The sequence below is a fragment of the Dendrobates tinctorius genome, unplaced genomic scaffold, assembly GCF_039654945.1.
Source record: "Dendrobates tinctorius isolate UK_male_01 unplaced genomic scaffold, ASM3965494v1 ptg000060l, whole genome shotgun sequence".
NCBI lineage: Eukaryota > Metazoa > Chordata > Amphibia > Anura > Dendrobatidae > Dendrobates > Dendrobates tinctorius.
The window spans coordinates 16,090,833-17,155,000 of record NW_027361728.1 but is presented as its reverse complement, the minus strand read 5'-3'; the positions used below and the strand labels follow the sequence as shown (position 1 = coordinate 17,155,000).

The 1,064,168-nt window shown below is 44.4% G+C and overlaps 7 protein-coding genes, 1 long non-coding RNA gene and 4 other non-coding genes across 20 annotated transcripts in view; 2 read left to right on the top strand and 10 right to left on the bottom strand.

Moving 5' to 3' along the window:
- Positions 1-53,185, bottom strand: part of MCCC1 (methylcrotonyl-CoA carboxylase subunit 1) — a 139,054-nt gene extending 85,869 nt beyond the window's left edge. Inside the window, exons 1-7 of one of the 3 annotated variants that reach the window (XM_073578756.1) lie at positions 53,016-53,185; positions 20,781-20,818; positions 19,778-19,917; positions 16,625-16,720; positions 8,319-8,440; positions 8,086-8,233; positions 5,749-5,870 (exon numbers count right to left, since the gene is read on the bottom strand). In XM_073578756.1, coding sequence (XP_073434857.1) covers positions 5,749-5,870; positions 8,086-8,233; positions 8,319-8,440; positions 16,625-16,720; positions 19,778-19,917; positions 20,781-20,818; positions 53,016-53,041 — 692 coding nt within the window. In that variant the 5' untranslated portion in view covers positions 53,042-53,185. Of the gene's footprint in view, positions 1-5,748; positions 5,871-8,085; positions 8,234-8,318; positions 8,441-16,624; positions 16,721-19,777; positions 19,918-20,780; positions 20,819-28,604; positions 28,798-53,015 lie in introns of those variants that run through there. The other 2 variants (XM_073578758.1, XM_073578757.1) reach the window with 2 other exon arrangements.
- On the bottom strand, positions 39,802-83,212 carry LAMP3 (lysosomal associated membrane protein 3). Its single transcript, XM_073578760.1, has 6 exons — positions 82,904-83,212; positions 67,794-68,281; positions 66,982-67,101; positions 56,121-56,178; positions 54,787-54,954; positions 39,802-43,501 (listed from the first exon to the last, which is right to left on the bottom strand). The coding sequence occupies exons 1-6, from the start codon at positions 82,941-82,943 to the stop codon at positions 43,368-43,370; spliced, it is 1,008 nt and encodes a 335-aa protein (XP_073434861.1). The 5' UTR covers positions 82,944-83,212; the 3' UTR covers positions 39,802-43,367.
- Positions 83,213-224,503: 141,291 nt separating this feature from the next.
- MCF2L2 (MCF.2 cell line derived transforming sequence-like 2) lies at positions 224,504-698,512 on the bottom strand. 4 transcript variants are annotated; one of them, XM_073578748.1, is made up of 33 exons: positions 698,054-698,512; positions 649,308-649,391; positions 615,302-615,416; positions 591,318-591,408; positions 585,005-585,124; positions 574,711-574,827; positions 569,771-569,920; positions 542,851-542,975; positions 540,633-540,747; positions 528,064-528,183; positions 519,407-519,598; positions 516,619-516,810; positions 513,989-514,166; positions 472,399-472,505; positions 472,014-472,102; positions 403,791-403,857; positions 366,499-366,614; positions 361,141-361,210; positions 360,167-360,259; positions 352,081-352,173; positions 321,126-321,251; positions 316,304-316,525; positions 315,999-316,091; positions 314,342-314,420; positions 313,141-313,210; positions 308,867-308,964; positions 295,178-295,273; positions 275,723-275,815; positions 272,830-272,901; positions 266,110-266,222; positions 247,004-247,116; positions 233,578-233,678; positions 224,504-228,046 (listed from the first exon to the last, which is right to left on the bottom strand). In XM_073578748.1, the coding sequence occupies exons 1-33, from the start codon at positions 698,130-698,132 to the stop codon at positions 227,949-227,951; spliced, it is 3,687 nt and encodes a 1,228-aa protein (XP_073434849.1). In that variant the 5' UTR covers positions 698,133-698,512; the 3' UTR covers positions 224,504-227,948. The 4 variants fall into 4 exon arrangements, with proteins under 4 accessions (XP_073434849.1, XP_073434851.1, XP_073434852.1 ...); XM_073578750.1 differs by having other exon boundaries at positions 585,011-585,124; XM_073578751.1 differs by lacking the exon at positions 295,178-295,273.
- On the top strand, positions 408,043-466,156 carry B3GNT5 (UDP-GlcNAc:betaGal beta-1,3-N-acetylglucosaminyltransferase 5). Of its 3 annotated transcripts, XM_073578755.1 has the most exons (3): positions 424,519-424,656; positions 426,961-427,056; positions 460,619-466,156. In XM_073578755.1, the coding sequence occupies exon 3, from the start codon at positions 460,838-460,840 to the stop codon at positions 461,969-461,971; it is 1,134 nt and encodes a 377-aa protein (XP_073434856.1). In that variant the 5' UTR covers positions 424,519-424,656; positions 426,961-427,056; positions 460,619-460,837; the 3' UTR covers positions 461,972-466,156. The 3 variants fall into 3 exon arrangements, with proteins under 3 accessions (XP_073434855.1, XP_073434856.1, XP_073434854.1); XM_073578754.1 differs by lacking the exons at positions 424,519-424,656; positions 426,961-427,056 and adding an exon at positions 408,043-408,164; XM_073578753.1 differs by lacking the exon at positions 426,961-427,056.
- A 201,711-nt stretch (positions 698,513-900,223) lies between the features above and the next one.
- RFC4 (replication factor C subunit 4) lies at positions 900,224-969,465 on the top strand. The gene is made up of 10 exons (XM_073578747.1): positions 900,224-900,551; positions 922,132-922,210; positions 941,310-941,389; positions 942,625-942,744; positions 944,370-944,513; positions 951,112-951,232; positions 953,308-953,433; positions 953,678-953,758; positions 967,635-967,751; positions 969,297-969,465. The coding sequence occupies exons 1-10, from the start codon at positions 900,430-900,432 to the stop codon at positions 969,390-969,392; spliced, it is 1,086 nt and encodes a 361-aa protein (XP_073434848.1). The 5' UTR covers positions 900,224-900,429; the 3' UTR covers positions 969,393-969,465.
- On the bottom strand, positions 917,877-922,113 carry LOC141092723 (uncharacterized). The gene is made up of 4 exons (XM_073579118.1): positions 922,027-922,113; positions 919,186-919,327; positions 918,954-919,104; positions 917,877-918,629 (listed from the first exon to the last, which is right to left on the bottom strand). Exons 1-4 carry the CDS (start codon positions 922,111-922,113, stop codon positions 918,002-918,004), a joined length of 1,008 nt encoding a protein of 335 aa, XP_073435219.1. The 3' UTR covers positions 917,877-918,001.
- A 28,898-nt stretch (positions 969,466-998,363) lies between the features above and the next one.
- LOC141092524 (uncharacterized) lies at positions 998,364-1,008,251 on the bottom strand. The gene is made up of 4 exons (XR_012232818.1): positions 1,003,559-1,008,251; positions 1,000,077-1,000,339; positions 999,530-999,663; positions 998,364-999,273 (listed from the first exon to the last, which is right to left on the bottom strand). It is a non-coding gene; the product is annotated as an uncharacterized lncRNA (long non-coding RNA).
- Positions 1,008,252-1,020,128: 11,877 nt separating this feature from the next.
- EIF4A2 (eukaryotic translation initiation factor 4A2) lies at positions 1,020,129-1,032,353 on the bottom strand. 2 transcript variants are annotated; one of them, XR_012232817.1, is made up of 12 exons: positions 1,032,242-1,032,353; positions 1,026,953-1,026,998; positions 1,026,572-1,026,704; positions 1,026,219-1,026,358; positions 1,024,485-1,024,653; positions 1,024,295-1,024,404; positions 1,024,039-1,024,182; positions 1,023,820-1,023,957; positions 1,023,538-1,023,627; positions 1,023,294-1,023,373; positions 1,022,792-1,022,930; positions 1,020,706-1,020,842 (listed from the first exon to the last, which is right to left on the bottom strand). XR_012232817.1 is itself a non-coding variant. In XM_073578746.1 (11 exons), the coding sequence occupies exons 1-11, from the start codon at positions 1,032,268-1,032,270 to the stop codon at positions 1,020,698-1,020,700; spliced, it is 1,224 nt and encodes a 407-aa protein (XP_073434847.1). In that variant the 5' UTR covers positions 1,032,271-1,032,352; the 3' UTR covers positions 1,020,129-1,020,697. The 2 variants fall into 2 exon arrangements, 1 of the variants encoding a protein (XP_073434847.1); XM_073578746.1 differs by lacking the exon at positions 1,022,792-1,022,930 and having other exon boundaries at positions 1,020,129-1,020,842; positions 1,032,242-1,032,352.
- LOC141092832 (small nucleolar RNA SNORA63) lies at positions 1,023,001-1,023,129 on the bottom strand. Its single transcript, XR_012232938.1, has one exon. It is a non-coding gene; the product is annotated as a small nucleolar RNA SNORA63 (small nucleolar RNA).
- On the bottom strand, positions 1,023,677-1,023,800 carry LOC141092833 (small nucleolar RNA SNORA63). Its single transcript, XR_012232939.1, has one exon. It is a non-coding gene; the product is annotated as a small nucleolar RNA SNORA63 (small nucleolar RNA).
- LOC141092836 (small nucleolar RNA SNORD2) lies at positions 1,026,429-1,026,495 on the bottom strand. Its single transcript, XR_012232942.1, has one exon. It is a non-coding gene; the product is annotated as a small nucleolar RNA SNORD2 (small nucleolar RNA).
- LOC141092835 (small nucleolar RNA SNORD2) lies at positions 1,031,825-1,031,893 on the bottom strand. The gene has a single exon (XR_012232941.1). It is a non-coding gene; the product is annotated as a small nucleolar RNA SNORD2 (small nucleolar RNA).
- Positions 1,032,354-1,064,168: the final 31,815 nt, after the last annotated feature.

Here is a 1,064,168-nt window from a genome sequence, read left to right as displayed (position 1 = left end):
ATAGCTGTGTCTCTCTCTGTTTCATTGAAGCAGAAATGCCATCTGCGATTAAACAGCAAAATAGCAAGTTCTTCCGCTCCCTCATGAAAATGCCAGGAGTTAAATCCTCAGCTTGTAATTTTTTAGTCACAGTAAATGGGTGATTAAGCAATTCCTTCAATTCAGCCACCTGTGTCCATTGACCTTCATTTAGGGTTACCTGAGGGTTCGCCATATCTATAAGAAACGGTTTTAGTTGATCATCAATTGCCCTTTTCCAGCACGTCTCTTCAAGATGGAATCAATTTTATGGGTCCTGGCGGCAATAACCAATTTCCTCACTTTTCCAATCAGATTTCCAGCATGTCCCTCTTGCAGACTATCTCTTATTGCCAGCTGCAGCGTGTGCACAACACAGCACATGTGATGAATAGGAAAGTGTTTTGAAGCAGCTTCAACAAGATCATCTATTTCTATAGTATAATTTTGCTGTTCTTCTGTAGTAATATCTGTTTGTTCCTCAGTTACATGAACAGCACCGTGGCCTTCCATCTCAAACATACAGAATCCTAAATGTTCCTCTAGCTGTTGTTCATTACTCTCATTCATCAGTGTAATTGTACTTATGTTTGAAGCATTGTCCGTTACAATAGCAAGAACCTGTTCTTTTTTGAGTTTGTTATCTTGCAGAACTTTTTCCACTAAGGCCTGGAGAAACTGGCTGCTGTGATGAGCTTTAGTATCTTTTACTGCCAGCGTGTTGGTAACAATTTTTGTTGTCACAAACATATTGAACATTGAAGGCAAAATAGTTCACTCTGTGACGTGTGCAGGCATCCATTTTAAGAAACATGAAGTGTCTTTTGAGAGTCTTTTTAAGATCTTCCTTTTGTTCAGGGCTTCTTCAATCACTAATTTTCTAATACTTTCTCTTTCCAGAGAAACACCAAGTTTGGGGGCCATTTCTCCATTAAGAGCTGTAAAAGCTGGTCGTGCAAATAGTGATAATGGTACACCGTCCTTCACAACAAGCTGTATTAGCTGTCTTTTAGACATATCTGCTGTCATTGTTACAGTAACTTTGTCACTTACAAAATATCTTGTTAATGATGTTTGAGACGCTCTTTCCTCCTCCTTTGCCTGGCAGGAAGTGTTAGTCTGTGTGCTACCCAGCTTTCATTCTTTTTGGTACAGATAAGATATGGAGACAGATATGGATAAATGGATAGATAGAGCAGATTTCTAATCTGCTTTTGATATTGAAAACATCATCTATGAGCTCAAAAACCTTTCAGGTGATGCGGTTTTTTAAAAATCTGATCGGCTTTTGCAGCTGAAAAACGTATCCACAAAAAACACAGCAAAAATGCTGTGTGTGAATGTAGCCTTAGATCAGGAATAGAACAGCCATTTATAGGGCATTTCATAACTTTCCCAAATTCCTATGAAAAAATATTCAGCACATTCTGCATTGAACTACTGTACCCAATTTATTATATATTTTAGGAGTCGGTCCATTTTATACCGACTCCAACTCCGACTCCACCAAAATGAGCACCGACTCCGACTCCATAGCCCTGGTCGATATGACTGACCGGAGAGACTCCATCCGGAAATGTCTGATCCTGATGAATTTATTCAGAAGCTTCAGGTCCAAAACAGGCCTGACAGACCCGTCCTTTTTTGGAACCGCAAAAAGGTTGGAATAGAACCCCTGATTTTTTTCGTGTTCCGGCACTGGAACAATGACTCCGTTGTGCTGGAGCGATTTGATGGCTCCCAATAGAGCCCTTGCCTGGTCATCCACCCTGGGAAGCCGGGAAAGAAAAAACCGTCTTGGAGGATATCTGACAAATTCTATTTTGTAACCTGAGGGCACCAATTCCTTTACCCATGCGTCGTGAGCGACATTGACCCAGACATAGAAAAACCAGAGTAGGTGGCCGCCCACCTTGCTGGTGTCGTCTGGTAAAGGCCTCGAGTCATTTGGCCGACGATCTTTGGGATCTGGATCCCCTCGATCTGGGCTGCTGAGTACGCATTCTCCCCAATGGGTTGGCTCTATATGAGACCTGCCACTCCCTATCCTGGTTGGGGCGGCCTGAGGCGGCGGAATTGGCCGCTGTAGTCCACCCGGTGTTGCGATAGGCCCGAAAACATGCCTGAAACGGGTGACGAAAAAGCGGTTTGACCTTTTGTTGAGGGAGAAACCCGCTCTTTCCCCTGTGGAGTCGGAGATAAGTTGATCCAACTTCTCCCCAAATAGGCGGCCGCACTGATAAGGCAGGGAAGTCAAGGACTTCTTAGAAGAAGAATCAGCTCGCCATATCCTTAACCATAGGGCTCTTCTGATAGAAATTGCATTAGCGGCAGCAAGTGCCGAGCAGTTGGCCGCATCCAAAGACGCATTGATTACATAATCTCCGGCCATCGCCATCTGACCTGCGACCTCCAAAATCTCTGCAGGTAGATCCTGCTCCTGCACGACCTTGTTTAATGTTTCTGACCATGATATCATAGCCTTGGCTACCCAAGTTGCTGCGAACGAGGGAGCGAGTGCTGACCCTGACGCCTCATATACTGAGCGAGCTAAGCTCTCTATAAGGCGATCCGTGGGATCCTTAATCGAGGAAACACTAGGAACGGATAGCAGGGTCTTAGTGGCTAGGCGCGAAACCAGAGAATCCACCATCGGGGATTCCATCCATCTTATACAGAGGTCGGGAGCAAACGGATACCTTGTTTTGAGTGCCTGTTGACCCGATAAACGCCTGTCTGGACATTCTCTGTACCGCTGCACTATGTCCTCAAACTCCGGGTGAGAGGAAAAAATTCTGTGCGGGCGCTTCACTCGCTTAAATGCCACTTTATACCCCGTAGCCGCTGCGGGATCATCCTCAATCCCCAAGGTCTGATTGACGGCTTCTATGAGGCTGTACACTGTTGCACGTGACCCTGGAGTGTCCAGGTCAAGGGGCTCATCTGAGTCGCAATCTGAGGTCTGCTCGCCATCAACCACTGGTGACGGGGAGCGAGAAGCAGAGCTTTTGGATGCCAAGGCACCGGATGGACTGGGCGACACCGTGTGGATTCGTTTCCTCCGGGTCTGCCTGGAGTGAGAGCGGCCCCTGCAGGCCGGAGGCTTTTGTGAGGTGGAGGTTCCCTCTAAGGCCGGCGAGCCATTGTCCCTGCCCCTATCTGGGGCTTGAAGGGATTCTACTGCTCTCGTAAGCGACACCATGGACTGCGACAGTGATAGGGCCCACTCCGGGGGATTTGACACATTGGTCACGGTCGCAGGGGAGGGCTCCTGGGCGCGTTCGGACTCGCAGGCTTCACATAATCGCTTGCTCTGCGCCCGCAGAAACGCAGCCCGACAAGAATCATAGAATCACAGAATCGTAGAGTTGGAAGGGACCTCCTGGGCCATCTGGTCCAACCCCCTGCTCAAAGCTAAAGTGAAAATTCCCTTTTTCTCTTGTCCCTAGTCTTATAAAAAATTGAAACATATCAGAATTGTCTGAACTTCAGACATGCACCTCTACATTTAGTCAGTCATAATCCAGTCTTGTAGTCAACTGCATTAAAGGGAATAAGTCAGTTGATTCATGCTGCTGAAACCACGGGCAGCATGAATCAGAGATGCATGCAGCGTAAAAGAACATGTGCGTCTTTGCTTTTTCGAACATGCTGCATCTGTCCGCTGCTGGGGATGTGGGGAGGAGGTAGCACCACGCTTTCCCAGTAGCGTGGCCTCTCGGGCAGCACCTACCCCAGTCCTGCGCCCCCCCCGGCCTCTTCCTTCAAATCGCACGCCACCAGCTGTGGGAGTGAGCCAGCCTGTAAAGACCGCTCTAGGGGCGGTACTCCCGTTCTGCGGCCTAGCCGCGCTCCAAAGCCGGGGCCTAAATTTCTTTGCCGACGCCCAGTGCGGGGCGGGCCGCCGGAAATGACGCGTGGCCCCAGGGGTGGGACTTCCGGCCGCGGCCTAGCTCCGGCTGAAGCCGCGGCCTCAATTTTTCCCCTACCCGACCGGGCGGGCGGGGGGGGACGCGGTACACAAAAAACATGGCGCCACTAACTGCGCGGCGCCGCCTGACGGATCCAGCCACCCCCTCAGCCTTGCATGGCCGGTGGCTTCCACCGGCTGGGGGCTCCAGCCCTGAGATCTTTGCAGGAGCCCTCCCAGACCCTCTCCTCACCGATGATCCTCTTCAGCCTGAGCGCAGGTATATGCGTGGGCCTTGATAAAATAGGACGGTACAGGCACCCTAGCTCCATCTAACCGCTTCAGGGGGTGAGGAGAGGGACCGTCCGCCACCTTGCAGCACCGCAGTCTAAGCATTGGTGGAGCAGTGGGGGCCGCACGGACTAGTCTTGTGCCTCTGTACAGCCCATGGTTTCAATACCTAGGGGTGGTCAGGGCTAAGTCCGGCATTGTGTCCCACGACGCGGGAGAGGATACGTGGAGGGACACTCGCATGTGCTTGCCCGTTGTTGGTTTGGGGAAATCGGACCCTTTCAATAGGATCCGTTGCCCCTGTCACATCTTCATGGAGAAAGATGAAAAAAAGTCTGGAGAAAAAAAGAAAAAAAAAAAAAGACGTGTGCCTCCATGGACACTAAGCAAAAAACTGATTTCCGCCCGAAATAGGGGCGAGGGTGTATACGGCGGAGGAGGCGCTAACCTTTTTTTCACTTAGTGTCAGCCTGCTAGCGGCAGAAGCATACACCCACAGTATCTGTGTCCTCCAATGAGGCGAAGGAGAAAAGAACTTTTTAGAATTTACCAAATGGCTGCAATGAAACAAAGTAAAAAAATTTAATGGGGTCTGAATACTTTCCGTACCCACTATATATTCACAATAGTGTATCAGATTTTATAGTACAGTTACTGCCATTTTTAAATGTAGTCACATGCCCCAAATAAGTGAGATGTAATACAGTTACAGAGGGCTGAACGATCCGGTCAGACTTAATGCTGCATATTATTGTTTTATATTACATTTGTATCACTTAATATTGAGCAGAATTAAGGGTTGACCAGTTATTACTGCTAATATATGTTACAACAGGGCTTATTATAACATGTAGTCATACCAGTAGGAGTTAAACAATATCATTTACTGCTTTTTATAAAAGTTCATGCATAGCAGCATATCGTACTGCTGTTATTCAGCCCTTATATTTTGATCAACAGCTCCCAATACATTATGATGATCCATGATCCACACAAACAATATAACATCCCCACACAGCCCTCCATTCAGAATGATGTTCCCACACAGCCCCCTTACACAGCATGACATACCCACACCATCCTGCTTACACAGTGTGACATCTCCACACAGCCTCCTTACAGTATGATGTTCCCCCCATATCCTCCTTACACAGTATGATGTCCCCACACAGCCCCATATTCAGAATGATGTCTCCACACAGCCTCCTTGCACAGTATTATGGTGACCACTCTCCTCTGATATCAATGAAAAAGTATGGTGCAGACCACCATTGCATAAAGCCCTTTGGCTGTCCTGGTCCGCATCAGAAAAGCTAAAGGGCCGCATGTGGCCCGCATGTTTCCCAGGTCTGCAGTATGCTAATGAGAAAATGTGCCTCCTCTATAACCCACACCAAACTACATTAGGAGCACAGCTATCATACGCTCTACCATCACTTGGAAAGCAGAGACACTCCAGGGTTATTGCCTCAAAGCTCACCCAATAACTAGTTTTTGTGAGTGCAGTGAAATATTATATTTGTCTTTACCTCGGATTGTCCACAAATTTTTCAATTAACATAACATCATCATTGAAGGATTTTCTTGCTTCTCTTCGGGCTGACTCTAATTGATCCACAAATTCTGCCTCGGATCTAGCGATTCTCATACCCTAGAATTGAATATTACAGTAACACATTAGTCATTAGTTTGCTAAAGTATTGTGCAATCAAATACATGTTCTTTTCATGTATGGCCAAGAGACAATATTAGAATGACTTTACTTAAGTTTAACATCAGCTTCTGTAAAGATTGCTAAGGGTTGGGTCCTGAGACCCCGACTGATCGCACAAAATACCTGAGCTCAGGAGACAGGAGAACACACCTTCTACCTCATCACAAGCAAAAGGCAAAATACAGAGTGAATAGAAAGACACAGGCGTTTATTGCCTTTCCCCTGAATCTGTACTCTCTTGTCTCCTGAACTGTAAACTTCTCAGATCTTCAAAGCAATCAGTGGGTGTTTAGGGACCCAGATCCCCATCCATCTTCAAAGAATTAAAAGATCTTATGACATAAAACAAAAAAAAAAATTCAAAACTTTAGTTACTCTTCAAAGGGAATCTGTCACCCCCTGGGATGTTTTTAACCTATTAATATTGGCATACAGGTGATATAGGTATGACTATTTTTACCATTGCATGGCTCATATCAGCAGTATTCTTGTGGAGAAATCCACTTTTGTTCTGTTATGGTAACAACAACAGGCTCTGGGTGTGCGGTGCCTGGAAGAAAACTCTGCCTCCTGTCTTTATTATCTTACCAGCCCCCCGCCCATCAACGTCACAGTACCCTGTGACGTGTGGTGTTGGCCCCGGAATCCCGCACCTTACGAAGGCACAGTGAGTTACTGGGAATGGGGAGAGGTGAGAGCACCTTGTCTCCGCACACGCCGACGGTCATTAGAGCAGAAGTAGCAGTAACTCGCCGCCTGCACAAAAGAACAAAGCCAATGCCCACAGAAGGGTGGAAAAATGATGCGTAATCGCGCTATTGCAGGACCCAGCAGCGGGATTCCGGGCCCCTTCTATGGGCACTGGCTTTTGTTCCTTTGTACAGGCGCCGGCGAGTCAATGCTAATTCTGCTCCAGTGACCAACACCATGCGCGGAGATAAGGTGCTCTCAACACTCCCCACTTCAGTGACTCACTGCACCTTCACAAAAGAAGCCAAAGCACATAGAAGGGCAGAAACGTGTAATCGCGCTATTGCAGGGTGCGGGATTCTCGGGCCACGACTACAAGTCACAGGACACTGTGACGCAGATAGAAGGGGCTGGTATCATAAAGAGAGGAGGCAGAGTTTTCTTCCAGGAGCGGCACACCTGGAAGAAATCATTACCATCTATATATATATAATTGCCTTAAATTGTCTGTCATCCACTTCTGTCTGGATGTCCCCGAATCCCACAATCCACTGCGCCACACCGGAACTACGCTGACCGCCATTTTGGAACACCCAAGTGATGCCACTCGGACCCAGGACGCAGCTGCGATCCCGACCGCCGCTACGATCCCAACCGCCGCTCGAATCCAGGCCGCCGCTGCGATCCCGAACGCCGCTCGGATCCAGGTTGCCACATCGGTTCCAAGTCACCGCTGCGATCCCGACCGCCGCTGGGATACCAGCTGCCGCTGGGATCCCAACCGCCACTGTGATCCCAGCTGCCACTGTGATCCAGGCTGCCGCTGCGATCCCAACCGCCGCTGTGATCCCGACAGCTGCTTCGATCCCAGCTGCCGTTTAGATCCCAGCTGCCGCTCGGATCCAGGCCGCCACTGCAATCACAAGGCTGTGAAAGGGGTGTAACGAGGGGGGTATAATGAGAGGGTGTAATGAGAGGGATGCCGCCGCTGGACCCCAGCTAGGACCCACCGCCTCACTACATGCGCCGGATCCCGCCGCTGCCTAACCACCCACCTCCGTGCAGTCACAGCCGGCAGGAAAGACAGAGGCTTGAGGCCTGTGCTCGAGATTTGGTGCGGCCAGGCGCCGCACACCAACTCCAGCACAGGCCACAAAACACCGTCTTTCCTGCCGGTTGTGACTGCACGGAATTGGGTGGGCTGCCGCCTCCAGCGCCACAAAGCTGCCCCCGTCGTGATGTTACCGCCCTCCCGATGCGATAGCATCAGGCACACATCTAGTAACAGAATAAAAGAGGATTTCTCCACATGAATACTGCTATTAGGCATACAGATATGACTGTTTTTACTATTGTATAACCTATATGCCCATATTAATAGGTTAAAAACACCCCAGGGGTGACAGATTCCCTTTAAGGTCTAATGAATAGTTAAAAAAAAAAAAAAAAAAAACACACACACCTTACCACCTCCTCCACGCACAGCTTTAATCATTACAGGATAGCCTATCTTCCTGGCTTGTTCCTCAAGGTGCTGGTCAGACTGATCTTCCCCATGATACCCTTCTATGATGGGGACGCCAGCAGCAGACATGATTGACTTTGATGTGCTGGAAGAAAAAGAATATTCTTCGTCATTTTTCTTCTCTCTCAAAAAGGTTTGTATGGGACAAGAAACAGCAAGAGAAACGTTACCTCTTAATCCCCATGTCTCGAATAGCAGAAGATGGTGGTCCTATAAATATTATGTTTTCCTTTTTACATAGTTCTGCAAATTCTGTATTTTCTGACAGAAATCCATAACCTGGATGAACAGCCTATCATAAAATATAGGATAAAAATGTTACAATTAATAAAGCTTTATAGGACTATAAATGGCACTATAAATGTACATACTGCTCTTACTGCCTTATTTACAAGATCAAATACCCACTTTTTTTGACCTAGAGGAAGCAAAAAATAAATACATGTTTATTTATTTAGATATTTCTGGGCATTTGCCCAATTTACTGCAATAAAGGCATTTTTTATCTAATCAGGTTTCCCTTCATTCAGTGTTTTTTTTTTTTACCATATCTCAGCATTTTCTTCTTTGGTTTTTCTAGTTAATATTGATTTGATATGCTGCACAAGTATGTATTATATTTATATGCTTATCTCTCGTCCTTTAACATATTTGTCTAAAGCATGTAGATTACATACATTCTGTGCAGGGCACACATACACAACACTGCTGCAAGGACCGTACATGCACACTCAGCTCAGCTGTGCATACACATACAGCTACCACATCTTGACATTTCTTCCAGGAACGTGACTGATCACAAGACCTGAACGGCCCTTCAGCTAGTCTGTGCCTGAAGCAGACGTGCAGCTTTAATGATGTGTATTTTCTGGTAGTTTTCTCCTTGATCATTTAAAAGCTGCCTATAGACTATCAGATGCAAAATTATTTGGAAAGGTTGGGGTTTTTTTGCTATAAAAGTGCATCTTACAGTCCAAAAACTTCAGTATATACAATTTGGATGGTTGGAGGAAAAAGATGTTGGGCCAAAAGGCTTCTCCTACTCATTGTGATTATTTTTGTCCACTGTCAGCTCCAGAGTAGGGGGAGATTAGCTGCTATGACGTCTCCCACACACAGAGGAGACCCTGTTCTGCCAGATTTATTTCTCATATACACATTATACAGCGGGCTCAACAGGGAAGCTGGAAATCCAGCAGCTGTGCTTGTGACTCACTGCACCCTCTCCCTTCTCTCTCCATAGACTTCTAGGGACAGCAGCTGTAAAATGATTCCTCAGTGAGGCAGAGGCTTCATTTACCTTCATCTCTGCCTTTCTCAAAACAATGGTTTTTTGGTGAATGAAATGTGAATGGCCAGTGCAGGAGGAGAGCGATGGATCATACTACTAAAAAAAATACGCCAATTGGGAATCTGTCACCCTTTTTAGCAATATCATGTAAAGATATCACTCAATTGTGCGTCCCATAAGGATTCTACTAGGATTTTTTATTCCCCCCGACCCCGCACCTTCGATGCAAAAATACCTTTGTTATCTTGATGAAGAGGTATGCAAATTGCCGCGGTCCGGTCCGATGGGCGTGGCTTAGTCGGCTTCTCCCCCCTCCTCGGCTTGCTGTGCGTAATCTTCATCTGCGAATATCACAGATTACGTTGTTTGCCGCGCTTGCGCATTCAAAGAGGCCTCTGGCGCCTGCGCAGTATGCTTTGTCCAACTGTGGGCGAAGCATATAAGCGGTACTGCGCATGTGCCGGTATTTTCCAGCACGGTCTATGCCCCGGAAGTTTTCACATGCAGGACACACTTCCGGGGCATAGACCGCACTGGAAAATACCAGCGCATGCGCAGTACCGCTTATACGCTTCGCCCACAGTTGGGTAAAGCATACTGCGCAGGCGCCAGAGGCCTCTTTGAATGCGCAAGCGCGGCAAACGTTATCTGTGATATTCACAGATGAAGATTACGCTCAGCAAGCCAAGGAGGGGGGGGGGGGGGGGGGGGGAGAAGCCGACTATGCCACGCCCATCGGATCGGACCGTGGCAATTTGCATACCTCTTCACCAAGATAACAAAGGTATTTTTGCATCAAAGGTGCGGGGCCGGGGGAAATAAAAAATCCTAAGAGAATCCTTATGGGACGCACAATTGGGTGATATTTTTACATGATATCACTAAAAAGGGGTGACAGATTCCCTTTAACCCATCTGTCCTATCATGCCGTGACAGAGGTCAGGTTATGCTTGGACTTGTGGTTTTTCAACACCAAGAGAGAGTAATTGGAGACCACTGGGTTTACGATAACATAAGTCAATTTAGAAAATATAAATGTAACTGCCTAAAAGGAAATCGAGACGGTGGCACGGGGTGTGGGGAGCCCCAATATTCCAATGAGGAGTCATATTCCAATGAGGAGTCATAGCGGTGCAACAAAGTCTTGGCCACGCCAAGGGCGCACCAAAACCTTCCCGTTTGTATGTGGATTGAAAAGTATTCTCTCAGTCAGTCAGTCAATGTACCAGTAACAGCGCTAATATGGTTGTAACAGTGGCTAAGTCCCCTACAGCACATTTAATGCATTTTGGGGGTGACGGACTCCCTTTAAACTATAGAAACATACTGGCAATTAGAAACAAAAAGATTATAAACAGTCAAGTGACCCTGTATCAGAGTGAGGATAATCTAATAGGGTATTAGTGCAAAAATTGCAAAGGAAAAAAGCACAATAAACCAAGTAAAATATCAAACATAATATTTATTAGAAAGTCTTAGTTACTCACCGGTTAACGGTATTTTTCGGAGTCCATGACAGCACCACCTGAGAGAGGGATCCGCCCTTCCTAGGAACAGGAAAACCTACAGATACAAAAGGGCGGCACCTCTCCCACGCATCAGTTGGATTACAGAGCATAAAAGAGGACCTCCAAGGTTAATGCATGATTATATGTACAACAATATTAATACTTAAATTTTTATCACCCGTGGATATGTACAAAGGGAAGACGTGCACACCCAAATTGACTAAGGGAAGGGAATCTATGGGTGCTGTCATGGACTCCGAAAAATACCGTTAACCGGTGAGTAACTAAGACTTTATTGGGTCGTCCATGACAGCACCACCTGAGAGAATTACAGAGAGTAATCACTACTTTAGGGGGGGGGGCTACAGCCTGCAGAACCCTGATACCGAAGGAGAGGTCTGCAGAAGCACCCAAGTCTAGCCTATAATGACTATAAAAAGTGCTCGGAGAGGACCAAGTGGCCGCCTTACAAATCTGGTCGATGGAGACTTCCGATCTCTCGGCCCACGAGGTCGCCACGGCTCTGGTGGAATGCGCCTTCAATTTCTCCGGAGCTACTCTACCTTTTGAGGTATAAGCTAACGAGATTGCTTCTCTAATCCATCTGGCTAGTGTACTTTTGGACACCCTAAGACCTTTCCTAGGGCCTTGGTAGGAGACAAAGAGGGCATTGTCCTTCTTCCAGGGATCGGTAGCTGCTAGATACTCCAAGAGGCATCTCCTAACATCTAAAGTGTGTAGCTTCTCCTCTTTCTCATTAGTTGGTTTAGGGAGGAAGGATGGAAGGACTATTTCCTGCGACCTATGAAAGCTGGAGGCTACTTTTGGTAAATACGCTGGGTCAGGTCTAAGTATTACCCTATCCTCTTTTACCTGAAGAAAAGGTGGGCGCCTAGACAATGCCTGAATGTCGCTTACCCTACGGGCTGACGTTATGGCTATCAGGAAAGCTATCTTGAGGGACAGGCTCCTAATTGAGGCTGACGAGACGGGTTCAAATGGCACTTCTGTCATAGCCGTGAGGACTAGGTTCAAATCCCATGGCGTGAGTCTATTCTTTACTATTGGTCTGGATCTACTCGCTGCTTTGATAAACCTATTGACCCAGTAATTAGCCGCGATGTTGCAGCTAAAGAGGGCCCCTAAGGCGGATACCTGTACTTTAAGGGTACTGGTGGAGAGACCCAGGTCCAGCCCTTTTTGTAAAAATTCCAAGATCTGGCCTATAGGGACGGAATCATCAGTATTTATATTTGAGCTTTGGAGGAATCTTTTCCAAATTCTGACGTAAATCTTAGTTGTCACCACTTTCCTACTTTTTAGTAGAGTGTCAATTAGGTCTGGGGAAAAGCCTTTACTTTTTAGCAGTGACCGCTCAAATTCCACGCCGTGAGATGTAGGCCAGCCACCTGAGGGTGGAAGACCGGGCCCTGGGACAGAAGGTCCGGGATGTCCGGGAGAACCCAAGGATCGTCTACCGACATGATCCTGAGGTTCGAGAACCATGCTCTTCTGGGCCAGAACGGGGCGATGACTATGACCCTTGCCCTGTCCTTCCTGATCTTCCTCAACACCAGAGGAAGTAGAGATAGGGGAGGAAAGGCGTAGGCTAGCCTGAAGTCCCATTTTATCAGTAGCGCATCTACTGCCAGAGGACTCTCCCTGGGATTTAGGGAGCAAAACTGTCTCGTTTTCGAGTTCTCCTTGGTGGCGAATAGATCCACCTCTGGTTGACCCCATCTCTGCACGATCTGAACGAAAATGGAGGTGTTTAAGGCCCACTCTCCTTGTTTTAATAGATTGCGGCTCAGGAAATCTGCCGCAACGTTTTCTTTTCCTCTTATGTGAAGAGCCGTGAGAGATAAAAAATGCCGCTCTGCTAGCTGGAACAACTGTCCTGCCACATTCATCAGAGTTTTGGATCGAGTTCCGCCTTGGTGGTTGATATAGGCCACGGCCACTCGATTGTCCGAGAGAACTCGTACGTGATGGCCCTGTAGATACATAAGGAGCTCTTTAGCTGCGTGTACTACCGCTGTCAATTCTTTCAAATTAGAAGACATTTGTATCTGATCCCGTTCCCATAGGCCCTGGACCAGAATTTCCTCCATATGCGCCCCCCAACCGGAAGGACTTGCATCCGTGGTGACCACGCGGGTAATGTTATACTCCCAAGGGACCCCTCTAGACAAGTTATTTCTTTCTAGCCACCACTCCAGGGACTCTATTGTGTTTCTGGATAAGGTCAGTCGACCTTCTAAGTTACCCCCAAGAATCCTCTGATACCATAAAACTTCGCCCTGTAGAGTTCTCGTATGAACTTGGGCCCACTGGACCGCGGGAATGCAGGACGAGAGGGAACCCAACAGGGACATGGCTTTCCTGAGGGACATGGAGGGGTTGTTGGAAGCGTTCAGGACCCGGCCATGCAGGTGCAGCAGCTTCTCTGGGGGCAGACGGCATTCCTGTTTTTTAGAATCTAGGGTTAGGCCTAAAAATTGTTGAATTTTTAATGGCTGCAAACGGGATTTTTTGATATTAAGTAACCATCCCAACCGCTCTAGAGCCGCCGTTGTTTTCTGTAATTGTTCTAAACACTGCTCGGCTGAACTGCCTATTATAAGGAGGTCATCTAGATAGGGAACGACTAGAATGTTTAGCTCGCGCAGATGGGCCATCACCTCTGCCATCACTTTGGTGAATACTCGGGGCGCAACTGCCACCCCGAAGGGTAAGGCCGCGTACTGGAAGTGCTGGATTGACCCCTCCAACTGAACCGCCAGTCTAAGGAAAGGTTGGTGTGCTAGACATATGGGTATATGGTAGTAAGCGTCTTTCAGATCTAGGACCACCATGAAGCAGTTTTGAAACAGCATTTTTATTGCGGTGTTAATTGTTTCCATTTTAAACGGACGTACAACCAGGAATTTATTGAGGGCTTTGAGGTTAAATATAGCCCTAAATGAGTCGTCCGGTTTACGGACCAAGAACAGGGGGGAATAGAAGCCTTTCCCCCTCTCTTCCTCTGGAACTCTCGTCAGGACTTTTTTGTTCAGTAGCTCGAGGACCTCGGTCTCCAGGGCAGCTTGTTCTAGCGGGGAAGATTTGAGCGGAGTTACCCTGAACCGATCTTGGGGAAAGCAGGAGAACTCTAGGTGCAGTCCTGTAGCTATCACCCCCAGTATCCAGCTGCTATTTGAGATTCTGGCCCAGGCCGGGTAGAAGGCAGATAATCTTCCTCCTACCGGAGCCACTAGTCATTGGGGCGGCTTCTTATTATCCCGTGATGGACCTTCTTGGCGCCCCCCTCCTCCGAACATGAAGCCCGTACCTCTGGTTTTCTTGTTGTCCCATCTGTTCTGATCTCTGGCCTGCCTCCTGCGGGAATACCCTTTTCTAGAAAAGGGACGTCTCCAGGATGTATTCGGCAGACTCGGAAATTTCTTTTTCTCATCCCCGGCTTTCTCTAACAGTTCGTCTAGGACGGGGCCGAACAAGTATTCACCCTCACAGGGGATAGAACAGAGACGGGACCTGGCTTGGATATCTCCCGGCCAGCATTTTAACCAGAGGGCTCTTCGGGCCGAATTAGACAAACTTGCAGACCTGGCCGCCATTCTTACTGAGTCTGCCGAGGCATCTGCCAGAAAGGCAGCAGCATTCTGGATAATTGGAAGAGACTTACGGATGGAAGCTCGCGAGGTTCCATCCTTTAGCTGGGAGTCCAATTGATACAGCCAAACCATCATGGATCTGGCTGCGCACGTGGCTGCTATTGCTGGCCTTAGGGCGCCTGCTGACATCTCCCATGTGCCCTTTAAAAAGGAATCTGCCTTTTTTTCTAGGGGGTCTTTAAGGGAGGCCATATCGTCGAAGGGTATAGATGACTTTTTGGAGGCCTTAGCTACCACTGCATCCAGCTTGGGGGCCTTATCCCATCGACTTACTATTGGGTCCTCAAAGGGGTACCTTCGCTTGAAAGCAGGCGGCATAGAACCCCTTTTTTCCGTTTTTTTCCACTCCCTGTCTATCAGGCTCTGGACTCTTTCGTTTAATGGAAAAGTCCTTTGCTTTCTGGGGTCTAGACCCCCGAACATAATGTCCTGAGCAGACAGTTTTGTCTTTTTTTCTTCTACCCCCATGGTTGACCTTATGGTTTTAATTAATTTATCCATTTGGTCCAAGGGAAAACAGAACCGGCTGGAATCCTCTTCGGAAGAAGAAGAGGAGGCCGAGGACTCTGAGGAGATATCTTCCCTCCTAGGGCCGACTGAAGATTCTGAGCCTGAAACACTAGCCCGTCTTCTTTTAGAAGAATCTTCTTTTGATAGGGCTTTTATTTCAGTCCTGATTGCCTCAGGTCTGTAGCGAAGCTTGGAACTTCTTCCGCTACCTGCATAAATAGGGAAGAGTGTAAGAGTCTGATACTCCACTCACGTTCTACCCTTCATCTCCGTCCCTACCGTCTGTCTCACGCAAGACTGACACAATCTCTTAGGGTGGCCATCTGGTAAGGGGCAACTACAGAGGGCACATTCCTTGTGCTTCTGCTTCCCTGTGGCCTTCTTCCCCTGAGAATCAAAAAAACATAAGGGGACACTGCATCAGGGTACATTCTCGCAGATCTCTTACCCTTGCAGATGAGGACAGGTACCGGATCATGGGGGGCTGCAGGAGGATCCTTTGGCCTAGAGGAACTACTGTGGCTCTGTCCACTCGAACGTCCCTCCTTCCGCCCCTTAGGCTGGTCACTGGGGTGCTTTGCCACGGGCTGCACCTCTTGTGGGTCCATGGGGGCTTCTGTTGTGTCCATCGCTGGGCCTCCAGAAGCACCTCAGCAGCAATGCCTTCTGTCTTAAGAAGGCTTCCCCTCCGGATCAGCAGGAACTCCGTCCGGTGTTCGGGCCCCCCATTGGACCGCCTCGCGACCCTCCCCCTCCCCTTCAGGCCTGTCAGGCGGCGGGCGCGTATCGGCGCGTGTCCACAACAACCGGAAGTCGACCGGCATCCGACTTCCGGTTTTCGGCGCTAGGCCCCGCCCCCTCCGCCGCGTCACTTCCGCCGCGCGACAGAGGCCGCGGGGACGCGCGGCAAGGGGCTAGCACTGCGCCGCCGGCTCGGAACCGTCCGCTCCCTTTGTGGGACACCGCCGGCGGCGTCCGCCCGAACGGCGCTCCGGGGAAAGGAGACACGGGGGACACCGCTTACCTCACCGGCCCATGGAGAAGGCGCCCACCGGACCCTGTCTCCGCCTGCTCTTACCACTGCCGTGGAAATCCTACCCGGACCCACCGTGGCGCATCCAGGGCTCCCAGCGAGACCGAGGTAGGAGAACCCCCCGCTACCTGAGTCGGTCCGCTGGCCTGGGAATTCAGTTATCCAAGACGGACGATCTGTAGGGAGTTCTGTCCCTGTTAGGAACAGGAAACCAACTGATGCGTGGGAGAGGTGCCGCCCTTTTGTATCTGTAGGTTTTCCTGTTCCTAGGAAGGGCGGATCCCTCTCTCAGGTGGTGCTGTCATGGACGACCGAATAAATATTTTTTAAAAGTACGGTATGTTGTATATTCTACTTGGTTTCTCGTGCATTTTCCCTATTTTCACATGCAAATTTCCCCTTATGGTTTAAAAACAAAACTGCAAAGTGCTCTTACTGTGCAGTAAAGAAGAAACATTACCTGGGCACCTGATGTTTTGGCTACATGCATTATTTTGTCCATAGCAAGGTAACTTTGTTGAGAAGCAGCTGGTCCAATAAGATATGCTTCATCGGCCTAAAAAAAAAAATAAGTAAAAAATAAAATGTATTGGAGATTGCAAAAGAAATGATTTCATAAAATGGTTTCTTGTCTAATCAGGTATCATTGTAAAAAATGAAGAAAAAAAAAAAGTGGAAAATCTAGTAACCACAAAATTCATTAAAACATCACATTTGTAGATTAAAACATGAAAAATTTAAGTTTATAAAACGTGTAAGGCTAGTTTCACATTTGCGTCTGTGCGCAGCGCATCATGCGCAAGTAAAAACGCGCATGCGTTTTTTATGTGCATGCACTCTCTAGATGTCACATTTCACAGGAGGAAAATCCTTAAAATAGACTCCACCAATGGGACATCAAACAATGCTTCTTTGTGTAGGGGGTGGTTTAAACCAGTGTCTAGACATGTTTACGCAAAAAACGCATGCGCATGAAAACACAGACGAACGCATGTCCATGCGCACGCCTGCGTTCCCATAGACTGTAATGCGTTATTTTGTCGCATTCCGTGTGCAAGCGTTTTTTTTTACGCCTTTCGGCGGACCCAAAAATGCAACAGGTTGCGTCCGGCGTTCCTAGGCGCACACCTGGAAAAAACGCATGTGCACGAAAACGCATACGAACGCATGCAAACGCAAGACCATGCGCACGCCATGCTAAACATAGGTACACATGACGCATGGACGCGCACAATGCACTGCCCAAAAAAACGCGAATGTGAAACCAGCCATAGCGCAATGGTTGACGCGTCTTGAGCTACACTAGCTCTTAATCATTATCTCCTTGGCGGTCACACTAAATTTTGCTACATGAATGGGGCTGGAGAGCTGTATAATACTTTATTTCAGCCATTGCCCCTGATTCATAATACCACATTTCACTCAATATTGATTCAATTATACAAAAAAAAATAAAAATGATAAATTAAGAATTGTCCAGCAATTTTATTAGCTAAACATGAAAATTCTTTTCAGATGTGGACAATGTTACCCCATCACGCCATTATTAGAGTTGAGCGAATTTGTTCGGCTCCCTCCTTATTCGGCAAGCCATAGCGCTTACCAAATTAGCTGCAGAGGGATCTGGCTTCCTGGATCACGCCGGCTGATCGGCGCCACAGCTGCATGTGTCGCTGCAGTGTCACAGTACATGCAGGGATTGCCCAACATACAGGCTCTCCCTGCATGTGTCGCTGCAGTGTCACAGTACATGCAGGGATTGCCCAACATACAGGCTCTCCCTGCATGTGTCGCTGCAGTGTCACAGTACATGCAGGGATTGCCCAACATACAGGCTCTCCCTGCATGTGTCGTGAATGGTGCGATCCAGGAAGCCGGGTTCCCTCTGCAGCTTATTTGGTAAGCGCTATGGCTTGCCGAATAAGAGGGACCCAAACAAGTTTGCTCAACTCTAGTCATTATATCAGACTCCAGCTCAGTGTATACGGAGACCCTTTAAAAGCATGACCGCAGGCAGTGCTGGATCTATATTATAGAGTAATACTCTAATTCATGTCCTATTTTGCTGTATGAGTGACATCAGTCCACCCATGCGGTTATTGTTTGCACCTATTGCCGATTGTTTATATGTACCTTTTGTGAAAAAAAAAATTTGGGGAAAAAAAAAAAATACCCACCCATCATTTTTCTAATGTATGAGAAGGTTATCACTGGGGTCCATGGGGGTTCTACTACTTCTGCCAAACCTTTAAATAAAGGCATTACAGCAGGCTATAAAGTGACCAAAAAACCCTGGGGGGAGGGGGAATTGAGAGGCATGCAAATGGAAAATCAGACAAATCTCATGCTTCAGCATTATGGAAAGTGACCAGGTGGAAGCAAAAGAACAGGGTTAAATTTTGAATCATTAGCATCTCTGACTGTGCCTAAAGGCATCTGTATTCAATCTGTATTCCCTGCTCCCTCACTTTAGGTGAAGATCCTGGCTCAGACGCTCTTCAATAATACCATATATACTCGAATATAAGCCAAGAGTTTCAGCCCATTTTTTTTTTTTTTTTAAGGCTGAAAGTGCCCCACTCGTCCTATACTCAAGTCATATACGCCAGGAGGTCAGCGGAGGAGGGGGAGCAGGGGTGTTAGATCATACTTACCCCCTCCTGGCACGTCTCTGCAGCCCTTGCTTCTCCCAAGGTCTCCGGCGCCTTCCTTCAGCGGTCATGTGGTACCGCTCATTAAACTCATGAATATGCGCATATTCATGACTTTAATGAGCGTTACTACGTGACCGTTAAAGGAAGGAAGAGCTGCCGAAAACCGTGGGAGAAGCAGAGGGGCTGCAGAGACTGCGCCAGGAGGTGGTAAGTATATGCGATATTCACCTGTCCCCGTTCCACCGTCGTGCGCCGCTGTCCTCCGCGTTCTCTGACTGACGTCCAGGTCAGAGGGCGCGATGACGTAGTTAGTGTGCGCCCTCTGCCTGAACAGTCACTGACAGAGCAGCGTGCGGTGGTGGAATGGGGACAGGTGAATACAGCAGGTGTCGGGGCTCTGAGCCAGCGGCGACACCAGCACCTGTCCCCCATAACGCGCCGGTGTCCCTGCCTGCTCAGGACACCAGCGATGAGAGTTGAGTATGTCTTTTTTTTTTTTTTTTTGTTTATATATAGTCGCAGCAGCATATGTGGCCCATAACCTTTATGGAGTAGCATATGGGGCATAATCTATGGAGCAGCATATGGGGCAATAACCTTTATGGGGCAGCATATGGGGCATAATCTATGGAGCATATTATTAACCTTTGTGCAGCATTATATGGGGTGTATTTTGTATGGGGCCATCATATGGGGCTCCCGAATCAATATGGCTATTCAAAAACATTTAACCTACTGATGTCTCAATTAATTTTACTTTTATTTGTATTTATTTTAATTTTTGAAATTTACCAGTAGCTGCTGCATTTTCCACCCTAGGCTTATACTCAAATCAATGAGTTGTCCCAGTTTTTTGTGGCAAAATTAGGTGGGTCGGCTTATATTCGAGTATATACAGTAATAACTTCTGATATTTCAGAACATGATAACGATTTTGATTAAAAAGCAGAATACAGTACCAATGACACATGCATGGACTGCCTATCCGCTTCACTATAGACCGCCACAGACTGGACTCCCATCTTCTTCGCTGTCCGCATCACTCGGCAAGCAATCTCTCCTCTGTTTGCTATCAGAACCTTCTCAATCTTACTTCTCCCTGCGTAACAAAACATGGATTGATCATCAATAAACTTGGAGGCTCTAAACTACATGAGGCTGCAGGTACATGGAGGGCACTGCTCATATCAACCAATGTGCATAGGAGCATAGAACAGTTCATTAGAATACGCCACCTCTGTATTACAAGCTTATCATACGCTGATGTGGCAGAGGAGACTTTAGGCAGCAAATCCAATAAGTGACTACATCTTTAGTTAAGGTACTGTCACACTTAGCGATGCACCAGCGATCCCGACCAGCGATATGACGCGGTCAGGATTGCTGGTGCATCGCTAAGTGGTCGCTAGTGCGCTGCCACACAGACAGATCTCACTAGCGACATCGCTGGGGACGGGGGTCGCTACTTACCTGTCAGACGAGGCGATCCTGACGTCCTCCCGCCCGCGTCCACGCGTTGCTTGTCGGCGCCACAGGAAGCCCAGCAGGAAGCTGACGACGAGAAACAGTCCAGGACGTTCTCTCGCGATCAGCGATAACCAGCGGGGGAGCGGTCGGAGGTAAGTATCAGACATAGCGATATCGCTATAACGTCACAAGTTATAGTGATATTGCTAGCGATATCGCCTAGTGTGACAGTACCTTTAGGCTAAAGCCTGAGGTCAGTGTAACTGGTAGGATTATTAAATCACCTGGAGCGGGCACCATTATACCCGACACAGTGATCCTGACACCTGCTGAGTCCAGAACAAAGTAGTATCATTGGCATCCCTGCAGCATTTGCACCCAACATTGCCGGATAAGGATGGATAGACAGACAGACACACTCTGCAAATAAAAACATCAATCTGATCATCATCAACAGATACAGAAAACAGAGAACGCTAGCATAGTATAGCATACCTGCAGATGCATATCTGAGGGAAATAAGGCCATGGGTCCTGTAATAGATGAGAAACAAGTACATGTCATACCAAATTATAACTGCTTGAGTAGATGCAGTGGGGAAAATAAGTATTTGATACACTTCTGATTTTGCACGTTTTCCCTCTTACAGAGAATGGAGAGGTCTGTAATTTTTATCATAGGTACACTGCTACTGTGAGAAACAGGATTTAAAAATTAAAACCAAAAAAAAAAAAATCACATTGTATGATTTTTAAAGGGGACCTGTCACTGTTTTGGCCACTATAAGATATGGCCACTGCCTTTCATGGCTTATCTACAACATTCTATAATGCTGTAAATAAGCCCTCGGTCCGGTCTGATGGATGTTGCAGGTCCGGTGCCTCCCATCTTCTTGTGACGCCGCCCTCCTGCTTGCTTCATCACTCTCCAGCATCGCACTCCTGTGCAGGCGTACTTATCTGCCCTGTTGAGTGCAGAGTAAAGTATTGCCGTGCGCAGCCACTCGGCCTCGCTGACCTTTCCCAGCACCTGTGCACTACAGTACTTTCCTCTGCTCAACAGGGCAGATAAGTACGCCTGCGCAGGAGCGAAATGTTAGGGAGCGATAAAGCAAGCAGGAGGGCAGCATCGCAAGAAGATGGGAGGCGCCGGACCCGGATCTGTAACACCCATCGGACAGGACCGTCCCTCCGAGTGAGTATAATAAAACCTATTTTTATTATCTTGCAGGTCGGACCAGGGGCTTATCTACAGCATTATAGAATGCTGTAGATGAGCCCTGAAAGGCAGCGGCCGTATCTTATATCGGCCAAACCTGCTGACAGGTTCACTTTAAATAATTAAATTGCATTTTATTTCATGAAATAATTATTTGATCACCCACCAAACAGAAAGAATTCTGGATCTCACAGACCTGTTAGTTTCTCTTTAAGAAGCCCTCCTACTCTGCGCTCATTGCCTGTATTAACTGCACCTGTTTGAACGCGTTCTGTATAAAAACACCTGTACACTCAGTCACACTCCAACCTCTCCACCATGGCCAATACCAAGGAGCTATCTAAGGACACCAGGGACAAAATTGTATACCTGCACAAGGCTGCAATGGGCAACAGGACAATAGGCAAGCAGCTAGGTGAGAAGGCAAAGAGTGTCTCAAACATTACTATTAGTAACACATTACAATATCATGGATTAAAATCTTATAGGGCACACGAGGTCCGTCTCCCTGCTCACGCGAGCACATGTCCAGGCCCATTTGAAGTTCGCCAATGACCATCTGTAGTCATGTATCGCCTTCTTCCCTCCCTCAGTAAGAGCATTGAAGATGGGTCATGGATGGGTCTCCCAGTAAGACAATGACCCAAAACATAGTCAGGGAAACTAAGGAGTGGCTCCTTAAGAAGCATTTCAAGGTCATGAAGTGGCCTAGCCAGTCTTCAAACCTGAACCCAATAGAAAATCTTTAGAGGGTGCAGGAATTCAATGTTGCCAACTGACAGCCCCAAAACCTGACAGATCTGGAGATTTGTATGGAGGAATGGGCCAAAATCCCTGCTGCAGTGTGTGCAAACTTGGTCAAGAACTATAGGAAATGTCTGACCTCTGTAATTGCAAACAAAGGTTTCTGTACCAAAAATATTAAGTTCTGTTGTATCAAATACTTATTTCATGCACTAAAATGCAATTGTGTAAAAATCATACAATGGGAGTTTCTAGACTTAAGATTGTCTCACTGTTGAAGTGTACCTACGATAAAAATTACAGAGCTCTCCATTCTTTGTAGGAGAGAATACTTGCAAAATCAGCAGTGTATCAAATACTTATTTCCCCACTGTAGATACAGACAGACCCAAGAACATTAGGTCAGTCTTACCAGAAACTCTGCTCTTTCCCCCCCCCTATAGTGGACATAAGGAGGTCTACCACGTATTCTAGTGTCAAACTGAAAGTGATCTAGAAAATGCACCATAAATGCTCAAAATATGGACAAATTTACCATTCCAACAAGAGGAAATCTTCATACACCATGTGGAAAGGTTTATCAGAGTGGCTCTTGGTAGATGAGAAGTCTGTCATAACACACTAGATGGTGGCTGTTGGAGCAACAATGCTTCAGCTCATCATTCGACAACCATCTCAGCCGGCTCTCCCATATACGGGAGCACTTGTTCTGCAAGCACTGCCGTGTCCTCTATAAGAAAGCTGATCTCTGGGAGAACAATGATTGGCAGTTTGAAATCAGACATGCATGGCCAACATCTCTGACAATCAGTTGGCCGGCACCCCCGTATATATTTGACTGTCGGCCGAACCTGTCTATATCAGCAGGTGTAGGCCAACATTAGTCTACATATGGATGGCGGCCTTTATACACTTTTGTCTAACTTTCTATAGGTTGGCTTTGTTGTTGCCTTTTAGAACATATCCTTCCTACTAAACCAAGTCCATAGCTATTTGCTAAGCCAAGCATATTTGCCATGGAAAAAGTGTAAAATACTTCACAAGTGTGGACGAAGCACGCATGACATTTTAATGAATTTATTTATATCTCAACTCTTATGATGGAAAAAATAATGCGGCATTTTTGTTAAAATGTTGTTGGATGTTTGTTTTTGGCCAGAAATGACTCAGTCAGCTGCTAAATGAAATGTAGAGAGGATATAAAGCATCCAAATCAGGCGATGGCACATAAAAAATAATTTATTCTACCAAATACATAAATCACAAGATTTTGACCTATTACAAACTGTTCTTCACTGTCCTATTAAGGGAATAGAAGAATCCAGAATATCTATAAACAGAAAGATAGTGGGGAAACACTTAGCTAACCTAAATGAATTCAAGTCTCCAGGTCCAGATGCATTACACCTCAGAGTACTGAAGGAGATAGCAGAAGAAATTTTTGAACCCCTCTCCATAATCTTTGAAAATTCTTGGAGAACAGGAGAAGTCCCAGAAGACTGGAAAAGAGCAAATATTGTTCCTATCTTCAAAAAGGGGAAGAAGGTGGACCCAGGCAACTATAGGCCGGTGAGTCTGACTTCTATACCAGAAAAGATCTTTGCACAAATTATTAAACAACATGTACGCGTATGTAGGTACCTGGATAAGAATGAAGTGATTAAACAGTCAGCGTGGGTTTGTAACTAATAAGTCATGTCAGACTAACTTAATTTCCTTCTATGACAGAATCAATGATTGGGTGGATCAGGGAAATGCTGTAGATATAGTATATCTTGACTTCAGCAAAGCATTTGACAAAGTATGTCACACAATCCTTACTGAAAAAATGGCTAGCTATGGAATGGACAAGGCAACTGTTAGGTGGATTCATAACTGGCTTAGTGATCGGACCCAAAGAGTGGTCGTAAATGGCTGCACATCCAGTTGGAAGAATGTCTCAAGTGGGGTACCACAGGGCTCTGTCCTAGGCCCTGTATTGTTCAACATCTTTATCAACGATTTAGATGAAGGAGTTGAGGGTAAACTGATTAAATTTGCTGATGACACAAAGCTAGGAGGGATAGCTAATACTAGAGAAGAGAGAGAGAGGATTCAAAAAGATATAAATAAACTGGAGAAGTGGGCAGCAACTAGCAGAATGTTTTTTAACAGGGAAAAAAGCAAAGTACTACATCTGGGCAATAAAAATGACAAAAACCACATACAGAAAGGGAGGAATAGGACTAAGCAACAACACATGTGAAAAAGACTTGGGTATACTAATAGATCACGACTGAATATGAGTCAACAGTGTGATGCAGCAGCAAAAAAGGCAAATGCAATTCTAGGATGTATTAACAGAAGCATACAGTCTAGATCACGTGAAGTCATTATCGCCCTCTACTCCTCTTTGGTCAGACCTCATCTGGAATACTGTGTCCAGTTTTGGGTGCCACATTTAAACAAAAAAAAACAAAAAAAAACAAACAAACATCAACAAACTGGAGCAAGTTCAGAAAAGAGGGACCAGAATGGTCACCGGTCTACAAACCATGTCCTATGAGGAAAGGTTGCAGCATTTGGGAATGTTTAGCTTGCAAAAGAGAAGACTGAGAGGAGACTTAATAGCTGTCTACAAATATCTGAAGGGCTGTCACATTGTAGAAGGATCATCTTTATTCTCATTTGCACAAGGGAAGACTAGAAGCAATGGAATGAAACTGAATGGGAGGAGACACAGATTAGATATTAGAAAAAAACTTTTTGACAGTTAGGGTGATCAATGAGTGGAACAGGCTGCCACGAGAGGTGGTGAGTTCTCCTTCAATAGAAGTCTTCAAACAGAGGCTGGACAGACATCTGACTGGGATGATTTAGAGAATCCTGCTTTGACCAGATGGCCCAGGAGGTCCCTTCCAACTCTGATTCTATGAAGTCTTTGTTGAGCATACATATAGCAGCACACACAGGGTCTCAGCAATCAGTATCTAGGAAAAAGCTCCTTGTGTTTTACATATCATACAAAATTAATTTAAAAAAAAAAAAAGAAATATAGATGTCCTGAGCCAAATAAACAATCTTCTGATGTCCTATCACCTGATTTGGAAGCTATTGTTTCTACATTTGAGTTGGCTTTTTGACTTTGCATCCCTATGATGGAAGAGTGCTGAGGGACATGTTCCATAAGATGCTACACATAAAGTGCTACAGTTTTGTTTTTTCTTTATGGCATTTTTCTGTCCTTTTGTCAAATTTTTAGGTGACTTTTTTTTTAATCAAAACAACATCTTTTTAGCAGTTTTCCCAGTAGCTTCTCCATTGGACAATTGCATTACCAGACCTCATTCAACCATTCCTCACATACATGTTTCACAACTAACAGTCCCATTGTAGTCTACGGAGCTGATCACGTGTTGGCAGGTTTCTTTTGCAGACAGGGAGTATGGAGATATATCCATTTTTTTCCAGCCATAAATCATACTCTCCAATACAAATATATAGGTCAGTTAAAAGCTCGTACAGGACTCTATGTTATCACTATTACATTCTGGTGATGTCTGTTTTCCACTCCACATTTTTTGGAGCATATGAGAAAAACTCATAGTAAAAACTGACACATTGGTCCCTTTCTTCATGCACAAGAAAAATCAATGACATCTAAATGATGTAAACAATAGAAATAACGCCCCAAAAATAACAATAAAGAAAACAGTAAAAATTCACTGTTCATAGTCTCAGCTGAGGCATTGTACTCATCACAGCACACATGTATAACGGAGGATTCATTTTATTGTTTAAGATTGAGGTCTGAGGCTGTGTGCACACGCTGCGGAAAAGGTGCGGATTCATCCGCGCGGATTTTGTACAATCCGCAGGTGAAACCGCAGGTCAAAAGACCTGCGGTTTTACCTGCGGATTGCTCTGCGGTTTTGCCCTGCGGTTTTTCATCTCCTCAATGGAGGAGATGGCAAACCGCAGGAGAATCCGCAGAAAGAATTGACATGTCAATTCTTTCTGCGGATTGAAAACCGCAGATAATCCGCGCGGAAAATTCCGCACCGTCTGCACTGCGGTTTTTGATTCCCATAGGGAATCATTGTACTGTACACCGCAGCAAAAACTGCTGCGGGTCCGCAGCGGCCGGAACCGCAGCAAAATCCGCAGCGTGTGCACACAGCCTAAGGGGTAAGGTTTCTCCTTGTGGAGAGTGACATGCCAGCTCTGGCTTGTCAAGGTAAGGAGGTTTATTCGCCGTGCAGTGCTCCTCTGGGAAAATAATATGCAAATTGCCTCTTCAGAGAAAAAGAGGACTTCAACTCTATAGCGCCACCTGTTGGTAGTAGCGATCCTACAAGTCACAATCAACCCTTTAACGAGCCTTGTAATATGACTTAGGCCTGTTTCACACTTCAGTTTTTTCTGTCAGTCTAAATCCGCCAAAATAGCGGAAAACGGATTCGCAGGCAGACTGACAGAAACGGGGGACAGCGGATCGGCGGATGTACAGATCCGCCGATGGTAAAAATTTAAAGGAACCGCGCCTGGAAAAAAGAAAAAAAAAATTTTAAAAAATACCGGCGGATGTAGCGGTATCCGGAAGAGAGCGGGCACCTGCGATGCGATCACACATCCCGCGCGAAGTGAGACAATGAGGCTGGAGATCGCGCGATGAGGCTGGAGATCGCGGCGGGTAAGGAGATCGAGAGCTCGAGAGAGATCAAGAGAGAGAGAGATCAAGAGAGAGAGAGATCAAGAGAGAGAGAGAGATCAAGAGAGAGAGATCAAGAGAGAGAGATCAAGAGAGAGAGATCAAGAATTTTCTTCCAGCAGCCAGAGAAGATTCAGGGTTAAAAAGGCAAAATGCTGATCCGTGAAGCAATAAAACATTACAGGCTCCGTTCGGTGATCTCAGCGGACGCCAAAATTCTTGCGGATCCGCACAAACACGGACGCAACGGACAATCATCAGTCAAAATCCGCCCACAATGCAAGTCAATGGGGAAAAAAACGTATCCGCAAAGAGAAATGGCGGATGTTTTTTTTTGCAAAACGGCGGATTTCGACTGATGGACACAAACGGAAGTGTGAAACAGGCCTAAGGATAAGATTAAAACACAGTTAAAGGGATTCTCCGGTGAAAACAAGCCATCCCTTATTGAGATGATGTGTGACAACTTGTTGATCAGTGGGGGTCTGACTGCTGGGACCTGCACAGTGGCAGAACAGAGAATTTTTGCCCCCATTAAAAAAACAAAGCGGTCTGTTGGATGGTTGATTGCTGCTTCATTCATTTTCTATAGGACTGCTGGAAAAAGCTGAGCATGTCACTTGGCAAAACCATAGGGAATGGATGAAGTGCAGGTTCAGCATGAGCATGGCTAACCTATTCCAATGGGGATAAAAGTGCCCCGTTCTCCCGAACAGTGCGGGTCACAGAGGTCAGACCTCCATAAACCAACACATTATCACCTAGTCTGTGAATAGGTGACAACTTGTACGCACCGGACAACCCTTAAACATAAAGCCAGGCTATTCCACCCTCTGTTAGGATCCACTTGTGACACCGGCAGAGACCTGAGTCTTTGTGCAAAGTATAAAAATTACCAAAGTCAATCAATTACAATTATTGGAATCATAAACCAAAGAAACCTCTGAGTTGTATAATAATTTTGAGGAGTGGTGCAGACGGCTGTAAATTCGCTCATCGGAGAGATTGGGGTTGATTATGCTGCTCGCACTCCGATCACAGGTTGGGTACAGTGTGAGCACAGTATGGTCCGATTCTCTTGAATGAAAAGATGGAGAAAACAAAATTCTCCATCTATTCCATTCTGTCAGTCTGTGGAAGTTAAGACTGCACTCAGATGTCATCCGAATGCAGTCTGATGTTTCCCACACACTCACTGACGTACACGGCTGTGTGTGAACTAGAAATCAGATCAGACCACGCTGTGTTTTTTCCTCAGTCTCTGTCCGATGAGGGACAAAAAAAAATAAAAATCAGACGTGCACAGCTCTATAGATAACACTGGTGCTGTGCAATCTGTTTTGTTGGATCGCACCCGGACCGAAAACACAACCCCATGCACCTGCCCTATAGGGGGAAGGTAGACTAGTTCTGTCTGTGGCTGGATTACTGGCAGGGAAGGGAGCCCACACTGGCCCTACAATCCAGGAACCAATCACATTACAGGTCACACGTTTCCAAGGCGCTAAGGAAAGTAAGCAGCGATCTGATTGGTAGCTGTGGGTAACAACGACTATATCCCCCTTCTCTGCATACGGACGGCGCATTCTCTCCCAGGACGTGTAGCCATTATACATAATACTTTATCAGCTCTCACACACTGGAGTCTAATCCGGACAATAACCCACCGGGAATGCAGCAGCGCTGACAGGCCCGGACAGCGTCTCCTACTGACAAGCACCAAGGTGGCCGCCATGTTAGCGTCTGCCAGCCCAGTGACTCTTGGGACACGCCCCCTCAGCACCTCGCCGTTCAGGCGACCCAATAACACGTGCAGGTTGGACCGCAGACATAAAGCGAGGGGCTGAGCGTTACTAACACTGATTATGTTTATTCTACACAAGTGCAACTTTATTAGTAACGATCAGTCCCGTCCCCTGCAGGACCTTCGTGACGTCACCAAACCATAGCACGTGACCGGGTAGGCAGTGTGGCACGTGATCTATAGTCGGGGTATCACGTGACCGCCCGTAGCTTGTGTGCGGCCTATTCAAAAGACAGGAGGGGAGGGGGTTGCTGTTTGGGTGGAGTCTGTGAGGTTACAGGTAACGCTGTGTGGGTGGAGTCTGTGAGGTTACAGGTAACGCCGTGTGTGTATGGAGTCTGTGAGGTTACAGGTAACGCCGTGTGTGTATGGAGTCTGTGAGGTTACAGGTAACGCCGTGTGTGTATGGAGTCTGTGAGGTTACAGGTAACGCCGTGTGTGTATGGAGTCTGTGAGGTTACAGGTAACGCCGTGTGTGTGGAGTCTGTGAGGTTACAGGTAACGCCGTGTGTGTGTGGAGTCTGTGAGGTTACAGGTAACGCCGTGTGTGTGGAGTCTGTGAGGTTACAGGTAACGCCGTGTGTGTATGGAGTCTGTGAGGTTACAGGTAACGCCGTGTGTGTGGAGTCTGTGAGGTTACAGGCAACGCCGTGTGTGTATGGAGACTGTGAGGTTACAGGTAACGCCGTGTGTGTGGAGTCTGTGAGGTTACAGGTAATGCCGTGTGTGTATGGAGTCTGTGAGGTTACAGGTAACGCCGTGTGTATGGAGTCTGTGAGGTTACAGGTAACGTCGTGTGTGTATGGCGTCTGTGAGGTTACAGGTAACGCCGTGTGTGTGGAGTCTGTGAGGTTACAGGTAACGCCGTGTGTGTGGAGTCTGTGAGGTTACAGGTAACGCCGTGTGTGTATGGAGTCTGTGAGGTTACAGGTAACGCCGTGTGTGTATGGAGTCTGTGAGGTTACAGGTAACGCCGTGTGTGTATGGAGTCTGTGAGGTTACAGGTAACGCCGTGTGTGTGGAGTCTGTGAGGTTACAGGCAACGCCGTGTGTGTATGGAGACTGTGAGGTTACAGGTAACGCCGTGTGTGTGGAGTCTGTGAGGTTACAGGTAATGCCGTGTGTGTATGGAGTCTGTGAGGTTACAGGTAACGCCGTGTGTATGGAGTCTGTGAGGTTACAGGTAACGTCGTGTGTGTATGGCGTCTGTGAGGTTACAGGTAACGCTGTGTGGGTGGAGTCTGTGAGGTTACAGGTAACGCCGTGTGTGTGGAGTCTGTGAGGTTACAGGTAACGCCGTGTGTGTATGGAGTCTGTGAGGTTACAGGTAACGCCGTGTGTGTATGGAGTCTGTGAGGTTACAGGTAACGCCGTGTGTGTGGAGTCTGTGAGGTTACAGGTAACGCCGTGTGTGTGGAGTCTGTGAGGTTACAGGTAACGCCGTGTGTGTATGGAGTCTGTGAGGTTACAGGTAACGCCGTGTGTATGGAGTCTGTGAGGTTACAGGTAACGTCGTGTGTGTATGGAGTCTGTGAGGTTACAGGTAACGCCGTGTGGGTGGAGTCTGTGAGGTTACAGGTAACGCCGTGTGTATGGAGTCTGTGAGGTTACAGGTAACGCCGTGTGTGTATGGAGTCTGTGAGGTTACAGGTAACGCCGTGTGTGTATGGAGTCTGTGAGGTTACAGGTAACGCCGTGTGTGTGGAGTCTGTGAGGTTACAGGTAACGCCGTGTGTGTATGGAGTCTGTGAGGTTACAGGTAACGCCGTGTGGGTGGAGTCTGTGAGGTTACAGGTAACGCCGTGTGTGTATGGAGTCTGTGAGGTTACAGGTAACGCCGTGTGTATGGAGTCTGTGAGGTTACTGGTAACGCCGTGTGTGTATGGAGTCTGTGAGGTTACAGGTAACGCCGTGTGTGTATGGAGTCTGTGAGGTTACAGGTAACGCTGTGTGTGTGGAGTCTGTGAGGTTACAGGTAACGCTGTGTGTGTGGAGTCTGTGAGGTTACAGGTAACGCCGTGTGTGTATGGAGTCTGTGAGGTTACAGGTAACGCCGTGTGTGTGGAGTCTGTGAGGTTACAGGTAACGCCGTGTGTGTGGAGTCTGTGAGGTTACAGGTAACGCCGTGTGTGTATGGAGTCTGTGAGGTTACAGGTAACGCCGTGTGTATGGAGTCTGTGAGGTTACAGGTAACGCCGTGTGTGTGGAGTCTGTGAGGTTACAGGTAACGCCGTGTGTGTATGGAGTCTGTGAGGTTACAGGTAACGCCGTGTGTGTATGGAGTCTGTGAGGTTACAGGTAACGCCGTGTGTGTGGAGTCTGTGAGGTTACAGGCAACGCCGTGTGTGTGGAGTCTGTGAGGTTACAGGTAACGCCGTGTGTGTGGAGTCTGTGAGGTTACAGGTAACGCCGTGTGTGTATGGAGTCTGTGAGGTTACAGGTAACGCTGTGTGGGTGGAGTCTGTGAGGTTACAGGTAACGCCGTGTGTGTATGGAGTCTGTGAGGTTACAGGCAACGCCGTGTGTGTGGAGTCTGTGAGGTTACAGGCAACGCCGTGTGTGTGGAGTCTGTGAGGTTACAGGTAACGCCGTGTGTATGGAGTCTGTGAGGTTACAGGTAACGCCGTGTGTGTATGGAGTCTGTGAGGTTACAGGTAACGCCGTGTGTGTGGAGTCTGTGAGGTTACAGGTAACGCCGTGTGTGTGGAGTCTGTGAGGTTACAGGTAACGCCGTGTGTGTGGAGTCTGTGAGGTTACAGGTAACGCCGTGTGTGTGGAGTCTGTGAGGTTACAGGTAACGCCGTGTGTGTGGAGTCTGTGAGGTTACAGGTAACGCCGTGTGTGTATGGAGTCTGTGAGGTTACAGGTAACGCCGTGTGTGTGGAGTCTGTGAGGTTACAGGTAACGCCGTGTGTGTATGGAGTCTGTGAGGTTACAGGTAACGCCGTGTCTGTATGGAGTCTGTGAGGTTACAGGTAACGCCGTGTGTGTATGGAGTCTGTGAGGTTACAGGTAACGCCGTGTGTGTGGAGTCTGTGAGGTTACAGGTAACGCCGTGTGTGTGGAGTCTGTGAGGTTACAGGTAACGCCGTGTGTGTATGGAGTCTGTGAGGTTACAGGTAACGCCGTGTGTGTATGGAGTCTGTGAGGTTACAGGTAACGCCGTGTGTGTGGAGTCTGTGAGGTTACAGGTAACGCCGTGTGTGTATGGAGTCTGTGAGGTTACAGGTAACGCCGTGTGTATGGAGTCTGTGAGGTTACAGTTAACGCCGTGTGTGTGGAGTCTGTGAGGTTACAGGTAACGCCGTGTGTGTATGGAGTCTGTGAGGTAACGCTGTGTAGTGTCAGGGGGAGATATATTTAGTACCATACCTGAGAAACCGGGAAAATTACGTGGCGTGCAGAGGGTGTCTCAGCAAGTTTTGGCCACACCCCAATCCACTTCCATTTGCCATTCTTTTCTTCTCTGGCAGGAGGGACATTCAGCAGACACCTGAGACTGCACGGCACAGACCCAGGGCGTCCGCTGTATCCGGGATGAGGGGATGGATTCCCGGGGGTCGGTGCCTGCATGGCGGCTGCGAATCTCTTACCTCCCGGCTGTTGATTAGTCCGGGGAGCGCGGCGGGGTCTGTGCGTCCTGCTCATCACTAGTTCGGGCCTGTGGCTTTATTTTTTGTTCCTTCATTCCCAGTCGGAGCCGCCAGAACTTTCTCATCTTTATGTAGCTGCACTATACAACATCTTTCTTTTTGTATCTGTAAGACCGTGTTCACACGTTGCAGAAGTCCTGTGTTTTTGTTTTCTGCAGCAAACTACACAATGACAATCTTCTCTGATCACTGCTGCATTTTTAGGCCTTTTTCCCCTTATTGATGCATTTCTGGTGCAGATGTGAGGTCACGTCTTAAGTGCTTTTTAAAGTACAGAAAAGCTTTGATTCTGCACTTAAAGTAACTGCGTTTTTTCATGGTTTTTTTTTAAGGCTCCACATAGAAGACGAGAGAAAAAGCACCAAAATCACACCGTTCAGCAGCATCTTTAGACTAGAGGGGGCGCAGTTTTCATGAAATCACATCCAATTTTCTTGAACAGTTGCACCTGTGGTGCCCCTGAGGCTCAGTCGCCACAGAGGTACTGCACCTTCTAAGGTGTAGTGCCCCACCACCTAGGTAAGTTGGGAACTCCTTTCCACACTCCAGCACCTGCACCCCACATACAGGATAGTTCAGCAGGACCACATTGCAGCTCCATGCTTAGAGGGTAGCAGAGCACCTTTCGTGGGTCCTTGCTTCGTAGCACGAGATGTGCTGGGAGGTGGGTGGAGTTGAGATCCATATAAAAGGTTGGGAAGGTTTAGAATTACAGATCAGTCAGAGGTCAGTCTGACAGAAGGTCAGTCGGGTAGGAAGTCACTCAGACAGGAGTGAGGATCCCTGGAAGGAGGGATGGAGGAAGGAGTGCTGCAGCTACCTCAGTGATCTGAGCCAGCTGGGACAGGAAAGGAACAGAAGGAGAAAGACGTAGAACTGCAACCTAAGCTTCCATAAGAGAGAGAAGGAACAGTGCGGAACGAAGGAGTAGGAGAACAGAGAGGAGTTGTGGGTTGGAAGAGGAACCCTGCCTATAGGTTCTCAGCGCAAGGCCGGGGCCCGGTCCCCGAGGTTGTATGGATACTAAGGCTATGTGCACACGTTGCGGAAACGCAGCAGTTCCGCTGACATGGTACAGTACAATGAAAGCCTATGGGTTTTCAAAAACGCTGTGCTCACGCTGCGTTTTTTTCCGCACGGTTTTGCTGCGGTTTACAAACCGCAGCATGTCAATTGTTTGGGCTGTTGCGCAGCGGTTTCACACCTTTAACATAGTAGAGGTGTGAAACCGCAGGGCAAAACCGCAGGTCACTTTACCTGTGGTTTTACCTGCGTTTCCGCGCGGAAAAACCCGCAGTGGAATCCGCAACGTGTGCACATAGCCTTATGGTTCTGCAGCAGACACCGGTGGAGTAGTTGGCTGTAAATGCATTACTCCCATCCAAGACTCGGGGCACAACAGCAACTGAATAGAGAGCCAGAACTCCGGAGAAGGGAGTCCCCGAGAGAGGCTACAGCTGTCTGCCATACGAGTAGAGTTGTTAGGAACATCTGACAGGAGGAACTTCAGAGTAACTTAGTACTGGAGTACTTAATTCAAACAAGCGCTAGGAAGGAGACTGCACAGCCCGTCTGCTGAGAGAGAATCCCTGAGTTGCTTCCAGGCTAGCCTGCTCCGTTACCATCTGTAATCAGGACCCTGGACTGCAGTTATCAAGTAAAGGTACAGAAATTGCACCCCGCTGTGTCTTGTCTACTTCCTACCCTTACGGCACTGCTACATCCCCGTGCAAACCACCTCTACACTGCCCTGGGACTATAGCTTCACCTGTGGGGAGCTTTTACATCCTTTCTGCACCATACCATCAGTCCCAGCGGATCTGCATGCAGCGTCGGCTTAACACCTCCCTTGCAGAGCACCACAGGTGGCGTCACAAACTATTCCACTTCATTAACTACATAAACATCTCGCCATTGACTTTGGTGCCCAGTGCCATGGACCGGGTCACCGCTGCTGTGACACATTCCCCTGACCCCGGTACCGAGTACCCCGCAGCCCTGGGAGGGCGACCCAACTTGGCGTCACGAACAGGATGATGAGACCCGATGCCATCGGGTTCTGTGCGCCTGAAAGTTGTGAGACTTTATACTTTTGAAAATGTGTAGAAGACCTGATTTAATAGACTGTAAAATGGACATTAGAAATGGCCGCTGGCGCGGAGAAGAAGGGCGTGAAGAGATGGGAGGTCCTAGGAAAAGACCGCGAAGAGTATTGGGCCTTCCCTGCCTGAATTACTATGTGACGGCGACATGGCCCACCCCCCGAGGGGTTCGTATACTGGCTTGGTATGGAGGCGCTGGAAGAAGACGCCGCCCCTGGAAGGAGGGGCAGAAGAAGCCAGTGGCGGGAAAGGGGCCGAGGCAGGAAGAAGAACACCATTTTGGAGAGTGAGGGAAGGAGGCCTGCGGAGCGCGGGGAACAGAACTCCCTGGCGCCATGGCTGACGGCTCCAACCCGATCTAGAAGACGAAATTGCTGAACTGACCACCCGTCTGCAGCTGAGGCAGGAGGCCTTGGAGCAGCTGAGACGGCAGTAGGCCCAGGAGGGGCCTATGCCTGCGGTACCCGCTCCACAGGTACCTGCTGTCGCTGCACCGGCCTGTCCTCCGGCAGCACTGATTTTCACCTCCACGCTGTCCGTGCGGCTAAGTGTACTGGAGGACCCGAGAGTTGAGACCATGCTCCCACGCGGACCTGTTGCGGCTGCTCAGGTCCCGACCGAAACCCCCGCGGACCCAGAGCTGCCATCGTCCTCATCACCACCGACGCCCGGACCAACCATTCCAGTGGATATCCCTGCAGCTGCCCACCGTCACGAGCCTACACCGGAGCAGAGACCGCACCGCCAGGAGGCCTCAGGTACGTCAGATGTTCCTCAACCTGGGAAGGCCCTGGGGTGCACCACGGCTGCAGTGGCTGGCCAGTTCGTGCTAGACCTGGTCTGGGACCGGGATGACTGTCCCCAGGGGGAAACATCGGGACCCCTAGCGGTGGTGCCGCGGGCCCCAGTGGGCGAGGGCCGGTCCCAGGAAGAGCGGGAGGAAGAAGAGAACTGGGCAGGATGTCGGGCCACTATCCGGCAGCTGAATACCGGGAGAGGGAGCAGCGCCGGCTAGCAATACTAGGCCCGGATCTGGACCGCAAGGAGAGGGCCCGTGCTGGTCATTATGGCCGCCCGGGATGCAGCTGGATGGGGGCAAGTGCTGAATGTGAACAAGGAGAGGGGTTTTGGATTTATTGCGGACCCCAAGTGAATCAGTGACTTGTTCTTAAACAGGAGGGATGTCGGGTCACATCTGAGGAAGGGACATCCTGACAGAGACCTGCAGCCTGGGGAGTATGTGACATTCACCCGGCATGAGGGGCTGAGGGAGTGGTATGCCCTAAATGTACGTCGTATTCCAGAAGAGCTTATTGAGAGGTACAAGCCGAAGCGACCTGTTGCTGCCCCTCCACCCACCGTTGCCACCCAGACTGCTCAGGTACCTGCTCCCAGGAACCAGGCTGCTCTTGCATCAGTTCCAGTCCGGCAGCCCAAACCAAAGATCCCTGGCTTAACACCTTGGGAAGAAGAATATTTAAAGATTGTCAACGATTACCTTGAATCTGGTAGCAGTTCCAGTTCGGCTTCCAGAACCCCAGGAGGGGACCACCATTAAGAAATTTCTCAAATCTCGTACCCAGGAGGGTTTAGTTGCACCAGTTGTGCCTTTTTCTATTGTTCATCATGTTTTTGTTTTTCTGGTAGCACTTTTGTTGCCTAGTGTTTGATTGGCAACGTTGTTTTCTGATTGGAACTGAGGAGATCATGGACGCTGAATGATCCGAAACTGTGCTTGTAAATAGTTTACACCTCTTTAGGTGCTCTCTCTTGGTTTTACATATAAAGACACTTTGCGAAGATAATGTTTTACATATAAAGACACTTTTCGAAGATGATGTCTACCGCAAAGGACACTGCAAGAAATCCCGGCTGGGAGTGGTGTCCAGCACTTACAAGAATAATTGTTGAATGTTTTACTGTGAAGTATTTGATAATGTGTTTTATAAGAGTATTAGTAACTGAGAAATGGCTTTTATAGAATGTCTGATATAGACATGAGTGATATGAATAAAGAATTGAAAGTGACAGGTGACGGACCAGGTACTTGCGGTCAGTGTCTTGCGTCTAGAGAATGAGAGAAAAATGTTTTACGGAGAATTGCACTTAGAATTAAAAATTTTAGATAGAATGTTAGAATTGTTTGTAACGTTCAAGAATGAGTACCTCCTATACTAGGAAGTTTAGTATAAGAATTGTTTATGCATTATAACATTTTTGTATGTTCCTGTACAGTCAACTTTGTTGTCTTGCAGCCCGCGGATGTGCTGTGTTTAACTGGGGGGGAATGTGGCGCCCCTGAGGCTCAGTCGCCACAGAGATACTGCACCTTCTCCTAAGGTGTGGTGCCCCACCACCTAGGTAAGTTGGGAACTCCTTTCCACACTCCAACACCTGCACCCCACATACAGGATAGTTCAGCAGGACCACATTGCAGCTCCATGCTTAGAGGGTAGCAGAGCACCTTTCGTGGGTCCTTGCTTCGTAACACGAGATGTGCTGGGAGGTGGGTGGAGTTGGGATCCATATAAAAGGTTGGGAAGGTTTAGAATTACAGATCAGTCAGAGGTCAGTCTGACAGAAGGTCAGTCGGGTAGGAAGTCACTCAGACAGGAGTGAGGATCCCTGGAAGGAGGGATGGAGGAAGGAGTGCTGCAGCTGCCTCATTGATCTGAGCCAGCTGGGACAGGAAAGGAACAGAAGGAGAAAGACGTAGAACTGCAACCTAAGCTTCCATAAGAGAGCGAAGGAACAGTGCGGAACGAAGGAGTAGGAGAACAGAGAGGAGTTGTGGGTTGGAAGAGGAACCCTGCCTATAGGTTCTCAGCGCAAGGCCGGGGCCCGGTCCCCGAGGTTGTATGGACACTTATGGTTCTGCAGCAGACACCGGTGGAGTAGTTGGCTGTAAATGCATTACTCCCATCCAAGAATCGGGGCACAACAGCAACTGAATAGAGAGCCAGGACTCCGGAGAAGGGAGTCACCGAGAGAGGCTACAGCTGTCTGCCATACGAGTAGAGTTGTTAGGAACATTTGACAGGAGGAACTTCAGAGTAACTTAGTACTGGAGTACTTCATTCAAACAAGCGCTAGGAAGGAGACTGCACAGCCCGTCTGCTGAGAGAGAATCCCTGAGTTACTTCCAGGCTTGCCTGCTCCGTTACCATCTGTAATCAGGACCCTGGACTGCAGTTATCAAGTAAAGGTACAGAAATTGCACCCCGCTGTGTCTTGTCTACTTCCTACCCTTACGGCACTGCTACATCCCCGTGCCAACCACCTCTACACTGCCCTGGGACTATAGCTTCACCTGTGGGGAGCTTTTACATCCTTGCTGCACCCTACCATCAGTCCCAGCGGATCTGCATGCAGCGTCAGCTTAACACCTCCCTTGCCGAGCACCACAGGTGGCGTCACGAACTATTCCATTCCATTAACTACATTTCCCCATTATTTGGGCGCCCAGGGCCACGGACCGGGTCACCGCTGCTGTGACACATTCCCCTGACACCGGCCCGGTACAGAGTACCCCACAGCCCTGGGAGGACGACCCACACCCAGCAGAATTTCTGTGCAAAAAAACAAAAACGCAGCATTTACACTACATGTGAACACGATCTAAAAGTCTACGCAAAGTGGATAAGATTCCATGGAGTCTCCGCCCTCTTCGTTACAGGATTCTTTTGAAAAGAAAAAACGCTGTTTTATTTTTAAGTGCAGAATCAAAACTTTTCTGTATTATTGGAAAAGAATTAATAATGCAGATTTACATCTCCACCTAAAACATCAAATGTGGGGGAGCACAAAAGAAATGCAGCAAACAGGCTATAATCAGAGAAAATGGTTATTTCGTCCTGTGATGAGGATTAGTGATGGGCCAACCCGTGAATGTTTGGGTCTATCGGGTTTGGCCAAACATTTAAAAAAAAAGTTCAGTCTATGTACCCAATCCCAGACTGGCGCCTGAACGTCTGGCATTTCCCACGCTGTCATCTGTGTGACAAAGTGAGAAACGCCCACCGTGATCAGCGGTAAGTTCGTTACTGCTGGACAAAGCGCTGTGGTTCACTCGCTGTCATAGAGATGAGAGGAGACTTCCGGCACAGGAATCCCCTTTTCAGTAAAAATTATTTATTTAAACATCTTCAGCCATAAAAAACATGGCGGCGACCCCCCCCCCATAGGCCTGACTCGTTTCGGACCCAGTGAAAACAGTCCTTCCTCAAAGGCATACAAACATAGAGTGTACAGTTCCTTATTTCTATCACAACAGCACATGCGGGCTGGGATGAGGGGATGTCTGGCGGTGTTGCGGGTGCTACGGGGGTGTCCGGCGGTGCAAGGGCTCTGCCGACATTTTGTGAAAGGCCAGAGCCCCCGTAGCTACATGGTTTCCTGTGCGGTGGACTCCGTCATAACTAGAATCTAATGTGTCTGTGTGCAAAATTTGGACCTGTTGATCAGATGTATGGGCCCTTGTAGTGTTCCATAAAGACATGCGTGTTCACACCCTATGTAATAGTGTCTTCTGTACTGGTTCCTTCCTCTATTCTGGCCTTACCCTGTAATAGTGTAGGTAAGCCCCCGATGTAACCTGAAAGATAAGAAAAATGAGTTAGATTATACTCACCCCAGGGTCCAGTCCGATGGGTGTCGTGGTCTTGCACCTTCCATCTTCTAGCGATGACGTTCTCCTTCTGCCACGGCCCCTGCGCAGGCGTAGTTTATCTGACCTGTTGAGGGCAGAGCAGAGTACTGCAGTGCACAGGCACCGGGAAAGGTCAGAGCGGTCCTGCGCACTGCAGTACTTTACTCTGCCTTCAACAGCATGAGACGTGGCAGAAGTAAAAAAGAGGACATCATCGCTAGAAGATGGGAGGACCCGGACCGGACCGCAACACCCACCACATCGGACCACTCCCCCCGGTGAGTATAAGCTAACTATTTTTTTCTTCTCTTTTAGGTTACATCGGGGGCTTATCTACAGCATTACAGAATGCTGTAGATAACCCCCTGATGGCGGTGCCGGCAGCTCATAGCCCAAAAATGAGGTGACAGATTCCCTTTAAAATCTGTCATTGGTTCCTCAAGGATTATGCAGTACAGATAAACTTTGATTTTTTTTTTTTAGACACGTGAAATAAACAAACAAATCACCAGTTCAAAAAAAAACAATTTTACCCAGAAAGACTGTAGACATCAGTTCAAAGAAAAGAAGAAACATCCTGTATGGTGAGTTCTTTCCACGGGATTTCCAGTTTTTGCTGGAGATGCAGAAATCATTGAAACAAATGGGGAGGAAAGCTTGTGTTCTGTGTTTTATTAAGGTATTGCAAAAGTTCATGTGTTCTACAGCGCACAGTTATCACAAGACATAAAGAACACCGCCTTATTGAGATGAATTGCCAGTAGTTCCCATAAAAAAATAACAGGAAAGGAAAGCATCAGACCCCATTAGTGTGAACATTATGCAAAGTAACAATAACATGTAACAACCTGGACAATGATTCAGAAGCAAAAACTCCAGAATATTTCTGACTCTGACATCTGTGTTTCATTATTCTGTCTCCTTTAAATTACATATATTGAATCTTATAGATCTCTTGACATCACACAACAATGATTTGATTTTCTGTCACACTTATTACATGGTAATTCTAAAATCCATAATAGTACCGCTTTATTCATCTTAACCACTACCTGAGACATGGACACTGTAGATGGGATGTGTGTCCTCCCGCAGCCTCATGGTGACCTTTTGTGCTCCTTAATGCTCAAAAAAAGGCCTGAACCACTACTTGTAGCCACTAGGTGGTGCTGCAGAGCTTTGAATTTAATTTATGGCAACTGTTGGATTAACACTATTAGGCTAAGTGCACACGTACCGGAACTCTCGCGGAAATTACCACGAGAATTCGGGAATTCCATTCCGCGGGAAAATCGCATTTTAAATTCCCGCGATTTTCCCGCGGGAAAACTAGCATTTTGCAAGCGTAATTAGCTTGCAAAATGCTAGCGTTCTCCAAGCGATCTGTAGCATCGCTTGGAGAACTGATTGACAGGTTGTCACACTCATCAAACACAGTGTTTGACGAGTGTGACCAACTTTTTACTACTGAGGCTGCCTATGCGGCATCAGTAGTAAAAGATAGAATGTAAAAAAAAAATAAAAAATGGTGTTATTCTTACCTTCCGACGTCCCGCGTATCCGTTCCCAGTAATCCTTTGCGAAAATGCCCATGATGACGTCCGTTCTCGCGGGATCGCGATGTCTCGCGGTAATTCGCGATGACGTCGCACGAATGACCGCGAGACTTCGCGATCCCGCGAGAACGGACGTTATCGCGGGCATTTTCGCAAAGGATTACTGGGAACGGGAGCGTGGAGAGAGGCGGGAAGGCTGCGCGGGACGCCGGAAGGTAAGAATAACAATATTTTTTTATTTTAAATTCTATTTTTTACAGGGATATGGTACCCAGAGCCCGGAGGACAGTCTCCTCTCCTCCGGACCGTGGGTACCATCCGCAAATGTTCTGCTTACTTTCCGCATGGTGTGCACAGCCACATGCGGGAAGTAAGCGGAACAATGCATTCCTATGGGTGCGGGATCGCCGCGATTCCGCAAATTAATGAGCATGCTGCGTTTTTTACCGCAAAGCGATTCCGCCACGGTAAAAACCGCAGCATTAGCACAGCATTGCGGAATCCCATAGGAATGCATGGGATGCTTATTTTTCGCGCTTTCGCGGCAAAATAGCGCGGTTAAAACCACCACGGAAACGCGAAAAAAAGCCACGTGTGAACTCAGCCTTAACCTGCAGATATGGGGTTAATCTGCAAGTTAGAAGGTGCCCATCTAAGTGCATCACCTGGAAGAAAATTAACTACATTCCTCACAGGAGCCGCAGGCATTCAGTCATTATAGGCACACCGGTGTGGGTACAGTAACTGCTCTCTTCACCATGAGTAGCGGCTGAAAGCACGCCTCGACATTTTGACTGACAGTCATCTCTGCACTGCTGAGCATTATCAGGGGTTCAAAATCCATAAGTTTTCAAGCAGAAATCGCTTCTGGAAAGTATCCTGTTTTTGAGGAGTTTTTCTTTTCCTGCAGCAGTTTTGAAGAGTTTTGATTGGACAGTGCCTAGATTGGAGAAATTTCCTTGAGGATCTGCTTCAAAGAATTCACACAATCATTTTTTCCTCCTAGTAGTTTTTCAAAATCTCTTCAGGGGAAAAAAAGGCTAAAAAAAATCCTCATATGAACAGTTAGGCTATATGCACACTGACTTTTTCCAGGCAAGGCCTCTTCACAAAAACACTGGCAGTCATTTGGCTTCTCGGGCGTCTTTTACTCTATACTGTCAAGAGAAGGAGCATCTCACCTCTTTTAACAGACTCGGGGTTTCTGAACATAAGACAACATGTACACAGCAATGTCGTGTACAGTACTGTGCATTTTCTTAATTTTGTGAGACACTTTTAGCCCCGATAAGACACCATGTGCACATAGCCTAAAGTGGATTTGCAATAGGAATGCGGATTAAAAGAGTTTTTGATGGACTTTCTCCGAAGGATTTTGAAGCGTTACCACTGAAAAAACAACTAAAAAAATCTGTAAACATACTCTTAGTGTATGTACGCACTGATTGGTCTTGCTGAGTTTTTGGAGCAGACACTCTGAATTATTGATAGGGATTTGGGGAGTTCCCACTTAGTTGCTGCTCCAAAAACTCAGTGTGAACATAACATTGTTGAGCAGTGCTGTGAATAGATTCTTGTAGCCCATGTCAGTCTCTGACAACTATTCGGGAACTCAGCTTTACTATGATTGCTCCTAGTGCCTGGCAGAAATCTACAAACTATTTAAGAAGACGACCCATCAAAATTTGTATATATTCTAATCTGTCCTAAATCTCTATGTAAAGATGTTTAAGTACTTGCCGATCACCGTCTTCTCGGTTTTCAGCTTCAGTCCTCAGGGTCACATGACCTGTATACGGACTAACCAGCTCACACAGGGGTTAATGTGCTTTCACAATGTTGGTCTATGGAGCTTCGTTCTGAGGCTCCACAGGCTTGCATTATTAGACCTCATGCAGGTATCCATGTTACATGTACGTGTTGTCTCCGTTTTTATTCATGGGTACAAAACGTATCCATTATAATCTATGGTGTGATTCACGTCTGTTTTTTTCCGGTATCACGGAGGAGAAGTGCTAATACAAGTCTATGGGTCTGCAAAAACCACGGACGCATGGCATCTGTGTACAATTTGTATTTAAAATTGAAAAAGACAGGAGAAGGTTTGTAATTTACTGATGTTTTAAGGCATTGGGATTATCCAACGCGTCTTATTCCTGCATTGTAAGGCGGTAGTGACTGCCGCTTGCTCAGCAGGCCTACACTAGTAGGACAAATGCACGAGACCTGACAAGCAGCCGTCGTTGCCGCATCAGCAGCGCCTCTGTCTTTAAGTTACTTCTAGTGAAGTCATTTTTTAGGGATTGGCAGATGAATCGTTTAGTTTTTCCCTGGAGTAGGGAAACTTTGAATAAGGTAAGAGAGGAAGAATGGTATAGTGCTAAATTATTTTTTGTTTTCTGCTGAATTTCCAAAAAAGTACCATACAATTTCTATTCCCCAAGTACCCCACTGGAGCACCGTCACATTAATCATCATGTCATTGTACCATGCAGCTGCCTGTGATTCTGGCTTTGTTTTCCTCAGCTGCAAAATGAATACTTTTACCAAATGTTGATTTTTTTTTTTTTTTTTAGCTTGTCTTTCTTAACAACTTCTACACTGTAGTTGCAGTTTTCGAGGCCTCGGGTGTAAGATCCCTTTTTCGACGCCAGATTCTTGTGCCTGTTAGATTTGTTGATAGCCGGATGACTTTTTCTTGTGCCAGATGAAGTAGACTGCTACTGCTAGAATTATGATGGCAATCACTACTACAGCAATTACCACCGCAGTGAAATTGCGATCATACGAACACATCTCCTCTGCAAAGATAAAACAAATCTCAATCAGCTGCAGGAAACCACCTCTAAAATACGACGCTCTACAGTGATGACGACGTTCAGACCAAAAGATTTATCATCAGCTGACACAAGCTAATTGAATAGTTATTACTTTGGCACATTGACTATGCTTCTGAATATTAATAGTATTTTAAGTGTTCCTTAGATTCAACTATGGCATTTGCTTTGGACTGTAAAATAAAAAATCCCACCAATAAGTTATGGTAAAAATCAAAAAATTGACATGTATTGTGGATTTCATCCTTTCCAATGCATTTTTTCTTCAGATTCACAGGAGGACTAAGTTATAGTAACTTGCAGATCTGATCTTGGTCTGCTACGACTAATGACGACTGTGAAGTGCAGCCAAGTACAAATGTTCTTCTGTTCTCAGCCCTCACACACCGGCGAGACTCTTCTCGTATGTTGAGATAAACCCTTGGATCAGTGAAGATTACTGTATGTGGTGGTTACTAGTGATTGAGATCTAGATTTTATCTAATACAAAGCTGTGTGTTGACTTATGCCTGTTGGTTATTTCATGGGCGATACACCTGACAGCAAGCAAGAACAGAAAAGCAGAACATGCGACAGCTTATTCTGAATTAATTCACATGATATGTGGTTTTTGTTTCAAAATGGCACTGTGATAAATCACAAGTTGTGTAGGGCGAAGAGGAAGTTAATGTTGCAGACACAATAAAAAATATAAAGCAATGGGGAAGATTTATGAAATCTTTGTCAAATATTGGCAGCATAAACTTATACTAGAAAATGCGAAAACACGCAGGTTATCGTGCTGGATGATAAATTGGATGTGTCACAACCTTTGTCTAATTTTATACCACTTATTGTTTGAGTGCATGCCAATATTTTACGCCAAAATTTACGGTACTTACTTTGAAAATCCATGTTAGAATGGCTGTATAATCGCTATATTTTTAATATCAGACTTGAAAACATTCAAAATACACTGCTATTTTAATGTGGATTTTGAAGGTAAATACTCCAGCCTCACCAAGTCTAATAGATCTGCAGACGACTGACTTTAGTGGAGCAGAGGTGCCCATGCTTGATTTCCGCTCCATTCAATGACTGGGACTGCTAGCACTGTACTCCACTTTTCTTGCAGTCTAATGTAATGAAGGAGTCCTGATCTCAGGATTTCTGGGGTTTAGTGATGAGCGAACATGCTCTGATAACGTCTTATCCGATCATGCTCAGGTGTTAACCGAGTATCTTGTATATCTTGTAGTGCTCGTATACTATGTTTGAGTCCCTGTGTCTTCTAGACAGCCTGAACACATGGGGATTCCCTAACAAACAGGCGATCCCCACATGTGTTCAGGCTAACAGCTGCAAATCATGCAGCTGCAAGGACTGGAACATAATATACGAGCACGCCCGAGATACGCTGAAAACACCCGAGTATGCCCCCGAATAAGATGTTATCCAAGCACGTTCGCTCGTCACTACTTGGGTGTCCAGTTGCCAGACTCCCAGTGATCAGCACGTTATTCCATATCCTATGAATAAAGGATAGCTTATTTGTTTTTTTTTGGGGGGGGGGATTAACCCATAAATAATGACCGTAGTTTGTCTTGGGAAATCTGGTGACCGATCCCAATATCAACAACTGTCCATTGGTGGTCCGACAGAAACTGCTGATTATCTGATGTATGTGGGGGTTCATTACTGTTTCCCAGTGGCAGATGCCCAAGAAAAGAAAGTTCAGACATGTTGCATTTCATTATACCTGTGGGAGGCAATCCACTACTCTAGTCTTCTGTCTGTGGGGTATCCATATGAAAGCAGACGGCAAGTATATAGATGTCAGGGAATAACTAATGTCCGGCAGTTATCTCTGGTATATGGCCGCCATCATTTTATTTAGAAATAAGGCAACACTTCCATACAGAAAAATATTATCAAGAATAAATTGTGAGTCATATACAGTAATGTGCTGTTCTATTCCCTTCCCAGTAAGAGATATTGTAGTACAAAGCATCGGTGAAATCATTACATTCAGATTTCACAACATGAATATACTTGTATTCCAACATATAAGTCATTAATATATAAATAATATGAAATATGGGGAAAGCAGATCCACAGTTCACGGCAATGCTGCTAATATACATGCATGAGAAAAGGCAGTTCATAGGAGGTTTCTTATAAAGATGCACTAAAATAGTGGCATCAGGCTTTTTGGCTATAGTGTGTCATGGACTATCCCATCACAAACCCTCTACTAATCCTAAAAAAAAGAAAGGGGCAGCAGCGCTGATTCTGTTTGCTGCATAACTGTGCTAAGGTGCCAAGAGCTACAACACAGCGAAAATCACCGTGGTCTCTTCAGTATATGGACACTGCAAGCGAATGTTGCCTGCCAAGTACACACCAGGGGCAGTAAGAAAGGCCAAAGATGCAACTGGTCAGACAGTCCTTGCTATTTCAATGGTGCTGATTGATACTTATATAACTACCAGAATAAAATGTAAAATGCCATTTAGTATGTATTGTATACATAATGTCTAAACCATTACATCATCAAGATATATAACAATCTTAAGTTAGGAGAAAGTTAACAAAACAATTGTAAATATAGATACCCTAATCGACAATAAAAACAATGAATAGTTTCCCTGCAGTAAATAGTAGTAATACATGTAAATAACAGAGGGTACTTAGTTGACATTTTTGTATAAAGAAAAGGTAAAAGGCAGAATCGTCTTTCTCAGTGTGATATGATCAGACATGTAACGTCCCAAAGGTCACACACATCTAACTGACATCTACTGTGATAGTAAGCGGGGAGCAGAGCTGTGTATCGTTGCAAACACCTCTTTGCATCTATCCCAGGCAGTAAATGCTGATAGCTGGCACAGACCCAGAGCTGGGAATGTGACATACTGCAGCTAGTCATGCCTCTGACAGTGTGGTGGTGGAGGAGGTGGAGAGCCGCAGTGTGTCACATTAGCGTTTCAGGGCGCAGCGACGGACTGCGCACGGCCGCCGCTAAGCCCCGCCCATGCCACGCCTCCGGTAGCTCCGCCTACCGACGCATGACGCTGCATGCGTCCTGCGTCCCCTATCTTTATCACTGGGGACGCAGGCCATGCGCAGTATGTGTTTAGCGGCGCATGCGTCCCTGTGATGGTGCGCCGACCAGCGCCAAACGCAACCTGTAGCAATTTTGTTGCGCTTGGCGCACCATCAAAAGGACGCATACGCCGCCAAACGCATACTGCGCACGGCCTGCATGCCCAGTGAAAAAGATAGGGGACGCATGCAGAGTCATGCGCCGGTAGGCGGAGCTACTGGAGGTGGTGCGGCAGGGGCGGGGCTTAGCGGCGGCCGTGCGCAGGCCGTCGCTGCGCCCTGAAACGCTAATGTGAAACCACCCTAACTGCTCTGGGCCAGCTCTTTGGGCTGTGTTCCCCAATGTCTGGGATAGATGCAGAGAGGTGTTTGTAATGACCCACAGCTCTGCTTTCTTCCCCACTTGTAATCACAGAAGTTGGCAGTGAGATCTGTGTTTTACATTTCTTACCATATGACATTGAGAAAAGCAGTTCTGCTTTTCATTGGGGGTATTTTTTCTCCTGCATGATGCTGCTTGTTAATGATTGGCACCACCATGCAGGAAAAAAAATAATATGCCTAAACTGGTGAAATAGAACCTATCAGCTGATTCATGCTACCCAAATGCCGGACAGCATGAATAAGAGAGCGGCTCTGTTATTGCAGCCAGGTATCTTTATCTCTGATGCTATGATGTCTCAGAGAACATACGGTAGTTTAAAATGGCATCTTGAACATGTAACGAAGATTACTACTCATGGAAGTATGCGCCCACTTGCTGCTCTCCTCCCCACTCAGCTCGTTTGATTGGTCTCTCCCTATATAACACTAGATGAGTGAGAAATAGGGAAGTACCGGGCCATTACTTTTGAACTAGTCACCTAGTTTCCAGCTGAGATTTTAAAATATGTTTTCTCTACACACATCATTTCAGTTAAACATACATGGCTACAATAATGCAGTCAATGTCTGATTCATACGGCCATGGTTTGGACAGTATACACCAGCTGAAAGGATCTTGTGGTTTTCCTCCAAACTATTCCACTCTTTTCCATAGCCTTTATATGGCCGTATATGTCAGCTGAATTAAAGTGGTTATCCGGGTTTTTTTTTGTTTTTTTTTACAGTGGACCTAAGAACTAACAGGTAACCAACTAGCTGCCTGTTCTGCTTGCCGCCAATCTCTGCCGGCTCAGAGCAGTCACAGACCGCTCCTTCTGGCGATTCTGCAGCTTCCACTGACGTCATATCGACAGAGCAACTGCTTCTCTTTCGCTTTGCTCTCTTGACTTCCGACTAGGCAGGAAAGAGCTGTGAGTGTGTAACGGTGGAGAAGTCATCTGGACACCTTTCCTGAGGAATTCTCATGTATTGTCTGACCGTCTGCTTTTATCTGTCTGATTTTACGTGAGCTGCTGATTTCCTGACCGATTGGAGATGACATGGTTAACTATTGGTCACATCCCTGGTGGGGAAGAGTTAGGTGGGCATTAGGAATTGAGTTCCTGTTTCTAGGCAGAAAAATATTCAGGATTGAGAGTCCTCAGTAGTTGATACCTTTTAATGGCTAACTGAAAAGATGGTAACACATTGCAAGCTTTCGAGACTACTCAGGTCTCTTCATCAGGCTAGCCTGATGAAGAGACCTGAGTAGTCTCGAAAGCTTGCAATGTGTTACCATCTTTTCAGTTAGCCATTAAAAGGTATCAACTACTGAGGACTCTCAATCCTGAATATTTTTCTATCTACTGGCTAACACGGTACAAAGATATACATATTTCCTGTTTCTAGGCAGTCACTAAGATAGTACTGAAGGAGAAGTAACTTCCATATTGCAGACCAGCACATTTCTGGATTGTGTGTAGAGGAGAGAGATGAGAAAGAGCGTGCTGGAGTACTCAGGTAGTAAGTCCTGAAAGCAAGCAACTAAAGAGTGGCAGAAGTTCCTACCTACAGCAGAAAAGTGGGCACTTATAGAGAGGAAATTAGCAAAGAAAGTCTTAGGCCTCTTTCACACATCAGTTTTTTGCCTTCAGGCGCGATCCGGCTTTTTTTTGTAAAACCGGATCCGGCAAAATGCAATGCCGGATCCAGTTTTTCCCCATTGACTTGCATTAGCGCCGGATCGTGCCGGATGGCATTGCGTTTCATCCGTTTTTTGCCGGATCCGGCAACTTGTCTCATTCCGGCGTCTGGAAAAAACGGCTACTGTAACGTTTTTTGTCTCCGGCGAAAAAGCCGGAAGCGCCGGATCCAGCGCTTCCAGCTTTTTGCTACAATGAAAGTCTATGGGCGCCGGAATGCGCCGGATCCAGAAAAAGATGGATCCAGCCACCGGATTCGGTTTTTTTAAGTCTGCGCATGCTCAGATCCAATTGGCCAGCCCCCAGGAACAGATATAACCTGCTAGACGGATCCAGCAAAAAATCGGATCCGTTTCTACAGTTCTCCAAAATTTATGCCGGATCCGTTTTTTCTAAAAATAGCCGGATCCTGCCTGACGGCAAAAAACTGATGTGTGAAAGTAGCCTTACTGTTTGCCAGACCTGGAGACCTTAGTGAAGGAATATGGGACCAGGCAAACTGGGATACATTCATTTAAGGAGACCGGCCCATATATACAAAGAACGTAAGATTGTGTGTGGGAAGTCACAGTAACACTCATTGACCTGTGTGACTCTAATACTCACAGGATGAAAGTGCCCAAGGAAATTTGCTGTATAATTGCAATGTCCTTCAAAAGCTATGTGCCGCCCCTTGTAACCAACAAGATTATACCACTGTATTTCACAGAAGATAACTTAACAAAGTGTCATGCCTGCTACCAATTGTATATATGTTTTACAAGTTCATTCAGTAAAGAAAAGTTTATTTTCATATCCACACCTCTCTCATTCATCTGGAAGTCGTTGGGTCCTCGCTGCCACCTAAATCAGCAGTGTGTGGTCAGGTAATCTGTCCTATGGTGTTTGGGGACACTGGAGTAACTACTCATTAGAGTCCTCCCTTACAACTGCCGATGACAGCTGGTTCCCCGCAGCCTACCGGCAGGAAGCCGACTGTCAATCAGCATGATGTCTGCAGTCATGCCTCATCCCCAAACAGCCCGGAAAAGGAAGAGCTGCTCTGTTGATATGAAGCAGCAGAATTGCCAGCAGGAGCGGTCCATGACCACTCTAAACGGAGCCAGGTATAACAGGCTGGTAGTTAGTAACTTACCTGTCTGTTAATCTTGGAAAACCCCCTTCGATCTCCTGATTGGCCCAGGATCCAGCGGTGGGACACACCAATCACCAAATTCTCACCTATCCTTTTGGATAAGTGATAACTTGTTTTAACAAGACAATCCCTTTATTCCCAAAAGCTTCTCCCAATAAATTCTCGCTAAGCTAAAAAGTCTGTCAATTTTTATGTTACATCGGTTATGATAAATGCTGCAAAGTAAAAATGGAAAAGCATGGAAAAATACGCATCTATTACTCCCAGGAGAACAGGCCCGCAGTGCAAGGAGTTAAAACCAATTGATGAAGTCAACTACGTTAAGTAACGGTGAGACATTCAGATTTGTTCATATCCTGACATCCGCCGTCTTCTTCTTGTAAGCAGGAACACGACTAGGACTATAAGTATCAGCCCCACAATCGCCAAGGACACACCCACCGGGATTAACAGTTTGTTTCTGTCTGCAAAACAGACTCTTTCTGCAAGTAAAGTCAGCAGAAATTGGCAGATGAAACGTCACATCTGGAGTAGATGGAGCTGCTCGGTCTCATGTTCTCGAGAGCTTGCTGGCGCTCACATACAACAGCCTGATATCTGTCAGCCACGTCTCCTGGTGTCTGGGACTTCTACATTCAATCTACTGTTATTGCACACTGTGGCTGTACACTTAGCCTAAAGTATATGTCGCAAGCTTTTCCCAATGTATACTTTAGGCTGGGGCTTCACAGCGACTTTTGTCACAACACATTTCCCATGGCCAAAGATTGCTAGGTGCAGCACAATACAACGTTACCAGGACTGTGACCGTGACAATCAAGTAAAGAAAAATCTGACGCGGTTGGATTTTTTATGACTTGCTGCTGTCACGCTACCTGCATGGTCGCAAGGCGACCCCATTCACCTGTATTGTTCTGCAATATAGCAGCGACACTTTGGCTGCACGACAGATGTTGAGAGGCCAAAGTGGCCATGTAGCCCTATCCTCAAAAGAGGTTGTCTGGCCTTGGGGTACAAGTCTGCCACTACTCTATGTAACTGACCGCCGGGAGCGGGCGGTCATGATTTGCATACTTTCAGACAGATTCCAACTGGACGTGTCCAGCCTTGCGCAATTCCACTTGCATGGAGTGAGGCCCCACATGTCTACCCAGCATCGAAGGATGCTGACATAGTGTGACTGCAGACTTGTGCCCTAAGGCCAGACAACCCCTTTAATGTTCCACAGGCCGTGATTCACCACATGAAGGCCAAAAGTGTGTTCAGTCTGATATATGGCCATATACCCTTTATTTCACTGTTGACAAAAGATTGCAGACTGCACATATACACCGCAAAAAAATCTTGGACCATGCAGAGTAAGGTTTATATACATATATACATTACGTTGCCCCTATGGGTGACGGATGCCATCCTGACAGTGGCCATTATCAGGTGTTTCCTTCCTGAAAATATACCGCCAACCCTGCACCCAAACACAATTAGCCCTATTTAATGAGCTTTAGACATTTGTGAGTCATGTACATGTTCTGTCAGTGATTTTCACATACCTACTATAATCTATAGTGCTAATTACATGTCCAAGTGATCCTCAAAAACCGCCAAGAAATGTTTGTTTTTAATCAGTCAAGAGCAAAATCACCCGTACATGTTTATTAACAATCAAGGACAGCGCAGATTGTCAGTTTTTAACATTATAATAGGTAAGAGAAACTTTGCAATTTACTTATTTTAGTTTTTTGCATATGACAAAATCACTGATGAAACACTGACCAAAGTCTGATGAAAATTGGATTAAAAACACTGATGAAAATCAGATTGATTATTTGAGTAACAAAAAAAATCACTGACATCTGAATGAGACCTTAGTAGTAGTCACATGCTTGTGGGTGAGGTAGTTATTAGATGGGGAAGTTACTGACAGCACACAGTACTATAGCAATGTGCGGAGTATTCAGCAAAATTTGGAGTAAAGTATTATACGCGGGTTTTAAAAGTGAAGATTTTCCCTGTTTAGGATCAGTGATGAGTGAATGTGTTCAGATAAGGTGTTATCCGCCCATGCTTGTGTGCTAACGGAATGTCTTCGGTGCGCTCGAAATATACGTTCGAGTCCCCGCGGCTGCATGTCTCGCTGCTTGTTGTACAGCCGCAACTCATGAAGGGATTGTCTGTTTGTTAGCCAAACCCTGCATGTGTTGCGGTTAACAGCTGGGAGACATGCAGCCGCGGGGACTCGCAAACGCATTTTTCAAGCACGCCAAAGAGACTCGGTTAGCACACGAGCATGGGAGGATAACACCTTATCCGAGCACGTTCGATCATCCCTTGTTTGGATATTATCATGATCGTAACAGTAAAAAGGCTACAATTATAATGCGCTGTGGCAGTGAACTCTTGAAAGTGGGATCAGAAGCCTTTTTTCTGTGGTGTGAATATTTAAAAAAAATATATAAATCAGTGATAAAGTATTTAGGGTTCTATACAATGTTCCAGTCAAATAACAAACTGTTATGAGACTTACAGGTTGCTTTTCCCCATGTTTTGCTTGGACACCTTAAAGAAGTTGTGACTTTTGATTTATAAAAACTAATGTTTAAAATGGAATATGACACCAAAGCAACCAATCTCTTTCAAGCCCGAAATGTGGTTTCTTAATGCGTTGCTATGTTTTTATTCTGTGTTACATTTTTCTGTTAATGACCACAATGTGAATGTGCACCTACACATTGCACTTATACTAACAGATGTGCTGGCCCATGTTTTTGCTTTTCTTGTCCTCAGTACAGGTGGAGGTATGGCCGCTTCCTTGGTCTGTCCACCACTATATATTCAGTTCTGCACAGGCAGGTGTAAAAGTCAGGCCCAGGTCCAGCTTTGCCCACCATTCTGATAGGGTTCACCTTGTCGCGGTGACAAAACTTTCATGGTTTTTAGATAAAAAAAAAATGTACCCCACAAAGTACCCTATGTTTTAGAATGTGTTACTATTTACTTACAGTAGGGCTCTATGCATTGTTTTTATTCTAGGGATACTAAATAAGGAAGACGGATACCATTCAGTAGCAGCCATGGTGCTGGGCACAGTACGGTTTTAACAGCCTCAGCCACACTTGCTCATTACATATTTTGGAATTCTCCTCTTAAACATATTTGGGCATGTTACATCTTGCCAGATAAGTATGAGACCCACCTTGTGATCCTGCTGATCGTTTGCATGCTATTACATGGTCTGGCTTTTGTTGCAGTCAATACCCTGCCCAACCATAGCTGGCAAATTGCTGCAAGTAAATTTTCAGAGTTGTGCTGGCCTTAACCAACGATGGCTGTGCAACAGCCAGACTGTGTGGTTTTTAAAAAAACTGATCTGTCCAGCTGTTGCTTCTGACAAAAAAGCAGTTTTGCCAATGGGCACATGATTTCATGTGCACACTACCTGGTGTGGCAGGCAATCATGACGCACATGACAGCTTTTGGTGCACAGCTGAAAGGCTGCTAAATAGTGATGAGCGAACATGCTCTGGTAAGGTGTTTTCTGAGCATGCTCGTGTGGTGAGAGAGAGACTCGGTGTGCTTGAAAAATATGTTCCAGTCCCCGCGTCTGCATGTTTCATGACTGTTTGACAGCTGCAACATATGCAGGGATTGCCCAACAATCAGGCAATCATCCCTGCATGTGTTGCAGGTGTCGACCAGCCATGAAACAGGTAGGCGCGGGGACTGGAACATATTTTTCAAGCACACCGAGGCGCTCTCTTACCACACAAGCATGCTCAGATAACACCTTAGGCCTGTTTCACACTTCCGTTTGTTGCCATCAGTCAAAATCTGCCGTTTTGCAAAAAAAACGGATCGGCCATTTTTTTTTTACGGATCCGTTTTTTTTCCCATTGACTTGCAGTAGCGGCGGATTTTGACGGCTGGTCATCCGTTGGATCTGTTTTTTTACGTATCCGCCATAATTTTGGCGTTCGCTGTCTTTAGCTGACGAACAATGCAACGTTTTTTGTTTGCGTCAAAACAGCGGATAGCAACGGATCCGCCGCTATCTGCCATTCGTTATAATGGTCGCCTATGGGCGGAGGATCCGTTGCCAACCGTTAATTGACGGAATCCGGCAACGGATCCGCTTTCTTCCACTGAGCATGCCCGGAAGAATTTCCTTGCCCGAAATTTAACCCCAGATGCCGTTCTGGCAGCGGAAAACTCTCTCTCTCTCCTTTTTTTCCCAGACTCGCTTTCCTTTAAATTTCGGTCACTAACTGCTAAAGCGGATCCGTCAAAAAACAGATCCGGTGGCATCCGTTTGTGTCACAACGATAACGGATCCGTTTTTTCACCACCTGGCGGATTTTGACTGACGTCAAATAACTGTAATGTGAAACAGGCCTTACCAGAGCATGTTCGCTTATCACTATTGCTGAACCTTAGTGTAGAAAACAGAATCAACATATTTATTTTCTGGACAAATTCAATACCCTCTATCTAAATATATCGTCGTTTCAAAGTATATTCTACCTCACCTCTTGGCTATGTTCACATGTGACATAATTGCAGCAGATTTTTCTGCACCAAAAACCAGAGAGTTGGCAGGAATAACGCTGTGTACAATATGTGCGTTTTTGCCTTTTTACATTTATACTAGCTTTTTTTAATTCATTCATTTGAATATGTGAAAAACGCTGAAAGCATTGTCGTGCTGGAGATTAAAAAAATGCAGCATGGCTCCAGGAATGCACTAAAAAAGCATGTAGCGTCTGCATGGGACTTCTCATTGGTTTTGTAAGACGCTGGGTATTTTATGCACCAAATACACTGAATACAATATGCAGCAAAAATGCTGCAATTACCCCACGTGTGAACTTACCCTTAGAGTAAAATTATTCCTGGTGCTCAATACTGCTGTAATAGTGCCCATTCTGGGATTGCCATTTATTTACATAATGTTCATTTTATCCGCTCACCTTTGCCAAGTTTTCCATCCTTAATGTCAAAAGCCTGGAGTTTGACCTCTGTCAACACAAGTTCCAAGTTATCTGCCAGCTTTACGTTTGGTGTCCCTTTACATGCCACAGAGTACCCAACATCTGTAGACAGCAGCTTCAATTTGCCAGAAGTACCATTCCATCGTCCTTAAAACAATACAGAAACATAACGGCAAGTAAAACAATGTTTCCATGTTTTAGCCTTTAGGGCAACAAGCATCACTGCGATTTGGTGGAATATTATCTTTATTACATTTACATTCAGGTTAATAGTGTTACCTTCACGGTCTCAGTCTTAAACTGTCTAGTATCCTGTTTTCTAGAGTTGACAAAAAAATGAGCAGTATCCTAGTCCAAATAGCTCCATCGGTCTGTGGTCACTGGAATAAAACCTTGAGAACCTACTCCTATCTGCCGGCATCATTGGAGCCTCTACTGATTGGTAGGCTGTCTTAGTTGAATAGTGATGCATGCATGACATTGAGTCAGGCCCACTAATCATAAAAAGTACCAGAATACCAACAGGTATGAGGAGATTCACTAGGCACTAGTCCCGTGGCTACATCGATAGTCTGTGGTCAATGTGCATTGTGAACCTCATATTTCCCGGTATCAACGGTGCCTCTACTGATTGGTAGGCTGCTTTAGCTGTAGAGTGATGTATGCATGTCATTGAGTTGGGCTCACTAATCATAAGAAGCATCGGGTATACCGGCAGGTAGGAGAAAGTTCACACAACAGTGGTCCAGTGGCTGTAGACTACTGACGTAGCCGCTGGACCAGTGCCCTGCAAATCTTTTTGCTCAACTGTACTATTTTCCAAAAAACCCTGAAACAGTTTTAGAAGAGGGATTTTCCAACCTAAATAAAAATTGCTATATGGGTCAATAATTATATAAAATAATGTGAGAGGCATGCCTCGCTTCAGCACAGGCTGATGCAGTGTTCTCAGCTCGGAAGACATGATATCCCATCCTTTGGCCTTGACCACTGAGGCCTGATATTGTCTGCTGTGTTCAGGTGATTGGGAAGTGTTGTCATCAGAGAAATCACTATACTATAGTGCCACTAAATTACAAGTTGGAATTTAAAGCACCACTCCAGTGTATTTTTTATTTGAGCACTGCACTGGAGTGGTGTTGCTAATATAAGTTCCCTGCCCATAGTCATATACTCACTAGTATATTATGTTATAAAATATGCTGCTACTCCAGTCCCCCATCATCTTGTAACCACAACTTCTGACTGACCAGAAGTGAGTGATAACGGTTACAACATCTCAGTGTAAAACCGTGTTCATCACATTATCCTACCTTCTGAAGCCACATACAGTTGCACAGAAACCTCTTCAATGTAATAAATCTTTTCTTCCTGCAAGTGAATAATAATAGAATGTAATGAATAAAGGAGTATGACATTTCCTATCCAATTCAATGAGAGCATTCTGTTGCCCTAAACGTTCATTCGACCATGTTTGGCTGTTAGGACCCCACATTTGCAGTGGTGGGGTGGCTGCTCATGTTCGTATATTGGACATTCTTAAAGCAACTTAGTATTTTCGCTCTAGACCCACATCTCCAAACTTCACAACCTTATAGATAAACCACCACTGGTCTAATATGTACCTCCAGAGAAATTCACTGTGAATGTGAGACCTTGCTATTCTGTCTGTACATGGGTATGGAAAGTATTCAGACCCCGTTACATTTTTCACTCTTTGTTTCATTGCATCCATTTGATAAATTCAAAAAAAGTTCATTTTTTCTCATTAATGTACATTCTGCACCCCATCTTGACTGAAAAAAAACAGAAACGTAGAAATTTTTGCAAGTTTATTAAAAAAGAAAAAACTGAAATATCACATGGTCATAAGTATTCAGACCCTTTGCTCAGTATTAAGTTGACGCACCCTTATGAGCTAGTACAGCCATGAGTCTTCTTGGGAATGATGGAACAAGTTTTTCAAACCTGGATTTGGGGATCCTCTGCCATTCTTCCTTGCAGATCCTCTCCAGTTCCGTCGGGTTGGATGGTGAACGTTGGTGGACAGCCATTTTCTGTTCTCTCCAGAGATGCTCAATTGGGTTTAGGTCGGGGCTCTGGCTGGGCCAGTCAAGACTGGTCACAGGGTTGTTTTGAAGCCACTCCTTTGTTATTTTAGCTGTGTGCTAGGTTCATTGTCTTGTTGGAAGGTGAACCTTCTGACAAGTCTGAGGTCCAGAGCACTCTGGAAGAGGTTTTCATCCAGGATAGCTCTGTACTTGGCCGCATTCAAGTTTCCTTCAATTACAACCAGTCGTCCTGTCCCTGCAGCTGAAAAATATAGCATGATGCTGCCACCACCATGTTTCACTGTTGGGACTGCATTGGACTGGTGATGAGCAGTGCCTGTTTTTTTCCACACATACCGCTTAGAATTATCACCAAAAACTTCTATCTTCATCTCATCCGACCAGAGAATCTTATTTCTCATAGTCTGGGAGTCCTTCCTGTGTTTTTTACCAAACTATGCAGGCTTTCATATGTCTTGCACTGAGGAGAGGCTTCCGTCGGGCCACTCTGCCATAAAGGCCCAACTGGTGGAGGGCTGCAGTGATAGTTGACTTTGTGGAACTTTCTCCCATCTCCCTACTGCATCTGTGGAGCTCAGCCACAGTGATTAGTGATCTTGGGCTTCTTCTTTACCTCTCTCACCAAGGCTCTTCTCCCACAAGTGCTCGGTTTGGCTGGACAGCCAGGTATAGGAAAACTTCTGGTGGTTCCAATCTTCCATTTAAGGATTATGGAGGCCACTGTGCTCTTAGGAACCTTGAGCACTTCAGAAATTCTTTTGTAACCTTGGCAAGATCTGTGCCTTGCCACAATTCTGTCTCTGAGCTCCTTGGCCAGTTCCTTAAACCTCATGATTCTCATTTGGTCTGACATGCACTGTGAGCTGTGAGGTCTTATATAGACAGGTGTGTGCCTTTACAAATCAAGTTCTATCAGTTTAATTAAACACAGCTGGACTCCAATGAAGGAGTAGAACATCTCAAGGAGGATCAGAAGGAAATGGACAGCATGTGACTTAAATATGAGTGTCTGAGCAAAGGATCTGAATACTTATGACCATGTGATATTTTAGTTTTTCTTTTTTAATAAATTGGCAAAAATTTCTACATTTCTGTTTTTTTTTCAGTCAAGATGGGATGCAGAGTGTACATTAATGTGAACAATGTGATGAAACAAACAGTGAAAAATTAAAGGGGTCTGAATACTTTCTATATCTACTGTAACATGCTACCACATTTTTTCAATCATTATCTCAGTAATCTGTGCTCTTGTGTAGAGATGAGCGAATTTGTTCGGCTCCCCCCTTATCGTGCAAGTTATAGCGCATACCGAATAAGCTGCAGAAAGAACCCGGCTTCTTGGATCGCTCCAGCTGATCAGCTGTTCAGTGCCGCAGTTGCATGTGTCCCTGCTTTGTGACAGTCACAGTACATGCAGGGATTGCCCAACAAACAGGCTCTCCATGCATTTGTTGTGACTGTCACTCAATAGACATGGCCCTCACAGGTGTCTGCTTCAGCGCACCCTGGCCAGCCGCACCACATACACGCAGTCTCACTGTCTCACTTGCCTGGTTCTCAGAGGCCTCCTTTAGATGCAGAAATACTTTTTCCTTTGTTCTGGCACATAGAGACAGAGTCCAATTCCAACTTTAAACCTAGAACTTTACTTGTTTTCAATTGCAGCACATCCACATCAGTTACATGCACTGTGAGATGTGAGGTCTTATATAGACAGGTGTGTGCCTTTACAAATCAAGTCCTATCAGTTTATTTAAACACACCTGGACTCCAATAAAGTAGTAGAACCATCTCAAAGAGGATCACAAGAAAATGGACAACATGTGACTTAAATATGAGTGTCTGAGCAAAGGGTCTGAATACTTATAACCATGTGAAATTTCAATTTTTATTTTTTAATAAATTTGCAAAAGTTTCTACATTTCTGTCTTTTTTTCATTCAAGATGGGGTGCAGAGTGTACATTAATGAGAAAAAAATGAACTTTTTTGAATTTACCAAATGGCTGCAATGAAACAAAGAGTGGAAATATTAAAGGGGTCTGAATACTTTCTGTACCCACTGTATCTATGCCATTTTGTACTTATTACCATGGCTTTTGTCCACATATATACACTTTAAGCCATACATGAAAAATATTTTAAGAATTAACAGAATGAAAAAAAATAGTTAACATTGGTGAACTTCAGAGATATTTGCAACCTCTACACAAATGCGTTTCAGACAGTTTGGAAATATCAGTGTCATTATTGCTTCATATTACAGGTACATTTTAAACAAAATATTCATCAAGATATCCTTTTAGGGGGAACCTGTCACCATGAAAATGCCGACCAACTTATAAGCATCATGTTATAGAGCAGAAGGAGTGGAGCAGATGATATATAGTTTTGTGAGAAAAGATTCAGTATAACCTATGCTTTAATCATTTTAATCCTTTTCACGTTCTGGGATTTTCGGTCTAGTGGGAGGTCCTATCCGTAACTGTCAGCTACCTGTATATGCACACTTATACAAAGAAAGCTGTCGGTCACTGATAGGAACGTCCATTGATCCCAGAAAGAGCAGACGTTTAAAAGATGAATAGGCTATACTTAATCTCTTCTCACAGAAATGTGGAGTCGGTAAGCCAAACCAAACACTCCAACTCTGAATCCTCAATTTCCCTGACTCTGGCTCCATGCCTCACTACTGAACATGTGCATAAAGTGCAGCACAGATTCATCTCAACTAAAAGCCCAGATCCTTAGATCAGGAGAACAAACAGACATTTATAGGACAATTCATAACTTTTCCAAATTCTTATGAAAAAATTTACAGCACATCCTGCACTGAGCTACTGTACCCAATTTATTATATATTATAGGAGTTGGAGTCAGTCCATTTTATACCTCCTCCAACTTTGACTCCACCAAATTGGACAATGGCTCCATGACTCCGACTCCACAGCCCTGCTCACAACACTATATAACAGTCTACACTGAAAGGATTTAGATAGCGACAGGTGAGTATGAGACAGGGGACTTACATTTAAAGCAGTGGTCCGACTCCCCAACCTTTCTGACCTTGAGAGCCACATCCAGCTCTGAGAGAGGGTCGCGAGCCACATCCAGGTCTAAAGCTCCCGTTACACACTGCGATATCGCTAGCAATATCGCTGTAAAGTCACCGATTTTGTGATGTAGCAGCGATATTGTTAGCGATATCGCTGCATGTGATACTTACCTCCGACCCGCTCCCCCGCTGCTCATCGTTGGTCGTGCGAGAACGTCCTGGACCATTCCTCGTCGGCCACTTCCTGCTGGGCTTCCTGTGGCACCGACGAGCGAGGCGTGGTTGCGGGAGGGAGGACGTCAGGATCGCCGCGTCTGACAGGTAAGTAGCGACCGCCGACCGCTGCGATGTCGCTGGTGAGATCTGCCTGTGTGGCAGCTCACTAGCGACCACTTAGCGATGCACCAGCGATCCATATAGTCGGGATCGCTGGTGCATCGCTAAGTGTAACGGTAAGCTAAGAGAGGGTCACGAACCATGTTCAGCTTTGAGAGATGGTCGTCAGCCACATCCGGCTCCCACACTCCCTCACATTAGTGGCAACCAAAGCCTCTATTATGGGTATAATGATAGCTAATACTTTTCCATAAAAGCAGTATACCAAGATCCAAGGGTTCCCACAATCCCTCCTTCAGTATTCTCCCATCATGCACTCCCACCACACTGTCGTAACCAGCTGCAAGCACCTTTTCTGACGGGTAGTGTCATCCTGTCTTCAGCACACCATCCTTATTTATCTCTAACCCTCTCAGACCAGTATATGTGCATCCAGATCTGCTCTTCTGTGCCGGGCTACTTACATAATTCACCATTTTGAGATGGGCTCTTCATAGCTCTTTGCTAGACCTTGAGTTAATGCACCAAGCTAGCAGACAGCCGCGAGCCACAATTCATGAGATCGCGAGCCACATGTGGCTCTGGAGTTACAGGTTGGGGACCCCTGATTTAATGCATCATTCCAGCAGTGCAATAAAAAAACATTGGATTGGTGCTTTAAGGATACATTCAGATGACCATGATACCGATAGTCGGTGTGCCAGTTCATATGTCCACGATTCTAAATGTACCAACGATCTTCGTGAATAAAATCTCAGCATGCTGATTTATGCACCAGACTAGTGCATGTAAACAGCTCTTGCACTTATCTGCTATGCAATTTGTGGACGTGACTGGCCAAAGTACAGCCATTTGAACCCAACCTAATTCATATGTTCTTATAGTTTACAGCTATCTTATGGAAGGTATATATGATATATATACAAATAATCATGGCCGGTTTTAGACAGTGGGGCCCTGGGCAAAAGTTTACAGTGGGATCTCAAATGCTCACATATTGCACCATCAAATAGAAACATTTTAGTTGTATTTATTTACATGCGCTGAGTTCAGGCTGTTAAACGAGCGTAATCAACAATATTTAAGTCGTATGATGCTTGTTTCCCGTCCTCATTACATTGGCTGAGGAAGAATGATGGGCACAGAACAATCACTAACAGATTAATCTGTCCTCATACAGTATCATGTTATCAGCAGCATATCTGCAGTTTTCAGTTTGCAGTGGTGCTGAGAACAATGATTTGTGTTCAGGCATAAACAATCTAATCTCTCTATGAATAGGCAGCATTCTGCTCGTTTAGTATAACGCACCACATAGTCCTCCACATAGTATAATGCACTCCATAGTCCGCCATATAGTATTATACACACCTCATAGTCCTCCATATAGTATAGATGTTTATTAGCATCTTGAATAGGAATAAACATGCTAGAAATAGGAGGAAACCACTAAGGCTAAATAGAGCTGTAAGGGGCGCAATAAGTGACAAAAAGAAAGCATTTAAAGAATTAAAGAAAGTAGGTAGTGATGAGGCATTAAATAAATATAGAAAATTAAATAAATTATGTAAAATGCAAATCAAGGCAGGAAAGATTGAGACAGAGAGACTCATTTCCAGAGAAAGTAAAAATAATCCCAAAATATTCTTTAACTACATAAATAATAAGAAACTAAAAAATGATCGTGTTGCCCCCATTAAAAATAATCTGGGTAAAATGGTGGATGAGGATGAGAAAAAAGCCCATATGCTTAATGACTTTTTTTCAACAGTATTTACCCAAGAAAATCCCATGGCGGATAACATGATCAGTGATAAAAAAAAATTCTCCATTAAATGTCACCTGCTTAACCCAGCAGGGAGTACAGTGGTGTCTAAAAATCACTAAAGTTGAGAAATCCCCCGGGCCCGGATGGGATACACCCCCGACTACTGCAGGAATTAAGTACAGTCACAGACCATTATTTTTAATCTTTGAAGATTTCATAATAATAGGGTCTGTACCACAGGTCTGCCATAAAGCAAATGTGCCAATATTCAAAAAGGGGACAAATACTGAACTTGGAAATTATAGGCCAATGAGCTTAACCTCTACTGTGGGTAAAATCCTGGAGGGTTTTCTAAGAGATGCTATACTGGAGTATCTGAAGAAGAATAACCTCATGACCCAATATCAACATGGGTTTACAAGGGACTGTTCCTGTCAGCTTATCTGATAAGCTTTTATGAAGAGGTAAGTTCCGGACTGGACCAAGGGAACGCAGTGGACGTGGTGTACATGGACTTTTCAAAAGCTTTTGATACGGTGCCACTCAAAAGGTTGATACATAATATGAGAACAATGGGGATAGGGGAAAATATGTGTAAGTGGGTTAAGAGCTGGCTCAGGGATAGGAAACAAAGGGTGGTTAGTAATGGAGCACACTCGGACTGGGTCACGGTTAGCAATGGGGTACTGCAGGGGTCGGTGTTGGGCCCGTTTCTTTTTAACATATTTATTAATGACCTTGTAGAGGGCATAGAGAGTAGAATTTCAATATTTGCAGATGACACTAAACTCTGCAGGGTAATCAATACAGAGGAGGACAATTTAATATTACAGAAAGGTTTATGTAAACTAGAAGCTTGGGCTGATAAATGGCAAATGAGCTTTAATGGGGATAAATGTAAGGTCATGCACTTAGGAAGAAGAAATGAGATGTATAATTATGTGTTTAATTGTAAAACACTGGGCAAAACTGTCACTGAAAAAGACCTGGGTGTATGGGTGGATGACAAACTCACATTTAGTGGCCAGTGTCAGGCAGCTGCTGCAAAGGCAAATAAAATAATGGGATGCATTAAAAGAGGCATAGATGCTCATGAGGAAAATATAATCTTACCCCTATACAAGTCACTAATGCGACCACACTTAGAATACTGTGTACAGTTCTGGTCTCCCGTTTATAAGAAAGACATACTGTAGCTGAACTAGAGCGGGTGCAGAGAAGAGCGATCAAGGTTATTAGAGCACTGGGGGTTCTACAATACCAAGACAGGTTATTACACTTGGGGTTATTTAGTTTGGAAAAATGAAGGCTTACGGGTGATCTTGTTACAATGTATAAATAAATATATGAGGGGACAGTGTACAGACCTTTCTAAGGATCTTTTTACTCTTAGACCTGTGACAGGGACAAGGGGGCATCCTCTACGTCTGGAGGAAAGAAGGTTTAAGCATACTCACAGACGCAGATTCTTTACTGTAAAGCAGTGAGACTATGGAACTCTCTGCCGTGTGATGTTGTAATGAGTGATTCCCTAATAAAATTTAAGAAGGGTCTGGATACCTTTCTTTAAAAGTATAGCGTTACAGGGTGTATACACTAGATTCCTTGATAGGGCGTTGATCCAAGGAACTAGTCTGATTGCCGTATGTGGAGTCGGGAAGGAATTTTTTTCCCCAATGTGAAGCTTACTGTTTGCCGCATGGGTTTTTTGTCTTCCTCTGGATCAACACGTTAGGCTATGGGTTGAACTAGATGGACTTAGTCTTCCTTCAACCTTAAATACTATGTTACTATGTTACTAATGTGCCCCATAGTCCTTTACATAGTACAATGTTCCCCATAGTCCTCCATATAGTATAATACACTCCCCATTGTACTCCATATAGTATAATGCACACTCCATAGTACTCCATATAGTATAGTTCACTCCCCATAGTCCTCCAAACAGCATAATGCATTCCCCATAGTCCTCCGTACAGTATAATACAGCTCCCATATAGTATAATGCACCTCAATAGTCCTTGATAGAGTATAATTCAGCCCCATTGAGTATAATTCAGCCTCTATAGAGTATAATACTGCCCCATAGAGTATAATGCAGACCCATAGAGCATAATGCAGCCCCATATAGTAGAATGCGGCCCCATATAGAAGAATACAGTCCCACAGAGTATAAAGCAGCCACATACAGTATTATGCAGCTTCAGTATAATGCATTCTCATAGAGTATAATGCAGCCTTCATAGAGTATAATGCAGCCTTCATAGAGTATAATGCAGCTCTCATAGAGTATAATGCAGTCCCATAGATTATAATACAGTCCCATAGAGTATAATGCAGCCACATAGAGTATAATGCAGCCTCATATAGTATAATGCAGCCCCATAAAGTATAATGCAGCCCCATAGAATAAATACAGTATAATGCAACCCCCATGGAGTATAATGCAGCCCCATATATAGTATAATGCAGCCCCATATAGTATAATAGAGCCCCATATATTATAATGCGCACCCCATATTCCTGCAGTATTATGGCCACCACGTACTCACTGATTTACATCTTCTCAGCAGCTCCGGTGCTCGGCACAGCGTGATGAGCAATCAAGTGATGTCATTGTGCCCACTGCATCAGAAGCATTGGGGGAATGATGGGAGAGGGAGAGTAATCTGATACTCTGTCATCCATAATTGAATTCAACTGCATCAGCCTCTATGATGCTGCAGCTGGCAGCGGGCCCCTCTGACACAGGCCACATTGCGAAAACTGGGCTTGAGGGATTGGGGACGTTAGGAAAATGCCTAGTTTGCCTGCAAAACTGCTGGCTCTGCAAATAATACTTCTGTGCATTTTCTGTTCCATGACTTCAGCTGTTCAGGACTGTATGGCACAACACTAGAACTTGTGACATAAGAAAATAAAGTGGCAAGCTATTGCAAGAAATAAGAGCTCTTATCAGCAAGTTAATAATTACCAAACTCAGATGGATTAATTTCAGAACAAACAGCTTAAAGAGGTTGTTCCCTTTATTTTCTGCCCCGGCTGCAGTGTGTTATAAAATAACCACAGCTCCAAGTGTCTAGCATTGGCTGCGGTGCTGACGTCAAATGGACAGCAAGGCAGACAATTAGTGAGCTCAGCAGTAGAGATGAGCAAACATCGTCGGCTCCCTCCTTATTCCGCAAGCTATACCGCTTAGGCTGGGTTCATATTGTGTTAGGGGGCTGCGTTTAACACATCCATTACATAGCATTAACGCTATGTAACGGATGCATAAGATAGCGAATCACTAACGCATGTCATAATCGGCATGCGTTAGCGATGTGCCGTCATTCTATGACAGACCCTTGGACGCGGTCTGCAGCGTTTGAGGGTCCGTCACTGCTAGCTCAGATGCAGCATCTGCGCTAGCACGATCGCATGACGCGATCGCATTAGGGAGTAGCGTTAACGCACTCCGTTCACGCTATGTGTTGAACGGACTGCATTATGCTATGTGAACCTGGCCTTAAGGTACTGTCACACTTAGCGATGTACCAGCGATCCCAACTAGCGATATGACGCGGTCAGGATCGCTGGTACATCGCTAAGTGGTCGCTAGTGAGCTGCCACACAGGCAGATCTCACTAGCGACATCGCTGGGGACGGGGGTCGCTACTTACCTGTCACACCAGATGGTACTGAAGATGCTGCATCGGATACCTGGAGCGCTCCCGATAATCAGCTGTTTGGCTCGCAGCTGCATGTGTCGCGGGTGTGTGGCAGTTACAACATATGCATGGAGAGCCTGTTTGTTGGGCTGGATGTGTTATGACTCACACAGCTGTGACACATGCAGCTGCGGAATCGAACAGCTGATTATCTGGAGCGCTCCAGGTATCCGATGCAGCTTCTTCAGTAAGCCCTATAGTTTGCCGAATTAGGAGGGAGCCAGTAATGTTCGCTCATCACTTCTCAGCAGCTCTGGCTATGTAGAGAATGCCCCTTTCAGGGCATCTAACCTCACTGATTGGCTGCCATGCTTTCTACGGTGAATGACACAAGGAGCATTGGCGGAGACTCAATGATGGACCTGGCGAACATGAGTACAATGTGTTTTGATATTTTATCATAAACTAAAGCTGGGGTATAAACTTAATTGAAATGGAACAACCCCTTTAAGGCTTACATAGTTAACTAAAGATGTCAGATCATTGCTCAATTTTTGCAGACAGTTGAAAAGTGTGTAAGCTTCTCAAGTGATCTTATGTTTTTTGTCCCTGAGCTTGTGCGGTAAGTGGCTCGTGATTCATTCATGACTCTTACACAATGGCTGTCGACATATAAAACCTCAGATTTTTCTTACAATAAGCAAAAGCTTTTCAGCAAACCCCATTTCACATGCAACTCTGTTACCTGAATTCTTGATTAGTTAACCAGCTGCAGTATAAAATGCAGTCAACTCTATAACCTCAGCACGATAACCACTCTGGCATTAACTTCTAGCACAGAACCTCTTATTAACCCTTTGCTTCTTAGTTTGCTTCCCAATGGGCGCCTAAATAATCACTGTCAGTAGACAAGCTGCAAAATTTTAGGATATCTAACTAATTTTGCCTACATAGACCATTTCTGTATTACATTCAGGGTACTGCCTAGTACTCCATTGGACAACTATAATAATACCGCACCTAAGTGTCTCACAGTATATATCAACTGTCTACTGGACAGTATATATACCAGATGGAAGTACAATAATATCACTAGCCATTAGGGATGGGCTTTTCGTGGAAGTCTGGATGGTGGCCAATATCACATATTGCAGCCAGTTGTCCCGTACAATGCCCTCATACTGTCCCATGTTTGTAATGTATAGGATTCTGAAAGTATTATCCAGCAGTAATGTTATTAGATGTATACTAGTCCCTTGATGATAGGAAGGAAACCATGTTTTATTTAAACTTACCTTAACAAATGTAAAATTAATAAAACCTCCTGGAAATTGCAAGAGAAGATTTGATTTGGATGCCCCACATGTGCCATTTGCATTTGTCTCGTTTGGTTTGATGTTTAAATATCTTTTCTCCTGTAAAATACAATATATAAACACGTCACAAACTGCCAAAAAAATGGGGGGTGGCATCACATTACCAAAATAAATGAGTTACCCCTCAAGAATGTTTTGGTTTCAGGATACAAGTAATTGTGCTCCTTTTGGTTCTAATGTGAAGTGAAGTGTTTGACAGATGGGATGTAAAGCTTGTTGCCAGTCGGCATTGAAAGGTTCTCAAATGTGGTATTTCCTATTACATGGTTTCCTTTAAATTGGAAGATTTGCTGTAGATATTTCCACTTTTATAACTTGCTTTGTTTACCTCTTACAGTTATACATTTTTTAATTGTTTTATGGGATGGAACATAATGACACATTGGCTATTCTACACCAGCTTTTCCCATTGAATTCTGTATGTCATCCCTTTTACCACTATTAGTGTTACAGTTGTATTTCTCCAATATTTGATTTTCACTCTCGGACACATTGAAAGACATTAAAAGAGTACAGTGGAGGAAATGTAATCCAGAATGATATGTTAAGAACACAAATATACCTCCCATATTTTTCTTATCCAGGTGAGCTGTACTAGCTATGCTATAATGTAACTTGACTAGCCTTGCAATGGACTCAATGAAGTAGTTTTATCATGTAATCAAATATGTTTCCTGGTTTAGCTATCTTTTGCTACTCAACAACATGCAAGTATCAATCCATATACTTACTTTTTTTCCTTTTATTGAAATATCTATTTCAAGCTCTAGTCCCATATCTGCAATAATGCATGCTCCTTTGTCATCTTTTACTGTGTAGTTGCCAATTTCTGGTGGCCCAGATGTTGGGGGTAATGTTGGAATAACATGGGTTGTTGTATGACTGGTAGTGTTTGATGTGGTGGTGTTGGATGGTGCATGAGTGGTGGTGTTTGACGGTGCATGGGTGGTGGTGTTTGATGGTGCATGGGTGGTGGTGTTTGACGGTGCATGGGTGGTGGTGTTTGACAGTGCATGGGTGGTGGTGTTTGACGGTGCATCGGTGGTGGTGTTTGACGGTGCATGGGTGGTGGTGTTCGATGGCTCTTGGGTGGTTGTGCTTGCTGGTACACTGGTGGTGGTGTTTGATGGTTCCTTGGCGGTGGGTTGTACCAGAAAGAAAGGCCAAACTTTTAGCATAGTTGATGATGTTTGGACAGATGTATCAACCAGAAAAGTTCCTAAAAACAGCATAAGAAAGATTTGATCAGATTGCAATATATGCAAACAGCTTTTGAAAAGCTAAACAGTTATACATTTATTTATACACGCTGGACTTGTTAAAAAAATTCTTTATGTAGCTCAATTATTGGAATGATATCTCAACCAAATAATATATTGGGCTCATGCTCTTGTATACTAGTGTACCAGAGAAACATACAAGAGCTAATTCATTAAGACAGATGTTGCACTCGCCAGTCTTAATGAAGGGCCCACTGGAAAGCGGTGCACCACATTCATTGGCACAAACGATTTAATGACTTTGGAGTATCTTCTCATTGGCTTGTGCTTCCGTGCACCTTCCCAGAAATGCTGCTATAGTCAAGGACTGGAATAGCATTTCTGGTGTAAGAAACGCAGGCACGTTTGATGAATTTCACATGCGGGCATAGCCATGCCCCATTATGTTTCTCCTCCTCCCCAGATCCAACCATTTTGGCAGAGCGGCTTCAATCAGATGTGAAAACGGCAAAAGTCACAAGATGTTCGCGCAACTCAGCATTGTGCAAAAACCAACAAACTTATGTGTATAGCGTTCTACCAGCCCTCCCCCATAGGCAGAGGTCATGGAAGGGGAGGGGGATTTGCTATATTGACAGCTCGATCCTTGTTGATTGGGGAGACATACACTTCTGCAAGTTGTGTTTGTCAGAGATTAGCTCAGTCCACAACTATAGGCCCCGTCTCACATGAGATTGTTCGCGAGATCGCTGAAACGTCATTGATTTTGTGACGCAACAGCGACATCGCCAGCAATCTTGCTACATGTGACACATAGCAGTGAATGGCCCCCCCGCTGGATATCGCTGATCATGCTCGAATGTCCTAGGCCGTTGTTTGATCGTTGGTGTCCAGCTGGCCAGCATGCATCGCTGTGTTTGATGCCGACGAGCGTCCTCGTTGGCGATGCAGAACTAAAGGGCATGTCACACTAAGAGATATCGCTAGCAATATCGCTATAACTAGTGACGTTATAGCGATATTGCTAGCGATATCGCTATGTGTGATACTTACCTACGACCGGCTCCCCCGCTGGTTATCGCTGATCGCGCGAGAACGTTCAGGAATGTTTCTCGTCGTCTGCTTCCTGTGGCGCTTCCTGCTGTGAGGACGAGCGACGCGTGGAGCCGGGCGGGAGGACGCAGGATCGCCTGGTGTGACAGGTAAGTAGCGATCCCCGTCCCCAGCGATGTCGCTGGTGAGATCTGCCTGTGTGGCAGCTCACTAGCGACCACTTAGCGATGTACCAGCGATCCTGACCGCGTCATATCGCTGGTCGGGATCGCTGGTACATCGCTAAGTGTGACAGTACCTTTAGGGACGCAGGCGGGAGATGTCAGAATAGCTGCTGTGTGACAAGGTCCCAATGTCCGCCGAGGTCGTCATATGGATCGCCGTATCATTGCTGCATCGTTGAGTAGATCTGCCTATTTGACGGCTTACTAGCGATCATGTAGTGACGCACCAGCGATCCTTACCAGGTCGTATCGTTGGAGCGTCGCTAAGTGTAACGGTACCCTATCTCAAGTGTATGGCTTCTTTACCTATGAAGACAATTGTTAAACAATTCACAAACCTAATTTATAAAGCCTTGTACCCTATGTTGTCTAAAGTTATATATTTTAGGTATGGCAAGTATTTAACGTGCACAGCCCCGCCCACTCTGCATAGCCACATTCACTATAATATCCCACATCATCCCGTCAGCCAGAGCCACCGGACTACTACCTATAATATCCCACATCATCCCGTCAGCCAGAGCCACCGGACTACTACCCCAAATATCCCACATCATCCCGTCAGCCAGAGCCACCGGACTACTACCACTAATATCCCACATCATGCCGTCAGAGCCACCGGACTACTACCCCAAATATCCCACATCATCCCGTCAGCCAGAGCCACCGGACTACTACCACTAATATCCCACATCATGCCGTCAGAGCCACCGGACTACTACCCCTAATATCCCACATCATCTCGTCAGCCAGAGCCACCGTACTACTACCCCTAATTTCCCACATCATCCCGTCAGAGCCACCAGACTACTACCCCTAATATCCCACATCATTCCATCAGAGCCACCGGACTACTACCCCTAATATCCCACATCATCCCGTCACAGCCGCCGGACTACTACCCCTAATATCCCACATCACCCCATTAGCCAGAGCCATTGGACTACTACCCCTAATATCCAACATCATCCCTTCAGCCAGAGCCACAGGACTACTACCACTAATATCCCACATCATCCCATCAGAGCCACCGGACTACTACCCGTAATATCCCACATCATCATGTCAGCCAGAGCTGCCGGACTACTACCCCTAATATCCCATATCACTCCATCAGCCACCGGATTACTACCCCTATTATCCCACATCATCCCATCAGCCAGAGCAATTGGACTACTACCCCTAATGTCCCACATCCTAACTTCCATACCGGGGATCCCCTTAAGAGAGGCCTGGGGTCAAAACCAAAGCGCTGGATAGATTTGCCCTGACTTCAATAGCAATGATCGCTTTAAGAGGGAAGATGTGCCTATGGGATGGAGGATGTGTGATTGATATATGGGCAGGGAGGGGGGGGATTCATTTCTTTCCTGTGCTCTCTGCTCCTTTCTGGGGGCAGGAAATGGCTTGGAGCTTATGTTCCTGGGGATGCTAGATTTCTCCCACCATGACAGTGTCTGCTGAGGTGTTGTTGTGGAGTGAGAAAACTGTTGTTCATAGCAACCAATCACAGCTCAGCTTCTTTGCTTAGTGATTGGTTGCAAGTAAAACTGTTGCTCATAGCAACCAATCACAACTAAGCTTCTTTTAAACAGCGCTGGTGAAATGAAACATGCTTCATGATTGGTTGGTGATACGCACATACACATACATACATACATACATTCACTTTTATATATAGAGATTGCAACTAATTAACATTTCATTAATGCATCTTAAAAAAGTGAAGCAACTTCAAATTGCCTTTGTAAAAAATATACTGCCATTTGGCATATACAGATTCTTTATAGATCTATTGTTTCAGTGCTAAGTCAAATCTGAGGTCATACCCTTCATCTGAAAACATAAGATAGATATTTCTGCCTTAGATGTGAACTTGATGAAAAGTTCACTATCGAAAAGTGCATCACAAAACATTCTGATTTTCAACTTGTTGAAGCCAGTGATTGCCCGCATCAGTCACGGTAATGTTGCCCAAGAAGTCATCACTGTAGGACCTGAAGGAACCACCGGAGCGGTGGCAGGTTTTATATACCACCACAACCGAGTGGAAGCAAAGCAATCAAGATGTGGTGTGATTATAAGTAAAATATTACATAAATTTTTCAGGAATTACAGCACTCTTTTTTTTTCTATCCCTCAAATTCACAGGCTCAAAAATACACATTAATTATATACACTCGCTTATTTATTGTGTGTCTAATTCCATGTTGTTCCAGATAACTAAAATATGCTGTGTTAGAAATTTTAAATTGACTTTGCAAATAATAAAAACTTTAAATCTGTGATATGCACACTGTCACCATTCCCCCAATAAGTACACTGTCACATTCACCATCACGGGAAAAACAATGAAATTGTGGCAATGTGCACTCCACAGTGTGATTGCAGACTTTTCAATGCAGGTGGACAACACCTATAAGGTAGCTCATCTGGGCCTGCTGCCTTAGGCTGTGTGCACACGCTGCAGATTTTGCTGCGGTTCCCTATGGGAATCAAAAACCGCAATGCAGATGGTGCGGCCTCAATAGTAAAAACCTGGTCACACTTGTCAAACACTATGTTTGACGAGTGTGACCAACCTGTCAATCACTTTCCAAGCGATGCTTCAAATCGCTTGGAAAGTACTTGAATATCGCACACGAAAATCGCGATCATAATCGCGGTGAAATCGCGCGGAAAAAAACGCGCGATTTCTGGGAAGGAGTCCGGTTTTTGGTGTGCGTTTTAACACGCACCGTGGGCACATAGCCTTAAAGTGCACATACTTTTATATTCAAAGTAGTAGTTTTATTTATGCCAAAAAGTTGCAAATGGCCTAATGATCCATTCCTTACTTTTTATTGTCATCCATGAATAAAAGTTTATCAAATGGAACTCAACCATGAGCCAGCTTTCCTGCTTGTAAGTTGAGTAGAGGAGAATGGTGGGGAATGGATCAGGGTTTATAGAGTATTTTCCCCATAAATGGAATGTAATCAGGTTATTGACATTGTCTGCTCCAACCCTCAACTGAAACAGGGAACTTCCCAAACTCTGACTGTTTGAATATAATGTACAGATATTACTGAGCAAAAGAAGGTAATGAATTATACTGGAAACACAATTTTAATTGATCATTAGGGTCGTGTTTGTATATTGGCCACATTCCATGTCTTAGGTCTCATGTGTATGGAAGACATTACTAGTTTTCTACAGCAATGCATTTACCTTCTAAACACTGGCTGTAGCACCTTCCCTAGTTAACTCAACAACCACAGTTATTTAAAATATTTTTTACAGTTGAATCTGCAAGAAAATATTTCCAATATACTGTGCTCTTGTTTGCCCTTACTGCTCTCCAAAGCAGGAGGCTGCCTACCCGCGATGGTCATGTGTGCAAAATGAAATTAGCAAATAGCTCACAAAGGCACTTAATCCAAATATAATCAAACAGGTCAACAATCTATTGAGTCACATTGTTTTGTCTAGTGAGTAATCTTTAGTTGGTTAATTTGTCCAAAAAAAGATGACAAGAAAGAATTCAAATATTCAGGCAAGCTATTACTATATTAAAGCTGGTGTCATACCTACTGCTTTCACTTGTTTTCTGTGGAATTGTTTCCGGCCTTCTACATTTATGATAAAAACACTGCAGAAGCAAAGTCCAGTAGGAGTAATAATTACAGACGTATTGCAGGAAAGATGTATATCTTTGTACCGTGTTAGCCAGTAGATAGAAAAATATTTTACTCAGGTCTCTTCATCAGGCATTGACTAATACAAAATCTAAAGAATCGCATATTTATATAAATATGTGACTCTTCAGATTTTGTATTAGTCTTTGCCTGATGAAGAGACCTGAGTAGTCTCGAAAGCTTGCAATGTGCTAACATCTTTTCAGTTAGCCATTAAAAGGTATCAGCCACTGAGGACTCTCAATTCTAAATATTTGTCTTATGAAAATTATCAACTCCTCTTGTAGGGTTAAAAGAAAACTTAAAGGGAACTTGTCATGTCCCAAAATGCTATTAACCTGCAGATATGGGGTTAATCTGCTGGTTAATAGAGTTCTAAAGTCATATGGCCACCATACTAAAAGCCTGGCTTCTGGGAGGAAAAGGCACTGATTGACCACTGGGTCAGCAGTACTTGAGTACAGCACTGGCTGTCAGTCAGTGTCGGGGCATGGTTACAGCCGCCGCTCAATATGTGCCGATTGGTGACTGAAGCCGCACTCTATGACTGAAAGCCTGAGGCTGCCGGGAAGAATAAAGTTAATTTCCTCCCGGCAGCTAGGCTGTCAGTGCAGTGGCTGCACAGCTTTAGGGCGCTATTAATCTGCAGGTTAGCGTTTTTTGACATGACAGGATCCCTTTAAAAGAAAACGTTTAATAGAATGTTAAACATTGTATATAATAAAGATAAAATCCTTTCCTGCATCATTAAATAATAACCAAGTAAATGTAAATATCACTGCAAGTGTAACAACCCAAATAATAAAGTTATGCATTTTTCTAAATGCATGATGCCTACAGTGAAACATAGTGGGGGCAATCTCCTTATTTGTCTGCATGAGTGCATGATGGTATCATAATTTCACAGCTGTTCTGCTCTAAATTGAAAGCAAAGATGCTACCATCACTCCGTGCCCTTAGTAGATGGGCACTTTGCCAATAAGACAATCTTTATTATAATCTTTATTTTTTATATAGTGCTAACATATTCCGTAGCGCTTTACAGTTTTGCACACATCATTGCTGTCCCCGATGGGGCTCACAATCTAAATACCCTATCAGTATGTCTTTGGAATGTGGGAGGAAACCGGAGTACCCGGAGGAAACCCACACAAACACGGGAAGAACATACAAACTCCTTGCAGACAATAATCCAAAACACATATTTTACATTTCTGAAGAAGAACAGGGTGAAAGTGATTCAGTGTTGAAGTATGTCTCCTGATCTGAACCCAACCAAACACCTATGGAGAGTTCCAAAGAGACAACTTGAGAATCATTCTCCATCCAGCATCTTCACTCTAAAGGAGGTTGCTCTTAAAGAACAGAAAAAGAAAGATGTTGCAACATGTCACCTACTTGTTCATTCCCTGCCTAAAGGACTTGGTGGTGTCCTTAAAAATCATGGAGGTCATTCAGTGAATGTAATCATTTTTGATGTGGAGTGTATTTATTTTTGCATCAACTAATTTGAGACTGAAGATTCTGCATTAAAAGTTAAGTTATTTACCTGACTTTCATGTTACGGGTTAAAAAAATGTTCTCTGAAACTCTGTTTTGTCAAAATATTGGAAATTGTTCTTGTATTCAGTGAAAGATTGATTAAAATCTTACTTTTCAAAGTGGGGTGTATTCCGTTCTACAGAGCAGTGTATCTGAAGATATTTCTTGAGGTGGACAACCCTTCTAATAATATAAGAAACTATGTATTTCACTTTAACGTTTCTCATTTTTTCCAGTATGAGAGTCTAAGTGACACAGTGTACAGGACTAGCTTACAGAACCTTTTGTGTGTGAGTATTAAACATCTCGTTTCCATTTCCTTTTAGTCAACACGTGAAAAATAAAAGATACAAATGTGTCACAAGGTAACATATGAAGAATGAAAGCGAAATAATGAAGTTCACAAATGAGGATATGAATTCTGATCATATCTGCCGTATGAAGACAGGAAGTTTCACAAGGGCAACCTAGAGATGCAGTCATTGTGTTTCATGTAGTGTTATGCATAACAAGCAGGACAGTCTATTCTAGCCAGTACAGCGGACCGTGACTTTCCCAGACATGTGATGGAGTGAGCCTTAGTAATTACAGAGTTAGGAGAACAGGAGCATTCTCTGCTCTTTATACCTTCCATTACAATTCTGCCTCACCGCTCTGGGGTCTCCTGGGTTTCTGTGAACTGTCTGTAAGTTATGACATTCTTATGGAGCACACATGATGACCATTACAGCCATTCACTGCATTTAGTGGTTTTCAGCTGATTTTTCAAAAATCACATCTGAGGCCAGTGATTGGCTGCAGTGGTCACTTGCAGAGCCATTGGAGCAGTTAGGGAGATAACAAGTCAGTGGAAGTTATTTTATTATTTTCATGCTTTCCCTGGATTATGACAACCTCCGGAAAAAAAAACCCTGGACAACCCCTTTAAAATGTGCCAATCTATTGGTGCAAAATATTGGTCTGAATTAAACCAACCAAGCGTCTAAGATGTCTAGCAACATGCATCAAATCTGTAAGACCGCGTGAGCCATCTGTGAGGTATGCATGCCAAGTTTTTCTTTCTGAAAAGGTATTTTACGTGCCTTAGGAATGATAAGATTTTTTTTTTATCAACTTAATTTTTTACATATTCTAAGCAAGCAGGACTAGTCTGCAGGGACATCTCTTCCCAAAGACTAGTCATGCCTTCAGTCCTCTAATCAGGTCTGCCTGGGCGTGATGCACAGCCTCCATACACTCTCCATTATGGCAGAACTTCGGGCACACAATGCTCATGTGCAGGATTTCCAATGGTGCTACCATAACCAAATAGACTGTTATCCAGGGAGGTATGATTAGAGGATCCGAGGCAGGACTAGTCTAAGAGGAGGTCACCCACTGGGCTAGTCCTGCTTTATAAGTGTATGCAGAGCTGCAAAATAAAAGTAATTTTGTAAAAAACAGCAACATTAGTACGGCACATAAATTATCTGTTCAGGGTAAAGTAACCAGCAGGTATCCTGTTATAGTAGCGGTTGGGGACAGTCAGGGATTATTCCTCGTGCTTTGCCTACGATGTGGTGCATGACACCGGCATTCTTTCTGGTGCCTATTGAATGTCTGCATTATGCACCACCCCACAGGCACAGCACTAAAAGTGATAGTACGTCTGATTTGCCTGGGGTGATCATTTGTTCTTTTTGAGTAATGTCCACCAAATATTGTAAACTTTAAGACACATGACACAAGTAACAAAAGAATGTGTCATTTATATGAACGAGATAAAAGGAACGAGTCCTGTCTCGATATAAAAATCCTTAGTGACCAGTGACATATGCCAAGATAAGAGCTCAGGTATACAGCTGAGCCTGTATGAAGCTCTTTATACATGGAGCATGCCGTGTTCAGCTCCATGGTTCCTCTATATGGTTCCTCCATATTTACCGTAGCCCAAATTCTCTTAATTTGTTTATATGATGCACTATTACAACTAAACAGCTAACAGTACAAAAGCAAATGAAATAAAAAAAACTGTTTTTCTTTGCATTTTTACTTCATTTTTTAGTGTATCTACCTTTAAAACAAAACAAAAACTGAACTAAACAGTCAAGTGTGATTATGGCCTAAAGCCGTAGCATGCTGGGAGATGCCTCCAATGACCCCTAGGCTGCCGTTCTGGTCCTACTATACCTCTATATGCTCTTCACATGGCTATAGAGACGTTTATAAGAGTGGGGTTGTTTCTGCAGCAGGCTCATCTGTCACATGTGAATACCCCTTTAGGAAGACAAAATTTCAAATACACCTGGGGTGAAATGACTGGCATCAATGTCTCGGTTGTCTGGTAAGTGCATGAAAATTCACAGGTTTCCACAGCCACTGCTCAATTACTGTACATACTTCTATGGTATTAAAAGGACACCCAGCAGTGTACTATAAGCAAGGTAAATGATAAAGCCTCAGCATCAAGGACAGTGAATTACTTTATTTCTATTATGCTGCTGAAAATCTTCTTCTGGCTACAAAACACCGCTCTGTCAATGAATGAACTGATTTTCAGTCACTGTGATTTATCAAACAGATTTGTCACATGTGAATATTCCTTTAATTCTCATTTTTCACTGATATTTTAGCTTTTTGACAACATTACTTATTACTGTAAGATGATTATAGGTAATTATCTCTGATCAGTTAAGCCCCCATTACACTTTAGATAGCTGTTCTGCAGCCACTATCTCACCCAACTATCCCATACACAGGAGAGCTCGCCCTGCCAAGAGCTCCTTTGTTCTCTATGAGATCCGATGTCAAATATTTCTGGTGGCGGCTTATCTCTTAGGCCGGGGTCACACTTGCCAGAATCTCGCTTGAGTCTCGCATCTCAATACCCGGCATTGCCGCCGGCACTCGGACCGGAGCGCTCAGCTGCATCGAAATACATCATGCAGCCGCACACTCCAGTCCCGAGTGCCAGCGGCAGTGCCGGGTATTGAGATGCGAGACTCAAGCGAGATTCTGGCAAGTGTGACCCCAGCCTAAGAGAAGGAAAGCATCTGAAATCGGACATGTCAAATCCTTATCTCGACCGACAATCATCTTGTCACATATTAGACTGTCGATATTGGCGGGAGAGGCCAACATTAGTCTCACATGTATGGGGACTTTTATGATCCCCACCTGTGAGATTCAGGATGTTCATGAGAATATCCTTCTGTGCGAATATTGCAGTAGTGCGCTTGCATGGGGGTCTCAGCAGTCAGACCCCCACATATCCCCTATGCTGTGGATAACTGAGCAATCATTCGTAGGACAAGTCCTTTAAAGGAATTCTGTAAAAAGGTTTTTGCCACCTAATCTGAGAGCAGAATAATGTAGAGACAGAGACTGTGATTACAGAGATGTGTCACTTACTGAGCTGCTACCTGTCAGATTTTCACAAAAAGACCAGTAACCTCCTGACATGTAGTCATCCATATTCATGAGTTTTGTATAACCCCGCCCTCACTGCTGATTGGCAGCTTTATGCATATGCGCAGTGCACACAGACAGCTGTCACTCAGTGGAGCAGGCGGGGTTATACACAGCTCAATATTAAGAGAACTGGTAGATCTGCAGCAGATAAAACGATGATTTGTATCAAAACCGCAGCAGGCAGCTCAGTAAATGATACATCGCAGGAATCTGCGTCTCTGTCCCTACATCATGCTGCTCTCTGGGTATTAAAAACTTGGGGACAGATTCCCTTTAATATTAACAAATATCTATTGTTATAGTATTCTATAAATACATTGTCTTGCCTGTTAAATAAAGAAATCGCTGACTGTAGTACAGACTTTAAATGGGAGTACAGCACATTCTTGAATGCTGCTGTAATCAAATGGGGACTTTTGACCCCATCGCATGACATGACTGAAGAGGTACCAGTGATAAGATCTCCAGCAATCACCAAGTCATCACCTATCCTTTTATGTGATGACTCAGTGTCAATCTGGCCACTTGCACAGGGGTGAATTATTCTTAATTATGTCAGACATACTTTTCCTTTGTTCATTAAGTCAAAGGTCATGAGCCATTGTTTCATGTGAGACTGTCCAATTGCCCTTTTTGTATGTTAATTTGTGCAATGCCTGCTGATTACAGATTGCATCAGCCCCTGCATTGTAAGATCGCTTTTTTAATAGTAATGACTTTTATTAAACCATGTACAAAATACAACACACAAGAATTCATAAAAAGGGGGGGGGGGGCAAGGGAAAAGGAAATAAAGAAAAATGGGAATGGGGAAGTAAAAATGGGGGAGAGGGTCTATTTGCAGCAAACAGTACATAAGCTAGTTTCATAAGCAAATACATGTATGTCCAGATCAAAAATGTAGAAAGAGGTAAGTATTAATTGCTGGACAATAATGGAAATGTTGGTGAAAGATCCTCAGCATATCTATCTATCTATCTATCTATCTATCTATCTATCTATCTATCTATCTATCCACCAAAATCAGACCTCATATATAATGTCAGAATCATGCGGAAAAGTGCTGAGTGAAATAACTGAAAAGTAAAGCACATAGGTTTGCATAGTCACATGAAATGAGTCTCTTTTAATAATGAATATAAACTAGCAAGTACAAAGTAAGATATTCCAAAAATAGATAAATGTAAGTATGCGAGCCACATGATTATACACATGAGAAAGACCAAATATTGCACAACCCCAAAAACAGATAGATAACAGAATGTCAAGTGGGACAAAGTCATGAGGGCAAGATGTAAGTTACTCCCTGATGAAGCGGTAGCGAAACGCTCGTTGGAGTAGGTGAAGGGGGATATGGTGTGCCTCCATGGTCAGTATGTGCAATTCTTGATGAATTATATGCTGTACATTTAGTGCTGTTCTTTATATATTTACATCTTGCCCTCATGACTCTGTCCCACTTGACATTTTCTTATCTGTTTTTGGGGTTGTGCAATATTTGGTCTTTCTCGTGTAAAATCATGTGGCTTGCATTCTTACATTTATCTCTTTTTGGAATACCTTATTATACTCTTGCTGGTTTATATTTATTCTTAAATGAGACTAATTTCATGTGACTATACAAACATATGTGCATTACTTTTCAATGGTTGCACTCTGCACTTTTCCGTTTGATTCTGACATTGACTGTTTTATATATGAGGTCTGACTTTGGTATATATTCGGGATCTTTCACCAACATTCCCATTATTGTCCAGCGATTAATACTTACCTCTTTCTACATTTTTGATCTAGATATCCATATATTTGCTTATGAAGCTAGCTTATGTACTCTTTGGTGCACATACATCCCCTCCGCTGTTTTTATTTCCCCATTCCCATTTTCCTTTACTTCCTTTTCCCTTGTTCTCTTCCCCTTTTGATGAATTCTTGTGTGCTGTATTTTGTATATGGTTTAATAAAAGTCATCATTTTTACAAAGCGATATTGCCTAATTCTGGATATTCTGTATAGGTTTAATGTTTGATATATTCATATGCTTTCTAGAATATTTTGATTATATTTTGGTATTTCCTTTTATATAGGCTTTCTGCGGTGTACGAGTCTGCACCACTTGCAGAACAATTATGCAGACTAATTGAACAATGAGAGAACAGCTATGTCTACCTCCCCCCAATCCTGTGAGACAATGCCCTGAAATGGGAGCTGAGGTTTATGAAAGGGCCCTGCTCCTGTCACCGATGTGATTCTACAGGGCATCACCCCAGGGACCATGGTTCCAGCTGGTGGAATACAGATCTGCTCCACTTCCCAACACTGAGCCCACAAAGTAATTTGGATAACCCAGGATGAGGCAATCAGGTCATCTGGCTACATTGCTCAGTCAGCTTCCTAAGCTTGTGTGGTGCCCCTGAGGCTCAGTCGCCACAGAGGTATTGCACCTTCTCCTAAGGTGTAGTGCCCCACCATCCAGGTAAGGTGGGAACTCCTTTCCACACTCCAACACTCGCACCCCACACAACAGGGTAGTTCTGCACAACCACATTGCGGCTCAGTGCTTAGAGAGTAGCGGAGCACCTCTGGTGGTTCCCTGCATGGAACACTGGATGTGCTGGGAGGTGGGTGGAGTTGAGATCCATATAAAAGATGGGGAAGGTTTAGAATTACAGGTCAGTCTGGCGGGAGGTCAGGCGAGAGGAGATCAGTCTGAGGACAGTCTGACGGGAGATCAGGCGAGAGGAGGTCAGTCTGAAGTCAGTCTGAGGGGAGTCTGGACAGTCAGTCAGGAGAGTCTGAGGACGGGTCCGAGAGGAAGTAGATCCCTAGAAGAGGAAGAGAAGAAGGAGTGCTGCAGCTGCCTCAGTGATCTGAGCCAGCTGGCACGGGAAAGGAACAAGAGAGAAAGACGCAGAACTGCAACCTAAGCTTCCATAGGAAAGAGAGACAAGTACAGAACGAAGGAGTAGAGAGAACAGAGAGGAGTTGTGGGTTGGAAGAGGAACCCTGCCTATAGGTTCTCAGCGCAAGGCCGGGCCCGGTTCCCGAGGTTGTATGGACACTTATGGTTCTGCAGCAGACACCGGTGGAGTAGTAGGCTGTAAATGCACTAATCCCAACTTAGACTCGGGGCACAACAGCAACTGAATAGAGAGCCAGGACTCTGAAGAAGGGGGTCCCCGACAGAGGCTACAGCTGTCTGCCATACGAGTAGAGTTGTTGGGAACATCTGACAGGAGGAATTCCAGAGTACCACGGTACTGGAGAGCTTCACACTAAAAGGCACATTGGCGGAGTCGTTCAGGAAAGGTACATGTTGGCGGAGTGTTGGAGAGGAGAGCCCTGACTTGCCCGGGAGGCTGACTGAGTCTCTGCCCCGGAGGAAGCGGGCACCAGTGTGTACCATGAACTGAGTAAAGCGTTGAAACTGCAAGCCCTGGTGTCCTCCATTCATTTGCGCACTAACATCTTCAGCACCGCTACACCTGGGTACCAATCCCCTCACCGCTTGTGCCTCTCCTCTGATCTTACATCCACACTGCCCTGGGACTACAGCTCCACCTGTGGGGAGCTACACCATCTTTGCTGCACCATCTCATCAGTCCCAGTGGATCTGCATGCATCGTTGGCTTAACATCTTACTTGCCAAACACCACAGGTGGCGTCACGAACATAAACTATATCACAAACCACCATTGATTTGGGCGCCCAGGGCCACGGACCGGGTCACCGCTGCTGTGACACATTTCCCCTTGACACCGGCCCGGTACCGAGTACCCCACGGCCCTGGGAGGGCGACCCACTTACCACTTCCAAGGTGTGGTCTTTCTAAAGACAGCCGGACCAGTGGACAAGAGTACACACTGACCCTCATGTCTCCACACTGTAGATAAGTGAAAATTTGTAATCTTGGTACAACCCCTTTTGAGGGACACAGCATTTTTTTTCTCTCTAAACCCAATTATGCTTTGGACACCTTGGAATACATAAGTGGGCTTTTGTGCTGCTGTGTTTTTCCTGCCTGGAATTTACAGCTCGTTGGCTTAGTGGTAAGCAATGTTACTTTACAGCACTGGGGCCATGGGTTCAAATTCCACCAAGGACGCCATCAGCAAGAAGTTTGTATGTTCTCCCCGTGTTTGCGTGGGTTTCCTCTGGGTTCTCTGGTTTCCTCCCACACTCCAAAGACATACTGATAGGGAATTTATACGCTGACCCCAATGGGGATGGCGATGCTGATGTCTGTGTAATTAATGGTGTTATGTATAAGGGAGTAAAATATATAAATAACTTTGTCCTTTTAAATAAAACATGATTTTAGTGATCTGTTTTGGAGCGGGATTTCTCTGTTCTAAACGGTTTCCATTATGTGCAGTTCTTTTCCCAAACTGCAGATTAATTTGGAGTATGTTGTCAGTAACCTCGGGAATGCGTGGGCGCAGTCAGACCTTACAGCTTGTATATGAGTTTCAAGCTGTATGATACAACGAACAGCATCATTTTACTTACTACGTCGTTGAACCGTATTCTATTCTTTTTTCAGTTATGGACTCTAGTTGCAGAACAGGAACAGCTCTAGATGCCTCGTACACATTGAAGCAGTGTATTATGTCCCCTCCCAAAATCCATAAGAGCACTAAAGGTACAAAAGTTACTATATATATAGAACCACACTCACCTGAGAACAGCAGAAGACAGACCAGTGTCGTGCTCGCCATGGCTCCGTGTCGGCAGCTACTCGTCTGTGGGGAAATAGGTGCAGCTCTGCGAACTTATCTAGAAGTAGGAGGAAGTTTAAACCTCTGCACAGTTACTGTCACGTGAGTATTAGGAACTGGTTTCATATTCCGTAGTCGGAGATGATGAAAGTCATTAATGCCGGATATTCGGTATACTCCTCATACAAGTGGTGATTTCTAACATGTGTCATCTCGCTGCTAATACGAGTGGGGTCATTTTCTTTAGGTCTCATTCAGACAGCACTGCACAGGCTTGTTGGAACAGCGACAAGGATCCATAATAGCGGCGCAGTGCTTCAAATGGAGAACGTCCGATAATTCAGCGAGACGTACACAAGGAAGCTGGATGTGTAACCCTTTGTGTACTGGCCTTTAGTGAGTTCATACTGTGGAGCATCAGTGTTACTCTTCAAGAGTAACAACTTAGAATATCTGTAAATCTGCAGGAAATAATCCTATTTACATAAAAGGCTTTCACAGCGGACATCCTTTTACAAATACGGGGGCAGACGCACAGGATGATCCATAAATATGTGATAGATGCAGTTTTTGCGTCAGGAAAATAAGGGTCGGAGGACCCTTGTTCTATAAAGAGGTGGGAATCACATCTATCAGATATTTATGGGATCTTGAACATTTTGAGCAAAGAGAAACCTAGAGAAACACATTTTTTTTTTACTTTTAAAAACTTGCCAGACAGATTATAAAAGTAAGTCAGCTGAGGATGCGACCTGCAAGACCCCCCCACTGCTAAATATACAGGGTCTTTAGTTTTCATTCTTTGCTGGAGAACAGAACAAGGATGCACAGTCCGAATCCATAGACTTCAATGGGAAAGACAAATAAGCAAACATGCTCATTATGAATGGGGCTGATAAAATGGCAAAATGAGCACAAAAAGGTACAACTATAGCACAGTCATGTGAATGCTTCTTTAGCACTGTTTCTTTGCAGCTCAGTGGTCCTGCATTCAAATCCCACCAAGGACAACATCTGCATGCTGTTTGTATATTCTCCCTGTGTTTGTGTGGGTTTCTTACGGTTCTCCAGTTTCCTCCTACACTCCAATGACATAAGGGAACTTAGATTGTGAGCCCCATCGGGGACAGTGATTGATAATGTATGTAATGCGCTGTGGGATATGATGGCGCTATATAAGTAAAGCAAAATAAATAATGAGTATTATCATGTTTTTAAATTGCTTTAGTTAGCATGAAAATATGCAAATTTGTAACCGACTTTCTTTTTCCATCTGCTCTCATTCTCCTGCACTGAGAGCTTTTATCTTACACAGTGTACAGCTTGTATCCATGGAGCTTGGCCATTAGTAGTTGTCCAGACCAAGGCCGAGAGTGTGCAGTAGTTACATTTCAGAACAGTCTGTTAATTCCTAAGATACTACCCACTTCTATCCAGCGTATCCATTTCTATACAGTAGTTAGCTGATCCTCTTCCTCTCTCTCATCTCCTTACAAGCAAAATCACCATTCCCCACCAATGGCAGCTTGTGCAAATGCCCTGTTATGCCTATATGCAAACATTGTGATAGCAGTGTAGAGTTCAGAACAAATTATTCATATCTGAATGTGTTAGACTAAGGCTGGTTTCACATTAGCGTATCTGCGCAGCGTGTGATCCACATAGATCTGCATGCATACCTATATTTAACATTGTGTACGCAGGGACATGCGTTTGCATCAGTTCTCATGCGGATACGTACGTATGCGTCATTTCGCATTGTCTGGCGTTGTCCGATGAACACAACATGTTGCATTTTTTGAGGCGTCATTTATGCACAATCATGCTCATGCGGATGAGTGTGTAAAAACAACGCATTACTGTCTATGGGAACACATTGGTACACAAGGACATGCATACGCATGCGTACTTCAGAATGAGCAGGTCCAGTAAGTGGTAAATTAAACATTGTTTTTATTTTTTGTTAATAAAAATTATTTTTTTCACAATCTCTGTCTCTCTGTGTTTTCTTTATCTCTTTATTTAAACATGTATGTATTGTTGAGTGAAGTATTAATGGGTGTTACAGTCAAGGAAGGTGTTTAGTATTAATGTTATAGTCAAGGTGTTAGTATTAAAGTCAGCAAACACTACAGGTACATTTTTCTTATTTGCGGCTTAAACCATTTCGTCTTGCCATGCCACACATCCAATATCTGAAACAAAGTAGGCAGCAAATTTATCCCTCATTTGGGTAACTTCCACTGTAGTCCTCAGAAGGTGATCTTGGTAATCCTGCAATGTGGTAGTGTCACGGTCCCTGCTGTGGCTACTTTCCGGCGCGGTCCCGTGCCTGTGCGCGCTCTGACCCCCCTGTGCGTCTCCTGGCGCGCTCCTGCTTCTCGGCGCGTCCCCGCGCCTGACCTCCGGGTATCTCGGTGCCGGCCCTGCGCGCCTGCACCCTTCGTCGCTCCTGACACTCAGGCCTCTGGGAGCTATGACGCGGTGGCGCTGCCCCCAACATGGCAGCGTCCACCGACTACTTCTGCTCGGCATCATGCCAGGTAAGACGCCTGACTATCTTATGCGGTGACCCTGTCGTTCCTGTCAGCGCTTGCTTGGTCTCAGGCCCTGTCCTCCATCCTCTGTCCCTGTCTGTGCTACCTCGGCGTGGCTCCTTCTCTGTACCTCCTGCCTTGCTCTGAGTCCGTCCTAGCCCTGTGGCTCTCCCTGCCTCACCCATCTGCCTGCCTGGTGACTCCTACGTCCCCGTGTACTCCTGTCGTCCGCCTTAGTCTCCCGTTCATTGTATTACCTGTACCTTGCTCTCTCTCTTGCAGCCTCCAGTCTCCGCCATCCTCTGTGCTCCCAGTCCTGTGCGCTGCCCTTGCTCCGTGGTCCCTGTGTTCTTCTGTGCCTTTGCAGCTCGGGTTCTTCTGTGCCTTCTTCCCGGTGTTTAGCCCCAGTAACCCCTTTTGCTCCGGCTGTCGCAGTTCCATCCTCTGTGGGCCTGCCCCTAACACTCCCTGTATAGGGGGTGGCCTCACCTGGTCAGCTTGCCCTCGGGGGCTCTGGAGCTATGATTCAGAGGGTCCACTCCCGGGTTCTCACCACATCTCTACTTCGAAACAGCATACCCGTAACAGCATAGTCAGGCCATGGACCCCGCTGGAGCCGCAGCTGCTCAAAAAGAGTTAGTTTTCCTCTGGGAGAATCAAACGCGTATAATGTCCTTTATGAAAACTATGGACTCGCGTCTCTCCGTTCTCCAATCCTCTGACCCAGGTAACGCCGCCCAGCTGGCTGGTTTGCAACAAGAGTTGGCCCAGCAGCGTGACACTCAGACACATATCCTCAGTTACATGGCTTCGGTGGACGGTCGATTGCTTTCCATGCAGTCGGCTGCCTCTGCTCCCCCTCCCACTGCAGTTTCTCACCCTACTCCGCGGTTGGCCAAACCACCCCGGTATAACGGTGACGCCAAATTGTGCCGTCTCCATTTTGAACTTCTGCCCCAGCAGTATTATTATTATTTATTATTATGCATTTATATAGCGCCATTTATTCCATGGCACTTTACATGTGAAAAGGGGAAATATAGACAAGTGTAATATATACAAGAGTAATATACAAGTGTAAGACAAGGGACAAGGGACACACAAGTACATAAGGAGAGGGGACCCTGCCCGCGAGGGCTCACAGTCTACAGGGATGGGTGAGAATACAGTAGGAGAGGGTAGAGCAGGTCCCATGGACCAAGCCAAGATCGCCTTCATCATCTCCCATCTGGAGGGGGACGCTTTGGCTTGGGTGAATCCCCTCTGGGAGCGTGATGACCCTGTGGTCACCAAGTGATCCGTTTTTATGGACACCTTTCGTCGGGTGTTTGACGAACCGGGTCATCTAGCCTCCACCACAGAGGCTTTGTTTAATCTTTGCCAAGGTTCTCAAACCGTGGGCCAGTACGCCATTCAGTTTCAGACCCTGTCCTCCGATTTGGGCTGGAACTGCGAAGCATTGGTGGGCGCCTTTTGGCGGGGCCTTTTTGGCTGCATAAAGGATGAGCTTGCTGGTCGTGATACTCCCACAGCCCTGGAAAATCTAATTTCTCTAGCCACCCGGATTCATCTCCGGTTTCAGGAACGGGCTCGTGAGAGAAGGCTCTCTCGTCCATTGCCTTTAGCTCGCAGACCACCCATTCCCCGACCCAGGACCCTCACTTCTGCCTCTGCGCCCGAACCTATGCAGGTGGACCGCTTTAAGCTCTCTGACCAGCGTCGTAGAGAAAGAAGTCTCCAGGATCTTTGTTTCTATTGCGGCAGCAGTTCCCATTTGCTCTGAACTTGTCCTGATTGTCCGGAAAACTTCTCCGCCTAGGTCAGGTAAGAGAGGCCTCCCTAGGTGTGTGTGATACCTCTCAACCCCTCACTTTGTCTGTCCTCTTGCATGTCGGTGGTAAGCGGGCTTCTTTGGTGGCCTATGTGGACTCTGGCGCCACCTGAAATTTTATTAGGCTCGAGGAGGTCACCAAATTTTCTGTCCCTGTGAGGACCTTGGAAAATCCCCAGGTCCTCGCATCCGTAGATGGTCAACCCTTGCAAGAGACCATTGCGCTTGTTACCCAAGAAGTGGAGCTGCAACTAGGGGCCCTGCACAAAGAGAAAATTATGTTTTATGTCTTAGCAGGTGGGTCGCCCTCCCAGGGCTGTGGGGTACTCGGTACCGGGCCGGTCTCTCAAAGGGGAATGTCACAGCAGCGGTGACCCGGTCCGTGGCCCTGGGCGCCCATGTAAAAGGGGTTAAGTAATGGAATAAAGTTTTTGAGTGAATGATTCGTGAAGCCACCTGTGGTGTTCGGCAATGAAGATGTTAAGCCGACGCTGCAGACAGATCCTTTGGGACAGATGGTGTGGTGCAGCTATGATGTTGTGGCCCTTCACAGATTGGGCAGTAGTCCCAGGGTAGTGAGGATAGGTGTTGAGGAAGAGGGTGTAGTGTCTGGCACAGAGATGTAGCATGCTGGAGAGGTTGCAGGAAGAAGGCAAGGACACAAGAGGGTGCAGTTTCTTTACCTTTACTTTACTTGGCAAATGCAGTCCAGGGTCCAGATTACAGATGGCACAGGAGCTGGCTAGCCTGGAAGCAACTTAGGAATCTCTCTAGGCAGATGGGTTGTGTAGTCTCCTTCCTAGCCCTTATCTTTAGGGATTTGCAGTACTGTGTTACACTTGCTTATTCTCTTTAGAACTCCCTCGTATGGCAGACAGCTGTAGCCTTCCTTTTCTGGCTCACACGTCGCTGTTGTGCCTCCGAGTCTTATGTGGGAATAGAGCATTTACAGCTTCCTATTCCTCCGGTTTCTGTTGCAGGACCATCAGTGTCCGTACAGCCTTGGAGACCGGGCTCCAGATCATGCACTATAGCTGGGAATGAGCCTGAACTCTCTGCTCAATCTCCCAGCTCTTCTTCTCCACGTTCACACACGTTGCCCTCCTCACACGAACTGACTAATTTTCCCCTTCCTGGCCCTCAGAGAGTAGCTTTTCCTCCAGTTTTGGTTCAGAGCTCCCTCTGCTGGTCTGGAATGAGAACTGTGTTGTGGTTAACTGCTTGAGAGATCCCCTATTGCTTCCAAGCGTGACATCACACTCCCTAGGAGGAAGGCAATGCCACTGTGGCGACCATACTCCTGGGGGCGCCACACAGATATCTCTCACCCTATCCTACTCGGGCTTCCTTGGCTGTGGCTCCACGAGCCCTCCTTAGATTGGCATAACGGTCACGTTTTGCGGTGGGGGGGAGTTCTGTCAGGCTCGGTGTCTGCTGTCGGTGCGTCCCGTAGGTATTCCCCGTCCTCCCTCTGTTCCCTCCGAACTGCCTTTTGCATGCAGTGCCTTCTCGGATGTTTTTGACAAAAAAGAAGCTGAGACACTTCCTCCGCACTGTCCCTACGACTGCCCCATCGAGCTCGTCCCAGGTACCACTCCTCCTCGTGGAAGGATTTATCCCTTCTCCTTGGCAGAGACCCAAGCCATGTCGGAGTACATCCAGGACAATCTGGCCAGAGGTTTCATTCGGAAATCCTCGTCCCCTGCAGGAGCAGGTTTCTTTTTTGTGAAGAAGAAGGATGGGTCTCTTCGCCCATGCATTGACTATCGTGGCCTAAATCGCATTATGGTGAAGAACAAATACCCACTGCCACTCATCTCTGAGCTCTTTGATCGTCTGAGGGGAGCACGAGTATTTACCAAGCTCGATCTATGAGGAGCCTATAATCATGTTCGCATACGCTCCAGGGATGAGTGGAAGACTGCATTTAACACACGAGACGGCCACTACGAGTATTTGGTTATGCCGTTTGGTCTCTGCAACGCACCTGCAGTCTTCCAGGAACTCGTTAATGACATCTTTCGAGATCTCCTCTACTCCAGTGTCGTGGTCTACTTAGACGACATCTTAGTCTTCTCCCTCGACCTATCCACACATCGTCGAGATGTCCGCCAAGTCCTCCAACGCCTCAGGGAGAACCACCTTTTTGTCAAGTTGGAGATGTGCATCTTTGAGCAAGCTTAATTGCCTTTTCTTGGTTATATCGTCTCGAGCTCGGGGTTAGAGATGGATCCTGAGAAAGTCTCAGCTGTCCTCAATTGGCCACATCCCCTTGGAGTAAAGGCAATTCAGCGTTTTTTGGGATTTCCCAATTATTATAGGCAATTTATCCCCCACTTTTCTTCCGTGACTAAGCCTATTTCGGCTCTCGTCCGCAAAGGGGCCAACCCCAATCATTGGCCTCCTGACGCGGAAGCCGCATTTGAGACTCTGAAACAAGAATTTGCAAAGTCTCCTGTGCTCCATTGCCCGGATACCAATAGACCATTCATTCTCGAGGCTGACGCATCCTCAGTTGGAGCAGGAGCAGTCCTTCTGCAAAAATCCTCCTCTGGCCGTTTTCTCACCTGCGGGTTCTTTTCTAAGGCCTTCTCCGCTCCTGAACAAAATTATTGCATTGGAGACAGAGAGCTGTTGGCCATAAAAATTGCCGTCGAAGAGTGGCGCCATCTTCTCGAGGGAGCCGTCCATCCGTTCATCATATTCACGGATCATAAGAATTTGGCCTACATTCAGTCCGCTCAAAGGCTTAACCCACGGCAGGCCCGATGGTCTTTGTTTTTCGGGTGTTTTGATTTTGAACTCCACTTTCGACCAGGGAATAAGAACATCAAGGCTGACGCCCTATCCCCCTCATTTTTGTCTCTGGATAAGGAAGATGGACCAGCACATATCATCGACCCTGCCAAAGTCCTTACCATGGCCCCACTGAGCCTGGTTTCCCCATCTGCTGGTAAAACCTTTGTTAAAAGTGGAGACAGACAGAAGGTCCTACGTTGGAGCCATTCATCTAAGTTTTCTGGACAAGCAGGAGTTAAAAAGACTCTCTCTCTCGTCTCCCGCCATTATTGGTGGCCTTCGCTTCACAAAGACGTCCTGGCTTTCATCACCTCCTGTTCCTCTTGTGCCAGGAGCAAAGTTCCTCGACACCCTCCCTCGGGACTCCTACATCCGTTACCCATACCTGCGAACCCGTGGACCCATATTGTTAAGGACTTCATCACCGATTTGCCTCCTTCCTCAAAATGTACTGTTATATTAGTGGTCATTGATCGGTTTTCCAAAATGGCCCACTTCGTTCCATTGCCAAGCCTGCCTACTGCTCCCGAGTTGGCGAAGATTTTCTTGCTCCACGTCTTACGACTCCACGGCTTTCCTCAGCATATTGTCTCGGATCGAGGGGTCCAGTTTACCTCCCATTTTTGGCGAGCTCTCTGAGGATTGATGAAGATAACTCTGGATTTTTTCTCAGCCTATCATCCCCAGTCAAACGGTCAAGTAGAGCGAGTCAACCAGGCTCTAACATCCTACCTCCGGCATTTCTCCAATGCTCACGAAGATGACTGGGTCTCTCTTCTTCCTTGGCAGAATTCGCCTACAACAATCATCCAAGTGAAGCTTCCTCTAAGTCTCCCTTTTTTGTGGTTTTTGGACAACATCCCAGCATTCCCCTTCCTGTTTTCCCCGCCTCCGGTGTACCGGCAGCGGACTCCTTATCTGTGGACTTCTCTCAGATTTGGAGGGAGACCAAAGAAGCCCTTGAGAGAGCCAGTCTCAAGATGAAGAGGTATGCTGACAAAAAACGGTTGGACGCCCCTCCGTATCTCCCAGGAGATAAGCTTTGGCTATCCTCACGGTATATTAAGTTAAAGATTCCCTCCTATAAGCTAGGCCCACGTTACATTGGTCCCTTTGAAATCTTGAGTCGTGTCAACGACGTGGCCTACAAGTTGAAAATGCCCGCCTCGCTGAGAATCCCCAATACTTTTCATGTATCACTCCTCAAACCTGCGGTATTTAACCGCTTCCATTCTGTTTCTTCTCAAACTCCTCAACCTAGTTGTTCAGATAATATCTTTGAGATGCAGGATATATTAGCTGTGAAGACAGTTAGAGGAAGAACTTTGTTTTTGATCGATTGGAAAGATTTTGGTCCTGAGGAGAGATCTTGGGAACCCCAAGAGAATATTAATGCTTCTCTTATTATGAGACGATTTCTCACCAGCATTAGTAAGAGGGGGAGTAAAGGGGGGGTACTGTCACGGTCCCTGCCGTGGCCACTTACCGGCACGGTCCCGTGCCTGTGCGCGCTCTGACCGCCCTGTGCGTCCCCGTTCCCGGCGTGCTCCTGCTTCTCGGTGCGTCCCCGCGCCTGACCTCCAGGTAAGGTATCTCGGCGCCGGCGCTGCGCACTTCGTCGCTCCTGACACTCAGGCCTCTGGGAGCTATGGTGCAGTGGCGCCGCCCCCAACATGGCGGCGTCCACTGACTACTTCTGCTCGGCATTAGGCCAGGTAAGATGCCTGACTATCTTATGCGTTGACGCTGTTGTTCCTGTCAGCGCTCGCTTGGTCTCAGGCCCTGTCCTCCATCCTCTGTCCCTGTCTGTGCTACCTCGGGGTAGCTCCTTCTCTGTGCCTCCTGCCTTGCTCTGAGTCCATCCTAGCCCTGTGTCTCTCCCTGTCCTGCCTCACCCGTCTGCCTGCCTGGTGTCTCCTACGTCCCCGTGTACTCCTGTCGTCCGCCTGTCTCCCGTTCATTGTATTACCTGTACCTTGCTCTCTCTCTTGCAACCTCCAGTCTCCGCCATCCTCTGTGCCCCCGGTCCTGTGCACTGCCCTTGCTCCGTGGTCCCTGTGTTCTTCTGTGCCTTTGCAGCTTGGATTCTTCTGTGCCTTCTTCCCAGTGTTTAGCCCAAGTCGCCCCTTTGGCTCCGGCTGTCGCGGTGCCATCCTCCGTGGGCCTGCCCCTAACACTCCCTGTATAGAGGGTGGCCTCACCTGGCAGCTCGCCCTCGGGGGCTCTGGAGCCGTGACCCAGAGAGTCCACTCCCAGGTTCTCATCACATCTCCACTCCAAAACAGCATACCCGTAACAGGTAGTAACAGGTTTCTCAAGTTCTTATTGTTGTCGCTCTTTCACCAGGATGTAATTGTGCAGCACACATGCTTTCACAACCTCATCAATTTTAGATTGATGGCTGTTCCCGAAATGCACCATTTAGATACCAGCAATCCAAAGGCACACTACACAGTTCTTCGTGCTCTTATTAGTCGGTAGTTGTAATTCCTTTTGGTGTGATTCAAGTCCCGACTTGAACATAGTAATATGGCCTTGCACCATGTATGAAAAAGAGGCTTCGAGACAGCTGAGGGATGGTAGGACCTATTTAAAATTAGATCATAATCCCGTCAAAACTTTCTCGGCTGATTTGGTGGAAATCCTTTCTGTAGCCTTGGATAAAGGGATTATCCCCAAAAAAGTGTATGACAGGTTATTGACCAAACATCCAAAAATTCCCACTATATATTTTCTTCCCAAAATCCACAAGGATCCACTGGATCCACCGGGGCGTCCGATTGTGTCGGGGATTGGGGGGCTGTGCGAACCAATCTGTAAATTTATTGACCATTACCTCAAACCATTGGTTGAGGCGCTGCCCTCCTATGCCCGCGACACAATGGACGTCCTGGCGAGGATTGATGGGACGTTTCTCGATTCTGATATGTTATTAGTCACAGCTGACATCGAGTCCTTATATACTTGTATACATCATCACGATGGTATTGAAGCCTGTTGCTTCTTTTTGAGGGGCAGCAATTGGGATGGCCCTATGTGTGATTTGGTTTTGGAGCTATTGGAATATATTTTGACCCACAATTTTTTTATTTTCAAAGAATTCTTTTATTTACAGCAACGCGGCACTGCCATGGGCGTGGCCTGTGCGCCCTCTTTCGCCGGCTTATTCCTGGGTTACTGGGAGAGGGAGATCTTCGGGGGGAGGACGCTCGGGCCGCGGATCATGTGCAGTGCTGGCTTCGGTATATAGATGATGTGTTCATCATCTGGTAGGGGTCCCAACAGCAACTCCTAGATTTTATGGAGGAGATGAATTCCAATAGGTTCAATATAAAATTGACTTACAATTATAGCCAAACGGAAGTGGACTTCCTGGACATCAAAATCATAGTGGATTCTCAATTACATCTACAAACAGATGTCTACAGGAAGCCCACTTCTGTAAATGCGCTTTTGCATGCGCAGTCTTGTCATCCATATTCAACATACGGGCCATCCCAATTGGACAATTTTTGCGTATGCGACGCATTTGCTCCTCTGATCAGAGATTTGAACGACAGGCTGAAGACTTAAAAGAGAGGTTCCTCATGAGGGGTTACAGTCACCGGAGTATAAAAAGGGGCTACAATTGAGCTAAAAAATCAGCACGGTCTACATTATTGAATCCCCCACCCAAGAAAAAGGAATCACGGGATACAGTAAGATTTATTTCTACGTTTAATGGGGAGTGGGACACGATGAGACAATGTCTCGATAAACACTGGGACATTTTAAAATCTGAACCCAGTTTGAAAGGGTCTTTGTCAAGGCGCCCATTAATGACATATCGCAGGAGCCCCAATTTGGGAGACTTGTTAGCACACTCTCATTATGTCCCTCAGAGAAAAAACTTTTTTGATTCTCGTGGACCGCCACAGGGATGTTTTCCCTGTGGGCATTGTGTAGCTTGTAGAAATGTCCTGCAGACATCTTCCTTCCAATCAGCTGATGGATTACGCACCTTCTCTATCCGTCAGTACATTACATGTAGCACCACACAGGTGGTGTATTATGCCACCTGTGGATGCCCTAAAATATACATCGGCTTGACGTCTCGTCAGTTAAAGGTGCGAGTTAGAGAGCACGTTCGAGACATCATGGCGGCGGCAGATGTACAGGACATCTCTCAACTGAAAACCATTCCCAAACACTATAAACTTCATCATGAGTGTAACCCCAAATCCTTCATGGTGAGGGGCATTCAGCACATTCAGACTGGGATCAGGGGTGGCGACATTCAACGCCTCCTCACCCAGAACGAATGTAGATGGATCACTATCCTTGGTACCATGAAGCCCCATGGACTCAATGAGTCCTTGGGCTTTGCGTCTTTTTTGTGAGACTACTTTTGGCCCTTTCCTCCTGCCTCTCTGCATGCCCTGTCCTCCTTATTTTGTATGTTGTTTGTTTTTAGTTGTATATATTAATTATTTTAACACCCTCTTTTTATTTTTATTTTCATTTTTTGCTCACAGTTATTTACCTGCTTTGTACCATCTGATGTCCCATCTATCATCTCTCAGTTGTTTTTGGTGCAGAATATTTGGACACAGAGATTGAAAATAGGCATAAAGAAGAGGACTCTCTCCATTAATGTGTATATGCTTTGATGTGTTTCTCTATTACATTATTTGGTGTGTATATTAGTACTGTTCATGTCTGGATACATGTATATTCATACACTTCTCCATATATTGTACTCTATTTATTTGAGAAATGTTTGGATCACCTTGGGTGCTTTTACTCTTGCATCTTCTGTATACATTTTTATATGGTGATATATGTAATACAGATATATTTATAGCTTGCAGTCCTTTCCCCTTTTTCCCTGTTTACCATTAATCTTGTTTCTATTCTTTTCCTTTTTTGGATTTGGTAATGTTATTTCAATGATGTGTCCGGGAATCAATTTCTGTGTACTACACGCCATGTTTGCCAGAGCGCGATTCCCTGCCTGCATCTGATTACTGTGGAGTGTGACTTCCTCCTCCCTTTGCCCTCTCTGGCGTGCACTGTTGCTGGGTGACGGCTAGGCACCATCCGTCCCCTCTGCGGTGTTACTTCCGGTTTGGGCGGGGAGGGTGTAAGCACAGTCTCCCCTCCATTGCGCAGGCGCGCCATATTTGGCTACAATTGGACCGCGCTATCCATGTGATATTGACATGCAGGTATTTAATGGGGCAGTGTCTCTGCTTAAGCCACACCCCCTGAGGAAGCGGTTTCACCGCGAAATGGGCATTGGGGTCTCTCCTGCACGGCAGCACATTCTTTGGCAGATATGATGGGTATGATTTGAATCTTACTACTCATATACTGGGCAAGTGTGCAATACTTTGATGGACGGTCTTCCTTCTCTTATCATATAGGAGTACTATACTCCTTCTAGTAACAATATTCAAATGCATCAGAGAGATCTTTTTCCGTCTTTTATATATATCCTTCTTGTATCATGCCTTTACTATAATGAAGTGATTATTTATCTTATTTACCTGCTGCTGCCATTGATACTGTCGCACAGGATTTCTATTTTGTTCCTGGCTATCTTTGACACTTGTATATGTACTTCACTTTTAACTTCCTTATGTATGGCTTTGCTCCCCTATATTGTCCTTCAATAAAGATGTCTATTTGCATGTAGTTTTGGACTCAGTTTCCTCTTCTTATTTTCAGTTCTGCTTTGAGTTGCCCTACCTTTTATCAATTTGGGGTCTAGGTGTGCACTGGCACAATATGAATGAATATGTTCTCCTAGGGTATTTGTTTTGCCTTAAATCCCGACTTGAGTACGGTTTTTTGAGGTTGGCACACATTTGAAACGCCTCATTCCCAACCACAACAAATGGCATTGGCGGTCCTCCAGTGTTTGGAAGAGGTCGTGGCTGTGGAAAATTGAAATTGTTACCATACAAACGTTGGCCCATGTCAGAGTTTTTGAAAGTCTGTGAGTCATTTCCTCGTCCAAATGAGCCAACGTCTACAGCGACAAATCGACAATCAACATCTGCAATCACCATGAGAACAATCGAAAAGTATTTTTTGTAATTAAAATACTTGGATCCACTTCCAGCAGGTTTAATAATCCAAATGTGTTTGCCGACCACAGCCCCCAAACAGTTTGGAAAATTACAAATGTCCTGGAATTTTGCAGCATTTTCCAGCCAGAGTTCAGTTGTGGGTTGGGAGAGGAATTCTTCATGCAGAACGTCACATAAAGCACTGCAGGTGTCTCCAACAATCCCAGAAAGAGTGGACACTCCAATCTGGAATTGAAAATGTAGAGATGATAAGGTCTCTCCGGAAGCCAGGAATCTGCCGAACAGAAAATGGAAAAAAACAGTACATGGCTTTTACATCAATCATATTAATGACAGATGTTTATTTTTCAAAATTGCGTACCTCAGAATCACCAACAGACGTTCCTCAGCAGGAATTGCTCGACGTAGCTGTGTGTCCTGCTTGGTGATGGATCCTCGGACACTTAGCAGCAAGTCATGAAAGCTCTGTTTTGACATTCTCGTGTAGTCGAAAAGCTTCTCATGGTAGCTCTGTGTACAATGAGTGGTAGGCTCCACGGCTCTCTCGGACTTCTAAGATGGGGTGTTGCCAATAGCGACGGAGACGTCTTCTCCGTCTTTCTCTTCTTTCTTCTTCACAAGCCACAGCAAAGGCAACAGCCAATTTCAATGACAAATCAAGATTAATAATGAAGCTCTCCACGCTAAGATCCGTGTTGCAGCTGGACACAGCAGCAAAAGATGAGAATTTCATCAGTGCAGTGTGTCTATATATAGAAATTCCATGATACACGCCCATTGGGTGTCTGGTGTCAAGGAAATTCTACAGGAAAAGCAATGGAAATACAGAACGCATGCACATAAACAACTCAAACGCTTGCAAAAACGCATATAAAGGCATGCACACGCAGTTTTTTGCGTCATGCATAAGATGATGTGGATAAAAAATGCTGCGTAAACATGCATTTTTGCATGCGTTTACGCATGCAGGTGATGCGCTATGCACAGAAACACTAATGTAAACTTAGCCTGTTCACGAGTAGCGTTTTGCAATATCTTTTTTCTTAAAGGGAACTTGTCACCTCGTTTTGCCGCTATAAGATGCGGCCACCGCCTTTCGGGGCTTGTCTACAGCATTCTGTAATGCTGTAGATAAGCCCCCGGTCTGACCTGAAAAACAAGTTTTATTTTACTCACCCGAGGGGGGTCCGGTCCAATGGATGTCACAGGTCCCGGGTCCAGCGCCTCCCATCTTCATCCCATCTTCATGCGATGTAATCATCCTGCTTGCTTCATGCCGCACTCCTGTACAGGCGTACTGATCTTCCCTGTTGAGGGCAGAGCAAAGTACTGCAGTGCGCAGGCGCCAGGAAAGGTCAGAGAGGCCCAGCGCCTGCGCATTGCAGGAATCTGCTCTGCCCTCAACAGGGCAGATCAGTATGCCTGCACAGGAGCACGGCACGAAGCAAGCAGGATGACGACATCGCATGAAGATGGGAGGCGCCGGACCCGGGAGCTATGACACCCATCGGACTGGACCACCCCCAGGTGAGTATGTAGGAGAAGGAGTCCCCGCTGTGTGTCCAGGCCAGAACCAAGGGTGCTGTCACCAAGGTTCCTAGGGAGACTGCTTCCTGGGGAGATAATTATAGGACAGATGGCAGAGACTTCTAGAAAGGTCGGGGGAGGAACTAATATAAAAGTGGCTGAGGACGAAAGCAGAGGGCAGTCAACAGAACAGGAGAGAAGGAGCAAGGAAGCTAGAGGGCGCCAGAGAGCCAGAGCGAGAGAGAGCAGAGCAGCGACGGGAGAGACTGAAGGGAGACTCACCGCTGACAGAAGGAAGATGGCAACGAGCTGTCCAACGGAGAGATGCCAACCGCCTGGCCGCACTCCCAGCGGCCGTCTGCTGCCGCCCGCGGCCGCTGCCACCTGACTCCGCCCCGCTCGTGCGCCTGTACGCGGCCGCCCACGGCCGCCGCCCGGCTCCACCCCGCGGGTGCGGCCTGTCCACGGCTGCCGCTGCCCGGTCCCCGGGCAACGCCGTCCCACCTCCGCCGGGAGGTGCGACGCAGAGGAACACTTCAGGGGCCTGCTGTGCCCCCACTTCGCCGGGGCATAGGAACACCTGAAGTCTCCACCAAATCCTTGTCGACTGGGCCCAGTGGCTGATACGCCGAAGCATCATCGACCATCGCTCCACCAGACGTCAGAGAGGATAAGTGACACGTTGTAGTTAACATTCTGGATCCGTAGTCGGCCATACCGCGGCCCTATAGTGACCGGTCTTTGCCGGGTTAGTCGTGTTTGTGTTACCAGTGTATTCTTGTGTTGATCCCTGCGAGGATAACTGCTGTTAACTTGTTTGGTTGCTCGAGATAGCCCCTATAGGCATCTACATATATAAAAGTTATATCTTAAAGTTCATCTCGTCTCCTGTCTCGTCACTGCATCCCACGTACCTGTGATTACTACAAGTACAGTATAATAAAACTTGTTTTTCTTCTCTTTCAGGTCAGATTGGGGGCTTATCTACAGCATTACAGAATGCTGTAGATAAGCCCCGAAAGGCGGTGGCTGCATCTTATAGTGGCAAAACGAGGTGACAGGTTCCCTTTAAGAAAACCTTGACTCTTTATAGTAAAAATGATATGTATAAAGCTCAGCTATTTGCTGCATTTTTGGTGTAGATTAATTGTGTCATTTGTCTACAATCTACAGTACATGTTAATAAAGGTAGTTGTATTCACCAAGAGCACTGAAAAAGCACAGCACAAATTTTATGCGGCATTTCTTTTTTTTTTTTAATCAAGTACTTTTTATTAAGGCATATATCTAAAATGTAATACAGTCTGACACAAACTTCAGACAGATACCAAAATTACAAAGCAGATTGCAACATTTTCATCTAACATGAACTAGCCCCTATACTCAGTACCCCCCCTCTCCCTCCCCCACCCCATCCCTATATCTTTTATTATCAAACTGGTACATCTCCTCTTGATAAATTTATACCCCACTTCACAAAAGCTCAGCCGCACAAGTACAATTTCTGCAGAGGTAATTAACCGACTCCCAACCTACTCTGCAACAGCTCAACAGATGCCACAACCGGACAATCCATCCATCTGCCCCACACATTTTCAAATTTTGTATGTTGACCTCTCATAATGTAAATATTCCTTTCCATGAGGGCAATAAAGTTTATTTTATTCACAAACTCTTTTTTGACTGGTGGTTTTTCATATAGCCAATGCATCGCAGTAAGCTTCCCAGCAGCATATAGCAATCTTGCAGTAGCCAGTTTCCCACATTCATCCGTAGCAATATCATTCATACATCCCAGGAGGCAAGGCAGCAGGTTACACACAGTATTTACCCCCATCACTTCTTGAATCAGATTGAGCACTTTCACCCAAAAGGGCTGAAGGCGAGAACACGACCACATCATGTGTAGAAGGCCGGCTCCTTACTCAGAACACCTTGGACATTTTGAGTCTCTTCTCAGACCTGCCTTTATCATCCATAACGGGGTCCTGTAAACTCTATAGACTAAATATAGCTGTGACACCCTTTTAGCCTCAAAGAAACCTTGGGAATATATTGCAATATTGGATACCCACTGGGACTCCGATATAGGACCCAGGTCCGCCATCCATTTTTCCCTCCACATTAACGGATGTCTCAGTAAAAAAGTGTCCAACAGGCCCTAACATCCAAGTGATGAACCCCCTCGAATTCCTTCAAGGTCCTATGAGATTCAACAAACTATCTGACTGCAGAACCACACGTGACACTTTGTTTTGTTTATTTAGGGCATGTCTCAGCTGCAGATACTGTAAAAACATCATATGGCTCAGAGGAAACTCATTCCTGAGCATTTCAAACGTTTTAATAACACCACCATCGAACAACTGAGACACGAACCAAATGCCAATATGCCTCCACTGACCAAACCCCCGCAATCTCATGAGCTCTGTCATTCTAGGGTCAAGCCAAATTGACGCATATCGCGTAAATTCTGTCACCCCCTCCACTGTTTAATTTTCTGCCAAACTTTCCCCAGCATAACTATGGTTGGGAATTTTTCTGGGTTCAATCTAAATCTACCCGCTTCCAAACTAGATAACAATGGACCCTTCCCACTATACAGTTGTGGCCAAAAGTATTGACACCCCTGCAATTCTGTCAGATAATACTCAGTTTCTTCCTGAAAATGATTGCAAACACAAATTCTTTGGTATTATTATCTTCATTTAATTTGTCTTAAATGAAAAAACACAAAAGAGAATGAAGCAAAAAGCAAAACATTGATCATTTCACACAAAACTCCAAAAATGGGCCAGACAAAAGTATTGGCACCCTCAGCCTAATACTTGGTTGCACAACCGTTAGCCAAAATAACTGCGACCAACCGCTTCCGGTAACCATCAATGAGTTTTTTACAATGCTCTGCTGGAATTTAAGACCATTCTTTTTTGGCAAACTGCTCCAGGTCCCTGATATTTGAAGGGTGCCTTCTCCAAACTGCCATTTTTAGATCTCTCCACAGGTGTTCTATGGGATTCAGGTCTGGACTCATTGCTGGCCACCTTAGAAGTCTCCAGTGCTTTCTCTCAAACCATTTTCTAGTGCTTTTTGAAGTGTGTTTTGGGTCATTGCCCTGCTGGAAGTCCCATGACCTCTGAGGGAGACCCAGCTTTCTCACACTGGGCCCTACATTATGCTGCAAAATTTGCTGGTAGTCTTCAGACTTCATAATGCCATGCACACGGTCAAGCAGTCCAGTGCCAGAGGCAGCAAAGCAACCCCAAAACATCAGGGAACCTCCGGCATGTTTGACTGTTGGGACCGTGTTCTTTTCTTTGAATGCCTCTTTTTCTCTCCTGTAAACTCGATGTTGATGCCTTTGCCCAAAAAGCTCTACTTTTGTCTCATCTGACCAGAGAACATTCTTCCAAAACGTTTTAGGCTTTTTCAGGTAAGTTTTGGCAAACTCCAGCCTGGCTTCTTTATGTCTCGGGGTAAGAAGTGGGGTCTTCCTGGGTCTCCTACCATACAGTCCCTTTTCATTCAGACGCCGACAGATAGTACGGGTTGACACTGTTGTACCCTCAGACTGCAGGGCGGCTTGAACTTGTTTGGATGTTAGTCGAGGTTCTTTATCCAACATCCACACAATCTTGTGTTGAAATCTCTTGTCAATTTTTCTTTTCCGTCCACATCTAGGGAGGTTAGCCACAGTGCCATGGGCTTTAAACTTCTTGATGACTCTGCTCACGGTAGACACAGGAACATTCAGGTCTTTGGAGATGGACTTGTAGCTTTGAGATTGCTCATGCTTCCTCACAATTTGGTTTCTCAAGTCCTCAGACAGTTCTTTGGTCTTTCTTTTCTCCATGCTCAATGTGGTACACACAAGGACACAGGACAGAGGTTGAGTCAACTTTAATCCATGTCAACTGGCTGCAAGTGTGAATTAGTTATTGCCAACACCTGTTTGGTGCCACAGGTAAGTTACAGGTGCTGTTAATTACACAAATTAGAGAAGCATCACATGATTTTTCGAACAGTGCCAATACTTTTGTCCACCCTCTTTTTATGTTTGGTGTGGAATTATATCCAATTTGGCTTTAGGACAATTCTTTTTGTGTTTTTTCATTTAAGACAAATTAAATGAAGATAATAATACCAAAGAATTTGTGTTTGCAATCATTTTCAGGAAGAAACTGAGTATTATCTGACAGAATTGCAGGGGTGTCAATACTTTTGGCCACAACTGTATATTCAATGATTATCCCAGCTGATGTATTTTGGCTAGATTCTCCCCAGCCCACCATATGCTGACATTGGGATGCTATATAATATATCCAGGGGTTAGGGACCGCCAAACTACCCATGTCCTTTGATCTCTGCAGATGCTCTGATTTGATGCGTGCCTGTCCACCCTTCCAAATCAGATCTCTAAACAGAGTATTAATTCTATAAAATTTGCTCTGTGCCAACCACACTGGAGCATTATGCAGTATATAGAGGAGCTGAGGCATAAGTATCATTTTGATAAGATTAACTCTACCTGCCACAGACAGAAATAGTTTCTTCCAGGCCCCAATCTTCTGCTGAAATTTCCCAAGCAAAGGAGTCAGGCTGAGCCGCACATAGTCCTCTATTTTGCCCAAAACCACGATACCCAAATATTTAAACTCATGTACCACCCTTAAGGGAATCCCAGGGTCAAGTGTCAGAGGAGCCGCCACGTCCAAGGGCAACAACACAGACTTGTCCCAGTTAATAAATAGTCCCGAAAGAGCCCCAAATTTAGTAATGCTATGCATAGCCACTCTCAAAGACTCCCGCACATCTTCCAGAAATAATAATACCTCGTCCGCATACAGAGCTATCTTCTCTTCATGACTTCCATATCTATAACCCTTTATATCCCTATCTCTCCGTATCGCCGCCGCCAAAGGCTCTATAGCAATCACTAACAGCAGAGGAGACAAAGGGCACCCCTACTGTGTTCCCCTATACAAAGGAAAATCCTCAGACAGAAGACCATTCACCCGTACGCTAGCACTCAGCGATGCGTATAACAGCTGCACCCAACTTATGAATTTCTCGCCAAAACCCATAGCTAGGGATGAGCGACTACTGAAGTATTCGGACTCGCTATACTTGTACCGAGTATACCGTAATACTCGGGTATTCGGTACGATTAGCAAGTCCAATGTTAGTCAATGAAAAATGCGAGTAATTGCCTGCTGGACCCTACAAAGGGGTCTGGGGGCTGAGGAAAAGGCTAAAAAATGTGTAAATGTAAAAAAAAATATATGCTGTAAACAAATGTATATAACATGGGGGCACCTGGTCAGGGGCTGCACGAGTGGTTTTACACCACTGCTTCACTAGAATGTACAAACACTATTTGAAGTCCTGTGGTTTTTTGCCGGTAGAGCGGGACTCGTACGCCACTTACGCAGTGCCAGTGATATATCAGAAGTGCCGTAAGAGCGAGTAATGATGCAGGCTATCTTCTGACAGCTAAGTGTGTAAGTGGTGTAAGGAGAGCGATTTGCCCTAGGGGCTGTGTTATGGTTAACACAGGAAGAAGCCACCCATCATCAACATCACAAGGGAAATATTAATTAATGTAACATTGTTTTTAGCTTTTTGTTATTGACCATGAGGTACATGTGGCAGAAGCCGGATTTGAAAACATGTGTAAGAAGAAGAAGAAGGGGCTTGTATGGGAAGGGATGGACGTGATCACCAATTTAAAAAAAAATAAAGTTTTGGGTTACTTTAGGTTGGGATACTGTCATCTGGAGGGCTTAAATACTGTTGCAAAATCCAGTCCTTATTAAATTTTATCAGAGTCAGCCTGTCTGCATTCTCTGTAGTCAACCGTGTGTGTGTATCTGTGATGATTGCCCCAGCGGCACTGAAAACACGCTCTGATAACACACTAGCAGCAGGGCAGGCCAGCACCTCCAAGGCATATAAGGAGAGGTCTGGCCAACTATGCAGCTTAGATACCCAGTAATTAAATGGCACAGAAGCATCAGGAAGGACGCAGGTATGGTCACATAGATAGTGGTTGACCATCTTGTTCAACTTCTCCCTCCTTGACATTGCTACTGTTCCAGCTAGTCCTTGGTGATGAGCCGGTTTATTGAAGATGGTCCAGTTTGTGGAAATTTTACCACCACCTCTTTTGGACCTGCTTGGCGTGTCTCTCCCCATTAATGCATGCTGTTGCACAGAGCTGGTACCTCTGCTAGCAGTGGTGTCTGAGGGTGCTGTTGCCATCAAATGATCGACAACAGCCTTCTTGAAGGATTCCCTTGTGAAACTCCTTGGTGACTGCAACAGTAGTGAAGCAAATTTGTCCTTGTACTGTGGGTCTAGAAATGTGGACAACTAGTATAAGTTGCTATTGAAAATGTGGATTATGTGAGGGTCTTGGCACAGACAGTCAGATATGAAGTGTGCCATGTGTGCCAAGCTGCTAAGAGGCAAATCTTCTGTGACACCAGAAGGAGGAACAATACCCATCCTCTCTTCACACTGATTCTCCTCCTATCCAGCCCACCCATGCTGGACAGACATAAAGCTGGGGTTGGGATTCCCCTCTGTAGCATGAGGTGTCCCCTCGGTACCACTGAAAAAGAAGTCCTCTCTCTCCTCATTTTCATCATCATCTTCATCCCCCAATGTTACCTGATGATATTGGCTGGGCTGGGTAGGATCACCCATTGTGAAATCTTGCTCCATACCCAGCTGCACGCAAAGATTCCATTTTTTTATTCTGCAGCAATTTTTTCAGCAGGCATAGCAGAGGGATGGTTGCACTCATAATAGCCTGATCACCACTCACAAGCTTGGTGCAGTACTCAAAGTTATCAAGCACCTCACAAATATCAGCGATCCACACCCTCTCGACAGTTGTTATGTGTCTTGGCTGAGTCGCAGTGTGACGGGCATGTTTAAGCTGGTATTCAGCAAGTGCCCTCTGCTGCTCACTTACCCTTGCCAACATATGATATGTTGAGTTCCACCGTGTTATACCGCTTATGCAGCTATTTTTTATCCAATACCACTTTATTTCAATGCGCTTGGTCAAACATGATAGTCTGAGCGGTTGTTAGGGAAATACATGCACTTCTAAAGGATTTTGATCAATAACACTGCATTAGCGTGTTATATAGGCAAGATACTGTTTGTGGGCTTTTTGTGCAATTTCTCACAGGTAAATTAGATCATATATATTTATTATAATTGGCTGATATATGGTTTATACTATCTCTTCCTGTGTATATAGCATATGTGGCTTTAATATTGTTTTATTTTTCTGCTATCAATTGCCAATATTTATATTTTTGGTGTGTGCATTTATTTATGAATGTGAGTCAGTTTACATGCAAAAACCTTTTATACTGTGGTATGCTATCTACATACATATTTGGTCTGTTATTGAGATGTTTTTCTGTGGAGTTATGAGGGTTTGGTTCTATTGTGAACCTAGATGTTCAAGTCACATGTGTGACTAACTTTTAATGTTTTCAACAATTGGGTGTTTAGTTGTTTGTGTCTAAATAAAGATTGTTACAAATTTTTGCTAAATCTTATGTTGGGTGATCCCCATTGTGTGGCCTATTCCTTTTCTCTCTCTCTCTTTAATCAGCATTAATTTTGTATAGGTCTGGTTGGATCCCCATTAATGTCAGTGGTGCCCCCGTGTGTTTAATTCTGAAGAGTTCCACCGTGTTGGCAGGTCGCAAATGAGTCTGTGGTTTGGCAAATTAAATTGCTTTAGAAGCGCTGCAAGACCGGCAACAGCGGTTGAGGAATGGCGGAAATGGGCGCAAATACGGCGCACCTTCTCAAGTAGGTACTGCAAGTCAGGGTATGTTTTTATAAATTTCTGCACCACTAGGTTCAGCACGTGAGCCATGCTTGGCACGTGTGCCAGCTTCCCGAGCTTTAAAGCCGCCACCAGGTTACGCCCATTGTCACAGATAACCAGACCAGGTTGGAGTTGCAGTGAGGAGAGCCACTTATCGGACTGTTGTTTTAGTCCTTGCCACAGCTCTGCTGCAGGGTGTGGTATTTCACCTAAGCAGATCAGCTTCAGCAGAGTGTTGCTGCTTTGCTGATGCGCTGCTGCACAGCTCCCAACTTGGGAGTGATGTGGAGGGTAATTCAGTATAGGATGACGAGGTGGAGGAGGAGGAGGAAGAGGGGAGACTGGACGTATATGATGAGGCGGAAACCCTGATTGAGGTTGGGCCCGCTATTCGTGGCGTGTGTAGGATGTGATGATAGTCCAGTTTGAGACTTTGTCCCACCTTCCACCAGGTTGAGCCAGTGTGCCGTGACAGAGATGTATCGTCCATGACCACAAGTACTTGTCCACGTGTCTGTAGTAAGGTGGACCTTCCCGGTTACGGCGTTGGTGAGAGCACGCTTTAGATTGTTTAAGACGTGGTGGTGTAACGCGGGGACGGCACAGCGGGAAAATAGTGTGCCGGCTGGGAACTGAGTATCGTGGGGCAGCCACAGCCAAAAGATCACGGAAAGACTGTGTCCCCACAAGCTTAAATGGCAACATCTCCACAGCTAGCAACTTGGCAATGTGCGCGTTCAGTATTTGTGATTGTGGGTGCATGGCTTGGTATTTACGCCTCCTTTCATACATCTGGGGCACGGACAATTGGACGCTTTCCTGGGACAAACAAGTGGATGAGCTTGTTGTGGCCTATGTCTGTGCAACCGCAGCTTGTAAAGAAGAGGTATGATGATCACCTGCTTCCTGCCCAGACATGGCAGGGGTTTTACCCGCAGTCGCAGACACTGATTTGGTACCTGTTGTTCAGCCCACCGACTAGGGTGCTTGGCTGCCATGTGTTTCCGCATACTGGTGGTGCTTTGGTTGCCTTTGCCTTTGCCCTGGCCTTTGGAGGGAGTTGAAAGTCCGTGTTGCCAAGCGAAAAGCCAAAAACATCACTGCTCTAGAGGAGATCTGCATGGAGGAATGGGCCAACATACCAACAACAGTGTGTGGCAACCTTGTGAAGACTTACAGAAACCGTTTGACCTCTGTCATTGCCAACAAAGGATATATCACAAAGTATTGAGATGAAATTTTGTTTCTGACCAAATACTTATTTTCCACCATAATATGCAAATAAAATGAAAAAAAAACAGACAATGTGATTTTCTGGATTTTTTTTTCTCAGTTTGTCTCCCATAGTTGAGGTCTACCTATGATGTAAATTACAGACGCCTCTCATCTTTTTAAGTGGTGGAACTTGCACTATTGCTGACTGACTAAATACTTTTTTTCCCCACTGTATATATATATACTGTATGTTGTGTATTGCAAATGTTCTGATGTTCATGTGCTGCATAGATATAGGGATAGTATAGGATTTAGCCCAGTAGGGGAAGCAAAATAGGATAGCATAGAATAGGGATTAGATAGCCCAATAGGATTAGGTTAGTTAGGAGGGGCTAAGAGAAAGTATTGGGGGAGCTTCCTGGAATTAGTCAGTGTGGAGAGAAGGAGTCAGTGTGTGAGCTGGGAGCAAGGACAGGACAGTCGTGTCCAGGGGGGGGGAAGTTTAAGCCAATGAGCCCAGCAGTCCAGGGCCTAGAGCTGACAGTCACACGTGGTAAGGAATATCTTATCAGCATTAGGATGGTAGCAGCTAACTTCGTGGGAACAACCCTAAACGTGCGAGGCCTAGGGCCTGGAAAGGAATGGAAGAGCCATTTCTCGACTTCGCCTCCGGAGAGGGAAGCGGGCGGGGAACTCCTGAAGCGGGTTACTCTGACCAGTAAGGAAGCTGCGGGAACGGCAGATCCAGCGGATATTCTTGGAGGAGTGAGAAACAGTACAGGGAACGGAATGGTAATATTTTGTGAAGAATCCTTTCTTGTGCTGTTTCTGTGACTAAACTGGATGAGCTGAGTAAAGTTGTTTTGTTGAAGATGAACCTGGACTCTGACTGTCATTGTGTGGTGTTAAAGAAAAAGAACTCCCGGCGGTGTGAAATGGACCCTGACTTGCAAGTGAGTGAAGTACCATGTGTTAATAGATCGGAGGGCCAGGGTGTGCCAGTGCTACCACTCTCAACCATGTCTATCCCCTTGGCCTCCGTTTCAGGAGTACAATAATTTTGAGAAAATAATACATTATAATGTGAAGGAGCAGAAAAGGAGCTGATGAACTCCATCAGGTTGTGTATCTATCTGATGAATAAAAATAGAAGAGAAAAGGGACACTAGAAGAAAATAGAAGAGAAACAGAAAACTATACTAATGGTGACACTATCTTGAATCCCAGTATGTAAGCTAAAGAGGTGGTAAAACCACATAAAGAGCTAAGGAAAAAACATTCAAGAGTGAAAAAAGGTACTTTACAAAAATGTGTCTGTCATCTCACTGAGACCATTCGGGGAAAGCCGTGTTAAGTCTGTATACCCAGTATATCTCCTTGCGGTTTAATTGTTCAACCCTGTTACAAGACTGTGACACACAGTTAGGCTGGAGTCACACTTAACGTATAAAAATATAGTCCATTTTCTACGGATGAGAATCGCAGAAATGTTCCCTGAACAGTGATCCGTATGTCATCCGTGTGCAATGTGATTTTTCTTGCATCTAAGCATCTGTGTGACATCCGTACAGAGAGATTTTCTCGCCGGCTTCCAAAATGGACATATAATGGATCCATGGCCTCAAATATTTGGGTAAACATATATACAGTCAACATATATATATTTATATATAGAGAGAGAGAGAGACACATATATATATATATATATATGTATATTTCATACAGAGGTAGATAGCAGAATAGCTGATAATTCAATTGTCGGCTTCTGTAAAATTATTACAGAACCCGACAGGATATGAGACATGGTTTGCATACAGTAAACCATTGCATATCTATAATAATAAATGCCCTAACCAGCTTCCGGTTGTAACAACTTCCATCCAGTTGTAACCGGTGACGTCACCACACACGCACATGTTAACCCTCAACACACCACACCGCCTCAACACACACTCCTCTCACCTTTCACCTCCACTCACTCTTTCACTCCACATATGTTCCTTTCTCTTACTCCGTTTCTCATACTCACACCGTCATCGTCGCTGCCCCGACATCTTCCTCCGCCGCCGCGATCCAGGATCCAGACGTTCTCCAGGCCGCCGACATGTTCTTGCGGGACGCCATCTTGGATTTCGTGAAATCCCGCGATATTCAAGAAGGCGTCGCCGCAACAACATGTCGCTGGCGTGGACGACATCGGGATCCAAAAAGATGGCGTCGGCGAAATCTCGCGAGATTACGCCGACGCCATTTTGGATCCCGATGTCGCCCATGCCAGCGACATGTTGTTGCGGCGACGCCATCTTGAATATCGCGGGACTTCACAAAATCCAAGATGGCGTCCCGCAAGAACATGTCGCTGGCGTGGGCGACATTGGGATCCAAAATGGCGTCGGCGTAATCTCGCGAGATTTCGCAGACGCCATCTTTTTGGATCCCGATGTCGTCCACGCCAGCGACATGTTGTTGCGGCGACGCCTTCTTGAATATCGCGGGATTTCACAAAATCCAAGATGGCATCCCGCAAGAACATGTCGGCGGCCTGGAGAACGTCTGGATCCTGGATCGCGGCGGCGGAGGAAGATGTCGGGGCAGCGACGATGACGGTGTAAGTATGAGAAACGGAGTGAGAGAAAGGAATGTATGTGGAGTGAAAGAGTGAGTGGACATGAGTGGAGGTGAAAGGTGAGAGGAGTGTGTGTTGAGGCGGTGTGGTGTGTTGAGGGTTAACATGGCAAGAGGTGTTAACGACGTCGGCGAATCGCCATCTTGCATTCGTGAAATTGCGTCATTTACCTCACGCCGACTTGCTGTGCGGACGCTTGGCATTGCCTGTACCACCATAACTACTGCTGCCTTGGTCCTATGCCTGTTTACTGCCGGTGTCTAATTACAGGGCCAATTTGCCTCTACCGCCATAACTACTGCTGCCTTGCTCCTCTGCTGGTGTCTAATTACAGGGCTAATTTGCCTCTACCGCCATAACTACTGCTGCCTTGCTCCTCTGCTGGTGTCTAATTACAGGGCTAATTTGCCTCTACCGCCATAACTACTGCTGCCTTGCTCCTCTGCCGGTGTCTAATTACAGGGCCAATTTGCCTCTACCGCCATAACTACTGCTGCCTTGCTCCTCTGCCGGTGTCTAATTACAGGATCAATTTGCCTCTACCGCCATAACTACTGCATTGCTCCTCTGCCGGTGTCTAATTACAGCGCCAATTTGCCTCTACCGCCATAACTACTGCTGCCTTGCTCCTCGGCCGGTGTCTAATTACAGGATCAATTTGCCTCTACCGCCATAACTACTGCTGCATTGCTCCTCTGCTGGTGTCTAATTACAGGGCCAATTTGCCAATACCGCCATAACTACTGCTGCCTTGCTCCTCTGCCGGTGTCTAATTACAGGGCCAATTTGCCTCTACCGCCATAAGTACTGCTGCCTTGCTCCTCTGACTGTTCACTGCCTGTGTCTAATTACAGGGCCAATTTGCCTCTACCGCCATAACTACTGCTGCATTGCTCCTCTGCCGGTGTCTAATTACAGGGCCAATTTGCCTCTACCGCCATAACTACTGCTGCCTTGCTCCTCTGCCGGTGTCTAATTACAGGGCCAATTTGCCTCTACCGCCATAACTACTGCTGCCTTGCTCCTCTGCCAGTGTCTAACTACAGGGCCAATTTGCCACTACCACTTCATAACTACTGCTGGGCAATTACAGGGTCAATTAGTATCTGTTTACTCTACAATACTCCAGGACGCCTTCTTCACTGCCAGATAACTGCCAAATAGACTCCTTTACCTGTGCCAACATGAGTCATAACAAAAAGTATGCCAATGCCAGTGAAAGGAAAGCAGCTTTAGCACTACGACAAAAACAACGCCGTGCTAATGAGACTCCTGAGGAAAAACACCATCGCCTTGAGAAGATTAAGGCTTATAAACACCGTCGCCTCACACACGAATCCCCTAACTCTAAATCCATAAGATTGGCTGAAGAAGCCTCTGCACGCCGTCACCGCCGACAACAGACGGCCTCTTCCTCATCATTATTATTAGACTCACAACAGGATGCTTCCACATCAGCATGTGGAACAATTTACTGCTACACTTCATCCCATATGCCGTTCACTGACATAACTAATCAGCAATCTGTTTCTGCCCTATCAATACCACCATTCAATACCGATGCACAGTATGCCAATGCCAGTGAAAGGAAAGCAGCTTTAGCACTACGACAAAAACAACGCCGTGCTAATGAGACTCCTGAGGAAAAACAGCATCGACTAGACAAGATTAAGGCTTATAAACGCCGTCGTCTCACACACGAATCCCCTAACTCTAAATCTATTACATTGGCTGAAGAAGCCTCTACACGCCATCACCGCCAACAACAGACGGCTTCTTCCTCATCATTATTAGTAGACTCACAACAGGATGCTTCCACATCAGCATGTGGAACAAGTTACTACCACACTTCATCCTATATGCCGTTCACTGATATAACTAATCAGCAATCTGTTTCTGCCCTATCAATACCACCATTAGTCAATACCAACGCACAGTTTCTTCACATACAAGCTGCAGTTAGCCCGCAGAAAGTGCAACCAAGACAAATATACGTTGGTCTCAAAACTAGGCGCACCCCATCGGTTGGACATGCACTTCTACTACAACCTCACATTTTCACTAATGATGAAAATAGTATTACCGAACACAGCTGTGGTGACATGACCCATGTACGTATGTGAGCATTGCGAAGCTTTGCATTTTGTAGCAGATATACCTTCTGATAACAACTTTACGCTCTGCTGTCAGAAGGGTAAAGTCCATGTACCCATACTACAATATCCTGATGTCTTTACACGTTTGCTGAAAGGGCAAAGTGAATTTAGCAAAAATTTCATGGATAATATTCGAAGTATTAACAGTTCCTTTGCTTTTGCCTCCATGGGTGCAAATATTTCACCACCTCCTGGATATGGCCCATACTGTTTCCGCATACATGGCCAGATCTATCATAGAACTGGAACACTACATCCCTCAGATGACCAGCAACGCGCATTTGCCCAACTTTACATTCTCGATACCACTACCGCAAACGAACAACGCTTACGATGTAAAGAAAATCAAAAATGTACAAAACGGAACTGTCATGCCAAACATCACTATGGCTATTAAACAAGATCGTACTCAAGACCCTCGACGCTACAATAATCCCACTGTCAGTGAAGTAGCAGTCGTGTTTCAAAATGACAATGGTGAGCCACTAATGTCCACTCGCAGGATTTCAGAATACTCAAGATGGCATGGCCGCAAGAACATGTCGCCGGCGTGGACAATGTCGGGATCCAGGATGGCGCCGGCGGAAGATGTCGGGGATCGTGGAGCAGCGACGATGACGGTGTGAGTATGAGAGACGGAGTGAGAGAAAGGGTCGTATGTGGAGTGAAAGAGTGAATGGACGTGAGTGGAGATGGTGAAAGGTGAGAGGAGTGTGTGTTGAGGCGGTGCGGTGTGTTGAGGAGGTGTGTGTGTATTGAGGGTTAACATGGCAAGAGGTGTGTCACTATCCTCTCGATGCGATAGCATCGGGCCTTAATCTACTATAATAAATGCGCTAAGCAGCTTCCGGGTTGTAACAACTTCCGTCCAGTTGTAACTGGTGACGTCACAGCACACCTCTTGCCATGTTAACCCTCAACACACCACTCCTCAACACACACTCCTCTCACCTTTCACTATCTCCACTAATGTCCACTCGCAGGATTTCAGAATACTCAAGATGGCATGGCCTCAAGAACATGTCGCCGGCGTGGAGAACGTCGGGATCCAGGATGGCGCCGGCGGAAGAAGATGTCGGGGATCATGGAGCAGCGACGATGACAGTGCGAGTATGAGAGACGGAGTGAGAGAAAGGGTCGTATGTGGAGTGAAAGAGTGAGTGGATGTGAGTGGAGATGGTGAAAGGTGAGAGGAGTGTGTGTTGAGGAGGTGTGTGTGTATTGAGGGTTAACATGGCAAGAGGTGTGTCACTATCCTCTCGATGCGATAGCATCGGGCCTTAATCTAGTCCATTAGATTTATATATGTCCCTCACTAATAATGTTAGTAGTGTGTGTGTAAAATTTTCGAGCTGTAGGTGTTAAATTAAAGCATTAATTCATGGAAAAAACTTGCGTGGGGTCCTGCGCAATTTTCTCCAGGGCAAGCCAGTGACTAAGGGCAGCAATTAATAGCCTAGAGAGGGACCATTGTTTCAGCCTTATGAAGTATAATTATATATACATATATATTTACAGTTGTGGTCAAAAGTATTGACACCCCTGCAATTTTGTCAGATAATACTCAGTTTCTTCCTGAAAATGATTGCAAACACAAATTCTTTGGTATTATTATCTTCATTTCATTTGTCATAAATGAAAAAAACACAAAAAGAATTGTCCTAAAGCCAAATTGGATATAATTCCACACCAAACATAAAAAAGAGGGTGGACAAAAGTATTGGCACTGTTCGAAAAATCATGCGATGCTTCTCTAATTTGTGTAATTAACAGCACCTGTAACTTACCTGTGGCACCTAACAGGTGTTGGCAATAACTAAATCACACTTGCAGCCAGTTGACATGGATTAAAGTTGACTCAACCTCTGTCCTGTGTCCTTGTGTGTACCACATTGAGCATGGAGAAAAGAAAGAAGACCAAAGAACTGTCTGAGGACTTGAGAAACCAAATTGTGAGGAAGCATGAGCAATCTCAAGGCTACAAGTCCATCTCCAAAGACCTGAATGTTCCTGTTTCTACCGTGTGCAGTGTCATCAAGAAGTTTAAAGCCCATGGCACTGTGGCTAACCTCCCTAGATGTGGACGGAAAAGAAAAATTGACAAGAGATTTCAACGCAAGATTGTGCGGATGTTGGATAAAGAACCTCGACTTACATCCAAACAAGTCCAAGCTGGCCTGCAGTCCGAGGGTACAACAGTGTCAACCCATACTATCCGTCGGCGTCTGAATGAAAAGGGACTGTATGGTAGCAGACCCAGGAAAACCCCACTTCTTACCCGGAGACATAAAAAAGCCAGGCTGGAGTTTGCCAAAACTTACCTGAAAAAGCCTAAAACGTTTTGGAAGAATGTTCTCTGGTCAGATGAGACAAAAGTAGAGCTTTTTGGGCAAAGGCATCAACATAGAGTCTACAGGAGAAAAAAAGAGGCATTCAAAGAAAAAAACACGGTCCCTACAGTCAAACATGGCGGAGGTTCCCTGATGTTTTGGGGTTGCTTTGCTGCCTCGGGCACTGGACTGCTTGACCGTGTGCATGGCTTTATGAAGTCTGAAGACTACCAACAAATTTTTTCAGCATAATGTAGGGCCCAGTGTGAGAAAGCTGGGTCGCCCTCAGAGGTCATGGGACTTCCAGCAGGACAATGACCCAAAACACACTTCAAAAAGCACTAGAAAATGGTTTGAGAGAAAGCACTGGAGACTTCTAAGGTGGCCAGCAATGAGTCCAGACCTGAATCCCATAGAACACCTGTGGAGAGATCTAAAAATGGCAGTTTGGAGAAGGCACCCTTCTAATATCAGGGACCTGGAGCAGTTTGCCAAAGAAGAATGGTCTAAAATTCCAGCAGAGCATTGTAAGAAACTCATTGATGGTTACCGGAAGCGGTTGGTCGCAGTTATTTTGGCTAACGGTTGTGCAACCAAGTATTAGGCTGAGGGTGCCAATACTTTTGTCTGGCCCATTTTTGGAGTTTTGTGTGAAATGATCAATGTTTTACTTTTTTCTTCATTATGTTTTGTGTTTTTTCATTTAAGACAAATTAAATGAAGATAATAATACCAAAGAATTTGTGTTTGCAATCATTTTCAGGAAGAAACTGAGTATTATCTGACAGAATTGCAGGGGTGTCAATACTTTTGGCCACAACTGTATAGTGTGAAGGGTCCATTGTTATCTAGTTTGGAAGCGGGTAGATTTAGATTGAACCCAGAAAAATTCCCAACCATAGTTATGCTGGGGAAAGTTTGGCAGAAAATTAAACAGTGGAGGGGGTGACAGAATTTACGCGATATGCGTCAATTTGGCTTGACCCTAGAATGACAGAGCTCATGAGATTGCGGGGGTTTGGTCAGTGGAGGCATATTGGCATTTGGTTCGTGTCTCAGTTGTTCGATGGTGGTGTTATTAAAACATTTGAAATGCTCAGGAATGAGTTTCCTCTGAGCCATATGATGTTTTTACAGTATCTGCAGCTGAGACATGCCCTAAATAAACAAAACAAAGTGTCACGTGTGGTTCTGCAGTCAGATAGTTTGTTTTTTCAGGAAGAAACTGAGTATTAGCTGACAAAATTGCAGGGGTGTGTCAATACTTTTGGCCACAACTGTATATGTGTATACATGTATTCTATCTATTCTATTTTAACCTATCAGTGTGATTTTTCAGTATAGCGCACTGGATTGACAGCTTTTCTAAAGGACACCGGTGCATATTTCTCGCAAGTCACACGCATGGTCTGTGTGTAATCCGTTTTTTTCTCACACCCATAGACTGGCATTGGCGAGTCTCGGGCGAAATATGGTGCAAATTGCAGCATGCTGCAATTTCATCGGCACGTATAATACGGGTGAGGAAAAAACGCATGATGGGAGCTGCCCCATAGATTAACGTTGGTCCGAGTGCTACGCGATTTTTTATCGCATAGCACTCGTACGTATTTCTCTCTAGTATGACTCCAGCCTTACTGTTTCTGTCTATAGTGAAGTAATTGGGAAATTCTCATAGTTAGAGATAATTTTATATAGTAAACATTTATTTCTCTCTACCAAAATAAGTTGATTGTTACAATATGAAGTTACCGCATATACACGTGTATAAGCCAAGTTTTTCAGCCCCTTTTTTGGGCTGAAAAAGATCCCCTCGGCTTATACACGAGTCACAGTAGCAACTTACATTTTACTGATGCAGTGAGGAGGTCCCCATCGTCTCCGGTACATGTCCGCGGTCCCCTGCATCCTCTGTCAGTGTCCCAGTGGCTGACAGGGCCGGCGGTCGGCGTTGGCAGCGGGACAAGTGCCGTGTCCTGAGCTGGCGGGGACACCTGCGCGCTATGGGGTCAGGTGCCGGTGTCGCCGCTAGCTCAGGCCCACGACACTTGCAATATTCACCTGTCCGTGTTCCACCATTGCGCCCTGTTCTACTGTCTTCCGTCCTCTGGCAGTGAGGTTTAGGTCAGAGGGCGCGATGACATAGTTAGTGCGCACCCTCTGCCTGAACAGTCACTACAGAGCCGGCAACGCTGATGAGCAGCGGGCAGCGACGGAGGTGAGTATATAGTTTTTTTGTTTTTTCTTAATTGAGGCAGTGGCAGCAGCATCCACATGATGGGATTACCTGTGCAATATATGAGAATGTATTGGGGCCATCATTCACTGTGCAGCATTATATGGGGCTAGCATTATTCACTATGCAGGAATATATGGGGTCACCATTATTCACTATACAGCAACATATGGGGCATATGTTACTATGCAGTATTATATGGAGCCACCATTATTCACTATGCAGCAATAGATGGGGCATATGTTACTATGCAGCATTATATGGGGCCACCATTATTCACTATGCAGCAATATATGGGGTCACCATTATACACTATGCAGCATTACCAGCAGCTTCGGCATTTCCCACCCTAGGCTTATGCGCGAGTCAATAAGTTTTCCCAGTTTTTTGTGGCAAAATTAGGGGTCTCGGCTTATATTCAGGTCGGCTTATACACAAGTATGTACGGTAATTACTTTGAAAGTTACAGGGTTACAATTGCCTCATAAAGTTGTAGGATCGTGTGCCCACCCTGGTATGCATAGCCCCATCAGAAAACATTAAAAAAAAAACTGTTACACTTACTTTCCTGCTCTCCCTCGCAGCGTCCTGCTCCGGTTCCAGCAACTGCTTTATGCTTGTAAGCAGCACATTGCAGGCATGTCATGCGCTGCTCACAAGCAGAGCACAGCTGCCAGATTACTTGTAGGGACTGCGCAAAGGGCAGTGAGTATTCATTTCTCTTCAGTAGTGTGCAGTATCAGCCACCGGCTTCCTGCTACTACCGGCGGTCACATGTGCCGCTACTTAAGAGAAACTAGTGGCACACGTGACACAGTTCCATTCAATTTCCCATTAATATGCTTGGATACAGCACTCTGTGAACAGCCAGCTTCTTTAGCAATGACCTTTTGTGGCTTACCCTCCTTGTGGAGTGTGTCAGTGACTGCCTTCTGGACATCTGTCAAGTCAGCTGTCTTCCCCATGATTGTGGAGCCTACTGAAACAGACTAAGGGACCTTTTTAAACACTTAGGAAGCCTTTGCAGGTGTTTTTGTTAATTTTTTCTAAATTACTGAGATAATGAGTTTTGGGTTTTCATTGGCTGTAAGCCATAATCATCAGCATTAACAGAAATACACACTTGAAATAGATCACTCTGTTTGTAATGACTCTATATATGAGTTTCACTTTTTGTATTGAAGAACTGAAATAAATTACCTTTTTGATGATATTCTAATTTAGTGAAAAGCACTTGTAGATCTGTTTTCAGACTAGAAGGTAAGACCATGATTAAGACGAAAATCGAAACGCATAGGTCCCATTTCTAAGTACCTGTACACATTTGCAACCAAGTATGCTAACACGTTGACTAAATTTGCTCTTTTAATGGCTCAAATAAAAGCTATATTTTATTAAACACTAACAGCCTGCATTGCTGGATCCTTCTTCCTTTTGCCTGTTAGGTGGTGGCTGCTCTCACCTCTCAGCACTCCACAAGCCAAGGTCCATCCAACAACAGCACAGTGATCCTCGGGCATCAAAAGCCATCTTGTAGAGCGCTGCTACCAACTCTTTCCCTCCTCGACCGGTATAGTGCAGCTAGTGAGAGGGAATGTGGATTTTAAGGCAGGATATCTGTCCAGGATAGAGGGAGCTCTGCTTTCCACTGACCACTCAGTACCAGGGCATGATGCCTGGAAATGGACATGTTTTCACAAAAATGTGTCAAAATTTTGGTTCCTCAAAGTAAGTCAACTAATAGATGATCTGAGCGAAGACTAGACAGTCCAAAGATACTCCATATTTATCAAAGAGCAGAATCCATAGTGATAAACATTGCACATTTTAAGACTGTCTATTGTAAAGTTTGCATTCTTAATATAATATTATTAACGCCTTAAGCCCCAAGGGTAGTATGCACGTTAATGACCAGGCCAATTTTTACAATTCTGACCACTGTCCCTTTATGAGGTAATAACTCTGAAACGCTTCCATGGATCCCGGTGATTCTGACATTGTTTTCTCGTGACATATTGTACTTCATGTTAGTGGTAAAATTTCATTCAAATAACTTGCGTTTATTTGTGAGAAAAACGGAAATTTGGCGAAAATTTTGAAAATTTCTCAATTTTCCAACTTTGAATTTTTATGCCCTTAAATCACAGAGATACGGCACACAAAAAACTTGATAAGTAGCATTTCCCACATGTTTACTTTACATCAGCACAATTTTGGAACCAAAATTTTTTTTTGTTAGGAAGTTATAAGGGTTAAAAATTGACCAGCGATTTCTCATTTCTGCAACACCATTTTATATTTACGGACCACACCACATTTGAAGCCTCTTTGAGGGGTCTATATGATAGAAAATACCCAAAAGTGACACCATTTTAAAAACTGCACCCCTTAAGGTGCTCAAAACCACATTCAAGAAGTTTATTAACCCTTTAGGTGCGTCACAGGAATTTTTTGAATATTTAAAAAAAAATGAACATTTAACTTTTTTTCACTAAAAAAAAACTTCAGGTTCAATTTTTTTTATTTTACCAAGGGTAACAGGAGAAATTGGAATGCAAAAGTTATTGTGCAATTTGTCCTGAGTACGCTGATACCTGATATGTGGGGGGAACCACTGTTTCGGTGCATGGCAGAGCTCAGCAGGGAAGGAGCGCCGTTTGACTTTTTCAATGCTAAATTGGCTGGAATTCAGATCGGATGCCATGTCGCGTTTGGAGAGCCCCTGATGTACCTAAACAGTGGAAACCCCCCCAAGTGACCCCATTTTGGAAACTAGACCCCCCAAGGAACTTATCTAGATATGTGGTGAGAACTTTGAACCCACAAGGGCTTCAGAGAAGTTTATAACGTACAGCGGTACAATTAAAAAATCATATTTTTTCCACAAAAATGATCTTTTCACCCCCAATTTTTACTTTTCCAAGGGTAACAGGACCCTAAGAGTTATTGTGCAATTTGTCCTGAGTACGCTGATACCCCGTATGTGGGTGTAAATGACTATTTGGGCGCATGGCAGAGCTCGGAAGGGAAGCAGCACCATTTGACGTTTTTGGCTGGAATTGAGATCGGACACCATGTCGCGATTGGAAAACCCCTGATGTACCAAAACAGTGGAAACCCCGCACAAATGACACCATTTTGGAAACTAGACCCCCCAAGGAACTTATCTAGATGTGTGGTGAGAACTTTGAACCCCCAAGGGCTTCACAGAAGTTTATAAGATACAGCCGTACAATTAAAAAATCATATTTTTTCCACAAAAATGATCTTTTCACCCTCAATTCTTATTTTTCCAAAGGTAACAGGACCATAAGAGTTATTGTGCAATTTGTCCTGAGTGCGCTGATACCCCACATGTGGGGGTAAACCACTATTTGGGCGTATGGCAGAGCTCGGAAGGGAAGCAGCGCCATTTGACGTTTTTGGCTGGAATTGAGATCAGACACCATGTCGCGTTTGAAAAGCCCCTGATGTACCAAAACAGTAGAAACCCCCCACAAATGACACCATTTTGGAAACTAGACCCCCCAAGGAATTTATCTAGATGTGTGGTGAGCACTTTGAACCCCCCAGTGCTTCACAGAAGTTTATAACGCCGGGCGTGAAAATAAAAAAATCGTATTTTTTCCCCAAACATGATCTTTTAGTCACCAATTTTTTCATTTTTCCAAGGCTACAACGAGAAATTGGACCCCAAAAGTTGTTGTCCAATTTGTCCTGAGTACGCTGATACCTCATATGTGGGAGGAAACTACTGTATGGGCACACGTCGGGGCTCGGAAGGGAAGTAGTGACGTTTTGGAATGCAGACTTTGATGGAATGGTCTGCGGGTGTCATGTTGCTTTTGGAGAGCCCCTGATGTACCTAAACAGTGGAAACCCCCCACAAGTGACCCCATTTTGGAAACTAGACCTCCTAAGGAACTTATCTAGATGGTGGTGAGCACTTTGAACCCCCCAGTGCTTCACAGAAGTATATAACGACCGGGCGTGAAAATAAAAATATCGTATTTTTTCAACAAACATCATCTTTTAGTCCCCATTTTTTTTATTTTCCCAAGGGTAACAGGAGAAATTGGACCCCAAAAGTTGTTGTCCAATTTGTCCTGAGTACGCTGACACCCCATATGTGGGAGAAAACTACTGTATGGGCACACGTCGGGGATCGGAAGGGAAGTAGTGACGTTTTGGAATGCAGACTTTGATGGAATGGTCTGCGGGTGTCATGTTGCTTTTGGAGAGCCCCTGATGTACCTAAACAGTGGAAACCCCCCACAAGTGACCCCATTTTGGAAACTAGACCTCCTAAGGAACTTATCTAGATGGTGGTGAGCACTTTGAACCCCCCAGTGCTTCACAGAAGTTTATAACGACCGGGCGTGAAAATAAAAATATCGTATTTTTTCCACAAACGTGATCAATTAGTCTCCAATTTTTTTATTTTCCCAAGGGTAACAGGAGAAATTGGACCCCAAAAGTTGTTGTCCAATTTGTCCTGAGTACGCTGATACCTCATATGTGGGAGGAAACTACTGTATGGGCACACGTCGGGGCTCGGAAGGGAAGTAGTGACGTTTTGGAATGCAGACTTTGATGGAATGGTCTGCGGGTGTCATGTTGCTTTTGGAGAGCCCCTGATGTACCTAAACAGTGGAAACCCCCCACAAGTGACCCCATTTTGGAAACTAGACCTCCTAAGGAACTTATCTAGATGGTGGTGAGCACTTTGAACCCCCCAGTGCTTCACAGAAGTTTATAACGACCGGGCGTGAAAATAAAAATATCGTATTTTTTCAACAAACATCATCTTTTAGTCCCCATTTTTTTTATTTTCCCAAGGGTAACAGGAGAAATTGGACTCCAAAAGTTGTTGTCCAATTTGTCCTGAGTACGCTGACACCCCATATGTGGGAGAAAACTACTGTATGGGCACACGTCGGGGATCGGAAGGGAAGTAGTGACGTTTTGGAATGCAGACTTTGATGGAATGGTCTGCGGGTGTCATGTTGCCTTTGGAGAGCCCCTAATGTACCTAAACAGTGGAAACCCCCCACAAATGACCCCATTTTGGAAACTAGACCCCCTATGGAACTTATCTAGATGTGTGGTGAGCACTTTGAACGCCCAAGGGCTTCACAAAAGTTTATAATGCCCAGGCATGAAAATAAAAAAAATCGTATTTTTTCCACAAACGTGATCAATTAGTCTCCAATTTTTTTATTTTCCCAAGGGTAACAGGAGAAATTGGACCCCAAAAGTTGTTGTCCAATTTGTCCTGAGTACGCTGATACCTCATATGTGGGAGGAAACTACTGTATGGGCACACGTCGGGGCTCGGAAGGGAAGTAGTGACGTTTTGGAATGCAGACTTTGATGGATTGGTCTGCGGGTGTCATGTGCGCTTGGAGAGCGCCTGATGTACCTAAACTATTGAAACTCCCAACAAGTGACCCCATTTTGGAAACTAGACCCCCAATGGAACTTATCTAGATGTGTGGTGAGCACTTTGAACCCCCAAGTGCTTCACAGAAGTTTATAACGCCTGGGCGTGAAAATAAAAAAATATTTTTTTTCCACAAAAATGATATTTTTGCCCCCAATTTTTTATTTTCCTAAGGTTAACAGGAGAAATTGGACCCCAAAAGTTGTTTTGCAATTTGTCCTGAGTAGGCTGATACCCTATATGTGGGGGTAAAACACTGTTTGGGCACATGGCAGAGCTTGGAAGGGAAAGAGCACCATTTGACTTTTTCAACGCAGAATTGGCTGGAATTGAGATCAGACACCATGTTGCATTTGGAGAGAACCTGATGTGCCCAAACAGTGGAAACCCCCCAATTATAACTCCAACTCTAACCCCAACACACCCCTAACCCTAATCTGAGCCCTAACCCTAGCTCTAACCCTAGCCCTAACCCTAGCCCTAGCCCTAACCCTAACCCTAGCCCTAACCCTAACCCTAGCCCTAACCCTAACCCTAATGGGAAAAAGGAAAGAAATACATTTTCTTTTAATTTTATTATTTTTCCCTAACTAAGGGGGTGATAACGGGGGTTTGATTTACTATTTATGGCGGTTTTTATGTTTGGCGGCTGTCACACGCTAAAAGACGCTTTTTATTGTAAAAATAGTTTTTGCTTCACCACATATTGAGAGCTATAATTTTTCCGTATTTTGACCCACCAAGTCATGTGAGGTCTTATTTTTTGCGGGATGAATTGGCGTTTTTATTAATATCATTTTCGGGCACGTGACATTTTTTGATCGCTTTTTATTCCGATTTTTGGGACGCAGAATGAACAAAAACCAGCGTTTCATGAAACGTTTTTTGCAATGAAAACAATTTTATATAAAAAATAATTATTTTTGCATCGCTTTATTCTGCGAGCTATAACTTTTTTATTTTTTTGCGGATGACGCTGTATGGTGGCTCATTTTTTGCGGGACAAGATGACGTTTTCAGCGGTACCATGGATATTTATATGCGTCTTTTTCATCGCGCGTTATTGCACTTTTTGCTCGGCGGTATGATAATAAATCATTATTTTTTGCTTCGTTTTTTATTTTTATTTTTTAAGGGGTTCACTAAAGGGGTTAACTAATGGGACAGTTTTATAGGGCGGGTCGCTACGGACGTGGCGATACCAAATATGTGTACTTTTATTATTTTGTTTCTTTTTTATTTTCAAAAAATGAATTTATTGGGGAATATTTTTTTTTTTTTACTAATTTATTTAGCGATTTTTTTAAAAATAAATTTTACACTTTTTTTTTCACTTTATTACATAGTCCCAGGTGGGACATCACTGTCCTGTGACAGACCGCTGATCTGTCACATCACAGATCACTGTGACAGATCAGCAATCTGTCACAGGCAGTTCTGCAGACTTCCTCATGCCTGCGCTTTGCAGGCAGTGAGGAAGTCAGCTCCCTACAGGCCCCCGAAGGCCCCCGTCGCCATCTTGGATCCGGGGGCCTGTAGGGAAGGAGTCCCATGCAGCAGCGCTGCACATTGCGCTGCCATGGGGGGCTCAGGGAAGCACGGAGCCCCCTCCCTGCCGATGCTTCCCTTTAACCCCCGGTACACCGCGATCGTGTTTGATCGCGGTGTACAAGGGGTTAACGTGTCGGGGGCGGTCTGTGACCGCCCCTGACACATTGTGCCGGGTGTCAGCTGACACCCGGCCGCGATCAGCGGCGCTCACCACGTGGGCGCCGCTGATCGCATTAGACGTACTATCCCGTCCTTGGGAATTAAGTCCCAGGGCACATGGACGGGATAGTACGTCTAATGGCAGAAAGGGGTTAATATAATGTTGTTATAAATGTATTTTTCCTATCACTATTCTCAAGATCACTGCTGCACTGTACAGTATTCACAAGGAAACGAAAATCCATACTGAAAAGTAATCTTAGCATAGCAAAATAGGAATGGCGTTTTACTTGCCTAAGACAGTCACAAGACCCTGTTGTACTGATAGTAGCTGGAATGCCTGTCAGAACAAGCTCCGATACTGGTTAAACGAGTCAGAAACCTTCGTAGCATATTCTGTCTATCAGATAAAGGAATTGACCACTTTGTTTATTTGATCAAATATGTCAGGAACGTGATTTTGTAATGTATGTGACAGGTTCTCCTCCTGCACTTGTGGAGAGGTAACGAGTGACCAGTCCTGTAGATCCGCCTCCTCCATGGGAAAGAAACCACGAACTACCAGTGCCGCCATCTGACCAAGGTCCTGCAAATTTTTTTGCTCAACTCTAATAAGAATTCACATGTAAAAATTGAAATTATACAGGAGATATTAAACCTATTAAACTTTTTCACTTTTAGTTTTAGCTATATAAACTGTACCAATGTGCACGTGTGAAAGATCCCTCATTACTACTATTATTAAAAAATATTACACATAAACTACAGGTAAAGTAGTTTAATTTGTGTCTTCGCTCATATGCTGGGCTCCCAAGTGGTGATTTCTTTATTATGTTTAAATTCCCCAATAGAGCATGTGGAAAAGGGGTTGTTCTCATAAGATCCAAAGAAGAAAAAAGTCCAGCTCCAAGAAGTAAAATTCAAGAAATGTATTTGATAATATTAAAAAATGAATACATGGCTGCTTGTGATCAGAAAATCGGTAAACCAGAATTAGTTACCGCATGGGGATAATCCAAGAATTCTGAACGCGTTTCGAGCAGAAATTGCTCTTAGACTCCGAGTAACCTCAAAACATCAGCTGGACAATATATAAAATCAAGACACAAGTGATCAAAATCAATTAATCAAAAATGCAAATCATATATCAAAAATGTGAGAAACGAAATATATATAGAAAGAAAAAGAAATAAAATTAAGAAATATATAAATTAAAAAAATCGAATAATCAATAATGCAGCATAAATTCTTTTCTTAAATTCAAGCCTGAAGGTGCACGTGTATCAAGTACATAGATCCAATACGCTTCTCGATTTCGTAGGAATTTTTCTCTTTCTCCACCTCGTATATTTCTTTTAATTCTTTCAACCGTATAAATTTTCATACTAGATAGATCCCTATTATGGACGGAAATAAAATGCTTCGGTAAATTAGAGACATTTCTGTTAGTGGTTTGCACAACATCATATAAATTTTCACGTATTCTTTCCTTTAATTTGCGGATAGTAGATCCTACATATTTTAAACCGCATTTGGTACACTCAGCAACATAAATTACATAGTTTGAGTTGCAATTCAAGAATTCTTTGATTTTATACACTTTATTATTGGTAGAATCAGAAAAAGATAAAGTTTTGGGTGAAAAGTAACTGGTTTTGCATAATGATTGGCCACATTTATAATAACCAATTGTAGACAACCAATTGCTTTTTTTATTGGTACTGTTGTCTGAACTATATAAACTAGGTGACAAACTATTGTCCAATGTTAATGCTCTCCTAGACACTATTCTTACACCTTTTTTAAGTAATTCATTCATAATATTATCTTTGCGCAACACATGTAAGTTTTTATTAATTATCCTACGAATTTGTTTAAAATAAGGACTATATGCAAGAATCAAAGTTGGACAATCCTTATTTTATTGGACAATAGTGTCAGACTTAATAAGAGTGTCTCTTGATTTATCATTAACGATATGTGCAGCTCTTTGTATGGTCCAATACGGATAACCGCGTTTATTCAAGCGTTTTTTTATAGAAAAAAATTAATTTTTAAAACTATCCTTTGTGCTACAATTTCTTTTGGCACGGGTTAATTCACCCACAGGGATAGCTTTAATGGTATGGGCTGGGTGGTAACTGCGAGCGTGCAAAATAGTATTGCCTGCGGTTTGTTTTCTATAAGTGGAGGTGGAAATACACTGATGCGGTTCCCCAGATAAACAAAGATCCAAAAAACAAATACTATGTGAATTGAAAGAATAAGTGAAATTTAAATTGAACTGATTGAAATTAATATATTCAATAAACATAGGAATAAAATTAGTGTCCCCCTTCCATATCAGTAACAAATCGTCTATATATCTTCCATACCATTCAATGTGGTAAAAAAAAGGATTATTGGTATTGAATATAAAAAGTTCTTCCCACCATGCCTTGACTAAATTAGCCACAGATGGTGAGAATTTTGCTCCCATTGAAACGCCATTATTCTGTAGGAAGAACTTTCTATCAAAAAGAAAATAATTATGGGATAACAAAAATTGTAAAACCACAATAATGTAATTTTGTAAATCAATACAATAAGGACTGTATTTTTGGAGATGAAACCGCACCGCAGAAATTGCAACGTTATGGGGAATGCTAGTATATAACGAAGCAACATCACATTTGACCCTTATAAAGTTTGAATCCCAGAGAACATTATGAAACATATTATGAACATCTTTGGTGTCTTTTAACCCCTTAATGTCCAATGACGGACACAGTCCGTCATCAGACATTTCCCCTGCTTTGATGAGGGCTCCGGCGCTGAGCCCGCATCAAAGCCGGGACATGTCAGCTGTTATGAACAGCTGACATGTGCCCGCAATAGGCGCGAGCGGAATCGCCGTCCGCCCGCGCCTATTAACTAGTTAAATGCCGCTGTCAAAGCTGACAGCGGGCATTTAAATAGCATTTCCGGCCGCCGGGCCGGAAATGACGTCATCGCCGACTCCCGTCACGTGATCGGGGGTCGGCGTCATGTTGCCTGGACAACCAGAGGTCTCTATGAGACCTCTATGGTTGTTCCAGGCATATGGCTTTCAGCGCCACCCGGTGGACGGCGCTGAAAGCACAGCAGTAAATCTGCTATATATGGGCGATCTGCTCATCGCCCATATGTGGCAGAGCCGATCGGGTTGCGCAAGCTTCTAGCCTCCTATGGTGGCTATTGAAGCATGCCAAAAGTAAAAAAAAAAAATGTTTAAAAATAAAAAAAATTAAAAAAACCTAAAAGTTCAAATCTCCCCCCTTTCGCCCCAATCAAAATAAAACAGTAAAAAAAATTCCCACATACACGTAATTAGGTATCGCCGCGTTCAGAATCGCCCGATCTATCAATAAAAAAAAGCATTAACCCGATTGCTAAACGGCGTAGCGAGAAAAAAATTCAAAACGCCAGAATTACGTTTTTTTGGTCACCAAGACATTGCATTAAAATGCAATAATGGGCGATCAAAAGAACGTATCTGCACAAAATTGGTATCATTAAAAACGTCAGTCCGGCACGGAAAAAATAAGCCCCCACCCGACCACAGATCATGAAAAATGGAGACGCTACGGGTCTCGGAAAATTGCGCAAATTTTTTTTAATTTTTTTTAGCAAACTTTGGAATTTTTTTTCACCACTTAGATAAAAGAGGACATAGACATGTTTGGTGTCTATGAACTCGTAATGACCTGGAGAATCATAATGGCAGGTTTAGCATCTAGTGAACCTAACAAAAAAGCCAAGCAAAAAACAAGTGTGGGATTGTACTTTTTTTGCAATTTCACCGCACTTGGAATTTTTTTCCCGTTTTCGAGTACACGATATGGTACAACCAATGATGTCATTTAAAAGTACAACTCGTCCCACAAAAAATAAGCCCTCACATGGCCATATAAACGGAAAAATAAAAAAGTTATGGCTCTGGAAAGAAGGGGAGGGAAAAATGAAAATGTAAAACCAAAAATACCCCTGGTCGTTAAGGGGTTAAATAGCCAGGTATACGATATACCAAGGGTTGAAGGACAGAGTCAAGCCATTGACCTAAACGCTCATTGAGGGACCCTATTGCCGCTATTATGGGACGCATGGGTAGGGGAAAAATATCTTTCTGGGTTTTTGGTAATGCGTGCATAATGGGAATTACTGGATCATCTATTTGTAAAAATTCTGATTTTTTTTGTGTGAAAAAACCTAATCTTTCCCCTTCTATGATTATATCTTTGATTTTTTTTAAAATGGTTAGAAGGATCACCTTGTAAGAGTGTATAAATTGAATTCTCAGAAATAATTTTATTAATAGCCATGGAATAATCTTTTTCATTCATAACGACAACAGAACCGCCTTTATCAGACATCTTAATAATAATTTGATGGTTAGATTTTAGACTGGACAAAGCTGCTCTTTCCGCATGTGTTAAATTGGATTTAGAATTGTTATTACTGGGATTGCTTATCAGCTGTTTGATATCTCTCTCCACACATTCTTGAAAAATTTCCATTTCATTGGTCCTTGCTTGTACTAGGTAAAATAATGGATTTTTTGTTCTGAAAGGGAAATATGAAGTTAAATTACCAGAAGAGATTTTAGGATTATTCAAATCAATCAAATTTAACAAACATGATTGTTCCAAAAAGATCCTACCAAGAAAACATTTTCATGAGAAATTTTGCATACATCATGTAATTCATTATCCGCAAAAAAAATGCTTTTTTACAGTGAGATCCCTGACAAATTTATTTATGTCTTTGATGGTAGAAAAAACGTCCAAGTTAAGATTAAATTTACTAATTTTATTCCTATGTTTATTGAATATATTAATTTAAATCAGTTCAATTTAAATTTCACTTATTCTTTCAATTCACATAGTATTTGTTTTTTGGATCTTTGTTTATCTGGGGAACCGCATCAGTGTATTTCCACCTCCACCTCCAGAAAACAAACCGCAGGCAATACTATTTTGCACGCTCGCAGTTACCACCCAGCCCATACCATTAAAGCTATCCCTGTGGGTGAATTAACCCGTGCCAAAAGAAATTGTAGCACAGAGGATAGTTTTAAAAACTAATTTTTTTCTATAAAAAACCGCTTGAACAAACGCGGTTATCCGAATTGGACCATACAAAGAGCTGCACATATCGCTAATGATAAATCAAGAGACACTCTTATTAAGTCTGATACTATTGTCCAATAAAATAAGGATTGTCCAACTTTGATTCTTGCATATAGTCCTTATTTTAAACAAATTCGTAGGATAATTAATAAAAACTTACATGTGTTGCGCAAAGATAATATTATGAATGAATTACTTAAAAATGGTGTAAGAATAGTGTCTAGGAGAGCATTAACATTGGACAATAGTTTGTCACCTAGTTTATATAGTTCAGACAACAGTACCAATAAAAAAAGCAATTGGTTGTCTACAATTGGTTATTATAAATGTGACCAATCATTATGCAAAACCAGTTACTTTTCACCCAAAACTTTATCTTTTTCTGATTCTACCAATAATAAAGTGTATAAAATCAAAGAATTCTTGAATTGCAACTCAAACTATGTAATTTATGTTGCTGAGTGTACCAAATGCGGTTTAAAATATGTAGGATCTACTATCCGCAAATTAAAGGAAAGAATATGTGAACATTTATATGATGTTGTGCAAACCACTAACAGAAATGTCTCTAATTTACCGAAGCATTTTATTTCCGTCCATAATAGGGATCTATCTAGCATCAAAATTTATGAGGTTGAAAGAATTAAAAGAAATATACGAGGTGGAGAAAGAGAAAAATTCCTACGAAATCGAGAAGCGTATTGGATCTATGTACTTGATACACGTGCACCTTCAGGCTTGAATTTAAGAAAAGAATTTATGCTGCAGTATTGATTTTTCGATTTTTTTAATTTATATATTTCTTAATTTTATTTCTTTTTCTTTCTATATATATTTCGTTTCTCACATTTTTGATGTATGATTTGCATTTTTGATTAATTGATTTTGATCACTTGTGTCTTGATTTTATATATTGTCCAGCTGATGTTTTGAGGTTACGCTGAGTCTAAGAGCAATTTCTGCTCGAAACGCGTTCAGAATTCTTGGATTATCCCCATGCAGTAACTCCTTCTGGTTTACCGATTTTCTGATCACAGGCAGCCATGTATTCATTTTTTAATATTATCAAATAAAATTCTTGAATTTTACTTTTTGGAGCTGGACTTTTTTCTTCTTTGGATTGTATCAAAGACGTTTTTGGCAGAGACCTGTCCGTGCTCAGAGTCATTCACAAGTTCACAAGAACTAACAAAAGGTGAGTGTTAGCGTGGATGGTCTGGAGCAGGAAACCCTGGGAGTGGACCCTCTGGACCTTGGCACTGAGGGGCCCCGGGCGAGCTGCCAGGTGGAACCGACACCTATACAGGGACCGTTAGGAGCAGGCCCAGGGGTTCGAGTACCACAGTAGCCGGTACCGAGAGGGGTGGCTAAGGATGGACCGGAGTAAGACTGTGAGACTGGAGTAAAGAATGACAGAACAAGACTGGAACCAGGAGGCCGGAAAGAAGTGAGATAGAAGACTGGAACGAGAAGGAATAACAGGAGTAGGAACACTGGAGACAGGAATGGAGTAGGACGGCAGGAACACTGGAGACTGGACTGGGGTAGGAGGGCAGGAATACTGGAGACAGCACTGGAGTAGGATGGCAGGAACACTGGAGACAGGACTGGAGTAGGACGGCAGGAACGCTGAAGGCAGGACTGGAGTAGGATGGCAGGAACACTGGAGACAGGACTGGAGCAGGACGGCAGGAACACAGGAGGCAGAACTGCGGAAGAGAACAAGGAACACGGGTAGCAGGACTGAGAGGCTGCAGCAGAGAGCAGCCAAGAACGAAACTGCAGGAGCAGAGAGCACACGATGAAGCGAGGCCAGAGTGCTAGGAAACACAACGATCAGGCGCCTCCCTCAGGAGGACGTGGCCTGATATGGCCCCGTCTGGTCAGCCATTGGTCCAAAGGTGCTTCCGGGTCAGGGCACAGCCGGAGCATAAGAAGCAGGAAGGAGGCGCAGCCACGGCCTATGGCGCATGCGCATAGCATGCAGGGAGAGCATCGGTCGTGAGCCCGTCTCAGGTGACCTCCGCGGCCGTCGAGTGGAGAGAGGCTGCGGCGTGGGAGCGGAGGCCGACTGCGGCGTGGGAGCGGAGGCCGGGTGAGTATGGCGGAGCAGTGTAACAGTACCCCCCCAAGCCGCCCTCCACGGAGGTTAGCAAGAAACGGGATCCATCCTTAGACCAGTTTTGGAGATAATGTATCCCAGAAATGGCAGAGAGGTCTGTTCGAAGAGACAATTCTTGATCTTCGCATACAGGTGGTTCTCCCGAAGATGCTGAAGCACCAGGCGGACACTCTTTCTGTGGGACGAGAGGTCCGGCGAGAAGATGAGGATGTCGTCTAAGTACACGACCACACAGGAGTACAAGAGATCCCGGAAGATCTCATTGGCGAACTCCTGAAACACCGCAGGAGCATTGCAGAGACCAAAGGGCATGACCAGGTACTCGTAATGACTGTCTCGAGTGTTGAAAGCGGTCTTCCACTCGTCACCTGCACGGATACGGACCAGATTATAAGCTCCTCTGAAGTCCAGCTTGGAGAAGACCTGAGCCCCTCTGAGACAGTCAAACAACTCCAGAATGAGTGGAAGAGGGTACCTGTACTTGATAGTAATTTCATTCAAGCCCCTATAGTCAATGCACGGCCGTAGAGTTCCGTCCTTCTTTTTGACGAAGAAGAACCCGGCTCCCGCGGGCGAGGAGGACTTCCGTATAAAGCCTTTGGCGAGGTTCTCTCGGACATACTCAGACATGGCGGTAGTCTCTGCGGGAGACAGAGGGTAAATTCTGCCCCTGGGAGGGGTTGAACTGGGAATAAGCTCAATTGGGCAGTCGAACGGCCGGTGAGGAGGAAGGACCTCTGCCTCCTTCTTATCAAACACATCGGCGAAAGAGCTGTAGGCTGGAGGAAGGCCCGGAAGGTCTGGAGGAGACCGCGGAGCGACCGCCAGACGGACAGGAGTCAGACAGCGAGCTTGGCACGGGTGCCCCCAGCGGAGTATCTCCCCAGAAGACCAGTTGAGAACAGGCTGATGAGTCCTTAACCATGGGAGACCAAGTAGAATGGCGTGAGAAAGCTTAGGCAAAACGTAAAAGGCTATCTTCTCTCGATGTAAGGCTCTGACTTGCAACTCCACCTCTTCAGTGACCAAGGTGACGGTCACCTGTAGCGGTTTGCCATCCACGGTGGCAATCTGAATTGGGTTAGATAGAGTGACTACAGGAAATTGTTATTTGTCCACTTCCTCTGGCCGAATGAAGTCACCCGCTGAGCCCGAATCCACGTAGGCCACCTCGGAACCACGCCTCCCTCCTGAAACCAAAAGCACAGAAATCGTAAGGGGTTGAGAGGAATCATCATCACCTAGGGAGGCCTCTCTTACCTGACCTAGGTGGAGTCGATTCCCTGTCTCTTAGGACAGGTGCGGACATAGTGTGACGAATCACCGCAATAGAGACACAGACCCTGTGCCTGTCTCTCTCTCTGACGCAACTCGGCCGACCTGAGACGGTCTAACTGCATGAGCTCACCTGAAGAGAGGGAAGAGGAACCAGCCAAACGGGAGCTGACAGATCGGGTGAAAGGAGAAACTGACCCGGTGGACCGCCTGTCTCTCGCTGACTCCCGAGCGCGCTCCAGGAAGCGCAGGTCAATGCGGGTAGCCAGCGAGATAAGGTCCTCTAAGGTGGACGGGGTATCTCAACCTGCGAGTTCATCCTTTATTCTACTAGAAAGACCATGCCAGAATGCCCCCACCAAAGCCGCGTTATTCCAGCCGAGCTCGGAGGAGATAGTGCGAAAGCGAATAGCATACTGTCCGACCGTGAGAGAGCCCTGGTGTAAGTTAAAGAGTGACTCAGTGAGAGAGGCTAACCGACCCGGCTCATCGAAAACCTTACGAAACGTATCCAGGAAAACCGGGAGACTCGAAACGACCGGGTCGTCACGTTCCCAGAGCAGGTTTACCCAAGACAGGGCCTCTCCCTCCAGATGGGACATGATGAAGGCCACTTTGGCCCGATCCGAGGGATATCGCTGCGGCAGCCATTCAAAGTGGAGGCTACACTGATTTAAGAACCCCCTACAGAGCTTGGGATCCCCGGTGAAACGAGGCGGTTTGGCGAGGCGGGGCGTCGGGAGAGCGGTAGACGCGGGAGGAGGAGACGGCACTGCAGTGGCAGCCTGGAGGGCCGACAAGCGACTGTCAAAGGAGGCCATGTAGAACAAAATGTGGGCTTGAGTATCTTGCTGCTGACCCAGCTCCTGTTGGAGACTGGCCAGCTGAGTGGCATTTCCAGGATCGGCCACCTGTAAGGCCGACAAACAGGTGTCCATCGACTTCATGATTGACATAATGCGACCCTGATTCTCCCGCAGGAATAGCAACTCTTTCTGGGTAGCAGCCGTAGTACTGGCGGAGTCCATGGCATGATCGTACTGTTAGCGTGGGTGGTCTGGAGCAGGAAACCCCGGGAGTGGACCCTCTGGACCGTGGCACCGAGGGGCCCCGGGCGAGCTGCCAGGTGTAACCGACCCCTATACAGGGACTGTTAGGAGCAGGCCCAGGGGTTCGAGTACCACGGTAGCTGGTACCGAGAGGGGCGGCTCAGGATGGACCGGAGTAAGACTGTGAGACTGGAGTAAAGAATGATAGAACAAGACTGGAACCAGGAGGCCGGAAAGAAGTGAGATAGAAGACTGGAACGAGAAGGAATAACAGGAGTAGGAACACTGGAGACAGGACTGGAATAGGACGGCAGGAACACTGGAGACTGGACTGGAGTAGGACGGCAGGAACACTGGAGACAGGACTGGAGTAGGACGGCAGGAACGCTGAAGGCAGGACTGGAGTAGGATGGCAGGAACACTGGAGACAGGACTGGAGCAGGATGACAGGAGCACAGGAGGCAGAACTGCGGAAGAGAACAAGGAACACGGGTAGCAGGACTGAGAGGCTGCAGCAGAGAGCAGCCGAGAACGAAACTGCAGGAGCAGAGAGCACACGATGAAGCAAGGCCAGAGTGCTAGGAAACACAACCATCAGGCGCCTCCCTCAGGGGGAAGCTGCCTGATATGGCCCCGTCTGGTCAGCCATTGGTCCAAAGGTGCTTCCGGGTCAGGGCACAGCCGGAGCATAAGAAGCAGGAAGGAGGCACGGCCGCGGCCTATGGCGCATGCGCATAGCATGCAGGGAGGGCATCGGTCGTGAGCCCGTCTCAGGTGACCGCCGCGGCCGTCGGGTGGAGAGAGGCTGCGGCGTGGGAGCAGAGGCCGACTGCGGCGTGGGAGCGGAGGCCGGTTGAGTATGGCGGAGCGGTGTAACAGTGAGCTGAATTCCCTTTTCTTTGCGTTGTTCTCATACTGTAAGACAAACACTTTAAAAACTGTTGTACACCAGACTGTCATAAAACGTATGTCAACAATTCTTGTAAGGATAAAGGCCCTCCAGAAGTACAGCAGAAGTGCAATCCCACCATATACAGTGGGTATGGAAAGTATTCAGGCCCCTTTAAATCTTTCACTCTTTGTTTCATTGCAGCCATTTGGTAAATTCAAAAAAGTTCATTTTTTTTCATTAATGTACACTCTGCATCCCATCTTTACTGAAAAAAAACAGAAATGTAGAAATTTTTGCAAATTTATTAAAAAAAAAAACTTAAATATCACATGGTCATAATTATTCAGACCCTTTGCTCAGTATTGAGTAGAATCACCCTTTTGAGCTAGTACAGCCATGAGTCTTCTTTGGAATGATGCAACAAGTGTCACGCTGCCTGTCATGCTGCTCTCACCTGAGGGCAGGACCTCGGTCCCGACGTCACCTCTTCCAGAGCCGGGGGGGTATTGGAGGACTTGACCCGGGAGTCCTAGTGATCATGTGCTATATCAGGCTACCTCTTCCTAAGGGAGGTGCCTGATTATTGTTGTGCTTCCTGGCTTGGTCTGCCTTGTCCTTGCCTGGCTGTGCGCTGTATTCGGGTCCTCTGCCTTGTGCTCAGTTGTGCCTCTTGGCACACGCTCTGATCCTGTACTCTGCCTTGTGTTCAGTTGTGCCTCCTGGCACACGCTCTGATCCTGTACTCTGTTCCTGTACTCTCTTGTGCCTCCTGACACACTTGCTGCCTAACTCTGTACTCTGATGTGCTCCTTTGCACGCGTCCTGCATTGCTTACACCTGGGCATGCTAGTCGGTGCACGCCATATGTGCCCTCGTGTACCCGCCTTGCACTATCCTGTATCTAGTGCACTCCCGTGTACACACCTTGTGTTCTCCAGTACTCTCCGTTCCCCCTTGTACACCCGCCCTGTACCGTCCCGTACCCGGCGTGTCCATGTGTCCACGCTTTGCACGTTCCTGCAGACACACTCACTCGTGTCTCCTGTGAGCCGGCCACCTGGTGCCAGCAGTCGTGGTGCCTTACCCCTGTAGGGTTAGTGGCCGAGCTGGGGGGGGTGGTCCCTCTCTTCTTACCGCGCAGAGATAAAACAGAGACAAGATGGAGGCAGATTCTGGGTGCAACAGGTCCAAGTTTATTTCACTTGCCGTCCGTCTGACGGCCTCAGAGCACACCGCACTTTCTTTACCTCACGGCCCTCCGTTTCCAGGGCCGATTCTTACACACCGTACTCTATACTGGGGACGCGTATGCGTACACCGTCCCCTCTTCACTCGTCGACGCTCCTGACAGGTCCGTCACTGTGGCCACCTTAGGCCCGTAAACCAACAGCGCTTCCACTGATCAGTCGTCGTGTCAAATACGGTGTCTCACACCCAGTGCCTCGTCCCTTCTGCGCTTCTTCCTGTCAGGACCACCCCCCTGACGTTCTCTCTCCTCAGTCCCCCTGGTTTAGATTCTCCTCACAGTGCACAGACTGTCGCAGTCCTCCTGTCATTGGAGCTCCCCCTGGGGACTTGAACCTTCTGGAACCCTCCCTCAGTATTTATAGCTCTCCCGGTCCCCTGTCACTGTAACCCCGCCCCCATGACCAACGGTTTCTAAAGCCCTAAGCTGATGTCAAGTCCTTTGCTCACACTCCTCCCTGCCATCTAATGGTCAACCCAAGGTACTGCTCGTCCACTACACTTTCCTAGCTGTTTCCCCACTGTAATAACTGACACCTACCTACACTGTGCAAACCTTTCCTTCTTCACTCTGACTAGTCCGTCCGTCCGTCAGGTCACCTTCCCTACACTCCCTCACTAGGTCAGCTCGCCCTGGGAGGGTTGGTGCCGCGACCCAGAGGATCCACTCCAGGAGTCGTCACAACAAGTTTTTCACACCTGGATTTGGGAATCCTCTGCCATTCTTCCTTGCAGATCCAGTTCCGTCAGGTTGGATAGTGAACGTTGTTGGACAGCCATTTTCAGTTCTCTCCAGAGATGCTCAATTGGGTTGGGTTAGGGCTCTGGCTGGGCCGGTCAAGAATGGTCACAGAGTTGTTCTGAAGCCACTCCTTTGTTATTTTAGCTGTGTGCTTAGGGTCATTGTCTGAGGTCCAGAGTAATCTGGAAGAGGTTTTCATCCAGGATATCTCTGTACTTGGCTGCATTCATGTTTTCTTCAATTGCAACCAGTCGTCCTTTCCCTGCAGCTGAAAAACACCCCCATAGCATGATGCTGCCACCATCATGTTTCATTCTTGGGATTGTATTGGGCAGGTGATGAGCAGTGCCTGGTTTTCTCCACACATACCACCTAGAATTACCACCAAAAAGTTCTATCTTCGCCTCATCAGACCGGAGAATCTAATTTCTCATAGTCTGGGAGTCCTTCATGTGTTTTTTTTAGTAAACTCTATGCAGACTTTCATATGTCTTACACTGAGGAGAGGCTTCCAAATGGCCACTAGGCCATAAAGGCCCGACTGGTGGAGGGCTGCAGTGATAGTTGTCTTTGTGGAACTTTCTCCCATCTCCCTACTGCATCAGCCACAGTGATCTTGGGGTTCTTCTTTACCTCTCACCAAGGCTCCTCTCCCACGATTGCTCAATTTGGCTGGACGGCCAGGTCTAGGAAGACTTCTGGTGGTCCCAAACTTCTTCCATTTAAGGATTATAGAGACCTCTGTGCTCTTAGGAACCTTGAGTACTGCAGAAATTCTTTTGTAACCTTGGCCAGATCTGTGCCTTGCCACAATTCTGTCTCTGAGCTCCTTGGCCAGTTTCTTAAACCTCATGATTCTCATTTGGTCTGACATGCACTGTGAGCTGTGAGGTCTTATATAGACAGGTGGGTGCCTTTACAAATCAAGTTCTATCAGTTTAATTAAACACAGCTGGACTCCAATGAAGGAGTAGAACATCTCAAGGAGGATCACAAGGATGTGGACAGCATGTGACTTAAATATGAGTGTCTGAGCAAAGGATCTGAATACTTATGACCATGTGATATTTTAGTTTTTCTTTGTTAATAAATTAGCAAAAATTTCTACATTTCTGTTTTTTTTTCAGTCAAGATGGGATGCAGAGTGTACATTAATGTGAACAATGTGATGAAACAAACAGTGAAAAATTAAAGGGGTCTGAATACTTTCTACATCTACTGTAACATGCTACCACATTTTTTCAATCATTATCTCAGTAATCTGTGCTCTTGTGTAGAGATGAGCGAATTTGTTCGGCTCCCCCCTTATCGTGCAAGTTATAGCGCATACCGAATAAGCTGCAGAAAGAACCCGGCTTCTTGGATCGCTCCAGCTGATCAGCTGTTCAGTGCCGCAGTTGCATGTGTCCCTGCTTTGTGACAGTCACAGTACATGCAGGGATTGCCCAACAAACAGGCTCACCATGCATTTGTTGTGACTGTCACGCAATAGACATGGCCCTCACAGGTGTCTGCTTCAGCGCACCCTGGCCAGCCGCACCACATACACGCAGTCTCACTGTCTCACTTGCCTGGTTCTCAGAGGCCTCCTTTAGATGCAGAAATACTTTTTCCTTTGATCTGGCACATAGAGACAGAGTCCAATTCCAACTTTAAACTTAGAAATTTACTTGTTTTCAATTGCAGCACGTCCACATCAGTTACAGCATCAACACAGAGTTCTGCACCGTCCACATCGTTCACTTTCCCTGTGCTCTTCCCTATGTCTTTCAGGTTGTACCCGGATCGTCCTGTCTTGACCAGTACTGCAGCGTCCTTCCTGTTCAGCTTCACTACGTTCAGGAGTTCCCCTGTCTGTTTTGCCCCAGACATGAGGGCATCTGCTCATGTAGTAAGCTGCCACATCTTAGAGCGACCTGCGTTCCTATACTGCTGCACTTCTGGCCCACTGGCCCTGGATGGCTGGGCTTCTTGTCTAAAATGTTGTCCCAATGATGTTAACCATTTGCCATCTTTTTGATGCCACTATCGCAGCATTTAGAAGATAGCAGAGAGAGACCACTGCTATACTCACCTCTCCGAAGCCCCCCATGATGAGATGTGATCACATCACATGGGATCCGAGCATTGTCATGGCAGCCGGCGGTTACATGATGACCTCTGGGTCTGCCCCCTATGGTGGCCTGTTAGACTCAGCAGCCAGCAGCTGAGTCTAACATGCGATCTGACAGTATAAAACTGACAGGTCTCTTGCAATGCAATACAATCTCACAACTAGAAGTGCTGTCATTTCATGAATCATGCTTCCCCCATAAATATGTATCGATTATTTTTATTTAGAGTGCCCTTAAAGCGGTATTCTCATCTCCAAGATTCTATCCCTATATGCATACCTCCCAACTTTTGAAGAAGGGAAAGAAGGACAAAGTTTGCGGCGTGCCCATTGCGCCTTAGCAAATTTTAGGCCACGCCCCTGACAGGCGACAGTGTTGCTCTGCACAATAACAGGGCCACCTCCCCCATTTAAAACAGTATCCTCAAAAAATAAAATAAATACATCACTGCAGTAATACTATCTTTTAATTAGCCCTTATGGTAATAATATCCCCCATCCTGGCCCCCATATGTCTCATTCCTGGTTCCAGCCATATGTTCTCCCATCCTGGCCCCATATGGTATTCCATCCTGCCCTCATGTATATCCGTTCTCATGTGGATCCTGCCCCATCTGTCCCATGATCCTGCCCCATCTGTCCCATGATCCTGCCCCATCTGCCCCATGAACTGCCCCATCTGTCTCCATACTGCCCCATGATCCTGCACCATGTGTCTCCATCCTGCCCCATCTGTCTCCATCCTGCCCCATCTGTCTCCATCCTGCCCCATGATCCTGCACCATCTGTATCCATCCTGCCCCATTATCCTGCACGATCTGTCTCTCATCCTGCCCCTTGCCTCCATCCTGTACCTTGTCTCCATCCTGCCCCTTGTATCCCATCCTGCCCCCATGTCTCCCATTCTGCCCCTGTGTCTCCCATCCTGCCCCCATTTCTCTCATCCTGCCGCCATGTCTCCCATCCTGCCCCCGTACCTCCCATCCTGCCCCCGCGTCTCCCATCCTGCTCCCGTGTCTCCATTCTGCCCCCATGTCTCCAATCCTGCCCCCATATCTCCATTCTGCCCCCGTTTCTCCATTCTGCCCCTGTATGTCACCTATCCTGTCCCGTGTCTCCCATCCTGTCCCTGTGTCTCTATTCTGCCCCAGGCAGGATGAAGACACATGGCCCATCATATGGGACGATGATCAGATAAGTAAGGAGCTGTAGCCCTATTCCCTGCCCAAGGAAACTGTAGGGGCTACCAGTGACCCAGGATTCTCCAGGGGACCTTGTACCCTAGCAGACCTACTCATTTATATATAACAAGAAACAACAAGATATAACAAGAAAACATAAAATACATGTAAAATATCACTGCATTCCTGGAGCTGACAATGCTCTGCAGGCAGCGACAGCAGAAGGTGTGCTGGCACTGCAGTACCTGGCAGTGGTGTCCAGCTGCTCCAGGCACACAGAGCACTTCAGCTGATCCAGCAGCGAGGACTCATCCATGTCTTCCCCGTCTCCTCCCCTCCTCTTCCCCCTTGGATGGCCTGTGGTTAGAGGTGCAAAGATAGGATGCCCCGAGAAGCATTTAGAACAGCCGGAGGGGACACAAGCCAAGCAGGGAAATGTACAACTCCAGAGTGAGCACCCGCAAGTGTCAGTGTCTAGTGTGGGAAAAGTAAGATCCCGGACGAGACAGCGGAACAGAGTCTCAAAATCGGGACTGTCCCGCTGGATCCGGGACGGTTGGGAGGTATGCTATATGTAGTAAGTGTAAAAATAATATTAGCAAATACCTCCAATGAGAAATGTAGTATAGTTCTTCTGATTCGCTATGTCTCTGTTCTCCTGTACAGGCATTGCAGGACCTTGGGTATCTATGGTTATGACCAACAGCAACTAACTAACTGTCACTATACCAGTGGTCATAACCATGGATACCTGACACCCTGAGGAAGGGAACCGTGTATTCCCTGAAATGCGTCTGATAGCTTTTTGGCCACTAAGACACTCCGTAGGTGTAGTGACATCACACGCTGCCAGATACGGTCGGCCACTATTTCTTTTACCGAGTAAGGCTTCTTTTACACTTCCCGTGTTTTTTTAGGCCCGGATTGCCGTTTTTCTGTTTGGGATTAGGTTTTGAAAAGTTGGGTAAAAAAAAAACGGCATTCTGCAAATACGTCTTCACGGCACCATTGATTTCACTGGGGGCAGTGTCAATAAGCCTTGAAAAATATTGCGCAAGCTCATTATTTTTACACTGCCGTAAATACGGCCCTCACGGCCATATGGCATACGACTAATGTTTGCGGGCCATTTTTGCGGCCCCATAGAAATCTATTGGGGCAGCAAAAATGGCCTGCTAAAACATGGCAAGTGTAAAAGAAGCCTAACCAGAGATGCCAATATGGCGCCCCTGAGGGTCCAGTCGCCACAGAGGTACTGCACCTCAGCCAGAGGTGTGGTACTCCGCTCTCGGATAAGGAGGGGGCACTACCTGGTACCCACACACTAGCACCCAACACAAGACATCCCCAGGCCAGGGAGGAACTAGGTAGACGGTGTGGGTGGAGCAAGTGGATAAGGGTAGGACAGCTGGAGAGAAAGCTGACAGTTGGGAGTGGAGAGCTGTCATGGTAAAAAATCCATGCCGACTTTAATCGGGTGGAGGGACCAGGTTGCAGTAGGGGACCAGCCCCAGACTAGTGGAGAGACTGTAGGACTCAGCTAGCAAACCAGAGGCTGAAGTGTCTGTATGTGCGACAGCCAAATCCACACACATTTGCTGAAAAGGCAGCCATATAGGGTCAAGGGGACCAGGAGATCGTCGTCTGACAGGAACCGAGGCTGCTGGCTTGGGACACTGTGTGTGAGGTGCAGGACAGGAGAGCTAGTGCAGAGAGATGACCAGCAAAGGAACATACGAAGGGGGTTCTGGCATAGTGTACCTCAAATTATCCGAGAGCTGGCTGGCCCACCGACGCAGAGGACACAGCACCCCGGCTGGGGATTGTAACTTAAAAGACCGTGAGTAAAAGTGTGAAGACTGCACCCCGCTGTGTCCTCAGATTTATTTACTGCATCATCTGCCCTGCACTACAATCATTACCATCATCTACTACCTTATATCTGCCCTGGGGCTTAGCTCTACCCGTGGAGAGGTGTAACATCTTTGCTGTGTCACCAACCGCCCCAGTGGATCTGAATCGCAGCGTCGGCCATCTTCATATTACAGAACACCACGGGTGGCGTCACTAACTTTTCCCCCATAACTTTCTTCCTCAGCATTTTTATTGCACGCCCAGGGCCACGGACCGGTTCACCGCTGCCGTAACATCTCCTGAAGAACTGACTGGCCCAGTACCGAGTACCCTGGCCCTAGCGGGCGCTGCTCCGCCGGCTGGGGCGTGCCTGGCTCTTGGCGGCCACTCTAAGGTTTCAAACTGCAACAGACCCTACCATCCCATCGTGACAGCCCATCATCTTATCTCACGAATGGATTGATTTTCACAATCTGGGACTGGGATAGAATACAAGCAGGATAAGTGACAAGCCACAGGGGCTGAATCTAATGGTTCACCTGTCAACTTGTAATTCATCCCTTTCTTTCATAAGGCATTTTACCTTTTGCCAAAGTGGTCCTTGTCGGCTGCAATATCTATGCACATTGGGGGAGTTCCATAATGCACATTATGCTTCCTATAATGTGAAAGGACTATTAGAGTCATTAAACAATATATAGTGTTCTGCACTTAATTTTGCAGACATTCACCTTGCAGTTTTGGCTTTGAGCATTTACTCCTCAATAGTAAATCAAGTATTGACTATATTGATGTTATATGTGGAATACTTATTCTGCTCACTCATTGGTATTAATATATTTATCAGTTATTTGACATCCAAGATTGACTGTTATAAGGATTAGCGTGACAAACTTCTCATTTATTGATACCTAAGGTCCTGCAATGCCTACAAATGAGAAATACATATCAAATGTGAAAAACTATACTACATTTCTAATTGGAGGTATTTGATAAAAAAATTTTATTATTACACCTACTACATATTGGGACAGGATCTTAGCGTTGGGAATAGCCCTTTAATTCTAGGATGATATTCTATATGTAGTGCGTACCACTTATATACTAATAGATCACATAAGTATTAGCGTGAAGTATAAATCAAGTATAAATAAACATGGCTAAGTGACAGACCGACAAAACATAGAGGACGCTGCCTGCAAAGTATTCGGTATGCTGAGGATTTCTTACTTAAAGGGAATCTGTCAACAGGATTTTGCTATTTAATCTGACAGCAGCAGGATGTGGGGACAATGACCCTGATAACAGTGATGTGTCACTTACTGGGCTGTATTTAAAACACTGATTTTTTTATCAGCAGATTATCACTAGAGGTCTAGTTGTCTCATGAAATGCTTTGTGTAATCTCTCCCTCAGCACTAATTGGCAGCTAACAGAACACAGAAAGCTGTCAATCAATGGGTCTAGTTTCAAAATGCCGGGGGGGGGCTTCCACTGTTTAGGCTCATCAGGGGCTCTCCAAACGCAACTTGGCGTCCGCTAATTATTTCAGCAAATTTTGCATTCCGAAACTCAAACAGTGCTTCTTCTCTTCTAAGCCCTGCCGTGCACACACACAGTAGTTTTCCAACATATATGGCGTATCGGTGTACTCAGGAAAAATTGCACAACAAATTGTAAGGTGCATTTTCTCATGTTACCCTTGTGAAAATGAAAAATTCGGCTAAAGTAACATTTTTGTGGGAAAAAGTTAAATGTTCATTTTTTTCCATTAATTCATGTGAAGCACCTCAAGGCTTAACAAACTTCATGAATATGGTTTGAGCAGTTTTTAGAATGGTGTCACTTTTGGGTATTTTCTGCCATATAGGCCCCCCAAAGTCACTTCAAATGTGAGGTGGTCCCTAAAAAATGGTTTGTAAATTTTGTTGGAAAAATGAGAAATCGCTGGTCAAATTTTAACCCTCATAAATCTGTAACAAAAAATATTATGTTTCAAAAATTGTGCTGATGTAAAGTAGACATGTGGGAAATGTTATTTATGAACTATTTTGTCTGACATATCTCTCTCTGGTTTAAGTGCGTAAAAATTAAAAGTTTAAAAATTGCAAAATTCTCCAAATTTTCACCAAATTTCCAATATTTTCAGAAATAAACACAAGTTTTATCGAACTAATTTTACCTCTATCGTGAAGTACAATATGTCACAGAAAAACAGTATCAGAATCAGTGAGATAAGGGACACTGGTTAGAATTAAAAATTTTCTTGCTCAAGAAGGCGAAAACAGCCTCTGGCATGAAAGAGTTAAAGGGAACCTATTACAGTATGTCCAAAGGCACTATTAACCTGCAGCTATGAGGTTAATCTGCAAATTAATGGCGCTCTAAAGCTTTGTTGCTGCCACACTGAGAGTCCTGCTGCCAGGAGGAAATGAATGTTATTCCTCCCCGCAGCCTCTGGTTTTCAGTCATAGAGGTGCAGCCACAAATATGAACCTAGCACTCAACTTAAAGGTATGGTGATGGCCAGTGGACACCGCATCTGGAGGCACGTTTGCCCCTCTCCTATATACTGACAAGCTCATTACCTTAGAGAGATCATTCTCCTCAATGCCTAAAGCACCATCGTCCTTTCTGATAGATGCCTATAAGCTCTACACAATCTATATACCAGACGTAACTGAAGAAGGTCACATTGACCGAAACGTCTTTTTTCGTGTACTACAATAAACCGCCTTACAAATACCTTTAAGTTGAGTGCTAGGTTCATATTTGTTGCTTTAACGGTTTGGGAACCTAACCTTAGCACCATCTTGAGCTGTGCTCACGGTGTTCTTTCTATAGAGGTGCAGCCGACACCTTCAGTCACCGCTCAGTACAATGTGAGCTGTGGCTGTAACTACACTCCAGCAAGCGACTGTAATGATGCGCTTTTCACTCAGCTGTCAGTCAGTGTCGGGGTGGGGTTACAGATGCCGCTCACTAGGGCTGCCACTAGGAATTTTGGGGCCCCATACTGGCAAAAAATTTAAGGCCCCCTTGAGACTCCGCCCAGGCTCCACCCTGCCCACAGTCCCACCGCTCTCTTGGAAAAACTCCATTTCTCACCAATCACACATTAACAGATCACACATATAGACAACAGCTCTTGTTTTAGCCAAAAGATTTTTTTAATCTGCCACCACAACAAAGTAGCCTCTTTTGGCCAGGCCCTACTCTACTCCAACCTATTAAAAACTTGCTAAAATATCCAACACAATGTAGGTATATTTTTATTTATTTTTCAAATTTAAAGATTTCCAATAATATCACATCCAAAGGGACAAATACCACCGCACCATGATCAGACACAATTTTACCACCACATAGCGACCTATAATACCACATACAAGGATCAAATACAGCCACACCATTTCCAGATCACATATTACCACCACAGTGACCGAATAATAGTACATACAAGGGACATATACCACCACACCATGTCCAGAACACATATTACCACCACATGGTGACTGAATACTACAATACTGATCATTAATAGAAAAACACAATACTATCACCATAAATGCCATAATACACAGGAGATCTGTACTTAGTATGCAGTGACTGTGTACAGGTAATACAGTGATCACCAGTGACATTATACACAAGAGCTTTATATATCGTGTCAGTGTTCAGGTAATACAGTGATCACCAGTAACAATATACAAAGGTGCTCTGTATATAGTGTCAGTGTAAAGGTAATACAGTGATCACTGGTGACATTGTACACAGGAACTCTGTATATAGTGTATAGTGTCAGTGAACAGGTAACACACTGATACACAAAAACATCAACCAGGTATAAATAAAGCAGGATCCTAGAGTAACCAGAAAACCATAGAACAAGGATCCTTAAAATTTAACTTTTAATGAAACCAAGTTATTATTATTATTATTTATTATTATAGCGCCATTTATTCCAAGGCGCTTTACATGTGAGGAGGGGTATACATAATACAAGTACAGTACAGTCATGGCCAAAAGTTTTGAGAATGACACAAATATTATATTTTCACATGATCTGCTGCCCTCTGGTTTTTATGTGTGTTTGTCAGATGTTTTTATCACATACAGAAATATAATTGCAATCATATTATGAGTAACAAAAGGTTATATTGACAGTTAGAATGAGTTAATGCAGCAAGTCAATATTTGCAGTGTTGACCCTTCTTCTTCAGGACCTCAGCAATTCTCCCTGGCATGCTCTCAATCAACTTCTGGATCAAATCCTGACTGATAGCAGTCCATTCTTGCAAAATCAATGCTTTTATTTTGTCTGAATTTGAAGGTTTTTGTTTGTCCACCCGTCTCTTGATGATTGACCACAAGTTCTCAATGGGATTAAGATCTGGGGAGTTTCCAGGCCATGGTCCCAAAATCTCTATGTTTTGTTCCCTGAGCCATTTAGTTATCACCTTTGCTTTATGCCAAGGTGCTCCATCATGTTGAAAAAGGCATTGTTGATCGCCAAACTGCTCTTGGACGGATGGGAGAAGTTGCTCTTGGAGGACATTCTGGTACCATTCTTTATTCATGGCTGTGTTTTTAGGCAAGACTGAGAGAGAGCCCATTCCCTTGGCTGAGAAGCAACCCCACACATGAATGGTTTCAGGATGCTTGACAGTTGGCATGAGACTAGACTGGTGGTAGCGCTCACCTGGTCTTCTCCGAATAAGCCGTTTTCCAGATGTCCCAAACAATCGAAAAGGGGATTCATCAGAGAAAATGACTTTACCCCAGTCCTCAGCAGTCCACTCCCTGTACCTCTTGCAGAATATCAGTCTGTCCATGATGTTTTTTCTGGAGAGAAGTGGCTTCTTTGCTGCCCTCCTTGAGACCAGGCCTTGCTCCAAGAGTCTCCGCCTCACTGTGCGTGCAGATGCACTCACACCTGCCTGCTGCCATCCCTGAGCAAGCTCTGCACTGCTGGTAGCCCGATCCCGCAGCTGAAACACTTTTAAGAGACGGTCCTGGCGCTTGCTGGTCTTTCTTGGGTGCCCTGGAGCCTTTTTGGCAACAAGGGAACCTCTCTCCTTGAAGTTCTTGATGATGCGATAGATTGTTGACTGAGGTGCAATCTTTCTAGCTGCGATACTCTTCCCTGTTAGGCCATTTTTGTGCAGTGCAATGATGACTGCACATGTTTCTTTAGAGATAACCATGGTTAACAGAAGAGAAACAATGATGCCAAGCACCAGCCTCCTTTTAAAGTGTCCAGTGGTGTCATTCTTACTTAATCATGACAGATTGATCTCCAGCCCTGTCCTCATTAACACCCACACCTGTGTTAATGGAGCAATCACTGAAACGATGTTAGCTGGTCCTTTTAAGGCAGGGCTGCAATGATGTTGAAATGTGTTTTGGGGGATAAAGTTAATTTTCTAGGCAAATATTGACTTTGCAAGTAATTGCTGTTAAGCTGATCACTCTTTATAACATTCTGGAGTATATGCAAATTGCCATTAGAAAAAATGAAGCTGTAGACTTTGTAAAAATTAATATTTGTGTCATTCTCAAAACTTTTGGCCATGACTGTAATCTTAAACAATACAAGTCACGACTGGTACAGGATGAGAGAGGACCCTGCCCACGAGGGCTCACAATCTACAAGGGATAGGTGAGGATACAGTAGGCAAGGTATGATCGTGCAGCGGTTTGGTGGATCGGTGGTTACTGCAGGTTGTAGGCTTGTCGGAAGAGGTAGGTCTTCAGGTTCTTTTTGAAGGTTTCAATGGTAGGCTAGAGTCTGATATGTTGTGATAGAGAGTTCCAGAGTAGGGGGGATGTGCGGGAGAAGTCTTGTATGCTATTGTGGGAAGAGGAGATAAGAGGGGAGTACAAAAGGAGATCTTGTGAGGATTGGAGGTTTCGTGCAGGTAAGTACTGGGAGACGAGGTCACAGATGTATGGGGGACTCAGGTTGTGGATGGCTTTGTATGTCATGGTTAGGGTGGTTTTGAACTGGAGTCTTTGGGTAAGTGCAGGGATTGACAGAGGGGAGAGGCCAGGGAATAGCAGGGGGACAGGTGGATTAGTCGGGCAGCAGAGATTAGAACAGATTGGAGGGGTGCGAGCGTGTTAGAGGGGAGGCCACAGAGCAGGAGGTTGCAGTAGTCAAGGCGGGAGATGATGAGGGCATGGACTAGGGTTTTTGCAGATTATTGGTTGAGGAATGTACGGATCCGTGAAATATTTTTGAGTTGAAGCCGGCAGGAAGTGGAAAGGGCTTGGATATGTGGTTTGAAAGAGAGATTAGTGTCAAGGATAACCCCGAGGCAGCGAGCTTGTGGGACTTGTGGGCAGCCATTTACTTTAATGGATAGGTCCATTGAGGGGGTCACGTGAGATGGGGGAAAGCTGATTAACCCCTTCCCAACCAATGACGCCACATAGGCATCATGAAAACCTGTGCCATTATGACCAGTGACGCCTATGTGGCGTCATGACTTTAAAGCCCCCCTGCGGGTCGGGTGACCGGGGTCACTGAAAGGTCACCCATCCCGCAAATACAGGGGGCTTTGAACTGCACCACAGGGGGTGTGGCTTCGCCCCCACATGGCTACGATCGCTCTGATTGGCTGTTTCACTTTTAACAGCCAATCAGAGCGATAGCAATATTTCATCAATGAAAATTGATGAAATATTACAATCCAGCCATGGCCGATGCTGCAATAGCATCGGACATGGCTGGAGAAATTTACCTGACCCCCCCACACACCGGCTGGCGGGGGCGATCGGCCCCCGCCACTGAATGACAGTGGCGATGTGCCACCGCTGTCATCATCTGCCCCCCGCCTTCCTTCCGCTCCCCCCGCAGTCCGATGACCCCCCAACCACCCCCCAGTGCTTACCGAGTGCCGCTGTCGCTCCCGGTGTCCCGCGGTCCCGGATCATGGCGCCACCATCTTGGAAAATGGCGGGCGCATACGCAGTTTGCCCGCCCAAATCTGCCCGCTGCAGATTCGAATCATTCATTTTGATCACTCTCACAGTGATCAAACTGAAATAAAAAGTAAATAAACCCCCCCTCTATCACCCCCATAGGTAGGCACATATAATAAAATAAAGAAAATATTTTTATTTTTCCATTAGAGTTAGGGTTAGGGTTAGTGTTAGGGCTAGGGTTAGGGTTAGGGTTGGAATTAGGGTTAGGGTTGGAATTAGGGTTAGGGTTAGAGTTGGAATTAAGGATAGAGTTAGGGTGGAATTGGGGTTAGGGTTGTAGTTAGGGTTAGGGTGGAATTAGGGTTAGGGTTAGAATTCGGGTTAGGGTTGGAATTAGGGTTAAGATTAGGGTTAGGCTTGTGATTAGGGTTATAGTTAGGGTTGGGATTAGGGCTAGGTGTGTGTTGGGGTTAGAATTGAGGGGTTTCCACTGTTTAGGCACATCAGGGGGTCTCCAAACGCGACCTGGTGCCACCATTGATTCCATGCAATTTTGTGTTCAAAAGTCAAACCGTGCTCCCTCCCTTCCAAGCCCCGACGTGTGCCCAAACAGTGGTTTACCCCAACATATGGGGTATCAGCGTACTTAGGACAAATTGCTCAACAACTTTGGGGGGTCTAATTTCTCCTGTTACCCTTGGGAAAATAAAACATTGGGGGCTAAAAAATTATTTTTGCGGAAAAAAAATGATTTTTTTATTTTCACATCTCTGCGTTATAAACTTCTGTGAAGCACTTTGGGGTTCAAAGTGCTCACCAGACATCTAGATAAGTTCCTTGGAAGGTCTAGTTTCCAAAATGGGGTCACTTGTTGGGGGTTTCTACTGTTTAGGCACATCAGGGGCTCTGCAAACGTAACGACGACCGCAGACCATTCCATCAAAGTCTGCATTCCAAAATGTCACTACTTCCATTCCGAGCCCTGACGTGTGTCCAAACAATGGTTCCCCCTCACATATGGGGTACCAGTGTACTCAGGACAAATTGGACAACAACTTTTGGGGTCCAATTTCTCCTCTTACCTTTGTGAAAATAAAAAATTGTAAGCTACAAAATCATTTTTTGAAGAAAAAAAATGATTTTTTATTTTCACAACTTTGCGTTATAAACTTCTGTGAAGCACTCAGGGGTTCAAAGTGCTCACCACACATCTAGATAAGTTCCTTGGGGGTCTAGTTTCCAAAATGGGGTCACTTGTGGGGGGTTTCCACAGTTGAGTCACATCAGGGGCTCTGCAAAGGCAACATGACGCCCGCAGACCATTCCATCAAGTCGACATTTCAAAACCTCACTACTTCCTTTCCAAGCCCCGATGTGTGCCCAAACAGTGGTTCTCCCTCACATATGGGGTACCAGCGTACTCAGGACAAACTTGACAACAAATTTTGGGGTACAATTTATCCTGTTACCCTTATGGAAAAAAAAAATTGTGGGCTAAAAATCATTTTTTGGAGGAAATAATGATTTTCTATTTTCACGGCTCTGCGTTATAAACTTCTGTGAAGCACTTGGGGGATCAAGGTGCTCACCACACATCTAGATAAGTTCCTGGGGGGGTCTAGTTTCCAAAATAGGGTAATTTGAGGGGGGTTTCCACAGTTTAGTCACATCAGGGGCTCTGCAAAGGCAACATGACGCCCGCAGACCATTCCATCAAGTCGGCATTTCAAAACCTCACTACTTCCCTTCCAAGCCCCGACGTGTGCCCAAACAGTGGTCCTCCCCCACATATGGGGTACCAGCGTACTCAGGACAAACTGGACAACAACTTTTGGGGTCCAATTTATCCTGTTACCATTGTGGAAAAAAAATTGCGGGCTAAAAATCATTTTTTGGAGGAAAAAAATGATTTTTTTTATTTTCACGGCTCTGCGTTATAAACTTCTGTGAAGCACTTGGGGGTTCAAGGTGCTCACCACACATCTAGATAAGTTCCTTGGGGGGTCTAGTTTCCAAAATGGGGTCACTTGTGGGGGGTTTCCACAGTTTAAGTATATCAGGGGCTCTGCAAATGTAACATGACGCCCTCAGACCATTCCATCAAAGTCAGCATTTCAAAGTGTCACTACAACTTTTGGGGTCGAATTTATCCTGTTACCCTTGTGAAAATAAAAAAATTGCGGACTAAAAAATAATTTTTTGAGGAAAAAAAATATTTTTTATTTTCACGGCTCTGCTTTATAAACTTCCGTGAAGCACCTGGGGTTCAAAGTGCTCACTATGCATTTAGATAAGTTCCTTAGGGGGTCTAGTTTCCAAAATGGGGTCATTTGTGGGGGAGATCCAAGGCACATAGGGGCTCTCCAAATGCGACATGGCAACCGCTAAATTTTCCATTCAAAAAGTCAAATGGTGCTCCTTCCCTTTTCGAACCACGACATGATGTCCGCTAACGATTGAAGCTAATTTTCCTTTCAAAAACTCAAATGGCGCTCCTTCCGTTCTGAGCCCTGCCGTGCGCCCAAACAGTGGTTTATGACCACATATGAGGTATCAGTGTACTTAGGAGAAATTGCCCAACACATTTTACGATCCACTTTATCCTGCTGCCCATGTGAAAATGAAAAAAATTGATGATAAAAGAAAATTTTTGTTCAAAAAATTAAAATGTCCGTTGCCTTAGTTCCTGTGAAGCACCTGAAGGGTTCATAATCTTCTTGAATGTAGTTTTGAGCACCTTGAGGGGTGCAGGTTTTACAATGGTGTCACTTTTGGGTATTTTCTGCCATATAGACCCCTCAAAGTGACTTCAAATGTGATGTGGTCCCTAAAAAAATGGTTTTGTAAATTTTGTCATAAAAATGAGAAATCACTGGTCAACTTTTTACCCTTATAACTTCCTAACAAAAAAAGTTTTGTTTCCAAAATTGTGCTGATGTAAAGTAGAAATGTTGGAAATGTTATTTAGTAACTATTTTGGGTCACATAATTCCCTGGTTTAGCAGAATAAAAATTCAAAATTAGAAAATTGTGAAATTTTCAAAATTTTCGCCAAATTTCTGATTTTTTTCACAAATAAAAGCAAAAATTATCAACCTAAAGTTACCATTAACATGAAGCCAAATATGTCACGAAAAAACAATCTCAGAATCGCTAGGATGCGTTGAAGCGTTCTAGAGTTATTACCTCATAAAGGGACACTGGTCAGAATTGCAAAAAATGGCCTAGTCTTTAAGGTGAAAATAGGCTTGGTCATGAAGGGGTTAATTCTGTTTTGTCCATATTAAGTTTTAGAAATCTTGCAGAGAAGAAGGATGAAATAACAGACAGACATTGAGGGATTCTGTTTAGTAGGGAGGTGATATCTGGTCCAGAGATGTAGATCTGTGTGTCATCATCATAGAGGTGATACTGAAAGCCATGAGATTCTATGAGCTGTCCGAGGCCGAAGGTGTAAATGGAGAAGAGCAGGGGCCCTAGGACTGAACCTTGCGGGACTTCGACGGATTGGGGCCGCGGTGAGGAGGTGGTGTCCGAGTGGGAGACGCTGAATGTCCGGTCTGTTAGGTATGACGCAATCTAAGATAGGGTCAAGTCTGTGATACCAAGAGATGAGATGATCTGTAGTTATAGGGAATGGTCCACTGTGTCAAAGGCAGAGGACAGGTCCAGGAGGAGGAGGACAGAGTAGTGTCGCTTGGCCTTGTCGGCTAGTAGGTCATTGGTGACCTTAGTTAGGGTAGTTTCAGTGAAGTGGTGTGGCCGGAAGCCAGATTGTAATCGGTCAAGGAGGGAGCAAGAAGAGAGGTGGGAGGACAGATCAAGATGGACGTGTTGTTCCAGTAGTTTTGAGGCATAGGGGAGAAGTGATATAGGGCAATAGCTAGATACAGAGGATGGGTCAAGAGAGGGCTTTTTGAGGATAGGTGTGATTGAGGCATGTTTAAAGCTTGAGGGGAAAACACCAGTTGTTAGTGACAGGTTGAAGAAGTGGGTTAGGTTTGGGATGAAGACTGTGGTGAGGTGTGGGATGAAGTGGGATGGGATCGGGTCAAGTGCACAGGTAGTGAGATGTGATCTTGAGAGTAGAGTGGAGAGTCGAGCTTCTGTAATGGTGGAGAAGTTTGTTTTGGAGGAGGAGGGCAAGGCAGCTAGGAGGAAGGGCACTGTGGGTTGTTGACCAAGACTCTCTCTGATGTTATCAATCTTCTCCTTGAAAAATGAGACAAAGTCTTCAGTTGAGATGAGTGGGGAGGGAGGAGGTGCTGGGTGGCGGAGGACAGAATTGAAGGTGTTGAATAACTATTTAGGGTTGTGAGACAGGGAGGATATGAGAGAATGAAAGTAGGTTTATGTGGCGCCCCTGAGGGTTCAGTCGCGACAGAGGTACTGCACCTCCTCCTGAGGTGTGGTACCCCACCATTCAGGTAAGGTGGAGACACCTGACCACACTCCAACACCTGCATCCCACACAACATAGTAGTGTAGCAAAGCACCTTTGGTGGCTCCCTGCTTGGAACACGAAGAGTGCTGGGAGATGGGTGGAGCTTAGTCTGGTCTGCACAAGAGAGCGGGAGATTATTAGTACTAGGTCAGTCTGTGAGAGAAGATCCCATGAGAGGGATGGATTGAAGGAAGTGCTGCAGCAGACCTCAGTGACCTGGGTCTGCTGGCACAGGAAAGAGATATTCAGAAAGCCTAATTCTCCATTAAAAAAGATAGTTTTGTATGGAACGTAAGGAGGAGAAGAGAACTAAGGATTAGGGTTAGAGCAGAGCCCTTCCTCAAGTTCTAAGCGCAAGGCCGGGGTCCGGTCCCCGAGGTTTTATGGATACTAATGGTCCTGCAGCAGACACCGGAAGAATAGAAGTTGTCACCACTTTATTCCCACACAAGACTTGGGGGCACAACAGCAACGGGAGTGAGCCGGGACTTGGTAGCAAGGGGTCCCCAAAGCAGGCTACAGCTGTCTGCCGTACAAGTAGAGTTCTAAGAACATCTGAAAGGAGGAACTCCAGTGTAACTCAGTACTGTGAGTACTTCAAATAGGCGCTAGAAGGGAGATGTTCAGAAAAGGTATATGTTGGCAGAGTGTTGAAACGGAGTACTTCATCTTGCCTGGAGGTTGGCTGAGCCCCTGACCTGGAGGACACAGCACCGAGGCGGGCACCTGTATGCACAACAGACTGTGAGTAAAGCTTTGGAACTACATGCCCTGGTGTCCTCCGCTCATTCCTGCGCCAACCCACTCAGCACTGCTACATCTCTGTGTTTGACACTGCACCATTACGCTCTCCTCACTAGCTCTTCATCTACACTGCCCTGGGACTACAGCCCTACCTGTGGAGGGCCACAACATCATTGCTGCACCACACTATCTGTCCCAGAGGATCTGTCTGCAGCGTCGGCTTAACACCTTCATTGCTGAACACCACAGGTGGCATCATGAATCATTCACTAATAAACTTTAATCATCATCCACACGTTCAACATCCTCCCTTTTACAATGGACGCCCAGGGCCATGGACCGGGTCACAGCTACCGTGACATCTCCCATTGAAACCCACGGGCCCGGTACCGAGTACCCCACGGCCCTGGGAGGGCAACCCATTTGTTTTGCTGCAGCGAGTGTGTCCTTGAAAGTAGTGAGGGACTGTTTGAATGCGATAAAGTCCTCATTGGAGTGGGATCTTTTTCATCTCCGCTCAGCAGCCCTGGAAGCCTGCCTAAGTTCTTTGGTCAGACTGGTGTGCCAGGGCTGTCTGTTGATTTTGTGAGCTTTGGCATGTTTCAGAGGGGCAACTGATTCCAAAGCTACAGCTATTGTGGTGTTATATAGAGCGGCAGCGGCATCCGCGTTGTGTAGGGAACTTATGTCTGTAAGAGGGAGGAGGGATTCAGACAATGAGCGTAGATCGAGGTGTTGAAGATTTCTGCGAGGGTGTGCAAGTTTTTGAGGTGGGGATTGTGGACCTGAGGAGAGGGAAGAGAATGTAAGTAGGTTGTGGTCAGAGAGAGGAAGAGATGAGTTAGAGAAGCTAGATAGGGAGCAGAGGCAGGTGAAGATGAGGTCTAGTGTGTGGCCATCTTTGTGAGTGGCTGCAGAAGACCATTGAGTGAGGCCAAAGGAGGAAGTGAGAGATAGAAGTTTAGTGGCAGCTGAGAGGGAAGTGTCAGTGGGGATGTTGAAGTCGCCCAAGATGATAGTGGGGAAATCAGTGGAAAGGAAATGAAGTAGCCAGGTGGTGAAGAGTTCAAATAAGGTGGTGGCTGGCCTTGGAGGGCGGTATATGACAGCTAGTTGGAGGTTGGAGGGGGAGTAGATGAGCACAAAGTGCACCTCAAAGAAAGGGAGGGTAACAGAGGGTGGCAGTGGAATTGGGGTGAAGGAGCAGTTATCTGACAGGAGAAAACCAACTCCTCCACCATGCTTGCTGCTGGGGCGGGGTGTGTGGGAAAGGTGGATCCACCATACGAGAGTGCAGCAGGAGAGGCTGTGTCAGAGGGGGTGAGCCTTGCTTTGGTGATGGCAAGGAAGGAAAGTTTGTTAGTAATAAAAAGATCATGGATGAAGGAAAGTTTGTTGCAGACAGAGCGAGCGTTCCACAGAGCTCCTGTTAGTGGGACTGGGGAAGCTGGGGCCGGGAGAATGTGTATAAGGTTGGAGTGGCTACGGAAAGTTGTGATTGGGCATGGATGGGAGGTAGAAATGACTGTGGGAATGTGGTGAGGAAGACCAGGATTTGGAGAGATATCGCAGGCAGTGAGGAGGAGCAGAGAGTGTTAGCAGATGGGAGCGGGAGAGGGCATGAGGAGGCTGTCTGTGTATGGAGACAGAGGATTGTATGTTGAGAAACAGATCTGAGCAAGAGGTGAGATGGATTGGAAGGATTGAAGAAGAGATGAACAGTTCCTTGCTTGGTGTAGGGATTAGTGGGGTTATCAGAAAGTGAAGGATTATAGGGGTCAGAGTGAAAACAAACAGAAACATTGGTTACAGTGACTCTTTCCAGTTACCTTCTGTTCCCTTCTGGTTCAATTCTGGATTAATTCATATATTCATATCATCTCACACTTTTAAGATACACACTTATAGAATAAACACTGCAGACTTAAGTCTTGGCAGACTTGTGCTATGCAATATATGTGCTACAAAGTGCATTCAGGTGTGAAGCTGAGAGGAGTGGTCTGTGCTCATCTTGGTCAGACAATTAAGAGTGGACCAGATGCATATGATCAGGCCAAAGTAAACAAGGTCATAAATAATACTGGGGTAAAGCAGGGGGTTAGCTGAGTGACGTACCAAGTGAATGCTATGTGCAGAGGAAAGAAGTCTGTATGGAAAGCTGGGTGATGTACCCAGTGAATATTAGAAGCAGAGGTAAGAAGTCTGTATGGAAAGCTGGGTGACGCACCAAGTGAATATTAGAAGCAGAGATAAGAAGTCTGTATGGAAAGATGGGTGACGCACCAAGTGATTATTAGAAGCAGAGGTAAGAAGTCTGTATGGAAAGATGGGTGACGTACCAAGTAAATATTAGAAGCAGAGGTAAGAAGTCTGTATGGAAAGCTGGGTGACATACCTGTAGGGAGAATAGATAGATCATGTTAAAATCATGTTCAAATTAAATTAGGACCTAAAAAGGAATATGGTGTGTGCCTCGTCCACCCTGTAGGGTCACTATACTGAGCCCTACCTCGCAGTAGGGCCTAATCTAGGGACTGCCTAGGACTTACTAAGATTTCTTAAAATTAGGGAATTCTAGGGACACCAGGGTGAGCCGTTGAGGAGTGGGGGCGCCTACCACAGAAACTTAGGCTGCCAACCTCCACTGCCAGGTAGGGCTCAGTATAGTGACCCTACAGGGTGGACTAGGCACACACCATTTTCCTTTTTATGTCCTAATTTAATTTGAACATAATTTTAACTTGGTTTCATTAAAAGTTAAATTTTAAGGATCCTTGTTCTATGGTTTTCTGCTAGCACACTTACTCACCAGTGACGTCTCTAGCCTCTCCTATGGAGGCTATTGAAGCATGCGAAAAGTAAAAAAAAAAGTGTTTTAAAAAATATGAAAAAAATAAAAAACCTAAAAGTTGAAATCACCCTCCTTTCGCCCCAATCAAAATAAAACAATAAAAAAATCACACATACACATATTAGGTATCGCCGCATTCAGAATCGCCCGATCTATCAATAAAAAAAGGATTAACCCGATCGCTAAACGGCGTAGTGAGAAAAAAATTAAAAATGCCAGAATTACGTTTTTTTGGTCGCCGCGACATTACATTAAAATGCAATAACAGGCGATCAAAAGATCATATTTACACAAAAGTGGTATTATTAAAAACGTCACCTCGACCCACAAAAAATAAGCCCTCACCCAACCCGAGATCACAAAAAATGGAGACGCTTCGGGTCTTGAAAAATTGCGCTTTTTTTTTTTTTTTTAGCAAATTTTGGAATTTTATTCACCACTTAGATAAAAGAGAACATAGACATGTTTGGTATCTATGAAGTCGTAATGACCTGGAGAATCATAATGGCAGGTCAGTTTTACCATTTAGTGAACCTAGCAAAAAAGCCAAGCAAAAAACAAGTGTGGGATTGCACTTTTTTTTGCAATTTCACCGCACTTGTAATTTTTTTCCCGTTTTCGAGGACATGACATGCTAAAACCAATGATGTCGTTCAAAATTACAACTTGTCCCAAAAAAATAAGCCCTCACATGGCCATATTGACTGAAAAATAAAAAAGTTATGGCTCTGGAAAGAAGGGGAGCGAAAAACAAAAACGAAAAATTGAAAAAAGCTCCGGTCATGAAGGGGTTAAAGACTGTTGTTTAAAGACTGGTTTGCTTCACATATATTTTTTTAACTCCTTGCTTCTTTATGTGTTCCTTTGTGGTTTTGCTGCATTCATTCTGAATCTACAATGTGCACATTCCAATAAGAAAAGGGAAAACCATAAACAGGTGTGCAAATTATTGACTTATACTGTATATACAGTTGTGTGAAAAAGAATTTGCCCACTTCCTGATTTCCTATTCTTTTGCATGTTTGTCACACTTAAAAGTTTGAGATCACCAAACAAATTTAAATATTAGACAAAGATATTCACAAGAAAACACAAAATGCAGTTTTTAAATGAAAGTCTTTATTATTAAGGGAAAAAGAAATCTAAACCTACAGGGCCCTACTTATAGCATAAATTAACTGTGGTGTAGCACATCTTTGGGAAGCTGAGTTCAAATTCCCTAGCACACCCAGGCCTGATTACTAACACACCTGTTCACAATCAAGAAATCACTTAAATAGGATCTGCCTGACAAAGTGAAGTAGACCAAAAGATGAGGACATCATGCCGCAATCCAAAGAAATTCGGGAATAAATGAGAAACAAAATACTTGAGATCTATCAGTCTGGAAAAGGTTCTAAAGTCATTTCTCCATTTTTGGGACTCCAGCAAACCACATTGAGAGTCATTATCCACAAATGGTGTAAACATGGAACAGTGGTGAACCATCCTATTAGTGGCTGGCCGACCAAAATTACCCCAAGAGCGCAGCGATGACTCATCCACGAGGTCTCAAAAGACTCCACAACAACATCTACAGAACTGCAGGTCTCATTTGCCTCAGTTAAGGACAGTGTTCATGAATCCACCAAATGAAAGAGACTGGGCAAGAATGACTTGCATAGCAGAGTTCCAAGACGAGAACCACTGATGAGCAATAAGATCATAAAGGATCATCACAGTTTTGCCAGAAAATAACTCGATGATCCCCAAAACTTTTTAGAGAATACTCTGTGGACTGATGAGACAAAAGTTGAAATTTTTGAAAGGTGTGTGGTCCATTGCATCTGACATAGAAGTAACACAGCATTTAAGGAAAGGAACATCATACCAACAGTAAAATATGGTGGTGGTTGTGTGATAGTCTGGGGCTGTTTTGCTTTTTTAGGACCCGGAACACGAACACTACCTGTGGTAAATGGAACCATGAATTCAGCTGTCTATTAAAAAATCCTGAAAGAAAATGTCCGGCCATCTGTTCATAACACTTGGGTTAAGCAGAAGGATAATGATCCAAAACACACCTGCAAGTCCACCTCTGAAAGGCTTAAGAAAAACAAAATTAAGACTTCGTAGTGGCCTAGTCAAAGTCCTGACCTTAATCCAATTGAGATACCGTGATATGACCTTAAAAAGGCGGTTCATGCTTGGAAACTTCCCAATGTGGCTGAATTACAACAATTCTGCAAATTTGTCAGTTATCACAAACACTTGATTGCAGTTGTTGCTGCTAAGGGTGGCACAACCAGTTATTAGGTTTAGGGGGCAATCACTTTTTCACCCAGGGCCCTGTAGGTTTTGGACTTTTTCTTTTAATAATAAAGACCTTAATTTAAAAACTACATTTTGTATTATCTTTGTCTAATATTTAAATTTGTTTGTTGATCTGAAACAATTAAGTGTGACAAACATGCAAAAGAATAGGAAATCAGAAAAGGGCAAACATATTTTTGCACAAGTATAAAATGTTCACTAAGAACGTCATACTTAAGTATTACTCCTACATTCAAATATTACATATCTGCATATATTCTTTCACCCTCAAAGTGCAGAAAATAAATATATATATTTTTATACTTTGAATTTATATCTATCAGTATCTAGATTAATGATGTGCTCATGACAAATTGTCATCATAAATAACATAGATAATGTGTAGCCTGATAGCTCAGAGAGTATTTAAGACATATGGCAAAAAGTGGATCTATCGCAACTTGAAACAACAACATGAGCAAAAGCTCCCAAAACGCGACAAACCAGGTCCACAAATTGATGTAATAAAATATATGAATTTATTAACATATATAATAATAATTTCATACATACAAGGACATATAGCAAAGGAAGGGGAGACAGAGATACTGTCACATCCAAAACCACATGGGTAAAAAAGGGGGCTGGAATAGGATAGCCCAACTGGCAGATAGTATTATAGTATGCTCATATACAAAGTAGATATCATAAGAGTCCACAGGGGAATGCAGTAATCACTACACTGTGCTCATTTATGTAAGTTACCAATTGCCAGCGGCCACCAACATCCAGACACCCACCCCGACGCGCGTTTCGGAGGGTCAGTCCTTCATCAGGGGGCGTGACAGGAAACAAAACAAGCGCTGTATATGTACCGGTGTACCTTTGCTATATGTCCTTGTATGTATTAAATTATTATTATATATGTTAATAAATTCATATATTTTATTACATCAATTTGTGGACCTGGTTTGTCGCGTTTTTGGAGCTTTTGCTCATGTTGTTGTTTCAAGTTGCGATAGATCCACTTTTTGCCTTATGTCTTAAATACTCTCTGAGCTAATAGGCTACACATTATCTACATTATTTATGATGACAATTTGTCATGAGCACATCATTAATCTATGTCTTTTCTGTGTTATGCACAGGTCTCGCTCTTGGCATAATGGATTTCAGAGCCAGGGATAAATCCTGGCTTGGACAGATAGACCAAGTGTTTGGGGATGACGAGACTGGTGTGCAGCAGCTTGGTGATCATAAGTGGGATGCATTGTATGATTCTATTCAGGCTTCATTGGTTAAACGCACTAAAATTTGGTGGAACCGTGCGTTTCTAGAAAAATATGTGACCCGTAAAATTATACCTAGAGGGCTAAGGATACGTGTAATTCCAGCCTTCCCTATTGATGATGAAGATTTCACGACTAATTGGGAAGATGCATGTAATAAATGTTCAATGACCTTTATGCAACTATTGATTGATTTAAACTCTTAATCAATAGCGGAATTGCATAAAATAGTTGATACAGCGCAAGCCGAGTTAAAGAATGGTTGCCCCCAGGGTGTATTGCAAAAATTTCAGTCACAACTTGAGAAAATTCTTGATGAGACTGTTAAAAAACTACAGGAATCTCAATCTACCAAATTCTGTAGGGACATTAACCCCTTCACCCCCAAGGGTGGTTTGCACGTTCATGACCGGGCCAATTTTTACAATTCTGACCACTGTACCTTTATGAGGTCATAACTCTGGAACGCTTCCATGGATCCCGGTGATTCTGACATTGTTTTCTCGTGACATATTGTACTTCATGTTAGTGGTAAAATTTCATTCAAATAACTTGTGTTTATTTGTGAAAAAAACAGAAATTTGGCAAAAATTTTGAAAATTTCGCAATTTTCCAACTTTGAATTTTTATGCCCTTAAATCACAGAGATACGGCACACAAAAAACTTGATAACTAACATTTGCCACATGTTTTCTTTACATCAGCACAATTTTGGAACCAAAATTTTTTTTTGTTAGGAAGTTATAAGGGTTAAAAGTTGACCAGCGATTTCTCATTTTTACAACACCATTTTATTTTTAGGACCACATCACATTTGAAGCCACTTTGAGGGGTCTATATGATAGAAAATACCCAAAAGTGACACCATTCTAAAAACTGAACCCCTTAAGGTGCTCAAAACCACATTCAAGAAGTTTATTAACCCATTAGGTGCGTCACAGGAATTTTTTTGAATATTTAAAAAGAAATGAACATCTAACTTTTTTTCACAAAAAAAATACTTCAGGTTCAATTTTTTTTATTTTACCAAGGGTAACAGGAGAAATTGGACTGCAAAAGTTATTGTGCAATTTGTCCTGAGTACGCTGATACCTGATTTGTGGGGGGGAACGACTGTTTCGGCGCATGGCAGAGCTCAGAATGGAAGGAGCGCCGTTTGACTTTTTCAATGCAAAATTGGCTGGAATTCAGATCGGACGCCATGTCACGTTTGGAGAGTCCCTGATGTACCTAAACAGTGGAAACCCCCTACAAGTGACCCCATTTTGGAAACTAGACCCCCCAAGGAACTTATCTAGATATGTGGTGAGAACTTTGAACCCACAAGGGCTTTACAGAAGTTTATAACGTACAGCGGTACAATTAAAAAATCATATTTTTTCCACAAAAATGATCTTTTCACCCCAATTTTTATTTTCCCAAGGGTAACAGGACCCTAAAAGTTATTGTGCAATCTGTCCTGAGTATGCTGATACCCCACATGTGGGGGTAAACCACTATTTGGGCACATGGCAGAGCTCGGAAGGGAAGCAGCGCCATTTGACGTTTTTGGCTGGAATTGCGATCGGACACCATGTCGTGATTGGAAAACCCCTGATGTACTTAAACAGTGTAAACCCCCCACAAATGACACCATTTTGGAAACTAGACCCCCTAAGGAACTTATCTAGATGTGTGGTGAGCACTTTGAACCCCCCAGTGCTTCACAGAAGTTTATAACGCCCGGGCGTGGAAATAAAAAATTCGTATTTTTTCCACAAACATGATCTTTTAGTCACCATTTTTTTTATTTTCCCAAGGGTAACAGGAGAAATTGGACCCCAAAAGTTGTTGTCCAATTTGTCCTGATTATGCTGATACCCCATATGTGGGAGAAAACTACTGTATGGGCACACGTCGGGGCTCGGAAGGGAAGTAGTGGCGTTTTGGAATGCAGAAATTGATGGAATGGTCTGCGGGTGTCATGTTGCCTTTGGAGAGCCCCTAATGTACCTAAACAGTGGAAACCCCCCACAAATGACCCCATTTTGAAAACTAGACCCCCTAAGGAACTTATCTTGATGTGAGGTGAGCACTTTGAACCCCCAAGGGCTTCACAGAAGTTTATAATGCCAGGGCATGAAAATAAAAAAATCGTATTTTTTCCACAAACATGATCAATTAGTCCCCAATTTTTTTATTTTCCCAAGGGTAACAGGAGAAGTTGAACCCCAAAAGTTGTTGTCCAATTTGTCCTGAGTACGCTGACACCCCATATGTGGGAGAAAACTACTGTATGGACACACGTCAGGGCTCGGAAGGGAAGTAGTGACGTTTTGGAATGCAGACTTTGATGGAATGGTCTGCGGGTGTCATGTTGCCTTTGGAGAGCCCCTAATGTACCTAAACAGTGGAAACACCCACAAATGACCCCATTTTGGAAACGACAACCCCTAAGGAACTTATCTAGATGTGTGGTGAGCACTTTGAACCCCCAAGGGCTTCACAGAAGTTTATAATGCCCGGGCATGAAAATAAAAAAATCGTATTTTTTCCACAAACATGATCAATTAGTCCCCAATTTTTTCATTTTCCCAAGGGTAACAGGAGAAATTGGACCCCAAAAGTTGTTGTCCAATTTGTCATGAGTACGCTGACACCCCATATGTGGGAGAAAACTACTGTATGGACACACGTCGGGGCTCGGAAGGGAAGCAGTGACGTTTTGGAATGCAGACTTTGATGGAATGGTCTGCGGGTGTCATGTGCGTTTGGAGAGCCCCTGATGTACCTAAACTATTGAAACTCCCCACAAGTGACCCCATTTTGGACACTAGACCCCCCCATGGAACTTATCTAGATGTGTTGTGAGCACTTTGAACCCCCAAGTGCTTCACAGAAGTTTATAACGCTCGGACGTGAAAATAAAAAAATAATTTTTTTCCACAAAAATGATATTTTTGCCCCCAATTTTTTATTTTCCTAAGGGTAACAGGAGAAATTGGACCCCAAAAATTATTTTGCAATTTGTCCTGAGTAGGCTGATACCCTACATGTGGGGGTAAAACACTGTTTGGGCGCATGGCAGAGCTTGGAAGGGAAGGAGCACCATATGACTTTTTCAACTCAGAATTGGCTGGAATTGAGATCAGACGCAATGTTGCATTTGGAGAGCCCCTGATGTGCCCAAACAGTGGAAACCCCCAATTCTAACTCAAACCTGAATCCCAACACACCCCTAACCCTAATCTCAGCCCTAACCCTAACCCTAACCCAAGCCCTAACCCTAGCCCTAACCCTAGCCCTAACCCTAACCCTAACCCTAACCCTAACCCTAGCCCTAACCCTAACCCTAATGGAAAAATGGAAATAAATACATTTTTTTTTATTTTATTATTTTTCCCTAACTAAGGGGGTGATAATGTGGGGTTTGATTTACTATTTATGGCGGTTTTTATGTTTGGCAGCTGTCGCACGCTAAAAGACGCTTTTTATTGTAAAAATAGTTTTTGCATCACCACATATTGAGAGCTATAATTTTTCCGTATTTTAACCCACCGAGTCATGTGAGGTCTTATTTTTTGCGGGACGAGTTGACATTTTTATCGGTACCATTTTCGGGCACGTGACATTTTTTGATCGCTTTTTATTCCGATTTTTAGGACGCAGAATGAACAAAAACCAGCGTTTTATGAATTTCTTTTGGGGGGGTGCGTTTACACCGTTCCGCGTGCGGTAAAATTGATAAAGCGGTTTTATTCTTCGGGTCAGTACGGTTACAGCGATACCTCATTTAGGTCATTTTTTTATGTTTTGTCGGTTTTATGCAATGAAAACTATTTTATATAAAAAATAATTATTTTTGCATCGCTTTATTCTGCGAGCTATAACTTTTTTATTTTTTTGCTGATGATGCTGTGTGGCGGCTCGTTTTTTGCGGGACAAGATGACGTTTTCAGCGGTACCATGGATATTTATATGCGTCTTTTTGATCGCGCGTTATTACACTTTTTGTTTGGCGGTATGATAATAAATCATTATTTTTTGCTTCGTTTTTTATTTTTATTTTTTAAGGGGTTCGCTAAAGGGGTTAACTAATGGGACAGTTTTATAGGGCAGGTCATTATGGACGCAGTGATACATAGCATGTGTACTTTTATTGTTTGCTTTTTTATTATTTTCAAAAAATGAATTTATTGGGGAATATTTTTTTTTTTTTTTTACTAATTTATTTAGCGATTTTTTTTTAATTATTTTTACACTTTTTTTAATTTTTTTTTTACTTTATTACATTGTCCCAGGTGGGACATCACTGTCCTGTGACAGATCGCTGATCTGTCACATCACAGATCACTGTGACAGATCAGCGATCTGTCACAGGCAGTGCAGAAGACTTCCTCTTGCCTGCGCTTTGCAGGCACTGAGGAAGCCAGCTTCCTGCAGGCCCCCGAAGGCCCCGTCGCCATCTTGGATTCGGGGGCCTGGAGGAAAGGAGCCCCCCGCAGCAGCGCTGCACATTGCGCTGCCGTGGGGGGCTCAGGGAAGCACGGAGGGAGTCCTCTCCCTGCCGATGCTTCCCTTTAACTCCCGGTACACCGCGATCATGTTTGATCGCGGTGTGCAAGGGGTTAACGTGTCGGGGGAGGTGCGTGATCGCCCCTGACACATTGTGCCGGGTGTCAGCTGTGATAATCAGCTGACACCCGGCCGCGATCAGCGGCGCTCACCACGTGGGCGCCGCTGATCGCGGTAGACGTACTATCCCGTCCACGGTCATACAGGCCCGGGTACCGTGGACGGGATAGTATGTCGGATGTCAGGAAGGGGTTAAGGATTTTCATTCAAAAAATGTGTATCAATGGCGTAAAAAATCGAACACCGGAATTCATTCATTACATCGAGCAACTTCAGTGACCTCGGTTTCATCATTAAGTGTGCAATCCGAGGCTTCTGCGTCTTCTATGAATACCAGGTCAGGAAATAAGAAAAAGAGGAACTATGGTTATCATCCGTATAAACGCCATAATAAGAGGGCCTTTGAGGATATTAGTAATGACAATAAGGTAATCAACCTAAGTAATCATGATCTTTCTAGTGTTGATATGTCTTTACTCTCACGTGGTCTGTCCTTTTCTCCAGCTAGTGGTCTGGATGCTTTCACTGCAATCAAAGATCTTCATCTTTTCGTGCGATCATTGCTATTTAAGCGTTTTTATTTTGATGATAATTCATTTCAAATTTTTCCCACAGATGAGGAGCAAGCAGCCCTGAGGATCTTGGAGGATCTATCCTGCGAACATGATATGGTGGAGGGAGGTAAGATACCCCTGTCCATTCGGCCGCACTCTAGGAGGTTCCCCCACTTTCAACTTGTAGTAACATCGACTTGTTTGTTAAGGTGGTCTCTCGGGAGTTGATACAGGTGAAAAAACAGTGCGGGATAATCTAACCAGTGATGAACGCCAACGCCTTAAGTATTTACAAAATCTCCCTGATGTTCTCATTAAACCGGCGGACAAGGGGGGTAACATTGTGGTTTGGCCTGTGACTATGTATGAAAAGGAGGTTTATAGGCAGTTAAACAACACTATCTGCTACAAAAAACTTACCTATAACCCCTTGTCCGCCTTTATGACTCAACTCAGGGAGATTATTACATCAGCCACTGTTAATGGCATCATCACTAGGGATTTAGCTTCAGCACTGGTTGTAGTTGAACCCACGATACCAACTTTCTATTTACTCTCTAAAATTCATAAGAACTCTATCAACCCTCCGGGACGCCCCATTGTGTCGGGTGGGGGAAACTACCTAGAGTGTGTTAATCGTTGGATAGATTCTATGCTACAACCACTGGTTGAGGACCTCCCTACTTACCTAAAGGATACGAACCAACTACTTCGCAGGATGGATGGGCTTTCATTAGATCCAGGGACGTTGTCTGTTACAGCGGACATTGAGTCCCTGTATACGAACATACGACACAGTGATGGGTTGTATGCTACGAGGTATTTTCTTGAAATGTCCAATTTAAGTATAGGTATGAGGGCTCTCATACTCGAACTTCTGGAATTTACCCTAACTCATAATTTTTTTACGTTTAAGGGGTCCTTCTTCCTACAGCTCCAGGGGACTGCGATGGGCGCGGCCTTCGCGCCCACCTACGCAAATCTCTTCCTGGGGCTGTGGGAAAGGGACCTCTTCCTCTCAGATCGGGAGATGTCAATGGAGTGCGTCCTTTTGTGGATGCGCTACATTGATGATGTGCTCCTGATCTGGCAGGATTCTGCTTTGTCCCTTGAACAATTTATTTTGAAGCTTAATAACAATGACCGTAATATTCATCTTACTGTTAAATATGATCCTGACCACATTGAATTCTTGGATGTCAACCTAAGGAGAGATCCCTCGGGTAATATATTAACTGATATCTTTAGGAAGCCGACATTAACTAATATGTTGCTTCATGCTGATTCCTCTCATCCTGCTCATATGATTCGAGCAGTAGCAACTGGCCAATTTTTTCGCCTTAGGCGAATCTGCTCTACAGATGATGACTTTGAATTACGGGCAAATGAACTTAAAACACGTCTTCTTCATCGGGGATATAGTCATCGGGTAGTAAAAAGGGCCTACCATAAGGCTAAATTTAATTCTAGAAATATGCTCTTATACAAACATTCTGAACAGCCTACTACTTCACAACCTATCAGGTTTATAACCAACTTCCATAGTCAGGCCGACGAATTACGTATGGTCCTGTCTAAATCTTGGCCGATTTTGCTGGCTGACCCGATTCTTTCTAAAATTCTACCAAATCAACCACTAATTACCTTCCGCAGAGCCAGGAATCTGCGTGATCAACTGGTGCATAGTCACTATGCTCCAGTTCCTCAATCGCATTTTTTTAGTCACATTGCCCCCAGACGTGGATGCGTCCCCTGTGGCCACGGCGTGGCATGCGCTAACATCGAACGAAGTACCACATTCACTGATTCCTCTGGGTCAAGGGAATTTAAAATACGTAAATTTATTACGTGTACCACCAAGAATGTGATTTACTTCGCTATCTGTCCCTGCTCCCTGATATACTGTATGTTGGATTGACCACCAGACAGTTTAAGATACGTGTCAGGGAGCATGTGTTAGGTATACAGGCCGCTGTGGGACACGAGGACGTGTCCACGCTTAAGACCCTACCCCGCCACTTCAAAATCCATCACCAATGTGAAGCAGCTGGTTTGAGGATTAGGGGGATTGATGTATTGGAGGTGGGTATTCGTGGAGGTAGAATTTCACAACGCCTGGCACAAATGGAGACTCAATGGATTTGGAGATTGAATACAGTGCACCCCAATGGCCTGAATGAGAGTCTCAGCTTTGCTTCCTTCTTGTGATTGTCTCTCTTGCTGCACACTGTCTCATGTTCTATCACCAATGGTGTATTTGATTTTTTAATTGTTTTTATTTATTTTTATTTCTAGTGTGTTGCACTTTGATATCGCTGTTACTGTACCGGCTACCTGGTGGATTCACATGATTCGATTCTGACGTTGGAAGGCATCTCCTTTTCTATACATTATAAATGCTTATGTGACTCTTTATTAGTATTCTTTATTATTTTTTTATTTTTTATTTTTCCTTTTTTTATTATTTTTTATTATTATTTTTTGAGTATATAATCTATATTGCTATATATATAATTTTTGTATGTATATTGTGGGATTTCTATCTATTGGGATTGATATTTGGTGTATTGTTATTCCATAATATACTGGTTGTATATTCATTATTATGTGTATTAGACATCTTCTTAATTCCTCATGCTTGTTTATTATATGTGAATAATTTTTTGGACACATGGGGAGTTGTTTATATGTACACTATGCATATTTATTATTTATTATTATATTTTTTTTGGTATGTCCATTATGCGATCGCTTTATAATGTGAACCGCCTGCACTTTCTGCAGTTGCTACCATTTTCTGATATGCCGCATTACCTCAATTTTGATTCCTAAGTGGCTCCTCCGCTGACGTGACGTATGCGCGTCCCGCACCCTCACTGTCGCGCGGCTCTCGGCGTCTATATGCTTCAGGGGTTGCCTTGGTGATTCCCTGCTGCATGACGTCGATGCCGCTCGCCACGGTGGGAGCTGGGATGGCGGATGCGTCACTTCCGGTCAGACGGCGTCGCCACTTCCTGGTCTTCACCGGTACATATACAGCGCTTGTTTTGTTTCCTGTCACGCCCCCTGATGAAGGACTGACCCTCCGAAACGCGCGTCGGGGTGGGTGTCTGGATGTTGGTGGCCGCTGGCAATTGTTCTCAGGCATACTATATTTACTTGGTTATCGTCATGACGCTCCTTGGTGGCCTCTTGGTAACTTACAAAAATGAGCACAGTGTAGTGATTACTGCATTCCCCTGTGGACTCTTATGATATCTACTTTGTATATGAGTATACTATAATACTATCTGCCAATTGGGCTATCCTATTCCAGCCCCCTTTTTTACCCATGTGGTTTTGGATGTGACAGTATCTCTGTCTCCCCTTCCTTTGCTATATGTCCTTGTATGTATGAAATTATTATTATATATGTTAATAAATTCATATATTTTATTACATCAATTTATGGACTTGGTTTGTCGCGTTTTTGGAGCTTTTGCTCATGTTGTTGATCTATCAGTATCTGTAGATCTCGTTTAAGCTGAAAAATGTCAGCAAGCGTCTGCCTGCTGGTGTGTCTTATAATTCTGCACATTGTGATGTAAAAAATGCTTCAAAAACAAGTCATCTTGCTGACATCTAGTGACAAAATATTATTATTACAGCAGCTGCACAATGTTGGGTGTGAGAATTTAGTTTCACAGTTTGAAAACATTGACCCTAAAGTTATTTCTAATTTTAATGAACAAACGAGCTTGTGGTTCTACAAAAGGTTCAGACTTTATATTAACCCCTTCTTGACATTTGATGTACTATACCGTCCATGTGCCCTGGGCAGAGGCGTAGCTAGGGTTATGGTTCAGGGAGGCGAAACTTCTGAGTGAGCCCCTAACTAAAGAACCTCAGCAGATGGCCGCGCTGTTACCAAAAATAATCTATATATATAAAAAGACCTATATTGATATTACCGCCATATGGTCAGTGGTAAATAATACCTGTCCTACAGAACATATAGCAGATTACAGCAGAGTTACAGATAATGACTTACCGCTGACGTTCTTTCTGATGGAATCGTTCACTTTTCACGTCTTTGCCATTTGGCCCAGACCGACATGACGACTCCTCCAGGCAGGACTCGGCTGCAGAGAATACAACATAGACACGTTTCACTTCTCATATTTTCAGCACTGTCACCAATTGGACTATTCTCAACCTGCACAAACTGCTCATTCTGCTGATACCCCAATACTGAGCCCCTGCTGCCGTATGTGTCCCTATTACTTCACCTACTGTGTGGTTCTGTGTGACCTCTAAATTCTAAAGCAACTCTCTAGAACAGGGGTGGGGAATCCTTTTTCTGCCATTTGGATATTTATACCATCCTTCGGGGGCTGTACAAACTCCGCCCACAAAGTACATCCTGCCTCTGGCACTGGTGTCAGGATGTAATCTTTCCTTGTATGATCTTCAGTGTTCAGCAGTGAACACTGCGTGTGTGTGCTCACAGAGCAAGAAGAAATTAATGAACTGGTTGCAATCAAAATACAGCTCCCTGCCCAAGAATGCGGTCCCTGAGGATCTGCTCAGGGGCCTGATAAAAGGTCATTGAGGGCCGTAAATGGCCCTGGGGCCTGAGGTTCCCCACCCCTGCTCTAGAATACAGTAATGCCGGGTGCAAGTGCCCTAGAAAACAGTGCCCATATTTAGGGTCGGACTGGGCCACTGGAGAACCGGAGGATTCTCTAGTGGGCCCAGGCACTGACACCTGCTGGCATATAAGGCCAGCAGCCTAGGGTCCCTGCTGCTCCAGGCACAGCCAGTGGTGTGTTGCTAATAGCAGCACACCAACAGCTGCTATGGGGGCCCCCAGTGTCAGCAGGGCAGAAGCGAGTGACAGGAAGCCAAAGCCTGTTCCTGCTGCTAAAGTGAAATGAATATTCACGCTTCCCCACGCCCCCATGGAAAGGAGTGACTATTAAGCGGGCAGTGTTTGCCGCAGGCTGCGGATTACACTGCCCGCTATAAGGGCCGCAGACCAGGGCCCCCACACCCCCCAGGGGCCCCCAGCCCATGGGGCCAAAAAGACAGGGAGACACGACGTCAGCGCGGCCCCCCAGTGCGCGCCACAATAATAGAAGAGAGAGCGTCACATGATGCTCCCTCTCCCATCATTACCCTCTTCCTCTGACACACAGCGGGTAAGCAATGACGTCACTTCATCGCGTCCATGCTGTGTGCCGGTCTGACGACATCAGCGTGGGAGCAAGGAGGAAAGGTGAGTATAGGGTTTTTTTTTATTTATATCGTGAGTCATGGTTGCATGATTATGATACCCCATATGGGGGGGCAGCAGCATGATACCCGTATGAGGGGGCAGCATTATATACCTCGTATAAGGAGGGGACAGCATGATACACCATATGATAAGGGGCAGCATGATACCCCATATGAGTGGGGTAGTATGATACCCCACATGAGGGGGGGCAGAATGATACCCCATATAAGGGAGGGCAGGATGATACCCCATGAAGGGGCAGCATGATACCCTATGAGGGGGCTGCATTATATTCTGAAGGGGCTACATTATATTCTTTGGGGGGGCTGTATTATACCATATGAAGGGGGCTACATTATAGAGAAAGAAAGAACACAGAGAGAAAGAACACAGAGAAAGAAAGAACAGAGAGAGAAAGAGGAAAGAAAGAACAGAGAGAGAGAAGGAAATAAAGAACAGAGAGAAAGAAAGAAGAGAAAGAAAGAGAGCACAGAGAGAAAGAAAGAACAGAGAGAGAGAAAAAAAAGAAAGAACAGAGACAAAGATTAGAGAGAGAAAGAAAGAAAGATTAGAGAGAGAAAGAAAGAGGGGAAAGAAATAAAGAACAGAGAGAGAAAGGAAGAGGGGAAAGAAAGAACAAAAAGAAAGAACAGAGAGAGAGAAAGAAAAAAGAAAGCTTAGAGAGAGAAAGAAAGAACAGAGAGAGAAAGAAAGAAAGTGAACAGAGAGAAAGAAACAGAGAGAGAAAGAAAGATTCTATAAAGATACTATAGCAGCCCAGCTCCCATTGTAATGCCCACCTGAGCCCCCGCTGCAGGACATATCATGATCCCAATGTCCACGCTGTCATCGGAGGACACACTGATGGATCCGAAGCATTCCCTGAAGTGCCTCCATGGTTCCATTACAATCTCCTCCCAAAATTACCTAATTTCCGGATAGCTTCTAGCACGTCACTTTCGGTGGAACATCATGTGTTAATTTTAAAGTGCTCCTCAGGGCTCCGCCATGTACTCCTGTGTCCGCGGGAAAAGTAAGCTCCCGGCCGGGGCAGTGGGGCAGACTTTATCTCAAAATCGGGACTGTCACGCTGGATCCGGGACGGTTGGGAGGTATGAATGCTCCCCACCATACACCTTGCACACGCATGGCTCCGCACACCTCATACACACACGGTTCCGCTTTCTATGCCTCGTAGACACACGGCTCCCCTCCGTACACCTCGCACACACGGTTCCACTCAGTACACACATGGCTTCACGCCGTAAACCTCGTTCACATGCGGCTCTGCTCCGTACACCTTGTACACACGCGTCCACGCTCTGTACACCTTGTACACACATGGCTCCACTCCGTAAACCTTGTACACATGCAGCTTTGCTCCATACACGTTGTACACACGTCGTTCCACTCTGTACACCTCGTACACACGCGGCTCCGCTTCATACACATGTGGCTCCACTCCATACACCCCATACACACATGGCTCTGCTCCACTCCGTACACACATGGCTCAGCTCCGTACACTTTGAACACATGCGGCTCCACTCCGAACACCCCGCACACACACGGCTCTGCTCCATACACATGCAGCTCCACTCCATACTCCATACACACACGGCTCAGCTCTGTTTCGTACACACACGGCTCAGCTCCGTACACTTTGTACACACAGGGCTCTGTTTCGTACGCCCCATACACACGCGGCTCCGCTCCATACACACCGCACACACATGGCTCCGCTCCATACACATGCAGCTCCACTCCGTACACCCCGTACACACACGGCTCTGCTCTGTACACACACGGCTCAGCCCTGTACACTTTGTACATGCAGGGCTCCATTCCGTACACCTTGTACACATACGGCTCCGCTCCGTACACCTCGTACACATCTCCGCTACGTACACCTCGTACACATGCGGTTCCGCTGCGTACACCTCGTACACACACGGCTCCGCTCCGTACACATCTCCGCTCCGTACACCTCATACACACGTGGCTCCACTCCATACACCTCGAACACACACAATGCTCCGCTCCATACACCTCATACACATGTGGCTCCGCTCCGTACACCTCGTACACATGTGGCTCCATACACCTGGTACACACACGACTCCATACACATCTCCGCTCCGTACACAACTCCGCTCCGAACACCTTGTACACACACGCTCCGCTCTGTACACATCTCCGCTCCGTACACATCTCCACTCCGTACACCTCGTACACATGTGGCTCCGCTCCGTACACCTCGCACACACACACATGGCTCCACTCCGTACACATCATACACACGTGGCTCGGCTCCGTACACCTCGTACACTCATCTCCGCTCCGTACACATCTCCGCTCCATACACATCTCCGCTCCATACACCTTGTACACACACACTCCGCTCCGTACACATCTCCGCTCCGTACACCTCGTACACATCTCCACTCCGTACACCTCGTACACATGTGGCTCCGCTCTGTACACCTCGTACACACACACGGCTCCGCTCCATACACATCTCCGCTCCGTACACCTCATACACCCACAGATCTCTGCTCCGTACACCTTGTACACACACACGGCTCTGCTACATGCACCCTGTAAACCCCTCCTGACCCCACACAAACTTCTCCTAATCCAGCACCATGACTCCTGACTCCTCCCCTCCTGTGACCTCATCACAGGTCCTGTGCACACAGAAGAGAACATAGTGGCTGGGCGGCAAAGCAGGGAGATCGATTCTCCCTGCTCTGCTGCAGAATGTAACTGTATGGGCGCGCTGTGCACACCGATACAGTTACAGTAGCGTAGTTCCGGGTGGGCCCCCTCAGAGTGCGGGGCCACCTCCCCCTCTGCCCCTCTGGTAGCTATGCTACTGGCCCTGGGCCTTAATGCCCATGGATGGTATAGTGCGTCATAGCGATTAGCTGCGCTCATGGGGGGAGCGCAGCTGATCGCAGCCGGGTGTCAGCTGATTATCACAGCTGACACCCGGCACTATGTGCCAGGAGCGCTTATGGCACATTAACCCCCAGTTATGGCACATTAACCCCGTCACACTGCGATAAAACATGATCGCAGTGTTCAGAGGGCATAGGGAGGCATTGCGCAGGGAGGGGGATCCCTGCGTGCTTCCCTGAGACCCTCAGAACAACGCGATGTGATTGCGTTGTTCCGAGGGCCTCCTCCTTCAGGGTCCTGCAGGGATGTGGCTTCTCAGTGCCTGCTGAGAGCAGGCACTGAGAAACCTCCTACACTGCCTGTCAGACCACTAATCTGACACAGTGCAGTGCAAAGTGTCAGATCAGCGATCTGACTTTATATACACTGCTCAAAAAAATAAAGGGAACACCACTTCTGTGAAATTAATCTGAAGCAACCCCTATTGTGAATCGATTTCTTCTGCTGTTGTGCAAATGGAACAAACAACCCTTATAAAGGGGTATGTAATGAATAAAGATTTGCAACTGGAATATTTCATTCAGTGGTAACTAGGATATAGTATTTTTGTGTTCCCTTTATTTTTTTGAGCAGTATAGTAATGTCCCACCCTGGAACAATGAAATAAAGTAAAAAAAAAAAAAATTAACATGTGTAAAAATAATTTTTAAAAAATTCCTAAATAAAGAAAAAAATATTCCCCAATAAATTCATTTCCTTATGTAAATTAAAAAAACAATAAATATACACATATTTAGTATTGCCGTGTCCATAACGACCCACCCTATAAAACTGTCCCACTAGTTAACCCCTTTAGTGAACCCCTTCAAAAAAAAAAAACAAGGCAAAAAACAATGCTTTATCATCATACAAAAAATGCAATAACACGAGATCAAAAAGACAGGTATAAATAAACATGGTACCGCTGAGAACAACATCTTATCCCGCAAAAAATGAGCCACCATACAGCGTCATCAGCAAAAAAATAAAAAAGTTATAGCTCGCAGAATAAAGCGATCCAAAAATAATTATTTTTTATATAAAATTGTTTTTATTGTATACAAGCGCCAAAACATAAAAAAATATAAATAAGGTATCATTGTCCTCGTACTAACCCGAAGAATAAAACTGCTTTATCAATTTTACCACACGCGGAAAGGTGTAAATGCCCCCCCCAAAAAAAATTCATGAATTGCTGGTTTTTGTTCATTCTTTGTCCCAAATATTGGAATAAAAAGCGATCAAAAAATGTAATGTGCCTGAAAATGGTACTAATAAAAATGTCAACTCATCCCACAAAAAATAAGACCTCACATGACTCTGTGGGCCAAAATATGGAAAAATTATAGCTCTCAAAATGTGGTGATGCAGAAACTATTTTTTGCAATAAAAAGCATCTTTTAGCGTATGACAGCTGCCAAACATAAAAGCCCACTATAAATAATAAATCAAACCCCCTTTAATCACCCCCTTAGTTAGGGAAAAATAATAACATTTTAAAAAATTTATTTATTCTATTTTCCCATTAGGGTTAGGGTTAGGGCTAGGGTTAGGATTAGGGTTAGGGTTTGGATTAGGGTTAGGGGTGGGGTTAGGGTTAGAGTTAGAATTGGGGGTTTCCACTGTTCAGGCACATCAGGGGCTCTCCAAACGTGACATGGCATCTGATCTCAATTCCAGCCAATTCTGCGTTGAAAAAGTCAAACGGTGCTCATTCCCTTCCAAGCTCTGCCATGCGCCCAAACAGTAGTTTACTCCCACATATCAGCCTATTCAAGTCAAATTGCGCAACAACTTTTGGGGTCCAATTTCTCCTGTTACCCTTGGGAAAATAAAAAATTGGGGACTAAAAGATAATTTTTGTGGAAAAAATATGATTTTTTTTATTTTTATGGCTCTACATTATAAACTTCTGTGAAGCACTTGGGGGTTCAAAGTGCTCACCACACATCTAGATAAGTTCCTTGGAATTCCACCTGAGGAAGACGGCTGTGACCGTGGAAACGCGTTGTGGGTATTGGAGGATGATTAAAAGCTGAGTTTTAAACTTTTTTATTGGTCTTTGCCTCTCTTTTAGCTCTCCTATAGACCACTTTTTTGCAGCACATTACCTCATAAAAGGACAGTGGTCAGAATTGTAAAAATTGGCCTGGTCATTAACGTGCAAACCACCCTTGGGGGTTAAGGGGTTAATTACTGAAGCCCTGACAAATCTCATTACCAGAGGAGCTGTCATTGCTGGAATCCTGCTTCCCGCATAAATATTTACCTTAGAGTGCCCTTAATTCCAGGATGATTTCTATATGTAGTGCACAACATTCGTAAACCAATAGATCGCATAAGTAATAGCGTGAAATAAAAAACAAGTATAAATAAATATGGCTAAGTAACAGACCGACAAAAGGTAAAGGCCACTGCCTGCAAGTATGCTGATGATTGTTCACTTAAAGGGAATCTGTCAGCAGGTTTTTACTATTTAATCTGACAGCAGTATTATGATGTGAGGCAATTACCCTGATAACAGTGATGTGTGACTTACTGGACTGTACTTAGCCCCTTCAACCCCCTTTTGCGTTTGTTTTTTGCTCCCCTTCCTCGAAGAGCCATAACTTTTTTATTTTTCCGTCAATATGGCCATGTGAGGGCTTGCTTTTTGTGGGAAAAGTTGTACTTTTGAAAAATAACATTGATTTTACCATACAGTATACTAGAAAACATGAAAAAAATTCCAAGTGCGGCAAAATTGCAAACAAGTGCAATGCCACAATAGTTTTTTTTTTTTTTTTTCTTAAATCATGTTAACCAAATGCTAAAACTGACCTGTCATTATGATTCTCCAGGTCATTATGAGTTCATAGACACCAAACATGTCTAGGTTCTTTTTTTATCTAAGTGGTGAAAAAAAATTGCAAACTTTGTTAAAAAAAAAAATGTGCCATTTTCCGAGACCTGCAGCGTCTCCATTTTCCGTGATTTGATATATGTAAAAGGGTGGGCACCATATTCAATATTACTAGATGATATGGCCAGGTGCAACTATGTGCCAAATATATTGGAAACCAAATAGTGAGAAAGAAGCGCAAGAAACAGTGCACACACAGCCTACATACTGTATAAAAAAGGCTTTATTTAGACAACAATGCCTTTTACTAATCACATTAATTGTTTTTACATTTTAATAGATCGGGCATTTATGAATGCAGCGATACCAAATATGTGTATTTTTGATACACAGGGTAATGTTCATAGCATTCTGGCAATGACAACCACAGGGATCTCCTGCAGACCCCGGGTTGTCACGCCAACCCATCGGCGCCCCCGATCATGTGACAGGGGCGCCGATGGGCGTGATGTGTTACGACTGCCTGTCAAATGCCGCGGTCAGAGATTGACAGCGGCATTTAACATGTTAGCTGTAAGTGGATCACAATTCCACACGGCAACTGTTTGTGACGAGCGTCAGCTTACGCCGAGTCATTTTCCTTTTTAGAGTGGACCCTCTGGCCGTGGCACCCACCCACCTAGGGTGAGCTGACCTAGTGAGAATCCACCCCCTATACAGGGAGTGTCAGGGGCAAGACCAAGGGGGTGAGCCACCACAGCAGCTGGACCAGACGGCCGGCTCAGGGAGACACTATTGAGTGTCTGGCAACAGGACGGACAGGATACGAAACACAAAGCAAAGTCACAGGGTTTCTTCAGCAAACATGGTTACACACTTTATTCAGATGCTAGGCATAAACAGGGAATCAGGTGCAGGGCACAAACGGTAAAACATGACAAGGTGCGTGCAAGGGCACGCCAAATGTTCCAGACATAACACGTGCAGAAAACATACCAGGGTCCAAGGCAGGGTACGTGTTAGGGATCACACCAGGGTTCCTAAGAGGGATGTGTGCTAGGACACGCCAGAGTTCAAGGCAGGGTGCCTGCTAGAAGACATGCCAGAGTCCAAGGCAGGGTGCGTGCTTAGGAGACACGCCAGGGTCCAAGGCAGGGTGCGTGCGTAGGAGACACGCCAGGGTCCAAGACATGGTACGTGCAAGATGGTAGGCAAAGGCACGCTGGCATCGGACTCCGGACATCTGGCAACGATTGACATGATCAGGGCATCAGGCTGTGGACATCACCTCCGGACATCAGGCCGCAGTCATCAGGCTTACGATCTCTGGCAGCGATCGGCAGGCTCCGGGCATCCGGCAGGCAAACCAGGGTTCCATGCAAGGAGACAAGACAGGTTAGCAACACGATGCGTGTTAAGGAACACGCCAGGGTCAGACTCAAGGGCGGAGGCCTGCGCGTGCTGAGGGACATGCCAGTGTCAGGCAAGACAGAGTCCTGCACGTGCAGAGAGGCACACCAGGGTCAGGCGAGGCAGAGTCCTGCACGTGCAGAGAGGCACGCCATGGTCAGGCGAGGCAGAGTCCTGCGCATGCAGAGAGGCACGCCAGGGTCAGGCGAGGCAGAGTCCTGCGCGTGCAGAGAGGCACGCCAGGGTCAGGCGAGGCAGAGTCTTGCTCGTGCAGAGAGGCATGCCAGGGTCAGGCGAGGCAGAGTCCTGCGCGTGCAGAGAGGCACGCCAGGGTCAGGGTTCAAGGACAGGGTTAGGGCCTGTGCGTGCAAGAGGGCACGACAGAGGACATGGCAAAGCCTGCGCACACTTTTACAGAAGCACAGGGAGGTATGCCATGGGCAGGCGAGGCCTGCGCGTGCTATAGAGAGCACGTAGAGCACAGTGCAGAAACAGCATGAGGTGCAAGGGAGCACAGAGAGCACGGCACTGACAGACATGCAAGACTCCAGCGAACCCGGCTGAGGCATGGCAGGCGACACGGCTGTCAGTGACTGACGAGCACGGCTGAGGCACAAGCAGGCGGGCACGGCTGAGGCACAAACAGGAGGCTAGGAAGGCTAGGGGCATGCAAAGGGCACACGAAGCAGCAAGGCAAAGCAAGGCACGAAACTAGGCAGAGTACGGAACCAGGAACGGAAGCATAGGCAGAAACACGGAATCAGGTCAGAGCAGGAACAGGGCTAGCAGCGGTGCATAGGCCGAATCCCAGAGCCGGGCCAAGGTAAAGCCTTGGGACTAGCCAGGGAACGTGCTAGAGAGCACTATAGAACAGAGAGCAGGAGTAACAGGCAGAGACAGAGAACAGAGGAGAAAACACAAGGCAGAGCATAGCGAAGGCAAGACATGGCAGAAACAGGCAAGGCAGAGAATAACAGATGGACTACAAGTCCAAGCAGGACAAGGACGAACATGGCACAATGGGCAAACAAGACAAGGCACGGGACAAGAGACGAAGTACGACCACGGAGCATATGCAGAGACGCATGATAGAGCAAAGTGCAAGGGCACAGAACAGAGGGAGCGACCCCACAGACCAAGCAGCCATGCAAGGAAGCAACTCAATACTCAGGCACTGAGCATAGGAAGGGGCGGTCTGATATAGGGCATAGCACCTCCACTTCCGGGTCAGGACCAGGGGAGAACTTCCAGTTCTAATCCTCCAGGATCACAGGGAGCAGTCACATGATCAGGATTCCAGACATGCAGGGATGATTGCAGAACCAGTGCTGAAACCTAGGCAGCTCACATGATCAGAGTTCCAGACATGCAGAGATGAATGCAGAACCAGCCTCTGCTGGAACATAGGAAGGACACATGATCAGTGGTTCTAGACATGACGAGACGATCACAGAAGGCAGAGCAGAAACGCAGGCATCCCGCAGCTCAACAGTCATGAGGTGAGTGTGCACACTGCTCTAGAGAACATACAGGATAGCAGACATGAGATGCGCATGCACACCGCTCCAGGGGTCATGAGGCAAAACAGACATGGCGGACATGACAGACATGGCGCGCATGACACTGTTAGGGTACATGTCAACTGTTCAAATTAGCTGTCGTGTGCCGGAAAAGATGTGGGCTCAGCGCTGGAGCCCACAACAAAAGGGGAGACAGAACCAGTGGCAGATTATAATGAGGTCAATTTGGGCAGTTGCCCCGGGCCCAGTGGGGTTAAGGGGCCCACAGCCCAGGCCTGTAAATTGCCCCATTATAATCCGCCACCGCGCAGGGCCGGATTATAGGCAGGGCAGGCGGAGCTTCAGCCCCGGGGCCCCCACCACAAGAGCTTCTAAGGGGGCCCCCACCACATTCCTGCTGGCTGCTGCAATGGCACTCCATCTTCTCCCCACCTAAAAGTGAGTGACCGTGGGGGCGGCATTATGTGCTCTGCTACCAGCAGCATCTACAAGTAGCGTGAACGCTGATGCTGCTGGTAGCGTGCAAAGGCTTGTGATGAGATCACAGGAGGTAAGGTGTCAGGGCCCCCGATCATGTGACCCCTGTCTCCTCCCCTCCTGTGACCTCATCACAGGTCCTGTGCGCACAGCACAGAGCACTGAGAGCAGCCATGTATGTGGAGTGCGGCTCTGCGGGTGGAGGTCGGTGCTGGAGGCTTCATTATTCTCTATGTGGAGTGCGGCTCTGCGGGTGGAGGTCGGTGCTGGAGGCCCCATTATTCTCTATGTGGAGTGCGGGTGGAGGTCGGTGCTGGAGGCTCCATTATTCTCTATGTGGAGTGCGGGTGGAGGTCGGTGCTGGAGGCTCCATTATTCTCTATGTGGAGTGCGGCTCTGCGGGTGGAGGTCGGTGCTGGAGGCTCCATTATTCTCTATGTGGAGTGCAGCTCTGCGGGTGGAGGTCGGTGCTGGAGGCTCCATTATTCTCTATGTGGAGTGCGGCTCTGCGGGTGGAGGTCAGTGCTGGAGGCCCCATTATTCTGTATGTGGAGTGTGGCTCTGCGGGTGGAGGTCGGTGCTGGAGGCTCCATTATTCTCTATGTGGAGTGCGGGTGGAGGTCGGTGCTGGAGGCTCCATTATTCTCTATGTGGAGTGCGGCTCTGCGGGTGGAGGTCGGTGCTGGAGGCTCCATTATTCTCTATGTGGAGTGCGGCTCTGCGGGTGGAGGTCGGTGCTGGAGGCTCCATTATTCTCTATGTGGAGTGCGGCTCTGCGGGTGGAGGTAGGTGCTGGAGGCTCCATTATTCTCAATGTGGAGTGCGGCTCTGCGGGTGGAGGTCGGTGCTGGAGGCTCCATTATTCTCTATGTGGAGTGCAGCTCTGCGGGTGGAGGTCGGTGCTGGAGGCTCCATTATTCTCTATGTGGAGTGCGGCTCTGCGGGTGGAGGTCGGTGCTGGAGGCTCCATTATTCTCTATGTGGAGTGCGGCTCTGCGGGTGAAGGTCGGTGCTGGAGGCTCCATTATTCTCTATGTGGAGTGCGGCTCTGCGGGTGGAGGTCGGTGCTGGAGGCTCCATTATTCTCTATGTGGAGTGCGGCTCTGCGGGTGGAGGTCGGTGCTGGAGGCCCCATTATTCTCTATGTGGAGTGCGGGTGGAGGTCGGTGCTGGAGGCTCCATTATTCTCTATGTGGAGTGCGGCTCTGCAGGTGGAGGTCGGTGCTGGAGGCTCCATTATTCTCTATGTGGAGTGCGGCTCTGCGCGTGGAGGTCGGTGCTGGAGGCTCCATTATTCTCTATGTGGAGTGTGGCTCTGCAGGTGGAGGTCGGTGCTGGAGGCTCCATTATTCTCTATTTGGAGTGTGGCTCTGCGGGTGGAGGTCGGTGCTGGAGGCCCCATTATTCTGTATGTGGAGTGTGGCTCTGCGGGTGGAGGTCGGTGCTGGAGGCTCCATTATTCTCTATGTGGAGTGCGGCTCTGCGGGTGGAGGTCGGTGCTGGAGGCCCCATTATTCTCTATGTAGAGTGCGGCTCTGCGGGTGGAGGTCGGTGCTGGAGGCTCCATTATTCTCTATGTGGAGTGCGGCTCTGCGGGTGGAGGTCGGTGCTGGAGGCCCCATTATTCTCTATGTAGAGTGTGGCTCTGCGGGTGGAGGTCGGTGCTGGAGGCCCCATTATTCTCTATGTAGAGTGTGGCTCTACGATTCGTGACCCCCGTCACGTGACGAGGGGGGCCCACAGAGTCTGAACTGCCCCGGGCCCTGGCTACCCTTAATCCACCCCTGGACAGAACATGTGGCGTATATATATACTGTATGGCACATGTTGTGAAGTGGTTAAAGCACTGATTTTTTTATCAGCAGATTATCACTAGAGGTCTAGTTGTCTCATGACACTCAGTCCTCCTGCTTTGTCTAATCCCTCCCTCAGCATTTATTGGCAGCTCACAGAACACTGAAAGCTGCCAATCGGTGGTGTGGGGTGGGGTTATACAGAGCTCAGTGTTCAGAGAACTGTTAGAGCTGCAGCAGAGAAAAAAAGTGATTTTATCAAAATGACAGCAAGTAGCCGAAGTAATCATGATATAAAAATGCTTGTCACCCCTCAGAAGAAGCTGATTGGGAAACGCACATGTTGGAATATGTTTGGTGCAACAACTCCATTCCTGTCTATGAGTGTTTAGTTGCTAAATTTGTATGCTGTTTATAAAGATAGAACAAAGCAAAAAAACTCCCAGAGGCTCACACAGGGAGAGCATGTGACTGTATTTCCTGTTTTCCCTGTGTCTGTGTATGAGAGAAGCAGCCTGCTGTAGATGCTGCACAGATAGAGACACACAAATGATTTATTCCTGATATATTAATCTTATCATATATTGTTCCTGTTTGTTCCTGAATAAAGAAGCTCTGTTGTCACACACTTGGAGAGTATCCTGAATAATCCCTTGCAAACAGCACATCAGGAGTGTTCTTCTCTGGTCTGACTTCCACTTTATTTCAAACCGGAGAAAGAAATGGAGCTCAAGTCCCAAAACTTAGTAAAAAGGTATAAATTTATTACATAGATATTTCAGATTAAATACTTACATCATGTAGTAGAACACCAGTAACAAGAATAACAAGACATGTTTAGCCAGGAAATATGGTAGAAAACAGCGTGTCAGTCAACACCACATCCATCATATAATAAAGTGCATAGTGCTTTGTAATGCATTTAATGGGAAAAATACGAGTCAGGTACCATGGTGGTGGAAAAAGTTAATACTATGGTTTAAAATACCTAGAGCCAAGTGCCCTGTATATATCCAACCATCCCATGTCCTACGGTTCCTTACCCATCATGCGGTGTATCTAGACTCACGCAGTGCAGCCACAACGCGCGTTTCGCTTTGGCTTCGTCAGGGGGCAATGCCTCCACATAGGGTTTTCCTCTTTTTTGATGCTTTCATGCTTTACAGTCAGCATTTCTATATGATTACTTAGATCGATGTCCCAGGGTGTCTTGTATGTTTCTACCACCATTACTGTAGGATTTGTTGCACGGGTTTATCCTTGCAATAACACCACATCTTTGACCTTATCAATGGGTTTTGACACTGGCAAATTGTTTTCCAAAATAAGGCACCTAGTCTGGTGTCAGCCTCTGTTTTGACATCTTCTTTTTAAATACTCTTTATCTTGTCATTGTGTGTTTCCAGTAAAGATTTATTTAATCTTATTTTGGCTGTTGTACTTTTGGTAGTTCTGGTATTTTTGCAGGTGTTAAAGTACCATTAATGTATCCTGACTCCTGTGCATTGTAGACACGGAATTCTGAGATGGAAGAATCTGGAGGTGTTTGCCTTACGTGAAACGGATGGTCTTCATTTATTTTCGTGTTGCTTTTTTCCAGATGAACAGAAAATCCTGTGTGACACATTATTACTCTGTTTAGCTGCCTTCCATTCTTGAACTTTTGAATTCATTTATTCAGAAATTGACCACAAGCTGAATGAATGGAATGCGTCCTAATCAATCACTAAGGGCGTTGTAAAGATCTCATAGTGAATTTTTTTCTGCATTCTTCTCTTAAACTGATCCTTTTCCTTGAAGGATTTTTTTCTTTCGCAAAGTCACCACCACCGATGATAAATAAGTCAGAAAAATGTACACGTGACGTAAACATCTTCCTTGAAGAATTCAAAATGTTTTTTGAGTGTATTGCCTTGTAGCCTAAACACTGACTTGTTTTTTCAGTTTTTTCGAATTATGTCCACACGAATACAGCAATTTTCTCTGTTTATTGATTTTTTAGCGCAAATTTGAAACAGCATTTAAAAAAAAACACCAAAATTTTGATATTACATCTTCTAGCTCCTCAAAGAAGCTATGTGAAACATACACCAAAAAGGCACAGTTCTATGGTGTAAACAGTGGGCATGAGTTTTCATGAAATCTCTTCCACTTTGCTTGAACTGTTAGGCTGTGTAACCATGTAAGCATTTTTTTTCGAGTTTAAGCATTTTTACCTGCAAAAACACTTAAAAAACGCTTACAAGAATTATCCCATTCATTTTAAGGAATTCCACACTTTTTGTGCATATTGATGCGTTTTTTCCCATGAAAAAAACGCAGCATGCTCACATTTCTAACTATATTCTATGAGCAGGAGGATGCTCCTGTAAAAAATAACGCATAAAAAAGTGCAAAAAACACACAAAAAAAGCAAGTTTTTCCTGGGAAGGAGTCCTTTTTTTTTCTGCATACGTGGGTACATAACCTTAAACACAGCTGAATTATTAGCACTGAAAAACACGGAAAAAGTGCAGTGTTTATGATCCAAGATCAGAATGTATCAAACACTGGCAGCATTATTTCAGCCATATATGTTTATATCTGAAACACTGTGTGAGGAACTGAAATACTTTCCCAGCACAGATGACTAGTTACCTCAATTTATGTTGTATTTACATGCAATGACCTTATCTGGTGGGGGAATATGTGCCTTTCTTTCTCTAGGCAGGGGGGCCACTTGGGTTCACACCACTCCAGACTGGCCGGAGACTTCACTGGCTGTGAATTCAATGTACATTGGTTAGGGGGTTGGAATGTTGAATTTGGTTAGGGGGTTGGGAGTAGAGTTGAGAGACTTGATGAGGGAGTGCAGTTGTGTCTGGGGATCTGAAGCGAAAGGAGCAGAGTTAAGGCCGTTCCTGGAACCGATGAATGGACTATCGAACTTGGAACTAAGTTTTCTCAGGCTTCGGTCGTGAGATCTATATTCCCCTATGAATTATCCCATGGACTATTTTTACTGACTTGTTGCTGATCCCGTGGACTGGGGGCATTACATTGGGGTCATCTACCTGGACTTACTAAAATGCTTGTATGGATACAAATAAAACTTGTTGCATCGTTAACCTGCCTAGGTGATTACTAACACCCACAACTCTAGATCTTCACAAGTGGTGGCAGCAGTGGGATCACCTATCTCTGAACAGCGTAACAGAGAACGTTACTGATGGTGACTTGGCAGAAGAGATGGCAGACTCCATCTACAAGAGACTCAATAGGAGCAGCTGAGAGCCTGGTGCTCTGGGAGAGAGCTGGAGTGGTCGATGGCAGACAACCGGATGGCCCTAATACAATGCTTGGACGAGTGGGATCGAGAACACCCACAGGAGATCAGTCCAGATGTAGAAGAAGACAGCCCAGTGGACGGACAACAGCCACGGGAAATCATTCCGATGGCAGAGAATCGATTGACCAAGCTGGGGCGGGTGCTGGCTGCGCTAGGAGAGCGGGCCACAGAAAGAGAACGGGTGGCTGTGATAAGCAAATATCTGGGTGTCCATGTAGCCGTAACCCCACCACCCTCTGTGCAGATGACAGTGGACAACGGGAGAGAGGGACCCGCATCTTTGAGGTACCGGGACATACCACAGTTTAATGAAGACACCACGGGTATTGATGACCATCTTCGATTATTTGAGAACCTCTGCCTGCTTCATGAGGTGTCCATTGAGAACTGGCCGAGATTTTTGAGTGTTGGCCTGACTGGGAAAGCCAGAGAAGCTTTTAATATCTTGTCTTCTGGGGATCAGAGGTGTTGCGCTACCATTCCCAGCGCATTACTGGAGAGGTATGCCGTCACACCTGAAACCTACCGGAGGAAGTTTCGGGAGACTGAAAAGCCCAATACACATACGCACCGGGAGTTTGCCAACACATTACGTACAGCATGTGCTCGGTGGATCGAAGGACTGGGAGCTCGGGAAGCTGAACATGTCTTGGATATATTCATGCGGGAGCAATTTATGTCCAAGCTCCCACGTGACATAAAGGAATGGGTGGCGGACAGAAAACCATGGAGTCTGGAGGAGGCTGCAAGATTGGCTGATGATTGGTCTGCCAATCGTCCAGGGCGGTGTGGGAGAACAGCTCCAGCAAGTCGGGAACAGGGGCTTCCTGAGAGGCCAGCGAGACCCATGGTCCAGCGAGAGGAGGAACTGCGAGGATTTCGTACTCTACAAAGAGGGGGAGGTCTCCAAAAGCCCCAAGTACGGCCAGCATCAGGGCGAGGGGGATTAAGCTGCCATAGCTGTGGATGCATGGGACACTTCGCCAGGGAATGCTGGGCCCATTCGGGTCCACGTCATCCGCATTTACAACCTGTGAACAGTGTACTGCAATGGGGCTGGAATGCTGGGGGTGAGAAAAGAGGGGGAGGTCCCCCAAAACCCCAAGTACAGCCCGCATCAGGGCAAGGTGGATTAAGCTGCCATAACTGCGGACGCAGGGGACATTTCGCCAGGGAATGCCGGGCACATTCGAGTCCACGTAGCTGGAGGAGAATCTCTGAACATTCGGGCAGCCGGACTACATTTAGACTGGGGACACAGCAAGGGAATGGTGGATGTGGGGGTAGTGCGACACCTACCTGTGGATGTGTTGCTGGGAAACAACTTAGGAGCAGGGTTGGTGTGCCACTGGACCAGTTTCGCAACCCGAAGCCAAGGACTCTTTCTCGCTGCATCAGAAGACCTTGACATGCCAAATAACCTCCCGCCAGTGTGGGAGAGAACACGGCAATGCTGATGGACTATCGAGACATACTGAGGAAGCCTCGAACTCTGGTAATTGTCATCAGAAGGATAGTCAATTTCATGAATTGGAGCCCAATACTTGCCGTGCTGGAAAAGTGGGGGAGGAATGTGAGGAACTGAAATACTTTCCCAGCACAGATGACTAGTTACCTCAATTTATGTTGTATTTACATGCAATGACCTTATCTGGTGGGGGAATATGTGCCTTTCTTTCTCTCGGCAGGGGGGCCACTTGGGTTAACACCACTCCAGACTGGCCGGAGACTTCACTGGCTGTGAATTCAATGTACATTGGTTAGGGGGTTGGGAGTAGAGTTGAGAGACTTGATGAGGGAGTGCAGTTGTGTCTGGGGATCTGAAGCGAAAGGAGCAGAGTCAAGGCCGTTCCTGGAACCGATGAATGGACTATCGAACTTGGAACTAAGTTTTCTCAGGCTTCGGTCGTGAGATCTATATTCCCCTAGGAATTATCCCATGGACTATTTTTACTGACTTGTTGCTGATCCCGTGGACTGGGGGCATTACATTGGGGTCATCTACCTGGACTTACTGAAATGCTTGTATGGATACAAATAAAACTTGTTGCATCGTTAACCTGCCTAGGTGATTACTAACACCCACAACTCTAGATCTTCACACACTGCTTCTCCCCGCATGATGCCTTTAATTGACAAGTACTTCCTGTCACACGTATGAAGTGTGTATGTGCACCTATACATTACACTTTACTAACAGGTGTCCTGGGTCACATTTTTAAGTTTTGGTCTAATTACAGTAACCAAATACTGACTAAAATACTGCTCTATTATAGCAAGTTTATTATTATTATTAATAATAATAATAATAATAATAACTAGCTTGGCCCGTGAAAAATTTTCACACATTGGTCATCGGGGGCACAGGCAATTTCAGAAAAAACAAGCTGGTCAAATATAAATGTAATTCATGAGATGATGAACACAAACAGGTATTTATATATGTAGATTAGAAATACAATAAATTGGTTTGATAAGTAGAGGCCAAAAAATGTTTTCCAGTTGAGGTGCCACCTGCAGGTCATTGTGTCTTTCTGCAGGTTTATGAAAATGAATGTTTAAACTGTATTTAGTGATAAAATCGTGAATATTTGGTTTGTTTGGCTGTTTTCTTGCTGAAGGGAGCAAGTTTACCTTTCAAATGGTGTATCATGTGTGCGTGTGGGGCGAAGTAATCCCTGAAAAAGCATGTATACAAATGTGCTGGTAGTGTGCTTTGTGGTACTGTGGTGCCACCTGTAGGTCGCTTTTCCTTACTGCAGGTTTATGAAAATTAATGTTTAAACTGTATTTTGTGATCAAATCGTGGATGTGTGGTTTGTTTGGCTATTTTCTTGCTGAAGGGGGCAAGTGTACTTTTCAAATGGTGCACCATTTGTGTGGATGGTTGCAGTATGAACGGGGATACAAAGGAATCACCAAAAAACAGTGTTTAGAAATAATAGAATAGATAATGTGTTTTGTTTCACTACAAAAACACTACGAAAAGCTGCCTAGTGAACAAGTGATCAGACTTCAGAGGAAAATGGATGGGCAATCCCATAATACATGGCCAAGTCTGGTTCCCCATAGTGTATCCATTTATATTATTGGTTTTCCATTCTAGCTAATCAAGGTGAGATACAAAATGTAGGAAAGCCTTCTTTGGTGTACTTATAACCTAATAGGTCATATAGACGGGTTTTTAGCTAATCACATAGTTAGGTTACCTTTAAAGCACTACTCCGGTATTTTTTGTTTATTTCCCTATCGGAATGATATCACTAGTCTAAGTTACCTGCTCCTAGAATGATACTTTCCAGTCACCATCTTCATATCGGTGCCACTATGTTCGTCTCCTGCAGTTTTTCACCTGCCGGATTGCTCCAGTGTTTGGTCGAGTGAGCCATAGGTCACTTCTCGATTTCAGTCTACGAGAGGGAGAACTAGGCTCTCATTGGCTACATTGAGAGCTTTTGACCGTTACCTCTGACTTCCGGTCAGTCATAAGTTGCGGTCTCGGGACCGGAGAGACGCCGCGAGGAGCAGAAGGTAAGCATAATATGAAAGAATAGCAAAAACTGTATATAAATAACAGAAACAATCCTTTCTCTACGTTTCCAACAGACTTCTTATTTACTCACTTGAGTAACAGTATATCAGCAAAGAATGAGTATTAATTAAAACATAACCCCAAGACTTCCACCCTGACAAGGGCAGTCCACAGCTGACCCTGTGTAGACAATGCCCTAGAAAAGCCCTTCAAAGGCTACTTTCACACTTGCGCTTTTTTGCGCTGCACACCGTGCGCAGTGCAAACGCACATAAAGAACGCATCATGTGTTTGTGCGTTTTTTTTGCGGTTTTGCGCATAGTTTTTTTTAAAAAAAAGCATGCGTTTTTTTGCGCTGATGTGTGCATTACCATGCGCACGTCAGCGCACCCATAGACTATAATGGGTGTTTGGGTGAAAAAAAAATGCATTGCGTGCGCATGCGTTTTTTTGGGACAAGTCGGACGCACAAAGAAATGCAACAGGATGCATTTTGTGCGCCCGAGCGCACACTACAAAAAACGCATACACATACAAACGTGTACAAACACGTGTATGCGCACCCATGTAAAGTATAGGAAAAAAACGCATGCTTTTTTTGCGCAAAAAAACGCAAGTGTCAAACCAGCCTTACCTCCCAATGTACTACTAGGGGCAGGAAACTTACATTTTCGATATAATTCTAGTGGTGCAATAAAAAAAACACTGTGTGGCGCTTTAATAACCGTCCACATCGCACAGTTTTCCCTATACTGAACATAATGTATACTGAAAAAACTTTTGTGGACCAGTTTTTTGTCACTTTCTATACAGTTGCTTCCAGAACTATCTTACGGATATGGCATAAATCTATTGTCAGAATTACTTTATCCCAACTATGGTACATGCTATATGAGCCATTACTAGTATATACTCAAGTGCAAAGATTCCATCATTAATCATTGGCACAGGAATCCTTCCACCTAACAGATCGTTTTTTTGCTTTCTTACATTCCTGTCCTTAGGCATGCATTAAGTAACTTGAAAATCTCTTCTAACTTGCTTCAGCCATGACACGAGCAATTTCTTTTTGTTTTTATTGCTACGTGTTGGAATTTCAGAGTGGTTTTAAAAAGACATAGCTACATTTTCCTTCCATAAATTAATCTGAAAATCACTTGAAATTTTTTTGGGGAAAAGACTTACAAGTCTAAAGCCCCCATACATTAATATTAGCCACCGATGTAGACACCGAACTGTGTATGGGGCTGCCAATCAGCTGATCATCTTCAATTTCAAACTGCCAAATGCTTTGTTCTCTTGGAGATAAGCACCAGGAGGGCTGTCTGTCCGCGGCTTTCTCATAGAGGAAACAGGAACACTTGGCCAAATGAGCGCTCCTGTTTACAGGGGAGACTAAAGAGATGGCTATGACTTATTTGCATAGCCTCCCACCAGCGTCGGACTGGCCCACCGGGGAACCGGAGGATTCTCCGTGGGCCCTGGCATCTGGTGGCCCCTGGCACCTGCTGGCATACAGGGCCAGCAGTTGCCTAGGGCCCCCGCTGCTCCAGGGGCCCCCAGCCAGTGGTGTGTCGCACACCATGCAGCTGCTATGGGGGCCCCTGCCAGCGGAGTAGCAGCGGGTGTCAGGAGGCAGGAGCCCCTGTCCCCGCTGCTAAAGAGAAATGAATATTCACTGCGAAGCAGTGAATATCATTTCAGGTCTCCACCCCCAGAGGCCCCGCCCCCAGCCAGTAAGCCGCTCTGCAGACTACAGATGTAAATCAGGGCCGGCGCCGCCCTCAGTCCTCTCTGCTCCTGACTCACAGCCAGTGCGCGATGACGTCACTACATCGCGCACCCGCTGTGTGTCTGGCAGAGGGGGCAGCTCCTGACACTGAAGCCGGGATCAGCGTGGGAGCGAGGAGGAGAGGTGAGTATTGTGTTTTGTTTTGTTTTTTTTATATCTCTCTCGCTCTCTCTATCTGTCTCTCTCTATCTATCTATCTCTATTTCTCTCTCTATCTCTCTTATATCTATCTTTCTATCTCTATCTATTATCTATATCTATCTATCTCTATATCTATCTCTATCGCTCTATCTTTATATCTATCTTTCTATATCTACATCTATCTCTATATCTATCTATCTCTATATCTATCTATATATATCTCTATATCTATCTATTATGTCTATCTATCTATCTCTATATCTATCTATCTCTATATCTATTATCTCTATATTTATTATCTATCTAGCTACCATCTATATCTATCTATCTTTATCTATATATATCTCTATCTAATATCTATATCTATCTATCTCTATACCTATCTATCTATTTATCTATCCGTTATCTATCTCTATATCTTTTCTCTGTATCTATCTATATCTATATCTATATCTCTCGCTATCTATCGCTCTATCTCTATATCTATATCTATCTCTATATCTATCTTTATATCTATATCTATAAATCTATCTCTATCTATCTCTATATCTATTTCTCTCTATATCTATCTCTATATCTCTATAGCTATCTATATATCTCTATCTATCTCTATATCTATCTCTCTGTATATCTATCTATCGCTCTATCTCTATATCTATCTTTCTATCTCTATATCTATATATCTATCTTTATCTATTTATCTCTATATCTTTTCTCTGTATCTATCTCTCTCTATATCTATATCTATCTATCTCTATATATATCTATTATATCTATATCTATTTCTCTCTATATCTCTCTCTATATCTATCTATTTATCTCTATCTCTATATCTATCTCTCTGTATAGCTATCTATCTTTCTATCTCTATATCTATCTCTATATCTATCTATCTTTCTCTATCTATCTATTTATCTCTATCTATTATCTATATCTATATCTCTCTATCGCTCTATCTCTATATCTATCTTTCTATCTCTACATCTATCTCTATATCTATCTTTCTATCTATATCTATCTATATCTATATCTATTATGTCTATCTATCTAGCTATCTCTATTATCTATATCTACCTATCTCTATATCTTTCTATCTTACTCTATCTCTATATCTATCTGTTATCTCTATATTTATTATCTATCTTTATCTATCTCTATCTATTATATATATCTATCTCTCTATCTATTTATCGATCTCTGTATCTATCTCTATATCTATCTCTCTCTCTATCTACCGCTCTCTCTATCTCTATCTATATCTATCTATCTCTATATCTATTATCTCTATATCTATCTACCTATCTATCTCTATATCTATCTATATATATATATATATCTGTTTCTCTCTATATCTATCTCTATATCTCTCTCTCTATAGCTATCTATATATTATCTCTATATCTATCTATCTATATATTATCTCTATATCTATCTATCTATCTCTATATCTATCTCTATATCTCATTATCTATCAATCTCTATCTCTATCTCTCGCTCTTTATCTATCTATTGATCTATCCATCTATCTCTATATCTATCTCTATATCTATTATATCTATCTATTATCTCTATTATCTATATCTATCCATCTATCTATCTAGCTATCTCTATCTATCTCTATATCTCTCTATATCTATCTTTCTAACTCTATATCTATCTATCTCTATACATATCTCTATATCTAGCTATTATCTCTATATCTCTATATCTATCTTTCTATATCTATCTGTCTCTATATCTATCTATCTATCTATCTCTATATCTATTATCTCTATATCTATCTATCTCTATATATCTGTATATCTATTTTTATTTATAGCCATCTATCTATATATATTTATCTCTATATCTATCTATATATGTCTATATTATTATTATTATTATTATTATTATATCTGTATATCTCTATCTATTATCTATCTCTATCTATTATCTATCTCTATCTATATATCTATCCCTATATCTTTCTATCTATAGCCATCTATCTCTATATCTATCTATCTATCTATCTATCCATTATCTATTTTCTATCTATCTCTATATCTATCTACCTATCGATCTATCTATCTATATTTCTTTCTATATCTATCTTTATATCTATCTCTATCTATCTCTATCTATCTCGATGAATCTTTCTATCTATATCTATCCATTATCTACTTTCTATCTCTATATCTATCTATTTCTACATCTATCTTTCTATCTATATCTATCTAACTCTATATCTATATATCTATATAGCATTATACCCTATGAGGAGGCAGCATTATTCCCTATGAGGGGGGCATTATTATACCCTATGAGGAGGCAGCATTATACCCTATGAGGAGGCAGCATTATACCCTATGAGGAGGGCAGCATTATACCCTATGAGGGGGTGCATTATTCCCTATGAGGGGGGCAGTATTATACCCTATGAGGGGGGCAGTATTATACCCTATGAGGGGGCAGTATTATACCCTATGAGGGGGTGCATTATTCCCTATGAGGGGGGCAGTATTATACCCTATGAGGAGGCAGCATTATACCCTATGAGGGGGTGCATTATACCCTATGAGGGGGTGCATTATTCCCTATGAGGGGGGCAGTATTATACCCTATGAGGGGGGCAGTATTATACCCTATGAGGAGGCAGCATTATTCCCTATGAGGGGGGCAGTATTATACCCTATGAGGGGGTGCATTATACCCTATGAGGGGGTGCATTATTCCCTATGAGGGGGGCAGTATTATACCCTATGAGGGGGGCAGTATTATACCCTATGAGGGGGCAGCATTATTCCCTATGAGGGGATGCATTATTCCCTATGAGGGGGGCAGTATTATACCCTATGAGGGGGGCAGTATTATACCCTATGAGGGGGGCAGTATTATACCCTATGAGGAGGCAGCATTATTCCCTATGAGGGGGGCAGTATTATACCCTATGAGGGGGTGCATTATACCCTATGAGGGGGGCAGTATTATACCCTATGAGGGGGGCAGTATTATACCCTATGAGGAGGCAGCATTATTCCCTATGAGGGGGGCAGTATTATACCCTATGAGGGGGTGCATTATACCCTATGAGGGGGTGCATTATTCCCTATGAGGGGGGCAGTATTATACCCTATGAGGGGGGCAGTATTATACCCTATGAGGGGGCAGCATTATTCCCTATGAGAGGATGCATTATTCCCTATGAGGGGGGCAGTATTATACCCTATGAGGGGGGCAGTATTATACCCTATGAGGGGGGCAGTATTATACCCTATGAGGGGGTGCATTATACCCTATGAGGAGGCAGCATTATACCCTATGAGGGGGTGCATTATTCCCTATGAGGGGGGCAGTATTATTCCCTATGAGGGGGGCAGTATTATACCCTATGAGGGGGCAGCATTATACCCTATGAGGGGGCAGCATTATACCCTATGAGGGGGTGCATTATTCCCTATGAGGGGGGCAGTATTATACCCTATGAGGGGGGCAGTATTATACCCTATGAGGGGGGCAGTATTATACCCTATGAGGGGGTGCATTATACCCTATGAGGGGGTGCATTATTCCCTATGAGGGGGGCAGTATTATACCCTATGAGGGGGGCAGTATTATATTCTATGAGATGGCTGCCTTATATTCTATGAGATGGCTGCATTATACTATGTGAGGGGGCTGCTTTATATTCTATGAGGGGGCTACCCCAACTCCTGCTACATAATTAAGACATGTACAACCTTATACCCGGATATTAGCGTGTTTTACCGCATAATTGGTGGTCTGGTATTTAACTCTATGCAGCTACATAGTGGGCCCCAAGAATGATTTTCTCTGGTGGGCCCAAGGTGTTCCAGTCCGACGCTGCCTCCCACCATAGCAGGGGGTAATAACAGCCGTTATAGTGCTTACAGGACAGGGGATTTTCTGGTTTTTTTTTAATTATAATTATTTTACTAGAGGTGTGCCCGATGCTATCGCATCGGGAGGGAAGTGTATGTGGGGGGGGGGGGGGGTGAGTACTTGTGTGTGAGTACGTACATGTGTGTGTGTGTCCCCCAGCTGCTGACCCACCCACCTCCGTGCAGTCACAGCCGGCAGGAAAGAGGGTGGTTTGCGGCCTGTGCTGGAGATGTGAGTATATGTGTGTGTGTATGCGAGTGTGTGTGTGTATGTGAGTATGTGTGTGAGTGTATGTGAGTACGTGTGTGTGTGTATGTGAGCAGTGTGTGTGTATATGTAAGTACGTGCGTGTGTGTATATGTGAGTGAGTGTGTATGTGATACGTGTGTGTATGTGAGTACATGTGTGTGTATATGTGAGTACATGTGTGTGTATATGTGAGTACGTGTGTGTATGTATGTGTGTGTACGTGTGTGTGTGTGTGCGTGTGTGTGTGTGTACATGTGTGTGTGTGTGTGTGTGTGTATGTGCATGGTGGGCAGGCAGCGGTGGGTCCGGCGGGGGGGGTACAGCGGCGTGGCCAGAAGCGGCGGGTCCAGCAGCAGCTGCGGGGGGTTCAGCGGCAGCGGGTCCATCGGCGGGGGGTCTTGGCGGCGGCTGGCAGCCGGCAGGAAAGACCGCGGCTTGTGGCCTGTGCTGGAGATGGGGTGCGGCGCCACCAGAGGGCGCCTGCACCCCATCTCCAGCACAGGCCGCAAGCCGCGGTCTTTCCTGCGGGCTGTGACTGCACGGAGGTGGGTGGGCAGGCAGTGGCGGGTCCGGCGGTGGCAGGTCTAGCAGCGGTGGCAGGGGGGGTGCGGCGCAGGGGGGGTCCTGGCGGTGTCCCGCTGGTGGTACCAGGCCCTTCCACAGTACCACAGTACCACCAGCGGGTGCCATATTAGAATACCCATCACTTGGGTATTCCAATATGGCGGTCGGCGTACTTCCGGTGCGGCACGGTGGATTGTGGGATTCGAGGACATCCAGACGGAAGTGGATGATGGACAATTTAAGGCAATTATATATATAGATAGGATTCCTCTGCATGAAAATAAGGTGAGCCATATTTACGCCAATCACTGGGTTCAGCCATTGTTAAGTACACTGATTGGATGCAGTGTTCACGTTCTGTAGTTGTGAAGATACGACTGCTGTCATGTCAAGACCAGGGATCAGCACCATGGAGGCACACTCGGGACGACCGGTGCATCTCATTTTCTTATTTTTATGCAGGAGATGCCTATAAGACATATATATATATATATATATATATATATATATATATATATATATATATATATATATATATATATATATATTCTGAAAAAGTCTTATAAAGCAGCCACACAGGTGAGACGTAAGTAGGAATTCCCTATTCAGCTATAACAGGGAAGTTCTGAACAATGTTTCTTCCACTTCTGAGGAACCTCATCTCACATTCTTGTTCTCAAGATGATGGGCTGCATGAAACACTTGCCCAGGGCTATAAAAAGGTTGGAGTATGTAGACAACTTTACCAAACATCTTTGAACATGCTTAATTAATTTTGCCTTGCTGACAGATTTAGTTTATACAATTTTCTGGGGAATCCCACTAATCAGGGCAGAAGGAACCACTGAGTCCCCCGAATCCATAGTTGGTAATTAGTGATGTACTCAAATAAGACAGATTAAGCTATAATAAAAGTAATTTTACTGTTTCCTCAACCCCTGTAATAGTGACTGGGGGCCCATTTCACAGTTTGACTGAGGCCTATCACTTTTTTATACAGTAAAGTCTCTGAAGTGGTTAGCAAAACGGTGATGACGTTTTTTTTCATACTAAATTTTTTGCTTCTGTAGTCTGAAAGCTGCACACAAAGAGTTAAGTCGAAGTCCGATTCTATTGTCAAAAGTCCATCTATATATATAACTAGCTGAAGAGCCCGGCGCTGCCCAGGCATAGTAACTAACTGTGGTTAGTTATAACAAATTATAATAATCCTCCATCCCATAGTCCCGTGCCCATATACCCATCACACATCCACGATCCCATAGGCCCGTGCCCATATACCCATCATACATATCCTCCATCCCATAGTCGAGTGCCCATATACCAATCCTCCATCCAATAGTCCCATGCCCATATATCCATCACACATATTCTCCATCCCATAGTCCCATGCCCATATACCCATCATACATATCCTCCATCCCATAGTCGAGTGCCCATATACCCATCATACATCCTCCATCCCATAGTCGAGTGCCCATATACCCATCACACATCCTCCATCCCATAGTCCCGTGCCCATATACCCGTCATACATAGCCTCCATCCCATAGTCCCATGCCCATATACTCGTCATACATATCCTCCATCCCACAGTCCCGTGCCCATATACCCATCATACATATCCTCCATCCCATAGTCCCGTGCCCATATACCCGTCATACATATCCTCCATACCATAGTCCCGTGCCCATATACCCATCATGCATATCCTCCATACCATAGTCCTGTGCCCATATACCCGTCATACATATCCTCCATCCCATAGTCCCGTGCCCATATACCCGTCATACATATCCTCCATCCCATAGTCCAGTGCCCATATACCCGTCATACACATCCGCCATACCATAGTCCCGAGCCCATATACCCGTCATACATATCCTCCATCCCATAGTCCCGTGCCCATATACCCGTCATACATATCCTCCATCCCATAGTCCAGTGCCCATATACCCGTCATACACATCCGCCATACCATAGTCCCGAGCCCATATACCCGTCATACATATCCTCCATCCCATAGTCCAGTGCCCATATACCCATCACACATCCTCCATCTCATAGTCAACTATTATGACATCATAATGAGCGGCGGCGGGGCTTGCAACCTTTGATGACATCAGCGTCGCCATGGCAACCATTGTGACATCATAAGGGGGCGGGGCTTGATATGCACACACTGCTTCCCCAGTATGTAAATAGGGGCATTGTGACATCATAATGAGGGGCGGGGCTTGACGCGCACACACTTTTCCCCCCAGTATGTAGATGGGGGGCAAAATTGTTTGGTGAATTGGAACGCGTGGGGTTAAAATTTCGCCTCACAACATAGCTTAGGACGCTCTCGGGGTCCAGACGTGTGACTGTGCCAAATTTTGTGGCTGTAGCTGCGACGGTGCGGATGCCTATCCCGGACACACACACACACACACACACACACACACACACACACACACACACACACACACACACACACACACACACACACACACACACACAATCCACCGCGCCGCACCGGAAGTACCCCGACCGCCATATTGAAATACCCAAGTGATGGGTATTCCAATATGGCAACCGCTGGTGGTACCAGGCCCTTCCATAGTACCACCAGCAGGACACCTCCAGAACCCCCCCGCCACCGTTGGACCCCCCCCGCCGTCGGACCCCCCTGCCGGACCCGCCGCTGCCTGCCTACCCACCTCCATGCAGTCACAGCCGGCAGGAAAGACCACGGCTTGTGGCTTGTGCTGGAGATGGGGTTCGGGCGCCCTTTGGCTGCCCGGCCAGGACCCCCGCCGCCACTGAACCCCACGCCGCTGGACCTGCCGCTGCTGGCCACGCCGCCGGACCCCCCCGCCGGACCCGCCGCTGCCTGCCCACCATGTACATACACACACACACATGTACATACACACACACACACACACACGTACTCATACACACACGTACTCACATACACACACACGTACTCACATACACACACACACGTAGTCACACACACACACACACATATACACACACAAACCCCACACACACACTTCCCTCCCAATTCGATAGCATCGGACACACCTCTAGTTAATTAATAAGTAGAAATTAAGCAGCAATTACATGAGTGTCATATACTATAAAACCCTCACACAAAAGAAACTTTTAATATGGAGCAAAAAAAACGTGTTGGGAGGAATATTGTGTTGCCTTCAAACTATTGGAAAATATAATTTCAGGTGAGGAAAGTTTAGTCTTTCTGGACATCCTCCGTCGGCATACAGAGGGATTTATAAAACATTATCGAAGATGGGGGAATAGAAGAAACTACCAAATTCATCACCCATCTGCCAAAGGCTGATTCCTCTGCTGATGCTATGAATATGAGGCTTCATGAATATGAGTTTTGAAGATCAGGTTGCAAGTCCCCTGATTTGGTCCAGATGTATGTATCCAAACTCAGCCCCGGATGTTGCAGTGGAGAAAGTAGAATGAGCTCTAACTTGGAACGGTACTGGAATCTACTGCAAACTAGAACAATCATGTATCCATCTACCTAGAGTAGCTTTACTGGCCTACCCTTGGAATTGTAGATAAAGAGCATCATCCTGTCTGAGATGTAGCACTGACTGTCTAATGTCTAGTAGATTTAAAGAGAATCCTTGCTGATTATGAGATGGTCTCAACACTGGAAGTCAAATTTCTTGAATAAAGTAAGATACTGTGGGCAAAAAAGATGGCCGAGTTCGACGGACTAGATAATCCGTTAGATCTCTGACATACGGTGGTTTACGTGTTAGTGCTTATAGTTCATTACAATGACTTGCTGAAGCTATGGCCACTAAAAAAAGATGTTTTCCAGAATAAAATTTTTAGAACAGTATCTTCCAATGGCTGAAAAAAATGTTGACGTAGGGAATTCAATACTAACACAAAATACCTTGGGAGCTAGGTCTCGAATAGCAAACTGTTGATTTTAAATGGCTTTGAAGAGTATTTTTACTGAATCTTCCACAGAAAGAGATCTGATTCACAGGAGATATGATTTGAGCAGGTGAGAGGCCTCTGATTGGGGTTGTAAGGGGGAACGTTTCTCTTTATGGAGATTGCCAAGCCGGCTACATCCAATAGGTGGCACCAGAAATCAAGCACTCTTTCTTCTGAAAAGACTATTTGCATATTTGTTAAAGCCTTGTTGAAGAAGGAAGAGAAGATAAAATATTCCTGTTTTTTAAACCAGGCAGGGAATATTCTTTGGACTGTTATAAACTTTAATGGTAGGACGTTTTATGGAGGCTAGAATCCTAATGGCATTAATAATCTCCTGTTAGTTTTCATGCTAAAAGTTGTAAATGATGCAATTTGAGTGTATAAACCCCTTCTGAAAAAGAAGATCTGGCATGATTGGAAGCATAAGATATTTTCCCCACGTTAGATTGAACAATATAGGAAAATCGACAGTCCAGGGTCAGAATAAATTCAATACTATGGCTTCTCTTCCTTAATCTTTCGAAGCACTTATGGGGTGAAAGGAACAGGAGGAATGTGTAAATAATGCCTTCCTCCAGCTTATTGGCAATCTGTCCAGGGCAAGTGGATGATCTTCTTTACATTGGAAACAAAACATTGGAGGCTGATCCTTGTGACTGGGATGCAGATAACTCCTCCAACTCTCCTTAATAATAATATAATAATCTAATATATAAAGCTCAAAGTGTGTATGTATGTGTGTATGTATGTGTGTGTGTGTGTGTGTGTGTGTATGTCCGGGATAGGCATCCGCACCGTCGCAGCTACAGCCACAAAATTTGGCACAGTCACATGTCTGGACCCCGAGAGCGTCCTAAGCTATGTTGTGAGGCAAAATTTTAACCCCGCGCGTTCAAATTCACCAAACAATTTTGCCCCCATCTACATACTGGGGGGAAAAGTGTGTGCCCGTCAAGCCCCGCCCCTCATTATGATGTCACAATGCCCCTATTTGCATACTGGGGAAGCAGTGTGTGCATATCAAGCCCCGCCCCTCATTATGATGTCACAATGGTTGCCATGGCGACGCTGATGTCATCAAAGGTTGCAAGCCCCGCCGCCGCTCATTATGATGTCATAATGGTTGACTATGAGATGGAGGATGTGTGATGGGTATATGGGCACTGGACTATGGTATGGCGGATGTGTATGACGGGTATATGGGCACTGGACTATGGGATGGAGGATATGTATGACGGGTATATGGGCACGGGACTGTGGGATGGAGGATATGTATGACGAGTATATGGGCACGGGACTATGGGATGGAGGCTATGTATGATGGGTATATGGGCACGCGACTATGGGATGGAGGATGTGTGATGGGTATATGGGCACTTGACTATGGGATGGAGGATGTGTGATGGGTATATGGGCACTTGACTATGGGATGGAGGATGTATGATCGGTATATGGGCACTCGACTATGGGATAGAGGATATGTATGATGGGTATATGGGCACGGGACTATGGGATGGAGAATATGTATGATGGCTATATGGGCATGGGACTATTGGATGGAGGATGGGTATATGGGCACTCGACTATGGGATGGAGGATTATTATAATTTGTTATACTGTAACTAACCACAGTTAGTTACTATGCCCGGGCAGCGCCGGGCTCTTCAGCTAGTCTCTTTATATAGCGCCAACATATTCCGCAGCGCTTTACATACATTATCATCGCTGTCCCCGATGGGGCTCACAATCTAAATTCCCTATCAGTATGTCTTTGGAGTGTGGTAGGAAACCGCAGAACCCGGAGGAAACCCACGCACACATGGGGAAAACATACAAACTCCTTGCAGATGCTGTCTTTGGTGGGATGTGAACCCAAGACTCCAGCGCTGCAAGGCTGCAGTGCTAACCACTGAGCCATCGTGCTGCCTTCTCATATGAACACCTCTCCCTCCGTTAGCCATGCAGCAAATGCTAGCTCTGACAAGGATTTGCAACAGAGCTCAGATTATAAAGGAGAAAAGAGTGGCTAACTGAGCTCAGCTGCGAGCACATAAATTTCCAACATGGTTGATTAACCCCTGTTCTGCTAGAAGGAATAAACACCATTAAAATGAAGAAGTGCTTCTTCTCAGCGCCAGAGTAGGAGCAATTAAACGCTGTGGTCTTCTGGCTCCACACTGTAGCGGTAACCCCGTGGTAGATTCAATTCAGGGAACACCCTCTCCGGTCAAGCAACCATTGTCAATCAAGCTAAGGGGATGACCAGCATGTTGACTGAGGAGGTAGAAGGGTCCACTGAGCCCTTGGCCATGCCAAGGGTGCACCAAGAACTCTCATTTGCATATTTAATAAAACTGTTTTTCTGTACAATGAAAAAAGTGAAATGTACAGTGCCGTGAAAAAGTATTCATATCTACATTTTTTCAAGTTACACACACACAAACATAAATCTATTTTTTGGGATTTTATGTGATAAACCAACACAAAGTAATAAGTATTTGCGAAGTGTAAAGGAAATGATTCACGGTTTTCTAAATATTTAAAATATAAATCTGAAAATTATGACATGCATTTGTATTCATCACTCTGTAGTCTCATATCCCTAACTAAAATCCTGAGTGACCAAATGTCTCCAGAAGTCACAATTAGTAAATTGAGTCCACCTGTGTGTAATTTATTCTCAGTATAACTACAGCAGTTTTGTGAATGCCTCAGAGGTTTGTTTGAAAGCATTAGGGATCAAACAGTATCTTGAACAGTAAGGAACACACCAGACAGGTCAGGGATAAAGTTGTGGAGAAGAGTAAATCAGGGTTAGGTTATAAAAAACATAGCCCAGGCTCTGAACATCTCACGGAGGACTGTTCAATCCATCACCTAAAAATGAAATGAGTATTGCACAACTGCAAACCTACCATGACATGTTCGCCCACCTAAACTGACATCTCAATCAAGCAGAGCACTAATTAGAGAAGCAGCCAAGAGGTCCATTGTCACTCTGGAGAAACTGCAGAGATCCACAGCTCAGGTGAGAGAATCTGTCCATAGGACAACATTTAGTCATATACGCCACAAATCTGGTCTTTATGGATGAGTAGCAAGAAGAAAGCCATTTTTTTAAAGCAAGGCATCAGAAGATCTGTTTGCAGTTTGAAACAGCCATGCATGGAACACAGATAGCATGTGGAAGAAGGTGTTATGGCAAGTTGAAATCAAAGTAGGGCTTTTTGGGCTAAATGAAAAACGCTATGTGTGGTAGAAAACTAACACTATATATCATCCTGAAAACACCATCTTCACTGTCAAACATGGTGGTGACAGTATCAGGCTGTCAGGATGCTTATATTTAGTAGGGACAGGGAAGATAGTCAGAGTTGATAGAAGATGGATGGCACTAAATGCAGGGCAATACTGGAGGAAAACCTTTTAGAGGCTGCACAAGACTTGAGGCGGGGCTTATCTTCACCTTCCAGCAGGACAACAACCCTAAACATACTGCCAGAGCTACAATGGAATGGTTTAGATCAAAGCATAGTCAGGTGTTTGAATGGCCCAGTCACCGTACAGAACTAAATCCCATTGAGAATCTGTGGCAAGATTTGAAAATTTCAGTTCACAGACGCCTCATCCAATCACACTGAGGTAGAGCTAGTTTGCAAAGAAGAATGGGAAAAAAATTCAGCTTTTAGATATGCAAAGCTGCTAGAGACATACCTCAAAAGACTTACAGTAGTAATTGCAGAGAAAGTTGGTCCTACAAAGTATCGACTTGGGGACTAAATACAAATGCACATCGCAATTTTTAGGTGTATATTTTTAAAATAATTAGAAAACCATGTATCAATTTATTTCATGGGATATGAATACTTTTATAAGGCACTGTATATCCCCATATGACTGTATAATTAGTTTAAATTAAGTTTTGTGGGTGACAGATGCCCTTTAACTTGGTTACAGAGCCTAGAATAGAGTTCAAAGGAACGTCCTCTTCTAGATCATGCAATAATTGACTAAACTATATTTCCAATGCTTGAGCTGCTGGAACAATTACATAGCAACCTTAGGCCTCCTTCACACATCCTGATATTTCCAGTACTGGTAAAGCCAGTACCAGTGTCATCCGTGTCTATTTGTACATGTGTGTCATCTGTGTGCCATCTGTGTGCACCATCCGTGTGACACATAATGGAATAGAATGCAGAAAAGAAATGACAGATGTTTACTTGTTAAAAATGTCCAAAGGTATAGATAGATACAGTGCCTTGCGAAAGTATTCGGCCCCCTGGAACTTTTCAACCTTTTCCCACATATCATGTTTCAAACATAAAGATACCAAATGCAAATTTTTTGTTGAAGAATCAACAACAAGTGGGACACAATTGTGAAGTTGAACGAAATTTATTGGTTATTTTAAATTTTTGTGCAAATTCAAAAACTGAAAAGTGGGGCGTGCAATATTATTCGGCCCCTTTAGCTTAATACTTTGTTGCGCCACCTTTTGCTGCGATTACAGCTGCAAGTCGCTTGGGGTATGTCTCTATCAGTTTTGTACATCAAGAGACTGAAATTCTTGCCCATTCTTCCTTGGCAAACAGCTTGAGCTCAGTGAGGTTTGATGGAGATCGTTTGTAAACAGCAGTTTTCAGCTCTTTCCACAGATTCTCGATTGGATTCAGGTCTGGACTTTGACTTGGCCATTCTAACACCTGGATACGTTTATTTGTGAACCATTCCATTTTAGATTTTGCTTTATGTTTGGGATCATTGTCTTGTTGAAAGACAAATCTCCGTCCCAGTCTCAGGTCTTTTGCAGGCTCCAACAGGTTTTCTTCAAGAATGGTCCTGTATTTGGCTCCATCCATCTTCCCATCAATTTTAACCATCTTCCCTGTCCCTGCTGAAGAAAAGCAGCCCCAAACCATGATGCTGCCACCAACATGTTTGACAGTAGGGATGGTGTGTTCAGGGTGATGAGCTGTGTTGCTTTTACGTCTAACATATCGTTTGGCATTGTTGCTAAAAAGTTTGATTTTGGTATCATCTGACCAGAGCACCTTCTTCCACATGTTTGGTGTGTCTCCCAGGTGGCTTGTTGCAAACTTCAAACAACACTTTTTATGGATATCTTTGAGAAATGGCTTTCTTTTTGCCACTCTTCCATAAAGGCCAGATTTGTGCAGTGTATGACTAATTGTTGTCCTATGGACAGACTGTCCCACCTCAGCTGTATATCTCTGCAGTTCATCCAGAGTGATCATGGGCCTCTTGGTTGCATCTCTGATCAGTCTTCTCCTTGTTTGAGATGAAAGTTTAGAGGGACGGCCAGGTCTTAGTAGATTTGCAGTGGTATGATACTCCTTCCATTTCAATATGATCTCTTGCACAGTGCTCCTTGGGATGTTTAAAGTTTTGGAAATCATTTTGTATCCAAATCCGGCTTTAAACTTCTCCACAACAGTATCTCGGACCTGCCTGTTGTGTTCCTTGGTCTTCATGATGCTCTCTGTGCTTCAAACAGAACCCTGAGACTAACACAGAGCAGGTGCATTTATACGGAGACTTGATTACACACAGGTGGATTATATTTATCATCATTAGTCATTTAGGACAACATTGGATCATTCAGAGATCCACAATGAACTTCTGGAGTGAGTTTGCTGCACTGAAAGTAAATGGGGCCGAATAATATTGCACGCCACACTTTTCAGTTTTTGAATTTCCACAAAAATTTAAAATAACCAATAAATTTCATTCAACTTCACAATTGTGTCCCACTTGTTGTTGATTCTTCACCAAAAATTTACATTTGGTATCTTTATGTTTGTAGCATGATATGTGGGAAAAGGTTGAAAAGTTCCAGGGGGCCGAATACTTTCGCAAGGCACTGTAGATATAAGGTAGAGAGATATCCACGAGATACAGTATATAATTAGTATTTATGTGTGTAGCTTACTGCACTTGTATTAGACTAATATAAATAAATAAATTAATTTAAAAAAAACTATTGATAACTATTGATAGCCAACAAAGGTAAGGCAGACGGCTGCAGGCTTTTATTATCAGGCTGGGAAGGTCCATGGTTATTGGGCCCTTCTTAGCCTAACAATACCAGCCAGCATCCGCCCCAGGATTGGCGCATCCATTAGATGTGCCAATTCTGGAACTTTGCTCTGCTATTTGCGAATGCCCTGGTGCGTTGGCAATCGGGATAATGGTATTGGGGTTAGTGTCAGCTGGGAATTGTCAAAAATCACAACTGGCATCAAGCCCAGGGGTTAGTAATAGAGAGTTCTATATCAAACATATCAAACACCCCTATTACTGACCCAGTAATAAAGGAAATAACTACACACACACAAAAACTTTATTTGAATAAAGAATCCCCCATACTCTCCCTGTTTCACCAATTTATTGAAAAAAAAATCCCAGGCAGGTCCGCCATAATCCAACGAATCCGATGTAGTCCAGAAATGGATATCTGAAAAACATAAAAAGAGAGAAATAAAAACAAGACCCAGTCCCTCGTTCACTAATTTCTTAGCAAAAATGTTCCCACGCAGCTCCAATGTAATGCATCGTTCCCTGAATCCTGCTCCTGCATCTGTGAATAGCAGTAAAGTTACTGCTATTCTCACAGACACTGGGTAGTGACGACAATGCTCATCAGAGCCGATGGCTCACGCTGGGCTTTTGGGCAATTGCTAGAATGATTTCGATTTTGTCCAACAAATCAAACTTTTAACAAATCGATTCAAAGTAAAGGGATACTCTATGAGATTAATTAATTCAGCATTTGAGAAAGACAAATCTCTTTCCCAAGAAGACTGCGTTAAACCCCAAATCAAACCTATCAACAAGAATATTTTAGCGGCAATTTCGTTACTCTATGCAATCAATCACATAACAATATACAGTTAAGTCCATATATATTTGGACAGAGACAACATTTTTCTAATTTTGGTTCTAGACATTACCACAATGAATTTTAAACAAAACAATTCAGATGCAGTTGAAGTTCAGACTTTCAGCTTTCATTTGAGGGTATCCACATTAAAATTGGATGAAAGGTTTAGGTGTTTCATGTGCCACCCTGTTTTTAAAGGGACCAAAAGTAATTGGACAGATTAAATAATTGTAAATAAAATGTTCATTTCTAGTACTTGGTTGAAAACCCTTTGTTGGCAATGACTGTCTGAAGTCTTGAACTCATGGACATCACCAGACGCTGTTTCCTCCTTTTTGATGCTCTGCCAGGCCTTCACTGCGGTGGTTTTCAGTTGCTGTTTGTTTGTGGGCCTTTCTGTCTGAAGTTTAGTCTTTAACAAGTGAAATGCATGCTCAATTGGGTTGAGATCAGGTGACTGACTTGGCCATTCAAGAATATTCCACTTCTTTGCTTTAACCCCTTCATGACCCAGCCTATTTTGACCTTAATGACCTGGCCATTTTTTGCAATTCTGACTCTGGAACGCTTCAACGCATCCTAGCGATTCTGAGATTGTTTTTTCGTGACATATTGGGCTTCATGTTAGTGGTAAATTTTGGTCGATAATTTTTGCGTTTATTTGTGAAAAAATCAGAAATTTGGCGAAAATTTTGAAAATTTTGCAATTTTCACATTTTGAATTTTTATTCTGTTAAACTAGAGAGTTATGTGACACAAAATACCTACTAAATAACATTTCCCACATGTCTACTTTACATCAGCACAATTTTGGAAGCAAAATATTTTTTTGTTAGGAAGTTATAAGGGTTAAAAGTTGACCAGTGATTTCTCATTTTTACAACAAAATTTATAAAACCATTTTTTTTAGGGACCACCTCACATTTGAAGTCACTTTGAGGGGTCTATATGGCAGAAAATACCCAAAAGTGACACCATTCTAAAAACTGCACCCCTCAAGCTACTCAAAACCACATTCAAGAAGATTATTAACCCTTCAGGTGTTTCACAGCAGCTAAAGCAATGTGGAAGGAAAAAATGGACATTTTAATTTTTCCAACACAAATTTTCTTTCAGCATCAATTTTTTCATTTTCGCATGGGCAACAGGATAAAATGGATCCTAAAATTTGTTGGGCAATTTCCCCTGAGTACACCGATACCTCATATGTGGTTATAAACTACTGTTTGGGCGCACGGCAGGTTCAGAAGGGAAGGAGCGCCATTTGACTTTTTGAATGGAAAATATGCTGGAATATTTAGCGCTTGCCATGTCGCGTTTGGAGAGTCGCTGTGTGCCTAAACACTGGAGCTCCCCCACAAGTGACCCCATTTTGGAAACTAGACCCCCCAAGGAACTTATCTAGATGCATAGTGATCACTTTGAACCCCCAGGTGCTTCTCAAATTGATCCGTAAAAAAAAAAAAGTACTTTTTTTTCACAAAAATTATCTTTTAGCCTCAGTTTTTTCATTTTCACATGGGCAACAGGATAAAATGGATCCTAAAATTTGTTGGGCAATTTCTCCTGAGTACACCGATACCTCATAGGTGGTCATAAACCACTGTTTGGGTGCACGGCAGGGCCCGGAAGGGAAGGAGCGCCATTTGACTTTTTGAATGGAAAATTAGCTCCAATCGTTATCGGACACCATGTCGTGTTTGGAGAGCCCCTGTGTGCCTAAACATTGGAGCTCCCCCACAAGTGACACCATTTTGGAAACTAGACCCCTTAAGGAACTTATCTAGATGTGTAGTGAGCACTTTGAACCCCCAAGTGCTTCACAAAAGTTTATAACATAGAGCAGTGAAAATAAAAAATCATTTTTTTTTCCTCAAAAATGATTTTTTAGCATGCTATTTTTTATTTTCACAAGGGTAATAGGAGAAATTGGACCACAAATGTTGTTGTCCAGATTGTCCTGAGTACGCTTGTACCTCATATGTGGGGGAGGGCCACTGTTTGTGTGCACGGCAGGGCGCAGAAGGGAATGAGCGCCATTTGGCTTTTTGAAATGAAAATTAGCTCCAATCGTTAGCGGTCACCATGTCGTGTTTGGAGAGCCCCTGTGTGCCTAAAGTTTGGAGCTCCCCCACAAATGACCCCATTTTGGAAACTAGACCCCCTAAGGAACTTATCTAGATGCATAGTGAGCACTTTGAACCCCCAGGTGATTCACAGAAGTTTATAATGCAGAGCAGTGAAAATAAAAAATCTTTTTTTTTCCTAAAAAAAAATTTTTAGTAGGCAATTTTTTATTTTCACAAGGGTACTAGGATAAATTGGTCCCCATAAGTTGTTGTCCAGTTTGTCCTGAGTACGCTGGTACCCCATATATGGGGGGGAACCACTGTTTGGGCACACGTCAGGGCACGGAAGGGAAGAAGTGACGTTTTGAAATGCTGACTTTGATGGAATGGTCTGCGAGCGTCATGTTACATTTGCTGAGCCCCTGTGTGCCTAAACAGTAGAAACCCCCCACAAGTGACCCCATTTTGGAAACTAGACCCCCCATGGAACTTATCTAGATGTGAGATGTGCACCTTGAACCCCCAAGTGCTTCACAGAAGTTTATAACGCAGAGCCGTGAAAATAAAAAATCATTTTTTTTCCCTAAAAAAATGATTTTTAGCACGCAATTTTTTTTTTCACAAGGGTAACAGGATAAATTGGACCCCAAAAGTTGTTGTCCAGTTTGTCCTGAGTACGCTGATACCCCATATGTGGGGGATGACCACTGTATGGGCACACGTTAGGGCTCGGAAGGGAAGTAGTAACGTTTTGGTATGCAGACTTTGATGGAATGGTCTGCGGGCATCATGTTACATTTGCAGAGCCCTTGATGTATCTAAACTGTGGAAACCCCCCCACAAGTGACCCCATTTTGGAAACTAGACCCCATAAGGAACTTGCCTAGATGTGTGGTGAGCACCTTGAACCCCGAAGTGCTTCACAGAAGATTGTAACGCAGAGCCATGAAGATAAAAAATCTTTTTTTTTCCTCAAAAAATGAATTTTTAGCTCGCAATTTTTTATTTTCACAAGGGTAACAGGAGAAATTGGACCCCAAAAGTAGTTGTCCAGTTTGTCCTGAGTACGCTGATACCCCATATGTGGGGAGGGACCACTGTTTGGGCACACGTCGGGGCTCGGAAGGGAAGTAGTGACGTTTTGAAATACCGACTTGATCGAATGGTCTGCGGGCATCATGTTACGTTTGCAGATGTGCCTAAACAGTGGAAATCCCCCACAAGTGACCCCATTTTGGAAACTAGACCACCCAAGGAACTTATCTAGATGTGTGGTGTGCACTTTGAACCCCCAAGTGCTTCACAGAAGTTTATAACGCAGAACAGTGAAAATAAAAAATCTTTTTTTTTTCTCAAAAAATGAGTTTTTAGCCCGCAATTTTTTATTTTCACAATGGTAACAGGAGAAATTGGACCTAAAAGTTGTTGTCCAGTTTGTCCTGAGTACGCTGGTACACAATATGTGGGGAGGGATCACTGTTTGGGCACACGTCAGGGCTCGGAATGGAAGTAGTGACGTTTTGAAATGCAGACTTTAATGGAATAGTCTGCGGTCGTCATTACGTTTGCAGAGCCCCTGATGTGCCTAAACAGTGGAAACCCCCCACAAGTGACCCCATTTTGGAAACTAGACCTTCCAAGGAACTTATGTAGATGTATGGTGAGCACTTTCAACCCCCAAGTGCTTCACAGAAGTTTATAATGCAGAGACGTGAAAATGAAAAAAACATTTTTTTCCACAAAAATAATTTTTTAGCCCCCAATTTTTTTTTTCCCAAGGGTAACAGGATAAATTAATCCCCAAAAGTTGTTGTGCAATTTTTCCTGAGTATGCTGATACCCCATATGTGGGGGTAAACCACTGTTTGGGCACACGTCGGGGCTTGGAAAGGAGGGAGCACCGTTTGACTTTTTGAACGCAAAATTGGCTGGAATCAATGGTTGCACCATATCGCGTTTGGAGACCCCCTGATGTGCCTAAACAGTGGAAACCCCTCAATTCTAACTCCAACCCTAACCCCAACACATCCCTAACCCTAATCGCAACCCTATCCATAACCCTAACCCCAACACACCCCTAACCCCAACACTAACCATAACACTAACCACAAGCCTAACCGTAATTCTAACCCTAACCCTAATTCCAACCCTAACCCTAATTCTAACCCTAATTCCAACCCTAACCCTAATTCCAACCCTAACCCTCTTTCCAACCTTAACCCTCTTTCCAACCCTAGCCCTCTTTCCAACCCTAACCCTCTTTCCAACCCTAACCCTCTTTCCAACCCTAACCCTCTTTCCAACCCTAACCCTAACCCTAATAGAAAAATAAAAATATTTTCTTTATTTTATTAGTTATGCCTACCTATGGGGGTGATAATCGGGGGGTTCATTTACTTTTTATTTCATTTTGATCACTGTGAGAGTGATCAAAATGAAATAATGGAATCTGCAGTCGGCAGATTCGGGCGGGCGCACTGCGCATGCGCCCGCCATTTTACAAGATGGCGGCGCCCATGAACTGAACCCGCCGGACACCAGGAGCGACGGGGGGATTTAGAAGGTGCCGGGGCGGTGAGAGTGGGTGAGGGGGTTATCGAAAGCTGGCGGGGAGCGGAGGGAATGGGAGGGGGGACAGATGATGACAGCGGCGGCAGATCGCCACTGTCATTCAGTGGCGGGGGGCGATCGCCGGTGGGGGGGTCGAATCGGTGTCTCCAGCCATGTCTACTGCAGCATCGGCCATGGCTGGATTGTAATATTTCATCAATTTTCATTGATGAAATATTACTATCGCTCTGATTGGCTGTTTCACTTTTAACAGCCAATCAGAGCGATCGTAGCCACGTGGGGGCGAAGCGACGCCCCCTGTGGTGAATTACAAAGCCCCCTGTATCTGCGGGTCAGGTGACCTTTCAGTGACCCCGGTCACCCGACCCGCAGGGGGGCTTTGAATTCATGATACAGGGTATGCGTCATAGGTCGGATTGGCACCGACTTTCATGATGCATACGCTGTGTCACAGGTCGGGAACCGGTTAATAAACTCCTGGGTTGCTTTGGCTTTATGTTTTGGGTCATTGTCCATCTGTAGTATGAAATGACGACCAATCAGTTTGGCTGCATTTGGCTGGATCTGAGCACACAGTATGGCTCTGAATACCTCAGAATTCATTCGACTGCTTCTGTCCTGTGTCACATCATCAATAAACACTAGTGACCCAGTGCCACTGGCAGCCATGCATGCCCAAGCCATCACACTGCCTCCGCCGTATTTTACAGATGATGTTGTATGCTTTGGATCATGAGCTGTATCACGCCTTTGCCATACTTTTCTCTTTCCATCATTCTGGTAGAGGTTGATCTTGGTTTCATCTGTCCAAAGAATGTTCTTCCAGAACTGTGCTGGCTTTTTTAGATGTTTTTTAGCAAAGTCTAGCCTTTTTATTCTTGATGCTTATGAGTGTCTTGCACCGTGCAGTGAACCCTCTGTATTTACTTTCATGCAGTCTTCTCTTTATGATAGATTTAGATATTGATACACCTACCTCCTGGAGAGTGTTGTTCACTTGGTTGGCTGTTGTGAAGGGTTTCTCTTCACCATGGAGATTATTCTGCGATCATCCACCACTGTTGTCTTCCGTGGGCGCCCAGGTCTTTTTGCATTGATGAGTTCACCAGTGCTTTCTTTCTTTCTCAGGATGTACCAAACTGTAGATTTTGCCACTCCTAATGTTGTAGCAATTTCTTGGATGGGTTTTTGCAGTTTTTGCAGATTAAGGATGGCTTGTTTCACCTGCATGGAAAGCTCCTTTGACCGCATGTTTCCTTCACAGCAAAACCTTCCAAATGCAAGCACCACACCTCAAATCAACTCCAGCCCTTTTATCTGCTTAATTGAGAATGACATAATGAAGGGATTGCCCACACCTGTCCATGAAATAGCCTTGGAGTCAATTGTCCAATTACTTTTGGTCCCTTTAAAAACAGGGTGGCACATGTTAAGCAGCTGAAACTCCTAAACCCTTCATCCAGTTTTAATGTGGATACCCTCAAATGAAAGCTGAAAGTTTGAACTTCAACTGCATCTGAATTGTTTTGTTGAAAATTCATTGTGGTAATGTCTAGAACCAAAATTAGAAAAATGTTGTCTCTGTCCAAATATATATGGACCTAACTGTACCTAGAATTATGGATAAGCTTTGTGTCACGACTCTGTTGATAGGTGTCACCAGGACCAGGGGCTCCTTCCCTGTCCCTAATACTAGGGGCGCCCTAGCTTGCCCTGTTCCCTGGATTACTTCTGATGGTGAAGACGCCGGGACCACGTACCTTGCCTTAGCTCCTTAATCCGCCCTCCGTCTGTACCCTTCCTCCACCCAGAGAAGAGAAGCGTAGGAGTGTACCGTAATACACCAGCCAGACTAACAAGGTAATGTGAACAGGGATAAAAATAAAATACCAATCATACAAACATACACATATAAACAACAGAGGTAAATAGCGGGGAGTGGAGGGTGGGGTTAAACTAAAGTAGTAGAAGAAAGAAGGGAATTATCACACATTCAAAACCTAGCAATAGTTACAGATAAATCCACCAAATGCCTTTCTCCTATTATAACCAACAACCTCCAGCCATGCAGCCTAAGCTATCTAACAATGAGTGCTAGCAAGGACCCAGAATATACAGGAGGTGGGAGTGGCTAACAGTGAACAGCTGAGAGCCTTAACACAGAAAAGGTTCCAGAAACTCTCAACAGAGCAGATTAACCCCTGCCATGCGAAAATAAACCTGCACCATTTAATATGCAGGTGAAGTGCTTCTAATCAGTGCAGGAGTAGGAGAAATAAGACGCTGCGGTCTTCTGGCTCCTCTATGCCGCGCTAAGCACCGTGACACTTTGGCTTGTTTTATTAAATGACTTGTATTTCAATGACAGAATACCATGCTACCCCCGAATAATTTTCAGACGAGGAATATCAAAATCTATTTTGCACCTAGCAAATTACGCAAACCATTCATCCATGTGTACTTTATTCACTTAGCCTGTCATCAGTGATCTCATACAATTACACTTCAGGTTACAGATATACTCATTACTGTCAGTTCCTCTACAATTTGACCCCTGTTCATACATTCCTATCTAGCTAGTTCCAGCTTCATCCAGTGCCATCTTGGTAGCGCTGACAACAGAGCTCTCCGGACCTCCTCCTAATGCGCACATGATTGAGGGTACTGATTGGATCCTTTCTAGGCATTTATGCATTCTATTTCTTTATTTTTCTCCTGGCTCCTCGCAACGACCACCATTCATTGGATCCATCATTAGATCAGCTGGTGCTGAGCCTTATATATACTTGGACATTGACTCTGTTTGCACTGCTGTCTTTTTAGCTGATGAATAAGAGTTCCCCAAAATGCGTTACTTGTAGACAATTAATATTTTACTCCTGACTTTAGCACAGATCTTTTAGGGTTTTTTTTATCTCTGGATTCACTCCATATCTTCATAACTCATTTTTCTATTCACGGCTTCTTTAAGAGCAGATAATTTGATGGAAATATGTAATTTGATGACAATTTAGCTACCGCAATATTAACCTTTTGGGAGCCTTCCAAGAAGTGGTCTCCTTAGCAGCTAGTTTGTACACAGCCTTACAACTTGTTCCAGTAGCAAATCTCTTATCAGGTTTATGCCAGACCTTTTTCACTTGGATGCTCAGCCAAAACTTTAGATTTCTTTTTTGGAAACTAGAAAAGTGTTTGGCTCTGAATGATTAACACCAGCTATGTTCACATCAGTGTTGATGGGGGGGGGCGTAGTGGAGTCAGAGGACATGCCTGATTTATTAAGAGGTACATGAGTGGTGTGCGCCTCCATGTGTCTCGCCACAAATCTTACTCCAGTCAGAGATAGGAGCAAAGGTTGTGGGGAAGAATGGGTATTTCCACGCTCTATTCTGCCCATTTTGACAGAGCTGGCCAAAACTGCTATGAAAACTTAATTAACCTTGTGTTGTGCAATAATTTTGCAACTTTGACAGTGATTTACACCAGAATACTAACATAAACCCTATGATGAATCAGAGCCTTATTTTTTTGGAGGATTTTTCTCCTGCTTTCTCCGAGATTACAGTAATTTTAACCACAAATAATAATTTGCTTGCGTGATCGTTATTAAAGAAATCACCATCGTCTGAATCGGAGAAGAAATCAGGTACCACCCGACCTTCAGGGAGATTTTCAGAAGGATTGTCAGAACTAGAGGATGGACCCACATATCTCTTCTTCTTTTTAAGCTTGGGCTTATTTTTCTTAGCAGAGGATTCATGTAGCTCAGATGTTTTAGGTTCCAAGCTCAAGTGCTTCAGGTCTATTCTTGTTTTAGCCACTTGCACAATATGTTGTCTAGAATTGACCTACCACTTGCAAATAATTCTATTTTAGACTCTATTAACAAAGTGGTGTACAAGCCTAATGGAAAATCTGATCATGCCCCACTACTAATACACATGGGAAACCCAAATCTCACTGCAGGCAGAAAAATCTTTGAGAAAAATAAATGCTCACTGATTTTCTCAGGAAAAGTAATGGTAAAAAATTAAATAAGTTCTGGTAAATAAATAAATCTAATAATGATTGAGTTTTGGGAAATAAATATGTGTGAGGCATTCTTTAGAGGGATACTTTTTAGGGAGACCGGCATCTCTGCGCAGGAGATATGTAGAACAGAATGAAATACTTAGGGATAAATTCGTAGAGAAGGGGAAAGAGATTGCTAAGGAGCCAACAGAATAGAAAGGGGATGGAGTATGTCATGGTCTGTATGGAAGTCTTGTCTAGTGCTTTAGGGGTTAATGCTGTTGGCCTCTCTCTGGCTGTGGGAGGGCTTTAAATAGCCTCTTTTGGGCTCTGTCCATTGTCAGTGATACTTTTGACCTCGGCTGAGTTCCTGATCCCCGTGTATCTGAGGATACTGTCTGCCTGTGTGTGATTGCTTGTGTATGACTCGGTCCATTCCTGTTTCTGAGTTCGATACCTGATTCTGTACTTTCTTAGTCTCTCGGTTTTTGACCTCTGCTTGTCCCTGACCTTCCGTTTTGTGTTTCCCGTCTGATACCATGCTGCTATCTCCAGCATTCTGACCCTGGATTGTTATTGACCACGTCTCTGTCTGTTTCCGTCTGTACTGTGTCATCACCTGGTTGACCCGTGTCTGTCTGGCATCCCCCTGGGCTTCTCTAGCCCGAGCTCCGGTCTCCGCCCCCTGACACTCCCCTTGTGGTCTTGTGCTTTAGGTCCTCTTTACCTGAAGCACACTTCTCCACCACGGCCGTCCCGTTCCTCTGGAATCACTGGCACCATCCGCTCAACTCAGGACACGCACACTCACTCGGTAAGCAAGGGAAGTGCGGTGTGCTTTACAGAGTAGTTCTAGAGGGAACTGAGATTAGTACTTGTTTAAAAAAATGGACTATTTTTTTCAAAGGATAGAGTTATTTCTGTGAGACCGGGAAAAAAGCGAAAATTCTGGCAGGAATGGTGCAAACCTAAAAGATGCATGCAATATGAAATCTCTTTTTTTCTTAAAAAATATGGCTCATTCCTCATCATTTGGTGGAGATCAAGATTGAGTTTTCCACATATTATAAGGACCATTATCAAATGGAGGTGAGGGTTGATCCCATTGAGACTTGGGGGATAATTCTTTCTATTCTTTCAGATAAGCTTATGTACCAGTTAAGCACACTGATCACATTAGACACACTTAAAGGAAGCTCTAGGATCATTTTCTGGGAATTACAGTGACATGTAAAAGTTTAGGCACCCCTGGTCAAAATTACTGCTATTGTGAACAGTTAAGAAGGGGAAGATGAAATGATCTCTAAAAGTCTTAAAGTTAAAGTTGACACATTTCATTTGTCTTTTAGGAAAACAATACATATATTCCATCTTTTACATTTTAAAACTTACAAAAAGGAAAATGGGCCAATGGATAGTTTGGACACCCTAAATAGGTAGTACCTAGTAGCACACCCTTTTGAAAGTATAACAGCTCATAAAATGCTTTTAGTAGCTAGCCAGTCAAGAGTCTTTCTATTCTTGTTTGAGGGGTTTTCATCCATTCTTCCTTGGAAAATGTTTCCAGTTCTGTGAGATTCCTGCACAGCTATTTTTAGATCTAGCCACAGATTTTCAATGATAAAAACACAAAAATTGAGCTTGGTTTGAGTTGGTACACATGCAGCATATAAATGCATGTTCACATGGCCAAAAAGCATACAAAACCTACAAAAGACAAAATGAAAAAACCCTGCTATAATTAAATAAGTAAAAAGCAAAAGTGCATTTAAATCATACAGATTTCTTAGCAATACTGTATTTGATCAAACATAGCATAAAAGCCGCCCCACCATCGACAAGGTGACTCTGTGGTCGGGGCGGTCCTACACTGTCTAGTATTAATAACCCTATCATGTGTCAAAGTCGACGTCTGTGTGAATAAAGCTGGAGTCACACATAGCGACTTACCAGCGATACCGACACCGATATCAAGGTGTCAGGATCGCTGGTAAGTCGCTATGTGATCGCTGGTGAGCTGTCACACAGACAGCTTCACCAGTGATTAGCACAGCGATGCCGAGCGCCCGCAATCGCTTGCCATCCCTGTAAAAAATAGAATTAAAATAAAAAATATTGTTATTCTCACCTTCCGACGTCCCGCGCAGCCTTCCTCTCTCCACGCTCCGGTCCCAGTGATCCTTTGCGAGAATGACCGCGAGACGTCACGGTCTCGCGGTCATTCGTGCAAAGGATCACTGGGACCGGAGCGTGGAGAGAGGAACGCTGCGCGGGACGTCGGAAGGTGAGAATAACAATATTTTTTATTTTAATTCTATTTTTTACAGCTGATCGCTGGTCTCCCGCCTGTCACACGTAGAGATGCGTGCTGGCCAGCGGGAGACCAGCGACGAAAAATATGTCCAGAGGTTTCTTACAGCGATCAGCGATACCAGCAGGGGGGCCGCTCGCTGATTGCTGTCACACACAGCGATCTTGCTGGTGAGATCGCTGTTACGTCACAAAAGTTGTGACTCAGCAGCGATATCGCTAGCGAGATTGCTATGTGTGACTCCCGCTAAAGGGCAGACAAGGACCAGGTCCCATCCACTGGACACCAGTCAGGGGAAGCCTTTAAATACAAATTCCAGCTCAGGAGAGGGAGGCCACACCTCAGCTTGCACAGAATGCAAAAATACAAATAAAAACACAAAAATTGAGCTTGGTTTGAGTTGGTACACATGCAGCATATAAATGCATGTTCACATGGCCAAAAAGCATACAAAACCTACAAAAGACAAAATGAAAGAAACCCTGCTATAATTAAATAAGTAAAAAGCAAAAGTGCATTTAAATCATACAGAGTTCTTAGTAATACTACTTACTAAGAACTCTGTATGATTTAAATGCACTTTTGCTTTTTACTTATTTAATTATAGCAGGATTTTTTTCATTTTGTCTTTTGTAGGTTTTGTAAGATTTTCAATGATGTTCAGATCAGGGGACTGTGAAGGCCATTGCAAAACCTTTAGCTTGAGCCTTTTGAGGTCTTATATTGTGGATTTTGACATGTGTTTAGGATCATTGTAGCAGACATCCTCTTTTCAGCTTTTTTACAGATGTTACCATATGTTTGCATCAAGAATTTGTTAAAATTTCATTAAATCCATTATTTTTTTTACTCATGAAATGTTCCCCATGCTTTTGGCTGCAACACCTCCTCAAAGCATGATTGATCCACCCCCATGCTTAATGGTTGGTGAGATGTTCTTTTCCTGAAATTCTCTGCCCTTTTTTCTCCAAACATACCTTTGATCATTGTGGCCTAAGAATTCTATTTTAACCTCAACAGTTCACTGGACTTGTTTCCAAAATACATCAGGCTTGTTTAGATGTTCTTTTGCATACTTTGCTATAGCTTTGTAATCGGTTGCCCCTCTCACACATACCAAAGCTCGCAAAATCAACAGATAGCCCTGGCACACCAGCCTGACCAAAGAACTGAGACGAGCATCCAGGGCTGCTGAGCGGAGATGGAAAAGATCCCACTCCACTGAGGACTTCATCGCATTCAAACAGTCCCTCACTACTTTCAAGGCCACACTCGGCACAGCTAAACAAACCTACTTCTCATCTCTCATAACCTCCCTGTCTCACAACCCTAAACAGCTATTCAACACCTTCAATTCTCTCCTCCGTCCCCCAGCACCTCCTCCCTCTCCACTCATCTCAGCTGAAGACTTTGCCTTATTTTTCAAGCAGAAGATTGATAACATCAGAGACAGTTTTGGTCAACAACCCCCAGAGCCCTTCCTCCTAACTGCCCTGCCCTCCTCCTCCAAAACCAACTTCTCCACCATTACAGAAGATCGACTCTCCACTCTACTCTCAAGATCACATCTCACCACCTGTGCACTTGACCTGATCCCATCCCACTTTATCCTAAACCTCATCACAGTTTTCATCCCAACCCTAACCCATCTCTTCAACCTATCACTAACAACTGGTGTTTTCCCCTCAAGCTTTAAACATGCCTCAATCACACCTATCCTCAAAAAGCCCTCTCTTGACCCATCCTCTGTATCTAGCTATTGCCCCATATCACTTCTCCCCTATGCCTCAAAACTACTGAAACAACACGTCCATCTTGAACTGTCCTCTCACCTCTCTTCTTGCTCCCTCTTCGACCGCTTACAATCTGGCTTACGGTCCCACCACTCCACTGAAACTACCCTAACTAAGGTCACCATTGACCTATTAACCACCAAGGCCAAGCGACACTACTCTGTCCTCCTCCTGTACCTGTCCTCTGCCTTTGACACAGTGGACCATTCCCTATTACTACAGACCCTCTCTACAGACCATCTCATCTCTTGGCATCACAGACTTAACCCTATCTTGGATCGCGTCATACCTAACAGACCCGACATTCAGCGTTTCCAACTCGCACACCACCTCCTCATCGCGCCTCCTATCTGTCAGAGTCCTGCAAGGTTCAGTCCTAGGGCCCCTGCTCTTCTCCATTTACACCATCAGCCTGGGACAGTTCATACAATCTCATGGTTTTTAGTATCACCTCAATGCGGATGACACACAGATCTACATCTCTGGACCAGGTATCACCACCCTAATAACCAGAATCCCTCAATGTCTGTCCGCTATTTCATCCTTCTCCGCTAGGTTTCTAAAACTTAATATGGACAAAACAGAACTCATCATCTATTCCCCATCTCACTCGACACCCCCAATGGACCTATCCATTAAAGTAAACGGCTGCCAACTCTCCCCAGTCCCACAAGCTCGCTGCCTCGGGGTTATCCTTGACACTGATCTCTCTTTCAAACCACATATACAAGCCCCTTCCACTTCCTGCCGACTTGAACTCAAAAATGTTTCCCGGATCTGTACATTCCTCAACCAAGAATCTGCAAAAACCCTAGTCCATGCCCTCATCATCTCCCGCCTTGACTACTGTAACCTCCTGCTCTGTGGCCTCCCCTCTAACACTCTCGCACCCCTCCCATCTATTCTAAACTCTGCTGCCTGACTAATCCACCTGTCCCTTCGCTATTCCCTGGCCTCTCCCCTCTGTCAATCCCTGCACTGGCTCAACATTACCCAAATACTCCAGTTCAAAACCCTAACCATGACATACAAAGCCATCCACAACCTGTGTCCTCCATACATCTGTGACCTCATCTCCCGGTACTTACCTGCACGCAACCACCGATCCTCATAAGATCTTCTCTATTCCCCTCTTATCTCCTCTTCCCACAATAGCATACAAGATTTCTCCTGCGCATCCCACCTACTCTGGAACTCTCTTCCACAACATATCAGACTCTCGCCTACCATCGAAACCTTCAAAAAGAACCTGAAGACCTACCTCTTCCAACAAGCCTACAACCTGAGTGGACCACCGATCGACCAAGCCACTGCACGACCAGCTCTACCCTCACCTACTGTATCCTCACCCATCACTTGTAGATTGTGAGCCCTCGCAGGCAGGGTCCTCTCTCCTCCTGTACCAGTCGTGACTTGTACTGTTTAAGAATACTGTACTTGTTTTTATTATGTATACCCCTCCTCACATGTAAAGCGCCATGGAATAAATGGCACTATAGTAATAAATAATAATACTCCTGATGCTGAATTTTATAGTGAAGACACAGGAGAGATTTTCTTGTGATGACTCTTCCATGGATGCCATATTTGTGCAGGTGTCTCTGAACAGTAGAACAATGCACCACTACTCCAGAGTCTACTCTTTCTAATGGTCTTTTGCAGTCAAGCGGTGGTTCTTATTTGCCTCTCTAGAAATCCTACAAGCAGCTCTCACTGAAATTTTGCTTGTTCTTCCAGACCATATCTTGACCTCCACTGTTCCTGCCATTTCTTAATTACATTTTGAACTGAGGAAAGGGCAACTTGAAAACACTTTGCTATCTTCTTATAGCCTTCTTGTGCTTTCTGAGCCTTTACCAGTTTCATTTTCAGAGTGCTAGGCAGCTGCTTAGAAGAACCCATGGTTGCTGTTTTTTGACACAAGGTTAGAGGAGGCTGGGTTCTTATTATGCTGTTGCCCCAGATATAATTAATATTCAACTGTTTGGTTTGCATATTATAGAAAACTAGATGGTGGCCAGATTCTAATGCATCGGGTATTCTAGAGTCTCCCTCTCGGCGCCTCAGCTTTCCCGACAGTAGCGGAGGCGTGCGTCGTTCCTGACGCTGATTGGTCGCAGCCGGCAGGATTTCCGTTACAGACAGAATTAGACAATTATATACCAGATAATTTCTGCTTATTCTTGTTACCTGCTAAATTTATTTTCTTGCTACGCCACCATCTGCTGGCCAGTATTTGTTTACCGCTTACTCTTGTTCTTTCTAATTAAGTTGGTTTAAACTGGGTTTGGCTTTACACTGCAGTTCCTGGGTCACTTGCTCTTGACAGACATTTTATAGTCCGAGTTACTGTGAGACAGGGACCACTTGTGCTGGGCTTGTGAAGTTATCAATTTCTGACCAGCAGCAACTGACGTCAGCGGCTTCAGAAAGTACAGTATCGTACCGAAAAGTATTATTTCTGTATCAGGGTTTAAATAAACCAAGTCTTGAATTGTACCCACGCTGTTGTTCTACATTTAGGTCTACGGACCCTGAGTCTGTGCTGGTCCTGTCTGCTTCTCATCTTGAGCATATAGTATACAGCCGCACACTTGAGGGTTCTTTCCAAATATAAGTTTATTATCATACAAAAAAGGTTCACCACAGTGATAAGGGACAAAAAAAAGATTACAAATTTCTCAAGTGATTCCTTTAACGTCGCCAACCGAGCCCGGGTCTTTCTGAAATTTGCTAAAAATAAAATAAACATTGTCAGTGTAATATACAAGACATAGGTAAACAAACATATTAACAACACCCCAAAAAAAAGGCTAAGAAAAATAATAATAAAAATAACATATAAAATTAGACTCCCCTGTAATATCCGTTTGGGAAATTTAATCGATAAACAGTATCAAGGTAAGTCATAGAAGCGACCAAAGAAAATCACGAAAATGCAATATTAAACAGTCAAAGGAAAATATGGAGCCATATATATGGATATCAACAAGAGCAGGAAAAAAGAAGAAAATAGAAAAACATAGTGCCATGAAAAAAATATATACTGACCAGGTTCAATTAGTAGTAGAAATATAATGAAGATGAGCTGGTATTTCATGTAAAGCTGGGGAGCATAAAGTAGAAATAAGGGTAGGAGTAGTGGTGTGGGGGTTGGTGAAGAAAAGGTTTTTATAGATTGATACATACTAGTGGGCTTCTGATGCAGGGATAAGTATGTAGGTAATACATTGGTGGTAGTAGGTTGCCTGGTAGCCTCAACGGGGCTAGGAGATAAAGTGGGTGTTATCCAAACATGCTCGGGGGCTAACCGATTGACTTCGGAATGCTCGAATAAAATATTCAAGTCCCTGCTCCTGCATGTCTCGTGGCTGATCCACAGCATGCAAGACATGCAGGGATTACCTAACAATCCATGCATGTGTTGTGGCTGTCGAACAGCTGTGGGGACTCGAACATATTTTTCGAGCTTGTCGAGGACACTTGGTTAGCACCTGAGCATGCTCGGATATCACCTTATCCGAGCATGCTCACTCATCATTAATGTATAATCAATATCAGGCGAATGGGAGGAAGAAATCCATGCAGAGACTTTCTCAAAGAGATCTACAATATTTATTCTTATAGCTGATATCCTTTAATGTATCATAATATTATCAATATGAGAAATAACAATACTGATCAGGAGATTTGAAGAGCTCATCTAGATACCATATGAATTCTGGTTGCAATAAGGATATACTAATCCAATTTGAAGGAGTGGTTGGGGATGGTAATTTGGTACTTTAGGACAGCGATAGCCTATCACTTGTTCAATAAGGGAACTGAGATTGCTCCACAAATTGGAAACAATTGTAAATGACCCCCAAGTGTGGTAGATAGTGCTTCTACCAGAGCAACCCCTAAAACACTGGGGAAAACTGCAGGGTATATGGCTTATCATGTGGCAGGGAGTAAATAGGTTCTATGCAATATTTTTGGAGCCATTTCAATCAAAGTGACTTGCCAACTACTGTTGGTAGGAGTACTGCAGCCTATCATCCATGTCTAATGTGCTCCTCCCACTGCATCATAAAAGGCAATTTGAGGTTGATTAATGACACCATATGTATGGGACAGAAGACCAGTCCTAGTTGAAAAAGCTGTAGATTCAAGAAAGCAGTGTCCTAAACAATTCTGAAGCTGAAGGGTGATATTGAGATTTAAAGTATGAGATAGACATGAACAGTTTTTGCTATAGGAAATCATGTAATCATGTTAGTCTTTGGGAGCATCACCAAGGTGTGTGAGGTTTTAAAATGTTTGATGCTCATGTATTTTCTCCTTAACTGTACTATTACTGCTATTAATCAGTTGTCTTCTGCCAACAGGATAGAACCTGGACTTAACCCTCTGTGCGTGGCTTGAGGACTTCCATGAAAGAGCTGATTAATTTTAGCAGAATATACTTTATTTTTTTCAAAAGCATTTTTACAAGACAACAATATATGTTCTTAAATGGGTTGTCCCACACATTATCTAACCATTCTGAAATAGTAGGGGAAGCCATAACAATCATATACTTTGTGTGCCAATAGATGCACCAAAATTTTAACTCAAATTTGCGTTTATTCTGCTAGATCAGGCCCCTCTGCAGCGAAGTTAGACAAATCACTGAAACTGTCTAAATCACATAATAAATATGGTGCAGTTCGTGAACGATTGGCACAAATCCCACCAGAACTCTAGTGAATTTAGCATGATAAGGGTATGTGCACGCCTTGCGGATTTGCCTGTGGAATTTTCTGCGCAGATTCTGCATCTCTTGGCAGAAAACGCAGGTAAAAATCTGTGCGGATTTGATGCATTTTTTAATGCAGATTTTCATGCGTTTTTTAATGCGGATTTGTATGTGTTTTTAGATATATAATACCAAGGCCGATGTTTAGAAATGAACAAGACGTTTAATTTAAAAAAAAGGGGAAAAAATGGCGTGGGCTCCCGCGCAATTTTCTGCGCCAGACAGGGAAAGCCAGCGACTGGGGGCCGATGTTTATAGCCTGGGAAGCTGGTAATACCCACGGATCTTCCCAGGCTATGAATATCAGCCCGCAGCTGTATATTTAGCCTTTACTGGCTATTAAAATAGGGAGACCCCCCAAAAAATGACGTGGGGTCCCCCTATAATTAATAACCAGAAAGGCTATGCAGACAGCTGCGGGCTGATATTCATAACTTAGGAAGGGGCCATGGATATTAGCCCCCCCGGCTACAAACACCAGCTCACAGCCACCCCAGAAATGGTGCATCTCTAAGATGCACCAATTCCGGCACTTAGCCTCTCTCTTTCCACTGCCCTATAGCAGTGGCATATGGAGTAATAGGGGATTGATGTCACCTTTGTATTATAAGGTCACATCAAGCCCGGTTAGTAATCGAGAGGCGTCAATAAGAAAATAATCCACTGTATGTTGCATATTAGAGTGCTGCACAGCCCACCTGATAAAACTATGGGCGTCACTAATAGGCTGTGAACCAGACACATTGCATCTCATGTATCTGTGTGAACGACGTCCTATGGAAGCCTTATTAGTGTGCATTGTTTTCTACTAGGCAGCCAACCCCTCCATAATCTGGTAGGTGTGGGGTGGCTGCTTTTATCAGTAGCTTGCACCTGTGCTGCCCCTTGCTTTTACTAGTGGAGGCCTGCTGCATCCTGCTAGATGTGCATTTGTCATCAGACAGGGTTTAGGAAAGGCCGCATCTCTATGGTATGTAATTCTTCTCTTTTCCATTAGGTCTATGACATCATGTGATTAAAAACAGACTAGCTGAGTCCTTATAAGCTCTATGTAGAAACAGGAAGTCTCTTTTTCCTGCATGAGTCATCTCCCTCTTCAACCCCTATCCCCGATACTTCCTCCTCCCATCTTCCAGGGACTTTTGCAGTGAGTTAGAATTGTAGTTCTATTGATGACTCATGCAGGGAAAATAGACTTCCTGTTTCTAAATAAGGGTCAGAATCATTCATCTAGTCAGTTTTCAATCACGTAATGTCATAGACCTAATGGAAAAGAGAAGAACTAACTGGGTAGAAGGGCAAAATAAGCAATTGTAAGTACACAATACCATATAATATAATGACTACAATATATTAAGAGGATAACTATTTTGATGGGAGTGCTTCTTTAAGAATATTCTTGTACTTTATGTTTATATCTCCATTGCAAACAAATGTGGCTCCATGGTGACAGACTACAAATAAGTCTGTGTAGACTGATGTAACAGTTACATTTTCTTCCATCTGTTCCTTCTTCTTGCTAAAGGAGACTGATTAGAGGGAGTTAGATTGTAAAATCTTACTTGACATACCTTGAACATATCTTGGCATTAATAGATAGGCAGCAAGATGTATTAATGGGGCGGCACTAGGAGCAAATAGTCAATGGACAGTCTAGTACATTATCTCAAGTATTGGTCAGCTCAAAAAGGAATTCAATAAGGACCCAAAAGAAATAAAAAAAAAACTTATTTCAAAAATAATGAAGAATTTGTAATTTATTAAGTTTAAAAACACATTGCCAATATATTTACATCATTCAAATAGTACATAATCATAAAAACAATAGGATTATGTATGAAAACTGTTCTAACCGGGCTGCAGAACAGAAGACATGGCTTCTGAGATATTGAAATGCCTCCACATCATCTACATAGATGAACTGACAGCTCAGAGGTAACAATGTGGAAAGATATTTGTATAATATCGGTGACAAGGTTTCCATTCTTGCCCAAAAACGAACATTGCGTGAACTTTCATACATGACCCCTACATGTGTTTATACTTATGTAACAAGGATGCATACTGACCCTTAAGGAGACAATCTTCTGCACTTACATAGTTCTCCAAGTAACATTCAAAGACATGAAATAGTCAGAAAATGGAAAAAAAAAAGAACTTAAACGCAGTCATGTAGTATACAGTATTTACTTACATCAATCATTGATATTCTAGTTAGCGCTTCTGTATACAGTAAATTCTGGGGTTATTTTTCAGTTGTCTTCCAGCTCCACAGTTATTGTGGTTCTGTTATTGCACCGGGTTTATTTTATCAATTGTAATGTTATAGGCCAACTCAAGGTCAAATTATACAGTAAATGAATATACATTGTCCACAGAATACTAAATTTAAGAAAACAGCCCTTCCATAGATTGTGATGAGGATCCCACTCTTTATGGCTATAGCTCATGTGATACAGACGCCGTCAAACAGCATTGTAGCTCATTGCAGACGCAACTGACATTTCTTCATCTGAATACCAAAAACAAAAGGTATTTGGAAATCAACAGGAATAAAGAGAAAAGTGAAAAAACACTGTATCAACATTCATAAAAATTGTAATTTAATGTTAGTGTGCTTTGATTGATGATACCTGCTTACCTACAGTGTGTCCTAGTGCAAATGACCAACATTAGGACTGTATATAAACAGGTTTCACAAATTGTAGTAGAAGAATGCACAACGCAACCCAGCCCTTTCTTAAAAACTAGAAAGGTTTTAGTTTATTTTGCAACCAATAAAATAACATACAAAATGACGGGAAGGTGGGGTACGTTAACACCTATGCGTTTTTGAACCAACAGTTCTTATTCATGGCATGGATTTTATCGTTTCTGAAATGAAAGAAGATATATATTCCGGCCGGCAAGTTCATTGCGCTTTAATAAATTAGAATGGAATGCTGAACCAAATTGCCAGATGAGAAACCTAAAAGTCATAATTTTTTGTATAATGTATGTTCGCTCAATCATTTGGTGCATCCATTAGGGGTCTGGTCATTTTTCCATAGCTTATAATGGCATTAATAGTAAATAAATGAAAATCTGGCAGAAATCTTGTGGACGATATTATAAGTCAACGGTGTCCGTTGTGCACCTTATATGAAGTGTCAGGCACACAGATATGGCTTCTTTTAAGATTGAGAGATGAGCACTATCTGTATACCTAGTGCAGATACCATCTATATCTTTCTCTTGTTCTGTTTGCTGATGCTTTATTGATATAAAAATGATGTATTTCACAAAAATCTATAATAAAATATGATAAGATTTTAAAATTAAAAGCTGCAAATGTGCGTTGATTATTCCGCACCACACATCTGCAGCAATTTAAAGCACAACATATGCGGATGAAGGTCTTAAAACCCCATTTACACGTAGCAGGGAAACTCCACTCAGAAATACAAGAATGTTGTGGACTTTTAATAATGCTGCATGCCCATTACACTTTGGAAAAGCCATAGATTCCCCAGCTAATTTCACTCGTAGTACAAAGGGTAAATCTTTGGCAAAACTGCAGTAAAATCCATGTGTAACACATACGGTGCATATTTTGCTAACCTACAATGGTAAAGTCTCCACTTATGGATTTACCCTAAATGTTAATTGTTATTTTGGTTGTTGGTCTCCATTTACATAAATGGATAATAGACATCTTTTAGAGCCTATTTATGATTAGGACTGTAGAAATATTTCACCTTTATCCATCAGAGGTAAGTTCACATTAATGCCATTTAGTCTGATCCCATAACAGGGCCTTACTGTTACATGACAGTTGTATGGTGAAAAGTATGTAGGTGAAAATGGAAAAACATTTACAGACCACAGACTGATATTCTGACACAGGGAGGAATGGGGTCCTCCAGCAGCACAGTGGTATAATTTGAGGCTCTTATAACATTAATACAAACTGTAATATAATTAAAGGAATTTGTTGGCTGATTCATGATGCCTGCATTCCAAATATCTATACTTCATTTCGAGACGTGGCAGCATTTCAAAAATAAACATATTTGGAAAGCACAGCCAGGCCAATCCAAGAGGGAAGTCTCCTCCAGCTTCTCCCTGCCCAGCAAGATTGACAGATCTCTCCTTTTGTGTGTAGGAAAAGATTAGTCAGTCTAGTTGAGCGGACAAGTACAAAGCAGATGGGGACCTTAGCTTTGAACCAGTCACCTCATCACTGACCATGCTCTACAATGTTTTTCTCTGAAAGCCCTATGACATAGATATTTAGAATGCAGGAGCTGATCTCTGATTTATGCTGCCCATGGTTCAGGCAGCATGAATAAGTCAACAGGTTCCCTTTAATTGAATATCTGTATCCATATGTAAGAAAATGTATGAAATTGTATAAACCCAACACACTGAAGCCTGAAGTACAGAAGAAGATTGCGAAACAGTGAACAGTTCATGTTCGAAAAATAATTTCCCTGTGTAATAATATCCAGAAAAACGTAGGCTCTACTACTTATGTCAGTAAATCATATGCACAACCGAGCCTGAATAATACTCAACTGGACACGTCAAGTTAAACCATTTCAGTCATATAAAATAATCCATTAGGAAGTGAACATGTCAATGTGCAGGTAGGAAAATGCCCGTTAATCTACATTCAGTCTTGTTGATGATAAAGTGTTCCCAGAAAGAAGAGATGATCCTCACAGACTGTGACACAAAGAAGAGATAAGTCCCTTAGAATATACTCCACCCCAAATACACCCAAGATGCGATACATTTGTAAGTCCTGACCGGTGGAGCTGCACAGACTTCGTATTTGTTGACATTTTGGAAAGGTGCTTCTAGTTATTCCTGCAGTAAAGCTTTGATCTGTGCATTTATGTAATGAAGGCCAGTCATCACAATATATAAATACTATAGTCTGCCAATGCAGGCGCCAAGAAGCTGCGCAGAGCTACGTGCATAGTTCATATTTCTCTCTGCTGTAGACCTAATGTAGGCCACTGTAGAAAATAACATACAGCATTTTATAGGGATGAAAAGCTTTGCAGATCGTCTCACAGTTTTTCCGAAACTTGTACCAGTAGCCATTTATCTGTAGATCCATGACGGGAGAGGCAACGTGGGCTGCATTTTCGATCACGGGCAGTTTACTGGATTAAATGGATGCCAGCTCAGCCAAGTTCAACTTACAGCCTTCTGCTCCGCAACAAGACTTCTTTTATGCTCATTCTGCTTCTCTTTCATATCGGCGGATGTCATCTGGCTCATGCCACTGTAAGCTAAGGAGATACAATTGCAAAGAGGTATATTAGTTATGGCGTCATAATGTATGATCTGTTTGAACAGGTAAATAAAGCTCACAATTACTATTCTTTTTTTGCAGAAATTACACAGATAAAAACTTAATATCTAAAACTGGTATAAAAAAAATTAAGAGTAGGTTGGGAGAAAAGTAAGCAAGAAAAAAAGGTTCTGACTATACAGGGGGGAACTCAGGCCTTCTAGAATCTATGCACATTTTGAGCAAAAAAAAGACATTCAGATGTATGGAACATGATTTCTGTTGCAAAATTTTTGCTACATATCTGCTCAGTCCCTAGAAGATTGCATCTTCTAATTAAATTTGGCACAATCCTTGCAAAATTCTCTCTCCATTTATATAGTTATTATGGAGAATCTGGCAGGTGATTCATTCTGTCCAAACAACTGGTAGCATAAATCAAGGACAGCACATACCTATTATGTACGCCAAAACATAGAAACCAAACTGCATACAGGGAGGCGGGAAAGAGGTGACTGATAAAACTAGCCACTGACATGTGACTCGGGTCTCAGTCAGCTTCTCCCTCCCCACCTGCCTCTGCTTGACTGTCGAGTGTCTCTTTGTATGCACATAAAGAGAGTCCTGTCAATCATGCAGAGCCGGGGCAAGCCTGCCAGCTTCTCGATCACCTCTTTTCTGGCCCTCTTGAATGTTGTCCCCTTGATAGATGTGTGGCTCCCCTGAGGGTCCAGTCGCCACAGAGGTACTGCACCTCAGCCAGAGGTGTGGTACCCCCCTCGTGTAAGGAGGGGGCACTACCCAGTAAACACACACTAGCACCCAACACAACACCTCTTTATGCCAGGTAGGAACTAGGTAAAGGGTGTGGGTGGAGGAAGTAGATAAGGGTAGGATAGCTGGAGAGAGCTGACAGTTAGTAGTGGAGAGTTGTCATGGTAACAGGAGTCAGTTGGAGGAGGAGTCAGAAGGAGAAGACAGTTTGTGGAGGGGACTGAAGGAGTGAGGAGCTCGTCCCAGGACTGGAGAGCAGAGTCGAGTGAAGAAGGGGTCCTAGGGGCCAGGGAAGTGAAGAATTCACCCATGGCGCCTATTCTGCCTCTTCCTGATGACTGCCAATCCCAAGCATCCTAATTATCAGCTTCTTAGATAATTGTATAACTCGTACTCACACCACCAGGCGTCCACAGATCGTTTTAACTCCACCGGCAATGAAACTGTAGAAAGACCAGGAGAAACGATGCTGTTTTCTTCCAATATCTTGTATTAAATATATGTGTATACCAATGGCGCTCAAGCGTACACCCACAGAACACAAAGCAGCAAGTAATAAGACAACACACCACTCAAGTTGTCTCCATAAAATAATAATAATAAATAAACCTGATAGAAACTTGCGCTAATTAAATGTGTCTTGGTTAAATAAAGATATCTTATGAAGAAATCTATTACCTTTACTGAAGCTAAAAACTGGCGAGGCAGGGAAAAAGGTCTTCAGAATGCAGGGTGGATTTCCAGGTCCTTTCCCAATAATACTCCCCGACACAGGTATATAAAAACTTACTGGAGCTAAAGGGTGCTACCTCCTAGCATGCCGCCGTCCCGGCCAGTGACTGGCGCGCAGCTGGAGGTGTATATCGGCAGGCTGTAAGAGTACCAGCCGCCGCTTGCAAAAGCAGGCCTGCAAGGTCCAAAAAAGCTGAAGGACCTTGCGTGACGTCACAGTCACGTGATAGATCACGTGACAGGCAAGAAAGCCCTATGGGGCGCTGATGGGGCCAGAAAGCAATTGCAAACCTCCGCGTTGCGGAATTCACTGATTCTTTCTTCAGGTCCCTGAAGAAAGAATCAGTGAATTCCGCAACGCGTAGGTTTGCCATTGCTTTCTGGCCTGAAGAAAGAATCAGTGAATTCCGCAACGCGTAGGTTTGCCATTGCTTTCTGGCCCCATCAGCGCCCCATAGGGCTTTCTTGCCTGTCACGTGATCTATCACGTGACTGTGACGTCACGCAAGGTCCTTCAGCTTTTTTGGACCTTGCAGGCCTGCTTTTGCAAGCGGCGGCTGGTACTCTTACAGCCTGCCGATATACACCTCCAGCTGCGCGCCAGTCACTGGCCGGGACGGCGGCATGCTAGGAGGTAGCACCCTTTAGCTCCAGTAAGTTTTTATATACCTGTGTCGGGGAGTATTATTGGGAAAGGACCTGGAAATCCACCCTGCATTCTGAAGACCTTTTTCCCTGCCTCGCCAGTTTTTAGCTTCAGTAAAGGTAATAGATTTCTTCATAAGATATCTTTATTTAACCAAGACACATTTAATTAGCGCAAGTTTCTATCAGGTTTATTTAATATCTTGTATTAGTTTACAATGAACAGTAGGTAAAAAGGAGTAATCTGTACAGGGGAGTACACATGAGTCTTGAGTAATGGCTGCTTTAGGCTAAAATGAAGAAAGGAGGAGCAACCTAATACAGAGCTCAACTATGGGAGGGACATAAGGACAATCTTCACACAGTCTAATTCTACCTAGCAACAGCAGGGAATTTGCTGACTGGAGGAAAAACTCAACACAGAGAATATATTATTATATATTACAGATTGTTCTTATTCGTGGGACACAACAGCGAATGAATCCACGCTGATCGTAGTCGGGTAGAGGGACCAGGCCGCAGAGGAGGACCGGCCCCAGACTAGTGGAGAGACTATAGGACTCAGCTAGGAAACCAGAGACTGGAGTATCTGTATGTGCGACAGCCATATCCACACACATTCGCTGAAAAGGCAGCCACATAGGGTCAAGGGGACCAGGAGATCGTCGCCGACAGGATCTGAGGCTGCTGGCTTGGGACACTGTGTGTGAGGCGCAGGGCAGGAGAGGCGGGAGCCAGCGCAGTGAGATGACCAGAGAAGGAACATAAGAAGGGGGCTCTGGAAAAGTGTACCCCAAACTACTTGAGAGTTGTCTGGACCACCGACCTGGAGGACACAGCACCACGGCTGGGGAATGTAACTTGAAAGACCGTGAGTAAAAGTGTGAAGACTGCACCCCGCTATGTCCTCAGATTTATTTACTGCGTCATCTGCCCTGCACTACAACCATTTCCATCATCTACTATCTTATATCTGCCCTGGGGCCTAGCTCTACCCATGTAGAGCTGTAACATCTTTGCTGCGTCACCAATCGCCCCAGTAGATCTGAATCACAGCGTTGGCCATCTTCTCATTGCCTAACACCACGGATTGCGTCACGAACTTTCCCCATCTTTATTTCATTGCATGCCCAGGGCCACGGACCGGGTCACTGCTGCCGTGACATCCCCCGAAGAACTGACCGGCCTGGTACCGAGTTCCCCGGCCCTGCGGGGCGCTGCACATGCAGTAAGGGAGCTTGTCCTTGATTTATGAGCCTGTGGTTCTGCAGCAAGAATAACCTGTAAGATTCCCTTACATAAATGTGGATCCCTGTGTTACTCAGGAAAGTAAAACTGGTCTTAGTACTCGTATACTATACTTTATTTTCCCAGAATAACTGGAACACACTTAACCTAAACTTGTAGGTGCCACAAGTATCTTAGCTGCACAATTCAAAGAAATGTAACATTTAATATTTCCCTCTGGAAAGAGGAAATAACAAGTGCATTATGTTTAGATGTGAAAAACAAAGAATAAAAAAAACAATGTGCTATTATATTAAACCTCATTTGAACAGTTTGGTTATTGAACTAGTATTTTATACAGTACACAAAAGATGAGAATGTGTAAATGTATACAGTGCTCAGCATACATGAGTACACCCCCTTTGAAAAGTAAGATTTTGTTGAATATCTCACTGAACATCTCACTCGTGATACTCGATTGAATAACGAGTATACTTGAGCATCACTAGGACATTGCCCATAACTAGTTAGGATTTAAAAAAAAAAAAATAGTGATCACTTTTTTAATTTTGGAAAAGCTGTCCCAGCAAGTCTCTGTGTCTGGAATGGAGAGCTGAGGAGCAGAAGAGTGGAATAAGGGCCAGGGTTTTTTCAAAAGTAAAAAAAATTATGACAATATGACGACTAGTGTTGCTACTCGAGTTTGTATCGGGGTGCTCTGTTATGCACCAAGTATCAGGACATGCTCGTGTCTCCGCCCGCATGTTTATAGTTTGAAAATGACTAAATTTTCAAATTTTTTGTTAAGTTATCAATATTTTCATAAACATACGCAAATCATATTGACCAAAATTTATCACTAACTTAAGTACAATATGTCAAGAAAAAACAGCCTCAGAATGAATGTGATCCGTTGAAGCATTAAAGAGTTATTACCACATAAAGTGACACTAGTCAGGTTTAAAAAATTTGGCCTGGTCATTAAGGTTAAAATTAGCTCCGTCAAGAAAGGGTTAAATAATAGGTGCAGAAATTGTGCAACATCAAAAACTTAACAAAAGTTCATTGTGGGAAAGTAGCCTAAAGATCAATTTTGGGCTTTGACTAAAAAGCAGACCCCAAAAACTAAACCAAACTGCTGTGTGACTTTGGGAATATTCTATTATTACCAACAGAAATAGATTGTCTACAACAGTTTTCTACAATTTCTACAAGAGCACATGATTACCACTAGCATCAGAGGCATTGATCTGGTTTTTCACAGCCTGGCTATGAGCAGAACTCAATCAGAAGACTACACATGGATAAAGCAGTTTTTCTTCATTCTTCCTTGCAAAACTGTTCAAGCTATTCCAAGGTGTGTGAGGGCCACGGACAGGGCAGAGTCAGACTGCCATACCTCGTGCGAGAATCGCATCGCACTGCACGGACTGGCCCGACACCTCTCCTGACATGAGCAAGACAGCGTGATGTATTACAATGCAGCTGTCAAGCTCAGGTGAGGGGAGCTGACAGCCAGTGCGAGGTTTATGATGCGATTCTCGCACGAGAAATATGGCAGCCTGTCTCTACCCATAAACAGATACTTTCATTGTCAGCCACAGATTCTCAGTTGTCTTGAGTTTTGAACTCTGATGTGGACTTTACATGAATCAAAGCCAATCTGTGGACCTTTGGCTACGTTTGAAAATAAATTTTGCGTAAAGGAGTTTTTTCCCCCTGGGCAAACTTTCAGCAAGAAGTGCATCTTGCCATAACAACATGTGGCAAATTCAACTCTGCTACACTGTTCAAGATTTTTTCACATGCCGCCAAGCATGCGGCAAGCATCTCATACTTACAGTCACATGCCAACTAAATTATCTGTTTCTCTCAGTGTTTGCATACTTGTGGTCATGTGCCGACTACATTCTCATCCACTTCCTTCGATAGAACATTGAGAGAAGCAGATGAGAATCTAGTCAGCAAATACTATAATTGCAGTTTTGACCATTAAGACTAAGAATGTAGGGGAATCACTACAGTTGGGGCATGGCACACTTTTACGATTCGGTAATTTGCAGCCATACAGAGTAATGGTAGAAACTTGTCTACAACCTGGAAAACCCATTCAGATAAAAAAAAATGTGAACAGAATATAGTGACCATTACCTGCACTGTTATTTTTCAGACATTTATTGGCAGACGTTTTTGGTGTTAATATACTGGAAGGTACCCAGGCCTTTCTCTTTGAAATAAGCTCTTTAATTAACCTGGAAGTAAAACAAAAATAAATGGCTACATTACAAAACATTCATCATTACTGTATAAAGATTTTAAAGCATATGTTCCCCTTCCAATATTCACACATAGGATAAATCAAAAAGATAAGGGGGTATTCCCATCTCCAAGATCCTATCCCAATATGTATTAGATGTAATAATAATATTAGCAAATATCTACAATTAGAAATGTAGTACAGTTCTTCAGATTTGCTATATTGATTTCATATGTGCAGGAAATTGCAGTAGATTAAATATGCATGGTCATGACTAGAGATAAGCCAATTTGATCAGGCCAGGGCTTATTCGGCAAACTATAACACTTACCGAATAAGCTGCAGAGGGAACCCGGCTTCCTAGATCACGCCGGCTGATCAGCGCCGCAGCTGCATGTGTCACAGTCACAGCACATGCATGGAGAGCCTGTTTGTTGGACTCTCCATATATGTATTTTGACTGTGACACTGCCACGACACATGCAGCTGCAGCGATGATCAGCTGTTCAGCAGGCGCGACCCAGGAAGCCGGGTTCCCTCAGCAGCTTATTCGGTAAGGCTATGTGCACACGTAGCGGAACTCTCGCGGAAGTTACCGCGAGAATTCCAGACTCCATTCCGCGGGAAAATCGCATTTTAAATTCCCGCAATTTTCCCGTGGAAAAACTAGCGTTTTGGAAGCGTAATTAGCTTGCAGAATGCTAGCGTTTTCCAAGCGATCTGTAGCATCGCTTGGAGAACTGACTGACAGGTTGGTCACACTCGTCAAACATAGTGTTTGACGAGTGTGACCGACCTTTTACTACTGATGCTGCCTATGCAGCATCAGTAGTAAAAGATAGGATGTAAAAAATAATAAAAAAAATAAAAAATATTGTTGTTCTCACCTTCCGGCGTCCCACGCAGCCTTCCCGCCTCTCTCCAAGCTCCCGGTCTCAGTAATCCTTTGCGAGAATGACCGCGATGGTGTCCGTTCTCGCGGGATCACGATGTCTCGCAGTCATTCACGATGATGTCGGAGCGCGACGTCATCGCGATCCCACGAGAACAGACGCCATCGCAGTCATTCTCGCAAAGGATTACTGGGACCGGGAGCGTGGAGAGAGGCGGGAAGGCTGCGCGGGACGCCGGAAGGTAAGAATAACAATATTTTTTATTTTAATTCTATTTTTTACAGGGATATTACCCAGAGCCCGGAGGACAGTTTCCTCTCCTCCGGACCGTGGGTACCATCCGCAAATGTTCTGCTTACTTTTCGCATGGTGTGCACAGCCACATGTGGAAAGTAAGCGGAACAATGCATTCATATGGGTGCGGGATCGCCACGATTCCGCTAAATTAATGAGCATGTTGCGTTTTTTACGCAAAGCGATTCCACCGCAGAAAAAAATGCAGCATTAGCACAGCATTGCGGAATCCCATAGGAATGCATGGGATGCTTATTTTTCGTGTTTTCGCGGCAAAATCGCATGTTTAAAACCGCCGCGGAAACGCGAAAAAAACGCTACGTGTGAACTCAGCCTAAGCGCTATAGTTTGTGGAATAAGCGCTGGCCTGATCAAATTCACTCATCTCTAGTTATTACCACTAACAGATAACTGTCACTATATGAATGGTCGTAACCTTAATCTTTTACAGCATTTTTGTTTATATTCATGACTCCCAATTGAATACTCAAAAGAATGGGATCCAAACGTATCTTCAATGGAGCCAAGGAATTCATTGAGGTACATGGAGTTCAAAATTTGAAACTTTGGACTCCACTTGACCCTCTTTACAGCAGAGTTGTTTTAGGTTTCACACTGCATTATTCCTCACGCTCAGTGGTCCCATTGGGGGTTACATCTGAAACCCATGCAAAATGGGATTCGGGTGTACATGTCGACAGGACCACTGACTATAATGGAGCCAACAGAGTCAACGTGTGCTCTGATGTGCATAATTTTAGGGTGTATAGCCTACTGGAGGCAGACAATCGCAGGCAGTCAACTACGTCTCAATGTCTGCCTCTAGTAGCCGTATACGCCCAAAAATTATGCACATCAGAGCAGACACTGACTGTCAGTTCCATTATAGTCAATGACCATGTGGGTGCATTAATCTGAGATCGGATTTGGGGGTTTGAGAGGTAAGCTTAGATGGGACTACTGAGCAAGGGAAAGGGGCCTTAGCCAGATACCAAAATGCAGTATATGGCAGCACCAGAATGAGCCATAAATGGGAAGCAAGTTGTGGTGTGATCCCACCCTAAATGTTATGCTTACATCATGCTTTAGTCATACATATTTAATTGTTAACTGCAAAAAGGAAGTCTACTCCTAGCTGGATGCGCCCATAGGCGGAACTGACCAGAGGAGGCGCGGCAGGGGGCAGAGCTTCACGGCGAGCACGTGCTGTGCCTCAAAACGCTAGTGTGAAACTAGCCTTAAAGGGTTTTTCACCTTTGGGGACAAATTTATTTTTACTTAAATGCCCACGTTTAGAGCTAAAATTCATTTTTCCAATAGGGTTTCCTTACAAAGTTGCACAGTTCAGCTTCTATATGCTTCTTCTTTCACTACACATTCAAATTTGATGTGATCTTGTAACGTGGTGCGGGGCAGCAGCTGTGGGTGAGATACTGATCTCTTATGCCCCGACACGTCACATAAAAGAGGGTAACCTGGATAGGTGTGTGGACTTGTGCTGTGAGGGCGCTGTTTGCCTGTGCAGGCCGCATATAACCGATGTTGCTGGTTTGCCAGAATCAGATGTTTCATAGTTCAATAAGGGAGACAACCATTCAAAAATAAACTTTTTACTAACCGGTAACCTCGTAGGGTACACAAGAGATAGCAGGTACATCATCTTATGAGTGTTTCCTTTTCAATTTGAAGCAAGTTCCACATAGTTTCCATCCTTCATTTCTCTATTGCACTCTGTGTCTACTGTTTCTCATTACTTCACTACAACCCAGCTTTAACTTTATAGTCCTGCTTAATAAGAGTTCTTTACTCAACCCTCATCTTTCACCTTAGGGTGTCAGTATGGCCAAACATAGCTTCAATCTCTCTGATGCTCTGTAACTCTAGGCCAGGACAATCTACTTGTCTCCCATACTCAGTCCTGTCCAGGCTTCTTACTTAGAGAGCAGCCAATTCCAGGCTTCCCTGCCGGGCATCCTCTCCCAGCACCCATCTCCAGAGGGTCACTCTGTTTCTTAGTCACTTCTGCTCCGGATATTGCTATTCCTATACTTTGGTCTCCTCTCACTCAAGGACACCCCAAAATGTGGCACTGCTCACCTTGGACCTTTAGGTTCACTTGCTGTGTAGTCCAGGCCCTATCGGAATCTCTGACAAGAAATTGGCACTTTCCCTGCAACTCAGCCCCTTAAAACTGGGCTAGTTCCAACTGTTAACTCTTACTATCCCTATTGTCAAACTACACACATCAGTATTGCTAACACTTTTAACATACAAGTCACACTATACATCACAATACTGATAACATTTTACAACAATAAACTTGTGTGACGACACAGCATTTATTCTTAATTAGGCAGCCCACAAAAGAGCGGGATTGATACAGCACTTCACATAAAATTAAAAGTTTATTCCATCAATAAAAACACTGTTCAAAAGAAAATCCACATAATCAAATAGGTAGCTGTATCATCCAAGGAAAAAATCCCAAGCAAAAAAAGGATTCAAAGTCCTGGTTGATACCTCTTATTTATAACTGTATTGTGTTGCTATCCCTGGAAGACAGGGATGCTGGGTAATTGAACAATTGATGTTTTCCCATTATATACGTCCATATGGTTGGTTTTTCTGCCAACAGTGAAGGACAAACTATACAGATTTATTAAATACTCAAACAATGAGAGCTGACCTCATCCCACCTTTCACCTGACCTGTGGATGATTGCCAGAAGGACAGATGTGGGTATAAAAAGGGATCTCTATCCTTCTGTAGAGAGACTCTACAGAACAGCAGTCAGGGAACCATGGCTGAAACATACAGATTTGACACTCTACAGGACGCCAACTGGAGGGACACAGATCTGCTCTTTTGACCATCACTGAACCTATGGGGACGTTCGTAGAAGCCAGGTTGGGAAAATCCGATCACCTGGCCCTACGGAGACGTTTGGAGATGCTAGGTTGGTACTATCCAGTCACCTGGCCCCATGAAGACGTTTGGAGAAGCCAGGTTTGGACACTCAAGTCCTCTGGTCACGTACCTCAATGGACTGTCAGATTCCTAAGCTTGTCATTACCTCCTCTCTGTGGGTGCCTGCCAAAATCAGGGTGCTACTGGTGGGTAAGTCAGCCTTGGAAGCCCCGAAATCGCAGATGTTCTCATTCCCGACGAGCCAGCGGAAGGGTGAGACTCTGTAATTTGCACTCTTTTGTGTATATGCTGGGACTGTTCTATTTGTTATTGTCTGTTGGTGGTTCAGTAAAGTATTGCCACACTGTTTTACGCTCACCCTGTGTTGTCTGAGTAGTATTCTTCCCACAAGAAAGGAGTAAGGGAGTTCAGTGGGATGAGCCCTGGTCCATGCGGTCTTTCTAAAGACAGCCAGGATAGCGGATGAGAGCACCCACTGACACTCGTGTCTCCACAACTTATTTATTTATTCAAGAGAGAAATGTGGGCAGTATGTCCATATCTTTACAGTCTGTTGTCAGAAATCAGCTGAGATGAGCTCAGAAAGATAAAAGAGGTACAAACGCTACCCTTAAGACCATCATAACAAGCTCTCTGATAGATTCTCAGGTAACTCATTCTTCAGCCATCAAAAGACAATACAACACAGAGGCTATCGAAGGCAAATTACGCAAATTTTTGAATGAAACCCAATTTTAAAAATGATTTTTAGCCCCAAATACATGCATTTAAGTAAAAACAAAAAACACTACAAAAGGGTGACCGACCTCTTTAACTGTTACCTATTAGATCATTGTCCAACCCCATTAATGAATAGGATAGGAGTCTTATGCTCCCTTTTTTCACCTGGTCTGCACCTGGTCACAAGACAGGATGACCAAGCAAGTGGATTATTTTTATTCATTTACCCATAAATCACAGCAGATGCTGAAAGTGGTCCCCATTCACGTCTATGCACCTTTGGGCACACAGACTATGTGCCATGATACTGCTTGCAGCTCTTCAACAGTGATTCAGCGCATAATTAAAAGAAAAAACAAAGTTCATATCAGCTCATCATTGCAGGCAATGATCCACAAGGGCTGCAGTGCACGGACAAATCCTGGCTCTGGTTTCAGATAAGTAGACTGAAGAGAAAAAGGCAAGGAGTCCAGCTACTGCAAAAAATTTTTTTTTTTTTTTTTTTAGAAAAACAAGTGAAACCATAGCATTAGGCCTACGCGTTTTGAGCGCTAACATGCTATTAATCATAGCCAAGTTATGGTTTTCTAAAAAAAAAAAATTTGCATTCATCCAGGGTATGTGAATTGTTGTCATATATATTCTATTTTACATTTCGTCACAAATAAAAATCACATTTGGGTAAGTCCAGGGACCATGGTGGCCATAACCCCTTGCTCACAGTTTCCTCGTCAGTAAACAGTCCATCATCCTGTGCTAGTAAGTCACATGAGCTACGGTTTCTTGTTGGAAAAGGAAAAACTTTTTTTCGTTGTTGGTTGCAAAACTGTTCAAAGATGTCAAGGTAAACTGCAGAATTCACAGTTGATTTTAAGAATATCAGGCCCACTATTCATATTCCTGGTCCGCACACCAAACACCAGTTTTCTGAAGTGGTTTTTCGAGAGTCAAATGGGGATCGCCAGTGAACCAGTACCTCCTATTCTGGGAATTTCCATGACCTGATATATGGAACCAAACATCATCCATCATGAAGTACAGCAATGGGTCCACATTTCTATCAGCAATCAATCTGCAGCCAGGTACAATAATTTAGGTGTTTCAGTTACTGCACACATATTACTTGGTACAGTTTGAGGTTCAGAAAATTCAGCACTCACTGGCACTTTGTTCGCAATACACTAACTTGCTAAATCAGTCTATGATTTGATTTTTGGGGGCTACTTGAAATCCGCTACTGAAATTCATACACGAAATCAGCAATCCTGACCGATGGAGGCCTCGAAAATAAGACTCTGAATAGAAAGTTTAGCTGGTGGCTTTGTTCTTGAGTACTTGCCGACGAAGGTTCCTGCGTTTCCTTAATGGATCCGTTTTGCACATATACATGTTGTCAAAATTGTTGGTACCCCTCGTTTAATGACAGAAAAACCCACAATGGTCATAGAAATAACTAGAATCTGACAAAAGTAATAATAAATCAAAAATCTATGAAAAGTAACAAATGAAAGTCAGACATTGCTTTTCAACCATGCTTCCACAAGATTTATAAAAAAATAAAACTCATGAAATAGGCCTGGACAGAAATGATGGTACCCTTAACTTAATATTTTGTTGCACAACCTTTTGAGGCAATCATTGCAATCAAACGATTTCTGTAACTGTCATTGAGACTTCTGCACCTCTCAACAGGTATTTTGGCCCACTCCTCAAGAGAAAACTGCTCCAGTTGTCTCGTGTTTGAAGGTTGCCTTTTCCAGACGGCATGTTTAAGGTCTTTCCAGAGATGCTCAATTGGATTTAGGTCGGGGCTCATAGAAGGCTACTTCAGAAAAGTCCAATGTTTTCCTCTTAGCCATTCTTGGGTGTTTGTAGCTGTGTGTGTTTTGGGTCATTATCCTGTTGCAAGACCCATGACCTGCGACTGAGACCAAGCTTTCTTACACTGGGTATCACATTTCTCTCTAGAATCCCTTGATAGTCTTAAGATTTCATTGTTCCCTGCACAGATTCTAAACACCCTATGCCAGATGCAGCAAAGCAGCCCCAGAACATAACAGAGCCTCCTCCAAGTTTCACAGTAGGGACAGTGTTCTTTTCTTGATAGGCTTCATTTTGCTATCTGTGAACATAGAGCTGATGTGTTTTGCCAAAAAGTTAAATTTTTGTCTCATCTGTCCATAGGACATTCTCCCGGAAGCTTTGTGGCTTGTCAACATGTAGTTTGACAAATTCTAGTCTGACTTTTTTATGATTTTTTTTTCAACAATGGCGTCTTCCTTGGTCATCTCCCATGAAGTTCACTTTGGCTCATACAAAGACGGATGCTACGATCTGACACTGATGTTCCTTGAGCTTGAAGTTCACCTTTAATCTGTTTAGAAGTTTTTCTGGCTCTTTTGTTACCATTCGTATTATTCGTCTACTTGATTTGTCATCAGTTTTCCTCCTGAATACATCCAGGGAGGTTGGCTACATTCCCATGGAGCTTAAATTTCTGAATAATATGTGCATCTGTAGTCACAGGAACATCAAGCTGCTTGGAGATGGTCTTAAGCCCCCGTTACACACTGCGATATCGCTAGCAATATCGCTGTAAGGTCACCGATTTTGTGACGTTGCAGCGATATTGCTAGCGATATCGCTGCATGTGATACTTACCTCCGACCGGCTCCCCTGCTGGTTATCGCTGATCGCGCGAGAAGCTCCTGGACCATTCCTCGTTGGTCACTTCCTGCAGCGCTTCCTGTGGCGCCGACGAGCGACGGGAGGACGCAGGATCGCCGCGTCTGACAGGTAAGTAGCGACCCCTGTCCCCAGCGATGTCGCTGGTGAGATCTGCCTGTGTGGCAGCTCACTAGCGACCACCTAGCGATGCACCAGCGATCCTGACCGCGTCATATCGCTGGTCGGGATCGCTGGTGCATCGCTAGGTGTAACGGTACCCTTATAACTTTTATCTTTAACATGTTTGACTATAATTTTCTTTCTAATCCCCTGAGACAACTCTTTCCTTCGCTTATTCTGGTCCATGTTGAGTGTGAAACACATGTCACCAAACAGCACAGTGAGTATCTGTAGCCCTCTATACAGGCCCACTTACTGATTCCAAGATTGTAGACACCTGTGATGCTAATTAGTGGACACACCTTGATTTAACATGTCCCTTTTGTCATATTATTTTCAGGGGTACCATCATTTCTGTCCAGGCATATTTCATTAGGTTTGTTTTTTTTAAATTCCGTGGAAGCATGGTTGAAAAGCAATGTCTGACTTTCATTTGTTCATTTTCATAGATTTTTAATTTAGTATTACGGTAATTTTGTCAAATTCAAGTTATTTCTGTGACCATTGTAGGTTTTTTGCTGTCATTAAACAAGGGGTGCCAACAATGTAAACCACGTGTGTAGACTTCCACAATCACTATTCACTGTTCCATGGGAGAACAAGTTTTTCTTACATGATTTGCACAGATGGACTGAACAGAAAGGTATAATAAATCCGCTGCAAACAATCCTCCAATGCCCCTGGCACTTGTATTTGAGGTGGTTTACTTTTCTATTGGCCTCCTGTATGATTCTTTACCTTTATAGGTGGCATTACTTACAATTGAGGAATACTACACTATTAACAGAAAAAATATTATATGTCAAGTCAGTCCTGTATGTGTTACCTGTTTAACTTGAAGCTCAGAAGTTAGAACAACGTCCAAAGCAAGGTGAACACTTCTATTACTATCTATTATTCGCCAATCATTTGACGATCTTTTTCATAAATGTACATGTTATATTTTTTTCAATTAAAAATAACAATAATAACAGCAAAAACATGAGCTGGAATTTAGAGGTATAAGTTCACTGAATGTTGTAATAGTTATCTTATCGAAGGACTCTTATCTATTTCTGACAAACAACTTGAGAAAGCACTGGTCTGTGGTTGGGTCCAACATCCTGTTACTTGAGGAACAAATATGCTATAATTTGCAAATAACACAGACTTACGGTAAATGAAACCTGTCTTCAGGATGTTATATCCCAAACTAATGGCATGTATGTAAAGGAGCCTTAATGCTGAATAAATCCTTACCTTTCTTGTAGAAATCCATTTTGCTGTTTTAGAGAAATCCACTATTGAAATTGTATACTAATAAGTTGTAAGTGCAGTGGGGTAGAACAATGAACTTACAGCTCCCCTGCTTCTTGCCACTTACAGACACCTTATCAGGGGGAAGTCAGGAAGTCAAAGGTATAAAGCCAGGAGAGTACATCACAAACAGAGGGTTGAGGCAAAGGCATAGTCAGGTCACAGTCCTGGGTCAGAATTCCAAGAAGGTAGTGGGTCAAGACAAAGGGGCTCTAAGCAAACAGATGGTCAAAGAAAATCCAAGGTGGGTCAACAAAGATCAAAATACTTGCACTCAAACCACAGATCAAACACAAACCAAATTGGGCAGAGTAACAACTGGCAGAGATAAGAGGCATCCAGCCAGATAAATAGCCTGGGAATCATTCAGAACCGAAGACACCTGTAGAAAACCCAGCAAACTCCGGCCCTGATTGGGTGACTGGACTGTTACTCACCACACTGACAGCTCAGCAGGCCCCTGCCACAAATTGAGCGGCTGATATACCACTCACCACACTGAGAGGAGGAATCGTGACACTACTCTTCCTATTCCCCACCCACTACTGGCTTCTTGTCTCTGACTGGACATGTCACTTGTGTTTCAGTGACCTGCGTTTGCTGCCCAAGACTTCAAGCAAATGCTGTCATTTCCAGAGGCAGCACATGTGCAGATTGATAGTCCAGTTCTTGCAATATGATCAGGACAATGACGTCCCAGGCAATGATGACGATTGTGAGAGCTATTGGGCACTGAAGCAGGAGTGATCTGTTAGTCAAAGACAGGAGGCAGGCGGAGGGAAGAAAATAGGGAGAGAGACAGAACAGTTTAAAGTGCAATGTCCAACACGATCCACTTGTGACTAATTAGCATACAATTTCAAAGATGAATTTCTCTAAAACGGCAAAACAGATTTAAATAAGAAAGGTAAGGATTTAATTAGAATAGACGCACCTCTACATGCATGCCATAAGGGCTGGCATTCATAGGAGAGTCTTCTGCAGAGCTCCTGCTGTCATGACAACCCATCGCAATCATGTGACTGGGGCGCCGATGGGTGGAACTTGTGAAGTGCTTTCGGACGGCGTATGTTAAATGCTACTGTCACTGAGTGACAGCGGCATTTAACTGATTAGCAGCTGCGGGTGGGTCTTGGATAGAGGCACATGACAGCTGATCAGATCAAAAACAGGGACACAAGCTTTGACATACCAATAAGTCAAAGGTCATGAAGTGGGTAAATAGGTTTTCTCAAGTTCATAAATGGGCAAAGTAATAAAATGCTTGTAAAAACAAGCTACTTTGCAATTTATGCCTAATTAAAAATCCTTTCCACTTTCAATAATGTAGGGATTTTTGTTCTATAGTGTGCAGCTCATTGACTAGTTCAACCTGCAGACTACTGTATGCTTTAGAACCTGCTTGTGCCGCTTTGAAGCTGGTCGGATCACTGGATCTGACCTGCTTTAGTCCCAAGCTGTAAAGTGGTTTCTGCTAGCAGCATGGGAGAGAACTCAGTTTGGACCAGCAGGGAAACCATGCTGCTGGTCCAAACTATCAATCTTAAGGAGCATACTGCTTCACATCCATCCTCCCTGGCATAAAAGGAGGCAGGGCAGCAGTGTGCTCCTGAAAATACATTTTAAGAACCTATATATCATTAGAAAAAAAAATGTAACAAAATTCAACTACACACCTTTTGAGGGATGCTTTTTATGTTTTAGCATATCAATGCCTCTGCAAACCCAAACTAGAGCATGGAAAAAATATTTGGTTTGAAATGAAAATCTGTTTTAAAGGGCAAAAAGATTACAACTTAGAAAAGTACCTTAATTTTTTTGTACCAAATTCATCAAAATATGGTTCATAAATTTTGTGCAAAATAAATGTGACTTTATAGCACAGAAAGTTGCATGTTCCACTAAAATGTTGAGAAAATCCCTGGCGTGCATAAAATCACTTGATGGGGGGGATCTAAGTATATTTGTGCAAAATTATTGCAACTGATGAATCAAATGAAAACATCTAAAAACTCCACCCCCCCAATGATGAACATAAAAAAACAAGCAAACGCTTATGAAATAATTATTTAAAAAGTGCAAATAAAAAACAAGCAAAAATACAAAAAGAATACAAAAAGGAGAGCAAACACAATAAGGAATCGAGCCCAATGTGTCATAAAAAATAGTCTCAGATTCACTTGGATACATAAAATCATTCAAAAATGATTAAGACAAAGTGACACATGTCAGATTTGAAAAATGGGGCTGCGTTGTAGATTCCGAAATAGGCAGAGTCATTAAGTGGCTAAGTATTCAGTGTAAAATTCATTCTTATAACTAGTCTACTGTCACAATATACAGTAACGTACAAAAGTTTTAAGCAAGTGTGGAAAAATTTTGAAAATAGAAGTGTTAATAGTTAATTTCTCTCAATTATTAAAATACAAAGTGAATGAACAAAAGAAAAATCTAATTCAAGTCTATATTTTTAGTGTGATGACCTTTTGCCTTCAAAAGCATCAATTCTTCTCGGTACACTTGCAGACAGTTTTTGAAAGGACTCAGAGGGCAAGTTGCTCCAAACATCTTGAAGAAGTAACCATAGATCTTCTGTGGATGTATGCTTGATCAAATTCTTCTGTCTCTTCTGCCATTATTTCCCAGCACTGAGGACACCATTAATCCTGACCATATCTCCAAACCTATTTGCTGAAATGCAGCCACAAACTTGCAAGGAACCACCACCATGCTTCATTGTTGCCTGCAGGCAATCAATATTGTGCCATTCTCCAGCACTTCGGTGAACAAACTTTCTTCTTTTATAGCCTAATATTTAAAATGTAAAATTTTGACTTAACAGTCAAGAATTCCTGCTGCTATTTTTCTGCACTTCATTTCCTATGTTTTTGTACATAGTTAACGATTAGCCTTTAATATTGGCTGCAATTCTGCCATGAAGACCACTTGTGGACAGACTTATCCAAACACGAGATAGGTGTAGCTGGATCACAATAGTTGCTAACATTTCTGAGCTGATGGCACTGCTGAACACTATTAGACATCTCACAATTTCTAAACTAAGTAAGCATGATGCATCTTTCATCTGCTGCATTATAGATACAGTCCTTGTAGATATTACTTTTTGGTGCTTCTTAATAAAAAAAATTAACAGCATATCTTGGAACCATCAGACTTTGCTGATGCAGTATAACTACCTTGTGTCTTGTTGGTGTGTTTAGTTTATCAATGATGTATGACCTGTGACATGAAACTGTCTTCCACAATTTGATCTTTGTAGTAAAGCTGGCTGTTCCTCACCCAGTTTTAAGCCTCTAACCCAACTGTTTCTGTTTCAGTAAATGACAGTTTCAATCTACATTTGAAAATGATGAACATAATCCTACAAAATCCATTACTATGTGCATGGGTACCTGGATAATTGATGGTGATAAAAAAGACAAAGGGTGGTCAGGTCACATCAAATATTGATTTGATTTATGTGTCTCTTTTGTTAATTTACTTTACATTTTGCTAGTTGATAAAAAATGTACTATTAAAATTTCGATATTTATAACATTGTTACTTTGCAGTATTTGCACCTGCCTAAAACATTTGCACATTACTGCATATTTGTCTAACAAAGTGAATGACCAACATGTTTTTAGATTTTTCTCTGGACATCTGAGATCACAATCTTTTTCGCCTACCATAGAAATTCATATTTTAACTTAATGTGTTGTGGACATCATGGGAGATTAGATGTAAGAGTGCAATCTTAGTAGAAACACTTATGGCATATTGTTTGAAGACTTGCAGCAACATATTGCAAGCAATAATTGCACACACATAAAATCAGAAAAAATTACTGCAATATTACATTACACCCCATGTAGTGTATTCCTATAAGGTTGCATAATATTGCATGTGTACAGTGAGCTTTAGACGAATAGGAATATGCTTTTACAATAACTAGGTGCCATTGCACAGCACGTGACAGCAACTTAGCCTCAATCTACGTACATGCTTAGGTTATTATTGTGTAATGTCGTAGTCACTTTTTTAGGGGAACCAGTATATCCTTTTGCCTGAAATGCTGTCATGCTGATACTTCTTTCACACTTTCACAGCACTACACAATGAAAGATACAGCTTCCTGATAGAGAAGCCAGGAAACATAACTCAAACTAAAAGATTTTACTGGAAGAATAAAGTATTGCATATCAGTGAGTAACTATTTGCAGGAAGAATAGTAGGGGAACAAGTTTAGTTTAAGAATATATGATACAGTATAAACCGACATTGTTCTGAGTGCACTAATTAATGAATAAAGATACATGATATCACATGTTGTTATACTTACCACTGTCCATTCTCTCCACATTGCTGAAATTGTACTTCATCCCCTGGTTGAAGGGAAAAGGCTGTTGGTGAACATGTGTCAAAACTACTTTGAACACAGAAAAGACTAGAAATCTGCAAAAGTAAAACATAAATAAATGGATATGTAGATATTTTCAGGTCAAGTTCAATAAAATTCACTAGATGAAGAACACACTACTTAGAGGACAATAGTCACAGTTTTTTTGCCAAACATGAGTTATGTAATTCAAAACTCTAGGGGTACGTGCCCGCGATCAGGAATAGTAGCATTTTGGACGCAGCGTATTTTCGCTGCGTTCTACATTACAAGCACAGTGGATGTGATTTATAGAAATCCCATGCCCACTGTGCTTCTTTTAAACTGACATGCGGTGCGGCTTTCCAAGGCGCAGCATATTAATTTCTGTAGCGGAGATGCTAGTCTCCTCTGCGTACTTTCCCTGAATAGACTGTCATTAGAGGCGACAAGGACGTATGTAGAATGCAGCGATTTGGACGCAGAGAAAATACGCTGCGTCCAAAAAGCTACAATTCCTGATTGTGGGCAAGTACCCTAAAAGGTAGCATCTAGAGATGATCATACCTTTTGAAATTCGAATATGCCAGGTTTTTTGAATATAAAAAAAACAATTTACAGTGAATCGATTCACTGCATATGTCAAAACTATAAAGTCTCCAGCTGCCCAGTAAAGACATGTATAACACTACAAGGTCTCCTAGGACAGTATCCAACTCCTTTCAAGCTCTTTAACACAAGTGCAGCCTTGGTAATGTCAAAATGACCTCACCATAGAAGCAGATGGTACCAAGTATTAACCAACAGTCCATTTATTAATACAGTGCACTAACAAATAAAATGGTCCAAAAATTATCCTTGTCTGAATGTGGTTTTACAGCAAATTGCAGCAGACCAGTTGCCTTTGTCACTGACTACAATGCTCTGCATACTGAACTTCAATGTATAGAGCGCAGTAACCACTGAGACATCTGAATGTATGAGCGCAGTCAGGGTTCAGAGCACAGCAGCATGATGATTTCACTACTGAGCCCTGAACACAGCGGTGACAATGGCAGTGAACACAAATTCAGTGTTTAGACCAAGGCCCCATGGCGACTAAAAAAGATGAAGTAAAAATAACATTTGAATCACCCCCTTCTTCTCCAGTAAAGGGGTTAACCAGTACTCAGACAACCCCTTCTCAATTGCTATATTCCTCCATGTTTTAAAAAAACAGCCTGTTCTCACCTCGCGCCTTCAGACATAACTGACATTCAAAGGAAGTCAGAAAGCAAAAGCAGTTTCCACTTCGTCCAGATCTCTGTTTTGTAAGAAGGAAGTGAGAGTGAAGCGGTCTGACTGGCTGTATGGCTAAAATGACACAATGTGGTAAGTATGCAACGCAGGGTGCACCACTAAATACAGAAATAACACATCATGTAAAGTATCAAACAGTACTTAAGGGGAGAGACAATGAGTACACCTGGATACTGTGAAAAGTATATATTTTATTAGGCACCATAGAAAACACGTCAAAAGCATTTCAAAACCAAATGATTCCATAAATAACACCCTGTAGGTCGACAATAGACCAACCTAACGCTATAATTCCAGTATGCAAATTCCCAAAAAGGTATCCCAGAAATAAATGTTCCCAAGCCTTCTCATATAAGGTCACAAGTGCAATAATATCAAATAATATCCATATAGAATTACAGACAGATAGGAAAAATCCTTATTCTGTAGGTAGAAAACCACCAATATCCTAAGAAGATGGAAAACACAGAGCCCCTTATATCCTGAAATACACATAGTACAATGTAAAGTTAAGCATATACACATATACAGAGGAAAGAGGTGCATGGTATTTATATGCAAGTAAGGCTGGTTTCACACTAGCGTTTTATCGCGCAGCGCATTGTGCGCTATCGGGCGCACACGCAATGTTCCCCTATCTCTAACATGGTGGTTGCAGGGTCTTGCGATTGCACGCGCTCATCAGCATTTAGTGTGCGCTGTGCATTTTCCAGGTGTGCACCCAGACGCGCCGTACGCTACATGTTGCATTTATTGTTCCGCCTACATCGTTAAAAAAATCGCCCAAAAATAGCATTACAGTCTATGGGGTCGCTGGCGTGCGCTTGGATGTCTGCACGTCAGCGCTTTGTGCGCGCATACGATTTGAGTAAACAATGTATAGACAGTTGTTTAATCCTCCCTCTAAACAAGCAACATTGTTTGGGAGGAATGTTGATAAAAGAAGGTGTCTTCAGGGCCACACCAGCCTTGAAGATAAGAGCAGCTACAGAGAGCAAGAGAAGAGCAGCTACAGACAGCCTTGAATAAAAGACCAGACAAGAGCCTTGGATTCAAGCTTCAGCAGCCAAAATGTGAGTATTCTTCAACATAATGTGTGTGTGACCTGTACAATTTATTATGTACTAATGTATTTTTTGTTTAAATTTCAGCATGTCTTCTTCTGGATCGGTCTATTCGCCATCTCGGCAAGAACTGGCCCAAGCTGATCGTGAGTTGAGGATATTGCTGCCTTTGGGTAAGTTTAGCTGATGCCTCTAGTTTTTTCTTTACAGACATCGGACACGGCCAGTGAAGGTGAAGTGCGGGAGCAGTCTGAGCGGGAGCAGCGTAGCCAAGTCATGGCGAGGAGACACAATGTTAGTATATAGTCTTTCCTTTTTTTTTTTTTCTGTCTTTATTTTCATCTATTATCTTGCTTCTTCTCTGTTTATTTTTCTATCTTTTTTATTCTCCAAAATTAGAAAGATTCTAATTTTTTTTTCTTCTAGGTACCACAACGGGATGACGAAGAATTTTACATCGACAACGAGCACCTGATCCGCCTTTTTGAGGAGCGTATCCCGTTGTCGGACAGCCGTGACCAGCAGTACAAAGACACAGTGTTGACCCGGCAGCTATGGAATGAGGTGGCCGCAGCGATGATGGATGGCTGGGACAATGCCTCTCCAACTTCAAAAAGGGCGTTCAGTAAGTATAAAGCTGATCTGTGATGCTGCATTTATTTTTGGTCCTGATGGTACAGGTGTGTTTGTGGCAAGATATATTTTTGCCTTCAAAAAGGGGCGTTCAGTAAGTATAAAGCTGATCTGTGATGCTGCATTTATTTTTGGTCCTGATGGTACAGGTGTGTTTGTGGAAATATATATTTTTGCATCAAACACACCAATGCCTTCTGGAAAAACAGTGATTGCTTTGTGTATTGAACTGCTGTCTTGAATCTGGTTTTATTTTTGGTCCAGATGGTACAGGTGTGTTTGTGGCAAGATATATTCTTGCATCAAACACACCAATGCCTTCTGGAAAACAGTGATTGCTTTGTGTATTGAACTGCTGTCTTGAAGCTGCATTGATTTTTGGTCCAGATGGTACAGGTGTGTTTGTGGCAAGATATATTCTTGCATCAAACACACCAATGCCTTCTGGAAAACAGTGATTGCTTTGTGTATTGAACTGCTGTTTTGAAGCTGCATTGATTTCTGGTCCTGATGGTACAGGTGTGTTTGTGGCAAGATATATTCTTGCATCAAACACACCAATGCCTTCTGGAAAACAGTGATTGCTTTGTGTATTGAACTGCTGTCTTGAAGCTGCATTGATTTTTGGTCCAGATGGTACAGGTGTGTTTGTGGCAAGATATATTCTTGCATCAAACACACCAATGCCTTCTGGAAAACAGTGATTGCTTTGTGTATTGAACTGCTGTTTTGAAGCTGCATTGATTTCTGGTCCTGATGGTACAGGTGTGTTTGTGGCAAGATATATTCTTGCATCAAACACACCAATGCCTTCTGGAAAACAGTGATTGCTTTGTGTATTGAACTGCTGTCTTGAAGCTGCATTGATTTTTGGTCCAGATGGTACAGGTGTGCTTTCACTCTTGCTCCTGATGATACTGTTGTGTTTGCTGCTACATATATTCTAGCAGGAAACATAACAGTGTCCTCAGGATCAACAGTGACTGCATTGTGTATAGAATTATTTTGTGCTGCCGCACTGACTGTTTGCAAAGTTCTATCAGGTGTGTGTGCTGATAATTATGTTGCCTTCAGTGCATTGTCTAACGTTTTTTCTTTGTTTTTCCAACAGTGAACAAAGTCCGCACACGTTGGCGCTCGATGAAGGACTGCTTCAACACTGATGTTCGTGCTGAGGGACAGGTTCACAGTGGTTCAGCGGCAAGGCGCAGAAGAAAGTACCGCTATCATCATTGGCTTTCCTGAGACCGGTCCTTGCCAGCAGAGCGTAAGTATTATTATTTTTTTTTTTTTTATTGCTATGTGCTTTTCTATTCCACAGCTGATGCTTCTTGTTAATGCATGATAGTAATGTTTTCCCTTTCTTTCCACAGCACTTGGAGCAGCACCCTGCAACCTGTCCCTGGAGCGGTCCTTCATCGGTCGACCTTGGACCCGTCCCAGCCATCCTACAGCCAGGAAACGGCTTGCAGGTCAGCAACACAGACAGCTGTTGACCAGGAACCTGGTCAAGCAGGTGTTCCCCTTTCCCAGGTCTCTGTCACTGGTCATGCGGACACTACCCGCCAGCGGAAGAGGGTCTTGGAAAGGAATGTCTTGCCCGAGTTTATGCACTTGAGCGAGGCCTTTCATGCCAGCCTCAAGTCGCTGTCCGACAGAGTGGAAGGCAGTTTTTCACTCATGCAACGTGGTTTTAACCACATGGAAAACCGCTTCAACTCTGTCGACCAGCGCCTTGACCGCTTGGAGGCCGACCTCAACAGACCAGCGCACCTTTTTTTAGTAAAATTGAAAAGGGCATGGCAGAACACCTTAGTCCTGAGCAACAGCTGAGTGTGTTGCAGGCCTGCAACACTGCGTACTTGCAGGCTATGCAGCAGAATCGGTATGTGCAGCAGTCAGTGGTGTCATTTCCAACAGTGCCACCGCTGACTCGCTACACCTCCCTACCGACTTCTGCTGCATACCACTGCACGGCCACCTGCATTTCAAGCCAAGCCGGACACCACTACACCACCCCAAGTCCGAGTGCTGCTGGACACTCCTCCGCCACCACCACTATGGCAAGCGCTGCTCCTGTATGGAGCACCACCACCGCCACTGCACCACCTGCTTGGAGCAACACCACCACAGAACCTGCTTGGGCCACCGACACCACCAGTCAACATCATCAAAGGAGCACCACCAGCATTCCTCATCAAAGAAGCACAGCCAGCACTCCTCATCAAAGGAGCACAGCAAGCACTCCTCATCAAAGGAGCACCGCCAGCACTCCTCATCAAAGGAGCACTGCCAGCACTCCTCATCAAAGGAGCACAGCCACTACTCCTCATCAAAGGAGCACCACCACCACTCCTCATCAAAGGAGCACCACCACCACTCCTCATCCAAAGAGCACCGCCACCAATTCTCATCCTAGGAGTCCTACCAGAACTTCTCCTGCTCGGATCACTGACACGCTGCCTCCTTCTAGGAGCACCGATACGACTTTGTCTCCGGATCACAGCCACCGCCACTTCTTTGAGCACCGACACGACTTTGTCTCCTCGTATCACTTCCACCGCCGCCACTTCTATGAGCACCGACACAACTTTGTCTCCTTCTAGGAGCACCGCCACTGCCACTTCTAGGAGCACCGCCACCGCCACAACAGAGCAGCAGAGTGGTGACCCACATTCCATCTTTTACAGGTGAACGCCACGGTCCACCATCTCCACGCGGTCGAGCAAAGTAAGGCGGTCACACGGTGGAAGTCGGGCCAGGCAGGATACTCCTGCGCCAAAGGAAAAAAAAACAAACTTTGTTTGTCCATCCACCCTCTCCTCCTAATGTGTCTCAACCTGCCTCCATGTCCATTCCAGAGCTCCCTTCCCCCAGTAATTTTGTCGCCCCTTCTCCTAGAACCCCTTCCTCAACCTCCAGCCGTTCCTCGTCTCTCCACATCCCCAAAGTATCCCAATCTTCCCCCAAACGTCATTCCTAATAAAATCTTTTTTTTTTTTTGTGTAAAAATAAATGTGCAATTCTGCTTTCAAAAAAATTGGATTGATTACTGTGTCAATCGCCGACTACACACACTGCGCCGTACACACACTGCACCGTACACTTAGCGTTTTGACACCAAATATCTCCATTACTGAGACATGTTTCTTGTGTCAGTCTTGGAGATATGTGTTGTCAAAAAAAACAATCTATATGACTTGTATTTTCCACACCAGTCTCTATATTCTTCTAATATTGCACAGACTGGATCCAGCAGGGTTTCCCAACTCCAGTCCTCAAGGTCCACCAACAGATCATGTTGTAAGGAATTCCATTTTTTTTTGCTCATGTGAAGCAGTTATCAACGGAGCAATGGAATTACTTACAACATTATCTGTTGGTGGTCCTTGAGGACTGGAGTTGGGGAACCCTGCTGAAATCAGTCTGTGCAATATTACAAGAATGTAGAGACTGGTGTGGAAAATACAAGTCATATAGATTATTGTTTTTGACACCAGATATCTCCATTACTGAGACATGTTTCTTGTGTTAGTCTTGGAGATATGTGTTGTCAAAAAAAACAATCTATATGACTTGTATTTTCCACACCAGTCTCTTTATTCTTCTAATATTGCACAGACTGGATCCAGCAGGGTTCCCCAACTCCAGTCCTCAAGGTCCACCAACAGATCATGTTGTAAGGAATTCCGTTTTTTTTGCTCATGTGAAGCAGTTATCAACGGAGCAATGGAACTACTTACAACATTATCTGTTGGTGGTCCTTGAGGACTGGAGTTGGGGAACCCTGCTGAATTCAGTCTGTGCAATATTACAAGAATGTAAAGACTGGTGTGGAAAATACAAGTCATATAGATTGTTTTTTTTGACAACACATATGTCCAAGACTGACACAAGAAACATCAGTAATGGAGATATCTGGTGTCAAAAAAACAAATCTATGTGACTTGTATTTTCAGCACCAGTCTCTTCAGTCATATAATATTGCACAGACTGAATCGAGCAGGGTTCCCCAACTCCAGTCTTCAAGGCCAACAAACAAATCATGTTTTAAGTAATTCCATTACTCCAGTGATAACTGCTTCACCTGACCCAAAAAAAGGAAATCCTTAAAACATGATCTGTTTGTGGACATTTAGGACTAGATTTTGGAAACCCTGGCATAGAGGATGGTGTTGAGTGCAAGGCATATCTATTGTTATCTTGCCTTTTTTGTACCATCATCATTTAACTATTTTTGAGACAAAGCAAGGGGATTGTAAATATACCTAGTAATTAACAACATACTCTATTTAAGTGTGTGGAATAAACTGATGACCTGATGCTTAAAATAAATGTTATACTTACTTCACAAATACCCTGGCCTTGTATCATCATCACTATCACACCTGGGCAGGTGAATACACGTTTTAACCTGCAGCGTTGCATAACTCTCCATATATTTGAAGCAGACTTTATAGATGCTGCAGTTTAAGTAATATGTGTATTGTCATGCCCATGTGTGATAACTTTGTGAACTCAATATGCATTATACACCAGGCCTAGGTATGGTAGAAGTTGTATAAACTCTATTATGTCTCCAGTATGTTTTCAAACTCAAGCCACAGTGGTTATCGTACAAATAATATTTATAGTCACATGTTTTGGTGTAATAAAAAGTAAAGGATGCCAGTGCATCAACAATTTTTTTTTTTTTTTAATTGGTCCATGTGACAAAAATATTAGTTGTATTTTCTCCACCGTCGCTGCTAATTGAACACACTGTCGAGATGATAACGGTCATACAACTTGTGTGTGTGTATGTGTAGTCACCTGGTCAGGAGTACTAGTAAATTTATGATGCACAAAACACAGCATCATAATTTCACTGGTACACCTGGCGAGTTAATAATACTATCGGGAGTGTAAAAAGACACAATGTACTCAGTACAGGTATCAAAACATTGTTTTATTAACCCAACAACAAGAAAATTTTTTTACACCATTTGATCTTGCCATTCCACCCGGCCTACATCCGAGATGAAGTAGGCCGCAAATTGGTGCCTCATTTGGCCAACTTCAACCGATGACCTGAGAGGGTGCTGAGTAAATTCAGGCAATGGGTTAGGAGCAACATCATCAAGATCTATGTTTGGATGCTCTCTAGCATGACAAAATTATGTAGAACCACACAGGCCTTCACCACCTCATCCACTGTTTCCAGTTTTAGATTAATGGCTGTGGCGAGAATGCGCCATCTGGATACAAGAATACCGAAGGCACACTCAACAGTTCTTCTGGCCCTGGTAAACCTGTAATTAAAAATTCTTTTTGTGTGGTCCAAGTCCCGGCTGGAGTAGGACTTGAGCATGTTTTGGCACATCTGGAATGCCTCATCCCCAACCATTACAAAGGTCTGTGGCGGAGCTTCGATGTTGGGAAGAGGCAGTGGCATGGGAAAATTAAATTGGTTGCCATACAATCTCCGGCCCATGTTCGAGTTCATAAAGGCCTGGCAGTCATTTCCACGGCCAAATGTCCACTGCTACAAACATACAGTCTGCATCCGAAATGGCCATGAGTACTGTAGAAAAGCACTTTTTATAGTTGTAGTACTCCGATCCAGTTCTTTTTGGCTTGATAATGCAGATGTGTTTCCCATCCACCGCTCCCAAACAGTTGGGAAAATTGCATACTGTCCAGAATTTTTCGGCTATTTCCAACCACTTTTCCGCGGTGGGCAGGGGCATGAATTCTGGACAGAGAACATTCCACAAAGCCTGGCAGGTGTCCGCTACAATTCCAGACAACGTGGAGATTCCAATACGGTACTGGAAGTGGAGTGAAGAGAGTGTTTCTCCAGTTGCCAGGAATCTGGGAAACAAAGAAAAAACAACAAATATTACTTCTGTATATGGATTTTAAAAACACCAACAATAAATTAAAAAAAAAAAAGTTTATAAAAATACATCTGCAGCCTTTTGTTCATTACATGCCATAAAAAAACCGCAGCTTTTTGTTAAATACATGGCAGAACTATAATTCTGCCAGATTTGTAATAGTACATGTCACAACAAAGAAAATTCTGCAGGCATTGGTTTTGCAATACTACGTACCGTAATGTAACCAGTAGCCGTTCCTCAGGAGTAATCGCACGCCGGAGCTGCGTGTCCTGTCTCCGGATGGCTTCTTGGACCCGACCAAGTAAATCGTTAAAGCTTTGCTGGGACATCCGGGTATAATCTGTAAATTTCTCCGGGTTTGCCTGTAGCTTACTGTAGAGGGTGTGGTACGCTCCACGGCTCTCCCGGAGTTCAATAATGGGATGTATCCGCAAACGCTGCCGCTGCCGTCTTCCCTGCCTCTCTCTCTCCCTCTGTTCATGGCAAGCAACTGCATAAGCCTGAGCCATCCTGATGTCCAGATCCAAGTCAAAGTAAAAACTCTTCCAGCGCAGATCCATGTTTCACAAGGCAAATGCAAGCAAATGTGAAGAATTCAGCTGTAAACAGGGTCTACAGTATATAAAGAATTTCCATAAGACACGCCCACTGCTGTCCCATTGGTGGAGTGTGTTGCAAGAATTTTTCAAGGATTTTTTCTCCTGTGAAGTGACACCATTGCGCATAAAAAATGCAAACGCCTGAAAGAACACTTACAAACGAATAAAAACGCTGTGATTTTTTGTCATAATGCGCACAATAATGGTATAAAAAAACGCGGCGCTTACAAACATTTGCATGCGCTTTTGACATGCGTTTCATGTGCGCTCGATACGCTGCGCAAAAAGGCGCAAGTGTGAAAGTAGCCTAAGAAAGAGATTAGTCAAAGAATGGAGTCAGTAGAAATGAATAGGGTCAATACTGGGCCATGTGGAGGATATGCCTAAAAGCAACTTACAAGAACCTATGAAAATGGGGAAAAATCATGAGAAAGCGCAGCCAAGAACAACAGGGGTGTCAATAAGACAATACAGCTTTGTCAGGGGAAGTTCAACCTATGATATTAGTAATATACTGCTCAAAGAAATAAAGGGAACACAAACAGCCTGTTGCAAATGGAAGTATTCCCTTTATTTTTTTGTGCAGTATATATATAAATAGAATTGATAATCATGGGCCAGACCTCCAAGGTACCCAGAAGAAGATTACAAAAACATCTTTACACTATCAACGTGGCAGCCTTGGACCTCAGAAAAGGTAAGTCCTTGACTTCCTTCAGTGATCATTGTCTTTCCATCCATCAGGGCAAATGTAATAACATTCGGATCAATGGACTACAGAGAGTCTTGGGCCCTGTCAGGGGTGGTGGCCATCACAAAAAACTTTTGCAATTGGAGGCAAGATGGATTTTTGATCTCCAATCAGTTGCCACCTCTGGCCTGAATGAGCAATTACTATCTTTTCCTAGGTATATTTTCTCTAAACAGCGCGGCCATGTGCTTGTTTTTCAATTGTGGCTCATACACACTTTGCTTTACAAATTTTATTTGATTTTTCTCCCTTCCATTGGCCTCATTATATAGGTCCTGTTCTTCCTTACGAATCCATACTTGCCAGGATTTCATCTGACTTATCACCTGATATAAGGATGTCCTAGCATCCCATCCATGGACTTCAGATACCACAATATTGGCAAAGAACATGACATTGAATTACATTCAAGAACCAGGATTCTTTTTATTTGTTGGGACTTTACTATATAACGTTGTATTCTTTTTTTCAGCCCTTCTCCTCATACTTCCCAAATATAGGATTGTATACTAATAATCTCTAGGATTTGGGATTTGACACATATTGCTATATATAGCAACGATCTAATTGTAATATGTGGGTTCCACCTTGCAACTAAATAATATAGTTCTCTTCTTCCCCTACCTCTTTATACACCCATTCTACATGATTGACCGATTTCATGTGTTCAGTTTACATGTGGAACATAGCTAACCCCCTTTGTTATCGAATATACACTGCTCAAAAAAATAAAGGGAACACTTAAACAACACAAAGTAAATCCACACTTATATGAAATCAACCTGTCCATTGATTGTGAATCAATTTACCCTGCTGTTGTGCAAATGGAACAGACAACAGGTAGAAATTAAGGGCAATTAGCCAGACAATCCCTATATAGGAGTGCTTTTTCTGGTGGGTGACCACAGAACATTTCTCTGTTGTCATCCTTTTTGGCTGTTGTTTTGGTCACTTTTGCATTTTGTAATTGCTCTCACCCCTAGAGGTACAATAACATGAGGCGGTGTCTACTATACAACCAACAGAAATTGCTCAGGTAGTGCAGCTCCTCCACGATGGCACATCAATCCGAGCAGTAGCAAGAAGGGTAGCTGTGTCAGTCATTAAAGTGTCCAGAGCATGGAGCAGACACCAGGAGATGTGGAGGGGGCCATAGGAAGGCAACAACCCAGCAGCAGGAGCGCTACCTCCTCCTTTGTGCAAAGAGGAACAGGAGAAGCAGTGCGAGAGGCCTCCAAAATGATCTCCAGCAGGCCACTACTGTCAGAAACAAACTCCATGAGGGTAGAATGAGGATCAACATCCACAAGTGGGTATTGTGCTTACAGTCCAACATCGTGCAGGGCAATTGGCAATTGCTAGAGGACACCAAGATGGGCAGATTCAACATTGGTGCTCTGTGCTCTTCATGGATGAGAGCAGGATCACACTAAGCACATGTGACAGAGTCTTGAGAGCGTTCTGCTACCTGCAACATCCTCCAGCAGTGGGTCAGTAATGGTGTGGAGAGGCTTTTTTTTTGGAGGGCTGCAGAGCCCTCCATGTGCTAACCAGAGGTACACTGACTACCCTGACTGCCATTAGGTACCGGGATGAGATCCTCAGACCCACTGTGAGACTATGTGCAGGTGGAATGGGCCCTGGTTTCCTTCTGATGCATGACAATGCTAGGCCTCATGTGGCTGAAGTTTGTTAGCAGTTCCTGCATGATGAAAGTATAGCTGCTATCGACTGGCCTGCCCATTCAGCATACCTGAATCCTATCGGGCATATCTGGGACATTATGTCTCGTTCCATCCACCAACGCCACGTTGACTGTCCAAGAGTTGACTGATGCTTTAATTCAGGTCTGAGAGGAGATCCCTCAGGAGAGCATCTGCCACCTTATCAGGAGCATGCCCAGGCATTGTTGGGAGGTCATACATGCACATGGAGGCCACACAAACAACTGAGCATCATTTCCTTGTCTTGAGGCATTTCCACTGAAGTGAATCAGCCTGTAATTTGATTTTCCACTTTGATTTTGATCATCATTCCATATCCAGACCTCCATGGGATATTACTTTTGATTTGCATTAATCATTTTTATGCTTTATTGTTCTCAATGCATTCCACTATGTAATGAATAAAGATTTGCAACTGGAATATTTCATTCAGTGACATCTCGGATGTGATATTTTAGTGTTCCCTTTACGTGTTTTAGCAGTGTACATTTTTCCATTGCTATATCTACCATCTCTCTAATTATTTATTTTTATCTGACCTTATATCCTCATACATACTTGTGATGAAGGAGCAGCTGACATCTTTCATATGGGGCCTAATGCTCGCCTCATGTCTGAGCTTGGCCTGTCCATTTTGGTCTGAGTTCACAATAATTACAGGCAGCTAACTGATCCTACCCCCCCAGGGCCTGTAAGCATATTGAAGAAAACAGGATTTAGTGCTCCAATGTTGAATAGCAAGGTCTTTTAGTATGATAATGAGATAAAGCCAAAGCAGAACTTCAAAGCTTGAGTAGGAGCCACGCCAGCATGGGGCAGGAAGGTGCCTGGGGGCTTCAATTAGAATATACCTGTCAGGTGGACACAGAAATACACATCCATTGTCTCTCCCAGCCTCTTCGACTCATTCCTAGGATCATGGATTATGAGCACACCTTTCGAGCTATAGACTCATAAAAAATATCCGCGTGACCTTGAGGAAATCGCGCATCTGGCAGTGCGACTCCTGAGTCCGTGAGGGCTCTGGGACCTGAGATATAGAGATTGGCCCTCCACAGCGACCCAATGGGGCCATGCTTGCTCTCCACACGACAGGCAAAACAAATCGCATTCACTGGTACCTCTCGTGTCCTGATCCGATCATGCTGTAGAAAGTTACCCCCTTTCTTAGATATTGGGAATAAGTTCTGCCGGGAGCTAAAGGGTGGAGATTATTAGCCCACTCTCTGACACAGGGGGAGGAACTCAGCATGCTTAAGAACTAGCAGCACATGGCAAAGACACTCACTCTCTCACAGAAGAACCAGACGATGATGATCTAAGAAGGAACTGGGGACAGATCTGCCAAGGGGAGCAGCGGCCTGCGCTTTGGGGTCTGTCCGGCAACTAAGATTCTTGTACCTGTGGACTGCAGAGCTCCCGGCACCCACATGCAACCTACAATCTGGTAAATTGACCTCCAGCTTAATATCTCTAAGTCTTGTACCCTTATTGTTATATTTTACTCTGACTGCAAATCCACTGTAATTCGATTGTATAGCTTACTGTATATTTCTGTAATTATCTAGTGCGTCCTTAAGGCAATTAAACCATAAAATTAATCTTGGGCTGATGCTTTTACTCTGATTACGAATCTTAGAATACCCAGCGGGTAACAGGACATCCTCCCCGGCGGCCATTTGCTCTAGGTGCAGTTCCCTTACTGACCTGAGAGACAAAGGGGGTGCCCGAGAGCTGTGCCTGTGTAGTTAAGTCACATTGGTGACGTGGGAGGAACTGGTCCTGTCCTCCACAATACTTACCATTGTCATCTAAGATTCATGTTTGACAGTTATACATGATAGAAGTGAAGCCCGCATGGGTTAACAAATTTTTATTTCATTTTATACTGGGAGTTCACAGCCAATAATAAACTTTTCAGCAGAAAGTGTTGTCCCAACGTTTCGGCATTAATGGCCTTTATCTAGGGTAAATTCTAATAAACAAAAGAATAAACAATGACATAAGTATAACAAAACCCACATACTATGATTAACAATGCATCTTGTTATATAACATATATCTTCACGGCAAATATTTTAACAACATAAGGCTTGTTTCGTGAAATCCCTTGAGCAACATTATGGTATCCAAAGGAGATGGAAAAATTATTATATAATAATAAGTATGTGGGTTTTGTCAAGTTTGTTAACCCATTGCGGGCTTCACGTCTATCTTTTTGAGTGCTCGAGGTTACTTTACTATACTGACTGGATATTTGTCCTCTGGAGCACCACTCTTACAGTTTTTTGAGTGCACACTTGACCTTGATTACATACTATGACAGTTATACATGCCTGTCTCCTCTTGGTGCATGATATTTATCTTACTGGTATTATGGATAGGAGACCATATTCATTTAGACTTGGTGCCCTTTTTTTCTCTTTTTTTCTTTTGACCCTAATTAATTTGCAATAATCCTTTATTCAACTGCCATGTACTGTTGGTATTCTTGCTTTTTGTTCAAAGTTCGCATATACCTGATTAAAGTGGTTTTCTCCCTCACCTGAATTTGTCTAATTTCGGGTTGTGAATATATGGCGCATATATGATTTGACCTCTTATATAGACTATGGCTCATTATTGATCGCTAGTTCCTTTGTCTGAACCTGGGAGACACCTGTTGCTCTATGATTTTACATGGTTATTGCGTTTCTAACTTCAATCAAATATATTCTACTTGTTGGTTGCTATACCAGCTATATGGTTAACAGGTTGGTGCGTCAACCATTCACCACCATGTGTCGACTTCATGTGGTCTATTAATGGTCACATGTCCGGCCTATTTTTACATCTCCCATGCATTATGTCTGATGGCTTGGCATTTTAAGATATATAACTGTTCTTATGTGCGCCTATCGTCAATAAGGCTGTGTGCCCACGTTGCTTTTTTTAAGCGTTTTTGAAGCGTTTTTAGGGCTTCAAACTGCTTCAAAAACGCTTAAAATAAGCTTCCCATTCATTTGAATGCTTTTTGGCCTTTTTGTGCCAATGGATGCGTTTTTTACCGCTAAGGAAACGCTTAGCGGCTAAAAACGCAGCATGTTCATTAATTTTGTGGCTTAGTCCACGTTTTTAGCTATTTCCTATGGTCCAGAAGACGCGCGGAAAAAACACATCAAAAACGCCCGTTTTTTGAGCAAAAAACGTGTGGAAAACGCGCAAAAAAACGCGCGTTTTCTGAGAAGGAGTCCGGTTTTGTGTCAGGATTAAAACGCTACTGTGGGCACATAGCCTTAAGCGTCTGGGGTGTTTAAAATGCTGTCGCAAGACACTTAGTTTGGCTTAATACATTTCCTTCATTATTATGGGGTCTATAATACTGTCTCTAGAGACCTATGCCATAACCCCAGCAATTTTCTTACTGTGTCTACAAGAACGTCTCTAGACACATTCTAATTTGGTTTCTCTCACACCATTCAAAGACACTTTGGCTGCTCCATCATATGTATGTGTCCTTTACTTTTCACTTTTTGTCTGCTGAATGGCTGCCAGCCTTTATTCTAGGCTAGTATATCCATCCACGTATACCTTTAATTATGTGCGATAATTAACATTTGATTTTGCTGGCCCATTTTTCGTGCCTACTTGTGCAATCGCAGGCTAGCATGCTCGCCCACATAACACCACCTATTGTGCGTTGGTTATGCTTCAAGCCCTGCTGATAACGGTATGGGTGCCTCATTTATTTTCCTTGTCTCCATTTATTGCGCACGCTGTATGCATAGTACTGGCAGGGTGACTGCCCTCATATATTCTCTGCCTCCTATGCATGTACTCTGCATGTATCCTGCTGACTTCCGCTTCTTGCAATTCACCATGGATGCCGCTAACCACCAGTATCTATTTATGCCGATTATCAATTGTAGATATATATATATCTTGCTAATATCATAGGTTGGACGTCCCCTGACAAAGCTATATTCTACAGCGATACGCGTGGGGAACATCTGATTGACACCCCTGTTGTTCTTGGCTGCGCTTTCTCCTGGTTATTCCCCATTTTCATAGATGTAGGTAAGTTGCTTTTAGGCATATCCTCCGCATGTCTCCAGGATTGACCCTATTCAGTGGGGTCTCCAAAGGTCTCATTATTTGACTAATGTCTTTCTTACTTACATATAATTACCATGCACCTCTTTCCCCTGAATATATTTATATGCTTTATTTTACATTGTACTACGTGTATTTCAGGATATAAGGGGCTCTGTGTCTTCCATCTTCTTATGATATTGGTGCTTTTTTACCTATTGAATAAGGATTTTTCCTGTCTGTCTGTAATTCTATGTGGATATTATTTGACATTCTTGTACATGTGACCTCATATAAGGGGGCTTGGGAACATTTATTTCTGGGATGGATACCGTTCTGGAAATTTGCATATTGGAATTATAGCGCTAGCTTGGTCTATTGTGGACCTATGAGGCGTCATTTATGGAATCACTTGGTTTTTAAATGCCTTTAAGGTGTGTTTTCTATGGTGCCTAATACAAATATACACTTTTAGCAGTATCCTGGTGTGGTCACCGCTTATGTATTGTCATCACGCGAGCTACAAAAAACCCAGTGCCAAAGTCGCTGGAACGGCACTGGCTGTGTGTGTGCATAGGCTGTTGTTATTTTACCTGGGGGAAAATAGCAATTGAGTAGTGGTTGTCTGATTAGTGGACAACCCCTTTAAGGAAGCACTCCCATAACTTTTGTATTCCCTAAACCAGTGTACATAGTGTAGTGTAAATGTATTGATATACTCACCAATCTGTCTTCAACCGATTCCCAGAATCGCTCGGGTCCTCTTTTCAGTCATGTTGGTGTGGGCTTCATAGACTTACATAAAATGCAGTCTGGTTGGTCAGAATTGTGTCACATGACTCAGAAGAGGATCAGAATGGCATTGGGAGCTAGGTCAAGACCAGTGAGTATATCAATGCCCATACACTACAGTGCATAGATTTTTACAAAGGGAATTAAAAAATTAACAGGAGTGCTACTTCAAAAATAAACAAAAATTAAAATAAAATAAAATAGTGGGTAACGATGCATCTGTAGAATTCATGTATATCAAAATTGAACATTAATTAACCCTTGCGGTAAATGATATAAAAAGGAAAATAATCAAAATACCTGAATTACGTTTTTTTGGTCACCATAAATCACTACAAAAATGCAATAAAAATGAATCAAAAGCATCATATGTGGCCTAAAATGGTTTCAATAAAAACATCAGCTTACCACACAGAAATCAGTCAGGTAAGAGAAGGCGGTGCTGGGCGGGGAATAGAGCTGGAGTGACAGAGGCTTCAGAGCTACAGTAACCATTTGCATATCAATTCAAACATTGATTTATTAGTAATGGAGGAGCAGAGTCGCCATGTAAAGAAAGTGCTTGACTTGTCAATGAAAGAGATGTATGCGCTTATATATAGGTTGGGGTGTGAAATTCTACTGACAGTTTCCTTTTAAATGACTACCTATGGGATTGGCCATATTGAAAGGAATCTGTCATCCAATATATTCTTCACCATATGTGAGCATCATAATTTAGGGACAGAGGTGATGATAGAGAGAGCTCGTGAATATACAGTGACACATCACTGGAATCAGGGTCTTTACCCCAACATTATGCTGCTCTCAGATGACGTAGCAAAGACTTGGTGCCAGAGTCTATTCAAGAATGTAGTTGTGTGAGTATTCCAAAATAAAATTACACTAGTAAGCTCGACTGAGGCATGTCTATGCATAGATCCACTAACGCTTTTATGAGGAATAGATACTTAATATCTATAAATAAATAACTTATATAAATGAAGAACCTGAAATAAGTGAACTGAGAACGTGAGTTGCACCCATTACATTAGATTTCCAAGTGAAGCCCTTTGACCGTCCATCTACAGTATCAATAGAACTCTATATCTTTTTTGTTAAGGACACTCTATCACCAGGTTTTATCTACCCCATATGAGAGCAGCATGATGCAGGGGCAAAGACCCTAATTCCAGTGATGTGTCACTTACTGGGCTGCTTGCTGACATTTTGTATAAAATCAATGTTTTCTCTGGATGCTGAGCTTTGTATATCCCTGCACACACCATTGATTGACAGCCTTTTGTGTACACTATGCATAGGCAGAAAGTTCCCAATCAATGGTGGGGATGGGGTTATATAGAAGTCATGAATATGGAAGACTACCTGGCAGCAGGTTACTAGTCCTCTAGTAATAATCTCCTGATAAAACAGTGATTTTATCAAAACTACAGCAAGCAGCCCAGTAAGTGACAAATCGCTGGAATCAGGGTCTCTGCCCCTACATCATACTGCTCTCAAATGACGGGGCAAAAACCTGGTGACAGATTCACTTTAATTGGGATGTCTAGCCTTAAGCTACAAATCTGCAGTCACTCTATGCGGCTGCAGACTTGTGAATCCTCACATTGAGTGCACGGCGCTGTGTGGATTCTCGGAGGACGAATGACCACAAGTATGTGATTTGCATACATGTGGTCATGTGCTGACGACATGGGCGCGTCATTACTCAATTTAAGTGTATTGAGCAAGGCCAAACAAGTCTAGTCAGAATGTGGCCAGATGTATGGAGATTCGTATACTTGCGTTCTCAAGACTGTTCACTGCCGATATCAGCACTGGAGAATTTTAAAAGCACGCACTGTGTGCAGTGTGAGGATTCACAAGTCTGCAGTCACATAGAGTAACTGCAGACTTGTACCCTAAAAGCGCTTTCAGACGTCTGTGATCATCGCTCCGATCTCGGCTAGCAATGCACTGACCGGCCATGCATCCCCTTACCCGAGTGTTACAGCTTCATGTATATGAGGCTGTCACGCTCGATTTGGGAGACTCATCATTAGCCCATGAATTGTGATCCGAGATTGGACTGATGATCACAGAGTTCTGAAAGAGCCCTAAGACCGGACAACCCCTGTAAGTATCTATTAAACTTCTTCTGAATGAGTCTTCAGTGAGGAGTCTAAATCCAAACAGGAGACCTCTACAATTAGACAAACATGGCCTACAACCTAACCCAAAGGGAGAAATCCAGTTGCAAAGTGTGAATATATTACTTTGATTGTGGTGGTTTCTTCATCATTATCAGAATTTGAAAGTTCATCATTGCTAGAAGGAATAGCAGAAAAATCTTCATACGTTTCCAGAGAATTAAGATGCTTTGGCCAATCTACAGAAGAAAAAAACATAAATGTGTTTGATATCTCAATGTTAAAGTTTTGCTTCCAGTCTACTAATAGTACTGCTAAGAAATATGTACTGAACAGATAAAGTTTAGTTCCTATTTAATATAATATCACATAGGCTTTTCATGTACAATGCCTTACCAAACTGCAATTGCCGGGCATTGTCAGAAGGCCATTGTCAGGAGGGCAGTGTCAGGTGGGCATCGTCAGGAAGGCATTGTCAGGAAGGCATTGCCCGGATGGCATCGTCAGGAGGGCATTGTCCGAATGGCATTATCAGAAGGGCATCGTCAGGAAGGCAATGTCAGGAGGGCATTGTCAGAAGGGCATTATCAGAAGGGCATCGTCAGGAAGGCAATGTCAGGAGGGCATTGTCAGAAGGGCATTGCCCGGATGGTATTGCCCGGATGGCATCATCAGGAGGGCATTGTCCGGATGGCATTGTCAGGAGGGCATTGTCAGAAAAGCATTGTCAGGAGGGCATTGTCCGGATGGCATTGTCCAGATGACATTGTCAGGAGGCCATTGTCAGGAGGCTATTGTCAGGATGGCATCGTCAGGAAGGCATTGTCAGGTGGGCACTGTCAGGAGGGCATTGTCAGGAGGGCATTGTCAGGAGGGCATTGTCAGGAGGGCATTGTCAAGAGGGCATTGTCAGGAGGGCATTGTCAAGAGGGCATTTTCAGGAGGGCATCGTCAGGAGGGCATTGTCAGGAGGGCATTGTCAGGAGGGCATTGTCAGCTGCGCATTGTCAGGAGGGCATTGTCAGGAGGGCATTGTCTGGTGGGCATCGTCAGGAGGGCATCGTCAGGAGGGCATTGTCAGGAGGGCATTGTCAGGAGGGGATCATCAGGAAGGAATCATCAGGAGGGCATTGTCAGGTGGGCATTGTCAGGAGGACATTGTCAGGAGGGCACTGTCAGGTGGGCAAGACTGATTGCTGCAGAGACAACATGAAGGATTCCAGTTACAGAAAAAAATCAACACTAATCATGGCAGCATGGCTGCAGTGTTTCATGACATGCTCCAGTCATTACATAATGGTACACAGATACACAATGTCAATTATTTTAGAAAATCAATATTGCAGATCTATAATGTGTTGTTGTTCTAGTTAGGTAACAGTCTTATCATACTATGGGAAATATGTGTCAAGGAAATAACTGCAGACAACGACAATGTAGAAATTGTAATAGAGAATACAATGAAGTCAAATTTTTGCAATGTGCTAAATATACATGATTTTTCATTATTAAAGGCTTGTTCATGACTAATGTATATTTTTTACTATAGGCCTAAAGACTAACAGGTAGGTAGTTGCTAACAGACCACCCTTATGTCTAACCGGCTCAGAGCGGTCACCAACCGCTTCTACCGGCAATTCAGCTGCTTCTCATTAACAGAAAATCTCTTCTGCTTCCAGGCTGCTCTGTCGACTGGGCGTGATTGCTGACATCATGCAGATTGACAGCTGGCTCCCCACAATTAAGCAGTGGGGAGCCAGCTGTCAATCAGCATGACATTGACAGTCACGCCCTGTTAACGGAATAAAGGGGAAGAGATGCCACTACTCTGTCGAAGTCACGTTATCGAATGCTGCTGCAGGAGTGGTCGGTATGTGACCACTCTGTGCCGGCAGAGATCGGCATCGGGTACAACAGACATGATAGTTAGCAACTACCTGCCTGATAGTTCTTAGGCCCTTGGTAATAAAAGTACATAGTCCAGGATAACCCCTTTAACTGGAGTTTTGTGCTGTGAGCCCATGTCTTGGTCTTTTCACCTGGTACTTTAACAAATATATTTTACTGCTGTTGAATAAGAGACATAACTATAGGGGATACAACTATTCCTGGGCACTGGTGCCACAACAACTCATCTGCCACACTGGAGGACCGTGGGGCTAGTTACGGCTTTCACATTTGGACCTCATTGTATTCATCTGAGAACAACAATATATAACTTATGTAACTCAAACACAAAAACATGAACATTTATGTATACAAAAAGCATGCGACGGATACTAACAAAATGACATTAATTTATTTCCAAACCATGCAGAAATTAATTAATTTTCTAGATCTCAAATATATTGTTTATAATCATTTGGATTTGCATTTATATACCCTTGTGGAAGCACAAAGCCAAACAAAATCAATAGCTAATATATGTACAGACACATAATTTTGTATTAAGTACATGTGTAAATTATTCCTTGTGTACACAATGCCCCAATACAAATTAGATTAGATAAGTTTTCTGAACCCATTGATTTTGGTGGGGTTAGACAAACCATCTTACAAATTTGGGGATCTCCTGACTGTCCCCTAAAAAAATGATATTAGGGAACATAAGGATCAGGCGGTTGGAATTCAATCATCCGATCTGTTTTTTTCACAAGGGAGGGTCATTTACTGCTGGACGTTTCTGGCAGTCACTTTCTCACAGGGGATGTTCCTATCTAAAATGTATGATCAGCTAAATATTATGTGGTAGAGATAAAACAGAACGACTGTGAAGAAAGGTAACAATCTGCTCTGAAAAATGACTTAAGATAAAAAAAATGACTTGCGGACGCGCAAGTATTGGGAGCCCCTGAACAAACTAGTGGACTGGGTAATACGGTACATCACTTTATGCCCTAGGCATATGTGAATTACTTGATATTGAGCCTTGACACATTTATCACCATTTCCATCTTTTCTATGCAGGATTATATATATATTATCTAGTAGCACTAGCTCCACTATAGGGAGTTACATGCACAGTGGGTACGGAAAGTATTCAGACCCCTTTAAATTTTTCACTCTTTGTTTCATTGCGGCCATTTGGTAAATTCAAAAAAGTTCATTTTTTTCTCATTAATGTACACTCTGCACCCCATCTTGACTGAAAAAAAAATGTATAAATTTTTGCAAATTTATAAAAAAAAAGAAAAACTGAAATATCACATGGTTGTAAGTATTCAGACCCTTTGCTCAGACACTCATATTTAAGTCACATGCTGCTCATTTCCTTGTGATCCTCCTTGAGATGGTTCTACTCCTTCATTAGAGTCCAGCTGTGTTTAACTTATCCGATAGGACTTCCTTTGTAAAGGCACACACCTGTCTACATAAGACCTCACAGCTCACAATGCATGTCAGACCAAATGAGAATCATGAGGTCAAAGGAACTGGCCAAGGAGCTCAGACACAGAATTGTGGCAAGGCAAAGATCTGGCCAAGGTTACAAAAGAATTTCTGCAGTACTCAAGGTTCCTAAGAGCACACTTGCCTCCATAATCTTTAAATGGAAGAAGTTTGGGACCACCAGAAGTCTTCCTAGACCTGGCCGTCCAGCCAAACTGAGCAATCGTGGCAAAAGAGCCTTGGTGAGAGAGGTATAGAAGAAACCCAAGATCACTGTGGCTGAGCTCCACAGATGCAGTAGGGAAATGGGAGAAAGTTCCACAAAGTCAACTATCACTGCATCCCTCCACCAGTCGGGCCTTTATGGCAGAGTAGCCTGACAGAAGCCTCTCCTCAGTACAAGACATATGAAAGCTCGCATAGAGTTTGCTAAAAACCACATGAAGTACTCCCAGACTATGAGAAATAACATTCTGTGGTCTGATTAGATGAAGATAGAACTTTTTGGTAATAATTCTAAGCGGTATGTGTGGAGAAAACCAGGCAATGCTCATCACCTGCCCAATACAATCCCAACAGTGAAACATGGTGGTGGCAGCATCATGCTAATGGGGTGTTTTTCAGCTGCAGGGACAGGATGATTGGTTGCAATTAAAGGAAACATGAATGCGGCTAAGAACAGAGATATCCTGGATGAAAACCTCTTTCAGAGTGCTCTGGACCTCAGACTTGGCCGAAGATTCACCTTCCTACAAGACAATGATCCTAAGCACACAGCTAAAATAACAAAGGAGTGGCTTCAGAACAACTCTGTGACCATTCTTGACTGGCCCAGCCAGAGCCCTGACCTAAACCCAATTGAGCATCTCTGGAGAGACCTGAAAATAGCTGTCCACCAACGTTCACCATCCAACCTGACGGAACGGGAGAGGATCTGCAAGGGAGAATGGCAGAGGATCCCCAAATCCAGGTGTGAAAAACTTGTTGTATCATTCCCAAGAAGACTCATGGCCGTACTAGCGCAAAAGGGTGCTTCTACTCAATACTGAGCAAAGGGTCTGAATACTTATGACCATGTGATATTTCAGGTTTTCTTTAAGAAATTTGAAAAAAATTTCTACATTTCTGGGTTATTTTTCAGTCAAGATGGGGTGCAGAGTGTACATTAATGGGGAAAAAAATGAACTTTTTTGAATTTACCAAATGGCTGCAATGAAACAGAGTAAAAAATGTAAAGGGGTCTGAATACTTTCCGTACCCACTGTATATCATTCTATTGCTCACAACTTTATCCTATGTACAGTTAGTATTCATAAAATGTATGTATTTTTCTATAAGACTTTGGACTGTTTATTGTCATTCTTTTTGTCCTTCTGAGGCCAGGATTGCAGGGAGGAATTAAATTCCTTAAGGCTACGTTCCCATGTTGAGCGTTTGGTGAGTTTTTGATGATGCAGATTTCTGCTTCTATTATATAAATCAGATTACTTGTGTTTTTTACATGCGTTGTTATTGCGTTTTTGATTCTGCTGTTTTTGCCTTTTTTCGGATGCCATGTGTTAAATAAAGCTGCTTTTTCTTATACTTATCGGTATTTGACAAATTGATACAGTCAGATGCAGATTACAAGCGGTGTCAATGCGTTTCCAAAGCGGAAACGCACTAGAAAGGCTGGTTTCACACTTGCGTTTTTTGCGCTGCGTTTTTGCGCAAACATGCACATGCGTTTTTTCCTATATTTAACATGGGTGCGCATTGTCATGCGTTTGTACGCGTTTGTATCCGCATGCGTTTTTTATAGTGTGTGCCCAGGCGCACAAAATGCAACCTGTTGCATTTTTTGTGTGTCCGACCTGTCTCAAAAAGACGCATGCGCACGCAATGCGCACGGAATTCACCCAAAAACACATTAAAGTCTATGGGAGCGCTGACATGCCCATAGTCATGCGCACGTCAGCGTTTAAAAACGCATGCGCAAAAAAACAAGAAAACGCATTAAAAACGCATGATGCTTTCTTTATGCGCGTTTGCACTGCGCATGCAGCGCAAAAAAACGCAAGTGTGAAAGTAGCCAAACACGTGTTTTTTATATACGGATTTTCTGCATCTAATGCAATTCTATAGCGAAAATCCGCACATAAAACTCAGAGTATCCACAACAGATGTTGACATGTTGCAGATATAAAACGTGCACCGCAGGTCAGTTTACGCTGACTAAAAAAATAAGTACAGTGGCCAGGAGATCTCCATAAATCGCATCAACTGTATGAATCTGGCCAAAAGGTAGTATTTTCCCTCCCTGTATTTATCGGGAAGCCCACCCATGTGGAACACCACTGGACCATTCATCCAGCTCCACACTGTGTGCCATGTGCCACATTTTTCACAGATCTGTCATTCCACACATAGCTGCATTTCCGTATATTTTCCGTATATTTCATAACTAATGGATTATATCTCCCTTAGCCCTGTTCTGTATGTCAGGGATTATGGAAGGCATACAAGTGCCTGACTATCATCAGTAAGTGATCATGACAAGCATTTTTTTCCTAAATTCACGCAAGCTATTTTTTTCCCTTGAATTGCGAATAGCTCCACATTTCTTTTCCTAAACAATGAAAAAAATTATATACTTCTAATGCTAATGTTTACCACTAACAACTGAAAGAAAACTGAAGAATGAATAGATTACAATTGATCGGAATTAATCTTAAATAGACTCGTCATAGATTTAATAATTATCATTAAAGGGAATCTGTCATTGGGTTTTTTGCCACCTCATCTGACAGCAGCATAATGTAGGGACAGAGACCCTTATTCCAGTGATGTGTCACTTACTGGGCTGCTTGATAGCATTTTCATAAAATCACTGTTTTCTCTGCTGCAGATCTAGCAGTTCTCTGAATGCTGAGTTCTGTATAAGCCCGCCCCTCACCACTGATAGGCAGAATTCTGCCCATGTACATTGAACACAGAAAGCTGCCCATCAGTGGTGGGGGCGGGGTTACCCAGAGCTCTGAATTTGTCTGACTTCCTGGCAGCAGGTTCACTAGTCCTCTAGTGATAATTTCCTGCTGATAAAACAGTGACTTTATCAAAACTATAGCATGCAGCCCATTAAGTGATACATCGCTGGTATCAGGGTCTCTATCTCTCCCTTATGTTGCTCTCAGATTAATTGGCAAAAACCTGGTGACAGATTCCCTTTAATGATTGGCCTCATCCTGGGAAAATTTTAGTACCTAACTAATAACAATCAGTTGCATCACTACTTTCTGTTATCAACCAGTACATGGCAAATTAATCTTGATTTTCAAAACACATTATGCTATGTTCACCCTTTATTTGCATTTATTATACCATGAGAGGAAAAAAAAAGCAAAAACACAACAAATTATGTATGTGCAGGACAAAACAAACAGGAAACCACACCTACATGCAAAATCACAGCACGTATACCTTCAAGACCCAGTGGTGTTGGGTCACTCTTAATTTCATGCCTTTTTGCTTTAACATCTGGACCAAGAGGACCTATTATGTTTACAAATGTGGAACACAATTGAGTCCAAGCGTTGTGTAAAAATAAATGTAAAATACCAATAAATAATACGGTAACTCTTCCAGTTTTAATAACATATCATGCACTTTTGGTCTTTAAATTAGCACAGACATACCATACATTAAGCATCGCTAGCACTTGGGCCTCAGTCGTAAGTCGTTTCTCACGTAGGTATCATGTATTATGAACATGTATCCAGCATAGTTTATGTGGCTGCTCATATGTCCATGTTTTTTGCAGCCTAAAGAGCCATGTTCCCCATCAGATTAATCAAACATGCCAGTCCCTGACTGCTCTAACTGTAAAGAACCCTTTCCTATTTAGCTGCTAGAATCACCTTTCTTGAAGTGAGTGCCTCCTAGTCCTTTGTAAGGTCTTTGTAAGGAATATGTGGTGTGCCAGTCATGTGTATTGATCACACATGTATTCATACGTATAAATATGATCTCCTCTGAGAAGCCTCTTAAAGTGGACCTTTTGCTTTTAATTCTAGAGCATCACGGAACTTTATATTTTGCTGTCAGTCTGTAATTTCATGTGAAACATGTGAAGAAGCTATCAATGATGAGACTGGCACACTGTTATCTACTGCAAGGTGGTATCACAAAGATAGACCCGGCTGGACATTTTGATCCTCCTGAACTTTTGTCAATTGTATGTGGACAATCAAACACAAGTATTAGTATTGTCAGTTCCATAACTGAGCAACGATGGAAGCAAAAAGAGGCTAAAGTCAAAATCAAATTCAGATTGAAACATGGTCAGGACGAACTTTGTGACTTTACCACTAACCCTGTGGTTATGATTTCGTGATGAAGTGTCGCGGACTCTTGCTAAAGGAAATAGATTACTAGTCTTGAAACTTGTCTTGCTAATCTGGGTGCAACACTACAATTTCACATGATTTCCAGTTTATTAAGCAAGATGATGTTTGCTTGCGTAGTATGAATATTTCGATAAAAACAGTAGCAGCCTCGATCATTTCTCAGCTATGTGCTCAGTAAACTCCAACTATAAATCACAAAGCTGTAAATGCAGCAAAGCCCAATAGATGTTTAGGCCAAAAATGAATCTGTATTTTATATTAAAGGGAATCTGTCACCCCGTTTTTTCTCCATGAGCTGCCAGCACCTCCATCAGGGGCTTATCTACAGCATGTAATGGTGTAGAGAAGCCCTCGATGTAGCCTGAAAGATAAGAAAAACAAGTTAGATTATACTCACCGTGGATCGGGTGCGGTGGGTGTCGCGGTCCCCTCCGGCGCCTCCCATCTTCTAGCGATGATGTCCTCCTTCTTACTTCTGCCTCGGCTCCTGCGCAGGCGTACTTTATCTGCCCTATTGAGGGCAGAGTAAAGAACTGCAGTGCGCAGGCGCCGGGAAAGGTCAGAGAGGTCTGGCGCCTGCGCACTGCAGTACTTTACTCTGCCCTCAACAGGGCAGATAAAGTACGCCTGCGCAGGAGCCGCGGCAGAAGTAAGAAGGAGGACGTCATCGCTAAGATGGGAGGTGTCTGACCGGACCGGATCCCCGGGTGAGTATAATCTAACTAGTTTTTCTTATTTTTCAGGTTACATCGGGGGCAGAATGCTGTAGATAAGCCCCTGATGGTGGTGGCCGCAGCTCATAGAGCAAAAATGGAGTGACAGATTCCCTTTAAGGGCTGTTCATAAATCAGATTTTTTTAATACGTATTTATCATTTACAGAAAAAATTTCTATGGTGTAGGAAATAATAAACCTACAAACTGCATATATCCTACTGTATTATAATAGGGTGAGAACTGTATATTACTTTCTGCCAGGTATAAAGTGGAAACAGTGGGGAGCCATGGTCAGATTGATACATTTCTTTTTTTCTCTGGAGAATACTTATTACCAGCTTACATACTTGGAGGTAGCATTTGCCTAAGCAGATTTTGTATATAACAGTATATTATAATAAAAAAGTACAAATTCTTTCTGTGCTACATCTCCTGCAAAGTTATAGTTCAGCCATTTATAGAGCAGCACCATGTCTCTGAGATTGATGAGCGAACCTGCTTGGATAAGGTGTTATCAAAGCATGCTCGGGTGGTAACCAAGTGTCTCTGCTGCGCTCTAAAAATGCAACACATGCATGGATTGACTGTTTGTTAGGCAATTCCTGTATGTGTTGCCGCTGTTGAAACCGCCGCGATACATGCAGGCGTGGTGACCCAAATATTTTTACAGCATGCCGGAGACACTTGGTTAGCACCCGAGCATGCTCAGATAACTAGAGTAGAGTAAATATATTCGGAATCGGACGCCGAATCTGAATTTGCCACATGGTACCCTATTCGGGCAGAATATATGTTTGATGTTCGGTTCCGAACATATTCGGTAATTTCTACTCCCATTGACTCCAATGACGCTCGGCGAATATTGCAGAAACAATATTTGTCGCCGATCATAATTGGAACCGAATTTTGAAAAATTCACTCAACTCTACCGATAACACGTTTGTTCATCACTAGTCTCTAACTCTGAAATGACAGCTGGTAAACTACTCTATGTATTCATACCTTGTATACACAGAGAGCTTTCATATCAGTGTACATAGAGGGATGTTCTGGTTAACGATTAATAATTAGGTGTTCACTAAACTGCAGATAAGCATTTTGAAACTTTCTGACAATACTAACACAGATTCTACTGATCAATTTCAGTGCTATGACACATAAGAAAACAAAGTCATTGTAGAATGTACCGGCACATTTATAAAAGAGTAGCATTTGTACATAAGAATGGATGCAAAGGTTTGGGATCTCTACCTTTTGCGCGAGCAGGAACTCTAATAGCTGTTGAACTGATAGAAGAAGCTAATGAAAAGCGACGTGCAGCTTCTTTCTCCTTAGATTCGGACTCTAATGGACACAAGATTCATAGCAAGACTTTGTTACAATACAGGAGACAACCATGTAATTAACGATCCATAAGCCTCTTGTAACACGGACAAACAGATGCATCAGTTCAGCCAGCAATGTGAGTGAGAGACAATGACGTTCATCAAGGCAATGATGGTACTTGTACAGGCGCCCTTTCTCATTTGTTGGCTGTTTTTTTTTAAAGACTTGATTATTGTTATGTAAGTTTAAAGGGAATGTTCAGTTTGGAAAATACACAGTAAAGGAGAGGATTGATTGCGGCTGATCACAGAGATAAACTCTGATCTATAGGGAAACACAGAAGCAAGTTTTAAATTTACCATTGCTGAAGAGATTGAGCCAATGCTGCCAACCATCATGGCATAATGGCTGCTAAGTAAAGCTTCTTCTTTATTTTTGTTAATTTCTTCTCTCTGTTGCAGAGCTATTATATTGTAAAGCCTAGATGATAATTTATCATAAACCCACATGGCAGTTACCAGAGATTCTTCTCTGGGGCTGTGTACTTTGTCTCCTGCAGGAGGTTAACCAATCAGAAGCAGATGACATCATGCAGGGGAAAAAAGAATACGCCCACCTCTGAGCCCTAATCTCTGCAGTTAAGGTATGGTATAGTTCAGAGCTGAGTGTGATTACATATTGCATACACTTCCATAGCAGAGCTGTGTATGTAATGCCGTAATACTATGGGTTGTGCATTATATTATATGGATGACTATGGGATGCTTTTTACTATACAGAGGACTATGCGGGGCATTATATTATATAGAGTACTATGGGGTGCATCAAGCTATATAGAGGACTATGGGGTGCATTATACTATATTGAGGACTATGGAGTGTATTACACTATATAGAGAAATATGGAGTGCATTATACTATATGGAGGACTATGGGGGTGCATTATACTATATGGAAAGCTATGTGGAGGCCATTATACTATATGACTATGACTATAAGACTATGTGGGGGCCATTATATTTGAAGGGCTATGTGGGAGCCTCTATACTTTATGGAGGACTATGTGGGGGTCATTCAACTGTATGCAAGCAATTATACAGTGTGAAGGTATGTGTTGGGGCCATAATAGTGTTTGGAAAGCTAGTAGGGGCCATTATACAGTATGGAGAGGTGTGGGTGCATTTATACTGTATGTAGACTCATTATACTGTATGGAGCGTTATTTGGAGGGTCACAGTTGGAGGATCATACTGCATTGGGGTCACAATAATTTGCCTGGGGAGTTGAGGGGTTTACAGTAAATCATCACACCATGCTTGTAGAGGGTACTGTGAAGGAATTTACTCTGGGGGTATAATACAGTGTTTGTAGGGCACTTTTATTGGCATCACACTTTATGGAGCTATGAAAGGGGAACTTAGGGGCTTCCACAGGAGGAAAATTACTTTAGAAGGGCTGCAAAATTGTGAGACATAATCTTCTATAACCCCACCGAATATTATTTATTTTACTTTTTTGGGAGAGGTGGGTCCAATTAGAACCTTTGCTATGGGGCCCCATGATTTCCATGTACACCCTTGCCCTAAAGCTGATATTTAATTATCCTGCAGCCAGAAGTAAAAAATGCAACGAAAGGTAAATGGTGCAACATTTTCAATTAAAATTAATTGCTAAAATTAAATTTAGCGCAAAATACGTGAATTTTATAAAAAAAAAAATATCCCTTTTGTTGTCAATATCTTTTAACCCCTTCATGACCGGAGGTATTTTCTTTTTTGCGTTTTCGTTTTTTGCTCCCCTTCTTCCCAGAGCCATAACTTTTTTATTTTTTGGTCAAAATGGCCATATGAGGGCTTGTTTTTTTGCGGAATAAGTTGTACTTTTCAACGACACCAATGGTTTTAACATATCATGTACTAGAAAATGGGAAAAAGATTCCAAGTGTGGTGAAATTGCAAAAAAAGTGCAATTCCACAGTTGTTTTTTTAACCATCTTCACTAAATACTAAAACTGACATTCCATTATGATTCTCCATGTCAGTACGAGTTCATAGACACCAAACAAGTCTAGGTTCTTTTTTATTTAACCCCTTACCTACAATTGACGTAATATTCCGTCCATGTGACCATGGACCTAATTACCATGGACGGAATATTACGTCATCGCGATCAGCGGCGCCCACGTGGTGAGCGCCGCTGATCGCGGCCGAGTGTCAGCTAATTATCATAGCTGACACCCGGCACAATGTGTCAGGGGCGGTCACGGACCGCCCCCGACACGTTAACCCCTTGCACACCGCGATCAAACACGATCGCGGTGTACCGGGGGTTAAAGGGAAGCATCGGCAGGGAGGGGGCTCCCTCCTTGCTTCCCTGAGCCCCCCACGGCAGCGCAATGTGCAGCGCTGCTGCGGGGGGCTCCTTTCCTGCAGGTCCCCGGATCCAATATGGCGATGGGGACCTCCGGGGGCCTGCAGGAAGTGGCTTCCTCAGTGCCTGCAAAGCGCAGGCATGAGGAAGCCTGTGCAGTGCCTGTGACAGATCGCTGATCTGTCACAGTGATCTGTGATGTGCCAGATCAGCGATCTGTCACAGGACAGTTATGTCCCCCCTGGGACATTGTAATAAAGTAAAAAAAAATAAAAAAAAAGTGCAAAAATAATTTTAAAAAAATCGCTAAATAAATTAAAAAAAAAAAAAAATATTCCCCAATAAATTCATTTTTTGGAAATAAAAAAAAAAAAAAACAATAAAAGTACACATATTTGGTATCGCTGCGTCTGTAACGATCCACCCTATAAAACTGTCCCAATAGTTAATCCCTTAAGCGAACCCCTTAAAAAATAAAAATAAAAAACGAAGCAAAAAATAATGATTTATTATCATACCGCCGAACAAAAAGTGCAATAACGCGCGATCAAAAAGATGCATATAAATATCCATGGTACCGCTGAAAACGTCATCTTGTCCCGCAAAAAACGAGCTGCCATACAGCATCATCAGCGAAAAAATAAAAAAGTTATAGCTCGCAGAATAAAGTGATGCAAAAATAATTATTTTTTATATAAAATTGTTTTCATTGCATAAAAGCACCAAAACATAAAAAAAGACCTAAATGAGGTATCGCTGTAACCGTACTGACCAGAAGAATAAAACCACCTTATAAATTTTACCGCACCCGGAACGGCGTAAACGCACCACCCAAAAGAAATTCATGAAACGCTGGTTTTTGTTCATTCTGCGTCCCAAAAAACGAAATAAAAAGCGATCAAAAATGTCACATGCCCGAACATGATACCAATAAAAGCGTCAACTCGTCCCGCAAAAAATAAGACCTCACATGACTCGGTGGGTCAAAATATGGAAAAATTATAGCTCTCAATATGTGGTGATGCAAAAAATATTTTTACAATAAAAAGCGTCTTTTAGCGTGCGACAGCTGCCAAACATAAAAACCGCCATAAATAGTAAATCAAACCCCCCGTTATCACCCCCTTAGTTAGGGAAAAATAATAAAATTAAAAAAATGTATTTATTTCCATTTTCCCATTAGGGTTAGGGCTAGGGTTAGGGCTAGGGTTAGGGTTAGAATTGGGGGTTTCCACTATTTGCGCACATCAGGTGCTCTCCAAACGCAACATGGCGTCTGATCTCAATTCCAGCCAATTCTGCGTTGAAAAAGTCAAATGGTGCTCCTTCCCTTCCAAGCTCTGCCATGCACCCAAACAGTGTTTTACCCCCTCATATGGGGTATCAGCCTACTCAGGACAATTTGCAAAACAACTTTTGGGGTCCTATTTCTCCTGTTGCCCTTAGGAAAATAAAAATTTGGGGGCAAAAATATCATTTTTGTGGAAAAAAATTTTTTTGTTATTTTCATGCCTGGGCGTTATAAACTTCTGTGAAGCACTTGGGGGTTCAAAGTTCTCACCAAACATCTAGATAAGTTCCTTGGGGGGTCTAGTTTCCAAAATGGGTTCACTTGTGGGGGGTTTCCACTGTTTTGGTACATCAGGGGCTTTCCAAACGCGACATGGTGTCCGATCTCAATTCCAGCCAAAAAAGTCAAATGGCGCTGCTTGCCTTCCGAGCTCTGCCATGTGCCCAAATAGTCATTTACACCCACATATGGGGTATCAGCGTACTCAGGACAAATTGCACAATAACTTTTAGGGTCCTGTTACCCTTGGGGAAATAAAAATTGGGGGTGAAAAGATCATTTTGTGGAAAAAATATGATTTTTTAATTGTACCGCTGTACATTATAAACTTCTGTGAAGCCCTTGTGGGTTCAAAGTTCTCACCACATATCTAGATAAGTTCCTTAGGGGGTCTAGTTTCAAAAATGGGGTCACTTGTGGGGGGTTTCCACTGTTTAGGTACATCAGGGGCTCTCCAAACGCGACATGGCATCCAATCAGAATTCCAGCCAATTTTGCATTGAAAAAGTCAAACGGCGCTCCTTCCCTTCTGAGCTCTGCCATGCGCCGAAACAGTGGTTCCCCCCCACATATCAGGTATCAGCGTGCTCCGGACAAATTGCACAATCATTTTTGCAGTCCAATTTCTCCTGTTACACTTGGTAAAATAAAAAAAATTGAACCTGAAGTAATTTTTTTTGTGAAAAAAAGTTAAATGTTAATTTTTTTTAAATATTCAAAAAATTCCTGTGACGCACCTGAAGGGTTAATAAACTCCTTGAGTGTGGTTTTAAGCACCTTAAGGGGTGCAGTTTTTAGAATGGTGTCACTTTTGGGTATTTTCTATCATATAGACCCCTCAAAGTGGCTTCAAATGTGATGTGGTCCGTAAAAATAAAATGGTGTTGCAAAAATGAGAGATCGCTGGTCAACTTTTAACCCTTATATCTTACTAACAAATAAAAATTTTGGTTCCAAAATTGTGCTGATGTAAAGTAAACATGTGGCAAATGTTACTTATTAACTTTTTTGTGTGCTGTATCTCTGTGATTTAAGGGCATAAAAATTCAAAGTTGGAAAATTGCGGAATTTTCAAAATTTTCGCCAAATTTCCGTTTTTCTCACAAATAAACGCAAGTTATATGAATTAAATTTTACCACTAACATGAAGTACAATATGTCACGAGAAAACAATGTCAGAATCACCGGGATCCATGGAAGCGTTTCAGAGTTATTACCTCATAAAGGGACAGTGGTCAGAATTGTAAAAATTGGCCCGGTAGTTAACGTGCAAACCACCCTTGGTAGTGAAGGGGTTAAGTGGTGAAAATTTTTTCAAACTTTGATTTAAAAAATGGCGCCATTTGCTGAGACCTGTTTTCGTGATCTGGGGCTGGGTGAGGGCTTATTTTATTTTGCGCCAAGCTGATGTTTTTATTGATAGCATTTTGGTGTAGATACGATCTTTTGATTGCCCGCTATTTAATTTTATTGCAATGTAGCGGCAACCAAAAAAACGTTATTCTGACGTTATTTTTTTTTCTCGTTACGTTGTTTACCGATCGGGTTAATTATTTTTTATATTGATAGATCGGGTGATTCTGAATGCGTTGATTCCAAATATGTGTATGTTCGATTTTTTTTATTGTTTTATTTTGAATGGGGCGAAAGGGGGGTGATTTGAACTTTTATATTTTTTTTATTTTTTAAATATTTTTAAAAACTTTTTTTTTTACTTTTTGCATGCTTCAATAGTCTCCATGGGAGACTAGAAGCTGCAGTTGTCTGATCGCCCCTGCTACACACAGGTGATGATCGGATTGTCTGTTTGTAGCAGAAATGCTCACTTGCTATGGGCGCCGTCCTCTGGGCGGCGCTCATAGCAATCCGGCTATGACAACCATATAGGTCTGCTGGTGACCTCTGGTTGTTATGCCAACCCATCGGTGACCAGCGATCATGTGATGGGGTCACCGATGGGCGGGATTTCCGTCACGTTTTCAGTAAGTGTGAGTTAAATGCAACTGTTAGAGATTGACAGCGGCATTTAATACGTTAACAGCCGTGGGTGGATCACGATTCCACCCATGGCTGTTAGAGGGACATGTCAGCTGTTCAAAACAGCTGACATGTGCCGAGAAAGATGTGGGCTCAGAGTCAGTGCCCACATCAACGGGAGGGATTCTGACGTGGGCTTACTATTACGGCCAACGTCAGAAAGAGGTTAAGATACAAGTTATTTTTCAAGGTAATCAACAGATGTATCAGTGTACAGGAGTGGCCATGTACCCCGAGTCATCTATACAATCTCAATATGTAGATCAGACCCGTGTAGCTAATCTCATCATGTGTGATACACTCCAGACCAATGTATCTAATCCTATCGTGTATGATTCGCCCCAGATTGGTGCATCTAATCCCATCATGCTTGATACAGAACCAGTGTATCTAATCCCATCATGCATGATATGCTCCAGATCTTGCATCTTAGGGATGAGCAAATAGCTTCGGATAAGATCTTATCCGAATAGCTATAGTGCTTACCAAATAACTGCATCGGGAACCCAGATACCTGGAGCGTTTGAGATGATCAGCTGTTCGGCTCCGCAGCTGCATGTGTCATGGCTGTGTGACAGTCACTACACATGCATGGATATCCTGTTTTTTGGGCTCTCCATACATGTGTTGTGACAGTGAAACAGCCGCTACACATGCAGCTGCTGTGCCGAACAGCTGATCATCGGGCGTGCTCCAGGTATCTGTGTTCCCGATGCAGCTATTCGGTAAGCGCTATAACTATTCGGATAAGCTAAATCTGAAGCTATTCACTCATCCCTAAGATGCACGGGTCTGGAGCATATCACGCATGATGGGATTAGATACACTGGTCTGGGGCATATCAAGCATGATGGGATTAGATGCACCAGTCTGGGGCGTATCATACATGATAGGATTAGATACATGGGTCTGGAGTGCATCACACACGATGAGATTAGCTACACGGGTCTGATCTACATATGCCCCAGAACCGTGTATCAAATTCCATCATTTGTGATACGCCCTAGACCTGTGTATCTAATCCCATAAAGTGATACACTACACTGAGCCCTTTATCTAGATATGCGGAGTGTTTCAAGTGCTGTGATTAGATACGCAGAATGTAAGACACGCTGGTATTAATTGCAGCATGTGATACACTCTGCGTATTTGACCCCAGCTTATGATACAGTGAGCAACACCAACTAACAGAATCAGTTCTGTCAGCCATCCTCGGTGACACTGTCCACATAAACAAAATGTCTCTGTGACCATTACCCCTAGAAGCCACCTTTCTGTTGGCGATACGCATTGGGTTTCTACTCCTCACAGACACATTGTCCTTACATACAGGTTCTACTAATATATGGACATCTTGCCTCATCTCTTTGTTCACAGTCATTTATATTATCATCCTTGCGGAGCATGTTCGCTTTTTTTCATCTCTGACCTCTTTGGTTTATGTGTTCATTGGACATAGATGTCACATGTTCGTCTTGTAGCACTTGGATCTTTATCTGATTTTATACACCTGAATTCTATGCATTACTTAGATTCTTATTGTCCTTGTGTAGGATCTATTAGCCATATTTGCCGGTCTTATATGTCTCTAGTTTATGACCTACTTCACTGTTGTACATATCTGTAAATATCTACACTTTTCAGGTTCTACATGCTCCATGGTAGTACATTATTTAATGTGATCATCATTCTATTTGGTTAACATGTTACCTTGGCGTGGACATTGGAGGAGGGGTGTTAGTCCTAACATGGATACATCCGGTAGATTATCTTAGTCTTGTTGCTTTTTAATTGCTTTTATATTTATGTCACTGTTTGTTCTAGCTTTGTAAATAAAGAATGTATTATTATATTTGATAATCCTAACTCTTGTGCACACTTTTTTCATTCATTTGCAATGCAACCCTAAACTTCATCTCCTCCCTTATCCTTTTGCAAATGCCCAGGAGGGGAGGAGTGATGTCACACCCATGTGAGCAAACCCCACCCCAATTTACTGCAGTCCCAATGTGAGCTAATTGTACACTAAGGTTTTCAGGGTGAAATTTGGCAGCTGCTTCCCCTAATGTTTAAGAGTGTAATATCAAATATTAAACCTTTAAAAATTATTTTTCATATCCCTCCTGATGCAGTAGATTATCTAAAACAAAATTTTAAATTCAGATGGAAGTAGGAGGCAATTAAATACCTTGTATGAGGAGGTTTAATTTGGCCTCCCCTAACTCGCCAATGATTTCATTCATATTTCAACCCTTGTTGCCAAACAGTGTTGACCATGCGAAGGCTCACCCCTGGCTCTCAGGGAGATTATTTAGGTTTGCAGACCTTATAGACAGGGACACGCTGGAGCTCCTGACATTGATGAACTCAAGTCCAAGTATGCTATTAATGATGAATAATAAGAAAAAAATTCAGCTCACCCCTGAGATGCTATTCCAATCCGGGAGTAGCACGGTGTCCCCGCTGCTGCACAGCGCTGTAGTGAAATGATGAAAATAGGGGTGGAACCAGCTCGATACACCGGAAGAATTAAAAAAAAAAAAAAATCACAAAATCTTTATTGAAAATCCTTTAAAGATAAAAGTAATGAAAAAATGGGCATCTCAGACAACAGCGCAATAAAAAGGGTGATGTGTGTAACAGAAATCAATCCATACGTGTTTCGAGCTGCATGGCTCTTGTTCATGGCTTATTTTTAAAGGATTTTCAATAAAGATTTTGTGATTTTTTTAATTCTTCCGGTGTGTCGTGCTGCTTCCACCCCTATTTTACTCATTATGCTATTGCTAATAAAGAATTTCACCAGTACTTACAGATCAAACACTTTGCCTTTTCGCTTTATGGATCTACTGGGGTCTCTCTGCCGTCAGAGTTTGAGAGGATCTGCAGGAGAGGGTCGTTGACTAAAGGATTGATATCAGACATATATAAAATATTGAGTTCTCCCCAGAACTGGGAGTCTAGTCTGGGAAGGGGACTATCACCTCAAAGCTGGAATATTATTTGGGATAAAGCAGCCAATTCTTTTTTTTGCACACTTTACAAGGAAAATCAATATAAAATCCTAATGTTCTGGTATCATACTCCTGATCTCCACAGATTGAACCCCTCAATTTCAAATATGTGTTGGCGTTCTGGCTCTGATGTGGGCACACAGTATCATATTTTTTCGTCTTGTCCTGGGATCACGGGTTTCTGGAAGGAGGTGAGACTGTTAATTTCCAAGGTTCTTTATGTGGAGGTGAGACTGGAGCCAACTATATTTCTGCTAAATATTACTCCCAATGGGATGGGGAAAAATGCTATTACACATTCTCACAGCGGCTAGGTCCCTGATTGCTCTTAACTGAAAACAAATCTCTCCTCCCTCATATCAGCACTTATTATATCAAATTAATGGCATCAGAAGAATGGAATATATGACAGCTCTTTTGAATGCGAGAGTGGATTGTTTTGATTCTGTTTGGGCTCCGTGGGATTACTTCTGAGCTCAGGGTAATGATTAGGCCATTCTTTAAATGCTTGGTCCATTCTCTTCTTGGATAATTCACTCCCTTCTTTTTTCCCTTTTCCTTGATGTGTGTGTCTTGTCTCTTTGTCCGTCATAAGAATTTGTATTCATGATATTACTGTTGGGGGAATGTTGGGGATTTACAATACCTAACTTCGCTAGGTATATTGAATACCCAGTGGCCAGTGGCTCAGCTTATAGTTTGCATCCGAACATTTTATTATTTTAGGGAGTCACTCCCTATATTGCTCTTCGCATTGCCCTGTAATTGTAATTTCTTTTATTTTCTATGCTTCTGTATATAAATTTTGTCTGGATTTAATTTAATTTGTTAAAATTTGTAAAATATTTATAAAATTTACAGTTAAATAAATAAAAATATTTTTCATATTTTATTCCATTAAAAACAAATGATAATATATTTTTTAATTAAAACATTAATAATTTACATTTTTTTTAATTGTTGAATTCTTTTTTTATGGCACCATCACTTTAAAAAGTTTAAAAAGAACTGTCTGAAATTATTCTTGTGCGTAATTTAATGTCTGACAATATTCCATATTTTCTGGATTAATATTTAGGTGTGTCTTAACAGTTTCTTGTATACATATACTATATGTGAACTGACTAATGTGCAAACCTAATGATATAAGCCAATACATTATCAGAATTAACAGAACACCTAAGGAATTAAAACTAAAAAACATTACAAAAAAAGATACAAAAAAAACAACCCAGCAAATGCCTTAAAAATAATAACAATTCCAGTGGAAATACTTTTTTTGCGTTTCTTACAAAATAAAAGCTAATAAATGTGAAAAATGTTTGCATATGTACCAAAACATCGCACTTATAGTGGCATGTAAAAGTCTGGGCACCCCTGGTCAAAATTACTGTTATTGTAAACAGTTAAGCAAGTTGAAGACTAAATTATCTCTAAAAGGCTCAAAATTAAAGATGACACATTTCCTTTGTATTGTAGGCAAACAAAAAATGAATCTTTTACATTTTAAAAATTACAAAAATAAAAATGGGCCAATGCAAATGTTTTCGCACAAAGCATGGTTAGTACCTAGTAGTGGGTCGCCCTCCCAGGGCTATGGGGTACTCGGTACTGGGCCGGTGTCGGCGGGATGTGTCACAGCAGCGGTGACCCGTTCCGTGGCCCTGGGGGAAATTGAATGGTAGAATGTAGTGAATGGAATAGTTCGTGACGCCACCTGTGGTGTTCGGCAAGTGAGATGTTAGGCCGACGCTACATGCAGATCCTCTGGGGCTGGTGGTGTGTTGTAGCCAAGATGGTGAAGCTCCCCACAGGTGGAGCTGTAGCCCCAGGGCAGTGTAGATGTAGGGGTAGAGAAGAGGCGCAGGTGGTGTAGAAGCTGGTACCCAGATGTAGCGGTGCTGTGTGTGCTGGCGCAAGAATCAATGGAGGACACCAGGGCTTGTAGTTCCAAAGCTTTACTCACAGTCTGTAGTACACACAGGTGCCTGCCTCCGTGCCGTGTCCTCCGGGTCAGGGACTCAGTCAACCTCCAGGCTAGATGGAATGCTCCATTCCAACGCTTGGCCAACATGTACCTTTCTGAACGTCTCCTCTTATAGCGCCTTTAAGTGTGAAGATCTCCTAGTACTGAGTTACACTGGAGTTCCTCCTGACAGATGTTCCCAAGAACTCTACTTGTACGGCAGACAGCTGTAGCCTGCTTCGAGGACTCCTCACTCCTGAGTCCCGGCTCACTATCCAAGTTGCTGTTGTGCCCCAAGTCTTAGATGGGAGTAGTGCATTTACAGCTCACTACTCCACCAGTGTCTGCTGCAGGACCATTAGCATCCATACAACCTCGGGGACCGGGCCCCGGCCTTGCGCTTTTCTCTCCTAACCCACGTCCTCTGTTCCCTTTTACTCCTTCGTTCCGTACTAATCTCTCTCTCTTATGGAAGATCAGGTTTCAGTTCAATGTCTTTCTCCTTCTTTCCTTTCCCGTGCCAGCAGACCCAGGTCACTGAGGTTTGCTGCAGCACCTCCTTCCTCCATCCCTCTTTCAGGGATCTTCTTTCCTCACTCCTCTCTGAGTGGCTTCCTTTCCAGACTGACCTGTAATCCTAAACATTCCCGCTCTTTTATGTTTTCTCAACTCCACCCGCCTCCCAGCACGTTTCGTGTTCCAAGCAGGGAGCCACCAAAGGTGCTCTGCTACACTCCAAGCAGGGAGCCGCAATGTGGTTTTGCTGAACTACTGTGTTGTGTGGGGTGCGAGTGTTGGAGCGTGGTCAGGAGCCTCCAACTTACCTGGATGGCGGGGCACCACACCTCAGGAGGAGGTGCAGTACCTCTGTGGCGACTGAGCCTCAGGGGCGCCACAGTACTATACCCTTTTGCAAGTATCACAGCTTGTAAACGCTTTTTGTAGCCAGCCAATAGTCTTTCAATTTTGTTCAAGGGATTTTCATTCGTTATTTCTTGGAAAATTCTTCCAGTTCTGTGAGATTCTTCAGTCGTCTTGGATGCACTGCTATATTAAGGTCTAGCCACAGATTTTCACTGATAGTTAGATCATGGGACTGTGAGGGCCATTAAGAAACCTTCAGCTTGCTCCTTTGAGGTAGTGTATTGTGGACTGTTGACGTGTGTTTAGGATCATTATCCATTTGTAGAAGTCATTTTCTTTCCAACTTCAGCTTTTTTACAGCTGGTGTTTCCATTAAGAAATTGTTGAAATTGAATTGAATCCATTCTTACCTGTACCTGTGAAATGTTCCCCGTGCCATTGGCTGCAATACAACCCCAAAGCATAATTGATCCACCCCCATGCTTAATGGTTAGCGAGATGTTATTTTCCTGGAATTCTTTGTCCTTTTTTTCTCCACACATACCTCTGAACATTGTAGCCAAAGAGTTCTATTTTTAATTCATCGGTCCACTGGACTTGTTTACAAAATGCATCAGGTTTGTTTAAATATTCTTTTGCATACTTCTGATGCTGAATTTTTTGGTGAGGACGCAGGAGAGGTTGTCTTCTGATGACTTCCATGAAGGCCATATTCAAGGAGGTGTCTCTGAAGAGTAGAACAACAGACCACAACTCCAGAGTTTGCTAAATATTTCTGGAGGTTTTTTTAGTCAAGCTAGGGTTCTGATTTGTCTCTCTAGCAATCCTTCGAACAGCTGTCACTGAAATTTGGTTTGGTCTTCCAGACCTTATCTTGACCTTCACTGTTCCTGTTAACTGCCATTTCTTAATTACATTTCAAACAGAGGAAAGGGCAACTTGAAAATGCTTTGCTATCTTCTTATAGCCTTCTCCTGCTTTATGGGCCTCCTCCATTTTTATTTTCAGAGTGCTATTCAGCATTTTAGAAGAACCAACCAGTTTTTGACACAAGGTTAGAGGAGCCTGGGTTTTTCTAAAGCTGGGAAATTTGCATCACCTGTCCTTTCCTAATGATGTTACTGAACAAGCCACGACCCTAACAGGCTAATTAAATTCTGAAATGTTGATCAAAGTTATCAGAGCACACAAATCTCCAAGGGTGCCCAAACGTTTGCATTGGCCTATTTTTCTTTTTATAGTATTTAAAATGTAAATATATATATCAGTAATTTTGACCAGGGGTGCCCAAGCTTTTACATGCCACTGAACATAGTATTATAAATAAATTATAACTCTTATAATGTAAAGTGGCAAATGATAATATTAATGTCCTCAAAGCCACCACTCGCTCTACTTTCAACAGGTTAATTCTAGAAATTAATTCTGAAACAGTTGTGACTGTCATTATTTTCTTTTTTTATGATTCTCTTTCATAACAGGATTTACATAATCTATTATTTCCTTAAGACACAGTTAAATCTGCACATCTTTGATGTCTATGTGCTTGTTCAATTCATATATTTAAAGGGGTTTTCTCCTTTCATCAGTCTGCACGCCATTAGCATGCCTGTGATAAAATGAAAAGAAACAGTAGGTATTCTTTATCCCCAAGCCCAGCACTGCATTTTCGCCACTGAGCCAGTGATTGTTACTGGCTAATCAATCATGTCAGAGATGTTCAAACAATTGGTGCAACCTATGCAACTAGAGGTAAGGGGGCCCACTTCTGTCTCCAAAACAGGTGGAATGATGCATTATCATGAACTGCAAAGGGCCATATATTCTGATTGAACAGGGGCTCTCTTCTGTCTGTGTCCGCTCCTGGGTCATGCCTATGTCAACAGGGTTGCAGCCAATCACTGGGTTCAGTCAACTTCCATGGCATGAGCAAATGAGCCCAGTGAATGGTGACAGTACAACTAACGTGATATCACTGCCACAGCTAAAATTACCGGAGAAATTGTGGAGACACATCGATGGACCTGTGGTGTGTGAACACCAGGTGTTTCTATTATTTTTAACACAGACATTGACAGTGGCATGCAGAATTGTGAATTCTGTATCCCCTTTTCATATACTTGCATTATTTTATTGTACATTTCAATGTGGTCAGCAAAACTGTTACTAGCTAGTTAGCACAAGTATCAGTATCAGACAAGTTTTTTTTAATTATATTTAAAAGATAAATGACTTTTTATATTCTATTAAAGAGCTCCAATTCGCCTGCATATATGTAAAAGACACCATGCTGACTACCTGTAGCCACCACTGGAGGGTGCACACCTTTACACCAGGCCTGCACAATGTACGGCCCGCATGCCGCATGCGGCTCGCCAGAGGGTTTGTTGCTGCCTGCAGGGCCATATTTGTCATTAGGCACTCGTGGGCACGTGCCTAGGGTGGGACTATGTGGGAGGGCAGCCTCTGAGCAAGGTTTCCTGTGTCAGCGCGCGGTCACGTGGTACCGCTCATTAAGATCATGAATATGGACACCACTCCACTCTCATAGGCGTGGCCCCCATATTCATGACCTTAATGAGTGGTACCACGTGACCGGGCGCTCACACAAACAGGAAGAACACATACCGGCACCTGGCTAGACAAGACATGCAGCAGGTGAGCCGGATGGAGAGTGAGTGGCATGGGGGGGGATGGAGAGTGAGCAGCGTGGGGGTGATGGAGAGTGAGCGGCATTGGGGTGATGGAGAGTGAGCGGCGTGGGGGGGGGGAAGAGTGAGCGGGGGGAAGAGTGAGGGGGGGTGAGTGAGCAGCGGGGGGGAGAGTGAGCCGGGTGGAGAATGAGCGGAGGGTGCACTGAGGAGACGGGTGCACTGAGGAGATGGCTGCACTAGGGAGATGGCTGCACTGAGGAGATGGGTGCACTAGGGAGATGGGTGCACTGAGGGATGGGTGCACTGAGGAGACGGGTGCACTGAGGAGACGGGTGCACTGAGGGACGGGTGCACTGAGGAGACGGGTGCACTGAGGAGACGGGTGCACTGAGGAGACGGCTGCACTGGGGAGATGGCTGCACTGGGGAGATGGCTGCACTGGGGAGATGGCTGCACTAGGGAGACGGGTGCACTGAGGAGACGGGTGCACTGAGGAGACGGGTGCACTGAGGAGACGGGTGCACTGAGGAGACGGGTGAACTGAGGAGACGGCTGCACTAGGGAGATGGGTGCACTGAGGAGATGGGTGCACTGAGGAGATGGGTGCACTGGGGAAATGGCTGCACTGGGGAGATGGGTGCACTGGGGAGACGGGTGCACTGAGGAGATGGCTGCACTGAGGAGACGGCTGCACTGGGGAGACGGCTGCACTGGGGAGACGGCTGCACTGGGGAGACGGCTGCACTGGGGAGACGGCTGCACTGGGGAGACGGGTGCACTGGGGAGATGGCTGCACTGGGGAGATGGGTGCACTGAGGAGACGGGTGCACTGAGGAGACGGCTGCACTGAGGAGACGGCTGCACTGAGGAGACGGCTGCACTGAGGAGACGGCTGCACTGAGGAGACGGCTGCACTGGGGAGACGGCTGCACTGGGGAGATGGGTGCACTGAGGAGATGGGTGCACTGAGGAGACGGGTGCACTGGGGAGATGGCTGCACTGGGGAGATGGCTGCACTGCGGAGACAGGTGCACTGAGGAGACGGCTGCACTGAGGAGACAGGTGCACTGGGGAGATGGCTGCACTGGGGAGACAGGTGCACTGAGGAGACAGGTGCACTGGGGAGATGGCTGCACTGGGGATATGGGTGCACTGGGGAGATGGGTGCACTGAGGAGACGGGTGCACTGAGGAGACAGGTGCACTGGGGAGATGGATGCACTGGGGAGACGGCTGCACTGGGGAGATGGCTGCACTGGGGAGATGGCTGCACTGGGGAGATGGCTGCACTGGGGAGACGGGTGCACTGCACTGGGGAGATGGCTGCACTGAGGAGACGGGTGCACTGGGGAGATGGCTGCACTGGGGAGATGGCTGCACTCGGGAGACAGGTGCACTGAGGAGACGGCTGCACTGGGGAGACGGCTGCACTGGGGAGACGGCTGCACTGGGGAGACGGCTGCACTGGGGAGACGGCTGCACTGGGGAGACGGGTGCACTGGGGAGACGGGTGCACTGGGGAGACGGCTGCACTGGGGAGACGGCTGCACTGGGGAGACGGCAGCACTGGGGAGACGGCTGCACTGGGGAGACGGCTGCACTGGGGAGACGGGTGCACTGGGGAGACGGGTGCACTGGGGAGACGGGTGCACTGGGGAGACGGGTGCCCTGGGGAGATGGCTGCCCTGGGGAGATGGCTGCACTCGGGAGACAGGTGCACTGAGGAGACGGGTGCACTGGGGAGACGGCTGCACTGGGGAGACGGCTGCACTGGGGAGACGGGTGCACTGGGGAGACGGGTGCACTGGGGAGACGGCTGCACTGGGGAGACGGCTGCACTGGGGAGACGGCTGCACTGGGGAGACGGCTGCACTGGGGAGACGGCTGCACTGGGGAGACGGCTGCACTAGGGAGATGGCTGCACTAGGGAGATGGCTGCACTGGGGAGATGGCTGCACTGGGGAGAAAGGCTACTTTCACATCAGCGATTGTTGCCAAAGTGTCTACATTAGTCAAACTCATCAATGGGGAGGCAGCACTAAAAGTGCCTAGGGCAGCATAAACTCTAAATACGGCCCTGGCTCCCTGTATGGCTATCCAGGAGACATCACTTTTTCGCTGATATCATCACACTGCTCCCAGCGCTGCACAGTCAACAAAGACGTCAGGTCCCGGTAAGCGCTCCATGGAGAAGCTGAAGATTAAATTTCATGTTATTTTAGATGAGGGGAATGGGAGAGTTGTGTTACTATGAGGGCACATAATGTGGCAATGGGGGACACGATGGATAAAAGGAAGACATTATGGGCTATCTGAGATATTATGGGGTAATTTGGGACATTAAGGGGCATTTAGGGGGATTGTGAAATGGGGCACAGTATAGTGAGGGGCAGCGGGGTGAGGGGACTTATGCAGAGAGGCAGTGTGGCAGAGATATGTAAAGGAGAAGTTTGTAGGGGAACATTATAGAGAAGAGCTGTGTGTGAGGAGTGTATTATAGAGAGGGGCAGTGTGGGGGTATACTAAAGAGAGGGGCAGAGTGGAAGGGGGGCTATTTTGTGCAGGTACTCTGGGCATGAAATCTTATCATGGCATCTGAGCTTCATGGAGACAAAAGGGATAGGATCAACTCCAACCAGAGAAGATGTCACCTATACGGTACCTGGTTGTAAATGTTTATTTGTGATCCATTCTGAGTCTTATCAGTAGTGCGGTTCTTGAATGATCTGCAGTCTGACAATGGCTGGTAACAACAATGCCCAGTATCTTCTTACCATTATTAATTACATACTGGGAGTTGTAGGTTCACATGATACAATTATATAGGCTACTGACCTGACATTACAATTGATCGTTGTATTAAGCTTTGTCCTGTACACATGTACTGACAGTGTTTCTGGTGCTGCATTTATGTACTCATGGTGGTTCTGGCACAGCATTCAAGTACTGACAGTGGTTCTGATAATGCATTAATGTACTGATGATAGTTCTGGAGCTGTATTCATATACTGACAGTGGTTCTGGGGCTGTAGTCATGTACTCACTGTGATTCTGGCGCTGCATTAATTTACTAATGGTGGTTCGGGTGCTGCATTTATCTACTGATGGTGCTTCTGGTGCTGCATTCATGTACTGATAGTAGTTATGGTGCTGTATTCATTTAATGATGGTGGTTCTGATGCTACATTAATATACAGATGGTAGTTCTGATGCTGCATTCATGTCATTATGGTGCTTCTGTTGCTGCACTCATGTGCTAATGGTGGTTTGAGATTGAAGAGGATTTTTCGAGTTTCAGCTCCAAAAAACTCAGTTTGTTATCGTGTGGTCACACTGATTTTTTTTGGGAATAGAAACTGAGAAAAAACTCTCCATTTCCTTCTCAAATACTCAAAAGTTGGTTCTTGTGATGTATTAATGTATTGATGATGTTTCTGGTGGTGTATTCATGTAACTACCACTTTTAAACATTTTTCAGCCCTAGTTATTGGTTCCATATGGCAGCATGGCCCTTGGACAAAAAAATGTTGTGCGCCCCCTACTTTACTATAATAGAGTACCATGCAATAAGCTCAAATGCTCCCAAAAATGGTGGCTACAGACATAGCACAATATCATTTTAAATGTATAGTATGCCTATGTATGAAGGTTAAAGTGCTGTATCAGAAAAAAAGTTCAGTGCAGACTTGTGGACCTAAAAGCAACATAATGATAACAATAGAAATTCACTTTGCCATTTTATAACCATATGCAAATAAATTAAAATTTTAGCACCCTGTATGTAGATAACATTTAACATTTATAGTATTTATAGCATTTTGTTTAGTGAATTTACCGGCAGATCTAAATAAACGCATGCTACATCGGTAGATTTTTACATTGTGTACACAGATAAAAGCTAAACAGAAGTACAGTATTCACAGATATAGTTATGAAAAACAAACACATCCGGTCACTATAATGTCTCGGCTACACCCAGAGTGTTTCTGTGCACCCATCTCTTGCCATTTGAGTGCTATGAAAGGTAAAGTTATTTGAGAAACGTATTGTATCTTGTGGTAAAACTAAGACTAAGTATCATGTTATTGACAAGCCATCGACATCATATAATGTTATACATTAAAAAGCATTTCCCTCTTGGTAAAGATATCCGTAAGTACAGGTCAATGAGATATCTTCACATAAAGTCTTTTTTTATTTTTTTTGGCAGCTTTTCTGAGTTATTTGATGTCTCTTCAAACAATCACTAATTGCAATCACTAGGTTGTGCTCCTAGGGAGGTTTTTTAAGTGAATTTGTTTAGATAGATTCTGATTAAAAAAAAACATGAAATCTGCTTCAGATATTCTTTGAGTAAATTCCCTATTAATTTCAATGAGAAAACCAGATTATTGTTCACATAGTTTTTATTCCACAAAGGTTTTTATTTTTACATTAGCGGCACAAAAAACAGGATGTGACCTTTTTTGATGCCGATTCTTCTTGAAATCGGCACCAAACTTTAGATTCAAGTTAAAAGACTACAAAAAAAAGGTTTAAAAAATGAATCAGAATTATTATTGGAACACTGTATGGATTTCCGATGTAGCTTTCTTTTGAATATCACGTCAGTTTTTTCCACCTATAGGAAACTCGGTGTGAAAATACTCTTATATGGTCATACTTTCTGACAACCACAGAAGGTGACCTCATTAAATTACTGTGCTGTGGATAAAAATGGAGTCACAGACATACTCAAAAATGAACCTCCAGTATACTGGCTATGCTAATGTATCTATTGTATGTTCTTTATTAGTGCCTTGGACATAAATGATGATGAGACAAGAAGATGAAAGGTGAATGCTGATGGAACAACTTCATGAGCTCATGGAGACAAGACACCACAAAGTGCAAATTGCTAAGGTTACCTTTGGGTGGAGCTCTGCGGTTCGAAAGGCCCTGCAATGTGAACCTCTTTCTAGCAAGCGCTGAGCGCTCAAGGTTAAGACTGGCAGGATTATCAGCTAGGAAAGAGGGAGAGGGAAAGCAGTAAAGCTGGAGGGGAGTGAGGTTAGTTAGGATAACCAGCAAGCACACAAGGGAAAGATTGGATGGTGATGGCCTCACTATTTTTTGTGCAGAAATTTCTGTTAGAAACTGTGGAGTGTAGATGAAGGGTTAGTTATAACAAATCATATTTAGTCATTTAGTTATTACCTTTATTTGGATCTGATTTGAAAGAAATCAAATAATAAAATCACCCCCAAAATCTGGACCAACGCACAAGAGAGCACAGTTGCATGTTGTTGCCATACAATGTTGAGTCAGTATATTATACTTGTGTTTGTCTGAGTTTCCTTCATGCACTTTGGTTTCTGCCCAACCATAATAACATATGGATAGATTAAATGGCTTTTTTTGTGAAAAGAAGACTCCATTGTGTGTGTATGGGACAGACTGGCTAAAGACATACAGTCTTGGCTAAAGACATACAGTGGTAACCAAAAGGTTTGCATTTTTTTTTACAAGAGTGAATACTTCTATCTGATTGTTGTGATGCCATTTTCCTGGTGATTTCAGTAAACCAGAAGGAAATGGTTGTCAGTTATAAGGATGAAAATTGTGTTTGACATTGTTTCATCCCTTTATCTGTTAGTTTTTTCAACATTTGCTGGGCCAAATGTTTTGCATTATTTGTCATGGGTAGTCGAATTCTGTCCCAAAATTTTTTTTGGTGTTTTTCGATTAGAACATGGCAAAGACAAAGCGAAATTTATCAACAGATGTCAGGTAGCTTACTATTCTGAGAGTGAAGTCAGGCAAAAGCCAAAAAGAGGTAGGTAAGGAATTCAACTGCTCATGTATAATAAAGAAAGAAAAAGAAGGTTATGGAACAGCTGACAAACCTAGAAGTGGACGTCCACAGAGAACTTCCTCCAAAGTTGATCACATTATTAAGAAAAAGTCAGCATCATAATGTCCATAAAAGTGCTGTACAGATTTCGCACAAAATGAACGAAAAATGGGGGGTCAAAGTGAGTTGCTAAAATGTGGTGCGACGGCTAAAAGCAGTAGGGTTGAATGTACAAGTTCCAGTCAAGAAGCCTTTAATCTCTGCAAAGAACCGGAAGTTCAGTTCCAACTTGAGTTTGCCAAAGAACACAGGCAATGGAAAGAGCCAGATTGCTGTTGGATGAATCTAAGTTCAATCTATATGGTAATGATGGTAAGCTCTATATATACGGCTCAATTGAAAATATAATGATGTAAGGTATCAAACACCTACAGTGAAACATGGTGGAGGCAATGTCATGGTTTGTGAATGTTTTTATGCGTCTGCCATTGGCCCTCTGCATAGAATTGACGGAAATATGAATGCTACCATGTACAAGGATATACTGGAGAATGTAATGCTGCCACATGGTAAAATCAAAGTAGGCAGGGGCTGGAAATTCCAGCAAGACAATGATCCCAAGCACACATCTAATTTAGTAAAAAATTTGTTAGCAAAGAAAAATGTTCACCTGTTGCAATGGCCAAGCCAATCACCTGATTTAAACCCTATAGAGCACCTTTGGAATTAGGGTGACAGGTTGGTGCCCATGCCCATAGCTGTAAAGATTAATTTTTGGCAGATTTGCAAATGGAATGGAGCAAGATCCTTCAGGATGTCTGCCCCGTCGGTGTGATACAGTAATTAAAGCAAGAGGTTATGCTACAAAATACTAAGTTATAGCATTGTAAATAATGAATTACTCTCTATGTTATTATCAATAAATAGTATATGCAAAATTTTGGCAGTCAGTTTTCTTTCATTAACTGACCATTTCTATATTCTAAAGCACTTTGATTAAAATTAAGGTCTTGCATGATGACAACTTCATGCACTTTCAATTCATCACCAGGAAAATGGCATCACAACAATCAGACAAGTTTAAAAAAAATTCAAAACTTTTGGTCATCACTTTATATCAAACTCTGAAAGTTGCTTCAATATGTACCGTACTGCATTAGAGATGGGAAAATGTAATGCTTATGCCTATGATAACAATTTTTACTAAATGTTCACATTCATTTCAAAGGTCATATGTTATCAATAAGGAAACATAAGAACATTCACATGCTATGTTTTTAATTTTTAAACCAGAAATTAATGTAATTTGCTACATAGTTTGTTAAGGGAAAAAAGGAATATACAACCTCATTTGGTCCAGATACAGGTAAAAGCAACCTTGCACTTTTTTTTCCCTTTCCTCTTTATGGACAGGTCATTGGATCAACATCTTATACTGTTAATTTCAGTGAAGGATTATATGTGTTGGGCTATTTAGTTTCCGTGCATACACTGTGTATTTAGATCCAAGAATTGCATCATCTCTCATCTTTTCAAAATCCTCTATATGTTCAGCTCCTGAAGATTACACAACCTTCTCATAAATCTATGTATATGTTCTGCCATTACCAACCTATTTTGAAACTGATTCCTTAAAGGCAGTCTGTCAGTAGGATCAACTCCCCTAAGACATATATATGGGCAAATAGGAAGCTGAATAAAATGATATCTTGTTATATGTGATCCCATGTCTCATTCCAGAGAAATCCATGCTTTTCTTAATTTGTACAGTCATGGCCAAAAGTGTTGGCATCCTTGAAATTGTTCTAGAAAATGAAATATTTCTCGCAATTACACATTTTGCTATACACGTGTTTTGTTGTACACTTGTTTATTTCCTTTGTGTGTATTGGAACAACACAAAAAAACTGAAAAAAAGACAAATTGGACATAATTTCACGCAAACCCCAAAAATGGGTTGGGCAAAATTGTTGGCACCTTTCCAAAATTTGGGGTAAACAACTTGGTTTCAAGCATGTGATGCTTGTTCAAACTCATCTGTGGCAAGTAACAGGTGTAGGCAATAAGAAAATCACACCTGAAACCAGATAAAAAGTGGAGAAGTTGACTCACTCTGCATTTTGTGTCTGTGTGTGCCCCACTAAGTATGGAGAACAGAAAGAGGAGAAGAGAACTGTCTGAGAACCAAAATTGTTGAACAATATCAACAATCTCAAGTTTACAAGTCCTTTTCCAGAGATCTTGGAGTTCCTTTGTCCATGGTACACAACATAATCAAGAAGTTTACAACATTTGGCGCTGAAGCTAATCTCTTTAGATGTGGACAGAAGATAAAAGTTGCTGAAAGGTTGCAATGCAGGATAGTCTGGATATTTGATAAGCAGCTCCGAACATGTTCCAAAGACATTCAAACTGTCCTGCAGGCTCATGGTGCATCAGTGTCATAGCAAACCGTCAACATTTGAATGAAATGAAACTCTATGGCAGGAGACCTAGAAGGACCCCACTGCCGACACAGAGACAGAAAAAAAAGGTAGACAGCAGTTTGCGAAAAAATTTTCTTAACCAAAATCCTTCAGTAAAAGTATATTGTGGACAGATGAGACCAAGATAGAGCTTTTTGGTTAAGCATATCATTCTACTGTTTACCGAAAACAGAATGAGGCTTACAAAAAAAAAAAAACACAGTACCTACAATCAAATATAGTGGCGTTTCAGAGATGTTTTGGGGTCGTTCATGATGCCTTGACTGTGTGCAAGGCATCATGAAATCTGAAGACTACCAAAGGATTTTGGGTCGCAGTGTAGTGCCCAATGTCAGAAAGCTGGGTTTGAGTCCTAGGTCATGGGCCTTAAAGCAGGACAATGACCCCAAACATACTTCAAGAAGCACCCAAAAATGGATGGAAACAAAGCACTGGAGAGTTCTGAAGTGGCCAGAAATGAGTCTGGATTTAAATCCCATTGAACACTTGTGGAGAGATCTTAAAATTGCTGTTGGGAGAAATCACCCTTCAAATATGAGAGACCTGGAGCAGTTTGCAAAAGAACAGTGGTCCAAAATTCCAGTTAAGGGGTGTAAGAAGTTTGTTGATGATTACAGGAAGTGATTGCAGTTATTTATTCCAAAGGATGTGCAACCAAATATTTAGTTGCGGGTGCCAACAATTTTGTCTGGCTCATTTTTGGAGTTTTGTGTGAAATTATTTCAAATTTGCCTTTTTCTCTCCGTTTTTTGTGTTGTTCCAATACAAACAAAGGAAATAAACATGTCTATACTAAAACATGAGTAATTGCAATACTTTTCTGGGAGAAATACTTCATTTTCTGGAACAATTTCAAGGGTGCCAACACTTTGAGCCATGACTGTAAATGACCTGTCATGATACCTCCTATCAGTGTGTCTGGACGCAGCGAATGACAGTTCTGCCGCCCAGTCTAGGACAGGGACATGCTGAGCTGTCAGTATGATGATTGACAGCTCAGCTGTCCAATCGGATGCTGGGACGTGCTGAGCTGACGGTGTCTTGAGTGACAGTAGACTCCTCCAATCAGGAGCAAGGTGTTCCGGGACTTCATTCATGTGTCTCCTGTTCACAGTTATTACATAGCTATTTAGCCAGCTCTCTGTCTTAGATTGCTGACAATGGAATCTTTGCTCAAGAGATGTGTGTTTGCTCCTAGTTGTCATGGGGCAGTGGGGAAAAGGCAGGAGACGTAGAACTTGGACTGCCCTTCAGGCTAAGGAGGTGCCCTGACTTTCCTTAAGTTGGGGGGTACAATTGATGGTAGTGAGGGCCAAGTCCCCGACCTGTCCCTATCTCCTGTTTGGCCCTGAGCTAAACCCACAGCCCCCTCCCGAGTAGGTAAGACAGGGAATAAAGTGAACTGCACCAAATAACACACAAGGGAAAATAAAACAGACACCATGGGGTTAAAGTAACTAAAAACCCAAACTTAGCTTTATCTGCTGCCAATGCTCCAAGCAGCAGAGAAAGGCACCCGATCAGCATCCAGCAGCAACTCCACTGCTCCAGATAAGCTGAATCCCCTCTCCACCAGGTAGGTCCAGTCTTCACCAAGGTTGGTTAGCAAATGACCAGTATTACCAACAGGGAGCAGCAACAGCTGATGACCTTTTATAGGAAGGAGGGGGGAGGTCACCACCTGCTGACTAATTAAACATGTAGTAACACCAGCGGCCACCGGGGGCAAAAACCCAGCAGCCGACCAACTACAGTTGTAGTAACACCAGCGGCCATCGGGGGCAAAAACCCATATGAACCCCCCAGTGCCTGAAAGGAAAAAGGTTTCTTAGAGAGTCCAGACTCTGACACAGATCCAAAAATGGATCATGACACTAGTCTTGTATTCTGATCTTATCTATTCAACCTTGGACTGTTACCCCACTACACCTTTGTCTCACCCCTATGTATATGACGTACTCTTGTGGCTTTTGACCTCAGACCTCCTGACTACCCAGTCTCATGGCTTGTCCGTGAGTAGGGACTAGCATCATAAACCTGTTAAGATCTATAGGTAGGTCACAGATTTAAATGAGAATTTGCCTTCAGAGCCTATTTTAAATGAAAAGGAGTGTTACCAATGTTAGGCTACTTTCACACTTGCGTTTTTTTGCTGCGCGTTTTTTGCACACACAAACGCATGAAAAAAACGCATCATGCGTTTGTGTGCGTTTTTTTGCGGGTTTTGGTGCAATTTTTAAAAAAAACGCATGCTTTTTTTGCGCATACGTGCGCATTACAATGCGCACGTATGCGCACCCATAGACTTTAATGGGTGTTTTGCTGTAAAAAAACCGCATTGCGTGTGCATGCGTTTTTGGGGGCAAGTCGGATGCACAAAAAATGCAGCAGGATGCATTTTGCGCGCCCGAGCGCACACTGCAAAAAACGCATGCGCATACAAACACGTACGTGCGCATATGTATGCCCACATATGCGCACCCATGTTAAGGTATAGAGGAAAAAACACATGCGTTTTTTTGCGCTAAAAAGCAGCGCAAAAAAACGCAAGTGTGAAACCAGCCTTAGACATATAGATCAGGAGAGCAGACTCTCAGTCATTACTCTTTCATTTAAAATAGGCTCTGGAGGCAAATTCTCAGGGAGAGCTGTGTCCGGCCCATAAATCTTAACAGCTCATTTACATCTTAAGAAAAATGTGGATTACTCTGCAATAAGACATTGGATCTCAGATATCAAGGTATCTTTATTCAGCTTCCTATTAGTGATGGGCGAATCCCCCGATGTTTGGGATCGGCGGACTCGCCCGAGTTTTTCTGTAAATTTCGAGTTCAGGGCCGGAGATGACGCGAACTTGCTTCCGAACCCAGAACTCACAATTTACAGATAAAAGATGGGGCGGGGCTGTAAAAAAAAGCAGAAAATTAAGAATAAACATTATAGATATACTTACCTGTCCGGCGAGGCATCCTCCCATCCAGCTGTCTCCCGGCTGCATCTGCTTCCGGGACCGCTCATTAACTTCCGCCGGTATTCACTGCACTCAGCAGTCTTCGGCTTTTTCCGGCAGTGTTCGTACAGGCAGCTCTGGACCCGAACTAGACCCGAACTGTAACATGGGTTTCCCATGGAAACCCATGTTTGGCAGCCGCAGCTCCGGTCCTGAGTGCCGGCGGCAGCGCCGGGTGTTTATGTGATAGACTCGTGCGAATTTCTCACACGGTAGTTTGATCCCAGACTAACTCTATGAATGGGGCTGAGATGCAGTTTCCTACAGAGTGGTTGGACAGGACACTGCTATGAAGGAAAAAACAGTATCACATTATTCTGTTGAGAGATTTCACAGTCATTTGGAAATACACAAGTAGAAATGCAGAAAAGCACAAAAACTAGGTCACTCAAATGATGTTAAAGAAAACATAATTCATAAGAGAAGGCCACCATCTTCCTTTGTGTCATGATCCATCCTCTTGTGCTCACAAGTCCATTGTAGGAGGTTTCAGTGGTGGTCAGGAATAAGCAAGGAAACTGTGATAGATCTGTGGCTACATAGTACAACATACAGTTAGCTCCTTCTTTCGTAGCCAGTATGAACTTTTTAGCAATTTGTGCAGCAGCAGCTCTTCTGTAGGATTGGACCAGGGAGACTAGCCTTTTTTCCTAATTGTACAAATAATGCATCCTAAGAACAAAGACTATTCACTAGCTGCCTAATATATCTCCCCAATGACTGGAGCCATTATAATAAGATAATCAATGTCACATATAAGTGATTTTAATGTTATGGCTGATCACTGTCAACATACAACGGAATAAGGAGCATATGCACCAAACGCTATCTTTCGAAGATAGCATTATTGTGATGACACAGCATTTTATCTTCATTATCCAGATGTCTATTTTCAGTAAGCCAACAGGCAAAGACTTTTATCGTTATATTGACTCTTCTTGTATGTTGAATTGATATTTGTAAATTGATGAATGGTTGTTATTTACCTCTTATATCAGCTCTTATGATTTATTGTACTGTTAAATTTGCAAAACAGGGAAGCAGGGTCACTGAACAATGATATTTGCTGATATGTTGATTACACATTATACCAAGCCATGCAGTTTGCTGACGTGCAAACATTGAAAGATAAGTTAAATAATCAAACAATGCCAGTTAATCACATTATCCCTTCTCCTTGACCTGTGAATAATGGCTTGAAGAACAGTTGTAAACTATAAAAAGGGGATATAGCTTTGTAATAAAGCACATCCAGACATCCAAGAGATCCAGAGAAGGAAAGACTCTTTACAAAATCAGCCAGGAACACTCTACAGAATAGCTGCCAGATCATGGCTCCATCATGAGGGACACAAATCTTACACTCTACAGGATGACAGCTTAGGGGACCATGTCCCCGGCTGAAAGAATACAGATCTGCTCCAATGACCATCACTGAACCCATGGATACGTTCGGGGAGGTGTTATGAAAGAGTCACCGTAGGAGGCAAAAGCAGAAATACAAGCTAAGTCCAGAAAACCAGAGAAGTTGGCAACTATCAGATTGCAGACCCCTGAACCTATCAACACAACTAGCAGTAGCCGTGGGGGGTTCCTACGATGCCCTAGACCCCTCGATCACAGCCGGAGAAATACATAGGCCTAAAGAAAGAAAGGGGAAATCTAAACTGCCCCAGAGCAGACCCCAAAGCAATAGGCAGCCCCCAACATATAATGACGGTGAAGCAAGATGAAAATACTAACACAGACAGAAAGATAGACTGAGCAAAGACGGGGCCCCAAAACTACCTAGATAGGAAAGGACAGGAAGGCTGCTGTCTGCAATCTGCCAAAACCCTATCAAAGACATAAGCCAACCAGCTGATATGAAAAAGGCCCTGAAGCAGCTAGGCTTCAAAAACTGAATCAGCACTCAGGTATTTTCAGAAGACAGAGCTAAATGAATTCAGCACACACCAACAAGGAATGGCAGAAATCCAGAAAAACAAAGCAAAAACAAAGTCAAAGCACAAAAGCAAAAGGCCCAGCAGCAAACTTAGCTTTGGAGGAGCAGGAATTCAGACTGGTCTCCAAGGATCCCACAGAGAAATCACCCGCAGGGCAGAAGGGTGTCGGCACCATTATATCCAGTCCGTAACTCCACTCAGCCAGTCACAATCATCAGCCTCAGGTGTTTGACAATCAGGCTCACTACCTTTCTTTACCAGAAGAGGGAGTTCCTCGGGCCTCAGTAATGAAGGGGAAAATGAACTCACAACAGGGAGGTCAGGATGTTGACCCACCGGTTACCTGGGCCCCTTTGATACGTTTGGGAAAGCCGGGGGGATCTCCATGGAGATATGCTCAGAGAAGCCAGGTTGTGACCCTTCGGTTACCTGGCCTTGTACCTCAATGTACTGTCAGCTTCTTAAGATTCTCATTACCTCCTCTCTGTGCGTGCCACAGGTTGGTGTAGTCAGCCATGGAAGTCGCAGATGGTTTTAATTCTGGCCAGTCAGCGGAAGGGTGAAACTCTGTAATTTTGCACCATCTTGCGTATTTTGCTGGGACTGCTCTTTATGTATTTGCCTGTTTTGTTGTTCAATAAATTATTGATACAATGTTTTACCCTCACCCTGTGTTGTCTGAGTAGTATGATGCCAACGCTAAAAGATGAACGTGCGTTCGGTGGGATGTGTCCTGGTCCATGCGGTTTTGGCTAGTGGACTAGAGCACCCACTGACCCCCGTGTCTCCACATTTGGTGGCAGCAGTGGTATCCTACTCTGTTTCAGGGGATCTGCAGGGGACTGGTGTTCTTGGACACTGTACATGGCTCCACAATCAAGGAGGCATACAGACAGTCCCAGCTGAACATAGGTGAGGCATACACAGCCGGTTTCACTACGTCCAAGCCCACTAGCTCTGTCTTGGAAAGAGTACCAGAATGGATGTATAACTGCAACAAAAAAAATGGCAACTACAGGAGTTGTGCCAGCTTCAACAGATTGAATACCATGCCACCAACACTTGATCGGATTTAATTCAAGAACCACGGGATGTGGAGGTGTGGAGGATACCATGTGTGGACACAACTGATGCAAGTCGGTTCTCGTCAGTTACGTGTGGATTTATTTGCAAGGAAAACACAGAAAATGTTTTAAGGACATCGGATGATACAAAGTTTTGTTCTCATGAAGGTGAGGCCTCTTACATTCGTGTCTGTGCCTAAAGACATGTTGATCGACTGTTCCCGATAAGTGGAGAAGGAATAATTGAAATTCGATCTCATCTGACTAATTTAGATGGGGAAGCAATGTGACGACATTTTATCTTCATTATCCAGAAGCCTATTTTCAGTAAGCAAGGAGGCATAGACTTTTATCTTTATGTTTACTCTTCTGGTAGGTTGAATTGATATTTGTAAATTGATGAATGGTTGCTATTCACCTTTTATATCAGCACATATGATTTATTGTACTGTTAAATTTGTAAAACAGGGATGCACGGTCACTGAACAATGATATTTGCTGATATGTTGATTACACATTATTCCAGGCCATGCAGTTTGTTGATTTGCAAACACTGAAGGATAAACTAATAATCAAACAATGCCAGTTATTCTCATCACCTCTTCACATTAACCTGTGAATAATGGCTTGAAGAATAGTTGTGAACTATAAAAAGGGATATGCCTCTGTAATAATACACATTCAGACATCCAAAAGATAAGCAAACTCTTTACAAAACCACAGCCAGGAACACACTACAGGATATCTGCCAGATCATAGCTCCATCACGAGGGACACAGATTTGACATTCTACAGGATGCTACCTAAGGGGACAATGACCCCGGCTTAAAGAATACAGATCTGCTCCACTGACCATCATTGAACCAATGGATACATTTGAGAAAGCCACCGGTCAAATGGCTCCATGGAGATGTTAAGAGAAGGCAAGTTGTGACCCACAGGTCACCTGTCCTTGTACCTCAATGAACTGTCAGTTATCTAAGCTTGTCGTTACCTTCTCTCTGTGCATGCCACAGGTGGGGGTAGTCGGTCCTGGAAGTCGCAGCTGGTTTTAATCCCGGTGAGTCAGCGGAAGGGTGAGACTCTGCAATTTTGTATCATCTTTGGTATTTTGCTGGGATTGTTCTATGTGTTATTGTTTGCTGGTGGCTCAATAAATTATTGTCACACTGTTTTACCCTCACTCTGTGTTGTCTGAGTAGTATTATGCCCATGGTAAAAGGAGAGTAGGCTTCAGTGGGATAAGCCCTGGTTCTTGCGGTTTCAGCTAATGGACTAGAGCACCCGCTGACCTCCGTGTAGCCACAATTAGCTTTTCAACCATTTGTGTTACAGTAGCTGTTCTGTAGAACTGGATCAGATAGGCTATCCTACACTCCTCATGGTCCTGTGCCCAGTTCATCAGTGGACCAGTTTTGGTAGGTACAAACCACTTTATATCAGGAACACCCCACAAGACCTGACGTTTTGGAGATGCTATGATCCAGCTGTCTAGCAGCACATTTTAGCCTTTGAGAAAGTTGCAACTTGCTCATTCTTTTCTTACTTCTAACACATGAATTTTATTAAAAATAAAGACTCTTCACTAGACGCCTAATAAATCCCCATGGTGCCACTCTAATAAAATAATCAATGGTAATTCCCTTAACATCTGATTTTAATGTTATGGCTGATCAAAGTCAATATGCAAATGTATAAAGAGCAAATAATGTCCATCATAGGAGCCATCATCTCACTGATATTTTATAAACTAAAGACAATGAGATGATGGATTCAAATGGCAAATGTTGGAGAGGACATCAATTTGTTATCCATTGGTTTTGATAATGACATAGAAATACACGCATCTGGAACCATTTCTCTCTTTTATTCTCACATAAATCAAACCTCGCATAGACATAATTTAACTTTTACCTCCTGTTGAGAATCTGACATTGGATCCACTCTAACTGACTCAGAATGGTCCCAAATTTGGTCCTCATCTACTGGAGGAATATTAACTAGCTTAATGTTGGAATCGAACAATAAGGTGTTAAGTAGCTGGTACCTGACCACAGCTAGAGTGACCAAAGCAGTTCCCTACTACTCTGCCAACTGTTTTAGAGACTGTAATTCCACTAGCGACATGTTCACATATGGTGGTTAAGCCCAATAGTTTGCAGACTCTGGATTACAGTATACCACCTTATTCTTTCTGTCACATATATTAACCTTAAAAAAAACCTGGGAAGCTTTACTTAACAAATGTATCCCTGATATCCCCAAACACTTCCCAAACCCAAATCTCATTTATATATCCAGCGGTTACACAAACCATAGCCTCGGCCTGGAAAAAATCAGGTGTAGACCTAACTGAAGTCGAGAGACATCTCTCATGGTACATGATTAACGAAAAATTAAAACTTAAAGAAAGTTAGGCTCCCTTGGGCTGACTACTACAACTCTACCCCCTTTACCACACCCCCCGTTTTGCCTTAAACTCCTGACACCTCTGACTCTTCATGAAATCTCCAGTAATAATTAGAAATGATCCCTTCCCTTCATCCTTTGCTACTCCCCGACTCTATATATTTGCCCCCCCCCCCCCTTATGGCTCCTTTTGATTACATGTTTGTATTAATGTTTCTGTTAAGTATCATGTTTGAAATATGTTAAAATCCTTAATAAAAATGTACTATTTAGAATAATGACAGAAAAATGACAGAAAAACTAACGTCTTTATTGCTGGAAATGCTGCTTTAGAATGAATGGGATGATGGACAATGTAACTGATGACATCTATCCTCATTAATTACATATTTTTTATTCATTCGTTCATTATGGATGAATTAACCCTTGGAAGACAAATTATCCGGCCATCCCTCTTTAAACTTTAAGCCTCAAAATGTTTTATTCATGGAGTATGTACCACACATGGTGGTGTGCAAGAGCAAGATATAAAAAAAATTATACTACAGATTGAAATTTGTGTTTCATAGAATCATAGAATCGTAGAGTTGGAAGGGACCTCCTGGGCCATCTGGTCCAACCCCCTGCTCAAAGCAGGATTCGCTAAATCATCCCAGACAGATGTCTGTCCAGCCTCTGTTTGAAGACTTCCATTGAAGGAGAACTCACCACTTCTCGTGGCAGCCTGTTCCACTCATTGATCACTCTGTCAAAAAGTTTTTTCTAATATCTAATCTGTGTCTCCTCCCATTCAGTTTCATCCCATTGCTTCTAGTCTTTCCTTGTGCAAATGAGAATAAAGATGATCCTTCTACAAAAAAGACATCACATCAACAAACTGGAGCAAGTTCAAAAAAGAGCAACCAGAATGGTGACCGGTCTGCAAACCCTGTCTTATGAGGAAAGGTTGCATGATTTGGGAATTTTTAGCTTGCAAAAGAGAAGACTGAGATATTTGTAGACAGCTATTAAGTCTCCTCTCAGTCTTCTCTTTTGCAAGCTAAAAATTCCCAAATCATGCAACCTTTCCTCATAAGACAGGGTTTGCAGACCGGTCACCATTCTGGTTGCTCTTTTTTGAACTTGCTCCAGTTTGTTGATGTCTTTTTTAAAATGTGGCGCCCAAAACTGGACACAGTATTCCAGATGAGGTCTGACCAAAGAGGAGTAGAGGGCAATAATGACTTCACGTGATCTAGACTGTATGTTTCTGTTAATACATCCTAGAATTGCATTTGCCTTTTTTGCTGCTGCATCACACTGTTGACTCATATTCAGTCTGTGATCTATTAGTATACCCAAGTCTTTTTCACATGTGCTGTTGCTTAGCCCTATTCCTCCCATTCTGTATATGCTTTTTTCATTTTTATTGCCCAGATGTAGTACTTTGCATTTTTCCCTGTTAAAAACCATTCTGTTAGTTTCATAAAGGTGTCATCCTAAATATTTACCTATATAGAACAACTGATGATATATTAACAAATAAAAAAATAATACATTTGCATCATTCTTCTAAAAATGAACATGTTTGCATTATTTTATATAATGTACTACTGAGAAGTTGACCGGATTACTCAGTCTCTAAGGTTCCTCGGTATTAGACGTCCTTCCTGTTTTTTTCACAACTTTCATGTTACAATATCAGTTTTGATCATCTTCTAGATCTCAGTGCACTTTTACTGCCTTCTGCAACATTTACAAAGCATTCAAACTTTTTTTTTATCACGAAAGACCATATAAAACACTGCTGAATAATAATAGTGGATTTTTTTTTTTCGGCGCTCCACTAGGAAATATTTGTGAACTTACCTTTAGCTTGTTTTCCAACTGGACTTGATGTTCTGTTCTTGTTATTATTGCTGGCTGATTCTGCCTTGTTTTGATTGTTTAATGACGCTTTATTTGGCCTTTTTCAATAAAGCAGAAATGGAAAATAAATCTGTCAAATATTAATTTATTCATGCACCAAATAGAACACTCCAATATAATAGCAAGATTTCCTAAATGTAAGCATTTTATGAAGTTACAAAAACCTTTAGCAGCAAAAACTAACAAATCCAAACTTATTAAATGTACTTGAGCCAAACTATAACTGTAATTTGAAACGGTAAGTGATAAGTGGTAAGTTTCCTCTCATTTTCACTGGTTCTTTGACCTACTTTATGGCTCAAACATCCTTTCTTTCATTTTCAATTATCATCTGGCTTATATAAAGATTCAAAATTGTTTGACCCACAATTTAGTTGTAGAACATGTAATACACTAAAATAAATAAAGGGACACTAAAACGTAAAGGAAAAAAACACAGTTCCAATGTCTATACAATAACAAGGTCTACAGAAAGACAAATGCCTATATGCAATCAGATCCAAGAAACATTAATACATACCATTCTTACCAAACAGTAACAACTTAGTCGCAGGTTATTATGTTTTATCGCAAGCTCTACTATGTTTAGCTGATAAATGTCATTTTTCAGTTTAGGACTAAAACATACAGTTGAGTAGTTTATCTGTAAAATAGCTCTCAATAGCTTGTCTATTCATGAAGAGCTTGCAATGAAATCTAACACACATACTAAAATGGATTATTCACTCTATATTATATTTTAAAAATTTGCTCATGGTGATCTTAAAATCAAAGCTAAAAACAAACATATACTTACTTATCAAACCACTGTTATTTCTTGTTACTGCTGCACAAATCAACCACCAGACTGTTGGCTGCAGTGGTCATATGGTATTCCCTGATGGAAGAGATACCCAGGAAACCGATGGGAGACAAGGGCAGCACTAATGAGGAATGGCAGCGAGGGATACGGTGGGGAAGTATATATATATATTTCACACTGCTTTTGGGTGACCTTATACCACTCCTGATACAAAAATTTAAGCAGTTCTTTTTTGCTTGATGGCTTGTGACTATCCATCTTCCTCTTGATTACATTTCAGAGGTTTTCAATGGGGTTCAGGTCTGGAGATTGGGCTGGCCATGACAGGGATTTGATGTGATGGTCCTTCATCCACACATTGACTGACCTAGCTGTGTGGCATGGTGCATTGTTCTGCTGGAAAAAACAGTCCTCAGAGTTGGGGAACATTGCCTGAGCAACTGTTTTTCCAGGATAACCTTGTATACGGCTTGATTCATACGTCCTTCACAAAGATTAACCTGCCCAATTCCAGCCTTGCTGAAGCATCCCCAGATCATCACCGATCCTACACCAAATTTCACAGTGGGTGCAAGACACTATGGCTTGCACGCCTCTCCAGGTCTCCGTCTAACTATTAGATGACCAGGTGTTGGGAAAAAGCTGAAAATTATACTCATCAGAGAAGATTACCTTACTCCAGTCCTCTATGGTCCAATCCTTATGGTCTTTGGCAAACTTCAGCCTGGCTTTCCTTTGTTTCTTGAGCCCTGCCTGTAGAAGTCTGTTATGGACTGTTCTTGCCGTGCACTTCACCCCAGCTGCCATTTGCCATTCCTTGTGTAGGTCACTTGATGTCATCCTGCAGTTGCTGAGTAACATTCGAATAAGATGGTCATCCCGGTCAGTGGAGAGTCGCTTTCACCCTCTGCCGGTCTGTAGCTTTGTTGTCCCCAATGTCTGCTGCTTGACCTTATTGTAATGGACTGCCATATTAGAAATGTTAAGGATGGAGGCAACATGACGCTCACTGTACCCTCTGCTAGTAAAGCCAAAATTGAGCCCTTCTTTTCCTCACTCAAGACTTTTCTTTTCAACTTCTTTGGCATGGTTAAAAGTTATTTTTCATTCCTATTACTTTTGGGATATTACTGGCACTTGTTTTGCCATCCAGCTTGTCCTATTGCAAGAGGATTGTAAACACCACAGCAGAGTTTTTTTTATACTTTCCTTCGTTAAATAAGATTTGGTTCAGGTGATCACCTAATCAGAAGCACATTAAGTAGAATGAGGTGTACTCTGTTTGGAACTCTATTGACACTGGAATGGAATGGCTGTCAGACATGTAGAGAAGCTGATTTTTATAAAACTGTGCAGTGGTCTCTTAATTTTTGCCATAGCTGTATGAATACATATACAAATATATAAATATAATTTACTTTTTATTATTTTGTATTATTATATGACCGCCAAATAATCATATTTTAAATAGTTAAACCATATACAGTCATGGCCAAAAGTATTGACACCCCTGCAATTCTGTCAGATAATACTCAGTTTCTTCCTGAAAATGATTGCAAACACAAATTCTTTGGTATTATTATCTTCATTTAATTTGTCTTAAATGAAAAAACACAAAAAGAATTGTCCTAAAGCCAAATTGGATATAATTCCACACCAAACTTAACAAAGAGGGTGGACAAAAGTATTGGCACTGTTCGAAAAATCATGTGATGCTTCTCTAATTTGTGTATTTAACAGCACCTGTAACTTACCTGTGGCACCTAACAGGTGTTGGCAATAACTAAATCACACTTGCAGCCAGTTAACATGGATTAAAATTGACTCAACCTCTGTACTGTGTCCTTGTGCGTACCACATTGAGCATGGAGAAAAGAAAGAAGACCAAAGAACTGCCTGAGGACTTGAGAAACCAAATTGTGAGGAAGCATGAGCAATCTCAAGGCTACAAGTCCATCTCCAAAGACCTGAATGTTCCTGTGTCTACCGTGCGCAGTGTCATCAAGAAGTTTAAAGCCCATGGCACTGTGGCTAACCTCCCTAGATGTGGCCGGAAAAGAAAAATTGACAAGAGATTTCAACGCAAGATTGTGCGGATGTTGGAAAAAGAACCTCGACTAACATCCAAACAAGTTCAAGCTGCCCTGCAGTCCGAGCGTACAACGGTGTCAACCCGTACTATCCGTCGGCATCTGAATGAAAAGGGACTGTATGGTAGGAGACCCAGAAAGACTCCACTTCTTACCACGAGACATAAAAAAGCCAGGCTGGAGTTTGCCAAAACTTACCTGAAAAAGCCTAAAACATTTTGGAAGAATGTTCTCTGGTCAGATGAGACAAAAGTAGAGCTTTTAGGGCAAAAGCATCAACATAGAGTTTACAGGAGAAAAAAGAGGCATTCAAAGAAAAGTACACGGTCCCTACAGTCAAACATGGTGGAGGTTCCCTGATGCTTTGGGGTTGCTTTGCTGCCTCTGGCACTGGACTGCTTGATCGTGTGCATGGCATTATGAAGTCAGAAGACTACCAACAAATTTTGCAGCATAATTTAGAGCCCAGTGTGAGAAAGCTGGGTCTACCTCAGAGGTCATGGGTCTTCCAGCAGGACAATAACCCAAAACACACTTCAAAAAGCACTAGAAAATGGTTTGAGAGAAAGCACTGGAGACTTCTAAGGTGGCCAGCAATGAGTCCAGACCTGAATCCCATAGAACACCTGTGGAGAGATCTAAAAATGGCAGTTTGGAGAAGGCACCCTTCAAATATCAGGGACCTGGAGTAGTTTGCCAAAGAAGAATGGTCTAAAATTCCAGCAGAGCATTGTAAGAAACTCATTGATGGTTACCGGAAGCGGTTGGTCGCAGTTATTTTGGCTAAAGGTTGTGCGATCAAGTATTAGGCTGAGGGTGCCAATACTTTTGTCCGGCCCATTTTTGGAGTTTTGTGTGAAATGATCAATGTTTTGCTTTTTGCTTCATTCTATTTTGTGTTTTTTCATTTAAGACAAATTAAATGAAGATAATAATACCAAAGAATTTGTGTTTGCAATCATTTTCAGGAAGAAACTGAATATTATCTGACAGAATTGCAGGGGTGTCAATACTTTTGGCCATGACTGTAATATTGAACTGAAATAAATTGGAGCTGAGTTGCAGTACTGCAAAACAGCCACTACATGGTGTATGGAGTTGTGGTATTCTAGCTCTATACAGAGTACTTCCAGGAGCTGCAGTAACTGCTAGCAGATGATTGGTGGGGGTGAAGGATGCAAAATATCAGACACCCAACAATCTGAAAGTGATGACTTGTTCTAAGGATAGATAATCAGTATGATAGCCCTTGATAATGCCTTTCAAAGGTTTATATTCAAGGTTTACATGAGAAGTGATTTGGGAAATATTTACACTCTTACCTGCTAATACAAGAATTCATAGGAGCGTGGTATACACTCTCTGTTATCCTCTGATGTAATTGGCTGGCCTCTATAAAATACAACAAATTGGATAATTATTATATTAAATGTTTTCAGAGAAAGTGGATTATCTTGTTATGCAATATTGTACTGCTACTGCATGTTGTGGGCAGTACATATATTTGTTTTAAGGTTCCGTGCATTTTACATTGATTATGTGCTTGCACAGTTACAAGAAGCACCATAGGTAAGGAGGGATATCTGCTCACGTACGTGGATCAAGGATCATGGCCCCGCAGAGGCTCTGAGCTAGGGTAGGGACAGACTAAATACTGTAGCTTTTGGGGCTCTAGAGAGTAGTGTGTGTCAGATAGAGTCAGTGCGGTGTGACCCATCTGCCATATTTTTTGAGGCCAGTCAGGTTTCATCACCTCTAAAGGCCTTGTGTATGTTGCCAAATGGCTTCTCATCATTTCCAGTGTTATCCTGAACATTCAAGTGAATACTTGTTGACCAAACGAAGTGTAATCTGTGTATATTATGCTGTGGACCTGATTTGGAGTACATGAACAGACGCTATAAGAAACCCCTAGGTAGTATGACCTGAGACCTGTGGCTTACATATGATTCCGTACAAGTTATTGTGAGCTGCCCTGTAACCATAACATTTTCAGTATACTGCAGTTGCCATACATTTGTGTCAAAAACATAAAGCAAGCCAAGCAGAACAATACATAACACAAAGGCTACTTCCAGGTCACTAGTAGAATCAGATCTCACGTTTAATCTACAAAAGCTGCTACAACAAACGAAGTGTGTATTGTCAGTATTAAAGTACTACCTATTCCCAGAAGCCTTCTTTTTTAAGTATTCACCACAATTCTCAAGCTTTTTATAATGCATTACCGTATGAATAATAATATAATACTCAAAAATTTACAGTGTACTTTAAAGGCTATTCTCACAGCTGAAAGTGGAAACTGGGGTAAATTATTGATTGCAGGGGCTGACGCCCCCAACAATCCTGAGAACAGGGCTCCTATCCACTCACTGCCCATGGGATTGCCAGATGCAGCCAGGCATTCTAGTTGGCATTGTCTAGCAGTCATATAGATAGTGAATTCATTTTCAATTTTGGGAATGTCCCTTTAGGTTATGAGGTAAATGTCCCCACACTTTTTTTTAATAAAATTAAGATTACCTCTGCATGCTTCAAGTTGTCCAGTCAAAACTTTTCGAATCTGAGAAACCCAAAGGTTTTTCAATTCAACAGTTAATGCCTACACGAAAACAAAAAGATCCTGATTTAAGTTTTTCTGGGGTTATCTCATTTTCAAACAAGCAGAATGAAGAGCCATAGGAAATACTAATGTATGTAAATATAAATTTACTAAGGCCGCTTTCACACTTCAGGCTTTCGGTATCCGGCATGGGGCGGCAAAAAACCGGACTACCGGATCCGGCTGCATATGCAGACACCGGATCCTTCTTTCTGCCGGATATATTCCTGGCAGAGAAGGTTTCCGGGCATGCGCAGTGCGAAAAACCGGTCCGGCGTTGGGAAAAAACGTTGCATGCAACATTTTTTCCAGACGCCGGACCGGCTATTTTCTCCGGATCCGGAAAAAAACGGCGCAATGCAGCAGCAATGAAACAGCATGGGGAAAAAGCCGGATCTGGTTGTAACAGGCGCCGGATCCGGCAGTCCGGTTTTTCGCCGCACCATGCGTGAAAAGCGGCCTAAGTTGATAGGACATGTTTTACTCCCTATCTAGAACTGCACAGAGAAATGAACACAGTTTTCATGCTTATAATTTCTGTAACACTATGAGGAACATGCGAGTAGTCCTTTTTACAAACTAAAAGCGACTGTCCAAAACTTATAAATCATTTGGTACCTATAAGCAATGCTTTCTTGTTAATTTTTTGCCCAGTGCTTGCTTAGACAAGACTGACATTTGTAGTCACTGTCAGTGTTAGCTGTATATACTCAACAGGAATAAGCCTAGACATCCACCATGGGGGATCATTGTACACAAGCATACAGCAGGGGTCCCCAACTTGTGGTTTGTGGGCCCATAACATGCACGTTTGGTGCATTAGCACCATATTAGTAAACAGCTATGAAGAGCAGATCTCTAGATGGTGACTTTGGGGCACAGAAGAGCAGATCTGAATGAGCAGATACTATAGCTGGTGGCAGGAGAGGATAAACATGGCAAACTGGTGATAGGAGAATACTGCTAGTTAGAGAGGTGCTTGGAGCTTGATGCAGTAATAGTTGGTGAGTGGGCATGATAAGAGAATACTAAAAGGGGGGGAAGTGGGATCATCTGGATGGAAGTATACGATCAGTAAGGGAGAGGGCACAAGATTTTGGTCTTAGTGTGGTAAATGGGTGCATTAAAGCATAGAAAAAGGAAAACAAAAACCCTCCCGATTAGACTTAATCCTAAGTTCAAGAACACAAAGATCACTAAGCCTAAGTTACAATAACTGTCTGAATTCCATCACACACTCACTAATTTTACATTATTACAGTTCAACTCAGAAAAGATACACTGTTCATAGGATTTATTGTAAAAACATAGAAATCAATTATGTACATAGAAATCAATTATGTACACAATATCTAAAAATATAGAAATCAATTATGTACACAGTATCTAAAAATACAGAAATCAATTATGTACACAGTGTTTTCACACAAAGCAAAAACACAACAAAAAGAAACCTAAGAGGGAAATGTTAAAGGAATTCTGAGAAGAGGAAGTCAAATGATGCGCGGTATAACTAATGAAAATATGTGTTACTAGAAGATTGATGGTATTGTTCATGTAGCTAGAGAGAGTCATTACCTGTATGATGTACACTTCTTCTCTGCCATTAAACCAAACTTCAAACTTCTTGTTATCCCCTTTCACATTTTCAGTTATACCAACAGAACTCATCTGATTTATCAAATATAATATAAAAGAAAAATAAACATGAATAGATTAGACACAATTTCACAATGTCATGACTCCAGCGTCTGCTAACACAGATCCTTCCATAGCAATATTTTCCAGCACTTTGGCTGAGTCCCTCTTTAGGTTTGTCATATCCGGTGGTAAATGCACATACAACCATATAACCGTGACTGCACTGACGAGGGGAATATTACCTTTAATGCATGTTTAAAGCTGTAGGAAGGAGATTTCTCATGCCCCTCTGTGCTCTCTTCTCTTTTCTTGCAGAAGAGCAGTGTTTTGGCATACAGAAAGAGGTGCCTTTGCATTGGCTTGAATCTGGCCAGATCTTTTACTTTGTTATGGCCTTTCTTGTGATCAGTCCACACATTAAAAGAGCCCTGCATAAGTAGCTTCCCGAGCTCACTGAGATCCCCCTGCAGGTAGAAGACACATTAAAAGTAAAGGGCTTAAATGCAGCAGTCAGTGGTAGAATAAAGGGTTGTCGGCAATTTTGAAAAAGTTGCCTGAAAGCAGCTAGTGGAATAAAATAATTAATAAAGATATTATCCATCACTTGTTCAATCTTCCACTGTTCCAGTGTGGGAGCTTCAGTGATCTTCCATCCAAGTGAATGATGTTGTGGCTAGTGATGAGCGAGTATACTCGTTGCTCGGGTTTTTCCGAACATGCTCGGGTGATCTCCGAGTACTTTGGTGTGCTTGGAGATTTAGGTTTCGTCGTCTCAGCTGCATGATTTGCGACTGCTAGACAGCCTGAATACATGTGAGGAATGCCTGTTTGTTAGGGAATTCCCACATGTATTCAGGCTGTCTAGCAGCCGCAAATCATGCAGCTGAGACGACGAAACCTAAATCTCCGAGCACGCCAAAATACTCAGAGATCACCCGAGCAACGATGCTACTCGCCCATCACTAGTTGTGGCCATCATTGATCCCTGTGATAAGGTGCCATGCCTGCAGGCATAACTGCTGATGCCAATGACTGGCCATAGAAGACACATAAATGATGACCCTGCTGTCATCAAAGCTGGACTGGAGTTGCAGGGAATTTACAGATAATTTAAAAACTTTGATGGGAGTGCTTCTTTAAAAATGAATAATTATCCTAGTAAGATAGAACCTGTCCACTGAGGCCACAGATTTGATGCAGCATGTAAATAAAGAACGGCTGAATTGAAGAGGGGATTGAAGAGGTAAGTACTGGGTATTTTAGTGCATTTGCTGCTCTTTTTTTCTCAAATTGTTGTAAATCCATTTTAAAGAGAATCTGTCACCAATTTTTTGCTACCCCATCTGACAGCAGTATGATGTAGGGATAGAGCCCCTGATTCCAGAAATCTGTCACTTATTGGGCTGCTTACTGCTGTTTTGATAAAATCACTGTTTTATCTGCTGTAGATCTACCAGTTCTCTGAATCCTGTATAACCCTGAAAAAAAAACACAAATTTTTCAGGTTTGTATACACTGTGCATAGGCAGAAAGCTACCAATCAGTGGTGTAGATGTGGGTTATACAGAGCTCATAAATATGAAGGATTACTTGTCAACAGGTTTACTAGTCCTTTTGTGATAATCTCCAGTAATTTTATCAAGATTACAGCAAGCAACCCAGTAAGTGACAACACTTAAATTAGTTTCTGTGAATCTGTTGATAGACTCCTTTTAAGAATACATCAACCATATTCACAGATTTCTCAGATGGAGTAAACAGTTAATTATTTCATAATTATATTTTACAGATCTGAAATCTTTTCCTGGCCCATAAAGTTTATAGTTTCCGCAGTTCAGTTTGATAGAAAGGCAAGCTATGCTGTTAAGACATTAAGACCTAATACGGCAACATATGTATATAATGTATTATAATATACTGTATTTGAATAATAAATATTATTTTTCACTCTTTATCAGTCACAACTGACAGATCACTAGCTGGTGTTGGTCTTCATTACACATCAGGTTCTTCCTCTGAAACTAGGATGTTGCAATGTTGCACTGCTTTGCAGTAATTTTGCCAACATTGAGTTGTTGTAAGCGCTTTCCTATGTTTTTTGGGGATAGCACCCAGTGTGCCAATTACAACTCATGCCACAGCTGCTGTGCCATATTATTTGGATTTAAATTTTCAGGACTTGATATTTTTCAGTCTCATCGATTTCTTTTTCATCGACGTTGCTATCTCCAGCTATAATAATAATTATTATATACGGTATGATACCTGTTTTACTTTCTTAATTTGTGCATTCCTAATGAAAGAGATGGAATTACTCCAATTATTCTTTCTAATATCTGTTAATCTAACAATCGCAATAGAAGGAAAAACATATTGATTTTTCTGGTTTTCCTTATATGCCATACCTTTTTTTGTTTTGAGCATGTAGAAAATGTATTGAAGCACTCCCATGAAAATGTTTATACTTTTAATATATTAGAATCATCATACTGTGTGGCACTATGCACTTACTATTGACCATTTTGCCTTTCTTTCCAGTTGATTCTTCTCTTTTCCATTAGGTCGATAACATAACATGATTAAAAACTGAATGGCTGAATCTAAGTTTATGTAGAAACAGGAGGTCAATTTTGCCTGCATGAGTCATCACTGAAAAGTACCTGGTAGGGGGGAGGAGAGAGCAACTGGGTCAGGAGTTGAAGAGGGGAATGATTCATGGAGGGACAAGAGACTTCCTGTTTGTACATAGAGCAGAGAAAAAAGAAAAATTAACTGGGTAGAAAGGCAAAATGATCAACAGTAAGTACACAGTGATGTATAATATGATGATTGTAATATATTAAGAGGATAAAAAAACTTTGATGGCAGGAGGAGTTCTTCTTTAAGTGATTATAACTGGCCTACAAATCCTAGGAAACAGCGTGACTCCTGTGTTTTGTGCAGAGACTCAGCTGAATTATAATAAAAATAAACTAGGCACTCAACTTAAAGATGTATTTTTTTGTCTTTTAGGCTATGTGCCCACGTTAGCGTTTTTAAACGCTCAGGAAACGGGTCTCCTTCCCAGAAAACGCACGTTTTTTCAGTGCGTTTTTTGCGCAAAAATCGCACGTTTTTGATGCGGTTTTTTTTTCCGCGCGTCTCTTGGACTATAGGAAATAGCCAAAAATGCGGACCTAAGCGGAAATTAATGAACATGCTGCGTTTTTTACCGCTAAGCGTTTCCTTAGCGGTAAAAACCGCATCCATTGGCACAAAAAGGCCAAAATGCATTAAAATGAATGGGATGCTTCTTTTAAACGTTTTTGATGCGGTTTGACCCCGAAAAACGCATCAAAAATGCTTAAAAAAACGCAACGTGGGCACACAGCCTTAATATAGTCAAGGCAAATGTTTCGGCCGCATTTGGCCTTTATCAATTGCAAACTATACAGGTGTGTCAGGGATTCGTCGGAATCCTGTGTCAGCAGTGGATGCTGTGTCTTTCTCCAGGCACGTGCACACATCCAGGTCCCCTGGCTTATCTACCATTGGGGATTTTTCTCTTTTAACGCCCCATACTATTGTGAAAGTGACCATACTGAGACATGCCTCACTAAATATTCACAGGATTCCCACGAATCCCTGACACGCCTGTATAGTTTGTAATTGATAAAGGCCAAATGTGGCCGAAACGTTTTGCCTTGACTACATTAAAAGACAAAAAAATACATCTTTAAGTAGAGTGCCTAGTTTATTTTTATTACTTTATGATGTGGGATCCTACTACGGCACCTTCCTTAGTAGTGCACACGGTTCTCTACTCAGCTGAGTTGTAAACCTGGACTGTCGGACAGAAGAATTTTTATACTGGACCTATAACAAAGAATAACCATACCCTGATGAAGGAAAAATGGATTTTTCCAAAATGTTGTTTTTTTGTCGCCTACTGTACAGTTGAATAAGTGATGACACATGTCAGGTCCAGGAACACACGCATGTGGTTTCATACAATGTTGTACACACCGGAGTGAGGAGTGACCTTCTCTTTATACTAGGATATTCTGATCATGGGATTGGTCCAGTTATCACACTACTATTTCAGCACACCTTACATTACTTATATCACATTCATCGCATTCTGATTTGCAACCCCACGCACGTGTGAAACAGAGATTTTCTGACCTATGTAGGTAAGATTGGACCCCTTCATCTATTCTAACATTTATTGTTATCCAAAGGGTCCCTAAACCTCATTGCATCATAGTTATAGTTAGTGCTATCTTTTGCTGGAAAAGTTTATATTATTTTATTTATTTAATTCCCCTACTCATTATAGTGAGCGCAGTGTTCTACCCTCTTCTCGGATGTTCTACACGTATGTAATATTGCATGGGACCCTTCTCTGATCACCTGCAGCTACTATAATCCACTTTTAGAAGGCATGCGTGAATGTTTTCTGAGTATTTCCAATTATAATATTTATTAGGGTGCAAAACTGTTGAAACATGTTTAAAAAAAAGTAGTTCTTAAAAAGAATTTACATATGTATTAGCAAAAACTGAGAATTTTTAAGGTGGCAAAACTAAAAATTTTTAAAAAAAAAACTAGCACAAAGAATTTACAGATATGCAAAAAATGTGATTTTTCTGTGCTCAAAAACTAAACATATAGACAGTTAAAAATACATGTTCCCCATTAGGTTTTGTGATTTGCTTAGAATTAAATGAGGTCAGGACTTCCTACAAACATGTTATTGTAAGTAAAATAATTGGTTAAATTGCCTGGTTTCGTGAAATACTGCCAGGAAATGTGAAACAATGTCATTTACCTGGATGAACTGGTCTGACGCTTGGATTGACCATTCAGCAAGTATTGCACAAACATTACTGTAAAGGTCTGTTTGCTCAGATTTGTTGTATTGTTGTCCACGCTTCATTCTGTACATGTTGCTATGTAGTTGGAGATCTGTAGCTATCAGCTCTCCTTGCATTTACTTTTATTTAACCGTAGCCACACACAGAGGTTAAAGTCAAGGAACACAATGAAGTCACGTGCTACATTTGTGCCTTTTTCAATACTTACCTCATATCCTGTAATGGCTATTTGGTGCATTGAGTCATTCACAGACTTTATGATATCCAACACAGTTGCAAGTGCTTCTTCTAACTCAGCTGTTCCTTCAGAATTCTTGCTACACTTAAGCATTTCCTATAATGAAAAATAGGCCATTAAGAATGGATTACAATTTATGCAATGATCAAATCATTGTTTTATATTTAGAATCCTGTTTACAATGCAGTACTGATTGAAAGGAAAAAAGTTTAAGGCCGGTGCGCCTCCCAGTACAGTAGGCAGATTGGCCTACTTGGTCAACATGCGCCGGTAACTCAGTTACGCCACTGGAACTCGATACCATGGCCAGTAGATTAGAGATGACCATGGCACTACTGTATAATGGTGCACAAGTAGGATTCAATCCTCTTCAATGATACGTCAGAAAACTTGGCACTCAGAGTAGATGAAATGAAATAAATTATTTAATATGCATTCCAACAATAAAGGTTCACAAACGTTTCGGTCTACATTAGACCTTCCTCAGTGTGCCTGTTGTCCAACAGAAAACATATCAGATTGCATTTTATCCTCTGGATCAACTAGCAAGCATGAACGCAGTGTCCACCGCTGATTCAAATAGGTGACTCTGTTTTACGCTGAGTGCCAAATTTCTTACGTATCATGGTCAGTAGAATGTCAGCTTAGTTGTGCTCAGCATTTCGCTGGAAACCTCTAATTATGAATAACCCCTCTGATGCCGCTGTCAGTACTAACAGCAGCATACAGAACAATCGAGCAGGGAGGGGGCTCCCTGCGCTCTTCCACCGGAACAGCGCGATGTGATTGCGTTGTTCCTGTGGTCTCCATGGTGACCCCCAGCTCCAAGATGGCCGCAGGGTCTTTCCGGGTCATGCAGTGAGGTGGCTTGTCAGCACCTGCTGAGAGCAGGCGGTGGCAAGCCTCCTACACTGCCTGTCAGATCACTGATCTGACACAGTACTATGCAAAGTGTCATATCAGTGATCCGACTTTATATAGTAATGTCCCAACCTGGGACAATGCAATAAAGTAAAAAAAAATATATAATGTGTAAAAATATTTTAAAAAATCCCCAAATAAAGGGAAAAAAATTAAATAAATATTTTGCCAATAAATACATATATTTATGTAAATTAAAAAAACAATAAAAGTACACATATTATATATATATATATATATATATACACACACACAAGACCAGACCTATAAAACTGTCCCACTAGTTAACCCCTTTAGTGAACACCATAAAAGAAAAAAAAAAAAATACACAAGGCAAAAAAAACAATGCTTTATCATCATACTACCGAACAAAAAGTGGAATAACACGCGATCAAAAAGACGGATATAAATAACCATGGTACCGCTGAAAGTGTCATCTTGTCCCACAAAAAACAACCTGCCATACAGCATCATCAGTGAAAAAATAAAAAAGTTATAGCTCTGAGAATAAAGTGATGCAAAAATAATTGTTTTTTTTATAAAATAGTTTTTATTGTATAAAAGCGCCAAAACATAAAAAAAATAAATGAGGTATCGCTGTAATCGTACTGACCCGAAGAATAAAGCTGCTTTATCAATTTTACCACATGCAGAACGGTATAAAGGCCCCCCCCCTCAAAAGAAATTCACGAATTGCTGGTCTTTGTTCATTCTGCCTCCCAAAAATCGGAATATTTTATTTTTGCAACAAAAAGTGTCTTTTAGTCTGTGACAGCTGCCAAAAATAAAAATACGCTATAAAAACCCACTATATATAGTAAATAAAAACCCCCTTTATCACCCCCTTAGTTAGGGAAAAATAATAAAATATAAAAAATGTGTTTATTTCCATTAGGGTTAGGGTTTGGGTTAGGTTTGGGGTTAGGGTGGTTAAGGTTGGGATTAGGGTTAGGGGTGTGTTGGGGTTAGGGCTGGAGTTAGAATTGGGATGTTTCCACTGTTCAGGCACATCAGGGGCTCTCCAATCTCAAGATGGCGTCTGATCTGAATTCCAGCCAATTTTGAGATGAAAATTAAAACAGCGCTCCTTCCCTTCCGAGCTCTGCCATGCACCCAAACAGTGGTTTACCCCGCATATGGGGTATCAGCGTACTCAGGACAAATTGTACAACAACTTTTTGTGTCCAGTTTCTCCTGTTACTATTGATAAAATAAAACAAATTTAACCTGAGGAAAAAATTTTTGTGAAAAAAAGTTAAATGTTCATTTATTTTTAAACATTCCAAAAATTCTTGTGAAGCACTTGAAGGGTTAATAAACTTCTTGAATGTGGTTTTGAGTACCTTGAGGGGTGCAGTTTTTAGAATGGTGTCACTTTTGGGTATTTTCTATGATATAGACCCCTCAAAGTGACTTCAAATGTGATGTGGTCTCTAAAAAAATGGTTTTGCAAAATTTGTTGAAAAAATGAGAAATAGCTGGTCAACTTTTAACCGTTATAACTTCCTAACAAAAAATATTTTGGCTCCAAAATTGTGCTGATGTAAAGTAGACATGTGGTAAATGTTATTTTTAACTATTTTGTGCGATATGACTTTCTCATTTAAGGACATAAAAATGAAAAGTTGGAAAATTGCTAAATTTCCAAATTTTCGCCAAATTTTCATTTTTTTCACAAAAACGCAAGTCATTTCAAAGAAATTTTATGGCTGTCATAAAGTACAATATGTCACGAGAAAACACCCTCAGAATCATCAGGATCCATTAAAGCGCTCCAGAGTTATTACCTCATAAAGGGACAGTGGTCAGAATTCTAAAATTGTCTGGGTCAGAAAGGTGAAAACAGGCTGGGTCGCGAAGGGGTTAAAAAAGAAAAACAGAAATATCACAAGGTCATTAGTATTCAGACCCTTTGCTCAGTATTGAGCACCCTTTTGAGCTAGTACAGCCATGAGTCCTCTTGGGAATGATGCAACAAGTTTTTCACACCTGGATTTGGGAATCTTCTGCCATTCTTCCTTGCAGATCCTCTCCAGTTTCGTCAGGTTGGATGGTGAACGTTGGTGGACAGCCATTTTCAGGTCTCTCCAGAGATGCTCAATTGGGTTTAGGTCAGGGCTTTGGCTGGGCAAGTCAAGAATGGTTACAGAGTTGTTCTGAAGCCACTCCTTTGTTATTTTAGATGTGTGCTTAGGGCCATTGTCTTGTTGGAAGGTGAACCTTCGGCTAAGTCCAAGGTCCAGAGCAATCTGAAAGATGTTTTCATCCAGGATATCTCTGTACTTGGCCACATTCATGTTTCCTTCAATTGCAACCAGTCACCCTGTCCCTGCAGCTGAAAAACACCCCCCATAGCATGATGCTGCCACCACCATGTTTCACGGTTTGGATTGTTTTGGGCAGGTGATGAGCAGTGCCTGCTTTTATCCACACATACCACTTAAAATTATCCCCAAAATGTTCTATCTTCGCCTCATCAGACCCATGAATCTTATTTCTCATAGTCTGGGAGTCCTTCATGTGTTTTTGTAGCAAACTCTATGCGGGCTTTCATATATCTGGCACTGAGGAGAGGCTTCCATCGGGTCACTCTGCCATAGAGGCCCAACTGGTGGAGGGGTGCAGTGATAGTTGACCTTGTATAATTTTCTCCCAACTCCCCACAGCATCTGTGGAGCTCAGCAACAGTGATCTTGGGGTTTTTCTTTACGTCTCTCACCAAGGCTCTTCTCCCATGATTGCTCAGCTTGGCTGGATGGTCAGGTCTAGGAAGACTTCTGGTGGTCCCAAACTTCTTCCATTTAAGGATTATGGAGGCCATTGTGCTCTTAGGAACCTTGAGTACTGCAGAAATTCTTTTGTAACCTTGACCAGATCTGTGCCTTGCCACAATTCTGTCTCTGAGCTCCTTGGCCAGTCTCTTTGACCTCATGATTCTCATTTGGTCTGACATGCAGCTGTGAGGTTTTATATAGAGAGGTGTGTGCCTTTACAAATCAAGTCCTATCAGTTTAATTAAACACAGCTGGACTCCAATGAACCATCCCAAGGAGGATCACAAGGAAATGGACAGAATGTGACTTAAATATGAGTGTCTGAATACTTATAACCATGTGATATTTCAGTTTTTCTTTTTTAATAAACTTGCAAACATTTCTACATTTCTGGTTTTTTTCAATGAAGATGGGTTGCAGAGTGTACATTAATGGGAAAAATGAACTTTTTTGAATTTACCAAATAGCTGCAATGAAACAGAGTGAAAAATTTAAAGGGGTCTGAATACTTTCCATACCCACTGTAAATCTCTTATTGTCGCACATACTAACGTTAAAATCTGAGTAGTAGACATATTTACTTCATTCTCTTTTGCTATTGTGCCTTGTTCTGTTGAGTTTACCAACATGTTTTATATGTTTATTGTACTTTTTTAAGCTCTTACACAAAAGCTTTTATACCACTTTTATTCTGTTTGTGAAAAATGGCTAAACTTATATATGATATTTGTGCACCAAATCTTTGAAACACTTATAATGTTATAGTCACAGTAAGTTATTTCTAGAAAATTATAATCAAGAGAAATGTTTGGATGACCACTTTGACTTTTGACATTGGAGTTCTACCATGGAAGAATATTCATTCACTCTTTTACATTACAAATATAATCATTAAAAATGGAAACAAAAGAAACAAAAATGCCTAGAATATGGGGTTAACTTCTTATTATGGCCCTTGGTGTCTTTTGGCTTCCTTCTTAGAATGTCCACCTAACGTGTCTTGTGCTGTAGTCACATACTGTACACACACTGTATTCAGAAGCTCAGTCCCACTGCCCAAATCCTCTTGTACACAGGCGGAGGAGGGATTCCTGCTACTATTTGGGCAGCACACAAGAAACAGCTTTCTTCTCACTAGCAGTATGAAATCCAAACTAACAAAACGTTTACATAAATACATGAAATTAACAAGAGACAATATATATAAAGAAAATATAACATCCTAATTGGGCTACAGACAATATTCATTTTTGTACCCAACCAGAATCCACAGGCTGTGAAGGCTCACCTATGTACAGTAGCTCCACTAATAGTGTGAATCTAAAGATTTGCATTTTCAGTGTAAGTAAGGAAGCCACAGCAGCAGGAGAATGAAGAAAAATTTGAAACATCAGTAAACTTCAATTTTTTTGCATACACAGCAAAAGATCCTATCTCTTGGGAAACCCCTTTCACACATAATAAAAAGCACTTTCTATCTCTGCTCATCTATGTGTGGACAAGGCTTTATATTGATGTTCATTTCAGTTTCTAATTTGCAAATATTAAAGGGAAAGTTTAAAACTTGTCTGCAATAGAAAACTAAAATGTCTGAGCAATGATTGCCTTTGCATTGCTTAGTGTGCTCATGGTGACATATTGGTGTTAGTGATGCTTTTGGTAACTTGGAGACAAAGTACAATTATACAGTCAGCATCTCCAACAACTGAAACAAGTTCTGGCAGGCTTCTAATCAAACATCTCATTAATATTACTATTGTAAAGAGAAGCTATACAGTAGATAAAGGGTAAGGCCTGGCTGCATGATTGCAGCCAGGTATGCCTTTCTCCGAAACGCTCCATCACTTCAGAGAAAAGGTAGTGTCAACAGCTGGTCCGGGACTATAAGGAGAGGTTTGACTAGTCTGGCAACACCAACAGCTGACTTCTGTCCACACTACTCCATGTGACTGACAGGTCTTTTGCGATGAGCTGTCCGTGGATGTTCGAGTTTGTTGGGTTTGACTGAACTTTAGTCCAAAGTTCGGTTTGGGTACCAGAACTTGACCACCAACCTCAGAGAGGCCAACGGAGACCCAAACTTTAGTGCTGTAAAATGGTCGTAGTAAGGGCTAGGTGGCTGTAAAATGAAGCAAATTTGGGGTAGGAGGACGATGGCACTGCAAACAAATTTGGATAGGGAAGTTATTTAAAATAATATATAATACAAAACATTTAAAAAAAAATAATCTTGAACCGGGAGGCGGGGATCCAAGTGGAGGAGTGAAGCAGTGCCTTGCGTTTGTAGTTTACTGTACTTGTTAATAAATAAATGAAAAAAAATGAAGTGAGGTCCTACTTATTTTTAATAACCAGCCAAGGGAAAGCAGACAGCTATGACCTGGTCTTATTATGCCGGGAAGCGGACAATATCCATGGACCTTCCAGGCCTATTAATATCAGCCTCCATCTTTTTGCTTTGCTTTAGATGGGTATTAAAAATGGGGGGACCCTAAAAAAATAACCTGGGTGACTTCTCCAAAAAGTCCTTTGCAATGTTTGGAGTTGCAGGGAAAGTCGGTTGCAGAGAGGGAGAATTGTCCAGCTCAAAAGTTTGGGTCCCCATTGTTTTCAATGGGGTTTGGGTTCTGGTGGAAATTCAGGTACAGTTCTGGTACCCAAACCGAATTTTGGAATAAAGTTCCGTCCGGGTACCAGAACCCAACCTTCCACAATTCCACTCATCCCTAATAGAGTCCATACTGAATGACATGCAGAGTACAATTTTACTCTGCTGGAGTCATACAGATTCAGACTAAACATAATCGCTTCTAGGGAACAGTATTTCTACAGGGTGGGCCATTTATATGGATACACCTAAATAAACTGGGAATGGTTGGTGATATCAACTTCCTGTTTATGGCACATTAGTATATAGGAGGGGAAAACTTTTCAAGATGGGTGGTGACCATGGTGGCCATTTTGAAGTCGGCCACTTTGGATCCAACTTTATTTTTTTCAATGGGAAGAGGGTCATTTGACACATCAAACTTATTGAGAATTTTACAAGAAAAACAATGGTGTGCTTGGTTTTAACGTAACTTTATTCTTTCATTAGTTATTTACAAGATTCTCTTTGTTTACAGCCATTGACATGTCGCAGAGGTTAACACGTGGGGAGCGGATAGAAATTGTGTTGATGTCTGGTGAACGCAGTACCCAGGTCATTACAGCAGATTTCAATGCAAGATACCCTCTACGCAAAAAAACTGTCACCACTCCCATTTTATTTAGGTGTATCCATATAAATCACCCACCCAAAAAAGTTTGCCTCATCACTAAACATAATGTTGTGTGTAAACTGAGGGTCCTGTTCCAATTTTTGTTTTGCCCATACTGCAAATTTAGTGCGCCGATCTGGGTCATCATCCATTCCCATTTTAAATGACCCACCCTGTATAATAGACTACTGTAAGTATGATATTCCAGCATCACAAAATATAGTGACATTAAATAAATGGCATGTTCTATTACAATATAGATATGTACAATAATATAATCTACTGAGAATCATGTACAGAAAAAATCTTCAGGACATCAAATCTTTGCAATAATGAACTAAACAATGATGTGCAATATATATAAAGTCATAGCTGAAAGTGTTGGCACCCTTGAAATTGTTCCAGAAAACAAAGTATTTCTCCCAGAAAATTATTGCTATATTACACATTTTGTTATACACATTTATTTCTTTTTTGTGTTTTTTTGAACAACACAAAAAAAACAAGAACAGAGAAAAAGCAGATTGGACATAATTTCACACAAAACCCCAAAAATGGACCGAACAATATTGTTGGCACTTTTCCAAGATTATGGGTAAATAACTTTGTTTCAAGCATGTGATATTCGCTTAAACTCACCTGTGGCAAGTAACAGGTGTGGGCAATATGAAAATCACACCTAAAATCAGATAAATAGGGGAGAAGTTGACTCAATTTTTGCATTGTATGTGTGCCACACTATGCATGGAAAACAGAAAGAAGAGAGAACTGTCTGTGGACTTGAGAACCAAAATTGTAGAAAAATATTAAAAATTTCAAGGTTACAAGTCCATCTTCCGATATCTTGATGTTCCTTTGTCCACAGTGCACAACAAAATCAAGAAGTTTACAACCCATGGCACTGTAGCTAATCTCCCTGGATGTGGACAGCAGAGAAAAATTGCTAAAAGGTTGCAACACAGCATAGTCAGGATGGTGGAAAAGCAGCCCCAATCAAGTTCCAAAAAAATTCAAGCTGTCCTGCAGGCTCAGGGTGCATCTGTGTCAGCGCAAACTATCCATCGACATTTCAATGAAATTAAATGCTATGCCAGAAGACCTAGGAGGACCCCACTGGTGACAAAAAGACATGAAAAAGCTACACTGCAGTTTGCCAAAATGTTTGTTAGTAAGCCAAAATCTGTCTGGGACAGCATTTTGTGGACAGATAAGAACAAAATAGCGCTTTTTTGCTAAAGCACATCATTCTACTGTTTATCGCAAACAGAATGAGATCTACAAAGAAAAGAACACACTGTCTACAGTCAAACTCAGTGGATTTTCAAATATGTTTTAGGGTTGTTTAGCTGCCATTGGCACTGGGTGCTCATAAACAAAAAAAAAAAAAAAGCTAATTATTAAAAGATGCTTTATTAATAATTCATTCAAATTTGGGAAAATCTCAAAAAGGCACAAAAACTGCCAATCAATATTTCAAAATTAAGTCAAGTGTATATATATTAAATCCCACTGTCAGGTACGGGATAGCCACTCTATTTGGCCCTATAGGGCCCTACAACTTTTCCCTGCCTGACAGCGGAGGTTGGCACCCTCTTGGAACGCAAATGGCGCCCCCGCTCCATGGCGGCTGCCCCTACTCACCCTATTACAATCTGCATATAGATAATACAATATTAAAAAACGACAAATGCTGAGTTCAATATATCACAATCAGAAAAAACACGCCAAAAAAACCACCATAAATAAAGAAGGGTGAGAAAAGTAGCCAGAAATACACTTACTTAATGGGAAAATGGTGCATGGGGGAATAGAATTGCCTATACTATCAGTCCCTATTTGAAGGTAGCCCTACCTAACAGCGGAGCTGTTTCACCCTAAGTTGTTCTGGTGCCCCTGCTCCACGTAGGCTATCCCTCACTGCCCCTCAACAATGATAATAATCTTTAAATAGGGGTGTATATATATAGGGACTGTAACCAACACTTCTAAACAAGCTATTGGAGGCAACTACTATCACATTAATCCTCCTGAAAATATAGACAACATCACAAATAAAAAGGAAAAAAAAAATCACAAAAAATCCCTCAAATAAGAAAGGTAGAATTTTTGTAACAACCAATGGCAGTTAATAATTTCAATTTTTAATATAATAGGAGCACCAGATTTATTTCTTTCTCCGAATAAACGAATTCTGACCCCATTCAACTATGGTTGTGAACCATTTCAAAGGCCATTTATATCAACACTTTTTGCTCCCATGAAAAACATGCCATTAGCAACACAACCCATATTGTTCATATTATCATGTTACTATATTGCACTATGCCCCAAAAGATAGATCAGCAAAGGATTATATAGATATAACTTAGCTCATCACAGAAAAGGTCTCGCCTCGACGCGTTTCCCTCCTACACAAGGAGTTCATCAGGAGGCCCATGATGCCATTAAGTGCTCCCTCAAAGCATCAGATATTGCGCCTGGTTGCAGGTGTTCCCAAATTTTTATGAATTATTAATAAAGTATCTTTTAATAATTAGTTTTTTGTTTTTTGTTGTTTATGAGCTATTGGATAACTAATTAAAGTGAAATGGATTTTTCTATTGATCCATTGGCACTGGGTGCCTTGACTGTATGCAAGACATCATGAGAGCTGAAGATTACCAAAGGATTTTGGGTCGCAATGTAGTGCACAGTGTCAGAAACTTGGGTTTGCGTCTTTCGTTATGGATCTTCCAGCAGGGCAATGACCTCAAACATATTGATTGCGTTATTTATTCCAAAGGGAGTGCAACAAAATATTAAGTAGAATGTGTCAACAATTTTGTCCAGCCTATTTTTTGGGTTTTGTGCGAAATTATATCCAATTTGCATTTCTTTTTGTTTGTTTTTTTGTGTGGCTGCAATGCTCCCAAAGGAAATAAACATGCTTATGACAAAATATGTGTAATTTCAATAATTTTCTGGGAGAAATGCTTCATTTTCGGAAACATTTTGAAGGCTGCCAACATTTTTGTTCATGACAGTGTACCTGTGTCTACCTCCTACCACAGTATTAAATATATATATACATATATATTATTGTGAGGCAGTGAGGGGAATCATATACGAGGACTGGTATGTGTCCCCTAGGATTCGTAGAGACATATATAACCTGTTGGAGTGCATTGTGTTTACAGCAAAACGTCTGTGAATTACAAGGCAAATAAAAGTAAGTGTGGATTTGGTCAAAGTAGCTGACCAAGTCAGATTTTAGGAAAACCCAGCATGGGCTTTTATTTTTGGATGGATTTGCAGGTTTGGTAGTGGGGTGAATCCCTCCCTACACTCTGGGTTTTGGGAGTGGCTCTTTGTCCAAGATTCCCATTTAGACTGTTAGTTTTGTCTTTGGTGAGTCAGTTTTGGTTTCTGCAAGCTGCAGAGCAGGAGGCTCTGTGCATTCAAGGCCTGTGTGAAGTTAGCACAGAACCAGGGACTTCAAAGCTGCTGATGCACCCAAGGGATACAGCGGTGACATTGCCCATGGCAACGAGTTTGAACACAGACTGTTTTTGAGGACCTGGCTGCAATATCGTTTATCTGTTTATGTGAGATTCTGGAACAAAGACATTTTATGTTGAACTTAAAGGGAGGATGGATGGGGTCATATATCACAAGATTTTGGCTAACAACCTCCTTCGCTCAGTAAAAGCATTGAAGATGGGTCGTGGCTGGGTCTTCCAGCATGACAATGACCTGAAACACACAACCAGGGCAACTAAGGTGTGGCTCCGTAAGGAGCATTTCAAGGTCATGGAATGGCCCAGCCAGTCTCCAGACCTGAACCGAATAGAAAATCTTTGTAGAGAGCTTAAACTCAATGTTGCCCAGCAACAGCCCCGAAACATGAATAAATCTGAAGATCTGTATGGAGGAGTGGGACAAAATCCCTACTGCATTGTGTGCTAACTTGGCCAAGAACTACAGGAAACATCTGACTTCTGTAATTGCAAACAAAGGTTTCTGTACCAAATATTGAGTTTTGTTTTTCTATTATATCAAATACTTATTTCTGTACCACCCTTCAAGCCAACCCAAGAACTCTGACATAACTTTACTACCTGGCTTCTGCATTTTCTGTTCTATGATAATCCAATTCTTATCACGGGGGACTTTAAGATCCCTATTGATAGTCCAATCTCCCCATTTGCCACCTATCTTCTATCTCTAACCTTCTCCCAAGGTCTTTCACAGTGTACACTGGACCTTGTCTTCTCCCGACTTTCCTCAGTATATGATTTTGCTAACTCCCCTCTCCCATTACCTAACTACAACTTTTTTTACTTCTCTATCAAAGTTGGATGCTATACTACTCAGGACGTCTGCACATATTACACATAAAGACGTCTTTTGTGCAAAAAGACTCTATCCATTATAAATTTATGCTCAAAACATAACTCTGCCCTTTATTTTGCCAAACAAGCCGTCTTCATGACCCTCATCACCTCATTATCCAACAATCCAACATGAGTCTTTGACAGTTTTTACTACCTCCTTAGACAGCAGATTTTCTCCCAATCACCTAATAACATGGATCCTATTCAATCACACATTTCAACAAGTTCACTTTCTATCTTCGAACTGGTGATTGAAGAAGTTACCAGGATCCTTGCTTCTCTATCCCCTACTACCTGCACTAGTGACCCTATGCCCTCTTAACTCCTACAGTCACTCACCCTGGCTGCCATTACCCACCAAACTAAAATATTTATTCACTTTCTCTTATCTGGCAACTTTCCCTCCTCCTTCTTAGATCATGCTGCTATAACCCCATTGCTAAAAAAAAATCCCTTCAACCAGAACTGCTCTGCCACCTACAGACCTGTCTCTATCTTCTCCCTCATTTCTAAGCTAGAATCCTTTGTCTACACTTGTTTGACCTGCTATATTTTAGATAACTCTCTTTTTGACCCTTTACAAACCAGTTTCCACTCTTTACACTCCAAAGAAACAGTCCTTATTAAAGTCCCTAATGACCTACTTACTAACAGTTAAATCTAATAGCCACTACTCCCTCCTGATTCTCCTGGATGTCTGTGCAGCATTTAACACAGTGGATCTCCAACTACTCCTCACTATGCTCCACTCTATCGATCTCAGGGATACCGTTCTCTTTGTTGTCCTCCTACCCCTCTGCTGGCTTCAGTGTATAAATTTCTGGCTCTTCTTCCTTTTCTCTTTCCCTTACTATCGGGGTTTCTCCCAGTTTAGTCATAGGTCCCCGCCTATTTTCTCTATACTCCACCCCATTGGACAAACCATCAGCAGATTTGGGTTTCAATACCATCTCTAAGCTAATGAATCCCAATTATATACATCTTCTCCTGACAACAGAATTACATCACTACAAAATATCACTGCTTATCTGACTGCTGTCTCTTTCTCAAACAGAATCTGTCCAAAACTGGACTTCTTGTGTTTCCTCCTTGTATTATCCTAATTAAACCAAAAATTTCCATTTCTGCGGCTGGTTCTACAATAACTCCTAAGCAAGACACTCACTGTTTTGGGGTTATATTTGACTCAGAGCTTTATTTCACTTCCTCCCTATTTCCAATCACTGGCTCCCTCATGTAACATACACCTCAAAAAGATCTCAAGAATCCTTCCTATTTTTACCTTTGATACTGCAAAGACTCTTATTGTTGCTCTTATTCATTCTCACCTGGACTACTGCATTTCTTTATTAATCGGTGTCCTCATGTTATACTCGCCAATCTATCCTGAATGCAGTACCAGGGTTATATTTCTGTCCAGACACTACACCAATGCCTAATCCCTGTGCCAGTCTTTGCACTGGTAGCTTATTCATTGCAGAGTACAATATAGGGTGTGTGCACATGCTGTGGATCCGCAGCGGTTTTGGCCCTGCGGATCCGCAGCAGTTTCTGCTGCGTTGTACAGTACCCTATGGAAAATGAAATCCGCAGTGCACACTGTGCTGAATTTTCAGCGCAGATTTGCTGCGGTTTCAAAACCGCAGCATGTCAATTGTTTGTGCGGATTCCGCAGCGGTTTACCACCTGCTCCATGACAGGTGGCAAACCGCAGGGGAAAACCGCAGGCTAAACCGCAGAAAAACTGCAGATTTACGTGTGGTTTTACTCAAATCCGCGTGGAAAATTCCGCAGAGCAATCCGCAGCGTGTGCACACACCCATAAACTTATCACTTTCATCCACAAAGCTCTTCACATTTCTGCACTCACCTACATGTCCTCTTGCATCTCTGTCTATCATCCAACCCATGCTCTCCGTTCTAATAATGATCTATTACAAACATCCTTCATAATGCAAGCTTCACACTTTCATCTCCAAGATATCTCTCGTTCTGTGCCAGTTCTCTGGAATGCACCAACCTGGACAATCTTGATAACTCCCAGTATCAACAGTTTCAAGGGTGTGCTGAAAAAACAATTCTTTAGACTGGCCTACCACCTACTCTCACTACTCTATTCCATGTTCTCCCTTCCTAACTTTTCCTCAGAATCTGGTCCCTTCTATCATCTGTCCCCACGCCCTCAATAGCACTTGGCTTGGCTTATACAGATACTTGGCTTATACAGATACGGGCTAATGACTGGTTCATGCAGCTTTATTTGAATACCTATATTTATGTATTGAAATGAATGATAGCTGAACCACACACTTTTTACTTTTTGTGTCCTACCTATTTCTTCACAGATTGTGAGCTTACGATCAGGGCCATTAGTCCTATATGAAGTCTTATATAGTTTGTACATGTGCCCTCTGATTTGTTAAGGTCTGAAGAATATGTTGGTGGTATAGCAATATAAATATTATTATTATAACACTAGCTGAAGAGCCCAGCGCTGCCCGGGCATAGTAACTAACTACGGTTAGTTATAACAAATTATAATAATTATATCTATATATAAAGATGAGTGTAGAGCCCCGCCCACTCCGCATAGCCACATTCACTATAATATCCCACATCATCTCGTCAGCCAGACCCACCGGACTACTACCCTTAATATCCCACATCATCCCATCAGCCAGAGCCACCAGACTACTACCACTAATATCCCACATCATCTCATCAGCCAGAGCCACCGGACTACTACTCTTAATATCCCACATCATCCCATCAGCCAGAGCCACCGGACTACTATCACTAATATCCCACATAATCTCGTCACAGCCGCCGGACTACTACCCCTAATATCCCACATCATCCCATCAGCTAGAGCCACCGGACTACTACCTCTAATATCCCACATCATCCCGTCAGCCAGAGCCACCAGACTACTACCCCTAATTCCCACATCATCCCATCAGCCAGAGCCATCGGACTACTACCCCTAATATCCCACATCATCCCATCAGCCAGAGCCACCTGACTATTCCCCCTAATATCCCACATCATCCCATCAGCCAGAGCCACCGGACTACTCCCCCTAATATCCCACATCATCCCATCAGCCAGAGCCACCGGACTACTCCCCCTAATATCCCACATCATCCCATCAGCCAGAGCCACCGGATTACTACCCCTAATATCCCACATCATCCCGTCAGCCTGGTGTCAGAACCAGAGCACTGAGTGGAACAGTACTAACTTCCATACCGGGGATCCCTTTACGAGAGGCCTGGTGTCAGAACCAGAGTGCTGAGTGGATTTGCCCTGACTTCCATACTAATAATCCCTTTAATAGAAGCCTGGGGTGAGAATCAGAGCACTGAGGAATTTACCCTAACTTCCATACCGGAGATCCCTTTAAGAGAGGCCTGGGGTCAGTACCAAAGCGCAGAGTGGATTTGCCCTCACTTTCATACTGGGGATCTCTTTAAGAGAGCCTGGGGTCAGAACCAGAGCACTGAGTGGATTTGCCCTGACTTGCATACCAATGATCCCGTTAATAGAACCCTGGGGTCAGAATCAGAGCGCTGAGAGATTTGCCCTAACTTCCATACAGGAGATCCCTTTAAGAGAGCCTGGGGTCAGTACCAGAGCATTTGAAGGCAATTGCCCTGACTTCCATACCAGGGATCCCTTTAAGAGAGGCCTGGGGTCAGAACCAAAGCACTGGATGGATTTACCCTGACTTTCATACCGATCCCTTTAAGAAAGGCCTGGGGTTAGTACCAAAGCACAGAGTGGATTTGCCCTAACTTCTTATACCAATGATCCCTTTAAGAGACCCTGAGGTCCAAACCACAGAGCTGAGTGGAACAGTCCTAACTTCCATACCGGGGATCCCTTTAAGAGAGGCCTGGGGTCAAAACCAAAGCGCTGGATGGATTTGCTCTGACTTCCATACCAATGATCCCTTTAAGAGGGAAGATGTGCCTATGGGAAGGAGGATGTGTGATGGGGATATGGGCAGGGAAGGGGAATTCATTTCTGTCATGTACTCACTGCTCCTTTCTGGGGGACAGATTTCTCCCACCATGTCAGTGTCTGCTGAGGTGTTGTCAAGTGGGAAAACTTGCTCATAGCAACCAATCACAGCTCAGTTTCTTTTAACCAGCTCTGGTGAAATGAGAGATGCTTAGTGATTGGTTGAAAGGAAAACTGTTGCTCATAGCAACCAATCACAGCTCAGCTTCTTTTGAACAGCTCTGGTGAAGATGCTTCGTGATTGGTTGGTGATACACACACACATATGTGGCTCCCCTGAGGCTCAGTTGCCACAGGGGTACTGCACCTCCTCCTGAGGTGTGGTGCCCCACCATCCAGGTAAGGTGGAGACACCTGACCACACTCCAACACCTGCACCCCACACTACAAAGTAGTGTAGCAAAGCACCTTCGGCGGCTCCCTGCTTGGAGTATAGCAAAGCACCCATTGGTGGCTCCCTGCTTGGAACACGAAAAGTGCTGGGAGGTGGGTGGAGTTAGCTTACATTACAAAGAGAGGGAAGAGTTGAGCAGAGGATTCAGTAGTTGTTGTGGAGGGAGATGGTTAGAGAGTCGGAGAGAAGAAGATCCCCGGAGAGAGGGATAGATGGATGGAAGTGCTGCAGCAGATCCCAGTGACCTGGGTCTGCTGGCACAGGAAAGGAAGAGAGAAACAGCAACATAGACTGAAAGCCTGACTCTCCATAGAAAGAAAGATTAGTACGGAACGTGAGGAGTAAAAGAGAACAGAGGAACAGAGGATGTGGGTTAGAAGAGAACCCTTCCTAGAAGTTCTAAGCACAAGGCCGGGGCCCGGTCCCCGAGGTTGTATGGATACTAATGGTCCTGCAGCAGACACCAGAGGAATAGAAGTAGTGATCACTTTATTCCCACATAAGACTTGGGGGCACAACAGCAACTGGATAGTGAGCCGGGACTTAGTAGCAAGGAGTCCCCGAAGCAGGCTACAGCTGTCTGCCGCACAAGTAGAGATCATAGGAACATCGGACAGGAGGAACTCCAGTGTAACTCAGTACTAGGAGTACTTCATTTAAAGGTGCTATAAGAGGAGACGTTCAGAAAGGCACATGTTGGCGGAGTGTTGGAAAGGAGTATTCCATCTAGCCTGGAGGTTGACTGAGTCCCTGACCCGGAGGACACGGCACGAAGGCAGGCACCTGTTTGTACAACAGACTGTGAGTAAGCTTTGGAACTGCATGCCCTGGTGTCCTCCACTCATTCCTGCAAGAACCTGCCCAGCACTGCCACATCCCTTGCGCCAGACACTACACCATCTACGTGTCACTTCTCCTACTCTGCCCTGGGACTACAGCCCTGCCTGTGGAGGGCTATAACATCATTGCTGCACCACACCATCAGTTCCAGAGGATCTGTCTGCAGCGTCGGCTTACATCTCTATTGCTGAACACCACAGGTGGTGTCACAAACTATTCATATAATCAACTACATTCCACCATTCAATTCCCCTTTTCACATTGGGCACCCAGGGCCACGGACCGGGTCACCGCTGCTGTGACACCTTCCCCTCTGAGTTGCCGGCCCGATACCGAGTATCCCACAGCCCTGGGGGGGGCGACCCACATACATACTGTAGGGATTCGCTCTGGTAGGCAATAGCTGGACGGCAGTAACGAGGCAACACACAGGCATAAAGTCCAATTTCAGTGGTTTTAATGTCACTCAGTACCCAGCAGCTTAACAAAACATATGGGAAATAAAACACATACTCCAGTTTGGAGAACCACTGGTCCCAGACTCACCCCTTGCACGGAACGGGCGTAACTAAGCGGCTGCCAGGTCCTGCGGCATCCGCCAGGTGCCAATCCCGGGGTTCTTCCGAGCCTTGCTGCAAGAGTCCTGCAGCACGGGAATCCTATATACAAGTTGCAGGCTGCGTCCACACAAGTCCCTGTAGTTTCCAGAAACACACTCACACTGTGGCATTTACCCACCTCCATTACATAGGGCCTAACCCCTCCCACCAGTGAGGTAGACATCACATGGGCTGATCACGTGACCCTGACATCATCGCAGGTCCCGTCTTTAAGGAAAAACCCGGCCAAACATTAATCTGCTAGGAGAAACATATCTTCCATCCAGTAAAACACCCTTTACTGTACCACAATACATACATTCACTTTTATATATAGAGATTATTTACAGTTATGTAATTTAGTGGGAAGGGGGTAAAATAAACTCAGAGCTGTAAGAACATAGACCACTCTAATTTGTTTTTGAAATTAGTGTTAGGACTCGCAAGTATGGGGACCCTTGACGTGGGTTGCGAGCTTATGTATTTTGGCCAAAATATTAACCAATACCTCATTTAATGTATTTATCATATGCATTAATTTTTTGCACTTTTTATCATACAATTTTTTGCAGGATGCAGCTAGGTCTCTTTTTGTTGGCTTGGTCTATTAGGGCATCTGTCCCTGTGTATTGCATATTATAGTGCTAGGCAGCCTGCCTGTTAATACTATGGGCGTCATTAACAGGCTGCAAGCCAGACACATTGCATCACACTTACCTGTGTGACTGGCACCCTAAGCAAGCCATATCAATGTGCATTTTTTTCTACTAGGCAGCCAATCCCTCCATAATCTTGTAGGTGTGGGGTGGCTGTTTTTATCAATAGCTTGCACCTGTGCTGCCTCTTGCCTTTATTAGTGGAGTCCTGCTGCATCCTGCTAGATGTGCATTTGTCATCAGACAGGGTTTTGGGAAGGCCGTATCTTATGGTATGCGTTTTTTTTTTTTCTATGTTAGCTGTTTGAGAAATCTATTAACCAATCATGTGATGGTGGAGCATTTTTAGAAGACATAAATCAGTTTTAGTTTATAAAAATCTAAATTTTAAATAAAGTAAAGTAGTTCAAAATTAAGTCTTGAGGGGGCATGGCCTGGCAATGGCTCCAAGTGTATGTGTTCACTAAAGTTCCTGTAGATCCTGAGGATTCAAGGGCCATGACCAAAGCTAGACGCTGCAAAAAAGAGCTATAGGACATCAGGCATCGAGTAGCAGCAAAGGAGAAGTGAGGAGGATGAGCAGCTTTGTATTTGCATTGATGGGGAGGCCTGAGAGAGGAGAGAGAAGAGGGCAGTGTGTCTTCAAGCTTGCAGCAGAGCAAGATCCCTCCTTCTGAAACTGCCTTGCTCCTCTTGGGACAGATATACTGCAGCCTACTGCATGGAGAAAAGCAGGTAGGGAGCTGTGTGTCTCTGCTTCCGTTCCTGGTGTGCTCCCTCCCTCCTGGTAATGCTTATCAGGGCTGTCCCTAGATGGCCACACAGAATCTGAGAAAGTTTACCTCCCCCTGTCAGCACTTAACAGGACACTCTGCTCTCTGGCTGGCCACATCAAGTCTTGGGACACTTTTAATAGTGCTGGACAGCAGTCCTCCCTCCTGTCAGTGCTTATCAGAACGCTCTCTAGCTGCCACATAGATTCTGGGACTCTGAGAAAAGTGCATGGCAGGCAGGAAGACAAGGGGGCAAAAGAGAGCTGATTGTTTCTACACTGGAGGTAACAAATCTTCCCTGCTGAACTCTGGCAGAGCCCCCTCTGCATGAAGTGAGGGAAGTGTATATGTAAAATCCCCTGGGCTCTTTATAGCTAAGAGTTAACTGTATCCTGTCTCACTGAGGGGTTAAGTGAAATAAAACATTGTGCCCTAAAGACACTGTTAGGGCCCCGTCACACATAGCGACTCACCAGCGATCCCGACAACGATATCAACGTGTCAGGATCGATGGTGTCTCGCTACATGATCGCTGGTGAGCTGCCAAACAGACAGCTTCACCAGCGATCAGGACCAGCGATGCCAAGCACGCGGCGTCGCTATGTACTTAGCTACCAGCGCGCTGATGCAGGGAGCTGGTAACTAAAGTACACATTGGGTTTCTAATCGACGTGCATCACTTAGAAACCCGATGTGTACCTTAGTTACCAGCTCCCTGCATCAGCGCGCTGGTAACTAAGGTACACAGAGGGTTTCTAAGCACAGCGGGGTGCTTAGAAACCCTGCGTTTACCTTAGTTACCAGCTGATCGCTGGTCTCCCGCCTGTCACACACAGCGATGCGTGCTTGCCAGCGGGAGACCAGCGACCAAAAAAATGTCCAGGGCTTTCCAACAGCGATCAGCGATAGCGGCAGGGGGGCCGGTCGCTGATCGCTGTCATACACAGCGTTCTCGCTGGTGAGATCGCTGTTACATCACAAAACTTGTCACTCAGCAGCGATCTCGCTAGCGAGATCGCTATGTGTGACGGGGCCCTTAGGCTCCTCAGACTGGAAGACCAGTGTGTGGGATATGGGCAGGAAATGCAGGAAGCCCTCCACATCATTAACCTCAGCTCTGCCCCAGATCAAGATTCTAAAATGGCCTCTGATGTTCCCTCTCGCATAGCCTCCCCTTCCTCACAAGAGGATATCTCCAGAGAAAATATGCAAGAAGATGCAGGAAGGAGAGACACCCACTCCAACACCTCATCTATACCTTCACCAAGCTCTGCTAATGCCCCTACGGTGACACCATCAAAATCTGGCATTGATGATGGAAGAAATCAAAGATCTTTGTTCTCATATGGGTAATATTCTGACCAAAACAGATATGGAAGGTCTCGGGACGAGATCTGAACCTGCACATGCGCCGTCCCCGGACCGGCGGCCATCTTCCCGGCGTCCATGTTCCCGGAGGCCACCGCAACATGGCGGCGCCAGCAAGGGATGTGTGGGGGCCTCCGGGGTTGGAGGAAATGCCGGCGGAGCCGCCACCCCTGCACCGGAGCACAGAGAGCGTCCACCCTCACCCCACAGAGCCCACCTGCCGCAGTCCAGCTGCTCCAGCCCCAGCCCAGCTGCTCCAGCCCCAGCACAGCTGCCCCAGCACAGCCCGGCACAGCAGCCCCAGCACAGCACAGCTGCCCCAACACAGCACAGCTGCCCCAGCCCCAGCACAGCTGCTCCAGCCCCAGCCCAGCTGCCCCAGCCCAGCACAGCCCAGCTGCCCCAGCCCAGCACAGCACAGCTGCCCCAGCACAGCACAGCTGCCCCATCCCCAGCACAGCTGCCCCAGCCCAGCTACCCCAGCCCCAGCCCAGCTGCCACTGCCCAGCTGCGCCAGCACAGCCCACCTGCCCCAGCACAGCCCAGCTGTCCCAGTGCAGCCCAGCTGCTCCAGCACAACCAACCTGCCACAGCACAGAGCCGCCACCGCATGAGCCTGGAACACTGATTGACCCCTGTGACCACTCCTCCACCTGTGCCGGATCCCTTCCCAGGTAAGCTGAATTCGGACTGTAAGACGGACCCCCATTTGACACATTATTATTTTTTTCCCTATTTTCCTTCTGAAAATTGGGGTGCGTCTTATGGTCCGGTGTGTTTTATAGTCCGAAAAATACGGTAAGTCTCAGATAAAAGGCCTGAATGCGTCAATCTCACAAGTTGCCAATAGAGTGACCCAGTTGGAATCTTCCACTGCCACAGCTGGCGCAGAACAAAAGGTGCAAAGTCAAATAATATAATGCCATTCTACACAGATTCACTCATTATTTAGTATGATAGAGGACCTTGAGAATCGCAACCGCCGCAATAATATTCGCATACGGGTGTTACCTGAAGCAATTGGCACAGTCTAACTTATTCCCACTCTTCGTGGCATCTTTAACACGCTCCTGGAAAGGCCACATACCGAAGAAATACTTATTTGACAGAGCACACCGAGCTTTAAGACCCTGCAACAATGAGTCAGACATCCCCAGAGATGTAATTTGCTGAGTTCATTATTTCAAAACCAAAGAAGAAATTATGAGACAGACTCGGTCCAAAGGACCTATGGATTTTGATGGGGCCCATTTACATTTTATGGTGGACTTATCTAGGTCAACCTTAACAAAACGTAGGGCTCTGTGCTAGCTGTTGGAAGTTCTTAGAGAAAGAAATGTCCCCTACTTGTGGGGTTTTCCCTTCCAATTACAAGTGAGCAACCAGCATGGAACTTTCTTTCTGAGGAACCCACATGGACTGCAGTCATTCCTAGAGGATCTGGATCTGCCAGAAATTACTATCTCTGATTGGCCCACAATCTCATTGACTCCTTCGGACTCCTATGTGAATCGTCGACAAGTACAACAATCCCAAAGACCCAGAAGATGACAACAATCCTCTCGCTCTCGTCCAGTGGAGCAATGATATCTCTGGTTGATTCTGTTTCATTCTAGGAGATTCAATGAAAGCTTGTTTATTGAATCTTGTATATCACTCACCAAGTTCCTTTTTTTAGTGTTTATATTGTGGACTTAGGTGTAACTGGACCTGTTAGAATCATAAGACACTTTATTTTATATAATGTGATCCGTACTGTGGATAACCGAGGGTGATGTCATTCGATCTATCTTGCCTTTGAAGGAGATTCTACTGAGTCCTTCGACCAATAATTCAGACAAAAATATGTGATTTATGAAGTAGATACAAGTAGATAGCTGTAGTCAGTATGATAGACTAACACAAATTTCAGAAACACCTAACGGTCTAGAATGAAAACTGGGATATGTTTTAATAGGGTTAATTACTGCATTTTCCTTTCCTTACAGGTTGCCTAGTGTTATGCATCTTTAAATGGGCATGATCCTTGTGATAGCTGCAACATGGATTTTTGTTTTTTGTTAGCATTTTTATATGGTTCTTACAATCTTTATTTTGTCTGGGCCAAGATCCCTGGGAGTTATTCAATGTTGCCTTGAAAGACACTCTCCAATTAGGGTGACTTGTTTTATACAAGTTTACTTGGGAAGTACTCCGCTACCGCATGGTTTCCTTTTCCCTTCTTTACATCCTCAGCCTAGAATCAAGGATTTGGCCTATTCTCTATATAGGCTTATTTCAACCTCTTCTATTTTTATTCTTTACCTATATCTTCTCTATCTCTGTCCTTTCTTCCTTGTCCATCCACCTAGATTAAGTTGAAATTGGTAATATCAGACATGGCATCAAATAACGTAGCTTCTCTAAATATTAGAGGGTTTAATGTCCCGCAAAAATGTTCTCAAATTATATACGGGATGTATAAAGTGGGAGAGCAAATTCTTTTGTTACGAGTCCCATTTTAAAAGTAATCACTTCCCAGAAATGAAGAACTGGTACTACACAACCTGGTATCATAGTTCGAATCCGATTGCTAAATCTAAAGGGGTCAGCATTGCTATTCACAAAAATTTCCCCTTCACCCTACTAGGGCTTGAAACTGATGATAACGGACGTTTTTTGTTATTGAAGATCTCTTTTTTTTAATCAGATCTACACACTAGCTAACTTTTATCTTCCAAACAAAGAGCAGGTGAGGACCAGGCCGAGATACCTGCAGCGACTGGAGGGTTTTATGGAAGGCCTTTTGATTTTGGGGGGAGACCTCAACCTGACGATGGATAAGATGTGGGTAAGTCTACGATTCCCCCTATGTAATTAACCTCCTGAAAAAACAAACTCTCCAAATTGCAGGCAGTGGTTGTGTGGAATGTCTTACATCCTAAAAAAAGAGATTACAACCACTACTCATCAGTTCACTACTTACATAGCAGAATCGACTATTTTTTGTTTAGTCATCATTTGCTTAGCTGGGATCCCTCCGCTTCTGTGGGCACTATGACCTGGTCAGACCATGCTCCCATCTTCTTTACTTTCCAACCACCCACCTCTGTACCACGCCCATGGCATTGGCGTTTAAACCCAAACCTTCTTGAAGACATTAACACCAAAAATGCTGTAGAACAAGCTATCTCTGAGTATTTGCATCAGGGCTGTGGAGTCGGAGTCGGTGCTCATTTTGGTGGAGTCGGAGTCGGTAGAAAATGAACCGACTCCTAAAATATATAATAAATTAGGTACAGTAGTTCAATGCAGAATGTGCTGAATATTTTTTCATAGGAATTTGGGAAAGTTATGAAATGTCCTATAAATGGCTGTTCTATTCCTGATCTAAGGCTACATTCACACACAGCGTTTTTGCTGCGTTTTTTGAGGATACGGTTTTCAGCTGCAAAAGCAGATCAGCTTTTTAAAAAACCGCATCACCTGATAGCAAAAGCATATTACAAATCTGCTCTATCTATCTATCTATCTATTGGTGTTTCTCTGGAAAGAGAAAGTATTAGAAAATTAGTGATTGAAGAAGCCCTTAAACAAAAGGAAGATCTTAATAAGACTCTCAAAAGACGCTTCATGTTTCTTAAAATGGATGCCTGCACAGGTCACAGAGTGAACTATTGTGCCATCAATGTTCGATATGTTTTGCATAATCACGGAACGGATGATACCCCCCTCCCCATCCAATGGGAAGCTCCAAAAGGCATAATTAGGGGTGTCCTAATCAATGAAGGCATTAGACTTAAGAAAGCAAAAACGCATGCGATAGACAATCTTTTGAAGCAAATACATTCCCTTGAACAATCCCAGAAAAAAATCCTTCTGCTGATATCTTGATTAACTTAAACAAGTAAAAAGATGATCTGAAGAGATTTCTAGACCAAAGTTACTCAAAACATAGGGAAAGGTTACAGCAGTTCTTTTATGAATTTGCAGACAAACATGGTGGCCCTCTAGCTAGAAGCATCCATCCTAAAGCCCCAACGACATTTATCCAATCTATACAGGATGCTACAGGATCCGTAATCAATCAATCCAAACAAATTGCTAAGGCATTCAAAGGATATTATAGCTCCCTAATGTCATGCTACTGCAGTGCAGTATAGCACAACCTGCACCAAGGGGTTCTGGTGAGGGAAGAGAAGTTGCACACACAGCGTAGCAACAATGAGCAGCAGCACAAGCGCCACCAGGTGGCGAAAGAATGGTCAGAAAAGCCGAGTCAGAAACAATCAGGAGCAGAAGTGCCAGAGGTCACAGCAGTACACGTGGTCAGAAACAAGCCAGGGGGTCAGCAACGGTCAGAAGCCGATAAGACAAAGACAGAAGACAAAAGCAGGTCCGAATGCAAGGCAAGTCAAAACCAGGGAGTCAACAAACTTACAGGGAAACCCTGAGTCAGAACAGACAGAGGGAATAAAAAGACACTGGGCAAGTCAGGATCACAGCAGGACCAACCAGGATATACCAGAGTCATACACATGGCGAAGCCAGAACTATAGCTAACACCGCCTGCAGGATGCAGCGCAGCTAAATAGCAAACCTGAGACCAGACTGAGGCTGAGAAAAGTTAACCCCTGAAATGACCAGACCGGGAACATGGATCATGACACCTGTACAATAGTGAGGGCCAATATGTAGACATGTCACCAACCCAACTTCATTTGAAAATTGATCAATACATGAAAGACACTGCTCTGCCCACAATATCGGATGACACAAAGGCATCCCTAGAGCAATCATTTGAAGAAGAGCAGGTACTTAAAGTCATCAAAAGCTCCCCGTCTAATAAATGCCAAGGTCCAGATGGTTACTCTGCCAAATTTTATAAAACATTTGCTACGCAATTAACACCATTCTTAACCAAAGTATATAATTCAGTTTCGACTTCAAACCCTTTTCCCAGACAAACTATGAAAACCCATATTTCGGTGATACCGAAACCTGGGAAAGACCAAACATTATGCTCAAGTTACAAGCCAATATCCTTAATTAACATGGATGTTAAACTTTTCTCTAAAATCATAGCAACCAGATTAGCACCCCTGATGCCTCATATCGTGCACAACGATCAAGTAGGATTTGTGCCCCAGAGGGAGGCAAGAGACAACACGATTAAAACGATGTTGCTTATATCCTATATAAAATTGAAAGAGATCCCAGTTTGCATTCTATCGGTTGATGCTAAAAAATCATTTGACCGGGTTAGCTGGCCATTTCTACATAGTAATCTTAAACAAATCAATTTGGGTCCCAACATTTTCAACAAAATAATTGCTTTATATTAAGACTCCTCTGCCAAGGTCCGTTGCAATGGCACCTATTCAGAATCTTTTGAAGTGTCGAATGGAACTAGTCACGGGTGTCCACTCACCCCGTTATTGTAGGTTATTGCGATGGAACATCTGGCAATGGCCCTCAGGAAAAACTCCAACACTCAAGGAATCCCAGTAGGGCACGAATCTCATAAATTGGCGCTATACGCAGATGACCTCCTATTATACATTACTAATACTAAAACATCACTGCCCTCTATTCTGAAAGAATTTGATACATATAGTCGACTGAGTAATTTTAAGGTAAATCTTTGTAAGTCAGAGATTTTGAGCACCAATATCCCACAGGAGGAGCCACAATTGTTAAAGGGGTTCTTTCCTTTCCGTTTTTGTAATGGTTCTATAAAATATCTTGGGGTTCAATTGCCCTCAGACTTGTCCCAGCTCTTCCATCTGAATCATGCGCCTTTGCTCAGTCGTGTCACAGCTAAGCTCGAGGCTATGACAAAACACGATTATCTTGGTTCGGTAGAATTAATGTATTAATTATGGACATTCTTCTGAAATTGCTTTATATATTTTAAGCGGTTCCAAATGCAATCTCCTGTTCCTTTTTTAAGTATCTAAATAAAGTCGGTAACAATTTCATTTGGAGATCAAAAAGATCTAGAGTGGCCATTACATTTTTGGCTAGATCTAAATCTCAAGGAGGAGCTGGACTCCCAAATTTTCAACTGTATCATGCTGCGGCTGTGCTGGGGCGGATGGTGGACTGGTTTCATGGTGAGAATCAGAAGCGTTGGGTCACACTACAGTAATTCCTATCGTGTCTAGACTTAACTTCTCTACCTTGGATTTCTAAGCACTTTCGTTCTTCAAAGTGACAACTCCCCCATTAACAGTTGATCTTTTCAGAGTTTTGGACCAGTTGGTAAAGAAACTAAGATCCCACGACCTATGACACAGATCACTGACAATCCAGAATTCCCCCCTGGAGTTGGAGTGAGTAAATTCCTGGTCTTCAACTATAAAACTAGACTAAATCAGGTCCTTGCAAATTTCAGAAACATACCATCGCTAAATGAGCTTAAAGCTTTCTACTCTGATCAAAGCATACCTTGGTTTTCATACCTTCGGTTTCGTTCATTAATGGATTCCCTTCAGCCGTTTTCGGTGCTCAATTCTGACCCTTCTCAGTTTGATTCGTTGCTGATCAGAGAAGTTGCACCCAAGCATACGCTCTCCCAAATATATTATATTTTGTCATCTCAGAATAATACAGAGCTGCTATGGTTCAAGAAAAAGCGGGAGAGAGAGATTGGGATGACCTCCTCGGAGGAGCAATGGAACAAAACTTACTTTTGCACACACAGACTTCCATTGGCTTGCAAAGCTCAAGAAAAAAATTACAAAATCATAACTAGATGGTATCGTTGCCCAGCAGATCTTCATAAGATATTTCCCTCTGTCTCCAATAAATGCTGGAGATGTGAAAATGCTGAAGGCACTATGCTTCATATCTGGTGGGAATGCCCTCAAACAAGTGGCCTCGTTAGCAAAGTCTTTGATGTTCACAAACACATTACAGGGGAATCATCATCTAGAACTCCCCAGATTGGACTTCTTTCTATGATACCAGGGTCTTTTAAATCTATCAAAAGAGGATTGCTGAGACACTGTTTATCCGCCACTAGGACAGTCATTCCCAGACACTGCCATTCCTGAACCACTCCCTCTATCCAAGAATGGTCTCTTGAAATGGATTTTTTGTGTAGAATGGAAAGACTCTCTGCTCGTAATAAAATGAACTCAGGTAACTTTTTCCGTACTTGGCAAGGATGGTTTTTATTCAGAGATTCCCCGGAGTGCTCCTCAAGCCTTCTGTCATGATGAAGACACCATATATTGTACATAGCTGTATCTGGGTGGATTCATGAACCTTGCTCATCTCTTCCTCTTCCCTTAAGATCTCTTCTTGACTTTCCTATTTTGTTATAATTTTCTACTAAAAGTTCTTTTCTTTCCTTTGTCAGGCTTGACAAAGACTAACTTGATTGCAAGAAGTTAATGAACATTTTGTTAGTATGACATACTTTTCTTGAAAAAAAGGGGTATTCCGTGATTTGATGTTAATATATTATCTTGATATTTTTGATACCTTCTGATATGAAAACTACTTCTCTGGTTGTATTTAGAAATGTTGTAACTACAGGGGCTTCTCACAAAATTAAAATATCAAAAAGTTAATTTATTTCAGTTCTTCAATACAAAAAGTGAAACTGATATATTATATAGTCATTACAAATAGAGTGATCTATTTAAAGTGTTTACTTCTGTTAATATTGATGATTATGATTTACAGCTAATGAAAACCCAAAGTCATTATCTCAGTAAATTAGAATAATTAACAAAAAACACCTTCAAAGGCTTCCTAAGCGATTAAAAAGGTCCCTTAGTCTGTTTCAGTAGGCTCCTGATATGATTAGGTCACGGAGGAGGATAGCCGGGGAATAAGCTAGGCAACCAGAAAACCAGAAAGGTTGGTATCTTAGCGGATTGCAGACCCCTAAAACTAACAACACAACTAGAATTAGCCGTAGGACGTACCTACGATGACCTAGACGCCTCGGCACAGCCAAAGAGTTAACTAATCCTAAAGCAAGAAAGGGAAAACTAAACTGCCCCGGAGTAGAACCCCAAAGGAATAGATAGCCCCCAAACATATACTGCCGGTGAGACAAGATGACGCACAGATACAGGCAGAAAATAGAGTAAGCAAATGATGGGGCCCAAACTGTCTAGATAGAACAGGACAGGAAAGATACTGTCTGCAATCACGCAAAAAACCGTAAGGAAAATCCAACACGTCTGATATGCAAAAATACTGAGGCCACATGAGCTCTCCCCCACTAGATCAGAATTCTGGTGTGAACTGGAAGCAAAACAAAAGATACTGATATAACAGAGGACTAGCAATACTGAACAGACTGACATAAGCTGTGGCATATGGAACGGGGTCCAGCACATGTCCCAGCAGGGAACAATGCTGAACCCACACAGCAAAGCAGAAAGCAGAGAAAGGCAAAACTGGATTAAATGCAAAAAGATTCCAGCAAACAAATAACTTATCTGAACGATGCAGGACCAAGCAGGGGGCAAGCAGACTTCAAAATGCACAGGAAGAAAACCAAACCACCAGCAACAACTGAGGGAAGCCTGCTCTGTTATGAATGGGTCACTGAGGAGGATAGCAGGCCCAGGCTAAGCCACAGAAAAACCAGAGAGGTTGGAAACTAAGCGGATTGCAGACCCCTGATCCTGTCCACACAACTTGCAGTAGCCGTGGAGCGTACCTACGATGATCCTAGATGCCTCGGCACAGCCGGAGAGCTAACTAAGCCTAAAGCAAGAAAGGGAAAATCTAAACTGCCCCGGAGCAGACCCCAAAGGAATAGATAGCCCCCAAACATATATTGTCGGTGAGAAAAGATGAAAACACAAACGCAGGCATAAAAATAGACTGAGCAAACGATGGGGCCCACACTGACTAGACAGGACAGAAAAAGAAAGACACTGTCTGCAATCACGCAAAAAACTCTGCAAAATGTCCAACACGTCTGATGCACAAATACACTGAAGTTGCACGACTTTGCCCCCACTATATAAGCACTCTGGTATATTCTGAAAGCAAAGCAAAAAGAGACCAATATAACAGGGGACAAAACAAACTGGCACAAACAGTAACATATGGGTGGTGATTCAGCACAGCCCCAGCCGATGTGGCTGACCCGCACAAAGCGGAGATAGACGAAACCAGATCAAATGCAAACAGAATAGCAAATGAATCACTGCAGGGAAAGAGCAGGAGACATCAGAACTCAGAAGGAACAGGAAGAAAATCACAAGCAGGGATAGAGGGAGTCAGCTGTCTTAAATCCCAATCAGAAACCCCAGATCTCCAATCGTCTTCCTCATTATCAGGTGGCAAGCCTCTTTCAATCAGATCAGCTCCACTACCTCCAGTAACCACCAGAGGGAACCCAGAAAGAGAACTCGCAACCCTTTTATCAATCTGACCAGACCACTACCTTCAGTAAAGCCAGAAAGAGAATTCACAACACTGATCACTTAAATCTTTCCAGTCTGTAACACCTGACCTCCAATCATCCTCTTCAGGTGATTGACTTCTGTCACTCGACCAGCTCCATTACCCGCAGCAACCACCAGAGGGAGCCCAAACTCAGAAGTAAGGTCACAAGTGTTCACAACAGGCTCCACAATCAGAAGACTGCTGCTGCTTTGAGCAGGGGGTTGGACCAGATGGCCCAGGAGGTCTCTTCCAACTCTACGATTCTATGACTTGACAGATGTCCAGAATGCAGTCATTGACACACTACACAAGGAGGGTAAGCCACAAAAGGTCATTGCTAAAGAAGCTAGCTTTTCACAGAGTGCTGTATCCAAGCATATTAATGGAAAGTTGAGCGGAAGGAAAAAGGTGGTAGAAAAAGGTGCACAAGCCACCGGGATAACTACAGCATTGAAAGGATTGTTAAGAAAACGCCATTCAAAAATTTGGGGGGGATTCAGAGGGAGTGGACTGCTGCTGGAGTCATTGCTTCAAGAGCCACCACACACAGACATATCCAGGACATGGGCAACAAGTGTCGCATTCCTTGTGTCAAGCCAGTCATGACCAATAGGCAACGCCAGAAGTGTCTTACCTGAGCCAAGGAGGAAAAGAATTGTTGCTCAGTGGTCCAAGGTGTTGTTTTCAGATGAAAGTAAATTTTGCATTTCATTTAGAAATCAAGGTCCCAGAGTCTGGAGGAAGAGTGGTGAGGCACACAATCCAAGCTCCTTGAGGTCTAGTGTGGAGTTTCCACAATCAGTCTGCTGGTGTGAGACCACTGTGTTTTATCAAGACCAAAATGAGCACAGCTGTCTTCTAGGAAATTTTAGAGCACTTCATGCTTCCCTCTGCTGACAAGCTTTTTGGAGATGGAAATTTCATTCTCCAGCAGTACTTGAGACCTGTCCACACTGCCAAAATTATCAGTACCTGGTTTAAAAACAGCAATATCACTGTGCTTGATTGGCAAGCAAACTCGCCTGACCTTAACCCCATAGAGAATCTATGGGATATTTTCAAGAGGAAGATGAGACACACCAGACCCAACAAGGCAGACAAGCTGAAGGCTGCTATCAAAGCAACCTGGGCTTCCATAATACCTCAGCAGTGCCATAGGCTGAGCTCCTCCATGCAAAATGAGCCTCGACCAAGCATTGATTGCGCATTTACTGAACTTAAATTTCAGTAGGCCAACATTTCGGATGTTAAAATCATTTTCAAGCTGGTGTTATAAAGTATTATAATTAATTGAGATAATGACTTTTGGGCTTTCATTGGCTGTAAGCCATAATTATCAACATTAACATAAATAAACACTTGAAATAGGTCCCTCTGTTTGTAAAGACTCTATACAATATATTATTTTCACTGTTTGTATTGAAGAACTGAAATTAATTAACTTTTTGATGATATTGTAATTTTGTTAGAAGCACCTGTATATGCTGTTCTCAATTAATAAATAAACTAGTTTATGAAAAAAAATAAGTCTTGAACACATACCTTTAAAAGTAACTGATACTTGGTTATTCTCTGTACTGGTTTCAAAAGATAAGCATCTAAAGAAAGTTTGTGATCCAGTTTCCTTTGGCATTCCTTAAAGATAGCAAACAAGAAGCAATAAAAGTTGTACCTACAATGTAAGAATCATACAGCATTGCATTACAGATTTACATACAGAATAAACAAATTTGATTTCAGTTGAGTCAAACAGACATTACTAGCTCATATAATCAGAGCTGTTAGGTTTTTTGTTATTTATAACGTATAGTCATTGGCAGTCTGCATTAAAGGTAACATGCCGAGAATGAGGCAAGTGAAATTTATAAATGATAACATTTACATGAAACCATACAACTGAAAAGATGTATAAAGGTTTCTAAATGCCTGTAAGTACCCAGTAAGTACACCAATAATAAACAATCCCTCACAGTGTAGAGGGATCATCGTTATTCTCATTTGCACATGGAAACATGAGAAGCAATGGAATGAAACTGAAAGGGAAAATATACAGATTAGGCTACTGTCATGATCCAGGACGGGATTTCGCTTTGACCCGTCCTGGTTAGACTAGGGGTTAATTGTGCTGCCTCTCTCTGGCAGCAGGAGGCTATTTAGTGCTCACTGGACCTGGGTCCGGTGTCAGTTATACTCCTGCCCTCGGCTGAGTTAAGTGACCTCTTGTATACGTCTGCCTTGTGCCTGATATCTTGCTTGTTTGTTCGGTTGTGATCTGGTTCTGTCCCTGTTACGAGTTCTGCCTGACCCTCTTGTACTGCGCTACCTCTCGTGTATGACTCTCTGCTTGTGACCCGACTTCTCTCTGCTCGTCCCCTTGGTACCATGTCGCCCTCTTGTGTATGACCTTTGGCTCTGTCTGACTACCCGTCTGTTCGTCCCTCCTGTACCTCGTTCGCCCGTACTGTGTGACCTCTGTTTTGCCTGACTCTGAGTTGTTGTATGGTGTCCTGTCCTATCTGAATACAGGACACTAAGCCCCGCCCCCTTGCAGTCACATGACCATAGGTCCCGTGCACATTATTCAGTTTTAGTGTCCGCAGGTCCTATGCATCTTTACTTTCCAGCACTGACTGGATCCTGACACTATTAGCCTGAAGCACGCCTGGTCACCTCTGCTGCCCTGCTCCCCAGGTATCTTTTAGGACTGCTTCTGTTCTCAGGACACGCGCACTGGCTCTATGAGCAAGTGCAGTGCGGTGTCTCTGACATTATAACTGACCCATACCATTTTTTTTTCTCTGCTCCCATTCACCTGTGTGTGTGATGGATCCTGTGCACGCTCTTTCTGAGCAGGTTATGCATCTGACGCAGATGTCTCAGAAACTCTTTGGAGAACAAAGAGTCCTGGCTCAGTCACAGCAGCTGATCGCCGACACTGTGCAGGGGGTTCTTTCATTGGGGGCTCGGGATGTTACATTAATTTCCCCTGAGTCTCCAGTGAAGTTACCAGATACCTTTTCTGGAGATAAAAATGACTTCAGAGTGTTCAAGGAGGGCTGTAAGCTTTTTTTTTCCTTAAGATCACACTCTTCTGGGGATGAAAGTCAGAGAGTGGGGGTCATTATGTCTCTGTTAAGGGGAGCCCCCCAAGCTTGGGCTTTCTCCCTTCCTACCACGGCCCCTGAGCGTTTGACTGTGGATGCATTTTTTGAGGCCCTGGGGCATATTTATGATGAGCCTGATCGGGTGCATATGGCTGAGGACAGGCTGATGAATGTTTGCCAGGGGAAACACTCAGCCGAGTGGTTTTGCTCAGAGTTCAGACGCTGGGCTGCTGAGGTCTGCTGGAACGACGCTGCTCTCCGGGAGTTGTTCCGCAGAGGCCTGTCTGAGCATCTGAAAGACGCCTTGGCTCTCCACCCCCCACCTGATGCCCTGGAGGAAGCTATGACACAGGCCGTCCGAATGGATCGCAGGTTACGGGCAAGGGGAGTGATACAAACCGAGACATCATTGTTCTCCCAAGGAAGGGGAGCCAGTTCTTCACTGAAAATCACGGCGATGGGAACCATCAACCGTAAGGAGGAAGAAAGGAGGCAACGGCACGTGAGAAAATGCTGTGTTCACAGTGGCGAGTCTGGACATGGGAAAAAGGATTGCCCCTCCCGGCCACTAACCAACAAACGACTGAGCCCGTGTGATTATCGTGGAGGTCACCCAGGCTCTCAGGTACCCTTTTCTGCATTTTCTAAAATGTCATTCCAAGTGGAACTTTGTTGTGGGGGTGTCTCCACATCCACAACTGCCTTCGTGGATTGCGGTTCATCATTGAACTTTATTGACTCTGACTTGGTGGCCAGGTGTAAGTTAGGGACAGTTAGGTTGGAGACTCCGATTCACCTTGTTGCTATTGACAAAACACCACTGGTTAAGAATGACATTGTGTTTTGTACTGAAGAGTTTCTCCTTAAAGTGAGTTCCTTACATCAGGAACGTATTTCATGTTTTGTAATGAACAACCTGCCTGCGGGACTGGTGTTGGGGTTCCCCTGGTTACAGCTGCATAATCCTGTGATTAATTGGGAATCTCGGGATATTGTTAAATGGGGTCCCTATTGCTCTGAGAAATGTCTTGTTTCTGTGTCTGTGTCGTCCGTGGGTCTAGAAGGCATTCCGGAGTGCCTGATAGATTATACTGACGTTTTCTCCGAAAAAGAGGCTGAGGTTTTACCACCACACCGCCCATTTGATTGTGCCATTGACCTGGTTCCAGGTGCTAAATTGCCCAAAGCCCGCCTGTATAACCTCTCGGGTCCGGAACGGGCTGCGATGAAGGAATATATTTCTGAGAGCCTCCGTAAGGGACATATTCGTCCTTCTGTTTCTCCTGTGGCGGCAGGGTTCTTTTTTGTAAAAAAAAAAGACGGTGGTTTGCGCCCATGCCTCGATTTTCGTGAGTTAAATAAAATAACTGTGAGGAATACTTATCCCCTTCCACTTATTCCTGATTTATACAATCAGTTGTCCGGAGCTAAGTGGTTTTCGAAATTAGACCTACGGGGAGCGTATAACCTTATCCGAGTCCGGGATGGAGATGAATGGAAGACCGCCTTTCTCACTACTGAAGGGTTGTTTGAAAATTTGGTCATGCCCTTCGGCCTGACCAACGCTCCAGCGGTCTTCCAAAATTTCATAAATCATGTGTTCTCCGATTTGATTGGACGTTTTATGGTGGTGTATTTGGATGACATTTTAATCTACTTGCCTGATAAACAGACTCACATTGGTCATGTTCGGGCAGTTCTCCAAAGGCTCAGGGAGAACTGTCTGTTTGCTAAACTTGAAAAATGTTTATTTTTTGTTCAGGAACTGTCCTTTCTGGGGTTCATCGTGTCTGCTGAAGGGTATCGCATGGATCCTAATAAGGTGCAGGCCATTCTCGAGTGGGTTCAACCGTGTGATTTGAAGGGTCTGCAACGTTTCCTAGGGTTCGCTAATTATTATCGGAAATTTATAAGGGGGTTCTCACAGGTGGTTAAACCCCTCACAGACATGACTCAAAAGGGGGCCGATATCAAGAATTGGTCAACCGCAGCGGTAGCGGCATTTCAGTTTTTGAAAAAATGTTTCATGTCGGCCCCGGTTCTTATCCAACCGGACCCCTCTGAACCATTTATTGTTGAGGTAGACGCCTCAGAGGTGGGGGTGGGGGCGGTATTGTCCCAGGGACCCGCCACTTTGACCAATTTAAGACCTTGCGCCTTTTTCTCAAAGAAGTTCTCTCCGGCAGAGAGAAACTATGATGTGGGGAATCGGGAACTTCTGGCCGTAAAATTGGCTTTTGCAGAATGGAGGCATTTTTTGGAGGGGGCTGTCCATCCTATAACGGTAATCACGGACCACAAAAACCTAGCTTACATCGAGTCTGCTAAAAGGTTGACTCCCAGACAGGCTAGATGGTCACTTTTTTTTTCTCGATTCAACTTCTCGATCACTTTCCGACCAGGATCCAAGAATATCAGAGCGGATGCGTTGTCACGCAGTCTAGATCCGGTGTCCCCCCCGGAACCTCCATCCTCCATTCTTCAGCCTGGGGTGGTGGTGGCAGAGGTTTCTAATGTGTTGGAACGAGAGATTCGAGAAGCCCAGGCTCTTGCACCTCCAGCTAAGCCGGTGGATAAACTTTATGTGCCAGCTCAGTTTCGTCTCAAGGTCCTCCAGGAGTTCCATGACTCAGTTCTGGGTGGACATCCAGGGATCTCAGCCACCCGGAAGGCCATTGCTAGAATGTTCTGGTGGTCTTCTTTAGCCTCTGATGTTGGGGAGTATGTGTCTGCGTGTGAGGTTTGTGCCCGTGCGAAAACTCCCCATAACCGGCCGGCCGGGGAATTGGTACCACTGCCAATTCCTGAGAGACCATGGACTCATCTGTCCATGGATTTCATCACCAACCTTCCCCCTTCCAAGGGTAATACCGTGGTCTGGGTCGTTGTGGACAGGTTTAGTAAGCAGGCACATTTTGTACCTTTGGCAGCTCTACCTAATGCGGAAACATTGTCCAGATTGTTTGTGGAGCATGTGGTGCGGTTGCATGGGGTACCCCTGAATGTGGTGTCTGATAGGGGAGTGCAATTTGTGTCCAGATTTTGGAGAGCTTTTTGTAGGAGGTTGGGTATTAGTCTGTCCTTTTCATCCGCCTATCATCCAGAGACTAATGGGCAGACTGAGCGGACCAATCAGTCTCTGGAGCAAATTCTGCGTTGTTTGACCTCAGCCCGACAGGATGATTGGTGTTCTGTGTTACCATTGGCTGAGTTTGCTTTTAACAACCGCACTAACCAGTCTACGGGTACATCTCCTTTTTTTTGCAATTATGGGTTTCATCCTCATTTTGGAGAATTTTCCCGCTTGAATTCTGGGTGTCCTGGGGCGGACGAGTCGATCCAGCGGTTGGGGGAGATATGGCGGGAGGTCCAGAATAACATTACGAAGGCCCAGGACAAATTTAAATTTTTTGCGGACAAAAAACGATCCATGGGTCCAGTGTTTCAGGTCGGGGATAAGGTATGGTTATCCACCAAAAATATAAGGCTCAAGGTCCCCTCTGCGAAGCTTGGACCCAAGTTTATAGGTCCCTATGTAATTACCGAAGCAGTTAACCCGGTGGCTTTTCGGTTGCAGCTCCCGCCATCTCTGCGGATCCCAAATGTTTTCCATAAGGCCCTTTTGAAACCTGTGAGGTCCAGTGGGGAGGGATCATCATCTTCCCCGACACCGGTTCTGGTAGATGGGCAGGCTGAGTACGAGGTGGAACGAATTGTCGACTCCAGGTTGGTCCGTCGCGCCCTTCAGTATTTGATACATTGGAAGGGCTACGGTCCTGAGGAACGCTCGTGGGTTCCTGCTCGATCAGTTCATGCGGATCGGTTGATCCGAGCCTTTCACGCCAAGTACCCTGAGAGACCTGGGGGTCCGGTGGCCCCCCATTGAGAGGAGGGTACTGTCATGATCCAGGACGGGATTTCGCTTTGACCCGTCCTGGTTAGACTAGGGGTTAATTGTGCTGCCTCTCTCTGGCAGCAGGAGGCTATTTAGTGCTCACTGGACCTGGGTCCGGTGTCAGTTATACTCCTGCCCTCGGCTGAGTTAAGTGACCTCTTGTATACGTGTGCCTTGTGCCTGATATCTTGCTTGTTTGTTCGGTTGTGATCTGGTTCTGTCCCTGTTACGAGTTCTGCCTGACCCTCTTGTACTGCGCTACCTCTCGTGTATGACTCTCTGCTTGTGACCCGACTTCTCTCTGCTCGTCCCCTTGGTACCACGTCGCCCTCTTGTGTATGACCTTTGGCTCTGTCTGACTACCCGTCTGTTCGTCCCTCCTGTACCTCATTCGCCCGTACTGTGTGTGACCTCTGTTTTGCCTGACTCTGAGTTGTTGTATGGTGTCCTGTCCTATCTGAATACAGGACACTAAGCCCCGCCCCCTTGCAGTCACATGACCATAGGTCCCGTGCACATTATTCAGTTTTAGTGTCCGCAGGTCCTATGCATCTTTACTTTCCAGCACTGACTGGATCCTGACACTATTAGCCTGAAGCACGCCTGGTCACCTCTGCTGCCCTGCTCCCCAGGTATCTTTTAGGACTGCTTCTGTTCTCAGGACACGCGCACTGGCTCTATGAGCAAGTGCAGTGCGGTGTCTCTGACAGCTACTTTCAGACTAGGGTTACCGGGCGCAGCGCACAGCCGCTGCTAAGCTCCACCCCCGGCCACGCCCCCTCCGGTCAGTTCCTCCTCTAATCGCATGACGCTGCATGCGATCAGCGTACCCTATATTTAGCTCTGGGTACGCTGGTCGTGCGCTGGTACACTTTTGCCAGCGCTTGCACCCTTTTAGTGCTGCGCCGAGCACACAAAAATGCAACACAGGTGCAGCGTCATGCGATCAGAGGAGGAGCTGATTGGAGGGGGTGCGGCTGGGGGTGGAGCTTAGTGGCGGCCGTGCACTGCGCCCGGTAACGCTAGTCTGAAAGTAGCCTAATCTGTATCTTTTCCCTTTCAGCTTCATTCCATTGCTTCTCATGTTTCCATGTGCAAATGAGAATAACGATGATCCCTCTACAGTAGCCTTAGATATTAGAAAAAACTTTTTGACAGTTAGGGTGATCAATGAGTGTAATAGGCTGCCACGAGAGGTGGTGAGTTTTCCTTCAATAGAAGTCTTCAAACAGAGGCTGGACAGACAGGTGTCTGAGATGATTTAGAGAATCCTGCATTGACTAGGGGGTTGGACATGGTGACCCTGAAGGTCCCTTCTACTCTAACATTCTATGATTCTATCATAATGCCAAATGAGTAAAAATGTGGTGCAAAAATTATTTTTAAAGCTTTTTACAACGTGTACAGTATATACTCGTGTATAAGCCGAGATTTTCAGCCCATTTTTTGGGGCTGAAAGTCCCCCTCTCGGCTTAAACACGAGTAATATACCTGGTGGTCGGCGGGGGAGGGAGGGCGAGGGTGTCACAGATCATACTCACCCATCCTGGCACTCTCTGCAGCCCCCTCGCTTCTCCACTGTCTCCCTTCCTGCCTTCAGGGGTCACGTGGTACCACTCATTAAACTCATGAATATGCGCATATTCATGAGTGGTAATGAGCGGTATCACGTGACCGCTGAAGGCAGGAAGGGAGACAGTGGAGAAGCGAGGCTGCAGAGACATTCCAGGATGGGTGAGTATAGCGATATTCACCTGTACTCATTCCCACGCTGCTCACTGCCGTCTGCTGCTTCCTGTGTCCATGATGTTTAGCCAGCAGGGGGCGCGGTGACGTGGTTAGTGCGTGCCGCGCCCTCTGCTGGCTGAACAGTCACTGACAGAGGACGCGCAGACAGTGGTGAGCAGCGATGGACCCCGGACAGGTGAATATCACAGGTGTCGGGTCCTGAGCAGGAGAGGTGAGTATGGCATTTTTTTTTTTTTGCAGCAGCATATGAGGGAATAATATATGGGGCAGCATATGGGGCATATTCTATGGAGCAGCATATGGGGGATAATCTATGGAGCAGCATATGGGGCATAATCTATGGAGCAGCATATGGGGGCATATTCTATGGAGAAGCATATGGGGGCATATTCTATGGAGCAGCATATGGGGGCATATTCTATGGGGCAGCATATGGGGGCATAATCTATGAAGCATTTAATGGGGGCATAATCTATGGCGCATCTTATGGGGGCATAATCTATGGAGCATCTTATGGGGCCATAACCTTTATGGAGCAGCATATGGGGCATATTATTCTATGGAGCATCTTATGGGGCCATTATTAACCTTTGTGCAGCATTATATGGGGTGTATTTTGTATGGAGCATTATATGGGCTCCTGATTCAATATGGATATTCAAAAACATTTAACCTACAGATGTCTCAATTAATTTTACTTTTATTGGCATCTATTTTTATTTTTGAAATTTACCAGTAGCTGCTGCATTTTCCACCCTAGGCTTATACATGAGTCAATAAGTTTTCCCAGTTTTTTGTGGCAAAATTAGGGGGGTTGGTTTATACACGGGTCGGCTTATACACGAGTATATATGGTAAGTTCTTTTTACGTGCACTTTACCTGAAAGAAAATGCTTTCAGCACACTGTCTCCAAAGGGCTTCAGATCTTGGCTTATTTTGGCAATACTTTTCATAAATTTGAAGGTCTTCCTTCTACAGAGAGCAGATAAATATGTATATTCTTATTAAATATATATATAAATTCTATATCTTCTACCAAAAGGCAATGAGGCTAAAACTCTGATCATATCGTGACCTGATTTAAAGCTTTAGGGTGGCCATACACATTAGATAACAAATGGCTGAACGTCGTGTGATCAATAAGTTTTCTTCCCAGTCCCCCTATACACATTACTATTTTGCTGAGTGTGCATGTTCTGAATAGCTACAGGAATATAAGCTGATGTTACCTTAAGTGGTGGCTTGTGTACCTTTAGAAAAAGGGATTTGCATGCTAAAATCCATAAGTGCAGGGGTGCTGAATCTGGTTGGATCCAGTGATCCCTAGAGCCTGCAAGTAGTGTACTCCTTATCTAGATAACTGGCCACTCTGAGACTGTAGGGTCGTTGGTATACTATAAGACAACCTGTACAATATAGAATTAAAAATCCCTCTATTTTTGAAACTGGAGAGGATTTTTAATAGGCAATTTTAACCATTTAAGAACTTGAAACAACCCCTTTAACTGAACTGCTTTCTAGTTCAAGTTACAACAGCCTGTAGGAAGTTCTTGCTACTATAGCAGTCAAAAAATGAGAAGGCAGAAACTCAACGTACCCTAATTTTGCATTCTCCTTCACATCCATACCATCCATACCTTAATGTTAATTAGGCAAGTTCAACACATCAACCCGCACTGGAAAAGGCCCCCGTCCTGACTATGCTGCTGTATAACCAGAGCAGAGCGATACGACCCTTCTACTTACATATCCAAAACTCATTTTGCTATCAAGCCTTCAACTGGAAACTAACATTGAGCTACAGGCATTTTGAACCTGAAATGCAGTGATAATACAGAATTTCATTAGCTTACCCTTTTTAAAAAGCATCTTCCAAGAGAATCCACATCTTCAATGCAATTTTCCAGCTCTCTTAAGAAGGTTCTGCAGTAAGAAAAAAAAAGCTATTTTAAAAAATGCAGTGAAATTGTTTTAAAAGCCAAGGTATGTGCTCATTATTGGGGCATATTTATTCAATTAACATTGTGTTACTCTTAGTGCAAACTTAGACTAGACAGTGTTAAAATGCAACAAATGTTTTGCACATTTTAAGGCCGTCTAGCATAAGTTTACACCATCTAATAGACTTACTTTGTGCCACCAATTTGTGACAAAATTATGGTGCATTTTTTTGCTTCATGGTGTTGAATGTTAGGCTATGCCTTTATCCTACAAACCATGTCAGTGATCATGGAACCCACGTTCCATTGTTGGCCAATGTGTAGAAATTGTCTACATCACACAAATAATATTGTGCAAGTCATGACCATTTAGTTGGATGATGCCAATTATGCCAGAATTCTGTCCCATTTAGCTTGGCAAATCTCCCCCATATGGGCTTTTAGATCATGACTCAAGAGCAGAGCAATGGCACTGTAATTTGGATCCTTTCTTCGCAGACCAAGAGTGCAATGAAAATTCCCAGTTTGCAATGTGTAATCCTTGTGTTAAAACTAAAAACCAAGATTACAAATTATGAGGACACCTAATGCTTATTTACATAAAATAGAGTACTCCTTTAGCAAAGTGACATTGGTGCCACTATTTCAGAATACCTAATTCTTATAAACTTAGACACATCCGTGTGTCCAGGTCTGACTACAGGCTGCAATGCAAAAACCATCTGTGGGTCTCCAGACCCAAACTCAGTAATCTCATATATTCTTGTGAAGCTGCTGAGTTCGGGTCTGGATGTCTGCGGCAGATATGTGCATCGCTTCATGTACTGTGATATGGTATCAGTACAGCTCAGCGCACTATTACCAGGTATAGTGGCTTGTAACAGTTTGGGTACCCAAGGTCAAAAGGATTGTTATTGTGAACAGTTAAGCAAGATGAAGATTAAATGATCTCTAAAAGTCCTAAAGTTAAAGATGACACATTTCCTTTGTATTTTAGGCAAAAAATAAATATATATATATACAAAAAAACCTGACCAGCACTTCCGAAGTGTGAATAGATGCAAGTTGCAGTAACTGCAAAACATGTATAAAAAAGGCACAGCAGCACCTTGTGACTGCCAAAACATATAATGACATTTATACATGTTCAGATGAAGGGGCTGTGAAGGCCATTGTAAAACATCCTTTTGAGGTACCGTATATACTCGTGTATAAGCCGACCCCCCTAATTTTGCCACAAAAAACTGGGAAAACTTATTGACTTGCGTATAAGCCTAGCGTGGAAAATGCAGCAGCTACTGGTAAATTTCAAAAATATAAATAGATACCAATAAAAGTAAAATTAATTGAGACATCAGTAGGTTAAATGTTTTTGAATATCCATATGAATCAGGAGCCCATATAATGCTTCATACAGTTCATGATGGCCCCATACAAAATATGCCCCATATAATGCTGCACAAAGGTTAATAATGGCTCCATAAGATGCTCCATAGAATAATATGCCCCATATGCTGCTCCATAAAGATTATGGCCCCATAAGATGCTCCATAGAATAATATTCCCCATAAGATGCTCCATAAATGTTTATGGCCCCACAAGATGCTCCATACAAAATACGCCCATATAATGCTGCACAAAGGTTAATAATGGCCCCATAAAATGTTCCATAGAATAATATGCCCCATATGCTGTTCCATAAAGGTTATGACCCCATAAGATGCTCCTTAGACTATGCCCCCATATGCTGCTCCATAGAATATGTCCCCATATGCTGCTCCATAGATTATGCCCCCATATGCTGCTCCATAGATTATGCCATGTGCTGCCCCGTAAGATGACCCATAGTTTATACCCCCATATGCTACCCCATAGTTTATGCCCCCATATGATGCCCCATAAGGTGCTCGCTCCACAGTATACCCCCTGCTCCATAAGGTACTCCACAGTATACCCCCATATGCTGCCCCTTAAGGTGCTCCACAGTATACCCCCATATGCTACCCCATAAGGTACTCCACAGTATACTCCCCATATGCTGCCTCATAAGGTGCTCCATAGAATCCCCCCATATGCTGCCCCATAAGGTGCTCCATAGTATACCCCTCATATGCTGCCCCATAAGGTGCTCCATAGAATCCCCCCATATGCTGCCCCATAAGTTGCTCCATAGAATCCCCCCATATGCTGCCCCATAAGGTGCTCCATAGTATACCCCTCATATGCTGCCCCATAAGGTGCTCCATAGAATCCCCCCATATACTGCCCCATAAGGTGCTCCATAGTATACCCCCATATGCTGCTGCCACCGCAAATAGAAAAAGCTGCTGGCTCACGACCCTGGCACTGGCGATACTTACCGATCCTCCGTCCATCGCTGCGCTCCCCTGTGTCTGCCGGGTCCCTCTTTCAGTGACGTTCAGGCAGAGGGCATGCACTGACTATGTCATCGCGCCCTCTGCTTGAACATCACAGACAGAGGACGGAAGAGAGCAGAGCAGCGCGCAGCGATGGACCAGGGATCAGTAAATATAGCATATACTTATCCCCTCCTGGCGCGGTCTCTGTGCAGCCCCTTCTCCCGGGCTCAGGCTCCTTCCTGCAGCGGTCATGTGGTACCGCTCATTAAAGTCATGAATATGCGCATATTCATGACTTTAATGAGCGGTACCACATGACCGCTGCAGGAAGGAGCCTGAGACCGGGAGAAGCGGGGGCTGCAGAGACCGTGCCAGGAGGGGGTGAGTACGATCGGACACCCCCGCTCCCCCTCCCCCACGACCCCCCAGTATATGACTCGCGTATAAGCCGAGTAGGAGACTTTCAGCCCCAAAAAATGGGGTGAAAATCTCAGCTTATACGCGAGTATATACGGTAATCTATTGTGGGTCGTGATGTGTGTTTAGGATCATTATTAGTGATGAGCGAGTATGCTCGTTGGTTAGGTTTCCCCGAGCATGCTCAGGTGGACGCTGAGTATTTAGAAGTGCTCAGAGATTTAGTTTCTATCGCTGCAGCTGCATGATTTGCAGATACTTGACAGCCTGAATACATGTGGGGATTGCCTGTTTGTTAGGGAATTCCCACATGTATTCAGGCTGTCAAGTAGTCGCAAATCATGCAGCTGCAGCAACAGCAACTAAATCTCCCAGCACTTCCAAATACTCGGAGATCACCCGAGCATGCTCGGGAAAACCCGAGCAATGAGCATACTTGCTCATCACTAATCATTATCCATTTGTAGAAGCCATCATCTTTTCAACTTCATCTTTTTTTACAGATGGTGTTATGTTTGCATGTTTGTTTAAATTTTATTGAATCCATTCTTTCCTCTACCCATGTTCCCTGTGCCACTGGCTGCAGCACAACCCCAAAGAATAGCTGTTCCACCCCCATGCTTAATGGTTGGCGAGATGTTCTTTTCCTGAAATTCTGTGCCCTTTTTTCTCCATACATACTTTTGATCATTGTGGCCAGAGTTCTATTTTAACCTCATCAGTCCACAGAACTTGTTTCCAAAATGCACCAGGCTTGTTTAGAAGTTCTTTTGCATATTTCTGATGCTGAATTTTATGGTGAGGACGCAGGAGAGGTTTTCTTCAGTTGACTCTTCTAAGAAGGCCACATTTGTGCAGATGTCTCTGAACAGTAGAACAATTCAGCACAACTCCAGAGTTTGCTAAATCTTTCTGAAGGTCTTTCGCAGTCAAGCGGGGGTTCTGATTTGCCTTTCTAGCAATCCTACAAGCAGCGCTCACTGAAATTTTGCTTGGTCTACCAGACCTTATCTTGACTTCCACTGTTCCTGATAACTGCCATTTGTTAACTAAATTTCAAACTGAGGAAAGGGCAACATGAAAACGCTTTGCTATGTTCTCATACCCTTCTCCTGCTTTGTGGGCCTTCACCTTTTTCATTTTCAGAGTGCTAGGCAGCTGCTTAGAAAAATCCATGACTGCTGTCATTTTGGCACAATGTTACAGGAGGCTGTGTTTTTATAAAGCCGTGAAATTTGCATCACCTGGCCTTTCCTAACGATGATAGTGAACAAACCATAACCATAATAGGCTAATTAAGGTCTGACACTTTAGTTAAAGTTGTCTGAGCACACAAATCTCTGAGGGTGCAAAAACTTTTGCGTTGGTTCATTTTTCTTTTTGTAATTTTTAAAATTGAAAAAATTACCTTTCTTTGCCTAAAATACAAAGGAAATGTGTCATCTTTAACTTTAGGCCTTTTACAGATCATTTCATCTTCAACTTGCTTAACTGTTCACAATAACAGTAATTCTGACCAGGGGAGCCCAAACTTTTACATGTCACTGTATGTAATTGCACCACATTACACTCCTCAACAATTCAGCAATGCTATACATCACGGACAACCACATATATTGTTATAACATTTGCCCAGCTTTTCTAATCACCCATCCACATTATTCATCTAGCAGTTCTTATGATGACAGCTCCTAAGCCAATTCAGTTATACAATATGAAACTCAGTTGCTAATGACTTACTTGGTTATAAAAATGGAATGCCCGACCACAAGTGGTGGTAATAGCAGACACTATAAGAGCTTTTATACAAGGGCTGGATGATTTCCTCAGTATGCATGACATTGTGAGTTAGAGATAATTTAAGGCCCCCTTACACGCTTCAATGTTCCAGCGATCCCACCCACGATCCGACGTGGATGGGATCGCTGGGACATAGTTAGCTGATCGCTGGTGAGCTGTCACATAGACAGACCCACCAGCGATCAGGACCAGCGAGCGGCTCTTAGATACCATGGTGCACGCTGGTTTCCAGCGTAAACAGCGGGTATCTAAGAGCCGCGCGGCTCTTAGATACCCACTGTTTACGTTGGATACCAGCTCCCAGCGTCGCTGATCGTTGGTCTCTTGCTGTCACACGCAGCGATGTGTGCTGGCCAGCGGGAGACCAACGATCAAAAAATGGCCCAGGACATTCCTGCACGATCAGCGATACCCGGCAGGGGGGCCGGTCGCTGATGCGTGCCACACACAGCGATTTCGCTGGCGAGATCGCTGTGGCGTCACAAAATCAGCGATCTCGCTAGCGATCTCGCTGTGTGTGACGGGGCCTTTAGTGACAAAAAATGCATAATTAGTGGAGAAAGGCTGAATTTGATGAACCTAGGTGTTTTTCAACCTATGTAACTATGAAAGAATTCAATATTACAATACACTCTTTTTAATTTATTTCTCTACATTTTCACAAGTGATTTAAAAAGAAACACATTCTGTATACCTTTTATGAAATTCATAGATTTCAGGAAGATTTCCAAAAAGTACATCTTTGTTGTTTTGTAATATGACAGGAATCAAAGGATTCATTTCTGGGTTATCCAGCGATGTTACATACCCCTGTAATCAACGACAGATACAGAAGAAACTTATATCATTCCATAAACAATGTATACTTAAGATGTTGTCCTATGAACAAAATACATTTTACTCAATAGATCTTATAGAACAATAACAGGTTCCACAATTGGATGTGTTAAAAAAATGTTCCTGTGCTGAGATAATCTTATAAATGTGCCCCTGCTGTGTACTGTGTAATGGATGAATCTTTTTGTGAGGTAAAATATTGTTTATAAACAGGCAGAGAAATGTTTTACCTCACAGAAAGAATCAGCTGTGTTCCCCTGCTGTCCTGGCTGTATACTGTCTTTTGCTTCCTCCTTTGCTCAGGAGCTGTGGTATGATCAGACCATGTTCCTGCACTGTCAGACACAGCCATTACACAGTACACAGCAGGGGCACATTTATAAGATTATCTCTGCACAGGAACATGATTTTTAGCACATCCAATTGTAGAAATTATTATTATTCCTATATATTGATTAAAATGTACTTTGTTGGTGGAACAAACCCTTTAATCTGTATTCAAAGATCCTCTACTAAAACTGGCTGTACATTAATGAATTTAGAACACTATTTTCTGAACAATTTATGGTTCATAGTAGGTCTTTGATGGTTGACATCTTGAATATTCATGCCACAGAGTAGCATGATAACTAACAGATAAATTTCACCTCATGGACTACTCTGAGTTACCATTGATAAAATATGGATCTGTAGTTTGGAAAGAATAACTTTTCAATTACAGCATTCTAGTACTGTAAGTGAAAAATGTATAACATGGCAGATGAACTTTTCAATAGATAGCTGCCATTTCCAATGGTTGGCAGAAAATGATCTGAATGTGTCTTTTCAGGCTAATTACACCACTAGACTTGTATACAACCAGTTAAATGGTGATGGCATATTGCTAAGAATTGTCATCATATATACCGAAAATGAGGGGCCTACAGTGCTGATTCAGCGTTAGCGACCCCTTTACAGTTTTTCTGGCACAGAGCTGTGGTCAGCTATGTAGAAGATTCATACTGTAAGCTAATTACAGCTATAGAAGACAATTAACATATCAAAGCTGTACATACACATATTATGGTGGAGCATTACCATTTAAGTTTAGTTTATTACACACAAGCCGTGAATCAGAATAGTCAAGAAGTCCACGGTCAGAAGCCAGGAGTTTATGTCAATTTCAGAAGGAAGACACAAAAGCATAGTTAGGTAATGTTCTGAGGTCAGACTATCAGGAGGATAGTGGATCAGAGGAGAAGGGGTTAAATAGTCGGCTGTTCAGAACGAGGTCCAAGGTCAGGCAATGAAAGATCAACATACAGAACTTAAGGCGCAGAGGAAGCAAACTACACTTAGCTGAATGTACGCAGGGTCGACGGGTTGTGCCTTGGGGGTGATACTCTTCTAGTCTCAGCGGATGTGGAATCCCTATATACCAACATCAAACACACTGATGGCCTTAAGGCGGTCAAATACTTTTTAAGTACTTCCAACCTCAGTCCAGGTTTGAGGGACCTCCTGCTGAGACTACTTGAGTTCACCCTCACCCACAATTTTTTTGTCTTTAAGGGGTCCTTCTACCTACAGCTCCAGGGGACCGCGATGGGTGCGGCCTATGCGCCCTCCTATGCGGGTCTATTCCTGGGGCTGTGGGAGAGGGACCTCTTCATGTCAGACGAAGGTCTCTCAATGTGCCGTGTCCCCCTGTGGACGCGGAACATTGATGACATTTTCTTCGTCTGGCATGGCACACCCGCCGACCTTGAACAACTTATTACTCTCCTGAATGGCAACGATCTGAATATCCATCTAACGTTTTCATATAGTGGGGAGTCCCTTGATTTTTTAGATGTTACTATCAAGAGGGACCGCGCTGGGGTCCTGCAGACGGACATCTTCAGGAAGGCAACCGCCACTAATTCTTTGTTACATGCTAGTTCTAGCCATCCGAAGCACATTATTCGTGCCGTTCCCGTGGGGCAGTTCCTACGTCTTCGTAGGATCTGCTCCACGGACGAAGATTTTTTTAGGCAGGCTGAAATTTTGCGCCAACGTTTTCTGGTACGTGGCTATAGCCACAGGTCCATCAAGCGGGCTCTTAATAGGGCCAAGTATGCTTCCCGCCATGATCTTTTATATCGCTCTGAATTTGTCCAGCGCCCAAATAAAAATGGGACTATTAGGTTCGTTACTACATTTAGCTCGAGGTCCAACCAGGTACGTATGGCCTTACAGAGAGCCTGGCCGATCCTTCGGGTTGACCCGATTATCAATCAATTTCTATCCCCTAGACCATCCATGTCCTTTAGGCGCTCTAAGAATCTTAGAGACCATTTGGTCTCCAGTCATTACATTGCTCGTAAACCACAGACCTTCTTGGATAAACTTAGTCCTGGGGGTGGCTGTGTCCCGTGTGGTGGTTGTGTGGCATGTCCCAATATAATACGTGATAACTCTTTTTGTGACTCTAGTGGTACCACTACATATGATATTCGTCAGAGAATAACTTGTACCACTAGATATGTCATATATTATGCCACCTGCCCTTGTGGCCTGATTTATATCGGCCTCACAACACGCCAACTTAAAGTAAGAGTGAGGGAACATGTGCTGGGCATCCTAGCGGCACGCACACATGATGACCCCGCTACCCTCAGAACCATACCACGTCATTTTTTTGATTTCCATGACTGTGACGCTGCCCTATTGAAGGTTAAAGGTATTGATGCGCTCAAAATTGATGTCCGAGGCGGGGGTTTGTCCAAAAGACTCAGCCAGCTCGAAGCCCGGTGGATCTGGCGACTCAAGACTGTTCACCCACATGGCCTTAATGAGAGCCTCTCTTTTGCTCCTTTCCTATAATCCATTTATGTGATATTGGTTTGTATGTTTTTTAGCATGTTTTTAATTTATTTTATTCTTATTATAGTGACTTCGTGTTTCTGCTGCCTCTCGGCCCCTCATGTGGATGAACATTTCAGTCCTGTTCCATGGGGATGTGATGCCTAACGGATCCTCACTACACGCCCAACCTGGTCTCTTGATTTTTGCACTGGACTGGACATTTCTCTCTTTTTTTTTTTTTTTTTTCTGCATTTGGGCCAACATAATGCTGTGTATATATGTCCTTTTCTAGCCTGATTTGGTTCATGTGTAGTTAGGTTCTTGTATGGACTCCTTTTATTTCATTTTTGTATTATTATTATTGTTATCATTTTCTCACATTTACTTGTCTCATGCACACATTATAGTACCGTAAGAGAGAGAGATACAGATATAGATACATTTATCTACCCATTGGTTGCCTGTACTTAGTATGATATCCATTCTACTTTGGCCTCCCCTATGTCTATCGTTATATTGGCTGCTATACACTTTGTTAATTATATGCTGGTGCGGATTCCAGCTTTGCCCCTACATTTTTCCCCTTTCCAAAATGGCCGCTGTTGACTCTGTCCATACTGCGCATGCGCCGATTGCGTCACGGACCACGTGACATCACCCTCCTCCCTCCTGCCCACCGTCTGACGTTTGACTGCACGGGGCCCCGTGTTTTGTCTACGTCAGCGGTGTTCAATGGCTGGGATGGTGGGTGTGTCCGGTGCTTGGACGTGATTGGTGCTTTCACTTGCAACCATCCCCTGTGATTTGTATGCATTAGCTGTGACCGATGGGTGGGTGTGTCTTGATCCTGGGCATGATTTTACTTTCACTTTCACTTCCCCTATATAATGGGCCTTTGTCAGCAGTTACACATGCCCCCTGAGGAAGGCATTATCGCCGAAACGCCGCGCGTTGGGGTACGGCTGTGGTCTCCCTTGCTGCTCCTTCTTGTGTAAGTGCCCCCTTTATTACCATATTGTATGTTTTTGCCTGTCATCATTCATGTAGGAATTTTTTCCCTGTAGTTATGGTCACGACCATGGGCAAACATTATTTATGTTTAGACAGTTAGACACTTCACAATGTTCATGTATTTCTCATGACTATTTATTTGGAGCTGCCATGGTCACCCGGCCTTTCTTTTCCTACCAATGTCACTTTTTAGCCATGTTCTGTTTGTTTCACCTTTCAATAAAAACCTACTTTGCACTTTACCTTGTGATATGAGGACTTTTTCACTGCTTTTCGTCAGTTGCTATGGTTATATGCAGTGTGTTCTGCACTATCCATTCATGTGCTGGAATCTTGGTTGTGATTACCAACACATCTAAATCACTATGATTTTGATAACCCACTCCAGCACATTTTGCTGTCTTTCATTCTTAGCTGAATGTACGTCTGGCAGAGGTCTGAGAGAAACTTCTCAGTGAAGGAGCATGGCAATCACCTGGAATAATGAACTCTTGGAGACAGCCAACGCCTTCCAGTCTCATCTTGGGTAGTCAAGCTGTCAATCAACACACTGTCAGCTCAGCACGCCCCTGTACCAGACTGGATGGTTGAACTGTCAATAACTTTATCAAAGACACACTGAGGGGTGGAGCTGTAACATCTATGAGTTGTTACAAGCTGGTGTGAAAGTACATCAGGGGCATTTATGAAATATTGCCTTTTCAACATTAATGTTTCACTACTAGTGATGAGCGACCGGGCTTGGATATTGTGTTATCCGAGCACGCTCAGATGTTATCTGCATATCTTGGGCATGCTCCGATTATATGCTCGAGTCCCTGTGGCTGCATATTTTTCAGCTGTTAGACAGCTGCAACACATGCGGGGATTCCGTAACAAACAGGCACTCATCGAATGTGTTGTAGCTATCTAAACAGCCGTGAATCATGCTGCCACGGGGACTCAAACATATTTGAGCATGCCCAAGATACTCGGATAGCACCCGAGCATGCTCGGATAACACATTGTCCAAGCACATTCGTTCATCATCACTAGTCACAACTATAAGGATTGTAGCAAGTGCCACATCCCTCAATATGGTAAACTCTGTTTTGTATGACTTTCCTGGAGCTGCGTCGGGCTGCGCATGGCCGCCGCTAAGCTCCGCCCACAGCCGTGCCTCCTCCTGTCAGCTCTGCTTATGGGCGCATGACGCTGCATGCGACCTGCGTACCCTATCTTTAGCATTGGGTACGCAGGCCGTGCGCAGGTATGCGTTCGCTGGCGCATGCGTCTTCTTGACGGTGCGCCAAGCGCACCAAAATGCAACACGGGGCGTTTGGCGCAGGTCGGCGCACCATCAAAAGGATGCATGCGCCGGCAAACGCATACCTGCGCACGGCCTGCGTATCCAATGTTAAAGATAGGGTATGCAGGTCGCATGCAGCCAGCGACATGCGCCCATAGGCGGAGCTGATAGGAGGAGGCACGGCCGTGGGCGGAGCTTAGCGGCTGCCGTGCGCAGCCCAACGCAGCTCCAGGAAACGCTAGTGTGAAACTAGCCTAAGCACCTGAATGACATTTTAGTAAACTCAAATCTATAATTTTCATGATGGGATACCCAGTTCCGTGGTACATGACAGCTTTGGACCAGTGGTACTGTGGAGATGTGGAGATTGCATTTTTGCACATGACAGTACTTGACTAGTGAACTAAACTATAAAAATACATTGCTCAAAAAAATAAAGGGAACACTTAAACAACAGAATATAACTCCAAGTAAATCAAAATTCTGTGAAATCAAACTGTCCACTTTGGAAGCAAAACTGATTGACAATCAATTTCACATGCTGTTGTGCAAATGGAATAGACAACAGATGGAAATTATTGGCAATTATCAAGACACACTCAATAAAGGAGTGGTTCTGCAGGTGGGGACCACAGACCACATCTCAGTACCAATGCTTTCTGGCTGATGTTTTGGTCACTTTTGAATGTTGGCTGTGCTTTCACACTCGTGGTAGCATGAGACGAACTCTACAACCCACACAAGTGGCTCATGTAGTGCAGCTCATCCAGGATGGCACATCAATGCGAGCTGTGGTAAGAAGGTTTGCTGTGTCTGTCAGCGTAGTGTCCAGAGGCTGGAGGTGCTACCAGGAGACAGGCCAGTACACCTGGAGATGTGGAGGGGGCCATAGGAGGGCAACAACCCAGCAGCAGGACCGCTACCTCCGCCTTTGTGCAAGGAGGAACAGGAGGAGCACTGCCAGAGCCCTGCAAAATGACCTCCAGCAGGCCACAAATGTGCATGTGTCTGCACAAATGGTTAGAAACTGACTCTATGAGGATGGTCTGAGGGCCTGACGTCCACAGATGGGGTTGTGCTCATAGCCCAACACCGTGCAGGACGCTTGGCATTTGCCACAGAACACCAGGATTGGCAAATTCGCCACTGGCGCCCTGTGCTCTTCACAGATCAAAGCAGGTTCACACTGAGCACATTTGACAGACGTGACAGAGTCTGGAAACACCGTGGAGAGCGATCTGCTGCTTGCAACATCCTTCAGCATGACCGGTTTGGCAGTGGGTCAGTAATGGTGTGGAGTGGCATTTCTTTGGAGCGCCGCACAGCCCTCCATGTGCTCGCCAGAGGTAGCCTGACTGCCATTAGGTACCGAGATGAGATCCTCAGACCTCTTGTGAGTCCATATGCTGGTGCAGTTGGCCCTGGGTTCCTCCTAATGCAGGACAATGCCAGACCACATGTGGCTGGAGTGTGTCAGCAGTTCTTGCAAGATGAAGGCATTGAAGCTATGGACTGGCACGCCCATTCCCCAGACCTGAATCCGACTGAGCACATCTGGGACATCATGTCTCGCTCCATGCACCAACGTCACATTGCACCACAGACTGGCCAGGAGTTGGCGGATGCTTTAGTCCAGGTCTGGGAGGAGATCCCTCAGGAGACCATACGCCGCCTCATCAGGAGTATGCCCAGGCACAGTAGGGAGGTTATACAGGCACGTGGGGGCCACACACAATACTGAGCCTCATTTTGACTTGTTTTAAGGACATTACATTCCACTTTAATTTTGTGTGTGACTCCAAATCCAGGCCTCCATTGGTTAATAAATTTGATATCCATTGATGATTTTTGTGTGATTTTGTTGTCAGCACATTCAACTTTGTACAGAACAAAGTATTCAATGAGAATATTTCATTTACTCAGATCTAGGATGTGTTGAGTGTTCCCTTTATTTTTTGAGCAGTGTATGAAGTTGTCATTGCTGAACTCTGCTTTCTTATTAAAATATATTTAGTTCAATTAATTTCTCTGACTTTCTTATTTTTAACATGTTATTTTAAACGTTTGGGTGGGTAGAACGTTTGGCAAACTCCCAGTAAATTGTGGAATTATCACGCTCATATCTAAGTACTAGGTAAAAACAAGAACATTTAATGTCGGATTGTTGTATGATCGAAGTGATCCACAGAAGACAGCACCAGAGGTATCTGGAGATCTAGAAACTTTTCATTTCCCATACTCCATATGAATAATAATCAACTAAGCCAAATCTAAAGTTTATAGAGCCTCAGATGCTGCAAGATGTTTAACCAGACAGCTAGCTAATATCTATGGCCAGGTCATGCATTTGTATATTTCAATCCTTCTCTATTTTCAAGATCTTTGTTTGCTATCAAGGGACCAATAATCTCCTTGCTTAAATCCAGGGAATGACTCATTAACTTAAGCCTGATTTCTAACCTTTCAGCTGGATTCACACATTCTATGTTGCAGTCTAAACAAGAGTAATAAATAAATAAATTTTGGCATTCAACTTGGAAATAGATGATGAATGAATTAATTCATCTATTTCCAAGTTTAGTGCCAAAATTTATACTTTGGTGTGGGAACCTCTTTTGAGCACCGACACAGCTGTGCCACGATATACTGTACTTGTTAGCAGCCTAAACAAGGACCGCAATGCATGGACAGACCCTTTGTCTCATGACCCAAATTCAACATTCTCATATATGCCTATGAGGCTGTGGAGTTCAAATGAGGTGTCCGTAATTGGACATAGATATGTAAATGTTGTCAGAAGGCCTGTCTACACGGACAGAAAAAAGGCACTAAATGATCGCCGATCAGTAAACCTTTACCATCAGCAAAATATTAGAAATATTAGTCCTGTAGTAAATCTTGATTTCCTCCAGGCAGGGTAATATTAGAAATAGATATCGCCATCTGGGTCTCGGGCGGGAACAGCATGGGCCTGTGTGCTTTCAAACGCCAGGGCTGAATTTCAATCCAAGTGCACTCCTGGCTGAAATAGTGTGTTGAATGTGCTTGATATGAAAATACCAAAAAGGGTTAAAGTGGGAACTCCTGGATGTAAGTATACTCCCTGTAAGGAAGGGTGGCATAAGGTTTTGTTATTTCTTTGGAAGATTTGGCTCTCAATATACTGCTGCTGTGGGCCTCTTGGTATCGCTATAGTGTGATGGCAAGGAATCCGTCTCAATGTTGCTCGTGACCATCTATCAGAGCTGAATTTGACCCTCAAGGTGAGAAAGGTTCGGGACCACTGGTATAACCAATAAACTGTGAGCAAATAATGGATTTGCTGTTAAAGGGGTTGTCCACTACTAGGACCATCCCTTACCATTCTGAATGTGTTTCCCCCTTTAAAATAAAACACCTATACTCTCCTCCCATGTCGGTGCTGTTCCAGCAGTGTCGGCACTAGCGTTGCCGGGGCTCATGTGAGGTTGTTATATTATATGTAAGCCCTTTACCGAATCAGCGGTGGCGTCTCTGTCCCTGCCTTCGGACATATAAGTAATTAACAGGAAGCGAGCAAACAGCTGCAGCTCCCACTTCCTGTTGATTACTTATACGTCCAATGGCGGGGACAGAAACGCCACTGCTGATTGGATGGGTGCAGGGCTCATGTGACGTAACAACCTCACATGAGCCCTGGGAACGTGAGCGCAGATACCACTGGAATGGCACCAGCACGGGAGGTGAGTATAAGTGTTTTTATTTTAACGGAGGCCATTTCATTGCTATTTTATTTTAACTCATACAGAATGAGCAGTAGTGGGCATCTATTTTAAATTCTAGATTAGAAACTATATAACAATCCACAGTCAGAAACAGAATAGCAAAAATGTAGACACGCCGCTGTTTATAAATCTACAAAAAACTAAACCAAAGCGAAAAACATTGAGTCAGAGCATATGTTGGTATAAGGGTATTTGCTCATTCTGTTTTTATCTTAGGTTCTCTGTTATACAGTCAGTGCACGCCCTTGCTGCAAATACTAGTGTTGTAGCTGTCCTTCTATTTTGAAGGTTATTTCATCAACTGAGAGTACATTGCTGGCAAAAAAACTTTTCATTTGTACAGCAAAGAAAAACTTTACATGTCAAATCAGTGTAATGATTTCAGTTCTTAACCCCTTAGTGACAGAGTCAATTTGGTACTTAATGCCCATGCCAATTTTTACATTTCTGTCCACTGTCACTTTATGAGGTAATAACTCTAGAACGCTTCAACATATCCCACTGATTCTGAAATTGTTTTTAGTGACATATTGTACTTCAAGATAGTGGTAAAATTTCTTCGATATGACTTGCATTTATTTATGAAAAAAAATGGAAATTTGGCAAAAATGTTGAAAATTTTGCAATTTTTAATTTTTTTACCCTTAAATCAGAGAGTCATATCGGACAAATAGTTAATAAATAACATTTCCCACATGTCTACTTTACATCAGCACAATTTTGGAAATGTAATTTTTTTTTTGTAGTACGTTATAAGGGTTGACCAGCGATTTCTCATTTTTCCATCAAAATTTACAATATCATTTTATAGGGACCACCTCACATTTGAAGTGACTTTGGGGGTCAACATAACAGAAAATACCCAAAAGTGACATCATTCTAAAAACTGCACCCCCTAAGGTGCGCAAATCCACATTCAAGAAGTTTATTAACCCTTCAGATGCTTCACGAGAACTAAAGCAACGTGGAAGGAAAAAATGAACATTTTACTTTTTTTCACAAAAAATTTACTATGGAACCAAACTTTTTTATTTTTACAAGGGTAGCAGGAGAAAATGGACCATAAAATTTGTTGTGCAATTTCTCCTGAGTACGCCGATACCCCGTATGTGGGGTAAAGCCACTGTTTGGGCGCATGGTAGGGCTCAGAAGGGAGGGAGCACCGTTTGACTTTTTGAACCAAAATTGGCTGGATTCAATGGCAGAGTCATGTCACGTTTGGAGACCCCCTGGGGTCCCTAAACAGTGGAAACACCCCAATTCTAACTCCAACCCTAACACAGCCCTGACCCCAAAATATCCCTAACCCTGATCCCAACTGTAACCATAACCCTAACCACAACCCTAACCCCAACACCACCCTAACCTCAACACCACAACCCTAACCCCCAACCCTAGCCCCAACCCTAACCCCAACCCTAACCCTACCCTAACCCTAGCCCGAACACTAACCCTAGCTATAACCCCAACTTTAACGCCAACCCTAACCCTAGCTCATCCCTAACCCTAGCTATAACCCCAACTATAACCCCAATCATAACTCTAACCCTAGCCCAACCCTAACCCTAGCTGTAACCCCAACTATAACCCTAACCCTAATGAAAAAATGAGAAAAAAAATAAAAAATTTTTCATTATTTTTACCTAACAAAGGGGGTGATAAAGGGGGTTTAAATGTACTATTTTTTTATTTTGATCACTGTGATAGGGTCTATCACAATGATCAAAATGAACCAATAGGAGAAATCTCCTATTGTTGTTGGGTGTCAGGTGGCAGATCTTGACGGGTACACTGCGCATGCGCCTGCCATTTTTTTCCCAGAAGAAGATGCTGAGGGCCTGGGGACATTGTAGGTACCGGGGGGCTCGGTGGACCCCATTTCGTTCTCTGATGTACTAGATCACATCAGAGGAAAGAGAAATAAATGGGAAATCTGACTTTTTTTTGCGGTCACCGTTATTCCATGAATAACAGTGATCGATCACAACACTGGGGTCGTTAAAAACTGACCCAAATCATGTTCTCCGGGGTCTCAGCTACCCCATATAGCCGAGACCACAGAGAAATTCCGACGCTGGGGGGGGTGCTATAACCTTATTTCTCAGCCCCGTTAAAAAGCGGCGCTGAGCAATAAATACTCACCCTTAAAAGGCGTATTGGCGGTCCTTAAGGGGTTAAAAGTGCACAACATGGGGGAGATATTTAAAAACTAACAGCAAAATTGGCTTGGTTACCCATAGCAACTATTCAACCAATTTTTGCCTTTTGAATAATTCTGGAAATAAATTGATACATTTGTGCATGTAAAGTGCTATTTACAAATAAATACAATTACTTTGTAATAATTGTCAATTACATATTACCCAATGTATTTAGTCCCTGATAATGATGTTATCAACCCGAACGTATCCTATCCTTTAAGCAGCTGACTGCTCCCCTGCCTGTTTGTGGCTCTTGAGGATTGAAGTTGGGGAACACTGCCTTAGGCTACTTTCACACTTGCATTTTTTTGCGCTGCATGCGCAGTGCAAACGTGCCTGAAAAATGCATCATGCGGTTTTTATGCGTTTTCTTGTTTTTTTTGCGCATGGTTTTTGCAAAAAAATGCATGCCTTTTTTGCGCTGACGTGCGCATGACCATGCGCACATCAGCGCTCCCATAGACTTTAATGTGTTTTTGGGTGAATTGCGTGCGCATGCGTTTTTTTTTAGACAGGTCGGACGCACAAAAATGCAACAGGATGCATTTTGTGCGCCCGGACGGACACTACAAAAAAGCATGCGCATACAAGCGCATGCCAATGCGCACCCATGTTAAGTATAGGAAAAAACACATGCATAAAAATGCAGCGCAAAAAAACGCAAGTGTGAAACCAGCCTTAGACTATCATAGTAGTGCAAGGGCTATCTGTACAGCTTCAGAGTAGCACTTAAAACGGAAGCAAAGAGCTTGAAAACACTGACCCTTGCCTAGAAGACTGGCCACCTCAGATAGACTGCAGAGGTGACCGGTAACCGGGAATGTCAATAAACTTGAAATTAGCAGTCCAAACAAGTGGAAATGCCTCCAGTGCACTTCCAGCTTGATTTGCATATGGCTATATTTCTTCTTTATCACACTTTGGATCTCTACAATACAATATCATTTTTATTGGGGACAAGTGTCTATACAGCCATACTACTACTTCCACATGTAAAAACTTGCTCACAGGTTCTGTTTAAAAAGGGTTTTCATTTTTTTTATTCCATAGGCTTGCAAAATAATCATGACTTATCCCTTGCAGCTACAGCACTGCCTCTTTGCAGCAGCCCACCGATATTTGCTGACATTACTGCAACGGGAACCTCATGGCTACAGTAATTGACCGCACTAGCCAATTAGGCTTTGGCTGCAGTGGTCATGTGCTGCAGAAAAGTCAACAAAGACGGGTGGAGGATTGGAGAGGCGGAGCAGGAGGGGTATATGGAAGGATTTATTTTGATATTTTTACAAAGGGCAAAGCCTCTATAATATTAGATGGTGACTTACAGTAATTAGTAGTAGTTTGAAATGATGGCGGGCTTAGCTTAAATGTGTACACAATGTAATACAGAAAGTTTATCTTTCAACTGGTAACTGTGGCAATTAATAGATGGTATCAGTGTGAACTGCATAGCTTTCATAGCTCATGTTGAATTAATCTTAAATTATTGTACTTTAGGCATGTACAGATTAAAGGAAATTTGTCAGTAGAATCAACCCTATTTGGGCATGTACATCATAGGAAGCTGAATAACATGATAACTTGATATCTGCGATCTGATGTTTTATTCCAGAGAAATCCATGTTTTTCTCCTATGTAAATGAGCTGTTCAGGACTATGGTGCGGACACTGATGTTAATGAGAATCTGCCTCCAGAGATTATTTTACATGAAAGGGGGTATGACCTACATGCCCATACAGTGGGGAAAAAAAGTATTTAGTCAGTCAGCAATAGTGCAAGTTCCACCACTTAAAAAGATGAGAGGCGTCTGTAATTTACATCATAGGTAGACCTCAACTATGGGAGACAAACTGAGAAAAAAAAATCCAGAAAATCACATTGTCTGTTTTTTTTTCATTTTATTTGCATATTATGGTGGAAAATAAGTATTTGGTCAGAAACAAAATTTCATCTCAATACTTTGTGATATATCCTTTGTTGGCAATGACAGAGGTCAAACGTTTTCTGTAAGTCTTCACAAGGTTGCCACACACTGTTGTTGGTATGTTGGCCCATTCCTCCATGCAGATCTCCTCTAGAGCAGTGATGTTTTTGGCTTTTCGCTTGGCAACACGGACTTTCAACTCCCTCCAAAGGTTTTCTATAGGGTTGAGATCTGGAGACTGGCTAGGCCACTCCAGGACCTTGAAATGCTTCTTACGAAGCCACTCCTTCGTTGCCCTGGCGGTGTGCTTTGGATCATTGTCATGTTGAAAGACCCAGCCACGTTTCATCTTCAATGCCCTTGCTGATGGAAGGAGGTTTGCACTCAAAATCTCACGATACATGGCCCCATTCATTCTTTCATGTACCCGAATCAGTCGTCCTGGCCCCTTTGCAGAGAAACAGCCCCAAAGCATGATGTTTCCACCACCATGCTTTACAGTAGGTATGGTGTTTGATGGATGCAACTCAGTATTCTTTTTCCTCCAAACACGACAAGTTGTGTTTCTACCAAACAGTTCCAGTTTGGTTTCATCAGACCATAGGACATTCTCCCAAAACTCCTCTGGATCATCCAAATGCTCTCTAGCAAACTTCAGACGGGCCCGGACATGTACAGGCTTAAGCAGTGGGACACGTCTGGCACTGCAGGATCTGAGTCCATGGTGGCGTAGTGTGTTACTTATGGTAGGCCTTGTTACATTGGTCCCAGCTCTCTGCAGTTCATTCACTAGGTCCCCCGCGTGGTTCTGGGATTTTTGCTCACCGTTCTTGTGATCATTCTGACCCCACGGGGTGGGATTTTGCGTGGAGCACCAGATCGAGGGAGATTATCAGTGGTCTTGTATGTCTTCCATTTTCTAATTATTGCTCCCACAGTTGATTTCTTCACTCCAAGCTGGTTGGCTATTGCAGATTCAGTCTTCCCAGCCTGGTGCAGGGCTACAATTTTGTTTCTGGTGTCCTTTGACAGCTCTTTGGTCTTCACCATAGTGGAGTTTGGAGTCAGACTGTTTGAGGGTGTGCACAGGTGTCTTTTTATACTGATAACAAGTTTAAACAGGTGCCATTACTACAGGTAATGAGTGGAGGAAAGAGGAGACTCTTAAAGAAGAAGTTACAGGTCTGTGAGAGCCAGAAATCTTGATTGCTTGTTTCTGACCAAACACTTATTTTCCACCATAATATGCAAATAAAATGAAAAAAAACCAGACAATGTGATTTTCTGGATTTTTTTTCTCAGTTTGTCTCCCATAGTTGAGGTCTACCTATGATGTAAATTACAGACGCCTCTCATCTTTTTAAGTGGTGGAACTTGCACTATTGCTGACTGACTAAATACTTTTTTTCCCCACTGTACATAGTAGATGACTTAGCGGGGTTGATCTTTCCTTTAAAGGTAACCTGTGACCCCCCCAGGGCATTTTTAAGTAAAAGAGACACCTTCAGCAGCACTAAGACTGCATTCTGTGAAGGTGGCTCTTCTGTTTCTGACCCCTAGTAATGCCGAAATATTGACTGTATTGCGTCCCATAGGTATGGTGCATCCCCCTGTATCAGCTGCCTCCCAGCCGTCCATCATGCCCCTGTCTTGCGTCTGGGCGCCACCTCCCATCCGTCCATCATGCCCCTGTGCGTCGCCACCTCCTCCTGTGTTGTATGCCGGTGCCAGTGTGGGAGAGAGGGTCCCCGCCGAGTGTCCGGGTCAGAACCAAGGGGACCGTCACCTGGGTCCCGGGGGGAACTGTTTCCAGGGGACAGAGTTCAGGGACGGACCGTGGAGACTAACAGGTGGGATGGGGGAGGAGCCAATATAAAAGGGGCGGGGAACACAAGTCACAGTGAGTGAGCAGAACGAGACAGAAGGAGCAGGAGACCGTGGGAGCGACTGAGAGCCAGAGCGACTTACCGGAGCCAGGAAGGAGGCCAGGGACAGGAGAGATACTCCTCCTGGACATCAGTAGGACGGCGCCGAGATGACCGTCCGAGAACCGCTGCCTTGCGTCGACCAGCGGCCGCTGCCGCCTTCCTCCAGCCCATGGCTGCGGCCTGCCCGCGGCCACTTGTGGCTGTTGCCGCTTTGCTCCTGCCCACGGCTGCGACCTGCCTGCGTACACCAGCGGCCGCTGCCGCCTCACTTCAGCCTGAGGCTGCGGCCTGTCTCCCGCCGCCCGCAGTCGCCCCGCTTCTACTTGTGGCCACGGCTAGTTCTGTGCCGTCGGCAGCCACCACTGTCACGCTCCAGTCCGCGGCAAGGACCAGGCCGTTGCTCGCCGCGGGTCCTCCATTGCAGTCGCTGGCTGCGCAGGTGGCCTGCCAGCCGCCACCCCGCATCGCCACTGCTTGCCCCTATCCGGGGGCTGCGGCCCATCCGTCCAAGGACTCCTCCAGAGCCTGTTGTGCCCCTGCTTCACCGGAGCGTCGGAACTCTCGAAGACTGCGACAGATCCTCAGCGGCTGGGCCCAGTGGCTGCTACGCCGAAGAACCATCGTCCAGGACGCCGAGGGACATTGGGACGGTTAAGTGACACTATATACAGTGGGGAAAAAAAGTATTTAGTCAGTCAGCAATAGTGCAAGTTCCACCACTTAAAAAGATGAGAGGCGTCTGTAATTTACATCATAGGTAGACCTCAACTATGGGAGACAAACTGAGAAAAAAAAATCCAGAAAATCACATTGTCTGTTTTTTTTTTCATTATATTTGCATATTATGGTGGAAAATAAGTATTTGGTCAGAAACAAAATTTCATCTCAATACTTTGTGATATATCCTTTGTTGGCAATGACAGAGGTCAAACGTTTTCTGTAAGTCTTCACAAGGTTGCCACACACTGTTGTTGGTATGTTGGCCCATTCCTCCATGCAGATCTCCTCTAGAGCAGTGATGTTTTTGGCTTTTCGCTTGGCAACACGGACTTTCAACTCCCTCCAAAGGTTTTCTATAGGGTTGAGATCTGGAGACTGGCTAGGCCACTCCAGGACCTTGAAATGCTTCTTACGAAGCCACTCCTTCGTTGCCCTGGCGGTGTGCTTTGGATCATTGTCATGTTGAAAGACCCAGCCACGTTTCATCTTCAATGCCCTTGCTGATGGAAGGAGGTTTGCACTCAAAATCTCACGATACATGGCCCCATTCATTCTTTCATGTACCCGGATCAGTCGTCCTGGCCCCTTTGCAGAGAAACAGCCCCAAAGCATGATGTTTCCACCACCATGCTTTACAGTAGGTATGGTGTTTGATGGATGCAACTCAGTATTCTTTTTCCTCCAAACACGACAAGTTGTGTTTCTACCAAACAGTACCAGTTTGGTTTCATCAGACCATAGGACATTCTCCCAAATCTCCTCTGGATCATCCAAATGCTCTCTAGCAAACTTCAGACGGGCCCGGACATGTACAGGCTTAAGCAGTGGGACACGTCTGGCACTGCAGGATCTGAGTCCATGGTGGCGTAGTGTGTTACTTATGGTAGGCCTTGTTACATTGGTCCCAGCTCTCTGCAGTTCATTCACTAGGTCCCCCCGCGTGGTTCTGGGATTTTTGCTCACCGTTCTTGTGATCATTCTGACCCCACGGGGTGGGATTTTGCGTGGAGCACCAGACCGAGGGAGATTATCAGTGGTCTTGTATGTCTTCCATTTTCTAATTATTGCTCCCACAGTTGATTTCTTCACTCCAAGCTGGTTGGCTATTGCAGATTCAGTCTTCCCAGCCTGGTGCAGGGCTACAATTTTGTTTCTGGTGTCCTTTGACAGCTCTTTGGTCTTCACCATAGTGGAGTTTGGAGTCAGACTGTTTGAGGGTGTGCACAGGTGTCTTTTTATACTGATAACAAGTTTAAACAGGTGCCATTACTACAGGTAATGAGTGGAGGAAAGAGGAGACTCTTAAAGAAGAAGTTACAGGTCTGTGAGAGCCAGAAATCTTGATTGCTTGTTTCTGACCAAATACTTATTTTCCACCATAATATGCAAATAAAATGAAAAAAAAACAGACAATGTGATTTTCTGGATTTTTTTTTCTCAGTTTGTCTCCCATAGTTGAGGTCTACCTATGATGTAAATTACAGACGCCTCTCATCTTTTTAAGTGGTGGAACTTGCACTATTGCTGACTGACTAAATACTTTTTTTCCCCACTGTAGATAAGGACCCATAGTCGGCCATACCGCGGCCCTATAGTGACCGGCTTTGCCGGATTTAGTCGTGTTCTTAGATTTCCGTGTTGGCTTGTATTGAGTCCCTGCAAGGACAATTCCTGTTTGTTATGAATGAGTCACCGTAGGAGGCAAAAACAGAAATACTAGCTAAGTCCAGAAAACCAGAGAAGTTGGCAGCTATCGGATTGCAGACCCCTGAACCTATCAACAACAACTAGCAGTAGCCGTGGGGGGTTCCTACGGTGCCCTAGACCCCTCAATCACAGCCGGAGAACTACATAGCCTAAAGACAGAAAGGGAAATCTAAACTGCCCCAGAGCAGACCCCAAAGCAATAGGCAGCCCCCAACATATAATGACGGTGAAGCAAGATGAAAAAACACTCACACAGATAGAAAGATAGGCTGAGCAAATGATGGGGCCCAAGCTAACTAAATAGGACAGGATAGGAAAGCTGCTGTCTGCAATCCGCCAAAACCCTATCAAAACAAGAGCCAACAGGCTGATAGGGAAAAAGGCCCTGAAGACACTAGGCTTCAAAAAGAGTATATCAGTACTCAGGTATTTTCTGAAGACAGAGCAAAAAGGAATTCAGCTCACCCCAGCAGAGAATGGCAGAAATCCAGAAAAACAAGGCAAAACAAAACCAAAAACACAAATGCAAAGAGCAGAGCAGAAAACTTAGCTTTTGAGGAGCAGGAATCAGACTGGTCTCCTAGAATCCCTCAGAGAGATAACCAGCAAGGCAGAAGGGTGTCGGCTGCCTTATATCCAGTCAGCAATTCCCGTCACCCAGTCATTATCATCCTGCTCATGTGCTTGGTAATCAGCCTCACTACCTTCCTTCACCAGAAGAGGGAGTTCATCAGACCTCAATGGTGAAAGGGAAAATGAACTCACAACAGTACCTCCCCCTTGAGGAGGGGTCACCAAACCCTCAACCACGCCACCAGGGCGATCAGGGTGAGCCCGATGAAAGGCACGCACCAATCTTTTGGCATGAATATCAGAGGCAGAGACCCAGGAATTATCCTCCTGACCATAACCCTTCCACTTAACCAAATACTGGAGTCTCCGTCTAGCCAGACGGGAATCCAGTATCTTCTCTACCTCATATTCCATCTTACCTTCAACCAATACAGGGTCCGGAGGTGCTACCCCAGGAACTACTGGTTCAACAAACCTCTTCAACAAGGACTTATGAAACACATTATGGATTTTAAATGTGACAGGAAGAGCCAAACGAAAAGAGACCGGATTAATAATCTCCAAAATCTTGTAAGGTCCAATAAATCTAGGCTTAAACTTAGGAGAAGCCACCTTCATAGCGATATTTTTTGATGATAACCAAACCATATCACCAACCTTAAACTGGGGACCAATGGTCCTATGTCGGTTGGAAAACCGCTGGGCCTTTTCCTGGGAGAGAGATAACTTATCCACCACTTGGTCCCAGATCTGGTGCATTCTCTCCACCACAGTGTCAACACCTGGGCAGGCAGAAGGCTCCACCTGCCCTGAAGAAAATCGAGGATGAAACCCAAAGTTACAAAAAAAAGGTGACATCAAAGTGACAGAACTAGCTCTATTATTTAAAGCAAATTCGGCCAAGGGCCAAAATGAAACCCAATCATCCTGATCAGCGGTCTGGTTTGTTCTCTCCGTCTGCCCATTGGTCTGAGGGTGAAAAGCAGAGGAGAAGGACAACTGAATTCCCAGCTTGGAACAGAAAGTCCTCCAAAATCTAGACACAAACTGAACTCCTCTGTCAGATACAATGTTCTCAGGAATCCCATGCAAGCGAACCACCTGTTGCAAAAACAGGGGAACCAACTCAGAGAAAGATGGCAACTTAGGGAGTGGTACAAGATGAACCATCTTAGAGAACCTATCACAAATCACCCAAATAACAGTCATTCTCTGAGAGACAGGCATATCAGAGATGAAATCCATTGAAATATGGGTCCATGGCCTCCTGGGGACCAGCAAAGGCATCGACAACCCACTAGAGCGAGAACAAGGTTTAGACGGGGAGCAAGTCCCACAGGACTGCACAAAATTCCTGACATCACGAGACAAGGCGGGCCACCAAAAAGACCGACTCACCAGATCTCTAGTACCAAAAATACCTGGATGACCAGCCAATGCAGAGCAATGAACTTCAGACATCACTCTCTTCTTCAACTGGTCAGGAACATACAACTTTCCACTGGGACAACACTCAGGTTTGTCCTCCTGGAACTCTTCCAGAGCACATCTCAAATCGGGTGAGATGGCAAAAAGAACTACCCCTTCGCCTAAGATGGTAGCAGGCTTGGTCACCACAGGAGAATCAGCAAAGAAGCTCCTAGAGAGAGCGTCAGCCTTGACATTCTTAGTGCCAGGAAGAAAAGAGACCACAAAATCAAAACGTGTAAAAACAAGGCCCCCCTAGCCTGTCTAGGGTTCAAGCGTTTGGCCGACTCCAGGTAAATCAAATTCTTGTGGTCAGTGAGGACCACGACTTGATGTTTAGCTCCCTCCAACCAATGTCTCCACTCCTCAAATGCCCATTTCATGGCCAACAGTTCCCGATTCCCCACATCATAGTTACGTTCAGATGGAGAGAACTTTCGGGAAAAGAAAGCACAGGGATTCATTTTAGATGTTACAGGATCCTTTTGGGACAAAACAGCTCCTGCACCAATCTCAGAAGCGTCCACCTCTACCTGAAACGGGAGTGAGACATCAGGTTGCCGCAAAACCGGGGCAGAAGTGAATCTTCGCTTCAGCTCCTGAAAGGAAGAAACAGCCTCCGGAGACCAGTTCAACACATCAGCACCCTTCTTAGTCAGATCAGTCAATGGCTTGGCAATACTAGAAAATTTTGCTATAAATTTCCGATAAAAATTAGCAAAACCCAAAAACTTCTGGAGGGCCTTCAAAGAAGTGGGCTGAACCCAATCATAAATGGCCTGTACCTTGGCCGGGTCCATTTCAATAGTTGACGGAGACAAAATAAATCCCAAAAATGAAATCCTCTGTACCCCAAAAAGGCATTTCGATCCTTTGACATACAGGGAATTCTCCCTCAAGATCCGGAACACAGTCCGAACATGTTCCACATGAGAATCCCAATCCTTGGAGAAGATCAAAATATCATCCAGATAGATAATCAAAAATTTATCCACAAAGTCTCGGAAAATGTCGTTCATGAAGCACTGGAAGACAGAAGGGGCATTAGTGAGCCCAAAAGGCATCACCAGGTACTCAAAATGTCCCTCCGGAGTATTAAACGCCGTCTTCCATTCATCCCCCTGCTTAATGCAGATAAGATTATACGCCCCCCTGAGGTCAAGCTTGGTAAACCAGCAAGCACCTTTAACTCTGGAGAATAGATCCGAAATCAGGGGTAACGGATACTGATATGTAATAGTAATTTTGTTGAGGGCACGATAATCAATACAAGGCCTTAATGAACCATCCTTTTTGGCCACGAAAAAATACCCAGCACCTAAGGATGAAGAGGATGGTCTAATATGACCCTTCTCCAACGCCTTCTTAATATAGGATCGCATTGCCTCGTGCTCGGGTACAGATAAATTGAAGAGCCGACCCTTGGGAAATTTACACCCCTGGCTCAGTTCAATTGCACAGTCATAACTCCTATGAGGAGGCAAAGACGCAGACTCATTCTCACTAAATACATCATAAAAGTCTGCCAAATAGTCAGGAACATCATGCGACTGAGGAGAGGTGGAAAAAACCGGAGCCTCACTAAGGGCACACCGACAACCCCAACTCACCACAGACACAGATTTCCAATCCAAAACTGGATTATGAATTTGCAACCAGGGAAACCCCAGAACAATGGTATCATGCAAATTATGCAACACCAAAAATCTGCAATTTTCTTGATGGTCTGGGGCGACCCGCATTACCACCTGGGTCCAAAACTGAGGTTTATTTTTCGCCAAAGGAGTAGCATCTATCCCCCTCAAAGGGATAGGTGTCCGCAGAGGTGTCATCGGAAATCCACAACGTTTAGCAAAATCCAAGTCCATTAGGTTCAGGGCTGCTCCCGAATCCACAAAAGCCTGGGCGGAAAATGTGGACAGGGAGCAGATCAGAGTAATTGCCAGAAGAAACTTAGGTTGAACACCACCCACAGAAAACGTGTGTGCAAAACGTTTCTCTCGTTTAGGACAGACAGAAATAATATGCGAGGCATCTCCACAAAAAAAACACAGCTTATTACGCCTTCTGAACTCCTGACGTTGCTCCCTGGACAAAACGCTATCACATTGCATAGGTTCAGACACTTGTTCAACAGGTGGCAACACCTCTCGTGCAGTCCTGCGTTCACGCAAACGCCGATCAACCTGAATGGCTAATGACATAGAATCGTCAAGACCAGAGGGAACAGGAAATCCCACCATAGTATCTTTTACGGCTTCTGACAAACCCTTCCGAAAGAGAGCTGCCAAGGCATTATCATTCCATGTAGTAAGGACCGCCCACTTTCGGAATTTTTGACAGTACAATTCTGCAGAATCTCGACCCTGGCTCAATGCCAACAGGGTCTTTTCAGCCTGATCAATAGCATTAGTTCTTCATACAACAACCCCAAGGCTTGAAAACGTGCGTTCACATTAGTCAAAATAGGATCATCTGGTTTCAAAGAAAACGCCCAATCCTGGGGATCGCCACGCAGCAAAGAGATGACAATTTTAACCTGCTGCGCGGAGCTCCCTGACGAGTTAGGCTTCAAGGCAAAAAATAATTTACAATTATTTTTGAAATTCAAAAATTTAGACCGATCCCCAAAAAACATATCAGGAGTAGGGATCTTTGGTTCAGCAGCATGTGAATGAGCAAGGTAGGCAGAAATTCCCCGCACTTCTGCAGAGAGCTTTTCCACACGATCAGACAATTGCTTTATCTCCATTGAGAGAAAAAAAATTCCCCCTACGGCCTCAGAGATATAGAGGAAAAAATACACACACCTTTATTTTTTTATTTTTTTTTTTTTTACAATTCTTTCCTGCTATTGAGTACCCTAGGATCTGCGGTATGGCTGGCGATTCTGTTATGAATGAGTCACCGTAGGAGGTAAAAACAGAAATACTAGCTGAGTCCATAAAACCAGAGAAGTTGGCAGCTATCGGATTGCAGACCCCGGAACCTATCAACAACAACTAGCAGTAGCCGTGGGGGGTTCCTACAGTGCCCTGGACCCCTCAATCACAGCCGGAGAACTACATAGCCTAAAGACAGAAAGGGAAATCTAAACAGCCCCAGAGCAGACCCCAAAGCAATAGGCAGCCCCCAACATATAATGACTGTGAAGCAAGATGAAAAAACACTCACACAGATAGAAAGATAGGCTGAGCAAATGATGGGGCCCAAGCTAACTAAATAGGACAGGATAGGAAAGCTGCTGTCTGCAATCCGCCAAAACCCTATCAAAACAAGAGCCAACAGGCTGATAGGGAAAAAGGCCCTGAAGACACTAGGCTTCAGAAAGACTATATCAGTACTCAGGTATTTTCTGAAGACAGAGCAAAAAGGAATTCAGCTCACCCCAGCAGAGAATGGCAGAAATCCAGAAAAACAAGGCAAAACAAAACCAAAAACACAAATGCAAAAAGCAGAGCAGAAAACTTAGCTTTTGAGGAGCAGGAATCAGACTAGTCTCCTAGAATCCCTCAGAGAGATCACCAGCAAGGCAGAAGGGTGTCGGCTGCCTTATATCCAGTCAGCAATTCACGTCACCCAGTCATCATCATCCTGCTCATGTGCTTGGTAATCAGCCTCAGTACCTTCCTTCACCAGAAGAGGGAGTTCATCAGACCTCAATGGTGAAGGGGAAAATGAACTCACAACACCTGTTATTTTGGTCGATTGCTTAGACTATCCCCTGCGGATAGTTACCTATAAACCTATAAAAGTTGTTACCAAAAACCAAAACCGTCTCGCGTCTCGACACTGCATCCTGCGTACCTGCTAGTACCACATTTGGCGTAGTTGGCAGGATACAGTCTCCGAGCACGGACAATGAGGGCCCCTGGCCCAGCATTTCTTTGGGGGCTATGCTGAGAAATCTACCCAGGTTCTCCGGCAGCAATGCTATGCTGTGGGGCTGGACGGAGCGAATGTGTGGGTTATTTAGGATGCATCCACTTACCCCTGACCTAGAGGCAGAAGTGGCCCTGATGGCGTTGGACGGGGAAGCCCGGGATTCCGTACTGTTGAGGCCCCGGGGGCAGCGCAACACCTTCGTCAGGGTGTTACAGATCTTAGAAGAGACCTATGGGGACCCAACCGATGTGGGGGAACTGAGAACCCGGATGTTTAGTCGCATGCAGAAAGAGGGGGAAACAGTGACCCAGTATATGAATGTTTTGCAGGAACTGTTTTTAGCCATTGAAAGGAAGGATGGAGTCGGCGTGGGGACTGTGGACGTAACATTACGTGACCTGTTAGTGACCGGGTTACGAGACACCCTGACGAGACAGGCTTTGCGAGAGCGGGTGTGTGTGGACCCACATCTGACCTTTTCAGAGATAGGGAAGGAGGCACGTGTTCGGGAACAGGATCAAGAGGTGACGGTCCCCGTGGGGATGGCTCGGAGTATCGAAGTATCCGTAAGCGCCCTGGGCGAACCCCACTGGGTACAAGAGGTGAAGCAAGAGATACAGAGTATTAAAGGCGAATTGGCCGAAGCCAAGAAAGAGGACACATGGAGTCGGCCAGGGCCGGGTAAAGGATGCATGAACCATCGCGGCCCTTACCCAAGTCGGTCCCCACGACCATTCGCCTGTTACCATTGTGGAGAATTGGGACACTCCGCCCGAGAGTGCCCACGTTCCAGGAGGAACCCGCCCCACTGGCCAAGAAAAGCAGAGGACCCTGAGCCGTGGAGATGTCGCCCGGAGCCGGAGATGGAGCCCACTACATGGGGTGGTGGAAATCACGAATACCTGGTCGCACGGTGTCCAGTGGTATGGGCAGAGGTCGAAGGCCGTGTCGTACGATGCCTAGCAGATACGGGATCACAAGTAACGACCATGCCAGAGACTTATTTTCGGCAGCATTTTCCCGAAGCAGTGAGACCTCAGTGGGGAACCGTGATAAAGTTGGTAGCCGCTAACCAGCTACCAGTTCCTGTCGTCGGAGTAGTCTGGATGCAGATTTCGATAAGCGACAAATCACTCGGCCACCGGGGAGTGGTCCTGACCCAGGGAGACACAAACAGCAAACATCCGGTTACTCTGGGTATGAACATACTACGAGAGTTCGGCAACCTCCTCCTCAATGAGCCCACACAAGAGACTCTGAGCCACTGGGGTTCTTGCACGGCTCAAGGGCAGGTCTTCCTGCGGTTGGTGCGGGAGGCGCGAGTGCTCCAAGATTGCCAGGAGGGTGAGGCGCTGGGCAAAGTCATCGCGCCGACGGCTCCCCCGCTCGTGCTTCCTCCAGGGAAGACGGTGATGGCCCTGCCGATCCGTGCCCCGATGCCACTGGAGGGCGTGGAGGTGCAGGTGGAACCATGCTACTCAGAGCGCCTGCACCCTGGCATACTGGTAGCCCGCTCCCTGGTCACGGTGCGGGAAGGGACCATCCTGGTGCGTTGTGTCAACCTGGAAGACCAAGATATCGCCTTGAAGCCCCGGGCCGAAATGGCCAAACTAGTAAGGCCTTTGGAGGATATGCTGCTGGACCCCGCGGTCCAGTTGAAGGTGCGGCCCGAAGATCCTTGGGCAGTAACAATAAGGACCCTACAGACTGCCGTATCCTCGACCCAGGAGAAAGGTCGAGCCATCCTGGAGAGAATGCGGGCCGAACTTTCCGGCCTAGCCCCAGCCCAACTTCTCCAGGTAGAGACACTTCTCGGACAATATTACAGCGTCTTCGCCAGTCATGAGGATGACTTTGGATGTACCTCGGCCATCACGCATGGGATCCCCACGGCAGGAGCGGCCCCCATCCGGGAGCGATATCGGCAAATTCCACCGCAGGTATACCAGGAAGTGAAAACCCTATTAGCTCAAATGCTTCAGAAGGGGGTCATACGAGAAAGCCAGAGCCCCTTGGTGGCCCCCATTGTACTGGTTCGCAAAAAAGATGGTACTCTGCGTTTTTGTGTGGATTACCGAAAGTTGAACGCCTGCACCTGTCATGTCGGACGCTGTTCACACCACAGCATCCGGCAGGCAGAGGTAGTTCCACCTCCAGCCACTATAGCCTCAGTGGCGCCGGCCTGATCTTCAGGCTCTCGGGGGTTAATCCTGCTGGAGACCAGGTTGGATGGTTAGTCACGCCCACGGTCTTTAAATAGTCATACTGGCCTATGGGCGTCGCCGATTATAGCTTGTGTTTCATACCAAGTGGTTCCGGTCTGGAGTGGAGGTGTTCAAGAGAGAGAGATTCATATCTGGTGTCGTATGATCCGTCGTTATCCTTTCTCCTTCCCATATTTGTGTTTAGTTGTGCCCTGTTCACATTACTGTTTATTCCTGTGTGTGTGCGGCGCAGTGCAGTTTAAGTTCTCCCTGTCTGTCATTATTTGTGTGGGAGCTTTGGTGGTGACTTCTCACTGGGTGGAGGGTGGAGGGTTAAGTGCAGGGCTGAGCAGGAGATAAGGAAAGGTCGGAGGCTCAGGCATTTGCACCTTCAGCAAAAACCCTGGGTTGAGGGTCAGACAGGGTTTCCCCTAGTAAAGGGACACCACAGGGGCCCCGGGTCTTTCAGCCTTAGTTGAACTTAGCCCCCGTGACATTATAATCGGCCCACATTTTTCAGGAGTCCATGGATCCATTAGATTCCATAACCCGCCAGTTGGCGGCGCTGTCCATACAGGTCTCCGAGTTGAATGGGGCAGTTCAGCAGCATGGCCTGGTAGTAGCAAAGGTGCAAACGGCATCTGCAGGTATCGGTGCAGAGCCGAAGTTTCCGCTGCCAGAACGATTTTCAGGCGATCGCAGCAAATTTGTCGTATTTCGGGAGGCCTGCAAATTATACTTCCGCATGCGGCCAATATCCTCAGGTAATGAGGCCCAGCGAGTAGGGCTGGTGTTGTCATTACTGAGTGGTGACCCCCAAGCATGGGCATTTTCCTTACCACCTGACTCTGCTACATTTCATTCGGTCGATAATGTTTTTTCTGCCCTCGGGCTCATTTACGATGACCCTGACCGACTGGCTCTAGCGGAATCTAAAATCCGCGCCCTCCGCCAGGGGGAGCGCTTGGCAGAAGACTATTGTTCGGAATTTCGCCGCTGGGCTGTAGACACACAGTGGAATGACCCAGCACTGCGGAGCCAGTTTATTCATGGGGTATCAGGGAGGGTGAAACAAGCCCTCCTGATGTATGAGACTCCGGCATCATTGGAGTCTGCCATGAGTTTGGTGATACGTATTGATCGCCGTTTTCGTCAGGGGGCACAGGAGACGCTACCTCTGGGGGAAAACAGAGGTGCAGGTGTGGTTGAAGTAGATGAGTCCCCTGAACCTATGCAGATTGCTGGCGTGGCACAGGTTCGGCCTCGCGCTCCGGGAGTCCGGAAGTCCGGAGCATGTTTCTACTGTGGTAAAGGTGGTCATTATGTTAACGTTTGCCCGGTACTACCTAAGAGGGTCACACCGGCGGAAAACTGTTAAGCTCAGAGGGTATGGAGGAGACCCAACTGAGCGTATGCATATCCTCCATGATGGTATCTCAATGTATGCTCCCTGCCAAGGTTATTGTCGCCGGCAGAGAGCTACCTATATCAGTGTTTGTGGATAGCGGTTCCGCCACCAATCTCATAGATGAGGAGTTTGCACACACCGCCGGGTTTAAGATTGAAAAACTTCCTCACCCCATACAGGTGGTGACCATTAATGCTGTTCCCCTCCCTCAAGGGGAGATTACTGAGTTTGTGGCAGAGGTGAAACTCCACATTGGGGTCCTACATTCTGAGTCGGTTACATGTAGGGTCCTCCGTAATCTCCCAGCTCAAATGGTCCTGGGTTTTCCATGGCTGTCCAGGCACAACCCGGTAATTGATTGGAAAACTCAGGACATAGTACAATGGAGTGGTTTCTGCCAAGACAATTGCTTGGCCACATGTGTGTCCGCCGTGACGCCCAGCCTGCCGGAGGCTTTGCAGGATTTCGCGGATGTTTTCTCTGAGAAGGGTTGCTCAGAACTGCCTCCACATAGAGCCTATGACTGTGCTATTAGGCTAAAACCCGGGGCCAAATTACCTAAGGCCAGGATGTTTAATATTTCTGGTCCTGAGAGACAAGCTCTGAAAGACTACATCGCGGAGAGTCTGAGCAAAGGTCACATCCGGCCTTCGTCCTCGCCTGTAGCCGCGGGGTTTTTCTTCATTAAGAAGAAAGATGGGGGGTTACGCCCGTGTCTGGATTTCCGAGAGTTAAACCAGATTACTATCCGTGATCCCTACCCAATGCCGTTGATCCCGGATTTGTTCAACCAGGTAGCGGGGGCAAAATGGTTTTCCAAGCTGGACCTCAGGGGGGCGTATAACCTCATAAGGGTCCGTCAGGGGGATGAGTGGAAGACGGCGTTTAACACTCCTGAGGGTCATTTTGAGAGTCTGGTTATGCCGTTTGGGTTGACCACCGCGCCTGCCGTTTTCCAACATTTTATTAATGATGTCTTTGCTCATGTCCTGGGGAGATTTGTGATTGTATACCTGGATGATATCCTCATTTATTCTAGCGATCGGGACACTCATTTGCAGCATGTTAGGCAGGTGTTACAGTTGCTCCGGGAGAACCAGCTCTATGCTAAGCTGGAAAAATGTTTATTTTTTGTCCAGGAGTTGCCCTTTTTGGGATATATTGTGTCCGCAGCTGGTTTTAAAATGGACACCGCTAAGGTGCAAGCGGTGTTGCAATGGGAGAGGCCGGAGAGTCTGAAAGCACTCCAGCGGTTCCTGGGGTTTGCGAATTATTATAGGAAATTTATAAAACACTTTTCGACTGTCGCCAAACCGCTCACGGACATGACAAAAAAGGGTGCCGATCTGGCGAACTGGCCTGAGGTGGCTATACGTGCATTTGAGCGTCTGAAGAATAGTTTTGCTTCAGCCCCCATTCTGGTGCAACCAGACGTGTCTAAACCTTTTGTGGTAGAGGTTGATGCGTCGGAGGTGGGAGTGGGGGCAGTACTGTCTCAAGGCTCGTCCTTGAGCGAGATGCATCCATGCGCCTACTTCTCCAAGAAGTTGTCGCCGGCCGAACGGAATTATGATATCGGCAACAGGGAGTTGTTGGCCATCAAACTGGCTTTTGAGGAATGGCGACACTTCTTGGAGGGGGCGGCTCACCAGGTCACAGTTATCACCGACCATAAGAATCTGCTCTACCTGGAGTCGGCCAAGCGTCTGTCTCCTAGGCAGGCTCGCTGGGCATTGTTTTTTACTCGTTTCAATTTTCTTGTGACGTACCGTCCCGGGGCTAAAAACACCAAGGCGGATGCTTTGTCTAGGTGTTTTCCGGGGGGAGAACCTCGGGAAGAGCCGGTACCCATCCTCCAGAAAGGGGTAGTGGTCTCGGCTCTCACGACTGAGGTAGAGGCGGAGATTGCCGAGGCCCAAGAGGAGGTACCACCAGGACTTCCCGCCAACAAATCATTTGTACCCCTGCATCTTCGGCCTAAGGTGTTGAAGGAACACCACGATTCGGTACTGGCTGGTCACCCAGGGGTGAAGGGCACCTTAGAGCTGGTATCGCGTCGTTTCTGGTGGCCCAAAATCCGGCAGGACGTGGTCTCGTACGTGGCAGCTTGCATCACGTGCGCTAGGGCTAAGTCACCCCGAACCCGTCCTGCTGGCACGCTACAGCCTCTGGGGGTACCCAATAGGCCATGGACAGAAATCTCCATGGATTTTATCACTGACTTGCCAGCCTCGGCAGGGAACACGGTCATCCTGGTGGTGGTTGACCGTTTTTCAAAGATGGCGCATTTTGTGGCGTTGTCCTCTTTGCCCAATGCTAAGACGTTGGCTCAGGTATTTGTGAAGGAGGTGGTCAGACTCCACGGAATACCGTCTGACATAGTATCTGATAGGGGTACGCAATTTGTGGCGAGGTTTTGGAAAGCTTTTTGCTCAAGGTTGGGGATCAAGTTGTCACATTCATCGGCGTTTCATCCACAGTCTAATGGACAAACTGAGCGCATGAACCAAAATCTTGAACAGTATTTACGATGCTTTGTGTCCGACAACCAGGAGGAGTGGTCTACTTTCCTTCCTCTGGCCGAATTCGCATTAAATAATCACCGCCAAGAGTCATCAGGAGAGTCTCCATTCTTTTGTGTGTACGGTCAACATCCTCAGTTTTGTACCTTACGTCAGGGTGACTCCGGGGGTGTCCCGGAGGAGGATCAGCTAGGAGCCCAATTGTCATCAGTCTGGAGGCGGGTGAAACAGCGTTTGTTGAGCATGAGTGCCAGGTACAAACGGGTGGCTGACAGTAGACGCGTGCCAGGTCCGGACCTGTGTGTGGGTGAATGGGTGTGGTTAGCTACGAAGAACATAAAACTCAAAATCCCTTCTTTAAAACTGGGTCCAAGGTTTATTGGGCCTTTTAGGATTTCTGCCATCATTAACCCAGTGGCTTATCGGTTGGAACTTCCCGCAGTGTACAAGATACACAACGTGTTTCACAGGGCTTTATTGAAAAAGGTGGTAGGCTCTGTGGACACAACGCCGATGCCACCTCCAGTCATGGTGGATGGCGAGTTAGAGTTCGAGGTCGCCAAGGTAGTGGACTCTCGAGTAGTACGCCGTACTCTTCAGTATTTGGTGCACTGGCGGGGGTATGGTCCAGAGGAGAGGTCTTGGGTTCCAGCCTCAGACATACATGCGGATCGGCTGGTCAGTTCTTTTCACCGTCGTCATCCGGACAAGCCGGGTCCTATGAGTCTTGAGGGCCCTGGGGTCCCTCGTAGAAGACGGGGTACTGTCATGTCGGACGCTGTTCACACCACAGCATCCGGCAGGCAGAGGTAGTTCCACCTCCAGCCACTATAGCCTCAGTGGCGCCGGCCTGATCTTCAGGCTCTCGGGGGTTAATCCTGCTGGAGACCAGGTTGGATGGTTAGTCACGCCCACGGTCTTTAAATAGTCATACTGGCCTATGGGCGTCGCCGATTATAGCTTGTGTTTCATACCAAGTGGTTCCGGTCTGGAGTGGAGGTGTTCAAGAGAGAGAGATTCATATCTGGTGTCGTATGATCCGTCGTTATCCTTTCTCCTTCCCATATTTGTGTTTAGTTGTGCCCTGTTCACATTACTGTTTATTCCTGTGTGTGTGCGGCGCAGTGCAGTTTAAGTTCTCCCTGTCTGTCATTATTTGTGTGGGAGCTTTGGTGGTGACTTCTCACTGGGTGGAGGGTGGAGGGTTAAGTGCAGGGCTGAGCAGGAGATAAGGAAAGGTCGAGGCTCAGGCATTTGCACCTTCAGCAAAAACCCTGGGTTGAGGGTCAGACAGGGTTTCCCCTAGTAAAGGGACACCACAGGGGCCCCGGGTCTTTCAGCCTTAGTTGAACTTAGCCCCCGTGACAGCACCATCAAGGACTCGCATCCACTGCCCCGCATAGAAGAGTCTCTGTCCGCCTTGGGGAACGCAACGTACTTCTCAACTCTAGACCTGGCCAGTGGGTACTGGCAGGTGCGGCGGTTGGGGCAGGTGCTCGGCCGGCTGCAGAAGTACGGGTTGAAGGTAAAGCCCCAGAAATGCCACCTGTTCCGCACCCAGATCGAATATCTGGGGCATACCGTCTCGGCGGAGGGTGTCAGACCATCCCTGGAAAAGGTTGCTGCCATCCAGGGGTGGCCCACCCCCGAGACGGTGAAAGACGTGCAGGCCTTCCTGGGGTTGGCCGGCTATTACCGTCGGTTCGTAAAGAAGTTTGCACGCCGAGCCCTGCAGGACCTGCTGAAGGTGACTCCAGCCAGGGCGAATGGACGGAAGGTCCAGTGGCAGCAACCGCAAGAGGATGCGTTTCAAGATCTCAAAGCTGCACTCTCGGAAGCCCTGGTATTGGCGTATGCGGATTTCTCGCAACCGTTCATCCTGCATACCGACGGGAGCCTCCAGGGACTAGGAGCTGTGTTGTCACAGGTGCAGGACGGCCGAGAGAAAGTGATCGCCTATGGTAGCCAGTCGCTGCATGACTCCGAACGCAACCCGGAAAATTACAGCTCCTTTAAGCTCGAGCTCCTCGCGGTAGTGTGGGCAATGACGAAGCGGTTCGCAGAGTATCTGGCGGGCTCCGAAATGGTGGTGCGGACTGACAACAACCCACTAGCCCATTTGGAGAATGCCAAACTGGGGGCCCTGGAGCATCTACAAAAGAGGGGCTGAAAACGTGCACGCTGACGCACTCTCCATAATCCGACACACAACCCCAGGGAGGTATTGAGATGACGAATTAGAAAGAGAAGAGTCGCCGTTCGCCCTCATCACTGCCACGCTTACAGCCAACGCGCAAGAAGCGCCTCATCCGGGACCTTTAGGGGGAATGCTGGAACAGCCATGCGACAAGTGGATCCAGCAGCAGGAAGATGGAGAAATTGGACTCCTGCGCCGATGGGTGGCCACCAGTAAACTGCCCACTGGCTCACAGAGACAGACTTTGACCCAGGATATGTTGCTGATGTTGCGCCAGTGGGAGAAACTAGTCATCAAAAAGGGACTTTTATATCGGAGTCGTGTCACGAACAAAGTCTGCTACAATATGGCAGGTGATCGTGCCAGAAACCCATCTCAGCCAACTGGCTCGGGAAGCCCACGAAAAGAGGGCTCACTTTGGTGCTCAAAAGACTTTGCAATGGTTGCAGCAGATAGTGTACCATCCACGATGCACGCTGCTGTGGAAGAAGTTTGACGAACCAGCCGCCCGTGCGAGCTCGCTAAACCTCCCAAGCAACGAGCCCCGATGCAGACAATTGTAACATCAGCTCCCCTCGAGCTCCTCAAGCTGGACTATCTGACCATAGGTCCTGCCTACCAGGGGTATGAACATTGTCTCGTTATGGTGGATCATTTCACCAAGTTCGTCGTGGTCACCCCCACCAGAGACCAGACAGCGGAGTCGCCCGCCTATGCGATTTGTAAAAACTTTATCCAAGTGTACGGCTGCCCGCAACGAATACATTCGGACCAAGGAGCATGCTTCCTAGGAAGAGTCATGGAAGAACTACATCATCTCTACGGTATCGATAAGTCTCGGACTACACCATACCACCCGCATGGAAACGAAGCCTGAGAACGATTCAATCGGACACTAATCCAAATGCTGCGTACCCTGGAGAGTGACCGAAAGGCCCGCTGGCCTGAATACGTCCCTGAGCTGGTGTGGGTATATAATAACCGGGTGCACCGGGTGACTGGTTACACCCCCTACTCATTGCTGTTTGGACGGGAAGGCAAAGGAATCACGGAAGTTATTCCTGTCTTATTCACGGAAGTTAAACCCGGAGGAACCCCAACCCTGGACAGGAGTATCCTCGTGGGTCCGAAACCACCGGCACCGGCTGCAGACCCTCCACCGAATCGTCCATATAAAGGTCCAGGATCTGGAACACCTGGGGGGAGTGCTGCCCCGACCAATTGACTTCCAGGCTGGGGATCGTGTACTCGTACTAGATCAACGCCCCCAAAACAAGTTAGAACCAAGGTGGGAGGAGAACCCGTACCGAGTGTTGCGCCGGATAAGCCCCGATGGGCCTGTGTATGAAATACAATCCGAAGGAAACGACGCAACTCTCACTCGTACTGTGCACCGAAATATGTTGCGCCCCTGTGCGTCCACTGATCCCATGCGACCCGAGCCAATCCCTCAGGTCCCTGACCCCCCGTCAACGGTCTGGGACCTGGATAACGAAGAGGACTTCCCAGCCACATAAGCGGGCCCTCCAAGTAGTGACATTGCAGCAGACCCAGTTAGCCCGCCAGAATCGACCAACCTCCCACCATCCACCACCCCAGAAAGCCCCACTACAGTCGAACTTAGACGCTCCGAGAGGTCAACAGCTGGCAAACCGTCTGAACACTACGAACAGGACCAGTTTGTATGGCGACAAGAACTGTCATCTCCAAAGACTAACTCGAGTCTACAAAAAACCCTCGCCCGAGGACTGGCGAGCATACAGGGTGGGGGAGTGTGGGAGAGAGGGTCCCCGCCGAGTGTCCGGGTCGGAACCAAGGGGACCGTCACCTGGGTTCCGGGGGAAACTGTTTCCGGGGGACAGAGTTCAGGGACGGACCGTGGAGATCGACAGGTGGACTGGGGGAGGAGCCAATATAAAAGGGGCAGGGAACGCGAGTCAGTGAGTCAGCAGAACGAGACAGAAGGAGCAGGAGACCGTGGGAGCGACTGAGAGCCAGAGCTACTTACCGGAGCCAGGAAGGAGGCCAGAGACAGGAGAGATACTCCCCCTGGACATCAGTGGGACGGCGCTGATACCACCGCTGATAGAACCGCTGCCCCGCATCGACCAGCAGCCGCTGCCGCCTTCCTCCAGGCCGCGGCTGTGGCCTGCCCGCGGCCATTCGCGGCCGTTGCCGCCTCGCTCCTGCCCGCGGCTGCGGCCTGCCCGCGGACACCAGCGGTCGCTGCGCCTCACTTCAGCCCAAGGCTGCGGCCTGTCTCCCGCCGCTGCCCCGCTTCTACCCATGGCCGCGGCTAGTTCTGTGCCATCGGCGGCCACCACTGTTCCACTCCAGTACGCGGCAAGGGCCGGGCCGTTGCTCGCCGCGGGTCCTCCGTTGCAGTCGCTGGTTGCGCAGGTGACCTGCCAGCCGCCACCCCACATCGCCGCTGCTTGCCCCTATCCGGAGGCTGCGGCCCATCCGTCCAAGGACTCCTCCAGGGCCTGTTGTGCCCCTGCTTCACCGGAGCGTTGGAACGCTCGAAGACTGCAACAGATCCTCAGCGGCTGGGCCCAGTGGCTGCTACGCTGAAGAACCATCGTCCAGGACGCCGAGGGACATCGACAATACCATATAATGCAATACCACGGAATTGCAGCATATGGAGAAAATGGTGCTCTTACAAGTAGTTAAAGATAGCAGGGACGGGGTCTTAGACCTGAACCTATAGGAACCCTGAGACCACATTGCAGGAGGCCAACGGGAGCTTACGCGCACTTGCACTTGTAATTTCGTCACTTAGAAGCTGCTGTCAGTGATTGACATCGACATTTACATGATTAAATAGTAGTGACTAGAAAAAGCTCCAGAGTATGCTGCATACCAGCGGACTTGGAATAGGATACACTATTAGGTCCAATTGTCATGAAGGGGTTGAACTTCCATGAATACATCTTAAGAGATCGCTCACTCAGGCGTATAACACGGCCGAGTGCTATGTGATGTTTTATTGGGTAGCACTCGGCCCAATGTTACACTATGGGGCAGTGCAGATGTCACGGGGTTACCGTGACAGTGTGGAGCCAGAAGACCGCAGTGTCTGATTACTATTACTCCCACAGTAAGAAAAAGCACTTCTTCATTTTAAAAGTGTTTATTCCTTCTAGCAGAACAGGGGTTAATCGGCCATGTTGGAAATCTCTGTGCTCACAGCTGAGCCAGTTAGCCACTCCTTTTCCCTTTATAATCTAGGCTCTGATACAAATCCTTGTCAGAGCTAGCTTTATTGCTGCATGGCTAATGGAGGGAGAGGGGTTCTTATGAGAAGGAGTTATAAGTGACTGTTGCTTGGTTTGTATGTGTGGTAATTCCTTATCCTTCTCCATTTTGGTTGATTCCCCTACCTTTACACCCCGGTGCATTCCTCTGTTATATGTGAGTGAATATTTTGTATACCTGGAATTTTCTGTTAACCTTTGATTGGGTTGCCTTATTTATCCGGTTGGTGCACTACAGTGCACAGTGGCGCCCCTCTTCCCTGAGTGGGAGAACAGAAGAGACGGAGTGCTAACCCGGAAGATAAGGCAAGGGTGGAGGCCCCGGCATCTTCACCTTTGGAAGTATCCCGGGGAGTAGGGCTTGCTAGGGTGCACTCTAGTGTTAGGGACAGAGAAGAAGCCCCTGGTCCCCGGTCACCCGACAGCTGTGTCGTGACAGCCGAGTCTCCATGAGAAAACAATTGCAGCATGCTGAATGGGATGAAACTGAATGGGAAGAGACACAGATTAGATATTAGAAAAAACTTTTTGACAGTTAGAGTGATCAATGAGTGGAACAGGCTGCCACGAGAAGTGGTGAGTTCTCCTTCAATGGAAGTCTTCAAACAGAGGCTGGACAGACATCTGACTGGGATGATTTAGCGAATCCTGCTTTGAGCAGGGGGTTGGACCAGATGGCCCAGGAGGTCCCTTCCAACTCTACGATTCTATGATTCTATGATTCTATGAGAGTGTATCCGATAATTCGATCATGTGCACCCATGCAAGTCTGCGGGTGCATGTGAAACATTGGACTACGCTTAGATGTCATTCGAGTAAAATCCGATGTACGTGGACACAGACAATGGAAAAGATGGAGAAATTAATTTTCCATCTCCTCCGAACATTTGCTGCGATTTTCTCAAGCAAGAGAATCAGATCACACTCAGATGACACTCGGCTCAAACTCTAAGGCCACGTTTACAAGTTCAATATTTAGTCAGTATTTTACATCAGTAAGTATATTATCAGTTTTTTATTCAATTACTACATAGAAATACTTAAAGTACCCCAATTCTTGAAATTCTTTTGGCCCGATTCATCAGAATTTGCTAGAATTTTGGAGAAAACTGCATGAAATGTTGCAAAATATTTGTGTCTTTTGCCATTTTTTCACCAGCTCTGCCAACTTTTTGAAAAGTAGACAAGGCGTGAGCAAAATGGTGCATGGCCAAGCTTGCCCCAAGAAGGTGGCATAAATTACGACAGAAATCTACACCAGTCTCTGCCTTTCTGGTAGTGGTGCAAGACAGTTGAAAGAAGCGCCAAATTCATTAAAGATGCACTAACATTTGGTTACAACCTTTGTATCATGTCTGGACTACTTTGACTACTCTGCTGAATGCTTTCATTGATCCCACCGGGGACTCTTAGTTTACTGTTCTGCCTCACGTCTCTGCCTAAAGTTATGTGCACGTGTTTTGACAGGGTTAGACTGGCCCACAAGAGAACCGGAGAATTCTCCGGTGGGCCCTGGCTTCTCCTTCAGGAGAGTTCCTAGTGCAAACCTTGCACTTTCTATGGGGCTCTTCAGTGGGGGAGAAAGGTAGGCTCTCACAATCAAATTCTCTGGTGGGCCCAATGTTCTTCAGTCTGACACTGTTTGAACACCTAAATAAAACTGAAAAGAACCCACTTCAGGAAATGCTCCTTCTTTGATGAGTTTTTGTTGAAGTTTTGCTCATCCTGAAGTGTTTTCCTGAAATGGTTTGAATAGTTTTTTCTGATGCACTTATTGTAGCCTTTGTAGAACGTTTTCCATCAGGACTTGCATCAAAAAGGTGACATGCACTTACTTTATATATATACGGTAACAGTTTTCAAAATATAAAAGCAAAAAAGATTGCTCAGAAGACTGAACACATAAAGTGCAATGTGGTTTTTACAATAAAAATGAATAAGAGTTTTTTGGCATTTTGAAGCTATTTTTCAGGGTTTTTTTTAACATGAGTCAGCCCAAAAAACTGCTCAAAAAACCTCTTTGTGTGCACCTAGCCTCATTCTCTAGACTTGACCCTGGCAATCCTATAGAAAAACTATATTGTATAATAAGTGTCAACTATTATATTCATTATCAAGAATCTTGAATGTCATGAATACATATGTAAAAAGTAATTATAAAACGAAAGGTGGAATAAAATGGAACCACCAGATGAATGCTGAATGCAATAAGTAGGGGTAAGACAAGAAGAGTTAATGAACCGATTTGAAAGGCTCTTACCTCTATGATACTTTGAAGCTCTTCGACATAGACACGCTCTGTTTCTATTAGTTCATTTATAATATGGCTGTAAAAAAAAAAGCATAAAGCTAGTTTAAAACTCACTTCACATTCTTATAGTGTTGACATTTACGGCATGGTGTGTATACTATTTGTCACAATCATACTTTATACGTGTGCCTAAAAACTGTCACATGCCTGCCTAATATCATGTAAAGAATCACTAAGAATACATCATCATTTCTCCAAACAATTCTTACATCCAGTATAAAAGGAAATGAGTAGTGGAAACTAGCGATGAGTGAACTTGCTCAGATAGTGTGTTATCCTAGCATGCTCATGTGCTAACTTAGTGTCTTTGGCGTGCTCGAAAAATATGTTTGAGTCGCCGCGGCTGCATGTCTTGCCACTGTTTGATAGCCACAACACATACAGGGATTGCTTGTTTGTTAGGCAATCCCTGCCTGTGTTGCGATGTCTAACAGCCACGGGGACTCTAACATACGGTAATTTTCGAGCACGCCGAAGACACTCGATTAGTACCTGAGCATGGATAACACCTTATCCGAGCACGCTCGCTCATCTCTAGTGGAAACCTCATATTGTTGATTCTGCCGCACTAGGGTGTGGCCCATCTTAATTGTCTGTGGCCAAATTGGATCTTTGGTAGAGATTGTACGTGCACGGAGAAAAGAATACACAAGACAAGGTGTATCGTGTCAGTATGATTCTTCTCTGTCTTTAATCCAAAAATGAACAGCTTTTATACAGAGTTTGTGTTATTACATCATGGGTACATTTCTAAGTTACTATTTACCGTTCCCATGCCGCTACATATCACTATGTACGTTTCTGAGTTACTGTTTACTGTTCTCATATGCTACATAATCACCGTGTACATAAATATTGTTCTTTAGCCCGATCCACCCTTGTCCACCCAGTATTGCGGTATTACATGAAGCCTAGGTGGGTCCTACACAGAAATAATTCAGCAGAAAATCAGAAGTATCTTAAAGCAACATGATCCTAATATTCAGCAAAGCGTCTATATAGTGGCACAGTTTTGATTCTTGTATATATTCATGTGCCATATATTCTCCCCTTAACAGTCCCTCCTTTGGAGATATGCAAAATCAAAATCCTAATCTCGTCGAACCTATCGATCTGTCCTCCCGGCCTACCTATCTCAACAATGCTGGAACCTAGCTAACTAATCTTCACCGTATATACGAGACGACCCATCTATAGTAGATGGACCCCCTCCTAACGGACTTTGCACAGGAGGAAGTCAGATCCTGGACTTTCCCTCGTTGGCTTGCTTCAAGCAGGCATATTCCGGAGGTGGTGCTTGCATGTTTTCATTGGGACATCTTTCATACAGGGGATCTTCGAAATCGGCATGCATGGTCATCACTGTGGTTTCCATAGTTTTCATCATCATTTTCTTAAGGCATGGAACTATGCAGCATAGAATTAAAGAAAATATGATCAAAGGACATAAAATAACTTTTGCAAACTTAATGGGTCAATAATTGCCTTTATGGCATCCCCAGTGTATTTTATAAACCGTTGTTGATTATTGTATAAATAGTTTATCCGCTTTGCATTCTTATTTACGGGGATGGTGGGTTTAAACACAACTATTGTCTCGTTCTCGACTTTGAATTTGTCAGGTGCTCCCTGTGTGCCCCCACTGGTATCTATGCTTCTTAGCCAAAATTTACCTTTTGTGTCACCATTTTCCCTCCCAAGTTTAGTACTTGAGCCTAGTACATATAACCCTTGCTCATTCTCTGAGGGGTTCTCAATGGTGAGGTACAGAACTATGCATCCCTCCTTGGGGCAGTGAGCGGCAGTGACAGGGAGTATTGAATCTGGAAGGCCACTCTGACTCTTAAAATGGGCTTTGGACAGGGTCATGCGACTTAATAGGCTTATTCCCCATTTGTCCCTTCGCTGTAGGGCCTGGGCTGGTTGATGTCTCCAGTCACTTTCACCAGTGTGCCACCCAACAAGAGACTAATCCTCCCAGTTTGAACCTTCCCCTATTTCAGCAGTAGTGACACAGATGAATTGTGTATTTAACCCGATATGAAACTGTGCCATGGGGCCTGGACATTCTTATTGTGAGACAGTAGTCAAATTGATATGTTACTCTTGGGGTGGAGACATTATACCAGAATGTCAGTATACCCTTCTCATGAGTGACTACCCCTTGGTGACTGACTACCCCTTGAGCTAGGAAAAGGATAAGTGCCAGATGGATGAAGAGTGGCAGCCGCTACTGGACTCTGGATCCGGCATCTCCTTGCAGTGGGAAGCGAGGACCCTTGGACTGCTGCGATAGTTGACAGGACTTGGAACAGGCTGTCATCTCTAGGTTCAAGGGTACATCTGTTGAACCTCTTGGTGATGAGGACTCAGTCACCGGGCAGGATCTGGTGGGCTCCTATGTCCTCAGGATCTGGGATGGATGAAAGGACTCGAAAATGCATTTTAGTCACATGTTTTTAAACTTAGTCTACATATAGGCAATTATAAAGAACAAAATATAATCCTAAACTGTGAATATTTACAAGTAGGATCTTATAGGGCTGAGTTTTGTTTGAGGCCTTAAATTTTCCTTGCTCATCCTTAGGCGTATTTCATCCTGTATAACTTCATCTTAGGTCCATTTCTTCTTTTCTTCCTTGGATACTTGTTTCTGGAGTGTCAGAACATCTTTTTCCATAGTTATTCCTTTTCCTCTGTTTCCGTGTCAACCGGTATTACTGCTGCTTCTTTTGCTGTTACTTCAGCTAGTCTGTTGCCCACTGCTTCAGTTGAAGTGTCTCCAGTGTGTGTGCTTTTACTTTTACCACCACAACTCTTCCTGGCATCAACAAGGACTCCATTAATTCTTGTATGGCTTTGTGGTGTCTGACCGGCGTTCCGTTAGCCGTGATGAAGTCTCTTTCCCTCCAGATTGATCTTGATAGCTTCATGTTGAGTGGACCTCTCGTATTCTTCTGTCAAGGCCTGCAGTCCTTTTGGATATAGGCAGTGGTTTTGCTGGCAGCAAGTTACTTCTGTGGCTACTGCTATACCAGTGTGCGAACGGCCTTCTTGGTCTGCATACCTTGGTCTATCCACAAAGAGCATCAGGTCAGGATCTTCCAGGTGTTCTCTTGCCTCATGACAGCAAGACAATCGCGTTCAGCCATTTCAGAGTCGACTACCTCTTCCACTAATGTGTCAAAGATGTGGTTTTCATCCTCCATCTTCCTCCCCCCTTTGGCAAAGGTAGAAGAGTAGCTGGATTATGGACAGCACATCTGGAGATGGTGACGTTGTCCGGGAGCAGAGTAGGGCATTGCAGACAGGTGCTTTGGGCCAGGATCTTCAACTAGTGACCCATAAAAATATCAGAAGCTTTGTCCAGCACAGGTGGGTTGCAAACACGGTTCTCATGCAGGTTTGGACTTCACGAGTCACTTGGTCAAGTCTTGGAGAGTAGAAGCCAGGAGGGCATTGTCTTCCTCCGTGAAGCTGTGTTAGGACTCCATTTACATGGTCAGGCTTCTTCATGACAAACAGACAAAACAGTTCGGTATAGCCTGGCAGTCCTAGAGCTGTGAAAATGTGATTGCAATTTAGCATATAAAACGCATTGATGCCTTCTTTGGTTAACCTTAAAATAGTTATAAAAAAGGTTGCATGTGTAGAAGAGCAGTATTGTCTTGGCTGTCTTCAGTCAGGGTCAGAGGTCATCCATATGTATTGTAAAACGAAGTGGCTGTGGGATGTATCCTCTTCCAGGGCTCCAGGACCGTGGTCATGGCTCAGGTGAACATAGAGAGGCTATACTGTGCCCCTTGAGGCATCATAGTCCAAATATATTGCTGGCCCTCGTGTGAAAACAAACAGGTACTGGCTTGCAGCATGTAGAAATAAACTGAAGAAAGCATTGGCCAGGTCAATCACCGTAAACCATAGAAAAATAAATAGAATTGATAAAAAAAAAACATAGTGTGTGGGTTTGGTACCATAGATGTGTTCAGTACTATAACTTCATTGACAGCACATAAGTCATGTATTATCCATAACTTCATAGAAATAATTGCAAATTATGAAATGGAGGGTGAATATTGCAATTTCCTTGGCAGCTGGGCTACTGGCTTCTGCCCCACCTTTACAAACTGGATTTTCAGCCTGCCAATATTGAGTCTGGGATCAGTGCCATTAGGTCAACGCCCACATGATCTACAGATGTGTCCTGTAAAAAAGAAAAGACTACATACTCCTTCAGCAAGTAGATCAATGTCTCTGATCACTCTTCTGATTGCATCGGGACCCACCAGGAATTTGAGAGGAGTATCCTCAACCTCTGTCTGGGTGAGAGATATTGTTTCTCTATTGTATTTTTGTGGGGGGGTCTGCAAGAGTATACATACTTTCATGGGTTGTGGAATGGGTGTCAAGCTTCTTCCAACTTGGAACTAATTTGCATTTCAAATCTGAGATCCAGAAACTTTTTGTTACATCGGTGGATGAAACTATCCACAGGTTCTCCTTTTCCCTGCATGACATCCTGGAGAATGGGGGGTCTGGCAAGCTGCTTACTAGGGTATCTGTCTTATAGATATTGACTGACTGCTCATTTTATCATCTGAATTCTGAGTATATCTGAAAAACATATGTATGTGTGCGTCTTGAAACAAATTCTCACGGGGTTATGAACAGTGGGATATGTGACTGTAAAAGCTGTATGTACTCCTTATGTCCGAGTAAAGGGGTCTTGAGTGAACATAGTGACGTATAGCTATCTTGAACACAGTAATATAGGGAATTAACCAACAACTAACACCAGAGTATTTCACAAATCTTGTGTATCCAGAAACTGCGTAGTATAAAAATACCTTATAAATTGTTAACATTTCTGTTTCCTCAAAACTTTCGCTCTAAAACATTGCAAAGAAAACATCTCACAGAGAAATGTAGTGACATTAGTAAAACAATAACCAAAAAGTAACAATAGACCTCGGATCTCACAGAGATATCTGTACAAATCAAGCAATTACCATTCAAGTAATTCTCGTTCTACCTGAAACAACTAACCTTATAATTATAATATACAGAACAAAACCAGTTTATCCAATTCTCTAATTTCACAACACATATATATGTATACACACATAGAATGCATTCAAAAATTTTAACCACATGCTAGTACGCCTCCTGCCGGCAAATCATACACACTACAAAAGACAAAAGACAATGAATTTAAAACTGGTACTGACATCAAATACTGCGAATCCTTGACACCAAAACAATTCGCAATTTACCTATCCATATGCCAGCCTGATTTGTAGAGATGAAAAATCTACACCTGGGCAAACCATACTTTTCAGGGAGAGAGCAATCACTCAGTCACATCAACACGGTAATTGAAATTACCCTTCCACCCATATAACTTATGAACCTATGCTGCAGCTAAAACACCATCATCTTAGCCAGATGATGTCCGGTGGGAAACCCGCAAGAAGTCATCAACCACTTAGAGGTTGAAAAATCACTCAGAGTAATCAAGCCCCTACTCCCACTTGCCCACTGGGAGAGACACAGTTCAGACTTCTGCGATACTCGGTCAAGCCGAGAGCAGGACCGGAACCAGAGTGACAGTGAATTTGCTCAGTACGTCTCCCTATCTATATTTTTCCTTTTTCAGGCTGGCTGAGGTAACAATCACGTATGCAAACAACCAAAACAGCAAAGCAGGGAGGCAAAGCAGATAAGGCAGACAATTAAAGAAATCGTGACCAGGGTGGGTTTTTGGTGCTAGGACTTGTAGTAAATAGTGGTAATCACCTCTAGATAGGTGGTTGATATTTCAGCAGAGGGGGAAGAATAGTAATCACCGCTTTCCTTAAAAATATATATATATGCCGTGTCATTCACGTCACTGGGCCCAGTTTATACCGTGGGTGTATGGCCGGACGTGAGCACCTATATGTGTATATATATAATATATATATAACTTCTTAGACCGTCTAAGGTCGGAACCAGGGTGATAACCCAGTGGAAACATCCCCTTTGTACTCTGCTCTGTTTGTTTCTAGTAGCCCTAGTGCAGTTTGAAATAGTTTTTAACAGATACTTGACAGATTCTAGATACACCCTCTGAATTGGTTAGACCGGACAATACACACAGACAATTAAGGAATTATATACCTGACCGGGTCCGTAGGCTCAGGACTTTCAAACGTGGTCAGTTTAAGGGTTCAGAGAAGACAGCCAACTATCTCCTCCCAGCCGGACGTGAATACAGAAGGGTAGGTAAGATGATATATTTTCTCACCAGGTCTCGAGCTGCAGCCTCGTCCTGCTGGAAAGACGTCCGTCCTGGGGGAGATTTTGTTGCGGCTGTGATCGTCTGGTATCGTCCTGAGCCCCACTGTTTGAGCGCCAACTGTTGATTCTGCCGCAATAGGGTGTGGCCCGTCTTAATTGTCTGTGGCCAAATTGGATCTTTGGTAGAGATTGTACGTGCACGGAGAAAAGAATACACAAGACAAGGTGTATCGTGTCAGTATGATTCTTCTCTGTCTTTAACCCCTTCACCCCCAAGGGTGGTTTGCACGTTCATGACCGGGCCAATTTTTACAATTCTGACTACTGTACCTTTATGAGGTCATAACTCTGGAACGCTTCCATGGATCCCGGTGATTCTGACATTGTTTTCTCGTGACATATTGTACTTCATGTTAGTGGTAAAATTTCATTCAAATAACTTGCGTTTATTTGTGAGAAAAACGGAAATTTGGCGAAAATTTTGAAAATTTCGCAATTTTCCAACTTTGAATTTTTATGCCCTTAAATCACAGAGATATGGCACACAAAAAACTTGATAACTAACATTTCCCACATGTTTACTTTACATCAGCACAATTTTGGAACCAAAATTTTTTTTTGTTAGGAAGTTATAAGGGTTAAAAGTTGACCAGCGATTTCTCATTTTTACAACACCATTTTATTTTTAGGACCACATCACATTTGAAGCCACTTTGAGGGGTCTATATGATAGAAAATACCCAAAAGTGACACCATTCTAAAAACTGCACCCCTTAAAGTGCTCAAAACCACATTCAAGAAGTTTATTAACCCTTTAGGTGCGTCACAGGAATTTTTTTGAATATTTTAAAAAAATGAACATCTAACTTTTTTCATAAAAAAAATACTTCAGGTTCAATTTTTTTTATTTTACCAAGGGTAACAGGAGAAATTGGACTGCAAAAGTTATTGTGCAATTTGTCCTGAGTACGCAGATACCTGATATGTGGGGGGGAACCACTGTTTCGGTGCATGGCAGAGCTCAGAATGGAAGGAGCGCCGTTTGACTTTTTCAATGCAAAATTGGCTGGAATTCAGATTGGACGCCATGTCACGTTTGGAGAGTCCCTGATGTACCTAAACAGTGGAAACCCCCTACAAGTGACCCCATTTTGGAAACTAGACCCCCCAAGGAACTTATCTAGATATGTGGTGAGAACTTTGAACCCACAAGGGCTTTACAGAAGTTTATAACGTACAGCGGTACAATTAAAAAATCATATTTTTTCCACAAAAATGATCTTTTCACCCCAATTTTTATTTTCCCAAGGGTAACAGGACCCTAAAAGTTATTGTGCAATTTGTCCTGAGTACGCTGATACCCCACATGTGGGGGTAAACCACTGTTTGGGCGCATGGCAGAGCTCGGAAAGGAAGCAGCGCCATTTGACGTTTTTGGCTGGAATTGAGATCGGACACCATGTCGCGTTTGGAAAACCCCTGATGTACCAAAACAGTGGAAACCCCCCACATATGACACCATTTTGGAAACTAGACCCCCTAAGGAACTTATCTAGATGTGTGGTGAGAACTTTGAACCCCCATGGGCTTCACAGAAGTTTATAACATAAAGCCATACAATTAAAAAATCATATTTTTTCCACAAAAATGATCTTTTCACCCTCAATTCTTATGTTTCCAAGGGTAACAGGACCGTAAAAGTTATTGTGCAATTTGTCCTGAGTACGCTGATACCCCACATGTGGGGGTAAACCACTATTTGGGCGCATGGCAGAGCTCGGAAGGGAAGCAGCGCCATTTGACGTTTTTGGCTGGAATTGAGATCGGACACCATGTCGCGTTTGGAAAACTCCTGATGTACCAAAACAGTGGAAACCCCCCACAAATGACACCATTTTGGAAACTAGACCCCCTAAGGAACTTATCTAGATGTGTGGTGAGCACTTTGACCCCCCCAGTGCTTCACAGAAGTTTATAATGCGCGGGCGTGAAAATAAAAAATTCGTATTTTTTCCACAAACATGATCTTTTAGTCACCATTTTTTTATTTTCCCAAGGGTACCAGGAGAAATTGAACCCCAAAAGTTGTTGTCCAATTTGTCCTGAGTATGCTGATACCCCATATGTGGGAGAAAACTACTGTATGGGCACACGTCGGGGATCGGAAGGGAAGTAGTGACGTTTTGGAATGTAGACTTTGATGCAATGGTCTGCGGGTGTCATGTTGCCTTTGGAGAGCCCCTAATGTACCTAAACAGTAGAAACCCCCCACAAATGACACCATTTTGTAAACTAGACCCCCCCAAGGAACTTATCTAGATGTGTGGTGAGCACTTTGAACCCCCCAGTGCTTCACAGAAGTTTATAACGCCCGGGCGTGAAAATAAAAAATTCGTATTTTTTCCACAAACATGATCTTTTAGTCACCATTTTTTTATTTTCCCAAGGGTACCAGGAGAAATTGGACCCCAAAAGTTGTTGTCCAATTTGTCCTGAGTATGCTGATGCCCCATATGTGGGAGAAAACTACTGTATGGGCACACGTCGGGGCTCGGAAGGGAAGTAGTGACGTTTTGGAATGCAGACTTTGATGGAATGGTCTGCGGGTGTCATGTTGCCTTTGGAGAGCCCCTAATGTACCTAAACAGTGGAAACCCCCCACAAATGACACCATTTTGTAAACTAGACCCCCCAAGGAACTTATCTACATGTGTGGTGAGCACTTTGAACCCCCCAGTGCTTCACAGAAGTTTATAACGCCCGGGCGTGAAAATAAAAAATTCGTATTTTTTCCACAAACATGATCTTTTAGTCACCATTTTTTTATTTTCCCAAGGGTACCAGGAGAAATTGGACCCCAAAAGTTGTTGTCCAATTTGTCCTGAGTATGCTGATACCCCATATGTGGGAGAAAACTACTGTATGGGCACACGTCGGGGATCGGAAGGGAAGTAGTGACGTTTTGGAATGCAGACTTTGATGGAATGGTCTACGGGTGTCATGTTGCCTTTGGAGAGCCCCTAATGTACCTAAACAGTGGAAACCCCCCACAAATGACCCCATTTTGAAAACTAGACCCACTAAGGAACTTATCTAGATGTGAGGTGAGCACTTTGAACCCCCAAGGGCTTCACAGAAGTTTATAAGTCTCCAGGTCCAGATGAATTACACCCCAGAGTACTGAAGGAGATAGCAGAAGAAATTTTTGAACCCCTCTCCATAATCTTTGAAAATTCTTGGAGAACAGGAGAAGTGCCAGAAGACTGGAGAAGAGCAAATGTTGTTCCTATCTTCAAAAAGGGGAAGAAGGCGGACCCAGGCAACTATAGGCCGGTGAGTCTGACTTCTATACCAGGAAAGATCTTTGAACAAATTATTAAACAACATGTATGTCAATACCTGGATAAGAATGAAGTGATTAAACAGAGTCAGCATGGGTTTGTAACTAATAAGTCATGTCAGACTAATTTAATTTCCTTCTATGATGGTATTACTGATTGGGTGGATCAAGGAAATGCTGTAGATATAGTATATCTTGACTTCAGCAAAGCATTTGACAAAGTCTCTTATACAATCCTTATTGAAAAAATGACTAAGTATGGAATGGACAAGGCAACTGTTAGGTGGATTCATAACTGGCTTAGTGATCGGACCCAAAGAGTGGTCGTAAATGGCTGCACATCCAGTTGGAAGAATGTCTCAAGTGGGGTACCACAGGGCTCTGTCCTGGGCCCTGTATTGTTCAACATCTTTATCAACGATTTAGATGAAGGAATTGAGGGTAAACTGATTAAATTTGCTGATGACACAAAGCTAGGAGGGATAGCTAATACTAGAGAAGAGAGAGAGAGGATTCAAAAAGATTTAAATAAACTGGAGAAGTGGGCAGCAACTAACAGAATGGTTTTTAACAGGGAGAAATGCAAAGTACTACATCTGGGCAATAAAAATGAAAAAAGCATATATAGAATGGGAGGAATAGGGCTAAGTGACAGCACATGTGAAAAAGACTTGGGTATACTAATAGATCACAGACTGAATATGAGTCAACAGTGTGATGCAGCAGCAAAAAAGGCAAATGCAATTCTAGGATGTATTAACAGAAGCATACAGTCTGATCACGTGAAGTAATTATTTCCCTCTACTCCTCTTTGGTCAGACCTCATCTGGAATATTGTGTCCAATTTTGGGCACCACATTTTAAAAAAGACATCAACAAACTGGAGCAAGTTCGGAAAAGAGCGACCAGAATGGTGACCGGTCTGCAAACCCTGTCTTATGAGGAAAGGTTGCAGGATTTGGGAATGTTTAGTTTGCAAAAGAGAAGACTGAGAGGAGACTAGCTGTCTACAAATATCTAAAGGGCTGTCACATTGTAGAAGGATCAACTTTATTCTCATTTGCACAAGGAAAGACTAGAAGCAATGGGATGAAGCTGAATGGGAGGAGACACAGATTAGATATTAGAAAAAACTTTTTGACAGTTAGAGTGATCAATGAGTGGAACAGGCTGCCACGAGAAGTGGTGATGGAAGTCTTCAAACAGAGGCTGGACAGACATCTAACTGGGATGATTTAGCGAATCCTGCTTTGAGCAGGGGGTTGGACCAGATGGCCCAGGAGGTCCCTTCCAACTCTACGATTCTATGATTCTATGATTCTATGATTCTATAATGCCAGGGCATGAAAATAAAAAAATCGTATTTTTTCCACAAACATGATCAATTAGTCCCCAATTTTTTCATTTTCCCAAGGGTAACAGGAGAAATTGGACCCCCAAAAGTTGTTGTCCAATTTGGCCTGAGTATGCTGACACCCTATATGTGGGAGAAAACTACTGTATGGACACACGTCGGGGCTCGGAAGGGAAGCAGTGACGTTTTGGAATGCAGACTTTGATGGAATGGTCTGCGGGTGTCATGTGAGTTTGGAGAGCCCCTGATGTACCTAAACTATTGAAACTCCGCACAAGTGACCCCATTTTGGACACTAGACCCCCCACGGAACTTATCTAGATGTTTGGTGAGCACTTTGAACCCCCAAGTGCTTCACAGAAGTTTATAACACTCGGACGTGAAAATAAAAAAATCATTTTTTTCCACAAAAATTATATTTTTGCCCCCAATTTTTTATTTTCCTAAGGGTAACAGGAGAAATTGGACCTCAAAAATTGTTTTGCAATTTGTCCTGAGTAGGCTGATACCCTACATGTGGGGGTAAAACACTGTTTGGGCGCATGGCAGAGCTTGGAAGGGAAGGAGCACCATTTGACTTTTTCAACTCAGAATTGGCTGGAATTGAGATCAGACGCCATGTTGCATTTGGAGAGCCCCTGATGTGCCCAAACAGTGGAAACCCCCCAATTATAACTCCAACCCTAACCCCAACACACCCCTAACCCTAATCTGAGCCCTAACCCTAGCATTAGCCCTAGCCCTAACCCTAGCCCTAACTCTAACCCTAGCCCTAACCCTAGCCCTAACCCTAGCCCTAACCCTAGCCCTAACCCTAATGGGAAAATGGAGATAAATACTTTTTTTTTAATTTTATTATTTTTCCCTAACTAAGGGGGTGATATCGGGGGGTTTGATTTACTATTTATGGCGGTTTTTATGTTTGGCAGCTGTCATACGCTAAAAGACGCTTTTTATTGTAAAAATAGTTTTTGCATCACCACATATTGAGAGCTATAATTTTTCCGTATTTTGACCCACCGAGTCATGTGAGGTCTTATTTTTTGACGTTTTTATTGGTACCATTTTCGGGCACGTGACATTTTTTGATCGCTTTTTATTCCTATTTTTGGGACGCAGAATGAACAAAAACCAGCGTTTCATGAATTTCTTTTGGGGGGGTGCGTTTACACCGTTCCGCGTGCGGTAAAATTGATAAAGCGGTTTTATTCTTCGGGTCAGTACGGTTACAGCGATACCTCATTTAGGTCGTTTTTTTATGTTTTTGTCGGTTTTATGCAATGAAAACTATTTTATATAAAAAATAATTATTTTTGCATCGCTTTATTCTGCGAGCTATAACTTTTTTATTTTTTCACTGATGATGCTGTGTGGCAGCTTGTTTTTTGCGGGACAAGATGACGTTTTCAGCGGTACCATGGATATTTATATGCGTCTTTTTGATCGCGCGTTATTACACTTTTTGTTTGGCGGTATGATAATAAATCATTATTTTTTGCTTCGTTTTTTTTTTTTTAAGGGGTTCGCTAAAGGGGTTAACTAATGGGACAGTTTTATAGGGCGGGTCATTACGGACGTGGCGATACCTAATATGTGTACTTTTATTGGGTTTTTTTTTAATTATTTCCAAAAAATGGATTTATTGGGGGAATATTTTTTTTTTTTTTCTAATTTATTTGGCGATTTTTTTTTAATTATTTTAACACTTTTTTTTATTTTTTTTTTTACTTTATTAAATAGTCCCAGGTGGGACATCACTGTCCTGTGACAGATCGCTGATCTGTCACATCACAGATCACTGTGACAGATCAGCAATCTGACACAGGCACTGCAGAAGGCTTCCTCATGCCTGCGCTTTGCAGGCACTGAGGAAGCCAGCTTCCTCAGGCCCCCGAAGGCCCCTGTCGCCATCTTGGATTCGGGGGCCTGGAGGAAAGGAGCCCCCCGCAGCAGCGCTGCACATTGGGTCTAGCTTTCAAAATGGGGTCATTTGTGGGGGGTTTCCACTGTTTAGGTACATTAGGGGCTCTCCAAAGGCAACATGACACCCGCAGACCATTCCATCAAAGTCTGCATTCCAAAACGTCACTACTTCCCTTCCGATCCCCGACGTGTGCTCATACAGTAGTTTTCTCCCACATATGGGGTATCAGCATACTCAGGACAAATTGGACAACAACTTTTGGGGTCCAATTTCTCCTGGTACCCTTGGGAAAATAAAAAAAATGGTGACTAAAAGATCATGTTTGTGGAAAAAATACGAATTTTTTATTTTCACGCCCGCGCATTATAAACTTCTGTGAAGCACTGGGGGGGTCAAAGTGCTCACCACACATCTAGATAAGTTCCTTAGGGGGTCTAGTTTCCAAAATGGTGTCATTTGTGGGGGGTTTCCACTGTTTTGGTACATCAGGAGTTTTCCAAACGCGACATGGTGTCCGATCTCAATTCCAGCCAAAAACGTCAAATGGCGCTGCTTCCCTTCCGAGCTCTGCCATGCGCTCAAATAGTGGTTTACCCCCACATGTGGGGTATCAGCGTACTCAGGACAAATTGCACAATAACTTTTATGGTCCTGTTACCCTTGGAAAAATAAGAATTGAGGGTGAAAAGATCATTTTTGTGGAAAAAATATGATTTTTTAATTGTATGGCTTTATGTTATAAACTTCTGTGAAGCCCATGGGGGTTCAAAGTTCTCACCACACATCTAGATAAGTTCCTTAGGGGGTCTAGTTTCCAAAATGGTGTCATATGTGGGGGGTTTCCACTGTTTTGGTACATCAGGGGTTTTCCAAACGCGACATGGTGTCCGATCTCAATTCCAGCCAAAAACGTCAAATGGCTCTGCTTCCCTTCCGAGCTCTGCCATGCGCCCAAATAGTGATTTACCCCCACATGTGGGGTATCAGCGTACTCAGGACAAATTGCACAATAACTTTTAGGGTCCTGTTACCCTTGGAAAAATAAGAATTGAGGGTGAAAACATCATTTTTGTGGAAAAAATATGATTTTTTAATTGTATGGCTTTATGTTATAAACTTCTGTGAAGCGCATGGGGGTTCAAAGTTCTCACCACACATCTAGATAAGTTCCTTGGGGAGTCTAGTTTCCAAAATGGGGTCACTTGTAGGGGGTTTCCACTGTTTAGGTACATCAGGGACTCTCCAAACGTGACATGGCGTCCAATCTGAATTCCAGCCAATTTTGCATTGAAAAAGTCAAACGGCGCTCCTTCCATTCTGAGCTCTGCCATGCACCGAAACAGTGGTTCTCCCCCACATATCAGGTATCTGCGTACTCAGGACAAATTGCACAATAACTTTTGCAGTCCAATTTCTCCTGTTACCCTTGGTAAAATAAAAAAAATTGAACCTGAAGTATTTTTTTTATGAAACAAAGTTAGATGTTCATTTTTTTTTAAATATTCAAAAAAATTCCTGTGATGCACCTAAAGGGTTAATAAACTTCTTGAATGTGGTTTTGAGCACTTTAAGGGGTGCAGTTTTTAGAATGGTGTCACTTTTGGGTATTTTCTATCATATAGACCCCTCAAAGTGGCTTCAAATGTGATGTGGTCCTAAAAATAAAATGGTGTTGTAAAAATGAGAAATCGCTGGTCAACTTTTAACCCTTATAACTTCCTAACAAAAAAAAATTTTGGTTCCAAAATTGTGCTGATGTAAAGTAAACATGTGGGAAATGTTAGTTATCAAGTTTTTTGTGTGCCGTATCTCTGTGATTTAAGGGCATAAAAATTCAAAGTTGGAAAATTGCGAAATTTTCAAAATTTTCGCCAAATTTCCGTTTTTCTCACAAATAAACGCAAGTTATTTGAATGAAATTTTACCACTAAAATGAAGTACAATATGTCACGAGAAAACAATGTCAGAATCACCGGGATCCATGGAAGCGTTCCAGAGTTATGACCTCATAAAGGTACAGTGGTCAGAATTGTAAAAATTGGCCCGGTCATGAACGTGCAAACCACCCTTGGGGGTGAAGGGGTTAATGACCAGGCCAATTTTTACAATTCTGACCACTGTCCCTTTATGAGGTTATAACTCTGGAACGCTTTAATGGATCCCGCTGATTCTAAGCTTGTTTTTTCGTGACATATTGTACTTCATGTTAGTGGTAAAATTTCTTCGATAAGTCTTGTGTTTATTTATGAAAAAAACGGAAATATGGCGAAAATTTTGAAAATTTTGCAATTGTAAAACTTTAAATTTTTATGCCCTCAAATCAGAGAGATGTGTCACACAAATTTCTTAATAAATAACATTTCCCACATGTCTACTTTACATCAGCACAATTTTGGAAGCAAAAGTTTTTTTTGTTAGGAAGTTATAAGGGTTAAAAGTTGACCAGCGATTTCTCATTTTTACAACAAAATTTACAAAACCATTTTTTTTAGGGACCACATCATATTTAAAGTCATTTTGAGGGGTGTACATGACAGAAAATACCCAAAAGTGGCACCATTCTAAACACTAGACCCCTCAAGGTGCTCAAAACCACATTCAAGAAGTTTATTAACCCTTTAAGTGCTTCACAGGAACTAAAGCAATGTGGAAGGAAAAAATTAACATTTAACTTTTTTTGCAAAAAATTTACTTCAGAACCAATTTTTTTTATTTCCACAAGTGTTAAAAGAGAAAATCAACCACAAAATTTGTTGTACAATTTCTCCTGAATACGCTGATACCCTATATGTGGGGGTAAACCACTTTTTCAGCACACGGCAGAGCTCGCAAGGGATGGAGCGCCGTTTGACTTTTTCAACGCAGAATTGGCTGGAATTGAGATCGGATGCCATGTTGCATTCGGAGAGCCCTTAATGTGCCTAAACAGTTGAAACCTCCAACAAGTGACCCCATTTTGGAAACTAGACCCATTAAGGAACTTATCTAGATGTGTGGTGAGCACTTTGAACCCCCAAGGGCTTCACAGAAGTTTATAACGTAGAGCCGTGAAAATAAGAAATCTATTTTTTTCCACAAAAATGATCTTTTCGCCCCCAAATTTTTATTTTTTACAAGGGTAACAGGAGAAATCATACCCGCTCAGTTGTTATGCGATTTGTCCTGAGTACGCCGATACCCCATATGTGGGGGGGAACCACTGTTTGGGCGCATGGGAGCGCTCGGAAGGGAAGGAGTGCCATTTTGGAATGCAGACTTTGATGGAATGGTCTGCGGGCATCATGTTGCGCTTGCAGAGCCCCTGATGGGCCTAAACAGTGGAAACCCCCCACAAGTGACCCCATTTTGGAAACTAGACCCATTAAGGAACCTATCTAGATGTGTGGTGAGCACTTTGAACCTTCAAGTGCTTCACAGAAGTTTATTACGTAGAGCCGTGAAAATAAAAAATCCATTTTTTTTCCACAAAAATGATCTTTTCGCCCCCAAATTTTTATTTTTACAAGGGTAACAGGAGCAATCATACCCGCACAGTTGTTATGCGATTTGTCCTGAGTACGCTGATACCCCATATGTGGGGGGGAACCACTATTTGGGCGCATGGGAGAGATCGGAAGGGAAGGAGTGCCATTTTGGAATGCAGACTTTGATGGAATGGTCTGCGGGCATCATGTTGTGCTTGCAGAGCCCCTGATGGGCCTAAACAGTGGAAACCCCCCACAAGTGACCCCATTTTGGAAATTAGACCCCCTAAGGAACTTATCTAGATGTGTGGTGAGCACTTTGAACCCCCAAGCGCTTCACAAAAGTTTATAAACGCAGAGCCGTGAAAATAAAAAGTCTTTTTTTATTTCCACAAAAGTGATTTTTTAGACCCCAATTTTTAGACCCCCAAAGTTGGCAAATAGTGGAAACCCCTCAATTCTTGCTCCAACCCTAACCCCAACACACCCCTAACCCTAATCCCAACCCTAACCCTAATCCCAACCCTAATCCCTAATCCTAATTCTAACCCTATTTCTAGTTCGCCCTAACCCTAATTCTAACCCTAGTCGTGACCCGAGCCCTAACCCTAGCCCAGCCCTAGCACAACCCTAACCCTAGCCTAACCCTAGCCCTAACCCTAGCCCAACCCTAACCCTAGCCCAACCCTAACCCTAGCCCAACCCTAACCCTAACCCTAACCCTAGCCTAACCCTAGCCCTAACCCTAGCCCTAACCCTACCCTAACCCTAGCCCTAACCCTACCCTAACCCTAATGGAAAACTGAAAAAAAAAATATTTTCTTTATTTCATTATATTGGCCTATATAAGGGAGTGCTAAACGGGGGGGTTATGTACTATTTTTTTTATTTTGATCACTATGATCGTTTATCATAGTGATCAAAATAATGAATGGAATCTTCCAGCCGGAGCCGGCAGATTCCCGGCGGGCGCACTGCGCATGCGCCTGCCATTTTCAAGATGGCGGCGCCCATCGGAGGATGCCGGCGGGACGTGGGACCACCGGGAGGGGACGGAGGGCCACGGAGAGGTACCGGAGGGGATCGGGGACCCTATTTCTCTCTCCTCTGATGTGCGATCACATCAGAGGAGAGAGAAATTAAATGTAAAATCGCGGCTTTTTTTTTTTTTTGCGGTCGCCGTTATAGGGTTAATAACGGCGATCGCAAAAGCGGGGGTCGGTAAAAACCGACCGATTCATGTTCTCTGGGGTCTCGGCTATCCCTGGCAGCCGAGACCCCGGAGAAAATCAGACACTGGGGGCGCTATTCACTTAAATCACAGCTCCGTGAATTAACGGCGCTGTGGTTTTAGTACCCTTAATTACCGCCGTTAAAAGGCGTATCGGCGGTCGTTAAGGGGTTAAATCCGAATGTACTGACAAGGATTAAAATTGATGGGTGAACCCCCATGGGTATGATGTATTGATAATGGTATAATGTATGGATCACAGATAAATATGAAGTAAAGTTAGGTATGAATCAATATTCAAGAGTATAGAAACATACAACAATTAGTGATGCGCGAGTATACTCGTTGCTCAGGTTTTCCCGAGCATGCTCGGGTGATCTCCAAGTACTTTGACGTGCTCGGAGATTTAGTTTGTGTCAAAGCAGGTGCATGATTTGGGGCTGCTAGACAGCCTGATTACATGTGGGGATTTCATAACAAACAGGCAATCCCTGCATGTATTCAGCCTGTCCAGCAGCAGCAAATCATGCAGCTGCGTCAACACAAACTAAATCTCCAAGCACGCCAAAATACTCGGAGATCACCTGAGCATGCTCGGGAAAACCTGAGCAACGAGTATACTCGCGCATCACTAACAACTATGTAAAGGTCTCAATACCAGGAAAAGTTAGTGTACCTCACAGGGCGGTATAGGTTTATAAATATGGATAGTCAGTTGTACTAAGCTCACCCACCAAACATCCGACACGCGTTTCACAACGGATTCATCAGAGGCCATATTTTAGACGAGCAGTTATGGAGCGTAGAGGAAAGGTAAAAGTGGCAGCAGTTCAGTGATTAGAATCGCTAATTAAATTTATTTGATACAGACAAGAAAAATGTAAAGTCTGCCTTGCAATATTTTTGCTATTTATCTGCTTCAATGAGTTTACACCAAGTTCTCCAGTTTACTACCACATTGAAAAAAGGTGTGCATGTAAATTAGCTTTTTATTGTATTTTTATTTACCTTTGCCATGTAAGGCCAAATTACGGAAAAGAAATTCTGATAGACTAACAACAGAAAGCCATGTGATAAAAAGAAAATAAATGTTCAACAAAAAATTTAAGGTAATGTCAAAAGTAAATAGGGAAAATGGTTGTCAACAAGAACAGGGACTTATTCAAGGAGCTACTTCGCATAAGAAAATCTTGTCACCATAGTATATGGCTATGCTTTATACATGCACTGTGAACTTTTATATAGCAAGTCATTGACATACCTGGAAACTCCTTTTTTAAAATGTAATAACACCATATTTCTGTTTTACATTGAATTTCTAACTGGAAATATATTACCAAAATCTACCTCATTATGCAGCTAGAAAAAGAATGTGAAAGGTAGAGACATCATTATTACAATACTAATACAGGGTGGGCCATTTATATGGATACACCAAAATAAAATGGGAATGGTTGGTGATATCAACTTCCTGTTTGTGGTACATTAGTGGGGAGTGGGGGATAGTTTTGAATATCTAGAACGTTGAGGTAGGAGAACTCCATTGTTAAAGTGCACCTGTTACCTCTTTTTGCCGCTATAAGATGCAGCCGCTGCCTTTCATGGCTTATCTACAGCATTCTTTAATGTCCAGTCCAGTGTCTCCCATCTTCATGCGATGTCATCCTCCTGCTTGCTTCGTGTCGCGCTCCTGCTGGCGTACTTCTCAGCCCTGTTGAGGGCAGAGCAAAGTACTACAGTGCGCAGGTGCTGGGCCTCTCTGACCTTTCCCGGTGCCTGCGCACTGCAGTACTTTGCTCTGCCCTCAACAGGGCTGAGAAGTACGCCTGCGCAGGAGCGCGACACGAAGCAAGCAGGAGGACAACATTGCATGAACATGAGAGCCGGACCTGCGACACCCATCGGACCAGACCGCAGCGGACCGCCCCCCCAGGTAAGTAGAATAAAACTTATTTTTCTTATCTTTCAGGTCGGATCAGGGGCTTATCTACAGCATTATAGAATGCTGTAGATGAGCCCTGAAAGGCAGCGGCCGCACCTTATAGCGGCAAAAAGAGGTGACAGGTGCACTTCAAGCAGAGTCTCTGACATTACACATTGCTTAGGGTAAATTCATGTCAGTCTATCTGTCCTTCCTTCTGTGCTGACCTCTGTCATAGGAATAATTTGATCTACATAAAAGGGCACTGACTGGTGTCATGGACCAGGGGTTTTGGCCGGCACACGGCTATCACATGTGCAGGGGGGCTTATCTTAGTTATCCCACTGCTGCCAACCATGTGATGAAAAAACAAGCTAGTCTTGACCTATCAATTTACTGCAGGGGCTTATTTGAATTATCCCACTGCTGCTACAATATACCACGAACTGCAGGGATTTATGTATACCCTACTTTTCAGTTCCACTTTGGAACTTGCAGCTCTCCAGTGCCCCCTTTTACCCTCAGGTCAGTCAGGGAACTATACCTGGGATAATTGGTCGCCCGACGGGCCGCTCAGTGTGGACTGGCTGTTAGGCGCGCTGCAGCGAGGGAATTATAAATGCTCTGGCTGCAGCCACACAAAAGCTTATAAACCCTTTCCATCGCTGCCAGATTCACCCACCCAACTGGGACCACACTTCGCTGCCACAAAAACTGATCGGCAGGGAAGGGTGAAGTGTAGATTTATTTTTACAGGATGCCATAAAACTGGCGCCGCCATCTTGTACAACATAGCTGTGGAGCAGGCCACCATAGCACCGCTGCAGCCAATCAGATCACGGCTCATAGTTTCCAACTTTCCAGGAAAGAGCTGTAATGTGATTGGTCGGCACGGACAGGACTTTCCCGGCAGCAGTCTCTCTACAACTGGCTCCATCATCTGCAATAAGCCGGAGCGCAGCCCGGACTCCATATAGTCCTCCACTGCACACAGCCGGGACAATCAGCAGCAGGCTCAGAGGGGCGCAGTCTTGTATGGCCGCCAGTTGGCTTAGTGCACACTGTCATCCACCATAATGCACACAGCAGCGGCTGGCACTGTGTCCTAACAGTCAGCAGCGCCATCCCCCGGCGAAGACTGGACAGTGCCGCGGTGTCAGGGATCACGTGACTGGCTACCAGTAGCCCTCCCCGGATCAGTGCACGGAGCTCCTCACTCTGCACGCTGCCGTCTGTGGAGACAGCCGGGCCGCCCCGCACCCTGGGGACAGCTCCTCCGGCCAGTGCCGCCCCCCGTGCACGGTCTGTATACAGCAGTGGGGCATTTCTGGGGCTGGGGCGCAGTTGTCGGAGTTTTTTGCATCATATTGTGGCTGGGGGCTCGGGCTTTTTTGTGATCGTTATTGGTTTTTCTGTAGAAAAATAATGAAAGGACAATCTCGGCGGTCGCCCTTCTAGGACGCTGTACAGACGGCGCGTCTTTTTCAGGCTCCGCCTACGTGTGCCCACATTACATGGCCACTCATTCTCTTTCCCCGGCAGCAGCCGCTCCACATTAGGGGGTATGATGTGTGTTACTAACTCAAATGACTGGGATTTCTGTCCATCGCCCGTATCTCAAGCCCCCCTACATTGTCGACTATCGGCGTCTTTAGTCTTTGTGTGTGTGTGTGTGTGTGTGTGATATATATAATTTTTTTTTTTTTCACAATCCTTATAGACGTGGGAATCCGGCTGCGTACAGACTGTGAGGGTTGTGCCCACAATCTAATGGAAGCCCTTGGCATCTGGCCACCATAGACGTGCCCTGCATAAGGTGACCATTACTTTCCCAGGACACTGCACGGGGTGGGAACCAGAATCTCTCCACGACTAATGTCAGATCGGTTTGGAGAGTATGACTGGTATAGGACAGATTTGTGACCAGTTCACACATTGTGGCTTCTGTGCTGGAATTACCACGATACCCGTGAATTGGATGTCCACGCTCTCGTTCACACCCTGCAGAGCAATGTCGTCTTACAGCCACAGCGTCATGGCTCGTACGTTACATCCAAGTGCATTTGAAGCCTTTTCTATCTAAAACAAGACGTTCGTCCTCAATCTTCCCGGTTCATTACGTTGGGGATATCATTACATCAGAAAGTTATTATAACATCAGCTCCTTAATTCCAGGAAGGTAACAACAATAGCTTTGCGCCTCATTTGTGATGAAATAGGGCACAGATCCCATCATAGCCGAGCCCTGCCTCAGGTTCTAGTCCCATCACGGACCCTTCCTCCAGACAGAACTCTCATCGGATTCTTCCTTATATATATATGTATGAGTTTCATGCAGAAAACGCAGCAGCTATTAACCATTCCCAGTTTCCTATGTTACAGAATTGTAGTGTATCTGTAATAATCAGATGTTATACTGTGGCTCCGTGTGGCATCCAATTCTTTTTGCGCACTCCCATAGACTTGAATAGGCGAGTCTCATCCGATTTATAGAACAAACTAGTACATGCTGTGACTTTTATTTATTTTTTTTCCACTCACAGATTGGGTTAGTGGGGGGGGAGGGGGACCGGAACCCCAGACCGCCCCCAATGAATAATATTCGTCAAAGTACTGTGCGGTTTTTCCACAGACGGCACTCGAACCAAAAATCCGGTCGTGTGAAGGAGCCCTTAGTGCAGTAAATCCCTGTGTAAAATATTCATGGTTTTGCTTGAGTTTTCTTCCATACGTTCGAATGTGTGAAAAACCCTGAAAGAATTTATAGGCTGCAGATCTGAAAAAACACTCTGGTTCAAATCTACAGAGAATTAAGCAGCACAAAATTTCAGAAATGTCATTCATTTCGCTGTTACTGTAAGATGCTGCATTTTTTTATTGTTTTTTAACTGTGGCAAAAATGCAACATGTGAAGGAGCCATTTGGCTTTAATACTGATTCACATCAGGGCTCATGCAGACGTGCTTACAAGTCGGTACGAGCACGGACCACTAATGCGCGGACTGGCCGCAGGTCTCGTAGAAGAGTATGGAGCTGTCACGCTCTGGTCAGGAGAGCCGAAGGAGATCAAACCGAAATCCACAGTCATCTGCATGAGCCCTTAAATTGATTTGTTCCCAATTACGCTAATGACTTCGCTAACGAATCCAGCAGCAATCAGTTTTTTTTGGACAAACTTTTTTGAGGGGACAGGCTAAAAAAACGATTGCTGCTGGATCCGTTTATTAAACTACTGTTAGGGGGAACCTGATACATGTCACTCCAGGTCAGCGAACGGGAGGAAGCTGCCAAGGACCTGACTGTTCGGATAGTTTACAGCGCAGCTCGGTCCCCGACGGCTATTACACGGTTTATCTCTGAACCGCTGCAGTATTCTAGAATGAAATATTTATGGCCGGAATCGTGCTGCCAGGGGATCGGACCACCTGTATCAGCTGTCAGTGTCCCTTTAAGTTAGTATGAATGGATCAGTGCATCGGTTTTATTTATTTATTACTGGATATGTGAATTTATTGTAAATATGGATGGGGTGGGTGTTCTGTACAAATATTGGAGGGAAGTATTTGGGTGATTGGCAGTCTATCACCCCATCCTTTTGTTCTGCAGGCAGACTAGCTGGCTGTTGGCCACGTGAATATTCGGCTGACAGATCGCTAAGGTGTCTGGCCAGCGCGAGTTACTTTGCAAATCAGGAAACAAAAGGTTTGTGGATTCTTATCTCTATCACAAGGAAACACAGCAGATATGGATTTGCTCCGATAAAGTGGATTTTGCACCATCAATTTCTAACAAATGTATTGTGCAATGTTATGGAATTGACTTTTAGAAACTTTTTTTCTGATGAGTAGGATTTTCTCCTGTAGATTCAATACAAAATACCTAGCATGCCTGTAACACAAACGTCTGAACCTACATGTGGGGTCGCAGAAGAAAAGCATTAAATAAGTTATGAATTTTTCTTCCAAGGAAAGTTATCACTTCTCACCTTTTCCTGTGCTTAGATGTCTGATCAGTGAGAGTCCAACCTCTGGATCCCCCACAATCGCTAGAATTGGGTCTGGTCTGATCCCCTGTTATTTCTCACGTCTTCCTATAGTGTTTGGATGAGCAGGTGTGATGCTGTTCCTTCTCTCTACAGCAAGGGTTGGGAACCTCAGGCCGTATACGGCCCTCGATGACCTCTTACCAGGCTCCGGGGGGCCGCAGTGCTTGCGTTGTCAGATGTGAATTGACGGCCCCCGACCCTTTAATTTTCTACTTGCTCTGAGAGCACGTACACGCAGCGTTCACTACTGAACACTGAGGCGTGTGCAATGAAAGATTGCACCCTGACACCAGTGCCAGCGTCAGTGTCAGGACTTACTTTGTGGGCAGCGTTAGCGCACAATTTGTATGGATGGTATAAATATCCAAATGCCCCTTGGCAGAAAAAGATTCCCCACCGCCCGGTCTACAGGACTGACAGCGAATAGTCAAGTGCCGTACGGGAGCACAGACCAGTGAAACATTGTAACAGGAGTAGTGGCGGACTGGTGAGGGAATATCACTTTTTTTTTTTTTTTTTTTTTTTGTCCCTTTGGAAAATCTCTTTAATTGGCTCTGTTTCTATACAGTAATAGAAAAAAATCTATATGTGTATATACCCCGACGGAGGCCATAAGGACACACTTTTGAACTTTATCTGGTGAACAGGAGCCTGCGGATCTGTTTCACATATGTCCCGGAAGCTTTCCTGGCACAGACACCACGTGTGAATATGGCTTAACTTGCTGTAATGTAAGCAAATGCATAATGTACGGTTTCACTGAGGGGAAAAGTCAACTTCTGAACAACGTTGCAGAGAAACAATCTGGTGCCACAGGAAATTTGATTTGACAGGGGTCTGAAAAGTAATTTTTTTTTTTTTTTTTTTGGCATACACCTGTTTGACAGTAGGGCACATGATACAAGCACCTGCCATGGGCATGAAACCTTAAGGACCCCATTTGTATTGGTTAGTGATTTCGGTGGGAACCGTGATGGGGGCCGCCTTACTCCCACCCCCACCACCTCAGATTAATATTTAGTAGGGAAAATATTGAGTAGTTTTACATTTTAATTCCTGATTTCTTTTTCTCGTGGGTGTCTGACAGCCACTTTCTCCAGTCCCTCCCATTAAAAATACGTTAACGACAAGCCAAACAGCGTTCATATGTTTGGGGGAGCAAGAACTAACCGTGGATCACATGAACTTTTGGCCAACAGGTTCCACCAATTTGAGATGAGACTTGGAGAGACACAAATACAGTACAATACCCAACCTGCATTGTGCACGTCCCATTCTAATTACAGGGGACTCGTGTTGGCCATTGTATGGTTGCCTCGGCCACTGTACTGCTTGCAGTTGTCTCTACATGACTTATGTTGGGCAGGGAGAATACACCTGAAGGGACACGTTTAACTGCATTGTGTGGACATAGCCGATGTCTTCTTAAGAGTAACAACTGTTGTCTCCAGGAATAACAGTGACAATGTGATTAATTATTACCGAGTGTTATGGTAGTCAACAACAAAAGGGGAATATGGAGACCATGATTTCCTTCCCGAAGCTTGCTTGAAACATTAATGAGTTTCACCTGACAACTAGTAAGTATAATGTCAGTTTAGCACCTCTCCTACACAGAAATATGAGGGCGCTGAATAATTTAACCCTTTTGCTAATCTCACTTCCTGACTGCTTCGCTATACAATGTAACTCCTGAATATTCTGGATTAAGTGCAACAACTTCTGCCGGCTCCAGACACAAGCGCATCCAGAGCGACGTGTCTCTGACCTCATGCAGTGAACAGGAATATGTAATTACTCACTGGAATGGCATTTTTGTACCTTTTTGATGCATTTTTTTTATACAGCTTTAAAAGCTAAAATTAGGAATGTAATTAAATAGGAGCATTTTTGTATACTTTCCCTACAATTGTGATCTATTTCTGACATTGGCTTCAAAAACATGCATTTAATTAGAACGTGGAAAAGTTCCTAGAAATCGCAGGAACGCGGGATGCAGTGAAAGGGTTAACAGGTTTATTTACCGGGGAAAACTCCATGCAGGGAGGTGAAGTGTTAAACTACAACAGCACGAATAACACTTGGTAGCAAGCATATCAGAAAGTCCTAACACTGCAGCTCCTGCTGCAAACTCAATAGCAACGGCGGGCACAGCTCCTTCTCCAAGATGGAAATGTAGTCGTTGGTCCGTCTTCCGGCGGCAGTGGTCCGTCTCCGGTACCTTCCACTGCCCCCTAGTCCATATACTGTTGTGGCTAAACAATGGTGAGGGCCAAAGTCCTGTATGAACCCAACGTGGCTTCTTAACTATCTTAACTGGTGAAGTCCGGTCACAAGGGTCAGGGCAACTAACAGTTGGCAACATCAGGGTGCAAATGTCGGTCTTGTATGCTCTCCCTCCTGAGCAGCGCATGTGCGGTACTCAGTCATGTAGTGTATGGCAACTGGTTCTCTGGTCGTCACTGGACATACACTGCACGTCCCGTTCTCCCTGGTCCCCACTGTTGAAGACGGGTGACGACGGATGTTTGTCTGTGTGCCGCTGGTACTTCTGTGACTGAGCACTCCTCTCTTTGGCTGCTACAACAACTGGCTTGGCTCTGCTCTAAATGACTCTTCTCCGCTCGCACAGCTCTGCTCCACTGGCACGGCTCTGCTCTGCATGGCTCTCTCTGCAGGCAACCAGGGTTTCTTCTATATGGCCCATTGCCAAGCCACACCGGTACCTTCTGGTAGGGGAAGCAGGGCACACCGCTCTGCTCTCTGCACTGCACTCTGCCGGCACCTGACAGCCCTGCTTCGCGCGCTTTTTCCTCTCATGCCTCTGACGCTGGGCACCCTTTTCCGGCTCTCCCCGCACTCCTGGGACAGCAGGAAACTCCGACTCACTAGGGCTTCCCCCAGGCTGCAGGGGAAGATCCGGCTCTCTCAAACTCCACCCCCGGAAACAGAGGATGCAGCCCTTTTAGTTCCGGACCCGGCACGCAGGTACTCACGATCTCGTCAACCTCCTTACACATTTAATTGGAACGTGGAAAAGTTCCTACAAGGCTGCACTCACGTACAGAAGTCATGTTGCAGCTTAACTCCAGCAGCCACGTGCCACTTCATCTTGCAGGAAAACAGGAAAGATTGCTACGTTACAAGGTTGCTGCGGTTGAAAGTTGCAGCGTGACTACTGTTTGTCACTTAAGTGGACTCGTAGCCAGAAAACATATTGGCCATCAGTGTGGAATCATAAGTTAGATAAGTTGCTTAAATTTATAATTTTTTTTTTTTTTTCCCATCCTTTTTGGTAGCCATTTTTGCAAGTGCGACAACAGGAAGTGTTGCCGGTTGCATCTACGTTAGTTGCAAATGCCTTAACATTGGCATTGAACGCATTTATTTCTTGAGAATTGACAAGTGATAACTTATAGGATCTCCCTTACTGTTTGTAACTTTTGCATAAAATGGCCATAATAATAAGGCGTAAATCTGAAGCAATTAAAACTGATACAATGATCACATTTCAGCTGCTGCTATTGTTTCTGACTTATTATATTGACTCGGGCATTATCTAGGATAAAAATGGCCTTCTAAGGCCGGAGTCACACTACAGCGAGATACGGCCGAGTCTCGCAGGTTAAAACCAAGCTCTGGCACCGGCACTCCGGAGCGCAGCGTGCAGCTCCATGTATTGCTGTGCGGCTGCACGCTCTGCTCCGGAGTGCCGGCGCCAGAGCTTGGTTTTAACCTGCGAGACTCGGCCGTATCTCGCTGTGTGTGATCCTGGCCTAATAATAAAAACGGTCATGCCTGTTGACTGTCTGGTATTACTGCTGATCCTCATTAAGAATGGCAGCGCTGATTGTGCTAATATTTCAAAACTACTCTATTACTCTATCTAGAATTATTGAGGTCCGCATGCATGCTATTGGCTTCAATGACTCAAGCAATTATCTAGTCCGAGTCAAAAATCTATTAGGGTATGTTCAGACGGTCCGAAAGTAGCATTGGACGCAGCACATGTTCTCTATTGAATGCAGGTGAATCCGCATGTGATCACTTGAACCGTGCTGATTCACCTCGTACAAGACATTCTATTGGTGACATTTTTCTTGCGGAGGAAGATTTTTGTTTCTTTTTATACAGAATTGTGGATGATTTAAGCTATATTTACTACACCTACTGCTTCAGATGAGTTCCTAATATTCTAGGATTGTTACCGCGCACACTGTACTGTGCATAGTCCCAAACCTTGTAATATATGGTGAATGAGGTCACTGGCCTTGGATGCATACTTCATCTATTATATTTATCTTGTTCAGTAGCATGTCATTTGGATACATGGATGCTGCCTACTCCGGTGTCCATAGCCCCATGGAGCAAAGCCAGCAGACCACAGTTCTTTTTTTTTTTTTTGAACAATTTTAAATGCTCGCTAACCAGAAGCGTGAAGGAAGCTTCAGTAATAACTGTGCTGGAAAAACCTGTCATTTGGCTAGTTAGTTGCTAAGCAGAGACATTGCGAAGTATGTAGACTATACATGGTGGTTGTACAAACAATGAATACATCAAATAAAGGTGAGGAGAGACGGAAGCGAGTCTCCTCGTCAACTAAAGCTGCTGAAGACTGTAAGTCTATATTAACTTCCCTAGTAGTTATTTCCATTTTTGGATCTATCTTGGGGTGGATGAAACAAGATACATTAATATGAATAGGGACAGAAATGTCCTGAAATATTTTCTGTTGGTCTGCAATCTGTTTTTTAGCTGGATCAAAAAAAACAAACAGTCCGCACAACTTTCTTTTTTGTCTGAGCCAAGAAAAAAATAGCAATTTGATTTTTTCTTATTCTTTGTTTCTTTAGCATTAAAATCTATAAAAAGCATCAACGCATTTCATCTGTTACGTCATTCTGTATTAGATCCGTTTTTTAGTTCTGCACATACACGGAGCAATAGTGTTGAGACACACCTCTAGTACAAACGCAATAAAAGGGATGTAAAACGAAAACCAAAGTGTGCATCCGTGTTTGCTCCATTTATATCAGATCCTATTGTTGTTTTTTTAAGTACTGGATCCATTACAAATGGATCAGCACTGCCTAGCAGAATGCCCTACAGCTTCACACTAGCAGCAGGGATTCTATGAGCTATTCTCCTTTAGAAACAATGTTTAGGTGATAATACATCTATACATAAGGAGAGTGTCACAATTTGTCCTTCAGAAAAAAAAAATACTAGAAAATCTGAGACATATGACTGTGTATTGGGTTCCTTTGTCATAAAATGCATCATAATATGGCTCAATACATACAATCACACAGGGATGTCTCTAAAAAGCCCTGTCAGTATGGATCACTGACTGCGCTGCTTTACTTGGCTATCGCCAACAGTCGCCTAGACACGCATGAGTGACAACTACTCCATTCTAGCAGGGCATTTTAGAGCTGTACTCTAGCTCTGCAGACCCATGAGCAATAAATGGATAATTGGCTTTGTGATTGCACTGCATTTTAGAGCTCTATTCTGGGGACTGGTCGGGGGTCTCGCTGGTTGGTCCATCGCCAAATATCAAGTTATTGCCTAACCTGTGGGTAGACGATAACTTGCTGAGATTGAACAGTCCATTTAAAAGGGAATCTGTCAGCAGGTATGTAATCTGAAGAACGTGTGCTGTAGGGGTTAAAACGCAGACAAAAATGCCTCTTATCAAGCGCCACTTCGTTTTGTTTACTTGCAATGATTGTTTTAGCATGGACTCGGCAGCTTGTCCCTGCTGGTCCGAATCCACCCTCTTCTGTGATAAGCAGCTCACTGACTATAGACATTGTATAGATTGTAGAGCCTGGTGTAGAGGGGAGAAGCTTTCTCAGCTCTGCTTCATTGTTAAATCTAAAAACTGTGATTGTATCAGAACCGCTGCACCCAGTAATGATTGGATTCAGGGTCTGTTTCTCTACATCGTGCTGCTCTCTCAGATGAGGTAACGAAAACCTGCTTGCAGATTCCCTTTAAGTACTTGTTCACACACTTTTAGTCAGAGAAGAATCTTTAATGTTTTTTCTCTCTAGTATTACTTCTGGTTTTTGACTGAAAAAATAATCACAGCCAGCACCCGACTGCTCTGTGTGAACCTGATACTATAAATAGTAGATACTTGAAATATGGGTTTATACTATAGTGACAAGTGTTTTTGATGGCAAGAATCGCGTTGTGAGCTGCCATAAAAAAAACAACCTACCGTATGAATATTTTCTAGAAATGCAGCACTCTCCAGTGAGACCAAGGCTCAGGAAGGGGCCGACACATCACAATATGTCACAATAAGCAATAAATCGCTATGAGCTGATATCCATTATTTTTATCCTTATAATTGGAAAGAACCAAGAACTGGAGAGTGCTGTACTTCTAAAATATATTTAGCTGATTCTTCTTACTGGCACCTCCACAACTATCACCAGCGCTGACCCATTTACATTACAACATCTAAAATAGACTAGACGGCTTTACAGATGCCCTCATAGGAACTCCGGAACAGGACTTTGGACAAAACGAGTGGTGGGAAGAAGGAAAGACAATATAAGACGTCATACACACAACCATATTATAATGGTATACAACCTCATTGTTGCTAAGGGCCAAGGTCCCAATAAAGATAGGAGTTACTGTATAGAAGAAAATGACATGCCCCATTGAGTGCAATATGTATTCTCATTTTTACGCCTGGATCTCACGGCTGTATGTCATCTCATGTGAGACGCCGATTATGTAAATGACACTTGGCTCAAACGCTGTTACGGCATGAGAGAATCGCAGCACAGGTGCGGAGGAGACAGAGAAAGTAATTTCACGTCCTTGCAGTAGGATATTCTGCATATTGAAGTAAATACAGCCCTTAATTATCTTGTTACTAAACTGAACTCCAGTGTGAGGTAATATACTATGATCTTCTCTAGGCAGACTAGATTTGTACACTTGGCCATTGGAATAAATAGGATGTTCTTGAAAGATGACATACAAACTGGAATTTCTACTTTTAGAAGCTGTTAATTATACTCCCCTTCCAGTAGAATGTCTTACATATTGACCTGTAAAGCGGACTGTCTTCTCTGTACAGTATGTGTATCTATACAGATCACTGGTAACAATGACGCTAGATCAGTAATCTAAATATGGGGGCAGCAGGGAACATGCAGATAATGAATTTCCTTCTAACCAGTGCCCGTCTAGTGAATTAATAGATAAATGTAATGATAAAAAATAAAAGCTACCATCACTAAAATGGCACACCTCTTTGAACCCCTCACACTAATCTTGGATATCCTGCATTAGGTCACAAAATTTGTCATCTTGGGCCGCAGTGGTCTCCAACCTGTGGCTCTCGGGCCCATGATATGTGGCTCATGACTGGCTGCCGACTTGGAGCATCAAGTCTAGCAAACAACTATGAAGAACAGTTTTCCAGATGGTGAATTTTGTGAGTAGCCCAGTACAGAAGAGCAGATCTGAATGTGCATATTGTAGCCCTAAGTGCACACGTACCGGAACTCTCGCGGAAATTACCGCGAGAATTCCATTCCGCGGGAAAATCGCATTTTAAATTCCCGCGATTTTCCCGTGGAAAAACTAGCATTTTACAAGCGTAATTAGCTTGCAAAATGCTAGCGTTTTCCAAGCGATCTGTAGCATCGCTTGGAGAACTGATTGACAGGTTGGTCACACTCGTCAAACAGTGTTTGACGAGTGTGACCAACTTTTTACTATTGAGGCTGCCTATGCAGCATCAGTAGTAAAAGATAGAATGTAAAAAAAAAAAATAAAAAATGGTGTTATTCTCACCCTCCGACGTCCCTCGCATCCGTTCCCAGTAATCCTTTGCGAAAATGCCCGCGTTGACGTCCGATCTCGCGGGATCGCGATGTCTCGCGGTAATTCGCGATGACCGCGAGACTTCGTGATCCCGCGAGAACGGACGCCATCGCGGGCATTTTCGCAAAGGATTACTGGGAACGGAAGCGTGGAGAGAGGAGGAAAGCCTGCGCGGGACGCCGGAAGGTGAGAATAACAATATTTTTTATTTTAAATTCTATTTTTTACAGGGATATGGTACCCAAAGCCCGGAGGACAGTCTCCTCTCCTCCGGACCGTGGGTACCATCCGCAATTGTTCTGCTTACTTTCCGCATGGTGTGCACAGCCACATGCGGGAAGTAAGCGGAACAATGCATTCCTATGGGTGCGGGATCGCCGCGATTCCGCAAATTAATGAGCATGCTGCGGTTTTTACCGCGAAGCGATTCCGCCGCGGTAAAAACCGCAGCATTAGCACAGCATTGCGGAATCCCATAGGAATGCATGGGATGCTTATTTTTCGCGGCAAAATCGTGAGGTTAAAACCTCCGCGGAAACGCGAAAAAAACGCCACGTGTGAACTCAGCCTTAGGGGTTTGGAAATAATTATGGTAAGGTGGAGACCGGATGCTCACGAGGAGATGCTTAAAGCTGGATGCGACAGTGTGGTGGGGATGGTTGATGCAGGAATACTGAATGAGGGTGATGTAGGAATCTCTGGCACTTGGTACACTGCCTTTTTGTAATTTCAGTGAAAAAACTTTGGCTGTCGTTATACCAGTAATGGGGGCAATGTGTCGCTATTGTGAAGTGGGCGGGAGGTGGATGTGAAACTCTCAAAGCTTAATGTGGCTCTCAAGGCAGAAAGGTTGGGGATCACTGTCTTTGTGTGTGTGTACATGTGTTTTTCAGGTAGATTCTGCCTGGAACGCTCTTAAAAAATGCCAAAAAGAATGAACATGTAATGACTAACTGTGCAAATGTTCTGCCTCTTTTTAATGCTCCAAACTTCGACAGCCGCAGAGTGATTAAAAGAAGTGGCCAGACCATTCTTCTGGCAGCTTCAGCTTGGAAGCCAACACAGAAGCCATTGCAAAAACAGATGAGACACCAAAGAAGACTCTTCAGGAAAAACATTGCTAACGATTTCCTGAACTTTCTTCTCCTTTGATAAGTTTTTGAGTACGCTGGTGTTTAAAAGGCACCATGCATCCATAACCTGACTGAGGCCCGATGCCCACAATCCGAAAGTAGCAGCGCTTTGGACGCAGAGCATGTTCTATTAAATGCAGATGAATCGACATGTGTTCACTGAACGACAGGGATTTACAGCGTCCAGTACATTCTGTGATGTAATTGACATTCTGCGGTCAGCAAAGATGCACCACATGTCGGTCTTCGTGGGCGTCTATGGACGCATAGTGGACATGGGATTTCTTGAAATCCCATCCACTATGCTGTAACATCTGGTCGCCGTGGGTTTGTGTAAATATGCAGCGTCAAACTCGCAGCAACTCTAGTTTGTGGGCACGTACCCTGATTTCACCTTTCCCACAAAAATCTGTATTTGGATGCTTATTATCCATGTACAGGAAAGATATATATCTTTGTACCGTGTTAGCCAGTAGATTTAGAATTGAGAGTCCTCAGTGGTTGATACCTTTTAATGGCTAACTGAAAAGATGGTAACACATTGCAAGCTTTCCAGACTACTCAGGTCTAGCTATTATCCATGTAGAGAGATTGCCTAAAGTTAAGTAGCTACACTTAAAATTAAAATGGGGTTTTTGCTCTCGGCACACTAGCATCGTTGTCAATTCTATAATGGCAGCATAATGGTATTAGTATTCAAAGAAGTATCACCTAGAAATATCACCTAATATGCTGCTTCCTATATTTGGGATCTTGTACAGTAGTTTGCATCTAAAGCATTTTACTGTCTCCAAAGGGGTTATTTTATTTGGCTGTTTAAAGACGACCCCTATTATGACATATTGAGACCATCCATAATTGAGACTTTCTCCCTGTGAACCAGTACAGAGCTACAGGTGCTTCTCACAAAATTAGAATATCATCAAAAAATTAATTTTTCAGTTCTTCAATACAAAAAGTGAAATTAATTTATTATATAGTAATTACAATAGAGGGATCTATTTCATGTGTTTATTTCTGTTAATGTTAATGATTGTCTTACAGCCAATGAAAACCCAAAAGTCATTATCTCAGTAAATTAGAATAATTAACAAAAACACTTGCAAAGGCTTCCTAAGCGTTTATAAAGGTCCCTTAGGCTGGTTTCACACTTGCGTTTTTTTGCGCTGTTTTTTTTGCGTGCTTTTTTTCCCTATACTTTACATGGGTGCGCATACACATGCGTTTGTATGCGCATGCGTTTTTTGTAGTGTACGCTCAGGCGCACAAAATGCATCCTGTGGGATTTTTTGTGCGCCCGACTTGTCCCAAAAAAAGCATGTGCACGCAATGCGTTTTTTTCACCCAAACACCCATTATAGTGTATGGGTGCCCTGACGTGCGCATAGTAATACGCACTTCAGCACAAAAAAAGCATGCGTTTTTTAAAAACCATGTGCAAAAAACGCACACAAACGCATGATGCGTTTTTTATGTGCGTTTGCACTGCGCACGGTGCGCAGCGCAAAAAACGCAAGTGTGAAAGTAGCTTTAGTCTGTTTCAGTAGGCTCCACAATCATGGGGAAGACTGCTGACTTGACACATGTCCAGAAGGCAGTTATTGACACGCTTCACAAGGACTGTAAGTCACAAAATGTCATTGCTAAAGAAGCTGGCTGTTCAAAGTGCTGTATCCAAGCATAATGGAAAGAAAGTTGAGTGAAAGAAAAAAGTGTGGTAGAAAATGGTGCACAAGCAACTAGGATAACCACTGCCTTGAAAGGCTTGTTAAGAAAAGGTCATTCAAAAATTTTGGGGAGATTCGCAAGGAGTGGACTGCTGCTGGAGTCATTGCTTCAAGAGCCACCACACACAGACATATTCAGGACATAGGCTACAAGTGTCGCATTCCTTGTGTCAAGCCACTCATGACCAATAGTTAACGCCGGAAGCATCTTACCTGGGCCAAGGAGGAAAAGATCTGGGCTGTTGCTCAGTGGTCCAAGATGTTCTCAGATGAAAGAAATGCAAAATTTACATTTGGAAATCAAGGTCCCAGAGTCTGGAGGAAGAGTGGAGAGGCACACAATCCAAGCTGCTTGAGGTCTAGTGTGAAGTTTCCACAATCAGTGAGGGTTTGGGGAGCCATGTCATCTGCTGGTGTAGGTCCACTGTGTTTTATCAAGACCAAAGTCAGCGCTTCCGTCTACCAGGAAATTTTACAGCAGTTCATGCTTCCCTCTGCCAACAAACTTTTTGGAGAGGTAAATTTCATTCTCCAGCGGGAATTGGCACCTGACCATACTGCCAAAAGTACCAATACCTGGTTTAAACATGACAGCATCACTGTGCTTGATTAGCCAGCAAACTCGCCTGATTGCCTCCATGCCACACCGCATTGATGCAAAAGGAGCCCCGACCAAGTATTGAGTGCATTTACTGAACCATACATTTCAGTAGGCCAACATTTCGGATTTTAAAATCACTTTTCAAGCTGGTGTTATAAAGTATTCTAATTTACTGAGATAATGACTTTTTTTGGGTTTTCATTGGCTGTAAGCCATAATCATCAACAGTAACAGAAATAAACACTTGAAATAGATCACTGTTTGTAGTGACTCTATATAATGAGTTTCAATTTTTATATTGAAGAACAGAAATAAATTAACTTTTTGATATTCTTTTTTTGTGAGCAGCACCTGTATGTAGAAACAACGCAGGCCAATTTGACCTATCCATATATTACATGAATGAATGGCAGCCGGACTTGGGCGATCATAGAATATAGAAGTCTTCAAACAGAGGCTGGACAGACATCTGTCTGGGATAACTTGGCGAATCCTGCTTTGAGCAGAGGGATGGCCCAGGAGGTCCCTTCCAACTCTACGATTCTATGATTCTGTCATCACCAGGCAGGAATCATTATACAAATGGAAGGTCTTTGTGAGAGTCACTTTTGAAGGGTATGTCATGTGGAAAATTTTACCCAATGTAGAGCAGGAGAAGCTGATCATATTGATTACAGTATATACATTTTTGTGGGAAAAGCTTTAGTAAACCTTGCATTTTATTAATTGAAATCCCAGGTGTTTGTATGCATACGAGTCCAGCAAGTGGACCTATTCATTGATTGGCAGGCTTCCCTGTGTGACTGTGTATGCACACATAGCTGTCAATCACTGGGAAGTACCGTCCACTGGACATTTGTACAAATACCAGGGATTTCAATTAAATAACAAGTTATTCTGAATATTTTCCCACAATAATATATATCATTCTACTTAGCTTAAGGAAGTTGCAGAATAGCACAGCAATAATACTATTTCACTGATTTCCTGACATTTTTTTTTTATGTCCCGATATAGAATAGATGCATTAAATTATTTTCATATACACTGTTCTATGTATGGCTATTTTCATGCTCTACAAACAAGAACGGCATCATTTTGTTTTTCATGGTAATTGGCAAATTTAAAATTGGTTTGTAGTTTTTTAGCTTTTAAAATCTGGTAAGTTCAGGAGGTCTTTAGTAAATAGGAGTACACACCACAGGGAGGGACATAAATTGCTGAGCAAAATGTATTTAGTTCAGTTCAGCTAGGCCTGGAAATTCCTCCAACAAAATGTGCATACTGCAGTTGTAATGTGGATGTGCGACACAAAGAGAACGGCGTACCTGACCACACAGAAATGCTGAGCACTCAACTAAAACAAAGGGGTGTACAAGAACTAAATACTCAGCAGCTGTCCGGCCAGGATCCTATCCAGACGACAGGACAGAAGCGTTGTGTGAGCTGTCTCATGAAATGCTTTTCATCACAAGCTCAATGTCCTCGGACGCTGGACAGCCCCTACAAGAAAATCTGACCTCATATCTTGTAAACTAGACTAATGTAGATGGGTACTCTGCAAAAAATGCTACCAAGTAAGAAAAAAAGCCATCCTGAAAGTGATGATTTGACCCCTGATCTCAACATCATCCAGTCTGTGTGAGATTACAAAAAGACAGAAAAAATAGAGCAAGCCTACCGCCTCAAAAGATCGGTTCAAGATATTTGGAACAACCTCCCTTCAAAAACTGCAAGTGTACCCAGAATTCATGCTTTGATGCTATTTAGAAAGCAGTGACCATTCACACCAAATATTGACGTGCTTTAGATTTCTCTTCTGTGCATTCACTTTGAATTTTATTAATTTATAAAATACACTGTTTTTGAAAGCATTCTTTACTGCAGTTTTCCCCAGCTGCTTAAAACTTTTGCACAGTACTGTATGTGTATAATATGAGTGAGAACATGGTATGAAAAGGCTGGAGACTTGCATATCTATCTTATGTAAAATTAGAGCATCTGTAAGATACAAGATTTTTCATAAGACCTGTCCTCAGGGGTGTAACTGTATGGGGAACAGGGTCGGAAGCAGGGGCATGTGCAGCAAGCAAGGGGACGCCGAAGACACAGGATTCCACAAGTGTTTGCTACGGTAGCTGCTCACTTTTGCGTATGGAGAAGCTGTGGATGTCTGCGGACTTCTAACGTGAAGCTCTGCCCACGGCTGCACCTCGTCCGGTCAGCTCCGCCTATATCCGCATACTTCTGCATGTGGCCTGCGTACCCAATCTTTAACATTGGGTATGCAGGTCTTGTGGATGTATGCGGATGCCTCCGCATGCGTTGTTTACACACACACACACACACACACACACACACACACACACACACACACACACACACACATTCAGCTTAATATATAAATATATAATATAATATCAGCATAAGCTGACATGCGGTTCATGTTTCAAATCCACCTTATGTCAATTTCATTTGCAAGTACACTGGGTTACTGAGTTTTTTTTTGTTTTTTTTTTTTGTCCTTGCAGAATTCCTATAAAAGCAATTTGAAAAACAACACAATGAAAAACCCCCACACATAACCTAATTTACTTAATAGGTGCAGAAAATCGGCAACATCAAAAACTCACCAAAAGCTAATGGTGGGTACATAGGTAGTATAAGGCTATGAAGGGCACTGCTAATATTCCAAAAAAATTTAACTTCTTCAGATCTGGCAATATTGTCTGTAAAAGTTGGTTTTTCTGATATTTTTGATACTGTCTGTATTAGTACGGTCAGTATTGGTGGTATTGTCACTGCAGTTGGTATTGTCATTACTATCTGTTTTTGTGGGTATAGTTGGTGTTAGCATCCTTTTGCCATTTATTTTCTCAATCATTACAAATTATTGTGGCTTTATTATGGCAAATAATTCACAATATGACTGCCATGTATGAACGCAGCCTAACCATCAAGTTTTAAAAAAAATGCAACTTTTTGCAGCTGCACTAGGACTGAGACTTGACTGTCCCACTTGGACTTGCCCTTAAGCTGTGTATAGGACGGAACACCAAACTGTATATTTGTCCTGGGTCCAGTGAAATCCAGATTTGCCTCTGCCTATACTACACAGGTTTTCAAAGTCTTCCGATATATTTGAGACAGAGTAAGGATAATCATTGAAGGTCTGATTATTACCCTTGGAAACAATGTATTTCTGTTCTTGCATATGCTACTACGAAAATAATTTCTTATATTTTCCTGATTTTTTTTTTCTCCTGTGATTGTGGGGTGGCTCGTTCTTTGGATGTTTTAACACAGACTGGCAGTCAGAAGAATATAGGATGAAAATGGAAAGTGGGATTCAATAAATGTGTAAAGAAAACTGCATGGATGAATCAGAGTTCCATTTTTTTTGTAAGCTTATGTTGTAAACTATCTGGAAAATATTATTGTATACATGTTATCAATCTATGATGCATGCATTTTTGATGCTTAAATTTGGGTACAGGGCCAGGGACTAAAAATCCTCCTCGGCACATAAACATGACTGGCCCACATACATTCTGTGTCGCCACCACCCATAAAGGAAAAACGGCAGCGTGAAATGCTAGGCTTGGTGAACTTTGCCTTACTTTGTCATGACCCTCACTACTTAAACAGGTTGCCCAGAATGTATTTGCCCCTAGGCTTGCAGATATAGATAATAGTAAATGCACCAACACTTGTCTTCCCCAGGGCCAGTGCTACCTCTCCACTACTACTCCAGTCTTTGACAGACCGCTGTAGTGACGTCACGACTACACAGCACGAGACCGCTGTTGCCAATCCCTGCGATTAGTGGTCATGATGAGGTAGAGAGCGCGAGACCACTGAGTACAGTAATGGATCACGTGCAGTGTAGTCGTCAGGACGTCGCTGTTGAAGCCTGTTAACAAAAACTCGGTTTGTTTCGGAGAGCTGAAGGTTTGTTTTTTTTTCCAACTCACTAAAAACATTTAAACATGCAAAATACACTCAAATAAAAATCTGCAGCATTCTTGGCAAAGCAAAAAAAAAAAAAAAACCCGAAAGGAGAAAGCCATTATAAAAAAAAAAAAAAATAATAATTTTTTTTTTTTAAAGTGGCAGTAGTGCACCAATACTTAGGCCTCCTTCAGACGTCCGTTTTTCATGTACGTGTTCTATCCATAAAAAGTTATCTTCTCTCATGTGACGACCACAATAAAGTGCTGTATCTTCACGTACCAGTGGTGAGTGGCGCTCTCGTTGAGTTTTTCAGCTGACAATTTAATAAGCTCTGCACTCACATCACACAAGCACAAACCCAATTATTACAGGACAAACCCCATTCAAAACATGTCAGTTACATATTATAAATACCTACCACATCCAATGCTCCTCTCCAACACGCTCAGTCACTGCACTAATGAAAGGTAGGGGCTCCAGACACAGAAATTACATGGAACTTAAGACACTGGAGCAGCCACCGAACATCCTGACGGCCTGTCAGGCGCCACAGCAGGGCCTTGTGCACACTGCTGGTTGCTGTCTGTAGCGTGTAAAGAAACTAAGAGGGGTGGGAGCGGGAGGCCCACCAAGTATCTCCCCTCATGGGGGGAAAATGGCCAGTCCGGGCCTGATTAGGCCATTCAAATGAATGGGAGCTGATTTCCGGTACCTGATTGCAGTCTCTAAACAATGTGACGGGGCAGTGGCAAATCTGTCAGTACAGTTTTTAAATCTGGCCATCCCTGGAGCTATCAATGGCTGATCAGTGAAGGTGCCAGGTGTCTGACCCCCACTAATCTGACATCAGAACTATAGGAATATTTTAGATCCTGGGGATATGCTATAATGCCTAAATTGCTTCCATTCACTGATATCCAGCTAAAATGCAAAAGTCCATATTTAGTTGTTACTGTGTTGGTGTAAACATCAGGGTTGAAGAAGGAAGTTGGATCATCACTGATTAATAAATCTGGCATAATTTACCTGTGAAATATTAAGAAAATGAAATCTAAAAGCGCATTGATTGCTGGTAATATTTCTGCCACTCTCCAAATTCTACATTATAAATCTGGTGTAAATTGCATCTATGGTTACTTTTCCCTTCATTTACCAAAGTTGCCAAAGATACACACTGTACTATTAAAATGAAATTAGTGGCACATTTTATTTAGAAACCTGGCATGCAATGCGAAATAAATGCTCACCAAAGTATCATATACATATGATTACCTTTTATAATATATCGTAATGATTACACTGGTTGTCCCACCCAAGGTTTGACTTTTTTTTTCTCAGAGACAGACCATTGTCTACTGCAGCCAAATGCTAGTATCAAGTTAATTCATCGGTTGCAGTGGCCACATATCAGTCAAAAGCCAACAGGAAGTAAAGAGGCTGGCGGGGGACCTGGGCAGTACTGAAACGGCCATAGCGGGGGATCAATAAACTGTGTATGATTTATTTCATTATCTTAGGGCCTTTTTAAGTGTGTTTTTTCCAGTGGCTAGACAACTGATGGTCATGAAAGCAGGAAGACCTTCAGTGTTGTGTGAAGCTATTCTTAGTTCCGCATCCTGTACAATTATACAAATTTCAGACAAGAGAATATACTTTCTGTGAACTTGAAGGGATTTTATGGTTTTCGACTTAAAGGGAATGTGCCCTAAAAAAAAAAAAAAAAAAAAAAATGAATGGAAAGCAGGAATACAATTCTAAGTGCATTGAAATGGCAAAAAAATGCAATGCCACAATTGGATTTTTTTTTTTTATTTCCCATGGTCAGTATATGGTAAACTGACCTGGCAATATGATTTTCCAGGTCAGTACAATTTATGCAGACCAAACATATAGTTGTTTGTTTTTTTTTTTGTTTGTTTTTTTTTCATTTAAGTTTTGGAAAAAAAAATTGGATATTTGTAGAATTTTTTTCTTTTTGCCATTTTCTAACACGTAACGACTTCACTTTGATATGGGGCTGTGTGAGCTTTTTTTTTTTTTTCTTTGCGCCCTAAGCTGAAGTTTTTTTTATTGAAACCATTCTGGGGGTAAACGCAACGTTTGTTACATATTGTCCACGTTTGTCGTAGAAACCCATCGGTGCTTCGCGATCACGTCATGGGAGTGGCATGTGGAACGACACTCCCCCCCCATGCCAGAGTATGTTAAATGCCACTGTCAGAGATGTAACAGCTCAGTTTCACTCCACCCACACTTGTTAGGCAGATGGTTGATTAAATCAGCTATCATCTGCCAGAAAATATATAATTTAACTGTACATCATATCTCATGAAGGGGTTAATGAATCGGGTGTGGCGTAAAGTGGTGTACGCCCAATCTCTGAACATCTCATGAAGCACTCTTCAATTAATCATCCAAAAATGGAAGGAGTATGGCCCAACTAAAAACCTACTTCGACATGGCTGTCTACCTAAACTGGCATCCCAAGCAAGCAGAGCACTAATTAGTAGAGATGAGTGAACCCTTCAAGGTTCAGATCGGATTCGCCGAATGGTTCAACAAACTTACCTGAACACAATTAAATTCAATGGGAGGTAAAATCAAATGAATAGACAAAAACCTAAGGGGTGACAAAATAATTCCTAAACAGCTAAAATTAGGGGCAGACACCATGAAAAGTTGCATAAATTGACCCACAGTAGAAATTTGCAAATGGCACAGCAGTAGTCAGCCATGGGCCATGCATGAGGTATCAGGGCTTGGCCCAGCATTTCCAGCTTGGAATTGAAATTTAAATGAGAACCTTGTGGTTAAGGGAGTGGTGTAAGCCTTCTTAGCTGGGAGACCTCATACCTCATGCAACACCTCCAATTTTATTTTTTTTTATTATTCCAGCCACACTCTGATGGCACAAACATCAGTTTCATACAGTAATATTGGTAGAAAAATGTAAGGAACGTAAGTGCAGGCCTGCCTGTCTGGGAGACCTACTTACACGGGTAACCCATCAGATGGAGACCCAACTTGGAGTCTCCACATTTCATGAAATTGTAACATCTGCAGCAGTAGCAACAGCAGGCACAGAAGCTACAACAAAGATGGCACAGACTGCAATAACGCATGACACTAAAAACGACACCATCGCGTAGTCTGCTCAATCTGCGACTGGGGTGCAAAAGTCACTACAGATCCATGACTTGTTCATTTTAATGAAAGTTAGGCGTTATGCACTTTGAGGGGACAAGCCGGATGCGCTTATCCATCAGGACACCACCAGCAGCACTGAAGATACGTTCTGAGAGAACGCTGGCTGCCAGGCTTGACAAAACCTCCAAGGTGTGACAGGTGAGCTTAGGGCCACTCTTCCGTTTTTTGAAGACCGAAATGTACAAGGGTCCAAACCCCACCTGATGGAATTGATTTTGAGCTCCAGATACTCCTGCACCATCCTCTCCAGTCGTTCACAGACTTCTACTTTGTTCTGCTGGTGCTCTACCTGGACTAAAAAAATGTGATAAACGAATCACAGAAATTGCTTATTCCACTTATGCTGCCTATGCTAATGTTTTTGAGATGATGCCTTGACATTCCCGGGGTTGGACGTCTAGAACTGGGATGCACACTGTGCGTCTCGCTGCTGTCTTGGGGAAAAACACTCTTAAGGTTGTCCACAAGCTTATTTTTATACTCCAGCATGCCTGCATCCCTTTCCAGGGGGGAAACATCTGGCTAAATTTACTCTTGTACCGTGGATATAAGAGTGGCAACCCAGTAATCAGCGCTACTTCTAACCCTAAGAATGCGGGCATTGTGTTGAAGATAGTGCAGCAAGAAGGCACTTGTGTGTCAGGCGCATCCATGAGGTCCTAGTCCATGCTGTGTTGGTGGCGGGGTAACACTCAAGGTTGCTTTCTATGTCCCCTCCCACCAACCATGGACAACAGAGAGCAAGCATATAATTATCTTCTCCTGACTTGCATGTCCATCACCTCATCCTCCTGCATCTTCAATAAGTTTGTCTAGTACCATGAGTCCCCCTTGACTGCTGTAAGCCACCCTCTCCCATGGCACCCGCCTGTGCGATGATAGGAAATTTGAGATATTGTTATCTCTTCCACATCCTCCTCTGCTTCCAACACTTCCTCTGGGACCATAACCTCCTCACGCAGACTATTCAAAGTGTGCTTCAGCATGTAGATGACTGTAATAGTGATGTTGATGACATCGTCAGAGCTAACCATATTGGTAGCCATTTCAAAACTGTGCTGAAGGGTGTAGAGGTCTCTTGCATGCGTGATTTGCATGACATCTAGACTTTGTTAGCCCTGGCTATACAAAAGGACATAATGCACCAGGGCTCGTCGCTGCTGCCACAGCCGCTGCAACATGTGCAGAGTGGAATTCCTCCATGTCGGAACATTGCTAATCAAACGGTTAACCGGTAGGCCAAAAGACCTCTGTAGCAATGCAAGTCAATGACCTGCGGGGTGTGATCATCGGAAATGAGCACACAGCGACCGTGCTTTCTGCAGCAGCACATAGAGGCCGGGATAGTGGCTGAGAAATTGCTGTACCACCAGGTTGAGGATGTGCGCTATGCAAGGCACATGTGTGAGATTGCCACGGCATAGGGTTGCCACCAGGTTTGCACCGTTATTGCACATGGGCTTCCCTGGCTCCAGGTTTAATAAAGGCAGCCATTGCTGTAACTCGGTTTGGATACCTGTCCACAACTCTTGAGCTGTGTGACTCATCTCCAATGCATATTAATTTAAACACTGCCTGATTGCGGTGAGCCATGACTGCACAGTATGGAGGTGGAAGAAATTCTTTCTGCACTGTTGGAACGCGTATCTGATTAAGGGAGAGGTTGGGGGTACAGGTGGAGGCCCCAGAGGAGGAGTAGGAAGATGCAGAAGCAGTGGAAGAAGTCTTGGAAACAGGTTTGTCCCACAAGCCTTGGGGATTCAAAGACTTTTGGAGCAGCCCCTTGACCGCCTGCCCCCACACCAGTCACCCAGGCCAGGTCAGCGATATGATATGCCCCTGCCCATGTTTGCACTCCATTTCTGCGGACAGAGTCCTGTGCGTGAGCACTTGGAATGGAGACGAAGGAGGAAGCAGCAGATGGGGTTGATGGGGCCGCCTTTGGTTGGCGAGCCCACTAGTCCGCATTTTAGCGCAGCAATATTCCCACACTAAGGCACGTTGATCACGCATGTGCTGGTTCATGCTTGTAGTTGTCAAATTATTGCAATTTTTGCCTCTTTTTTTTTTTTCAAATTTGACAGATAACGTGTGTTGGGTAATCCTTTGCGGTCCCAAAAAATGCCCAGGCTAGGCAAAACTTGCCGCCTTTGCAAACTGCACACTCGCAACTGGTGCTGGCTACAGCCACAGTTGGGGCTGAGGATGCAGTGCTTGTTGTGGTTGCGTCACTTCGTGTCTGTGTGGAAAGCCGCAACGTAACCTCCTTTTCCTTTGCTCAGCTACTCAGTTGCATACCTCTGGGTTCACACCAAGTACGATGTACAACCTCATCGTCATCCCCTCTGTTCTCACACTCCTCACCCTAAGAGTCACCCTCCTCCTCTTCCTGCTGTGACATCACAGTACAGTCCGCATGCGCTTCTGGTATCTGAGTCTCATCACTATCACCTCCATCCACCCTTGGTGGTTAACGACTAGTGATGAGGGTCTGGATTCTGTTTGGACCCTGCTTCGTCTGGCCCCGTATCCAACATGAAAATATTTTGGGCATCGGTGCAAAATGCTTTCCTTCTCTGGATTCTGTCATTCTTCGAAGCAGAACTCTGATGCCCATGGAATAGAATGTGTGAACAGCTCTTCAGAATAGCCCATCTGAGGTTCTCCACAGTCAGTTGGGCGTTTGGAAATTTTTGACACTGGGGGAAACTAGGGTAATTGGGGTGCCACCTCTGAGGATTGTACTATGTCTGATGTTAATGAGGAAGAAAAGGAGGAGAGGCCACTTGATGCAGTGCTTACCAATGCTGGTTTTGATCAAGCGTATTCATGTGTGTGCTAATGGACCAAAGTCAATACTTAAATCCTATTGAGAATCTTTAGCAAAACTTGAAAATTGCTGTTTCGATCTGCATCCATCCAATCTCAAAAAGCTAGAGCTAGTTTGCAAAGAAGAATGGGCATAAATTGCAGCCTTTAGATGTAGAAAGCTGAACAAGACATACACAAAAAGACTTGCAATAGTAATTGCAGCGAAAGGTGGTCCAACAAAGTATTGGCTCTGGGACAGGGATGAGCTGACTCGTGGATGCTCGGGTTCAACCATACTTTAGTCCAAAGTTTGGGTACCAGAACTCTTGCCAAACTTGAACCCAAACCCCATCGAAGCCAATGGGGACCCGAACATTTTTGCTGTAAATTGATTGTAGTAAAGGTTATGGGGCCGCAAAAGGAAGCAAAATGGGAGTTCGTGCAGGACAATTTCACTGCAAACAAATGGGGATAGGGGGATTTAAAATACCATAGAATCTCTCTCCTATCTTCTCATACCACATCTCATCTTTGACAGTGACAGTCAGGTGAATAAGTGGTCAAGTGGCTTGTGTACAGACTTCGCCGCTGAGGCCGGTGATTGACTGCAGTGGTCAGGTGACTCATAGGTGGGTCATCATTCCTGCCAATACTAACTGGGAACACTCAAGCAGTGTCAAGTAATTTCAGAGTAAGAAATTGCTATTCAATCCGTCTAGTGCTCGTCCGTCTAGCGGACGGCCAGTTCCACCAGTAGGCTTCACAAGGCATAATATGCCAGTTGGTGGTTGAGGTAGTGACATGAATGGCTACAGCCTAGTAATCTCAATGTCCGTGCAAACTATTGGTATCTCTGCTGTGAAGAGATACTTCTCAAAATATGCGACCCAAATGTCTCTGGACTGTCCCGACTTCCAAGCTCCTTTCAAACTACGTTATCTTTTTTGCCTCTGGTTTACTATAATCTCTTATGGTGTCTGAAAAACCATTACCTAGGACAGGAATATATGTGCAAGTGTACAACATTAAAGGTTTTGCTATACAATTTAACTAAGTAGCGTGCAGTCCAATAAAAGATTAATATAATTTGTGTGGTTTCTTACCATGGCCTAGACATGTTTTTGTTTGCAGCACATCAGAATGCATCTTTCAGATCTACAGTGCCTACAAGTAGTATTCAACCCCCTGCAGATTTAGCAGGTTTACACATTCGGAATTAACTTGGCATTGTGACATTTGGACTGTAGATCAGCCTGGAAGTGTGAAATGCACTGCAGCAAAAAAGAATGTTATTTCTTTGTTTATTTTTTTTTTAAATTGTGAAAAGTTTATTCAGAGGGTCATTTATTATTCAACCCCTCAAACCACCAGAATTCTGTTTGGTTCTCCTAAAGTATTAAGAAGTATTTCAGGCACAAAGAACAATGAGCTTCACATGTTTGGATTAATTATCTCTTTTTCCAGCCTTTTCTGACTATTTAAGACCCTCCCCAAACTTGTGAACAGCGCTCATACATGGTCAACATGGGAAAGACAAAGGAGCATTCCAAGGCCATCAGAGACAAGATCGTGGAGGGTCACAAGGCTGGCAAGGGGTACAAAACCCTTTCCAAGGAGTTGAGCCTACCTGTCTCCACTGTTGGAAGCATCATCCGGAAGTGGAAGGCTTATGGAACTACTGTTAGCCTTCCACGGCCTGGACAGCCTTTGAAAGTTTCCTCCCGTGCCGAGGCCAGGCTTGTCCGAAGAGTCAAGGATAACCCGAGGACAACAAGGAAGGAGCTCCGGGAAGATCTCATGGCAGTGGGGACATTGGTTTCAGTCAATACCATAAGTAACGTACTCCACCGCAATGGTCTCCGTTCCAGACGAGCCCGTAAGGTACCTTTACTTTCAAAGCGGCATGTCAAGGCTCATCTACAGTTTGCTCATGATCACTTGGAGGACTCTGAGACAGACTGGTTCAAGGTTCTCTGGTCTGATGAGACCAAGATCGAGATCTTTGGTGCCAACCACACACGTGACGTTTGGAGACTGGATGGCACTGCATACGACCCCAAGAATACCATCCCTACAGTCAAGCATGGTGGTGGCAGCATCATGCTGTGGGGCTGTTTCTCAGCCAAGGAGCCTGGCCATCTGGTCCGCATCCATGGGAAGATGGATAGCACGGCCTACCTGGAGATTTTGGCCAAGAACCTCCGCTCCTCCATCAAGGATCTTAAGATGGGTCGTCATTTCATCTTTCAACAAGACAACGACCCAAAGCACACAGCCAAGAAAACCAAGGCCTGGTTCAAGAGGCAAAAAATCAAGGTGTTGGAGTGGCCTAGTCAGTCTCCTGACCTTAACCCAATTGAAAACTTGTGGAAGGAGCTCAAGATTAAAGTCCACATGAGACACCCAAAGAACCTAGATAACTTGAAGAAGATCTGCATGGAGGAGTGGGCCAAGATAACGCCAGAGACCTGTGCCGGCCTGATCAGGTCTTATAAAAGACGATTATTAGCTGTAATTGCAAACAAGGGGTATTCCACAAAATATTAAACCTAGGGGCTGAATAATAATTGACCCACACTTATATGTTTAAAATTTATTAAAATTTAACTGAGCAACATAACTTTTTGGTTTGTAACATTTATGCATCTGTTAATAAATCCTGCTCTTGTGTGAAGTTTGAAGGCTCTAACTTATTTGCATCTTATCAAACCTGCTAAATCTGCAGGGGGTTGAATACTACTTGTAGGCACTGTACATGCTGAAATGTACATTAATATTTAAAACAGGAAAAAAATGTGTTCTGTCCCTTTAAAAAGTTTTACCCCAATAGAGGGGAAAAAACATAACATCAGATGACGTTGATTAACCCATGTTTTTACGTGGCTGAAAAAAGTAATTTTCTGCAAGAGAATTGTCAATTCTAATAGCTGCTCTTCCCAAAGGGATCCAACATGTGGGTTCTCCAATCCCAAGATATGTTCATCGTCTAACCACCAATGAGTCATGGCTACGGGAGTTTCAAATAGTCGACAGTCTTCCTTAAAGACCTGCTGGAGTGTTTTTTACTTTAACTAAAAAAAATTGCAACTTCTAGGTATGATCTAGATCGTTTATAAGGACGAATTATTATTCTAATTACAAAGTACGGTAACCGTAAGTGTCCAGTGTAAACTTTCTTTATGCTAAACATGCAGCAGGAAATGCCCCTAAAGTTAAACTTTAACATAGTAACATAGTTATTAAGGTTGAAGGAAGACTTTAAGTCCATCTAATTCAACCCATATCCTATCCTAAATTGCCCTAACATGTTGTTCCAGAGTAAGGCAAAAAAAACCCATGTGGCAAACCGTCAGCTTCACTTTGGGGAAAAAAAATACCTTCCCAACTCCACATACGGCAATCAGACTAGCTCCCTGGATCAATGAAATATTAAGGAAACTAGTGTGTATACCCTGTAATATTATACATTTCAAGAAAGGCATCCAGTCCCTTATTAAATTTTAGTAGGGAATCACTCATTACAACATCATATGGCAGAGAGTTCCATAGTCTCACTGCTCTTACAGTAAAGAATCCGCGTCTGTGAGTGAGCTTAAACCTTCTTTCCTCCAGACGTAGAGGATGCCTCCTTGTCCCCGTCACAGGACTAAGTGTAAAAAAGTAAAAAAATCATTTAGAAAGGTCTTTGCACTGTCCCCGCTTATATTTATACACTGTAATAAGATCACCCCTAAGCCTTCGATTTTCCAAACTAAATAACCCCAAGTATAATAACCTGTCTTGGTATTGCAGACCCCCAAGTTCCCTAATAACCTTGGTCGCTCTTCTCTGCACCCGCTCCAGTTCAGCTATGTCTTTCTTAGGCTGCTTTCACACATTTGGTGTTTTTGTTCCGGCGGCGTGCGGCGGAAAGCCGGACCGCTGGATCAGGCCAGCAGCGGTGACACCGGATGCAGATGCGGCGCCTGATCCGGCTTGGAAAGCATTTAAAGGAGCCACACCGGGGACGAGAGAGGCGGCGGTATGCGGGGGGGGGGGGGAAGAGAGAGATATAAGCACGCGCGTGTGCCGGGCACTTGTGGGTTAAACCTCAGTGTCCGCGCATGCGCTGTAGAAAAAGCTGTTCCGGCGCTGCAAAAAAACGTTGCAGGCAACGTTTTTTGCTGACGCCGGACGGCACAGCTTTGCCGTTTCCAGCTATAAACGGAGGCGCCGCATGTCCTTCCGACACGATGCGGCGATCATTAAATTCTATGTGCCAAAACCGGATCCAATTCAGGATCCGGTTTTCACATTTTTCGCCGCATCGTGCCGGATTCAAAAAGCCGGATGTGTGAAAGCAGCCTTATACACTGGAGACCAGAACTGTACACAGTATTCTAAGTGTAGTCGCACTACTGTAGTGACTTAAGACCCCGTCACACACAACGAGATCGCTAACGAGATTGCTGATTTTGTGATGCCACAGCGAACTCGCTGTGTGTGACATGCATCAGCGACCGGGCCGCCCCCCCGCCGGGTATCGCTGATCGCGCTTGAACATCCTGGGCCATTTTTTGATCGTTGCTCTCCCGATGGTCAGCGTGCATTGCTGCGTGTGGTAGCGGGAGACCAACGATTAGCGACGCTGGGAGCTGGTCACCAGCTGACTCGCTGGTGAGTCTGTCTATGTGACAGGTCACCAGCGATCCCATCCATGTCGGATCATTGGTGGGATCGCTGGGACATTGTTAAATGTAACGGGGCCCTTATATAGAGGTAAAATTATGTTCTCCTCCTGAGCATCTATGCCTCTTTTAATGCATCCCATTATTTTATTTGCCTTTGCAGCAGCTGCCTGACACTGGCCACTAAATGTGAGTTTGTCGTCCACCCATACACCCAGGTCTTTTTCAGTAACAGTTTTGTCCAGTGTTTTACAATTAAGCACATAATTATACATCTTGTTCGTTCTACCCAAGTGCATGACCTTACATTTATCCCCATTAAAGCTCATTTGCCATTTATCAGCCCAAGCTTCTAGTTTTACATAAATCCTCCTGTAATATAAAATTGTCCTCCTCTATATTGATTACCCTGCAGAGTTTAGTGTCATCTGCAAATATTGAAATTCTACTCTCTATGCCCCCTACAAGGTCATTAATAAATATGTTAAAAAGAAGCGGGCCCAATACTGACCCGTGGTACCCCACTGCTAACCATGACCCAGTCCGAGTGTGCTCCATTAATAACCAGCCTTTGTTTCCTATCCCTGAGCCAGCTCTTAACCCACTTACACATATTTTCCCCTATCCCCATTGTTCTCATTTTATGTATCAACCTTTTGTGTGGCACCGTATCAAAAGCTTTTGAAAAGTCCATGTACACCACGTCCACTGCATTCCCTTGGACCAGTCCGGAACTTACCTTTTCTTCATAAAAGCTTATAAGATAAGGCTGAGTTCACACGTGGCGTTTTTTTCGCGTTTCCGCTGCGGTTTTAACAGCGCGATTTTGCCGCGAAAACGCGAAAAATAAGCATCCCATGCATTCCTATGGGATTCCGCAATGCTGTGCTAATGCTGCGGTTTTTACCGCGGCGGAATCGCTTCGCGGTAAAAAACGCAGCATGCGCATTATTTTGCGGAATCGCGGCGATCCCGCACCCATAGGAATGCATTGTTCCGCTTATTTCCCGCATGTGGCTGTGCATACCATGCGGAAAGTAAGCAGAACATTTGCGGATGGTACCCACGGTCCGGAGGGGAGGAGACTGTCCTCCGGGCTCTGGGTACCATATCCCTGTAAAAAATAGAATTTAAAATAAAAAATATTGTTATTCTTACCTTCCGACGTCCCGCGCAGCCTTCCCGCTTCTCTCCACGCTCTCGTTCCCAGTAATCCTTTGCGAAAATGCCCACGATGACGTCCGTTCTCGCGGGATCGGGAAGTCTCGCGGTCATTCGCGCGACGTCATCGCGAATTACCGTGAGACGTCGTGATCCCGCGAGAACGGACGCCATCGCGGGCATTTTCGCAAAGGATTACTGGGGACGGCTGCGCAGGACGCCAGAAGGTAAGAATAACACCATTTTTTTTTTTTTTTTACATTCTATCTTTTACTACTGATGCTGCATAGGCGGCCTCAATAGTAAAAAGTTGGTCACACTTGTCAAACACTATGTTTGATGAGTGTGACAACCTGTCAATCAGTTCTCCAAGCCAAGCTACAGATCGCTTGGAAAACGCTAGCATTTTGCAAGCTAATTACGCTTGCAAAATGCTAGTTTTTCCGCGGGAAAATCGCGGGAATTTAAAATGCGATTTTCCCGCGGAATAGAATTCCGGAATTCTCGCGGTAATTTCCACGAGAGTTCCGTTACGTGTGCACATAGCCTTAGTCTGACAGGAACTGTCCCTCGTAAACCCATGTTGATATTGGGTCATGAGGTTATTCTTCAGATACTCCAGTATAGTATCTCTTAGAAAACCCTCCAGGATTTTACTCACAGTTGAGGTTAAACTTACTGGCCTATAATTTCCAAGTTCAGTTCAGTTTTTGTCCCCTTTTTGAATATTGGCACCACATATGCCATACGCCAGTACTGTGGGACAGACCCTGTCAGGCTAAGTGCACACGTACCGGAACTCTCGCGGAAATTACCGCGAGAATTCCGGAATTCCAGTCCTCGGGGAAAATCGCATTTTAAATTCCCGCGATTTTCCCGCGGAAAAACTAGCATTTTGCAAGCGTAATTAGCTTGCAAAATGCTAGCGTTTTCCAAGCGATCTGTAGCATCGCTTGGAGAACTGATTGACAGGTTGGTCACACTCGTCAAACATAGTGTTTGACGAGTGTGACCAACTTTTTACTACTGAGGCCGCCTATGCGGCATCAGTAGTAAAAGATAGAATGTAAAAAAAAAAAAAAAACGGTGTTATTCTCACCCTCTGACGTCCCGCGCATCCGTTCCCAGTAATCCTTTGCGAAAATTCCCGCGATGACGTCAGTTCTCGCGGGATCGCGACGTCTCGCGGTAATTCGCGATGACGTCGCGCGAATGACCGCGAGACTTCGCGATCCCGCGAGAACGGACGTCATCGCGAGCATTTTCGCAAAGGACTACTGGGACCGGAGCGTGGAGAGAAGCGGGAAGGCTGCGCGGGACGTCGGAGGGTGAGAATAGCAATATTTTTTATTTTAAATTCTATTTTTTACAGGGATATGGTACCCAAAGCCCGGAGGACAGTCTCCTCTCCTCTCCGGACCGTGGGTACCATCCGCAATTGTTCTGCTTACTTTCCGCATGGTGTGCACAGCCACATGCGGGAAGTAAGCGGAACAATGCATTCCTATGGGTGCGGGATCGCCGTGATTCCGCAAATGAGCATGCTGCGTTTTTTACTGCGAAGCGATTCCGCCACGGTAAAAACCGCAGCATTAACACAGCATTGCGGAATCCCATAGGAATGCATGGGATGCTTATTTTTCGCGTTTTCGCGGCAAAATCGCGCGGTTAAAACCGCCGCGGAAACGCAAAAAAAATGCAACGTGTGAACTCGGCCTTATTATGGAATCTTTAAAGATTAAAAATAATGGTCTATCTATGACTGTGCTTAATTCCTGCAGTACTCGGGGGTGTATCCCATACGGACCCAGGGATTTGTCAGTTTTAGTGATTTTTAGACACCGCCGTACTTCCTGCTGGGTTAAGCAGGTGACATTTTAATGGAGAATTTTTGTTATCACTGATCATGTTATCCGTCATGGGATTTTCTTGTGTAAATACTGTTGAAAAAAAAGTCATTTAACATATTGGCTTTTTCCCTCATCCTCATCCACCATTTCACCCAGACTATTCTTAAGGGGGACAACACTATCGTTTTTTAGTTTCTTATTTATGTAGTTAAACAGTATTTTGGGATTATTTTTACTTTCTCTGGCAATGAGTCTCTGTCTCAATCTTTGCTGTTTTGATTTGCTTTTTACAGAATTTATTTAATCTTCTGTATTTAGTTAATGCCTCATCACTACCTACTTTCTTTAATTCTCTAAATGCTTTATTTTTGTCACTTATTGCGCCCCTTACAGCTCTATTTAGCCATAGTGGTTTCCTCCTATTTCTAGCATGTTTATTCCCATATGGTATATATTGTGCACAGGTCCTATTCAGGATGCTAATAAACGTCTCCCATTTTCTTTGTGTATTTTTATGTCTCAGGATATCGTCCCAGTTAATTGCACCAAGATCATCGCTCATCCGTTGGAAATTTGCCTTCCTGAAGTTTAGTGTCCTTGTAACCCCTCTACTACACATCTTATTAAAGGATACATGAAAACTTATTATTTTGTGATCACTATTACCCAAGTGACCCCCAACCCTTACATTTGATATGCGGTCTGGCCTGTTGGTTAATATTCGATCTAGCAGTGCCCCCCCTCTTGTTGGGTCCTGAACCAGTTGTGAAAGGTAATTGTCTCTCATAGTAGTCAAAAACCTATTACCTTTGCTGGAACTGCAGGTTTCGGTTCCCCAATGTATTTCAGGGTAGTTGAAGTCCCCCATAATAATGACTTCTCCTTGAGTCGCTGCTTCATCTATTTGCTTTATGAGGATATTCTCCGTTGCCTCCATTATTTTTGGAGACTTATAACAAACCCCTATCAGTAATTTATTATTTTTCCCCCCTCCCCTTATCTCCACCCACAGGGACTCTACATTTTCATTAGATTCACATATATTATCACGAAGGGATGGGTTTTAAGCATGATTTTACATATAAACACGCACCTCCCCCTCGTTTATTTGTTCGGTCATTTCTGAACAGACTATAGCCCTGTAAATTAACCGCCCAGTCATGGCTCTCGTCCAGCCATGTCTCATATCCCCACCATGTCATAATTATGTTCCAACAACATTCCTCCATTTTGTTGGCGAGACTTCTGGCATTAGTATACATGCACTTTATGGATCTCTCGGTACCTCTATTCTTTCTTAAATTATTAACTGTTCTAACCCCACCCCCCATGCCACTCCCACCCCCAATGTCATTATTTGTGCCCAGGTCTCTCTGCACCACAATTTGAACTAGTTATCTATTCACAGGATACATTGGCAGTATCTGAGCATCAGAGTTCCTGTTCTCATGATACTTGTGTAATTTTTCCAAACTGCTCAATAAAAAAATATATAATCAGATGCAATCTACAAAAGCCTTTAGCTGTCTATCTAATATATAAAGCTCAAAGTGTGTGTGTATGTCTGTCTGGGATAGACAGCCACAAAATTTGGCACAGTCACACGTCTGGACCCCAAGAACGTCCTAAGCTATGTTGTGAGGCGAAATTTTAACCCCGCACGTTCCAATTCACCAAACAATTTTGCCCCTATCTACATACTGGGGAAAGTGTGTGCGTGTCAAGCCCCGCCCCTCATTATGATGTCATAATGCCCCTATCTACATAATGGGGAAACAGTGTGTGCGTATCAAGCCCCGCCCCTCATTATGATGTCATAATGGTTGCCATGGCGACGCTGATGTCATAGGTTGCAAGCCCCGCCGCTCATTATATCATAATGGTTGACTATGGGATGGAGGATGTGTGATGGGTATATGGGCACTGGACTATGGGATGGAGGATATGTATGACGGGTATATGGGCACGGGACTATGGGATGGCGGGTATGTATGATGGGTATATGGGCACGGGACTATGAGATGAAGGATGTGTGGTGGGTATATGGGCACTCGACTATGGGATGGCGAAAATGTATGATGGGTATATGGGCATGGGACTATGGGATGAATATGTATGATGGGTATATGGGCATGGGACTATGGGATGAAGGATGTGTGATGGGTATATGGGCACTCGACTATGGGATCGTGGATATGAATGATGGGTATATGGGCACGGGACTATGGGATGGAGGATAATTATAATTTGTTATAACTAACCACAGTTAGTTACTATGCACGGAGCCGGGCTATTCAGCTAGTTACAATATAAAACAAGCTACTTAATGCTGCTAAATGCCACTTCCAACAGGTGGCTTCATGGTGAGAAAAAAATGTAGTGAAACAGTGCGCAATATAGTACTAGACAAGTATCAACTTCAACATTGGACGATCCTCTCTGGTCCTCCAGCTATCCAAACATCGTCTTCAAGGCAGTCCTCACATGTTAATAACAAAGATCCCATAGTCCTCACATCTAGTTGTATATAAGCAAAAATGTACTTATGGACCAAATGCCAATAGCATGGCATTTATTCAGTGTTTTCTTCAAGCTTTTGTGTCATCAGCTGGAAAGCATGCAACTGAAAAAACATTTCGACACTTCTATTCACGTTCAAGTAAATGAGTCATGTGTTAGTGGAGCGCCCCCACAGGGCCTTGCGTTACTCAGTACCGGGCTGGTCAGGTTCTTTAAAGGGAGATGTGTCACAGTGGCAGTGACCCGGTCCGTGGCCCTGTGCGTCCAGTAAAGATGGAGATTTATGAAGGATGATAATAGGGAAAATGATGGAGAGATGGTAGGGAAATAGGGAGTTTGTCATGACGCCACCCGTGATATTCGGCAATGATAGCTGACGCTGCACTGCAGATCTTCTGGGATGATGTTAGGGCAGCAGAGATGGTGAAGCTCTCCACGGGTAGAGCTGTGTCCCAGGGCAGTTGAGCCGGTGATGGTAAATGCGGTGCAAGGCAGGCGAGACGCAAATGACTCGAACACACTTGGGTGCAGTTTCAGGGTTTTTACTCACAATTCCTGCGTATATAGTGACCCACTTGGCACTGTGTCCTTCGGGGGAGGGGTCCAGCAAATTCCCAGGTAGTTTGGGAACACCTTTTCAGGACTCCCCTTTATGTTCACCTTTTTTGGCAGTCTCTCTGTGCTGATCTCTTCTTTCCCTCCTGCCCTGCGCCTCCCCAAGCCAGCAGCCTTGGACCTTGCCGGGTGACGTGGGTCAGGCCCTGGGGTCCTATTATCTCTATGGCTGCCTTTTTGAGGAATGGTTGTGGCTGGGGCACTTAAAGTTACCTCAGCCTCCAGCTTGCTAGCTGAGCCTCATTTGGTATTCTTCAATAGACTAAGGGCCGGCTCCCTCACAGCGACCTGGTCCTTCCTTTCCAAGATACGGGCCCCACGGTTGGCTTTAGCACTACCTGTGCCCCTAGGACCCCTTCTATTCTCTTAGGAGCTTTCTTCTTATTAGAGGTGTCTCTCTGACCCTTACTCTCCCCACGTCTATCCTGCTCCTCCGCTGTACCGTCACCAACTGACTCTTTCTAGAACAATCTTCCTTTTACTTCAGCCTTAACTCTGCCCACCAACTGCCACTGATTGGATGTCCCTACTCACACCACCTCCTAAGCTCCTTCCCTTCTACCTACCTTTGTCCACTAACTCCCCAACACCCTTTTCTTGCCAGTCTGGGATGAGGCCATCCTCCCGAAGGGTACACCCAGATGCCCAGACTAACTTGGTGTGTGATGGGTGCTAGTGTTAGGAGTCCTGGGTGGTGCTCCCTCCTTACCTGAGGGTGGGATACCACACCTCTGGATGAGGTGCAGTACCTCTGTGGCAACTGGACCCTCAGGGGTGCCACATTAGTATATTATATAGTTGGATATATTCTAAACATCCAAAAATGTAACCATCTACCTATATCTATAGATGGATATCTAGATGGTTAAGTTTTTGGGTGATATAGTATAGATATCTAACTACTAGACATGTGAACATAGGCCGATAATCACAGCAAGCTTGCCGTGTATTGTAATGCATGCAAGCTGTAGAAGCAAACTATTACAAATTTTTTTTTGATTTTTTTTTTTGCATTAAATTGAATAAAAGATGACTAGATGTGTTACGTGAAATGCTGATTTAATGTATTGGGATATAAAGTGTGTAACAGAAAATAATGTATTGTTGCTTTTTCAGGAGGTGGTGCTTATTCTGCTCCTTGACACTGTCTGGATGACCCCGACCTACATACAGCTGCAGAGACAGATCGGTGGAATCAAGAGATGTGGCCCCATGATGTCTTGATTTATGGCCTGCACTTAAAAATTTTTTCCCTCTCAGTTGTAAACCTTTCAGAATAAAACTTCACGAACTGATCAGACATTTTCAGTCTGCAAAATTCCCAGTTTCCCCAGAATGTTTATTAGTACTAGGCGGCTAAAAAGATGCCAGTTTTTACATATTTTGGCATCTTGTTTTGTCATGTCCTTAATGCTCATGTGGGTTCAGGATGACAATGCTGTTGTGAACCACATCAAATCCTATTCTTACAGATACATCATTAATAGCTATAATTTTTTGAATTACAGCCTGTCTATAGTACGGGATAAATCTGATGCACACGGCTACAATTACTTGATCAGCAACAAAGATAAATGTCGGAATGAAGATGTGCTCCTCATTCTCTTTGTAAAAACATCACCGGAGAACCGAAGACGCCGGGATGCCATAAGGCAGACATGGGGTAATGTGGATTATATACGTTCCCAATATGATGCCAACATGAAAGTTATGTTTGCCCTTGGAGTAGAGAGAGACCCTACAAAACGCAATTTGCTCCAAAAGCAACTTGAAAATGAAAACAAAGTATATAATGACTTGGTACAACAAGACTTTCTGGACACTTTCCATAACTTAACATTGAAGTTTCTTCTGCAGTTTGGATGGGTGAATGCATACTGTCCCAATGCAAAATTTATAATGACTGCAGATGATGACATTTTTATTCATACACCCAATCTGGTTTCCTACTTGAAAGGTTTGGACCGAATTGGCGTCCAGGACTTCTGGATTGGTAAAGTCCACCGGGGATCGCCTCCCGTTAGGAACAAAAATAGCAAGTATTATGTGCCTTATGAAATGTATCAGTGGTCATCCTACCCTGATTACACCGCAGGGGCTGCCTATGTTGTTTCTCAGGATGTGGCCTCTAAAGTGTATGAAGCCTCACAAACTTTAAATACCAGTCTATATATAGATGATGTTTTTATGGGAATTTGTGCCAATAAGGTGGGAGTTGTGCCTCGGTATCATCATTTCTTTTCAGGGGAAGGAAAGGCCCCTTATCACCAATGCATCTATAACAGAATGATGACTTCTCATGGACATCTAGAAGATCTTCATTATCTATGGAAGCAAGCCACAGATCCAAAAGTGAAGGAATTGACATCTGGCTTCTGGGGTGATGCTTACTGTAGATTAATAAATATGATGCTCCTTTGTAGGATTCGATACGTGGATACATATCCATGTTCTGCAGCATGGTCCTAATACTTGAATAGATCTATTAGCTAAATATTGTATTTTTGTGCCCAATCCCACAAGTGATCTTCAAGCTGTAACATCATTTTTTAGAATACCATTTTGTATGTGTCCTCTCCTTGTGACAGTGTCAAATTTTTCATGCTTTCTTTACCATGCAGTTGATTATGCTAGTTCATATTTTTGACATTTATGAAGAAAAGTGCATAACTAGAAAATCTTGCAGATCACTCTAATACACTGCTGAAGAATTTCACTTATGAGCATCAATGTCATTTTTGTTTGGTCAGTTGGGTGTTTAGTTGTGGAAACTCTCTATACCTTCCGCTAGCAATTAGAAGGCTATATTTGATGCCCAGCAACATTGGATGCATTTATTTAGTTTGAAGATTTTGTCTGGGACTTTAACATTGACGGCCTATCCTTAGGATAGCTTATCAATATAGGATCGCCTCGCCGACCAGCTGTTCCAGGTGTTCAGCGGTGGCTGGAACTGCTCGGGTATGGAGGTGAATAACTACATCAACAGAATAGAATCTGTCTCCCTGCTAAAAACGGGTACTGCATATCCACACCCCTATTGATTTGAATAAGTGGCGGATATGTAGTACCCGGCTGCAGATGCTATTCTGTCGATGGATTTGTCCTGGCAGCTCTATAACTGAGCAGTTCTGGCCTCTGGCGACACAGGGAACAGCTCCTGTGCCTGGGTTCTGGGTGTTGCACCCCTACTGATCAGACAATGAGGACAGGCCATTAATGTTAAAGTCCCAGACAACCACACTAACCAAACAATACATCTTCTGAACGTCCATTCCTTTCCTGTAACTTGTATGTAAGATCAGTATTCAACAGCTTTAACTTCCTTGCTGAAGATTCTTTGCAAAAACTACAATAGATCTAAAATATCCAGTGCTTTGTATTATTAGAGACCTTTTGCTTTCTATCTTCTGTTCCCTTACTACTTTTCACTCATCTGGTTGTGGATACTGTAAATGGCCTGTGTGCGCTTTTCTCTCTGTCATATACCTATCAAAGTGTCACGTTTGTTGGTCTTTTTTAATGAAAACTGTTGCCTTTTTACACCTGATCATTTCTGCAGTCTGTGGATCGACTATGGTGAAGGCACGACTGCTTAGTTCTGCATTTTATAAGCCATGAAAGCGGAAAGTATCACAGAAGGGCAGAGGTCCCACAGCTCTCTGGCATCTGCTGCTGACTGCAGGATGTTTTAATATACCTCTGACTCATGTGGAGATCACAGGATTAGTATTTCTCTACAAGCGGACAGCAGTGTCGGCTACACCATGAGTTATTTGCAAAAATGTGATTTTTAGCTTTTATTTTTAACCCAGTTGGTGTGCCCCTCGGTCTTATGCAAATGAGCATGTAATAAATATATATTAGTGTTTGTTTTTCTATCTTTACGCTCAGTTGGCAAATGACAATTCTTTACTTGATAGCCAAAAGATATCTATTTTTTTTTTTTTTGTTTTTAACACAGCCAGTGATGGTGAAAAAAAATAAAAAAAGCAACTTACCTTATCATTCCACTGCCAATTCTTTGCTGATTCCTTGCTAATTCCTGCAGGTCTCTTTTTACCTGACTTTAGCAATGTTGTCATCTCAATGTGTGACCGCTGCAGCCGATCACTGGCCTAGTGGTATTAAGATGGCTTGTCATTGGTGAAGCCAGGGAAGTGGAGATCAGCAGGGGGCTGGGGAGGCATTGGCCTGGGAGCAGCTGTGGATTGGTAAATTGAGTATTGCTCCTTTTTACATTATCGGCTGTATTTGTCATGGATAATGATCACTGGAAAAGTTATACAGAGCACCTTAGTATGTCGAACATTTGGATGCTTTCTTCTGTACACTTTTTAGATCTCCCTATACATACCAGAAATGAGCCATGATCACAAAATTTGTATTTTGACATTGCGGATCTATACTATATAATAATCCATGTAATGGCTCCAGGGAAGAACACCTCTGTAACAAATCAGCCATAGGTTTAGGGGAGAATATATAATACTAGCTATTGCACCCGTTTTACGCCTGAGTGGAGAGGGCGGGATTGTGGTGCCGGAATCGGTGCCTGTGCAGCCCACGTTTTCCGGTGCAATTTTCTTGAAGGCGCACTGCAGTGTGTCTTCAAGAAAATGGCACTGGAAAGTGCGGACTGCGCAGGCGCCGATTCCGGCGCCACAACCCGCCTCTTCTGACATCACATCGATACCCCGCGGCAATACCGGATCGGTAACTTGTTGTGCCGGAGATCGCGATATGTGTTCAGTGCTTACGCATACCGCGATCTCCTAGGCCACACTCCTCATCGCCGGATGCGTTACTTTGTGAGGTCCAGACTGCGCAGGCCAGAGTGACGCTCCTAGCGTTATATAATATTGTATCACATGAAGTGCTTATGGCTCGATTAGTACAAAAACCTCATATGCCTTTGTATGAAATCAGGCACATAATGAGGTAGAGAATGAGGTTTCAGACTTCTATTGATGAGATAATGCAGCGCTGCAAACTTTAATGTTGTAAAGAGCCATAATCTAGTTCTGAACACGAGGCCCCTAGTAGAGGAGGCGATGGGAAGGAATTACTGAGCGCGTAGTGTTGCACTGGTTTTGTAGTTTCTGCAGTTAATGCTCAGTGAAAACACATCAGTCTTTCAAGGATGACATCATTTGTTTAGGCCCATCTACTTCTAGTTTCTGCTGCTTTCTGCTGAGCACTCGCCAGCTCGTACAATTTTATAAAATGCTGTTCCTCTTATGATCGTATTTTGTTGTTTTTTGTCGATAGAGCTTTTATATTTACAATTGGCATTTGGCTTGTCAATGTGAGAGTAGCGTGAAGTACAGCAGGTCTGTTCAAAAATACATTTATTTTTCTATGGCATTGAATACGAGTTATTTATTCTTAGTTATGAAGGCCTACAATGTAAGCTGGCCTGAACTGTAATAATGTTTTGCACCTTGTGGTCACTAATCTTGATGAAAGGACCCTAGGCGTGCACTGTTTATCTGCTTGGGGCCTGTCAGGTGCAGACCTGGAAAACCTGTTCTGCTGCTGTGACTGGTCTCAAACTTTAGGTTTTGAATTTTTTTTTAATAAAAGAGAAAAACAAATCCTCTAGTAGAGTTTCTCAGTTGAGGATTTTCTTTTGTGTAGTAGAAATATAAAGTTTACAGCGTGAGCATAGATTTAGGGTGTATGTAGTGGTACTGGGCCATGCAGGCAAAGAACAGCAGTGCAAAACTGCACATTTTTACAATGAATTGATCTTGTTTCACAGTTTATACAGTTAAAAAAAACAGTAGTTTCACTGTCATACCTTTTTAGGGTGTATGCACACGCTGCAGATTTTTTCTGCAGAAAAATCTGCATCGCTTGGCGTAAAACGCATGCAGTTTTCCTTGCGGATTTCTATACTTTGTCCAGTGGAATTGATGCAGATTCTATTGCGGTTTGGGCTGTGCGGATGAGAGAGAGATGTATGTTCGTTGTCCTCGGAACGAAAACTGCAGCTGCGGTTCCGCAAAAAAGATGTGACATGCTGCGGAAAATAGTCAGCAAATCTGCCTGGAAATTTCCGCAGCATGTGCACAGCGGATTTGGTTTTCCATAGGTTTACATGCCGCATGGAAACTGCTGCTTATCCGCAGGACTAAAACCGCAAAGTGTGCACACACCCTTAGAAACCACATAGTCAAAGCCCACGTTGCAGATCTTTGCAGCACACTACCACTATATTGACGGGCATCCCTAGTCTTTCACCATAATCTTCCAGGTATTATCGAGCAAAAATGGAGAGCATGCCAGCCCTGTTGTCCATCTCTGAAAATGACAAAAGAAGGTGCTCAAATGCTGCTGCTCTTGAAAAGCACACATTAGTTTGTAGTAAAACATGGATTACATATGGCTATACCATATAAATATCCTTGAATGTTATGTCTAGTTGCTAAAGCCATCTTACTTCTTTCCTCTCTCCACCATGTTAATAAGTACGACCATTGTCCTTGGTAACATGGGGTGAGTAACATGTGTGATTTTATTTTTCTTTGTACATTATTAATTTTGTACGTTATTTATATTAATGATTTTTGTTGCATTTTAGAAGTAATTTCAGCTATTTTTGTAAAGTTTTCTTTCCAACAGTTTTCAATAAATAACTATTTAGAAAAATGGCTTTGAAGTGATCACTCAACACACACTGATCTAATTGTTCTGCTCCTTTGCTTCCAAGGATGAGAAATCTGTATGCCAGACCGTGGAGGTCTATTTTGACTATAAATTACCATTGAAGCATATTTAATGTTTTTGTTTTCTTGTTGCATGGGTGTTTAAATAGTGGAAATTGTTATGTATTTTGTATTTTTCTACCCTACCAGCGGTTCCTTCCCTGCCCATTAGAAATTTTCATACAACTTCTAAAAATATCTGCATAATGTAGAACGGTAGACAGAAGACTGCAGAAGAGGGTGCAGGGGCAGTACCTCTCCATGTCTGTGTGAGCTTTGTGCTGTGATTGGGGATAGGGAAGACATAATTTTGCCTGACAGCACACATCACAGTTCTTGCAAGATGAGCCTGCCATTGCAGTAGATAAGAGAACACCTAAAAAGTTCACAGAATCCATCAGAGGAAAATAAACAACTCCCCTCGGCCCTGCGTTCTCCAAAATTTGTAGATGTACAAGTCTGCAAAGCTAAGGCTAGTTTCACACTTGCTTTTTTTTGCAGCGCGTTTTTCCCGCAAAAAAACGCATTGAAAAAACGCATACATAAGCATACAACTGCTGCATTTTTTTCAAGCATTTTTATGAGCATGCATGAAAAAAACGCAGCGTTTTTATGCGTTTGTATGCGTTTTTAGCGCGTTTTTACCGCGTTTGCGTTTTTTTCCAACATTTTTAGGTGGCCCCTCACACTACCCAAACCATGACTTTACTAACCCTAACCCTAACCCCTCGGCCCTGCGTTCTCCAAAATTTGTAGATGTACAAGTCTGCAAAGCTAAGGCTAGTTTCACACTTGCTTTTTTTTGCAGCGCGTTTTTCCCGCAAAAAAAGCATTGAAAAAACGCATACATAAGCATACAACTGCTGCGTTTTTTTCAAGCATTTTTATGAGCATGCATGAAAAAAACGCAGCGTTTTTATGCGTTTGTATGCGTTTTTAGCGCGTTTTTACCGCGTTTGCGTTTTTTTCCAACATTTTTAGGTGGCCCCTCACACTACCCAAACCATGACTTTACTAACCCTAACCCTGACCCTAACCCTAACCCTGACCCTAACCCTGACCCTAACCCTTAACCAAATCATACTTAACCCTAACCCAAACCCTAAACCCTAACTAACCCTAACCCTGACCCTGACCCTAACCCTTAACCAAATCATACTTAACCCTAACCCAAACCCTAAACCCTAACTAACCCTGACCCTAACCCTAACCCTGACCCTAACCCTTAACAAAACCATACTTAACCCTAATCCTGACCCTAACCCTGACCCTAATCCTTAACAAAACCATACTTGACCCTAACCCTGACCCTAACCCTAACCCTGACCCTAACCCTTAACAAAACCATACTTAACCCTAATCCTGACCCTAACCCTAACCCTGACCCTAACCCTAACCCTGACCCTAACCCTTAACAAAACCATACTTAACCCTAATCCTGACCCTAACCCTGACCCTAATCCTTAACAAAACCATACTTAACCCTGACCCTAACCCTGACCCTAACCCTGACCCTGACCCTAACCCTGACCCTAACCCTTAACAAAACCATACTTAACCCTAATCCTGACCCTAACCCTGACCCTAATCCTTAACAAAACCATACTTAACCCTAACCCTGACCCTAACCCTTAACAAAACCATACTTAACCCTAATCCTGACCCTAACCCTGACCCTAATCCTTAACAAAACCATACTTAACCCTAACCCTGACCCTAACCCTGACCCTAACCCTGACCCTAACCCTTAACAAAACCATACTTAACCCTAATCCTGACCCTAACCCTGACCCTAACCCTTAACCAAACCATACTAAACCCTAACCCTGACCCAAAACCCAACCCTAACCCTGACCCTAAACCCCCTTAACTAACCCTAACTCTAACTCAAACCCCTAAATTCCATGGTTAAAAAAAAAAAACGCATATGCAAAAAAACGCTTACATGAGCATGCCAGTGCGCACATATGCGCATCCATAGGCTATAATGGCCATTTTTAGCGCAAAACGTGCGCATATGTGCGCATGCGCTTTTTTGCAGGGCCAAAAAATGCAACATGATGCGTCTGGAAAATCCAATCGCACACCCCAAAAAAACGCAGCGCATGAAAATCGCATACATGCGCTTACAAGCGCGCAGGTATGCGCACCCATGTTAAAGATAGGGGAAAAAACGCATGCGCAGGTTAGCGTTTTTTTCCAGCGCTAAAAAACGCAAATGTGAAACCAGCCTAAGGGCTTAATAAAAGAAAAAAAAAAACTCCTAAGACTCTTGTAGAAATTAGATGAGATGGCTGAACCCGCTGATCTCGGCAGGACTGGACAACCAAGTAACAACACCTTTTTGTTTTCATGGGAGAAAGGGAAATACAAGTGCTTCTCACTAAAATAGAATATCATCAAAAAGTTAATTTCAGTTCTTCAATACAAAAAGTGAAAACTCATATATAGTCATTACACACAGAATGATCTATTTCAAGTGTTTATTTCTGTTTATATTAATGATTGTCTTAGAGCCGATAAAAACCCAAGAGTCATTATCTCAGTAAATTAGAATAATTAGGAAGCCTTTACAGGTGTTTAAGTGTTTAAAAAGGTCCCTTAGTCTGTTGCAGTTGGCTCCACAATCATGGGGAAGACTGCTGACTTGACAGATGTCCAGACGGCAGTCATTGACACACTCCACAAGGAAGGTAAGCCACAAAAGGTCATTGCTAAAGAAGCTGGCTGTTCACAGAATGCTGTATCCAAGCATATTAATGGAAAGTTGAGTGGAAGGAAAGGGTGTGAAAGAAAAAGGTGCACAAACAACTGGGATAGCCACAGCCTTGAAAGGATTGTTAAAAAAAGGCCATTCAAAATCTTGGGGGAGATTCACAAGGAGTGGACTGCTGCTAGAGTCATTGCTTCAAGAGCCACCACACACAGACGTATCCAGGACATGGGCAACAAGTGTCGCATTCCTTGTCAAGCCACTCATGACCAATGGACTATGCAAGAAGCATCTTACCTGGGCCAAGGAAAAAAAAGAACTGAACTGTTGCTCAGTGGGCCAAGGTGTTGTTTTCAGATGAAAGTCAATTTTGAACTTCATTTGGAAATCAAGGTCATAGAGTCTGGAGGAAGAGTGGAGAGGCACACAATCCAAGCTGCTTGAGGTCTAGTGTGAAGTTATGGGGTATTGTCAAGAGAAAGATGAGAGACACAAGACTCAACAATGCAGACAAACTGAAGGCTGATATCAAAGCAACCTGGGCTTTCATAACACCTCAGCAGTGCCACAGGCTGATCGCTTGCAAGCCATGCCGCACTGATGCAAAAGGGCCCTGACCCAGTATTGAGTGCATTTACTGAACATACATTTCAGTAGGCCAACATTTCAGATTTTAAAATTTTTCAAGCTGCTGTTTTAAAGAATTCTAATTTACTTAGAAAATGACTTTTGGGTTTTCATTGGCAGTAAGCCATAATCATCAACATTAACAGAAATAAACACTTGAAATAGATCATTATGTTTGTAATGACTATATAATGAGTTTCACTTTTTGTATTGAATAACTGAAATAAATTAACTTTTTGATGATATTCTAATTTAGTGAGAAGCACTTGTAAGTCACTGCCAAAGGAGTCTGGCAGTGGATTTCTTCTTTCCCAGTGGAAAATACATGATGGCTCAGTCGAACAGCGTGCGTGTTTCTGTGTTATGCATGCTGTGACAGGATGGTGAAGACATCTGTTTGCCCTAGAAGCACACCTCACAGCTCTTGCAAGATGAGCCTAGCCACTCAGTAGATAACATATGAATTCACAGGATCCAGCTGAGGTAACAACCCCAAAACCCACCCCCTTCGCCAAAATCTGTACGTTATAAACAACATGTCTGCATATCTAAATGGATGGTTGTATTTTGTCTTGTTACATACTGTAAGCGTTAAAAATGAATTGAATTTCAAAAATTTTTGCATGCATGGCTTATAAGGCTCCTCTCACTGACATGCCAGACTTTGCTTGTTACTCTCAACAAGGAGAAATGTTTCCCCTTACACTCCAGTCCAGAACCTCTCACCTGGTCAAATCAGATCTCCTACTTTGCAATGATGAAACACAACACCCTGAAACACATTGTATGCAAATTGAGATTCTGGTTTGGTTTTTACCCTTAGCCATATTGCAAGGCTCTTCAAAGAGTCAATATTGACTTTTAGGATCACTGCCTCCAATAGGTGGCCCTAGACTTCTAGTCCTCTTCCTCTCTGAAGAGACAATTTGCATAACACACTATGTATAAATTAATAGCACAGGCTATTGTAAAGAAAAGACCCTGTAATATCTTAAAATTAAAAGGAAGCTGATTTCTGGGTCTGCTTACACTTCTACCTCCCCCCCCCCCCCCTTCTACTCTGAGAAGCGATACGGCAATTGCCTTTGTCATGAGGTGATGAAACACGCGTCGGGGTGGAAACCACTCAGTTCTGGGAGTCTTCAGTCACAGCATAACACTATAAGTGCAGAACATGTAATTAGATTTTGCACCAGCAATTTATATGTTATAAATCCATCTCTGCACCTTGATGCATACAGTGGGAAAATAAGTAATACACCACTGATTTAGCAAGTTTTCCCACCTACAAAGAATGGAGAGGTCTGTAATTTATATGGTAAGTACACTTCAACTGAGAGACAGGATCTAAAAATACAATGCAATTTTCTGGTTTTTATATGATTTTTAAATAAATTGCATTTTATTACATGAAATAAGTATTTGATCACCTACCAACCAGCAAGAATTCTAGCTCTCACAGACATGTTTTTTTTAAGAAGTCCTCCTACTCTGCACTCATCTGTATAAGTGCACCTGTTTGAAGTCATTACTTATAAAAGATACCGGTCTACACACTCGATCACATTCCACCATGGCCAAGACCAAAGAGCTATCCAAGGACACCAGGGATAAAAGTGTATACCTGCCAGAGGCTGGGCTACAGTAGGACAATAGGCAAGCAGCTTTGTGAGAAGCCACAACTGTTGGTGCAATTATTAGAAAATGGAATAAACACAAGATGACTGTCAATCTTCCTGTGTCTGGGGCTCAATGCACAATCTCACCTAGTTGAGTAAGGATGATTCGAGAAAGGTCAGGGTACAGTCCAGAACTACACGGGAGGACCTGGTCAATGACCTGAAGAGAGCTGGGACCACAGTCTAAAACATTACCATGCTATAAATTATGTAAATTATACATAATTTGTCAGTGCTGGGGTAGGGTGGGCCTGTCCTCATGCTCCAAACCAGCCATTTCTCCTACCACTTTTGAAAAGTAGTTTAGGTGGGGGTAGGGCTGAATTAGCAATTCTGCAGCGCAAAATAATAGATGTTTCCACAAAATCTGTAGCATTTTATTCTTTTAAGCAAGAATAGACATCTATGTATGTCGTTCTCTTAACTTCAGCTATTTTGTCTTTTCTGCCTACCTCCTCCCCCACTAATTAGCGCTATGGGGGCACATACAATTTCAATGTACAGGGTCTTCACATTCATGATGGTGGCTCTAGATATAAGTAATGCACTATAGTCCAGCAGTCAACACAAAACAAACATTTTGTAATGACCTATCTGATACAAGGTTTGGTAAAAAATGATTCCATAACCTTTCATTGAAAGCTGGCATGTTTTCTTTTGTAAAATAGTGCCTTCTTGTATGCATGACATATGTTCAATATTTCTTGAAACATAGGCAGTCAATAATAATAATGAGCTGAAAGAAGAAAAATGAAAAATCACCATGCTGGTTATTGGCCTACCTTTTTCTAGTGCAAAGATTCTCCTCACTTTCACTCATCACTAAGGATCGGCTTGTCCCACCTTGACTTGCTTCATGCATGACTTCAATCTAGAGTTTATGGCAAATGAGAGCTATAAATTAAATGAACACTTCCATCCCGCTCTAATCAGAGTCACAAAGGCCGGAAAGAAGCCTAACCCCGCACTTTACTTCTGCCTCTTAGATTGTTAGCAATTGTCTATAGAGTTTTGTTAAAGAAAACGTTCATGAAAAAAAGAAAGCATGTACTGTAATACCTTGTCCTGCCTAAAGATCAGCAAATATTACTTTCCAACTCTTTTGTCCCTATTCTAAGAAACGACCCAACAATGACAGGAAGAATGTAGTTAAACATATCGCTTTACCTTTATGCCACCTTTTGCCTTTTTATTGTTTCGTTTTCTTGACAGATCAGCTTCGGACAGTGACTTTGGAGGTGCAGAGGGAATATCTGGAGCTCTTCGAGTGGTCGCTAAGAAAAAAAATATATATATATATATATTTTACACATTATTAACTTCCTAACTACTAATGTTTAAGCCATGTATCCACGTGATATTTTTATTCACGTTTGTAACCTGATCAAGTACCGTAATTAGTTTTTCAGTTTTTAATTTAGCTATCTGAATACATTCACAACAACAATCTCATTACCATGATATCACATGTTCATAAACATATAAGTATATAACAATGGTTATAATAATATTAAAGCAAAGTATGAGTTACAATATCTTTTGTAGACATGTGACCATCTTATAATCATATGGGAAGGCCTGCTCTCTTTGGTTATAGGGGAACCTGACAGCAGATACAGTGGATACGGAAAATATTCAGACCCCTTTAAATTTTTCACTTTTTGTTTCATTGCAGCCTTTTGGTAAATTAAAAAAAAAGTTCATTTTTTTCGCATTAATGTACACTCTGCACCCCATCTTGGCTGAAAATAAACAAATGTAGAAATTTTTGCAAATTTATTAAAGAAAAACTGAAATAACACATGGTTATAAGTACTCAGACACTCATATTTAAGCCACATGCTGTCCATTTCCTTGTGATCCTCCTTGGGATGGTTTTACTCCTTCACTGGAGTCCATATGTATTTAATTAAACTGATAGGACTTGATTTGTAAAGGCACACACCTGTCTATATAAGACCTCACAGTGCATGTCAGACCAAATGAGAATCATGAGATCAAAGGAACTGGCAAAGGAGCTCAGAGACAGAATTTTGGCAAGGCACAGATCTGGCCAAGGTTACAAAAGAATTTCTGCAGTACTCAAGGTTCCTAAGTGCACAGTGACCTCCATAATCCTTAAATGGAAGAAGTTTGGGACCACCAGAAGTCTTCCTAGACTCCCGTCCAACCAAACTGAGCAATCATGGGAGAAGAGCCTTGGTGAGAGAGGTATAGAAGAAACCCAAGATCACTGTGTCTGAGCACCACAGATGCAGTAGGGAGATGGGAGAAAGTTCCACAAAGTCAACTATCACTTCAGCCCTCCACCAGTCAGGCCTCTATGGGAGAGTGGCCCGAAGGAAGCCTCTCCTCAATGCCAGACATATGAAGGCCTGCATAGAGTTTGCTAAAAAAAAACCAAGAAGGACTCCCAGACTATGAGAAATAAGATTCTCTGGTCTGATGAGACAAAGATAGAACTTTTTGGTGATAATTCTAAGCGATATGTGTGGAGAAAACCAGGCATTGCTCATCACCTACCCAATACAATCCCAACAGTGAAACGTGGTGGCAGCATCATGCTATGGGGGGTGTTTTTCAGCTGCAGGGACAGGACGACTGGTTGCAATTGAAGGAAACATGAATGCGGCCAAGTACAGAGATATCCTGGATGAAAACCTCTTCCAGATTGCTCTGGACCTCAGACTTGGCCGAAGGTTCACCTTTCAACAAAACAATGACCCTAAGCACACAGCTTAAATAACAAAGGAGTGGCTTCAGAACAACTCTGTGACCGTTCTTGACTGGCCCAGCCACAGCCCTGAACTAAACCCAATTGAGCATCTCTGGAGAGACCTGAAAATGGCTGTCCACCAACGTTCACCATCCAACCTGATGGAACTGGAGAGGATTTGCAAGGAAGAATGGCAGAGGATCCCCAAATCCAGGTGTGAAAAACTTGTTGCATCATTCCCAAGAAGACTCATGGCTGTACTAGCTCAAAAGAGTGCTTCTACTCAATACTGAGCAAATGGTCTGAATACTTATGATCATGTGATATTTCAGGTTTTCTTTTTAATACATTTGCAAAAATTTCTACATTTGTTTTTTTTCAGTAAAGATGGGGTGCAGAGTATACATTAATGAGAAAAAGAACTTTTTTGAATTCACCAAATGTCTGCAATGAACCAAAGAGTTAAAAATTTAAAGGGGTCTGAATACTTTTCGCACCCACTGTACATGCAGCTCAAACCACGAGCATCATGTATCAGACCAGGGCTGTATCAGTTCAACCATGTACAGGTGCTTCTCACAAAATTAGAATATCATCAAAAAGTTAATTTATTTCAGTTCTTCAATACAAAAAGTGAAACTCATTACAAACAGAGTGAGCTACAGTATTTCAAGTGTTTATTTCTGTTAATTTTAATGACTATAGCTTACAGCCAATGAAAACTCAAAAGTCATTTTCTCATTAAATTAGAATACTTTACAACACCAGCTTGAAAAATGGTTTTAAAATCCAAAAGCCTGTGGCACTGCTGAGATGTTATGGAAGCCCAGGTTGCTTTCAGCTCGTCTGCATTGTTGGGTCTGGTGTCTCTCATCTTCCTCTTGACAATACCCCATAGATTCTCTATGGGGTTAAAGGGAACCTGTCACCTTGTTTTGCCGCTATAAGATGCGGCCACTGCCTTTCGGGCTTATCTACAAACAAGTTTAATTATACTCACCCGGGGGGGCGGTCCGCTGCGGTCTGGTCCAATGGGTGTCACAGGTCCTGAGTCCAGCGCCTCCCATCTGCCTTCAACAGGGGCAGATCAGTACGCCTGCGCAGGAGCGCGGCACGAAGCAAGCAGGATGACGACATTGTATGAAGATGGGAGGCATCACACCCGTACCTTCAACACCCATCGGACCGGACCGCCCCCCAGGTGAGTATAATAAAACTTGTATTTCTTCCCTTTCAGGTCGGACCGGGGACTGATCTATAGCATTATAGAATGCTGTAGATAAGCCCCAAAAGGCAGTGGCCGCATCTTATAGCGGCAAAACGAGGTGACAGTTTCCCTTTAAGGTCAGACGAGTTTGCTGGCCAATGAAGCACAGTGATACTGTTGTTTTTAAACCAGGTAATAGTACTTTTGACAGTGTTGCCAGGTGGTAAGTCCTGCTGGAGAATGAAATTCCATCTCCAAAAAGCTTGTCGGCAGAGGGAAGCATGAAGTGCTCTAAAATTTCATGGTAGACGGCTGCGCTGACTTTGGTCTTGATAAAACACAGTGGACCTACACCAGCAGATGACATGGCTCCCCAAACCATCACTGATTGTGGACACTTCACATTAGACCTCAAGCAGCTTGGATTGTGTGCCTTTCCACTCTTCCTCCAGACTCCTGGATTTTCATTTCCAAATGAAATGCAAAATTTACTTTCCTTTTGGAGTGTGTCAATGACTGCCTTCAGGACATCTGTCAAGTCAGCAGTCTTCCCCATGATTGTGGAGCCAACTGAAACAGACTAAGGGACCTTTTTAAATGCTTAGGAAGTCTTTGCAGGTGTTTTTTGTTAATTATTCTAATTTACTGAGATAATGACTTTTGGGTTTTCATTGACTGTAAGCCATAATCATCAACATTAACAGAAAGAAAACAATTGAAATAGATCACTCTGTAATGACTATACACCGTATATACTCGTGTATAAGCCGACCCATGTATAAGCCAACCCCCCTAATTTTGTCACAAAAAACTGGGAAAACTTATTGACTCGCGTATCAGCCTAGGGTGGAAAATGCCGAAGCTACTTCCCTTATAATGCTGCACAGTGAGTGGCCCCTTACAATGATGCACAGTTATTAGTGGCCCCTTATAATGCTGCACAGTGAGCGGCCCCTTACAATGATGCACAGTGATTAGTGGCCCCTTATAATGCTGCACAGTGAGCGGCCCCTTACAATGATGCACAGTTATTAGTGGCCCCTTATAATGCTGCACATATGCATATGTAATGAGCGGCACCACGTGACCGCTGAAAGCAGGAAAAACAGCGAGGAGAAGATGGAATAAGCACGGGGGGCTGCAAGAGACATGCTAGGAGAGGTATGATCTCCTACACCCCCGCCCGGCCGACCCCCGGTATATGACTCGCGTACAAGCCGAAAGGGGGACTTTCAGCCCCCAAAAATCGGCTGACTATCTCGGCTTATAGGCGAGTATATACGGTAATATGAGTTTCACTTTTTGTATTGAAGAACTGAAATAAATTAACATTTGATGATATTCTATATTTTGTGAGAAGCACCTTTATGTTTCATTCTGAAATGCTGCAGCAGTAGTTTACAAGCCGCCAGAGATTAAGCTACATGGGTGGTTTCTTCCTTCCTGCTTCCCTGGTGTGACAAGTCTCTCCCTAGGCATGCATGCAGGGAGAGACCTACCACTCAGTGGGGAGAAGCTACCAAGGACCCACCTGTCTGACTAGTTTCCATGCGGCTTGGTCTCCAGGGGTTTTTAAACTGTTTATCTCTGAAACATATATATGGCTGTAATCATGCAGCAAGTGTATGATATATTCTGCTCATCAGCTGTCAGTCCTTATAAAATGGTTTTCTAGTGCTAAGTAATGTCTAAGGCTATGTGCACACGTATGCAGAAAATTCCTGACTGGACACCACGCCTTCCCAGAAAACGCATGTTTTTTCTACGCGTTTTTTGCGCAAAAACGTGCTTTTTTATGCGTTTTTTTCCGGAGCGTCCCCAGTCTCATAGAAAATAGCTAGAAATGCGGATTTTTCCGCGAAATTAATGAGCATGCTGCGTTTTTTACCGCGATGTGTTTTTTTCACGGAAAAAAACGCATCAATGTGCACAAAAAGTGCAGAATTCATTAAAATGAATGGGATGCTTCTTTTAAGCATTTTGTAAGCTTTTTTTTGGTAAAAAACGCTTAAAAAACGTGAAAAAATGTTTACGTGTGCACATACCCTAAGTCTAAGCATTTTAAAGGAAATCTGCCACCCCGTGAGATGCTTTCAAACTATTACTATGGGCATACAGGTAATAGAATAGTTAAAATAGTCTTACCTGTATGCCTCATAGCTGTGGTCTATTTGTGGAGAGATCGAGTTTTAATGTTTTGTGTTAATGATTTCTTCCAGGCTCTGGGGCGTATGGTGCCTGGAAGAAATCTCTGCCTCCTGACGGCATTATAATACCACTGCCCTCCCATGCACGTCACGCCTGTGCCCCGCATTCACGCTGTTCGGAGTTCCTTATCAGCCCTTCTATGGGCAGTGTCTTCATCCTGCTTCTGCGCAGGCATCGGCGAGTCAAGGTGCATCTATAAGGCATATAGGGAAGACTATTTTAACCATTCTATTACCTGTATGCCCATAATAATAGCTTAAAAGCATCCAGGTGGGGACAGATTCGCTTTAAAGGAATACCAAAAGTTAGCAGCTTAAAGAGGCTGAATCTTGTGAATAAGTGCAGCAATTACGAGCCCTGTAGAAATGATGTCATTACAGCAGTCAATCAGCAAAAACTGGAGCAGTGGAGGAAGGCCATCGCGTAAAAGTTCAGTTTATTTTAGAAGTCTGCAAGCCTAAAGCCTAAATAAAATGTTACACAACAGAACCCCTTTAACCCCTTCATGACCGGAGGTATTTTCGGTTTTGCGTTTTAGTTTTTTGCTCCCCTTCTTCTTAGAGCCATGACTTTTTTATTTTTCTGTCATTATGGCCGTGTGAGAGCTTATTTTTTGCGGGACAAGTTGTACTTTTGAATGACACCATTGATTTTACCATGTTGTGTACTAGAAAACTGGAAAAAAAAAAAAATCCAAGTGCGGTGAAATTGCAAAACAAAGTGCAATCCCACTCTTTTTTGTTTTACTTTTTTTTTTACCATGTTCACTAAATGCTAACACTGACCTGCCATTATGATTCTCCAGGTCATTACGAGTTCATAGACACCAAACATGTCAGGTTAATAGCGTTTTTTTCAGGTGACAGTAGCTTTCTTCTCTTTCCCTGTGGAAAATACATGAACGCTCGGCCCGAGTGTTCATGTATATGGGGGAGTTGGGAGAGCTGGCACACAGCTGTCTTGTGTATGGTCAGTTTTAGAAAAGTGTGTACATAAAATATAGCATAGATTATATTCAATTATAAATAAAATAAATAAAATTTCTTTAATTTTTGTGTAACCTGTATCCATTTATAAAGATTGTGTTCTGTTGTTTTCTTTGAAGGGTAGATTTAAATCATGGTTACTATTTTCTTTAAAGGGTTGTTGCTGCAATTTTTATATTTGCATTACTAATTATGTACTCAATTATTTTGAATACAAAATAAAATGTATTAATTTAACTTATTTTATTTATTAGCTTCTTCAGCCATTGGGGGCTACCATTTGCATTAGGTGGTGTGTGTCTGAGCAGGACACTTAAGACACCTCAAATACGGCAGCCCCTGTACATAGGAGACTGTGGTCGGTGTCCTGTATTGTGGCTGCCTCCAGCTGTGACCTGGGCTGTCTAGGTCACAGCTGTGGGAGGAGATGGGCAACATTTTTTTGAAGCCCGCAGCTATGCTTGACTTTCCCCATGTCACCGCCCACAGTACTCAGTGCAAGCAGTATCTGAAGCAGTGTTAAGCTGGAGTCACACATAGCGACTTACCAGCGATCCCGACAACAATATCAACGTGTCAGGATCGCTGGTAAATCGCTATGTGATCCCTGGTGAGCTGTCACACAGACAGCTTCACCAGCAATCAGCACGCCGAGGTGAGGAGCGAGCCCGGGAGCAGCGGACAAGTGTGCCTGCTGTTCCAGTCCTCCACCAGCAGAGGGCGCGCCTGCATCCCCGGCCTCTCCTGGCGGCGTCCTGCTGCCTCCTGGTCCCCAGCGTGCGGCGGCAGGTACACACTCCGCGGGCAACTGTAACTCGCTGGTAACTAACGTACACATCGGGTATCCAAGGGACGCGCGTCCCTTGGATACCCGATGTGTACATTAGTTACCAGCTGATCGCTGGTCTCCCGCCTGTCACATGCAGCGATGCGTGCTGGCCAGCGGGAGATCAGCGACGAAAAAAATGTCCAGAGGTTTCTTGCAGCGATCAGCGATACCGGCAGGGGGGCCGGTCGCTGATCGCTGTCACACACAGCGATCTCGCTGGTGAGATTGCTGTTGTGTCACAAAACTTGTGACTCAGCAGCGATCTCGCTAGCAAGATCGCTATTTGTGACGGGGCCCTTAACAGCTGACAGTAGTACAATACCAGACTGCTGATTAGTGCTCCGTGCTGCCACTATGGTCAGAGCACAGCAGAGTTATCATCATGCTGCAGTGCTCTGACCACTGACATAACTTTGCTATATCAGTGTATCTAATGCCATCATGTGTGGTGCGCCCCAGAGGCCTGTATCTAATGCCCACCACATTACACCACTGCTCCCGGAGAAGTGGACAGAGATGCATCACACATTATCGCTGCTCCCCTAGAAGTGGACAGTGCAGTGTCACACATTACCGCTGCTCCCCTATAAGTGGATGGAGTGGTGCCACACATTACCCCACTGCTCCCATATAAGTGGATGGAGCAATGTCAAACATTCCATACATTAGATATTATGTATCTAATCTCATCCTGTGTGATACACTCCACTGATCCCTATATCTAATCCCATCATGTGATTCACTACACTGAGCCCTGTATCTAATCCCAGCGCGTGTTACACACTGCGTATCTACTACCAAACCAGAAAAAAGTACATGCATCAAAGGATAGGGATCACCACAATAATTTGATTCAGAAATAACAATTTTATTGTAAACACCACATACAGATTGTTAAAAACATTTAAAATCCCAAGAAAAAAGGACAGAGGATTTGGGTCCAAAGAATCTAAGAGTAAAATACTCAGAAAAGATCCCACACAGTCTAATCTGATGGCACATGTGTCACACAATCAAATGATCTATATACCATATATGCATGCTGTTTGACAGACTAATTACAGATCCTGATGCACACCAAATTCAATAAGGATCCAATATCATATACACTTTATAGCGTTAGATATCTAGTTCCAATGGAACACCAAATCATTAAGGTGCAAAAAGGTAAGTGATCCAACAATAGTGAGTCAAATACTCCAGAGGCCACACAGCAGTTCTCTATACTTTACCCCACTACTGCTAGGTCAGTCGTCACTAAGTCAGATACACAATAGAGTAGGTGAGACATAAGCCAGACTGTGTGGGTGCTAAGACCCACGCGTATCGACACCTAATGTGTCTTCCTCAAGGTTGTGTTTACAATAAAAATTGTTATTTTTGAATCAAATTATTGAAGTGGTGATCCCAATCCTTTGATGCATGTACTTTTTTCTAGTTTGGTAATAGTTTGAATTTATGCATCTGGTGATCCCCTTGCTTATTTAATTGATAGTGCCCGCTCAAATTGCTGCTTTGTACCCAAGTAAATCTGTTAACACACTGCGTATCTAATCGAAGCACTTTGCAGTCGCAAAAAACAACAAAGTGTCTCTGACCTGTGATCCTTCACTTCATCCTCCCTTATCCTTGTATACGCGCCCAGAAGGGGAGGAGAGGAGTGACGTCACACCCGTGAGCATGTCCCGCCCACATTTACTGCAGTCGTAAGGGTGAGCTAGTTGTACACTATACAGTATTTTCATGGCAAACTTCAGCAGCTGCTCCCCCTAGCGTTTCAAACTGGAAAACCTCACAACTTTTTCGATTATTTTTCATATATTACTTCATTAAAAACAGACAATATTAGTTAAAAAAAATAAACTATTAATACCTTAAATTTTTTGAATTGTTAAAAACATTTTTTTTTTTGAATGGCATCTTCAATTTAGGTACATTAAGATCGCAACCAAGGAGCCCTAGAGGTTACCGGGCTCCTCAGTGTGCCATGTCTCTTCCTGAGCTTCACGGAGGAGAAACACTATTGGAGCCATTATCAACTTATCTTGTGTTTGGTCAACAATTCGCCAAATGCAGAAACTCCTCTTATTCCACTTCTTGAGTTTGAAGTATCAAAGCATTACACGTATTAAGTACAGAAGTGAATTGAAAGAGTGTAAACATGTGAACACAAATTGTGGATGATGGAAAATGTGAACAGAAATTGCTCCGGCGCAGCTGTGTTTACTAAAAACTAATATCCTTGTTTCTCACGGATTAATTTGGGTAAGCCTAACAGTGTCCTTATTAAAAGTAAAGCCATGGACGGGCTGGATACAGGTGGTTTATGTGCCGCTAACAGGGTAATACCCAGAACGCAGATTCAAGCGTACAAGCTTCTTTTAATTCATCCAAAAAGAGAAATCGGGGCCAATGCTTGTGATTTATGCTTTTATTGCTCAGATTTATCCATATATGCATTTTCCAAAAATACAATATCACTGCAACAAAAAATGGTTAATACTCTGAATTGCAATATTTAGTATGAACAGTTCGGTTTGAAAAAAATGTCGTTTCCGAAGATGCCAGTATATTCAGTGCAAAACTCCTGCGGCACATGACTAATATGGAAAGTACTATAGAAGGCAGCAAGCCTAGGTGGTTACAGAAAACATACCGAATGTTATCGCAAAGTGGGATTGAACTTTCCTGTCTAGCAGATTTTCCATCCTCCACAGAGAAGTGAAGAACAGAGGCGGTTAAGTGCTAGCTTTCATCTGTGTCCAGACTCTCTCCCACGGCGAGTAGTGTTTTTATTATAACTCAACAACCTCTGCATTTTTCTTTTTCTCTTATTTTTCTCCCCCACTGCTGATGAAGTACTACTGAACCCATTCACCAACTCCCTGCTGCTGCTCTGGTCTCTGTGCTTTGGCTATAGCGGTGACGTTATGTCAGCGGTGCACGTCACCGCTCCAGCCAATCACTGAGCACCGTGGCTCGTGGCGTCAATCTAGACACAGCGGCTAATGCGGAATGGTTAGCTACAATGGGTGGTGCGTGTTGCCAGAACACTGAAACCGGAGAAGCAGTGAGGAGCTGGCGCTAGACTGTGGGAATGTGAATTCCTGCTGAATTTATTTCAGATATATTAGGTATTGGGAAACACTTTCCTGAAAGTGGAAAACTCCTTTAATTGAAAGATCAAGATATTATGAAGCGCAAAATAAGCTAGTTATTGCACAAATCAGATTTCCTGGTATCCCAAATCACATCAGCTAAAATAGAAGGTACTGTATATGTGGGCGGCTTTTAACGTGAATCCGTCAGCAGGATTTTGCTATGGAATCTGACTGCACCATGAGGTAGGGACAAAGACCCTGATTGCAGCAATTTATCGCTTAGTTTACTGGGTGTATCAGTTATGATCATTACAATTTTCTCTGTTGCTGATCTAGCAGAGCTCAGATGTTGATCTGTCTATAACCCCTGCCACACCACAGCTTTCTGTGTACATTGTATAGTGACACAGAGATGGTAATCAGTGCTGGGGGAGTGGTTGGACTACCCTGCACGTGCCAAGTTGTCCTGCAATGATAATCTCTTGCTGATGAAACGCTGATTGTATCGAAACAGCAAAACAGGCAAATAAGTGACACATCGCTGTAATCAAGGTATTTGCCTCTGTAAGACAGTGTGCTCAGATTATATAGCAAAACCTAGGGACAGTTTCCATTTAAAGCTGACCAAGCCCTTATTTTATAATAATATTATAATAATTTCTAAGGAGTAATAAAGGGAAACATTTTTTAAAAATTTGTCTTTTTAAGGCTAGGTTCACATTCGTGCTTGAGTCCGCAGCGTATCATCCGCATCCGCATGAAAAACGCATGTTTATGCAGAATTTTTGTGCGCATCATCTTACGCATGGCAAAAAAACGCTGCTTGTGCATGCGTTTGTATGCATTTTTGCATGTGTTTGCATTGTTTATGCGCATGTGTTTGATATGACACCAGACAAAAATGGGCGTGTCTCATGGGATTTCTACAGTTATGGCCAAAAGTATTGACACCCCTGCAATTCTGTCATATAATACTCAGTTTCTTCCTGAAAATGATTGCAAACACAAATTCTTTGGTATTATTATCTTCATTTAATTTGCCTTAAATGAAAAAAAAACACAAAAGAGAATGAAGCAAAAAGCAAAACATTGATCATTTCACACAAAACTCCAAAAATGGGCCAGACAAAAGTATTGGCACCCTCAGCCTAATACTTGGTTACACAACCTTTAGCCAAAATAACTGCGACCAACCGCTTCCGGTAACCATCAATGAGTTTCTTACAATGCTCTGCTGGAATTTTAGACCATTCTTCTTTGGCAAACAGCTCCAGGTCCCTGATATTAGAAGGGAGCCTTCTCCAAACTGCCATTTTTAGATGTCTCCACATGTGATCTATGGGATTCAGGTCTGGACTCATTGCTGGCCACCTTAGACGTCTCCAGTGCTTTCTCTCACACCATTTTCTAGTGCTTTTTGAAGTGTGTTTTGGGTCATTGTCCTGCTGGAAGACCCATGACCTCTGAGGGAGACCCAGCTTTCTCACACTGGGCCCTACATTATGCTGCGAAATTTGTTGGTAGTCTTCAGACTTCATAATACCATGCACACGGTCAAGCAGTCCAGTGCCAGAGGCAGCAAAGCAACCCCAAAACATCAGGGAGCCTCCGCCATGTTTGACTGTAGGAACCGTGTTTTTTTTCTTTGAATGCCTCTTTTTTTCTCCTGTAAACTTTATGTTGATGCCTTTGCCCAAAAAGCTCTACTTTGGTCTCATCTGACCAGAGAACATTCTTCCAAAACGTTTTAGGCTTTTTCAGGTAAGTTTTGGCAAACTCCAGCCTGGCTTTTTTATGTCTCGGGGAAAGATGTGGGGTCTTCCTGGGTCTCCTACCATACAGTCCCTTTTCATTCAGACGCCGACAGATAGTACAGGTTGACACTGTTGTACCTTCGGACTGCAGGGCAGCTTGAACTTGTCTGGATGTTAGTCGAGGTTCTTTATCCAACATCCGCACAATCTTGCATTGAAATCTCTTGTCAATTTTTCTTTTCCGTCCACATCTAGGGAGGTTAGCCACAGTGCCATGGGCTTTAAACGTCTTGATGACACTGCGCACGGTAGACACAGGAACATTCAGGTCTTTGGAGATGGACTTGTAGCCCTTGAGATTGCTCATGCTTTCTCACAAGTTGGTTTCTCAAGTCCTCAGACAGTTCTTTGGTCTTCTTTCTTTTCTCCATGCTCAATGTGGTACACACAAGGACACAGGATAGAGGTTGAGTCAACTTTAATCCATGTCAACTGGCTGCAAGTGTGATTTAGTTATTGCCAACACCTGTTAGGTGCCACAGGTAAGTTACAGGTGCTGTTAATTACACAAATTAGAGAAGCATCACATGATTTTTCGAACAGTGCCAATACCTTTGTCCACCCTCTTTTTTATGTTTGGTGTGGAATTATATCCAATTTGGCTTTAGGACAATTCTTTTTGTGTTTTTTCATTTAAGACAAATTAAATGAAGATAATAATAACAAAGAATTTGTGTTTGCAATCATTTTCAGGAAGAAACTGAGTATTATCTGACAGAATTGCAGGGGTGTCAATACTTTTGGCCACAACTGTATATATATTTTGAATAATGAATGTGTATGCATGTCCTTGCATACACATGCGTTTTTGATGCACTCATCCATATGCGCATGCTTGCGCATATTTGACGGATTTTTGATGCCTCAAAAAATGCAACATGTTGTGTTTGCCGGACACTGCTGCAGACCGCGAAACCTCACATGCATACGCATGCAAATGCATGTCCCTGCGTACACCATGTTAAATATATGTACGCATGACACATGCGGATCAAATGCTGCGCACACAGACGCAAATGTGAAACCAGCCTCAGTAATTGGTCATAAACATACTGAGTGGTCTCTTCTATGCCAACACTCTATTCTAAGCAATTTCTTATTAACGCGCTAAATATTTTCATTGAATAAGATAACTCAGAAATATTTATTTTCCTTTGAACTGTCCACTGAGAATATACTTTCATATGTAAAACATTGCCTGGATGTCATAAAGATTTTTGTGCATTGACCTCTGTAATAAAGTCTACATTAGTTTGGATTCCGGGACTGTGGTTACTATCAAAACAAACCGTGAATGTAATAACAGAGCTCAAGGTGATCCGGATGAGCATCTAATAACCGATTCATTACTAGGCTTTCTAAATAAGGTACTTCTCTCAATCGGGCTCAGAACGAGTCATTGACAGATTTAACTGATAATTCTGCAGTCTGCTATGTACAGTTATGCATAGAGGCTGTAGAAACCAAATGGTCCAATAATTTTAATGATCCCCTACTGCAAAACTAATTTGTTTTAGCTAATAACATTAATTAGCTGAAAAACAACATTTACCAAATGTAAACAATACTCCCACTGTGACCAAATCCAGCATATAGGCGATTTATTAGGAGGGCAAACTGGGTTGCTGCCCCAGGGGAGGCCGTCGCCAGACTGCCCTCATTATGTTTTGTGCACCGCCGATGTGCACATATTCTGGCATGGAGCTTCCTTGGCACTGCGCTGCTGACAATGCAGAATTGCAGCGTAGCTGCAGGGAAGCTCCCGTCGCTTCTGCTGTGATATGCGATGACATCATCGTGCTAGCATGTACACTCTGGCCAGTAGAAGTGGCGCCTCGGAGACCGGAGCAGAGTGCCAGGGGAATGGGAGCGAGGTGAGTATGTCACTATGTGTTTTTACTGTCTATAGAAGGGTTATGTGCATGCTCACACTATATATAGGAAGTTATATGGTGGCTCTGTATATAGGGGGCTATATGAGGCTCATACTGTACATAGGAGGCTATATAGGGGCTCATACTGTGTATACAAGAGGCTATATGGGGGGCTCAGACTGTATATAGGAGACTATATGTGGGCAAATACTGCATATAAGGGAGCTATATGCGGACCCATACTGCATATAGGAGGCTATATGGGGGCACATACTGTATATAGGTAGCTATGTGTGGGCTCCTTGATCCTTGTAGATTGTAAGCTTGCGAGCAGGGACCTCACTCCTAATGTCACTGTTTGAATTGTCTTAACTTGTATTGAATTTATTGTCTGTACATGTCCCCGCTTAATTGTAAAGTGCTGTGGAATATGTTGGCGCTATATAAATAAAAATTATTATTATTATTATTATATAGAAGACTATATGGGGCTCATACTGTATATAGGAGGTTATACGCAGGCTCTCACTGTGTAGAGCGGATGTGAAATACCGTTTCAACTTAGAGTGCCAACCTCCACTGTCAGGAAGTGTGAATGGCAAAACTAATCTCCCCTCAATTTTCTCTTTTTTTTAGATCACTGTTTTTTTCTGTGCAAATGTGTCTACTAGGGTGACCGCAAAAAATCGATGTCGGAATTTTGTCCGTCTGGACCCCACAAAACGATTCCCCTTTCCAGATATTGAGATAGCCAAAATTTGAGCTCGATCAAACGACATTAACCAGTGCCGCTCGTCGCTCAAAGTTTGAAAAAATCCAAATTGAGGTATTTTAAGATTTAGGTATTTTGCATAGTCTGTTAGACTATAAAGAATGTGACAACAACATTGCAGAAATAGCCCTGACCAAATTTTCGAACCATTTGTGGTATTTGAATGCAGAGTTGGTGGGATTATCGTTTTTTGATCCCACCATTACAGACAATGAAAAGTTGTTAATGGCTAATAAATTGCTCAGTAGCACAGATGAACCATCAGAGCACGCTAGGGTTGTAAATCCAAAAGTTAGGAAAGAAAAATTAAAAGAGGTAGGAAGTAACCGACTTTAACGACCTTCTGACAAAAGATGAAGAACAAAAGCAATATGTCCTGCAAGTTGTAAGCAAATGCCGAGCATTATATTCTGACGTTTCAAAAACTACTTTAACAAAAGCTCTAGAATAGATTAGATAACTATGTAAAATTATCAACTCATGTAGGTTAGCGTGCTCTGATGGTTCATCTGTGCTACTGAGCAATTTATTAGCCATTAACAACTTTTCATTGTCTGTAATGGTGGGATCAAAAAACGATAATACCACCAACTCTGCATTCAAATACCACAAATGGTTCGAAAACTTGGTCAGGGCTATTTCTGCAATGTTGTTGTCACATTCTTTATAGTCTAACAGACTATGCAAAATACCTAAATCTTAAAATACCTCAATTTGGATTTTTTCAAACTTTGAGCGACGAGCGGCACGGGTTAACGTCGTTTGATCGAGCTCAAATTTTGGCTATCTCAATATCTGGAAAGGGAAATCGTTTTGTGGGGTCCAGACGAACAAGATTCTGACATTTTTCCCCCCCCCATATGAGATCCGGTCACCCTAGTGTCTACACTTTGGTGACTCATACCGTATATAGAGGGACGTCAGCATACTTAATTCTGTTCAATATTAAGTCATACAATTATTAATAATTGTTTTTTACATTATATTAATATTCAGCAAAATTAATTTCAGCTTATTGGTTCAGCCTCCACAATAGTCATTGGCTCTAATGTGGCCCCTTGGGAAAAAGAATCTTCCACCCCGCTCTATTTTATTTAGCGCTATGTTATGTACAGTATAGAGCTATACATAAGGGAAAAATTTGTGCTGCGCGTATGTGCACCACTATCTGACGTTTTACATATACGGATGTGTCCCAGAGCACGTGTGTTATTCACATGACCTATCACATGATCTATCAAAGGGGATCATGTGACATGCCCCTGATACATCAGGTAATAATAATAATTTTATTTCTATAGTGCCAACATATTCCGCAGCACTTTACATTATAGAGGGGACTTGTACAGACAATAGACATTACAGCATACAGTTGTGGCCAAAAGTATTGACACCCCTGCAATTCTGTCAGATAATACTCCGTTTCTTCCTGAAAATGATTGCAAACACAAATTCTTTGGTATTATTATCTTCATTTAATTTGTCTTAAATGAAAAAACACAAAAGAGAATGAACCAAAAAGCAAAACCTTGATCATTTCACACAAAACTCCAAAAATGGGCCAGACAAAAGTATTGGCACTCTCAGCCTAATACTTGGTTGCACAACCTTTAGCCAAAATAACTGCGACCAACCACTTCCGGTAACCATCAATGAGTTTCTTACAATGCTCTGCTGGAAGTTTAGACCATTCTTCTTTGGCAAACTGCTCCAGGTCCCTGATATTTGAAGGGTGCCTTCTCCAAACTGCCATTTTTAGATCTCTCCACAGGTGTTCTATGGGATTCAGGTCTGGACTCATTGCTGGCCACCTTAGAAGTCTCCAGTGCTTTCTCTCAAACCATTTTCTAGTGCTTTTTGAAGTGTGTTTTGGGTCATTGTCCTGCTGGAAGACCCATGACCTCTGAGGGAAACCCAGCTTTCTCACACTGGGCCCTACATTATGCTGCAAAATTTGTTGGTAGTCTTCAGACTTCATAATGCCATGCACACGGTCAAGCAGTCCAGTGCCAGAGGCAGCAAAGCAACCCTAAAACATCAGGGAACCTCCGCCATGTTTGACTATAGGGACCGTGTTTTTTTCTTTGAATGCCTCTTTTTTTCTCCTGTAAACTCTATGTTGATGCCTTTGCCCAAAAAGCTCTACTTTTGTCTCATCTGACCAGAGAACATTTTTCCAAAACGTTTTAGGCTTTTTCAGGTAAGTTTTGGCAAACTCCAGCCTGGCTTTTTTATGTCTCGGGGTAAGAAGTGGAGTCTTCCTGGGTCTCCTAGCATACACTCCCTTTTTATTCAGACGCCGACGGATAGTACGGGTTGACACTGTTGTACCCTCGGACTGCAGGGCAGCTTGAACTTGTTTGGATGTTAGTCGAGGTTCTTTATCCAACATCCGCACAATCTTGCGTTGAAATCTCTTGTCAATTTTTCTTTTCCATTCACATCTAGGGAGGTTAGCCACAGTGCCAAGTTTAAACTTCTTGATGACACTGCGCACGGTAGACACAGGAACATTCAGGTCTTTGGAGATGGACTTGTAGCCTTGAGATTGCTCATGCTTCCTCACAATTTGGTTTCTCATGTCCTCAGACAGTTCTTTGGTCTTCTTTCTTTTCTCCATGCTCAACGTGGTACACACAAGGACACAGGACAGAGGTTGAGTTAACTTTAATCCATGTCAACTGGCTGCAAGTGTGATTTAGTTATTACCAACACCTGTTAGGTGCCACAGGTAAGTTACAGGTGCTGTTAATTACACAAATTAGGGAAGCATCACATGATTTTTCGAACAGTGCCAATACTTTTGTCCACCCTCTTTTTTATGTTTGGTGTGGAATTATATCCAATTTGGCTTTAGGACAATTCTTTTTGTGTTTTTTCATTTAAGACAAATTAAATGAAGATAATAATACCAAAGAATTTGTGTTTGCAATCATTTTCAGGAAGAAACTGAGTATTATCTGACAGATACAGGTACACGTGGTGTACATGGACTTTTCAAAAGCTTTTGATACGGTGCCACACAAAAGGTTGATACATAAAATGAGAACAATGGGGATAGGGGAAAATATGTGTAGGTGGGTTAAGAGCTGGCTCAGGGATAGGAAACAAAGGGTGGTTATTAATGGAGCACACTCGGACTGGGTCACGGTTAGCAGTGGGGTACCACAGGGGTCAGTTTTGGGCCCGCTTCTTTTTAACATATTTATTAATGACCTTGTAGGGGGCATAGAGAGTAGAATTTCAATATTTGCAGATGACACTAAACTCTGCAGGGTAATTAATAAAGAGGAGGACAATTTTATATTACAGGAGGATTTATGTAAACTAGAAGCTTGGGCTGATAAATGGCAAATGAGCTTTAATGGGGATAAATGTAAGGTCATGCACTTGGGTAGAACGAACAAGTTGTATAATTATGTGCTTAATTGTAAAACACTGGGCAAAACAGTCACTGAAAAAGACCTGGGTGTATGGGTGGACGACAAACTCACATTTAGTGGCCAGAGTCAAGCAGCTGCTGCAAAGGCAAATAAAATAATGGGATGCATTAAAAGAGGCATAGATGCTCATGAGGAGAACATAATTTTACCTCTATATAAGTCACTAGTGCGACCACACTTAGAATACTGTGTACAGTTCTGGTCTCCGGTGTATAAGAAAGACATAGCTGAACTGGAGCGGGTGCAGAGAAGAGCGACCAAGGTTATTAGGGAACTAGGGGGTCTGCAATACCAAGACAGGTTATTACACTTGGGGTTATTTAGTTTGGAGAATCGAAGGCTTAGGGGTGATCTTATTACAATGTATAAATATATGTGGGGACAATACAAAGACCTTTCTAATGATCTTTTTACTCTTAGACCTGTGACGGGGACAAGGGGGCATCCTCTACGTCTGGAGGAAAGAAGGTTTAAGCATACTCACAGACGCGGATTCTTTACTGTAAGAGCAGTGAGACTATGGAACTCTCTGCCATATGATGTTGTAATGAGTGATTCACTACTAAAATTTAAGAAGGGACTGGATGCCTTTCTTGAAAAGTATAATATTACAGGGTATATACACTAGTCTCCTTAATATTGCGTTGATCCAGGGAGCTAGTCTGATTGCCGTATGTGGAGTCGGGAAGGAATTTTTTTCCCCAATGTGAAGCTTACTGTTGCCACATGGGTTTTTTTTGCCTTCCTCTGGATCAACATGTTAGGGCAAGTTAGGATAGGATATGGGTTGAACTAGATGGACTTAAAGTCTCCCTTCAACCTTAATTACTATGTTACTATGTTAGAATTGCAGGGGTGTCAATACTTTTAGCCACAACTGTAGCATACCAATAAACACATAGATCAAAACAGATACCAAGAGGAATGAGGGCCCTGCTCGCAAGCTTACAATCTATAAGGGAAAAGGGGAGACACGAAAGGTGGATGGTAACAATTGCTTTTATTGTTTTTATGGTTTGGACCTTCCCTAGTGTATGAATCGGGTGTTCCTGTTGCTGCATGAACCAGTTAGCAGTCTAAATATGTAACAGTACAGACACAGAGGGCTATTAAATGCAAAAAGCATGTGAGAACATGATGCGAGGAACCTGGTTATGGTAAATAATTTAGAAATGAGCCACACAGGGATATTTACATTAATGCGTTGAGGCGATAGGCCAGTCTGAACAAATGAGTTTTTAAGGCACGCTTAAAACTGTGGGGTTTGGGGATTAATTGTACTAGCCTGGGTAGTACATTCCAAAGAATTGGCGCGGCTCGTGAAAAGTCTTGAAGAAGGGAGTGGGAGGTTCTGATTAATGAGGATGTTAACCTCAGGTCATTAGCAGAACGGAGGGCAGGGGTAGGGTGGTAGGCTGAGACGAGGGAGGAGATGTAGGGTGGTGCTGAGCCATGGAGGGCTTTGTGGGTGAGGATAATAAGTTTATACTGAATTCTGGAGTGGATGGGTAGCCAGTGTAAGGACTGGCACAAGGTAGAGGCATCAGTATAACGATTGGTGAGGAATATGATCCTAGCTGCTGCATTTAGGACAGATTGGAGAGGGGAGAGTTTGTTAAGAGGGAGACCGATTAGTAGAGAGTTACAATAGTCCAGGCGAGAATGAATAAGTCAAAAGTCTGAAAGGGTCGAATTCTAGAAATGTTTTTGAGGTGCAGATAACAAGAGCGAGCCAATGATCGGATGTGGGGGGTGAATGAAAGCGCTGAATCAAGTATGACCCCAAGACAGCGGGCATGTTGCTGGGGAGTAATGGTGGAACCACACAAGGAAATGGCAATGTCGGGCATAGGTAGGTTAATAGAGGGAGGAAACACAAGGAGTTCAGTTTTTGACAGGTTAAGTTTCAGATAGATGTTAGAGACAGCAGTAAGACAATCACTGGTGTTTTCCAAAAAGGCAGGCGTGATATCAGGAGAAGAAGTGTATAATTGGGTGTCATCGGCATAGGGATGGTACTGGAACCCAAATCTACTAATTGCTTGACCAATAGGGGCAGTATACAAAGAGAAGAGGAGGGGGCCTAGAACCGATCCTTGAGGAACCCCAACAGTAAGGGGAAGATGAGAGGAGGAGGAGCCAGGAAAAAATACAGTAAAGGAGCGGTCAGAGAGATAGGAGGAGAACCAAGAGAGAACGGTGTCCTTGAGGCCAATGGAATGGAGCATAGTGAGGAGGAGCTAATGATCCACAGTATCGAATGCTGCAGAGAGATCCAAGAGAATTAGCATGGAGTAGTGACCATTAGCTTCAGCTGTTAGAAGATCATTAGAGACTTTGGTGAGGGCAGTTTCAGTAGAGTGTAAAGAGCGGAAACCAGATTGGAGAGGGTCGAGGAGATAGTTATCTGAGAGATAGCGGATAAGACGGGTGTGGACCAGGCGTTCCAGGAGTTTAGAGATGAAGGGAAGATTAGAGACAGGTCTATAGTTCACGGCACAGTTTTGGTCAAGGGATGGTTTTTTAAGTAATGGCTGTATGATGGCATGCTTAAATGAGGAAGGAAAGATACCAGAAGAGAGTGAGAGGTTGAATATTTTTTGTTAGGTGAGTGGTGACAGCAGGGGAAAGGGACTGGAGGAGATGTGATGGGATGGGGTCACTGGTGCAAGTGGTAGGGTGAGAAGATGCAAGGAGCCTGATTACTTCATCTTCTGTGACTGGTTCAAAATCAGAGAGTGATCTAGATGCAGTGGGGGAGGGAGGACAGTGCATGGTATGAGGTGATTGGGAGATAATTTCCTGTCGGATATGGTCAATTTTTTCTTTGAAATAATTAGCCAGATCGTCAGCATGGAGATCCGTGGTTGGGGCCTGCACTCTTGGGTTAAGGAGGGAAAGAAAAGTGTCAAAGAGATGTTTCGGGTTATTTGATAGTGAGGTGATGAGGGTGTTGAAATAGGTTTGTTTTGAGAGGTGAAGGGCAGTGTTGTATGTTTTAAGCATAAATTTATAATGGATGAAATCTTCAGGTAGATTGGATTTTCCCCACAGACATTCGGTGCACCTGGAGCACCACTGTAGGAAGAGTGTTCGCAGCGTGTGCCAGGGTTGTCGCCATCTGTGCCTAGTTGTTCTATGTATAGGAGGTGCAGTTTCATCCAGGGCACTTTGAAGTGTTTCACTGTAATGCTTCAGTGCAGAATCAGGACATGAGAGGGAGGAGATAGGGGCCAATGATGACTGCAAGTTCTTCATAAGTTTCTGGGTGTTAATGGCCTGTATGCTTCTAAAAGTGTGGAAAGTGGGGGTGGCCTGGGCAGGATGGCAGTTCTTGATAGAGAATGATAGAAGGTTGTGGTCAGAGAGTGGGAGAGGGGAGTTTGTGAAATCATCCACTGAGCAAAGCCAGGAGAAGACCAAGTCGAGGGAGTTTCCGTCTTCATGCGTGGGGGAATTAGTATGCTGCGAGAGGCCGAAAGAGGAGGTTAGAGATAAAAGGTGAGAAGCAGATGTTGAGAGGGGAAAGGCAATGGGAATGTTGAAGTCTCCCATGATGAGGGTGGGGATGTCACAGGAGAGATAGTGTGGAAGCCAGGTGGCAAAGTGATCCATAAAATCATGGGAGGGGCCCGGAGGACGATACACCACCATCACTCGCATGGAGAAGGGGATGTAGAGTCTGACAGCATGGACCTCAAAAGAAGGGAAGACAAGTGAGGGTACTTGAGGGATAGGAGCAAACCAACGCCTCCACCTGCTCTGTTGTCCGATCTTGGGGTATGAGAGAAGTGTAGTCCACCATATGAAAGAGCAGCAGCAGCGGTGGTGTCTGACTGCTGGATCCAGGTACCTGGGGGGGCACGCCTTCTACAGCATGTAATAATATATTTGAAATAGTCCAGTATTTGCTCATTAGAACACACTAGGACATTTGTAAATGGTGAGTTTGGGCTGATTATAGTCAGAAGATAAACAATGTAGAATAATTAGTATAATGTTGTCTGACCGCCAATAAGCCCTATTCCAGCTGGGAAAGAATAATAGACATAAGTTTATTGCTGGTAGCTTGGTATTTGCAGAGTAAAGTTACTAGTGAGATGATTTACACGGTTGATCATTGTTTATACTATGCCGCGGGAGGTTTCTTATACACTATGCTATATTATACTATGCTATGCCGGGGAGGTTGATTATATACTATGCTATGTCTGGAAGGTTTCGTATATACTATGCTATGCCGGGGAGGTTTCTTATATACTATGCTATGCCGGGGAGGTTTCTTAAATACTATGCTATGCCTGGGAGGTTGATTATATACTATGCTATATCTGGAAGTTTCGTATATACTATGCTATGCCGGGGAGGTTTCTTATATACTATGCTATGCCGGGGAGGCAGGGCCGGTTTTAGACAAATTGGGGCCCTTGACAAAATTCAAAGTGGGGCCCCCATGTCCATATAAAACGTGTACATGTTACACCATGTCACCAGTGTTTTCAATCCGTGTGCCGTCCATGTGCCATCCGTGTATTTCCGGTATGGATAATGGAAATGAAATTACAAAGCTTCTCATATACTTTCCATTTTAAACACAGATGGCACACGGACGGCACATGGACGGTATGTTTACACGGACCCATAGAGACTGCTGCTGGGAAAACACGGACATGAGTGCAGCACCAAAGGTCAAATAGGGGACACGTGGCATCTGTGAAAATCATGATAGGTCGTGTGAAGGGGGCTGTACAGTCACATAATAGAAAACATTAGCAGAATTGCTTTATCCTACCTCACAAACAGCAGAATAAAAAGCGATTAAAAAGAAGTCCTACATGTCCCCCAAACTACTCTGCTAAATCCCCTCTGGCTCTGTGGCCGATGGTTCGGGGTTCCTGATGGTTATTATTCACTTTGCAGCTATAATATAAGGTGAAGTCACAAGACCACTGCAGCCTAGTGCTGAGACTGGCGGAGATCCCCGGAGCATCAGTGCTGAATAGTCTTGTTATTAAATTGGACTTTATGAGTGCTTGAGGTTGTTCTACAATATAGACTTTATTTTTCCACTTAAGTACCGCTCTATTGAAGTGTGCAGACTCAAACCTTGATCATTTATAGTGATATAGGAGCAGCCATGATGAGGAGGAGGTGACACACACACACAGGGCTGCAGATGTGTCCTGACCCAGGTCTGATCTCTGCTTCTAGCCTGACACTGCAGGGGAGATAGAAGGGGAATGGAGGGGGGTTTGAGAGATGATCAAGGACTGCAGAAGATGCACAGCGTTATTCACTGTAAGGGTACTGTCACACTTGGCGACGCACCAGCTATCACAACAACAATGCAACCTGGTAGGGATTGCTGGTGCGTCGCTACGAGGTCGCTGGTGAGACGTCAAACAGTCAGATCTCAACAGCGACGCAGCAGCAATACAGAACAATACGACAGTCGTTGGGACACTGTCTCTCATGGCCTGTAGTATTGAGGTCGTTCGTCGTTGTCCCTGTCAAACACAGCAATGCATGCTGCCAGCGGGACACCAGCGATCAAATAATGGCCCAGGACATTCCAGCACGATCAGCGACATCGCAGCAGGGACCCGGTTGCCGCTATGTGTCACACGTAGCGAGATCGCAGGCGAGATCGCTATTGCATCACAAAATCGGTGACGCAACAGCGATCTCGCTATGTGAGACGGGGGCTTAAGGAATGCTGTACACCCTCTGGGCACTTCATAAAGGGACTGCAGACACAGAAGGCCCCCTTTGTGGGTGGAGGCCCCAGGCAACTGCCTTGTCTGCCTGTCCCAAACGCCGGCCCTGCGGGGAGGTTTCTTATATACTGTGCTATGCCGGGGAGGTTTCTTATATACTATGCTATGCCGGGAAGGTTTCTTATATAGTGTGCGATGTCTTGGAGGTTTCTTTCAGGGTTCACCTTCAGCCATGTCTTATCTAAATCCAGATAAGAATAAGCTGCCAAGTAAAGGCCCCGTCACACACAGTGAGGTCACTAGTGAGATCACTGATTTTGTGATGCATCAGCGATCTCGCCAGCGATCTCGCTGTGTGTGACAAGCATCAGTGACCGGCCCCCCCGCCGGGTATCGCTGATCGTGCAGGAATGTCCTGGGCCATTTTTTGATCGTTGGTCTGTTGCTGGCTAGCACGCATCGCTGCGTGTGGCAGCGGGAAACCAACGATCAGCGAGCTCCCAGCCCTGTAAGCAGACGCTGGGAGCTGGTATCCAAGGTAAATATCGGGTAACTAAGCGCGCGCGTCGCTTAGTTATCCGCTGTGTACCTTGGATACCTGCGTGCTCGCGCTGGGAGCTGGTATCCAAGGTACACAGCGGGTAACTAAGTGACGCGTGTGCTTAGTTACCCGATATTTACCTTGGATACCAGCTCCGAGCACGCAGGTATCCAAGGTACACAGTGGGTAACTAAGCGACGCGCTCACTTAGTTACCCGATATTTACCTGGGATACCAGCGTCCTCGCTGGTCCTGATCGCTGGTGAAATCTGCCTGTTTGACAGCCCACCAGCGATCATGCAGCGAGGCAACAGCGATCTGACAAGGTCGTATCGTTGTCGGGATCGCTGGTGCATCGTTTAGTGTGATGGGAACCTAAATCAAGCTGTCAGTCACTGCTGCATTAAACTCGCACCCGTTATAAGTAGTTCACAATAATATTAGGACACTTAAGAATTCAGTTTCAGACAAATACTGATACAGAAGGAATCATTCTGTAGATAGGAAGGATTTCTCGCTACTTGACGCTGGCTGCTAGTTGCAGGTGGCTTCACTGGATGTATTTCTTGGTATTTCCCTGGATAAAAGGATTAAAGGCTAAACTTGAGCATGCTAAAAATCAATCACATAAAGGCCCATTTTTACAAGCTGATAATTGACAATCGCCAATAAAAATGCTGTTAACAGCTTACCGGTAATTACAGACAAGTATTTACATATAATGTAGTCCTGTATACAATTCTAAATGTATTGTTTTGTTTCTTGATGGAATATAGATAACGCTCGTAGAATAATAATGGCTAAGGCAGGGTACACATGTTGAGGCCACTCCATAGCTTGCATTGTTAAAGGGAATTGATCATTAGAAAATGAAATATTGTTTAAATAGATGGCTTCTTTAGACTACATCTACCTTTTACATCAGGAAACAACAAATGTACATAGACACAATGGTGAGACACGGACACCAGCTTTTGTATTGAGCGGGTGGAAAGGGCATGGTGAAGGGAGGGGAGCAAGGAAAGACATGAGATAGTCTACAGGGAATGGTTGATCTTGTGTTACCAACTGTGTATAGAGGAGTTACCAGCCATTGTAATCTTGTCTATGATAAGGAGCTGTGCTGAAAACTCTTCCTGAAAGGACAGGAAGAATCAGTGTAAATTAGCACTAAAGGCCAGTGTGAGAATTATTATATATTTGCTTTTAAAAAATATTGTGATATGAAAAAAAAAAACCTGCTGAATATTTTGTAAAAATACACTACCGGTCAAAATTTTGGGGTCACCCAGACAATTTTGTGTTTTCCATGAAAACTCATACTTTTATTAATCAAATGAGTTGTCAAAAGAATTTAAAATCAAGTCCAGACATTGACAAGGTTCGAAAAAAAGATTTTTATTTGAAATAATAATTTTCTCCTTCAAACATTCCTTTCGTCAAAGAATGCTCTCTTTGCAGCAATTACAGCATTGCAGGCCTTTGGCATTCTAGCAGTTAATTCAGTAATCTGGAGAAATTTCACCCCATGTTTCCAGAAGCCCCTCCCACAAGTTGGTTTGGCTTGATAGGCACTTTTTTGCGTACTATACGGTCAAGCCGCTCCCACAACAGCTCAATGGGGTTGAGTTTTGGTGACTGCGCTGGCCACTCCATTACAGATAGAATACCAGCTGCCTGCTTCTTCCCTAAATAGTTCTTGCATAATTTGGAGGTGTGCTTTGGGTCACTGTCCTGTTGTAGGATGAAATTGGCTCCAATCAAGCTTTGTCCACAGGCATGGCATTGCAAAATGGGGTGATACAGTTAGGTCCATATATATTTGGACAGAGACAACATTTTTTAATTTTGGTTCTAGACATTACCACAATGAATTTTAAACAAAACAATTCAGATGCAGTTGAAGGTCAGAGTTTCAGCTTTCATTTGAGGGTATCCACCTTAAAATTGGATGAAGGGTTTAGGAGTTTCAGCTCCTTAACATGTGCCACCCTGTTTTTAAAGGGACCAAAAGTAATTGGACAATTGACTCCAAGGCTATTTCATGGACAGGTGTGGGTAATCCCTTCGTTACGTCATTCTCAATTAAGCAGATAAAAGGCCTGGAGTTGATTTAAGGTGTGGTGCTTGCATTTGGAAGGTTTTGATGTGAAGGAAACTGTCAGGAACACCGTACTGCACTTGCTCACTGAGCCAATGCGCGTGTCCTGGGTAAGACAACCTGTGCTCAGAGATACCTGTGGAGCGGGCAGCAACAGAGAAGATGCCTGCTTCAGACCCACAGGACCTGAAGCATGTGACTGCTGGGGGCGTGGTCTAAACTCCCGAGAGATAGGAGCTGCAAGAAAACTCCTAGAATGGTAACTACGGAACAACGTTACTAATAGGCATAGACAGGGAAATAAACCAGATCAGGCCGGGGTCAAAGCACAAGATAGCACGACAATTACCAAAGGGCAAGACAGAACGGATAGTCAAGACGTAGCCAAGAAGTCAGAAACCAGAGAAGCAGATATACAGTACAGAATCAACAGGCAAACTCACAACGGGGGACAGAACCAGAGCAGAACCATATAAGAACCATATAAGCAAGCTATAAGACAACGAACAGGCACACAGGGGTCACAACACTCGGCCAAAGGCAAAAGTATAACTGACAGGGATTGGAGTATCTCAGGGCAATAAAAAGCTCTGCCTGAACCAAAGAGAGGCCACAATAATTAACCCCAGGTGTGCAGGTCAAAGCCTGCACTGAGCTCAAGACATTAACCCCTGACGTGCAGGTCAAAACCTGCACTGGGATCATGACAGTACCCCCCTCTCAACGGGGGGCCTCTGGACCCCCAGGCTTCCCTGGGTACTTGGCATGGAAAGCCCGAACCAGGCGATCTGCATGTACAGAGTGAGCAGGGATCCACAAGTGATCCTCCAGTCCATATCCCTTCCAGTGGACCAGGTACTGCAAAGAGCGGCGCACCCGCCGACAGTCCACAATATGTCCAATCTCATACTCCAAGTGACCCTCCACCAACACTGGAGGAACAACAGACTCGGAGTCCTCCTTGACAGACCCCACGGGTTTCAACAGCGATTTATGGAACACATTGGATATCTTTAAGGAGGCAGGGAGATGCAACCTATATGCCACCGGGTTGACTATCTCCACAATCTCGTACGGACCAATGAACTTTGGTCCCAATTTAGCTGACGGTACCTTCAAGTTGATGTTACGTGTGGAAAGCCAAACCTTCTCCCCCACCTGAAACATGTGTCCCGGGGCCCTCTTTTTGTCAGCAAAATATTTGTACGTCCCCTGGGCCCGAGAGATATTACGCTGGACTTCAGCCCAGAGGTTTTTTAACCGTTGAACGGACCCCTCTTCCCCTGGACAACCAGAATCCACCCGTGAAAACTCCCCAAAATGAGGATTAAACCCATAATTGATTAGGAATGGGGACATGTTGGTGGTCTGACTCACCCGGTTGTTAAACGCGAATTCCGCCAACGGTAACGCATCACACCAATCCTCCTGTCTGGCGGAGGTCAGACACCTGAGAATTTGTTCCAGGGATTGATTGGTGCGTTCCGTCTGACCATTACTCTCCGGGTGATATGCCGACGAGAAGGAGAGTGAGATGCCCAATTTCAAACAGAATGCCCTCCAAAATTTGGCCACAAACTGCACACCTGTCAGACACCACATTTAGGGGTACCCCATGCAATCGGACCACATGCTGCACGAACAACCTTGACAATGTTTCTGCTGAGGGTAGTGCTGCCAAGGGAATGAAATGGGCCTGTTTTGAAAACCTATCCACCACCACCAGATCACGGTATTGCCCCTGGAAGGTGGAACACCGGTAATAAAATCCATGGAGAGAGGAGTCCATGGCCTATCAGGAACCGGTAAAGGTATGAGTTCCCCAGCCGGCCGGTTATGCGACCTTTTGGAATGGGCACAAACTCCTGAAGCAGCAATGAATTTCTTGACATCGGACCCCAGTGAAGGCCACCAAAAAATCCTGGCTACTGCCTCTCTAGTGGCCGTGATACCGGGATGAGCACTCAGCCTAGACTCATGAAACTCCTGCAGAAGTCTAGGCCGCAATAAATCCGGAAAAAACAATTTATCCCCTGGCCTGGTCATCGGAGCTAGGAACTGAGCCCACAAAATTTCTTGTTCCAACTCTGATGAGACCCCCGTCACTACCACCACTGGGGGAACAATGGAGGACGGCGGCTCGGGGGGAGACACCGGGTCAAAACTTCTGGACAGGGCATTTGCTTTAACATTTTTGGACCCTGGTCGAAAAGTAATGGAGAACTGAAAGCGTGAAAAAAAAAGTGACCAACGGGCTTGTCTAGGAGTAAGCCTCTTAGCAGATTCAAGGTATGCCAAATTTTTGTGATCCGTGATAACAGTGATAGGGTGAGCCGCCCCTTCCAAAAAGTGCCTCCATTCTTCGAATGCCAGCTTGACCGCAAGAAGTTCTCTATTGCCAACATCATAATTTCTCTTGGCGGATGAGAACTTCTTGGAGAAGAAGGCACAGGGTTTGAGATTAGTAAGGGTGGCCGGACCTTGGGACAACACTGCCCCCACCCCTACTTCAGAAGCATCCACCTCCACAATAAATGGTTTGGACGGGTCTGGCTGGACCAACACCGGGGTGGACATGAAACATTTCTTAACAGCTGAGAAGGACTCCTTAGCGAGTTCCGACCAATTTTTTACATCAGCCCCATTCTGGGTAAGATCTGTGAGTGGTTTAACCACTTGAGAGAAACCTTTAATGAATCTCCGGTAATTGTTTGCAAATCCCAAGAAGCGCTGGAGCCCCTTGAGATCATGAGGCTGAACCCAGTCTGCGATTGCCAGCACCTTCTTAGGGTCCATACGAAACCCCTCACAAGATACAATGAGCCCCAAAAAAGACAGTTCCTGTACAAAAAACAAACATTTTTCCAATTTAGTAAACAGGTGGTTCTCCCTGAGTCTCTGGAGAACTGTCTGTAGATGTTGTAAGTGAGACTGACTGTCTGGGGAATACACCAAAATGTCATCCAAATAATTGACAACAAAACGGCCTATCAGGTCAGAAAACACAACATTGATAAAGTTCTGGAAAATAGCGGGGGCATTAGTTAACCCAAAGGGCATAACCAGGTTTTCAAAGAGTCCCTCAGATGTGAGGAACGCAGTTTTCCACTCATCCCCTTTCCGAACCCTTATCAGGTTGTAGGCCCCCTGGAGATCTAATTTGGAGAACCATTGGGCCCCAGATAACTGGTTACATAGGTCTGGGATGAGGGGAAGTAGATAAGTGTTCCTAACCGTTATCTTGTTAAGTTCCCGAAAGTCGAGGCACGGCCGCAAACCACCATCTTTCTTCTTCACAAAGAAGAATCCTGCTGCCAAGGGTGACACAGAAGGCCTGATATGCCCTTTGCGGAGACTCTCAGCTATGTACTCCTTCATGGCTGGGCGCTCAGGCCCGGACAAATTGAACAATCGAGCCTTAGGTAACTTGGCTCCGGGTACTAAATCAATGGCACAATCGTAGGGTCTATGTATGTGGTGGCAGCGCATCAACATCACTTTCGGAAAATACGTCTTCGAAATCCTTCAGGTACTCCCGAATACCTTCCAGACCGACAGACGACACAGATACGGTTTTAACAGAGTTAACAAAAGGCCCCAGGTTACAACACTTATCTTTACATGCCCATTGAGTGATCTCCCCTGTCACGCAATCAATGGTAGGATTATGGCATTGAAGCCAAGGCATCCCCAGTACCAGTGCTGCAGACAAGTTATCTAGCACAAGACAACTTAGTTTTTCCACATGAGTGGAACCCACTTTCAGAGAAAAAAGTTCAGACCTGAAACAGATACCGTCCCGGGTAAGAGAGGACAAGTCAATTGCCACAAGTTTAACAGGATCGTGAAGCCTGACTGTCCCTATCTTATTAAGAGTCATAACCTTGGTATCAATCAGGTTCACAGCAGAACCGCAGTCAATAAAAGCAGTAGTCTGAACAGGACCATCACCAAGTTCCAGTTCCACCCGAAGCACAATTTTTGCAAGTGAGGAAAAAGATACCTGAAGGTCTGGGTAGCCTCCTCGACTACTACCCAGACCTAGTCGTTTCCCGCCACCTTGGAGGATGATGGACAGGAGGGGCAGTCCTTCTTCCAATGTCCAGATTCCCCACAATAGAAGCACAACTGCTTCTCCCGGCGGCGTCTTCTTTCCTTTTCCTCACAGGTGACAGCGCTCACCTCCATAGCCACAGGAAGAGTCCGGGTCTCATCTCCACTGGAGAATAATGATGTTTCCAGTTGCATAATGCCTCTAGCCCGCAGTCTGCGATCCATGCGAACCGCTTGGGTCATGGCATCCTCCAGGGAGTCAGGAGGAGGATGGAGTGCCAGGGAATCCTTCAGACATTCACACAGGCCTCTACGGAACAGCCCCCGAAGGGCGGCATCACTCCAAGAAACCTCAGCTGCCCAACGCCTAAATTCAGAACAGAACCACTCGGCCGAGTGCTTCCCCTAACAGACACTCATCACCTTGTCCTTAGCCAAACGCACTCTATCTGGCTCATCGTAAATAAGCCCTAAGGCCTCAAAAAACAAAAAACGCATCCACAGTCATTCTCTCCGGGGCAGAAGAGGAAAGAGAAAATGCCCAGGCTTGTGGGGACCCCCTAAGGAGGGATATAACCACCCCCACCCTCTGTTTCTCATCCCCAGAGGAGCGGGGTCTCAAGGAGAAAAAGAGCTTACAGCCCTCTTTAAACGCTCTAAATTCATTTTTGTCACCAGCAAACGTATCTGGTAACTTAACCGGGGATTCGGGTGGGACTAAAATGACATCTCTATTCCCCACCTGCTGAAAGCCTGCGGAAAGCACCCCCTGAACCAAGTCCGCAACCTGCCGTTGGGACTGGGCCAGAGCTTGGTGTTCCAAACTTAGCTTCTGCAGCGACTGAGTCAAGCATTTCACCTGCTCAGATAAGGCATGCATTGGGTCCATGCTGCAGAAGTGAGAAGAAAAAAAAAGTTCACGGTCAGTTATAATGTCAGGAACACCGCACTGCACTTGCTCACTGAGCCAGTGCACGTGTCCTGAGTAAGACAACCTGTGCTAAGAGATACCTGTGGAGCGGGCAGCAGCAGAGAAGATGCCTGCTTCAGACCCACAGGACCTGAAGCATGTGACTGCTGGGGCGTGGCCTAAACTCCCGAGAGTTAGGAGCTGCAGGAAAACTCCTAGAATGGTAACTACGGAACAAAGTTACTAATAGGCATAGACAGGGAAATAAACCAGATCAGGCCGTGGTCAAAGCACAAGATAGCACGACAATTACCAAAGGGCAAGACAGAATGGATAGTCAAGATGTAGCCAAGAAGTCAGAAACCAGAGAAGCAGATATACAGTACAGAATCAACAGGCAAACTCACAATGGGGGACAGAACCGGATCAGAACCATATAAGCAAGCTATAAGACAACGAACAGGCACACAGGGGTCACAACACTCGGCCAAAGGCAAAAGTATAACTGACAGGGATTGGAGTATCTCAGGGCAATAAAAAGCTCTGCCTGAACCAAAGAGAGGCCACAATAATTAACCCCAGGTGTGCAGGTCAAAGCCTGCACTGAGCTCAAGACATTAACCCCTGACGTGCAGGTCAAAACCTGCACTGCGATCATGACAGAAACATGCTGTCAAAGGAGCTCTCCGTGCAGGTGAAAAAAGCCATCCCTAAGCTGCAAAAGCAGAAAAAACCCATCCGAGAAATTGCTACAACATTAGGAGTGGCAAAATCTACAGTTTGGTACATCCTGAGAAAGAAAGAAAGCACTGGTGAACTCATCAATGCATAAAGACCTGGGCGCCCACGGAAGACAACAGTGGTGGATGATCGCAGAATAATCTCCATGGTGAAGAGAAACCCCTTCACAACAGCCAACCAAGTGAACAACACTCTCCAGGAGGTAGGCGTATCAATATCTAAATCTACCATAAAGAGAAGACTGCATGAAAGTAAATACAGAGGGTTCACTGCACGGTGCAAGCCACTCATAAGCATCAAGAATAAAAAGGCTAGACTGGACTTTGCTAAAAAACATCTAAAAAAGCCAGCACAGTTCTGGAAGAACATTCTTTGGACAGATGAAACCAAGATCAACCTCTACCAGAATGATGGAAAGAGAAAAGTATGGCAAAGGCGTGGTACAGCTTATGATCCAAAGCATACCACATCATCTGTAAAACAAGGCGGAGGCAGAGTGATGGCTTGGGCATGCATGGCTGCCAGTGGCACTGGGTCACTAGTGTTTATTGATGATGTGATAGGACAGAAGCAGCCGAATGAATTCTGAGGTATTCAGAGCCATACTGTGTGCTCAGATCCAGCCAAATGCAGCCAAACTGATTGGTCGTCGTTTCATACTAGAGATGGACAATGACCCAAAACATAAAGCCAAAGCAACCCAGGAGTTTATTAAAGCAAAGAAGTGGAATATTCTTGAATGGCCAATTCAGTCACCTGATCTCAACCCAATTGAGCATGCATTTCACTTGTTAAAGACTAAACTTCAGACAGAAAGGCCCACAAACAAACAGCAACTGAAAACCACTGCAGTGAAGGCTTGGCAGAGCATCAAAAAGGAGGAAACACAGCATCTGGTGATGTCCATGAGTTCAAGACTTCAGGCAGTCATTTCCAACAAAGGGTTTTCAACCAAGTACTAGAAATGAACATTTTATTTACAATTATTTAATCTGTCCAATTACTTTTGGTCCCTTTAAAAAACAGGGTGGCACATGTTAAGGAGCTGAAACTCCTAAACCCTTCATCGAATTTTAATGTGGATACCCTCAAATGAAAGCTGAAAGTCTGAATTTCAACTGCATCTGAATTGTTTTGTTTAAAATTCATTGTGGTAATGTCTAGAACCAAAATTAGAACAATGTTGTCTCTGTCCAAATATATATGGACCTAACTGTAGCTTTCCTTATTCAAAATCCCTTTTACCTTGTACAAATCTCCCACTTTATAGGACCAAAGCAACCCCAGACCATCACATTACCTCCACCATGCTTGACAGATGGCATCAGGCACTCTTCCAGCATCTTTTCAGTTGTTCGTCATCGCACAAATGTTCTTCTCTGTGATCCAAACACCTCAAACTTGGATTCGTCTGTCCATAGCACTTTTTTCCAATCATCCCCTGTCTAATGTCTGTGTTCTTTTTCCCATATTAATCTTTTTATTTTATTAGCCAGTCTCAGATATGGCTTTTTCTTTGCCACTCTGCCTTGAAGGCCAGCAGCCCAGAGTCGCCTCTTCACTGTAGACGTTGACACTGGTGTTTTGCATGTACTATTTAATGAAGCTGCCAGTTGAGGACCTGTGAGGTGTCGATTTCTCAAACTACAGACTCTAATGTACTTGTCTTGTTGCTCAGTTGTGCAGCGGAGCCTCCCACTTGTCTTTCTTCTCTGGTTAGAGCCTGTTTGTGCTCTCCTCTGAAGGGAGTAGCACACACCGTTGTAGGAAATCTTCAGTTCCTTGACAATTTCTTGCATGGAATAGCCTTCATTTCCAAGAACAAGAATAGACTGTCGAGTTTCACATGAAAGTTCTTTTTTTCTGGCTATTTTGAGAGTTTAATGGAACCAACAAATGTAATGCTCCAGATTCTCAACTACCTCAAAGGAAGGTCAGGTTTATAGCTTCTCTAATCAGCCAAATTGTTTTCAGCTGTGCTAACATACTTGCACAAGGGTTTTCAAGGGTATTCTAACCATCCATTAGCCTTCTTACACAGTTATGAAACACAAAGTGCGTGATGGTTGTTGGAAAGGGGCCTCTATACACTTATGAAGATATTGCATTACAAACCAGATGTTTGCAGCTAGAATAGTCATTTACCATATTAATGTATAGACTGTATTTCTGAATCACTTAATGTTAGCTTCATTAGAAAAAACTTGTTTTTTTTTTTAAAAAAAAGGAAATTTCTAAGTGACCCTAAACATTTGAACGGTAGTGTACATGTATCACAAAAATCTGATTTAAACAATAGGTTATCCAACTTATATTGGGGAGATTGATGTACGACTCAGACCACTTAGTCTGCATAAAGTCATGTGACTTGCCATATACACTTTAATAGGCACATGTTACATTCATGAAAAACAGAGAAAATGTACTTGAAAAATGAATGCCTGATCATGGCCTAAGGCTTAATTTACATATCCGTGGCTTAAACTAGCAGCACATGGAGGAAGACCTATTTTACAGAACTATTTAATTAACCCATTCAATGGAGGAATTAGGCCTGCAAATCAAACCAGAGAAGAACATGTCTTTGTGACTTTTTTCGAACTGTCAGCAACTGTTTGATGTCAGTAAATGATTACAACTGGAAGATAAAAACAGAGGCACAACAGAAGCCTTAAAACAAGATGAGGCTACACCACATTTATTACAGTGGCTAATGCAGGGTGATACATTTAGCACAGCTTTTTCCCTACTTGTGATGCATATTAGTTGGTTTATTTTACACCAATATTTTTTAACAAAATGTTGACGCAAATTGTTGCACTTTAAAGCATATTTCATTTTTGGTAAGTCAGTCCTCAGCGCTTTTATTGTGGCAAGAAGCATAGATAATGCATAAATTAGCTATAGTGCGCCATACATCATGGAGCCTCTGCAGGATTCCCAAATCCACGTCCATTGACTGCACCGGCTGTTATGAACTTAGTGATGGTGTGCTGATATTAATGGCAGGGGACAAGAGGGCTTGGTTCAATGTCTCCAGACTGACCAAGCTATTGTGTGTATGCATGTGCACCTTGGTTTTGGATGCAAAAGTTTTGTAGTAGATTTTGTAGATATCTTCATGGACTGCTTGACTGTAAATGACATACAGTATTTATAACCTATTTCATAATGGCAGAATTCATAACCTTTGGCAATTCGCCTGGATGACTTTTCGTTTTAAAGCGGACCTGTCGCCTGTTGAGAAGCAACCAGTTTTCATTCTCTATTTTATTCCCACTGTTCCTCTAAGACCACATTCACACGTTCAGTATTTGGTCAGTATTTTACATCAGTATTTGAAAGCAAAAACCAGGAGTGGAACAGAGAAAAAGTATAATAGAAACAAGTCACCACGTCTGTATTTTTTACCCACTCCTGGTTTTTGCTTACAAGCTCACTAAATACTCAGTGTGGTTGTGGCCTAAGTATTCAGTTTTTTCTTTTTTACAATCCGTCATACAGTTCAAAGATATGAACCTTTTTATTTTGTGCTAGTTTTCATGGTGTTTACAAAGGGGGCGTAACTCACTGTGTAATTACTGTGGGAGCCACATCCCTTTGCAAAGACCATAAAAAATAGCTTGAAATAAAAAGACCCCTATCCTAAAAAAAAAAATAATCAAGACAACTGCAGGAGTAAAATAAGAGCAAAAACTGGCCACTTTTGTCATAACAGGTCCTCTTTAAACAGTGTTGTCCAAAGTGGTTAACATTTTAAGGTTGATTTCATACATACCATTTTACAGAATATTTTTTTCCCCAAATGCTGGAATCATAAGTTGCACTAAAATGTATATTAAATATGAAACCCACTGCAAAGTGTAGTGGCCATAGGCATTTTTTTCAAACCACAGCATGGGCTAACTACATTGTTTTTTTTTTTTCACATATGCTCATTTGCGGGACTTTAAACAAAAAAAAGCAAGTACGATATAACATGCTGGTAAAATTGCATTTAAATACATGTGAATCATGACATTATTGCAAAAATGTTTAAAAACATAAAAAGTGTGTTTATAAGGCCTCTTTCACACTTCAGTTTTTTGCATCAGTCAAAATCCGCCAAAAGGACGGATGGCGGAACCGTTTTAGTACTGATGACAACGGATACCACCCCTCCTTTTTTTTTTGACGGATCCGACAAATGAAGAATTTTAAAGGAATCGCAGCCTGGAAAAGGAGAGAGGGAGAGAGAGAGAGGGAGAGAGAGAGAGAGAGGGAGGGAGGGAGGGAGAGAGAGAGTGAGAGAGAGAGGGAGGGAGGGAGAGAGAGAGAGGGAGGGAGAGAGAGAGGGAGAGAGAGAGAGAGGGAGGGAGAGAGAGAGGGAGAGAGATAGAGGGGGAGGGAGAGAGGGAGAGAGAGAGGGAGGGAGGGAGGGAGAGAGAGGGAGAGGGAGAGAGAGAGAGAGAGAGTTCTAAAGAAACCTCCACTTCCTCCCTCACACTAAATGGTGCCACGCTAGAGAAGACAAGCAGCTATACCTACCTCGGTCTGGAGCTAAGCCAAACCGGGAGCCTCAAGCAAGCAGCAGAGACCCTGAAAGGGAAAGCATGCAGAACCTTCTATGCCATCAGAAGACAAATGTACCACCTCAAACCACCGGTGAGAGTCTGGCTCAAGATATTCGACAGCGTCATCACACCTATACTGCTATATGGCAGCGAGGTATGGGGTCCAGCAACCTATCCAGACCAGAAAAAGTGGGATTCCAGCCCAACCGAAGTCTTCCATCTGGAGTTCTGCAAATATCTCCTCCAGGTACATCGCAGCACCTCAAACATAGCCTGTCGGGCAGAGCTGGGCCGATTCCCCTTATGGCTCACTATACACAAGAGGGCGCTATCACACCAGGCGCATATACAGAACAGCAACCCCAGCTCCTACCATCATAAAGCACTGCTGAGCCAGAGCCAAGAGCAAGCCAGGAACCTCGGCAGCCAGCTCAACCAAAGTCAGCAACACACTCTAACTAAAGCCCAAATAAAAGAGATCTCAGAGAGCTGCAAGATGCAATACATAGAGGGTTGGAAGAGTGAATTGGAGAACTCCCAGAAGCTCACCATCTACCGGTCACTGCGGAGGGACTACACACTGGCTCCATACCTGGAAAGGCTACGCCACCCCAAAGACAGGCAGACCCTGAGTATATACAGATTAAGCGCCCACAACCTAGAGGTGGAAACAGGGCGGCACCGACAGACATACAAGCCACGAGAGAACAGACTGTGCCAGCACTGCCAGCAGGGGGCTCTGGAAGATGAGGTGCATTTCCTGCTGCACTGCAACAAATACTCAGCAGTGAGGGACTCCCACTTCCAGAAACTTACCACCCATACCCCAGACTTCCCATCCATGGACGAGGAGAGGAAACTCTGCATCCTGCTGGGGGAAGAAGAATCAATGGTGGAGGTCGCCGCCCAATATGTCACCACATGTCATAAGATGAGAGGAACTAAAGACCTCCAAATGGACAATCACTCCCCATCCCCACTACCCTAATCCACTCCCCTGCCACACTTCTTTTCTTGCTTTGGCAACACTAATTGTATTTTGGTCCTGCCAATAAAGCCTATTTGAATTTGAATTTGAGAGAGAGAGAGAGAGAGAGAGAGGGAGGGAGAGAGAGAGAGGGAGGGAGAGAGGGAGGGAGAGAGGGAGGGAGAGAGGGAGGGAGAGAGGGAGGGAGAGGGAGAGAGAGAGGGAGAGAGAGAGAGAGAGAGAGAGAGAGGGGGAGAGAGAGGGAGAGAGAGAGAGAGGGGGTGAGAGAGAGGGAGAGAGAGAGAGGGGGGGAGAGAGAGAGAGGGAGAGAGAGAGAGAGAGAGGGGGGGAGAGAGAGAGAGAGAGGGAGAGAGAGAGAGGCCTCCAAGATAGCTTGGCCGTGCTGGAAACATTCAGCACCACATGGGCGCTGCCCATCAACCAAAAGAAGACCAAAGTCATGGTGTTTCAAAAGAGGAGTTCTAAAGAAACCTCCACTTCCTCCCTCACACTAAATGGTGCCACGCTAGAGAAGACAAGCAGCTATACCTACCTCGGTCTGGAGCTAAGCCAATCCGGAAGCCTCAAGCAAGCAGCAGAGACCCTGAAAGGGAAAGCATGCAGAACCTTCTATGCCATCAGAAGACAAATGTACCTCCTCAAACCACCGGTGAGAGTCTGGCTCAAGATATTCGACAGCGTCATCACACCTATACTGCTATATGGCAGCGAGGTATGGGGTCCAGCAACCTATCCAGACCAGAAAAAGTGGGATTCCAGCCCAACCGAAGTCTTCCATCTGGAGTTCTGCAAATATCTCCTCCAGGTACATCGCAGCACCTCAAACATAGCCTGTTGGGCAGAGCTGGGCCGATTCCCCTTATGGCTCACTATACACAAGAGGGCGCTATCACACCAGGCGCATATACAGAACAGCAACCCCAGCTCCTACCATCATAAAGCCCTGCTGAGCCAGAGCCAAGAGCAAGCCAGGAACCTCGGCAGCCAGCTCAACCAAAGTCAGCAACACACTCTAACTAAAGCCCAAATAAAAGAGATCTCAGAGAGCTGCAAGATGCAATACATAGAGGGTTGGAAGAGTGAATTGGAGAACTCCCAGAAACTCACCATCTACCGGTCACTGCGGAGGGACTACACACTGGCTCCATACCTGGAAAGGCTACGCCACCCCAAAGACAGGCAGACCCTGAGTATATACAGATTAAGCGCCCACAATCTAGAGGTGGAAACAGGGCGGCACCGACAGACATACAAGCCACGAGAGAACAGACTGTGCCAGCACTGCCAGCAGGGGGCTCTGGAAGATGAGGTGCATTTCCTGCTGCACTGCAACAAATACTCAGCAGTGAGGGACTCCCACTTCCAGAAACTTACCACCCATACCCCAGACTTCCCATCCATGGACGAGGAGAGGAAACTCTGCATCCTACTGGGGGAAGAAGAATCAATGGTGGAGGTCGCCGCCCAATATGTCACCACATGTCATAAGATGAGAGGAACTAAAGACCTCCAAATTGACAATCACTCCCCAAATTTTGCCCCCAAAACCCCATCCCCACTACCCTAATCCACTCCCCTGCCACACTTCTTTTCTTGCTTTGGCAACACTAATTGTATTTTGGTCCTGCCAATAAAGCCTATTTGAATTTGAGAGAGAGAGAGGGAGGAGAGAGAGAGAGAGAGAGAGAGAGAGAGGGAGGGAGAGAGAGAGAGGGAGAGAGAGGGAGGGAGAGAGAGAGGGAGAGAGAGAGAGAGAGAGAGAGGGAGGGAGGGAGAGATGGAGGGAGGGAGAGAGAGGGAGGGAGAGAGAGAGAGAGGAGAGAGAGAGAGAGAGGGAGGGAGAGAGGGAGAGAGAGAGGGAGAGAGAGAGGGAGGGAGAGAGAGAGGGAGAGAGAGGGAGAGAGAGAGGAGAGGAGAGAGAGAGAGAGAGAGAGAGAGAGAGAGAGGGCGAGAGAGGGAGGGAGAGAGAGAGAGAGAGAGAGGGAGGGAGAGGGAGGGGGAGAGAGAGAGAGAGGGAGAGAGAGAGGGGGGGAGAGAGAGAGAGAGAGAGAATTTTTTTTTTTTTTGTCCGGCACCCAGAAAGAATTTTGGGTTAAATGAGTGTCTGGAGGATCCGCCAGAGGAAAAAACGTTGCAAGCTCCGTTTTGAAATCTTTGAGGATGGTGACGGACAGCAACTTTTGGCGGATCCGCAAAAAAAAAGGATGCAACGGATGGCAATCCGTCACAATCCGCCAATAATGGAAGTCAATGGGGAAAAAAACGGATCTTCAAAAGAAAATTGCGGATCCGTTTTTTTCAAAACCTGGCGGATTGTGACTGATTGTAAAAAACTGAAGTGTGAAAGAGGCCTAAGCAGCTTAAAAGTTTGTTATTTCACAAGTAACATTGGCTTTAGTGAAGTAATGTACCTAAATCTAAACATGCTCTGTTTTGACACATTTTCTTTGCCAGGATATTGCATTTATACATTTATTATAGAGCCACCTGCTGGTTCAGCTTCCCCCATCTTACGTCCACCATGCTCCATGTTCAGACTTGGAAATGCATGCGCCATTTTTCCTACTCAGTCTTGTGCATAGGGTCCCGTAATCTTCACAATCATCTGCTTCACCCTCATCCTCAGAGGAGGAGAATGCCATCCTAAGCATTTTCTCTGCTCAATAAACATGCACCATAAATATCTGGAGAAAATCTCTGAGCATGAGACCAGAAGATATCCATTTGCACTGTCGAAGCTGAGCAGAAAAACGGTGCATGCACATCCATCTCTGAAAATTTAGTGGGGAACTAAAACAATCTGTGCTTCTATTTTAAAGGAGTTGTCTGGTCCAAATCGATAAGTCTGTAGTCACTCTGTGTGACTGCACACTTATGAGTTCCCCCATGCACGCACTGTGAACTGCGGGGATTCGCCAGTTTCCGAGTCGGGATCGGACCATATGTATGACTTATACACTTCTATACAGCGAGCAGCGTCCTGTCTAGTAACGCGGGTGTACAGTAGGCTTGGCCGACTAGAGGGTGTGGTCTCGCTCCATACAAGTTTATGAAGAGCGACGCTGCACCCACTGGCCGGGGGAATGTATAAAGGCCCCGTCACACATAAAGATGCACCAGCGATCCCGACAACGATACGACCTTGTCAGGATCGCTGGTGCATCGCTACATGATCGCTGGTGAGCTGCCAAACAGGCAGCTTCACCAGCGATCAGCACCAGCGAGGACGCTGGTCTCTAAGTTAAATATCGGGCTACTAAGCGGCGCACGCCACTTAGTTACCCGATGTGTACCTTAGAAACCTGCGTGGTCGCACCAGGAGCTGCCAGCACGCAGGTTTCTAAGGTACACATCGGGTAACTAAGTGCCGCTTGCCGCTTAGTAACCCAATATTTACCTTAGATACCAGCTCCCAGCGCCTGCTTGGAGCGCTGGGAGCCTCGCTGATCATTGGCTCCCGCTGCCACACGCAGCGATGCGCGCTGGCCAGCGGGAGAGCAATGATGAAAAAATGGCCCAGGACGATGCTGCACGATCAGCGATACCCGGCGGGGGGGCCGGTCGCTGATCCCCGTCACACACAGTGATCTCACTGGGGAGATTGCTGTGGCGTCACAAAATTAGCGATCTCGCTAGCGAGATCGCTGTGTGTGACGGGGCCTTTACTCATGCATACCCTCCGGTCCTAGGTCAGAAATTGGCGAATCCACACAGTGCATGCGCTGGGAGGATTCAAAAGTCTGGTTTGGACCAGAAAACCCCTTTATGTTTATAAGTTTAATACCTCACCACCAAAGCATCTTTGAAAGTGTCAATACAAAATGTGTTAAGAATTACATTCTTTAGTTGACTCAATAAGATGTTATTCATGGTACAACTCCTTTAGGTACATTAGCGAGGGGCAGCACCTTTTCAACTTAGCAATTGGCCTAAGTTTCAGGTCACAGACCACGACTGATGGCCTTATTGACATGGAATTTCTCCACTAAAGAATAGAAAATAAGGGAAGACAGCAAAATCATTTTTTTTCTTATTTATATGATCATCTCTGCCTACACCCAATCCTCAATATTAGTTTTGGCTCAAATTCTCCTCTAGCTAGCTGTGACCGTGCACTACACTGGACCTTTTGCTCACTGCTTTCACTATTTACAGATGTTTTCCCTGACACTAGAAAAGAACACACAAGCTTTAAAATCTTACCCAGAGATGTTGGCCGAGTTGTTTTCGGAGATGCCCTTTTAGGAGATGACTCTGGATGTGGAGCTACAGGCTGGACAGGCCTTGTCTGTTTGGCTGCCAGCTTCTTCAGGCTTGCTTGCCTCTTCTCAAACATTTCTTGAACATCAGCCAGCTTCTGTAGTACTTTGTGAACACATGCCTGGAAGTCATGAATAAATGAAACGTAAAGTACGGGGCATTTGGGTATACAATATCAAACTGTAAGAAATGGATGTCACCCTACTTTGCACAATATCAAGGTCATAACCCCTGCTGCATCACAAACATTTACTAAACTTTTTAATTTTTTTTTTCCTTACAGGCATCAACATATTAATCAGTTGGCATATTACATACCTTGATGCTGCATATAACATACAAGACCTTCAAAGCAACTACAGTCCTATGGCCCAAGTGCAAACTTTGATCCAGCCCACACCACATGCCCCTTACTTCTTCAACATATGCAGCATATATTTTTTGTTGCTGTACCCCTGAACCTGGAGTGACATACAGTGATGTAGATGGCTAGCATACCCTATGTTATTAAAACCAGCTGCTAAACCCTATGGCGGCATACCCAGTTCTGTGATCTGAGCGTCCATGCTGAACTGTGCCTGTGCCAGTGAGGAAAAAACACAACTCCTTCAACAATGTGAGTAATTTCACTGCCTATTGAAAAGAAGTGTTCAAGAAATTGTGGCAACCTGCCTTCTCCTTATTAATGTGTGTAAATAGCTCCAGAAGTATCTTTTGGGGTACATCAGTTCACATTTGGCCCACCTCCACCCATCGCCATGGCCAATTGCTGCATGGATTTGCATCACAATTGGATTGACAATTGCCTGCCTCAGGTGGGTGGCACTTCAGCTGAGCTACCACTGCAGCACTTTCCATTTGTACAGTACCTTCCTCTTAAGAAATTCTTCATGTATGACCAGGTGCTGTTTCTCCCTCTCAATCCAGGTGGTCACCTAATGTTAAATATACTACACCTACGTTCTTGGTCATCGAGTGATCTAATTCAAGAAAGTATAAATATAAATATATAATGTCCATATTGCTGTCTAATGTTCATTTATCTGCATATAATTAGTGCTCCGATCAGTCTGAATTCTGGATACCATACTCGCCCAGTGCAATCTTTTATCTGACTTCCTGATAATTTCCTAATAACAGATCTATTAATGCAACTGGCGCGTGTACAGAGACAGGTTGTAAGACCACAGTGTGTGGTCGCGATTCGTTTTTTTGCAACGGTAAAATGCAGCAAAATGATGCATTTATTGCCACAATTACTACTGGCAGCAAAGTGTGAACGCAGCCTAATGCAGATATCAATTTAGGGCCATGTTCCCACAACCTGCCCTCTTTTATTTTACTGACACTCGCCTGCAGGAAGAAACTTATACATATAATCAGCAGGTTTTGGAAGTCTTATTGATGCATGTAATTAAAGATAGTGAACAAGCAACATTTCATATGACTGTATCCTATTACTCATCTAATGACAGGTAAAAACTGTCCGTACACATTAGATTAGTGTCAACCAAGCCAATTTAACTTGGACCATCTGATCATTAGATAGGTATGAGGACTCCAAATTTTCCCCAGAATGTAGTGGGCAGGATTACCAATTATTATTTTGCTCTAAGAAAAGATAGAAACCTCCAGCAGCAAACTGGCAGCGGCTTACTCCCCTTCCCCAAGATGGAACACGTGGTATTGGTGACATGAATAGAAATGTCTATGGGGGTTCTATCCTTATATGCTTAATGTGGTTAAATATGACATTAGCATTCTTCTCATCCTTCTTTGCTCAAGAGCTTCCTCCCTGCTGCTGCCCGCAGTCCTTGTTGTCAAGCTGCAGTGGTAATGTCATGACTACAGAGAACTTGATTGTTGAAACCAGACACTGGGCTCAGCATTCATGTTGACATAGTCAACCCCAAACTACGGAGTCCAGTGAGTGGCTATAAGAAGACAAGATAGACCTCTACAAGGAAAGACTAGAGATGATGGGACAGCGGTCATAGAAGAATCTCACTAGGGATGACTATGTGACATGGCAATGTATATATTAAATATATTCTAAAGTGACCCTTCATTCTGGGACTTAAAAGTGACTGTATATTTTTCATGTATAGTCATCCAACCTGGTGTCCTCATTTTGCTGCCTCATCCGCTCATGAGTTCCTTTCGATCTGCTTCCAAGATAGAAGCCTCAGAGGTATGGAGAGAGCAGTAGTAACTTTAATAGCAATGGCTATACACATTCACACAGGATTACTAATATTCAGCAGTTGTAAATTGGTCTATATAGCTAACGATTGTTTAGTTTGTGCTTTATACTTGCCTTCTTAAATAAGGAATATATGGCTAGTCACTCATACATAACCTTAGTTGTTGTCCTTCTTTGTGTGACAAACAGGACACCATAGTCCAGCTAATAGCAAGGTTCTTCATATTTTGTAGCTTTTGTGTGTAAAATTTAATTTCAAGGGTAATTAATCAAATTCGAGCCATGTAACTGGCTTAGAAATCTAGAGTGTTTTATTTTTCCGGATAGCATGATGTACACAATAATACCTAATATTAGAAGGTCTCCTTACCTTAATTTCAGCAGTGAGGATAACTTCATACTTGTGATAAAAATCAGTAGGATTGGACAGCTGGTGGACTTTTGAACTACCAATAAATCTCTCAATATCTCGTAGAGCCGACTCCGCGCCATCCTGAGACTGACATTTATCCACAGCTTGAGAAGCTAGGAGGTAGATGCCATCTTCACACCACTGGTTAGCCTGTGACAAAAAAGACCAGAATATAAGATTAGAGATCTATGAAGAAAGCCACAGAATCTCAGCCTGTCAGAAATAACGCATGTGATTGTATTTCAGATTTACGCTATGTTCACACATACACTGATGATTTTATAAGTTTTCCCACCTACATAGAATAGAGAGGTTTGTAATTTTTATTGTAGGTACACTACAAATTTGAGAGAACCTTAAAAAAAGTCCAGAAAATCACACTGTTTGATTTTTACATAATTAATTAGCATTTTATTGCACGAAATAAGTATTTGATACAATAGAAAAACAGAATTTAATATTTAGTACAGAAACTTTTGTTTTCAATTACAGAGGTCAAATGTTTCCTGTAGTTCTTGACCAAGTTTGCACACACTGCAGCAGAGATTTTGGCCCACTCCTCCATACACATCTTCTCCAGATTTCGGAGCTGTCGCTGGGCAACATTGAGTTTCAGTTCCCTCCAAAGATTTTCTAATGGGTTCAGGTCTGGAGACTGGCTAAGACACTGCAGGACCTTGAAATGCTTCTTACAGAGCCACTTCTTAGTTACACTGGCTGTGTGTTTTGTGTCACTGTCATGCTGGAAGACCCAGCCACGATCCATCTTCAATGCTCTTACTGAGGGAAGGAGGTTGTTGGCAAAAATCTTGCAATACATGACCCCATCCATCCTCCCTTCCATACGGTGCAGTCGTTGTGTCACCTTTGCAGAAAATAACCCCCAAAGTATGATGTTCCCTCCCATGCTTCACGGCTGGTATGGTGTTCTTTGGGTTGTACTCATCCTTCTTCTTCGTCAAATCACACCGAGTGGAGTTGATAACAAAAAAGTTCTATTTTGGTCTCATCTGACCACATGACTTTTTCTCATGCCTCCTCTGGATCATCCAAGTGGTCATTGGCAAATGTCGAACAGGCCTGGTCATGTACTGCTGTGAGCAGGGGGACCTCGCGTGCCCTTCAAAATTTGAATCCATAACGGCGTAGTGTGTTACTAATGGTAATGTCTGAGACTGTGGTCCCAGCTCTCGTCAGGCCTCTTATAGAATCATTTTTAGCCCACGAAATGAGATCTTGCATGGAGTCCCAGACCAAGGAAAATTAACAATTATCTTGGGTTTCTTCCATTTTCTAGTACGTATTTTTCGCTTTGTAAGACGCACTTTTTCCCCCCCAAATTTGGGGGGAAAATAGGGGTGCGTCTTACAATGCAAACATACCTTTTTTGGTGCTGCGTCAGGTGTCCGTTAATTGCCGCCGCCACGCTGGGTCACTGGGTGCTGCCGCCGCCGTGCTGGGTCCCCCGGGTGCTGCTGCCGCAGCGCTGGGTCCCCTGGTGCTTGCTGCCGCCACCGGGCTCTGTCCCTTGCTGCTGAGTCGGGGGCTCTGACGTTCCTTCCATGCCTGTGCGGTGGATTGCTTCCTGGAAAATGGCCGCCGCGCAAGCGCAGATGGAGATCTCGGCATTGAAATCTCGGGAGATGAGATTTCAGAGCTGAAATCTCATCTCCCGAGATTTCAATGCCGAGATCTCCATCTGCGCTTGCGCGGCGGCCATTTTCCAGGAAGCAATCCACCGCACAGGCATGGAAGGAACGTCAGAGCCCCTGACGCAGCAAGGGACAGAGCCCAGCGGCGGCAAGCACCGGGGGACCCAGAGTGGCGGCGGCAGCACCCGGGGGACCCAGCGCGGTGGCAACACCCGGGGACCCAGCGTGGCGGCGGCAGCACCCGGCAAAATCAGGTAAAGAGTGGGCGACAGCACCCCGGGGACAGAGCGGGCAACAGCACCCCGGGGACAGAGCAGGCGACAGCACCCCAGGGACAGAGCGGTAAGCAATAAGATGCCTGGATTATAAGAAGCACCACCATTTTATTAAAAAAACTTTTTTTTCCTATTTTTCTCCTCAAAATTTGCGGTGCGTCTTATAATCCGGAGCGTCTTATAAAGCGAAAAATACGGTAATTGTGCCAGCAGTTGTTGCCTTCTCAAATAGCTGCTTACCTATTGTCCTGTAGCTTATCCCAGCCTTGTGCAGGTCTACAATTTTGTCCCTGGTGTCCATAGACAGCTCTTTTTTCTTGGCCATGATGGAAAGGTTGGAGAGTGTTTGGTTGAGTGTGTACTTTATATAAAGATAAGGAGTTCAAATACGTGCAATTAGTACAGGTAATGAGCGCAGAGTAGAAGCGCTTCTTAAAGAAAAACTAACAGGTCTGTGAGAGCCAGAATTCTTGTCTCAAATACTTGGTGATCAAATAATTATTTCATGCAAAAAAATGCAATTTAATTATTTAAAAATCATACAATGTGAATTTCTCTTTTCTATCTTTAAATTCTGTCTTTCACAGTTGAAGTTTAGCTACGATAAAAATTACAGATCACTCCATTCTTGGGAAAACGTACAAAGTCAGCAGTGAATCAAATACTTAATTTTTCCCACTGTATGCTTGAGTTCTGGCTCAATTTTAGACTTTGTTTAGTAAACCTCCCTCAATAAATGTGGCTCCTGCCACCAAACATATTACTTCATAGAATATACCACTCAGATAAAATAACCAATAGTCAAGAGAAATGACTTACCTTGTCAAGTTGCTGATGTAGCTCCAACGATTTTCCCAGAAGGTCATACTTTTTCTTGGTTTCATTGCTGAAGTCATCACAGATGCGCCTAAGCTCTATGCATTTGGGTCTAATGGAGTCTACAGCATAGTGGTTATTTTGTATCAGCTGATCTCCATGAAGGGCATGTAGCTGGGCTTTCTCTAGTATACACTGGTGATAAACCAATACAAGAATTAAGTTAAAACTTCATATTTTCACATGTAATTGTTAATATTAAGAATTATGTGCTATGCATGCATATTTGGATAGAATACCCCTGTATACACGAATAAGAAATGCATCTTCAAAGGAAAATTACTTACCACGTTACTTATTATTATTTTTTTAATAGAAGCTCTGTATGTAAATATTAAGTGATAGCTATTAGAAGTAAATAGTTATGGAGTTTCAAACATCACTAATGAACACCAAGGTGCAGGTAATGGAGGAGAACTGGTTACAAGAGGTAGTTGTGAAAGAATTGGGTACATGGGGTAGTTGTGAACTGTGATAACTTTAGTTGAATCTTCTGGTCAAACATCCTTGATTAAGATTTTTATTAAAAGTATTTCCATTACAGTAGGATATGCCATCATTTTTTTTAATGGTGGGGGGTCCAATGCTCGGGACTCCCCACCATGATCAGCTCAATGAATAGGGCCTTTGTGGTCCGCACTGCCACAGTAGTTCCTCTACTTTAATGGAAATAATCTGCATTACTTGACAGCTGCTCATACAGACAAGCCTTGTGTCACATTTGTGTCTGAACACACCCCTACTAACGTTGTTTCTGTCACTAAGTAGCACCACACAGATACTGTCTGTGGATTCCCCCAAGCAACTTAAACGTGTTTCAGTGAAACTTTAATATAGTTGAGACTTGTTGCCCTTCCATCCAGTCAACTTTTGTTTTGCTACTGAGCGCTGGTTATCACATGTAATTATCTATCTGCTGGGAGCTAAGGACAGGTCTCCCCCTAATCAAACCCCTAGAAGTCTGGCTCAAGCTGCCTGTTATAGACCTATCCTAACCCTGGTTCAGATTACCAAATTCCACTTGCTATATTTATGGCTGACCCAAGAATGATGTGTTCCTTTCTCTGTTCAAGGATTGTGCCCCTTATATCGACCTACTGCTTTTGAATTTGGCTGCCTCCTGACATTGTCTCTGTCTCCTGTATTGTCCTGTCTTGGGTTTTGACCTGATTAATATGACTGACCGATACCAACTTGTCCCACTCCATGGATGTGACAAAGGAAGCTTGTGTAAGTCCATATCCCTGTAAAGGATGATGGCCAGGGTTCCCCTGTGACTTACTAAGTGAAGTAGTTAGTGAACTGTCTGTCAGTGGAAGACTTATTAAGAGCTGCCAAGCTATTATAAAATGAACTTTTTAATACCTTACACCTATGAAAAACAATGAAGAACATGAAGTACCCTTTGCTGCTGTTATGGGCTTCTGGTTGGAGCTACAGCCATCACAAAAATGCAAAGCATAAGAGTTGTGGAGCACTAACTACAATGAGATAAGGTCACTCCACCAGTGCTGATCGCCTTTTGGGCCTTTTGGGCACATCATGAAAACTAAACGTTTTATTTCATGAGCTGCAAAACCCCAAATCTCTACACCTCTCGTATCTAGGTTTAAACAGTTGACAGTCTCCTTTTAAAGATATCACCAGAAAATCCAGCAGACAAAAAAATAAAATGCAACCTCTCTAATAGTTTCTGCCTCATCGAATCATTCTATGGAGATATTAGAGACAAAGATTTATTGAAAATCTTTTCATTCAGTGCAATGAGTACCACTTTTATTAACAGAGTGCATGTGAAGTTGATGAATGTGGCACAGGGATTAAAACGCCAGGTGAGAACTCATGCAAAATATTACATTTTTTAATGTATTTACGAGAAATGTATTTCCAAACTGCCCTTAAAGAAAGATGATTAAAAAAAACCTGAAAACAAACAAAAGAATTATACTGATTATAGAGATATGTTCAGATAAACAGGATAAACCAAGACAATGAGAAGAAACCTACGAATGTTTGGCCACCGATTCTTAATTAGCAGTAAAGATATATAGATGTTGTTTGTCTGGCATCGATGTATTACATAACTGACATTCAAGAATTCTGCCATTATTCTAATTAGAAAAGTAGAGGAAGACAGCCACAGGTCCGATGTGGCATTGTGGTCCTGGTTTGTGACCTCCATATAAATATACATTATTCTTATATCACCTTTTCAACATTGTAATATGACCTTACATAAGGATATATTTGGTTAGTGCTGTACATTGGAACTTATATTTTTCAGTTTTATTTATAGTTTTGAGTATTTTTCTATAGATTTGATTTTCTCTACGTAAAGGATTGTCAGTACATGATTAACTCTTTCTTTTCGCAGTCAGTTTCATTTTTACCATTTTGCAATTTCTTCTGAGTGTCATAACCCTTTCTTTCTTGAGATACGCTTGTTTTTGCAGAACAGGTTGTAATTTTGAAAGCCACCTTTCCCTTTACACTATTACTACATGTTCTGAAATATCAGTTATGCTTCATTTTTCTCTGTAGTAAATCTCCTTTTCGCCATCTACTGACTGCATGTTCCTTTCAAGGTCATGATGGCTCTTTTCGAAATCATTGTGAAAAAAAATGAAATATATCTGTAGTAAGACAACTTCTCCTTTTTCCAAACTGTCCAACTCTTATGTGCACATTCTGTGAGCATTCCTGGAATATCACATGTTGCAACTGGCATCATACCTGGATGTAGTATTCACAGTATACTAAATATTCAGCATTAAACCTGTTGTCTTAATCTCATATTTGGGTATTAACCTAACAGGTATATGGCCGATTTGGACTTTTTAGTCCTGATGGGGACAACGATAATAAGTTCTATGGAAATTATTGGCGCTACATAGGCGAATAAAATAAATGAATGTCATATCCGAGTGCTGATGTTATGGCTGATGTAGGAATGAATGAGGTACAGTACTATAAAAAATACTGAAATTACCTTTTTGTCTAGTGCAAAAATCAGTAGCTGGGTGCAAGTCCTATTAATTAACATGATCTAATTTATTAAAACAATACCAGATCAGACCTGGTGAAAATGTAAAATGTCATTTTTTAATGAATTCAAAACTTATGTCACTAAAAACTTATATCAATAAATTGGCAAATATTCCTATATGGTTCTATAGTGAAAGATAATTTGATAAACAATTATATCTATTATGGAGTAACTAGAAAGCTAAAAGCTAGTCTAGCTTCATGCCTAATAATTCTACTGCGGTCAGTTTAAGAAGACTATATTTAAATATGCAAATTCTGGCTGAAAACGCAGGTAAAAGAGTGGTGGTATCTGTACTGTAGATGCACACAAAGCTTTTGATAGTGTGGAATGGAACTACCTGTGGTCAGTGCTGGATCGCTTTGGGTTTGAGCCAGTGTTTAGTTCGATGGGTGAAATTGCTGTATTCCTCTCCAATGGCTAAAATTAGAGTCAATAATAAATTGTCGGATAGTTTTTCGTTGTTCAGAGATACGAGACTGGGGTGCCCGCTGACCCCGAAGCTTTTTGCCCTTGCTTTGGAGCCACTGGCAATTAAAATAAGAATAACTCAGGAGGTAAAGGGGTTTATATATGGGACAATGGAAGAGAAGGTGGCTCTTTATGCCGATGATATTCTGCTTTTCTTGGGGGATTCTGGGGAATCATTAAGAAATGTAGTGAAATTAATTGAGGGTTTTGGAAAGATTTTGGGACTGAAGATTAAAATTTCAGTGTGGAATAAGCTACATCTATCGGTGGTGGGTAGAGTGAACCTCATTAAAATGACTGTAATGCCACAGTTATTATATGTATTACATAACTCCCCTATTTGGCTTCCGTTGTGTAGATTTTGCAGGATAAAAACATTATTTGGTGAACTAGTGTGGGGTCGGAAGAGCCCGAGACTTAAGCAGGAAACACTACAGAGGCCGAAGGAAGAGGGGGGCTAGCACTCCCTAATCACTGGATATATTTTCTATCTGCACAGTATCAGGACCTCAAAGGATGGGGGGAGATGTTAGGGGAGGGACGGATACCTAGTAGTTTGAGCTATCTAATTAAGTCCTTACGGTTGAGTATGGGTCTGGAGGTGAGACTTTTCCAAAAATTGGGTCACAGTACCATACTATTAATCTTATTCATAAGGAAGGTATGGCAGAAAATTAAGCAGATTGGGGTGTAATGAGGTTCACCAAGTTCTCGTATATCTGAGATAAGTTATTTCCAGGAGTTTAGCCATATGAAGGGGTTTGGTGAGTGGAAGGAGATGGGCATTAGGTTGATAGGTCAGCTTTTTTGAGCGATCACCCTATTAAAGCTAAAAGGAAGTGGGAGGCAGATCTGGGGGGGATAGATGACGACAGCTGGGAATCTATTCTAGAGTATATACTGTACTTAAGTTATCTATGAGCGAACCTGGGAGATTGTCACAATTGTATATGATCCATAGGGTGTATCGTACCCCTGATATATTGTTCAGGGCGGGGCTGAAGCCCAACTCGGACTGCCAAAGGTGAACACAATCTCAGGCAGGCATACTATATGTGCTTTGGCATTGTCCTAGACTATCAGCCTTTTGGATTGTAGTGCTGAATCGTATTGGAGTGGTGTATGGGTGTGTAGTCCCTAGAGATCCATTGGTTTGTATATTAGGGTATGTGGGAGAAATAATAACTGACAGTATGATGAAAATTACAATTGCTAGAATATTGTTTGTTGCAAGGAAATTGATTGCAAAATACTGGATTAGAGAGGAGCCACCGTCCAGACGGGAAATTATTACTCAAACGGACCATATAATTCAACTGGTAAAAAGCATTTACATCAAGAGGAACAAGTTGGATCTATTTTACAAACGATGGCTGCCGTGGATGGACAGAAAGCATTAAGGTTATACTAGTATACAAGAATGTAGAGTTTAATTTAATTTACGGTTAACTGAATCATTGACTATGGCTGCAATGTCGTTTACTCCTGGACTGGTCTCCATGGGGGGGGAGGGGGGGTAAGGGGTATTTTCTTCTTTACAAAAAGAAAATGAAAATGTAAAAGTAATGTGGATATGTGATATCTATGTTTTATGTTTAATAAAAATTTATCTGATTTAAAAAAAAAAAAGTCTACATGGGCATGTAGGTCATAGAAAGCTGAATAACATGATACCTTGATATTTCCAATCCGATGTCTTATTCCAGAGAAATCCATGTTTTTCTTAATATGTAAATGAGCTGTTAAGATCTATGGGCCGTAGACTGATCTTCATGAGAATCTGCATTCAGAGCTTATTTTACATGAAAAGGGGGTGTCACCAGTGTGAGACATGTAGAGTAAGAGAGTAGACGGTCAATCATTACATGTCTTACACTGGTAATTTTAACAGCTCATTTACATATAAGGAAAACATGGATTTCTCTGGAATAAAACATCAGATCACAGATATCAATGTATAATTTTATTCAGCTTCCAATGACCTATAAGCCAATATAAATGGCTTAGGAGGGTTGATCCTACTGACAGATTCCCTTTAATATTTTTTTCCTAATTAGAAAGTGGAGAAAAATAACACCAAATCCGACATAAAATTGTTGACCTCCTTTGTGAATTTCATTGTGAAAACCTTAGCTTGAACACAAGACATTCTTCTTCTATCGCCTTTTCACCTTTGTAATGTTTCAGGATATTTGTGTTGTATTTTGAAATATGTTGGATATATTTTGAAGGTTTCATTGCATTTTGGAGGTTTTTTGTGCTTAGAATCTGATCTTTTCTTAATTAGAGAAGGTCAGTATAAATTTAAATCGACCCGGTCCACGTTGAATGTAGATCAGGCTGTAGAGGAGACAATACATATTTCTGCTTAACATACAGTCATATGTTAAAGTTTGGGCACCCCTATTAATGTTAACCTTTTTTCTTTATAACAATTTTGGTTTTTGCAACAGGTATTTCAGTTTCATATATCTAATAACTGATGGACTCAGTTATATTTCTGGATTCAAATGAGGTTTATTGTACTAACAGAAAATGTGCAATCTGCATTTAAACAAAATTTGACCGGTGCAAAAGTATGGGCACCCTTATCATTTTCTTGATCTGAACACTCCTAACTACTTTTTACTGACTTCCTGAAGCACTAAATTGGTTTTGTAACCTCATTGAGCTTTGAACTTCATAGCCAGGTGTATCAAATCATGAGAAAAGGTATTTAAGGTGGCCACTTGCAAGTAGTTCTCCTATTTGATTCTCCTATGAAGAGTGGCATCATGGGCTCCTCAAAACAACTCTCAAATGATCTGAAAACAAAGATTATTCAACATAGCTTTTCAGGGGAAAGATACAAAAAGTTGTCTCAGAGATTTAACCTGTCAGTTTCCACTGTGAGGAACATAGTAAGGAAATGGAAGAACACAGGTACAGTTCTTGTTAAGCCCAGAAGTGGCAGGCCAAGAAAAATATCAGAAAGGCAGAGAAGAATGGTGAGAACAGTCAAGGACAATCCACAGACCACCTCCAAAGACCTGCAGCATCATCTTGCTGCAGATGGTGTCACTGTGCATCGGTCAACAATACAGCGCACTTTGCACAAGGAGAAGCTGTATGGGAGAGTGATGCGAAAGAAGCCGTTTCTGCAAGCACGCCACAAACAGAGTCACCTGAGGTATGCAAAAGCACATTAGAACAAGCCAGTTACATTTTGGAAGAAGGTCCTGTGGACTGATGAAACAAAGATTGAGTTGTTTGGTCATACAAAAAGGCGTTATGCATGCGCTGTATTGTTGACCGATGCACAGTGACACCATCTGCAGCAAGATGATGCTGCAGGTCTTTGGAGGTGGTCTGTGGATTGTCCTTGACTGTTCTCACCATTCTTCTTCTCTGCCTTTCTGATATTTTTCTTGGCCTGCCACTTCTGGGCTTAACAAGAACTGTAACTGTGTTCTTCCATTTCCTTACTATGTTCCTCACAGTGGAAACTGACAGGTTAAATCTCTGAGACAACTTTTTGTATCCTTCCCCTGAAAAGCTATGTTGAATAATCTTTGTTTTCAGATCATTTGAGAGTTGTTTTGAGGAGCCCATGATGCCACTCTTCATAGGAGAATCAAATAGGAGAACTACTTGCAAGTGGCCACTTTAAATACCTTTTCTCATAATTTGATACACCTGGCTATGAAGTTCAAAGCTCAATGAGGTTACAAAACCAATTTAGTGCTTCAGGAAGTCAGTAAAAAGTAGTTAGGAGTGTTCAAATCAAGAAAATGATAAGGGTGCCCATACTTTTGCACCGGTCAAATTTTGTTTAAATGCAGATTGCACATTTTCTGTTAGTACAATAAACCTCATTTGAATCCAGAAATATAACTGAGTCCATCAGTTATTAGATATATGAAACTGAAATAGCTGTTGCAAAAACCAAAATTGTTATAAAGAAAAAAGGTTAACATTAATAGGGGTGCCCAAACTTTTACATATGACTGTATAATTTATTTACACAATTTTCCCCTTGAAACGTCAAGTCCTGTCAGATTTTGAAGTAATGCACACAGTTTACCACTTTCCATAAAAGTAGGACTTCTTACGGAATTGTGTATAGGAGGTTACAAATTTAGATAACCAATGAAGCCGTTTTCATACATAAATGTATTTACACATTCCCCATAAAACCAGAACATGTGAAAGTGCCCTTAGTCCAAATGTGTACTATAAACAAATTTAACATGCTTGGCTGACAATCTTTTCTGTATGATACAAAGGATGGATCAGATGAGCAGGTTATCACATTTCAGATGGCTCGAGTTAGATGAGAGCATTAGATTCTGGTAAACCACAGAGTTTGTCACCAACAGCTGATGAATATTACCTCACTAGTACATCAATTATTTAGAACCATGGAAATAAATGCTCACAGAAATATCTTTTTCCCAGACTCGGACTGGCCCACAGAGGAACCGTTGGATCTCTTGGTGGGCCCTTGACCACAACTGGTACCTCCACGCTCCCATATGAGAAGTAGTTGCCACAACACACTTGATTGACTATGCACCGAACCAGCCTGCATCTCATCATTTAATTGCCAACCTATCCAGTTTATTATTATATAGAAGAAATGTACATTTGTGAATGAAGATCAGATAATATTTGCATGTAGCTAAAGAGTGGGCCACCAGAGGCATTCTTACTGGTGGGCCCCTGGTATCCCAGTCCAACACTACTCTTTCCCATTACACCACTTTTTTTAATCAAGTTCATTAGATGGTGGAACTAAATTGGGGACTTGGTAATTTCTGTAAGGTTTTCTGGTAAGGTAAGTACAAAACAGAAGTCTTATGTAGGAGACATCTAGAACATAGACTATAATAAGGTTGGATGAAAAGTTGAATGGACGTTTCACAAACGCAACTTATCAATTGTGACCAGTGTTTTTCTCTTTCTCACTGGATACCTTTTTGGGTTCACATTTTCATTTCTTTTTTCATGACCATGGCCATGAACTTGATTAGTCAGTATTATTTCTTATACAATATTGCTTTGGTTTTTTTTCCCTAGTGGATGAATGGTTTGTAAGGTTTACCTGTCCTTTCTCCTCTTGGAGTTTTAACTCTTTGAGAAGTTGCTCCACTCTTGACACGCTGTCTCCTATGTCTGTAAATGAAGCTTGAGCATCCATCAGGGCATCCAGTGTCAGCTTTAGCTGTGGGAGAAATACAGGTAATGCTCTTTATTTTCCTTCCTTTGGTATTAGGTTCCAGTTTTCTAAACATTGACACACCATTATTGTGCTCAAAATGTATCAGTCAAAATTGCAGTAAATATAATTGATTTCCTTTGACTATATCATTGACATTTCACTAGATATTGTATGACTTAAGTCTCAAGTATGCAAGAGTGGTCACATGTCTCTTACAGATGTACTTGGGTCCTTACTGCATCTCGACATTTATTCATTTTCATACAGAATTATACAGAGCATGTATTGTTTGATTCTTTAGGTATCGGATAGCATGTTGCTTATTCTACTCTATGCCATACTATGGAGCATGTGTACATGGGACAATATCTCCCACACAGAGCACCAAACAGAACAACATACTGTGGCATACAAACTCCCTGTAAGACAGAGCTGCAGGAGCCAAGAGCACACATCGTATCACTGTTGGAAGATGCGCTAAGAGCCTGGATTAGCAGGTAAAGTTTGAGAAATTGGGAGAATTTAGAAAAAGTCCTAGGTTGTTTTTTAATTTCTTTTTTTTTTTTTATTTTTACCAGATCTACCAATAGATGCAGGGATATTAAAAGTATTACAATGCACAGTTGTTTGGTTGCTTTTACGTTGTGGAATTCTGAATTATCCTCTCATTCACATGTGATAATTTCTAATATCAAATAATTTAATCATATTAAGTCCAAATGTATTACGTTCGTATTAAATATTTCTTTACCTGATGAAAAACAGAGAAAGGCGCTGGTACGTAAATCACTAAAACAAAAATGTAATTGAACCTAAACATGTAAAAATTCCAAGTCTTACAATATCACACTCTTTTGAAAAAATGTACAAAAGTATTTTTTTCATGATGACATCATCATCTGTACATTCAGCAAATTTATAGGGATTTTCTCCCCACAGACATTCCCCGTAATTAACCTAATTATTTAATACATGAATGATCTTAGATACATGTATTTAAGAAGTGCACGGGTGACAAGTTCTCTGACAATAAATATTCAGTAGGACATTCACTGTTTGACTTGGTTCTCCTTGGTTACACTGTTGTAAGGTGGACGGGCATGCTCTGATCTCTGTGCACTGTTATAGGGAGTGTGCTACCTCTGCTCCCTTCCTACTTCTCTTAAGGCCCCGTTACACGCAACGATATTGTGAACGATATCGTTACAACGTCACCAGATTGGTAACGTTGCAGCAATGTCGAAACGACATCGATGCGTGTGACACGTAGCAACGATCAACGATCAGTTGGCTGATCGTTAATCGTTGCCTAATTTTCTGGGCCATAAATCTATCATTGGTCTCCCGCTGGGCAGCACACATCGCTGCGTGTGACAGCGAGAGACCAACGATCAGCGAGCTCCCAGCGCCCTATAGCAGACGCTAGGAGCTGGTATCCAGGGTAAACAGCAGGTAACTAAGCGCCAATCACTGGCTGATGATTGGGAACTCTCATTCCTAGGAACTCTCATTCTTTATTATCGACCAGTGTAAATGGGCCCTAAAAGTGACAGGGGGAGCTGCCGGAGAGCAGGATAGCGTATGTCTACAGTTTTTATCTGTCCGCACAATCAACGTTCCTAAGCCATCTATATGGACATATAGGTCATGGGAAGCTGAATAAAATAATACCTTGATATCTGCGATTTGATGTATTTTTCTAGAGAAATCCATGTTTTTCTCATGTGTAAATGAGCTGTTAAGATCTATTGGTCAGACCCTGATCTGCATGAGAATCTGACTCCAGAGATTATTGTAAATGAAAGCTGCATTACCAGTGTGAGACATGTAAATAACACAGAATAGGAGAACTTTACTGTGTCCCACATCAAATACATTAGCAGCTGCAGCTTTCACAGCTCTGCTGTATTACAACACTAGCTCCCTGAGAAATGGAAGCTGAAGCTGAGAGGAACCTGCAGATATGTCAGGTATAATCACACACAGCTCTGCAGTGAGATCAGGAGAGCAGGGAGCGGCCATTACATATCACACTGGGAACACCGCTACATGTAAAATAATCTCTGGAGGCAGATTCTCATGTAGCTCTGCATCCAGCCCATAGCCTGGAACACCTCATTCACATAAAAGAAAATTGTGGATTCAATTAATCAGATCACAGATATTAAGGTATAATTTTCTTCAGCTTCCTATTATATGACCATATAGACTGCTTAGAAGGGTTGATCCTACTAACATATTCCCTTTAAGGAAGAAACTCTGAACTTTTTAACTGTATGATTTATGTCTACTGTAGCAAAGGGTTAAATCCTAGCTCTACAGGCTCTGATCATTTGCACCTGTCTAGCAGGGGCGTATCCAGGGGGGCAGCCGACAGGGGGCGCCATCGGGCTGCCTGATGCGGCGGTACAAGGAGGAGACTCCTCAACGGCGGTATTCTGCCGCCCCCACACTCAGGTTCTCCCGTTCTCTGAGCCGGCTGTCAAACTGACAGCTGGCGCAGAGAAAGTGCTGCGCGTCTGTGTACTAACGTCTTCAGACGCTAGTACATATACACTGTTTGCTCTGACTCTGACTCACTTGTTCTGTGTAAGCGCCGCCACTGCCAGCGGTGCCTCACCGCCGCCGGCACTTCCGCATGTGCCAGCAGCGTGATCAGGTCACATGATCACGCTGCTGACGTCACACACCGACTTTTCAGAGGCGAAGACTCAGACAGTGAGGCAGTGTTGCGCTTGGTGCTCCAGACGGGTAATGGAGCTGAAGATACCACCAAAGAATGATTAATGGTGGAAATTATTAGGACATGCTCTGTCTGGGGGCTATGAAGGGATGGTTGGGGTCGGGGACGGACGCTATATGGAGTCAGTGCAAGGGAAGATTGGGGGATGGCTGCAGGGTCCCATGGAATGGATAGGGAGGGAGCAGGGGGAGTAAATTTACTGAGGACAGTATGTAAGGAGCAAGGCAAGGGTGCAGACATATTCATGTGGTGTGGTGGAGAAAGATGAGGAACATATGGGGGGAGGAGGGAGAAACCTGAGGACAATATGGGGGAAACCTGAGGACATTATGGGGGAAACCTGATGATATTAAGGGGGAAACCTGAGGACATTATGGGGGAAACCTAAGGACATTATGGGGGAAACCTGAGGATATTATGAGGGAAACCTGAAGATATTTGTGACGTCTGCCTGCGGTCTGGACTGCAGCCAGACAGCACCCCGAGAAACACTGAGACCCTTTACCCCTATACAGGGATCTGGATTTATAGCAGAGCCCAGGAGGCGCTGTCTGAATAGGAGCAATGACCAGAGCAGGACGGTCGCCAGAAAGGTGTTCCAACACAGGACACAGAGGCAATGATATCCGAGACTAAACCAGTCAGGCAGAAATGGTATAAAAACAGTAGACAGTAGCAGAGTCAGATTCCAGGCCGAAGCCAGAGTCATAAACCAGGAGGGCAGCAGAAGTACAGAATCGTTAGGCAAAAGCAGAGTCAGAATCCAGGCCAAAGTAAGAGTCATAAACCAGGAGAGCAGCAGAGGTACAGAATCGTTAGGCAAAAGCAGAGTCAGAATCCAGGCCAAAGTAAGAGTCATAAACCAGGAGAGCAGCAGAGGTACAGAATCGTTAGGCAGAAGCAGAGTCAGAATCCAGGCCGAAGTCAGTGTCATAAACCAGGAGAGTCGCAGAGGTACAGAATCGTTAGGCAGAAGCAGAGTCAGAAGTCCAGGCAAAAGTCAGAGTCAGTAAAACAGCAATTCACACAGTAACACGCAGGGGAACCAAGAATATCGGCCTGCAAGAGCAGTCCCAAGGTATTTGAGGGATCAGGTCATCCCTTACAGGCCCGTGGCCTGATGATGTCATCTGGACCGCCCCCAGGACCAGGCTGGATGGTAATGCACCAGCCCCTTCATGACTGATCGAGGAGCGAAGCCTGCGTCCAGCGGACGCCTGCGCAGGAGCCTCATGACTATCGCCGCCATCACTCGGGGTTGAAGCACAACGCCTCCCAGAGACCAAGGCCGAGACTGCAGGCCACGGGTCAGCCGGTGATAGGACAGTCCGGGGCCTCCTAGTGGTCGAGGCTGGGACAGCAGGCCCTGAGTCTGACGGTGATGTGATAGTCCGGCGCCTCCTACTGGCCGAGGCTGGGACAGCAGGCCCTGAGTCTGATGGTGATGTGATAGTCCGGCGCCTCCTACTGGCCGAGGCCGGGACAGCAGGCCCTGAGTCTGGCGGTGCCGTGACAATATTATGGGGGAAACCTGAGGATATTATGGGGGAAACCTGAGGACATTATGGGGGAAACCTGAGGACAATATGGTGGAAACCTGAGGATATTATGGGGGAAACCTGAGGGCAATATGAGGGAAACCTAAGGACATTATGGGGGGAAACCTGAGGATATTATGGGGGAAACCTGAGGATATTATGGGGGAAACCTGAGGATATTATGGGGGAAACCTGAGGATATTATGGGGAAAACCTGAGGACATTATGGGGGAAACCTGAGGACAATATGGTGGAAACCTGAGGATATTATGGGGGAAACCTGAGGGCAATATGAGGGAAACCTGAGGACATTATGGGGGGAAACCTGAGGATATTATGGGGGAAACATGAGGACATTATGGGGGAAAACCTGAGGACATTATGGGGGAAACCTGAGGACATTTTGGGGGAAACCTGAGGATATTATGGGGGAAACCTGAGGATATTATGGGGGAAACCTGAGGACAATATGGGGGAGAATGCCATATATACATGTATAGTGTGTAATATATACAATTGTGGCCAAAAGTATTGACACCCCTGCAATTCTGTCAGATAGTACTCAGTTTCAGTTTCTTCCTGAAAATGATTGTAAATACAAATTCTTTGGTATTATTATCTTCATTTAATTTGTCTAAATGAATAAACAAAAAAGAGAATGAAGCAAAAAGCAAAACATTGATCATTTCACACAAAACTCCAAAAATGGGCCAGACAAAAGTATTGGCACCCTCAGCCTAATACTTGTTTGCACAACCTTTAGCCAAAGTAACTGCGACCAAGTGCTTCCGGTAACCATCAATGAGTTTCTTACAATGCTCTGCTGGAAGACCATTGTTCTTTGGCAAACTGCTCCAGGTCCCTGATATTTGAAGGGTGCCTTCTCCAAACTGTCATTTTTAGATCTCTCCACAGGTGTTCTATGGGATTCAGGTCTGGACTCATTGCTGGCCACCTTAGAAGTCTCCAGTGCTTTCTCTCAAACCATTTTCTAGTGCTTTTTGAAGTGTGTTTTGGGTCAATGTCCTGCTGGAAGACCCATGACCTCTGAGGGAGACCCAGCTTTCTCACACTGGGCCCTACATTATGCTGCAAAATTTGTTGGTAGTCTTCAGACTTCATAATACCATGGACACAGTCAAGCAGTCCAGTGCCTGAGGCAGCAAAGCAACTCCAAAACATCAGGGAACCTCCGCCATGTTTGACTGTAGGGACCGTGTTCTTTTCTTTGAATGCCTCTTTTTTTCTCCTGTAAACTCTATGTTGATGCCTTTGCCCAAAAAGCTCTACTTTTGTCTCATCTGACCAGAGAACAAGGCTTTTTCAGGTAAGTTTTGGCAAACTCCAGCCTGGCTTTTTTATGTCTCGGGGTAAGAAGTGGGGTCTTCCTGGGTCTCCTATCATACAGTCCCTTTTCATTCAGACGCTGACGGATAGTACGGGTTGACACTGTTGTACCCTCGGACTGCAGGGCAGCTTGAACTTGTTTGGATGTTAGTCGAGGTTCTTTATCCAACATCCGCACAATCTTGAGTTGAAATCTCTTGTCAATTTTTCTTTTCCGTCCACATCTAGGGAGGTTAGTCACAGTGCCATGGGCTTTAAACTTCTTGATGACACTGCGCACGGTAGACACAGGAACATTCAGGTCTTTGGAGATGGACTTGTAGAGCCTTGAGATTGCTCATGCTTCCTCACAAGTTGGTTTCTCAAGTCCTCAGACAGTTCTTTGGTCTTTCTTTTCTCCATGCTCAATGTGGTACACACAAGGACACAGGACAGAGGTTGAGTCAACTTTAATCCATGTCAACTGGCTGCAAGTGTGATTTAGTTATTGCCAACACCTGTTAGGTGCCCCAGGTAAGTTACAGGTGCTGTTAATTACACAAATTAGAGAAGCATCACATGATTTTTCGAACAGTGCCAATACTTTTGTCCACCCTCTTTTTTATGTTTGGTGTGGAATTATATCCAATTTGGCTTTAGGACAATTCTTTTTGTGTTTATTCATTTAAGACAAATTAAATGAAGATAATAATACCAAATAATTTGTGTTTGCAATCATTTTCAGGAAGAAACTGAATATTATCTGACAGAACTGCAGGGGTGTCAATACTTTTGGCCACAACTGTACATACATAACATTTTATTGTTTATTAAGTTAAATAAAGCATTGTGGAAAAAACAGGAATGTACCTTGGCTTGGTCAAATAGAGTTAAGGTTCAAATTGGGGTGGGGGGGCGCCAAACTGACCCTTTGTCCCGGGTGCAGGAAAGGCTAGATACACCTCTGCTGTCTGGCTCTGCATATAACAAAGCTAGGTTTTCACTTCAGTCAGCTGGGGGGAAGCTGACCAGAGTGGATTTGTGTTGGAGTTGAAGAGAAAGACAAGCCAGAATCTCTCTCTGTGAAGAGTCTGCACAAGTCATGAGCCCCAAACTGCAAGCATAACTGGATGCAATATACCGGGTGAGTCATAAAGGACGGATGTATTTGAAGTGGCTATAACTCACCACCAGGTGGAGGTAGAGATGTGCGGGAGGCGGGGTTATGTTTGTGAGGTGAAAGCATTGTTTTTATTTTAGTTTCAGTTTAAGCTATGGTGCCGTGGACGATAGAACATCGCGTTTTTGCGTACGACAGTTTTGTCAAGAATAATGAGTGTATCACAGCCGTTCAGCGTGAGTTTCGGCGTCATTTCAATATTCACAGAAATCAAGCTGTTCCCGCTCATAACACTATCCTACGTTGGGTTGAAGCACTCCGTACACGAGGTACACTAATGAACAAACGACCACCGGGGGCTCCACGAACGGCACGTACCGCTGCACAGCCCTAAGGTAACGGTGTGGTGCGCTATGGGCAAATATGGCGTGATCGGTCCGTACTTTTTCGAAGGCGATAATGGCAATACTGTTACCGTGAACTCACAACGTTATATCGCCATGATAAATAACTTCTTTGTTCCTGAGTTACGACGGCAACATATCCCCATCTCTAGTGTGTGGTTTCAACAAGATGGGGCAACGGCCCACACAGCCGGAGCAACAATGAACGTTCTTCGCCCTCTCTTCCCTGGTCGCACCATTTCCAGGTTTGGCGATATTAATTGGCCTCCTAGGTCCCCAGACCTGTCCATGTGCGATTATTACTTATGGGGTCACCTCAAATCACGTGTATACAAGCTTAAGCCTCGATCATTACAAGAACTGAAGGAAGCTATTCGAGTGGAAGTTGCCCAAATCGACAGAGTTGTGTTGGAACGTGTTGATGCCAACTTCCAAGAACGCCTTTGGAAATGCATCACTGATAATGGCCACCACATGGCAGATGTTGTTTTCCACACTTGAATTTGTCAAATGCTATTAGTATACGTAACCAAATCTGTGAATACATTTATATTTAATAAATATTTAATGATTTTATGATTAGTTTAAAAACGTCCGTCCTTTATGACTCACCCGGTACAATAGCTGTTTTGTTTTTCTGGATTGTGACTAGCTCAGCGGTGTATGAGCAGTCAGGGTCTGTTTGTTCAGTGCCTGGACAAGGCTAGGGATTTAAGGTTATAGTTTTGTTTTTGTGCTGTGCAACCTGCAAAACATAAATGTCAGTGCCTGTGTGAACAACACCTACTGCCTACTTGAGAGCATGAATCACTACACTACATACAGACTCAACTTGTTTGATTACAATATCCATTACACAATGACAATATGGATAGTGTAGCAAGCAAGGTCAGGATGGTGAGGGTTAAATCCTAGCACTGCATGTGTTGATTAAGAGTCTATCTGCAGTTTTTTTGCTAAGATTCAGGAAATGGGTTGCTGGCTGGGGAGTCTGTCTGTCTTCTGGAGGTAGCAGAGGTGATTGTGTAAGTTCACGAGTGACCAGCCAAGATGTGAGCTGTAGCTGGGAGAAATGCAACTGAGGATCTCTCTCTAAATGGAGTGACTAAGGAGTCAGCTGAGGCGCTAAGCAGTCTTTGGTCCTAGAAAGATAAGGACAATTTAATGGTGAACAGTCTAAGTATGGAAGCTGGGGAGATCTCATACTGACCTGTGTGTGGACGTATACCTACCGGAGCATTAGATGTGTTTACCTTTATGCCGGAGCACAGCTGTTTTGTGTTAAAATCCCTCCAGAGTTTATGAAGCTAATAAACCTTGTCTTGTTCGACTCAAAATGTTGCCTTTGTCAATGCTGCCTTGTGCATTGTGAAGTCATTGGCCACATCGGTTAGTGGCTTCACTAACAGATTGGTTTACGGTGGTATAAGATCCTGTGGTCACAGGACACAGACAGTCACTAGTGACTATTCCACTTCCTTATTCTCATCTGATTGTGGGAATATATGTATCTCTATTACTGTGCACTCTTAATAAACCTAGCAAAAATGATGTGTATGAGTTGTAAAAAAGTTCTGTTCATGATAAATGCTTTAAAGATGTGTGTCAAAGTATTTATAAGCTTCATTATACAACTGTACTAAACTAAATGGCATAGCTGGTTCTGCCTCGGGAGATAAACAGATGTCATTTATAGCAGATTGACTCAACCCCAAAGAAGCAGATTGAAGCCGCTGACTAGCACACCAGGATTAAGGACAAAAATGCAGTGTGTCTTGTTATGTTGCTACTACTTTACTATAGAAGTGGTGATTCTAATAAATAAAACATATTTTACACTCATACTTTAAAGACATGAATATCAGTATTACACTGTGAATTATCATGTCACTTTATTCCTACCTGTTCTAATGTTGAAATGTATAAATGAGATACCTGTGTAATAGGCTCAGCGCCCCTCGGCCTTGGGTATCACTATCTGCATATAGGAAGGTGCACTCGCAAAGTGAACTCAACAGAAACAAAATAACAATAAGAACCGCGTGAGACAACGTAGCATAGTGTAAGGGGATATCAGAGCAGAAACTATGATCTCAGCTCACAAACATTACAAGCTGAACTTACTTGCTATACAGAAGCTACTATGTCCATCATCAGGATACTCTATTGTTAAATGGAAGCCAAATCACATCATAGGCTGGTGGAGTGCAGAGCAGCAGGTGAGAATGGAACCGACAAGGCTAAGAGCACACTGCGTCAGTGCCCTTAGGGTCCCGTACACATTAGATCTCAGACACCTTTCCCATACACAGGAGGGCTTGTTCGGCTGGGCGCTCAAGTGTTCTCTGTGAGAGCCTCCTGCTGACATACCAGCCAGCGGCTTATCTCAGGGAGAACATTGTGATCAGTAGTCCAAAATTTGACATCCCCAATAGACCTCTTACTCGATCATCAGTTTCCCGGCACCCCAGATTGTCAGAATGTATGGTGCTATCCAAGGCCGGACTGGCCATCTGGTAATTCCGGCAAATGCCAGATGGGCTGGTCCAGTTGTGGACCGCATTGACTACTATGCTGCTAACAGTATCAACGTCCTCAGGATGCAGCGGAGACGAAGCAACAGGAGGGAGGAACAACATGGGTCTATGTGCTTTCAAATGCCAGGGCTGAATTTCAATCCCAGTCCGTCCCTGGTGCTGTCACTTCTGGTTGGTAACATCAGAAAAAGGGCTAGGATTTGAGGCCAAAATACAGTCAAATGAATGAGTGTCTGAATGGAATAGGTACATAACACAGTGTATGGAAGGGCTCACTTCTCCAATTATCTGCACAATGCTTTTCTTTCATATCCGCTGCATACCTCTCAATACAAAGCAAATTTATTTGGGAGCCACTTGGAGGGTCACATTCTCCCACAGAAGGACTATTTCCAGTACGGAGCTCAATACAGTAACATACTGCAGAATAATGTGCACAAGCAGTTTACATGGGCATAATATCACAGAACGTTGGGGTCTGCAATGCAGAGACACCACACTTGGACCATGCATTGAGTTTGTACGCTCTCCCATGTTTTGTGAGTTTGTCTTCAAGTGTTCCGATATTCTCCCATTAAGCAGAAACATATTGTAAGGGTATATGCACATTTTGAGTATTTGCAGCTGATTTTTCTGCACCAAAAAGTGTAGGCTGGAAAAATGCAACATAAAATCTGTGCATTTTTCGATGCATTGTGATGCATTTTCTACTTAGATTTCCCCCCCCATTCATTTGACTGGGTAAAGTCATAAATATACAACAGTGTTGCATTATAGATGCATACAGCTTTATGTGCCTAGCTGTTAACTGTCAAATCTCATAAATAAAATCACTTTATCAGCAGCAACTATTTCAGTAAATGGAACAGAACTGCTGACTATGCAGTTACAGACTACTGGCCAGCCAAGGGTACCGGTGTGAAGATTTCAACCATGTATGTGTCCATCAAGTTGTCTCCATTGTCTGTATCCATTCCTATTTAATAACGTGAAAGTGGCATACTCCCTGCATGCAAACTAATTACAAAATGTAAAAAATTCCATCCTTCAGCCGACTTTGGACTGAAATTTAAAATTCTTACGATGTCTCTACTCAAGTGTGTAATGTAAAAAAATATACCGTATTTTACGGATTATAAGACGCACTTTTCCCCAAAAAATTTGGGGGGAAAATGGGGGTGCGTCTAATAACGTGTATATACCTTTACTAGTACCGTTGCTGCAGACCGCAAACTGGGATGACGGGGTGCCCGGCGTGCGGCGATGGAATTTCCCATGCCGCGCGGTGGTCTCCGTTGCTACGGGGGGCTCTGCCGACATTTTTTGAAAGGCCAGAGCCCCCTGATTTCCTATGCGGTTATTAATAAATAAATAATCTTTATATAGCGCTAACATATTCCGCAGCGCTTTACAGTTTGCACACATTTTCATCACTGTCCCCGATGGGACTCACAATCTAAATTCCCTATCAGTATGTCTTTGGAGTGTGGGAGGAAACCCACGCAAACACGGGGAGAACATACAAACTCCTTGCAAATGTTGTCCTTGTTGGGACAGGAAGGTTCGAATCCTACCTGCAGAACTAACCACTGAGCCACCGTGCTGCCCAATGATTGTCTGAGGAATGCTCCACCACACCGAATGCAATTAGGCATGCAAATTATCAAAGATCCACTACCAGCCTCTCCCATTGTAATTGCTGACCAATGACATCTCAGATCAGATGTGTGTGATGGGAGACAAGTCAGGAGATGCTGAAGGAAATGGTACCATGCTTAGACCATGCAGGATGCATACAGTAGCACGTACAGCTGTTGACCTGGTATGGTCATGTCTAAAAATCACTCCTGGGACACTTTCTTGTTCACTTGTAAAGGCAACTTCATGTTGTTGCCAACGTGGTCTCCAGACCAATCTCTGGCTATTATAGCAAATAAGTCAAAAACAGGACTCATGCTGAAAAGTATAGACCCCCATTCCAGCCTCCATAATGGTCCTTTTCTACACTGTGATAGCCTTTGAAGGAAATGGTGTGAGGTCAATGAAACACCAGTAGCTAGACATTTGGTCTGTAGTGATGTTGTGAAATGACTTCTAATGGTTTGTGTAGATGCTCTTTAATGCCTTACACTTAGTAATGTAATACCTAATTTCACTTGCAGTACAAAATAGATTGCTGTATTCCATTCTTCAAATTTGATACAACCATGTGGACCCCTCAAGAGAAAACATCACACATTCTTGCTCTTGGGCTTATGTTGTGGGGAGCCATAATGTACAATCTCCGCACCCCTCTAGCCATCATTCCAAATACACTAACAGCTTGGCGCTACATTGATTTGGTGGTGGAACCAGAGGCACCAACATTTCTCTAAATTGTCTCAGGATCCATTTTTCTACACAACAATGACAGGCTGCATTTTGCTCGTTCTACTGTGAGCAGACTGTGTGGCCTTATTGAGCACATCTGGGATGTCATTGGGCGGGAACTGCAAATGAAGCTTCCAGCAGTGGATCTTGATAAATTGCGTGCATTCAGCGTGGAAGAACATTCCTAAGACAACCATTCATAACCTGATTGATAGCAGCTAAGTCTGGTATGTCTGCGTGTGGCACTCATACTTGATACTGAATAAGTCAATTTTGGACACAATTTATGAATGTGTTTATGCCAGAATCATAAATTTGAATAAAACCAACACTGCAAGCCTAAGTTTTAAGCAATGCAAACTTAGACACTTTTCATAAATATGTCCCAGTGAGTCACAATTATACTTCAATTACCTCTCTGAAATCATGCTCAAAGTGTCGCAGCTGTAAGCACTGTTCTAGTTTCAGATGATGGCGGCTCCAAAACTGGTTGAAAGCTTTATCTGTTTCATCCAACTGAGCCAGTAACCTGGTGAGAACAGGGCAGAAAAAATGTAAGCAAATGCAGAAAAGGGATGGAAAATATGAAAAACTGTCTACAGCTGCAAATATTTATCCCCCACACAAAGAGCATATGCTCCGTCAGCCATCCTGGATAAGGAAGCATGTTACTCCAGCACACTCTTCGTCACGACGTGGATATGTAACACCAGTCTTGATATATTCGGGGCCCAGAGTTTAGGAGAGCACTCCCCTCCACCCAACCGTACTTTGACGGACTTCTGTATATATGTACGTAAACAGCAGCCTGTGAATTGATGCCCTGGCTACACTAATGTTTTAGGGCTCCTAGCAGTAGAATGCCATAACATTACAGAGCAGTATGGATTTGTTACTATAATATAGTGTGCTTACATAAGGCAGCATATTTTGATGACAGATTAAAAAAAATCTCAATATAAGCAGTGTAGATCTAAGTGAAATTGACATATAGTCACCTTTAAAGTCTCAAATGCTCTCATAATGTTGTCCTCCTACCCGATGCAATGTTAAAAACAGACTGCATATGGGTTGCACACAGATGGCATACATGTGCTACCCCTGGCTGTCACTGACCCAGAGACTTGCATAGATGATTTTGATCAGTGACTCTGATTAAAGACGGACATACTTCTGTGATTTTTTTGGATGGACACATGGATTGTAAAAAAAACCCCGCAGACTTGTGAACAGATCAATAAACTATAATGGGTATATGTTCTAGGGATGAAAAACTCAGAACTTGTATGTGAAAAACGGTCATCTTTATAAACCCATATGCTGGGCTTCTTCATTTTCGGAATCCCTCCCTTTAATAATTATTCAATCATTTTAACAAAAGAAACAGAAAAAGTGCATTGAGGGATGAAATGAATGAAAACAGACTATTTTCATATACTTCAACTTGTCCTAGATATAGAATAGTGTCCTGAAAGTGCTATGATCTCTATAATTATAAATTCCATAAGAAAGAGAAAGGAATAAATGAGTTACTTTCTTGCTGTTCCTAATACTTTAAGAAAGTAATCTGTAGTGAAATATTCAACCTTTTCTTACTCTTGACTCCGCAAAAACTCTTACTGTTTCTCTTATTCATTCTCATCTCGACTACTGTAAGTCTCTTCTAATCGGTCTCCCTCTTACCAAACTCTCCCCCCTCCAATCTGTCTTGAATGCTATAGCCAGGATCATATTCCTCGCCAATCGTTACACCGATGCCTCTACCTTGTGCCAGTCATTACACTGGCTACCAATCCACTCCAGATTCCAGTACAAACTTATTACCCTCACCCACAAAGCTCTTCATGGCTCAGCACCACCCTACATCTCCTCCCTTGTTTCAGTATACCATCCTACCCACGCCCTCCGTTCTGCTGATGACCTGAGGTTAGCATCCTCAATAAGCAGAACCTCCCACTCCCGTCTTCAAGACTATACACGTGTTGCGCAAATTCTTTGGAATGCACTTCCCAGGTCAATACGATTAGTCCCCAATTCCCACAATTTTAAGCGTGCCCTGAAAACGCATTTATTCAGACTGGCCTACCGCCTCAACACATTAACCTAATCTATCCCTATGTGGCACAGCCAAAAGTTTTACCATAACCAGGTTCCCCGCATCTTGTTCCCACATGCTTTATGCATCCATTAGCCCTCTGCGTCTGTACTGTTACACACTTAACATTATGGCTGGTCCATCCAATCAGGGCAACTGTTACCACCCACCTTTCGTGTCTCCCTTTATTTTTCCCCTCATAGACTGTAAGCTTGCGAGCAGGGCCCTCATTCCTCTTGGTATTTGTTATGATCTATGTGATTATTGTTATGCTGTAATGTCTATTGTCTGTATAAGTCCCCTCTGAAATGTAAAGTGCTGCGAAATATGTCGGCGCTATAGAAATAAAATGTATTATTATTATTGATGGACATGCTCACTGAAGGACACATGCTTACAGATACTTGGGTAATCCATGATTAAGTCAGACCTACAAATATGTAACTGTTACTTGCTAGATCGCACTCAGAGATTTGCCATTTTAGTATTAAACTAAATGGGATTGATTTAATGAGAACTTGTGCGCACTGTACAGACCTTTCAACAGTAGCCATGTTCTCCAGCTCATCCGGTGTCAGTTTGCAGTTTGGGTCTTTGGACACTGGCTCCTTTATGCAGGAGAGCAGGGTCCCACCTTGTTGCACTGCTAGCTTTAAATCATCCTGGAAAATAAATATTGAGCTGTTATAAGGAGGTTATGTTGTTTTTGTCCATACAGTAAATTGTCTCTAGATTTGACTTTGGAAAAAATTGCAAAATCAGCCTTGGAAAGCTTCAATGAGAAAAAATGATGGTGCTGATCACTCTCATATTTACATGCATACATCTCTTGTTTTCATTTTATTTACTTTGAATATATAAATATAAAAAAACATAAATCCCCAAAAACAGATAAAATATCACTTCAATAGATCTCCTCTTGTAGATTACATAGGATATTACCTGAGTCATTGCTGGTGTTATCTAATAAGACTACTGAAACCATCTTATTAGCTATGCTATAACGTAGTCAGACGGTAGTCCCTCTGTGTATCTTCACCAGCCACTTCACTTTGCACACAAGTTTAGGCCTCCCTTCAAGTGGGGCAAATATTATGTTTGCTAGCCCTGTATTGACATACCCTGTCCATGGCAAGGTGTTTTCATGATGCCCCCAACACCAATGGCACATGTTTCATCAGGCATTCTAGCTGCTGTGTCCTTGGTTGCCAACCATCTAAAAATTCCAGGACAGTCAGTAAAAATAGGGTGCTTTATTGCCCTGTCCGTAAGAAAAATTTAAGGTGTCCATGATTTTTTTTTGAAGCTCAATGAACTTATACAATAATATTTTGACTGTAATTATCATCCTTTTACAGTTCACAGTGACTATAGCTGATGTCTTCATATAAGAATGATGGGCTTTAGACTTGTATCAATGATAATGTTAATGATTTATTATGGTTTTCCAATGTGTCTGTAAAAAATATTGTCTGTCCATGACTTTCTTGAAAGGCTGTCCAGGAAAAATAAAAAATGATGTCGGCAACCTTGGCTGGGTCCCATATGTGCTACAAGGTAAACAACGAGGTGGCAGACTGAAAAATAATGGAAGTTTTCTATTTTTTCTATTTTTATTATTGCTTTCATGTATTCTATTTTCTCTCTGACTTTTTTAAAAAATAATTCTTTATTTAAAGAACATATAAAGTAACAGCAACCAATTGTATATACATGTGATTGCAAATTAACAATATGAATCAGGGTATATAGGAAGAGTACAAAAACCATATCAAAGAGCTAAGTATAAATGAGAAAAATAATAAGTGACTAGAACAGAGTAAACTAGGTGAGTCCATCAAATCTCGGTAAGAGAATAACATAAAGACTCAATCGAATAATGTCAATAAAATAGGGGTAATTAAGAAGGGGCGAATAAGAGACGGTGGCCAAGGGAGGATGTGGGGTTAGGGCAAGGTAAGGTTGGAGGTTTTATCGGTTAGGTGTCTGTGCCAAATTTTAGTGTCCACATTGTCCAAGTTTTCCGGAATGATGAATGTGTGTGCGTTTCCAAGTAAGACAATTCTTCTAGTTGGTAAATTATACATATTTTGTCTAACCATTCTGGGTGGGTCGGAGGAGTGGTGTCACGATCCAGGTTGGATCTGACAGATTAAATGCACAAGGTAACCTTTTTTTTTTTCTTTGGCTGTGTGCCAAAGGTGGTTTTGCCCCCGTGGTCATTAGGGTCATTGCACTGTGGTGATTTCAGTTGTAGTTTTCCCCCCGGTGGCCATTAAGGTCATTGCACTCTGGTTACCTTAGTTGTGCACGTCATTATGTAACAGGTGTGATTGCTCTATAAAAGAGTATCAGGTGTGCTAATCACTGTTGGTGATAAGTTCCTCATTTGCAAGCAAGCCTGGGTGAAGAATGGAGCTGAAGTAGAGTCACTGGCAGCCCAGTCAGAGTGCTGGAGTAGCAGCTATGGTGTCTGCAAGGAGGGCTGGCATGGATTGGTGGAGTGTCAGCTATGGTGTCTGCAAGGAGGGCTGGCATTGCTTGGTGGAGTGGCAGCTATGGTGTAGAGCTGCACTCAGAATGCTGGACTCGGTTGCGGAAAGCTGGACTCAAAATGTTGGACTCTTTGCAGAAAAGCTGGACTCATTTGCTGGACTCTGCTTCTGGACAGCTGCACGCAGGTGTGGACTCTGTTTTCTCCAAGGCTGCACTATGGTGCTGAGAAGATCCGTTGCTGGACAGTGCACCCAGATGTTGGACTCGGTGGAGGAAAAGGTGCAAGCAGGTGGTGGGCTCTGTTGCTGGGAGCGTAAGCAACTGAGCAAAGCTAAGTGGTGTTCCCCTGTTATGTCACTTTTCCTTATGTGTGTTTAGTGCAGTGGTGGGATTAGTTTCCGCACCAACAAATTCCCTAGTGAGGTGCAGGGCAAGTCAGGGTTTTTAGGCTTCTGATCGGCGCCCGGTGCGGAAGCGGCCTAGGGAACGATAGGAGTGTAGAGACACTGACTCAGGGGAGAGCAGGAGGTCTCCACGTCCCCCGTTCCTTATCGCAGGGCCACCATTGTTATTGTTACCCAGGTTTTCCCTATTCCCTTTGTCTTATTGTATTAGTTACCGGCCTGCGGGCCGCGTCACATAGGACAATTACACATGCCGCATCCTGTTGTAACAGTTACCGGCCTGCTGGCCGTGTCACTCAGGACAGGGCACGTGACAAGTGGATTACTTCCAATGGATTGGGATTGGATATTCTGCAGCCCCTACCAATAGTGGCATAGTTCATGTATTTTTGTTTTCAAATTTGTAAAGGGGCAGGACAATAGTACTTCAACTGGCTTTTGGTTTCTGGTTATTAACCCCTTCACTCCCAAGGGTGGTTTGCACGTTCATGACCGGGCCAATTTTTACAATTCTGACCACTGTACCTTTATGAGGTCATAACTCTGGAACGCTTCCATGGATCCCGGTGATTCTGACACTGTTTTCTCGTGACATATTGTACTTCATGATAGTGGTAAAATTTCATTCAAATAACTTGCGTTTATTTGTGAGAAAAACGGTAATTTGGCGAAAATTTCGCAATTTTCCAACTTTGAATTTTTATGCCCTTAAATCACAGAGATACGGCACACAAAAAACTTGATAACCAACATTTCCCACATATTTACTTTACATCAGCACAATTTTGGAACCAAAATTTTTTTTTGTTAGGAAGTTATAAGGGTTAAAAGTTGACCAGCGATTTCTCATTTTTACAACACCATTTTATTTTTACGGACCACATCACATTTGAAGCCACTTTGAGGGGGTCTATATGATAGAAAATACCCAAAAGTGACACCATTCTAAAAACTGCACCCCTTAAGGTGCTCAAAACCACATTCAAGAAGTTTATTAACCCTTTAGGTGCATCACAGGAATTTTTTTGAATATTTAAAAAAAAATGAACATCTAACTTTTTTTCACAAAAAAAATACTTCAGGTTCAATTTTTTTTATTTTACTAAGGGTAACAGGAGAAATTGGACTGCAAAAGTTATTCTGCAATTTGTCCTGAGTACGCTGATACCTGATATGTGGGGGGAACGAATGTTTCGGCGCATGGCAGAGCTCAGAATGGAAGGCGCGCCGTTTGACTTTTTCAATGCAAAATTGGCTGGAATTCAGATCGGACGCCATGTCACGTTTGGAGAGTCCCTGATGTACCTAAACAGTGGAAACCCCCTACAAGTGACCCCATTTTGGAAACTAGACCCCCCAAGGAACTTATCTAGATATGTTGTGAGAACTTTGAACCCACAAGGGCTTTACAGAAGCTTATAACGTACAGCGGTACAATTAAAAAATCATATTTTTTCCACAAAAATGATCTTTTCACCCCAATTTTTATTTTCCCAAGGGTAACAGGACCCTAAAAGTTATTGTGCAATTTGTCCTGAGTATGCTGATACCCCACATGTGGGGGTAAACCACTATTTGGGCGCATGGCAGAGCTTGGAAGGGAAGCAGCGCCATTTGACGTTTTTGGCTGGAATTGAGATCGGACACCATGTCGCGATTGGAAAACCCCTGATGTACCTAAACAGTGGAAACCCCCCACAAATGACACCATTTTGTAAACTAGACCCCCCAAGGAACTTATCTAGATGTGTGGTGAGCACTTTGAACCCCCCAGTGCTTCACAGAAGTTTATAACGCCCGGGCGTGAAAATAAAAAATTTGTATTTTTTCCACAAACATGATCAATTAGTCCCCAATTTTTTTCATTTTCCCAAGGGTAACAGGAGAAATTGGACCCCAAAAGCTGTTGTCCAATTTGTCATGAGTACGCTGACACCCCATATGTGGGAGAAAACTACTGTATGGACACATGTCGGGGCTCGGAAGGGAAGTAGTGACGTTTTGGAATGCAGACTTTGATGGAATGGTCTGCGGGTGTCATGTGCGTTTGGAGAGCCCCTGATGTACCTAAACTATTGAAACTCCCCACAAGTGACCCCATTTTGGACACTAGACCCCCCACGGAACTTATCTAGATGTGTGGTGAGCACTTTGAACCCCCAAGTGCTTCACAGAAGTTTATAACGCTCGGACGTGAAAATAAAAAAATCATTTTTTTCCACAAAAATGATATTTTTGCCCCCAATTTTTTATTTTCCTAAGGGTAACAGGAGAAATTGGACCCCAAAAATTGTTTTGCAATTTGTCCTGAGTAAGCTGGTACCCTACATGTGGGGGTAAAACACTGTTTGGGCGCATGGCAGAGCTTGGAAGGGAAGGAGCACCATTTGACTTTTTCAACTCAGAATTGGCTGGAATTGAGATCAGACACCATGTTGCATTTGGAGAGCCCCTGATGTGCCCAAACAGTGGAAACCCCCAATTCTAACTCCAACCCGAACCCCAACACACCCCTAACCCTAATCTCAGCCCTAACCCTAACCCTAGCCCTAGCCCTAACCCTAACGGGAAAATGGAAATACATTTTTTTTATTATTTTTCCCTAACTAAGGGAGTGATAACGGGGGGTTTGATTTACTATTTATGGCGGTTTTATGTTTGGCAGCTGTCGCACGCTAAAAGACGCTTTTTATTGTAAAAATAGTTTTTGCATCACCACATATTGAGAGCTATAATTTTTCCGTATTTTGACCCACCGAGTCATGCGAGGTCTTATTTTTTGCTGGACGAGTTGACGTTTTTATAGGTACCATTTTCGGGCACGTGACATTTTTTGATCGCTTTTTATTCCGATTTTTGGGACACAGAATGAACAAAAACCAGCGTTTCATGAATTTCTTTTGGGGGGGTGCGTTTACACCGTTCCGCGTGTGGTAAAATTGATAAAGCGGTTTTATTCTTCCGGTCAGTACGGTTACAGCGATAGCTCATTTAGGTCGTTTTTTTATGTTTTGTCGGTTTTATGCAATGAAAACTATTTTATATAAAAATAATTATTTTTGCATCGCTTTATTCTGCGAGCTATAACTTTTTTATTTTTTTGCTAATGATGCTGTATGGCGGCTCGTTTTTTGTGGGACAAGATTACGTTTTCAGCGGTACCATGGATATTTATATGCGTCTTTTTGATCGCGCGTTATTACACTTTTTGTTTGGCGGTATGATAATAAATCATTTTTTGCTTTGTTTTTTATTTTTATTTTTTAAGGGGTTCGCTAAAGGGGTTAACTAATGGGACAGTTTTATAGGGCGGGTCGTTAAGGACGCGGCGATACCTAATATGTGTACTTTTATGGGGGGTTTTTTATTTCCAAAAAATGGATTTATTGGGGGAATATTTTTTTTTTTTTCTAATTTATTTGGCGATTTTTTAAAAATTATTTTAACACTTTTTTTTTACTTTTTTTTTAACTGTATTACATAGTCCCAGGTGGGACATCACTGTCCTGTGACAGATCGCTGATCTGTCACATCACAGATCACTGTGACAGATCAGCAATCTGTCACAGGCATTGAAGAAGACTTCCTCTTGCCTGCGCTTTGCAGGCACTGAGGAAGCCAGCTTCCTGCAGGCCCCCGAAGGCCCCCGTCGCCATCTTGGATTCGGGGGCCTGCAGGAAAGGAGCCCCCCGCAGCAGCGCTGCACACTGCGCTGCCGTGGGGGGCTCAGGGAAGCACGAAGGGAGCCCCCTCCCTGCCGATGCTTCCCTTTAACCCCCGGTACACCGCGATCAAGTTTGATCGCGGTGTGCAAGGGGTTAACGTGTCGGGGGCGGTCCGTGACCGCCCCTGACACATTGTGCCGGGTGTCAGCTGTGATAATCAGCTGACACCCGGCCGCGATCAGCGGCGCTCACCACGTGGGCGCCGCTGATCGCGGTAGACGTATTATCCCGTCCATGGGCATAGGGGCCCGGGTCCCATGGACGGGATAGTACGTCGGATGTCAGGAAGGGGTTAAACCTTAGTTACCTAAAGAACAGTTAATATCTGTCCAGAATTGTTGTAAACCTGGGCAATTCGAATTTATATGCGATAGGTTTCCTATATGGGTGTAAGGAATAAACAGTTTGTGGGATGCAGTGAGTAACCGGAGACAGAGAAGGGGTAAACAAGGATTTGCTGAACATGCAATAACAAGTAGTACTCCACGCAGGGAGGAAAAGACAATCATAAAAAGAATATACAAAACAAGACAACTTATCGGTTGCAGTTCTGGCAGGGGAAAGGCTGGAAAATCTCCTGGCGGCGTCTCAACTTATGTACAAAGTCTCTGGCTCTGCTTCTGAGATACTAGTAGCACTGCCGCCCGACAGTGCTGATGGATTCAGTTCTGCTTGACTTGGTTGCGCCGGAACGTGGAAACAGTCCTTTATATGTATTCCTCACAAATGGCGTCGGACATGGGTCGTGAGCACGTATACAGGCCGTAACAGCCCGTGGTCTTTCAGAGTAGTTTCTAAGCAGTTTGTCCTGTATCTCAGGTAAAACAGGGGTATCCAACAGTGCGGGAACAGAAGGTAACTTAATAGCGTCACGAGAAGTCTTAAAGTCAGCACACTGAGGTATGCGAAATGTGGAGTTGTCAGCGCAAGCAGCGGAGAGGGAGTCAACCATCTCCTGTCGCCATCCTGCCAAGTCTGACCTGTTCCTGCGCTCAGGTCTCCTTATATACCCCATGCCCCCTGCTGTCTGACAGAAAGGTCTCTCTCTTTCACAGGAAGGCTCCCCCGCCAACAGTGGTGACAGGCCCAATAGTTCCAGCCTTAAAGGGCACCACACACCGCTGACTCCATCTCGACTCAACTTCTTACACAGGTACCACATGTCCAGCACAAATTGGAGTCAGTTAGTCCCAGATGGTGTAGAAATTGAGGAGTCCTATACCAGCCAGATAGTATTTTGTAAGAGTTTTCCTGTAAGAGCATACATCTAGAAAAGCCATGTAAATTAGAAAGAATGCAGGATTCACTAAACCATCTCAGTCAGATGTCTGTCCAGCCTCTGTTTGAAGACTTCCATTGAAGGAGAACATCCCACCTCCACTTAATACATTTTTTGTACCCATCCAAGACAACTAAGGCAAGTAGTAGGATTTTAGAAGGGCCATTGTAGTGTTGATAAGGTGTAGAAAGTTGCTCTGGTATAGGTCTCTTGGGTTGTTGGTAATTTTAACTTCTAAGTATTTGATAAGTTTTGCTGGCCATTTAAATGGGGTATTTTTCTGGAGAGTCTCAATATCGCATTTTGGGGTCGAGAGGTTGAGGGCTTCTGATTTATTGATATTGATTTTAAAGGTTGATATCTCTACATGAACACACATCATTATTTCTCTGGTCCTTTTATCAGCACTTGAGATACAGTGTAAAGAGTGTTAGAATTGCATCTATAAATGCAGTTGGAAAAGCAAATTTCGCCTAGGTGCTTCCTGTGAAGCACCACCTAATTCTGTCAAACACTTTGTCCGCATCTTTTGAAAGGAGGGTCAGGAGGGCTTTTGCTCTTAAAGCATATAACACTGTGTGCAGCACCCTAGCAGAGTTATCTTACCCTTTGCTGCCTTTCACAAACCCAGTTTGGTCTGGAAGTATTAGTTTTAGCAGTACGATGCTTATTCTTCTACCTAAAATTTTAGCCCATAGCTTCATGTCTGCATGCAACAGAGAAATTGGGTTCTAGGTACTGAATAGCCAAGAGTCTTTGCCTTCTTTAGGGAGAATTGAAATAAGTTAAACAGATTTACTAAATGGGGAAGCAATAATTTAATAAATTTTGTATAGTAGATAATTGGGAAGTCATCATGTCCAGGGGTTGTATTATTGGAAATAGCTTTCTCCCTGACTTTTTGATGGTTGCTGAGCCTGATAAATTCACTTCTGCTGATTTTTCTCAAATGTGTAAGGAGGCCTTTAGGCTGACAACTGGGACATTTGCAATAAAGACAGTGCAGCCAATTTATTAATCTTGTCTAAGTTTTAGAAAGTGCAAACTTAGACTAGACGGTATTGAAACATGCCATATTTTAAGTTATAGCAAACTGTAAGACAATTTCAGTTCCATTTTGGTGCATAAAATCGCAATTCAGGTAACACCTCTTAAACCACCCGCTTTCAGAAAGACAATGACCCTGTGTCAAAATTTTTTTTTACTCAATTAAATGTCGTGCAAAACAGTTTTCTCATACACATTTAAAGGGGATTTCCAATTTTAGAAAAGTGGACCCCAACCAATCAGAAAGTAGTACAAAAATCTATAGGCATATTATTCAACCTCCCTCCGTGCTGGTCCTCACTGCTGCCCTGATTCCTTGGTTCTGACTTCAGCAGTAACATCACTACTGAAGCATGCATCACCACTGCAACCAATCACTGAGCTTGGAGGCTTGTGTCAACAACAGCAGAGCTGCTAAGCTTAGTGATTGGCTGCAGCGGTGAGGCATGCAGTAGTCATGACATCACCACTTCAGACAGCGTTCAGGCACCAATACAACAGCATCTGAGAGCTGGCATTGGAGCGAGTAAGGATTAGTACTGTTACTACTATGTGATCTTTAGGCATTTAAAATTTCTGGAGAGGGTAGTTTAATAAATCAGCCCCAGTGGATTGGAAAAATCAGACCAAAAATAGAACCCCCTGATGAAGCTAATACGTGAAATGCACTTTCAAGTGCTTGTGGGTACAAGTACTAATGCACTTTAATTTAAAGCTCTGGTTTAGGGTCTCTTTGTGTATAAATTGCTTTATATCTTATTAAAGATAGACGGTCAGAGTTTAACTGAAGGGTATTTTCGCATAAATTGATGTCTAAATTATCTATTATTCTTATTGCCATGTTATGATATACCATTGACCACACTGTCTTTCGTTTTTTTGGGCTTTAAATGGTGTGTTTTTAGGTGTGTTTTTTCTTGGAATTTTCGTGTTTTTATATTTTTAGTTATAATAAAATTATTTGTGCATATAGTTTTTTCTACTGCCTTATTCTTGAGTATAGTATTTCTTTCTTGAATTGATGGTTTATATTGTTTTTGGGGGACTCTGATTAATAGCAAAAAAAACTTTGGTTATTTTAGTATGTGCCACAGTATTTGTAAAGAACAGAGTTTGTGTCTGTATAACCTTGGAAATTTGTAGGTCTGAATAGGAGCCGTACAGACGAAATGACAGGATATTGTAAATAATCTTTATTTTTACATAGCGCTAACATATTCCACAGCGCTTTACAGTTTGCACACATTCCCTATTAGTATGTCTTTAGAATGTGGGAGGAAACCGGAGTGCCCGGGGGAAACCCACGCAAACACGGGGAGAACATACAAACTCCTTGCAGATGTTGTCCTTGGTGGGATTTGAACCCAGGACCCCAAGCGCTGCAAGCCTGCAGCACTAACCACTGAGCCACCGTGCCGCCCTGTATTGTAAAACAATAGATTCATTTGAGCAATAGAAATCTTGGTGGCAATTTCTAAAAAGCAGAAGTACAGTTGGTAAAAGCATAGATAGCCATACAGAGTAGTTGTCGATGCATACAGTCTCAGCATATGTGATACCAGGTCACAGCATAGGAAATACATACGACTACATGTGACTACAGCCGTGGCCAAAAGGTTTGAGACTGACACAATTATTGGTTTTCACAAAGTTTGCTGCTTCATTGTTTTTGAATCTTTCCATCAGATCTTTTTGATTAATGAAGCACATTTATAAGCATTTTATAAGCTTTTACACTTTTGTTGAAAACATACATGTTTATTCAAAGACTATAAATATACACTGTAGACCCATATTTTTCAAGACTTCTGCTCTTTGCCCTGGACATCAACTTCTGGGACAAATTCTGACTGATGGCAATTAGAGATGAGCAAAACCAAACTTGAAAGTTCGGGGTTCATACTGGACAGTTAGTGTCCAGGGCAAAACGCCGAACACAGACCTCTCCCTGAAGTCCGTTGCAATGTTCGGAGTTCCAGGAGAAGACCATTGGGGAGGGAGAAAGAGAGAGAGGGTACATTTTCCAGCTCAAAAGTACATGTCCTTATTCTTTTGAATGGGGTTCGGGTTCTGGTTCAAGTTCGGGTATAGTTCTGGTACCTAAACCGAACTTTGGAATAAAGTTCCTGAACGTCCAGGTGTCCGCTCATCCCTAATGGCAACACATTCTTGTCTAATCAGTGCTTGGAGTTTGTCTCAATTTCTATATTTTGTTTGACACCTGCTTTCTGAGAATTAGCCACGGGTTCTCAACGGCATTGATATGCAGCAGACTGCCAGGGTGAAATGCAGTAGTCTTGGAAAATAAAGGTCAACACTGTAAATATTGAGTCTTTGCATCTGTGAAAAAATCTAAATATACCGAAGCAGCAAATTTTGTAAAAAACAAACCTTTTCTGAATCTCAAAACTTTTGTCGAAGACAGTTTAACACAGGAAGGAAAAGCTACAGAGAAATTTAGCTAATAATTTACAAAACCAGAAGAGAGATGCAGAGCAGATGAGAGGAACAAAAAAAGGTCACAAGTTTGGTGCTTTCAAAGCGGAAAAAAGCAAGAAACATAAATTATATGGGCATCAGAAGTGGACCAAGGGCTAAAACACTATAAACAAAGTGTTTTTTCATATACAGTCATGGCCAAAAGTTTTGAGAATGATACAAATATTAATTTTTACAAAGTCTACTGCTTCATTTTTTCTAATGGCAATTTGCATATACTCCAGAATGTTATAAAGAGTGATCAGCTTAACAGCAATTGCTTGCAAAGTCAATATTTGCCTAGAAAATGAACTTTATCCCCCAAAACACATTTCAACATCATTGCATCCCTGCCTTAAAAGGACCAGCTAACATCGTTTCAGTGATTGCTCCATTAACACAGGTGTGGGTATTGATGAGGACAGGGCTGGAGATCAATCTGTCATGATTAAGTAAGAATGACACCACTGGACACTTTAAAAGGAGGCTGGTGCTTGGCATCATTGTTTCTCTTCTGTTAACCATGGTTATCTCTAAAGGAACACGTGCAGTCACCATTGCACTGCACAAAAATGGCCTAACAGGGATGAGTATCGCAGCTAGAAAGATTGCACCTCAGTCAACAATCTATCGCATCATCAAGAACTTCAAGGAGAGAGGTTCCCTTGTTGCCAAAAAGGCTCCAGGGCGCCCAAGAAAGACCAGCAAGCGCCAGGACCGTCTCTTAAAAGTGTTTCAGCTGCGGGATTGGGCTACCAGCAGTGCAGAGCTTGCTCAGGAATGGCAGCAGGCAGGTGTGAGTGCATCTGCACGCACTGTGAGGCGGAGACTCTTGGAGCAAGGCCTGGTCTCAAGGAGGGCAGCAAAGAAGCCACTTCTCTCCAGGAAAAACATCATGGACAGACTGATATTCTGCAAGAGGTACAGGGAGTGGACTTCTGAGGACTGGGGTAAAGTCATTTTCTCTGATGAATCCCCTTTTCGATTGTTTGGGACATCTGGAAAACGGCTTATTCGGAGAAGACCAGGTGAGCGCTACCACCAGTCTTGTCTCATGCCAACTGTCAAGCATCCTGAAACCATTCATGTGTGGGGTTGCTTCTCAGCCAAGGGAATGAGCTCTCTCTCAGTCTTGCTTAAAAACACAGCCATGAATAAAGAATGGTACCAGAATGTCCTCCAAGAGCAACTTCTCCCAACCGTCCAAGAGCAGTTTGGCGATCAACAATGCCTTTTTCAACATGATGGAGCACCTTGCCATAAAGCAAAGGTGATAACTAAATGGCTCAGGGAACAAAACAGAGATTTTGGGACCATGGCCTGGAAACTCCCCAGATCTTAATCCCATTGAGAACTTGTGGTCAATCATCAAGAGACGGGTGGACAAACAAAAACCTTCAAATTCAGACAAAATAAAAGCATTGATTTTGCAAGAATGGACTGCTATCAGTCAGGATTTGATCCAGAAGTTGATTGAGAGCATGCCAGGGAGAATTGCTGAGGTCCTGAAGGAGAAGGGTCAACACTGCAAATATTGACTTGCTGCATTAACTCATTCTAACTGTCAATATAACCTTTTGCTACTCATAATATGATTGCAATTATATTTCTGTATGTGATAAAAACATCTGACAAACACATAAAAACCAGAGGCCAGCAGATCATGTGAAAACATAATATTTGTGTCATTCTCAAAACTTTTGGCCATGACTGTACAGTAGTCAGCCATCAGTTAGGCCTGTTTCACACTTCCGTTTTTTCAAATCCGTCAAAATCCGTTGTTTTCCGTAAAAAAACGGATCCGCCATTTTTTGCAGGATCCGTTTTTTTTTGTCCCATAGACTTCCATTACGGTTACCGCGGATCCGTCAAAAAAACGGATCCGTTTTTAAAAAAAACGGATCCGTTTGCATCAGTTTCCGTCAAAAAAACGGAAACGGATCCGTTTGGCGGACACAAAAACGGAAGTGTGAAACAGGCCTTACTGGTAATTGGGGCAAGGGTGGCAGAAAGAGAGCTTGCACCATAAATACAGTGAACTATGAGTCTTCCTTGGCTCCTATTGCGCCACTTATAATAATAATAATAATTTTATTTCTATAGCGTCAACATATTGCGCAGCACTTTACATTTTAGACAGGACTTGTACAGACAATAAAAGACTTTACAGAATAATAGCAATCACATAAATCAACAGATACCAAAAGGAATGAGGGCTCTGCTTGCAAGCTTACAATCTCTGAGGAAATAGGGGGGACACGAAAGGTGGATGGTAACAATTGCTTTCATTGTACGGTCCTGCCATCAATGTAATAAAAAGGGTGTTCATGCAATGCTGCATGAATCGGTCAGTATGTGTGACAGTACAGATACAGAGGGCTGCTAAATGCATAAAGGATTTGAGAACAGATGATACAAGGGTCCTGGTTAGGAATAAAATTTTGAATGGGCAACAATGGGATAGTTAGATAAATATGCTGAGGTGATAGGCCAGTCTGAAGATATGCATTTTTAGGGCACGCTTAAAACTGTGGGTATTGGGGATTAATCTAATTGTCATGGGTAGTGTATTCCAAAGAATTGTCACAGCACGCGAGAAGTCTTGGAAATGGTAGTGGGAGGTTCGGATTACACTGTGTTACCAAGGTTTTGTCCCTCGGACAATTTTGAGTGTTCCTGATAGGTTTTTTCATGCTAATTTCAGAAATTACTTCAGATTTATCCTATCACGTACGGTTTTTGAGATATGATACGAAACTATATAATATTCTGTTATAATTCTAAAAACTCATATATGAACTTTTTCTGAAACTGTATATACTGAATTTTCCACTGAAATAACATAAATCGCTGATATACACATATGCAAGCACTTATTATGCGAATTCCGCGCAGGCGCAGTGAACCATTCGACTGACCGTATACGGAGCATACCACATCTCCTGGGCAGGGGAGGAATCAAAAGACAATACTGACATACTTAGAGTATGGCTGAATGGATTACGACCTTCAATGCCATTTGCTGTCCCAATGATATGGAGAGCCTAGAGATCATGTAACAGATTGCTACTTCTGCCTTACAAATGTAACAGGGTATTCAGCAAAGAACAAGAAATCAATAGAATATCCTAATCTTCTTTCAGACATAAGACTAGTGCCACAAGATGAAAGTCTTTGTGCTCCAAAGCCATCCAAAGTATGGACAATGGAGGACGAAGATGAACTAACAATGTCAGTGGAAAATGAAACTGCTGCAGACCAAGACTTTGAGCCTTCTACATCTAATCCACATCTGTTCAGTCAAGCTGATCTGAGTGACCTGGTGAGAGATTTGAAATTGTCAAAAAGGGAGGCAGAATTATTGGGATCAAGGCTACAAGAATGGAATCTCTTATTAACAGGAACAAAAGTTTCTGTTTTTCGTAGTTGTCAAGAAGACCTTAATCAATTTTTCAACCATGTCGACAATTTAACCTTTTGCAACGACATCTTGGGGTTGTTTGGTGCTCTTGGATGCGAACATGACCCGAAGGAATGGCGGCTGTTCATTGACTTGTCAGTTTTAAGTCTGAAGGTCTGAAGGCTGTTTTACTACACAACAGAAATATCTATCCTTCTATACCTATTGGACATGCCGTACACATGAAAGAAACGTATGAGAATATGGAGTTACTGTTGACCCACATTAATAGAAATTATAACTGGAACATATGTGATGATCTAAAAGTTGTTGCACCTCTTGGACTGTAGCTTGGATATACCAAGTATTGTTGTTTTATTTGTGAGTGGGACAGTTGTGCACGAGAAATGCACTATTTCAGAAAGAACTGGCCACTCCTTGAAAACCTGGTTGCTGAACAGAAGAATGTTAAACATAATCCTCTCGTTGATCCAGCAAAGACATTTCTCCCTCCTTTGCATATTAAACTTGGGCTTAAGAAGAATTTTGTCAAAGCAATGAACAAAGAATCAGAAGCCTTTTCTTACTTGCGAGAGAAATTTCCAAGAATAATTGATGCGAAGATGAAAGAAGGTATTTTTTATTGGCCCACAGATCAGGGATATAATGAATGACAGTAGCTTTGACGTTTTTTTGCAAGGTGCTGAACAAGTGGCATGGACAGCCTTTAAAGATGTGACCTTCAACTTCCTTGGCAACAGCAGGGCATCAAACTTTGAACAACTCGTGGACAACATGCTCACAGCATATCATTTGATGAAATGCAATATATCACTAAAAATGCATTTTCTACATTCTCACTTGGACTTTTTTCCAGCCAATCTTGGTGCCGTTAGCGATTAAGACGGTGAAAGATTTCATCAAGACATTGCACTGATGGAGAAAAGGTACCAGGGAAAGTGGAGTACGTCAATGCTGGCTGACTATTGCTGGAATCTTATTCAAGAAGCATCTGACACAGATTTTAAATGAAAATCGTCTGCAAAACACTTTTGAACAATTTCTTTGGCTACTGACATCTATGCACATGTATGTAGTGTCTCGGACATCATAATGTAGACTATAAACGGTTGATTCTTAACCCCTTACTGCCAGCTGACGGAATAGTACGTCAGCTGGCAGTATACCCTGCTTTGAGGTGGGCTCCGGCGGTGAGACCACCTTAAAGCTGCGACATGTCAACTGTTTTTAACAGCTGACATGTGCCCGAAATAGGCGCGAGCGGAATCGCGATCCATCCGCGCCTATTAAGTACTTAAATGCCGCTGTCAGACTCTGACAGCGGGCATTTAAATGCATTTCCGGACGCCAGTCCGGAAATACGCGCAGCGACGACCCCCGTCACGTGATCGGGGGGTCATCGCTGCATTGCCATCACAGCCAGAGGTCTCCTCGAGACCTCTATGGTTGTTGATGTAAGATTGCTATGAGCGCCACCCTGTGGTCGGCGCTCATAGCAAGCTTGTAATTCTGCTGCATAGAGGTGATCTGAGCATCACCTCTATGTAGCAGAAGTGATCGCGCTATGACAGCTTCTAGCCTCCTATGGAGGCTATTGAAGCATGCCAAAAGTAAAAAAAAAAAAAGTATTTAAAAATATAAAAAAATAAAAGTTCAAATCACCCCCCTTTCGCCCCAATCAAAATAAAACAATAAAAAGAAATCAAACCTACACATATTTGGTATCGCCGCTTTCAAAATCGCCCGATCTATCAACAACAAAAAAAGAAGTAACCTGATCACTAAACGGCGTAGCAATAACAAAAATCAAAACAGCAGAATTACGTTTTTTTGGTTGAAGCGACATTGCATTAAAATACAAAAACTGGCAATAAAAAGAACGTATCTGCACAAAATTGGAATCATTAAAAACGTGAGCTCGGCATGCAAAAAAATAAGCCTGCACCCAACCCGAGATCACAAAAAATGGAGATGCTACGGGTCTTGGAAAATTGAGCAATTTTTTTTTTTAGCAAACTTTGGATTTTTTTTTCACCACTTAGATAAAAGAGAACCTAGACATGTTTGGTGTCTATGAACTCATAATGACCTTGAGAATCATAATGGCAGATCAGTTTTCGCATTTAGTGAACCTAGCAAAAAGCCAAACAAAAAACAAGTGTGGGATTGCACTATTCTTGCAATTTCACCGCACTTGGATTTTTTTCCTGATTTCAAGTACACGACATGGTAAAACCAATGGTGTTGTTCAAAAGTGCAATTCGTCCGGCAAAAAATAAGCCCTCACACGGCCATATTGACGGAAAAATAAAAAAGTTATGGCTCTAGAAAGAAGGAGAGCGAAAAATGAAAACAAAAAATTGAAAAAAGCTCTGGTCATGAAGGGGTTAAAAACCTTACATGATACAGACTTTTGGAGCACATATTCGAGTTCAGCATATAAAAATCTAGAAGATACAATAAAATTTTCTCAGGGGACATGAACTTCCCTGAAATTTGTTATGCAGTGTTATTGAGGATGTTATTCTTAGGTCATTAGAAGAATGGAGGGCACGGGAAGGTTCGTAGACTAAGACAAGGGAGGAGATGTAAGGTGATGCTGAACCATGGAGTGCTTTGTGGGTGAGAGTGATAAATTTATATTGAACTCTAGAATGGGTGGGTAACCAGTGCAATCACTGGCACAGGGTAGAGGCATCGGTGTAACAGTTAGTGAGGAATAAGATCCTGGCTGCAGCATTCAAGACAGATTGGAGAGGGGAGAATTTATTAAGAGGGAGGCCGATTAGTAGAGAATTACAATAGCCAAAACGAGAATGAATAAGAGCTACAGTAAGGATTTTTGCAGAGTTGAAAGTAAGAAAAGTCGAATTCTAGAAATGTTTTTCAGGTGTAGATGACAAGATTGAGCCAGTGATCGGATATGTGGGGATGAATGAAAGATCTGAATCAAGTATGACCCGAAGACAGCGGGCATGTTCAGTTTCAGATAAAGGGATGACATGATGTTGACGTGATGTTGGAGACAGCAGTAAGACAATCACTGGTGGTTTGTAACAATGCAGGCGTAGAGGTGTATAATTTGGTGTCATCAGCATAGAGATGGTACTGGAAACTAAATCTACTAATTGTTTGTTCAACAGGGGCAGTATACAAGGAAAAGAGGAGGGGGCCTAGGACTGATCCTTGTAGAACCCTGATAGTAAGAGGAAAAGGAGAGCAGGAGGAGCCAGCAAAAGATACAGTGAAGGAGCGGTCAGAGAGGTAGGAGGAGAACCAGGAGAGAACAATGTCCTTGAGGCCAATGGAGCGGAGCATAGTGAGGAGGAGCTGTCGAACGCTGCAGAGAGAGCCAGGAGAATCACCAAGGAGTAGTGACCATTAGATTTAGCTGTTAGTAGATCATTAGCTCTACCCTCGCCTACTGTATTATCACCCATCCCTTGAAGATTGTGAGCCCTCGCGGGCAGGGTCCTCTCTCCTCCTGTACCAGTTATGACTTGTATTGTTTAAGATTATTGTACTTGTTTTTATGTATACCCCTCCTCACATGTAAAGCGCCATGGAATAAATGGCGCTATAACAATAAATAATAATAATAATAATAATTAGAGGCTTTAGTGAGGGTAGTTTCAGTAGAGTGTAAAGAGTGGAAACCAGATTGTAGCGGGTCAAAAAGAGAGTGATCTGAGAGATAGTGGATTAGATGGGAGTGGACCAAGCATTCCAGGAGTTTAGAGATGAAGGGAAGATTAGAGACAGATCTATAGTTAGCAGCACTGTTTTGGTCAAGGGGTGTTTTTTTAAGTAATGGATGTATGCTGGCATGTTTAAATGAGGAGGGAAAGATACCAAAAGAGAGGTTGAATATTTTTGTTAGGTGAGTGGTGATATCTGGGGAAATGGACTGTTGGATATGTGAGGGAAATAGTAGGGTGAGAAGATGCAAAGAGACTGATCACTTCTTCTTCCATGACTGGTTCAAAGACACAGAGTGAGCTAGATGAAGTGGGAAAGGGAGAACAATGCACGGTATGAGAGGATTCTTTTCGGAAATTTTAAAGAAAAAATTGGACACATCGTCAACGCTGAGATTTGTGGTTGGAGCCTGCACTCTTTGAAGTGTCAAAGAGACGTTTAGGATTGTTGGATAGTGAGGGGATGAGGGTGTTGAAGTATGTTTGCTTGAAGAGGTGAAGGGCAGAGTTGTTTATTTTAAGTATAAACTTATCATGAATTAAATCTTTGGCCACACTGGATTTTCTCCACAGACATTCGGCGCACTTGGAGCACTGCCGTAGGAAACGAGTTTACAGTGTGTGCAAGGGTTGTCGACATTTGTGCCAAGTTATTCTACGTATAGGAAGTGCAGCTTCATACAGGGCAGGTATAATTATATAAGTGTGGAAATCGGGGGTGCCCTGAGAGGGGTGACAGTTCTTGACAGAGAATGAAAAGTTGTGGTCACAGAGCGTGAGAGGGGAGTTGTGTTATGATGAGTCACCGAAGGAGGAAAAAACAAAATACCAGCTAAGTCCAGAAAAATCATAGAGGTTGGCAGCTATCGGATTGCAGACCCCTGGACCTATCCACAACAACTAGCAGTAGCCATGGGGGGTTCCTACGGTGCCCTAGACCCCTCGAACACAGCCGGAGAGCTACATAGCCTAAAGACAGAAAGGGGGAAAAACTAAACTGCCCCAGAGCAGACCCCAAAGCAATAGGCAGCCCACAACATATAATGACGGTGAAGCAAGAAGAAAACACTAACACAGATAGAAAGATAGGTTGAGCAAATGATGGGGCCCAAGCTAACTACATAGGACAGGATAGGAAAGCTGCTGTCTGCCATCCGCAAAAACCCTATCAAAATGAGCCAACCGACTGATAGGAAAAACAGGCCCTGAAGTCGCTAGGCTTCAAAAGACTATATCAGCACTCAGGTATATTCTGAAGACAGAGCAAAAGATCAACAGATCAGAGACAAAAATGGAATTCAGCTCACCCCCGGCCGGGGATGGCAGAACTCCCAAAAAACAAGGCAAAACAAAAACAAAACTGAAGAGTACAAAGCAGAGCAGAAAAACTTAGCTTTGAGATGCAGGAATCACACTGGTCTCCAAGAATCCAGCAGGAAAATCATCAGCCAGGAAGAAGGGCGTCGGCAGCCTTATATCCAGTCCTCAATTCCAGCCACCCAGTCATAATCTAGCTGCCCAGGTGTTTGATAATCAGCCTCACTACCTTCCTTCACCAGAGGAGGGAGTTCATCAGACCTCAATAGTGAAGGGAAAAATGAACTCACAACAGTACCTCCCCCTTGAGGAGGGGTCACCGAACCCTCATCCATGCCACCAGGGCGATCCGGGTGAGCCCGATGAAAGGCATGCACCAATCTTTCAGCATGAATATCAGAGGCAGAGACCCAGGAATTATCCTCCTGACCATAACCCTTCCACTTAACCAAATACTGGAGTCTCCGTCTAGCCAGACGGGAATCCAGTACTTTCTCTACCTCATATTCCATGTTACCTTCAACCAATACATGGTCTGGAGGTGCCACCCCCGAACAACAGGTTCCAACAAACCTCTTCAACAAAGATTTATGGAACACATTATGGATTTTAAATGTGACAGGAAGAGCCAAACGAAAAGAGACCGGATTAATAATCTCCACAATCTTGTAAGGTCCAATAAATCTAGACTTAAACTTAGGAGAAGCCACCTTCATAGCAATATTTTTTGATGATAACCACACCATATCACCAACCTTAAACTGGGGACCAATGGTCCTATGTCGGTTGGAAAACCGCTGGGCCTTTTTCTGAGAGAGAGATAACTTATCCACCACTTGATCCCACATCTGGTGCATTCTCTCCACCACAGTGTCAACACCTGGGCAGGCAGAGGATGAAACCCAAAGTTACAAACAAAAGGTGACATCAAAGTGGCAGAACTAGCCCTATTATTTAAAGCAAATTCGGCCAAGGGCAAAAATGAAACCCAATCATCCTGATCAGCAGAAATAAAACATCTCAAATATGACTCCAAGGTCTGGTTTGTTCTCTCTGTCTGCCCATTGGTCTGAGGGTGAAAAGCAGAGGAGAAGGACAACTGAATTCCCAGCCTGGAACAGAAAGTTCTCCAAAATCTAGACACAAACTGGACTCCTCTGTCAGATACAATGTTCTCAGGAATCCCGTGCAAACGAACCACCTGTTGTAAAAACAGGGGCACCAACTCAGAGGAAGACGGCAACTTAGGGAGTGGTACAAGATGAACCATCTTAGAGAACCTATCACAAATCACCCAAATAACAGTCATCCTTTGAGAGACAGGCATATCAGAGATGAAATCCATTGAAATATGGGTCCATGGCCTCTTGGGGACAGGCAAATGTTGTGAGTTCATTTTCCCCTTCATTACTGAGGCCCGAGGAACTCCCTCTTCTGGTAAAGAAAGGTAGTGAGCCTGATTATCAAACACCTGAGGCTGATGATGATGACTGGCTGAGTGGAGTTATGGACTGGATATAAGGCTGCGGGTGATTTCTCTGTGGGATCCTTGGAGACCAGTCTGAATTCCTGCTCCTCTAAAGCTAAGTTTGCTGCTCGGCCTTTTGCTTTTGTGCTTTGACTTTGTTTTGCTTTGTTTTTCTGGATTTCTACCATTCCCTGCTGGGGTGTGCTGAATTCATTTAGCTCTGTCTTCTGAAAATACCTGAGTGCTGATTTAGTTTTTGAAGCCTAGCTGCTTCAGGGCCTTTTTCATATCAGCTTGTTGGCTTATGTCTTTGATAGGGTTTTGGCAGATTGCAGACAGCAGCCTTCCTGTCCTTTCCTATCTAGATAGTTGCGGGCCCCGTCTATCTTTCTGTCTGTGTTAGTATTTTCATCTTGCTTCACCGTCATTATATGTTGGGGGCTGCCTATTGCTTTGGGGTCTGCTCTGGGGCAGTTTAGATTTCCCCTTTCTTTCTTTAGGCCTATGTAATTCTCCAGCTGTGATCGAGGGGTCTAGGGCTTCGTAGGAACCCCCCACGGCTACTGCTAGTTGTGTTGATAGGTTCAGGGGTCTGCAATCTGATAGTTGCCAACTTCTCTGGTTTTCTGGACTTAGCTTGTATTTCTGCTTTTGCCTCCTACGGTGACTCATTCATAACAGGCAAAGGCATCAACAACCCACTAGAGCGAGAACACGATTTAGACCGGGAGCACGTCCCACAGGACTGCACAAAATTCCTGACATCACGAGACAAGGAGGGCCACCAAAAAAACCGACTCACCAGATCTCTAGTACCAAAAATACCTGGATGACCAGCCAAAGCAGAGCAATGAACTTCAGACATCACTCTCTTCTTCCACTGGTCAGGAACATACAACTTTCCACTGGGACAACGCTCAGGTTTGTCCTCCTGGAACTCTTCCAGAGCACGTCTCAAATCGGGCGAGATGGCAGAAAGAACTACCCCTTCGCCTAAGATGGTAGCAGACTTGGTCACCACAGGAGAATCAGCAAAGAAGCTCCTAGAGAGGGCGTCTGCCTTGACATTCTTCGTTCCAGGAAGAAAAGAAACCACAAAATCAAAACGTGTAAAAAACAAGGCCCACCTAGCCTGTCTAGGGTTCAAGTGCTTAGCCGACTCTAGGTAAATCAAATTCTTGTGGTCAGTGAGGACCACGACTTGATGCTTAGCTCCCTCCAACCAATGTCTCCACTCCTCAAATGCCCATTTCATGGCCAACAGTTCCCTATTCCCCACATCATAGTTACGTTCAGATGGAGAGAACTTTCGGGAAAAGAAAGCACTGGGATTCATTTTAGATGTTACAGGATCCTTTTGGGACAAAACAGCTCCTGCACCAATCTCAGAAGCATCCACCTCTACCTGGAATGGAAGTGAGACATCAGGTTGCCGCAAAACCGGCGCGGAGGTGAATCTTCGCTTCAGCTCCTGAAAGGAAGAAACAGCCTCCGGAGACCAATTTAACACATCAGCACCCTTCTTAGTCAAATCAGTCAATGGCTTGGCAATACTAGAAAATTTTGCTATAAATTTCCGATAAAAATTAGCAAAACCCAAAAACTTCTGGAGGGCCTTCAAAGAAGTGGGCTGAACCCAATCGTAAATGGCCTGTACCTTGGCCGGGTCCATTTCAATAGTTGACGGGGACAAAATAAATCCCAAAAAAGAAATCCTCTGTACTCCAAAAAGGCATTTAGATCCTTTGACATACAGAGAATTCTCCCTCAAGATCCGGAACACAGTCTGAATATGTTCCACATGAGAATCCCAATCCTTGGAAAAGATCAAAATATCATCCAGATAGATAATCAAAAATTTATCGACAAAATCTCGGAAAATATCGTTCATGAAGCACTGGAAGACAGAAGGGGTATTAGTGAGCCCAAAAGGCATCACCAGGTACTCAAAATGTCCCTCCGGAGTATTAAACGCCGTCTTCCATTCGTCCCCATGCTTAATGCGAATAAGATTATACGCCCCCGAGGTCAAGCTTGGTAAACCAGCAAGCACCTTTAACTCTGGAGAATAGATCAGAAATCAGGGGTAACGGATACTGATATTTAACAGTAATTTTGTTGAGGGCACGATAATCAATAAAAGGTCTTAATGATCCATCCTTTTTGGCCACAAACAAAAAAAACGGCACCTAAGGGTGACGAGGATGGTCTAATATGACCCTTCTCCAACGCCTCCTTAATATAGGATCGCATAGCCTCGTGCTCGGGTACAGATAAATTGAAGAGCCGACCCTTGGGAAATTTACACCCCGGGCTCAGTTCAATTGCACAGTCATAACTCCTATGAGGAGGCAGGGACGCAGACTCATTCTCACTAAATACATCATAAAAGTCCGCCAAATAATCAGGAACATCATGCGACTGAGGAGAGGTGGAAAACACCGGAGCCTCACTAAAGGCACACCGACAACCCCAACTCACCACAGACACAGATTTCCAATCCAAAACTGGATTATGAATTTGTAACCAGGGAAACCCCAGAACAATAGTATCATGCAGATTATGCAACACCAAAAATCTGCAATTTTCTTGATGGTCTGGGGTGACCCGCATTACCACCTGGGTCCAAAACTGAGGTTTATTTTTAGCCAAAGGAGTAGCATCAATCCCCCTCAAAGGGATAGGCGTCTGCAGAGGTGTCATCGGAAATCCACAACGTTTAGCAAAATCCAAGTCCATTAGGTTTAGGGCTTCTCCCGAATCCACAAAAGCCTTGGCGGAAAATGTGGACAGGGAGCAGATCAGAGTAATAGCCAGAAGAAACTTAGGTTGAACACCCCCAACAGAAAACGTGTGTGCAAAGCGTTTCTCTCGTTTAGGACAGACAGAAATAATATGCAAGGCATCTCCACAGAAAAAACACAACTTATTACGCCTTCTGAACTCCTGACGCTGCTCTCTGGAAAAAACTCTATCACATTGCATAGGTTCAGACATTTGATCAACAGGTGGCAACACTTCTAGTGCAGCTTTGCGTTCGCGCAAACGCCGATCAACCTGAATGGCTAATGACATAGAATCGTCAAGACAAGAGGGAACAGGAAGTCCCACCATAGTATCTTTTACGGCTTCTGACAACCCCTTCCGAAAGAGAGCAGCCAAGGCATTATCATTCCAGGTAGTAAGTACTGCCCACTTTTGGAATTTTTGACAGTACAATTCTGCAGAATCACGACCCTGGTTCAATGCCAGCAGGGTCTTTTCAACCTGATCAATGGCATTAGGTTCGTCATACAACAACCCCAAGGCCTGAAAAAATGCGTTCACATTAGTCAGAATAGGATCATCTGGTTTCAAAGAAAACGCCCAATCCTGGGGATCGCCACGCAGCAAAGAGATGACAATTTTAACCTGCTGCGCGGAGCTCCCTGACGAGTTAGGCTTCAAGGCAAAAAATAATTTACAATTATTTTTGAAATTCAAAAATTTAGACCGATCCCCAAAAAATACATCAGGTGTAGGAATCTTTGGTTCAGCAGCATGTGAATGAGCAAGGTAGGCGGAAATTCCCCGCACTTCCGCAGCGAGCTGCTCCACACGATCAGACAATTGCTTTATCTCCATTGAGAGAAAAAAAAAAAATTCCCCCTACGGCCTCAGAGATATAGAGGAAAAAATATACACACTTTTTTTTTTTTTTTTTTACAATTCTTTCCTGCTGTTGAGTACCCTAGAATCTGCGGTATGGCGTGTGATTCTGTTATGAATGAGTCACCGTAGGAGGCAAAAGCAGAAATACAAGCCAAGTCCCGAAAACCAGAGAAGTTGGCAACTATCAGATTGCAGACCCCTGAACCTATCAACACAACTAGCAGTAGCCGTGGGGGGTTCCTACGATGCCCTAGACCCCTCGATCACAGCCGGAGAATTAACTAGGCCTAAAGAAAGAAAGGGGAAATCTAAACTGCCCCAGAGCAGACCCCAAAGCAATAGGCACCCCCCAACATATAATGACGGTGAAGCAAGATGAAAACACTAACACAGACAGAAAGATAGACTGAGCAAAGACGGGGCCCAAAACTACCTAGATAGGAAAGGACAGGAAGGCTGCTGTCTGCAATCTGCCAAAACCCTATCAAAGACATAAGCCAACAAGCTGATATGAAAAAGGCCCTGAAGCAGCTAGGCTTCAAAAACTAAATCAGAACTCAGGTTTTTTCAGAAGACAGAGCTAAAGGAATTCAGCACACCCCAGCAGGGAATGGCAGAAATCCAGAAAAACAAAGCAAAACAAAGTCAAAGCACAAATGCAAAAGGCCGAGCAGCAAACTTAGCTTTAGAGGAGCAGGAATTCAGACTGGTCTCCAAGGATCCCACCGAGAAATCACCCGCAGGGCAGAAGGGCGTCGGCAGCCTTATATCCAGTCAGTAACTCCACTCAGCCAGTCATCATCATCAGCCTCAGGTGTTTGATAATCAGGCTCACTACCTTTCTTTACCAGAAGAGGGAGTTCCTCAGGCCTCAGTAATGAAGGGGAAAATGAACTCACAACAGTCCACCACCAGAATGCAGCTCTCCTCCTGAATCGCTGCCACCAAGCTCTGTCAGAGCTACAAGGAAATCCCCTATGATTCCTTTCACACCAGGGCTAAGACAGTGCTGCAAGGAACGCTCTCCAGCTCCTTCCTCCACCAAGGATGGTTGAAATGAACACTATCACCAACAGTGATTGCAACACCTGTGACTCTTTTATAGCAGAGCCAGCAATCACAGCTGCATTATAATCATGTGCACTTAACTAAAGAAACTAGAGTGCAATGATGCTCACCACCACCGGGGGGGCAAACTTAGAACAAACGACACCACAGTGCAATAATCCTAATGGCCACCGGGGGCAAAAACCAACCTTAAGCACAGCTTAGGAAAAAAAAAAGGTTACATGTGCTTTATATGTCATGATCCAGCATGGATCATGACAGTTTGTAGCTACCATACATGTCTAGGTTCTTTTTTGCTTAAGTGGTGAGAAAAAAATCCCAAGTTTCTAGAAAAAAAGTCACAAATTTCCAATACCTGTAATATCTCCATTTTCCATGATCTTGGGCTGGGTGAGGACTTATTTTTTGTGTGCTGAGCTGACGTTTTTATTGACACCATTTTGGTTTAGATTTTCTCTTTTGATCGCCCGTTATTGCATTTTAATGCAATGTTGCAGCGACAAAAAAACCTTGACTCTGGCGTTTTGATTTGATTGATTTTCTCATTATGCCGTTTAACGATCAGATTAATTCTTTTTATATATTGACAGATCAGGCAATTCTGAACATGGTGATACCAAATATGTATATTTTTATTGTTTTATTTTGAATGGGGCGAATGAGGGGTGATATGAACTTTTTAATTTTTTTTTATTTTTAAAATCTTTTTTTTTTTTACTTTACACTTGCTTCAATAGTCTCCATTGGAGACTAGAAACTGCGATTATCTGATCACTTGTGCTACACAGAGCAGGACTTCAGCCCTGCTCTGTGTACCAGAAATGCTCGCTTGCTATGAGCCGCGACTGCTGGACAGCGCTCATCACTATCCGGCAATGACAACCACAGGGGTATTCTGCAGACTGTGGGTTGTCATGCCAACGCTTCGGTAACCCAAGGTCATGTGACATGGTAGCCGATAGGCGTGATTAGGTTCGCGCTTCCGGCATGAGCATGATAAATACCGTTAACATGTTAACAGCCGCAGGTGGATCTTCATTCCACTCGTGGCTGTTAGGGGCACATAGGAGCCCGCAGCAAACGGGGACATCTTAGACATAACTATACGTTTAAAGTTGTAAAGGGGTTAAATGTCTTACTTGTCTCCTGCCCTGTCTAGCTGCCAAGATTAACTGCAAGGCACTTCTTAAAAATGTACTTGGAGTAAAATGTCAATAAATGCCCCCTGTCTAAATGCTTCCCCAAAGCTATGTCTGAATATATAGGAGGTTTGTTGGCCACTTGTGTTATATGAGTGCGCTCCTGTCCCCGAACCATGCTACCTTTACACAGTCTGACAGATCCACGTTATGAGGTTAGTAATACAATAAAGTGTATTACAAAGAGAAGTAGATGCAGCACCTACTTTCAGCTTGGTCTGATGCTCCGTATGTGACAAGAGTAGCTCCTCTGTGCAGATGACATCATTGGGGAGTTCAGTTTCTGCCAGGCTGGTTCCAAATGTCTGCAAATTCTGGGCTGTCGTTTTCACAACTTGAGCAAAGCTCTCAATGGCCTGTTTTAGAAAATATATATCATGGTATGTGAACTTACCTGGAACACAGATGCAGTTCTCACATATTTACATGGCGTTTGACAGACAGCAGAGCAGGAACAGAGAAACGAAGAATAGTCCACATTTCCTGCAATCTTTTTCAGCATCTCTGCTGCTACATACAGATTACACTCAACAACAGGCAATGAACAGTAAGTTAGACAGAATAGAGACACCAAGGGGCTGCATATTGGGGTAATTTTTCAGGTTGAAAGAGAACCTATCACTCTGAAAATGCCATGCAACCTGCAGGCACCGAGCAGGGGAGCTAAGCAGATTGTTATATAGTTTTGTGATAAACGCATATAACCTGTGTTTTAAACATTTAAACCTCTGCCCTTTCTGTGTTTTTTTTTTTTTGGTCCAGTGGGCGATCTTATCAATGACTGATGGCTTTCTTTGTATAGGTTTGTATAGCTGTCAGTCACTGATAGAACCGCCCACTGGACAAAAATTCCCAGAAAGAGCAGAGGTTTAAATGGTTATAATTCAGGTTATACCTAATCTTTTCTCACAAAATGATCAATGTGCTCTTCCTCCTGCTCTATAGCATGGTGACTGCAGACTGGACTGAAATTTCAGAGTGACAGGTTCCTTTTAAGACTACATCATTTTGAAAAACAAAATGATTTGCAGATAGTCTGGTTAGCACATCATCTATCAAACACTGTTGGGGTGCACATAAAGTTTTAATTAGCTGTTAGTACAAGCTACTTACTAATGAAATGGAGCTTTTGGTGAAACAGTTAACATAGTGTGTAAAAGAGAAATTTAAAGTGTTACAGTGCAAAGAATCTTGAAAAAGGGACATTTTAGGAACAAGATGTGGTCAATGATTAGTTTAAAATGTCTGAAAAGGGAAGTGTAACAAAAGACTATATATGGCAATTATATGTATTATAGGGCCTGGACAAATCATAGCAAGGTGACAGAGTTTCTCAGCCCTGCTTCATTGCTAAATCTAAAAACTCTGATTGTGTTAGAACTGCTGCACCAAGATGATATATTGCTGAATTCAGGGTCACTTTGCATATATCAGGGGCAGACATACTGCATGTGCAGCCGATGCGGCTGTACCAGGGCCTGGAGCTAGAGTGGGGCACCTGCAGGGCAGCTAACACTGAGGGCAATCTGACCTGTTTATCCAGCTCTGAGGGGCCCCTGGCCAGATGCAGCTTCACTGCCTACAGGAGAAAATGGCAGCGAAACGGACCTGCATGGATCCATCCTGCTTCCTGCCCACGCTTCCTATCTGACACAGCAGAGTGGCTAGATGACATCATCATTCAGAGCGTGACTGTTTCAGAGAGAAAGCTGCCAGCGAGGAAGATGCTGTGAGAGATGAATGGTGCTGTGTGTGTGTGTTTGTGTATGTGTGTGTGTGGTGGAGAGGGAAATCATGGGGGTTAAGGAGAGGGCAATTATGGGGGTTGTGGGGGAGAAGGCAATGGTGGTGGTGGTGTTAAGGACAATTATGTGGGTGATGGGGAGGAGGCAATGATGGAGGTGGTGGAATGGGCAATGATGGGGGTGGTGGGGGAGAAAGCAATGATAGAGGTGGTGAAAAGGACAATGATGGGGTGGTGGGGGAGAAGGCAATAATTGAGTTGATGGAGATGGCAATGATGGGGGTGGTTGGGGAGAAAGCAATGATAGAGGTGGTGGAGAAGGCAATGATGGAGGTGGTGAGGGAGAATGCAAAGATGGTAGTGGTGGAAAGGACAATTATGATGGTGGAAAAGGCAATGATGGGGGTGATGGAGGAGGCAATGATGGGGTGATGGGGAGGAGGCAATGATAGAGGTGTTGGAAAGGGCTATGATGGGTGTGGTGGGAAGAAGGCAAAAATGGAGGTGATGGAGAGGGCATTGATGGGGTGGTGGGGGAGAAAGCAATGATGGAGGTGGTGGAGAAGGCAATGCTGGTAGTGGTGGAAAGGACAATGATGTTGGTGGTGGAAAGGGCAATGATGGGGTTGGTGGGGAAAAGGCAATGATGATAGTGGTGGAAAGAACAAAGATGGGAATGGTGGGGGACGAGGCAATGCTAGAGGTGGTGGAAAGTGCAATGATGGGAGTGGTGGGGGAGAAGGCAATGATGGGATACAGGGGGGGAGGAGGATGATAAGGGTTGTGGGGGATTGGGATGGGAAGAAGGGGGACTTATAATTGACTTACGAACAGGGGAATGAGGACGTTAGATATGGATGTAAAATGAATTTAGTGACTGAATAATTTCTAATATTGGGAGTCAGAGATTATAGGTAATAGGGGACACAGTTTTGCTTATCACTTTATATTTTTACCGGTGCGTGGCTAATAGTATATTAATGGTGGGGTACATATCTATATTCGGGGGGGAGACATATACAGTATGTATACAATGTATGTGACCTTGTTATTTTCAGGGCTGAGAAGATCGTGACAAGATGATTCGTGGCTGGGAAATGTCGACATGAAGGTCTGACCAGATGGAGAAGAAACAGGAGAAAGCGGCTCTAATAAGACGAGACACCAGCAGTAAGTGCCTGGATGTAGATATTTTTCTGTATCTGCACTGTGTGACATGGAGTGATAATTTTTTTGTAAAATCTTTTATTCTACATTCTCACATTTATGTGAAATGTCTGTCTGTTACAGGGTTTTTTTTATCAGACAGCACACGGACTCAGAGTTTTATAGGTCTATTCACACATACAAGAAAATCACGGCTCTGAGAATGAGATTCGTAAGGGTCAGAGAATGTTCTGTTCTGATCCGATTTTGAGGATCAGAATAGGACATGCTCAATGCGTCTGTAAAAGCAGTCAGCACACCAACACTGCACACAGGTACAGGGATGTAGCCTTATTATGTTAACAGCCTCTTAGTATATAGTGTACTCACTCATTATGTCTAACACAGTCCCTTAGTATATAGTGTACTCACTTATGTATAGCACAGTTTCTTAGTATATAGTGTACTCACTTATTCTTTATAACACAGTCCCTTAGTATATAGTGTACTCACTTATTATGTATAGCACAGTCCCTTAGTATATAGTGTATTCACATATTATGCATAGCACAGACCCTTAGTATAGTGTACTCACTTACTATGTATAGTACAGTCCCTTAGTATATAGTGTACTCACTTATTATGTATAGAGCAGTCCCTTAGTATATAGTATACTCACTTATAATGTGTAGCACAGTCTCTTAGTATATAGTATATTCACATATTATGCATAGCACAGTCCCTTAGTATATAGTGTACTCACTTATTATGTATAGCACAGTCCCTTAGTATATAGTGTATTAACTTATTATGTATAGCACAGTCCCTAAGTATATATAATGTACTCACTTACTTTGTATACCATAGTCTCTTAGTATATATAGTGTACTCACTTATTATGTCTAACACATTCCCTTAGTATATATATAGTGCACTCATTTATTATGTATAGCACAGTCCCTTAGTATATAGTGTACTCATTTATTATGTATAACACAGTCTCTTAGTATATATTGTACTCATTTATTATGTATAGCACAGTCCCTTATTATATAGTGTACTCACTTATTATGTATAGCGCTGACTTTAGTTACATAGTTTTCTCTTTTATTATGTATAACACCGTCTCTTATTAGGTACCATCCTTTCTAGTTATATATGGTGCTGTCCCTTATTATATAGCTTCCTCTGTTGTTATGTCCAGCACTGTCTCTTACATAGTGTATTCTTGTTATTTTTGTTATTCACAGCGCCCTCTTTTATTACATAGTCCTCTATTGTTAGAATATGAAATGACTGTTGATGGAGCAGTCGGTGACCAGACGACCAGTCCATCAGCTCCTCCGTTAGAAAAGAAGTTTTCCCATGCTCCATCAGCTGCCAATGCATTATACATCTAATAAGACAGGACGGTATGTAATAAAGACAGGGCTCTATATAATCTGATATGTAAGGGACAGTGCTGTACATAACAAAAGAGGGCACTGTGTAATAAGGGACGGCAATATACATAATAAAGGAGACTATGTAATATATATACATGTATGCATATATATAGCTCTGTCACCATGAAAAGAGGTGGGCCCAGACACATTTCTTGCACAGGGGCCCCAAGCTGTCACTGTCTTCCCCTGGCCTATATCATACTGCGCTCGGGTAAAGTAGCAAAAACCTGCTGACAGATTCCCTTTAATATGTAATCCTGGTCTTACATGTCGCTGTAAATGCAGGCTTTTCTATAACATAACAGCAAAACACTTGTACCTATATGCAGTTTTGACATGGTTCTGCAGTAGAGCAGCTCTTCATCATGTTCATCACTATTGCTTGTTCTATAATGGAGTCCCCACATAGGCCTATTCATCAATGCTTGATTATTTCATCCTCTCTAGCAGGGTAATTTCCCATCTTTTGAAGGAATATACCAGACTGTGGCTGAGAAAGCTCTGAAGTGCCCATACAAGTGCTGGGCCTGTGCATTTTAATTACGGTACCCTAAAGTTCAATCTGGTGGACTTCAGATGCACTAAAATCTCTGATCATTAGTTTCAAACCTGATATTGTTAACTTGCCTATGATCCTTCAATATGAGACAGCTTTGACAATTTCAAAAGTAAATGGTAAAATTTGTATTGATGTTTAAAATAAATAAAATTGCTGTTAAAATTGTTTATACTAAATGTGACGTATTACTATTGTTGAAAAATTACTTATTAAAAAATTGCCAGCCAATATCGCTGGATAATTATTACTTACTGTTCTATGCTGTATCCACTGACCATGGCTGTATTCCAAGGTGCCACCCAGTTCATTGGTTAACTGACTTTTGTCAATGTATCCATGAAGATCCGAGACCGAATTAACCATAATAATCTATAATTTTTTGAACAAGGAAAAACATTATTACATATAATTATTCTACTAAATCTATACACACAAGAGACATATGTACAGAAATGTTGAGCATGAAAATATATTAAATTTAATTTGGAAGTGGATGTGAACTAAATGGTGATGTTTTCTCCGAATCATGAATGTGACTTGCACGGCAGTGGAACACTGTAACTAAACAGTCTATGATGATAATGATGACAAGTGTGATGTTGGGCTGTTTACCGTGGCAAGATGAATGGTGGCAGGGTCAGAGGCGAAGGGAACGCTAAGATGCAGCTGAAACTTGTCACACCATTATGAAAAAATACAGAGTGTGGACCCTAAAAAGAGTTTTGGCAGTATTCTGTGTGCAGTGAGCACCCCATCTGCTAGGATGCAGGTGAGGAACAGTCTCTGAACAGGGCTTTAACCTGCAATTGACTACTGTGGATTAATATGTTGCTGTTTCAGTACCTACAGTAGCTTGGATGTAACCAATTCCCATTCTGGAGACTGCCTTGTAAGGAGAGTGACATTGATCAAAGTGTTTGGGGTCAATACGCGGCTGCAGTGCAGATGTCTGTGAGTAGAGCCTGGCGCCTACAGCCAGAAAAAGAGCTGTACCCTTGGCCTGACAAAAGACAGAAGGCTCGAAGCCTGTGACATAGCAGCAACAGCCACATTTTATCCAACTAAAGACAGTTCGAGCCATGTGCCTCTCAGCCTCTTCTGTTATTGTTAACTGAATTTCTAAACATTTGCTGCAAGTGTCAGCACATTTTGCATACCAAATTTTTCACTAGTGTTGTCTTCTTTTATTGATGCGCCCTACTACTATTGGAGTGATTACCACAGAAACTCTCGGATAGCTCCCAGTATTATCTTGTTGCAATATGAAAGGAGTTAAAGCAATACACTAGTATTTTTTTATTTTCCTGCTGGAGTGGTTTCATTAATTTAAGTTCCCTTGCCCCTAGATTGATACTTACCAGCCACCATGTTCATCTGTTGTCAACGCCGTTCCGGTCATCTTCAGCAGGTTGTGACCTGCCAGATCGCTCCAGTTTTTGCTGGGCGAGACGGAGGTCACTCCTCAATTCACTTCTCCAGTTTATGAGAGTGAGAACGAGGCACTTATAGACTTACACTGAGAGCCTGTGATTGTTACTTCTGACTACTGGTCAGTCAGTAATTGCGGCCACAATATGTCGGACTGGAGAAGTGTCGGGAAGAGGTGAAGATGTCAGCTGATAAGTATAAGGCTGTGTGCCCACATAGCGATTTTTAAGCGTTTTTGCCGCGATTTTTGGCGCGAAAACACAGCAAAAATGTTTAAAAATCGTGTACAGAACGCCCCCCATGCATTCCTATGGCATTCTGCACATGCTGTGCTAATGCTGCGCTTTTTTCCGCGGCGGAATCGCATCGCGGAAAAAATCGCAGCATGCTCATTCTTTTGTGCGGAATCGCAAAGAATTGCCGCAATTCCACACCCATAGGAATGCATGAGAATCGCTTACTTCCCGCATGTGGCTATGCCCACCATGCGGGAAGCTAAGCGTCTCATGTCCGGTTGGTACCCACGGTGTGGAGGAGAGGAGACTGTTCTCCAGGCCCTGGGTACCATACCCCTGTAAAAAAAATAAAAAATAAAAAATCGGGGTATATTTACCTTCCGGCGTCCCGCGCTGCATTCCCGGCCTAAGCGTTCCCAGTAATGCCTTGCGGCACGGTCCTGTGAGACGTAGTCTCGCGTGACTCTAGCGGTCTCGCGAGATCGCTATAGCAACGCGAGACTACGTCATCACAGGTCTCGCAAGGCATTACTGGGAACGCTGAAGCCCGGGATGGCAGCGCGGGACGCCGGAAGGTAAATATACACCAATTTTTTTATTTTTTTTAGCATTTTAACATTCTATCTTTTACTATTGATGCCGCATAGGCGGCCTCAATAGTAAAAACCCGGTCACACTTGTCAAACACTATGTTTGACGAGTGTGACCAACCTGTCAATCACTTTCCAAGCGATGCTTCAAATCACTTGGAAAGTGCTTGAATATCGCACATGAAAATCGCGGCAAAATCGCGATCATAATCGCGGTAAAATCGCATTGAAATCGCGTGGAAAAAACCGCGCGATTTCTGGGAAGGAGTCCGGTCTTTGGTGTGCGTTTTAACACGCAACATGGGCACATAACCTTAGACTAGGTTCAAGGAACTTAGCTTAGTGGCACTACTCCAGCGCAGAAATAAAAAAAAAAAAACACACTTGAGTGGTGCTTTAATGTCCCAGAACTACTGTAGAAGGCAACAGAGTGAACCACTGAACCAATTGGACCCATATAACACACACTCGGAGAATGTGAAACGGACTAGTGATAACATCCTTAGGAAGTCTACTAGAAGATAACCCTTTGTGAAGGCATACACCCCGGCTGACTCTTAGGCTGGGGTCACACAGCTGTCGATTCTTTCAGGTGAGAGAATCGGGCAGACTAAGTGTCATTTTATTGTAATCTGATTCTCTCACATGAGGGAATTGCAGAACAAATGATAAACACGGAGAAGTTAGTTTCTTGATATTCTCCATTGTCTGTGTCATCCGAGTGCAGTCCGACCTTTAACACACATTCATAGACTTGTATGGGGCGCGTGATCCGATTACCAGATGCACTCACAGTATGTGGATCTGCACTGCTTCACAGTGTTAGGGACGGCGGAACGCACTAAATATTAAATAATAGAAAGTGCGTTCGCCGCCCGGGGTCCACCGTGCAGTAGGTGTTAAAACCGCTGCTAGACAATAGCAGACGCGCTATATGGCGGTACAGCACACGCGGGTTATAACGTCACCCGATGTGCGCTGGGCGTACTCTGTTGATTCACAGAGTCGCTTAAGACATGAACATAAATGCCGAGCCTGTTGACCTCACAGAACTCAGCGGAGTGCACGCACGGTATGTGGTCATAGGACTAAACCCAAGACTCAGGGCGACGTCCGTCTAGACCTACCGGGCGTGCGGCATCGCTACCGCGGATGCCAACTAGTGCTGCTACAGCAGCGCGGCGACTGACCCAGCCGCAATGCGACAGTGCCCAAGAGGGGCGCACTGTCAGACGCTAGTACTGTGGAGAATGTGCCGTGTGGCCAGTAAGTTGCCACTGACTGGCACTGACGCTATAACTAGATCCCTATACGCACTCGTAATATCAGAGGGAGGGGAATCTTAATGAGTCATTTGCAGTCCATACATCCATCACCATTCACACAGTAGCAATTAGAGTCTATACTAGCGCATAGCCGTGCGCTTCCGGGACCTTCCAGATCTCTGAGATGGACCATTATGATCAGGAGAAGGACCTGAGCACGTGACTCCCTATCTCCAATGGGAGATCGTCTTGTGAGCATGCCCAGTAGCATGACGAGAGGACTTAGCCTCTGGAGTGGCTTGCTGCAGGACCGCCTGCGCTGCTATTGCTGACCCAGAGGTGGCAGCAACAACCAGCCCTACAGAGCTGGTCTGAGCAGAGCGTCTGGAACGCCGAGATTGCTGTGCAGGCTCCTGAGCATTCGGTGGAAAATGGGAGACCGCTGGATGCAAGGCTCTGGATTCCCGCTGTGCAGCTGCAGGAACCCAACGCCTAACACACAGTATACTATTGAGCCGTGTGCTATCCAACAAAACACGCTATACGCTAGCGTGAACAAGCCTTTATGGTCCCAATGATAAATGCCTCAATGAGGCAGGAACTGTTATCTTCTGTTCAAAGACAATCAGATGTTCCCCATCCAAAAGTGTATACTACTTATCAACTATGCAGATTTTGACGATGTGCTGATAGTATTATTCATTTTTATTGCACCATTTATTTCATGGTGCTTTACATGAGAAAAAGGGGCAGACAAAGACAAGTACAATAAACATGAGCAATACAAGGAACACATAAGTACAGGAGAGAGGACCCTGCCCGCTAGGGCTCACAGTCTACAATGATATACAGAAAATTTCCAGATTTTGCAGATCTCAAGTACAGGTAGGATGTGCTGAAGAAGGAGATGATTAGATAGCTCATATCTTATATTGATGAGAATTAAATGGCCCAGGAGAGACTATGCACGTGAATAAGGTAATAACCAATAAGCAGCAAGATTTCATGTATGACAGGTCTCGTCCAACCAACATACTTAGCTTTAATGAGGAGTTAAGTGCTAATCTGAATGTTGGTCATGCAAATGATGTGATACGGACAAAAGTATTGAGACACATTCCTCCTACAGGAGCTTAAATGACATCACATTCTGAATCCATAGGTATTATTACTGGGTTGGTCCCCCTTAGCAGCAAAAAACGGCATCCTTGCTTCAGGGAATGATTTCTACAAAATTTTGGAGTATGCTTGTGGTAAGGTTTGCCCATTCATCTATAAGATCATTTGTGACGTCAGACACTGATGTTGAATGAGAAGCTCTGGCTCATAATCTCCATTTCAGTTAATCTAAAAGATGTTAGATGGGGTAGAAGTCAGGACTCTATGTGGTCAGTCAAGTTTTTCAACAGGAAAACTATCCTAACCATGTCTTTATGGACTTTGCTTTGCGAACTGAGCACAATCATGTAGGAACAGAAAAGGACCTTCTCTAAACTATTCTCACACGCAAAGTTTAAGAACAAATAAATGTGTAAAATGTCTTGATGTGTTGAAACTGTACTAAGCGGCCTATGCACACCCCTAAGAAACAATCCCATAGCATTGTCCCTCCTAAGCCAAACTTTACTGGTGACTAAATGCTATACAGGCTGGTAACGTTGTCTAAAAGCTTGTCCATTAGCATACCCTACATATAACATGATTCGTCACTCCACAAAACATGTTTCCTCTGCTCCAGAGTTCAGTTGTGTCATGCTGTACACCAGACATCTGGTACTTGGCACTGTGCTTAGTGATGTAAGGCTTGCATGCAGATGCTCAGCCATGGAAACCCATACCATAAAGCTACCTATGCACATTGTTTTGCTGATATTAATGTCAGAAGAGGGTTGGACCATGCACTTATTTAGTCAGGAGAGAATTGGTGACTTTTATACAATATGCACTTCAGCTTCTCAGCAACCCCGTTCTGTGTCTGTACATAGTCTACATGTTGATGTTCAGAAACGCTTCCACTTATTTATAATACCACTCACAGTTGATAGTGGAATATTTATCCTATTATATAGTACCGCACTCAAATTCAATGAGCTCTTTATGACCCATCCTTTTAAAAATGTAAGTATTGGCAAGGGGTTGGATTTTATACACCGGTCAATGGGAATGATTGGAGAACTTGAACCCAAAAATTAGGAAAAGTCCAATACTTTTATCCATTTAGTGGGTTTTAGATTTTAACAAAGTATTTGATACTGTACAATACAACCATGTCATAATCAACCCCAATTTTGAAAGGGGCTGCCCCCTTTCAGAAAACTTTAATCGATATGTTGAGTTATTTAAAAAAATGTCAAACCAAATATTACTTACCCTCCCCGGTCCGTCAATGGGTCCATGTTCTTTGGCTGCAGTAGTGACATCACGTCAGTTACGCTGCAACCAATAACTGTGCTGGGCATCTCTGCCCATGTAGAAAGCACGACCTGATGAACTCAGTGATTGGCTGCAGAGCTGTTGACGTGACATCACTGCCGCAGGCAAAACACTGAGAGTGGAGCTATGATACAGATCTTGTGATGGACCTGGAGAAGGAAAGTAGTACTAAGTTTCTGGGTTTTTTAAACTAGCTCCGCTTTTGGTATAAAGTTTTCTGAGACAACCCCATCAACCCCATTAATGAACTAAAACAAAGTGTAATTGCAAATGATACATACTCAATGTGGACTACAGTCAGTAGTGTGGAGCCATAAGGATCAGTACTAGGCCCAATTCTTTTTAATCTCTTTATTAATGACCTTATGTATAGGATTCAAAGAAAAGTGTCAGTTTTTTCCTCATGACATAAAACTGTATTGGATAGTTAAAATTAAATTTGATTGTAAAATATGACATAAAAGATCTAAAATTAGCTGTCAACATGGGCAAGAACATGGCAGATTCAATTAAAAATAGTAAAATGTCAAGTAATGCAGTAATCATAATAATGCAATAAATGGGATATAACTGAAGAGAAAGACTTCAGAAGCAGCAAAAGTAAACAGGGTAAAAAGAGAAATAAAATCCATGATCCCAGTGTATTATGACCCCTCTATATATTTCTTATAAGATATCATGTTGAGTATGGCATTCATTTTTGGAATTCACATTCTAAAAATGTAAAAAGGACATTAAAGGGGTGAAAAGTCGGACATCTCAGTTATTACATTTAATGGAAGGTCTCTGACAATAAGAGGCTGCAAAAATCAGACTAAATTTAGTTATTAAAAAGAGATGTCTTAAAGATTATCTCATTTACATTTTTACATTTGTGTGATCAATACAAGGATCGCTTCCAAGTCAAGAACTTACGAAGGACAGGGACCAATTATGTGGAGGAAAAGCAGTTTAGACATCTACATAGATAAGTGTTCTTTACAGTTATAATGATAAATGACATTGATGCTTATAGTGAACCTAACAATAATTATATAAAATTGATAGAAAGGATGAATTTGATAAATCTCTATGTGTTTCTCAATTTAACCATGTAATCTAAAGCTACTTTAATTTCTTAACATTGAAACCAAGAGAAAAAACTTGGGGAAACTCACTAATATCAAGAGGCTGGCAAGCAAGAGATAAATCAATCAAAGGCTAAATCCAAAGGAAACATAAACCAACAATTTCCTTTTCATCTTTTCTTCCTTTTGTTTAGAACACTGATTTGAATCTCTCAACATCAGAAAGAATAGTAACAGAAATTAAGAGAATAATAAAAATAGGGAACATTGAGGCAGAATGCAAAAATCTAATTCGATCTGAAATTCAAAATATACAGTAATGACCAATAGTGTTGGCACCCTTGAAATTGTTCCAGAAAATGAAGTATTTCATCCAGAAAATTACTGCAATTATACGTGCCTTGTTTTACACATGTTTATTTTCTTAGTGTGTTTTGGAACAATACAAAAAAACTGAGAAAAAAAAAGAGAAATTGGACATAATTTCACAGAAAATCCCATAAATAGCCAGACAAAATTGTTGGTACCTTTCCAAAAGTTTGGGTAAACAACTTTGTTTCAAGCATATGATGCTCGTTCAAACTCTCATTTGGCAAGTAACAGATGTGGGCAAAAAGAAAATCACACCTAAAATCAGATAAAAAGGGGAGCTGTTGACTCAATCTTTGAATTGTGTGTCTGTGTGCCACACTAAGCATGGAAAAGAGAAACAGGAGAAGAGAACTTTCTGAGGAATTGAGAACCAAAATTATTGAATAATATCAACATTCTCAATGTTATAAGTCCATCTCCAGAGATCTTGATGTTCCTTTATCCACAGTGCACAACATAATCAAGAAGTTTACAACCCAAGGCACTGTAGCTAATCTCCCTGGACGTGGACAACAGAGAAAAATTGATGAAAGGTTGCAACACAGAATAGTCAGGATGGTGGATAAATAGCCCTAAACAAGATCTAAAGACATTCAAGTTGTCTGAGGGTGCATCAGAGTCGGCGCAAATTATCAACATTTGAATTAAATGAAACGCTATGGCAGGAGACCCCACTGCTGATACAGAGACATAAAAACGCTAGACTTAGTTTTCCAAAATGTATGTGAGCAAGTAAAAATCCTTCTGGAAAAGTGTCTTGTGGACAGATGAGACCAAGATAGAGCATTTTGGTAGAGTACATCATTCTACTGTTTATCGAAAACAGAATGAGGCCTATAAAGAAAAGAACATAGTACGAACAGTCAAATATGGTGGAGGTTTAAAGATGTTTTGGGGATGTTTTTCTGCCTCTGGCAATGGGTGTTTTGACTTGTTTTGGGTCACAGTGTAGTGCACAGTGTCAGAAAGCTGAGTTTGCGTCCTAGGTCATGTCTTCCTGCAGGACAATGACCCCAAACATACTTCAAGAAGCACCCAGAAGTGGATGGAAACAAAGCACTGGAGAGTTCTGAAGTGGCCATCAAGTCCAGATCTAAATCCCGTTGAACAACTGGGGAGATATCTTAAAATTGCTGTTGGGAGAAGGCTCCCTTCAAATATGAGAGCTGGAGCAGTTTGCAAAAGATGAATGGTCCAAAATTCCAGCTGAGAGGTGTAAGAAGCTTCATGATGATTATAGGAAGCGAATGATTTATTCCAAAGGATGTGCAACCAAATATTAAGTTGAGGGTCCCATTAATTTTGTCTAGCTCATTTTGTGTGAAATTATGTCCAATTTGACTTCTTTTCTCAGTTTCTTTGTGTTATTCCAATACACACAAAGGAAATAAACATGTGTATAACAAAATGTATAACTGCAATGATTTTCTGTGTGAAATACTTCATTTTCTGGAACAATTTCAAGGATGCCAACATTTTCGGCCATGACTGAATTTAGAATCTGCCTTCCATTCCTAAAAGACTGAAAGACACATGTCTGAGCCCTCTGTGGGTTAAAGGGTAACTGCACTTTCAGGTAACTTTTCCTGAATAGACTGTTATATGTGTACATGAGGAAAATCAATATTTGACTTGTTTCCTTTCTGTAGACTCTAGCCACTAGAACCCTTCACAGTGTCACTTTGTGTTCTTTTTCTCCCTCCATTTTCCATCTATTCCCTCTTTTATAGGCAGCAGGTAAGATCTGATCCATCACTGAAGACAGAACTGTAGGTAGATTTGAGCAATTTTTGAGTGTGAATGATTAGTGCAGGACGGAAGAAGTAAATGACAAATTAGGAAAGAGCATTTTTCTGTAATAAGAAAATGGTTATTGTCATCTTGTATGGATAGCATATTATTATTATGTGCCATAATTTTATGGTAGGTAGGTTCCTGACCTCTGGCACTATCACTAATGTTGAGAAGTAAGAGTCTTTTTTCTATACACCTAAATAGGGTTATTTAGACCCCTTTTCCTCCCAAAGCAAATGTTTACAAATCTGCCAAAAATTAGAGTTTTTTCCAGTTACTATTCCTCACATTTTTGTCTTGGTGGTTTGTGGCACGGGGTTATTATCTGTTATATTTTTGTCCCCGGCCATCTGTTGTACTCCAAGCTGATGTTGTTTAGATAGGAGTCAACAGGGTGATTAGGGAGAGCCGCCGAGGAGCGGGGGCGCCATTTGCGTATCAAGAGGGTGCCAACCTCCGCTGTCAGGTAGGAGAGAGATATAGGGCCCTATAGGGACAAATAGGTTTGTGACCCTCTACATGACATTGGAACGACTATCTAGTGTTTGTGGCTGGATTTTGAAAATCAGCAATAAGCCTATTTTTGTTTGCCTGTTTTTTGACGTTTTGAAAACTTTTTAATGATTGGTCAATAAAGTATCTTTTAAGGATTGATTTTTTTTGTATATGAGTCTTTTTTCTATACTGCATCCTCTTCATTGGTTTTCCATTTACATTACCACCCTCTCCCTCCCCCCCGCACACAAAGTAACTTCGGCGTGACCCCAATTATTCCATAATACAGTTCCCTGAACAGCCAAACTTTTTATGGGGCCACAGGACTAATATAGTTAATTTTAAAGATCAGTGTGTGTCCCAGAGACCAGACCTCCACTAATCCAAGAGTAATGATTTGCCTTTAATTTCTTAGATAGGATGATCCATTTTATGTACAAAGCCTAAATAAATAAACAAAGCAATCAAAAAGCTAATGCATGCCATGTTTAAGGCTAAGTTCACACTTGCATACCGGGGCTCTGCGGACGGCTGCGTACTTCCTCCCTGAAGCTCCACCCACTTCCGCACTTCTTCCGTTTAGGTCTACCTACTTCTGCATGCGTCCTGCTTACCTATCTTTCACACTGGGTACACAGGACATGCAGATGTATGCAGATGTGTCGTTTTGACGCGCCCGCCGACTGCACGGGAACGCAACTTATCAATTGGGTTTGAACTGTGTAAGAATATCAGGATCAGAATCAATGACTTCTCACATGAGTTGCAGAAACTGATGTTGTAAGGTGTAGAAAGTAAGGATAAATGACACAAAGTGATACACATGAGCACATGCCACTGAACACAAGATGAAAATACACGCTTACCGGTACCTTCATTTTAAAGTCATCTCTGTAGAGTTTAATTCCAATGTCTGCAATAGTCCTTTGTATAAATCGAGATGGGCGTAACACAAAAACCAGCTGCAGATTCCCTGGGAAGGCTCCCTAAGAATCAGAAGAGATATGAATATTATTAAAATACTGTGTCCTTTTTCCCTTTCTTTACATTTCATTACAAGCCACTGAAATGCTGTCATCACTACATAGCACACAGTACTGATTAGTCATTTCACAGCTTAATTACATTTACCAATGAGAAATGTAAGTATTATTGACTTGTATCATATTGACATCAAACAGTAGAAGAAACTAAATCATGACAATAAAAGGTTTATTGGAATCAGTGTGGGGTGGCATGATGTATGGTAGCCGGACATGTCTAGTGTTGTGAGTTCATTTTCCCCTTCATTACTGAGGCCCGAGGAACTCCCTCTTCTGGTAAAGAAAGGTAGTGAGCCTGATTATCAAACACCTGAGGCTGATGATGATGACTGGCTGAGTGGAGTTACTGACTGGATATAAGGCTGCCGACGCCCTTCTGGCCTGCGGGTGATTTCTCTGTGGGATCCTTGGAGACCAGTCTGAATTCCTGCTCCTCTAAAGCTAAGTTTGCTGCTCGGCCTTTTGCTTTGGTGCTTTGACTTTGTTTTTCTGGATTTCTGCCATTCCCTGCTGGGGTGTGCTGAATTCATTTAGCTCTGTCTTCTGAAAATACCTGAGTGCTGATTTAGTTTTTGAAGCCTAGCTGCTTCAGGGCCTTTTTCATATCAGCTTGTTGGCTTATGTCTTTGATAGGGTTTTGGCAGATTGCAGACAGCAGCCTTCCTGTCCTTTCCTATCTAGGTAGTTTTGGGCCCCGTCTTTGCTCAGTCTATCTTTCTGTCTGTGTTAGTATTTTCATCTTGCTTCACCGTCATTATATGTTGGGGGCTGCCTATTGCTTTGGGGTCTGCTCTGGGGCAGTTTAGATTTCCCCTTTCTTTCTTTAGGCCTATGTAATTCTCCGGCTGTGATCGAGGGGTCTAGGGCATCGTAGGAACCCCCCACGGCTACTGCTAGTTGTGTTGATAGGTTCAGGGGTCTGCAATCTGATAGTTGCCAACTTCTCTGGTTTTCTGGACTTAGCTTGTATTTCTGCTTTTGCCTCCTACGGTGACTCATTCATAACAGTCTAGTCTTCATTACAAGTACACTAACAGCTCGGCGTTACATTGATTTGGTAGTGGATCCAGTAGTACGGCCATTTCACCAAAGTCCCAGGAGACTTTTTTTCCAATAAGACCACTCCAGACCACATTTTTTTTGTGCTACTATGAGCAGCTTGCGTGGCCTAAACGTGCTACCATGGCCTGCATCATCTTTGGACTTGTCTCCCCTCAAGCACATGTGAGATTTCATTGGTACACAATTCTTGTGTATAAGTAAAGGCTTTTTTCTGCCCACTTTTCCATAAAGGCCACCTCTATGTGTGTACGGTTTATTGTGGTCGTATGGACAGATACTCCAATCTCAGCTTGAGAACTCTGCAGCTCCTTCATGGTTAACTTTGGTCTCTGTGCTGCCTCTCTGATTAATGTCCTCCTTGCTTGGGCTGTGATTTCCATAATTCCATTCCATTACTTTTCCTTTAACTGCAATTCCAATGTTGAGAAGAGTATTACTGTGTGCATCACCTTCATCCTATTTTATCTAGTTATGATCAAGTTCTTAGATATTCAGCTCGGAAATTACCTAGAATAACTGCAGCATTCTAATCTTAGTTTGTCCTTCCATCAGAGGTATACTTGCATGTTGAAAGTATTTCATGACTTAACTTCCGACAGAAGACTTTCAGGCATACAGCACTCAGGGCCACTACAATAAAAGGCACCTTCAAGCACTTTTGGCCCAGTTCTTCAAATTGTTTTCACTAAAATCCTAGTGTAAAACAGCTTGAAATGTAAGAAAATTCTTGAGCAAAAACACTGCGACTTTTGACATTTTTATACCACTCCAGATTGGCTCTAACAACTTTTAGAAAAGTGGGCTGAGGAGGGCGGAATGAAGTGTGACCAAGCGCATCCATTTAATTAATAACTTCCACCACTAAGGTGCTGTAACTTACACTGTAAATGTATTCCGGTCTCTGACTGATGTAAAACTTTTGGCGGAGGTGCATGGCAGTTGAAAGATGCTCCAAATTGATTAAGAAGCACAAATTTCATAAATAATTTAGCACATCTTACTGTATAGCGGTCATGATCCAGACCGGGATTTTCCTGTCTCTCCTTTTCCCAGTCTGGTCATGTCAGGGGTTAACTTTTCTCTGCCTTGTTCTGGTGTCAGGTCTGCTATTTCTCTGCGCTGCATCCTGCAGGCAGTGTCAGTTATATTTTCTGCCTACGGCGTGAGTAGCTGACTCTGGTGATACTCTGATTTGTCCTGCTGTGCTGACTTTATCCATGTCTGTTCATTCCTCTCTTCCCACCCCGACACAGTGTTTCCCTTCGTGTTTGGACTCCCCGGTACTCAACTCTGCTTAGGCTGACTTGATCATATCTCTTGCTTCTGGTACTTTGCTTCTGACCGGTAGTGACCTTTTTTTGTTCCTCTGGCTGTGTTTGGTATTCCCCTTGGTACTACGCTACTCTCTGGTATCGACCCGGTTTGTTTGATTATTCTGCTGCCATCTGGTAGTAGCCTCGCTGCAGTGCTGCTGGTCTGCTCTGAGCAGAATTTCAGTCTTCCCTCCACTCTGCTGCCATCTTGTGGAGTTTGCATTTACCTGCAGAGCTGCAGCATGACAATAGCACAGTTCGTCAAAACAGGTGTATATCAGTCTTGATGAATCAAGCCCCTTTCCTAATAAAGACTTAGTTTTTAATATTGTATTCTAAGAGATGATGCCTTGTTAAGTTTTTTACAGGAATAAATTAAACATGTTCTCTGGGCTTATGACATTGAAAACCCGTTGTTTGGAAAGATCATGAATATCTCATCGATGAGGGTCCAAGACTAGGTTGTCCCGCCTAACCGATTTTTATGACTAAGGACTGGTCCCCAGTATCAAAGTCTTGAACAACTCCATTTCTTTAAACAAGTTAATAAAAAAATAGTTAAAATCAAGGAAAATTGAAATTAGAGGTAGAGATTAGTGATGAAGGAACGTGCTCGCCAATGCTCGATTCTCAATCGAGCATCGCGGTGCTCGAGTATGCTCGTTACTTGATTGAGTAACTCGGGTGCTTAAGCGCCATAGTCATGTCCCAACCACACATACAGTATATGCCAGTAGCCATGTTGGCTACTGGCATTACTGTGATTGGCTGGCTGCAGCGCATCATGGGGTCTAAGACCCATGACTCGATGCTTGGCAAACTCTCCTCTGGAAGCAGTTCAGGGACAGTTGATCCAGGAAGAAGACTTTAGATTAGAGCAGGAATATAGGCAGTGTTAATTTCGATTCCAGTATACCACTGCTGCACCATTAACACAAAAGTCTTTTTCAGGGCTACATACTGTCCTTTCTCTAATAAAACTGCTGTTACCTGCATTCACTGTAGTGATAACTCGTAGAGGAGGGACAGTTTTGGTTTAGAGGCATATAGGCAGGGTTTATTGCAGTCCTTCTATAGGTATACTGCTGCTACAACCTAAAAACAAAAGTCATTTTCAGGGTTACATATTTTCTTTTCCCTATTAATACCGGAAAGTTTGCAGGCATATATTATATATATAAAATTTAAAATGCCCAAGGCATGCCGTAAGTGATGGGGAAGTGAATGTGCTGCTGATGGTGCATGCAGAGGCCAAGGTCATGGTCTAGGTGAAACTGTGCCTGCTTTGGAAGCACAAGAAACACGCTCATCCACAAAACCTAGCTTCCTGTCCCACTTTGCAGTGGTGCGTAGGTCACCACTCTTGAAGCCAGACCAGTGAGAACAGGTGGATTGCAGATAATGCTTCCAGTATGTTTCCTAGCACCACTCTGTCTTCCATATGGTCCAGTCGGGACCACATAATCTACACCCTGATCTTCCTTCCTCCCACCATTGCGAGTCCCAGGAAGCAAGTGATCCCATTCTAAGATGCTCCAATGCGCTCTTTACATTTCCATTTATTGATTCTGGCCTTTAGCCCTGCATATTTGAAGAGGGACATCAGGATATTGTGTGTAGTGTTGCCCACATATTCGAGCAGCCATGGTCAGAAGAAGACGACGGTGAGGAACGGCAATTAATATCTCAAGAGGTAGATGCTGAGACACAGTTGCAAACAAGTGATGTTGTTAAAGAATATAGGCAGGGTTTATTTCAGTCCTTCTATAGGTATACTGCTGCAATCTAAAAACAAAATCCTTCTCAGGGCTACATATTTTCTTTTCCCTATTAAACTGTAATATTTGAGGGCAAATATTATATACTTAATTTAAAAAGAGCAAGGCGTGAGGTAACGGACGGGGAAGTGAACATGCAGAGACCGAGACTGTGGGCCAAGGTCAAGAGGACCAGAGTGCTGAAGTGGAAGACAAGTAGGTAGAGTCACTGACCCAATCTGGGAAGGTGCCGTTCACAGCAAGGACAGCAGTCCAGAGGGTGAGGAATCTGCAATACTGCAACAGGCAGGAAGAGGTAGTGGGGTGGCCAGAGGGAGAAGGAGGGCAACTGTTCCCCAGAACACCCACAAGCGGCAAGTTCCTAGGCCAAGGGTTAAGGGGTTCGCCAGTCTGGCACTTTATTAAAGAAAGAAAAAAGAACTGTCATTTTCAATCTGTGCAGTACCAAGATCAGCAGAGGCCTGACCACTACCAGCCTGACCACCACCAAGGTCTAATTTTTAGTAGCCCTTGCACTTACAGTGGGTATAGAAAGTATTCAGCCCCTTTAATTTTTTCACTCTTTGTTTCATTGCAGACATTTGGTAAATTCAAAACAGTTCATTTTTTTGTCTCATTAATGTACACCCCGCACCACATCTTGACTGAAAAAAAACAGAAACATAGACATTTTTGCAAATGTATTAAAAAAGAAAAACTGAAATATCACATGGTCATAAGTATTCAGACCCTTTGCTCAGTATTGAGAAGAAGAACCCTTTTGAGCTAGTACAGCCATGAGTCTTCTTGGGAATGATGCAACAAGTTTTTCACACCTGGATTTGGGGATCCTCTGCCATTCTTCCTTGCAGATCCTCTCCAGTTCTGTCAGGTTTGATGGTGAACGTTGGTGGACAGCCATTTTCAGGTTTCTGATCAATTGGGTTTAGGTCATGGCTCTGGCTGGGCCAGTCAAGAACAGTCACAGAGTTGTTCTGAAGCCATTCTTTTGTTATTTTAGCTATGTGCTTAAGGTCATTGTCTTGTTGGAAGGTGAACCTTCGGCCAAGTCTGAGGTCCAGAGCACTCTGAAAGAGGTTTTCATCCAGGATATCTCTATACTTGGCCGCATTCATGTTTCCTTCAATTGCAACCAGTCTTCCTGTCCCTGCAGCTGAAAAACACCCCCATAGCATGATGTTGCCACCACCATGTATCACTGTTGGGATTGTATTGGGCAGGTGATGAGCAAGTGCCTGGTTTTCTCCACACATACCGCTTAGAATTATCACCAAAAAGTTCTATCTTCGTCAGAGTCCCTCCTTCATAAATTAAACAGGATGTGTCTGACCATGTCACACATACTACATGCCCAGATAAGGTAGTAAAAAGTTAAAATTACATTTACCGGTGACTACCAGTGGTGTAGTTTTATTTCACCCTCTACCATGTCATCTACTGTAGTCATAGGCAACGGGGAAAAGAGACGGCCCGGCTATTAAGGGGTGGAGGAGTCATTGTATTTTCATTTCTTTTTAATTTTGCCTTATATACAAGTCATTATAGAAGAAAGAATATTTCCTAACATTTGTTCCTGTGCAATCCATTTTATATTCGGTTTTGTTTGTTTTGCTAGTCCGTAAAAATGGAGCAATACACTGACAACAATGTTCCCAGCAGCAACCTGGAAGTCAGAGATGCATCCAGGCGTCTTCCACAAGCTGTTCCCATTCCAATAGAGTGCTGTTTCCATCCATTTCAGCAATTGTCCTGCCTCCTTAGCTATCCTCTTAGGATCTTCCTGAAAAATGCTTGAGTTTCCCATTGACTTGCATTATACTCGGTACTTGAGTGAAGCACATTCGAGCGTCTGACAGCTCCATTCGAGAACTCAAGTCCAGGAAGAGAAAAGATTTAGGTTGAAGACTAGTTTTCTATGAGAAAATAACTAGGAGACATGATTGGAGACAATGGCAAAGAACAACAGACAAATTGTGAACATACCGCTATACGTGTAAGCGATGCTTTCACTGAGCTCCACTTATCCTTCCGTCTGTCTATAATGATGATAAACCCAATGCTGGCAGCCTCGAGACTGTAAAACAAGAAAGTGAAAAAAAAACAACTGGGATTGTTATATGGTGCCTTGCAAAAGTATTCACCTACTTGGCTTTTTACCTATTGCGTTACATTACAACCTGTGTTTAAATATTTTTGTAATACGATTTTTATGTGATGCATCAGCACTAAATATTATAAGTTGGTGAAGTAAAGTGAGAAAAATATATATTTATGGGATAAAATAACACCAAACAACACTAAACACTAAATAATATAAGTTGGTGAAGTAAAGTGAGACAAATATATATTTATGGGATAAAATAACAACAAAGAAGGTTGTCCCCAAGTATCAAAGCAGAAAATTCAAATTGGTAGGCATGTACTGATCTGCTGGGAAGAATATACGGGTCACCCTCCACCCCCCTTGGCTTTTTAACTATTTTGCTATTTTACAACCTGTGCTGAAATGTTTTTGAACTACAATTTGTGTGTGATGCATCAGCACTAAATAGTCTATGTTGGTGAAGTGAGAAAAAATGAAAGCATAAATTACATTTATGGGATCAAATAACTAAAAATTGGCATGTGCATATGTATTCACGCCTTTTGCTATGAAATCCCTAAAAATTACTAGTGAAAAAAATTACCTTTGGAAGTCACATGCTTAGTACAGGGAAGTCCACCTAAGTGTCACATGGCCTGTCAGTATATACACACCTTTTCTGAATGGCCACACAAGCTGCAACACCATTAACCAAGAGGCACCACCAGTGGCGAATTGGGAGCTAAGGGCCCACCAGTAACATTGACTTTGAGGGGCCCACTTTTCACTTGCATACGAATATTACACTACCCTCCTTCACAATATCTCTATATAATAATAAACTGGATAGTTTGGTTAATGAATAACTGTAAATACTTATGTCCCCCCCAAAAAAAAAAATTGAGAAAAGTATTTAAGCAGTGATACCTTTATTGGCTAACCAGAGAAATTATATTTGCAAGCTTTCAGGGCTCAAAAGGCCCCTTCATCAGGCTTGATTACAAGTGAATTACTGAGAAGAGATGGTACCCACATATCACCAACAGATAAAGTCCCATAACCAACACAAATCAAGACTATAAGATCATGGACTATTTTTCATGTACATCCTCCAATGTCGTGTACATGATACAATGTACAAGGCGCAATGCAAGGACATACATAGCAGAAACGAAGCAAAAACTACAAACAAGGAAGAATCTGCATAGACATACGATAAAAAATGAGCTGGACACACCTGTAGGAATACACTTCTCTAGACCTGGACACAGCTTGGCAGATCTAAAAGTCCTATTATTGAAAGGTCATTTTAATAGTGACAGAGAAAGGAAAATTTGGGAGTATAAATTTGTTTCATTCTCTAACAACAGGACTGAATTTGACACCTGGATTCATGACTCAATACATGGACACAGTTCACACCTCCACAAGAAGGTCTTCAGATCTCTAATAGAACACTGCCACCTCATTTACATGTGTAACAAAAACCTTAATTTAATTTCCTTGGCCTGTATCACCTCATGTCCTGTTGTAATTTCTATTTAAATGTTGCCATCTCTTCTCAGTAATTCACTCTTGTAATCTAGCCTGATGAAGGGGCCTTTTGAGCCCTGAAAGCTTGCTTGCAAATATAATTTCTCTGGTTAGCCAATAAAGGTATCACTGCTTGATTACTTTTCTCAATTTTTTTTTTTTTTTTTGGGGGGGACATAAGTATTTACATCTATTTTTCTGGCTAACACGGCACCACAATATTATTTTGTATTGCACATCGTTAATGAATAACGAGGTGCTGATTTTTTCTGTACAGATTGAATCAATTGAATTATGCCAAGTACTGCCCATATAGTGGGGTTGGGGGCCCAGAACTGCACGTGGACCCACCGGGGGATTCCCCTGTACCCTATGGGCCAGTGAGCCTGGGCACCACTAACCAAACAACACCATGAAGACCAAGGAGATCTCCATACAAGTGAGGGACAAAGTTGTTGAGAAGTACAAGGCAGGGTTGGGTCATAAAAAAAATTTGTCTTTGTTGATCCCCCGACGCCCCTTCAAAACCATTATCTTCAAATGGAAAGAACATGGTACCACAACAAACCTGCCAAGAGAGGTCCACCCACCAAAACGCTCAGCCCAGGCAAGGGGACCATTATTGAAAGAGGCAGCACAGAGACCAAAAGTAACCCTGAAGGAGCTGCAGCGTTCCCAAGCAGAAACTGGAGTTTCTGTCCATATGACCACAATAAGCTGTACACTCCATAGAGGTGGCCTTTATGGAAGAGTGGGCAGAAAAGAGCCTTTACTTACACACAAAAATTGCCGACCAATGATATCTCAGTTGTGCTCGATGGGAGACAAGTCCAAAAATGCTAAAGGCCATGGTAGAACATTTAAGCTACACAGGCTGCTCACAGCTCAACATGACGCCTGGTGTTGTGGTGTTGAAACAAATGCTCCTTGGACAATTTGGAGAAAGATGTTTTGAAAATGTTGTTTCTTTTTTTTATTCTTTCCATAAAATTAACATGTCTATTGATCCTGTGATTCCCATATTTCCACAACTTTTCCTTCTTAGTGTTTTAATTCAGTGTTTAGGCCTGTATATATTGGATACAGATTATTTGCTAAGATTTTATAGCTGCTAAAAAATGATTACCTAAGATAGTCAGGAACACAGACGTCATCTGTTGTTATCTGTATCCCCAAGTCACAGCTCTTGTTTAAATTATTTTGTTACTTTGAATTATAAGTAACTTGGCTTATTTCCTGAACGTACAATCCTTTTTATATTTGGGATTAACATAACCAAATAAAATTATGCAATATGTGCGTTATCACAATACAGGTCCATGGAAAAACCATGGTAAATTTGTGGCACTGCCATGGATAAACACAGAGACACCAGAACACTATGGGAAAGGGTGTATACAGAAACAAGTGCAAATATCAGCATTCACATGTCTTGTGTACACAGCTTTATATCTGCACATATTGAACACTTTCAAATACATTAATGGGTGCCAAATAATTGCAGCTAGTAAAAGAAGGGCATCTCACCCAAGTAAAAGTTCACTTTTCATTCCTACCCCTGTATCTAAATACCCCAATTACAGCAAATTTTCTCCCTAGTGTTCCCCTGGCACGACGCACCCATCAAGAGCTGGCGTTAGCGGAGGCAGCAAACTGGGTAATTGCCCAGGGCCCCCACTATCCCAGCGCCTACATTACATTAATAGCTCTGCATTATCATGTCACCGTGATGATCACACAGGTCCTGTACTGTGCCGGGAGTTTAGACGAGATGAGTAAGAGGAGACTGGTAAGTATTATATAGTGTGAGTGTGTGTATATATATATATATATATATATATATGGTAAGTATTACATAGTGTGAGTGTGTGTATATATATATATGGTAAGTATTACATAGTGTGAGTGTGTGTATATATATATATATATATATATATTTTACATATATACACACGTGTGTACAAACAGTAGTATATGTGTGTGTGCTCTATGCATGCATGTGTCTGTATGTATGTGCTCTATGCATGCATGCATGCCTCAGTATATGTGCACTATGAATGCATGCCTCTGTATGTATGTGCTCTGTGCATATATGTACCCATAGTCAATAGTGGTGAAAAGAGGAGTGGCTACACATCTAATTACATTCTGTGCACAAACATTAATTTACATTAATTTTTTTCACAATACACAAAATTACACAAAGGTGCCAATAAGTATAGGTGGCACGTTACACCAAGGGTCCTATTAAGTGAAACTTTTACAATGTACCAGATGCCTACTTTCAGAAAATATAAAGTGAGAGGCATGCTTTATTTTATTATGATAAAGATTTAATTGTGTTATGTCAATAGCTACAAACTTATCCAGACAGCTAAAGGGCTAATGGACATATATAATAAAAACTGATGTTATTTCCCATCATCACATTTAGTTGAGGATACTGGTTGCACAATGCGTTCTGAAATCATTTATCAATAATGAAGTTTGTTTTCCACCAATAATTGTAGAGACATGGATGCATGAATATGAAATTAATAGATCTAAAAGAGTAAGGTTTAAAATCCTACATTTTAATAATAATAATAATAATAATAATAATCTTTATTTATATAGCGCCAACATATTCCGCAGCGCTTTACAGTTGAACAGTTTCAAACACAACAGTCATAAGTAACAACGTTAACAATACAATAATTAAAGCGAAATAAGACGACCCTGCTCGTGGAGCTTACAATCTACAATGAGGTGGGGGGGATACAAAGCACAGGTTTGTATTTACAATTATGTATTTACAATGACGGTCCAGCCATCTTCAGGGGGTGGGGGTTAGATGGAGATAGTGAATGGGCTACACACACACAAACATGACTTTGATTACTGAATGTGATAGGCCGCTCTGAACAAATGTGTTTTGAGCGAGCGCCTAAAACTATGCAAATTGTGGATGGTCCTAATATTTTGGGGTAGAGCATTCCAGAGGATTGGCGCAGCACGGGAGAAGTCTTAGAGTCGGGAGTGGGAGGTACGGATTAGGGCAGAGGTTAGTCGAAAGTCATTTGCAGAGCGCAGCGGTCGGTTAGGCCGATAGACAGAAATGAGGGAGGAGATGTAAGGGGGTGCCGCACTGTGGAGAGCTTTGTGGGTGAGAACAAGTACTTTGAATTGTACCCTGTAATGAATTGGCAGCCAGTGTAACGACTGGCGAAGAGCGGACGCGTCTGAGAAACGATTAGCCAGATGGACAACCCTGGCTTCTGCATTAAGGATAGACTGGAGAGGGGAGAGTCGAGTGAGAGGGAGGCCAATTAATAGAGCATTACAGTAGTCTAGGCGGGAGTGGATCAGGGCAACAGTGAGAGTTTTTGTTGTTTCCATGGTGAGAAAAGGGCGGATTCTAGAGATGTTCTTTAGGTGTAAGCGGCATGAGCGGGCAAGAGATTGTATATGGGAGGTGAAGGAGAGATCGGAGTCGAACATAACACCCAGACAGCGCACCTGCTGTCGGGGTGTTATTATGGTGCCACCCACAGAGAGGGAAATGTCAGATTTAGGGAGGTTAGTAGATGGTGGGAGCAGAAGAAGTTCAGTTTTGGAGAGGTTGAGTTTCAGATAGAGAGCAGACATGATGTTGGAGACTGCAGACAGACAGTCAGTGGCGTTCTGTAGTACAGCGGAGGTAAGGTCAGGGGATGATGTGTACAGTTGTGTGTCATCAGCATAAAGATGGTACTAAAAGCCAAATCTGCTGATGGTCTGTCCAATTGGGGCTGTATAGAGAGAGAAGAGAAGGGGGCCAAGGACTGAGCCCTGAGGTACCCCAACAGTGAGAGGAAGAGGAGATGAAGTGGAGCCAGAAAACAGAACACTGAAGGAGCGGTCGGAAAGATAGGAGGAGAACCAGGAAAGAGCAGTGTCCTTAATGCCTAGTGACTGGAGCCTAGAGAGTAGGAGAGGATGGTCAACAGTGTCGAAAGCTGCAGAAAGGTCGAGAAGAATGAGCAGAGAATGGTCACCATTACGTTTTGCTGTCAGAAGGTCATTGGTCACTTTGATGAGTGCAGTTTCTGTCGAATGTAGGGGGCGGAAACCGGACTGTGAAGGGTCTAGGAGGGAGTGAGTGGAGAGGTAACGGGTAAGGCGTGAGTATATCAGGCGCTCCAAGAGTTTAGAGATGAAGGGGAGATTGGGGACTGGTCTGTAGTTGTTTGTGCAGGATGGGTCAAGGGTGGGTTTCTTTAGTAATGGAGTAATGATAGAGTGTTTGAAGGAGGAGGGGAAAATGCCAGAGGAGAGGGAGAGATTAAAGATTGTAGTTAGGTGAGTTGTGACGACTGGGGAGAGAGACTGGAGGAGATGTGAGGGAATGGGGTCGGTTGTGCATGTAGTTGGACGAGAAGAGGAGAGGAGCCTGGAGACTTCTTCTTCTGTGATGGGAGCAAATGTGGAGAGTGAGCCAGGGGAAATGCAGGGAGGGATGGGAGTCACTGAACTTGGTGATTGGGAGCGGATTTCCTGACGGATATTGTCTATTTTCTCTATAAAGTGGGAGGCCAGGTCATCAGCGCAAATGTCTGTGATAGGGGCTTGTGCTTTTGGCCTGAGGAGGGAGTGAAAGGTGTCAAAAAGTTTCTTGGGGTTGTTGGATAGTGAGGAGATCAGGGTGGTGAAGTAGGTCTGTTTGGCGAGGTGAAGGGCAGAGTTATATGTCCTTAACATAAATTTGAAGTGTATGAAGTCTTCTGGTGTGTGTGTTTTCCTCCATAAGCGTTCAGCACACCTAGAGCATCGCTGGAGAAATCGGGTTTGCGATGTGAGCCAGGGCTGTTTCACTCTGTGTTTGGAGGTTCTGAGGGTGAGGGGAGCTACTTGGTCAAGGGTGCTTCTAAGAGTGTCATTGAAGTGATGTACAGCCAGATCAGGACAGGACAAAGAAGAGATTGGGGATAATGATGAGTGTAGGGAGTCTGAAAGTGTATGAGGGTTAATGGCTTGTAGATTTCTGACTGAATGGTAGGTAGGAGGGTGCTGGGGTGAGCGAGGATTTGTGAGTGTAAAGGAGAGAATGTTGTGGTCAGAGAGGGGAAGTGGTGAGTTATCTAGGTAGGAGATTGAGCAGAGCCGGGCGAAAACCAGGTCCAGGGTGTTACCGTCTTTGTGTGTTTCAGAGGTTGAGAGCTGAGAGAAGCCTAGAGAAGTGGTTAGTGATAGAAGCTGGGATGCAGAAGTGGAAGTGGGGCTGTTAATGGGGATGTTGAAGTCTCCCAGGATAAGGGTTGGTAGTTCTGAGGACATGAAGTGCGGCAGCCAGGCAGATAAATGGTCCAGGAAGTGGGTGGGTGAGCCTGGGGGCCGGTATATGACCGCTACTCTGAGGGAGAGGGGACGAAAGAGCCTGATGGTGTGGACTTCAAAAGAAGGGAATGAGAGTGATGGAACTGAGGGGATGACCTGGAAAGTGCATTGTGGGGACAGGAGTATGCCGACTCCACCACCAGGTCTATTTGTCGGTCTCGGGGAATGGGAGAATTGTAAGCCACCATGGGAAATGGCAGCAGGAGAGACAGTGTCAGAATCCTGAATCCAGGTTTCCGTGAGGGCCAACAAATTCAGAGAGTTTTTCAGAAAGTAATTGTGTAGGAAAGGAAGCTTGTTGCATACAGACCGTGGATTCCAAAGGGCACAATTGAAAGAAGGAGATGAAGGAGTGCAAGTGATATTAGTAAGATTATTAAGGTTTCGATGTGAGGTAGGGGAGGGGTTGAGGTTGGGGGATGGTGGACCGGGGTTGGGGGAGATGTCCCCTGAAATCAGTAGGAGCAGGAAGATAAAGAGCAAGTAGTTTTTGGAATTGTATGAAGATTTTATGTGCAGTGTGTTTGGGCAAGATGGGCTGAGGCTTTTTAAGAAGGTGAGAAGTGCATGGGAGCTGTACATGGGAGAAGCAAAGAGAGAGGAGCTGATGTATATGAGTCGTGATGGAGGGGGGATTGGTCGGTGAAAGTGGATTGCAAGAGAACATAGGAGGATAGGAATAAAGCACATGGTTAAAAGGGACATTTTCAAGTTTTACTTGTAATACTACAAATGATAACGTTATCGTGAACATGTGCAGGCATAATAATTATCCATTTTTCCTTTGTGTAATGCAAGACTGCAGAGTAAGGATGAGCGGATTTTATTACATTCAAATTCGCTGGCTTCCCCAAATTTTCCCACACAACTTGATTCCCGGTGGACAGAGTTGCATGAATCTCAATAATGGAAAGCTTGTAATCGTTCAGAGACTACACATGGGGGAGAGGAGAGAGAAATAGGAACTCGCTGACCATATGGGAAATTGTGCCAGATCCGTTTTTTTTCTGTTTGCGAACAGAGAATAAAAATTTCAAAATGTTCAAATTTGCATGAAACAAAGAATTTCAGGAATTACGATGCAAACTCGATCCTCCGCAGATCGATCCGCTCATCTCCAAAGAAGAGCAGAATTTGAAAACTTCTATTAGTTCACTTGTTTAGAAAAAAAAAAAAAAGACAGCCAAAGTTTTGTCAAGTAACTATGAATTTGGAGAGGGTTTAGATATATGTACAGGAATATCAGAGACCTGACTGCAATAAAGAGATTGTAAAAATTATAAAAAAATTTATATATTAAAAATCATAATGTAAACACACTCAAAATGTAACAAATATCAAATGTTTTTAAAACCGAACTGTACAAACTGTTTGCAGCTCTGAAGATATCATATCCATTTCACTGCTGTGTGTGATAGGAATACTAATAGATACAAAGTATATGTGGCTGCCTTCCTAATTACCAGCTACCTCTTTCATGTAGCCATAAACTGTCTCCAAAGTAACACACGATAAAATAATTATACACATAGCCATAAAATCGGTGGTACAAGGAAGGAGTTAATGACGTGTGATTGTGAAATGATTGTCTTGTTCACAGTGACACAATGGATAAAGTAAAATATGTTAATACACTGGCGAAAGGAGGAACAGCATGCAAACGAAACACGAGAAGATATACTAAGCAGAAATGAATTATTACAGATTACTGCAACTCTGACAATTCGATACAATGATGGCCATGTGCACACGTAGTATACTTACAACCGACTTTTCTCCACCAAAAAACAGTGTTTGCATGAAAAACACTGCAGAAAATACGCACATATTTGACATGTTTTTATATGCCTTTTTTACGTGCTTTTTACGTGCAATTTTCCCCATTTTTTAATGACTTGAAAATAGTGATGATGAAGTAATGCGCTTGGATAACATGTGACCTGAGCATGATCGGGTGTTAACCTAGTGTCTTCTACGTGCTTGAAAAATCTGTTCAAGTCTCCGTGGCTGCATGTCTCGGCGCTGTTTGACAGGCGCAACACACGCATGGATTGCCCGTTTATTAGGCAATCCCTGCATGTTCTGCAACTGTCGCGAGACATGCAGCCGTGAGCACTTGAACATATTTTTCGAGCACGCTGAAGACACTTGGCAGCACCCGAACATGCTTAGATAACACCTTATCCGGGCACGTTCGCTCATCACTAGTTAAAAACTCTGCAAAAATGCTAAAAGAATTGAGATGCCGCAGATTTGAAAAAACGCAAGATGAAAAACACACCATGTGCCTGAGGTTTGGCTGGTAATGTGATGTGCTGTGTTTTATTCCACTGTAAAAACGTACAGAAAAAACGCAACGTGTGAATAAGTCAATAGGAGAGAATTTTGTCGGAAACAAAAATGAATGCTATCAAATAGTACCCAATATTTTCAGAGGCAGCTCTATACAACTTATATTAGAGGGGTTGTATGCTACTCGGACAACCCCTTCTCAATCACTATATTTCCCCCATGCAAACTAATAATAGTTACTCACACCTCTGGTGCCGATGCCGTTAAAGGAACAGCAGCACCTGCTCTTTGGGGCTCTCATGACGTTGTTGTCACATGAACCATGTAGCCAATCAGAATCCACTTCATTGTGACCTCCTTCAGACATAACTGACATTTGGAAGAAGTCAGAGGCCAACGGCAGATTTCACCTGTTCCAGATGTCAATTATGTTCAAAGAAAGTAAGAGTAATTGGCTGTAGGACTGGCATGACAATGTCATGCTAGCCTGGGAAAGCAGGAGCTGACATTCCTAGACGGCACCTTTACCAGAGGTGAGCATAGCTGTTATTATTTCACACTGAGGAAATATAGTGATTGAGAAGTGGATATCCGAGTAGTAGACAACCCCTTTAACTTTAAACTTGAATGGCAGATAAAGCGTAGTACTCCACAGTGGCCAGTAGTCTATGAGTACCACCCTGTACACACTGACGTGAACCGCCATGAAGAGCAGTTTTCATCTAATTGGTGGAGGTCCAGTACCCCAACCTATCTCATACTGATGACCAGTCCTAGAGATAGGCCATTAACATGTCATATATTTGACAGTATATTTTATCTAGGGTTCTATATATGGATGGTGAATGAAATTATAATTCCATGTTTAACTTTGATTCTTAAACATTTATAAAAGTAAATATTTCTGCATTTTCTAGCAAAGTCTTATAAAATATTTTTTGTATAAAATACTCAAAAACAATTTTAAAGGGAATTTGTCAACAGTATTTCTCTCCCCAAAACTATTAATATGCACATGTGGCTCGTTCAAAGACAAGTCTAGCAATACCTTTACATGGCAATTCCCTATCTCCCCTACTGAGAAACCAGCATTTCAATTGATTTGCAAAGGAGGTTGTAGATATGAAGCCTCTGTCACTCCAGCTCTATTCCCCTCCCAGCAACGACTTCTGCTGTTGACTGACAGCCTCTCTGCTGTGTGACTTCAGGTAAGAGGGAAGAGGCTAAAACTAGGCTACCTTATTAGTTGTTTAGATTACTTGTCAAAGCACAAGGTAATGTAAAATGAAGAAACATTTATATAAGTTGTATAGGGACATGGAATAAAATTGTACATCCATATAGTAAAAAAAACAGGGTGAAACTGGTACACAGTGAGAAAAGAGAATCCCATGATGGAATGATATAGTATGTGATAAACCAAGTGTCAAAGTAATACCATAGTGGGACTTGAAACAGGTAAGCAAATAATGTGGAAGTTATTGGTGATACTAGGTAATAGATAGCCATATGAATAGCACATAAGATGTGCAATAAAGATGTATATGCACTGGGCTACAGTGTCTTAATGTACTTTAGTGGTAGCAGCCTCCAAGGAAGATGCGTCAACCCAGTCACGCGTTTCGGAGTAGCTTTGGTCAAGCCCTGTCTGTTTTTTAAAACTGTTTTACAGTTGTATTTATATGTCATGCTTTTTTATTCTTGTTTATTCCATGTGTGCCCTTTTTCTTGTTTCTTGTCCACCGCACCCACCTTATTCTTGCTTAATAAAGGTTACATTTGTGGCGCCCCTGAGGCTCAGTCGCCACAGAGGTACTACACCTTCTCCTAAGGTTATTCTTAAAAAGGAGAAAACGGAGTAACGGATACAAAATATATGCAAAAGTATAAATTTTATTAGTACTCACATCAAGTGCTGACAAGTATACAAGTTGACTAAAATAGGGGGGATAAGCCCCAATGATACAACAATCAGGACAGACAAGGACAGGGTAAATAAAATGATACCAGTGCTCGAAATCTACATGGCACAACGTTCAGTTAGCCCATGGGCATTGCACATAACAGACATGTGTCTAATGGTAAAAGATAGTCAAATATGGCATACTCAATTAAATGTGTATTGTACATAGTTGTACATGTCTAGAGCGCCAAAAAAAAAAAAAAAAAAAAAAAAAACCATCCAGAGGGGTCAATGTGCAAGTCCAATGGACACTGAACATAAATGAATCAATGACATGTGGAAGGATTCTTACATAGTAAATAACATATGTATCAGCATATCAAAACTGCGCAATTGTGCCAGAGAGAACCCGGGAGACGACCCGCCCAGCGGTCCAAATGACCGAAGTGTGGAAACAAGTAAAGGCAGGCTGCTTACCGGGGAGCAGAGGAGGTGAAGGCCCATGCAACGACACCCGACGTACGTTTCGCGCCCGCCACAGGCGCTTTATCAAGGGAGTGATGGTGCCCCACCATCAAGGTAAGTTGGAGGCTCCTAACCACGCTCCAACACTCGCACCCCACACAATAGAGTAGTTCAGCAAACCCACATTGCGGCTCCTTGCTTAGAGAGAAGCAGAGCACCTTTGGTGGTTCCCTGCTTGGAACACTAGACGTGCTGGGAGGTGGGTGGAGTTTAGAATACATAAAATAGCGGGATGTTTAGGATTACAGGTCAGTCGGTCAGTCAGTCAGAAGGAGAGTCTGGGAGAGGAAGCCACTCGGAGAGGAGTGGAGATCCCTGGAAGAGGGATTGAGGAAGGAGTGCTGCAGCTGCCTCAGTGATCTGAGCCAGCTGGCATGGGAAAGGAAAAGAGGAGACAGACATTGAACTGAAGCCTGAGCTTCCATAGAAGGGAAAGACAAGTACGGAACGTAGGAGTAAAAGGGAACACAGAGGACGTGGGTTAGAGGAAGAACCCTGCCTAGAAGTTGTAAGTGTAAGGCCAGGGCCCGGTCACCGAGGTTGTATGGACACTAATGGTTCTGCAGCAGACACCGGTGGAGTAGTGGGCTGTAAATGCACTACTCCCATCTAAGACTTGGGGGCACAACAGCAACACGGATAGAGAACCGGGACTCAGAGGTAGAGAGTCCCCGAAGCAGGCTACAGCTGTCTGCCGTACAAGTAGAGTTCTTGGGAACATCTGTCAGGAGGAACTCCAGTGTAACTCAGTACTAGGAGATCTTCACACTTAAAGGCGCTATAGAGGAGACGTTCAGAAAAGGCACATAAGTTGGCGGAGTGTTGGAAGGGAGCATTCCATCTTGCCTGGAGGTTGACTGAGTCCCTGACCCGGAGGACACAGCACAGAAGCGGGCACTACAGACTGTGAGTAAAGCTTTGGAACTACATACCATGGTGTCCTCCATTCCTTCCTGCATCCGTCCACCTGGCACTGCTACATCCCCTGCGCCGGACACTGCACCATCTAGGTGTCTCTTCACCTATCCTGCCCTGGGACAACAGCCCTGCCTGTGGAGGGCTATAACATCATTGCTGCACCACACCATCTGTCCCGGAGGATCTGTCTGCAGCGTCGGCTTAACACCTCCCTTGCCGAACACCACAGGTGGCGTCACAAACTATTCCATTAACTACATCCCACCATTCACATCTTCCTATTACTTGGGCGCCCAGGGCCACGGTCCGGGTCACCGCTGCTGTGACACATCCCGCTGACACCGGCCCGGTACCGAGTACCCCACGGCCCTGGGAGGGCGACCCACATTCTTTTATAATTATTCATGCCTTGACCTTTTATCAATCTTCTTTATTGGTTTTCTGATTAGTTGTTCATAGGTGAAAAAAAGTGCACAGCACTGATAAAGCTGCCCAATGATTTATAATTAGGAAACCTGCACTTGTATGGCACTGAAGCTGCATGGCTTCATTATTCTTTACAGAGCGCAAAGAAAACTGCACACTTATGAATCTAACACTTGACACGCAAGTACAGAGACCTTTATGGTCAACGTATTGCAGCACTGTGAACTGGTAGGGATTCAAAAGGGTTTTCTCACAATCAAACTACATTTTAATCAATAGGTCTTGGAATAATAATAAGTTCCACAATTGGATGCGTTACAAAAAAAACTGCTGAGATAATCTCATAATAGTGCCTCTGATATGTCCTGTGTTAAGGCTATGTCTGACTGTGCAAGAACATAGCTGCTAGACAACATAGCTCCTGGGCAGGGGAGGAAGCAAAAGAGTATACAGACATTACAGCAGGGGAACACAGCTGATTCTGTGAAGAAAAACAACTTTTTCAGTGAGGTAAAACATTATTTTTAAATGGGCAGTGAAATGATTTACCTCACAGAAAGCAGCAGTTACGATCCCCTCCTGTTCTGTCTGTATACTCTCTTTTGCTTGCTTCCTCCCTTGGCCAGGAGCTGTGGGCCCAGGAGCACCCTTTACATTTGGATGCATGAGGAATGATTGTCTCCACTGAGATATATTTATATACATGTGTGTCTTTCAACACTACAATGACGACAAACCTTGAGAAAGGCTCATTGTTGAGCCGAAACCTTGTACACTATGTGGTGTTTGTCAAATTTTTCAATTTTTCAAGACCCTGGTGCTGTTGTCTGTTTTAGAATTTTTTTTCTTATTACGGTACTTTTAAGAAGCAGTTTAAGAAATGTATATAGGGCATTCTTTTTCATACCAGATGAGGGGGACGTCTCTATTATACAAAGTATTAAGATATATCTATAACATTGTGGACATGCCTCGTATTTACACTTCCATTTGGCAGTGTACCTGTATACTGACATCAGGGCAGCTATGAATGGTTAATACAACAGCAGGAGGAGAAAATGAAGTAGCCTGACCTGGAAGAAGCACAGTCCATATTTGTTAACTGAATTATGTCACTATAACCAAAATAGAAAATGTATTTGCAGAAAAGACAGGCTGACAGGGGAATACTGCACAAGTCACGGAGTCAGAACGCCACTACTCCTGCAGAATACCAATGTGTATATTTCACAGTTACAGTAAAAAGCTTGAGAATTCTCATTCTGTACGTTAATATTATGATTCTCAAAGGAAAGTCTCTGTGTCAGTGTGTGGAGCAGTAGAACGGGATACCATTGATTGACATATTCAGCCAAGGCAAGAGAACGTTTACTACACAAAAAGAACATGACAGCCTAGCAGACGAGTCATAGGGTGTGAATGTCCCCGGAAAATTTTGGCTGGCTTTCATGACTCAGCCTACATCTGCTGGAAATGCACAACTCCTTCTTTTACGCCAGTGGGGCTTGGTTTATATGTAGAAACAGTATTAGCAGGCTTAATCTGAACCAGCTGGACTGCATTTACACCCAAAAATACTTTGCTAAAGTAAGAGAATGTTTTCCATACGTAGGTAGCCTTACACAGCTGATAACAATATTAATCTATGGTCACATTATTTGGCTAAATTTGCCAGGTCCAACGGAAGGAAACTGCATCATCGTCTAGAACATCTGCTCTAACTTTTCTTAGTCATAAATGACAAAGATAACAGCTAGGCTTACTTCACTACAAAAAGCAGGTGTGGGCGATACAAAAGAGTATTGGAAATATGTTTTCTGTATGCTCCTTTTCTTACATGCATCATCACAGTAAAAACTACTGCATATTGAATTTTCTGGGGAGAATTGCATGGCTTATAAGTCTCCTTATCCTGACTTGGCACACTATCAAAGGAATCTCTCCCAACCAACCAGATCTCCTTGCACTTATGAGGGGAAAAAAACATGACGTGTCTGCAAATGTAGGATCTCGTTTGGCCTCTTCTCCTAAGTCATATTGTAGGGCCTTTTAAAGAGTCAATATTAACTTGTAGGATTGCGACATCCATTAGGTGGCACTAGAGTCCCTGATCTTTTCCTTTGTGAAGAGGAGAGACTATTTGCAAAAGCTAGAACTATGGGAATACTCGTCAGATGAGGGCCTTTGTTATACAGTTTCTGGTAGACCAAAATTTTGTCAGAGAAATGTTTTTTTGGCAAATTAAACAACTGGACATGTGCTGTATATATATACAAAATACGTAACACCACCTTATTCATCACCCAATAGATAACAGAATTAAAGTGCTGCCTATTCCTGCCATTAGATACCAGTTGTTCAATTGAGGCAGAGATCTGATTGGTTGTGTGGCGCCCCCAGGAGTATGGTCGCCATAGTGGCAATGCCTTCCTCCTAGGGAGTGTGATGTCATGCTTGGAAGCAATAAAGGATCTCTCTAGCAGTTAACCACAACAAACAACACAGTTTCCATTCCAGGTCAGCAGACGGAGCTCTGAACCAAAACTAGGGGAGGAGCTACTCTCTGGGGGCCAAGAAAGGGAAATTAGGAGTTCGTATGAGGAGGGCAACGTGTATGGACGTGGAGGAGAAGAGCTGGGAGATTGAGCAGAGAGTTCAGGCTCATTACCAGCTATAGCGCATGATCTGGAGCCCGGTCTCCAAGGCTGTACAGACATTGATGGTCCTGCAACAGAAACCGGAGGACTAGGAATCTGTAAATGCTCTATTCCCACATAAGACTCGGAGGCACAACAGCGACGTGTGAGCCAGAAGAGGAAGTCTACAGCTGTCTGCCATACGAGGGAGTTCTAAAGAGAATAAGCAAGTGGAACGTCAGTGTAACACAGTACTGCAAGTACCTAAAAATAAGCGCTACGAAGGAGACAACACAACCTATCTGCATAGAGAGATTCCTAAGTTGCTTCCAGGCTAGCCAGCTCCTGTGCCATCTCTAATCTGGACCCTGGACTGCATTTGCCAAGCAAAGTAAAGGTAAAGAAACTGCACCCTGTTGTGTCCTTGCCTTCTTCCTGCAACACCCTCAGCACTGCTACATCTCTGTCCCTGACACTGCACCATCTACGTCTCTCCCCTATCTCTTCATCTACACTGCCCTGGAACTACTGCCCTACCTGTGGAGGGCCACAACATCATTGCTGCACCACACCATCTGTCCCAGAGGATCTGTCTGCAGTGTCGGCTTAACATCTTCATTGCCGAACCCCACAGGTGGCGTCACGAATCATTCACTCAAACTTTACTCCATCACTTAACCCCTTTTACATGGGCGCCCAGGGCCACGGACTGGGTCACCACTGCTGTGACATTCCCCTTTGAGAGACCGGCCCGGTACCGAGTACCCCACAGCCCTGGGATGGCGACCCATTTTGGCGTCACGAACAGGATTAACGGAGCCCGGTGTCCCCGGGTCCTGGGTGCCAGAGACTGTGTTGCGTGCCACAGACTGTCGGCGCCATCGCCGCCACTACCCCTCTGCTTGGCGCGCACGGGAAACCAAAGGGGCGGGCCGCCGTGGGCTGAGCCAGCCGAAGAGCGCGAAAAAGTGAAGCGCCGCGCGGGAAGAGGCCAGCGCGCGAGAAGTGAGAAGCAGAGTCCTGCAGCCCCAGCGTCCCCCGATCGTCCAGCCGGTGGAGCGGTAACCGGTAAGCCAGCGCAACCCAGGGCCTGGCCAACGTTAACTAGGGGGGGAAGAGAATGTCTGAAGCAAGAGCAGACGCAGCCGGCGGACACCACTGCAAACCCCACAGCGCCACAAGATGCAGGGCCCAGCGCAGCTGCGGCTTCCATAGCACCGCTGAATCCAGCATCCAGCGCTGCCTCCAGGGCACCGCATGAATCAGCGCCCACCGCAGCAGTCCCCATAATGCCACTGTCCATACCCTACATACCGGGAGCGGCCTGGCTACCGCAGTACTCAGGTGAGTCACATACCCTGAGTGAATTCAAAGAGAGACTGTGCAGTTTGTTTGAGGTGTATCCTCTGTCTGAAAACCAAAAAGTGAACATCCGTATTGGGCAGCTAACCGATGCAGCGCAAAAGGAGGTAAAAGCCTGGCAGGACAGTGATAAAGAGACTGTCAAAAAGATTCTGGCCAAGCTAAAAAGCACCTTTGACACCCGCACTGCAGCTGAAATAAAGATGAGATTCTTTGGGTGTAAGCAGAGAGTGCAGGACAGTATACGGGACTATGCACTTAACCTGCAGGAGGCGCTGTGAGCCATATAGCAGATTGACCCAGACAGTGTGAAAGATGGAGACAGGCTGTTAAAGGAGCAATTTATTGAGGGACTCCTATCCAGTACCCACAGAGCACAGCTGCGCATCATAGCCCTACGAAACCCTGACCTAGACTTTGCAGACTTCAAGGACAGGGCTATTCGGGTGCTGCATGAACCAACTGTCAGCCACCCAGCACCCCCTAGGTGCCAAGCGATCACATACCATCAAGAAGCAGCATCTTTACATCTCAGCCCTGTGGAGGCTAATGCACAGACTCTGGACAAAGACCCATCTGCCGAACTGCGTCTTCAGGTCCAGGAGTTGACCAAAAATATGGCTGCAATTGCCAAAACCGTGCAGTCCTTGCAGGTGTCCTCAAAGGAGAAGATCCAGCTGGCCTCCAGTCCAGAGGATGTCCCATGGCTGAAGAAGAGGATCCCGCCACGCCGAGGGAGAGACGATCACTATGACCTGGACGGACGTCCCATCTGTCGTCGCTGCTGCAAGGCAGGCCACATCGCAAGATTGTTATTTAAACGAGCAACCCCTGGGGCAGAGGGCCAACCCCCAGGAGTAGGACCACAAGGCCCAAAGAACTGGCGAGCCAGGTATGTTGGAGGGCGACTGATCCTCCCAGTGGTGATTGACGGCATCCCCATGAACGCTTTGCTGGACACTGGCTCTCAGGTGACAACTATGCCATATATCTTTTCCAAGCGGAATTGGGCTGACTCTGAACTTACCGTGGCCCAAGTGATGAACTGACAGTAGTTGCCAGCAATGGTCAGTCCATGCCGCAAGTAGGATGTAAAGAGATTACTATTAAAGTGGGGTGAGTAGAGTTAAAATCTCAAGGTCTGATAGTTGTAGACATTGATCGACGAGAATGTAACCCAATGATGACCCTAGGTGCTAATGTGATTGAAAATTGTCTTGCCGAGGTTATTGTTTTGTTGCAACAGGTAGCCGAGACTGCTGGTTCCAGTGAACAACGAGTTCTGCAGAAAGAGATCAAGGCCCTGATGCAAAGACAGCAGGTAGAACTGTCTGGCGGATAAATTGGCAGTGTCAGAGTGAGAGATTCTTTCCCCATTGCGATACCCCCCAGATGTGAAATGTTGATTTGGTGTCGGGCAGCCATAAGCCTCAGAGGAAAAGATTACCAAGCATTGGTAAAGCCAGTGTACTCTGATAGCCGGCCCACTGTCCTGACAGCCAGAGGGGTAGTTGATGTTCGCAAAGGGAGAGTACCTGTACGCCTCTTGAATTGTGGGGAGGAGGAGGCCAGAATACCTCGGTATGCCACAGTTGCTAAGCTGCTTACTGTCAGTAACAATGCAATACGGGCAGCAGAGCCCTTGGTCTCATCCGATCAGGTGGAGGACAATGGCTCTGTAAATCAGCAGGAGGAGTGGTGTCAGCAGCTGCATGTGGGAACTGACTCCACCCCTTCATACCAAAAGAGTGGGGTTTACCGAGTGACTCAGGAGTATGAGCGGGTATTCAGCAAACATCCTCTTGACTATGGGAAGGCAAAAGGGGTTCAACACCATATACCCACTGGAGATCTTCCCCCCATTAAAGAAAGGTACCGGCCTATACCCCCAACACAATACCAATGTGCCAAAAGTATGTTGCGGGAAATGAAGGATGCTGGGGTGATCAGAGACAGTTGTAGCCCCTGGGCAGCTCCAATAGTCTTTGTGAAAAAGAAGGATGGTACCATGAGAATGTGTGTTGAGTACAGAAAAATTAACAGCATTACACATAAGGATGCCTACCCATTACCCAGAATTGAGGAGTCATTAGCCGCACTTAAAACTGCTAACTATTTTTCCACCTTAGATCTCACTAGTGGGTATTGGCAGGTTCCCGTGGCAGAGGCAGACAAGGAGAAAACAGCGTTTACTACACCAATGGGTCTCTGTGAGTTCAACTACATGCCATTCGGGCTCTGCACCACCCCTGGGACATTTCAACGGTTAATGGAGTGCTGTCTTGGACACAAGAACTTCGAGAAAGTCCTGTTATACCTTGATGATGTCATTGTTTTCTCCAAGACTTATGAAGACCATCTGAACCAGGTGGCTGAGGTGTTTGAAGCCTTGTCCAACTTTGGCCTGAAAGTGAAGCCATCCAAATGCCACCTCCTGAAGCCCAAGGTACAGTACCTTGGTCATGTAGTGAGTGCAGAAGGTGTGGCACCGGATCCTGATAAAGTCACTGTCATCCGGGACTGGCAGAAGCCCAGCAACCTCCTTGAGGTACGTCAATTCCTCGGGTTGGTCGGCTACTACCGAAGGTTCATCAAAGGCTTCACTGAGATAGTCACCCCTATGCAAAATCTTCTGGTGGGCCAACCCAAGAAAGCCAGGAAGAAGAGTCCTACATTTGAATGGAATGAGGAGCTGGAGAGGTCCTTCACTCGACTGAAGATGGCTCTCACAGGAGATGAAGTTCTGGCCTACCCAGATTATGACCAACCATTTGTGTTGTATACTGATGCCAGCAACGTGGGACTGGGAGCAGTACTGTCACACGTACAGAATGGCTCAGAAAGAGTGATCTCCTACGCCAGCAGGAAGCTTCGTCGCACTGAAAGGAACCCTGACAACTACAGTTCCTTCAAACTGGAGTTCCTCGCCATAGTCTGGGCTGTGACTGAAAGATTCAAGCATTACCTAGTTTCAGCCAAGTTTACCATCTTCACGGACAACAACCCGTTGACTCACTTGGAAACTGCCAAACTAGGTGCACTGGAGCAGCGATGGATGGCCCGGCTGTCTAACTATGAAGTCACCATCAAGTACCGAGCGGGGCACAAGAATGCCAATGCTGATGCGCTGTCAAGAATGCCTAATCTGCCAGATGCAGGAGAAGACCCTGAGGTACTCGAAGAAATAGAGTTACCTGCCTTCCACCGGCCAATTGCGGCCCAACGTGCCCAAGGAGTGAGAAACAGACGGTCTATCATGAAAGAGGCCACCCTAAATCCATTGCCTTCTCATGACTGGGCAGAAACGCAGGATAGCGACCCCACCGTCCGCCTGGTAAAGGAGCTACTGTCACAAGCTGACTCACGCCCGGATCCAGATGCTCCTGAAGAAACCCAGGAGTTGTGGAAGGAAAGAGGCAGGCTGTTCATTTATGAAGGAAAGCTGTGTCGGAGGAGTATCAATGCCTGCACTCATGAGTTGGTGTGGCAAGTGGTAGTCCCAAAGAGGGAGGCATCAATGGTCTTAGAAGCCTATCACAATGGAGCTGGACACTTCGGATGGAAGAAGTTGGAAGCCTTGCTCCGGGAGAGATTCTACTGGGCTGAAATCAGGAAGACCATTGAAAATTGGTGCCGGGAGTGTGGACAATGCAACCTGTGCAGAAAGGACCGTAACAGCCAAAGAGCTCCTTTGCAGCCAATAATAACCAAACAGGCACTCGAGTTGGTAGCCCTGGACCATGTGAAGCTGGTTCCAAGCCGTTCAGGCTACGTTTATGCTCTTACCATTGTTGACCACTACTCGAGATTTCTGGTAGTCGTGCCTGTCAAGGATCAAACAGCCAGGACAGCAGCCAGAGCATTCCAATAGCACTTTTGTAGACCACACGGATATCCCGAGCGAGTGCTTACAGATCAAGGTCCAGCCTTTGAGGCGGAAGTGTTCCAGGAATTCTGTAACTTGTACGGTTGCAAGAAGATCAGGACAACACCGTACCATCCACAGACCAATGGCATGTGTGAAAAGATGAACCCGGTGGTGATCGACCTACTGAATACCTTGCCTTTGGAAGAGAGGAATCTGTGGCCTGAGGAGTTGCCAGATCTGGTTGACCTCTACAATCACATACCTGTGAATTCCACCAACTGCACTCCAGCCTACCTAATGAGAGTGAGGCCTGGCAAGTTACCTATTGATTTGGATATGGGAGTCCTTACACCTGAGGTAACATCACCAGATGCTGACTGGGATACAGAGCGGCAGCAGCAATACCGAAGAGTACAAGAGTGTGCAGAGAAGAGTCTAGCGCAGGCGAGACAAAAACAGGAAAAGACCTACAATCAACATGCACCTGCAGTTCCCTTGTCACCAGGAGAACAAGTCCTAAAGAGGAAAAGAAGGATGCATAAATTGAATGACCAATGGGAAGCTGAACCCTACACCGTCTTACCCTCAAACTTCGACAACACCAAAGTGTGCCTTATCAGTAAGGATCGAGGAGAAACATCATCAGCAGTATCGAGGGATCATCTGAAACTGTGCCCTGACCAGCTAAAGGAAAGGATGGGAGAACAGAACAACCTTCAACCCATAGAAGAGGAAGAAAAGGTCAGCACTGTACTCGGAGAATTTCCTGCAAACTGGACAAGAATGGATCAAGCCATTGTAGTTCCTGTCCTAATCTTTCCCCAGCCTACTGCAACTGAAGTAGCAGAGACTCAAGACAACTCTGAAAATCAGGAAGTTCAGGCAGCGGATGCCACACCAGCAGTGGAGTCACAGAATCTTCGCCCTGCCAGTGGTGAATGCCCACAGTGAGTCTAAGAGTTCGAAGATGGCTACCCAGTTTACCCATACAAGTGCTACGTAGGTCTGTCTGTAGTACCCAAGGTATTCCACCCCTAAGGTTCCACGTATAGATAAGTTTTGTAAATGTTAACCTGTAAATATGCAACGTTTCAAGTTTTGTGTCTACAGAGACTCTGTAAGACTTTTTGAATATTTTATTTTGTTTCGATGTACAATTGGACCACAGGACTATGTGTGGTAAAAACTCTACTTGTAAATAGTTTACCAACTTGCTCAGGAATTGGACCATGGACATTGACGCTTGGACTAGTTGTCATTAGGACTATTTTTGAGCTTTGGTTTTTGTAATTTTTCATTTTTTTTTAAATCTTGTAACAGTTACAATTGTTCATCTGTTAAAATGTTTTTTTTTTACATGTTTTCTCTTCAGTCCGGGAGTACTGAATCGCACTAGGCGGGAATGTGGCGCCCCCAAGAGTATGGTCGCCACAGTGGCACTGCCTTCTTCCTAGGGAGTGTGATGTCATGCTTGGAAGCAATAAAGGATCTCTCTAGCAGTTAACCACAACACACAACACAGTTTCCATTCCAGGTCAGCAGAGGGAGCTCTGAACCAAAACTGGGGGAGGAGCTACTCTCTGGGGGCCACGAAGGGGAAATTAGGCGTTCGTGTGAGGAGGACAATGTGTGTGGACGTGGAGGAGAAGAGCTGGGAGATTGAGTAGAGAGTTCAGGCTCATTACCAGCTATAGCGCATGATCTGGAGCCCGGTCTCCAAGGCTGTACGGACACTGATGGTCATGCAACAGAAACCAGAGGAATAGGAAGCTGTAAATGCTCTATTCCCACATAAGACTTGGAGGCACAACAGCGACGTGTGAGCCAGAAGAGGAAGGCTACAGCTGTCTGCCATACGAGGGAGTTCTAAAGAGAATAAGCAAGTGGAACTTCAGTGTAACACGGTACTGCAAGTACCTAAAAATAAGCGCTAGGAAGGAGATTACACAACCTATCTGCATAGAGAGATTTCTAAGTTGTTTCCAGGCTATCCAGCTCCTGTGCCATATGTAATCTGGACCCTGGACTGCATTTGCCAAGCAAAGTAAAGGTGAAGAAACTGCACCCTGTTGTGTCCTTGCCTTCTTCCTGCAACACCCTCAGCACTGCTACATCTCTGTGCCTGACACTGCACCATCTACGTCTCTCCCCTATCTCTTCATCTACACTGCCCTGGGACTACTGCCCTACCTGTGGAGGGCCACAACATCATTACTGCACCACACCATCTGTCCCAGAGGATCTGTCTGCAGCGTCGGCTTAACATCTTCATTGCCGAACACCACAGGTGGCGTCACAAATCATTCACTCATAAACTTTATTCCATCACTTAACCCCTTTTACGTGGGCGCCCAGGGCCACGGACCGGGTCACCGCTTCTGTGACATTCCCCTTTGTGAGTCCGGCTCGGTACCGAGTACCCCACAGCCCTGGGAGGGCGACCCAGTTGCACCAGGGCTTAGATTTTTAAAGGAGGTTTCCGGGAGGGAGTCCAATTCCTGATGACAAGTAATACTAAGCAGTCTCTGTTAAAAACAGATTTACCTAAAATCAACAGGACAGGCTACATGCTCGAGTACTTTCAATCTTTGTGAGAGTCGGGATTTGAACTTCCACTGATCTGATTTTGATGGCAGATCCTACAGATAGCCTCTAAGGAGAACATGAAGATCTGATGTCTACCATAACACCATAATCTATACAGCAAAATTCAAACGTAATTTATAAATGTAATTACTACATTTATCAGACCTCATTTACCAATTCTGTTAAGTAGGAGAAAAGTGGACTTGTTGCCCACAATAATGACATGTGGATGATGACTGAGTGCAAAGGACGATATGGACACCTTTTGCTCATGGTGAGGTAACATGAAAATGTATTCTACATTCACAATCTGATTTAACTCCTGTGACTTATGTTGTACTTTACATTTTTTATTTCCTTTTAGGATAGCCTGAAATTAGTCATTATTAGGTGAAAATAACTTTGTATACTGGAAATCTGAATCCAATCAGAATGGATTTCCCATTGGCAACAACAGGTTTTGCCTGTTGGCATGCTTACCTTGGGATGCTTGTTAAATAGGTAACAACATTCAGAAAATCATCATCAGGAATCTCTGTAAAGTTGGGATATTCCGGAAAGGATATTATAGGTGCTCCATCTTTCCCTCTCCCACCTGGAAATCGAAAATATCATTTACTGGGTGTTTTCTAATTTCACATACATTTCACACATATAAAATTAAAAAAAAAAATAGTAATTAAAGCTTCTTATGACAAAGGCCAACAACCAACCACAGAATTTCATGAGTAACCATCATTTTAATTATTATTTTTTCCATTAATCAATTCAATAGTCCATGTAAAAATGAGAAACTTTGTAACATATTTTAGGGTATGTGCACACGCTGCGGATTCTGCTGCGGATCCGCAGCGGTTTTGGCCCTGCGGGTCCGAAGCAGATTCTGATGCGTTGTACAGTACCTTTATTTCCTATGGAAAAAAAAACGCAGTGCACACGCTGCGGATTTTTCAGCGCGGATTTGCTGCGGGTTACAATCCGCAGAATGTCAATTCTTTGTGCGGTTTCACACCTTATCATTATGAGGTGTGAAACCGCAGGCTAATCCGCAGATAAACCTCAGGACTTTTGTCCTGCGGATTTACCTGCAGATTTTTCAACAAAATCCGCACAACCTAAAAACTACGTGGGCACATAGCCTTATAATAGAAATACTGTTAGGAACGGCGGAACGCACTAAATAAAAATATCAATAAAGTGCGTTCGCCGCTCGGGGTCCACCGTGCAGTAGGTGATATAACCGCTGCTAGATGGTGGCAGAGACAATATGGCGATTATGCACACGGGTTAAACTTCACCCGGAGTGTGCAGGACGGGCTCTGTTCACACCCAGAGGTACCGTAACAAAAAACACAAAACACTGAACCTGTTTGTGACACAGGCTTCAGGTAGAATACACACAGGACGCTAAAAGGTCACAGAAGTAGTCCAAGATGGCGGTACTAAATCCTTCCAGACCTACCGTTGTTATCAGAGAATATAGCGTCACAGCCGCGAACGCTCAAAGGGCTGCTAAAGCAGCGCGGCGTGGATACTGCCGCTGGATGACACCACTATGGCGCAAGCGCGATGTCGGACGCTAGCAGCTGTGGTAATGGAACAATAGCGCGCTGGTACTGGTAGTAACTCAATCCCTCACACAGTCGTAATATCAAATGGTAGGGGTTTCAAATGAGTCATTCACCAGATCATGCATCCATCAACAAACACACAGCAGCAAGTATGACTATACTAGCGCATGGCGGAACGGCCATGCGCGCTTGTTATAGCAGCCGGGACCTTCCGGAAGCTTCCAGACCTCCGAGATAGACCAATGAGATCTGGAGCGGGACCTGAGCACATGACTCCCGATCTCCAATGGGAGACCGTCTCATGAGCATGCTCAGAAGGCAGATGGAAGAACAACCTCTGGAGAGATCTGCTGCAAGGCAATCTCTTCTGCAATCTCCTCTGCAGTAGATAATGAGCAGGAGACTGCAGAATGTGAGGGTCTGGATTCCTGCATATTAACCACAGAAATCTGACTCCTAACACTTTTCTGGATTAAACGTCCACAATTAAGTGTGAACTTGACCTAATATTGACTTTGCACTTAATTTACACTTAATTCGTTATTTAATTTGCACCTTTTTTAAGTTAACATTACTTAGGCTACTTTCACACATCAGTTTTTTGCTGTCAGGTAGGATCCGGCTATTTTTAGAAAAAACGGATCCGGCATAAATTTTGGAGAACTGTAGAAACGGATCCGTTTTTCTGCCGGATCCATCTAGCAGGTTATATCTGTTTCCTGGGGGCTGGCCAATTGGATCTGAGCATGCGCAGACTTAAAAAAACGGATCCGGTGGCTGGATCCGTCTTTTTCTGGATCCGGCGCCCATAGACTTTCATTGTGGCAAAAAGCTGGAAGCATCGGATCCGGCGCTTCCGGCTTTTTCGCCGGAGACAAAAAACGTTACAGTAGCCGTTTTTTCCAGACGCCGGAATGAGACAAGTAGCCGGATCCGGCAAAAAACGGATGAAACGCAATGCCATCCGGCGCGATCCGGCGCTAATGCAAGTCAATGGGGAAAAACCGGATCCGGCATTGCATTTCGCTGGATCTGGTTTTACAAAAAAAAGCCGGATCGCGCCTGACGGCGAAAAACTGATGTGTGAAAGAGGCCTTACTGTATTTTGTCTGTTTTATTTCTTGCACAGTATTTTGGTTATAGAGAGATTTTACCCTAATTCATCATTTGTGACTTTTTGAAATGTCACAAACTTTTGAAGAAAATTTTACTCTAGTAATGTACTGGACTACAATGTCTATTTTTTATTCTTTAGTTGCATTGTAGACTAACGTGTGTAAAAGAAGAATTGAAAAAAGGCGCTCCCTAATTCGGGCAGTAGGCTTCGGACATCCCGGGAAGGTCGGCAGAAGTTAGTTGCGGCCATTCACATACAGCCCTAAAAGATTGTGCTTTCCTGAGCTTTTCAGCCCTCTGGGCTTGAACTCCAAAAGTTCAGTCTTCCTATCTAATCTTGCATCCCATCTCTATCTTGTAGCTAAATCTAAATCTATGTCCTAATCTTATCCTTTCCCAATACATTTATCAGAACACATTGAGTCATCCACATATTATAGCAATACATTAACCATGCACCTTTTTGTCTATAAGGTTCTATGCAATATAAAACACTTTTTCGTATACAAAGGTTATAAGGGTATGTGCCCACGATCAGGAACTGGCAGCGCTTTGGACACAGCACATGTCTGCCCAAAGCGTGGCCGGCTATTGAACGAAGGTGAATCCACATGTGTTCATTGAACCGTGCGGTTTCACCGCATCCTATATATTGTGTGGGTGAAATTTATCTTGTGGAGACTTGAAACTTCACAAAATAAATAGACATGCTGCGGTCTGGAACGACGCGCGTCAGGTCCGTCTCCGCAGGTGAGCAGTGGGCGTCTCTGGACGTATAGTGGGCATGTGATTTCTTGAAATCCCATCCACTATGCTGTAACATCTGGACGCTGCGGGTTGGGCACTGCGCAAGTAAGCAGCGTCCAACCCACAGCGTTTACTGAACGTGTGCACCTACTTTAACAGTTTTTCTAAGGCTAGGTTCACATCGCGTTAGTGACATCCATTTAATGTATGCGTTAAACGGCTGCGCTAATGCTGATGCCCTTTTTGCCTTTTTTTTACCGATTGCGCTAACGCATGGTAGCATTGCAATAGAGGTCTATGCACAGCAAACGAATCCGTTCGCTGTGCGTTAGACCCAACGCACCCAAAAATGTGGCAGACTGCGTTTGAGGGTGCATCACAAAGTAACGGAACATCGCTAACGCATGCCGAATTTGACATGCGTTAGGATGCGTTACGATTTTGCCTGCCAATGGGTGCATTAACGCATCCGTTACATAGAGTTAGTGCCAATTAGTGAAGGATGCGTTAAACGGATGTCACTAACGCGATGTGAACCTACCCTAAAGGAGAAGCACATCACAGAATGCTTGCCCTCTCAGTTATGAGAAATCTCTTTCCCTCCTCCTAAGTGATCTCTATACAAAGGGCTTAATATTCTGTATATAAGGCAGAATACATAAAAGACTGGACCTACTTACAGGCACAAAATGAAAAGCAACTAAATATAATGATCTGAGCAAATATGTGAAAACTGATGGTGTAAGTTAATTAATCATACATACTTCATGCAGAAACAATTGGGTTGCACATTTTCTGAGGTTTCTATTCATGTAGATGGGAAATCTTTGGCCACTTACAGCAGATGAAGTATTTGAATCAATCAGCTTTGCAGCTGCAAACAGCTCTAAGGCTATGTGCACACAGTGCGGATTCTGCTGCGGATCCGCAGCGTTTCTGCAGCTGCGGGTCCGCAGCAGATTTAGGTGCGTTGTACAGTGCCATTGTTTTCAATGGTAAACTGGAAACCGCTGTGCACATGCTACAGATTTTTCCACGCGGTTTTGCTGCGGTTTACAATCCGCAGCATGTCAATTCTTTAGTGCAGAAACGCTGCAGTTTCACATCTCATCCATTATGAGGTGTAAAACCGCAGGAAAAACCGCAGATAAACTTATCTGCGGTTTTCACTACAAAATCCGCAGAGCCACAAAAACTCTGTGTGCACATAGCCTAAAAGTAACACACACCTTTTATCAAAAGGAAGGGTTTCTCAGCAATCGGCTATACAAAAAACCCAAACCAACCCTTTTTCTGCCAGCTTTAAGCACCATCTGACATACACCCAGTAGATTGAGGCATGATCATTCATCCGATCATCAAAATATTCAACAGCTAGACATGTTTTGCTGTTAGATTGTATGACAAGACACTGCCACCTAGTGTAGCATTTGTGCATTTCTATTTCCTATGATTATTTTACAATTAGAAACAAAATACTGTAATTTTATATAAGTACGCAGGAGAACATTCATTAAACTCCATAGCACTAATAATGCCTTCCATATGAATTGAACGCCAAGCTCCACTGCTGGATCCATCATACAACTTTTAATGGAATCTTACAATATATTTGTTGTCTGACAAGGAGAATACAAGCAGAGTGATCTATTTCAAGTGTTTATTAATGTTAATGTTGATGATTATGGCTTACAGCCAATGAAAACAAAAAGTCATTATCTCAGTAAATTAGAATAATTAACAAAAAAACACCTGCAAAGGCTTCCTAAGCATTTAAAAAGGTTCCTTAGTCTATTTCAGTAGGCTCCACAATCATGGGGAAGACTGCTAGCTTGACAGATGTCCAGAAGGTAGTCAATGATACACTCCAGAAGGACGGTAAGCCACAAAAGGTCATTGCTAAAGAAGCTGGTGGTTCACAGAGTGCTGTATCCAAGCATATTAATGGAAAATTGAGTGGAAGGAAAAAGTGTGTAGAAAATAGTGCACAATCAACCAGGATAACCACAGCCTTGAATGATTGTTAAGAAAAGGCCATTTAATCTTTATTAATCTTTATTTTTATATAGCGCTAACATATTCCGCAGCGCTTTACAGTTTGCACACATTTTCATCACTGTCCCCGATGGGGGCTCACAATCTAAATTCCCTATCAGTATGTCTTTGAAGTGTGGGAGGAAACCGGAGTACCCGGAGGAAACCCACGCAAACACGGGGAGAACATACAAACTCCTTGCAGATGTTGTCCTTGGTGGGATTCGAACCCAGGACCCCAGCACTGCAAGGCTGCAGCGCTAACCACTGAGCCACCGTGCTGCCCCATTTAAAAATTTGGGGGAGAGTCACAAGGAGTGGACTGCTGATACAGTCATTGCTTCAAGAGCCACCACACACAGACATATCCAGGACATGGGCTACAAGTGTCGCATTCCTTGTGTCAAGCCACTCATGACCAATAGATAACACCAGAAGCATCTTACCTGAGCCAAGGAGAAAAAGAACTGGATTGTTGCTCAGTGGCCAAGGTGTTATTTTCATATGAAAGTAAATTTTACATTTCAATCGAAAATCATGGTCCCAGAGTCTGGAGGAAGAGTGGAGAGGCACACAATCCAAGCTGCTTGAGGTCTAGTGTGAAGTTTCCACTATCAGTGTTGGTTTGGGGAGCCATGTCATCTGCTGGTGTAGGTCCACTGTGTTCTATCAAGACCAAAGTCAGCGCAGCCGTCTACCAGGAAATTTTAAAGCACTTTATGCTTCCCTCTGCCGACAGGCTTTTTGGAGATGGAAATGGAAATGGAAATTTAATTCTCCAGCAGGACTTGGCACCTTTCCACACTGCCAAAAGTACCAATACCTGCTTTAAAAACAAAAGTAACACTGTACTTGACTGGCCAGCAAACTCGCCTGACCTTAAAGTGCACCTGTTTTTTGGTCACTATAAGATGCGGCCACTGCCTTTCAGGGCTTATCTACAGCATTCTATATTCTATAATGCTGTAGATAAACCCCTGATCCAACCTGCAAGATAAGAAAAATAAGTTTTATTACAATCACCCTGGGGGGGCGGTCCAGTGTGGTCCGATGGGTGTTGCAGGGCCAGGTCCAGGGCATCCCATCTTCTTGCGACGCCGCCCTCCTTCTTGCATTGTTGCTCCTCACCATCGTGCTCCTGCGCAGGAGCACTTCTCTGCGCTATTGAGGGCAGAGCAAAGAACTGCAGTGTGCAGGGGCCAGGAAAGGTCAGAGAGGCCCAGTGTCGGTGTACTGCAGCACTTTGCTCTACCCTCAACTGGGCAGAGAAGTACACCTACGCAGAAAAGCGATGCCGGAGAGTGATGAAGAAAGCAAGAGTGCGGCGACTCAAGAAGAGGTGCCAGACCCAGACCTGTGTCACCCATTGGACTGGACCGTCCCCCCGATTGAGTATAATAAAACTTATTTTTCATATCTTTCAGGTCGGACCAGGGGCTTATCTACAGCATTATAGAATGCTGTAGATAGCCCTGAAAGGCAGTGGCCGCATCTTATAGTGGACAAAAGAGGTGAAAGGTTCCTTTTAACCCCACAGACATGGGGTTACATGGGGTATTGTCAAGAGGAAGATGAAAGACACCAGCCCAATAATGCAGACAAGCTGAAGGCTGCTATCAAAGCAAACTGGGCTTCTATAACACCTCAGCACTGCCACAGTCTTATCACCTCCATGCCACGCCACATTGAAGCAGTAATTGATGCAAAAGGAGCCCCGACCAAGTAGTGTATGCATTTACTGAACATACATTTCAGTAGGCCAACATTTTTAAAATAACTTTTCAAGCTGGTGTTATAAAGTATTGTAATTTACTGAGATAATGAATTTTGGGTTTTCATTGGCTGTAAGCCATAATCATCAACATTAAATTAACAGAAATAAACACTTGAAATAGATCACTCTCTAATGAATCTATATATGAGTTTCACTTTTTGTATTGAAGAACTGAAATAAATTAACTTTTTGATGATATTCCGCTCACATCAGGTGGATGGGTCGTTATATGGATGACCTCCTCCTGGTGTGGAACGGGAGGGTGGAATCCGCATCAGAATTTATTCAACATTGTAATGAGAATGGAATGAATCTGAGATTTACCCATTCAATTGGAATCAGCTCCATTAATTTTCTGGATGTGACGCTCAGTTTGGATTCCACAAATAAAATCCTAGTGTCCCCCTACCGTAAAAGTACAGCCACAAACTCCACTCTATTGGCACAGTCCTGTCACCAAAAGAATGTCATTAAAAACGCCCCCCTTGGAGAGCTGTATAGGTTCAAAAGGAATTCATCTTTACATGAAACTTTTGAAAAAGTGAAAGATGAGACACGTGTCAGACTGACAGGAAGGGGTTACTCTAAGTGGATACTAGATAGGGCTGAGGACATAATCAGTAACAAGGACAGAGCAGAGATGCTGAAAGAAACAGGAAAAAGAAAAAAATGTCACAAATATAGATCTAATCATGTAGGTAATAAAAATGATGGAGTGGTTTTTACGACTATGTACAGTTGTGGCAGAAAGTATTGACACCCCTGTAATTTTGTCAGATAATACTCCGTTTCTTCCTGAAAATGATTGCAAACACAAATTCTTTGGTATTATTATCTTCATTTAATTTGTCTTAAATGAAAAAACACCAAAAGAATTGTCCTAAAGCCAAATTGGATATAATTCTACACCAAACATTAAAAAGAGGATGGACAAAAGAATTGCAGGGGTGTCAATACTTTTGGCCACAACTGTATATCCCATACTTCAAAAATATTACTACCATCATTAAAAAACGATTACCTATATTATATCAGGACAAAAAATTGGAGAAAATCCTGATAAATCCTGTGAAATTTATTGCCAAAAAAGCCTCCACTCTGGGAGATATTCTGTCCCCCAGCTTCTATCTCAGCGATAATAATAAAAAGGACAATTGGCTCAGCACTAGAGGGTCATACAAATGCGGCCACAGTGTCTGCACCTGTTGCAAGTATATGAAAAATACTAAAACTTTTGCCTCTTGTGCAAATAAAAAAAGAGTATATGATTAATTCATATATAAACTGCAACACCAGTAATGTGGTGTACACTGTGCGCTGCGCTGTGTGTGACCTCCAGTATGTCGGCTGCACAGGAGGACCACTGAAAATTAGGATAAGACGTCACCTCTCAGATGCCACCAGCAAAATCATTAATAAAAGTTCAGCAATTTCAAAACATTTTATTAACAGTCATGGAGGGGATGTGTCCGCTTTTGAGGTGTCAGGTATAGAAAGGGTTAAAATTCCAGCCAGAGGTGGCGATATTAAAAGAAAACTGATAAGCCGGGAAACATGGTGGGTTTATCAGCTAAACACCAGGGTCCCGCATGGCATCAATATTAGGCTATGTGCACACATTGCAGATTCAGCTGCGGGTTTTTCCGTGCGGATCCGCAGGTAAAACCGCAGGTAAAGTGACCTGCGGTTTAGCCCTGCGGTTTCACAACTCTACTATGTTAGGGTATGTGCACACGTAGTTTTTTGGGTGTGCGGATTTTGGAGAGAAAACCGCAGGTAAATCCGCAGGACAATAGTCCTGTGGTTTATCTGCGGTTTTGCCCTGCGGTTTTACACCTCATAATGGATGAGGTTTAAAACTGCAGCGTTTCTGCACCAAACAATTGACATGCTGCGGATTGTAAACCGCAGCAAAACCGTGTGGAAAAATCCGCAGCATGTGCACTGCGTTTTTTTTTTCCATTGAAATTAAAGGTACCGTACAACGCAGCAAAATCTGCGGCGTTTCTGCATAGCCAAAACCGATGCGGAATCGCAGCAGATTTCACTACGTGTGCACATACCCTTAAAGGTGTGAAACTGCTGCGGAAACCGCCCAAACAATTGACATGCTGCGGTTTGTAAACCGCAGCAAAACCACGCGGAAAAAACTGCAGCGTGAGCACAGTGGTTTTGAAAAGCCATAGGGTTACATGGTACTGTACCAAGTCTGTGGAGCTGCTGCAGTTCCGCAGGGCCAAAACCGCTGCGGAAACGCAGCAGAATCCGCAACGTGTGCACATAGCCTTAGACAGGATCTGATTTATCACTATGAATGAAATAAAAAAAAAAAATACCTATTTGATGTCATATATGATCCCAGCCTGTAAGGGGTTAATTGTCTATCAGGTTGCTCTACACAGCTGTCCCTATCAGGTAGTTGGATCAGGTGGGTGAGATGGAACTGTGAACTAGTCTAAAATGTTCAGTCTGCCATTAGATCTCTGTCAATGATTAAGACGCACGGTTTTGCGTTGAAACGCGTTTGATTTTAATGTTTTGGACTATGACGTAATTGCTTTTATACTATTGGAAGTGATGGAATAAAAGAAAAATGGATTTTATGGACTTACAGCGCTGGACTTATTTTTTCTAAGTTCTGAAAACTTGCCGCACAACAGGATCCGTGCGCTCCAGGAGGAGGTGAGCAGACACTAAACTGTTTTGTATATTTTGACTCTATATGTGAGTTTCACTTTTTGTATTGAAGAACTGAAATAAATTAACTTTTTGATGATATTCTATTTTTGTGAGAAGCACCAGTTAGTAGGACATATTTTATATTTATATTATACAGTTGAAACCAGAAGTTTTCATACACTATATAAAGAGACACACATGCATGTTTTTCTCAATTTCTGACATGAAATCCGAATAAAGCGTTCCTGATTTAGATCAATTAGGATTACTATAATTATTAATATTTTCAAAATGCCAGAATAATGAGAGAGAATGTTTTAAAGCATTTTTATTACGTACTGCAAAGTCAAAAGGTAACATACATTACTATTTGGTATCATTGCTCTTAACCCTTTCACGCCAAAGCCTGTTTTTGCCTTCGTGACCGGGCAAATTTTTTCAATTCTGACCAGGGTCACTTTATGAGGTTATAACTCTAGAACGCTACAGATCCCAGTGATTCTGAGACTGTTTTCTTGTGACATATTATACTTTATGATATTGGTAAAATTTCTTTGATATGACTTGCGTTTATTTGTAAAAAAAAAATGGAAATGTGGCCAAAATGTTAAACTTTGCAATTTTCAAACTTTTAATTTTTCATGCCCTTAAATCAGAGAGTCATATTGCACAACATAGTTAATAAATAACATTTCATATATGTCTGCTTTACATCAGCACAATTTTTGAAATATAATTTTTTTTCTTAGGAAGTTATAAGGGTTAAAAGTTGACCAGTGATTTCTCATTTTTCCAACCAAATTTACCAAACCATTTTTTAGGGACCACCTGACATTTGAGGTGAATTTTGGGGGTCAGTATGACAGAAAATACCCAAAAGTGACACCATTCTAAAAACTGCACCCCTCAAGGTGCTCAAAACCATATTCAAAAAGTTAATTAACCCTTTACATACTTTACAGGAACTGAAGCAATGTGGAAGGAAAAAATGAACATTTAACTTTTTTTCACAAACATTTTACTTCATAACCATTTATTTTCACTAGTGTAAAAAGATAAAATGAACCACAAATTTTTTTGCGTAATTTCTCCTTAATACGCCGATACCCCATATGTGGGTGTAAACCACTGTTTGGGCACACGGCAGAGCTCGGAAGGAGCGCCGTTTGACCTTTTCAATACAGAATTGGCTGGAATTGAGATCGGACGCCATGTCGCGTTTGGAGAGCCCCTGATGTGCCTAAACAGTGGAAACCCCCCACAAGTGACACCATTTTGGAAACTAAACCCCCCCAAGCAGGGGTGGGATTCAAATTTTTAACAACAGGTTCTGTGTTTGTGTGTAGGAAAACCACACCCATTTTAAGCCACACCAATAATTAAGCCACACATTCATTTACATGCACCTTTTCCTCAAACATATACAAGTAGGGGCGCAACAGTAGTCAAACAGTTGAAAAAAATAGGTCCCCAATAGGCGGCACAGGTCCCCAATAGGCAGCACATGTCCCCAAAAGTCAGCACAGATCCACAATAGGCAGGCAAAGGTCCCCAACAGACAGCACAGGTCCCCAATAGGCAGCACAGACATACTGACCTGGTGTTGGAGTACAGTACACAGTGACATGCTGCGACGCGTCTGCAATAAGTGAGTCCCGCGGTTGACCAGGCCTCCTGGATGGCCCCCAGGCCCCGCACCGCCTGTCCTGCTTCACCTTGCTGCTGCACACACACTGGCGGCACACCACCACCGCACCAGTGACCAGGGTGATGAGAATGATGGAGGCACGCAGGCCGCACAGCACAGCTCACACTGGGTAGCTAGCATGGTATCCAGTGGGCGGGGCTAGCGTCTAGGAAGCCGAAGCAGAGAGTCCTCCTCGTACTCCTCTCCCCTTGCACGCCGGCGCCGCTGCACAAAGTACCGGATCGCGGCTCTGGATCTCCCCGGTCCGGGGAACCGGCTACTTTTTTAACAACCGGTTCCACCGAACCGGGGAGAACCGGCTGAATCCCACCCCTGTCCCCAAGAGACTTATCTAGATGTGTGGAGAGGACTTTGAACCCCCGTGCTTCACAGAAGTTTATAACGTAGAGCTGTGAAAATAACATCATTTTTTTCCACAAAAATGATCTTTTAGCCCCCAATTTTTTATTTTCACAATGGTAAAAGGATAAATTAGACCCTAAAAGTTGTTGTCCAATTTGTCCTGAGTATGCTGCTACCCCATATGTGGGAGAAAACTACTGTTTGGGCACACGTCGGGGCTCGGAAGGGAAGAAGTGACATTTTGGAATGCAGACTTTGATGGAATGGTCTGCTGGCATCATATTGCGTTTGCAGAGCCCCTGATGTACATAAACAGGAGAAACCCCCCCACAAGTGGCCCATTTTGGAAACTAGATCACCCAAGGAACTTATCTAGATGTGTGGTGAGGACTTTGAACCCCAAAGTGTTTCACAGAAGTTTATAACGTAGAGCCATAAAAATAAAAAAAAATATTTTTTTTCCACAAAAATAATCTTTTCACCCCCAAATTTTTATTTTCCTAAGGGTAACAGGAGAAATTAGACCCCCAAAGTTGTTGTGCAATTTGTCCTAAGTACGCCGATACCCCATATGTGGGGGTAAACCACTGTTTGGGGACACGGCAGAGCTCGGAAGGGAAGGACTGTTTGACTTTTTCAATGCAGAATTGGCTGGAATTGAGATCGGACGCCATGTCGCGTTTGGAGAGCCTCTGATGGGCCTAAACAGAGGAAATCCCCCAATTCTAATTCCAACCCTAACACACCCCTAACCCTAATTCCAGCCCTATCCATAACCCTAACACCAAAACACCCCTATCCCTAATCCAACCATAACCATAACCCCAAAACACCCTAACTCTAATCCCAACCCTAAACATAACACTAACCACAAAAATAACCCTAAGACACCCCTAACCCTAATCCCAACCCTAACTCTAACCCTAATTTTAGCCTCAATCCTAACCCTAACTTTAGCCCCAACCCTAGCCCTTACTTTAGCCTAGCCCTAACTTTAGCCTAACCCTAACTTTAGCCTAACCCTAACTGTTATGAATGGGTCACCGAGGAGGAACAACAAAAAGCTAAGTCCCAGAAAACCACAGAGGTTGGTAACTATGCAGATTGCAGATCCCTGATCTTAACCACACAACTAACAGTAGCAGTGGAGCGTTCCTACGATGTTCCTAGACGCCTCGTCACCGCCAGAAGACTACATAAACCTAAAGCAAGAAAAGGGAAAACTAACTGCCCCAGAGCAGACCCTAAAGGAATAGACAGCCCCCACACATGTATTGACGGTGAAGCAAGATGAAAACACAAACACAGGCAGGAAAATAGGCTGAGCAAACGATGGGGCCCCACTAACTAGAAAGGACAGGAAAGGAAAGCCACTGTCTGCAATCTGCCAAAAAACCCTACCAAAATAATGTCCAACACGTCTGATAGCAAAATTAACCATGAAGTCACTAACCTTCTCCCACTATATCAGCACTCTGAAATATTCTGAAACAGAGCAAAAAGAGGCCAATCTAATAAGGGACAAAAAGGCAAATTGGCAAATACAGATAAATAGGAGTGGAAGTTCAGCATAGCCCCAGCAGGGGCAAGCTGACCACACAAGACACTGAATTGACCAACAAGCGTAAGTGTGAACATTAGCAAAAAACAAACTTAACTTGAGAAGACTGGAAGAGAGCTGAAGTCCAAGACCTGAGAAGCAGACTGAATCACCAGCACCAGGATAAGGTGTCGGCTGTCTTATATCCAGTCTGATACTCCAGAGAACCAATCGTTATCCTCCTCATCAGGTGGCAGATCACTACCACTTAAACCAACCTCACTAACTCCTGTCACCACCAGAGGGCGAACAGAAGGAGAACTCTCAACTGGTGGAGCAGAAAATGAGCTCATAACAGTACCCCCCCTTGAGGAGGCGTCACCGAACCCTCATCCATGCCACCAGGCCGATAAGGATGGGCCCAGTGAAAAGCACGAACCAATTTATTGGCACGAATATCAGAGGCAGAGACCCAAGAATTATCCTCCTGGCCATAACCCTTCCATTTGACCAAATACTGGAGTCTCCGTCTAACCAAACGAGAATCCAATATTTTCTCTACCTCATATTTCACATTGCCTTTAACCAATACAGGGTCAGGAGGTGCCGCCACAGGAACTACTGTGTTATGAATGAGTCACCGAAGGAGGAAAAAACAAAAATACAAGCTAAGTCCAGAAAACCGGAGAGGTTGGTAGCTATCGGATTGCAGACTCCTGATCCTATCCACAACAACTAAAAGTAGCCGTGGGGGGTTCCTACGATGCCCTAGACCCCTCGATAACAGCCGGAGAACTAAATAGGCCTAAAGAAAGGGGAAATCTAAACTGCCCCAGAGCAGACCCCAAAGCAATAGGCAGCCCCCAACATATAATGACGGTGAAGCAAGATGAAAACACTAACACAGATAGAAAGATAGGTTGAGCAAACGATGGGGCCCAAGCTAACTAAAAAGGACAGGATAGAAAAGCTGCTGTCTGCAATCCGTAAAAACCCCTACCAAAAAATGTCCCAACCGTCTGATAGGAAAAACAGGCCCTGAAGTCGCTAGGACTTCAAAATGACTATATCAGCACTCAGGTAAATTCTGAAGACAGAGCAAAGAGACAAACTGATCAGAGACAAAAATGGAACTCAGCCCACCCCCGACCGGGGATGGCTGAACTCCAAAAAACAAGGTAAACAAAACAAAACTAATAAGTTTTTGCTCTGCTATTGAACTTATCTTTGGGAAGCAGGAATCAGACTGGTCTCCAAGAATCCAGCAGAGAAATCACCAGCGACTCAGAAGGGCGTTGGCTGCCTTATATCCAGTCAGAATTTCCTGTTACCCAGTCATCATCTACCAGATCAGGTGTTTGGTAATCAGCCTCACTACCTTCCTTCACCAGAAGAGGGAGTTCATCAGACATCGACGGTGAAGGGGAAAATGAACTCACAACACTACTGGCTCAACAAACCTCTTCAACAGTGACTTGTGAAATAAGTTATGGATTTTGAACGTAACTGGAATAGCCAATAGCCAATCGAAAAGAAACAGGATTAAGAATCTCCAAAATCTTATAAGGTCCAATAAATCTGAGCTTAAATTTTGGAGATGCAACCTTCATAGGAATATTCTTAGACGACAACCAAACCATATCACCCACTTTAAACCGGGGACCGATGGTCCTATGCCGGTTGGAAAAACGCTGGGCCTTTTCCTGAGAGAGTGACAACTTATCCACCACCTGGTCCCATATCTGCTGCATTCTCACAACCACAGTGTCCACACCTGGGCAGGACGAAGATTCCACTTGCCCTGAAGAGAATCGAGGATGAAACCCAAAATTACAGAAAAAGGGTGACATCAAAGTGGCAGAACTAGCTCTATTGTTCAGCGCAAATTCGGCCAAGGGCAAAAATGATACCCAATCATCTTGATCAGCAGATATAAAACATCTTAAATAAGACTCCAGGGGCTGGTTTGCTCTCTCAGTCTGCCCATTGGTCTGTGGATGAAACGCGGAGGAGAAGGATAACTGAATTCCCAGATTGGAACAAAAGGCTTTCCAGAATCTAGAAACAAACTGGACCCCTCTATCGGACACAATGCTCTCAGGAATCCCGTGTAACTGAACCACCTGTTGTAAAAACAAGGGTACTAACTCAGCGGAAGATGGCAACTTTGGGAGGGGTACAAAATGGACCATCTTCGAAAATCTATCACAAATCACCCAGATAACAGTCATTCTCTGAGAGACAGGAAGATCAGAAATAAAATACATTGAGATATGGGTCCATGGCCTCTTGGGCAGGGGCATCAGCAACCCACTAGAACGAGAACAGGGTTTAGACCGAGAACAAGTCCCACAGGACTGTACAAAATTCCTGACATCACGAGATAAGGCAGGCCACCAAAACGACCGACTCACCAAATCTCTGGTTCCAAAAATACCCGGATGACCAGCCAATGCGGAGCAATGGACTTCAAACATCACTCTCTTTCTCCACTGGTCAGGAACATACAATCTTCCCATAGGGCAACGCTCAGGTTTATCCTCCTGAAAATCCTCCAGGGCGCGTCTCAAATCGGGCGAAATGGCAGAAAGAACTACCCCCTCACCTAGGATAGTAGTAGGCCCGGTCACATTAAGAGAATCAGCAAAGAAACTCCTAGAAAGGGCGTCTGCCTTAACATTCTTAGTGCATGGAAGAAAAGAGACCACAAAAATTAAAACGCGTGAAAAACAAGGCCCATCTAGCCTGTCTAGGATTCAAGCGTTTGGCCGACTCCAGATAAATCAGATTCTTGTGATCGGTGAGGACCACAAATTGATGTCTAGCTCCCTCCAACCAATGTCTCCACTCCTCAAATGCCCATTTCATGGCCAACAATTCCCGATTCCCCACGTCATAGTTGCGTTCAGATGGGGAAAACTTTCGAGAAAAGAAGGCACAGGGATTCATCTTAGAAGTCACAGGGTCTTTTTGGGACAAAACAGCTCCTGCACCAATCTCAGAAGCGTCTACCTCCACTTGAAATGGAATTGAGACATCAGGTTGCCGTAAAACTGGAGCTGAAGTAAATCTCCGCTTAAGTTCCTGAAATGCTGAGACAGCCTCAGGAGACCAATTCAGCACATCAGCTCCCTTCTTGGTCAGATCAGTCAGTGGTTTGACAATACTAGAAAAATTACCTATAAATTTACGATAGAAATTAGAAAAACCCAGAAACTTCTGGAGAGCCTTCAAAGAAGTAGGCTGAACCCAATCATAAATGGCCTGTACCTTGGCCGGGTCCATTTCAATAGTCGATGGAGACAAGATAAATCCCAAAAATGTACACCAAAGAGGCACTTCGATCCCTTAACAATCAGGGAACTCTCCCTCAAAATTCGGAACACAGTCCGGACATGTTCCACATGGGAATCCCAATCACTAGAAAAGATCAAAATATCATCCAGATAGATGATCAAAAACTTATCCACAAAGTCTCGGAAAATATCATTCATAAAGGACTGGAAGAGAGAAGGGGCATTAGAGAGCCCAAAAGGCATAACCAGGTACTCAAAATGTCCCTCCGGAGTATTAAACGCCGTCTTCCATTCATTCCCGTGCTTGATGCGAATAAGATTAGACGCCCCCCTGAGGTCAAGCTTAGCAATCCAGCAGGCACTCTTAACTCTGGAGAATAAATCAGACATCAGAGGTAACGGGTACTGATATTTAACCGTCATCTTGTTAAGTGAATGATAATCAATACACGGTCTTAATGAACCATCTTTCTTGGCCACAAAAAAAAACCCAGCACCTAAAGGTGACGAGGATGGTCTAATATGACCCTTCTCCAACGACTCCTTAATATAGGATCGCATAGCATCATGTTCGGGTACAGATAAGTTGAAAAGCCGACCCTTGGGAAATTTACACCATGGCATCAAGTCAATTGCACAGTCATAACTCCTATGAGGAGGCAAAGACGCAGACTTACTCTCACTAAATACATCAGAGAAATCAGCCAGATAATCAGGAATATCATGAGACTGAGGAGAGGTGGAGAAAACAGGAGCGTCCCTAAGAACACACTGACAACCCCAACTCACCACAGACCCAGACTTCCAATCCAAAACTGGGTTATGAGTTTGCAACCAGGGGAACCCCAGAACAATAGTATCGTGCAAATTATGCAGCACCAAAAATTTACAATTTTCTTGGTGGTCTGGGGCAACTCGCATTATCACCTGGGTCCAAAACTGAGGTTTATTCTCCGCCAAAGGAGTGGCATCAATACCCCTCAAAGGCATAGGTGTCTGCAGAGGCATCATGGACAAACCACAACGTTTAGCAAAGTCCAAATCCATCAGATTCAGAGCTGCTCCTGAATCCACAAAAGCCTTAGTGGAAAATGTGGACAAGGAGCAGATCAGAGTAATTGCCAAAAGGAACTTAGGTTGTATACTGCCCACAGCAAATGTGTGTGCAAAACGTTTCTCTCGTTTAAGGCAGACAGAAATAGTATGAGAGGCGTCTCCACAGAAAAAACACAGCTTATTACGCCTTCTAAACTCCCGACTTTGCGCCCTAGACAGAACCCCATCACATTGCATAGGTTCAGACATTTGTTGAAAAGGTGGCAGCGCCTCCCGTGTAGTTTTACGTTCACGTAAACGCCGATCAACTTGAATGGCTAATGACATAGAGCCATCCAGACCAGAAGGAACAGGAAATCCCACCATAACATCTTTTACGGTCTCTGACAAACCTTTCCGAAAGAGAGCTGCCAATGCGCTATCATTCCATGTAGTAAGGACCGCCCACTTTTGGAATTTTTGACAGTACAACTCTGCAGGATCCTGACCCTGGTCTAATGACAACAGGGTTCTCTCAGCTTGATCAACGGCATTAGGTTCATCATACAACAACCCCAAGGCTTGAAAAAATGCATCCACATTAGTCAAAATAGGATTTTCAGGTGTCAGAGAAAAAGCCCAATCCTGGGGATCGCCGCGCAAGGAGATGACAATTTTAACCTGCTGCACAGAGCTCCCCGATGAATTAGGCTTCAAGGCAAGAAATAATTTACAAATATTCTTAAAATTCAGAAATTTAGACCCATTCCCAGAAAACACATCAGGAGTAGAAATCTTAGGTTCAGCAGCATGTGACTGAATGAGGTGGAAATTCCCTGCACTTCAGCAGCAAGTTGCTCCACATGATCAGACAATTGCTTAATCTCCATTATGAAAAAAAAATCCTCCTACGGCCCCAGAAAAAAAAAGAGGAAAAAAAAATATATATATATATATATATATATATATATATATATATATATATATATATATATATATATATATATATATAAATAAAAATTCTGACTTTTTTTTTCTTTTCCCTTTGTTTTAAACAATTTTTCCCTGCTTTTGAGTACCCTAGAATCTGCGGTATGGCTGGTGGTTCTGTTATGAATGGGTCACCAAAGAGGAACAACAAAAAGCTAAGTCCCAGAAAACCAGAGAGGTTGGTAGCTATGCAGGTTGCAGATCCCTGATCTCAACCACACAACTAACAGTAGCAGTGGAGCGTTCCTACGATGTTCCTAGACGCCTCATCACCGCCGGAGGACTACATAAACCTAAAGCAAGAAAAGGGAAAACTAACTTCCCCAGAGCAGACCCCAAAGGAATAGACAGCCCCCACACATGTATTGATGGTGAAGCAAGATGAAAACACAAACACAGGCAGGAAAATAGGCTGAGCAAACGATGGGGCCCGACTAACTAGAAAGGACAGAAAAGGAAAGCCACTGTCTGCAATCTGCCAAAAAACCCTACCAAAATAATGTCCAACATGTCTGAGAGCAAAATTAACCCTGAAGTCACTAGACTTCTCCCACTATATCAGCACTCTGAAATATTCTGAAACAGAGCAAAAAGAGGCCAATCTAATAAGGGACAAAAAGGCAAATTGGCAAATACAGATAGATAGGAGTGGAAGTTCAGCATAGCCCCAGCAGGGGAAAGCTGACCACACAAGAAACTGAATTGACCAACAAGCGCAAGTGTGAACATTAGCAAAAAACAAACTTAACTTGAGAAGACTGGAAGAGAGCTGAAGTCCAAGACCTGAGAAGCAGACTGAATAACCAGCACCAAGATAAGGTGTCGGCTGTCTTATATCCAGTCTGATACTCCAGAGATCCAATCGTTATCCTCCTCATCAGGTGGCAGATCACTACCACTTAAACCAACCTCACTACCTCCTGTCACCACCAGAGGGAGAATGGAAGAAGAACTCTCAACTGGTGGAGCAGAAAATGAGCTCATAACACCTAACCCTAACTTTAGACTAACAGTAACCCTAAACCTAACTTTAGTATAACAGTAACCCTAACCCTAACAGTAACCCTAACTTTAGCCTAACAGTAACCCTAACTGTTGCGAGTTCATTTTTCCCTTCACCATTGAGGTCTGATGAACTCCCTCTTCTGGTGAAGGAAGGTAGTGAGGCTGATTACAAAGCACCTGAGCATAATGATGATGACTGGGTGACTGGAATTGCTGACTGGATATAAGGAAGCCAACACCCTTCTGCCTTGCGGGTGATTTCTCTGAGGGATTCTAGGAGACCAGTCTGATTCCTGCTCCTCAAAAGCTAAGTTTTCTGCTCTGTTTTTTGCATTTGTGTTTTGGTTTTGTTTTGCCTTGTTTTTCTGGATTTCTGCCTTCCCATGCTGGGCAAGCTGAATTCCTTTTTGCTCGGTCTTCAGAAAATACCTGAGTACTGATATAGTCTTTTTGAAGCCTAGCGTCTTCAGTGCTTTTTTCCCTATCAGTCTGTTGGCTCTTGGTTTTTGAGAGGGTTTTGGCGGATTGCAGACAGCAGCTTTTCTATTCTGTCCTATTTAGTTAGCTTGGGCCCCATCATTTGCTCAGCCTATCTTTCTATCTGTGTGAGTGTTTTTTCATCTTGCTTCACCGTCATTATATGTTGGGGGCTGCCTATTGCTTTGGGGTCTGCTCTGGGGCAGTTTAGACTTCCCTTTCTGTCTTTAGACTATGTAGTTCTCCGGCTGTGATCAAGGGGTCTAGGGCACCGTAGGAACCCCCCACGGCTACTGCTAGTTGTTGTTGTTAGGTTCAGGGGTCTGCAATCCGATAGCTGCCAACTTCTCTGGTTCTCTGGACTTAGCTAGTATTTCTGTTTTTTGCCTCCTACGGTGACTCATTCATAACAGAATCACCCGCCATACCGCAGATCCTAGGGTGCTCAATAGCAGGAAAGAATTGCAAAAAAAAAAAAAAGTGTGTATATTTTTTCCTCTATATCTCTGAGGCCGTAGGGGGAATTTTTTTTTCTCTCAATGGAGATAAAGCAATTGTCTGATCGTGTGGAGCAGCTCGCTGCGGAAGTGCGGGGAATTTCCGCCTACCTTGCTCATTCACATGCTGCTGAACCAAAGATCCCTACTCCTGATGTGTTTTTTGGGGATCGGTCTAAATTTTTGAATTTCAAAAATAATTGTAAGTTATTTTTTGCCTTGAAGCCTAACTCGTCAGGGAGCTCCGCGCAGCAGGTTAAAATTGTCATCTCTTTGCTGTGTGGCGATCCCCAGGATTGGGCGGTTTCGTTGAAACCAGATGATCCTATTCTGTCTAATGTGAACGCATTTTTTCAAGCTTTTGGGTTGTTGTATGACGAACCTAATGCTATTGATCAGGCTGAAAAGACAATGTTGGCATTGAGCCAGGGTCGAGATTCTGCAGAATTGTACTGTCAAAAATTCCGAAAGTGGGTCGTCCTTACTACCTGGAATGATAATGCCTTGGCAGCTCTCTTTCGGAAGGGTTTGTTAGAAGCCGTAAAAGATACTATGGTGGGATTTCCTGTTCCCTCTGGTCTTGACGATTCTATGTCATTAGCCATTCAGGTTGATCGGCGTTTACGTGAACGCAGGACTGCACGAGAGGTGTTGCCACCTGTTGAACAAGTGTCTGAACCTATGCAATGTGATAGAGTTTTGTCCAGGGAGCAACGTCAGGAGTTCAGAAGGCGTAATAAGCTGTTTTTTTTTGTGGAGATGCCTCGCATATTATTTCTGTCTGCCCTAAACGAGAGAAACGTTTTGCACACACGTTTTCTGTGGGTGGTGTTCAACCTAAGTTTCTTCTGGCAATTACTCTGATCTGCTCCGTCCACATTTTCCGCCAAGGCTTTTGTGGATTCGGGAGCAGCCCTGAACCTAATGGACTTGGATTTTGCTAAACGTTCTGGATTTCCAATGACACCTCTGCGGAGGCCTATCCCTTTGAGGGGGATTGATGCTATTCCTTTGGCGAAAAATAAACCTCTGTTTTGGACCCAGGTGGTAATGCGGGTCACCCCAGACCATCAAGAAAATTGCAGATTTTTGGTGTTGCATAATTTGAATGATACCATTGTTCTGGGGTTTCCCTGGTTGCAAATTCATAATCCAGTTTTGGATTGGAAATCTGTGTCTGTGGTGAGTTGGGGTTGTCGGTGAGCCCTTAGTGAGGCTCCGTTTTTTTTCCCCTCTCCTCAGTCGCATGATGTTCCTGACTATTTGGCGGACTTTTATGATGTATTTAGTGAGAATGAGTCTGCGGCTTTGCCTCCTCATAGGAGTTATGACTGTGAATTGAACTGAGCCCGGGGTGTAAATTTCCCAAGTGTCGGCTCTTCAATTTATCTGTACCCGAGCACGAGGCTATGCGATCCTATATTAAGGAGGCATTGGAGAAGGGTCATATTAGACCATCCTCTTCACCCTTAGGTGCCGTTTTTTTTTCGTGGCCAAAAAGGATGGTTCATTAAGGTCTTGTATTGATTATCGTGCCCTCAACAAAATTACTATTAAATATCAGTATCCGTTACCCCTGATTTCAGATCTATTCTCCAGAGTTAAAGGTGCTTGCTGGTTTACCAAGCTTGACCTCAGGGGGGCGTATAATCTTATCCGCATTAAGCATGGGGATGAATGGAAGACGGCGTTTAATACTCCGGAGGGACATTTTGAGTACCTGGTGATGCCTTTTGGGCTCACTAATGCCCCTTCTGTCTTCCAGTGCTTCATGAACGACATTTTCCGAGACTTTGTGGATAAATTTTTGATTATCTATCTGGATGATATTTTGATCTTCTCCAAGGATTGGGATTCTCATGTGGAACATGTTCGGACTGTGTTCCGGATCTTGAGGGAGAATTCCCTGTATGTCAAAGGATCGAAATGCCTTTTTGGGGTACAGAGGATTTCATTTTTGTGATTCATTTTGTCTCCGTCAACTATTGAAATGGACCCGGCCAAGGTACAGGCCATTTATGATTGGGTTCAGCCCACTTCTTTGAAGGCCCTCCAGAAGTTTTTGGGTTTTGCTAATTTTTATCGGAAATTTATAGCAAAATTTTCTAGTATTGCCAAGCCATTGACTGATCTGACTAAGAAGGGTGCTGATGTGCTGAATTGGTCTCTGGAGGCTGTTTCTTCCTTTCAGGAGCTGAAGCGAAGATTCACTTCTGCCCCGGTTTTGCGGCAACCTGATGTCTCACTCCCGTTCCAGGTAGACGTGGACACTTCTGAGATTGGTGCAGGAGCTGTTTTGTCCCAAAAGGATCCTGTAACATCTAAAATGAATCCCTGTGCTTTCTTTTCCCGAAAGTTCTCTCCATCTGAACGTAACTTCCCGATTCCCCACATCATACTGTTAGCCATGAAATGGGCATTTGAGAAGTGGAGACATTGGTTGGAGGGAGCTAAACATCAAGTCGTGGTCCTCACTGACCACAAGAATTTGATTTACCTGGAGTCAGCCAAACGCTTGAACCCTAGACAGGCTAGGTGGGCCTTGTTTTATACACGTTTTGATTTTGTGGTCTCTTTTCTTCCTGGCACTAAGAATGTCAAGGCAGACGCCCCCTCTAGGAGCTTCTTTGCTGATTCTCCTGTGGTGACCAAGCCTGCTACCATCTTAGGCGAAGGAGTAGTTCTTTCTGCCATCTCGCCCGATTTGAGACATGCTCTGGAAGAGTTCCAGGAGGACAAACCTGAGCGTTGTCCCAGTGGAAAGTTGTATGTTCCTGACCAGTGGAAGAAGAGAGTGATGTCTGAAGTTCATTGCTCTGCATTGGCTGGTCATCCAGGTATTTTTGGTACTAGAGATCTGGTGAGTCTGTCTTTTTGGTGGCCCGCCTTGTCTCGTGATGTCAGGAATTTTGTGCAGCCCTGTGGGACTTGCTCCCGGTCTAAACCTTATTCTCTCTCTAGTGGGTTGTTGATGCCTTTGCCGGTCCCCAGGAGGCCATGGACCCATATTTCAATGGATTTCATCTCTGATATGCCTGTCTCTCAGAGAATGACTGCTATTTGGGTGATTTGTGATAGGTTCTCTAAGATGGTTCATCTTGTACCACTCCCTAAGTTGCCATCTTCTTCTAAGTTGGTGCCCCTGTTTTTGCAACAGGTGGTTCGCTTGCACGGGATTCCTGCGAACATTGTATCTGACAGAGGAATTCAGTTTGTGTCTAGATTTTGGAGGACTTTCTGTTCCAAGCTGGGAATTCAGTTGTCCTTCTCCTCTGCTTTTCACCCTCAGATCAATGGGCAGACGGAGAGAACAAACCAGACCTTGGAGTCGTATTTGAGATGTTTTATTTCCGCTGATCAGGATGATTGGGTTTCATTTTTGCCCTTGGCCGAATTTGCTTTAAATAATAGAGCTAGTTCTGCCACTTTGATGTCCCCTTTTTTTTGTAACTTTGGGTTTCATCCTCTATTTTCTTCAGGGCAGGAGGAGCCTTCTGCCTGCCCAGGTGTTGACACTGTGGTGGAGAGAATGCACCAGATCTGGGACCAAGTGGTGGATAAGTTAACTCTCTCCCAGGAAAAGGCCCAGCGGTTTTCCAACCGACATAGGACCATTGGTCCCCAGTTTAAGGTTGGTGATATGGTTTGGTTATCATCAAAAAATATCGCTATGAAGGTGGCTTCTCCTAAGTTTAAGCCTAGATTTATTGGACCTTACAAGATTTTGGAGATTATTAATCCGGTCTCTTTTCGTTTGGCTCTTCCTGTCACATTTAAAATCCATAATGTGTTCCATAAGTCCTTGTTGAAGAGGTTTGTTGAACCAGTTGTTCCTGGGGTGGCACCTCCGGTTAAGTGGAAGGGTTATGGTCAGGAGGATAATTCCTGGGTCTCTGCCTCTGATATTCATGCCAAAAGATTGGTGTGTGCCTTTCATCGGGCTCACCCTGATTGCCCTGGTGGGGTGGATGAGGGTTCGGTGACCCCTCCTCAAGGGGGAGGTACTGTTGTGAGTTCATTTTCCCCTTCACCATTGAGGTCTGATGAACTCCCTCTTCTGGTGAAGGGAGGTAGTGAGGCTGATTACAAAGCACCTGAGCAGAATGATGATGACTGGGTGACTGGAATTGCTGACTGGATATAAGGCAGCCGACACCCTTCTGCCTTGCGGGTGATTTCTCTGAGGGATTCTAGGAGACCAGTCTGATTCCTGCTCCTCAAAAGCTAAGTTTTCTGCTCTGTTTTTTGCATTTGTGTTTAGGTTTTGTTTTGCCTTGTTTTTCTGGATTTCTGCTTTCCCCTGCCAGGTGAGCTGAATTCCTTTTTGCTCTGTCTTCAGAAAATACCTGAGTACTGATATAGTCTTTTTGAAGCCTAGCGTCTTCAGGGCTTTTTTCCCTATCAGTCTGTTGGCTCTTGTTTTTGAGAGGGTTTTGGTGGATTGCAGACAGCTTTTCTATTCTGTCCTATTTAGTTAGCTTGGGCCCCATCATTTGCTCAGCCTATCTTTCTATCTGTGTGAGTGTTTTTTCATCTTGCTTCACCGTCATTATATGTTGGGGGCTGCCTATTGCTTTGGGGTCTGCTCTGGGGCAGTTTAGATTTCCCTTTCTGTCTTTAGGCTATGTAGTTCTCCGGCTGTGATCGAGGGGTCTAGGGCACCGTAGGAACCCCCCACGGCTACTGCTAGTTGTTGTTGTTGTTAGGTTCAGGGGTCTGCAATCCGATAGCTGCCAACTTCTCTGGTTCTCTGGACTTAGCTAGTATTTCTGTTTTTGCCTCCTACGGTGACTCATTCATAACACCTAACAGTAACTGTAACTTTAACCTAACACTAACCCTAACTATAGCACTAACCCTAACAGTAACCCTAACTATAGCACTAACTCTAACCTGCCGTAGTTGTTTTTTTTACTTGTCACACTGTTTCTCCTCTAATCTCTCACTGACAGGAGATCACAGAAACAGCGTTACTATGAGGCAAATCGCCGGGAAAGTTCGTTGTTACAACGAACTTTCCCAGTGATCTGTCTCATCGGCTGGTGTGACGCTGATGTCATCAGGACCTCAACCAATCAGGTCTCGATGAGAAGCACTGTGTACTGGGATCCCCTTGTTATAAGGTACGTGGGGGTCCCAATCAGCACAAAACCGCTGACCATAGACAAACATCAGCGCTGCACAAAGCCCTGCTAGCGCCAACGTTTACCGTCGGTGGTCACGAAGTGGTTAAACTGTATGACATAGGTCAAACATTTGGGATATCCACAAGCTTCTCACAATAGTGGATCGAAATTTGGGCCCATTCCTCATGACAAAACTGGTGTAACTGATCCAGGTTTGTAGGTCATCTTGCTTGCACCTGCCTTTTGAGCTTTGCCCAAAAATGAGATCAGGGCTTTGTGATGGCCACTCCAAAACACTGACTTTTTTTTCCTTAAAGGGAACTTGTCACATGTTTTGGCCGCTATAAGATGCGGCCACCGCCTTTCAGGGCTTATCTATAGCATTCTATAATGTTGTAGATAAGCCCCCGGTCCGACCTGAAAGATAAGAAAAATAAATTGTATTATACTCACCTGCGCTGCCGCCCTCCTGCTTGATTCATCGCTCCTGAGGGCAGAGTAAAGTACTGCAGTGGTGCACAGGCGCCAGGAAAGGTCAGAAAGGCCCAGCACCAGCATACTGCAGTACCTTACTCTGCACTCAACAGGGCAGAGTAGTATGCCTGCTCAAAAGCAAGAAGATGGGAGGTGCCAGACCCGGACCTGGGACACCCATGAAACCGCACCAGACTGCCCTGCCCCGGGTGAGAATAATAAAACTTATTTTTCTTATCTTTCATTATAGAATGCTGTAGATAAGCCCTGAAAGTCAGTGGCCAAATCATATAGCGGCCAAAACAGCTGACAGGTTCTCTTTAAACGACTTTGTTACCATTTTGGCAGTATGCTTCTTGTCAGTTAACATACACTGAGATTACGATGCCTTTAAACAAATCGGGACTGTTCATATGATGATGTCATGTGTTCGGAAGCTTCTGTTTTTTTGGCAATATCTGAGTTAATTAGAGACACATCTGTGGATGTATTTTAATGCACACCTGAAACACACTGCTTCTTTGTGTGGCATCACGGGAAAGTCTAAAGAAATGAGCCAACATATCAGGAAGAGAATTGTGGCCTTTCACAAGTTTGGCTCATCCTTGGGTACAATTTCAAGATACCTCAAAGAGCCTTGTTCATCTGTAAAAACAATTATACGCAAGTACAAACAAGATAGGAATGTCTAGCCATCATACCGCTCTGGAAGAGGGTTATGTGTCCCAGAGATGAACGTGCTTTGACATGTGCATATCAAGCCAAAGGCAAAAGCAAAAGACCTTGTGAAGAGGATGGTGGAAGCTTGTAAGACTGTTTCAATATCCACAGTGAAACAAGTACTGTACCAACATGGGCTGAAAGATCACTCTGAAAGGAAGAAGCCATTTCTCCAAAAGAAGCATACAAATCTAGATTAATGTGTACAAATGCACACATGAACAAAAACCTTAATTTTAATTTTTGGAGACATGTACTGTGGTGTGATGAAACTAAAATTGAACTTCTGGGGCATATTGACCATCATTACGTTTGGAGGAAAAAGGGAGAAGCTTGGAAGCCTAAGACAACCATTCCAACTGTGAAACACGGAGGTGGGAGCACCATGTTGTGGGGTTGTTTTGCTGGAGGAGGGACTGGTGCAATTCACAAAATAGATGGCATCATGAAAAAAGATTATGTGGCAATACTCAAGCAACATCTCAACATATCAGCCAGGAAATTAAAGCTTGAGTGGAAATGGGTCTTCCAAATGGACAATGACCAGAAGCATACTGCCAAAATGGTAACAAAGTGGCTTAAGGATAACAAAGTCAATGTTTTGGAGTGGCCATCACAAAGCCCTTGTAACAACACAGCTGTTTGGTGACCCGGGACCAGAGGCTCCTTCCTATCCCTAACTCTAGGGGGCGTCCTAGTTCTCCCTACTCCCCGAGATACTTGCAAAGGTGAATATTCTGGGGCCTCCGCTCTTGCCTTATCTCCTGAGTTAGCACTCCGTCTGATCTTTTCCCCCAACCAGGGAAGAAGGGTGATACTGTGCACCGTAGTACACCACCTGGACAAACAAGGCATCACAAACAAGGGTTAACAGAAAACTCCACACATACAAAATATTCACTCACATATAACAGAGGAATGCACCGAGGTGTGAAGGTAGGGGAATAAACCAAAATAGAAAAGGATAAGGAATTACCACGCACACAAACCAAGCAACAGTCACTAATAACTCCTCCAGCTCTCCTCTCCCGCCATTAGCCATGCAGCAATAAAGCTAACTCTGACAAGAATTTGTATCAGAGCCCAGATTATAAAGGGATAAGCAGTGGCTAACCAAGCTCAACTGTGAGCACAGGGATTTCCAACATTGTCGATTAACCCCTGGTCTGCCAGAAGGAATAAACACATTTAAAATGAAGGAGAAGTGCTTCTTCTCAGCGCCGGAGTAGGAGCAATCAGACGCTGTGGTCTTCTGGTTCCATACTTTCGGGGTAACCCAGTGACAGCGCTGATTGTAATCCTATTGAAAATTTATGGGCAAAGCTGAAAAGGTAGGTGCGAGCAAGGTGCACTACAAACCTGGATCAGTTACATCAGTTTTGTCAGGAGGAATGGGTCCAAATTAGAACCAACTATTGTGAGAAGCTTGTGGAAGGTTATCTCAAAAAGTTTGACCCAAGTCATTGTTTAAGAGTAATGGTACCAAATACTAATGAAATGTATGTAAACTTTTGACTTTGCAGTAAGTAATAAAAATGCCTTAAACATTCTCTCTCTCTCATTATTCTGGAACTTGGCAAGTATTAATTATGGTAATTTTAATTGACCTAAAACGGGAAAGGTTTATCCTGATTTCATGTCAGATATTGAGAAAAACATGCACATGTGTCTTTTTACATAAAGTAGTGTATGTAAACTATATATATATATATATATATATATATATATATATATATATATATATATATATATATATATATATATATATATATATATATATATATATATATATATATATATAACTCTGGCAAAAATTAAGAGACAACCACATCAAAACCCTGTCATGGGCAGCCCATTCTCAAGACCTGAACCCCAATGAAATCGTCTGGCATGTAGTCAAGCAGATGATGGATAGTCACAAGCCATCAAACAAAGCAGAACTGCTTACTTTTTGCGCCAGAAGCAGTGTGAAAGACTGGTGGAAAACATGCCAAGACGCATGAAAGCTATTTTTAAAAATCATGGTTATTCCACAAAATATTGATTTCTGAACTCTTCCTGAGTTAAAACATTAGTATAGTTGTTTCTAAATGAGTAGGAGGTCTGAAAGCACTGTTTTTTTGTTTGTTTTTTTACCATTTTTCTTTGTCTCAAAAAAAAACAAAATTTATTGCTTGGAAATTCAGAGACATGTTGTCAGAAGTTTATAGACTAAAAGAATAATTTGCATTTTACTCAAAAAATATACCTATAAAGAGAAAAATCAGACAAAATGAACATTTGAAAGTGGTCTCTTAATTTTTGCCAGAGCTGTACATAGAGAGAGAGAGAGAGAGAGAGAGATTGACAGATATATACAATAGTGAAAATAAGTATTTGATACACTGCCAATTTTGCAAGTTTTCCCACCTAAAAAGAATGGAGAGATCTGAAATTTTTATCGAAGTTACACCTCTAAAAGGAAAAACCAGAAAATCACATTGTATGATTTTAAAATAATTAAATTGCATTTTATTGTCTGAAATAAATATTTGATCACCTATCAACCAAAAAGAATTCTGGCTCTCACAGACCTGTTAGTTTTTCTTTAAGAAGCCCTCCTACTTTGCACTCATTGCCGGTATTAATTGCTCTTGTTTGCACTAGTTACCTGTATAAAAATACCTATCCACACACAATAAATCACAATGCAACCTCTCCACCATGGCCAAGACCAAAGAGCAGTCAAAGGATGCTAAGGACACTAATGACAAAATTGTAGACCTGCAAAAGGCTGGGTTGGGCTACAAGACAATAGACAAGCAGCTTGGTGAGAAGGCAACAACTGTTGGCACAATTATTAGAAAATAAAAGAAACACAAGATGACTGTCAATCTTTGTCAGTCTGGGACGCCACGCAAGATCTCACCTCGCGGGGTAAGGACGATTCAGCTCAGAACTACATGGGAGGACCTGGTCAATGACCTGAAGAGACCTAGGACCACAGAGTCAAACATTACTGCTATTACATTAACACAGTACGCTGTCATGGATTAAAATTTTGCAGGGCATGCAAGGTCCCCCTGCTCACACCAGCACATGTCCAGGCCCCTGAAGTTTGCCAATGACCACCTGGATGATTCAGCGGATGCATGGGAGAAGGTCATGTGGTCAGATGCGACAAAAATAGAATTTTTTGGTATCAACTATACTCACCGTGTTTGAAGAAAGAAGAAGGATGAGTACAACTTGAATATCACCGTCCCAACCGTGAAGCATGGTGAGGGAAACATCACACTTTGGCGGTGATTTTCTGCAAAGGGAAAAGGACGACTGCACCGTACTGAAAGGAGGATCGATTGGGTCATGTATTGCAAGGTTTTGGCCAACAACCTCCTTCCCTCAGTAAGAGCATTGTGGCTGGAACTTCCATCATGACAATGACCCAAAACACATAGCCAGGGCAACTAAGGAGTGGCTCCATAAGAAGAATTTCAGGGTACAAGAATGCCCTAGCCAGTCTCCAGACCTTAAACCAACAGAAAACTGGAGGGAGCCGAAACTTAATGTTGCACAGCGAGAGCCCCGAAACCTGCAAATCTGGAAAAGATCTGTATGGAGGAGTGGGCCAAAATCCCTGCTGTAGTGTGTGCAAACTTGGTCAAGAACTGCAGGAAATGTCTGACCTTTGTAAATGCAAAACAAAGGTTTCTGTACCAAATATTACGTTCTATTTTTCTATCATGTCAAATACTTATTTAATGCAATAAAACACAAATTAATTATGTAAAAATCATACAATGTGATTTTCTGGATTTTTCTTTAGATTTTGTCTCTCACAGTTGAAGTATAACTATGATAAAAATTACAGACCTTCTTCCTCTTTGTAGGTGGGAATACTTGCAAAATCGGCAGTTTATCAAATACTTATTTTCCTCATTGTATATGAAAATCACTCATGGTAAAAACTTAGGGGGGTTGGCCTGCAAGGATATGTGAGCAGACGTGTAGAGGAATTCCTGCAACAATCCTTTATTTATCCGGATATCAACACCTGGATTTTGGTTGAATCTACTTTAAAAGTCTCCTGCAAGCTCTCTGCTCTAGTCGTATGGCCCCACACCCTGTTAAGTGTATGAAAATCTGCATTAAGATCAGCCAGAAGAGCAGAGCGTGATGTGAGCTTGTGCTCTCCAACATGGAGCTGTCTCAAAAAGACAAAGTGACGGATGTTGCTACACGCCTAGAACGCTTTGCCAGAGAGGCTCGTGTGTCGTATGGGACCAAAGGAACAGCTAGGGGGGCCAGGCACTACATGTTCGACAGGATGCTTTTAAGATGGCAACTATCTCCTCCAGCACTATCCATCCTACTTCTCCTAAAATTCTTCCCAGTTGAGTGCAGGTGTGCAGCTGGACACTGATCTGAGATATGCGGACTGTTAGCCTTTACCTGTAGAACCAACTGCATGTGATGTACTTGCAGCAGTTTCACTCTGACCTTCATGAATATACGTATGGGCAGTCTCAAAAAGGTCTGAAAAAAAAATCAACTTCAGCAGGCAGGCATTGGTCACGGCGCCTGATCTGAAGCATGATCGCATGTATAATGTGCATTAAATTGTTTTATTTAGTCATACACAAAAAAATCTCTCAAAATGGCACCGGCTACACCTGCGCAGTAGTATCTATCAGCGATCCAATAGATGCTACTGTGCAAGCGCCGGCGCCATTTTTCTGGAAGAAAATATAATGGTCTCCACCAAGATGGAGCTGGCGGCGCCTGTGCAGTAGCATCTATTGGAACGCCAATAGATGCTACTGCCAGGCATGGCTGGTGCCATTTTGAGAAATATTTTTTTTTTCACAATCAATGTATATGACTAAATAAAACAATTTAATGAACATTGTACATGCGAGCATGCTGCAGCGCAGGTGCAGACATATAATAATCAGAAACCATACAACATAATCAGAGCACCACATGGAGACCCCCCACATGCCGCCCCAAAGCACATCATTAAAGGGAATCTGTCACCCCTTTTTTGAGATATCATATAATGATATCATTCAATTGTGTGTCACATAAGGATTCTCTTAGTACTTTTGCTTCCCCCTGACCCCGCCACCTTTCATGCATAAATAGCTTTTCTATATCAGTTCAGATTTATGTAAACTGCCGCTGTCCGGTCTGCTGGGCGGGGCTTATTCAACTGCTCCCCCCTCCCTGTCTTATTCTACACATTTCTTCTTGTGAACCGATATAAAAAAGGTATTTATGCATGGATTACTTTACTTTGGAACACAACATATATTCAGTGAGTATCTATGTGTTATACCATATTTTTGGATTATAAGATGCACTTTTTTCCTCAAATTTGGGAGGAAAATGAGGGTGCATCTTATAGTCCAAATGTAGCATAACATGGGTGTGGGGTTTGGCGATGGAGCAGAGTTGCCGCTGTAAGAGGCGGTGGCAGGAGCGGACATTGGCTTCACGGTGCCTTCAGGAAAGTGGCGCCGGTTGTGTGTCATTGACCTGAGATCTCAATCTGCGAAAGCGCCAACAAGCTGTGCCATTTTCCTGAAGCATGTTGCGAGATCAATGTGCGCAACGGGAACTCCGCTCCTGCCTCACACCGCCGGGACCTCCCTCCTCCTAGCCCAGGGCCCACAGCATTGCCCCACTTCTGCTCTCAAATGACACAAATGTGACCCTGCTATTGCCTCCCTCCACCGCTGCCAACCCCCCGGTAGGCTACATATGGACTGTAAGATGTACCTGCGACTCCTGACATGCCTGATCCTGATAACAGGTTAAAAATTATTTTTTCCTCCTATAAACTGGGGGTGCATCTTGTGGTCCGTTGCGTCTCATATTCCCCTACATTTATTTGTCTCTAATTATAATATATCTCAAAATGTAAACGTTGTTGCATGGAATGTGAGAGGTATGGAGGTTGCAAATAATAGATATGTAATCATCTCACTACTCGACAATTCCAGCCTTCTATAATATGCCTCTCTGAGACACAATTGATAAAAGATAAGATTCAAATCCGTAGTTGTCCATGAGTGGGATATTCCTACCATTCAGTTTACTCAACTCATGTCCGTGGGTTGAGTATATTAGTACACCACTCCAACCCTTTAGTTATATTAAGTCATCCATAGATGCAGATGGGAGATGTGTATGTCTTGTGTGCTCCATCTTAAATGTAACTATAATACTGGTTGCCCTCTATATTCCTCCCCCCTATTCTGGTGAAAAAAGATCTTTTGTTTCATGCCACCTGCTCCCTAGCACTGTTCTCATTATTGGTGATTTTAACAATTATTTCCACCCTTCTTGGGATACATTTCATACAGGTAACATTGTTGAATCAGTTTCTCCTACCTCAATGGCATCAGTTTTACACGAGATGGTATATAACAATATATGGAGAGTAAGAAACCCTAAAGATAAGACATAGTCTTGTTATTCCTCATCTCACCATACGTTGTCTAGGATAGACCTAGCGGCTGGAGCTGAATCTATGGTAGCTGTAATTGCTGGTGTAGAATATTTGACGAGAAGTTTTTCAGATTATTCACCTATTAGAGTTAAGATAAATCTAAGAGAGGCAACTGACCAAGAGGGGGTCTCGCTCAGCGACCTCTTCTGGCTTCAATTAATAAAGAGGGAGAATATTATAAATTATCATGAGGAGTATTTTGATATCAATATAGGATAGACTTCCATAAACATATTGTGGGATGCAATAAAGGCATTTATTAGAGGAATACTAAGCAAGGTGATTTGCAAATTTAAAACTAAAATCGTAACAAGCAAGCTTCAGGAAGAAGTAAATAATTCAGAACATCTATTTTTTAGCAATTCATCCAGAAGTACAAGATGAAATTGGGAAGAGACCTAGAAATTATATAGAGATCATTTATTAAAAGGGAAAAGATAATAAAAGATTCTTTATTAAGCAGAAATATTTTGAGGTGGGAGAGAGCACTGGAAATCTCCTAGCTACAATTATTAGGGCTCATCTCCTAGCCATCTTTTAAGAATAATTTATGAAAAGCGGTTAACACAGAAAAACAAAAAAATACTAAAGGTTTTTTATGACTATTACTCTACATTATACTCCCATAGATCTCCCCAAAAATTAATCTGAAATGCGGGAATATCTGTCTAAAGTCAGACTGCCTAAGCCACGGATGGGGAACCTCAGTCCCTTAGGCCGTTTACGGCCCTCGATGACCTTTTATCGATGAACCTCAGATCCAAAATACTGATGACACCAGCACCATTTTTTACATACGTGAAGACTCTCGGACATCTGAATGAGGCCTTACACACATTTGACAGAACAATGGAGAACTTACCTGGCAAGGTAGCAAACTGTCTGTGCAGTTGTTCCATAATATCGACAGCGAGCAGTGGCCTGATCTCTTGCTGCATAATTTCATCTGAAGAAAAGGAAAAATCCTGATGAAGTCAGATCATTGACAAAACATGCGAAACAAAAAAGAAAGCACCAGCTCAGATGTTTCCATGTGATTTCTAGCTGTAAACAACCTTCTTCCTGAAAAATCTGCACTGAGTGTCTCAACTTTCCATTCCCTCCGTAGTTATTCAGTGCGAAAAAGACATAACCCCATACAGACATAGCGCAGTCATTATTCATGCATAACTGACAATTAGGTCCATTCCTTGTTCCACACTGAGAATTGAGGCTTGCTAACCTCAGCGCACAGCCTGTGACCAGCCTTTGCCCCTGAGCACTCAATGAAAACCAGGCTTGACTCGGCGCTGAATGGCTTGGCTGTGTGGTAGACAGCCGCCAGGACCGAGCTCCTACATCAGGCTGCACTACTTACACTGGGATCTCTTTGTTACACACTGTGCTCACTGAACTTTCAGAAGTTTATTCTTTCATGCTTGCGTTATAGTGAAAAATTCTGAAATGGAATAAGGAATTAACTAATGCTAAAAACAAAGGATCAAGTCGATTAACTAGAAGGCTGATACCGGTCACATCTCGATATGTATAGACGAGGAGAAATTTACATCAAATTCCTGAGCAGTACACAAACTAAGTGAATATTCAGACCATAACTATGTCACGTGGGAAAAAGAAAACGATGCTGGATTAGCTGAATAGGGCGAAAATTAGGTGGATTTTCCCTTACACCACTGACTGTTTCTCTTGTTCCTATTTCCTCTTCTAAACCACTTTGCTAAATTAAAGATCTGGAACACAAGACGTCCAAGGCTGAATCATAGTGCAACTGCAGACACATGTACATGGTCTACTACTGACGAGAAGCTTAAAAAATACAGTACAGTAAGGTGGAATATTGGATGGATTCTGGAACTGGACCAGAAAGTGTAATACAAGAATAGGTAATTCTAGGAACTGCAATATTGACTTTTGTATTCACATTCTATAGATTTTTTTTATCGAAAGCCAAATCGTGAGAAGCAAATATGAATAACTGAAGCAGATTCCCCATTGTTGTGGTCTATGGGTACATCACATTTGGATTACTTTGCAGTGTGTTTCTTGATGGAAAATATAATCTGTTGACAGATCATTACTATTGAACTCATGTCGTCAGACTCATTGATCATCATCATTCCCTGCCTAGTACCACTCCCATGAATGTAAGTAACATCCATTCAGTGCCGCTATGTCACTGTTAGAACAGTTTCACACATCCATGTTTTGCTATCTGTACTTGAACCGCAATGCACAGACCAGCTGGGAGCTTTGGACCCGAACGCAAAATGCTTCTCTGTCATGTTTGGGTCCTTACTCGGACCATAGAACTCGAATGTGTGAATTTGGCCTTATCAACAATGTTCAACAGAAATCAATCAAGCTATAAATGTTTAGTAGATGCAGGCCCCACCAATAAGACCACCTCTCCCACTGACATTGGTGAAAAATGAGGCCCCATTTTGGAGATAGATCCAGATCACTGTACTATACATTTATGTAGGAGTTGGTAATACTCTTTTAAGCCAAGCTTTTAATTTTCATAGTAATATGCTAAAATGTAGATTAATACATGACATGGGTTATTATAACACAATATGGAGTGTAATGAAAACACTAAATCCAAGATTCAACTTCTGTAAAGCTATCAAATGATCAAGACACATGGTGGTTATTCTGCAAAAATGGTGACAACATGGAATTTTCGGCAAACGTTGTGTGCAATTAGTGGTCATTCAATGATGTAGGTAAACTGGGGTTTTTACTCACAAAACAACTATTATAGTCAATTTGAAAGCACTGATTTTCCCTAGAACAACATAACTGCAGTTTTTGGGGGTATCACTGTAGACTGACACCTAATGAGTAGGGATACAACCCATAATGGGGTCTTAAATGCCATACACCTTATAACACTTGTTTGGCTGACTGGTATCTCTCCCGACTCCCCATATACATGGACATTTAGCTCAGTTGAGCGTTTATTTGTTTTCGGTGGGGAAAAGGTGAAAAATCCCCTGTAGACACCCATGGTGGAATCTGATCTACAGGGAGAACAAAATGATCATGCATTTAAATTCAAGTTTTCCGATTCTGACCTCCATCATCATAATCACTGGACAGTTGAGATGCCCCTATACACATTACATTATGGTCTGGACTGACCAAATCAGTCTGAGTCAATAAAAAATGCTGCCCATCTATAGCAGGTCACCATCGTGAAAGTATTAATTAAAGGCATACTGTATTATGAATAACACAGGTCACCATTAGCTGGCTAATCTAAAACACAATGTATGAAGGGAATGAAATTCAGTTATACGTCCCTTTGTAGTAATACAGTATATTCATTCTGTGCCATCACATTTACAGTAAAGTTAAGTCACATATATTTGCAGAAATACCAATAAACAGCTATTTAGAACATAGATGAAGATGTAAATGCCCAAGAAAACATCAATCATGAAGCACTGTCTAAACTGATAACAACGAATACAAGACAGCGTGTGTACGTACATTTCCTTGCGGCGTATTCAAGATTAAGGCACCTTCCAAGGAAATAATGATATGATGCCATCTCTCCTTCTGTTATTCGAACCAAGGCGAAATGCTTTACATTTTTTGGCATCTGTTGGCCACATCTTGAACACCAGTATGACATGGGCAGAGGAGGAAGGAGCTGTGATGCATAGCCTGCACGGCACACAGTCTTATTCCCAAGCAAGCCACTTATCTCTCTTAAGACGTCAGGAGGATATATTCTTAGGAGACAACTCACTGGTGAAACAGGTTAATACCTTCATAGCTTAATGGCTGTCGTGCTTCCCTTATGATGCTAGTGATCGTCGGCCTCATTACAGAACACCCTTTGCTATGAAAGTCTATTGCAGGAATTGGCTGAATAATGAGCAATGATTCTAAATATGGAACCTAATATCAAGTGATAAAGATGCGGGGACGCTCTAAATCATCCACATAAATATCTGTAATTTCTCAGCCAAAAGCATAACTACCATAGACCCCATAAATGGGATCTATAAAGAAGCGGTGTTCCAGCTCAGCCGGCGCCAGAGGTTACAACTATTGTAACCTTACATATTGAAAAAACAGGTATTGGGATGCGGTACAGACAGCCTACGTATATTACATGTGCCCCCTTTGTCAACACCTTTGTCCAAAATGTGCATCTGTACCTGTAAGTAAGTAAGCCCTTATGCTCCACAATCAACGCCCCACGCTCTTCAGCCTGATGGTTAAGTTACCTACTGACAGTCTTGGGCCCAGAAGAAGCCCCAGGAGATCCAATATTAATATCTGTCTGGAAATACATATGCCAGGGCATTACATTATAATTAAAATAAAATGGTGCCTAATTTGACAGAAATGTACAATATAATTTAATTTCCAATTCTAACCAGATTAACTGACATCACTGTACTAGTAATGACACAAAAAGGCATCCATTAACGATTAATATATATATATATATACTTTATATATATTATTTTTTTATTTTTTTCTTAAACATTTAATTATAATATAAAAAATGTACACTATTTATATTATTTTACTCACTATATAGCGCCATTAATGACACAGTGCTTTACAAATATCATGATCACAGTCCCCATTGGGGCTCACAATCTAAATTCCCTATCATTATGTCTTTTTTTTTAAAAGGACAACTTTTCCCACAGCTTGCATAGATTACAATGTAGTGGGACACGCACAAGTGTATCCACCTTTCCATTGCAGCGTATGGTGAATGTTGCTGCCAGAATCCATATACTGGGTCACTGAACCCCCAGAGTTGGAACCTACGAATATCAGGCATGTATGACATTATCCTGTGGATAGACAGGAACACCCCTTTAAGCCAAAGGTGATTTGCACGGAGGTCAGCCAGATATTAGTGATTATTTCTCACTGGAATTATACTACATGGTTTAATGTACATCACTTCTGTGTGACCTGTACGCGACGGAGACACCAGGCACACAAAGCAGGTGCTCACTGCTGTATAAATAGTTTGGATCAAGGCAAATCCTCAGCCGCTTTATCTCGGCATCGCCGGGGGATTACCACTGAGGGAAATGGTATTGCACTTTGATGGGAATCATGTGGATGTAAGTAAGGCTTTTCATTAAACTTATACCAGGTGCAGTACGCAGGTTTACACACTGTCATAATTAATGTATGAATTAACAAGCTCTTATAGTCAATTATACAGATCATATACGCCTTGTATGAAGCTGCAAATTTATAAAGTAGGAAGAGACAGACAGTCAAATTCCTTTCCCTGAAGCAATAAAATTACGCAAGTCAGAGTGCATTTTTCTGGACCATTTAAGCCATGTGCACACATTCAGTATTTTTTGAGATTTTTACCTCAGCATTTGTAAACCAATTCAGGAATGGGTGAGAAATACAGAAGTGGTGACTTGTTTCTTACACATTCTGATCCCAGTTCAGATGCGCACCGAATGAACTGTTAGGCCACGTGTACACGTTGAGTATTTGGTGTTTTTTTCCTCAATATGTGTAAGCCAAAACCAGGGGAGGAATAGTCTAACGAAAAGTATAAGGGTAAGTTCACACTGGGCGTTTTTGCTGTGTTTTTTTTCTGTAGCAAATCCTGATTTCTCTTCAGGAAAGAAGCTGCTGCAAAAACACATGTTTTGGTGCATTTTTGATGCAGGTTTTTTTGCGATTTTGGTGCATTTTTTTCACGTGTTTTTGGGGCTAACTCATGTCTCTTTGTGCATGCTAATAAAGTTGAGTGCCCCTATTGGTAAATAGTTAACGTAGTTGTAGTTTAGTAATTTATTATCGATCTGCATTATCTAAGCAACATGATAAAGGCCTGTGAGATATGATTGATGTACATGTTTATGGGTCACCCTCCCAGGGCTGGCGGGGTACTCGGTACCGGGCCCGATGAGCTTCAATGGGAGATGTCACGGCAGCTGGGACCCGGCCCGTGGCCCTGGGCGCCCATTGTAAAAGGGGAATGTTCGGTGTGCTTATGGTGATGAAAGTTTGAGTGATTCGTGACGCCACCTGTGGTGTTCGGCAATGAAGATGTTAAGTCGACACTGCAGACAGATCCTCTGGGACAGATGGTGTGGTGCAGCAATGATGTTATAGCCCTCCACAGTCAGGGCTGTAGTCTCAGGGCAGAGTAGGTGAAGTGACACGTAGATGGTGTAGTGTCAGGCGCAGGGGATGTAGCAGTGCCGGGCAGGTTGACGCGGGAATAAGTGGAGGACACCAGGGCATGTAGTTCCAAAGCTTTACTCACACTCTGTTGTGGTACAAGGGCCCGCATCCGTACCGTGTCCTCCGGGTCAGGAGCTCAGCCAACTTCCAGGCAAGATGAAGTACTCCTTTCCAACACTCCGCCAACATATGCCTTTTCTGAACGTCTCCCTCTTAGCGCCTATAGTGAAGTACTCACAGTACTGAGTTACACTGGAGTTCCTCCTGTCAGATGTTCCTATGAACTCTACTTGAACAGCAGACAGCTGTAGCCAGCTTCGGGGACTCCTTACTACCTTGTCCCGGCTCACTCACGATGCTGTTGTGCCACCAAGTCTGGTGTGGGAATAAAGTGGTGACAACTTCTATTCCTCCGGTGTCTGCTGCAGGACCATTAGTATCCATACAACCTCGGGGACCGGACCCCGGCCTTGCACTTAGAACTGGGAAGGGTTCTCCTCTAACCCTAATCCTTATTCCTCTTCTCCTCACGTTCTGTACTAATCCTTTTCCTTCTTATGGAGAGTCAGGCTTTCTATCAATGTTCCTTTCCTGTGCCAGCGGACTCAGGTCACTGAGGTCGGCTGCAGCACTTAATTCCATCCATGCCACTCAGGGGATCTTCTCTTTCTGACTGCCCTAGTCAGACTGACTAAATCCCACACTCTTCCCGCTCTTTTGGGTGCAAAAGTAAACTCCACCCACCTCCCAGCACGCTTCGTGTTCCAAGCAGGGAGCCACCAAAGGGTGCTTTGCTACACTACTATGTTGTGTGGGATGCCGGTGTTGGAGTGTGGTCAGGTGTCTGCACCTTACCTGAATGGTGGGGTACCACACCTCAGAAGGAGGTGCAGTACCTCTGTGGCGACTAAACCCTCAGGGGCGCCACATATATGCTTGGGGGATTACGCATATACTATCCGTATATTAATAAGAATGTTTATGCTCTGTACAATGTTCATAACAACAAGCAAATATGTATGCTGTACATTACATCCTTTTCTTGTTTCGAGTTTAATAAACAAATTTAAAAAAAAAAAAAAGTTGAGTGCCCCCAGAGAAAAAAAATATTTCCTGTAGAACCATATCTCTAGAACCTTTGAAAAGCCGGCAATTCAGCAGCCGCGTACAGTAAAACCACAGCAAGACCTGACAGGATAGAATAGATGGCTTAAAAATACAGTATAAACACATAGAATTAGATATATAGATGTCAGTGACATATACAATTAGTACAGTGTGTGTGCAGCTTACTGTACATGTATTTAATCATTAAAAGATTATTTTTCTGAAAAATATGGAGTGGGCTCCAGCCTAGTTTTCTTTACCAGCAGTGGGAAAGCTGACGGCTGGGAGCAGATGTTTATAGCCTGTGAAGGGGGCAATACCCATGGAGCTTCCCAGGCTATTAATATCAGCTCACAGCTGTGTACTTAGCCTTTACTGGCTATTAAAAGGGGGACCCCCCCAAAAAATGATGTAGGGTCCCCCTATAATTAATAACCAGCAAAGGCTATGCAGACAGCTGTGGGCTGATATTAATAGCCTTGGAATAGGCCATGGATATTGACCCACTTGTCAAGTGACATCAATCCCAGAGGTTAGTAATGGAAAGGTGTCTATAAGACGCCCCCATTACTAACCCCATAGTCATAATGTATAAAAACACACACAGAGTAAAGTCCTTTAATTGAAAGAATGACAGACTTTTTTAATAAATCTTAATTATATCATACTTACAGCATTACGCATTCCAGTGACGTCATTGTCTCCTGCAAGAGAATTAAAATAAAAAAACAACATCCCTCATCTGTCCGTCGATCTATCCCACGCCGTAATCCATATGTGAGGGATAAACAGTTTTCAACCTGGACGGTGACAAGATGCGACCGACCAGGCTGAGAACAAATGGGAAATTAACTGCTGCAAGCATAGCGTCAGTGACTAGCGGTGACGTCATCAAAGTTACTGCCGGTCATTACTGAGGCTGCGTTTCCAGCCAGGCTGAACTGCTTTGACCTAGGTGAGATGCCAGCTAGCACCGTGGGAAAGTCACACAGTGCAGAAATGAGTTCACTGGGAGAATTTCACTGCACTGAATTTGAACTGAGGTGAACTCGCCTCTGCACTGTGCGACTTTCTCATGGTGCTAGTGGGCATCTCACCGAGGTCACCGCAGTTCAGCCCAGCTAGAAAGCTACAGTTACAAGGGAAATAATGCTCCCCCCAAAAGTCTTGTAAATGGGAGGTCCAACATGTAAAATAAATAAAAATAAGTAAATAAATAAAAATAACAGGTAAAATTAAATTAATTAAATAATTAAAAATTCTAATGACAACTGTCAATCCAAACTGCTGTTATGAGCCCTGCCCCCATAAAAAAAAGAGATTTATATATTGGACAATTTGATATAGAATGGGGGAAAAAATGTTAAATGTATTTCAGTAATTATTTGTGATCATAAAAAAAATTGGGAAAAACAGACACTTGTCTCCCTTACTTCTCTACTAATAATAATAATAATAATAATATTTTATTTCTATAGCGCAAACATATTCCACAGCACTTTACATTATAGAGGGGACTTGAACAGACAATAGACATTACAGCATAACAATAAACACAGATCAAAGTAGATACCAAGAGGACTGAGGGCCCTGCTCGCAAGCTTACAAACTATGAGGAAATAGGGGAGACAGGAAAGGTGGATGGTAACAATTACTTTCATTGTTCGGACCAGCCACAATGTAGCAAATTGGGTGTTCATGTAATGCTGCATGAACCAGTTGTCAGATAATAGAGAATATGACAGTGACATGAAAAATGAAGCAACATGTATCACAAAAAAGTCGCAAAAACTTTTTGAATATCTGAATGACAACATTTTTTATTGCTCTTTACACCGCATGTATGGAAAAAAGACAAAAATGTCAAGTATGGGGGTAAATGTCCTGGACTTGAACTGGATAAACAAGGCGCAAATGAAGAGATGAATATAAGAAGGTACGTAACTTGGAGGATCACCATAAGCCATAAATAATTTATTGAATCAATATAAGAGAAAAGATAAATTGGTATGGTATTTGTCACGGGGTTACCGCAACAGAGTGGAGCAAGAAGACCGCAGCGTCTGACTGCTCCTACTGCGGCGCTGAGTAGAAGCCCTTCTCCGTCATATTAAATGCGTTTATTTCTTCTGGCAAAACAAGGGTTAATCGGCCATGTTGGGAATCGCTGTGCTCGGTTAGTCACTCCTTTTCCTTTTATAATCTGGGCTCTACTACTAATCCTCGTCAGAGCTAGATTTATGCTGCATGGTATCATGCTACTGTGATGCAGGTAGGTGCAGACTCCACAAGATGGCAGTAGAGTGGAAGCTGGACTGCACCTAAACAGAGCTGGCCTGCAGTGCAGCAGCAAGACTACCACAGGTGGCAGTAGAATAGTCAAACTAGCCGGGCCAAATCCTAGACTCTAGTGCAGAACCAAAGGAATAAGCAAACTCATGGTCACGGATAAATAGCAAACCTGAACCCAGACTGAGGCTGAGAAAGGTTAACCCCTTCATGACCAGACCGGGAAAAAGGGAAAATAGGACTCTAACCCCGGTCTGGATCATGACACATGGCTAACGGAGGGAAAGGAGTTGGTGTGAGAAGGAATCCTGGAGGAGTTATTAGCGATTGTTGTTTGCTTTGTACGCATGGTAATTCCTCATCCTTCTCTATTTTGGTTTATTCCCCTACCTTCACACCTCAGTGGATTCCTCTGTTATATGTCAGTGCATATTTTGTGTGTCTGCAGTTTCCCGTTAACCCTTGTCTGTGTTGCCGGTTTGTCGGTTTTGTGTACTACGGTGCTCAGTAGTGCCCCCTCTTCCTTGGGTGGGGGAAGGAAACATTCGGAGGGCTAAAATAGGAGATAGGGCTGGTTGGTGGCCCCGGCATCTTCACCTTCAGAAGTATCCCAGGGAGCAGGGCAAGCTAGGGCGCCCCTAGTGTTAGGGTCAGGAAAAAAGCCCCTGGCCCCGGGTCTCCCAACAGCTGTGTCGTGACAGTATTGGTTGGTATGTCATGTTTTAATAAAATTTCTTTGTCTTTGACACTTCCTGGTATTTGTCTTTGGCAAAACTTTATTGATATAGTCATGTGAGGATTACATGCGTTTTTGATGCGTTTCTTCGCCGTATGTGCGATTTTTTACTTGCGGATTTTTTGCATCTAACGTAGGCCTATAGGAAATATCTGCATGTAAAACTCAGTGTACCCGCAGAAGAAACTGACATGTTGCGGTTTTGAAACTCGCACCGCAGGCCAATTTACGCTGAGTAAAAAAAATGCTTTGTGGGCAGGAGGTTTCTGTAACTCCCATCCACTTTGCTGGAAATGTAGAATGCTGCATTTTTGAAGCGGCGTAAAAAAAAAAAAAAACTCATCGAAGGCACACAACATAGTAATTGTTTTATAAGGCCGATCCATATGGGGGTTACAGGTAGACTCCACAATCAGTAATGCACAGCAATCTTGACTAAATTTGTCAAATGCATATAATACAGTTTATATAGCTGTGTCCACATATAGTAGATCACTTGTGTAATTTAATAATCCCATTTAATCTGATGATTTACACACATTGAGCAATAATAACTGATATCTACTTTTCCTTTAATTTTAGAAAGAAACATTCTAAATGCAACCAGTTACTGGTGACATTCAAAGTTCTTATTTAATTACATGTCATAAAAGAACATTGTGAAGAAAAGCTTCAGTTCCCGGCTAAACCGCTCCACTTCAATTTTCTAGCAATATGTATAATGTAACCATGACAACTAACAAAGCGTGACAGCGCCATGCACCAGAAACAAAATATACCCTATTAAAGATATATTTTGAGAGAAACCCCCTCAAAAAAAATTAAAGTGACAGATTCTAATTCCCATGCACTAATGTAAGTCGAGACAATATGAAAGAAAAATTAAAAATGCTAATATGAGTCATGCGGGAACACAAGATGTACGCAGTCATCTATATCCGCACATTTTATGGGTATGCAGTCACACAGAATTACACCCTATTGAGCAGTTCAGATCCGTGCACAAAGCACATGTGCTCCCATGGCTAACTGCAGCACATCTCGCATGTACAAAACACATTCCCATTAGGAAGATCGCACTGGTAACGCTCGGTTATTGCGTTAATGCAATATTATTTGTATATGCAATTTCCAACCCACTGTGTACAATAAGGTAAAATGCTACCGCTAGGAAAAATCCTTATCTGGTATGAAATTAAATCTAATTGCTGGACAAATGTGACCCAGTAAACTATATATTCAAGTGAGAACTGTATTAACCTTTCTTTCACCCCGGGTAATACTGAAATATTGAACACTTGTTGCGAGGCTCCCCCAAAGATAATCAACAGGGGGGTGCAGCAACTGGATGCCATCTGACTAGTTGATCATTCGTGGACTCTTCTATCATACATGGCATTGTGAGGAGTGGACGATCCTGCATTAAGCATCTTCAAAACGCCCCGGGAATTTCTCGCAATTTACCATACAATGAACTAGAAAATGTATGGTTTTAGCAATTTTATATCTCAATAGAGCAGAGTTTTTAGGACATAAAAATACTAAACATGTTTATTTTTTTATTTTAATTTCATTATTTTTAAAGTGGGGACAAAGTGATGATTTAAACTTTTACATTTTTGTCATATTAAAAAGAAAAAAACCTTTGTTTATATTCTATTTTTTTTTTAACCTTTTCGCGCCAGAGCCTGCTTTCGCCTTCGCTCAGAAGGCCCCTTCATCAGACTCGATTATAAGTGAATTACGGAGAAGAGACGGCAACATTTAAATAGGAATTACAACAGGACATGAGGTGATGCAGGCCAACGAAATCAATTTAAGGTTTTTGTTACACCTCATTTGCATGTGTAAGTGTTCTATTAGAGATCTGAAGACCTTCTTGTGGAGGTGTGACCTGTGTCATGAATCCAGGTGTCAAATTGAGTCCTATGGTAAGAGATTGAAACATATTTATAAATTTGAACTCCCAAATTTTTCTTTCTCTGTCACTGTTAAAATGACCTTTCAATATTAGGACTTTTAGATCTGCCAAGCTGTGTCCAGGTCTAGAGAAGTGTATTCCTACAGGCGTGTCCAGCTCATGTTTTATCGTATGTCTATGCAGATTCTTCCTTGTTTGTAGTTTTTGCTTAAGTATGTCCCTGCATTGCACCTTGATTGCAACATGATTATTTTCTACCTTTTTGAAATTATGTAGTCTCAGATGTTGAAAAGATGATGTGAAGACAAGAAACAAAACAAGTGAACCAAAGAAGTGATGTTCCTTATGGCAAGTATCCTTATTTCAACTCACATTTTGCTAGTGAAGGTCAGAAAATGATCTAGCTTTCTGACTGATTGTTGTGAGGAAAACCACTGCTTTCCCTGCACCCTAGTTTCCATTGTCCCACTATGAAATGTGTTAGGCAGACTGCCATAACAGATTCTCCTTAACAGAGTGAACATGTCAACTCTTCTGGAAGTTGATGGTAACCTATATCTTCTTGTAAATATGTGAACAGCTGTCTGCGAACAACAGTTGCAACACATTAACATGAAAATACTAAAAGCAGAACATCAAAGCAGAACACCTGGAAATTATCCCACCAGACAGAGGAAAAGTTTATCATTAGTAGGGTCATACTGTATAACTAACTGAAAGGTGGAATCTAAGAGTGGAAGGAAGGAAGTCTTGCCTCAATCCTGAACTCTAAGTGTTACGCATCTGTCAGCACTGGACCACGCTCTGCTTCTTTTATCTGTGGCCGCTGTCATTTGCTGTGCTCATCGACGGATTCTACAAGTTTCCCAGCACATCTCATGGACATCAACTCCCTAGACCTCTTAAGGCCCAGTTACACATACAGCCTGAGGCATTCTGAATCCATCTCACCAAGGGAAACTAACAGTGTTGTTAAAGGGAATCTGTCAGCATGTATTTGCTACTTCATATGAGAGCAGCCTGATGTAGGCAAAGAGAAGCTGAATCCAACGATGTATCACTTAGATTAATGGGTGCAGCAGTTCTGACACAGAGTCTTTAGATTTAGCATGAAGCAGAGCTGAGAAAGCAAACTCCGCCCACACCAGGTTCAATATATACAATGTCTATAAACAGTGAGGTTCCTATCGCAGGAGTGGGCGTGTCAGACTAGCATGGAAATGCTCCTGTGTCACAGCAATGATGAGCTAGCTACTGGTGCTAAAACATTAATTGTAATCAAACAGAACCTCAGAGCTTGATAAAAGGCATTGCTGAAATCTGTGTTTTAACCCCTACCTCATGCTGTCTTCAGATTACATAGCAAACCTGCTGACAGATTCCCTTTAAGGTTCTCCCCGCACATAGATGTTACATTCCTCTGTGCACAATAATAATAAGTAGTTGTAAGAAATGACATATAGCTGGGCTGTGCTGGCGCATGCAAACTCAAGATAGGTTCTAGACATCACCTATAAGTAAACTACATTAATAGCTCTATTGGAGCTTCATGTTATATTGCTTCCTAGTTAGCAACAGAATATTGAGTTTGTCACGCTCACGCCCTGACTGGTGGGCGTGAACCAGGGGGTTGGGACCCCACTGTGCCACAAACCAGACTACCCTGGAAGGGGCGTGACTAGGACAGCTGCCTTGGTTTTCACTGGAGCCTCTGATGGTGAGGTCAGGCTTGTGCGGCAGGTAGCTGCCAGGTGCCACTCCAGGATGGTGTCTGGCTGTGGCTGCTGATCCCACTTGGGGAGACGGTGGCACCGCTGAAACACTGGCAGGCAGGCACGGCCGAGACACAGGGCAGGCGGGCACGGCCGAGACACAAGGAAGGTAGACACGGCTGAGACACAGGAAAAGCAGGTACGGCTGAGACACAGGGCAGGCAGGCATGGCTGAGACACGGGGCAGGCAAGCCCGGCTGAGACACGGGGTAGGCAGGCCCGGCTGAGACACGGGGTAGGCAGGCCCGGCTGAGACACGGGGTAGGCAGGTGTGGTGTATGAAGGAACAGGTAGAGACCTGTTCACACAGCAGGTGCTAGTACTGGTACAGACAGGAAAGAGTGGAGTATGACGGAACAGGTTTGGACCTGTTCACACAGGAGGAGCAGGCACGGGTACTGACAGGAAAGAGTGGAGTATGACAGAACAGGTTTGGACCTGTTCACACAGGAGGAGAACCGCAAGGCTGCGGAGAAGAGTTTTAGAGCAGCGAGAGGTTCTGCAGCAGCATAACCAGAACCAAGCAGAACCACAAGTACGGAGCACAAGCAGAGACTAAAGAGTACAGAGCAGGCAGAGTCACAAGAGAGCGGAGCACGAGCAGAGCCGCAAGACTGCGGAGAAGAGTAGCACAGCAGCAAGAGGTTCTGCAGCAGCAGAACCAGAACCAAGCAGAATCGCAAGAGTACGGAGCAAAGGCAGAGCCTAAAGAGTACAGAGCAGGCAGAGTTGCAAGAGAGCGGAGCACGAACAGAGCTGTAAGAGTGCGGAACACAAGCAGACAGGAAGGACACAAGGAAAGACAGCAGGGAAAGAAGCCAAAGACAAGTGTTATGAATGGGTCACCGAGGAGGAAAAAACAACACAAGCCAAGTCTCAGAAAACCAGAGGGGTTGGTAGCTATGCAGATTGCAGATCCCTGATCTTACCACACAACTAGCAGCAGTCGTGGAGCGTACCTACGATGATCCTAGACGCCTCGTCACAACCGGAGAGCTACATAAGCCTAAAGCAGGAAAAGAGGAAAACTAACTGCCCCAGAGCAGACCCCAAAGGAAAGACAGCCCCCACATGTATTGACGGTGAAACAAGATGAAAACACAAACAAAGGCAGAAAAATAGGCTGAGCAAACGATGGGGCCCGACTAACTAGAAAGGACAGGAAAGGAAAGACACTGTCTGCAATCTGCCAAAAACCCTACCAAAATAATGTCCAACACTTCTGATAGCAAAATTAACCCTGAAGTCACTAGACTTCTCCCACTATATCAGCACTCTGAAATATTCTGAGACAGAGCAAAAAGAGGCCAATCTAATAAGGGACCAAAAGGCAAATACAGATAAATAGGAGTGGAAATTCAGCACAACCCCAGCAGGGGCTGGCTGACCACAAAAAAATGAATTGACCAAGAAGAGCAAGTGTGAACAATAGCAAAAACAAACTTAACTTGAGAAGACTCGAACAGAGCTGAAGTCCAAGACCTGAGAAGCAGACTGAATCACCAGCACCAGGATAGGGCGTCGGCTGTCTTATATCCAGTCTGATACTCCAGAGATCCAATCGTTATCCTCCTCATCAGGTGGCAGATCACTACCAATTAAACCAACCTCACTACCTCCTGTCACCACCAGAGGGAGAACGGAAGGAGGAGCAGAAAATGAGTTCACAACAGACAAGGGTAGGACAGAGTTCAGACAGGGCAACAGTACGAGACAGGGTCAAGGACACAGGGACCATAATATACACTGGTACAAAGCAAGACTAGAACAAAGACACAGAAACAAGGATATTCTGCCTCCTGGAGGGCAGACAGAGAAGTACCAAGCAAAGCTAGGAGTAAAGCCTCCAGAGAAGGAGGAACACAGAGCAAGACCTGGCAGCTCAGTAGCAAGACACTAACTGAGTTAACACATTGCAAATGCCAGATCCACTGGGTGGAACTGCCCTAAATACTAGAGGGCTCTTGGTAATTGGTCAGGGACACATTAGACAGGTGCATCCTGACTCCTTAAGAACCAGAGAGTTCTGGCTCCGCCCACCTATGCACGCAGCGAGGAAACAAGCACAGAGCAGAAAGGAGACAAGAGGCACAGAGCATGGAGCTGGCAGCAGACAGTAATCAGCATGGCCTGGAGCAGTGAGTAAGTTGGTGTGTGGGGGATGGCAGGCCATGCAGCGATGCCAGCAGGGTTGTTACAGAGTTCATTGAATAACAATGATTTCTGAGCCAGCCTGGGAATAGTATTTCCGCTGCCTTCTGTATTGCTATTTCTAACTGCAGAATGTCCTCCATCTTATGAGAAACAACAATTTATGTGAGCAGATAAGCATTTTCAACACCATTACATTACTACATTATGGTGCAGATAGTCATCCAGGTAATCATACATAATACATTTTACTGTTACATTTTTAATAGAATGTCTGCAGATATTTTGCTCTGTGCTATCAAGATAAATCCCTTTATTATTCTGCATTCCATATGTCCCTCCTCTTTTTTTTATATAAGAAAGGGATATATAATGTTCAAGGGGATATCCCACCATACACTATAAATGGTGACATTCAGTTGAAACCAGAAGTTTACATACACTATATAAAAAGGCACATATGCATGTTTTTCTGAATATCTGACATGAAATCATAAAGAGCCTTTCCCGTTTTAAGCCAATTAGGATTACCATAATTATTAATATTTGACAAATGTCAGAATAATGAGAGAAAATCTTTTAAGGCATTTTTATTACTGAGACCCCAGAGATTTTCCGACGCTATACCCTTATATCTTAGCGCCGTTAAAAAGCAGCGCTGAGGAATAAGTACCCTTAACTACTGCCGTTAAAAGACGTATTGGCTGTCATTGAGGGGTTAAAGCTGACCATAGATATGAGATGAATGTTAATAAAGGTCTTATTTTCCTCTGTTAGACTAGTTTCACATTTGCATGTCAGGGCGCAGCGACGGCCTGCGCATGGCCGCCGCTAAGCCACGCTCCCTGCCACGCCTCCTCCGGTAGCTCTGCCTACCGGCGCATGACGCTGCATGCGTCATGCATCCCCTATCTTTATCACTGAGGACGCAGGCCGTGCGCAGTATGTGTTTGGCGGAGCCTGCGTCCTTTTGACGGTGCGCCGAGCGCAACCAAATTGCAACAGGTTGCGTTTGCCGCTGGTCGGCGCACCGTCAAAAGGACGCATGCGTCATAAACAAATGAGGCAAAAAATTATGCTTTTCATCATACCGGCAAACAGTAAGTGGAATAAAACATGAACAAAAAGACGAATGTAAATAAAAATAGTAGCACTAAAAACATCATCTTGTTTTGCAAAAAAAACCAAGCCACCATACAGCTCCATCCGTAGAAAAATAAACGGTATAGCTCTCAGAATAAAGCAATGCAAAAATAATTATGTTTTTCTATTAAGTAGTGTTTACTGCGTAAAAGCGCCAAAACACAAAAAAATATAAATGTAGTATCTCTGTAATCGTACTGACCCAAAGAATAAAGCTCCCTTATCAATTTTTCCACACACCGAACAGAATAAAAGAAACCCATCAAAAAACAACTCCTGTATTAGCAGTGTTTGCTCATTCTGCCTCAAAAAATTGAAATAGAAAGCAAAAAAAAAGTCATGTGCCTGAAAATGGTACCAATAAACACATCAACTTGTCCCATCAAAAACAAGGTATGACTTGACTCTGTCAGCAGAAATATGGAAAAATTATAGCTTTCAAAATATTGCAATGCAAAATAGAGTTGAGCGATACCGACCGATACTTCAAAATATCGGATCGGAATGGATCGGCCGATCTTTAAAAAAAAGTATCGGTATCGCCGATGCCGGAAGTCCCATTCAAGTCTGAGACTTCCGGTATAGGAATTGGAAAAACCCTTTCCTGCCCTTGTACAGCCTCTCGGGGGTCTGTACGGGCCTTCCGGGGGTCTCTGCCGGCCTGCCGGGGGGCTGTGCCGGCCTGCCGGTGGGCTGTGCGGACTGCCCGGGGTCTGTACCGGCCTGCCGGGGGGCTGTGCCGGCCTGCCGGGGGGCTGTGCACCCTGTGGGGGACTGTACCGGCCTGCCGGGGGGCTGCGCTGATGTCCGGGGGTCCGTGCAGGCATCGTCCGATGGGACTACAAGTCCCATCGGGCGATGCCTGCTACCATGACAGTGATTGACACATTGGCCAATGATGGGACAGTAGTAGTCCCATCATCCGGCTAATGTGTTAAATGTAAAAAAAAAAAAAATAAAAAAAAAAAAATACTACATACATACTACATGCATGCTACATACATACTGCATGCTACATACATAGTACATATATACTACATGCATGCTACATATATACTACATGCATGCTACATACATACTACATATATACTACATGCATGCTACATACATACTGCATGCTACATACATAGTACATATATACTACATGCATGCTACATACATACTACATATATACTACATGCATGCTACATATATACTACATGCATGCTACATACATGCTACATACATGCTACATACAGTACATATAACATAGAGTAACATACTTACCAATACTTGTCACATTGTTCCCCGAAGCCATTGTCTTTTACAGAATAAATATTAACATAACAAACCACAAAAATACTCACCCATGATCCGAAGCAGTCCACGAGTGTGTCCCACGACGATCTTGGGTAGAGAACTGCAGCATCAGCTGATGCTGCCGCTCTCTACGGGCTGCAGGAATCCAATGACGGAAGCTAGGTATCCTTCCGCACTGTATTCCTCCGCCACTTAAAAAAAAAAAAGTCCCTAGTCTCACTTTATGGTAAAAGCTGTGTGGGAAATTCCCACACAGCTTTTACCATAAAGTGAGACTAGGGACTTTTTTTTAAGTGGCGGAGGAATACAGTGCAGAAGGATACCTACCTTCCGTCATTGGATTCCTGCAGCCCGTAGAGAGCGGCAGTATCAGCTGATGCTGCAGTTCTCTACCCAAGATCGTCGTGGTACACACTCGTGGACTGCTTCGGATCATGGGTGAGTATTTTTGTGGTTTGTTATGTTAATATTTATTCCGTAAAAGACAATGGCTTCGGGGAACAATGTGACAAGTATTGGTAAGTATGTTACTCTATGTTATATGTACTGTATGTCTATGTATGTATTGTATGTAGTATGTATGTAGGATGTATGTATGTAGCATGCATGTAGTATATATGTAGTATGTATGTAGGATGTAGTATGTATGTAGCATGCATGTAGTATATATGTAGTATATATGTAGAATGTATGTAGTATGTATGTAGTATGTATGTAGTATGTATGTAGCATGCATGTAGTATGTATGTAGCATGCATGTAGTATATATGTAGTATGTATGTAGCATGTAGTATGTATGTAGCATGTAGTATGTATGTAGCATGCATGTAGTATATATGTAGCATGCATGTAGTATATATGTAGTATGTATGTAGCATGTAGTATGTATGTAGCATGCATGTAGCATATATGTGGTATGTATGTAGCATGTATGTAGCATGCATGTAGTATGTATGTAGTATGTATGTAGCATGTAGTATGTATGTAGCATGTAGTATGTATGTGGCATGCATGTAGTATGTATGTAGCATGCATGTAGTATGTATGTAGTATGTATGTAGCATGTAGTATGCATGTAGTATGTATGTAGCATGCATGTAGTATGTATGTAGTATGTATGTAGTATGTATCATGTAGTATGTAGCATGCATGTAGTATATATGTAGCATGTAGTATGTATGTAGCATGTAGTATGTATGTAGCATGCATGTAGTATGTATGTAGCATGTAGTATGTATGTAGCATGTATGTATCATGTATGTATGTAGCATGCATGTAGTATATATGTAGTATGTATGTAGCATGCATGTAGTATGTATGTAGCATGTATGTAGCATGTAGTATGTATGTAGTATGTAGCATGTAGAATGTATGTAGCATGCATGTAGTATTTTTTTTTTTTTTTTTTTTTTTTAACATTTAACACATTAGCCGGATGATGGGACTACTACTGTCCCATCATTGGCTAATGTGTCAATCACTGTCATGGTAGCAGTCATCGCCCGATGGGACTTGTAGTCCCATCGGACGATGCCTGCACAGAGCCCCGGACATCAGCACAGCCCCCCGGCAGGCCGGCACAGCCCCCCGGCAGGCCGGTACAGACCCCCACAGGGTGCACAGCCCCCCGGCAGGCCGGCACAGCCCCCCGGCAGGCCGGCACAGACCCCCACAGGGTGCACAGACCACCGGCAGGCCGGCACAGCCCCCCGGCAGGCCGCTACAGACCCCGGGCAGTCCACACAGCCCCCCGGCAGGCCGGCACAGCCCCCCGGCAGGCCGCTACAGACCCCCCGGAAGGCCCGAAATGACGGCGAATCATGATGCGCACACACCGCGCATCATGATGACGTCATTTCGGCTGTCAATCAACTTTGAACTTCCGATTCCGATGCCCGATATTCAAAAAATATCGGATGTCGGTATCGGAATTCCGATACTTGCGGTATCGGAATGCTCAACTCTAATGCAAAAACTTGTTTTTGCAAAAAAAAGCGTCTTTTAGTGTGTGACACCAGCCAAACACAAAAAAAATAATATAAATCTGGTATCGCTGTAATCGCACTGACCCAAAGAATAAAGATGTCTTATCACTTATACCGCAAGAGGAATGTCATAAAAAAATAAATAAAACCAATTCTTCACCTACTGTTGATTTGTTCATTCTGACTCCCAAAAATTGCAGTAAAGCTCAGTGCATATTTATCCTGTGCTCCACACCGATCGCTTACACCGTGGTTTCCGTGTAAATCTCTGAAATACGTGATTCACAGGGAACACCTGGCGGAAGATTCCCTACAATGAGGCATGATGGAGGCACTTTGGACACTGGCCTATGATATGGTGGTGTAAGTCTTTTTAGTTGTGCATAAAAGTGCTTTCAGGCACAGTTTTGTGCACCTCTGAAAAAAGGACACCACTGACCAGTGGAGTCCAGAGTATCTCTGCTGTCTCATTATATTGAATGGATCCCTCGGGGATTTCATCTGAATCATGTCACTCAGAGATTTAGATGGAAACTTCAATATATGTGCTCAGCGTAGACCACCGGATAAATGTGACCCCAAACGTTATGTAAAATGTTCCTAACAAAAGCTTCAAATCAATCCCAAAAAAGAAGCAAGTCCCCACTCAAGTCAGTCATTTGTCAATGGAAATATAGGGGACGTCCAGGTTACTGGTAGTACAAAGGCTCTGGAAAAGTAAAATGGCTGCTCGCCACACAAAATAAATCCAGTGACTTCTGCTCTCCCAAATCTAAATGCCCCTTCATTTCTGAGCACAAGTGTGCCTAAACCACATTTAGCGTTCACATGTTTGGCATTTCTGTAGAAATGAAAGAGAGCCTAATTTATGGGTGCGTATCTCCAGAAACATGAGCTGGGCACAATGTACTGGGGACCACAACATACTGGTCACTACAAAGGCGTGGAGTCAAAGGGTATAATTTCCAAAATTGGGTCCCTTGAAGGAAAATTGTGCTCTTCTTGCACTTAGGAGCTCTGTATATGGAGTCTGCAAACTATTGCAGGAAAATCAGTGTTGCAGGAGGCAAATAACACTCCGTCCTTCCCAAGTCTCGCTGAATGGCTAAGCAGCTACACATGGGGTATTTCTACATTCAGCAGAAATTGCGGGACAAATTTTGGTGCCATTTTTACCCACGTGAAAATGTTAAATATGAGGCCAATATGATCACTGCACCCCAAAATGAATTCATTGTGAGGTGTAGTTTGTAAAATGTGGTCACCTATGGGGGTGCTGCAGTTCTGGAACCTCAGAGGCTCTGCCAATGTCAATGTTACATCGCACCCACAAACCAGTCCAGCAAAATCAGCACTGTAATATTTACACTGTGCTTCAAAAGTAGTTTTCAACCACATATGTGTTATCGGTGTACTCAGGAGAAATTGCACAAAAAAATGTTGTGGTCCATTTTCTACTGCTATCCTTGTGAAATGAAAAAAATTGGGGCTAAAACGACATTTTTGTAGGAAAAAAATATTTTTTTTCATTTTCACAGAACTACATAAAATTCTGTGAAGCATGTGTGGGTTCAAGGTGCTCAGCACACATCTAGATAAATTTATTAAGAGGTCTAGTTTCCAAAATGGGGTAACTTGTTAAGGTTTTCCACTGCTTAGACACATCAGGGGCTCTCCAAACGCGACATGACACCATTCCATCAAAGGATGCGTTCCAAAACGACAGAACAGTAGTGTACCTCCACATATAGAGAATAAGCGGACTCAGAAGAAATTGAACAACAAATTTTGGGTTCCATTTTCTCCTGTTATCTTTGTGAAAATGCAAAATTTGGGGCTAAAAGAACATTTATGTGGGAAAAATTTGTTTTTTATTTTAACGGCTCAATATTATAAACGTCTGTGAAGCACATGGGGATTTAAGGTGCTTATCACACATTTAGATAAGTTACTCTTTGAGGGGGTCTAGTTTCCAAAATGGTGTCACTTGTGGGCGGTTTCCACTGTTTAGGCACATCCAGGGCTCCTAAAGCGCTATATGGCCTCTGCTAATTATTCCAGCAAATTTTACATTCAAAAAGTCAAATGGTGCTCCCTCCCTTCTGAGCTCGGCCGTACGTCAAAACAGTGGTCCCCCCACCACGTATGGGATATCGGCATGGTCAGGAGAAATTGCACAACGAATTTTGGGGTCCATTTTTTTCTTGTTTCCCTTGTGAATATAAACATTCCATTAATTCCTGTGAAGCACCTGAATTAAACTTCTTGAATGTGGTTTTGAGCACCTTGAGGGGTGCAGTTTTTACAATGGTGTCACTTCTGGGTATTTTCTGTCACAGAGGCCCCTCAAAGTCCCTTCAAATGTGAAATGGTCCCTAAAAAAAATGGTTTTGTAAATTTTGTATGGAAAATGAGAAATCGCTGGTCAACTTTTAACCCTTATAACTGCCTAACCAAAAAAAAATTATCTTTCCAAAATTGTGCTGAGGTAGACATGTGGGAAATGTTATTTACTAACTATTTTGTGTGACATAGCTTTCTGATTTAAGGGCATACAAACTAAAAGTTTTACAATTGCAACAATTTCAAAATTTTCACACAATTCATATTGAATAAAGTTTACCATTATCATGAAGTGTAATATGTCATGAAAAAAAGCAATCTAAGAATCTCTGGGATCCGATGAAGCATTCCAGAGATATTACCTAATGAAGTGACAGCGGTCAGAATTGTGAAATTTAGCCTGGTCATGAAGGTAAAAACAAGCCTTGGGGGGAGAAGGGGGTAAACTTGTATGTATCTCATCAACCCAAACGATTATAACCTCATATCATGAGATACTGATCCCTTCAAAATCAAATCATACCACCAAAAGAGAAAACAAGGAAGGAACAAAAAGATCCAAAAATGCAAAATTTATTTAAATATGATTAAAAAAAACATCATAGCAACACCACATACTTGATAATGAGATACAGAGCACATAAAGGGAGGTAAATACCTAACCCAAGTTATCAAAAAACATAGTTGTGAATATAAAATGAATTGTAAAGGGTCACAACAGCCAAGTCACGTAGCAGCAATGGTTCATAACATTTTGGTTCTCAATGTGAACCATATAAGAGGAGATAAATACCCCATATAATGTAGATAGATAGATTTCAAAGTGCAAAAACAGAGAGAGTCACCATAAATATACTACGAATATACCTGTAGTCATGCTGCCATCTGGTTGTGTGAACCTGGAGTGTTGCTATGATATGTTTTTTTTTAATCATACTTAAATAAATTTTGCATTTTTGGATCTTTTTGTTCCTTCCTTGTTTTCTCTTTTGCTTGTATGTATCTCATATCAATTGCTAGTATCAACCTGGTGAACAGGTTTACTATACTGTCCCATTATATCTACTACAATTATAGGGTTTGGACTGGTTTAATTTTAATTTCTCTGATCCTTTTATCTCCTTCCCGATAAAGTGGCACCAGATGTTTTGGATGGCCACATTATCTCTTTTCACACCAAAGACATAATATCTCTTTTTGGCCCAAAAAATGCACTTGTTTATGATAAAGGTGAAGTTGCTCCTTTGTGGTCAAAAGTTTTTTTGTGACTATAAGATACTTGTGCCTATGACAAGTTTAGTATTCAGAAACTCTCTCTTGTGTCTATGGTCTCTGCTCCAATACTGCCTCCACCTGGCAAGTTAATCCTGCTCATTCATCCCCCACCTACGTATCTAAGCTTACATAGCTATCACCCTAATCTAGTTTACCTTTTTAACTTTCTAGAAATGGTACAGTGTATTAACTTCACATTCTTTATATTTTTACAGTGTAAAGTAATAATAAAATAAATACATTAAAAACACATATAATACGAACATTGTCATATGTAAAATAGAAAATAAATAATATCTACATTTTGGTGTAAACACTGTAGGGATTCAACTCGCTCAGGAGGCACAGGAATCAATCAGGAGGCACGTTCCTTTTAAAAGTTCTCAGGGTTTATTGCTCCATAAAGCATAAACCAGCACATAACATAAGGAACAGCCAAAAGTCCATGATTTCAGGCTCAGTCCTGGAGCCTCAGCAAAACACAGGAGGCTTATCCCTCCTCACATACAGCCAATATACATAGGCCTCCCCGGGTCAGCAGCCTCAGCACGTGGTCTTCAGGAAGGTAGCACACCTTCCTCCACATAGGCCTGCCGGGACCTTCCACATGGCTCAATCAGATGCATGCGCTCTCTCTCATGTGACCGGACCTCAGGTACCTTATATGGTCCATAACCACACCCACAGGTGATCACATAGCTACAACCTCACTAAAGGTCCTATTACACACACAGCCACACACAGGCTTCCCTGACACATTGTAACGGAAACGTCAGCAGTACCTCTGATGATCAATACACATATTCAAGCTTCCATCACAAGGCCACCTATGGTCTTGGGATACATAACGGTCATTCCGCATCCTATACCCACTACCACAATGGAAATGCCTGTAGGCCCGTCCTGGGACACCCACACAGCGCCCCCTAGCGGACATAGTGGTTACTACACCACATACCTCTCCCCTCTGTTCAAACTTGTGGGGTTGAACACATGACATCACCCAGGGATCTCGAGACCGGGCACTCATGTCACCTTGCCCTACAAGTTGAGAGGACCATCTCCGTCTGTTTCGGTAGTCATACTGCATCATATTTATGTTAAGCCTCCCCCGCCCCCAGTGGTCAGTATCTCGGCCTTGGGACGTCAACGTCCGTCAGCGTGACCAGACACTCTTTAGTCTCCATCTGTCTGCAGTGCGCTTCGTCACCCGACCTTTCTCTCACTGGCCGGCTCTCCCGGTTCGTACGGTCATGAGTCCCACGTCCAGTTGGGCTAACTGGCTGGTCTGAGTCTGACCCTCTGTCACTACATCCACCACCAGGTCTCGTGCCTATGCTACTTAGATTAGAACTGCCACTTGCGGACTCTCAACGTTCTTGCCTTCGACTACCTGTCCTTTCATTTTCTTGGAGGATCCCTTCGGGTCCTTAGACCTTGGGTTGGAGGTGGATGCCACCTGACGTTCTGTATCTGCTTATTCAACTGCAGTCGGTCCTGTCTTAGCTGCTCTATCTCCTTCAGGTACGCTACCCGATATTCCAGGAGCATGCGAAGCTTCCCAATGCTTTCCATAGAGCCAACCACAATGACTGGAACCATGTCATCTTCAACAGCAACTTGGATTTCCCCAGCAGGTGGGATCCTCACTCTCTTCACACTGGATCGCTTTACCATCTCCTGCATCACCTTTCCAAGTCTGCCAATGACTTTCACCACCAGATTTCTGGGTACCGGAATTATGTCTTCCACAAAGCCCAGCCGACTTTGAGCCTCCCTTGCAAGCTCCAGACGTCGAGCGGCTTTCCTATTACGCAACACGAGCATCTGTTTCGTGCGGAGACATTGTAGGTGCATCTTCTTCAGGACAGCCACCCTTCTCTCTGTCTTCCGTTTCTGCCAGTATCACCAACTGGTCTGTCTCTGGTGCCCAGCTCACACTATAGGCCTTTACTGCCTTTTTAAAGGTCTCATGCACACTCTCGCTGGCACATGCTTCTCGCACGTCTTCAGGTACCTCCATCACGTACTTGAAGGTCGTGGACTTGCTCTCATCCTGGACAGATGGATCTGGCACGGCTGCTGGAAGTCTTCCCCCAACAACATCTTCTCCGCAGAAGACCTCCTACCGTTTCTTTGAGCACTCTCACATCTTCTCTGAGGGTCTCATTCCCACCTTGCCACGTTGTCAGGTAACCTCTGAGCTCCAAGACCTCTCTCTCCAGCTCATCCACTCTGCGCTCGGCCGTTTGTCTCAGGGCCTAGACTGCCGAGAGCTTGGACTCTAGGTGGTGCAGCCGCTCCACCTGCGCGGAGTTGGCGACTTCCATACTCGCCACCTTCAGACACTCCCTCGCCAGCTGTTGACACATCTCTTCGCGCCCTTGCTCCAAGTCTCGTAGGTGCGTTTCTACCTGGTGACAACTGTCAACTTGCTCTTTCCACATGTATACTTCCTTAGTCAAGTTGTCAACTTAACCCTCTAGCTGTCGGGTGATAGCGGTCAAATTAGAGTCACTACTCCTCCTGTCATCCAAGAACAGCAAGCCCCCATTCACACAGGTGTCGGACCCTTTTTCTGGAGGTCCCCGTCTCCCACGGTCACTTCTACCTCTGATCTGTCCACTTTAGGAGGCGCACCGGCTCAATGTCTGCTAGCCCACCAGTAGAAAGGTCTCCATCCCCCTGCTGTAGAGGAACTCCCCTCTCCCACAAACCAGAGAACAGTCTAGAGTCCCGGTGTTATGAATGAGTCACCGTAGGAGGCAAAAACAGAAATACTAGCTAAGTCCAGAAAACCAGAGAAGTTGGCAGCTATCGGATTACAGACCCCTGAACCTATCAACAACAACTAGCAGTAGCCGTGGGGGGTTCCTACAGTGCCCTAGACCCCTCGATCACAGCCGGAGAACTACATAGCCTAAAGACAGAAAGGGAAATCTAAACTGCCCCAGAGCAGACCCCAAAGCAATAGGCAGCCCCCAACATATAATGACGGTGAAGCAAGATGAAAAAACACTCACACAGATAGAAAGATAGGCTGAGCAAACGATGGGGCCCAAGCTAACTACAAAGGACAGGATAGAAAAGCTGCTGTCTGTAATCCGCCAAAACCCTATCAAAACAAGAGCCAACAGCTGATAGGGAAAAAAGCCCTGAAGACGCTAGGCTTCAAAAACACTATATCAGTACTCATGTATTTTCTGAAGACAGAGCAAAAAGGAATTCAGAACACCCCAGCAGGGAATGGCAGAAATCCAGAAAAACAAGGAAAAAACAAAAACAAAACACAAATGCAAAAAACAGAGCAGAAAACTTAGCTTTTGAGGAGCAGGAATCAGACTGGTCTCCTAGAATCCCTCAGAGAGATCACCAGCAAGGCAGAAGGGCATCGGCTGCCTTATATCCAGTCAGCAATTCCCGTCACCCAGTCATCATCCTGCCCAGATGCTTGGTAATCAGCCTCACTACCTTCCTTCACCAGAAGAGGGAGTTCATCAGACATCAATGGTGAAGGGGAAAATGAACTCACAACACCCGGCCTATAACCAATGCACACGACAGATTCGGGACTATCACGACATCCTGTCCCGCAATGTCCCAGCCTGTCTCAAAGACTACCCTGGCCACTGGACAATCCTTAGTGCCCCCGTGGTTGCACGTGATCCCAACCTTTCTGCCGGGTATCTCAGGAGCAAGCCTCAGTAGAGTCACCGGGCTCTCAGGGTCGACCAGACCAACCACGTCTTCGTTATTTACCTGGAGGCCACACCCCCCGTAGCATTGTGCTGGCTGGGTAGTTCACCAGGGAGATTGCACAGACATAGGACATTTGCCCCTGGCAACAGTTCGTCTGTACCACCCCTTTCACGCCGGATGCTCCTCCCACTTTTGGGCCACTATCCCCTTTTTGGACTCCACTTCCCACTGGGACTCCACCCCTTTTTGGGTTACCACCCCAATTTGGGCCACCGCCCCCTTTTGTGACTCCACCCCCTTTTGGGCTACCACTCCGATTTGGACCACCGCCCCCTTTCGGGATTTCCCCATGTCTGTTCTGCAGAACTTCTTATGCCACAGTTCACACAGCACAGTTTGTCTTTTTGGGCTGGTACTGGCCCTTTGAGCACGACACCACACCAGTTCTTCCTGGCGCTGCCACAGCTCCTGCTGTCACATATCACCGTCACCTCCGGCTGCTGTTCACACACACAGCGGCTGGTGTCACTGCAGCTCCTGCTGCGCCGTCTTCGTGGACCCGCCGATCCACCGGAAGCCGCTCGTCCACTTCGTAACTCCGCCGAGTTACAGGAAGCCGTTTGTCACCTTCGTGACTCCCACTGAGCCACCGCAGGCTGAGTTGAGAAAAAAAGAGAAAAAAAAAACACCATTCAAAACAACTCATGTCCTGTCTGTGTGCTATTCAGGACGTTCCGTCTCCGCCTGAGACCGTCCAACACACATGACGCACCGGGTGCTATTCAGGGAGCGGCCCTCCTCCCAGGGTTTCCCAACACACCGGCCTCACCAGGTCCAGGGGCTCAGCGGGTGCTATTCAGGACATCCGTCTCCGCCTGAGACTGCTCAACACTCACACCTCACCAGGTCCAAGGTCAAACCACGTGCTCCAGGGAGACGATTCTTCTCCTAGAACCTCCCAACACTGACCCTCCAGGACCTTGCTCATTGAACCCTCCAGGTACACCGTCTTATTCACTGACCCAGGTCAGTACCACACGAACACCAGTCCGTTGCCTGTGTCGGCCACACAGGTCCTCGGGTACCTCTTATCCGCAGAGGCACCCTAGCACAATTCACAGTCTCTTTCTCACTGACCCCGGTCAGTATTACTCACGATTTTCCACGGCCGTCTGCTCTCCTGGCTCAGAGCCGCCAGTATGGCAACATGTGCTTCTTGGAACCGCTTCCCGCAGTCTGTCACCAATTGTAGGGATTCAACTCGCTCAGGAGCCACAGGAATCAATCAGGAGGCACGTTCCTTTTAAAAGTTCTCAGGGTTTATTGCTCCATAACCCATAAACCAGAACATAACATAAGGAATAGCCTTTAGATCAGTCAAAAGAGAGCATAAGTGTCCATGATTTCAGGCTCAGTCCTGGAGCCTCAGCAAAACACAGGAGGCTTATCCCTCCTCACATACAGCCAATATACATAGGCCTCCCCTGGTCAGCAGCCTCAGCACGTGGTCTTCAGGAACGTAGCACACCTTCCTCCACATAGGCCTGCCGGGACCTTCCACATGGCTCAATCAGATCCATGCGCTCTCTCTCATGTGACCGGACCTCAGGTACCTTATATGGTCCATAACCACACCCACGGGTGATCACTTGGCTATGGCCTCACTAAAGGTCCTATTACACACACAGCCACACACAGGCTTCCCTGACACATTGTAACGGAAAAGTCAGCAGTACCTCTGCTGATCAATACACATATTCAAGCTTCCATCACAAGGCCACCTATGGTCTTGGGATACATAACGGTCATTGCGCATCCTATAACCATTACCACAATGGATATGCCTGTAGGCCCGTCCTGGGACACCCACACAGCGCCCCCTAGCGGACATAGTGGTCACTACACCACAACACACACACACACACACACACACGATGGATCTCACTGAGTATATGTTCACAGAACAGACTTTTTGCTTTGTTTTATTGTTTTTTTTTCAATTTATGGAAAACTGGCCTTCATTCATCTGCACCCATCGTTAGATCTCCCTACTTTGTTTCTGTGCAGCTTTTTTATGCATTTTGATTGAGTTTTTGCAACTTATTTTTTTTTTTTTTTTTTATTTCACAGCCAGCGTTTCAGGCTCTGCGGGTCCGCCGCAGATATAGCTGCGTTGTACAGTACCATTGTTTTCAATGGTAATCTGAAAAACGCTGTGCACATGCTGCAGATTTTTCCGCGCGGATTTGCTACGGGTTCAAATCCGCTGCATGTCAATTCTTTGTGCGGATCTGCTGCGGTTTCACACCTTCTCCGTTGTAGAGGTGTAAAACCGCAGGGCTAAACCGCAGGCTAATCCGCAGGTAAAAAGCAGGTCTTTTGACCTGAGAATTTACCTGCAGATTTTTCCAAATCCGCAGCACCTAAAACTACATGTGCACATAGCCTAAAGGGGTTTTCCAATGAAAACAAGTTGCAGATAGGTGTTAGCTTGTGGGGATCTGACCATTGAAACACACGCTGATTGGCAGAACATAGCACTTTTTTCCTCATTACAAAATGAGAGGCAGATCAGATGCCCAATCTTCATGTGACGAGTGTCAGCTTACGCTGAGTCGTTCTTCTTAGAAAGAGTGGACCCTCTGGACCGTGGCACCCACCCACCTAGGGCGAGCTGACCTAGTGAGAACCCACCCCCTGTACAGGGAGTGTCAGGGGCAAGACCAAGGGGGTGAGCCACCACGGCAGCTGGACCAGACGGCCGGCTCAAGGAGACACTATTGAGTGTCTATCAACAAGACGGACTGGATACCAAACATAAAGTGAAGTCACACAGTTTCTTCCTCAAACGTGGATTCACACTTTATTCAGGTGCAAGGCATAACAGGGAATCAGGTGCAGGGCACAAACAGTGAAACACGGCAGGATACGTGCAAGTGCACGCCAAATGTTCCAGGCATAACACGTGCATGAAAACATACCAGGGTCCAGGACAGGATACGTGATAGGGATCACACAAGAGTTCCTAGAAGGAATGCATGCTAGGACACGCCAGGATCCAAGACGGGGTGCGATGGCATCGGACTCCGGACTACTGGCAACGACCGACAGGGTCCAGGCATCAGGCTGCGGACATCAGCTCTGGACATCAGGCCGCAGTCATCTGGTTCCGGACCTCTGGCAACGGTCGGCAGGTTACGGGAATCCGGCAGGCAAACCAGGTTTCAGGCAAGGAGGCAAGACAGATCTCCAGGCTTGGTGCATGTTAGGGAACACGCCGCGGTCCAAGGCTAGGTGCGAGACAAAGGTGCGTGTGTAGGGGACACGCCAAGGCACAAGACAGGGTGCGTGTAGAGACACGCCAAGGCACGAGACAGAGTGCGTGTGCAGAGACACGCCAAGGCACGAGATAGAGTCCTGAGCGTGCAAAGGGGCACACCAGGGTCCAGGCGAGACAGAGGCCTGCGCGTGCAGAGAGGCACGCCAGGGACAGCGTTCAAGGACCAGGTTAGGACCTGTGCGTGCAAGAGGGCACGACAGGGTACATGGCCAAACCTGCGCGTACTATAATAGAAGCACGGGGAGGTATGCCATGAGCAGGCAAGAGCCTGCGCGTGCTTTAGAGAGCACGCAGAGCACAGTGCGGAAACAGCGTAAGGTGCAAGAGAGCACAGAGAGCACGGCTGGGGCACTGGCTAGCTGATCGGGCTGCGGCACTGACAGACGGGCAAGACTCCAGCGAACCCGGCTGAGGCATGGCAGGCGACACAGCTGTCACTGACCGACGAGCACGGCTGAGGCACAAGCAGGCGGGCACGGCTAGGGCGGGCACGGCTGAGGCACAGACAGGAGGCTAGGAAGGCCAGGAGCATGCAAGAGCATACGAAGAAAGAGCAAGGGAAGACAAGACGAGAAACAAGGCAGAGCTTATGCAGAGTAAAGAACCAGGAACGGAAGCATAGGCAGAAACACGGAATCAGATCAGAGCAAGAACAGAGCTAGCAGCGGAGCGTAGGCCGAAGCCCAGAGCCGGGCCAAGGGAGAACCTTGGGACTAGCCTAGAAACGTGCAAGAGAGCATAATAGGAAAGAGTCTAGCAGCGGAGCGTAGGCCGAAGCCCAGAGCCGGGCCAAGGGAGAGCCTTGGGACTAGACACGGAAAAGAGCACAAGAGGAAAGAGAGAAGGAATGGTGCGTGTGCCAGGGAGCACTACAGAGCACCATAGGAGAGAGAGAGAGGCAGAGCAAGCAAAGGCAGAGACCATAGGGAGGAACAAGGCAGAGCATAGCAAAGGCAAGGCAGAGAATAACAGAAGGACTACAAGTCCAAGCAGGACAAGGACGAACATGGCACAACGGACAAACATAAGACAAGGCACGGGACAAGAGATGGAGTACGAGCACGGAGCGTGTGCAGAGATGCACGACAGGGCAGAGTGCAAGGGCACAGAATAGAGGGAGCGCCCCACAGACCAAGCAGCCATGCAGGGACACTACACAATACTCAGGCCCTTAGCAAAGGAAGGGGCGGCCTGATATAGGGCATAGCACCTCCTTTTCCAGGTCAGGACCAGGGGAGCACTTCCGGGTTCAGATCCACAGGATAACAGAGCACAGTCACATGATCAGAGTTCCAGACACGACGAGACGACTGCAGATCCAGTGCTGAAACCTAGACAGGTCACATGATCATAGTTCCAGACATGACGAGATGATTACCGAACCAGACAGTGCAGGATCTTTAGGAAACGTCACATGATAAGCGTTCCAGACATGACGAGATGATTGCAGAACCAGACAGTGCAGGATCCAGGCAGGGACACATGATCAGGGACTCCTAGACATGATGAGAAGATCACAGAAGGCAGAGCAGAAACGCAGGCATCCTGCAGCTCAGACATGAGGTGAGTGTGCACACTGCTCTAGTGAACATGCAGGACAGCAGACAAGATATGCACATCGCTCCAGGAGTTCTTGAGACAAAACAGACATGGCAGACATGACAAACATGGCGGACATGACACTTCATTTATTCTCTATGAGGCTGCCGAAAAAAGCCGAAAAATTACGTGGCAGCCCTATAGGAGGATGGAGTATAGGTTGCAGGACTGCTCCATTCCATATCGTGATCCAAATTTTTATGCAAATGTTATTTTTCTCTGCTTTTCATAAATGATCGATGCAAATAAGTCAGCATAATGTACAAATCATCAAGCATTAGAGTATAAATCACATTTTATTGGACAAACCTCACTATAATATTATTTTTTTTTTAACTGAAAAAAAAATCAAATTGCACTGTTCCAAATTATTATGCAGAAAAGTTTCAAAACACTTTATAGGCTGTAATGAACTGAAAATGGTCATTTGTTTAATTTGCAGATATAAAGTAGTCACATATACTGAAATTAAAAGTGTTTCCAATCAAAGACATCTTAACAGGCCAAGTTAAGAAGACAGGACCCCTTCTTTGATATCACCTTCACAGTTCTGCATCAATTGAACTTGTGAATTTTTGGATAGTTCCTGCTTGAATTTCTTTGCAGGATGTCATGATAGCCTCCCAGAGCTGCTGTTTTGATGTGAATTGATTCCTACCCTCATAGATTTTTTGCTTGAGGATACTTCAAAGGTTCTCAATAGGGTTGAGGTGAGGATGGTGACCACACAATGAATTTGTCTTCTTTTATGCCCATAGCAGCCAATGACTCAAAGGTATTCTTTGCAGCTTGAGAAACATCATAATTCGGCTTGACCTTTTATCAATACCTGAGTTACACCCCCCCTCCCCCCTGTGATAACCTCATGTGGGTCGGGTTATGGGATGTCTTCAGCCCTTCGTAATTTTATGAAAATCCCAACTTATGAGATAATTTCTCTCCAGATGCACTCAAAAGTTCGAGATCGCCACCATATTTTCCATCGGGATTTTACCTTTTCCCAGATCAAACATGACATGGCTGTTGTGGGTTATCTGGCCACTATGGATTTATGATTTATAGACAGGGGTTACAGTTATGAGAACACATGGATATTCTTCCTCAGCTCGCCAAGACACTGAAAATGTATGCCCCGTCCCAACTGAATTTATACAAACCCCAGTATTCATTCTTTTCTATCAGTGCTTCAGCCTCTAGAAAAGACATCTGGATGAAAGGAATATGCACCTATGAAGAACAATGACTATTTCTAAGGTGTTCTGCTTTAATCCTCTCCAAAATTTAAAAGCCTTTTCCTGTCTTAACTAGGTGTCCAATCTGTATTTCTTTGTCCAGGGTCTATTGTCATAAAAATGAGCTTTTGCATACATTTCAATTAGAATTGTCACATCTTTGTCTCCAATCTATACATTGCAGTCTTAAGCCTCCGTCATACACAGGGAGATCACTAGCGAGATCGCTGCTGAGTCACAAGTTTTGTGACACAACAGCGATCTCACCAGCGATATCGCTGTGTGTGAGACACCTATCAGCGACTAGCCCCCTCCGCCGGGTATCACTGATCGTGCTCGAAAGCCCTGGACATTTTTTTGATCGTTGGTCTCCCGCTGGCCAGCAAGCATCGCTGCGTGTGGCGGGCGGGAGACCAGTGATCAGCGAGCTGGAGCTGGTATCCAAGGTAAACTGCGGGTTACTTAGCATGCGCGTCACTTAGTTACCTGCTGTATACCATAGATACCAGCGTGCTGGCGCTCGGAGCTGGTATCCAAGGTAAACAGCGGGTTTCTAAGCGCCGCGCGGTGCTTAGAAACCCGCTGTTTACCTTGGTTACCAGCTCCCTGCATCAGTGCGCTGGTAACTAAGGTACACATCAGGTTTCTAAGTGACGCACGTCCCTTAGATACCCGATGTGCACCTTAGTTACCAGCTGATCGCTGGTCTCCCGCCTGTCACACGCAGCGATGCGTGAGGGCCAGCGGGAGACCAGCGATCAAAGAAATGTCCAGGGCTTTCCAAGAGCGATCAGCGATACCGGGAGGGGGGGCGGTCGCTGATCGCTGTCACACACAACGATCTCGCTGGTGAGATCGCTGTTGCGTCACAAAACTTGCGACTCAGCAGCGATCTCGCTAGCGAGATCGCTATGTGTGATGGGGCCCTTACACAGTATGTTAAATATTATATCAGCTTGCAAGACTATATTCTTGACCCACCAGACATAAACACTTAAATCCACAAGCCAATATACAGATAAAAAAACAACTCCCCTTGGCCTGCAAAAACACAGTCGTCTGGGTAATTAAGATATACTCTGGGTTCTTCACAGGGTTATTTAGTTTGGAAAAACAAAGGCTAAGGGATGATCTTATTATAATGCATAAATACATGAGGGGACAGTACAAAGACCTTTCTAATGATCTTTTTACTCTTAGACCTGAAATGGGGACAAGAGGGCATCCTCTACGTCTGGAGGAAAGAAGGTTTAATCATAATCACAGATGCGGATTCTTTACTGTAAGAGCAGTGAGACTATGGAACTCTCTGCCGTATGATGTTGTAATGAGTGATTCCCTACTAAAATTTAAGAAGGGACTGGATGCCTTTCTTGAATACAGGGTATATATACTAATTTCCTTGATAGGGCGTTGATCTAGGGAACTAGTCTGATTGCCTTATGTGGAGTCGGGAAGGATTATGTTTTCCCCAATGTGGAGCTTAGTGTTTGCCACATGGGTTTTTTCTTGCCTTCCTCTGGATCAAAATGTTAGGCTATGGGTTGAACTAGATGGACTTAAAGTCTTCCGTCAACCTTAAAAACTATGTTACTGTGTTATGGGGGGCTGCATTATACTATGGAGTCTGCCTATGGGGGCTGCATTATAATATAGAGTCTGCCTATGGGGGGGCTGCATTATACAATATAGACATATATAGAGAGAGAGGGACAGGGAATAGGACAGTCACTCACCATGTATCAATTCTTCAGATGAAGATAGAGTCCACACAGAAAGTCGCCCCGCCTCTGGGCGTGCAGAAGCAAACAATGTGAAAAAGTTCTCCAGCGTGGTCAGGAAATTTCACATTTATTGTAGAAACATTAAAAGGACATGTAGTAGATACAATTGGAAGCCCAGGATAGCTAGCGACCGTCACGTTTCTACTGTGAGATCTTAATCATGATTTGTCTTTTACCCCTATACAGGGACTTGGATATCTGTTGGACACCAGTCAGGTGTAGTCAATTACTACCAAGGGAGGAAACAAATCCCTCCCAATCCCTGTAGTATGATAGGCAGGTCACAGAATCATAGAATCATAGAATCGCAGAGTTGGAAGGGACCTCCTGGGCCATCTGGTCCAACCCCCTGCTCAAAGCAGGATTCACTAAATCATCCCAGTCAGATGTCTGTCCAGCCTCTGTTTGAAGACTTCCATTGAAGGAGAACTCACCACTTCTCGTGGCAGCCTGTTCCACTCATTGATCACTCTAACTGTCAAAAAAATTTTTCTAATATCTAATCTGTGTCTCCTCCCATTCAGTTTCATCCCATTGCTTCTAGTCTTTCCTTGTGCAAATGAGAATAAAGTTGATCCTTCTACAATGTGACAGCCCTTTAGATATTTGTAGACAGCTATTAAGTCTCCTCTCAGTCTTCTCTTTTGCAAGCTAAACATTCCCAAATCCTGCAACCTTTCCTCATAAGACAGGGTTTGCAGACCGGTCACCATTCTGGTCGCTCTTTTCTGAACTTCAGTTTGTTGATGTCTTTTTTAAAATGTGGTGCCCAAAACTGGACACAATATTCCAGATGAGGTCTGACCAAAGAGGAGTAGAGGGAAATAATGACTTCACGTGATCTAGACTGTATGCTTCTAATAATACATCCTAGAATTGCATTTGCCTTTTTTGCTGCTGCATCACACTGTTGACTCATATTCAGTCTGTGATCTATTAGTATACCCAAGTCTTTTTCACATGTGCTGTCACTTAGCCCTATTCCTCCCATTCTATATATGCTTTTTTCATTTTTATTGCCCAGATGTAGTACTTTGCATTTCTCCCTGTTAAAAACCATTCTGTTAGTTGCTGCCCACTTCTCCAGTTTATTTAAATCTTTTTGAATCCTCTCTCTCTCTTCTCTAGTATTAGCTATCCCTCCTAGCTTTGTGTCATCAGCAAATTTAATCAGTTTACCCTCAATTACTTCATCTAAATCGTTGATAAAGATGTTGAACAATACAGGGCCCAGGACAGAGCCCTGTGGTACCCCACTTGAGACATTCTTCCAACTGGATGTGCAGCCATTTACGACCACTCTTTGGGTCCGATCACTAAGCCAGTTTTGAATCCACCTAACAGTTGCCTTGTCCATTCCATACTTAGTCATTTTTTCAATAAGGATTGTATGAGAGACTTTGTAAAATGCTTTGCTGAAGTCAAGATATACTATATCTACAGCATTTCCTTGATCCACCCAATCAGTGATACCGTCATAGAAGGAAATTAAGTTAGTCTGACATGACTTATTAGTTACAAACCCATGCTGACTCTGTTTAATCACTTCATTCTTATCCAGGTATTGACATACATGTTGTTTAATAATTTGTTCAAAGATCTTTCCTGGTATAGAAGTCAGACTCACCGGCCTATAGTTGCCTGGGTCCACCTTCTTCCCCTTTTTGAAGATAGGAACAACATTTGCTCTTCTCCAGTCTTCTGGCACTTCTCCTGTTCTCCAAGAATTTTCAAAGATTATGGAGAGGGGTTCAAAAATTTCTTCTGCTATCTCCTTCAGTACTCTGGGGTGTAATTCATCTGGACCTGGAGACTTGAATTCATTTAGGTTAGCTAAGTGTTTCCTCACTATCTTTCTGTTTATAGATATCCTGGATTCTTCTATTCCCTTAATAGGACAGTGAATAACAGTTGATATTACATTTCCTTTCTGAGAGAAAACAGATGCAAAATAGGAATTTAAAAGTTCAGCCTTCTCAACATCCAGTCTTACCATTTCATCATTTTCATCCTGTAAAAATCCTATAGCATCTTTGACTTTTCTTTTACTTTTGACATATCCCCAAAATCCTTTATTATTGCTTTTGACATCTCTTGCAAGCCTCAATTCATTTTCAGCTTTAGATAATCTGATTTGTGCCCTGCAGGTTCTGCAGACAGCATTATATTCTTCTTTAGATATGCCTCCCTCTTTCCATTTTATAAACATTTTTTTCTTCCTTTTTAGCATGTGCTTAAGTTCTGTGTTCATCCATCCTGGTTTCCTTAAATGCTTCCTATTCTTCCCTCTTTTCGGAATTGTTAACAACTGTGCTTTGAGAATTTCATTTTTCAAGATTTCCCATCCCTCCTGGACATTTTTGTCTTTTAGGATATCCAGCCATTGGATCCCTCCAATTCTCTTTCTGAATCCCTTAAAATCTGCCTTTCTGAAATCTAACCTTGACGTCTGAGTCTTCACAGGTCTTCCGCCTCTAGTTATCCAAAATTCTAAAATAGCATGGTCGCTACCTCCTAGGGTCCCAGCCACTTTTACCTCCTCAACCATTTCCTCCCTGTTTATAAGGATTAGATACAAGGTAGCAGTTCCCCTTGTTTTCTCCCTTACCTTTTGGAAGATAAAGTTGTCAGCAAGAGAGGATAAGAATTTCCTTGACCTGTTAGTTTTGCCTGAGAGAGATTCCCAACAAATGTCTGGATAGTTGAAATCTCCCATGACAACTATGTCATATTTTTTGGAGAACTTGGCCATTTGATGCATAAAGAGTTCATCCATATCTTCAGCTTGCACAGGCGGCCTGTAGTAAATGCCTGCAATGGTGTCCTTTCCATTGTTCTGTCCTTGTATTCTTACCCAAACAGTTTCCACAGAACTCCCAGTCTCTGAAGCTTCAATCTCTGTGCAGATATACTTGTTTCTAACATACAATGCGACACCCCCTCCTCGTTTATCAAGTCTGTTTCTTGCAAATAATTTGTATCCTTCTAGTCTTGTATTTCAATCATGTGTATTGTCCCACCAAGTTTCAGTGATTCCAATGACATCATATTTCTTTTCCTGTGTTAGTAGTTCCAATTCTCCTTGTTTGTTGCCCATGCTCTGTGCATTAGTATAGAAACATTTTAGTTTGTGATTGGTTTCTCTTTCTCCAATATTTTTATTAATTAGATTCTTTCGTCTTTGTTCTTCCTTTCCACTTCTAATAGCAGAGTTCTCAATAGCATTTGTATGGCTTTTTCTGGTCTTTTGCTTCCCTTCCCATGTTGTTCTAGTTTAAAGCTCTCCTTACAAGTGTAGCGAGGCGACTTCCAAATACATGCTTTCCAGTCTTCGTAAGGTGCACCCCATCTCTAGCAAGTAGTCCATCGTATAAGTAGTTCACTCCGTGATCCAGAAATCCAAATCGTTGCTGACGGCACCATCGACGTAGCCAGTTGTTCACCTGCAGAATCTTATTCCACCTCCTTGTTCCACGGCCATCCACTGGGAGGATGGAAGAGAAGACCACCTGCGCTCCCAGTTCTTTCACTTTCTTGCCTAAGTCTTCAAAGTCTCTGCAGATGGTTTCCAGGTCGTTTCTTGCGGTGTCATTTGTCCCCACATGTAGAAGCAGGAATGGGTAGTCATCTGTAGGTCTGAAGAGTCCTGATATCCTGTCAGACACATCTTTAATTTTTGCACCTGGAAGACAGCACATTTCTCTTGAAGTTATATTCGGTCTGCAGATAGCGGCCTCTGTTCCTCTCAACAGAATGATAGAGGTGGAATGGACCTTCTGGGGTCATCTGGTCCAACTCCCTGCTCAATGCAGGATTCACTAAATCATCCCAGTCAGATGTCTGTCCAGCCTCTGTTTGAAGACTTCCATTGAAGTAGAACTCACCACCTCTCATGGCAGCATGTTCCACTCATTGATCACTCTAACTGTCAAAAAGTTTTTTCTAATATCTAATCTGTGTCTGCTCCCATTCAGTTTCATCCCATTGCTTCTAGTCTAGTTTATACATAGAAACATACATCCTGGAAAGCATATAAAGAATGGTAAAAACCATCCTATCACAATATAAAATATTAAAGAACATTAGAAAATGCAAATGAAACAACAAAAAAGTGAAAGAACAAATCAGTAAAATCATGCAATACTTCAGCACTAATTGTATTGCAATATAAGATCCTGTCGTATGTTAAGTCCATTCGGGGTTCTTGTCTGCAACTTAAAGATCCAATATGTTTCTCTATTTAAGATTTCTCTCCTCAAATCACCACCTCTAAATGGTTTGAAAACCTTTTCAATCCCTATGACTGTGAGTGTGCTGGTATTTCCACCATGTATAAGATTGCTGTGTTTGGAAACCGCTGAGATTTTTTTGAACAGTGGAACTACTCGCATCTGACAGGTGTCTTCTAATTTGTTTTTTCAATTGACCTGTAGTGCATCCTATGTATTGTACACTGCATTATACAAAGTGTACTATACGGGGGTTGCATTATAGAGGACAATGGGAAGCGCATTATACTATATGAAGGTTTATGAGGTACATTATACTATGGGGAGTGGACTGTACTATATGTAGGACTATGAGGGGTGCCTAATACAATATGGAGGACTATGAGATGCATTATACCATATTGAGGACTATGGAGAGTATATTATACTATATTGAGGACTATGGGGAATGTATTATACTATATGGAGGACTATAGGGAGCGTATTATGCTACATGGAGGACTATGGGTTGTGCATTATACTATATTGATGACAATGGGGAGTGTATTATACTATATTGAGGACTATGGGGAATGTATTATACTATATGGAGAACAATGGGGAGTGTATTATACTATATGAAGGACTATAGGGAGTGTATCTCTCTATATAAAAGTGAATGTATGTATGTGTGTGTATCACCAACCAATCACGAAGCATCTTTCATTTTACCAGAGCTGTTCAAAAGAAGCTGAGCTGTGATTGGTTGCTATGAGCAACAGTTTTCCTTGCAACCAATCACTAAGCATCTCTCATTTCACCAGAGCTAGTTAAAAGTAGCTGAGCTGTGATTGGTTGCTATGAGCAAGTTTTCCCACTTGACAACACCTCAGCATACACTGACATGGTGGGAGAAATCTAGCATCTTCAGGAACATAAGCTCCCAGCCATTGTCTGCCCCCCTGAAAGGAGCAGAGAGCACATAACAGAAATGAATCCCCCCTCCCTGCCCATATCCCCATCACACATCCTCCATCCCGTAGGCACATCTTCCCTCTTAAAGGGATCATTGGTATGGAAGTCAGAGCAAATCAATCCAGGGCTTTGGTTTTGACACCAGGCCTCTCTTAAAGGGATCCCTCCTATGGAAGTTAGGACCGTTCCACTCAGCTCTGCGGTTCTGACCCCAGGGTCTCTTAAAGGGATCATTGGTATGGAAGTTAGGGCTAATCCACTCTGCACTTTGGCACTGACCCCAGGCCTTTCTTAAAGGGAATCTGTCACCCCTTTTTTGAGATCTCATATAATGATATCATTCAATTGTGTGTCACATAAGGATTCTCTTAGCACTTTTGCTTCCCCCTGACCCCGCACCTTTCATGCATAAATACCTTTTTTATATTGGTTCAGATGTATGTAAACTGCCGCTGTCCGGTCCACTGGGCGGGGCTTATTCACCTGCTCCCCCCCTCCCTGTTTTGCACTAGACATTTCTTCTTTCCTGGTATGCATGGTCCCCCTCCCCCCCCTTTGCTGGTATGCATGGCCCCCCCTCCCCCCCTTTGCTGGTATGTATGGTCCCCCTCCCCCTCCTTTGCTGGTATGTATTGTCCCCCTCCCCCTCCTTTGCTGGTATGTATGGTCCCCCTCCCCCTCCTTTGCTGGTATGCATGGTCCCCTCACCCCTTTTCCTGGTATGCGTGGTCACCCTCACCCCGCTTTCCTGGTATGCATGGTCCCCCTCACCCCCCTTTCCTGGTATGCATAGTACCCCCCCCCTTGCTAGTATACATGGTCCCCTCCCCCCCTTTGCTGGTATGCATGGTCCCCTCACCCCCCTTTGCTGGTATGTATGGTCACCCTCACCCCCCTTTCCTGGTATGCGTGGTCCCCCTCACCCCCCTTTCCTGGTATGCATGGTTTCTGTTAAAATAAAAAAATAGTTATATACTCACCTTCTGACAGCCCGCGATCTCCACTCCACACTCCATGCGCCCGGCATCTTCACCGCTGATGATGTCGCGCTCTCGCGAGAGTGAAGTCCTCTCCGGCCCTTCGCGCAAAGAATTACTGTGACCGGAAGGTGCCAGGCGCGTGGAGCGTGGAGTGGAGATCGCGGGCCATCGGAAGGTGAGCATATAACTATTTTTTATTTTAATTCTATTTTTTACATATTTCCACGCGCCCGGCCTCGCGGTCCCACTAATGCTTTGCGACTTAGACCGCTGATGACGTCGCACTCTCGCGAGAGTGACATCATCTCCGGTCTAAGGCGCAATGCATTGCTGGGACCGCAAGGCCGGGTGCGTGGAAAGGAGATCGCGGGCCGTCGGAAGGTGAGTATAACCATTTTTTATTTTAATTCTCTTTTTTACAGATTAAGCCCTGCGCCCGATTGAGCACTGCGCCCGACTGCGCCTGTCGCTGATTGGTCTCGGCCTGGTGGCCGCGACCATTCAGCGGCAGGCGCAGCTTACTGTTACAAACAGCTGCGCCTGTCGCGACGAGGAATTTCGGTTACAGACAGACAGACATGATAAGACAATTGTTATAGTGAATGTGGCTATGCGGAGACGCAGCCGGGAGATGACCAGCACAGCACTCAATGTCCGGATGGTACCCAGGGTCCGGAGGAGAGGAGACTCTCCTCCAGGCCATGGGTACAATAAACCTGTAAAAAAATAGAATAAAATAGAATTAAAATAAAAAATAGTGATATACTCACCTTCCGATGGCCCCCGGACTCTTTCCCTCCTCTCACCAGGCGCCCGGCATCTGGAAGTCCCAGTAATGCTTTGCGCGTAAAACCGCTGATGACGTCGCGCTCTCGCAAGAGTGACGTCATCTCCGGTCATTCGCGTTAAGCATTACTGGGACCGGAAGATGCCGGGAGCGTCGAGAGGAGATTGGGGGGCCGTTGGAAGGTGAGAATAACCTTTTTTTCAATTTTTTTAAATTATTTTTTACATTCTATCTTTTACTATTGATGCTGCATAGGTAGCATCAATAGTAAAAAGCTGATCACAATTATCAAACACTATGCTTGACAAGTGTGACCAACCTGTTAATCACATTCCAAGTGATTCTTCAAATCGCTTGGAATGCGCTTGAATTCCTCACGCAAAAATCGCGTAAAAACGAATGTTTTCCGCAGGAAAACGCATGCGAATTCACATGCGTTTTTCCCGCGGCGGAAGTTGCCTCAGTGTGACACGCAGCAGCGACCAGGCCCCCACTGTGATATCGCTGATCGTGGTGGATCGTCCTGGACCATCTTTTGAACGTCGGTCTCCTGCTGGCCATATTGTAGAATACCCAATGCGTTAGAATCGGGCCACCATCTAGTCCTATATAATATGCCTGGTATAAACACTACACACATATACTATATAATATGCCTGGTATATACACATATCCTATATAATAAGCCTGGTAAATACACTACACATATCCTATATAATACGCCTGGTATACACACTACACACATCCTATATAATAAGCCTGGTACATACACTACACACATACTATATAATAAGCATGGTATATACACTCCACGTATCCGATATAATACGCCTGGTATATACACTACACACATCCTATATAATACGCCTGGTATATCCACTAAACACATACTATATAATAAGCCTGGTATATACATTGCACGTTTCCTATATAATACGCCTGGTATATACACTACTGTACACATATCCTATATAATAAGCCTGGTATATACTGTACACTACACACATACTATATAATACACCTGGTATATACACATATCCTATATAATAAACCTGGTATATATACTACACATATCCTATATAATAAGCCTGGTATATACACTACATACATTCTATATAATAAGCCTGGTATATACACACATCCTATATAATAAACCTGGTATATACAATACACACATCCTATATAATAAGCCTGGTATATACACATATCCTATATAATAAGCCTGGTATATACACATATCCTATATAATAAGCCTGGTATATACACTACATAAATCCTATATAACAAGCCTGGTATATACACTACAGTGACTACACTTATATATAAGCCTGGTGTATACATTATCCTATATAAGCACGGTATATACACTACACATATCCTATATAATAAGCCTCGTATATACAGATGTCCTATATAATAAACTTGGTATATACGCCATACATATCCTATATAATATGCCTGATATATATACTACACATATCCTACATAATACGCTTGGTATATACACTACACATATCCTATATAATATGCCTGGTATACACACTACACATACTACCACTTAAAAAGATGAGAGGCGTCTGTAATTTACATCATAGGTAGACCTCAACTATGGGAGACAAACTGAGAAAAAAAAATCCAGAAAATCACATTGTCTGTTTTTTTTTCATTTTATTTGCATATTATGGTGGAAAATAAGTATTTGGTCAGAAACAAAATTTCATCTCAATACATTGTGATATATCCTTTGTTGGCAATGACAGAGGTCAAACGTTTTCTGTAAGTCTTCACAAGGTTGCCACACACTGTTGTTGGTATGTTGGCCCATTCCTCCATGTAGATCTCCTCTAGAGCAGTGATGTTTTTGGCTTTTCGCTTGGCAACACGGACTTTCAACTCCCTCCAAAGGTTTTCTATAGGGTTGAGATCTGGAGACTGGCTAGGCCACTCCAGGACCTTGAAATGCTTCTTACGAAGCCACTCCTTCATTGCCCTGGCGGTGTGCTTTGGATCATTGTCATGTTGAAAGACCCAGCCACGTTTCATCTTCAATGCCCTTGCTGATGGAAGGAGGTTTGCACTCAAAATCTCACGATACATGGCCCCATTCATTCTTTCATGTACCCGGATCAGTCGTCCTGGCCCCTTTGCAGAGAAACAGCCCCAAAGCATGATGTTTCCACCACCATGCTTTACAGTAGGTATGGTGTTTGATGGATGCAACTCGGTATTCTTTTTCCTCCAAACACGACAAGTTGTGTTTCTACCAAACAGTTCCAGTTTGGTTTCATCAGACCATAGGACATTCTCCCAAAACTCCTCTGGATCATCCAAATGCTCTCTAGCAAACTTCAGACGGGCCCGGACATGTACAGGCTTAGGCTGGTTTCACATTAGCGCTTTTTAAGCGCACGCACGGCCGGGGGTAGCTCCGCCCCCGAGCCGGCTCTCTGCCCGGCGTGCCCGCCCCTTGCTTGTAGCGCCGCCTCCTAGCGCACAGCGGCGCCTGCGATCGGCGCACCCTATCTTTAGCATAGGGTGCGCAGATCGTGCGCAGGCCGTGCGCTAGTTGCGCTTTGACCTGCGCTGCGCACTTTTGACGGTGCGCCGTGCGCGCCAACATCCGAAAAGTTTGATTTTGGCGCGCACGGCGCACCGTCAAAAGTGCGCAGCGCAGGTCAAAGCGCAACTAGCGCACGGCCTGCGCACGATCTGCGCACCCTATGCTAAAGATAGGGTGCGCCGATCGCAGGCGCCGCTGTGCGCTAGGAGGCGGCGCTACAAGCAAGGGGCGGGCACGCCGGGCAGAGAGCCGGCTCGGGGGCGGAGCTACCCCCGGCCGTGCGTGCGCTTAAAAAGCGCTAATGTGAAACCAGCCTTAAGCAGTGGGACACGTCTGGCACTGCAGGATCTGAGTCCATGGTGGCGTAGTGTGTTACTTATGGTAGGCCTTGTTACATTGGTCCCAGCTCTCTGCAGTTCATTCACTAGGTCCCCCCGCGTGGTTCTGGGATTTTTGCTCACCGTTCTTGTGATCATTCTGACCCCACGGGGTGGGATTTTGCGTGGAGCACCAGATCGAGGGAGATTATCAGTGGTCTTGTATGTCTTCCATTTTCTAATTATTGCTCCCACAGTTGATTTCTTCACTCCAAGCTGGTTGGCTATTGCAGATTCAGTCTTCCCAGCCTGGTGCAGGGCTACAATTTTGTTTCTGGTGTCCTTTGACAGCTCTTTGGTCTTCACCATAGTGGAGTTTGGAGTCAGACTGTTTGAGGGTGTGCACAGGTGTCTTTTTATACTGATAAGTTTAAACAGGTGCCATTACTACAGGTAATGAGTGGAGGAAAGAGGAGACTCTTAAAGAAGAAGTTAAAGGTCTGTGAGAGCCAGAAATCTTGATTGCTTGTTTCTGACCAAATACTTATTTTCCACCATAATATGCAAATAAAATGAAAAAAAAACAGACAATGTGATTTTCTGGATTTTTTTTTCTCAGTTTGTCTCCCATAGTTGAGGTCTACCTATGATGTAAATTACAGACGCCTCTCATCTTTTTAAGTGGTGGAACTTGCACTATTGCTGACTGACTAAATACTTTTTTTCCCCACTGTATACTATATAATAAGCCTGATATATACAGATGTCCTATATAATAAACATGGTATATACACTACACATATTCTATATAATATGCCTGATATATACACTACACATATCCTATATAATACGCCTGGTATATACATATACTAGCTGAAGAGCCCGGCGCTGCCCGGGCATAGTAGCTAACTGTGGTTAGTTATAGAAAATTATAATTATCCTCCATCCCATAGTCCCGTGCCCATATACCCATCATACATATCCACGATCCCATAGGCCCGTGCCCATATACCCATCATACATATTCTCCATCTCATAGTCCCGTGCCCATATACCCATCATACATATCCTCCATCCCATAGTCCCGTGCCCATATACCCATCATACATATCCGCCATCTCATAGTCCCGTGCCCATATACCCATCATACATATCCTCCATCCCATAGTCCAGTGCCCATATACCCATCACACATCCTCCATCCCATAGTCCCGTGCCCATATACATATCCACCATCCCATAGTCCCGTGCCCATATACCCGTCATACATATCCTCCATCCCATAGTCCTGTGCCCATATACCCATCACACATCCTCCATCCCATAGTCCCGTGCCCATATACATATCCGCCATCCCATAGTCCCGTTCCCATATACCCATCATACATATCCTCCATCCCATAGTCCCGTGCCCATATACATATCCTCCATCCCATAGTCCCGTGCCCATATACCCGTCATACATATCCTCCATCCCATAGTCCGGTGCCCATATACCCATCACACATCCTCCATCTCATAGTCAACCATTATGACATCATAATGAGCGGCGGCGGGGCTTGCAACCTATGATGACATCAGCGTCGCCATGGCAACCATTGTGACATCATAATGAGGGGCGGGGCTTGGTGCGCACACACTGCTTCCCCAGTATGCAAATAGGGGCATTGTGACATCACAATGAGGGGCGGGGCTTGACGCGCACACACTTTTTCCCCCAGTATGTAGACGGGGGCAAAATTGTTTGGTGAATTGGAACGCGCGGGGTTAAAATTTCGCCTCACAACATAGCTTAGGACGCTCTCGGGGTCCAGATGTGTGACTGTGCCAAATTTTGTGGCTGTAGCTGCGACGGTGCGGATGCCTATCCCGGACATACACACATACACACATACATACACACATACATACATACATACATACACACATACATACACACTTTGAGCTTTATATATTAGATACTACACATATCCAATATAATACGCTTGGTATATACACTACACATATCCTATATAATACGCCTGGTATATGCACTACACATATCCCATATAATAAGTCTGGTATATACACTACACGTGTCCCATATAATACGCCTGGTACATACACTACACATATCCCATATAATAAACCTGGTATATACTCTACACATATCCCATAAAAAGTATGTGTATATACCAGGCTTATTATATAGGATATGTGTAGTGTATATACCAGGCTTATTATATCGGATACGTGTAGTGTATAAACCAGGCTTATTATATGGGATACGTGTAGTGTATATACCAGGCGTATTATATAGGATATGTGTAGTGTATATACCAAGTTTATTATATAGGACATGTGTATATACACATGTCCTATATAATAAACTTGGTATATACACTACACATATCCTATATTGTACGCCCGGTATATACACTACACATATCCTATATAATACGCCTGGTATGTACACATATCCTATATAATAAGCCTGGTATATCCACTGCACACATCCTATGTAATAAGCCTGGTATATACACACATCCTATGTAATAAGCCTGGTATATACACACATCCTATGTAATAAGCCTGGTATATACACACATCCTATGTAATAAGCCTGGTCTATACACACATCCTATGTAATAAGCCTGGTATATACACACATCCTATGTAATAAGCCTGGTATATACACACATCCTATGTAATAAGCCTGGTATATCCACTGCACACATCCTATGTAATAAGCCTGGTCTATACACACACCCTATGTAATAAGCCTGGTCTATACACACATCCTATGTAATAAGCCTGGTCTATACACACATCCTATGTAATAAGCCTGGTCTATACACACATCCTATGTAATAAGCCTGGTCTATACACACATCCTATGTAATAAGCCTGGTCTATACACACATCCTATGTAATAAGCCTGGTATATACACACATCCTATGTAATAAGCCTGGTATATACACACATCCTATGTAATAAGCCTGGTCTATACACACATCCTATGTAATAAGCCTGGTCTATACACACATCCTATGTAATAAGCCTGGTCTATACACACATCCTATGTAATAAGCCTGGTATATCCACTGCACACATCCTATGTAATAAGCCTGGTATATACACACACCCTATGTAATAAGCCTGGTCTATACACACATCCTATGTAATAAACCTGGTCTATACACACATCCTATGTAATAAGCCTGGTCTATACACACATCCTATGTAATAAGCCTGGTCTATACACACATCCTATGTAATAAGCCTGGTCTATACACACATCCTATGTAATAAGCCTGGTATATACACACATCCTATGTAATAAGCCTGGTATATCCACTGCACACATCCTATGTAATAAGCCTGGTATATACACACACCCTATGTAATAAGCCTGGTATATACACACATCCTATGTAATAAGCCTGGTATATACACACATCCTATGTAATAAGCCTGGTATATACACACATCCTATGTAATAAGCCTGGTATATACACACATCCTATGTAATAAGCCTGGTATATACACACATCCTATGTAATAAGCCTGGTATATACACACATCCTATGTAATAAGCCTGGTATATACACACATCCTATGTAATAAGCCTGGTATATCCACTGCACACATCCTATATAATAAGCCTGGTATATCCACTGCACACATCCTATATAATAAGCTTGGTATATACACATGTCCAATGTAATAAGCCTGGTATATCCACTGCACACATCCTATGTAATAAGCCTGGTATATACACACATCCTATGTAATAAGCCTGGTATATACACACATCCTATGTAATAAGCCTGGTATATACACACATCCTATGTAATAAGCCTGGTATATCCACTGCACACATCCTAGACGTCTCCTCTCCCTGTCAGACATGATGTAACCGTCTTACCGACATGGGTGATGACGGTGGCCAGCCTCTGGGTGAGCTCCTGATGTGACATCTCTTCTTGTTTCAGCCAAAAAAGCATTTCCAGTGCAAGATGCTCCGCGCCAGACCGCAGTGTGCCGGTGAGCAGCGTACAAAGCCCGGCAGTGCCACTCCCAGCTCCCCGGGCTGACAGCCACCTGTCACTAGGCAACGCACGCCGGCAGCAGGCAGCACAGGAGCGCAGCACACAATGGGCCGGGCATTACCACTGCTGCTGATGCTGCACTCCCCGGCCGCTGGGTGTGAGGAAGGACATGGCTGCCGGCTCACACCTGCCCGTGGGCTGCAGGGAGGGAGCTGCTAATGGAGGAAAGCCTGAGGTCCTAGCCTGCATGCAGTGACGTCACCCGTCCAGAGAAGGGGCTGCCGGGTCTCCTGGGTGTCACTACATGGCAGCACATGGAATTCCATCAGATAAAACACACAAAAACCTGATCAGCACCTCCTTATAGAATTATGCACATGTGAACAGGTGCAAGCTGCTGTGACTGCATTATATACCAGCAAGGGAAAACAGCAGCCTCTGTAAGGGCTGAACTGCAGACAATGACACTAGGCAGAGGCGTAGCTAGGGTTTTGCTTTAGGGGGGGGCGAAACTTCTGAGTGGGCCCCTAACTAGGTAACTTTGATTACAACTCGGTGACGCCCCCTAATAGTGGATGTGGGAGATGACTGCGCTGTTACTGAAAATAATCCCTATATAAAGACCAACATGGATATTACATGGTCAGTGGTAAATACCAGTCCTACAAAACATACAAGTGATTACTACACAGTTACAGATGGTGACTTACCGCTGACGTTCTTTCTGATGGAATCGTTCACTTTTCACGTCTTTTCCATCTGGCCCAGACCGACATGACAACTCCTCCAGCCAGGACTTCGCTACAGAGATACAACAACGACACGTTTCACTTCTCATATTCCAGCCCCAACACCATGTATCCCCAACCTGCACAAACTACTCATCCTGCTGATACCCCAATGCTGAGCCGCTGCTGCCGTATGTGTCCCTATTACTGCACCTGATACCCCAATGCTGAGCCGCTGTTGCCGTATGTGTCCCTATTACTGCACCTGATACCCCAATGCTGAGCCGCTGCTGCCGTATGTGTCCCTATTACTGCACCTGATACCCCAATGCTGAGCCGCTGCTGCCGTATGTGTCCCTATTACTACACCTGATACCCCAATACTGAGCCGCTGCTGCCGTATGTGTCCCTATTACTGCACCTGATACCCCAATATTGAGCCGCTGCTGCCGTATGTGTCCCTATTACTGCACCTGATACCCAAATGCTGAGCCGCTGCTGCCTTGTGTGTCCCTATTACTTCACCTGATACCCCAATGCTGAGCCGCTGCTGCCGTATGTGTCCCTACTACTGCACATGATACCCCAATGCTGAGCCGCTGCTGCCATATGTGTCCCTATTACTGCACCTGATACCCCAATGCTGAGCCGCTGCTGCCGTATGTGTCCCTATTACTGCACCTGATACCCCAATACTGAGCCGCTGCTGCTGTATGTGTCCCTATTACTGCACCTGATACCCCAATGCTGAGCCGCTGCTGCCTTGTGTGTCCCTATTACTTCACCTGATACCCCAATACTGAGCCGCTGCTGCCGTATTTGTCCCTATTACTGCACCTGATACCCCAATACTGAGCTGCTGCTGCCGTATGTGGCCCTATTACTGCACCTGATACCCCAATGCTGAGCCGCTGCTGCCATATGTGTCCCTATTACTGCACCTGATACCCCAATACTGAGCCGCTGCTGCTGTATGTATCCCTATTACTGCATGTGATACCCCAATACTGAGCCTCTGCTGCCGTATGTGTCCCTGTTACTGCACCTGATACCCCAATACTGAGTATCTGCTGCCATATTTGTCCCTATTACTGCACCTGATACCCCAATACTGAGCCACTGCTGCTGTATGTGTCCCTATTACTGCACTTGATACCCCAATACGGAGCCACTGCTGCCGTATGTGTCCCTATTACTGCACCTGATACCCCAATACTGAGTATCTGCTGCCATATTTGTCCCTATTACTGCACCTGATACCCTAATGCTGAGCCTCTGCTGCTGTATGTGTCCCTATTACTGCACCTGATACCGCAATGCTGAGCTGCTGCTGCTGTATGTGTCCCTATTACTGCACCTGATACCCCAATGCTGAGCCCCTGCTGCCGAATGTGTCCCTATTACTGCACCTGATACCACAATGCTGAGCCGCTGCTGCCATATGTGTCCCTATTACTGCACCTGATACCCCAATACTGAGCTGCTGCTGCCGTATGTGTCCCTATTACTGCACCTGATACCCCAATGCTGAACCTCTGATGCCGTATTTGTCCCTATTACTGCACCTGATACCCCAATGCTGAGCCGCTGCTCCCGTATGTGTCCCTATTACTGCACCTGATACCCCAATGCTGAGCCGTTGCTCCCATATGTGTCCCTATTACAGCACCTACTGTGTGGTTCTGTGTGACCTCTAAATTCTAAAGCATCCCTCCATAATATAGTAATGCCGGGTGCAATTGCCCTAGAAAACAGTGCCCACATATTGTCTATTAGAATGTAATATTGCCCTCTGTGTGCCCCGTTTGACAGTCACTGTAACCTGAGTTCCCCTATAACAATAAGTGCCCACTTTACATTTATTAATGTCCTGAGTCCCCCCCCTGTACAGCTCCCCTATACACAGTAATATGCCCCCTCACTGTATACATACTGACCCCTTAGTATCCCCAGTGGCTCCAACACTGTATGATGGCCCCCTCAATAATCTCCACATTGTATGATGGCCCCCTAGATAGCCTCCATATAGTATAATACACCAGATAGTCCTCAATATAGTATAATGCAGCCCCCATAGGCAGAATCTACAGTATAATGCAGCCCCCCATAGGCAGACTCAATAGTATATTGCAGCCCCCCATAAGCAGACTGTAATGTAAGGCAGCACCCCCCCAACCCCCCTATAGGCAGCCTGTAATATAAGGCAGCACTCCCCCCATAGGCAGACTGTAGTATATGGCACCCCCCATCCCCTATAGGCAGACTGTAGTATAAGGCATCACCCCCATTCGCTCCATACACCTTGTACACATACGGCTCCGCCCCGTACACCCCGTACACACACGTTTCCGCTCCGTACACCTTGTACACAAACGGCTCCGCTCACCCCATACATACGCGGCTCCGCTCCTCCGTACACCTCATACATGCATATCTCCGTTTCGTACACCTTCTACACACACGGCTCCGCTCTGTACACTTCATACACACACAGCTCTGCTACATCCACCTGGCTGTAAACCCCTCCCGACCCCACACATAAACTTCACCTAAGGCCGGTTTCACATTTGCGCTTTATGGCACTGCGACGGCCTGCGCACGGCCGCCGCTAAGCCCCGCCCCCTGCCGGCTCCCTGCCCGCCCCATCCGGTCATCGCTGCCTACTAGCGCACATGGACGCTTGCGATCTGCGCACCCTATCTTTAGCATAGGGTGCGCAGATCGTGCGCTGGCCGTGCGCTAGCAGGATTTTGCCGTGCGCTGCGCACTTTTGAAGGTGCGCCCGTGTGCGCCGAACACAGCATGTTGCATTTCGGCGCGCATGGCGCACCTTCAAAAGTGCGCAGCGCACGGCCAGCGCACGATCTGCGCACCCTATGCTAAAGATAGGGTGCGCAGATCGCAAGCGTCCATGTGCGCTAGTAGGCGGCGATGACCAGATGGGGTGAGCAGGGAGCCGGCAGGGGGCGGGGCTTAGCGGCGGCCGTGCGCAGGCCGTCGCAGCGCCATAAAGCGGAAATGTGAAACCGGCCATATCCAGCACCAATGCATCACAACCAGCGCTGCAGAGTCCTGCAGCCAGCCACTGAAGTCCCTGATCATGTGACCCCCTGACTCCGCCCCTCATGTGACCTCATCACAGGTCCTGTGCGCACAGATTAACTCTGGATGACATTGCTGGCTGTGAGCCCACTGCTGGCATCGGGTCCCCCACTGCCTTCTCAGGGGCCCATAGCGGCCGGGTGGCAGAGTAGGGAGATCGATTCTCCCAGCTCTGCCGCAGAATGTAACTGTATGGGCGTGCTGTGCACGCCGATACAGTTACATTAGTGTAGCTCCGGTGGGCCCCCTCAGAGAGCAGGGCCCGGGGCGACCGCCCCCTCTGCCCCCGGTAGCTACGCTACTGACTCTAGGACATGTGGACTGTATGCCTGCTATGGAGACTATACGTATTGTATGAAGGTACTCAAGGCGGCCCATTCATGTCAGTCCATCAGCCGCAACATATCTATCTAATACCTATCTCTTCTCTATCTATTATATATTATCTATCTCTTATCTATTTATCTGCAATCTGTCTATATATATCCATCTAATATCTGTCTATTATATATCTAATATTTATTATCTATTATCTATCTATCTCTGTATCTATTTTATCCATCCCTTATCTATCTATTATATATCTATTATCTATCTATTAATCTGTCATCTAATATATATTATCTATCTATTATACACAGCTCAAAAAATAAAGGGAACACTTAAACAACAGAATATAACTCCTAGTAAATAAAACTTCTGTTAAATCAAACTGTCCACTTAGGAAGCAACACTGATCAATTTCACATGCTGTTGTGCAAATGGAATAGACAACAGATGGAAATTATCAAGACACCCTCAATAAAGGAGTGGTTCTGCAGGTGGGGACCACAGACCACATCTCAGTACCAATGCTTTCTGGCTGATGTTTTGGTTTCTTTTGAATGTTGGTTGTGCTTTCACACTCGTGGTAGCATGAGACGGACTCTACAACCCACACAAGTGGCTCAGGTAGTCCAGCTCATCCAGGATGGCACATCATTGCGAGCTGTGGCAAGGTTTGCTGTGTCTGTTAGCGTAGTGTCCAGAGGCTGGAAGCGCTACCAGGTGACAGGCTATTACACCAGGAGACGTGGAGAGGGCCATAGGAGGGCAACAACCCAGCAGCAGGACTGCTACCTCCGCCTTTGTACATGGAGAAACAGGAGGAGCACTGCCAGAGCCCTGAAAAATGACCTCCAGCAGGCCACAAATGTGCATGTGTCTGCACAAACAGTTATAAACCGACTCCATGAGGATGGTCTGAGGGCCCGACGTCCATAGATGGGGGTTGTGCTCACAGCCCAACACCGTGCAGGACGCTTGGCATTTGCCAAAGAACACCAGGATTGGCAAATTCGCCACTGGCGCCCTGTGCTCTTCACAGATGAAACAGAGTCTGGAGACACCGTGGAGAGTGATCTGCTGCCTAAAACATCCTTCAGCATGACCGGTTTGGTAGTGGGTCAGTAATGGTGTGGGGTGGCATTTCTTTGGAGGGCCGCACAGCCCTCCATGTGCTCGCCAGAGGTAGCCTGACTGCCATGAGGTACCGAGATGAGATCCTCAGACCCCTTGTGAGACCATATGCTGGTGCAGTTGGCCCTGGGTTCCTCCTAATGCAGGACAATGCCAGACCTCATGTGGCTGGAGTGTGTCAGCAGTTCCTGCAAGATGAAGGCATTGAAGCTATGGACTGGCCCGCCCATTCCCCAGACCTGAATCCGATTGAGCACATCTGGGACATCATGTCTCGCTCCATACACCAACATCACATTGCACAACAGACTGTCCAGGAGTTGGCGGATGCTTTAGTCCACGTCTGGGAGGAGATCCGTCAGGAGACCATCCGCCGCCTCATCAGGATCATGCCCAGGCATTGTAGGGAGGTCATAGAGGCACGTGGAGGCCACACACACTACTGAGCATCTTTTCCTTGTCATGAGGCATTTCCACTGAAGTTGGATCAGCCTGTAATTTGATGTTCCACTTTGATTTTGAGTGTCATTCCAAATCCAGACCTCCATGGGATATTCATTTTGATTTACATTGATAATTGTTTTGTTTTATTGTTCTGAACACATTCCACTATGCAATGAATAAAAATTTGCAACTGGAATATTTCATTCAGAGATATCTAGGATGTGGTATTTTAGTGTTCCCTTTATTTTTTTGATCAGTGTATATCTATTATCTATCTATTAATCTGTCATCTATCTAATATATATTATCTATCTATTCAATTCAATTCAAAGAAGCTTTATTGGCAGGACCAAATAAACATTAGTTTTGCCAAAGCATGTGTCCAGTAGGGAGTAGGGACTGTGGGGGATAAAGGGTGGGGACTGAAGGAACGATGGATGGGGTACAGGGTGGGGGTATGGAAGTCCGTGGCATATCATGACTGTCTTTCTCACAGTCTATGGCACACACATACTGCGCTGCTATCTCCACCGCGCTTTCTTCTTCCCCCAGCAGGATATATGTTTTCTCTTCCTCCTTCATGGAGCTGATATCCGGGAAGAGATCGGATAGCCTCCTGAGGAGAGTGTCCTTGTATTTGGTGCAGTGAAGCAGGAAGTGGGTCTCATCTTCCAGGGCCTCCAGGTCACAGTGTAGGCACAGTCTGTCTTCCCTGTGCTTGTAGCTTTGTTTTTGTGCCGGCCGACCTCGATGGCCAGATTGTGGGCACTGAGTCTATACTGGCTTAGGATCTGTCGGTCTCTGGGGTCTGAGAGTTTCTCCAGATATGAAGCCAGTCTGTATCTATCTATTTATCTATCTATCTAATATCTATCTATCTAGAAATCAAAAATGGGAAGCAGCACTCCAAAGTTTTACTATCAAGGGTAAAAGTGGACTTTAATAAGCCCACATGGTGTGGAAACGTTTTGGCTTCCAAAAGCCCTTCTCAATGAGAAGAGTGCAGCTTCCGATTTTTTATTTCTATATATTTGGAAAGTATATGTATTAGTTCCTCAATGCAGGTGTCAAGATCGCTTTAGCCCATGTATGCAACATTTCAGGACAGAGGACTTTTTTACGCTATGGATCTAATTATTGATCAACAGTGTTACAAGTAATTATGAGGGGACAGACACCACGACTTATCCACAAAGGGGAAGGCACATCAGACATGGTTATCTTACCAAACAATCTCCATGATTGTACCCTGTCTGATGTAATATGCCACGGTCCAGATATACAGTAGGTTTTGTTCAAGGACCCTGGAAGCTTATGATACATCCTCATTCATTGGATACAATGGGGGTGCAATTACACCAGCTCATAGTACTTTATACTGTCCGTGCAATTATACCAGTCCATACTAGTTTATAGTGTCAGTGCAAGTATATCAGTCCATACTAGTCTATACTATCAGTGGAAGTAGACCAGTCCATACTAGTCTATACTGTCAGTGCAAGTATACCAGTCCATACTAGTCTATACTATCAGTGGAAGCATACCAGTCCATACTAGTCTATACTGTCAGTGCAAGTATACCAGTCCATACTAGTCTATACTATCAGTGCAAGTATACCAGTCCAAACTAGTCTATACTGTCAGTGCAAGTATACCAGTCCATACTAGTCTATACTATCAGTGCAAGTATACCAGTCCATACTAGTCTATACTATCAGTGCAAGTATACCAGTCCATACTAGTCTATACTGTCAGTGGAATTATACCAGTCCATACTAGTCTATACTATCAGTGCAAGTATACCAGTCCATACTAGTCTATACTGTCAGTGCAAGTATACCAGTCTATATGAGTCTATTCTGTTCATATAATTATAACAGTCCATACTAGTCTATACTGTCAGGACAAGTATACCAGTCCAGCATGAACCAACAATTTTTCCAGAAAGAACGTACCTTGGTTTGCATTGGAAAAGGGGTATAGGGCCAACCAATCTCTCAAAAAAGTGTGACTGAAGTACCAACATCCTCTCAGTAAGGCCAGACACAACTTGTACTCCTATCTCTTGTAAGGCTGTTGTGTGGGGATGGAGAACACGGCATGGCGCATGCTGGTGATGTTTGGTTAGCACATGACAGCATTTATTTTTTACACTGCTGTGTACCTTATTTATACATAAATCTCACAGTAACAGAAACATTGCAAAGATCGTATGGTTACAATGTATTATAGACTATCTTTTGACAGTTATGATTTTCTTCTCCTCTCTTGTAGAGAAGGGGGAGCGATGAGGAGGGTGGGCAGCAGCTGCTTGTGCTTAGACCAGACTCTGCACCCTTGGGGTCTGTCCATCCTTCTGCTTCACTAGAGGACTGTGTGTATAATGGCGCCTTCCTACATCAGATCTGGCCCCAGATGGAAAACAAGTCAAGTGAAAAACTGCAATCCCCCAAGCCTTATCTGCTGGCAACTCGGGCTCTGCTAGCATCAAATCAATTGTACATCAGCAGGTGGAAGACCACCCAACATATTTGCATATCACGAGCAAAATGACATGCGCTACATAGGAACATTAATTCATCAGAAATTAACACAAATGAATAGATGTCTATAAAATTGGTAAATATTAGCAGTGTGCACCAGAGGCGTAGCTAGGGCATCAGCTCAGGGGGGGCGAAACATCTGAGTGGGCCCCTATCCAGATAATCCTGATTCCAACTATGGTGGTGCACTGATATTACTGCCTTATGACATATAGTGGTAGATACCAGTCCTACAGAATATACAAGTGGTTAAAGTACAGTTATAAATAGTAACTTACTGTATAATACAAAAAACTGAGGGCACTACTGATTACTGATAATTAATTATATGGGATCACCAACCACACGCCAAAAACCAATAGTAGTAGAATAAAAGAGAAAAGTAGTGTGTAAAGGTAAGGATCACCACAAACAATGAATCAAAAAACAATAACAAATTTTATTTTATTAGGACAAAAGGTTAGACAAGCAATGTGCAAGTTAAAACAGCTGAAAAACCAAAAGGTTAACAAATAAGTGTAAGGCTGGTTTCACATTAGCGTTTTTTTTGCGCAGCGCATCGTGCGCGTCCATGCGCATGCGTCATGCGCACCTATGTTTAACATGGCATGTGCATGGTCTAGCGTTTGTGCGCGTTCGTATGTGTTTTCGTGTGCATGCGTTTTATAAAGGAGTGCGCCTAGGCGCACCAGACGCAATCTGTTGCATTTTTGGGTCCATCCAACAGCGTCAAAAAAACGCATGCGCACGGAATGCTACAAAATAACACATTACAGTCTATGGGAACGTATGCGTTTTAAGAATTAACATGGATAGAAACTGGTTAAAACGCACGCGCCTAAAAATCGCAAACGCATGCAAAACGCATGATGCCTAATTAGGTTTGGACCGTGAAGAAGGCGGATTAAGTTGCCGAAACGCGTAGTCCCATTTGCGTTTATTTCTGCCATGCACTCTGGTTCCTGATCCTTGTGGGTCGTCTTTTAAACTTTTTGAAGAAATAAAGAAAACTATTATTTTACTCCAATCCTGGTTTGCTGAGTCCTTGCTGGATTTCTTCTTTGTTCTCCTATTGAAGGATTTACTCCTAATCCAGTCCGTGCAGGAACTTGATCACCAGGTGGGAAAGACCCATGAGTCTCATTGCTGCAGCTGGACACTGACATACATACTCTTTATTATTTCATCTTATAGGATTCATTCATAACATTTTTTTCTTCTCTTCTGGGGGTAATAGGCAGCGGTTACTGATTATTAATATTGCCGTATTGCTCCATTGTGAGCCTGCTGGCTTAACCTGTGCTATATGATATCTGTCTCTGTTATTATATTTGTTGGTTTGACATCATTTGACAATATTTATTAGTGGCTTTATGTGTGTCTTACCATAACACACTGTCGGTACACATAAAGGAGGAGGGGGTTTCGGTGTAGGAGACCCTTATAAGGCCCCTTACACTGTTATTTGTTAACCTTTTGGTTTTTTAACTTGTACATTGCTTGTCTAACCTTTTGTTCTAATAAAATCTAATTTATTGTTTTTTGATTCATTGTTTATGGTGATCCTTACCTTTACGTGCTACTTTTCTCTTTTATTCTAGTACTAATAGTAACTTACTGCTCATGTTCTTTCTGATGGAGTCGTTCACTTTTCACGTCTTTTCCATTTGGCCCAGACCGACATGACAACTTCTTGCAGCCACGAGTCGTCTGCAGAGATTACAACAAAGACACAGTTGATTTCTCATATTTCCAGCACCATTCCCATCTATTCCCAACCTGCACAAACCCCTCGTCATACTGATACCCAAAAACTGAGCCCCTGCTGCCCATGTGTCCCTATTACTGCATCTACCGTTTGGTGCAATAACAACACTCCTCTTCGTGACCTACAGTACATAATATTTCCACCACTGTGCCCCTTACATAATACTATTGCCTTATTTGTGCCCTTTAACCCCTTCACTACCAAGGGTGGTTTGCACGTTAACTCCCGGGCCAATTTTTACAATTCTGACCACTGTCCCTTTATGAGGTAATAACTCTGAAACGCTTCCATGGATATCAGTGATTCTGACAATGTTTTCTCATGACATATTGTACTTCATGTTAGTGGTAAAATTTAATTCAAATAACTTGTGTTTATTTGTGAAAAAAATAGAAATTTGGCAAAAATTTTGAAAATTTCGCAATTTTCCAACTTTGAATTTTTATGCCCTTAAATCACAGAGATATGGCACACAAAAAACTTAATAAGTAACATTTCCCACATGTTTACTTTACATCAGCATAATTTTGGAACCAAAATTTTTTTTGTTAGGAAGTTCTAAGGGTTAAAAGTTGACCAGCGATTTCTCATTTTTGCAACACCATTTTATTTTTACAGACCACATCACATTTGAAGCCACTTTGAGGGGTCTATATGATAGAAAATACCCAAAAGTGACACCATTATAAAAACTGCACCCCTTAAGGTGCTCAAAACCACATTCAAGAAGTTTATTAACCCTTCAGGTGCTTCACAGGAATTTTTTGAATATTTAAGAAAAAATGAACATTTAACTTTTTTTCACAAAAAAAAATACTTCAGGTTCAATTTTTTTTATTTTACCAAAGGTAACAGGAGAAATTGGGCTGCAAAAGTTATTGTGCAATTTGTCCTGAGTGCGCTGATACCGGATATGTGGGGGGGGGAACCACTGTTTCGGTGCATGGCAGAGCTCAGAAGGGAAGGAGCGCCATTTGACTTTTTCAATGCAAAATTGGCTGGAATTCAGATTGGACGCCATGTCACGTTTGGAGAGCCCCTGATGTACCTAAACAGTGGAAACCCCACACAAGTGACCCCATTTTGGAAACCTGACCCCCCAAGGAACTTATCTAGATATGTGGTGAGAACTTTGAACCCACAAGGGCTTCACAGAAGTTTATAATGTCCGGGCGTGAAAATAAAAAAATCGTATTTTTTCCACAAACATGATCATTTAGTCCCCAATTTTTTTTATTTACCAAAGGGTAGGGTACCAGGAGAAATTGGACCCCAAAAGTTGTCCAATTTGTCCTGAGTACGCTGATACCTCATAAGTGGGAGAAAACTACTGTATGGGCACACGTTGGGGCTCGGAAGGGAAGTAGTGACATTTTGGAATGCAGACTTTGATGGAATGGTCTGCGGGTGTCATGTCCGTTTAGAGAGCCTCTGATGTGCCTAAACTATTCAAACTTCCCACAAGTGACCCCATTTTGGAAACTAAACCCCCCCCACGGAACTTATCTAGATGTGTGGTGAGCACTTTGAACCCCCAAGTGCTTCACAGAAGTTTATAACGCCCGGGCGTGAAAATATAAAAATGATATTTTTTTCCACAAAAATGATATTTTTGCCCCCAATTTTTTATTTTCCTAAGGGTAACAGGAGAAATTGGACCCCAAAAGTGAAAAATTTAAAGGGGTCTGAATACTTTCTGTACCCACTGTACACTGAGCACTTACTTTGGGGTTTCCATCTCCATTTCCGAGTGATATGACAGATGAAACCCCCAAGGGATCCATTCACTATAATGAGGAGGCCCAGTTACTCTGGACTCCGTCTGGCCTCTCTTCAACATTGTCCTTTTAAGAAGTGTACAAAACTGTGGCCGACCGCGCTTATGCTTGCCTAAAAAGACGGACACCAGCAGATCACAGGTCCTATGACGCCCACAGTGACTCCATCTGCCTCATTATAGGGGATTTTCCGCCGGAGGTTCTGTCTGAATCATGTATTTCAGAGATTTGCAGGTGTAAGATTTAGAGATGTAAGCGCTTACCGCAGGGCGCAGGATAAATGTGCGCCGAGTCTCACTGCGATCTTTGGGAGGCAGAATGAAAAAATCCAAAAGCAGGTGAAGAATTGGCTTTATTTATTTTTTACATCATTCCTCATGCGGTATAAGTGATTAGATGACTTTATTCTTCGGGTCAGTGCGATTACAACGATCCCAGGTATAGATTGGGTTTTTATGTTTGACCGCTGTTATACACTAAAAGACGCTTTTTATTGCAAAAATTATTTGCATCAACATATTTAAACAGCTATAATTTTTCCATATTTCGGCCGACAGTCATGTGACAGCTTCTTTTTTGCAGGACGAGTTGATGTTTTTATTGGTACTATTTTCGGGCACATGACATTTTTTGATCACTTTCTATTCCATTTTTTGGGAGGTATGATGAACAAAAACCAGCAATTCAGGAATTTATTTTTGGAGGGATTTTATACCACTCCACATGTGGTAAATTTGATAAGGCAGCTTTATTCTTCGGGTCAGTACGATTACAGCGATACCTCATTTATATCTTTTTAGGTTTTAGTGCTTTTACAGAATAAATCTATTTTATAGAAAAAATAATTATTTTTGTATTACTTTATACTGTGAGCTGTAACTTTTTTATTTTTTGCTGACAGAGCTTTGTGGAGTCTTGTTTTTTTGCGGGACAAAATGACGTTTTCAGCGGTACCATGCTTATTTACATTAGTCTTTTTGATCGCGTTTTATTGCACTTTTTATTCGGCGTTATGATAAAGCATAGTTTTTTGCTGTGTTTACTGAAGAGGTTAACCAGTGGGACAGTTTTATAGGTAAGGTCGTTCAGACGCGGCGATACCAAATAGGTGTACTTTTTTTGTTAATTTTTTATAAATAACTGTATTTATTGGAATATTATTTTTTTCTTTTTCCTTATTTTTTTTTACTTTTTTTACATTGTCCCAGGATGGAACATCACTGAGTGTATAGTAACAGATTGCTGATCTGATACTCTGCAATGATTCTACACTGCAGGACATCAGAGCAGCGACTGACAGGCAGAGGAGGAGGAGTGTCAGCTCCTGCTGTTAGCAGGCACTCACAAGCCACCTCCCCTGCAGGATCCTGCAGCCATCTTGTGGCTGGTGGGTCACCATGGACACAATCAGCACAACATTGTGCTGGTGGGAGCAGATAGGGAGCTCACTCCCTGTGCAATGCTCCTCGATGTCAATGACACTATTCACAGTGGCATCAGAGGGGTTAAATGTCAGTGATCGATGCTAGCACCAATCGTGGACGTTGCTACAGGATGTGTGGGAGAGAGGGTCTCCGTCGAGTGTCCGGGTCGGAACCAAGGGGACCGTCACCTGGGTTCCGGGGGAAACTGTTTCCGGGTGACAGAGTTCGGGGACGGACCGTTGTGACAGACGGGCTGGGGGAGGGACCAGTATAAAGGAGGTGGGGAATTCCTGGGACGATGAGTCAGCAGAACCAGACAGAAGGAGCAGGAGATCGTGGGAGCGACTGAGAGCCAGAGCAACTCACCAGAGCCAGGAAGGAGGCCAGAGACAGGAGAGATACTTCCCCTGGACATCAGTGGGACGGCGCCGAGATGACCATTTGAGAACCGCTGCCTCGCAGGAACTGTTTTTAGCCATTAAAAGGAAGGATGGAGTCGGCGTGGGTACTGTGGACGTAACATTACGTGACCTGTTAGTGACCGGGCTACGAGACACCCTGACAAGACATGCTTTGCGAGAGCGAGTGCGAGTGGACCCACATCTGACCTTTTCAGAGATAGGAAAAAAGGAGGCACAGGTTCGGGAACAGGAGCAAGAGGTGACGGTCCCCGTGGGGATGGCTCGGAGTATCGAAGCATCTGTAAGCGCCCTGAGCGAACCCCACTGAGTACAAGAGGTGAAGCAAGAGATACAGAGTATTAAAGGTGAACTGGCTGAAGCCAAGAAAGCGGCCACAAGGAGTCGGCCAGGGCCGTGTAAAGGAGGCATGAACCATCACGGCCCCCACCCAAGTCGGACCCCACGACCATTCACCTGTTACGATTGTGGAGAATTGGGATGCTCCGCCCGAGAGTGCCCACTTTCCAGGGGAAACTTGACCCGCTGGCCAAGAAGAGCAGAGGACCATGAGCTGTGGAGACACCGCCTGGAGCTGGAGCTCATCACACGGGGTGGAGGAAGTCACGAAGACCTGGTCACGCGGTGCCCAGTGGTATGGGCAGAGATCGAAGGCCGTGCCGTGCGATGCCTAGTGGATACGGGATCGCAGGTTACGACCATGCCAGAGACTTATTTTCGGCAGCATTTTCCCGAAGCAGTGAGACCTCAGTGGGGGACAGTGATAAAGTTGGTAGCCGCCAACCAGCTACCAGTTCCTGTCGTTTGAGTAGCCTGGATGCAGATTTCGATAAGCTGCAAATCACTCGGCTGCAGGGGAGTGGTCCTGACCCAGGGAGACACAGACAGCAAACATCCGGTCATTCTGGGTATGAACATACTACGAGAGTTCGGCAACCTCCTCCTCAACGAACCCACACAAGAGACTCTGAGCCACTGGGGTTCTCGCACGGCCCAAGGGCAGGTCTTCCAGTGGTTGGTGCGGGAGGCGCGAGAGCTCCAGGAGTGCCAGGAGGGTGAGGCGCTGGGCAAGGTCATCGTGCCGGCAGCCCTCCCGCTCGTGCTTCCTCCAGGGCAGACGATACGCGCCACGATGCCACTGGAGGGCGTGGAGGTGCAGGTGGAACCATGCTACTCGGAGCGCCTGCACCCTGGCATACTGGTAGCCCGCTCCCTGGCCACGGTGCGGGAAGGGACCTTCCTGGTGCGGTGTCAACCTGGAAGACCAAGATATCGCCTTGAAGCCCCGGGCCGGATTGGCCAAACTAGTGAGGCCTTTGGAGGAGATGCTGCCGGACCCCGCGGTCCAGTTGAAGGTGCGGCCCAAAGATCCTTGGGCAGTAACGGTACGAACCCAACAGGCTGCCATATCCTCGACCCAGGAGAAAGGTCGAGTCATCCTGGAGAGAATGCGGGCTGAACTTTCCGGCCTAGTGCCAGCCTAGCTTCTCCAGGTAGAGACACTTCTTGGACAATTTTACAGTGTCTTCGCCAGCCACGAGGACGACTTTGGATGTACCACGGCCATCACGCGTGGGATCCCCATGGCAGGAGCGGCCCCCATCCGGGAGCGATATCGGCAAATACCACCGCAGCTATACCAGGAAGTGAAAACCCTATTAGCCCAAATGCTCCGGAAGGGGGTCATACGAGAAAGCCAGAGCCCTTGGGCAGCCCCTATTGTCCTGGTTCGGAAAAAAGATGGCACTCTACGTTTTTGCGTGGATTATCGGAAGTTGAACGCCTGCACCATCAAGGATTCGTATCCATTGCCACGCATAGAAGAGTCTCTGTCCGCCCTGGGGAATGCGACATACTTTTCAACCCTAGACCTGGCCAGTGGGTACTGGCAGGTGCCAATGTCGGAGGAAGACAGAGCCAAGATGGCATTCATCCTTCCCATGGGACTATTCGAGTTCAATCGGATGCCATTTGGGCTGGCCAACGCCCCAGGAACTTTTCAGCGGTTTATGGAGTGGTGTCTGGGAGACCTCAACTTTGAAGCCACGTTGATATACCTGGACGATATTATCATCTATTCCGCCACGTTCGAGGACCACCTGAGGCGGTTGGGACAGGTGCTTGGCCGGCTGCAGAAGTACGGGTTAAAGGTAAAGCCCCAGAAATGCCACCTGTTCCGCAACCAGATCGAATACCTGGGGCATACCGTCTCGGCAGAGGGCGTCCAACCATCCCTGGAAAAGGTCGCTGCCATCCGGGGGTGGCCTAACCCAGAGACGGTGAAGGACGTGCGGGCCTTCTTGGGGTTGGCCGGCTACTACCGTCGGTTCGTGAAGAATTTTGCACGCAGAGCTCGAGCCCTGCAAGACCTTTTGAAGGGGGCTCCCGCCGGGGCGAATGGACGGAAGATCCAGTGGCAGCAACTGCAAAAGGATGTGTTTCAAGATCTCAAAGCTGCTCTCTTGGACGCCCCAGTATTGGCTTATGCGGATTTCTCCCAACTGTTCTTCCTGCATACCGACGGGAGCCTCCAGGGATTGGGAGCTGTGTTGTCACAGGTGCAGGACGGCCGGGAGAAAGTGATCGCCTACGGTAGCCGGTCACTGCACGACTCAGAACGCAACCCGGACAATTACAGCTCCTTTAAGCTTGAGCTCCTCATGGTAGTGTGGGCAATGACGGAGCGATTCGCAGAGTACCTGGCGGGCTCCGAAGTAGTAGTGCGGACCCATAACAACCCGTTAGCCCATTTGGAGAATGCCAAACTGGGGGCCCTAGAGCAGCGGTGGGTGGCTCGGATAGCCAAATTCAATTATAAGATCATCTACAAACGGGGAGCAGAAAACGTGCACGCCGACGCACTCTCCAGAATCCAACACACCACCCCAGGAAGAAGTTGAGACGACGAATTAGAAGCAGACGAGAAGCCGTTCGCCCTCACCACCGCCGTGCTTACAGTCAACACGCAAGAAGCGCCTCCTCCGGGACTCCTAGGAGGAATGCTGGAACAGCCCCGTGACAAATGGATTCAGCAGCAACAGGAAGATGAAGAAGTTGGACTCCTACGCCGATGGGTGGCCACCGTTAAATTGCCCACGGGCTCACAGAGACAGACTTTGACCTAAGATATGTTGCTGATGTTGCGCCAGTGGGAAAAACTAATCATCAAAAAGGGACTTTTATATCGAAAAGCCTTGTCACGAACCACGTCAGCTACGATATGGCAGGTGATCGTGCCTGGAGCCCATCTCAACCAACTAGCCCAGGAAGCCCATGAGAAGGGGGCTCATTTTGGTGCTCAAAAGACTTTACAATGATTGCAGCAGATAGCGTACCACCCACGCTTGCAGGATGCTGTAGAAGAAGTTTGTCGAACCTGCCGCCCGTGCAAGCTCACTAAACTCCCCGCGCAACGAGCCCCGGTGCAAACTATTGTAACATCAGCCCCTCTGGAGCTTCTTACGGTGGACTATCTGACCATAGGTCCTGCCTATCAGGGGTATGAACATTGTCTCGTTACGGTGGACCATTTCACCAAGTTTGCCGTGGTCACCCCCACTCGATACCAGACAGCGGAGTCAGCCGCCTGTGCGATTTGTAAAAACTTTATCCAAGTGTACGGCTGCCCGCAACGAATACATTCGGACCAAGGTGCGTGCTTCCTAGGAAGAGTCATGGAAGAACTACATCATCTCTACGGTATCGATAAGTCTCGGACTACACCATACCACCCGCAGGGAAACGTAGCCTGCGAACGATTCAATCGGATACTAATCCAAATGCTGCGTACCCTGGAGAGAGACCAAAAGGCACGCTGGCCTGAATACATCCCTGAGCTGGTGTGGATATATAATAACCGGGTGCACCGGGTGACTGGTTACACCCCCTACTCATTGCTGTTTGGATGGGAAGGCAAAGGAATCACGGAAGTGGAGTTAAACCCGGAGGAACCTCTACCCTGGACCGGAGTATCCTCGTGGGTCCGAAACCACCGGCACCGGCTGCAGACCCTTCACCGAATCGTCCATACAAAGCTCCAGGATCTAGAACACCCGGGGGGAGCGCTGCCCCGACCAATTGACTTCCAGGCTGGGGATCGGGTACTCGTACTAGATCAACGCCCCCAAAACAAATTAGAACCACGGTGGGAGGAGAATCCGTATCGAGTGTTGCGCCGGATAAGCCCCGACGGGCCTGTGTATGAAATACAATCGGAAAGAGACAATGCACCTCTCACTCGTACTGTGCACCAAAATATGTTGCGCCCCTGTGCGTCCACTGATCCCATGCGACCCGAGCCGTCAACACGACCCCCCATACGACCCCCCGTCAACGGTCTGGGACCTGGATGACGAAGAGGACTTCCCAGCCACATCCGCGGGCCCACCAAGTAATGACATTGCAGCGGACCCAATTAGCCTGCCAGAATCGACCAACCCACCACCATCCACCACCCCAGAAAGCTCCACCCCGGTCGAACTTAGACGCTCCGAGCAGTCAACAGCTGGCAAACCCCTGAACATTACGAACAGGACCAGTTCGTATGGCGACAAGAACTGTTGTCTCCAAAGACTAACTCGAGTCTACTAAAGCCCTCGCCCGAGGACTGACGAGCATACAGGGTGGGGGAGTGTGGGAGAGAGGGTCCCCGTCGAGTGTCTGGGTCGGAACCAAGGGGACCGTCACCTGGGTTCCGGGGGAAACTGTTTCCGGGAGGACAGAGTTCGGGGATGGACCGTTGTGACAGACAGATGGGCTGGGGGAGGGACCAGTATAAAGGAGGCGGGGAATTCCCGGGACGATGAGTCAGCAGAACCAGACAGAATGAGCAGGAGATCCTGGGAGCGACTGAGAGCCAGAGCGACTGACCAGAGCCAGGAATGAGGCCAGAGACAGGAGAGATACTTTCCCTGGACATCAGTGGGACGGCGCCGAGATGACCGTCCGAGAACCGCTGCCCCGCGTCGACCAGCGGCCGCCGCCACCTTCTTCCAGCCCACGGCTGCGGCCTGCCCGCGGCCACCAGCGGCCGTTGCCGCCTCGCTCCTGCCTGCGGCTGTGGCCTGCCCGCGGACACCAGCGGCTGCTGCTGCCTCACTCCAACCCGCGGCTGCGGTCTGTCGCCCGCAGCCGGTCTGCCCTCACCCGTGGTCGCAGCAAGCTCAGTGTCATCGGCGGCCACCACTGTCCCGCTCCGGTCCGCAGAAGGGGCCGGGCCTCTGCTGACTGCGGACTCCCCGTCGCAGCCGTTGGCTGCGCAGGTGGCCTGTCATTCGCCACCACACATCGCTGCCGCTTGCCCCAGTCCGGGGCCTGTGGCCCATCCGTCCAAGGACTCCGCTGGGGCCTGTGGGGCTCCAGTGTCATCAGCGCGTCGGAGCGGGCGAAGACTTCGTCAACGCCTCAGCAACTGGGCCCAGCAACTACTACGCCGAAAGACCACAATCCCGAACCGCGAGGGACGTCTGGACGGTTAAGTTGACTATATATTTAAGGACCCGTAGTCGGCCATGCCGCGGCCCTATAGTGACCGGCTATTGCCGGAAGTAGTGTTCTACCCGTTTGTGTTTGCTTGTATAAACTATGTTCCAAATTATTATGCAAAAAGAGTTTAGGAGTGATAAGGTTAGAATTTTTTTGTTTGTCATTTAAACTCATTGATGGTGATGTGTGTCAGCGCTTTTTATATCACTGAAAGAAACTGCAGATACCTGTGCAAATTAGTTTGGCAGGTGTGTCCAAATAAAGGCAAGACTACTTAAGAAGGCTGTTCCACATTATTAAGCAGCCTACATTTTTTGCCAAAATGGGAAAGAAAAAGGATGTGTCGGCTGCTGAGAAGCAACAAATTGTGGAGTATTTAGGTCAAGGCATGACTACAATCAACATTGCCATGACACTTCATCGTGATCATCGCACAATCAAGAAGTATTTAGCTGATTCCCAGCACACACGTGTGCGTGCTGATAAGGAAAAATCGAGGACTCTTTCCAACAGGCAACTGCGTCAGGTTAAAAGAGCAGCTGCAAAAATGCCTTGTCATAGCAGAAGACAAGTTTTTGAAGCTGCTGGTGGCTCCAACGTCCCCCGAACAACAAGATGCAGGGTCCTTCAGAGGTTTGCAGCTGTGTGTAAGCCATCCTGTCGACCACCTCTATCCACTGCACACAAGCAGAAACGGCTCCAGTAGGCCAAACGATACATGAAGACTGACTTCCAAACTGTTTTGTTCACCGATGAGTGCCATGCAACGCTCGATGGTCCAGATGGATGAAGTGGAGGATGGCTGGTTGATGGACACCCCATGAAAACACGGCTAAGGCGCCAACAAGGAGGAGGTGGAGTAATGTTTTGGGCTGGAATCATGGGGAGAGAGATTGTCTGCCCCTTTAGGATCCCTGAAGGGGTAAAGATGAACTCCATAATCTATGTGGAGTTTCTAAAACAGCACTTCCTGCCATGGTTCAAGAGGAAGAACCGTGCTTTCCGCAGCAAGATCATTTTCATGCATGATAATGCACCGTCTCATGCTGCAAATAACACATCTGCATCTCTGGCTGCTATGGGCATAAAAGAGGACAAACTTATGGTGTGGCCACCATCTTCCCCTGACCTCAACCCCATTGAGAACCTCTGGAGCATCATCACAAGGAGTGTCTATGATGGCGGGAGGCAGTTCACATCTAAGCAACAGCTCTGGGAGGGTATTCTGTCCACATGCAAAACAAATGAAGCACAAACCATCCAAAAACTGACAAATTCAATGGACGAGAGAGTTCAGAAGCTTCTTTCGAACAAGGGGTCCTATGTGCAAATGTAACATCACCTAGAATAAAGTTTTGACTTGAAAACTGTTTGATTTCATTTTGTAATAAGCTGATATTGCTTATAGTTTCACAATTGACCATTTTTTTGTTCAAAATAAAAATAAAAAGGTCGAAAACTCTGCTGTGCATAATAATTTGGAACATGCATTTTGAGTGTTTCTTATTTTTAAAAATATACTGTTTTCATAGGCAGTTTGTTCAAAAACATTGCAATTATACTAGAATATTAGATGACTGGAAAAAACAATGACTGCAATTCATATAGGTAATTTAGAGAAAATATGAGGAAATATTTTTTGCATAATAATTTGGAACACAGTGTAGAGCCCCTGCGAGGGCAACCTCTGTTACTCTTTTTAGTGATCAGGCCGTGACTGAGGAAAGTTCCCTCTAGTCTTATAAATGTTATTATAGAAAGCACTAAATTGTCTCGCGACTCGTCACTGCATCCTGCGTACCTGCAAACACCACAGATGTCTGCTCGATCACTGCGCCTTATATGTTTGGCGCATCTTTGGAAGGGGTTAACAGAGGTGTGTTTTGTCAGCATTAGCCACCTGTTTTTTTAGGCCAAAAAAGTGGTACTCATGTGACTAGCTTCTCTCAATAGCACACTGAAAAAAGAAGATGAGAAGCTAGATGAAGTTGAATCAGTGTGATCACATGACATCTGCTCAAACCAGCTAGAAGAGCCAGATCCTAACAGACTTTACATTACACACTGCTACTATACGGCAAGCTGCACTAAGACACACTGGCGGTAAAAAAAATCCCCCCTAAACTCTTGGGCCCCTGTGTGGCCGCACAGGTTGCACCAATGATATGTCCACCCCTGCTAAGAGAAGTCACACAGCGGTTTCAGGTGTTTCATTATGGTCAAGTGTTCACGGGCCACATGCGGCTCTTTAGCTATTTCTGTATGGCCTAGGACAACCAACAGGCTTTATGCAGTGGCATCCGACACCACACAGCCACAATTTGACTCCCTTTCACTGATGTATCTCGAGGACGCAGATACAGGCGAAAACAATGATGACACAGAGAGCTGTCATTTCCCTGCGCCATAATGGGGCCTGTGCCTCTGAGAGCACAGCAGGCATGAAGACATCATTACATGTGTCATGCCCGCCATGTCTGTTATCCCGCATGAACCCTGGAGCAGGGTGCACGCGCACCAAACTATCATGCCCGCCATATCTGGTATGCCGCATGACTCCTAGAGCAGTGTGCACGTGCACTGAACTATCATGCCCGTTATGTCTTATGTTACAAGATCCCTGAAAGCAGTGTGCACACGCACCTCGTCACTGTTGTGCTGCAAGATGCCTGGAGCAGTGTGCACGCACGCTTCATCTCATGGCTGCCTGCCATTGCCAGTGCGCATGTGTGTTTTACCTCATGGCTACACGCCCTTGCTGTGTGACCATCCATCTCTGCTCTACCTGCTGTGATCATCACTATGGTCCAGCAGAATCTGATCCAGCAATCCTCCCTATGGTCCTGGATTCCCTGATCATGTGACCTTTCCTATGTTCCAGCACAGTCTGATCCAGCTATCCTATCTGTGATCCTGGAGACCCTGACCATGTGACCTTTCCTATTTTCCTCTGGTCTTGGAGGACTCGACCATGTGATCCTCTATGATCCTGGAGGATCTGAACTGGAAGTCCTCCCCTGGTCCTGACCCAGAAATGCAGGTGCTAATGCCCTATATCAGACCGCCCCTTCCTATGGTCGGGGCCTGAGTATCATGTTGCTTCCCTGCATGGCTGCTTGGTCTGCTCGGTCGCTCTCTGTATTCTGTGCCCCTGCACTCTGCCCTGTAGAGCTTCTCTGTACACGCTCTGCGCTTGTATTCTGCCTCTGGTTACATGCCATGTCTTGTGCTGTCTCTCGTGCCGTGTTTTGTCCTTGTTATGCTTTGACTTGTTGTACTTTCTATGTTCTCTGCCTTTGCCTGTTTTCGCCATGTCTTGTCCTTGCCATGCTTTGCCTTGTAGTACTTCCTATGTTCTCTGCCTTGCCTGTTTCGCCATGTCTGGTCTTTGCTATTCTGAGCCTTGTAGTACTTCTCATGTTCCCTGTCTTTGCCTGGTTTTCCTTACTCTGTCTTCTGGTGCTCGCTAGCACATTCCATGTCTAGTCTCAAGGTTCTGCCTTGACCTGGCTCTGGGCTTCGGCCTACGCTCCGCTGCTAGACTCTGTCCTATGGTGCTCTCTAGCACATTTGTTGGCTAGTCTCAAGGTTCCCCTTGACCCGGCTCTGGGCTTCGGCCTACGCTCCGCTGCTAGTCCTTTACTCTCTCTGACCCCGCTCTGTACTTCTGCCTACGTTCCGCTCCTTGTCCTGTACCTTGCCTTGCTTCGCCTTGTTTCTTGCCTTGCTTCTTCGTGGGCCCTTTGCACGCGCCTGGCCTTCCCTAGCCTCCTGTTTGTGCCTCAGCCGTGCCCGCCCTAGCCGTGCCCGCCTGCTTGTGCCTCAGCCATGCTCGTCGGCCAGTGACAGCTGTGTCGCCTGTTATGCCTCAGCCGGGTTCGCCTCAGTCTTGCCCATCTGCCTGTGCCTCAGCCCGACCAGCTAGCCAGTGCCCCAGCCGTGCTCTCTGTGCTTCCTTGCACCCACGCTGTCTCTGCACTGTGCTTTGCGTGCTTCTCTAATAGCACGCGCAGGCCCTAGCCTGCTCCTTGGCATACCTCCCCGTGCTTCTGTAAAAGTACGCGCAGCTCTTGAAATGTACCCTGTCGTGCCCTCTAGCACGCACAGGCCCTAGCCTATACCCTGTCGTGCCCTCTTGCATGCACAGGCCCTAGCTTGTACCCTGTCGTGCCCTCTTGCACGCACAGGCCTTAGCCTGAACCCTGGCGTGCCTCCTAGCACGCGCAGGCCCCTGACTTGAACCTGACCCTGGTGTGCTCCTCTGCATGCGCAGGACTATGCACCATGTCTGGAGATCTGTCGTGCCTCCTTGCCTGAACCCTGGTTTGCCTTCCGTATGCCCGGAACCTGCCGATCGCTGCCAGAGATCGTAAGCCTGATGACTGCGGCCTGATGTCCGCAGCCTGATGCCCTGATCCTGTCGATCGTTGCCAGCTGTCCGGAGTCTGATGCCATCGAGCCCTTGCCTGTACCAAGGCGTGCCACCTGGCATGTACCATGCCATGGACCTTGGTGTGCCCTCGCACGCACCTTGCTGTGTTTTCCCTGTTATCACGTTTTGCACCTGATGTAACCCTGAGTTTGCCTTAATGAAGATACCTTGAATTCACGTCTTGTCTTGCTTCCTGCATGTCCTTTGTCGTCAGACACTCGTACTTAGTGTCTACCTGAGCCGGCCGTCTGGTTCCAGCAGTCGTGGTGGCTTACCCCCTTGGTCTTGCCCCTGACACTCCCTGTATAGGGGGTGGTTCCTCACAAGGTCAGCTCGCCCTCGGTGGGTGGGTGCCACGACCCAGAGGGTCCACTCTAGAAAATAACACAGCGATAGCTGACTCCGTCACAACATGTTACACAAGTAGGTTTAGTTTTTGTTTTTACACCATTTGCTGGGGGAAGGGTGGGTGGCACATATTACTGTGTAAGCAGGTTGTGTGGGAACATAATACTGTACAAGAGTGGGTGACTGTGTTAAGGGGCTGTTTGGAGACAACATTCTTAGTAGCTGTTATGCACATGGTTGTGGATAGGATAGGATCTTGTTTTGCTAATGTCTCTCACGGTTCATCTCATGGTATAGGTCTGAAACTGGAGGGGTACTGTAGCGCTTCTTCCCCGCTTACTGCAGTGCTTCTTCCCCGGTGGCCGTCTGTGTGGTACTGATGCGGCACACGGTTGCCACACGTGTGCTGCACGTAATACCCACACGGACACGGATATGTCCAGTACTGTTTTTTTCTGGTACTGGAAATAAACGGACGTGTGAAACCGGCCTTATGCTGAGCACCTAAATAAACATGCAACATGCATACAGACACACTTATAGACACGCTCGCGTGCAGACATGCACATAGACATGCTCATATGCATACACGCACATAAACAAGCGCACACACTCATGCAGACAGACACATAAACACAGACACATACATACTGTATATACATGCAGTCACACACATATTTATAGACTTAGATACAAAAAAATCTTATGGCCATAACTGTCTATCACTCCCCCATAATGATAGCTCTGCTTCACATCACTTGTCTTATCTATTGCATTTTTTCTGTGCTGTGTTGTGCATAAATATGTGATTCTTCAGATTTTGTATTAGTCAACGCCTGATGAAGAGACCTGCGTAGTCTCGAAAGCTTGCAATTTGTTACCATCTTTTCAGTTAGCCATTAAAAGGTATCAACTACTGAGGACTCTCTCAATCCTGAATATTTTTCTATCTACTGGCTAACAACGTACAAAGATATACATCTTTCCTGTATCAAAAAATCTTCTAAAATTCATATATACAGCCATATACATTTACAGAAGCAACATATAGGGGAGTTTTTACCTTCCCCAACTTGTCTCTGCCCCACATGCTCCTTTGAAGGTCCTCTGTCTCCAGCAGGAAATGGCAGTGAAGGGCGCACTACATTGTATTATTTTAGCAGACAGGGCTGTGTCTTCTAGCTGTAATGCAGCCAGCCGCCACACAAACAAGATTTAAAGGCGCAGTGCTGACCCGGCAGAAGATGCAGCCGGTCTGGCCCTGCACAGCTGCTGGAAGAGCGGCTCAAGGGGCATATGCCCCTCTGCCCCCCGACCCAGCCCGCCCCTGGGTACGGATTAGTGTAGAGGTTATTCGAAAGTCGCTTGTAGAGCGTAATGAGCGGGTAGGCCGATAAACAGAAATGAGGAAGGAGATGTAGCGGTGTGCCTCACCGTGTGTGAGTATATGAAGCTTGAATTGGATCCTACAATGGATGGAATCACAGTCTCAAGAAGAAAATTATATAACAAGAGACAAATTCAAAAGAGGTTCACAGTTTCTCTTGCAACTCTGCTAAAATTACAAACTTTATTTAAAGATCACAATTACTTAATAACCAAAAATTATTTAAAACAATGCATCATACCAAAAGAGAATGATCACCACTGGGAAGTGCCTATCCCTGTACTAGCTGATTCTCCCTGCCTGACAGCGGAGGTTGGAGCCCTAGGCCCTGCGCAATTGGCCCCCCCATTCCACGGCGGCTCACCCTGCTATCCCTATAGGGCCCTATAGTGGCAGGGGAGATATAAAGATTTGAAACAGGTTGGTGAGACAGAGAGAAAATGTATAATCTTATTCTTCATATTGGCTTGAGTTCTGGATCAGATCTCTTCTTTCTTCTTGGAAATATACTAGATTGTCTATTATTTGCAAACGGAGAGCTATTCTCTGATATCTTAATCACTGTGTTAGTCTAATTATCTCCTTAATATGTGAAGGGTAGCTAATTGCTGTATCAATCCAGTTAACTCCTACTGGAATAAAACAATTTTTTCTATTTAATAGTGAAACCCAAGAAGAAGTAATAGAGAGAATATATTACTATACCCAACTGTCAAGGAATCAGTTAACTATTAAGAAGATTATCAATATATCTCTGTATAGATTTATCTCAGCCAGAGCAAAAAGAAGGCATCCAATCAAAATACGACAAACCCATGTATAATTATGAACATGAAAAAACCACGTCTATAAAAACCCACAACACTGCAAACCAGGGATAGGCACTTCCCAGTGGTGATCATTCTTTTTTGGTATGATGCATTGTTTTAAATAATTTTTGGTTATTAAGTCATTGTGATCTTTAAATAAAGTTTGTAATTTTAGCAGAGTTGCAAGAGAAACTGAACCTCTACAATGAATGGGCAGCTGGTGCAATGACTAATGGGTAAACTGATTAAATTTGCTGATGACACAAAGCTAGGAGGGATAGCTAATACTAGAGAAGAGAGAGAGAGGATTCAAAAAGATTTAAATAAACTGGAGAAGTGGGCAGCAACTAACAGAATGGTTTTTAACAGGGAGAAATGCAAAGTACTACATCTGGGCAATAAAAATGAAAAAAGCATATATAGAATGGGAGGAATAGGGCTAAGTGACAGCACATGTGAAAAAGACTTGGGTATACTAATAGATCACAGACTGAATATGAGTCAACAGTGTGATGCAGCAGCAAAAAAGGCAAATGCAATTCTAGGATGTATTAACAGAAGCATACAGTCTAGATCACGTGAAGTCATTATTTCCCTCTACTCCTCTTTGGTCAGACCTCATCTGGAATATTGTGTCCAGTTTTGGGCACCACATTTTAAAAAAGACATCAACAAACTGGAGCAAGTTCAGAAAAGAGCGACCAGAATGGTCACCGGTCTGCAAACCCTTGTCTTATGAGGAAAGGTTGCAGGATTTGGGAATGTTTAGTTTGCAAAAGAGAAGACTGAGAGGAGACTTAATAGCTGTCTACAAATATCTAAAGGGCTGTCACATTGTAGAAGGATCAACTTTATTCTCATTTGCACAAGGAAAGACTAGAAGCAATGGGATGAAACTGAATGGGAGGAGACACAGATTAGATATTAGAAAAAACTTTTTGACAGTTAGAGTGATCAATGAGTGGAACAGGCTGCCACGAGAAGTGGTGAGTTCTCCTTCAATGGAAGTCTTCAAACAGAGGCTGGACAGACATCTGACTGGGATGATTTAGTGAATCCTGCTTTGAGCAGGGGGTTGGACCAGATGGCCCAGGAGGTCCCTTCCAACTCTACGATTCTATGACTAACAAAGAGCAGACACGTCTGAGTACCAATTAGCCAGATGTACGACCCTGTGTCACGCGGGGCTTAGGTCAACTAAGGCTGAAATACCCGGGGCCCCTGTGGTGTCCCTTTAACTAGGGGAACCCTGTCTGACCCTCAACCCAGGGTTTTTGCTGATGGTGCAAATGCCTGAGCCGCCAACCTTTCCTTATCTCCTGCTCAGCCCTAAGCTTAACCCTCCACCCAGTGAGGAGACAAACCACCAAAGCCCCACACAATAAAGACAGACAGACAGGGAGAACTAAAACTGCACCGCGCCGCATACACACAGGACTATACCGTAATGTGAACAGGGCACAACAAAACACAAATATGGGAAGGTGAAAAGGTAACAACGGATCATACGACACCAGATACGAATCTCTCTCTCTCCAACACCTCCACTCCAGACCGGAACCACTTGGTATGAAACACAAGCTATAATCGGCGACGCCCATAGGCCAGCACGACTATTTAAAGACCGTGGGCGTGACCAAACATCCAACCTGATCTCCAGCTAGATTAACCCCCGATAGCCTGAGAAAATCAAGCCGGCGCCACTGAGGCTATAGTGGACGGAGGTGAAACTACCTCTGCCTGCCGGACGCTGTGGTGTGAATAGCGTCCGACATGACACCCTGGCTGCTGCATTAAGGATGGACTGGCAAGGGGGAAGTCGAGTGAGGGGGAGGCCAGTTAATAGAGCATTAAAGTAGTCCAGGTGGAAGTGGATGAGGGCGACATTGAGGGTCTTTGTTGTTTCCGTGGTGAGAAAGGGGTGGATTCTAGAGATGTTCTTTAGGTGTAAGCAGCAAGAGCGGGCAAGAAATTGTATATGGGAGGTGAAGGAAATATTGGTGTCAAACGTAACACCCAGACAGTGCTGCCTGCTGTCGGGATGTTATTTTGGTGCCACCCACAGAGAGGGAGATGTCAGATTTCGGGAGGTTAGTAGACAGCGGGAGCAGAAGTTCAGTTTTGGAGAGGTTGAGTTTCAGCTAGAGAGTGGACATGATGATGAAGACTGCGGACAGTCACTGGCATTCTATAGTACAGCGGGGGGGGAGGATGTCAGGGGATGACATGTATAGTTGTGGGTCAGCATAAAGATGGTACTAAAAGCCAAATCTGCTGATGGTCTGTCCAACTGGGGCCATGTAGAGAGAGAAGAGAAGTGGGCCAGGGACTGAGCTCTGAGAGACCCCAACAGTTAGATGAAAAGGAAAGGAAGTGGGGCCAGCAAACGAAAAACTGAGGAAGCAGTCAGAAAGATAGAAAGAGAACCAGGAGAGAGCGCAGTGTCCTTTGTGCCTTTTGACTGGAGCATAGAGAGTAGGAGATGGTGGTCAACAGTGTCGAATGCTGCAGAGAGGTCAAAAAGAACTAGCAGAGAGTGGTCACCATTATGTTTTGCTGTCAGAAGGTCATTAATTACTTTGATGAGTGCAGTTTCTGCAGAATGTAGAGGGTGGAAACCGGACTGTGATGGAACAAGGAGAGAGTGAGTGGAGAGGTAACGGGTAAGGCAGGAGTGGACCAGGCGCTCCAAGAGTTTAGAGATGAATGGGAGGTAGGAGACTGGTCTGTAGTTATTTGTGCAGGATGGGTTAAGAGGGTTTTTTTAATATTGGAGTAAAGATAGAGTGTTTGAAGGAGGAGGGGAGAATACCAGAAGAGAGGGAGAAATTGAAGATTGTAGTTAGATGGGTAGTGAGTGGCGACAGGAGAGAGAGACTGGAGGACATGTGAGGGAATGTGGTCAGTAGTGCATGTAATCAGATGAGAAGAAGAGAGGAGCCTGGAGACTTCTTCTTCTGTGATAGGATCAAATGTGGAGAGAGAGCCAGAGGAGATGTGGGGAGGAATTGGAGTTGTGGCACTTGATGGCTGGGAGCTGATTTCCTGACAAATATTCTCTATTTTCTCTATAAAGTGGGAGGCCAGTTCATCAGCACAGATGTCTGTGATAGGAGCCTGTGTTTTTGGACTGAAAGGTGTCAAACATTTTTGGGGTTGTTAGACAGTGAGAAGATCAGGGTGGTGAAGTAAGTCTGTTTGGCGAAGTGAAGGGCAGCGTTATTGGTCCGTAACATAAATTTGCAGTGGATAAAGTTTTCTGGTGATCGAGTTTTTTTTCATAGGCGTGCGGCACTCCTAGGGCATCGCTGGAGAAATTGAATTTGCAATGTGAGCCAAGGCTGTTTTACTCTGTGTTTAGAGGTTCTGAGGGTGGGGGGAGCTACTTGGTCCAGGGTGCTTCTGAGAGTGTCATTGCAATGATGTACAGCCAGATCAGGACATGAAAAAGAGGAGATTGGGGACAGGAATGAGTGTAGGGAGTCTGAAAGTATATGAGGGTTAATGGCTTGTAGATTTCTGCATCTGTCCCCATCATTCTTCCCCAGCCGGAGTAAAGAGGCCAGGAAACAAGCGTCAAATGACTTCAATATTGTCGGTCATGATTGATTCACGGCCTGAGTATACAACAGAAATGTATCTGTGTGATGTTGCAGTATGTGAGCATTTAGGGCCCCACTTTATACTTTTGCCCAGGGCCCCACTTTGTCTAAAACCAGCCCTGGTCCCGGTCCCAACTTGCTGGCAATTGTGGGGAGCATTACATTCATCTGTAGACCACGGACCTCTGCTTTCCCCAGATCTCCCTCCTCAGGAGAAGCCACACATAACTAAGGGAACACGCAGTTCATTGTAGCAAACAAACATTTATTGGGCAGTTTATGTTCATCAGACTGTAACATGCAATTCCTGGCACAACACTTCTTATTCTTTGTTTCTTTAGTACAGTATGTCACCAGCATCGCTCTCCATTCCTCCTGGACTATCCTCACTTTAACTGGTTTTCCAGGGATTTCCTGTCCAGTTCGTCAGTGCATCGGGCATCCGTTACCTTCTCTTAATGCAGTTGCACATCTGCTTCCACTGTACACTAGAGGATAAAGCACTCTTGGAAGTATCTGTATCGAACCCTAGGCGCCGGATGTTGCAGGAATGTCAGCAAGAGATTCTAGTAAGGCCTCCCGCTGCCTTGAACGATAAGTGCCCTCCCACTGCAACTTGAACATGGTTACTGTACTTCTCTATCTGACTATCAGGAAGTAGTCCTCTTTTACTGGGAAGTTCCCCTCCCACTATGGGCCAGTCATAAGCTTTAACTATGTCTGTCCCTACAGTATGTAGCTGCGCAGATCTCCACCACAAACACAAAGTATTACATTTACATATATTACACATAGAGGCTTGGACTGGCCCACAGGAGAACAGGAGAATCCTCCGGTGGGTCACTTTTCATTAGTGGGCCACCACCCTCTTATATAGCAGTAATTGGAAAAATATCCTTTATTCACTATGTACTTACAGAAGCAGCATTTTATTCATGTAACAATCTTCCCAGTTCATTGTTATATAAATTTGTGATTGAGGATAATGTCACATTTGCATGTAGCTGTAAAAGTGGGCCCTGGAGTTGGTTACTAGTGGGCTCTTGGCACCCCAGTCCGACACTGCTTGTGTCTCTTGTATTCTGCAGCTCTGTGTCCCTGTCTTCAGTCTTCTATCAGGTAGTTTTTAGTGTAGGACATATACTATTTCAGGGCACTGCCTCCATAACAATCTTGATATAACTTGAGACAGGAGTTGACATTACGATACCACAATGGGTGGAGATTTATGTGGTCTGCCTTCTGTAAATGGCGCCCCTAATAATTCCTGGCTCAAATTCTAGAGTACTGAGGGTAGTAATAATCACTCCCATCATTGTAACTGTGTAAAAATAAAGTGAATAGAAAAAAGCTCCCATGACACTTTTATTTTCTTTATTATTTTTTTTTTATTGGAATAGCAATAAGCAAAACTGTAATAAAAATATTACGGGCCCTTTTAAGAAATTAAACCATAATCACAATGACCCTCAGGTCAGTCTCTATACAGACCACAGAACTAGCTGTGGGCATTGAGGACCGGCTGAGAGCCACTGGACCACAAGATCCAGAGGAAGGCGAAGAAACCCCCCGGAGAGTTCTGCCTCGGGGGGGAAAAAAATTCCTTCCTGACCCCAGTTGTGGCGATCGGATATTTCCCTGGATCACATCTGTCCTGCTGCATATTGCTGTATATCTGCATGTATTATAAGCTCAGGAGAGTCGATCTGGAAGGGAAAAGATAAATGCCCCTTGCTCCTAGGAGCTAACAATCTAATATACAATATACACTCTGCTCCTAGGAGCTTACATTCAAATATACAATAGACGTATAAATATACTATACAATACACATACAAATACTATACAACAGACATACTATACAATAGACATACTGAATACATATACTATAGCATAGACATATACAAATACTATACAACAGACAGATGTATGCTGTGCCACAGACACGGACGTATGCTGTGCCACAGACACGGACGTATGCTGTGCCACAGACACGGACGTATGCTGTGCCACAGACACGGACGTATGCTGTGCCACAGACACGGACGTATGCTGTGCCACAGACGTATGCTGTGCCACAGACACGGACGTATGCTGTGCCACAGACACAGACGCATGCTGTGCCACAGACGCATGCTGTGCCACAGACGTATGCTGTGCCACAGACACAGACGTATGCTGTGCCACAGACGTATGCTGTGCCACAGACGTATGCTGTGCCACAGACATAGACGTATGCTGTGCAACAGACATAGAGGTATGCTGTGCAACAGACATAGACGTATGCTGTGCAACAGACATGGACGTATGCTGTGCAACAGACATAGACGTATGCTGTGCAACAGACATAGACGTATGCTGTGCAACAGACATAGACGTATGGTGTGCAACAGACATAGACGTATGCTGTGCAACAGACATAGACGTATGCTATGCAATAGACTTAGACGTATGCTATGCAACAGACAGACGTTTGTTATGCAACAGACAAATGTATGCTATGCAACAGATGTAGACGTATGCTATGCAACAGACATAGACGTATGCTGTGCCACAGAGATAGACGTATGCTATGCAACAGACATAGACGTATGCTATGCAACAGACATAGACGTATGCTATGCAACAGACATAGACGTATGCTATGCAACAGACATAGACGTATGCTATGCAACAGACATAGACATATGCTGTGCCACAGACATAGACATGTGCTGTGCAACAGACATAATCATATGCTATGCAACAGACATAGTCGTATGCTATGCAAGAGACACAGACGTATGCCGTGCAACAGACATAGATGTATGCTATGCAAGAGACACAGATGTATGCTATGCAAGAGACACAGACGTATGCCATGCAACAGACATAGATGTTTGCTATGCAACAGACAGATGTATGCTATGCAACAGATGTAGACGTATGCTATGCAACAGACAGACGTATGCTATGCAACAGACACAGATGTATGCTATGCAACAGACATAGGCGAGTGCTATGCAACAGACATAGACGTCTGCTATGCAACAGATGTAGACCTATGCTATGCAACAGGCATAGATGTATGCTATGCAACAGATATAGGTGTATACTGTGCCACAGACATAGACGTATGCTGTGCAACATAGACATATGCTGTGCAGCAGACATAGACGTATGCTATGCAACAGAAATAGACGTATGCTATGTAACAGACATAGACGTATGCTGTGCCACAGACATAGACGTATGCTGTGCAACAGACATAGACGTATGCTGTGCAACAGACATAGACGTATGCTGTGCAACAGACATAGACGTATGCTATGCAACAGACATAGGCGACTGCTATGCAACAAACATAGACGTTTGCTATGTAACAGACATAGACGCATGCTATGCAACAGACATAGACATATGCTGTGCAACAGACATAGACGTATGCTGTGCAACAGACATAGACGTATGCTATGCAAAAGACAGACATTTGTTATGCAACAGACAAATGTATGCTATGCAACAAATGTAGACGTATGCTATGCAACAGATGTAGACGTATGCTATGCAACAGACATAGACGTATGCCATGCAACAGAGATAGATGTATGCTATGCAACAGACATAGATGTTTGCTATGCAACAGACATAGACGTATGCTGTGCAACAAACATAGATGTATACTGTGCAACAAACATAGATGTATACTATGCAACAGACATAGACGTATGCTTTGTAACAGATATAGACTTATGCTGTGCAACAGACATTGATGTATTCTATGCAACAAACATAGACGTATGCTATGCAACAGACAGACATTTGATGTGCAACAGACATGGACGTATGCTGTGTAACAGACATAGACTTATGCTGTGCAACAGACATGGACGAATGTTGTGCAACAGACATAGACTTATGCTGTGCAACAGACATGGACGAATGTTGTGCAACAGACATAGTCGTATGCTATGCAACAGACATAGACGTATGCTTTGTAACAGACATAGACGTATGCTATGCAACAGACATATGCTATGCAACAGACATAGACTTATGCTATGCAACAGACATAGACATATGCAATGCAAGAGACACAGATGTATGCTATGCAAGAGCCACAGACGTATGCCATGCAACAGACATAGACGTATGCTATGCAAGAGAAACAGATGTATGCTATGCAAGAGACATAGACGTATGCTATGCAACAGACATAGATGTTTGCTATGCAACAGATGTAGACGTATGCTATGCAACAGACAGACGTATGCTATGCAACAGACATAGATGTTTGCTAAGCAACAGACATAGACGTATGCTGTGCAACAGACATAGACGTATGCTGTGCAACAGACATAGACGTATGCTATGCAACAGACATAGACGTATGCTATGCAACAGACATAGGCGAGTGCTATGCAACAGACAGACGTATGCTATGCAACAGACAGACGTATGCTATGCAACAGATGTAGACATATGCTATGCAACAGACATAGATGTATGCTATGCAACAGATAGAGGTGTATGCTGTGTCACAGACATAGACGTATGCTGTGCAACATAGACATATGCTGTGCCACAGACATAGACGTATGCGGTGCAACAGACATAGTCGTATGCTATACAACAGACATAGACGTATGCTTTGTAACAGACATAGACGTATGCTTTGTAACAGACATAGACTTATGCTGTGCAACAGACATTGACGTATTCTATGCAACAAACATAGACGTATGCTATGCAACAGACATAGACTTATGCTGTGCAACAGACATAGTCGTATGCTGTGCAACAGACATAGTCGTATGCTGTGCAACAGACATAGTCGTATGCTGTGCAACAGACATAGACGTATGCTATGCAAAAGACATAGGCGAGTGCTATGCAACAGACATAGACGTTTGTTGTGCAACAGACAGATGTATGCTATGCAACAGATGTAGACATATGCTATGCAACAGACATAGATGTATGCTATGCAGCAGATATAGGTGTATGCTGTGCCACAGACATAGACGTATGCTGTGCAACATAGACATATGCTGTGCAGCAGACATAGACGTATGCTATGCAACAGACATAGACGTATGCTGTGCAACAGACATAGACTTATGCTGTGCAACAGACATAGACATATGCTGTGCAACAGACATAGACGTATGTTATGCAAGAGACACAGATGTATGCTATGCAAGAGACACAGACGTATGCCATGCAACAGACATAGACGAATGCTATGCAACAGACATAGATGTTTGCTATGCAACAGACAGATGTATGCTATGCAACAGATGTAGACGTATGCTATGCAACAGATATAGATGTATGCTATGCAACAGATATAGGTGTATGCTGTGCCACAGACATAGACGTATGCTGTGCAACAGAGAGAGATGTATGCTATGCAACAGACATAGATGTTTGCTATGCAACAGACATAGACGTATGCTTTGTAACAGACATAGACTTATGCTGTGCAACAGACATTGACGTATTGTATGCAACAAACATAGACGTATCCTATGCAACAGACATAGACATATGATGTGCAACAGACATAGACGTATGCTGTGCAACAGGCATAGTCGTATGCTGTGCAACAGACAAATGTATGCTATGCAACAGACATAGGCGAGTGCTATGCAACAGACATAGACGTATGCTATGCAACAGACATAGACGTATGCTATGTAACAAACATAGACTTATGCTGTGCAACAGACATGGACGAATGCTGTGCAGCAGACATAGACATATTGTGACGTCTGCCTGCGGTCTGGGCTGCAGCCAGACAACACCCCGAGAAACACTGATACCCTTTACCCCTATACAGGGATCTGGAATTATAGCAGAGCTCAGGAGGCGCTGTCTGAATAGGAGCAATGACCAGAGCAGGACGGTCGCCAGAAAGGTGTTCCAATACAGGACACAGAGGCAATGATATCCGAGACTAAACCAGTCGGGCAGAAATGGTATAAAAACAGTAGACAGTAGCAGAGTCAGATTCCAGGCCGAAGCCAGAGTCATAAACCAGGAGAGTCGCAGAGGTACAGAATCATTAGGCAGAAGCAGAGTCAGAATCCAGGCCGAAGTCAGAGTCATAAACCAGGAGAGTCGCAGAGGTACAGAATCGTTAGGCAGGAGCAGGGTCAGAATCCAGGCCGAAGTCAGAGTCATAAACCAGGAGAGTCGCAGAGGTACCGAATCGTTAGGCAGAAGCGGGGTCAGAAGTCCAGGCAAAAGTCAGAGTCAGTCAAACAGTAATTCACACAGTAACACGCAGGGGAACCAAGAATATATCCGGCGGCCTGCAAAAGCCATCCCAAAGTATTTGAGGGATCAGGTCATCCCTCACAGGCTCCTGGGCTGATGATGTCATCCGGACCGCCCCCAGGACCAGGCTGGATGGTGATGCACCAGCCCCTTCATGACTGACCGAGGAGCGAAGCCTGCGTCCAGCGGACGCCTGCGCAGGAGCCTCATAACTATCGCCGCCATGACTCGGGGTTGAAGCACAGCGCCTCCCAGAGACCGAGGCCGGAACCGCAGGCCACGAGTCAGACGGCGATGGGACAGTCCGGCGCCTCCTAGTGGTCAAGGCCGGGACAGCAGGCCCTGAGTCTGATGGTGATGTGACAGTCCGGCGCCTCCTAGTGGCCGAGGCCGGGACAGCAGGCCCTGAGTCTGACGATGACGTGACACATATGCTGTGCAACATAGACGTATGCTATGCAACAGACATAGACGTATGCTGTGCAACAGAGATAGACGTATGCTATGCAAGAGACACAGATGTATGCTATGCAAGAGACACAGATGTATGCTATGCAAGAGACACAGACGTATGCCATGCAACAGACATAGACGTAGGCTATGCAACAGACATAGACGTATGCTGTGCAACAGACATAGACGTATGCTATGCAACAAACATAGATGTATACTATGCAACAGACATAGACGTATGCTATGCAACAGACATAGACTTATGCTGTGCAACAGACATGGACGAATGTTGTGCAACAGACATAGTCGTATGCTATGCAACAAACAGACGTATGCTATGCAACAGACAGACATATGCTTTGCAACAGACAGACGTTTGCTATGCAATAGACAAATGTATGCTATGCAACAGATGTAGACGTATGCTATGCAACAGATGTAGACGTATGCTATGCAACAGACATAGATGTATACTATGCAACAGACATAGACGTATGCTATGCAACAGACATAGACGTATGCTGTGCAACAGACATAGACGTATGCTATGCAACAGACATAGACGTATGCTATGCAACAGACATAGACGTATGCTATGCAACAGACATAGATGTATGCTATGCAAGAGCCACAGACGTATGCCATGGAACAGACATAGACGTATGCTATGCAAGAGACACAGATGTATGCTATGCAAGAGACACAGACGTATGCCATGCAACATACATAGATGTATGCTATGCAACAGACATAGATGTTTGCTATGCAACAGACAGATGTATGCTATGCAACAGATGTAGACATATGCTATGCAACAGACAGACGTATGCTATGCAACAGATATAGGTGTATGCTATGCAACAGACATAGACGTATGCTGTGCAACAAGCATAGATGTATAATATGCAACAGACATAGACGTATGCTATGCAACAGACATAGACGTATGCTATGCAACAGACATAGACTTATGCTGTGCAACAGACATGGACGAATGCTGTGCAGCAGACATGGACGAATGCTGTGCAGCAGACATAGACATATGCTGTGCAACATAGACATAAGCTGTGCAGCAGACATAGACTTATGCTATGCAACAGACATAGACGTATGCTGTGTAACAGACATAGACTTATGCTGTGCAACAGACATTGACGTATTCTATGCAACAAACATAGAAAAATGCTATGTAACAGACACATATTTATGCTGTGCAACAGACATTGACGTATTCTATGCAACAAACATAGACGTATGCTATGCAACAGACATAGGCATATGATGTGCAACAGACATGGACGTATGCTGTGTAACAGACATGGACGTATGCTGTGTAACAGACATGGACGTATGCTGTGTAACAGACATGGACGTATGCTGTGTAACAGGCATAGACGTATGCTGTGCAACAGCCATTGTTGTATGTTGTGCAACAGACATAGACATATGCTGTGCAACAGACATAGACGTTTGCTATGCAACAGACAAATGTATGCTATGCAACAGATGTAGACGTATGCTATGCAACAGATGTAGACGTATGCTATGCAACAGACATAGACATATGCTGTGCAACAGACAGAGATGTATGATATGCAAGAGACACAATTGTATGCTATGCAAGAGACACAGACGTATGATATGCAACAGACATAGACCTATGCCATGCAACAGACATAGACGTTTGCTATGCAACAGACAGATGTATGCTATGCAACAGACATAGATGTATGCTGTGCCACAGACATAGACGTATGCTGTGCAACAAACATAGATGTATACTATGCAACAGACATGGATGAACGCTGTGCAACAGACATAGTCATATGCTATGCAACAGACATAGAAAAATGCTATGTAACAGACATAGATTTATGCTGTGCAACAGACATTGACGTATCCTATGCAACAAACATAGACGTATGCTATGCAACAAACATAGACGTATGCTGTGCAACAGACATAGACGTATGCTGTGCAACAGACATAGACGTATGCTGTGCAACAGACATTGACGTATTCTATGCAAAAAACATAGACGTATGCTGTGCAACAGACATAGACGTATGCTGTGCAACAGACATAGACGTATGCTATGCAACAGACAGATGTATGCTATGCAACAGATGTAGATATGCTATGCAACAGACATAGATGTATGTTATGCAAAAGATATAGGTGTATGCTGTGCCACAGACATAGACGTATGCTATGCAACACACATAGACGTATGCTATGCAAAAGACATAGACGTATGCTATGCAACAGACATAGACATATGCTGTGCAACAGACAGACGTTTGCTATGCAACAGACAAATGTATGCTATGCAACAGATGTAGACGTATGCTATGCAACAGATGTAGACGTATGCTATGCAACAGACATAGACGTATGCTGTGCAACACAGATAGACGTATGCTATGCAACAGACATAGATGTATGCTATGCAACAGATATAGGTATATGCTGTGCCACAGATATAGACGTATGCTGTGCAACAAAGAGAAATGTATGCTATGCAACAGACAGATGTTTGCTATGCAACAGACATAGACGTATGCTGTGCAACAAACATAGATGTATACTATGCAACAGACATAGACGTATGCTATGCAACAGACATAGACTAATGCTGTGCAACAGACATGGACGAATGCTGTGCAACAGACATAGTCGTATGCTATGCAACAGACATAGACGTATGCTTTGTAACAGACTTAGACTTATGCTGTGCAACAGACATTGACGTATTCTATGCAACAAACATAGACTTATGCTATGCAACAGACATAGACATATGATTTGCAACAGACATGGACGTATGCTGTGTAACAGACAAAGACTTATGCTGTGCAACAGACATTAACGTATGCTGTGCAACAGACACAGTCGTATGCTGTGCAACAGACATAGACGTATGCTATGCAAAAGAAATAGACGTATGCTATGCAACAGACATAGGCGTGTGCTATGCAACAGACAGATGTGTGCTATGCAACAGATGTAGACATATGCAATGCAACAGATATAGGTGTATGCTGTGCCACAGACATAGACGTATGCTGTGCAACATAGACATATGCTGTGCAGCAGACATAGAAGTATGCTATGCAACAGATATAGACGTATGCTATGTAACAGACATAGACTTATGCTGTGCCACAGACATAGACGTATGCTGTGCAACAGACATTGTCGTATGCTGTGCAACAGACATAGACATATGCTGTGCAACAGACAGACGTATGCTGTGCAACAGACATAGACGTATGCTATGCAACAGATATAGGTGTATGCTGTGCCACAGACATAGACGTATGCTGTGCAACATAGACATATGCTGTGCAGCAGACATAGACGTATGCTATGCAACAAACATAGACGTATGCTATGTAACAGACATAGACTTATGCTGTGCCACAGACATAGACGTATGCTGTGCAACAGACATTGTCGTATGCTGTGCAACAGACATAGACATATGCTGTGCAACAGACAGACGTATGCTGTGCAACAGACATAGATGTATGCTATGCAACAGACAGACGTTTGCTATGCAACAGACATAGATGTATGCTATGCAACAGATGTAGACGTATGCTATGCAACAGACATAGATGTATGCTATGCAACAGATGTAGACGTATGCTATGCAACAGACATAGACGTATGCTGTGCAACAAACATAGATGTATACTATGCAACAGACATAGACGTATGCTATGCAACAGACATAGACTTATGCTGTGCCACAGACATAGACGTATGCTGTGCAACAGACATAGACATATGCTGTGCAACAGACAGACGTATGCTGTGCAACAGACATAGATGTATGCTATGCAACAGACAGACGTTTGCTATGCAACAGACATAGATGTATGCTATGCAACAGATGTAGACGTATGCTATGCAACAGACATAGATGTATGCTATGCAACAGATGCATACAGACGTATGCTATGCAACAGACATAGACGTATGCTGTGCAACAAACATAGATGTATACTATGCAACAGACATAGACTTATGCTGTGCAACAGATATGGACGAATGCTATGCAACAGACATAGACGTATGCTGTGCAACAAACATAGATGTATACTATGCAACAGACATAGACTTATGCTGTGCAACAGATATGGACGAATGCTGTGCAACAGACATAGTCGTATGCTATGCAACAGACATAGACGTATGCTTTGTAACAGACATAGACGTATGCTTTGTAACAGACATAGACGTATGCTATGCAACAGACATAGACGTATGCTGTGCAACAGACATAGAAGTATGCTGTGCAACAGACATTGACGTATGCTATGCAAGAGACACAGATGTATGCTATGCAACAGACATAGACGTATGCTATGCAACAGACATAGGCGAGTGCTATGCAACAGACATAGACGTTTGCTATGCAACAGACAGATGTATGCTATGCAACAGATGTAGACATACGCTTTGCAACAGATATAGGTGTATGCTGTGCCACAGACATTGACGTATGATGTGCAACAGAGATAGATGTATGCTATGCAACAGACATAGATGTATGCTAGGCAGCAGACATAGGCGGGAACTATGCAACAGACATTGACGTATGCTATGCAACAGACAGACGTATGCTATGCAACAGACATAGATGTATGCTATGCAACAGATATAGGTGTATGCTGTGCCACAGACATAGGCGTATGATGTGCAACAGAGATAGATGTATGCTATGCAGCAGACATAGCCGAGTACTATGCAACAGACATAGACGTATGCTATGCAACAGACAGACGTATGCTATGCAACAGACATAGATGTATGCTATGCAACAGATATAGCTGTATGCTGTGCCACAGACATAGACGTATGCTGTGCAACAGAGATAGATGTATGCTATGCAACAGACATAGATGTTTGCTTTGTAACAGACATAGACTTATGCTGTGCAACAGACATTGATGTATTCTTTGCAACAAACATAGACGTATGCGATGCAACAGACATAGACATTTGATGTGCAACAGACATGGACGTATGCTGTGTAACAGACATAGACGTATGCTGTGCAACAGACATTGACGCATGCTGTGCAACAGACAGAGTCGTATGCTATGCATCAGACATAGACGTATGCTATGCAACAGACATAGACATATGCTGTGCAACAGACAGACGTATGCTATGCAACAGACATATACGTATGCTATGCAACAGACATAGACGTATGCTGTGCAAAAGACATAGACATATGCTGTGCAACAGACATAGACATATGCTGTGCAACAGACACAGACGTATGCTATGCAATAGACACAGATGTATGCTATGCAAGAGACACAGACGTATGCCATGCAACAGACATAGACGTATGCTATGCAACAGACATAGACATTTGATGTGCAACAGACATGGACGTATGCTGTGTAACAGACATAGACGTATCCTGTGCAACAGACATAGACGTATGCTATGCAACAGACATAGACGTATGCTATACAACAAACATAGACATTTGATGTTCAACAGACATGGACATTTGCTGTGTAACAGACATAGACGTATGCTATGCAACAGACATAGACGTATGCTATGCAACAGACATAGACGTATGCTATGCAACAGACATGGACGTATGCTGTGTAACAGACAAAGACTTATGCTGTGCAACAGACATTAACGTATGCTGTGCAACAGACACAGTCGTATGCTGTGCAACAGACATAGACGTATGCTATGCAAAAGAAATAGACGTATACTATGCAACAGACATAGGCGAGTGCTATGCAACAGACAGATGTGTACTATGCAACAGATGTAGACATATGCTATGCAACAGACATAGATGTATGCTATGCAACAGATATAGGTGTATGCTGTGCCACAGACATAGACGTATGCTGTGCAACATAGACATATGCTGTGCAGCAGACATAGACGTATGCTATGCAACAGACATAGACGTATGCTATGTAACAGACATAGACGTATGCTGTGCAACAGACATTGTCGTATGCTGTGTAACAGACAAAGACTTATGCTGTGCAACAGACATTAACGTATGCTGTGCAACAGACACAGTCGTATGCTGTGCAACAGACATAGACGTATGCTATGCAAAAGAAATAGACGTATGCTATGCAACAGACATAGACGTTTGCTATGCAACAGACAGACGTATGCTATGCAACAGATGTAGACATATGCTATGCAACAGACATAGGTGTATGCTATGCAACAGATATAGGTGTATGCTGTGCCACAGACATAGACGTATGCTGTGCAACATAGACATATGCTGTGCAGCAGACATAGACGTATGCTATGCAACAGACATAGACGTATGCTTTGTAACAGACATAGACTTATGCTGTGCCACAGACATAGACGTATGCTGTGCAACAGACATTGTCGTATGCTATGCAACAGACATAGACGTATGCTATGCAACAGACATAGGCGTTTGCTATGTAACAGAAATAGAAGTATGCTATGCAACAGACATAGACATACGCTGTGCAACAGATATAGACGTATGCTATGCAACAGACAGACGTTTGCTATGCATCAGACAGACGTTTGCTATGCAACAGACAGATGTATGCTATGCAACAGATGTAGACGTATGCTATGCAACAGACATAGATGTATGCTATGCAACAGACATAGACGTATGCTATGCCACAGACATAGACGTATGCTATGCAACAGACATAGGCGAGTGCTATGCAACAGACATAGGCGAGTGCAATGCAACAGACATAGACGTTTGCTATGCAAGAGACAGACGTATGCTATGCAACAGATGTAGACGTATGCTGTGCAACAGATATAGGTGTATGCTGTGCCACAGACATAGACGTATGCTGTGCAACATAGACGTATGCTGTGCAACATAGACATATGCTGTGCAGCAGACATAGACGTATGCTATGTAACAGACATAGGCTTATGCTGTGCCACAGACATAGACGTATGCTGTGCAACAGACATTGTCGTATGCTGTGCAACAGACATAGACATATGCTGTGCAACAGACAGACGTATGCTGTGCAACAGACATAGACGTATGCTATGCAACAGATATAGGTGTATGCTGTGCCACAGACATAGACGTATGCTGTGCAACATAGACATATGCTGTGCAGCAGACATAGACGTATGCTATGCAACAAACATAGACGTATGCTATGTAACAGACATAGACTTATGCTGTGCCACAGACATAGACGTATGCTGTGCAACAGACATTGTCGTATGCTGTGCAACAGACATAGACATATGCTATGCAACAGACAGACGTATGCTGTGCAACAGACATAGATGTATGCTATGCAACAGACAGACGTTTGCTATGCAACAGACATAGATGTATGCTATGCAACAGATGTAGACGTATGCTATGCAACAGACATAGATGTATGCTATGCAACAGATGTAGACGTATGCTATGCAACAGACATAGACGTATGCTGTGCAACAAACATAGATGTATACTATGCAACAGACATAGACGTAGGCTATGCAACAGACATAAATGTTTGCTATGCAACAGACATAGATGTATACTATGCAACAGACATAGACGTATGCTATGCAACAGATACAGACGTATGCTGTGCAACAAACATAGATGTATACTATGCAACAGACATAGACGTATGCTATGCAACAGACATAGACTTATGCTGTGCAACAGTCATGGACGAATGTTGTGCAACAGACATAGTCGTATGCTATGCATCAGACATAGACGTATGCTTTGTAACAGACATAGACTTATCCTGTGCAACAGACATTGACATATTCTATGCAACAAAAATAGACGTATGCTATGCAACAGACATAGACATTTGATGTGCAACAGACATGGACGTATGCTGTGTAACAGACATAGACGTATCCTGTGCAACAGACATAGACGTATGCTATGCAACAGACATAGACGTATGCTATGCAACAGACATAGACGTATGCTATACAACAAACATAGACATTTGATGTTCAACAGACATGGACGTATGCTATGCAACAGACATAGACGTATGCTATGCAACAGACATAGACGTATGCTATGCAACAGACATAGACGTATGCTATGCAACAGACCTAGACGTATGCTATGTAACAGACATGGACGTATGCTGTGTAACAGACAAAGACTTATGCTGTGCAACAGACATTAACGTATGCTGTGCAACAGACACAGTCGTATGCTGTGCAACAGACATAGACGTATGCTATGCAAAAGAAATAGACGTATGCTATGCAACAGACATAGGCGAGTGCTATGCAACAGACAGATGTGTGCTATGCAACAGATGTAGACATATGCTATGCAACAGACATAGATGTATGCTATGCAACAGATATAGGTGTATGCTGTGCCACAGACATAGACGTATGCTGTGCAACATAGACATATGCTGTGCAGCAGACATAGACGTATGCTATGCAACAGACATAGACGTATGCTATGTAACAGACATAGACGTATGCTGTGCAACAGACATTGTCGTATGCTATGCAACAGACATAGACGTATGCTATGCAACAGACATAGGCGTTTGCTATGTAACAGAAATAGACGTATGCTATGCAACAGACATAGACATATGCTGTGCAACAGACATAGACGTATGCTATGCAACAGACAGACGTTTGCTATGCAACAGACAGATGTATGCTATGCAAAAGATGTAGACGTATGCTATGCAACAGACATAGATGTATGCTATGCAAGAGACAGACGTATGCTATGCAACAGATGTAGACATATGCTATGCAACAGACATAGATGTATGCTATGCAACAGATATAGGTGTATGCTGTGCCACAGACATAGACGTATGCTGTGCAACAAACATAGACGTATTCTATGTAACAGACATAGACGTATGCTGTGCAACAGACATTGTCGTATGCTGTGCAACAGACATAGACATATGCTGTGCAACAGACAGACGTATGCTGTGCAACAGACATAGATGTATGCTATGCAACAGATGTAGACGTATGCTATGCAACAGACATAGATGTATGCTATGCAACAAACATAGATGTATACTATGCAACAGACATAGACGTATGCTATGCAACAGACATAGACGTATGCTATGCAACAGACATAGATGTATGCTATGCAAGAGACACAGATGTATGCTATGCAAGAGACACAGACGTATGCCATGCAACAGACATAGACGTAGGCTATGCAACAGACATAGACGTATGCTGTGCAACAGACATAGACGTATGCTATGCAACAAACATAGATGTATACTATGCAACAGACATAGACGTATGCTATGCAACAGACATAGACTTATGCTGTGCAACAGACATGGACGAATGTTGTGCAACAGACATAGTCGTATGCTATGCAACAAACAGACGTATGCTATGCAACAGACAGACATATGCTTTGCAACAGACAGACGTTTGCTATGCAATAGACAAATGTATGCTATGCAACAGATGTAGACGTATGCTATGCAACAGATGTAGACGTATGCTATGCAACAGACATAGATGTATACTATGCAACAGACATAGACGTATGCTATGCAACAGACATAGACGTATGCTGTGCAACAGACATAGACGTATGCTATGCAACAGACATAGACGTATGCTATGCAACAGACATAGACGTATGCTATGCAACAGACATAGATGTATGCTATGCAAGAGCCACAGACGTATGCCATGGAACAGACATAGACGTATGCTATGCAAGAGACACAGATGTATGCTATGCAAGAGACACAGACGTATGCCATGCAACATACATAGATGTATGCTATGCAACAGACATAGATGTTTGCTATGCAACAGACAGATGTATGCTATGCAACAGATGTAGACATATGCTATGCAACAGACAGACGTATGCTATGCAACAGATATAGGTGTATGCTATGCAACAGACATAGACGTATGCTGTGCAACAAGCATAGATGTATAATATGCAACAGACATAGACGTATGCTATGCAACAGACATAGACGTATGCTATGCAACAGACATAGACTTATGCTGTGCAACAGACATGGACGAATGCTGTGCAGCAGACATGGACGAATGCTGTGCAGCAGACATAGACATATGCTGTGCAACATAGACATAAGCTGTGCAGCAGACATAGACTTATGCTATGCAACAGACATAGACGTATGCTGTGTAACAGACATAGACTTATGCTGTGCAACAGACATTGACGTATTCTATGCAACAAACATAGAAAAATGCTATGTAACAGACACATATTTATGCTGTGCAACAGACATTGACGTATTCTATGCAACAAACATAGACGTATGCTATGCAACAGACATAGGCATATGATGTGCAACAGACATGGACGTATGCTGTGTAACAGACATGGACGTATGCTGTGTAACAGACATGGACGTATGCTGTGTAACAGACATGGACGTATGCTGTGTAACAGGCATAGACGTATGCTGTGCAACAGCCATTGTTGTATGTTGTGCAACAGACATAGACATATGCTGTGCAACAGACATAGACGTTTGCTATGCAACAGACAAATGTATGCTATGCAACAGATGTAGACGTATGCTATGCAACAGATGTAGACGTATGCTATGCAACAGACATAGACATATGCTGTGCAACAGACAGAGATGTATGATATGCAAGAGACACAATTGTATGCTATGCAAGAGACACAGACGTATGATATGCAACAGACATAGACCTATGCCATGCAACAGACATAGACGTTTGCTATGCAACAGACAGATGTATGCTATGCAACAGACATAGATGTATGCTGTGCCACAGACATAGACGTATGCTGTGCAACAAACATAGATGTATACTATGCAACAGACATGGATGAACGCTGTGCAACAGACATAGTCATATGCTATGCAACAGACATAGAAAAATGCTATGTAACAGACATAGATTTATGCTGTGCAACAGACATTGACGTATCCTATGCAACAAACATAGACGTATGCTATGCAACAAACATAGACGTATGCTGTGCAACAGACATAGACGTATGCTGTGCAACAGACATAGACGTATGCTGTGCAACAGACATTGACGTATTCTATGCAAAAAACATAGACGTATGCTGTGCAACAGACATAGACGTATGCTGTGCAACAGACATAGACGTATGCTATGCAACAGACAGATGTATGCTATGCAACAGATGTAGATATGCTATGCAACAGACATAGATGTATGTTATGCAAAAGATATAGGTGTATGCTGTGCCACAGACATAGACGTATGCTATGCAACACACATAGACGTATGCTATGCAAAAGACATAGATGTATGCTATGCAACAGACATAGACATATGCTGTGCAACAGACAGACGTTTGCTATGCAACAGACAAATGTATGCTATGCAACAGATGTAGACGTATGCTATGCAACAGATGTAGACGTATGCTATGCAACAGACATAGACGTATGCTGTGCAACACAGATAGACGTATGCTATGCAACAGACATAGATGTATGCTATGCAACAGATATAGGTATATGCTGTGCCACAGATATAGACGTATGCTGTGCAACAAAGAGAAATGTATGCTATGCAACAGACAGATGTTTGCTATGCAACAGACATAGACGTATGCTGTGCAACAAACATAGATGTATACTATGCAACAGACATAGACGTATGCTATGCAACAGACATAGACTTATGCTGTGCAACAGACATGGACGAATGCTGTGCAACAGACATAGTCGTATGCTATGCAACAGACATAGACGTATGCTTTGTAACAGACATAGACTTATGCTGTGCAACAGACATTGACGTATTCTATGCAACAAACATAGACTTATGCTATGCAACAGACATAGACATATGATTTGCAACAGACATGGACGTATGCTGTGTAACAGACAAAGACTTATGCTGTGCAACAGACATTAACGTATGCTGTGCAACAGACACAGTCGTATGCTGTGCAACAGACATAGACGTATGCTATGCAAAAGAAATAGACGTATGCTATGCAACAGACATAGGCGTGTGCTATGCAACAGACAGATGTGTGCTATGCAACAGATGTAGACATATGCAATGCAACAGATATAGGTGTATGCTGTGCCACAGACATAGACGTATGCTGTGCAACATAGACATATGCTGTGCAGCAGACATAGAAGTATGCTATGCAACAGATATAGACGTATGCTATGTAACAGACATAGACTTATGCTGTGCCACAGACATAGACGTATGCTGTGCAACAGACATTGTCGTATGCTGTGCAACAGACATAGACATATGCTGTGCAACAGACAGACGTATGCTGTGCAACAGACATAGACGTATGCTATGCAACAGATATAGGTGTATGCTGTGCCACAGACATAGACGTATGCTGTGCAACATAGACATATGCTGTGCAGCAGACATAGACGTATGCTATGCAACAAACATAGACGTATGCTATGTAACAGACATAGACTTATGCTGTGCCACAGACATAGACGTATGCTGTGCAACAGACATTGTCGTATGCTGTGCAACAGACATAGACATATGCTGTGCAACAGACATAGATGTATGCTATGCAACAGACAGACGTTTGCTATGCAACAGACATAGATGTATGCTATGCAACAGATGTAGACGTATGCTATGCAACAGACATAGATGTATGCTATGCAACAGATGTAGACGTATGCTATGCAACAGACATAGACGTATGCTGTGCAACAAACATAGATGTATACTATGCAACAGACATAGACGTATGCTATGCAACAGACATAGACTTATGCTGTGCCACAGACATAGACGTATGCTGTGCAACAGACATAGACATATGCTGTGCAACAGACAGACGTATGCTGTGCAACAGACATAGATGTATGCTATGCAACAGACAGACGTTTGCTATGCAACAGACATAGATGTATGCTATGCAACAGATGTAGACGTATGCTATGCAACAGACATAGATGTATGCTATGCAACAGATGCATACAGACGTATGCTATGCAACAGACATAGACGTATGCTGTGCAACAAACATAGATGTATACTATGCAACAGACATAGACTTATGCTGTGCAACAGATATGGACGAATGCTATGCAACAGACATAGACGTATGCTGTGCAACAAACATAGATGTATACTATGCAACAGACATAGACTTATGCTGTGCAACAGATATGGACGAATGCTGTGCAACAGACATAGTCGTATGCTATGCAACAGACATAGACGTATGCTTTGTAACAGACATAGACGTATGCTTTGTAACAGACATAGACGTATGCTATGCAACAGACATAGACGTATGCTGTGCAACAGACATAGAAGTATGCTGTGCAACAGACATTGACGTATGCTATGCAAGAGACACAGATGTATGCTATGCAACAGACATAGACGTATGCTATGCAACAGACATAGGCGAGTGCTATGCAACAGACATAGACGTTTGCTATGCAACAGACAGATGTATGCTATGCAACAGATGTAGACATACGCTTTGCAACAGATATAGGTGTATGCTGTGCCACAGACATTGACGTATGATGTGCAACAGAGATAGATGTATGCTATGCAACAGACATAGATGTATGCTAGGCAGCAGACATAGGCGGGAACTATGCAACAGACATTGACGTATGCTATGCAACAGACAGACGTATGCTATGCAACAGACATAGATGTATGCTATGCAACAGATATAGGTGTATGCTGTGCCACAGACATAGGCGTATGATGTGCAACAGAGATAGATGTATGCTATGCAGCAGACATAGCCGAGTACTATGCAACAGACATAGACGTATGCTATGCAACAGACAGACGTATGCTATGCAACAGACATAGATGTATGCTATGCAACAGATATAGCTGTATGCTGTGCCACAGACATAGACGTATGCTGTGCAACAGAGATAGATGTATGCTATGCAACAGACATAGATGTTTGCTTTGTAACAGACATAGACTTATGCTGTGCAACAGACATTGATGTATTCTTTGCAACAAACATAGACGTATGCGATGCAACAGACATAGACATTTGATGTGCAACAGACATGGACGTATGCTGTGTAACAGACATAGACGTATGCTGTGCAACAGACATTGACGCATGCTGTGCAACAGACAGAGTCGTATGCTATGCATCAGACATAGACGTATGCTATGCAACAGACATAGACATATGCTGTGCAACAGACAGACGTATGCTATGCAACAGACATATACGTATGCTATGCAACAGACATAGACGTATGCTGTGCAACAGACATAGACATATGCTGTGCAACAGACATAGACATATGCTGTGCAACAGACACAGACGTATGCTATGCAATAGACACAGATGTATGCTATGCAAGAGACACAGACGTATGCCATGCAACAGACATAGACGTATGCTATGCAACAGACATAGACATTTGATGTGCAACAGACATGGACGTATGCTGTGTAACAGACATAGACGTATCCTGTGCAACAGACATAGACGTATGCTATGCAACAGACATAGACGTATGCTATACAACAAACATAGACATTTGATGTTCAACAGACATGGACATTTGCTGTGTAACAGACATAGACGTATGCTATGCAACAGACATAGACGTATGCTATGCAACAGACATAGACGTATGCTATGCAACAGACATGGACGTATGCTGTGTAACAGACAAAGACTTATGCTGTGCAACAGACATTAACGTATGCTGTGCAACAGACACAGTCGTATGCTGTGCAACAGACATAGACGTATGCTATGCAAAAGAAATAGACGTATACTATGCAACAGACATAGGCGAGTGCTATGCAACAGACAGATGTGTGCTATGCAACAGATGTAGACATATGCTATGCAACAGACATAGATGTATGCTATGCAACAGATATAGGTGTATGCTGTGCCACAGACATAGACGTATGCTGTGCAACATAGACATATGCTGTGCAGCAGACATAGACGTATGCTATGCAACAGACATAGACGTATGCTATGTAACAGACATAGACGTATGCTGTGCAACAGACATTGTCGTATGCTGTGTAACAGACAAAGACTTATGCTGTGCAACAGACATTAACGTATGCTGTGCAACAGACACAGTCGTATGCTGTGCAACAGACATAGACGTATGCTATGCAAAAGAAATAGACGTATGCTATGCAACAGACATAGACGTTTGCTATGCAACAGACAGACGTATGCTATGCAACAGATGTAGACATATGCTATGCAACAGACATAGGTGTATGCTATGCAACAGATATAGGTGTATGCTGTGCCACAGACATAGACGTATGCTGTGCAACATAGACATATGCTGTGCAGCAGACATAGACGTATGCTATGCAACAGACATAGACGTATGCTTTGTAACAGACATAGACTTATGCTGTGCCACAGACATAGACGTATGCTGTGCAACAGACATTGTCGTATGCTATGCAACAGACATAGACGTATGCTATGCAACAGACATAGGCGTTTGCTATGTAACAGAAATAGAAGTATGCTATGCAACAGACATAGACATACGCTGTGCAACAGATATAGACGTATGCTATGCAACAGACAGACGTTTGCTATGCAACAGACAGACGTTTGCTATGCAACAGACAGATGTATGCTATGCAACAGATGTAGACGTATGCTATGCAACAGACATAGATGTATGCTATGCAACAGACATAGACGTATGCTATGCCACAGACATAGACGTATGCTATGCAACAGACATAGGCGAGTGCTATGCAACAGACATAGGCGAGTGCAATGCAACAGACATAGACGTTTGCTATGCAAGAGACAGACGTATGCTATGCAACAGATGTAGACGTATGCTATGCAACAGATATAGGTGTATGCTGTGCCACAGACATAGACGTATGCTGTGCAACATAGACGTATGCTGTGCAACATAGACATATGCTGTGCAGCAGACATAGACGTATGCTATGTAACAGACATAGGCTTATGCTGTGCCACAGACATAGACGTATGCTGTGCAACAGACATTGTCGTATGCTGTGCAACAGACATAGACATATGCTGTGCAACAGACAGACGTATGCTGTGCAACAGACATAGACGTATGCTATGCAACAGATATAGGTGTATGCTGTGCCACAGACATAGACGTATGCTGTGCAACATAGACATATGCTGTGCAGCAGACATAGACGTATGCTATGCAACAAACATAGACGTATGCTATGTAACAGACATAGACTTATGCTGTGCCACAGACATAGACGTATGCTGTGCAACAGACATTGTCGTATGCTGTGCAACAGACATAGACATATGCTATGCAACAGACAGACGTATGCTGTGCAACAGACATAGATGTATGCTATGCAACAGACAGACGTTTGCTATGCAACAGACATAGATGTATGCTATGCAACAGATGTAGACGTATGCTATGCAACAGACATAGATGTATGCTATGCAACAGATGTAGACGTATGCTATGCAACAGACATAGACGTATGCTGTGCAACAAACATAGATGTATACTATGCAACAGACATAGACGTAGGCTATGCAACAGACATAAATGTTTGCTATGCAACAGACATAGATGTATACTATGCAACAGACATAGACGTATGCTATGCAACAGATACAGACGTATGCTGTGCAACAAACATAGATGTATACTATGCAACAGACATAGACGTATGCTATGCAACAGACATAGACTTATGCTGTGCAACAGTCATGGACGAATGTTGTGCAACAGACATAGTCGTATGCTATGCATCAGACATAGACGTATGCTTTGTAACAGACATAGACTTATCCTGTGCAACAGACATTGACATATTCTATGCAACAAAAATAGACGTATGCTATGCAACAGACATAGACATTTGATGTGCAACAGACATGGACGTATGCTGTGTAACAGACATAGACGTATCCTGTGCAACAGACATAGACGTATGCTATGCAACAGACATAGACGTATGCTATGCAACAGACATAGACGTATGCTATGCAACAGACATAGACGTATGCTATACAACAAACATAGACATTTGATGTTCAACAGACATGGACGTTTGCTGTGTAACAGACATAGACATATGCTATGCAACAGACATAGACGTATGCTATGCAACAGACATAGACGTATGCTATGCAACAGACCTAGACGTATGCTATGTAACAGACATGGACGTATGCTGTGTAACAGACAAAGACTTATGCTGTGCAACAGACATTAACGTATGCTGTGCAACAGACACAGTCGTATGCTGTGCAACAGACATAGACGTATGCTATGCAAAAGAAATAGACGTATGCTATGCAACAGACATAGGCGAGTGCTATGCAACAGACAGATGTGTGCTATGCAACAGATGTAGACATATGCTATGCAACAGACATAGATGTATGCTATGCAACAGATATAGGTGTATGCTGTGCCACAGACATAGACGTATGCTGTGCAACATAGACATATGCTGTGCAGCAGACATAGACGTATGCTATGCAACAGACATAGACGTATGCTATGTAACAGACATAGACGTATGCTGTGCAACAGACATTGTCGTATGCTATGCAACAGACATAGACGTATGCTATGCAACAGACATAGGCGTTTGCTATGTAACAGAAATAGACGTATGCTATGCAACAGACATAGACATATGCTGTGCAACAGACATAGACGTATGCTATGCAACAGACAGACGTTTGCTATGCAACAGACAGATGTATGCTATGCAAAAGATGTAGACGTATGCTATGCAACAGACATAGACGTATGCTTTGTAACAGACATAGATGTATGCTATGCAAGAGACAGACGTATGCTATGCAACAGATGTAGACATATGCTATGCAACAGACATAGATGTATGCTATGCAACAGATATAGGTGTATGCTGTGCCACAGACATAGACGTATGCTGTGCAACAAACATAGACGTATTCTATGTAACAGACATAGACGTATGCTGTGCAACAGACATTGTCGTATGCTGTGCAACAGACATAGACATATGCTGTGCAACAGACAGACGTATGCTGTGCAACAGACATAGATGTATGCTATGCAACAGATGTAGACGTATGCTATGCAACAGACATAGATGTATGCTATGCAACAGACATAGATGTATGCTATGCAACAGATGTAGACGTATGCTATGCAACAGACATAGACGTATGCTGTGCAACAAACATAGATGTATACTATGCAACAGACATAGACGTATGCTATGCAACAGACATAGACTTATGCTGTGCCACAGACATAGACGTATGCTGTGCATCAGACATTGTCGTATGCTGTGCAACAGACATAGACATATGCTGTGCAACAGACAGACGTATGCTGTGCAACAGACATAGATGTATGCTATGCAACAGACAGACGTTTGCTATGCAACAGACATAGATGTATGCTATGCAACAGATGTAGACGTATGCTATGCAACAGACATAGATGTATGCTATGCAACAGATGTAGACGTATGCTATGCAACAGACATAGACGTATGCTGTGCAACAAACATAGATGTATACTATGCAACAGACATAGACGTATGCTTTGTAACAGACATAGACTTATGCTGTGCAACAGACATTGACGTATTCTATGCAACAAACATAGACTTATGCTATGCAACAGGCATAGACATATGATGTGCAACAGACATGGACGTATGCTGTGTAACAGACAAAGACTTATGCTGTGCAACAGACATTAACGTATGCTGTGCAACAGACACAGTCGTATGCTTTGCAACAGACATAGACGTATGCTATGCAAAAGAAATAGACGTATGCTATGCAACAGACATAGGCGAGTGCTATGCAACAGACAGATGTGTGCTATGCAACAGATGTAGACATATGCTATGCAACAGACATAGATGTATGCTATGCAACAGATATAGGTGTATGCTGTGCCACAGACATAGACGTATGCTGTGCAACATAGACATATGCTGTGCAGCAGACATAGACGTATGCTATGCAACAGACATAGACGTATGCTATGTAACAGACATAGACTTATGCTGTGCCACAGACATAGACGTATGCTGTGCAACAGACATTGTCGTATGCTATGCAACAGACATAGACGTATGCTATGCAACAGACATAGGCATTTGCTATGTAACAGAAATAGACGTATGCTATGCAACAGACATAGACATATGCTGTGCAACAGACATAGACGTATGCTATGCAACAGACAGACGTTTGCTATGCAACAGACATAGATGTATGCTATGCAACAGATATAGGTGTATGCTGTGTCACACACATAGACATATGCTGTGCCACAGAGATAGACGTATGCAATGCAACAGACATAGATGTATGCTTTGCAACAGACATAGACGTATGCTATGCCACAGACTTAAACGTATGCTATGCAACAGACATAGGCAAGTGCTATGTAACAGACATAGACGTTTGCTATGCAAGAGACAGACGTATGCTATGCAACAGATGTAGACATATGCTATGCAACAGACATAGATGTATGCTATGCAACAGATATAGGTGTATGCTGTGCCACAGACATAGACGTGTGCTGTGCAACATACACATATGCTGTGCAGCAAACATAGACGTATGCTATGCAACAAACATAGACGTATGCTATGTAACAGACATAGACTTATGCTGTGCCACAGACATAGACGTATGCTGTGCAACAGACATTGTCATATGCTGTGCAACAGACATAGACATATGCTGTGCAACAGACAGACGTATGCTGTGCAACAGACATAGACGTATGCTATGCAACAGACAGACGTTTGCTATGCAACAGACATAGATGTATGCTATGCAACAGATGTAGACGTATGCTATGCAACAGACATAGATGTATGCTATGCAACAGACATAGACCTTATGCTATGCAACAGACATAGACGTATGCTATGCAACAGACATAGACGTATGCTATGCAACAGACATAGACGTATGCTGTGCAACACACATAGAAGTATGCTGTGCAACAGACATTGACGTATGCTATGCAAGAATCATAGAATCATAGAATCGTAGAGTTGGAAGGGACCTCCTGGGCCATCTGGTCCAACCCCCTGCTCAAAGCAGGATTCGCTAAATCATCCCAGTCAGATGTCTGTCCAGCCTCTGTTTGAAGACTTCCATTGAAGGAGAACTCACCACTTCTCGTGGCAGCCTGTTCCACTCATTGATCACTCTAACTGTCAAAAAGTTTTTTCTAATATCTAATCTGTGTCTCCTCCCATTCAGTTTCATCCCATTGCTTCTAGTCTTTCCTTGTGCAAATGAGTATAAAGTTGATCCTTCTACAATGTGACAGCCCTTTAGATATTTGTAGACAGCTATTAAGTCTCCTCTCAGTCTTCTCTTTTGCAAACTAAACATTCCCAAATCCTGCAACCTTTCCTCATAAGACAGGGTTTGCAGACCGGTCACCATTCTGGTCGCTCTTTTCTGAACTTGCTCCAGTTTGTTGATGTCTTTTTTAAAATGTGGTGCCCAAAACTGGACACAATATTCCAGATGAGGTCTGACCAAAGAGGAGTAGAGGGAAATAATGACTTCACGTGATCTAGACTGTATGCTTCTGTTAATACATCCTAGAATTGCATTTGCCTTTTTTGCTGCTGCATCACACTGTTGACTCATATTCAGTCTGTGATCTATTAGTATACCCAAGTCTTTTTCACATGTGCTGTCACTTAGCCCTATTCCTCCCATTCTATATATGCTTTTTCCATTTTTATTGCCCAGATGTAGTACTTTGCATTTCTCCCTGTTAAAAACCATTCTGTTAGTTGCTGCCCACTTCTCCAGTTTATTTAAATCTTTTTGAATCCTCTCTCTCTCTTCTCTAGTATTAGCTATCCCTCCTAGCTTTGTGTCATCAGCAAATTTAATCAGTTTACCCTCAATTCCTTCATCTAAATCGTTGATAAAGATGTTGAACAATACAGGGCCCAGGACAGAGCCCTGTGGTACCCCACTTGAGACATTCTTCCAACTGGATGTGCAGCCATTTACGACCACTCTTTGGGTCCGATCACTAAGCCAGTTATGAATCCACCTAACAGTTGCCTTGTCCATTCCATACTTAATCATTTTTTCAATAAGGATTGTATGAGAGACTTTGTCAAATGCTTTGCTGAAGTCAAGATATACTATATCTACAGCATTTCCTTGATCCACCCAATCAGTGATACCGTCATAGAAGGAAATTAAGTTAGTCTGACATGACTTATTAGTTACAAACCCATGCTGACTCTGTTTAATCACTTCATTCTTATCCAGGTATTGACATACATGTTGTTTAATAATTTGTTCAAAGATCTTTCCTGGTATAGAAGTCAGACTCACCGGCCTATAGTTACCTGGGTCCACCTTCTTCCCCTTTTTGAAGATAGGAACAACATTTGCTCTTCTCCAGTCTTCTGGCACTTCTCCTGTTCTCCAAGAATTTTCAAAGATTATAGAGAGGGGTTCAAAAATTTCTTCTGCTATCTCCTTCAGTACTCTGGGGTGTAATTCATCTGGACCTGGAGACTTGAATTCATTTAGGCTAGCTAAGTGTTTCCTCACTATCTTTCTGTTTATAGATATCCTGGATTCTTCTATTCCCTTAATAGGACAGTGAATAACAGTTGATGTTACATTTCCTTTCTGAGAGAAAACAGATGCAAAATAGGAATTTAAAAGTTCAGCCTTCTCAACATCCTGTCTTACCATTTCATCATTTTCATCCTGTAAAAATCCTATAGCATCTTTGACTTTTCTTTTACTTTTGACATATCCCCAAAATCCTTTATTATTGCTTTTGACATCTCTTGCAAGCCTCAATTCATTTTCAGCTTTAGATAATCTGATTTGTGCCCTGCAGGTTCTGCAGACAGCATTATATTCTTCTTTAGATATGCCTCCCTCTTTCCATTTTATAAACATTTTTTTCTTCCTTTTTAGCATGTGCTTAAGTTCTGTGTTCATCCATCCTGTTTTCCTTAACTGCTTCCTATTCTTCCCTCTTTTCGGAATTGTTAACAACTGTGCTTTGAGAATTTCATTTTTCAAGATTTCCCATCCTTCCTGGACATTTTTGTCTTTAAGGATATCCAGCCATTGGATCCCTCCAATTCTCTTTCTGAATCCCTTAAAATCTGCCTTTCTGAAATCTAACCTTGACGTCTGAGTCTTCACAGGTCTTCCGCCTCTAGTTATCCAAAATTCTAAAATAGCATGGTCGCTACCTCCTAGGGTCCCAGCCACTTTTACCTCCTCAACCATTTCCTCCCTGTTTATAAGGATTAGATCCAAGGTAGCAGTTCCCCTTGTTTTCTCCCTTACCTTTTGGAAGATAAAGTTGTCAGCAAGAGAGGATAAGAATTTCCTTGACCTGTTAGTTTTGCCTGAGAGAGATTCCCAACAAATGTCTGGATAGTTGAAATCTCCCATGACAACTATGTCATATTTTTTGGAGAACTTGGCCATTTGATGCATAAAGAGTTCATCCATAGCTTCAGCTTGCACAGGCGGCCTGTAGTAAATGCCTACAATGGTGTCCTTTCCATTGTTCTGTCCTTGTATTCTTACCCAAACAGTTTCCACAGAACTCCCAGTCTCTGAAGCTTCAATCTCTGTGCAGATATACGCGTTTCTAACATACAATGCGACACCCCCTCCTCGTTTATCAAGTCTGTTTCTTGCAAATAAGTTGTATCCTTCTAGTCTTGTATTCCAATCATGTGTATTGTCCCACCAAGTTTCAGTGATTCCAATGACATCATATTTCTTTTCCTGTGTTAGTAGTTCCAATTCTCCTTGTTTGTTGCCCATGCTTTGTGCATTAGTATAGAAACATTTTAGTTTGTGATTGGTTTCTCTTTCTCCAATATTTTTATTAATTAGATTCTTTCATCTTTGTTCTTCCTTTCCACTTCTAATAGCAGAGTTCTCAATAGCATTTGTCAGGTGTATGGCTTTTTCTGGTCTTTTGCTTCCCTTCCCACATTGTTCTAGTTTAAAGCTCTCCTGATGAGTGTAGCAAGGCGACTTCCAAATACATGCTTACCAGTCTTCGTAAGGTGCACCCCATCTCTAGCAAGTAGTCCATCGTATAAGTAGTTCACTCCGTGATCCAGAAATCCAAATCGTTGCTGACGGCACCATCGACGTAGCCAGTTGTTCACCTGCAGAATCTTATTCCACCTCCTTGTTCCATGGCCATCCACTGGGAGGATGGAAGAGAAGACCACCTGCGCTCCCAGTTCTTTCACTTTCTTGCCTAAGTCTTCAAAGTCTCTGCAGATGGTTTCCAGGTCGTTTCTTGCGGTGTCATTTGTCCCCACATGTAGTAGCAGGAATGGGTAGTCATCTGTAGGTCTGAAGAGTCCTGATATCCTGTCAGACACATCTTTAATTTTTGCACCTGGAAGACAACACATTTCTCTTGAAGTTATATCCGGTCTGCAGATAGCGGCCTCTGTTCCTCTCAACAGGGAATCCCCCATGACCACCACTCTCCGTTTCTTCTTCACAACATTTTTCTTTCTCCATCCAGGAGGACTCTGAAGGCGTACAAGGTTGCTGCTTGTTGGCAAAGTCTTATCCTTATGTATTTCTTCATCGTTCTCCTGCGTGAGAGCCTGGTACTGGTTTCTGAGCAGTATGGGTGCTGACTGCCTCCTGATCCTCCTGCTTCTCTGGGTCACATGTCTCCATTCCTCTGTTTCTTCAGGTGCACTTCGAATTTCTTCTCTTTCTGTAACATGAAGAGATAATTCTGCTCTGTCCAAGAACTCTTCACCTTCCTTAATGATCTTCAACGTAGCTAACCTCTCTTCGAGATTTTGCAACTTTTCCTCCAACAGGGACACAAGCTTGCATTTGTGGCATGTGAAGTTTGGCTTTTCCACTGGTAAGTCTGTGAACATGTAGCAAGAAATGCAGCTCACCAAATGGCTCCTGGCCTCTTCCATCTTGAGATTTCTTAAAAACGATGAAACATGAGCCAAAATTTTCCGATTTCCTCTTTTCAGCTGCAACGGCCAAAACCCAGTGATCGTTGAGCTCGCGAAGACTCTTCACTTATCCCAGAAGGCACTGGGAATATGCAAATGATCTCCTCAAGACTCTTCCCCTGGTATGCTATGCAACAGACATAGACGTATGCTATGCAACAGACATAGGCGAGTGCTATGCAACAGACATAGACGTTTGCTATGCAACAGACAGATGTATGCTATGCAACAGATGTAGACATACGCTTTGCAACAGATATAGGTGTATGCTGTGCCACAGACTTTGACGTATGATGTGCAACAGAGATATATGTATGCTATGCAACAGACATAGATGTATGCTATGCAGCAGACATAGGCGGGAACTATGCAACAGACATTGACGTATGCTATGCAACAGACAGACGTATGCTATGCAACAGACATAGATGTATGCTATGCAACAGATATAGGTGTATGCTGTGCCACAGACATAGACGTATGATGTGCAACAGAGATAGATGTATGCTATGCAGCAGACATAGCCGAGTACTATGCAACAGACATAGACGTATGCTATGCAACAGACAGACGTATGCTATGCAACAGACATAGATGTATGCTATGCAACAGATATATCTGTATGCTGTGCCACAGACATAGACGTATGCTGTGCAACAGAGATAGATGTATGCTATGCAACAGACATAGATGTTTGCTTTGTAACAGACATAGACTTATGCTGTGCAACAGACATTGATGTATTCTTTGCAACAAACATAGACGTATGCGATGCAACAGACATAGACATTTGATGTGCAACAGACATGGACGTATGCTGTGTAACAGACATAGACGTATGCTGTGCAACAGACATTGACGCATGCTGTGCAAGAGACATAGTCGTGCTATGCATCAGACATAGACGTATGCTATGCAACAGACATAGACATATGCTGTGCAACAGACATAGATGTATGCTGTGCAACAGACATAGATGTATACTATGCAACAGACAGACGTTTACTATGCAACAGACAAATGTATGCTATGCAACAGATGTAGACGTATGCTATGCAACAGATGCAGACATATGCTATGCAACAGACATAGATGTATGCTATGCAACAGACAGACGTATGATATGCAACAGACATAGACGTATGCTATGCAACAGACATAGACGTATGCTGTGCAACAGACATAGACATATGCTGTGCAACAGACATAGACATATGCTGTGCAACAGACACAGACGTATGCTATGCAAGAGACACAGATGTATGCTATCCAAGAGACACAGACGTATGCCATGCAACAGACATAGACGTATGCTATGCAAGAGACACAGAAGTATGCCATGCAACAGACATAGACGTAGGCTATGCAACAGACATAAATGTTTGCTATGCAACAGACAGATGTATGCTATGCAACAGATGTAGACGTATGCTATGCAACAGACAGACGTATGCTATGCAACAGATATAGGTGTATGCTGTGCCACAGACATAGACGTATGCAGTGCAACAGAGATAGATGTATGCTATGCAACAGACATAGATGTTTGCTATGCAACAGACATAGACGTATGCTGTGCAACAGATACAGACGTATGCTGTGCAACAAACATAGATGTATACTATGCAACAGACATAGACGTATGCTATGCAACAGTCATAGACTTATGCTGTGCAACAGTCATGGACGAATGTTGTGCAACAGACATAGTCGTATGCTATGCATCAGACATAGACGTATGCTTTGTAACAGACATAGACTTATCCTGTGCAACAGACATTGACATATTCTATGCAACAAAAATAGACGTATTCTATGCAACAGACATAGACATTTGATGTGCAACAGACATGGACGTATGCTGTGTAACAGACATAGACGTATCCTGTGCAACAGACATAGACGTATGCTATGCAACAGACATAGACGTATGCTATACAACAAACATAGACATTTGATGTTCAACAGACATGGACGTTTGCTGTATAACAGACATAGACGTATGCTATGCAACAGACATAGACGTATGCTATGCAACAGACATAGACGTATGCTATGCAACAGACATAGACGTATGCTATGCAACAGACATAGACGTATGCTATGCAACAGACATAGACGTATGCTATGCAACAGACATGGACGTATGCTGTGTAACAGACAAAGACTTATGCTGTGCAACAGACATTAACGTATGCTGTGCAACAGACACAGTCGTATGCTGTGCAACAGACATAGACGTATGCTATGCAAAAGAAATAGACGTATGCTATGCAACAGACATAGGCGAGTGCTATGCAACAGACAGATGTGTGCTATGCAACAGATGTAGACATATGCTATGCAACAGACATAGATGTATGCTATGCAACAGATATAGGTGTATGCTGTGCCACAGACATAGACGTATGCTGTGCAACATAGACATATGCTGTGCAGCAGACATAGACGTATGCTATGCAACAGACATAGACGTATGCTATGTAACAGACATAGACTTATGCTGTGCCACAGACATTGTCGTATGCTATGCAACAGACATAGACGTATGCTATGCAACAGACATAGGCGTTTGCTATGTAACAGAAATAGACGTATGCTATGCAACAGACATAGACATATGCTGTGCAACAGACATAGACGTATGCTATGCAACAGACAGACGTTTGCTATGCAACAGACAGATGTATGCTATGCAAAGATGTAGACGTATGCTATGCAACTGACATAGATGTATGCTATGCAACAGATATAGGTGTATGCTGTGTCACACACATAGACATATGCTGTGCCACAGAGATAGACGTATGCAATGCAACAGACATAGATGTATGCTATGCAACAGACATAGACGTATGCTATGCCACAGACTTAGACGTATGCTATGCAACAGACATAGGCAAGTGCTATGCAACAGACATAGACATTTGCTATGCAAGAGACAGACGTATGCTATGCAACAGATGTAGACATATGCTATGCAACAGACATAGATGTATGCTATGCAACAGATATAGGTGTATGCTGTGCCACAGACATAGACGTGTGCTGTGCAACATAGACATATGCTGTGCAGCAGACATAGACGTATGCTATGCAACAAACATGGATGTATGCTATGTAACAGACATAGATGTATGCTATGCAACAGATATAGGTGTATGCTGTGCCACAGACATAGACGTATGCTGTGCAACAAACATAGACGTATTCTATGTAACAGACATAGACATATGCTGTGCAACAGACATAGATGTATGCTATGCAACAGATGTAGACGTATGCTATGCAACAGACATAGATGTATGCTAGGCAACAGACATAGACCTTATGCTATGCAACAGACATAGAGTATGCTATGCAACAGACAGACGTATGCTATGCAACAGACATAGACGTATGCTGTGCAACAGACATAGAAGTATGCTGTGCAACAGACATTGACGTATGCTATGCAAGAGACACAGATGTATGCTATGCAACAGACATAGACGTATGCTATGCAACAGACATAGGCGAGTGCTATGCAACAGACATAGACGTTTGCTATGCAACAGACAGATGTATGCTATGCAACAGATGTAGACATACGCTTTGCAACAGATATAGGTGTATGCTGTGCCACAGACATTGACGTATGATGTGCAACAGAGATAGATGTATGCTATGCAACAGACATAGATGTATGCTATGCAGCAGACATAGGCGAGTACTATGCAACAGACATTGACGTATGCTATGCAACAGACAGACGTATGCTATGCAACAGACATAGATGTATGCTATGCAACAGATATAGGTGTATGCTGTGCCACAGACATAGACGTATGATGTGCAACAGAGATAGATGTATGCTACGCAGCAGACATAGCCGAGTACTATGCAACAGACATAGACGTATGCTATGCAACAGACAGACGTATGCTATGCAACAGACATAGATGTATGCTATGCAACAGATATAGCTGTATGCTGTGCCACAGACATAGACGTATGCTGTGCAACAGAGATAGATGTATGCTATGCAACAGACATAGATGTTTGCTTTGTAACAGACATAGACTTATGCTGTGCAACAGACATTGATGTATTCTTTGCAACAAACATAGACGTATGCTGTGCAACAGACATAGACGTATGCTATGCAACAGACATAGACGTATGCTGTGCAACAGACATAGACATATGCTGTGCAACAGACACAGACGTATGCTATGCAAGAGACACAGATGTATGCTATGCAAGAGACACAGACGTATGCCATGCAACAGACATAGACGTATGCTATGCAAGAGACACAGAAGTATGCCATGCAACAGACATAGACGTAGGCTATGCAACAGACATAAATGTTTGCTATGCAACAGACAGATGTATGCTATGCAACAGATGTAGACGTATGCTATGCAACAGACAGACGTATGCTATGCAACAGATATAGGTGTATGCTGTGCCACAGACATAGACGTATGCAGTGCAACAGAGATAGATGTATGCTATGCAACAGACATAGATGTTTGCTATGCAACAGACATAGACGTATGCTGTGCAACAAACATAGATGTATACTATGCAACAGACATAGACGTATGCTATGCAACAGACATAGACTTATGCTGTGCAACAGTCATGGACGAATGTTGTGCAACAGACATAGTCGTATGCTATGCATCAGACATAGACGTATGCTTTGTAACAGACATAGACCTATCCTGTGCAACAGACATTGACATATTCTATGCAACAAAAATAGACGTATGCTATGCAACATACATAGATATTTGATGTGCAACAGACATGGACGTATGCTGTGTAACAGACATAGACATATGCTGTGCAACAGACATAGACGTATGCTATGCAACAGACATAGACGTATGCTATACAACAAACATAGACATTTGATGTTCAACAGACATGGACGTTTGCTGTGTAACAGACATAGACGTATGCTATGCAACAGACATAGACGTATGCTATGCAACAGACATAGACGTATGCTATGCAACAGACATAGACGTATGCTATGCAACAGACATAGACGTATGCTATGCAACAGACATTGACGTATGCTATGCAACAGGCAAAGACGTATGCTATGCAACAGACATAGACATATGCTATGCAACAGACATAGACGTATGCTATGCAAGAGACACAGATGTATGCTATGCAAGAGCCACAGACGTATGCCATGCAACAGACATAGACGTAGGCTATGCAACAGACATAGATGTATGCTATGCAACAGATGTAGACGTATGCTATGCAACAGATATAGATGTATGCTATGCAACATATATAGGTGTATGCTGTGCCACAGACATAGATGTATGCTCTGCAACAGAGAGAGATGTATGCTATGCAACGGACATAGATGTTTGCTATGCAACAGACATAGACGTATGCTGTGCAACAGACATAGACGTATGCTGTGCAACAAACATAGATGTATACTATGCAACAGACATAGACGTATGCTATGCAACAAACATAGACTTATGCTGTGCAACAGTCATGGACGAATGTTGTGCAACACATAGTCGTATGCTATGCATCAGACATAGACGTATGCTTTGTAACAGACATAGACTTATCCTGTGCAACAGACATTGACATATTCTATGCAACAAAAATAGACGTATGCTATGCAACAGACATAGACATTTGATGTGCAACAGACATGGACGAATGCTGTGCAGCAGACATAGACATATGCTGTGCAACATAGACGTATGCTATGCAACAGACATAGACGTAGGCTATGCAACAGACATAGACGTATGCTTTGTAACAGACATAGACTTATGCTGTGCAACAGACATTGACGTATTGTATGCAACAAACATAGACGTATCCTATGCAACAGACATAGACATATGATGTGCAACAGACATAGACGTATGCTGTGCAACAGGCATAGTCGTATGCTGTGCAACAGACAGATGTATGCTATGCAACAGACATAGGCGAGTGCTATGCAACAGACATAGACGTATGCTATGCAACAGACATAGACGTATGCTATGTAACAAACATAGACTTTTGCTGTGCAACAGACATAGACGAATGCTGTGCAGCAGACATAGACATATTGTGACGTCTGCCTGCGGTCTGGGCTGCAGCCAGACAACACCCCGAGAAACACTGATACCCTTTACCCCTATACAGGGATCTGGATTTATAGCAGAGCTCAGGAGGCGCTGTCTGAATAGGAGCAATGACCAGAGCAGGACGGTCGCCAGAAAGGTGTTCCAATACAGGACACAGAGGCAATGATATCCGAGACTAAACCAGTCGGGCAGAAATGGTATAAAAACAGTAGACAGTAGCAGAGTCAGATTCCAGGCCGAAGCCAGAGTCATAAACCAGGAGAGTCGCAGAGGTACAGAATCATTAGGCAGAAGCAGAGTCAGAATCCAGGCCGAAGTCAGAGTCATAAACCAGGAGAGTCGCAGAGGTACAGAATCGTTAGGCAGGAGCAGAGTCAGAATCCAGGCCGAAGTCAGAGTCATAAACCAGGAGAGTCGCAGAGGTACCGAATCGTTAGGCAGAAGCGGGGTCAGAAGTCCAGGCAAAAGTCAGAGTCAGTCAAACAGTAATTCACACAGTAACACTCAGGGGAACCAAGAATATATCCGGCGGCCTGCAAAAGCCGTCCCAAAGTATTTGAGGGATCAGGTCATCCCTCACAGGCTCCTGGGCTGATGATGTCATCCGGACCGCCCCCAGGACCAGGCTGGATGGTGATGCACCAGCCCCTTCATGACTGACCGAGGAGCGAAGCCTGCGTCCAGCGGACGCCTGCGCAGGAGCCTCATAACTATCGCCGCCATGACTCGGGGTTGAAGCACAGCGCCTCCCAGAGACCGAGGCCGAAACCGCAGGCCACGAGTCAGACGGCGATGGGACAGTCCGGCGCCTCCTAGTGGTCAAGGCCGGGACAGCAGTCCCTGAGTCTGATGGTGATGTGACAATCCGGCGCCTCCTAGTGTTCAAGGCCGGGACAGCAGGCCCTGAGTCTGATGGTGATGTGACAGTCCGGCGCCTCCTAGTGGCCGAGGCCGGGACAGCAGGCCCTGAGTCTGACGATGACGTGACACATATGCTGTGCAACATAGACGTATGCTATGCAACAGACATAGACGTATGCTGTGCAACAGAGATAGACGTATGCTATGCAAGAGACACAGATGTATGCTATGCAAGAGACACAGATGTATGCTATGCAAGAGACACAGACGTATGCCATGCAACAGACATAGACGTAGGCTATGCAACAGACATAGATGTTTGCTATGCAACAGATGTAGACGTATGCTATGCAACAGATGTAGACGTATGCTATGCAACAGACATAGACGTATGCTGTGCAACACAGATAGACGTATGCTATGCAACAGACATAGATGTATGCTATGCAACAGATATAGGTGTATGCTGTGCCACAGACATAGACGTATGCTGTGTAACAGAGATAGATGTATGCTATGCAACAGACATAGATGTTTGCTATGCAACAGACATAGACGTATGCTGTGCAACAGACATAGACGTATGCTATGCAACAAACATAGATGTATACTATGCAACAGACATAGACGTATGCTATGCAACAGACATAGAGTTATGCTGTGCAACAGACATGGACGAATGTTGTGCAACAGACATAGTCGTATGCTATGCAACAAACAGACGTATGCTATGCAACAGACAGACATATGCTTTGCAACAGACAGACGTTTGCTATGCAATAGACAAATGTATGCTATGCAACAGATGTAGACGTATGCTATGCAACAGATGTAGACGTATGCTATGCAACAGACATAGACGTATGCTATGCAACAGACATAGACGTATGCTGTGCAACAGACATAGACGTATGCTATGCAACAGACATAGACGTATGCTATGCAACAGACATAGACGTATGCTATGCAACAGACATAGACGTATGCTATGCAACAGACATAGACGTATGCTATGCAACAGACATAGACGTATGCTATGCAAGAGCCACAGACGTATGCCATGGAACAGACATAGACGTATGCTATGCAAGAGACACAGATGTATGCTATGCAAGAGACACAGACGTATGCCATGCAACATACATAGATGTTTGCTATGCAACAGACAGATGTATGCTATGCAACAGATGGGGACGTATGCTATGCAACAGACAGACGTATGCTATGCAACAGATATAGGTGTATGCTATGCAACAGACATAGACGTATGCTGTGCAACAAGCATAGATGTATACTATGCAACAGACATAGACGTATGCTATGCAACAGACATAGACGTATGCTATGCAACAGACATAGACGTATGCTATGCAACAGACATAGAAGTATGCTATGCAACAGACATAGACTTATGCTGTGCAACAGACATGGACGAATGCTGTGCAGCAGACATGGACGAATGCTGTGCAGCAGACATAGACATATGCTGTGCAGCAGACATAGACATATGCTGTGCAACATAGACATAAGCTGTGCAGCAGACATAGACTTATGCTATGCAACAGACATAGACGTATGCTGTGTAACAGACATAGACTTATGCTGTGCAACAGACATTGACGTATTCTATGCAACAAACATAGACGTATGCTATGCAACAGACATAGACATATGATGTGCAACAGACATGGACGTATGCTGTGTAACAGACATGGACGTATGCTGTGTAACAGACATGGACGTATGCTGTGTAAAAGACATAGACGTAAGCTGTGCAACAGACATAGACGTATGCTGTGCAACAGCCATTGTCGTATGTTGTGCAACAGACATAGATGTATGCTATGCAACAGACATAGACATATGCTGTGCAACAGACAAATGTATGCTATGCAACAGATGTAGACGTATGCTATGCAACAGATGTAGACGTATGCTATGCAACAGACATAGACATATGCTGTGCAACAGACATATATGTATGATATGCAAGAGACACAATTGTATGCTATGCAAGAGACACAAACGTATGCTATGCAACAGACATAGAACTATGCTATGCAACAGACATAGACGTTTGCTATGCAACAGACAGACGTATGCTATGCAACAGACATAGATGTATGCTGTGCCACAGACATAGACGTATGCTGTGCAACAAACATAGATGTATACTATGCAACAGACATGGACGAACGCTGTGCAACAGACATAGTCATATGCTATGCAACAGACATAGAAAAATGCTATGTAACAGACATAGATTTATGCTGTGCAACAGACATTGACGTATTCTATGCAACAAACATAGACGTATGCTATGCAACAGACATAGGCATATGATGTGCAACAGACATGGACGTATGCTGTGTAACAGACATGGACGTATGCTGTGTAACAGACATGGACGTATGCTGTGTAACAGACATAGACGTATGCTGTGCAACAGCCATTGTCGTATGTTGTGCAACAGACATAGATGTATGCTATGCAACAGACATAGACATATGCTGTGCAACAGACATAGACGTTTGCTATGCAACAGACAAATGTATGCTATGCAACAGATGTAGACGTATGCTATGCAACAGATGTAGACGTATGCTATGCAACAGACAGACATATGCTGTGCAACAGACAGAGATGTATGATATGCAAGAGACACAATTGTATGCTATGCAAGAGACACAGATGTATGATATGCAACAGACATAGACCTATGCCATGCAACAGACATAGACGTTTGCTATGCAACAGACAGACGTATGCTATGCAACAGACACAGATGTATGCTGTGCCACAGACATAGACGTATGCTGTGCAACAAACATAGATGTATACTATGCAACAGACATGGATGAACGCTGTGCAACAGACATAGTCATATGCTATGCAACAGACATAGAAAAATGCTATGTAACAGACATAGATTTATGCTGTGCAACAGACATTGACGTATCCTATGCAACAAACATAGACGTATGCTATGCAACAGACATAGACGTATGCTGTGCAACAGACATAGACGTAGGCTGTGTAAGAGACAGACGTATGCTATGCAAAAAACATAGACGTATGCTGTGCAACAGACATAGACGTATGCTGTGCAACAGACATAGACGTATGCTATGCAACAGACAGATGTATGCTATGCAACAGATGTAGATATGCTATGCAACAGACATAGATGTATGTTATGCAAAAGATATAGGTGTATGCTGTGCCAAAGACATAGACGTATGCTATGCAACACACATAGACGTATGCTATGCAAAAGACATAGACGTATGCTATGCAACAGACATAGACGTATGCTATGCAACAGACATAGACGTATGCTATGCAACAGACATAGACATATGCTGTGCAATAGACAGACGTTTGCTATGCAACAGACAAATGTATGCTATGCAACAGATGTAGACGTATGCTATGCAACAGACATAGACGTATGCTGTGCAACACAGATAGACGTATGTTATGCAACAGACATAGATGTATGCTATGCAACAGATATAGGTATATGCTGTGCCACAGACATAGACGTATGCTGTGCAACAAAGAGAAATGTATGCTATGCAACAGACAGATGTTTGCTATGCAACAGACATAGACGTATGCTGTGCAACAAACATAGATGTATACTATGCAACAGACATAGACGTATGCTATGCAACAGACATAGACTTATGCTGTGCAACAGACATGGACGAATGCTGTGCAATAGACATAGTCGTATGCTATGAAACAGACATAGACGTATGCTTTGTAACAGACATAGACGTATGCTTTGTAACAGACATAGACTTATGCTGTGCAACAGACATTGACGTATTCTATGCAACAAACATAGACTTATGCTATGCAACAGGCATAGACATATGATGTGCAACAGACATGGACTTATGCTGTGCAACAGACATTAACGTATGCTGTGCAACAGACACAGTCGTATGCTATGCAAAAGAAATAGACGTATGCTATGCAACAGACATAGGCGAGTGCTATGCAACAGACAGATGTGTGCTATGCAACAGATGTAGACATATGCTATGCAACAGATATAGGTGTATGCTGTGCCACAGACATAGACGTATGCTGTGCAACATAGACATATGCTGTGCAGCAGACATAGAAGTATGCTATGCAACAGACATATACGTATGCTATGTAACAGACATAGACTTATGCTGTGCCACAGACATAGACGTATGCTGTGCAACAGACATTGTCGTATGCTATGCAACAGACATAGACGTATGCTATGCAACAGACATAGGCGTTTGCTATGTAACAGAAATAGACGTATGCTATGCAACAGACATAGACATATGCTGTGCAACAGATATAGACGTATGCTATGCAACAGACAGACGTTTGCTATGCAACAGACAGACGTTTGCTATGCAACAGACAGATGTATGCTATGCAACAGATGTAGACGTATGCTATGCAACAGACATAGATGTATGCTATGCAACAGATATAGGTGTATGCTGTGTCACACACATAGACATATGCTGTGCCACAGAGATAGACGTATGCAATGCAACAGACATAGATGTATGCTATGCAACAGACATAGACGTATGCTATGCCACAGACATAGACGTATGCTATGCAACAGACATAGGCGAGTGCTATGCAACAGACATAGGCGAGTGCTATGCAACAGACATAGACGTTTGCTATGCAAGAGACAGACGTATGCTATGCAACAGATGTAGACATATGCTATGCAACAGATATAGGTGTATGCTGTGCCACAGACATAGACGTATGCTATGTAACATAGACATATGCTGTGCAGCAGACATAGACGTATGCTATGTAACAGACATAGACATATGCTGTGCAACAGACAGACGTATGCTGTGCAACAGACATAGACGTATGCTATGCAACAGACAGACGTTTGCTATGCAACAGACATAGATGTATGCTATGCAACAGATGTAGACGTATGCTATGCAACAGACATAGATGTATGCTATGCAACAGATGTAGACGTATGCTATGCAACAGACATAGACGTATGCTGTGGAACAAACATAGATGTATACTATGCAACAGACATAGACGTATGCTATGCAACAGACATAGACTTATGCTGTGCAACAGATATGGACGAATGCTGTGCAACAGACATAGTCGTATGCTATGCAACAGACGTAGACGTATGCTTTGTAACAGACATAGACGTATGCTTTGTAACAGACATAGACTTATGCTGTGCAACAGACATTGATGCATTCTATGCAACAAACATAGACTTATGCTATGCAACAGGCATAGACATATGATGTGCAACAGACATGGACGTATGCTGTGTAACAGACAAAGACTTATGCTGTGCAACAGACATTAACGTATGCTGTGCAACAGACACAGTCGTATGCTGTGCAACAGACATAGACATATGCTATGCAAAAGAAATAGACGTATGCTATGCAACAGACATAGGCGAGTGCTATGCAACAGACAGATGTGTGCTATGCAATAGATGTAGACATATGCTATGCAACAGACATAGATGTATGCTATGCAACAGATATAGGTGTATGCTGTGCCACAGACATAGACGTATGCTGTGCAACATAGACATATGCTGTGCAGCAGACATAGACGTATGCTATGCAACAGACATAGACGTATGCTATGTAACAGACATAGACTTATGCTGTGCCACAGACATAGACGTATGCTGTGCAACAGACATTGTCGTATGCTATGCAACAGACATAGACGTATGCTATGCAACAGACATAGGCGTTTTCTATGTAACAGAAATAGACGTATGCTATGCAACAGACATAGACATATGCTGTGCAACAGACATAGACGTATACTATGCAACCGACAGACGTTTGCTATGCAACAGACAGATGTATGCTATGCAACAGATGTAGACGTATGCTCTGCAACAGACATAGATGTATGCTATGCAACAGATATAGGTGTATGCTGTGTCACACACATAGACATATGCTGTGCCACAGAGATAGACGTATGCAATGCAACAGACATAGATGTATGCTATGCAACAGACATAGACGTATGCTATGCCACAGACTTAGACGTATGCTATGCAACAGACATAGGCAAGTGCTATGCAACAGACATAGACGTTTGCTATGCAAGAGACAGACGTATGCTATGCAACAGATGTAGACATATGCTATGCAACAGACATAGATGTATGCTATGCAACAGATATAGGTGTATGCTGTGCCACAGACATAGACGTGTGCTGTGCAACATAGACATATGCTGTGCAGCAGACATAGACGTATGCTATGCAACAAACATGGACGTATGCTATGTAACAGACAGACTTATGCTGTGCCACAGACATAGACGTATGCTGTGCAACAGACATTGTCGTATGCTGTGCAACAGACATAGACATATGCTGTGCAACAGACAGACGTATGCTGTGCAACAGACATAGACGTATGCTATGCAACAGACAGACGTTTGCTATGCAACAGACATAGATGTATGCTATGCAACAGATGTAGACGTATGCTATGCAACAGATGTAGACGTATGCTATGCAACAGACATAGATGTATGCTATGCAACAGACATAGACCTTATGCTATGCAACAGACATAGACGTATGCTATGCAACAGACATAGACGTATGCTAAGCAACAGACATAGACGTATGCTGTGCAACAGACATAGAAGTATGCTGTGCAACAGACATTGACGTATGCTATGCAAGAGACACAGATGTATGCTATGCAACAGATATAGACGTATGCTATGCAACAGACATAGGCGAGTGCTATGCAACAGACATAGACGTTTGCTATGCAACAGACAGATGTATGCTATGCAACAGATGTAGACATACGCTTTGCAACAGATATAGGTGTATGCTGTGCCACAGACATTGACGTATGATGTGCAACAGAGATAGATGTATGCTATGCAACAGACATAGATGTATGCTATGCAGCAGACATAGGCGAGTACTATGCAACAGACATTGACGTATGCTATGCAACAGACAGACGTATGCTATGCAACAGACATAGATGTATGCTATGCAACAGATATAGGTGTATGCTGTGCCAAAGACATAGACGTGTGATGTGCAACAGAGATAGATGTATGCTATGTAGCAGACATAGCCGAGTACTATGCAACAGACATAGACGTATGCTATGCAACAGACAGACGTATGCTATGCAACAGACATAGATGTATGCTATGCCACAGATATAGCTGTATGCTGTGCCACAGACATAGACGTATGCTGTGCAACAGAGATAGATGTATGCTATGCAACAGACATAGATGTTTGCTTTGTAACAGACATAAACTTATGCTGTGCAACAGACATTGATGTATTCTTTGCAACAAACATAGACGTATGTGATGCAACAGACATAGACATTTGATGTGCAACAGACATGGACGTATGCTGTGTAACAGACATAGACGTATGCTGTGCAACAGACATTGACGCATGCTGTGCAACAGACATAGTCGTATGCTATGCATCAGACATAGACGTATGCTATGCAACAGACATAGACATATGCTGTGCAACAGACATAGATGTATGCTGTGCAACAGACATAGACGTATACTATGCAACAGACAAATGTATGCTATGCAACAGATGTAGACGTATGCTATGCAACAGATGTAGACGTATGCTATGCAACAGACATAGACGTATGCTATGCAACAGACATAGACGTATGCTATGCAACAGACATAGACGTATGCTGTGCAACAGACATAGACATATGCTGTGCAACAGACAGAGACATATGCTGTGCAACAGACACAGACGTATGCTATGCAAGAGACACAGATGTATGCTATGCAAGAGACACAGACGTATGCCATGCAACAGACATAGACGTATGCTATGCAAGAGATTCAGAAGTATGCCATGCAACATACATAGACGTAGGCTATGCAACAGACATAAATGTTTGCTATGCAACAGACAGATGTATGCTATGCAATAGATGTAGACGTATGCTATGCAACAGACAGACGTATGCTATGCAACAGATATAGGTGTATGCTGTGCCACAGACATAGACGTATTCAGTGCAACAGAGATAGATGTATGCTATGCAACAGACATAGATGTTTGCTATGCAACAGACATAGATGTTTGCTATGCAACAGACATAGACGTATGCTGTGCAACAGACACAGACATATGCTGTGCAACAAACATAGATGTATACTATGCAACAGACATAGACGTATGCTATGCAACAGACATAGACTTATGCTGTGCAACAGTCATGGACGAATGTTGTGCAACAGACATAGTCGTATGCTTGTAAAATAATGCTTATCCTGTAAAATACTCAGGACTAGTTACCAGATAAAAATATAGTGGTTTATTTGGATTCTTCCATCAAAGAAAGGTTATTACAAAAAAACAGGTGAATAAAAATAGGTGAAAGAGAGATTGTCCATAGCAAAGCAACATGTATTCTTCTTCTCTCCGAGATCTCACATGGCAAATGGCGTCTGTCTCTCAGTTCGGCTTTTTCGTAGTAAAGTAACATACCAGCTGTTATGTCATGTCATGGCCCAGAACAGATGACATCTTCGTGTCTGTCTCTCATGATGGTGAGGGAAGAGCGACCTCTACAGTTAGCCATGAATTATATACGTCTCCTAAAGCACGTGGTCTCTACATATATGGAGCTGTCTTTCTACCATGAGCCAAGCTTAAAAATAGCCTATGTCGTGTAAGCTAAAGCAATGTACAGAACTGAGTCTTATAAGAAATTAACGGATTATTAATATTTAACAATTCCCCCTTTTGAGGGAGACAGACATTAATTGGAACCCTCAAATATAACAAGATCTTTTTTCTTCTTTTCTTCTTCTTTGACAAAATGATTTAATATCAATAACAATAATAATATCAGATTACCGTTATAAGTACTCAATGACATAATTGATGTGAATTCATGTTATGGTAAGCCGTGAACAATATTCATATAAAATATGTATAATTATACTTCCCTAAGTCTAAATTGAAGCATCTCAGGTCCAGTCATCATCATCTGATGTCATCTGGTCTTCATTTTGATGTCTTCTGTCTTCTTCTTGGTTCTTTTAAAACCACAGTTTTTCTCTAGCATATAGATGTTGTAGAAATCGTGTTGTGTATCAAATCAAAGTTCATAAATTCAAATGTTGATAAGAAACAAAGTCTATAGATGAAATGCAGTGTCATCTTTAAAAACCTGGGCTTACATTGGCTCGCCTTGGATATTCTGGAATCCTCCATCGGTACTGGTCTTTGAACAGGTGTGACGTCTTTGGTCAGCAAAGCAAGGGTTAAAATGACTCTTCCTTGCTAAACATAGCACCATAACCAGTCCTTGTCCTAATGCACAGGACATATGTCAGGGTTAATTACCTTCATTGTTCACCAGCTTTACATTGAAGCTTTACAGGTGATTGAAAACCTCTGGAACTTGATAAGAACGTGATAACACAGTTCATCTCAGCATCATAGGATCATCGTCCTCTGGTTGTCAGGTTAGACACTTTAATTGTGACTGACAGTGGTAAATACTGCACTTGTGACTGTCAGTGGTGGATACTGCACTTGTGACTATCAGTGGTGGATACTGCACTTGTAATTAACACAGTTCATTTCTCAGAAGTCATAGCTTTGTTACCTTCTGGGACTTCTGGATAGCGACAATCTTCTTCTTGCAACTGATAAGAATCAATTTTAATATGAAAAGTCTTTATTAACGTAATTTCAGTATCTTGCTTGAAGTCTTCATTCCCTAGTCTATACCAAATCTGGTAATTTTCCTATCCTATAATATCACAGCGTACCATAGCAATCAGTAATATCCATATAATTATTATCAGAATTTGTACTGTATATGGATTTCAATATTTGAAATAATAAACCAATAATAAGTGATAATACATTATTATCCGTATTTTTCATGTGATAGAACATTTTTATGTCATAGGTGTAATTACCTTTTTCAACCCATAGGTGTCACTGTGTTTTATGTAACCAGTGTTTTCATCTTTATTAATAAGGAATATATTTATTATACTAATAATATGTAGGAATGTATAGCCATGAACCAAAATAAGAATATATGAGTGAGCGAATGAATGAATAAAAGAATTGTTGCATATAACTCAGAAGTGAAACATTTCCTTAGTAATAGAACCATATAATTGCTATATTTAATGAAGCAATATTCTCAGTAGATATTACTTTACTAAATATTGGTGAAAGAATTAAAAATAATGAAAAATAAGAATAAAAATAAAAATAAGAATAAGGCCTTTATGTTGATGCAGAGTAGTTATGTCTTCAGTAACATATACCCTTAATATTTCCATGATCTGGATTATTTCATAATTGTCATAAACTTGTGTTACCAAAATATTCAAATTATGCAACTTTGCATGTAATTCCTCTTAGTGTAAAGAAATGACTCTTTATAATACTTGTTATTATACCCAATACTTATACCATTGTACCTTATTAATATTTTTTTCCTATTAAAATGTGTGAAGAAGAGGGTATTAATCAAATGTGATGATGTAGTCAGGATCAAAAACATATTTTCCCCCTTAATACCAAAAAATATTGTATCATGAAATAATTCATTTATCAAAACCAAAATTAAAAATAATTAATTTATAAATTGTGTAACTATTATACTTGCTTATACCATTATTTGTCTGAAGATGTGTAACCATTAAAATTAATTTGAATATCATAAAATTATCCTTTGGAAAAATTAATTTAAATGTAGTTTAAGATTAACACACTTGGACAGAGAAGGAAGGTCCACTATTCCCAGATGCAGCTGGTGAATACCAGGCTCTGTGCTGGTGCCTGTTTAAAAGAGCTAAAGCTGATAAGGAAAGAATAGATTTTCTTCATAAACTATTTTCTATTTTGTTGTGCGATTGCACTTATCCACAATTAACTAAATCAAGAAATAATTACTAAAGAACTATAGAAATATATGTTGTGTAGATAATATTTCATTATGTATCTTAATATTCTAATAATTTATCTGATCTGCATATTTCTCCTAAAGATAAAAGCTTTGGGGGTTTTTTTCTTTCTCTCATGCATTCAGGATCCTGAGGCCTCACAAACATATCACATTACTCGCTCAGCAGCTGCTCATACACTCAGTCACTGTCACTCAGACTGTGTCACATATTTAAGTTTAAACCAAATACCTCACATATGAAGGTGTGATGAATACACGTGTTTTAACCCAAATTATCCTAATCATCAATGCATTGTAAACTATTTAAATTTAGTCTTAATATTTCTTTGAATATTCCCCAAATACTCATGACATAAATATATGTATAGCTATACTTGACATTTAGGCCTGGAAAAAAAATTCCATTGCTTTGCAAAAGCTGAGACCCCTTTAAAAATTCTTTCCCTAAGGAACAGGGACATAGTATACTGGTATACTTGTATTATTAGAACAAGGTACAAATTCCATATGCTGTGGTTGTCATTCGAACCATGCAGAAAAGCACACACACAGAACATTTTTTTAAAATGCAGTTAGTTATTTCCTTTTAAGGGTTAGATATATAAAATCATGCAATTATTGCAACTTCCTGTGTAAATAAAGGCATAAATCCTTGGAAGAGAATTTTTCCCGATTAAGTCCTGCTTTGAAATGAAAATTCTAAGGAAACATAAAAGAGAAGGTTAATATCATATTCATATTCTAAATATTATTACTGATGTAGATTTTAATTTTCATTAAAAAATACAGTTCTACTATTTCTACTTCTACAAACACTCTATATATACTGTATGAATATGTATATATCCACAAACCATAAAACTACAGGATTATACTCTATAAAATAATTACATATAACTCACTAATTGTATAACACTGTTACACAAAATATATATATATAATTACTTTTTCTAGCCAATTCCTACACCCATACTTATTTCTCTGCAAAAAATATCCTGAAAGGTTCTTGCCATTTTAAAGCTGATAGATTCTTGGAGCAGAGTATTCAGTTTACAGGCCATGATGTCACTCACCACCTGTTTCTGTCTGTCAAATTCGGCCATCTTGGTTACAGAAAGAAGATCAAAACTCATCATTTTTCTTAATTCAATTTGTGTCTTTTCGGTGTTCTTTTGCATCATTCCATATGGCTTATAACAAACATGTGATCTCCTTTGTTCTTCATAAATTTGATTTTGGGGAAAACTCATTTTAGAAGGCTTTGCTAATACAGGCTTCTGATAAGATTTTACTCTGCCTGTCTTTACAAAATTAGCACAATTTACTTTCCTCTCACGATTCTCATGTTTTCTGGCAAAATCAAGGGATTGCGCACATTCAAACAATGAATCTTTTTGTGACGCAATAACACGAGATGCAGGATTTAAAAACCAAAATTTGCTCACAAAACTCCTTATGAGGGACTGTGTTTTGACATTCTCCATGACCGTTCTATACAAGCGGTGATATATAGACATGAATGTGTAGGTACATTCCTTCCGACCAATCCTTAATTTTTGAAGAATATCAATATCTGGATGATTTTCATTTGATGAACAAAAAATGAGAATTTTTAATCTGTCTTTATCAGTTAAATTCTCATGTGTTTCACCAGATAACTTTAAAGATAACCTCCTGGAAAAGGTTACAGGGATCCACATTTTGAACAACTGATTCTTCTCCTCGTTAGATAAATCAAATTTATCAACACAACTTTCAAAAACCTCAGAGTTTCTACAAACATGCATTTTGTTGTCATATGCAGGTATTATTTCGCATATCGTTAGCAAAGCTTTTCTTACTTGCCTTCGGATATGGGCCTGTGAGTCGTCTATTTTTAGTGGTACGTCTTTCCCTTGTACGTCCTCTACGTCAGTTCTGAAGTCTCCTCCTACTTCTCCATCTTGTTCCACGTCTGCAAGGTCACCTTCAATGGCTGCTGCTACTTGTAACTGTTTCTCCACATTACAGTGAATCTCGGGAATATCACTATTCTCTACACAATCATTTTTGGATTTCTCTGACACAGATCTATGAAATATATCTACCATCTGTAGAATATTTTTTAATCTCTCTCTTTCTCTATTGAAAAACTTAGAATCTAACCTTTGATTCTCAAGTTCACACTCGGCATATAAACTTAACCATAAAACTTCTGAATTAGAATTGTCTACAGACTTAAATTTCAATTTACTCTGCTTAGCAAGACAATTAATGACATCCATTTTATCTTACCTTGAAATGTCTCAGCTTGTTCCTTTGATGGACAACGCTGGGTTCCTGTCTTCACACGTCTGGCTTACGTCTGGTACTTTTGGCCCTTGTAGTACTTCTCAATCTATCTGGCACTTCTTAGTCCTCACGTCTAGGTTCCGTCTGATTCTTGTGAATAGTGGAATTCCTGACAACTTGCACATATGAGCAAAGTTCAATCCCCCTTGTGGGCAAGTTGAGGGAAATCCGCAAAAAAGTACAAAAATTCAGATCTGGCTGGCTCTCCAATGTAAAATAATGCTTATCCTGTAAAATACTCAGGACTAGTTACCAGATAAAAATATAGTGGTTTATTTGGATTCTTCCATCAAAGAAAGGTTATTACAAAAAAACAGGTGAATAAAAATAGGTGAAAGAGAGATTGTCCATTGTTCATAGCAAAGCAACATGTATTCTTCTTCTCTCCGAGATCTCACATGGCAAATGGCGTCTGTCTCTCAGTTCGGCTTTTTCGTAGTAAAGTAACATACCAGCTGTTATGTCATGTCATGGCCCAGAACAGATTACATCTTCGTGTCTGTCTCTCATGATGGTGAGGGAAGAAGAGCGACCTCTACAGTTAGCCATGAATTATATACGTCTCCTAAAGCACATGGTCTATACATATATGGAGCTGTCTTTCTACCATGAGCCAAGCTTAAAAATAGCCTATGTCGTGTAAGCTAAAGCAATGTACAGAACTGAGTCTTATAAGAAATTAACGGATTATTAATATTTAACAATGCTATGCATCAGACATAGACGTATGCTTTGTAACAGACATAGAATTATCCTGTGCAACAGACATTGACATATTCTATGCAACAAAAATAGACGTATGCTATGCAACAGACATAGACATTTGATGTTCAACAGACATGGACGTTTGCTGTGTAACAGACATAGACGTATGCTATGCAACAGACATAGACGTATGCTATGCAACAGACATAGACGTATGCTATGCAACAGACATGGACGTATGCTATGCAACAGACAAAGACTTATGCTGTGCAACAGACATTAACGTATGCTGTGCAACAGACACAGTCGTATGCTGTGCAACAGACATAGACGTATGCTATGCAAAAGAAATAGACGTATGCTATGCAACAGACATAGGCGAGTGCTATGCAACAGACAGATGTGTGCTATGCAACAGATGTAGACATATGCTATGCAACAGACATAGATGTATGCTATGCAACAGATATAGGTGTATGCTGTGCCACAGACATAGACGTATGCTGTGCAACATAGACATATGCTGTGCAGCAGACATAGACGTATGCTATGCAACAGACATAGACGTATGCTATGTAGCAGACATAGACTTATGCTGTGCCACAGACATAGACGTATGCTGTGCAACAGACATTGTCGTATGCTATGCAACAGACATAGACGTATGCTATGCAACAGACATAGGCGTTTGCTATGTAACAGAAATAGACGTATGCTATGCAACAGACATAGACATATGCTGTGCAACAGACATAGACGTATGCTATGCAACAGACAGACGTTTGCTATGCAACAGACAGATGTATGCTATGCAACAGATGTAGACGTATGCTATGCAACAGACATAGATGTATGCTATGCAACAGATATAGGTGTATGCTGTGTCACACACATAGACATATGCTGTGCCACAGAGATAGACGTATGCAATGCAACAGACATAGATGTATGCTATGCAACAGACATAGACGTATGCTATGCCACAGACTTAGACGTATGCTATGCAACAGACATAGGCAAGTGCTATGCAACAGACATAGACATTTGCTATGCAAGAGACAGACGTATGCTATGCAACAGATGTAGACATATGCTATGCAACAGACATAGATGTATGCTATGCAACAGATATAGGTGTATGCTGTGCCACAGACATATACGTATGCTGTGCAACATAGACATATGCTGTGCAGCAGACATAGACATATGCTATGCAACAATCATAGACGTATTCTATATAACAGACATAGACTTATGCTGTGCCACAGACATAGACGTATGCTGTGCAACAGACATTGTCGTATGCTGTGCAACAGACATAGACATATGCTGTGAAACAGACAGACGTATGCTGTGCAACAGACATAGACGTATGCTATGCAACAGACAGACGTTTGCTATGCAACAGACATAGATGTATGCTATGCAACAGATGTAGACGTATGCTATGCAACAGACATAGATGTATGCTATGCAACAGACATAGACGTATGCTATTAGATTAGATTAGATTAGATTAGATTAGATTAGATAAACTTTATTGATCCCGGAGGAAATTGCATCTGCTGTCCATATAGACTTATTTTGTAAAGTGTGTATTGTTCTTGTAATGTTCTTGATCTTTGTTCTGCTGCTGTAATACTGTAATTTCCTCCGGGATCAATAAAGTTTATCTAATCTAATCTAATCTATGCAACAGACAGACGTATGCTATGCAACAGACATAGACGTATGCTGTGCAACAGACATAGAAGTATGCTGTGCAACAGACATTGACGTATGCTATGCAAGAGACACAGATGTATGCTATGCAACAGACATAGACGTATGCTATGCAACAGACATAGGCGAGTGCTATGCAACAGACATAGACGTTTGCTATGCAACAGACAGATGTATGCTATGCAACAGATGTAGACATACGCTTTGCAACAGATATAGGTGTATGCTGTGCCACAGACATTGACGTATGATGTGCAACAGAGATAGATGTATGCTATGCAACAGACATAGATGTATGCTATGCAGCAGACATAGGCGAGTACTATGCAACAGACATAGACGTATGCTATGCAACAGACATAGATGTATGCTATGCAACAGATATAGCTGTATGCTGTGCCACAGACATAGACGTATGCTGTGCAACAGAGATAGATGTATGCTATGCAACAGACATAGATGTTTGCTTTGTAACAGACATAGACTTATGCTGTGCAACAGACATTGACGCATGCTGTGCAACAGACATAGTCGTATGCTATGCAACAGACATAGACGTATGCTATGCAACAGACATAGACGTATGCTGTGCAACAGACATAGACGTATGCTATGCAACAGACATAGACGTATGCTGTGCAACAGACGTAGACGTATGCTGTGCAACAGACATAGACGTATGCTATGCAACAGACATAGACATTTGATGTTCAACAGACATGGACGTTTGCTGTGTAACAGACATAGACGTATGCTATGCAACAGACATAGACGTATGCTATGCAACAGACATAGACGTATGCTATGCAACAGACATAGACGTATGCTATGCAACAGACATAGACGTATGCTATGCAACAGACATTGACGTATGCTATGCAACAGGCAAAGACGTATGCTATGCAACAGACATAGACATATGCTATGCAACAGACATAGACGTATGCTATGCAAGAGACACAGATGTATGCTATGCAAGAGCCACAGACGTATGCCATGCAACAGACATAGACGTATGCTATGCAAGAGACACAGATGTATGCTATGCAAGAGACACAGAAGTATGCCATGCAACAGACATAGACGTAGGCTATGCAACAGACATAAATGTTTGCTATGCAACAGACAGATATATGCTATGCAACAGATGTAGACGTATGCTATGCAACAGACAGATGTATGCTATGCAACAGATATAGGTGTATGCTGTGCCACAGACATAGACGTATGCAGTGCAACAGAGATATATGTATGCTATGCAACAGACATAAATGTTTGCTATGCAACAGACATAGACGTATGCTGTGTAATAGACACAGACGTATGCTGTGCAACAAACCTAGATGTATACTATGCAACAGACATAGACGTATGCTATGCAACAGACATAGACTTATGCTGTGCAACAGTCATGGACGAATGTTGTGCATCAGACATAGTCGTATGCTTTGTAACAGACATAGACTTATCCTGTGCAACAGACATTGAGATATTCTATGCAACAAAAATAGACGTATGCTATGCAACAGACATAGACATTTGATGTGCAACAGACATGGACGTATGCTGTGTAACAGACATAGACGTATGCTGTGCAACAGACATAGACGTATGCTATGCAACAGACATAGACGTATGCTATACAACAAACATAGACATTTGATGTTCAACAGACATGGACGTTTGCTGTGTAACAGACATAGACGTATGCTATGCAACAGACATAGACATATGCTATGCAACAGACATAGACGTATGCTATGCAACAGACAAAGGCGTATGCTATGCAACAGACATAGACATATGCTATGCAAGAGACACAGATGTATGCTATGCAAGAGCCACAGACGTATGCCATGCAACAGACATAGACGTATGCTATGCAAGAGACACAGATGTATGCTATGCAAGAGACACAGACGTATGCCATGCAACAGACATAGACGTATGCTATGCAACAGACAGACGTATGCTATGCAACAGATATAGATGTATGCTATGCAACAGATATAGGTTTATGCTGTGCAACAGACATAGACGTATGCTGTGCAACAAACATGGATGTATACTATGCAACAGACATAGACGTATGCTGTGCAACATAGACATATCCTGTGCAGCAGACATCGACTTATACTATGCAACAGACATAGACGTATGCTGTGTAACAGACATAGACTTATGCTGTGCAACAGACATTGACGTATTCTATGCAACAAACATAGATGTATGCTATGCAACAGACAGACATATGATGTGCAACAGACATGGACGTATGCTGTGTAACAGACATGGACGTATGCTGTGCAACAGACATAGTCGTATGCTGTGCAACAGACATAGTCGTATGCTGTGCAACAGACCTAGTCGTATGCTGTGCAACAGACGTAGGCGTATGCTATGCAACAGACATAGACGTATGCTATGCAACAGACATAGGCGTGTGCTATGCAACAGACATAGACGTTTGCTATGCAACAGACAGACATATGCTATGCAACAGATGTAGACATATGCTATGCAACAGACATAGATGTATGCTATGCAACAGATATAGGTGTATGCTGTGCCACAGACATAGACGTATGCTGTGCAACATAGACATATGCTGTGCAGCAGACAGACGTATGCTATGTAACAGACATAGACTTATGCTGTGCCATAGACATAGACGTATGCTGTGCAACAGACATAGACGTTTGCTTTGTAACAGACATAGACGTATGCTGTGCCACAGAGATAGACGTATGCTTTGCAACAGACATAGACGTATGCTGTGCCACAGACATAGACGTATGCTGTGCCACAGAGATAGACGTATGCTATGCAACAGACATAGATGTATGCTATGCAACAGACAGACATATGCTATGCAACAGACATAGACGTATGCTATGCAACAGACAAAGACATATGCTATGCAACAGACATAGACATATGCTGTGTAACAGACAGACATATACTATGCAACAGACATAGACGTATGCTATGCAACAGACATAGACGTATGCTATGCAACAGACATAGGCGTGTGCTATGCAACAGACATAGACGTTTGCTATGCAACAGACACTGACAGACATATGCTATGCAACAGATGTAGACATATGCTATGCAACAGATATAGGTGTATGCTGTGCCACAGACATAGACGTATGCTGTGCAACATAGACATATGCTATGCAACAGACATAGACGTATGCTATGCAACAGACAGACGTATGCTGTGCAACAGACATAGACGTATGCTATGCAACAGACATAGACGTATGCTATGCAACAGACAAAGACGTATGCTATGCAACAGACATAGACATATGCTGTGCAACAGACAGACATATGCTATGCAACAGACATAGACGTATGCTATGCCACAGACATAGATGTTTGCTATGCAACAGACATAGATGTATGCTATGCAACAGATGTCAACGTATGCTATGCAACAGATATAGATGTATGCTATGCAAGAGACAGACATATGATGTGCAACAGACATGGACGTATGCTATGCAACAGACATAGACGTATGCTGTGTAACAGACATAGACTTATGCTGTGCAACAGACATTGACGTATTCTATGCAACAAACATAGACGTATGCTATGCAACAGACAGACATATGATGTGCAACAGACATGGACGTATGCTGTGTAACAGACATGGACGTATGCTGTGCAACAGACATAGTCGTATGCTGTGCAACAGACATAGTCGTATGCTGTGCAACAGACCTAGTCGTATGCTGTGCAACAGACGTAGGCGTATGCTATGCAACAGACATAGACGTATGCTATGCAACAGACATAGGCGTGTGCTATGCAACAGACATAGACGTTTGCTATGCAACAGACAGACATATCCTATGCAACAGATGTAGACATATGCTATGCAACAGACATAGATGTATGCTATGCAACAGATATAGGTGTATGCTGTGCCACAGACATAGACGTATGCTGTGCAACATAGACATATGCTGTGCAGCAGACAGACGTATGCTATGTAACAGACATAGACTTATGCTGTGCCATAGACATAGACGTATGCTGTGCAACAGACATAGACGTTTGCTTTGTAACAGACATAGACGTATGCTGTGCCACAGAGATAGACGTATGCTTTGCAACAGACATAGACGTATGCTGTGCCACAGACATAGACGTATGCTGTGCCACAGACATAGACGTATGCTGTGCCACAGAGATAGACGTATGCTATGCAACAGACATAGATGTATGCTATGCAACAGACAGACGTATGCTATGCAACAGACATAGACGTATGCTATGCAACAGACAAAGACATATGCTATGCAACAGACATAGACATATGCTGTGTAACAGACAGACATATGCTATGCAACAGACATAGACGTATGCTATGCAACAGACATAGACGTATGCTATGCAACAGACATAGGCGTGTGCTATGTAACAGACATAGACGTTTGCTATGCAACAGACACTGACAGACATATGCTATGCAACAGATGTAGACATATGCTATGCAACAGATATACAGTAGGTGTATGCTGTGCCACAGACATAGACGTATGCTGTGCAACATAGACATATGCTATGCAACAGACATAGACGTATGCTATGCAACAGACAGACGTATGCTGTGCAACAGACATAGACGTATGCTATGCAACAGACATAGACGTATGCTATGCAACAGACAAAGACGTATGCTATGCAACAGACATAGACATATGCTGTGCAACAGACAGACATATGCTATGCAACAGACATAGACGTATGCTATGCCACAGACATAGATGTTTGCTATGCAACAGACATAGATGTATGCTATGCAACAGATGTAAACGTATGCTATGCAACAGATATAGATGTATGCTATGCAAGAGACAGACATATGATGTGCAACAGACATGGACGTATGCTGTGCAACAGACATGGACGTATGCTGTGCAACAGACATAGTCGTATGCTGTGCAACAGACATAGTCGTATGCTGTGCAACAGACCTAGTCGTATGCTGTGCAACAGACCTAGTCGTATGCTGTGCAACAGACGTAGACGTATGCTATGCAACAGACATAGACGTATGCTATGCAACAGACATAGGCGTGTGCTATGCAACAGACATAGACGTTTGCTATTCAACAGACAGACATATGCTATGCAACAGATGTAGACATATGCTATGCAACAGACATAGATGTATGCTATGCAACAGATATAGGTGTATGCTGTGCCACAGACATAGACGTATGCTGTGCAACATAGACATATGCTGTGCAGCAGACATAGACGTATGCTATGCAACAGACAGAAGTATGCTGTGCCACAGACATAGACTTATGCTGTGCCACAGACATAGACGTATGCTGTGCAACAGACATAGACGTTTGCTTTGTAACAGACATAGACGTATGCTTTGCAACAGACATAGACGTATGCTGTGCCACAGACATAGACGTGTGCTGTGCCACAGAGATAGACGTATGCTATGCAACAGACATAGATGTATGCTATGCAACAGACAGACGTATGCTGTGCAACAGACATAGACGTATGCTTTGCAACAGACATAGACGTATGCTATGCAACAGACAAAGACGTATGCTATGCAACAGACATAGACATATGCTGTGCAACAGACAGACATATGCTATGCAACAGACATAGACGTATGCTATGCAACAGACATAGACGTATGCTGTGCCACAGACATAGACGTATGCTATGCAAGAGACACAGATGTATGCTATGCAAGTGACACAGACGTATGCTATGCAACAGACATAGGCGTATGCTATGCAACAGACATAGGCGAGTGCTATGCAACAGACATAGATGTTTGCTATGCAACAGACAGATGTATGCTATGCAACAGATGTAGACGTATGCTATGCAACAGATATAGGTGTATGCTGTGCCACAGACATAGACGTATGCTGTGCAACAGAGATAAATGTATGCTATGTAACAGACATAGACGTATGCTGTGCAACAGACATAGATGTATACTATGCAACAGACAAAGACGTATGCTATGTAACAGACGTAGACGTATGCTGTGCAACAGACATAGACGTATGCTATGCAACAGACATAGACGTATGCTATGCAACAGACATAGACGTATGCTATGCAACAGACATAGGCGAGTGCTATGCAACAGACATAGACGTATGCTATGCAACAGACATAGACGTATGCTATGCAACAGACATAGGCGAGTGCTATGCAACAGACATAGACGTATGCTATGCAACAGACATAGGCGAGTGCTATGCAACAGATGTAGACATATGCTATGCAACAGACATAGACGTATGCTATGTAACAGACATAGACTTATGCTGTGCCACAGACATAGACGTATGCTGTGCAACATAGACATATGCTGTGCAGCAGACATAGACGTATGCTATGCAACAGACATAGACGTATGCTATGCAACAGACATAGACGTATGCTATGCAACAGACAAAGGCGTATGCTATGCAACAGACATAGACATATGCTATGCAAGAGACACAGATGTATGCTATGCAAGAGCCACAGACGTATGCCATGCAACAGACATAGACGTATGCTATGCAAGAGACACAGATGTATGCTATGCAAGAGACACAGACGTATGCCATGCAACAGACATAGACGTATGCTATGCAACAGACAGACGTATGCTATGCAACAGATATAGATGTATGCTATGCAACAGATATAGGTTTATGCTGTGCAACAGACATAGACGTATGCTGTGCAACAAACATGGATGTATACTATGCAACAGACATAGACGTATGCTGTGCAACATAGACATATCCTGTGCAGCAGACATCGACTTATACTATGCAACAGACATAGACGTATGCTGTGTAACAGACATAGACTTATGCTGTGCAACAGACATTGACGTATTCTATGCAACAAACATAGACGTATGCTATGCAACAGACAGACATATGATGTGCAACAGACATGGACGTATGCTGTGTAACAGACATGGACGTATGCTGTGCAACAGACATAGTCGTATGCTGTGCAACAGACATAGTCGTATGCTGTGCAACAGACCTAGTCGTATGCTGTGCAACAGACGTAGGCGTATGCTATGCAACAGACATAGACGTATGCTATGCAACAGACATAGGCGTGTGCTATGCAACAGACATAGACGTTTGCTATGCAACAGACAGACATATGCTATGCAACAGATGTAGACATATGCTATGCAACAGACATAGATGTATGCTATGCAACAGATATAGGTGTATGCTGTGCCACAGACATAGACGTATGCTGTGCAACATAGACATATGCTGTGCAGCAGACAGACGTATGCTATGTAACAGACATAGACTTATGCTGTGCCATAGACATAGACGTATGCTGTGCAACAGACATAGACGTTTGCTTTGTAACAGACATAGACGTATGCTGTGCCACAGAGATAGACGTATGCTTTGCAACAGACATAGACGTATGCTGTGCCACAGACATAGACGTATGCTGTGCCACAGACATAGACGTATGCTGTGCCACAGAGATAGACGTATGCTATGCAACAGACATAGATGTATGCTATGCAACAGACAGACGTATGCTATGCAACAGACATAGACGTATGCTATGCAACAGACAAAGACATATGCTATGCAACAGACATAGACATATGCTGTGTAACAGACAGACATATGCTATGCAACAGACATAGACGTATGCTATGCAACAGACATAGACGTATGCTATGCAACAGACATAGGCGTGTGCTATGCAACAGACATAGACGTTTGCTATGCAACAGACACTGACAGACATATGCTATGCAACAGATGTAGACATATGCTATGCAACAGATATAGGTGTATGCTGTGCCACAGACATAGACGTATGCTGTGCAACATAGACATATGCTATGCAACAGACATAGACGTATGCTATGCAACAGACAGACGTATGCTGTGCAACAGACATAGACGTATGCTATGCAACAGACATAGACGTATGCTATGCAACAGACAAAGACGTATGCTATGCAACAGACATAGACATATGCTGTGCAACAGACAGACATATGCTATGCAACAGACATAGACGTATGCTATGCCACAGACATAGATGTTTGCTATGCAACAGACATAGATGTATGCTATGCAACAGATGTAAACGTATGCTATGCAACAGATATAGATGTATGCTATGCAAGAGACAGACATATGATGTGCAACAGACATGGACGTATGCTGTGCAACAGACATGGACGTATGCTGTGCAACAGACATAGTCGTATGCTGTGCAACAGACATAGTCGTATGCTGTGCAACAGACCTAGTCGTATGCTGTGCAACAGACCTAGTCGTATGCTGTGCAACAGACGTAGACGTATGCTATGCAACAGACATAGACGTATGCTATGCAACAGACATAGGCGTGTGCTATGCAACAGACATAGACGTTTGCTATTCAACAGACAGACATATGCTATGCAACAGATGTAGACATATGCTATGCAACAGACATAGATGTATGCTATGCAACAGATATAGGTGTATGCTGTGCCACAGACATAGACGTATGCTGTGCAACATAGACATATGCTGTGCAGCAGACATAGACGTATGCTATGCAACAGACAGAAGTATGCTGTGCCACAGACATAGACTTATGCTGTGCCACAGACATAGACGTATGCTGTGCAACAGACATAGACGTTTGCTTTGTAACAGACATAGACGTATGCTTTGCAACAGACATAGACGTATGCTGTGCCACAGACATAGACGTGTGCTGTGCCACAGAGATAGACGTATGCTATGCAACAGACATAGATGTATGCTGTGCAACAGACAGACGTATGCTGTGCAACAGACATAGACGTATGCTTTGCAACAGACATAGACGTATGCTATGCAACAGACAAAGACGTATGCTATGCAACAGACATAGACATATGCTGTGCAACAGACAGACATATGCTATGCAACAGACATAGACGTATGCTATGCAACAGACATAGACGTATGCTGTGCCACAGACATAGACGTATGCTATGCAACAAACATAGACGTTTGCTATGCAACAGACATAGATTTATGCTATGCAACAGATATAGGTGTATGCTGTGCCACAGACATAGACGTATGCTGTGCAACATAGACATATGCTGTGCAGCAGACATAGACGTATGCTATGCAACAGACATAGACGTATGCTACGTAACAGACATAGACATATGCTGTGCAGCAGACATAGACGTATGCTATGCAACAGATATAGGTGTATGCTGTGCCAGAGACATAGACGTATGCTGTGCAACAGACAGATGTATGCTATGCAACAGATATAGGTGTATGCTGTGCCACAGACATAGACGTATGCTGTGCAACATAGACATATGCTGTGCAGCAGACATAGACGTATGCTATGCAACAGACATAGACGTATGCTACGTAACAGACATAGACTTATGTTGTGCCACAGACATAGACGTATGCTGTGCAACAGACATAGTCGTATGCTATGCAACAGACATAGACGTTTGCTTTGTAACAGACATAGACGTATGCTATGCAACAGACATAGACATATGCTGTGCAACAGACATAGACGCATGCTATGCAAGAGACACAGACGTATGCTATGCAAGAGACACAGACGTATGCTATGCAACAGACATAGACTTATGCTATGCAACAGACATAGGCAAGTGCTATGCAACAGACATAGACGTTTGCTATGCAACAGACAGATGTATGCTATGCAACAGATGTAGACGTATGCTATGCAACAGATATAGGTGTATGCTGTGCCACAGACATAGACGTATGCTGTGCAACAGACATAGTCGTATGCTATGCAACAGACATAGACGTTTGCTTTGTAACAGACATAGACGTATGCTATGCAACAGACATAGACATATGCTGTGCAACAGACATAGACGTATGCTATGCAAGAGACACAGACTTATGCTATGCAAGAGACACAGACGTATGCTATGCAACAGACATAGACGTATGCTATGCAACAGACAGATGCATGCTATGCAACAGATGTAGACGTTTGCTATGCAACATACAGATGTATGCTATGCAACAGATGTAGACGTATGCTATGCAACAGATATAGGTGTATGCTGTGCCACAGACATACTGTAGACGTATGATGTGCAACAGAGATAGATGTATTCTATGCAACAGATATAGGTGTTTGCTGTGCCACAGACATAGACGTATGCTGTGCAACAGACATAGTCGTATGCTATGCAACAGACATAGACGTTTGCTTTGTAACAGACATAGACGTATGCTATGCAACAGACATAGACATATGCTGTGCAACAGACATAGACGTATGCTATGCAAGAGACACAGACTTATGCTATGCAAGAGACACAGACGTATGCTATGCAACAGACATAGACGTATGCTATGCAACAGACAGATGCATGCTATGCAACAGATGTAGACATTTGCTATGCAACATACAGATGTATGCTATGCAACAGATGTAGACATATGCTATGCAACAGATATAGGTGTATGCTGTGCCACAGACATACTGTAGACGTATGATGTGCAACAGAGATAGATGTATGCTATGCAACAGACATAGATGTATGCTATGCAGCAGACATAGGCGAGTACTATGCAACAGACATAGACGTATGCTATGCAACAGACAGACGTATGCTATGCAACAGACATAGATGTATGCTATGCATCAGATATAGGTGTATGCTGTGCAACAGAGATAGGTGTATGCTATGCAACAGACATAGATGTTTGCTATGCAACAGACAGACGTTTGCTATGCAACAGACAGATGTATGCTATGCAACAGATGTAGACCTATGCTATGCAACAGATATAGGTGTATGCTGTGCAACAGACATAGACGTATGCTGTGCAACAAACATAGATGTATACTATGCAACAGACATAGACGTATGCTATGTAACAGACATAAACTTATGCTGTGCAACAGACATGGACGAATTTTGTGCAACAGACATAGTCGTATGCTATGCAACAGACATAGACGTATGCTTTGTAACAGACATAGACTTATGCTGTGCAACAGACATTGATGTATTCTATGCAATAAACGTAGACGTATGCTATGCAACAGACATAGACATTTGATGTGCAACAGACATTGACGTATGCTGTGTAACAGACATAGACGTATGCTGTGCAACAGACATTGACGCATGCTGTGCAACAGACAATCGTATGCTATGCAACAGACATAGATGTATGCTATGCAACAGATGTAGACGTATGCTATGCAACAGATGTAGACGTTTGCTATGCAGCAGACTTAGACGTATGCTATGCAACAGACATAGATGTATGCTAGGCAACAGACATAGACGTATGCTGTGCAACTGACATAGACGTATGCTATGCAACAGACAGACGTATGCTATGCAACAGACATAGACATATGCTGTGCAACAGACATAGATGTATGCTATGCAAGAGACACAGATGTATGCTATGCAAGAGCCACAGACGTATGCCATGCAACAGACATAGACGTATGCTATGCAACAGATATAGACATATGCTGTGCAACAGACATAAACGTATGCTATGCAAGAGACACAGATGTATGCTATGCAAGAGACACAGACGTATGCTATGCAACAGACATAGATGTTTGCTATGCAACAGACAGATGTATGCTATGCAACAGATGTAGACGTATGCTATGCAACAGACAGACGTATGCTATGCAACAGATATAGATGTATGCTATGCAACAGATATAGGTGTATGCTGTGCCACAGACATAGACGTATGCTGTGCAACAGATGTAGACGTATGCTATGCAACAGATGTAGACGTTTGCTATGCAACAGACTTAGACGTATGCTGTGCAACAGAGATAGACGTATGCTATGCAACAGACATAGATGTATGCTATGCAACAGACATAGACGTATGCTATGCAAGAGACACAGATGTATGCCAAGCAAGAGCCACAGACGTATGCCATGCAACAGACATAGACGTATTCTATGCAACAGACATAGACGTATGCTATGCAACAGACATAGATGTATGCTATGCAACAGACATAGACTTATGCTATGCAAGAGACACAGATGTATGCCAAGCAAGAGCCACAGACGTATGCCATGCAACAGACATAGACGTATTCTATGCAACAGACATAGACGTATGCTATGCAACAGACATAGACATATGCTGTGCAACAGACATAGACGTATGCTATGCAAGAGACACAGACGTATGCTATGCAAGAGACACAGACGTATGCTATGCCACAGACATAGATGTTTGCTATGCAACAGACAGATGTATGCTATGCAACAGATGTAGACCTATGCTATGCAACAGATATAGGTGTATGCTGTGCCAGAGACATAGACGTATGCTGTGCAACAGAGATAGATGTATGCTATGCAACAGACATAGATGTTTGCTATGCAACAGACATAGACGTATGCTGTGCAACAGACGTAGACATATGCTGTGCAACAGACATAGATGTATACTATGCAACAGACATAGACATATGCTATGCAAAAGACGTAGACGTATGCTATGCAACAGACATAGGCGAGTGCTATGCAACAGACATAGACGTTTGCTATGCAACAGACATAGATTTATGCTATGCAACAGATATAGGTGTATGCTGTGCCACAGACATAGACGTATGCTGTGCAACATAGACATATGCTGTGCAGCAGACATAGACGTATGCTATGTAACAGACATAGACTTATGCTGTGCCACAGACATAGACGTATGCTGTGCAACAGACATAGTCGTATGCTGTTCAACAGACATAGACATTTGCTTTGTAACAGACATAGACGTATACTATGCAACAGACATAGACATATGCTTTGCAACAGACATAGACGTATGCTATGCAAGAGACACAGACGTATGCTATGCAAGAGACACAGACGTATGCTATGCAACAGACATAGACGTATGCTATGCAACAGACATAGGCGAGTGCTATGCAACAGACATAGACGTTTGCTATGCAACAGATGTATGCTATGCAACAGATGTAGACGTATGCTATGCAACAGATATAGGTGTATGCTGTGCCACAGACATAGACGTATGATGTGCAACAGAGATAGATGTATGCTATGTAACAGACATAGACGTATGCTGTGCAACAGACATAGATGTATACTATGCAACAGACATAGACGTATGATATGTAACAGACGTAGACGTATGCTATGCAACAGACATAGACGTATGCTATGCAACAGACATAGACGTATGCTATGCAACAGACATAGACGTATGCTATGCAACAGACATAGGCGAGTGCTATGCAACAGACATAGACGTTTGCTATGCAACAGACAGACGTATGCTATGCAACAGATGTAGACATATGCTATGCAACAGACATAGGTGTATGCTATGCAACAGATATAGGTGTATGCTGTGCCACAGACATAGACGTATGCTGTGCAACATAGACATATGCTGTGCAGCAGACATAGACGTATGCTATGCAACAGACATAGACGTATGCTATGTAACAGACATAGACTTATGCTGTGCCAAAGACATAGACGTATGCTGTGCAACAGACATAGTCGTATGCTATACAACAGACCTAGTCGTATGCTATGCAACAGACATAGACGTTTGCTTTGTAACAGACATAGACGTATGCTATGCAACAGACATAGACATATGCTGTGCAACAGACATAGTCGTATGCTATGCAACAGACATAGACGTATGCTGTGCAGCAGATATAGACGTATGCTGTGCAACAGACGTAGACGTATGCTGTGCAAGAGACATAGACTTATGCTATGCAAGAGACACAGATGTATGCTATGCAAGAGACACAGACGTATGCTATGCAACAGACAGAGACGTATGCTATGCAACAGACATAGGCGAGTGCTATGCAACAAACATAGACGTTTGCTATGCAACAGACAGATGTATGCTATGCAACAGATGTAGACGTATGCTATGCAACAGATGTATGCTATGCAACAGATGTAGACGTATGCTATGCAACAGATATAGGTGTATGCTGTGCCACAGACATAGACGTATGATGTGCAACAGAGATAGATGTATGCTATGTAACAGACATAGACGTATGCTGTGCAACAGACATAGATGTATACTATGCAACAGACATAGACGTATGCTGTGCAACATAGACATATGCTGTGCAGCAGACATAGATGTATGCTATGCAACAGACATAGACGTATGCTATGTAACAGACATAGACTTATGCTGTGCCACAGACATAGACGTATGCTGTGCAACAGACATAGTCGTATGCTATACAACAGACATAGACGTATGCTTTGCAACAGACATAGACATATGCTGTGCAACAGACATAGACGTATGCTATGCAAGAGACACAGACGTATGCTATGCAAGAAACACAGACGTATGCTATGCAACAGACATAGACGTATGCTATGCAACAGACAGATGCATGCTATGCAACAAATGTAGACGTTTGCTATGCAACATACAGATGTATGCTATGCAACAGATGTAGACGTATGCTATGCAACAGATATAGGTGTATGCTGTGCCACAGACATAGACGTATGATGTGCAACAGAGATAGATGTATGCTATGCAACAGACATAGATGTATGCTATGCAGCAGACATAGGCGAGTACTATGCAACAGACATAGACGTATGCTATGCAACAGACAGACGTATGCTATGCAACAGACATAGATGTATGCTATGCAACAGATATAGGTGTATGCTGTGCAACAGAGATAGGTGTATGCTATGCAACAGACATAGATGTTTGCTATGCAACAGACAGACGTTTGCTATGCAACAGATGTAGACCTATGCTATGCAACAGATATAGGTGTATGCTGTGCAACAGACATAGACGTATGCTGTGCAACAAACATAGATGTATACTATGCAACAGACATAGACGTATGCTATGTAACAGACATAAACTTATGCTGTGCAACAGACATAAACTTATGCTGTGCAACAGACATGGACGAATTTTGTGCAACAGACATAGTCGTATGCTATGCAACAGACATAGACGTATGCTTTGTAACAGACATAGACTTATGCTGTGCAACAGACATTGATGTATTCTATGCAACAAACGTAGACGTATGCTATGCAACAGACATAGACATTTGATGTGCAACAGACATGGACGTATGCTGTGTAACAGACATAGACGTATGCTGTGCAACAGACATTGACGCATGCTGTGCAACAGACAATCGTATGCTATGCAACAGACATAGATGTATGCTTTGCAACAGATGTAGACGTATGCTATGCAACAGATGTAGACGTTTGCTATGCAACAGACTTAGACGTATGCTGTGCAACAGAGATAGACGTATGCTATGCAACAGACATAGATGTATGCTAGGCAACAGACATAGACGTATGCTGTGCAACTGACATAGACGTATGCTATGCAACAGACAGACGTATGCTATGCAACAGGCATAGACATATGCTGTGCAACAGACATAGATGTATGCTATGCAAGTGACACAGATGTATGCTATGCAAGAGCCACAGACGTATGCCATGCAACAGACATAGACGTATTCTATGCAACAGACATAGACGTATGCTATGCAACAGACTTAGACGTATGCTGTGCAACAGAGATAGACGTATGCTATGCAACAGACATAGATGTATGCTATGCAACAGACATAGACGTATGCTATGCAAGAGACACAGATGTATGCTATGCAAGAGACACAGACGTATGCTATGCAACAGACATAGATGTTTGCTATGCAACAGACAGATGTATGCTATGCAACAGATGTAGACGTATGCTATGCAACAGACAGACGTATGCTATGCAACAGATATAGATGTATGCTATGCAACAGATATAGGTGTATGCTGTGCCACAGACATAGACGTATGCTGTGCAACAGATGTAGACGTATGCTATGCAACAGATGTAGACGTTTGCTATGCAACAGACTTAGACGTATGCTGTGCAACAGAGATAGACGTATGCTATGCAACAGACATAGATGTATGCTATGCAACAGACATAGACGTATGCTATGCAAGAGACACAGATGTATGCCAAGCAAGAGCCACAGACGTATGCCATGCAACAGACATAGACGTATTCTATGCAACAGACATAGACGTATGCTATGCAACAGACATAGACATATTCTGTGCAACAGATATAGACGTATGCTATGCAAGAGACACAGATGTATGCTATGCAAGAGACACAGACATATGCTATGCAACAGACATAGATGTTTGCTATGCAACAGACAGATGTATGCTATGCAGCAGACATTGGCGAGTGCTATGCAACAGACAGACGTTTGCAATGCAACAGACACAGAGTTATGTTATGCAACAGACATAGACGTATGCTGTGCAACAGACATAGACGTATTCTGTGAAACAGACATAGACGCATGCTATGCAACAGACATAGACATATGCTATGCAACAGACATAGACGTATGCCATGCAACAGACATAGACGTATGCTATGCAACATACATAGACGTATGCTATGCAACAGCCACACAGTTATACTATGCATATATTATATTTTACATATACTATATTATACTATACATATACTATTCCATACATATACCATACAATACATAAACTATACAATACATATACTATACTATGCACACACACATACGTATACACACAAACACACATACATAATACAGTTGCAGACTCCGATCAGGCTTTTATCAGAGTGCGATCAGAGTGGCATCAGTTTCTCTTGGTGGTGGAAAAAAGTTTCTCCATTTTATCCTTCTGTGAAAATCCAAGAGCATATATATGAGTAAACATGTATCTATAAATATATTTATATTTATTTTTAAATATTTAATTCATTTCTATATATAGTATGTATACATAATGCTGTGAAATTAATGGCGCAATGTAAATGAGTAAAATAAATAAATATATATGAGTTTGCTATCCGTGGTTTTGACGGAGAACACTCGTTCCTATGATATTCTATAGGCCTGTGCAAATGTCAGATTTTTTCCTTGGACCCAGCGCTCCATGGAAAAAATCAGAGACAAGACCGATTTTGATCCTAGTGTCAGATCAAAATCGGCAACGCAAGTCTATAGGCCCATGAAAAAATTGGACTCCACTTGGATGACATCTAAGTGTGTCTAATTTTCACAGATTGACATAATGCAGAAGGTGGAGAAACCTTTTTTCCCCCTCTCCACACCCGGGAAACACTGCTGCAATTCTGATCTGTGCCTGATCGGAGTCTGCAACTCTTACCGCAGTTGCCGTTAAATCAATTCTGCTCATGATATCCTGTGGTTCCAATTCTGGTCCTCCTGCATTCATCGTGCTACTACGTTCTCCGTCGTTTCTGCTCAGCCTTCCTGCTGCACCACCGTCATCTGTCCGTGCTTCATTACAGCAGATCATTTGAACTAGATGAGACATAACACCTATCAGTACAAAAAAGAGGATTAAATGGTAGGTTCTATTTAAGGAATCTTTCTAATACACAAAAGAGAGATGTTTGCTGAGATTTTTTAGGGGTAAATGGTGCAGTTCTAAACTTCACCACAAACACGCCACAGCTACACAATGTGTGAATGGGGCCTTAGTGTTAATTGGACAGCTACCTACATGGACTTGTCTTCCTCAAGATGCTTCCTCTGGGGACACAAGGTGGTTCAGGATAATAACTTTATACATTCTGTACCAATTGTGATATGTATGATGTGATGTGTCATGTGATATCTATGATGTCATGTGCTCTGTGATGTCATGTGTCCTGTCATAATAACTGCCACTGGTGTGTTATGTATCAAGTTTCCAACATCAAGAGTAGAAATAAAAAAACAAAATCACAGGCCGCAAATAACCACCAGCCTCATTTTTTCTTGCGTCATGACGCATATTATAACCTAAGCATTTGCACCCAGTTTTTCTAATCTGTATCACCTACTTTTCTATGCACTAAAGGAAAACACAGAATGCCATACTGCAATTCCTGATCACGATAAACCGTCAGTTCCTGGTCACCCCTGATCCAACAGGACCAAGAGAGCTGACAATGGAGAACTGTAGCAGTCTGCAATTAAATTTATGTTATGATAACATATTCACAACATTAATGGCAAAGCTACCCAAAAATGGAACCAAATGGAGTTGCCTCACTGGCCCACCCCTTCCTATATGCTTTTATTAGAGCACATGGGTGTCATAGAGGGAAAACTAGCCGATTGCTGAGGGTCTTCAAGACCAGTGACAATGATCAGTTGATCGTCAGCAAGTCCTCATCTAGGGAAGGGGTGGTCCAGATTGGTAGCTCCTGTTTGGCCGGGCTCACACTTGCTTAGAAAGGACCCAAATGTGCAGATTTTCCTTAGAATCTGATCAACAGCATTTTTTTTAATCATAGAATCATTATAAATTTCACAGGACACAGGCTATAGCACTTTTTGATAAGATTTTCAGATGAATGATGCAGTTATGAATCCCACTTCTAATCCCCATCTAAACAATTTGTGAGTGGGGTCATAAGTGAAGAGTTCCCTACCTGGACTTGTTTCCTTCAAGGTGTCAGGCTGTAATGAAACAAGATGGCTCATGTGTTGCACTTTCCTCGTTCTATGCCGATTGTGATGTCATATCATGCCTATGATGTTTATGTGCTTTGTGATGTCATCAAAACTGACTGTTTTACCCTTGCCCACCCAATGACATACTGTGATATTGTGAACAGGTTATTTCAATGCAACGGCACAGACAATGAAGGGACAATGGTAATCATCCAAAACTATTTATCTTTCTACCACAGAAAGGAAATCTAACTGTAGGGACACATATATACTGTATGTAAGAAACCAGAAGTTTACATACACTATATAAAACACATATGCATGTTTTTCTAAATATCTGACATGAAATCAGAATAAATCTTTCCCGTTTTAGGTCAATTAGAACTACAATAATTATTAATATTTGCCAAATGCCATAATAATGAAAGAGAGAGAACATTTTAAGGCATTTTATTTATCTAGATTCAACTGTAGTATAGTGCACCCCCATAGGCAGACTCTGTATAGAATAATGCACCCCAAAGGCTGACTCTATACTATATAATGCACCCCCGTAGGCAGACACTAAATAGTATAATGCACCCCACAGAGCCAGATGCCATATTGTATAATGTACCACCCATAAGCAGACTCTATATTGTACAATGCACTCCCCATAGGAAGACTATCTATAATATAACGCTGTAAGCGTCACTCTGTCCGAAGCCTTTATAGACTGCGCAAGCGCGATGCGCCTGCGCAGTCTGGCTCCAGACAGAGTGAGGCAGCCAGCGGTGAGGAGTGTGTATGGCGCCAGTGATGGTGGTACTGTACACACTGCATACCGCCATCTCCGACGCCATACTTACATACTTATCTGACCGGGAGGAGCGTTGCCGCTGCGCTTCTCTTCGGGGCAGGAGACCGGGGCCGGAGTGCGGCCGCAATCGCGCTGCACATGCGCGATCCGGCGCCATTTTACTGAAGACACACTTGCAGTGTGTCTTCAGCAATATGGTGCCGGGGCACGAATGTGGCCGGAATCGCGCACGCACATAGCGCGATCCGGCGCCATTTTACTGAAGACACACTTGCAGTGTGTCTTCAGCAATATGATGCCGGACAGCACTATGGGCATGCGCAATTCCGGCCGCACTCCTGCCCCGGCCTCCAGCAGAACAGCAATGGAGCACAGGAAAGAAGGGTGAGTATAAATGTTTTTTTTTTGTGTAATTTTAATAGGAGTGAGGGGACCATGCATACCAGGATAGGGGAGGTGAGAGGACCATGCATACCAGGATAGGGGGGTGAGGTGGCCATGCATACCAGGATTGGGGGTGAAGAGGGCCATGAATGCCAGGATTGGGGGATGAGGGGTACCAAGTTTGGGAGGAAGGGCCCCCGCCGAGTGTCTGGGCCGGAACCAAGGGGACCGTCATCTAGGTTCCGGGGAGTCTGTTTCCAGGGAGCAGAGCTAAGGGATGGACCGCTGAGACTGACAGGTTGGTTGGGGGAGGAGCCTATATAAAAGGGCGGAAGACGCTGGTCAGAGTGAGTCAGCAGAACAGGAGAGGTGGAGGAAGGAAGCCAGGAAGCGCCAGAGCAAAATCCAGAGCCAGAGTAGAGCGGGGAGAGCAGCGACCAGAGAGACTGCATGGAGACTCACCACAGGCAGAAGGGAGACGGCACCTAGCAGTCCAGGAGGGAGACGCCGACCGTTCAGCCGCGCTCCTAGTGGCCGCCACCGCCCGACTCCACCCCGCGGGTGCGGCCCATCCGCTCCCGCCCGCGGCAGCCGCCGCCCGACTCCGCCCTACGAGTGCGACCCATCCGCTCCCGCCCGCTGCAGCCGCCGCCCGACTCCACCCTGCGGGTGCGGCCCAGCCGCTTCCGCCCACGGCAGCTGCTGCCCGACTCCACCCCGCAGGTGCGGCCCGTCAGCTCCCGCCCGCAGCAGACGCCGCCCCGCTCCAGTTTGCGGCTGCGGCCTACCTGCTGCCACACGCGGCCGATGCAGCGTAACTCCAGTTCGCGGCTGCGGCCTGTCCGCTGCCACCCACGGCCGCCGCACCACTCCAGCCTGCGGCTGCGGCCTGCCCGCTGCCAGCTGCGGTCCCTGCAGCACCATTTGGGGCTGTGGCCTCCATTCTCCAGCCCCCAAGTGGCACCGCATCGCCTCCGCCGGGGGGCGCCGCCTTGCGGAACTCTTCTGGGGCCTGTTGTGCGTCCACCTTTCCTGGGCACAGGAATGCCCGAAGTCTTCATCAGATCCTCGTCGGCTGGGCCCAGCAGCTGGAATGCTGAAGCATCATCATTTAGGACCCTGCCGGACGTCAGAGAGGATAAGTGACACTTTTATAACTAAGGACCCGTAGTCGGCCATACCGCGGCCCTACTGTATAGTGACCGACCTTCGCCGGGTTAGTCATGTGTGGGAGGAACGGCCCCTGTCGAGTGTCCGTGCCGGAACCAAAGAAGCCGTCATCCGGGTTACGGGGGAAACTGTTCCCAGGGGACAGAATTCGGGGGCGGACCGTTCTGACAGACAGATGGGCTGGGGGAGGGACCAGTATAAAGGAGGTGGGGAATTCCCCAGACGATGAGTCAGCAGACCGGGACGGAGACTGCCGGAGAGCGTGGGAGGACGGGAAGCTAGAGCGACTTACCAGTGCGAGAGAGGACGCTCACTGAGGACTCCAGAGGGATGGTGCCAAGGCGATCGTTCGAGACTTGCTGCCCTGCTCCAGCCCGCGGCCACAGCAGCCCCAGTTCAACCCGCGGCTGTTGCCGCCTCCTCTCAGCCCGCGGCTGCGGCCTACCCGCGGTCACCCGCGACTGCTGCCGCCTCTCCTCATCCCGCGGCTGCGGCCTGTTCCCCGCCACCCGCAGCCGCCCCATTCTCGCCCGTGCCATCGGTGGCCACCACCGTCCCGCTCCGGCCCGCAGCAGGGGCCGGACCTCTGCTGACCGCGGACTCCCTATCGCAGCCGTTAGCTGCTCAGGTGGCCTGTCATCCGCCACCGCACATCGCTGCCGCCGGCCCCAGTCCGGGGCCTGCGGCCCACCCATCCAAGAACTTCGCCAGGCCCTGTGGGGCTCCAGTGTCGCCAGCACGCTGGAGGGCGCGAAGACTCCGTCAACGCCTCAGCAACTACTACGCCGAAAGACCACCAGCCCGAATGGCGCGGGACGTCTGGACAGCAGCTAAGTTGACTTTTCAATTAAGGACCCGTACTCGGCCAAACCGCGGCCCTATAGTGACCGGCTTTTGCCGGAAGTAGTTGTGTTCTACTCATTGGTGTTTACTTGTCTAGAGCCCCTGCGAGGGCAACACGTGTTACCCCTTTTTGTGTTCAAGCCGTGACTGAGGAAAGTTCCCCCAGTCTTATAAAAGTTATTTTAGAAAGCACCAGGTTGTCTCGCAACTCGTCACTGCTTCCTGCGTACCTGCAAGTACCACATTTGGCGTAGTGGGCAGGATGCAGTCTCTGAGCGCAGACGGCGGTGCGCCTGATCAGAGTAGGGCTGCGGGCGCTGCGGATGATGGGGGTCCCCACTCCAGCATCTCCTTGGGGGCTATGCAGAGTAACCTGCCCCGGTTTTCTGGCTCTGATACGCTGTTGTGGAGCTGGACAGAACGTATACGGGGCCTTTTCCGCATGCACCCCATGACCCCCGATTTAGAGGCTGAGGTGGTCCTTATGGCGCTAGATGGGGAGGCCCGGAAGTCGGTAATGTTGAGACCCCCGGGGTGTCGTAACACCTTCGCCAGGGACCTACAGATCCTGGAAGAGACCCACGGGGATCCAACAGACGTGGGAGAGTTGAGAACCCGGTTGTTCAGTCGGATGCAGGGGGAAGGGGAGACTATCACCCAGTATATGAACGCCCTCCAGGAGCTACACACCGCCATAGAAAGGAAGGACGGAATAGGGGTAGGGCCCATTGACATTACCCTGCGTGACCTGCTAGTATTAGGAATCTGGGTTCTATAATGCCTATGCGGGAATCCAGATTCACACATTTGTCTCTAGAGGCTAAGTCCTTTTTCCCAGCTTCTGAACATGCCCACGGGACGAGCTCCCATTGGAGTCCAGGAGTCAGGTGCTCAGGTCCTGCTCCTGATTTCATTGGCTTGGCTCAGGGCTCTGGAGATTTCCGGCAGGTCCCGTACGCTATAAAAAGTGCGCATGGCCGTTATGCCATGCGCTAGTATTTTTATACTGCTGCTGTGTGTATGGTGACGGATGCTTGGACTGGTGACTGACTCATTAAGAAACCCCTTCCCTCGGTTATTATGTCTGTGTGAGTGAGTGGTGTTCTCTCAGCACCTGCGCTAGTGCCAGCGCGCACAAGCTCCATCTTTCCAGCAGCTTAGCGTCCTGCGTCGCGCTTGCGATATTTGCGGTTGCAGCCTGTCCAGGCGTGCGCAGTTGCGACGCCGAGCACACGTGTACACGGTAAGTCCGCTCGGTTGTAGTGACTGCATTTGACTACTCCGGTTTCCGGCTACCGCACGTGTGCCGCTGAGATCCTGTGCTGTTAACAGGCTCAGCGATACGTTGGTATTATTTTTCCCTGCAGCTCTGTGTCATTTAACAGAGCTTGCCTTTTTGCACCTGGGTGAGTTAGAACCCTGAGCATATTACCGCTGTATTGCTCTGCCTCTCTCAGCAGCGGTTTTGTCATCCACCGCACGGTGGACCCCGAGTGGCGAAGGCACTTTAATTATTTATTTTTTTTTAGTGCCTTCCGCCACTCCTAACAGAATTCTAGCGCCAGGGTCTGGCTGGAGATGGCAGATCAGCAGCAACTGTTGCAGTGCGTGCGACAGGTCGAGACTCGCTTGGCTACCCTTGAGAGAGCTCTTGCAGCTTCGCAGGCCACAGATGCTGCTGTCCAAGCACTCACGGATGCGGTTGGGCGTATGTCCATGTCCGCCCATGCGCCGACAGTTACCCGCCTCCCATTACCCGAAAAATATTCTGGGGATGGCGCCTCCTGTAGAGGTTTTATCAGCCAGTGCTTGATTCACCTGGAGCTGCTGGCTGCGCAATTCCCTACAGAGCGGGCCAAGGTGGCATTTATTATATCCCTACTGTCGGGCAAGGCGCTGGAATGGGCTACGCCACTATGGGAGCGTGGTGACCCGGATATCCGGCCGCAGCTAATCTGCTAACTGCAATCAGGCAGGTGTTTCTCGGTCCACGGGTTACACACGACACCTCTCTCCAACTGCTCACCTTGTCTCAGGGATCACTCTCGGTCAGTCAATACGCCATCCGTTTTCGGACACTGGCGTCCGAGTTAGAGTGGTCTGACAAGGCTCTGACTCCTGTATTTTGGAAGGGATTAGCAGAGCACGTCAAGGATGCTCTCTCCACGAGAGAAATTCCTACCACCCTGGAGGAGTTAATATCTATCTCCTCACGGATTGACCTCCGTTTTTCTGAGCGTGGTTTGGAGCAAGCGCACTCCAAATGGAGAGGTACTCCGGCTCCCAAATTTTTTGAGCCTCTGGACCTGCCCGAACCAGAGGTTCTACCTCCTGAACCCATGGAGGTGTCTTGCGCCATTTCTGAGACATGTCCGGCTCAAGAGCCCGTATGCGGTTGTCACCACCTACTTGCTGCTTCCCAGGAAGACAGTTTCCCGCAATGCTCTGACTGTGAGCTGGTAAGCGAGACTTTTGTCCCTCCTTGGCAGCGGCCTAAAGTCCTCGCGTGGGCACACGCGCCCAATGCGAACGGCCATCGTGGCTATATGCAGACCACAAAGTCTTTGGCCGGTTCGTATTGGTGGCCGCACAGGGCTCGGGATGTAAAAAAATTTATTTGGGCATGCACCCTATGTGCTCGTGATAGCCTCCCCAAACGGAGTGTGGCTACGCCCGTAGATACATGGCGGCCGTCTCCTAAAACTCACATTGTCTCCCGGGTGTCTCTCCTGAGACCTGCTGATCTGGTCTCCCCTGATACCGTCCGTGTGTCCCGCTTTTCGGTTTCACCTACCGGGACATCAGGCTCGCCTTTTGACGAGTCTGAGACCTGTACCGCTGTTGGGCACAGGCTGGTGGACCGGAGGGTTCAGGGAGGAGGGGGCCCTAGGAGGGGGGGTAATGTTAGGAATCAGGGTTCTATAATGTCTATGCGGGAATCCAGATTCACACATTTGTCTCCAGAGGCTAAGTCCTTTTTCCCAGCTTCTGATCATGCCCACGGGGCGAGCTCCCATTGGAGTCCAGGAGTCAGGTGCTCAGGTCCTGCTCCTGATTTCATTGGCTTGGCTCAGGGCTCTGGAGATTTCCGGCAGGTCCCGTACGCTATAAAAAGTGCGCATGGCCGTTATGCCATGCGCTAGTATTTTTATACTGCTGCTGTGTGTATGGTGACGGATGCTTGGACTGGTGACTGACTCATTAAGAAACCCCTTCCCTCAGTTATTACGTCTGTGTGAGTGAGTGGTGTTCTCTCAGCACCTGCGCTAGTGCCAGCGCGCACAAGCTCCATCTTTCCAGCAGCTTAGCGTCCTGCATCGCGCTTGCAATATTTGCGGTTGCAGCCTGTCCAGGCTTGCGCAGTTGCGACGCCGAGCACACGTGTACACGGTAAGTCCGCTCGGTTGTAGTGACTGTATTTAACTACTCCGGTTTCCGGCTACCGCACGTGTGCCGCTGAGATCCTGTGCTGTTAACAGGCTCAGCGATACTTTGGTATTATTTTTCCCTGCAGCTCTGTGTCATTTAACAGAGCTTGCCTTTTTGCACCTGGGTGAGTTAGAACCCTGTGCATATTACTGCTGTAGTGCTCTGCCTCTCTCAGCAACGGTTTTGTCATCCACCGCACGGTGGACCCCGAGTGGCGAAGGCACTTTAATTATTTATTTTTTTTAGTGCCTTCCGCCACTCCTAACAGTTAGTGACTGGGCTCCGGGACCCGCTAATCAAGCAGGCATTGCGGGAACAGGTTCGAGTGAACCCACGGTTAGCCTTTTTTGAAGTGGGGAGTCAGGCCCGGGTGCGAGAGCAAGAGCAGGGGATGACGGCTCCTGTGGGGAAGGCCCAGAGCATGGAGTCCTCCGTAAGTGTTGTCGAAGAACCTCAATGGATTGAGGAAATGAGACCAGAACTGAAGAGTGTCCGGGGCGAGTTGGCCGAAGTGAAGAAAAGAACGGAGCCCGTGCTCCGCCAACCTGGCTGCAATTCCGGACCTTGGGGGCCTCGCAATACCCGGGGTGGCCAAGCCTCACTGCTCCGTTGTTATGAGTGTGGAGAACTGGGCCACTTTGCCCGGGAGTGTCCGCGGCGTGGGAGATACCCACCCCGGCGGACATTAAACTAGAGGGCTCTGGGCATGGGGGACGCCGCTCGGAGCCGGAAGCCACAACGAGGGGTGGTGGAAGCCCCGAAGAAATGGTCTCAAAGTGCCCAATAGTATGGGCCAAAGTTCAGGGTCGTGCTGTGCGGTGCCTAGTGGATACGGGGGTCGCAGGTGACGACCATGCCAGCAACGTACTACCGGCAGCATTTCCTGGAAGTTTGCAGCCATGATACGACTAATGGCTGCAAACCAACTGCCGGTACCTGTCGCCGGGGTGGTGTGGCTTCAGATGACATTGTGTGGAAAATCCCTCGGTCGCCAGGGAGTGGTCCTGACTCAAGGAGAGACTAACGACCGTCATCCGATCATCTTGGGCATGAATGTACTGCGGGAGTTCGGCAATCTACTCCTCAACGATTCCACGCAGGAGACCCTAAGTCAGTGGGGTTCTTGCACGGCCCAGGGGCAGGTCTTCCAGCGGTTGGTGCGGGAGGCGCGAGTGCTCCAGGAGTGTCAGGAGGGTGAGGTGCTGGGCAAGGTCATCGTGCCAGCGGCCCCCCTGCTCGTGATTCCTCCGGGGCAGACGATGGTGGCTCTGCCGATCCGCGCCCTGATACCACTGGAGGGCTTGGAGGTGCAGGTGGAACCATGTTACTCAGAGCGCCTGCACCCTGGTGGCCCGCTCCCTGGCCACAGTGTGGGAGGGGACCGTCTTGGTACGTTGTGTCAACCTAGAAGATCAGATATTACCCTGAATCCCCGGGCCGAAATGGCCAAACTAGTAAGGCCATTGGAGGAGCTGCTGCCGGACCCCGCAGTCTAGTTGCGGGTGCAACCTGAAGATCCCTGGGCAGTAACGGTACGAACCCAACAGGCTGCCGCGTCCGCGACCCAAGAAAGCATGGATTTTTGTGATAAACTCACCGTAAAATCCTTTTCTCCGAGACGCTCATTGGGGGACACAGATACTGTGGGTGTATACTTCTGCCGCTAGGAGGCTGACACTAAGTGAAAAAAAGAGGTTAGCTCCTCCTCCGTCGTATACACCCTCACCCCTATTGCGGGCGGAACTCAGTTTGGTGCCAAAGCAGTAGGAGTACAACAAAATCAGCCTTAATACAGGTACAACATGTCCAGAAAAGGACCACCCTTATATCACATAAATAAATGTGTATTAATTAAACAAAAACAGAGCTAACTGGCTAATAGGGTGGGTGCTGTGTCCCCCAATGAGCGTCTCGGAGAAAAGGATTTTACGGTGAGTTTATCACAAAAATCCATGTTTCTCCTTCATCTCATTGGGGGACACAGATACTGTGGGACGTCCTAAAGCAGTCCTTGGGTGGGAGATTGACTCACCGATCCAAGCTACATGCACCTCTTGTTTAAAGGTGCGCCACCGCTGCTTGGGGAATCCTTCTACCCAAGCTCGCATCCGCCGAGGCCTGAACATGGATATTATAATGTCTGGCAAATGTGTGCAGGCTGGACCAGGTTGCTGCTTTGCAAACCTGTTCCGCCAAAGCCTGATGCCGAAGCACCCAAGAGGCGCCCACTGCCCTAGTAGAGTGCGCTCTGATCCCTGCTGGAATCGGCGTACCTCTAATGCGGTAGGACTCCTGAATAGTCAAATGAATCCATCTGGCTATGGTCGACTTTGAGGCAGCGAGCCGCTTCCTGCGCCCTTCGGGGAGCACTAACACCGTGTCCGTCTTGACGAAAGGGTGCCGACGGCGACACGTATCTCCGGAGGGCTCTTACCAGGTCTAACGTGTGAAGAGCCTTTTCCACACGGTGCACCAGTGCTGGAAAAAATGAAGGCAAAACAACATCTTCATTAATGTGAAAAGAGGACAAGACTTTCGGGAGACAAGGAGGGGCTGGTCTGAGCCCCACCTTATCTCTATGGAAAGTGAGAAACAGAGCTCGGCAGGATAGGGCCGCCAGCTATGCAGCCCGCCTGATGGAAGTGATGGCTACTAGGAACCCCACTTTCCAGGAAAAGGTACCTCAAAGAGATATCCTGAAGCGGTTCAAATGGAGTCTCCTGCAGAACACTTATGACCATGTTAAGGTCCCAGGCGTCCATAGGCGCCTTATAGGAAGGTACCAAGTGGGAGACTCCCTGAATGAAAAGTCTTCACCTGCAAATTGGTAGCAATTATGCGCTGGAACAGGACGGATAAGGCCGATATTTGTCTCCTGAGGGAACTAGGGGCAAAGTCCGAGTCTAATGCTCTACCGACTGAGCTATCCAGGCTCTAAGCCCGACTGGAGAAAAAATAAGATGTTGGGGATCGAGAATCTCAGCGGAGAAACACTGCGGCCTCGACACCAAGCAAAGAACACCTTCCAGGTGTGGTGGTAAATTCGTGCTGAAGCAGGCTTTCAGGCGCTAATCATTGTAGCGACCACCTCGCTCCCGAACCCTGCCTGGGTTAGAATCCAAGATTCAACAGCCATGCCGTCAAACACCGGGTCCCTGAGTTCGGGTGGCAAATCAGCCCTTGAGACAGTAGATCTGCGCGCTCTGGCAGGCGCCAAGGAACGTCGGCAAGCAGCTGCATTAGATCTGCATCCCCCGCTCGACGGGGCCAGTCTGGGGCCAGCAGAATCGCCGGCACCCCTTCCGTCTTGATCTTTTTGATGCCTCTCGGAAGTAGTGGCAGTGGGGGAAATAGATATGGGAGGCGAACTGGTTCCATGGCAGAACCAACGCGTCCACCGTGAATGCCTGCGGGTCCCTGGCCTGAGCGACATATGTGGGCACCTTGGCATTCACTCTGGAAGCCATCAGGTCCATATCCGGAGCTCCCCACGGTTGACAAATCTGCTGAAAAACTTCGGGATGTAGAGACCACTCTCCAAACACAAGCCCCTGCTGGCTGAGAAAGTCTGCCGCCCAATTTTCCACGCCCGGGATGTGGACAGCCGAAATCACAGGGTTTGCTTCGGCCCACTGAAGAACGTGCCCCACCTCGCACATGGCTGCTCTGCTGCGGGTGCCCCCTTTATGATTTATGTAAGCCACCGCCGTGGCGTTGTCCGATTGAATCCGTACGAGTGGCCTGCTAGAAAGTGATAAAACTTCTGCAGAGCCAGCCGAATTGCTCGTATCTCCAATAAGTTGATCGGGAGGCGTGCCTCCTGTGGCGATCATCGTTCCTGGGTTGTGTGGTGGCGAGACACCGCTCCCCCACCGAGGAGACTGGCGTCGGTTGTCATTACCAGCCAATGATCAGGGGGGAAAGGTTTCCCCTGGGCCAGAGAGGAACTGGTTATCCACCATCCGAGCGACTGCCTGACTTGAGAGGAGAGTAGGCACCGCCGATCGAGCATGAAAGGATTCTTGTCCCAGGCTGACAAGAGGGCGTGCTACAGGGGGGCGAAGGTGGAACTGGGCGACAGGTATCGCTTCCATTGCCGCCACCATTTTCCCTAGAATCCTCATCCCGGATCGGATGGTATGAGGGACTGATTGGCGAAGTGTCCGGACTCCCCGCCGAAGAGCTAGCGCCTTTTCCTGAGGGAGAATTACCAACCCTCGGCAAGTGTCGAAGATCATGCCTAGGAAGGAGATCCTCTGAGCTGGCACAAGGGATGACTTCTATGCGTTGACCAACCATCCTAAGCGGGCAAGAGTATCTAGCGTGATGTTGACCATTTCCTCGCATGCCCGTATTGACGGGCCCTTGACCAAGAGGTCGTCCAGATAAGGCAAGACGACTATGCCTCGAGAATGCAGTGTGGCCATGACAACTGCCATAACCTTTGTGAACACTCTGGGAGCCGTGGCTAGCCCGAAGGGTAGCGCTACGAACTGAAAATGTTGATCGCTGATGGCAAAGCGTAGAAACCTCTGATGAGGAGGAAAAATGGGAATATGCAGATATGCGTCCTGGATGTCTATTGAAGCCAAGTATTCTCACTGCTCCATGGCCGATATGACTGGACGGAGAGACTTCATCCAGAAATTTCTGATCCTGATGAATTTATTATTATTATGTGTGATGTACCATGTCTGCAAGATATGTTTTCTGTTGCAATGTGCTAACAAATCCTCCATCCTAGGACATTGTAAACTCTCAGTAGTAGGAATTCCTTCCCCCCAGGTTTTATCAACCCTGCCACTTCCTCTGGAAGAGCAGGAATGTTAATTAGCTAGACCATCTTCCTCACACCATTTGCCTTCTCTCCTCTTCAGAGCGGGAAAAACTTCTTTGTTTGAAACGAATAAAACTATGAGAGACTATACCATAAGAACCAAATACCCTAGAGATATGAAAATCATATTTTTGTAACCTGAGCGGTCCCAGCTTCGAGACCGCGTATGTTTCGAAGTTCTACCCTGTCCAGAACATGAGATAGGATTTGCGCCCAAATGGACGGTCATATCGCATAGATGTTTGATGTTTTCTTGATGGGCTCATTACGCTGGGAAACATGATACCACTGATGAGTCCATACCAGCTTCTCCCATAAAGTTATAGCTAATCTAAGTTTTGTAGCCAAAACATAACTTGGATAAGAGAGGTGGGATCAACCCAGAATGCACCTCTCTGTGATGTCACATAGGAAAGTCTATAAGGCATTCCCTGGCAGAACCAGCTCAGAACAGCTCAAGTCGTCGTGCTAGAAAGATCCAGATGAGCGGAGAAGTGCAGCTCCGCCTCCACCCACCTTAGCCGCATGGTCTGCCTAAGGAACAATATGGAACTGTGAGTGTAATCTCTTTGTTTTCTCCACTTTTATTTTATACCTGTACTGTACATATTTTATGTCTCAATTTTATAGCAACTTTTATCTGTAATCACTGTCCTCTTTCGGAAAATAAATGAAATAATTATTTAGATCTGTCTCTATGCTCTAAGACTCGAACTATACGCCTTTGATAGATAATCGCTACTAATTCAAGGGGTTTGCCACGGACCCTCTTAATTTAACACTGTGAATTAAGTAACCGTGACTGGTGGCAGCGCGTTGTGTACGGCTATTACGGCTTGCTGGCAGTACAGAAGGGTCTTATATAGCTGAATAAGGGTCTGCGGCCACAGCATTGATAATTCCCTTACTGCAGAAGCCTAATTGCCGGTTCACAACAGGCAGCCCGTCCGGCGACCAATTATCCTAGGTGCAGTTCCCTGACTGACCTGAGGGTAAGGGGGGCGCCGGAGAGCTGCGAGTTCCAAGGTGGAACTGAGAAAGTGGGATATACACAAATCCCCGCAGTACTTGGAAGATTGATAGCAGTGGTGGGGCATCCAAATTAAACTCCCCCTGCGGCAAATTGTAGAGCGAGATTAGCTTGCTGGATATTTTTGTCACATGGTGCCAGTGGTGGGATAACTAAGATAAGCCCCACTGCGCCTGTGATAGCCGTGTGCCGGCATTGTGTCACGTCCCTCCGTCCGCTGATACACCGGTGTCAGTGGTGGGATCGTGACATAGTGGTGACACAGGGTCCGCTGTCCGTCGCGTTTTGGTGGCAGCGGGACCCCCGTTAGTGTCGCCCGTAAGTGGACGAACGGCGGTGGGCTGTTCGTCACATATTGGTGGCAGCGCGGTGGGATAATCCTAGAGCATTAGTGATTTGGTTTGAGCAATCATTCCTCTCACTAAAAACCTGCACGGTTCCTGCGGGAATCCTGCATCATAGGTTTTGGAGAACAGACTCAGTGGTTACTAGTCCTGAGACATTAGTGTGTACTTGCAAGTATCCCCCTCCCGTTTCTTCGTTTTTCTTTTTCTATCTTTTATTTGGCAACCATGGCGGCAAAAGGAGAACCTTGGTACACCCGGCAGACAAAGGAAGTTCTTGCTGCGTTATGCACGTACCAAGGCCTTGACGCCACGAACAAAAACAGAGCTCAAATGATCGCGGCTCTAGTGCAGCTGGACAACGACCAGAATCCAGCGAGCGCAGAAGTTGGCCCAAGTTGCAATGGGGCTGCAGCAGAGGCTCCACTCCTGAGCGCTGGCCCCACATTCAACCAGAACGGGGTGGACCCCTATCTGCAAATGGCCTTGGACGAACTCCCCGCCGAAGACAGTGATGGGCGGGTGAGGCTGATCCAGCAAGCTCGAGAGAGAGCAGAGCAGCGAGCCGAGCGCCAGGCGGAGAGAGCTGAGCGCCAAGCTGAGGCTGAGAGAGCCGAGCGCCAGGCGCAGAGGGCCCATGAACTGGAGGTACTCCAGCGGGGTGGGAATGCCCTCACAGCCCGAAGCCGTGAGCCCAGCAGCGTCCAGACTCCTAAACCCCGGCCAGAGCATTTTCCCGTGATGGAAAAGGACGGGGACTTGGACACATTTCTGCGAGCCTTTGAGAAAGCCTGCAGACAGTACCAGCTGCCTAGAGACCAATGGGCAAGGTACTTGACCCCAGGGCTAAAAGGCAAAGCCCTGGAGGCATTTGCTTCTCTTCCGCCAGAAGCCGATGATGACTATGACGCCATAAAGCAGGCGCTGATCGCCAAATACCGGCTGACACCTGAGGTATACCGAAAGAAGTTCCGACACCTCCAACGTGGCCCACACGATAGCTACAGTGATGTGGTGCAAGGACTCAGGACCCACTTTGACCAGTGGATCCATGGACTGTCCGTTGAAACCTTTGAGCAGCTACGGGACCTGATGATCAAAGACCAGTTCCTGCATCTCTGCCCAGCTGAGGTCCGACAGTTCATCCTGGACCGCGAACCAACGAACGCGGACAAAGCGGCGCAGATCGCCGACAACCACGAGGCCAACCGGAAGCCCGAGACGCGGAGGCCAGTCGCCACCAGCTGGAAAGGGGGTAAGCCAGCAACCAACCCCAATGCCCCAGCTAGCCGTCCCTCCGGAGGCCCTGTCCCTGTTGCCAACAACAGGCCGGCTACTGACAGTCGCCTGTGTCACCACTGCCAGCGGCCTGGTCACTTCTTTTACACCTGTCCGAACAGGCCGAAGAACCCCCCAGCCAAGGCCCCCGGGCCCAATGCCTCTGTTCTTTTGGTGGGAGGTGTGGTTGGGAGGGCTGACGACAACGTTCAACCTGTTCAGGTGGGGGCCCGTCTTGCTACAGGCCTCAAGGACACCGGGGCTGAACGAACCCTCATCCGTCCTGGACTGGCGGCCCCTGAAGAGTTTGTTGAGGGGAAAACCCTGACTGTCACCGGGATTGGAGGCACCCGTTGTCCCTTGCCAGTGGCACGAGTTTTTCTTGACTGGGGTGCCGGGAGCGGGTTGAGGGAGGTGGGAGTGTCTGAAAATTTGCCCACTGATGTTTTATTGGGGACTGACTTGGGGAGGATGGTTGCATACTATGTCCCTGACACCCTTCCCCAAACTGATAATAAGGGTAACGTTAACCCTGATGATGTTGATGATGGGAAACTGAATGTGTTACCTGCTAATGCCTTGATGAGTAATGATGCAACTAACAACCATTCTTTCCCCAGGTACGATGCTGATGCTGATGTGAATGTACCAAAGCAAACTGATAACCATTCTTCTCCTAGGAAGGATGATGATGATGTTGATGTATCTGTGCCGACTGAACCCGTTAACCCTTTCTTTGAAGCGGTAGATGTGTCCACAGGTACCGAAGTGCTCAGCCCCGTCACTCTGCGGAGTGAGACGGCTGAGGAACCCCTGGCAGGAGTAAGCAACGGTGCTCAAGGAAATGGGGAGGTGCATGGGGACCATGAGGAAGGTAATGCCATGCAGCTGACCAGTGCCACCGAGGAAGGTAACTGGCCCATAAGTAGCACTGCTCCTGAAGTGTTGGGGGTGGATGGGGAGGTAGAGCCCAGGGCAGCACCAGCTGGTGGGTCTGCAGAAATCCCCAGGGAGACAGCATACATAGCAGCTATCACACGCAGTCAGAGTGCCCAGATCGCAGGTAACGCACTGTCTTCTGGACCCTCTGCTGCTACAGGAGAGACTGAACCAGAGGTGAACCCAGAGCCGGTTCCAGAGGGTCCCAGTAAAGAGGGGACCCTGACGTCACTTCTGGCAGCCTCCAGCATGGAGTTCCAGGCTGCTCTGCACTCAGATGCCAGCCTGGAGAAATTGAGAGGTCTCGCCGAGACGCCCACCTCCAAGTCTGATAAGGAGAGGGTGTTCTGGGAACGAGGAAGGTTGTACCGGGAGACAGTACCCGGAGATCCTAAAAAGGAGTGGTTGAGGGAAAGACAGCTGGTCGTCCCCTATCAGTTCAGAACTGAGTTGTTGCGGATTGCCCATGAGATTCCACTCGCTGGACACTTGGGGATCAGCAAAACAAAGGCACGGCTGTCTCAACACTTCTATTGGCCCAAGATGGGGACAGATGTAACACACTACTGCCGCTCCTGTGCCACCTGTCAAAAAGTGGGTAAGGCGGGGCCTGCTCTTAAGGCTCCCCTTATTCCTTTGCCGGTGATAGAGGAGCCTTTCCAGAGAATCGCGGTGGACATTGTAGGACCGCTGTCCGTCCCCAGCAGCTCCGGAAAGCGATACATTCTCACCGTGGTAGACTACGCTACCCGGTACCCAGAGGCAGTAGCTCTGTCTTCAACCAGGGCAGATAAGGTGGCTGACGCACTGGTGACCATCTTTTCGAGAGTAGGATTTCCCAGGGAGATGCTTACCGATCAAGGGCCCCAATTCATGTCTCGCCTAATGGAGGCTCTCTGTGAGAAAATGCAGGTGACGCAGCTGGTATCGAGTCCGTATCACCCACAGACTAACGGTTTGTGTGAACGTTTCAACGGTACCCTCAAACAGATGCTCCGCATACTGGTTGAGACCCAAGGGCGCGACTGGGAGCGGTACCTCCCACACCTGCTGTTCGCTTACAGAGAAGTTCCGCAGGCTTCGACCGGGTTCTCCCCCTTCGAGCTCCTGTATGGCAGGCGAGTCCGGGGACCCCTTGGGTTGATAAGAGAATCCTGGGAAGATGAGCCAAACCCCACAGAAGTGTCCATCGTGGATTATGTCATGCGCTTCCGTGACAAGATGCAGACCTTGACGCAGTTGGTGCATGACAACATGACGCAGGCTCAGGCTGACCAGAAGCGCTGGTACGACCAGAACGCCCGGGAGCGGACCTACCAGGTGGGTCAAAAGGTGTGGGTGTTGGTCCCGGTACCAACGGATAAGCTTCAGGCAGCCTGGGAAGGCCCGTACGTCGTCCACCAACAGCTCAACCCGGTCACCTACGTGGTCACGCTTGACCATGCTCGGGGTAGGCGCAAGGCCTTTCACGTCAACATGCTGAAGGCGCACTACGAACGTGAAGCTTGCGTCCTACCGGTCTGCAATCTGCCAGAGGATGGGGAGGAAGATCCCCTCCTGGACATGCTGGCCCAGGCCAAGGCCGATGGGTCCATTGAGGACATGGAGATAAGTGGTTCGCTCACCGTGTCCCAGCGGTTGCAGTTGATGGCCACCCTGGAACTCTTCCGGCCCGTGTTCACCAACCGTCCTGGGAGGACGGAGTTAGCGGTTCATGAGGTGGACACCGGGAATCATGCCCCATTACGGCGAACACCTTATCGGATCTCTGAAACGGTGCAGCAAGTCATGCGCCAAGAGGTCGATGAGATGTTAAGGCTGGGAGTGATTCGACGGTCAAAAGGTGCGTGGGCTTCACCTGTAGTCCTCGTGCCTAAAAAGGATCGAACCACCCGGTTCTGCGTGGACTACAGGGGGCTCAACGCCATCACAACCTCTGATGCCCACCCAATGCCGCGCATCGAGGATCTGCTCGAGCGGTTGACAAACGCCAACTACATATCCATCATGGATTTGAGTTGGGGATACTGGCAGATTCCCCTGAGCCCTGAGGCGCAGGAGAAATCCGCCTTTATCACCCCCTTTGGACTGTACGAGTCCACGGTCATGCCCTTCGGCATGAAGAATGCCCCTGCCACTTTCCAGCGGATGGTCAACCACCTGCTTCGGGGACTGGAGGAGTACGCGGTGGCGTACTTAGACGATATTGCCGTCTTCAGTTCCACCTGGGAGGAACACCTTCAGCACCTCCAGGAGGTGCTCAAGCGTCTTCACCAGGCAGGCCTGACCATCAAGCCGGGGAAGTGCCAGAGAGGCATGAGCGAGGTCCACTACCTGGGGCACCGGGTAGGCGGGGGTTCCATGAGTCCGGAGCCAGAAAAAGTGGACGCAATCGTGTCCTGGCCCACCCCCAGGACCAAGAAACAGGTGAAGTCCTTCTTGGGCACTGCAGGGTACTATAGGCGGTTCGTACAGGACTATAGCGCCCTTGCCAAACCCTTGACTGACCTCACCAAGCAGAGGCTACCCCAAACAGTCAACTGGACAGATGACTGTGAGGCGGCTTTCCAAGCTTTGAAAGCAGCCCTGTGCAACTCTCCAGTGTTGAGAGCAGTCGACAGCAGTCGCCCGTTTCTGGTACAGACCGACGCCAGCGAGTTTGGCCTCGGTGCTGTGCTTAGCCAGGTCGACTCGGGGGACCAAGAGCACCCCGTGTTGTACCTGAGCCGGAAACTTTTGCCGAGGGAAGTGGCATACTCGACCATCGAGAAGGAGTGTCTGGCCATGGTGTGGGCACTGCAGCGTTTGCAGCCCTACCTGTATGGGCGCGCCTTCACGGTGGTAACCGACCACAACCCACTGAGCTGGTTGCACACCGTGTCGGGAACCAATGGAAGATTGCTCCGCTGGAGCCTTGCCCTTCAACAGTACGATTTTACTGTAAAACACAGGAAGGGCAGTGAAAACGGCAATGCCGATGGGTTGTCCCGCCGGGGCGAACCCGCTGAGGTGCGCATGGCCGATTACCGAGAGGTAATGCCTCCTTAGCGCCCTCTTAAGGGGGGAGGTGTGATGTACCATGTCTGCAAGATATGTTTTCTGTTGCAATGTGCTAACAAATCCTCCATCCTAGGACATTGTAAACTCTCAGTAGTAGGAATTCCTTCCCCCCAGGTTTTATCAACCCTGCCACTTCCTCTGGAAGAGCAGGAATGTTAATTAGCTAGACCATCTTCCTCACACCATTTGCCTTCTCTCCTCTTCAGAGCGGGAAAAACTTCTTTGTTTGAAACGAATAAAACTATGAGAGACTATACCATAAGAACCAAATACCCTAGAGATATGAAAATCATATTTTTGTAACCTGAGCGGTCCCAGCTTCGAGACCGCGTATGTTTCGAAGTTCTACCCTGTCCAGAACATGAGATAGGATTTGCGCCCAAATGGACGGTCATATCGCATAGATGTTTGATGTTTTCTTGATGGGCTCATTACGCTGGGAAACATGATACCACTGATGAGTCCATACCAGCTTCTCCCATAAAGTTATAGCTAATCTAAGTTTTGTAGCCAAAACATAACTTGGATAAGAAAGGTGGGATCAACCCAGAATGCACCTCTCTGTGATGTCACATAGGAAAGTCTATAAGGCATTCCCTGGCAGAACCAGCTCAGAACAGCTCAAGTCGTCGTGCTAGAAAGATCCAGATGAGCGGAGAAGTGCAGCTCCGCCTCCACCCACCTTAGCCGCATGGTCTGCCTAAGGAACAATATGGAACTGTGAGTGTAATCTCTTTGTTTTCTCCACTTTTATTTTATACCTGTACTGTACATATTTTATGTCTCAATTTTATAGCAACTTTTATCTGTAATCACTGTCCTCTTTCGGAAAATAAATGAAATAATTATTTAGATCTGTCTCTATGCTCTAAGACTCGAACTATACGCCTTTGATAGATAATCGCTACTAATTCAAGGGGTTTGCCACGGACCCTCTTAATTTAACACTGTGAATTAAGTAACCGTGACTGGTGGCAGCGCGTTGTGTACGGCTATTACGGCTTGCTGGCAGTACAGAAGGGTCTTATATAGCTGAATAAGGGTCTGCGGCCACAGCATTGATAATTCCCTTACTGCAGAAGCCTAATTGCCGGTTCACAACAGGCAGCCCGTCCGGCGACCAATTATCCTAGGTGCAGTTCCCTGACTGACCTGAGGGTAAGGGGGGCGCCGGAGAGCTGCGAGTTCCAAGGTGGAACTGAGAAAGTGGGATATACACAAATCCCCGCAGTACTTGGAAGATTGATAGCAGTGGTGGGGCATCCAAATTAAACTCCCCCTGCGGCAAATTGTAGAGCGAGATTAGCTTGCTGGATATTTTTGTCACATGGTGCCAGTGGTGGGATAACTAAGATAAGCCCCACTGCGCCTGTGATAGCCGTGTGCCGGCATTGTGTCACGTCCCTCCGTCCGCTGATACACCGGTGTCAGTGGTGGGATCGTGACATAGTGGTGACACAGGGTCCGCTGTCCGTCGCGTTTTGGTGGCAGCGGGACCCCCGTTAGTGTCGCCCGTAAGTGGACGAACGGCGGTGGGCTGTTCGTCACATTATGCATTTATATAGCGCCATTTATTCCATGGCGCTTTACATGTGAAAAGTGGAAATATAAACAAGTATAATAAACATGTGTAAGACAAGGGACACACACACAAGTACATAAGGAGAGGGTACCCTGCCCGCGAGGGCTCACAGTCTACAGGGATGGGTGAAGATACAGTAGAGAGGGTAGAGCAGGTCGTGCGGTGGTTCAGTAGACCGAGGATCATTGCAGGCTGTAGGCTTGTCGGAACAGGTGGGTCTTCAGGTTCTTCTTGAAGGTTTCCGTTAATGGTGAGAGTCTGATGTGTTGAGGCAGAGAGTTCCAGAGTATGGGGGAAGCACGGGAGAAGTCTTGTATGCGGTTGTGGGAAGAAGAGATAAAGGGGGAGTAGAGAAGGAGATCTTGAGATGAGCGAAGGTTGCGTGCGGGTAGGTACCTAGAGACCATGTTACAGATGTATGGAGGAGACAGGTTGTGGATGGCTTTGTATGTCATGGTTAGGGTTTTTAATTGGACCCTCTGGGCAATAGGAAGCCATTGAAGGCCTGGCATAGGGGGGAGGATAGAGAATAGCGGGTAGACAGGTGATTTAGTCGGGCAGCAGAGTGTAGGATGGACTGGAGCGGAGCCAGAGTGCTAGAGGGGAGGCCAGAGAGTAGGAGGTTGCAGTAGTCGAGGCGGGAGATGATAAGAGCATGCACTAGTGTTTTTGTGCTTTCGTGGTTGAGGAATTAGCAGATCCTGGAAATATTTTTGAGTTTGAGGCGGCAGGAGGAGGCGAGGTCTTGGATATGTGGTTTGAAAGAGAGCGCAGAGTCGAGGATCACCCCATTCACCCCATGAATTTGTTCAGAAGCTTCAGGTCCAAACAGGCCTGACAGACCCATCCTTTTTGGGAACCGCAAAAAGGTTGGAATGGAGCCCCTGAGCTCTTTCGTGTTGCGGCACTGGAACAATGACTCCGTTGTGCTGGAGCGATTTGATGGCTCCCAATAGAGCCCTTGCCTGGGTATCCACCCTGGGAAGCCGGGAAAGAAAAAGTCGTTTTGGAGGATATCTGACAAATTCTATTTTGTAACCTGAGGCCACCAACTTCTTACCCATGCGTCGTGCGCGACACTGAACCAGACGCAGCGAAACCAGAGTAGCCGGCTGCCCGCCCACCTGGCTGGTGTCGTCTGGCAAGCACCTTGAGTCATTTGGCTGATGATCTTTGGGATCTGGATCCCCTCGATCTGGCTGTTGAGTTCGTATTCTCCCCAATGGGTTGGTTCTTTTGAGACCTGCCGCCTCTATCCTGGTTGGGGCTGCCTGAAGCGGCAGAAATGGCCGCTGTGGTCCACCCGGGGTTGCGAAAGGCCAAAAGCGAGCCTAAAAAGGGTGGCGAAAAGGCGGTTTGACTTTTTGTTGAGGGAGAAACCCGCTCTTTCCTCCTGTGGAGTCGGAGATAAGTTTATCCAACTTCAAGATTCCGTGGCCATGCCATGTCCTTAACTATAGAGCTCTTCTGATAGCAATTGTGTTAGCGGCAGCAAGTGCCGAGCAATTGGCCGCATCCAAAGACGCCTTGATTACGTAATCTCCGGCCACCGTGGTCTGACTCGCGATTTCTGATCTTTCTGCAGGTAGCTCTTGCTCCTGCGCGACCCTGTTTAATGATTCTCACCATGAAATCATGGCCTTGGCTACCCCAGTTGCTGCAAACGAGGGAGAGAGCGCTGATCCTGACGCCTCATATACTGAGCACGCTGAGCTCTCTATGAGGCGATCCGTGGGATCCTTAATAGAGGAAATGCTAGGCCCGGATAACAGGGTTATAGAGGCTAGGCGCGACACCGGTGGATCCACCGTCGGAGATTCTGTCCATTTTTTACGGAGGTCCAGGGAAAATGGAACCTTGCTTCGAGTGCCTTTTGACCCGAGAACGCCTGTTTGGTCGTTCCCTGTGTTGCTGTACTATGTTCTCAAACTCAGGGTGAGAGGAAAACATTCTGTGTGGCCGCTTCACTCGCTTAAATGCCACTTTATGCCCCGTAGCCACTGCGGGATCATCCTCAATCCCCAGGGTCTGATTGACGGCTTCTATGAGGCTGTCCACTACTTCACGTGACTCTGGAGTGTCCAGGTCAAGGAGCTCGTCTGAGTTGCAATCTGAGGTCTGCTTGCTATCAACCACTGGTGACGGGGAGCGAGAAGCAGAACTTACGGATGCCGAAGGCACCGGATGGACTGGGCGACACCGCGTGGATTCATTTCCCTCGGGTCTGCCTGGAGGGAGAGCGGCCCCTGCAGGCGAGAGGCTCTTGTGAGGTGGAGGTTCCCTCTAAGGCTGGCGAGCCACTGTCCCTGCCCCCATCTGGGGCCTGAAGGGACTCAATTGCATGAGCTGTGACAGTGATAGAGCCCACTCTGGGGGGCTTGGCACATTGGTCGTAGTCGCCACAGCGGGAATCCTTGCAGGGGAGGGCTCCTGGGCGCGTTTGAAGTCGCAGGTTTTGCATAATCGCTTGCTCTGCGCCCGTGGAAACGCAGCCCGACAAGAGATGCATGCTGCTTCTTCGGACATGCTGCATCTGTCCGCTGCTGGGGATGGGGGGGAAGGAGGTAGCTCCTCGTTTTCCCTGTGTCTCCCGGGCAGCACTTACTGTGCCCCCCCGTTCCTGGATGCCTCCGCACAAAAAATCGCGCACCACCAGCTGTGGGGCGGACCACCAACATATGAACCGGTCCAGGGGCGGTAGTTCCGGGTCTGCGACCTAGCCATGCTCTTAAGCCAGGGACTAAATTTATCCACCGCCGCCCAGGCCTGGGGGGCGGGCCGCCGGAAGTGAGGGCGGGGAACGGGGGGGGCACGAACTCCATGGCGCCACAAAAAATGGCGCTACTTACTGGCGCAGGCTTCTCCGCACCGCTCTGCAGCCACGCACAGCCAGACATGGCCGGTGGCATCTGACAGCTAAGGGCTCCAGCCCCGGATCTTCGCCACAGGAGCCCTCCCGGGCCCTCTCCTCACTGACGATCCTCTTCAGCTTCCCAGCTCAGGTATGTGAGGGGGCCTTGAAAAATTAGGACGGTGCAGGCACCCTAGCTCCATCTAACCCCTTCAGGGGGTGAGGAGAGGGACCGTCCGCCGCCTTGCAGCACCGCAGTCTAAGCATTGGTGGAGCAGTGGGGGCCGCACGGACTAGTCTTGTGCCTCTGTACAGCCCATGGTTTCAATACCTAGGGGTGGTCAGAGCTAAGTCCGGCATTGTGTCCCACGTCGCGGGAGAGGATACGAGGAGGGACACTCGCACGTGGTCGCCCGTTGATGGTTTGGGGAAATCGGACCCTTTCAATAGGATCCGTTGCCCCTGTCTCATCTTCATAGACGGTAAAAATAAAATAAAAAAAGGTCTGGGGAAAACGGCCCAGATATGTCCCATGATGCAGGAGACGATACGCGGAGACGATACTCAACACGTGCTCGCCCGTTGATGGTTTGGGAAGATCGGACCCTTTCAAATAGGGTCCGTCGCCCCTGTCTCATCTTCATGGGGAAAAAAAAAAAAGAAAAGAAAAATCTGGAGCAAAACCAGACGTGTGCCTCCATGGACACTAAGCAAAAAACTGAGTTCCGCCCGCAATAGGGGCGAGGGTGTATACGACGGAGGGGGAGCTAAACTCTTTTTTTCACTTAGTGTCAGCCTCCTAGCGGCAGAAGCATACACCCACAGTATCTGTGTCCCCCAATGAGGCGAAGGAGAAAAGGTTGAGTCATTTTGGAGAGAATGCGGGCTGAACTTTCCAGCCTAGCGCCAGCCCAGCTTCTCCAAGTAGAGACACTCCTTGGGCAATATTATAGTGTCTTCGCCAGCCACGAGAACGACTTCGGATGTACCATGGCCATCACGCATGGGATCCCCACGGCAGGAGTGGTCCCCATCCGGGAGCGGTATCGACAAATACCACCGCAGCTATATCAGGAAGTGAAGACTCTATTAGCCCAAATGCTCCAGAAGGGGGTCATACGAGAAAGTCAAAGCCCTTGGGTGGCCCCTATTGTCCTGGTTCGGAAGAAAGATGGCACTCTACGTTTTTGCGTGGATTACCGGAAGTTGAACGCCTGCACCATCAAGGATTCGTATCCACTGCCCCGCATAGAAGAGTCTCTGTCCGCCCTGGGGAACGCAACATACTTTTCAACCCTTGACCTGGCCAGCGGGTACTGGCAAGTGCCGATGTCGGAGGAAGACAGAGCCAAGATGGCATTCATCCTTCCCATGGGACTGTTCGAGTTCAATTGGATGCCGTTTGGGCTGGCCAACGCCCACGGAACTTTTCAGCGGTTGATGGAGCGGTGTCTAGGGGACCTCAGCTTTGAAGCCACGTTGATATACCTGGACGATATCATTATCTATTCCCATCACGTTCGAGGACCACCTGAGGCAGTTGGGACAGGTGCTCGGCCGGCTGCAGAAGTTTTGGTTAAAGGTAAAGCCCCAGAAATGCCACCTGTTCTGCACCCAGATCGAGTACCTGGGGCATACCATCTCGGCAGAGGGCGTTCGACCATCCCTGGAAAAGGTCGCTGCCATCCAGGGGTGGCCTACCCCCGAGATGGTGAAGGATGTGTGGGCCTTCTTGGGGTTGGCCGGCTACTACCGTCGGTTCGTGAAGAATTTGGCACGCCAAGCCCGAGCCCTGCAGGACCTGCTGAAGGGGGCTCCCGCCGGGGCGAATGGACGGAAGATCCAGTGGCAGCAACCGCAAGAGGATGCGTTTCAAGACCTCAAAGCTGCTCTCTCGGACGCCCCAGTACTAGCATATGCGGATTTTTCGCAACCATTTATCCTGCATACCGACGGGAGCCACCAGGGACTAGGAGCTGTGTTGTCACAGGTGCAGGATAGCCGGGAGAAAGTGATCGCCTATGGTAGCCGGTCGCTGCACGACTCAGAACGCAACCCAGACAATTACAGCTCCTTTAAGCTTGAGCTCCTCGCGGTAGTGTGGGCAATGACGGAGAGATTCGCAGAGTATCTGGCGGGCTCCAAAGTAGTAGTGCGGACCGATAACAACCCGTTAGCCCATTTGGAGAATGCCAAACTGGGGGCCCTCTAGCAGCGGTGGGTGGCTCGGATGGCCAAATTCAATTATAAGATTATCTACAAAGGGGAGCTGAAAATGTGCACGCCGACGTACTCTCCAGAATCCGACACACCACCCCAGGAAGAAACCGAGACGACGAATTAGAAACAGATGAGACGCCGTTCACCCTCACCACCGCCGCGCTTACAGTCAACACGCAAGAAATGCCTCATCCAGGACTCTTAGGAGGGATGCTGGGACAACCCTGCGACAACTGGATCCAGCAGCAACAAGAAGATGCAGAAATTGGACTCCTGCGCCGATGGGTGGCCACCGGTAAATTGCCCAGGGGCTCGCAGAGACAGATTTTGACCCAGGATATGTTGCTGATGCTGCGCCAGTGGGAAAAACTAGTCATCAAAAAGGGACTTTTATATCAAAAGGCCATGTCATGAACCACGTCCGCTACGATATGGCAGGTGATCGTGCCCGGAGCCCATGTCGACCAACTGGCCCGGGAAGCCCATGAAAAGGGGGATCACTTTGGTGCTCAAAAGACTTTACAATGGTTGCAGCAGATAGTGTACCACCCATGCTTGCGCGCTGCCGTAGAAGAAGCTTGTCGAACCTGCCGCCCGTGTGAGCTTGCTAAACCCCCTGCGCAGCGAGCCCCGGTGCAAACGATTATAACATCAGCCCCTCTGGAGCTTCTTACGGTGGATTATCTGACCATAGGTCCTGCCTATCAGGGGTATGAACATTGTCTCGTTATGGTAGACCGTTTCACCAAGTTCGCCGTGGTCACCCCCACCAGAGACCAAACAGCGGAGTCGGCCGCTTATGCGATTTGTAAGAACTTTATTCAAGTGTACGGCTGTCCACAACAAATACGTTCGGACCAAGGAGCGTGCTTCCTAGGAAAGTTCATGGAAGAGCTACACCATCTTTACGGTATCGATAAATCGTGGACTACGCCATACCACCCGCAGGGAAATGGAGCCTGCGAGCGACTCAATCGTACGCTAATCCAAATGCTGCGCACCCTGGAGTGCGACCGCAAGGCCCGCTGGCCTGAATATGTCCCCGAGCTATTGTGGGTATATAACAATCGGGTGCATCGAGTGACTGGTTACACCCCCTACTCATTTCTGTTCGGACGAGAAGGCAAAGGAATTACGGAGGTGGAATTGAATCCGGAGGAACCACAACCCTGGACCGGGGTATCCTCGTGGGTTCGAAACCACCGGCATCGGCTGCAGACCCTCCACTGTATCGTCCATACGAAGCTCCAGGATCTAGAACACCAAGGGGGGGCACTGCCCCCACCAATTGACTTTCAAGCTGGGGATCGGGTACTCGTACTTGATCAACGCTCCCAAAACAAGTTAGAAACACAGTGGGAGGTGAACCCGTACCGAGTGTTGCGCCGAATAAGCACCGACGGGCCTGTGTGCGAAATACAATCTGAAGGAAACGACGCGCCTCTCACTCGGGTTGTGCACCGTAACATGTTACGACCATGTACGTCTACCGATCACCCACAGCCCAAACTGACCCCCCAGGTCCCTGACCCCCCTGCCTACGGTCTGGGACCTGGATGATGAAGAGGACTTCCCCGTCACATCTGTGGGGCGCCCCAGCAGTGGCACTACAGTAGACCCGGAAATCCCACCAGAACCAACTAGTCAACCACCCCAGAAGACTCCACTACACCCGAGCTTCGACGCTCCGAGAGGTCAACAGCTGGCAAACCCCCTGAATGTTACGAACAGAACCAGTTCGTATGGCAACAAGGACTGTCGTCTCAAAAGACTAACCCAAGTCTACAAAAACCCTTGCCCGAGGACTGGCGAGCATACAGGGCGGGGGAGTGTGGGAGGAACAGCCCCCGTCGAGTGTCCGGGCCGGAACCAAAGGAGCCGTCGTCCGGGTTCCGGGGGAGAAACTGTTCCCAGGGGACAGAATTCGGGGGTGGACCATTCTGACAGACAGATGGGCTGGGGGAGGGATCAGTATAAATGAGGCGGGGAAGTCCCCAGACGATGAGTCAACAGATCGGGACGGAGACTGCCGGAGAACGTGGGAGCAACGGGAAGCTAGAGCGACTTACCAGTGCGAGAGAGGGCTCTCACTGAGGACTCCAGAGGGACGGTGCCAAGGTGATCGTCCGAGACTTGCTGCCCTGCTCCAGCCCACGGCCACTGCGGCCCCAGTTCAACCCGCGGCCGTTGCCGCCTCCTCTCAGCCCGCGGCTGCGGCCTACCTGCAGTCACCCGCGGCTGCTGCCGCCTCTCCTCAGCCCGCGGCTGCGGCCTGTTCGCCGCCACCCGCAGCCACCCTGTTCTCGCCCTTGGCCGCGGCCAGTACCGTGCCATCGGTGGCCACCACCGGCCCGATCCGGCCCGCAGCAGGGGCCGGGCCTCTGCTGACCGCGGACTCCCCGTCGCAGCCATTAGCTGCGCAGGTGGCCTGTCATCCGCCACCGCACATCGCTGCCGCCGGCCCCAGTCCGGGGCCTGCGGCCCACCCGTCCAAGAACTTCGCCGGGCACTGTGGAGCTCCAGTGTCGCCAGCGCGCCGGAGCACGCGAAGACTCCGTCAACGCCTCAGCAACTGGGCCCAGCAACTACAACGCCGAAAGACCACCAGCCCAAACGGTGCGGGACGTCTGGACAGCAGCTAAGTTGACTTTTCAATTAAGGACCCGTAGTCGGCCAAACCGCGGCCCTATAGTGACCGGCTATTGCTGGAAGTAGTCGTGTTCTACTCATTGGTGTTTGCTTGTCTAGAGCCCCTGCGAGGGCAACACGTGTTACCCCTTTTTGTGTTCAAGCCGTGACTGAGGAAAGTTCCCCCAGTCTTATAAAAGTTATTTTAGAAAGCACCAGGCTGTCTCGCGACTCGTCACTGCATCCTGCGTACCTGTAAATACCACACGTGTCCGCATTACCGTGTGTTTCTTGTATTGATCCCCTGCGTGGGCAGTTATTGTTAGCTTGTTCGGTTGCTCAAGACAGCCCCAAAGGCATCTATAGATATAAAAGTTACACCTTAAAGCTCAAACCGTCTCACGCCTCATCACTGCATCCCCCCGTACCTGCGAGCAGGGTCGCACTGGGGTGTCTAGGGCCCACCCTATGACTGCCATAAGCTGTTTTATTACGTGTTCATTTTTTGGCCTCTCCCACTAAAACGTGTGCCTTTTAGCCTATATATCGTAAAGACTGCACTCTCAGCCTCCTATATATCGTACATACCCCACTCTCAGCCTCCTATATATCGTACAGACTGCACTCTCAGCCTCCTATATATCGTACAGACCGCACTCTTAGCCTCCTATATATCGTACAGACCGCACTCTCAGCCTCCTATATATCGTACAGACCGCACTCTCAGCCTCCTATATATCGTACAGACCGCATTCTCAGCCTCCTATATATCGTACAGACTGCATTCTCAGCCTCCTATATATCGTACAGACCGCACTCTCAGCCTCCTATATACATCGTACAGATCACACTCTCAGCCTCCTAGATATCGTATAGACCGCACTCTCAGCCTCCTATATATCGTACAAACCGCACTCTCAGCCTCCTATATATCGTACAGACCACACTCTCAGCCTCCTATATATCGTACAGACCGCACGCTCAGTCTCCTATATATCGTACAGACCACACTCTCAGCCTCCTATATATTGTACAGACCACACTCTCAGCCTCCTATATATCATACAGACCACACTCTCAGCTTCCTATATATCGTACAGACCGCACTCTCAGCCACCTATATATCGTGCAGACCGTACTCTCAGCCTCCTATATACCGTACAGACCGCACTCTCAGCCTCCTATATATCATACAGACCGCACGCTCAGCCTCCTATATATCGTACAGACCACACTCTCAGCCTCCTATATATCATACAGACTGCACGCTCAGCCTCCTATATATCGTACAGACCACACTCTCAGCCTCCTGTATATCATACAGACTGCACGCTCAGCCTCCTATATATATCGTACAGATCACACTCTCAGCCTCCTAGATATCGTACAAACCGCACTCTCAGCCTCCTATATATCGTACAGACCGCACTCTCAGCCTCCTATATATCGTACAGACTGCATTCTCAGCCTCCTATATATCGTACAGACCGCACTCTCAGCCTCCTATATACATCGTACAGATCACACTCTCAGCCTCCTAGATATCGTATAGACCGCACTCTCAGCCTCCTATATATCGTACAAACCGCACTCTCAGCCTCCTATATATCGTACAGACCACACTCTCAGCCTCCTATATATCGTACAGACCGCACGCTCAGTCTCCTATATATCGTACAGACCACACTCTCAGCCTCCTATATATTGTACAGACCACACTCTCAGCCTCCTATATATCATACAGACCACACTCTCAGCTTCCTATATATCGTACAGACCGCACTCTCAGCCACCTATATATCGTGCAGACCGTACTCTCAGCCTCCTATATACCGTACAGACCGCACTCTCAGCCTCCTATATATCATACAGACCGCACGCTCAGCCTCCTATATATCGTACAGACCACACTCTCAGCCTCCTATATATCATACAGACTGCACGCTCAGCCTCCTATATATCGTACAGACCACACTCTCAGCCTCCTGTATATCATACAGACTGCACGCTCAGCCTCCTATATATATCGTACAGATCACACTCTCAGCCTCCTAGATATCGTACAAACCGCACTCTCAGCCTCCTATATATCGTACAGACCGCACTCTCAGCCTCCTATATATATCGTACAGATCACACTCTCAGCCTCCTAGATATTGTACAAACCGCACTCTCAGTCTAACATATATCGTACAGACCACACTCTCAGCCTCCTATATATCGTACAGACCGCACTCTCAGCCTCCTATATATCGTACAGACCGCACTCTCAGCCTCCTATATATCGTACAGACCGCACTCTCAGCCTCCTATATATCGTACAGACCGCACTCTCAGCCTCCTATATATCGTACAGACCGCACGCTCAGCCTCCTATACATCGTACAGACCGCATTCTCAGCCTCCTATATATCGTACAGACCGCACTCTCAGCCTCCTATATATCGTACAGACCGCACTCTCAGCCTCCTATATATCGTACAGACCGCACGCTCAGCCTCCTATACATAGTACAGACCGCATTCTCAGCCTGCTATATATCGTATAGACCGCACTCTCAGCCTCCTATATATCGTACAAACCACACTCTTAGCCTCCTATATCGTACAAATCGCACTCTTAGCCTCCTATATCGTACAGACCGCACTCTCAGCCTCCTATATATCGTACAAACCACACTGTTAGCCTCCTATATCGTACAGACCGCACGCTCAGTCTCCTATATATCGTACAGACCACACTCTCAGCCTCCTATATCGTGCAGACCGCACGCTCAGTCTCCTATATATTGTACAGATCACACTCTCAGCCTCCTAGATATCGTACAAACCACACTCTCAGTCTCCCATATATAGTACAGACCACACTCTCAGCCTCCTATATATCATACAGACCGCACTCTCAGCCTCCTATATATCATACAGACCGCACGCTCAGCCTCCTATATATCGTACAGACCACACTCTCAGCCTCCTATATATCGTACAGACCACACTCTCAGCCTCCTGTATATCATACAGACTGCACGCTCAGCCTCCTATATATCGTACAGATCACACTCTCAGCCTCCTAGATATCGAACAAAACGCACTCTCAGCCTCCTATATATCGTACAGACCGCACTCTCAACCTCCTATATATATCGTACAGATCACACTCTCAGCCTCCTAGATATCGTACAAACCGCACTCTCAGTCTCCCATATATCGTACAGACCACACTCTCAGCCTCCTATATATCGTACAGACCGCACTCTCAGCCTCCTATATATCGTACAGATCACACGCTCAGCCTCCTAGATATCGTACAAACCGCACTCTGTCTCCCATATATCGTACAGACCACACTCTCAGCCTCCTATATATCGTACAGACCGCACTCTCAGCCTCCTATATATCATACAGACCGCACTCTCAGCCTCCTATATATCATACAGACCGCACGCTCAGCCTCCTATATATCGTACAGACCACACTCTCAGCCTCCTATATATCGTACAGACCACACTCTCAGCCTCCTATATATCGTGCAGACCACACTCTCAGCCTCCTGTATATCATACAGACTGCACGCTCAGCCTCCTATATATCGTAGAGTTCACACTCTCAGCCTCCTAGATATCGAACAAAACGCACTCTCAGCCTCCTATATATCGTACAGACCGCACTCTCAGCCTCCTATATATATCGTACAGATCACACTCTCAGCCTCCTAGATATCGTACAAACCGCACTCTCAGTCTCCCATATATCGTACAGACCACACTCTCAGCCTCCTATATATCGTACAGACCGCACTCTCAGCCTCCTATATATATCGTACAGATCGCACTCTCAGCCTCCTATATATCATACAGACCGCACTCTGTCTCCCATATATCGTACAGACCACACTCTCAGCCTCCTATATATCGTACAGACCGCACTCTCAGCCTCCTATATATCGTACAGACCGCACTCTCAGCCTCCTAGATATCGTACCAACCGCACTCTGTCTCCCATATATCGTACAGACCACACTCTCAGCCTCCTATATATCGTACAGACCGCACTCTCAGCCTCCTATATATCGTACAGACCGCACTCTCAGCCTCCTATATATCGTACAGACCGCACTCTCAGCCTCCTATATATCGTACAGACCGCACTCTCAGCCTCCTATATACTGTACATCGTACAGACCGCACTCTCAACCTCCTAGATATCGTATACACCGCACTCTCAGCCTCCTATATATCGTACAAACCGCACTCTCAGTCTCCCATATATCGTACAGACCACACTCTCAGCCTCCTATATATCGTACAGACAGCACTCTCAGCCTCCTATATATATCGTACAGATCACACTCTCAGCCTCCTAGATATCGTACAAACCGCACTCTGTCTCCCATATATCGTACAGACCACACTCTCAGCCTCCTATATATCGTACAGACCGCACTCTCAGCCTCCTATATATCATACAGACCGCACTCTCAGCCTCCTATATATCATACAGACCGCACGCTCAGCCTCCTATATATCGTACAGACCACACTCTCAGCCTCCTATATATCATACAGACTGCACGCTCAGCCTCCTATATATCGTACAGATCACACTCTCAGCCTCCTAGATATCGAACAAAACGCACTCTCAGCCTCCTATATATCGTACAGACCGCACTCTCAGCCTCCTATATATATCGTACAGATCACACTCTCAGCCTCCTAGATATCGTACAAACCGCACTCTCAGTCTCCCATATATCGTACAGACCACACTCTCAGCCTCCTATATATCGTACAGACCGCACTCTCAGCCTCCTATATATATCATACAGATCACACTCTCAGCCTCCTAGATATCGTACAAACCGCACTCTGTCTCCCATATATCGTACAGACCACACTCTCAGCCTCCTATATATCGTACAGACCGCACTCTCAGCCTCCTATATATCGTACAGACCGCACTCTCAGCCTCCTATATATCGTACAGACCGCACTCTCAGCCTCCTATATATCGTACAGACCGCACTCTCAGTCTCCTATAACAAATACTTTCTATAAGAGGTTGAGAGTGTGGTGTGTACAGTATATAGGATGCCGATATTGCGGTATGTATGGCATATTGGCCTCGTATATGACATACAGGCTTTTGGCCTCCTATAAGACATACAGACTGTCGGCCTCCTATTAAGTCTCCTATGAGACATACAGACTGTCGTCCTCCTATTAGGCCTCCTATAAGACATACAGACTGTCAGCCTCCTATTAAGTCTCCTATGAGACATACAGACTGTCGTCCTCCTATTAGGCCTCCTATAAGACATACAGACTGTCGGCCTCCTATTAAGTCTCCTATGAAACATACAGACTGTCGTCCTCCTATTAGGCCCCCTATAAGACATACAGACTGTCGGCCTCCTATTAGGTCCCTTATGAGACATACAGACTGTCGGCCTCCTATTAGGTCCCTTATGAGACATACAGACTGTCGGCCTACTATTAGGCCCCCTATAAGACATACAGACTGTCGGCCTCTTATTAGGTCCCTTATGAGACATACAGACTGTCGGCCTCCTATTAGGTCCCTTATGAGACATACAAACTGTCGGCCTACTATTAGGCCCCCTATAAGACATACAGACTGTCGGCCTACTATTATGCCCCCTATAAGACATACAGACTGTAGAATATAATGTAATAATGTATAATGTACCCCCTCATGGTATATAACACAGCCACATAGTATATAGCACAGCCCCAAAGTATATAACACAGCCCACATAGTATATAACACAGCCCCACATGGTATATAACACAGCCCCACATGGTATATAACACAGCACCACATAGTATACAGCATAGCACCAAGGTATACAGCACAGGCCCATGGTACACAGCACAGCCCCACATGGTATATAGCACAGCACCATGGTATATATCACAGCCCCACATGGTATACACCAGAGCCCCACATGATATACAGCACAGGCCCATGGTATACAGCACAGCCCCACATGGTATATAGCACAGCACCATGGTATATAGTGTGCTGTTCCATCTAAAGTTATGATTATATGTTTATATAGATTGTGTTATGTTACCATTCTTTGTGTTCAGTTTTGCATTTGGTCTGCTGCCACCTGCTGTCCTTTTTCTGTATAGCAGACTGCAGCTAATTAATTCTAGTACATGCCTTCCACTTCCAGGTCAGGTCAGTCCTTCTCTTCCTGCCGGTTGCCATTACTAGTTTCATTTTCTCCTGGGAGAGACACGCTTACCAGGCTGTGAAAGGCATCAGTTTTTTTACCATAATTTCACATACAAATTCGTTGCTCACCTTGCTGCATCTTGCTGTACCACCTTGGTCGTAATACCTGCATTTCTGGAGAAGTACTGCCTTATCATTCATACGCTGTATGTCCAGATTTCCAATAAACAAGTCTGGACTTCACAATATCTGGTGTGTATCATCTCTTCGGACGCATGAACAGCTAAACAGCAACAATGGTCCTGTCTGCTCTGCAATGAGGAAACAGAAGGTAGGAATCTCTCCCAATCCCAATCAACTACACCTACATTCACCTCATGTGGGGACAGAACAGCCAAAAAACTGCCTTGAAGCCCGGCAAAAAATCACCGTTATATCCTAACCCGTCTGCCGGCTCACATACTGCAGCCCTGCTCTGCTAAAAAAACTCTGCAGTGTCACCCCAGACTGCATTGTGCATAGAGACTGTCTGTATATTACACAACATCGCTGCAGATTGTCGGAATGCAAAACCCCACAATTCTCTAAAAACACATTGGAGATCTCGTCAGGACGTCTTAACCGAGCTGCACTGCGATTTCCAGCTCCCAATTCAAAAGTTCAGCTTCTTAAAGAGACAGTGCACCTTAAATCAAAATGGCTGAAAAAGACCCTGCACAGTCTCCCACTGCTGAAACATAGCAAATACTACCCGATACTGTCCATTATGAAGAGGGGGAGACAAAGCCAGCTTCAGAAACAGACCAAAACTCATGACCAAAACGCTCTGTCAAACCAACCATAAAGGCTGTCGAAAACTATCACAATATGAAGGATGAGTTCAATGACAACCTGCCCAACCTATGGGAACAAGTCACCTCCCTCATGTCAAGCATCCAACGCCACAAAAATGATGCAGCGAATCTACAGGACACTATAAAATGGCTAGACTCTAATATTGATGAAGCCTCATCAGAATTAAGCAAAGTGGATTCCACAGAAAGAGAAAGGGACGCCACTGTGCAAGTGTCACGCGGGGCTTAGTTCAACTAAGGCTGAAATACCCGGGGCCCCTGTGATGTCCCTTTAACTAGGGGAAACCCTGTCTGACCCTCAACCCAGGGTTTTTGCTGATGGTGCAAATGCCTGAGCCTCCAACCTTTCCTTATCTCCTGCTCAGCCCTGCACTTAACCCTCCACCCTCCACCCAGTGAGGAGACACACCACCAAAGCCCCCACACAAATTATGACAGACAGGGAGAACTTAAACTGCACTGCGCCGCACGCACACAGGAATATACAGTAATGTGAACAGGGCACAACTAAACACAAATATGGGAAGGAGAAAGGATAACGACGGATCATACGCCACCAGATACGAATCTCTCTCTCTTCAACACCTCCACTCCAGACTGGAACCACTTGGTAAGAAACACAAGCTATAATCGGCGACGCCCATAGGCCAGCATGACTATTTAAAGACCGTGGGCGTGACTAAACATCCAACCTGGTCTCCAGCAAGATTAACCCCCGAGAGCCTGAAGATCAAGCCGGCGCCACTGAGGCTATAGTGGACGGAGGTGGAACTACCTCTGCCTGCCGGACGCTGTGGTGTGAACAGCGTCCGACATGACATTACCCCGTCTTCTACGAGGGACTCCCGGACCCTCAAGACTCATAGGACCCGGCTTGTCCGGATGACGATGGTGAAAGGAACTGACCAGCCAATTCGCATGTATGTCTGAGGCTGGAACCCAAGACCTCTCCTCCGGACCATACCCCCGCCAGTGCACCAAATACTGAAGAGTACGGCGTACTACTCGAGAGTCCACTACCTTGGCGACCTCAAACTCTAAATCGCCATCCACCATGACTGGAGGTGGCATCGGCGTCGTGTCCACAGAGCCTACCACCTTTTTCAATAAAGCCCTGTGAAACACGTTGTGTATCTTGTACACCGCAGAAAGTTCCAATCGATAAGCCACTGGGTTAATGATGGCAGAAATCCTAAAAGGCCCAATAAACCTTGGACCCAGTTTTAAAGATGGAATTTTGAGTTTTATGTTCTTCGTAGCTAACCACACCCATTCACCCACACACAGGTCCGGACCTGGCACGCGTCTACTGTCAGCCACCCGTTTGTACCTAGCACTCATGCTCAACAAGCGCTGTTTCACCCTCCTCCAGACCGATGACAACTGGGCTCCTAGCTGATCCTCCTCCGGGACACCCCCCGAGTCACCCTGACGTAAGGTACAAAACTGAGGATGTTGACCGTACACACAAAAGAATGGAGACTCTCCCGATGACTCTTGGCGGTGATTATTTAACGCGAATTTGGCCAGAGGAAGGAAAGTAGACCACTCCTCCTGGTTGTCGGACACAAAGCATCGTAAATACTGTTCTAGATTTTGGTTCATGCGCTCAGTTTGTCCATTAGACTGTGGATGAAACGCCGATGAATGTGACAACTTGATCCCCAAACGTGAGCAAAAAGCTTTCCAAAACCTCGCCACAAATTGCGTACCCCTATCGGATACTATGTCCGACGGAACTCCGTGGAGTCTGACCACCTCCTGCACAAATACCTGAGCCAACGTCTTTGCATTGGGCAATGAAGACAACGCCACAAAATGCGCCATCTTTGAAAAACGGTCAACCACCACCAGGATGACCGTGTTCCCCGCCGAGGCTGGCAAGTCAGTGATGAAATCCATGGAGATTTCTGTCCATGGCCTATTGGGTACCCCCAGAGGCTGTAGCGTGCCAGCAGGACGGGTTCGAGGTGACTTAGCCCTAGCGCACGTGATGCAAGCTGCCACGTATGAGACCACGTCCTGCCCGATTTTGGGCCACCAGAAATGACGCGATACCAGCTCTAAGGTGCCCTTCACCCCTGGATGACCAGCCAGTACCGAGTCGTGGTGTTCCTTCAACACCTTAAGCCGAAGATGCAGGGGTACAAATGATTTGTTGGCGGGAAGTCCTGGCGGTACCTCCTCTTGGGCCTCGGCAATCTCCGCCTCTACCTCAGTCGTGAGAGCCGAGACCACTACCCCTTCCTGGAGGATGGGTACCGGCTCTTCCCGAGGTTCTCCCCCCGGAAAACACCTAGACAAAGCATCCGCCTTGGTGTTTTTAGCCCCGGGACGGTAAGTCACAAGAAAATTGAAACGAGTAAAAAACAATGCCCAGCGGGCCTGCCTAGGAGACAGACGCTTGGCCGACTCCAGATAGAGCAGATTCTTATGGTCGGTGATGACTGTGACCTGGTGAGCCGCCCCCTCCAAGAAGTGTCGCCATTCCTCAAAAGCCAATTTGATGGCCAACAACTCCCTGTTGCCGATATCATAATTCCGTTCGGCCGGCGACAGCTTCTTGGAGAAGTAGGCGCATGGATGCATCTCGCTCAAGGACGAGCCTTGAGACAGTACTGCCCCCACTCCCACCTCCGACGCATCAACCTCCACCACAAAAGGTTTAGACACGTCTGGTTGCACCAGAATGGGGGCTGAAGCAAAGCTATTCTTCAGACGCTCAAATGCACGTATAGCCACCTCAGGCCAGCTCGCCAGATCGGCACCTTTTTTTGTCATGTCCGTGAGCGGTTTGGTGATAGTCGAAAAGTGTTTTATAAATTTCCTATAATAATTCGCAAACCCAAGGAACCGCTGGAGTGCTTTCAGACTCTCCGGCCTCTCCCATTGCAGCACCGCTTGCACCTTAGCGGTGTCCATTTTAAACCCGGCTGCGGACACAATATATCCCAAAAAGGGCAACTCCTGGACAAAAAATAAACATTTTTCCAGCTTAGCATAGAGCTGGTTCTCCCGGAGCAACTGTAACACCTGCCTGACATGCTCCAAATGAGTGTCCCGATCGCTAGAATAAATGAGGATATCATCCAGGTATACAATCACAAATCTCCCCAGGACATGAGCAAATACATCATTAATAAAATGTTGGAAAACGGCAGGCGCGGTGGTCAACCCAAACGGCATAACCAGACTCTCAAAATGACCCTCAGGAGTGTTAAACGCCGTCTTCCACTCATCCCCCTGACGGACCCTTATGAGGTTATACGCCCCCCTGAGGTCCAGCTTGGAAAACCATTTCGCCCCCGCTACCTGGTTGAACAAATCCGGGATCAACGGCATTGGGTAGGGATCACGGATAGTAATCTGATTTAACTCTCGGAAATCCAGACACGGGCGTAACCCCCCATCTTTCTTCTTAATGAAGAAAAACCCCGCGGCTACAGGCGAGGACGAAGGCCGGATGTGTCCTTTGCTCAGACTCTCCGCGATGTAGTCTTTCAGAGCTTGTCTCTCAGGACCAGAAATATTAAACATGCCTTAGGTAATTTGGCCCCGGGTTTTAACCTAATCGCACAGTCATAGGCTCTATGTGGAGGCAGTTCTGAGCAACCCTTCTCAGAGAAAACATCCGCGAAATCCTGCAAAGCCTCCGGCAGGCTGGGCGTCACGGCGGACACACATGTGGCCAAGCAATTGTCTTGGCAGAAACCACTCCATTGTACTATGTCCTGAGTTTTCCAATCAATTACCGGGTTGTGCCTGGACAACCATGGAAAACCCAGGACCATTTGTGCTGGGAGATTACGGAGGACCCTACATGTAACCGACTCAGAATGTAGGACCCCAATGTGGAGTCTCACCTCTGCCACAAACTCCGTAATCTCCCCTTGAGGGAGGGGAACAGCATTAATGGTAACCACCTGTATGGGGTGAGGAAGTCTTTCGATCTTAAACCCGGCGGTGTGTGCAAACTCCTCATCTATGAGATTGGTGGCGGAACCGCTATCCACAAACACTGATATTGGTAGCTCTCTGCCCGCGATGATAACCTTGGCAGGGAGCATACATTGAGATACCATCATGGAGGATATGCATACGCTCAGTTGGGTCTCCTCCATACCCTCTGAGCTTAACAGTTTTCCGCCGGTGTGACCCTCTTAGGTAGTACCGGGCAAACGTTAACATAATGACCTCTTTTACCACAGTAGAAACATGCTCCGGGCTTCCGGAATCCCGGAGCGCGACGCTTAACCTGTGCCACGCCAGCAATCTGCATAGGTTCAGGGGACTCATCTACTTCAACCACACTTGCACCTCTGCTTTCCCCCAGAGGTAGCGTCTCCTGTGCCCCCTGACGAAAACGGCGATCAATACGTATCACCAAACTCATGGCAGACTCCAATGATGCCGGAGTCTCATACATCAGGAGGGCTTGTTTAACCTTCCCTGATACCCCATGAATAAACTGGCTCCTCAGTGCTGGGTCATTCCACTGTGTGTCTACGGCCCAACGGCGAAATTCCGAACAATAGTCCTCTGCCAAGCGCTCCCCCTGGCGGAGGGCGCGGATTTTAGATTCCGCTAGAGCCAGTCGGTCAGGATCATTGTAAATGAGCCCGAGGGCAGAAAAAACATTATCGACAGAATGAAATGTAGCAGAGTCAGCTGGTAAGGAAAATGCCCATGCTTGGGGGTCACCACTCAGTAATGACAACACCAGCCCTACCCGCTGGGCCTCATTACCTGAGGAGATAGGGCGCATGCGGAAGTATAACTTGCAGGCCTCCCGAAATACGACAAATTTGCTGCGATCCCCTGAAAATCGTTCTGGCCGCGGAAACTTCGGCTCTGCACCGATACCTGCAGATGCCGTTTGGACCTTCGCTACTACCAGGCCCTGCTGCTGAACTGCCCCTTTCAACTCCGAGACCTGTAAGGACAGCGCCGCCAACTGGCGGGTTATGGAATCTAATGGATCCATGGACTCCTGGAAAATGTGGGCCGATTATAATGTCACGCGGGGCTTAGTTCAACTAAGGCTGAAATACCCGGGGCCCCTGTGATGTCCCTTTAACTAGGGGAAACCCTGTCTGACCCTCAACCCAGGGTTTTTGCTGATGGTGCAAATGCCTGAGCCTCCAACCTTTCCTTATCTCCTGCTCAGCCCTGCACTTAACCCTCCACCCTCCACCCAGTGAGGAGACACACCACCAAAGCCCCCACACAAATTATGACAGACAGGGAGAACTTAAACTGCACTGCACCGCACGCACACAGGAATATACAGTAATGTGAACAGGGCACAACTAAACACAAATATGGGAAGGAGAAAGGATAACGACGGATCATACGCCACCAGATACGAATCTCTCTCTTTTCAACACCTCCACTCCAGACCGGAACCACTTGGTAAGAAACACAAGCTATAATCGGCGACGCCCATAGGCCAGCATGACTATTTAAAGACCGTGGGCGTGACTAAACATCCAACCTGGTCTCCAGCAAGATTAACCCCCGAGAGCCTGAAGATCAAGCCGGCGCCACTGAAGCTATAGTGGACGGAGGTGGAACTACCTCTGCCTGCCAGACGCTGTGGTGTGAACAGCGTCCGACATGACAGCAAGATGCCAAAGATAAAGCGGAGCTCCGTATTGCTTATCTGCAAGAAGCTGGATCTCACAGGTTAGGCTCATCCAGACACTCTGCTCGGTCATACAAATCATCCTGCCCAAGAACTTCAGCTATCAGCGACAGAATCCTAGAGGCCCGTTTAAACGCAGAGGGATCCAAACTAAGATGTTCCTACATGGAAAAGAAAGCAGAGGCAGAAGCCAAGAAAGCTGAAGTGGAGGCAGAAGCTAAGAAGGCAGAGGCTCAATCAAAAATTCTTCAAACACAAATGGAGGAAGAAATTGCGCTAGCCAAAGTAAAAATACTCGAGCAAGCAATGAATCAAAACCTCGACCTGATTTGCCTACCACCACTGGAAGAAGAGGACCCAGCCATCCGTAACAGTGATTACGTGCAGAAACAGATATCCGCAATGCACACCTTCTCCAGCGACGTTCAATCCAACAATGTGGAAACGTCCAAGTCAGCACAATTTACGGTGCCAGTGTTACCCACAGCATCTGCAGAGACCCAAGACCAACGGCAATCACCACAAGACGACCACAAGATGCACTCCAGTCCATCTCCACAGTTCAAGCCGCAGTCATCGAAATCTACAGAGGTTAAACCACAGCTCAACCCTGCAGCAACATCATTCTACCCGGGAACAATTCACCCTTCCACGCCACACAGCTTATACGCCCGAGAGGCAACACAAGCTAACATGGCAACAAGGAGTGAAGGATCGGATAAGCCCGAGTTAGCCAGGTTTATGGTGAGCAAAGATCTAATCAGCACCAGCCTTTCAAAGTTTGACGACTGTGCAGAGAACTACAGAGCCTGGAAAGCAATCTTCAAGGCCACCATTGCTGACCTCAATCTATCTGCAGAATGGGAGCTCAACCTCATGGTAAAATGGTTGGGTCCTGACTCCATGAACCGTATCAAGAGTCTTCGGACCGTCTACGTGGGGCAAGCTGAAGCAGGTCTCGCTGCTGCCTGGCTGAGACTCGAAAGAACCTATGGCAGCGCTGAAGCCATAGAAAAGTCCCTATTCAAGAGACTGCAGAATGTTCCAAGGATCACCCTTAAGGAAGCCCACAAGCTTATGGACTTAAGCGATCTGCTTATGGAGCTGGAACTCGCAAAAAAAGACCCTCGTCTGTCTGAATTGTGCTACCTGGACACCGCCCATGGGGTGAACCCAATCGTTTCAAAGCTGCCACATAGTCTGCTAGAGAAGTGGGCAGTATGCGTTTCCAGGTACAAAAGATCACATGATGTCACCTTTCCTCCGTTCAATCAGTTCTGCAAGTTTGTCGACGAACAGGCCCAAATGAGGAACGACCCTAGCCTAGACTTCCTGGAGTATAACACTGCAGCTCCAGCAACACCGTCATCAAGGTATGAAAGCGTCTCACATAGACGCAAGGACTTGAGGAGCAGTATAAGTGTCAGAAAGACTAACCTGCCACCACCTGCAGTAACAGTATACTATTCCATCGAGAGATAAGTCTTTCAATCGTGAGTGTCCCATTCACAAAAAACGCACTCACTGAATAAATGTAGAGGCTTCAGGTCCAAAACCATGCAGGAGCGCAAGAAAATCCTCAGCAAACTTGGGGTATGTTTCAAGTGCTGCGCCTCATTAGAACACATGGCCAAGGACTGTAAATTTGCCATTAAGTGTGAAGAGTGTCATAGTGACAAACACCCATCAGCTTTGCATCCAACCTCAGCCACCAGCGATCCAGCAGTCGCAGTTACCTCTAGTCCGGCTACAAGCCATGGCGGGGAGCCACAGAATAATGCCAATTCTACCACGGCTGTCTCCTGCTCATGCTCAGAGGTATATGGGGAGAGCCAAAGCGATAAATGCTGTGCCAGGATATGCCTAATCAGAGTTTATCCAGAAGGGCAACCAGAGAAGGCAGTAAAAATGTATGCCATCATTGACGATCAGAGCAATCGATCCTTAGCTGGACCTAAGTTCTTTGAAGCCTTTGGGATCAAGGGACCAGCAACGCCATATACTCTGAACACTTGCTCAGGCCGCATAGAGACTAGCGGCAGAAGGGCACAAGGTTTCATTGCTTCTCCTGTCAACGGAGGCATAGAAATACCCTTATACCCTTACCTACGCTAATCGAATGCGATCAAATACCCAGCCAAAGGAATGAGATTCCTACCCCAGAAGCTGCGTTCCACCAAACACACCTAAGGCACCTAGTCAGCGTTATCCCACCTATGGACTCAGATGCTGAAATCCTACTTCTGCTCGGCAGAGACACTTTAAGGAAACATAAGGTCCGGCAACAGTGTAATGGTCCTGACTATGCCCCCTACGCACAGAGACTCGACTTGGGGTGGGCAATCATAGGAAATGTGTGCTTGGACCGAACAAGAGTCGATTCCTTTAAGACCTATGTACGCAGAGACGGACGAGCTACTTTCTGCAAACCATGCCCTCATCACTATGAGGTGAAAGAGAAGCCTCCAGATCCCGTACAGCTGCCTGATGTCATTCCTTCTCCCTATGCAGATGACTTGGGAAGATCGGTGTTTCATACAACTAAGGATGACAACAAAGTAGCCCCGTCAATGGAAGACAAGGAATTTGTCAGGATAATGGACAATGAGTTCCTTAAGGACGAGACCAATCACTGGGTTTTTCCCCTACCCTTCCGAGCTATCAGGGTAAGACTCCCAAACAATCGTGAACAAGCCTTGTCCAGATTCAACTCTCTCCAGCGCAAACTTAGCAACAAACCGGAGATGAAAGAACACATTGCCACCTTCATGAGCAAGATATTCCGGAATAACCATACGGAGCCAGCGCCTCCCTTAAAGGAAAACGAGGAGTGCTGGTACCTACCCTCATTCGGAGTATATCACCCACGGAAACCTAAGCTAATTAGATTCAAGCGCCAAACATCAAGGTTTTTCTCTCAACGATGTCCTCCTCACGGGTCCTAACCTTACAAACAACCTAGTAGGAGTGTTGATGAGGTTCCGAAAAGAGCCCATTGCCATCACCACCGACATTGAACAGATGTTCCACTGTTTCATAGTCAGAGAGGACCATAGGAATTTCCTCATGCTCCTATGGTACAAGGACAATGACCCCAGCAAAGAGATGGTGGAGTATCGCATGAAGGTGCACGTATTCGGGAACAGCCCTTCCCCAGCAGTGGCAACCTATGGCCTGCGGAGAACCGCTCAAGAAGGAGAGTCCGAATATGGAACAGATGCCAAAGACTTTGTAGAGAAAGACTTCTATGTAGATGTTGGACTAAAATCTCTACCCACAGAAGAAGCGGCTATCGATCTACTCAAGAGGACCCAAGGTATGCTGAACCAAGCTAAGCTTAGATTGCACAAAATTGCTTCAAACAGCCTGGCTGTCATGAGAGCCTTTGATTCAAGTGACCACGCACCAGGATTCAAGGACATAGACCTGGGACCAGACTGTCCGCCTGTGCAGAGAAGCTTAGGCTTGAGGTGGAACCCGTCAGTCGACACCTTCAGTTTCCAAATCAACTGTGCAGACAAACCATTCACTAAATGTGGTGACCTGTCAGTGGTGAATAGCTTATACGACCCACTTGAGTTCGTAGGACCAATTAACATACAAGGTAAATCCCTTCTGAGACAGCTTTCCGAAACCGTCAAGGACTGGGATGCCCCACTCCCTCCTGAGAAGGAACCGAAATGGGAAACCTGGAAGCACTCTTTGTGTGCCTTGGATGAAATCCATATACCAAGATGCTACGTCAGAACCTCACTTGTTGCCAGCACTAGGACAGAACTCCATGTGTTCTCGGATACATTCACGGAGACCATTGCAGAAGTTGCCTATCTGAAGGTGACGGGACCCGACAATCAAGATCACGTTGGATTCCTCTTCGGCAAGGCTAAGTTGGCTCCCAAGCCTGACCACACTATTCCCTGGCTTGAACTCTGTGCAACCATGCTTGCAGTAGAACTCGCAGACTTTATACAGCATGAGCTGGACACCAACATAGATGATGTGCAATGCTACAGTGAAAGTAAGGTTGTCTTAGGTTACATCTACAACCAAACAAGGCGCTTCTACGTGTACGTCAGTAACCGCATCAAGAGAATAAGGAGGTCTTTCAAGCCTGAACAATGGCACTATATCCCATCTGAACTTAATCCAGCTGACCATGCCACTAGACCTATGTCTATAAGGTCCTTTGCTAACTCTTCTTGGCTTTCAGGTCCTAAGTTTCTGTTGGAACAGAAGGGAAGTGAACGTGTCCAGGAAGTCTTCAGCATCCAGGATCCGGATGGCGATCCAGAAGTCCGCTCCGAGGTCAGTGCCTTGGCGATGAACACTAAACCAACCTCCAGCCTCGGTTGCCAGCACTTGGAATGCTTCTCCAATTGGATGAAACTCGTCAGGACTATAGCAAGGTTAGTCCACATTGCGAGATTTTATCTCAGCTCACTTGGAGACAAAGACTGTCACGGTAGGCACGTCTGCCACAAACCACTCTCTACCGAGGACATTCCGGTAGGATGAACCATGAACAGAACACTTCCCTAGTACTTCATCCATTGGATTACATTTGGGTCGGAGACAGTTTGGCCTAGTGCGGCTTCTCCGATCCGAAGATGGGTTTTCATTGGATTGTCTCAGGAACTGACTCATCTACCTCATTTTGAAGTTGTCATTATTGCATGCATATTTGTGTTTCCTTTCTAGGTTATTGAACTTTATTTAAACAAAAAACATTAATATAGTGAAATCCCTTACGGAATTTCAGACGGGGAGTGTGCTGTTCCATCTAAAGTTATGATTATATGCTTATATAGATTGTGTTGTTACCATTCTTTGTGTTCAGTTTTGCATTTGGTCTGCTGCCACCTGCTGTCCTTTTTCTGTATAGCAGACTGCAGCTAATTAATTCTAGTGCATGCCTTCCACTTCCAGGTCAGGTCAGTCCTTCTCTTCCTGCCAGTGGCCATTACTAGTTTCATTTTCTGCTGGGAGAGACACGCTTACCAGGCTGTGAAAGGCATCAGTTTTTTTACCATAATTTCACATACAAATCCGTTGCTCACCTTGCTGCATCTTGCTGTACCATCTTGGTCGTTATACCTGCATTTCTGGAGAAGTACTGCATTACCATTCATACGCTGTATGTCCAGATTTCCAATAAACAAGTCTGGACTTCACAATATCTGGTGTGTATCATCTCTCCGGCCGCATGAACAGCAAAACAGCAACAATGGTCCTGTCTGCTCTGCATTGAGGAAACGGAAGGTAGGAATCTCTCCCAACCCCAATCAACTACACCTCCATTTGCCTCATGTGGGGACAGAACATATAGCGCAGCCCCACATGGTATACAGCATAGCACCACAGGGTATACAGCACAGGTCCATGGTATACAGCACAGCCCCACATGGTATACAGCACAGTGCCATGGTACAGCACCACCCCACATGCAGTGGTGTAACTACAAAGTTATGGGCCCCGGTACAAACTTTCAAATGGGGCCCCTCCATGCCAAAATACACGCACATCTCTGCTCTGTACACCTTGTACACGCGCGGTTCTGCTCCATACACCTCGTACACGTGCAGCTCCGCTACATACACTTTGTACACGCGGCTCCGCTTCGTACACACGCGGATCCTCTCTTTCCACCTCATACAGATGCAGCTCCGTACACTTCTTACACACACGACTCCGCTCCATACACCTCGTACACACGCGGCTCCTCTCTGTCCACCTCATACCCGAATGATGTGGGAGAACTGAGAACCCGGATGTTTAGTCGCATGCAGAACGAGGGGGAAACAGTGACGCAATATATGAATGTTTTGCAGGAGTTGTTTGCAGCCATTGAAAGGAAGGATGGGGTCGGCGTGGGGACCATGGACGTAACATTACGTGACCTTTTAGTGACCGGGCTACGAGACACCCCGACGAAACAGGCTCTGCGAGAGCGGGTGCGAGTGGACCCGTATCTGACCTTTTCAGAGATAGGAAAGGAGGCACGTGTTTGGGAACAGGAGCAAGGGATGACGGTCCCTGTGGGGATGGCTCGGAGTATCAAAACATCCGTAAGTGCCCTGGGTGAACCCCACTGGGTACAAGAGATAAAGCAAGAGATACAAAGTATAAAAGGCGAATTGGCCGAAGCGAAAAATGAAGCCACGAGAAGTCGGCTAGGGCCGGGCAGAGAAGGCATGAACCATCGCGGCCCTCACCAGCCGGTTCCCACGACCACTCGCCTGTTATGATTGTGGAGGATTGGGACACTCTGCCCGAGAGTGCCCACGTTGCAGGAGGAACCTGCCCCGCTGGCCAATAAAATCAGAGAACCCTGAGCTGGGGGATGCCGCTCGGGGCCAGAGTCCATCACACGGGGTGGTGGAAGTCACGAAGGCCTGGTCGCACAGTGTCCAGTGGTTTGGGCGGAGGTCGAAGGCTGTGCCGTACGATGTCTAGTAGATACGGGGTCACAAGTAACAACGCAGTGAGATCTCAGTGGGGGTCCGTGATAAAGTTGGTAGCCGCCAACCAGCTACCGGTTCCCGTCGTCGGAGTAGTCTGGATGCAGATTTCGCTAAGCGGCAAATCACTTGGCTGCTGGGGAGTGGTCCTGACCCAGGGAGATGCAAACAACAAACATCCGGTCACCCTGGGTATGAACGTATTGCGAGTGTTCGGCAACCTTCTCCTCAGTGAGCCCACGCAAGAGACTCTGAGCCAGTGGGTCTCCCGCACGCCCCAAGGGCAGGTCTTCCAGCAGTTGGTGCGGGGAGCGCGAGTCCTCCAGGACTGCCAGGAGGGCGATGTACTGGCGAAGGTGATTGCGCTGGCGGCTCCTCCACTCGTCCTGCCGCCGGGGCAGACAGTAGTTGCCTTGCCTATCCGGGCCCCTGTGCCCCTGGAGGGAGTAGAGATGCAGGTGGAGCTGTGCTTCTTGGAGCGCCTACCCTCTGGAGTCCTGGTGGCCCGCACCCTAGCCGCTGTATGGAAAGGGACCGTCCTGGTACGCTGCGTCAACCTAGAAGACCAAGACATCGTCCAGAAGCCCCGTGCCGAAATGGAAAACCTGGTGAGACCTTTGGAAGAGGTGCTTCCGACCCCTGTGTTCCAACTAAGAGTGCAGGCAGGGGATCCTTGGGCGGTGTCTATCCGGTCTCTTCAGACCACCGGGACCTCAACCGAAGAAAAGGGCCGAGCCATCCTGGAGAGAATGCAAGCAGGACTCTCTGGCCTTACCCCGGCCCAAATTCTCCAGGTAGAGTGCTTTTGGGCCAGTACCAGGAGGTATTCGCCAACCATGAGGATGATTTTGGATGTACCACAGCCATTACGCACAGCATTCCCACGGTAGGAACAGCTCCCATCAGAGAGCGGTATCGGCAGATTCCTCCACAACTGTATCAGGAGGTGAAAACTTTACTGGGTCTAATGCTGCGGAAAGGAGTTATCCAGGAAAGCCAGAGTCCCTGGGCGGCTCCCATCATGTTGGTTTGCAAAAAGAATGGCACCCTGCAGTTTTGTGTGGACTATCGGAAACTGAACGCCTGTACCATCAAAGACTCGTACCCGCTGCCCCGCATTGAAGAGTCCCTGTCCGCCTTGGGAAAAGCAATGTACTTCTCAACTTTGGACCTGGCCAGCGGGTACTGGCAAGTGCCAATGTCAGAGGAACACAGGGCCAAGACGGCATTCATTCTCCCTATGGGACTGTTTGAGTTAATCGGATACCGTTCGGGCTGGCCAACGCCCCAGGGACCTTCCAACGGCTGATGGAGCGGTGTCTGGGAGATCTCAACTTTGAGGCCACGCTGATATACCTGGACGACATCATCATCTATGCCGCCACGTTTGAGGACCACCTGCGGCGGTTAGGGCAAGTGCTCGGCTGGCTGCAGAAGTACGGATTGAAGGTAAAGCCCCAGAAATGCCACCTGTTTCGCACCCAGATCGAATATCTGGGGCATACCGTCTCGGCCGAAGGCGTTAGACCGTCCCTGGAAAAGGTTGCCGCAATCCAGGGGTGGCCTACCCCCGAGACGGTAAAAGATGTGCGGGCCTTCCTGGGGTTGGCCGGATACTACCGTCGTTTCATAAAGATTTTTCCACATCGAGCCCGAGCCCTGCAAGACCTGCTAAAGGGGGCTCCTGCTGGGGTGAACAGGTGCAAGATTCAGTGGCAAGAACCACAAGAAGAGGCCTTCCAAGACCTTAAGGCCATACTCTCGGGTGCCCTGGTGTTGGCTTATGCGGATTTCTCGCAGCCGTTCATACTGCACACCGACGGGAGCCTCCACGGGCTAGGGGCTGTATTGTCACAAGTCCAAGACGGCCGGGAGAGAGTGATCGCTTATGGCAGCCGATCACTTCATGACTCTGAACGAAATCCCGACAATTACAGCTCCTTTAAGCTTGAGCTCCTCGCGGTAGTGTGGGCCATGATGGAGCCGTTCGCAGAGTACCTGGCGGGCTCCGAGGTAGTGGTGCGGACTGACAATAACCCGCTGGCCCATTGGAAAATGCCAAACTAGAGGCTATGGAGCAGCGATGGGTGGCACGGATGGCCAAGTTCAACTATAAGATCATCTATAAAAGGGGAGCAGAAAATGTACACTCTGACGCCCTCTCCAGGATCCGGCATACAACCTCAGGGAAAAGTAGGGACGACGAATTGGAAGGGAAAGAGACGCCGTTCGCCCTCACCACCGCCATGCTCACAGCTGCCACACAGAAGGAATCCCATTCAGAACCCTCACGGGGTATGCTGGAACAGTCACGGGACAGATGGATCCAACAGGAAGATGGAGAACTTGGACTCCTGCACCGATGGGTGACCACCGGCAGACTGCCCACCGACTCTCAGAGACAGACTCTGACTCAGGATATGCTGCTGATGTTGCGCCAATGGGAGAATCTAGTCATCAAGAAAGGACTATTGTATCGTATGCAGTGTCATGGGCGACGTTTGCAACAGCTTGGCAGGTAATCGTGCTCGGAGCCCAACTCAGTGAACTGGCTCGGGAAGCCCACGAAAAAGGGGCTCACTTCGGAGCTCAAAAAACTTTGCAATGGTTGCAGCAGATAGTTTACCATCCGCGCTTGCACGCTGCTGTGGAAGAAGTTTGCCGGGCCTGCCGCCTATGCGAGCTAGCTAAACCACCCGCACAACGGGCCCCGATGCAAACGATAGTGACATCATCGCCCCTCGAGCTCTTAACGGTGGACTATTTAACCATTGGTCCCGCATACCAGGGGTATGAACATTGTCTCGTTATGGTGGATCATTTCACCAAATTTGCCGTGGTAACCCCCACCCGAGATCAAACTGCGGAGTCGTCCCCTTATGCAATCTGTAAAAACTTTATCCAAGTGTACGGCTGCCCGCAACGGATACATTCCGACCAGGGAGCATGCTTCCTGGGGAAAGTCATGGAGGAATTACATCGTCTCTATGGTATCGATAAATCCCGGACTACGCCATACCACCCGCAGGGAAACGGGGCCTGCGAACGATTTAATCGCACACTAATTCAAATGTTGCGTACCCCGGAGAGTGACTGGAAGGCCCGCTGGCCTGAGTATGTCCCTGAACTAGTGTAGGTCTATAACAACCGGGTGCACTGGGTTACCGGTTATACCCGCTACTCACTACTATTTGGACGAGAAGGTAAAGGGATAACAGAAGTAGAATTGAACCCGGAGGAACCCCAACCCTGAACCGGGGTATCATCATGGGTTCGAAACCACCGGCACCGGCTACAAATCCTCCACCGAATCGTCCAAACAAAACTCCAGGACCTAGAACACCCAGGGGGGACTCTGCCTCTGCCCACTGACTTCCAAACTGGGGATCGAGTACTCGTACTAGACCGACGCCCCCAGAACAAGTTAGAACCTCGGTGGGAAGAAAGCCCTTACCGAGTATTGCGCCGAATAAGCCCCGATGGGCCTGTGTATGTGATACAACTTGAAAAAGACGGGACACTTCCCCCTCGTACTGTGCACCATAATATGTTGCGGCCCTGTACATCCGCCGACCCCATGCGACCCGAGCCTATCCCTCAGGTCCCCGACCCCCCGCCAGCGGTCTGAGACCTGGATGACAAAGAAGACTTCCCAGCCATATCTGCGGGCCCTCCAAGAAATGACCTCTCAGTAGACCCAGTCAGCCCACCGGAATTGACCAGGCCATCACCATCCACCACCCAAGAAAGCCCCACAACAGTCGAACTCAGACGCTCTGAGCGGTCAACAGCTGGCAAACCCCCCGAGCGTTACGAACAGGACCAGTTCGTATGGCAACAAGAACTGTCGTCTCCAAAGGCTAACCCGAGCCTACTAAAGCCCTCGCCCGAGGACTGGCGAGCATACAGGATGGGGGAGTGTGGGAGGAAGGGCCCTCGCCGAGTGTCTGGGCCGGAACCAAGGGGACCGTCGACTAGGTTCCGGGGGAGTCTGTTTCCAGGGAGCCGAGGTAAGGGACGGACCGCTGAGACTGACAGGTTGGTTGGGCGAGGAGCCTATATAAAAGAGGCGGAGGACGCTGGTCAGAGTGAGTCAGCAGAACAGGAGAGGTGGAGGAAGGAAGCCAGGAAGCACCAAAGAGCCAGAGCAAAAGCCAGAGCCAGAGCAGAGCGGGGAGAGCAGCGACCAGAGAGACTGCAGGGAGACTCACCACAGGCAGAAGGGAGATGGCACCTAGCAGTCCAGGAGGGAGATGCCGACCGTTCAGCCGCGCTCCTAGTGGCTGCCACTGCCTGACTCCACTCCGCGGGTGCGGCCCGTCCGCTCCCGCCCGCAACAGCCGCCACCCGCGGCAGCCACCGCCCGACTCCACCCCGCTGGTGCAGCTTGTCAGTTCCCGCCCGCAGCAGACACCGCCCCGCTCCAGTTCGCGGCTGCGGCCTGTCCGCAGTCGCCCGCGGCCTCTGCCGCACCACTCCAGCCTGCCCGCTGCCAGTCGCGGTCCCTGCAGCACCGTTTGGGGCTGCAGCCTCCATTCTCCAGCCCCCAAGCGGCACCGCACTGCCTCCGCTGGAGGGCGCCGCCTTACGGAACTCTTCTCGGGCCTGTTGTGCCCCCACCTTGCCTGGACACAGGAACGCCCGAAGTCTTCGTCAGATCCTTGTCAGCTGGGCCCAGCGGCTGCAACGCCGAAGCATCATCGTTCAGGACCCTGCCGGACGTCAGAGAGGATAAGTGACACTACATTAAGGACCCATAGTCGGCCATACCGCGGCCCTATAATGACCGGCCTTCGCCGGGTTAGTCGTGTTCGCATTACCGTGTGTTTCTTGTATTGATCCCCTGTGTGGGCAGTCATGGTTAGCTTGTTCGGTTGCTCAAGACAGCCCCAAAGGCATCTATAGATATAAAAGTTACACCTTAAAGCTCAAACCGTCTCACGCCTCGTCACTGGATCCCCCGTACCTGCGAGTACCACACATGCATACCAGGATATGGGGGTGAGGGGCCCATGCATGCCAGGATTGGGGGGAGAGGGGTACCATGCATACCAGGATGGTGGGGTGAGGAGACTATGCATACCAGGATTGGGGGGTGAGGGGGCCATGCATACCAGGATTGGGGGGTGAGGGGTATCATGCTTACCAGGATAGGGGGGTGAGGAGACTATGCATACCAGGATTGGGGGGTGAGGGGGCCATGCATACCAGGATTGGGGGATGTGGGGTACCATGCATACCAGGATTTGGGGATGAGGGGTACCATGCATACCAGGATTAGGGGGTGAGGGGACCATGCATACCAGGATTGGGGGATGTGGGGTACCATGCATACCAGGATTGGGGGATGAGGGGTACCATGCATACCAGGATTGGGGGATGAGGGGTACCACGCATACCAGGATTGGGGGGTGAGGGGACCATGCATACCAGGATTGGGGGATGTGGGGTACCATGCATACCAGGATTGGGGGATGAGATGTATCATGCATTCCAGGATTGGGGGATGAGGGGTACCATGCATACCAGGATTGGGGGATGAGGGGTACCATGCATACCAGGATTTGGGGATGAGGGGTACCAAGCATACCAGGATTGGGGGATGAGGGGTACCACGCATACCAGGATTGGGGGATGAGATGTATCATGCATTCCAGGATTGGGGGATGAGGGGTACCATGCATACCAGGATTGGGGGATGAGGGGTACCATGCCTACCAGGATGGCGGGGTGAGGAGACTATGCATACCAGGATTGGGGGGTGAGGGGGCCATGCATACCAGGATTGGGGGTGAGGGGTATCATGCTTACCAGGATAGGGGGGTGAGGAGACTATGCATACCAGGATTGGGGGGTGAGGGGGCCATGCATACCAGGATTGGGGGATGTGGGGTACCATGCATACCAGGATTTGGGGATGAGGGGTACCATGCATACCAGGATTAGGGGGTGAGGGGACCATGCATACCAGGATTGGGGGATGTGGGGTACCATGCATATCAGGATTTGGTGATGAGGGGTATCATGCACACCAGGATTGGGGGATGAGGGGTACCATGCATACCAGGATTGGGGGATGAGGGGTACCACGCATACCAGGATTGGGGGATGAGGGGTACCATGCATACCAGGATTGGGGGGTGAGGGGACCATGCATACCAGGATTGCGGGATGTGGGGTACCATGCATACCAGGATTTGGGGATGAGGGGTACCAAGCATACCAGGATTTGGGGATGAGGGGTACCAAGCATACCAGGATTGGGGGATGAGGGGTACCATGCATACCAGGATTGCGGGATGTGGGGTACCATGCATACCAGGATTTGGGGATGTGGGGTACCATGCATTCCAGGATTGGGGGATGAGGGGTACCATGCATACCAGGATTGGGGGATGAGGGGTACCATGCATACCAGGATGGCGGGGTGAGGAGACTATGCATACCAGGATTGGGGGGTGAGGGGGCCATGCATACCAGGATTGGGGGGTGAGGGGTATCATGCATACCAGGATAGGGGGGTGAGGAGACTATGCATACCAGGATTAGGGGGTGAGGGGACCATGCATACCAGGATTGGGGGATGTGGGGTACCATGCATATCAGGATTTGGGGATGAGGGGTATCATGCATACCAGGATTGGGGGATGAGGGGTACCATGCATACCAGGATTGGGGGATGAGGGTACCATGCATACCAGGATTGGGGGGTGAGGGGACCATGCATACCAGGATTGGGGGATGTGGGGTACCATGCATACCAGGATTTGGGGATGAGGGGTACCAAGCATACCAGGATTGGGGGATGAGGGGTACCACACATACCAGGATTGGGGGATGAGATGTATCATGCATTCCAGGATTGGGGGATGAGGGGTACCATGCATACCAGGATTGGGGGATGAGGGGTACCATGCATACCAGGATGGCGGGGTGAGGAGACTATGCATATCAGGATTGGGGGGGTGAGGGGGCCATGCATACCAGGATTGGGGGGTGAGGGGTATCATGCTTACCAGGATAGGGGGGTGAGGAGACTATGCATACCAGGATTGGGGGGTGAGGGGGCCATGCATACCAGGATTGGGGGATGTGGGGTACCATGCATACCAGGATTTGGGGATGAGGGGTACCATGCATACCAGGATTAGGGGGTGAGGGGACCATGCATACCAGGATTGGGGGATGTGGGGTACCATGCATATCAGGATTTGGTGATGAGGGGTATCATGCACACCAGGATTGGGGGATGAGGGGTACCATGCATACCAGGATTGGGGGATGAGGGGTACCACGCATACCAGGATTGGGGGATGAGGGGTACCATGCATACCAGGATTGGGGGGTGAGGGGACCATGCATACCAGGATTGCGGGATGTGGGGTACCATGCATACCAGGATTTGGGGATGAGGGGTACCAAGCATACCAGGATTGGGGGATGAGGGGTACCACGCATACCAGGATTGGGGGATGAGATGTATCATGCATTCCAGGATTGGGGGATGAGGGGTACCATGCATACCAGGATTGGGGGATGAGGGGTACCATGCATACCAGGATGGCGGGGTGAGGAGACTATGCATACCAGGATTGGGGGGTGAGGGGGCCATGCATACCAGGATTGGGGGGTGAGGGGTATCATGCATACCAGGATAGGGGGGTGAGGAGACTATGCATACCAGGATTAGGGGGTGAGGGGACCATGCATACCAGGATTGGGGGATGTGGGGTACCATGCATATCAGGATTTGGGGATGAGGGGTATCATGCATACCAGGATTGGGGGATGAGGGGTACCCTTCCTATCAGGATTGGGGGATGAGGGGTACCACGCATTCCAGGATTTGGGGATGAGGGGTACCAAGCATACCAGGATTGGGGGATGAGGGGTACCATGCATACCAGGATTGGGGGATGAGGGGACCATGCATACCAGGATTGGGGGATGTGGGGTACCATGCATACCAGGATTTGGGGATGAGGGGTACCAAGCATACCAGGATTGGGGGATGAGGGGTACCATGCATACCAGGATTGGGGTGATGAGGGGTACCACGCATACCGGGATTGGGGGATGAGGGGTACCACGCATACCAGGATTGGGGGATGAGAGGTATCATGCATTCCAGGATTGGGGGATGAGGGGTACCATGCATACCAGGATTGGGGGATGAGGGGTACCATGCATACCAGGATAGGGGGTAAGGGGACCATGCATACCAGGATAGGTGGGTGAGAGGACCATGCATACCAGGATTGGGGGATGAGGGGTACCATGCATACCAGGATTGGGGGATGAGGGGTACCATCCATACCAGGATAGGGGGTGAGGGGACCATACATACCAGGATAGGGATGAGGAGACCATGCATACCAGGATTGGGGGATGAGGGGTACCATGTATACCAGGATTGGGGGATGAGGGAGTACCATGCATACCAGGATTGGGGGATGATGGGTACCATGCATACCAGGATACGGAGTGAGGGGACCATACATACCAGGATAGGGGGGTGAGAGGACCATGCATACCAGGATTGGGGGATGAGGGGTACCATGCATACCTGGATTGGGAGATAAGGGGTACCATGCATACCAGGATAGGGATGAGGGAATACCATGCATATCAGGATTGGGGGGGTGAGAGGACCATGCATACCAGGATTGGGGGATAAGGGGTACCATGCATACCAGGAAAGGGATGAGGGATTACCTTGCATACCAGGATTGGGGGGTGAGGGGACCATGCATACCAGGATGAAGAATGGGGTGCCATGAATACCAGGATTGGGGGGGTGAGGGTACCATGCATAGATTTGAATGAGGGGTGCCATGCGTACCAGGTTAGGAGGGTGGCAGCACATTGCAGGATAGGAGAGGAGACAATATAGAGAGATTCCTGAGTTGCTTCCAGGCTAATTAGCTCCTGTGCCATCTGTAATCGGGACCCTGGACTGCATTTGCCAAGCCAAAGTAAAGGTAAAGAAACTGCACCCTGTTGTGTCCTTGCCTTCTTCCTACAAACTCTCTGGCACTGCTACATCCCGGTGCCTAACCCTGCACCCTCTTCCCCAAAACCTATCTACACTGCCCTGGGACCAACAGCCCTACCTGTGGAGGGCTATAACATCATGGCTGCACCACACCATCTGTCCTAGAGGATCTGCTTGCAGCGTCGGCTTAACACCTCCTTTGCCGAACACCGCAGGTGGCGTCACGAATCTTCCACTCAAAAACTTTATTCCATCACTTTAACCCTTTTACATGGGCGCCCAGGGCCACGGACCAGGTCACCGGTACTGTGACACCTCCCTCTGAGAGAGACCGGCCCGGTACCAAGTACCCCACAGCCCTGGGAGGGCGACCAACTATTTTTTACCTGTATTGTGTAAATGGTCTGCAATGATTCTGCATCTGACTTTGATATTGCACTCCCTGTTAAGTCGCACCCATAAAGTGCATCTCTTTTTTTTGTACTTTTGATTTTTTTTGTGAAAAAGGTAACAATTATAGGGAAAGTAGTCATCAGATTTGGCTACCTAACTCATCGGTGGGGAAGTGGAGATGTGCATTAAGGTTAATATTACATTAATTTCTGAGCCATTCCTTTGCTTTGGGATGGGGGGACACCATTGGCTTCATCTGCTTAGGGCACCAAAATACGGTACTTTGTACTGGCTCTGAACCCACTCATGGTAGATAGAGGGTTCTAGACCCACACGGTCGCCACTGGCAGCTTGGTGTAAGTAATAGCTGAGACGCGGTAGTCACTGTCAGGAGCGGTTAAGAATATAATTTATTATGCACAGTCACAGACTCGCTGCACCTGCCCTTATTCCAGCCTTATAGCAAGTAATACAATAATAATTCCTTTTATTTCGGATTGAGCCCTTCTCACTACCTCTCTTATTAACCTCTTAATGTCTATGGACGTGCACAGTCCGTCATGGCAGGAGGTAACTTCCCGCACCAGGATGGACTGTGCACATCATCCCTTTGAACTGTCACTGCCAGTTCAGTGCCGACAGCTGTCTATGACAGCTGTCAGGCACGGCAAGGGGTGCAGGGAACCTTGCAGTCGGTCCCTGTACCCCAAGCTCTGTGATTGGTCAGTCAATCTGACCGACCAAACACAGCAGCAATTGAGCAGGAGAGGCTGAAATTTCAACATCTCTTGCCCGATCTCAGTGCAGGAGCTCAGCGCTGCAGTGGCTGAGTTCTGCAATGACAGCTGGGAGTGGTGCGCCCGCCGCACCCCGCTGTTAACCCCCTGAGTTCTGCGATCAAGCGCGATCACAGCGTTCAGAGTGGGGAGGCGGAGAGTAGGGGGCTCCCTCTGCCTCAGGTCGGCATCCCCACGGGGTCCTACCTGTGCCATGATGATCCGGTGGTGTCATGACAACCTCCGTGTCGTCCACTTACGGAAAGCTATTGAGACCATGCTCACAGCATGGTGTCAGCAGCTTTCAGCATAAGTATAATCCATTACAATGCTGGAGCATTGTAATGTATTATAACTAAAGAGAAAGTGAAAGTCCCATGAAGGGACAAGGTAAAAAAACAACATTTTTTTAAAAAATATGTAAAAAAAAATTAAAAAATAATAAAAAAATTCCCTAAAAATACACATTTTTCTGTAAAAAAATAAAATAAGCAAAAGAATACACGGTTGGTATCGCTGCGTCCATAAAAATTCCATCTATAAAAGCGTCACCCTAGTTAACCCCTTCAGTGAACGCCGTAAAAAAAACCCACAAAAAAGTAGCACATTATACTTTTATGAAGCGGTATCATCACACCCCTTGGAAAAAGTGCAATAACACGCGATCAAAAAGACGGATATAAATAAACATGGTACCGCTGAAAACGTCATCTTGTCCCGCAAAAAACGAGCTGCCAAACAGCTCCATCAGCAGAAAAATAAAAAAGTTATAGCTCGCAGAATAAAGTGATGCAAAAATAATTATTTTTTCTATAAAAGTTTTTATTCTGTAAAAATCAGCAAAACATAAAAAAAGATATAAATGAGGTATCACTGAAATCGTAGTGACCCGAAGAACAAAGCTGCCCTACTAATTTTACCACACGCGGAACGGAGGGGAAAAAAAAAACAATTCCAGAATTTTTTTAGTTTTTCTTCATTTTGCCTCCACAAAAATTGGAATAGAAAGTGATCAAAAAACGTTATGTGCCCGAAAATGGTACCAATAAAAACGTCAGCTAGTCCCGCAAAAAACAAGCCCACACATGACTCTGTCGGCCGGAATGCGGAAAAATTATAGCTCTCAAAATACGGCGATGCAAAAATTTCTTACAAAAAATTCTTCCAAAAAAAAGCGTCTTTTAGTGTGTGATAGAAGCTAAACATGAAAAAAGGATATAAATCAGGTATCGCTGTAATCGCACCAACTGGAGGAATAAAGTCGCCATATCATTAATACCACACCAGGAACGGCGTAAAAAATAAAACCAATTCTTCACATTTTGTGGATTTGTGCATTCTGCCTCCCAAGAATCGCAGTAAGGTGATCACAGTGCCCCCCCCCCACATATGGGATGTCAGCGTACTCAGGACAAATTGCACAACAACTTTTTGGGGTCTAATTTCTCCTGTTTCCCTTGTGAAAATAAAAATTTGGGGGCAACAAGATCATTTTTGTGGAAAAAAATATGATTTTTTCATTTTCACGGCTCTACGTTATACACTTCTGTGAAGCACTTGGGGTTCAAAGTGCTCACCACACATCTAGATAAGCTCCTTGGGGGGTTTAGTTTCCACAATGGGGTCACTTGTGGGAGGTTTCCACTGTTTAGGCACATCAGAGGCTCTGCAAATGCAACATAACGCCCACAGACCATTCCATCAAAGTCTGCATTCCAAAACGGCGCTCCTTCCGAGCTCTTCCAGGGAAGGAGCACCTTTTGACTTTTTGAATGCAAAATTGGCTGGAATTGAGAGCGGATGCAATGTCGCGTTTGAAGAGCCTCTGATGTGCCTAAACATTGAAAACCCCCCACAAGTGACCACATTTTGGAAACTATACCCCTCAAGGAACTTATCTACCTGTATGGTGAGCACTTTGAACCCCCAGGTGCTTCACAAAAGTTTAGATCGTAGAGCCTTGAAAATAAAAAATCACATTTTTTCTTCTAAAATGATTTTTCAGCAACGATTTTTTTTATTTTCACAAGTGTAAAAGGAGAAAATCGACCACTAATGTTGTGAAAATTCTCCTGAGTACACCGATACCCCATATGTGGGGGAAAACCACTGCTTGGGTGCACAGCAGGGCTTGGAATGGAATGAGTAACATTTTTGATTGCAGACTTTGATGGAATGGTCTGCAGACGTCATGTTGCATTTGAAGAGCCCCTGATGTACCTAAACAGTGGACATCCCCCACATGTGACCCCATTTTGGAAACTACACCCCTGAAGGAATTTATCTAGAGGCATAGTTTTATAGTAATGATTATAATGCTTTTGATTTTTACTGGTGTATGTCTTTATAATGTGGTATTATGTGTAAGATGTGTGGGGTACATCAGATTATAATAGTGTATCGTTTTATTAATTTGTGGATGTGTGGTACGCTTTGAAACAATCCTTAGTACAAAGGCCAGGTTTCTCAGGGCAGGTTTCACAATGGTAAGTTGCGTCTTTTCGGATTCCCCTCTTGGAGCATACTCTGCAACGTTTTTGTGATCGTCCTGTCCTCGCTGTTTGGGGAACCTGTCCTGGGAAATGTTGACCTGGGACAATACGGACACTATTAGATTCAGACGTACTGGGACCCTCACCTCCCTGAGTGCCAACCATTAGAGACTTGATGACTACCTCCTGAAACTGAAGGAAGGACCCCATATTGCCCACAGATCGGAACAGTACAAAAGCATTGTACAGTGCCATCTGTACAATGTGCACGGCCAATTTTTTGTACCATACTTTGGCTTTTTGCATGGCACTGTATGGTTGGAGGACCTGATCTGACCTGATCTGAGAGATCTACACCCCCATGTACCGATTGAAATCCAAGATACAATCTGGCTTTGGGACTTGTGTTGTGGTCCCATGAACAGTGACAAGGGAGCTGTTGTCACGGTGTATGGTGGTCAGGATAAGGACATCCCTTTTGTCCTTATACTTGACCACCAGCATGTTGTCACTGCATTGGGCTCTGCTTTCACCTTTTCCCAGCATTTGCCCATTTAGTGGCTTAGGGAGGCCTTGCTGATTTTTTCGCACGGTGCCACATGCACTGGCAGAGAGGGTCTTGAAGAGCGGGATGCTGGTGTAAAAGTTATCAATGCAGAGGTGATAACCCTTATCCAGCAGTGGGTGCAACAATTCCCACACAATTATCCCACTTACCCCCAGGACGGGGGGGGGCATTCAGGGGGGTTAATCTGGGTGTCCTTCCCCTCGTAGACCCTAAATCTGTGGGTGTACCCTGAGGTACTCTCGCACAGTTTGTACAGCTTTATTCCGTACTTGGACCTCTTACTGGGCAGGTATTGTCAGAATTTTAGCCTTTTAGCCTCGCTTTGAAGTGAACGAGAGATTCATCAATAGCAATTTCCCCCTGGGGTGTGTACGCCTCAGCAAATTTTCTGCTGAAGTGTTCAACCACTGGCAGAATTTTATATTGATGATCAAAGTTTTGATCGTCTTGGGGAGGACACTGCATTATCACTATAATGCAAAAATTTATGGATCACTTCAAGCCATTTCCTTGTCATGGCCATGCGGAATACTGGTGTGCAGTAGAGAATATCACTACTCCAGTATTGCCGAAGCTCTGTTTTTTTTTATTATGCCCTTATGCAGCACAATTCCCCAATATGTCATCATCTCTGCTGCATTTACTGGGGTCCATCTGGCAAATGATGATGTGGGATTTTGGATGAAAAATTGTTGGGAATACAGGTTTGTCTGGGCCACCATAAGATTTATTATTTCATCACTGAAAAAGAATTTGGAAAAGTCAATTTCAGTGAGGCCAGTGGTGTCAAACTGGATTCCTGAGTTGCCGATTAAATCCAGATTGACAAGCTGATAACTTTCAGGTGGTGCAATCCATATAGGATCGATTGCTGCAGGAGTTGCCTGGGTCCTAGAGCGCCTTGTTGGGGGTCCTTCCTCACTAGACGAGGAGGAGGAGGAAGAGGAGGAATAGCGGAATGTGGGGTCTTCCTCACTGGCTAAATCCAGGTCAGATGCAATGATGGCGTAAGCCTCCTCTGATGAATAGCGTCTTGACGAATGGGCCATTTTTATTTTTTTTTCCCAAACTCCAGGGATGTGTGTGGAAGTGGTGCTTTTACATGTGTAATGTGTGGGGCTTGTGTAATAGGGTACAATTTATTATAAGAAAAAAAAAATCAGAAAAAAGGTAGAGAGATAAAATGAAGAAAAGAAAAAAATGAAAAGAAAAATCAGATGTAAAAATAAAGTTTTTTACAAAATAGACGTCCACTACACTAATGCCTTCCCTATAAATTTACCAGAACGTCACCAACAATGTGACGTACGATCCCCTAATGCACTGCCTAAAAATTTATTCAATGCAACTAATTTTTTTTTTTGCAAAAGAAAAACAAACGCCTTCAACAATGTGACGCACGATCCCCTAATGCACTGCCTAAAAATGTATTCAACGCAACAAATTTTTTTTTTTTTTTGCAAAAGAAAAACAAACGCCTCCAACAATGTGACGCACACTCCCCTAATGTACTGCCTAAAAATTTATTCGACGCAACTAATTATTTTTTTTGCAAAATAAAAACGAGAACGCCACCAACAATGTGACATACTGTCCTCTAATGCACTGCCTAAAAATTAATTTGACATAATTATTTTTGTTTGCAAATGAAAAATTAACACCACTGTGGAGAAACGGGGTTAGAAAGACTGCATGGACCAGGGCTCATACCCATGAACACCCGCTCTATCTCCCCGTAGGCAACATACTACACAGACAACACAGGGTTAGGGTAAAACAGTGTGGCAATACTTTATTGAACCACAACACCCAATAGCAAACAGAACAATCCCAGCAATTACCCCCAACATGGTGCACATTACAGGGCCTAGCCCTTCCGCTGACTCGCCTGGATAACGGTAGATGTTATGTCAGAGCTCCCAGGGTCGATATTCCACCTGTGATATACACACAGAGAAGAGATAACAACAAGCGTAGGGAGGTAATAGTCCATACTGTCCATACAAGGTCCAAAGCCAGTTGACACGAGAGTCAACACCTGGCTTATCCGACCATCTCCATGGAACCAGGCAACCAGCGGGTCCCAAAACCTGGCATTCTCCAAACATATGCATGGTTCAGAAATGGTCACTGGATCAGATCTGTGTCCTTCCAACTGGAGCTGATCACTCCTAGGTTGCTTTTGTTAGAATCATAGATCCGTGTCCCTCGTGATGGTGCCATGATGAATTGGCTGCAGTCCTCTCTCGTCCGTTGAGTGTTGTGCAGACTGGTAGCTCTCTGTGTGATGAGATGAGATCTGGTCTCTCTGTCTCAGGGTCTTTTCATACCCCAGAAATGTAAGCTATTTTTACAATTACCCAGTGTTCTTCAGTACACCCTCACATTCTGTTCCCTCTTTATTTTAGAAGTCAACAAACTAGTTTCATAATACAATGCACAATTAGCATATCAGTACACATCAATAGACAAAGATAAACACACACTATGTACAGTCACTTACAACAGCAAGGTGAAATTAATCCCTTATTACCCCATATGCCACCCACTACAGGGCAATGGGATGAGAGCGGGTAAGTGCCAGAATTGGCGAATCTTACAGATGCGCCTTTTCTGGTGTGGCTGGTGGCAGATTTTTTTAGCCGGAGGGGGGGCCCAAAAACATTGGTCCCTCTCTTGGCTATTAATATCTGCCCTCAGTCACTGGCTTGCCCTCTCTGGTGGAGAAAATTGGGCGGGAGCCCACGCCAGTTTTTTCTGTTAATTAATCCTTTAATTTAACACCTACAGCTCCAATATATAAATCTATCGGCTATGCAATGGTTTACTGTATGTAAACCATGTGTCATATCCTGTCGGGCGCTGTAATTATTTTACAGAAGCCGTCAATCGATTTTTCACCTATTCTGCTATCTAGCTTTGTATGAGATATACAGTGCCTTACAAAAGTATTCGGCCCCCTGAAACTTTTCAACCTTTTCCCACATATCATGCTTCAAACATAAAGATACCGAATGTAAATTTTTGGTGAAGAATCAACAATAAGTGGGACGCAATTGTGAAGTTGAATGAAATTTATTAGTTATTTTAAATTTTTGTGGAAATTCAAAAACTGAAAAGTGGGTGTGCAATATTATTTGGCCTCTTTACTTTCAGTGCAGCAAACTCACTCCAGAAGTTCATTGTGGATCTTTGAATGATCCAATGTTGTCCTAAATGACTAATGATGAGAAATATAATCCACATGTGTGTAATCAAGTCTCTGTATAAATGCACCTGCTCTGTGATAGTCTCAAGGTTCTGTTTGATGCACAGAGAGCATCATGAAGACCAAGGAGCACAACAGGCAGGTCCGTGATACTGTTGTGGAGAAGTTTAAAGCCAAATTTGGATACAAAATGATTACAAAAACTTTAAACATCCCAAAGAGCACTGTGCAAGCGATCATATTGAAATGGAAAGAGTATCATACCACTGGAAATCTACCAAGACTCGGCCGACCCTCTAAACTTTCATCTCAAACAAGGAGAAGACTGATCAGAGATGTAGCCAAGAGGCCCATGATCACTCTGGATGAACTGCAGAGATCTACAGCTGAGGTGGGACAGTCTGTCCATAGGACAACAATCAGTCGTACACTGCACAAATCTGGCCTTTATGGAAGAGTGGCAAGAAGAAAGCCATTTCTCAAAGAAATCCATAAAAAGTGTTGTTTAAAGTTTGCAACAAGCCACCTGGGAGACACACCAAACATGTGGAAGAAGGTGCTCTGGTAAGATGAAACCAAAATCGAACTTTTTGGCCAGGGCCGGCGTCAGCACCCGACGCACCCGGGTAAGTGCCGGGGCCCTAGTGAGATGGGGGGGCCCACTCACGCTGTCTGGAATGCCTACAGCGCGCCGCAGCCCCGTATTCATTTTCCCCTGCATCCTTGGGGCGGGCCCATCCTTTCGGCGCTCCCGAGTCCCGCCCATCACATCCTTGTTGCATAGAGGATGGGGTGGGGAGAGGGCTAGTGTGTGCGTCCCTATTATGCGCTTTGACTGATAGGAGCTGGAGGCGGAACCTTTTGGCTGTTGTACTGCTGTTCGGGGAAGAGTTAGTAGCGCGCACAGCTGGACTGCATGGCGGACTGTTCCCATCCGGTCTGCATCTACAGCCCCGAATACACACAGCTGTGTGACAGTGTTCACATTCACACCAAGGTTCCGCTGCGGGTGAGTGCTGCTCCGCGGTTACCGGGGCAGTGATGAGGGTGGACTGAAGCGGTGATAACAATGACTCCGGGAGCGATAATCAGTTACTAGTGACATGCGCAGAGAGGCGGCGGCATACTGAGGCTCAGCCGTATCACAGTGACTGTGGGAAGCGGCTGCAGGGGGAGTAGTGTGTCCTCATCCTGGGCTCGCCACTGGGGACACGGACCATTGGGGACAATGGCCACCAGTGACAATGGCGCCTGGGCTGCTGATGCCACACTGTGGACCAGTCGTGGCTTCTACCTGTAAGTCAGTGCCAGATGTTTCCAGCTGTGTCCGGGTCACTATAGTGCGGTACATTATATGTATGAGCTGTGTCCTGTTCACTTTAGTGCGTTACATTATATCTATGAGCTGTGTCCGGGTCACTATAGTGCGGTACATTATATGTATGAGCTGTGTCCTGTTCACTATAGTGCATTACATTATATCTATGAGCTGTGTCTGGGTCACTATAGTGCGGTACATTATATGTATGAGCTGTGTCCTGTTCACTATAGTGCGTTACATTATATCTATGAGCTGTGTCCGGGTCACTATAGTGCAGTACATTATATGTACGAGCTGTGTCCGGGTCACTATACTGCGATACATTATATGTATGCAGCAGCAGTGTATCCAGGAGCCACAGCCTCCGGGCAAAGACCAACCCTTCAATGTAAAAGACGAAAAATGGAGGCAGCGCACCAGCTCATAGGGGTGAAAAAAGCGCTATCTAATAGCCCATAATGGCGACGTTTCGGCTTCTAGCGTGAGCCTTTCACTAGCGACAATCATATGTTAGTGCCCGGCTTTTATCGCGGTATCAATTTACATAATCAGTTTATATAATATACAAGATATAAGGAATATCACTGTATACAAGACGTTCATAAGATGCCTAACTGTGCACAATCATGATTATATAAAATGCGTACAGTGCAATTAGCATCCAGACATGGGATTCATACTAGATAATTGTTAGTTTACAAATGTTTCATTTCCACCCAATGGCTCCAACCTGTCTTTCAAAGAACCGCGTCGTTATCGGCATCCTACGGTGTAATGCGCAGGTCTAAAGCCCAACCAGGTTATCGTCTCACCGCGCAAGAGGACGCAATCGCCATCTAGAGTGGGACATAAATCCAAGAAATTGGAAAATATCCTTCAACTTCCTATCATATTTAAACCACATAAGTCGCAAAATTTAAAGTTGAAGCTATTATAGGAAATATTGTAGAAGGTTATTCCAAGCCTGTCTCCTATATTGGACTGTACTATCAAAAGATAATCTCACTCTATTATGTCACAAGCCTCACATATAATAAGTCCAGTAAAGGTTTCAATCAACAATGCAAAAAAAAATGAAAAATTACTCGGTAAAAATTATATTAAAGAAAAAAATATATATATTCATATATATTCTTTCACATTATCACAGACAGCAGTAATAAAGCCTCAATTGCTGACCCATTCACCATTGGTACAAAGCTGCTCCATTTGCAAAGAGAAAATTGTAAGGTACGATCAGAATGAGTGTGTACATTGACGTTGGATTTTTTTGAATTCCAGTATTTTACCTTTATAGATGTAAAGAATGTATATACAGTGGGGCAAAAAAGTATTTAGTCAGTCAGCAATAGTGCAAGTTCCACCACTTAAAAAGATGAGAGGCGTCTGTAATTTACATCATAGGTAGACCTCAACTATGGGAGACAAACTGAGAAAAAAAAATCCAGAAAATCACATTGTCTGTTTTTTTTTCATTTTATTTGATTATTATGGTGGAAAATAAGTATTTGGTCAGAAACAAAATTTCATCTCAATACTTTGTGATATATCCTTTGTTGGCAATGACAGAGGTCAAACGTTTTCTGTAAGTCTTCACAAGGTTGCCACACACTGTTGGCCCATTCCTCCATGCAGATCTCCTCTAGAGCAGTGATGTTTTTGGCTTTTCGCTTGGCAACACGGACTTTCAACTCCCTCCAAAGGTTTTCTATAGGGTTGAGATCTGGAGACTGGCTAGGCCACTCCAGGACCTTGAAATGCTTCTTACGAAGCCACTCCTTCGTTGCCCTGGCGGTGTGCTTTGGATCATTGTCATGTTGAAAGACCCAGCCACGTTTCCTCTTCAATGCCCTTGCTGATGGAAGGAGGTTTGCACTCAAAATCTCACGATACATGGCCCCATTCATTCTTTCATGTACCCGGATCAGTCGTCCTGGCCCCTTTGCAGAGAAACAGCCCCAAAGCATGATGTTTCCACCACCATGCTTTACAGTAGGTATGGTGTTTGATGGATGCAACTCAGTATTCTTTTTCCTCCAAACACGACAAGTTGTGTTTCTACCAAACAGTTCCAGTTTGGTTTCATCAGACCATAGGACATTCTCCCAAAACTCCTCTGGATCATCCAAATGCTCTCTAGCAAACTTCAGATGGGCCCGGACATGTACAGGCTTAAGCAGTGGGACACGTCTGGCACTGCAGGATCTGAATCCATGGTGGCGTAGTGTGTTACTTATGGTAGGCCTTGTTACATTGGTCCCAGCTCTCTGCAGTTCATTCACTAGGTCCCCCCGCGTGGTTCTGGGATTTTTGCTCACCGTTCTTGTGATCATTCTGACCCCACGGGGTGGGATTTTGCGTGGAGCACCAGATCGAGGGAGATTATCAGTGGTCTTGTATGTCTTCCATTTTCTAATTATTGCTCCCACAGTTGATTTCTTCACTCCAAGCTGGTTGGCTATTGCAGATTCAGTCTTCCCAGCCTGGTGCAGGGCTACAATTTTGTTTCTGGTGTCCTTTGACAGCTCTTTGGTCTTCACCATAGTGGAGTTTGGAGTCAGACTGTTTGAGGGTGTGCACAGGTGTCTTTTTATACTGATAACAAGTTTAAACAGGTGCCATTACTACAGGTAATGAGTGGAGGAAAGAGGAGACTCTTAAAGAAGAAGTTACAGGTCTGTGAGAGCCAGAAATCTTGATTGCTTGTTTCTGACCAAATACTTATTTTCCACCATAATATGCAAATAAAAGGAAAAAAAAACAGACAATGTGATTTTCTGGATTTTTTTTTCTCAGTTTGTCTCCCATAGTTGAGGTCTACCTATGATGTAAATTACAGACGCCTCTCATCTTTTTAAGTGGTGGAACTTGCACTATTGCTGACTGACTAAATACTTTTTTTCCCCACTGTAGTTCAGTCTCCAGTTAGAACATTTTGACATGGCTCTTTGGGTTAAATGAAAAGCCTTATTCAAAACAGACAAATCGTGATTAGAAAGATTTTTTTATGATGAATTTACCACAAGATCTCCCGTACTTCTTTGTTGTCACCTGTCTCGGGGGAAGTAACACATCTTTTCATTCTTTTCTCTCTTTAATCTTTGGTGATGTCCCCTTCCTCCTGTGTTCTGTTTCCTCCCTCCATATGAGGCTCATTATACTGTATGGAGCAATATATGGGGCTCATTATTCTGTATGGAGCAATATATGGGGCTCATTAGAATCATAGAATCGTAGAGTTGGAAGGGACCTCCTGGGCCATCTGGTCCAACCCCCTGCTCAAAGCAGGATTCGCTAAATCATCCCAGTCAGATGTCTGTCCAGCCTCTGTTTGAAGACTTCCATTGAAGGAGAACTCACCACTTCTCGTGGCAGCTTGTTCCACTCATTGATCACTCTAACTGTCAAAAAGTTTTTTCTAATATCTAATCTGTGTCTCCTCCCCTTCAGTTTCATCCCATTACTTCTAGTCTTTCCTTGTGCAAATGAGAATAAAGTTGATCCTTCTACAATGTGACAGCCCTTTAGATATTTGTAGACAGCTATTAAGTCTCCTCTCAGTCTTCTCTTTTGCAAACTAAACATTCCCAAATCCTGCAACCTTTCCTCATAAGACAGGGTTTGCAGACCGGTCACCATTCTGGTCGCTCTTTTCTGAACTTGCTCCAGTTTGTTGATGTCTTTTTTAAAATGTGGTGCCCAAAACTGGACATAATATTCCAGATGAGGTCTGACCAAAGAGGAGTAGAGGGAAATAATGACTTCACGTGATATAGACTGTATGCTTCTGTTAATACATCCTAGAATTGCATTTGCCTTTTTTGCTGCTGCATCACATTGTTGACTCATATTCAGTCTGTGATCTATTAGTATGCCCAAGTCTTTTTCACATGTGCTGTTGCTTAGCCCTATTCCTCCCATTCTGTATATGCTTTTTTCATTTTTATTGCCCAGATGTAGTACTTTGCATTTTTCCCTGTTAAAAACCATTCTGTTTGTTGCTCCCCACTTCTCCAGTTTATTTATATCTTTTTGAATCCTCTCTCTCTCTTCTCTAGTATTAGCTATCCCTCCTAGCTTTGTGTCATCAGCAAATTTAATCAGTTTACCCTCAATTCCTTCATCTAAATCGTTGATAAAGATGTTGAACAATACAGGGCCCAGGACAGAGCCCTGTGGTACCCCACTTGAGACATTCTTCCAACTGGATGTGCAGCCATTTACGACCACTCTTTGGGTCCGATCACTAAGCCAGTTATGAATCCACCTAACAGTTGCCTTGTCCATTCCATACTTAGACATTTTTTCAATAAGGATTGTATGAGATACTTTGTCAAATGCTTTGCTGAAGTCAAGATATACTATATCTACAGCATTTCCTTGATCCACCCAATCAGTGATTCCATCATAGAAGGAAATTAAGTTAGTCTGACATGACTTATTAGTTACAAACCCATGCTGACTCTGTTTAATCACTTCATTCTTATCCAGGTACTGACATACATGTTGTTTAATAATTTGTTCAAAGATCTTTCCTGGTATAGAAGTCAGACTCACCGGCCTATAGTTGCCTGGGTCCACCTTCTTCCCCTTTTTGAAGATAGGAACAACATTTGCTCTTCTCCAGTCTTCTGGGACTTCTCCTGTTCTCCAAGAATTTTCAAAGATTATGGAGAGGGGTTCAGAAATTTCTTCTGCTATCTCCTTCAGTACTCTGGGGTGTAATTCATCTGGACCTGGTGACTTGAATTCATTTAGGTTAGCTAAGTGTTTCCTCACTATCTTTCTGTTTATAGATATCCTGGATTCTTCTATTCCCTTAATAGGACAGTGAAGAACAGTTGATGTTACATTTCCTTTCTGAGAGAAAACAGATGCAAAATAGGAATTTAAAAGTTCGGCCTTCTCAACATCCTGTCTTACCATTTCATCATTTTCATCCTGTAAAAATCCTATAGCATCTTTGACTTTTCTTTTACTTTTGACATATCCCCAAAATCCTTTATTATTGCTTTTGACATCTCTTGCAAGCCTCAATTCATTGTCAGCTTTAGCTAATCTGATTTGTTGCCTGCAGGTTCTGCAGACAGCATTATATTCTTCTTTAGATATGCCTCCCTATTTCCGTTTTATAAACATTTTTTTCTTCCTTTTTAGCATGTGCTTAAGTTCTGTGTTCATCCATCCTGGCTTCCTTAAATGCTTCCTATTCTTCCCTCTTTTTGGAATTGTTAACAATTGTGCTTTGAGAATTTCATTTTTCAAGATTTCCCATCCTTCCTGGACATTTTTGTCTTTAAGGATATCCAGCCATTGGATCCCTCCAATTCTCTTTCTGAATCCCTTAAAATCTGCCTTTCTGAAATCTAACCTTGACGTCTGAGTCTTCACATGTCTTCCTCCTCTAGTTATCCAAAATTCTAAAATAGCATGGTTGCTACCTCCTAGGGTCCCAGCCACTTTTACCTCCTCAACCATTACTCTGCATGGAGGACTATGTGGGGCCCATAATACTGTATAGAGCATTATATGGGGCTCATTATTCTGTATTTAGCACTGCATGGTGCCCATAATACTGTATGGAGCAAATTATGGGGCTCATTATTCTGCATGGAGCAATATCATGGGGCTAATTATTCTGCATTGAGCAATATATGGGGCTCATTATTCTGCATGGTGCAATATATGGGGCTCATTATTCTGCATGGAGCAATATATGGGGCTCATTATTCTGCATGGAGCAATATATGGGGCTCATTATACTGTATGAAGCAATATATGGGGATAATTATTCTGCATGGAGCAATATATGGGGCTCATTATACTGTATGGATCAATATACGGGGCCCATTATACTGTCTGGAGGACTATATGGGGATTATTATTCTGTATGGAGCAATATATGGGGCCCATTATACTGTCTGGAGGACTATACTGTGCAGTTTTTGAGCTATAAATATCACTCATGTAATGTAAGAAGTGAATTATTTGGCATTGGACTAGCCCTATATTTCTCTGCTGTATCTGTGCATCATGAATTGTGGTATGTGTTATAGGGGCCCACTGAGACTCCTTCGCCCGGGGCCCATGAAAACCTGGAGCTGGCCCTGTTTTTGGCAACAATGCCAAACGATATGTTTGGCGTAAAGGCAACACAGCTCATCACCCTGAACACAGCATCCCCACTGTCAAACATGGTGGTGGCAGCATCATGGTTTGGGCCTGCTTTTCTTCAGCAGGGACAGGGAAAATGGTTAAAATTGATGGGAAGATAGATGGAGCCAAATACAGGACCATTCTTGAAGAAAACCTGTTGGAGTCTGCAAAAGACCTGAGACTGGGATGGAGATTTGTCTTCCAACAAGACAATGATCCCAAACATAAAGCAAAATCTACAGTGGAATGGTTCACAAATAAACGTATCCAGATGTTAGAATGGCCAAGTCAAAGTCCAGCCCTGAATCCAATCGAGAGACTGTGGAGACCTGTTTGTCCTAAGCAGTGTCTTCACCCCCCTTCCCACCAATCCCGCAAAGAAAACAAACAGCCAGACCTAGATGGGTTGAACAGGTCGGTCACAGTTTATTAATTACCTAAGCAGAGAAGGGCAATTACATTTCGTAACAGGAGGCTCATAGCTGAGATCCTGTCCACGATCGAGAGGCGATTTGGTCAACGAGCAGTCACGAACCTTTGCCCTCCTCTACTTCTTCCGCTGTGACTTATTATCGTTAACAAAGATTAGTTATATATACATAATTTTTATTTTTTTATAAATAATACACAATACACATATATACATATCTCCGTCGCAGTTAGGATAGCAATTTACACCCCATCGAAATATGTAAGGGAGGGAGGGTGGGTCAAAAGCTTCCAAGTGAGTGACCGCCGGAGGGAAAAGGAAGTTACTGGCCTGGGCACCAGGATTTAACCCCTGTAGGTGTGGCCGTAGATACCTTCCCCTTTAAGGACCATTGGACAGCAGGGCATCCCAATTAGTAGATCACCGAGGGGAGTGGTGCGAGGGGGGGTGAATTGGGGACTGTCCGTATTTTATTAGCTTTAGTCTTAGGGGGTTCCACAGTCAGACACACATTCCTTATGCAGTACTGTGCCTGCCAATCTGTGGAAAGAGCTGAAAACTGATGTTCACAGACGAGCTTCATCAAACCTCACTGAGCTCAAGCTATTTGCCAAGGAAGAATGGGCAAGAATTTCAGTCTCTTGATGTACAAAACTGATAGAAACATACCCCAAGCGACTTGCAAATATAATCGCAGCAAAAGGTGGTGCAACAAAGTATTAAGTTAAAGGGGCTGAATAATATTGCACACCCCACTTTTCAGTTTTTGAATTTCCACAAAAATTTAAAGGGGCTGAATAATATTGCACACCCCACTTTTCAGTTTTTGAATTTCCACAAAAATTTAAAATAATCAATACATTTCATTCAGCTTCACAATTGTGTCCCACTTGTTGTTGATTCTTCACCAAAAATTTACATTTGGTATCTTTATGTTTGAAGCATGACATGTGGAAAAAGGTTGAAAAGTTCCAGGGGGCCGAATACTTTCGCAAGGCACTGTAAATATATACAGTATGTGTCTCACTGACATATATATATATATACAGTACAGACCAAAAGTTTGGACACACCTTCTCATTCAAAGAGTTTTCGTTATTTTCATATTGTAGATTCACTCTGAAGGCATCAAAACTATTACTTAACACATGTGGAATTATGTAATTAACAAAAAAGTGTGAAACAACTGAAAATATGTCTTATATTCTAGGTTCTTCAAAGTAGCCACCTTTTGCTTTGATTACTGCTTTGCACACTCTTGGCATTCTCTTGATGAGCTTCAAGAGGTAGTCACCGGAAATGGTCTTCCAACAGTCTTGAAGGAGTTCCCAGAGATGCTTAGCACTTGTTGGCCCTTTTGCCTTCACTCTGCGGTCCAGCTCATCCCAAACCATCTCGATTGGGCTCAGGTCTGGTGACTGTGGAGGCCAGGTCATCAGGCGTAGCACCCCATCACTCTCCTTCTTGGTCAAATAGCCCTTAGACAGCCTGGAGGTGTATTTTGGGTCATTGTCCTGTTGAAAAATAAATGATGGTCCAACTAAACGCAAACCGGATGGAATAGCATGCCACTGCAAGATGCTGTGGTAGCCATGCTGGTTCAGTATGCCTTCAATTTTGAATAAATGCCCAACAGTGTCACCAGCAAAGCACCCCCACGCCATCACACCTCCTCCTCCATGCTTCACGGTGGGAATCAGGCATGTAGAGTCCATCCTGTTATGAATGAGTCACCGAGGAGGAAAACAAGACCAGCCAAGTCACAGAAAACCAGAGAGGTTGGTAACTACGTGGATTGCAAACCCCTGATCCTAACCACACAACTAACAGCAGCCGTGGAGCGTACCTACGATGATTCTAGACGCCTCGTCACAGCCGGAGGACTAAATAAGCCTAAAGCAAGAAAAGGGGAAATCTAAAACTGTCCCAGAGCAGACCCCAAAGGAATAGACAGCCACCACACATTGACGGTGAGACAAGATGAAAACACAAACACAGGTAGGAAAACAGGCTGAGCAAACAACGGGGCCCACACTAGCTAGAAAGGACAGGAAAGGAAAGATACTGTCTGCAATCACACCAAAAAACCCTGCAAAAATGTCCAACACTTCTAATAGCAAAAAATACCCTGAAGTCACTAGACTTCTCCCACTATATCAGCACTCTGGCATATTCTGAGAACAGAACAAAAAGAGGCCAATCTAATAAGGGACAAAAAGCAAATTGGCACATACAGTGACATAAGAGAGGAAATTTAGCACAGCCCCAGCCGGGGCTGGCTGACCACACAAAAAACTGAATAGAACAAACCAAATCAAATATGAACCTTAGCAAAGACAACTTAGCTTGAGATGGCAGGAACTGAGCTGGAAACTAAGACCTCAAGAGGCAGGAAAAAATCACCAGCATGGGAATAGGGAGTCAGCTGTCTTAAATCCAGTCTGAGACTCCAGATGTCCACTCCTCTTCCTCATTATCAGGTGGCAGGTCTCTGTTAATTAGATCAGCTTCACTACCTCCTGCCACCACCAGAGGGAGCCTGGAAAGAGAACTCACAACTCCTCTGTCAGCACAACCAGCTCCCTCACCAGAAACCAGAGGCAGACCAGAAAATGAGTTCACAACACCATCCGTTCACTTTTTCTGAATCGCACAAAGACACGGTGGTTGGAACCAAAGATCTCAAATTTGGGCTCATCAGACCAAAGCATAGATTTCCACTGGTCTAATGTCCATTCCTTGTGTTCTTTAGCCCAAACAAGTCTCTTTTGCTTGTTGCCTGTCCTTTGCAGTGGTTTCCTAGCAGCTATTTTACCATGAAGGCCTGCTGCACAAAGTCTCCTCTTAACAGTTGTTGTAGAGATGTGTCTGCTGCTAGAACTCTGTGTGGCATTGACCTGGTCTCTAATCAGAGCTGCTGTTAACCTGCGATTTCTGAGGCTGGTGACTCGGATGAACTTATCCTCCGCAGCAGAGGTGACTCTTGGTCTTCCTTTCCTGGGTCGGTCCTCATGTGAGCCAGTTTCTTTGTAGCGCTTGATGGTTTTTGCCACTGCACTTGGGGACACTTTCAAAGTTTTCCCAATTTTTCGGACTGACTGACCTTCATTTCTTAAAGTAATGATGGCCACTCGTTTTTCTTTACTTAGCTGCTTTTTTCTTGCCATAATACAAATTCTAACAGTCTATTCAGTAGTACTATCAGCTGTGTATCCACCAGACTTCTGCACAACACAACTGATGGTCCCAACCCCATGTATAAGGCAAGAAATCCCACTTATTAAACCTGACAGGGCATACCTGTGAAGTGAAAACCATTTCCAGTGACTACCTCTTGACGCTCATCAAGAGAATGCCAAGAGTGTGCAAACCAGTAATCAAAGCAAAAGGTGGCTACTTTGAAGAACCAAGAATATAAGACATGCAGTATTTTCAGTTGTTTCACACTTTTTTGTTAATTATATAATTCCACATGTGTTAATTCATAGTTTTGATGCCTTCAGAGTGAATCTACAATTTTCATATTCATGAAAATAAAGAAAACTCTTTGAATGAGAAGGTGTGTCCAAACTTTTTGTCTGTACTGTATATATATATATATATATATATATATATATATATATATATATATATACTGTATATAAATATGGACTGTATGTATGTTTTCAATATTTGAGGCCATGGATCCATTATATGTCCATTTTGCAAGCCGGCAAGAAAATCTCGCCATATGGATGTCACACGGATGTCACACGGATGCTTAGATTCGAGAAAATCGCATCCTCGCATTGCACATGGATGACATACGGATCACTGTTCAGGGAACATTTCTGTGATTCTTGTCCGTGAAAAACGGACCGATTTTTTTTTATACGTCTAGTGTGACTCCAGCCTTAAGTTATCACTATCAGACACAGACTGACCATCTGACCAAGCAGATTCCCATTAACCTGTGCTTCTTTAACACACAGTAGGCTAACCGTTTCTGTCCCTACATCTCTCAGTTCCAGATGTTTTTTGTCTGCTATCCATAGTGGTTGGCAGAAAAAAAATACCGTTTGTGCTAAAAAGACTGAAATACGCACTGCAAACATGACTTAAAGAGAAGAAAGAAAAAGAAGGACCTCACAATCACAAAGCGAGTGATGCAGGCTTCTCCAAGCCTCTCCACTCCACTGAAGAAGAAGCAGCTGCCACGGGTGAGTATACAGTAACTGAATGTTCTTTCTTGTATAAGAGATAGTGGCGGCTGGTGGTGACTGTGTATATACATCAGTCTCTCTCTATCCTTTTTCATGTATATACAGTAGAGTTTCAGTGTATCCTATGTGATGTTTACAGCAGTCTCAGTGTATCCTAGGTGATGACGCTGTTCCTGTGGTGTCGGCACTCAAGGTTCGGGGGCCCTTGTGCGGTTGCATGACGTGGTGTCCGGCGCCAAATCAGCGTTGGCATCAATGTCCCCCTTCTGTCAAACTGAACATGAAGAGGAAGTCAGAGATCAGCTGCAGCCCGGACTTCCTCTTCATGTTCCATTTGTCCAAAGGTGGAGACAGTGACGCCAGCGCTGATTGGGCACTGGGCTCTACGTGTCATGTAACCGCACGATAGCCCCAGAACTGCGAGTGCCAACACCGCTGGAACGATGCCGACATGGGAAGTGAGTATAGGCTTTTTTTATCTTATTGGGGCCAAGCGTGGGAAATGAGAAGGGATTGTCCTAGTAGTGGACAACCCCTTTAATGCTTGAGTATATAAGACATTTAGACAACTGAATGTTCCCAACTTTATGAGGACAGTTTGAGGAAGTCCTTTTTTCTGTTCCAGCATGATTGTACCCAGGGCATCGTCCATAAAGTCATGGTGTGCAGGAACTTGAATGAGCTGCATAAAGCCCTGACCTCAACCCCATCAAACACCTTTTGAATGAACTAGAACGCAGTTTGCGATCCAAGCCTTCACATCCAACATCAGTCTCTGAGCTCACAAATGCTCTTCTCAATGAACTGGCAAAAATTCCCATAAACAGACTTCGAAATTTTCTAGAACCTTCCCAGAAGAGTGAAATCGGTTACAATCTCAAATTGGGCACAAATTCTATATTACCTATGGATTTAGAATGGGAAGTCATAAAAAAAACTGTGGGTGTAATGAGCAGGTGTAAGGTGCAGGTGTCCCAGTACTTTTGTCCATATAGTGTATTTCACTACATGGAAACAACTTTCAGATGAAGACAATTATGTAATTAGAAGGCTTTTACATGGTGTGGAAAGTTTTAGAATAGTAGATGAGGTTATCATGTTACATTGTAAGAGCATTAGTGAGCGACATCATAACTCTGCTTAATTAAAGTGCTGGCGGTTCAGGATATGCAAACCGCCAGCAAGCTATGAGAATGTCTTTTATTTCCTCCTGAGACTTGGCCACATTTCTTCCAGTTTATTTTAATTCCTTTAGGCTTTAAGTGAGCCTCTAGTGAGACATTTTACTAAAACAGCAAGCAATCACCACCAGGGAGAAAATTGCAGAGGTCTAAGGATCGGTTTCCATGGTAATGAGTGCGATAAACTTGCAAAAATGTCTGTGTCATTAAGCTTATGGATGAATTCCCAATAATTTTATTTAAAGCACTTAACATTATCCTATACAGATAGCAGAAATATACAGTATACTGCATTCAGTCTGTTTTGTCCCACCTTTATTTTTATCATCAAGACCTTATTTTTTCCTATTATTCTTCTCTTACTGAACATAAAGGGGCTGTCTGGCCTTCTGATGAAAGTCTGCAGGCACTCTACTGTATGTGGCTGCAGATTTCGGAATCCTTACAGCGTGCGCGTTGTTAGGATTCTCTGGTGTCATGTGCGGAGAGTGCACTGTAAGAACTCAGAAGTCTGCAGTCACACAAAGTAACTGCAGACTTTTAAACCAAGCTTAACACCTTTCAAAGGATAGTCTAATAAAAAACTGATGGTATTATCAATGACATGTCGCTCCCCAGCACCAGTAGCACTCGTGCAGCCATGCAACCCCACATTAAGACGCTGCCACTACTATGTTTCACTGTAGTCAACTGTCAACATGTATTGTTCTTTCTACTCTTCATACAGTTGTAATGCCATCAGATCCAAAAACATTTATCTTGGGATCATCACTCCAGAATATAGAGTTGCAGTAATATTCAGATTGTTCAGCACAGGGCTGAGAAATTGTAGAAAGGCTATTTTGTACATGGGCTTTAGGAAAGGCTTTCTTCATGGATGACACCCTCTTATAATTGGGAATGTGACTGTGCTCAGAATTAGCCAATCGCAGATCCATAACTCCATATACAATTTAGCTGTTCTAGTAGGATTTTCCTGACATTTTCTTAGTTGAATTTAACAGCAAAAACCATAGACTGTAAACAGCTTACAACACAGCAAAACAATCTCATTGTTGAAAGTTATCAATCAGGAGAAAGGTACAATTACATATACCATGGAATACTGTGAAGATTATCATCAAGAAGTGACTTAAAGGGAATGTGTCACCAAGTTTGACTGATATGAGATAAGGCCACCACATTTCAGGCCTGATATATAGCATTTTATAATGCTGTATATATGCTCCCTGTCACAGGTCTGTTATCCGGTGTCACGGGAACAGGGGCTCCTTCCCTATCCTAACGCTAGGGTCGCCCTAGCTCACCCTGCTTCCTGAATTACTTCTGATGGTGAAGACGCTGGGGCCATGTACCTTGCCCTAGGTCCTGAATCTGCCCTCAGTCTGTACCCTTCCCCCACCCAGAGAAGAGGGGAGTAGTAATGTACCGTAGTACACAAACCACACTAACAAGATAATACACACAGTCGTAATGAAAAATACCAAACATACAAATGTACACACAACAATAGAGGTAAACACCAGGGAAGGGAGGATGGGGCCAAAGTAGGAGAAGAAAGGGAATTATCACATACGCAAAACCTAGCAACAGTCACAAATAAATCCACCAAACGCCTTCTCTAATAATAATCAACAACAGTGGTCATGGCCCGGTGCCTCCCTTCTTCTTGCAATACCGTCCTCCTTCTTGCTTCATGTGGATGACGTGTCCATATGTCGTCCACACAGTCTCCCCGGCATTGTGCTCCTGTGCAGGTGTACTTCACTGTCCTCAATTTGGGAGAATACTCTGTGGACTGACAAGACAAAAGTTGAACTTTTTGGAAGGTGTATGTCCCATTACATCAGGAGTAGAAATAACATAGCATTTGAGAAGAGGAACATCATGCAAACACTAAAATATGGTGGTGCTAGTGTGATAGTCTGAGGCTGTTTTGCTTCAGGACCTGAAAGACTTGTTGTAGTAAAAGGAACCATGAATTCTGCTGTCTACCAAAAAATCCTGAAGGAGAATGTGCGCTAAAGCGCACTTGGGTTATGCAGCAGGACAATGATCAAAAACACAACAGTAAGTCCACTTCTGGATGGCTTAAGAAAAACAAAATTAAGTCTTTGGAGGGACCTAGTCAAAATCCTGACCTTAATCCAATTGAGATGCTGTGGCATGACCTTAAAAAGACGGTTCATGCTCAGAAACCCTCCAATGGGGTTGATTTACAACAATTCTGCAAAGATGAGTGGGCCAAAATTCCTCCAGAGCATCGTAAAAGGCTCATTGCCAGTTATGGCAAACACTTGATTGAATGATTGAAGTTGTTGATGCTAAGGGTGGTCCAACCAGTTATTAGTTTTAGGGGGCAATCACTTTTTCAGTTCTTCAATACAAAAAATTAAACTCATATATTATATAGAGTCATTACAGACAGATTGATCTATTTCACTTGTTTATTTCTGTTAATGTTGATGATTATGGTTTACACAGCCAATGAAAACCCAAACTTCATTATCGCAGTAAATTAGAATACTTTATAACACGAGCTTTAAAAATGGTTTTAAATTCCAAATTGTTGGCCTACTGAAATGTATGTTCAATAAATGCACTCAATACTTGGTCGGGGCTCCTTTTGCATTATTTACTGCATCAATGCAGGAGTGTTTAAACTAGGGACTGTAGGGGAGGGTATTCCTTTTATAGGAGGGGAGGACAGTGCAGATAGAGACCTGGGCACAAATAATGAAATTGGGGATGGGGGTGGCATGGGGGGTGGGGTTAGAACAGTTAATAATTTAAGAAAGAATAGAGGTACAGAGAGAAACATAAAGTGCATGTATTCTAAAGCCAGAAGCCTCGCCAACAAAATGGAGGAATTGGAGTTAATGTTGTTGGAACATAATTATGACATGGTGGGGATATCTGAGACATGGCTGGACGAGAGCCACGACTGGGCGGTTAATTTACAGGGCTATAGTCTGTTCAGAAATGACCCAACGAATAAGCGAGGGGGAGGCGTGTGTTTATATGTAAAATCATGCTTAAAATCCAACCTGCGTGATAATATATGAGAATCTAATGAAAATGTGGAGTCCCTGTGGGTGGAGATAAGGGGAGGGGGAAAAAATAATAAATTACTGATAGGGGTTTGTTATAAGTCTCCAGAAATAATGGAGGCAACGGAGAATATCCTCATAAAGCAAATAGATGAAGCGGCAACTCAAGAAGTCATTATTATGGGGGACTTCAACTACTCTGAAATACATTGGAGAACCGAAACCTGCAGTTCCAGCAAAGGTAATAGGGTTTTGACAACTATGAGAGACAATTACCTTTCTCAACTGGTTCGGGACCCAACAAGAGGGGGGCACTGCTAGATATTACCAACAGGCCAGACCGCATATCAAACATAAGGGTTGGGGGTCACTTGGGTAATAGTGATCACAAAATAATAAGTTTTCACGTATCAATTAATAAGATGTGTAGTAGAGGGGTTACAGGGACACTAAACTTCAGGAAGCAAATTTCCAACGGATGAGAGATGATCTTGGTGCAATTAACTGGGATGATATTCTGAGACATAAAAATACACAAAGAAAATGGGAGACGTTTATTGGCATCCTGAATAGAACCTGTGCACAGTGGAGTATCCAGGGGGGGCAGCTGGGGCAGTTGCCCCGGGCGCAGCCAGCAGGGGGGCGCAGTCGGGCCGCCTAATGCAGCGGTCCGCAGTGTCTCCCCCCCGGCGGCTGCGCTCTGCCGCCCCCCATCCTGTGAGCCGGCTGTTCTCTGTGACGGCTGTCAAGCTGACAGCCGACGCAGAGAAGGAGGCCGCGCCGGCTCCCAGGCAGCAATTGTACTGGCGTCTATACAGACGCCTGTACAATTAGCTCTGACCGCCGGGTCAGAGCGACGTCAGCAGCGTGATCATGTCATGTGATCACGCTGCTGACGTCACTCCCCGGCGCCCAGAGCAAACGCTGGTGGTAAGTGTGCTCCTCTGTGGAGCTGAAGAACCACCGAAGATGGGAGATGGGGGGGTGTTAATGAGTGGGGGGGTTATTGAGTGGGGATGGGGGTTAATGAGTCGGGGGGGTTAATGAGTGGGGGTTAAAGTGTGGGGGGTTAATGAGTGGAGATGGGGCTTAATGTGGGGATGGGTGTTAATGAGTGGGGGGTTAATGAGTGGAGATGGGGGTTAATGTGGGGATGGGGGTTAATGAGTGGGGGGTTATTGAGTGGAGATGGGGGTTAATGTGGGGATGGGGGTTAAAGTGAGGGGGTTAATGTGGAGATGGGGGTTAATGAGTGGGGGGTTAATGAGTGAAGATGGGGGTTAATGAGTGGGGGGTTTATGAGTGGAGATGGGGGTTAATGTGGGGATGGGGGTTAATGAGTAGAGATGGGGGTTAAAGTGTGGGGGTTAATGTGGGGATGGGGTTAATGAGTGTGGGGGGTTAATGTGTGGGGGTTAAAGTATGGGGGTTAATGAGTGGGGCGTTAATGAGTGTGGGGGTTAATGAGTGGCGATGGGGGTTAATGTGGGGATGGTGGTTAATAAGTGGGGGGGTTAATGTGTAGGGGGGTTAATGTATGGGGTTTAATGAGTGGAGATGGGGTTAATTAGTGGGGATGGGGGTTAATGAGTGGGGGTACATAATGTGTGGGGGGATTTGGGAGTGGGGATGGGGGATACTTAATGTGTGGGGGGATTTGGGAGTAGGGACAAGGGATTATTGAGTGGGGATGGGGGATACTTAATGTGTGGGGGAATTTGGAGTGGGGATGGGGGGTACTTAATGTGTGGGGGGATTTGGAGTGGGGATGGGGGGTACTTAATGTGTGTGGTGGATTTGGAGTGGGGATGGTATTTAACGTGTGTGGGGAGATTTGAGAACACAAAATGAAGAGTATGTATGAGGGCATATATGAGGAAGCAGTATGGGGGATGGGTGCAGACAGTAAGGGGTGCGAACGGATGAATTTATGTGGGCACAGTATGGGGAGTGAGGGTGATGGGATGTGTGCAGACACAGTATGGGGAGTCGAGGATATGTGTGAGCAGACAGTATAGAGAGTGAGGGGGTAAATACAGTGGGGAAAAAAGTATTTAGTCAGTCAGCAATAGTGCAAGTTCCACCACTTAAAAAGATGAGAGGCGTCTGTAATTTACATCATAGGTAGACCTCAACTATGGGAGACAAACTGAGAAAAAAAAATCCAGAAAATCACATTGTCTGTTTTTTTTTCCTTTTATTTGCATATTATGGTGGAAAATAAGTATTTGGTCAGAAACAAGCAATCAAGATTTCTGGCTCTCACAGACCTGTAACTTCTTCTTTAAGAGTCTCCTCTTTCCTCCACTCATTACCTGTAGTAATGGCACCTGTTTAAACTTGTTATCAGTATAAAAAGACACCTGTGCACACCCTCAAACAGTCTGACTCCAAACTCCACTATGGTGAAGACCAAAGAGCTGTCAAAGGACACCAGAAACAAAATTGTAGCCCTGCACCAGGCTGGGAAGACTGAATCTGCAATAGCCAACCAGCTTGGAGTGAAGAAATCAACTGTGGGAGCAATAATTAGAAAATGGAAGACATACAAGACCACTGATAATCTCCCTCGATCTGGTGCTCCACGCAAAATCCCACCCCGTGGGGTCAGAATGATCACAAGAACGGTGAGCAAAAATCCCAGAACCACGCGGGGGGACCTAGTGAATGAACTGCAGAGAGCTGGGACCAATGTAACAAGGCCTACCATAAGTAACACACTACGCCACCATGGATTCAGATCCTGCAGTGCCAGACGTGTCCCACTGCTTAAGCCTGTACATGTCCGGGCCCATCTGAAGTTTGCTAGAGAGCATTTGGATGATCCAGAGGAGTTTTGGGAGAATGTCCTATGGTCTGATGAAACCAAACTGGAACTGTTTGGTAGAAACACAACTTGTCGTGTTTGGAGGAAAAAGAATACTGAGTTGCATCCATCAAACACCATACCTAATGTAAAGCATGGTGGTGGAAACATCATGCTTTGGGGCTGTTTCTCTGCAAAGGGGCCAGGACGACTGATCCGGGTACATGAAAGAATGAATGGGGCCATGTATCGTGAGATTTTGAGTGCAAACCTCCTTCCATCAGCAAGGGCACTGAAGATGAAAAGTGGCTGGGTCATTCAACATGACAATGATCCAAAGCACACCGCCAGGGCAACGAAGGAGTGGCTTCGTAAGAAGCATTTCAAGGTCCTGGAGTGGCCTAGCCAGTCTCCAGATCTCAACCCTATAGAAAACCTTTGGAGGGAGTTGAAAGTCCGTGTTGCCAAGCGAAAAGCCAAAAACATCACTGCTCTAGAGGAGATCTGCATGGAGGAATGGGCCAACATACCAACAACAGTGTGTGGCAACCTTGTGAAGACTTACAGAAAACGTTTGACCTCTGTCATTGCCAACAAAGGATATATCACAAAGTATTGAGATGAAATTTTGTTTCTGACCAAATACTTATTTTCCACCATAATATGCAAATAAAATGAAAAAAAAAACAGACAATGTGATTTTCTGGATTTTTTTTTTCTCAGTTTGTCTCTCATAGTTGAGGTCTACCTATGATGTAAATTACAGACGCCTCTCATCTTTTTAAGTGGTGGAACTTGCACTATTGCTGACTGACTAAATACTTTTTTTCCCCACTGTATATGAGGAGACAGTATGGTGAACAGGAGGGATGTTAGAGGACACAGTATGAGGAGGGAGGGGAATAGTGTGAGGCGACAGTATATTGCAGACATTTTTATTTAGGAGCATTATAATGACACTTCTATCTTTAAGGGCATCGTGTGAAGATTTGCTGCAGAAGACCGGAGAAGATGGAAGTCTGCTGAGACGAGATGTGGATGAGAAAACTCATCATGGGGTCTGGACAAGAAGAAGAAAAGGAGAACGACTGCAGAGACGACGTCATCTATAAGGTACCTGGATGTAAATATTATTAGTGATACTGACTAATTCTCATGTTTTTATTTGTTAGGAACATTACAGGGGTTGTCCAGGTTTGTGCTGAGTCTGCAGACATTCTATGTGACTGCAGACTTCTGAATTCTCACAGTGCTCACTGAACACTGTCAGGATTCTCTCGTGCCGGTAATTTACATACATACGGTCACATGCTAACTAGACATGTGTAGCTTCACTCAATGAAAATGAACAGAGCGAGGCCGGGCACGTCTAGTCGGAATGTGGCCAGAAGTATACAAATCACATACTTGTGCTGACATGACTGTACATCGGCAAGGGAGAATCCTAAAAGTGTGCAGTGCATTCGTTGTGAGAATTCAGAAGCTCCAATGTCAGGACTCAGCTCTGCAGGTTGCCGTAGTCATCACATGGACACTTCACTCATATGCGATTTTCATAGATATGGTCTTGTGACAACGAGCTTCTCTTCCTGCTTTCAGTTTTTTACTGAACATTGAGAGCATTAGGGAGAGCAGCTCGTGGGTACATGGCTAAGTGTGCAAGTCACATATGTACTTTTTTTTTTTGGGGGGGGGGGCGCCGAACCAAATTCTTGCCCCGGGTGCCAGAAAGCCTAGATACGCCTCTGCCTGTGCACAATATATACCGTATGGGAATAAACATGCTAGAAATAGGAGGAAACCACTATGGCTAAATAGAGCTGTAAGGGGCGCAATAAGTGATAAAAATAAAGCATTTAGAGAATTAAAGAAAGTAGGTAGTGATGAGGCATTAAATAAATACAGAAAATTAAATAAATTCTGTAGATAGCAAATCAAGACAGCAAAGACTGAGACAGAGAGACTCTTTGCCAGAGAAAGTAAAAATAATCCCAAAATATTCTTTAACTACATAAATAGTAAGAAACTAAAAAATGATCATGATGGCCCCCTTAAAAATAGTCTGGGTGAAATGGTGGATGAGGATGAGGAAAAAGCCAATATGCTAAATGACTTTTTTCAACAGTATTTACACAAGAAAATCCCATGACAGATAACACGATCAGTGCTAAAAAAAATTCTCCATTAAATGTCACCTGCTTAACCCAGCAGGGAGTACGGCGGCATCTAAAAATCACTAAAATTGACAAACCCCCGGGCCCGGATGGGATACACCCCCGAGTACTGCAGGAATTAAGTACAGTCATAGATAGACCATTATTTTTAATCTTTAAAGATGCCATAATAACGGGGTCTGTACCACAGGACTGGCATATGGCAAATGTGGTACTAATATTCAAAAAGGGGACAAAAACTGAACTTGGAAATTATAGGCCAGTAAGTTTAACCTCAACTGTGGGTAAAATCCTGGAGGATTTTCTAAGAGATGCTTTACTGGAGTATCTGAAGAAGAATAACCTCATGACCCAATATCAACATGGGTTTGCAAGGGACCGTTCCTGTCAGACTAATCTGATAAGCTTTTATGAAGAGGTAAGTTCTGGACTGGACCAAGGGAATGCAGTGGACGTGGTGTACATGGACTTTTCAAAAGCTTTTGATATGGTGCCACACAAAAGGTTGATACATAAAATGAGAACAATGGGGATAGGAGAAAATATGTGTAAGTCGGTTAAGAACTGGCTCATGTATAGGAACCAAAGGGTGGTTATTAATGGAGCACACTCAGATTGGGTCACGGTTAGCAGTGGGGTACCACAGGGGTCAGTATTGGGTCCGCTTCTTTTTAACATATTTATTAATGACCTTGTAGGGGGTATAGAGAGTACAATTTCAATATTTGCAGATGACACTAAACTCTGCAGGGTAATCAATACAGAGGAGGACAATTTTATATTACAGGAGCATTTATGTAAAATTGAAGCTTGGGCTGATAAATGGCAAATGAGCTTTAATGGGGATGTAATGTAAGGTCATGCACTTGGGTAGAACAAACAAGATGTATAATTATGTGCTTAATGGTAAAACACTGGGCAAAACTGTCACTGAAAAAGACCTGGGTGTATGGGTGGACGACAAACTCACATTTAGTGGCCAGTGTCAGGCAGCTGCTGCAAAGGCAAATAAAATAATGGGATGCATTAAAAGAGGCATAGATGCTCATGAGGAGAACATAATTGTACCTCTATATAAGTCACTAGTGCGACCACACTTAGAATACTGCGTACAGTTCTGGTCTCCGGTGTATAAGAAAGACATAGCTGAACTGGAGTCGGTGCAGAGAAGAGCGACCAAGGTTATTAGGGAACTGGGGGGTCTGCAATACCAAGACAGGTTATTACACTTGGGTTATTTAGTTTGGAAAATCGAAAGCTTAGGGGTGATCTTATTGCAATGTATAAATATATGCGGGGACAGTACAAAGACCTTTCTAATGATCTTTTCACTCTTAGACCTGTGACGGGGACAAGGGGGCATCCTCTACATCTGGAGGAAAGGTTTAAGCATACTCACAGACGTGGATTCTTTAGTGTAAGAGCAGTGAGACTATGGAACTCTCTGCCATATGATGTTGTAATGAGTGATTCCCTACTAAAATTTAAGAAGGGTTTGGATGCCTTTCTTGAAAAGAATAATATTACAGGGTACTGTATATACACTAGTCTTAATATTGCGTTGATCCAGGGAGATAGTCTGATTGCCGTATGTGGAGTCGGGAAGGAATTTTTTCCCCAATGTGAAGCTTACGGTTTGCCACATGGGTTTTTTTTTTGCCTTCCTCTGGATCAACATGTTAGGGCAGGTTAGGATAGGATATGGGTTGAACTAGATGGACTTAAAGTCTTCCTTCAACCTTAATAACTATGTTACTATGTTACTATGTAATGCGGCATGGCATGGATGCTATCATCCTGTGGCACTGCTGAGGTGTTATGGAAGTCCAGGTTGCTTTGATAGCAGCCTTCAGCTCATCTTCATTGTTGGGTCTGGGGTTTCTCATCTTCCTCTTGACAATACCCCATAGATTCTCTATGGGGTTAAGGTCAGGTGAGTTTGCTGGCCAATCAAGTACAGTGATACTCTTGTTTTTAAACCAGGTATTGGTATCCTGAGCCGCATTCAGGTATATATATCCCTCATCCTGGTATATATGTCCCTTATCCTGGGCCACATCCTGGTATATATATTCCCCATCCTGGTATATACCGGTATGTCCCTTACCCTGAGCTCCATCCTGGTATATGTTATTGCATAGAAAATATAAACAATTATACTCACCTTCCCTCCGCTTCCCTGCTGCACGGTGTCCTCTTCCAAAGCCGGTAGCTGACTTCAGCGCATGACATCACTGACATGTGCCTCCAGTCACATGCATGCCAACGTTAGCTGCTGGCCTTTTGTGGCGCCCCTGAGGCTTCAGTCGCCACAGACGTACTGCACCTTCTCCTAAGGTGTAGTGCCCCACCATCCAGGTAAGGTGTGAACTCCTGACCACACTCCACACCTGCATTCCACACACAGGATAGTTCAGTGGGGCCACCTAACAGCTTCAGGCTGGGGGTTAGCAGAGCACCCCTCGTGGAACCCTGCTTCGTAACACGAGATGTGCTGGGAGGCGGGTGGAGTGAGATGATACAAAAGAGTGGGAAGAGTGAGAGTTGGTTAGTAGGTTAGTTGGTTAGAGGAGAGAGAAGAGAGATGGGTGTCTAAGGGACATGCTGCAGCAGGTCCCAGTGATCTGGGCTGCTGGCACGAGAAAGACAGAGAAAGAGACTGATAAGATTGATAACCTAACCTTCCATGAGAGAGATAGAACAGATCGGAACAAAGGAGAATAGAAGGACGGTGGGAAGCTGGTTGAAGAAAGATAGAGAACCCTTCCAGTCCAGAGCGCAAAGGCCGGTCCCCGGTCCCCGAGGTTGATTGGATCTTTATGTCCGGCAACAGACACCGGAGGAGTAGTGAGCCACTAACGCCTTGTTCCCATCATAGACTTGGGACACAACAGCACTTGGATAGAGAGCCAGGACACAGAGAGGAGTGCCCAAAGCAGGCTACAGCTGTCTGTCATACAAGTAGAGACTAGGAACACCTAGAGAGAGGCATTCCAGGGTAACTAAGTACTGGAGTGCTTCGCACCTAAAGGCGCATTGGAGGAGTCGTTCAGGAAGGTACATGTTGGCGGAGTGTAGAAAGGAGAATCCTATCTGGCCTGGAGGTTGGCTGGAGCCCTGATCTGGAGAACACAGTACGGAGGCAGGCATGTGTGTGAACTGCAAACAGTGAGTAAAGCCTTGGAACCGCACACCTTGGTGTCCTCCAGTTATTCCGCACCGTTACATCTGAGTACCTGTACCTACATCATCTCCGCCTCCCCGCCATTACTTCATCTACACCGTCCTGGGACTACAGCTCCGCATGTGGGGAGCTTTACCATCTAAGCTGCGCATACCATCAGTCCCAGAGGATCTGCCCGCAGCGTCGGCCTAACATCACACTTGCCGAGCACCACAGGTGGCGTCACAAACTATCCAAATAAACTACATTACGAACATCACCGCCATTGATATTGGGCGCCCAGGGCCACGGACCGGGTCACCGCTGTTGTGACACATTCCCCCTGACACCGGCCCAGTACCGAGTACCCCGCTGCCCTGGGTGTGACGGGGCGACCCACTTTGATGGGCCAGCAGTATATATTGCCACGCACGGACCCGACAGGTCTCTGCAATGCAATACACTTCAGCTGCACAGGATGCACATCCAGTTGCAGTTTCCGCTGGCATAGGTGGACCCCTTACCCGCACGGGCCTGGTCGCAGTCTTTAAGATCGTGGTTGTTACCCCCCTGGTATTGGGCATGTACTGGTCATGTATTAACTATGTATTGGTCATATACTGGATATGTACTCTGCATGTATTTGGTATGTATTGGGCATGTATTAGCTTTGTATTGATCACATATTGGGTATGTACTGGGCATGTATTAGCTACGTATTGGTTATAAATTGGATATGTACTGGGCATGTATTAGCTATGTATTTGTCATATATTGGGTATGTACTGTGCATGTATTAGCTATGCATTGGTCACATAGTTGGCATGTACTGTTCATGTAGTAGCTATATATTGGGTATGTACTGGCATGGGCGTTGCTAGGGTCCTAAAATATCAAACGCCCAAGCCCCCAAGTATATGGTATGTCTCCTTATATGACCTCCCCACCACTTAAGAGAGGATCTATACACATATAATTACAGTATACCACTGTTGTTAACTCTAAAATACACTATGCACAAAACAATATTATCAAACTTACTACTATACAAGGTCAAAATAATAACACTACACAGTGTCCTCTACCATTACCACTACACTTCGAGTACATAATATTATAAATTCAAATTCAAATAAGCTTTATTGGCAGGACTAAATACACATTAGGTTTGCCAAAGCAAGTGTACAAAAAGGAATGGGGATAGGGACTGTAGGGATGTTGGGTAGGGGCTGTAGGAAAGTTGGATGGGGGCAGATCCAGTATGGGGCTATAGAAGTCCATGGCATAGGGAAGATGGATGGGGGGGATGGGGGCAGATCCAGGGTGGGGGCTATAGAAGTCCATGGCATATCATAGTTCTATTTCTCGCAGTTTATGACATTTGCTCACATACAGCGCCGCTATCTCCACTGCTCTCTCTTCTTCCCTCAGCAGGCTATATGTTTTCTCTTCCTCCTTCATGGTGATGAAATCCGGGAAGAGATGTGAGAGTCTCCTGAAGTGAGTGTCCCTCACTGCTGAGTATTTGGAGCAGTGTAGCAGGAAGTGGGTTTCGTCCTCCAGGGCCTCCTATTCACAGTGTTGGCACAGTCTTTCCTCCCTGTGCTTGTAGCTCTGCCTGTGTCGGCCGGAATTGATGGCCAGACTCGGGGCACTGAGTCTATATCGGCTCAGGATCTTGCGGTCTCTGGGGTCCGGGAGCTTCTCCAGATATGGAGCCAGTCTGTAGTCTCTGTGTAGACTCCGGTGCATGGTCAGTTTCTGTGAGCTGATGATGTCATTCTTCCAGTCACTTACGTACCTCTCCTGGCCTTCATCTTCCTGATTCCGGCTTTTTTCAGGTTGTTGTGATTGGTGTTCTGGTCAGGTTGGGTTTGGGTGGGCTGTTCCGAGGGTCCTGGTTTTTCTGTTTCACCTACATGTGTCAGGGCTTTTTGGTGATGGGAGCTTGGATTGCTCCTATGTAGGTGAGCCCGGAATGAAAGTGCCCTCTTTAGAACCGTTAGGTGTAGAGGGAATCTGCCCAGCCCGGCCCGGCAAGCACTGTTGGAGGTGTGCCGATGGACTTGGAGAAGGTGCTTGCAGAATTCCAGGTGGAATATTTCTGTTGGGCTGGAATCCCACCTTGACCTTATTATAATATAACCATTACCTCTGCATAACAAAACATAATATACAAAGACCAATAATGCCAATAATCTCATCATACACCTACCACTACATAATGACTGAGATGCATTAAGCTGTTATAAAATTTAAAAAACGCTATTAAAAAGACAGATATTACCACCATATAGTAGTAGATACCAGTCCTACCGACCATATTACAGAGAATACAGTACAGATACATACAGTATAGGGACTTACAGTTGACATTCTTTCTGATGCAGTTGTTCACGTTTCCTTATTTTCCATCTGGCTCAGACCGACATGACGACTTCTCCAGCCGCCACTCGTCTGCAGAGATTTCAACAACATTTTCCTTCTCACATTTCCAGCACTGTTTCCATCTATTCCCAACTTGCTCAACCTCCCCATGCTGCCTGGTCTTCCAGTATGGAAGAGTGACCCCAATACTTTAAAAATTGTCATTACTATGATTACCCCTCCATCAATTAATTCTATGAAGGCAGCGTGCCAGATAGAGGGAGCCTTTTAAAAATAATTGTCCCATAGAAAGTAGTAGTCCCATCACTGTGGTACCTAGCAAGTAACAATGCCCGATATGTTTCTTTGAAGAAACAGTGTCCCCTTTAAGTACCGTGATAATACCACACGGCAAAAAAAAGTAGTAATACCCCTGAAAGCCCCAATCAAAGCTAAAAATGCACCCATTTAGAACAAATAATGAATACACTATAGAAGAGAAGATAATATGTAACTAAAATTTAACTTTTATTCCAATAACTTAAAAAGTTTTTCTATTTATAATAATTAATATCCATACATCTGTAGTGACCCGGTCCAGACTGGGTATGTCCCTTTATGTAACCCTGGACCGTGAGTAGCTTTTGTACACATCAACTCACCCCTAAGTTATCCCTTTTACTGTTATATGGTTTAAATGAATCCATTACTCACTAATCTCATATATTCATGATTTATATTATTCTCACAATGTGAAGTCTGAAACAAGAATGGAGAGTTATCCTATTAGTAAGAGACCCTGTCACCAAGGATCAATGGGAGGATCTACCTCCAGTCTCTGTGGAGACAAGACAGGGTTCTGGAAGGTTCCCTGAGGAGTCTGGTTCAAGATGTAACCAAGAGCAGACCTCATGTGAGGGGTCTCCCAACCCCCTCCAGGCTCTAAGCCTGGAGGTTCATCCTTCTCTTCATCTCAAGACTTACAGCCAGGCTTAATGCCTTGGATCTTCCTCTGACTTCTACAGCCAAGATGGCTGAAGACTTTTTTTTTTAACCCTGGATCCCTGCTGTCTGGTTTAAGGCGTGTTTCTCCAGCATTAGGTCGCACTAAATGTGTACAGAAGATCCTATTGCTCTGCGTGTTGGGGAAATCGAGGGTCCCCGCCTCACTGTTATTTTACTTCAAGTATATTTCTGCATTTACCGTGACCAGCTGAGAAAATGAATATGGGATTTCAGGTCTGTACATATTGCCATATATTCCCTCTTCTGCCTTTATGCCACCAAGAGACTATGAACGCTCTTATAATTACCTGCAAGTACTGCTCCTAACTAATACAGGTTCTTAAAGCTCCAGAACCTCAATTCTGTGTCAGAATCCAATCCTGAACTGTATTGGCCGTGGATTCCCCACGTGAACTGTTACCATAACTCCAGGTTATATATCCCCGTTCTGCTGAGGTAAAGCAGCTGTTATCCCCGAGACCTGTTGTCTGTGGTTATTCTATCGGCTGTGGACACTGCGTGGGGGTGGATAACAGTCAATGGAATGGCCCCATACCAGGGCTGTTGCACATCCAATATGGATGTATATTGGGTCACAGATGATTATTGAAATGACCCACTGATTCCAATAGATAAGTCCATGTGGGAAATATAATTTCACCAACAGGGATTTTGACCATTGTCCCCATAAATTATTGGTCAAATATATCCCCTATATTATAGTCAGGATAGGAGGCAGAAGGAGCATGTAGGTGCCAATGCATGATTTTATCTTTTGGACGTGTCCCGATGCGTGTTTTGGCGGTATAGCGGCTTTTTCTAAGGGACACATGTGCAATAGATAAAATCCTTGCGAGGCAGTCAGGAATAATCAATATCAAGCAGATTACAGCATTTGAGCGACAGTACAGTTCGTTCTGCAGCGTACCGCAGGCTGTCATACCGACACTTACACACGGGATCCAGGGTGCATTTCATATTGCCAATATCAGCTGTTACGTGCTGCTCACAAAGCAAAGTGAGTGTGCCGTGAATCAGGAGCGTCATATACCACCGTCACCGTTCTGAACTCAGATTGTCAGCGCTCACAGAGACCAGCTTAGCACGTGCATGATTTGGCTGACAGCCTTCCTGCACGCGCCGGTACACTCTGAGAGCGGTTGCGCCTCTACTCATGAGTGGTATACTACCGTTGGCAGGAACATTACATTGCCGATCACGCCATGGCAGTGCTCACTCTCCTTAGTGTTGCATGACATTATGCAGTCAGCACTATTTCCTTCTATGAGATAATAAAAATTACCAATCCCAATATAATACTTAGGGTGGACGTGTCATATATAGCTGTTATGCAAGCATGCACTAATAAGCTCTGTGGTTTATAACCATATGTACCGTCATATGTTTATACACCACAAGATAAGTCCTTTAATGCGAGCATATATTCATTGGCTCCTATGTAAAAGGGTGAAGTATAATGACTAGAGTTGAGCGATACCGTCCGATACTTCAAAGTATCGGATCGGAATGGATCGGCCGATCTTTAAAAAAAGTATCGGTATCGCCGATTCCGATACCGGAAGTCCCATTCAAGTCTATGGGACTTCCGGTATCGGAATAAGAAAAACCCTGTTTTTGCCTTGTACAGCCTCTCTGGGGTCTGTACGGGCCTTTCGGGGGGGCTGTGCCGGCCTGCCAGGGGGTCTGTGCAGGCTCCGGTGGTCTGTGCCGGCCTGCCGGGGGGCTGTGCCGGCCTGCCGGTGGTCTGTGCAGGCTCCGGTGGGCTGTGCCGGCCTGCCGGGGGGCTGTGCCGGCCTGCCGGTGGTCTGTGCAGGCTCCGGTGGGCTGTGCCGGCCTGCCGGGGGGCTGTGCCGGCCTGCCGGTGGTCTGTGCAGGCTCCGGGGGGCTGTGCCGGCCTGCCGGGGGGCTGTGCCGGCCTGCCGGTGGTCTGTGCAGGCTTCGGGGGTCTGTGCAGGCATCGTCCGATGGGACTACAAGTCCCATCGGGCGATGCCTGCTACCATGACAGTGATTGACACATTAGCCAATGATGGGACAGTAGTAGTCCCATCATCCGGCTAATGTGCTAAATGTTTCCATTTCCCACGCAGCAGTGGCATAAAGTGAGACTAGGGACTTTTTTTTTTTTAAGTGGCGGAGGAATACAGTGCGGAAGGATACCTACCTTCCGTCATTGGATTCCTGCAGCCCGTAGAGAACGGCAGCATCATCTGATGCTGCAGTTCTCTACCCAAGATCGTCGTGGGACACACTCGTGGACTGCTTCGGATCGTGGGTGAGTATTTTTGTGGTTTGCTATGTTAATATTTATTCCGGAAAAGACAATGGCTTCGGGGAACAATGTGACAAGTATTGGTAAGTATGTTACTTTATGTTATATGTACTGTATGTCTATGTATGTATTGTATGAATGTATTGTATGTAGTATGTATGTAGTATGTATGTAGCATGCATGTAGCATGCAGTATGTATGTAGCATGCATGTAGTATATATGTAGTATGTATGTAGCATGCATGTAGTATATATGTAGTATGTATGTAGCATGTAGCATGTATGTAGTATGTATGTGGTATGTATGTAGCATGTAGTATGTATGTAGCATGCATGTAGTATATATGTAGTATGTATGTAGCATGTAGTATGTATGTAGTATGTATGTAGTATGTATGTGGTATGTATGTAGCATGTAGTATGTATGTAGCATGTAGTATGTATGTAGCATGCATGTAGTATATATGTAGTATGTATGTAGCATGTAGTATGTATGTAGTATGTATGTAGTATGTATGTGGTATGTATGTAGCATGTAGTATGCATGTAGCATGCATGTAGTATGTATGTAGTATGTATGTAGCATGCATGTAGTATGTATGTATGTAGTATGTATGTAGCATGCATGTAGTATGTATGTAGTATGTAGCATGCAGTATGTATGTAGCATGTATGTAGCATGTATGTAGTATATATGTAGTATGTATGTAGCATGTAGTATGTATGTAGCATGTAGTATGTATGTAGCGTGCATGTAGTATATATGTAGTATGTATGTAGCATGTAGTATGTATGTAGTATGTATGTAGTATGTATGTGGTATGTATGTAGCATGTAGTATGCATGTAGCATGCATGTAGTATGTATGTAGCATGCATGTAGTATGTATGTATGTAGTATGTATGTAGCATGCATGTAGTATGTATGTAGTATGTATGTAGCATGCAGTATGTATGTAGCATGTATGTAGCATGTATGTAGTATATATGTAGTATGTATGTAGCATGCAGTATGTATGTAGCATGTAGTATGTATGTAGCATGCATGTAGTATATATGTAGTATGTATGTAGCATGTAGTATGTATGTAGCATGCATGTAGTATATATGTAGTATGTATGTAGCATGTAGTATGTATGTAGCATGCATGTAGTATGTATGTAGCATGCATGTAGTATGTATGTAGTATGTATGTAGTATTTTTTTTTTTTTTTTTTAACATTTAACACATTAGCCGGATGATGGGACTACTACTGTCCCATCATTGGCTAATGTGTCAATCACTGTCATGGTAGCAGGCATCGCCAGATGGGACTTGTAGTCCCATCGGACGATGCTTGCACAGACCCCCGGACATCAGCACAGCCCCCCGGCAGGCCGGCACAGCCCCCCGGCAGGCCGGTACAGACCCCCACAGGGTGCACAGACCACCGGCAGGCCGGCACAGCCCCCCGGCAGGCCGGTACAGACCCCGGGCAGTCCACACAGCCCCCCCGGCAGGCCGGCAGAGACCCCCGGAAGGCCCGAAATGACGGCGCATCATGATGCGCACACACCGCGCATCATGATGACGTCAGGCTGTCAATCAACTTTGAACTTCCGATTCCGATGCCGAATTCCGATATTGAAAAAATATCGGAAGTCGGTATCGGAATTCCGATACAGCAAGTATCGGCCGATACCCGATACTTGCGGTATCGGAATGCTCAACACTAATAATGACCTTTTTGCTTCCTTTCCTCTGATTGTATTTTCTATGCTAATTTGTATATTGCTGATGTTGATATTGGATGTGTTAAATGCTAACGGTATTTCTACATGAGTGCGTGTATTACCGCCTGCCTTATTGGTATTGCCACATTATATATGTGTTGTTACCATGCTGTAAAGATTGTAATATATTGTGTTGTATAATGTTCTGCATATTTAAGTACAGATTAGGGTGAGTTAGTGCATCCTTTGGGGACACTAGAGGAGGACACTTTTAGCATATAGTTCACATAGATACGGTTAAGTGTAGTTCTGTTGTGGGCCACTAGATGGGGCATACTAGTTGGCCTTGTAGGTATAGTTTGTAGGAAGTTCACAGAGGGTTAATTGTAGGAGGGGCTGCCTAGAGTTAAGGTTAGTGCAGAAGGGAAGTTTAGTCAGACGGGGCCAGGGTGCCCAAGTGTCCACATGGGCTATAGGCCCTGATGGCTCAGCAGCCACAAAACGTTAAGTCGCTGTAGCCCACGTTACCCGCGGCCACTGTGTGTTATAGCAGTGGGCCAGAATAAGAAAGGAAATATGTGGCGCCTTATGGCCTGGGCAGATGCATTTAGGGCAGAAGTTGGTTGGATGAAAGAGATGAAGGAAGTTGGAGCTTCGACGAGATCGGTACAGACGGGCCAGATGCTTTACCAGAGGCATCCAATCCTAGCGACTGATGAATTTGTGTCTGGGGCGAAACAGGCTGAAGGAAATGTCATTATGGCGAGGTCAGGCCAGGAAGGAACTGGGGAGCAGTCTAGGACGGTCCAGTCCGGGCGTATACTGCACAGAAGTGACAGCCAGAAAGGGAAAGAGGAGAAAGCAAGCAAATGTCATGATGTACCAAATGTGGATGTAACGTATGATGTACTAAGTACAGAAATTGTTAAAGTTAACTTGGACTGTGTCTCCATTGATGGGGGTCGCCTGGATGAGGGACCGTTATAGCCTGGGAAGTGCCCAGAGGAAGCTGGAGATGCAGGTATGCAGAAGAGCACAGTACATTTTTCCGTAGGGGAAGGACTGGACATGGACGTAGCAGTTATCCAGGTCACGACTACAGTTCCGTCCCTCCCTTACACCTACATGCTCCTTCTGCCTCCTATCCTGACTATAATATAGAGGATATATTTGACCAATAATTTATGGAGACAATGGTCAAAATCCCTTTTGATTAATTATATTTCCCACATGGACTTATCTATTGGAATTAGTGGGTCATTTCAATAATCATCTGTGACCCAATATACATCCATATTGGATATAAATTTTTATAAATAGAACAATTTTTTAAGTTATTGGAATAAAAGTTAAATTTTAGTTAAACATTATCTTCTCTTCTTCTATATTGTACCTACTATTGGTCGGTGGTATACACCTATGTGTAACTTTGTTTCATGAGGATGGACTGATTTTTAAGTTAGAACAAATAATGTACTGAGTGCCACCACAAGCCCTCTACTGTACATACAGTATGATATTCCCACAGCTCACTATATAACATGTATGATGGTCCTCACAGCCCCATATATACTGTATTATTGCCCCCCCCCTGCCTCATTCCTACTATATTGTGGCCCCAACAGCTTATTCACTGTATTATGACCCCAACAACCCCTTATATACTGTATTATGGTCCCATAGCCCCATGTATAGTGTATTATGGCCCCACAGCCCTTTTAATACTGTATTATGACCCCAACAGCCCCATTAATACTGTGTTATGGCCCCCATAGCCCCATATATACTGTGTTTTGGTCCCCACAGTCCCTTACATACTGTATTATGACCCCATCAGACCCAATTATACTGTATTATACTGTATTATGGCTCCAAAAGATCTTATATACAGTATTATGGCCCTCAGCCCCATTTTCACAGAGTTATGTCCCTCACAGCTCCTTATATATGGTATGCTGGCCTTAACAACTCCAAATATGTATGATGGTCCTCACACCTCCCTATATACTTTATGATGGCTCCTGATATACTGTATGTTGACCTCCATAGCCCCTTATATACTGTATAATGGCCCCCACAGCTCCTTACGTACTGTATGATGGCCTTCACAGCCCATTATATACTGTATGCTGGCCCCCACAGCTCCCTATAGCCTCCTATATACTTTATGGCCTCACAACCCCTTATACATGGTATTTTGGCCCCCACAGCTCCCTATTTATAGTATGATGGTCTCCACAATCTTTTATACACTTTATTATTTATCATACAGCTCCTTATATATAGTACTAGTTATTAAACCCATGCTACTCTGGGGTGACAAACATTTTTATTGGTATATTTTTCATTTTACACCATTTTTTGAAGACACTATGTCTCCAAATTCGCATATACAGTGTCTTCAATAAAACAGTGCCGGAGATTGTGGTATGTGCACGCGCTGACTCCAGCGATATTTTATTGAAGCAATGTAATACAACAGTGATGGCGAACCTTTTAGAGATCGAGTGCCCAAACAGCAACCCAAAACCCATTTATCACAAAGTGCCAACATAGCAATTTAATCTGAATGTTCAAGTTTTAGTTTAGAAAACACAACTAAGGCCGGAGTCACACTTGTGAGGAATACGGACAAGTGCTATGCGATAAAACATCGCATAGCACTCGGACCGCTGTTAATCTATGGGGCAACTCCCATCACCATTTTTTTTCTTGGCCGTATTAGATGTGCGAGTGAAATTGCAGCATGCTGCGATTTGCTGCGTATATTGGCCGAGACTCGCCAATGAAAGTCTATGGCTGCAAGAAAAAAATCGCACAGCAATTACACCATGCGAGTGCTGTCCGATTTTTACGCACCGGTGTCCTTTGAAAAGCCGGCAATTCATGTGCGGCTACAGTAAAATCACACTGACAGCTTAAAAAACAATAGATAGAATAGATATATACACATAAAATACATACAGCTCTGGAGAAAATTAACAGACCACGAGTCCTGTCATGGGCAGCCCATTCTCTAGGTCTCAACCCCATTGAAAGACTCTGGAATGTAATCAAGAGGAAGATGGATAGTCACAAGCCATCAAACAAAGAAGAACTGCTTAAATTTTTGAGCCAGAAGTAGTGTGAAAGACTTGTGGAAAGCATGCCAAGACGCATGAAAGCTGTTTTTAAAAATCATGGTTATTCCACAAAATATTGATTTCAGAACTCTTCCTGAGTTAAAACATTAGTATTGATGTTTCTAAATGATTATGAACTTGTTTTCTTTGCTTTATTTGAGGTCTGAAAGCAGTTTTTTTTTTATTTTGACCATTTTTCTTATATACTGTACAGCTCTAACAAAAATTAAGAGACCATTTTCAAATGTTCAGGTGGTCTGATTTTTATCTTTATAGGTATATTTTTTATCACCTAAAACATGCAAAATTTCTGGCTCTCACAGACCTGAAACTTCTTCTTTAAGAGTGTCATGATCCCTGTGCGGGTTGGACCCGCACGCTTGGGGTTTATGTCTGGAACCAGTGTTGGTGGACCTGCACTTCTGGGGTTAAATGTTACGACCTCAGTGCAGGTTCTTACCTGCACACCTGGGGCTTATTATTGTGGCCTCTCCTTGGTTCTGGGAAAGCTTCTTATAGCCTCAGGAAGCTCCAATCCCCGTCAGTTATACTTTCGCTCTTGGCAGAGTGTGTTGACCCCTGAGTGTGTTTGTGCTGTTTTCTTGTTTGCCTGATACTTTGGTTTCGACTCGGTCTGTTCTCTGGATACTGCTTGTTGGATTCTGCTTGGTACCTTCTACGTCTGTTTGGCTTTGACCACTGCCTGTCCCGGACTATCCGTTCTGTCTCATCCCTGGTACTTTACGCTATCTCTGTGTATGACCCCCGTTTGTCTGACCTGGGCATTCCTGTAGTTGTGTCCTGCCGATCTCTGGCAGCAGGATGCTAAGCCCCGCCCCTTGCAGTCACATGACCGTAGGTCCTTCACTGCTTGCTAACTTCAGCGTCTCCAGGTCCTGTTTGCCTGAGCTTCAGCCGTATCTGACCCTGGGCCCCCCTGCAGTGTGGGTGAGTCCCTGCTCAGCGGTGGCTGCATGTCGGCGCTGACAGGACCATGACAAAGAGGCTCCTCTGTCCTCCACTCATTACCTGTAGTAATGGCACAGGTAAAAAAATGCAGTGTTTGCAGACCTCAAATAATGCTAAGAAAAGAAGTTCATAATCATTTAGAAACAACATTACTAATGTTTTAACTCAGGAAGAGTTCAGAAATCAATATTTTGTGGAATAACCATGATTTTTAATCACAGCTTTCATGCGTCTTGGCATACTTGCCACCAGTCTTTCACACTGCTTTTGGGTGACCTTATGCCACTCCTGGTACAAAAATTTAAGTAGTTCTTTGTTTGATGGCTTGTGACTATCCATCTTCCTCTTGATTACATTCCAGAGGTTTTCAATAGGGTTCAGGTCTGGAGATTGGGCTGGCCATGACAGGGCTTTGATGTGGGGCTGGTTGTATAGGCACTACTGCAACCACTACCGATAATTTATTAAAATTACGGTAGTATTAGCATGTACTGACGTTGGTGGTATAGCGTGCCGAGGGTTTAGGGGGCTGGACCTGCAGCAAGGCAGGATTTGTGCTGATGTCAATGTTATGGTATGCTGTGGACCCCTTGCTGACACGCTGAGGTGAGGGGAGGGGGGTGGAGAGAGAGAGACATGGGGGGTTAACACTTAGTGTCCAGGCAAGAGAATCTCTCTCTTGCCGGGCACTTGTGGGGTTAACCCCACAGAGAGATCTCTCTCTCACCCAGACACTGTGAGTGTTAACCCCACAAGTGCCCGGCGAGAGAGATCTCTCACAAGTGTCCGGGTGACAGAGAGAGATCTCTCTCTCGCCGGGCACTTGTGGGGTTAACATTCACAGAGTCCGGGCATGCGCTGTGGAAAAAGCCGGTCCGGCGCTGCAAAAAAACGTTACATGGAACGTTTTTTCCAGACGCCGGATCAGGCAAAAACCGGATACGCCGCATAGGTATCCGGCGCGATGCGGCAATAATGAAACTGAATGGGGGAAAAACCGGATCCGGTGGCAACCGGCGCCGGATCCGGTTTTTACACTTTTCGCCGCATCGCGCCTGATGCTGAAAACCGGATGTGTGAAAGAGGCCTCAGTGTTGTCTGTATTTCTCAGCAGGGATGAGTTGCCCCATCTTCTCTTGCTATACAGCACTCTAGTGACTACTACACGTCTCCCAGCCTGTAGTTGGCCTCCTCCTCCCCTCTCCGGCTCGGTAATTATGCCCAGTGTCTGTGACACTCGTGTTCCATCCACATCACATGAATGTGGGCACTGGGCAGGACATGCGGCTCTTCTGCTCTACACAGCGTGCGAGAAGGCGGTCACATGACACAGTGATGTCACTGGTAGGTCCGGTCACATGGCTACTCGTCAGCCACGTGACCTGGAAGTGACTGGCGCGGTTTTGGCGCGCTGGCTCCCGGAGTTGAAGCTGAGAGCGGCAGTGAGAGCAGTGTGCGCCGGCGGTCAGCGCGTCCCTCGCTCCTCGCCTCACACCACGGCTGGCTCCCAGCAGCACAATGCAAGCGTTTCTGAAAGGCGGGACGTCCATCAACACGAAGCCGCTGAAGGAGAAGACTTCAGCCTCCACATCTGGCGCCGACGGCAAGAAGCAGAAGCCAATCCCTTGGGTGGAGAAATAGTGAGTTTCCTCCTAGTTCCCATCTCCAGGCTTCATGTACTCTGCCTGTCACAGCCCTCGTCGGCCCCACGTCAGTCACTTCTAGCAGAAGTGCCGGCATGTGCCCCTCATGTGGTGAATGGATATAATGCAGACAGGCTGTGTGCACACGTGCGGATTTTTAGCGTTTTTGCCGCATTTTTTCACCGCGAAAACAATTAGTGTATGTGCACACGTTGTGGATTCTCCTGCGGATCCACAGCGGTTTTGGTCCTGCGGGCTGCGGTGTACAGTACCATAATATCCTATGGGAAATGGAAACCGCGGTGCAGATGGTGCTGATTTTTCCGTGCGGATTTGCTGCGGTTTCTAATCCGCAGAATTGACATGTCAATTCTTTCTGCGGATCACCATCTCCTCCATTGTAGAGGTGATAAACTGCAGGACTTTTGACCTGCTGATTTTGCTAAATCCACACATATCAACCCTTAGGGTGTGTGCACACGTTGTGGGTTCTGCTGCGCAATTTTCCACGCAGATTTGTCTGAATCCGCAGATCAAAAGACCTGCGGTTTATCTGCGGAGTAGCCTGCGGTTTTCCCCTGCTGTTTGAAACCTGTCATGGAGCAGGTGCCAAACCGCTGCGGATTTGAAACCGCAGCAAATCCGCTCGGAAAATTCTGCACCGGGGGCACTGCGGTTTTCATTTTACATGGTACTGTATTGTTATACAGTACCATGTAAACTGCTGCAGATCCGCAGGGCCAATTTTGCGGATCTGCAGCAGAATCCGCAACGTGTGCACACACCCTTACAATGTGCAACCCATTATATTCAATGACATTCTGCACATGCATTCTTTTCCCTGTCTTTGGAATGTGGGAGGAAACCCACGCAAACTCCTTACAGATGTTGTCCTTGGTGGGATTTGAACCCAGGACTCCAGCGCTGCAAAGCTGCAGTGCTATCCACTGAGCCACCGTTCTCACTGATAGAAAATGTAAAGTACAGACCAAATGTTTGGACACACCTTCTCATTCGAAGAGTTTTCTTTATTTTCATGACTATGAAAATTGTAGATTCACTCTGAAGGCATCAAAACTATGAATTAACACATGTGGAATTATATAATTAACAAAAAAGTGTAAAACAACTGAAAATATGTCTTATATTCTAGGTTCTTCAAAGTAGCCACCTTTTGCTTTGATGACTGCTTTGCACACTCTTGGCATTCTCTTGATAAGCTTCAAGAGGTAGTCACCAGAAATGGTCTTCCAACAGTCTTGAAGGAGTTCCCAGAGATGCTTAGCACTTGTTGGCCCTTTTGCCTTCACTCTGCAGTCCAGCTCACCCCAAACCATCTCGATTGGGTTCAGGTCTGGTGACTGTGGAGGCCAGGTCATCTGGCGTAGCACCCCATCACTCTCCTTCTTGGTCAAATAGCCCTTACACAGCCTGGAGGTGTGTTTGGGGTCATTGTCCTGTTGAAAAATAAATCATAGTCCAACTAAACGCAAACTGGATGGAATAGCTTGCCGCTGCAAGATGCTGTGGTAGACATGCTGGTTCAGTATGCCTTCAATTTTGAATAAATCCCCAACAGTGTCACCAGCAAAGCACCCCCACACCATCACACCTCCTCCATGCTTCACGGTGGGAACCAGGCATGTAGAGTCCATCCGTTCACCTTTTCTGTGTCACACAGAAAAGGGGAAGAAGGTGGTCCCAGGCAACTATAGGCTGGTGAGTCTGACTTCTATACCAGGAAAGATCTTTGAACAAATTATTAAACATGTATGTCAATACCTGGATAAGAATGAAGTGATCAAACAGAGTCAGCATGGGTTTGTAACTAATAAGTCATGTCAGACTAACTTAATTTCCTTCTATGACGGTATCACTGATTGGGTGGATCAAGGAAATGCTGTAGATATAGTATATCTTGACTTCAGCAAAGCATTTGAAAAAGTCTCTCATACAATCCTTATTGAAAAAATGACTAAGTATGGAATGGACAAGGCAACTGTTAGGTGGATTCATAACTGGCTTAGTGATCGGACCCAAAGAGTGGTCGTAAATGGCTGCACATCCAGTTGGAAGAATGTCTCAAGTGGGGTAACACAGGGCTCTGTCCTGGGCCCTGTATTGTTCAACATCTTTATCAACGATTTAGATGAAGGAATTGAGGGTAAACTGATTAAATTTGCTGATGACACAAAGCTAGGAGGGATAGCTAATACTAGAGAAGAGAGAGAGAGGATTCAAAAAGACTTAAATAAACTGGAGAAGTGGGCAGCAACTAACAGAATGGTTTTTAACAGGGAGAAATGCAAAGTACTACATCTGGGCAATAAAAATGAAAAAAACATACAGAATGGGAGGAATAGGGCTAAGTGACAGCACATGTGAAAAAGACTTGGGTATACTAATAGATCACAGACTGAATATGAGTCAACAGTGTGATGCAGCAGCAAAAAAGGCAAATGCAATTCTAGGATGTATTAACAGAAGCATACAGTCTAGATAACGTGAAGTCATTATTTCCCTCTACTCCTCTTTGGTGAGACCTCATCTGGAATAGTGTCCAGTTTTGGGCACCACATTTTAAAAGACATCAACAAACTGGAACAAGTTCAGAAAAGAGCGACCAGAATGGTGACCGGTCTGCAAACCCTGTCTTATGAGGAAAGGTTGCAGGATTTGGGAATGTTTAGTTTGCAAAAGAGAAGACAGAGGAGACTTAATAGCTGTCTACAAATATCTAAAGGGCTGTCACATTGTAGAAGATCAACTTTATTCTCATTTGCACAAGGAAAGACTAGAAGCAATGGGATGAAACTGAAGGGGAGGAGACACAGATTAGATATTAGAAAAAACTTTTTGACAGAGTGATCAATGAGTGGAACAAGCTGCCACGAGAAGTGGTGAGTTCTCCTTCAATGGAAGTCTTCAAACAGAGGCTGGACAGACATCTGACTGGGATGATTTAGCGAATCCTGCTTTGAACAGGGGGTTGGACCAGATGGCCCAGGAGGTCCCTTCCAACTCTACGATTCTATGATTCTACGGTGGTTGGAACCAAAGATCTCAAATTTGGACTCATCAGACCAAAGCACAGATTTCCACTGGTCTAATGTCCATTCCTTGTGTTCTTTAGCCCAAACAAGTCTCTTCTGCTTTTTCCCTGTCCTTAGCAGTGGTTTCCTAGCAGCTATTTTACCATGAAGGCCTGCTGCACAAAGTCTCCTCTTAACAGTTATTGTAGAGATGTGTCTGCTGCTAGAACTGTGTGGCATTGACCTGGTCTCTAATCTGAGCTGCTGTTAACCTGCTATTTCTGAGGCTGGTGACTCGGATGAACTTATCCTCCGCAGCAGAGGTGACTCTTGGTCTTCCTTTCCTGGGGCGATCCTCATGTGAGCCAGTTTATTTTTAGCGCTTGATGGATTTTGCCACTACACTTGGGGACACTTTCAAAGTTTTCCCAATTTTTCGCACTGACTGACCTTCATTTCTTAAAGTAATGATGGCCACTCGTTTTTCTTTACTTAGCTGCTTTTTTCTTGCCATAATACAAATTCTAACAGTCTATTCAGTAGGATTATCAGCTGTGTACCCACCAGACTTCTGCACAACACAACTGATGGTCCCAACCCCATTTATAAGGCAAGAAATCCCACTTATTAAACCTGACAGGGCACACCTGTGAAGTGAAAACCATTTCCAGTGACCACCTCTTGAAGCTCATCAAGAGAACGCCAAGAGTGTGCAAACCTGTAATCAAAGCAAAAGGTGGCTACTTTGAAGAACCTAGAATATACAGTAAGACATACAGTATTTTCATTTGTTTCACACTTTTTTGTTAATTATATAATTCCACATGTGTTAATTCATAGTTTTGATGCCTTCAGAGTGAATCTAAAATTTTCATAGTCATGAAAATAAAGAAAACTCTTTGAATGAGAAGGTGTGTCCAAACTTTTGGTCTGTACTGTGCATGAAAAAACTAATGTCTGAATGAGTGCTTAGAGCTAGATACGTGCTAGCATAATGTGATACCCTACTCAATCTCCTGCAAATAATTATTTGCCATTTTGTTATGTTAGTACTATTCCTGCTCTTGGACAGTTTTTCCAAAATCCGGGCACTCTGTGATTATCTTGTTGCACTAAGGCTATGGTCACACATTGTGTTTTTGCTGTGATTTCAGAAATGTTCTTTTTTCCTGACTGAATTGGAAAACTGCTGCGTTTTTGCAAACTGAAACATGTCGCTTATTTCAGTGTTTTACCTATATAAAGCAATGAGTAACTGCAAAAATGCAGCAAGAAAATGCAGGTATCAGGTTTTGGTGCAAAAACCTAAGGAAGTTGCGTTGTTTTTTTTTTTGGGGTGGGGGGCAAACTTATTAGCATGCACAAGAGACAATAAAAACACCACAGCAAAAAGTATTTTTTGTAAGTGGCTTCTTTATTGCCAAGAGAGCAGTTTTTGACTGCAGAAAAAAAGCACAACGTGTGAACATTGCCTTAGAGCAGACATGGGCAAAGTGCAGCCCTCGGGCCACATCCAGCCCTCTGGCTGTCTCAGTCTGGCCCGCGGACCGAGACAGCCGTGGGGCTGGAAAACAGAGGTTCACGGGCTGCACGATATCCGCCTGGCCACTCGCTGTTTCCATCTACGCCTCGGCTCTGCGCAGCACTGCTGGCTCCTTTGGTGGAGGAGGGGCCTCTGGCCACTTCCTCCACCATTCAGCGTGTGGAACAGCTGACACGATGAAATGAAGTCATCCCGTCGGCTGTTTACTCCTGAGAGTCCGCGCACTGGAGGCAGGGAGAGAAGCACAGCACCAGGGAATGGGACAAGGTGAGTATGTGGTGGTTTTTTTTTCCCCCTTATGTGTATGGGCTATTTGGGTGGGCATGGGGAGGCTATGGGGGTGACGACATGATGCTGCGCACATGGGTTGACGACATGGTGTTGCATATGGGGGCAACATGCTGCAAATGGGGAGGCTATGGGGGCAACATGCAGTGTATTTAGGGAGGCTGTGTGGGGCTCATGCTGCATATAAGGGGCTGTTGGGGGGGCTCATACGATATATAGGGGGATGTCAGCATACTTAATTCTGCTCAATATACAATTCTGATACAATTAATATTAATAAAATTATCAATAATATAATAATTATAAAACATCGATATTAATATTAAGCAGAATTATTTTTGGCCTATTGGTTCGGCCCTCCACAACAGTCACGGCTTTCATGTGGCCCCTCAGGAAAATTAATTGCCCACCCCTGCCTTAGAGTAAAGTCTGAGTGGGTACAATTTATATTAAGTTATGGTTTTTATGAACAACTAGCTGAAGAGCCCGGCGCTGCCTGGGCATACTAACTAACTGTGGTTAGTTATAGCAAATTATAATTATCCTCCATCCCATAGTCCCGTGCCCATATACCCATCATACATATCCACGATCCCATAGGCCCGTGCCCATATACCCATCATACATATCCTCCATCCCATAGTCGAGTGCCCATATAACCATCACACATCCTCCATCCCCTAGTCCCATGCCCATATACCCATCACACATCCTTCATCTCATAGTCCCATGCCCATATACCCATCATACATATCCGCCATCCCATAGTCCCGTGCCCATATACCCGTCATACATATCCTCCATCCCATAGTCCAGTGCCCATATACCAATCACACATCCTCTATCCCATAGTCCCGTGCCCATATACCCGTCATACATATCCTCCATCCCATAGTCCAGTGCCCATATACCCATCACACATCCTCCATCCCATAGTCAACCATTATGACATCATAGTGAGCGGCGGGGCTTGCAACCTATGATGACATCAGCGTCGCCATGGCAACCATTATGACATCGTAATGAGGGGCGGGGCTTGATACACTTTTTCCCCATTATGTAGATAGGGGCAAAATTGTTTGGTGAATTGGAACGCGTGGGGTTAAAATTTCGCCTCACAACATATCCTAGGGCACTCTCGGGGTCCAGACGTGACTATGCCAAATTTTGTGGCTGTAGCTGCGACGGTGCGGATGCCAATCCCGGACATACATACATACACTTGAGCTTTATATATTAGATGGATTACTTCCCTAGTATTGGTGATTCTTGCATTTTTGCCAGTCTGCCTTACAAAAAGAAAACGTGTAGGCAACAGTTCATGAGCTATGGTGCAGTTACTAGCATACAAACTGACAAAGTACGCCACATTTACCACAATGGTCAATGGTGCATGATAAATTCGGCACATTTTAGATATTTGTCCTACTATTCTACCGTTTTTTGGTATTGGAACCTTTTTTGTGCCAATAATGTTGGCACGTTTTGAGCCACACTAAAGAAAGGGTTTAAAGCCAAATTCAGATAATCATCACATCCAATGCATATACCAGTCACTGGTCACCTGACCAAACTTGACCGCCTCATAGTTCCAGTGCCTTGCGAAAGTATTCGACCCCCCTGGAACTTTTTATCTTTTCCCACATATCATGCTTCAAACATTAAGATACCAAATGTAAAATTTTGGTGAAGAATCAACAATAAGTGGAACACAATTGTGAAGTTGAACGGACTTTATTGGTTATTTTACATTTTTGTGGAAATTCAAAAGTGGGGTGTGCAAAAAGAAAACTGGGAAACCTTATTGACTCGAGTATAAGCCTGGGTATGCATTGTCCCCTCGTCCCCATTCGGGTATGCACGGCCTCTTCGTCCCCATCCTGGTATCCATTGTCCCCTCGTCCCCATCCTGGTATGCACGGCCACTTCGTCCCCATCCAAACATTTTGATCAAGACGGGGGTTGCCATAGTATTATTATTATTATTATTATTATTATTTATTGTTATAGCGCCATTTATTCCATGGCGCTTTACATGTGAGGGGGGTATACATAAAAACAAGTACAATAATGTTAAACAATACAAGTCATAACTGGTACAGGAGGAGAGAGGACCCTGCCCGCGAGGGCTCACAATCTTCAAGGGATGGGTGATAATACAGTAGGCGAGGGTAGAGCTGGTCGTGCAGCGGTTTGGTCGATCGGTGGTTACCGCAGGTTATAGGCTTGTCGGAAGAGGTGGGTCTTCAGGCTCTTTTTGAAGGTTTCGATGGTAGGTGAGAGTCTGATATGTTGTGGTAGAGAGTTCCAGAGTAGGGGTGATGCGCGAGAGAAATCTTGTATGCGATTGTGGGAAGAGGAGATAAGAGGGGAGTAGAGAAGGAGATCTTGTGAGGATCGGAGGTTGCGTGCAGGAAAGTACCGGGAGACGAGGTCACAGATGTATGGAGGAGACAAGTTGTGGATGGCTTTGTATGTCATGGTTAGGGTTTTGTAATGGAGTTTCTGGGCAATTGGGAGCCAGTGAAGGGATTGACAGAGGGGAGAAGCTGGGGAATAGCGGGGGGACAGGTGGATTAGTCGGGCAGCAGAGTTTAGAATAGATTGGAGGGGTGCGAGAGTGTTTGAGGGGAGGCCGCAGAGCATGAGGTTGCAGTAGTCAAGGCGAGAGATGATGAGGGCATGGACTAGGGTTTTTGCAGATTCTTGGGTGAGGAATGAACGGATGCGTGAAATATTTTTGAGTTGAAGTCGGCAGGAAGTGGAAAGGGTTTGGATATGTGGTTTGAAGGAGAGATCAGCATCAAGGATTACTCCGAGGCAGCGAGCTTGTGGGACTGGGGAGAGTGGGCAGTCATTTACTGTAATTGATAGGTTCGTAGGGGGGGTCACGTGAGATGGGGGAAAGATGATGAATTCTGTTTTGTCCATGTTGAGTTTCAGATATCTAGTGGAGAAGAAGGATGAAATAGTGGACAGACATTGAGGGATTCTGGTTAGTAGGGAGGTGATATCTGGTCCAGAGATGTAGATCTGTGTGTCATCAGCATAAAGATGATACTGAAAGCCATGAGATTCTATGAGCTGTCCCAGGCCAAAGGTGTAAATAGAGAACAGCAGGGGCCCTAGGACTGAACCTTGTGGGACTCCGACAGATAGGGGGCGAGGTGAGGAGGTGGTGTGTGAGTGGGAGACGCTGAATGTCCGGTCTGTTAGGTATGATGAGATCCAGGAGAGGGCCAAGTCTGTGATGCCGAGGGATGAGAGGGTCTGTAATAATAGGGAATGGTCCACTGTGTCAAAGGCAGCCGACAGGTCCAGGAGGAGGAGGACAGAGTAGTGTCGCTTGCTCTTGGCAGTTAAGAGGTCATTGGTGACCTTAGTAAGGGCAGTTTCAGTGGAGTGGTGTGACCGGAAGCCAGATTGTAAGCGGTCGAAGAGGGAGCAAGAAGAGAGATGGGAGGACAGTTCAAGGTAGACGTGTTGTTCCAGTAGCTTGGAGGCGTATGGGAGAAGTGATATAGGGCGATAGCTAGATACAGAGGATGGGTCAAGAGAGGGCTTTTTGAGGATAGGTGTGATGGAGGCATGTTTAAAGCTTGAGGGGAAAACACCAGTTGTTAGTGATAGGTTGAAGAGATGGGTTAGGGTGGGGATGAAGACTGTGGTGAGGTTTGGGATGAAGTGGGATGGGATCGGGTCGAGTGCACAGGTGGTGAGATGTGATCTTGAGAGTAGAGTGGAGAGTCGATCTTCTGTAATGGTGGAGAAGTTGGTTTTGAAGGTGGAGGGCTGGGAAGTCGGGAGGAAGGGCTCTGGGGGTTGTTGACCAAAACTGTCCCTGATGTTATCAATTTTCTGCTTGAAAAATGAGGCAAAGTCTTCAGCTGAGATGAGTGGGGAGGGAGGAGGTGCTGGGGGGAGGAGGAGAGAATTGAAGGTGTTGAATAACTGTTTAGGGTTGTGAGACAGGGAGGATATGAGAGATGAGAAGTAGGTTTGTTTAGCTGTGGCGAGTGTGGTCTTGAAAGTAGTGAGGGACTGTTTGAATGCGATGAAATGCTCGTTGGAGTGGGATCTTTTCCATCTGCGCTCAGCAGCCCTGGAAGCTCGCCTCAGCTCTTTGGTCAGGCTGGTGTGCCAGGGCTGTCTGTTGATTTTGCGAGTTTTGGTATGTGTAAGTGGGGCAGCGGATTCCAAAGCTACAGCTATTGTGGTGTTATATAGAGCGGCAGCGTCATCCGCATTGTGTAAGGAACTTATATCTGTAAGAGGGAGGAGGGATTCGGAGAATGAGTGTAGGTCAAGGTGTTTAAGATTCCTGCGAGGGTGTGAAAGTTTGTGGGGTGGGGATTGTAGACATGGAGTGAAGAGGGAAGAGAATGTGAGCAGGTTGTGGTCAGAGAGAGGAAGAGGTGAGTTAGAGAGGTTAGATAGGGAGCAGAGGCGGGTGAAGATGAGGTCCAGTGTGTGGCCATCTTTGTGGGTGGCTGTAGAAGACCATTGAGTGAGGCCGAAGGAGGAAGTGAGAGATAGAAGTTTAGTGGCAGCTGAGAGGGAAGTGTCAATGGGGATGTTGAAGTCGCCCATGATGATAGTAGGGATGTCCGCGGAAAGGAAATGAAGTAACCAGGTGGTGAAGTGGTCAAAGAAGGTGGTGGCTGGCCCTGGGGGGCGGTAGATGACAGCCAGTTGGAGGTTGGAGGGGGAGTAGATGCGCACAGAGTGCACCTCAAAGGAAGGGAGGGTAACAGAGAGTGGCAGTGGGATTGGGGTGAAGGAGCAGGTATCTGACAGGAGAAAACCAACTCCTCCACCATGTTTGCTGCTGGGGCGGGGGGTGTGAGAAAGGTGGAAGCCGCCATACGAAAGTGCAGCAGGAGAGGCTGTGTCAGAAGGGGTGAGCCAGGTTTCGGTGATGGCGAGGAAGGTAGTGGACAACCCCTTTAAAGACAGCCCAAAAGGTATCATGGTTGTATTGCGAGGGGTATGACAAGAAGTTGTTCTTTAATTTGCGAAAAAAATGTATTTTATTTTTTTGCCACTTATGTAGAAATACAACTACAAATGTCCTACTTCTTGTGAAAACATTAACCTGTAGACGGGAACCCCGCAAATTTCTTACCTTCCTGCGGCACGGCATTAGGTTTCTCAGGGCTGGTGCAATGTCACCTGTGTGACATGGTGCAGATAAACTGCAGGACATTTGGCAGTCCCATACAACCTGTCCAATTACTACTCTAATTAAATTCAATTGAATTAGGGATTATCCTGTCAACTTTTTTTTATTTATTTTTTTAATTATAAATTAGTTGTGGCTTTGAGAAGTAATAAAATGAACTTGTACTCACCTCCCCTGGGTCTTTTCTGCCACTGCTCTGGTGATTTTTGTAAAGGCTACAGAGGTGACGCGTCTACAGTGCCCAATCGGTGTGAGCTCAGCTGCTCTACCGATGTAGATCACATGAGTTGATGAGCTCAGTGATTGTCTGCAGCTCCTTTATAACCGCATGCACCATATTAACTTGTGGGGTGTTTATTGTTGGGAGAAAATGAGGAGCTTGTCTAGGGCTTGCCCAGGGTTTACAGGCAGTTCATTACAAGCGGGGGTGCAATTGCTTCCTGGGGAACAGAGTGAAGTGCTGAAATCTGGTTGAAATAAAAATTAGAGAACCTACTTTTTTCAGTCTTAATCTTGGTGCCGATTAGGTGCTGTGCTTGTGACATGACTAAATTAGAGTGTATTTTCCTACAATTAGTGTAAATGGATTGTTATCAGTTCTGTGGAGAGAGATATAACTGGATGTCGCCAGAGATGAGGACACACATAATTCAGAGTGACTGAGGCCTAGTAAACAAGAGCAAACTACCAGTGCTGATTTTCTGGTCAGTGTGACATAGCTTTTTCAACCCCTGGTGTAAGACGAGGTTCACATTAGCATTTGAGTCCGCAGCGTATCATCCGCAAATGCATGCAAAACACATGTTTACACAGCGTTTTTTATGTGCATCATCTTACGCATGATGAAAAAAACAGCGTGTGCATGCGCTTGTATGCATTTTCGCATGTGTTTGCATTGTTTATGCGCATGCGTTAGATATGGCATCAGACAAAAATGGGCCTGTCTCATGGGATTTCTAAATGTATTTTGAATAACGCATGCATACGCATGCCCCTGCGTACGCATGCCCCTGCGTACGCATGCCCCTGCGTACGCATGCCCCTGCGTACGCATGCGTTCCCATAGACAGTAAGGCTGTGTGCCCACGATGCGATTTTTAAGCGTTTTTGCTGCGATTTTCGGGGTGAAAACGTTTAAAAATCTTGTATAGAACGCACCCCATGCATTCCTATGGCATTCCGCACATGCTGTGCTAATGCTGCGCTTTTTTCCGTGGCGGAAACGCATCGCGGAAAAAATCGCAGCATGATCATTCTTTTGTGCGGAATCGCAAAGAATTGCCGCGATTCCTCACCCATAGGAATGCATGAGAATCGCTTACTTCCCGCATGTGGCTATGCCCACCATGCGGGAAGTTAAGCGTCTCATGTGCGGTTGGTACCCACGGTGTGGAGGAGAGGAGACTGTCCTCCAGGCCCTGGGTACCATACCCCTGTAAAAAAAAGAATAAAAAATAAAAAAATCGGGGTATATTTACCTTCCGACGTCCCGCGCTGCTTTCCCGGGGCTCAGCGTTCCCAGTAATGCCTTGCGGCAAGGTCCTGTTATGACGTAGTCTCGCGTGACTCTAGTGGTCTCGCGAGATCGCTATAGTAACGCGAGACCAACGTCATCACAGGTCTCCCAAGGCATTACTGGGAACGCTGAGGCCCGAGATGGCAGCGCAGGACGTCGGAAGGTAAATATACCCCGATTTTTTTTTTTTTTTTTAACATTTTATCTTTTACTATTGATGCCGCATAGGTGGCCTCCATAGTAAAAAGCTGCTCACACTTGTCAAACACTATGTTTGACGAGTGTGACCAACCTGTCAATCGCTTGGAAAGTGCTTGAGAAAATCGTGGCAAAATCGCGAACAGAATCGCTGTGAAATCGCGCGGAAAAAACCGCGCAATTTCTGGGAAGGAGTCCGGTTTTCAGTGTGCGTTTTAACACGCAACGCGGGCACATAGCCTAATGCGGTTTTTTTATGCGCTCATCTGCCTGCGCATATTTGACAGATTTTTGACGCCTCAAAAAATGCAACATGTTGCGTTTTGCCGGACACCGCCGCAGACCGAAGCGAGCGCATACAAACGCATGTCCCTGTATACACCTGCTAAATATATGTACGCATGACGCATGTGGATCAAACTCTGTGCGCAAACAGATGCAAATGTGAAAACAGTCTTAATGTGTTAGGGCTTGGGCATGCTTTGCAGATTTGGTGCGTTTTTTTCCCTTGCAGATTTGCTATGAAAACCTGAAGCAGTCCTGATACTTGCAAAGTGAATGAGAATCCTGAAGTCTCATGAACACGTTGCTTATTTGTGACTTGCAGATTTGGTGCATAAATTATCTGCAGCATGTCAATTCTCTGTGCGTTTTTGCCCTTCGGTTTTTGCCATTGACTTCTCTTGCAGCTGTGTTTTTCCTGCCCAAAGACTTAGAAATAGTGCTGCCAGAGATTTCTGCATCCATTTACTCAATGTGTGCAAAAAACCTTACGCTGTTATTGTTTTCCAGTTGTATAAATTGTTGCCCAATCCTGAGGATAAGCCATCATTATCAGATTGGTGGAGTCCTGACTTTATACACCACATAGCTGTTAGGAGCCACTCCAGCTTCACTATGACTTGGGCTGCATTCCCACATGCGTTCCTGTTTGTGTGCTGACTCGTCCTGTCAGCACAAAAACCTATAGTTTCTTCAGTCTTTTCACACAAATAGATCAAAAATGGAAACACCCGTTTTATGCCTATTATTTGATAAATTGTCACGTTTTAAAAACTTCTGAGGGAAAAAAAAACATGCATGGGAGAGAAATGTGCCGTTTTTCTCAGATATGAAAAAAGAAACTGTTGTGTGATTTTGGCCTCTTAAATGTATTCTGATTCCAGAAAATAAATGTTACTCCTTGTAGAATGAAAATTCCTAAGATTATACGTATATTTTCTAGATCAATCTTTCACTGTTTTCGGAATCTTTATTTAACCACTTCCTGATGTAGGATGCAGGACTGTGGAGGTGGTAAGACAAACCATCAACTCCTCAATTTCCCTGACTCCGTCCCCACAGCACTGGCTCACTACTGAGCATGTACATAAAGTGTAGCACAGATTCATCTCAGCTAAAAGCCGAGATCCTTACATTAGGAACAGACATTTATAGGACATTTCATAACTTTCCCAGATTCTTATGAAATCATTTACAGCATATCCTGCACTGAACCACTGTACCAATTTATTATATATATTTTGAGTTGGTCCATTTTATACTGACTCCACCAATATGGACACCACAGCCCTGGTAGGATGTAACAGTAGATTCTATGTCGGGTACTGGGTAGTGTAGAGGGCTCTAGGGCTGAGCCTGTTCCATACATGGTGTGTGCCCGCTGTGCTATGCAGGAGGCGTCCATCGAAAACTGCAGCACTGTGCGCACTTCACATGTCTGCAGAGTTTTTCGTGATAAAACCTTGAAATCCCTTTAACAAATTGCACTATTGTTATAAAGATTTCCAATTTGAATCTTTTGTTCTTTCAGAGACTGTCGGATTTATACATTCCTCTTCAGTTGTTGTTTTTTTTTTTTTTTTTGTGTAATGTAGACCAGACTGGTTAATTAGTAGTCAACCATTGCATTAACACTATGTAAAGCTGTTTATACACTAAGGCTATGTGCACACGTAGTAAATTTCCCTGCTTTTTTTTTGTTGACAAAACCGCACCTCTTGGCAGAAACCGCATGTGCGGTTTTGGTGCGTTTTTTTCTGCGGTTTTTCCTGCAGTTTTTTGGCAGAATTGTCTGCGGTTTTGCACTAGAAGAAATTAAATAAAGTTGGACAATACTGTACTCAAGAAAAAAAAAGGTGATGTCATTTCCTGCTCCAACCCCCCCAGCCTCCATTTTGCTTTTACCAATAAGAATGATGACTGACAGAAATGAGCAGCAGAGTGCCCAGCGGGATGAAGATTTCAGCGTGCAGCGCCAAATGGTCCGCAGGCCGTTCAGAATCCTCATGCTGGGGTGTTTGCTGGAAATCCTGATGCAGCATAGAGAGCAGGTAATAGGGTTTGATGATGTTTGAGTTTAAATTTTTTGGGATAAGGACCGTGATTATGTTTGGGATTCCATTGTGGATAGGATTGGGGTTTGTTGGTAATAGGGTTATATGGCTGTAATTAGGATTAGGCTTGTGATTGGGTTAGGTTATTGATTAGTGTTTGGATAATATAGACTTGGGATTGGGTATGGGATTATGGATTGGGTATGGGATTATGGATTGGGTATGGGATTATGGATTGGGTATGGGATTATGGATTGGGTATGGGATTATGGATTGGGTATGGGATTATGGATTGGGTATGGGATTATGGATTGGGTATGGGATTATGGATTGGGTATGGGATTATGGATTGGGTATGGGATTATGGATTGGGTATGGGATTATGGATTGGGTATGGGATTATGGATTGGGTATGGGATTATGGATTGGGTATGGGATTATGGATTGGGTATGGGATTATGGATTGGGTATGGGATTATGGATTGGGTATGGGATTATGGATTGGGTATGGGATTAGGGTTATGGTTGGGTTTTGGATTAGGGTTATGGTTGGGTTTTGGATTAGGGTTATGGTTTGGTTTTGGATTAGGGTTATGGTTGGGTTTTGGATTAGGGTTGTAGTTTTGTTTGGATTATGAATACATTTTGGATTGTTGTCGTTTGTGAATTCAGACTTTATATTATGTTTTTGATTACGAGTATTTATGTGATTAGGGTTATGAATCAGAAAATGGTTCGCATGTCTGTTTTTTGAGTGTGCTGTCTACTAAATGTAAAATTTTATTTTAGGCTCAGCAGCAGCAGCGCAGAAGGAGAAATCAAGGACGTAAATTTTGGGTGCACCCACTCTTAGTCGACCGAACCGACAAAGGGCATTTTAACGTTCTTTATAATGATTTGAGGAGGTAAGTTGTAAAATAACTCAAGCAGTTTTACTATGTAAAATGTGTATAAAAGTATGTAATCATTATTAACCTTTTTTTTTTTTTACTTTGAAGATATCCTGAAAAGTTTGTGTCCTTCTGCCGGCTTCCAATCGCCGCCTTTGATCATCTGCTTGAAGTCTTGGGTCCTCATATTACATTTGCTGATACGTTCATGAGGAAGGCGATCACTGCTGAGGAAAGGCTGCTCATCACCTTGCGGTAAGTAAATAATTGTCGCTTAGAATGTCATTACGGCCCTTTCACACATCAGTGTATCCGGTAGGGGTTATTATATTGGGAACATGTAACGTAGACACTGACACAGGTAGACACACTATAATTAATGGGTCTATGTACATGTCAGCGTGTTTCTTTCCAGCTTTCTTTTTACACCTGGTTGTTTGCCACAACATAGAATACTTCATAGAAGACATCAAAGGCGTTTTATAGCGGCCATACATGCTGACACGTTACAGTACATTTTTGTGTGACTTTTCTAATTATTTTTTTTTCTTTTCAGGTTTTTGGCCACAGGAGAGAGCTACACATCCCTACACCTCCAATTTAGAGTTGGTAAATCCACCATCTATCAAATTGTGAGGTGCACATGTGCCGTCATCTGGCAGAAGTTGCAGCCCATGGTAATGCCTTCCCCAACCGAGGAGACTTGGCTGCAGGTCGCGGCAGGCTTTCAGTCTGTGGCCAATTTCCCAAACTGCATAGGTGCAGTTGATGGTAAACATGTACGAGTGCAGAAGCCACCACGATCAGGATCACGCTTCTTTAATTACAAGAAGTATTTTTCGGTGGTCCTGATGGCGGTGGCTGATGCACATTACAAATTTGTTGCCATCGACGTTGGTGCCTATGGCAGTATTGGGGATTCTCGGGTGTTGCGAACATCACATGTTGGACAGCAAATTCTTCAAGATGGCGAAACGCTCCCAGCCCCAAGACCTTTGCCGGGTTCCACACATCCAGTGCCCTTTGTGATGGTATCGGATGAGGCCTTTCCATTAATGACCACCCTGCTGCGCCCATACCCACGAAGGGGACTGACTGCCCGGCGGAGGATTTTTAATTATCGGCTGAGTCGTGCACGAAGATATGTGGAATGCACCTTTGGGATCATGACTAGTCAGTGGAGGATCTTTCACACTGCCATCCAGTTGGATCCTGACACCATTGACACCGTGATTAAGGCATGCTGTGTACTCCACAACTATGCTCGTGAGTACAGCTCCGAGGTAGATGTGGAGTACCAGCAGCCACAATGTAATCCAGTGCGCCATGTGGGAAGACCATCCAACTCGGGTGTGCGTGTGAGAGAAACATTTACTGACTATTTTATGAGTCCACAAGGTGCCGTGCACTGGCAATACTCCTGTGCTGGTGTTGAGCAGTCTGAACAGCTGTGAAAGATCCAAGAAGAAGTTGAGCGGCAGCAAAGAAGGACCCGTTTTTTGGTTTTTATTTGGTGGATTGATAACAACATCGTATCGATGGGCACCGCCAGGACCACATGACCACCACTATGGATAATTAAACGTTTGTTTTTACTTTTATACCGGTGGTCTATTGATTGGACTCAGGATGTACTATTGGGGATGCTGGGACCGGCCATTGAGCCATGTTTGCCTCATCTTGAATATTGTAAAATCTTCCTCTTTGGTTAGAGCACCTATTTCAACCTGCTAAGTACCTTGGCTGGAATCAGCCATTAATACTGCCCATCCGCTTAGTTTACCATGACTGGCACTTAATTCAATTTGGTTACTTTCTTCCATGTTGTCGGGCGTCCTGGCCTGATTCTCCACCATATATGAGTAACATTTTGGATGTACTAAGATGTTATTTAAAGCTGATGTTAAAATAAAATGTTTACACCTTTGTGCACAAGTGAAATTTTTTTTGTGCTTAACTTTGTCGTAATGCATGACTAAAGTTTTTGGATTGGTTGAACACATTTGGTGTATTTGTTGTCTGTCTATTGAGTTGCCCTTACAGATTGGAGTTATTATATAATCATCAATTAGTGGTATGATATCCTAGGCTAGAATTATAGTTTCTATGTATCCTTTTACGCCCAAAAATTTTTTTAAATTGATAATGTTTTGGACCTCATTTTTAAATTTGCACTAGGTCATGTTTATTATCTAGGTACCATAGTCCCGTAACAGCATCACCATAGTTTGAATCTACACAGTAGTGTTGTCAGGATGTACCCATGACACTGGCCATATGTAGCCGTAGTTTAGGCCCCTTCGAATTTAGAGAAAGAACACAAAGTAAATTTTCAAATAAAAATTTATTTGAAAAACAATAAACTTTATTACAAACATTGTAATTAATTTTTCAATGTGAAAGAGAACAGATGGCCAACAACATTTTGGCCCAACAACAAAAATGTCAGCCACAAACTTTATTTAGTTTAAATTATGGTACTGTGGGTAGTACCCATAGTTTGTTGCTGCGTCCTGAGTGTAATGATTTGGTGGGGGACCTAGCAGCTCAGTTGTGTATGGGTGACTGCCTTGAGATTGGGCATTTAGTGGTTGGCCTTGGTTTTTTTTTCTGAAAAGTCCTAACACGGACATCAAAATTTCATCATACGGCAAAATCGGTGCGGGATCATGTAACGCTGTAAGCGACATCTGTACCAGGCTTGTGAAAATGTTCTGGCGATCCGGTGGCAGGGAGCGAGCCTTGTTTGCAATTTGGAGAGCAAAAAAATCAAATTCGTCTTCCGTGCTAGACCTCTTTATCATGGCTTGCGTCTCATTAGCGGCTTTGATTGTTTTATCCTCGTTTTTTTTTTTTGTTTTTTTTTGGTTGGGCTGTTCTGACACCGTACCGCCAGCCCTTCCTCTAACTGTTTCCGCTACCAAACCATTTTCAGCAATGGTGGAAGCCGATGCCACAGCATCTGATGACAATGGGGCAGCACCAGCAACATGTTCACCAGCTGAAGAACCGGTCACAGCAGCTACATTTGAAGGTCCAGAAGCCTCTTCAGAATCTTCCTCTGCCGGAGGGTCAATATTGCCTTGAGTGCTGTTTTAGGAAAAAAAAGCATAATGTCAATATAATATATACTAATCTTGTAGAGACACAGTGCAAACACAAGACAAGCGACATGCTGTGGGGACAAAACACGTGTCCAGGGACGTAGCTCTACAACCTCCACAGTTTTTACACATAGTGGAGAGGGAAATTCATCACATCTCCTCTATTATGCTGTTCTATGTGGGCACAACAAATAAAAATAACGGTGGCGTTGTATGAAGCATTGCATACACAGCCAATTCTGTCATACCACCTACAAAGAGAGGATGGATAGCTTAAAAATACTTTTTATTTAAAAAAAAAACCATTTACCTACGCAGTGTCCGGCCAGTTAACAAAAATTGTAGTTCCTCATAAAAAGGGAACGAGTGTCGGGTAGGAGACGATCCACTTTTATTGCAGCTTGCCACATATTTATGGAATCTGTCCTTCACGGATCTCCATCGTTGCTTGACATCTTTCTCTAAACCAAAAAAAACCAAAAACATTAATTCTAATATTTAGGTACACCTATTTTTGTAGTGTCAGCGAAGATTTGAATTACCAATTTGCAACTGTGTAGCATTATTACACGAATCCCAGTCAGGATACAGCCGGCGTAACACTTTGGTCCAGCAGTGATCCCGGTAATAGCGGTCCTTGTAGGCCTCGTCAGAAGGGTCCCATATGGCTTGAAAATCACGGACCTACAATGTAGAGATTACAATCATTAAATACTATGTTTACCAGAAAAAGAAAAAAAAAAAAGGGAAAAGCATTTACGGCAATAAAAAATTTTTTTTACCCTAACCCAACCCTACACCTAATCTCAGTGAAAATATTAAAAATATGTAAAAAAAAAAATAAATAAATGCACAAGTCAAAAAAAAGCCTCTGTGAAGAACCGCAACCTGGCACGTTATTTATTCCGTGTTGGATTTACACTGTCACACAGCGAGCCGTGACTGACGCTGTGCCGGCCACCTCTGTGACTGAAAGGCCAAGGCTGACAAAAGGAATAAAGTTAATTTGCTACCAGCAGCGATTTTTTTTTTTTTTTTTTTTTTTTTTTTTTTTTTGGCCTCCGCAATAGAAGCACGAAGGCTCTTCGGATGGGGTATGGCGGTGAAAGTGAGGAGGTATGGCAGTGACGGTGAGGGGTCCCCCTATATTTTAGGGCCAGAAAGGCTATGCAGACAGCTGAGGGTTAATATTTGTAGCCGTGCTATGAATATCAGCCCACAGCTGTCTGCGTAACCTTTCTGGCTCAAAAAAAAAAGGGGTCCCAACCCAAAATTTTTTTTACGTGGGGTCCCCCTATATTTTAGGGCCAGAAAGGCTACGCAGACAGCTGAGGGTTAATATTTGTAGCCGTGCTATGAATATCAGCCCACAGCTGTCTGCGTAACCTTTCTGGCTCAAAAAAAAGGGGTCCCAACCCAAAATTTTTTTTACGTGGGGTCCCCCTATATTTTAGGGCCAGAAAGGCTACGCAGACAGCTGAGGGTTTATATTTGTAGCCGTGCTATGAATATCAGCCCACAGCTGTCTGCGTAACCTTTCTGGCTCAAAAAAAAGGGGTCCCAACCCAAAATTTTTTTTACGTGGGGTCCCCCTATATTTTAGCGCCAGAAAGGCTACGCAGACAGCTGCGAGCTGATATTCATAGCCTAGGAAGGGGCCATGGATTTTGGCCCCCCCCCCCGGCTACAAATACCAGCCCGCAGCCGCCCCAGAACCGGCGCATCAAAGATGCGCCAATTCCGGCACTTAGCCCCTCTCTTCCCACTCCCGCACAGTGGCGGGATGTGGGGTAATGAAGGGGTTAATGTCACCTTTCATCGGTGACATTAAGCCCGGTTAATAATGGAGAGGCGTCAAGAAGACGCCGATCCATTATTAATCCAAAAAAGGTCATTTTGAAATAAAACACAGACACCAAAAAAAAAAAAATTTAATGAAATAAAAAAACACAAGTTTTTGACAAAAAATTCTTATTTTTCACTCAATCCAACGCCCTCGTTCTCCTAGAAAAAAATTAAAAATAACAAACCAAATTTATACTCCCTGTTCCGTCGCAGTCCATAAACGAGGGTCCCACGACGATCTGCCATGGAGAACAGTCACATCCTGAGATGTGACCATCCTCCATGGCTGCAGAAACACACTGACAGGAGCTAAGCTCCTGCAGTGTGTTACTGCGCATGCGTGAGAGAGTTTACCGGAGTTCATTGACTCCGGTACTCTCCTTTACGGCAATGCTGCGTGGGAAAGGTCACACGCAGCTACATTGCCGTAAAGCGAGGTCCCGGAGCACCCGAACACCGGAAAACTCCATGAAAAACGGCAGGAGCATCGCTATGTGGTGAGTATGTTTATGTTGTATGTCCTTTATTGTATGTTGTATGTGTATTGTATGTGTCATGTATTTTTTTTTTTTAACCCTTTACTGAGCAATTGTGCACGGTCGCCGCAGGGACTACTCTCCCATACAGCGACTGAGCACAATTGTGGGCCTACCGTCGCATGGGGACTGACGCACACAGACTGACGCACACAGACAAACACATACAGACGCACACAGACTGACGCACACACACACATACATGCATACATACCAAATCTATGAGACGGCCCACATCGATCCCCATGCGACGGTAGCCTTCCATGACGTTATGGCGACTTCCTTCTTCTTCCCTACACTCCGCCCACGCACTTCCTCTTCCTACTGACATCACTTCCTTCTGCGTTTTTTCACCCAATTCCGCAGCAATAACCGCAGATATTTTTATCTCTGCGGTTTTGCTGCGGAATTGCGTGACTCAATGGAAGTCAATGGGTGCAGAAACGCAGCAGAACCGCACAAACAATTGACATGCTGCGGATTGTAAACCGCAGCAAAACCGCGCGGAAAAATCCGCAGCATGTGCACATGTTTTTTTTATTTTCATAGGAAATAAAGGGTTTGTAAAACGCTGCAGAATCTGCAGCGTTTCCACAGGCCCAAAACCGCTGCGGAAACGCAGCAGAATCCGCAAAGTGTGCACATACCCTAAGGATACACTTTTGTGGTGGTTGATTTATTTTTGTTCTTTGTTTCCATTGATGGCACCCACATGGGTGTCATGAGATTTGTTTTCTCAAAAGCCATATTTGCTATATTGGGTAAAAGTCCTGTGTCTTTTCGGATTGGCTGGTAATCAGGTTTGCTTCCTTGTGTTTTTTTTTTTTTCTTTCATATTTTGTATTGGGTGTAATGTTTGTAGTTGTCCATATGAGGGCACGCTAAAGTAACATTGTATTTTCTTATCTTTATAGTATCCTTTATTGTAATTGTTTGTTTTTCTTTGGTTTTATAAACCTTTTAATACTCTACTCGACTACCGCAATTGACTACAAAACCTACGTTAATTTTGTGTGACAGAGTAAGAAACATGGCTTGAATTCCTGATTGTGATTGTATGTCGTGCTTTTTGTTTCGTCTTATATTCATCATATGGTTTCTGTGCAGCCGTCCCAAATGTGTGGATGAAGTTGCTTTCCAAGAAGAGGTGGTGGCTGTGCTGAAGAAGTCACTGGAAGGAGCTGATGTAAGTAAGTCATATTATAGAGAGCTTGTTTTGGATTACTAAAACAATATATTCACATGTATCTTTAACCCCTTCGCACCAGACCCTGTTTTTGCCTTCGTGACCGGGCCAGTTTTTTCAATTCTGACCAGTGTCACTTTATGAGGACATAACTCTAGAACGCTTTAACGGATCCTGCTGATTCTGACAGTTTTTTCGTGATATATTGTACTTCATGATGGTGGTAAAATTTCTTAGATATGACTTGTGCTCATTTGTTAAAAAAAAAAAATCGAAATTTTGCCAAAATTTAGAAAATTTTGCAATTTTCAAACTTTTAATTTTTATGCCCTTAAATCAGAGAGTGACATCGCACAAAATGGTTAATAAATAACATTTCCCACATGTCTACTTTACATCTGCACAATTTTGCAAACATAATTTTTTTTTTGTTAGGAAGTTTTAAGGGTTAAAAGTTGACCAGCGATTTCTCATTTTTACAACAAAATTTACAACACCATTTTTTTAGGGACCACCTCACATTTGAAGTGAATTTGGGGGGTCAATATGACAGAAAATACCCAAAAGTGACACCATTCTAAAAACTGCACCTCTCAATGTACTCAAAACCACATTCAAGAAGTTTATTAACCCTTCAGGTGCTTCACATGAATGAATGGAATGTGGAAGGAAAAAATGAACATTTAACTTTTTTTTCACAAATGTTTTACTTCAGAACCATTTTTTTAATTTTGAACCACAAAATTTTTTGTGCAATTTCTCCCGAATACGCCGATACCCCATATGTGGGGCTAAACCACTGTTTGGTCACATGGCAGAACTCAGAAAGGAAGGAGTGCCGTTTGACTTTTTCAATGCAGAATTGGCTGGAATTGAGATCGGACGCCATGTCGCATTTGGAGAGCCTCTGATGTACCTAAACAGTGGAAACCCCCCACAAGTGACCCCATTTTGGAAACTAGACCCCCTAAGGAACTTATCTAGATGTGTCGTGAGCACTTTGAACCCCCAAATGTTTCACAGAAGTTTATAACGTAGAGCCATGAAAATAAAAAATAATTTTTTTTTTTCCACAAAAATGATCTTTTAGCCCCCAATTTTTTATTTTCAAAAGGGTAACAGGAGAAATTGGACCCCAAAAGTTGTTGTCCAATTTGTCCTGAGTACGCTGGTACCCCATATGTGGGAGAAAACTACTGTTTGGGCACAAGGTGGGGCTCGGAAGGGAAGTAGTGACGTTCTGCAATGCAGACTTTGATGGCATGGTCTGCGAGCGTCATGTTGCGTTTGCAGAGCCCCTGATGTGCCTAAACAGTGGAAACCCCCAAGTCTAATTCCAACCCTAACCCCAACACACCCCTAACCCTAATCCCAACCCTAACCACAAACCTCACACCAACACATCCATAAACCTAGCTCTAACCTGCATACCTGCTTTTTTTTCTTTACTTTTTTTTTTTTTTTGCGACAAGATCGCTGCCCTGCGATCTGACTCATAGTAACGCCACTTCTCCTCTGATGTCACACTGACAGATGATCAGAGGAGAAGTAGCGTTACTGTGTGACTAGATCGCTGCCTGGCACAGCTGTGCCAGGTAGCAATCTAGTCACACAGTAACGCTGCTTCTCCTCTATCGGTGTGAGATCAGAGAAGTGGTGTTACAATGAGTGAGATAGCCGGGAAACAAGCAGCTTTCCCAGCGAGCTCTCTCATTGGCTGCTGTGACGCTGACGTCACCAGGACCTGAACCAATCAGGTCTCGATGACGTTGGGGGGCCCAGCATGCATTGTGCACCGGGATACCTGCGTTATAAGGTATGTGGGGGTCCCGGGGAGCACAAAACCGCCGACAGTAGATAAACGTCGGCGCTGCACAAAGCCCAGCATACTAAAACACAAGGACAGGCATAGACAGCGACATAATCTTCATGCAAAGTGCACAGGTTGTGTACAGAGGTATGGGTTTTTGGTTCAATCCGTCAATGTAGTTAGTGGGAACCAAACACAAAAATATTTAGTCTTTTTTTCTGTTCCCCTTTCACCATTTAAAATGTATGTAATCTCCAAGTTTTTATTCTGTTTTTTTTGAGTTTGCATCAGTTCATGTAAGTAACATGCCTACAACTGTGAACATTTGGTTTTCTTTTTATTGCAAAGCAAACAACAAATAGGACAAAATAACTGAAAACTTCTTTGTGCAATCCACCCCAACTCCTCCTAACCCCCTAAAGTCAGTACTTTGTATACCCTCATTTTGTGGGAATTACAGTTGCAAGTCGCTTTTGATACGTCTCTCTGAGCTTTCCACATCTTGTCATTGAGATTTTTGCCCTTTCCTCAAGGCAATACTGCTCCAGCTCCTCCTTTCCTCTGATGAACAGCAATCCTCAAGTCTGATCATAGATTCTCAATTGTATTAAGGTCTGAACTTTGACTAGGCCACTCTAAAACATTTACACATTTCCTCTTAAAGGGAATCTGTCACCCCATTTTCGGCTTATCCACAGCATTACAGAATTCTGTAGATAAGCCCCTCATGGCAGTGCCGGCAGCTCATAGGCCGAAAATGGGGTGACAGACTCTGTCACTACAAATTGAAACAGGTTTTACTCAAGAATATCCCTCCGTTTCGCACCATCCATCTTCCACTCAACGTGGGCCATGTTCCTTGTCCCTGCTGCCGAAAAACATCCCCACAGCATGATGTCACGTTTCACTGGGGTTATGGTCTTTGTTGGTTTGGTGCCAGATATAGTGTTTACCTTAGTGACAAAAAAGTTCAATTTTGGTCTCCTCTGACCACAGCACCTTCCTCCATATGTTTGGGGAGTCTCCCACATGTCTTTTAACAAACTCAAAACGAGCCTTGCACACACAAATTGTGAGTAAAGGCTTTTTATTTTCTGCTTACTCTCCCATAAAGGCCACCTCTATGGGATGTACAGCTTATTTTGGTTGTTTTGGTGGGCAGACCTCTCTTGGCAGGTTTGTTGTGGTACCATGTTCTTTCCATCTGATGCTCCGGGGGATCATCAGAGATTGGGATTTTTTTTTTTTTTATAACCCAACCCTGACTTGTACTTAAGCAACTTTGTCCCTGACTTGTTTGGAGATGTCCTTGGTCTTCATAGTGTTTGGTTAGTGATGCCTCTTGCTTAATCCCTTTACAACCGCCGATATGCCTCTTAACAGGCGGCAGTCAAGGGTATTCATTCCTCAGCGCAGCTTTTTAAGGTTGCTGAGAAATAAGGCTATAGCGCCCCCAGCATCAGAAAATCTCTGGGGTCTTAGCTACTGGGGGCAGCTGAGACCTTAGAGAACATGATCAGGGTTGGTTTCCTACCATGTGATGGCCATTACTCACTGAATAACGGCAAACACAAAAAAAAGCCTGATTTCTCCTTCCTCTGATATGATCTAACATATCAGAGAAGAGAGAAATACCTTCGCCATACCCTGGCCCTCCGTGTCATCTTTCTGTAAAAAAAAAAAAAAACGGTGGGCGCATTCTCAGTGGACCCTCTGAGATCTGCCAACAGATACATGGCAACAATATGGAATTTTTCCTCCAGGTTCCTTTTGATCACTGTGATAGATTCTAGGTTTCGTTTGGGTTAAGGTTAGAATTGGGGTTTTTTCAAAAGTAAAACAAAAAATGACTGACTGCTATTTTGTTGAGCACAAGTGCTCCCTACTCGTTTGAAACAGGTGCTTGGGTATCCCCACTTTTTTTTTGGGTGTCCAGCAGCCACGAAACAGGGCAGGGACTTGAGCATGTCACTTGAGCATCTGCGATATTCAGTGCACACCCGAGCACCGATGCAAACTGGAGTAGTGAGTACTTGCGCTCAACACTAATGACGACATATTTAAGTATGACAACCTAATGTTGTCAAATGCTATCACAATAAAAAAAATTGTCACTCAAAAATGTAGTGAAAAAGCGCTTTTTCCCTGGCAACTCGGCTCACACTCCCTTGCGCTGGATTCTGGAGTTCTTTTCATTGAAGCATATGGTTTCTGATGAAGGTCTGGGTGTAGACTGTAAACGTTCAACTTATGTGTGCAAAATAAAATGGAACTTTTTCTCTCATCAGTACGCTGAATGTAGAAATACCCCATATATGGCTGTACAAGTACGTATGGATGCGTCCAAGGTCGTAAAGGGGTTAAATCCTAGAGCTACTCTTGTGCAGCTTGTACAGTTTAATTCCGTATCTGGCCCTCTTCCAGGGCAGGTATTAAAATTTTAGCCCTCCTTTTGAAATCAACCCGAAATTGTGTCCTTTTCATGGCCATACAGAATACCTGTGTGCCGTAGAGTATATCAGTACTCCAGTATTGCCGAAGCTCTGGTTTTCTGACTATGCCCATATGCAGCACAATGCCCCAAAATTCCATCAGTTAAATTTTGGTTGAAAAATATCAACATAAAAATTTTGTCTGGACCACCATAAGATTTATTGTATCCTCAATGAAGAATAATTTGAAAAAGTCAAATTGAGTGAAGCTTGTAACGTAAAATTGGATTCTTGGGCTGCCTAAGAAATCTGAAATAAGAGGCTGATAATTTTCAGGGGTGGACCATATGGAATCAATTGTTGAAGTGGATGCCTCTGTCCTAGGGTGCCATGCTTGGGGGGGTCTCCTCACTAGATGAGGAGGAAGAAAGGGAAAAAAAAAGCAATGTGGGATTCTTCCTCACTGCCTAAATCTGTCGAAGGCAAGGAAAGCATGTCTCCACTGCTGAATGATTTCTTGACGATTGGGACATTTCTCCTTCGTCTCATTGGGGGACACAGATACTGTGGGTGTATGCTACCGCCATCAGGAGGCTGACACTAAGTAAACAACACAAGGTTAGCTCCTCCTCCGCCGCATACACCCTTGCCCTGATTGCGGGCGGAAACCAGTTTTATGCTTAGTGTCTTTGGAGGCACACATGTCTGGGTTTCTCCAGACTTCTCTTTTTTTTTTTTTTTTTTCTTTTTTTCTTTTCCTTTTCCCATGAAGATAAGACAGGGGCGACGGACCCTATTCAAAGGGTCCGATCTCCCCAAACCAACAACGGGCGAGCACGTGTTGGTTTGGGTCCACATATCCTTTCCCGCACAGTGGGACATATCTGGGCCATTTTCCCCAGACTTTTTTTTTTTTTTTGCTATGAAGATTAGACAGGGGCAACGGATCCTATTGAAAGGGTTCGATTTCCCCAAACCAACAACGGGCAAGCACGTGCGAGTGTCCCTCCACGTATCCTCTCCCGCGACGTGGGACATGATGCCGGACTTAGCCCTGTCCACCCCTAGGTACGGAAACCATGGGCTTGTACAGAGGCACAAGACTAGTCTGTGCGGCCCCCCACTGCTCCACCAACGCTTGACGGCTGTGCTGCAAGGCGGCGGACGGTCCCTCTCCTCAGCCCTGGAAGGAGGACGGAGCTAGGGTGCCTTCACCGTCCCGGATTCACCCCCCTTTCCCCTCTACCTGATACGAGGACGTGGAGCCAGACGGTATGGAGTGGGATGGCCAGGGAGGGCCCTGTGGCGTCCAGAGGGCTGGAGCCCTTATCTTCAGGCGATCAGCAGAGGGCATAGGCCCCTTCCTCCGGAGCCTGGGGGACGCCGGATAAATTGAGGCCTCGGCTTTGCTTCAGGGTAGGCCGCGACCAGGAAATAGCGGTCGGCCCACCCTCAGAAGGACGGTGCAGCAGGGGAGGACGTGTGGGGGACACAGGACCGGGTAAGTGCGGTCCTGATTGTGAGAGGCCACGCAGCAAAGGTGCTCCCTCCTCCCCCCCAACCCCTAGCAGGGCAGCATTGAGGCCGGGCGGATTGAATATGGCTGGGAAAGGGAAGACGCACACATTCCTATACGCTGCATGCATCGCCTGTAGGGCCTCATTTTCGCGGGCGCAGAGCAATAAACTATGCGAGGCCTGTGACTCCGAACGCACCCAGGAGCCCTCCTCTGCGACCGAGTCCAGGGATTTAAATCCTCCGGAATGGGCCTTATCGCTATCGCAGTTTATGGCATCGCTTACAAAGGCGATCGAGTCTCTTCATGCCCCGGATAGGGGCAAGGATAGTGCCTCGCTGATCTGGGAGGGGTCCTCCACCTCGCAAGAGCCTCCGGCCTGCAGGGGCCGCTCTCATTCCAGGCAGGCGCAAAGGAAACGAACCCACAGGGCGTCTCCTGGCCCATCGGTGCCTCGGCATCCGAGAGTTCGGCATCACGCTCACCTTCACCAGTTGTCGGGAGCGGGCAGAGTTCAGATTATTACTCAGACGAGCCGCTGGACCTAGATACCCCGGGGTGTCGGGAAACAATTGACAGCCTCGTCGATGCTGTTAATCAGACTCTGGAGGTTGAGGATGACGTCACTTTGGTGTCAGGCCATAAGGTACCCTTCAAGCAGACTAAGCGACCGCTCTTGGTGAAGGGCCCCTCGTTTCGGGCAAGCGAAGAAAATGTCAACATCACGCTGGATACCCTCTCCCGCTTAGGGTGGTTGGTCAATGTGAAAAAATCATCCCTTGTCCCAGCACAGAGTATTTATTTTTTAGGGATGATTTTCGATACCTCCCGAGGGTTGGTAATTCTCCCTCACGACAAGGCTCTAGCGCTCCGGCAAGGAGTCCAGAAGCTTCTGCAGCCAGTCCCGCACACCATTCGGTTTGGGATGAGAGTGCTAGGGAAGATGGTGGCAGCAATGGAAGCGATTCCGTTTGCCCAATTTCATCTTCGCCCCCTACAGCACACCCTCTTGTCACCCTGGGACAAGAACCCGTTCACACTTTATCATCAGTGACGGCTGTCCTCGCAGGTCAGACAGTCACTGGAGTGGTGGACGAGCAGATCCTCCCTTCTGCAGGTGAAACCCTTTCCCCCAGATCACTGGCTAGTGGTCACAACCGACGCCAGCCTCCTCGGCTGGGGAGCAGTTTTTCGCCGCCACACCACCCAGGGACGATAGTCGCCGCAGGAGGCACGCCTCCCGATCAACTTGTTGGAAAGACAAGCAGTCCGGCTGGCACTGCAACATTTTCAGCACCTTCTAGCAGGACGTGCCCTCCGAATTCAATCGGACAGCGCCACGGCGGTGGCTTACGTAAATCATCAAGGGGGCACGCGCAGCAGAGCAACCATGTGCGAGGTAGGACATGTGCTTCGCTGCCGAGATGAACCATTCGGTAATATTGGCGGTCCATATCCCGGGCGTGGAGAATTGGCGGCGGACTTCCTCAGCCGGCAGGGTGTTGCGTCGGGGGAATGGTCTCTGCACCCCGAGGCCTTCCATACTTGTTTCCCCCGCTACCGCTGCTCCCGAGGGTCATCAAGACAGAAGAGGTTCCAGCGATTCTGCTGGCTCCAGACTGGCCCCGCCGAGCATGGTACGCAGATTTAGTGCAGCTGCTCACCAACGTCCCTTGGCGACTGCCAGACCTACTGTCCCAGGGCCCGATCTTCCACCCGAACTCGGGGGCCCTGTGTTTGACGGCATGGCCGTTGAATCTTGGATTCTGACCCAGGCTGGGTTCAGCCGCAATGTGGTAGCTACAATGATTAGCGCCCGGAAGGCTACCTCGGCGAGAATTTACCACCATACCTGGAAGGTCGTCTTCACTTGGTGTCGAGACCGTGGTTTTTCTCCACTGACATTTTCAATTCCCAACATCCTAGCCTTTCTTCAGTCAGGCCTAGACTCAGGTTTGGCCCCGAGCTCCCTTAGGAGACAGATATCGGCGTTGTCCATCCTGTCCAGCGAAGAATTGCTACCAATATGCAGGTGACAACTTTAATCCAGGGAGTCTCCCACTTGGTACTTCCCTATAGGGCGCCCCTGGACCCCTGGGACCTCAGTCTGGTCCTGAGTGTTTGGCAGGAAGCTCCTTTCGAACCAATTCAGGATGTTCCTTTGTCGTACCTTTCCCGGAAGGTAGTATTTTTGGTAGCCATAACTTCCATTAGGCGAGTCTGAGTTGGCGGCCTTGTCCTGCCGAGCACAGTTTCTCGCCTTCCACAAGGATAAGGCGGTGCTCAGACCAGCTCCCCCCTTTCTGCCAAAGGTCGTGTCCTCCTTCCATGGTAATGAAGATATTGTCTTGCCCTCGTTTTGTCCAGCGCCGGTACATCGCGTGGAAAAGGCTCTTCATACGTTAGACTTGGTGAGAGCACTCAGAAGGTACGTGGCGCGGACGGCACCCTTTCGTCAGACGGACATGCTGTTGGGTGCTCCCCGAAGGGCACAGGAAGGGACTCGCAGCCTCAAAATCGACTATAGCCAGATGGATCTGTCTAACTATTCAGGAGGCCTACCGCATCAGGGGTGCGCCGGTTGCAGCAGGGATCAGAGTGCACTCTACTCGGGCAGTGGGCGCCTCTTGGGAGCTCCGGCACCAGGCTTCGACGGAACAAGTGTGCAGGGCAGCGACCTGGTCCAGCTTGCACACGTTTACTAAACATTACAATGTCCATACTCAGGCTTCGTCAGATGCGAGCCTGGGTAAAAGGATTCTCCAAGCAGCGGTGGTGTACCTTTAGACAGGAGGTGCATGTAGCTTGGATTGGTGAGTCAACTTCCCACTCAGGGACTGCTTTAGGACGTCCCACAGTACCTGTGTCCCCCAATGAGACGAAGGAGAAACATGGATTTTTGTGAGTACTCACCGTAAAATCCTTTTCTCCGAGACGCTCATTGGGGGACACAGCACCCACCCTGTTAGCCAAGTTGGCTCTGTTTTTATTTAATTAATGTGCATTCTTTGTTGATGTCAGGGTGGACTTTTTCCAGACATATTGTTATCTGTATTTAAGGCTGTTTTTTGTCACACTCCTACTGCTTTTTGCACTAAACTGGTTTCCGCCACAATCGGGACGAGGGTGTATGCGGTGGAGGAGGAGCTAACCTTGTGTTGTTTACTTAGTGTCAGCCTCCAGATGGCGGTAGCATACACCCACAGTACCTGTGTCCCCCAATGAGCGTCTCGGAGAAAAGGATTTTACGGTGAGTACTCACAGAAATCCATGTTTTTATTTTATTCTTCTAAATGGTGGGGATGTGTAAGTGATGCTTTTACATGTGTACAGGCCCGTTTTTAGGCAAAGTTTTAAATGGGGCTCCAAATGCTAACATATTGCACATCACACAGAAGCATTTCGATTGTATTTACATGCGCTGAGTTCATGCCGCTAAATGAGTGTGATCGACAACATTGAAGTCGTTCAACGCTCGTTTCCCGGCCTCTTTCCACCGTCTGAGAAAGAATGATGGGGACAGAACTATCACTAATGGATCACTAAGGGTGTGTGCACACGTTGCGGCTTTTGCTGCGGATCCGCAGCGGATTTGGTCCTGCGGATCCGCAGCAGTTTCCATGCGGTTTACAGTACCATGTAAACCTATGGAAAACCAAATCTGCCGTGCACATGCTGCGGAAAACTCAGCGCAGATTTGCTGCGGTTTATATTCCGCAGCATGTTACTTCTTTTTTGCGGAACCGCAGCTACAGTGTACGTTCTGGGACATACAAATCAATCTCTCTCTCATCCGCACTGCCAAACCACACTAGAATCTGCATCAAATCCGCTGTACAAATGCTAGGAATCCACAGAAAAAATGCATGTGTTTTACCCTGCGGTTTCTGCCAAGAGATATGGATTCTCTGCAGAAAAAGCCGCAGACTAATCCGCAATGTGTGCACACACCCTAACAGATCACCATACAGTATCATGTTCGCAGCAGCACATCTACAGTTTACACACTATAGTCCTCCATATAATATAATCTGCCCCATAGTCCTCCATATAGTATAATACATTCCTCATAGCCCTCCATATACTAAAATACACTGCTCAATCCTCCATATAGTATAATACACTCCTCATAGCCCTCCATATAGTGTAATACACTCATAGTTCTCCATTTAGTATAATGCACTGCCATAGTCACCCATGTAGAACAATTCACTTCCCATAGCATAATGCACCCCATAGTGCTTCATATAATGTATTCCCCATAGTCCTCAATACAGTATAATGCAGCCCACATATAGTATAATGCAGCCACCCCACAGAGTATAATGCAGCCCCGCCATACAATATAATGTAACCCCCCATAGAATATAATGCAGCCACCCCTTAGAGAATAATGCAGCTACCCCAGAGTATAATGCAGCCACTCCACAGAATATAATGTAACCCCCCCCATAGAATATAATGCAGCCCCACCCCCCATATAGTATAATGCAGCCCCTCCATAGAATATATGGCAACCCCCTCATAGGATATAATGCAGCCCCTTATATAGTATAATGTAGCCCCTCCATAGAATACAATGTAGCCCTCCTCATATAATATAATGCAGCCTCCATCGAATATAATATAATACAGCCCCCCATAGAATATAATGTAGCCCCAAATAGAATATAATACAGCCCACCTCACCATAGAATATAATGTGGCCCCCCCCATATTATATAACACAGCCTCCTCCTATAGAATATAATGTAAAATGTACCCCCCATGGTATATAGCCCAGCACCACATGGTATATAGCCCAGCACCACATGGTATATAGCCCAGCACCACATGGTATACAGCCCAGCACGGTATAATATAGCCCACCATGGAATACAGGCTGTATACCATGCTGGGCTGTATACCATGGTGGGCTATATAATACAGCCCAGCATTGTATAGAGCCCACCATGGTATAATACAGCCCAGCATGGTATATAGCCCCCCCAGCATGGTCTAATACAGCCCAGCATGGTCTAATACAGCCCCCCAGCATGGTATAATACAGCCCCCCCAGCATGGTATAATACAGCCCCCCCAGCATGGTATAATACAGCCCCCCCAGCATGGTATAATACAGCCCCCCCAGCATGGTATAATACAGCCCCCCCAGCATGGTATAATACAGCCCAGCATGGTATATAGCCCCCCCCAGAATGGTATAATACAGCCCAGCATGGTATAATACAGCCCAGCATGGTATATAGCCCCCGCAAAATGGTATAATACAGCCCAGCATGGTATATAGCCCCCCCAGAATGGTATAATACAGCCCAGCATGGTATAATACAGCCCAGCATGGTATATAGCCCCCGCAAAATGGTATAATACAGCCCAGCATGGTATATAGCCCCCCCCAGAGTGGTATAATACTGCCCAGCATGGTATAATACAGCCCAGCATGGTATATAGCCCCCGCAAAATGGTATAATACAGCCCAGCATGGTATATAGCCCCCCCAGAGTGGTATAATACAGCCCAGCATGGTATATAGCCCCCCCAGAGTGGTATAATACAGCCCCCCCAGCATGGTATAATACAGCCCAGCATAGTATATAGCCCCCCCCAGAATGGTATAATACAGCCCAGCATGGTATATAGCCCCCCCAGCATGGTATATAGCCCCCCCAGCATGGTATAATACAGCCCAGCATGGTATATAGCCCCCCCCAGCATGGTATAATACAGCCCAGCATGGTATATAGCCCCCGCAAAATGGTATAATACAGCCCAGCATGGTATATAGCCCCCCCCCAGCATGGTATAATACAGCCCAGCATGGTATAATACAGCCCAGCATGGTATAATACAGCCCAGCATGGTATAATACAGCCCAGCATGGTATAATACAGCCCAGCATGGTATATAGCCCCCGCAAAATGGTATAATACAGCCCAGCATGGTATATAGCCCCCCCCAGAATGGTATAATACAGCCCAGCATGGTATAATACAGCCCAGCATGGTATATATAGCCCCCGCAAAATGGTATAATACAGCCCAGCATGGTATATAGCCCCCCCAGAGTGGTATAATACAGCCCAGCATGGTATATAGCCCCCCCAGAGTGGTATAATACAGCCCAGCATGGTATATAGCCCCCCCAGAGTGGTATGATACAGCCCAGCATGGTATGATACAGCCCAGCATGGTATGATACAGCCCAGCATGGTATGATACAGCCCAGCATGGTATGATACAGCCCAGCATGGTATGATACAGCCCAGCATGGTATGATACAGCCCAGCATGGTATGATACAGCCCAGCATGGTATGATACAGCCCAGCATGGTATGTAGCCTCTTACAGCCCAGCATGGTATATAGCCCTGTCATGATCTGCTGAGTTTGTGTGATCAGGTAGTTCAGAGGTTAATCTGGACAGCCTCACTCTGAGATTCTGGGAGGCTTTTTATAGCCTCATTGTGGGCTCACTCCTTGTCGCTTATACTCAGATCCTTGGCCGAGTGTGTGACCCTGGTGTGCTTTGTGACTGTGATACTTTATGCTTGCTTGGTTTTGATCCGGTTCTGTCCCTGTTATGAGTTCTGCCTGTTCCTTTTGTACTGCTCTGCTATTCCCTTGTATGACTCTTTTGCCTTGGACCTGACCACTCTCTGACTGCCTCCCTTGTACTGCGTTGCAATCTCTGTGTATGATTCATTGCTTACGTTTTGACTATTCTTTGCTTGTCCCTCTGGTACTGCGCCGTCCTCCCCGTATATGACCCCCGCTTGTCTGACCTGAGTTTCCCTAGCCTTTGCTCCAGGATTCCTGTAATAGAAGCCTATCCTGCAGCAGGATGCTAAGCCACGCCCCCTGTGGTCACATGATCGTAGGTCCTTGTACTGCTAAACTACTTTCAGTGTCGCAGGTCCTGTTTTCTTTACTTTCCCTGTAGTATCGGACCCCAGGCCCTCCCGTAGTCTGGGTGAGTTACCTTGTTCAGCCGTGGTAGTCCGCCGGCGCTGACAGGATCCTGATAAGCCCCCCCAGAATGGTATACTACAGCCCAGCATGGTATGATACAGCCTAGCATGGTATACAGCCCAGCATGGTATATTGCCCCCCAGAATGGTATACTACAGCCCACCATGGTATATAGCCCCCCCAGAATGGTATAATACAGCCCAGCACGGTATATAGCCCCCCCAGAATGGTATAATACAGCCTAGCATGGTATATAGCCTCCCCAGAATGGTGTAATACAGCCCAGCATGGTATAATACAGCTGAGCATGGTATATAGTCCCCCCAGCATGGTATGATTCAGCCGAGCATGGTATATAGTCCCCCCCCAGAGTGGCCCCACAGTCCAGCATGGTATTATACAGCCGAGCATGGTATATAGCCCCCCCAGCATGGTATGATACAGCCGAGCATGGTATATAGTCCCCACAGCCCAGCATGGTATGATACAGCCGAGCATGGTATAATACAGGCCGGCATGGTATATAGCCCCCCCAGAATGGTGTAATACAGCCCAGCATGGTATATAGTCCCGCCAGAGTGGCCCCACAGTCCAGTACTCACACTGATTTAAAAAAAAACAAAAAAAACCCAAAACACTCCACCTTCTCCTCGTGCCTGCGCTGCTGGCTGCTCTTGTCTCCTCCTGCTCTGTCTGGCACACAGTGAGAGCGCGATGACATCATCGCGCCCCCGTTGTGTCAGAGGCAAAGCGAGGAATGATGGGAGAGGGAGCGTCAGCTGACGCTCTCTCCTCCATCACTGCATCCTTCAATGCGGGAGTCGGCGCTGGGGGCAGGCGGGCCCCCCTGCCTCACAGGGGCCCCATAGCGGCTGTGTGATGTGCCCCTGGCTGGGGGCCCCTGGAGGAGCGGGGCCCTAGGCAGCTGCCTGGTCTGCCGGCCCTGCATGTGTATTATGTGGGGCGTGAATAAAAGGTACTATTGTTAAATTTAATATAAAAAGCAGAGAAAACAAAAGAGAAAAATATAGAAGAGAAAAATCGGTAATGGTAAAAAGAAAAAAAATTTCTATAAAAAATTGGTGGCATTCACTACACTAATGCCTTACCTCTTAAGCTAATTAGTACTATGGAAATTGCCTCTTCAGAGAGAACGAGGACTTGAACTCTTTACTACCACCTGTTGACTGTCACTCTGTTTGTACCGTGGCTTGCCGTAACCCACTTCTGCAGCATGCATGTACTGTGGATGTCGTGACGGGGTTAATCACACTGGCTGTGTGTTTGTATTTTTATCTGCATCAGAATAAGTTTGGAGCCAACCAGACACCTCCCTGATGGTATTGTATGATGGATATAATATCTACCTGTATAGCTCAACATTAAAGGCACCATTAGTCTTGCCCATATCTCCAAATCAGCCCCAAACTTGCAAAGAACCTCCACCCTGCTTCATTGTTGCCTGCATACACTCTGTAATGTACCACTCTCCAGCCCTCCGGTTTACAAACTGCTTTTTGTTACAGCCAAATATTTTTAATTTTGACTTGAGTCCAGACCACCTGCTGTATATTTTTTTTTTTTTTTTTTTTATTTTTGCACTCCAGTTCCTATTTTATGTGTATAGTTGACTAGATTGGCCCTTTTGAAATTGACTTTTTGGCTGCAATTTTTCCACAAAGACTATTTTTGACCAAACTTCTGCGAATTGAACATGGGTATAACTTGATACCACAGGGCCGATGTTTGAATTTTAGCAAGCATGATGTGTCACTTGACCACTGTCTATTGTCCTCAATGTTGCCCATTGGTGTCCTCAATGCTGAGACATACAGCCAGATACTTATTTATCATGCAATTTATTTTACAGCAGGACAACAACCCCAAACGTATACAACCAATGTAAGCTATCCTTGCTGTAAAGAAGAACAAGGAGATGATACGGGCCCAATTTCCCCAGAGTCCTTGATCTCAACATAGAGTATGTCTGGGATTTCATGAGGAGACTAAGATTTGCATAAACCTATATCCACAAAAGATCTGTGGTTAGTTCTCAAAGATGTTTTGTTTGGGACCACTGCCAAGTTCTTCTAAAGCTGTGTGCAAGAGTATATGGAAGAATTGACACTTTGAAGGCAAAGGCTGGTCATTGATTGGATTTAGATTTCTTTTCGTTCACTTTAGTAGTTTGTCAAATAACAAAATGCAAATGATTTTTTTTGCACCTTATTGTGCCGGAATGTGTGATTGCATGTATTGGTAATAATTAATATAGTAACAAAAAAAAATTGGATATATGAATGTCTATGTTCGGAGAGAAAATGATATACCTCTTGCACTCTGTCCTTTGTTGCTGTACAGAACTACTGTAAAGTCTATTCACTCTAAAGGCCCAAGTATGTTCTCAAAGTAGCTAGTGACACCAATAACCTTTTTGGCTGTGGGTGAAAATAATGTTCTTATGGTGATGGTAAAAAACACTGACTGAGCGTCTTGGCTTCTAAAAATATAGTAGGTAGCTATCCAAGACATTTAAGTAAGCTTAGTATGCCAATATTTAAATGCCAGTTGTAATTTTAGTGTTCAGATTGATTTACAAAGTAGTAGAATCTCACCAGCCACACATCATTCTCTCTGATTAATGATATTGTTACTGTGCTACTGCAGGATGTCATGGATGTCTACAACAAAATTATGTTCAGAAAATGATTTACTGTTAAAATTACATTTATTTTGTGTTTAATATATAATGGCAAAAAAATCATATCAAAGAATAATTTCAGAACTTTTAGTTTAAGTTCAAATCCATTAAGAAACTGCAATCCTATTGAGGGGGAAAATGTAAACTAAAATAATGTGGTTGCAGAATTGTGAACACCCTCTTATAATTGGGGATGTGATTTATGTTGCATTTTACAGCAAAGGGATCTCATTGTTGAACGTTGGGTCAAGAAAAATTTTTCAAATTTGCTTTGTTTTTGGTGGACACAAAAAAATGTAAGAAACAACCGAAATGTCATATCTATCCCAAAATGGTATGTAAAAAAAGTTATAAGTTATGGAAAGTGGCGAGAGAATGGAAAACTGGTTTTTGTTGCATTATTTTTTTTTGTGAAAAAAAAACAAACCTTAGATTCCCCCCCCCTCCACAGTTCTTGACACTTGGAATTTTTTTTCCTGGATTTCCAGTAGACCATGGTAGTAAAATGAGTGCTGTCATTCAAAAGTGTGACTCGTCCTGGGGTCATCTGAAGGCAATTATCTATGCTGTGAAGATGGTAGATGTGCAGCATCTGAAACAACGTATACTGGAAACCTGTGCTAGCACTTCTTCTGCGGTGTTGCCATCAGTGTGTCAAGAGTGGGAGAGGAGGTTGCATTGACAATCCAACACAATGGGCTGCACTTTGAACACATTTTATAAGTGGTCATAAACTTGTAAATAACTCATGAAAGAATAAAGTTTACGTTAAAAAAGCAAGCACACCATTGTTTTTCTTGTGAAATTTTCAGTAAGTTTGTTGTGTCACATGACCCTCTTCACACTGGAAAAAATAAAGTTGGATACAAAATGGCCGCCATGGTCACCACCCATCTTGAAAAGTTTCCCCCTCCCATATACTAATGTGCCACAAACAGTAAGTTGATATCGCCAACCATTCCCATTTTATTTAGGTGTATCTATATAAATGGCCCACCCTGTAGTTCTATAACACGAAGGGCTTATCTTTAGGATAGGCCACAATATTAGACTATTGGGAGAATTACTCTCCTCCTTTCCACTACTAAGCTGTTTGAAGAAACTCTGGGGTGTCTAGGAGAGAGCTGTTTTCCCTTCATATTTATGGTGCCCTGTACTGCATAACTCTAGTGATGGCTAAGCTCTGTTTTGAAGCTTTATTATTCTGGCTTAAATTGGACAAAAGTGTAGGACGAGGCACAGCCACTACAATAACTAGTGGACACAGCTTGCAGCTGGTCGATTGACTTAACCAATCTAGTGCTGACTGCTTATCCTAAATGCATGCATAGTGTGTTGTTGACGTTATTGAATCGTCACATGACTTCCTGTTTATCGCGCACAAAGCGTAAAAAAAAAAATAAAAAAAAAAATCATTTCTTTTGCCCCTGAGTGGCAGGTGCATCAAATATAGATGTAGCCAAATTTACATGAATGCAGATAACGCAGTACTGAGTCTCTCCCCTATAGTATGCTCAGAATCCCTTTAAGTTAACTTAATCCATTTATGCTGATGCGCTATCCTTAGCATAGGTAATTTAAGACCATTATCTGTGAGGGTGCTGCACTTGTCACCCCAGCCAATCAGCTTATGCCGGATGCGGCCAGATGTCAACAATTGCGGAGTAGAAGAGTACAGCTTCTTCAACTGCGTACTGACCATGGCTGACTACTGCACGCCTGCCCCTATCCAAATGAATAGAGGAGGATCTTCAGTACCCTAGTGCAGCGACTATATAGATGATTCTGCTGTGCTATTCTGCTCCACAACTCGTCACATCCAGCTGCCATGGCACAACCTGAGATCTGGGCCATCAGTATGCTTCTGTAACAATTTGTCAGGATGGATCATTATTTGTCACGGTAAACTTGGTCACATCTGTATGTTCTCTTTTGGCTTCTTGCAAGTCTGTTATATAAACACTAGATGGTGACCCGATTCTAACGCATCGGGTATTCTAGAATATGTATTTAGTTCATTTATGAAGATTTAAGAATAATGCAATGAATACACAGGATTTTCCAGATAAGGCCAGGTTCACATTGCGTTATGCTATACCCACTAGCACTGATGATTCATCAGCACTAGCGGTGACTGAGCCTTAGGCGCTGCAGCCCGCGTCCGAGGCTCTGTCACTGAATGACCGCACATTGTGAACGCGTGCCTCTTTAGGCCTGTTTCACACATCAGTTTTTTTGGTCAGTCAAAATCCGCTAAAATGGCAGATAACTGATCCGTTCCTGTACTGACCACAACGTTTGGCACCAGACCGTTATTTTAACGGATCTGTCAGGAAGAATTTTAAAGGAACCGCTTCCTGGGGAAGGAGAGAGAGAATTTTTCAGCCACCAGAACAGAGTTTAGGGTTAAATTTGTGGCTGAGTGAAGTTTTTCGGGCATGCGCAATGAGAAATGCGGATCCGGCCACCCGAAAAAACATTGCATGGTCTGTTCGGGCATGTCGGCGGACGTCAAAATTTTGGCGGATCCGCAAAAAAACTGATCCAACGGATGGCCATCCGTCAAGATCCGTCGGTAATGCAACTCAATGGGAAAAAAAACGGATCCGCCAAAAATAGCGGATCTGTTTTGTTTGCAAAACGGCGGATTTTGACTGGACTCAAACGGATGTGTGAAATAGGCATACGTCGCGATGCGCCTGTCAATTGAGGGCAATGGTAGCCTTAACTGACTGCGTTACACCGCGTTATGCCGCGGTGTAACACAGTCTGTCTAATGGACTGCTAAAACGCAGTGTGACCCCGGCCTAAAATATATACATTATCATTAAATTTAATCGCTCATAGAACTTAATACAACTGCAGGAGATGACCCGCAGCAACCGTCGGGAGATCAGCGGCTAGCGCCGCAGATCTCCCGATGGTAGGGGTGGCGTGCGTCGTTCGAATTCCGCGCCAATTTGCGACCAATCAGCGACGTGGGATTTTCGTTACAAACAGAATTAGACGATTATATAGTAGATTAACATCCATAACCCTCTATACCACATTGGGGTTTGCCTCACTTGAAATGGCTATCTAAATAGCGTAAACTACCCCATCAACGTTTGTTTTTAACAAACTAGATATAAATGCAGCGTGTGTATGGAGGTGTTGCAGCAGGTGGTAGTGTGTGGGGGTGAATCCAGCATGTTGGAAAGAAGCCACTGTCTCAGGAGACTGTCAGCGGATGTTTTCCCACCACCTAATGTATGTGGTAACTTTTATATTTAGCAAAAGCAAGTAATTCAACATGAGACAAGGCACAGAATGGAATGATGTAATAACAGTCACAAACATCTATAACACAGGGCAGCAGTGTGAGCTGATGGGAGGGCTAATGGGGGTAAAAGTGGGTTTCATGTGCAAAGATGTAGACTCTGACCCAAACACCAATAGTAATATGGAAAAATACATATAGGAAAAATGGACTGCAGGGTAACTGTAACATGGTCAGATGTGTGATCCTTAAGCCTTTACCTGCCGTTGTAAAGCTGGAACACAGGTGCCATAAATACGTAGAGCTAGCTGAGTATCTGGTGGTTTTCTTCTCATATATCTGAATGTGCTGTCTGCACTGACTGTTTTGATTTGTTTGCTTACTAAGTCTTTTCTTCTACCTATTTACCAGCTCCCTAATCTGCTATTCTATGGGCCGCCTGGAACTGGGAAAACATCTACGATTTTGGCAGCAGCTAGAGAGCTGTATGGGTATGTGACAATGGAAAACAAAGTGCAGAACCCCATTACTTGCTGAATCTGCTGATTCTGTTCTTTTCATTGCCTCCTGCTTTGCGCTCAATTTTTCAGCATTATGTGTAAAGATGTATTTGTTTAGCTGGATTATACCAATGTCCTATATGCACCGCGTATGAGAAACTTTGAGTCTGTTTACCTGCAAAATGACTAGGTAAACAGAATTATGGTTGGGTATAAGTTGCTGCTTATATCTTTAAAAGTGGAAATTCTTCTTGCTGCTCTCCCACCACATGTCCGAGACAGAGGAAATTTTTTTTTCTTTTAATATAAAGTATACACTAGTAAGGCCAATTTCGTACTTCCGGCATTTTCAATATGAGTACTTACTACCTTGTCCGGACTACGAATTTCTGGCTGGTTTCACAAGTCCACCAACAGTTGCAGGCCTGAATCGTACATATGCTACTTCCCACAGTGGTCAGATTGTGATTTGAGGCCCTTTACATATAACATGCTTGCCCTCTTCAATAGTCATACTTCTCTGGGAACATGTAAATGATAAGTTTACCTGACTCATAAACCATGGACAAGTGAAAAACCATAGTTATGACTCTGAGAGTCTATTATGAAGGCACACAGGTTCCATGGACAAACGGGCATGCACACAATCGAAAATTTGTGTGTATATGTAGCGTTCACACAGGCAATTAAGTTTTAGTCCAAATACGTGCAGGTTTTTTTTTTTTGCTTTCCACAGGCTGCACAGCACCAAAACAATCTTGGAAACATAGCACCTGGACAAGGCTAGGGATTTAACTAAACAGAGCGGACCCTGGCTACTCGCACAAGGGTGAGCTAGCTCCAGCTCTGTCGAACAAAACGACTATTGTCCACAGCAACCACTGATGTTTTCTGTTCTCTGGACATGGCCTGTGTAGACTCTTCTCAGAAAGGGATTATAGACGATCTCTCTTCAGCTGTGAGACACACCCTGTCTGGTCAGCTTCCCTGAGCTAACTGACTAAAAAGAACAGCTAGCCTGGTTATATACAGGGCTAGCCAGGTGATCTAATCAGAACCTGTAAAGCTAGGATTTAACCCTAGTGTACTTGGCTTTGTTACAACACATACATACACGTCTGTCTCATTTGAATATGTATAGTGTTTGTATACATAATATATTATACGGTGTGCATGTATTATTTATTATCATTTCCATCTGTCCTGATTTTATTAAATATTTTCAGGCCAGAATTGTTTCGACAACGTGTTCTAGAACTAAATGCATCTGATGAAAGAGGAATACAAGTAATTCGTGAGAAAGTGAAAAATTTTGCTCAGCTGACAGTTGGTGGGACCCGTTCTGAGTAAGCAATATATTGTTCTTTCCTCATGACTATAGGATGACTTATATGCAAGGCAAAAATGGTTTCAAACAGTCTGTCAAATATCCAGTGCCAAAGCACTGTTTACCATTAAGCGGGTCTCATTGTCTTAAAGTGAACCAATCTGCAAGATTTTGCTCAGTGACCTTGTCAGATCGGCGCCATTATACTGAATTTAATGGTTGATGAAATCAGTATTGTTGTTGTTGTATAATCTTTATTTGCAGTTTGCAGTTAATGAGATTCTCGTGCTACAGGGCGGCCTGTGAGGGGGTCTTCATGTGGTGCTCTGATTAGGTATTCATAATGCAGCCTGCTGAGAGGGGGCAAGTCAGTGAGGGATCAGTGACCTATTTTACATACTGCATATCTTATTTTATGAAAAAAATAAAAAATTACTTTCATCATGCAGGCGGCAGTGCCTGCGCTGTAGCATGATACGATCTAGAATATCCATATTTTCATTTGATTTTGGGATAACTTTCTTGATGAGGAATATCTTAATCAAAATCGTCCCTGCGCAGTAGCATCTATCGCATACCGAATAACGCAGCCGCTGGCACCATTTTGATTAAGATGATTTTTTTTTTCCTCAAATTTTATATGATCAAATGAAAATATTGACATTATAGATCGTACAGTATCATGCTACAGCTGCATGATGAATGCAATTTTTTGTTTTCAAACCATAAGATATGCCGTATGTAACATAGGGGGCAGGTCCCTGAAGAATCAGTGACATGCCATACTGATGAATGCCAGCAGAGCACCACATAAATCCCCGCCCAGGAGCACGAGACTCTCATTAACTGAAAACTAAATACAGATTATACAACAACCCCAAGACGGATTTAATCAACCAAGGTATCCTTTTAATCAGCATAATGGCGCCAACCTGATTCTGTGTGTTAAGGGCATGTCACACTAAGAGATATCGCTAGCAATATCGCTATAACTAGTGACGTTATAACGATATTGCTAGCGATATCTCTGTGTCTGATACTTACCAGCGACCCGCTCCCCCGCTGGTTATCGCTGATCGCGCGAGAACGTTCAGGACTGTTTCTCGTCGTCAGCTTCCTGTGGCGCTTCCTGCTGTGAGGACGAGCGACGCGTGGAGCCGGGCGGGAGGACGCAGGATCGCCTGGTGTGACAGGTAAGTAGCGATCCCCGTCCCCAGTGATGTCGCTGGTGAGATCTGCCTGTGTGGCAGCTCACTAGCGACCACTTAGCGATGTACCAGCGATCCTGACCGCGTCATATCGCTGGTCGGGATCGCTGGTACATGGCTAAGTGTGACAGTACCTTAAGTTACTGTGCACAAACCTGCAGACAGGTTCCCGTTAACAATCGTTGTCATAGGTTAATTGTGCTTCACACTAAACAATTATGCGTCTATGACTTAATGGGATTGTCCAGGATTAAAAACAGTACTACCCATAATTATGGGTCATGCATGTTATTCCAGATCCTTTACCTTCACTTCCAACTTCGGGCTTAGTCTCAATATCTGTGTCCCTCACTGTAGAATTTACATGGCACCTACATCTGCGACTAGCTTTGTATTTTATACTGATTTTTACGAATTAAATTTCTCTTGTTTGTAGTGGCAAAGCATGCCCCCCATTTAAAATTATTGTTCTGGATGAAGCAGACTCTATGACATCAGCAGCACAGGCTGCTTTGAGGCGCACCATGGAAAAAGAGTCCAAAACCACCAGATTTTGTCTCATTTGTAATTATGTCAGTAGGTAAGTTCTTGTAATATTTTGGACAGAATGGCTGGCTCATTATGACCAGCCTGCTTTACTGTGAGAGTCACTCTAGTAATGGAGTTGAGGGCAGGATGTTGTGTAACTGAGACAAACTAATGCTGACAGTTTTGCAGAGAAATCCTGAAAAATTGAGGGCAAATACCTCTAATGAAAGCCCCTGGGTGTGGGTTACTCCAATCAAAATTTTGTGTTTTTGTTTTTTCTGAACTGAAACCAGAGACAACTAGTGAAAAGTATTTGTAAAATACACCGCCGTGTATATTGTGTACATAACGGGTTACATCGCAAAAATAAATACCTACATCAATTTCAGCACTTATTATCTGAGTGGCCTGATTCTTTATAACGCGCACTTCTATGTTAATAATTTGGTTGGATTACATGTGAGGTGTACCATTATCCTATCTGGCTATAGCTATAGCACACCTACTCTCTTAATCAGCTGTTTAAAGGGGGCCATGCAGCTTGTCTAACCTATTCGGCTAAGTTTACCTGCATGCCATCTGCCTATTACGGTGCTTGGCATTGCAGTGTTGTCCCACTCACGTCTCCATTTTGCATTGTTGGGGTCTCTACGCCAGATCCAGGAGTTGAAGCTACACAAATAATACACAAAGTATAATGGAAAGTGTTTTTTTTTTTTTTTTTTTTTTTTTTTTTTTACCTCTACCATATCTTGGCCTGCAAAGTTTGTTGCAAAATGGTGACTCCCAGGGGAAAGTGGCCTAAGGCGTTCCTATATGTATCTACACAGTTAGGTCCATATATATTTGGACAGAGACAACATTTTTCTAATTTTGGTTCTAGACATTACCACAATGAATTTTATACAAAACAATTCAGATGCAGTTGAAGTTCAGACTTTCAGCATTCATTTGAGGGTATCCATATTAAAATTGGATGAAGGGTTTAGGAGTTTCAGCTCCTTAACATGTGCGACCCTGTTTTTAAAGGGACCAAAAGTAATTGGACAGATTAAATAATTGTAAATAAAATGTTCATTTCTAGTACTTGGTTGAAAACCTTTTGTTGGCAATGACTGCCTGAAGTCTTGAACATCACCAGACGCTGTGTTTCCTCCTTTTTGATGCTCTGCCAGGCCTTCACTGCAGTGGTTTTCAGTTGCTGTTTGTTTGTGGGCCTTTCTGTCTGAAGTTTTTAATCTTTAACAAGTGAAATGCATGCTCAATTAGGTTGAAATCAGGTGACTGACTTGGCCATTCAATAATATTCCACTTCTTTGCTTTAATAAACTCCTGGGTTGCTTTGGCTTTATGTTTTGGGTCATTGTCCATCTGTAGTATGAAACGATGACCAATCAGTTTGGCTGCATTTGGCTGGATTTGAGCATACAGTATGGCTCTGAATACCTCAGAATTCATTCGGCTGCTTCTGTCCTGTGTCACATCATCAATTAAACACTAGTGACCCAGTGCCACTGGCAGCCATGCATGCCCAAGCCATCACACTGCCTCCGCCGTGTTTTACAGATGATGTGGTATGCTTTGGATCATGAGCTGTACCACGCCTTCGCCATACTTTTCTCTTTCCATCATTCTGGTAGAGGTTGATCTTGGTTTCATCTGTCCAAAGAATGTTCTTCCAGAACTGTGCTGGCTTTTTTAGATGTTTTTTTTTTTTTAGCAAAGTCCAGTCTAGCCTTTTTATTCTTGATGCTTTTGAGTGGCTTGCACCGTGCAGTGAACCCTCTGTATTTGCTTATTTACTTTCATGCAGTCTTCTCTTTATGGAAGATTTGGATATTGATACGCCTACCTCCTGGAGAGTGTTGTTCACTTGGTTGGCTGTTGGGAAGAGGTTTCTTTTCACCATGGAGACTATTCTGCGATCATCCACCACTGTTGTCTTCCGTGGGCGCAAAGGTCTTTTTGCATTGATGAGTTCACCAGTGCTTGCTTTCTTTCTAAGGATGTACCAAACTGTAGATTTTGCCACTCCTAATGTAGCAATTTCTCAGATGGGTTTTTTGTGTTTTTGCAGCTTAGCCCCTTCCCGACCTTTGACGCCACGTAGGCGTCATGAAAGTCGGTGCCAAAACGACCCATGACGCCTATGTGGCGTCATAAATTGATTGCCCCCTGCGGGTCGGGTGACCGGGATCACTGAAAGGTCACCCGACCCGCACACAGAGGACACCTTAGAGTTAACCACAGGGGGCGTGGCTTGGCCCCCACGTGCCTACGATCGCTCTGATTGGCTGTTAAAAGTGAAACTGCCAATCAGAGCTATTGTAATGTTTCATCAATGAAATTTGATGAAATATTACAAATCCAGCCATGGCCGATGCTGAAATAGCATCGGGCATGGCTGGAGACACTGAACCGCCCCCCTCCCCCCAACTGACTGACAGCGCCGATCGGCAGCCGCTGTCAAAATCTGCTCCCCCCACCTTCCCTCTGGGCCCTCCGATCACACCCTCTCACCCTGCACGGTGGCTCCGAAGTCCTTCTAGCCGTCCCGGTTTGCCGCCGTCCCGGATGATGGGCGCCATCTTGAAAAATGGCGGGCAAATGCGCAGTTCGCCCGCCGGTAATCTGCGACCTTCAGATTCATTCATTTATTTTGATCACTTTCGCAGTGATCAAAATAAAGAAAAAAGTAAATAGGTAGGGACATATAATAAAATAAAGAAAATATTTTTATTTTTCGGTTAGGGTTAGAAATAGGGTTAGGCTTAGAATTATGTTTAGGATTAGAATTACGGTTAGGGTTGGAATTACGGTTAGGGTTGGAATTACGGTTAGGGTTGGGATTACGGTTAGGGTTGGGATTAGGGTTAGGGGTGGGTTGGGATTACGGTTAGGCTTGTGGTTAGGGTTAGAGTTGGGATTAGGGTTAGGGGTGTGTTGGGGTTAGGGTTGTGGTTTAGGGTTATGATTAGAGTTGGGATTAGGGTTAGGGGTGTGTTGGGGTTAGGGTTGGAGATAGAATTGAGGGGTTTCACTGTTTAGGCACATCACGGGGTCTCCAAACTCGACATGGCGCCACCATTTATTCCAGCCAATTTTGCATTCAAAAAGTTAAACAGTGCTCCCTCCAATACAAGCCCTGACGTGCGCCCAAACAGTGGTTTACGCCCACATATGGGGTATCAGCTCACTCAGGAAAAATTACACAACAAATTTGGGGGTCTAATTTCTCCTGGTACCCTTTGGAAAATAAAAATTGGGCTAAATAATTAATTTTGTGGAAAAATTATTTTTTATTTTCACGGCTCTGCTTTATAAACTTCTGTGAAGCACTTGGGGGTTTAAAGTGCTCACCACACATCCAAAATGGGGTCACTTGTGGGGGGTTTCCACAGTTTAGGTACATCAGGGGCTCTGCAAACGTAACATGACACCCGCAGACCATTCCATCAAGTCGGCATTTCAAAACGTCACTACTTCCCTTCAGAGCCCCAACGTGTGCCCAAACAGTGGTTTCCCCCCCCCCCCCCCCAGTGTACTCAGGACAAACTGGACAACAACTTTTGGGGTCCAAATTTATCCTGTTACCCTTGTGAAAATAAAAACTAGTGGGCTAAAAATCATTTTTGAGGGAAAAAAAAATATTTTTATTTTCACGGCTCTGCGTTTATAAACTTCTGTGAAGCACCTGGGGGTTCAAAGTGCTCACTATGAATCTAGATAAGTTCCTTTGGGGGTCTAGTTTCCACAATGGGGTCACTTGTGGGGGAGTTCCAATGTTCAGGCACACAGGGGCTCTCCAAACACGACATGGTGTCCGCTAACGATTGGAACTAATTTTCCATTCAAAAAGTCAAAAGACGCTCCTTCCCTTCTGAGCCCTGCCGTGCGCCCAAACAGTGGTTCCCCCCCTCATATGGGGTACCAGCATACTCAGGACAAACTGGACAACAACTTTTGGGGTCCAATTTATCCTGTTACCACTGTGAAAATAAAAAAGTGGGCTAAAAAATCATTTTTGAGCAAAAAAAAGATTTTTTTATTTTCTCTGCTTTGCGTTATAAACTTCTGTGAAGCACTTGGGGGTTCAAAGTGCTCTCCACACATCTAGATAAGTTCCTTTGGGGGTCTAGTTTCCAAAATGGGGTCACTTGTGGGGGAGTTCCAATGTTCAGGCACACAGGGGCTCTCCAAACACGACATGGTGTTCGCTAACGATTGGAGCTAATTTTCCAATCAAAAAGTCAAATGGCGCTCCTTCCCTTCTGGGCCCTGCCGTGCGCCCAAACAGTGGTTTATGACCACATATGAGGTATTGTATGCTCAGGAGAAATTGCCCAAAAAACTGAGGCTAAATAAAATTTGTGTGAAAAAAAAGTACTTTTTTTTACGGATCAATTTGTGAAGCACCTGGGGGTTCAAAGTGCTCACTATGCATCTAGATAAGTTCCTTGGAGGGTCTAGTTTCCAAAATGGGGTCACTTGTGGGGGAGCTCCAATGTTTAGGCACACAGGGGCTCTCCAAACGTGACATGGCAACCTCTTAATCTTCAAGCATATTTTCCATTCAAAAAGTCAAATGGCGCTCCTTCCCTTCTGAGCCCTGCCTTGCACTCAAACAGTGGTTTATGACCACGTATGAGGTATCGGTGTACTCAGAAGAAATTGCCAAACAAAATTTAGGATCCATTTTATCCTATTACCCATGTGAAAATGAATAAATTGATGCTAAAAGAAAATTTATGTTGGAAAAATTAAAATGTCCATTTTTTTTCCCTCCACGTTGCTTTAGTTCCTGTGAAGCACCTGAAGGGTTAATAATCTTCTTGAATGTAGTTTTGAGTAGCTTGAGGGGTGCAGTTTTTAGAATGGTGTCACTTTTGGGTATTTTCTGCCATATAAACCCCTCAAAGTGACTTCAAATGTGAGGTGGTCCCTTAAAAAATGGTTTTGTAAATTTTGTTGTAAAAATGAGAAATCGCTGGTCAACTTTTAACCATTACAACTTCCTAACAACAAAAAAAAATATTGTTTCCAAAATTGTGCTGATGTAATGTAGACATGTGGGAAGTTATTTTTTTAACTATTTTGTGTCAGATAACTCTTTGGTTTAACAGAATAAAAATTCAAAATTTGAAAATTGCAAAATTTTCGCCAAATTTCCTCTTTTTTCACAAATAAATTCAAAAATTATCGACCTCCATTTACCACTAACATGAAGCCCAATATGTCACGAAAAAACAATCTCTGAATCGCTAGGATACGTTGAAGCGTTCCTGAGTTATTACCTCATAAAGGGAGACTGGTCTGAATTTCAAAAAATGGCCAGGTCATTAAGGTCATGAAGTGGTTAAGGATGCTTGTTTCACCTGCATGGAGAGCTCCTTTGACCGCATGTTTCCTTCACAGCAAAACCTTCCAAATGCAAGCACCACACCTCAAATCAACTCCAGGCCTTTTATCTGCTTAATTGAGAATGACATAACGAAGTGATTGCCCACACCTGTCCATGAAATAGCCTTGGAGTCAATGGTCCAATTACTTTTGGTCCCTTTAAAAACAGGGTGGCACATGTTAAGGAGCTGAAACTCCTAAACCCTTCATCCAATTTTAATGTGGATACCCTCAAATGAAAGCTGAAAGTCTGAATTTAAACTGCATCTGAATTGTTTTGTTTAACATTCATTGTGGTAAGGTCTAGAACCAAAATTAGAAAAATGTTTTCTGTCCAAATATATATGGACCTAACTATGTCTGCTATTTTTCTTTTGTCCATGGTGCTATATTGACTTAACTTTTTCTTAATGCATACCTATCATTTTATAAAAGCTTTTGGACATTACAGACATGCCTATTGTTTCTGATTGGAGTAGGCTGGGTCCTGAATATTAGTTCTTTGGGTCAGTACATTTACCCTCGCAGAACTGTATGATCCATAGAGCTACTAATGAGCTGGTAAACCTCTCTGTGTGCAGAGCTCATGCAGGGGCTGTGGAATTCTGAGAGGTATTTTAAGGGTATGTGCACAGGCTGCGGATTCCGCTGCGTTTCCGCAGCGGTTTTGGCCGCTGCGGTGTACAGTACCATTCAAATGAATGGTAACAAAACGCTGTGTAGACATTGCGGAAAAATCCGCGCAGATTTGCTGCGGTTTTGAAACAGCAGAAAGAAGTTACATGTCAATTCTTTCTGCGGAATCCACAGCGGGTTCCTATCTCCACCATTGTGGAGATGGTGAATCTGCAGGACCAAACCGCAGGCAAAACCGCAGATAATCCGCAGGTCTTTTGACCTGCGGTTTATCTGCGGTTTTTGCAAAATCCGTGCGGATTAATCCGCAGCGGATTCCGCAGCGTCTGCACACACCTTAAGTGATCAATGGGGGTCTCGCCACAGATCCTCCACACTGCAGCATCTGAAATAGTGTACATAAAAACTTATATGAAATGATAGTTACATGTTAACCTTGGTATATTCCTATGAACTGTCACTAATGCGAATTGGAGCTGTTACCAGTGCTCAAGCTTAAATGGGCAGCATGAGCATCAACAATGAAACACAATTACAATCCTCTTTAGTTCCTAGTTCAAATTTTTCAGAGTGGCAGTAAATGACAACAGCTAACCAATTTTTTTCTCTGCTAGAATTATTGAACCGTTAACATCTCGTTGCTCCAAGTTTCGCTTTAAACCTCTTTCGGATGAGATACAAACAAAGAGAGTTCTTGATATCTGCAAAAAGGAAAATGTACTCATTACAACAGAGGTATGTAATTTTCTTTTTTGTAGGTTGTAAAATTCTTTGATCTTTCACACTACAAGAAACATTGTTATATTGAATGACAAAATAAGAAAATATTCAGTTTTTGGGGTTTAAAAAAATAAATAAATTTGTTTTCACTGAACAGATTTATCCTAAGGTGAATTGTCCATTTTAATGACACAGAATGTAGAAGTTTTTCTATATTGATCTAAATACATGCTAAAGGTACATTGTACAATAGGAATGGGTTTGAGAAGTGAAGTGTAGGAACTTCATAGAATTACTATTGCCTTGTATTTTGTTTTATTCGTGGATGTGTAATTTCAAATCTACAATTAATACAACAGCAAAATGGTAATTATGTTGTGGATTAGAGTCTGGAAATCCTTTATCTAGCTCACTGTCTGAAAAACTGCAATAAAACTGGCAGTTCCTGGTTGTGACTGCTTTCTGACTTCCCCCTCTTCCTAAATTGTATTGGCGTTGTGTGACAGGTGTTACACAGATCTCAACAGTGGAGAGAGGGGCAGAGAAAACATGCTATAGAAAAAGGAGCTTTTCAGGCCTCCCGTCCAGCGTCACACATTACTGACCTGGCTGATGGACTGGAGTCCTGCAAATTGATTCTTTCATGGGTGCAGCTGGGTTGTGATGTCACAGTTCACCTTATCCATGATGAATGACTGTGTTCCTTACGCCACAAATTTTTCTCCAGTTCCTGACTTGACTAAAGGGGGTTTTACATATAGCGATATCGCTAGCAATATCGCTAAAACGTCACTGATTTTGTGACGTTATAGCGATATTGCTAGTGATATCACTATGTGTGATACTTACCTCCGACCGACTCCTCCGCTGTCTGTCACTCATCGCGCGGCTCCATTTCTCGTCGTCTGCTTCCTGCTGGGCTTCCTGCTGTGTGAGACGAGCGACGCGGGACGCGGGCGGGAGGACGTCTTCATCGCTGTGTGTGAAAGGTAAGTATCGTCCGCTGCGTCGCTGCTGCATCGCTGTGAGATCTTCCTGTGTGGAAGCTCACTAGCGATCATTTAGCGATGCACCAGCGATCCTGACCGGGTCATATCGCTGGTGCATCGCTAAATGTAAAAGGGCCTTAAGATTAGTGGCAAGATGCATGCCACTTGTCAGACGCTTTTAATTCTTAATAGGCAGGCGTCTCTTAATGAATCACGAGTGTCTGATTCCACCACACCCCCTCATCAAAGACTGGTGTGAACACCTGAATTTTTACATAAAATGGACCCATCTATTCCTCCCCTTTTGCTGGCGGTGCAGTTTATATAGAGGTTCTATTTTCATATTTTTTGGGACTGCCCTTTAAATATACAGTTTTAGGTGAAAATCCAACACCTCAGTAAGCAAGTTTTCAGGGGTAGAAGTTCATCTAGATCCTCAGCTCTTTCTATTAATTATTTTTCCTGAGTCCATATCTTAATAGATCTATTAGATTGCTTTTACATGTGCTGACAGCTGCATGCTGTTTGATTGCTTACCACTGGAAGCAAACCTCTCTACCTTCTTGCATCAAGGATATCAGGAATTTGGAGTCCTGGCAGCACTTAACGACAGTACTGTAGAGAGATTTAACCTTGTTAGGTCATCTTCGGCTTTCTTTTGGGCCATGTTAAATATATGACCTCTATGAGATGGATAATAGGTCACAACATTCTATATCAATCCCCTTTTGTCTGAGTCTGCGTTTGTTCCTTTGCTTTATACACTTAAAAATGTTTAAGTGAAAGTTAAAATATTATTATGGAATAACATTGGTTGACAACCTATAAATGATAGTGAAAAATTTAAAATGGCTATATTTTTAAATTTTTCCTGCAAAAATTTAAAAATGTATTTTAAAAAGTTACATTTTTTTTTTAAAAAATACTGATCTGAAAATCTACGGTCTTGATGAATTGGGGCCTTGATAGCCTACAATCCAATCACTAAAGGTGTTTACTGGATTTACTCTTCAGTGTGTTTAGAAATGGCTGTATATTAAAACCTTATTAACCAGATGTAGAGCACCAATATTGATACTCTTTGAATGTGTTTTTCTGTAGGCAGTAAGTCATCTGGTTGAGGTTTCGGAAGGAGACTTGAGGAAAGCGATTACATTTCTTCAAAGTGCCACCAGGCTTAATGCAGGAAAGGAGATAACAGAACAAGTGGTAACAGAAATAGCCGGGGTAAGATGCTACCATGTTTCTATTTATTTTTCTCTGCACATTTCTTCTCCCTCTCAGTGATTTACTTGTTTAGAACTTCTTCTATTAAGAGGATGTGTGCTCATATTGGTTCATAAATGTATCTGTTCTTTAGCTGTACCTATACATTTATTATTTCTATTGAACTTCAAATTCAGATGAAATTTGTAGTTCGGTAACTGAAATATTGGGTTTAATATTGCCTTCTCCCTACGCTTTCATGTAGGTAATCCCAAAAGAAACCATTGAAGGAGTCTTGGCAGCTTGCCAGAGTGGATCCTTTGAGAAACTAGAAATTGTAGTGAAGGTAAGAAAGTTAACGGTTCTTTAACCACTTACTGACCGCTGATGGGATAGTACGTCAGCGATCAGGATCGCTCTCTTTGAGGTGGGCTCCGGCGGTGAGCCAACCTCAAAGCCGCAACATGTCAGCTCTTTTCAACAGCTAACATGTGCCCGCAATAGGCGCGAGCGGAATTGCAATCCACCCTCACCTATTAACTAGTTAAGTCCCGCTGTGAAACGCTGACAGCGGGCTTTAACTAGAGCTTCCGGTCGCGTGACCGGAGATGAGCGCATCGCCGACCCCCGTCGCGTGATCGGTGGTCAGCGACACGTTGCCATAACAACCTGAGGTCTCCTACAGACCTCTATGGTTGTTGATGAGGCATTGCTATGAGCGCCACCCTGTGGTCGGCACTCATAGCAATGCTGTAATTCTGCTATATATAGGCGATCTTCTCATCGCCTATATGTAGCAGAGCCGATCAAGTTTGTGGATGCTTATAGCCTCCCAAGGAGACTATTGAAGCATGCCAAAATAAAGAGTTTGAAAAAATATGAAAAAATATAAAGGTTTAAATCACCCCCCTTTCGCACGATTCAAAATAAAACCATAAAATTAATCACACATACACATATTAGGTATCGCCGCGTTTAGAATCGACCGATCTATCAATAAAAAAAAAGGATTAACCCGATCGCTAAACGGCGTAGCGGGAAAAAAAATCGAAATGCCAGAATTACGTTTTTTGATCGCTGCGACATTGCATTAAAATGCAATAACTGGCGATCAAAAGATCGTATCTGCACACAAATGATATCCTTAAAAATGTCAGCTCGGAACGCAAAAAATAAGCCCTCACCCAACCCTAGATCATGACAAATGGAGAAGATGCGGGTATCAGAAAATGGCGCAAATTTTTTTTTTTTTTTTTTTTTTTAGCAAAGTTTGGAATTTTTTTTTTTTCACCACTTAGATAAAAGAACCTAGACATGTTTGGTGTCTATGCACTCATAATGACCTGGAAAATCATAATGGATGGTCAATTATAGCATTTAGTGAATGGCTCAGCACCACCCTACATCTCCTCCATCGTCGCAGTCTACCACCCTACCCGTGCCTTCCGTTCTGCTAATGACCTGAGATTAACATCAATTATCAGAACCTCCCACTCCCGTCTCCAAGACTTTTCACATGCTGCACCAATTCTTTGGAATGCACTATCCAGGTTAATACGATTATTCCCCAATCCCCACAGTTTTAAGCGTGCCCTAAAAACGCATTTGTTCAGACTGGCCTACCACCTCAACGCATTAACCTAACTATCCCTGTGTGGCCCGTTCAAAATTTTTTACCATAACCAGGCTTCTCTTACGTTCTCACATTCTTTATGCATTTAATAGCCCTCTGTCTGTACTGTTACACACTTAAGCCGATAACTGGTTCATGCAGCATTATATGAACACCCAATTCTTACACTTTGGCTGGTCCAAACAACGAAAGCAATTGTTACCATCCACCTTTCGTTTCTCCCCTTTTTCCTCATAGATTGTAAGCTTGCGAGCAGGGCCCTCATTCCTCTTGGTATCTGTTTTGATCTATGTGTCTATTGTTGTTCTGTAATGTCTATTGTCTGTACAAGCCCCCTCTAAAATGTAAAGTGCTGCGGAATAAACTGTGTTCCAAATTATTATACAAAAAGAGTTTAGGAGTGATAAGGTTAGAATTTTTTTGTTTGTCATTTAAAGTCATTGATGGTGATGTGTGTCAGGGCTCTTTATATCACTGAAAGCAATTGCAGATACCTGTGCAAATTAGTTTGGCAGGTGTGTCCAAATAAAGGCAAGACTACTTAAGAAGGCTGTTCCACATTATTAAGCAGCCTACATTTTTTGCCGAAATGGGAAAGAAAAAGGATGTGTCTGCTGCTGAGAAGCAACAAATTGTGGAGTATTTAGGTCAAGGCCTGACTACAATCAACATTGCCAAGACACTTCATCGTGATCATCGCACAATCAAGAAGTATGTAGCTGATTCCCAGCACACACGTGTGTGTGCTGATAAGGAAATTTGAGGACTCTTTCCAACAGGCAATTGCGTCAGGTAAAAAGAGCAGCTGCAAAATGCCTAGTCATAGCAGCAGACAAGTTTTTGAAGCTGCTGGTGCCTCCAACGTCCCCCGAACAACAAGATGCAGGGTCCTTCAGAGGTTTGCAGCTGTGAGTAAGCCATCCTGTCGACCACCTCTATCCACTGCACACGAGCAGAAACGGCTCCAGTGGGCCAAACGATACATGAAGACTGACTTCCAAACTGTTTTGTTCACCGATGAGTGCCGTGCAACGCTTGATGGTCCAGATGGATGGAGTGGAGGATGGCTGGTTGATGGACACCCCATGAAAACACGGCTAAGGCGCCAACAAGGAGGAGGTGGAGTAATGTTTTGGGCTGGAATCATGGGGAGAGAGATTGTCGGCCCCTTTAGGATCCCTGAAGGGGTAAAGATGAACTCCATAATCTATGTGGATTTTCTAAAACAGCACTTCCTGCCATGGTTCAAGAGGAAGAACCGTGCTTTCCGCAGCAAGATCATTTTCATGCATGATAATGCACGGTCTCATGCTGCAAATAACACATCTGCATCTCTGGCTGCTATGGGCATAAAAGAGGACAAACTTATGGTGTGGCCACCATTTTCCCCTGACCTCAACCCCATTGAGAACCTCTGGAGCATCATCACAAGGAGTGTCTATGATGGCGGGAGGCAGTTCACATCTAAGCAACAGCTCTGGGAGGGTATTCTGTCCACATGCAAAACAATTGAAGCACAAACCATCCAAAAACTGACAAATTCAATGGACGAGAGAGTTCAGAAGCTTCTTTCGAACAAGGGGTCCTATGTGCAAATGTAACATCACCTAGAATAAAGTTTTGACTTGAAAACTGTTTGATTTCATTTTGTAATAAGCTGATAATGCTTGTAATTTCACAATTAACCATTTTTTTGCTCAAAATAAAAATAAAAAGGTTGAAAACTCTGCTGTGCATAATAATTTGGAACATTCATTTTGAGTGTTTCTTATTTTTAAAAATATACTGTTTTCATAGGCAGTTTGTTAAAAACATTGCAATTATACTAGAATATTAGATGACTGGAAAATAACAATGACTGCAATTCATATAGGTAATTTAGAGAAAATATGAGGAAATATTTTTTGCATAATAATTTGGAACACAGTGTTATGTCGGCGCTATAGAAATAAAATTATTATATTAGTGACCAGGCCAAATTTTTAAAATCTGACCAGTGTGACCTTTATGTGGTAATAACTCTGGAACACTTCAACAGATCCCAATAATTTTGAGATTTTTTTTTCGTGACATGTTATACTTTGTTAATGGTAAATTTGTCTGTTTTGTTTATTGTTTACCGTATTTTTCGGACCATAAGACGCACTTTTTCCCCAAAAAATTTTGGGGGAAAGTGGGGGGGGTGCGTCTTATGGTCGCAATATACTAACCTCCGATCATGGCTGGTGCGGGTGCTGCAGGGCTCTGTGGTGCGGTGGTGGCAGCGGCTCTCTGTGCTCCGTGGGGGGCTCCGCCGGCATTTCCTTGAAGCCCGGAGGCACCCACCCGCACATCCGTTGATGGCTGCTGCCATGTTGCTGTGGCCTCCGGGAACATGGACGCCGGGAAGATGGCCGACGGTCCGGGGACGGCGCATGCGCATTTTCAGATCTCGTCCCGAGATCTCGGGAGACTAGATTCAAATCTCGGCAACGAGATCTCGTCCCCCGAGATCAAGGGACGAGATCTGAACCTGCGCATGCGCCATCCCCGGACCGGCGGCCATGTTTCCGGAGGCCACTGCAACATGGCAGCAGCCAGCAATGGATGTGCGGGGGCTTCTGGGCTTCGAGGAAATGCTGGCGGATCCGCTGCCCCTGCAATCAGTGCACAGCCCGCCGCTACCCTCAGCCCCCCTGGCCCAGCCCACCTGCCCCAGCACAGCCCACCTGCCCCAGCACAGCCCACCTGCCCCAGCACAGCCCACCTGCCCCAGCACAGCCCACCTGCCCCAGCACAGAGCCGCCACCGCACCAGCCTGGAGCACTGAATGACCCCTGTGACCACTCCTCCACCTGTGCCGGATCCCTTCCCAGGTAAGCTGAATTCGGACTGTAAGACGGACCCCCATTTGACACATTATTTTTTTCCCTATTTTCCTTCTGAAAATTGGGGTGCGTCTTATAGTCCGAAAAATACGGTATTTATAAAAAAACATCAGAAATTTTACAAATTTAAAGAAATTAGCAATTTTCAAACTTTGAATGATTTTCCCTTTAATCCAGATAGTCATACCACATAAAAACAATAATAAATGACATTTCTGTCATGTCAGCTTCACCATTTGTAAAAAATTTTTTATTTTGTTAGTCTTTTAAGAGGTTTAAAAATTTAGCCGCAACTTTTCACTTTTTTAAATTTACAAAATTTATTTTTTTTAGGGACCTATCCAAGTTTGAAGTGACTTTGGAGGTTTTACAAGTAGGACCCTTAAACTGATCGCATTTTAAAAACCGCACCCCCCCCCCCAACATATTGCCGCATTCAGGTAGTTTATTAACCCTCAGGTGCTGTTCCTGTGGCATAACAGGAATGAAAAAGTATATTTTTACCACCTAAATGTCGCTAGCTTCTGAACAGGCAGCTATAGCCTGCAGGCTCTAAGGCCGCTATTTGGCAGTGAATTGCCATGCCAACCATGAGGACCACAAAATCATGATCTCGGGGTGCCTATGGGGATAAAGAGGAAACCCCCACACTCTGTTAACCATTTATATGATAGTCATTATTGACAGCAGCATCTAAGGGGTTAAACAGATATGGACAGTGACAACACTAATCGTGGCTGATGCAGCAAGTTGTCAGCTATAGTGCACAGCCGACAGCTGCTGGATTGTCACCTGTATGGGGATTCTATTCTCATCTCAGGTCAGTAAAAAGACACATTGGCGGTCATTAAGGCCTGTTTCACACTTCCGTTTTTTCAAATCCGTCAAAATCCGTTGTTTTCCGTTAAAAAACGGATCCGCCATTTTTTTGCAGGATCCGTTTTTTTTGTCCCATAGACTTCCATTACGGTTACCGCGGATCCGTCAAAAAAACGGATCCGTTTTTTTAAAAACGGATCCGTTTGCATGCGTTTCCGTCAAAAAAACGGAAACTGATCCGTTTGGCGGACACAAAAACGGAAGTGTGAAACAGGCCTATGGGGTTATTGACCGCCAATGTCTTTTTACTGACCTGAGCTATAAGAGAACAGCATCCCCATACAGATGACAATCCAGCAGCTGTCGGCTGTACACTATAGCTGACAACTTGCTGTATCAGCCACGATCAGTGTTAGCATTGACTATTTTCATTTAACCCCTTAGATGCTGCTGTCAATATTAACTACATCATATAAGTGGTTAACAGAGTGTGGTGTCTCCCTGTTTATCCTCATCAGCACCCTGAGATCATGATTGTGTGGTCCTGATGTTTTCTATGGAGATTCGCGGCCTTAGTGTCTGCTGGCTATAGTGGCCTGTTCAGAAGTTAGTGACATTTAGGTGGTAAAAATGCACTTTTTCTTTCTTGTCACTTTGCACTAATTCCTGAAAATCACCTGAAGGGTAAATAAAATATCTAACAGCAGTTTTCAATATGTCAGTGGAGCTGTTTTTAAAATTGTATCCCTTTTGGGTCTCCTATATAATATGACCCTCAAAGTCACTTCAAACCTGGATCGGTCCCTCAGAACAATTGATTTTGTAAATTTCCTTGAAAAAAAATGAAAAATTACTGCTACATTTTTAAACCTCCTAGAAGGCTAACAAAATAAAATAACATTTTACAAACGGTGCTGATGTAAAACAGAGGTCGGAAATATTATTTATTAATGTTTTTCTGTGGTATGACTATCTGGATTAAAGGTATAATCATTCAAAGTTTGAAAAGACGCTAAAATTTTTTACATTTTTGTCAGATTTTTTATGTTTTGTATTTATTTATAAAAAATATTGGACTAAATTTACCCTTAACATGCGGTAATTATTTCCTTCACTGTACATGTATATTATCAGCAAGAGTAACAAGAAAAACAGCACTCACCCAATCCTTCTTTGAAGTTGTGGTTTTAATCAAATGGGTGACATTAGTATTTGCGAAGGTGCAGGTGTCAGGGGAGTTTTTTCATGAAAAGGAAGACCTGCCGGACTACGGCCGTTTCGCGCCTTGCTGGCGCTTCTATTGGTCCATAAAGGTTAGTGCCATTACAACACTTCCTTTTGTTTTGAGTGAAACTTGTTTAAATCACACCCCTTGTTTCACTCTGCACAAAAGGAAGTGTTGTAATGGCACTAACCTTTATGGGCCCGTTTAAGAGCCAGCAAGGCGTGAAATGGCCGTAGTCCGGCAGGTCTTGCTTTTCATGAAAAAACTCCCCTGACACCTGCACCTCCGAAAAGATGGATTTTTGGTTCTTACCATAAAATCTTTCTTGGAGCCTTCCTTGGGGGACACAGATTACCATGGGTGTATGCTGCTGCTGCTAGGAGGCTGACACTATGAAAAACAAGAAAATTAGCTCCTCCCCGGCAGTATACACCCACCGACAGGCACCAAGCACCTCAGTTGGTGAAAAAGCAGTAGGAGAAGCAACGAGAAAACTCTAAACATATGTACCAACCCAACAAGGGACTCTAAGACCCAACACGGTACAACTTAAACAGGGAGGGTGCTGTGTCCCCCCATGAAGGCTCCAAGAAAGAGATTTTACGGTAAGAACCAAAAATCCATCTTTCTTTATCGCCTTATTGGGGGACACAGATTACCATGGGACGTTCCAAAGCAGTCCCAAGGGTGGGAACAGTAATAAGGAACGAAAGTAACGGAAAGGCTTAGGTCGGCCGGTGAGCCACCGCCGCCTGCAGAACCTTCCTACCAACAACAGCATCAGACGAGGCCTGGGTACGAACCCTGTAGAACCTCGTGAAAGTGTGCAAAGATGACCAGGTTGCGGCCTTGCAAATTTGCATGGCCGAGGCCTGGTGACGAGCAGCCCACGAAGCCGCCACAGCCCGGGTGGAATGAGCTCTTACTCCCGGAGGGGGTCGCTTTTCCTGAAGACGATACGCCTCCAGAATGGTAGAACGAATCCAGCGAGCGATTGTGGATTTGGAAGCCGGAAGGACCTTCTGGCGACCTTCAGAGATGATCAGCAAGGAATCGGACCGACGAAAGGAAGAAGTCCTGGCGAGATAGACACGCAGGGCTCTAACTACGTCCAGTTTGTGGAGAGACTTCTCAAGAGGATGAGATGGAGCCGGACAAAAAGAAGGAAGGACGATATCCTCATTGATATGGAAAGCGGAAACCACCTTTGGAAGAAAAGAAGGAACGGGCCTGAGAACGGCTTTGTCCTGATGGAGAATCAGGTAAGGGGAACGACAAGACAAGGCTGCCAATTCAGAAACTCTTCTGATGGATGAAATGGCGATCAAAAAGGTGACCTTCCAAGAGAGAAGGGACAAAGGGATGTCCTGGAGAGGCTCGAACGGCGCCTTCTGGAGAGCGCCAAGAACGAGGTTGAGATCCCACGGGTCTATTGGCGAATGATGAGGAGGAGCCACGTGGGAAACCCCTTGCAGAAAGGTTTTGACCTGTGGTAGAGAAGCTAGCTCTCTTTGGAAGAGGATAGAAAGTGCGGAAACCTGGCCCTTGAGCGTACTGAGGGACAGACCCGCGTCTAACCCAGACTGAAGAAACCCAAGGATAGATGGGATAGAAAAGGACATTGGGAAGACTTTTATCATCGCACCAACGTAAAAAAGCCTTCCAGTACCTATAGTAAATGCGGGAAGAGGCTGGTTTCCTGGCTCTGATCATAGTTTGAATAACCTGACTGGACAGACCTGATTCCTTCAGAATTGCGGTCTCAACGGCCATGCCGTCAAGCTCAGAGACTGATATTTCTCGTGGTAAAGGGGGCCTTGCGAGAGAAGGTCTGGACGGTCTGGAAGCCTCCAGGGGACGTCCGCGAGCATGTTGACCAGTTCCGCGTACCAAGGCCGTCTTGGCCAATCTGGAGCGACTAGAATCACTGGTACGCCTTCCGATTTTATTTTTTTGACCACTCGAGGGATCAAGGCCAGAGGCGGGAACAGATAAGGAAGTTGAAACTGGGACCACGGAGTCACCAGTGCGTCGCATGCGACGGCTAGAGGGTCCCTGGACCTGGCTACGAACTGCGGCACCTTGTGGTTCATCCGAGATGCCATGAGATCGACATCCGGGGTGCCCCAACGGTCGCATATCTGAGAGAAGACTGCGGGGTGCAGGGACCATTCGCTGGACGCTAGGCCCTGGCAACTCAAAGTCGGCTGCCCAATTTTCCACCCCTGGAATATGGACGGCGGAGATTGTCGGAACATAACGTTCTGCCCAGCGGAATATCTTGGCCACTTCTGACATTACTTGCTTGCTGCGTGTGCCCCCCTGATGGTTTATGTACGCCACGGCCGTGGCGTTGTCCGACTGAATACGGACCGGCTTGCCGGACAGGAGGGGCTGCCAATGAAGAAGGGCCAGGAAGATTGCTCTGATCTCCAGAAGATTGATTGGGAGGAGAGACTCCTGTGGCTTCCAGCGTCCTTGGGCCGCTTTCTGATGGAACACGGCCCCCCATCCTAGAAGGCTCGCATCGGTGGTGATGACTTGCCACTGAGGCGGAAGGAAGGACCTCCCTTGGAGAACTGACGCTGGCCGTAGCCACCAAGTGAGAGACTGCCTCACTCTGAGAGGAAGCCGAATAGGACGGTCCAAGGACATCGTGGTCTTGTCCCAGGCTGAAAGCAGAGACAGCTGGAGGGGCGAAGATGAAACTGCGCAAAGGGTACTGCTTCCATGGAAGCCACCATCTTCCCCAGGACCTTCATGCAGAACCGAATGGGAATGGGAGCAGGCCTCTTGAGAGTCCTGATGCCCTTGGAAAGAGTTGTAAATTTTTCCCTTGGAAGAAAAACACGGGCTAGCTTCGTATCGAATTCCATGCCCAGAAAGGTCAGACGCTGGGTGGGGATCAGAACGGACTTCTCCTTGTTGACTAGCCAACCTAGGCGGCTGAGAGTGTCCAGAGTTATCTGAAGGCTCTGGAGACAGTCCTGGCGAGACGAACCCTTGATCAAAGATCGTCCAGATAAGGGATGATGAGGATCCCTCTGGAGCGAAGGATGGCCATGACGGTCGCCATCACCTTCGTGAAAACACGGGGCGCTGAAGCTAGGCCGAAAGGAAGAGCTGTGAACTGAAAGTGGTCTCCCTGAAACGCAAATCGAAGATACTTCTGATGCTGCGCACAAATTGGAATGTGCAGATAGGCATCCCGAATGTCCACCGAGCAGAGGAATTCCCCGGGTTCCATGGAAGCAATCACCGACCGAAGAGACTCCATTTTGAAATGAAGAATCTTCACGTGGCGATTGAGCAATTTGAGGTCCAGAATAGGACGAAGAGAGCCGTCTTTCTTCGGGACTACAAAGAGATTGGAATAGAACCCGGAAAACCATTCGTTTGAGGGAACGGGAACAATGACTCCGGCGGAAAGAAGGGAGGAAATGGCCTGCAGAAAACCCGGAATATGGGCCCGCTGTCGCGGAGGCCGAGACCGGAAAAACCGTCTGTTCGGGAGTGAAGCAAATTCGATCTTGTATCCGGATGCGACGAGTTCTCTGACCCAAGCGTCCTCGACAACGGATAGCCAAGCATCCACGAAAGAGGAAAGTTTGCCTCCCACCCTGGAAGAAATTCCAGGTGGGGGTGACCCGTCACTTAGACGAAAATCTGCCGGAATTGGCGCCTGCAGATCTGGAATATTGTCCTCTAGATCTCCAGCGAGGAGCGGGTTTGTAGGAAGGTTTCCTATGATCCCGCTCCCAGGTGGCGGGCGGCCGATCCTGTTGAGTGGCTCTCTCCGTGGCAGAGAAGGGACGAAAGGGCCTGAATGGTCGAAAACCCTTTCTGTTCAAAAAACGTTTTGGTCGAGATTGGGGAAGCGAAGTACTTTTACCTCCAGTGGCATCGGAAATTATCTGATCCAGCTTTGCTCCAAAGAGTCTAGAGCCATGGAATGGCAGATTGGTAAGCGACTTTTGAAGTAGTGTCCGCATTCTATGACTTTAGCCAGAGGACTCGGCGTACAGCTACTATGTTGCTGTTAGCCCTTGCAACGCAGCCGGCCGCGTCCAACGAGGCGGCCAAAAGGTATTTACCCGCATGGTTAATCTGATCTGCAAGATCCGCCAACTCGTCTTGAGGAGCTGACGCTAAGATGCCTCTGAGAAGAATTTTTCCCCAAGCGGAAATGACTTTCGCCACCCAAGCGGATGCGAAAATAGGGCAGAGAGAGGCGCCAGATGCCTCAAAGATAGATTTAGCTAGAGATTCAATCTGCCTGTCAGAAGGATCTTTGAGCGATGCCCTATCTGGTAGAGAGAGCACCGTTTTTGAGGCTATCCGGGAAACTGGAGGATCCACCTCGGGAGCCTTGGACCACTTTGAGAGCAGTTCTGCGTCAAAGGGGTACAGAACGTCCAAGTACTTGCGGCCTGAGAAACGTTGCTCAGGGCGCTCCCAGTGTTTGGATAAGGTAGTATCGAAATCGTTGTGATTGGGAAAGGTTCGAGACGGAGGTCTTGCTCGTTTAAGGAGAACCGAGCATTCCTGAGGTGGAGCCTCATCCTGTTTAATTTTTAGTGTTTGGAAGATAGCTGCAATAAGACTATCGACCATGTCCCGCGTTTTAGAAACGCTGTTCCCCTCAGAACTAGCTTCCGATTGAGAATCATCGCCTGACTGAAGGTTGTCATCCGAGGAAGGAGAAGGAGGCCTGGGAGCGGAAGGGCCCTGCGAGCTCGAGGACGAAGTGGACAGAGCCTGCTTCCTAGAAGTCCTACCCTGTCTGTCTCTCTGAAGGTCGCGGTCAGGTGCGGACGACTCACCCCGAGAGGCGGTCGGGGCAGAGGTGGCTGAGGATAGCTGAGGTAATCGTTCTAAGACCTGGACCAGCGACTGTGATACTTTTGTCAAATCAGAAACAGACTGTGACATTGTAACGGCCCACTCCGGGGGAGAGAGGAGGGAAGAGCGCCCTCAGGCCGGGACTCTGTGCGTTCCTGAGATGCTGACATATTTGAAGGACTGCAGGGGGGGCAGAATGGGGACGACCGACCCGATGCCCACTTCTTTTTACAGCGCGCACAGGCGTAATAGGTAACGGTGGGCCTGAAGCAGAGATCCCCTGAAGGGTTGGGCATAAGTAAACTGCACTGAATGGCCGCAGGAATTAGGGAATAACTGCCGAGGAGAGCTAATCCTTGCCTCAGAGCAGAGCCTACCGAGATTCTGTGCGAGCAGCAGAAGAAACGCCAAAGTGTCCCCCAAGCAGCGCAGGAAGGAGTGATTAGGAACAGGAGATCCTTGTGCTGGAAGATGGGGACGGAGCTTAGCGGCTGCGCCGTGAGTGGTTAATAGCGACGGAGAGGGCATGGCAGAAGGGGGAGGCTGGCATCTCAAAGAGAGAGAAGCCCTGTGATGGGCTAGAAAAGGCGCGCTGAAAGGAGCGCGCTAGGAAGGGAGGAGGGAGCAGAAGAATTCCCCGCGCTGAGGGGAAAGTGAAAGTGACGGCGCCGCAGCCCCATGCCGACCCCGACATACCGCGCTAAGGAAGTGGCCATCTGATCGCGGTCCTGCTGCTTGCGACGCTGCGGTGAGTGAGGGGAACCCCAGAGTCTCCCTGACTAGAGCAGGGGAAGGGGAGGACCGCAAGCGGCTGTGTGAGCGCGCGGCAGGCAGAAAAGTCGGGAGATTCAAATGCTGTGGACCTCACCAAGGTCCTTTTTTCTTCTCCCATGCACTGAAGCTTATGCGGGGCCGGAGGGAACGTACAGGCACTTACCTGACGTCCCAGAAGAGGATGACCACAGGGGCCCATGGGAAAACGGCAGGCCGCTGGGAGGGGAAGGAGTCCTCTGTACCCGCATCCTGCAGAAGACGGCTTGAAACACCTGCGATCGCCGTCTTCCTCTCAGCCCTGTCCCGAGAAAGGGGTGAGGAGGGGGATTCGGCAAGGACCAGCCACCTGTCCACAACCCTTATCACCGGAAGGTGATAGGGAAAAGTCCTGCCTGCGGTACTGAGAGTTGCGATGTGGGTGACACCACACTGCTCGCTCAGCCGCATGATATAGGAAATCAGGGTGATAACTATACCCTGTTTCCCACTGGAAAAAACCTAAAAGATAAAAGAAGGAAAAGATTAAAAAGTTCAAGCTAAACCTGAAAGAAAAATTGGATTAAAAACTGCGGATCTGGGGAGATCCCGGTCCGCCTCCTACAGACACTAAGCACAAACTGAGGTGCTTGGTGCCTGTCGGTGGGTGTATACTGCCGGGGAGGAGCTAATTTTCTTGTTTTGTATAGTGTCAGCCTCCTAGCAGCAGCAGCATACACCCATGGTAATCTGTGTCCCCCAATAAGGCGATAAAGAAATATTAATGTCACCTATGTAATGGATTAAAACCAGGGCTGTGGAGTCGGTTAGCCAAACCTGTGACTCTGACTCCTCAATTTCCCTCACACCAACTCCGACTCCACGACTCTGACTCCCACATATATTGCTTATATTTAAGGGAAAAATTTATTGCAGTACAATGTGAACATCAGAAATGTAATCATTTTATGATACAATAATCAAGGTATTTAGAACATAATATATATTTATTGGAATACAACTTTAGAACACAAAAAACTGTAATAAATTGAAAATATGTAATACCCTATGTAATATCGATTACATATACTGTTCCGCAGAACCAAATACTGCACACCTCAGCTGCTGCAGAACCTCATACTGCACACCCATACACTTGAAAATAAAGCCTGCACCTTAAGAAGATGTGGTGATGAATGCAGTCTATTTATTCCAACTATCAATTGATGTTGATGTGTTACTGAAGACGAGCAATGCCTGTCCTGGGTGTCCTTTTGTGCAGCTATGCGGTGTACCTGGCTGGTGCTAAAAAAAAAAAGTGATAGTCTGTGTGCTACCCAGCTTTCATTGTTTTTGGTACAGATAATATATGGATAGACAGATATGGATAGATAGAGCAGATTTCTAATCTGCTTTTGCTATTGAAAACATTATCTATGAGCTCAAAAACCTTTCAGGTGATGCGGTTTTTTTTAAAAGCTGATCTGCTTTTGCAGCAGAAAAATGCATCCTCAAAAAACGCAGCAAAAACGCTGTGTGTGAATGTAGCCTTAGGTCAGGAATAGAACATTCATTTATAGGACCTTTCATAACTTTCCCAAATTCCTATGAAAAAATATTCAGCACATTCTGCATTGAATTACTGTACCCAATTTATTGTATATTTTAGGAGTCTGAGTCGGTCCATTTTATACCGACTCCACAGCCCTGATTAAAACCACAACTTGAAAGAAGGATCGGGTGACAGCTGTCTGTCTTGTTACTCTTGCTGATGTTTTTTTTATGCATGCACCCACCCAGGAGAGATCCGATGAGGCTATTTCTGAGGATTTAGGTTGAAATTACATACTGAATTAAGTGACTTGGTGCCTGGAATAACCCTCCTCTTTTTAATACATACATGTACATATTATACATGTACCTATATATATTTACGCTCTGCAGCCACTGTTGCCTTGTATGTCAAGTTCAACATGAAAAATTTGATGAAAGGTGCTCACCGTCAAGATTTAATTTGTTCTATCAATACCATAAATGCTGATTGTTTTTTTTTTTTTTTTCCCTTGTCTCAATTTAACTCACAAAGAATTTGATAAATAATGGCCATGCTGCAACTCAGCTCGTAAATCAGCTTCATGATATTGTACTCGAGCGAGACGATCTGACTGACAAACAGAAGGCAGTTATTACAGAGAAACTTGCCGTAAGTCTGATATCACAGTGACTGTTTATTGTGACTGTATTCTGCTAGCTAAAGTGACTAAAGGTTCAGTGAAAAACTGTGGCTTTTTTTTTTCACCCATTGTTCATGAGTAATTGTGAGCAGTGGGGTGAATCTATAGTTCTTCAGTGGACTTTTTAGAGTGCTACTTTTCTTCTATTTCTGGCTAAACCATCCAGCCTTTGAAGCCAATTACACCCATGCACTTTGAATTTTATTGTGCTCCAAACATTGAATGCTTTTAGTCTTGTTTACTGAGCACTAAATGTAGAGGCTTTGTATGGGATGTATAAATAAGGTTTTCAGCCTGTGTATGTACATTAATCTGTGAGAAGAATGGCTAAGGTGAATTTAAAATGTGCTTTCACACGTACACATGTCTTGATACAGTGTTTTGTGCCAATCTAGTTCTGGCAATAAATCCTGCATTGAAATCACACACATGAAAGCACATAGAGTAACGTTCTTTAACCCCTTTCCGACTTCGGGCGTGTAATAGTACACTGATATCAGACTCCCTCCCTTTGATGTGGTCTCCGGCGGTGAGTCCACATCTTTCCTTGGACATGTCAGCTGTTTTGAACAGCTGACATGTGGCCGGAATAGCCGCCGGTGGAATCGCGATCCACCCGCGGTTATTATCCCGTTAAATGCTGCTGTCAAACGCTGACAGCTGCATTTAACAAGCGCTTCTAGGCAATTGCGCCGTAAATCTTCCCACTGGTGACCCGCATCACGTGATCGCGGGTCACCGGTGTGCTGACATGACAACTGGAGTTCTCCTGTAGACCTCTATGGTTGTCAGTGGTCGGCGCTCATAACAAGTGAGTTATTCTACCACATAGAGGCAAACTGATCATCGCCTCTATGTAGCAGAGCTGATTGGATTATGGCAGATTCTAGCCTCCCATGGAGACTATTGAAGCATACCAAAAGTGTGTAAAAAAAAAAAAAAAAAAAAAAAAAAAAGTTTTTAAAAGTATAAATAAAAATATAAAGGTTCAAATCCACCTGCCTTTCTCCCCTTTCAAAATAAAACAATAAAAAAATCAAACATACACATGTTTGGTATAGCCGCGTTCAGAATCGTCCAATCTATCAATAAAAAAAAGATTAACCCGATCGCTCAACGGCGTAGCGAGGGAAAAAAGTCAAAACACCAGAATTACGTTTTTTGGTCGCCGCAACATTGTATTGAAATGCAATAACGGGCAATCAAAAGAACATATTTTCACCAAAACGGACACCACATCACATGGACTGTTGCTGAATGCTGTGATTTCCAGAGTCTGAAAGATTTGTGTGAGTGAATTTGAAGTCTGTGATGTCGTTTTTTTTTTTTTTTTTGTGTGTGTAGGCCCTGCAGATGAAAAAAGTAAAACACTGACCTGTAAACTGTCCCATAGACATAACTGGTTTGTGTTCTATCCTTTGAAAACACATCGAACATATTCATTGTGAAAAATAACAAACTGTAATGTACATTGTGAATTCTTAATAGATTTGTTTTTTGGTTTTCTTTTACAGGAAGTGGACAAGTGTTTGGCTGATGGAGCTGATGAATACTTACAAATGCTCAGTCTTTTTGCAGTTGTAATGCAACAGATGACTCGGAACAACTAATGTAGTCTCTTGGATTTCATGGATGAGTCTCAATTGTTGGAATTTTATTTTTATAAACCTTTTGTTTAAAATATGCTTTTGAAGCTTCTATTCTTTTGGACAGTGTAAAAATCTGTTCTTTAAGAAGGTTTTTCAGATACAGTTCTGTGACTTTTAGCAATCTTTTAAAGTGTGGTTGTAATTGGACAACATGATAAACTAGATAATACATTTAATACATTTAGGACAGATTTTAAAAGTACCGTAATTATTTTTCACTGTTTTTTCTTTTGATGCCCATGGTTTTGACTAATTCCAACAAGAACTGTAAAATATAACATTTCTCTAGTAACCTTCCACGACAGCAGCATCGGAGGATGTCTCCCCCGCCCTAACAGGAGACCGGAAACTCAGAGGTTAAGTACTCCTCCCCTTCCTACAACCACTAGTGTTTTTCCTGTCCCCTATAGGGAATGAAGAGGTATCCTGATGGTGCTGCCGTGGCCAGCAATCTGGAGCACCCAGGTTTACGCAGTGCTGGGCAGCTGAGGTTGGGGGCTCCGCTCTCCTCCATGTGCTGCTCCCATCTCCATGGCCCACATGAGACTCGGGACCTTTCCCGCCCCTCCTGCGCCTTCTCGGGGGGGTAAAGCGGGGCAGTGATGTGCGGCCAGGGTCCCCAAAGGGAAAGGTAAGTCAGGCCGGAGCTATCCAAAAGGTGGAAAGGGCAAAAATCCTTGTCCCCCACCACCAGCAAACTCCTGACAAGCAATAACTGCTCCCCTGTCTGCGGTCGACTCTCATGCTTCCTCACTCAGTGGCAATCAATCTCCACAAACCAGTGGGTTCTCCGTACCATTCGAGATGGATTGAAACTAGAGTTCAAGAGTTTTCTCCCACAGTGCCCAAGGTTCACCTCACTACAATCTCTACACCTTCCAAGACTCCTTACTGTTAGGTCTTCAAGGTCTGCTTCAAGCAAAGGTGATCTCTCGGGGACTCATACAAGAGAAAGGTGGGAACCACTATTCTTGCCTCTTCCTTGTCGAGAAGCCTTCAGGGAAGCAAAAAATTTCCATAAATCTAAAACCCCTGAATCAAGTGATCACATACAGACTGTTCAAGATGGAATCGATCAAATCAGCAATCCCACTCAATGGACAGGATTGGGTGATGGCTACAATAGATCTGAAGGATGCCTATTACCATGTGCCAATCCACCCAGATCATCGGAGGTTCCTCAGATTCGCAGTTTCCTATGGTCACCGGGTCAGCCATTACCAATTCAATGTCCTCCCGTTCGGCATTTCATCAGCACCGCAGGTATTCAACAAGATTGACAGAAGCAGTAATCTTCATTTGTCAGAGAATTTGCATCATTCCGGATTTAGATGACTTCCTCATCGTTGCACCATCTATCCCACGTCTAAATCTATGTGACATAGACCTTGGAAATTCTGGAATCCCTGGGCTGGATCCCAAATATGGATCTGGAGAAGTCAGGTCTTCATCCTTCACCAAGGAAGAAATTCTTGGGAATCCTCTCTTGCCCAGAGATCATCAACTGAAATCTTTTTCAAAGAATTTTCTAGTTCAGAGGGCTCCTACCCTGAGGAACTCAATGTCTCTCCTGGGATTGCTGACATCATTCATCCAGGCAGTGTCCTGGGCTCAAGCCCATACACTATTCCTCCAGACTCCTGTTCTCTCGTCATGGGACAGGCATCAAAATTCTCTGACCAGGAGAGTTCTCCTTTCTGGTCATATGAAGTCTTCCCTTGTGTGGTGGCTAAACTCCCGAACCTCCAGCGAGGGGTCAGCTGGGATCAGCTTCCCCTGAAAATACTAATTTCGGATGCCAGTCAGAGGGGCTGGGGTGCTGTGGTAGAGAAAACCCAGACATCAGATCCAGTTCCTCAAACCTCAGATAACTGAAAGCAGTAAGAGGAGGCATTGAGAGCTGCATCTGCCCTTGGCCAAGGTCGTCATATACGTATTTTTTCAACAGCATGACCACAGTTACCTACCTCTGTCACCAGGGAGACACCAAGTATGTCAGGCTGAAATCGATCAGTGCAAGAAATTTTCTTTGGCAGAGAAACATCTATCCATTACAGCAGTCCATCTGAAGGGGTCCGCCAATGTTGAGGCGGACTTCCTCAGCAGAAAGGATATTCATTCGGGGGGAGAGGTGCCTCGATCAAGCAATCTTTTCAATACCATGTGACAAGATGGGGGATTCCGGATGTGGATCTGTTTGCAATGGCCAGAACGTGAAGGTGAAGACTTTGTTCTTCCTGGATCCCACAGACGGGGCATTGGGAATAGACGCGTTTTCTCACCCTTTGAGGTTCAACCTGGCCTATGCCTTCCCACCGTTCCCGATTCTGGCAAGGAAGTTACATTAGATACGGTCCGATCATGTCACCATGATTCTAATCACTCCCATGTGGCCTGGAAGAAGTTGGTACAGCGCTTAGATGGACATGGCCCAGGAAGGTCCGCTACTCCTAGCCCAGAAAGACAACCACCTTCACCAGGGTCCCCTGTTACACCCGCACCTTCACAGGTTGAACCTTGCGGCCTGGCTACTGAAGCCAGAATCCTAAGGGCTAAAGGGCTTTCAGATGAAGTGATACAAATTCCCCAGAAGAGTAGGAAGCCAGTGACTAACTCCATTTATGGCAAGGTTAGTAAGAAATTCTCTTCCTGGTGTTCTCCGAATATTCCTGATCCATTTCATCCTAACATTGCTCAGGTTTTGGATTTCTTCAAAAGGGGCTTGATCTAGGTCTTACACCTAGTACCCTTTTACTGCACTCTGGTGATAAATATTCATGCTAGTGTGCCTGGAAAAACACTGGTGGTTGTAGGAAGGGGAGAGGTATTTAACCTCTTTTGTTTCCTGTTCCCTATTAGGGTGTGGAGACCTCCTCAGATGCTGCTGTCGTTTAAGGTTACCAGAAACCAAATTACCGGTAAGGCTGGGATCACACTACCGTGTGTGATACGAGAAACTCGCACGAGTCTCTCGCATCAACAGGACCGGAGCTGCGGCTGCATGTATTTCTATGCAGCCGCAGCTCTGGTCTTGAGTGCCGGCGGCAGCGCCGGGTGTTGAAGCGAGAGACTCGTGCGAGTTTCTCGCATCACACACGGTAGTGTGATCCGGCCTTAGACTAGTTCTATTTTCCAACACGTTCAGTAATGATATTGATTACATATGCCAGGACGGTCTGTTTTGGATCAATCTAGGGAAAAAAAAAAAAAAATCACTAAACAGTGTTGTCTTGTTATAGCTGCCCTCAGCATTTACAAAATATAGATGTGAGAGTGAGGTCCACATTTTGGCCACTAATGAGGATAGGGGAAATCTGCTTAACCCGTTCGGCCCCAAGCCAGTTTTCACCTTCATGAAAAGGCCACATTTTACAAGTCTGACCAGTCATATTTTATGCGGTAATGACTTTGGAACGCTTCAACGTATCCCAGTGATTCTGAGATTTTTTTTCCGTGACGACGTACTTCAAGATAGTGATAAAATTTGTGACATAACTTGTTTATTTGTGAAAATATCAGAAATTTGGTGAAATACCAAACCTAAAATTATTTTTCATGTTTACTAAAATTGAAAACAAATGATAATTTTTTTAAGAAAATTTAAACAAAACATTAATTACATTTTTTCAATTGCTGAGAATTTTTTTGATGTCACCTTCCCTTTAATAGATAATGTCTACTTTCCATATGTATCAGTTTTTAACCCCTTTACCCCCAAGGCTGGTTTGCATGTTCATGACCGAGCCAATTTTTACAATTCTGACCACTGTCCCTTTATGAGGTTATAACTCTGGAATGCTTCAACGGATCTAGGCGATTCTAAGATTGTTTTTCTCTTGACATATTGTACTTCACTTTAGTGGTAAAATTTTTTTGCTAGAACTTGCGTTTATTTATGAAAAAAAAACAGAAATGTGGCGAAAATTTTGCAAATTTTTTTCAAACTTTGAATTCTTATGCCCTTAAAACAGAGAAATATGTGACACAAAATAGTTACTAAATAAAATTTCCCACATGTCTACTTTACATCAGCACAATTTGGGAAACAACATTTTTTTACAAAACCATTTTTTTAGGGACCACCTCACATTTGAAGTCACTTTGAGGGGTCTATATGGCAGAAAATACCCAAAAGTGACACCATTCTAAAAACTGCACCCCTGAAGCTACTCAAAACTACATTCAAGAACGTTATTAACCCTTCAGGTGCTTCACAGGAGCAGAAGCAACATGGAAGGAAAAAATGAACATTTAACTTTTTAGTCACAAAAATATTTTAGCAACAATTTTTTTATTTTCCCAAAGGTAACAGGAGAAATTGGACCCCAAAAGTTGTTGTCCAATTTGTCCTGAGTACGCTGATACCCAATATGTGGGGGGGACCACTGTTTGGGCACATGGCAGGGCTCAGAAGGGAAGGAGCCCCGTTTGACTTTTTCAACCTAAAATTAGCTGGAATTGAGATCGGACGCCATGTTGCGTTTGACGAGCGTCTGATGTGCCTAAACAGTGGAAACCCCCCACAAGTGACCCCATTTTGGAAACTAGACCCCCTAAGGAACTTATCTAGATGTGTGGTGAGCACTTTGAACCCCCAAAGGTTTCACAGAAGTTTATAACGCCCGGGCATGAAAATAAAAAATCATATTTTTTTTCCACAAACATGATCATTTAGTCCCCAATATTTTGTTTGCCCAAGGGTAACAGGAGAAATTGGACCCCAAATGTTGTTGTCCAATTTGTCCTGAGTACGCTGATACCCAATATGTGGGGGAAACCACTGTTTGGGCACATGGCAGGGCTCCGAAGGGACGGAGCCAGTTTGACTTCAGCCTAAAATTAGCTGGAATTGAGATTGGACGCCATGTTGCGTTTGACGAGTGTCTGATGTGCCTAAACAGTGGAAACCCCCCACAAGTGACCCCATTTTGGAAACTAGACCCCCTAAGGAACTTATCTAGATGTGTGGTGAGCACTTTGAACCCCCAAGTGTTTCTCTAAAGATTATAATGCCCGGGCGTGAAAATATATAAAATCCTGTTTTGTTCCCACATAAATGATCATTTAGTCCCCAATTTTTAATTTTCCCAAGAGTAACAGGAGAAATTGGACCCCAAAAGTCGTTGTCTAATTTGTCCTGAGTACGCTGATACCCCGCATGTGGGAGAAAACTACTGTTTGGGCACACGTCAGGGCTCGAAAGGGAAGTAATGACGTTTTGGAAAGCAGACTTTGATGGAATGGTCTGTGGGCGTCATGTTCCCTTAGCAGAGCCCTTGATGTTCCTAAACAGTAGAACCCCCCCCCCCCATAAGTGACCCCATTTTGGAAACTAGACCCCCTAAGGAACTTATCCAGATGTGTGGTGAGCACTTTGAACCCCCAAGTGTTTCACTAAAGATTATAATGCCCGGGCGTGAAAATATAAAATACTGTTTTGTTCCCACATAAATGATCATTTAGTCCCCAATTTTTAATTTTATTCGGTCGTCCATGAGAGCACCACCTGAGAGAGGGAATCCGCCATTTAGGAACAGGAAACCTACAGATACAAAAAGGGTGGCACCTCTCCCACGCATCAGTTGGTTTCCTGTTCCTAGAGGACAGGACTCTACAGATCGTCCGTCATGGAGTCGTCATAAATGCCCAGGCCGGCTGACCGACCCAGGTAGCGAGGGGGTCTCCTACCTCGGTCAGTGCGGGGTCCCTGGAAGCGCCACGGTGGGGCCGGGTAGGTCACCACGGCAGTGGACGAAGCAGGTGGAGCAGGGGTCCGGTGGATACCGTCTCCGGAACGCCAGCACCTGGTATGTATGCCCCGGGTTTCCTGCTGCGCTCCCCCGGGTCCGGTCCTCCCGGTCGATGCTGGCCCCTGGCGGCGGTCATGGCGGCGTGCGCGGGGGCTAGGAGGCATTCCGAGCAGGGGCGCCACGCCGGCTCCTTCGCGCGCGCTCCCGCAAGGCTCTGGTGAGCAGCGGAAGTGACGGGGCGGAGGCGAAAACGCCGATACTGGAAGTCGGGTGCCGGCCTCCGATGCGCGCCGCGGGTGTACGCCTGTCCGGGGGTCGCGCGGCGGCCTGGGTAAGGCGGGGGGGGGGGGGGGGAGCATGGGGGAGGGAGTGCGCGAGAGGATCCCGGGTGGGTGGTGCTATGGCCAGATACCTGCTGACCCGGACACCAAGAGGCCATATAAGGCATATGGGGACGCTGCTGGGGTGCTTCCGAAGGCCCCAGCGATGGATACGACGGAAGCCCCCATAGACCAGCAGGACGAGGCGCAGGAGCGCCCGCAAAAACAGGCCACGACAAAACCGCATACGAGTGGCCAGCAGAAGAAGCAGAGACGAACAAGCGACCAAAGCCGCGAAAGTTCCAGGCTAAAGGATCCCCCTGCCTCCCTCCGTGATCCGGTACCTGCTTCATCTGCATGGGTAAGAGATCTCCGTGAATGTACCCTGATGCAGTGTTCCCTTATGTTTTTTTGCAGGGGAAGAAAGCTACGGGAAAACAAGCACAGGGAATGTGCCCTCTGTAGTTCCCCCCCTACCAGATGGCCACCCTAAAAAATTATGTCAGCCATGCATACGACAGACGGTAGGGGTTAATAAAGACAGGGAGTCCAGGGGTAGATTGTCAGGCCCTTATACTCTCCCCCGTTTATGCAGGTAGCGGAAGAGACACCTGACTTCACTTCAAGCCTGAGAGAGATGATCAGGGCAGAAATGAAAGTCTTACCTCAAGGTGAACCTTCTAGGAGAAGAGAGGCTAGTGGTTCAGGCTCGGAGGCCTCAGTCACCCCTAGGAAAGGTGACAACTCCTCGGACTCCTCGGCCTCCTCGTCGTCTTCCTCGGATGAAGACTCTAGCCGGTTCTGCTTCCCCTTAGATCAGATGGACAGATTAGTGAAAGCAATACGGTCCACCATGGGGGTAGCGGACAAAAAACGGGAACTCTCAGCACAGGAGTACCTATTCGGCCCCGTCTTGGACGAATTATTAGAAAAAGCTGGAGATGACAAAAAGAAATTTCCCAGTCTCCCGAACCCCTCTTACAGACGTCCCTTTACTAGGAAAGGTTTTTTCCGGAGAAGGCCGTCCAGAGATCAGGGCAGATGGGATGAGAAAAAAAGGAAAGGTACAGGATTCATGTTTGGAGGGAGGCACCAGGAAGGTCCAGCTCGGGATACGAAAAAGCCGCCCCAATGACTAGTTACCCCGGTAGGAGGGAGACTAGCTGCCTTCTACCCATCCTGGTCTCTGATCTCTAATAGCAGCTGGATATTGGGGATAATAGCCGTGGGACTACGACTAGAGTTTTCTAGGGTTCCCCTTGATCAATTTAAAATCACCCCACTCAGGTCTTCTACTTCAGAACAAGCTGCCCTGGAGGCCGAGGTTCATGACCTGTGCGCCAAGAAAGTCCTAATAGAGGTTCCAGAGGGAGAATGGGGGAAGGGATTCTACTCCCCTCTGTTCCTGGTCCGCAAACCAGACAGCTCCTTTAGGACGATAATAAACCTTAAGGCCCTCAACAAGTTTCTGGTCATACGTCCGTTTAAAATGGAAACAATTAAATCTACAATAAAATTGCTGTTCCAAAACTGCTTTATGGTGGTGTTAGATTTAAAAGACGCATACTACCATATACCCATCCATGCAGGCCATCAGCGGTTTCTCAGAGTGGCGGTTCAGTTGGATGGGTCAATTCGACATTTCCAATATGCGGCCCTCCCCCCTTTGGAGTGGCAGTCGCTCCCCGAGTATTTACTAAAGTAATAGCGGAGGTCATGGCCCATCTACGTGAATCAGACATTCTGGTGATCCCCTACCTGGACGATTTTCTTATTGTAGGCAAAACGGCGAATCATTGTTTACAACAGCTACAAAAGGCAATGTCTGCCCTAGAACGGTTAGGATGATTGCTGAACGTCAAAAAAACTTGGTTGCAACCAATGAGAGTCCAACAATTCTTGGGCCTAACCCTAGATTCTGAGAAACAGGAATGCCGTCTGCCTCCGGAGAAGCTTGTTCGCCTCCATTATCAGGTCCTGAACGCCTCCAATAACCCCACCATGTCCCTCAGGAAAGCCATGTCCTTTCTAGGCTCTCTCTCGGCCTGTATCCCGGCAGTCCAGTGGGCCCAGTTTCATGCAAGGAAACTACAGAGCGAGGTCTTATTACATCAAAAAGTCCTTGGGGGTTACTTGGAGGGACAGCTAACCTTGTCCCGTAACACAAGGGAGTCCCTAGAGTGGTGGTTAGACAAGGATAATTTGTCTAAAGGGGTGCCCTGGGAGTATAACGTAACCCGCATAGTCACCACGGATGCTAGTCCTTCCGGTTGGGGAGCTCATATGGGTGAAATACTAGTCCAGGACCAATGGCAACATCATCAGTTAGGAATGTCGTCTAACCTAAAAGAATTGACAGCAGTAGAGCAGGCAGCTAAAAAGCTCCTTGTGTATCTACAGGGCCATCACGTGCGAGTGTTCTCCGACAATCAGGTCACCGTGGCATATATCAATCACCAAGGCGGGACCCGTTCCAGACCCCTGATGATTGTAGCAGAGCGGTTGTTCCAACTAGCAGAGCAATACTTTCTATCTTTAACAGCGCTGCATAAAAAAGGAAGAGACAACATCACGGCAGACTTTTTAAGCCGCAATCAGCTAAAGCAAGGGGAATGGTCCCTAAACACCTCCATATTCAATCTGATTGTACAGAAGTGGGGATATCCAGAAGTAGACCTCTTCGCCACCAGAGACAACAGGAAATTGAAACAATTCTGCTCCCTAAATCCCAGAGAGAATCCTCTGGCGGTAGATGCCTTCCTGATAAAGTGGGACTTCAGACTAGCCTACGCCTTCCCTCCCCTATCTCTTCTACCCCTGGTGATGAGGAAAATCAGGAAAGACAGAGCGAGGGTTATAGTTATCGCTCCATTTTGGCCCAGGAGAGCATGGTTCTCATGCCTCAGGACCATGTCGGTGTCCGATCCTTGGGTTCTGCCGGACATCCCGGATCTCCTGTCCCAGGGCCCAGTCTTCCATCCTCAGGTGGCTGGCCTACATCTGACGGCGTGGAGTTTGAACGGTCATTATTAGAAGAGAAGGGCTTCTCCTCAGACCTAATTAACACCCTACTTAAGAGTAGAAAAATCATTACCACGAAAATTTGTTAGAATTTGGAAAAAATTCCTTCAAAACTCAGGAGTAGTCGCTGGGGATTCAGCACCTATAATTCAGATATTAGAGTTCCTACAAAGAGGTCTGGACATGGGGCTTTCTACCAGTACCCTTAAAGTACAAGTGTCAGCCTTGGGGGCCCTTTTTAGCTGCAACATCGCTGGTAATTATTGGGTAAGCAGGTTCATTAAGGCGGCAGGTAGATCCAGGCCAATAGTGAAGGATAGATTTATGCCGTGGGACTTGAACCTAGTCCTCACTGCTATGACGGAAACCCCATTCGAACCTATCTCATCGGCTTCCCTAAAAAAACCTGTCCCTCAAAGTAGCCTTCCTGGTAGCTCTAACATCAGCCCGCAGAATAAGCGATATCCAGGCATTATCTAGGCGTCCTCCTTATTTACAGTTCAAAGAGGATAGGGTAATACTTAGACCTGATCCAGCGTACTTGCCTAAGGTAGTTTCTAGTTTCCATAGGACACGGGAAATAGTTCTCCCATCCTTCCTCCCTAATCCAACTAACGAGAAGGAAAAGAAACTACACACCCTGGATGTTAAGAGACCTCATAGAATATCTGACAGTCACCGATCCCTGGAAGAAAGATAATGCCCTATTTATCTCTCATCAAGGCCCCAGGAAAGGTTGTAGGGCATCGAAAAATACACTAGCCAGATGGATTAGAGAGGCGATTTCAATAGCATACACCTCAAAGGGCAGGTCGCCACCCAGGAAGCTGAGGGAGCATTCCACCAGGGCCATGGCGACCTCATGGGCCGAAAGATCAGAAGTCTCCATTGACCAGATATGTAAGGCGGCTACTTGGTCCTCTCCGAGCACCTTTTATAGTCATTATAGGCTAGACCTGGGTGCTTCCACAGACCTCTCTTTTGGTATAAGGGTGCTGCAGGCTGTAGTCCCTCCCTAAAGCTGATATTACTCTCTGTAAATCTCTCAGGTGGTGCTGTCATGGACGACCGAATAAAGTCTTAGTTACTCACCGGTTAACGGTATTTTTCGGAGTCCATGACAGCACCCGTATATTCCCTCCCTTTAGTTTAATTTGGGTGTGCACGTCTTTCTCTTGTATATGCTCACTGGTGATAAAAGTTTATAATTGTAAAGAATACTGTACATAAACCATGCATTAACCTTGAAAGTCCTCTTGTGCTCTGTAATCCAACTGATGCGTGGGAGAGGTGCCACCCTTTTTGTATCTGTAGGTTTCCTGTTCCTAAAGGGCGGATCCCCTCTCTCAGGTGGTGCTGTCATGGACTCCGAAAAATACCGTTAACCGGTGAGTAACTAAGACTTTCCCAAGAGTAACAGGAGAAATTGGACCCCAAAAGTCGTTGTCCAATTTGTCCTGAGTACTCTGGTACCCCACATGTGGGAAAAAACGGTTTAGGCACACGTCGGGGCTCGAAAGGGAAGTAGTGTCGTTTTGGAATGCAGACTTTGATGGTCTGCTGGCGTCATTTTCCGTTTGCAGAGCCCCTGATGTGCCTAAACAGGAAAAAAACCCACATGTGACATCATTTTGGATACTAGACCCCCCCCCCCCCCAAAGAACAAATCTAGATGTGCCCCCAACTAATCTAATGTAAATTAGTAGTGCATGGAGGTGTGGTACAATTTGAAGCAATCCTTCATACACAGGCCAGGTTTTTCGGGGCAGGTGTCTCATTGATAAGTGGTGTCCCTGCGTATTCCTTTTTTGTAACACACTCGACACCTTTTTTGCGGCTTACCTTTTCTTGGGGTTGGCGGGACCACCCCCGGAAAACGCTGACCTGGTACAATACGAGCACCTTCAGTTCCAGAAGTACTGGGGCCCGCTCCTTCCTGAGCGCCAAACATCAGGGCCTTAATAACTACCTCCTGGAACTGAAGGTACGATGTATCGCTGGGGCATGCACATTGTGACAGCAGGAATGCGTTGAGCATTGCCATTTGGACGATGTGCACGGCCAGCTTTTTATACCACACCTTGGCCTTCCTCAATGCATTGTACGGTTGGAGGAGTTGATCGGAGAGATCAACGCCCCCCCCCATGTTTTTGTTGTACCCCACTACAGATGTCTGTTTGCGGACCTGTGTAGAGGTACCCCGTTCAGTGCAGAGGGTACTGCCATCGCCGTGTATGGTGGTCAAGAGATGGACATCTCGTTCTTGTACTTGACCACCAGCAGGTGGTCGCTACATTGGGCTCTGCTCTCACCTTTTCGGAGCATCTGCCCAAGTAGCGTCTTCAGGAGGCGTCTGATTTTTGCGGACAGTACCGCAGGCTCAGAGGGATCAGAGTACGTCGCTCAGAGGGATTTGTAGAGTGGGATGCTGGTATAAAAGTTATCAGTGTAGAGGTGATAACCTTTATCCAGCAGTGGGTGCACCAAATCCCACACAATATTCCCACTCACTCCCAGGAAAGGAGCACACTCGGGGTTCAATCCGGGTGTCATTCCCTTTGTAAACTCTCAACCTGTGGATGTACCCTGAGGTACTCTCTCACAGCTTATAGAGTTTGATTCCTTACCTGGCCCTCTTACTGGGCAGGTATTGATGGAATTGCAGCCTTCCCTTGAAGTGAACCAAGGACTCATCCACGCAGATGTCCCTTTGGGGCACGTACACTTAAGCAAACTTTTTGCTGAAGTGTTCGATGACCGGTCGAACTTTGAAAAGATGGTCAAAGTTGGGGTCATCTCGTGCGGGACACTGCATTATCAGTATAATGCAGAAACTTGTGGATCGCCTCAAAACGCATCCGGGCCATGACCATTCGGAACACTGGAGTGTTGTATAAAATATCAACACTCCAATATTGCTGAATTTCCGGCTTCTTCAGTATCCCCATATGGAGGACCAGGCCGCAAAACTGCGTAATTTCAACTGCGGCTACAGGAGACAGGTTTGAAATTGATGAACTCGGGTTTTGCTCCAAAAATTGACGAGCATACAAATTAGTTTGCTCCACCATGAGGTTAACAAAATCCTCAGAGAAAAAGACTTTGAAAAAGTCAATTTCTGTGAGGCCGGTGGTGTCAAACTTGATTCCTGATTCTGCCACAAAATCAGGAATCAGTGGCTCGTAATTTTTTTTGGGCGAGGTCCATACGGGGAGCACTGGGTCAGCTGCGGGCATGGTGGGCGCTGCCTCATCTGTCCTGGAGCATCTGCGTGGTGGTTCTGCAGGACCCGAGGAGGAAGATAAGGAGGGGGAAGAGGATGAAGAATCTGAAAAATAAAGAAAAGTGGGATTGCCATCCGTGCTGAGGCGGAGGCAAGTATAGCATATGCCTCCTCCATTGAATAGCGCTGTTGGGATGAATTTGATGACATTTTTGTGTAAATATGGTGCTTGGGTGTACACTTTATTGAAAACTGTATGCGTACGTGTGTGGGGGGGGGAGTGATTGGTGTAAACTTTCTGTAAAGAAAAAGCTGTGGAAATAGTCTAAAACAGCAGGCCCTAGCTGATAAGTGTCACTTATCAAAATTAGGCTGCTGGATGTGCGCACGGGGTGGCGCAAGGGGGGGGTGAAAAAAAAAAAACTGCAGGCACAAACTGATAAGTGAACTGTGTCACTTATCAAAGTTTGGCAGCTGGGGGATGTGTGTGCGGAGTTGTCGCTAAGGGGGCTGAGAAAAAAGGGAGCACGAGTGTTGCTCGATGAACTGCATCACCAATCAACGCTCGGCAGCTGCGCAAAGGTGGGTGGAGGGGGGTACAAAAAGGGATGGGGGATTGGGGTGGATGAAGAGAGATTGGGCAGGGATCAACAGTTAGGGTTGTAGTTAGGTGGCACAAAGGGGGGTGAAAAAAATGAAAAATGGCAGGCACAAGCTTTAAGTGACGTGTCACTTATCCAAGTTTTGCGGCTGCGGGATTTGTGTGCGGAGGTGGCGCAAAGGGGGCTAAAGAAAAAAAAGCGAGCACGAGTGTTGATCGGTTAACTGCGTCACCGATCAACGCTCGGCGGCTGCGCATGGAGGCGGCGCAAAAGTGGGGTGGAGGGGGGTAAAAATAGGGATGGGGGATTAGGGTGGATGAAGAGAGATTGGGCAGGGATCAGTTAGGGTTGTAGTTAGGTGGCACAAAGGGGGTGAAAAAAATGAAATCCGGCAGGCACAAGCTTTGATAAGTGACGTGTGTCACTTATCCAAGTTTTGCAACTGCGGGATGTGTGTACGGAGGTGGCACAAAGGGGGCTAAGGAAAAAAAAAAGCTAGCACGAGTGTTGATCGGTGAACTGCGTCACCGATCAATGCTCGGCGGCTGCGCACAGATGCGCAAAAGGGGAGTGGAGGGGGGTAAAAAGAGGGGGATGGGGGGTGAAGATAGATTGGGCAGGGGATCAGGAACACTTACGGTTGGCGGTTTTTTCTTTCTTTTCTGCAGGGATTGTGATGCTACAAGTTGTGGCACCACAATACCTAGCACAGGAGCTCTTGCTGCGTCCGACCTCTGCAGGAATCCTCAGCTAGAGTGAGGACCCCTGCAGACAGGTCAGGGGCAGGTCACAGAGCAGTCACATTGCTGCGATTGGCGCGAACGATTAGATCGGCGATCGCGCCAATGCGGGGGCTTTTTGCCTGTGCCTTGCGTTGCCAGGCACCGGCTCTAGGATCGAGTACATCCGGTACTCCCATCCTAGCCTAGGACATCATTGTTTCAGCCAAGCTGATTGGCTGAAACAATGAGAAACGCTGCGATTGGCTGTTCAGAATTGAACAGCCAATCACTTCACTCTGGATGCCGGGGGGGCGGGATCGCAGCCCGGGAGACCGACGCCATCTTCTATAAGGTGAGATGGCGTTGGAATTTTAATGCGATCACCGCGACGTAAGTCGCAGTATCGCATTAAAGGGCTCGACGTACTATCCCGTCCACGGTCATACGGGCCCGGGTACCGTGGACGGGATAGTACGTCGGATGTCAGAAAGGGGTTAAACATTTTTTTTTTTTTTTTGTTAGAAAGTTAGAAGGGGTACAAGTTGACCAGCAATTTCTCATTTTTCCTACAAAATTTACAAAACCATTTATTTAGGGATCACATAACATTTGAAGTGACTATGGGGGGGCTTATATGAAAGAAAATACCCAAAAGTGACACCATTCTAAAAACGGAACCTCTCAAAGTTCTGCAAAACCACATTTGAGATTTTCATTAACTCTTCAAGTGTGCTTCACAGGAATTAAAGCAATGTACAAGGAAAAAAAAATGAACATTTTAAATTTTTTTTCCACAAAAATTTTACTTTAGCCCCACATTTTTTATTTTTACAAGGATAACGAGAAAATGTACCCCAAAATTTGTTCTGCAAGGAGTATGCTGATACCCCATATCGGGATAAACTACATGGAAGCACTGTTTGACTTTTTGAACACAAGAGTAGCTGGAATCGAGAGTGGATGCCATGTCGCGTTTGGAGAGCACCTAATGTGCCTGAACAATGGAACCCCTACAAATTACTCCATTTTGCAAACAAGATCACTAGTTCTGCTTCACAGAAGTTTATAACATTGAGCGGTGAAAATAAAAAAAAAAAATCGTATTTTAACCACAAAAATGTTTTGGCCCCAAATTGGAGGAGGTGCCTTAAATAGTGTCATCCAGCTATTGGCTAGGGACACTTTTGGAGGCCGTGGCGGTTAGTACGCTGGCATCTCTATGCTGGCACTACAGAGGCATTTCCCTTTTCAAGAGCTTCTGTACTACCAGTTATGTGGAAGCCCTATATATTTCCATTGAAAGATGATGGACCTGAGTTGGGGCTTTTTTTTGTGGATTGAGTTGAAGCCTTTATTAGGAACATTTTACATAACGTTTGTGATCAGGTTTATTCACTGCTTTAAGCTGAGCACTTTGGGGCTTCCTTATAAATCTCTGAATGAGGCGATTCAGATGAAACCCCCGAAGCAACCAATCACTAATGAGGCAGCAGAGTTTCTCTGGCCTCTTTTCAGCGTTGTCCTTATCAGAAGTGCACAAAACTGTGGCTGACTGCACTTTTAGGCACTCCTGCTAAAAACAAAAAGCGGAAACTGCCGGATCACAGGTCAGGTGGCATCCAAAGTGCCTCCATCTGCCTCATTATAGGGAATCTTATGGCGTTTCCATTTAAATCCCATATTTCAGAGTGGTCACGCGTGCACAGTTCCTATGCCTGCACGATTGCCGTGACGTATCAACATACTTCCTAGATCGGGAACCACTTCCCAGCCAGGATGGATATGTCTAAGGTCATGAAAAGGTTAATAAGTTTGTATCTCGCTTTGGCACACTACTTTTTCAAGTAAATCAGGGCTTCGTTATACAGCAATTTATGTATTAGTATTTATATACTAATCAAGCCCCGAGGTTATTAATGTATAGGCGTCCATTTTAAAGAAAACACAGACACTCAGAATTAGGTGAGGTTGTAAGTATGGTTTAAGAATATTAACGGAATCTTCTGTCATTATTTCAAATTTCCTATTGGTGTGACCGGAAGATCGTGGCGAGTGCTCTGTGCATGGGCCTGCTATTTTCTTCACGGAAGAAGATGCAGGAGGGTCCTGGGACATGGAGGGGGGGACCCCATTTCTCTGTCCTCTGATGTGCGATCACATCAGAGGAGAGAAATTAAATGGGAAATCTGACTTTTAACAACGGTACTTGCAACACTGGGGTAAGTAAAACCCGACCCAAATCATGTCCTCTGGGGATCTCGGCTACCCACGGTAGCCGAGACCCCAGAGAAGTTCCGACTCCAGGGGCGCTCCACACTTTTTTCTCAATGTCATTAAAAAGCGGTGCTGAGGCATAAGTACCCTTAACTGCCTCCGTTAAAAGGCGTATCAGTGGTCGTTAAGGGGTTAACAATGAACAGAAATAGAATTGCTGGATTTTGGTTTTTTTCCCTCACGAATATTTAATAAAAAGTGATTAAAAAAATGAAAATGTGAAACATGAAAACTACAATCCCTATTTGGAATAAATTATAATACTATTTGTCAAAAAATTTACCATTTGGGGCAGTAGATTATAAGGAAACCAACATACTCCGCATTCATGATCTGCATCTTTTGGAGTCTGTGTATTAGAATAATTAATTGAAAGGGGGGGGGGTTCAAAATAATAGCGGTGTGGAGTTCAATTAGTGTGGTCAATCAGTCTGAAGAAAAAGGTGTGAATCAGGTGTCCCTTATTTAAGGGTGAAGCCAGGACATGTTGTACGTAGATGCATTTCTCCTTGAAAGCCTGAGAAACGTGGATTTTTGTGAGTACTCACAGTAAAATCCTTTTCTCCGAGACGCTCATTGGGGGACACAGATACTGTGGGTGTATGCTTCTGCCGCTAGGAGGCTGACACTAAGTGGGAAAAAAAAGGTTAGCTCCTCCTCCGCAGTGTACAGCCTCGCCCCTATTGCGGGCGGAAATCAGTTTGGTGCCAAAGCAGTAGAGCAACAAATCAGCCTTAATACAGGTACAACATGTTCAAAGGAAAACACCACCCTTATATCAAATAGGTAAACACATTCATTTAACCCCTCATGCGATCGGGGGTCGGCGTCATGTTGCCTGGACAACAAGAGGTCTCTGAGACCCTCTATGGTTGTTCCAGGCATATGGCTTTCAGCGCCACCCGGGGGTCGGCGCTGAAAGCACAGGAGTAAATTTGCCACATATGGGCGATCTGCTCAGCAGAGCCTATGGAGGCTATTGAAGCATGCCAAAAAGTTAAAAAATAAAAAAAATTAAAAAAACCTAAGTTCAAATCACCCCCCTTTCGCCCCAATCAAAATAAAACAGTAAAAAAAAAAACCCACATACACATATTAGGTATCGCCGCGTTCAGAATCGCCCGATCTATCAAGAAAAAAAGCATTAAACCGATTGCTAAACGGCGTAGCGAGAAAAAAAATTCAAAACGCCAGAATTACGTTTTTTTGGTCGCCAAAACATTGCATTAAAATGCAATAACGGGCGATCAAAAGAATGTATCTGCACAAAAGTGGTATCATTAAAAACGTCAGCCCGACACGGAAAAAATAAGCCCTCACTTGACCCCAGATCATGAAAACTGGAGACGCTACGGGTTTAGCAAACTCTGGAATTTTTTTTTTCACCACTTAGATAAAAGAGGACATAGACATGTTTGGTGTCTATGAACTCGTAATGACCTGGAGAATCATAATGGCAGGTCAGATTTAGCATCTAGTGAACCTAGCAAAAAAGCCAAGAAAAAAACAAGTGTGGGATTGCACTTTTTTTTTTTTTTTGCAATTTCACCGCACTTGGAATTTTATTCCCATTTTTGAGTACACGACATGGTAAAACCAATGGTGTCATTTAAAAGTACAAGTCGTCCTGCAAAAAATAAGCCCTCACATGGCCGTATCGACGACTTTACCAGACGACACCAGCAAGGTGGGCGGCCGCCTACTCTGTTTTCGCCACGTCTGGGCCAACATCGCTCACGACGTATGGGTAAAAGAATTTGTGTCCTCAGGTTATAAAATAGAATTTGTCAGATACCCTCCAAGATGGATTTTTTCTTTCCCAGCTTCCCAGGGTGGGTACCCAGGTAAGGGCTCTATTGGGAGCCATCAAGTCGCTCCTGCACAACGGAGTCATTGTTCCAGTGCCGGAACATGGAAGAGTTCAGGGGTTCTATTCCAACCGTTTTGCGGTTCCCAAAAAGGACGGGTCTGTCAGGCCTGTTTTGGACCCGAAGCTTCTGCACAAATTCATCAGGATCAGACATTTCCGGATGGAGTCTCCATTCAGTCATATCGGCCATGGAGCAGTGAGAATACTTAGCCTCAATAGACAACCAGGACGCATTTCTGCATATTCCCATTTTTTCCTCCTCATCTGAGGTTTCTACGCTTCGCCATCAGCGTTCAACATTTTCAGTTCGTAGCGCTACCCTTCGGGCTAGCCACAGCTCCCAGAGTGTTCACAAAGGTTATGGCAATTGTCATGGCCACACTGCATTCTCGAGGAATAGTCGTCTTGCCTTATCTGGACGACCTCTTGGTCAAGGGCCCGTCAATACGGGCATGTGAGGAAGGTGGCAACATCACGCTAGAGACTCTTGCCGCTTAGATGGTTGGTCAATACAAAGAAATCATCCCTTGTGCCAGCTCAGAGGATCTTCCTAGGAATGATCTTCGACACTTGCCAATGGTTGGTAATTCTTCCTCAGGAAAAGGCGCTAGTCTCCGGCAGGGAGTCCGGACACTACGCCAACCAGTCCCTCATACCATCCGATCCGGGATGAAGATCCTAGGAAAAATGGTGGCAGCAATGGAAGCGATACCTTTCGTCCAGTTCCATCTTCACCCCCTGCAGCATGCCTCGTGTCAGCCTGGGACAAGAATCCTTTCACGCTCGATTGGCGGTGCCAACTGTCCTCTCAAGTCAGGCAGTCGCTCGGATGGTGGATAACCAGTTCCTCTCTGGCCTATGGGAAACATTTCCCTTCAGGTCATGGGCTGATAATGACAATCGACACCAGTCTCCTCAGTTGGGGAGCGGTGTTTCGCCACCACACAACCCAGGAACGGTGGTCGCCACAGGAGGCACGCCTCCCGATCAACTTATTGGAGATACAAGCAATTTGGCTGGCTCTGCAGAAGTTTCATCACTTTTTAGCAGGCCGCCTCGTCCGGATTCCATCGGACAATGCCACGGCGGGGGTTTACATAATTGTTAGGGGGGCACCCGCAGCAGAACAGCCATGCGCGAGATGGGGCACGCTCTTCAATGGACCGAAGCAAACCACTCGGTGATTTCGGCTGTCCACATCCCTGACGTGGAAAATTGGGCGGCAGACTTCCTCAGCCGGCAGGGTCTTGCATCCGGAGAGTGGTCTCAACATCCCGAAGTTCTCCAGCAGATATGTCAACTGTGGGGAGCTCCGGATGTGGACCTGATGGACGGAACTTCTGGCCGCAGCCTCAATTTTTCCCCTACCCGACTGGGGGGGGGGGGGGCGCGGTACCAAAAAATGGCGCTACTGACCGGCGCGGCGTTCTGTCCCAGGCTGCCGCCTGACAATCCAGCCCTTCTCTTGCAGGGCCAGTGGTTGCTGAGTTGTGGGCTCCAGCCCGAAATCTTCGCAGGAGCCCTCCCCGACCCTCTCCTCACCGATGATCCTCTTCAGCCTGAGCGCAGGTATGTGAGGGGGTCTTTGATAAAAAAAAGGACGGTGCAGGCACCCTAACTCCATCTAACCCCTTCCGGGGGTGAGGAGAGGGACCGTCCGCCGCCTTGCAGCACCGCCGTCTAGCGTTAGTGGAGCAGTGAGGGCCACACAGTCTAGTCTTGTGCCTCTGTGCAAGCCCATGGTTTCAATACCTAGGGGTGGACAGGGCTAAGTCTGGCATAATGTCCCACGTCGCGGGAAAGGATACATGGAGGGATACTTGCACGTGCTCGCCCGTTGATGGTTTGGGGAAATCGGATCCTTTCAGTAGGATGCATTGCCCCTGTCTTATCTTCATAAAATAACAAATAAAAATAGAAGTCTGGGGAAAAGTCCCAGATATGTCCCTCGGTGCGGGAAAGTATACGCGGAGGCGATACTCAACGCGTACTCGCCCGTTGATGGTTTGGGGAGATCGGACCCTTTCAATAGGATCCGTCGCCCCTGTCTCATCTTCATAGTAAGCTAGAAAAAAAATAGTCTGGAGAGATCCAGACTGTGTGTCCCTCCATAGGAGACTGAGCAAAAAACTGATTTCTGCCCGCAATAGGGGCGAGTGTGTATACTGCGGAGGAGGAGCTAACCTCTTTTTTTCACTTGGTGTCAGCCTCCTAGCGGCAGAAGCATACACCCACAGTATCTGTGTCCCCCAATGAGACGAAGGAGAAATATGGGTCGTTCAAGACCTTGTTCAGAAGAACAGTGTACTTTGATTAAAAAGTTGATTGGCGAGAGAAAAACTTATAAAGAAGAAATGATAGGCTGATAAGCTAAAATAATCTCCAATGCTTTAAAATGGAAAGCCAAACCAGAGAGATGTGGAAGAAAATGGAAGATTATCATTTAAATGGATGGAAGAATAGCCAGAATGGCTAAGGCTCAGCCAATGATCAGCTCCAGGATGATCAAAGACAGTCTCAAGTTACTTGTGAGTACTGTGACAGAAGATTCCTGTGTGAAGCTAATCTCTAAAGGCCCCGTTACACATAACGATGTCCCAGCGATCCCACCAATGATCCGACATGGGATCGCTGGGACATTGTTAGCTGATCGCTGGTGAGCTGTCACAAGACAGCACCAGCGATCAGGACCGGCGATGCTGGTTTCAAATGTAAACATCAGGTATCCAGGAGCCGCGCGGCGAGATCGCTGTGTGTGACGGGGCCTTTAGCAAGAAGTCCCCACAAAGTCCCACTGTTAAAAAACAAATAAAAATGTAATGAAGCAGATACAATTTGCCAAATCACACATCAACTGGCCTAAAGAGAAATGGAGAAACATTTTGTGGACTGTTGAAAGTAAAATTGTTCTTCATGGGTCCAAGGGCTGCAGACAGTTCATCAGACGACCCCTAAACTCTGCATTCAAGCCACAGTACACACTGAAGACCGTGAAGCATGGTGGTGCAAGCATCATGATACGGGCTTGTTTCTCTTACTATGGTGCCAGACCAATTTACTGTATACCAGGGATCATGGACCTGTTTGCATATATTAAAATACTTACAGGTCATGTTGCCTTAGGACCCTGTCACACGCTTCAATGTCCCAGCGATCCCACCAACAATCCGACGTGGATGGGGATCGCTGGGACATAGCTGATCACTGGTGAGCTGTCACATAGACACTCACCAGCGATCAGGACCAGCGAGCAAGCTGGTATCCAGGATAAACAGTGGGTAACTAAGAACCGCGCGGCTCTTAGATACCCACTGTTCACCCTGGATAACAGCTCCCAGTGTCGCTGATCGTTGGTCTCTCGCTGTCACACGCAGTGATGTGTGCTGCCTAGCGGGAGACCAACGATAGAATTATGACCCAGACCATTAGGCAACGATTAATGATCAGCCAACTGATCGTTGCTACATGTCACACGCAACGATGTTGCGACATCGCTGCAACGTCACCAAACTGGTGACGTTACAACGATATCGTTCACAATATCATTGTGTGTAACGGGACTTTTACGCTGAAGAGGATCTGCCCTTGAAATGGCTGTTTCAACATGACAATGACCCTAAATACTCCAGTAAACGAGCAAAATCTTGGTTCAAATCTGACAAAATTGAGATTATGGAGTGGCCAGCCCAATCTCCAGACCTTAATCCGATAGAACACTTGTGGGGGTGACATCAAAATTACGTGTCTGAGGCAAAGCCAACAAATGTCAAAAAATCGTGGGATGTAGTCCAAGCGTCCTGGGCTGGAATAAGAGTTGACAGGTGCTAGAAGTTGGTTGACTTTATGCAACATATATGAGAAGCCGTTCTAAAGAAAAAAAAAAAAAAAAACTGTGGGTATACAACTAAATGTTAGGTTACTGATTCATAGGAATATTAAAGCCACAAAAAAATAGTACATATTGTGTTGGTAAAGACAAATGCAGACTTTTTTTTTAGAACAGCCCAATGTTCATTTTTGTTACTTTCTGTAAAGTTTTAAATGAGAAAACCATGTGCAATGTTCCCAATGCTGGAAATAAAAACTAGTAAAGATTTTGTGATTAACTCATGTTTGAACACAGTGCTATTATTTTGTACACTACTGTAGATGAATAGAACTGATTTTTAGTTGCACAAATTTCTGCGGCATAATGCATATAATGCGCTTTTGGTGCTTTTTTTTATTTTTTTTGTGGAAGAAAGCCGCAGTATAACGTACCAGCAACGTAAATGAGCATTTTAAAATCATATGTATCTATAGTATTTTTTCCACTTAAAATCCACAGGAGTTCAGTTTACAAATAAAAAATGCATGCACAAAATGGTATAGCATGGATTGCTAGCATCCAGGACAAGGAAAAAATGTTATGCCCTCTCTCATGTGGAAGAAAGCCGCAGTATAAAGTACCAGCAACGTAAATGAGCATTTTAAAATCATATGTATCTATAGTATTTTTTTCCACTTAAAATCCACAGGAGTTCAGTTTACAAATAAAAAATGCATGCACAAAATGGTATAGCATGGATTGCTAGCATCCGGGACAAGGAAAAAATGTTATGCCCTCTCTCATGGACCTTTAGCACTCTGAGTCCCTTTTTCCAGTCCAGTATTAGACCCCTTATCCCCCAAACACATTTTATTTTAAAAAGATACTCTTGTAATTATTATTTGCACTTTTTTCTATATATTCTTTTACCAAATTTTGATATAACCTTTTAAACATAGTTGTACGTAGTTAAATATATATTTTGCTTCCTTGTTTTTTTAATACACTTTTTAAGTAGCAATCTTATTACTCTAGTCTTATCGCTTACCCTTACTGCTCTAGTCTTATCTCTTGCCTAGTTAGGGTTAGAAACCGAAAGAAAAAATGTAAAGTTTATTCTAAGTGTTTTATTCATATTTTATTTTGTAAGTGGGCTCTGTCTCTCATAAAACTAAAAGTCAGAGGAGAGGCAGGGAAGTGAAGGAGATGCGGGGAGCGGGTGTGTGGTGGGAGGAGATGTGGTAAGCTGAGGTGTTCCAGGAGTTAATCAGTTTGTCATATCAAGTGCTGTTACCAATGTAGAGCACAGCAGTAGAGATGAGTTTGTCATCGGCTGTGCACACTGCATAGGCAGTGGCAAAGATGACAAAACCCACTTCAATACACTGAGTTTTGGCATCTCGGTTGCTGCTTATGTAGCGCACAACAGCCATTTTTGTACTCCTTTTCACCCCCGCCTTCTGCATTGCCAACTGCAATTGTGTAAACAAGGCAGTTACTAATTCAGCTTCTCACACTAGGAAGGGTGGGCTGAATTATCAATAGCACAAAAATGGGCATAAATACAAACTTATTTATTCTTATGAAACTTTACTTACAATACATACTGGGCGGAAGATGAGTGGCTCCTGCCCTGGTGATGTTCTGGTAGAGATGGTTTGCAGTCATTTCGGACACTCCCAGCACATACCTACTTTCAGTCAGCTTGATGAGATCCTGCATAGGGAGTTTGAGAGCATCATTGCAATAAATCAAAGGGAAACTGAATAGGGCATGCTCAGCCACTAGAAGTTAAGTTTAGATGGATGGTCAGCAGTACTAAGACCAAGGGATGCAATACAAAATAAGGGTTATCTTTTGAATGGGGGCTTAATTTGTAATACTTGTAAATTGTAAAATGACTTATGACATCTTTAAGGGTTGTGTCACCATTGGTGATTATTCTACAGTGCAGCATGAATGTGTCGTCTTACACAATAATGGTGCCAGTCGTTGCACTGGTTGCCCATCCGCTACAGTCCAATATACTTATCACTCTCACCCACAAAGCTCTCCATGGTTTAGCACCACCCTACATCTCCCTCGTCTAAGGCTACCCCCCTTATCTTGCCCTCCGGTCCGCTAATGATCTAAGGCTAAAATCCTCAGTCTGAAGCTCCCACTCCCGTATGCAAGACTTCTCACGTGCTGGGCCAATTCTATGGAATGCACTACCCAGGACAATTCGATTATTTCCCAATATCCACATTTTTAAGCATGGCCTAAAACGCCTATAGCTTCACCTCAACTTACCTAACTACCCTGTTTTGTCCATACAAAAATGTATGCAAAATCACATGTAGCACCTGTTTACACACCCTCCATGCACTTTATAGCAATCTGTCTGTACTGTACACATACTGGCTGGTGACCAGTTCATGCAGCATTATGTGAATATCCTATTTGTTGACGACTGAACCATACAATAAACTTTTTTTTTTTTACCTTTCGTGCCCCCCTCCCCCTATTTCCTCATACAAGTCCCGTCTAAAATGTAAAGTGCTGCGGAATATGTTAGCGCTCTAGAAATATGTTGTGCAAACTCCGAGCAGTCATTTATTTCCTTGCATAGATGCTCTGTAAAAGTCTAAATAAACTGGTCTGGTTCACATATAAAAGGCAAGTGGCAAATGTATCCAAGTATATACATTTACATGAACTGGTTTGGCTTATGATGACAATCACAGTCCAAGCTAGTGACTGTAGTGCCCAGTGTCTGAAATCTCCTATTATAGCTAAAATGTTTGGTTATAATTTGTCTTTTTATTCAACGTTCTCAAATTTTTTTCATGCATATGTGCCTACAATGTAACTGTTCAGTTAGATATTTTAGTGGCCTTTTTCCATGCCTTCTTTATACTGAAACATCACTTTCTATTCTACTTGTATAAAAGCTGCTACTTTGCTCTGTCATCAAAACCTAAGATAGAAACAAAATGAGCAAATATCCTGTTGTAAGTAAAAATCAATAGTGCATATAAAGAACATGGAGTACTTACTTGGTAAATGCCATTTTAGAAAAAAAAAAAAAAGCACAAAAGCCATCCCACTATCACCAAGATGCACCCAATCAGGACAGTCCTAAGTGAAGTAAACGAGTCATACAGTGGACTGTGAATTAGTTAATGACTGGTGATAGTATTGGACTAATGGAAATATACGCTGGGTGGGAGATAGAAATTGACTGTGTGGGCTATAGCTTAATCAAAGAGCTGAACATGGTTTTCTGGGCTCTTACCTGATTTTTGATAACAAAGATGAATTCATCAGTAAGCTTGTACTGATGGGAGAGTTTAGAATTTAAGGTTAACTTAGTCTACAGCTAGCAATACAGTGCAGCATTGAGACTATAGAAAGTCAACTGTACCAACTTTTTAACAAAACCCAAATGCCCCAAAAATGTTTTACACGCAAAAAAAGCATACTATAATTTGATCACTAACATAATGTCAGCAAGCACCCGAGAGGTATCTCAGACAAAAATTTTCTTCAAACCCCTTAACCCCAAAGCCTATTTTTCATTTAACTGACAGGCCAAATTTTTCAAATCTGACGTGTCATGTTATGAGGTAATAACTCTGGAATGCTTGACCATATAAAGGGGATTCTGAATATTTTTTTTTGTGACGCATTTGTGGTATATTTATGTTAATTGCTGGTCAGTACTTGATCACTCAATTTCTGGCAGCTTTTTTCTTTTCCACTAACTCTGTGTTTGCGTCCTGTAGCCCGCCGGGCGCTGATTAGTGACACACATCACTGATTGACATCCGTGTTCACTTTTGGCTTGAGACTTTTTTCCTGTTCATTCCCATTCCGAAACGCCCCTCCCCTCTGCACACCCTTCTTGTGTGCATCCTGCAGCTGTTGGGCGCTGATCAGTGACCCACATTCACTGATTGGCATCCGCTTGGGATTGTGATTTTTTTTTTTTCCCCCAAAAAAAGTGTGAAAATAGAATCGAATAAAAATAATTTAATTTACAATAGCTGATACGGCTAGATTAGGGACAGTAAAAATATATTATAGCAATCAACTTATACTACAGTATTTTTTTTTTACTAACATACTACCAGAATTGCCATCAGATAGTAAGTGTAAAAAAAAAAAGCTCAAAATAATTTAGATTTGCTAATAGAGCTCAATTAGGGACCATGTAATCCACTGTAAAAAAAATAAAAATAAAAAATACTGTAGTAATTTGCTTATACTACCAAATTTGTTTACTAAAATATCACAATTGGCGTCAGACAGTTCCAGGCAAGGCTGCCACCAGGAATTTCAGGGCTACATACTGGCAACATTTTTGGGTCCCCATGCCACCACGACAAGGTAGACTATTTTTTGGCAGGGCCCTACTCTATTCTAACCTATTAAAAACTTAACAGCCAATACTCTTTTTGGGTATTTTTTTTTTATTAATTTTTCTTTAAGTGACTGCCACATACATACATTTTTTAAAAGGATCCAATAACACCATATACAAGGGACAAATACCACACCCATGAGCACACCATATAGCACCATCACCACATTGTGACTGAATACCACATACAAGGAACAAATACTGTGACCAGACCACATATTACCACCACATACGGTAGTGTCCGAATAATATTACATACAAGGAACAAATACCACACCATGGCCACATATTACCACCACATTGGTACTGAATAATACCACATACTGGGAACAAATACCGCCACACCATGACTGGGCCACTTACCTATTACCACCACATAGAGACTGGATAATACACTACATACTAAGGACAAATGCCACCACACCATGACCAGACCACATATTACCACCACCACATAGTGACCGTTAACCCCTTTCCGACATTGGGTGTAATAGTACACCAATGTCGGACTTCCTCCCTTTGATGTGGGCTCCGGCGGTGAGCCCACATCTTTCCGGAGACATGTCAGCTGTTACGAACAGCTGACATGTGCCCGCAATAGCCGCGGATGGAATACCGATCTACCCGCGGCTATTAACCAGTGAAGTCCCGATTTTCAGTTTATTTTTTCGAGACACGTTATACTTTATGATAATGGTAAATTTAGGTCGATATGTTTTGTGTGTATTTATAAAGAATAACAGAAATTTGACAAAAATGTAAAAAATAGCAGTTTTCAAACTTTGCTTATCCCTTTAATCAAAATGGTCATACCATAGCAAAACATTAAGGCTGAGTTCACACGTGGCGTTTTTTCCGCGGCGGTTTTAACCGTGCGATTTTGCCGCAAAAAAATAAGCATCTCGTGCATTCCTATGGGATTCCGCAATGCTGTGCTAATGCTGCGGTTTTTACCGCGGTGGAATTGCTTCGCGGTAAACGCAGCATGCGCATTAATATCGCGGAATCACGGCGATCCCGCACCCGTAGGAATGCATTGTTCCTGCTTACTTTCCGCATGTGGTTGCGCACACCATGCAAAAAGTAAGCAGAACATTTGCATATGGTACCCACGGTCCGGCGGAGAGGAGACTGTCCTCCGGGCTTTGGGTACCATATCCCTGTAAAAAATAGAATTTAAAATAAAAAATATTGTTCTCCCCTTCCGACGTCCCGCGCTGCCTTCCCGTCTCTCTCCACGCTCCCGGTCCCAGTAATCCTTTGCGAGCGATGACGTCTGTTCTCGCGGGATCGCGAAGTCTCGTGGTCATTCGTGCGATCCCGTGAGAACGGACGTCATCGCGGTAATTGTCGCAAAGGATTATTGGGACCGGGAGTGTGGAGAGAGGCGGGAAGGCTGCGCGGGACGTCGGAAGGTGAGAATACAATATATATATTTTTTTTTTTTTATTATTTACATTCTATCTTTTACTATTGATGCCGCATAGGCGGCCTCAATAGTAAAAAGTTGGTCACACTCGTCAATCACTATGTTTGACGAGTGTGACCAGCCTGTCAATCAGTTCTCCAAGCGATGCTACAGATCGCGATAAATCATTGAACGTATGTGACATGGCTATTCCCAACTGCAGATGCAGGGAGAGTAGTCGTCACAGTGACTGTATACCTGATCGGTCGCATTGGATGAGAGCATGAGAACGCGCCATCAGACGGAGACCAAACGTATGACCCGTGACACCATTACTTCCGGGTAAATGCATGTAAGTTCATTAGAGGTACCCGACATGGCAAGTCATACTGCGCTTGCGCAAAAACGATGGTTGTCGTGGTAACCAGAAGACGCTAGTATTGAGAGTGAACCAACAGGCTGAATCATTAAACGTATGTGACATAGCAATTCCCCATTGCGCAAGTGCAGGGAGAATAATCACAATGAATATAGGCGCTAATACTTTAAATAATCCAGCGCGCACGTAATATAATCCAAGAGAAAAGGTACAAACAAATAAGCTTATTATCTCCCGTAAAGATAAACAGAAGATAGTATGATGTAAACAAGACATATAATAGTTACATATTGAGTAGACATACAAGGTACGCATTGCACATATAAAGTACCACCTATAAAAAAAAAAAGGACTCCATAGTCAGATATTGTAAAAAAAGGGGGTGGAAATGCGGTAATGTAATGGAGCTTCCAAAGTAAAGCAATTCCCCATACGCAGATATAACGAGGATAATAGCAAAACAGGCGATGATGCTATTGCTTCAAGTCAGTATGGTGCAGGTAATTATCAATGCGCATGCGCTAGAATCAAACACGTAAATTCAAACAGATATTGCGTATTCAAGCACTGGGTGATGTAATGCGCTGGTTAATTAAAGCTAGAAAGCTTGACCCAGCACTCATGCGCTAGCGCACAGAAAATAGCCACTTTAATTGCAAGTAGTACTGCTGAGCATATTTAAATTCGAATAGTCGCAGACGCATATATGATAACTTAGAAATAGAAAAATTCAGTCAAATATGCCTGCCTATTGTCCCTAAAAATGAAAGAAAGGGGCACATTATTAGATCCAAAAAAATCTATAACATCCTCAATAGAATATGGACAGGTATTGCTTAGTGCGCTTATGAAATAGATATATATCGATAGAAATTCTATTCAATACTGCGCATTGTACAAAGTAGACCAGAGACCGTGCGCCAGATTAAAGAGTTTGTATCCCAACGCGAGCACAACAGAAATTACCACAGTCCCTAATGACACTGAAATTGATATTGATCTCACATCAGAAGACTATAAAAGTAAACAATATTGGCAAAGAAAGACAAATAAATTGCAGTTGTACAAAGGCACCACAACTAATTCAATGATCACAAAATGTTCCTCGTGTGGATCACACAGTATTGTCTGAAGGGAAACCACACAGAACCAAAGAGAATAGGTGCTTTTTATTATCAAGATGCACATTCCAAATAGGACGGAAAAGTCTAATAGCGAGATAATTATTAAATAAATGCTATACATAATAGATGATGCACCTCCACAGACTCTCCATCTTTACCAAGAGATCCTCGTGAGCAATGAGTACATAGTGGGTATAACAGCCGTGCATAGGGCATTAAGTGTACAGCAAGGCACCGTCAAAAGCTGTTGCCAGCTGTATAGCCCGATCAATGATATGTATAGAGAACGGCTCTTATTTTGACTGACATTGTACCATAAAGAACAAAAGATTATAGATTTCTATTTGAATATATTAGACATGCCGTAAATACACACGGTATGATAATGTTACCAAATGCGAAGTCACCAAAACCAAGCACACTCTAATAGCATGTTTCCCAGACGAAGATGCACTAAAAGGTCTAGCCTGGAAAGAAAATCCAGGGAAAATGAATCAAAATGAACCAAAGGACCAATTCCAAGCCGGCCTCAGCCAGCTATAGAATCGAGGCTCGCCACAAGCTCACCCCCATATCTACACTTGGATAGACAGAAATAGGTTAGAGAGAATACTAATATTGTGGTACAAGGCAACCCATGGTAACTAAGGGGATAACGCATTATACAAGGACAATAAGGAGATATAAATCTACAAATGGACAGGTGTACACACTCATGACAAGGCGTCCAAATAAAGACAAATTGAAGTCATGACTAAAGTTCTTCAAGGAGAGTCCATAACATAAAGGCAAAAATCCTATTGCAGGAAGTCAACAGGAGAACTCTATCCAGAGACCACTGGCAGGTGCGACACATCCAGATTGAAGGGAAGAGATCCAGGGTATGCCATCAAAACAATGAAATCCAAGGTGATAAAAGTGAATCGTGTCCAAAATCTGCAGAAAAAAGCAAAGCTTAAAAGGCGAGCCAATTCAAATCTGTTTATAGTACCCAGTAAATAATAGGTCTTCATTTAATCCGAACGACTCCGAAGATGTAAAATCTACCTAGATTCACGTTTCAACAATTCCAACGAGATGTTCCCCCCTCTAATATTAGTGTGTACAGCTTCCAATCCCATAACCCTAATACCAGTGCTACAACCCTGATGTTCACGCAGAAAATGCATAGCCACTGAGGTTAGGGGTTTACCTTTTTCAGGGTCTGTTTTCGCTGTATTGATGTTTGAGAGGTGTTGTTGGATCCTCTTTCTAAGTTCTTGTGTGGTTTGTCCCACATAGATTTTCGGGCATTGACAAAACAATGTATATATCAGATTTTTGGACCTGCAATTAAAGAAAGGTTTAGAGAGAACAGGAAAGGTCAAAGTGGGTAAATTGACACCCTCACTACCAACAGTGAGGTGACAGATATTACATCTGCCACAAGCAAACGTCCCTAGCAGGCGTGCCCCCCTATTTAAGCTAGAAACAGGTCTCTTGAAGTGACTATGGCACAAAGAATCCTTCAGGGATTGTGCTTTTCTGGCAATGAGGGTAGGTTGTGGTGCTATATGAGGTGCCAACTTAGGCTCGTCAACCAACATACCCCAATATTTGGTCAGGATGCCTCGTAAATCGTGCCAGTGATTGTTATATGTTGTGACAAGACCCAAGGGTCTGTCAACATTGGGGGGTCGTGAACATAACAATTCAGCATGATTGGCATCCCTAGCTGATTGAAAAGCACTAGAAATTACCTTATGTGGGTAACCCCTATCTTTGAAACGTCTTGTCAAGTCCTTGGCCTGTATCAAAAAATCCTGTTGACTGGAACAATTTCTTTTTAGACGGTAGAATTGTCCCTTTGGAATCCCATTCCTCAAATTTTTCGGATGGAAGCTTGAGTAATGTAGGATACTGTTGGTAGAAGTCGGTTTTTGATAAAGGGTGGTCTTGATAGAAGACCCCTCAATAGCAAGTTTCAAATCCAAAAATTTGACAATTGAGCCTGCAATGTTAGCTGTAAGATGAATATTTAGACCATTATCATTAAGTCTATCAACAAAACTTTTACATTCTTCCATGGGCCCCGACCATAATAAGAGAATGTCATCAATGTAACGCCACCATTTGAATACATGATCTTTGAATTCAGATAGCGGATAAACAGGTCGATTCCCACCACCCGAGAAACAGGTTGGCATAGGATGGGGCACAGCGTGCACCCATCGCTGTACAGAATTCTGCCTATAAAATGCCCGATCAAATACATAGTTCTTATCCAAAATAAAGTGCAACAAGTCCACTATAAATAAATCATGTTGGCAGTCGCCAGTAGTATGATGTTTCAAAAAGAAGGTAACCGCCTGGATACCCAAATCGTGTCGGATATTGGTGTACAAAGATTCAACATCCAGTGAAACAAAATGTATCAGGAGGGATAATCAAATCGTTTAACAAAACCAGAATTGAGGGTAGTAACCAAAGGCTGGAGAAAGAAACAAATACAAGGTTTCTCAAAAATCCCACCAATACCCGACACGATGGGCCGACCAGGGGGATCCACAGTGGACTTGTGCACTTTAGGTAACATGTAGAAGGTGGGAACTCTCGGGTGATGGGTAGTGAGAAATTCTGTTTCTTTCTTACTTAAGACATTGTGGATCTGAGCCATATTTAACCCCTTAGCGACCGCCGATACGCCTTTTAACGGCGGTAATTAAGGGTACTAAAACCACAGCGCCACTAATTCACGGCGCTGTGGAGAAAGTGAATAGCGCCCCCCAGTGTCGGATTTTCTCCGGGATCTCGGCTGCCGGGGATAGCAGAGACCCCAGAGAACATGAATCGGTCGGTTTTTACCGACCCCGATTTTGCATTCACCGTTATCAACCCTATAACGGCAACCGAAAACCCCCCCCCGCGATTTTACATTTAACTTCTCTTTCCTCTGATGTGATCGCACATCAGAGGAGAGAGAAAGAGGGTCCCCGATCCCCCCGGTACCTCTCCATGGTCCTCTGTCCCCTCCCAGTGGTCCTGCATCCCGCCGACGTACTCCAGTGGGCGCCGTCATCTTGGATCCGGGGAAAATGGCGGGCGCATGTGCAGTGCACCCGCCGGGAATCTGCCGGCTCCGGCTGGCAGATTCCATTCAATCATTTTGATCACGATGATAAACTATCATCATGATCAAAATAAACAAAATAGTACATAATCCCCCCGTTTATCACCCCCTTAGTTAGGCCAACATAACGAAATAAAGAAAATATATTTTTTTCAGTTTTCCATTAGGGTTAGGTTTGGGTAGGGTTAGGGTTGAACTAGGGTTAGGTGCTAGGGTTGGGCGAGGATTAGGGTTGGGCTAGGGTTATGGTTGGGTTAGGGCTAGGGTTATGGGTTGGACTAGGGCTAGAGTTAGAATTGGGCTTAGGGCGAACTAGGATTAGGGTTGGGATTAAGGTTACGGTTGGGATTAGGGTTAGGGGTGTGTTGGGGTTAGGGTTGGAGCAAGAATTGAGGGGTTTCCACTATTTACCAACTTTGGGGGTCTAAAAATTGGGGTCTAAAAAATGACTTTTGTGGAAATAAAAAAGACTTTATTTTCACGGCTCTGCGTTTATAAACTTCTGTGAAGCGCATGGGGGTTCAAAGTGCTCACCACACATCTAGATAAGTTCCTTAGGGGGTCTAATTTCCAAAATGGGGTCACTTGTTGGAGGTTTCCACTGTTTAGGCCCATCAGGGGCTCTGCAAACGCAACATGATGCCTGCAGACCATTCCATCAAAGTCTGCATTCCAAAATGGCACTCCTTCCCTTCCAAGCTCTCCCATGCGCCCAAACAGTGGTTCCCCCCCACATAAGGGGGTATCAGCGTACTTAGGACAAATCGCACAATAACTGGGGGTATGATTTCTCCTGTTACCATTGTAAAAATAAAAATTTGGGGGCGAAAAGATCATTTTGTGGAAAAAAAATGGATTTCTTATTTTCACGGCTCTACGTTATAAACTTCTGTGAAGCACTTGAAGGTTCAAAGTGCTCACCACACAACTAGATAAGTTCCTTAATGGGGCTAGTTTCCAAAATGGGGTCACTTGTTGGCGGTTTCCACTGTTTAGGCACATTAAGGGCTCTCCGAACGCAACATGGCATCCAATCTCAATTCCAGCCAATTCTGCATTGAAAAAGTCAAACGGCGCTCCATCCCTTTCGAGCTCTGCCGTGTGCTGAAAAAGTGGCTTACCCCCACATATGGGGTATCGGCGTATTCAGGAGAAATTGTACAACAAATTTTGTGGTTGATTTTCTCTTTTAACGCTTGTGAAAATAAAAAACATTGGTTCTGAAGTAAATTTTTTGCAAAAAAAAGTTAAATGTTAATTTTTTCCTTCCACATTGCTTTAGTTCCTGTGAAGCACTTAAAGGGTTAATAAACTTCTTGAATGTGGTTTTGAGCACCTTGAGGGGTCTAGTTTTTAGAATGGTGCCACTTTTGGGTATTTTCTGTCATGTACACCCCCTCAAAATGACTTTAAATATGATGTGGTCCCTAAAAATAATGGTTTTGTAAATTTTGTTGTAAAAATGAGAAATCGCTGGTCAACTTTTAACCCTTATAACTTCCTAACAAAAAAAATTTTGCTTCCAAAATTTTGGTGATGTAAAGTAGACATGTGGGAAATGTTATTTATTAAGAAATTTTTGTGACACATCTCTCTGATTTAAGGGCATAAAAATTTAAAGTTTTAAAATTGCAAAATTTTCGCCATATTTCCTTTTTTTTCATAAATAAACACAACAAGACTTATCGAAGAAATTTTACCACTAACATGAAGTACAATATGTCACGAAAAAACAATCTCAGAATCAGCGGGTTCCATTAAAGCGTTCCAGAGTTATAACATAAAGGGACAGTGGTCAGAATTGTAAAAATTGGCCTGGTCATTAAGCTGTAAACTGGCTATCGCTAAGGGGTTAAAAGTTTATCCAGTTTGGAATTAAACAGAGGTAGGATCAGATGGAAGTTTCAGGTAAAAATGAGAATTACTCAGTTGTCTCTTAGCCTCCTTTAGGTACTGATCCACGGGCCAGATGACAATATTGCCACCTTTGTCAGCTTCTCTTCTCACTAGATCTTTGTTGTCACTGAGATCTTTTATGGCCCTCCTTTTGGATTTACATATATTATTCAAACAATCAGGTTTGATTCTAAGTTGCTGTATATCTCTACGTACCGCATCAAAGAAAATCTGGACCACAGGAAATAACGAAAACTTGGGTGTTGCCTGGGAAGGTAGTCGTCCTGTAAAGCGGTTTCTTGTAGAGAGATTATCGTTTTCTTCCAAAAGGGAAAGAAGATCTCTGAATGTTTGTCTATCCTCCATCGGCAGGGTATCCAAAATTGTAGGTTGATGATACAATAATTTGAAGGTGAGTTGTCTACAAAACAAGTATAAATCCTTGACAAACACAAACTTGTTTAGCATATTCATGGGACAAAAAGACAATCCACGTTGGAGAATAGAATACTCAGTTTGAGACAAGTTGTAGTTGGATAGATTGACAATAGACAACTTACCCTCGAGTTGCTGCGCCGTCTCAAGGGGGTATGACAAGGTTGCCTCCCGGGGGGGCTAACGCCTCTGATTCTGTCTTGTTGGCTTTATTATGAGCCTTGTGTATGCCTTGTCATGTTTTATGACTTTTAAGTGTTTTTATATGGTGTTGTTTATGGTTGTCCAATAAAATTTACTATATTCTCTGGTGATCCCTGCTCTTCTTTGGTCAGTAGCTTTTCTACTTTCTTACAGTGCATGTTTTTTACTGACTGCAGGAGTATCCTTAAATTCTTATTTGGTAGTGCCTTCCTTGGTCTCATTAAAACATCAGGACCACACAATCATGATCTCAGGGTGCCGATGGGGATAAAGAGGGAGAAACGACACTGTTTTAAACATTTATATGATATAGTCACTATTGACATCAGAATCTAAGGGGTTAAACAGATATGGATGGTGACAACACTGATCGTTTGTGATACAGCAAGTTGTCAGCTATGGTGTACAGCCGATAGCGCCTGGATTGTCCTGTATGGGGATGCTATTCTCTTATATCTCAGGTCAGTTAAAAGACGTATTGACGGTCATTAAGGGGTTAATGCAAAGAAGTGGAATATTCTTGAATGACCAAGTCAGTCACCTGATCTCAACCCAATTGAGCATGCATTTCACTTGTTAAAGACTAAACTTCAGACAGAAAGGCCCACAAACAAACAGCAACTGAAAACCACCGCAGTGAAGGCCTGGCAGAGCATCAAAAAGGAGGAAACACAGCGTCTGTGATGTCCATGAGTTCAAGACTTCAGGCAGTCATTGCCAACAAAGGTTTTCAACCAAGTACTAGAAATGAACATTTTATTTACAATTATTTAATCTGTCCAATTACTTTTGGTCCCTTTAAAAACAGGGTGGCACATGTTAAGGAGCTGAAACTCCTAAACCCTTCAGTTTTTATGTGGATAGCCTCAAATGAAAGCTGAAAGTCTGAACTTCAACTGCATCTGAATTCTTTTGTTTCAAATTCATTGTGGTAATGTCTAGAAGCAAAATTAGAAAAAGGTTGTCTCTGTCCAAATATATATGGACCTAACTGTATAGTGTAAGTACAGGTAAGGGCTCATAATCTGCGAGGATATCTGCAATATTATAAAACAAAAATCGTGTTCTGACCAATGTTAATATGATTCCATGCTCCTCTGTGATTTTTTTTTTTTTTTTTTTACTCAGCTGAAATTGGAATGAGAAAAAAAATCACAGAATTCTGCGATTGTCCTCATATCTCAGACGAGACTCACCAATGAAAGTCAATGTGGTAAAAAAAATTGCCCGCCACTTGGACCGATTTTTACACACCCATGTCCTTGAAAACCTGACATTTCATCTGCCGCATACAACAAAATCACAGCATGACCCAACCGAGTAGATATATTCACATAGAATAGATAAGATATAAAGACGTCAGTCACATAATTAGTACAGTGCTTGTGTAGCTTACTGTACATGTACTTTATTACTGAACAAATTATCAGCTCACAGCTGTATAGTTAGCCTTTACTAGTTATTAAAATAGGGGACCACCTAAAAAAAAATTATGTAGGCTATAATTAATAACCAGCAAAGGCTGCTAGTACTGCAAAGGTAACTTCCATCCTTTTGATGTGGGCCCCGGTGGTGAGCCAACATTTTTCCCGGGACATGTCAGCTGTTCAAAAAAGCTGTTTTGAACAGCTAACATGTGCACGCAATAGCCACGGGTGGAATCACGATCCTCCCCCTGTTATTAACCATTAAATGCCGCTGTCAAACTGACAGTGGCATTTAACGTGGGCTTCCGGTCATCGCGCCGGAAATCCTCCCACCTGTCACGTGATTGTGGGTTGGCATGACAACCAGAGGTCTCCTATGGCTGTCACTGCAGAATTGCTAGAAGCAAGTGAGTGATTATACTACATAGAGGCAATCTGATCATCACCTGTATGTAGCAGAGATGATCGGGTTATGGCAGCTTCTAGTCTCCCATGGAGACTTAAAGCATGACAAAAGTTCTTAAAAATATATAAAAAAAAGTTTTAAACCACCCCCCTTTTGCCCCATTCAAAATAAAACAAAACATACACATATTTGGTATCACTACATTTAGAATTGCCCGAGCTATCAAAAAAAAAGATTAACCTGATCGCTAAACGATGTAGTGATAACCAACCCGAGATCACGAAAAATGGAGACCGCTAAGGGTCTCAGAAAATGGCGTAATTATTATTTTTTTTTTAACAAACTTTGGATTTTTTTTTCACCCCTTAACCCGCTTACCCCTGAGGGTGGTTTGCACGTTCATGGCCAGGCCAATTTTTACAATTCTGACCACTGTCCCTATATGAGATAACTCTGGAACGCTTCCATGGATCCCAGTGATTCTTAGAATGTTTTCTCATGACTAGTGTTGAGCGATACCATCCGATATTGAAAAATATCGGATCGGATTGGATCGGCCGATATCCAAAAAGTATCGGGTATCGCCGATTCCGATCCCGGAAGTCCCATTCAAGTCAATGGGACAGAAATATCGGAATTAAAAAAACCCCTTTCTTTCCTTGTAGGTTAATTCTACATGAAGAAAAACAACTAATAATAATGTAGAATGTATTGTGGGAGGTGGAGGAGACATTAAAGCCATAGAGGTTTAGCCCAATCAAATGGAATAGCAGGAATTATTTATTTATTTATTTTTAAAGACGTTCGGAGTTACAAATATATTGACTATGTTAACCTTATTTTTTGTCAGATATGTATGTTTCACTACTTCCATGCTCTTCACCTTCTTTTTTACTTCTCCCACGCTTTCTCCATCATCCTCAGCAGCAGCATCTTTTTCATCAACTTCTTCACCTTATTCATCTTCTTCACCTTCTTCCTATTATTCTTTTTTTTTACATTCTTCATATTCTTCTTATTCAACTATTATTCTTCATATTCTACTTCTTCATCTTCTTCCTATTCTTCTTCATCATATTCTTATTTGTGACAGGCAATCCTGTAGTTGTTATCTATAAAAGTTGAAGATTACACCTTCCGTTCTGCCTGTCACAAAAGATTAACAACAGGATTTGTCTGCGTTCATTTTGGCCTGCAGCAGCAGGCATTTTCCAGGGGCACCACGAGGAGGAATGAACTCACCCCCATACACTGCTTAGTCTTCTTCTGCTTATAATTTAGATAATATAATTTGCTCTGATTTTTAGTCTTATGCTTAATGTTCTTCTGCTTTTGGTTTTTCTGCTTCTTGGTCTTCTGTCTCTTGCTGTTCTGCATCTTGGTGGTTGTCTTCATGTTCTTTGTCCTCTTGGTCATCTTCTTCAGGGTCATCTTTTTGGTCTTCTTCGGTGTGGTCTTCAGGGTCATCGTCAGGGAGTTCCAGAGTAAGAACCAAAAACCATTTCCACAAGCTCGAACTTGGAAAAGTAGCAGAAGGTACAAGAAGGCTGAGGAACTGCTGAGAACCAGCTGACGGTACTGGAACCCGGATGGTTAGCAGAAGGAACAAGAGCAAATGGAACTAGCGAGGACCAGCTGACGGTGCTGGAACCCGGAGGGGCAGCATAAGGAACAAGAGCCAATGGCACAACCGTGGACCAGCTGACGGTGCTAAGCAGGAGGTACCTGTGCTACAAAGCACTACCAAGGACCAGCAGACGTTGCTGGAACTCGGATACCGAGAAGGAGGCACCTCGGCCAAAGGCACTGCCGAGAACCAGCTGACGGTGCTGGAACCCGGATGGGTAGCAGAAGGTACCCATTATAAACAAAGTTGCAAGGCCGCGGGCAGGCCGCAGTTACCGAAACCCACAGTCCTACAGGGGGTGCTTGTCCTATTGGCATTACGAAACCAGCCTTTATTACCAGAACCCACAGCCCACATAGGAAGCACCTAAACTGCAGGCACCATAGACTCGGCTAACCCAACCGCAGCACGACCAGACGAGTCTGTGGCAAAATGACGTTGACACTACCCGGAAACAGCAGGCGTGCTGAAACCAGGATGGGCAGGAGGGAGTACCCGTGCCAAAGACACTGCCGAGAACTAGCTGACGGTGCTGGAACCCAGATGGGTAGCAGAAGCTACAAGAGTCAATGGAACTACCGAGAACCAGCTGACGGTGCTGGAACCCAGAGTGGCAGCTGAAGGAACAAGAGCCAATGGCACAACCGTGGACCAGCTGACGGTGCTGGAACACGGTTTCTAAGCAGGAGGTACCTGTGCTACAAAGCACTACCAAGGACCAGCAGAGGTTGCTGGAACTCGGATACCGAGAAGGAGGTACCTCGGCCAAAGGCACTGCCGAGAACCAGCTGACGGTGCTGGAACCTGGATGGGTAGCAGAAGGTACCCATGATAAACAAAGTTGCAAGGCCGCGAGCAGGCCGCAGTTACCGAAACCCACAGTCCTACAGGGGGTGCTTGTCCTATTGGCACTACGGAACCAGCCTTTATTACCAGAACCCACAGCCCACATAGGAAGGACCTAAACTGCAGGCACCATAGACTCGGCTAACCCGACCGCAGCACGACCGGACGAGTCGGTGGCAAAGTGATGTTGACACTACCCGGAAACAGCAGGCGTGCTGGAACCAGGATGGGCAGGAGGGAGTACCCGTGCCAAAGACACTTCGGAGCAGCAACTGGCGATGTTGGAGCCCAGGGTCAATCAGGGTGTAGGCTGAGGCCTAATTTCATCAAGTTTAATATCTGTTGTAGACTACTACTGATTTAAAACGTGCTCCAACTAGGCCTTTGGCTCCACTCTGCCTCTAGTATTTCCCCTGGCCTCCAACCCCGCCACTTCTGAGCAGCAACTGGCGGGGTTGGAGGCCAGGGGAAATACTAGAGACAGAGTGGAGACAGAGTGGAGCCAGAGGCCTAGTGGGAGCACGTTTTAAATCAGTAGTAGTGTGAATGTGGAGGCAGCAGGAGATATTGCCGTCCATACAGCAGGGGAGCAGCTGGCATTACTGAACCCACTAACACAGGAGCTAGTGTTTTTCTCTGTGCGGACAGCACTTCCGAGCGATAACTGGCTGTGTTGAAGCCCAGGATCAATCATGCAGCAGGCTGAGGCCTACTTGGAGCAAGTTGAAAATATGATCTAGCTTGAATGTGGAGGCAGCAGGAGATATTGCCGTCCACAGAGCAGGGGAGCAGCTGGCGTGACTGAACCCCACTAACACAGGAGCTAGTGTTTTTCTCTGTGTGGACGGCACTTCCGAGCGACAACCGGCTGTGTTGAAGCCCAGGATCAATCATGCAGCAGGCGGAGGCCTACTTGCAGCAAGTTTTATATAGGTTGTAGACTACTACTGATTGTAAACCGTTATAGATTAGCAAACAAATGAACACAGCAGAAAGAAATAATATAATTTAAAAATGTATAAAATTGCACCAATCTACATATAATCAACATATAATGAATAAATTGAATTAACTCGTGCAAATATTCATACAGCTCCAATCAACCAGCCTTCCTGATATGTCACAAAATTTGAATGGAGACCATTCAATTTTATGGTAAAACAAACCACTATGTATGGACAATTCAATAAAACAATAGGACACAATATATATAAAATATTATATAATCTTTAATAAATCGGATTTAGGCAATTATAAACTTGTTTGCACAAGTTTATAATTGCCTAAATCCGATTTATTAAAGATTATATAATATTTTATATATATTGTGTCCTATTGTTTTATTGAATTGTCCATACATAGTGGTTTGTTTTACCATATGATTGTAAACCGTGCTCCACTTAGGCCTCTGACTCCACTGTCTCTAGTATTTCCCCTGGCCTCCAACCCCACCAGTTGCTGCTCTGAAGTGGCGTCTGCACAATCCACACTTGTTCCTGTGTTACTGGGGCTCAGTCACGTCAGTTGATCCCCTGATGTGTGTCCGGCAATGTCTCCTCCTCTGTCCTCATTCCCACTACTAGTAATGGGAATGTGGACAGAGCAGGAGACATTGCTGGACATACATCACGGGATCAACTTAGTAGCGCATGTTTTATTTTTCCCTCCACATGCTTTTGCAGGGCAGGGACCGCTTGCCTGCTGAAATAAAAGCGGCTGGGCACGGTGTATTTTGGGACTGCCAATGCCATGAAGTTCAAGGGCCAGTAGTTTGGCAATGCCAGCATTCAGAGCCTGTGCTCGGGGATGGTTTGCCGAGTATGGCCGCCTTTTATCCCATGCCTGTGCTACCGATGGCTGTAGAGTGGCCTAGGAGTGTGAGGATGACTGGGAACGTGGTGCTGTGGGTGGAATGTCACTGGGCAACAGTGCCAGAGGTTCTTCCTTGGCGATCCTGTGAGGAAGCCGAACCAGCTGTGTGTGAGCTGGAGGAAGAGGCCCCAACACGAGCTGAAGAGGTGGTAGGTGGTGCTCTACGTTGGCCTACGTCTTAAGTGTGTCTGTGTAACTCCAGCTCGTACTTGGTCCGCACATGTTTCCACATATTTGTGGTATTGAAGTTGCTGCCATTTTCCCCTCTTTTGACTTTCTGATGACACAGCTTGCATTTGACAAAGCAAATGTCATCTGCAAGTGTGTCAAAAAAGGACCACGCACTGCAAGTCTTGGGAGCGCCCGTTTTGGCTTTTGGAAGAGGAATGCTCCTAACGGGTGCCGAAGTGGAGGCTACAGGCAACCAAGTCTACCCCCTCCCTCTTCCTCTTGTTTTGGCCGTTCGGGGAATCTCTTCCTCAGAGCTGCTCCCACCACCTCCCTGTTCCTCACGCCATGATGGGTCAAGGACCTCATCATCTACACTCCCCTTTTCAAACACCTGCTTCTCCTGGGTAGTCTCGCCAGCACCGTACGCACCAGAAAGTGGCACCTGAGTCTTGTCATCATCTGATGCGTACTGAGGTGTGCTGACCATAGGCACTGGCCCACCCGCCTCTTCAGATTCAGAGGGACAAAGAAGTTGCGCATCACTGCATACTCCCTCTTCTTCACATTCTTGAATGCTGCTTGGCTGGCCCCCTCTTTCCAAGCCAACAGATTCAGAGAACAGAAGTAGAGACTGTGATGCCTGCTGTCCAGGGCTCTCTGACTGCCTGGGCACTTTGGCAGGTGGTGAAGAGACAGATGGTTGCTCTTCAGTGCTCTGGCCCTGAGAGGACGTGGAAGTCATTGAAGTCGATGCGTTAGCTGCCATCCATCCGACAACAGCTTCAATTTGTTCGGTGTGGGGTACGGTGAGGTCCTACAAAGCTGCGCATAAAGGACTGTTGCCTGGTAAAACTGGGTGATGCTGACTCACTGGTGCCCGCAGCAGGCACGGAATCCCCACGTCCTCTCCCTGCAGAATCCCCACGTCCTCTCCCTGCTGAAACTCCACGCCCACGTGCCTTACTCCCCTGCCTTCTTCATCTTGGTAGACTGATAAAGATAGGCAAAGTACAAAGGGGGGCTTAGTGTGCTTATTCCTGAACAGCTGCTAACAGGTATAAGAAACACTAATCTTATAAAGTGTGTGTGTGGACTACACTTTAATATGAGCTAATGTGGCCTACACAACTGTGAAATGGAGTGTTTGGTGAACTTTATTTTGTTTTGTTTTTTTCAAAAAAACAAAAAGGATGTGACCAAAGATTTGAAAGCGATAGTATCACAAACTTTTTGGAGCTATTACAATGCAGGAAGGTAACCTACAATGCAAAAGATGAGGCTCCAAAAAATAGGTAATACTAATCTGGCTGCAGCTGAAGGGCACAAGCCAGAAAAATGGCTCCTCTATCTACTCCTATATAGTGTTTGCAACCAACCAATGTAGATGGATACGGATGGATGCACACTAATAGGAGAATGAAAAATGAGCTGCAATAACACAAAAATATGTATGAGGCAGTGACACACACTGAGCGGCCTACAACCAGACGTAGCTGCAGGACACACTACAGCGTGCGCTGCACTCACACACAGAGACCTCTCAGACAGCCGTTAAAAGTGCAGATAAGTGGGCACTAGCACTGAAAGGCTGCAGAAAGGCTCCGCTGTCTACTCCTATAGTGTTTGCAACCAACGTATATGGATACGGATGGATGCACACTAATAGGAGAATGAAAAATGAGCTGCAATAAAAGAAAAATGTGTGAGGCAGTGACGCACGCTGAGCGGCCTACAACCAGACGTAGCTGTAGGACACACTACTCAGCGTGAGCTGCACTCACAGAGACCTCTCAGACAGCCGTGAACAGTGCAGATAAGTGGGCACTAGCACTGAAAGGCTGCAGAGAGGCTCCGCTGTCTACTCCTATAGTGTTTGCAACCAACCAATGTAGATGATACGGATGGATGCACACTAGTAGAATGAAAAATGAGCAGCAAAAAAATAAAAATATGTATGAGGCAGTGACACGCTGAGCGCCCTACAACCAGACGTGGCTGCAGGTCACACTACTCAGCGTGAGCTGCACTCACACAGACCTTGCAGACAGCTGTGAACACTGCTGCAAGGCAAAAGAAAACTGCAGTGTTTTTATGTAGCCTGGGTAAAGCACAATATGATTTTGAAAATCACTATCTCTAACTGTCCCTCACAGTCTTGAACAGCAGCCTGTCCCTAACTGAATTCACAGCAGAGTGAACCCGAAATAGCAGCGGCTTTTATAGTGCATCATGACATCATTTCAGCAGCCAATCACAGCCATGCCATTAGTTAACATGCCTACATGCCTAACAGGATGTGCCCACACTTCTGAGGATTGACATTGGCTGAATCAAATCAAACTGGCTTATAGCATTATGGGAACTTCCGATTCCGGTATTCGATATGCTAAAAGTATCGGAATTCCGATACAGTGAATATCGGCCGATACCCGATACTTGCAGTATCGGAATGCTCAACACTACTCATGACATGTTGTACTTCATATGTTAGTGGTAAAATTTTTTGATATGACTTGCGTTTATATGTGAAAAAAACGGAAATTTGGCGAAAATTTTGCATTTTTCCAAATTTGAATTTTTATGCCCTTAAATCAGAGAAATATGTCACATAAAATAGTTAATAAATAACATTTCCCACGTTTACTTTACATCAGCACAATTTTGAACCAAATTTTTTTTTTTTGTTCGGAAGTTATAAGGGTTAAACTTTAAACAGCAATTTCTCATTTTTACACCATTTTTTTTTAGGGACCACATCATATTTGAAGTCACTTTGAGGGGTCTATATGATAGAAAATACCCAAAAGTGACACCATTCTAAAAACTGCACTCCTGAAGTTGCTCAAAACCACATTCAAGTAGTTTATTAACCCTTCAAGTGCTTCACAGGAATTTTTGGAATGCTTAAAAAAAACAAATGAACATTTATCTTTTTCACAAAACATTAACTTCAGATTCAATTTTTTTTATTTTACCAAGGGTAACAGGAGAAATTGGACCCCAAAAGTTGTGCAATTTGTCATGAGTACACGGATACCCCATAAGTGCAGGTAAACCACTGTTTGGGCGCACGGCAGAGCTTGGAAGGAGCTCAGTTTGACTTTTTCAACACAAAATTGGCTGCATACCAATGCATACGCATGCCACACATGTGCTGTACACGAACACTGACATCTCAGGCAACGGAAATATCAGGACGTGTGAAAGAGGCGTTATAGCGGGTTTTTATGTTTGGCTGCTGTCACACGCTAAAAGATGCTTTTTATTGCAAAAAATAGTTTTTGCATCACCACATTTTGAGAGCTATAATTTTTCCATATTTTGGCTGACAGTCATGTGAGGTCTTGTTTTTTTGCAAGACGAGTTGATGTTTTTATCGCTTTCTATTCTGATTTTTGGGAGACAGAATGAGCAAAAAACAGCAATTCATGATTTTTTTATTTTGGGGGGGGTTATACCATTCTATGTGTGGTAGAATTGATAAGGAGGTTTTATTTCTTGGGTCAGTACGATTACAGAGATACATCATCATTTATATTGTTTTTTAATATATTTTGGTGCTTTCATATAATGAAAACTATTTTATAGAAAAAAATAATCATTTTTGCATCGCTTTATTCTGAGAGCTATAACCTTTTTTATTTTTCCGCTGATGACGCTGTATGGCAGCTCATTTTTTTGTGGGACAAGATTATGTTTTCAGCGGTACTATGTTTATTTATATCCTTCCTTTTCATCGCGTGCTATTCCACATTTTGACGATATGCTAAAGAATTAATTTTTTGCCTTTTTTTATGGTGTTCACAATATGGGTTAGCTAGTGGGACAGTTTTATAGGTCGAGTCGTTGCGGACGCGGCAATACCAAATATGTGTACTCTTATTGTTTAGATTTTTTTTAAATTCAAATATTTATTTAGTGATAGAATATACTGTATATATTTTTTTTTTTTTACTTCTTTTTTTTTTTTTTTTACTTTGCCCCACTATGGGACAATTTTTTGCAGGCTGATCGCTGCTATAGCATGGAGATGAAGCAGCATCTGCAGGCCATAGAAGATGTCAGTGCTGCAGTGACAGGGAGATTTGCTGATCATGCACTGCGCATGATCAAGTTTCCTAACTCTGGTGACCTGGATGTCGTCATGGTCTGCTCACCATGGCAACAATCGGAATCCCGCATCACGCCACGGGTTCTCCAATCCAATGGCAGAGGGGCTGTCGGCCCTGTGCCGGCTTCCGGAATGCTGTGATCTTGTTTGATCACAGTATTTTGGGTGTTAAAGTGCCGGGTGTCAGCTGATTCTGACACACGGCGATCGGCCGCGCACACCCAGTGAGCGCGGCCGATTGCGATGACGTAACGATCCGTCCTTGGTCAAGTTGGCCCAGGTCACATGGATGGATCAGTACGTCCGAAAGGGGTTATATAAAAAAGAACTTACACATGTTTGGTGTCTATGAACTCATAATGCAAATATATAAGCCGCGGAGACACCATCGCATGTTTCTCAACGCAGGCAGTGACTAGCCAGGTCTTTCACCGGGAAGGAACAACCACGGGAAGGGCAGTCTCCAATGAAGGAAAGCACCTATGCCAAAAATAAAAAAAAGTGATGGGTCTGGGAACAAGGTGAGGGAAAAAGATAAACATGAAAATGGGCAGGGTCTCTAAGGGGTTAATAGACAAGGGGCTATGGCTATTGGCCCCGTCCCAAACTAAAAACATCAGCTCTCAGCTGCCCCAGAAGTGGCACATCCATAAGATGCGCAAAACCTGGCACTTGCCCTGGTGTGATGGCAAGTGGGGTGATGTCACCTTTGTATTGTCAGTTGTCATTTGTTTAAATAAAGGACTTTATTCCGGCTGCTTTTTATTTGCAATATTATTATGGGGTTAGGAATGAAGGCATCTTAAAGATGTCTCTCCATTATTAACCCCTGGCCTTGTAGTTACATGACAATACACCTACTGACACTAATAGTGAGGGAGAGGATTCAAACTTCCTCTACTTTTCTTCCTCCAGTGCGAACGAATCCCCAAGGAGACACCAGGACAGCAAATGAGCCAATGCCCACCATCCGTAAATCCTATGGACATCGCACCCCAAAGATTATGAGCCTCAGGTGCCTGATTTTGTGGCCCAATCAAGAATCCAATTTGACATTACTGGCCTCATAGAAATTGACTTTTTCAAAGCCATTTTCTCTGAGGATTGTAAACCTCATGGTAGCTGAGACAAATTTATTCACCCAACAATTTTTAGACCAAAATCCCACTTAAGGTGTGTGCACACGTTGCGGATTCTGCGGCGGAATTTTCCGCGCGGATTTGTCTAAGGGTAAGTGCACACGTAGCTTTTTGGTTGTGCGGATTTTGTTGGTAAATCCGCTGGACAAAAGTCCTGCGGATTAGCCTGCGGTTTCACGCCTCAATGATAAGGTGGGAAACCGCACAAAGAATTGCCATGCTGCGGATTGTAACCCGAGGAAAAAACCGCAGCATGTGCACTGCGTTTTTTTTTTTTCTTCCATAGGAAATAAAGGTACTGTACAACGCAGAAGAATCTACTGCGGACCCACTGCATGTGCACATACCCTAAATCCGCAGCATGGAGCAGGTGCCAAACCGCTGTGGAATCTGCACAAAGTGACATGCTGCGGATTTAAAACTGCGGCAAATTCCACACCATGGGCACTGCGTTTTTCATTTTGCATTGCCTTTAATGGTACTGTACACTGCAGCAGAAACTGCTGCGGATCCGCAGGGCTGAATCCGCTGCGGATCCGCAGGGCTGAATCCGCTGCGGATCTGCAGAATCCGCACCGTGTGCACACACCCTTAATCATTTCTACTCCATCTATGAGGATCCAGTTAAATTAAGTTTTAGGGTCTCGTCTTTCACATTTAGGCTATGTGCACATGTAGATTTAGGTACTGCGGATTTAGGTAAAATCTCCGGACATAAGGCCTGCAGTTTCACACCTCAACAATGGAGGTGTGAAACCGCAGCGGAATCCGCACAAAATTGACATGCTGTGGATTTGAACCCGCAGCATGTGCACAGCGTTTTTCAGTTTACCTGTACAACACACCTAAATCTGCTGCGGACCCGCAGAGCCTGAAATGCTGCAGATCAGCACCGTGCGCACATAGCCTTAGATAGTAAAGAAAACAGAAACTCAACAACACTGAAATCTTAATGTTTTAATGTACCATTCAAGTTTTCCACATGGCTATAACCTGGAAGAAGCTTTGGGTATTTTCACAAATTCTTGCATTTCAGCAATAATGAACTGTCCTTCCCACAGTAACCCCAACTTTGACAGGCTTTTCAAAGTTTGGCTGGTCATTGATGACTTCAGCCACAAATTTGTTTGAGGTTGCTGATCAACTTTTAACCCTTCTAACCAAACAAAAAAGTGTAAAACACCAATGCTGATGTAAAGTATACATGTAAATGTTAACTATTTTGTGTCATTACTTAAAGTTTGAAAACTGCAACATTTTCAAAGTTGTCACCAAATTTCCAGTATTTTCACAAAACCGCAAGTCACATGGAACAAATTTTACAACTATCATGAAGCAGAATGTCACGAAAAAACAAATCTCCAAATCAGTGGCATCCGTTCTTAAATTTTTTTTTATGGTTAGGATGCTAAAAACTTAGAAGCAAATTCAAATTTTTCTTCAATGAAATTTACAAAACATTTCTAAACAAACCACTTCACTTTTGAAGTGAGGTCGAGGGGCCTGTATGTCAAAAACCCATCAAACAAGATCCTATTTTAGGATCTGCCCCCTTCAATTTATTCAAAAGCATATTTAGAATATTTGTTAACCCTTTAGGTGCTTCACAGGCAGTAAGGCAAACGGGAATATATTTTTACTAAAATGTTGCTATAACTCAAGTTTTTTTTTCTTTTCACAAGGGTAAAGTGAGGAAATTTATTGCACATGTTGTGTAATTTCTTTTGCGTACACACAAATTAATGTAGCCAGAAACTAGTTTAGGCCGGTTTCACATTTGCGTTAAAGGCCGCAGCGTCGGCCTGCGCACGGCCGCTGCTAAGCCCCGCTCCCGCTGGTAGCTCCGCCTCCGGGCGCATGACACATCATGCGTCCCCTATCTTTATCACTGAGGACGCAGACTGTGCACAGTATGCGTTTTGGCGGCGCGCCGACCAGTACCAAACGCAACCTGTTGCAATTTGGTTGTGCTCAGCGCACCGCCAAAACGCATACAGCACACGGCCTGCGTCCTCAGTGGGGGACACATGCAGTGTCATGCGCCCGGAGGCGGCGCTACCTGCGGAGGCGCGGCAGCCGTGCTTAGACCGACGCTGCGGCCTTTAACGCAAACGTGAAACCGGCCTTAGATACACAGCAGGGCTCACAAGGGAAGGATGGCTATTCCAATTTTGAAAGGTTAATTTGGCTGGAATAGATTGCGGACAACTTGTTGCATTTTCTGTGCCCATCCACCCACAAGTGACCCCATTTTACAAACTACACCCTTCAATTAATCTAAGTGTGCAGTGATCATATCACCACCACAGGTGTTTCACAGATTTTTGCAGCATTGAGCAGTGAAGAAATTTACTTTTAAAATGTTTTAGATCCAGATTTTCCATTTTCACAGGAGGCTATAGGTAAAAATGACCCCATAATATGTAACACTTTCTCCCGAATGTGGCAATACCCACATCTGAAACAATGGATACTAGAAGCCTGTGCTAGCATTTCTTCTGCGGTGTTGCCATCAGTGTGTCAAGAGTGGGAGAAGAGGATTGCATTGACAATCCAACACAATGGGCAGCACTTATAAAAGGTGTTTAAAGTGGTCATAAACTTGTAAATAACTTGTGAAAGAATAAAAGGTATGTTAAAACCAAGCACACCATTGTTTTTCTTGTGAAATTCTTTAAGTGTCACATGACCCTCTTCCCATTGGAAAAAATAAAGCTGGATTCAAAATGGCCACCACCCATCTTGAAGTTTTCCCCCTCCCATATACTAATGTGTCACAAACAAGATGATATCACCAACCATTCCCATTTTATTTAGGTGTATCCATATATAAATGTCCCACCCTGTATAATGCTGTATATAAGCCCCCGATCCAATCAAAAAAGATAAATTATACTCACCTGGGATGGGTGGTCTGATGGGTTTTGCTAGTCTGGCACCTCCCACCTTATGAGAGCCACCCTTCTTGCTTGGTTCATGGCTCCCTGGCACCACACTCCTGCGCAAGCGTGGTTATCTGCCCTATTCAGGGCAGACCAAAGTACTGCAGTGTGCAAGCACCAGGAAAGGTCAGAGTGGAGCCTGCGAAGCAAGCAGGAGGGTGTCATTGCAAGAAGGTGGGAGGCACTGGACCTTCAACACCCATCAGACTGAATTGCCCTTGGGCGAGTATAACAATTTAATTTGATTTTCTTATCTTGCAAGTCAGATCAGGGCCTTATCTACAGCATTATAGAATATTGTACATAAACCCCAAAAGGCAGTGGCTGTATCTTATATCAGCCAAACCCAGTAAAAGGTCCCCTTTTAAGGGAGGGAATTTGAGTGCACATCACTGGATATACAGGGGGGAGCCATGTTGCTTTTCCAGAGACTGCTATCAGTAACATGAAGGACCCCTAGATTTCCATTAACAGACCCCGAGTGGGTGCATTTTAGGTTAAGATGAAGCTTTTATTGGCAGCATTCTGGCATAAATCACTTTTAGACGCCGTTCACAGTCATCGTGTATGCTACACTGGGCACTTACCAGGGTTTGGACCTAAATCTCTGAAATACACGATTCAGATGAAATGTAGTACAACAAATCCTTTCACTAATGAGGCAGATTCACTGACTCTGAACTGTTTGGTGGTCAGTCTTTTCAAAGTGCTCAAACCAACTAAAAACCAGACACTGCAAGATCGTAGGCCAGACCAACTTGACAAATTGAGGGGAAAACCGTAGCACAAGTCAGTGCATGTGGAAGTGACTGGTACTGTGTGTGCGCTGCAGGTCTTAGTCTGGATCTCACTGGAAACATTGTGCCAAAAGAAATGTTTTATCTGTATATGGCAATATGAAATCGTGCTGAAAGAAATACTATACATTTTTCTACTGTATTAGTCATGGGAGGGCTTGTATTTATTAACATTTTAGACTATACAGTATGATGGAAGCTACAGTACACCAGATTTGTAAAAGTGGTAACCAATTTACTCATGGTCACAGCAAATACCATTTTTATTTTGCTACTTTTACATAAATTTTTCTACAAAGTTTAATGGCCTCATTCTGGCAGTTCAATTTTTCTCATTGCCAAGACCTCAATCTAAGCATGTGCCACCCCCAGTGGCCATTTTCCTGGAGGCCACCGCATCTCAGCAATGGATATGCGACCTCTGGTCTTTCATAGAAAGCCAGTGGAGCCCCACCAATCCAGCCCAGGATAGGATTTCCCCAGAGGCCACCACACCAGCCTGTGATGGGAGTCATCACCAGACCACTGAACATGTCACCCCACTCCACCAGCGCTGCCGTCTCTCTCCCTCCCCCCCCCATTATTTTCCTTCTGAAAATTTAGGATGAGTCTTAGTCCCCGACAAATATGGTACCTTCCTGCAGAGGAGTGGAGCATTTCACCACTTACACACAGCATTGTGTTTTGATCCTAAGTAACTATGAACACAAGGCTAGAGAATTGAATATACACTTAGAAAATTGGTCTTATTTTGCCTCACACAAATAGTCATTTAATCTGCATAATTTTACCTGCAAGACAACCAAAAATACAGAGTAAATATACTATTTATTAAACATTTTAAATATCTGCAATGTGGCAACTTTACAGTTAAGCTAAACAGATTGTTGGGGGTCAGGGTCTAGCACAAATGCACTTTATTGAATAAATATACATTTAAAAACAATTAGGCATTTTAATTTAGTAAACTACATCATGTACAATAAAGGTGTATATGCTAATTTAACATAATTGGCTGATTTGATACAGCACTTATATTTTTTAGTCCGTAAGTAATTTATTAAATGATAAAGAACATCAAATACAACCACCTCTCTAAAACAGCTAAATAAATGTTGAACACAAAAATGTAAGGACCCCATTGCTTTAGAATCCACCCCAACAGTCTAAACTCTGGAAATAGAATAAAGCCCACAGCTTTCTTTCCAGAGAAGGCGACTAATGTCGCTTTGCTTATCAAAAAAATCTGTATTTCTGATCCGTCATAAGCACCGAGACAAGATTCAATATAATCTCCAAAGAAAAGCACAATGCGCGTCGTGATTCGCCAATTCAGCAACAGCGAGTACGGCATTCAAAATAAATCTCATCCCAGGGATCAAATAAGGTCAGCTACATTCATCGGCATCTCCTCCACTGTAGTATTGTAGAAAGTCTCAATATCACGAAGAATTCTCTTATCCTCCTCTGTAACAAAGTTTATAGCCACACCTTTTCTACCAAAACGCCCTCCACGGCCAATCCTGGAAAGCAAAACACAGGTTAAAGATGGAACCTATCCACATTAATAAAATACAGAATAATTGTTTCATGAGGCTCCATTCTGGGAAAGTGAATAGGTTACCTCCACTGTAAAACCCAACCAATCCCATCAGTAGGGTGGGCTCAGTGACCAAAGCTGATGTCTGCAGTGAAACAAGCATTAGATAAGCCCTTGCTGAAAGACTCCATCACAGGAAATCACAGGGAATTCAGCAACTGGACTGTAGTGGCTATAAACCTGTCCAGAAGAATGTTAAATGGGTTGTCCACTACTTCATGAGAGCGTGCCAACACCAGTGGAATGGTGCTGGCACTGGAAGGAGGGTATACATGGGGGAACAAGACTGTATTGCCTGTTAAAAGACAGCCCAGCATAATGTAATCAGTCCAGCACCTTTAGGTCCAATTCATTTATTGGGAACCATTAGCTTTCACTGCCAGGGAGTAAGTGTGCTGTACTGACTGCAAACAGGGACCTTGTAGACCAGCGCCAATACAGAAACTATCATACAAAAGATTATGCAGAAACCAAGATACCACATTAGTCCCTGATCACACAGCTTTGCAGTGTTTTCTGCAGCCCAAGCATGCTCTTACAGCAAGGACAATGCATTGATAAAATGTAGGTTGCTTCTGGTATTACTTAATCTACAGTACATAAAGTTGGTTATTCAGCATAACCGATTTACTGTTTATACTCATCGCTTTCTTTGGGTGAAAAAGCTGCTGAAATGACACTGTGCTCAAATTCAGTTGGTTGTGGGGGAGGAGGAATAAAATTAACCGTGTACGAGATTTCAGAACTTGTAAGCATGGTAAGATGCAGCATTACTGCATAAAAAAGCTGCAAAATACTGCATGTCAACATCAACCTAGACGGTGCATAGCAAGAACTGGCAGACTTGTGGTCCAAGGCTGGGATTCCATCAGTTGTGTAAGGACAAATCGTATCTGTCTACTCTAGGATTTAGAAAGACTGGAAACCGCTTTCTGATCTGGATTTAAAAAGCAATATAGTGCAAGTTCATGTGGCAGGCAAACGGGAATGATTCTATAGTATCATCAGTTCCTTGCTGGCATTTTATTCATACCTTTCAGGAGGAAGCTTGTACAAAAGCCAGGTAGGTGGGCCATGTATGGAGACAAACTGAGTGTCCCAATATATGGTGGTGACAAATAAGAGGGTTTGCACCTAGCAAGTGAATGTTGCCATTACACCCAGTAGGAATCAAAGTGGATTCACAGCTTACACCATCTACAGCGTTACAGATTTGTAGATCTATTCTTAGTGCTTGAAACAGTTTTAGACCTTATACGACCTTAGCACGGCAGTATTTCAGAATCCAAATTATGTCTGAAGTTATGCAAGTTTGGTCATTAGACCTGCAGTCAGACCAGGAAGCCAGTAATACGGAAGCTAAAATATGGCCACATTATGGTTGTCTAGGGCCTTATACTGTGCTGGTAATGATAGTTTGCTCATAATGCATAACCTAGCAATTTACTCTAGTGGCAGCTGTAAGTAAGGTTGTTTCCAGCAGTCAGGAGACCCTCAATGCATAGACATGGGTGGCCATTTGTATAATCTGTTTCCACTGCAGGGATTGTGAACAAACACTGAGCAGCAGTGCTTAAAAGCAAATTTTTGCTTTACTGTATACAGTGCTGTGGAGTCAGTAAGACAGCCCTTTGACTTTAACTCCATAGCCCTGCCTCACTACTGAGCATGTACATAAAGTGCAGTATAGATTCATCTCGGGTAAAAGCAGCGATCCTTACATCAGGAATTGAACATTTTATAACTTCCCAAATTCTTCAGCATATCAGTATTCCAGTACACACTTACAGCAAAGGCCAAGGCATTAATACCAATAATAATTTAAGATGATTCTGTTGTAGAATATCAACAGTTGGAAATGAAGTGCATTACCTTTAACAAGCATTAGTCCATGCTTCACTGTCCGCCCTCAGCTCACAACCAGATGTGCAAATTCTCTGTTTGAGAAAACACACCTCTTCCACAGGCCATTCTCAGCAGTGTCCTGGAGCAACTGTAGTCTGCTCCTCAACTATTTAAACATAAAAGTTTCATAAAAATTTTGCCTAGGTATTTATGGAAAGTCAATAAAAAAATTAAATATGTTTGAGACCAAGCGTCCCCATCTGCCGAGAGGGTCAGAACAAACAGGGATAGTAGGAAACAATTTATTATTTGCAGGGGGAACGACAGAACAGCACTTAACAGCTATACTGTAACTTATCCTGCATAATTAATGCTTCCTTCAGGGATATACCCACAAAGTAGTTAATGCTTTGGCACAGACCTTGCTGTATTTGACAGCTTGGATAACTGCCTTAATGCAATACACAACCAGCTCAGTTGCCGCATGGCTAGCATACATCATGCAGCCAAGACTGCATGTGATACAAACCTGTGAATATAGTTTTCACGGTTGGTAGGAAGGTCGTAGTTGATAACTAGGGAAACTTGCTGCACATCTATACCACGTGCCTAAAACAACGAACATTAGAAGATTTGATTACAGCAATTTATATCTTCCGTTATATGAAGAGCCTTAAAAACAAGAATTGCAAGTGCAGTCAGCTACAGCAAAATGGTGAACTAAAGACTACAATGAAGCACTGTTACACTGTGTACAAGTGTCACCAACTTACCAGCAAATCAGTAGTTATTAGCACACGACTAGATCCAGATCTAAACTCCCTCATAATGACATCTCGCTCCTTCTGGTCCATGTCACCATGCTGTCAAGGAGATAAGGAGTTAGTTTATACAATAACCCCACAATGACAGCTGTATGAGACCAAGCGTCCCTGCCTGCCACAATGATCAGTCAGGGATAGTAGGAAACATGTTAATATCAGCAGGGGGAACGACAACAGAGCACCACACTGCCATGTTGTAACTTAACCTGCTAGTGTGCTTTTACTACTTACCAAAGCAGATACTGTAAAATCTCTGGCATGCATTTTTTCAGTAAGCCAGTCAACCTTTCTCCTGGTATTCAAAAATATAACAGCTTGTGTGATAGTCAAAGTCTCATATAAATCACATAGGGTATCCAACTTCCATTCCTTAGAAAAAAAAATAAATAAGTAGAATCCTAAACTGGGTCTGAATTTTAAACAGTAAAGCAAGAAGGTTAAAGATCTTACCTCTCGTTCAACATTAATGTAGAACTGCTTAATACCCTCCAAGGTCAATTCTTCCTTTTTAACAAGGATGCGAATCGGATCCCTCATGAACTTTTTGGTCACTTCCAACACATCGGTTGGCATGGTGGCAGAAAGCAGGACAACCTAGAGGATATAAAATATTTTACCACAAGACCACACTTGTATTTTCTAGGCCCTGAACAGAGTTGTGTCATTCTTGAATTATACCAGACAATATAGCAATCGCTGTACTTACCTGAATATTTGTGCTCAATTTTTGAAAGATCTCATATATTTGATCCTTGAAGCCACGGCTCAACATTTCATCAGCTTCATCCAAAACAAACATTTTTATCCATTTTGGGGCTGGAAGTAAAGTGATCGTTACTTTAAGTTAGAAAGCACTCATTGGCATTAACACAGTAATAGTGTTAAGTATTACTTACATAAATAACGCCTATTTAACATGTCAAACACACGTCCAGGAGTGCCCACAACAATATGAGGCGCTTCTGCCTGCAGTTTCTGCATTTCATTGCGAACGTTTGTGCCTCCAATGCAGGCATGGCATGTTGCACCCATGTAATCACCCAGAGCAAGAATGACCTTTTGAATCTAAGAAAGAAATGAATATCCTTATGAGAAGGTAATAGTCAGACGTTACCAACTTGTCTCTACACCAATGTATATTTCTATATAAATAAAGCATTGCAATATTGAGTAGCCAAGACATAAGTCTCATTACCCATGACACCCAGACCTACAGAATAAACCTTTAAGGCTAGCCCACTACCTAAATCCAATAGTATACCCTCTAGAACTGCAGATCCTTTAACACCTTCAAGCACATTTCCTCAGTATAGAGATTAAATTATAATTAAAAGCAGTCTTCAAACTAATGTATGGCTGCAGCCAGTGTACCAGTCTAGCATGTTTTTGGGCAGCTGCAAATTGGTCCCAGTGGATCACACCCTCCTAGTCACAGCAGGAAGGCTTTGGAGCCCACTAGAGCATGTGTGAACAACATTATCAAGTATACCTTTAAGTAAGATCTGTTATAGAAAGTGATCAAGTGCATAATGAAAAAAAGTCCTGCTCACCCATGCACTTCTATAAAAATCCATTCAGTATCAATAAGTGTAAAGCTTGCCCTATACCCAGAACTGATCACAAACCACTACTGCCTGATAATGCAGGCTGGGATTCCCCACAGGTTGTGATCTGACAAAAGATGTACTACTACATTTAAAATCTGCTGCACTAGACCAATTACAGACAAGTATAAGATTATCAGATCTGTTTCCATTTGACAAAAGGCCTGTAAGACTTGGAAGTACCCAATATCAGCAACATATGAAGTGCAATCAATGTAATGGGGTGGTGCAGCTTAATTAACCACACTTCCAGTCTCTGGACATATATGGCTAGCTCTACAACATGGGAATACATATATAGACATTTTTACACTGCATAGACATTCTGGGAGGATGGGCACTACCCTGCACCGCTAGGAATATGCTCCATACTACTAGAACTTCTATGCATATAAAGCCCTTGAACACAAGTTGGGAAATTCAGTCAGTCCAGATCCCAGTCAGCACACAGATCACATCGGGAACCTGTGAAGCCAGCTTTTGGAAAGCAGCCTGGCACCCTCAGTGGTACTGGCTAATAATCTGATGTCACAGAAGGATCAGCATTGTGTTTAATCATCCAGTTCTTTATCTGCTGTCCATAGTGTGCCAGCAGCATTATCCATTCTCCCCAAAAAGAACTGATAAATGTGTAAAAGCATAACAAGGTTGTGATATGCTTTGGCTAAACAAGTATATGACCAATAGCCATCTCTGTTGTACATTCACCTTAAGACACTGAATGACAAGTGTGACACTAGAACAAGTATTTTGTAAGTAACATGCAAAGACCACAAGATGAAAAGTCCATCTTAACATTTGCACACCGCAGTTTCCATACTACACAACTGCATAGCAAGAATTATAGAATTAAGTGTATGACATTAGACTAACATACTTGTCACAGCGTAATAATTAAAAATTCGAGTCTTTGGATTATAAGTTTAGAACCATTATGAAATTATGAGGCCAGTGAAGCCATCTGCACTCACAGTTGTGGAATCTGAAACTTGTGCAGCACACAGTCGCAAGCTACCCTGTCAATACCTGTTGAGCCAGTTCTCTTGTGGGAGCCAATACTAGTGCTTGGGTCTCCTTGAGCTCAATCTCCAGCTGCTGCAGGATGGAAATGGCAAATGTGGCTGTCTTGCCAGTACCTGACTGAGCTTGAGCAATCACATCATACCCTAAAAAGAGTAGGGAGACATTTAATGTTCCCAAATATTACCTGGTTGTGTAACCCAAGACAATTTTAACAAGTGATCAGAAAGAAAGTTCTCTCCATTTCAGGTCAGTCCCGAAAGATGTAACCATCATTTCACTTGTCTAGGATCATACAAGGAATCTAAAAACCTTCCGTTTTCCATAAATATGTACAAGCTTTAATAAATCGTACAAACCTTTAATGCAGGGGATAATAGCCCTTTGCTGAATAGCAGAAGGTTTTTCAAAACCATAAGCATAGATTCCTCTGAGAAGAGATTCTTTTAGATTCATGTCGTCAAAGTTGTCAACAATTTCATTCCAGTTGCTCTGTAAGAAAAAAATAATCTTTATATGGCACGAACATATTCCACACATCGTTGCTGTCCCCGAAAGGGAATTTAGATTGTGAACCCCCATCAGTATGTCTTTGGAGTGTGGGAGGAAACCCAAGCAAACACAGGGAGAACATACAGACTCCTTGCAGATGTTGTCCTTGGAGGGATTTGAACCCAGGACTCCAGCATAGCCTATATTGGTTAATAACAATCATACAAGAACTTATATCTTATACCAACCTCAATGACACCATCGGGGTCCATTCCTTCTGGGCCACCATGATCTCTAAAAACAAAAGAATGACATTTGAGCAGATAAGTCCTAAAGGCCCCGTCTCACTAAGCGATCTCGGTAGCGAGATCGCTGCTGAGTCACAACTTTTGTGACGTAACAGCGATCTCACCAGCGAGATCGCTGTGTGTGACAGCGATCAGCGAGCGGCCCCCCTGCTGGTATCGCTGCAAGAAATCTCTGGACATTTCTTTGGTCGCTGGTCTCCCGCTGGCCAGCACGCATCGCTGCGTGTGACAGGCGGGAGACCAGCGATCAGGTGTAAAAAATAAAAATAAAAAATATAGTTATTCTCACCTTCCGACGTCACGTTCAGCCATCCTGCCTCTCTCCACGCTCCGGTCCCAGTGATCCTTTGCACGAATGACCGTGAGACTTTGTTATCCCTCGAGACCGTGACATCTTGCGGTCATTCGTGCAAAGGATCACTGGGACCGGAGCGTGGAGAGAGGCAGGATGGCTGAACGGGACATCGGAAGGTGAGAATATTATATTTTTTATTTTGATTCTATTTTTTACAGGGATGGCCAGCGATGCCGGGCACTTGGCATCGCTGTGCTGATCGCTGGTGAAGCTGTCTGTGTGACAGCTCACCAGCGATCACATAGCGACTTACTAGCGATCCTGACACCTTGATATCGGTGTCGGGATCGCTGGTAAGTCGCTTAGTGTGACGGGGCCTTAACAGTGATAACCCAAGCAAAGCACCAAGACAATCAGAACTAAACCTCCATGAGCTACTGTTACTAAAACTGCATAAAGGTGGTGCTGGGAAGAGAGATCTAGGGCAGACTACACTACAGCTTTAAAAACACCACTTTCCACAGAAATATATCCATCTCAAAGTGATCATATATGGTGGTCTGACCTCTGGGACCCCATCAATCTTAATCTTAACAGTGTTTGACGAGTGTGACAAACTTTTTACTACTGAGGCTGCCTATGCAGCATCAGTAGTAAGAGATAGGATGTAAAAAAAATAAAAAATATTGTTATTCTTACCTGCCGGCGTCCCACGCAGCCTTCCCACCTCTCTCCATGCTCCCGGTGCCAGTAGTCCTTTGCGCGAACGACCGCGAGACGTCGTGCTCCCACGAGATTGCGACGTCATTGCGGTCATTCTCGCAAAGGATTACTGGGATCGGGAGTGTGGAGAGAGGCGGGAAGGCTGTGCGGGACGCCGGAAGGTAAGAATAACAATATTTTTTATTTTTACATCCTGTTATTCTTACCTTCCGGCATCCCACGCAGCCTTCCCGCCTCTCTCCATGCTCCCGGTCCCAGTAGTCCTTTGCGCGAATGACCGCGAGACGTCGTGCTCCTGCGAGATTGCGACGTCATTGCGGTCATTCTCGCAAAGGATTACTGGGATCGGGAGTGTGGAGCGAGGCGGGAAGGCTGCGCGGGACGCCAGAAGGTAAGAATAATAATATTTTTTATTTTAAAATTCTATTTTTTACAGAGATATGGTACCCAGAGCAGTCTCTTCTCCTCTGGACCGTGGGTACCATCCGCAAATGTTCTGCTTACTTTTCGAATGGTGGGCACAGCCACATGCGGAAAGTAAGCGGAACAGTGCAATCCTATGGGTGCGGGATCGCCGCGATTCCGCTAAATTATTGAGCATGCTGCGTTTACCACAAAGATTCTGCCACAGAAAAAAAACACAGAATTAGCACAGCATTGCTGAATCCCATAGGAATGCATGGGATGCTTATTTTTCGCAGCAAAATCGCGCATTTAAAACCGCCACGGAAACGTGAAAAAACCGCGACGTGTGAACACAGCATTACTGCAAAACTAGTTTTACATGGAGGGGGTAGCTACCTAGTAATAAATGCACACAAGTGAGGATTGTGTAGGATGCCAGTCAAGTACGTGATTCAGCATCTGGCTTACTTATTAATGAAACCCACACTATTATGGTACATCAGACCGGCTGTCCAGCATTATACAAGTGCACCCCACAAGGACAGATGCAGCAGTTCACCCAACCAACATGAAAAGGCCTGACTGCATTTTGCAAAAAAAAAGCCATGAAAAATGGTGTATACGATAATTACACGAGGTATCGGTCGTTATTTGTGCCAAAATACACACGCTCACAACCCACCCACATCAAGGTTCCTCACTTGTGTATTTTGCCTGATCCAACAGTATAGGTGCCATTATGAGGCTGTAAGCAACACGTGTGACTGGTGTCCTACACAGCCCTCATTTGTGCACATTTTTACCAGGTAGCCACCCCCCCCCCCCCTCCATGAATTAGTAGGTTGGCGAGTGGCTATTTTCATCAGTATTTTGCACATGTGCTTCTTTCACCTTTACCATGGGGATGTGCTGCATCTTGCTAGTTCATTAGTAATCTGCTGACTTAGCATTGGTAATTTCTGGTATGTTTTTTCATGTAAACAGGCTGACCATCACAATTAAACACTTGTTCATCAGGCAAAATGATTTGTGGCAGCATAAAAGTTTTTGGCAGTGTATCACCCTGTGTACTGTACACCAGACCTGCACTATAGGGAACCAGGACAGCCTATGTGCACCAAGCAAGTACATCGCTGATCACTTTGTGCGCAGTTTGCTTTGGTCTGCCTGTGTAAGTACGGTAAGCAAGTGGCTATGTTGTTGAAGTTGGTTTCTTATTCTGCAATTTAAGATTTTTTTTACAAGTTTAACAGAAATCAGTGATAAAATACAATGCAGCGAGGTGCCCTGATGTGAATACACTTAAATGGAATCTGTCACCCCATTTTAGCCCCATCAGCTGCTGCCATCGAGGGCTTATCTGCAGCATTCTGGCGCGCAGAGTCCGGTGTGGTGGGTGTCATGGTCCGGCACCTCCCATCCTTTAGCGATGCTGTCCGCCTTACTTCTGCCGCAGGTGCACTTTATCTGCCCTATTGAGGGCAGAGTAAAGTTCTGCCAGGAAAGGTTAGAGAGGTCCCACGCCTGCAGTACTTTAGTCTGCCCTCAATAGGGCAGATAAAGTACACCTGCGCAGGAGCCGAGGGAGAAAAAAGGAGGAGGACATCGTATGAAGATGGGAGGCGCCGGACGGGACAGCGACACCCATCGGACCAAACGCCAGGATGAGTATAATCTAACTCTTCTCATCTTTCAGGTTACATCAGGGGCTTATCTACACCATTACTGAATGCTGTAGATAACCCCCTGATGGCAGCGGCCACAGCTCATAGGCCAAAAATGGGGTGACAGATTCCCTTTAAAATCAGCTACAAGAATTCTAAAACTGGCATCAGCCAGTGTTCTTGAAAGGATTAAATGACTTTGGACCACTGATCTCAACGCAGACAGTGATGCTAATCATCAAGTTGAGGTCACATCAGCATGGCCCAAATGGGTTCTGGCATCAGAGGTTGCATGAAAGTGGGCAAATAGCCAATTTTCATAGATCTGAATAAGTAACCTGTGTTATTAAGGGGTTAAGTGACTTTGGGCCACTGCAGTCACAAGTCACTGCAGCCTTGTCAAAACTGGTTCCGAGCTTTGGACTTAGCCATTTGCCAACTTTCATGCCAATTCTGATGCCCAGAACCCATATGGGCAAGGCTGGAGTGGCCTGAATTCGATGGGGGGGCATTACCATCTGTAATGGTGGTGTGTGATCAGTGGCCCAAAGTCACTGAACCCCCCCCAAAAAAAAACCCAGCAGTTACTCAAACAGTCAAAATAAAACAGCCCACTGAAGCCAAGAATACATGGGCCAGACAGGAGTGACCTAAAAGATGTAGGGCATAGCACTATATATGGAATTGTTATTTGGCATTAGTGACAAAGTCTTTTAACCCCTTTTCAACAGTGCTCATTACTGCCCACTTGGATGCCTTTGGGCCAGTTTAGTTTTCTTGTAGCTGCTCCTTAGTGTAGTCAGTCAGGGCACCTCGCTGCATAGTATTTTATCATTGTGATTCTCTGGTCAAGCCTGTAAAAACGTTTACAGGGCCAACCTGCAGCCCCGTACAACTTTCGTTCTGTAAACGGACCCAGTGTCATTCAGCAGTGGGTACTTCTGTAGTTGCACGGCACACTTATGTCTCAGTTTGCCATATGGCTGTAATAGTCATTACTCGTATTAGTCCAATAGCAGTGAATGGAGTCTTGAACCCCCCCAATATGGTGTTATTAACATCTCATTTTTGCTTTCCTCTCGAGCAACACATTAAGTTATAGTTTAAACTTAATGGACTTGTGCTTTTATTGGATGCTTGAGTGAATGCGAGTGCTCACCAACCCACAGAATATATAATACGGTAGCTTGCTGATCAGTGGTGATGCTATGGCTGGAACTGCACGGCTTGGCAGAACTGTTAGTATGGAGCGGCAGAGCACATGCTCAAGCACTGCTCTGTCCATTCCTGAGGGGGCTGCCATGAGCCGAGCTCAGCTTTTCTGGCAGCCCCACAGGAATAGACAGAACAGCACTCAGTCATCCAGAGAACATTACTTCTGTACAAAGTCCTTCATTTTGTCAGTTGACAGATCCCAACAATGCATCACCCACCAGTCTGCAAGTTAAAGTAGTAACATCATGGGGAAAACAAGTTATCTTTAAAGATAAGCTAATGAAAGGCAAGTTTCTAATAGTAACTATGGATTGTTCCACTTCTCACAGCGGTTTACAATCAGTCCCATATTAACACTAGGCATCAACATTGCAAAACTTGGCAAAGACCAGTGCCATATCTAGTGAGACCTCCCCACTGTCAAGAACCCAGCTCAGTCTATGCACCACGTAACACACTGCAGTATAGAGCATGGTGGACATGTGGCAGCTGTCCAGCCCAACTATACACAAGTGATCAGCAAGTTATGTTCTCTCCATTTCAGGTCAGTCCCGAAAGATGGTAACCATCATCTCACTTGTCTCCCGGGGCATGGACCACTACTGCCCGCCTCACCAGTGCCGCAGTGTGCACAGGCACCAAGGACCTAGCTCCGGCATGTACGGGCGCCCCCTGCCCCTCGCCCGGCCTCAGACCCCTCCGAATTCAGCTCGGGCGGTAACTAGTGACGTGTCCCATGCGCCGCCATGTCCCGCATAACTCCGAAGGCCTCAATAATAAGCGCCACACTGCGTGCGGCACAGCCATGGACCACTGGGCCTACACCACCCGTCAGTGAGCGGGGGACGGCAGAGCACATAGCGGCCCCAGCCAATAGTAAGGAAGGCCAGCCTGAAGGCATGCGAGAGCAGCCGCCAGAACAATCACCTGGAATAATCCGCAGAGCCGCTAGACATGATCCACACCCGCTCCAGAATTCAACAGGAAAGGACGAGCTGAGGGGGGCGCCCGCCATTTATATATCCGGAACTACATTTCTGAACGGCGCAAGGATACCGCGATTATGAGAGAATGGTCTCTAGCGCACTTCTACCTCATACCCCAACTGGACGCTAGTATATTCACGGTAGTTGATATGTAAGAATGTTCCCTGATGTGTTTCGTCCCGTAGAACCCATTTCTTCAAAGCAAATGGAACTTTTTCTTATAGCACTCTTTCCATATGGCGGAAAGATATTGCAGCAAATGGTGAGTAGGTTATGGGTCTCTGAGATGCACGGGGTTTCACTCCCCGGCCCCTGCAGAATTGGCTAGTAAAGCTCCGCCTTCTTTGCGGCCTGTTGGTGACGTACTTCACGGGGCGGGGCATAGTCGGATAGTAGTTGTGAGGGGAATGAGGACAGGCAGTGAGGCGGGCCGGTGGTGATCAATGAGCTGGTGTCATGGATCCTCGGGTTATTTATCGGAGACCTACAGAGGCCGTGACCCTGCGCAATGCCCATCCTATTAAAACCATGAGAAGCGCCATGTCTCACTATACGGTGAATGTGAAACGGTGGAGCTACGCTCATACACTGCATTGAAAAAGTCTGCACGTCCCTGTTGCAATGTCAGGTTGTCATAAAAAAAAAAAAATACCAAGAAGAAGCATTTCAGAAGTTTCTCCACCTGTCACCCATAATCTTCTTACATCAGTGGAAAAATACGTCTTTTTTAGGTGTAAAATAGCAAATAATACGGTTGCATAGTCACACCTTTAGGCTGTGTGCCCACGTTGCGTTTTTTTAGCATTTCCACCACGGAAACGCTTAACGCATTTCCATGGGATTCCGCAGTTGCTGTGTCAATGCTGCGTTTTTTCAGCTGCAGAATTGCATAGCAGTAAAATCCGCAGCATGTCCATTATGGAATCGCGGCGATTCTGCCGCCTTAGGATGGCATTGAAACACTCACTATACACATGTGGCTATGCCCACCATGCGTAAAGTGAGCGCTTCATGTGCGGATGGTACCCAGGGTCTGGAGGAGAGGAGACTGTCCTCCATGCCCTGGGTACCATATTCCTGTAGATATACTCACCTTCTGTCAGCCCCCGGAGTCCTCCCAGTCCGTCATTGTCGCTGGCGGCAACTTCCTTTCCCGGGGATGCCTTGCGTGAATGACCTCTGATGACGTAGTGGTCTCGCGTGACTGCTACGTCATCAGAGGTCATTCGCACAAGGCATCCCTGGGAACGGAAGTTGCCGCCAGCAACAATGACGACCGGGACGGTTCCGGGGGCTGACAGAAGGTGAGTATATCCCTATTTTTTTTAACATTCTATAGGCAGCATCGATAGTAAAAAGGTGGTCACACTTGTCAAGCACTATGCTTGACAAGTGTGACCAACCTGTCAATACTTTTCCAAGCTTCAAATCGCCTGGAAATGCGCAAGCATTCTGCAAGCTAAAAACGCTTGCAAAACGCTTGTGTTTTGCAGGAAAACACATGCGTTTTACCCGCGGCAGGGAGTTGCGGAAATGCTGCGGACATTTCCGCAGCATTTCTGCAACGTGGGCACATAGCCATACCCTAAGGGTTAGATCACACTAAGCGATTTTTCAGCTTTTTTTTAATGCTAATTTTCATCTGTGTTTTACAGTACCAGGCCTTTTTTTTAGCACTAAACTTTATCAGCATGCACAAGAGACAAATCTAGCATGCCAAAACCGCAGCAATAAAATGCAAAGAAAAACAAGCAAAACATGTTTTTTTCTGCATCTTCTTTTCTGCCAAGAGATCAGGTTTTGCTGCAGAAAAAAAAACAGCTGAAAAAACTCCTGGTGTGAACTTAGCCTAAGGCCGGGGTCACACTGGCGAGGAATACGGCCGAGTGAGAGGCGCTAAAAGCACGCATTACACACGGACTAATGATTCTCTATGGGGTCCCTCGCACCAGCCGTATATTTCTCATCCGTATTCTATGCTCCCTGCCGATCGCAGCATGCTGCGATTGTCAGCGTACTACGGCTGTAGTACGCCAATGCAAGACTATGGGTGCGCAAAAAATACGGATTACACACGGACCACACATGTGGCTTGCGAGAAATACGCACCCGGTGTCTTTTAGCAAAGCCGGCAATTCAGTGCGCTATACAGTAAACTCACACTGACAGGTTTAATAAAGAAACGAAAGAATAGATATAGACACATAGAATACATATATATATAAATATATATATATATATATATGCATTCTATGTGTCTATATCTATTCTTTGGTTTCTGTTAGAAACCCTGTCATAGGGCTCCATTATATGTCCATTTTGCAAGCCTGCGAGAAAATCTCGCCATACGGATTGCATACGGATGCTTACATGCGCAAAATATGCGACCACACCTTGCTTACGGATGACATACGGAGCACTGTTTAGGGGCCATTCATCCGTATTACGCATGTAAAATACTGGCCGTATTTTGCGTCGGTTAGTGTGACCCCGGCCTAAGAGTTACCATTGAATTTATGGCAAGAAGTGTTTTGGGCAGGAGTCTATCAGCGTGGCACATCTGGAATCGGCAGTCTTTGCCCCTTTTTTTGTCTTGCAAACACTTTTTCACACAGCTGTAAGTAGAAGCAGGCAATAGTGATTTCCTCATCTCACACAATTTATTGAAACAAAAGCCTATAAAAAAAGAGTTGGGTATAGCTCCTAAAAATGTCAGTCTTGATAACTTGTCATATGGCCTTGAGCATCAATTACAGCTTGACATCGTCTCATGGTGTTCACCAGTCAAGTTACTGTCTGCTGAGGCATGGCGTCCGTCTCTTCAGGTCATTAAGGTTCTGGGGTTCTTATGAGCTTCTAAGATACTGCAAATCAGTTGATCCCAAAGGTCTTCTATGGGACTGAGGTCTGGAGAAAGTGCAGTCTTTAATAATAACAATAATCTTTATATAGCTCCAACATATTCCGCAGCACTTTACACACATTATCATTGCTGTCCCCGATGGGGCTCACAATCTAATTTCCCTATCTTACTTTGGAATGTGGGAGGAAACCCACGCAAACACAGGGAGAACATACAAACTCCTTGCAAACGTTTATTCCACGCAGCGCACGGCGCCGCTAAGCCCCGCCCCCTTCCGGCTCCTTGCCCGCCCCATCCGGTCATCGCCGCCTACTATCGCGCATGGACACTTGCGATCTGCGCACCCTATCTTTAGCACAGGGTGCGCAGATCGTGCGCTGGCCGTGTTCTAGTAGAATTTTGGCATGCGCTGCGCACTTTTGAAGGTGTGCCCGTGTGCGCCGAACGCAGCATGTTGCATTTTGGCGCGCCTTCAAAAATGTGCAGCGCACGCCAAAATCCTACTAGCGCACGGCCAGCGCACGATCTGTGCACCCTATGCTAAAGATAAGGTGCGCAGATCGCAAGCGTCCATGTGCGATAGTAGGCGGCGATGACCGGATGGGGCGGGCAGGGAGCCGGCAGGGGGCGGGGCTTTGCGGCGCCGTGCGCTGCGTGGAATAAACGCTTCTGTGAAACTAGCCTTAAATGTTCATTTTTTTACACATTCCAAAAATTTCTGTGAAGCACCTGAAGGGTTAATAAGCTTCTTGAATGTGGTTTTGAGCACCTTCAGGGGTGCAGTTTTTAGAATGGTGTCACTTTTGGGTATTTTATATCATATAGACCCCTCAAAGTGACTTCAAATGTGATATGGTCCCCCCAAAAAATGGTGTTGTAAAAATGAGAAATTGGAACACGCGGGGTTAAAATTTCGCCTCGGGTTAAAATTTCGCCTCACAACATAGCTTAGGATGCTCTCGGGGTCCAGACGTACAATATGTCAAGAGAAAACATTGTCACAATCACCAGGATCCATAGAAGCGTTCCAGAGTTATTACCTCATAAAGGGATAGTGGTCAGAATTGTAAAAACTGCCTGGTCATTAACATGCAAACCACCCTTGGAGGTAAAGGTGTTATACCATACTTATAATCTTGCCTAATCCCAGGATCTCCTGTAAAAAAAATAAAATAAAAGACCAACAATATACCATACCTGTCTGTCGTTCTGTCCCACGCAGTAAACCATGTCTGGAGTATAATTAGTTTTCAACCTGGACGGTGCCAAGATGCGGCTGTCCTGGCTGAAAACCACTGATGAATGAGCTGCAGGGAATGCAGCGCCAGTGACCGGGGCTGACGTCATAGAGGTTAGCTTCGGTCACTGGGCTCTGTTTCCAGCCGGGAACAAAACTGTGGCCAACAGAACTTTTATGCCACCTAAAAAGACGGACACCGCTGGATCACAAGCCCTATGGCGTCCACAGTGCTTGGTTTGGCTTATGGAGGGGTAGGACGACATTTAGTGTTTGATGACCATCCTGTCATGCCGTGCCGACATACTCACCCGGCCTCCACTCCCACGCCGTCGCTGCATCTCACCCGGCCATCACTCCCACGCCGCAGCCCCCCGCCGCCCGACAGCCACTGCGGTCACCTCTGGCAGGCCGACAGCGTCTCTGCATGCAATGCGCATGCGCCATAGGCCGCGGCCGCGCCTCCTTTCTGCCTCTTGTGCTCCGGCTGTGCCCTGACCCGGAAGCACCCCCTGACCAATGGCAGACCAGACAGGGGCATATCAGGCTACTTCCCCCTGAGGCAGGCGCCTGATCGTTGTGTTTCCTAGCACACTGGGCCCCACTTCTTCGTGTGCTCTCTTCAGTCTCTCACTCCCGTTCTCGTGTTCTCCCTGCAGCAGCCTCGCAGTCCTGCTTCCAGTCTCCCCTGCTGCACTCCAGTCCTGTCTCCGGTGTTCCTGTTCCATCCTGCTCCGCTCCTGCCATCCTACTCCAGTCCTGCCTCTGGTGTTCCTTTTCCATCCTGCTCCAGTCCTGCCGTCCTACTCCAGTCCTGTCTCCGGTGTTCCTGTTCCATCCTGCTCCAGTCAGGTCTCCGGTGCTTCTGTTCCATCCTGCTCCAGTCCTGCCGTCCTACTCCAGTCCTGCCTCCGGTGTTCCTGTTCCATCCTGCTCCAGTCCTGCCGTCCTACTCCAGTCCTGCTTCCGGTGTTCCTGTTCCATCCTGCTCCAGTCTTGCCATCCTACTAAAGTCCTGAATCCGGTGTTCTTTTTCTATCCTGCTCCAGTCCTTCCGTCCTACTCCAGTCCTGCCTCCGATGTTCCAGTTCCATCCATCTCCAGTCCTTCCGTCCTCCTCTAATCCTGTCTCCTGTGTTCCTGCCATCCCTCCACGTTCCAGTCTACTCTCTTACTCCACTCCTGTGTTCCAGCCCCGTCCTGTCATTCTCACTTTTGTCCCTCCACGTTCCAGTCTACAGTCTTTCTCCACTCCTGTCTCCTGTGTGCCAGCTCTGTTCTGCCATCTACACTTCAGTCCCACAATCCTACTCCAGTCCATCCTGAGCCGCCCCTCTCAGTACCGGCTACCGTGGTACGCGAACCTCTGGGCCTGCTCCTAACGGTCCCTGTATAGGGGTAGGTTCCACCTGGCAGCTCGCCCAGGGCCCCTCGGTGCCACGGTCCAGAGGGTACACTCCTGGAGATTCCGGCTCCAGACCAGCTACGCTAACAGTACGATCAGGCCATGGACTCCGCCGGTACTACTGCTGCTACCCAGAAAGAGTTATTCTTCCTGCGGGAGAATCAGGGACGCATTATGTTTGTCATGAAGTCTATGGACACCCGTTTGTCGGCCCTGCAGGTGGCCGATCCTGGAACTGCCAATCTACTGGCCAGTCTTCAACAGGAGCTGGGCCAGCAACAAGATACTCAAGCCCATATTTTGTCTTACATGGCCTCCTTTTATAGCCGCTTGTCGGTCCTCCAGTCTGCCGCTGCTCCGACTCCTCCCTCCACTCCTACAGCTCTCCCGACGCCTCGCCTCGCCAAACCGCCTCGCTTCGCTGGGGATCCCAAGCTCTGCAGGGGGTTGTTAAATCAGTGTAGCCTCCACTCTGAATGGTTGCCGCAGCAATATCCCTCTGACCGGGCCAAAGTAGCCTTTATTATGTCCCATCTGGAGGGAGAGGCCCTGTCCTGGTTGAATCCTCTCTGGGAACGTGACGATCCCGTTGTCTCAAGTCTTCCGGTTTTCTTGGATACTTTTCGCAGGGTCTTCGATGAGCCAGGTCGGTTAGCCGCTGTCACCGAGTCACTCTTTAACGTACATCAGGGTTCTCTCACGGTCGGACAGTATGCTATCCACTTTCGCACTATCTCCTCCGAGCTCGGCTGGAATAACACGGCTTTGGTAGAGGCGTTCTGGCGCGGTCTTTCAAGCAGAATAAAAGATGAACTCGCAGGTCGAGATACCCTGCCTACCTTAGAGGACCTTTTCTCACTGGCTAGCCGCATTGACCTACGTTTCCAGGAGCGCGCTCGGGAGTCAGCGAGAGACAGGAGGTCCATCAGGCCAGCTCCCTTCTCACCCGTTCTGCCAGTCCTCGTTTGGCCGGGTCCCCTTCTTCCTCCTCGGTCGAGTCCATGCAGATAGACCGCCTCAAGTTAGCCGAGTTGCGTCAGCAAGAGAGGCGGGCACAAGGTCTGTGCCTTTATTGCGGAGGTTCATCACACTATATCCGCACCTGTCCTAGGAGACAGGGAAACTCCTCCGCCTAGGTCAGGTAAGAGAGGCCTCCCTAGGTGATGATGATCCCTTTCAACCTCTTACTATATCTGTTCTTTTGCTTTCAGGGGAGAGACGTGGGTCCGAGGTGGCCTACGTGGATTCGGGCTCGGCAGGTAACTTCATTCGGCCTGAAGAAGTGGACAAATACCAAATTCCCGTGGTTGCTCTATCTAACCCTCTACAGATTGCCGCGGTGGATGGCAAACCGCTATAGGTGACCGTCACCTTGGTCACTGATGAAGTGGAGTTGCAAGTCGGTGCCTTACATCGAGAGAAGATAGCCTTTTACGTTTTGCCTAAGCTCTCCCACGCCATTCTACTCGGTCTCCCATGGTTAAGGACTCATCAGCCTGTTCTCGACTGGTCTTCTGGGGAGATACTCCGCTGGGGACACCCGTGCCAAGCTAGCTGTCTGACTCCTGTCCGCCTGGCGGCCGCTCCTCGGCCACCCCCAGACCTTCCGGGTCTCCATCCAGCCTACAGTTCCTACGCCGATGTCTTTGATAAGAAGGAAGCGGATGTCCTTCGTCCACACCGGCCTTTTGACTGCCCAATTGAACTTGTTCCCGGTTCAACCCCCCCAAGGGGCAGAATCTACCCTCTGTCTCCTGCTGAGACCACAGCCATGTCCGAATACGTCTGGGAGAACCTCGCCAAAGGCTTTATATGGAAATCCTCGTCGCCCGCGGGAGCCAGGTTTTTCTTCATCAAAAAGAAGGACGGAACTCTACGGCCGTGTATTGACTATAGGGGCTTGAATGAGATTACCATCAAGAACAGGTACCCCCTTCCACTCATTCCGGAGTTGTTTGACCGTCTCAGAGGGGCTCGGGTCTTCTCCAAGCTGGACCTCGGAGCCTATAATCTGGTCCGTATCCGTGCTGGAGACGAGTGGAAGACGGCTTTCAACACGCGAGACGGTCATTACGAGTACCTGATCATGCCCTTTGGTCTCTGCAATGCTCCTGTGGTGTTTCAAGAGTTCGTCAATGAGATCTTCCAGGACCTCTTGTACTCCTGTGTGGTCGTGTACTTGGATGACATCCTCGTCTTCTCGCTGGATCTCTCGTCCCATAGAAAGAGTGTTCGCTTGGTGTTACAGCGTCTTCGGGAGAACCGCCTGTATGCGAAGATAGAGAAATGTCTCTTCGAACAGACCTCTCTGCCGTTTCTGGGATATATTATCTCCGACGCTGGACTGAGGATGGACCCCGAGAAGCTGTCTGCCATTCTCAAATGGCCTCGCCCCGTCGGAGTAAGGGCGATACAACGATTTCTCGGATTCGACAATTATTACCGGCAATTCATCTCTCACTTTTCCGCAATCACAAGACCTATTTCTGCTCTCACCCGTAAAGGGACTGCTCCCAAGGATTGGCCTCCGGAGGCTGAAGAGGCCTTTCTGACCCTAAAACGGGCTTTCTCCACGGCTCTGGTCCTGCATCGCCCGGAGAGCAACCGACCTTTTGTGCTCGAGGTGGACACTTCCTCGACGGGTGCCGGGGCAGTATTGTCCCAGAGATCCGCCTCCGGTCGTCTGCATCCTTGTGGCTTCTTCTCGAAGGCCTTTTCTCCGTCCGAGTGTAACTACTCGATCGGCGACCGGGAACTTCTGGCCATCAAGTTGGCCTTGGAGGACTGGCGTCACCTCCTGGAGGGAGCTGTCCATCCCTTTGTCATCTTCTCGGATCACAAGAATCTGGCCTATCTCCAGTCTACCCAGAGACTCATCCCTCGTCAGGCCAGATGGTCCTTGTTTTTGCCCGATTTGACTTCGAGCTCCGATTCCTTCCCGGCAGCAAAAATACCAAAGCCGACGCTCTGTCCAGGGTCTTCCAGCCACACGAAACCACGGAGGAGCCCTCGCATATCATTTACCCCACTAGGATCATCACAGTGGCTTCAGTGAACTGGCTTAGTCCTCCTCCTGGCAAAACGCTTGTGCCAGAGAACCTCAAGCGAAAAGTCCTCCTATGGGGTCACTCCTCCAAACTGGCTGGCCATGCCGGGACTAAGAAGACCCTGGATCTTATCGCACGTCACTACTGGTGGCCCACCACATGTATGAGTAAAAAGTGTATGAAGTTTATTGAATACATCCAACACAGACATGGAATAACACAGACTCCATAAAAACATTTAAAAACATGTGGAAAAGTGGTAAGTCAAATCATGAAATAATGATATGATAAACCTCCCACATCAACAGACCCCACAGACAATGTATGAATGAGCACTATAAAGTGTCTAATGAGGAACAGTCTCTAAAACAAACAAATGAAAAAAGGCATTAAACATGAAAAATCAAAATGCCTGACTGGTTTGGAAAGAGAACTATTCACAGCACCATGAATATATTAAGCACATATGAAACCCCTGAACTGGCATCTATGTACTCACTGATGTAGTTAATGATCACGCACTCCTGTGGACTGCATATAACAAAAAAAAAAAAATTGAGCAGATGAATAAAGCGCTTTATTTCTCCCTTGAGAAAACCACTTTCTGGTGGCGATACGCGTGGGGTTTGCTCCCCCCGCACACTCATCCCACAGAAGCACCAGGCACTTTATTTTTCATATGCACTGGCATATTATGGAGCTTTGGTTTATTTGACCTTTTCTGCCTTCATTGTCTCTGCCATTTGTGGTCTGTATGTCTGCAACGACCTTATTAGAGGTGCAAGGGCATTAGTACTGCTGTCCCATATGGGCTTTTGATATTTTTCCATTCTTGTATTCATCTGCTCAATTTTTTTTTTTTTTTTTGTTATATGCATTTTTTGTTATATACATTGTCTGTGGGGTCTGTTGATGTGGGAGGTTTATCATATCATTATTTCATGCTTTGACTTACCACTTTTCCACATGTTTTTAAATGTTTTTTATGGAGTCTGTGTTATTCCATGTCTGTGTTGGATGTATTCAATAAACTTCATACATTTTTTACTCATACATGTGGTGTTCCCTATTCATAGGCTGGTCGCTTTGTTCTTTTTTTCTGTCACATATTTTTGACTAGTCTCTGGTGAACCCCTCTTTCCAGTGGTGCCCTCCATTTTTGTTCACATTACTACTGGTGGCCCACGCTTCGCCAAGATGTACTCGATTTTGTGGCCTCTTATCCATCCTGTGCAAAAAACAAAGTGCCACGAAGACCTCCGTCCGGCTTGTTTCTGCCGTTGCCAGTCCCTGCGGTCCCTTGGGAGAACATTGCCATGGATTTCTTCACCGACCTACCCTGTTCTTCTGGCTGCACAGTCATCTTGGTGGTGGTGGATCGTTTTTCCAAGATGGCTCACTTTGTCCCTCTGCCTGGTCTCCCCCTCGGCTCCGGAGCTGGCCAAGGTCTTCATCCACCAAATCTTCAGACTCCATGGACTACCTCAACGCATTGTGTCGGATCGAGGGGTTCAGTTTACCTCCAAGTTCTGGCGATCACTTTGTAAGCCTCATGAATGTTTCCCTTGACTTCTCCTCGGCCTACCATCCACAGTCCAACGGGCAGGTGGAGCGTACCAACCAGACGTTGACTGGGTACCTACGTCATTTCTCCAGCGCCCACCAGAACGATTGGGCTGACTTACTTACCTGGGCAGAGTTTGCTTACAACAACCATGCTGGCGAGTCCTCGGCCAAGTCTCCGTTTTTCATTGTGTTCGGCAGACATCCTGGTGTCCTCCTTCTGATAACCCCTGCCTCCGAGGTACCCGCGGCCAACGCTTTGTCCTCCGAATTTTCCAAGATTTGGGCCGAGACCAACACGTCACTCAAGAAGTCCGCTGATTGGATGAGAAATTATGCCGACAAGAAGAGATTGGATCCTCCACCCTATCGTGTCGGGGACAAGGTCTGGCTCTCGTCCAAATTCATCTGGTTGAAACTGTCACCCTACAAGTTGGGGCAATCGGTCCGTTTGAAATTCTTGGACGTATCAACGAAGTCGCCTACAAATTGAGGTTGCCTGCTTCGCTCCATGTCCCGAACACCTTCCACGTCTCTCTCCTGAAACCTGTGGTGCTGAATCACTTCCATTCCTTGCCTGATTCCGGTCCTCAGCCGGTGGGTGCCGAAGATGTCTTTGAAGTGGAGGACATTATCGCCATGAAAAAGGTCAGAGGTAGGACATTTTTTCTTGTTTACTGGAAAGGCTTTGGTCCTGAGGAGAGATCCTGGGAACCTCAGGAGAATATCAATGCTTCCCGTATCCTCAAGAGATTTCTTGCTAATCTCCGGGGAGGGCGGCTTAGGGGAGGGGGTACTGTCACGCCATGCCGACATACTCATCCGGCCTCCACTCCCATGCCATCACTGCATACTCACCCGGCCATCGCGCCCACGCCGCAGCCGCCCGACTGCCACGGCGGTCACCTCTGACAGGCGCGCGGCCGACGGCGTCTCTGCATGCAATGCGCATGCGCCATAGGCCACGGCCGCGCCTCCCTTCTGCCTCTTGTGCTCCGGCTCTACCCTTGAAAACCCTTGTGCAAGTATGTTAGCACAGCTGAAAACAGTTTGGCTGATTAGAGAAGCTATAAACCTGACCTTTGAGCTAGTTGAGAATCTGGAGCATTACATTTGTTGGTTCCATTAAACTCTCAAAATGGCCAGAAAAAAAAGATCTTTCATGTGAAACTCGACAGTCTATTATTGTTCTTAGAAATGAAGGCTATTCGATGTGAGAAATTGCCAAGAAGCTGAAGATTTCCTACAATGGTGTGTACTACTCCGTTCACAGGAGAGCACAAACAGGCTCTAACCAGAGTAGAAAGAGAAATTGGAGGCCCCGCTGCACAACTGAGCAACAAGACAAGTACATTAGAGTCTGCAGTTTGAGAAATTGACACCTCACAGGTCCGCAACTGGCAGCTTCATTAAATAGTACACGCAAAACGCCAGTGTCAACGTCTACAGTGAAGAGGCGACTCCGGGATGCTGGCCTTCAGAGCAGAGTGGCACAGAAAAAGCAATTTCTGAGACTGGCTAATAATAGGAAATGATTAATATGGGCAAAGCACACCTAGAAATTATGCACGAACTATTTAGGGAAGAAGCAAGCAGCTGGTATTCTATCTGTATTGGAGTGGCCAGCGCAGTCACCAGATCTCAACCCCATTGACATGTTGTGGGAGCAGCTTGACCGTATGGTACGCAAAAAGTGCCCATCAAGCCAAACCAACTTGTGGGAAGGGCTTCTGGAAGCATGGGGTGAAATTTTTCCAGATTACCTCAGCAAATTAACTGCTAGAATGCGAAAGGTCTGCAATGCTGTAATTGCTGCAAAGGGAGCATTCTTTGACGAAAGCAAAGTTTGAAGGAGAAAATTATTATTTCAAATAAAAATCTTTTTTTCGAACCTTGTCAATGTCTGGACTAGATTTTAAATTCATTTGGCAACTCATTTGATTAATAAAAGTATGAGTTTTCATGGAAAACACAAAATTGTCTGGGTGACCCCAAACATTTGAACGGTAGTGTATATAGCTGTATATTTGTCACATAGCGTATTTTGTGCCGACCAGACTGTATTTGGCCTTAAGACTGGACAACCCCTTTTAGTTTATTTTCCATTTATATTATCTATACTAAAAAATCTATTTGTAGCATCAGGTTTTGACCAGTCCATTCCTTCAGTTTCATGCTTACAGCAGCTGAATTATAAGTGCCTTGGGGTTTAAAATTTACAAAACTGCAATAAGACCCCTCATCATTTAACAGATCTTTATCTTTTCTAATTCAGTCAAAGACAGTACTAGTTTACGTCCGTGCAGCACGCTATAATGCCTCAAAGTTGGGGATTATGTAAGGGATCAAGTAGAATATCCCTTTAGTGCTACCTCCCCTTTAAAGAGTTCTAATAGTAATGTGTATTGTAAATTACAGTTTTTATGATGTTTTAGTACTGCTACACTACGGTGTATTACCTCCTGTTCATTGGTACTGCCACATTATGTGTTACCATGATGTATTATATTATGTTGTATGCTATATTATACCTTTGTATTTCTATGTAGATTAGGGAAAGTTAGTGCATCCTTTGGGAACATTAGAGGAGGGCACTTGTAGTATATAGTATTCATGGACTGGGTAAGTGTAGTTTTGCAAAGGGACACTAGATGGGGGCACGCTAGTGGGCCTTGTTAGGTACAGTTGATAGTTCATATAAGGGTTAACTGTAGGAGGAGCTGCTGTGGGTTAAGTTAGTGTAGGTTATAGGAATAGTTCAGAAGGACGAGCACGCCCGACAAGTTCACAAGGGCTCTAGGCCCAGGACGCAAAAGAGTCATCCAAGAGTTGTGCAGGGTGCGTAGGATTCGCTATGTGGGAGATCTTAAATAGGCCTGAGGCCTGCAAGTCTGAGGCGAAGCGGATGAATGGGTTCCCCTATGTATTGAGGTCTCTCTGGAGTGATGCTGCGGTACTGCCTAGGGCAGTACTACCCTGAACTGTGCCTGAGGATGTAGAAACTAAGCAAGGGTAAGTACAGGAGGAAGGCTGTGTGAGCTGTAATGTAACTAATGTGTCTGGGACCGTTGAAGAAGAAAGTAAACTCGTTGGTTTGGCATCAGAACCGGTATCTGTGTCTGTTATTTCAACCCAGAGCACTGGATCTAAGACTGCAGGAGCTGAGCAACACCACTGTGGAATCCCTGATGGTGGACCAGCATCTCGAACAGGTACGCCGGTAGAAGCCTATGGTTTTTCTGTGGGAGGAGGTCAGGACACCAGAGCCTCGGTATCCTCGGCTACGACTACCGTCCTGCCCCCCTCTTACATTTGGCATAGTCGGCAGAATGTGACTACCTCGCAGAGCGGATAACCCACAAAGAGGAAGATGAAAGTGATGTGGGGATGGAAGATGTGCCCCTGAAATCTAGCAAAGAAGAAATGGTGCAAAATTGTGTACCCCTGGATGCGACTGACCTACTGGATTTTTACTGATGCTGTACCTCAACCTGAATTCGTGTTAACCAAGATGGCGGCCATGGAGTTGGCGGGAAATGGCGCTGCAGGTGAAGAAGATGACTTAGCCTTCACCTTTCATGGGTGTTTCCGTGCCCCTTTGGTGCCAAAAGTCGCCTGTCATTGCATCCTGGCCCTCCCCTGGTGGAGGTGGCTTAAAAGGAGAGAGTCTCGCCCCCTGCTTCTGATCGACCCCAGAGTAGAGGGGCTGCTGGAGGCAGTCTCCCCTGAGAATGGGAGGAGACAGAAGAAAACAGTAACGTTCGACTGTGTCTATCAGGATGGGCTGCAGGAGACTAGCAAGATGGAGAAGCGAGAACCAGCCATCCAGTGGGGAGCGGAGTTCTCCCTGGCAGAGCCTCAGTCATTGCCACCTCCGAGGCTGCGGCAGAGGGGCCTGGAGTCTTTCCCTCGACCACCAAGCTCAAGATGCTGGAGCCGAGTCCCGGGCCAGAGGAACGGAGTGGCATGGTGCTCCGCCTCTGGAAGCCGAGTCGCTCGGCCGCCAGTGTGGAGGAGGATAACAGCCGCGGGATCGGGGTTTGCAAAATGTTCTACAGGGAGGTGGTGAGTACATCCTGGCTCCATATACACCGGGTTTGGGCTGCCCCACTCCCTTCCATTGCTGAATGCGGTCCAGGGGATGCGTCCTTCGATCCATGGGAGCAGGGGGTTGAGGCTGAGGTCGAAATCGATGAATCCGTGGACATTTCCCATGTTATTCAGGAGGAAGGACACTCATTTCCATCCACATCCTCGTTTTGCGGCACTGCCACTGCCCTGTCCAGACGGACCCCTAAGTCCGCGGTTGCGGAATCGTCTTCGGCCCATACCCGGGCGTGGGAACCGAGGAAACCCAAAGGTAATTTGGGCCTCTTCAGGGAGTCAGAGCAGCCCCAACCATCAGCCGACTCCTGGGAACCTGACGGTGCTGCAGAGGCGCCGTCTACATCATCTGTGGCCGCAGAGATGACACTTGAGGGAACAACGCTTGGTGCGTGTCGTTGAAGTTTGCAAATCATCGTGTGTTATGTCTGTTGCATCCCTATTGAAGCTGCTGGGACTGTTCCGCGTCCCTGTGGGCACTGTTGCCCTTCAAGAAAAAGTCCTGCCTACGGTGAGCAGGTAAAAGTTATAATACTGAATATGAAGCGTTGTTTGCGTTAACGTGTCGGTGTGTGAGTTTGGCCTAGAGGACTGCGAGCTGGGGGGAAGATTTGGAGCCTATGGACTCTTTTGTTGCACCTGTTGTGCCCCTTCTGCTGGAAAGAGCAGAGACTGACTGGACGGCCTGGACCATGGGCCCTATATAAAAGTGTGCGTTTTCCTTGTTAATGGGGGTAGCGCTACCTCTGAAGGACTGACGGCTTTGAAAGACGGGCCGTTTTTCGTGTATATATTGATGGACTTATCCTGGAGGACTGTGAGCCAGGTTTGCACTTTCTAAGCCTCGTTTTATGCACAGTGTTAATATTGAAATCGGTTTGGTCGGGACGACCAAGTTTTAGGAAAGGGGTAATGTAAGGGATTAAATAGAATATCCCTTTAATGCTACCTCCCCTTTAAAGAGTTCTAATAGTAATGTGTATTGTAAATTAATGTAGTTTTTATGATGTTTCGGTACTGCTACACTACGGTGTATTACCTCCTGTTTATTGGTACTGCCACATTATGTTACCATGATGTATTATATTATGTTGTATGCTATATTATGCCTTTGTATTTCTGTATAGATTAGGGAAAGTTAGTGCATCCTTTGGGAACATTAGAGGAGGGCACTTGTAGTATATAGTATTCATGGACTGAGTAAGTGTAGTTTTTCAAAGGTCCACTAGATGGGGGTACGCTAGTGGGCCTTGTTAGGTACAGTTGATTGTTCATTTAAGGGTTAACTGTAAGAGGAGCTGCTGTGGGTTAAGTTAGTGTAGGTTATAGGAATAGTTCAGAAGCACGAGCACGCCTGACAAGTCCACAAGGGCTCTAGGCCCAGGATGCCACAGCAGCTGCGTAATGTTGTGGTGAAGCAGAAAAGCACTGGCACAGGCAGTCGGGTGCTGTATAAGAGCGGAGCACCCATGGAAATTACAGTTTGAGACAGCAGCAGATACAGAAAGGAAAGAGTGGTCCAAGAGTCGTGCAGGGTGCAGAGGATTCACTATGTGGGAGATCTTAAATAGGGCTGAGGCCTGCAAGTCTGAGGTGAAGCGGATGAATGGGTTCCCCTATGTATTGGGGTCTCACTGGAGTGATGCTGCGGTACCACCTAGGGCACTACTACCCTGGAATGTGCATGAGGACGTAGAAACTAAACAAGGGAAAGTGCAGGAGGAAGGCTGAGTGAACTGTAATGTAACTGATATGTCCGGGACCGTTGAAGAAGAAAGTAAACTCGTTGGTTTGGCATCAGAACCGGTATCTGTGTCTGTTATTTACACCCAGAGCACTGGAGCTAAGAGTGCAGGAGCTGTGCAACACCTCTGTGAAATCCCTGATGGTGGACCAGCATCTCGAACAGGTACGCCGATAGAAGCTGATAGTTTTTCTGTGGGAGGAGGTCAGGACACCAGAGCCCTGGTGTCCTCGGCTACGACTACCGTCCTGCCCCCCTCTTACAATTACACTAATGTTATGTTATTTATCGGTATGGTATTGTGAGTCAGTATCTATTGCACCAGTTAGGGAAGGAAGTAATCTCCTCACTAAGCTAGGCTGCTAGGAGAATAGCTTGGTGGGAAGAATCATTGGCGTGCACTAATATTGTTGTAACTGTTATTTCTAGTTAGGCCGGGGTCACACTAACCTGCGCAAAATACGGTCAGTATTTTACATGCGTAATACGGATGACAGACCCCTAAATAGTGCTCTGTATGTCATCCGTAATCAAGGTGTGGTCGCGTATTTTGCGCATGTCAGCATCCGTATGTAATCCGTATGGCATCCGTATGGCGAGATTTTCTCGCAGGCTTGCAAAATGGACATATAATGGAGCCCTATGACAGGGTTTCTAAAAGACACCTGGTGCATATTTCTCGCAAGTCACATGTGTGGTCCGTGTGTAATCTGTATTTTTTGCGCACCCATATGGGTGTAGTACGCTGACAATCGCAGCATGCTGCGAGTGGCACGGAGTGTAGGATACTGAGGAGAAATATACGGCTGGTGCGAGTGACCCCATAGAAAATCATTTGTCCGTGTCTAATGCATGCTTTTTGCGCCTCTCACTCTCCCGTATTCCTCGCCAGTGTGACTCCGGCCTTAGAGTTTCAGTGAGAGCCTCACAGAACAGTACAAAGTCTGAGGAAGAATCAGCCAAAGAACAGTCAGGAAAACATGTAAGGGAATTATTCCCCTGTTCCATTAGATTGTTTAAAGCAGCTAGTCGAAGAAGTGAGAGAAGCACTTAAAGGGGGTTTCTCATGAACAAATTACATTTCAATCAATAGATCTTGGAATAAAAATACGTTTCACAATTGGATGTGTTAAATTTTTATTTTCCTGTGCAGAGATAATCTTATAAATGTGCCCCTGCTATTCACTGTGTATTGGCCGTGTCTGACCGTGTAGGAATATGGTCTGATCATACCAAAGCTCCTGGGCAGGGGAGGAAGCAAAAGACAGTATACAGACAGGACAGTAGTGGATTCATGGGCGTACCCAGGATCAAAACTAGGGGGGGAAGCCATGGTCGTTCAGGTTGTAAAACTTTAGAATGAAAAAGATGAATTAAATTGCTCCATAAAGTATAATGAGCACCATACCTGTATATACATCATCACCAGCACCAGCCCACTGAGCCCAGCACCTGTGTATACATCATCACCATTCCCAGCCCACTGAGCCCCATACTTGTATATACATCATCACCAGCCCACTGAGCCCAGCACCTGTATATACATCATCACCAGCCCCAGCCCACTGAGCCCAGCACCTGCATATACATCATTAACAGCACCAGCCCACTGAGCCCAGCACCTGTATGTACATCATCACCAGCCCACTGAGCCCCATACCTGTATATACATCATTACCTGCCCACTTAGTCCAGCACCACCTGTATATACATCATCACCAGATCCAGCCCACTGAGCCCAGTATCTCCTGTATATATATATCATCACCAGGTCGAGCCCCAGCCCACTGAGCCCAGCACCACCTGTATATACATCATCACCAGGTTCAGCTCACTAAGCACAGCACCTGTATATACATCATCACCAGCGCCAGCTCACTGAGCCCAGCACCTGTATATACATCATCACCATCCCCAGCCCACTGAGCCCAGCACCTGTATATACATCAGCCCAGCTAGCCCCTGTATATACATCAGCACCAAGCAGCCCCCACCCCCTGTATTCATCAGCCACAGCCAGCCCCTGTATATACATCAGCCCAGCCACAGCCAGCCCCTGTATATACATCAGCCCAGACAGCCCCCAGTGTTAGGGTTGCGGATTGCACTAAATTTAAAATATGAGAAAGTGCGATCGCAACCCGGGGTCCACCGTGCAGAGGTGGTATGCTGCTGTGTTGTGAGATCATTTTCACCTTCACCGTCGATGTCTGATGAACTCCCTCTTCTGGTGAAGAAAGGTAGTGAGGCTGATTACCAAACACCTGATCTGGTAGATGATGACTGGGTAACAGGAATTTCTGACTGGATATAAGGCAGCCGACACCCTTCTGAGTCGCTGGTGATTTCTCTGCTGGATTCTTGGAGACCAGTCTGACTCCTGCTTCCCAAAGATAAGTTTTTGCTCTGCTATTGAACTTATTAGTTTTGTTTTGTTTACCTTGTTTTTTTGGAGTTCAGCCATCCCCGGTCGGGGGTGTGCTGAGTTCCATTTTTGTCTCTGATCAGTTTGTCTCTTTGCTCTGTCTTCAGAATTTACCTGAGTGCTGATATAGTCATTTTGAAGTCCTAGCGACTTCAGGGCCTGTTTTTCCTATCAGACGGTTGGGACATTTTTTGGTAGGGTTTTTTACAGATTGCAGACAGCAGCTTTTCTATCCTGTCCTTTTTAGTTAGCTTGGGCCCCATCGTTTGCTCAACCTATCTTTCTATCTGTGTTAGTGTTTTCATCTTGCTTCACCGTCATTATATGTTGGGGGCTGCCTATTGCTTTGGGGTCTGCTCTGGGGCAGTTTAGATTTCCCCTTTCTTTAGGCCTATTTAGTTCTCCGACTGTGATCGAGGGGTCTAGGGCATCGTAGGAACCCCCCACGGCTACTGTTAGTTGTTGTGGATAGGATCAGGGGTCTGCAATCCGATAGCTACCAACCTCTCCGGTTTTCTGGACTTAGCTTGTATTTTTGTTTTTTCCTCCTTCGGTGACTCATTCATAACACTGCTGCTAGGTAATGGCGGACAATAACTGGCAGTATAACTACTACACACGGACTAACTTCACCCGGTTAATAGGAAGAGGACCCTGTTGCTTCACAGGACCGCTGAGTGAGCGCTAGTGTTGTGGTCACAGGACCCTGCCCCAAAGACACGGGGTTAGAGTCCCTCTATACCCACTAGCATTCGGCGCCGCTACGGCGGTGCCTGGACATAAACAACTTAAAGATAAAGCACACTGGGTGCAGACAGCACCGCACTGGCGGACGCCAGTAACCAGCCTAACCTTATGGCTGGAAAGCGCAATGTTTGCACACGGCACCTCACTGGCGAAGGCTGCTTGACGCAGTATAAAGTAGTAGTGCCTTGTGCTGGATGGCATAGTTAGGCGCTAAGTGTGGTGCAGAGGACTGGATGCACCATGGCACATAGGCAATGCCACCTGTTGGCCCTGACTTATTTCCAATACCCTATACACATGCACAACCAGAGGGAGGGAGTCTTAATGAGTCAGTCACCAGAACGCATACATCCATCTTCACACACACAACTATAAAATACTGTCTATACTAGCACATGGCCGAGCAGCCATGCAAGCCTTTTATAGCAGCATCCTTCCAGGACCTTACTGATGGTCCAATCCAAACTGGCGAAGGACCTGAGCATGTGACCTCCGATCTCCAATGGGAGATCGTCCCACGGGCATGCTCAGTGGACCGAATGGAGGACTTAGTCCCAGGAGTAGCTCGCTGCTGACCAGCATGCGTTGCTATAGCTGGACCAGAGGTGGCAGCAGCAACCAAACCCACAGAGCTAGTCTGGGCAGAACGCCAAGACCGACGAGTCTGCTGAGCAGCCTCCTCTGCAGCTGAAGAGGAATGGGAGACCGCCGGAAGCAAGGCTCGGGATTCCCGCTGTGCAGAGACAGGAACCTGACGCCTAACACCCAGCCCCTGTATACATCAGCCCCAGCCCCTGTATACATCAGCCCATGGGGCTGGCTGGGTTGAAGATACTTCACACAGCTCTGCCTGCGGACACTGCAGTGGCCGCCATACAGTCACAAGTACCCAGAGTGCATCCCACCTGTAAGTGCTTCATCTTTCCCGCCACGCAGACGCCCACCACGCATAGACTCTGTTTCTTGTCAGTATACTCAGCAATACACAGCCAAACACACAATGTCTCGAAACAGCACATCCTCACTCAAAACGAGGTCACGAGCAAGTTCTGGCGGGTCGTCAATAGCAGAGCTCGCTGCTGTCGCCCGTGCCGAGGCCGAGGCAGCCAAAGCAAGATCCTCCTTCGCCGAACGAGAGATGCATCTAAAGCTGAGACAGGCAGAGCAAGATCTAGAAACTACACATTTGCAGGCAGTGAGAGAGTCGGAAGCCGCACATCTGCAAGCAGAAACCGCACGTCTCCAAGCAGAGAGAGAGAGGCCGAAACCGCACGTCTGCAAGCAGAAAGAGAGACAGAAACTGCACGTCTGCAAGCCGAAACCGCATGTCTGCAAGCAGAGAGAGAGGCCGAAACCACACGCCTGCAGGCAGAACTAGAAAGACTTGCTGCAGACAATGAGACAGCAGCTGCAATAGCTAAAGCAGAGTATTTGGAGGCTATGAAAGATCCTGATTATGAGAGACGCAGCAACATTCTTGGACCAGATCTAGAGCAGCAAGATCCAGCGCAACGCGTCGCAGAGTACGTCCGTCTACATTCCGGCGTAGATGACAGCCCTGGCACATCATATCAATCAGCCTATACCAATTACCAGCGATCCAACCCTGAGCTTCACTACCATAGGCGAGGAGACGTCCAGCACAGAGATATCGACCACAGCTACCGTTCCACTGAGAAGAAGGTTTAACTCCCATCCCGCCTTCTTCACTGACAAGGTACCGCATAGACTATCCGGAGTCAGAAGCATCTTACAGGTATGGTGATGCACCACACACTAGACATGACTATTACACACCGGCTTGTGCCAGCACTGACGGAGCCACCATGGACCTTGCAAAGTTCCTTGCCCGCCGAGAACTGGTTACAAAGGGACTTGTAAAGTTCACTGATAAACCCGAGAACTATCGGTCATGGCGAGCCTCGTTCCGGAACGCCATTCATGGTCTGGACCTTTCTTGTAGTGAGGAGTTAGATCTCCCGGTAAAGTGGCTCGGAAGTGAGTCAGTCGAGCATGCCAAAAGACTGAGAGACATTAATGTAAAGCATCCTCGCACAGCCCTACATAAAGTGTGGGAAAGACTTGATGAATGCTATGGCACAGTAGAAGTCATAGAGAATGCTTTATATAAAAGAATTGATGATTTTCCTAAGATAGGACCTAAAGGTTATCTAAAACTTGAAGAACTGAGAGATTTATTGAATGAGTTGCAGGTTGCCCAGCAGGAAGGAGACTTGCCCGGATTGGCATTCTTCGACACCGCTAAAGGTGTCAATCCGATAGTACAGAAACTTCCTTACAACCTACAAGAAAAGTGGATTACATGTGGTTCAGAGTATAAACAAAATCATAATGTATCATTCCATCCTTTCACTGTATTTGTTGATTTTGTCACCAAACAATCTAGGATTAGAAATGACCCTAGTTTTGACTTTATTCTGTCATATTCCACTGCCCCTGGTGTCAATCTCAGTAAGACACCTGTGGCAGTCCACGAAACTAACATTGTTTCCACAGGCCCTCCTCACAAGGTGAATAAACCCCCTCCAGAAGAGAGCAAGCCTCTGGATGTCAGTAAACATTGTCCTCTACACAAGAAACCACATCCTCTACTAAAATGCAGAGTCTTCAGAGAGAAGTCTTTAGAGGATCGCAAAGGTTCCTCAAGGAGAACAACATCTGCTTCAAATGTTGTGCCACAACCTCTCACTTCACCAGGAACTGTGAAGCTAAGCGTGAAATGTGCAGAATGAAGCAGCACAAATCATAATACAGCCATGCACCCTGGATCAACCCCACTAGTGTTGTCACAAGCAGAGGAGCACGATGAGAAGCAGAAAGAAACCAACGAAAACATCTCTGAGGTCAGCTCTAAATGTATGGAGATCTGTAATGGACTCACAGGCAGGAGGAAGGTCCTGTTCAAAAATCTGCCTTGTCCGAGTCTATCCTGCAGGTTGCAAGGACAAAGCCCTCAAGATATACGCAATCCTGCATGACCAAAGTAACAGGTCCCTAGCCAGGCCCATCTTCTTTGACAACTTCAGCATTGTAGGCCTGAAGGACACCCTGAGGACGTGTTCAGGTACCGTTGAGACGGCGGGGAGAAAAGCAACCGGATACAAGGTGGAGTCCATAGATGGCCAAACCTGCCTATCGCTACCGACCATCCTGGATTGCAACCGCATTCCTGACAACAGGTCAGAGATACCTTCATGGGAGGTGGCGACACATCACCCCCATCTAAAGCGTTTAGCCTACTTGATACCTGAAATGGATCCAGGAACCCCAATAGCTCTACTCCTGGGAAGAGATATATTACACGTCCACAAGGCTAGAGAATGTATAAACGGCTCCAGGAACGCTCCATACGCATGGAGGCATGACCTTGGATGGGTCATCATGGGAGACGTCAGCCTAGGAGGAGCACACAAGCCGGCCTTAGACGACAGCATGCTTACCAATACTCTTGAAAATGGACGTCCGTCTCTCTTCCAGCCATGTAAGAGTAGCTTCCTGGTAAAAGAGTTGCCACACAATGCTCCTCTACCTTGTCCGTTAGCTGATCCATCCTGTGAGGACCACACATGTGACGGCGACCAAGATCACATAGGGTGAACAGTATTCCACAGAACAAGAGAGGACGACAAGGCAGCAATGTCCATAGAAGACGGACTGTTTTTGGACATCATGGATCGAGAGATGGTCAGAGATGAATCAAAGAGTTGGATGGCCCCTCTACCATTTAAACCCCAGAGGCATCGCTTACCCAACAACAGAGAACCTGTCTACGGTCGATTTGTCTCCCTCAAATGCAAATTTCAGAAGGAACCTGAAATGAGATAGCATTTCTTTGCCTTCATTGAGAAAATACTTCAGAATGGCCATGCAGAAATTGCATCTGTACTTCAAGATTCCGAGGAATATTGGTATCTACCCATTTTTGGCGTGTATCATCCTAAGAAACCTGGTCAGATGAGAGTAATATTTGACTCAAGCGCCAGATATGAAGGTGTCTCGCTAAACGATGTCTTTTTGTCTTGTCCAGACCTCAACAACAGACTTCTAGGAGTACTTCTCTGTTTCCACAAAGATGCAGTGGCATTCATGGCTGACATACAACAGATGTTTCATTGCTTCCTTGTCAAAAAGGAACATAGAAACTATTTGAGGTTTTTCTGGTACCGCGATAATGACCCCTACAAAGACATCGTGGAGTATCGGATAAAGGTACACATTTTCGGGAACAGCCCTTCCCCTGCTGTCGCCATCCATGGTCTTAAACATTCAGCCAGAGAGGGCGAGGTAAAGTACGGGTCGGATGTTAGATCGCTTGTGGAGAAGGATTTCTACGTGGACGACTGCTTGAAATCTACACTCACAGATGAATCGGCAGTCAGTCTCCTAAAGAGGACACAAGAAATGCTTGCTTTGTCCAACTTGAGGCTGCACAAAATTGCTTCTAACAGCCAAAAAATGATGGCAGCTTTTCCCTCTCAAGATTACTCAACTGATCTAAAAGACTTGGATTTAGACACAGACTCCCTTCCCATGCAACGGAGCCTTGGTTTGCTCTGGGATTTGAAGAGAGAAGCATTTACCTTTCAGATCAATGAAGAAGAAAAAGCTTTCACACGTAGAGGTGTTCTGTCCGTTATAAACAGCCTGTACGATCCTCTGGGATTTGTACCCCCTGTAACTGTCCAAGGTAAAATGATGTTGAGAGACCACCCAAGAGATGTCTGAATGGGATGATCTGCTTCCCATGGAGAAGAGAGATTTGTGGGTAAGATGGAAGAAATCTTTAGAAGCCTTGTCAGATCTTTATGTGGCACGACCATATGCTTCCGTGCCATCAACAAAAGTCAAGATGCAAAGGCTCTGTATTTTCTGCAATGCGTCAACCAAAGCGATTGCAACAGTAGCATATCTGAAAAGTACTGACATCAAGGAACAATGCCATGTAAGGCTTGTTATGAGCCGGGCAAAACTAGCGCCAGTCCAGGAGCAGACAATACCCAGACTAGAACTCTGTGAGGCTGTGCTAGCAGTAGAGTTACCTCAACTTATCTAGACAGAAATTGACCTGGAAATCAAGGACGTTGAGTTCTACTCAGACAGCAGGGTAGTGCTTGGGTACATTTGCAACAAAACTTGATGCTTTTATGTTTACGTCAGCAATCGGGTGCTAAGGATCAGGAGATCCACTTGCCCTAAACAGTGGCGCTATGTGTCCACACACCACAATCCTGCGGACTACGCAACTAGATCCGTTGAATCAAGACACCTTAAGGACACAACCTGGTTTACAGGCCCTGCATTCTTATACCGTTCAATGCCTTACAGTGACTAATCAGACATCTTTGAACTGGTAGATTCAGATGCAGATGAAGAAATCCGCCCTCAAGTATCCGCTCTAAGTATGGTGACTTCAGACAATCACCTCAAGTCCCATCATTTCAGCAGGGTTTCACCCTGGAACTTGCTTGTTCATGTAATTGCTTGTCTCACTCATGTGGCTCAGTCTTACAAGTCAACATCACCCACCAGTCAGAAGTCTTGTAAAGGTTGGCACCACTGCAAGTACGCCTTTACGGCTCCAAACCTGGGAAATGAAGTGGCATTAGTTAATGCCAAGCGGGGAGTGTTCTGCCCTACGAATAGGGCAATGTGTTTTGTATTATGTGCTGGGTTAGTTATAGCACCATCTAGTGGTGGTTGAATTTATAGCTGTGTCTGCGATAGCATTTACAGTCTGTGACTTTAACAGAAGCAATGCACTATGGGATTGAAGCAATGCTTTGTGGGAAGGAAGCAATGTATTCTGGGACAAAGGAGGTGCAATTTTCTTCTTGTATTTCATAAGGACACACGTATTTATCTGTCCTCCTGTTAACTCTCCAACTTGAATTCATTATCCGGGTAAAGCATATCTGGTAAGCTTAATATCTTTCTTACAATGCGGTGTGTGCAGAGATGTTATTAGCTCTATAGCAGTCAGTGCTCAGTAGATGTAATAAGACACCTGTGTTTTTTCTATGTAAGTTGCATCACACTGAATACTTCCTGTACTTGTGTTAGCTGTGTGATCATCTGCCCAATGCTTACTTAAGTCATTTGTATTCTTTATAGTTGTACCGCAAGCTTGCTAACATGTTCTATACTCTTCACAAATAAACAGGTTAGACTACAGAGAACAGTCTGCTTATTTTGGAAGACAGAGTCGTGTGTTATGATTGGGTGACCGAGGAGGAGAGCAAGACCAGGCTAAACCACAGAAAACCAGAGAGGTTGGTAACTAAGCAGATTGGAGACCCCTGATCCTATCCACACAACTATCAGTAGCCATGGAGCATGCCTACGATGATCCTAGACGTCTCGGCACAGCCAGAGAGCTAAATAAGCCTAAAGCAAGAAAGGGGAAATCTAAACTGCCCCAGAGCAGACCCTGTTATGAATGAGTCACCGTAGGAGGCAAAAACAGAAATACTAGCTAAGTCCAGAAAACCAGAGAAGTTGGCAGCTATCGGATTGCAGACCCCTGAACCTAACAACAACAACTAGCACTAGCCATGGGGGGTTCCTACAGTGCCCTAGACCCCTCGATCACAGCCGGAGAACTAAATAGCCTAAAGACAGAAAGGGAAATCTAAACTGCCCCAGAGCAGACCCCAAAGCAATAGGCAGCCCCCAACATATAATGACGGTGAAGCAAGATGAAAAAACACTCACACAGATAGAAAGATAGGCTGAGCAAATGATGGGGCCAAAGCTAACTAAATAGGACAGGATAGAAAAGCTGCTGTCTGCAATCTGCCAAAACCCTATCAAAACAAGAGCCAACAGACTGATAGGGAAAAAAGCCCTGAAGACGCTAGGCTTCAAAAAGACTATATCAGTACTCAGGTATTTTCTGAAGACAGAGCAAAAAGGAATTCAGCTCACCCCAGCAGGGAATGGCAGAAATCAGAAAAACAAGGCAAAACAAAACCAAAACACAAATGCAAAAAGCAGAGCAGAAAACTTAGCTTTTGAGGAGCAGGAATCAGACTGGTCTCCTAGAATCCCTCACGGAAATCACCAGCAAGGTAGAAGGGCGTCGGCTGCCTTATATCCAGTCAGCAATTCCAGTCACCCAGTCATCTTCATCCAACTTAGGTGCTTGGTAATCAGCCTCACTACCTTCCTTCACCAGAAGAGGGAGTTCATCAGACCTCAATGGTGAAGGGGAAAATGAACTCACAACAAGACCCCAAAGGAATAGATAGCCCCCAAACATATATTGTCTGTGAGACAAGATGAAAACACAAACGCAGGTAGGAACATAGACTGAGCAAACGATGGGGCCCACAGTGACTAGACAGGACAGGAAAGGAAAGACACTGTCTGTAATCACGCAAAAAACCCTGCAAAAATGTCCAACACGTCTGATAGAAAAATACTGAAGTCACACGACTTCGCCCACTATTTCAGCACTCTGGTATATTCTGAAAGCAGAGCAAAAAGAGGCCAATCTAATAAGGGACAAAAACAAACTGGCTGACCAACACAAAACTGAAAGAGACAAAACCAGATCAAATGTGATCAATAGCAAAAGAACAATTAGCTGAGCATGCAGGGACTGAGCTGGAAACTAAGACCTCAGGAGGCAGGAAAAAATCACCATCAGGGATAGAGGGAGTCGGATGTCTTAAATCCAGTCTGAAACCCCAGATCTCCAATCGTCTTCCTCATTATCAGGTTGCAAGCATCTGTTAATCAGATCAGCTCCATTACCTCCAGTAACCACCAGAGGGACCCCAGAAACAGAATTCGCAACCCCTCTGTCAACATAACCAGCTCCACTACCTTCAGGAGTAACCAGAGGTAGGCCAGAAAGCGAATTCACAACAGTACCCCCCCTTGAGGAGGGGTCACCGAACCCTCATCCACGCCACCAGGCCGATCAGGATGGGCCCGGTGAAAAGCACGAACCAATCTATCAGCTTGAATGTCTAAAGCAGAGACCCAAGAATTTTCCTCCTGGCCATAACCCTTCCATTTGACCAAGTACTGGAGTCTCCGTCTAGCCAAACGAGAATCCAATATTTTCTCTACCTCATATTCCACATTGCCTTTAACCAATACAGGGTCAGGAGGTGCCGCCATAGGAACTACTGGCTCCATAAACCTCTTCAACAGAGATTTATGAAGCACGTTATGGATCTTAAACGTAACTGGAAGAGCCATCAAAAAGAAACAGGATTAAGAATCTCCAAAATCTTATAAGGTCCAATGAATCTTGCCTTGAACTTTGGAGATTCAACATTCATAGGAATATTCTTTGACGACAACCAAACCATATCACCCACTTTAAACTGGGGACCAATGGTCCTATGCCGGTTGGAAAACCGTTGGGCTTTTTCCTGAGAGAGGGACAACTTATCCACCACTTGGTCCCAAATCTGCTGCATTCTCTCTACCACAGTGTCCACTCTTGGTCAGGTCGAAGATTCCACTTGCCCTGAAGAAAATCAAGAATGAAACCCAAAGTTACAGAAAAAGGGCAACATCAAAGTGGCAGAACTAGCTCTATTGTTTAGCGCGAATTCGGCCAAGGGCAAAAATGAGACCCAGTCATCCTGATCAGCAGATATAAAACATCTCAAATAGGACTCCAAAGTTTGGTTTGTTCTCTCAGTCTGCCCATTGGTCTGAGGATGAAATGCAGAGGAGAAAGATAACTGAATTCCCAGTTTGGAACAAAAAGCTCTCCAAAATCTGGAAACAAACTGGACTCCTCTGTCCGACACAATGTTCTCGATTCTCAGGAATCCCGTGCAACCGAACCACTTGTTGTAAAAACAAGGGCACCAACTCTGAAGAAGATGGCAACTTTGGGAGTGGTACAAGATGGATCATCTTAGAAAATCTATCACAAATCACCCAGATAACAGTCATTCTCTGAGAGACAGGAAGATCGGAAATATAATCCATTGAGATATGGGTCCATGGCCTCTTGGGCCCCGGCAGGGGCATCAACAACCCACTAGAACGAGAACAGGGTTTTGACCGAGAACAAGTCCCACAGGACCGCACAAAATTCCTGACATCACGAGATAAGGCAGGCCACCAAAATGACCGACTCACCAAATCTCTGGTACCAAAAATACCTGGATGACCAGCCAATGCAGAGCAATGAATTTCAGACATTACTCTCTTCCTCCACTGGTCAGGGACATACAATTTTCCCATAGGGCAACGTTCAGGTTTGTCCTCCTGAAATTCCTCCAGGGCATGTCTCAAATTGGGTGAGATGGTCGAAAGAACTACACCCTCATTTAGAATGGTAGCAGGCTCGGTCACAATAAGAGAATCCGCAAAGAAACTCCTAGAAAGCGCATCCGCCTTAACATTCTTAGTGCCCAGAAGAAAAGAGACCACAAAATTAAAACATGTGAAAAACAAGGCGCACCTAGCCTGTATAGGATTCAAGCATTTGGCTGATTCAAGATAAATCAAATTCTTGTGGTCGGTGAGGACCACAACTTGATGTCTAGCTCCCTCCAACCAATGTCTCCACTCTTCAAATGCCCATTTCATGGTCATCAATTCCCGATTCCCCACATCATAGCTACGTTCAGATGTGGAGAATTTTTGAGAAAAGAAGGCACAGGGATTCATTTTAGAAGTCACAGGATCTTTTTGGGGCAAAACTGCTCCTGCACCAATGTCAGAAGCATCTACCTCCACCTGAAATGGGAGTGAGACATCCAGCTTTTGTACATAAATGGGAGCGAGAGGCTACTGAGAGCTCTTTACGTTTTATGCAATTATTATTAGAAGAAGTCACAAAAAAGTTTTCTAGTGAAACAGATTTTGGGGTTAAGGAGACTAAACTCCAAACACACTTTGAACGTTTCCAGTATCATCTTAAAGAGAGAAAACATAAACAGTATCTACGTGACGTTCAAGACTTCAAAGATAACAAAGCTTATCTAGTCTTGACCCCACGCACGGGTGCCCCTGACAGAGAGACTGAACTCTCATCTACGGATACTGATTTCTCAGAATCAGAGAGTAGAAATCGTTCCGTTAGAGGGAGGAACAGGGGTCGAGGCACACGGGGACCTTCTGATAGGCCTGAAAATACACCTAGTGGGCATTCTTTAGACCAAGTTTATACCCTCAGGAACAGACCACCACAAATCAAGAAGTGATGAATTCGGCACTTGATAATTTGTCTCCTGTTCAGGATATCCAAATTATCAATCTCTCAGAAAAGGTCATTGATTGCTTTGAAAAATCTGTTTTGAGCAAGGGCCTTTCGTTCGTTCCTAACACAGACTTTGATTTATTCAGGACAGTCAAGGCTCTCATTTTATTCTTGCGTAAAGTAAGGTGGAAAAAGTTCTTCCAAAAGCAAGATTCTCGAATGTGTTCAGAATTGGGTATTCCTGAAGACATGTTATCTGATGTTAGGTTACTAAATTCTCTTGCTGAAATTGATCCCAATACTTTGGGTTATGGTCCCTTTACAGAGTTGAAGAATAGAAGCACTAAAATGCCTCCACCTACTGGTGACTTATCAGCAATTGATGTTTTCTCTAATTTGGTGACTCAGGATCTGATCGAATTTTCGCATAGTCAGTTTTATTGTCACTATAATTGTTCTAAAGAGGAAATGGATGCTATCACGCGTTTGGAACGGGATGACAGCATTGTGATTAAACCCTCGGATAAGGGCAGCAATGTTGTCATCCTGGGGGTGGATCATTACCAAAAAATGTGTGATGCAATTCTTTCTGATGGTGATACTTATGAAGTTTTGGCACATAATCCCATGAATGTTTATCGAGAAGAACTACGACAAATTTTGGTAGAGGCTTTAGAATAAAAGATCATTATTAAGACTGAATTTGAGTTTATACTTCCTAGTCATCCAGTCACTGCCGCCTTTTATTGCCTACCTAAAGTTCACAAGGGGCTTAGTCCTCTTAAGGGTAGGCTGATTGTATCAGGTGTTGGCAGTCTCTGTCAGAATGCTGGGATTTATTTAGACCAGATTCTATCTCCATTTGTGTCCTCTCTTCAGTCTTTTGTTCAAGACACACCAGACCTCCTTCGGCGACTGGAAGGACTCATTGTTGACCATAAGGCATTTTTGGCAAGTATAGACGTTGTGGCGTTGTATTCGTCGATTCCGCAAACACATGGTTTGGAAGCGGTTAAATATTTCTTGAATATGAGAGAGTGTCAATATCAGGAACATAACCACTTTATATTAAAACTCCTTTGTTTTTGCCTAACAAGGAATTTTTTCATCTTTAACCATAAGATCTACCACCAGCTGAGGGGGACCGCTATGGGGAGTCCCTGTGCGCCGGCTTACGCTAATCTCCTCCTCGGCTGGTGGGAGGAGACGATAGTTTTTGGTAATGACCCAGTGGATGGTTCGTCTATGTGCCGTGTCAATGAGCTATGGACACTGTACATAGACGATATTTTCATCGTATGGAGAGGTTCGGTTGAGGACTTCAGTGAATTTGTGACTGATCTTAACCACAATGATATAGGACTGTTCTTCACTGCTGTAATTGAGACATCAAGATTGCCGTTCCTTGATATTCTCATTGAGAAAAATGAAAAAGAATTAGTGTCCTCTACGTATAGAAAACCTACATCCACTAACTCCTTATTACATTGGGGCAGTCATTATCCCCAACATCTTAAGAGAGCCATCCCCAAGGGACAGTATCTCAGAGTTCGGAGAAACTGCTCTGATATGTCGATGTTTGAGTCCCAAGCTAGGGACTTGAGGGATAGATTCCTGGATAGGGGTTATCCCAAAAATGTGTTAAAACAAGCTTACCGAGGAGCTAAGGATTGTATGCGATCTGAATTATTGAACCCCAATAATAAGAAATCTTTGGAGAATGATACCCTTAGATTCATCACCACATATGATAATGGCGCAATTCCTGTGAGGAACATCATTAAAAAACATTGGTCTGTCTTACAAATGGACAAGGACATTTCTCCCTATTTGAGTGACTATCCTAAAATCACTTACAAAAAAGCACGGTCTTTAAATGACAGACTTGTGCATAGTCACTTTTCTACTCCTGTTACTAAAACATGGCTCTACAGTGATGTCATGGGTTGCCACAAATGTGGCCATTGTGTTGCTTGTCAACACATTGGCGTAGGTAAGAGTTTTGTGAGTAATGTAACTGGAAAAAGCTATTCCATCAAACATTTTATGAATTGTAGCACTAATGGTGTCATTTATAAAGTTACTTGCAAATGTGGACTCGAGTATGTGGGAAAAACAATCCGTGAATTTAGGAGGAGCATTGGTGAGCATGTTGGTGATGTAACACATAAAAGGGACACTCCAATTTCAAGACATATTCATGGCCTACTGTACACGATGGTCAAATTACACACCTCAACTTTACTGCCATTGATAGGGTATTTAAACCTCAGAGAGGGGGCAACTGGGATCAGTTGCTTTTACAATGTGAGGCCAAATGGATTTTTTACTTAGATACGTTTACACCTGAGGGCCTCAATGCTCAGATCAACTACAGCTGTTTTATTTGAATTCCTTCCCTTCCTTCTTCCCTTCTTTATTATCCACCGTACAAAATTGATATTTTGCCTGAATCTCTTTTTGTCACCTGATAATCAGGATTTGCATCTATATATGTGTATAATTATACATATATTTCTTGTTGCGAATTGCTTAATT

Coding starts and splice junctions, on each gene's coding strand:
- LAMP3 (XM_073578760.1), bottom strand. CDS start 82,943: ATGGCGAGCACGACACTGGTCTGTCTTCTGCTGTTCTCAG. Junction 54,955..56,120: donor ACTGTATGTGGCTTCAGAAG/GTAGGATAATGT, acceptor TATTGTTTTAAG/GACGATGGAATGGTACTTCT. Junction 43,502..54,786: donor GGATGGAAAACTTGGCAAAG/GTGAGCGGATAA, acceptor TTATCTTTGCAG/AGGAGATGTGTTCGTATGAT.
- B3GNT5 (XM_073578754.1), top strand. CDS start 460,838: ATGTTTATTAGTACTAGGCGGCTAAAAAGATGCCAGTTTTTACATATT.
- MCF2L2 (XM_073578748.1), bottom strand. CDS start 698,132: ATGCTTTTTTGGCTGAAACAAGAAGAGATGTCACATCAGGAGCTCACC. Junction 360,260..361,140: donor GAAGATGCTTTTTAAAAAGG/GTAAGCTAATGA, acceptor TGCTCTCTGTAG/AAGGAAGACCTTCAAATTTA. Junction 316,526..321,125: donor TAGCCATTACAGGATATGAG/GTAAGTATTGAA, acceptor TTCTACCTGCAG/GGGGATCTCAGTGAGCTCGG.
- RFC4 (XM_073578747.1), top strand. CDS start 900,430: ATGCAAGCGTTTCTGAAAGGCGGGACGTCCATCAACACGAAGCCGCTG. Junction 941,390..942,624: donor GCAGCTAGAGAGCTGTATGG/GTATGTGACAAT, acceptor AAATATTTTCAG/GCCAGAATTGTTTCGACAAC. Junction 953,759..967,634: donor AACTAGAAATTGTAGTGAAG/GTAAGAAAGTTA, acceptor TAACTCACAAAG/AATTTGATAAATAATGGCCA.
- LOC141092723 (XM_073579118.1), bottom strand. CDS start 922,113: ATGAATATAAGACGAAACAAAAAGCACGACATACAATCACAATCAGGA. Junction 919,328..922,026: donor CTCTGTCACACAAAATTAAC/GTAGGTTTTGTA, acceptor TCTACATTGTAG/GTCCGTGATTTTCAAGCCAT. Junction 919,105..919,185: donor TGCTACACAGTTGCAAATTG/GTAATTCAAATC, acceptor TTTTTGGTTTAG/AGAAAGATGTCAAGCAACGA.
- EIF4A2 (XM_073578746.1), bottom strand. CDS start 1,032,270: ATGTCTAGCGGCTCTGCGGATTATTCCAG. Junction 1,024,183..1,024,294: donor AATTGAGCACAAATATTCAG/GTAAGTACAGCG, acceptor TATATCCTCTAG/GTTGTCCTGCTTTCTGCCAC. Junction 1,020,843..1,023,293: donor CGTGAAAACTATATTCACAG/GTTTGTATCACA, acceptor TTTGCTTTCCAG/GATTGGCCGTGGAGGGCGTT.